The sequence below is a fragment of the Bombina bombina genome, chromosome 6, assembly GCF_027579735.1.
Source record: "Bombina bombina isolate aBomBom1 chromosome 6, aBomBom1.pri, whole genome shotgun sequence".
Classification (NCBI taxonomy): Eukaryota; Metazoa; Chordata; class Amphibia; order Anura; family Bombinatoridae; genus Bombina; species Bombina bombina.
In genome coordinates, this window is record NC_069504.1 from 899,864,347 (window position 1) to 900,814,346 (window position 950,000).

Below are 950,000 nucleotides of genomic sequence, written 5' to 3' on the forward strand. Positions count from 1 at the left end.
TGGAGGAGTCAGAGGTCTGTAAACAGGCTTGATCCTGACCAAAGCCTGAACAAAAGCTTGAACATCTGGCACAGCTGCCAGTCGTTTGTGTAACAAGACAGATAAAGCAGAAATCTGTCCCTTTAGAGAACTCGCTGATAATCCCTTATCCAAACCTTCTTGAAGAAAAGAAAGGATCCTAGGAATTTTGATCTTACTCCATGAGAATCCCTTGGATTCACACCAACAGATATATCTTTTCCATATTTTATGGTAAATTTTTCTAGTTACAGGTTTTCTGGCTTGTACCAGAGTATCTATCACAGAATCCGAAAACCCACGCTTAGATAAAAACAAGCGTTCAATTTCCAAGCCGTCAGCTGGAGGGAAACTAGATTTGGATGTTCGAATGGACCCTGTACAAGAAGATCCTGTCTCAAAGGAAGCTTCCATGGTGGAGCCGATGACATATTCACCAGGTCTGCATACCAAGTCCTGCGTGGCCACGCAGGAGCTATCAAGATCACCGAGGCCCTCTCCTGTTTGATCCTGGCTACCAGCCTGGGAATGAGAGGAAACGGTGGAAACACATAAGCTAGGTTGAAGGCCCAAGGCGCTACTAATGCATCCACTAGAGTCGCCTTGGGATCCCTGGATCTGGACCCGTAGCAAGGAACCTTGAAGTTCTGACGAGACGCCATCAGATCCATGTCTGGAATGCCCCATAATTGAGTCAACTGGGCAAATATCTCCGGGTGGAGTTCCCACTCCCCCGGATGGAATGTCTGACGACTCAGATAATCCGCCTCCCAGTTTTCCACTCCTGGGATGTGGATCGCAGATAGGTGGCAGGAGTGATCCTCCGCCCATTTTATGATTTTGGTTACTTCTCTAATCGCCAGGGAACTCCTTGTTCCCCCCTGATGGTTGATGTAAGCAACAGTCGTCATGTTGTCTGATTGGAATCTTATGAATCTGGCCTTTGCTAGTTGAGGCCAAGCCCTGAGAGTATTGAATATCGCTCTCAGTTCCAGAATGTTTATCGGGAGAAGAGACTCTTCCCGAGACCATAGACCCTGAGCTTTCAGGGAGTCCCAGACCGCGCCCCAGCCCACTAGACTGGCGTCAGTCGTGACGATGACCCACTCTGGTCTGCGGAAGCTCATTCCCTGGGACAGGTGATCCTGGGTTAGCCACCAACGGAGTGAGTCTCTGGTCCTCTGATCTACTAGAATCGCTGGAGACAAGTCTGTATAGTCCCCATTCCACTGTTTCAGCATGCACAGTTGTAATGGTCTTAGATGAATTTGCGCAAAAGGAACTATGTCCATTGCTGCAACCATCAACCCTACTACTTCCATGCACTGAGCTATGGAAGGTCGTGGAACAGAGTGAAGAACTTGACAAGCGTTTAAAAGTTTTGACTTTCTGACATCTGTCAGAAAAATCTTAATTTCTAAAGAATCTATTATTGTTCCCAAGAAGGGAACTCTTGTCGACGGAGACAGGGAACTTTTTTCTATGTTCACCTTCCATCCGTGAGATCTGAGAAAGGCCAGAACGATGTCTGTGTGAGCCTTTGCCTTTGAAAGAGACGACGCTTGTATCAGAATGTCGTCCAAGTAAGGTGCCACTGCAATGCCCCTTGGTCTTAGAACCGCTAGAAGGGACCCGAGTACCTTTGTGAAAATCCTTGGAGCAGTGGCTAGCCCGAATGGGAGAGCCACAAACTGGTAATGTTTGTCCAGAAAGGCGAACCTTAGGAACTGATGATGATCTTTGTGGATAGGAATATGTAGATACGCATCCTTTAAATCCACGGTAGTCATAAATTGACCCTCCTGGATTGTAGGCAAAATCGTTCGAATAGTTTCCATTTTGAACGATGGCACTCTGAGAAATTTGTTTAGAATCTTTAAATCCAGAATTGGTCGGAAAGTTCCCTCTTTTTTGGGAACTACAAACAGATTTGAGTAAAACCCCAGTCCTTGTTCCACAGTTGGAACTGGGTGTATCACTCCCATTTTTAACAGGTCTTCTACACAATGTAAGAATGCCTGTCTCTTTATTTGGTTTGAAGATAAGTGAGACATGTGGAACCTTCCCCTTGGGGGTAGTTCCTTGAATTCCAGAGGATAACCCTGAGAGACTATTTCTAGTGCCCAGGGATCCTGAACATCTCTTGCCCAAGCCTGAGCAAAGAGAGATAGTCTGCCGCCTACTAGATCCGGTCCCGGATCGGGGGCTACTCCTTCATGCTGTTTTGGTAGCAGCAGCAGGCTTCTTGGCCTGCTTACCCTTGTTCCAGCCTTGCATCGGTTTCCAAGCTGGTTTGGTTTGCGAAGCATTACCCTTTTGTCTAGAGGCTGCAGAATTGGAGGCCGGTCCGTTCCTGAAATTGCGAAAAGGAACGAAAATTAGACTTATTCTTGGCCTTGAAAGGCCTATCTTGTGGGAGGGCGTGGCCCTTACCCCCAGTGATGTCTGAGATAATCTCTTTCAATTCTGGCCCAAAAAGGGTTTTACCCTTGAAAGGGATATTAAGCAATTTTGTCTTGGAAGATACATCCGCTGACCAAGACTTTAGCCAGAGCGCTCTGCGCGCCACAATTGCAAACCCTGAATTTTTCGCCGCTAATCTAGCTAACTGCAAAGCGGCATCTAAAATAAAGGAATTAGCTAACTTAAGTGCGTGAATTCTGTCCATAACCTCCTCATACGGAGTCTCTCTACTGAGCGACCTTTCTAGTTCCTCGAACCAGAACCACGCTGCTGTAGTGACAGGAATAATGCACGAAATAGGTTGTAGGAGGTAACCTTGCTGTACAAAAATCTTTTTAAGCAAACCCTCCAATTTTTTATCCATAGGATCTTTGAAAGCACAATTATCCTCGATAGGAATAGTAGTGCGCTTGGCTAGTGTAGAAACTGCCCCCTCGACCTTAGGGACTGTCTGCCATAAGTCCTTTCTGGGGTCGACCATAGGAAATAATTTCTTAAATATAGGAGGGGGGACAAAAGGTATGCCGGGCTTCTCCCACTCCTTATTCACTATGTCCGCCACCCGCTTGGGTATAGGAAAAGCGTCGGGGTGCACCGGAACCTCTAGGAACTTGTCCATCTTGCACAATTTTTCTGGAATGACCAGGTTGTCACAATCATCCAGAGTAGATAGCACCTCCTTAAGCAGTGCGCGGAGATGCTCTAACTTAAATTTAATTGTCACAACATCAGGTTCTGCCTGTTGAGAAATTTTACCTGAATTAGAAATTTCCCCATCTGACAAAACCTCCCTCATTGCCCCTTTAGATTGGTGTGAGGGTATAACAGAGCAATTATCATCAGCGCCCTCCTGCTCTACAATGTTTAAAACAGAGCAATCGCGCTTTCTCTGAAATGCAGGCATTTTGGATAAAATATTTGCTATGGAGTTATCCATCACTGCCGTCAATTGTTGCATAGTAACAAGCATTGGCGCGCTAGAAGTACTAGGGGTCTCCTGCGTGGGCAAAACTGGTGTAGACACAGAAGGAGATGATGTAGAACTATGTCTACTCCCTTCATCTGATGAATCATCTTGGGCAACTTTACTATCTGTGGCAGTACTGTCCTTACTTTGTTTGGACGCTATGGCACAATTATCACACAATTTTGAAGGGGGAGACACATTGGCTTCCATACATACAGAACATAGTTTATCTGAAGGCACAGACATGTTAAACAGGCTTAAACTTGTCAATGAAATACAAAAAACGTTTTAAAACAAAACCGTTACTGTCTCTTTAAATTTTAAACAGGGCACACTTTTTTACTGAATATGTGAAAAACTATGAAGGAATTGTTCAATTTTAACCAAATTTTCACCATAGTGTCTTAAAGCATTCAAAGTATTGCACCCCAAATTTCAGACTTTTAACCCTTAAAATGACGAAACCGGAGCCGTTTACAGTTTTAAGCCCTCTACAGTCCCAGCTACAGCCTTTGCTGCGACTTTACCAAACCCAGGGGGGTATACGATACCAAATGAAGCCTTTCAGGAACCTTTTCAACTATTTCCAGACCCACACACATGCAGCTGCATGTCCTGCTCTCAAAAGTAACTGCGCAGTAATGGCGCAAAAATGAGGCTCTGCCTACTACATAGAAGGCCCTTCCTGACTGGGAAGGTGTCTAACCAGTGCCTGACGTAAAAAAACGTTCCCCAAAGTTATAAAGTGTGAATTTCAACATCAAGCTGTATAAAATGCCCAAATAAAGCAATCGATCTAGCCCATAAGAGTGTCTACCAGTTTTATAGCCCATATTAAGCCCTTTATTCTGTTTGAGACTAAGAAAATGGCTTACCGGTCCCCATGATGGGGAAAATGACAGCCTTCCAGCATTACACAGTCTTGTTAGAAATATGGCTAGTCATACCTTAAGCAGAAAAGTCTGCCAACTGTTTCCCCCAACTGAAGTTATCTCATCTCAACAGTCCTATGTGGAAACAGCAAACGATTTTAGTTACTGCTGCTAAAATCATATTCCTCTCACAAACAGAACTCTTCATCTTTTTCTGTTTCAGAGTAACTATTTTAAAATAACAAACTCTTGATAGTAGAATAAAAAACTACAACTAGTCACCACATACTCTTCACCATCTCCGTGGAGATGCTGCTTGTTCAGCGGCAAAGAGAATGACTGGGGTGGGCGGAGCCTAGGAGGGACTATATGGACAGCTTTTGCTGTGCTCTTTGCCATTTCCTGTTGGGGAGGAGAATATTCCCCACAAGTTATGGATGACGCCGTGGACCGGACACACCAATGTTGGAGAAATATATATATATACATACACACACACACATATACACACATATATATATATATATATATATACATATATATATATATATATATATATATATATATATATACATACATATACACACAAACATACACACATAAATACATATACACACACACTAATATACACATATATACACACACACACAATTTTAATATTCTAGACAACGCAAGAGACATGTTTACCTACGGGTTTCCTCAGCATGCAGTGCTTCTTATCCTGCAGCTAGAGATGCTGGGTAAAGACATGCAAATGAGGGTCACAGATACTAACAATAACAATGCAACTTTATATTCTATGTATGCAAAAAAAATAATAATATAGACTTAAAAGAATGAAAATATTTTAGCATACAACATTGTAAACTATTTAAAATCAGGATATTAATACTATACAATAAAGTAGGGGTTTTCAAAACTCTTCTCATGACTCCCTAACAGGCCAGATTTCCAGGATTACCTTGGTTGAGAGCAGGTTAATAACCATGTTTACTAATCAGCTAATTATTTCACTTTCACAGATATCCTGAAAATGTGGCCTGTTAAGAAGGCCTGAGGACAGATTTGAAAACCCCTGAATTAAAGGAATGTCGTCAGTTTTAAAAAAAAAATTTTTTTATGTTTTTGCATAATTTTTATATTTTGCTAAATTCTTTATCCAAAAGTGCAGCATTCTTTTACCCCCAAGGCGTCAATAAGTACATCTCATGAGGCGTGTTTGAACAGTAGTGTTGATGAGGCCTGAGCAGGAGTGGATATGAAAGAATGAGGGGAGCAAATAATTTACACCATGGGGCCAAATTACCATGCTGCAAATGCAGCAGATTCCACGCAAGCATACAGGCTCGCCGGAAACAAAAGTTAAGAAGCAGGTGGCAGATAGCAATCATCCAGATCCGATATGATCGGGATGATTGACACCCCTGCTAACGGCCGATTGTCCGTGAATGTGCAGGGGGCGGCATTGCACAAGCATTTCACACAAAATGCTTTTGCAATGATAAATGCCCCCATGTCTTTACCTCCACTGGTCAACTAGCCTGCTGAGCAGCATCCCTTATCTGTACGTTTCTAAATAAAATAAGGCTGTAAGAGGGGGCAGAGCCGGCAGCGGTCAAGATGGCCGCATTAACCTGTTGTTCTGTGTAAGTTACGCTCAAAAAGGGGCATTAGTACAGTAAAATGCCATATATTTATTAAAGAATCTGTACAGCAGAGGAGTCCAGAACATACGTTGTGCACACTGGCAGTTCTGACAAACAGAGAAAAGCTCAAACAACATCAGAACAAGATACATCACGGACAGGAGCTGCACTGGGTGTGTACCCTGAGCCTAAACCACATGGCTGTTAAAAATTCAGCAGAGAGCATCAAACAGCCTGCATAAACTCTATGCGAGAGAAGCTAACAATCCGGGAGCCGGTTGTAACGCATCTTACTGTCACTTGGATGCATAATGTTTAAGTCACCGGTGAATGTTCCAGTAAGATCTCTATAATTATCGCGCTAATCTGGAGAGAAATCTGTGCTACATTTCATTGGACATGGAGCTTTCTACCTTTCTGCTGCGGGAACTACGCACCCTACTTGGCCGCTACCAGGAAAACTTTACAGAGAGTCTGCAGACTGCACTTGGCCTGACACTGGCTACTTGCCATTCTAATGCCCGTGGAGAGGAAGGAGCCGGAGCGCTATCTGCTGGAGCTGATGTCGAAGGGAACTGAGGTCGGCTGGCAGTGGCTACACATGGCCAACTTATTTTATGTGAAAGCAGCAAGGAGCCTGAGCAGCCACGGCTAATTCCCGGGGGAGCATGTCACACACACCTCAGTGGCTAACCCTCTCTGCAAAAACACGGGTGTCAGTTAATATGATACCCAGGAAAAATAACACTAGAGAGATACTGGAGAGCCCCTGGAACCTTGCCAGTTGGTTGGGCGTTACATTCATAGAGAAGGAGATAGAAGCAACGGAGGATCATCTGTTATTCTCTAGGTGGCAGTTGGGACGGTTACAGACTACGCAGAACATCAAAGCTGGAATCGGCTGATATGGAGAAACAAGTGTGTGGTACAGTGCTCGCCACAATATTACTTGCATACCACTGTGCCCATCACTCTGCCCATCCTAACTCACTGAACAGCAAGGTACATATTTAAAATATAACTAAATTGAGCCTGCACTTCTCTTATCTCATACTGACTATTGAGAATGCTCTCTCTTATGGCTCAATGTGTAGCTCTGGACTGATGATGTTTGTAGTTTAAAGACCTTTGTTGGATTGATGTTATTTAGCGCTAGCAAAGGCTTACTAACGTGTTTTTTCTCTAAGATTTATCTGACTGGTACCATACAATCACAGCTCCTGTTCATACTGTAATGCCCAGTTTTGTTTTTTTTTCTACTGCTATGTTTTTGTTATATATATATATATATATATATATATATATATATATATATTATTGCTCCTCTAGATCGGTTGTGGCTTCACACCATGTTTATGACGAGCGTTTGAAAACATTTTACACCACTCCTAAATTTTAGTCAACTATATTAAGGAGCCATACATGTATGTACTTAAAACTAAAGATCTGCAGGGTATGTTGAAGTTCTTTTCATTCTTGTCCCAAAAATGTTATACTTGTGTTTCATACATTGCTTAGAGTGAGAGCTGCTTTCCTCTATATCTTTCTCGTTATTCTAACTTAGTGTAAATGGGGTCAGTATTAAATTTTAACATATAACTAGGTCTGGATTAAGGGGAATACACTTCAGCTAGTATTGTCACTTTCACATACGCTTAGGTATCATTACCAGAAAGGACATATTCAATCCATATATACCTTTAACATTTCAATGTTTAGGTAATAGATACCCATCTGTATTGGCTGATTATTTGGGATATCAAAGGTATCAAGATACTATGCACATTTCTTATATTAGCTTCATTGAGCTTTTTAATTGTTAAACTATCCATGCATTGTAATACCTATATTTTGCCCTACACTAATATAGTCTATTTAATATCTTATACTTCCGTGTAAATTGCAGACCCATGATTCTTTTGGACGTTATCTTTATTCTACTCGCCCCTTTCAATTACCAACCAGTAACATGTTTAATACATGCCTATTTAACAGTGCAAAGTACATTATTTTACCCTCATTCTACAATTAAAAATACAAGCTTGTGTGGTTAGCTCTCCACATTGCCTTTTATGTTAAAATATGATATAATAAGCCAAATTTAGGTCTATATGTTGAAAAAAGCTAGGAGAGTTCTTACACTTTACTATTTGTCTCGGCTCCGTCCCATCCCGTCATATATAGTACTCTGACACTCCTTGATTGTGATCAGAGGCTTTTGTTGCGGTTTCCCTTGCAACATACCGCTCCTACAATCTTATCTCTTTAAACCTATATGCTCTATATATATATACCACTTTACTGTCAAATCATATGGTATTGATTCCTTCTCACATAACTATATTTAGATTGTTTGCAGTCCAAGAATGGCTGTCAATAAATATGGGAGATATATTTTCATGTATCTATATCACATAGACCAATTCTAAGATTACGGGCATGTCTGTAAATACTAGGCCTGCTTGTATATTCGTTGGCTTAGGTAATAGACATAAACCTTTATGGATATGCTTAGGTAACTTATAGCTTATGTGGATAGTGGATAAACATGTTTATGAAGCTAATAGACAGGCTGACTTTTGCAATCTATTTAATACAGACATGCTCATAAAGTTCACAAAGCTTATAAAAAGGGGGTCTATGTGGGGGGCAGAGCTTGGCTGTTCAGCAACATGGCCGTGTAAAGAAACAGCTCCTAGGCCCACGCCATCCAAACCCAACAGTTACAGATGACCAAAGCCTCAGAAGATACACCCGAGTGCAGCAGACCTCCCATGGAGTAGGCATCCACAGTTAGGGAGCATCGTAAGGAGCCACCGCATCCATTAAAGCTCACAAACGAGACAAGAAGCGGAATCACAGAGGGGCCGAAATCCATCGCAGCCCTGTTTAGCCCCGCTGTCAACACAGGAGCAGACGCACGCATCAGCCGCAGAGCACCCAGCATAACCTCAGCCGCAACACTTGGCCCACAAGGCGGTAAGAAGTGCGAGCAAAACAACGGGAGGCCCACATAAGCCCATACGCCACGCAGCAAGGCCATAAAATAATGGCCAGTGGCGCTGAGATAGATAGGGTGTCGTACAGAACAGGACTCACTGGGGATAAAAAGAAAAGCAAAAAGACAGCAGATGGAACATAAGAGCCGATAGCAAGGCTCAGACTGGGGACAAATAGCCACAGTGGGTAAAGGATTCACAAGCTGCACAGGGGGCACAACAAAACAGGGCAGCAATAAATCAACTCACCCCACCACGCCACATGCAGAACCAGGCATAATATACAGTGTGCTGCGACCACCTGCCTTGTCTATTAATAAACAAGGGACTGTAAACAGAACATAGCCCTCTCGTGGCTCTCTTCCTACCTGTCAAACCGTACCTTTAGTGTAGCCTTCTCTGGGGCCTCCTCTGCCCCGTCACCACTTTCTGTCGGAGTACCGCAAGGCTCTGTCCTCGGTCCCCTTCTCTTCTCAATCTACACGTCATCACTAGGTTCCCTAATAAAGTCCCACGGTTTACAATATCATTTGTATGCCGATGACACCCAAATCTACTTCTCTGCACCAGACCTTTCTCCTTCCTTGCTAACCCGTGTCACTAACTGTCTTTCTCACATCTCCAACTGGATGACCTCTCACTACCTCAAGCTAAATCTCTCCAAAACTGAGCTCCTTATTTTCCCCCCTTCTTCTAAACTCTCCACCCCCAATCTCTCTATAACTGTCGACAACTCCATCATTACCTCTACCCCGCATGCCCGATGTCTCGGGGTCACATTTGACTCAGATCTTTCTTTCACTCCTCACATTCAGTCATTGGCTAAAGCCTGCCACTTCCACCTTAAAAACATCTCTAAAATTAGACACTTCCTTACACAAGAGACAACTAAGATTTTAATCCACTCTCTCATTCTCTCCCGCCTCGATTACTGCAACTCTGTCCTCTCTGGTCTCCCCACCTACCGCCTAGCTCCTTTACAATCCATAATGAATGCCTCTGCCAGACTCATCTTCCTTACACGTCGCTCTTCATCTGCTGCACCTCTCTGCCAATCTCTTCACTGGCTTCCTCTTGCCTCTAGGATCAAACACAAAATTCTCATTCTGACATACAAAGCCCTCAACTGCACTGCTCCCCCCTATATCTCAGACCTTGTCTCCAGATACTCTCCCTCCCGTCCCCTTCGCTCTGCTCATGACCTCCTACTCTCCTCCTCTCTCGTCACCTCATCACACTCCCGTTTACAGGACTTCTCCAGACTGGCTCCCATCTTGTGGAACTCTCTGCCTCGCTCCACAAGACTCTCTTCTAGTTTTAAAAGCTTCAAGTGCTCCCTAAAGACTCTACTGTTCAGGGATGCATACAACCTACGCTAACCTTTCTTTATACCAGTTCTTCTCCTCCATTGCTATCCCCTGAACCCCCTTACCATGTAAGCCTAAGAGTCCTGCTGTTTGTTGATCACCTTCTCAAGAGCTGACTACAACAGTGCAACTCTTGGCAGGGCCCTCTACCCATTTGATCCCTATAATTGTTTTGTTGTACTCCGCCTTTGTTAATAGCGCTGCGGAATCTGTTGGCGCTCTACAAATAACCCATAATAATAATAATAATAATAATAATAATAATAATAACATAGGCAGTATTAACCCACAAAAGCAGCCTAAACGTTTCATCTCAACCTATAAACAAAACAAACCTCTCCACAGAACAGCTAACCCACTCCTATCACAGAAAGGCACTACACAGATACCCCCAGCAGACTGTCACACACCCAGTTAAGGAGACGGGCAGAAGGAAAACAAGACAGGACAGGACAAGGAGTTAAATATCTTGTTTACACATCCCTCTTCAGGCTCATCCCAGTTCTCTACCATTAAGCACAGACCTGCTGCAAAAATGTTGGCACCCTTACAAGTACTCCGATATGTCTGGGCGTAAATCCACCAAACCAGCTGGTAATGTGCACACCAGAATGATGCAACAATTCCTAAAACCAACGGAGACCAGCTTGGCCCCTTCTACTTCCAAATATAACAAAAGAGGACCTAAAATCACTATGCACTAAAGAAAAGAAATTGTATCAGAAGTTAAAAACTGTAAAAACTGGTTTGGTGATTTAAAAAGAGACTTGACAAGGGTGACACAAAGAGTCACCAATTTAGAAGAGAACCATAACACGACATACAATATACAGCATATGTCCCGTTTGGTATACGACCAGGAGGAAACCATATACAATTTGTTGGAAAAGGTGGAAGACTTAGACTACAGAAGCAGGAGAAACAACCTCTGAGTACGCGGGATACCAGAATCCATACAACCAGGGGCATTAGAGGGATGTCTCTAAGCTTTGTTCCGTACAGTAAAAGGGGACAATAGCACACCAGAAGTGATCATTGAAAGAGCGCACCGCGCATTGAGAGCTAAACCACCACCTAAAGCCCCACCACGTGATGTGATACTAAAGCTACTCCATTTTAAGGATAAAGAGGAAATCTTAAAACACTCAAGGCAGAAACAGGATCTTACTCATGCTGGAAATCGTATGCAAATCTGAACAGATTTAAACCCCGCAACTCTTCAGAAGAGGAGGGACTTGAGCCACATCACAATCGCCCTTCGAGAACAGAAAATACCTTACAGATAGGGCTTTCCAGTCAACATCATAGCGACCAGAGGAGACACCACAGCAATCTACAAGAACAAGGAGGACCTGCCTCACTTCTGCGAAGTCCTACGGATAAACATACACGCTCAGGATCACCTAAAAGACGGGCACCCTGCACACCAATTGCCTCAAGGTAGGGCAAGGTCCTCGACAGATGAAGCTACAAAGCAGGACTCTGCAAAACAACCTTCCACAGCAGATGCTACAGTGGAACGGGGGGGGGGGGACACCTACCGGACCCCTGTTAATGATCCATGGTAACAGGTCGTATAATATACATGTTAACATTTCAAATGTTGGGTTTGGAGGCGGGGATACTACCCTGTCTATTGTATTGTTTTTTTTCCTGTGACACTAATTTAATTGTTACGTTACTTATATTGTTCGCATTTACTACACATTAGGCTTTTTTGTAAGTGCATACTGGTTTTTGAGCTACTGTGTACACCTTACACCTCTCACCTGGTAGAATATATCCAACAACCTATAGAACAGCGAGAACACTGATTCACAGAAGGAAGCAGAAAAGCAAGACACTCTAATGAGGTCAGTCACCTGGCTTAAACACACTACACATCAGGGCGTCACTTCTGACACACACCCCACCCTTGCAATACATTTGGTACCACAGTGAGTGGATAGACTCAGGAAGGATGCAACCACACTCACTCAAACTGATTTCAATTAATGCCAAGGGGCTTAATAGATCAGAAAAGAGGTCTATAGCATTTAATCAACTATACAAGGAAGCAGGGGACATGTTGAATGTACAGGAGACACACTTTAAAAAGGGAAGGGAACCCAAATTCATAAAACATAGGTATAGAACTTTCTACCTAGCATCAGGCAACTCGAAGAAGGGCGGAGTAGGAATCTTTATTAAAAATTCGATCCTTTTAAACCAACTTTCACACTGAAAGATCCCAACGGCTCTTAAATACTAGTCACAGGTGTACTGTTCAACGCATATGTAACACTAGTAAATATATATCTTCCTAATCAGGGGCAACATATAGTATTCAAGCAGGTGGCGCAACTACTACTCGAACACATGAAAGGCATACTGTACTTAGCAGGGGACTTCAATTTACCATTAGACCCCATACGGAACACTTCGGTGGGCAAAACATGTACACCGCAAAAGATAATTAAAGCCATAAATGCCCAGCTTCAATTGCTAAAACTGCATGATGGAGGTCAGTGAACCCTGGTGTGCAAGATTATACATTTTACTCATACCCTCATCATATATACAGGGAGTGCAGAATTATTAGGCAAATGAGTATTTTGACCACATCATCCTCTTTATGCATGTTGTCTTACTCCAAGCTGTATAGGCTCGAAAGCCTACTACCAATTAAGCATATTAGGTGATGTGCATCTCTGTAATGAGAAGGGGTGTGGTCTAATGACATCAACACCCTATATCAGGTGTGCATAATTATTAGGCAACTTCCTTTCCTTTGGCAAAATGGGTCAAAAGAAGGACTTGACAGGCTCAGAAAAGTCAAAAATAGTGAGATATCTTGCAGAGGGATGCAGCACTCTTAAAATTGCAAAGCTTCTGAAGCGTGATCATTGAACAATCAAGCGTTTCATTCAAAATAGTCAACAGGGTCGCAAGAAGCGTGTGGAAAAACCAAGGCGCAAAATAACTGCCCATGAACTGAGAAAAGTCAAGCGTGCAGCTGCCAAGATGCCACTTGCCACCAGTTTGGCCATATTTCAGAGCTGCAACATCACTGGAGTGCCCAAAAGCACAAGGTGTGCAATACTCAGAGACATGGCCAAGGTAAGAAAGGCTGAAAGACGACCACCACTGAACAAGACACACAAGCTGAAACGTCAAGACTGGGCCAAGAAATATCTCAAGACTGATTTTTCTAAGGTTTTATGGACTGATGAAATGAGAGTGAGTCTTGATGGGCCAGATGGATGGGCCCGTGGCTGGATTGGTAAAGGGCAGAGAGCTCCAGTCCGACTCAGACGCCAGCAAGGTGGAGGTGGAGTACTGGTTTGGGCTGGTATCATCAAAGATGAGCTTGTGGGGCCTTTTCGGGTTGAGGATGGAGTCAAGCTCAACTCCCAGTCCTACTGCCAGTTTCTGGAAGACACCTTCTTCAAGCAGTGGTACAGGAAGAAGTCTGCATCCTTCAAGAAAAACATGATTTTCATGCAGGACAATGCTCCATCACACGCGTCCAAGTACTCCACAGCGTGGCTGGCAAGAAAGGGTATAAAAGAAGAAAATCTAATGACATGGCCTCCTTGTTCACCTGATCTGAACCCCATTGAGAACCTGTGGTCCATCATCAAATGTGAGATTTACAAGGAGGGAAAACAGTACACCTCTCTGAACAGTGTCTGGGAGGCTGTGGTTGCTGCTGCACGCAATGTTGATGGTGAACAGATCAAAACACTGACAGAATCCATGGATGGCAGGCTTTTGAGTGTCCTTGCAAAGAAAGGTGGCTATATTGGTCACTGATTTGTTTTTGTTTTGTTTTTGAATGTCAGAAATGTATATTTGTGAATGTTGAGATGTTATATTGGTTTCACTGGTAAAAATAAATAATTGAAATGGGTATATATTTGTTTTTTGTTAAGTTGCCTAATAATTATGCACAGTAATAGTCACCTGCACACACAGATATCCCCCTAAAATAGCTAAAACTAAAAACAAACTAAAAACTACTTCCAAAACTATTCAGCTTTGATATTAATGAGTTTTTTGGGTTCATTGAGAACATGGTTGTTGTTCAATAATAAAATTAATCCTCAAAAATACAACTTGCCTAATAATTCTGCACTCCCTGTACACTAGGATAGGTTACCTCATAGCGGATCAGCTGGGGCTATCTCTGGTAGAGGGCTCCAGCATAATCCCAATTACATGGTCAGACCATGCCCCAGTAAAATGCACGATAGCTTGGAAAGACACACACCCACGCCCCTTTTTATGGAGACTTGAGCATGTTTTAAACAACCCCCTGATCAATCTGGAAGTAGACTCGACTCTAGCACATTACTTTGAGGAGAACACCTCGGACACTATATCCCCCTCTACAATATGGGATGCCCACAAATGTGTGGTGCGGGGTGAGTTCATTAAGCATAAAGCGAGGGAAACTAAAAGCAATCGTCAATTTGTAAACTCCTCCTTATCTCAAATCAGATACTGGGAATCAGAACTGAAAAAAGCTCCTTCCTCCATTGCTATATTAGAATCACTGACCAAAATTAGGAATGAACTGAATTACCACCTTACTAAAGTATATCAACGAAAGGCCTCAATCTTGCAACAAAAATATTTTGACATGAATGACAAGATAGGGTCGTCACTAGCCAAAGCATTAAAACTGACGCAGCAGGACAAACACAGAACGACAGCGAGAAAATAGCAGAGACATTACGACACTATTACGAGAAACTTTACAATATCAGAAATGACAGCACACAAACTGATATAGATACTTAGATGACGTTGGACTGCATAAATTATCTCCAGAGGACACCGCTTCCCTAGACATGCCAATTACGAACAAAGAGGTCAAAACAGCCATTAGAAACATGCCAAATGGCAAAAGTCCAGGGCCAGACAGGCTAGGAATAAATTACTATAAGACTTACATGCACCACCTGTTAGCACCACTAGCATCCCTCTTCAACTTGCTGTTGCAAGAGAAAGGGTTTACAGACCAAATGTTAGAGGCAAATATCACTGTACTTCCCAAGCAGGGAAGAACCCCAGACAGACCAGAGAATTTCCGCCGCATCTCACTTTTGAATTCGGATATCAAAATATATGCCAAAATCTTAGCAAACAGAATTAACAAGTTCCTACCGAAATTGATACATCCAGAACAAGTGGGATTCGTGACGGGAAGGGAAGCGCGAGACAACAAGCTGAAAGTGCTGCAGTTAGTAGCACATGCCCAACACCACCACATACCCCTAGTACTGGTTTCGACGGATGCCGAAAAAGCCTTCGACCAAGTACATTGGCTATTCCTAAAAGCGGTCCTGAATAAAATGAAATTTAGCGAAAGATTCATAGACCAAATTTTCCCATTATACAGAAACCCCACTGCACGAGTTAAGGTGAACTGCATCCTGTCTGATAGATTCTCTATCAAAAACGGCATAAGAAAAGGCTGCCCTCTCTCGCCGGTTCTCTTTGCCGTATCTATAGAGGCTCTGGCACAGAGAGTTCGTGGGGACGCACAAATCTCAGGGATATCCACTAAGTCATGTGAACACAAATTGGCATTATACGCGGGCGACATTCTACACTGACCAATATTGACACTTCACTAACCAAAACCCTGACTGCCTTTAGAGATTATGGACAGCTCTCCAACTTCCACCTTAATATAACAAAATCGGAGTTAATGAACATTACATACAACTCAGGAGACTTAGACATGACACTGCGGGGCTGCCCCCTGAGACTATAACCAGTCAAAATGAAGTATCTGGGAATATATCTCTCCCCAGACCCTCAGGTCATATTCCAAGCAAATTATAAAGCCCTAGAACGTACCCTAGTTACAGATCTGTCCAGTTAGAAAAATAAGTCAATCTCATGGGTGGGGCAGATCAATGTGGTAAAAATTAACGAACTTCCCAGATTGCTGTACCTGCTCCAAACTACACCCGTCCCACTACCAGCAAACTACTTACATAGGTTACAACACATTATGGAACAATACATATGGGAGGGCGTTAGACCTAGAGTAGCCAGGAAAACACTCTACTTACCAAGGGACAAAGGAGGCCTTGGCGTACCCAACCTTCATATCCACAAACAAGCGATTACCCTACACAGACTTATTGACTGGTGCTTCAATGACTAACAAAAAGTGGGTACAGCTGGACTGTGACATTTTGAGCACAAGAAATGCAGGCCTGAGCCCCAGAGAAAGACAGACCAGCAGCAATCACAACATATCCATTGTTTATAGACTTCTACACAATTTGGGACAAAATTATACACACCATGACGAACATATCTTCAAAACACTCCCGCTGACACCAGTTTACCAAAACACTACTGTACCATGGAATCATACAGAGAAGGAGACAGACCACAAAACACCCTTTAAACACTGGACGCTCGCAACATTAACCACAGGAGGCAAACTTAAAACACATCGCAATATAGTGGAAACAATGCCTGACATAAACATGAGCTGGTACTCGCATGCACAACTAAATCATTATCTTGCGACACATACATACAAACATAGCCTCACAAGGCAACCCACCCCATTCGAGAACATATGCTTATGCAACACACCCACAGCACATGCAATATTCATAACGTGCAAACTTCTACTTGCAGAGGACTTATACGCTCTCCCTTCATACACAAAAGCATGGGAGGAGCTACAAACTGAGATATCGTATAAAGAATGGTAGATAGCTTTCCAAATCACTAAAACAGCCTCAATATCTACAAAGGTGCAAGAGTCCAGTTATAAATTCTTAGCAAGGTGTTACCTCACCCCTAGTAGATTAAAACGCATATACAAACAAGCCTCTGGCAAATGTTGGAGGGACTGTGGGGGTGACGGAACGCCAACCCACATTTGGTGGGACTGCCCTAAACTAGACAACTACTGGGTGGGAATACTCAACCACATATAACACACATTAGGGAAACCACTGCAAAACAGTCCCAAAACACTGTTATATCTATTGCTGCCCAAACTTGCTAACAAAGCAAGCAGAGCCCTGCTGCTGGTCATGCTGAACAGAGCTAAATTACTAATCCCTAAACATTGGAAGTCATGGGTAGCCCCTACAATAGAAGAATGTCAAAGGCAGGTAGACACATTGATCCATCTAGAAAGATACCACCACATCCAACAAGGGTCAATAGACACACACGAACTTATGTTAGAACAGTGGACTAAAAGTAAACAACGTCCAGAGCAAGACTCACATGTCAGTAACACTTATACAGTAATCTAGTGAATGGCCAGTGTCCTATACTAGGTTGAGAGGCCCACTCCATTTTGACATATTAACCCACGGGTGTATTGAGAACCATGTATGTTACTTCTGATTCTATTATTAGTGTATACAATACAGTATGTGCCGCAACAATCATCCAGCAGTTGTTATATAACATCACATCGGTATGTTTATAATGGACACTTCATAACTATTGTATAAAGCTATGTAAAGTGCCGATTAGCGGCAGCACACTGTATCTTTAAAAGCACACGTTTTGAATATTTTGTACAACTTATTATTTCTCAAAAATGTTTCACTATTACCCATCTGGTACAGCATTTGCAACCCGGAGGGTGCTTACTCCCTTATTCACAGCAATAACAATTGATAATATGGACTAGATGGATGGACTCTTATCTTAAATCATACTGTGAATATTTCTAATTGTTTATATGTATTGTTACAGAAACATAGAAAAATAAGGTATCTGTGTAAATCTCTATACATGTGAATTACCCAATTGTACATGTTCCATGACAACTTTGTACTCTATATATGAGAAAACCTAATAAAAACATTTTTTTTTTTTTTAAAAGGGGGTCTATGTGACAATATCTGGTTGACCTGGTTATATACATTATAAGCATTTATTTCATTTTATTATAATCTATTTCTCAAGGTTAAAAAAAAAAAAACAGAAAACGTGAGGTTTACTTCCAATATGTTTAGTTTTTTCGCGATGTAACAGATTTTATTACAACTGTAGACAAAGTGTTTGTTATGCTCTTCTCTTTATCTATTTATATGACTCTGTAATGTCATTTATATGTTATACTGCATTTTCTACCTCAATAAAAAATATTTAAAAATAAAAAAAAATTAGGCTGTAAACTAAAATTAAACAGCTCAACCACCATATAAGGGAAGCAATATATTGATTTAAGACTTTTTGTTAAAGGTTTTCATTTCAAATAGATCCTCATTACGATGTGTACAGGACAGTGCAGATAAAGTAAGCAGGACTTTAAGGTGACATATTAGTTAAAAATAAAAACACAAAAAAACTCTGTCACTATGTTTAACCTGCGCTAAGAAAAAAATTCAGTTTAAAAATTTATATTAAACAGAAATCAAAGAATTCTTATTAACACTACCAATGCCAGACAGTTTGCCAACTTAATTAGCTTGTCATGAAATAACATCCTTGTTTCCAGAGGAGGCTCTACAGTTTCCCAGCCAATTAAAAGGGGAGTTTTGTTGATTTAATTATGGCGTGTGCTAATTCACCCATGGAGGCCTGGGTTAAGTTTCTCGTGCAGGGTACACGCCTGGTTTGGTTTACAGATCACTGACAGTACCAATTTAACATTTAATTATAGGGAGGATTTGGGTCACAAAGGAAGCCAGCAGGCAGAGGATGCACATGTCACCAGTAAGGAAAGGGAATGTTCTGGCTTTAGTATGGGATCTCAATTGCCTCAATTTACCCCAAACATAGGAGCTGTAAAGTGATTAATGTAGCCTGAAAGGAGCTCTGGTTACACAGTAACACACACCTGTACTGCACCTCTCTCTTACTTAACAGCCAGTCCATCAAATGAGTCTGTAGCAGATACAGTAATTACTTGTCTGTCTTCGCCATTTGCATAGCGTAGGGACTGATGAGAAGGATGTTAAAGGGACATTCTACACTAGATTTTTCTTTCCATAAATGTTTTGTAGATGATCCATTTATATAGCCCATACAGTTTTGTATTTTTTAAATGGATAGTTTTGCTTATTTTTAAATAACATTGCTCTGATTTTCAGACTCCTAACCAAGCCCCAAAGTTTTAGGAGAATACCGACGTATACCTACTCCAGCTTGCTTCTGTTTGTATAAAGGTTCTTTTCATATGCAAAGGAAGGGGGAGCGGGGAGTGTCAGATATTTTCCACTTGCAGTGGGTGTTCCAGTAACCTTTTAAACAGAGCTAAACTGGAAGCTTCTAAGTAAGTTTTTGAACAGTTTTATACTGGATTTTTATATCAGTACCTGTGCATATTATTCTTTATAGTAGTGTCTATTACATGCAGTTATATGAAAATTGGTGTATACTGTCCCTTTAACTCCGACCCTGTCAGCAATGCTTTCTATGGAAGAGTTAACCAGAATGGGCATAAGAATTTGCAAGCCAAAAACCACCAAGCAAATTAAAAAACAGAAACAACTTTATTTTTTAAAACTAGGATACATATGGGTTTATTATTCCGATGTTTAGGCATATAAATGAACCGTTCTTGTGTTCGTTTGCCTTCTGACCTCCCCGACTTTTGTTCTTAAAGTGACATCCCATTTTAAAAAGGACATGGAAGTAAAAATCTGAATCATGATATTAAGAAAAATGTTAATATGCTCATTATTTAGCATGTTCTTTTAATTTTCAAATCTATTCGTTTTCACCTCTAATCTTATTCTTTACAGTTTGCACCACTATTGGGCAAGGTCCTGTGACATGCTAATGAGTCCTTCCAGCACAATTCAAAATCATAAATATAAATTATTTTTTTATCCTTAAAAAGCTGTTTTTTATGGTACTGATAAATAATCAGATTAAAATAATTAAGTTCACATTTCCCAGTCATGTTGAAATTTTTAGGACAGCCCTTCCCAGATACGTGTGTTTTGGTGCATGACAAGAGTACACATGCACGTGATCTACCTTTGTATGCTCAGTATACCAAAACCTGCAATAACTCTTGCTAGAATTTTTTTTTTTTTTAAACCAAAAGTATTCTGTCAAATTTGTGAATTTCACAACTTTCAATCCCTTTAAAGGGACACTGTACCCAAATTTTTTATTTTGTAATTCAGAAAGAGCATGCAATTTTAAGAAACTTTCTAATTTACTCCTATTATCAATTTTTCTTCGTTCTCTTGCTATCATTATTTGAAAAAGAAGGCATCTAAGCTTTTTTTTGGTTTCAGTACTCTGGAGAGCACTTTTTTATTGGTGGATGAATTTATCCACCAATCAGCAAGGACAACCCAGGTTGTTCACCAAAAATGGGCCGGCATCTAAACTTACATTCTTGCATTTCAAATAAAGATACCAAGAGAATGAAGAAAATTTGATAATAGGAGTAAATTAGAAAGTTGCTTAAAATTTCATGCTCAATGTGAATCACGAAAGAACATTTTTGGGTACAGTGTCCCTTTAAGTGGGACCATTCAGTAAGTAACTAATACCCAAAGTGACTGCAGAAGCTTTTTTTTACCTTTACACTGTCCAGAAAAATTAATAAACAAAGATGAAGACTGTGTAGAAGTTTTGATAGCTTGAAGATAAAACTTATTTACCCTAACCATGTCCAATTTGTGCGAGAGACTTTCTTTAGCATTCTTAGCGGAAGGACACAACAAATGCAACACAATTAATATTCATAGAAGAAACAACCTTGGGTAAATAGTCATAGTGAGTTCTCAATACTGCCTTGTCCTGATGGAACACTAGATAAGGAGACTCACAAGATAAGGCAGAAAGGTCAGAAACCCGTCTTGCTGACAAAATAGCCACAAGAAACCATGACAAAAGTTGAATATCCATATTGTGCATAGGTTCAAAGGGATGAACTTGTAATAATCTCAGTACCAGATTGTGAAAACCTTGCACATGCATTGCGTCTGAAGCTGCAACCATCATACCTATAACTTCCACGCTCTGAGTAATTGACAGCAAAGCAGAAAACCTGGAGATCTGTACAAGTTGTTTGTAGCTTCCTTCTGCCATTCTCCGTAAGTGAAAGATGCATAGATACCAAGTCTATCACAACTCCCAGGAACTTCCCTTTGGTGTTTGGGGACAGAGAGCTCTTTGGAAGATTGATGTTTCACCTGTGATTCTTCAAGAGCTGAATCACTGTCTCTATATGAAGAAGCCAGGAGAAAAGGAGCCTGAATTTATAGGTAATTCTAGTAAAAAGTGACCAAGATCCCTCTCGCTCTAAAGTTGACAATAGAACTACCAAAACCTTGGTAAAGATCCTTGGTGCCGTCGCTAGACCAAAGGGAAGAGCCTCAAATTGATAATGTTTGTCCCGAAATGCAAACTTGAGAAATTTGGTGTTTTCTCTGTGAATGGGAATATGCAGGTAGGCATATTTCAGATTTATTGTGGTCATATATTGACCTTTCTTTCCTTGGAACCGGCATAAATTACTCCTATGGATTTTTTAAAACATGGGACAAGGTGTCCCGATTCAAAAGCCTATTCTGTAACCATCCAAGGTGATGTTTATTACCTAGGGGTGCCGAACAGACTTGAAACCAGGTCTGCTAAAACAGGCTCAACCTGCCCGTACCCGAAATGATTCTGGAATGTGGGACGCACTTTCATGTTGACATGGAAGAAGTTGATGTAGATTTCTTGGACTGTTTCCTTTTGCTCCAATAACCTACTGACTTACAGGATGACTTTGGGAAATCCAATCTTTGAGACGAAGACGAGGACTTTTGTCTGTAGCCCTACGAGCTAGTACAGATAGAGCTGCATTCAAACGGACAATATCCATATATGCCTCACAAATTAAAGAATTTGCAGCTTTGATCACCCTCAAGCAAGCCTGTACTTCTTCCAGAGAAGTTTCTTCCCCGACCAACCCAGATAGTGAATCACATCCCAAAGTAACCCCACCTGCCACACAAGCAATGCTAACAGCTGGCTTGAAGACAAAATCTTATTGTAAAAACACCTTCCTGAGATAGGCCTCCAGCTTCCAATCCATGGGATCCTTAAAAGAAGTACTGTCTTCTAAAGGAATAGTGGTTCTTTTTGTCAGAGAAGATATTATATCATATACCTTCGGAATAGATTCCCAGACCTCAGAATTAAGTCACTAAAAAACTCATGTAGAGGAGACTGTGGATGGTCCAATCTGAACAGAGAGAGAAGGTTCTAAATCCTCTTCAGAAGCAAAATCCTGGTCTTCTGATAAAGGTTCACCAGCAGAAAATAAATCTAAGCCAACCAACTCTGACTCCTTAGTAAGTTGCAGAATTCTTTTCTTCGTGGAAGGAGCAGCAGTCTGATCAGAAACTGCAGAAACCGTACCTCCCAGAGAGATATACTTGAGCTTAACTAAAGACTGCATCACCCCCACACCACCTTAATCTGAGAATGAAGGTAGAGCTTAAAATCAGGAGAAAAATCCAAACTTCCTCCATGAGTTGTATATACTGGAAGGGGGCAAGTCCCCTGAGAGGGAAAAGCATGTAATACAAGTTGATAATTACGTCTGTGTAACTACAATATAACTGCGTTGGTGGATGTTGCAAAGTAGGCACCTGGTCTGAGGACTAATATCCACAGATCCTTCCTATGAATGGATAGACTGATTAAGCAGAGTGGGACAGTTTTGGATTGCTCCATATTATACAATTACAGTTACAGTAGAAAGTAAGCAGGCACTAACCTTTACTAAAATGTCTGTTCAAGTATTTATCTCGACAAAATATGTAAATATATGCAGATACTCAATATATTGGGACAGAAATAAGTTATGGTTTAAACAGAAATGTCAGGGTGCCAGGAATCAGACTGAGACAAGAAGTGCAAAAATAATCACACCTTTATTAATAACAAAAATAATAAAAAGTCCACAAGTCGAATAACAAGCCAGGAGTCAAAACCAGAGCTAGTAGTCAGACGAGCCGAGTCAGGAGCCAAAGTGAGTAGTCAGACGAGCCGGAATCAGGAACAAGAAGAACAGCAAAGTTAGGAACAAGTCAGGGATCAGGAATCAGAAGAGACGTCAGACTAGCCAGGTAATACACAGGAACTCACAAACAGGTCTGAGACAACGCAAGGGCAAAGCATACTGAACAGAGGCCCTTTAAATAATAAGTGATGACATCACAATTCTGAGACTGCAACCTGTCTCACACGGATGATGTACAACAGTCTGGCCATAAGAGGGCGTGCAGGAAATGAGAAGAATCACACTCTCTGAACCAGATTCAGCAAGAAAGGTGAGTAAAATGGCTGCCAGCAGCACATGGTGAACAAAGCAGGTAAAAAACCCTGACAAGAAGACACAACATGAAATATATGGCAAACATTGTTTAATAGCAGATATTAGTTATGGTAAAATTAATACACACTGCCTTAAATATATGGCCAACGTTATTGAAATGTATGTAGTTATATACATTAACAACACTGCAGTAGACTGAGAGACTGACACCCGCCCTAAAACCCATGATGTGCTGTGAGTAGATTTCAATGGAGAAGGCATTAAGCAAAGCACTCAGAGACAAATGCAGATTGCCCCGGAGCAGTCTTTTAGCTTAGCGCACGTTCAGACCAGAGCTGCAATAATATGGCCGCTGCTGCGCTGACAAGGAAGGAAAGAGTGGGAGCGCAGCGCTGAGCACATGAAAACTCATTAATCAAGCTGCTTCTGGAGAGCAACAAATAGTGTATTCACAGCACTCCTATTAAAAATAAATAGCAGCTCCATGGTGCTCTTAAAAGTTTGTCCCCCACAAACTTCCAGCAGTTTTGTGAAAAACACCTGTCAAATATATTACTGTACCTACCAAAGTGTGCATCAAGCATTAGTAAAATATACTGCTCCCATTAGATACTGTCTGTACTGTCCTTACTGAACTGACTAACGACGTGCCTTACAAGCCTATATGCGAATGTGTCTCCCAGTCCCACAATTCCACTAATAATACTCCCCCACAATCAGAAGTCCCCCTGGCATTAAATTACCTATGTAGTACTGATCTGCCAAGTCTGTGGGCTGCGAGTGAAAAATTCATACTTGTTTATCTGTGAACTCACCTACTGAACTTACCTGTGTCCAGTAGTAAAGCCCCATCCTAATAAGGTAAAACCAACTCAGGATATTGACCAGGATGTACCACCATGCAGACAAAAGTAAGTGACTAAAAGGACCAATCCCAATGACCACTGCGGCAGGTTGGTGAAAAACGCCTACAGAAGAATTACACTCACCAACCTACCACAGTTGTCACTGAGATAGGTCCTTTTAGTTACCTACTTTTGGCTGCGTGGTGGTACATCCTGGTCAATATCCTGAGTTGGTTTTACCTAATTAAGATGGGGCTTTACTACTGGACACAGGTAAGTTCAGTAGGTGAGTGCACAGATAAGCAAGTATGATTTTTTCACTCACAGCCCACAGACTTGGCAGATCAGTACTGCATAAGGCAATTTAGTGCCAGGGGGACTTCTGATTGTTGGGATTATTAGTGGAATTGTTTCACTGTTTTTGTCCTCTTGAGAAAGCCCGGCTGAGGACCAGGGGAAACACGTTGAGGTGGTAGTTAGTTTGCTGGTAAATATTGCTTTTATATACCCCGGACTGTATACTGCTGCCGGTGGGTCACGTGACCGTGACTTCTGAAGTGTTCCGGAGCTACTGAAGGAGTCGGTGTTCATGGGGTAAGAGAGTCAAGATCACTGCTCCTCAATACCGCTGTGTATTGCAGCAACTTCTGGGCATTATATTCACTTACATCTAGTAAGTTTAAATATATAAATACTGTGTATATATATATATATATATATATATATATATATATATATATATATATATACATACACACATATATACACACACACACACACATATATATATATATATATATATATATATATACACACACACACATATATATATATATATATATATATATGTGTATATATATATATATATATATATATATATATATAACAAAATTTATGCTTTCCTGCAAGAGGACACCCACAGCAGAGCTGTCTATATAGCTCCGCCCCTAACTGCCACTCCCAGTCATTTGGACCGAAGACAAGCAAGAGAAAGGAGAAACTATAGGGTGCAGTGGTGACTGTAGTTTAAAAATAAAAAACACCTGCCTTAAAATGACAGGGCGGGCCGTGGACTGGATACACCACAAGAGAAATAAATTTATCAGGTAAGCATAAATTTTGTTTTCTTTTGTAAGTTGTATCCAGTCCACGGATTCATCCATTACTTGTGGGATACCAATACCAAAGCTATAGGACACGGATGAAGGGAGGGACAAGGCAGGCGCTTAAACGGAAGGCACCACTGCCTGTAAGACCTTTCTCCCAAAAATAGCCTCCGAAGAAGCAAAAGTATCAAATTTGTAGAATTTAGAAAAAGTATGAAGCGAAGACCAAGCCGCCGCCTTACAAATCTGTTCAACAGAAGCCTCATTCTTAAAAGCCCATGTGGAAGCTACCGCTCTAGTGGAATGAGCTGTAATTCTTTCAGGAGGCTGCTGGCCAGCAGTCTCATAAGCTAAGCGGATTATACTTCTTAGCCAAAAAGAAAGAGAAGTTGCCGAAGCCTTTTGGCCTCTCCTCTGTCCAGAGTAGACCACAAACAAAGCAGAAGTTTGACGAAAATCCTTCGTAGCTTGTAAATAAAATTTTAAAGCACAAACCACATCAAGATTGTGTAATAGACGTTCCTTCTTTGAAGAAGGATTAGGACATAGTGAAGGAACAACAATCTCCTGATTGATATTTTTATTAGATACCACCTTAGGAAGAAAACCAGGTTTGGTACGTAACACTACCTTATCTGCATGGAAAATGAGATAAGGGGAATCACATTGTAAAGCAGATAACTCCGAAACTCTCCGAGCCGAGGAGATAGCTACTAAAAACAGAACTTTCCAAGATAAAAGTTTAATATCTATGGAATGCAAAGGTTCAAACGGAACCCCTTGCAGAACCTTAAGAAATAAATTTAAACTCCATGGCGGAGCAACAGGTTTAAACAAAGGCTTGATTCTAAGTAAAGCCTGACAAAAACGCCTGAACATCTGGAGTATCAGCCAGACGCTTGTGCAAAAGAATAGACAGAGCAGAAACCTGACCCTTTAAGGAACTAGCTGACAATCCCTTCTCCAATCCTTCTTGGAGAAAAGATAATATCCTAGGAATCTTGACCTTACTCCATGAGTAACCTTTGGATTCACACCAATGAAGATATCTACACCATATCTTATGATAGATTTTCCTGGTGATGACGTCCACCAGATCTGCATACCAAGTCCTGAGTGGCCACGCAGGTGCTATCAAAATCACTGAAGCTCTCTCCTGCTTGATCTTGGCAATCAGACAAGGGAGCAGAGGAACGGTGGAAACACATAAGCCAGGTTGAAGGACCAAGGCACTGCTAGAGCATCTATCAGCGCTGCCTTGGGATCCCTGGACCTGGATCCGTAACAAAGAAGCTTGGCGTTCTGACGAGACGCCATGAGATCCAGTTCTGGTTTGCCCCAAAGTTGAATCCACTGTGCAAATACCTCCGGATGGAGTTCCCACTCCCCCGGATGAAAAGTCTGCTGACTTAGAAAATCCGCCTCCCAGTTCTCTACTCCTGGGATATGGATAGCTGATAGATGGCAAGAGTGAACCTCTGCCCATAGAATTATTCTTGAAACCTCCAACATTGCTAGGGAACTCCTTGTTCCCCCTTGATGGTTGATGTAGGCTACAGTCGTGATATTGTCCGACTGAAATCTGATGAACCTGACCGCAGCAAGCTGAGGCCAAGCCTGAAGAGCATTGAATATCGCTCTTAGTTCCAGAATGTTTATCGGAAGGGAGTTCCAGACTGCACCCCAGAAGGCTGGCATCTGTCGTTACTATTGTCCAATCTGGCCTGCGGAAGGTCATACCCTTGGACAGATGGACCCGAGATAGCCACCAGAGAAGAGAAACCCTGGTCTCTTGATCCAGATTTAGTAGAGGGGACAAATCTGTGTAATCCCCATTCCACTGACTGAGCATGCAAAGTTGCAGCGGTCTGAGATGTAGGCGGGCAAACGGCACTATGTCCATTGCCGCTACCATTAAGCCGATTACTTCCATACACTGAGCCACTGAAGGAGCGAGAAGTAGAATAAAGAACACGGCAGGAATTTAGAAGTTTTGACAACCTGGCCTCTGTCAGGTAAATCTTCATTTCTACAGAATCTATCAGAGTTCCTAGGAAGGAAACTCTTGTGAGAGGGGATAGAGAACTCTTTTCTTCGTTCACATTCCACCCATGAGACCTCAGGAATGCCAGAACAATGTCCATATGGGACCTGGCGATTTGAAAATTTGACGCCTGTATCAGAATGTCGTCTAGATAAGGGGCTACTGCTATACCCCGCGGCCTTAGGACCGCTAGGAGTGACCCTAGAACCTTCGTAAAGATTCTTGGTGCGTAAGCTAACCCAAAGGGAAGAGCCACAAACTGGTAATGCATGACTAGGAAGGCGAACCTGAGAAACCGATGATGATCTCTGTGTATCAGAATGTGAAGATAAGCATCCTTTAAGTCCACGGTAGTCATATATTAACCCTCCTGGATCATAGGTAGGATGGTTCGAATAGTCTCCATCTTGAAGGATGGGACCCTGAGAAATTTGTTTAAGATCTTGAGATCTAAGATTGGTCTGAAGGTTCCCTCTTTCTTGGGAACTACAAACAGATTTGAATAGAAGCCTTGCCCCTGTTCCTCCTTTGGAACTGGGTGGATCACTCCCATAACTAGGAGGTCTTGAACACAATGTAAGAATGCCTCTCTCTTTATCTGGTTTGCAGATAATTGTGAGAGATGAAATCTCCCTTTTGGGGAAGAAGCTTTGAAGTCCAGAAGATATCCCTGGGACACAATTTCCAAACGCCCAGGGATCCTGGACATCTCTTGCCCAAGCCTAGGCGAAGAGAGAAAGTCTGCCCCCTACTAGATCCGTTTCCGGATCGGGGGCTGATCCTTCATGCTGTCTTAGAGGCAGCAGCCGCTTTTTTAGCCTGCTTTCCCTTGTTCCAAGCCTGGTTAGGTCTCCAAACCGGCTTGGACTGGGCAAAATTTCCCTCTTGTTTTGTATTAGAGGAAGTTGAAGCTGCGCCACTCTTGAAGTTTCGAAAGGAACGAAAATTAGTCTGTTTGGTCCTTAATTTGTTGGACCTATCCTGAGGAAGGGCGTGACCTTTTCCTCCAGTAATATCAGAAATGATCTCCTTCAGTCCAAGCCCGAATACGGTCTGCCCCTTGAAGGGAGTGTTGAGAAGCTTAGACTTTGAAGTAACGTCAGCTGACCAGGATTTAAGCCATAGCGCCCTACGCGCCTGAATAGCAAAACCTGATTTTTTAGCCGTTAGCTTGGTTAAATGAACAACGGCGTCAGAAACAAATGAATTGGCTAGCTTTAGAGCTTTAAGCTTGTCAAGGATATCATCCAACGGGGTTTCTACCTGTAGAGTCTCTTCTAGAGACTCAAACCAGAAGGCCGCAGCAGCAGTGACTGGGGCAATGCATGCAAGAGGCTGGAGAATAAAACCTTGTTGAATAAAAATTTTCTTAAGGTAACCCTCTAATTTTTTGTCCATTGGATCTAGAAAAGCACAACTGTCCTCGACAGGGATAGTTGTACGCTTCGCTAGGGTAGAGACTGCTCCCTCCACCTTAGGGACCGTCTGCCACAAGTCCCGTGAAGCGGCATCTATAGGAAACATCTTTTTAAAAAAAGGAGGGGGAGAGAACGGTACACCTGGTCTATCCCATTCCTTAGTAATAATTTCTGAAAACCTCTTAGGGATTGGAAAAACATCAGTGTAAACAGGCACTGCATAGTATTTATCCAATTTACACAATTTCTCTGGGACTACAATGGCGTCACAGTCATCCAGAGTTGCTAAAACCTCCCTGAGCAACACGCGGAGGTGTTCAAGTTTAAATTTAAATGTAGACATATCAGAATCAGGTTGAAGTGTCTTCCCTGAATCAGAAAAATCACCCACAGATAGAAGCTCTCCTGCTTCGGCTTCTGCACATTGTGCGGGTATATCAGACATAGCTACTAAAGCGTCAGAGAGCTCTGTATTTGTTCTAGCCCCAGAGCTGTCTCACTTTCCTTGTAACCCTGGCAGTTTGGACAATACCTCTGTAAGGGTATGATTCATAACTGCCGCCACATCTTGTAAGGTATACGCAATGGGCGCGCTAGATGTACTTGGCGTCCCTTGAGCGGGAGTTATAGGTTCTGACACGTGGGGAGAGTTAGTCGGCATAACTTCCCCCTTGTCAATTTCCTCTGGTGATAAATCTTTTAAAGCCAGAATATGGTCTTTATAATTTATAGTAAGATCAGTGCATTTGGTACACATTCTAAGAGGGGGTTCCACAATGGCTTCTAAACATAATGAAGGAGTTTCCTCTATGTCAGACATGTTTAACAGACTAGTAATGAGACCAGCAAGCTTGGAAAACACTTTAATAAATGTGAAAAAGCAGAATATAAAAAACGGTACTGTGCCTTTAAGGGAAAAAACAAATCACATAAACTGCAAAACAGTGAAAAAAAGCAGTAAACTCTACGAAATTTTTACAGTGTGTATAATAGACTAAAATAGCATTGCACCCACTTGCAAATGGATGATTAACCCCTCAGGCTCAAAAACGAATCAGAAAAACGCTAAAACCATTATAAACAGTCACAAGCAAACTGCCACAGCTCTACTGTGGCTCCTACCTGCCCTTAAAACGACTTTTGTAGGAACAAAAATCCTTTACAGAGGTCCTATATGTCAGGGGACTCCTTCAGGGAAGCTGGATGTCTCAGACTGCAAAAACTACTGCGCAATTAGAGCGCGAAAATAGGCCCCTCCCACCATGCACTCAAAGTGAAAGGGCCATAAATAACTACTCCTAGGAGAAATCTAATCAGCCATGTGGAAAACTAGGCCCCAAATAAAGATTTATCACCTTCAGTAAAAAACGTTTTTTATATATCATGCAAACGTTTTACATACTAAGTAATAAGAGGAATTAACATGAATATTACCCTTTACTGCAAGCATGATCCCGGTCGTTTGTTAAATCACTGTAATCAGGCTTACCTTAAATATATCAGGCACTGTCAGCATTTTCTAGCCCTTATCATCTCTCTAGAAAAAATATACTGAACATACCTCAAAGCAGTTAATTCTGCAGGCCATTCCCCCAGCTGAAGTTTTCCCATACTCTTCAGTTATGTGTGAGAACAGCAGTGGACCTTAGTTACAACCCGCTAAGATCATCAAAAACCTCTGGCAGAACTCTTCTTCTAATTTCTGCCTGAGGCAAAAACAGTACAACGCCGGTACCGTTTAAAAATAACAAACTTTTGATTGAAGTATAAACTACACTAAGTCACCACATATCTCTTGATACTTCCTTTCTTTTCGAGAGCTGCAAGAGAATGACTGGGAGTGGCAGTTAGGGGAGGAGCTATATAGACAGCTCTGCTGTGGGTGTCCTCTTGCAGCTTCCTGTTGGGAAGGAGAATATCCCACAAGTAATGGATGAATCCGTGGACTGGATACACCTTACAAGAGAAATATATATACACACACACATATATATATATATATATATATATATATATACATATATACACACACACACACATATATATATATATATATATATATACACACACACATATATATATATACATATATACACACACACACATATATATATATATATATATATATATATATATATATATACACACACACATATATATATATATATATATATATATATATATACACACATATATATATATATATATATATATATATATATATATACACACATATATATATATATATATATATATACACACACATATATATATATATATATATATATACACACACATATATATATATATATATATATATACACACACATATATATATATATATATACACACATATATATATATATATATATATATATACACACACATACACACACATATATATATATATATATATATATATACATATATATATACATACATACATACACAGAAGAAAAAATGAGGGTGTAGTACACTCCAATGTGTAATCACACCCTTAGGGGGCGCCTCCTATAACATACACACATAAGATATCAAATAATCACACAACACAAATATAGGACTATAGTACTACACAATATAAGGAACATAGAAATGTACCAAAATCAGTCCAAGAATAGGTAGGTGGTGATAATAAAGTCCCAAAGTGTAATAAGTCCAAAAACAATAGGCAGCTCTCAGTCGTAGGATGGTCTTCCTGATAGGTGGGTAACTGAAAAAAGAGAGAACACAGAGGCGCCAAACATGGCCTAGTACAGCCAAAAACAAAATCTTCAATCCACACAAATAACAATTGGATACTCACAAAAGGGATGCACCCTTTGGTGCTATTGGGACAGATTGGAGCCTCTCGGTGGTCCAGCTCACTGGTGCACATAGATAGTGGATCAGGGCCCTTGGTGATAGTTGTTACCAGATTCCTGAGTGGACACAAAATGTACAGACCATAGCCCAGTAACGTTTAGACAGGACAAAAGGTAAAATGAGCAATCTTACTTACAAGATCTGGAGCAATCCTACTTCCTGGTATCATATTATATGGAGGCCGGTGTCCAAAGACCAATGAAGTGTTGGGACAATACCGTTAATTATTTAAACCGATCAAACAATGTTAGGTCATCAGATCAGTGCTAGCGACACTGATTATCAAGGATCGTATGCATAAGGGTCTTGCACGGAGGCTGTTGGTACACGCACCCGGGATAGGGCGTTTATACTGATTTCGCCAACTACTCTCCGCTTTCATTGGTCTTTGGACACCGGCCTCCATATAATATGATACCAGGAAGTAGGATTGCACTATATCACATGTCAGATGTATATGTTTATTATATTGATATTATGTTTTATATATATCTCATTGCTCACTATATTATCAGGTATGGGGTCATTATCATGGGTTTCCAGCGTTTGAACTAATGAACGATTGGGGATTACAATATTAGTTTGATATTTCACATATTCCGCTCTCACAATGTAATAAGGTTAATTCCTGGTTTATGATTCTTAGAGAGCACGTTATGGCTGCAGCCCGTATGAGGTTAAAGCCCTTTTTAGATGCATCAAGATATGCACACAGAGCATGACGAATGCAGATTGAACATTTATAAGGTGTGTTTGCCATTTTTTCTTTTTTTCTTTTTCTTGTTTTAATTTTTTAGGCCAATAATATTTTTTAACAGAGATATCATGTTTACTATTTATACATGATTGATTGGTTTATTTCACATCACATTTTTTGTATAAACATATCTATAGATGATCAATTAATAAAAAAATCGAGGTATGAGGTCTGCTGAGGTTTTGTCATTACATACTGAATTCTGTTGATGTTGATTGTTACCATGCCAACTCACTTGCAGACAGGTGTTAACACTTGATGGTCATTATGGTTAGAGCAATCCGATTGGTTGCAGATTAGGTACTGTTTTGTTATAAAGCAAGTGTATTCTGAATGTGTTATATATATTTTTAGCCTGATGAAACAGCTTGTTATAGCTGAGAAACGCGTCGCATTTTAATAAAGATTTTAAAGTTATACACTTGCTTTCTTAAATGGAGATTCTTATCACCACTTGAATGCTGGTAATTTATATACTGGCATTTAAGAGATATCCTGTCTTCACCTGGAGGTATCAGTCTACTGGGCGACTGTTTGGTTCCAGTATGCTGTGAGTGCACCTGCAGGTGCTCCAGATCTTGTAAGTAAGATTGCTCATTTTACCTTTTGTCCTGTCTAAACGTTACTGGGCTATGGTCTGTACATTTTGTGTCCACTCAGGAATCTGGTAACAACTATCACCAAGGGCCCTGATCCACTATCTATGTGCACCAGTGAGCTGGACCACTGAGAGGCTCCAGTCTGTCCCAATAGCACCAAAGGGTGCGTCCCTTTTGTGAGTATCCAATTGTTATTTGTGTGGAATGAAGATTTTGTTTTTGGCTGTACTAGGCCATGTTTGGCGCCTCTGTGTTCTCTCTTTTTTCAGTTACATACATACACACACATATATATATATATATATATATATATATATATACACACGTGTATGCTATGTTTTAATAAACTACATCAAGTGTCCGCTCTCTCTTTCTATTTTTCTGGGACTGATCCTTTAGTCACCCACTGTTGCAGGGTGGTGAACAACTCCTGCAGAAGAATTACACTCACTAGCCATGGTAATTCTATTCACCCCTCTGCTCTATGTTTGGTCCTCTGAGGGGCATGATGAGCCTCGCTGCTTTTAGAGTACCCCTTTAAAGGTACACTCAAGTCAAAATTAAACTTCATGATTCAGATACAGCAAGCAATTTTAAACAACTTTTCATTTTACTTCCATTAACAAAAATTGCACAGTATTTTAATATTTACACTTTTTGAGTCACCAGCTCCTACTGAGCATGTGCAAGAGTTCACAGCATATACGTATATGCATTTGTGATTGGCTGATGGCTGTCACATGATACAGGGGGAGTGGAAAAAGACATAACTTTGCAATTTATTTACAAAAATCTTCTACTCATTTGAAGTTCAGACTAAGTGCTATTGCATTGTCTTCTTATCATGCATTTGTTGATTATGCAAATCTACTGTGTTGACTGGTCCTTTAAGTAAAATATTTTCAGCAATGCACCATTCACCCCTTCTCATGTGAAGGCAAAAAACATAATTTATGTAAGAACTTACAAAATAAATTAATTTCTTTCATAGTGGCAAGAGTCCATGAGCTAGTGACGTATGGGATATACATTCCTACCAGGAGGGGGCAAAGTTTCCCAAACTTCAAAATGCCTATAAATACACCCCCCACCTCACTCATACCTCAGTTTAACATATAGCCAAGAAGTGAGGTGTAAAAAAAGGAGTAAAAAGCATACAAAAAGAGGAACTGGAAAAATAAAGTGCTTTATACAAAAAATCATAACCACAAAAAAAATAGGGTGGGCCTCATGGACTCTTGCCACTATGAAATAAATGAATTTATCAGGTAAGTTCTTACATAAATTATGTTTTCTTTCATGTAAGTGGCAAGAGTCCATGAGCTAGTGACGTATGGGATATAATACCCAAGATGTGGAAGTCCACGAGTCACTAGAAAGGAAGGGATAAAATAAAAACAGCTATATCCGCTGAGAAATTAAATCCAAAAAAATAATTACGTTTTCTAGGCACTAGAATCAAACTGAGACAGCTGCCTGTCGAACCTTTCTACTAAAGGCTGCTTCCAAAGAAGCAAACACATCAAAATTTAGTAAATGTATGCAAAGAAGACCAAGTTGCTGCTTTGCAAATTTGATCAACTGAAGCTTCATTCTTGAAAGCCAAAAGAAGTGGCAACTGATCTAGTAGAATGAGCTGTAATTCGCTGAGGCAGAGTTTACCCCGACTCCAAATAAGCTTTGTGAATCAAAAGTTTCAACCAACATGCCAGAAAAATGGCAGAGGCTTTCTGACCTTTCCTGGAACCAGAAAAAATAACAAATAGACTTGAAGTCTTTCTGAAATCTTTAGTAGCCTCAACATAATATTTTAACGCTCTTACCACATCCAAAGAATGTAAAGACCTTTCAAGAGTATTCTTAGGATTAGGACACAAGGCAGGAACAACAATTTCCCTATTAATGTTGCTAGAATTCACAACTTTAGGCAAAAATGTAAACGAAGTCCGCAAAACAGCTTTATCTTGATGGAAAAATCAGATAAGGAGACTCACAAGAGAGAGCAGACAATTCAGAAAATCTTCTAGCAGGAGATAGCCAAAAGAAATAACACTTTCCAAGACAGTGATTTAATATCCAGAGAATGCATAGGTTCAAAAGGAGAAGCCTGTAAAATCTTCAATACCAAATTGAGACTGCAAGCAGGAGAAATAGATTTAATAACAGGTTTGATACGAGTCAAAACCTGAACAAAACAGTGAATATCAGGAGCTTAGCAATCTTTCTATGAAATAAGACAGAAAGAGCAGAGATTTGTCCTTTCAAAGTATTTGCAGGCAACCCTTTATCCAAATCATCCTGAAGAAACTGTAAAATCCTAGGAATTCTGAAAGAATGCCAAGAATAATCATGAGTGGAACACCATGAAATATAGGTTTTCCAAACCCGATGATAAATCTTCCTTGAAACAGAGACTTACGAGCCTGTATCATAGTGCTAATTACTGACTCAGACAAACTGCTATGACTAAGCACTAAGCATTCAATTTCAATGCCTTCAAATTTAGAGATCCTGATGGAAAAAACAGCCCTTGAGACAGAAGGTCTGGCCTTAAAGGAAGTGGTCAAGGCTGGCAACTGGACATCTGGACAAGATCCGCATACCAAAACCTGTGAACCCATGCTGGTGCTATCAGAAACACATAAGATTGTTCCATTATAATCTTGGAGATAACCCTTGGAAGAAGAACCAGAGGCGGAAAAATTTAAGCAGGTTGGTAAAACCAAGGAACTGCTAAAGCATCCATCTCCGCCTGAGGATCCTTGGACCTGGAAAGGTATCTGGGAAGCTTCTTGTTTAGACGAGAGGCCATCAGATCTATTTCTGGAAGACCCCACATCTCTACAAGATGAAAAGACACATCTGGATGGAGAGACCACTCCCCCGGATGTAAAGTCTGACAGCTGAGATAATCCGCTTCCCAATTGTCTACACCTGGGATATGAATCGCAGAAATTTGACAAGACTTGAATTCCACCCAAGAAAGTATCCAAGATACTTCCTTCATTGCTGAAGGACTGTGAGTCCCTCCTTGATGATTGACATATGCCACTGTTGTGATATTGTCTGTCTGAAAACGAATGTAAAGTTCTCTCTTCAATAGAAGCCAAGCCTGAAGAGCTCCGAAAATAGCACAACGTTCTAAAATATTGATTGGTAACCTCACCTCTTGAGGATTCAAACTCCTTGTGCTGTCAGAGACCCCCAGACAGCTCCCCAATCTGTAAGACTTGCATCTGTTGAGATCACAGTCCAGGAAGGATGAACAAAGGAGGCTACTTGAACAATAAGGTGATGGTTTAACCACCAAGTCAGAGAGAGTTGAGTGTTGGGATTTAAGTATATCAGTTGTGATATCCGAGTATAATCCCTGCACCATTGGTGCAACATGCCAAGCTGTAGAGGCCTCATATGAAAACGAGCAAAGGGGACCGCGTCTGATGCTGCAGTCATGAGACCTAAAACTTCTATGCACATAGCCACTGAAGGGAATGATAGACACTGAAGGTTTAGACAAGCTAAAACCAACTTCATTCGTCTCTTGTCTGTCAGAGAAAGTCATGGACCCTGAATCTATCTGGAAACCTAAAAAGGTGACCCTTGTCTGAGGAATCAAGAAACTGAGGTATGAGTGAGGTGGGAGGTGTATTTATAGGCATTTTGAGGTTTGGGAAACTTTGCCCCCTCCTGGTAGGAATGTATATCCCATACGTCAGTAGCTCATGGACTCTTCACACTTACATGAAAGAAATTAAGACTGAGGGAAATCAGGAAGTGGGAGGGATGTGTTGGGTCATTTTGCCAGCCTCCTGGTTAAGGGAGTTTAAGCCGAACTGTTACGGTTCGTGGACTCTCACCATCTTATGAAAGAAAAAAATACTTTGAAGTGAAACATTTCAGATATGCTAAAATTCTGATGGCAACTTTTCTTAGGAGGATTATATGTAAAAATACTAAGTTACATAGTCTAAGAATTCTGAAAAGGAACAAGAAACTTTCATGGTTCGGAGAGAGCATGCAATTTTAAGAGACTTTTCAGTTTACTTCTATTATAAATTGTACTTTGTTCTCTTGGTGTCCTTTGTTGTAAAGCATCCTTAGCTAGGCTCAAGAGCAGCAATGCACTACTGAGAGCTAGCTGGTGGTTGGTAGTTACACACGTTTGCCACTTGTGATTGGTTCAACAGAGCTGACTAGATATTAAACCCAAAATGTTTCTTTCATGATTAACATAGAGAGTTAAATTGGAAAGTTGTGTGCAATGATATGCTCTAACAAACTGTCTTTGTTCTCCTGATATCCTTTGTTAAAAATCAGGGAGATAAGCTCAGGAGCATGCACGTGTCTGCAGCACTATATGGCAAGTTTAATATTCCTAATGGTTCTTTTTAACACCATGATGTAAAAGCACTAAATATGAATAATGCAGTTTTATTTTGAAATCATACTCCATAATGCCATATGACCGGATACAATGAGAGAAAATACAGCCATCTGTAGCTACGGATAATAAATGACAACATGGACCCTAGTTACAAAATAAATAAATAACTTAATTAAGAGATTATTAACATTATTATTTCACTTATTTCAACATTTTGTAAGGAACTACGATTATATATAAAGTTACAAGTACAGCAATGCATTAAGAGGAGGGGAAAAAAAGACATGTTGATTAAATTTTGAGGGTCAGGTCACTGTAGAATTTCTCAAACAGGTTATATGTGTTTGCAGAGCCCAGGAGACCTGCGTGGTATAAACCCTTTAAATAGGCCATTTTCATTTTGCGTGACGCTTAAGTATGCAAAGAAAAAAAAAAAAGAACAGAAAGCAGTTTCATTTAAGAATCAGCCAGTTTCTAATTAAAGTGGCGTCTGTAACTGGTTGCCTAAGTTTTAATCAGTTTCAATCACCTATTGATCTGCACACAAAAGCTAAGCAAAAATCATCTGAGTAAGAGATGATTGGGGAATAGGACGGGCTGAGAGCCGTCATAGCAGCTTCAGAAAATAAGTCCCGTTTTAAGCATCCCATGAAGAAGCTGTTCAGCACCAGTCTGCGGCCCACAGCAGAATGACTTTAACTAACCAGCAGAAATTTATCATCTTCAGCCAAAATCAATGTGCTGATCAATCCCCCCCCAAACACTGTTGTCTGCAGGGACTGCCTGGCAATTTAGGGAAATTACACCATGTAAATGCTTGTGCTTTTAATTGAACAGTTTCATCAAGACGCCTTCCCCAGGCCAAACCTCCATCTATCTGCCCTGAATAGATCAGGCTGTTTGTCTTTTAAAATCTTCACTGCCAGCATTAAGCGCAAACAAGAGGAGAGCAAAGAATAGGAGAGTTTTGACCAAGAACAAACAAAACAGGAAGAGACTGCTGCACTAACTGTGTGAGGGCAGAACATGGCTTTTGCTGAAGGGAAGAAAGGGCTATTAGAGAGGTGAAAAAGATAGAGAAAGGATACTGTATGTAAAGAGACAGAAAAAGAGAGAGAGGGGAGAGCTAGCATTGTGAACTAGTGTAGGGAAATTAAAAACAAAAAGAGTGAATAAAAAAAACATACTAAAACCAGTAATGGAGGGTGAGACTAATGTGTAAAAAAACATTGAGAGACATATTCTACTAAAGTGCAAAAATTATACCAAATATTGTGTCCTTTAGGGTGGACATTGACAACAAGTAGTTTTTCAAACTACTTGTTGCAGCTCCTGACAAAAACACAGTCAGCCAGCCAATCAGAAGCAGCAGTTGCACAACCCTGTCAACGACCAGCTGTATCCTGCTTGGGACTGCAATGCTTGCATCTCCTGAGTGGGACGTTGCCTATGTGTTTAACTACTTTGCAGGGGTCAAACACATAGTTATCTAGGGTAACTAATGCATAGATTACACACGGCGATGAACTACAATAGTTTAATTTTACTTTAGAATGCCCCTTTAAATACTGATGTTTTAGACATTCAGAGAACTTTTCATTTATGTTTTATACAGGACTAGATAATAAACTGGCTCATATAAAAAAAGAATGGTTTGGGTAACTAGATTTGTTCTAAGATGGCAGATATAAATTATTTTTATTCGTACAGTAACATTATTTTATTTTACAGTTTACTGCTACATCTGTCATTTTATATATATATATATATATATATATACACATACACACATATATATATGTATACACATACACAAACACATATATATATATATATGTATACACAAACACATATATATATGTATACACATACACACATACACAAACACATATATATATATGTATACACACATACACAAACATATATATATATATATATATACACACACACATATATATATATATATATATATATATATACACATATACATACACACACACATATATATATATATATATATATATATATATATATATATACACACACACACACATTATATATATATATATATATATATATATATATATATATATACACACACACATTATATATATATATATATATATATATATATACACACACATACATACCTACACACACACACATATATATATATATATATATATATATATATATATATATAAATAAAGAAATAAATATAAAAGGACACCAATGTAAGGGAAGAAAGTGGAATAAAGCTAAAATCATAGGATGAATAAATCTACTGGGAAAACAGGTTGAAAACAGAAATGAGAGCAAATTAAAATACAGAATAATAAAAATCTGGATTAGAAAAGATGAGAAAAGAAAGGATAGACAGCTCTCATACAGCATCACATCACAACTAAAGAAACATTTAATTAGGCCGTGAAATGGCGTAAAAGAACCAGAGCTGTCTGTTTCTGAAGCGAGAGTAGGATGGATGGTGCACACTGACAGTTGTTTGGGGCTTAATTGGTTTTGCAAGAAAGTTAAATTCAAATAAACGTGCCGGCTCTTCATTTACTGCCAGGAATAAAGACATACAGACTTGTTAAAGGTGATGGGAAAACTTTTTATGACTTTAAACGAGCTCTTCCTCTGGAGGTTTTCCGCTTTGTGGTTTCTAATATATATGAGGCTTTTTTCCCTTTTCATAGATTTTTTTTTCTTGTTTTTTGGCTACATCAATTAGCTATAGTTTATTGCTTTGTTGCCTACCTTTTGCTTTCATACAAACAGGAAACCCGCATTAAATGCAAGTGCCAGCGAGTCACAGCAAAGCAATATCCCATCCCCAAAGCCAGGACTGCTCTACTGTAAAGCACAAGGATAGTCAAAATCAGTTCAGGGAATAGTGAGTCACGCACTAGAATGACTGATACGGCATGAGTTGCTAAGGTTTTGTAAATCTACAAAAGGAAAAACTGTTTTATATAGAAGCTGCATAGGGCAAAAGGAAATGTTATGAAGAGGGTATATGGAACAAAAGGAATTGTTATTGGAATAGGACACGGGAAGACAGGAAGAGGTTTAGGGAGAGACTGAGCTCAATTTATCAATCATTGGAGGACAGGGGCTTACATATTCACCCCTGTCCGCCCGAGCTCTGTTTTGGTGGGCAGCAATCCGCTGCCGGAATTTAACATTGCACCCAATTGCTACTTTGCAATTGCTCGCAACCCCGCCCCCTGCTACTTTGCCAATCACGCGCAGGCAGAAAATATCAATCTCCCCGGTCTTGTCTGACTTAAATTCTTCACCAAAGAGGTGAAGAAGAGGGTGGGGAAGCAGTGGTCTGACGACCGCTGCTTGCTAAATCCTGACTGCATGTTTACTTGTGCGAACCTGCAGTCAAAGGGAGGAGAACAGCTTGATCAATCGAGGTCCACACTGTATATGGAGCAAGACAGAAAGCTATACAGATAGATTATATGGAGTAATAATAGGGAATGCAGGGACGAGCTGTACACGTTGTAATAGGCAGAGTTACAAAGAGGTTCTATAGAGCAAAATGAGGAGATATAAGGGTGCTGTATATGGAGTAAAAGGGAGAAATACTGTGAACAATATAAGCACATTTTACGTTTGCACTAATATGTCCCATTAAAGGCTTCTGGCTTTTGTGTAAAAATTGTGCTAGTCCCACTTTACTTTTAAAGGCCAAAAATCTAATTCTGTAACCTGCAAATCAAAAATGTGGTTTAGGAAAGTTGCAGGAATTTGAAAACGTAGGTTACAGATTTGGCTTTCGGCCTGTCTAGGGAGTAGAGGGGGAAAGCATTATTTTTACAGGAAAGCAAGAGATGTTAATGTTCCTATAACTGAACTTTACAAAATATGTTACCTTGCCCTGTGTGAATTCCAGGATGAAAACTTATTTAAAAAGCTGCGTTCTTTGGATTTCTTGGAACGGAAAATGATACTAAATAGGCATGTGCATTCAGACTATTCTGAAGCAAACTAATGCAGAATATGCCGGCCACCAGCGGAATTCAGCTATTTTCAGAGCCGGATTTATTTTTGCTAAAGTGCAACACACTAAGATCTGTACAAATACAGATCTTAGTGTGTGTGGCACTTACACAGGATAAAAATAGCCGAATGCTGCTGGCGGCCGCCATATTTCGCATTTGTTTGCTTCTGAATAGTCCGAACGCACATGCCTAATACTAAAGATAACACAATCTTAACCAGCAAAGGTTTAAGACTCTTGGCACAATGAGGGTTAACAGGAAGAAATGTACCCAATAAAGTCTAATGTAGTAAATTACACAAGTAGAATTATATCATACAAGGTTATGCCTATTTTACATACTTTATCATGAAAGCATCTAGGTATGACAAATTGGTAAATTAGCTTCAAATGGCCAGAAGCAGCAGGGTTAACATTTAACAGCTAAGTGGTGCAGGCAGAGGGGGGGGGGGGGTTACAAGGGTTTATTTCTTTTCCTTTTTCCAGCAATGTTATTATCCCCAAGAAGCAGGCTGGTGATTACAGAGCGTGGAGAGTATTGTTTCAGGGTTCTGGACAGGCAGATATTGCTACACAAACAAGTTTTCATCCAATTGAGCCCAGGAAAAAAAATCAATATTTGGCTGCCATATTTCAGCAAAGAACCTGCTGAGTCTGGATTAAGGCTGCGGCCTGTAAGTGCAGCGCTGCACAATACTATACTACACACACACTTCACAGGTTGTAAGAAACATACTGTATGCAACACATCTCCAGTCGAGATGAATTTGTAGCATTACACTTTTACAGGCACGAGTGCAGAAGTGCAGGATACTCACTTATAAACAGTACCTCCGTTTCCATGTCCCAGAATATCCCGGTACTGGATGTCAAGCTCATTAATCTACACAAGAGAGAAAGGGAAAAGAATGAGAAAGAAATGTAGGAATATTGTAAGGCGCACATAACAAAGGAAAAAGGAAATCATTTTACAATAACTGCCAAAGTATGCAATAAAAAAAGCTGTAAAATATAAAAAAAATTAAGAAAGAAAACAAAGTACTTGAAATAGAAAACAAATAAGATTATTTTTTTTAAATGCAAATAAGAAGAAACTAAATAAAAGAGAAACAAACATGGTTGTATTTTGGCTTAGGCCAACTAGGTCTGTACCTAGGGCAGCACACATTTTTGGGGGGGCTTGTTCTACATCATGATGCTCTCCAAATGTTTAATTTTATTAAATGTGTTACAGCACTGGGATGAAATGAGAAGACGAGAAGAGTAAAGCGATGACAAGGACACATCATGCAGAATTTACAGAGAGCTCTTCCCCATGCAAGTAGCCTCACAAACTACTATGTTATTCTACACAGCCGATTCACTAATACTCCGTACAATTGTTTATTGAATCTGCTACATAGATAACCATAGAAACTAGGGAAGCGGCAGAGGCTGGTGAAACACGAGACCTCAGTGAATTTAGCAGCATGTCATAAGAGAAAGGAAAAGTGGCAACTGTACAGAGAGAGAAAGGTAGGAGAAGAAAAGTAATACTAGAAAATAGACTGCAAAGAGGAAACAGTGAAATGATAAAAGGGTGGACAAGAAGGAAATAGCGGTACAAAAGAATTGTTGTGAGGGCAAATGACATGATAAGGGCAGAAATGGCAAAAAAAAAAAAAGGGAAAGGCAAAGAGGCAGAATAAGTAGGTAAGAGAGGGATGAGGATAAAGGGAAGAGGGGAAATGGTTATTGAAAAGGGTGAGAAGAAGAAAAAGGAAGTATAAGAGAAGGAATATCAAGTAGGAACAGAGAACGTGAAAGAGAGAGTGAAAGGCAGCAATATGAAATGCAGAAGGAGAGTGTGTCAAGCACTGGTTGTAAAGTGTCAAGGAAAAGCAACTCGGGGCCATAAACAATACAGGGCCCAGGTCATTTCAAGTTCAGCCGCAAGAACAGCAGGATCAATACAACATTTGCCGTCCAATTTATAAAAGGTGATACCAAGGGACAGAGTGATGGAAAGTTTAATGACAATTTGTTTGCCTGGGTCATTTCATTAAAGTTTGATAAAAGGTGTCAGGCTGGGATGATATAGCCTCAGTGTGGAGGGTCACACCAGGAGAAGAATGAGGTAGGGGGTTCTGTGCTTGCCCTGACTAGAGCACATCCCAACGTGCGCAGGGTCAAACTATTTAACCCCTTCTCTGCCAGCCACAAGCGCTTTGTATTCAGATGGTAAGAAAAAGTTACAATTAGCACAGTGTGTGTATTTATATACATTTCATTAAAAGTGACAATTTCACTTTATTTTTATTATTATGATCATCAGTTATTTGTAGAGCCCAACAGATTCTGCAGCGCTAATATTAAAACATTTTTTTTTACATAAGTTACAGGTTTTGCTTTTGTGGCTCTATAGGGAGTGTGGTACAAAGTACAATTTTTACATAAAAGCAAGAGGTGCTGTTATTTTAATGTGTTTTCCATGACTATTATATTAGTAATGAAGTGTGTATTCAAATACCATAGGCATTTGTGTGATATTAATGATTGTTTAGAATCATGGGAACTAGAAACAGGAGACAAAAATTACTTCTCTAACAGGAATAAACTCCAAAGCATTTCTGTAACACTGTATTGCCTGTTGAGAAAATATGCTACATAATGACATCACGAATGGAATAGAAGGCACCAGCCCCAGTGACTTCTTAACTAGTTTTTTTCCTCAGAAAAATAATTAATAATAGAATTTTACATTTACACCAGAAAAGGTCATTAAAGACTTTGCTTTATAAATTGAGTAATATAATTTTGTTCAAGTAGTTTGTGTTTATTACATTAAACGTCAGTATTGTGTAGTACATATGTTTTGTGAGTAAGACAGACATCTAGTGATTTAGAGCTAACAGTTACCTACAAGCGAAAAGGAGTTTATCGCTGGTGCTTGCGTGCATCGGGTTTAAGTTGAAAGAAAACGCGAATGCGTGAGTGGAACCATGATTTACCCTAGAATAATTACAGCGGCCTCAGCGATGTTTCGCAAAAGAAAAATGTGTCACAAAACACATCAAAATTATATTACCGTTACACTCATAATAATAGCTAATATAAATTATTTTTTTTTAAAAATTGCAAAAAAAAGTTATAAGGGCTCAAAGGTATTAGGGCTCAAAGGTATTAGGGCTCAGGTGTTAGGAAGGAAAAAAAAGGCAGGCAAAGGGCAAAGAGATAACAGAATTTATGTTTACCTGATAAATTACTTTCTCCAACGGTGTGTCCGGTCCACGGCGTCATCCTTACTTGTGGGATATTCTCTTCCCCAACAGGAAATGGCAAAGAGCCCAGCAAAGCTGGTCACATGATCCCTCCTAGGCTCCGCCTACCCCAGTCATTCGACCGACGTTAAGGAGGAATATTTGCATAGGAGAAACCATATGGTACCGTGGTGACTGTAGTTAAAGAAAAAAATTATCAGACCTGATTAAAAAAACCAGGGCGGGCCGTGGACCGGACACACCGTTGGAGAAAGTAATTTATCAGGTAAACATAAATTCTGTTTTCTCCAACATAGGTGTGTCCGGTCCACGGCGTCATCCTTACTTGTGGGAACCAATACCAAAGCTTTAGGACACGGATGAAGGGAGGGAGCAAATCAGGTCACCTAAATGGAAGGCACCACGGCTTGCAAAACCTTTCTCCCAAAAATAGCCTCAGAAGAAGCAAAAGTATCAAACTTGTAAAATTTGGTAAAAGTGTGCAGTGAAGACCAAGTCGCTGCCCTACATATCTGATCAACAGAAGCCTCGTTCTTGAAGGCCCATGTGGAAGCCACAGCCCTAGTGGAATGAGCTGTGATTCTTTCGGGAGGCTGCCGTCCGGCAGTCTCGTAAGCCAATCTGATGATGCTTTTAATCCAAAAAGAGAGAGAGGTAGAAGTTGCTTTTTGACCTCTCCTTATACCGGAATAAACAACAAACAAGGAAGATGTTTGTCTAAAATCCTTTGTAGCATCTAAATAGAATTTCAGAGCGCGAACAACATCCAAATTGTGCAACAAACGTTCCTTCTTTGAAACTGGTTTCGGACACAGAGAAGGTACGATAATCTCCTGGTTAATGTTTTTGTTAGAAACAACTTTTGGAAGAAAACCAGGTTTAGTACGTAAAACCACCTTATCTGCATGGAACACCAGATAAGGAGGAGAACACTGCAGAGCAGATAATTCTGAAACTCTTCTAGCAGAAGAAATTGCAACTAAAAACAAAACTTTCCAAGATAATAACTTAATATCAACGGAATGCAAGGGTTCAAACGGAACCCCCTGAAGAACTGAAAGAACTAAATTGAGACTCCAAGGAGGAGTCAAAGGTTTGTAAACAGGCTTAATTCTAACCAGAGCCTGAACAAAGGCTTGAACATCTGGCACAGCGGCCAGCTTTTTGTGAAGTAACACAGACAAGGCAGAAATCTGTCCCTTCAGGGAACTTGCAGATAATCCTTTTTCCAGTCCTTCTTGAAGGAAGGATAGAATCCTAGGAATCTTAACCTTGTCCCAAGGGAATCCTTTAGATTCACACCAACAGATATATTTTTTCCAAATTTTGTGGTAAATCTTTCTAGTTACAGGCTTTCTGGCCTGAACAAGAGTATCGATAACAGAATCTGAGAACCCTTGCTTCGATAAGATCAAGCGTTCAATCTCCAAGCAGTCAGCTGGAGTGAAACCAGATTCGGATGTTCGAACGGACCCTGAACAAGAAGGTCTCGTCTCAGAGGTAGCTTCCAAGGTGGAGCCGATGACATATTCACCAGATCTGCATACCAAGTCCTGCGTGGCCACGCAGGAGCTATCAAGATCACCGACGCCCTCTCCTGATTGATCCTGGCTACCAGCCTGGGGATGAGAGGAAACGGCGGGAACACATAAGCTAGTTTGAAGGTCCAAGGTGCTACTAGTGCATCCACTAGAGCCGCCTTGGGATCCCTGGATCTGGACCCGTAGCAAGGAACTTTGCAGTTCTGACGAGAGGCCATCAGATCCATGTCTGGAATGCCCCACAGCTGAGTGACTTGGGCAAAGATTTCCGGATGGAGTTCCCACTCCCCCGGATGCAATGTCTGACGACTCAGAAAATCCGCTTCCCAATTTTCCACTCCTGGGATGTGGATAGCAGACAGGTGGCAGGAGTGAGACTCCGCCCATAGAATGATTTAGGTCACTTCTTCCATCGCCAGGGAACTCCTTGTTACCCCCTGATGGTTGATGTACGCAACAGTTGTCATGTTGTCTGATTGAAACCGTATGAACTTGGCCCTCGCTAGCTGAGGACAAGCCTTGAGAGCATTGAATATCGCTCTCAGTTCCAGAATATTTATCGGTAGAAGAGATTCTTCCCGAGACCAAAGACCCTGAGCTTTCAGGGATCCCCAGACCGCGCCCCAGCCCATCAGACTGGCGTCGGTCGTGACAATGACCCACTCTGGTCTGCGGAATGTCATCCCTCGTGACAGGTTGTCCAGGGACAGCCACCAACGGAGTGAGTCTCTGGTCCTCTGATTTACTTGTATCTTCGGAGACAAGTCTGTATAGTCCCCATTCCACTGACTGAGCATGCACAGTTGTAATGGTCTTAGATGAATGCGTGCAAAAGGAACTATGTCCATTGCCGCTACCATCAACCCGATCACTTCCATGCACTGAGCTATGGAAGGAAGAGGAACGGAATGAAGTATCCGACAAGAGTCTAGAAGTTTTGTTTTTCTGGCCTCTGTCAGAAAAATCCTCATTTCTAAGGAGTCTATTATTGTTCCCAAGAAGGGAACCCTTGTTGACGGAGATAGAGAACTCTTTTCCACGTTCACTTTCCATCCGTGAGATCTGAGAAAGGCCAGGACAATGTCCGTGTGAGCCTTTGCTTGAGGAAGGGACGACGCTTGAATCAGAATGTCGTCCAAGTAAGGTACTACAGCAATGCCCCTTGGTCTTAGCACAGCTAGAAGGGACCCTAGTACCTTTGTGAAAATCCTTGGAGCAGTGGCTAATCCGAAAGGAAGCGCCACGAACTGGTAATGTTTGTCCAGGAATGCGAACCTCAGGAACCGATGATGTTCCTTGTGGATAGGAATATGTAGATACGCATCCTTTAAATCCACCGTGGTCATGAATTGACCGTCCTGGATGGAAGGAAGAATAGTTCGAATGGTTTCCATCTTGAACGATGGAACCTTGAGAAACTTGTTTAAAATCTTGAGATCTAAGATTGGTCTGAACGTTCCCTCTTTTTTGGGAACTATAAACAGATTGGAGTAGAACCCCATCCCTTGTTCTCTTAATGGAACAGGATGAATCACTCCCATTTTTAACAGGTCTTCTACACAATGTAAGAATGCCTGTCTTTTTATGTGGTCTGAAGACAACTGAGACCTGTGGAACCTCCCCCTTGGGGGAAGTCCCTTGAATTCCAGAAGATAACCTTGGGAGACTATTTCTAGCGCCCAAGGATCCAGAACATCTCTTGCCCAAGCCTGAGCGAAGAGAGAGAGTCTGCCCCCCACCAGATCCGGTCCCGGATCGGGGGCCAACATTTCATGCTGTCTTGGTAGCAGTGGCAGGTTTCTTGGCCTGCTTTCCCTTGTTCCAGCCTTGCATTGGTCTCCAAGCTGGCTTGGCTTGAGAAGTATTACCCTCTTGCTTAGAGGACGTAGCACTTTGGGCTGGTCCGTTTCTACGAAAGGGACGAAAATTAGGTTTATTTTTTGCCTTGAAAGGCCGATCCTGAGGAAGGGCGTGGCCCTTACCCCCAGTGATATCAGAGATAATCTCTTTCAAGTCAGGGCCAAACAGCGTTTTCCCCTTGAAAGGAATGTTAAGTAGCTTGTTCTTGGAAGACGCATCAGCCGACCAAGATTTCAACCAAAGCGCTCTGCGCGCCACAATAGCAAACCCAGAATTCTTAGCCGCTAACCTAGCCAATTGCAAAGTGGCGTCTAGGGTGAAAGAATTAGCCAATTTGAGAGCATTGATTCTGTCCATAATCTCCTCATAAGGAGGAGAATCACTACCGACCCGCCTTTATCAGCTCATCGAACCAGAAACATGCGGCTGTAGCGACAGGGACAATGCATGAAATTGGTTGTAGAAGGTAACCCTGCTGAACAAACATCTTTTTAAGCAAACCTTCTAATTTTTTATCCATAGGATCTTTGAAAGCACAACTATCCTCTATGGGTATAGTGGTGCGTTTATTTAAAGTGGAAACCGCTCCCTCGACCTTGGGGACTGTCTGCCATAAGTCCTTTCTAGGGTCGACCATAGGAAACAATTTTTTAAATATGGGGGGAGGGACGAAAGGAATACCGGGCCTTTCCCATTCTTTATTAACAATGTCCGCCACCCGCTTGGGTATAGGAAAAGCTTCTGGGAGCCCCGGCACCTCTAGGAACTTGTCCATTTTACATAGTTTCTCTGGGATGACCAACTTGTCACAATCATCCAGAGTGGATAATACCTCCTTAAGCAGAATGCGGAGATGTTCCAACTTAAATTTAAATGCAATCACATCAGGTTCAGCTTGTTGAGAAATGTTCCCTGAATCAGTAATTTCTCCCTCAGACAAAACCTCCCTGGCCCCATCAGACTGGGTTAGGGGCCCTTCAGAAATATTATTATCAGCGTCGTCATGCTCTTCAGTATCTAAAACAGAGCAGTCGCGCTTACGCTGATAAGTGTTCATTTTGGCTAAAATGTTTTTGACAGAATTATCCATTACAGCCGTTAATTGTTGCATAGTAAGGAGTATTGGCGCGCTAGATGTACTAGGGGCCTCCTGAGTGGGCAAGACTCGTGTAGACGAAGGAGGGAATGATGCAGTACCATGCTTACTCCCCTCACTTGAGGAATCATCTTGGGCATCATTGTCACATAAATCACATTTATTTAAATGAATAGGAATTCTGGCTTCCCCACATTCAGAACACAGTCTATCTGGTAGTTCAGACATGTTAAACAGGCATAAACTTGATAACAAAGTACAAAAAACGTTTTAAAATAAAACCGTTACTGTCACTTTAAATTTTAAACTGAACACACTTTATTACTGCAATTGCGAAAAAACATGAAGGAATTGTTCAAAATTCACCAAATTTTCACCACAGTGTCTTAAAGCCATAAAAGTATTGCACACCAAATTTGGAAGCTTTAACCCTTAAAATAACGGAACCGGAGCCGTTTTGAACTTTAACCCCTTTACAGTCCCTGGTATCTGCTTTGCTGAGACCCAACCAAGCCCCAAGGGGAATACGATACCAAATGACGCCTTCAGAAGTCTTTTCTAAGTATCAGAGCTCCTCTCACATGCGACTGCATGCCATGCCTCTCAAAAACAAGTGCGCAACACCGGCGCGAAAATGAGGCTCTGCCTATGCTTTGGGAAAGCCCCTAAAGAATAAGGTGTCTAAAACAGTGCCTGCCGATATGATTATATCAAAATACCCAGATAAAATGATTCCTCAAGGCTAAATATGTGTTAATAATGAATCGATTTAGCCCAGAAAAAGTCTACAGTCTTAATAAGCCCTTTTTGAAGCCCTTATTTACGATCGTAATAAACATGGCTTACCGGATCCCATAGGGAAAATGACAGCTTCCAGCATTACATCGTCTTGTTAGAATGTGTCATACCTCAAGCAGCAAGAGACTGCTCACTGTTCCCCCAACTGAAGTTAATTGCTCTCAACAGTCCTGTGTGGAACAGCCATGGATTTTAGTGACGGTTGCTAAAATCATTTTCCTCATACAAACAGAAATCTTCATCTCTTTTCTGTTTCTGAGTAAATAGTACATACCAGCACTATTTCAAAATAACAAACTCTTGATTGAATAATAAAAACTACAGTTAAACACTAAAAAACTCTAAGCCATCTCCGTGGAGATGTTGCCTGTACAACGGCAAAGAGAATGACTGGGGTAGGCGGAGCCTAGGAGGGATCATGTGACCAGCTTTGCTGGGCTCTTTGCCATTTCCTGTTGGGGAAGAGAATATCCCACAAGTAAGGATGACGCCGTGGACCGGACACACCTATGTTGGAGAAATATCCATATCTTAGTAAAGATGTATATGTATATATGTGTGCACAGATGTATTTATGTGTATATGTATTTACAGACATAAATGTACATATAAACAAATAAATACATATGTACACACATATAGACATATATAAGTGCATTGGAGCCCTTTGCAGTTAAAGGGACACTAAACCCAAATAATTTGACGATTCAGATAGAGCATGCAATTTTAAGCAAATTTCTAATTTACTCCTATTATCAATTATTCTTTGATCTCTTGCTATCTTTATTTAAAAAAGCAGGAAAGTAAAGCTTAAGAGTCCGCCCATTTCTGGTACAGAACCTGGGTTCTGCTTGCTTATTAGATTGCTAAAAGTAGCCACCGATAAGCAAGCGCTATCCGGAGTGCTGAACCTAAAATGGGGCGGCTCCTAAGCTTTAAATTACTGCTTTTAAATAAATATAGCAAGAGAACAAAAAATTGATAGTAGGAGTAAATTAGAAAGTTGCTTAAAATTGCATGCTCTATCTGAATCATGAAAGAAAAAAAAAATGCGTTTAGTATCCCTTTAAGTAGATGAAAACATGAAAAATATTTATGCAATATTCATATTTACTAAAGTATTATACTGTGTATTTAATGTAAATATTCCAATCTGCACACACACACACATATATATATATAAATCATGTTTTTTTTCCCCATTTTGTTTTGCTCCATTTACTTCTATGGGGAAATACTTAAAAGCAATTGCAATATACAAAGTTCGGCTTTTTGAGCACATCGCGTTAACGCGTGACTGAGAACACATTACGTTCAACTTGTAATACAAAAGCTACCCGACATGCACAAAAACCTTACTTCTAGCAGAGTTAGTGCGGGCGCGTTAAATAGCACGCCACTTGTAATCTGGCCCTTAGTAGGGGGGGAAATGAACATAAACAAAGAGCAATGGAAGGAAAAAACTCCATTGTAGAAGACATATAATGTACTTAAATAACGCTAGTTTAGTTCACATTCTAGAAATACCCTTTTATTATACTATGTGTTCAAAAATCATTACATTGTCCCCTTCAAAAACATTATTAAATAAATCAGTTTAACACAGATGATGTAATGTACACAAAGCAATCAAAAGCAAGCTGTATATTTTATATGCCTGGGGAAAGAAGTAAATTTCTACCATGACTATAAAGAAACTGACAAAATATACATCTGTCACTGCACATTCTGAATATGGATGCTAAATAAAGAAGGCAAGAAAATGGCAGAATTTTAGTGACATTCAGTAACCAGTAACATACATGTGTGTTGTATTTTAGAGGCCCGTGCTATGTTCTGCAGACCCTCTTTTTCAGGCTTACAGAGCTCTGTTCTTTAAAGGAACAGTGAACAACTTGTAATTACAAGCTTTTTCTGCAGTCTTGCAATAAAGTAAATACCATAAGTGTGGAAATGTTTTGAATAAATTCACACTTTGCTGCAATTGTTTTCAAAAGCCAAGCTTCACCCTCAACTTGCCTTATTTGGAGGAGCCAATCCTTGTTACTTGAGTAAACAAACCTAGCCACAGTCATTTTGTTAGCAAAGTTCCATTATTTTACATTTCCTTATGTGATCAATCAGGTATTTGGCAGGGTTAGTTGTTTTTTTTTTCACAAATAGTGAACATTTAAGATTACACTCTACACTCACTAACCGTACTTACACACCAATTGTAGAGAATGAGTGACAGAATTGTAGAGTGCAGAAGGTTGTGGTTTGCATAGACTGTTTATTTAGGGGGAGATTGTAAATGTGCAACAAATTACCCCAATTTTACCAGTTTCTGCACCTCTATCTACATTGTTTTGATACTCATTCCTCTGTTTGTTTTTGACAACAAGTCGATTATGTACTTGTAATCTACAGTTAGAGATGGGAAAGCCCAGAAAAAAAAAAAAAAAATTGGGGGAAATTTTCCCCGTTTTTTATTTTTAACGCAGTTTTTTTTAATGGAAAAGTGAAAAAATTGAGTATGGAATATGTTCTTTTACAATGATAAATAATAAGTTTATGACAGGGTTTTTATATATTTGAAGAACCAATTTTCTTTCTAAAAACTATATAACATGAAGATTTAAAAATAAAAACTTATGAGACTTTATGTAAAGTCTCAAATCATTGCAATTCCTGTACCCTGAAAACAAGCAAATCCTGAAATACAATTCAAATAATAAGAAAATACTGAGAAATAAAAGAGAAATATGCATTTGTCTCTAGGGGCACTGCAGGGAAAAAGGTTTCAGTTTATTTTGCTTGTGGTCTTCATGTTGTTGGTATAGTGGATTGAGTTGTTTCTGTCCTCTGTTAGGCCTTTACTTCTATTGTAAAATTTGCCTCATTCTCTTGTTATCCTTTGCTGAAGGAACATTTTTGCACTACTGACAGCTAGATGAACACATCTAGTTAGCCAATCACAAGAGACAAATGTGTGCAAGCACCAATCAGCTGCTATCTCCCACTAGTGTAGGATATGTGCATATTCTTTTTCAACAAGGGATAATAAGAGAATGAAGCACATTTGAAAATAGAAGTGAATTTAAAAGTGTCTTAAAATGACATGCTCTATCTGAATCATGCAAGTTTAATTTTCACTTTCCTATCCCTTTAAATTAAATGAAAGGTAAGAGTTGAAATTCCTCTGAATTCTGAAAATGTAACCATATTCTAACTGCATTAGTTTGTCTTCATAACCTTTATCTAAATGATGACTTGATTCCTACTAATGTGCTATCCCACCACAACATAGTGCTTACCTGTGATCTGGCCACTAAATCCAGCCCTTAGAAACACAGTGCAATTATTGCTGAATAAAACCCTGCAATATGCAAATACCGTCAAAAGAAATATGACAAAACACATCCTTGCATGCCAGAGAGGGCCATAGAAATTAAAGTGCAATTATAGCTTTTCCCTCCAATGTTCCCATTCCAGAAACACTATTTCTGTTCCTTTTGTAATGTTTGCATTATCACAATGGGCTTCGCCACCATCAGCATCTTCAAGTAAGCAAGTATTGTAAATAGCTGCCTCCAAAAATACACAATACATTAATTTATAGATAGCAATACACATGAAAATCAGGAAAAAGTTGATCAAGCTCTTGCAAGAGCAATAAATTCTTCTGCGATCAGTCAGCCAATCAGATTCTTCTCATAGGGAAGCATTGGCAGCCAGGGCGGCATTCCCATCCCGTTTTATAAAGTGAATTCTCATGAAATAGGCACTTTAATAAAACAGGATTAAGGGGGACCTCCTACACACCCCTAAATGACTTCAGCAAGCCGAAATGCTTTAAGGATTTGGCGTGTCTCTTTAATGGAAACAAGTGCTTTCTCTCTGTTTGGTACTATGAATCAGTAGGAGGATTAATGGAGACAATCAAATGTTCTTAGTTTTGTTATGTTGATGGTTTTCCTTCAGTTTTTCATTGTTTGGGGGGGGGGCTGCCTGTTCTCTTGTACTGGCAAAAGAGGTTCCTTATAGTGCACGTGTTTTTAAAAGGTAAATGAAAACCCAAATGTTTTATTCAGATAGAGAAGAATACAATTTTGAGACAAGTTTCCAATTTACTTCTATTATTATAAACTTGTCTAAACATGTCTAGAGCACCTCATGACAGGAAATAGTGCTGCCATCTAGTGCTCTTGCTAATGTATAACATTGTTATAAAGCTGCTGCCATCTAGTGCTCTTGCTAATGTATAACATTGTTATAAAGCTGCTGCCATCTAGTACTCTTGCTAATGTATAACATTGTTATAAAACTGCTGCCATCTAGTGCTCCTGCTAATGTATAACATTGTTATAAAGCTGCTGCCATCTAGTGCTCTTGCTAATGTATAACATTGTTATAAAGCTGCTGCCATCTAGTGCTCTTGCTAATGTATAACATTGTTATAAAACTGCTGCCATCTAGTGCTCTTGCTAATGTATAACATTGTTATAAAGCTGCTGCCATCTAGTGCTCTTGCTAATGTATAACATTGTTATAAAGCTGCTGCCATCTAGTGCTCTTGCTAATGTATAACATTGTTATAAAGCTGCTGCCATCTAGTGCTCTTGCTAATGTATAACATTATTGCAAAACTGCTGCCATATAGTGCTGCAGACGTGCACACTCCTGAACTTACCTTCCGGCTGCTCAACAAAGGATAACAAGAAAAGAAAGACATTTTGATACTAAAAGTAAAATGGAAAGTTGTTTAAAATTGTATACTCTATCTGAAACAAAGTTTTTGTAACAAAAAATATATAGTTTTAAAAAGCAATTTTAATTTATTATTTACTAAATAAGCTGTACTTTTATTTCAAGCATAATACTTTTATACACACTGCATTTTATGTTTCCAATGTAACAAAATGACTTTCAATTTGTAAGAGGACTCTGCTCTGCCCGACATTCACTCGTTCGGGTGATTAACATTCCTTGCTCTAGCGCAATTGGTTGCGCCAGAGCGGAAGGCAGCATTGCACAAGAATCCTCTTGTGCAATGTTAAATTTAGCCGTGCGATGCAACATTGCTAGTGGTGATTGCAGATGGACAGGTTCATTACTTGTGAACCTGTCCGCCTGAAGGGATAGTAAATCTAGCCCTAAGTCACTGTAGATAGCCCTCTACACAAGTGTCCTGCAGCACACACACACCTTTCTCTTTCTCAAACCGCACTTCTATAGTTTGCTTTAATTCCTCGTTATATCCCAGAATGTATCCTGTTCATCAGCATGGCTACTAAACATGTAAGAGCATTTCCATGGCAACAACCCCAACGCGCCCTATCAAGTGCTGACACTATCAATAAGTGATCAATACTGGCGTTCACTCACAATGACAGGAAAGAAATAAATATTTATACCACATAACCTGTATCAATGCAGCACAACAATGCTATTCCTAGCTTGTCAATACCTGATTATCTTGAAGAATGGCTTTTCAGTTTCTATTAATGATTAATAACGTGAATATTAACCCTTTGGCTTCTTTAAAAACTTTTCACATCCAACTAATATGAAGCATTAAATTGAAAGGGAGAAGGTTAACACACTGATAGAAAAAAAAAGTCATATATAATATATAGAGTTCTAGAAATTGTGCAGTGTGCTTTTTATCCGCTGATCATTTTATTATGAAGAGATTTTCCTAATGTCTGTATACAATGAGGAAGTGTAAATGTTCTTAGGTCCTTTAAAGTCATTTTTGTCTTTTTTTTCAAATCAAAGAGGGTATTTCATAATGTATTTTATTTGATAAACAAATATTCATGTTCTGCATAAAACAGATTTTTTTTTTTTTCTTGACTTCTATATCCACCAACAGAGCTGTGGGTGTTGTCCTTTACAGCCAGTACGCAATTACTGTAGAGATTAATTGTGCACAAACATACAGCAAATAAAACATCTACATTTGCCTTTTGCGGTGTAAAAAAATTAAATAATTTAAAGCACGTGGCTGGAAATTTCCAGTAGCTGTCGACTAGTAAGACATAGCAGCAGGTAACTTTTTGTATATTTAACAGGGTGGACAAGCATCTTTTATCGTCAATGCTCCTTTAGAAATATATGAGGAGCTTCCATCCCTATCACACATATGTTGAAGGGAAATGAAGAAGAGTCGTTACATCTGCAGATTAAATGCACGTGCCTGTCATGTGTTTTGTTTTTTAAACTCACATTTTGACGTCTTTGTATTGATAGGCTGCAAGAGGTACGTGTCCCTTATTAGGATGCTTCTGTTTCTGCATGGCAAAGTTAGTGACCAGCGTGAGTAAATGAACAAGGATAAAGTGTGAGCAGATAGTGTGATAGATGTGATTGTTCAGGGAGGGAAAAGGTGGGGAGGAGGGCTGTTTAATTGTCTTCTTGACACGCTCAACTATGACGACTTGATTCATGAAATGCCAATGAATATTGGAGGGGGCCACGCCAGGAAGACATTGAGATAATTAAGATTTCAGGCTCCTGAAGAACAAGGGGAAGTGAGCAGCAGTTAGGAAATCAATAAGACCCTTTTATTTGAAGTGACACAGATGTCTTGGCCAATTGATCCTAATAGGCAGACTTGATAGCATCGGGCAGCTGCCTCCCCAGAGCAGTGAGAGAGACCCTGCTGGTTATCACATGCTCAGATCCCACGCTTCTACTCCGAAGGGCTCCAGTCCAGCACTTGTTACACATACAAGGTTTGTCTAATCCACAAAACAACAGGCCAAAAGCTAAAGAGAAACTAGAGGGTGTAAAAGATTGTGGGCCTTCAAAGGAAAAAAAAAAAGCTTCAAGTATCACGTCTAAGAAATCACGAATGATTTAAAATTCTAGGTCCAAAGAGACATGTATATATCATCAGCTGATGCTTGGTCTTCATCCTATCTGGCATTTAAACGCAAGAAGCACAAACACATAAACAACATACCAAACAATAATGTAAACATAGGAAATGTATAAGCATTTTGATTTATTATTGTATGTATATATATATATAATATAAAATATAGAATTAGGCAGATAAAATGAACCATTAAAGTAAATATGTCAAAATCTGTTTAAAATTATATACAGAGGGTGGTTCTGAAGCGGGTAACTGTGTTTTATGGGACTTTAATGTCACTGAGGCGGCTGGTGGTATAATAAACCAAAAGACCAAAGGTCAAGTAGTTTATTAATGTGACCAGAACCCTGAGAAGGCATTATAGGCCCATAAAACACAGATACTCATTATGTTTGTTTATATAACAAGGTTACTCATTATGTAACTTTCATATTAAGTTTACCCATTACACTTTTATGTATATTTAATTTTGTATTTTTTTTCTGAACATCATAACAATTGGTTTGCTGTTCTTTAATTTGTGGTTCTCGTATGGCTCAGTCTCTCTCTCTCTCTCTCTCTGCTTTTACTCCATAGCAAGTCTAACGGACATAAAGTCAAACATACAATATTTATATATTTGCATACAGCATGAGCGTGCCATCTTATGTTGTTATCTCCCTAGAAGGACATTTTATTTATTTGTACCAACCAAAGTTATAGACATTTAGCTACAGCATGGTAGGGCTACAAGAATGTTACTATCAAAGAGAAAGGAAAAACACCAATAATATCTATATGGGTGCAATAACAAAGGAAAAAGGTGAGGTTTTGGTAATTAAGTCAGCTTTATCACAGGCACAGAACGGTAAATACGGTTACACTGTTATCAATGGGAAAGTTACCCTGACGACAGTATAATGGATGCCAAAATATTGCAGTCACAAAGTATCCATAACCAGAATGCTGTTTGTGCAGGAATGCTTCCGGGGGCAGAGCTCATTAGCCATGACATTGAGATGTAATGGGCAGCAAGATCTTGCTACTGGCCTAGAGAATCTGGTTGGCAATCTCTTGACCAGCTGCCCTGTTATATAAGGGATTCTTAAAAGAATGTGGGAGAAAATTGGAACATCCAGACCTCTCCAATATTTGTATACCTTGGAGTGTTTATGTAAGAACTGTCACCTTTAAAAGCTGCAACTTCAGTAGTGAACTCAGTATTAATAATAGGAATTATGTTTGGGAATTATGTTATGGTGTAAAAATAAAATGCATAGTTTTGTTAGATAATTTTAGTTTTTACTCAAATGCCTTCTTTCACGATAGGTTTTACATGTACTTGTCAAATTCATGCAGCCAGGTGAACAGCATTGCTGCTCCAGATAAGCATATAGCCCATAAGCCAATGAAGTTTGGGATCGAAGTGCATTTTCCAATCCCTAACCAGAGTCAAAAAGTTCAAAAAGTGCATTTGAGTAAAAATAAAATGCTCTAACAAAATAGTATGTGTTCTTTTGAAACTAGAGTATTACTTTAAACTACTAATCATTAAAGTACCAAATAAGAAGAACACCCTTCAATAAAGTAAAACTGCACACAGAATATAATTGTATGTCAGTACCAAGACAATTCAGCTTCAGTGGAAGTTCAATATAGAGAACCAAATTTTCCTGATGAGATTACAGAGCTACAAGAAACTATAGTTATCTAGCACCAATCCTTCAGAATACTACCAAAATAATTTTTATAGAATTAAAGGGACATGAAACCCAATATTTTTCTTTCATGATTTAGAAAGATCATGCAATTTTAAATAACTTTCTTATTTACTTCTACTATCTAATGTGCTTCATTCTCTGGATATTCTTTGCTGAAAAGCATATCCAGATAGGCTCAGTAGCTGCTGATTGGTGGATGCACATAGATGCCTTGTGTGATTGGCTCACCCATATGCATTGCTATTTCTTTAACAAAGGATATCTAAAGAATGAAGCAAATTAGCTAGAAGTAAATTGAAATGTTTAAAATTGTATTCTCTACATGAAACACGAAAGAAAAAAAAATTGGGTTTAGTGTCCCTTTAAGAAAAGTATTTATTTTATGTTTTTTATTAGTTTAAAAAAAATAAAAGAACATAAAAACAAAAAACAAACTTCATTAATATTCAAAAGCCGATGCCTTAACTGGATCTGCATTAATCATCCAGTTTTGATAAAAACAAAAATGTAGAAATTTCTTACAACCAATGGGACTTGGAGCTGAAGGTAAAGGTGATGGACTGGCCAAGCATGTCTCCAGACCTAAACCATATTAAGCATCTGTGGGGCATCCTCAAACGGAAGGTGGGGGAGCGCAAGGACTCTAACATCCACCAACTCTGTGATGTTGTCATGGAGGAGTGGAAGAGGACTCTAGTGGCAAGCTGTGAAGCTCTGGTGAACTCCATGCCCAAGAGGGTTAAGGCAGTGCAGGAACATAATGGTGGAATACAATTTTAAACGGCTTTGCTTTTGTTGCCAATGGTTTAGACATTAAAGGCTGTGTGTTGAGTTATTTTGAGGGGACAGCAAATTTACACTGTTATACAGGCTGTACCCTCACTACTTTACATTGTAGCAAAGCGTCATTTCTTCAGTGTTGTCACATATGGCAGAGAGATAGCACTCCAGACTTCAGAACTATGATAACCCAGGGTGCTGCAAACGTATCAACAGCAGGCAGTGAAGAGCACTCGAGTGGGGATTCATTTTTAAATAGTCACTTAAATGTGAACGTTTTCGGGTTACAAAACCCTTCCTCAGAAATACAAAGGCTTTTTACAAAAGATACATCAGATATAGAAAAATATTTAAAAAGAAAATAAAAGAAAACTTTTTCCTATGCGAAAAACATTTAAATGTATAATATTCATAACTACATTTGGGTTCGCATTGTAGGTTTAACTCCCATTGGGTTAGTGTTAGATTTTTTTTCCAGTTTGCACTCTCTATTAAAAAGTCTATGGGGAGAAGAAGTTAGAGTGGTCACGATATTCTAAGCCCTTAAGTTACATTGGTTTTCACTTGCGCGCAAACATTTTAGTTTTAACTTGTAATACGCGCGCTAACCCACAATCGTTAAAAGGTTACTTCTGGCTGTGTTTGTGTGCGAGAGAAATCGCTAAATAGCACACCACTGGTCCTATGTGTTTAACTCCACATTTGTAATGTACAGCTCAGGAGCCGCCATGTTTGCAGATCCTGAGCTTTACACAGCCAGTGATTGGCATGGTTGTCAGACTGGCTCACTGTCATTTCTGCTCAGGACCAGAAGTTCTCTGCAACTCAGAAGTGGAGTAAAACGCACAGATTTCCACAGCGAGTAGTGAAAAATGTGATGCTGTAATAAAATTAGAGCATGTTATTTTCCATGACAATGTCCCTTTAACTAGTGGTGGGTATCAAAGGAATAGTGCTAGGTTATCCATGGTGGGCAGAGTACTTGGTACCTGTATATAGTAATAGGTAAGAGCTTACCTGTCCATTGGCCAAGATTTTCTTCAATTCTGCAGAGGACTTCTTTAGACTGAAAAAGATATTTCTCTGTTAGTCATGTGCACAGCAAAGCAGCACAAATAAATGACAGCTTAGTGCCACCGTACTGCTGTACCTCTTAACTACCAAGTCTTCTGCTGGAATATTATTATGTGTTTAATTATTAAAGCTTAACATTTTATATTAAAAAAAACCCAAAGATTTAATTCAAATAGCATGTGGCTAACTACTTAACCAGATTTGTTTTAGTCTTGTTTAGTCTACCATACTGAGAAAAGAAAAGAAAGATGAAATTCATTAAACTCAGGTGATGTTCAAAACATAAAAAAAACCTTTATGGTACAATTATTCTGTATTATCTACATTGGCCTTAAAAATACTAACCATGCAACCCTATTCTGAGTGGTCAAGGAAGAGTAATGTTATTGGTCTATAGCCATTACACTGCAACACTTAGTGCAACATGAGAAAAATGCTTTAAGGTTTTGTATTTGAAAGCAATTTACAGAATCCACAAAGCACATCTGTAAACCTGTGAGGTGCACACTCCATAACCTACAGCTCCCTCTGTGTCACCCCACCCTACAATACGAGGTGCACACTCCATAACCTACAGCTCCCTCTGTGTCACCTCACCCTACAATACGAGGTGCACACTCCATAACCTACAGCTCCCTCTGCCTGTGTCACCCCACCCTATGATACGAGGTGCACACTCCATAACCTACAGCTCCCTCTGTGTCACCTCACCCTACAATACGAGGTGCACACTCCATAACCTACAGCTCCCTCTGTGTCACCCCACCCTACAATACGGGGTGCACACTCCATAACCTACAGCTCCCTCTGTGTCACCTCACCCTACAATACGAGGTGCACACTCCATAACCTACAGCTCCCTCTGTGTCACCTCACCCTACAATACGGGGTGCACACTCCATAACCTACAGCTCCCTCTGTGTCACCTCACCCTACAATACGGGGTGCACACTCCATAACCTACAGCTCCCTCTGTGTCACCTCACCCTACAATACGAGGTGCACACTCCATAACCTACAGCTCCCTCTGTGTCACCTCACCCTACAATACGGGGTGCACACTCCATAACCTACAGCTCCCTCTGCCTGTGTCACCCCACCCTACAATACGAGGTGCACACTCCATAACCTACAGCTCCCTCTGTGTCACCTCACCCTACAATACGAGGTGCACACTCCATAACCTACAGCTCCCTCTGTGTCACCCCACCCTACAATACGAGGTGCACACTCCATAACCTACAGCTCCCTCTGTGTCACCCCACCCTACAATACGAGGTGCACACTCCATAACCTACAGCTCCCTCTGCCTGTGTCACCTCACCCTACAATACGAGGTGCACACTCCATAACCTACAGCTCCCTCTGTGTCACCTCACCCTACAATACGAGGTGCACACTCCATAACCTACAGCTCCCTCTGTGTCACCTCACCCTACAATACGAGGTGCACACTCCATAACCTACAGCTCCCTCTGTGTCACCTCACCCTACAATACGGGGTGCACACTCCATAACCTACAGCTCCCTCTGCCTGTGTCACCTCACCCTACAATACGAGGTGCACACTCTATAACCTACAGATCCCTCTGTGTCACCCCACCCTACAATACGAGGTGCACACTCCATAACCTACAGCTCCCTCTGCCTGTGTCACCCCACCCTACAATACGAGGTGCACACTCCATAACCTACAGCTCCCTCTGCCTGTGTCACCCCACCCTACAATACGAGGTGCACACTCCATAACCTACAGCTCCCTCTGTGTCACCCCACCCTACGAGGTGCACACTCCATAACGTACAGCTCCCTCTGCCTGTGTCACCCCACCCTACAATACGAGGTGCACACTCCATAACCTACAGCTCCCTGTGTCACCCCACCCTACAATACGAGGTGCACACTCCAGAACCTACAATACGGGGTGCACACTCCAGAACCTACAGCTCCCTCTGTGTCACCCCACCCTACAATACGAGGTGCACACTCCATAACCTACAGCTCCCTCTGCCTGTATCACCCCACCCTACAATACGAGGTGCACACTCCAGAACCTACAATACGGGGTGCACACTCCAGAACCTACAGCTCCCTCTGTGTCACCCCACCCTACAATACGAGGTGCACACTCCATAACCTACAGCTCCCTCTGCCTGTGTCACCCCACCCTACAATACGAGGTGCACACTCCATAACCTACAGCTCCCTCTGCCTGTGTCACCCCACCCTACATAACGAGGTGCACACTCCATAACCTACAGCTCCCTCTGCCTGTGTCACCCCACCCTACAATACGAGGTGCACACTCCATAACCTACAGCTCCCTCTGCCTGTGTCACCCCACCCTACGAGGTGCACACTCAATAACGTACAGCTCCCTCTGCCTGTGTCACCCCACCCTACAATACGAGGTGCACACTCCATAACCTACAGCTCCCTGTGTCACCCCGCCCTACAATAAGAGGTGCACACTCCATAACCTACAGCTCCCTCTGCCTGTGTCACCCCACTCTACAATACGAGGTGCACACTCCATAACCTACAGCTCCCTCTGCCTGTGTCACCCCACTCTACAATACAAGGTGCACACTCCATAACCTACAGCTTACCTCTGTGTCACCTCCCCCTACGATACGAGGTGCACACTCCATAACCTACAGCTCCCTCTGTGTCACCCCACCCTACAATAAGAGGTGCACACTCCATAACCTACAGCTCCCTCTGTGTCACCTCACCCTACAATACGGGGTGCACACTCCATAACCTACAGCTCCCTCTGCCTGTGTCACCTCACCCTACAATACGAGGTGCACACTCCATAACCTACAGCTCCCTCTGTCACCTCACCCTACAATACGAGGTGCACACTCCATAACCTACAGCTCCCTCTGTGTCACCCCACCCTACAATACGAAGTGCACACTCCATAACCTACAGCTCCCTCTGTGTCACCTCACCCTACAATACGAGGTGCACACTCCATAACCTACAGCTCCCTCTGTGTCACCTCACCCTACAATACGGGGTGCACACTCCATAACCTACAGCTCCCTCTGCCTGTGTCACCTCACCCTACAATACGAGGTGCACACTCTATAACCTACAGCTCCCTCTGTGTCACCCCACCCTACAATACGAGGTGCACACTCCATAACCTACAGCTCCCTCTGTGTCACCTCACCCTACAATACGGGGTGCACACTCCATAACCTACAGCTCCCTCTGCCTGTGTCACCTCACCCTACAATACGAGGTGCACACTCCATAACCTACAGCTCCCTCTGTGTCACCTCACCCTACAATACGAGGTGCACACTCCATAACCTACAGCTCCCTCTGTGTCACCCCACCCTACAATACGAGGTGCACACTCCATAACCTACAGCTCCCTCTGTGTCACCCCACCCTACAATACGAGGTGCACACTCCATAACCTACAGCTCCCTCTGCCTGTGTCACCTCACCCTACAATACGAGGTGCACACTCCATAACCTACAGCTCCCTCTGTGTCACCTCACCCTACAATACGAGGTGCACACTCCATAACCTACAGCTCCCTCTGTATCACCCCACCCTACAATACGAGGTGCACACTCCATAACCTACAGCTCCCTCTGTGTCACCTCACCCTACAATACGAGGTGCACACTCCATAACCTACAGCTCCCTCTGTGTCACAGCACCCTACAATACGGGGTGCACACTCCATAACCTACAGCTCCCTCTGCCTGTGTCACCTCACCCTACAATACGAGGTGCACACTCTATAACCTACAGCTCCCTCTGTGTCACCCCACCCTACAATACGAGGTGCACACTCCATAACCTACAGCTCCCTCTGTGTCACCTCACCCTACAATACGGGGTGCACACTCCATAACCTACAGCTCCCTCTGCCTGTGTCACCTCACCCTACAATACGAGGTGCACACTCCATAACCTACAGCTCCCTCTGTGTCACCTCACCCTACAATACGAGGTGCACACTCCATAACCTACAGCTCCCTCTGTGTCAAACCACCCTACAATACGAGGTGCACACTCCATAACCTACAGCTCCCTCTGTGTCACCCCACCCTACAATACGAGGTGCACACTCCATAACCTACAGCTCCCTCTGCCTGTGTCACCTCACCCTACAATACGAGGTGCACACTCCATAACCTACAGCTCCCTCTGTGTCACCTCACCCTACAATACGAGGTGCACACTCCATAACCTACAGCTCCCTCTGTATCACCCCACCCTACAATACGAGGTGCACACTCCATAACCTACAGCTCCCTCTGTGTCACCTCACCCTACAATACGAGGTGCACACTCCATAACCTACAGCTCCCTCTGTGTCACCTCACCCTACAATACGGGGTGCACACTCCATAACCTACAGCTCCCTCTGCCTGTGTCACCTCACCCTACAATACGAGGTGCACACTCTATAACCTACAGCTCCCTCTGTGTCACCCCACCCTACAATACGAGGTGCACACTCCATAACCTACAGCTCCCTCTGCCTGTGTCACCCCACCCTACAATACGAGGTGCACACTCCATAACCTACAGCTCCCTCTGCCTGTGTCACCCCACCCTACAATACGAGGTGCACACTCCATAACCTACAGCTCCCTCTGCCTGTGTCACCCCACCCTACGAGGTGCACACTCAATAACGTACAGCTCCCTCTGCCTGTGTCACCCCACTCTACAATACGAGGTGCACACTCCATAACCTACAGCTCCCTCTGCCTGTGTCACCCCACTCTACAATACAAGGTGCACACTCCATAACCTACAGCTTACCTCTGTGTCACCTCCCCCTACGATACGAGGTGCACACTCCATAACCTACAGCTCCCTCTGTGTCACCCCACCCTACAATAAGAGGTGCACACTCCATAACCTACAGCTCCCTCTGTGTCACCTCACCCTACAATACGGGGTGCACACTCCATAACCTACAGCTCCCTCTGCCTGTGTCACCTCACCCTACAATACGAGGTGCACACTCCATAACCTACAGCTCCCTCTGTGTCACCTCACCCTACAATACGAGGTGCACACTCCATAACCTACAGCTCCCTCTGTGTCACCCCACCCTACAATACGAAGTGCACACTCCATAACCTACAGCTCCCTCTGTGTCACCTCACCCTACAATACGAGGTGCACACTCCATAACCTACAGCTCCCTCTGTGTCACCTCACCCTACAATACGGGGTGCACACTCCATAACCTACAGCTCCCTCTGCCTGTGTCACCTCACCCTACAATACGAGGTGCACACTCTATAACCTACAGCTCCCTCTGTGTCACCCCACCCTACAATACGAGGTGCACACTCCATAACCTACAGCTCCCTCTGTGTCACCTCACCCTACAATACGGGGTGCACACTCCATAACCTACAGCTCCCTCTGCCTGTGTCACCTCACCCTACAATACGAGGTGCACACTCCATAACCTACAGCTCCCTCTGTGTCACCTCACCCTACAATACGAGGTGCACACTCCATAACCTACAGCTCCCTCTGTGTCACCCCACCCTACAATACGAGGTGCACACTCCATAACCTACAGCTCCCTCTGTGTCACCCCACCCTACAATACGAGGTGCACACTCCATAACCTACAGCTCCCTCTGCCTGTGTCACCACACCCTACAATACGAGGTGCACACTCAATAACCTACAGCTCCCTCTGTGTCACCTCACCCTACAATACGAGGTGCACACTCCATAACCTACAGCTCCCTCTGTATCACCCCACCCTACAATACGAGGTGCACACTCCATAACCTACAGCTCCCTCTGTGTCACCTCACCCTACAATACGAGGTGCACACTCCATAACCTACAGCTCCCTCTGTGTCACCTCACCCTACAATACGGGGTGCACACTCCATAACCTACAGCTCCCTCTGCCTGTGTCACCTCACCCTACAATACGAGGTGCACACTCTATAACCTACAGCTCCCTCTGTGTCACCCCACCCTACAATACGAGGTGCACACTCCATAACCTACAGCTCCCTCTGTGTCACCTCACCCTACAATACGGGGTGCACACTCCATAACCTACAGCTCCCTCTGCCTGTGTCACCTCACCCTACAATACGAGGTGCACACTCCATAACCTACAGCTCCCTCTGTGTCACCTCACCCTACAATACGAGGTGCACACTCCATAACCTACAGCTCCCTCTGTGTCACCCCACCCTACAATACGAGGTGCACACTCCATAACCTACAGCTCCCTCTGTGTCACCCCACCCTACAATACGAGGTGCACACTCCATAACCTACAGCTCCCTCTGCCTGTGTCACCCCACCCTACAATACGAGGTGCACACTCCATAACCTACAGCTCCCTCTGTGTCACCTCACCCTACAATACGAGGTGCACACTCCATAACCTACAGCTCCCTCTGTATCACCCCACCCTACAATACGAGGTGCACACTCCATAACCTACAGCTCCCTCTGTGTCACCTCACCCTACAATACGAGGTGCACACTCCATAACCTACAGCTCCCTCTGTGTCACCTCACCCTACAATACGGGGTGCACACTCCATAACCTACAGCTCCCTCTGCCTGTGTCACCTCACCCTACAATACGAGGTGCACACTCTATAACCTACAGCTCCCTCTGTGTCACCCCACCCTACAATACGAGGTGCACACTCCATAACCTACAGCTCCCTCTGCCTGTGTCACCCCACCCTACAATACGAGGTGCACACTCCATAACCTACAGCTCCCTCTGCCTGTGTCACCCCACCCTACAATACGAGGTGCACACTCCATAACCTACAGCTCCCTCTGTGTCACCCCACCCTACGAGGTGCACACTCCATAACGTACAGCTCCCTCTGCCTGTGTCACCCCACCCTACAATACGAGGTGCACACTCCATAACCTACAGCTCCCTGTGTCACCCCACCCTACAATACGAGGTGCACACTCCAGAACCTACAATACGGGGTGCACACTCCAGAACCTACAGCTCCCTCTGTGTCACCCCACCCTACAATACGAGGTGCACACTCCATAACCTACAGCTCCCTCTGCCTGTATCACCCCACCCTACAATACGAGATGCACACTCCAGAACCTACAATACGGGGTGCACACTCCAGAACCTACAGCTCCCTCTGTGTCACCCCACCCTACAATACGAGGTGCACACTCCATAACCTACAGCTCCCTCTGCCTGTGTCACCCCACCCTACAATACGAGGTGCACACTCCATAACCTACAGCTCCCTCTGCCTGTGTCACCCCACCCTACATAACGAGGTGCACACTCCATAACCTACAGCTCCCTCTGCCTGTGTCACCCCACCCTACAATACGAGGTGCACACTCCATAACCTACAGCTCCCTCTGCCTGTGTCACCCCACCCTACGAGGTGCACACTCAATAACGTACAGCTCCCTCTGCCTGTGTCACCCCACCCTACAATACGAGGTGCACACTCCATAACCTACAGCTCCCTGTGTCACCCCGCCCTACAATAAGAGGTGCACACTCCATAACCTACAGCTCCCTCTGCCTGTGTCACCCCACTCTACAATACGAGGTGCACACTCCATAACCTACAGCTCCCTCTGCCTGTGTCACCCCACTCTACAATACAAGGTGCACACTCCATAACCTACAGCTTACCTCTGTGTCACCTCCCCCTACGATACGAGGTGCACACTCCATAACCTACAGCTCCCTCTGTGTCACCCCACCCTACAATAAGAGGTGCACACTCCATAACCTACAGCTCCCTCTGTGTCACCTCACCCTACAATACGAGGTGCACACTCCATAACCTACAGCAACCTCTGTGTGACCCTACCCTACGATACAAGGTGCACACTCTATAACCTACAGCTCCCTCTGTGTCACCCCACCCTAAGATACGAGGTGCACACTCCATAACCTACAGCTCCCTGTGTCACCCCACCCTACAATACGAGGTGCACACTCCAGAACCTACAGCTCCCTCTGTGTCACCCCACCCTAAAATACGAGGTGCACACTCCATAACCTACAGCTCCCTCTGTGTCACCTCACCCTACAATACGAGGTGCACACTCCAGAACCTACAGCTCCCTCTGTGTCACCCCACAATACGAGGTGCACACTCCAGAACCTACAGCTCCCTCTGTGTCACCCCACTCTACAATACAAGGTGCACACTCCAGAACCTACAGCTCCCTCTGCCTGCGTCACCCCACTCTACGATATGAGGTGCACACTTCATAACCTACAGTTCCCTCTGTCACCCCACTCTACAATATGAGGTGCACACTCTATAACCTACACTCCCTCTGTGTCACCCCACACTATGAGCTGCACACTCCATAACCTACAGCTACCTCTGCCTGTCACCCTAAGGTGCACACCTCTACCATACGCAGCCCTTTTCACCTCACCATATGATGAAAGGAGCACACTTCATAGCCTACAGCTCCCTCTCCCTGTGTCACCCTGTAATGAGAGGTGCACCTCCATAAACTCCCTCTGTCTGCATCATCCTTTGGCAAGAGGTGCACAGTGCACACCCTCTAACCTATACATCCCTCTGTGTCACCCCACCCCATAGTGAGAGGTGCATACTCCATAAGCAACAACTTCCTCTGTCTGTCTGCATCTTCCTAGGTCAGTAATACCAGATGCAGACTCCATACTGCACAGTTAACAGCTGATTATACATTTCAACCTGCAGTTCACAGCTCACTTCTACCTACATATTTTCTACTATTGAACAATATTTTACATCCGACAGATTTCTAATGCCTATGCTCTATATACTTTGAGGCTGTATTCTATGAATTAATTCCTGGAGCTCTACAAAGAACTAGCACACAAAGCTGTTGTTCCTTGCTATGCCATGACTAACTTGCTTAAATGGTTCTTGTTATTTACTGCTTCATTTCCTCAGAATGTTCCAAGGTGTATTTGGAGGCTCCAAGCAAATAACCTACTGTTTTCCTACACACAGCCTCAGGGTGATGTACAATAGCCAAGTGCTTGCTGAATCTCACTTTCACTCACCTGTTACTGGTTAGATTGTCAGACACACAGGGGCTGCTATTGCTGGAGGTTCCTGCTCTGGTATTTACCTGCAGGCAAACAAAGAATAGAGCATTAGGAGAACAAAGCTCCAATTAGGACCCTGCAGGGCGCCCTGTTGTAGCTGGAACTTCTCAAATGACACAGAGTATCACATACACCCTTATACTTCATTTCTTATCATTACAATAGAACTGTAGATACAGCCAGGCCACATACTATAAGTGCTGTTTGTATCTGTTTTCCATCTCGTAATTTAATGCTTCTACCTAGAGCCTTCTTTGTAGCTCTTCTCTGCAAGTACCAGAACCCAGGGGAGACATAGAACAAGAACTAAATATTAAAAAGCTGATCAACAGCATTGGTAATATACTGTTGGCAGAATGGCAGAAAGAATCTTTAGTATCATTAATACAAACATGCAATATTATATTCAGTTTTGGAAACATTAAAGGGATATTCTAAACTAAAATGGCCTAGTCTTATTTGTAGTGCATGTCCTTTTTGCACTACTGATCAAGGATAACGTGTTAACTCGTATAACATGGTTGAAAACACAGACTCATTCATGAGCCATATGCATTCTTGCTCTCAAGCAGAAAACTGCCTGTGAGCCAATCAGAGGCGTCAGTTGCACGACCCTCCTATCACTGGCAGTGCTCTGCTGTTCAGGTGTTTCTGTGCTTTCAGCTCTTGTACAGTTTTTACCTATGTATTTTACCTCATTGTTGTAGTTGGGCATGAAGTTAGCTATGGTCAGTAATACAAAAAAAAATACAGACTAATTTTAAATTATGATGTTGCCTTAAAGAGATACTAAACCCAATTTTTTTTCTTTCATGAATCTGATAGAGCATGCAATTTTAAGCAACTTTCTAATTTACTCCTGTTATCAATTTTTCTTCGTTCTCTTGCTATCTTTATTTTAAAAGCAGGGATGTAAAACTTAGGAGACAGACCATTTTAGGTTCAGAACCCTGGATAGCGCTTGTTTATTGGCGACTACATTCAGCCAACCAATAAGCAAGCGTAACACAGGTTCGGAACCAAAAATGGGCCGGCTCCTAAGCTTTACATTCCTGCTTTTTTTTTAAATAAAGATAGCAAGAGAACAAAGAAAAATTATTAATAGGAGTAACTTAGAAAGTTGCTTAAAATTGCATGGTCTATCTGAATCATGAAATAACATTTTTGGATTTAGTATCCCTTTAAGATGTGTTAAAGCATATTGCACATAATTAACCCACTTATGTTGGTGGAACAGCAGGGAAAATAGATTGTTATCCGATTTGCCCCAATACAAGTAGTTTGGGGGAAAGCAACAGAGAGCTAGTGAATATAAACTACTGTCTGTTTAACATACACATTAGTCCCCCTAGTCTGATTAAACAGGTGTATTATTAATAATCCCTAATCTTAGCTACATCTGTTTATGTATTTGTTTTCTGTATTACCATTCTATAGAATCTAGGCTTACTCCGGCAAATAAGGGGTTAACGCAAGATGAGATAGTAATAAATCTAGCCACATACATTACTGTGGAGGTAAGGAGCAGCATGTTTTTCTTTGCACCTCTATACTCATCCACCTCTCCTGCCAGGAAACGCAAGTCCTGCTTGTCAGCAGTGTGCGAAGTGCAGGTTTTTCTGACATTTCAATAAGTGGAACACAGCATTTCAAATCCATCCAACTTTACTGAAACAATTATTGAAATTCCTACCTTGAGGCCATGTATGTTCCGCTTCCCGGGAGGCTTGCAGGCTGCAACAGTAATAGACTAAATTGTAGATCACATCGGGCCATTTACAATCTCCCCCCCCCCACACCTTTGAAATGAATCGTTTAAAAAGAAATGAGAGTGACACCAAAATTAGCAGCAAAGAATGATTGAAGAGAGGCTGTCTGAGCAGAGAGAGAAGTCCCTGAAGACAGAATCCTTTCTGTGAAACCACAGACCCCACTGACACCATCTCATCTAAATTCTAATTTCTGCTTAAAACACATAATAAAAAAACACACACACACAGTAAGCTAAAACTGATTGTGTGCTGCCCTTAATAAAACATTCTGGAGCAGGTGCTGTTAAACTGGGAATTCCTTGCAATAGGCAGGACAGGCTATTCATATTAATATCTAAGATGCTCTCTGTGTGCTGCATATACAGCTTGTTATTAAATGCTCCTAATATCTCTCAGAGAGGGCAGACTGGGCTCATTTCAAGCCACAGAAGGATATGCCTTGCACAAATCAGCCTACTCTGAACTTCAACTCATAGGCAGCATGCAGGTATAAATAACACTGACCCCCAGATAGCAAATGTGCCATGAATCTTACCCAGCTACACTAAGGAAATCAGTTACTCCGAAATTAAACACATTCAGCCAGCAGAGTAATGTCCACTACTATCGTATAACATTTTCTTTCAAGTTAATGGGAATTTAAAAAAAAAATTAAAAAAAAAAAATGAATGAATAAATACATAGTGGAAAATAATTTATAGTACACTGGTAGCACCACAAAGATATAATCCTAGGATTTGTTGACCAGTAGGTTCCAGATAAAATTTATCAAATACACAAAGTCACACAACTTTATTTAGGTATTAAAAAAAGCGTAACAAAATAGGTGCAGAGCATAGAATCTTAATATCAAAGTCAGAGGTTTTGGTCAAGACATGGCCTTAAAGGGACAGTCTAGACCAAAATAAACTTTCATGATTCAGATAGAGCATTTAATTTTAAAAAAAAATCCAATTTACTTTTATCACCAATTTTGCTTTGTTCTCTTGGTATTCTTAGTTGAAAGCTTAACCTAGGAGGTTCATATGCGAATTTCTTAGACCTTGAAGGCCACCTCTTTTCAGAATGCATTTTAACAGTTTTTCACCACTAGAGGGTGTTAGTTCACGTATTTCATATAGATAACACTGTGCTCGTGCACGTGAAGTTATCTGGGAGCAGGCACTGATTGGCTAAACTGCAAGTCTGTCAAAAGAACTGAAATAAAGGGGCAGTTTGCAGAGGCTTAGATACAAGATAATCAGAGGTTAAAAGTATATTATTATAACTGTGTTAGTTATGCAAAACTGGGAAAAGGGTAATAAAGGGATTATCTATCTTTTAAAACAATAAAGATTCTGGTGTAGACTGTCCCTTTAATCAAAATCTACTAAGAGAAATAATCTCTCTCTCTCTATATATATATCTATATACACACATATATATCTACCAATACTTCCATATATAAAACCTACATTTCTATAATGTGCATATCAAACAGAAATTACAATTTGTGTTAAAGAGACATGAACATTTTTCATTCAGATAGAGCATTCAATTTTAAAACAACTTTCCAATTTACTTCAATTATTAAATTCACTTGGTATCTTTTGTTGAAAAGCAGGGACATAGGTTCAGAAACCTGCCCATGTCTGGAGCACTATATGGCAGCAGTCTTGCAAGACTGTTATACATTTGCAAGAGCACTAGATGGCAGCACTAATTCCTGCCATGTAGTGCTCCAGATGCCTACCTAGGTATCACTATAACAAATAATATAATGGGAACGAAGCAAATGTGATAATAGAAGTATATTTGAAACTTTTAAAAAAAATTGTATGCTTTGTCTGAATAACACAAAGAAAATGTGGGTGTTATATCCTTTTAAGAAATACTCAGTGAGACAATGGGGTAGATACACCTATTCATAGCTTCACTAGCCTCTCATATTACAGTATGGGGCCCATTTACTAATGTTCACTCATCTCACCATACATTTAAAGGGAAACTAACAGTAAGTGCATGATTAAGTACAACTAAGTCCTGGGACTCACCGGCTGATAGGGACAAATCTCACAGAAAAAGTTGGTTTATTCAGTGCAGAAACAATTAAAAAAATGATTTAATATATTTTGAAACATTCACTTTTAGGAAGAACAGAGGAATAAAATGTGTACCATGGCCATTTTTAAAAGAATTAGTTCAATCCATATAATAATATAGGAATTGAAAGGTTTAAAAGGTTAGTAAATCTTTCCCACTATATAAAGGTAAGAAATACATTGAATATGTAGTACTCCTTTTCTGTAAATGGAATGCTGATTGATAATACAGACTTTAATGTAAATGAGATATTCTGTAAGCCTAGTTACACAGCTAAAAGCAGGAAAACTGCTTAGTCTTACACGTGTCTGTCAGTTTGATAAATAAAAATAAATTATATGATAACATGGTGAACAAACCAGACCCCTCACCTTTGTACAGCACTACTAATGAGCTTACTGAGTTGTCAGCCCCCTTGCCAAGTTACTTCAAATTAAAATGTAACGTCAGATGAAAAAAAAAAATGTCCATGCCCATTGCGATCTGCCAATGCTGCTTGACAAATAAATACAATTATTATGTATATAAAACACACGCTCACAGGTCTTTGCTCCCACAGAGTCGGCTGCTCCCTTTACGTGTCCCACAGAAGCCTCAAATTGTTGTTAAAGTCACTGTCAATTTTGATTGATTGTCTTAAAGCAAAGAATTACATTTTTGCCCCCTGCTTGGTCTCGGTGGAATGCATATTTAACCCCTGCTGTGTCAGCGGAGAGTATGTTGTGCCCCAGCTATTAACAATCGTCACGCACTCTATAATTACTGCACACATCAATAAGCTTTTGTGCAACGCAGCAAGATGTGAAGTAATGTATCAGTGCGGGCAGCAGGGAACAGGTGCAAAGCTGCCCACGTCTGTTGCTGTAGAATGTGTGTATAAATGTTTATAAGCCATGATACTGGTGTACATGCAAATGCACCTTGTGAATAACCTGACTGGGTGAGTTGCACGGCCTGGCCTACATGTGTAAGGTGGCTGATAATATCTACCAGCATCAAACCGTCAGACCTAACCAGACCACTGAGCCTGTTTTTTTATTTCAAAACCTCTAGAATTCCTTTACTGTACTCGCGTCTATCAAGTAGTTTGTGAACTCACTTGACCTCTGAGCCTGAAACCTTTAATAATACCATGTTCAAACATTATACAAACCAGTGCTGGTCATGCAAAAAACAAATTAAAGAATATAGCTGCAAGCAGCAATAGAGGTGGCCAGCGCATTATTTCTGCAATGCCATATAAGTAGTTATGTCACAAAATAAAGCTAAATAACAACTGTTTACAGTTCTAACATAAGCATTTGGAAAACAAAACACATTTTCGAAATGTTTGCATTTTTTAAAATGGCTGCCACACCATATGACCTATACTTTCAACATGAACAAATGTAACTCTAGGTGACAATATATGGTTATACAGCAAATTTCACAGCTTTATCATAAGCGGTTGGAAAGAAAACACTGTTTCAAAATGTTTGCGTAAACCAATATGGCTGCCACAGCTTGTGACTAATTCCTTCAACATGAACAACTGTGACTCTAGGTCACAATATAAGACTGTACAGCTAATTTCACAAATCTTATATAAGCGGTTGCAGAGAAAATAGACTTTCGAAATTTTCGCGTAAACCAAGATGGCTGCCCAATCATAAGATATACAGCCTCTATATTATGCACAATAGTGCTCACTATAGATGTCAGTAAACATGGCAAAAATAAAGCATTTTTGTAAAACAGTTTTTGTTTTATTATGAATTTAAATATATCGTTAAGCAATTTTGAACAATTCAAAATGGCTGCCAAACCACATGACGTATCAACTTCTCTTGAACAAATCTGAATGTTAGCCATAAGATAACTCTATAAACAAAATTTCAAGTCTGTCCCATAAGCGGTTACGGAGAAGAAGATTTTTATAGTTTTTAAAAATGGCGCATACGAAACAAAATGGCCACCAAGCTATGCAATGTATGGCTTTCAAATTGCACATATTAATGCTCACTATAGACCTCTACAATTTGCAGAAGTTTTATGAAAATTTGCAAATGTTTTATTTCACGAAGGCGACTGCGCAATGCGAATTTTAACTGGAATTTTGTCCTTAAAGGTTATGACTATGTGTAATCATGTGCCTATTACACTGTAATATTGCTAAATATTGTAAAACTAATGTATAAAGTGCAAAATTACGCAATTAAATGGCGATAAAAAGGTTAATGTCTCACAGCAGCCATGTTGATTATGGAAAAATCGCAATTTTAACATTCTTGGTAGAGGACCTTGCAAGGAGCATACGTGCAAAATTGCGCTTTATTGCACTAAGCGGTTTAAGAGAAGAAGATGTTTAAAGATTTTCGCAAAATGCAAGATGGTTGCTACATCATGTGACCAAGTCACTTCTGTTGAGCAATGGAAAATCTAGGTCATAGCATCACTAAGCTCAGCAAGTTTCAAAGTTGCAACATAAGCAGTTCTAGAGCTAAAGATTATTAAGCGTTTCTTGAAATTTGTCGCAAAAAACAATATGGCTGCGTAACCTTATGACCTATGAGTTCAATATTGCATGAGATGTAGCATATCAATAGGCTGTACCAGCATACCTGATTTCAAGAGTTTAGCATAAGTAATTTGTGTTTTGTGAGCAATTGACTCAAAAGAGGAAGTATTGAATTACAAATAATTACGATAAACATAAAACCGATATTGCTGCCGCATCATGTGACTGATTCTCTCCTAATGAGCAATTATGAATCTAGGTAACAATATAAGACTGTACAGCAAATTTCACAGTTCTTACATAAGCGGTTGCAGAGAAAATAGACTTTCGAAATGTTCGCGTAAACCAAGATGGCTGCCTGATCATAAGATATACAGCCTCCATATTACGCACAATAGTGCTCACTATAGATGTCAATAAACATGGCAAAAATAAAGCATTTTTGTAAAACGGTTTTTGTTTTATTATTAATTTAAATATATCGTTAAGCAATTTTAACAATTCAAAATGGCTGCCAAACCACATGACATATCAACTTCTCTTGAACAAATCTGAATGTTAGTCATAAGATAACTCTATAAACAAAATTTCAAGTCTGTCCCATAAGCGGTTTCGGAGAAGAAGATTTTTAAAGTTTGTAAAAATGGCGCATACAAAACAAAATGGCCGCCAAGCTATGCAATGTATGGCTTTCAAATTGCACATACTAATGCTCACTATAGACCTCTACAATTTGCAGAAGTTTCATGAAAATTTGCAAATGTTTTATTTCACGAAGGCGATTGCGCAATGCAAATTTTAACTGCAATATTGTCTTTAAGGGTTATGACTATGTGTAATAATGTGTCTATTACACTGTAATATTGTTAAATATTGTAAAACTAATGTATAAAGTGCAAAATTACGCAATTAAATGGCGATAAAAAGGTTAATGTCTCACAGCAGCCATGTTGATTATGTAAAAATCACAGTTTGAACAAAATTGGTAGAGGACCTTGCAAGGAGCATATGTGCAAAATTGCGCGTCATTGCACTAAGCGGTTTAGGAGAAGAAGATGTTTGAATATTTTCGCAAAATGCAAGATGGCTGCCACATCATGTGACCAAGGCACTTCTCTTGAGCAATAGCAATTTCAGGTCATAGTAGCACTAAGCACAGCGAGTTTCAAAGTTGTAACATAAGCAGTTCCAGAGCTAAAGATTTTTAAGCATTTGTCGAAATTTGTCGCAAAAAGCAATATGGCTGCCAGAGCATGTGACCTATGAGTTCAATTTTGCATGAGATGTAGCACAGCAATAAGCTGTACCAGCATACCTGATTTCAAGAGCTTTGCAAAAACAGTTAAGCAGTTATGGGCAATTGAATACAAAGCTTGGCGGAATAAAAAGAATAATAATAATAATAATAATAATAATAATAATCCGAACAATAACAATAGGTTGTCCTGCAACTTTGTTGCTGGCCACCTAATAATAAGGACAGCAAAGGCAAGGAGAAGAAAAAAAAAATCATTAAAAGAGGGGGAAAAAAAAAAAAAAAAAAAAGCTTGTAATCAGCAACGCGAGGGAAGTAGGTTCAAGAGTAATTCACAGAAAGATTAGTTACAAGGAATAGTCAAAGCAATTTAAGGTTATGATCAAAATGAATTAAACCTTTACTTTAAATATAAATACACGCCTATAATTTCAAACAAATTCATTACAATATGTCTATAGGAGGCCTGACAAATCAAACCACGTGTTTTTATGCAAAAAATCATGCGTCTAGCAAAAGGTCGCAAGATAGGCATTTCGCTTGATTTTAAATACTAGACTGCAAATTTCAAGTATGTTTTAATGAAAAGTGTCTGGTTCCTTTGATTTGGAATAGGCAGATATGGGTCGTACGGTTAGAAAAAGTTATCAAAATCTACGTTCTAATGCAATCCTACTAGTGAGGAAAGGGTTATAAAGCTAACATCTTAGAACCTTTAATATCTGTACAAGAGTAATAACACATAAACATGATAGCTAAGTGCTTTTTACAGTTTCAGTATGTGGTGTGGAGATTCCTGCAATCTCAGAAACACAGAGGAAACAGTAGTGGACAATCCGCTATATATATATATATATATATATATATATATATATATATATATATATATATATATATATATATATATATATATATATACACACACACACACACACACACACACACACACACACACACACACAGCCAGGAAAACAGGGGGGTAGCCCACAGCATTTCTGGTTCTAGTTTTCTTAGCTTTTTAAGGTGGTACGGTAGTTATTAATGACAAGGTTTTTACCTTCATATATTTTTAACCTTAACTAATAAAGTTTGATTTTAAACTATAGTTATTCCAATTCATAGCTGAATCAATATGGCTTCCCTATACCAAGTGTTAGGAAAGAGTGCTCACTAATCACTTCTTATCCCTACTCCTTTCCCTTACCCTGTAATTATACAGTTATATTTAAAGGGGCAGCCCAGAGGTTTACTTAACCTTTATGTCCTATAGCAATCCGATCATAGTGCCAATATTTTTTTCTCTTTTTTCTTAAGCTTTGATAATTAATAATGGTTGCGTTTCAGTTTCTACATAGTCTAACTATATTGCATTCAGCCCAAATATGTTTGTATCAGAGAAGCTAATACTTACCCCTTGGGTAGATCTGTAGTGGCTCAACCAAAAGGCCCCTACCCTGCTGTTCCAGGACCATGCTGCAATACTGCAAAGAGACAGCAAGGGAAGAAGCTGAAGGAAACTGTAGAACACAATAATAGTTTATTGGCATGACAAAGCTGTTGGAAGAATTATTCTCATTGTATATTCAAAATGTATCATGGTTAGATTTAAGATCACTAACGAGAATAAGGACCCAAAGATGTAATGCTCTATGCTCTGGTGAGTTTATCTAAGAAGCTTGAGAGAGTTTTTTTCTTGCTATGTAGGGTTCTGGTTATGAAGAAGAGAAATATACATTACAATGTAATGTTCAAACCATGGCCTTTGAGTCCAGTTCATGTTACTTCACCATGTGTGTCTTGGTATTAGGGTGCCATATACTGGGACACATTGCAGCTTTTCCTTCCATCTCACAGTTATCACCAGGGACAGGTTGCTTCAGTATGTCTCATTTCTTCCTTGTAAAGTCACCCTAGTCACATTTCCTTAGGTCATCACACTTAGGGCAGTAACTAATAAAATGAATTTAAATTTTCAATAACACTTTTTACATGTTCTTTAGCAGCAATACCTAGATCACTGTTCATCACACTCTAACCCAACTAGGATTTAAACACTATCTTGATCATTATTGTACTAATAGGAGTGAGTCTGGGTTTAAAATAATAAGGCCCTACTCTAGAGTAATAACCATTATCTAATTAAGTTAATTGATCCGTTTGGATTTCTCATCATAACTTACACTGGTTGCATATCCTTCAGGAAACATGAATACTGCAAAGAATCCAGAATTTATAACACCTAGGACATTAACAAGTAACCTTCCAAAAACAGCGGAGGTTAAAACAACATATATTGCATATATAGCAAGTATTGAACTGTGTGAATCACTTCCCTTAAAAGGAGATTTCTGCCCGCCTCGGTACTCTTTCACCGTATCTTAAAAGCTGATCTTTGATTTAAATAAAATGTTAAAGGCTTTACTTTATTGCTATTTCGCTGGTGCTTTGAAAATAAATTAAGTTTATTCCTTTGAACCCTGCAAGTATTTTCCATTTGTTTTTTACTCTGTGTGTGACGTTGTTACACTATTTTGGGTACATTGTCTTTCTGAGGGGAAGGTGATAAGCAGACTATCCAGATTGGTTCCCCAAGAGAGACACAGCACCGCCAGATCAAGATCAGCCAAAAACAGCAGAGGAACTGAGTCTGTCAGGTTTGTAAAGCAAGTATGGGTGTCCATGCTTAATATACATATCAAAAGGAACGGAACACCTGTATCAAATGCAAAACACAAGCACAAACTGGGCAACGGGTGGCATAACTACCTCACAAGCACCTGACTTACCACTTTATAAGCGAAGTAACTTACTCAGATGTAGGCACGGGTGGGCTCAGGAAAAGGAAGTAGGTGGTCTAAGTGATTCCCCAACATGGCATGATTGTAGCCAAACAGGGTCATCAACAAAGCAAAGGTGTAAGTTTGTGTGCTTCATGAGCAAAACAAGGTGGTAATCCAACTTCCTCATGTGCAAGAGGGAGACTTAACTACCTCACTTGCTGAATAAGGGTAGCCTATATGTCCCAAGAAAATAAAAACGTGAGGGGAATTTAAACTACTTCCTTAAAAGCAAAGCAGACTGGTATCCAAGGACACATTAGTTGTTCCTCTCGCAAATCAAAGGAATAGCCTAGATTAATTGTTAAACTAGAAACACAAGCCTTATGAGCATGTAACTGAGCACCTCTCAAGCAAAGCAATAAGCTAACACAACTTCATCAAATACATCTGGAGGGCCACCAAACTTCCTATCAAAGCAAAGTTAGTGGGTGGCCTAATGCAAAGCAAGGTGGTAGCCATGAACAGCAGAGGATGACCTACCTACCTATAGTTGGTTATCTGCTTTTCAAGCAAACTATAGTAGAGTTGACTTACTGGCAACAGACGTAGATCAGCAATTGTCAACATATCCGATATGTACAGCAACAACCAATTTAATACCATGTTGAGTGGTCTACGTGCATCTCATGCAGAAGATGATGTATACCCTACATGAACCATGCAGAGCTAAAGAGACAATACTAAAACTACATTAAAGAGTTAATGGTTTTAGTTTCTGATTTATGTTTCTTCTTATCGCTTTACAATGATAGTTTAAGAAAAAAGAACAAACTGAATAATCCCACAAGAATAGGGAGCCTGGAGGGGGTTAATTATCAATGAGCCATATCTTTAAGTACTGAATAAAAAAAGCCAAGAAATTGATAGTTCATTTATCTAGCACTATACCTAATGTACAAGTCATTAAGAGAGATTATTTTAATGTGCAGCTCGCATAAAAAAAAACATCAAGCAAAAACCTCAACCATCCAAATCCCAAGAGGTAATATATTTCCAGGCTCTAACAGGGAGATGTGGGGCAGACTGATAGATAAACCTTAGGGAAATAGTAATATGTTTATCTTGTCAGTCCAAAAGACAGATACACAAATGCGCTTTCTTTATCTCTAAAAAGTGGGGGTTTAAAAGGGACAATCAACCCAAAAACCGTTTTAAGTTATACATATAAACTTTCCATCAATCATACTTACCAATGTAGCCCTGTTTTCTAATATATTGTGTTTGCCAGTAAAATAACTTACTGTTCGCACCGCAGCCGTTTAAAAAATGTCTGTTAAGCCCCTCCCCTTTTTCTTCATCAGTGATATCAGCATGTTCTTGTGATCTGTGTAATTTTTCTATCCTCCTCTTAACCGGCTTTTGCGCATGCGCAATCCGTCTATTGTACTGATGCCGGTTATGAGGAGGGTAGTTCAAAAGAAAAACCTGCAAAGAAGCCAAGTCTGTGCCTGAGCCTACCTAGAACAAACTTAAATTTGTTAAGATGCTGCAGTGTTTTGCCCCTTCAGGTTCCATGTAAGTAGAGAGTAACAGAAAAAGGTGCTGGGCTCTGACAGACAATAGATCCAGGTTCTGGAGCTGAGAGTTCCTAGAGGGTCCTGAAGACAGTGACAAGTGCTGGGCTGCGAGTGCTATGACAGGTCACAGAGGCTGCTGTTGGAACTGGAGAAGTCTGTTTTGTACGATTCCAGCGCGGAGAGGTGCTGTACTCGTCTGACTGGATAAGTACTGCATTCCCCGAGCTCTAGCAAGTGCTGCTGGGCTGCACACCTCTATTTACTGCTCGCAACCTCTTACTCTCACCGTGTCCCAGGTCCCTGACGTGTCCCAGAAAGGAGCTTGCAGCTGACATACAAGCCCAAGCTACCTCTGGCTGCGCGCTGTGGCTGCTGATCTGTGTGCGGCTGCTGATCTGTGTGCGGCTGTTTGTCTCCGGGTGTCTGCGCTCTCAGCTACAAGAACCTCCAAGTGATTGTCTTATTGAGTTTTTTGCCCGCTCTCAGGGCGCTGGGCCAAATACGTTCCCCTGTCTTCAGGACCCTCTAGGAACTCTCAGCTCCAGAACCTGGATCTATCGTCTCAGAGCCCAGCATCTTTTTCTGTTACTCTCTATTTACATGGAACCTGAAGGGGCAAAACACTGAAGCATCTTAACAAATTTAAGTTTGTTCTAGGGAGGCTCAGGCACAGACTTGGCTTCTTTGCAGGTTTTTCTTTTTAACTATCCTCCTCGTAACCAGCTTCAGTAAAATAGGCGCATTGCGCATGAGCAAAAGCCGGTTACGAGGAGGATAGAAAAATTACACAGATCACAAGAACAAGCTGATGTCACTAATGACAAAAAGGGGAGGGGCTTAACTGACATTTTGAAACGGCTGCAGCGCGAACAGTAAGTTATTTTACTGGCAAACACAATATATTAGAAAACAGGGCTACATTGGTAAATGATGATTGATGGAAAGTTTATATGTATAACTTAAAACGGTTTTTGGGTTGTCCCTTTAACAAACCTTATGTCTTGCACATATTTAGAAACAGTATTTGCAGCCGACAATTAAAAGCGAAATTATTCATTCATTTAATAAAAAGTTTTAAAAAGTACACAAAAACTAGTGATGATTGTATATAAGGGTTAAAGAGAAAAAAAAATCTGTGAAAGGGACATTAAAACTATAATTACTCTCACATAAAAATGTTTCATTAAACCAAAATATTTCTTTAGTGTTTCAGACAGAGCATACAATTTAAAAAAAAAAAAAAAAAAGGCACTACATGGCAGGAAATAGTGCTGCCCTATAGTGCGCTTGCATAAGGATAACATTCTTGCAAAACTGCTGCCATATAGTGCTCTAGACACGTGCACGCTCCTTGACTGTTTTCAACAAAAGATAGCAAGAGAATAAAGAAAGTTTGATAATAGAAGTAAATTAGAAAGTTGTTAGAAATGTCATGCTTTATATGAATCATGAAAGAAAAAAAAAAATGGGTTTCATGTACATTTAAGGAAAATAAAATAAAATTGCAATTTGCGTTACTTATGTATTTTGCCTCCTCTCACAATTGTGCTTATTCCTCTCTCTCCGGAGTGGCTCTGTCATATATTACATTAAACATCTCTTGGTAAATACTGTGCTTTGTACTACGCCCCTTAGAGAGGCCAAAAAACAAAACAAAATCAGTAATATTTGTTTTACAATGATACCAATATTCTAAACCAGGTTGCAGTTTATTTTTTTGCTTTTCTAGGGTGTTTAATGCCCTTTAAAATATTGCTACATTTCCTACCCTGCAGCATTCCACATAGTGATTGATTAGACTGAAGCACAGATTTGTTAATATCTGCCCCTAATTGGCCACAGCAAAATAAAACCAGAAAGACTGACTCAACCCGGCTTTTCAAGGGTCCTATCTCTGAACTGCTACTGATTAGTAAACCTTTAAAAATGAAAAAAGCAGAATTAAACTATCACGATTCAGACAGAGCATCCAATTTTAAGAAACTTTTCTATTTCCTTATGTTATAATATGTATTGTGTTCTCTTGGTATCCTTTGTTGAAAAATATACCTAGGTAAGCACAGAAGCAGCTGCTGGGAGCTAGCTGGTGATTGGTTGAGATGTACATATACCTCTTGTGACTGGCTCACCAGATGTATTATGTTAGCTCACAACAGTGAATGGCTGTACTGGAGCTAACTTTAACTACAGTATGTGTTTAATACTTTTGAGTGATTAAAGACATAGTTCTGACTTCCTGTTGGAGGCGGGGCATGCAGGTAGCTGCAGGTGCTGAGGACGCTCCGTGCCTCTGAGAGAGGCCTAAATCAAACACCAACATATGCATTTGTTTCTCTTGGCCACATTCAGGCTTGGGAACATGGATTTCGGTCCAGCATAGGAAGTCAAAATTGCAGCCTAAAAGTGCACGGTGGCTGGTGCACACCATTTTCTACAGGAGTTCCTAAGCAATGGACCAGAGCTATTTTAGTCAAGCCCTTTGCCACGTTTAAGCCGTTATATTAAGGATTGTCAGAGTCTCTATGTACTGTCCCTGGCAATTGAGCTGCATTTAAAAAAAAAAAAAAAAAAAAAAAAAAAAAAAAAAGAGGCTCTGGGTTTACCTACACAAGAGGTTATTTTGAATAAGCCGTTTACACATTGGTATTCAGGATACAGAGTGGTGACTCTGACACTTACCTGGTTGAGTGTGCTGCATACCTGGCGGCGACCTCCTTCAACCCTGGGTGATAACTGAACGGGACATCGAAGTGCTGAGGTAGCGCTTCTACCCCTGGAGATCCTAACACTGGTAGAAGAGGCGTCCCTCTCCCGAGTTGAGAGTGGAGTAGTGGCGGCGCCGGTTGGATCACAAGGAAGTCTGGGCCCCCTGGATGGGCAAACAGCGGAAACAATCCCGCCCTCTACAGCGTGAGTCATCCGGGGCGACACTGCACATCGCTCCTGGTTGCTGTGTGCTCAGACCCTCCCCCCGCCGACGGCGTGCACTCTAACGGAGAAGGAGTGTTTGGGGTGAAGGTTCTGTCGGCTGCTCTCTTCACCACGGGCGCGCTGTTCCGCCATACAACAGTCCCTCTGTTTAGGATACAGCAGGGGGTCTCTTCGAACACGGAACACCATATCCTGGATAGATTGAGCAAAGGCAAGGTACTTACGCTAAGACTCTGGATATCGGCAGCAAGGCAGCGTATCCTGATCTTTGAATTTATGCCGGACTGGGTACGTAAAAACTTTTTTGAGCTCTCTGAACATATTGACACAATTTGCCTAAGCGCTTCAAAGCTTTCTTTATGTAGTCAGCGCATTGAGCCTTTCTGCTGGATCCACAAAGTGGACTGATAGCTCAGGTTGCCTGGATAAATTGGATGAACTGGCTGTAAAGACATTACTATAAACAAGTTTAATCCTGAGTTGTAGGGTGAGGTATTGTGAAAGTGCTATTATCCTCTCCTGTGCTGTCAGCTCACCTATGTCTACTTTGCAACAGTATAAAATTTCTCTCTGGTTCTATGTCGCTGTAGTTCAGAACGTGAGAGGTTGAGTTAAACAAACTGAATGCTGAGCTTTAATGTAAGGGAGTCAGTTTTCTTTTATGTGCTGATAGTTTAGCTATGTACACCCTGCATTATTAGAAAATCCTCTCCTGTTCTAAGCTATTGTATCTTTGCTTGTAAGATGTTGTGATATAATATATGCATGGTGGTTACAGAAGGTCACTATACATTAAAATATAGTGGCTACAACAGTTAGAAACTCTTATCTTAATAAATTAACATCTAAAAGAGCTTGTCAAGGCTAAGAGACATACACCTGAGGCATATAATATAGATCTGGTCTATCTCAAATTTGCTGTGGTAAAAAACACCAAGTCCTCTTAAGGGCTGCTTTTACTGAATTGATAGAGTTAAATAATAGGATACTGAATTGTATTTACAAGAGTAAACCTAGAACAATATACTAGTGAAGACGCTTATACACAAGCTACCTTGGGTAACCCCTACTATATTGCTCTATGCCTAGGAAACTGAGTATTTACACTGATATTCAGCCACGCACGCTAATCTAGGTAAAAGTTTTGTGTCACTAGACAGGATATTAGAGTACTATAAAATCTCCTTGATAAATACCTAGTACTACACGGATAAATACTAGTTAGATCTTGTTCATGGATAAATATATCCAGCAAAGGAGCTCTTCATCCAATATGCCCCCTAAATCCCGAGAAAAAAAAGGGAGCAGCAGGAACTTGGATTCTAGCACGGTCTCCCCTCTGGAAAAAAGTGTCTCCAATCCTTCTCCCAATAATCTGATAGAATTTGCAGCTGAAGTAGCCAAAATGCTGGCACCCCAATTTGATATGATCAAACAAGAAATTAGAAATGAGATATCAAACCTCACCCTGGAGGTTAGGCAGTTCTCATCTAGACTAGATGAAATTGAGAATCGGATCTCAGATCTGGAAGATAGATTCAATATTATTGATCCTGTAATAGATACTCATAGCAAAACTATCACATCGCTCCAAGCTAAGCTTGAAGATCTTGAGGATCGATCAAGGCGTAATAATCTTAAAGTGATCGGTTTGCCTGAATCGTCTGAATATCAAGATCTAATGAATTTTGTTACTATCACATTACCACAGGCTCTGCAGATCCCAGCTCCTGCTGCTCCCTTTCTGATTGAAAGGGCTCATAGGATAGGCCAACGACGAGAACAGAGTGAGGCCTTGAGGCCTAGACCAGTCATTTTTAAATTTGTCAACTTCCAGGACAAATTATTATACCTCAAACATTACAGACAATGTGGCTCTCTCTCCTTAGGCTCCCATAAATTACTGCTGTTCCAGGATTTCTCTTCAGAAACACTAACTAAGAGGAGAGATATGTCCTTCTTTTATGGGAGGCTACAGAAAGAGAATTACAACATCAGGTTGATTTACCCAGCAAAGTTAATAGTGCAGAAAGATGGAAATACACACACACTCAACAATGTTATGGAGGCTGAGACTTTCTGTAGGGAGGCAGGGGTTTCATGAGCAGGTCTTCAACATATCAGGAAGAGGTTCTTTGATCACAGAATGAGAATACTACGTTACATAGAGATGCAGAAGTGAGTACTATGGGCTCTGAACCTAGGATTACGATAGTTTTAGTTATAGAAATGGTGTTTTTATGTTTTGTTGGGTTTTTTTTTGTGGGTTTGGGTTGCGTCTCCTGTATCTGTTTTCTTGTTTTTGTTTTTGTTTATTTTTTCTTCTCTTTTTCTCTTCGCTTTCCTCTCCCTCTTCCCTCTCGTGCCTCCCCTCTCCCTCCCTGTATATGTAAATATAAGGAACATCTTTTACTCTTTGAGGTTTACTAGACCAGCAAGATGATTAGTAATGATGGCATATAATCTGAATTTTTTATCTTGGAATATAGGGGGCATTAATTCCCCAATTAAAAGGAAAGCTGTAATAAAACACCTGGGGAAACTTAACCCTGATATAGTCCTCCTACAGGAGTTACATCTTAATGCTATTGAAATACCCAAACTCAAATCCAAGTGGGTGGGGGAAGTTGTAGCAGCCCCATTTACTTCAAGGAAGAGGGGGGTGGCAATCTTACTGAATCGTAAATTAGAATATAGGATAACTAATGTTGAACTAGACCCCGAAGGGAGATTTCTAATATTGGAGCTGGAAATTAAAGGTATTAGCTATATACTTTGTAATATATATGGCCCCAATCAAGTTGACCATAATTTTTGGTCCATCCTACTTGTAAAATTACATAGATTTATAGGATCAAACTTAATTATTACAGGGGATCTTAACCTACTAGCAGACCCCTTCTTGGATAACTCTAACAATAGGATGCTAAATAGCAGAGGTAGAAAAATGCGGATATTTCAGAGATTATGTTCCCACCTGGGGGTGGTCGATCTATGGCGAGTTCAGAACCCGGATGTGCGTTCCTATACGTGCATATCGCACGCTCAACGATCCTTTTCCCGGCTTGACTATTTTCTGGTTTCAGAAACCATGTTAGCCCGGAATTGGACCACTAGAATTGAAGACATAGCTATTTCTGACCATGCGGTTATCGCACTGGGTCTTAATGACGTAGGTAGGCGGCTTGGTAAGAATTATATCTCTTTCCCTAGATATCTAAGTAATAATATTAAATTTCAGAACCATCTCCGATTGAAATGGACAGAATACTTTAATAATAATATTAGTTATGTAGACAGGATTGAGACATTTTGGGAGGCTTCCAAAGCCGTCTTACGCGGAGAGATTAAGTCCTATACTCTTTACTGGTCCAAAAGCTGTAGTACAGGGGCTAGACAACTAGCCAACCGGGTCAAGAACACATATAGAGCCTATATTATTAGGCGTACGAGAGAATGTTGGGAAGCTTATGTGACAGCGAAGGCACTCCGGGACTCGTACTTGAAACAGATCAGTGCCCAGGAAGAACTTAGAACTAAAGCAAAGTATGGGGGGTACACAGGTAGATCAGCAAAGTTCTTAGCAAGGTTAGTCAAGTCTTCACCTAAATATACAATTACTTCTATTAAACAAGGAGCCTTGAGATATACAAGTCATGCAGACATAGAAAAAGTTTTTTTTTACTTCTTTCAGGACTTATATAGCCAAGAGCCTATCAAACCAGATAAAAAAAAAAGAGTTATTTTGGGGGAAGATTAAAGTCCCACGTCTACCTACAGAAGCCAGAGATACCATTAATGCTCCCATTACGGAAGACGAAATAATTTGGGCAATCAAAAACGCGAAGCCCAATAAAGCAGCGGGCCCAGATGCTCTCCCCATAGAATACTATAGAATCCTCCAACCCCAGGTGCTACCGATATTAGTTAAACTATTTAATTTTTATTTCTCTGAGAACACGAGGTGCTCCACATCTTTCGCAGCCGCAAATATCTCATTGATCCTAAAAAAGGGGAAAGATCCTGAATTACCAAGCTCCTTTAGACCTATCTCGGTCTTAAACACCGATTATAAGCTGCTCGCGGCTATTATAGCCCTCCGATTAAAACCACACATGGGCGACCTAGTCCATGAGAATCAATCTGGTTTCATGCATGGACGTAAACCAGTAAGGAACATAAGGAAACTACTAATTTTAATTGAATCCTTTTGGAACACATATAAAACTAAGGAATCTCATGAAAGTATAGACAAGGCTATCTTAACAGTCGATGCGGAAAAGGCTTTCGATAGGGTCAGTTGGGATCATCTTTTTTCCACGCTAGATAAATTTGGGTTTTCAGGTCCTTTCAATAATTATATACGTTTAATATATAGTACTCCCTCTTCCGCGGTGATTATCAATAACGCGTCCACTCAGCGATTCAATCTATTCAGAGGGACTAGACAGGGTTGTCCACTCTCTCCCTTCTTGTTTAATCTAAGTATAGAACCTTTGGCCATTCTACTACGGCAAGAACTTGAGGGGATTTCATTAGCAGGTGAGAAGTTGATCCTTCTTCTCTATGCGGATGATTTGATTCTATTTCTATCTAATCTTAAAGTAGCACTACCTACTCTACAGAGTATTACCCAAGAGTTTGGGGAAATCTCAGGGTTCAAGATTAATACTTCTAAATCCGAATTAATGTGGATGGATAAAAATCCCTCACTGCAGGTAAACCATCCTTTTAGAGAGGTCTCCCAGATTACATATTTGGGCTTACGGTTATCTAGAAATCCGGAGGAATGGTACGGATTGAACTATAAGTCAGTGATGGATTCTTGCAAAAAGAAGCTGGACGAATGGACTAGGCTACCTATTTCATTAACGGCGCAGGTGACTTTGATTAAATCAGTCATTTTCCCAAAACTCCTCTATATTATGCAAAATATTCCATGGTTTCTACACAAGAAAGATATCACTATATATAATAAGGCCTGCTCCAAATTTTTATGGAACGGCAAAAGACCGCGGATTGCCTCATATAGGCTTATGAATTCTAAGCTTTCAGCAGGCTTGGCACTTCCTAATATCCAGACATACAATCTGGTTATTATAGCTAGATTTGCACTAGATTGGCTAACTGCGAAGGAACAAATTACCTCTTATACCTGGGAATCACAGCTTGTGGCTCCATTTAATCTGAAAGCTCTTCTGCACTGTCCACTTACCTCAATTCCATCTAATATATTCTATTTAGATACCTTTAAGAATGTCATTATTGCATGGCAAAGGCTATGTATAGAAGTGGGGAATTCTCCATATGTTTCGCAATATCTACCTATAGTGGGCAATCCAGAATTTAGCCCGGGCCTGTTTAATCAGGTATTCAAGGATTGGGAGACAAAAGGTCTCCAAACCTTATGTCTGTCAGTTACGGGATGCGGCAGGATATACATTATTATTTTAAGAAATTGCATCTCGGTTTGATATAGGGACACGTGAGTTTTACGCTTACCTGCAAGTTAGACACTTTCTCCAGGAGATGCTCACGAATTATGGGAATGACTGGTCCTTGGGTGTGCTGCAGCCTAGGATTTCAATGTATGCGGCAGGAATATATGCAATCTCCCCTCTATACTTACTATTAAATCAGAAAGCATCCAAATTACAAGTAGACGAGTTGGTTGTTAAATGGGCTACTGTATTTCCGGATATAGATGAGCAGACTATTATAGGGAGTTTTAAAATAACGCAACAGACCTGGGTGCCAACAGCATGGAGGGAATCACAAATAAAAGTCGGGTTACAAAGATACCTTACACCTGCTGTTCTAACCAAATGGTATAAAACAAAGGTTCTATGCCCTAGATGCTCAATTACAGGTGCTGATCTTTTTCACTGTCTATGGAGTTGCCCCAAGGTATGTCAATACTGGAGTAAAATCATATTTTGGATGACGGTAGTTTTGAAGATGGATCATAAAATTTCCACTATTGAGATCTTTTTTTTGGTAAAATACCAGGACACAGCTAAGAACGATAGCCTGATAAACACCATTATACTAACCGCACGTAATCTTATCTTTAAAGCATGGAAAGCATCTTTTTCACCTACAATGGCACAATTTAAAAGGGCTCTGACTGATCAATTTATAACAGAACAGATTAATGTACCTTATCCACAAGATAAACACTTAGTAGTACTCTTTAAGAAATGGGAGATATTTGTAAGATCTTTGCCCCTAATACATCAAAAAAAATTAATCAAACCAATTAGAAATTCAGAATTTATACAGATGAACATTCTGGCAGGCCATTTTCCTGGAGAATGGGCAACAGACACTGAGGGAGAGGTTGGGGAGGGACGGGGACGGGGACACGGGAAGAGATAAGTTACTTATTTACCTTTTTTTTTTTTCTGTCTTGTCTGTCTTGTTTTGTTTACTGTGTTGTAATCTGTTTTGTTTTGCTTATACAATGTAGGGGGGGGGTGGAAAAAGGGGGAAAGCAACTAGGATGGAGAAAGCCTAGCTAGCTTACAAAGGTTTATTTGGTTACATCATACACTTTCAGTTATTTTGTATAATTATTTTTGTAAGAAGGGTATTTAACTACGCACGGGCCCTTCTGGCCCCCCGCCATGGTTTATCTTGACTGTATCTAATTATGTATGGACCGGTGTATAATTACTGTGTTATCTATTTCCTGTTCTTTTGGTAACCTTTAATGTTGGAGATTTCTCTGTCTTGGTTATAAATAAAGTTTGAAAAAAAAAAAAAAAAAAAAAAAAAAAAGACATAGTTCTATACAAGCAATAGTGCAATAACAAAATGCTCTTACAAAAACAGAGCATTTTCTTTTTACAATTGTATGTCCCTTTAAATTATGCTAATTGAAAGCATTAAATGATTTTTAAATATTTATTTTGTATGCAGACCACTTGCAATGAATATGAATGGATAGATGCTGTACACATATAAAAATATTACTTTATTACACCTTTACAGATGTTTCTAACTACACCTGCACTGTCCTAGCACATCTGGCATATTTCTCCATCTCACAATACTCTTCCTTCTCTATCAGTTGCAACATAGATCAAATATTCTTGTTCTCACCCAAAGAAAAGAAGGTACCTACAAATGATAGCATGGCCTTCATCTCCTCATCACTCCTCACTGTGATGCGGTCACCATCTTCATCTTCATCTACATAAAGGGACACAACAGTAATTATTCCCAAATGCAAAATAAAATGACAGATAGCTTGACAAGTTTAATTTAACCCCTTAAGGACCAGCGACGTACCCTGTATGTCACTGGCCTTTTTTTGGGACTTGATTGTTTTATAGCGTGGTCTTGCCACCAGCGTTGAGACTGCTCTATTCCACAAAGCCTGCTGGAGGGAGGGCATTAATAGCGTGTTCTTGCTAGACTTGTGCTATTATGTCCGGAAAAATCCCTTAACGACCAGTGACATACAGGGTACATTGTGGTCATTAAGGGGTTAAGGTCCTCAGTGTAGTGATGGTTTCCAACAAATATTTATATTTGAAAATTTTCCTGGGCAAAGAAGCCTAACCGCATAAAAACAGAGCTTCCCAAATTAGGTTGAGGTGAGCAGGAGGTTCTATTCAGTGTCAGTAGGAGTTCATAAAACAATTTCAGTACTGTTTAGGATAAAGAGGTGTTGATAATGTAATTAATAATCATTTAAATTAGGTCAGTAACAACTTTGAGAAAGGAACACTTTTGTGATGTACGAATTGTACTTTTCTACATTAATTATAGGAATCCTATTTATAATCCATGGCCTTTTAACTAAAATTTAAATCTGGTAATATGTATGATACCTACATTTCCTTCTGAGCATTTTTTTTTTTTTTTTTTTTTTTTTTTTAATAGTGTAGCAATGCTTAGTAGGGAGATATAAATAACAGCTCAGATCTCCGGAGTATAAATGGTCAGATTTTTCTAAAATACAAAAATAATTACTACTATGTACCAAAAAATAAAATGATTTGCCACCAAAGTTCTACTTGATATACACTGTGCTTGACTATGGACAACATAGCATTCTGCAAAAATACTGCAGAGTATTTCATATAGTTATGTTTTAAATAACTTAATTCTGTTTTAGATGTTAAGATAATTATAAGGGACAGTCTAGTCAAAATTAAAACTTTCATGATTTAGATAGGGCATGCAATTTTAAACAACTTTCCAATTTACTAATATCATCAAATTTGCTTTGTTCTCTTGGTATTCTTTGCTGAAAGCTAAACCTAGGTAGGATCATATGCTAATTTCTAAGCTCTTGAAGGCCGCCTCTTATCTCAGTGCATTTTTTCACAGCTAGACAGCTCTGGTTCATGTGTGCCATATAGATAACACTGTTCTCACTCCTGAGGAGTTATTTATGAGCCAGCATTGATTGGCTAAAAGGCAAGTCTGTCAAAACAACTGAAATAAGGGGGCAGTCTGCAGAGGCTTAGACACAAGGTAATCACTGAAGTAAAAAGTATATTAATATAACTGTGTTGGGTATGCCAAACTGTGGAATGGGTAATAAAGGGATCTTTTTAAACAATAAAAAGGCTGTCCCTTTAATCCCTTAATGACCATGGACGTGCCAGGCACGTCCTACAAAAAACGGTTGTTAATGACCAAGGATGTGCCGGGCACGTCCTCAGGGGTTTCAATCGCTGGAAGTGACCGTGATCGCTTTCAGGGTATTGCAGTGATGCCTCGATATTGAGGCATCGTGCAATACCCATTTTTTTAGCAACTGATGCAGAGAGAGCCACTCTGTGGCCCTCTCTGCATCGGCCAGCGATGGTGCAGATTGTTGGTGGGTGGGATCCATAGCAGGAAGGCGGGTGGGCGATTGCTGGTGGAGTTTCAGATCTGGGTTGAAGATGTCTTGGTGCGCACGTGAGGGACGTGTAGGATATTGAGTGGGGGTAGCTACACTACAGAAAAATTTGATTTTTCATATAAAAAAAGCCACATTTTTACCAAACTGGGTAATGGCAGACAGCTGACAGTACCCAATATGGCGGAAAATAGGTAGAGGGATCAGGGAGGTTGTGGGCTAAGAGGGGGATCAAACACTGCAGAATATATATTAAAAAAATAAAAATAAATAAAAGCCTTTTATTTTAGTACTGGCAGACTTACTGCCAGTAAGTAAGATGGCGGTGAGGTAGGGAGGGAAGAGAGCTGTTTGAGAGGGGTCAAAAGGTGGGATGTTTCAGGTGGGAGGCTGATCTCTACACTAAAGCTAAAATTAACCCTACAAGCTACCTAATTAACCCCTTCACTGCTTGGCATAATACAAGTGTGGTGCGCAGCAGCATTTAGCGGCCTTCTAATTATCAAAAAGTAATGCCAAAGCCATAAATGTCTGCTATTTCTGAACAAAGGGGATCCCAGAGTAGCATTTACAACTATTTGTGCCATCATTGCACAAGCTGTTTGTAAATAATTTCAGCGAGTTCTTTTTTTTATTTGATCGCATTTGGCGGTGAAATGGTGATATGAAATATACCAAATTGGGCCTAGATCAATACTTTGGGTTGTCTACTAATACAGTGTTTTTCAACCAGTGTGCCGTGAGAGATCCTCAGGTGTGCCACGGCAGACTGACAACAGTGTGACATAATTTTTAAACTTTGCTTGTTTTTTACTCCCAGTGCAGGGGTAGTTTGTAGGAGGCATGGCATAACAGCACAATACATACAGTATGTGTGTGTTTGTGTGTATGTGTATATATATATATATATGCTGTATTAGGCTACAATGTGTGATTTTTTTAACATTTTGGGATGGTGGTGTGCCACAGGATTTTTTTAATGTAAAAAAGTGTGCCACGGCAAAAAAAAGGTTAAAAATCACTGTACTAATATATATATAATTCCTGACAGATATCAGTGTTACAATGTAACTATCTTTTGGAGAAAAAAAATGGTTTGGAAATAGCAAAGTGCTACTTGTACTTATTGCCCTATAACTTGCAAAAAAGCAAAGAACATATAAACATTGGGTATTTTTATGCTCAGGAGAAAATTTAGAAACTATTTAGCATGGGTGTTTTTTGGTGGTTGTAGATGTGTAACAGATTTTGGGGGTCAAAGTTAGAAAAGGTGTGTGTTTTTTTTTTCCATTTTTTAATCATATTTTATATGTTTTTTTAATAGTAAATTATATGATATGATGAAAATAATGCTATCTTTAGAAAGACCATTTAATGGCGAGAAAAACGGTATACGCTAAACACAAACACCACAGAAATGTAAAAATAGCCCTGGTCCTTAACGGTAAGAAAATTGACAAATGGTCTGGTCAATAAGGGGTTAAGGTATAAACAAGTCAATTTTATTCTTAACTCTAAACTAGGGATAGACCAGTATCGTTTTTTCAGGGCTGATACCGATTATTGGCCGCCTTTCAGGCCGATAACCAAAAACAGGAGCCAATATTCTGTACTTTTAAAGTTTTGAAAAATCAACACAAATTTCTACACAAATCTGGTATAAACTGAACATGCTTATTAAAATTTTAAACATTAAACGTAAACAACTGGAAAAAATAAAGTGCTTGAAAATTAACTTATTAAATTGCTTCCCAAAACATAGAAACATTGCATACATCCCTTTTAAACTGCACACTGCTAGACACTACACCTTTTCTTCAGTACACCCAGTTAAATAGAAAAACATAATAGTGCAGAAAGCATAACATTTTAGCATGTTCTCCTGTTAAACGGCTTCTGTTTTTTTCATATACTGCTGCCACTTCACTAAAAACACGTTCACTTGGTACACTTTACAGATAAGGGTTAAAAGTAAAGTTAAAATTTTAATATCTATATATATATATATATATATATATATATATATATATATATATATATATATATATATATATATATATATATATATATATATATATATATATATATATATATATATAATATTTAATATATATATAAAAATAACAAGAGTATTGCATTGAAAATGATACTTTTTTTTATTAGACTAACTATACATTTATAAGTTGACAAGCTTTCGGAAGAGTTCCTTCCTTTATCAAGTCTGAAGCAATACTGACTTGATAAAGGAAGGAACTCTTCCGAAAGCTTGTCAACTTATAAATGTATAGTTAGTCCAATAAAAAAAAAAGTATCATTGCCTCAATGCAATACTCTTGTTATTTTGATATCTAAATCTCTGGACTAACACGGCTACTCCAATCAATGTATATATATATATATATATATATATATATATATATATATATATATATATATATATATATATATATATATATATATATAGCCATTTGACAGAGAAAGAAAGGACATGCTGCAATATCAGTGCCAGATTTATTTATTTGCTTTAATTTTTAATATGCTCATATATTTACTGGACTGCAATACCTTCCCTGGTATTGAGGTGTGGTATTATGTCAGTTATGGGCAGTTTTATACATGTGTAACAGCACCACGTACTGGTTAGAGCATTGTTATCCACTGCTAGAGAATATTAATTCTAGTCTCTTATACTGCATAGCTTTCTACTCAAGGTTTGTTGTTGTGGACATTTAATTGATGAGTTTCAAAAGCAAGAGTTCATCACAGATAAGGATAGAGTAAAATCCAATATTTATTCACATTCTTCATGTAAGAGTACAAAACATTAAAAGCGATAATCCACGGAAGTGGCAACAGCACACAAAAATTCATTCAGCATAGTGGTGTGGCACTAATGGCTTACGCGTTTCAGCACCAAAGCCATAGTCATAGCCATCTACAGGCATGCCATTGGTGGTATGGTAGTTGGTAACTGAGCTCCCTGGAACACCTGGGCGTGGACTCTTATCAGTGCTATTTATTATTAGATGCTATGTGCAGCTAATATGGGCTACAGATGATTTGTGTCACTTAAAACTACATAGTGTCCCTGAAGTACACAGAGATAAATGTCTTTTGATTTTCTCCATATCGGTAATATCGCTAAGTTTCTGGCCGATACTGATATTTCAGAAATTCCATATATCGGCCGCTCTGATATATCGGTCTATCCCTACTCTAAACCCATGGTTTAAAAACACTTGCACTCAATGAAGTTCAACACCTAACTTCAACCTCAACATTTGAAATGTAAGACTCAATAAACCTACATAAAGGCATTGCATATTTCTAAATAACAGCTTAACAAGTTTATGTAAAAATTTTAAGGGACAGGACATTCAAAAGTAAATGTTTTACGGTTGAGATGGAGCATACAATTTTAAAATACATTTCAATTTACTTCTATTATCATTTTTTTCTTTGTTGTCTTGCTATTGGCTAGCTGGTGAATGGTGGCTACACACATGCATCTTGTCATTGGCTCAAGAGATATGTTCTAGCAGAGCATTGCTAATCTGGAGCTTGGCAGGAGTTAAACACAGTTTTTCTGCAAGCAATAGTGAAATAAATGCTGTAAGACATTAAAGCATTCTCTTTTTGCACTTGTATATGCCTTTAAGAGGCAGTTAGAAAATTTGAGATATATATATATATATATATATATATATATATATATATATATATATTCTGAACAAAAAAGGATTACCATTGTAATGCATAATTTTTAAACCTCTTAAAAGTCCTTAATCTGACATGGCTGCCATTACACATACATGCACAATGTTACAGAGTATAATGCAATTTGGGTAATAATATTATTATTACAGCACACCCTGGTGGCCAAAGAGTTAAAGGGACACTAAACCCAATTTGTTTCTTTCATGATTCAGACAGAGAATTACATTTTAAGCAACTTTCTAATTTACTCCTATTATCAATTTTTCTTCGTTCTCTTGCTATCTTTATTTAAAAAGTAGGAATGTGATGCATAGGAGCCGGCCCATTTTTAGTTGAGAACCTGGGTTATGCTTGCTTCTTGGTGGGTAAATCTAAGTCTCCAATAAGCAAGCACTATCCATGGTACTGAACCTAAAATGGGCTGGCTGCTAAGATTTACATTCCTGCTTTTAAAATAAAGTTAGCAAGAGAACAAAGAAAAATTGATCCTAGGTGTAAATTAGAAAGTTGATTAAAATGTCATGCTCTATCTGAATCATGAAAGAAAAAATATGGGATCAGTGTCCCTTTAAGCAAAGGTGAGTGGGGCATTGGGAGTCAAGAGGGTAAAAGCCTTACATTTATGAGAATGAGGTAAGGGCCAGGGTATTCACAATCAAAGCATGGCAATCATCATATGGCTGTAATATCCTTGTTTATGCCACCTACGAGCATCCTGCTCACCCCCATATACCTTGGTATTCATGGCGCACTGTAATAATGTTGACATTATCTGTGACATTTTACACTATTTGTATTGGCGACATTTTACCCACTACATGAGAATGATGTTTTGCAAAAGATTTATTTTTCATTTGCAGTGATACATTTCAATAGATATTTATACACAGTAATGTAATGTTATCGCAAAATAATAATGTAAACATAGATATTAGCACATTTATCTTATCCTAAGAAATCACTATAATTAAAAGGCATCTAAAATTATGGTTTCCAATGTTTTTTTTTTTTTTTTTAAAACAAAAACAAAGATACTTTTGTTAAGTTTAGCTTTAGGCTAATACAAAAAAAATATATATCATTAGGACAGTTCACTCACACTCAAATGCTGTAGTTGTTGCATCTGGAAGAACTTGACCAATCACGTCCTAGAGGGGAGAAAACACAACAGTAAGTGACAGCAATTAAAGTGACAGCAAAAGTTCAGGTGTCAGCTCCAAGAAGTAACATGAAATAACACTGATTTTCTGTGAAACAAACTGAGACAATAAAGAAGTCCCAATTGATGACAGAACCACATAGGGACTACAGAACCCTCTAGCACCCAAAATGGAAAGGGCTGTTAATGTTAACGTATAATATGTGACGTACAAACACTGCATGGCGTGGGACTGCCAGGTTATGACGTATGACAAATTTAGGCGTAAGTTAAAGTTTAGTACAGTACTTGGATTCACAGTAAGGTACGGAGTACTCTCTTACCAGGATATCACGGAATAGTAACTGTGTAGCAGGCTGCACAGTCCAGTCCACAGCACCCCCTTCGGGGATTCGTATGCGGATGACAAGAGCCTGGCTGTCCATATCCTGAAAGTGGCCGTAGCCAAGTAACAGCATCCCGGGCCTATGCCGGGTCACATAGTGTGGGGCCCCACTCTCTTAGTCTAATTAGCGGAACCAAAGCGTACAAGTCCGGAAGGCGGAGGGATGGAAATGGAGAGAACAGGGCGCCATGTTGGACAAGGGAAAGGTTACGTCAAAGCAGTAACTTCCATTTTTGTCAGTGGCAATGTTTCTCATAAATACACGTCTACGTAGCATGAAATACAAACTATTTTAATTAATGTATAAGATATATAATGAATGGAATGCTATGTTGAACAAATTCTGCATGCACATTAAAAGCATGTAACCTTTTATTTTAACGAGCATTGTTTGCAGTCTAGGTGCATACCTCTTTAAAAGACTCTTAAAGGGACAGTCAACACTAAAATTGTTATTGTTTAAAAAGATAGATAACGCCTTTACTACCAATAACCCAGCTTTGCACAACCAACATTGTTATATTAATATATTTTATAACATTTAAATGTCTAAAGAAGAGAATAACCTCTAAATGTCTGCCTGTTTCCAAGCCATTAAAGACAGACTCATATTGCATGCTTTTTTTTTAGTTTTACACAACAGGGGAGTAGTAGTTCATGTAAGCCATATAGATAACATTGTGATCACGCCCCTGTGCCCCCCCCCCCCCCCAGTTATATATTGGACACCTTGAAACCCTAAATAAGATAGAGACTTATCATTAAAGTAGCTTCCCACTAAAGTCACATTAACAAAAAGTAGCTTTATTGCACAACCACATACAACAAACCTATTTTCCAGTGATTGTACGCTTGTTGAATGCTTAAATATTTTAGAATACGAAGTTTAATTACGTGCAGTAAATAAGGTAGTATTTGTGTTTTATTTTATTAAAATCAGTGGGGGCTTTTTGGTTACTGATGCATGCTTTGAGGGTTCCGTCCCAGCAACTAAAGGCATTACTTAAAGAAACACTTTTTCCAGATTTGGGCCACATTGGATTGTGGTACTTGGAGTTTCAGGGAGATTGCATTCCATTTGCTGGCATCAGGGAGCCGCTATTACAATCAGGGAGACTCCCTGAACTTCAGGGAGAGTTGAGATGTCTGTGTGTCAGACACTGCACTAATTGGCTAAAATGCAAGTCAATAGATAATAAATAAAAAGTCATGTGACCAGGGGGCTGTCAGAAGATGTTTAGATTCAAGGTAATCAGAGGCAACCGCTCAGGAGCTAGTGGAGGCACTTCTACTCCAGCGATGACGTGGCGCTAGGTGACGTCACAAGTAAGGGAGCTTAGAAAAAATGTTCACATGCGCAAAGGGATCTGCTGCACAATAATGGACTTTGCACATTCAAACGTTTATTCTAAGCTCCCTTGTAGTATTATTACATTTACAACACCGTCACTCACAGCCCCGCTCCTTGCACACGTCACGGGTAACAGTAATAAATATATATATATATATTTATATATCAAAATAACAAGAGTATTTTATTGAGCAATGATACTTTTTTATTGGACTAACTATACATTTCTAAGATGACAAGCTTTCGGAAGAGTTCCTTCCTTTATCAAGTCTAAAGCAATACTTTTTGTAATGTATTGCTTTAGACTTGATAAAGGAAGGAACTCTTCTGAAAGCTTGTCATCTTATAAATGTATAGTTAGTCCAATAAAAAAAGTATCATTGCTCAATGCAATACTCTTGTTATTTTGATATCTAAATCTCTAGACTAACACGGCTACTCCAATCAACGTGACTATATATATACAGGGAGTGCAGAATTATTAGGCAAGTTGTATTTTTGAGGATTAATTTTATTATTGAACAACAACCATGTTCTCAATGAACCCAAAAAACTCATTAATATCAAAGCTGAATAGTTTTGGAAGTAGTTTTTAGTTTGTTTTTAGTTATAGCTATTTTAGGGGGATATCTGTGTGTGCAGGTGACTATTACTGTGCATAATTATTAGGCAACTTAACAAAAAATAAATATATACCCATTTCAATTATTTATTTTTACCAGTGAAACCAATATAACATCTCAACATTCACAAATATACATTTCTGACATTCAAAAACAAAACAAAAACAAATCAGTGACCAATATAGCTACCTTTCTTTGCAAGGACACTCAAAAGCCTGCCATCCATGGATTCTGTCAGTGTTTTGATCTGTTCACCATCAACATTGCGTGCAGCAGCAACCACAGCCTCCCAGACACTGTTCAGAGAGGTGTACTGTTTTCCCTCCTTGTAAATCTCACATTTAATGATGGACCACAGGTTCTCAATGGGGTTCAGATCAGGTGAACAAGGAGGCCATGTCATTAGATTTTCTTCTTTTATACCCTTTCTTGCCAGCCACGCTGTGGAGTACTTGGACGCGTGTGATGGAGCATTGTCCTGCATGAAAATCATGTTTTTCTTGAAGGATGCAGAAGAAGGTGTCTTCCAGAAACTGGCAGTAGGACTGGGAGTTGAGCTTGACTCCATCCTCAACCCGAAAAGGCCCCACAAGCTCATCTTTGATGATACCAGCCCAAACCAGTACTCCACCTCCACCTTGCTGGCGTCTGAGTCGGACTGGAGCTCTCTGCCCTTTACCAATCCAGCCACGGGCCCATCCATCTGGCCCATCAAGACTCACTCTCATTTCATCAGTCCATAAAACCTTAGAAAAATCAGTCTTGAGATATTTCTTGGCCCAGTCTTGACGTTTCAGCTTGTGTGTCTTGTTCAGTGGTGGTCGTCTTTCAGCCTTTCTTACCTTGGCCATGTCTCTGAGTATTGCACACCTTGTGCTTTTGGGCACTCCAGTGATGTTGCAGCTCTGAAATATGGCCAAACTGGTGGCAAGTGGCATCTTGACAGCTGCACGCTTGACTTTTCTCAGTTCATGGGCAGTTATTTTGCGCCTTGGTTTTTCCACACGCTTCTTGCGACCCTGTTGACTATTTTGAATGAAACGCTTGATTGTTCGATGATCACGCTTCAGAAGCTTTGCAATATTAAGAGTGCTGCATCCCTCTGCAAGATATCTCACTATTATTGACTTTTCTGAGCCTGTCAAGTCCTTCTTTTGACCCATTTTGCCAAAGGAAAGGAAGTTGCCTAATAATTCTGCACTCCCTGTGTATATATATATATATATATATATATATATATATATATATATATATATATATATATATATGTTGTAAACAAACTACACACATGTTCATCCCTCTGCATCCTATTGGCTATTTATTAGCCCTATTTATTACTAAATAGGGCTAATAAATAGCCAATGGGCTGCAGAGGGTTGAGCATGTGTGTAGCTTGTTTACAACATATATATATATATATATATATATATATATATATATATATATATATATATATATATATTGCAGTCTGTGTCCGGAGCACTCACTATTCCCCACTCGTAATTGCCGGTGTTACGCCGAGAATGGTTTCCCCTGTGTTTCTGTTTCCCCTGCCTCTCGGCAAAAATCGGAACTCCGCACCCCCCTCTATTCAGCTCAGCCCCTGTAGCTTATCCTGCCCCATTCAGCTAATAATGAATAAAGATATAAGGGCTGCAGCTCCCATCACTCACATACCTGTAAAATGTTTGTGCGATGGTAGAAATGGTGTATCTTTGAAAGTGGGGAGGATTTATGTGGCTAATAATGAATAAAGATATCAGGGCAGGACAAGTGCAGCATACGTTATTTAATGTAAATGAATGGGGCAGGTTAAGCTACAGGTGATAGAGTGATATGCATTTTTATATATAAAACATGGCAGCCTCCACGAGCAACACGTGTGTGGAGGCTGCCATGTTGTCAAGCGTCTGAAAAGTCCCAGCTTTTCCAGCACGCTGGAAGCACTGGGACTTACGTCATCAGAGCACTCAGAGAACGCCCAGCGTCTCACTGTTAAGTATTCAGAAAACGCTCAAAGGGAGTCCCAGTTCGATTGGAGCGCTTGCCGAACGCAGACAGAGAGGTAAAAAGTATATTAATATAACTGTGTTGCTTATGCAAATCTGGGGAATGAGTAACAAAGGGATTATCTATCTTTTAAAACAATAACACTTCTGGTGTAGACTGTCTCTTTAAATATGTTTAATCTTATCTGCTGTGCTAAAACCAGCTAAGACAGATATAAATAAGCAACTACAGTGATCTCCCAACATTACCAAATTCAAAAGAGGGACAACCCTCACGGCAAAAGTGTGATATGTGGTTGGCAGGAGCAGGGATGGGGTGTGGCTTAAAAAAAACAGGCGATAAATAAAATTCTAAATAAAAAAAACATATCCTCTACATATAAAACATATCCTGTTATTCTTGTGTCATAAATATATATATTAAAATACTTTCAGCAATTTATCACTCACTGAAACTGGAAGCCTGGTGTCTGTCCCCAAATCTTGACACACACAGCAACACACACTACACAGCATACACACAAAACATAAACACACATGTACACACACTCTCAAATAAATACACAGCAACACACACAAACTGCACAGCATGAAATTAAACATGTGCACACACACACAGCATACACATACTGTACATACATACATGCAGACACACAATATACACACATGTACACAGTCTCAATTATACAGAAAACACAGCATACTCACACACTGCAGAGCATACAAACATGCGCACACACAGCAACACATACTACACAGCATACACTTATACGTGCTGACACACAGTACACAGCAAACATACACATCATACAGACACGACTACACAGCATTCACATACATGCAGACACACAACATACACAGCATACACATACATGCAGACATACAACATACACACCACATACACACACACATATATATATATATATATATATATATATATATAGGTATAGAAATATATTGTACAAAAATACCATCAGATATATGTAGAAAATATGTATTTATTAATAGATAGAACAAATTCTGCAATGTGAAGAACATTGGAATGTGAAATATTAATTGTGACGGACACTGGCTACCCCGACTAGGTAGCTCTGCCAAGATGGTCCTTCCTGTACATGGAAGTTGTAGCTATAGAGCGGAGAGAAGTGATTATAGCCAGAGTCCACCAAAATAACCAGACAAAACCAGTATTTAGGTGAAACATGAACAGACTTTATTGTGAAACACACACTTATATACACCCAGCTCACCATGATAAGGGTCTTATCTGACCCCCAGATCTCCCGCCATTCCCGCCTCTCCAGACAGACCGGCGCCCCCCATAGCACCCATAGTCCCTTATAGTCTCTGCAAGACAGAGGTGGTGGTTTCGGGGTGATCTCGGAGTAACGGCGGCTATCCCCAGGTACCAATGGACAGCACTGAGCCCCAAGTTGTTTCAGTCCAAAAAGCGACATGATCCGTCGCTGGGGGCTGGAGCGGCAGTAGATCAAAGGTATGCCGGGTAAGCCAGGGGTAGTAGGGTTGAAGAGGGGGGTCCGAAACCCAAAGTTCCCAAGGGAGCTCCCTTCCGGCAATCACCACCCCTCTTGCCCTCCCTAGTGGGTACTAATCCCCAAAAAAGCAGAGCTCTGGGGCAAAAGGCTGCTAGAGCGACCTGGGGTAAAGGTAGTTCCAGGAGCCCAGCCAGCTAGAAAGGGGTCAGGCAGTAAGCGATCAGCTCTTCCATGATGAGGTACAAACAGTAGAACAAGAGACAGCAAGAGTCTGGGAGATCCCATGAGCCATGAAAAGGGCAAAACCGATTTGAAAAAATACAGTGAGCCAGGTAGTAGGGGGGTGGGGGTAGCCTTGGCAGCCTGGTATCCTATTCGTGACATTAATATTTCATGTCAGGTTAGCACACATGAGAAAATGCGATCGGGTTTGTGTGCAAGTAGGCTGTTATTTTTTTCCCCACTTTTCCCACTCATTTGAAGTCTATGGGGGAATGTGATAATACAATCGCGATATTGAAAGTTCGGCTTTTTGCACACTAGGTTACCGCGCAAGCGAGCTAAAATCTGACCTGCTCAAATAGCTTTCTTCTAGCGCAGTTAACGTAATCTGGCCCATTATAGAGAGTTCAATGATGAATAATTTTATTTGACATTAAGATTTTAATTTGTGAGACTTAAAATTTATAAATTTGTCTACATTTAATTAAACAAACGTTATCTATAAGGATTCCAATGTGTTCTTTTGGATTAAATAAATAGCACACACTTCTAAAGTACAACGAGAGCACTAACAATGTTGATCATAGAAGGCAAGCCAGGGTTAAATTACAAGCAATAGTGATTAGAAGTTAGAATTAAGTAACATAACCCAAAAACTATATGGCCAAAAGTATGTGGACCCCCCTACTAATTATTGAGTTTAGATTTTTCAGTCACACCCATTGCTAACAGTTGCAACCCAGCCCGAGCCCAAAGCCATGAAATCTCCACATACAAACATTGGCAGTACAACTGGGTCGTACTGAAAAGCTCTGTAACTTTAAAGTGGCATTGTCATAGGATGTCACTTTTGCCACAAGTCAATTTGTTAAGTTTCTGCTCTACTAGATCTGCTTCAATTAACTGTATGAGTTATTATTGTGAAGTGGAAGTGTCTAGAAGCAACAGCAACCCAGCCACAAAGTGGTAGACGGATCAAATTCACAGAGCAGCGCTACTGTGTGCTGAAGCACGTACCACACAAAAATCGCATATCATCTAACTGCAGAGTTCCAAACTGCCTCTGGAAGCAACATCAGCACAATAACTGCGCATCGGGAGCGTCATAAAAAGGGTTTCCATGGCCGAGCAGCAGTATGCAAGCTAGACATCAATATGAGCATTGCCAATCGTCTGCTGGAGCTGTGTAAAGCACACCACCACTTGACTCTGGGTAATGGAAATGTGTTCTCTGGAGTGATGAACCACTCTACTATCTGGCAGTTTGATGAAAGAATCTGGGTGTGGCAGATACCAGGGGATCGCTACCTAAAGTTTGGTGGAGGAGGTATAATGCCTACTGTAAAGTTTGGTGGAGGAGGGATAATGCCTACTGTAAAGTTTGGTGGAGGAGGGACAATGCCTAATGTATAGTTTGGTGGAGGAGGGATAATGTCAGGCTGTAAAGTTTGGTGGAGGAGGGGAAATGCCTATTGTAAAGTTTGGTGGAGGAGGGATAATGCCTACTGTAAAGTTTGGTGGAGGAGGGATAATGCCTACTGTAAAGTTTGGTGGAGGAGGTATAATGCCTATTGTATAGTTTGGTGGATGAGGGATAATGCCAGGCTGTAAAGTTTGGTGGAGGAGGGATAATGCCTATTGTATAGTTTGGTGGAGGAGGGATAATGTCAGGCTGTAAAGTTTGGTGGATGAGGGGAAATGCCTATTGTAAAGTTTGGTGGAGGAAGGATAATGCCTATTGTATAGTTTGGTGGATGAGGTATAATGCCTACTGTAAAGTTTGGTGGAGGAGGGATAATGCCTATTGTATAGTTTGGTGGAGGAGGGATAATGTCAGGCTGTAAAGTTTGGTGAATGAGGGGAAATGCCTATTGTAAAGTTTGGTGGAGGAGGTATAATGCCTATTGTATAGTTTGGTGCAGGAGGGATAATGCCAGGCTGTAAAGTTTGGTGGAGAAGGGGAAATGCCCATTGTAAAGTTTGGTGGAGGAAGGATAATGCCTATTGTAAAGTTTGGTGGAGGAAGGATAATGCCTATTGTAAAGTTTGGTGGAGGAGAAGAAATGCCTACTGTAAAGTTTGGTGGAGGAGGGATAATGCCTATTGTAAAGTTTGGTGGAGGAAGGATAATGCCTACTGTAAAGTTTGGTGGATGAGTTATAATGCCTACTGTAAAGTTTGGTGGAGGAGGGATAATGCCTATTGTAAAGTTTGGTGGAGGAGGGTTAATGCCAGGCTGTAAAGTTTGGTGGAGGAGGGATAATGCCAGGCTGTAAAGTGTGGTGTAGGAGGGGAAATGCCTATTGTAAAGTTTGGTGGAGGAAGGATGATGCCTACTGTAAAGTTTGGTGGATGAGGTATAATGCCTACTGTAAAGTTTGGTGGAGGAGGGATAATGCCTATTGTATAGTTTGGTGGAGGAGGGATAATGTCAGGCTGTAAAGTTTGGTGGATGAGGGGAAATGCCTATTGTAAAGTTTGGTGGAGGAGGGATAATGCCTATTATATAGTTTGGTGGAGGAGGGATAATGCCAGACTGTAAAGTTTGGTGGAGGAGGGGAAATGCCTATTGTAAAGTTTGGTGGAGGAGGTATAATGCCTATTGTATAGCTTGGTGGAGGAGGGATAATGCCAGGCTGTAAAGTTTGGTGGAGGAGGGGAAATGCCTATTGTAAAGTTTGGTGGAGGAGGTATAATGCCTATTATATAGTTTGGTGGAGGAGGGATAATGCCAGACTGTAAAGTTTGGTGGAGGAGGGGAAATGCCTATTGTAAAGTTTGGTGGAGGAGGTATAATGCCTATTGTATAGCTTGGTGGAGGAGGGATAATGCCAGGCTGTAAAGTTTGGTGGAGAAGGGGAAATGCCTATTGTAAAGTTTGGTGGAGGAAGGATAATGCCTATTGTAAAGTTTGGTGGAGGAAGGATAATGCCTATTGTAAAGTTTGGTGAAGGAGAAAAAATGCCTACTGTAAAGTTTGGTGGATGAGGTATAATGCCTACTGTAAAGTTTGGTGGAGGAGGTATAATGCCTATTGTATAGTTTGGTGGAGGAGGGATAATGCCAGGCTGTAAAGTTTGGTGGAGGAGGGGAAATGCCTATTGTAAAGTTTGGTGGAGGAAGGATAATTTCTACTGTAAAGTTTGGTGGAGGAAGGATAAGGCCTACTGTAAATTTTGGTGGAGGAGGGATAATGCCTATTGTAAAGTTTTGTGGAGGAGGGATAATGCCTATTGTAAAGTTTGGTGGAGGAAGGATAATTCCTACTGTAAAGTTTGATTGAGGAAGGATAATGCCTACTGTAAAGTTTGGTGGAGGAGGGATAATGCCTATTGTAAAGTTTGGTGGAGGAGGGATAATGCCGATTGTAAAGTTTGGTGGAGGAAGGATAATGCCTACTGTAAAGTTTGGTTGAGGAAGGATAATGCCTACTGTAAAGTTTGGTGGAGGAGGGATAATGCCTACTGTAAAGTTTGGTGGAGGAGGGATAATGCCTATTGTAAAGTTTTGTGGAAGAGGGATAAAGCCTATTGTAAAGTTTGGTGGAGGAAGGATAATGCCTACTGTAAAGTTTGGTGGATGAGGTATAATGCCTACTGTAAAGTTTGGTGGAGGAGGGATAATGCCTATTGTAAAGTTTGGTGGAGGAGGGTTAATGCCAGGCTGTAAAGTTTGGTGGAGGAGGGATAATGCCAGGCTGTAAAGTGTGGTGTAGGAGGGGAAATGCCTATTGTAAAGTTTGGTGGAGGAAGGATGATGCCTACTGTAAAGTTTGGTGGATGAGGTATAATGCCTACTGTAAAGTTTGGTGGAGGAGGGATAATGCCTATTGTAAAGTTTGGTGGAGGAGGGTTAATACCAGGCTGTAAAGTTTGGTGGAGGAGGGATAATGCCAGGCTGTAAAGTTTGGTGGAGGATGGGAAATGCCTATTGTAAAGTTTGGTGGAGGAGGTATAATGCCTATTGTATAGTTTGGTGCAGGAGGGATAATGCCAGGCTGTAAAGTTTGGTGGAGAAGGGGAAATGCCCATTGTAAAGTTTGGTGGAGGAAGGATAATGCCTATTGTAAAGTTTGGTGGAGGAAGGATAATGCCTATTGTAAAGTTTGGTGGAGGAGAAGAAATGCCTACTGTAAAGTTTGGTGGATGAGGTATAATGCCTACTTTAAAGTTTGGTGGAGGAGGGATAATGCCTATTGTAAAGTTTGGTGGAGGAGGGATACTGCCTATTGTAAAGTTTGGTGGAGGAAGGATAATGCCTACTGTAAAGTTTGGTGCATGAGGTATAATGCCTACTGTAAAGTTTGGTGGAGGAGGGATAATGCCTATTGTAAAGTTTGGTGGAGGAGGGTTAATGCCAGGCTGTAAAGTTTGGTGGAGGAGGGATAATGCCAGGCTGTAAAGTGTGGTGTAGGAGGGGAAATGCCTATTGTAAAGTTTGGTGGAGGAAGGATGATGCCTACTGTAAAGTTTGGTGGATGAGGTATAATGCCTACTGTAAAGTTTGGTGGAGGAGGGATAATGCCTATTGTATAGTTTGGTGGAGGAGGGATAATGTCAGGCTGTAAAGTTTGGTGGATGAGGGGAAATGCCTATTGTAAAGTTTGGTGGAGGAGGGATAATGCCTATTATATAGTTTGGTGGAGGAGGGATAATGCCAGACTGTAAAGTTTGGTGGAGGAGGGGAAATGCCTATTGTAAAGTTTGGTGGAGGAGGTATAATGCCTATTGTATAGCTTGGTGGAGGAGGGATAATGCCAGGCTGTAAAGTTTGGTGGGTGAGGGGAAATGCCTATTGTATAGCTTGGTGGAGGAGGGATAATGCCAGGCTGTAAAGTTTGGTGGAGAAGGGGAAATGCCTATTGTAAAGTTTGGTGGAGGAAGGATAATGCCTATTGTAAAGTTTGGTGGAGGAAGAATAATGCCTATTGTAAAGTTCGGTGAAGGAGAAAAAATGCCTACTGTAAAGTTTGGTGGATGAGGTATAATGCCTACTGTAAAGTTTGGTGGAGGAGGTATAATGCCTATTGTATAGTTTGGTGGAGGAGGGATAATGCCAGGCTGTAAAGTTTGGTGGAGGAGGGGAAATTACTATTGTAAAGTTTGGTGGAGGAAGGATAATGCCTACTGTAAAGTTTGGTGGAGGAAGGATAAGGCCTATTGTAAATTTTGGTGGAGGAGGGATAATGCCTATTGTATAGTTTGGTGCAGGAGGGATAATGCCAGGCTGTAAAGTGTGGTGTAGGAGGGGAAATGCCTATTGTAAAGTTTGGTGGAGGAAGGATGATGCCTACTGTAAAGTTTGGTGGATGAGGTATAATGCCTACTGTAAAGTTTGGTGGAGGAGGGATAATGCCTATTGTATAGTTTGGTGGAGGAGGGATAATGTCAGGCTGTAAAGTTTGGTGGATGAGGGGAAATGCCTATTGTAAAGTTTGGTGGAGGAGGGATAATGCCTATTATATAGTTTGGTGGAGGAGGGATAATGCCAGACTGTAAAGTTTGGTGGAGGAGGGGAAATGCCTATTGTAAAGTTTGGTGGAGGAGGTATAATGCCTATTGTATAGCTTGGTGGAGGAGGGATAATGCCAGGCTGTAAAGTTTGGTGGGGGAGGGGAAATGCCTATTGTATAGCTTGGTGGAGGAGGGATAATGCCAGGCTGTAAAGTTTGGTGGAGAAGGGGAAATGCCTATTGTAAAGTTTGGTGGAGGAAGGATAATGCCTATTGTAAAGTTTGGTGGAGGAAGGATAATGCCTATTGTAAAGTTTGGTAAAGGAGAAAAAATGCCTACTGTAAAGTTTGGTGGATGAGGTATAATGCCTACTGTAAAGTTTGGTGGAGGAGGTATAATGCCTATTGTATAGTTTGGTGGAGGAGGGATAATGCCAGGCTGTAAAGTTTGGTGGAGGAGGGGAAATGCCTATTGTAAAGTTTGGTGGAGGAAGGATAATGCCTACTGTAAAGTTTGGTGGAGGAGGGATAATGCCTATTGTATAGTTTGGTGCAGGAGGGATAATGCCAGGCTGTAAAGTTTGGTGGAGAAGGGGAAATGCCCATTGTAAAGTTTGGTGGAGGAAGGATAATGCCTATTGTAAAGTTTGGTGGAGGAAGGATAATGCCTATTGTAAAGTTTGGTGGAGGAGAAGAAATGCCTACTGTAAAGTTTGGTGGATGAGGTATAATGCCTACTTTTAAGTTTGGTGGAGGAGGTATAATGCCTGTTGTATAGTTTGGTGGAGGAGGGATAATGCCAGGCTGTAAAGTTTGGTGGAGGAGGGGAAATGCCTATTGTAAAGTTTGGTGGAGGAAGGATAATGCCTACTGTAAAGTTTTGTGCAGGAAGGATAATGCCTACTGTAAAGTTTGGTGGAGGAGGGATAATGCCTATTGTAAAGTTTGGTGGAGGAGGGATAATGCCTATTGTAAAGTTTGGTGGAGGAAGGATAATGCCTACTGTAAAGTTTGGTGGATGAGGTATAATGCCTACTGTAAAGTTTGGTGGAGGAGGTATAATGCCTATTGTATAGTTTGGTGGAGGAGGGATAATGCCAGGCTGTAAAGTTTGGTGGAGGAGGGGAAATGCCTATTGTAAAGTTTGGTGGAGGAAGGATAATGCCTACTGTAAAGTTTGGTGGAGGAGGGATAATGCCTATTGTATAGTTTGGTGCAGGAGGGATAATGCCAGGCTGTAAAGTTTGGTGGAGAAGGGGAAATGCCCATTGTAAAGTTTGGTGGAGGAAGGATAATGCCTATTGTAAAGTTTGGTGGAGGAAGGATAATGCCTATTGTAAAGTTTGGTGGAGGAGAAGAAATGCCTACTGTAAAGTTTGGTGGATGAGGTATAATGCCTACTGTAAAGTTTGGTGGAGGAGGTATAATGCCTGTTGTATAGTTTGGTGGAGGAGGGATAATGCCAGGCTGTAAAGTTTGGTGGAGGAGGGGAAATGCCTATTGTAAAGTTTGGTGGAGGAAGGATAATGCCTACTGTAAAGTTTTGTGCAGGAAGGATAATGCCTACTGTAAAGTTTGGTGGAGGAGGGATAATGCCTATTGTAAAGTTTGGTGGAGGAGGGATAATGCCTATTGTAAAGTTTGGTGGAGGAAGGATAATGCCTACTGTAAAGTTTGGTGGATGAGGTATAATGCCTACTGTAAAGTTTGGTGGAGGAGGGATAATGCCTATTGTAAAGTTTGGTGGAGGAGGGTTAATGCCAGGCTGTAAAGTTTGGTGGAGGAGGGATAATGCCAGGCTGTAAAGTGTGGTGTAGGAGGGGAAATGCCTATTGTAAAGTTTGGTGGAGGAAGGATGATGCCTACTGTAAAGTTTGGTGGATGAGGTATAATGCCTACTGTAAAGTTTGGTGGAGGAGGGATAATGCCTATTGTATAGTTTGGTGGAGGAGGGATAATGTCAGGCTGTAAAGTTTGGTGGATGAGGGGAAATGCCTATTGTAAAGTTTGGTGGAGGAGGGATAATGCCTATTGTATAGTTTGGTGGAGGAGGGATAATGTCAGGCTGTAAAGTTTGGTGGATGAGGGGAAATGCCTATTGTAAAGTTTGGTGGAGGAAGGATAATGCCTATTGTATAGTTTGGTGGAGGAGGGATAATGTCAGGCTGTAAAGTTTGGTGGATGAGGGGAAATGCCTATTGTAAAGTTTGGTGGAGGAAGGATAATGCCTACTGTAAAGTTTTGTGCAGGAAGGATAATGCCTACTGTAAAGTTTGGTGGAGGAGGGATAATGCCTATTGTAAAGTTTGGTGGAGGAGGGATAATGCCTATTGTAAAGTTTGGTGGAGGAAGGATAATGCCTACTGTAAAGTTTGGTGGATGAGGTATAATGCCTACTGTAAAGTTTGGTGGAGGAGGGATAATGCCTATTGTAAAGTTTGGTGGAGGAGGGTTAATGCCAGGCTGTAAAGTTTGGTGGAGGAGGGATAATGCCAGGCTGTAAAGTGTGGTGTAGGAGGGGAAATGCCTATTGTAAAGTTTGGTGGAGGAAGGATGATGCCTACTGTAAAGTTTGGTGGATGAGGTATAATGCCTACTGTAAAGTTTGGTGGAGGAGGGATAATGCCTATTGTATAGTTTGGTGGAGGAGGGATAATGCCAGGCTGTAAAGTTTGGTGGATGAGGGGAAATGCCTATTGTAAAGTTTGGTGGAGGAGGGATAATGCCTATTATATAGTTTGGTGGAGGAGGGATAATGCCAGACTGTAAAGTTTGGTGGAGGAGGGGAAATGCCTATTGTAAAGTTTGGTGGAGGAGGTATAATGCCTATTGTATAGCTTGGTGGAGGAGGGATAATGCCAGGCTGTAAAGTTTGGTGGGGGAGGGGAAATGCCTATTGTATAGCTTGGTGGAGGAGGGATAATGCCAGGCTGTAAAGTTTGGTGGAGAAGGGGAAATGCCTATTGTAAAGTTTGGTGGAGGAAGGATAATGCCTATTGTAAAGTTTGGTGGAGGAAGGATAATGCCTATTGTAAAGTTTGGTAAAGGAGAAAAAATGCCTACTGTAAAGTTTGGTGGATGAGGTATAATGCCTACTGTAAAGTTTGGTGGAGGAGGTATAATGCCTATTGTATAGTTTGGTGGAGGAGGGATAATGCCAGGCTGTAAAGTTTGGTGGAGGAGGGGAAATGCCTATTGTAAAGTTTGGTGGAGGAAGGATAATGCCTACTGTAAAGTTTGGTGGAGGAGGGATAATGCCTATTGTATAGTTTGGTGCAGGAGGGATAATGCCAGGCTGTAAAGTTTGGTGGAGAAGGGGAAATGCCCATTGTAAAGTTTGGTGGAGGAAGGATAATGCCTATTGTAAAGTTTGGTGGAGGAAGGATAATGCCTATTGTAAAGTTTGGTGGAGGAGAAGAAATGCCTACTGTAAAGTTTGGTGGATGAGGTATAATGCCTACTTTTAAGTTTGGTGGAGGAGGTATAATGCCTGTTGTATAGTTTGGTGGAGGAGGGATAATGCCAGGCTGTAAAGTTTGGTGGAGGAGGGGAAATGCCTATTGTAAAGTTTGGTGGAGGAAGGATAATGCCTACTGTAAAGTTTGGTGGAGGAAGGATAATGCCTACTGTAAAGTTTGGTGGAGGAGGGATAATGCCTATTGTAAAGTTTGGTGGAGGAGGGATAATGCCTATTGTAAAGTTTGGTGGAGGAAGGATAATGCCTACTGTAAAGTTTGGTGGATGAGGTATAATGCCTACTGTAAAGTTTGGTGGAGGAGGTATAATGCCTATTGTATAGTTTGGTGGAGGAGGGATAATGCCAGGCTGTAAAGTTTGGTGGAGGAGGGCAAATGCCTATTGTAAAGTTTGGTGGAGGAAGGATAATGCCTACTGTAAAGTTTGGTGGAGGAGGGATAATGCCTATTGTATAGTTTGGTGCAGGAGGGATAATGCCAGGCTGTAAAGTTTGGTGGAGAAGGGGAAATGCCCATTGTAAAGTTTGGTGGAGGAAGGATAATGCCTATTGTAAAGTTTGGTGGAGGAAGGATAATGCCTATTGTAAAGTTTGGTGGAGGAGAAGAAATGCCTACTGTAAAGTTTGGTGGATGAGGTATAATGCCTACTTTTAAGTTTGGTGGAGGAGGTATAATGCCTGTTGTATAGTTTGGTGGAGGAGGGATAATGCCAGGCTGTAAAGTTTGGTGGAGGAGGGGAAATGCCTATTGTAAAGTTTGGTGGAGGAAGGATAATGCCTACTGTAAAGTTTTGTGCAGGAAGGATAATGCCTACTGTAAAGTTTGGTGGAGGAGGGATAATGCCTATTGTAAAGTTTGGTGGAGGAGGGATAATGCCTATTGTAAAGTTTGGTGGAGGAGGGATAATGCCTACTGTAAAGTTTGGTGGATGAGGTATAATGCCTACTGTAAAGTTTGGTGGAGGAGGGATAATGCCTATTGTAAAGTTTGGTGGAGGAGGGTTAATGCCAGGCTGTAAAGTTTGGTGGAGGAGGGATAATGCCAGGCTGTAAAGTGTGGTGTAGGAGGGGAAATGCCTATTGTAAAGTTTGGTGGAGGAAGGATGATGCCTACTGTAAAGTTTGGTGGATGAGGTATAATGCCTACTGTAAAGTTTGGTGGAGGAGGGATAATGCCTATTGTATAGTTTGGTGGAGGAGGGATAATGTCAGGCTGTAAAGTTTGGTGGATGAGGGGAAATGCCTATTGTAAAGTTTGGTGGAGGAGGGATAATGCCTATTGTATAGTTTGGTGGAGGAGGGATAATGCCAGGCTGTAAAGTTTGGTGGATGAGGGGAAATGCCTATTGTAAAGTTTGGTGGAGGAAGGATAATGCCTATTGTATAGTTTGGTGGAGGAGGGATAATGTCAGGCTGTAAAGTTTGGTGGATGAGGGGAAATGCCTATTGTAAAGTTTGGTGGAGGAAGGATAATGCCTACTGTAAAGTTTTGTGCAGGAAGGATAATGCCTACTGTAAAGTTTGGTGGAGGAGGGATAATGCCTATTGTAAAGTTTGGTGGAGGAGGGATAATGCCTATTGTAAAGTTTGGTGGAGGAAGGATAATGCCTACTGTAAAGTTTGGTGGATGAGGTATAATGCCTACTGTAAAGTTTGGTGGAGGAGGGATAATGCCTATTGTAAAGTTTGGTGGAGGAGGGTTAATGCCAGGCTGTAAAGTTTGGTGGAGGAGGGATAATGCCAGGCTGTAAAGTGTGGTGTAGGAGGGGAAATGCCTATTGTAAAGTTTGGTGGAGGAAGGATGATGCCTACTGTAAAGTTTGGTGGATGAGGTATAATGCCTACTGTAAAGTTTGGTGGAGGAGGGATAATGCCTATTGTATAGTTTGGTGGAGGAGGGATAATGTCAGGCTGTAAAGTTTGGTGGATGAGGGGAAATGCCTATTGTAAAGTTTGGTGGAGGAGGGATAATGCCTATTATATAGTTTGGTGGAGGAGGGATAATGCCAGACTGTAAAGTTTGGTGGAGGAGGGGAAATGCCTATTGTAAAGTTTGGTGGAGGAGGTATAATGCCTATTGTATAGCTTGGTGGAGGAGGGATAATGCCAGGCTGTAAAGTTTGGTGGGGGAGGGGAAATGCCTATTGTATAGCTTGGTGGAGGAGGGATAATGCCAGGCTGTAAAGTTTGGTGGAGAAGGGGAAATGCCTATTGTAAAGTTTGGTGGAGGAAGGATAATGCCTATTGTAAAGTTTGGTGGAGGAAGGATAATGCCTATTGTAAAGTTTGGTGAAGGAGAAAAAATGCCTACTGTAAAGTTTGGTGGATGAGGTATAATGCCTACTGTAAAGTTTGGTGGAGGAGGTATAATGCCTATTGTATAGTTTGGTGGAGGAGGGATAATGCCAGGCTGTAAAGTTTGGTGGAGGAGGGGAAATGCCTATTGTAAAGTTTGGTGGAGGAAGGATAATGCCTACTGTAAAGTTTGGTGGAGGAGGGATAATGCCTATTGTAAAGTTTGGTGGAGGAAGGATAATGCCTACTGTAAAGTTTTGTGCAGGAAGGATAATGCCTACTGTAAAGTTTGGTGGAGGAGGGATAATGCCTATTGTAAAGTTTGGTGGAGGAGGGATAATGCCTATTGTAAAGTTTGGTGGAGGAAGGATAATGCCTACTGTAAAGTTTGGTGGATGAGGTATAATGCCTACTGTAAAGTTTGGTGGAGGAGGTATAATGCCTATTGTATAGTTTGGTGGAGGAGGGATAATGCCAGGCTGTAAAGTTTGGTGGAGGAGGGCAAATGCCTATTGTAAAGTTTGGTGGAGGAAGGATAATGCCTACTGTAAAGTTTGGTGGAGGAGGGATAATGCCTATTGTATAGTTTGGTGCAGGAGGGATAATGCCAGGCTGTAAAGTTTGGTGGAGAAGGGGAAATGCCCATTGTAAAGTTTGGTGGAGGAAGGATAATGCCTATTGTAAAGTTTGGTGGAGGAAGGATAATGCCTATTGTAAAGTTTGGTGGAGGAGAAGAAATGCCTACTGTAAAGTTTGGTGGATGAGGTATAATGCCTACTTTTAAGTTTGGTGGAGGAGGTATAATGCCTGTTGTATAGTTTGGTGGAGGAGGGATAATGCCAGGCTGTAAAGTTTGGTGGAGGAGGGGAAATGCCTATTGTAAAGTTTGGTGGAGGAAGGATAATGCCTACTGTAAAGTTTTGTGCAGGAAGGATAATGCCTACTGTAAAGTTTGGTGGAGGAGGGATAATGCCTATTGTAAAGTTTGGTGGAGGAGGGATAATGCCTATTGTAAAGTTTGGTGGAGGAAGGATAATGCCTACTGTAAAGTTTGGTGGATGAGGTATAATGCCTACTGTAAAGTTTGGTGGAGGAGGGATAATGCCTATTGTAAAGTTTGGTGGAGGAGGGTTAATGCCAGGCTGTAAAGTTTGGTGGAGGAGGGATAATGCCAGGCTGTAAAGTGTGGTGTAGGAGGGGAAATGCCTATTGTAAAGTTTGGTGGAGGAAGGATGATGCCTACTGTAAAGTTTGGTGGATGAGGTATAATGCCTACTGTAAAGTTTGGTGGAGGAGGGGAAATGCCTATTGTAAAGTTTGGTGGAGGAGGGATAATGCCTATTATATAGTTTGGTGGAGGAGGGATAATGCCAGACTGTAAAGTTTGGTGGAGGAGGGGAAATGCCTATTGTAAAGTTTGGTGGAGGAGGTATAATGCCTATTGTATAGCTTGGTGGAGGAGGGATAATGCCAGGCTGTAAAGTTTGGTGGGGGAGGGGAAATGCCTATTGTATAGCTTGGTGGAGGAGGGATAATGCCAGGCTGTAAAGTTTGGTGGAGAAGGGGAAATGCCTATTGTAAAGTTTGGTGGAGGAAGGATAATGCCTATTGTAAAGTTTGGTGGAGGAAGGATAATGCCTATTGTAAAGTTTGGTGAAGGAGAAAAAATGCCTACTGTAAAGTTTGGTGGATGAGGTATAATGCCTACTGTAAAGTTTGGTGGAGGAGGTATAATGCCTATTGTATAGTTTGGTGGAGGAGGGATAATGCCAGGCTGTAAAGTTTGGTGGAGGAGGGGAAATGCCTATTGTAAAGTTTGGTGGAGGAAGGATAATGCCTACTGTAAGATTTGGTGGAGGAAGGATAAGGCCTACTGTAAATTTTGGTGGAGGAGGGATAATGCCTATTGTAAAGTTTTGTGGAGGAGGGATAATGCCTATTGTAAAGTTTGGTGGAGGAATGATAATGCCTACTGTAAAGTTTGATTGAGGAAGGATAATGCCTACTGTAAAGTTTGGTGGAGGAGGGATAATGCCTATTGTAAAGTTTGGTGGAGGAAGGATAATGCCTACTGTAAAGTTTGGTTGAGGAAGGATAATGCCTACTGTAAAGTTTGGTGGAGGAGGGATAATGCCTATTGTAAAGTTTGGTGGAGGAGGGTTAATGCCAGGCTGTAAAGTTTGGTGGAGGAGGGATAATGCCAGGCTGTAAAGTGTGGTGTAGGAGGGGAAATGCCTATTGTAAAGTTTGGTGGAGGAAGGATGATGCCTACTGTAAAGTTTGGTGGATGAGGTATAATGCCTACTGTAAAGTTTGGTGGAGGAGGGATAATGCCTATTGTAAAGTTTGGTGGAGGAGGGTTAATGCCAGGCTGTAAAGTTTGGTGGAGGAGGGATAATGTCAGGCTGTAAAGTTTGGTGGATGAGGGGAAATGCCTATTGTAAAGTTTGGTGGAGGAGGGATAATGCCTATTATATAGTTTGGTGGAGGAGGGATAATGCCAGACTGTAAAGTTTGGTGGAGGAGGGGAAATGCCTATTGTAAAGTTTGGTGGAGGAGGTATAATGCCTATTGTATAGCTTGGTGGAGGAGGGATAATGCCAGGCTGTAAAGTTTGGTGGAGGAGGGGAAATGCCTATTGTAAAGTTTGGTGGAGGAGGTATAATGCCTATTATATAGTTTGGTGGAGGAGGGATAATGCCAGACTGTAAAGTTTGGTGGAGGAGGGGAAATGCCTATTGTAAAGTTTGGTGGAGGAGGTATAATGCCTATTGTATAGCTTGGTGGAGGAGGGATAATGCCAGGCTGTAAAGTTTGGTGGAGAAGGGGAAATGCCTATTGTAAAGTTTGGTGGAGGAGGGTTAATGCCAGGCTGTAAAGTTTGGTGGAGGAGGGATAATGCCAGGCTGTAAAGTGTGGTGTAGGAGGGGAAATGCCTATTGTAAAGTTTGGTGGAGGAAGGATGATGCCTACTGTAAAGTTTGGTGGATGAGGTATAATGCCTACTGTAAAGGTTGGTGGAGGAGGGATAATGCCTATTGTATAGTTTGGTGGAGGAGGGATAATGTCAGGCTGTAAAGTTTGGTGGATGAGGGGAAATGCCTATTGTAAAGTTTGGTGGAGGAGGGATAATGCCTATTATATAGTTTGGTGGAGGAGGGATAATGCCAGACTGTAAAGTTTGGTGGAGGAGGGGAAATGCCTATCGTAAAGTTTGGTGGAGGAGGTATAATGCCTATTGTATAGCTTGGTGGAGGAGGGATAATTCCAGGCTGTAATGTTTGGTGGAGAAGGGGAAATGCCTATTGTAAAGTTTGGTGGAGGAAGGATAATGCCTATTGTAAAGTTTGGTGGAGGAAGGATAATGCCTATTGTAAAGTTTGGTGAAGGAGAAAAAATGCCTACTGTAAAGTTTGGTGGATGAGGTATAATGCCTACTGTAAAGTTTGGTGGAGGAGGTATAATGCCTATTGTATAGTTTGGTGGAGGAGGGATAATGCCAGGCTGTAAAGTTTGGTGGAGGAGGGGAAATGCCTATTGTAAAGTTTGGTGGAGGAAGGATAATGCCTACTGTAAAGTTTGGTGGAGGAAGGATAAGGCCTACTGTAAATTTTGGTGGAGGAGGGATAATGCCTATTGTAAAGTTTTGTGGAGGAGGGATAATGCCTATTGTAAAGTTTGGTGGAGGAAGGATAATGCCTACTGTAAAGTTTGATTGAGGAAGGATAATGCCTACTGTAAAGTTTGGTGGAGGAGGGATAATGCCTACTGTAAAGTTTGGTTGAGGAAGGATAATGCCTACTGTAAAGTTTGGTGGAGGAGGGATAATGCCTACTGTAAAGTTTGGTGGAGGAGGGATAATGCCTATTGTAAAGTTTTGTGGAAGAGGGATAAAGCCTATTGTAAAGTTTGGTGGAGGAAGGATAATGCCTACTGTAAAGTTTGGTGGATGAGGTATAATGCCTATTGTAAAGTTTGGTGGAGGAGGGATAATGCCTATTGTAAAGTTTGGTGGAGGAGGGTTAATGCCAGGCTGTAAAGTTTGGTGGAGGAGGGATAATGCCAGGCTGTAAAGTGTGGTGTAGGAGGGGAAATGCCTATTGTAAAGTTTGGTGGAGGAAGGATGATGCCTACTGTAAAGTTTGGTGGATGAGGTATAATGCCTACTGTAAAGTTTGGTGGAGGAGGGATAATGCCTATTGTAAAGTTTGGTGGAGGAGGGATAATGTCAGGCTGTAAAGTTTGGTGGATGAGGGGAAATGCCTATTGTAAAGTTTGGTGGAGGAGGGATGATGCCTATTATATAATTTGGTGGAGGAGGGATAATGCCAGACTGTAAAGTTTGGTGGAGGAGGGGAAATGCGTATTGTAAAGTTTGGTGGAGGAGGTATAATGCCAGGCTGTAAAGTTTGGTGGAGGAGGGGAAATGGCTATTGTAAAGTTTGGTGGAGGAGGTATAATGCCTATTATATAGTTTGGTGGAGGAGGGATAATGCCAGACTGTAAAGTTTGGTGGAGGAGGGGAAATGCCTATTGTAAAGTTTGGTAGAGGAGGTATAATGCCTATTGTATAGCTTGGTGGAGGAGGGATAATGCCAGGCTGTAAAGTTTGGTGGAGGAAGGATAATGCCTATTGTAAAGTTTGGTGGAGGAAGGATAATGCCTATTGTAAAGTTTGGTGAAGGAGAAAAAATGCCTACTGTAAAATTTGGTGGATGAGGTATAATGCCTACTGTAAAGTTTGGTGGAGGAGGTATAATGCCTATTGTATAGTTTGGTGGAGGAGGGATAATGCCAGGCTGTAAAGTTTGGTGGAGGAGGGGAAATGCCTTTTGTAAAGTTTGGTGCAGGAAGGATAATGCCTATTGTAAAGTTTGGTGGAGGAAGGATAATGCCTACTGTAAAGTTTGGTGGAGGAGGGATAATGCCTATTGTAAAGTTTGGTGGAGGAGGGATAATGCCTATTGTAAAGTTTGGTGGAGGAAGGATAATGCCTACTGTAAAGTTTGGTGGAGGAAGGATAATGCCTACTGTAAAGTTTGGTGGAGGAGGGATAATGCCTACTGTAAAGTTTGGTGGAGGAGGGATAATGCCTATTGTAAAGTTTTGTGGAAGAGGGATAAAGCCTATTGTAAAGTTTGGTGGAGGAAGGATAACGCCTACTGTAAAGTTTGGTTGAGGAAGGATAATGCCTACTGTAAAGTTTGGTGGAGGAGGGATAATGCCTATTGTAAAGTTTGGTGGAGGAGGGATAATGCCTATTGTAAAGTTTGGTGGAGGAGGGATAATGCCTATTGTAAAGTTTGGTGGAGGAAGGAAAATGGTCTGCGGCTGTTTCTATATCGTATCGGTTGTTACAAAACCTACCACCACGTTTGGGCTAGGCCCCTTCATTCCAGAGAAGGGTCATCTAAGTGCAAAAACATTTTTGAGAACTGGGTAAACTATGGTGAAATTAATTCTGAGGAAGAATGCCAAAATTGCATGTGTCATTTAAGTACAGATACTGGGGAAAACCTCTGCCCTTAAGGGGTTAATGGTGCAGCAGTAAAGTTGTTGGCCCTCATTACAATTTCACATAGATTTAAAGGGACATGAAACCCAAAATTTCTCTTTCCTAATACAGATTGAGAATACAATTTGAAAAGAGTTTCCAATTTACTTCTAATATCAAATTTGCTATATTCTCTTGTTATTCTTTGTTGAAGAGATATCTAGATAGGTAGCGTGCACATGTCTGGAACACTACATGACAGGAAATAGTGCTGCCATCTAGTACTCTTGCTAATGTATAACACTTGAAGAACTGCAGCCATATAGTACTGCAGACATGTGCACACTCCTGACTACCTTCCTGCTTTTCAACAAAGGATAACAAAGACAATTTGATAATAGAAGTAAATTGGAAAAATTTTTAGAATTGTGTTCACTAGCTGAATCATGGAAGAAAAATTTGGGGTTTTATGTCCCTTTAACTCCTTCCCACCCATAGGATGTTCAATGCCGTTCTAACAGCCCTGGGCTTTAATGCCCTTAGGGCGGCATGGAATGTCCTATCCTTTTTTCATCCTGCGGCTTCCTAATTTTGTTTAAATGGAAATTGGACTGGGGGGCGTGCGTTGTATCGTAGGCAATCCTCCATGATCCGATCCGAACCTTGATATCATGTGATCGCATTGACGATCGCATTATTTCATTTTTTTAAGGGACATGAAACCCCAAATTTTTCTTTCATGATTCAGATAGAGAATACAATTTTAAACAACTTTTCAACTTACTTCTATTATTTAATTTACTTCCTTCTCTTGTTATCCTTTGCTGAAAGGTTTATCTAGGCAAGCTCATGAGCAGCAGAGAACCTAAGTTCTAGCTGCTGATTGGTGGCTGCATATATATATATATCGATTGTGATTGGCTCACCCATGAGTTCAGCTAGAAACTATTAGTGCATTGCTGCTCCTTCAACAAATGATACCAAGAGAATAAAACCAATTAGATAATAGAAGTAAATTAGAAAGTTGTTTAAAATTGTATTCTCTATCTGAATCATGAAAGAAAAAATTTGGGTTTCATGTCCCTTTGAGCAAGTGTTTACATTGGAAAACACTTGCCCCAGGCATGAAGGGGTTAAAAAAATTCTGTGAGATACAGTACCCACACAAATTTTACTGTAATAATTAATATTTTTAGCAGACCTAGCATTTTTACAAAATAACTATAATTTGAAGAAACAACTTAATATAGGAAAAAGTGACTACCCAGGTGCTAGACCAAAAATGGGCCGGCTCCTAAGCTTACATTCCTGTTTTTTTAAATAAAGATACCAAGAGAATGAAGAAAAATTGATAATAGGAGTAAATTAGAAAGTTGCTTAAAATTGAGTCCTCTATCTGAATCAGTAATAATAGAGGCATGCAGTAATGCAAAAATAAAATACTCAGAGTATTTTACTATTGCACTTTTATATAGCCGTATGTATAGTTGCCACCATCGTACAGCCCACTTTCCACATATATAGTATGTACATACCTGCCAACATTGCACTGTGGCTTTCTGGGATAGTGAGGCTAGGAAACTTGTGGCCCCACAACATAGGTGGGCCACTTCCTACAACGGGAGAGGCAATGATTGGGGACAGGATAAGCTGTGGATGTGGTTGGACATGGTACAAGTTTGCGCCCCCCCACCCAAATCTAAAGTGCAACCTTACATGTCTCACTATCATTTAGTTTTAGATGAAGCACCCATATAGGCACCTACAGACACAACATGTGCACACACACACACACATGCACCAATTAAAGTGCACATTTACACAAACACACAGCCACCAACAAGCACATACACACAGGCACCCATAGACATCCACAAGCACACACAGGCATCCATAGACATCCACAATCTTATCAATTAACAAAGGGACTGATTAGTGCAGATATGAGGGAAAATATAATTAAGACATACTTTAGATGGTACTTCACACCGCTCATCACCTCCCATACAAATGCATCCAACACAAAACTCTGTTATAGAGGCTGTAACTCAGAAGGTACACACTTACAGATGTGGATGTGATGGCAATGACCAGAGATAGCTGCAATATGGAATAGACTGTCGACTTATTTAAGTAGACTTTTAGATTAAACTATACAATTGATGGCCTCGCAAGCTTTACTCCATAAAAGAATCAGTAGGTATAATACACATATTAACCAGTTTATTAGAATAACTTGCACTGCCGTGCGAATATGCATAGCAAGATATTGGAAGGAGAGGGGAGGAAATATCGGGATAAATAACACTCACAGGTGGCTTGGATACAGAGCACTACAGACAACTTTAAAAAAAAAATTGGTTTTATTGGATGTTACATCATAACGAATATTACAACTATGGTCCCCTTGAACAATGGGCTTTGAAATCCTACCATTTGTTTTTAGACATAGTTAGTAGCTCATGACTGGAATCAGGAAACATCTCTACTATACTGCACACAAATTCACCTGAAGAGATGATCTTATAATCCAGTGAGACAACATCCTTTCTTTTTCTCCCCTTTTTCTTTATTTGTGTTGATTGACACTATATTACAGACCTTACTAATGATTATATAATTAGTGGGCGATAATGGACAGTCATAGTACTGTATGTGTGACTTGCTCCCTCCCATGAATAGCTGTTAGGTGGGGAGAAGCAAACACGTGTATAACCCTAGACCCTCACTGAAAATTATATTGTAAGATGTATGTAACTCTCTTCTTTGACTTGTACATTTCTGATTACTTTGTGTGATTTAACACTTTAAAAAAAGTTAATAAAAATGATTTAATCATAATGTGTTGTTGAATTAGACCAAAATGTTGATGTGGTTAATTTATGTTTTAATCTGGAATTCCCAGTTCCCTTCTTCACAATACTCTGGGATTTGACTTTTACGCAGCTGCAGCAATGCAGAAAACAGTGAATTATCCGGCTAGAATTTACAAACTAGGACACAGAAAAAGGTTTACAGAGTATTAGGTGTAAAGAAAACCACAGATAAAAAAACTAAAAGTATCTAATATGTCCCCTAAACAAACCAAATATATAATAAATGGGCACTTTAAACAAACCAAGCATGAAATATAAAAGTTGGTTTACGAACAGGAGGCCCAAATTAAAACAACTTTTTGGCCTCCTAGTCAAGAGAAAATATTGAAGAAAAAGCAATACCAACAATTCCTAGATCCTCCCAGGACAGACAATTACATTTCTTAGATGTATTTTATTTTTTAGATGTTTGCAGTACAGTAATTCCTCCCTTCTTTAAAAGTATTGTGAGAGCAGTGATTGACCATTTCCATATTTTTTATATAAAGAACAGTACATGTTTATTTTTTTCTTTTACAGGGCAGAGACTGTCCTTTTTATACATTCTTTGAGCAAATGTAGTCATCTTAAACTTTACATGCAGAAATCTGACCCTTTCATGTTGAATTCCTAATACTAATTTGTTTTGAAGGCAATGTACTTTAGAACTATCACCAAATTCTACAAATAACCTGATATTTCACCCCTTGCAATTCCGTCTCTTTCTGTTCCCAAAATATTTAGACTTGTTCTTAAGCTATAGCTAGACTGATTTACCCTTTCTGCTCCATCCACTGGGTCTTAGACCTGGCAACCCATCCCACTGCCAAAGGTGGACATAAGCGAACAGATGCAGCGCTCGTATTCCATGTAATGCACTCCATGTACCAGCCATATAATCACTAAGAAGTACCAGTCTGTCTCACATGATTATGTCTCTGGGGTGGTAAGGGACAGACAACTTTTTATGCTACCCATAAACTCACCTACAAGGACTTCACTTGACCAGACTAGATAAATACGATATGAACATCACAGACAGCCTTTAAAATCAGCTCTCCTTGCACTCCTATCACTGTGTATCACACTATCAAAGCAAGACAGCTTCTGTCCTCTCAGCTTATCTGCTGCGTTAAGTGTGTGCTCTCTCCTGCAACAAGGAAGTCAGTGACAAAATCAATGTGTAAATCGAGTGTTCCTGCTGTCTTCCAGTACTTTGGCCCGGATTACAAGTTGTGTCTGGTATGGCTTTACCGCTTAAAAATGGCCTTTGCGTGTGGTATGGTTGCACTGTATAGTTTTACTGTGATCATTATGGCCTATAGTGCAACGATCCATTCTGCACTCAAAGACCTGTAGTTATGGATTTTGCAAAACAAAAAAGTTTCACAAAACACATAAAAAATATGTTACAAAGTACACTAACACCCATAAACTACACTATTAACCCCTAAACCGCCACCCCCACCACATCACGACTACTAAAGTAAACCTATTAACCACTAAACTGCTGCCCCCCCACATCACAACTACTAAAATAAACCTATGAACCCCTAAATCACCATCCCCCCAGATCGAGACTATTAAAAAAAAATATTAACCCCTAAACCGACTGCGACTACTAAAATAAACTTATTAACCTCTAAACCACCGTCCCCCCACATAAAAACTATCTAAACATATTAACCCCTATACCCCCTAACTTTAATTTAAAGTTACAATATACTAACTACCTAAAGGGACAGTCAAGTCCAAAGTAAACGTTTATGATTCATATAGGGCATTTAATTTTAAACAACTTTCCAATTTACTTCTATCACCAATTTTGCTTTGTTCTCTTTGTATTCTTATTCTTATTTTAATTCTTAGGCTCTAATGCTATTTTCTTAGACCTTGAAGGTCGCCTCTAATCTGAATGCATTTTGACAGTTTTTCACCACTTGAGGGCGTTAGTTCATGTGTGTCATATAGATAATATTGAGCTCACACACGTGAAGTTACCTAGGGGTTAGAACTGATTGGCTAAAATGCAAGTCTGTCAAAAGAACTGAAATAAGGGGGCAGTTTGCAGAGGCATAGATACAAGGTAATTACAGAGGTAAAACGTATATTATTATAACTGTGTTGGTTATGCAAAACTAGGGAATGGGTAATAAAGGGATTATCTATCTTTTTAAACAACAAATTTTCTGGTGTTGACTGTCCCTTTAAAATAAATAAAAAACCTGTGAGAAAATAAAAAATCTAAGTTTAAACTACAAAAAAAAAAAAATTACAAAAAAACAAAAACCTAACAGAACCTAACAGAAAATAACAAACAACATTATCCAAAATAAAAAAAAAAATTCATATTCTAATATCCCCGTTAAAAAAAACACCCTTAAATAAAAAAAAACCTTGTCTCTAAATAAACTACCAATAGCCCTTAAAATGGCCTTTTGTAGGGCATTGCCCTAAAGTTAACAGCTCTTTTAAAAATACAATAAAACAATTACCCCCTAACAAAATTTAAAACCCCACCCCCCCCAAAATAAAAGTAACCTAACTAACCCATTTCCTCAAAAAGGGCATTTGTAAGGGCATTCAGGTCTGTTTAAGCCCCAAAAAAATCCCTAACCTATAAAATAACACACCTCAAAAAAAAAAAAACTAACACTAACCCCAAAATCAGTACTCACCATTGCTGAAGTCCAGCGATCCATCTTCATCCAGGCGGCTCCATCTTCATCCATCGTCTATCTTCTTGGTGGAGGTGCGGAGTAGTCTTTCGGAGGCGCAGCGTCGGAACGGTCATCGGATCCAGAGCGGTCTGCGGCGGTCATCAGCGACGTGGAGGTCCTCTTCATGCTTACATCCTATTGGCTGATTTGATCAAAGTTTGACTTTGGTTTCTACCTAGCATAAGAGGGGTTTTAGGAACCATGCATCTGAACTGAAACTTAATTTGGTTATAAAGGTTGCATAAGGGGGTAATTGGCATCATGTATAAGAGCTGAGGTCTAATTTGGGAATTAAGTTTTCACAAACAAGGCTGCAGGGTCCATGCACTTTATCTGATGTATGATACACATATAACTGCCATGTGTTGCTGCACATATTTATCTTGGATGTACATATTACACTTAGCTGAAGTGAGCTGCAGGGACCCCTGTATATTATCTTAGGTCTAATTGGGGCATATAACCGGCATGAAGGGTATTCAGAGGCCAGTAATCTGATATGAGGTCTTATTTGGGCACCCAGCATAAAGCGGACTGCATCTCATCTTAGGTATTATGGGCATTTTGCATGTACGAGGGTTGAGGCCTCACCTACAGTGACGTGCAGTCACAGGAGGCAGGTGAGGCAGCGCCTCCCCTGGCCAATCTATGTAATTACAGGCAGCATTTATTTAAAATTAAAAAATAAAAAAATTATTATTATTTTTTTTCATATTTTTTTTTTTTATAAAATAAGGTGACCCCCCCTACCCCCCCACCCCTCCACCAAAATCATGATTCTGTGTGTAAATTTTATTAAAACCGACTCACTGTTTGTTTATACATCAATACATTCATATTGCGCAAGACAAGGACAGCCGGCTGTCCTTGCATTGCGCAATATGAATGCATTGACTACTGTGGAAGTGTATGGGACGCTGAGAGACTGCCACCAGAGGAGAAAAGGTGCTAATGCAGTGCTCTCCAATGCGCCCCATACGCTTCCACAGGAGGCTAGCCTCCGTCCTGGCCGCCTCTCACTACTAGTCTGACAGCCAATCAGATTCAGAACTCGTCTGAATCTGACTGGGGCTGGCATGATGCAACCGGAGCGTAGAAGACTACTTCAACTTGTCTTGTTGTACTTGTTATGATAACAAGTACAGCAAGACAAGTTGAAGTACTACCGGTGGTGCAGAAGTCGCGGCTGCGACCGGGCCCCCGACCTCAGAGGGGCCCCAGCTGCCTTGAGCACAAACTTTTTTTTGTTTATTTTTTATTTTATTTTTTTCCATCTGCCGCAGCCTGCTACTCATAATATGGATTACACTCATATGGATTACAGAGTCACAGTCAGCCTGTTGCCGCAGTCCACCAAATAATAGATCGCATTGATTGGTGCAGCAGCTCAGCAGCAGCCGAAAGATCTTCCCATTGGCTGGCGGCTGTTTGGCGCGCACATTTGCTCTGAGACTCTGAGTCCTGACTGTCAGTGTCAGAAGACAGTGATTGTGTGGAGCCGCGGCAACAGGCATCAATATCTGGCAGACTGGCTGCACGTCTCTGATGCGGTAAGTCCTCTCCTATTAACCTTACTGGGAGTTACTGAGTTTTTACCTTGGTAAAACAATGATGGGGTCCACATGCACATTTACCAATTGTGGCAATGCAGATAGCAAGCTTCTCTCCTGCAATGTAAATCACCATCACCTGTAAGGTGCCATGCCATCGACACTGAGGAGATACATAAAAATGGACAACTGGAGATTAGCAGATCATTGCTCATGCTAGTGCCCACATGCTGAGATTGAAGAGAGGCATTTATGTTTATTATAATTAGAGGATGATTACTGCAGCGCCATTGGAGGAAGGAATGGCATGCATTATGTCCAAATCCAGCCTACGCTACTGAATTGGTATATTATGTTTTGTGAGTTTTCTCTCTAATTGCAATGACCAATTTAGTTAATCTCCTACGGAAATCTTTTCACTATGTACCCTGTATGCTAATGCCCAGACGGACATGGTTCACATCAAAAAGGCAGCAGACACAGCTGCCTGTATTTTCTGTTTTCTGCTGCAGTGCAGTGCCTTGCTTGCTCTCACAAGACTAGGGTCTGCGAATCACCCCAAAAAATAGTTTGGTGTGGTTATCTCTGCATTTTCAGATGGGGCAGAGAGGTTACAACAGAATGGCCACATGACCACTTGATTTTGAGTAAGCCTGCACCACAAGGGTGGTATCTGATGCCTAGTACATAGAGCCTGTGTAATTTGAGTCATTACATCTTTAGAAACTCAAATGATAGGTAAAAGGATCTTTTTTTAATTTATTAATTTCTTTCTTTTTTTTTTTTTTTACCCAACACTTTAAACAGCTTCTCTTCCTCACCAGGGCTGTATTAGTTATAAGGATGTGTCATGGGCTTCTTTTTCAAGCTATTATTCCCCTATATACTTTTGTTTTTAAAGGAGTATTACAGACAGTTTTTAATATAATATTTCTGCAATATACTTGTTTTAGCAAAAATGCTTCTATTAAATGTTATTACTATTTTTAGTTAGAACGTTTATTGTGCATGTGTAAGAGAAGCATATTTAGATATGCTCCATACACTAGTATGTTAAATAGTGTGTCTGCTCAGAGGTTGAGCCATGCATTGGGTTGCATGATACAAGTCACTGACAGCTCTCTGATCACAAAAACTATTTAAAATGCTGATATGAAGCATATTTAGATATGCTTAATGTGCATTTGAAATGCACACTAAAGTGCTTCTATTTTAGCTGGAACATCCCTGTAATATGGATGAATAAAGTATAGAACTTTTAGTCATTTAAAAAGTGGAGTCATATGGGCTACATCTTGGATGGGACTTTAAAAGGTCCCCTCCCCTTTTTTTTATTTGAAAGCATTTTTCCTAGGTTGCAAGCTTAAACTAGTTTACTTTAAATAGTACTTATGACTTAAAGGTGGACCATCCTCTTTTTATACTTTAGCTAGGTTAAAAATACATTGTCATATTTTTTTTTTATAGTTCCATGCACATTGTGTGTACCCATGTTGACGAAAATATGAATGCATAACTCTTTAGGAATGTAGTTTTTTTTCTCCAGTGTTCATGTGTAAATGCTGTCAATTTTGCCATTTTTGCTGTGTGTTGGTTTCACCATAATCATCTGCTCTATTGTTAAGAGCACCCAAACAAATTACATGTTATTTTTAACAGACAAACAGGGCTTTCTTGAAATACCCTCTATGGGTACATATACATATATAACAATAAACATTAATAATTTAATGCAAAAAAAAAATAGGTAATATAAATCAAAAAGTAATGTTTGCAGTTATTTATAATAATGTCTACACAACTTGACACTGTGTCATGTCGTGTGGGCTCTCATCTGGCTGGGAGAAAATCTGCTTGGCCCGGGTTATATGGGGTAAGCTGGGGGTAACATATAATAAAAACAAATGGGGAGAATAAGACACTATGTGAGCAGGGGACTGGGGTAGTGACAGCAGTATACTGTATATGCCCCTATATACAGTATATATCTGAGTGGACTAGTACATTTTCTCCCCGACTAGTAAGATATATATATATATATATATATATATATATATGTGTATATATTATATATAAATTAGTGCCCAAGCACTAAAAATAAAGTGTACAAACTACATCATGTACTTGCAACTCGTGTAGTAGATTGACTTTATCATGGATACACTACAGCCCCTATCCTCCTACTACACTGTGTGTGTATTTATTATAAAAAATGTAAAAAAAAAAAGAGAGAAAAATTAAATGTATCAAAATCACACTTTTTTTTTGGGGGGGGAGGGGGCGGGGGGCCCTTCATGGATTCTTGCACCGGGGCCCTGCGGTTTCTAGTTACGCCTCTGTTGTTATCTATATTTGGCGGCGGCGCATCTTTTTAGGTAGGTCAGTGGTGGCGGGGTTGGGGTTCAGGTTGACTGACTCACTGTCTTCTTCTGTTGTTGTTGTGTGACAGTGACTGTGTTAACTTCGAAGTTCGAATCGACTATGTATTGTGATATAATAATTGTGATTACTATTAGATTGATTTAGATATGTGTCAGACTGTCAGTGGCGGTGGCGGGCCTCAGCCTTTTATAGTGACTCCTGTCCTCCTGAGCCTGCTGGGGCCCTGGGCCAATCTTTTATTTTAGGCGGCAGTGCGGCACTAAGTTGAAGTTAGATAACGTGAGTTGAAGTTGAACTTATACATTTATTACAACGAACTTGCAGCCTCGCTGCCAAAATAGTCAAGTGACTCAAGTCACTTCCCTTGACTATAGAGGCAGCGAGGCTGCAAGTTCGTTGTAATAAATGTATATCAAGTTGACAAGTTCAGCTCAAGTTATCTAACTTCAACTTAGTGCCGCCTAAAAGAAAAGAAAAGATGGCCCAGGGCCCCAGCAGGCTCAGTCACACGACAAGGAAGTTGGTTTCTTATTCAAGCTGTTTCTTATTCGTGAAATTCTGTTTCTTATTCATGGAAGTTGGTTTCTTATTCAATTTTTTTTAAAATAAAAAAATAGGTTTTATTAAAATAATAATATGATTCATATAAATGTAGTTACACAGAGGTGGAATCTCTTTATATAACAGATATACAAACTTGAAAAAAGGGCATACGTTGGCACCACTACAAATATTACTATTTTGAATAGATAACATATATTTTCAAAGGGTTAATAACCATTGGGCCACTGATTTCACTATGAATATATACAGGGTAGATCCCCCTCCATGCCATGCAATTGTTTTTAGCCTGGCCCAATGGTGTTTTGGGCACAGAAATTGATGCCAACCCTGGCATAGGTGACATAATTCTCAATTTTGAATAAGTAACAGATATTTTCAAAGGGTTAATAACCATTGGGCCACTGATTTCACTATGAATATCTACAGGGTAGATCCCCCTCCATGCCATGCTATTGTTTTTAGCCTGGCCCAATGGTTATTAACCCTTTGAAAATATCGGTTACTTATTCAAAAATGAGAATTATGTCACCTATGCCAGGGTTGGCATCAATTTCTGTGCCAAAACACCATTGTGCCAGGCTAAAAACAATTGCATGGCATGGAAGAGGATCTGCCCTGTATATATTCAAAGTGAAATCAGTGGCCCAATGGTTATTAACCCTTTGAAAATATCTGTTACTTATTCAAAAATGAGAATTATGTCACCTATGCCAGTGTTGGCATCAATTTCTGTGCCAAAAACACCATTGGGCCAGGCTAAAAACAATTGCATGACATGGAGGGGGATCTACCCTGTATAAATTTATAGTGAAATCAGTGGCCCAATGGTTATTAACCCTTTGAAAATATCTGTTACTTATTCAAAAATGAGAATTATGTCACCTATGCCAGTGTTGGCATCAATTTCTGTGGCAAAAACACCATTGGGCCAGGCTAAAAACAATTGAATGACATGGAGGGGGAATGGGATCTACCCTGTATAAAATCATAGTGAAATCAGTGGCCGAATGGTTATTAACCCTTTGAAAATATATGTTATTTATTCAAAATAGTAATATTTGTAGTGGTGCCAACGTATGCCCTTTTTTCAAGTTTGTATATCTAATTGTTATATAAAGAGATTCCACCTCTGTGTAACTACATTATATGAATCATATTATTATTTTAATAAAACCGATTTTTTTATTTTAAAGTAAATTTAAAGCAGTCTGACAAAAAAATTGAATAAGAAACCAACTTCCATGAATAAGAAACAGAATTTCCCGAATAAGAAACAGCTTGAATAAGAAACCAACTTCCTTGTCGTCTCAGTCACTATAAAAGCTGTAGCCTGTTTTTGGTTATTTACTACTACTAGTAATAATTATTATTAAATCAAGTCACCCATTTTATGTAACCTCTCACCTATTGAGTCAGCTCAAGAGGGATCTTGGGGCTGCTAAGAACCCCAATAATTACTGAAATACCCCCAATTATCAATGGTGTCCAACTGTCCATATCCAAAAATTTGCAAGTCAATTTTTTGTTCTACCTAGGGAAGGCAAGATGTAAATGAGGAGAGGTGTATTTAAATAATAGGCAATATGTAGTGGAAATGATTGATACTAGTTATTTATTTGTCCAGTTTTTTTAAAGTCCATAGGTTTAATTAATGTAAAATATCTCATATGCATCACTGCATTACAAATATGGAGCAGAAGTAAATAAGTGGCAGTCAAGGGGGTCAAACTGCTGTTCATTTGTGGTGCAGAGTGCAGACTGCAGAGAGACAAAATGTTGATTTTTATGTTACTAGCAGCCATGGGGTAAAATGGCTGTCACTGCTCAATTGTGAAAAATATACCTGGTTAAATGAAGAGTGGGGGCTATTGGGAGGGAGCTTTGTGTGACTCTGAGTCTGACTTATAGTGAGTGACTGAGGCTGCCAATCTATTGAATCACATTCTTTTTTTAGGTAGGTGGCGGCTGGCGGCACTTGATGAAGTTAGTCAGTTGATATTATTTATAACACACACACTTGTGTTCTTGTAGATTGTGGGGTGTCCAAACTTCTGTCTCAAAGGGCCACAAAGTTTTCTCTTTTTTTCTTTTTCTTCTTTTTGCTAAGATGGAGGTGAGATTTATTTCTAGATAGAAATAATACAACGTACAATAGATAGACATGTTACATTATTTTGGTTTGTATGTGTTGAACTTGCAACTAGATATTATGATAACTAATGTACTTGTGTTGTTGTAAAGGCAAAAACACACACAAATGTATACACACATATACATACACATGCAGATATACACTAAACACACACATGTATACACACATATACATACGCATGCAGATATACACTAAACACACACATGTATACAATTACACACATATACATACACATGCAGATATACACTAAACACACACATGTATACAATTACACACATATACATACACAAGCAGATATACACTAAACACACACACATGTATACAATTACACACATATACATACACAAGCAGATATACACTAAACACACACACATGTATACAATTACACACATATACATACACATGCAGATATATGCTAAACACACACACATGTATACACACATATACATACACATGCAGATATACACTAAACACACACATGTATACAATCACACACATATACATACACAAGCAGATATACACTAAACACACACACATGTATACAATTACACACATATACATACACATGCAGATATACACTACACACACATATCCTTTGAAAAGCATATCTAAATATGCTCTGTAGCTACTGAGCATATTTAGATATGAATTTCAACAAAGGGTATCTGATTTTCTTCATTCTTTTGATATCCTTTGTTGAAAAGCATATCTAAATATGCTCAGTAGCTATTGAGCATATTTAGATATGAATTTCAACAAAGGATATCTGATTTCCTTCATTCTTTTGATATCCTTTGTTGAAAATCATATCTAAATATGCTCATTAGCTACTGAGCATATTTAGATATGCTTGTCCACAAAGGATATCAAAAGAATGAAGGAAATCAGATATCCTTTGTTGAAATTCATATCTAAATATGCTCGATAGCTTATAAGCATATTTAGATATGCTTTTCAACAAAGGATATCAAAAGAATGAAGAAAATCAGATATCCTTTGTTGAAAATCATATCTAAATATGCTCAGTAGATACTGAATGGTGGCTGCATATAGATATTGGCTCGCCCATGTGCAATTGCTATTTCTTCAACAAAGGATATCTAAAGAATGAAGGCGTATCCGATTCCTAGACACTGCCTCACCAGCCTCTGAAGTCACCGCACATCACTGCTCACCTAGGTATATAGCTGGAAGAATGTTGTCACTGTTTTTGATGAATAAATAAATACTCTTCTAGTTTTTGATGGTTTCGATTGTAATAAGTATTTTCTGACAATTGCTTCTGAATAATACATGTGGCATAAAACATTTACATGCATGCAAAACAGGCAAATCTTGTTTTTTTTTTTTTTTTTTAAATTTAAAAAAATTGTGCAGTTACAGGACAGAGTAGCAGGTTTTAAGGTTTGTTTTAAACCAAAATATAGAGAAATGTTACCAAAATGTTCTTCAGCTCAGTAGCTTTAGAACTACAGAATGTGCTAGCAATGCTAATCTGGATGCACTACTACTTTTTGGTGAAAAGATCTGAACCTGTAGGACAGTGTTTCCCAAACCCAGTCCTCAGGACCCTTACTCAGGCCAGATATTCATTATATCTTAACTAGAGCACAGGTGAAATAATCAGCTGATGGGTGAGCTGATTATTTCACCTGTTCTATAGTTAAAGGGCCACTAAACCCAACATCTTTCTTTCATGATTCAGATAGAACATACAAATTTAAACATTACAATTTACTTCTATTATTTATTTTGCTTCATTTTTTAGATATCCTTATTTGAAGAAAAAGCAATGCACATGGGTGAGCCAATCACATGAGGCTTCTATGTGCAGCAACCAATCAGCAGCTACTGAACATATCTAGATATGCTTTTCAGCAAAGAATATCAAGAGAATAAAACAAATTAGATAATAGAAGTAAATTAGAAAGCTGTTTAAAAATGCATTCTCTTTATAAATCATGAAAGAAAAAATGTGGGTATCATGGCCCTTTCAGATATAATGAATATCTAGCTTGAGTAAGGGTCCGGAGGACTGCGAAACACTGCTGTAAGAGATGCTATATACTTTGGCTCCCATCATGAAAATTAGCTGTTTGTCTCACTATGGCCCTGATATTCAAAGGTTTTCCAGTTTGGAGAGTAATTGCAGTTCAAACTTCACAGGGGCTAAACTCACTGAATATTCAAAAGAAAAAAGGACAGAACTCTCCAGATCTTTCTCATTACTATTTTTGAAGGAGACAATTCCAGTGCAATACAACACTGCATGATATGAGAGTTTTGTTACACTTACACTTTGTGCTTTGTATTTTAGATTAATTTACACTTTAGATTGGGTCATTTCGGTATTATAGCATTTATAGGGACACAAACCCCAATTGTTTTCTTTCATGATTCATTTAGACTAGAGCATCTGATTTTAAAAAACTTTCCAATTTACTTATATTATCTAATTTGTTTTGTTCTCTTGGTATACTTTGTTGAAAATTATACCTGGGTAGACTGGAGCTTCTGGCTGCACAATAATGCCTCATGTAATTGTTTCATCACCCAATATGATAACTAGCTCCCAGTAATGCATTGCTGCTGCTTCAGCAAATGATACCAAAAGAATAAAGCAAATTATAAAATAAAAGTAAAGTGGAAAGTTGTTTTAAAATGTATTCTCTATCTGAATCATAAAAGAAAAATGTTGTGTCATGCCCCTTTAAGCTTTGCACTTTCTCATTTATATTTTTTTTATTAATTTAGATTTAGATCTAGCAGTGATTTTACAAATTATGTTTATGTTTAGAAAGATTCTGTGTTACTTTAATAAATTATGATCATATCTTGTATATTTCTGTGTAGCTTTTACAAATTACATTGCACCTTAAATTTTCTGCATTGCAACTTAAAACTGACAGCTTCACAGGACTGTCTTTAACACAGGGCAAAAGGGGCAGCTGCCCAGGGCCCAGTTTCTATTGAGGGGCCCAAGAGTCCTAAAAAAATTTTTTTTTTTTTTTTTTATGGTCATACCAGACTGCTGATGTGACGTGGGGAACACACACATTCAGTCATAATACTGTCACAGTCAAAAGTACTCTACTTATATATTATTTTTTTTTTAAAAAACTGTGCCGGACCGAGCCGGTGTCATGTGACATGCCAAGCTATTGCCATGTGCTGTTTAAGATGTGCACTGTGCAGCACTGAATGCAAAGTCCTAACTCGGCATCCAGCCATTCCCACTGCATCTTAAAAGGTCCTACTGGGGTTACCAATGTTACCAGGTAACTGCTCTTGTGGTAGCGATTGTTTCTGGGTAGGGCTGACTCTAGGCGCATGCAGCAGAAAGCTGGAGCGGCAAGCACGTGAGGATTTGAGCATCTGTGCAGCTGCATACACTGCTCTCTTCAGTCTTGAGGCTGTGTGACTCATCTCACACTGTATCCATGCAGCCTTGGACAGACAGCATCCAGTGTGCTGGTCCCCTTAGCCCTGCTCTTTCTGCTGTGGCCCTAAGATCAACTAACTGAAGTTTGTTAGGTGAACAGTGCTTTGTAGAAAGGTGTCAGTGGGAAGAATAAGTGAGTGCATACACACCCCTCCCCATGCAGCATTGTCTAGTGCAGGGTGAGAGGGAACTTGTTTCTAGCAAAGAAGTGACATGTGCTGCTGTGGCTGATGTATAGTGTCATGCTGATACTTCACACATTAATGTAAGGTTTATTTTTATAGTTTATGTTTTCTCTCTGTCTCAGATTTAACAGCTTCCCATAGTAGTTCTGCTGTTCCAGTCAGTAAACTTATACTGCACCTCCATGCTTCCTCCTCAGTCGAGCGAGCTGCACTTAGTGTTATGGCGCGGTCGGGCCGGGCTGTGACTATACAGCTGGCCCGATGCGCTGTTTGAAAAAAACAGACCCGCTCAGAAGATCACAGAGAGCGGATCTGTAAAACAGCCGTTTTTTAAAAAAATTAAAAGGGGAAATTATGTTTTATAATGTTTGCGCTAATATAATGTTATATAATTCTGCACTATGTGCAGAATTATATAACATTATTTTTAAGGTTTACTGTCCCTTTAATTATATTGGTTAATACAGTCACATGACAACTGTGAGGAACATGGTATCCAAAATACTGCATAAATAACTAAGATGTTAGCTAGTAAAAAGTCAAGTAAAATTAAAGTGTAATAAACAAGCCACTTCTGAGCAGGGCCGTTTCTAGGGGCAGGCAGACCGGGCAGTGGCCCGAGGGGCACATTAGGGAGCAGTGGGAAGCACTTATGTTAAAGTGGCAGTGCTTGCTTGATAAACTACTGGTATAGCAAATGTTAAAATACACAGATCACAAGTATATATATATATATATATATATATATATATATTTGAAAGGAAGCTGTTATGTTAATTGGCTGCATTGGATGTCAAACATACTAATGGAGCAACAAGATCACAAAGGGGGTGTGTTAAGACTGGATAACTATTTAGAGCTAAAACTGAAAGTAAAAAGGAGAGGAATCACCCTGAGGAAAGCATTCTCCTATCTCACTGATCTGTGTCACTAAAGAGGTGATGTTTTATGCATAAATAACTAAGATGTTAGCTAGTAAAAAGTCAAGTAAAATTAAAGTGTAATAAACAAGCCACTTCTGAGCAGGGCCGTTTCTAGGGGCAGGCAGACCGGGCAGTGGCCCGAGGGGCACATTAGGGAGCAGTGGGAAGCACTTATGTTAAAGTGGCAGTGCTTGCTTGATAAACTACTGGTATAGCAAATGTTAAAATACACAGATCACAAGCATATATATATATATATATATATATATATATATTTGAAAGGAAGCTGTTATGTTAATTGGCTGCATTGGATGTCAAACATACTAATGGAGCAACAAGATCACAAAGGGGGTGTGTTAAGACTGGATAACTATTTAGAGCTAAAACTGAAAGTAAAAAGGAGAGGAATCACCCTGAGGAAAGCATTCTCCTATCTCACTGATCTGTGTCACTAAAGAGGTGATGTTTTATGCATATGACAAATTATACATGGTCTTAACATAATGATATGCACATATTTTTAGTTTTACTAAGCAAATTAAAAAAGGTGCTTTAAAAAAACTTGGGTTTGCACATACTAAGGAACAGGTTTTCTGTTAAGGACTGTTGAATAAAAAAAATAAAATCTTTTTGACATGCTTTTTTTTTTTTTTTTTTTTTATATATACTTTATTAGTTTTTCAAATAAAATAAACAAGTACAACATTAGTACGACCAAAGCGTACTATTCCAGTGACAGACATAAATAATGGATACATAAGAAAACACAGAGCATGCAACAAGAGATCTTATAAATATATGTAGCCTCTATATCTATATATGTAGCCTCTATATCCAACATAGAGGGATAACAAATTGTACACTTGAATCAAAAGTGAGTAATGAGGGGAGGGGGGGGGGAAGGGGGAGGGGATCATCCAAGGAGAAGAGGGGGGGAGGGAAAGCAGGACCTAAGGTGCCGGGTATGGACCTACGATGGACACTTAGTTAAAACTGAGTAGGTGTGGGATGGCGTACCGACACTATTGGGCGAAGAAACAATGTCTTAAGTCTCAAAGTTAGGGAGCCATATCGTATCAAACCTGTTCTTCCATTCTGCCCACATTAGTTCAAAGAAGTCAACTCTACCCTTGAAGTAATAGATAGGCTTTTCCATGGTGTAGATATAGGCCATGGTTTGAGTAATGTCAGACCAAGGTGGGGGGTTAGTTCTCTTCCAAGCTTTGGCAATGTTAAGTTTAACAGCTGAAAGGAGATATATGCTTAAGGAAGCGTAGGGTCTGGGGAGTTTACAAGTACCCACATGGAGTAAGGCAACTTCTGGGGTGCAGGGGAGAGAAATACCCATATTTGATAAGTTTGAAAAGCACTTGTTCCAGGTGGGCCTCAGCTTGGGTATGCTTTTTTTTTATTTATTTACTTAGGCCTAGATTTAGAGTTCGGCGGTAGCCGTCAAAACCAGCGTTAGAGGCTCCTAACGCTGGTTTTGGCCGCCCGCTGGTATTTGGAGTCAGTGATTAAAGGGTCTAACGCTCACTTTACAGCCGCGACTTTTCCATACCGCAGATCCCCCTACGCCATTTGCGTAGCCTATCTTTTCAATGGGATCTTTCTAACGCTGGTATTTAGAGTCGTTTCTGCAGTGAGCGTTAGAGCTCTAACGACAAGATTCCAGCCACCTGAAAAAAGCAGGAGTTAAGAGCTTTCTGGCTAACGCCGGTTTATAAAGCTCTTAACTACTGTACCCTAAAGTACACTAACACCCATAAACTACCTATGTACCCCTAAACCGAGGTCCCCCCACATCGCCGCCACTCGATTAAAATTTTTAACCCCTAATCTGCCGACCGCCACCTACGTTATACTTATGTACCCCTAATCTGCTGCCCCTAACCCCGCCGACCCCTATATTATATTTATTAACCCCTAACTTGCCCCCCACAACGTCGCCGCAAGCTACTTAAAATAATTAACCCCTAATCTTCCGACCGCAAATCGCCGCCACCTACGTTATCCCTATGTACCCCTAATCTGCTGCCCCTAACATCGCCGACCCCTATGTTATATTTATTAACCCCTAATCTGCCCCCCACAACGTCGCCGACACCTACCTACACTTATTAACCCCTAATCTGCCGAGCGGACCTGAGCGCTACTATAATAAAGTTATTAACCCCTAATCCGCCTCACTAACCCTATCATAAATAGTATTAACCCCTAATCTGCCCTCCCTAACATCGCCGACACCTACCTTCAATTATTAACCCCTAATCTGCCGACCGGAGCTCACCGCTATTCTAATAAATGTATTAACCCCTAAAGCTAAGTCTAACCCTAACACTAACACCCCCCTAAGTTAAATATAATTTTTATCTAACTAAATAAATTAACTCTTATTAAATAAATGATTCCTATTTAAAGCTAAATACTTACCTGTAAAATAAATCCTAATATAGCTACAATATAAATTACATTTATATTATAGCTATTTTAGGATTAATATTTATTTTACAGGTAACTTTGTATTTATTTTAACCAGGTACAATAGCTATTAAATAGTTAAGAACTATTTAATAGTTACCTAGTTAAAATAATTACAAATTTACCTGTAAAATAAATCCTAACCTAAGATATAATTAAACCTAACACTACCCTATCAATAAAATAATTAAATAAACTACCTACAATTACCTACAATTAACCTAACACTACACTATCAATAAATTAATTAAACACAATTGCTACAAATAAATACAATTAAATAAACTATCTAAAGTACAAAAAATAAAAAAGAACTAAGTTACAGAAAATAAAAAAATATTTACAAACATAAGAAAAATATTACAACAATTTTAAACTAATTACACCTACTCTAAGCCCCCTAATAAAATAACAAAGACCCCCAAAATAAAAAATTCCCTACCCTATTCTAAAATACAAAAATTACAAGCTCTTTTACCTTACCAGCCCTGAACAGGGCCCTTTGCGGGGCATGCCCCAAGAATTTCAGCTCTTTTGCCTGTAAAAAAAAACATACAATACCCCCCCCCCAACATTACAACCCACCACCCACATAGCCCTAATCTAACCCAAACCCCCTTAAATAAACCTAACACTAATCCCCTGAAGATCTTCCTACCTTGTCTTCACCATCCAGGTATCACCGATCCGTCCTGGCTCCAAGATCTTCATCCAACCCAAGCGGGGGTTGGCGATCCATAATCCGGTGCTCCAAAGTCTTCCTCCTATCCGGCAAGAAGAGGACATCCGGACCGGCAAACATCTTCTCCAAGCGGCATCTTCTATGTTCTTCCATCCGATGACGACCGGCTCCATCTTGAAGACCTCCAGCGCGGATCCATCCTCTTCTTCCGACGACTAGACGACGAATGACGGTTCCTTTAAGGGACGTCATCGGGACGTCATCGGAACAGCCAATAGAATGCGAGCTCAATCTGATTGGCTGATTGGATCAGCCAATCGGATTGAACTTGATTCTGATTGGCTGATTCCATCAGCCAATCAGAAAATTCCTACCTTAATTCCGATTGGCTGATAGAATCCTATCATCCAATCGGAATTCGAGGGACGCCATCTTGGATGACGTCCCTTAAAGGAACCGTCATTCGTCGTCTAGTCGTCGGAAGAAGAGGATGGATCCGCGCTGGAGGTCTTCAAGATGGAGCCGGTCGTCATCGGATGGAAGAACATAGAAGATGCCGCTTGGAGAAGATGTTTGCCGGTCCGGATGTCCTCTTCTTGCCGGATAGGAGGAAGACTTTGGAGCACCGGATTATGGATCGCCAACCCCCACTTGGGTTGGATGAAGATCTTGGAGCCAGGACGGATCGGTGATACCTGGATGGTGAAGACAAGGTAGGAAGATCTTCAGGGGATTAGTGTTAGGTTTATTTAAGGGGGTTTGGGTTAGATTAGGGCTATGTGGGTGGTGGGTTGTAATGTGGGGGGGGGGGGTATTGTATGTTTTTTTTTACAGGCAAAAGAGCTGAAATTCTTGGGGCATGCCCCGCAAAGGGCCCTGTTCAGGGCTGGTAAGGTAAAAGAGCTTGTAATTTTTGTATTTTAGAATAGGGTAGGGAATTTTTTATTTTGGGGGTCTTTGTTATTTTATTAGGGGGCTTAGAGTAGGTGTAATTAGTTTAAAATTGTTGTAATATTTTTCTTATGTTTGTAAATATTTTTTTATTTTCTGTAACTTAGTTCTTTTTTATTTTTTGTACTTTAGATAGTTTATTTAATTGTATTTATTTGTAGCAATTGTGTTTAATTAATTTATTGATAGTGTAGTGTTAGGTTAATTGTAGGTAATTGTAGGTAGTTTATTTAATTATTTTATTGATAGGGTAGTGTTAGGTTTAATTATATCTTAGGTTAGGATTTATTTTACAGGTAAATTTGTAATTATTTTAACTAGGTAACTATTAAATAGTTCTTAACTATTTAATAGCTATTGTACCTGGTTAAAATAAATACAAAGTTACCTGTAAAATAAATATTAATCCTAAAATAGCTATAATATAAATGTAATTTATATTGTAGCTATATTAGGATTTATTTTACAGGTAAGTATTTAGCTTTAAATAGGAATCATTTATTTAATAAGAGTTAATTTATTTCGTTAGATAAAAATTATATTTAACTTAGGGGGGTGTTAGTGTTAGGGTTAGACTTAGCTTTAGGGGTTAATACATTTATTAGAATAGCGGTGAGCTCCGGTCGGCAGATTAGGGGTTAATAATTGAAGGTAGGTGTCGGCGATGTTAGGGAGGGCAGATTAGGGGTTAATACTATTTATGATAGGGTTAGTGAGGCGGATTAGGGGTTAATAACTTTATTATAGTAGCGCTCAGGTCCGCTCGGCAGATTAGGGGTTAATAAGTGTAGGTAGGTGTCGGCGACGTTGTGGGGGGCAGATTAGGGGTTAATAAATATAACATAGGGGTCGGCGATGTTAGGGCAGCAGATTAGGGGTACATAGGGATAACGTAGGTGGCGGCGGTTTACGGAGCGGCAGATTAGGGGTTAAAAGTGTAATGCAGGGGTCAGCGATAGCGGGGGCGGCAGATTAGGGGTTAATAAGTGTAAGGCTAGGGGTGTTTAGACTCGGGGTACATGTTAGAGTGTTAGGTGCAGACGTAGGAAGTGTTTCCCCATAGGAAACAATGGGGCTGCGTTAGGAGCTGAACGCTGCTTTTTTGCAGGTGTTAGGTTTTTTTTCAGCTCAAACAGCCCCATTGTTTCCTATGGGAGAATCGTGCACGAGCACGTTTTTGAGGCCGGCCGCGTCCGTAAGCAACTCTGGTATCGAGAGTTGCATTTGCGCTAAATATGCTCTACGCTCCTTTTTTGGAGCCTAACGCAGCATTTGTTTGAACTCTCGATACAAGAGTTAAATTTATGGTGCGGCCAGAAAAAAACCCGCGGAGCGTTAACAGCCCTTTTACCGCAAAACTCCAAATCTAGCCGTTATTGTTTAATAAAGGTTAAAGGCACAGTATACACTCATTTTCATATAACTGCATGTAATAGACACTACTATAAAGAATAAGATGCACAGATACTGATATAAAAATCCAGTATAAAACTGTTTAAAAACTTACTTAGAAGCTCTGTTTAGCTTTGTTGAAAAGGTAGCTGGAAAGCCCACTGCAAGTGGGAAATAAGACACTCCCCCTCCCCCTTCTTTTGCATATGAAAAGACCCTTTACACAAACAGGAGCAAGCTGGAGTAGGTAGCTGACGGTATTCACATAAAACTTTGGGGCTTGGTTAGGAGTCTGAAAATCAGAGCAATGTTATTTAAAAATAAGCAAAACTATACATTTAAAAAAAACAAAAAAACTTTATGGGCTATATAAATAGATAATCTACAAAACATTTATGCAAAGAAAAAATGAGTGTATAATGTCCCTTTAATAGTGATGGGTGTGTGTATGTGTCATTTACTCCATAATAACAATGGCAAGTTTTAACAAACTCACATGTGAGTGCTTGTGTCTGCTATTACTGCCTGAGTGTGTGTATGCCTATCTATCCCTGCCTGTGTGTGTGTGTATCTGCCTATTACTGCCTGAGTGAGTGAGTGTGTGTGTATGCCTATCTATCCCTGCCTGTGTGTGCATGTCTCTGTCTATTACTGTCTGTGTGTGCATGTCTCTGTCTATTACTGCCTGTGTGTGTGTATATGCCTATCTATCCCTGCCTGTGTGTGTATGCCTATCTATCCCTGCCTGTGTGTGCATGTCTCTGTCTATTACTGTCTGTGTGTGCATGTCTCTGTCTATTACTGCCTGTGTGTGTGTATATGACTATCTATCCCTGCCTGTGTGTGTATGCCTATCTATCCCTGCCTGTGTGTGCATGTCTCTGTCTATTACTGCCTGTGTGTGCATGTCTCTGTCTATTACTGCCTGTGTGTGCATGTCTCTGTCTATTACTGTCTGTGTGTGCATGTCTCTGTCTATTACTGCCTGTGAGTGCATGTCTCTGTCTGTTACTGCCTGTGTGTGCATGCCTCTGTCTATTACTGCCTGTGTGTGCACGTGTCTGTCTATTACTGAGCTAATCAAAAAAAGGTGCTTTAAAAAACTTGGGTTTCCACATATTAAGGAACAGGTTTTCTGTTAAGGACTGTTGAAAAAAAATCTCTTTTTGACATTATGCTTTTTTTTTTGTATTTATTTACTTACGGCTAGATTTAGAGTTCTGCGGCCAAAGGGGTGCGTTAGCTACGCATGCTTTTTTCCCCCCGCACCTTTTAAATACCGCTGGTATTTAGAGTTCACAGAAGGGCTGCGTTAGGCTCCAAAAAAGGGAGCGTAGAGCATATTTACTGCCACTGCAACTCTAAATACCAGCATTGCTTACGGACGCGGCCAACTTCAAAAACGTGCTCGTGCACAATTCCCCCATAGAAAACAATGGGGCTGTTTGAGCTGAAAAAAAACCTAACACCTGCAAAAAAGCAGCTTTCAGCTCCTAACACAGCCCCATTGTTTCCTATGGGGAAACACTTCCTAAGTCTGCACCTAACACCCTACAATAATTAACCCCTAATCTGCCGACCGGATTTCACCGCTACTCTAATAAATGTATTAACCCCTAAAGCTAAGTCTAACCCTAACACCCCCCTAAGTTAAATATAATTTAAATCTAACGAAATAAATTAACTCTTATTAAATAAATTATTCCTATTTAAAGCTAAATACTTACCTGTAAAATAAACCCTAATATAGCTACAATATAAATTATAATTATATTGTAGCTATTTTAGGATTAATATTTATTTTACAGGCAACTTTGTAATTATTGTAACCAGGTATAATAGCTATTAAATAGTTAATAACTATTTAATAGCTACCTAGCTAAAATAATTACAAAATTACCTGTAAAATAAATCCTAACCTAAGTTACAATTAAACCTAACACTACACTATCAATAAATTAATTCAATACAATACCTACAAATAAATACAATGAAATAAACTAAAGTACAAAAAATAAAAAAAGAACTAAGTTACAAAAAATAAAAAAATATTTACAAACATTAGAAAAATATTACAACAATGTTAAACTAATTACACCTACTCTAAGCCCCCTAATAAAATAAGAAAGACCCCCAAAATAAAAAAATGCCCTACCCTATTCTAAAATTAAAATAGAAAAGCTCTTTTACCTTACCAGCCCTGAAAAGGGCCCTTTGCGGGGCATGCCCCAAAGAATTCAGCTCTTTTGCCTGTAAAAAAAAACATACAATACCCCCCCCAACATTACAACCCACCACCCACATACCCCTAATCTAACCCAAACCCCCCTTAAATAAACCTAACACTAAGCCCCTGAAGATCTTCCTACCTTATCTTCACCACGCCGGGTTCACCGATCGATCCAGAAGAGCCTCCGATGTCTTGATCCAAGCCCAAGCGGGGGCTGAAGATGTCCATGATCCGGCTGAAGTCTTCATCCAAGCGGGAGCTGAAGAGGTCCATGATCGGGCTGAAGTCTTCTATCAAGCGGCATCTTCAATCTTCTTTCTTCCGGATCCATGTTCATCCCGCCAACGCGGAACATCCATCTTCACCGGCGACTTCCCGACGAATGACGGTTCCTTTAAGGGACGTCATCCAAGATGGCGTCCCTCGAATTCCGATTGGCTGATAGGATTCTATCAGCCAATCGGAATTAAGGTAGGAAAATTCTGATTGGCTGATGGAATCAGCCAATCAGAATCAAGTTCAATCCGATTGGCTGATCCGATCAGCCAATCAGATTGAGCTCGCATTCTATTGGCTGATCGGAACAGCCAATAGACTTCAGCCCGATCATGGACCTCTTCAGCTCCCGCTTGGATGAAGACTTCAGTCGGATCATGGACATCTTCAGCCCCCCGAATGGGCTTGGATCAAGACATCGGAGGTGCTCTTCTGGATCGATCGGTGAACCCGGCGTGGTGAAGACAAGGTAGGGAGATCTTCAGGTGCTTAGTGTTAGGTTTATTTAAGGGGGGTTTGGGTTAGATTAGGGGTATGTGGGTGGTGGGTTGTAATGTTGGGGGGGGTATTGTATGTTTTTTTTTTACAGGCTAAAGAGCTGAATTCTTTGGGGCATGCCCCGCAAAGGGCCCTTTTCAGGGCTGGTAAGGTAAAAGAGCTTTTCTATTTTAATTTTAGAATAGGGTAGGGCATTTTTTTATTTTGGGGGTCTTTGTTATTTTATTAGGGGGCTTAGAGTAGGTGTAATTAGTTTAAAATTGTTGTAATATTTTTCTATTGTTTGTAAATATTTTTTTATTTTTTGTAACTTAGTTCTTTTTTATTTTTGTACTTTAGTTAGTTTATTTAATTGTATTTATTTGTAGGTATTGTATTTAATTAATTTATTGATAGTGTAGTGTTAGGTTTAATTGTAGATAATTGTAGGTATTTTATTTAATTAATTTATTGATAGTGTAGTGTTAGGTTTAATTGTAGATAATTGTAGGTATTTTATTTAATTAATTTATTGATAGTGTAGTGTTAGGTTTAATTGTAACTTAGGTTAGGATTTATTTTACAGGTAATTTTGTAATTATTTTAACTAGGTAGCTATTAAATAGTTATTAACTATTTAATAGCTATTGTACCTGGTTAAAATAAATACAAAGTTGCCTGTAAAATAAATATTAATCCTAAAATAGCTACAATATAATTATTATTTATATTGTAGCTATATTAGGGTTTATTTTACAGGTAAGTATTTAGCTTTAAATAGGAATAATTTATTTAATAAGAGTTAATTTATTTCGTTAGATAAAAATTATATTTATCTTAGGGGGGTGTTAGGGTTAGAATTAGCTTTAGGGGTTAAAAAATTTATTAGAGTAGCGGTGAGCTCCGGTCGGCAGATTAGGGGTTAATGCTTGAAGTTAGGTGTCGGCGATGTTAGGGAGGGCAGATTAGGGGTTAATACTATTTATTATAGGGTTATTGAGGCGGGAGTGAGGCAGATTAGAGGTTAATACATTTATTATAGTAGCGGTGCAGTCCGGTCGGCAGATTAGGGGTTAATAAGTGTAGGTAGGTGGCGGCGACGTTGGGGGCGGCAGATCAGGGGTTAATAAATATTATGTAGGTGTCGGCGGTATTAGGGGCAGCAGATTAGGGGTACATAGGGATAACGTAGGTGGCGGCGGTGTACGGAGCGGCAGATTAGGGGTTACAAAATTTTAATAGAGTGGCGGCGATGTGGGGGGGCCTCGGTTTAGGGGTACATAGGTAATTTATGGGTGTTAGTGTACTTTAGAGCACAGTAGTTAAGAGCTTTATAAATCGGCGTTAGCCCAGAAAGCTCTTAACTACTGACTTTTTTCTGGGGCTGGAGTTTTGTCGTTAGATTTCTAACGCTCACTTCAGCCAAGACTCTAAATACCGGCGTTAGAAAGATCCCATTGAAAAGATAGGATACGCAAATGGCGTAGGGGGATCTGCGGTATGGAAAAGTTGCGGCTGCAAAGTGAGCGTTAGACCCTTTCCTGACTGACTCCAAATACCAGCGGGTGGTAAAAACCAGCGTTAGGAGCCTCTAACGCTGGTTTTGACGGCTACCGCCAAACTCTAAATCTAGGCCTTATTGTTTAATAAAGGTTAAAGAGACAGTATACATTCATTTTCATATAACTGCATGTAATAGACACTACTATAAAGAATAGGATGCACAGATACTGATATAAAAATCCAGTATAAAACTGTTTAAAAACGTACTTAGAAGCTCTCAGTTTAGCTGGAAAGCCCACTGCAAGTGGGAAATAAGACCCCCCCCCTTCTTTTGCAAATGAAAAGACCCTTTACTTTTTTTTAAAAACTTTTATTTATATATGAAAAGACCCTTTACATAAACAAGAGCAAGCTGGAGTATGTATCTGACGGTATTCTCATACAACTTTGGGGCTTGGTTAGGAGTCTGAAAATCAGAGCAATGTTATTTAAAAATAAGCAAAACTATACATTTAAAAAAAAAAAAAAAAGAACTTCATGGGCTATATAAATAGATCATCTATAAAACATTTATGCAAAGAAAAAATGAGTGTATAATGTCCCTTTAATAGTGATGGGTGTGTGTATGTGTCATTTACTCCATAATGACAATGGCAAGTTTTCACAAACTCACAGTGCTTGTGTCTGCTATTACTGTGTGTGTGTGTGTGCCTATCTATCCCTGCCTGTGTGTGTGTCTGCTATTACTGCCTGAGTGTGTGTATGCCTATCTATCCCTGCCTGTGTGTGTGTATCTGCCTATTACTGCCTGAGTGTGTGTGTATGCCTATCTATCCCTGCCTGTGTGTGTGTATCTGCCTATTACTGTCTGAGTGTGTGTGTGTACCTAGCTATCCCTGCCTGTGTGTGTGTATCTGCCTATTACTGCCTGAGTGTGTGTGTATGCCTATCTATCCCTGCCTGTGTGTTTGCCTTTCTATCCCTGCCTGTGTGTGCATGTCTCTGTCTATTACTGTCTGTGTGTGCATATCTCTGTCTATTACTGCCTGTGTGTGCATGTCTCTGTCTATTACTGCCTGTGTGTGCATGTCTTTGTCTATTACTGTCTGTGTGTGCATATCTCTCTGTCTATTACTGCCTGTGAATGCATGTCTCTGTCTGTTAATGTCTGTGTGTGCATGTCTGTCTATTACTGCCTGTGTGTGCATGTCTCTGTATATTACTGTCTGTGAGTGCATGTCTCTGTCTATTACTGTCTGTGAGCGCATGTCGTGTCTATTACTTTCTGTGTGTGTATATCTCTGTCTGTTACTACCTGTGTGTGCATGTCTCTGTCTATTAAGCACACACATGCAATAAATTACTGGCTGTGTGTGCATGTTTCTGTATATTACTGCTTGTGAGTGCATTTCTCTGTCTATTACTGTCTGTGAGTGCATTTCTCTGTCTATTACTGTCTGTGAGTGCATGTCTCAGTCTATTACTGCCTGTGTGTGCATGTCTGTCTAATACTGCCTGTGTGTATAATATATTTGAAAAAAAAAGCTATTACAGTTCTTTATCAAATTATTTATGTGCAAAAATCTCATAGACTTTGATAGTGAATTTTGTAAAAAACAATAAAAAAATGTTATAACTTTTCTAAATAATTGTAATAGACCCTAAATATGTTACAAATACACCCAGTGACAATCCTTTAGAAAATCTTACCTGATTACTTTTTTGCAAAGTTCAACTTTAAAGTCTATTGGACGTAGATACATTTTGGATAAGAATTTAAAGGGATTGATATGCATTAAACAAATAAATATGCATAGCTATGAGAAAAGTATAAATATACTATAAAAGATATAAAGATATGTTTTAGATAATATAAATATATTTGGAAAAAAACATTGTAGTAGAAAAAGGACATATTTAAAGGTATAGGAAAGTAAAAATTTAACTTTCATAATTCAGGATACACCAAAAAATGTTAAGACAATTCTATTATTCTTGTTCTCTTGGTATCCATTGTTGAAAAGCATATGTACATATCCTTAGCAGCAGCAATGCACTACTAGGAGCTAACTGGTGGTTGGCCGCAACACACATTTGTCTCTTGTCATTTGCTCACCAGGTGTGTTCAGCTAGGACCCAGTAGCGCACTGCTGCTTTGTAGCTGACCTCTAAATGACAGAGTGATATGCAAGGTCTAGGAGGGAAACTTTAGAATCTGTGAGGGGGGCGCATTTTGGAATTTTGCCCTGGGAGCTAGATTCTCTAGAAACGGCCCTGGTTCTGAGCTGCTATACCCCAATGGTGTTGCAAGATTGTTGGGGATATCAGTTCAGGGGTGGCAACGTCAGAGAGGGCTGTTCTGCTTAATATAGTGAACAGTCCTTCAGTCATGGAAGAAGAGCATACTATAGTGAACAGTCCTTCAGTAATGGAAGAGGAGCATACTATAGTGAACAGTCCTTCAGTCATGGAAGAGGAGCATACTATAGTGAACAGTCCTTCAGTCATAGAATAAGGGCATACTATAGTCAACAGTCCTTTAGTAATGGAATAGGGGCATACTATAGTGAACAGTCCTTTCTTTAGTCATAGAATAGGGGCATACTATAGTGAACAGTCCTTTAGTCATGAAAGAAGGGCATACAAGTCTGGGCCTGAGGCAGATGTTGGTTATAGGAGACTCTATTATTAGGAAGGTTGATAAGGTAATTTGTCATCAGGATAGATCCTGATATAGAACAGTTTGCTGTCTTCCAGTGGCTCGTGTTAGGCATATTGTGGACCATATTTACACATTGTTAGAGGCATCTGATTCTCCAGTCATGGTGCATATTGGCAATAATGACAGAATCAGTGGGAGAAAGAGTGTCCTAAAAAATTACTTCAGGGAGTTGGGTAGCAAGCTTAAAGCAAGGACCTCCAAGGTAATATTTTCAGAGATATTACCAGTGCCATGTGCTTACCCAATAATTCACAAGGAGCTAAGGTCAGTTAATTCCTGGTTAAAACCCTGGTGTACAAATGAGGGGTTTGACTATTTAGAACACTGGGCTGACTTTTCACTTGGGTACAATTTATACAGGATGGATAGTACCTGAATGGCATGGGACATAGGTGCAGGTGTGTTGGGGAGAAGGTGGTAGCATGCTTAGAGAATCTTTTGATCTAGGCAAATGAGGGGGGGGGGGGAGTTGGGTCAGTCCAAACATAATAGAACAGAAATGTCTGTGAATATGTCATACCTAGAATATCTCAAAGAAGAAGGGATGACAGAAGGGTACACTTAGGAAATGTCACATTAGAAAGTTTGTAGGAAAGCGCACCAAAAAGGAGCAGAAAGCACATGAAAATTAAATGTATGACAGCAAATGTAAGAAGCATGACGGGTAAAATGGGGGAGCTGGAGCTCTTAGTTGAAGAAGAGGACTATGATATTATCAGTATAACTGAATACTGGTGGGATGATTTACATGACTGGACAGTTAACTTAGAGGGTTATACTTTATTTAGGAACGACATGAGTATTAAAAGGGGTGGAGGAATTTGCATGTTTATTAAAGGGATATGAAACTCAATTTCATTTCATGATTCAGATAGAGCATGCAATTTAAGCAACTTTCTAATTTACTCCTATTAACAATGTTTCTTTTATCTCTTGGTCTCTTTATTTGAAAAAAGGCAGGAATGCAAGCTTAGGAGCATTTTTGGTTCAGAACCCTGGGTAGCGCTTGTTGATTGGTGGCTACATTTAGCCACCAATAGGTTGAACTCGATGGACTTCTGTGTTTTTTCAACCTCATCTACTTTGTTACATTAAGGCTTAGCAACCTTAAAGGGACATTAAACTGGTGAGTACAACAACAGTAGCATTTCTACTCACCATGCTACTGTTTATCTTCCTTTGCCTGCAGCTGTCATTCTCATATTTTAACCTCTTACAATTATCAGAGTGACCTAAGGAAACAACAAACGCAGAGCAGCATTCCAGGGAACGGTAAACTGGGGATTTGGAACATCACCCTGCCTAGTTCCTGTATCCATACAGTGACCTGAGGGAACAGCAAAAGTGAAGCAGCAGACCAGGGAACAGTCAGCTGGGGACTGGGAGCATCAGCCTACCTACAGGTATATTACATTGCATATAGGGTGCTTTCCATATTGTGAGTGGTATATTTTTTTATTTACAGATGTCTTCAACTTACAAGAATATACTATGTGGTGTTCGTTGTTTTTTTTCTGTGTTTAAAGGAATTTCTGTCACTGCCTGAACAGACTTGTCCTTTGATATTCCCACTAATCATGGACTATTATATTATGTTTTTAGAATATATTTTTATTATATTGTATACAACTGTTTTAGTTTGTTGGTGCCCCCTACACTATCACCTTTAGGGGTGTTAGTCTTTTGTACGTTGAGTTTTAACACTACTATTGTATTTGTACACAGTAGTTATATGTCCTGACGTTTCAGGGAATGCTCCCCTTCCTCAGACCCTATATATATATATATACCCTCACCGCAGTGGCGTCACCAGGTGCGGTAAGTCGTTGGGGCCCATTTATCAAAGGGCTTGCGGACCTGATCCGACACTGCGGATCAGGTCCGCAAGACCTCGCTAAATGCGGAGAGCAATACGCTCTCCACATTTAACATTGCACCAGCAGCTCACAAGAGCTGCTGGTGCAACGCCGCCCCCTGCTGACTCGCGGCCAATCGGCCGCCAGCAGGGAGCTGTCAATCAACCCGATCGTATTCGATCGGGTTGATTTCCGGCGGTTCCTGTCCGCCTGCTCAGAGCAGGCGGACAGGGTTATGAAGCAGCGGTCTTTAGACCGCTGCTTCATAACTTGTGTTTCTGGCGAGTCTGAAGACTCGCCAGAAACACGGCCCTTCAAGTTCCATACGGAGCTTGATAAATGGGCCTGATGGTGTCACCCTCCCCAGTAATGTTTTTAAGTGTAGATATTTTGGGGCTTTTTAGGTTTGCTTTATGGGGGTTTGTTTTTTTTGGGTGTAGGGTTATATATTTTTTTTTAAGGGACTTATTTTAGGTGTACATTTTGGGAGGACTTTTTTTGCTTTGCTGGGATTTTTATGCGTAATTTTAAAAATAAAAATGAGGTGGGATTTTTTTGTGTGGCTCAGGTGGTACACACAGGACACACACATAAAAAACACACACACACTCAGACACGCACACACACACACACAAACACTCAGACACACACAAACAAAAACACTTAGATGCAAACACACACACTCAGACATAAAAACACACTCAGACGCATACACAAACAAAAACACAGACACAAAACACTCAGAAAAACACACAAAAACACTCAGACACACACACACAAAACACTCAGACACACATACACACACACGAAAACACTCAGACACACATACATACAAAATATGTAAACTGCATTAATTATAATGCTCATGCCTAGAGCTGCTCCCTGTTTCAGCACAGCCAGCTTCTGGACTCTTACCTTGTCCTTAAGGTTCTCAAGAAGCTGCATCTGCCTGGTCTCCTCCAGGCTGGCCACGCTGGGGATGTAAGGAACCAGTGCACACAGGATAAAAGATGCCTACTCTGTCTACCCATAAGTGTGATCAGAGTGGTGGGGGAGCTAGGACCTGGGCAGGACAGTGATGCCAGGATTTGAATGAGAACCCCCTACATGCAGCGTGAACGTTTCTGATGCTGCACCTGCGGGTTCCTCTTGAAACTGGTGGATTTTCACAAAAACTAAGTGCGCCCACAACTTCCACACTTGTGACAAAACTCCAGGGCTTTTCACAACTGCTGCCCCCTCTAATAAATCTATGCACTCTGGCTGATGGTGTCACCTCCTGGAAAGTGTCACTCGGGTGTGGTCTGTACCCCCTGCACCACCTAGTAATGCCACTGCTCACCGGCCACTTTGTTAAGTACACCTGTTCAATTGCTTGGTAACACACATTCCTAATCAGCCAATCACATGGCAGCATCTAGACGTGGTGAAGACAACTTGCTGAAGTTCAAATTGAACATCAGAATGGGGAAAAAAGGGGATTTAGATGACTTTGAAGGTGGCATGGTTGTTGGTGTCAGAAGGGCTGGTGTTAGGATATGTTTCATTACCGACGCCATCTTGTCTTAGTTGCCATTTTGTCTTAGGCATCCATCTTGTCCAAGAAAGGTTTATTATAACAGCTTATTAGGTAGTGAGAAAGATGTAGATGTTATGAATATTTGTATAGCTAGAATGGCCTTGTGAATGTTCCTGGCGATGCACCTGGAAGCCCGTTATCTCTATAAGATGCCGACACGGCCTTGATTTGGGCTGGGCTATGGGCCCAGATGTACTTTTTATTATGGTTATAGAAAAACTCCTTTTTACCCAATTATAATAATGAGCTTATTTCTTTCCTGAGAAACACTGTGTAAAATAATGTAGTCATGAAAGCACCACTGTGTTAACCCTCTATGCTGTAAAAAAAATGGGGTCTGCTCATAGCAAAATATTGATAATAATGCATAGAGAAGAGGAGAATGTTATTGCATTTTTAATGTCTACGAAGGGGTTAACAGTTTAATTTCAAGACAGGGAGCTGTGCAATTCAAGCTGTCAGTGATCACAGCTCTGTAGATTCAGCTAGAAAGTTATGAGCAAAGAAAGGGGGCCACCGAGTGCACACACCAGATCACATATTCAGAGAACAGAAAAAAAAAACCTGTTACAGAAGCTCCGTTTGAAAAACTCTTTCTTTTGTTGTATGTGTGTTTGCAGTAACGAAACGGAGATTCAGTGTATTTTATGTGTAATGAGTGGTGGTCTGTCGGTTCTCACTGTGTTTTGTATGACGTGTAAAAGATTTACTCTACACCAAAAGATCTGAGGATATATTATCCTGTCTAAAATTTGTTTATGTCTCAATCTGCTGGGAAAATGGCCATTCCTTGCAAATTCTGACACTTTTAGATACATTTTAAATTTGGTGGAAAGTTAATCTTATTGTATTCCTAAATGTCTTTGGTATGTTATGAAATATATGTTTTCCTGAAAGAGACTGTTAATGTGTTTTCTGTGTCACTAAAAGTTTGATGTATGTTGAAATTGCTTTAGAATAAATGTTGGGAGTGAATTTATGGTATGCAAGTTGATATGAGCTTGTGTGTGTATCGCTGTAAAAATGACCTTGGTGCAGTTTTCTTTCTGAATGGTAATTATTCACGCTAGTTTCTTAGCTAAGAAATCGGATGTTCTAATGAGGTATTTTGAAGTGTTATTGTTGTAACTTGATTTTAAACTCGTATCTATGTTCTTAATTATGTGTGTTATTAATAGCATTTTTTAGTTTTAAGTGATATTTGTTTTAAGCAAATAAAGACTGTCCACCTGTTGCAGCATATAAATATATTATTTTTGCAAGTGAAGTAATTAAGGGATTTGTAAATGTGCGGATGTTTGTGTGATTTTCGGTCACGTTCTGGTAAATGAAAAAGATTAACAGGTTGATTCAAGTATGTTGTGGGCGTAATGTAAGATTCATGCAAGGAGTTAAAACAGGAGAATACGCTGTATGCTATTACATTTATCTAAAGTATTTGGGTCTGTTTCTGTTGCAAGTAGATTAATTCAGTAGAAGTTTTAATATAAATGGGTAACATAATACTGGGTAATATTATTTATGCTGTGATGGCTCTCATTTAAATATGCAGGTTATGATACAGTAAAGAAGTAGAATTTTAATGGTAAATAAGACAAGTGTCTTAATCATAGCTAGGTTATATATATGTAATATACATGTTATAAATGGTCAGTCCTTAAAGTGAAGGTAAAGTTAGCCTAATCACTATAAACTATAGCATTATGTGTGCAAATTAAATATAAGTTTCATTCATCATTTTTTATATTTTTTATTAAAAATACAGTTATTACCTTTCTAAAGTTTGTTATACGCGTTCCCTAAATTCAGCCCGAAAAAAAAAAAAAATCAATCACAGTAGGTCACTTTTTTTTTTGGCCAATTGATATTCTGGCCGTTAGGCGGCCGTCAGCCGACATCATCCTCAAATGCACGCTCCCGTTTCACACTTGAAGCAGGCTCGCCGATTATCGCATGCGCAGTGGAAAACCAAACTTGAGGAGCGCATAACCCACTAGAGTAACGCATGCGCAACTGAATTTTTTAATCGTGAATGCGCATATGAGAGACGTGGAGAGCGGTCCCACCCGCTCCCCACGTCTCTCATATGCGCGTTCACAACTTTAACACGGAAGAAGGGCTTGGGAGGAGTTAGGAACCAAAACGGTAGGGAATTTAAAATAAAAAAAAAAAGATAAAATATGGGAGTTATTGATAAAATAACCTAGCGACTAGATTAAGGGTCATAGGATATACACTTGGTTGCCCTCAATAGTAAATAACTTTAATTTCACTTTAAAGGGACAGTTCAATGATTTGTTATTTCAGCTGTGTAGTATAAAAAAAAGTAGGAGAAATTGTATTTTCAGGTTTATTTGTATATATGAAGTAGTTGCTTTTGTGCTTTTAAATCACAGCCTATTACAATGGGTTAAGTTTCAGGTTATAGCATATCTCATTGTCCTTACTGATATTTGTCTGGAAAATGGAGCTATTTGTAAACAATTAAAGGCACTCCATCAGGTGAGATGGATCATTGGGAACAATTTAAAGGGGACATTTTTGGGCAAACTATCCTTTTAATCTATTAGTGTAAATTATTATTATTATTCTTTTAAGAAAGCTCATTGGTGTTGTATACAATTGTTATATTTAGTCAGAGAGCTGCAAAATGGTGAATATCAAATTAGATAAAAAATTAGATCAAATAATTGTGTATTTATTAGAATCTTGGTTAATTAACAGTATAGACTGGATTCTAGAGCTTTTCACAAATTATTTGTGCCAAACATGATTTATTGAACAGTGGGTTTGCACTGTGCATGCAAGCAAGGGCTACATAGAACAGTGGCTGTACCATTATTATCTGACCTTTCCCAGAATATAGCACTTAGGTGTTTGTGTGTTCCTTTGTAAAGTTATGGTTAGGGATTTTATTTGTAAATATGCAACTGGAGTTTATTGATCTTCTGAAGTTATCACATTATTACTGTGATCTCATAGTATTGTGCATGGTAGAATTTGCAAATCTAGGGCATAGAAAGTTGTTATAGGATTTTAATTATTTGTAGTGTTTTGCTAGAATGTAGGATTTTTCAGTGCTGTTTCAGTGAGTGTAAGTATATGTGTTGAATTTCAGGTTGATTCTGGTTGTTAAAAGTTTGTGCCGGCTGTTATTGTTTTGTGTAATGGACAGTTGGTTTTAAGTGTTTTCTAAGAGAATGTCATGTTTTTATTTTTAGTGAATGTGTTTGGAAGGGTGATGTATGAATGGAATATTGAGGTGCATTTGATTTTGCCTGATGTTAAGAATAGTATACTACTACGGAGTGCATGAATTGTCTTTTAGTTTGCTGTTATATTGTGTTTGCGTGACACATAGGGTGTTTCACGCAAACAAAGGGGGAAGTATTGATGCGTATTGATGAGTATCTTTATGTGATTTGGGTGATTGTTTTAAGTAAGAAAATGAACCTAAAATGTTTTTTGTTATCAACACGATATTTGTATTTGCAGGATGAGATCATGAAGCTATATCCAGAGAGTTGAAACACTAACTAAATTATTTTTTAATTTTTCATATTTAGGTAAAATCTGTACAGATAAAATTCCATAGTGCACCCTCCAAAAGATTGAATGCAAGTAAACCTTTTAAACAAAGAAATGCCTGGTTCCTAGGTGAAGAAAAGAAAAAAAGAAGATAAAAAGACCTTTTGTCAAGTTTGTTTTAACCACCATACTGCAGTAAAAGTTGCTGAACTATCTTTGGATCCATTCTTTGCTTTGCATGCTGGTACCAGCCCCAGAACTGGACTCTGGGTAATCTATGACTGTTTCCTATGATGTGTGTCTTCAGAACATAAAGACTATCCTTCTCTTGACTGTGCCTTGCCTGTTGGAATTGAGGACCTGTTACGCTGTTACAGAGTCATCCACATTTAAATTAGGGGAGTATTGTTTTAACTTGTTCACTTATATTGCTTGTTTTTTATTCTCTTGTAATTGTGTTATTTTTGTTGATCATATTAGTTATAAGAAGTCATATAGCATTGTCTGCAGAAAAGTATGTCTTATTTGTATTAGTACACATTATAGTTTATGTACTTAACAAAGTAACCCTCTAGATAAGTGTAACTCTAAACCTTGCAGTATTGTAACCTATTGAATGGCGCAAACATTAGAGAAAATGTTTGCACCTTTATAGTTTAAAGAAAATGCTGCAATATATCAGAATATTCTAGACCAGGGATGTCCAAACTTTGCTCTCCAGAGGTTTTGGAACTACATTTCCGATGATGCTCAGCCAGCATTTTATCTAGCTGAGCATCATGGGAAATGTAGTTCCAAAACCTCTGGAGAGCAAAGTTTGGACACCCCTGTTCTAGACCCTTCACCATTGTAGAACACAGAAGGCTCACCCATGTTTTTGGGAGTAGTATAATTATAGTTATATTGATGGTATATTTTCTACCTACAATGGCTCTTATTGGAGCTGTGTCATGAAAGCAAATGTATGTTTCCCTTTTATTAACTGGTATGGTATCTGCAATTTGAGTTTTGTAAATGTTTGTCAATGAAAGGAATTATCTTACCATATAGATGTGTTTACCTTTAAAAGATTTTGTAGTTTTAATAATGTTATGATTGTATTCTTTCCTCATACAGGAGCGCGAGAGAATGTAGGTTGCATAAAATAATTATTAAACTAGTAGTGTTTATATCAGATGAGACTGCTGACTATTAAGATCATAGTTGGAGAATTATAAACATTACATGTATTGGCTTTGCAGAATAAAGGAACACTAGGTTATTTTATTTGTTTTAGTAGTTCAAAGAGAAAGTGTGAAGAAATTCATTTTAAATGAAATATTTTTATTGACTGTTTTTTCATTTTTGTTGGAGGGCAGGCCTTAACATAATTTACTTAGCATAGCCATACAGCCTCTTGATGAAGTCTAACAGTTTTTACTTGCTTAGTATTCATGAAGTATCATTTAAATTGTATAGAGAAGTTGTGAGTTATTCTCTGTGAAGTATAATCAATGTATTTAGTTTGTATATATATACACAATGTTTTCCTGGTTTTAAATTACATAAGGATAAGTTAAGCTATTAAAGGGACACAAGTCAAATTAAAGGGATACTAACCCCTCATTTTTTCTTTCATGATTCAGATAGAGCATGCAATTTTAAGCTACTTTCTAATTTACTCCTATTATCAATTATTCTTTGTTCTCATGTTATCTTGATTTGAAAAAGCAGTAATAAAAGGTTAGGAGCCGGCCCATTTTTTTGTTCAGCACCTTAGTAGAGCTGCTGATTGGTTTGCTACATTTAGCCACAAATCAGCAAGTGCTACCCATGTGCTGAACAAAAAATGGTCTGGCTCTAAAGCTTACAGTACTGCTTTTTCAAATCAAGATAGCATGAGAACAAAGAAAAAATGATAATAGGAGTAAATTAGAAAGGTGCTTAAAATCTCATGCTCTATCTGAATCATGAAATAGAAAAATTGGGTTTAGTATCCCTTTAAACTTTAATGATTCATATAGAGCATGCAATTATAAACAACTTTCCAATTTACATCCGTTAAAAAAATGTGCACAGTCTTTTTATATTTACACTTTTTGAGTCACCAGCTCCTACTGAGCATGTTCAAGAATTCACAGAATATACGTATATGCATTTGTGATTGGCTGATTGCTGCCACATGGTACCGGGGGAGTGGAAATGTACATAATTTTAAAATTTGTTAGAAAGAAAATCTAATACATATTTGAAGTTCAGGCTAAGTGCTATTGCATTGTCTTTTTATCATGCATTTGTTGATTTAGCAAATCTGTTGTATTGACTGGTCCTTTAAAGGAATGGTGATGCTTACAAAAAAGGTGAAAAAAAGTTTTATTTGGACATAATTGTGATTGTATCGGGTGTGCGCTCATCTTGTGCTCTTTTGTTTCCTTCTTAGACTCCTGACTCGAGTGTCTGCTTGCTATGGGGATCCACTGGTTTTCCTTGTCTACCCCATGAACAAACCATCGGACTTCCAGCATCTACCTGCAGAAGAACACTGGATAAGCATCCCTACTGCAAATGGACTATGGTATTGAAGCAGAGTGTCTGAGGAAGGTGGAGCTCTAAGAGGACAAAGACTGTTCTTAAAGTGATCAGAGGCCACCCAGAGACACTTGTGCTGTTCCCATGTCATGCTTCACTGTGGAGAGTGTACAGAGCAGGAAACTGTCGGAAATATTGGGGGGTGCTAGCTATGCAGGTTGAGAAATAAAGATGCAGCGTTGTTTGGGGGTAGATAGGGGGCTGGTCGGGTCTTTGTGCAGATAGACCAGTAGTTTGAGGATGCTGGGAGGTAGACTGAGAGTATTGGAGGGGCCATACCTATGTGCAGTGACAAATTGTGCCCTATTGGCCAGTAAAATCATATTAGCAGTACATGTGAATACATTTCTCTACAGTATTCTTACATAGATTCATGTTATACCGAATTATTAGGCTTATATTGTTGTTAACAGAGCTACTAATTTTCTGTGCTTTTCCTTTTATGTTATTCTGTTAGAATAAAAGAGTGGTATGTTAGGACATGTAGCATTACCGACGCCATCTTGTCTTAGTTGCCATTTTGTCTTAGGCATCCATCTTGTCTAAGAAAGGTTTATTATAACAGCTTATTAGGTATTGAGAAAGATGTAGATGTTATGAATATTTGTATAGCTAGAATGGCCTTGTGAATGTTCCTGGCGATGCGCCTGGAAGCCCGTTATCTCTATAAGATGCCCACACAGCCTTGCTTTGGGCTGGGCTATGGGCCCAGATGTACTTTTTATTATGGTTATAGAAAAACTCCTTTTTACCCAATTATAATAATGAGCATATTTCTTTCCTGAGAAACACTGTGTAAAATTATGTAGTCATGAACGCGTCACCGTGTTAACCCTCTATGCTGTAACCACTGCCTATAAAATGTATTGTTCATCTTCTAATAAACAGAAAATATGTTAGACTGAATGCTGAGTGGTCTGATTCCTGTTCTCTGGGATATCCCATCAAGTTACCCATTCATTTCCAGGTGACAGTGTATGATCCAGGCCAAGTGCTGATTGACACTCTCCCCCCCTGAAAATAACACCTAACAGCTGGTCTGAGTATTTAAAAAAACTGCTGATCTACTGGGACTTTCATGCACAACCATCTCTAGAGTTTACAGAGAATGGTCCGAAAAAGAGAAAATATCCAGTGAGCGGAAGTTGTGTGGATGACAATGCCTTGTTGATGTCAGAGGAAAATGGGCAGACTGGTTTGAGATGATAGAAAGGCAACAGTAACTCAAATAACGACTCGTTACAACCACGGTATGCAGAATACCATCTCTGAACGGACAACACGTTGAACCTTGAAGCAGATGGGCTACAGCAGCAGAAGACCACACCGGGTACCACTCCTGCCAGCTAAGAACAGGAAACTGAGGCTACAATTCGCACAGGCTCACCAAAATTGGACAGAATTTGGCATAAACAACATTAAAGCATGGACCTATCCTGCCTTGTATCAACAGTTCAGGCTGGTGGTGGTAGAGTCATGGTGTGAGGGATATTTTCTTGGCACACTTTGGGCCCCTTAGTACCAACTGAGCATCGTTTAAACATCACGGCCTACCTGAGTATTGTTGCTGACCTTGTCCATCCCTTTATGAATACAGTGTACCCATCTTCTGATGGCTACTTCCAGCAGGATAATGCACCATATCACAAAGCTCAAATCATCTCAAACTGGTTTCTTGAACATGACCATGAGTTCACTGTACTCCAATGGCCTCCACAGTCACCAGACCTCAATTCAATAGAGCACCTTTGGGATGTGGTGTAATGAGAGATTCGCATCATGGATATGCAGCCGACAAATCTGCAGCAACTGCGTGATGCTATCATGTCAATATGGACCAAAATGTCTGAGGAATGTTTCCAACACCTTGTTGAATCTATGCCACGAAGAATTAAGGCAGTTCTGAAGGCAAAAGGGGTCCAATCCGGTACTAGCAAGGTGTACCTAATAAAGTGGCCGTTGAGTGTGTATATATATATATATATATATATATATATATGGTCAGATTACAAGTGGAATGCTAATTAATGCTCCTCCTCAAGCGTTAGCTTGCGCTAGAAGCAAGCTTTTTGCCCTTGTGGGGTTGCGTGCTAACCCAACAAGAGCAAAAAGCCAAACTTAGAATATTGCGTACCCAGATCGTGATGTCATCAGTGGGCGGAGCTTGGCAGCCATTTCAAAGTGGCCATAAATAATTTTAACTTTTTTACTGGTCCTGCTGCATGATATAGAGAGGGGTGCAGAAGGCTATTTGCAGCTTAATCTAAGGTAAGACTTTAAGATGACTAAAGTGTATACTGTCTCTTTAAGCCTTGCCAAAAGCATTTTTTTCTCATGAGGTTAACAAATCAAAGCATAAGCAGAAATCCTCAAGAATTGATTATTTGGCTTTTCTCATGCGTCCTTCCTTTAGCCGTTTTAAGGAAAAGACCAATTGTTTTTCCCCCCACAATGGGAACCCTTTTAAGCAGCCAGCTTCCAGAGTACAAATACTTATTTTATGGTCGGTCTTTCTTTGCAGTAGAACCACAAATTGCTTTTGACTAAAGCCTTTGTTGATTCTGAAGCTACTGAACGTACTAGACATTGGTTACTCTAACATACATTATATCCTACAGAAACTGCAGCAAATTCCTCTGCAAGTCTTTAGACCCCCCCACCTCCATCAAAACATGATCTCCATACTCGTATTTCAATTCTGATAAACATTAAAACTGATCACAGGAGGTAATGCTCTTGATTATGTGGCTGCTCATCTGTTCTATGTGACAATTGTTCTTGCTTTGCTAGATATTCACAAATCCTTGATAGAACATATTTTTGACTCACATTTGACTCAGATCTTTCTTTCACTCCTCACATTCAGTCATTGGCTAAAGCCTGCCACTTCCACCTTAAAAACATCTCTAAAATTAGACACTTCCTTACACAAGACACAACTAAGATTTTAATCCACTCTCTCATTCTTTCCCGCCTCAATTACTGCAACTCTGTCCTCTCTGGTCTCCCCACCTGCCGCCTCACTCCTTTACAATCCATAATGAATGTCTTGCCAGACTCATCTTCCTTACACGTCGCTCTTTATCTGCTGCACCTCTCTGTCAATCCCTTCACTGGCTTCCTCTTGCCTCTAGGATCAAACACAAAATTCTCATTCTGACATACAAAGCCCTCAACTGCACTGCTCCCCCCTATATCTCAGTCTCCAGATACTCTCCCTCCCGTCCCCTTCGCTCTGCTCACAACCTCCTACTCTCCTCCTCTCTTGTCACCTCATTACACTCCCGTTTACAGGACTTCTCCAGACTGGCTCCCATCTTGTGGAACTCTCTGCCTCGCTCCACAAGACTCTCTTCTAGTTTTAAAAGCTTCAAGTGCTCCCTAAAGACTCTACTGTTCAGGGATGCATACAACCTACGCTAACCTTTCTTTATACCAGTTCCTCTCCTCCATTGCTATCCCCTGAACTGCCTTAGCATGTAAGCCTTAGAGTCCAGCTGTTTGTAGATCACTTTCTTAAGAGCTGACTACAACAGTGCAACTCTTGGCATTGCCCGCTACCCATTTGATCCCTATAATTGTTTTGTTGTACTCCGCCTTTGTTTATAGCGCTGCGGAATCTGTTGGCACTCTACAAATAACCGATAATAAAAATAAACTGTTGGACAGCCCAACATATTGATCCAAAACATTCTCACAGAAATAATGACTCTGCTAAAAAGTCTGTATATCCCGGGTTGGGATGTTTTCCAAAAAGGGTAACCTATACACTAATTTAAAGATTGATATTTATTCTTGTACATTCCTTAACTGCCTATACTTTGTTTTACCAAGGTCTTCAGAAGGCTGAACTTTTATAGAACACTTTTCGTATATTTCACACTCTATATTGCCTTATGTTCCGGCTCTACAAATTTCAAGGCTGGAGCTCTTTCCTAACTCAATTTCTCAATCTCACACCCTCCTGCTGGTATTCTTTATCCACCATTTGTATATTGTGTACACCTAGTTATGGTAGATACTCTCAAACAAGCCCCTGACCAGTTAGTAACTGATGGTTTCACCTTCCCACTCCAATACGCTGAAGGCTATCAATTTCCCCCGACTTCTAACCTGAGGTTTTGAAAAACATAATGATTTTCTGTCTGCTGGATATCTACCTAGAAAAGTCTGGAATTTCCTGAGGTTTCTGTAACACAATATGACTCCTGACATTGGTCAGTATAAAGATAAAAGCAAAGTCTATGTTAGATATAAGGATCTGTCTGTTTTTCCAAATGCCTCTACCAATTCCTTGGAAATCTCTATTGTTTAACTTTAAAATTAACTTCTTTCATAATCGATTGACACAATATTTTAGCGGGCAGCAGTTTTTCAAAGAAGACACATTTTGCTCCCTACTCCTTCTGACTGCAACAACAAAAGAAATTTAGGACGCAGTCTGAAAACTACAGTTCCATCTTCCTACCACCCCAAAACAGAATAATCAGACTCTTGAACACAACTTGTCTCACTTTTGTTGCAATATTTGCACTTCACAGATTTTACTCTTGCCATGACTGGTATATCCCTTTTTCTTTTTTTATCATATTTGATGAAAATATTAAATCACCAAGAATGTCCATCTTGTTTAGGACACCATAACAGAACTAACTTAAAAAAGTAATACTTCTTCAAATACAAACCTAAAGAAACATAGAACCCTGAAAAGGCATTTTTCCTTATTATTATTATCTCTCTCAACCTTTTGCCATCCTTGATGTTTTTATGGCTCATGGCGTGGCAGAGTATTTAGTAGAAACAGTGAGTCCAAGAGATGTGCGCATTGGTTTTATTGGATATGTTCCCAAAGATAAGTCTTGTAGTGTGGCTGTATTTTTGGTACACGTACCAGAGCATTAAGATATTACAAACACAATTAGAGTGGGGTATCTAATAGAGCTACTTAAATTTCATATGGCCCAGGTGGGTCCAGTATGGTACACATTTTTGCTGAGATGGGGCCTTAAGTCTGTAGGCTTTATGTCCCCTTAGACTCAATGACCTGCTGTAATAATCAGTATGCACCTTTTTTTAATATAGAAAACTGGCACAGAAGCCTCAGAGCCTGTTAATACTAGATTAGTACAATGTAATAAATATATAAATAGCTTAAATTGAAAATACAGACAAAATAAACTACATAACTATATTATCTTTATGGTTTATTTTCTTCATGAATTTTGTATTGCTGTTTTTACTGTAAATGGTTTCAGTATGACGCATGTATATGCATTATTTGTACAAATAAGATAGGTTACAAAGCACGGGATGGGTATCCTGTTGAGAAAGCCAAACTATTACTGCAGAATACAGTCAGGCAAAAAATTTGATGAGACACCCTTTGAATACTGGTTGATACAGAAGACTACAGAACATAAGAAATCCATGGAATCCTAAGTGACACGGTCGTGTAAGGATGAACCAACCAATTATAATTATATATTTAACTGCTAATTTTTATTGTGTGAAGACAACTACATTATATATTCTCTCTCTCTCATATATATATATATTCTAATATATTTTCCTTTAACTCAGAATTATATCTTAAATCAAGGCTGCAGAAACTAAAGCCCCTGGGCTACATTTGGCCCTCCAAAGTTTTTGTGTGGCCCTAAGCACCAGAAAACAGTAATTTTTTATCAAAATTGACATTCTACGCTTCTTTTCAGTGTTACAATGAGTTGAAGGTATAGGAAAGTCAATATTAAACTTTCACTGTTCAGATAGAGCATGCAGTTTTAAGAGACTGTTCAATTTAATAATTTTAGCAAATTTACTACAGAGGTAGGATCGAGAGCAGCAATGCAGTACTAGGAGCCAATGGTTTTAAAACTGCTCTGAATTATGAAAGATAATTTTTGGGTTTCATGTGCCTTCGATTGGGCTATTTTTTTGGCTTCTAACCATGAAAGGCCAGAAATATGTTAGCAGAAATTACAGGAGACATCTGAATTTCCTTGAACTACGAAAAAGAGAAAATGTATAAGTAACCATAGCAATAAAATAGAAATGAGCATACAAGGCAGTTTGGGTGTTAATATTATGTATATATGAATATATATTTAGCTATTACACAGAGTTTAAAAAGGAATATATGTCTGTTTATTTAAATACCTGTAAATAACATTTTCTAAGTAAAGGACCAGTCAACACAGTAGATTTGCATAATCAACAATTGCAAGATAATAAGACAATGCAATAGTGCTTAGGCTAAACTTTAAATGAGTAGATTTTTTTTCTGATAATTTTAAAAGTTGTCTATATCCACTCCCCCTGTACCATGTGACAGCCATCAGCAAATCACAAATGCATACACGTACCATGTGACAGCCAACAGCCAATCACAAATGCATACACGCTTATTCTGTGAATTCTTGCACATACTCAGTAGGAGCTGGTGACTCCTATCTAAATAATGAAGGTTTAATTTTGACTTGAGTGTCCCTTTAACTAAGCTGATTCAGTGCTAAACCACATTAAGGGAAAAGAAGAGGGCAGGCTACCAGAGTACAAATAGAGTTTGTGCTATATCAGCATATTAGTTTGTGACTGGTTAGCAATGGTTCTTTTGTTCAAGGGTGAAAGGGAAATCAGTCAAAAGAAAAACATTAAATAATATGCTCATTTGACAAATTAAAGCTGCATTAATCATTGTAAAATTATTTTCAGATATGAAGGTACATTATTATGCAGCTTACAATTTGTGTTTACATCCATTTAATGAAACAATTATTGTGTTTTTTTAAATTGTCTGCTGAGCATGCATAGGATCATTTGTGCTGATCCGAATGCGGAAGGTGGCAGCTGCTTGCGGAATTCAGCTCTTTTCTGAACCAAATTCCTTTTTGTGAAAGTGCAACACACTTTTTCCACATTCGTATCATCATGAATGATCCAAATACACCTACTATTCACTATGCTATTGTTTTTCCTCCTGTGCCTGCAACTCTCTTCCAAGCTGTTGGTCAAGTTACACATTTTTATACTGGCACCGTCATCTTGGAGCTTAGGTATTCTTGTATTCTATGACAGAAACAGTGCACATTTAGAAATCAGTGACATTACAGGTGTTTTTTACACTTCTGGTTAAGGTGCATAATACAAAGTGAGAGCATGACATTTAGGCATTGGCTGCTCTATATTATTCGTGTGGCTTTTTTTTTTATATATACACTATGTAATTTTTGAACTGTGTATCAAAACATCCCACTCTGTATTGTTTTTGCTAACCCAAAGCACACAATACAGCTGTGAAAGCCAGCAACATTACTAATCAGTAAATCTTTACCACTTTTGTCATAGAGTTCAAGAATACGTGAGCTCCAAGATAGCGGCGCCCAATCTAAAAACGTGGAGCTTCACCAACCACCACCCGTTAAGGGTTAAAACAAGAGAACGGCTCTGAAGAGTAGTGCTGACAAAAAAAACCCAATAGTATGGTGAGTAGTACCATTGTGTTTAAGTTGTATCCAGCAGTTTAATGTCCCTTTAAAGGGAACTCTAAAAATTTATATGTGTGTGAAAGAGCACTATGTAACCATGTTAAAAATATATTTAAAAAAAAGATTGAGGCCGGTAGGAGGAGCTCAGGTGTAAGGTCACGCAACACACCTGCTCCGTGTTCTCCAGCGAGCTGTTGGCAGAAAGGAAGCCGTGCCGAACACCCTAGACCTTGGGCGGCTCGCTACAACAGTTTGTTTCCACCTTGTTACCAGCCCCCTAATAGTGCCATTTCATCGCACTGAGCTGCATTTGGCAGCAATACTTTAAAAAAAAAATATTGTGCAGTCCATATTTGCCTAAGAATCTGGCCCATAACTGAAAGCGCAGTACGGCGTTGGAAGGGTAGGGAGAGGGGAGGAAGAAGGGAAAGAAGTGGGAACACTGTACGAAAGGTGCTAATCAAGTGGCGGTGGAAATACCTTAGAATTTCCTTGAATCTGGAGGCTTGGAGGTTGATGACTCGGATTACATTCTGCGGTGCAGTGTGCCATCCCTTGGCAGAACAGCGTCCCTGCCTCTCTCCCCCTTGGGATCGTGTGGAGACGGATCCCTGAGGGGTGCTGGATAGCGGTACTGAACTTGGGGCCGCCGGAGCGTACCGTCACGAGGATTACTCTACCCCCCACCATAACTGGAGTCTGCTCTGTAGCAGCGGTGTCTTGGTTGCTTCCCTTGCCGGGACTGTGTGACGTCGGCTCCCCTAGGGCCGCTGTGTACATGTTTCTGTACCTTGGGGTATTGGAGCCAACCGGAGCGTAGTCTACCCCGCCCCCTCCCACCGATGCTGCGTGAGGGGGTTTGGGATTGAGTGCAACTTCCCCCTGACTGGAGGTTATGGAGCCTCTCTGAACTGGAGCTGGGGGCACTTTCCTTTTAAGGGGATCGGGCAAGAGATAAGCAGTCTTGTTACTTCCACGCTCTTTGTTAGTGAAACCTTCTGTGAACGTCATCCACACTATACCGGTGTACCCCCTCCCACCGGTGCTGCGCGGGGGGGGGTCCCGGATTGGAAGCTCGCATAGTAATCCCTCTATGTTGATAGATCGACTGAACTATCAAAGCCCCAAGGACAGGGGTCAGGTACTTTTTTTTTTTCTCTTGTTTTTTTTTTAGTTTTTTTCTTCCCCTATTTTCTTTTCTGTGGTTTTCTGGAGAGGGCTCCTCCAGCCATCTATCTGTAGGTAAGAGCTTATAACACTACATAGGGGTCTTGATACAAAAAGAGGGGAAAGAAAGGAAGAAAAGCGGTGACATAACTGATTCTTTGAAAAGAATTACACCTGCAAGACGAATACAGGAGAAAGGTTGCTTTAAAGACAGACTGAACTGATACAAAATATCAAAAGATCAAGATATGGACAAATAATTAAATTGTGTCAGATACGAGTTGCACTTGATATCTCTTCCCCCTCTTTTCTCCCTTCCCTATTTGTTCTCTTTTTTGCTTCCTTCCTTCTTTTCTTTTTTCCTCTCTCCCTTTTACTAACAGTATAAACATACTTAAGCTAAAACTAGCTCATTGTTGAATTACAGATAGGCTTTTAAATATATAGTTAATAGAGGCTTACACCCAGTGTCTGTATTAGTACACATAGCTGCAAAGCATAAACCATCATTACAACAAAAGTAGAAATCGCAGATCTGTATTATAGTCTGGGAAAAAGGCAGACATTATCAAGATTTGTGCATGCTGCAACGTATTTTCTCAAACTCTCTTGTATGACTATATATTGTTAAATTAAGTTGCCAATGTTTTACCTGACTCTAGGCGTTATTAAATTTAGTTTACTGTCTCATTAGGGATAAATACATTTTTCTATATATTTGAACAGCTGTTAAGATACGCGCTATACTAACATTAGGTTAAAGGATCCTGTAACTTAGGTAAATAACATTCAACTTCTATCAAAACTCTTATTCTAAAACTGTACTAAGCAGGGACCTCATTTGACACTGGAGATTGTTTTCCTTGTCTTCTACATGACTGACTCTCACTGAATGCACTTATATTAAAATTGTCATTTTTTTGTTGTTGTGTGTGTGGTTGTTCCCTTTCCCTTTTTTCCTTCACTCTAATTCATCTCACGCCGCCCTCCCCCCTGCTAAGGAATTGGTCCCAATTCCTCTTATTTCCCTTGTGGATATCCTTCACTAATTCACTTTTTCACCAAGAAAAGGAGCTTCCCCTTTTTTTTTTTTTTCTCTGCACTTCCAAATGCACATTCAGTCATAGTGGTTAGACAGAGGGACAAAAAGCAAAATTATAAAAAATATTTTAAAAGGTCTCAGAAAAGTACAGCCGAGTAGCGAACTGCATGGATAAATATTTGGAGCCATCTAAAATGGCTGCAAAGAGTAAAACAAGTGACAGGAGGGCCAAACAAATTTCTGAAATGCAGCTTCCTGGCCAACCGGTCTCCCCAGGTACAAATGTGAACACAAGTGAGACACACATTATAGTACAACAGATTTCTTCACTTTTCCTACCTAAAATAGAAAGTCTCCAGAAAGGTGTAGATAGTATCGTTGAGGAATTTAAACAATTCTCAGTGAGAATGAATGAAGTAGAGGAAAGGGTCTCGGAGCTGGAAGATGTATCAGCTAATAGCTCTAAAAAACTGGAGGATCTAAACCTTCAAAATATCATATTGCATCAGCGCCTAGAGGACCTAGAAAATAGGTCCAGGCGCAAAAACTTGCGTCTAGTAGGTGTACCAGAGATCGTGAAGAATAATGAGCTTATAGCCTTCGTTGAAACCACTCTGCCTACCTTACTAGGAATAGAGCCTTCTCTATTTAAGGGGAGCATCGAAAGGGCTCATAGAATTGGACCAGAAAGGTCAGTTGAAAAGGGCAACCACCCTTTTCAAGTTATGGTTAGATTTTTACATTTTCAGATGAAAATATCAGTCCTGAGAGCATACCGTTTAATTCCTGCTGTAATGTACAATAATGTTAAAATCCTCCTGTTTCAAGATTATTCGGTAGAAGTATCGAAGCGCCGCAGAGAATTTTCCCCATTATGTAATGAGCTTAATAAAGAGGGATATAAAGCGTTCTTACTCTACCCAGCAAAATTGAAACTACTTACAAAAACAGGTCCTAAATTTTTTGATACACCAGGAGAGGTGAGAGAATATCTCAAAACCTCGGGAACACTGAGCAGATCCTCACCCAATCACGGCGAAGGACGGAAATAGGTAGCTAGGGCCTATTTCTTTGGAGTTTATCTGATTTGAATAAATAATTGATGGTGGGATTTATTTAAGAATTTTTGCAATGCTTTAAAAATCCTTATTGTAGTATTTATTAGTTTAATTGAGGGTTTAGTAGCATCAATTATTGTTTGGAACTCAAACGTGAAATCTAAAAATAATGTCTTGAAATGTGTGTGTAATGAACACAAATGTTATTTACAATGTATTAGAATATCATGGGCTTACTTGGGTATCTTGCAGATGTGTTTCTGTTACTTATTTGTAGCGACTGGAGAGGGAATATCCTACCTAACCGCTAGCCTTAGATCCCTAAGATACCTACTTACATGTATAAATATATGCACATGTATAATTTATTTAATTTTTTTTTTTTTCTCTCCCTCCTCCGCCCCTGTGCAAAGTCTGCTCTCTCACTCTAAGAGTAGACAATGACACTTAAATTCTGTTCATGGAATGTGGGCGGAATTAACTCCCCAATAAAAAGAAAAGCAATTCTGACGCATATGCGTAGACTCAATGTAGATGTAGCTATGCTACAGGAAAGACATCTTAATGATAGGGAGCATGAAAAATTGAGGAGAGATTGGGTGAATGACCTCCAATATAGTTCTTATACCACCGCTAGTAGAGGTTTAGTTATCCTTTTTGGAAAGAGAAAATCAATTGAAGTACTACAGACCTTAACTGACCCAGATGGTAGATATCTAGTGGTCCAAATTAAGATAGAGAAACGGACCTATATCCTGTGTAATATATATGCTCCAAATAAAAAAGATAAACGTTTTTGGTATAACTTTATTCAAAAAATTATGCCTTTTTCAGGTTCACATATGATCATTGGGGGTGATTTTAATTTAACTCCGAACCCAGTATGTGACAGATTGTTTGGTTCTAGGGGTCCACAAAAAGGTACTAACAGATCGATGGGCAAATTTGAAAAAACAATCTTCTCCAGGCTGGTCTCTGACCTTGCGGTCAGGGATATTTGGAGACTAAGGCATCCTACTGATAATGAATTTACGTGCATATCAAAGGCTAAGGCCTCATGCTCACGCATAGACATGTTTCGAGTATCTGATGCTCTGATTCCCAATGTATGTTCTGATAAAATTCATAATGTGCTCATATCAGACCATGCACCAGTTGAACTGGTATTTGCCTTTGGTCCAGTTTAGAACAGAAACACACTAAAATTTCCAGCCCATTTATTTAGATCGGAGCCCTTCCGCAAATGCCTGTTACAGGCTTGGACGGATTTCACTACTGATAATAAAGAACACAGCTCTACACCGGAACTGTTTTGGGAAACGGCTAAGGTGGTTCTAACAGGTAATATAGTCTCATACTTGGCACATGCTCGTTCGAATACACAAAAAAGATTTACTATACTAAGTAAAGAAGTAGTAGATTCATATCAGATGTTCCGCGAAACCAAAACCACCTTTCATTTTAATATCTATATGGCAGCTAAGGTGGCCTTAGATACGTTTGTGGAACACCAAGCAGCCCAGGGCCTTCTCAAGAGAAACGCTACATATCTACGCTATGGAAATAAGTCAGGCAAACTTATGGCTTCATTAGTAAACAAAAGATTGTTAAGGAAAAATATTGCATCCATATCGAATAAGGGGAAAACTTTTACAAAAACTCAGGATATTCTTATCTGCTTTGAAGATTATTACAAGCTATTATATACAAATCAGGCAGACCACAATCCGCCGACTATGGCATCTTTTTGGGAAAATATTAAATTACCCCAAGTATCACAAGAACAACTATCCAAGTTGAACTCCCCGATTACGATAGAAGTAAACAATACAATAGCGTCCTTTTCTCTAGGGAAAAAGTCTGGTCCAGACGGCCTTCCAATTTAATTTTATAAAATTCTTCAAACACAGGTGGCGACACCCTTATTGAAACTGTTTAATACATACTTTATAGAAAAAACTATCCCTTCGGCACTCTTCTCTTCAGCTAACATTACTCTAATTCATAAACCGGGTAAGGATCATACACTAACGGAGTCGTATCGTCCAATATCACTTCTCAACTCGGACTATAAAATATACACGAAGATTCTAGCTGCAAGATTGCAACCACTTTTAACAGATATTCTACACACGGACCAGACGGGCTTTGTCACAGGAAGATCGTCGGTAGTGAATATACGTAGAGTTCTACATATAATTAATCACTACTGGGTAAATAGAAATTATGCAAACAGTCACTTAAAGGAGGCCTTCCTGCTATCCTTGGATGCAGAGAAGGCCTTCGATCGTGTTGAATGGCAACATCTTCTAAATACTATGAAACTTTTTAATATACAGGGCTCTTTCCTACAGGCAGTGGTCAATATGTATCTAGTACCGAAGGCACGAATAATGATTAATGGGTTTTTTTCAGCTGATATCTCTTTACAAAGAGGAACCAGGCAAGGTTGCCCATTGTCACCTTTACTTTTTGACCTGGCACTGGAGCCGCTGGCCCATAAACTACGTCAGACCTATGCGGGAATTAACATTAATGGCTCCTATCACCATTTAGTACTCTATGCAGATGATATGCTCCTTTTTGTGGATGATCCGGCTAATTCTGCCCCTAAAATTCTCAATGTCATAGAAAAATTTGGTACCTTTTCAGGGTACAAAACAAATCTACCAAAATCTGAAATATTATGGTTAAGAAGACACGCGGGCGACACAAAAACATATCCTTTTAAAGCGGTCACGTCAACCTTAACCTATCTAGGGATCGTTCTTCATTCAGACCCTAACTATCTTTATCAGTTTAATATCAATAGACAATGTATGCGGGCTTCACAACAGCTTGAGAGTTGGTCCGCACTACCGCTATCCCTATCAGGACGCATCAATTTAATTAAGATGAGTACCTTGCCACGAATCCTATATACGTTACTAATGCTACCCTTCTTAATCCACAAAGAAGATCTTTTATTAATTAACCGAGCTATGAAACGCTTTCTTTGGAAAAACAAAAAAACACGTATAGCAATAGGAAAACTGTCTCTCCCATATACGGAGGGTGGACTGGGATTACCAGATTTTAGATTCTACAACTGGGCGAGTCTTCTAAGATTAGTACTAGATTGGCAGCTCGACACGGCACATTTCTATCATAAACATCTGGAACAAGCGGTTCTGGGGGACATTAATATATCCTCGCTCCCATATACAGACAGGGGTAAATTGCCAGTAGTGATAAAAAATAATATTCTATTTAAAGACCCACTGCGAGCATGGAAACTATCTTTCAAACACTTAAACATCTCCCACCCTGATCCTAAATTTATACCATTGATAGGAAACTTGGATTTCCCTACAGGAACAGAATCAGTCTTTTCGTGTATGGGAGACCAAGGGGTTAAATAAGGTTGGCTCTTTTTTAGATCACCCCTCCCAGACAGTGAAGCCATTTCGGGAGCTGAGTAAACAATTTAATATTCCAAACTCCCAGTTCTATGCTTATTTACAGACAAGGCATTATATTAATTGTCTCAAAGATAAAAATGAGAAGTTCTGGTCCCCCTCACCCTTGGCGCCTACACAAGATGCTTTTAGAAGGGGCCAGTATTCAATCACACCATTGTATCAAACGCTCCTACGCAAAACAGCACTAGATCTGCAAGAAAGCCGGTTAGACAAATGGAAGTTGAGAATTGGAAACATAACTAGTCTAATCTTTAAAAGCAGCCTAGAAAAGACCAAAAAAGTTACTCTATCCTCGCAGCTGAGAGAATCTCAGGTACGAATGTTACATCAAGACTACCTTACCCCCAATCGTATATCACACTGGAACTCAAGCATTGTTAATCAATGTGTTAAATGCTCAATACAAGCCCCAGATTTGTATCATTATTTCTATGATTGTCCCCGTATTAGGAACTTCTGGGGCAAATTACAATACTGGCTATTTACAACTTTTGATCTTAGACTCAATATAAGTTTGGAGATGATCTGCTTTTTAGATTGGGACCGGAGCCTGCGTTCTGTCATTATGGTTAGAGAAGAAAGGCCCCATGGTAAGACATCTTATTCATAAATTATGGTCACACCTACTCATGGAGCAGCATGATGTTCAATCGGACACAACACAACGCCTGTTGTGCTTCTTTAAGAAATGGGAGTCTTATATTAAAACATTAGATGTATCAAAACAGAAGCAAATTCTTCTCCCCTTCTTACAAACAGAATACATGTTAAATGCTCACCTTAGAGGTGAATGGACCTCATTATATAAAGATTAAACATACAATATGGTAAGTGTTGATTAGCGGACTGGGGGGGAGGTAGGGGAGTAGGAGGAATTTTTTTTTTTTTAGAGGTGAATGGACCTCATTATATAAAGATTAAACATACAATATGGTAAGTGTTGATTAGCGGACTGGGGGGGAGGTAGGGGAGTAGGAGGAATTTTTTTTTTTTTCCTTCTTGTAAATTTTGTTTTCGTAAATGTACGCCTGGGCTTCAATAAAAGTCTGAGCCCAGAGGGGGGAGAGAGGGGGGCAAGGAGAGGGAAGGGAAAAAAAAAAAAGGAAAAGCATTGTATTGGTCTGGGGTGGGGTATGTCGTGGCCGTCGGGGTGGGGTCCGCGGGGGGCGTGGACCTGGGCATAGCAGTCCTGCTGTGCCTGGGTCCGCGCTTCCTGTGGACTTTGGTTTTGCGGTTGTGGTGTATCTCGTTTTGGGCTAATGCAATGTTAATTATCTCTTAGATATCCTCTTCCTGATGTGTTTACATTTGTATTTGACGATTTATTCTTATTTTTTTTTTTTTTTATATATATATTATTTTTTTTTATATCTCTTGTGCCTTGAGCCTCAATTTGAGATTCGATATGTGAAATTAAAAATGAAATGGAATTTATGTTATAATGCAAGGAAAAAAAAAATGTAAATAATCGAGAGGTTAAGAATTCGGTGACTGTATTACAATTGTTTTGTGATGTTGCAAGTATATCTAACAATGTATAATATGTTTGTTGTACTTTGTATCCATGCAGTCTGATATATCATCCGTATGTTGTATTATGTTCTTGACCTCAATAAAAAAAAATAAAAAAAATAAAATAAAGATTAAGTTAAAGCTGTTTATCTTGGAGATAACAGGACGTTCAATAGGGCCCTAAGGTCTGATTGCTCACTGGTTAAAAAGCAGATCTCCAGCTGCTTTATTGTTTGAGAGTGACATACCTCACAAACATAAAAACTATTTTAGTTAATAATAGTATAATTTTTTTTTTTTAATAAATTTTAAAATGCACTCGTTTACATGTAGCAAAGAAAAAAAAAAGATGTTTGTGTCCCTTTAATAAATGCTTGTATTTGAGTAATTAGGGCCGATTTATCAAGCTCCGTTGATAAAGGCCGCTGCTCCATAACTTGTCCGCCTGCTCTGAGGCCACGAACAGAAATCAAACCGATCGAGTTGATTGACACCCCCTGCTAGCGCCGCAAATCTGCAGGGGGCAGCATTGCACCAGCAGTTCACAAGAACTGCTGGTGCAATGATAAATGCCGACAGCTTATACTGTCAGCATTTATCGATGTGCGGCGGACATGATACGCTACATCTTATGTCTGATCGCACATTAATAAATATACCCCATTGTGTTTAATGTAGTTCATCACTACAGTAGTTGCAGTGGATCACAGAAAAGTGATACATAAGTACAAAAAAAAAACTACATATTTCCAGAAGATTAACCCTTCACAGTTTGTGCTTTTTATGTAATTATTTCCAAACAAGTTTAATTTTAATGCAGATAATTCTGCAAAAATATAAAAGACACAGACAAGTGCTGAGCATCCTTTCTCTTCCTCATTTATAAGGAGAGAAAATATTTTTTCTTATACGACAATGAATGATAACCTAATGACACATTTATGTTTAATGGAAAACACATTAAAGAGTGTGTGCTAATTACTTCAGGGTCAGAGGTCATGTGTGAATTTGTCTTGTAAGAAAGAATGGGGCATGTTCCATTACATTAGTAGTGATTGGTTAATTGTACGTATCAGTGATCCCTACACACCTCCTACTATTAAACACATTAGTGAGAGTGACAGGCTGAGATATGCTGATTACGGTTGGTGTCATATTGATCTGTTTGTCATAGGCAATCTTTCAAGAGTTAATAACCATGGGAGTTTAGAGTTCCTGATGAGTTTACCGTTTGCTGCTTGTTAGTGATTCATCTGTCTAATATGAAATTTACTGATTAGACCCAATCCCACTGGAGCACTTCCAAACCTTCTCATGTTACTGTCTAACACCTGAAAACCCCACTAAACCCATGGCTGCATCACATTGTTTAACAACCCTCTCCTGCAATCATGGGGTTTAAATAAGTGTTCAGCAAGGGGTATAAGTAAAAAAAAGTCTTGTCATCATTTGATAATAATTTTAAAAAGATACTGCACATCCAAGATGATTTTGCTAAAATGTTTTACAAAATGTCTTCCAAAACTTAAGCTTTGTGCCAGAGTTATAAGATACTGGTGAAACTAATAAGAACAAAAAGTAGTTCTATTCAGGACTTTAAGAAAAAAAAAAACAAAAAACAAAAAACACATAAAATGATTTGCTGTCCCTTTAAATCAAAACCAACTATTTTGACGTTTTGAAGTGTCACCCTTTAATAGGTTTGTTATCTATTGGTCTTTTCTTGCTTTAACCCCCCAAACATGGGTGTCTGCAAAAATATTTCTGTGGAGGGGGCGCAAAAAAAATATACCCCAAACAAAATATTAGTGGAAACATGTGTAGTGGGAGAGAGTTGCTTTTGTGAACATTTTAAACATGGTGGCTCATTGAAAATAAGTGTGACTCAAGTAGATGCTTATACTTCCAGTGGAGTATATTCCTCCTCTTGCCCCCCCCTTAGACACCCATGACCTTAAATCATATTAAAGTGGATGAGGTGTTATTGAGAAAGCCTGTGAACTAGGTGATAGCACAAAGATTTTTGAACAAAAATAAAAAAGCACTTGTGCTCTTATATACCTACAAAATCACATAGAGTATTGCAGAATGCAAACAAAACGGGGCCGCTGTTACAAGCTGCATTAACCTTGGTGCCAATAAAAAGCAATTCTTCCAGACATGTCTTACCCCATCTAACCTTGAAGGGTCCAATCTTTCAGAGCAGAGAGCTCGATTCAGGGACACTTTATCTGTCTGACCCCAGAAGTGTGATGATATGAGACACAGAGATAGAGAGCGCTGAAAGGTAGAAGGGACCTGATCTCGATGCAAAAGCTACAGTTACACTCAGTGTCGGGAATGGTTAAAGCAGCACCTGCAATAAAGCCAGAACTCACTGATCCATGATCTTGTTTGTCGCCCCCCCCCCCCCCCCCCATTTTTAGGAAAGATAGGAACAGGGGAGATATTGTACAAACTGTATTTTTTGACACTGTAAATAGTGTGTTCTCTAATATTGATTTTGCAATAAAAAATGTTTAACGTTAATATTTCTGTGAAAAGATTTAAGCAATAGACCTTGTATTGGTCTGTTGCCAGTAAAACCAAATTAGTACAAAATTGTTTAGCAAGATATGAAAATAATCTGGAAAATATAATATATACTTTTTGCTTTTGGCATACAAAAAAAATGCATTTACCCCCTCAGTTCTCTCTTTATTACAAAGTCAGGGGACATTGAAACATAACTCCAGATATCTTTTTCTGCACACTGAAATTTATCGAATGCTCATTCCAGAAGATGCTCGTGCAGAGAAGTGTGAATGAGTCTACAGTGACAGATGGAAAAGCAGCTTATCCGTGCTGAGAAATGATATAGTTACCCTGACCTCTGACCCATGACAGCTCATCTCTCACCGTGATCAACTCCACAGGAGCAAAAGGTGCATTGATTTCGATGTAATACAAGAAAATATTACATTTGCCTAATTGTTACACAGTGGCAGTGTTAGGCAAGAAATCAAATGTCTGTTTAATGTGGCTTGTAGCTCACAACGGCCGGATCGATGAGGCAGTTTGTGAGCGATGCTCTCCGAGGAGCTCGCTGCCGCTGATCAAACCTAGCGCCTCGTTATTTGTATTTATTGGAAATCAGGTGCGCAAAGTCAGCAGTACATGTTATCCGAAATCAAAGCAGTCTTGCTCGGGTGGTGGGGGGAGCTCTCTATGAGAAGCTGCATTCACTCAGGTAATTAAAAACCATTTTATCAGCGTCCTGAAGAGACCAATACTTCACAGTCTGTAACTGACACAGTCCCATCTCAAAGCAAAGACATCAGTAAATAGAAAGTTCTTATCTTCTTGTATTATGATCACAGTATAGATTCATACAACTGTAAAAGCCAAAAAAACACATGAAAAATACTAAGCTAAAATGTCCTAGTGTACAAAGAACCATAAAGTTTAAACATATAAAATAAAAAAAAATCTATTGTCAACATCTTCTTACATTTACTATGGGCTAAATTACAAGTGGAGTGCTAATTTATCGCACGCCCATAAACAGGCAAATTCCCTGTTTACGGGTGTGCGATAAATAACTAGCCATTACAAGTGGCTGGTTATTGCTACTGCAAACTCACGGTAGCAATTAGCGCTCTGAAAATTAACCAGAGATCAGATCTCTGGTTAATTGTCTTAATGTCCTCCAATTGCCCCCAAAATACAGTGCAGTGTAATTTATTAAAATATTAAAAAAAAAAAAAAAAAGATTATTATTTAAAAAAAAAAAAAAAATGCTACTTGCAAGAAGCAGTTATGAGGGGTTAAAGTGAGCGGTTCTGGGGAGTTAGAAAAAAAAAAAAAAAGACACTGAAAAGTGCCTTTACATTGCGGTCTATGGGGAACTGTGTGTTCCCTATAAATATATATGTATATGCCTATATACATATATATTGATGTGTTAATATGTGTATATATATATATAATTTTGCTGCCCCCCTTTCGATGTGCTAGGTTCTCATGCCGTGTCTGACGGCATGAGAACAAGGCTCCTGTTGGAGCCTATGGAAGCACACTCTCGTGAGTGCAAAGCTTCAGTGCAATGTGAAGACATTGAACCTAACTTGTAATACCAGCGCATACTTGCGTGTGCTGGTATTACTGAGTAGAGCGCAAATATCGAGCTCGCAAAATCTATATTTTGCGCTCCACTTGTAATCTGGCCCTAAATAGGCTACCTCTTCAAGACAACTTTCTACATACGCTGGACATTTTCTGGACTTCTTTAACTTTCACCCTTTCAATTTAGAATGTTTTCTGTAAACTAAACCTCAATCCTGGCATATTTTAGATAAAAGTTTAGAGAATTATATTGAGGTATTAATCTCTATCTCATCTACCCACATAATGCCATTATTTAATATAGTGCATATTTACAATGATCTGATCCTGTAATTGCACAGCTGCAAATACAAAAAATAAAAACACTTAAAATTATACAGATAAAGACAAATAATTCAGATTTTGGACAATATGACTTATTGAATGTCTGCAGTGTCTTTATATTACATATAAGCTAATAAATATTCAAAACTGTTGCTATACACATAAATTAAAAAAGATTAAATACTGATCAGTAGGCAAACTGTGATAAAATGTGTGAGCTATAAAGGATATGACAATGGCATATAATAAAAAAAAGAGGATACATTATATATTTTCAGAACATAGCTCCTTCATCCTCCTTTATTAAGAAGTATATTGTCACCGGGCCACAGCTTGTAGGGACAGTTTCATTAACTCGGGCAAATAGCCAAGATCCCAGGCCATACATTAAGGTGGGGATGCCTAAAGATAGGGAACAGAACAGGTAAGAATTAGACACAATGTGCAATACAGCCTCTCTCTTTCAGCACTGCTCTGCATTCACACATTGTCATCTCTCGCTCGCTCGCTATGGCACTGGCAATGAAACAATAACTTTATTTTATTTATTTATGTTGGGAGTATCTCTGCAGTTTACTAATGAAAGGCAGCCAGAGAGATAATAATGCGATTAATATGAAACCCATAATAACCCGCTAACATAATGGGCTGTTCTAACCAACGGCAGCAAGGGAGATTTTAATAAGCTGTGATAATAAAGCAAAGTAATTAATCCCAGCCATATGGATAAGCAGCCACAGGAAGCCACGCTCCACATATTCTGTTTGAAAAGACAATTGATGGCCTTTATAAAGCTAAATATTTAATAAGCCTTGGGTGGGAGACAGGATGGAGTGTGTGGGGTGTAATTACAGAATCTCTCCATCACTTACCTAGATTTATGGCTTTGAGTGCGGTGAAAAGGTGGTTATGAAGCTTAAGGTCCTGGGGGGCAGCACGAGTACAATGATATTTAATGAACGGGAAGCAGCCCGTTCGCAGGATGTGGTAATTTCTGCCGCGCACCTCCCAGTTAAAGTTGGACAGAGCAAACTGGTCATTGGTGACAGCACTGTATTTAACACAATATGAGGTCCAGTGTGGTAAGTTACGCTGCAGGAGATGCTGGGTCAATACTTCAGAAGAAGCTGGACGTGGAGATCCCCCCGAGCCGGCAGGGAAGAGGAAAATTCTTAACAAAACCTCATGGGCTGTCTTTGCAAGGAGCATCTCTGTAAAGCAGAACAAGAGAGGATGCCGCTCATACAGGGAATGGAATTCATACATCACATTACAGATAAATTATAGCACTACTGCATTTAAATTGCCAGATCTGTTCCTGTTTGGCTTACTTAAAGGACCATTATAGTGGTAAAATGACATGCTCTAATAGGTTTGAGCATGTAGCGACGACTACAGAGAGGCACTTTAACTATGTGTTTAACCCCATTGCACTTAATTTCTGCTTTGGATAGCAGCAAATCTTATAATTTTACAAAGTATTATACTGCTCCCATCCAGCTACTTCATAATGCCACCCGTCTGGCAAAATTGACCGTGGAGAACACTGGTTTAACCCATGTAAAGAGGCTATTTACATAGTTAAAAAGTCCGCTCCAAAAGAGTAATGTACTACTGGGACCAAGCTGAACACAGCTGGTGAGCCAATGACAAGAGCTAGCTCCCAGTAGGCCAATGCTACTCCTGAGCATACCTAGGTATCTGTTAAAAAAAAAATGATACCAGAAGAATAATTTTGATAAGAATAATTTTGACAACAGAAGTAAATTGAAAAGTCCATTAAATTGCATGCTCTGTATGAACAATGAAAATTTTACTTAATTTAATTTAATTATTTAAAATCCGAATGACCCATGTGAAATCAGGTTGGAGGGCCATGGAGTTTAAAGGGACAGAAAACCCCAACATTTTCTTTCATGATTTGGATAGAACATACTAAATGTAGCCACCAATCAGCAAGGTGATGAACCAAAGATGGGCCGGCTTGTAAGCTTACATTCCTGCTTTTTAAAATAAAAATACCAAGAGAATGAAGAAAATTTGAAAATAGGAGTAAATTAGAAAGTTGCTTAAAATTGCATGCTTTATCTGAATCATGAAAGAAAAAAATTGGGTTCAGTGTCCCTTTAAGGAGCAACTAATATAGAACTTACCATTTCACTAAATTAATTATAAGCCATGTGTCTGATGTCTATTAAAATGCAATGGTTTTAACCTTATACACAACGTCTACTGTACAATGTACAGCCTAATTATATTGAAAATATGTTGTTGTTTTGAAGAAGGTGCAGCGCTTTTATAAAAGCTGACGTCATTTTAAGTAACGCTGTGATTTTGTCTTTCAGCCAGTTACAAATGCAGGGAAATAGGACTGCAATTGCTTGCTGCTCATTAAGTAGATTATAGCAAATTTCATATTTAGAGAGTGCTAACTGACTCAACTCCTATTTATTAGCGCAAAAAGAAAAGCATCCTACTCTATTAATTACTAAGGTGAAGCATGGCCTTGTATGTGTCTGTGTATGATTAATAAATAGCAGCACCTGACATTTTTAGCGCGGTAAATAAACAGGGAGCTGATTAATTATCTGCCTCTAACTCACAGCTCAGCAAATCTTAGATATCACAATAACAAAAAATGAATATATAAAACGTGTTGTGCTAATGTCATTGTTAGGAAAATATTTAAAGGCATAAATTAATTGTAAACATTTACACCATTTGTTTGTGGGTATAATGAAGGAGCAGACTTTCAGAATAAATAAATACAGAAATTCCCCACACTGCTATCAATATGCTTTAAACACAACTCTGACAGGAAATGTGTTAAAGGTATAATAAACAGGATGAGATTGTAAAATAAAACATTTAATGTTGAGTTGTTAAACTTTGCAATATACTTCAGATTGTTCCCTTTTCCTGTAATTTAACTTCTAGAAATAATTGTTGTTTTTCCTTATTTCAATGAGTTTCAAGAAAGTAATAGGCGCCGCCGTGTTTGAAATTTTGAAGTTTTTCCATTATCTTGTTTTCCTGCTGAGAATAATTAGGGACAGGTATAATACAGCCACTAAAAGAGACTTCCAATCAAGGCTATGTGTAACATAATATTATCCAACAGGGTTCCCACACAGCCTTGTTTGCACAAAGTCTATTTTGTTGCCTGATTTATATCCGACTCTAAGAACAGCTTCTTTTGTGCACTAAATGATAGTCCAACATTTATATAAATCATAACTCAGCCACTGAGCTGCAATCTCCACACTCCAAACTAATGTGCGTGAAATTTAAGAATAAAAAATTAGTAAGACCGATTCAATGTGAACACAATGCAAATTGAACACTAAGACCACTAAAATGATACCCTGCAAATCAATTCCATAATGGCAAACATGAAAGGATTAAAAGCTTTTAGTTTATTAAATATCAAAAATAAAAGAACAAACCTTTTCAGTAGCAAATCCTCTGACCCTTCAGGGTCATCTGCCGCATTTCACCTTAGCTTTATCAAAGATGACTTCTAAATCAACAAAACACCAAATATTTAAACCCCTTGTACGCCACTCAACAGATCATCACCCGAAGAGATGTAACAGAGGTTTTGTCCAATCACAAAATCTGCAATGGAACACACTGTTGGTTACTAGGTGACCTGAGAAATAAATGCCAATCGTGCTGTTATACCACCTCATTCATAGATATTGTATCAACCACCTAGACTCATAGTAGATCCAGTATTGCAACACAAGATATCTCTTCATATATACACACACACATCATCAATATGCTCACCAATTACCCTAAATATAAAATGATATATTGAAGCAAACAGGACTTCATTTAATTTCCTTAGTCCATATATAGTATATAGATATGATAGTATATTGAAATAAGTACAGCCAGTCCCCAAGTTACGAACAAGATAGGTTCTGTAGGTTTGTTCTTAAAGGGACAGTCTACACCAGAATTGTTATTGTTTAAAAAGAAAGATAATCCCTTTTTTACCCATTCCCCAGTTTTGCATAACCAACAGTTATATTTATATATTTTTTACCTCTGTGATTATCTTGTATCTAAGCCTCTGCAAACTGCCCCTTTATTTCAGTTCTTTTGACAGACTTGCAGTTTAGCCAATCAGTGATGGCTCCCAGGTAACTTCACATGCAGGAGCACAGTGTTATCTATATGAAAAACATGAACTAACACCCTCTAGTGGTGAAAAACCTGTTAAAATGCATTCTTAAGAGGCGGCCTTCAAGGTCTAAGAAATTAGCATATGAACCTTCTAGGTTAAGCTTTCAACTAAGAATACCAAGAGAACAAAGAAAAATTGATGATAAAAGTAAATTGGAAAATTGTTTAAAATTACATGCCCAATCTGAATCATGAAAGTTTTTTTGGACTAGACTTTCCCTTTAAGATGAATTTGTATGCATGTTGGAACAGGCACTTTTTTTAAGTGAAACTTTAGCCAAACATTTTATTTAGTTTTGGATAGCATAGGGAAAATATAAATTATGACTTACCAGATAATTTCCTTACCTTCTATACTGGGAGAGTCCACAGCTGCATTCCTTACTTTTGGGAAATACTGAACCTGGCCACCAGGAGGAGGCAAAGACACCCCAGCCAAAGTCTTAAATACCTCCCCCCCCCCACTTCCCTCATCCCCAAGTCATTCTGCTGAGGGAATAAGGAACAGTAGGAGAAACATCAGTGTGAAAAAGGTGCCAGAAGAATAAATTAAATTAAAATTTAGGGCCGCACAAACATGGGCGGGAGCTGTGGACTCTCCCTGTACAGAAGGAAAGGAAATTATCTGGTAAGCATAATTTACGTTTTCCTTCTTAATACAGGGAGAGCCCACAGCTGCATTCCTTACTTGTGGGAAATTATACCCAAGCTCCAGAGGACACAATGCTAACAGGAGGGTAAAAAGAGAGGCCCCTAATCGGAGATCCCCACAGCCTGCAAAACTTTTCTCCTGAAGGCTGCTTCAGCAGAAGCAAAAACATCAAACTTGTAAAATTTGGGAAAAGTATGTAAGGAGGACCAGGTAGCCGCCCTACAAAACTGATCCATAGAGGCCTCATTTTTGAAGGCCCAAGAGGAAGCCACTGCTCTCGTAGAATGAGCCGTAATCCTCAGAGGAGGCTTAAGACCCGCTGACTCATATGCTAAGCGGATGATACTCCTCAACCAAAAAGATAAGGAAGTTGAAGAGACCCTCTGACCCCAGAGATAACAAACAGAAAAAAAGTTTGTATTAATTCCTTTGTAGCCTGAAGCTGGAACTTCAAGGCACAAACCACATCCAGATTACGCAGTAAACGTTCCTTCGATGAAGAAGGATTTAGGACATAAGAAAGAAACCAAAATGTTTTTGATTGATGTTGCGATTTGATACAACCTTAGGAAGAAATCCTAACTGGTTTGTAGACCAGCTTTATTAGCATGGAATACCAGATAAAGAGGGTCGCATTGTACGGCAGCAATCTCAGAGACTCTGCACGCAGAAGCAATAGCTAGTAGAAAGAGACCTTCCACGGCAAACTACCTAATGTCAACCTCATGCCCCGTGTTTCTGACCGCTGCTCCATAACCTGTCCGACCTGCTCTGAGCATGCGGACACACATCGCCACAATACAACCCGATCGAGTACGATCGGGTTGATTGACATCCCCCTGCTGGCGGCCCATTGGCCGCGAGTCTGCAGGGGGCGGCGTTGCACCAGCAGCTCTTGTGAGCTGCTGGTGCAATGCTGAATACGGTGAGCATATTGCTCGCCGTATTCAGCGAAGTCTGGCGGACCTGATCCGCACTGTCGGATCAGGTCCGCCAGACTTTGATAACTAGAGGCCATAGGCTCAAATGGAGCCTGTTGCAAAACTTTAAGAACAAGATTCAAACTCCAAGGAGGAGCATTAGATCTAAACAAACGGCCTGATCCTAGTCAGAACCTGAACAAAATACTGTACATCCGGAAGCTCAGCAAGCCTCTTGAGCAGTAAAAACAGACAGGGCTAAAATCTTCCCCTTCAAGGAACTAGCTGAGAGGCCCTTATCCAGTCCATCCTGGAGAAAAAAAAAAGAATCCTGGCAACCTTTAATTTGTGCCAGGACAAACCACGCTCTACACACCAGAATATGTAGGTCCTCCATACCTTATGATAGATGCGACGAGTAACCGGCTTACAAGCTTGAATGAGAGTATCAATAACACTCTCAGAAAGCCCTCTCTTGGATAAGACGAAGCGTGCAATCTCCACGCAGTCAGCCTCAGAGAATCTAGATTTTGATGCAGAAAGGGGTCTTGTTCAAGCAGATCCCTGCGACAAGGTAACCTCCAAGGAGGAGTTGAGGACATTCCCTAGATCCGCGAACCATATCCTTCACGGCCACGATGGAGCAATCAGTATCACTGACTCCTGCTCCTGTATGATTTGAGCCACCACTCAAGGAAGGAGTGGAAATGGCAGGAAAAAATAAATTAGATTAAACATCCAAGGCACCGCTAATACATCTATTAGCTCCACCTGAGTATCCCTGCACCTCGACCCATATCTGGGTAGCTTGGTATTGAGACGGGACGCCATGAGATCTATCTCCGGCGTTCCCCATCTGTCGGAATGTGGATTGTTGACAGCGAACAGTTGTGGGTTTCCGTCCAATCCAGAATCCGAGATACTTCCCTCATTACTAGGGAGCTTCTCATTCCCCCCAGATGGATGATGAAAGCCACCGAGGTTATATTGCCTGATTGGAATCAGATAAATTAAAGTGAATGTAATTTTTTATGCTTAAGTACCCGGTTTTTAAAAATTCAATTAAAAACAGGGGCACTTTAATTCATCAAAATTTACATTTCACTCGTGTTGTGAAAAAAAAAAAAATCACTGTTTAATCTTCCCAGCAGCTCCAGCTTCCTCTGCCCATCGCAAAGCCTCTTCCTGGGTATAAAATGAGGAATCCGGCTTTGAATCAGACACTGATTTCCCCGGGGAAGCCGTGATTGGAGAATGACCTATCCATCATTTCTGATGTCAGAAATGGCTTGCAACGATCGGAGGAAGCTGGAGCTGCTGTGAAGATTAACAGGTAAGTTTTTTTTCTCAACAGGAGTGAAATGTAAATTTTTATGAATTAAAGTGCCCCTGTTTTTAATCGAATTTTTAAAAACCGGGCACTTAAGCATCAAAATTGACATTCACTTTAAGACTAACCCAGTAGGGCCAAGCCTTCAGAGCATTGAATATTGCCCGAAGTTCTAGAAAGTTGAACTGGAGGGAGCTCTCCCCCTGCATCCACAGGCCTCAAACAGCTCCCTATACTGACAGACTTGCGTCCGTAGTAAAAGTCACCCAGGATGGTCTTAAAAGGATGTCTCTCGGGACAGGTGATCAGGACAGAGCCACCAAGAGAGCGATTCTCTCGACCGGTTGTCTAGAGAAATCTGTTGAGACAGATCCAAATGATCGCCGTTCCACTGCCTCAGCATGCACAGTCGCAACGGCCTAAGGTGGAACCTGGCAAAGAGAACTATGTCCATGCTTGACACCATGAGACCAATCACCTAAATACACTAAGCCACAGATGTTGCTAAGGAGGTCTGGAGGGCAAGAGATGTTGAAGCTAGCTTGCATCTTCTCTGGTATGTTAGAAAAATTCTCATGTCTATGGAATCTCTTATCGTGCCCAGGGATTCCACCCTGGTGCTTGGAATAAGAGAACTCCTTTCTCTGTTTATCTTCCCTCTGTGGGATCGAAAAAGACAGAGGAGAGATTCAGAATGGTCTTCCGCCAGACGAAACGATGGTGCTTGTACCAGAGTATTATCCAAGTATGGAGCTACTGCTACACCTCAGGTTCTGGCGACTGCTAGAAGAGCCCCTAGAAAATTTGTAAAAAATCTTGGAGCAGTAGCTGGACCAAACGAAGTGCAATGAACTGGAAGTGCTGGTCCAGGAACGCAAACCTGAGGAACTGGAAGTGTTCCCTGTGGATTGGAAAGAGGAGTGCCTCCTTCAGAACGACAGTGGTCATAAACAGCCCTTCCTGAATTAAGGGAAGGAAGGACCTCATTGTCTCCATCTTGACGAGGGGACATTTAAAAATTTGTTTAAGCACTTTAGGTCCAGAACTGGACGGAAAGATCCTTCCTCTTTAGGACCACGAAAATGTTTGAATAGTACAAACCTCTCTCTGCAATAGGCACTGAGACAATGCCTCCAAAAGGAGGACAGATCCCTTATGCACTCCAGAACGGTTTCCCTCTTTTCTAGTCTTGAAGACAGGTTGAGAGGAAGAAACTGCCCCTGGGAGGATGAGCTTTAAAACCTCTCTTGTAACCTTGAGCTATGACCTCCAAGACCCAAGGATCCTGCACGTCCTAGAACCAAGCCTCTGAAAGAGCGACAGACTGTCCCCTACACGTTCCAAAATAGGACCGGGGCCGCCCCTTCATGCAGACTTAGTCTCGGCTGGCTTTTTGCTCTGCTTGGATCCATTCCAGGACTGAGCCGGCTTGCAAGAACTCTTGGTTTGCTCTGGTTTAGTGGAGGCCTCTGACACTGGACTTTTATCAGAACTAAAGGAACGAAAATACGAACCTTGTCCCTTAGATTTGTTCTCCTTATTTTACGGTATGAAGGCACCCTAGGCCCCTGAAACCGTGGAGATAGTCAAACAAACTCTTTCTCTTAAAGGAGAGGGAAAGAGACTAGACTTAGAAGTTATATCTGTCAGCACGCCTTACAGTCCTGAACAGAAAACCTGAAGTCTTAGCCATAGGCTAATTAATCTGAGTAATAACAGATTCATTTCCATCCTTCTATCTTGCAGCTCTATGAACGACGAACTATCCTCACACAGGCTAGTATTACGTGTGGTAAGCATAGAAATAGCGCCAACCAAATAGGGATGGAAAAAGAAAACCCACCCCCACAGAGAGCCCGGAACCGGGATCCTTAAAAGGCAAGACGGGAAGAGGAATTTGTCAGGGTGCCAGGAATCAGACTGAGACGAGAAGTGCAAAAATAATCACACCTTTATTAATAGCAAAAAATAATAAAAAAGTCCACAAGTCAAATAACAAGCCAGGAGTCAAAACCAGAGCTGGTAGTCAGACGAGCCGAGTCAGGAGCCAAACCGAATAGTCAGACGAGCCCGGAATCAGGAACAAGGAAAACAGCAGAGTCAGGAACAAGCCAGAGATCAGAAACCAGGAAGGACGTCAGGCAGCCAGGTAATACACAGGAACTCTCACAAACAGGTCTGAGACAACGCAAAGGCAAAGCATACTGTCTCACACGGATGATGCACACCAGTCTGGCCATAAAAGGAAGTGCAGGAAAAGTAAATTTATGCTTACCTGATAAATTAATTTCTTCTACGATATGACGAGTCCACGGATTTCATCCTTACTTGTGGGGTTTATCCTCCTGCTAACAGGAAGTGGCAAAGAGCACCACAGCAGAGCTGTATATATAGCTCCTCCCTTCCTTCCACCTCCAGTCATTCAACCGAAGTTAGGAAGAGAAAGGAAAAGCCAAAGGTGCTGAGGTGACTGAAGTTTACAAAAAATATATCTAATTTAAATCTGTTTTTAAAAAATGACAGGGAGGGCCGTGGACTCGTCAAATTGTAGAAGAAATTAATTTATCAGGTAAGCATAAATTAACTTTTCTTCTACAAGATATGACGAGTCCACGGATTTCATCCTTACTTGTGGGATACAATACCAAAGCTACAGTACACGGATGAAAGGGAGGGACAAGACAGGAACCTAAACGGAAGGCACCACTGCTTGAAGAACCTTTCTCCCAAAACCAGCCTCAGAAGAAGCAAAAGTATCAAATTTGTAAAATTTGGAAAAAGTATGAAGAGACAACCAATTTACAGCCTTGCAAATCTGTTCAACAGAAGCATCATTTTTAAATGCCCATGAGGAAACAACAGCCCTAGTAGAATGAGCCATAATTCTTTCAGGAGGCTGCTGTCCAGCAGTCTCATACACCAGACGGATGATACTCTTCAGCCAAAAAGAAAGAGAGGTAGCTGTAGCTTTCTGACCTCTACGCTTTCCAGAATAAACAATGAATAATGAAGATGATTGATGGAAATCTTTAGTCGCCTGCAAGTAAAAACTTCAAGGCACGGACCACATCCAGGTTATGCAACTTATGCTCCTTCTTAGAAGAAGGATTAGGACATAATGAAGGAACAACAATTTCCTGATTAATATTCTTATTAGAAACAACCTTAGGAAGGAAACCAGGTTTGGTACGTAAAACCACTTTATCAGAATGGAAGATAAGATAAGGTGAATCACATTGTAATGCTGAAAGCTCAGAAACTCTACAAGCAGAAGAAATAGCAACCAAAAACAAAACTTTCCAAGATAACAGCTTAATATCTATGGAATGCATAGGTTCAAACGGAACTCCTTGAAGAACATTAAGAACTAAATTCAAACTCCAGGGTGGAGCAATTGGTCTAAACACAGGCTTAATTCTGGTTAAAGCCTGACAAAAAGACTGAACGTCTGGAACATCTGCCAAACGTTTGTGTAGTAAAATTGACAAAGCAGAGATCTGTCCCTTTAAGGAACTCGCTGATAACCCTTTTTCCAATCCTTCTTGGAGAAAAGACAGAATCTTGGGAATCCTAACCTTACTCCATGAATAGCACTTTTATTCACACAAAAAAAGATATTTACGCCATATCTTATAATAGATCTTTCTAGTGACAGGCTTACGTGCCTGAATCAAAGTATCAATGATCGCATCAGGGAATCCCCGCTTAGATAAAATCAAGCGTTCAATCTCCAAGCAGTCAGCTGCAGAGAAATTAGATTTGGATGTTGGAAAGGACCTTGAATGAGGAGGTCCTGTCTCAATGGAAGTTTCCACGGAGGCAGAGAGGACATGTTCACTAGATCTGCATACCAAGTCCTGCGTGGCCACGCAGGCGCGATTAGAATTTCTGAAGCTCTCTCCTGTTTGATCCGAGCAATCACCCGTGGAAGGAGAGGAAACGGTGGAAACACATAAGCTAGGTTGAACTGCCAAGGCATCTACTAGTTCAGCCTGAGGATCCCTCGACCTGGAACCGTATCTTGGGAGCTTGGCATTCTGACGAGACGCCATCAGATCCAATTCCGGTCTGCCCCAATCAGTGAGGCAAATACCTCCGGATGGAGTTCCCACTCCCCCGGATGAAAAGCCTGGCGGCTTAAATAGTCCGCTTCCCAGTTGTCCACTCCTGGGATGTAGATTGCTGACAGATAACAAGAGTGGGTCTCTGCCCATCGAATTATCTTGGATACTTCTGTCATTGCTAAGGAACTCCTCATTCCTCCCTGATGATTGATGTATGCCACAGTCGTGATGTTGTCCGACTGGAATCTGATGAATTTGGCCGAAGCCAACTGAGGCCACGCCTGAAGCGCATTGAATATTGCTCTCAATTCCAGAATATTGATTGGAAGTAGAGACTCCAACTGAGTCCATACACCCTGAGCCTTCAGGGAATTCCAGACGGCACCCCAGCCCAGTAGACTGGCGTCCGTTGTCATTATCACCCACGAGGGTCTGCGGAAACACATTCCCTGGGACAGATGATCCGGCGACAACCACCAAAGAAGAGAGTTTCTGGTCTCTTGATCCAGATTTATCGGAGGAGATAAATTTGTATAGTCCCCATTCCACTGTCCGAGCATGCACAGTTGCAGTGGTCTGAGATGAAACCGAGCAAACGGAATGATGTCCATTGCCGCCCACCATCAATCCAATTACGTCCATACACTAAGCCACTGTTGGCTGAGGATTGGACTGAAGGGCTCGACAAGTATTTAGAATTTTTGACTTTCTGACCTCCATCAGAAAAATCTTCATTGCTATAGAATCTATCAGGGTTCCCAAGAAGGGAACCTTTGTCTGTGGAATTAGTGAACTCTTTTCTAGATTCCCTTCCAACCGTGAGTTGTCAGAAAGGACAACACTGTGTATGTATGAAACTTTGTTAGATGATAAGTCGAGGCCTGAATCAAGATATCGTCCAGATAAGGCGCCACTGCTATGCCCCACGGCCTGAGAACCGCCAGAAGAGACCCTAGAACCTTTGTGAAGATTCTGGGTGCTGTGGCCAACCCGAAGGGAAGAGTCACGAACTGAAAATGTTTGTCCAGGAAGGCAAACCTTAGGTACTGATGATGATCCTTGTGAATAGGAATATGAAGGTATGCATCCTTCAAGTCCACGGTAGTTATATATTGACCCTCCTGGATCATTGGTAAAATTGTTCGAATAGTCTCCATCTTGAACAACAGGACTCTGAGAAACTTGTTTAGATTCTTGAGATCTAAAATGGGTCTGAAAGTTCCCAGGGCCACGAAAAGATTTGAGTAAAACCCCTGCCCCTGTTCCAGTCTTGGAATGGGACGAATTACCCCCATAGTAGAGAGGTCTTTTACACAACGTAAGAACGCCTCTCTTTTTATCTGGTCTATAGACAATCGTGAAAGAAGAAATCTCCCCCTTGGAAAAAATCCTTTGAATTCCAGTTGATACCCGTGGGTCACAATTTCCAGTGCCCAGGGGTCCTGAACATCTCTGAAAATTCCCTTCCTGTTTTGTGGAGGTAGAGGAAGAAAGAGGGTACTCCTTTAAAGTTCCGAAAGGAACGAAAATTATTTTGTTTACCCCTCGTCTTAACAGACTTATCGTGAGGTAGAGCGTAACCTTTACCTCCATTAATGTCAGAGATTATGTCCTTCAATTCAGGCCCGAATAGGGTCTTACCCTTGAAAGGACTAGCCAAGAGCTTTGACTTAGATGACACATTGGCAGACCACGGTTTTAACCATAACGCTCTACGCGCTAAAATGGCAAATCCTGCATTCTTAGCCGCCAACTTAGCAATTTGAAAGGCGGCATCTATGATAAAAGAATTAGCTAGCTTGAGAGCTTTAATTCTATCTAAAATATCCTCTAAAGGAGTTTCCATTTTAAGAGACTCTTCCAAGGCATCAAACCAGAAAGCCGCTGCAGTAGTAACTGGAACAATGCAGGCTAATGGTTGTAAAAGGAAACCCTGATGAATGAATAACTTCTTTAGATGACCCTCTAATTTCTTATCCATAAGGTCTTTGAAAGCACAGCTGTCCTCAATAGGAATAGTTGTATGCTTAGCCAGGGTAGATATAACTCCCTCCACCTTGGGGACAGTCTGCCAAGAGTCCGGAATGGTGTCTGATATGGGATACATTTTCTTAAAAGTAGGAGGAGGAGAGAACGGTATACCCGGTCTGTCCCACTCCTTCTTGATAATCTCCAAGATTCTCTTAGGAACTGGAAAAACATCAGTGTAAATGGGTACTTCTAGATATTTATCCATTTTACACAATTTCTCTGGTGGTACCATTATAGGGTCACAGTCATCCAGAGTCGCTAAGACCTCCCGAAGTAGTAGACGGAGGTGATCTAGCTTAAATTTAAAGTACATGACGTCTGAATCTGTCTGAGCTAACACACTTCCCGGTTCCGAAAGTTCTCCCTCAGACAAAATTTCCCTGACCCCCAACTCAGATCCCTGTGAGGACACATCGGAAATAGCCAACAAAGCATCAGAGGACTCAGTATTCACATTGATCCCTGTCCTACTGCGTTTACCCTGTAACCCTGGTAACTTAGATAATACCTCTGTAAGGGTAGTTGACATAACTGCAGCCATATCCTGCAGAGTAAATGAATTAGACGCGGTTGAGGAACCCGGCGTCGCTTGGGTGGGCGTTAAAGGTTGTGACACTTGGGGAGAATTAGGCGGCATATCCTGATTCTCTTCAGATTGAGAATCATCCTTAGGCACACTTTCATTACATAAAATATTTTTTTTTACATTGTAAGGCCCTTTCAGTACAAGAAGTACACAAAGTAAGAGGGGGTTCCACAATGGCCTCTAAACACATAGAACAAAGAGTTTCCTCAAGTTCAGACATGTTAAACAGACTAGCAATAGCCACAATAGTCGTTTTTAACCCTTTTAATTGATTAAAAAAATTTCAGAAAAAAAACGTACTGCGCCTTTAAATAATAAAAGCGCAACAATTTTACTGTACTGCAGCAAGAACGATTTTTTATTACTAAAAAATTATACTAAGCAGTTCCAATTTGCCAAAAATTATTGCACTAATTGAGCAAAGCTAAATCACCCTGTAAAAAGTCTTTCTTTCTATCTAGTAAATAAACTTTAAATGATAACAGCTCCTGCACCTCACCTGCCCCCAGGGAACTCCGGAAAGATTCAACAACGATCCGGTGATTGAATATCTACTTTAGGCCCCACCGGAGCTAGTGCCTGCTGCCTTCTAGTGAGGAGTTAACTGCGCCTCTGAGCGCGAGAAACAGGCCCCGCCCACCACGGGCATCGTATTAACAAACTCCATAACCACATGGGAAGCGGTTTCAAAAAGCCATGTGGTCCCCAAAAGTGCCTATACACACACACATTCATTATGCCATATTGTTTACCCCTTAATAAACATAGCAAATATCACAGCTGCCACTCCCAGTGTCAAGCCCCAATTGAGCTACATAAACGTAGTAACCCTTATGTATACACTAGTAAACACAGTAACCCATAATTCCTATATGTCTACTTCTTACCCTTTCCCTTACAGGGAATAATGTCAGCCAGTTCTGATATAACAAGTCTCCTCAGAAATAAAAGACTGAACATACCTCAATGCAGCTTGTAGCATGACACCGGTCTCCACACTGAAGATTTTTCTTGTACTACCTTCAGAAACTCTGTAGGAACCAGAATGGATCTTAGTAACGTCTGCTAAGATCATCAATCTCAGGGTAGAAAAAAAGATCTCTTCATTCCTCTCAGGAATCCAAACTGATGATTTCTCCCTGAGAAAAATAGTACTCACCGGAACCATTTTAAAATAAAAAATATCTTGATTGAAGAATCTAAAACTAACACCTCACTTTACCTCTTCCTAATACTAACACAGGCAAAGAGAATGACTGGGAGTGGAGGGAAGGGAGGAGCTATATATACAGATCTGCTGTGGTGCTCTTTGCCACTTCCTGTTAGCAGGAGGATAAATCCCACAAGTAAAGATGAAATCCATGGACTCGTCATATCTTGTAGAAGAAATGAGCAGCATCCCCCACAATGCACCATAGTCAGGAAGATAGGTGAGTAAAATGGCTGCCAGCAGCACATGGCAAAAACAGGGAAAAAACCCTGACAGTACTCTCCCCTCAACGACCCCTCCCCAGTGGGAGGACAAAAGGCTTATTGGGGAAACGGGCATGGAAGGCATGGAGGAGGGCAGGAGCATGAACATCAGAGGAGGGAACCCAAGAACGCTCCTCCGGACCGTAGCCCCTCCAGTGAACCAAGTACTGTACACGGCCCCTGGACATACGAGATCCTGCTGAACTCATACTCCTCATGGTTGTCAACAAAGATAGGACGGGCACGAGGCAACACAGTGATAAACCGATTACAAACCAATGGTTTCAAGAGGGAGACATGAAAAACATTGGAGATGCGCATAGCAGGAGGAAGGTCAAGAGCGTAGGCCACAGGATTAACCCGTCGGAGTATTCGAAAAAAAACAACATAACAGGGAGTCAATTTATTGGAAGGCACACAAAGGTTCAAGTTGCGGGAGGAGAGCCAAACTCTTTCACCAACCTGGTAGGAAGGTGCGGGCAGATGCCTACGATCAGCCTGAAACTTTTGGTGCTGCATAGAACGATGAAGGCAATCCTGAATCTGCACCCACGTGGAACTGAGTTGCCGGAGATGCTCCTCCAAAGCCGGAATACCCTGAGACATGAATGAATCGGGCAACAAGGATGGTTGAAACCATAATTCACCATGAACGGGGATAACTTGGAGGAAGCATTAATAGCACTATTACGAGCAAACTCTGCCCAAGGTAACAGTTCAGACCAATTATTGTGGTGATCTGAGACATAGCAATGGAGGAAATGTTCCAGAGCTTGATTAGACCGTTCTGCAGCCCCATTGGATTGAGGGTGATATGCCGAGGAGAAGGAGAGCTGGATCCCCATTTGAGCACAAAAGGAACGCCAAAATCTGGAGACAAACTGGCTAGCCCAGTCCGACACTATCTCCTTGGGTAACCCATGTAAACGGAAGACCTCCCGGGCAAAAAATTGAAGCAAGCTCCTGAGCGGTAGGCAGCTTCATCAAGGGAATGCAATGTGACATTTTAGAAAAACGGTCAACCACCATAAGGATAACAGTATTGCCATTGCAAACAGGGAGCTCCACAATGAAGTCCATGGAAAGATGTGTCCAAGGACGCTCACCATTAGCAATAGGTTAAAGAAGACCCACAGGAAGACGTTGAGGAGACTTATTCTGTGCACAAACTGAGCAGGAGGCAACATATGCAGCAACATCAGAACGAAGACCTGGCCACCAGAATTGTAGAGTGACAGACCAAATCATTTGGTTCTTGCCTGGGTGACCTGCGGCTTTAGTATAGTGGTAAATGTGCAAAAGTTTAGTTCGAAGATTCTTACAAACAAAACACTTACCACTAGGATTCTCAGGAGGTGCATTGGTTTGTGCAGCCAGTATCTCCTGCCCCAATGGAGAAGTCAAATTAGTACGTATGGTAGCCAAAATATGGTCAGGAGGTATAACAGGAGTAGGTACAGACTCCTCCTTGGACAGAGGCGAAAATTGTCGAGAGAGGGCATCAGCTCAAACATTCTTACTACCAGGCAGGTAGGAGACCACATAATTCAACCGAGACAAAAATAGCGCCCATCTGGCCTGTCGGGGCGACAAACGTTTTGCTTCAGATAGATAAGCTAATTTCTTGTGGTCAGTAAGAATGAGCAATGGCATGCTAGTACCCTCGAGAAGATGCCTCCATTCCTTGAGTGCCAAAATTATGGCCAGTAATTCCCTGTCGCCAATTTCATAATTGCACTCCGCTGGAGACAATTTCTTAGAGGAGAAACCACACGGATGCAAGGAACCATAAGGCGTAGGGCGTTGAGACAAGAGGGCACCTACTCCAGTCTCAGACGCATCGACCTCAAGAACGAAAGGCAGGACAGGGTTAGGATGAGCCAGAACTGGAGCGGCAGCAAAGGCAGTCTTAAGACTATCAAAGGCCTTAATGGCAGTAGGTGACCAATGGAGTGGATCATTCTCTTTACGGGTCATGTCTGTTATAGGTTTGACCAAGGAAGAAAAGTTTTTAATAAACTTTCTTTAGTAAATGGCGAACCCCAAAAAACGTTGAATAGACCGAAGACCAACTGGACGAGGCCACTGCATAACTGCAGATAACTTGTCAGAATCCATGGAGAACCCTGCAAAGGAGATAACATAACCTAGGAAGGTTACTTGAGTCTGATGGAACTCACATTTCTCGAGTTTACAAAACAGGCCGTTCTCACATAGTCTCTGAAGAACCCGTGTAACATCAGAACGATGAGCCTCAAGTGTGGGTGAGTGTATGAGGATGTCGTCTAAGTACACCACAACACACTGTTGCAACATATCTTGTAGGATATCATTAATAAATTCCTGAAAAACAGCAGAAGCATTACATAGGCCAAAGGGCATTACAAGATACTCATAATGCCCGCTCCTGGTGTTAAATGCTGTTTTCCATTCGTGGCCCTCCTTAATCCTAACGAGATTGTACGCTCCTCTCAAATCAAGTTTAGTAAAGACCATAGCTCCCTTGAGGCGGTCAAAGAGTTCCATAATGAGCAGAATAGGTTAAGCATTCTTAATGGTAAGACGATTAAGAACCCTATAATCGATACATGGTCTTAACTCGCCACCCTTTTTCTTCACAAAGAAGAAGCCAGCCCCTGCAGGAGAGCAGGATTTGCGAATGATCCCCCGCGACAGAGCATTGGCAACATACTCCTCCATGGCACAATTCTCTGCAACAGACAGAGGGTAAACCCGGCCCCGAGGAGGAATGGCTCCGGGTTGCAGGTCTATGGCACAATCGTAAGACCGGTGAGGAGGCAACGTACCGGCATGCACCTTGTCAAACACGTCTAGGAACTCTCGTTACTCCTCTGGCAATTGAGATACCGAAAAAGTGTACAAGACTTTAACTGGTTTCCAAAGACAAGTGGAAATACATTGCGGGGACCACGACAAAATTTCGGACCTGCACCAGTCGAGACTGGGATTGTGCTTTTGGAGCCAGGGATAACCCAGAACAACTAGAAAATGCGGAGAGTTTATCACCTGGAACTGGAGGGTTTCAAAATGCAGAGCCCCAACAGCCATGGACAACGGAGCAGTTTCGTGAGTAACGAGTGCGGGCTGAAGGGGCCTGCCATCAATGGCCTCAATAGCAAGCGGAATGGACCGAGGCAAAACAGGAATGGAGTGCTTTGATACAAAAGCACTGTCAATGAAATAGCCCGCAGCACCGGAGTCAACAAGAGCCTGAGTGACTATGGAGGAGTCCACCCAGGAAAGGACAACCGTGACCAAAGGTTTCTCCTTAAGCGGTTCCGGGGACGAGGATAAACCACCCAAGGTCTGCCCCCGACAGGACCTAAGGAGTGAGCGTTTCCCGGCCGTGTAGACTTCAAAAGGTGGCCCTGTAACCCACAATAGAGGCAGAGCCCCTTCCTCCTCCTAAAAACCCTCTCCGCTGCGGAGAGACGCGTGAATCCCAACTGCATCGGCTCAGCAGTACCTGGTGACTCAGGACCAGGAGGCATGGGAACGAACACGTAGGAGACAACGGAACAGGAGGCTTCCGCAAGCGCTCCTTGAAAGAGGGCCTCTCTCTGAGTCTGATGTCAATTAGGATCAAAAAAGACACCAATGCCTCGAGATCCTCTGGTAAATCTCTGGCAGCAACTTTGTCTATAATCGCATCAGAGAGCCCATGAAAGAAGGCGGCAACAAGGGCTTCATTGTTCCAACCTACCTCTGCGGCAAGCGTACGGAACTCAATAGCATACTGAGCAACAGATCTTGTACCTTGCTGAATGGACATGAGTCGATTAGCAGCAGAGGAGGAGCGAGACGGAACATCAAATACCCTTCGAAAGGAGGCCACAAATTCAGGGTAATTTGAAATCACAGGTTTATTAGTCTCCCACAAGGGATTAGCCCAGGCAAGAGCTGTGTCAGAGAGTAACGAGATGAGAAATCCCACCTTAGCTATGTCAGAGGGAAACGCCTGAGGTAACATCTCAAAGTAAATGCCCACCTGGTTCAAAAACCCTCTACACTGAATAGGATCGCCTCCATATCGCTGAGGTAGAGGTGCAGAACCGGACATGCTCCTGGTAGGTGCAGCAGCAGAAACAGGAGCAGCCACAACTTGCGGGACACTTTGGTCCAAATGTGCAGTGCGAGTCAGCAGGGTTTGCAGGGCTAGTGCAAATTGATCCAAGCTGTGATCCTGTACATCCATCCTGGAAATGATGGCAGGTAAAGGTGGATAATTAGCAGCATCAGGATTCATGGCCTTTGCGTAATGTCAGGGTGCCAGGAATCAGACCAGGAATCAGACTGAGACGAGAAGTGCAAAAATAATCACACCTTTATTAATAGCAAAAAATAATAAAAAATTCCACAAGTCAAATAACAAGCCAGGAGTCAAAACCAGAGCTGGTAGTCAGACGAGCCGAGTCAGGAGCCAAAGCTAATAGTCAGACGAGACAGAATCAGGAACAAGGAAAACAGCAGAATCAGGAACAAGCCAGGGATCAGGAACCAGGAAGGACGTCAGGCAGCCAGGTAATACACAGGAACTCTCACAAACAGGTCTGAGACAACGCAAAGGCAAAGCATACTAAACAGAGGCCCTTTAAATAATAAGTGATGACATCACAATTCTGAGACTGCATCCTGTCTCACACGGATGATGCACACCAGTCTGGCCATAAAAGGAAGTGCAGGAAATGAGCAGCATCCCCCACAATGCACCATAGTCGTGAAGAGAGGTGAGTAAAATGGCTGCCAGCAGCACATGGCAAACACAACAGGGAAAAAACCCTGACAGAATTTAATCCTGTCCCACTCATCCTTAATAATGATTGCCATCAAATTTAGGACTCAGAGGTTTGTCTGGCAGCTCGGCCTTTGGAGTCTCTAATGTAGTCAACACCTCCATAAGTAAATGTTCTGTCCTAAATCTAAAAAAAAAAAAAAAAAAAACCTGAACCCTCCCTAGGCGGAGGATTATAGGCAGCAGACTCATACCTTGAAAGTTCATACTCTGAAGTTTCAGAGAGAACCTCATTCTCGGATAACTGATCAGATATATCCGACAAATTACATGATGCCATCTGGGAAGGAGTGCAAGATTTAACCTTTTGCTTGCGCTCAACAGTGCGAGAGAAAGCACTAATGGTTACAGACACCGCTGCATGAAACTGAGCAGTAACATCTGGTGAAAAAAAGGCCCCCTCCAGATAAAGGATTAACAGTGCAATGGGAAGCTGCATGTCTATAAAAAGATGCATGTAGGGTGTGCACCTCACTGGACGAGGACTTCTCAGAGGTGGGCGGCTCAGTGGTATCAAACATGTCATCCTTATTTAACATAATCCCCTTATCAATGCATATGGAACATAACAGAGAGGGTGGATATTCCAGAACTCCCTCACAATATAAACAGGCATTACTCCTTGAAATAGAGGGAGAACCCTCTAATGAATCAGAGTCCTGCATAGCTAAAGTACGATATGCGGAGGACTACAGAAAAAACAAACTTTATTTTAAATAAAAGAAACGGCACCCTTATACCTCCAATGGCTGGGGCACCACAACCCTCTATGACGCAGACAGAACAGAGATAAAACTCCTCTCCGGTAGTAACTCGGTCAAGAGAAAGGAAATGGAAGCACCGACCATCTTGGTCACATGGTGCGCAATGCAGGGCCATCCCTGCTATGAGAAAAAGCGCGCCAAGCTTTTAAGCAGTGCAACCTTCAAGGTAAAAGTGAAACCTATATGTTCCATCTCAGCCTATGAGCCCATAAACATCTTACACATAAAGCAGCATAAAATCAAATAAAGCATATATGATTAAATCCAACTGTTCATAATCCCCCTCAGGAGATATTAACCCTTGATTCTATATAGATAAAAGGAGCCACGCTGTGACCCTGTCTTCTAGCATTTGCAATATGTGTAAAAATTGAAACGATCTTACCGGAATCCATGCCGTGGAACAGCAACACGGTCCTTCAAGTTTGACAGATTGTAGAAGCGCTTCTGACATGGACTTGAGTGAATAAAGCAGGCAGCGAAACTCATCAATGCTGATTGCTTAAGGAGGTGTAAATATAAGTCTGGATGGTTTCGCAGAAAGACTCTCCCTGCATCTCCAGACTCTAACTTTCATCAATGCTCTCACTGAGAGGCTGACAAGACTACTTAAAACTCCAGTCCCATCTCGAAGAGTACTACCTTCCATAAGGAAATACTGCGTATCTTCTGTCAACCTCCTGTGACGAAAGGCAAAGAATAACTGGGGGATAAGGGAAGTGGGGGAGGTATTTAAGCCTTTGGCTGGGGTGTCTTTGCCTCCTCCTTCAGTATTTCCCACAAGTAAGGAATGCAGCTGTACCTCCCCCTGTATTAAGGAAAGTTTGTTTTGCTATGTGTTCCCCTGTTCAGAAAATTTCACATCACTTTCTGTCCTTGTAAAAATTGGATTTTGAGTATTTTGGGTTATCCTGGAAGGAAGGACTGCCGATAAAGCTCTATTTTCTCCGTTTGTAAGTACGAGTTGTACTTAAGTCGGATGTCTGTAACCCGGGGACTGCCTGTATCAATATAAAAGCAAAGTTGCACTTGTTTATCAATTTGAATTATTACAATTAAACTTTTTTTAAAGATACCATGTTTTTTTTGTTTTATTTTAGAAAATTGGCATAATAACAGATAGAAGAAAAAAAAGAACAATGACAAAACAACAACAATCAAGATAGTTACTATGCCAAGGGATATACATAAGGCTATTGCCCTCTACCTCAATGTTAAAGTTATTATGGCAATCAAACTTATAGATTACCTTATCTTAACCACCAATAGTTACATCATGGATTCTCCTAAAACATTTGAACATGGTCTTAAATATCTGACTAAAATTGTGTACATATTCATCATGAAATACCAAGTTAGTTAATTTGCAATTCCCCTCTTTCTTGCTTTCCCCTTTTTCCTTGAAGGACCTTATTGACCTATAATCGCATTTAGCCAGTCTCCGAATCCCTCCCCTGCTCCATTTATCTATCGATATATATGAAATAAAAAAAAAAAAAAAAAAAAAAAAAAGAGACAAAACCCTGCCCTCCCTTATCCAATAACGCAAGCTTTTTTAATTGGATGTTGGTAATATGTTCTAGGCTGTGCTCGGACAAAATGCTGACAGACATTTGGCCGACAGCATTCTGTCCAATGGACATTTGGCCGACGGACAGAATGCCGAAGCATGTTCCAAGTTCAGCCGAGGGCAGATATGCTCCAGAGTGCTCTGTTCTAATCAGAGCCTGGGGCGCCGCAACCGCCTCTGGGAACCTAAACATGGGTCACAGTCCGCACGTCTTGTAATTCTCTATTTCTATCAAATATATCTATTTATATATCTATTGAATCTATCTATCAAATTTATCTAATCCATCTATCAAATCCATCTACCTATCTTGTGGCCGGACTGCTATCTGACAGTCACTTGTGTGTCGGACTATTATCCATCGGCCAAATGTCCGTCTGCCAAATGTCTGTCAACCAAATGTCCGTCGGCTAACAGTTCGGCCACAGTTCTAGGCGGAATGTAAAATTCCTTCTCTTGATAGCAAACAAAATCGCTCCAGATCTTGCTAAAGGAGTCGCCCCCTCATCTCCAGTCTAGAGTCATAAGCCGCTATTATTGCAGAGTTTATCAATAGTTTCTTTACTTCACTAATTGAAGGTATATTAGAATTAATTCAAATTACTGAAAATTAGTTTTCTAAGAATTAGTATTGCTGTTAGGATGAATTTAGCTTTGTTTCCCCATGAGTCATGATTAACCAAGAGAAGGATAGATTCTTTTGTTAACTGTACTTTTATTTTATATTATTTGGGAGAGAAGATAGCCAACTTTCAGCCAGAACTGTTTCAGCTCAGGGCAATCCCATAACAAGTGTCCTAAGTCCGGATTTTCATAGAAACATTTATAACATAAATTATTGACCTCTTTATTCCACTTAGCCACTCTCCGTGGAGTGAGATAGTCCCTATGTAAAAATCTAAAATTAGGTTTCTTTTAAGTATTCTGAAAGGCATAGAGTCGGGGTTCTATTAAGACTTTTCAAGATTAGTCTATCCAAATCAGGAAGATGTATCAGTTTTACCCAATGACTCCTCAACTCTAGTAGCAATCTCTTTGTCTCTGTTGCTCTGATACCATGTTTTATTGTTCTTTTATTGTTATTGTCCCTCTGCAGATCTCTGCATATTTTACAATATCCAAAAACAAGAAACATAAAAAAATTATATACAATAACCTATGCTTAAAGGGACACTGAACCCAATTTTTTTCTTTTGTGATTCAGATAGAGCATGCAATTGTAAGCAACTTTCTAATTTACTCCTATTATCAAATTTTCTTCATTCTCTTGGTATCCCTAGAGGCAGAACTTTTTTTCACTTTCTGCAATGAGATTTTTTTTAGTGAAACATTTTCTGCAGCTCATTTTTAAATAAAATAAAATGTTAAATTAGGCAGTTACACTTAAGCACACGTTTAATTGCAATGTGTTGATTAACTGGAGAATAAAGCAATTTTAAAAGTTTTATAATATAGTGCAGTAGTTGAAAATTGGATTGCAAATTAGATGCAGCCAAAAAAAAAAAAAAAAAAAAAAATTGTCTCGTGAATAAAAATGTTGCTATTCTCTTGGTCTAATATAGAAATCTACTGCATATTCAAACAACACTTTGCTCTGGATGCACTGTGATAAGGAAAACTTACACTGTGCAGCCAGAGCACAGCACTGTTTGAAGAGAACAGCCTGATGTGGAGCAGTGCTGCAATGTTAAATCTCTAACAGTTCTTGCATGTGTCCTGCTCTTTCTGCAGACATGCTGCATTTTCTGCGATGACATCTCAGATCACTGTATGTTCTGCCTTGGGGTTGGTATCTTTATCTGAAAAGCAAGAATGTAAGTTTAGATGCCGGCCCATTTTTGGTGAACAGCCTGGGTTGTTTTTGCTGATTGGTGGATTAATTTAACCGACCAATAAACAAGTGCTATCCAGGGTTCTGATAAAAAAAATAGCTTAGATGCCTTCTTTTTAAAATAAAGATAGCAAGATAACAAAGAAAAATTGATAATAGAAGTAAATTAGAAAGTTGCTTAAAAATGCATGCTCTATCTGAATCATGAAAGGAAAAAATTGGGTTCAGTGTCCCTTTATATTCATAGATTAATTCATCTAATATAAAAATTTGTGTTCCAGTGCAGATTTTTGTACATGACTTCTGATGAGTGGTTGATGTAGAAGGGGTTTAAATATTCTGTGTTTTTAAGCTTCAAGCTATACTTATTCCTTATATTTGGTGAAAACAGGCCACCCAGGGTATATATATATCTCCACCCTTTATCAGCCGACTAATACAGGAGGCCTGAGAGTTCCAAACTTACATCTCTATAGATTGTCAGTAATGTGAACTAACCTGCATACTTGATTGGAGCTATAGAAGCGACGATTACCACAAAGGTTGGGTTCAATTAGAGTATACCTTCTCTAACTTAGCCCAGCTAAGTATCACTTGCTGATTGGCTCCAAAGGAAAGACCACCTCTAGCAAGGTCCTTCCTTAACATCAAGGAAACATTTGATTCTTGTTATTAGGCGCCAAGGAAGTTCCCCATGCTCTCTTGCATTCCTTTACCCCTGAATCCAAATCTTTATAACCCTGATTTCCCAATATAATTTCTTATACTCTGAATATATAGGAAGTAATCTAGATATATCTAGTGGTATTTTCAATGTTGGATAACACTAAAATCCTAGATTTAGGAGACAAATTTTACGCACACTAGTTGAGGTACCAAAAGCTTTCTCATTTTATATCCAAACATAAAGCTAAATTTAATCAAATACGCAAACACACGGAGTTTGAAACATTATGAAGTTCTTTTTTACCCAAATCACTCTCTCTGGAGAGATACTTTTCAATTTATAAATTAGACTCTTTTCATGACATGGTGTTCTTGTGGGAATCAAATCAGCGCACTCCTATATAGTTTTTGCAGTCCAGAAGTAACCCCTTAAGTTTGGTCATTCATTTATTGCTGACTTTACATCGACACACAATTCCTGTTTGTTCTTATTGAAAAATGTATTGACCTGCCCTTTGCATTCCTTTGTAATTATTCCTCCTCTTTTTAGTTTATCGATATTCTTTTGTAATTATATATTTTAGCACAGAGTGTTCAGCCTGCACTACCATATTATTTGCTTATTTTACTTGTTGAAGTTATCCATACATGCCACTTGAGAGACTTCTATTCCAATCGACCTTTCTCCTCATAGAACTGAATGACTTTCCAGAGACTCCATGTTTTGGAGGAGAAAGAAAAATCTGGCTAGGCATGTTATGTATTCAGTATTGTTATGTCTTTGTCTTTTTATTTTTGTTACTGTTTTTGAAACACTAAATAATGATTAATATAACAAATATTCTGCATTTTTGTAGATTTAGAGGGAAAGTTTTACTACATTGTTATTGTTTAAAAAGATAGATAATCCCTTTATTACCCATTCCCCAGTTTTGCATAAACAACACGATTATATTAATATACTTTTTACCTCTGTGATTACCTTGTAGCTAAGCCTCTGTAGACGGCTCCCTTCTCTCAGTTCTTTTGACAGACTAGCATTTTAGCAAATCCGTGCTGACTCATAAATAATTCCACAGAAGTCAGCACAATGTTATCTATACGGCACACATGAACTAACACAGTCTAACTGGGAAAAACTGTCAAATGCACTGAGATAAGAGGCAGTCTTCAACGGATTAAACCTAAGTTTATGAGCCTACCTAGGTTTAGCTTTCAACAAAGAATACCAAGAGAACAAAGCAAATTTGATGATAAAAGTAAATTGCTAAGTTGTGTAAAATTGCATGCCCTATCTGAATCAGAAAGTTTTAATTTTGACTTGACTGTCCCTTTAAAGGCTAAACGCATTAGCTGATGCTGAAGGGTCAGAGGATTTGCTACTGACAAGATCTGTTCTTTTATTTTTGATATTTATTAAACTAAAAGCTTTTAACTTGATCATGGTTGTCATTAGTGAACTGGCTCACAGTGTACATTTTTAGTGGTCTTAGTGCTCAATTTACATTCTGTTCACATTGAATTGATCTATTTTTTTATTTTTTATTAATTTATATCTGACCAAGACAGAGATAAATAGAAAGCAAATTCAAACACGATGAGGCCATTATTTTATTATAGCTTCAATATTTAAACTAATCTAATTGTAAGAAATACATCTGCATATTATTCTAAGGATAATATTTGCTTTGAATAAACTATTATGCCTAAAATCTATTTCCTTTTTAATATCCCTTTAAAAGGGACGATACCCAAATTTTGAAGCACTTAAAAGTGACACAGTATATCTGTAAAAAGCTGACTAGAAAATATCACCTTAACATCTCTATGTAAAAATTAAGATATATTACCTCAAAATGTCCTCAGTAGCCACATCCCATTATAAAGGACTTTAAGCAATCAGGATGTTAGTCCCAGTACTTGCAAGGGAGCGTGCATCTGGCATGTGCAGGCACAGTCACATTATTTCCCTTCTCAATTTAAAGGGACAGTTTACATCAGAATTTTTATTGTTTACAAAGATAGATAATGCCTTTATTACCCATTCCCCAGTTTTGCATAACCAACAATGTTATATTAAAGGGACACTGAACTCAAATTTGTTCTTTTATGATTCAGATAAAGCATGAACTTTTAAGCAACTTTCTAATTTATTCCTATTATCAAATTTTCTTCGTTTTCTTGCTATCTTTATTTTAAAAGCAGGAATGTAAATCTTAGCAGCCAGCCCATTTTAGGTTCAGCACCATGGATAGCGCTTGCATATTGTTTGCTTACATTTACCCACCAATAAGCAAGCATAACCCAGGTTCTCAACAAAAAGGGGCCGGCCCCTATGCATCACATTCCTGCTTTTTAAATAAATATAGCAAGAGAACGACGAAAAATCTGAAAGCATTTTGACAGTTTTTCACCACTAGTTGGCGTTAGTTTATTTGTTTCATATAGATAACATTGAGCTAACGCATGTGAAGCTCCTAGGAGTGAGCACTAATTGGCAAAAATGCAAGTCTGTCAAAAGAACTGAAATAAGGGGGCAGTATGCAGAGGCTTAGATACAAGGTAATCCACAGAGGTAAAACATGTATTATAACTGTGTTGGTTATGCAAAAATGGGGAATGGGTAATAAAGGCATTAGCTACATTTTTAAACAACAAAAATTCTGGTGTTGACTGTCCCTTTAAATGCTGGATTTTGCTTACAAGGCATGTATGGCACTTTTATTGCCTGTTATAGGAATCCTAACTCAATTTTTTTCTTTCATGATTCAGATAGATCATGCCATTTTAAGCAACTTTCTAATTTACTCCTACTATCAATTTTTCTTCGTTCTCTTGCTATCTTTAGTTAAAAAGCAGGAATTTAAAGATTAGGAGCCAGACAATTTTAGGTTCAGAACCCTGGATAGCACTTGCTTATTGGTGGCTACATTTAGCAAACCAATAAGCAAGCATAACCCAGATTCTGAACCAAAAATGGTCCGGCTCTTACGGTTTACATTCCTGCTTTTTAAATAAAGATAGAAAGAGAACGAAGAAAAATTGATAATAGAAGAAAATTAGAAAGTTGCTTAAAATTGCAAGCTCTATCTGAATTATGAAAGAAAAAAATTGAGTTTAGTGTCCATTTAAATGCCTACATTTTGTCAAACCAATGTCCCCATAATACTAAAATAATGCTGGGCAGTAAAATATACAGAAGTGGAGGGGGTGAGAATCAGACTCTCTGCCTGTAGCCCTCGCTCAGTCACATGCCCACACCAGGCCTCAGTTCAAACACATGGCCCTGTAGCTAGGGTTGCCACCTCAGTCATGTTTTCCTGGACACTTATGAGTTACACATCTTTCAGGGTGTGAAGGGAGGAACATGTAGTGTTTCTGGACAGCACTATTCCTATTCCTCCCTGCACACCCTGCATCATGTGTAACTTATAAGTGTCCAGGAAAACATAGCGGAGGTGGCAACCCTACCTGTTGCCCCTTTCAGTCACATGCCTATATCAGACCTCAGATAAGACCCATGCTCCTACAGCCTCTCTCAGATACATGCTCTCATTAGGCTTCAAAATAGACCCCTGGTCCCACAGGCCCTTTTCTGGCCACTTTAGACCTTAACTCAAACCAGTGTCCTAGCAAACACTTAATCTGCCAGCTGCCCACTTCAGACCTCAGATCATACCCCAAGCGCTGCAACGCCAGGATATGACACATTCCCTCATTAGACATTAGATTAGCATACCTGAAAACTTTCCAATTGTACTTCCAATGATCCTTGAACATATTAAGCCGCAGATGTATCAAATGTTCCGGCTGCAAGTTCAAATGAGTAAAAACACAATTTTGAAGGTTTAAAGTTCTTACCAGGAAATGTTACAGAAGTGAAGCTAGATCAGATGTATAACTTTCAGCAACCCACAAATTAACATTTTAACGCTGTTAGGATGTTCTATGCCATCCTAACGGCACTGGGCTTTAGCACCGTTAGGACGGCATGAAACGTCCTAGCCGTTTAGCTGTCCTGAAGCCAACTGCGCTTCCAGAATGCGATTGGGTCATGGTGGGTGTGCCTAGCGTCATAGGGATGCCCCCCTTTCCCAATCCCATCATTGAAATATCGGGATCACGTGCACAAATGCGGGATTTTAATTTGTTTACATTGGAACGTTGTTCCGAAGTAGAAAATGAACCCTGTCATCAAAGGGTTAAAGGGGCAGTAAACATCTTGAGATGTTTATTTAAAATATTAAAATGTATTTGTATAGCGCCACAAAGTTCCATAGATCCGGGTAGAAAAGTAGGGTATACAATGACTTTGCTATCCATTTTCATTATTTATTTTGCCAAAATATCATTCCATTGAGTTCTAAATATTGAGCAGTCTAATTCTCATAACTTAAAATAAACCCTGCTGACATCTAAAGGCTAACACTGCTACATGCATGTCCCTAATTGGCTTTATTAGATAACTGCAAAGCAGCACATTTTATGCTAACTTTATGACAGTGTCTAACCTTGCACTCTGTGGACTAAAGCCCAGATGGACTCCTCCAAATAAGACAAATGGTGGGTTGAGTTTGGCTATTGAAAACAATTTGCCTAAAAAGGATCTTAATTTGTTTTTAAAACATTAAGACTTGGCTGATATGTTATTCTATAGCAACAGAACATAAATGTCTTGTAATTATAATGTGTTTAAGGTTCCTTTAACTGTTCACAGAGTAATTAAAAGTCAATAAATTGACTTAAGTTGGTGAATCTGTGTACAAACTGCTGAGACCTCATAATTTATAAATGTACTCTGAGATTAGAGCTAAAATCACAGTTCACATGGTTACTTTATGAAAAAAATATTGGAAAGCCAAGGTGATATCAGTCTGTCCCTTAAATGGTTTACCAGATCTGAAGACCAATATGATTCCTTGTGACTGATAGGCCATGACTTTAAATGATTTGAGGAATATTCTGCATAGAAATTAGTGTGTATCTGTATATAAATGAGCATGCCTGTTGTTAAACTGTTTAAGGGACTTTTAAGGGGTAAATCCTCTATTGCTCATAAAAATCTGCCAGTTTTGTATGGTTCCCTCACACAATATGGTGTGCTTTATAGGAGTATGGCATTTTATTAGAAAGTGAGAGAACAGAAATGTGTTTGCTTAAATTTATAACAAACTAGGGGGGCTAATGGTGAGTGCAGAAACAAAAAAATAAACCAGAAATCGTGTGTCAGGGGATTATAAATAAAGTGTTAGATTTCAAAAAACGTGTTTCCCTGGCCTGTGGTTATGGGTTAGCTTTTCATATTCTTGTCAGTTTATGCTGAACTACACCCATAATTCAAGACAAGGATATGATAGATTTAGGTTTTAATTCACTGATAAATTAGAAACAATAATAATGATTAGATCACAGGCTGTATATTCTCATTTTGTAACCTGCTCGTTATTTCCAATTATTAGTATTTTTTATTTTGTTGGGGAGACAGTAATTTCTTGTATATGTCACGTATACATAGGACCCCTTTGGAGCTGCTTAGCAATAATTTAGTCAGGGATTTCTTACTACGTACCTATAAGCACTGATATTAATAACAATAGTATTTATTATTGCTGTAGCGGCTATAAAATTATAATAAAGACTAACAGATTTTTCTTACTCAAAAATGCAAGGATGTAACTGACCCTACCTCAGCTGAGCTTTTGTCTTTGTTACTTGCAGGAAGCTGCCAAAAAATCCCACAACAGCTTAATTTGACCCAGAATAAGTCTATTACATCACCCTATATTATTCCAGGGCTACAACACAATCGTGCAACGGAAGCGCAGTAAATTAAACTTGTATTAGAGTCATAGCCAAAGGTGGTAAACCAGGTGTCAAAGAAGGGTGCAGACCTCTAACCTTACACTAACTCTGCGAGGGACAAACACGTGATTCCTCCTCACCTAGATGAGCTTTAACGCTTCCGGCATCCTATCCTATGACAAGCGAACAAGGTCAACCAATCATATGACACAACGGACAAGAGTGACAGTCAATATAGCCTCTCAGTAAAAAAGCAGGGCGTGTCTAATCCAAACGCCACAGAAATAGGTACTAGATTACGCAGTTTTTGATGCCGATGTTCTGTGAAGGGGAAGTGACATGGTTCGCTGTTTTACAAAGTTCGGTCCCTTCACAGAACACCGATTCCGAATTTTGCAGTAGTTTATGAATATGTAGTCATTGTTGCTAAATGATAATACGTGCATATATTTACTGCAATCCCTCATTTAAAAGTCTTGTTTGTTTTCCCGGAATAGGCTTACTTGAAACTTTCTTGTTATTGCCTTCTTCCAATGCTCTTCACGCATTTTAACATGAGGGGACACGACGAAGCATATTTATATATGTTTCATGTGCACGTGAGTAGTAAAAGCTCTCACTAGGAAAGTGATAACTTTTACTAGAACTATTGCTAATACAGGTGTATTGTGCATTTTATTTTTGCCTAAAATGTCTCACGTTTAGTAAGAGCAAGATCTATCATTGCTATTTTCCTATATTTGTGTCTGAAAATGTGCCCACAAATAAATGCATTTATCATTCAAAATGTGCCTAAAATTGGGGATGTACTAAAAGGAATGACAAGGGTGAATGACAAAATGGAATGCCCATAGACTTTAATGGGATGTAAAATTAAAAGTGTTGAAGCAACAAAACGATGATACATATCAACTAGATATTTACCAGATATGTTCCCCATGTACAGTAGCATATTCTGATAGTGAGATTACTTCAGATTATAGCAGCTTTCTATGGAATGACAAGGGTGAATGACATAATGGAATGCCCATAGACTATAATGGGATTACATTTAAAAGTGCTATAGAAACTAAACTATGATACATATCAAATAGATATTTACCAGATATGTTCCCCAGGTACAGTAGCATATTCTGAAAGTGAGATTACTTCAGATTATAGCTGCTTTCTATGGAATGACAAGGGTGAATGACATAATGGAATGCCCATAGACTATAATGGGATTAAATTTAAAAGTGCTATAGAAACTAAACTATGATACATATCAACTAGATATTTACCAGATATGTTCCCCAGGTACAGTAGCATATTCTGAAAGTGAGATTACATCAGATTATAGCTGATTTCTATGGAATGACAAGGGTGAATGACAAAATGGAATGCCAATAGACTATAATGGGATTACATTTAAATGTGCTATAGAAACTAAACTATGATACATATCAACTAGATATTTACCATATATGTTCCCCAGGTACAGTAGCATATTCTGAAAGTGAGATTACTTCAGATTATAGCTGCTTTCTATGGAATGACAAGGGTGAATGACAAAATGGGATGCCCATAGACTATAATGGGATTACATTTAAAAGTACTATAGAAACTAAACTATGATACATATCAAATAGATATTTACCTGATATGTTCCCCAGGTACAGTAGCATATTCTGAAAGTGAGATTACTTCAGATTATAGCTGCTTTCTATGGAATGACAAGGGTGAATGACAAAATGGAATGCCCATAGACTTTAATGGGATGTAAAATTAAAAGTGTTGAAGCAACAAAACGATGATACATATCAACTAGATATTTACCAGATATGTTCCCCATGTACAGTAGCATATTCTGAAAGTGAGATTACATCATATTATAGCTGCTTTCTATGGAATGACAAGGGTGAATGACAAAATGGAATGCCCATAGACTATAATGGGATTACATTTAAAAGTGCTATAGAAACTAAACTATGATACATATCAAATAGATATTTACCAGATATGTTCCCCAGGTACAGTAGCATATTCTGAAAGTGAGATTACTTCAGATTATAGCTGCTTTCTATGGAATGACAAGGGTGAATGACAAAATGGAATGCCCATAGACTATAATGGGATTACATTTAAAAGTGCTATAGAAACTAAACTATGATACATATCAAATAAATATTTACCAGATATGTTCCCCAGGTACAGTAGCATATTCTGAAAGTGAGATTACTTCAGATTATAGCTGCTTTCTATGGAATGACAAGGGTGAATGACAAAATGGAATGCCCATAGACTATAATGGGATTACATTTAAAAGTGCTATAGAAACTAAACTATGATACATATCAAATAGATATTTACCAGATATGTTCCCCAGGTACAGTAGCATATTCTGAAAGTGAAATTACTTCAGATTATAGCTGCTTTCTATGGAATGACAAGGGTGAATGACATAATGGAATGCCCATAGACTATAATGGGATTACATTTAAAAGTGCTATAGAAACTAAACTACGATACATATCAAATAGATATTTACCAGATATGTTCCCCAGGTACAGTAGCATATTCTGAAAGTGAGATTACTTCAGATTATAGCTGCTTTCTATGGAATGACAAGGGTGAATGACAAAATGGAATGCCCATAGACTATAATGGGATTACATTTAAAAGTGCTATAGAAACTAAACTATGATACATATCAAATAGATATTTACCAGATATGTTCCCCAGGTACAGTAGCATATTCTGAAAGTGAGATTACTTCAGATTATAGCTGCTTTCTATGGAATGACAAGGGTGAATGACATAATGGAATGCCCATAGACTATAATGGGATTACATTTAAAAGTGCTATAGAAACTAAACTATGATACATATCAAATAGATATTTACCAGATATGTTCCCCAGGTACAGTAGCATATTCTGAAAGTGAGATTACTTCAGATTATAGCTGCTTTCTATGGAATGACAAGGGTGAATGACAAAATGGAATACCCATAGACTATAATGGGATTACATTTAAAAGTGCTATAGAAACTAAACTATGATACATATCAAATAGATATTTACCTGATATGTTCCCCAGGTACAGTAGCATATTCTGAAAGTGAGATTACTTCAGATTATAGCTGCTTTCTATGGAATGACAAGGGTGAATGACAAAATGGAATGCCCATAGACTTTAATGGGATGTAAAATTAAAAGTGTTGAAGCAACAAAACGATGATACATATCAACTAGATATTTACCAGATATGTTCCCCATGTACAGTAGCATATTCTGATAGTGAGATTACTTCAGATTATAGCAGCTTTCTATGGAATGACAAGGGTGAATGACATAATGGAATGCCCATAGACTATAATGGGATTACATTTAAAAGTGCTATAGAAACTAAACTATGATACATATCAAATAGATATTTACCAGATATGTTCCCCAGGTACAGTAGCATATTCTGAAAGTGAGATTACTTCAGATTATAGCTGCTTTCTATGGAATGACAAGGGTGAATGACATAATGGAATGCCCATAGACTATAATGGGATTAAATTTAAAAGTGCTATAGAAACTAAACTATGATACATATCAACTAGATATTTACCAGATATGTTCCCCAGGTACAGTAGCATATTCTGAAAGTGAGATTACATCAGATTATAGCTGATTTCTATGGAATGACAAGGGTGAATGACAAAATGGAATGCCAATAGACTATAATGGGATTACATTTAAATGTGCTATAGAAACTAAACTATGATACATATCAACTAGATATTTACCAGATATGTTCCCCAGGTACAGTAGCATATTCTGAAAGTGAGATTACTTCAGATTATAGCTGCTTTCTATGGAATGACAAGGGTGAATGACAAAATGGGATGCCCATAGACTATAATGGGATTACATTTAAAAGTACTATAGAAACTAAACTATGATACATATCAAATAGATATTTACCTGATATGTTCCCCAGGTACAGTAGCATATTCTGAAAGTGAGATTACTTCAGATTATAGCTGCTTTCTATGGAATGACAAGGGTGAATGACAAAATGGAATGCCCATAAACTATAATGGGATTACATTTAAAAGTGCTATAGAAACTAAACTACAATACATATCAAATAGATATTTACCAGATATGTTCCCCAGGTACAGTAGCATATTCTGAAAGTGAGATTACTTCAGATTATAGCTGCTTTCTATGGAATGACAAGGGTGAATGACATAATGGAATGCCCATAGACTATAATAGGATTACATTTAAAAGTGCTATAGAAACTAAACTACGATACATATCAAATAGATATTTACCAGATATGTTCCCCAGGTACAGTAGCATATTCTGAAAGTGAGATTACTTCAGATTATAGCTGCTTTCTATGGAATGACAAGGGTGAATGACAAAATGGAATGCCCATAGACTATAATGGGATTACATTTAAAAGTGCTATAGAAACTAAACTATGATACATATCAAATAGATATTTACCAGATATGTTCCCCAGGTACAGTAGCATATTCTGAAAGTGAGATTACTTCAGATTATAGCTGCTTTCTATGGAATGACAAGGGTGAATGACATAATGGAATGCCCATAGACTATAATGGGATTACATTTAAAAGTGCTATAGAAACTAAACTATGATACATATCAAATAGATATTTACCAGATATGTTCCCCAGGTACAGTAGCATATTCTGAAAGTGAGATTACTTCAGATTATAGCTGCTTTCTATGGAATGACAAGGGTGAATGACAAAATGGAATACCCATAGACTATAATGGGATTACATTTAAAAGTGCTATAGAAACTAAACTATGATACATATCAAATAGATATTTACCAGATATGTTCCCCAGGTACAGTAGCATATTCTGAAAGTGAGATTACTTCAGATTATAGCTGCTTTCTATGGAATGACAAGGGTGAATGACAAAATGGAATGCCCATAGACTATAATGGGATTACATTTAAAAGTGCTATAGAAACTAAACTATGATACATATCAAATAAATATTTACCAGATATGTTCCCCAGGTACAGTAGCATATTCTGAAAGTGAGATTACTTCAGATTATAGCTGCTTTCTATGGAATGACAAGGGTGGAATGACAAGGGTGAATGACAAAATGGAATACCCATAGACTATAATGGGATTACATTTAAAAGTGCTATAGAAACTAAACTATGATACATATCAAATAGATATTTACCAGATATGTTCCCCAGGTACAGTAGCATATTCTGAAAGTGAGATTACTTCAGATTATAGCTGCTTTCTATGGAATGACAAGGGTGAATGACAAAATGGAATGCCCATAGACTATAATGGGATTACATTTAAAAGTGCTATAGAAACTAAACTATGATACATATCAAATAGATATTTACCAGATATGTTCCCCAGGTACAGTAGCATATTCTGAAAGTGAGATTACTTCAGATTATAGCTGCTTTCTATGGAATGACAAGGGTGAATGACATAATGGAATGCCCATAGACTATAATGGGATTACATTTAAAAGTGCTATAGAAACTAAACTATGATACATATCAAATAGATATTTACCAGATATGTTCCCCAGGTACAGTAGCATATTCTGAAAGTGAGATTCCTTCAGATTATAGCTGCTTTCTATGGAATGACAAGGGTGAATGACAAAATGGAATGCCCATAGACTATAATGGGATTACATTTAAAAGTGCTATAGAAACTAAACTATGATACATATCACATAGATATTTACCAGATATGTTCCCCAGGTACAGTAGCATATTCAGAAAGTGAGATTACTTCAGATTATAGCTGCTTTCTATGGAATGACAAGGGTGAATGACAAAATGGAATGCCCATAGACTATAATGGGATTACATTTAAAAGTGCTATAGAAACTAAACTATGATACATATCAAATAGATATTTACCAGATATGTTCCCCAGGTACAGTAGCATATTCTGAAAGTGAGATTACTTCAGATTATAGCTGCTTTCTATGGAATGACAAGGGTGAATGACAAAATGGAATGCCCATAGACTATAATGGGATTACATTTAAAAGTGCTATAGAAACTAAACTATGATACATATCAAATAGATATTTACCAGATATGTTCCCCAGGTACAGTAGCATATTCTGAAAGTGAGATTACTTCAGATTATAGCTGATTTCTATGGAATGACAAGGGTGAATGACATAATGGAATGCCCATAGACTATAATGGGATTACATTTAAAAGTGCTATAGAAACTAAACTATGATACATATCAAATAGATATTTACCAGATATGTTCCCCAGGTACAGTAGCATATTCTGAAAGTGAGATTACTTCAGATTATAGCTGCTTTCTATGGAATGACAAGGGTGAATGACAAAATGGAATGCCCATAGACTATAATGGGATTACATTTAACCCCTTAACGACTGAGGACGTGCAGGGTACGTCCTCAGAAAAAAGGCAGTTAATGCCTGAGAACGTACCCTGCACGTCCTCAGTGTGGAAAGCAGCTGGAAGCGATCCTGCTCGCTTCCAGCTGCTTTCCGGTTATTGCAGTGATGCCTCGATATGGAGGCATCCTGCAATAACCTTTTTAAGTCATCCGGTGCAGAGAGAGCCACTCTGTGGCCCTCTCTGCACCGGAGATCGGTGGCTACCTGCGTTGGTGGGTGGGAGGCGGGTGGCGGCCATCGATGGCCATGTGGATGTGAAGGGGGGCGGGATCGTGGGCGGGGGTGGCTGGGGGCGCGCGCGCGCGTGCACGGGAGGGTGGGGGCGGGCGCGTGCACGGGGAGGGAGCGGGTGGGAACCGCTACACTGCAGAAAATGGGGAAATAAAAAATATATCAAAAAATAAAATTTTAAACAATCAGCAAGGTGGTGGGGGTTTGTCTGTGGGGGGTGGGGGGGGGGGAAGCTACACTACAGAAAAAAACAAAAAACAAAAAAAAAGCACTTTTTATTGTAAACTGGGTACTGGCAGACAGCTGCCAGTACCCAAGATGGCCCCCAATAAGGCAGAGGGGAGGGTTAGAGAGCGGTTTTGGGGGGGATCCGGGAGGTTGGGGGCTAAGGGGGGGATCCTACACAGTAGCATATGTAAATATGCTAAAAAAAATTCATTTTTTTTTAAAAACCCTTTTATTTTAGTACTGGCAGACTTTCTGCCAGTACTTAAGATGGCGGGGACAATTGTGGGGTGGGGGAGGGAAGGGAGCTGTTTGGGAGGGATCAGGGGGTGGGATGTGTCAGATGGGAGGCTGATCTCTACACTAAAGCTAAAATTAACCCTGCAAGCTCACTACAAACTCCCTAATTAACCCTTTCACTGCTAGCCATAATACACGTGTGAGGCGCAACAGGATTTAGTGGCCTTCTAATTACCAGAAAGCAACGCCAAAGTCATATATGTCTGCTATTTCTGAACAAAGGGGATCCCAGACAAGCATTTACAACCATTTGTGCCATAATTGCACAAGCTGTTTGTAAATGATTTCAGTGAGAAACCTAAAATTGTGAAAAATTTTCCTTTTTTTTTAATTTGATCGCATTTGGCGGTGAAATGGTGGCATGAAATATACCAAAATGTGCCTAGATCAATACTTGGGGTTGTCTACTACACTACACTAAAGCTAAAATTAACCCTACAAGCTCCCTAAAAGCTCCCTAATTAACCCCTTAACTGCTGGGCATGATACACTTGTGGTGCGCAGTGGCATTTAGCGGCCTTCTAATTACCAAAAAGCAACGCCAAAGCCATATATGTGTGCTATTTCTGAACAAAGGGGATCCCAGAGAAGAATTTACAACCATTTATGCCATAATTGCACAAGCTGTTTGTAAATGATTTCAGTGAGAAACCTAAAGTTTGTGAAAAAATTTGTGAAAAAGTGAACAATTTTTTGTATTTGATCGCATTTGGCGGTGAAATGGTGGTATGAAATATACCAAAATTGGCCTAGATCAATACTTTGGGATGTCTACTAAAAAAAAATATATACATGTCAAGGGATATTCAGGGATTCCTGAAAGATATCAGTGTTCTAATGTAACTAGCGCTAATTTTGGAAAAAAATGGTTTGGAAATAGCAAAGTGCTACTTGTATTTATGGCCCTATAACTTGCAAAAAAAGCAAAGAACATGTAAACATTGGGTATTTCTAAACTCAGGACAAAATTTAGAAACTATTTAGCATGGGTGTTTCTTGGTGGTTTTAGATATGTAACAGATTTTGGGGGTCAAAGTTAGAAAAAGTGTGTTTTTTTCCATTTTTCCTCATATTTTATCATTTTTTTTATAGTAAATTATAAGATATGATGAAAATAATGGTATCTTTACAAAGTCCATTTAATGGCGAGAAAAACGGTATATAATATGTGTGGGTACAGTAAATGAGTAAGAAGAAAATTACAGCTAAACACAAACACCGCAAAAATGTAAAAATAGCCTTGGTCCCAAACGGACAGAAAATGGAAAAGTGCTCTGGTCACTAAGGGGTTAAAAGTGCTATAGAAACTAAACTATGATACATATCAAATAGATATTTACCAGATATGTTCCCCAGGTACAGTAGCATATTCTGAAAGTGAGATTACTTCAGATTATAGCTGCTTTCTATGGAATGACAAGGGTGAATGACATTATGGAATGCCCATAGACTATAATGGGATTACATTTAAAAGTGCTATAGAAACTAAACTATGATACATATCAAATAGATATTTACCAGATATGTTCCCCAGGTACAGTAGCATATTCTGAAAGTGAGATTACTTCAGATTATAGCTGCTTTCTATGGAATGACAAGGGTGAATGACAAAATGGAATGCCCTAGACTTTAATGGGATGTAAAATTAAAAGTGTTGAAGCAACAAAACTATGAGACATATCAAATAGATATTTACCCGATATGTTCCCCAGAACCAGTAACATATTCTGAAAGTGAGATTACATCAGATTATAGCTGCTTTCTATGGAATGACAAGGGTGAATGACATAATGGAATGCCCATAGACTATAATGGGATTACATTTAAAAGTGCTATAGAAACTAAACTATGATACATATCAAATAGATATTTACCAGATATGTTAACCATGTACAGTAGCATATTCTGAAAGTGAGATTACTTCAGATTATAGCTGCTTTCTATGGAATGACAAGGGTGAATGACATAATGGAATGCCCATAGACTATAATGGGATTAAATTTAAAAGTGCTATAGAAACTAAACTATGATACATATCAAATAGATATTTACCAGATATGTTCCCCAGGTACAGTAGCATATTCTGAAAGTGAGATTACTTCAGATTATAGCTGCTTTCTATGGAATGACAATGGTGAATGACAAAATGGAATGCCCATAGACTTTCATGGGATGTAAAATTAAAAGTGTTGAAGCAACAAAACTATGATACATATCAACTAGATATTTACTAGATATGTTCCCCAGGTACAGTAGCATATTCTGAAAGTGATATTACTTCAGATTATAGCTGCTTTCTATGGAATGACAAGGGTGAATGACAAAATGGAATGCCCTTAGACTTTAATGGGATGTAAAATTAAAAGTGTTGAAGCAACAAAACTATGAGACATATGAAATAGATATTTACCGATATGTTCCCCAGATACAGTAGCATATTCTGAAAGTGAGATAACGTGAGATTATTGCGGCTTTCTATGAAATGACAAGTGTGAATGACTACATGGAATGCCCCTAGTCTTTAATAGGATGTAATGTTTCAAATGCTATAGCAGCAAAACTATGACACATATTACATAGATATTATTATTATTATTATTTATTATTATTATCGGTTATTTGTAGAGCGACAACAGATTCCGCAGCGCTATTAACAAAGACGGAGTACAACAAAACAATTATAGGGATCAAATGGGTAGAGGGCCCTGCCAAGAGTTTCACTGTTGTAGTCATCTCTTGAGAAGGTGATCAACAAACAGCTGGACTCTTATGCTTACATGCTAAGGGAGTTAAGGGGATAGCAATGGAGGAGAGGAACTGGTATAAAGAAAGGTTAGCGTAGGTTGTATGCATCCCTGAACAGTAGAGTCTTTAGGGAGCACTTGAAGCTCTTAAAACTAGAAGAGAGTCTTGTGGAGCGAGGCAGAGAGTTCCACAAGATGGGAGCCAGTCTGGAGAAGTCCTGTAAACGGGAGTGTGATGAGGTGACAATAGAGGAGGAGAGTAGGAGGTTGTGAGCAGAGTGAAGGGGATGGAGGGAGAGTATTTGGAGACAAGGTCTGAGATATAGGGGGAGCAGTGCAGTTGATAGCTTTGTATGTCATTGTGAGAATTTTGTGTTTAATCCTGGAGGCAAGAGGAAGTCAGTGATGGGATTGGCAGAGAGGTGAAGTAGATGAAGAGCGATGTGTAAGGAAGATGAGCCTGGCTGAGGCATTCATTATGGATTTCAAAAAGAGTTAGGCGGCAGCTAGGGAGACCAGAGAGGACAGAATTGCAGTAGTCAAGGCGGGAAAGGATGAGAGAGTGGATTAAAATCTTAGTTGTGTCTTGTGTAAGGAAATGTCTAATTTTAGAGATGTTTTTAAGGTTGGGGCGGCAGGATTTAGCCAATGACTGAATGTGAATAGTGAAAGAAAGATCGGAGTCAAGTGCGACCACAAGACAGCAGGCATGAAGGGTAGGTGTCTTATTGTATTGTTTTTCCACTGTACTGTTATCCTTGTACCCATGGGCAGCGCTGCGGAATCTGTCAGCGCTTTATAAATAAAGAATAATAATAATATGGGTAATGATGGAGCTGTCCACAGTTAGAGAGATTAGATTTTGGAAGAAGGGGTGAAAATAAGGACCCCAGTTTTGGAGAGATTTAGTTTGAGGTAGTGAGAGGACTTCGGGTTAGCAAGGAAAGAGATAGGTCTGGTGCAGAGAAGTAGATTTGGGTGTCGTCGGCATACAAATGATATTGGAACCCGTGGGACTTAGGGAACCTAATGATGACGTGTAGATTGAGAAGAGAAGGGGACCGAGGATGGAGCCTTGCAGTACACCAACAGAAAGTGGTAATGGGGCAGAGGAAACCCCAGAGAAGGCAACAATAAAGTTACGGTTAGACAGGTAGGAAAAGAACTACGAGATTGCTGTGTCACAAATGCTGAAGGATTGGAGGGTTTGGAGCAAAAGAGGGTGGACAAAAGCTACGGACAGATCAAGGAGGATAAGCAAAGAGAAGTGGCCTTTTGATTTTGCAGTAAATAGGTTGATGGTAACCTTAACGATTGCTGTAACAATTGTTTGATTGCTCTGTGGAGTGATGGGGACGAAATCCAGATTGCAGTGGGTCAAGGAGGGAGTTTAATGTAAAGAAATGGGATAGGTGTGCATATACTAGCTTTTCGAGAAGCTTTGAGACAAGATGGAGTAGGGAAATAGGGCATTAGTTGGATGGGGAGGTTGGATCGAGAGAAGGTTTTCTGAGGAGAGGTGTGACCAGTGCATGTTTCAGAGATGAGGTAAATATACTGAGTGAGAGGTTGAAAATGTGTGTTAGTATAGGGGTAAGGGTAGAATAGAGGGAGCGGAGTAGCTGTGAGGGGATAGGGTCAAGGGGACAGGTAGTGAGGTGAGAGCACAGTTTAAGTGCAGAGACTTCTTCCTTAGTTACAGGGCAGAAAGAGCTACATTTATGGCTATGTAGGTTGTGGTTGATTGCAAGCATTTGAGGAGGTGAGAGAATGGAAGTATGTTGAGAGCTGATTTAGTTTCTAATGGAGTTGATTTGCTATTGAAGTAGCTGGTAAATTCTTGAGCTGACAGAGAAGTTGTATTAGGAGGTGGGGGTGGGCGGAGAAGTAATGTGAAGAATGTGGAGAACAGACATTTTGGGTTTGAAGAAAGTAAATATAAGAGTAGAGAAGTAATGTTGCTTATAGTGATTAATAGCAGAATAGTAGGAGTTCAAGACGAACTTGTAGTGAGCTGAACTCTGAGATTTTCTCCAGTGCCACTTAGCAGTATGGGAACATCTGCATAGGTACCGTGTCAAAGGAGTATGTCAGGGCTGAGGATGAGTGTGTGATTTCCAGCTATGGTAAGAGAGATTGTCTAGGACCGATGTAAGGGTGGAATTATAGTGGCAGATAGATTGATCAGGGCAGAAAAAGGAGGAGATGGATGAGAGGAGAGGTTTGAGGGAATTAACAGGCTGTTGCTGATCTAAAACATAATGCTTCTGTAAAGTTTGGTGTGAGGAGTAGACGGAGGGAGAGTTGTAGGGAGGGAGGTGATGTTGCAAGTGAGGAGATGGTGGTCAGTCAAGGGAGTGACCACCTTTATGAGTGGGAGAGTCAGTCCATTGTGACAAAAAAGAATGAGGGCAGGGGTGTCTGAGGAAATAAGGTAACCAGGCAGCCAAGTGATCTAGAAATTGAGTTGAGTAGCCAGAGGGTCGGTATATTACTGCAACACGTATAGAGAGAATAAGCAAATCATGTGGTTTTCGAATGAGGAAAATGTGAGGGAAGAGATTGGTTGAATTTGTTGAAAGGTGCAACGAGGGGAAAGTAAAATACCTACACTACCTCCTTGTCTATTACCAGACCTAGAAGTGTGGCTGAAGTGGAGACACCCATGTTACAGAGCAGCAGTGGATGCTGTGTCTAAGGGAGAGAGCCAGGTTTCTGTTAAAGCCAGAAGGTTGAGGGAGCGGGAGATAAAGAGGTCATGGATAGAGAGCTTGTTGCAAACAGAGGGAGATTTCCAGAGTGCAAAAGTGAAGGGGTTAGTGGCTTTAGATACAAGAAAAATGTGAGTAAGGTTACCAGAGTTTTGTTTTCTGAGTCTATGGAAGGGTACACATGGATGTGCACGGCTAGGAAGTTGCTGGGGACCAGGATTAGGGGAGATGTCACCAGCAGCTAGTATAAGATAGTATAAGTTATAATAGTGAGGTTATTTTGTATAATTTCTTAGTGAGGTAGATTGCATGATGTAGATGTAGGCGTTCTGTGGGAGTTAACTGGGCATTCCAGTTGAGTTTAGGGAAGACATGCAGTAGGTGTAGGCGGTCTGCGGGAGTTAGCTGGGCATTCAAGGGGAGTATAGTGAAGACATGACGTATCTATAGGCCTTCTGTGGCAGTTAGCAAAGTGTTCAAGGGGATTAATCTGCACTTTGATTGGGATACATCACCAGCAGTGAACATATTCCAATCTCTGAAATCATGAAGGTTTATTTTGGATTTGACTGTCTCTTTAAACAACTTTCCAATTCACTTTTATCAAATTTGCTTTGTTCTCTTGTTATTCTTTGATCAAAGCTAAAAGTAGGTAGGCACATATGCTAATTTCTAAGTCCTTGAAGGGCCCTCTTATTATAGTGCATATTGACACTTTTTTCATAGTTACATACTGCTAGTTCATGTGTGCCAAATAGATAACTCCTGTGGAGTTATTTATGAGTCAGCACTGATTAGCTAAAATTCAAGTCTGTCAAAATAATTTAAATAAGGGGGAAGCCTGCAGAAGCTTAGATACAAGGTAATCAAAGAGACAAGATGTTTAATAATATAAAAGTGTCGGTTATGCAAAACTGGGGAATGGGTAATAAATGGAGTACTGTATCGATCTTTTTAAACAATACAAATTCAGGAGTAGACTGTCCCTTTAAGCCCTTAATGACAGCAAAATACCTAATTTAGAAGCATATGTCTCTCATTTCAGCGGGAACACAATGCAATTTCTGCATGCCTCAGGCAATGACAGCCACCATCAGTCACTATGTTGGGCATCCTATTTTGTCATTCACTCTTATGAATCCATACAAAGCAGCAACAATACCACATAATCTTACTTTTAGATTATTATACTTTACCTGGTAAAGATATTTGGTAAAAGTCTACTTGATGTGTTTCATAGTTTTGATGCTATAACACTTAAGTTTAAAACCCTTTAAAGTCTATGGGCATTCCATTTTGTATTTCACCCTTGTCATTCCATACAAAGCAGCTATAATCTGAAGTAATCTCACTTTCAGAATATGCTACTGTACCTGGGGAACATAACTGGTAAATATCTAGTTGATATGTCTCATAGTTTTGTTGCTTCAACACTTTTAAAAATATACATCTCATTAAAGTCTATCGGCATTCCATTTTGTCATTCACCCTTGTCATTCCATGGAAAGCAGTTACTGTACCTGGGGAACATATCTGGTAAATATCTAGTTGATATGTATCATATTGTTGTTGCTATAGCACTTTTAAATGTATTCCCATTATAGTCTATGGTCATTCTATCTTGTCATTCACCCTTGTCATTCCATAGAAAGCAGCTATAATCTGAAGTAATCTCACTTTCAGAATATGCTACTGTACATGGGGAACATATCTGGTAAATATCTATTTGATATGTATCATAGTTTAGTTTCTATAGCACTTTTAAATGTAATCCCATTATAGTCTATGGGCATTCCATTTTGTCATTCACCCTTGTCATTCCATAGAAAGCAGCAATAATCTGAAGTAATCTCACTTTCAGAATATGCTACTGTACCTGGGGAACTTATCTGGTAAATATCTAGTTGATATGTATCATAGTTTAGTTTCTATAGCACATTTAAATGTAATCCCATTATAGTCTATGGGCATTCCATTTTGTCATTCACCCTTGTCATTCCATAGAAAGCAGCTATAATCTGAAGTAATCTCACTTTCAGAATATGCTACTGTACCTGGGGAACATATCTGGTAAATATCTATTTGATATGTATCATAGTTTAGTTTCTATAGCACTTTTAAATGTAATCCCATTATAGTCTATGGGCAATCCATTTTGACATTCACCCTTGTCATTCCATAGAAAGCAGCTATAATCTGAAGTAATCTCACTTTCAGAATATGCTACTGTACCTGGGGAACATATCTGGTAAATATCTATTTGATATGTATCATAGTTTAGTTTCTATAGCACTTTTAAATGTAATCCCATTATAGTCTAAGGGCATTCCATTATGTCAGTCACCCTTGTCATTCCATAGAAAGCAGCTATAATCTGATGTAATCTCACTTTCAGAATATGCTACTGTACCTGGGGAACATATCTGGTAAATATCTAGTTGATATGTATCATAGTTTTGTTGCTTCAACACTTTTAATTTGACATCCCATTAAAGTCTATGGGCATTCCATTTTGTCATTCACCCTTGTCATTCCATAGAAAGCAGCTATAATCTGAAGTAATCTCACTTTCAGAATATGCAACTGTACCTGGGGAACATATCAGGTAAATATCTATTTGATATGTATCATAGTTTAGTTTCTATAGCACTTTTAAATGTAATCCCATTATAGTCTATGGGCATGCCATTTTGTCATTCACCCTTGTCATTCCATAGAAAGCAGCTATAATCTGAAGTAATCTCACTTTCAGAATATGCTACTGTACCTGGGGAACATATCTGGTAAATATCTATTTGATATGTATCATAGTTTAGTTTCTATAGCACTTTTAAATGTAATCCCATTATAGTCTATGGGCATTCCATTTTGTCATTCACCCTTGTCATTCCATAGAAAGCAGCTATAATCTGATGTAATCTCACTTTCAGAATATGCTACTGTACCTGGGGAACATATCTGGTAAATATCTAGTTGATATGTATCATAGTTTAGTTTCTATAGCACTTTTAAATTTAATCCCATTATAGTCTATGGGCATTCCATTATGTCATTCACCCTTGTCATTCCATAGAAAGCAGCTATAATCTGATGTTATCTCACTTTCAGAATATGTTACTGGTTCTGGGGAACATATCGGGTAAATATCTATTTGATATGTCTCATAGTTTTGTTGCTTCAACACTTTTAATTTTTCATCCCATTAAAGTCTATGGGCATTCCATTATGTCATTCACCCTTGTCATTCCATAGAAAGCAGCTATAATCTGAAGTAATCTCACTTTCAGAATATGCTACTGTACATGGGGAACATATCTGGTAAATATCTAGTTGATATGTATCATAGTTTAGTTTCTATAGCACTTTTAAATGTAATCCCATTAAAGTCTATGGGCATTCCATTTTGTCATTCACCCTTGTCATTCCATACAAAGCAGCTATAATCTGAAGTAATCTCACTATCAGAATATGCTACTGTACATGGGGAACATATCTGGTAAATATCTAGTTGATATGTATCATAGTTTAGTTTCTATAGCACTTTTAAATTTAATCCCATTATAGTCTATGGGCATTCCATTATGTCATTCACCCTTGTCATTCCATAGAAAGCAGCTATAATCTGATGTAATCTCACTTTCAGAATATGCTACTGTACCTGGGGAACATATCTGGTAAATATCTAGTTGATATGTATCATAGTTTTGTTTCTATAGCACTTTTAAATGTAATCCCATTATAGTCTATGGGCATTCCATTATGTCATTCACCCTTGTCATTCCATAGAAAGCAGCTATAATCTGAAGTAATCTCACTTTCAGAATATGCTACTGTACCTGGGGAACATATCTAGTAAATATCTAGTTGATATGTATCATAGTTTAGTTTCTATAGCACTTTTAAATGTAATCCCATTATAGTCTATGGGCATTCCATTATGTCATTCACCCTTGTCATTCCATAGAAAGCAGCTATAATCTGATGTAATCTCACTTTCAGAATATGCTACTGTACCTGGGGAACATATCTGGTAAATATCTAGTTGATATGTATCATAGTTTTGTTTCTATAGCACTTTTAAATGTAATCCCATTATAGTCTATGGGCATTCCATTATGTCATTCACCCTTGTCATTCCATACAAAGCAGCTATAATCTGAAGTAATCTCACTTTCAGAATATGCTACTGTACATGGGGAACATATCTGGTAAATATCTAGTTGATATGTATCATAGTTTAGTTTCTATAGCACTTTTAAATGTAATCCCATTATAGTCTATGGGCATTCCATTATGTCATTCACCCTTGTCATTCCATAGACAGCAGCTATAATCTGAAGTAATCTCACTTTCAGAATATGCTACTGTACCTGGGGAACATATCTGGTAAATATCTAGTCGATATGTATCATAGTTTAGTTTCTATAGCACTTTTAAATTTAATCCCATTATAGTCTATGGGCATTCCATTATGTCATTCACCCTTGTCATTCCATAGAAAGCAGCTATAATCTGAAGTAATCTCACTTTCAGAATATGCTACTGTACCTGGGGAACATATCTGGTAAATATCTAGTTGATATGTATAATAGTTTAGTTTCTATAGCACTTTTAAATTTAATCCCATTATAGTCTATGGGCATTCCATTTTGTCATTCACCCTTGTCATTCCATAGAAAGCAGCTATAATCTGAAGTAATCTCACTTTCAGAATATGCTACTGTACCTGGGGAACATATCTGGTAAATATATATTTGATATGTATCATAGTTTAGTTTCTATAGCACTTTTAAATGTAATCCCATTATAGTCTATGGGCATTCCATTATGTCATTCCACCCTTGTCATTCCATACAAAGCAGCTATAATCTGATGTAATCTCACTTTCAGAATATGCTACTGTACATGGGGAACATATCTGGTAAATATCTAGTTGATATGTATCATAGTTTAGTTTCTATAGCACTTTTAAATGTAATCCCATTATAGTCTATGGGCATTCCATTATGTCATTCACCCTTGTCATTCCATAGACAGCAGCTATAATCTGAAGTAATCTCACTTTCAGAATATGCTACTGTACCTGGGGAACATATCTGGTAAATATCTAGTTGATATGTATCATAGTTTTGTTTCTATAGCACTTTTAAATGTAATCCCATTATAGTCTATGGGCATTCCATTTTGCCATCCACCCTTGTCATTCCATAGAAAGCAGCTATAATCTGAAGTAATCTCACTTTCAGAATATGCTACTGTACCTGGGGAACATATCTGGTAAATATCTATGTGATATGTATCATAGTTTAGTTTCTATAGCACTTTTAAATTTAATCCCATTATAGTCTATGGGCATTCCATTATGTCATTCACCCTTGTCATTCCATACAAAGCAGCTATAATCTGAAGTAATCTCACTTTCAGAATATGCTACTGTACCTGGGGAACATATCTAGTAAATATCTAGTTGATATGTATCATAGTTTAGTTTCTATAGCACTTTTAAATGTAATCCCATTATAGTCTATGGGCATTCCATTATGTCATTCACCCTTGTCATTCCATAGAAAGCAGCTATAATCTGAAGTAATCTCACTTTCAGAATATGCTACTGTACCTGGGGAACATATCTGGTAAATATCTAGTTGATATGTATCATAGTTTTGTTTCTATAGCACTTTTAAATGTAATCCCATTATAGTCTATGGGCATGCCATTTTGTCATTCACCCTTGTCATTCCTTTTAGTACATCCCCTAAAATTGACCTAGTTCGACTCTAAAATTCTCCTACTCTGTTCTCGTTCTCCTTGGCGTACAGGTGCGCCCAAAAAAGGGTTACATTAGATTGTTTTAGCCCCTTTGCCTAAAAATATGTATATATTACGTTGTGCAATACTTTGCCTTTTGTATCGCACAACATATATATATTTTCAGGAGGTGGATGGGCGGCCCAGCAGCGGAGGGTGGCGGCGGAAGTGCGATGGCCCTAAATTAAAAATAAAGGAAAAATGAGGGAATGGGTGCTATGCTACAGAAAAATGGGGGGAAGGGGCCCTAAATTAATGATCGCGGGAGGTGGGGGACCACTACACTACAGAAACTGTAGACAGCTGCCAGTACTAAAGATGGCGGCACTAGTTAGAGGGGGGAATTAGAAAGCTGTTTGGGAGGGATCAGGTAGGTTAGAGGGTAATGGGGATACTATAAAGTAGAAAATATAAAATAAATAAAGCCTATTTTTACATTAGCAGACTGCCAATACCTAAGATGTGGGTGACGGGGGGAGATCTGTTTGGTAAGGATCAGGGGGTGGGAAGTGTCAGGTTGGAGGGTAATCTCTACACTAAAAGTAACCTAACAAGCTACCCAATTTACCCCTTCACTGCCGGGAATAATAGAAGTGTGGTGCACAGCTGCAATTAGTGGCTTTCTAATTACCAAAAAGCAATGGCAAAGCCATGTATGTCAGCTATTTCTAAACAAACGGATCCCAGAGAAGCTTTTACAATTATGTGTGCCATGATTGCACAAGCGGTATGTAATTTAATTTCAGTGAGAACCCAAACATTTGTGAAAAAGTGAACGATTTTTTTATATGATTGCATTTGGGTGGGAAATGGTGGCAAGAAATATACCAAAATGGGCCTAGATCAATACCTTGGGTTGTCTACTTTACAAAAATATATAGTTTTGACAGGTAAATAAAAAAAAAAAACAAGGCTTTATTTCTGTTTAAATGAGTCATAGCAAAAATGCTACAAATTCTCTGGTATTTAAGTTTTTCTCTGAAAGTCCGGGTAGTGAAGGGGTTAATCATATTTTCTATAGTACTCCTCATTAATTCGACTTGCTACAAATTATTGTTAATTTTTTTTTCTCCTATAGCGGACTGACAGTTCTCCTGCAAATGCGTGCATTAAAGGGACAGTCAACACCAGAATGTTTGTTGTTTAAAAAGATAGATAATCCCTTTATTACCCATTCTCCAGTTTTGCATAACAAGCACAGTAATAATATTGCACATTTTACCTCTGTAATTACCTTGTATCTAAGCCTCTGCAGACTGCCCCCTTATTTCAGTTCATTTGACATACTTGCATTTTAGCCAATCAGTGCTCACCCCTCGGTAAATTCACATGCGTAAGCTCAGTGTTATCTATATGAAACACATGAATTAATGCCCTCTAGTGGTGAAATACTGTCAAAATGCTTTCAGATTAGAGGCAGCCTTCAAGGTCTAAGAAATTAGCATATAAACCTTCTAGGTTTAGCTTTCAACTAAGAATACCAAGAGAACAAAGCAAAATTGGTGATAAAAGTAAATTGGAAAGTTGTTTAAAATTACATGTCTTATTTGAATCATGAAAAGTTTTTTTGGAGTTGACTGTCCCTTTAAAGTTCTCCATAACTACTGTGAACAGCTTTAGAAATTCTTTATCAGTTGTAGAAGCAATGTTGGGGGGGGGGAGTATGTGAACCGTTTTTTGTTCTCTCATTCGTGTACTTTTGAAATTCATGTATATAAGCAAAATGATGCATGCACTGCTACATCTTAATATTGATTGTTTATACTCAAAAGGAAGATACTGAGGGAAAAAAATGGGATATTTTCAGTATGTTTTCTGTGCCATCCGAATACCTTGTTTGATTACTGTAAGATTACCAGATCAGATGCAATGTACAAGATCTTAATCCTGTCACTAAAGAAAGTGACTGAGCTGGTAGATTCCAGAATCCCTACTAGAATCAAAACCAACTCAGGAACAAAAAAAAATACCCCAAACCAATCTTAATGGCTTCTGATAAATAAATAAAATTCCCTTTACTTTCTGTGGTTCTGCACATAACTCTTCTTCATTATGCCTGGTTTGTTCTGGTTTTAACCCCTTAATGTCCACAACGTACCCTGTACTTTGCTGGTCATTAAGGGTTTTACAGGTCATAGTAGCGCGGGTCTTGCAGTGAACAGCAGGACCGCACTATTATGACTTCCCTTCTGGCAGCTGTTGTCATAGAATAGCAATCGCAATCCCTATTCAAAGACCAGCAATGTACAGGGTACAGACGTGTACAAAAGCTTACAAGAAGAGACCATGTGAGCTTATTTTTCAGGAGGGTTGTATTTTGTAGGGTTTTTGCATGTTAGTAACCCGTAGCTTTAGAGGGCTAAATTTGACTTTATTACACAAAGCCCACCTATAAGTTATAAGGAGCAAAAGGTTAGGGCATCATATCTGGTGGTCAGAAATTGACAAAGGCTATGGAGCAAATTGTAAAAGTTGTCCATCCTGAAACTACACTGTTAACCCATGATTATAGATGGGCCAGAGGCTGTTTATAATAATTTGATATAATCTGATAGATGTAGCAGAGGATAAGAACAATTAGTTGATGGTGAGACAAAACTGGCTTTTGGTTTTTTAAATAAATCAGACTACTACAGCAGAAGCTGCTATCCTGGGATATTTATTTTCCTATTCAGTTTCATTAACTACTGGTTTTTCATATTGGAAATATTTTCTTAAAGGTGTAGAAAGGTCAAGATTGAGTCCATTTCAATTTTGAATAAAAGCATTTTTGCATTTTACTTCTATTAGCAAAAATGCTTCTAGTAAAATGCATTACTGTTTTTCAGCGGCATACATACATATGCTGTGAGGACCCATGCACCAGTTTTTAAACACCACACTTCATTCTTGACCTTTCTATCCCTTTAAGGATATAGGATAATATCCATATCATTTGGCAGCTAAGAGGAAAGCAAAACATTTTGTTGAGACTTTGAAAAGAATGTGTTTAAAAGGACATGAAACCCAATTTTTTTTTCTTTCATGATTTAGAAAGAGCATGTCATTTTAAACAACTTTCTAATTTACTTCTATTATCTAATTTGCTTCATTCTCTTGATATCACTTGCTGAAAAGCATATCTAGATATGCTCAGTAGCTGCTGATTGGTTGCTGCACATAGAGGCCTTGTGTGATTGTTTCACACATGTGCATTGCTATTTCTTCAACAAAGGATATCTAAAGAATTGAGCAAATTAGATAATAGAAGTAAATTGGAAAGTTGTTTAAAATTGCATGCCCTATCTGAATCATGAAAGTTTAATTTTGACTAGACTGTCCCTTTAAGGAATTCAAAAATGAAAGGAGGAAGTCGGTTCCATCTTGACTTTCTTCAGTTCCTGCAACATTATTGTCACATAGCTCACGTGACCTTACAACTAGAGTGAAACCAGTGACACGCTCGGTCTAGCATTAAAGGGACACTAAACCCAAAATATTAATAATTAATTTCATGATTCAGATAGATCATAAAATTTTAAACAAAATTCCAATTTACTTCTATTATCTAATTTGCTTCACTCTTTAGATATCCCTTGTTAAAGAAGTAGCAATGCACTTGGGTGAGCCAATCACACGAGGCATCTATGTGAAGCCTCCAATCAGCAGCTACTGAGCCTATCTAGATAGGCTTTTCAGCAAAGGATATCAAGAGAATGAAGCAAATAAGATAATAGAAGTAAATTATAAAGTTGTTTAAGATTGCATGCTCTTTATAAATCATGAAAGAAAAAATTTGAGGTTTCATTTCCCTTTAACCCCTTAACGACTCATGTTGTACAGGGTACGTCTTACACAAACTGGTCGCCGCTTTCAAGGTATTGCTGTGATGCCTTGATATTGAGGCATCACTGCAATACCTTTTCTGGCACACCGATGCATCAGCCAGCGATGGTGCCGATCATTGGTGGGTGGGCGGCCCATCGCTGGTGTGCTTCGGATGCATTAGTCCCTGGTGCGTGCGGGAGCGTGCATCGGGGCGGGGGGACATGTGCGTGCCCCCGCGATCGGCACCGTTTATTATTGTGCTGTTGGTGGAAGCGGAAGGTGTTGGTGGGAGCGGGGGGGAAGGTGAGAGTGGGAAATAATGTTTTAAAAAGCGATCAAGGGGAGGGGAGTGGGGGCCATCTACACTACAAATAAAATTTAAAAAAAAAATACAAAAATGCACATTATTTTTGAAAAGTGGGTACTGGTGTTCTGGTAAGATGGCAAACTTCTGAAAACAGAGAACCATGTCACTTCCTTTGATGTTACATCAGCTGTTTTACAAATTTTGGCGGTAATGCGCATGCGTGCCAGCGTCATCACATACCTGGCCGCATACGTCACTGCTACAATATTTAGAGCTGTGAAATTCCGGGACCCTTTCTAGAGTGCATGCGTGGGATTTTGTATCACAAATGGTGCGCTCATGGAAAGTTGTTTCTTCTGCTCCTCTGCAATATTCGGAACTCCGCCCCCCCCACTGCAACTACTCCCATTACTACTAATACTACTCTAAAGCTGAGTCTCCGTGCTCGTGCATGAGAAACAGCCCCCACCACTCGGATATCGCAACGGCTTCTACTGCTGATCAAATACAGCTTTTCACAGGCTCCCTTCAATGTCATTGTGTTTCATACATCTCCAATTCATTGTTCTCTTTGTTAATCAACCAATAGATTTACTGCTGCAACAAATGTTTAAACAAATCTATTGGTTGATTAACAAACAGCTAGATTACGAGTTTTGCGTTATGGCTCATAACGCTGCTTTTTCACTACCACTGCTATTACGATTCTTGTAGGTATAGCTGTACCGTACACGACCGTCATGCAACATAACTACCGCACCTTTCAAAATGTCCTTTTTCAATGGGACTTCCATAGCGCCGGTATTACGAGTTTGCCTGTCCGGCCAAAAAGTGAGCAGTACAGCCTATAACTACAAGATCTGTATCTGTGCCACCTGAAAGTCAGTAGTTATGAGTTTTAGGCTACAAAGCTGTAGCATAAAACTCATAACTAAAGTGTTACAAAGTACACTAACACCCATAAACTACCTATTAACCCCTAAACCGAGGCCCTCCCGCATCACAAACACTAAAATAAAATTATTAACCCCAAATCTGCCGCTCCGGACATCGCCGCCACTATAATAAACATATTAACCTCTAAACCGTCGTACTCCCGCATCGCAAACACTAGTTAAATATTATTAACCCCTAATCTGCTGCCCCAATGTTGTCGCCACCTACATACACTTTTTAACCCCTAATCTGCTGCCCCCAAAATCGCCGCCACCTAACTACACTTATTAACCCCTAATCTGCTGCCCCCAATGTCACTGCCACTATACTAAAGTTATTAACCACTAAACCTAACCCTAAGTCTAACCCTAACATAACCCTAACACCCACTAACTTTAACATAATTAAAATAATTCCAAATAAAAATTACAATTAATACCTAAATTATTCCTATTTAAAAATAAATAAATACTTACCTGTAAAATAAAACCTAAGCTAGCTACAATATAACTAATAGTTATATTGTATCTAGCTTATGTTTTATTTTTATTTCACAGGTAAGTTTGTATTTATTTTAACTAGGTTGATTAGTTAGTAAATAGTTATTAACTATTTACTAACTATCTAGTAAAAATAAATACAAATTTACCTGTGAAATAAAACCGAACCTGTCTTACAGTTAAACTTAACATTACACTAAAATTAAATAAATTACATTAATGAAATACAATTAACTAAATTACAACAAAAATCACTAAGTTACACAAAATAAAAAAGAAATGATCAAATATTTAATCTAATTACACCTAAGCTAATAGCCCTATCAAAATAAAAAAGCCCCCCCAAAATAATAAAACCCCTAGCCTAAACTAAACTGCCAATAGCCCTTAAAAGGGCCTTTTGTGGGGCTTTGCCCCAAATAAATCAGCTCTTTTACCTGGCAAATAAAAATACAAACAACCCCCCAACAGTAAAACCCACCACCCACACAACCAACCCCCCAAATAAAAACCTACCTAAAAAAACTAAGCTCCCCATTGCCCTGAAAAGGGCATTTGGATGGGCATTGCCTTTAAAAGGGCATTCAGTTCTTTTACATTGCCCAAACCCTAAGCTAAAAATAAAACCCACCCAATAAACCCTTAATAAAACCTAACACTAACCCCCGAAGATCCACTTACAGTTTTGGAAGGCCGGACATCCATCCTCATCCAGCCGGGAGAAGTCTTCATCCAAGCGGCAAGAAGTCCTCAACGAAGCCAGGGTAAGTCTTCATCCAACCGGCAAGAAGTCGTCCTCCAGGCGGGCAGAAGTCTTCATCCAGACGTCATCTTCTATCTTCATCCTTCTGACGCGGAGCGGCTCCATCTTCAAGACATCCGGTGCGGAGCATCCTCTTCATACGGTCCCAGCCGTACAATGAAGGTTCCTTTTAAAGGGACGTCATCCAAGATGGCGTCCCTTGAATTCCGATTAGCGAATTCTATCAGCCAATCGGAATTAAAGGGTAAAAAATCCTATTGGCTGATGCAATAAGCCAATAGGATTGACCTTCAATCCTATTGGCTGACCCAATCAGCCAATGGGATTGAGCTTGCATTCTATTGGCTGTTCCAATCAGCCAATAGAATGCAAGCTCAATCCTATTGGCTGATTGTATCAGCCAATAGGATTTTTTACCCTTTAATTCCGCTTGGCTGATAGAATTCTATCAGCTAATCGGAATTCAAGGGACGCCATATTGGATGACGTCCCTTTAAAGGGAACCGGATGTCTTGAAGATGGAGCCGCTCTTCCAAAACTGTAAATGGATCTTCGGGGGTTAGTGTTAGGTTTTATTAAGGGTTTATTGGGTGGGTTTTATTTTTAGCTTAGGGTTTGGGCAATGTAAAAGAGCGAAATGACCTTTTTAAGGGCAATGCCCATCCAAATGCCCTTTTCAGGGCAATGGGGAGCTTAGGTTTATTTAGATAGGATTTTATTTTGGGGGGTTGGTTGTGTGGGTGGTGGGTTTTACTGTTGGGGGGGTTGTTTGTATTTTTTTTTTACAGGTAAAAGAGCAGATTTCTTTGGGGCAATACCTCGCAAAAGGCCCTTTTAAGGGCTATTGGCAGTTTAGTGTAGGCTAGGTTTTTTTTTTTATTTTGGGGGGTCTTTTTTATTTTAATAGGGCTATTAGATTTGGAGTAATTCATTTTTATTTTTGATAATTTCTTTTTTTATTTTGTGTAATTTAGTGTTTATTATTTTTTGTAATTTAGATAAATGTATTTTTTTAATTTAATGTATTTAATTTTATTGTAATGTTAGGTGTTAGTGTAACTCAGGTAAGGTTTTATTTTACAGGTAAATTTGTATTTATTTTAACTAGGTAGCTAGTAAATAGTTAATACCTATTTACTAACTAGTCTACCTAGTTAAAGGGACAGTCTACACCAAAATTTGTATTGTTTTAAAAGATAGATAATCCCTTTATTACCCATTCCCCAGTTTTGCATAACCAACACAGTTATAATAATATACTTTTAACCTCTGTGATTATCTTGTATCTAAGCCTCTGCAAACTGCCCCTTTTTTCAGTTCTTTTGACAGACTTGTAGTCTAGCCAATCAGTGCCTGCTCCCAGATATATTCACGTGCACGAGCACAGTGTTATCTATATGAAATATGTCAACTAACACCCTCTAGTGGTGAAAAACTGTTTAAATGCAATCTGAAAGAGGTGGGCTTCAAGGTCTAAGAAATTAGCATATGAACCTCCTAGGTTAAGCTTTCAACTAAGAATACCAAGAGAACAAAGCAAAATTGGTGATAAAAGTAAATTGGAAAATTGTTTAAAATTACATGCTCTATCTGAATCATGAAAGTCTATTTTGGCCTAGACTGTCCCTTTAAAATAAATACAAATTTAGCTGTAAAATAAAAATAAAACCTAAGATAGCTACAATGTAACTATTAGTTATATTGTAGCTAGCTTAGGGTTTATTTTACAGGTATTTAGTTTTAAATAGGAATTATTTAGTTATTAATAGTAGGTTTTGAAAATCTAAATATTTAGATTTATTTTAATTATATTTATGTTAGGGGTGTTAGGGTTACGTTAGGGTTAGACGTAAGGTTAGGTTTAGGGGTTAATATATTTATTTTGTGTTAGTGATGTGGGAGGCCAGAGTTTAGAGGTTCATAACTTTAGTATAGTGGCGGCACAACGTTGGGGGCGGCAGATTAGGGGTTAATAAATTTATGTAGGTGGCGGCGACATTGTGGGCGGCAGATTAGGGGTTAATAAATTTATGTAGTTGGGGCGGCAGATTAGGAGTTAATACATTTATGTAGGTGGCGGCGACATTGGGGGTGGCAGATTAGGATTTAATAAGTGTAATGTAGGTGTCAGCAATGTCGGGGGCGGCAGATTAGGGGTGTTTAGACTAAGGGTTTATGTTAGAGTGTTAGGTGTAAACATACATTTTCTTTCCCCATAGACATCAATGGGGCTACGTTACGGAGCTTTACGCTCTGTCATTGCAGGTGTTAGGCTTTTTTTTAGCCGTCTCTCCCCATTGATGTCTATGGGGAAATCGTGCACGAGCACGTCAAAGCAGCGCTGGTATTTGTGTGTGGTATGGAGCTGAATGCAGCCATATCGCTCGCAAACGCCGGGTTTTTGCAAACTTGTAATAGCAGCGCTATTAAAGGTGAGCGGTAGAAATAACTTGCAAGTTATTAGCGAGCCACTCGTAATCTTACGCAAAACTCGTAATCTGTCTGAAAGAGAACAATGAATTGGAGATGTATAAAACACAATGACATTGAAGGGAGCCTGTGAAAAGCTGCATTGGATCAGCAGAAGAAGTAGTGGCGATAGCCGAGTGGCTGGACGGGGACGGGGGTTGTTTCTCATGCACGAGCACGGAGACTCAGCTTTAGAGTAGTATTAGTAGTAATGGGAGTAGTTGCAGTGGGGGGCGGAGTTCCGAAGAACTGCAGAGGAGCCGAAGAAACAGCTTTCCATGAGCGCACAATTTATGATACAAAATCCCACGCATGCGCTTTAGAAAGGGTCCCGGAATTTCACAGCTCTAAATATTGTAGCAGTGACGTATACGGTCAGGTATGTGATGACGCTGGCACGCATGTGCATTACGGCCAGAATTTGTGAAACAGCTGATTTAACGTCACAGGAAGTGACATGGTTTGCTGTTTTCAAAAGTTCGCCATCTTACCAGAACACCGGCAGACAGCTGCCAGTACCCAAAATGGCACCAAATAGTGAGAGGGGGTAGGGTTAGAGAGCTGTTTAGGGGGGCTCAGGGAGGTTGGGTGGTAAGGGGGGATCCTACACTGCACAAAATATATAAATATAAAAAAACAAACACAAACTTTTTTTTTTTATACTGGCATACTTTCTGCCAGTACTTAAGATGGCGGGGACATTTGTGGGGTGGGGGAGGTAAGAGAGCTGTTTGGGAGGGATCAGGGGGTGGAATGTGTCAGGTGGGAGGCTGATCTCTACACTAAAGCTAAAATTAACCCTTCAAGCTCCTTACAAGCTACCTAATTAACCCCTTCACTGCTGGGCATAATACAAGTGTAGTGTGCAGAGGCATTTAGCGGCCTTCTAATTACCAAAAAGCAACGCCAAAGTGAACTTTTTTTTATTTGATAGCATTTGGCGGTGAAATGGTGGCATGATATATACCAAAATGGGCCTAGATCAATACTTTGGGTTGTCTACTAAAATATATATATATATATATATATATATATATATATATATATATATATACATGTCAAGGGATATTCAGGGATTCCTGACAGATATCAGTGATCCAATGTAACTATCGCTAATTTTGAAAACAAATGGTTTGGAAATAGCAAAGTGCTACTTGTATTTATTGCCCTATAACTTGCAAAGAACATGTAAACATTGGGTATTTCTAAACTCAGGACAAAATTTAGAAACTATTTAGCATGGTTGCTTTTTGGTGGTTGTAGATGTGTAACAGATTTTGGGGGTTAAAGTTAGAAAAAGTATGTTTTTTTTCCATTTTTTCCTCATATTTTATAATTTTTTTTATAGTAAAGTCCATTTAATGGCAAGAAAAACGGTATATAATATGTGTGGGTACAGTAAATAAGTGAGAGGAAAATTACAGCTAAACACAAACACCGCAGAAATGTAAAAATAGCCCTGGTCCTTAAGGGAAAGAAATTGAAAAATGGCCTTGTCCTAAAGGGGTTAAATAACTATAGATTTCCTTAAAAAAAAAAAGAGCATGTGCTCATGTTTCAAAAGCAAGGGATAAATGAAAATGAAAATCATACCTACAGTGTAAGAGATAATATATGAATATGCCAGCAATACAAGCATAGATGTATTTTGTTCTAGGAACACTAATGTATGAGGTGATCACATTTAGGGTTGCCAGCCACCCAGCCTTTATTTTAATCACACGGCCGGTATTTTTAAGGTTCATGTCAATGTAGAAAATAAAGAATAAATATTGAAAGGAAGCCCCATGTCAAAGTGAAACTTGTGAGTATTTAAAATCAGTCCTTTCAGCTTTAGTTTTTTGTTATTTATGCAAATTTATGTAAATGAGCATGGCTAGTATTTTCTTCCAGGAAAGGTGACAACCCTAATCACATTATATGGACTGGCCACCAGATGTCATGCAATGGAAATGAGGCTTACAGGCACCTTTATAAGACATTGATATTTGGCAAGGAGTGTGCAATGAGAAATTAGAGCTACCAATACAAGATGTTGTGCAGAGCAATGAATGTCCATTGTACATCATCCATTAAAGGGACACTGTACCCAAATTTTTTCTTTTGTAATTCAGAAAGAGCATGCAATTTTAAGCAACTTTCTAATTTACTCCTATTATCAATTTTTCTTCGTTCTCTTGCTACCATTATTTGAAAAAGAAGGCATCTAAGCTTTTTTTTTGGTTTCAGTACTCTGGACAGCACTTTTTTATTGGTGGATGAATGTATCCACCAATCAGCAAGGACAACCCAGGTTGTTCACCAAAAATGGGCCGGCATCTAAACTTACATTCTTGCATTTCAAATAAAGATACCAAGAGAATGAAGAAAATTTGATAATAGGAGTAAATTAGAAAGTTGCTTAAAATGTCATGCACAATCTGAATCACGAAAGAAAATTTTTGGGTACAGTGTCCCTTTAAGTGATCTTCATGGTCTGTAGAGGGACCTGTTAATTTACAATACAATGTAAGCAGCTCTAATTGATATTAGATAAACAGCAAACACTATGCAATCCCAGATGCACAATAATATTTTTATAGAAAACGAGATGTTGCACCGATGTAAAAATCTGCTAAAATCTAAGAAACTTTGCACAATACCTTTTTCAAACACATTACATTTTTAACACAAAAACAAATCACAGGCTAAATTAAATTCACAATATATAATCAACCAATAGTGAAAGATGTCTATTCATTCAACAAAGAATATAGGTATAGAATCCTAAATATTGACATTTTGAGAAGGTGAACTGATAGTAAGACAATGATTCTCTAAACCTCTCCACTCAAGTGAGATTATCTAAAAAGCTATGCCAGTAATACAAGTTCCTGAGAGCATACAATGTTATATTGAAATGTGTGTATCAGGCCCTGATGATCGAAACTGCCAAGATTCAGCAATGTATTCAAAGGGATCTGTCGCCATATTGAGAAAGCTGGCAAAATATTTCAAATGGCTGACATCAGTGTTTAAAGGCAGCATTGCCGAGAGGCATGTTACTATACATCTCAATGGGTGGTGATGCTGGCGATATATTCCAAGCAGCATCGCCATCTACATTGACTATGTAAAGTAAATGATGCCTTTTACATATATCACTCAATGACGTAAGCATACAGCAGCCTACAGGAATTAAAAATAAATCATTAATGCATGAGTCTAGTTCTTATTCTTTTAATGCAAATACAGCAACACAATAACTACGTTACGCAGCTCTACACTATTAACCCTTTATGCACCCTCACCTTACTACACTATTAAACCCTTTTGCACCTTCAGCCCCACTGCATCCTAACCCTACTACACTATTGACTCCTTTACGTGCCCTCAGCCCCACCGCATCCTAACCCCACTACACTATTAAAACCCTTACGCTCTCTCAACCCAAGCACAAAATAACACCACTACACTATTAACCTCTTACGTGCCCTCAGCAAGAGCACAACCTAACCTTGCTACACTATTAAAACCTTTTGCGCCTTCACCCCCACTGAATTCTAACCCTACTACAATATTAACCCCTTAAACTCCCTCAGCCCCACAACTTAACACCACTACACTATTAAACCCCTTATGCGCCCTCAGCCCCACCACATCCTAACCATGCTACACTAATAAACCCTTATGCGCCTTCAGCCCCACTGCATCCTAACCCTACTACACTATTAACCCCTTTACGTGCCCTCAGCCCTACCGCATTATAACCCCAATACACTATTAAACCCCTTACGCGCCCTCAGCCCCACCACATCCTAACCATGCTACACTAATAAACCATTATGTGCCCTCAACCCCTCGCATCCTAACCCTACTACACTATTAACCCCTTAAACGCCCTCATCCCGACTGCATCCTAACCCCACTACACTATGAAACCTCTTACGCGCCCTCAGCTTGAGCACAACCTAACCCCACTACACTATTAACCACTTACACTTCCTCAGCCCCACCACACTCTAACCCCTCTAAGCTATTTTTTTATAGCTTATTTATTTTAGAGGGGTTAGGATGCGGTGGGGCTGAGGGCGTGTAAGGGATTAATAGTTTAGAGGTGCATTATATGTACAGTATATACAGGAGCAGAAAAAATATTAACAGTAAATACGTACATAGTTAAAACCTTTATTAAAAATGAATATTGCACAAATGTGGTTTTCTCTTGTTAAGTGTATCCAGTCCACGGATCATCCATTACTTATGGGATATTCTCCTTCCCAACAGGAAGTTGCAAGAGGATCACCCACAGCAGAGCTGCTATATAGCTCCTCCCCTAACTGCCATATCCAGTCATTCTCTTGCAACCCTCAACAAAGATGGAGGTCGTAAGAGGAGAGTGGTGTTTTATACTTAGTTTTTTAACTTCAATCAAAAGTTTGTTATTTTTAAATGGTACCAGAGTGTGCTGTTTATCTCAGGCAGTATTTAGAAGAAGAATCTGCCTGCATTTTCTATGATCTTAGCAGAAGTAACTAAGATCCATGGCTGTTCTCACATATTCTGAGGAGTGAGGTAACTTCAGAGAGGGAATGGCGTGCAGGTTTTCCTGCAATAAGGTATGTGCAGTTTAAGTTTTTCTAGGGATGGAATTTGCTAGAAAATGCTGCTTATACCGGATTAATGTAAGTAAAGCCTTAAATGCAGTGATAGCTACTGGTATCAGGCTTATTAATAGAGATACATACTCTTATAAAAATGTAATATAAAATGTTTGCTGGCATGTTAATCGTTTTTATATATGTTTGGTGACAAAACTTATTGGGGCCTAGTTTTTTTCCACATGGCTGGTTTGATTTCTGCCTAGAGACAGTTTCCTGAAGCTTTCCACTGCTGCAATATGAGTGGGAAGGGCCTATTTTAGTGCTTTTCTGTGCAGATAAAAATACTGACAGAGACATTCAGCTTCCCTCTGCATGATACAGGACATCTCTGAAGGGCTCAAAAGGCTTCAAAGTCGTGTTTGAGGAGGGTAACAATCACAGTAGACTGTGGCAGTTGTGACTGTGTTTAAAAAACGTTTTTGTCATTTATTATTCTGTTTTTGTTATTAAGGGGTTAATCATCCATTTGCAAGTGGGTGCAATGCTCTGCTGACTTGTTACATACACTGTAAAAATTTTGTTAATGTAACTGCCTTTTTTCACTGTTATTTCAAATTTTGTCAAAATTTGTTTCTCTTAAAGGCACAGTAACGTTTTTTATATTGCTTGTTAACTTGCTTTAAAGTGTTTTCCAAGCTTGCTAGTCTCATTGCTAGTCTGTACAAACATGTCTGAAACAGAGGATACTTGTTCATTATGTTTAAAAGCCATGGTGGAGCCCCATAGGAGAATGTGTACTAAATGTATTGATTTCACCTTAAACAGTAAAGATCAGTCTTTATCTATAAAAGAATTGTCACCAGAGGGGTCTGTCGAGGGGGAAGTTATGCCGACTAACTCTCCCCACGTGTCGGACCCTTCGCCTCCCGCTCAAGGGACGCTAATATGGCGCCAAGTACATCAGGGACGCCCATAGCGATTACTTTGCAGGACATGGCTGCAATCATGAATTATACCCTGTCAGAGGTATTATCCAGATTGCCTGAATTGAGAGGCAAGTGCGATAGCTCTGGGGTTAGACGAGATACAGAGCGCGTAGATGCTGTAAGAGCCATGTCTGATACTGCGTCACAATATGCAGAACCTGAGGACGGAGAGCTTCAGTCTGTGGGTGACGTCTCTGATTCGGGGAGACCTGATTCAGAGATTTCTAATTTTAAATTTAAGCTTGAGAACCTCCGTGTATTGCTTGGGGAGGTATTAGCTGCTCTGAATGACTGTGACACAATTGCAGTGCCAGAGAAATTGTGTAGGCTGGATAAATACTATGCAGTGCCGGTGAGTACTGATGTTTTTCCAATACCTAAAAGGCTTACAGAAATTATTAGTAAGGAGTGGGATAGGCCTGGTGTGCCCTTTTCCCCACCTCCTATATTTAGAAAAATGTTTCCAATAGATGCCACTACACGGGACTTATGGCAGACTGTCCCTAAGGTGGAGGGAGCAGTTTCTACTTTAGCAAAGCGTACCACTATCCCGGTTGAGGACAGTTGTGCTTTTTCAGATCCAATGGATAAAAAATCCATTAAGAAAATGTTTATTCAACAAGGTTTTATTTTACAGCCCCTTGCATGCATTGCGCCTGTCACTGCTGCGGCGGCATTCTGGTTTGAGGCCCTGGAAGAGGCCATCCATACAGCTCCATTGACTGAAATTGTTGACAAGCTTAGAACTCTTAAGCTAGCTAACTCATTTGTTTCTGATGCCATTATTCATTTGACTAAACTAACGGCTAAGAATTCCGGATTCGCCATCCAGGTGCGTAGGGCGCTATGGCTTAAATCCTGGTCAGCTGATGTGACTTCAAAGTCTAAATTACTCAACATTCCTTTCAAGGGGCAGACCTTATTCGGGCCTGGTTTGAAAGAAAATATTGCTGACATTACTGGAGGTAAGGGTCATACCCTTCCTCAGGACAGGGCCAAATCAAAGGCCAAACAGTCTAATTTTCGTGCCTTTCGAAATTCCAAGGCAGGTGCAGCATCAACTTCCTCCGCTTCAAGACAAGAGGGAACTTTTGCTCAATCTAAGCAGGCCTGGAAACCTAACCAGTCCTGGAACAAAGGCAAGCAGGCCAGAAAGCCTGCTGCTGCCTCTAAGACAGCATGAAGGAACGGCCCTCTATCCGGCGACGGATCTAGTAGGGGGCAGACTTTTTCTCTTCGCCCAGGCATGGGCAAGAGATGTTCAGGATCCCTGGGCGTTGGAGATCATATCTCAGGGATATCTTCTGGACTTCAAAGTTTCCCCTCCACAAGGGAGATTTCATCTTTCAAGGTTATCTGCAAATCAGATAAAGAAAGAGGCATTCCTACGCTGTGTGCAAGACCTCCTAGTAATGGGAGTGATCCATCCAGTTCCGCGGACGGAACAAGGACAGGGTTTTTATTCAAATCTGTTTGTGGTTCCCAAAAAAGAGGGAACCTTCAGACCAATTTTGGATCTAAAGATCTTTAACAAATTCCTCAGAGTTCCATCTTTCAAAATGGAAACTATTCGGACCATCCTACCCATGATCCAAGAGGGTCAGTACATGACCACAGTGGACTTAAAGCATGCCTACCTTCACATACCGATTCACAAAGATCATCATCGGTTCCTAAGGTTTGCCTTTCTAGATAGGCATTACCAATTTGTAGCTCTTCCCTTCGGGTTGGCTACAGCCCCGAGAATCTTTACGAAGGTTCTGGGCTAACTTCTGGCGGTTCTAAGACCCCGAGGCATAGCGGTGGCTCCGTATCTAGACGACATCCTGATACAGGCGTCAAGCTTTCAAATTGCCAAGACTCATACAGAGATAGTTCTGGCATTTCTGAGATTGCACGGGTGGAAAGTGAACGAGGAAAAGAGTTCTCTATCCCCACTTACAAGAGTCTCCTTCTTAGGGACTCTTATAGATTCTGTAGAGATGAAAATTTACCTGACGGAGTCCAGGTTATCAAAGCTTCTAAATGCTTGCCGTATTCTTCATTCCATTCCACGCCCTTCGGTGGCTCAGTGTATGGAGGTGATCGGCTTAATGGTAGCGGCAATGGACATAGTGCCATTTGCGCGCCTACATCTCAGACCGCTGCAATTATGCATGCTAAGTCAGTGGAATGGGGATTATACAGATTTGTCCCCTCTGCTAAATCTGGATCAAGAGATCAGAGATTCTCTTCTCTGGTAGTTGTCTCGGGTCCACCTGTCCGAGGGTATGACCTTTCGCAGGCCAGATTGGACAATTGTAACAACAGATGCCAGCCTTCTAGGTTGGGGTGCAGTCTGGAACTCCCTGAAGGCACAGGGATCGTGGACTCAGGAGGAGAAACTCCTTCCGATAAATATTCTGGAGTTAAGAGCAATATTCAATGCTCTTCTGGCTTGGCCTCAGTTAGCAACACTGAGGTTCATCAGATTTCAGTCGGACAATATCACGACTGTGGCTTACATCAACCATCAAGGGGGAACCAGGAGTTCCCTAGCAATGTTAGAAGTCTCAAAAATAATTTGCTGGGCAGAGACTCACTCTTGCCACCTGTCAGCATTCCATATCCCAGGCGTGGAGAACTGGGAGGCGGATTTTCTAAGTCGTCAGACTTTTCACCCGGGGAAGTGGGAACTCCATCCGGAGGTGTTTGCTCAGTTGATTCATCGTTGGGGCAAACCAGAGTTGGATCTCATGGCGTCTCGCCAGAACGCCAAGCTTCCTTGTTACGGATCCAGGTCCAGGGACCCAGAAGCGACGCTGATAGATGCTCTAGCAGCGCCTTGGTTCTTCAACCTGGCTTATGTGTTTCCACCGTTTCCTCTGCTCCCTCGACTGATTGCCAAAATCAAACAGGAGAGAGCATCGGTGATTCTAATAGCGCCTGCGTGGCCACGCAGGACCTGGTATGCAGACCTAGTGGACATGTCATCCTTTCCACCATGGACTCTGCCTCTAAGACAGGACCTTCTAATACAAGGTCCTTTCAATCATCCAAATCGAATTTCTCTGAGACTGACTGCATGGAGATTGAACGCTTGATTCTATCAAAGCGTGGCTTCTCCGAGTCAGTCATTGATACCTTAATACAGGCACGAAAGCCTGTTACCAGGAAAATCTATCACAAGATATGGCGTACATATCTTTACTGGTGTGAATCCAAGAATTACTCATGGAGTAAGGTTAGGATTCCTAGGATATTGTCCTTTCTCCAAGAGGGTTTGGACAAAGGATTATCAGCTAGTTCCTTAAAGGGACAGATTTCTGCTCTGTCTATTCTTTTGCACAAGCGTCTGGCAGAAGTTCCAGACGTCCAGGCAATTTGTCAGGCTTTGGTTAGAATTAAGCCTGTGTTTAAACCTGTTGCTCCCCCATGGAGCTTAAACTTGGTTCTTAAAGTTCTTCAAGGAGTTCCGTTTGAACCCCTTCATTCCATTGATATTAAGCTTTTATCTTGGAAAGTTCTGTTTTTGATGGCTATTTCCTCGGCTCGGAGAGTCTCTGAGCTATCTGCCTTACAATGTGATTCTCCTTATCTGATTTTTCATGCAGATAAGGTAGTTCTGCGTACCAAACCTGGGTTTTTACCTAAGGTGGTTTCTAAAAAGAATATCAATCAAGAGATTGTTGTTCCATCATTGTGTCCTAATCCTTCTTCAAAGAAGGAACGTCTTTTACATAATCTGGACGTAGTCCGTGCCTTGAAGTTTTACTTACAAGCTACTAAAGATTTTCGTCAAACATCTTCCCTGTTTGTCGTTTATTCTGGACAGAGGAGAGGTCAAAAAGCTTCGGCAACCTCTCTTTCCTTTTGGCTTCGGAGTATTATACGCCTAGCCTATGAGACTGCTGGACAGCAGCCCCCTGAAAGAATTACAGCTCATTCTACTAGAGCTGTGGCTTCCACCTGGGCCTTTAAAAATGAGGCCTCTGTTGAACAGATTTGCAAGGCCGCGACTTGGTCTTCGCTTCACACATTTTCAAAATTTTACAAATTTGATACTTTTGCTTCTTCGGAAGCTGTTTTTGGGAGAAAGGTTCTTCAGGCAGTGGTTCCTTCCGCTTAATCCCTGCCTTGTCCCTCCCATCATCCGTGTACTTTAGCTTTGGTATTGGTATCCCATAAGTAATGGATGATCCGTGGACTGGATACACTTAACAAGAGAAAACATAATTTATGCTTACCTGATAAATTTATTTCTCTTGTAGTGTATCCAGTCCACGGCCCGCCCTGTCATTTTAAGGCAGGTCTAAAATTTAATTAAACTACAGTCACCACTGCACCCTATGGTTTCTCCTTTCTCTGTTTCTTTCGGTCGAATGACTGGATATGGCAGTTAGGGGAGGAGCTATATAGCAGCTCTGAAGTGGGTGATCCTCTTGCAACTTTCTGTTGGGAAGGAGAATATCCCATAAGTAATGGATGATCCGTGGACTGGATACACTACAAGAGAAATAAATTTATCAGGTAAGCATAAATTATGTTTTTCATGTTTTCATCTACTTAACTGCAAAGGGCTCATGTCTGTAAATACATATATAAACTTAAATACATCTGTATACATATATATATATATATATATATATATATATATATATATATCTTTAGACAGGTAAATGTATGTATTTATGTCTCTGTCTTGGGTCCCTTGCTTTTTTCTCTCTATACACCATCCCTTGGAAAACTTATATCCTCCTTGTGGTTTCAGTACCACTTATTTGCTGATGATACCCAAATCAATATTTCATCTCCTGATGTCTCTCCCTCTTTACTCAACCAGATTACCAACTGTCTCTCTGCAATTTTCTCTTGGATGTCCTCACACTACCTCCAGCTCAATCTGTCTAAAACTGAGCTGCTTCTTATCCCCACCTCTTTGAGACATCCATTACCCGACATTTCTCTTTCAGTTGGAGACTCTATTCTCAACACCTCACCCCAGGTCCGCTGTCTTGGGGTCACACTTGACTCTGAACTCACATTCACTCCACATATACAAGCGCTCACCAAATCCTGCCTTGCACACCTATGCAACATTTCCAGCATTCAACTTTTCTTACTCAAGAAACTACAAAAATAATAATTCCCTCATTTTGTCACGCATTGACTACTGCAATGTACTTCTAAATGGCCTTCCCAAACATTACCTCTCCCCCCTCCAATTTATTATGAATGCTTCAGCTAGACTCATCCACCTATCCAATTAAATAGCCAATCTACATTAGCTGCTCCTCTCTGCCAGTCTCTACACTGCCCCCCCCATACACTCCAGAATACAATTGAAAGTATTAACCTTAACCTATAAAGCACTCAACAGCCTCACTCCCAACTATATTTCCTCTCTCATCTCCAAATACTCCCAACCCATCCTCTTTGATAAACCTCTGACCTATGTCTCTCCAATCCTATTATCTCTATGTTCCTCTACTGCCTTCAAGACTTCTCACGTGCTGCTCCTGTCGTCTGGAACTCTATACCCTGCACCATAAGACTGTCTCCAACCTTGTATAGCTTCAGATGCTCTTTGAAAACCCACCTATTTTGACAGGCTTACCATCTCTCCTGTTTTTAATCCTACCCAAAATAACTTTTGAACTGCCTTGACTCACTGCTGCAACTACACTCCATGTGGCAAGCTACCCCATACTTTATATCTCTGCACCCTCAATCTGTATACGGTAAGCTCTTTGGAGCAGGGCCCTCTTCCTCCTTTACTAGAATTGTTTAGTCTGTTATGTTTTTGTATCTTATCAGAAATGTCATTGTATACCTCTAACTCTGTACACAGCGCTACAGAATTTTTGCAGCGCTATACAAAGAAATAATAATAATAATCCCACATACATTCAGGACTTAGCGTGCCAATAATGGCTATATAAGGTACAGCATTAGTGCCCGCATTGCATCTGTATACACATAGCACACCTCTTAGCGCACTTTGAAAAAAACACAGAGGAATCCATTACTGGAATTAGTGTAACTGTGTTATGCCCTGGAGCTTGAAGAGTGAGTAGCGTGGTCTCCATTCTCCTATTTGGTTTGGCAATAGCGTGGCTGACTATCCTTGGCACGCTATCCAACCCTGTGTTAGCGAAACAGGTCTCCGATGTGCTAAACAAGTTAGAGCAGTACTCCAGCTTCTTCCAGGTAAGTGCTACTGACACTACTTTATATACAATCCAATCAGTCATTTAACAAGAAAACAACAAGCTCAAGAAGAAAGAGACCAGCACCAGATGTCACCACATATTGCTGCGGGTCACTGCTAACAAGAGGGTGGATGTGCATCAATATCATAAAGAGTCTAACAACCAGAGCCATAAGAATCAGAACATCACAGATAGCAGTCAAAAGAGGTGATTCTTTTTTAAAATACAAAAAAAACAGCATTTTAAAATGGTCCATCATAAAACCATCAGTCTGGAGCATAATTAAAATAGGGTATTTCTGACTTTCAATAAAATAATAATTTATCTAAGGTAACAATCCCTAGTAAAAGTGCTGTAACATCTTTTTATGACAATATTTAGATGTCGGTACAGTATAGTCAGCTAGTTTGATGAAGTTCAGGTGGTAGTTTTTTGTAAAAACAAAAACTATCTCTAAAGTAATTATCGGTCTTCATGCACTGCTTCATATGCTCAGCATCCTGCAAAAGATGCATGCATTTAGATGTATTCGCCAAAATGATTAACTTTATATAAACAACAAATGTATTTGTGTAACTGATATATTTAGATTTTTATTGGTTACCTAATTTACACAGAAATGTTAAACATCCCCCTGGATGCTTGATTATGGGCCAGATAACAAGGGGTGCGCACACTAGCACCATTGAAAGTATCTTTTTAATGCTTTTTATCGATTCCAATGCTGGTAAAGAGTCATCTTTTACAACTGCAACAGGTCCCTATTGAAGAAACGACTGACTCTCTCCGGAATGAAACGTTCATATGAGCCGTCTAAAACGCTCACCCGGTGTCCAGAGGCACAGTACGTACGTGACTGACAGTCGTTTCTGTGAGACCTTGTATGTCGATTTAATCTACTTACCGGAAACTGCTGAGTTCCTAGGTTCTATAAATGATTGCTGTAAATATTAAAGGGACACTGAACCCAAATTTTTTCTTTCATGATTCAGATAGAGCTTGCACTTTTAAGCAACTTTCAAATTTACTTCTATTATCAATTTTTTTCGTTCTTTTGCTATCTTTATTTGAAAAAAGGCATCTAAGCTAAGGAGCCAGCAAATTTTTGGTTCAGTCCATGGACAGCACTTGTTTATTGGTGCTGTCCAATCAGCAAGGACAACCCAGGTTGTTCACCAAAAATGGTCCAGCATCTAAACTTACATTCATTTTCAAATAAACATACTAAGAGAATGAAGAAAATTTGATAATTGGAGTAAATTAGAAAGTTTCTTAAAATTGCATGTTCTATCTTAATCACAAAAGAAAACATTTGGGTTCAGTGTCCCTTTAACAACTGACAACAAATGTGCTTTTATCATACCTCATATTTTGTTTGAGGTCTAAAGTGTGAGTGTGTTTCTATCTGTGTATAAATAAAATGGTTTTCATGTGTTATTACACTTAGATCCTGCTCTGCGCTCCTTCTTCATTTTTGTACCTTCAGCACCATGATCAATTGATAATTATTTTGTCCTATTTGTAAATAGTTTATAACCCTATTAAAGCACTATTGATTCTGTAATTTTATATATTTTGATAATATATGCAACATTTTTGTATTCAAACAAAAAACATAACTTTGACTCTCAGGATTTCTTTCCTTGCTTACAAAGCCCTTTTCATATAATGTCATACCTCACCTGCTGAAAACTTTAAGAGGTCAGAAATTGTATACAGGCCAATACCATTGCCACCATAGGTACAGCCATAGTAGCCTGAGACAGTGGCTTCCAGTCCTTAAATATCTCAATATAGATCAATAAGATTTGAATGGGTCAATCAATGCCTTTCAACGATTTCCTCATCCCTTGGTTCTTGAAGCAAAAATCCTTTGATGTAGTATTTAAGGGACTCTGGGATTACTTCCATCTACCCGTCCTAGTTCATATTCAGAGTGGATAACACTCTCTTTTACAGCCAGACTTACAGCTGACCTAGTCTACCTTATAAGCTGAGCCCCATTCACAGCTCTCTCTTACACTGGACCAGCGTGTCTGCTGCAGGCTCAACCCACTCTTCCTCTTGCTGGTATAGCCTCAGTAAAAGTTCTTACTTCATTTTCTTGCATTGGTCTAATTATTTTCTTTGCTTCTAACACACGCTGACCCAGTATAGACTCTCATATGTCTTGATTATGGTCTCAGCTGATTTTGCTTTAACCCCTTAATGACCGAGGACGTACGCCACACGTCCTCAGAAAAAAGGCAGTTAACGCCTGAGGACGTGTGGCGTACGTCCTCGGTTTGGAAAGCAGCTGGAAGCGATCCTCATCGCTTCCAGCTGCTTTCCGGTTATTGCAGGATGCCTCAATATCGAGGCATCCTGCAATAACAATTTGTACCCCTCCGGTGCAGAGAGAGCCACTCTGTGGCCCTCTCTACACCGGCCATCGATGGCCGCAATCGTTGGTGGGTGGGAGCTGCAGTGGGAGGCGGGTGGGCGGCCATCGATGGCTTCAGAGACACAGAGGGGGGCGGGATCGGGGGCGGGAGAGTCAGGGGTGCGCACAGACACGCGCGCGTGCACGTGGGATCGGTGGGCGGGCGCGTGCACGGGAGGGAGCGGGTGGGAACCGCTTACACTACAGAAATAATTATGTAGTAAGTGGGAGGAAGAGGGGGAGTAAATGCCCCCAAAAGCTAATCTAAGGGATCTGGGAGGGGGTGGGGGTAGGGGTAGGGGTTGGTCGTGGGGAAGCTACACTACAGCTTGTAAAAAAAAATAATACAAAAAATACAAAAAGAGGAAAAAATGTTGTTAACTGGGTACTGGCAGACAGCTGCCAGTACCCAAGATGGCCCCCAATAAGGCAGGGGGGGGTTAGAGAGCTGTTTTTGGGGGGGATCAGGGAGGTTGGGGGCTAAGGGGGGATCCTACAAAGTAGCATATGTAAATATGCTAAAGATGTATTTAAAAAAAAAAAAAAAAAAACTTTTATTTTAGTACTGGCAGACTTTCTGCCAGTACTTAAGATGGCGGGGACAATTGTGGGGTGGGGGAGGGAAGGGAGCTGTTTGGGAGATATCAGGGGGTCTGATGTGTCAGGTGGGAGGCTGATCTCTACACTAAAGCTAAAATTAACCCCGCAAGCTCCCTACAAACTACCTAATTAACCCCTTGACTGCTAGCCATAATACATGTGTGATGCCCAGCAGCACTTTGCGGCCTTCTAATTACCAAAAAGCAACCCCAAAGTCATATATGTCTGCTATTTCTGAACAAAGGGGATCCCAGAGAAGCATTTACAACTATTTGTGCCATAATTGCACATGCTGTTTGTAAATAATTTCAGTGAGAAACCTAAAATTGTGAAAAATTTAGCGTTTTTTTTTAATTTGATTGCATTTGGCGGTGAAATGGTGGCATGAAATATACCAAAATGGGCCTAGATCAATACTTGGGGTTGTCTACTACACTACACTGAAGCTAAAATTAACCCTAGAAGCTCCCTACATGCTCCCTAATTAACCCCTTCACTGCTGGGCATAATACACGTGTGGTGCGCAGTCGCATTTAGCAGCCTTCTAATTAGTAAAAAGCAAAACCAAAGCCATATATGTCTGCTATTTATGAACAAAGGGGATCCCAGAGAAGCATTTACAACCATGTATGCTATAATTGCATAAGTTTTTTGTAAATAATTTCAGTGAGAAACCTAAAGTTTGTGAAAAAAATTGTGAAAAAGTGAACATTTTTTTTTATTTGATCGCATTTGGCGGTGAAATGGTGGCATGAAATATACCAAAATGGGCCTAGATGAATACTTTGGGATGTCTTCTAAAAAAAAATATATACATGTCAAGGGATATTCAGGGATTCCTGAAAGATATCAGTGTTCCAATGTAACTAGCGCTAATTTTGAAAAAAAGTGGTTTGGAAATAGCAAAGTGCTACTTGTATTTATGGCCCTATAACTTGCAAAAAAAGCAAAGAACATGTAAACATTGGGTATTTCTAAACTCAGGACAAAATTTAGAAACTATTTAGCATGGTTTTTGTTTGGTGGTTGTAGATGTATAACAGATTTTGGGGGTCAAAGTTAGAAAAAGTGTGTTTTTTTCTATTTTTTCCTCATATTTTATAAAAATGTTTATAGTAAATTATAAGATATGAGGAAAATAATGGTATATTTTGAAAGTCCATTTAATGGCGAGAAAAACGGTATATAATATGTGTGGGTACATTAAATGAGCAAGGGGAAAATTACAGCTAAACACAAACACCGCAGAAATGTAAAAATAGCCTTGGTCCCAAACGGACAGAAAATGGAAAAGTGCTGTGGTCATTAAGGGGTTAATGTGATACATTTGTGTTTCTATCCTCCTGCTTGAGTTCTAACAAATAAAGATATAAAAAAAAACACACACTGGCCCAGCCTATATCCATACCCTGGAACCCTATTATTTCCTCTTTCTTTCATCTCCACTAAAATGCTTAACACTGTGCTGACTCTTGCCCAGCTCCATTCATCCCTCTCTGTCACCCTAGCTAAGATCCTTTTTTTGGCTTTGCAAACAAACATATACATATTTAGACCTGTATATATCTCAATTTTAAAGCCCTTTGCATGCCTGTTTTTTGTATTTTTATTTTTAAATATAATTTTGATGTGTTTTGTGCAACTTTTTTGTTGAGCATAACAGTTAATAAGAGCTCTGAAATCATGCTGTTCTGCCGTTAAATTCAATTGTGCTCCAGCAAATACGTTTACTTTCAACCTGTAATACGCATGCTACTTCCAACATGCGCAAGGAACCCCTTTTCACTTACACGCAACAGTTAGTGCGCCACTCATGATCTATTCCTTAAAGGGACAGTAAACTTAAAAAAACTTAAATTATGTTTACCTGATAATTTTCTTTTCTTCAGATGGAAAGAGTCCACAGCTGCATTCATTACTTTTGGGAATTCAGAACCTGGCCACCAGGAGGTGGCAAAGACACCCCACCCAAAGGCTTAAATACCTCCCCCACTTCCCTCATCCCCCAGTCATTCTGCCGAGGGAACAAGGAACAGTAGAAGAAATATCAGGGTGAAAAGGTGCTAGAAAAACAAAAATAACAGACGCCCCACTGAAAAATACGGGCGGGGAGCTGTGGACTCTTTCCATCTTAAGAAAAGAAAATTATCAGGTAAGCATAATTTAAGTTTTTCTTCATAAATGGAAAGAGTCCACAGCTGCATTAATTACTTTTGGTAAAACAATACCCAAGCTATAGTGGACACTGAATGCAAAAACGGGAGGGTACAAGAGGCGGCCCATTGTGAGGGCACCAGGCCTGAAAACCTCTATGCAACAACATCCCGATTCGTCCGAAGCTGAGAACAACTTTGAAAAGGCCCAAGGACCCTGAACGCAGATAGTCCACAAGCCTTGCTAGAGACCACAGAAACTAGACTCGAGTCAACAGCCTCCAGGAGACACTGTCGCCCAGCAGTTGGTCTCCAAACAACACACCCCTTACTAAAGAAAGGGCACAAGCTACTGTATTCTTCCACAAAGAAGAAAAGATACGGAAAAAACATGAATGTTCTTGTAAAGCGCGGCTAATCCCCCTTAAGGGACTCAAGGTGCTGCTCATCTTATCAACCTCGAAAGGAGGAAGGCTGAGTAGACCTCGCCAGGGATCGAACTTGCAATCCTCGGTTTGCTACAGCGCAGAGTAGCCAAAGTGCATTAGTATGCGGAGCTAGCTGTCCAGCTAGCATAAGGAACTCCAGATCAATAGAGACCCACCAGTCTCATAGAAACAAGGGGAGGCAACGCCCAGACCCCAGAAATACAGAAACCACAGGAAAAGGCCGGGAGTCTGAAACAGAGAGGATCTTCCCCTAACAGTGCAACAGCACTCTAAAAAGCAACTCAAGACAAAGGTCCCCAAGTCACAAAAAGGTAGCTCAGAATACCGAAATATTCAGAAACGAAACCTCGTGCAGAAAGCTCAGATAGGTCTGACGAACACCACCTGAAGCAAAAACACTGCACACTGCAATCATGTAAAAATGAAATACCTGCAGGGCAAGCAGAAAGCAGCTGAAGATAAGATCTTTCAGATTGCTAAGTATCCACCAACCAGCGGATAACGTTGCAGCTATCTAAGAGCCGCCAGTCCTTCCCCAAACCTTGAACATGGAGAAAGTTGAAACCTCAAGAGGCTAACCTACCTCGAATGGTCCGAGGACGAATTTAGCAGAGCAACAGATCTCAGATCCTGCTCCAACACCGGACCAGCCCAAGCGACAGACATGTCTGATAGACAGAAGGGACAGAAAGACCCCAACCACAAGCCCCCAGGGAATGGAAGGAAAAAGGGGGGACTCACCCACCCCAATAGAGCTCGGGTGCCAACCAAATCCGCTCCTCCAAAATAAGGCACTCCCAAGGAGAACCCCCTGGGACCTGGAACAGAGAAAAGTGCAATAGATTCGTAGGAAGACCTGTCACAGCTCTCTTAGACAGTCTCTACATAGAGAGATCAAATTCCAACAGGTGGAACAGAGCCCACAGAGCAGCAGATGTTGCCCCTTACAGAAATAAGCCACCTGATCCAACCTCCTACACACAGGGCAGGACAAAGACCCTCCAGAGAGAGGAAACCACAACTCATAAGGAAGACAAACTATCCCCTCCAAAGGGAAGGGCACAGATAAGAACAGCGTACATGTCCACAAGACATGAAGCCATAGTATGATCAAAACACGGACCGAATGAAAAAAAAAAAGCATCCAGACACCACTGTTGACCCAACAGAGAAAAAACTCCCCATGAAGAGGAGCACACTCCGTCCGAAGGACACGTCAGGCCTTAAAGTTTATAACCAGTACCCGAATGTGGATGTGAACTCTGGCCTTCCTGCTTGCAAGCCCAATGAGCTAGCCCCTATGTCGCAACATAGGGTCCCTGAAAAAACTGGGTCGTCCAGAACCAGTTCACAGGATCATAGGTCTCCAGACATCCAAGAAGGATCAAAGACAAGAACCCTGGACCCGGGACCCAGAATAGTCCTAGAACGTACGACACCCCCAGGGAACACAAGAGACCCCGTCTGAAGCAATCAGACTCACAGGGGATGAAAACCTGGAAACCCGGAGAACGGGTACAGGACTCACTCGTAATTCCCAGCCCAAAGGGAAGAGAACACCCTTAGCCGGAGGTCAACACCCCCCAACAAGGTGCTAGGCCACGACAAAGTCACGCAATTTCTCTGGAGCCCAAAGGCCCCAAGGGCAACACTAAGGGAAATGAGAACGAGAACAGTCACCCGAAAGAGAGTAGAAAGAAAGGCTAGTCTCCATAATCCTTTCAGATTAACGTTTCAGAGGACCACACCCAGGGGAGAAGAATGCAAAGCATCCCGAACTCAGACAGAAAAACACCCTCTAAGCAAAAAGCTTGGAAAAAGAGACACCTCATATCACCCCTGATATGGAGACGACTAACTCCCGAAGGAAGAAAGAGCCTCACGGCCTTCACTTCCTAATTAAGTGGCCAAAACTGCCAGAAAAAACGGACGAAGTGCAGAAAGTCTCAACCCAAAGGAAGAGAGCCTCTAAAAGGAACAAGTCCTAAAAGGACACTTCCAAAGAGAGCATGAAAGGCAAAACCGTAAGAACAGCGGTATTAAGGGCCTAAATCCTCCAAGCCTCCAACCCACAACGGGAAGGAACACTTTAGTTCCCGGAAAAATTGGAAATGACTGAGCATGTTGCCGCGGATCTCAACGGAGTCCCGGCCCACTAGTTTGAAAGGCGAATGAGGACTGAACCAATCCCCCATGTCCCTAAGCAACCACGGACCCTCAAGTCCTCTCAGGATGCTAGTTAAAGCTTGTAAAATAAAACAAGTAAACAACACAAATCATATTGTGATCACTAGGCGTCCTCACCGGACCAACCGGACATAAAAAGGCGCCACGTCTGAACTAGGCCTCAAAGACAGAAGGATTTGTACCCAGTCAGGACCAGCCTGAAACCAAGGGCCCCAGCACTGTCAAGGCCACATAGAGTCTCCCCCAAGATGGAGGGATAAAGAACAGTCAGACAGACTTTTGTAAACAGTGCCCAGGAAGAACGGACAGACCCGCAGGACTAGCCCAACAGGGGTCCGACACTTCCAAGCTCAGAACTGGAAAAGGATACACAAACAATAAAGATTATAGGAAGATTACTTCATCCCCTTATGTCTATGCATGCAAGCCAGTCGAAGATTAAGACTGAGAATCCCAGGAGGTGCGGATGCGCCAGCGCCAAACGTGGAACCGTGTCGTAACCTCCGGTGTGAACAGGCCACACTCCCTAGAAGGATAAGTAGCGTTTGGGTTACCTGCATGCGTAGTAAGAGTTGGTGGTAGGGAACTCGTCTCGTAAGAAATAGAATCCCCAGAGACGGATGGCTCAGTAGGCACCTGATTCCCCGATCCCGAGGAACAGTGGACTCTAAAACGGCATTCGGAACATAACAGATGGGCATGTATCACTCGGCCCAATTCATATTCTTCACAAGAAGTAGAGTCTGAATCAGAAAAATCTGAATCCTCCATAACTGGGACACTGAATAAAAATTGGACCAATAAGAAAAATCTAAATGGCACCATACACCACAATGGCTGGGGCACTCACCACCTCCAGAGAACAAGACACCAGCGGACCAGGATTTCTCCGTCGCCACACGGTCAGGAAAGCGGAAATGGGGTCACAAGGTAAACCGCGCAGTCCATGCAAAAGTGCGCCCGACCGTAAAGGCCGCGTCACTAGACATAGGCCGTTATGTTCCAAAATAGCCATGAGCCGAAGCAACACTACACAGTAGCAGACAGAATCACATAACAAACATGATTATAAACCCCCCTGTTCAATAACCCCCCTCAGGAGATATTAACCCTTGATTCCTAGATACAAAAAGGAGCCTTACTGAGACCCTATGTTAAAGTTATCCCCGAAAGGTTGTAGCCCCTCTCTGATAAACAGTTGTAATTACAATACATCTATGATGAAGGTAACATGAAATGATCTTATCGGAATCTACGCCGTGGAACAGGAACACAGCCCTTCAAGTGTGACAGATAGTAGCCATGGACTTGAGAGAAAAAAGCAGGCAGTGAAACTCGTCAACGCTGATTGCTTGTGGAGCTTTTAATATGAGTCGGGACGGTTTCGCAGAAAGACTCTCCCTGCATCTCCGGATTCTAACTTTCACCCATGCTCTCACTGAGAGGCTGACAGGACTACTTAAAACTCCAGTCCCATGCCGAAGAGTACTACCCTCCATAAGAGACTATCGAAAACTTCTGACACTTCTCTGCCAACCTCCTGGGACGAAAGGCAAAGAATGACTGGGGATGAGGGAAGTGGGGGAGGTATTTAAGCCTTTGGCTGGGGTGTCTTTGTCTCCTCCTGGTGGCCAGGTTCTGAATTCCCAAAAGTAATGAATGCAGCTGTGGACTCTCCTTTTATGAAGAAAAATTGCTATATAATTCTGCACATAGTGCAGAATTATATAACATTATCTTAGCAGCAGCTTTCAAAAACAAAAGCTAAGAATTTTTTTTGCTATCAAACTTACCTGGTCTCCTCTCCAGGCTCTTCTGATTGAGTCTTGGTTTTCGAAATAGCTTCTTGTGCGCCAGATTGCACCATTGAACTTAATGTAGCTCGCTCCCGTGAAGCACTTTTGAAAACCAAGACCCGATCAGAAGAGCCTGGAGAGGAGACCAGGTAAGTGCAAGTTTGATAACAAAAATATCTCAAAGCTTTTGTTTTTGAAAGCTGACGCTAAGATAATGTTATATAATTCTGCACTATGTGCAAAATTATATATCATTCTTTTTTAAGTTTACTGTCCCTTTAAGAGGGATAATCCCTAGATCTGAGTTCTGTTCTGCTGTCTATTTGCAGAATTTCTCTTAGCCCACCCACACCCACAAACCAACCAGACACAGCCACCGACTGCCCCAGACATGCCCATTATACCACCCACTATCCACTCTTGACCCCACCTCCCAAAACAGCTCCCCACCCAGAAAATTGGTCCATAGTAAGTGCTATTGCATTTTCTTTTTTCATTTATATTTAATGGTCCATTAAAGGGAGAGTAAACACCAAAAATGTTATTGTTTAAAAAGATAGATTATCCCTTTATTTACCATTCCCCAGTATTAATATTAATATACTTTTTACCTCTGTGATCCCCTTGTATCTAAGCTTCTGCAAGCTGCCCCCTTATCTCAGATCTTTTGACAGACTTGCATTTCAGGCAATTAACGCTGACTCTTAAATAACTTCACGGGCGTGAGCACAATGTTATCTATATGAAACACATAAACTAATGCCCTCTAGCTGTGAAAAACTGTAAAATGCTTTCAGATAAGAGGTGGCCTTCAAGGGCTTAGAAATTAGCATATAAGCCTACCTTGGCTTAGCTTTCAACTAAGAATACCAAGAGAACAATGCAAATTTTATGACAAAAGTAAATTGGAAAATTATTTAAAATGACAAGCCCTATCTGAATCATGAACATTTAATTTGGACTTTACTGTCCCTTTAAGGACCCTTTAGCTTTAAAATAAGATGTCTTAACCTTTTTATAGCGAAAACAATTTAAATAGTGCTCTTTCATGTATCTAATAACATTTTTAAGAGTTTTGTGTCCCTTTAAAATAACATATAATGTTGGTGTGGAAAAAAATAGGATGAATAACAAACAAATTCTCTGAAGAACTTCCATCTTTATAATGGGTCAGAGGTACTGAGGTCATATTACACCACACGTGTAGACTTTTCACTACAATGTCTTTTGGGCTTATGCTATTGGCCTGTGCTCTGTAACAGAACAGGGAAAAACCAAGTGCATTCTTGCAAAAAAAGGAGATTATTGCACAATCCCAATCCAATTTCTGTTACTGGGACTTGGGCAGATTTACTGCTATTCTCATAGCTAGGTGGTGCTGGATCCTTTCTATTTATATCCGTTAGCATCCACTCAAGGAAGCACAGACGGATTAGAGGGTAAGCCCTTGATCTCTCACTAAAACCCCACTATTCAGAGTTTATGTGATTTACCTCCTGTAACCTTTTGCACAACATCAGATCACCCTCTGTGATCTACATACAAACACCACATATTGCAAAGTGCTGCTTTATAAAACATACATGCCACGCGGAGTACCTCTTAGCTATTTATTTATAAGGCAAAATTCAGAAACATTATTTGTATTGGAAACAACTATAAGAAACAAGATATGTTTTATATATAATAGGTACTATAAGCCTGCATGAATTGTGTACAATGCATCTTATGTTGTATCGTCTGTAAATGCTGTATTATTAGTCAGATTTCAGTGCAATAATTTGGCACAATTTCAGTTTTTATACTCTAAGAGGTTCTAAAGAGACATTATTTTTTTATATATGCATAGCATATATCACCAGTTAAGCACTGCATTGCAAAATGCCTACATTTAAAGAAATGTTTAAAACCATTTAACACTGCTATTTTATAAGCCCAATTTACAAGGTTTTGAAAATCAAAAGCAGTTGAGGGATACACATTGGAAACACCTGCTGGAATCTATGTTTCTGGTCTACTTTGCTGTGGCCAATTAGAGACCAGTGTAAATGAGGCTGCACTAATTACTGATCATTTGATAATTACTGATAATGGGCTAGAGTACAAGTGGAGTGCTGTCGTTAACGCAAGATCGCAGTGTTCTTAAACCGCCAGCCCCCCACCGCAAACAAAACCTCTACACTATTAACCCCTAAACCGCCAGCCCCCCAATGCAAGATAACCCACTGACCTAACACCGCCTAAGTTAACCTAAAATAAACTAACCCTACCTTTAAAAAAAAAAAAAAAAAAAAAAAACCCTAACTACCTTTAAAGTGAAGGTAAACTTTGATGAATGAAAGCACATTTTTTAAAAATACTATTAAAAACAGGGGCACTTCCATTTATCAAAGTTTAGAAATCAGCCGTTTGTTTTAAAAACGTACCTTTCTTCTTTTCACAGCCGGAGCGGCTTCCCCCACCCGGACATCCTTTCTTCACACGTCAGCAATGACTAATCCGGCTTCCTCCAATCTCGGCTTCCCCCCAGGGGAGTCATTGACTGATGCCATGCCATGATTGGAGGAAGCCGGATTAGTCATTGCTGACGTGTGAAGAGAGGATCTCCAGGTGGGGGAAGCTGCTCCAGCTGTGAAAAGAAGAAAGGTAAGTTTTTAAATAAAACGGCTGCTTTCTAAACTTTGATGAATGAAAGTGCCCCTGTTTTTAATAGTATTTTTAAAAACCGGGCTTTCATTCATCAAAGTTTACCTTCACTTTAAAAAAACAATAAAAAAAAAATCTTACCTTTTTAAAATAATAAAACCTAGAATTACTATTTAAATATAAAAACCTTACATTACTATTTAAAATCAAAAATACTAACATTACCAAACAAATTACATTACTTTAAAAAAAAAAAAAACCCTACCATTGCTTAAAAAAAAACAAAAAAAACCCTACCATTACTAAAAATTTTTTACCATTTTTTAGATTATATTTTTGTATTTTATTTTGGGGGTGGGGGTGTTATTGTTAGAGGGTTTTTTTTTTTCAGAAAAAGAGCTGGATCACTTTAGGGCAATGTAGAGGTTTAGTTTGCATTGGAAGGCTGGCGGTTTAGGGGTTAATAATGTAGTGGCGATTCGGGTTAACGCGCGAGTAGGGTGTTAGACTTTTTTTTTTTTGCTCCATTGACTTCTATAGGTCAGTAGGTTATTGTGCTTGCAATATTGTAATTCCGTCTTTTTGCGCGAGTTGGGTTAGCGCTGGTGTGATAAATTTACTTTCAACTCGTAATACCAGCGCAACCCGACTTGTGCAAAAGATTTACAGTTAGCGCTGTAGCGAAAGTTCTAGTTAGCACTCCACTTGTAATCTAGGCCAGTATTTGACAAGGATTCATGTCGGATATCACTTAATTGCTAAACCAAGGTAGAGCTAAGCTAATCGTGTGCAAGTAGTGGAGTTTTTCATGTAATTATGTGCTGTACTTCAGGTCTTAAAAAAATAAATTTGACAAAGCTATTTTGGATTGTGCTCAAGCACAAGACTTAACTCACCACTTGTAATACAAGCACGAGTGAGCTAATAGTCTTGGCCGAGTTAAGATGCTTTGGTTAAAATATTTAACCATCCACTTTTAATGCCACATTGTGTGTTATTTTTTTAGCAAAGTAAGCAAAAAAAAGTAAAGCACCCTGTGCTATTGATTGAAGTCCTAGAGTACTCAGGAAATGTAGTGATCTCTCTCTGGGATGTCTATATTAACTGGCAGTAGAGCATATGTGAGGTTAATCCGAACTGCTTTCCTTGCCCACAGTAGCAGCAGCTTTTATTGCAGATTGTAACTCCTAATGTTGCAGGGACCAGAAGACATTAGATCACATCTTTCTCAAACTTCAGCTTGTTTTCTTCTGCAACACCCAAAATGTCTTCAATTTCCTGCACAGTTTCCTAAAACAGAAAAACAAATTGTTACTTCTTGGTGTATGAATTGTATAACATAAAACAGCACAAACCAAAAGCTTTTTAAAAGGACAGTCTAGTAAAAAAAAAATCTCTGATGATTCAGATAGGGTATGTCATTTTAAACAACTTTCCAATTTACTTTTCTCATCAATTTTGCTTTGTTCTCTTGGTATTCTTAGTTGAAAGCTAAACCGAGGTAGGTTCATATGCTAATTTCTTAGTGTTTGAAGGCCGCCTCTTATCTGAGTTCATTTGAAAGCTTTTCACAACTAGAGGGCGTTCATGTGTGCCATGTAGATAACACTGTGTTCACGCGCGTGGAGTTACCTAGGAGTGAGCACTGATTGGCTAAAATGCAAGCATGTCAAAATAACTGAAATAAGGGGCCAGTCTGCAAAGGCTTAAATACAAGGTAATCACAGATGTAAAAAGTGTATTATTATAACTGTGTTGGTTATGCAAAACTGGGGAATGGGTAATAAAGGGATTTTGCTATCTTTTTAAACAATAAAAATTAATTCTGGTGTAGACTGTCCCTTAAAGCTGCTTTTTAACCTAGACATTTTTGTATTGTACACATCTAAATAAACTGCTTGCTGTTCTTACCTTTTCTTCCTCCTAATGCTCAATAAACGTCCTGCAATTGCTTGATATAATTCTCACACTGAGTTTAGTTTACTCCAATAACTATTAATATTGGTCCATATAGTTCCCTCTAGTGTACCATGTAACCTCTTTTGTATTGCTTCATAATCTCCCAATGACTACTCCTAATGGTCCAAATACTGTTTTTATATAACCCCCTTGTTTTGGTCCGTATAATATATCCCCTACTGATTCCCTCTTTGTAATTTCCCTTTAGCTCTCCATAACTGCTACCTATTATTCTTACGCTTGTCTCTGCAAATGATCTTGTTCCATATAACGTCTTCCTATAACTCTCCCTATTGTAAATTATGGCATTCATTATAATATGTTTTATTATGTGTGTGCAGTAGAAAAAAAACATAATTTATACTTACCAGATAAATTCCTTTCCTTCTTGGCAGGGAGAGTCCACGACATCATTCATTGTTACTGTTGGGAAATACAACACCTGGCCACCAGGAAGAGGCAAAGACACCCCAGCCAAATGCTTAAATATCCCTCCCTCTTCCCCTATCCCCCAGTCATTCTGCAGAGGGAACAATGAAAAGTAGGAGAAACATCAGGGTATAAAGGTGCCAGAAGAAATAATATAAAAAGGGAGCTGCCCAACAAAAAATCAATTACGGGCGGGGTCGTGGACTCTCCCTGCCAGGAAGGAAAGGAATTTATCTGGTAGGCATACATTATGTTTTCCTTCCATAAGGCAGGGAGAGTCCACGACTTCATTCCTTACTGTTGGGAAAACTATACCCAAGCTCCAGAGGACACTGAAGGAATAATGGGTGGGAACAGAAAGAGGCGAACCCTATTCTGAGGGCACCACAGCCTGCAAAAGGTTTCTCCCGAAAGCTGCTTCAGCCAAAGCAAACACATCAAACTTGTAAAATTTAGAAAAAGTATGTAAGAAGGGCCAGGTAGCCGACTTACAAATCTGATACATAGAGGCTTCGTTCTTAAAAGCCCAGGAGGAAGCCACTGCTCTAGTGGAATGAGCAGTTACCCTCTCAGGAGGCTGTCCCCCCGCTCTCTCATAAGCTAAGCGGATGACACTCCTCAACCAGAAAGATAGGGAAGTCGTAGTAGCCTTCTGCCACTTACGCTTTCCCGTATAGATGGCAAAGAAGAAGATTGTCTGAATTCCTTAGTAGCCAGTATGTATAGGTCCTGTTATGGACTTGAGTGTAGGAAGCAGGGAGCGAAACTCGTCAATGCTGATTGCTTATGGAGCTGTTAATCTGAGTCGATGGTGTTGCAGAAAAACTCTCCCTGCATCTCCGGACTCTAACATTCACCCATGCTCTCACTGAGAGGCTGACAGGACTACTTAAAATTGTCTGAATTCCTTAGTAGCCTGAAGATAGAACTTCAAGGCACGAACCACATCTAGATTGTAAAGCAAGTTTTCCTTCGCTGGAGGAGGATTAGGACACAAGGAAGGAACAACAATCTCTTGAATAACGTTACTTTCCGACACCACCTTAGGGAGGAACCTTAATTTAGTACGTAAAATCGCCTTATCAGAATGGAAAACAAGATAAGGGGGGTCACATTGCAAAGCTGAAATCTCAGAAACTCTGCGCACAGAGGCAATAGCCAACAAAAAAAGAACCTTCCAAGATAACAATTTAATGTCAACAGTATGCATAGGCTCAAACAAAACCTGCTGCAAAACACTAAGAAAAGGATTGAGGCTCCAAGGCGGAGCCCCAGATCTAAACACAGGTCTAATCCTAGTCAGAGCCTTAACAAAGGACTGCACATCCGGAAACTTAGCCAATCTCTTGTGCAGTAACACAGACAGGGTCGATACCTGTCCCTTCAGGGAACTAGCAGATAGACCCTTCTCCAGTCCATCCTGGAGAAAAGATAAAATTCTGGCAACCTTAACCTTATGCCAGGAAAAACCACGCTCTTCACACTAGTACAAGTAAGTCCTCCACACTTCATGGTAGATACGCTGAGTAATTGGTTTACGAGCTTGAACCAGAGTGTCGATAACACTCTCAGAAAACCCTTTCTTGGCTGAGACTAAGCATTCAATCTCCACGCAGTCAGCCTCAGAGAATCTAGATTTTGATGACCGAAGGGACCCTGTATCAGCACATCTCTGCGACAAGGTAACCTCCACTGAGGAGATGAAGAAATCCCCACCAGATCCACAAACCACGTCCTTTGTGGCCACAACAGAGCAATTAGATTCACTGATGCTCGATGCGAGCCACCACATGAGGGAGAAGCGGTAATGGAGGAAAAAGATATGAGTCTGAACCTCCATGGGACTGATAGGGATGCCATGAGATCTATATCTGACGTCCCCCACTTGCTGCATATCTCTGCAAACCCCTCGGGTGGAGAGACCATTCCCCTGGGTGAAAGGATTGCCTGCTGAGGAAGTCCGCTTCCCAGTTGTCTACACCCGGAATGTGGATCACTGACAGTGTACATCCATGAGTCTCCGCCCATTCTAGTATCTCAGAAACTTCTCTCATCGCCGAGGGACTTCTCGTTCCCCCCTGATGGTTGATGTAGGCAACCAAGGTAATATTGTCTGATTGGAATCTGATATAACTGGGACAAACCCAGAAGGGGCCAAGCCTTCAAGGCATCGAAGATTTCCCGGAGTTCCAATATATTGATCGGAAGGGAAGACTCCTAAATCCACAGCCCTTGTGCCTTCTTGGCACCCCAAATGTCCCCCCAGCCGGAAAGGCTTGCTTCCATAGTCAAAATCTCCCAGGACGGTCTTAAGAAGCACGTGCCTTGGGACAGATGATCTGGACAGAGCCACCAAGAGAGCGAGTCTCTCGACAGGTTGTGCAGCACAATTTGTTGAGACAGATCTGAATGGTCGCCATTCCATTGTCTCAGCATGCATAGTTGTAAGGGTCTGAGATGGAATCTGGCATCATGAGTCCGATCACCTTCATACCCTGGGACACTGAGGGTCTCAATGAGGCCTGGAGGGCAAGACATGCAGTAGTTAGCTTGCAACGTCTCTGATCTGTGAGAAATATTCTCATGGTTATGGAGTCTATTATTGTCTTCAGGAAATTTACCTTTGTACTCGGAGTAAGAGAATTCTTTTCCAAGCTTATCTTCCATCCATGTGATCAAAGAAGACTGAGAAGGGACTCAGAGTGTTCTTCCGCTAGACAAGATAATGCCTGTACCAAGATATCATCCAGGTAAGGCGCTACTGCAATACCTCGTGTTCTGGCAATGGCTAGAAGAGCCCCCAGAACCTTCGTAAATATCCTTGAAGTAGCAGCTAGGCCAAACGGAAGAGCTATGATCTGGAAGTGCTGGTCCAGAAAGGCAAACCTCAGGAACTAAAAATGCTCCCTGTGTATCGGAACGTGAAGGTATGCATCCTTCAGGTTTATGGTGGTCATAAACTGTCCTTCCTGAACCAGAGGAAGGATTGACCGAATTGACTCCATCTTATAAGAGGGAACACTCAAACTTGTTTAGGCACTTTAAGTTCAGAATTGGATGAAAAGTTCCCTCCTATTTTGGAACCACAAAAAGGTTTAAATAAAACCCCAAACCTCTTTCTGCTGTAGGTACCGGGACAATTACTCCTAGAGAAGAGAGATCCCGTACGCAACCTAAAAAGGCAGTCCTCTTCTCTGGTCTTGTAGACAGTCTGGAGAGTAGGATTCTGACCCTGGGCGGATGAGATTTGAATCCTATCCTGTATCCCTGAGATACAACTTTCAGGACCCAAGGATCCTGTACATCCTGGAACCAAGCTTCTGAAAAAAGAGACAGTCTGTCCCCTACTCGATCCGGTCCCGGATCAGGGGCCACCCCTTCATGCTGATTTGTTCTTGGCAGGCTTCTTAGTCTGTTTGCACTTATTCCAGGACTGAGCCGGCTTCCAAGTACTCTTGGGCTGCTCGGACTTGGATGAGGATTGCTGTTGTTGTGATTTGTCAGAACAAAAGGAACGAAAATTAGATGATTGCCGTCCCTTAGGCCTATTCTTCTTATCCTGTCGGTAGGAAGGCACCCTTCCCTACGGTAACCGTAGAAATAATGGAGTCCAGCCCTGGACCAAATAAAATCTTCCCCTTGAAAGGAAGAGAAAGGAGTCTGGATTTAGAAGTCATAACCGCAGACCAAGACTTCAACCAGAGAGCCCGGCGGGCTAGGACCGCAAAGCCAGAAGCCTTTACGTTTAGGCGAATAATCTGCATATTCGCGTCACAGATGAAGGGATTATCAATTCTTAGAGCTTTAATTCTCTCCTGAATATCCTCAAGGGGAGTTTCCACCTCAATGAGCTCAGAGTGTCGCACCAGTAGGTAGCTGCTCCAGCAACCGCAGCTACAGCTGCCACCAGTTGAAATAAAAACCCTGTATGTTGAAACATCTTCCTCAGAAAAGTTGCTGTTTTCTTATCTATTGGCCCTCTAAAAGAAGAACTATCCTCCAGGGGGATAGAAGTACGCTTAGCCAGCGTATAAATAGTGCCATCCATCTTAGGGATGGAGTTCCACAAATCCAATTGAGAGTCAGGGACCGGGAATAGCTTTTTAAAAGCAGACGAGGGGGAAAAAGAAGTTCCTATTCTTTCCCATTCGTTACTAATAATGTTCGCCATCTTAACTGGCACAGTAAGAGTCAGAGGGACCTTCCTGTCTTCATAAACCCTGTCTAATTTAGGGATCTTAGGTTCCTCAGGGAGTGTAGCCTCTGTAACCTCTAGCGTAGACAGAACTTCCTTTAATAAAAAACGCAGATGCTGAATTTTTAATCTAAAGGAGGGTTCCTCTGCTGAAGGAGGTTTAGAAACTGAAGTGTCCGACTCAGAACGTTCACCCTCTGAAGCTACAAAGGTTAACTCATCCTCTTATAGCTAGGACATAGTAGCTAAATCCGACAAATATTTAGGAGAACTATGTTTAATCTCTCTCTTACGTTTGCTAGAGGGAGATAAGGCACTCAGGGCCGCAGACACCGCCGATTGTAACTACGTGGTAAAGTCCGCAGGAAAAAAGCCCCCTCCAGATGGAGGATTTGTTGAGCCGCGGGGAACTGCATGTGGAGCGGGTAGTGTAGAAAGGGTAGTAATCTCTCAGGACACAGATTCCTGAGAGGTAGGCAGCTCAGAAAGGCTAATAGCACTATGAGTAATAGCAGGCTTGTCTCCCTTCTTAGACTTTAGAACAGTGCTTAGGCAAATGGAACAAAATTGGGCAGGCGGGCAAACCACGGCCACCTCACAATATAAACAGAAATTATTAATAAGTAAAGAAGGAGTGGAACCTTCTAATGTCCTCCATAGCAAATATACTGTATATCCACAGAAGGACATACAAAAAAACATAATTTATGCTTACCTGATAAATTTATTTCTCTTGTAGTGTATCCAGTCCATGGATCATCCATTACTTGTGGGATATTCTCCTTCCCAACAGGAAGTTGCAAGAGGATCACCCACAGCAGAGCTGCTATATAGCTCCTCCCCTCACTGCCATATCCAGTCATTTGACCGAAACAAAACGAGAAAGGAAAAACCATAGGGTGCAGTGGTGACTGTAGTTTAATTAAAATTTAGACCTGCCTTAAAAGGACAGGGCGGGCCGTGGACTGGATACACTACAAGAGAAATAAATTTATCAGGTAAGCATAAATTATGTTTTCTCTTGTTAAGTGTATCCAGTCCACGGATCATCCATTACTTGTGGGATACCAATACCAAAGCTTAAGTACACGGATGATGGGAGGGACAAGGCAGGAACTTAAACGGAAGGAACCACTGCCTGTAGAACCTTTCTCCCAAAAACAGCCTCCGAAGAAGCAAAAGTGTCAAATTTGTAAAATTTTGAAAAGGTGTGAAGCGAAGACCAAGTCGCAGCCTTGCAAATCTGTTCAACAGAGGCCTCATTTTTAAAGGCCCAGGTGGAAGTCACAGCTCTAGTAGAATGAGATGTAATCCTTTCAGGGGGCTGCTGTCCAGCAGTCTCATAGGCTAAGCGTATTATGCTCCGAAGCCAAAAGGAGAGAGAGGTTGTCAAAGCTTTTTGACCTCTCCTCTGTCCAGAGTAAACGACAAACAGGGCAGATGTTTGACGAAAATCTTTAGTAGCCTGTAAGTAAAACTTCAAGGCACGGACTACGTCCAGATTATGCAAAAGACGTTCCTTCTTTGAAGAAGGATTAGGACACAATGATGGAACAACAATCTCTTGATTGATATTCCTGTTAGAAACCACCTTAGGTAAAAACCCAGGTTTGGTACGCAGAACTACCTTGTCTGAATGAAAAATCAGATAAGGAGAATCACAATGTAAGGCAGATAACTCAGAGACTCTTCGAGCCGAGGAAATAGCCATCAAAAACAGAACTTTCCAAGATAAAAGTTTAATATCAATGGAATGAAGGGGTTCAAACGGAACTCCCTGAAGAACTTTAAGAACCAAGTTTAAGCTCCACGGGGGAGCAACAGTTTTAAACACAGGCTTAATCCTAACCAAAGCCTGACAAAATGCCTGGACGTCTGGAACTTCTGCCAGACGCTTGTGCAAAAGAATAGACAGCAGAGATCTGTCCTTTTAAAGAACTAGCTGATAAGCCTTTGTCCAAACCCTCTTGGAGAAAGGACAATATCCTAGGAATCCTAACCTTACTCCATGAGTAACTCTTGGATTCACACCAATAAAGATATTTACGCCATATCTTATGGTAGATTTTCCTGGTGACAGGCTTCCGAGCCTGTATTAAGGTATCAATGACTGACTCGGAGAAGCCACGCCTTGATAGAATCAAGCGTTCAATCTCCATGCAGTCAGTCTCAGAGAAATTAGATTTGGATGATTGAAAGGACCTTGTATTAGAAGGTCCTGCCTCAGAGGCAGAGTCCATGGTGGAAGAGATGACATGTCCACTAGGTCTGCATACCAGGTCCTGCGTGGCCACGCAGGCGCTATCAGAATCACCGATGCTCTCTCCTGTTTGATTTTGGCAATCAGTCGAGGGAGCAGAGGAAACGGTGGAAACACATAGGCCAGGTTGAAGAACCAAGGAGCTGCTAGAGCATCTATCAGCGTTGCTCCCGGGTCCCTGGACCTGGATCCATAACAAGGAAGCTTAGCGTTCTGGCGAGACGCCATGAGATCCAGTTCTGGTTTGCCCCAACGATGGACCAGTTGAGCAAACACCTCCGGATGGAGTTCCCACTCCCCCGGATGAAAAGTCTGATGACTTAGAAAATCCGCCTCCCAGTTCTCTACGCCTGGGATGTGGATCGCTGAAAGGTGGCAAGAGTGAGACTCTGCCCAGCGAATTATCTTTGAGACTTCTAACATCGCTAGGGAACTCCTGGTTCCCCCTTGATGGTTGATGTAAGCCACAGTCGTGATGTTGTCCGACTCAAATCTGATGAACCTCAGTGTTGCTAACTGAGGCCAAGCTAGAAGAGCATTGAATATTGCTCTTAACTCCAGAATATTTATTGGGAGGAGTTTCTCCTCCTGAGTCCACGATCCCTGAGCCTTCAGGGAGTTCCAGACTGCGCCCCAACCTAGAAGGCTGGCATCTGTTACAATCGTCCAATCTGGCCTGCGAAAGGTCATACCCTTGGACAGATGGACCCGAGAAAGCCACCAGAGAAGAGAATCTCTGGTCTCTTGATCCAGATTTAGTAGAGGGGACAAATCTGAGTAATCCCCATTCCACTGACTTAGCATGCATAATTGCAGTGGTCTGAGATGCAGGCGCGCAAATGGTACTATGTCCATTGCCGCTACCATTAAGCCGATTACTTCCATGCACTGAGCTACTGACGGGCGTGGAATGGAATGAAGGACACGGCAAGCATTCAGAAGCTTTGATAACCTGGACTCCGTCAGGTAAATCGTCATCTCTATAGAATCTATAAGAGTCCCCAGGAAGGGAACTCTTGTGAGTGGTAATAGAGAACTCTTTTCCACGTTCACCTTCCACCCATGCGACCTTAGAAATGCCAGAACTATCTCTGTATGAGACTTGGCAATTTGAAAACTTGACGCTTGTATCAGAATGTCGTCTAGGTACGGAGCCACCGCTATGCCTCGCGGTCTTAGCACCACCAGAAGTGAGCCCAGAATCTTTGTAAAAATTCTCTGGGCCGTAGCTAACCCGAAGGGAAGAGCTACAAACTGGTAATGCCTGTCTAAAAAGGCAAATCTTAGGTACCGATAATGATCTCTGTGAATCGGTATGTGAAGGTAGGCATCCTTTAAGTCCACTGTGGTCATGTATTGACCCTCTTGGATCATGGGTAGGATGGTTCGAATAGTTTCCATTTTGAATGATGGAACTCTTAGGAATTTGTTTAAGATTTTTAGGTCCAAGATTGGTCTGAAGGTTCCCTCTTTCTTGGGAACCACAAACAGATTTGAGTAAAAACCTTGCCCTTGTTCCGTCCGCGGAACTGGGTGGATCACCCCCATTACTAAGAGGTCTTGTACACAGCGTAGAAATGCCTCTTTCTTTATTTGGTTTGCTGATAACCTTGAAAGATGAAATCTCCCTTGTGGGGGAGAAGCTTTGAAGTCCAGAAGATATCCCTGAGATATGATCTCCAACGCCCAGGGATCCTGGACATCTCTTGCCCAAGCCTGGGCGAAGAAAGTCTGCCCCCCACTAGATCCGTTTACGGATAGGGGGCCCTCTCTTCATGCTGTCTTAGGGGCAGGAGTAGGTTTTCTGGCCTGCTTGCCCTTGTTCCAGGACTGGTTAGCTTTCCAGCCCTGTCTGTAACAAGCAACAGTTCCTTCCTGTTTTGGAGTGGAGGAAGTTGATGCTGCTCCTGCCTTGAAGTTACGAAAGGCACGAAAATTAGACTGTTTGGCCTTTGATTTGGCCCTGTCCTGAGGAAGAGTATGACCCTTACCTCCAGTAATGTCAGCAATAATTTCTTTCAAGCCGGGCCCGAATAAGGTCTGCCCTTTGAAAGGAATATTAAGCAATTTAGATTTAGAAGTCACGTCAGCTGACCAGGATTTAAGCCATAGCGCTCTGCGCGCCTGGATGGCGAATCCGGAGTTCTTAGCCGTTAGTTTGGTTAAATGTACAACGGCATCAGAAACAAATGCGTTAGCTAGCTTAAGTGCTTTAAGCTTGTCCATAATTTCATCCAATGGAGCTGTGCGAATGGCCTCTTCCAGAGACTCAAACCAGAATGCCGCAGCAGCAGTGACAGGCGCAATGCATGCAAGGGGCTGTAAGATAAAACCTTGTTGAACAAACATTTTCTTAAGGTAACCTTCTAATTTTTTTTCTATGCAGAAATATACGTCAGCCATGTGGAAAAAATCATGCCCCCAAAAGATTTATCACCAAAGTACCTCACAAAAACGAATAACATGCCAGTAAACGTTTTAAACATTCATTTTAAAAGTTATGTAGTGTTATCAATAAGCCTGCTACCAGTCGCTTCTACTGCAGTTAAGGCTCATATATTACTTCAGTATTAACAGCATTTTCTTAGTCAAAATTCCATTCCTTAGAAAATTACTTTACTGCACATACATTCATCAGCCTGATACCAGTCACTACTACTGCATTTAAGGCTGTACTTACATTACATCGGTATCAGCAGTATTTTCTTAGTCAATTCCATTCCTTAGAAAAATATTTTACTGCACATACCTCATCTGCAGGGAACCCCGCATGCTATTCCCTTTCTGAAGTTACCCCACTCCTCAGAATGTGCGAGAACAGCCATTGGATCTTAGTTACTTCTGCTAAGATCATAGAAAACGCAGGCAGATTCTTCTTCTAAATACTACCTGAGAGAAAAACAGCACACTCCGGTGCCATTTAAAATAACAAACTTTTGATTGAAGAAATAATTAAGTATAAAACTGCATACTCCTCTCACACCTTCCTACTATGCAAGAGAATGACTGGATATGACGTGGAGGGGAGGAGCTATATAGCAGCTCTGCTTTGGGTGATCCTCTTGCAACTTCCTGTTGGGAAGGGAATATATCCCATAAGTAATGGATGATCCGTGGACTGAATACACGGACTGAATACACTTAACAAGAGAAATATTAATTTCCTATTGTGAGAAATGAAATAGAACATTGCAGATGTCCAAAGCTTAACCCTGCCACATATCCACCCATAATTAGATCCATAAGAGGTGATAGGATAAGATATATATATAACAAATAACAGTGGCAAGTCTCTTTAACGGTAATGGGGGAGCTTGGCCAATGAAAAACAAAGGCATCAAACCAAGTTCCCAGTTCTGAAATCTTTCACACTAAGTTACTATCACCTAGATTACGAGTTTTGCGTTAGAGGCTGCGCGGTGCTAACGAGCAGTTTATGCTAACCGCTCGCTTACAGACAGAGCTGGTATTACAGGATTTTACAAACCAGACAAGAAGTGAGCGTTGAGCAAAATTTTGCTCATTACCGCACTCCAATGCCAGCGCTGCTTACGTTAGCGGTGAGTTGGTGTAACATGCTCGTGCACGATTTCCCCATAGGAATCAACGGGGAGAGCCGGCTGAAAAAAAGTCTAACACCTGCAAAAAAGCAGCGTAAAACTCCTTAACGCAGCCCCATTGATTCCTATGGGGAAATAAAATTTATGTTTACACCTAACACACTAACATGAACCCCGAGTCTAAACACCCCTAATGTAACACTTATTAACCCCTAATCTGCCGCCCCCAACATCGCCGACACCTAAATTATATTATTAACCCCTAATCTGCCGCTCTGGACACCGCCGCCACCTACATTATACTTATGAACCCCTAATCTGCTGCCCCAAACATCGCCGACACCTACATTATATTTATTAACCCCTAGTCTGCCTTCCCCAATGTTGCCGCAACCTACCTACACTTCTTAACCCCTAATCTGCCGCCCCCAACTTCGCCGCCACTATAATAAACATATTAACCCCTAAACCGCCACACTCCTGCATCGCAAACCTTAGTTAAATATTATTAACCCCTAATCTGCCGTCCCTAACATCGCTGCCACCTACCTAAATTTATTAACCCCTAATCTGCCGCTCCCAATGTCGCTGCCACTATATTAAAGTTATTAACCCCTAAACCTAAGTCTAACCCTAAACCTAACCCCACACTAACTTAAATATAATTTAAATAAATCTAAATAAAATTACTATAATTAACTAAACTATTCCTATTTAAAACTAAATACTTACCTATAAAATAAACCCTAAGCTAGCTAAGGTTTATTTTTATTTTACAGGCAAGGTTGTATTTATTTTAACTAGGTAGAATAGTTACTAAATAGTTATTAACTATTTAGTAAACTACCTAGCTAAAATAAAGACAAATTTACCTGTAAAATAAAACCTAACCTAAATTACACTAACACCTAACACTACACTATAATTAAATTAATTCCCTAAATTAAATACAATTAAATAAAATGATCTAAAGTACAAAAAAACAAACACTAAATTACAGAAAATAATAAACAAATTACAAGATTTTTAAACTAATTACACCTGTTTAATTCCCCTAACAAAATAAAAAAGCCCCCCCAAAATAAAAAAAGCCCTACCCTACACTAAATTACAAATAGCCTTTAAAAGGGCCTTTTGCGGGGCATTGCCCCAAAGTAATCAACTCATTTACCTGTAAAAAAAATTACAAATCCCCCCCCCCCCAACATTAAAACCCACCACCCACACAACCAACCCTACTCTAACACCCACCCAATACCCCCTTAAAAAAACCTAACACTAACCCCTTGAAGATCACCTTACCGGGAGAAGTCTTCTATCTTCATCCATCAGCCAATCAGAATTGAAGGGACGCCATCTTGGATGACATCACTTAAAGGAACCGTCATTTATTAAGAAGACTTCGTTGGAAGAGGATGCTCCGCGCCGGATGTCTTGAAGATGGACCCGCTCCGTGCCGGATGGATGAAGACTTCTGCCCGTCTGGAGGACCACTTCGCCCGGCTTGGATGAAGACTTCTCCCGGCTTTGTTGAGGACTTCGGCCCGGTTTGATGAAGACTTCTCCCGGTAAGGTGATCTTCAAGGGGTTAGTGTTAGGTTTTTTTAAGGGGGTATTGGGTGGGTTTTAGAGTAGGGTTGGTTTTGTGGGTGGTGGGTTTTAATGTTGGGGGGGATTTGTAATTTTTTTTACAGGTAAAAGAGCTGATTACTTTGGGGCAATGCCCTGAAAAAGGCCCTTTTAAGGGCTATTTGTAATTTAGTGTAGGGTAGGGCTTTTTTTTATTTGGGGGGGGGGGGCTTTTTTATTTTGTTAGCGGTAATTAGTTTAAAAATCTTGTAATTTGTTTATTATTTTCTGTAATTTAGTGGGGTTTTTTTGTACTTTAGATAATTTTATTTAATTGTATTTAATTTAGGGAATTAATTTAATTATAGTGTAGTGTTAGGTGTTACTATAACTTAGGTTAGGTTTTATTTTACAGGTAAATTTGTCTTTATTTTAACTAGGTAGTTATTAAATAGGTAATAACTATTTAGTTACTATTCTACCTAGTTAAAATAAATACAAACTTGCCTGTAAAATAAAAATAAACCCTAAGATAGCTACAATGTAACTATTAGTTATATTGTAGCTAGTTTAGGGTTTATTTTATAAGTAAGTATTTAGTTTTAAATAGGAATAATTTAGTTAATGATAGTTATTTTTATTTAGATTTATTTAAATTATATTTAAGTTGGGGGTGTTAGGGTTAGACTTCGATTTAGGGGTTAATAACTTTAATATAGTGGCGGCAACGTTGGGGGCGGCAGATTAGGGGTTAATAAATGTTGGTAGTTGTCGGCGATGTTAGGGACTGCAGATTAGGGGTTAATAAAATTAAACTAGTGTTTGCAATGCGGGAGTGCGGCAGTTTAGGGGTTAATATATTTATTATAGTGGCGGCGATGTCCGGTTCGGCAGATTAGGGGTTAAACATTTTATTTTAGTGTTTACGATGTGGTGGGGGGGGGGGCTCAGTTTAAAATCCCCATTTTGATCCAAATAACTTCTCTGTTTGGGGAAAATTCTTTAAATTGTGTGAGCATGGCAAGAAATATCACACTGACTTTTGGCATGGGCTGGCCTCATGGAATTCTTTAAGGAAAGGATTTGAACCTTCCAAGTGAGTTTCAAATGGCTTCGACAGAAAGAAATGAAGCTCTTTAGAATGCAAATTCTCACAGGGGAGAGTGAATGTGCGATTGAGCAATCGGTAGCCATAACAACATTTGTGGTAAAGCAAAAAACAAATATTAAGCTGTTTTCTGCTTAATTTACATTGCAGTAATTTCTAGTTTTGGAAACGTCCTATTCTTTCAGTTAAATAGGTGCATTGCCTATTTTGAAACAAAAGCGCCAGCTTACATTTTGTTAGACAAAAAGCAAGTCCCTTGTTCAACCTACTTGCCAAGACTGCGATTTAGAAAAACAAGGAATTTTATTTAAAATTTTGATCTTTTGATTATGATTTAAACACTGTTTTTGGAAAATATGATTTTTTTTTCTTGCAAAAAATAAAAAATTTTTTTTACAGCTTAATGTAAAGTTGCAATTTAATGCAGCCTTTTAATACAAATTACAAGTTTTTACGTGTAATTCCATTACGATTTTTACAATGTACATTGAATACTTTTGAATGTGTCTTTTATTGAGCACTATACATTTGAATGTGTCCCCCCTTTGCGTGTGAAAATGTAGGTTATGCCGGTTAGCAAGATATCCTGTAAAGGATCCCGTGATGGATTGCATAGTATTGACAGACACTTTAAAAACAATCTTACATGAGTTGCAACCTTTTTCTCCTATTGGTCAGTATAACCTTTCTATAAATGGTCCATATAATCCACATACAAGTTAAAACTATAACTCCTCCTGCTGAATATAAAATACTTATTCTGCCTAAAACCCATGCAGACACCTCTTCTCAAAGCTTTATATATCTGTTTCTTGTTTCTTCTCTTGACAGTAGCTTCATGCAGATCATTAACACTGCGTCTGTCTTATAAGGCAGTCATTGCCTGACATAGAAAGATGCTTTCATGAAGAATGAAGCTTCACAGTCAACTTTAGTTCTCAGTGACTTCTGAAATAGAGCTGAAATCGTTAGTTAATTAACAGCTCACCTTGAAATTAGTTTCACCCTGCATATTAGGTGCTGATATTTCTTGATGGATGATAAACAGATTGTGGGCAAAGGTCATCAATGCTCCCTGGAGGTCCTCGGCAATGGTCCTGGTGATGAGATGCAGAAGCATGTAGGTCAGTGCCTTATACTGCCTACAGCTACTAACATATCTGCTTTTATGCAAGTTAATTACTTGCCTGCCTTCATGTTGTTCACTCACATATACCTCCAGCCAATCACGTTCCCAACCTCTTGCTAGTCAGTTAAACACACACATCATTTATAACATACACTTTCACACACACCACCCTTTTCCCCCTTTTTTGACACACATCTTTCTTATTAGTCTTTTACACTTTCTTTCTTGCCATTCATTCACTTCCCATTCTGTTATTCACTCACACTCATTCCCTCCTTTGAATAATTTAGACCTCCCCCTTGAGAGTAATTTATATATCTTTATCTGCCATTCATGCACACACCTCCGTACTTTATTTCCACATTTCCCCCCTGCCCTTCACTTACATATGCCTCACATCCTACAATTCATTCTGATATTAAAACATTTTCATCCCACAGTCCACTTACATATGCATTACTTCCCATTCTACTATTCAGTAAATGCTATTTCTGCCACTCGCACACTTCCCTTTGGCTATTACCATAAAAACATTTATGCTATTTATCTATGCACCTCTTTTTGCCATGTTTACTTTATATTTGTAATTTGTTCCTCAGTCACAAAACAGACATTTATTGTATTAAAAAAAACCATTATTTTCTTTCTAATGATATTTTGAATAGCTAGTAAAAAATATAACTCTAAGAAGTTACAATTTCAAATGATTTAATTTGAAATGGACTGCTGTTAATTGACATTCCCCTACCTATCATTCACCTTTCCTTTCTTGCCACTTAAGTGCACATCATACCTCTTGCCATTCACTCGCATAAACCTTTTCTGTTGCCATACATTCACACACACCTTCTCAACTGCTTCTCAATCAGATAAACACTGTCATTTACTGAAACAGCGCCTCTCCTGCCATTCAGTCACACAAGACCTCAACTGCTTCTCAATCACATACACACTGTCATTTACTGACACATCTTTTCACCTGCTATTCCCTCACACACACCTTCTCAACTGCTATTCAATAACATTCACACTGTAATTTACTGACACAGCTCCTCTCCTGCCATTCACTCACACACACCTTCTCAACTGCTATTCAATAACATTCACACTGTAATTTACTGACACAGCTCCTCTCCTGCCATTCACTCACACACACCTTCTCAACTGCTTCTCAATCACATACACACTGTCATTTACTGACACAGCTCCTCTCCTGCCATTCAGTCACACACACCTTCTCAACTGCTTCTCAATCACATACACACTGTAATTTACTGACACAGCTCCTCTCCTGCCATTCACTCACACACACCTTCTCAACTGCTTCTCAATCACATACACACTGTCATTTACTGACACAGCTCCTCTCCTGCCATTCAGTCACACACACCACCTCAAGTGCTTCTCAATCACATACACACTGATATTTACTGACACAGCTCCTCTCCTGCCATTCACTCACACACACCTTCTCAACTGCTTCTCAATCACATACACACTGTCATTTACTGACACAGCTCCTCTCCTGCCATTCACTCACACACACCACCTCAACTGCTTCTCAATCACATACACACTGTCATTTACTGACACAGCTCCTCTCCTGCCATTCACTCACACACACCTTCTCAACTGCTTCTCAATCACATACACACTGTCATTTACTGACACAGCTCCACTCCTGCCATTCACTCACACACACCTTCTCAACTGCTTCTCAATCACATACACACTGTCATTTACTGATACAGCTCCTCTCCTGCCATTCAGTCACACACACCACCTCAACTGCTTCTCAATCACATACACACTGATATTTACTGACACAGCTCCTCTCCTGCCATTCACTCACACACACCTTCTCAACTGCTATTCAATCATTTTCACACTGTCATTTACTGACACAGCTCCTCTCCTGGCATTCACTCTCACACACCTTCTCAACTGATTCTCAATCACATACACACTGTCATTTACTGACACAGCTCCTCTCCTGCCATTCACTCACACACACCACCTCAACTGCTTCTCAATCACATACACACTGTCATTTACTGACACAGCTCCTCTCCTGCCATTCACTCACACACACCTTCTCAACTGCTTCTCAATCACATACACACTGTCATTTACTGACACAGCTCCTCTCCTGCCATTCACTCACACACACCTTCTCAACTGCTTCTCAATCACATACACACTGTCATTTACTGACACAGCTCCTCTCCTGCCATTCACTCACACACACCACCTCAACTGCTTCTCAATCACATACACACTGTCATTTACTGACACAGCTCCTCTCCTGCCATTCACTCACACACACCTTCTCAACTGCTTCTCAATCACATACACACTGTCATTTACTGACACAGCTCCTCTCCTGCCATTCACTCACACACACCACCTCAACTGCTTCTCAATCACATACACACTGTAATTTACTGACACAGCTCCTCTCCTGCCATTCACTCACACACACCACCTCAACTGCTTCTCAATCACATACACACTGTCATTTACTGACACAGCTCCTCTCCTGCCATTCACTCACACACACCTTCTCAACTGCTTCTCAATCACATACACACTGTCATTTACTGACACAGCTCCTCTCCTGCCATTCACTCACACACACCTTCTCAACTGCTTCTCAATCACATACACACTGTCATTTACTGACACAGCTCCTCTCCTGCCATTCAGTCACACACACCACCTCAAGTGCTTCTCAATCACATACACACTGATATTTACTGACACAGCTCCTCTCCTGCCATTCACTCACACACACCTTCTCAACTGCTTCTCAATCACATACACACTGTCATTTACTGACACAGCTCCTCTCCTGCCATTCACTCACACACACCACCTCAACTGCTTCTCAATCACATACACACTGTCATTTACTGACACAGCTCCTCTCCTGCCATTCACTCACACACACCTTCTCAACTGCTTCTCAATCACATACACACTGTCATTTACTGACACAGCTCCACTCCTGCCATTCACTCACACACACCTTCTCAACTGCTTCTCAATCACATACACACTGTCATTTACTGATACAGCTCCTCTCCTGCCATTCAGTCACACACACCACCTCAACTGCTTCTCAATCACATACACACTGATATTTACTGACACAGCTCCTCCCCTGCCATTCACTCACACACACCTTCTCAACTGCTATTCAATCATTTTCACACTGTCATTTACTGACACAGCTCCTCTCCTGGCATTCACTCTCACACACCTTCTCAACTGATTCTCAATCACATACACACTGTCATTTACTGACACAGCTCCTCTCCTGCCATTCACTCACACACACCACCTCAACTGCTTCTCAATCACATACACACTGTCATTTACTGACACAGCTCCTCTCCTGCCATTCACTCACACACACCTTCTCAACTGCTTCTCAATCACATACACACTGTCATTTACTGACACAGCTCCTCTCCTGCCATTCACTCACACACACCTTCTCAACTGCTTCTCAATCACATACACACTGTCATTTACTGACACAGCTCCTCTCCTGCCATTCACTCACACACACCACCTCAACTGCTTCTCAATCACATACACACTGTCATTTACTGACACAGCTCCTCTCCTGCCATTCACTCACACACACCTTCTCAACTGCTTCTCAATCACATACACACTGTCATTTACTGACACAGCTCCTCTCCTGCCATTCACTCACACACACCACCTCAACTGCTTCTCAATCACATACACACTGTAATTTACTGACACAGCTCCTCTCCTGCCATTCACTCACACACACCACCTCAACTGCTTCTCAATCACATACACACTGTCATTTACTGACACAGCTCCTCTCCTGCCATTCACTCACACACACCTTCTCAACTGCTTCTCAATCACATACACACTGTCATTTACTGACACAGCTCCTCTCCTGCCATTCACTCACACACACCTTCTCAACTGCTTCTCAATCACATACACACTGTCATTTACTGACACAGCTCCTCTCCTGCCATTCACTCACACACACCACCTCAACTGCTTCTCAATCACATACACACTGTCATTTACTGACACAGCTCCTCTCCTGCCATTCACTCACACACACCACCTCAAGTGCTTCTCAATCACATACACACTGATATTTACTGACACAGCTCCTCTCCTGCCATTCACTCACACACACCACCTCAACTGCTTCTCAATCACATACACACTGTCATTTACTGACACAGCTCCTCTCCTGCCATTCAGTCACACACACCACCTCAACTGCTTCTCAATCACATACACACTGTCATTTACTGACACAGCTCCTCTCCTGGCATTCACTCACACAAACCTTCTCAACTGCTTCTCAATCACATACACACTGTCATTTACTGACACAGCTCCTCTCCTGCCATTCACTCACACACACCTTCTCAACTGCTATTCAATAATTTTCACACTGTCATTTACAGACACAGCTCCTCTCCTGCCATTCACTCACACACAGCTTCTCTGCATGCATTATAAATCCTGCCAATAAGTTTGTCAGTTTTTTTAGGGGCAGATTACAAGTGGAGCACTAATCAACGCTCCCGCTCGAGCGTTAACTGTGCTAGATGTAAGTTTTTTGCTCTTGTCGGGTTGCGCTCGTATTATGAGTTGAAAGTAAACTGTTTTTGCTCATGCGCTAACCCGACAAGGGCAAAAAGCCAAATGTTCTATATCTAGTGCGCATTCACGTATTCCCCCGTAGAAATCAATGGAGAAAAAAACTAGCACCCCTGTGACTCTGGGGCCAGCACAGCTTCCTGTGAGTGCCAGTGAGCAGCCAGGGCTGAGCATTACAGAGTCATGGGATGTGTACCCAGTCCAGTCTGAGAGTGCAGTCCCCTTCCGTGTTTTGTAAATGCCTAGGGTGATTACATAAGCATGTGCACCCTTCACTTGTTTTCAGTTTGTTGGATTGAGAGCTTGCATTGTGTGGCTGTTTTAGGGACCCAGGTTTTGGAAGGGACCTTGACGAGGTACCCGGGCTGTCCCATTTGGCCAAATGCGGTAACTAACCCTTCCATTTTTGCTCTCTATAAATACATATATACACATATAAATACATATGTTTACACACACATATATATGTTAATATATATCCATCTTTAGACATGTATATGTATGTATCTCAATGTTAAAGCCCTTTACCTGCCTTTTTTTTCTTCTAACACCTGAGACCTCATATCTTTGAGCCCTTTAAACCTTTGTGTGCAATATTCTTTTTTTAAATAATTTTTTATTAGATGGTGTTATTATGAGTGTAACTATATTTTGCAATGTATTTTTGATGTGTTTTGTGCTACTTTTTAGTTTTGCAAAACAGTTTACCAGAGCTCTGAAGTCTCTGTTATCATTCTAGCATAAATTGCGATGGCGCTCAATCGATCGTGTTTACTTTCAACTCATACCAGGGGTAAGCCGACAAGCGCAAAACCCCACCACGTTTGCACTCCCCTCGTAATCTGGCCTATAATGTTTCTCAAATCATGGCATAATCTTATTCAATGCCATACCATCAATGTACATTAAAACTGAAAGACTATATTATTAATGCTTACTACACAATGCATATCATATATACAATGCAGCAAAAGAAACAAAAGAATGGACCAAATAATAAAAAATAACAAACACAATAGAAAAAAACAGCATACAGCACATCTGTGCGTTCCATTACCACATAGTTGGTGACACAGATGGATAAGTTACAGCAACAGATTTGATCAATACTCACAGCATTCCCAGACGGTGCCTCTTCTGGTTTTCCAGGAGCACAAATACTGTTCCTTGTTTCTCCTGAAAGCACAGAAAAAAATGTTTGCGGCTTTATGGTATCTAATAAACAATAAAAAACAATATTTATTATTTTTTTGTATGCTTTCTTGACATTTAATATACGTAACATATTAGGGCTTAAAAACAAATGTATGTCTGATCTTTTAGTAGGAAAATTATCAGAATAAGGAATGAGATCAGAATTATCAATACACAAACTGTCAACACATTCAAAGACCCATATAATTGTGTTAATATTTTATCACCATTTTCCTACAAATTGCATTATACTACTTACCTTAGGTATCTATGCACATATCTGTCATTATTATTTGTATAGCTCCGCAAAATTTATCTCACCATGCAGGCATACACACAAAACGCTCCCATAACAGGTATTCTCTGTTATATCATATTCTCATTTTAGACTTTGGGGCATATTTATCAAAGTGCGAGCGGACATGATACATTGTAGTGTATCATGTCCGCTGCACATCGATAAATGCCGACAACATACGCTGTCTGCATTTATCATTGCACAAGCAGTTCACCAGAACTGCTTGTGCAATACCGCCCCTGCAGATTCGCGGCCAATTGGCAGCTAGCAGGGGTGTCAATCAACCCGATCGTATTCGAACGGGTTGATTTCTGTCCGCCGCCTCAGAGCAGGCGGAAAAAGTTATGGAGCAGCGGTCTTTATAACTTCTGTTTCCGGCGAGCCTGAAGGCTCACTGGAAACAAGGGGCATCAAGCTCCATTCGGAGCTCGATAATTCGGCCCCATTAGGTGATATTAGCGTGTTTATTGTTGATGTATGTATCCACTATTTTACTGAAATTGTTTTGTTTTATATATGAAATAAATATAAATGAACTAACTGTATATGATATCTGGGTCTTATTGTAGCACATTTGTTACACTACGAGTTCTTAGTTATGCCTTTGCAATGCTCCCGCTGTTTTTCATCGGTTTGTTATGAACATCTTCAAAGAACATCTGAATAAGTTTGTTACGGTCTACTTGGATGATATCTTGATTTACTCTAAGACATTTGAAGAACACACACTCAATTTCAGGCAGATATTACAGCTAATGTATGCTAAGCTATAAAAGTGCCTGTTTCATCAGACCTAGCTTGCATTCTTAGGATATATTATCACCTCTCAGGTGCCTGAAACAGATCCAGAGAAATTATCTTCCGGCTTGCATTTGCCATGTCCAAATACTATTAAAGGTCTTTCTAAGATTTGCAAACTATTACAGGGGAATAATCAAAGGGTACTCATCAATCATTGCTCATTTGACAGCTTTAAATTCTAAAGGAAATGGTCTACTGAAACCACTGCCTGTTCCACAACATACATGGACACATATATATGTATGGATTTTATTGTAGATTCATCAGCATCTAATGGGGACACTGTTGTCTGGGTTGTGGTTGACCACTTTTTCAAAATGGCACCTTTTGTCCCTTTTTTAAAAACTTCCCTTAGCTAAAGAAGCTAACATCATGGTCTACCTATGAATATAGACTCTGATACAGACTCAGAGTTTACTTTAAGATTCTGGAGGGTAATCTGTTGAAACTTAGGAACTGTTCCTTATCCTCATCTTATTCATCCCAATGGCTAGACAGAAAGAACCTATCAAAGCCTGGATGGTTATATATGTCATTATACATTTACATGCCAAGATAACTTAGTTGATTTAGTGGCAAATTTGTTCATAATTCTTGTGTAAAGGTTTATCTCAAGACTACTCCTTTCTTTGCTGCTCTGGGATATCCTCCTCATTACTTCCCACTTGTAATCTCCTCAACAGAAATTCCTGCAGCTGATCCTCAAGTAAGCAATCCACTTTGACTAGTCCTTATGAAATCCGTTGCTTCATATAAAGCTATGTCAGATTGTAGACGTCCTCTTGTAAACACCCTACCGCTAAGTTCGGACCACGGTAAGTCTGCCCATTTCATATCCTATAATGAGTACATTTTTCACCTATAAACTTGTCTTACCTTCTACCTTATGGGTTCATCCAGTGTTTAGTGTTTCCTTACTCAAACCTTATGACTGTGATCACTTCTTTTCCGCAGTTACTTGTCTGGCTCCAGAATTTGTTTGATGGAGAACCAAAATATGAAACTACAAACATCATGGACTGTAAATGTCAGAGTTGAGGTCTGTTTTACCTTCTGGATTGGAAAGGATATCCCATTACAGAATGGCTCTAGGTACCTGCTTGAGATCTCAATGCCACTTCTCTGGTGGCTGCTTATCATTGAGCCAATCCTGATAAACTTTACATATAATTTGTTTATTGTCTGGGGATATTTAACTTTTTTGCCTCCCTTGGAAACATTTTCTGCGGACGCCCACAGCTCAGTAGATGGACAATGGCAAGGACAACACCTACAGCTCAGTAGATGGACAGTGACATGTCCCAGAAACATAACAAGCAAACATTTATTTTCAGCAAACTATTTCAGTTATATTTACACTCTCCAATAACTCATTGGTCTACGGAAGTGTATTGTATACCCCATAAATCCATCACTGTCTTGATTAATCTTGGTGGACTTATCTCACCTTACTTTCCAGTTGATCCTCTTTATTACTACTCCACTTACACCTAGTTTATTTTCTCCCCAACCATTCCACTGTTATTTAAACCAATGCATAAGTTTTTAAATCGGTGCCTTCCACTAAAATATCACTACAGCTTGCAACTTGTTTATATGACCTATTTAGGCATTTTAAAGGTACACTATACTATAAATGTTTCTGTCATCCTCATGGAAGAGCAATATTTAAACATGTAAGAACTAATTTTGCATGAAGAAAATATCAATTAAAAGCTTAACTAATAGACCTGAATCAGTTGTACACTTCATACTAATGCTCAGTGAGAATTAGCAGGGAATGCCTATCAGCCAATGAGCACTGACTGGTAGTATCTTTCAGCCAATCAACATTAGTAGAAAGTACACAACTGATACAGATTTTTTTTTTTGAATTTTGAGTTCAGTCTGTCCCTTTAACCCTAATAAATATAGAGAGCTACTGAATACACTGGCACTTTACGAATTCTAAAAATAGCTCCCCTATATGCATGTTCTTACCTTCACATCATAGCCGATGCCATGTGCTCTGCACATCTGGAAGAAAACACTGTAATACACAACAGACAGGTTTGTGTGTAGGAGACGAGTGCTAAGAACTGCAACACGACTTGCGTTTGGAGCAGTCTGTAGGAGAAAAAAAAACAGAGCATATAATAAGTTAGCTTGTATGTGTGATATCATCAATATATACATTTCATTAAGCTTAGGATGATACCTAGCACCCTTTAACATCACAGGGAGGAGCTCTTCAAACATGGATATCTGCTTGAAAGAAGAGACATTAAACTCACAATTACATTCCCAAAAAGGGGCAAATTACAAGTGGAGCGCAAACTGCGCTAGAATTAAGCTTTTTGCGGGTGTCGGGTTGCGCTCATATTAGAAGTCGAAAGTAAAAAGTTATTGCTCATGCGCCATAGACGTGAGTAAAATGTGAACTTAGAATAAAGCGCACCATAACATATTCCCCCATAGAAGTCAATGGACCAAAAAAAAAAAAAACTCTAAGGGGTCGATTTATGAAGCAGCAGATGCTGCTTCAGACCCACTCCGCTTCAGGTCCGCCTGAAGCGGAAGTTAAGAAGCAGCGGTCCTATGACCTCTGCTCCTTAACTCGTCCGCCATCTCTGAGGTGGCGGACAGCAATCAGCCCGGTCGGGTTGATTGACACCCCCTGCTAGTAGCCGATTGCAGGGGGCGGCATTCCACCAGCAGTTCACTAGAACTGTTGGTGCAGTGATACATGCCAACAGCGTATGCTGTCGGCATTTATCGATGTGCAGCGGACATGATACGATACAGCGTATCATGTCCGTCTGCATCTTAATAAATTGACCCCTATCACCCTACTCGGGCGCAAACCCGATTGCATATTTTCAAGTGCCCTAACCCGACATGTAAATATGAATATTTCACATTCCAATGTTCTTCACATAGCATAATATGTTCTATATATCTATCTGTTCTATAATCTAAATTTCAGTATGGGTTTTTCAAATCTTTATTAATACAATGAAGAAACTTAGATGTATATACATATATACACCCTAACTGTATAAGCCTAATGCTACAGAATCTATAATGCGTTACCATAGTTGGAACAGTTATACACCTAAGGATTATTCCTTGGGTATACAGAGATTCCAGATGGATATCAGGATGATGTATGTATGTATATATATATATATGTGTGTGTGTGTATATATATATATATATATATATATATATATATATATATACTATGTAAATATGTAATTACTAGAGGGAACTATGACATGAGACAACAGATACAAGTGCACTATAGAATTAAATAAATAAAATTGAGGCTATATGATAAACTCTGTCTAGTCAGTGTTGTCCTTACTAACACATAAATTGGAGAAATATAAATGTAAGTGTTGATGTAACCAAATGAATAGGGACATTTATAGTAAGTATAACTTTATACATGTATATATGGTCATATGTTTAACCTACTGATGTTCATATCCTATATTGATATTCATATCCTGTATATTTATTATTATTTATTATGCAGTGATGTACAACTCCTCTACACATGCATTATTGAGTTACTGTTACCTTAAGATTTGCACTGAGACAAGCTTGTTTGTTTTTAACCAATAAATGAGCATCATGGAGTTCAAAGGTTTTGAGACAGGTGTGTTACTCTAGCTATGATTACGATGCTTAGCCGAAACATGCAAGCTGTTGACACATTGGAGTAGATTTATCAAGCAGCGGATGCTGCAATCTATTCCAGAAGTTTCCGGCTCACAGGAGACTTAAGTTAAGAAGCAGCGGTCATAAGACCTCTGAGGTGACGGACTGCAATCATCCCGATCAGATATGATCGGGGTGATTGAGACCCCCTGCTATCAGCTGATTGGCCGCGAATGTGCAGGAGGCGACATTGCACAAGCATTTCATGACAGCCTAATCTGAATGGTTAGGTGTATCGGGATCACGGATTGGAGGATCGGCTTACTTGGTCGGGGGATGCCCGCAAACTGCACGAGACGAACGGACAGTGCGCAGCAGCTGAATGCAACAGGTTTCAGAGAAGACGCTGAGAAGACTTATGCAACATATTGACCTACACAACGGATGAAGTAAAACGGAAGGCTATACACCAGGGACCGGTGAGTGGATTCAGCCATAGAGCTGCTAGCACGTGCTGCTAGTTTTGATATCCTCTCCGGTGGTGTTATTAGTAGATTACGTTTTTGAATATGTATGTGCAATTTCATTTGTCACCTAAGTTATCTGCTTTCCTTTTAAGACTGATCACACTAAGGTGCTTTAGGCTACACATTTGAGAGTGTAGGAGCATTGCATAGGGGCAGAATACACTTTAATAGCTACAGTTATGAACTGTCTTAAAATCTAAATTTCAGTGCAATTTAACAATTCCACTTCTTTCTGACTATATATATATATATATATATATATATATATATATATATATATATATATATATATATATACAGGGAGTGCAAAATTATTAGGCAAATGAGTATTTTGACCACATCATCCTCTTTATGCATGTTGTCTTATTCCAAGCTGTATAGGCTCGAAAGCCTACTACCAATTAAGCATATTAGGTGATGTGCATCTCTGTAATGAGAAGGGGTGTGGTCTAATGACATCAACACCCTATATCAGGTGTGCATAATTATTAGGCAACTTCCTTTCCTTTGGCAAAATGGGTCAAAAGAAGGACTTGACAGGCTCAGAAAAGTCAAAAATAGTGAGATATCTTGCAGAGGGATGCAGCACTCTTAAAATTGCAAAGCTTCTGAAGCGTGATCATCGAACAATCAAGCGTTTCATTCAAAATAGTCAACAGGGTCGCAAGAAGCGTGTGGAAAAACCAAGGCGCAAAATAACTGCCCATGAACTGAGAAAAGTAAAGCGTGCAGCTGCCAAGATGCCACTTGCCACCAGTTTGGCCATATTTCAGAGCTGCAACATCACTGGAGTGCCCAAAAGCACAAGGTGTGCAATACTCAGAGACATGGCCAAGGTAAGAAAGGCTGAAAGACGACCACCACTGAACAAGACACACAAGCTGAAACGTCAAGACTGGGCCAAGAAATATCTCAAGACTGATTTTTCTAAGGTTTTATGGACTAATGAAATGAGAGTGAGTCTTGATGGGCCAGATGGATGGGCCCGTGGCTGGATTGGTAAAGGGCAGAGAGCTCCAGTCCGACTCAGACGCCAGCAAGGTGGAGGTGGAGTACTGGTTTGGGCTGGTATCATCAAAGATGAGCTTGTGGGGCCTTTTTGGGTTGAGGATGGAGTCAAGCTCAACTCCCAGTCCTACTGCCAGTTTCTGGAAGACACCTTCTTCAAGCAGTGGTACAGGAAGAAGTCTGCATCCTTCAAGAAAGCTCTTTTGACATATTAGAGCTCTTTTCTAATTAATTTGTTTATATATATATATATATATATACATACAGTATATCCTATATTATAAAAAGCCAAGTATGTATGTCCGACGCAGTCATGTGCAGTAGAGACTGCATGAGACAAACATACCTAGGTAGCCTTAACAACTTAATGAAGGCGCTGGTCGTTAATCCCTTGGCCTCTCTCTGCAGCAATCTCGCTAAAAATAGCGAGATTGTGCTATTTCTGCATGCCCCACGAGTGCTAGCAGGTGATTTGAACCTAACAGAGAAGTGAGAAGTGAAGCAGCAGAGAAGTGAAAACGCTGAGATTTGTGGAGTGGAAAACGCTTTTAAAGTTTGCGTGCTCCTTATCCTTCCAAGGAGGGACCGTGATCCTGCTGCTGGTGAGTTCTAAGGCTCTATAGAGGATCCGTAGGAAGGTGCTGTGACGTCAGCTTCACTGGAATCTCCGTCGGCGGAGATTTTGAAATAGATCCGCCTTGCTGTGCTCTAACAGAGAACTTTTACCTGTGCGATTAATGTGCATCTCAGTCGGATTTATCAACATTTATGGGCATATTGTTTTTTATTGTCTGAGTATAATATTACTTGCGTGACTTTTATTTATCTTGAATAAATACTACCTTGAATCGAGGATTGCACTGTCTTCCTTGTATCATTTCAGCAGAAATAGTCTTGCAGAGGTACTTTGTGTAACTCTCTGCATCGGGCCAGCGGTGGTGGTGTGGAAGGGTTAGGGGAGAGGCGGGTGGGCAGCCCATCGCTGGAGGGGGGGCAGGAGCGGGTGGGACTGCTATGCTGAAGAAAAAAAAATGTTGAGAGATTCGCAGGGAGGGGAAAGGAGGGGGCGAGGTGGGAGCGTGGCCGGGCGGGACCGCTGCACTGCAGAAAATAGCCTGTGTACACAGGCTTTAGGACTAGTCTATTTATAAATACGTAGAACATATTCTGCTATGTGCAGAACAATGCACTTACATATATGTCTATATCATAACACCTGTGACCTCATATCTTTCAGCCTTTAAAACTTTTTTGTGCTAAAAATCTAATTGATCTTTAATGCAAGTATGAGAAAGACAAAATGTTACGATATATACATGTGTTTTTCTTATTTATAACTAATTAACTCACCAGAGTAAATGCTATCGGCTAGATTTAGAGTTTGGCTTTAGCCGTCAAAACCAGCGTTAGAGGCTCCTAACGCTGGTTTTGGGCTACCGCTGGTATTTAGAGTCGTGTAGGTAAGGGTCTAACGCTCACTTTCCAGCCGCGACTTTTCCATACCGCAGATCCCCCTACGCCAATTGCGTATCCTATCTTTTCAATGGGATCTTTCTAACGCTGGTATTTAGAGTCGTGGCTGAAGTGAGCGTTAGAAATCTAACGACAAAACTCCAGCCGCAGAAAAAAGTCAGGAGTTAAGAGCTTTCTGGGCTAACGCCGGTTCATAAAGCTCTTAACTACTGTGCTCTAAAGTACACTAAAACCCATAAACTACCGTATATACTTGAGTATAAGCCGACTCGAGTATAAGCTGAGACCCCTAATTTTACCCCAAAAAAACTGGAAAAGTTATTGACTCGAGTATAAGCCGAGGCTGGGAAATGCAGCAGCTCACGGTAAATTTCAAAAATAAAAATACAGGTAGATAACAATAAAATTGCTTTAATTGAGGCATGTGGAAAAGAGGGTCAACAAAAACAATATATTATCAGTATATTCAACAAAAACAATATATAACATTAAAGTACCAAGCTAAAACACAAGCATCAAAATCCTTCCAAACTGGATTCCTCCTCCTCATCTGTATGTCCAAACAGAGCTTCAGCTGTAGCTGGTGTGAGGTTATCATCATATACATTGTCACAGAGTTCGCAGTCATCACTATCACAGCTGTCGTCCTCATACAAAGCACTGTCTTCACTGCCATCCATAGCATTTCTTATGGCACATTTCTTGAAGGCGTGCTTCACCATGTCCTCTGGAATGTCTTCCCATGCATCACGAACCCACTTTGCTATCAGTTCTATGTCAGGCTTCATCATATTTCCACCTTTTGTCAGTCAGGCTTGACCAGATGACATCCATTCGCACCACATCTTTCGCACACGGTCTTTGAAAGGTTTATTTAAACACACATCTAAGGGCTGTAATACAGATGTAAGCCCACCTGGAATAACGGCTAAAGTAACTTGAGAAGACTTTGCCAATATTTTTATGTCATCAGATGTGTGGGCTCTGAACATATCCCAAACTAGCAATGATGTTTTTTTCTTTAAGGCTGCTCCTGGTCGTCCGTTCCAAACTTCTTCCAGCCACTTTTTTGTTCCATCTTCATTCATCCAGCCTTTAACATGTGCGCGCACTGTAATTCGTGGTGGGAAATTTACCTTTTTAGGCAAGGTCTTTCTTTTAAAAATAATGACAGGCCGCAGTTTAGTTCCATTAGCCAAACATGACAGAACGACTGTAAAATGTTTTTTCTCATTACCTGTGGTTCTGAGTAAAACAGTTTTGTCTCCCAAACTTGCCACGGTTCTGTTGCTTGGAAGATCAAAGGTCATAGGTGTTTCATCCATATTCCCAATATCTCCCAGGTCATAGTTATGGATCTTTCTTTGTTTTATGATGAATTAATGGAATTACATCACTTTTTCATCAAGGTCTTTTGGCAACTTCTGTGAAATCTTTGTTCTTTGCCGCAAACATAGGCCATACCTATTCATGAAGCCAGTACACCATCCTGCTGATGCAACAACATTTTCAATGCCTGCTTTTAATTTGTCATCTTTAGCCATTTGAAGGGCACGTAAGCGAATTCCCATGCGTGTTACGCAGTAACCATTTTGACGACACTCCATAACCCATTTATGCAATTCAGTCTCTAGAGCCCCATATGGAGTTGTTAAACCACGTCAAGCTTTTTTTGCCTTTGGAATCTTTTCCAAGTCAGCCTTCATTTTCCGCCACTCCCTCACTTGTTTTTCATCAACACCAAATTCCCTACTTGCAATACTGTTATTGCTTTTTTCTGCTCTTGACACAACCTTTAGTTTGAAAGCAGCTTCGTATGACCTGCGTTTTTGTTTTGGTGCAGGATTAGAAGTACTGGGATCCATTTCTAACAGTAAAAAAAAAAAACTTAAAAAAAAAAAGCCATACCATAAAATAAAAATATACCGTAAACCCAACTCTAAAAATACTGTAACTAGAGTACAATCAAAATAAAGCTCTATCTGCTCCCCCCCCCCCCCCAAAAAAAATATAATTTGACAATATGTATGTGTATATTATGTCATATTTGCAAAGAACTTTTATGTCTGAAGAAAAGAACTGCGGTGTCTTCAAGCAATGCTTTGCAATTGTGACACTACAAAAATAAACAATCATTTATTGTAACTGCTTACCGTATATATTGCTCGTTTGCGTCCGGGGTTCATGCTAGTCTTTCATGCTATGAAACAGAGCATGCGCAGGCTCCTTACCTCTAGCGGAAGTCCTCGGTAAGTTCTTTTTTTTTTTTGTTCACTGGAGTATAAGCCGAAGTGGATTTTTCTGCCCAAAAAGTGGGCTGAAAAATTCGGCTTATACTCAAGTATATACGGTACCTATGTACCCCTAAACCGAGGTCCCCCCACATCGCCGCCACTCTATTAAAATTTTTTAACCCCTAATCTGCCGACCGCACACCGCTGCCACCTACGTTATCCCTATGAATCCCTAATCTGCTGCCCCTAACACCGCCGACCCCTATATTATATTTATTAACCCCTAATCTGCTGCCCCCGTCGCCTCCACCTACCTACAATTATTAACCCCTAATCTGCCAACCGGACCTCACCGCCACTATAATAAATGTATTAACCCCTAATCCGCCTCACTCCCCCTATAATAAATAGTATTAACCCCTAATCTGCCCTCCCTAACATCGCAGACACCTAACTTCAAGTATTAACCCCTAATCTGCCGACCGGACCTCACCGCTACTCTAATAAATTTATTAACCCCTAAAGCTAAGTCTAACCTTAACCCTAACACTCCCCTAAGTTAAATATAATTTAAATCTAACGAAATAAATTAACTCTTATTAAATAAATTATTCCTATTTAAAGCTAAATACTTACCTGTAAAATAAACCCTAATATAGCTACAATATAACGAATAATCGGAACAGCCAATAGAATGCGAGCTCAATCTGATTGGCTGATCCAATCAGCCAATCGGATTGAACTTGAATCTGATTGGCTGATTCCATCAGCCAATCAGAATTTTCCTACCTTAATTCCGATTGGCTGATAGAATCCTATCAGCCAATCGGAATTCGAGGGACGCCATCTTGGATGACGTCCCTTAAAGGAACCTTCATTCTGTTTTAGGACGTCGGAAGAAGAGGATGGATCCGCGCTCGAGGTCTTGAAGATTGAGCCGCTCGTCATCGGATGGAAGAACATAGAAGATGCGGCTTGGATGAAGATGTTTGCCGGTCCAGATCTACTCTTCTGCCCGGATAGGATGAAGACTTCTGCCCGAAGATGGAGTTCTTCAGCCGCCGCTTGGATCAAGACTTCAGCCGGAGGATGGACGTCACTCTTCAGCCCCCGCTTGGGCTTGGATCAAGACTTTGGAGGCTCTTCTGGACCGATCGGTGAACCCGGTGTGGTGAAGACAAGGTAGGGAGATCTTCAGGGGCTTAGTGTTAGGTTTATTTAAGGGGGGTTTGGGTTAGATTAGGGGTATGTGGGTGGTGGGTTGTAATGTTGGGGGGGGTATTGTATGGTTTTTTTACAGGCAAAAGAGCTGAATTCTTTGGGGCATGCCCCGCAAAGGGCCCTTTTAAGGGCTGGTAAGGTAAAAGAGCTTTTCTATTTTTTTTATTTTTTATTTTGGAGGTCTTTGTTATTTTATTAGGGGGCTTAGAGTAGGTGTAATTAGCTTAAAATTGTTGTAATATTTTTCTAATGTTTGTAAATATTTTTTTATTTTTGTAACTTAGTTCTTTTTTATTTTTTGTACTTTAGTTAGTTTATTTAATTGTATTTATTTGTAGGTATTTGTATTTAATTAATTTATTGATAGTGTAGTGTTAGATTTAATTGTAGATAATTGTAGGTATTTTATTTAATTAATTTATTGATAGTGTAGTGTTAGGTTTAATTGTAACTTAGGTTAGGATTTATTTTACAGGTAATTTTGTAATTATTTTAACTAGGTAGCTATTAAATAGTTATTAACTATTTAATAGCTATTGTACCTGGTTAAAATAATTACAAAGTTGCCTGTAAAATAAATATTAATCCTAAAATAGCTACAATATAATTATAATTTATATTGTAGCTTTATTAGGGTTTATTTTACGGGTAAGTATTTAGCTTTAAATAGGAATAATTTATTTAATAAGAGTTAATTTATTTAGTTAGAAATAAATTATATTTAACTTAGGGGGGTGTTAGGGTTAAGGTTAGACTTAGCTTTAGGGGTTAATACATTTATTAGAGTAGCGGTGAGGTCCGGTCGGCAGATTAGGGGTTAATACTTGAAGTTAGGTGTCGGCGATGTTAGGGAGGGCAAATTAGGGGTTAATACTATTTATTATAGGGTTATTGAGGCGGGAGTGAGGCGGATTAGGGGTTAATAACTTTATTATAGTAGCGGTGAGGTCCGGTCGGCAGATTAGGGGTTAATAAGTGTAGGTAGGTGGTGGCGACGTTGGGGGCGGCAGATTAGGGGTTAATAAATATAATAAAGGGGTCGGCAGTGTTAGGGGCAGCAGATTAGGGGTACATAGGGATAACGTAGGTTGCGGCGGTGTACGGAGCGGCAGATTAGGGGTTAAAAAATATATGCAGGGGTCAGCGATAGCGGGGGCGGCAGATTAGAGGTTAATAAGTGTAAGGTTAGGGGTGTTTAGACTCGGGGTGCATGTTAGAGTGTTAGGTGCAGACTTAGGAAGTGTTTCCCCATAGAAAACAATGGGGCTGCGTTAGGAGCTGAATGCTGCTTTTTTGCAGGTGTTAGGTTTTTTTTCAGCTCAAACAGCCCCATTGTTTCCTATGGGGGAATCGTGCAGGAGCACGTTTTTGAAGCTGGCTGCGTCCGTAAGCACCGCTGGTATTGAGAGTTACAGTGGCGGTAAATTATGCTATACGCTCCCTTTTTGGAGCCTAACGCAGCCCTTCTGTTAACTCTAAATACCAGCAGTATTTAAAAGGTGCGGGAGAAAAAAAGCATGCGTAGCTAACGCACCCCTTTGGCCGCAGAACTCTAAATCTAGCCGTATGTGAGCAGATACCATTCAGCTACACTTTTTACTTTTATCTAAATGGTGAAAACAAACAACCAATCAGGGCTGAGTTTATGCTTTGCTTTCAAGTGATATAGAGAGATTTCCCCATAATATTATTAGATTTCACAGTAAACCTCCTTAACTGAGGAAGGAAATAAAGTGACTGTGCCTGCACATGTCAGATGCACACACATGTTTAAAGTTCCTTTGCAATGGTATGTGGCTACAGAGGAATTTTGAGATGAAATATCTTCCTTTTTTATAGAGAGTTGTCAATGTGATATTTCCTATGCAGCTTTTTTAAAATATGCTGCATCATTTTCAAGTGATTCAGCATTTGGATGAAATGTCCCTTTTAAAGTGAAAGTAAAGTATTCCTCATTGCAATATATCCTAATACTCTATTGGTTCAATATATCATTTTCGCCTGTTTTTTTTTTCCTTTACTTCGATCTAATCATTTATATTTCAATTATTTATTTCCCTACCGTTATTGGCTTTACTCCTCCCACCCTCCTCTTCCTGGATTTTGTAGTCATTACGCATAGAGCAGTCCCACCCGCTCTACACGTAGGCTTCAAAGCTCGTTCACGATATTGCTATCTATTGCGCATGCGCTAATCGGCGATCAGCGTCCAAATGCGCATGCGAAGTTTCTCATCCACTATCGAAAATGCGCATGCGTCAAACAGTTTCTCATCCCCTATCGAAAATGCGCATGCGTCAAACGGTTGGGATACATAATACTGAATGAATAGAAACAATGCATGCGGGAATTGTGAACGCGCGACTGACATCAACTTGTTTTTATTGGACTCCGCGCATGCGCATTCGATGCGAGCAGGCTGTGACGTAGCTTTCTGGCCGCCGATCGGCCAGAAAGTCAATTGGTAAATACAAAAAACGTGACCAGGAAATAAAGTGACTCAGCAGAGACGGGCTGAATTGAAGAGGACAAAAATATGCGGTTACATGCAGCGAAAAGGGTATTTATGTGCACAATTTAAAAATATCATGAATGAAAGTGCTAATGTTTTTTAATCATTTATGTAAATCTGCAGAGCTGAAGACATAAGTTTACTTTCACTTTAAGTATAGTGACATTTTACCTGAAACTGTAACATTCTACAAAGTCATAGCTTAGATCAGAGCACAGCAAAGGAGAACAGGAACATGAATTCCACCAAGCTTTTCAAGGAGTGTATCCCTGAACTGCTCTTGATGTGAAAACTGTGTTAAAAATGGCAACCAAAAGGGACAGGAAACACCATGGGGTAGATTTATCAAATGTCGGGCGGACATGATCCTCTGTAGCAGGTCATGTCCACCCGACATCGCTAAATGCTGACAGCATACACTGCCGTCATTTAACATTGCACAAGCATTTCTAGTGAAAAGCTTGTGCAATGCCGCCCCCCTGCACGTATCTGATCGTGATGATTGCTATCCGCCACCTCAGAGGTTTACGACCGCTGCTTCTTAACGTTAGTTTCAGGCGGACCTGAAACTTCAGGGGTAGATTGCAGCATCCGCTGCTTGATGAATCTACCCCATGTGTTGTTTTGCTATAGAACAACATATAAGCCAAGTCTAAATATTTTTAAAACAAATTAAACATCTTTGCTGCAGCTGTTTTTCAATAGCAAAACTTCAACAACCACTTGGCTTGTATGGAGGAAACAATCTAGGCTTGAGTCTGCAGACAACAAGGCTAGCCACTGTCAATATGTTAATATAAAGTATATATATATCTATACCTATATATTCATATAGATATTTATTTTACAAAAAATAATTTTATATATATTTGTGAAGAACACTGGAATGTCAAATATTTATAACTACATTGAGGTTTAGCGCTGTAGGTCTAACGCGGTAATGGGTTAGTGCGCAAGCAATAAGTGTTAGTTTTTTTTTGGTTTTTTTTACAAGCGCGCTCCATTGAAGTCTATGGGGAGAAGAAGTGAATGCAGTTTGCGATATCTGAAATCCTGAAGTTAGCGTGCATTCAGCTAGAGTTGTGCGTTTGTGTTTTAATGCTGAAAAAATTGCCATTTCAGCGTTAAAACAGCACCGCAGCCATTACAAGTCTTGTCGGTATAGCTGTACCGCAAGCCTTTTAGCCTGTACCGCAATGTCAGTCCCACACACGTAACAATTACGTTTTTTTCATGGGATTCCCATAGCGCTGCCATTACAAGTTTTGCGGTGAGGCTAAAAAAACCTGCGTTACACCCTAAAACGACAAGATCTGTACCGCCATCTAAAAGCAGTAGTTATGAGTTTTGCGCTACAAAGCTGTTTATATAAAACTCATAACTAAACTGCTACAAAGTGCACTAAACACCTATAAAGTACCTATTAACCCCTAAACCAAGGCCCTCCCGCATCGCAAACGCTATATTAAATTTATTAACCCCTAATCTGCCGCTCCCAACATCGCCGCCACTAAAAAGAATTATTAACCCCTATTCCGCAGCTCCCGACATCGCCGCCCCTATAATATTTATTAACCCCGAAACCGCCACCCTCCCGCATCGCAAACACTATTTAAATATTATAAACCCCTAATCTGCCGTCCGCCCACATCGCCCCCCCTATACTTAAGTTATTAAGCCCTACACCGCCACCAATATAATAAACCTATTAACCCCTAAACCGCAAGCCCCCCCCAACGAAATATACTAAAGTAAACTATTAACCCCTAAACCGAAAGCCCTCCACATCGCAATAAACAAAATTAAACTAGTACCCCTAAACCTAACACCCCCTAACTTTAGATTAAAATTACAATTTCCCTACCTTAAATTAAATTAAAACTTACCTGTCAAATTAAAAGAACTAAGTTTAAACTAACAATTAAACTAATATAATTATTAAAGGGACATGAAACCCAATTTTTTTATTTCATGATTTAGAAAGAGTATGTGATTTTAATCAACTTTCTAATTTACTTCTATTATCTAAATTGCTTCATTCTCTTGATATTCTCTGCTGAAAAGTATATCTAGATAGGCTCAGTAGTTGCTGATTGGTGGTTGCAAATAGCTGCCTCATGTGATTGGCTCACCCATGTCCATTACTATTTCTTCAACAAAGAATATCTAAAGAATGAAGCAAATTAGATAATAGAAGTAAATTGGAAAGTTGTTTGAAATTGTATTCTCTACCTCAATCATGAAAGAAAAATGTTGGGTTTAAAAAAACCTAACTCTAAAAAAAACCTAAGCTACTCTTTGCCCTGAAAAGGGCATTTGTATGGGCATTGCCCTTAAAATGGGATTTAACTCTTTTATAAGCCCAAACCCTAATCTAAAAAAAAACACCCAAAAAACCCTAAAAAAAAAAAACTATCACTAACCCCCGACGATCCACTTACAGTTTTTGAAGTCCCGCTTGAACGATCTTCATCCAGGCGGCGAAGTCCTCATCCAGACGGCGAGAAGTCTTCATCCAGACGGCCTCTTCTATCTTCATCCAGGCGGCAAAGTCCTCATCCAGGCGGCAAGAAGTCTTCATCCAGGTGGCCTCTTCAATCTTCATACAAGGGCGGTATCTTCTATCTTGATCCCGGCAGCGTGGAGCGGGTCCATCCTGAAGACATCCAGCACGGAGCATCCTCTTTATACGGTCGCTGCCGTACACTGAATCTTCAATGCAAGGTACGCGATTCAAGATGGAGTCCCTTACATTCCTATTGGCTGAAAAATTTGAATCTGTAATGCTTGTGGGATACTCCTCTATCAGACCAAACTCGGCCAGTAGTCTTGTTATCCTGGCGTCGAGCCGGAATGATAGGGAATATCCCAGAGCAGAGAGAGTTAGTAAGATGAGGAGAGCGGCACTCACCACAGGCAGGACAGTCCCCAGCGGCAACGGCAGAGCAGTCCAAGGCAAACCACTAGAATGGTCGGACAGGCAGGATTTGGCAACAGTAAAGCAGTCCAAGGGCACACCACTAGAATGGTCAGACAGGCAGGGTTCGGCAACAAAGAGGCAATTCAGAACAACAGGGGTTAATAAGCAGAGTAGTCAGGCAGGCAGGGTTCAGCAGCAGTATATCAATCCAGCAATTCATGGGTATAACCGTCAGAGTAGTCAGACAGGCAGGGTTCAAACACATTAAGGCAATACAGTAGTAACGATCTATCACACCCAGGAGCACACAAACACCTATACTTGGGCAATGATAGATCGTTACTGGAAGACTTACATAGGCGCAGGATTCAAGACCGGCAACTGAGAGGAGCGTGTAGCGATGACGTCAGCGCCGCACGCATCCGACCCGACACAGCCCCTGACAACGAGCAGGGAAGCTGACGCCGCGCCCCTAGCAACGGCTAGATCGGTGCAGCGTGACAAAATCAGCCAATAGGAATTAGAGCTGCTAAAATCCTATTGGCTGTTCAAATCAGCCAATAGGATTTAAACAGCTCTCATTCTATTGGATGATGAATTATCCAATAGAAAGAGAGCTGCTTAAATCCTATTGACTGATTTAAACAGCCAATAGGATTTTAGCAGCTCTAATTCCTATTGGCTGATTCAAATTTTTCAGCAAATAGGAATGCAAGGGACGCCATCTTGAATCGCGTACCTTGCATTGAAGATTCAGTGTACGGCAGCGACCGTATGAAGAGGATGCTCCGCATCGGATGTCTTCAGGATGGACCTGCTGCGCTCCGCCGGGATCAAGATAGAAGATGCCGCCTGGATGAAGATTGAAGAGGCCGTCTGGATGAAGACTTTGCCGCCTGGATGAAGAGCGTTCAAGCGGGACTTCAAAGACTGTAAGTGGATCTTCGGGGGTTAGTGATAGGTTTGTTTAAGTTTTTTTTTTTTTTAGATTAGGGTTTGGAAAGCAAAAGAGGTAAATGCCATTTCAGGGCAATGCCCATACAAATGCCTTTTTCAGGGAATGGGTAGCTTAGGTTTTTTAGATAGTTTTTTTTATTTTGTGGGTTGGGGGGGGGGTTTGTAATGTTAGTGGGTCTTTGTAAAAAAAAAATTCAGGTAAAAGAGCTGTTTAATTTAGGGCAATGCCCTACAAAAGGCCCTTTTAAGGGCTATTGGTAGTTTATTCTAGATTAGGTTTTTTTTTATTTTGGGGTGTTTTTTTTTTTTAAATGGGTATAAGAATAGGAATAATTTTTATTAATTTTGATAATTTGTTATTTTGTGTAATGTATTTTTTTCATTTTGGGGTGGGTCTTTATTTTTAGATTAGGGCTTGGGCAGTTCATAAAAAAGCTGAATGCCCTTTTAAGGGCAGGAAAGAGAGCTAAATGCCCTATTAATGGCAATGCCCATACAAATGCCATTTTCAGGGCAATGGGTAGATTAGGTGTTGCTTTATTTATATTTTGTGAGTTTGGGGGGTTATATACTGTTAGGGGGTGTTTGTTTTCTTTTGTAGCAAAAGAGCTGTTAACTTTAGGGCAATGCCCTACAAAAGGCCCTTTGACGGCACCCAAAAGGCCCTTTTAAGGGCCCTTGGTAGTTTATTCTAGATTAGGATTTTTTTTTTTTAAAGGGCATTATAATATGAATATTTTTTGATTTTTGGATAATTTCGTTTGTTATTTTTTACTATGGTAGATTTTTTATTTTTTGTAATTTTAGGTTTTAGTGTAAGGCAGGTTAGGTTTTATTTCAAAGGTAAGTTTGTATTTATTTTAACTAGGTAGTTAGTAAATAGTTAATAACTATTTACTAACTAGTCTACCTAGTTAAAATAAATACAAACTTACCTGTGAAAGAAAAATAAAACCTAAGCTAGCTACAATGTAACTATTAGTTATTATGTAGCTAGTTTTGTTTTTATTTCACAGGTAAGTATTTAGTTTTAAATATTTATTATTTAGTTAATAATTGTAACTTTAGTTTAGCTCTATTTTAATTTTGTTAAAGTTAGGGGGTGTTAAGTTTAGGGTTACGGTTAGGGTTACGTTAGGGTTAGGTTTAGTGGTTAATATAGTTTAATTTAGGTTGTTGCGATGTGGGGGGCTGGCTGTTTATGGGGTTAATAGGTTTATTTAGTGGTAGTGATGTGGGAGGCCAGAGGTTTAGGAGTTAATACCTTTATTTAGTGGCGGTGATGTTGGGGTGTGGCGAAATATGGGTTAATAACTTTAATATAGTGGCAGCGATGTTGGGGTGCGGCGGAATAGGGGTTAATAACTTGAATATAGTAGATGCAATATCGGGAGCGGCAGATTAGGGGTTAATAACATAATGTAGGTGGCGGCGATTTCGGGGGCAGCAGATTGGGGGTGTTTAGACTCGGAGTTTATGTTAGGTTTAAACGTTAGTTTTTTTCCCCCCATAGACATCAATGGGACTGCGTTACAGAGCTTTTCTTTCCGCGATTGCAGGTGTTACGTTTTTTTCTGACCTGCTCTCCCCATTGATGTCTATTGCGAGCACGTCAAAACAGCGCTTGTTTTTTGTGCGGTGTGGAGCATAAAAGCACCATATCGCACGCATAAGCCGGAGTTTTCAAAACTTGTAATGGCTGCGCTATAGCGGGTAAATTTCCCTATAGCGCGCATAACTCGTAATCTAGCTGATTTGGCTTTCGCTTGCGAGCAATTTACTTTCAACTTATAATAAATGCGCTAGCCTGTTCATGTTAAAAGTTTACTTTGAGTGGTGTTTGTGCGCAAGCCCTAAATATTTAATTAAAAACATCTTTGTAATATACGTTCCTTATTAATTTAACTCTGAAAACTGTAATTTTTACACTCCTGAAACATAGGCTACAGTGCATCTTTCAGGTTTTGGAACCAATATTTTCCAAATGGTTTCTGGGTCGCCTGTGGAGATATTACAAGCTCCCGACATAGTGGCTATAGATAACACCTAGCATCGCTGCCCATATTGGCGATGTATAGTAAAGGATCCTTTGCAATAGAACTGCCATGCCTAACCACTAATGCTAATACCCCTAAACCGAAGTACCCAACAATCACAAATTAACACTACACTAATAAAGATCTAAACCGCCACTAGCCCACCTCAAGTACTTATTCTGTTAACCCCTAAACCACCACATACCCACCGCAAGTACAAATCTATTAACCCCTATAGCGCCACAAACCCACTGCAACTATCTATCTAACTATTAACCCCTAAACCACCACATACCTACCACAAGTACTATTCTATTAACCCCTATAGCGCCACAAACCCACTGCAACTATCTATCTAAACTATTAACCCCTAAACCGCCAAAAGATCGAAAAGTTTGAATCAGCGAAGTCCAGGTTGCGAGGAGCGTGGCAATCATGTTTGTATAGCCAGCTATCAACTGTTGTGACTACATTGCCTGAGGTAGTTAGAGTAGGAGTAATACAACTTAGATCCCGCAGGCAGTATTTGAAGTGTGCCTACAAGGAAACTATTTTGAGTTTCAGTGAGCACACTGTCTACGCCATGTAGGCACACTTCAAATAGGGCCCTCCCCGGCCGCAGCAAAATGCTGGTGAGCTGCTATGTCGGCGATGCGAGTGGTAACGTCACACCCTCATTGACTTCTATGGGAGGGAAATCGCCCCTCGCTGGCACTGTTCGGATATGCCCCTTTTCTTTGAAAATCTCAACAGACCGTCTGACTGCAAGGCCGACGACTCCAGTAAGGCAGTTTCGATGTTTTGAATATCGGGGCTTCTCTCTCTCTCTATATATGTACAATATATTTATGTAATATTGACTTTAAAGGGATATTAAACAAAAAAATTCCATGTTAAAGGGACATTATACGCCAATTTTCATATAACTGCATGTAATATACACTACTATAAAGAAGAATATGCATAGATACTTATCTAAAAATCAAGCATAAATCCTTTTAAAACTTACTTACAAGCTCCCAATTTAGCACTGTTGATGAGGTCAGGCTGGGACACCCAGTTAAAGGGGCCGGGAAACCTGAAACAGCAGACACTCCCCCCTCCCCCGTTCAGTGCATATGAAAAGACAGATTAGACAAACAGGAGTAGTCTGTAAACAAGTGTATACATCTGACACTGTGGGGCTTGGTTAGGAGTGTGAAAATCAGCACAATGTTATTAAAATATAAGCAAAACTATACATTGTTACAAAAACACTTCCAGATAGGCTATATAAATGGATCATCTACAAAACATTTATGCAAAGAAAATCTAGTGTAAAATGTCCCTTTAAAGGGACATTATACACTCATTTTTTCTTTGCATAAATGTTTTGTAGATGATCTATTTATATAGCCCATAAAGTTTTTTTTTTAAATAAATGTGTAGTTTTGCTTATTTTTAAATAACATTGCTCTGATTTTCAGATTCCTAACCAAGCACCAAAGTTTTATGTGAATACCGTCAGCTACCTTCTCCAGCTTGCTCCTGTTTGTGTAAAGGGTCTTTTCATATGCAAAAGAAGGGGGAGGGGGGAGTGCCTTATTTGCCACTTGCAGTGGGCTTTCCACCTACCTTTTCAACAGAGCCAAACTGACAGCTTCTAAGTAAGTTTTTAAACAGTTTTATACTGGATTTTTATATCAGTATCTGTGCATCTTATTCTTTATAGTAGTGTCTATTACATGCAGTTATATGAAAATGAGTGTATACTGTCCCTTTAAGGGCTACATGTCTAAATAGGTACACATATAAAAACATATATACACATGTATATACATACATATACACACATATATACACTTTGGAGCCCTTTCCACTCAAATACCTTGAAAAAGTTAAAGTTGAAAAATCATTTTAATAAATGTTATTATTGTATAATGTGTTTTTACTGTGTAAATATTTAACATTCCAATGTTCTTCACTTAGAAGAAAATGTTGTTAGTATTTATAAATATATATTTGTATATATATTTGTGTATATATATATATATATATATATATATATATACCTACATATTTATATATAATATAAAATAATACAAAAAATTATATATATGAAGAACGCTAGAATGTAAAATATTTATAACTACCTTGAGGTTTAGCGCTGTAGGTCTAACACGATATTGGGTAAGTGCGTGAGCAATAAGTGTTATTTTTGTTTTTTACAAGTGCACTCCATTGAACTCTATGGGGAGAAGAAGTTAATGCAGTTGCGATATCTGAAATCCTGAAGTTAGCGTGCATTGGCTTTCGCTCGCGTGCAAACAATTTACTTTCATCTTATAATAAGCGCGCTAGCCCATCCATTTTAAAAGTTTACTTTGAGTGGTGTTTGTGCGCAAGCAAAAAAAAAATATAGTGCACCACTTGTAATCTGGCCCTAAGGGGGGTAGTTATCAAGCTGTCTACTTTTCTGGCTTCGCCGGAACAATACGCCTGCCTAAGCTCGCCTACCTTCGCCGCCGCGGACCTGAAAAAATACGCCTAAGTTATCAAATAAAGCTGTCAAAAAGCCGCGGGGCGATGAGCAGCGGACTGTGACAGTTATCACTCATCCGATCTCGCTGCTCTTCAGCTTTTTCCCAGCTTTATTGCTAGCCTGTCACTAAGCACTCACACTAAACTACACTGTTCTATCCCTATACCGGCGCCCCCGGAGCCTCCCGCAACTAAATAAAGTTACTAACCCCTAAACCGCCGCTCCTAGACCCTGCCGCAACTCTTATAAATGTATTAACCCCTAAACCGCCGCTCCCGGACACAGCTGCCACCTACAGTATGCCTAGTAACCCCTATCCTGCCCCCCCTACACCGTCGCCCTCTATTATAAAGTTATTAACTCCTATTTTGCTGATCCCGCACCTCTCCGCAACTAAATACATAGTTTAACCCCTAAACCGCCGCAACCTATATTAAACCTATTAACCCCTATCCTGCCCCCCTACACCGTCGTCACCTATAATAAATTTATTAACCCCTAATCTGCCTCCCCTACACCGTCGCCCCCTATAATAAATTTATTAACCCCTATCCTGCCCCCCACTACGCCGCCGCCGCCACTGTAATAAAATTATTAACCCCTAAACCTAAGTCTAACCCTAACGCCCCCTAACTTAAATATTAATTAAATAAATCTAAATAAATTAACTCTTATTAACTAAATGAATCCTATTTAAAACTAAATACTTACCTTTAAAATAAACCCTAATATAGCTACAATATAAATAATAATTATATTGTAGCTATCTTAGGATTTATATTTATTTTACAGGTAACTTTGTATTTATTTTAGCTAGTTAGAATAGTTATTAAATAGTTATTAACTATTTAATAACTACCTAGCTAAAAGAAATACAAAATTACCTACTTACAAATAACTACAATTAAATACAATTACATAAACTAACTAAAGTACAAAAAATAAAAAAAGCTAAGTTACAAAAAATAAAAAAATAAGTTACAAACATGTTAAAAATATTACAACAATTTTAAGCTACTTACACCTAATCTAAGCCCCCTAATAAAATAACAAACCCCCCCAAAATAAAAAAATGCCCTACCCTATTCTAAATTAAATAAAGTTCAAAGCTATTTTACCTTACCAGCCCTTAAAAGGGCCATTTGTGGGGGCATGCCCCAAAGAAAACAGCTCTTTTGCCTGTAAAAGAAAAATACAACCCTCCCCCCAACATTAAAACCCACCACCCACATACCCCTAATCTAACCCAAACCCCCCTTACAAAAACCTAACACTAATCCCCTGAAGACCATCCTACCTTGTCTTCACTCAGCCGAGCAGCGATGGAACCGAAGTGGACATCCGGAGCGGAAGAAGTTAATCCTCCAAGCGGCGCTGAAGAAATCTTCCATCCGATGAAGTCATCATCCAGGCGGCGCTGAAGAAAAGTCTTCGATCCGGCCGATGTCATCTTCAAAGAGGCGCTGAAGAGGTCTTCTATCCGGGCGATGTCATCTTCCAAGCCGGGTCTTGAATCTTCCTCCCGCCGACGCGGAACCTCCTTCTTCACCGACGGACTACGACGAATGAAGGCTCCTTTAAGGGACGTCATCCAAGATGGCGTCCCCTCAATTCCGATTGGCTGATAGGATTCTATCAGCCAATCGGAATTAAGGTAGGAATATTCTGATTGGCTGATGGAGTCAGCCAATCAGAATCAAGTTCAATCCGATTGGCTGATCCGATCAGCCAATCAGATTGAGCTCGCATTCTATTGGCTGATCGGAACAGCCAATAGAATGCGAGCTCAATCCGATTGGCTGATTCCATCAGCCAATCAGATTTTTCCTACCTTAATTCCGATTGGCAGAATCCTATCAGCCAATCGGAATTGAGGGGACGCCATCTTGGATGACGTCCCTTAAAGGAGCCTTCATTCGTCGTAGTCCGTCGGTGAAGAAGGAGGTTCCGCGTCGGCGGGAGGAAGATTCAAGACCCGGCTTGGAAGATGACATCGCCCGGATAGAAGACCTCCTCAGCGCCTCTTTGAAGATGACATCGGCCGGATCGAAGACTTTTCTTCAGCGCCGCCTGGATGATGACTTCATCGGATGGAAGATTTCTTCAGCGCCGCTTGGAGGATTAACTTCTTCCGCTCCGGATGTCCACTTCGGTTCCATCGCTGCTCGGCTGAGTGAAGACAAGGTAGGATGATCTTCAGGGGATTAGTGTTAGGTTTTTGTAAGGGGGGTTTGGGTTAGATTAGGGGTATGTGGGTGGTGGGTTTTAATGTTGGGGGGGGTTGTATTTTTCTTTTACAGGCAAAAACAGAATTTATGTTTACCTGATAAATTACTTTCTCCAACGGTGTGTCCGGTCCACGGCGTCATCCTTACTTGTGGGATATTCTCTTCCCCAACAGGAAATGGCAAAGAGCCCAGCAAAGCTGGTCACATGATCCCTCCTAGGCTCCGCCTACCCCAGTCATTCGACCGACGTTAAGGAGGAATATTTGCATAGGAGAAACCATATGGTACCGTGGTGACTGTAGTTAAAGAAAATAAATTATCAGACCTGATTAAAAAAACCAGGGCGGGCCGTGGACCGGACACACCGTTGGAGAAAGTAATTTATCAGGTAAACATAAATTCTGTTTTCTCCAACATAGGTGTGTCCGGTCCACGGCGTCATCCTTACTTGTGGGAACCAATACCAAAGCTTTAGGACACGGATGAAGGGAGGGAGCAAATCAGGTCACCTAAATGGAAGGCACCACGGCTTGCAAAACCTTTCTCCCAAAAATAGCCTCAGAAGAAGCAAAAAGTATCAAACTTGTAAAATTTGGTAAAAGTGTGCAGTGAAGACCAAGTCGCTGCCCTACATATCTGATCAACAGAAGCCTCGTTCTTGAAGGCCCATGTGGAAGCCACAGCCCTAGTGGAATGAGCTGTGATTCTTTCGGGAGGCTGCCGTCCGGCAGTCTCGTAAGCCAATCTGATGATGCTTTTAATCCAAAAAGAGAGAGAGGTAGAAGTTGCTTTTTGACCTCTCCTTTTACCGGAATAAACAACAAACAAGGAAGATGTTTGTCTAAAATCCTTTGTAGCATCTAAATAGAATTTTAGAGCGCGAACAACATCCAAATTGTGCAACAAACGTTCCTTCTTTGAAACTGGTTTCGGACACAGAGAAGGTACGATAATCTCCTGGTTAATGTTTTTGTTAGAAACAACTTTTGGAAGAAAACCAGGTTTAGTACGTAAAACCACCTTATCTGCATGGAACACCAGATAAGGAGGAGAACACTGCAGAGCAGATAATTCTGAAACTCTTCTAGCAGAAGAAATTGCAACTAAAAACAAAACTTTCCAAGATAATAACTTAATATCAACGGAATGCAAGGGTTCAAACGGAACCCCCTGAAGAACTGAAAGAACTAAATTGAGACTCCAAGGAGGAGTCAAAGGTTTGTAAACAGGCTTAATTCTAACCAGAGCCTGAACAAAGGCTTGAACATCTGGCACAGCGGCCAGCTTTTTGTGAAGTAACACAGACAAGGCAGAAATCTGTCCCTTCAGGGAACTTGCAGATAATCCTTTTTCCAATCCTTCTTGAAGGAAGGATAGAATCCTAGGAATCCTAACCTTGTCCCAAGGGAATCCTTTAGATTCACACCAACAGATATATTTTTTCCAAATTTTGTGGTAAATCTTTCTAGTTACAGGCTTTCTGGCCTGAACAAGAGTATCGATAACAGAATCTGAGAATCCTCGCTTCGATAAGATCAAGCGTTCAATCTCCAAGCGGTCAGCTGGAGTGAAACCAGATTCGGATGTTCGAACGGACCCTGAACAAGAAGGTCTCGTCTCAAAGGTAGCTTCCAAGGAGGAGCCGATGACATATTCACCAGATCTGCGTACCAAGTCCTGCGTGGCCACGCAGGAGCTATCAAGATCACCGACGCCCTCTCCTGATTGATCCTGGCTACCAGCCTGGGGATGAGAGGAAACGGCGGGAACACATAAGCTAGTTTGAAGGTCCAAGGTGCTACTAGTGCATCCACTAGAGCCGCCTTGGGATCCCTGGATCTGGACCCGTAGCAAGGAACTTTGAAGTTCTGACGAGAGGCCATCAGATCCATGTCTGGAATGCCCCACAGCTGAGTGACTTGGGCAAAGATTTCCGGATGGAGTTCCCACTCCCCCGGATGCAATGTCTGACGACTCAGAAAATCCGCTTCCCAATTTTCCACTCCTGGGATGTGGATAGCAGACAGGTGGCAGGAGTGAGACTCCGCCCATAGAATGATTTTGGTCACTTCTTCCATCGCCAGGGAACTCCTTGTTCCCCCCTGATGGTTGATGTACGCAACAGTTGTCATGTTGTCTGATTGAAACCGTATGAACTTGGCCCTCGCTAGCTGAGGCCAAGCCTTGAGAGCATTGAATATCGCTCTCAGTTCCAGAATATTTATCGGTAGAAGAGATTCTTCCCGAGACCAAAGACCCTGAGCTTTCAGGGATCCCCAGACCGCGCCCCAGCCCATCAGACTGGCGTCGGTCGTGACAATGACCCACTCTGGTCTGCGGAATGTCATCCCTCGTGACAGGTTGTCCAGGGACAGCCACCAACGGAGTGAGTCTCTGGTCCTCTGATTTACTTGTATCTTCGGAGACAAGTCTGTATAGTCCCCATTCCACTGACTGAGCATGCACAGTTGTAATGGTCTTAGATGAATGCGTGCAAAAGGAACTATGTCCATTGCCGCTACCATCAACCCGATCACTTCCATGCACTGAGCTATGGAAGGAAGAGGAACGGAATGGAGTATCCGACAAGAGTCTAGAAGTTTTGTTTTTCTGGCCTCTGTCAGAAAAATCCTCATTTCTAAGGAGTCTATTATTGTTCCCAAGAAGGGAACCCTTGTTGACGGAGATAGAGAACTCTTTTCCACGTTCACTTTCCATCCGTGAGATCTGAGAAAGGCCAGGACAATGTCCGTGTGAGCCTTTGCTTGAGGAAGGGACGACGCTTGAATCAGAATGTCGTCCAAGTAAGGTACTACAGCAATGCCCCTTGGTCTTAGCACAGCTAGAAGGGACCCTAGTACCTTTGTGAAAATCCTTGGAGCAGTGGCTAATCCGAAAGGAAGCGCCACGAACTGGTAATGTTTGTCCAGGAATGCGAACCTCAGGAACCGATGATGTTCCTTGTGGATAGGAATATGTAGATACGCATCCTTTAAATCCACCGTGGTCATGAATTGACCTTCCTGGATGGAAGGAAGAATAGTTCGAATGGTTTCCATCTTGAACGATGGAACCTTGAGAAACTTGTTTAAGATCTTGAGATCCAAGATTGGTCTGAACGTTCCCTCTTTTTTGGGAACTATAAACAGATTGGAGTAGAACCCCATCCCTTGTTCTCTTAATGGAACGGGATGAATCACTCCCATTTTTAACAGGTCTTCTACACAATGTAAGAATGCCTGTCTTTTTATGTGGTCTGAAGACAACTGAGACCTGTGGAACCTCCCCCTTGGGGGAAGTCCCTTGAATTCCAGAAGATAACCTTGGGAGACTATTTCTAGCGCCCAAGGATCCAGAACATCTCTTGCCCAAGCCTGAGCGAAGAGAGAGAGTCTGCCCCCCACTAGATCCGGTCCCGGATCGGGGGCCAACATTTCATGCTGTCTTGGTAGCAGTGGCAGGTTTCTTGGCCTGCTTTCCCTTGTTCCAGCCTTGCATTGGTCTCCAAGCTGGCTTGGCTTGAGAAGTATTACCCTCTTGCTTAGAGGACGTAGCACTTTGGGCTGGTCCGTTTCTACGAAAGGGACGAAAATTAGGTTTATTTTTTGCCTTGAAAGGCCGATCCTGAGGAAGGGCGTGGCCCTTACCCCCAGTGATATCCGAGATAATCTCTTTCAAGTCAGGGCCAAACAGCGTTTTCCCCTTGAAAGGAATGTTAAGTAGCTTGTTCTTGGAAGACGCATCAGCCGACCAAGATTTCAACCAAAGCGCTCTGCGCGCCACAATAGCAAACCCAGAATTCTTAGCCGCTAACCTAGCCAATTGCAAAGTGGCGTCTAGGGTGAAAGAATTAGCCAATTTGAGAGCATTGATTCTGTCCATAATCTCCTCATAAGGAGGAGAATCACTGTCGACCGCCTTTATCAGCTCATCGAACCAGAAACATGCGGCTGTAGCGACAGGGACAATGCATGAAATTGGTTGTAGAAGGTAACCCTGCTGAACAAACATCTTTTTAAGCAAACCTTCTAATTTTTTATCCATAGGATCTTTGAAAGCACAACTATCCTCTATGGGTATAGTGGTGCGTTTGTTTAAAGTGGAAACCGCTCCCTCGACCTTGGGGACTGTCTGCCATAAGTCCTTTCTGGGGTCGACCATAGAAAACAATTTTTTAAATATGGGGGGAGGGACGAAAGGAATACCGGGCCTTTCCCATTCTTTATTAACAATGTCCGCCACCCGCTTGGGTATAGGAAAAGCTTCTGGGAGCCCCGGCACCTCTAGGAACTTGTCCATTTTACATAGTTTCTCTGGGATGACCAACTTGTCACAATCATCCAGAGTGGATAATACCTCCTTAAGCAGAATGCGGAGATGTTCCAACTTAAATTTAAATGCAATCACATCAGGTTCAGCTTGTTGAGAAATGTTCCCTGAATCAGTAATTTCTCCCTCAGACAAAACCTCCCTGGCCCCATCAGACTGAGTTAGGGGCCCTTCAGAAATATTAATATCAGCGTCGTCATGCTCTTCAGTATCTAAAACAGAGCAGTCGCGCTTACGCTGATAAGTGTTCATTTTGGCTAAAATGTTTTCGACAGAATTATCCATTACAGCCGTTAATTGTTGCATAGTAAGGAGTATTGGCGCGCTAGATGTACTAGGGGCCTCCTGAGTGGGCAAGACTCGTGTAGACGAAGGAGGGAATGATGCAGTACCATGCTTACTCCCCTCACTTGAGGAATCATCTTGGGCATCATTGTCATTGTCACATAAATCACATTTATTTAAATGAATAGGAATTCTGGCTTCCCCACATTCAGAACACAGTCTATCTGGTAGTTCAGACATGTTAAACAGGCATAAACTTGATAACAAGTACAAAAAACGTTTTAAGATAAAACCGTTACTGTCACTTTAAATTTTAAACTGAACACACTTTATTACTGCAAATGCGAAAAAACATGAAGGAATTGTTCAAAATTCACCAAATTTTCACCACAGTGTCTTAAAGCCTTAAAAGTATTGCACACCAAATTTGGAAGCTTTAACCCTTAAAATAACGGAACCGGAGCCGTTTTGAACTTTAACCCCTTTACAGTCCCTGGTATCTGCTTCGCTGAGACCTAACCAAGCCCCAAGGGGAATACGATACCAAATGACGCCTTCAGAAAGTCTTTTCTAAGTATCAGAGCTCCTCTCACATGCGACTGCATGCCATGCCTCTCAAAAACAAGTGCGCAACACCGGCGCGAAAATGAGGCTCTGCCTATGCTTTGGGAAAGCCCCTAAAGAATAAGGTGTCTAAAACAGTGCCTGCCGATATTATTATATCAAAATACCCAGATAAAATGATTCCTCAAGGCTAAATATGTGTTAATAATCAATCGATTTAGCCCAAAAAAAGTCTACAGTCTTAATAAGCCCTTTTGAAGCCCTTATTTACAATCGTAATAAACATGGCTTACCGGATCCCAGAGGGAAAATGACAGCTTCCAGCATTACATCGTCTTGTTAGAATGTGTCATACCTCAAGCAGCAAGAGACTGCTCACTGTTCCCCCAACTGAAGTTAATTGCTCTCAACAGTCCTGTGTGGAACAGCCATGGATTTTAGTGACGGTTGCTAAAATCATTTTCCTCATACAAACAGAAATCTTCATCTCTTTTCTGTTTCTGAGTAAATAGTACATACCAGCACTATTTCAAAATAACAAACTCTTGATTGAATAATAAAAACTACAGTTAAACACTAAAAAACTCTAAGCCATCTCCGTGGAGATGTTGCCTGTACAACGGCAAAGAGAATGACTGGGGTAGGCGGAGCCTAGGAGGGATCATGTGACCAGCTTTGCTGGGCTCTTTGCCATTTCCTGTTGGGGAAGAGAATATCCCACAAGTAAGGATGACGCCGTGGACCGGACACACCTATGTTGGAGAAAGAGCTGTTTTCTTTGGGGCATGCCCCCACAAATGGCCCTTTTAAGGGCTGGTAAGGTAAAAGAGCTTTGAACTTTATTTAATTTAGAATAGGGTAGGGCATTTTTTTATTTTGGGGGGGTTTGTTATTTTATTAGGGGGCTTAGATTAGGTGTAAGTAGCTTAAAATTGTTGTAATATTTTTAACATGTTTGTAACTTATTTTTTTATTTTTTGTAACTTAGCTTTTTTTATTTTTTGTACTTTAGTTAGTTTATGTAATTGTATTTAATTGTAGTTATTTGTAGGTAGTTTATTTAATTAATTTAATGATAGTGTAGTATTAGGTTTAATTGTAACTTAGGTTAGGATTTATTTTACAGGTAATTTTGTATTTCTTTTAGCTAGGTAGTTATTAAATAGTTAATAACTATTTAATAACTATTCTAACTAGCTAAAATAAATACAAAGTTACCTGTAAAATAAATATAAATCCTAAGATAGCTACAATATAATTATTAATTATATTGTAGCTACCTTAGGGTTTATTTTACAGGTAAGTATTTATTTTTAAATAGGAATAATTTATTAAAGTATAGTGTAGTGTTAGGTGTAATTGTAACTTAGGTTAGGATTTATTTTACAGGTAAATTTCAGTTTCTTTTAGCTAGGTAAGCTATTAAATAGTTAATAACTATTTAATAGCTATTGTACCTAGTTAAAATAAATTGAAAGGTACCTGTAAAATAAAAATAAATCCTAAGATAGCTAGAATATAATTATTATTTATATTGTAGCTATATTAGGGTTTATTTTAAAGGTAAGTATTTTGTTTTAAATAGGATTCATTTAGTTAATAAGAGTTAATTTATTTAGATTTATTTAATTAATATTTAAGTTAGGGGGCGTTAGGGTTAGACTTAGGTTTAGGGGTTAATAATTTTATTACAGTGGCGGCGGCGTAGTGGGGGGCAGGATAGGGGTTAATAAATTTATTATAGGTGGCGACGGTGTAGGGGGGGCAGATTAGGGGTTATTAAATTTATTATAGGTGGCGACGGTGTAGGGGGGGGCAGGATAGGGGTTAATACATTTAATATAGGTTGCGGCGGGTTCAGGGAGCGGCAGTTTAGGGGTTAATACATTTACTATAGTTGCCGTGGGCTCCGGGAGCGGCGGTTTAGGGGTTAATATGTATAGAGTAGCTTGCGGTGGGCTCAGGGAGCGGCGGTTTAGGGGGTAATAACTTTATTTAGTTGCGGCGGTGTAGGGGGGACAGATTAGTGGTGTTTAGACTCGGGGTACATGTTAGGGTGTTAGGTGTAGACAGCTCCCATAGGAATCAATGGGATGTCTGTCAGCAGCGAACTTGTACTTTCGCTATGGTCAGACTCCCATTGATTCCTATGGGATCCGCCGCCTCCAGGGGTGGCGGTTTGAAAACCAGGTACGCTGGGCCGTAAAAGTGCCGAGCGTACCTGCTAGTTTTTTGATAACTAGCAAAAATAGTGAGAATGTGCCACACCTGGAGTGACGTAAGAATCGATCTGTGTCGGACTGAGTCCGGCGGATCGAAGCTTACGTCACAAAATTCTACTTTTGCCGGTCTCGAGCCTTTGATAACTAAGGCGTATCAGCCTCGCCACAAATACGCTGCGGAATTCCAGCGTATTTGAGGTTGACGGCTTGATAACTAGGCCCCTAAGTGTTTCATTATTCAGGGTAAAAAAAATTCTTTGTAATATACTTTCATTATTAATTTTGCCTGTTTTACGTCTAATTTAACTCTGAAAACTGTAATTTTTCAACACCTGAAACATAGGTTACAGTACATCTTTCAGGTTTCAGAACCAATATTTTCCAAAGGGTTTCTGGGACATGGAGGTGAGGTGTATATATATATATATATATATATATATATATATATATATATATATATATATATATACACACAGACATATAAAAAATGGCCTTGATGTTTCTTTAAGACTCAGGTAAGTGCTCCCCGGTTATGTGTCACAGCAGGCAATGAGCAATAAAAGATAAAAGCTGCGCAGTCTGTCCTCATACAGCTTCCCACAGGACTGTGCTATGTTTGCTGCTGTTTATTGCTGTCTCTGATCAATACCTTTTTATAGGCAGTAATCCAGAAGGAGAATTTCATTTTTCTGAGGAACTGAAGAATGAAGAATCAATGTCTCCGTTTTATAGCTGGTCTGTCACTGTGCTTCCAGCACTTATTCAGACAACAATTACAGGGGAGGAAAGGGTATAATACATTGTCCTAGACAAGAAGAGACCTCTTTTACTTGTTTACAGGAGAATTCTGACTTTGTGACACATTGCTTGACTGACATAAAATCTTTCTGTTATTTTGGTCCCGTCTAGTTAGCAGGTTTAGCTCTAGATCTGTGTTTACATATCGGGGGGTAGTTATCATCGTGTCAACTTTCCTGCCTTCGCCGGCCCAATACGCCCGCCTAAGCTCGCCTACCTTCGCCGCCGCGGACCTGAAAAAATACGCCTAAGTTATCAAATAAAGCTGTCAAAAAGCCGCGGGCGATGAGCAGCGGACTGTGAGAGTTATCACTCACCCGATCTCGCTGCTCTTCGGCTGTTTGACAGCTTTCTTGCTAGCCTGTCACTAAGCACTCACACTAAACTACACTGTTCTACCCCCTATACCGGCGCCCCCAGAGCCCCCCGCAACTAAATAAAGTTACTAACCCCTAAACCGCCGCTCCTAGACCCTGCCGCAAGTCTTATAAATGTATTAACCCCTAAACCGCAGCTCCCGGACACCGCTGCCACCTACATTATACCTAGTAACCCCTATCCTGCCCCCCTATACCGTCGCCCTCTATAATAAAGTTATTAACCCCTATCCTGCTAATCCCGCACCTCGCCGCAAATAAATAAATAGTTTAACCCCTAAACCGCCGCTCCCTGAACCCGCCGCAACATATATTAAATTTATTAACCCCTATCCTGCCCCCCACTACACCGCCGCCACTGTAATAAAATTATTAACCCCTAAACCTAAGTCTAACACTAACCCTAACACCCCCCTAACTTAAATATTAATTAAATAAATCTAAATAATATTTCTATTATGAACTAAGTTAATCCTATTTAAAACTAAATACTTACCTTTAAAATAAACCCTAATATAGCTACAATATAAATAATAATTATATTGTAGCTATCTTAGGATTTATTTTTATTTTACAGGTACCTTTCAATTTATTTTAACTAGGTACAATAGCTATTAAATAGTTATTAACTATTTAATAGCTTACCTAGCTAAAATAAAGAGAAATTTACCTGTAAAATAAATCCTAACCTAAGTTACAATTACACCTAACACTACACTATACTTTAATAAATTATTCCTATTTAAAACTAAATACTTACCTGTAAAATAAACCCTAAGATAGCTACAATGTAATTAATAATTACATTATAGCTATTTTAGGATTTATATTTATTTTACAGGTAACTTTGTATTTATTTTAGCTAGTTAGAATAGTTATTAAATAGTTATTAACTATTTAATAACTACCTAGCTAAAAGAAATACAAAATTACCTGTAAAATAAATCCTAACCTAAGTTACAAAAAATAAAAAAAATAGGTTACAAACATTTTAAAAATATTACAACAATTTTAAACAACTAACACCTAATCTAAGCCCCCTAATAAAATAACAACCCCCCCAAAATAAAAAAATGCCCTACCCTATTCTAAATTATAAAAGTTCAAAGCTCTTTTACCTTACCAGCCCTTAAAAGGGCCTTTTGTGGGGGCATGCCCCAAAGAGTTCAGCTCTTTTGCCTGTAAAAGAAAAATACAACCCCCCCCAACATTAAAACCCACCACCCACATACCCCTAATCTAACCCAAACCCCCCTTAAAAAAACCTAACACTACCCCCCTGAAGATCATCCTACCTTGAGTCGTCTTCACTCAACCGAGCAGCGATGGAACCGAAGAGGACATCCGGAATGGCAGAAGTGATCATCCAAGGGTCGCTGAAGAAATCTTCTGATTGGCTGATCCAGTCAGCCAATCAGATTGAGCTTGCATTATATTGGCTGTCAGCCAATCAGATTGAGCTCGCATTCTATTGGCTGATCCGATCAGCCAATAGAATGCGAGCTCAATCTGATTGGCTGACTGGATCAGCCAATCGGATTGAACTTGAATCTGATTGGCTGATTCAATCAGCCAATCAGATTTTTCCTACCTTAATTCCGATTGGCTGATAGAATCCTATCAGCCAATCGGAATTGAAGGGACGCCATCTTGGATGACGTCCCTTAAAGGAGCCTTCATTCGTCTGTAGTCCGTCGGGAAAGAAGGATGTTCCGCGTCGGCGGGATGAAGATTCAAGACCCAGCTTCGAAGATGACCTCGCCCGGATAGAAGACTTCTTCAGCGCCTCTTGTTAGATGACCTCGCCCGGATGGAAGATTTCTTCAGCGCCCCTTGGATGATCACTTCTGGCGCTCCGGATGTCCTCTTCGGTTCCATCGCTGCTCGGTTGAGTGAAGACGACTCAAGGTAGGATGATCTTCAGAGGGGTAGTGTTAGGTTTTTTCAAGGGGGGTTTGGGTTAGATTAGGGGTATGTGGGTGGTGGGTTTTAATGTTGGGGGGGGTTGTATTTTTCTTTTACAGGCAAAAGAGCTGAACTCTTTGGGGCATGCCCGCACAAAAGGCCCTTTTAAGGGCTGGTAAGGTAAAAGAGCTTTGAACTTTTATAATTTAGAATAGGTTAGGGCATTTTTTTATTTTGGGGGGGTTTGTTATTTTATTAGGGGGCTTAGATTAGGTGTAAGTATCTTAAAATTGTTGTAATATTTTTCAAATGTTTGTAACCTATTTTTTTTATTTTTTGTAACTTAGCTTTTTTATTTTTTGTACTTTAGTTAGTTTATGTAATTGTATTTAATTGTAGTTATTTGTAGGTAATTTATTTAATTAATTTAATGATAGTGTAGTGTTAGGTTTAATTGTAACTTAGGTTAGGATTTATTTTACAGGTAATTTTGTATTTCTTTTAGCTAGGTAGTTATTAAATAGTTAATAACTATTTAATAACTATTCTAACTAGCTAAAATAAATACAAAGTTACCTGTAAAATAAATATAAATCCTAAAATAGCTATAATGTAATTATTAATTACATTGTAGCTATCTTAGGGTTTATTTTACAGGTAAGTATTTAGTTTTAAATAGGAATAATTTATTAAAGTATAGTGTAGTGTTAGGTGTAATTGTAACTTAGGTTAGGATTTATTTTACAGGTAAATTTCTCTTTATTTTAGCTAGGTAAGCTATTAAATAGTTAATAACTATTTAATAGCTATTGTACCTAGTTAAAATAAATTGAAAGGTACCTGTAAAATAAAAATAAATCCTAAGATAGCTACAATATAATTATTATTTATATTGTAGCTATATTAGGGTTTATTTTAAAGGTAAGTATTTAGTTTTAAATAGGATTAACTTAGTTCATAATAGAAATATTATTTAGATTTATTTAATTAATATTTAAGTTAGGGGGGTGTTAGGGTTAGTGTTAGACTTAGGTTTAGGGGTTAATAAATTTATTACAGTGGCGGCGGTGTAGTGGGGGGCAGGATAGGGGTTAATAAATTTATTATAGGTGGCGACGGTGTAGGGGGGGCAGATTAGGGGTTAATAAATTTAATATAGGCTGCGGCAGGGTCATGGAGCGGAGGTTTAGGGGTTAATACATATATTATAGTTGCGGTGGGCTCCGGGAGCGGCGGTTTAGGGGTTAATATGTATAGAGTAGCTTGCGGTGGGCTCCGGGAGCGGCGGTTTAGGGGTTAATATGTATAGAGTAGCTTGCGGTGGGCTCCGGGAGCGGTGGTTTAGGGGGTAATAACTTTATTTAGTTGCGGCGGTGTAGGGGGACAGATTAGTGGTGTTTAGACTCGGGGTACATGTTAGGGTGTTAGATGCAGACATCTCCCATAGAAATCAATGGGATGTCTGTCAGCAGCGAACTTGTACTTTCGCTATGGTCAGACTCCCATTGATTCCTATGGGATCCGCCGCCTCCAGGGTGGCGGTTTGAAAACCAGGTACGCTGGGCCGTAAAAGTGCCGAGCGTACCTGCTAGTTTTTTGATAACTAGCAAAAGTAGTCAGATTGTGCCGCACTTGTGTGCGGAACATCTGTAGTGACGTAAGAATCGATCTGTGTCGGACTGAGTCCGGCGGATCGAAGTTTACGTCACAAAATTCTACTTTTGCCGGTCTTTGGCCTTTGATAACTAAGGCGAATCAGCCTCGCCACAAATACGCTGCGGAATTCCAGCGTATTTGAGGTTGACGGCTTGATAACTACCCCCCATCATATCAATAATATGCTAATGTGGGTTTAGAAGTTATCATTGAATTTCCACATTGTCCTGACACTAGATGTTAGCCCTATGGAACAGTTACTGTCTGTATTTGTGCTAAATACAACATTATATAACATATGAAGTGGCAATCCTCCTGTCCCCTGTTGTCATGACCCATGGCTGACATATTACAGAATGCATAGCCATAGCACAAGTTCAGTCTCTGGTACACACCTCTGATAGTCAGCGATTGATTTACATTGTTATTAAGGTAGCTGCCTACGGGAGACCACCTCTCAGAGGGGCCGTTTCCTGGCTACTCATATGATAAAAATTTGCACTACACTCTCTAATATTTTGCTTTCTGTGTTTTGTTGAATTGAATACCTAAATAAAGCCAACCAGAAACTTGAACAATGTATAGGATTTATGCAATGAAGGCATATGTCATGGGGAGACCACCTCTTAGAGGGGCCACTTCCCAGCTACTCCAGTATTTTGCATTCTGTGTTTTGTTCCATTGAGACAACCAGTAACTCAACTGAAGATTGTCCAAGATTTCTCTTTACATGACGGAAACAAATGTAGGGGATACTTCTCTGTTTTGGTAATTTGCAGTTACTCCCTATAATTTTTTTGTTCTGTATACCACACACTTGACTACCCAGTATAACTGGATAACGTATAAGCCATTCAGCTAGATTACGAGTTTTGAGCGATATAGGGAAATTAACGACTGCCACAAAAGCAGCGTTAATTCACCTCCCTATAGCGATGCTATTACAATTTTGTAAAAAGCAGGCTTGTGTGGGCGATATGGTGGCGTTGAGCTCCATACCGCACCGAAATATAAGCGCTGCATAGACATCAATGGGGAGAGCCGGCAAAAAAGAAGCCTAACACCTTCAATCATAACGCAGCCCCATTGATGTCTATGGGGAAAGAAAAAGTTATGTTTAAACCTAACACCCTAACATAAAAACCATGTCTAAACACCCCTAATCTGCCACCCCCAACATCGCCACAACCTACATAATGTTATCAACCCCTAATCTGCCGCCCTTAACATCGCCGCCATCTAAATAAAACTATTAACCCCATAATCTGCCGCCCTTAACATTGCCACCACCTACATTACAGTTATTAACCCCTAATATGCCGCCCTTAACATCGCCGCCACCTACATTATAGTTATTAACCCCTAATCTGCCGCCCCTAACATTGCCGCCATCTACATTAGTTATTAACCCCCTAATCTGCCGCCGCTAACATCGTCGCCACCTACCTACACTTATTAACCCCTAATCTGCTGCCCCCAATGTCGCCACCACTATACTAAAGTTATTAACCCCTAAACCTCTGGCCTCTCACATCACTAACACTACATAAATATATTAACCCCTAAACCTAACCATAACCCTAAGCATAAGTCTAACCCTAACACCCCCTAACGTAAAAATAATTAAAATAAATCTAAATAAACCTTATTACCTATAATACATATTTAACACTAAATACATACTTACCTGTAAAATAAAACCTAAGCTAGCTACAATATACTGTAACTAATAGTTATATTGTAGCTATCTTAGGTTTTATTTTTATTTCACAGGTAAGTTTTTATTTATTTTAACTAGGTAGACTAGTTAGTAAATAGTTATTAACTTGGAAGAAGAGGATGCTCCACGCCGGATGTCTTGAAGATGGACCCGCTCCGCGCCGGATGGATGAATATAGAAGATGCCGTTTGGATGAAGACTTCTGCCCGCATAGATGAAGACTTCTGCCGGCTTCGATGAGGACTTCTGCCTGCTTGGATGAGGATGGATGTCCGGTCTTCGAAAACTGAAAGTGGATCATCGGGGTTAATGTTATGTTTTTTTAAGGGTTTATTGGGTAGGTTTTATTTTTAGCTTAGGGTTTGGGCACTGTAAAAGAGCTAAATGCTCTTTTAAGGGCAATGCCCATCCAAATGCCCTATTCAGGGCAATGGTTAGTTTAGGTTTATTTGGGGGGTTTAGTTGGGTGAGTAGTGGGTTTTACTGTTGGGGGGTGTTTGTAATTTGTATTGCCAGGTAAAAGAGCTGTTATCTTTGGGGCAATGCCCGGCAAAAGGCCCTTTTAAGGGCTATTGGCAGTTTAGTGTAGGCTAGGGGTTTTATTATTTGGGGGGGGGGGGGCTTTTTTATTTTGATAGGGCTATTAGATTAGGAGAAATTTTTTTATTTTTTATTTGGTGTAATTTTATTTTGCGTAATTTAGTGTTTTTTGTTGTAATTTAGATAATTGTATTTGATTAATTTAATTTATTTGATTTGATTGTAATAGTAGGTTTTAGTGTAAGGCAGGTTAGGTTTTATTTTACAGGTAAATTTGTATTTATTTTAACTAGGTATATTTACTAACTAGTTTACCTAGTTAAAATAAATACAAACTTGTGAAATAAAAATAAAACCTGAGATAGCTACAATATAACTATTAGTAATATTGTAGCTTGCTTAGGTTTATTTTACAGGTTAGTATGTATTTAGTTAGGAATTATTTAAGTAATAATTGTAAGGTTTATTTAGATTTATTTTAATTATATTTAAGTTAGGGGGTGTTAGGGTTAGACTTATGCTTAGGGTTATGTTAGGGTTAAGTTTAGGGGTTAATATATTTATGTAGTGATGTGGGAGGCCAGAGGTTATGGTGTTAATAGTTTAATTTAGTATATTTCGTTGTGGGGGGCTTGCGGTTTAGTGGTTAATAGGTTTATTATAGCGGCGGTGTGGGCGGACGGCAGATTAGGGGTTAATAATATTTAAGTAGTGTTTCCGATGTGAGAGGGCGGCGGTTGGGGTTAATAGGTTTATTATAGTTGCAATGATGTCGGGGAGCGGCGGAAGAGGGATTAATACATTTTAATAGTGGCTGCGATGTCCGGAGCGGCAGATTAGGGGTTAATACATTTATTATAGTGTTTGCAATGCGGGAGGGCCTCGGTTTAGGGGTTAATAGGTAGTTTATGGGTGTTAGTGTACTTTTTAACACTTTAGTTATGAGTTTTATGCTACAGCTTTGTAACTCAAAACTACTGACTTTAGATGGCGGTACGGTACGGTTGTCAGTATAGGGTGTACCGCTCACTTTTTGTCCTCCCAGGCAAACTTGTAATACTGGCGCTATGGAAGTCCTGTTGAAAAAGGACTTTTTTAAAAGTGCGGTACTGACGTTGCGTGACGGCCAAAAAGGTGTGCGGTACACCTATACCAACAAAACGTTAATAGCGTAATAGCGACGTAATAGCGACGTTAGGAAAAAAGCAGCGTTATGAAGCATAACGATGCTTTTTCACTCATAACGCCAAACTCATAATCTAGCTGAATGTTAAAGGGAACTGAACACAATTTTTTTCTTTCAAGATTCAGATAGAGCATGATATTTTAATCAACTTTCTAATTTACTCCTATTATCAAATGTTCTTCATTCTCTTGGTATATTTATTTGAAATCCAAGAATGTAAGTTTAGATGCCGGCCCATTTTTGGTGAACAACCTGGGTTGTCCTTGCTGATTGGTGGATAAATTCATCCACAAATAAAAAAGTGCTGTCCAGAGTTCTGAAACCTCAAAAAAGCTTAGATGCCTTCTTTTCAAATAAAGAGAGCAAGAGAACGAAGAACAATTGATAATAAAAATAAATTAGAAAGTTGATTAAAATTGCATGCTCTATCTGGATTGCGAAAGACAAAATGTGGGTTCAGTGTCCCTTTAAGCAGTTATGTGTTGGAAACAGAGTGCAAGTTAGTGGCAGGATCACTGGCTACAAGAGGGTTCAAATGTCAAAGAAAGGCTACTTTTACTAAATGCTTGGCAGTATTAAAGGGACATGAAACCCAATTTTTTTCTTTCATGATTCAGTTAGAGAATAGAATGTTAAAGAACATTCAAATTTACTTCTATTATCTAATTTGCTTAATTCTTTAGGTATCCTTTGCTGGAGAAATAGCAATGCACATGGGTGAGCCAATCACAAGAGCCATCTATGTGCAGCCACCAATCGGCAGCTACTGAGCCTATTTAGATATTCTTTTAAACAAAGTATATCAAGAGGCTATAGCAAATTAGATAATATAAGTAAATTGGAACGTTGTTTAAAATTGCATGCTCTATCTGAATCGTGAAAGAAAAGATTTGGGTTTCATGTCTCTTTAACCCAAGGTCTTGTGAAAACGTGTCCTGAAACTACATCTATATACTTGTCCCAGATTTCCCTTCATGGGTGGTGGCAGCAGCGTGTGAGCTATCAGTCACACACAGTGTGTCACTTATAAAACTCCCATGGCAATAAATCTCTAAATGCTAACTAATCATGTTTATAATATTTGCAGAATTAATATCTCCCATCTCTTGAGTCATTAATGTGCAGAGAGGGAAATATTAGAATCACATTGAAAAAGCTGCTTTCTTGCAGTGGGGGATCAGAAACGAGAGGAGCATTTGATAGAATAATCCATGTCTCTGTTTAACAAGCGTGAAGCGGGATGGGACTGCGGTGATGGAACGCCATTGTTTAAGGGTTGGCATCAGACTGAAAGAATTGCTCTCGCTGAGTCTCCACAGCCCGTACACTGGCATAATGAAGAGCCGTGTAAATTATTAATGCTGTGCTTATTTAGCCTCATCTATCTCCCAGATAATGAGTGATTGGTTTTATACATAATTACAGGAGCAGCAGCATTATTACGGAATTGGCAATCCCAGAATTTAGGTAACAGAAGGCCCCAATAAAATCCATCAGAATTTCCATGCAAAAATATCATGCAAGCTTGGGTAAAAGTTTTTCCTTCGTTTTTTACATGTCATTTCAGTCCATTAGAACAAATGATTAGTAAAGGGGCTCTTAACCTTTTAACGATTACGGGCCCCCAGTGTATTTCCCCGTATGTTCTCACACCCCCTTCGTCAGACTGTTGAAATCATCATCACCACCAGTCTTATGAAGTACCAGTATGACTTCAAAAGATGTCAGTAACTGAAATAAAATCCTTAGGATTGTATAATATTTATTTGCTTAAAATATCAAATCACAAATACATAAGCTAGATACAACTAGTGAGATTGTTGCAGTTGTTTTTGTGCATTTAAAACATGGAGTATCAAGCGCTAGAAGCGATCGTTATTGCTTCCAGGTGCTTTCAGGTTATTGCAGCGATGCCTCAATATTGAGGCATCGTGCCATACACATTTTTAAGCAACCGATGCAGAAAGAGCCACTCTGTGGCCCTCTCTGCATCGGCAAACGATGGTGGGTGGGCGGAATATTGCTGGAGGGGGCGGGAGGAGGACGGAAGGGGGCAGGAGCAGGTGGGACCGCTACAGCTACACTACAATTTTTTAGTGAGTGGGAAGGAGGGAGAGGGTATATACATGTTTTGGGAAAGGGATCTGGGAGGGGGAATGAAGGGGGGCAGATACACTACGGAAAAGTTTTTATTTATTTTTTTAAAAAAAAGAACCAAAAAACATAGGAAACTGGATACTGGTAGACAGCTGCCAATACCTAACATGGCGGCTAAAAGGTAGAGGGGGGAGGGTTAGAGAGCCGTTGGGGGTATCAGGGAGTTTGGGGGATCCTACATTGCAGAATATATATAACCAACAACTTATTTTTATACTGGCAGACTATCAGCCAGTACTTAAGATGGGGGTAACCTTTGGGGAGGGAAGAGAGCTGTTTGAGAGGGGTCGGGGAGGGATTAGGCGGTGGTATGTGTCAGGTGGGAGGCTGATCTCTACACTAAAGCTAAAATTACAAGCCTACAAGCTACCTAATTAACCCCTTCATTGCTGGGCATTATACAAGTGTGGTGCGCAGTTTAGCGGCCTTCTAATTACCAAAAAGCAATGCCAAAGTCATATATGTCTGCTATTTCTGAACAAAGGGGATCCCAGAGAAGCATTTACAACCATGTGTGCCATAATTGCACAAGCTGTTTGTAAATAATTTCAGTGAGAAACCTAAAGTTTGTGAAACAGTGAACGATTTTTTTTTTTATTTGATCGCATTTGGCGGTGAAATGGTGGCATGAAATATATCAAAATGGGCCTAGATCAATACTTTGGGTTGTCTACTAAAAAAAATATATACATATATTCAGGGTTTCCTGACAGATATCAGTATTACAAAGTAACTATCGCTAATTTTGAAAAAAAGAAATGATTTGGAAATAGCAAAGTGCTACTTGTACTTATTACCCTACTAGTCCTAAAGCCCGTTGACACGGGCCGTGTTATGTTATTCTCTCTCATTCTCTCTCATTCTCTCTCATTCATTCTCTCTCTCTCTCTCTCTCTCTCTCTCTCTCTCTCTCTCTCTCTCTCTCTCGGGTCCTCGCGCGCCTCTGTGTTACAGCTGAGCTGCCGGGTCCTCGCGCGCCTCTGTGTTACAGCTGAGCTGCCGGGTCCTCGCGCGCCTCTGTGTTACAGCTGAGCTGCCGGGTCCTCGCGCGCCTCTGTGTTACAGCTGAGCTGCCGGGTCCTCGCGCGCCTCTGTGTTACAGCTGAGCTGCCGGGTCCTCGCGCGCCTCTGTGTTACAGCTGAGCTGCCGGGTCCTCGCGCGCCTCTGTGTTACAGCTGAGCTGCCGGGTCCTCGCGCGCCTCTGTGTTACAGCTGAGCTGCCGGGTCCTCGCGCGCCTCTGTGTTACAGCTGAGCTGCCGGGTCCTCGCGCGCCTCTGTGTTACAGCTGAGCTGCCGGGTCCTCGCGCGCCTCTGTGTTACAGCTGAGCTGCCGGGTCCTCGCGCGCCTCTGTGTTACAGCTGAGCTGCCGGGTCCTCGCGCGCCTCTGTGTTACAGCTGAGCTGCCGGGTCCTCGCGGCAAGAGTTTGTCTGAACTGCGCATGACGGCTTCAGACAAACTCTTGTCTTTTATTATATAGGATAACTTGCAAAAAAGCAAAGAACATGTAAACATTGGGTATTTCTAAATTTAGGACAAAATTTAGAAACTATTTAGCATGGGTATTTTTTGATGGTTGTAGATGTAAATTTTGGGGGTCAAAGTTAGAAAAAGTGTGTTTTTTTTCAATTTTTTCATCATATTTAAAAAAAAATTTATAGTAAATTATACGATATGATGAAAATAATGGTATCTTTAGAAAGTCCATTTAATGGCGAGAAAAATGATATATAGTTTGTCTGGGTACAGTAAATAAGTAAGAGGAAAATTACTGCTAAACACAAACACAGCAGAAATGTAAAAACAGCCCTGGTCCTTAACTGTAAGAAAATTGAAAAATGGTCTGGTCACTAAGGGGTTAAAGGTGAGATTCCAGCTATATTTTTTTCTTCCTTGTTAAACCGAAAAACAGCCATGTTTATTAAAGGAACATGCAAGTCACATTTTTTCCTTCATGATTTAGATACAATTTTAGGCAAGCAGTGCAGTTAGACCAATCAAAAGACAGACGGCTAGATTACGAGTTGTGCGTTAGGCTTAAAAAGCAGCGTTGGCCGGTCCCAACGCTGCTTTTTAACGCCCGCTGGTATTACGAGTCTTGAAGATACAGGTGTACCGCTCACTTTTTTGGCCAGACTTGGAAATACCGCAAATCCACTTACGTCAATTGCGTATCCTATATTTTCAATGGGACTTGCATAGCGCCGGTATTACGAGTCTGCCAAAAAGTGAGCGGTACAACCTTTCCTGTCAAGATTGGTACCGCATTTTAAAGTCAGTAGTTAAGAGTTTTACACTACAATGCCGTAGCATAAAACTCTTAACTAAAGTGCTGAAAAGTACACTAACACCCATAAACTACCTATTAACCCCTAAACCGAGGCCCTCCTGCATCGCAAACACTAAAATACATTTTTAACCCCTAATCTGCCGATCCGGACATCGCCGCCACTATAATAAATATATTAACCCCTAAACCGCCGCACTCCTGCCTCGCAAACATTAGTTAAATATTATTAACCCCTAATCTGCCGGCCTTAACATCGACGCCACCTACCTACATTTATTAACGCCTAATCTGCTGCCCCCAACGTCGCCGCCACTATATTAAAGTTATTAACCCCTAAACCTAAGTCTAACCCTAAACCGCGTCGGATGTCTTGAAGATGGACCTGCTCCACGCTGGATGGATGAAGATAGAAGATGCCGTCTGGATGAAGACTTCTGCCCGTCTGGAGGACCACTTCTGCTGGATTTGTTGAGGACTTTGGCCCGGTTGGGTGAAGACTTCTCCCGGTAAGATGATTTTCAAGGGGTTAGTGTTAGGTTTTTTTAAGGGGGTATTGGGTGGGTTTTAGAGTAGGGTTGGTTGTGTGGGTGGTGGGTTTTAATGTTGGGGGGGATTTGTAATTTTTTTTACAGGTAAAAGAGCTGATTACTTTGGGGCAATGCCCCGCAAAAGGCCCTTTTAAGGGCTATTTGTAATTTAGTGTAGGGTAGGGCTTTTTTTTTATTTTGGGGGGGCTTTTTTATTTTGTTTAATTGTTTAATTAGGTGTAAATAGTTTAAATATCTTGTAATTTGTTTATTATTTTCTGTAATTTAGTGGGGGTTTTTTTGTACTTTAGCTAATTTTATTTAATTGTATTTAGTTTAGGGAATTAATTTAATTATAGTGTAGTGTTAGGTGTTATTGTAGGTTTTATTTTACAGGTACTTTTTTATTTATTTTAGCTAGGTAGTTTATTAAATAGTTAATAACTATTTAGTAACTATTCTACCTAGTTAAAATAAATACAAACTTGCCTGTAAAATAAAAATAAACCCTAAACTAGATACAATGTAACTATTAGTTATGTTGTAGCTACCTTAGGGTTTATTTTATAAGTAAGTATTTAGTTTTAAATAGGAATAATTTAGTTAATTATAGTAATTTTATTTATATTTATTTAAATTATATTTAAGTTAGGGGTGTTAGGGTTAGACTTAGGTTTAGGGGTTAATAAATTTAGAATAGTGGCGGCGACGTTGGGGGTGGCAGATTAGGGGTTAATAAATTTAGAATAGTGGCGGCGACGTTGGGGGTGGCAGATTAGGGGTTAATAATATTTAACTAATGTTTGCAAGGCGGGAGTGCAGCGGTTTAGGGGTTAATAAATTTATGTAGGTGGCGGCGACATAGGGGGCGGCAGATTAGGGGTTAATAAATATAATGTAGGGTTCAGCGATGTTGGGGGCAGCAGATTAGGGGTTCATAAGTATAATGTAGGTGGCGGCGGTGTCCGGAGCGGCAGATTAGGGGTTAATAATTATAATGTAGGTGTCGGCGATGTCGGGGGTGTAAGATTAGGGGTGTTTAAACTCAGGGTTCATGTTAGGGTGTTAGGTGTAGACATAAATTTGATTTCCCCATAGGAATCAATGAGGCTGCGTTAAGGAGCTTTACGCTGCTTTTTGGCAGGTGTAACACTTTTTTTCAGCCGGCTCTCCCTGTTAAATTCCTATGGGGAAATCGTGCACGAGCACGTTATACCAGCTCACCACTAACGTAAGCAGCGCTGGTATTGTAGTGTGCGGTAAGGAGCAGAATTTTGCTCAACGCTCACTTCTTGTCTGGGTTGTAAAAACCCGTAATACCAGCGCTGTCTGTAAGTGAGCGGTGAGCATAAACTGCTCGTTAGCACCGCACAGCTCAAAATGAAAAACTCGTAATCTAGCCCAACGTCGCCGCTACTATATTAAATTTATTAACCCCTAAACCTAAGTCTAAACCTAAGTCTAACACCCCCTAACTTATATATAATTTAAATAAAACAAAATTAAATTACTACAATTAAATAAATTATTCATATTTAAAACTAAATACTTACCTGTAAAATAAACCATAAGATAGCTACAATATAACTAATAGTTACATTGTAGCTATCTTAGGGTTTATATTTATTTTACAGGCAACTTTGTATTTATTTTAACTAGGTACAATAGTTATTAAATAGTTATTAACTATTTAATAACTTCCTAGTTAAAATAAATACAAATATACCTGTAAAATAAATCCTAACCTAAATTACAATTACACCTAACACTACACTATCATTAAATTAATTACCTAAACTAACTACAATTAAATACAATTAAATTAAATAAACTAAAGTACAAAAAATAAAAAAACAATTACAAGAATTTTAAACTAATTACACCTAATCTAAAGCCCCCCAAAATAATAAAATTCCCTATCCTATACTAAATTACAAATAGCCCTTAAAAGGGCTTTTTGCGGGGCATTGCCCCAAAGTAATCAGCTCTTTTACCTGTAAAAAAAAAATACAATACCCCCCCAACATTAAAACCCACCACCCACACACCCAACCCTACTTTAAAACCCACCCAACCCCCCCCCTTAATAAAACCTAACACTACCCCCTTGAAGATCACCCTACCTTGAGCCATCTTCACCCAGCCGGGCACAAGTGGACCTCCAGAGGGGCAGAAGTCTTCATCCGATCCGGGCAGAAGAGGTCCACCAGACGGCCAGAAGTCTTCATCCAGACGGCATCTTCTATCTTCATTCATCCGGAGCGGAGCGGGTCCATCTTGAAGCCAGCCGACGCGGAGCATCTTCTTCTTCCGACGAATGAAGGTTCCTTTAAATGACGTCATCCAAGATGGCGTCCCTTGAATTCCGATTGGCTGATAGGATTCTATCAGCCAATCGGAATTAAGGTAGAAAAAATCCTATTGGCTGATCCAATCAGCCAATAGGATTGAGCTCGCATTCTATTGGCTGTTCCAAACAGCCGCAGGACAACAAGCAAGGGGATACCCCGAGGTCAAAATCACTCGATCAAAGGCTGGTCTCCGCATCACCTCAATACAATAAGAGGATCATAGAGAGAAAAGGATGCAAAGCATCCCCAGCTCTGAGCAGAGCCCAAGGAAACCACGCCCAGTGCCCCTAACAGGGAACGACCATATCCCAGAGGGGAACCCAGGTCCCTAAAAGGAGACCCATTTCACATGGAGACAACAGAGGAAGACCAAAAGGTCTCATAAAAAACAGCTAGACAGTACACAGTCAATGTGCAATAGCTGCAGCTGGTCACATTCCGCAACCCATCCGCAGCAAAGCAGCTGAACTACCCAATAAACTACTAGCTGCTGAGAACTAAGTCCAGAAGGACAATTCCCAGGGCCTCAAAAGAAAAAAGGCCAAAACGCCCAACTCGGCGGCAAGAGGGCGCAAGCCCACCAACCCTCCACTACATGGGAAGGAGCTCTAGGGTCTGATAACCCCAGACACAAGAGCGAGAGACTGTCAGGGTTTTTTCCCTGCCTTGTTTGCCATGTGCTGCTGGCAGCCATTTTACTCACCTCTCTTGCTGACTCTGGTGCATACTGTGTGATGCTGCTCATTTCCTGCACTTCCTTTTATGGCCAGACTGGTGTACATCATCCGTGTGAGACAGGATGCAGTCTCAGAATTGTGATGTCATCACTTATTATTTAAAGGGCCTCTGTTCAGTATGCTTTGCCCTTGTGTTGTCTCAGACCTGTTTGTGAGAGCTCCTGTGTATTACCTGGCTGTCTGTCGTCCCTCCTGGTTCCTGATCCCTGGCTTGTTCCTGACTCTGCTGTTCTCTTTGTTCCTGATTTCGGCTCGTCTGACTATTCGCTTTGGCTCCTGACTCGGCTTGTCTGACTACCAGCTCTGGTTTTGATTCCTGGCTTGTTATTTGACTTGTGGACTTTTTATTAATTTTTGCTATTAATAAAGGTTTGATTATTTTTGCACTTCTCGTCTCAGTCTGATTCCTGGCACCCTGACAGAGACGCAGTAGAACCCACCGGTCCTCTAGAACGCCTAGATGAACAAAGAGGATAACATGAGCACTCGGCGCCTCTACCGGACTAGCCAAGCAGAGCGGCGCCACGTGTCCAAACAGCTACCAGACAGAACTGAACCCAAAAAGGAACAGCCTGCAATCCGGGTCCTAACCGTCAAGCCACATAAATCCTTCCTCAGAGGGGAAGAAGGAAAACAGACAGGAAATCCTATCAGATGAAAATAAAATACAAGACAACACGTAGGCTAACGCCCAAAAAGAAACAGGCCTACTGCAGGACCAGCCAAACGGAGCCCAGATCTTCCAAAAAAACTGGAAAAGATCTCAATACATGGACAATCAGGAGATTACATCATCCCCCACATGTCTAATGAGGTGCGCCATTCGAAGAGCAGACCGAGTATTCCCATGTCCGATAAGGATAGGGTTGTTCAATAACTGAAAAAAACATGTCTGAGTAACACGCGAAGGCGCGCAATTCTGTAACAAAAGACACAACACTCAGGGACAGTCGCACCCGCAGGGAACTGTACAGTCCAAGGTGGAATACCCGAAACAACAGGAGCAGGGAAGGGAAAGCACCACCCTGTCCTCAAACTCTATTCAATTTAGGAAGGCAATATGACCTCTGGAACCCCTGAATTCGCCAAAAACTTATTTTAGAAGAAGCGCAAAGTCCTAAAACTAAAGTCTGGTTCCTCCGCAGCTGGAGGTTGAGAGGCAGCAGACTCTGACCCAGAAAGTTCATACTCTGAAGTCTCAGAAAGAACCTCATCCTCGGATAACCCTATCAGTTAAATCCAAAAACTATTTGATGTACTCTGGGAAGGAGTGCAATATGTAACTTTGGCTTGCGCTTAGCAGGGCGAGGTAAAGCATTAAGGCCGCAGACATCTATCTGAACTGCGCAGTAACGTCTGGAGAAAAAAAGGCCCCCTCCAGATGGATGATCCGCAATGCTATGGGAAAACTGCATGTGTATAAAGATAACAATGTAGGGTACGCACCTCACTGGACAACAACTCCTCAGAAGTGGACGGCTCTGTGGTATCAAACATGTTTGATATTATCACATTATCAAGGCATATGGAACATAATTGAGAGGGGGAACTAGGGCCTCCTCACCATATAAACAGGAATTACTCTTTAGGAATAGAGGGAGTGCCCTCTAAAGTAACAGAATCCTCCATCGCTAGTGCAAGAACTAGAGAAATAAAACATCTTATTTTATTCACAAAACGGCACCCTTATACCCCAATGGCTGGGGCACTCACCACCTCCTATGACTGACCCAGACAGTACAGAGATTTATGACTCCTTTCTGATAGTCCGGTCAGGAAAGAGGGAATGAATCACATAGTGCACAATGCAGGACTGACCCTGCTATGAGAGAGAGCGCGCCAAGCTGCATGGCTCTCAAAGTGAAAATGAAACCTGTATATTCCATAACAGCCTATGAGCCACCCATAAAGCAACATAAAATCAAATAAACATATAAAATTATTATTCCCCCCTGTTCAATAATCTCCCTAAGGAGATATTAACTCTTGATTCTATAAAGATAAAAGGTGCCACACTGTGACCCTGTCTTCTGTGTTAACATTATGATATAAAAAATGAAATGATCTTACCATAATCTACGCCGTGGAATACGGCCCTTCAAGTGTGACAGGTCGTAGCATCGCTCCTGACATGGACTTGAGAGAAAAAGCAGTCTGCGAAACTCGTCAACGCCGATTGCTGTAGGAGCTGTTAATGAGTCGGGATGGTGTCGCAAAACAGAGCTCTCCCTGCATCTCCAGACTTTAACTTTCACCCAGGCCCTCACTGAGAAGCTTATAGGGTTACTTAAAACTCCTGTCCCATTGCGAAGAGTAGTACCCTCCATAAGAGAAAAAACAAAGTCTGACACTTCTCTGCCAACCTCCTGGGACGAAAGGCAAAGAATGACTGGGGGAATGAGGGAAGTGGGAGGAGTATTTAAGCCTTTGGCTGGGGTGTCTTTGCCTCCTCCTAGTGGCCAGGTTCTTATTTTCCCAAACGTAATAAGTGCAGCTGTGGACTCTTTCCAATTAGGAAGAAAATTTAATTTTAACTTTACTGTCCCTTTAAGTTGAATTTATTAAATCAATTACAGCTAGTGTAACTCAAAGCTGAATTAATAAAAAATGCACATAATTAATTTTCACAAATTTTTCATATAAACATGCCTGTATTTGCAAGCTCCAGTTTCCATGTTTTCAGAGTGCAACAAAGTGCTGTCACTGAGTCAAATGGCAGGGTAGCAGTGCTGGAGATGCAGTTTTGAATGTTGGCATGTACAAATGATAGCATTTCAGACAATTTCAAAATAACATAATTTATTCTTACCTTATAAATTATTTTCTTTCGTGGAATTTTTGATGGTTCAAGAGCCTTAAAGTGTGGGATTTATTTCCTGCCACTAGGAGGAGGCAAAGAACCCCTTACAACAAGAGGTTTTAAACCCTCCCACCTCCCTGTATTGCTCAGTTTAATGCATAGCTGAGCAGAAAAAAGGTAAGCAGAAAGGTAGGGGATGATGGGGTGCAAATAAAAACTGACGCCAAAATAAGTAACTGGGCGGCTTCTCGTGTACTCTCACAACTATGAAAGAAAGAAATTGATCAATTAAGAATAAATTATGTTTTCTTTGGGGGCGTGTGTCCTTGAGTGGTCGCAACATTGGAAGCTCTGTGCCGACCTACAGATTGTGCCGAGTTCTGCACTAGCCAACCAATCCAGAACGTTGAGGCCTGCGGCAACCCCCTGGTGGAGAGGCCTTCAACACCCCCCCCCCCAGTAAACATTAAACAGGGTATATAAACAGCCGGTGAGCTGTATTTTTTTTATCTGTTTCTGACTGTACCTATTTGAAGGAGAGGAGGATTGACCGTGGAGAACATCAAGATCACACTGTTAAGAGATATTGAGTGCCTGCTTCTTAATAACTTTGACCGGATAAAGAAGCACATACTTGGCGCATTGCTAATTGATCAGACCCATGACATGAATATAGATGTGGACCCTACCCAGCAGTTTGATTAGAGATCTCGGGGCTCGGATAGATCTAATTTAGCCAGTGAGCTGGAGGTGAACCGACAAGAGAGAGTAAAGAAGCCATATGTGATATTGCCTGCTCTGGTGGAACGCAGCAGCACGCTCCACATGACTGACCCTAGCGCAATGGTGGAGCGAGAGGGTGAGAAAGAGATGATGGACTCTAGAGCACTCCGGCTAAGTGAAAAGAGTGATCTGTGGATAGAGCTCTGGCATATGTCCAAGTTGACTCATAATCCTGCACATGATGCTTAAGGTGACTGACTGAAATACTGGCTCTCTCCCCTCAACGGAGATCTGGATCTGCTTACTGGACAACGCTGCACATCAAGCTTCAGAACTCACTTGCATAGCGTATTCCTCTTGAATCCAACCATTTATTTTGAAATATTAAGGTTGATACGCACCCATCTATGCTGATTATTTACAGGTCCACTACGATATACAACATTAGTTGAACCCATCTCTAGAACCCTTATACACTGCTATATACTAGGTATTTTAGTACAGTCCATGTAGATATCATTTTACCTAATGTAGCTTTGTTGCAGTTAGCCCCATTGACTCAGTACTCATGAGGACTCAAGAGCCAGATATACCCTGCTGCACATTGTTCTGTGAGATAATCTGTGTCTAGTTCTCTGTTCCTTTATGGTTTATTTAGTGTATAGTGTTCAATGTCTCTTAGCTAAGCTGTTTTAAATATTTTACATGTGAGTTTGATATTTTGCTAATATCTTTCTATTATATAATAGAGTGACAACAGGCCAGTTATACAGCTGGACAATAAAATCTAATTCCCAGACTTAGGGAATGCTCTAATAACTGAAAAGTTACATATACAGCTTTGGTAACTTCCCCAGACAATGGCCCTTATATAGCTGACTATTTATATATAGAATCATAATATACAAAGGGAGATAGATAATTTGATCAATACAGTGACAGTAGAACTCATTTAATTCCTATTAATTACTGTCTCTATGTACTTAAGTGTTTTAATGAGTCTCAGTGATAAAACACATAACATTTGAGGGCTTTATATTATTATACACTGCAACCTTACTATGTCTTAATCTAAAAGCATAGAATTATATATATGTCCTGTTATTAAAGGGACAGTCTAGGCCAAAAACACAATTTATGCTTACCTGATAAATTTATTTCTCTAGTGGTGTATCCAGTCCACGGTTCATCCATTACTTATGGGATATTCTCATTCACAACAGGAAGTTGCAAGAGGACCCACAGCAAAGCTGTTATATAGCTCACCCCCTTTTTTTGAAAAAGTATGAAGCGAAGACCAAGTCGCCGCCTTGCAAATCTGTTCAACAGAGGCCTCATTTTTAAAGGCCCAGGTGGCAGCCACAGCTCTAGTAGAATGAGCTGTAATCCTTTCAGGGGGCTGCTGTCCAGCAGTCTCATAGGCTAAGCGTATTATGCTTAGCCAAAAAGAAAGAGAGGTTACCGAAGCCTTTTGACCTCTCCTCTGACCAGAGTAAACAACAAACAAAGCAGATGTTTGCCGAAAATCCTTAGTAGCTTGTAAGTAAAACTTTAAAGCACGAACCACGTCCAAATTGTGTAATAGACGTTCCTTCTTTGAAGAAGGATTAGGACACAAGGATGGAACAACAATCTCTTGATTTATATTCTTGTTAGATACCACCTTAGGTAAAAACCCAGGTTTGGTACGCAGGACTACCTTATCAGAATGAAAAATTAGATAAGGAGAATCACATTGTAAGGCAGCTAACTCGGAGACTCTACGAGCCGAGGAAATAGCTACCAAAAAAAGGACTTTCCAAGATAAAAGTTTTATATCAATGGAATGAAGAGGTTCAAACGGGACACCTTGAAGAACCTTAAGAACCAAATTTAAGCTCCATGGTGGAGCAACAGGTTTAAACACAGGCTTGACTCTGACTAAAGCCTGACAAAAAGCCTGAACGTCTGGAACGTCTGCCAGACGTTTGTGCAAAAGAATAGACAGAGCAGAAATCTGTCCCTTTAAGGAAATAGCTGACAAACCTTTTTCCAAGCCTTCTTGGAGAAAAGATAATATCCTAGGAATCCTGACCTTACTCCATGAGTAGCCCTTGGATTCACACCAATAAAGATATTTACGCCATATTTTATGGTAAATTTTCCCGGTGACAGGCTTTCGTGCCTGTATTATGTATCAATGACTGACTCGGAGAAGCCACGCTTTGATAAAATCAAGCGTTCAATCTCCATGCAGTCAGTCTCAGAGAAATTAGATTTGGATGGAGGAAAGGACCGTGAAGTAGAAGGTCCTGTCTCAGAGGCAGAGTCCATGGTGGAAAGGATGACATGTCCACTAGGTCTGCATACCAGGTCCTGCATGGCCACGCAGGCGCTATTAAAATCACCGATGCGGGGGTGTGTGGGGAGGTTCCGGTTCCGGTGGGAGGAGCGTGTATGCTGAGGGCTCGTATTGAACTTCTCCCTGCCATATGCCCGTTGTTGGAGTGGGACTACTTCCTAGGGCAACCGCACTAGTCAGAGGTGCTTGTGGCGGAACAGTGGAACAAGCAAAGAGGCTCAGTTGCAAGAGCCGAATTCGGAAGCACAAGCGAGGCACAAGAATCGATCTCTCAAGATTGCCCAAATCGACCTGTTTCACAGAGAGGGCGACGGCAGCAGAGCCCGAGTGACACAGAGGAGGGCATAGGAGGTCGGAAGTGTACAGAGTGGGGCGGAGACCCCAGAGGCCGAGAACCGTGGAGGAGGTCGTGGGAGGCCAGACCAACGTCAAAAGATCAAGTGGCCGGTCAAGACGGAGCTGAAGCTCTGAGCCGGAGATATTACCTAGCTGCAGGAACTGCCAGCCGCAAGCCACACGGAGGGTCAGCGGTAGCTACAACAGAACAGGCTGGCAAACAGGTGGTTGAATGCCCCGCTCCAGGTGACAATTGCAGTTTGATATAGGAGCCGCAACGCAACAAACCGTGAGTCGCATGAGGGTTGGAACGGTACCTACCTCAGTCCAGGTTACAAGCGGCCTAGCGGATGGTTGATTGCCACACCCCAGTTGTTTAGTGCTAACATAGTAGAGCTTAACACAGAATCAATGCTATCGTGTAGAATATAAAATAAAGAAGCCCTGGTATATAAGGAAACCGAGACCACACCAGGAATATCCAAAGGAACTGAGCAAGTATCTTAGAAGTGATTAAGATATTTTAACTGTGCACGAGTTTTCCTTTTTTTTACTTCTTACTGCACTAGCTAAAAGTGTTACTAATAAGTATCACATTCTACACTATATATAATAACGGTTGCTAAACTTTCTACAAAAGGAACTCTCTATACCCTATTAAAAAAAAAAAAAAAAAGAGAGAAAAAGGAAAAGAAGAGAGGAAGAGGGGAAAGAAAGAAAGGAGAAAGAGTATAAGCAGAAAAAATTTAAGAACTTTCCTCAAGAAATTTTGCTTATGCTCTAAGGCAATCACTTTAATGTGTGTGTCACCGATTTAAACCACAAGAGGACATAATAAGTGTTTAATAAATGTGGTGACAACACGCATGGTTTAAGATAGGGCTGTGGTAGGCTGCATAGATCAAGCATAGAAAAATATCTTCCCTTATAAATTGTTTGAATGTTGCTTATACCTTTATTTCAACTGTTGAATGTCATGTTATAAAAAATTATTTATACTGATTGCTATGCTAGAAGAGGCCTGAAGGGGTCTAAAGGTTTTGCATATTAGATTACACAAAACAGAGCCAAAAAGAATATATATCCTAGAAGGGTCTACTACGAAATTCTTATAGTCTAGCAAATAAATTGCCATGTCTGCTGGGATTTGCAAATAATTTCTTATTAAGAACCTAATTGCTGCAAAAAACAGTATCTTTTCACTTTACTCTCCCGCAATTAGTGGTTTAGCAAGGTAACTTTGGCTAACGGCTTTAGTTTAAATTATTTCCAGCCATAATTTTTCTTCTAAGGCTAAAAAGATATAAGGTTATATAGCTCTGTTCAAGGACAGCGGGGAAACTTTAATTTTAAGTTTTTTTCTTTTTTTTTTTTTGATGCACGGAATATGTTTTTTTGATTAACGCAAGGCTAATTCTCGACCCTACCCAGAAATATAGTCACTTAGTTTTTCTTTTTTTTACACACACACAGATCACTTTTGTTGGCTTTGTTTAATTCACTTTCTCACATATATGGGTACGTACTCCTATCCAGTATTAAATAGTTCATAATATTATCTTATCCTCACCTATACTACACAGGGGAAATATAAAGGGAGAGGAAAAAAAAACAAACAAAAAAAAAACACAGGTACATAAGTGTCACGGTTCACAGTACATGGACAAATATATCACTCACAATAAACACCATTCCCCGGCCATGCCCGCCAAACCAAAAGATAGAAGAATAAGAACATCTGAAACACATCTAGACAGTGCCTTAGAACTCACAACACCTAAAAATGATATTCAGCCCCTGCTAGCCCAAATGTCTGAAATTTTTTTGCCACAGTTCGAAATGCTTAAAAATCAAATGGCAAATATAATGATAGAATTTAAACAATTCTCTACCCGCCTCACTGAAGTGGAGGAGAGAGTGTCTAGTAATGAAGACATATTATATAAACAAGAAAAAAGCATAGCAGATAATAGCAAAATACTGACCACACTACAAGATAAAATACATGAATTAGAAGATCGTTCGAGACGAAATAATTTAAAAATTATTGGCCTCCCAGAGAATGAGGATTACTTAGACCTTATAACCTTTGCTAGTTCCACACTACCTCTCGCTCTGGGTATTTCTATTGATAAAGCCCCCATTGTAGTTGAAAGGGCGCATCGATTAGGTACAAATAGAAGTAACATGAGAGAAAATCATACCAGACCTGTCTTAATAAAATATTTAAGTTATCAAGATAAGATTAATATCTTAAGAGCGTATAGGAAACTAGGGAATTTTTTTCTGGGCCAAGCAAAAATTCTGATGTTCCAAGATTATTCTAGCGAAACCTCAATGAAAAGAAAAGATCTGGCCCCATATTGTTCTAAACTAATCAATGCAGGATTTAAGGCTAGATTAATGTACCCTGCCAGAATAGTCTTGGAGGAAGCAGGAGGAAATATCATTATAAATAATATAGCCGAAGCTAGAGAAATTTGCAAAACGCGACAAATATCTTGAACATAATAAAGGTTATCTTTGGTTTTTTCTGTACCTTATCTAGGACCTTTAAGCAAATGTTTCCGAGTTCGAAAATGTTTTTAATACTTAGGGAGTTTTATTGCTCTTTTTTTTTTTTTTTTCTCTCTCTCTCCTCTTTTTCTCCCGCTTGCCTCCTCTCTGCCTCTCTTTCTCTTGCACTCTCTACTACCCTCCTCCTTCCCCAAACATATACAAAGTTTAAATTGTGTACTAGAGGGGTACTAATACACTCAGACGAATAAGATGAGGATGATTAAGTTCGTCTCATGGAACATAGGTGGGATCACGTCACCCAAAAAGAGGAAGTTAGTGATTAAGCATCTTGCCAAACTGAATCCTGATATAGCATGGGTGCAGGAAACACACCTCAAAAGTATTGAAGCTCAGAAACTTAAGTGCAAATGGGTTGGACAAGTTATAGCATCAGATTGTGCCGGGAGGAAAAGAGGGGTTGCTTTTTTAATTAGCAAGGATCTGGAATATAGAATTCATGATATACAACTAGATGTTAATAATAGATGGATTATCCTTAACATAGAAATTTTTAATGTAAAATATGTACTGTGTAATGTTTATGGCCCTAATACCTCAGACCAATTGTTTTGGAATGATATAATTGCAAGATTAATTTTGTATGAATCACCTAATGTAATACTAGCGGGTGACTTCAATCTAACTCCAATACCTTCATTGGATAGATTCCCTTATAAGCAGAGGGGTAGGTCAATACAGAATTCTAGACTGTTTTTCCAAATATGCAAGGAATTAAAACTTCACGACATATGGCGTATCCACCACCCTGCGGGTAAAAGCTTTACGTGCGAGTCACATGCGCACAGATCCTTCTCCCGTATTGACTTTTTCTTAATTTCCAATGCTCTTTTGAGAGATGATGTGAGCGCAGAAATCGGTGAAATCATATTATCGGACCATGCTATATTAACGTTATCAGTAGGGAATAGAGAATGCCAGGGGATCAAAGGAAATAATTTTTATTTTCCAAAGTATATGATAAATGATAAAACATTTCAAATGTGGATAAAGAGCAAGTGGCGTGAGTATTGTATAAATAATCAAGGTTATGCGAATAAATATGAGGTGTTTTGGGAGGCAGCAAAGGCCTTTCTAAGAGGGGAGATCAAACTATACATGGTCAGCAAAAAAAAAAAGACTAGGGCTCGGGAAAATCAATTGACAAAAACGGTCTCGAGGGCATATCAAAACTATATAAATAATCCACTAAAAAAGTACTGGGATAAGTATCATAGTGCACGCCAAGAAAGAGATTTATTTATGGCTGCAAAAAATATACAGCAGGAAGCTAGAATGAGCGCCATTTACGGCGGACGCTATGGGAAATCTGTTAAATATTTGGCTAGGCTAGACAAAGCTAGGAATCAGAAGAATGTGATTGGGAATATTAGCTGGGGAGGTCAGAACTTCACCCAAACGAATGATATTAGTAAGGTCTTCCTAGATTATTATAACAACATATATGCTGCCAAAATTATAGATATAGAAGCAAGTAAGATATTTTGGGATAAGATTAAGTGTCCACAGATTACACTAGAGCAAGCTAAGTCAATAAACGATCCCATATCGTTAGCCGAAGTCATAAAAGCAATTGAAGATTCTAAACTTGGAAAAGCTCCCGGGCCTGATCAAATACCCGCGGAGTTCTACAGAATGTTGAAGACAGATATAGCACCCATACTGACTTGTCTATTTAATACATATTTCATAGATGGGAAAATAATGTCTCGATTTTTCTCCGCGTCGATCATAACCCTTATCCCAAAAAAAGACAAAATCCTATCAGATCCAGGGTCATACAGACCTATCTCTCTGTTGAATACAGACTATAAACTATTAACAGTAATAATTGCAAATCGTTTGAAGGAAATATTATGTAAAATTATACATCAAGATCAGGCCGGTTTTATGTGTGATAGATCACCAACAAAAAACATTCGTAAAACATACATGCTAATAGAATATTTTTGGAACAAATTGCATAAGGAAAAACCAGCGTATCATGATGATCTTGCTATGGTTGTGGTCGACGCGGAGAAGGCATTTGACTCTATAATATGGGAACATTTGTACACTTCCCTTGAAAAGTTTGGCTTCTCAGGTAAATTGATTGAATTCATTAAAGCCATATACAACTACCCCATTTCCTCGATACTGGTTAACAATACTCAATCAGATTTTTTCAAATTAGAGAAGGGAACGCGCCAGGGGTGTCCCTTATCACCCCTCCTATTTAATGTGGCCATTGAGCCACTAGCAATTTATCTTAGACAAGAATTGGAGGGAATAAAGATTGGATCCCAGAAGCTTGTACTGGCCTTATATGCCGATGATCTACTTCTCTATTTCCAACAAACACATAGAAATATCCCTACTGCGTTCAAGGCATTAGATTTATTTAGTAGTATTTCGGGCTATAAAGTCAATACGCTTAAATCAGAGATTCTATGGATATACAAAAACATGGATAGCAAGACACAATATGAGCTAAGAGAGGTCACGCAGATTAGATATCTAGGAATCATGTTACATAAAGATCCTAATTGTTGGTATAGACTTAACTTTACGCCCTTCTTTTCACGACTTAAAAGCAAGTTGCAAAGATGGGCACTACTCCCTATCTCCTTGTCTGCTAAAATAGCTATGATTAAATCTATCCTATTCCCTCAGATAATTTATACTATGAATAACTTACCATTATTCATTAAGGCAAAAGATATTAAAATATTTAATCAATTATGTGCTAAATTTCTTTGGAGCAAGTCGCGACCTATGATAGCCATTAAAAAATTGTCACAACTGAGGGAACATGGGGGGCTAGCTTTTCCGGACATTAGATTATACAACATGGCCATTTTGGCACGGAATGCGGTGGATTGGCTTCTGTCAACCGAGGCACTAACTAACTTAATTCTTGAAGAGAGCTTAATATATCCGTTTGCATGTAAAGCAATCTTACATTGCACTCTCATAGAACTCCCAGACAGCACCAAAAGGTTTATTAGTATATACAACGTGATCAAAGCATGGCAAATGACATGTAAATATCTTAAAATTAATTTTTCTATTTCCCCCTACCTTCCGATCAGAGGGAACCCCGAGTTTACAGCTGGATGCGACTATCAGGTATTTAAAGAATGGGCGGATAAAGGACTTGACAAATTACTACAAGTCTTTGACCAAAGGTTTAATTTAAGAACCTTTGAGAGTATTGTTAGAGAATTTGATCTCCCCAAGAAGGAGAGCTTTTTTGCATATCTTCAGCTACGCCACTTTGCTAATAAGAAGGCTAAGTTAGGGAATTGGCCAGTAGGTTTTAAACAAATTGGAGACTATATCAATGTATATAAGCAAGGAAAGCACTCAATATCATTATTATACAAAATTTTATTGGCAAAGCAAGGTCAATTAAATAATGAACAATATATAGGTTATTGGGCAAAACATTTCCCAGAACTTAGCGGGGATCACATTAAGAAGGGTATCAAATGGCTGATTAAGGCCCCTCTCCGTTCCTCTTGGCACGAATCTTTTCTAAAATTACTTAACAATGTTTATATTTCGCCAAAAAGATTGGCAGCATGGTCTTCAGAAAACATGGGAATATGCCACAAATGCTCAATGCCTAGGGCTGATCTGATGCATTGCTTCTGGTTATGCCCCAAAATAAGGCAATTTTGGCAGAAGGTTAATTTTTGGCTAAATAAATTTTGCCCTGAACATTTAGTCCTGGAACCTATAAACATTTTTTTCCTAAACATAACAGCCCAGAACTATGATTTGATCAACACTATTATACTTATAGGTCGGAATTTAATTCTAAGAAATTGGAAGCAGACCAGAACAATACCTTTTAAGATATTCCTAGAAGCAGTGAGACAACAGATCATATTCGAACAATATAATGTGTCAAACCTACACAATAAACCAACCCAACGTTTTTTCAATAAATGGGAAAATATCATCCAGACATATCCGCTTCCCATGCAATATATACTTACTAAGGCATTCCACAAAACAGACTACTTTGAAGGTCTGATATTAAGAGAACTATTTCCAGTATCCTGGCTTTGAAAAATTGGGGGACCCTAAGATTCTAAGACACCTTTACGCGGTGTGGTGGAGGAGGAGGTGGCTTCTCCTTCTTTTTTTTTTTTTTTTCTCTCTTCTCTTTTTCTTTCTTCTTTTTTCCGATCTGGTTAATGAGAACAAAATGTAATAATTGTATTTAGACGCAACACAGCATTTTGGTTTTTTTTTTGCCTACCTATAAATGTTTACTTACTGTGTGATGTCCATAAGGTAATGGGCACGGAACCTGGTTATTATGTAGGCATAAATGCTAGATATTTATCTTTTTATTTCTGTATACATGATTGGAAAAATTTTTCTTTTTTTTTACCCTGCGTGGTGCAAAATATGAGCAAATGAGCTCTGTTACAGCTATATCGATACTGATGGAAAAATAAATAAACATATTAAAAAAAAAAAAAAAAAAATCACCGATGCTTTCTCCTGCTTGATCTTGGCAATCAGTTGCGGGAGCAGAGGAAACGGTGGAAACACATAAGCCAGGTTGAAAGACCAGGGCGCTGCTAGAGCATCTATCAGCGTCGCCCTGGGGTCCCTGGACCTGGATCCGTAACAAGGAAGCTTGGCATTCTGTCGAGACGCCATGAGATCCAGTTCTGGTTTGCCCCAGCGATGAATCACTTGTGCAAACACCTCCGGATGGAGTTCCCACTCCCCTGGATGAAAAGTCTGTCGACTTAGAAAATCCGCCTTCCAGTTCTCTACACCAGGGATATGGATAGCTGATAGATGGCAGGAGTGAAACTCCGCCCAGCGAATTATCTTTGAGACTTCTAACATCGCTTGGGAACTTCTTGTTCCCCCTTGATGGTTGATGTAAGCCACAGTCGTGATGTTGTCCGACTGAAATCTGATGTACCTCTGAGTTGCTAACTGAGGCCAAGCCTGAAGAGCATTGAATATCGCTCTTAGTTCCAGAATATTTATTGGAAGGAGAGACTCCTCCTGAGTCCACAATCCCTGAGCCTTCAGGGAGTTCCAGACTGCACCCCAACCTAGAAGGCTGGCATCTGTTGTTACAATCGTCCAATCTGGCCTGCGAAAGGTCATACCTTTGGACAGATGGACCCGAGATAGCCACCAGAGGAGAGAATCCCTGGTCTCTTGGTCCAGATTCAGTTGAGGGGACAAATCTGTGTAATCCCCGTTCCACTGACTGAACATGCATAGTTGCAGCGGTCTGAGATGTAAGCGTGCAAACGGCACTATGTCCATTGCCGCTACCATTAAGCCGATTACTTCCATACACTGACCCACCGAGGGGTGCGGAATGGAATGAAGAACCCGGCAGGAATTTAGAGGCTTTGATAACCTGGACTCCGTCAGGTAAATTTTCATTTCTACAGAATCTATCAGAGTCCCTAGAAAGGAAACTCTCGTGAGTGGGGATAGAGAACTCTTTTCCTCGTTCACTTTCTACCCATGCGACCTCAGAAATGCCAGTACTACGTCCGTATGAGACCTGGCAATTTGGAAGTTTGACGCCTGAATCAGGATGTCGTCTAAATAAGGTGCTACTGCTATGCCTCGCGGCCTTAGGACCGCTAGAAGCGACCCTAGAACCTTTGTAAAAATTCTTGGGGCTGTAGCTAATCCAAAGGGAAGAGCTACAAACTGGTAATGCCTGTCTAGAAAGGCAAACCTGAGAAACAGATGATGATCTTTGTGTATCGGAATGTGAAGGTAAGCATCCTTTAGATCCACTGTAGTCATATATTGACCCTCCTGGATCATAGGCAGGATGGTACGGATAGTTTCCATCTTGAATGATGGAACCCTGAGGAATTTGTTTAAGATCTTTAGATCCAAAATTGGTCTGAATGTTCCCTCTTTTTTGGGAACCACAAACAGATTTGAGTAAAAACCCTGTCCTTGTTCCTCGTTTGGAACTGGATGGATCACTCCCATAACTAGGAGGTCTCGTACACAGTGTAAGAATGCCTCTCTCTTTATCTGGTTTGCAGATAATTGTGAAAGGTGAAATCTCACTTTTGGGGGAGAAGCTTTGAAGTCCAGAAGATATCCCTGGGATATAATTTCCAACGCCCAGGGATCCTGAACATCTCTTGCCCACGCCTGGGCGAAGAGTGAAAGTCTGCCCCCCACTAGATCCGTTACCGGATAGGGGGCCGTTGCTTCATGCTGTCTTGGAGGGAGCAGCAGGTTTTCTAGCCTGCTTACCCTTGTTCCAGGTCTGGTTTGGTTTCCAGACCGCTTTGGATTGAGCAACAGTTCCCTCTTGTCTTGCATTAGAGGAGGTTGATGCCGCACCTGCCTTGAAGTTTCGAAAGGCACGAAAATTAGACTGTTTGGCCCTGGATTTGGACCTGTCCTGAGGAAGGGCATGACCTTTTCCTCCAGTGATATCAGCAATGATCTCCTTCAAACCAGGCCCGAATAAGGTCTGCCCCTTGAAGGGAATGTTAAGCAGCTCAGATTTGGAAGTCACGTCAGCTGACCATGATTTAAGCCATAGCGCTCTGCGCGCCTGTATAGCAAAACCAGAATTCTTAGCCGTTAGTTTAGTCAAATGAACAATGGCATCAGAAACAAAAGAATTGGCTAGCTTAAAAGTGCCCTAAGTTTGCCAAGTATGTCATCCAATGGAGTCGCTACCTGTAAGGCCCAGGGCCGGACTGGGGAATCAGACCGGCCCTGGAAATTTGTATAGACCGGCCCAGCCACGCCCCCTCCAGCCAAACCACGCCCCTTCAACCCAGCCACGCCCCCTCTAACCCAGCCCATACAAATTCTGAAACTTGCCACTCAGAAATAATGCTGCAGTGCTCCCCTCCCTGTTTTATTAAAACATAAGTACCGTACCAATGACAAAGCGCAGGGGGCATCAGGTAATGCAGCAGGTAGGGAGTGAGGAGGAGCGCAGGGGGCATCAGGTAATTATGCAGCAGGCAGGGGGTGAGTGGAGAAAAGTATGATATGTGGGATAGGAGCAGAGATGTGAAATGGCTTTAAAAAAAATAATGAGACTGATGTAATATAAATTACATTCTTAATATTAATTTGTAAAAACAACATATCTACATATAAAAAATAAATCCTGTAAATTTTGTGTCATAAATACATTTGTTAGTACTCTCTTAGCAATTCAACATTCACTAAGGGTGGAAGCCTGTCTGTCCTCAAAACCTGACACACTGCAGAGCATACAAACTAACATACACACATAGTAACACCATTACACAGCGTACACACACACACATGTACAGAGTCTCAAATTCACAGCAACACAGCCTGCAGAGCATACAAATAAACATGCACACACACCACATCCATGCAGACACACAACAACATGCACACACCACATTCATACAGACACACAACAACATACACACACACACACCACATTCATGCAGACACACAACATACACACACACACACCACATTCATGCAGACACACAACACACACACACCACATTCATGCAGACACACAACACACACACACCACATTCATGCAGACACACAACACACACACACACCACATTCATGCAGACACACAACACACACACACACCACATTCATGCAGACACACAACAACATACACACACACCACATTCATGCAGACACACAACATACACACACCACATACATGCAGACACACAACATACACACACCACATACATGCAGACACACAACATACACCCCCCTAGATTCAGACACACAGCAGACACAACATACACATAGATTCAGTCACAGCATGCACATACACAGCATATGCACACTACACATCATTCACTTTCTTATAGGCAGACACACAAACATGAACATTCTACTACAACTAGGCATAGCATATACACATTTATTTAATACAGAAGGGACAAATAAGTACCACTCCACAGCTTTAATTTAGATGTGGCTGTTTTTTGTTTCAGGTAGTATAAACTGTGCTTAGCATTGCATTGTGTGCCTGCAAATAGGAATAATAAAACGTTAGGTATGTCAGCCCAGTGTCACTGACCTGTACTGTAAGTGCTGAGTTCCAGGGATAATAAAACTTGTTTCCTTCCCTATGTGGTCATTCAAGCAGCCAATACATGAATACATGAAGCATGGGGGAGGGTGAGGGAGGGTGAGAGAGGGCAGCGTGGTGCTGCTGCTGTAAATCTGTCAAAGCAAACTAGTGCGGCAGCTCCTGCTAATTACGATACGGCTAAGACAGTAAATAATGTAAACAAAACTGGCTGCTAGTTGTTCACTGGCTCAGCTGCCCCCAATAAATTAGTATAGTACCTTAAGTTCAGTTGCCGGCTGCTGTCCTGAAGTTCCCACCTGCGGCCCCCTCTGAGGTGATGTCTCTTCAGACTTTCAGCTTGCTTCAGCCCTGGATGTTCTGGACCCTGGCTGCTCCCACTGTCTGTGTGTATCTGTCTACACATGTGACGTGACCCCACTTGCCGTGGCCTGACTCACTCCTGACTGAGTCCTGACTCCTGAGCTGATAGCGAAGCACGCAGCCGCTGTCAGGCTGAGGCTCCCGCTCCCTCCACATAATGTCACGTGGTGACGCATGCTGGTGAGACACTCTCCTGACATCATCACAGCCGCCGGCCCCGCCCACCTGCTGACCCGGCACATAGGAACTGACAGTCACACAGTGAGTGACAGTAACTTAGTTCAGTCAGTTTTGGTAGTTGCGGTCAGAGTGAGGCAGCAGCGGTCGGATGGAGAGAGGGACAGGGGTTAAGGGGTTACAAGCAACAATATATGTTATTAGAAGTTTAATAATAATAAATAAAAATAACTTTTACTACAGTAACTACACGGATGCTGATGCTGCAGCAGTGGGGAGGGGAGAGTACTACTAACTTGTATAAGGTACTGGTGTGGATACCTTTAACTTACCGGCCGGCGCGGCCACAATTAGCAATATCAAAGCTGCAATAATTTAGACAGCAGCCCTGCCAGCCCAGCTGAGCTGCCGGCCGGCGGCCCACCGGGATTTTTCCCGGTATCCCGACTGCCCAATCCGGCCCTGGTAAGGCCTCTTCCAGAGACTCAAACCAGAACGCCGCAGCAGCAATGACAGGGGAAATGCATGCAAGGGGCAGAAGGATAAAACCTTTTTGACAAAATATTTTCTTAAGGTAACCTTCTAATTTTTTGTCCATTGGATCTGAAAAAGCACAACTGTCCTCGACAGGGATAGTAGTCCGCTTTGCTAAAGTAGAAACTGCTCCCTCCACCTTAGGGACTGTCTGCCATAAGTCCCGAGTGGTGGCGTCTATAGGAAACATTTTTCTAAAAATAGGAGGTGGAGAGAACGGCACACCTGGCCTATCCCATTCCTTAGTAATAATTTCTGTAAACCTTTTAGGTATTGGAAAAACATCAGTACACACCGGCACTGCATATTATTTATCCAGTCTACACAATTTCTCTGGCACTGCAATTGTGTCACAGTCATTCAGAGCAGCTAAAACCTCCTTTAGTAACACACGGAGGTGTTCAAGCTTAAATTTAAATGTAGAAACATCAGAATCAGGTACTCTGCCTGAGTCAGAAACATCACCCACAGACTGAAGTTCTCCTTCTTCAGCTTCAGTATATTGTGAGGCAGTATCAGACATGGATCTTAAAGCATCAGTATGCTCTGCATTTCGTCTAACTCCAGAGCTATCTCGCTTACCTCTAAGTTCAGGTAGTCTGGCTAATACCGCTGACAGGGTATTATCCATGACCGCCGCCATGTCTTGTAAAGTAAACGCTATAGGTGCCCTTGAAGTACTTGGCGCCATTTAAGCGTGAGTCCCTTGAGCGGGAGTGAAAGGATCTGACACGTGGGGAGAGTTAGTCGGCATAACTTCCCCCTCATCAGAATCCTGTGGTGATAAATTTTGCAAAGACATAATATGATCTTTATTGCTTAAAGTGAAATCAGTACATTTGGTACACATTCTCAGAGGGGGTTCCACCATGGCTTTTAAACATAATGAACAAGGAGTTTCCTCTATGTCAGACATGTTTATACAGACTAGCAATGAGACTAGCAAGCTTGGAAAACACTTTAATTCAAGTTAACAAGCAATATAAGTAAACGGTACTGTGCCTTTAAGAGAAACAAATTTTGTCAAAATTTGAAAAACAGTGAAAAAAGGCAGTTACACAAACGAAATTTTTACAGTGTATGTAATAGGCTAACAGAGCATTGCACCCACTTGCAAATGGATGATTAACCTCTTAGTTCAAAAAACGGATCAAAAAAACGACATAGACGTTTTTTAACAGTCCCAGCAAAGTGCCACAGCTTTACTGTGGCTCCTACCTTCCCCAATAAACGATTTTAGGCTCTTTAGAGATGTCCTGTAGCATTCAGGGGACTCCTAAGGAAAACTGGATGCCTCAGTCTGTAATTTTAACTGCGCAATAAAGCGCTAAAATAGGCCCCTCCCACTCATATTACAACAGTGGAAAGCCTCAGGAAACTGTTTCTAGGCAAAAATAAAGCCAGCCATGTGGAAAAAATTAGGCCCCAATAAAGTTTTATCACCAAGCATATATAAAAAACGATTAAACATGCCAGCAAACGTTTTATATAGCATATCTATAAGGGAAATACCCCTGAGAGTAAGCATGATACCAGTCGTTATTAAATCACTGTATTCAGGCTTAACTTACATTTATCAGGAATCAGCAGCATTTTCTAGCATTTCCAATCCTAGAAAAAATTATAACTGCACATACCTGATAGCAGAATAAACTGCACGCCATTCTCCCTCTGAAGTTACCTCACTCCTCAGATATGTGTGAGAACAGCAATGGATCTTAGTTACAACCTGCTAAGATCATAGAAAAACTCAGGCAGAATCTTCTTCTATCTCTGCCTGAGAAGAAATAGCACAACTCCGGTACTATTTAAAATAACAAACTTTTGTTTGAAGAAATAAACTAACTATTTTTTACCACTCTCCTCTTACTACATCCATGCGCGTTGAGAGTTGCAAGAGAACTGGATATGGTAGGAAGGGGAGGAGCTATATAACAGCTTTGCTGTGGGTCCTCTTGCAACTTCCTGTTGGGAATGAGAATATCCCATAAGTAATGGATGATCCGTGGACTGGATACACCTTACTAGAGAAATAAACTTTCATGATTCAGATAGAGCATGTAGTTTTAAACAATTTTCCAATTTACTTTTATCACCAATTTTGCTTTGTTCTCTTGGTATTCTTAGTTGAAAGCTTAACCTAGGAGGTTCATATGCTAATTTCTTAGACCTTGAAGGCCACCTCTTTTCAGAATGCATTTTAACAGTTTTTCACCACTAGAGGGTGTTAGTTCATGTATTTCATATAGATAACACTGTGCTCGTACACGTGAAGTTATCTGGGAGCAGGCACTGATTGGCTAAACTGCAAGTCTGTCAAAAGAACTGAAATAAAGGGGCAGTTTGCAGAGGCTTAGATACAAGATAATCACAGAGGTTAAAAGTATATTAATATAACTATGTTGGTTATGCAAAACTGGGGAATGGGTAATAAAGGGATTATCTATCTTTTAAAACAATAAAAATTCTGGTGTAGACTGTCCCTTTAAGTTCCATAATTGGGGTTTAAGAGTAGTTTTATATGTTTCTAAGAAGGCAATATGCAGTGCAAGAATATAAAAAAGTTCTGAGTATAATAAAATACAAAACTTTATTCCATGATTATTAAAAAAAGGATACAGAAAAAAGGAAGACTGGTCTTACACGTTTCGGCATAGAGTCGTAATCATAGACCTGACAAAGCAGAGAGTCAACCCACTTTAAAAAGCATCTGCTGTGCAGCTATTAAACATTCAATTAATTATATGTAAATTTGTTAAAGTGCTATTACCCCTTTCATAGCTATACACATTGAATGACAAATATAAATAGCAGATGTGAATAAATACATAGATAAAACCAGTTGACAATAATACCACAGGTATAACACAATGTATTAGCAAAATATACATATTGGCCCCAAGTTATCAAAGTCTGGTGGACCTGATCCGACAGTGCGGATCAGGTCTGCCAGACTTCGCTGAATACGGCGAGCAATACGCTTGCCGTATTCAGCATTGCACCAGCAGCTCACAAGAGCTGCTGGTGCAACGCCGCCCCCTGCAGACCCGCGGCCAATCGGCCGCCAGCAGGGGGGTGTCAATCAACCCGATTGTACTCGATCGGGTTTATTTTCTGGCGATGTGTGTCCGCCTGCTCAGAGCAGGCGGACAGGTTATGGAGCAGCGGTCTTTGTGACCACTGCTTCATAACTGCTGTTTCTGGCGAGTCTGAAGACTGTCTGAAGACTGAATACAGGATGTGTATCATTATGTACTGTTACAGTATATAATGATACACATCCTGGCTACATAAACACTGAATGAATATATTGAAAATTATAACTAAACCTGTCTTTACAACATACTACACTGAGAGTCAGAATCACACAATAGTAGCTCGATTAGTATGTGTTAGATTATTTCTAATATACATTTTGATCATATTATTCACACAGCCTATAATATTTCATGTGAGATAACTGATAAGTCTAAACTGTTACAGGAATTATGTTCCCTATTGGATGAATAGGTCCACAAAGGACACCAAATAAATATCTCTGTAGAAAATTAAATTACATGGTAGAGAAAAGCAGTGTCATTAGTATGATGCAGCGCTAATATTGCTGGACCACTTTGCCTAATTATTCCTAAGTTATTACTGTTTTCTTTGTTTTCAGAGTGCTGAATATCACACCTTTAGTTAGGAGAATATGTATATTTATCCAAACAATAAGGTGCACATCTAAAAAAAAAAAAAATGCTTACCTGATAATTTATTTTCTTTCCTGGCATGGAGTGTCCACGAATCCATATTAATTACTAGTGGGAATTCAACTCCTGGCCACCAAGAGGAGGCAAAGAACACCTCAGCAAAGCTTCAAGTATCCCTCCTACTTCCCAAAATCCCCCATTCATTCAGCCGAAGGAATATGGAAAGAGAAGAGGACACAAAGGGTATAGAGGTGCCTGAGGTTTTAGAAAAAACTAAATAAGAATAACAAGCCGTCTTGAATTTAGACAAGGGTGGGTCGTGGACTCTCCATGCCAGGAAAGAAAAGAATTTATCAGGTAAGCATACATTTTGTTTTCTTTCCAATGGCATGGAGAGTCCACAAATCCATTCTAATTTCTAGTGGGAACCAATACCCAAGGCTAGAGGACACAAAATGGAAGGGAGGGAGAACAAGACAGGCGGACCTAAACAGAAGGCACCACGGCTTGAAGAACTTTCCTCCCAAAAGAAGCCTCAGCTGAGGCAAAAACATTGAATTTGTAGAATTTGGAAAAAGTGGCCGCCTTGCAGATCTGTTCCACAGAAGCCTAATTTTTAAAGGCCCAGGAAAAAGAGACAGCCCTAGTGGAATGAGCTGAAATCCTCTCAGGAGGCTGTTGTCCAGCTGTCTCATAGGCCAACCGAATGACACTCCTCCACCAAAAGGAAAGAGTAGTTGAAGTGGCTTTCTGGCCCTTAGTTTACCAGAAAAAACAACAAAGAGGGCAGGAGATTGCCGAAAATCCTTAGTAACTTTCAGATAGAAATTCAAATCACGCACAACATCCAGATTATGTAACAGACGTTCCTTTTGAGAAGAAGGATTAGGACAGAATGAAGGAACAATAATTTCCTGAATAATGTTACGGTCCGAAACCACCTTAGGAAGAAATCCCAATTTGGTTCGAAGGACGGCCTTATCCGCATGGAAAATAAGATAACGGGGGTTCACACTGTAGAGCCGAAAGAACAAGATTAAGGCTCCAAGGAGGAGCAACAGACTTAAGCACAGGCCTGATTATAACCAAGGCCTGAACAAAAAATTGAATATCTGGTACGTCCGCCAGACGTTGAAGCAAAAGAATCAAAAGGGCAGAGATTTGGCCCTTCAGAGTACTGACGGACAAGCCTTTCTCCAGGCCCTCCAGAAGAAAAGACAGAATGTGGGGAACCCTGACTTGACTCCAAGGAAAACCCTTAGCTTTGCACCAGTACAGATATGTACGCCACACCTTTTGGTAAATCTTGCGAGTAACTGGCTTACGAGACTGAATAATGGTATCAATAACATTCTCAGAAAAACCAAGTCTAGCCAAGACTAGGCGTTCAATCTCCAAGCAGTCAGCTTCAGAGAATCTAGGTTTAGATGAAGGAAAGGACCCTGAAGCAGAAAGTCCTTCCTCAGAGGCAATTTCCACGTGGAAAATGACGACATCTTTACTAGGTCCGCAAACCAAATTCTGCGAGGCCACGCTGGAGCAATTAGAATCATGAAGCCTGCTCCTGTTTGATAAGGGCTAACACCCGAGGAAGGAGGGCGAATGGAGGAAACAGGTAGATTAGACCGAGGTCCCATGGAACCGCCAGAGCGTCGACCAGAGCTGCTTGCGGATCCCTTGACCTTGATCCATATCTTGGAAGTTCGTTTAGACGAGACGCCATCAGATCCAACTTTGGAACTCCCCACCTGAGAGTTATCATTGGAATACTTCCAGATGAAGCGCCCACTCCCCTGGATGAAAGGTCTGCCTGCTCAGATAATCCGCTTCCCAGTTGTCCACCCCTGGGATGTGGATGGCAGAAATGAGAAAATTGTGAGACTCCGCCCACTGAAGAATGCGAGTCACCTCCCTCATAGCTATGGAACTCCGTGTTCCTCCCTGGTGGTTGATATACACCACCAAAATAATGTTGTCCGATTGAAATCTGATAAATCAGACCAAACTCAGTTGAGGCCAAGCTATTAGTGCATTGAAGATTGCTCTCAACTCTAGAATACTTATTGGGAGAGCAGACTCCTCCTGAGTCCAAATTCCCTCAGCTCTTAAGAAACCCCAGCCCGAAAGGCTGGCTTCCGTAGTCACAATCTCCCAAGATGGTCTCAGAAAGCATGTGCCCTGGGACAGATGGTCCTGAGAAAGCCACCAGGACAGGGAATCCCTTGTCTGGATGTCTAAGACTATCTTCTGAGAGAGGTCTGAGTGGTCTCCGTTCCATTGACTGAGGATGCATAACTGTAGAGGTCTCAGATGGAAACAAGAAAAAGGAATAATGTCCATGGAAGCCACCATTAGACCAATTACTTCCATACACAGTGCCACTGATGGACCGACAGAGAACTGAAGAGAAAGATAGGCCGCAAGAAGTTTGGATTTTCTGACCTCCGTCAAGAAGATCTTCATGGAGATCGAGTCTATGATCGTCCCCAAAAAACATATGCTGGTACTTGGTACGAAGGAACTCTTTTCCAGATTCACCTTCCACCCATGAGAGTGGAGAATCGACAACAGAGAATCCGTATGGGATCTTGCTAGATGAAAAGATGGGGTCTGAACTAAGATATCGTCCAGGTATGGTGCCACCGCAATTCCTTGAGATCTGGCCACTGCCAGAAGTGCCCCTAGAACCTTAGTAAAGATTTGAGGGGCAGTGGCTAGGCCAAAAAGGTAGGGCTACAAATTGGAAATGTTTGTCTAAAAAGGCAAATCGCAGGTATTGGAAATGTTCCCTGTGGATATAAACAAGCAGATACGCGTCCTTCAGGTCGATGGTAGTCATGAACTGACCCTCTTGAACTAAAGGGAGAATAGAACGGATAGTCTCCATTTTGAAGGACAGAACCTTAAGAAATTTGTTGAGACACTTGAGGTCTAAAAACAGAATTTATGTTTACCTGATAAATTACTTTCTCCAACGGTGTGTCCGGTCCACGGCGTCATCCTTACTTGTGGGATATTCTCTTCCCCAACAGGAAATGGCAAAGAGCCCAGCAAAGCTGGTCACATGATCCCTCCCAGGCTCCGCCTACCCCAGTCATTCGACCGACGTTAAGGAGGAATATTTGCATAGGAGAAACCATATGGTACCGTGGTGACTGTAGTTAAAGAAAATAAATTATCAGACCTGATTAAAAAACCAGGGCGGGCCGTGGACCGGACACACCGTTGGAGAAAGTAATTTATCAGGTAAACATAAATTCTGTTTTCTCCAACATAGGTGTGTCCGGTCCACGGCGTCATCCTTACTTGTGGGAACCAATACCAAAGCTTTAGGACACGGATGAAGGGAGGGAGCAAATCAGGTCACCTAAATGGAAGGCACCACGGCTTGCAAAACCTTTCTCCCAAAAATAGCCTCAGAAGAAGCAAAAGTATCAAACTTGTAAAATTTGGTAAAAGTGTGCAGTGAAGACCAAGTCGCTGCCCTACATATCTGATCAACAGAAGCCTCGTTCTTGAAGGCCCATGTGGAAGCCACAGCCCTAGTGGAATGAGCTGTGATTCTTTCGGGAGGCTGCCGTCCGGCAGTCTCGTAAGCCAATCTGATGATGCTTTTATCCAAAAAGAGAGAGAGGTAGAAGTTGCTTTTTGACCTCTCCTTTTACCGGAATAAACAACAAACAAGGAAGATGTTTGTCTAAAATCCTTTGTAGCATCTAAATAGAATTTTAGAGCGCGAACAACATCCAAATTGTGCAACAAACGTTCCTTCTTTGAAACTGGTTTCGGACACAGAGAAGGTACGATAATCTCCTGGTTAATGTTTTTGTTAGAAACAACTTTTGGAAGAAACCCAGGTTTAGTACGTAAAACCACCTTATCTGCATGGAACACCAGATAAGGAGGAGAACACTGCAGAGCAGATAATTCTGAAACTCTTCTGGCAGAAGAAATTGCAACTAAAAACAAAACTTTCCAAGATAATAATTTAATATCAACGGAATGCAAGGGTTCAAACGGAACCCCCTGAAGAACTGAAAGAACTAAATTGAGACTCCAAGGAGGAGTCAAAGGTTTGTAAACAGGCTTAATTCTAACCAGAGCCTGAACAAAAGCTTGAACATCTGGCACAGCAGCCAGTTTTTTGTGAAGTAACACCGACAAGGCAGAAATCTGTCCCTTCAGGGAACTTGCAGATAATCCTTTTTCCAATCCTTCTTGAAGGAAGGATAGGATCCTAGGAATCTTAACCTTGTCCCAAGGGAATCCTTTAGATTCACACCAACAGATATATTTTTTCCAAATTTTGTGGTAAATCTTTCTAGTTACAGGCTTTCTGGCCTGAACAAGAGTATCGATAACAGAATCTGAGAACCCTCGCTTCGATAAAATCAAGCGTTCAATCTCCAAGCAGTCAGCTGGAGTGAAACCAGATTCGGATGTTCGAACGGACCCTGAACAAGAAGGTCTCGTCTCAAAGGTAGCTTCCAAGGTGGAGCCGATGACATATTCACCAGATCTGCATACCAAGTCCTGCGTGGCCACGCAGGAGCTATCAAGATCACCGACGCCCTCTCCTGATTGATCCTGGCTACCAGCCTGGGGATGAGAGGAAAGGGCGGGAACACATAAGCTAGTTTGAAGGTCCAAGGTGCTACTAGTGCATCCACTAGAGCCGCCTTGGGATCCCTGGATCTGGACCCGTAGCAAGGAACTTTGAAGTTCTGACGAGAGGCCATCAGATCCATGTCTGGAATGCCCCACAGCTGAGTGACTTGGGCAAAGATTTCCGGATGGAGTTCCCACTCCCCCGGATGCAATGTCTGACGACTCAGAAAATCCGCTTCCCAATTTTCCACTCCTGGGATGTGGATAGCAGACAGGTGGCAGGAGTGAGACTCCGCCCATAGAATGATTTTGGTCACTTCTTCCATCGCTAGGGAACTCCTTGTTCCCCCCTGATGGTTGATGTACGCAACAGTTGTCATGTTGTCTGATTGAAACCGTATGAACTTGGCCCTCGCTAGCTGAGGCCAAGCCTTGAGAGCATTGAATATCGCTCTCAGTTCCAGAATATTTATCGGTAGAAGAGATTCTTCCCGAGACCAAAGACCCTGAGCTTTCAGGGATCCCCAGACCGCGCCCCAGCCCATCAGACTGGCGTCGGTCGTGACAATGACCCACTCTGGTCTGCGGAATGTCATCCCTTGTGACAGGTTGTCCAGGGACAGCCACCAACGGAGTGAGTCTCTGGTCCTCTGATTTACTTGTATCTTCGGAGACAAGTCTGTATAGTCCCCATTCCACTGACTGAGCATGCACAGTTGTAATGGTCTTAGATGAATGCGCGCAAAAGGAACTATGTCCATTGCCGCTACCATCAACCCGATCACTTCCATGCACTGAGCTATGGAAGGAAGAGGAACGGAATGAAGTATCCGACAAGAGTCTAGAAGTTTTGTTTTTCTGGCCTCTGTTAGAAAAATCCTCATTTCTAAGGAGTCTATAATTGTTCCCAAGAAGGGAACCCTTGTTGACGGGGATAGAGAACTCTTTTCCACGTTCACTTTCCATCCGTGAGATCTGAGAAAGGCCAGGACGATGTCCGTGTGAGCCTTTGCTTGAGGAAGGGACGACGCTTGAATCAAAATGTCGTCCAAGTAAGGTACTACAGCAATGCCCCTTGGTCTTAGCACAGCTAGAAGGGACCCTAGTACCTTTGTGAAAATCCTTGGAGCAGTGGCTAATCCGAAAGGAAGCGCCACGAACTGGTAATGTTTGTCCAGGAATGCGAACCTTAGGAACCGATGATGTTCCTTGTGGATAGGAATATGTAGATACGCATCCTTTAAATCCACCGTGGTCATGAATTGACCTTCCTGGATGGAAGGAAGAATAGTTCGAATGGTTTCCATCTTGAACGATGGAACCTTGAGAAACTTGTTTAAGATCTTGAGATCTAAGATTGGTCTGAACGTTCCCTCTTTTTTGGGAACTATGAACAGATTGGAGTAGAACCCCATCCCTTGTTCTCTTAATGGAACAGGATGAATCACTCCCATTTTTAACAGGTCTTCTACACAATGTAAGAATGCCTGTCTTTTTATGTGGTCTGAAGACAACTGAGACCTGTGGAACCTCCCCCTTGGGGGAAGTCCCTTGAATTCCAGAAGATAACCTTGGGAGACTATTTCTAGCGCCCAAGGATCCAGAACATCTCTTGCCCAAGCCTGAGCGAAGAGAGAGAGTCTGCCCCCCACCAGATCCGGTCCCGGATCGGGGGCCAACATTTCATGCAGTCTTGGTAGCAGCGGCAGGTTTCTTGGCCTGCTTTCCTTTGTTCCAGCCTTGCATTGGTCTCCAAGCTGGCTTGGCTTGAGAAGTATTACCCTCTTGCTTAGAGGACGTAGCACCTTGGGCTGGTCCGTTTCTACGAAAGGGACGAAAATTAGGTTTATTTTTTGCCTTGAAAGGCCGATCCTGAGGAAGGGCGTGGCCCTTACCCCCAGTGATATCAGAGATAATCTCTTTCAAGTCAGGGCCAAACAGCGTTTTCCCCTTGAAAGGAATGTTAAGTAGCTTGTTCTTGGAAGACGCATCAGCCGACCAAGATTTCAACCAAAGCGCTCTGCGCGCCACAATAGCAAACCCAGAATTCTTAGCCGCTAACCTAGCCAATTGCAAAGTGGCGTCGAGGGTGAAAGAATTAGCCAATTTGAGAGCATTGATTCTGTCCATAATCTCCTCATAAGGAGGAGAATCACTATCGACCGCCTTTATCAGCTCATCGAACCAGAAACATGCGGCTGTAGCGACAGGGACAATGCATGAAATTGGTTGTAGAAGGTAACCCTGCTGAACAAACATCTTTTTAAGCAAACCTTCTAATTTTTTATCCATAGGATCTTTGAAAGCACAACTATCCTCTATGGGTATAGTGGTGCGTTTGTTTAAAGTGGAAACCGCTCCCTCGACCTTGGGGACTGTCTGCCATAAGTCCTTTCTGGGGTCGACCATAGGAAACAATTTTTTAAATATGGGGGGAGGGACGAAAGGAATACCTGGCCTCTCCCATTCTTTATTAACAATGTCCGCCACCCGCTTGGGTATAGGAAAAGCTTCTGGGAGCCCCGGCACCTCTAGGAACTTGTCCATTTTACATAGTTTCTCTGGGATGACCAACTTGTCACAATCATCCAGAGTGGATAATACCTCCTTAAGCAGAATGCGGAGATGTTCCAACTTAAATTTAAATGCAATCACATCAGGTTCAGCCTGTTGAGAAATGTTCCCTGAATCAGTAATTTCTCCCTCAGACAAAACCTCCCTGGCCCCATCAGACTGGGTTAGGGGCCCTTCAGAGATATTAATATCAGCGTCGTCATGCTCTTCAGTATCTAAAACAGAGCAGCCGCGCTTACGCTGACAAGTGTTTATTTTGGCTAAAATGTTTTTGACAGAATTATCCATTACAGCCGTTAATTGTTGCATAGTAAGGAGTATTGGCGCGCTAGATGTACTAGGGGCCTCCTGAGTGGGCAAGACTCGTGTAGACGAAGGAGGGAATGATGCAGTACCATGCTTACTCCCCTCACTTGAGGAATCATCTTGGGCATCATTGTCATTATCACATAAATCACATTTATTTAAATGAATAGGAATTCTGGCTTCCCCACATTCAGAACACAGTCTATCTGGTAGTTCAGACATGTTAAACAGGCATAAACTTGATAACAAAGTACAAAAACGTTTTAAAATAAAACCGTTACTGTCACTTTAAATTTTAAACTGAACACACTTTATTACTGCAATTGCGAAAAAACATGAAGGAATTGTTCAAAATTTATCAAATTTTCACCACAGTGTCTTAAAGCCTTAAAAGTATTGCACACCAAATTTGGAAGCTTTAACCCTTAAAATAACGGAACCGGAGCCGTTTTAAACTTTAACCCCTTTACAGTCCCTGGTATCTGCTTTGCTGAGACCCAACCAAGCCCAAAGGGGAATACGATACCAAATGACGCCTTCAGAAAGTCTTTTCTAAGTATCAGAGCTCCTCTCACATGCGACTGCATGCCATGCCTCTCAAAAACAAGTGCGCCACACCGGCGCGAAAATGAGGCTCTGCTTATGCTTTGGGAAAGCCCCTAAGGAATAAGGTGTCTAATACAGTGCCTGCCGATATTATTATATCAAAATACCCAGATAAAATGATTCCTCAAGGCTAAATATGTGTTAATAATGAATCGATTTAGCCCAGAAAAAGTCTACAGTCTTAATAAGCCCTTGTGAAGCCCTTATTTACGATCGTAATAAACATGGCTTACCGGATCCCATAGGGAAAATGACAGCTTCCAGCATTACATCGTCTTGTTAGAATGTGTCATACCTCAAGCAGCAAGAGACTGCACACTGTTCCCCCAACTGAAGTTAATTGCTCTCAACAGTCCTGTGTGGAACAGCCATGGATTTTAGTTACGGTTGCTAAAATCATTTTCCTCATACAAACAGAAATCTTCATCTCTTTTCTGTTTCTGAGTAAATAGTACATACCAGCACTATTTCAAAATAACAAACTCTTGATTGAATAATAAAAACTACAGTTAAACACTAAAAAACTCTAAGCCATCTCCGTGGAGATGTTGCCTGTACAACGGCAAAGAGAATGACTGGGGTAGGCGGAGCCTGGGAGGGATCATGTGACCAGCTTTGCTGGGCTCTTTGCCATTTCCTGTTGGGGAAGAGAATATCCCACAAGTAAGGATGACGCCGTGGACCGGACACACCTATGTTGGAGAAATGGGTCCTTCTTGGGAACCATGAATAGGTTGGAATAAAATCCTTATCCCTGTTTCGCCAGAGGAACTGGGACAATCACTCCTAGAGAAGTGAGATTCTTGACACAGTTTAAGAAAGCCTCTCTCTTTATCTGGTTTGCAGATAATCGTGACAGGAGAAATCTGCCTCTGAAGATTTGAATCCTATCCTGTATCCCTGGGAGACTACTTCCACTGCCCAAGGATCAGGAACATTGTGAATCCAAGCCTGCTGAAAAAAGGAGAGCCTGCACCTACTTGATCCGAGATTGGATCGGAGGCGGACCCTTTATGCTGATTTGTTCTCAGAGGAAGGCTTCTTGGATTGCTTACCCTTATTCCAAGGCTGGCTAGACCTCCATGAGGTCTTAGCCTGCTCAGGCTTGGAAGAAGAGGAGGATTTTTGTCCCTTGAAGTTGCGAAAGGAACGAAAATTAGAAGTTTGGCGACACTTAGGTCTACCCTTCTTGTCCTGTGGCAGAAAAGATCCCTTTCCACTAGTGACCGTGGAAATGATTTCAGCCAGACCAGGACCAAATAAAGTATTACCCTTAAAGGGAAGAAACAGAAGTTTAGACTTGGATACCAAGTCAGCAGACCAAGACTTTAGCCCCAAAGCTCTGCGAGATAGAATGGCAAAGCTAGAAATCTTTGCACCCAAACAGACTACTTGCATGCTGGCATCACAGATAAAAGTATCAGCCAGCTTTAAGGCTTTGATCCTATCTTGGATCTCTTATATTGTACCTTCCCTAGAGAGATAACAGTCTGTTTATAGAAACCATGTCTGCAGACCAAGACTTAAGCCATACGGCTCTTCTTGCTAGGACAGAAAAAGACATGTTTTTCACTTTAACAATGTCCATAACTACATCACAGATAAAGGATATAGCTGTGTGCAGCACTTTAATACGAGTCTGTAGATCTTCTACAGAGGGCTAGTCCGAAGTATGATCGGATAAAGATTCACACCACAGAAATGCGGCACCTGCTACACATGCTATGTCAACAGCTGGTTTGAAAAGATAACATGGTTGTAGGAAAAGTATCCTGAGAAAAGATTCTAATTTGCTATCCATAGGATCTGAATGAGGTATTGTCCTATAAAAGGATAGTATGCTTAGTGAGTGTAGATATTGCTCCATCCACCCTTAGAATAGACTTCCAAAGTCTGTTCTGGAAAGGGGTACATCTTTTTATACCGAGATGACAGAGCAAAGGGAACACCCGGATTCTTCCATTTCCTAGAGATTATTTCCGTGACAGGGACATGAAAAACTTCTGGCACCTTTAGAGAAGGCTTAAAAATCTATTTCAGCTGATTTACAGGTTTTTCTTCAGTAGGTTTAGTATCCGTTAGGCCCAAGGTTTTAAGAACCTCATGCAGTAAGAAACATAAATGCTCCACTTTGAATCTAAAGTTAGCTATTGCTGCACAGGGACTTACCCCCTCTGTGAGAGACTGCAGCATGGATAACAAAGCAGTAGCACTCTGCACAGTAACAATGGTGGGTCTAGTCAGAGGAGAAACCGTGCCAAAAGTGAGTCGGGAAGAAGGTATCTCAGTCTGAAGTAACTGACACTCGCCACACGTAACTGAGAGAAAGTGCACTTCCTGTAATACTGATGTGCGTTACAGACACTGTGTAGAGCTGCAGGCATAAGAGTAACAGCTTTGACCTAAGCAATATCCACATTAAAACTTCAAGCCAAAAGTAACTGCACAAGAGCTCGCCTGCCAAATAGCGCTCCTAGAGATGTTTGTCAAAGAGAAGCACTAACTCTTAAAGGGACCACAACCCCAACTGAGTAAAAAATAAAGAGCCTCTGAGGTGACCAAAGCAAAGCTGAGCGTCCACAAACCACCCATAACTGTGATAAAAAAATAGAGAGTCAAAAACTCTATAAACACTGTCATATTTAAGTAAATTGCCTCAGTACTCTGACCATGCTATACATAGGTGTATATCTACAAATAGCCTGCGGCTATGTGAGTGCAATGCACTTACTTGATAGATGGTACCAACTTCACTGATCTTACCAGCAAATGAAAAAAGCTGTATCCAGTAGAGAGCCCATCTAGTGCTGTGAAGGCAACAGCAGAGGATATAGGAGAGGAGTACACAATGATCCCAAAGGAGGAGACTAAGGTGACAGATCCCTGTGACACATGAGGGATGTTATGACTGAAATCATATAAGGAAATACTGCATCAATAACAAAGTACTCCTATACCCCAGAATCCAGGAAACAGCAAAACTAAGGGGTAACGGGTCTCACATAGGTCTGAGCACCCCTGTCAACGTAGAACTGAAACACCTTTAACCTTCAACTTCCTCCTGGGGAGGCAAAGAACAAAGCTGAGCTATACAGGGAGGTGGGAGGATTTAAAAGCTCTTGTTGTTTGGGGTTCTTTACCTTCTCCTAGTGGCAGGAAATTTAATCCCACACGTCAAAGCTTGTAGACTATCACCACCATATGAAAGAAATGTGGCTATATTCTTGCTCTATTCAAGTTCTGTGGTATTTTGTTATTGTTGTTATAAATGTCAACATATCTATAGTAAACTAGTGGGTATAACAGAAAAAAACAGGAAAGCAAGTTACAGTTATCTATTCATGTAGACGCAAGGTTATGCAGCACTTAAAATGTAGTTAGATTTGTTTAAACAACTAGTGTAGACTGAAGTTTGTGCAGAAGTTATTTGTATATTACCTGCATAGACTGAGCCCTGTGTCTGGAACATTCCATTTTGCTTGGAGCAGGGGGGACATCCAGGCGGCTGTTGGTACAGTCCAGTGTTCCATTGGTCAAATAAAGCATTAAGTTTGTCATAGCCAGCTGGTCACTATAGCACAAGTCCAGATCTGTAGCCCAAATCTAAAAATGTAAACTCAGAACAATGAGTTATCAGGAACACCGGTATCTCACCCTTGCCAATTACTTCAAACAGACGGCTAGATTACGAGTTTTTCGTTATGAGCTGTGCGGTGCTAACGAGCAGTTTTCTCTCACCGCTCACTTTCATACAGCGCTGGTATTATGGGTTTTTACAAACCCGGCGTTAAAAGACAAGAAGTGAGCGTTGAGCAAAATTGTGCTCCTTACCACACTTCAAAACCAGCGCTGCTTAAGTCAGCGGTGAGCTGATCGTACGTGCTCGTGCACGATTTCCCCATAGGTATCAACGGGGAGAGTCGGCTGGAAAAAAAGCCTAACACCTGCAAAAATGCAGCGTAAAACTCCTTAACGCAGCCCCAATGATTCCTATGGGGAAATACATTTTATGTTTACACCTAACACCCTAACATGAACCCCGAGTCTAAACACCCCTAATCTTACACTTATTAGCCCCTAATCTGCTGCCCCGACATCGCCGACACCTACATTATACTTATGAACCCCTAATCTGCTGCCCCCAACATCGCCGACACCTACATTATATTTATTAACCCCTAATCAGCCACCCCTAACATCGCCTCCACCTATCTACACTTATTAACCCCTAATCTGCCATCCCCAACGTCGCCGCCACTATAATAAACATATTAACCCCTAAACCGCCGCACTCCTGCCTCGCAAACATTAGTTAAATATTATTAACCCCTAATCTGCCAACCCTAACATCGCCTCCACCTATCTACATTTATTAACCCCTAATCTGCCGCCCCCAACGTCGCCACCACTATACTAAATGTATTAACCCCTAAACCTAAGTCTAACCCTAACCCTAACACCCCCTAACTTAAATATAATTTAAATAAATCTAAAAAAAAATTAATATTATTACCTAAATAATTCATATTTAAAACTAAATACTTACCTATAAAATAAAGCATAAGCTAGCTACAATATAACTAAGAGTTACATTGTAGCTATCTTAGGGTTTATTTTTATTTTACAGGCAAGTTTGTATTTATTTTAACTAGGTACACTAGTTATTAAATAGTTATTAACTATTTAATAACTACCTAGCTAAAATAAATACAAAAGTACCTGTAAAATAAAACCTAACCTAAGTTACAATAACACCTAACCTAACCCTAAAAATAAATAAATTAACTAAATTAAAAACAATTAAATAAATTAAATTAGCTAAAGTACAACCCCCCCCACTAAATTAAAGAAAATAATAAACAAATTACAAGATATTTAAACTAATTATACCTAATCTAATAGCCCTATCAAATAATAAAGCCCCCCCAAAATAAAATAAAAAACCCTAGCCTAAACTGAACTATCAATAGCCCTTAAAAGGGCCTTTTGCGGGGCATTGCCCAAAAGAAATCAGCTCTCTTACCTGTAAATAAAAATGCAAACAACCCCCCCAACAGTAAAACCCACCACCCACACAACCAACCCCCCAAATAAAATACTATCTAAAAAAACCTAAGCTCCCCATTGCCCTGAAAAGGGCATTTGGATGGGCATTGCCCTTAAAAGGGTAGTTAGCTCTATTGCAGGCCCAAACCCTAATAAATAAAACCCACCCAATACACCCTTAAAAAAAACTAACACTAACCCCCTGAAGATCGACTTACAGTTCTGAAGACCGGACATCCATCCTCAAGGAAGTGGCAGAAGTCTTCATCCAAGCCAGGCCGAAGTCCTCAACGAAGCCTGGAGAAGTCTTCATCCAAGCCGGGTGAAGTGGTCCTCCAGACATGCAGAAGTCTTCATCCAGACGGCATCTTCTATCTTCGTCCATCCGATGCGGAGCGGCTCCATCTTCAAGACATCCGACGCGGAGCATCCTCTTCTGCCGATGACTAACGACGAATGACGGTTCCTTTAAGTGACATGATGCCGTCTGGATGAAGACTTCTGCCCGTCTGGAGGACCACTTCGCCCGGCTTGGATGAAGACTTCTCCCGGCTTCGTTGAGGACTTCGGCCCAGCTTGGATGAAGACTTCTGCCGCTTCCTTGAGGATGGATGTCCAGTCTTCAGAACTGTAAGTCGATCTTCAGGGGGTTAGTGTTAGGTTTTTTTAAGGGTGTATTGGGTGGATTTTATTTTTAGGTTAGGGTTTCAGCCTGCAATAGAGCTAACTGCCCTTTTAAGGACAATGCCCATCCAAATGCCCTTTTCAGGGTAATGGGGAGCTTACTGTTTTTTTTAGATAGTATTTTATTTGGGGGGTTGGTTGTGTGGGTGGTGGGCTTAACTGTTGGGGGGGTTGTTTGTATTTTTTTTTTTACAGGTAAAAGAGCTGATTTCTTTGGGGCAATGCCCCACAAAAGGCCCTTTTAAGGGCTATTGATAGTTTAAGCTAGGGTTTTTTTTATTTTGGGGGGATTTTTTTTTATTTTGATAGGGCTATTAGATTAGGTGTAATTAGTTTAAATATCTTGTAATTTGTTTATTATTTTCTGTAATTAAGTGTTTTTTTTGTTTTTTTGTACTTTAGCTAATTTAATTTAATTTATTTAATTGTTTTTAATTTAGTTAATTTATTTAATTGTAGGGTTAGGTTAAGGTGTTATTGTAACTTAGGTTAGGTTTTAATTTACAGGTACTTTTTCATTTATTTTAGCTAGGTAGTTATTAAATAGTTAATAACTATTTAATAACTATTGTACCTAGTTAAAATAAATACAAACTTGCCTGTAAAATAAAAAATAAACCCTAAGATAGCTACAATGTAACTATTAGTTATATTGTAGCTAACTTAGGGTTTATTTTATAGGTAAGTATTTAGTTTTAAATAGGAATTATTTAGGTAATAATATTAATTTTTATTTAGGGGTTAATATGTTTAGTATAGATGCAGCGATGTCCGGAGCGGCAGATTAGGGGTTAATAATTTTATAATAGTGTTGGCGATGCGGGAGGGCCTCGGTTTAGGGGTTAATAGGTAGTTTATGGGTGTTAGTGTACTTTTTAGCACTTTAGTTATGAGTTTTATGTTACGGCGTTGTACCATAAAACTCATAACTCCTGACCTTTAAATGCGTTAGAACTCTTGACGGAGTAGGGTGTACCGCTCACTTTTTGGCCTCCCAGGACAGACTCATAATACCGGCGCTATGGAAATCCCATAGAAAAAACTTTACGAAGTTTACGTAAGTCATTTTGCGGTAAGGCCAAAAATGTGTGCGGTGACCCTAAACCTTCAAGCCCAGCGGGCATAAAAAAGCAGCGTTAGGACCTCTTAACGCTGCTTTTTTACGAGCTTTTTAACTGTTTTTGTTTTTTTATTGGGAGGGGGGTGACAAAATGTCAGTTTCCAGTTTTTGTTTTTAGCTATTAAACATGGACAATTTGCTGAGAAAGAGTTTGAGAAGAATAATTCTGACAGAGCAAAAGTTATAGACTGATATGGAAAGGCGATTTTTGGGAGAATATGGGTAGGTAAAACAAGGAACCCAAATCTCTAAAGCTTTCCAGTCTGGAAAAATGATCCTAGAGGTCTTGTCTTACTGCATAGTCCTTTATATAATTTTAGAAACGCAAATTCAAGCTTATAAGATGTTTATCTCTCTAAGGAGGATTCTGGAAGAATAGGGGAGGGGGAGGGAGGGTGCGTGGTTCCCTATGGTACAAAAAATGTGTAAAAAGCGGGAGTGAGGGATGAGGCCGCTACAGACTATCTGCAAATAACAAACATAGGAGGGTTAGAGAGCTGTTGGGGGGGTTCAGGGAGGTGGGACCCCATACACTACAGAAATAAAATAATACATATACAAGTAGGAGCATTGTCTATATAGTGTTAACTGGAGAATCAGAAAGCTAAAATAACTTTGCAAGGTTATGTGGAGTCACGATTTGTGCTCTGCATCAAAGGTCCATACCATAAGCGCGAGCTCTCATAGGGCTGGGATAAGGTGGTTGTGACATTCAGAGCTCAGGCAGCTGTCTTTATGATTACTCGATACAGGTCAGGTTTAGGGTCTCCCTCTCTGTGTAACCTGACGGCACAGAGCCTGCTCTCTGTATGCGGCACGGATGGGGTAAGCAGCGGATGGTAAATGGCATCATTATAACGTTATTAAAGGGTCAGCCAATCCTGGCCTCTCACTAAACTCCTGCTAATTTCTGTATGATATTCACATGGAAATGCCCTCTAAATGTATCACTGCACAGACACTCCTTAATAACCAAGTGGCAGAAATCTGCTGAGCGATTAAGGACCCAATCCGTCATCATAAGGATCTGCTACAGAGCCTATTGACAGCTCTATGACATCCACTGTGACAGGAATGTCACAGTGGACAAGATAAGCAAAGGTCTGTTGTTGTTGTTTTTTTTTTGGCTGATCCCTGTGCACAAAAGCTAACTCTGCCTTGTAATATGGTTTTCCGTGAGAGAAAAAGATGACATTCATGTATATTGTTTATCTCATTTAAATATATATTTAGACATGGGGGGGGGGGCTGTTATCAAACCTATGTTTTATTAAAGTTTAGATTTTTATTTCTCCTTCCTCACTAGGATGCATAAACAATATATGTGAAAATCATCCTTTTCTTAAAGGGACACTGAACCCAATTTTTTTCTTTTGCGATTCAGATAGTGCATGCAATTTTAAGCAACTTTCTAATGTACTCCTATTATCATTTTTTCTTTGCTCTCTTACTATATTTGAAAAAGAAGGCATCTACGCTTTTTTTTTTGGTCCAGGACTCTGGACAGCCTTTTTTATTGGTGGATGAATGTATCCACCAATCAGCAAGGACAACCCAGGTTGTTCACCAAAAATGGGCCGGCCTCTAAACTTACATTTTTGCATTTCAAATAACGATAGCAAGAGAACAAAGAAAATTTGATAATAGGAGTAAATTAGAAAGTTGCTTAAAATGTCATGCTCTATCTGAATCACAAAAGAAAAAATTTGGGTACAGTGTCCCTTTAAGCAAAAAAGTAGTTTGTACCTGTTAAAGTAACATGGAACCCCAAATGTTTCTTCCATGATTCAAATAGAGCATCCAAATGTAAAAAAAAATAATCCAATTTCCTTTTCTTATCAAATTTACTTTGTTCTCATGCTATACTTTATTGAGCAAATTAAAATTGATAATAGGAGTAAATTGGAAAGGTTTTTTTAATTGTATGTATCATTAAAAGGACAACATTAAAATGTGCAAGGATTTTTTTTAGTTTTAAATAGAATCATTTTTGCAATATATGTTCATTAGCAAAAATGCTTGTAGTAAAAGTTATTACTGAGCAGCTTACAAATATATATGCTATGTGTGACTAGAGCATCAGGAGTCAAACAACATGCCTGCTCGGAAAAATGTCATGGTGTGTATTGTATCAGTGAAGATTTAAAGGGACAGTCTAGTCAAAATTAAACTTTCATGATTCAGATAGGGCATGCAAATTTTTTTTCTTCATATAAAGACTCCTTTATTCTGTAAATGTAATTATTTCCTCCCCTATGTAAAACAAACGTACAACTCCTAACACTGACATATTAATAAACAACACTGGGGGTGCTTTGGGGTGAATGATCACGTATGTACCGGTTACTGATATTGTGTCTCATGAAATAAAATCAGTTTCCCCTCAGTAATTCCTCTGGTATATAACATGAACAATGCTAAGCATCTATTGCTATAAGAAAAGGTTTATCCACATGATGTGCACATTAAATATATCTCCCAGATGTCAATCATTGTAGTGGCTTTTGTAACTGGGAATTAGAAACTATTATTTACAATAGGATCCTTTCTTGACTCTTCTATTTAAAGAGTTTGTCCTCTTTAGGATACTTAAAAAATGTTTCTACACTGTTTATAAAGTTTCTTTTGTGTGTAAATAGTTTGTGCCTTGTGATACCTGACCTGCATAGAAACTTTTTTCCAGCTTCTAAATATGTGAAAGGTTTCTTCCTTTGTGAATCCTTTCATGAGTTTTCAGATTATCCATTCGTGAATAACTTTTTCCACACTCTTTACATGTGAACGGCTTTTCCCCTGTGTGAATAAGTTGGTGTCTTCGGAAAGTTGACTTGTCTGCAAACATTTTCCCATATTCTGCACAAATGAAAGGTTTTTCTCCTGTGTGAATCCTTTTGTGGTTAAGAGATTACACTTTTGTGAAAACTGTATGCCACACTCTGTACACGTGAACGGCTTTTCTCCTGTGTGACTCCTTTCATGAATTTTCAGATCACCTATTCGTGAATAACTTTTTCCACACTCTGTACATGTGCACGGGTTTTCCCCTGTGTGAATAAATTGGTGTCTTGGGAAAGTTGTCTTGTCTGCAAAAATTTTCCCACATTCTGCACAAATGAAAGGTTTTTCTCAGGTGTGACTTCTTTCATGAATTTTCAGACTAATTATTTGTGTAAAACATTTCCCACACTTTGTACATGTGAATGGCTTTTCTCCTGTGTGAATCCTTTCATGAGTTTTCAGACTATTTATTTGTGTAAAACATTTCCCACACTCTGTACATGTAAAAGGCTTTTCTCCTGTGTGAATCCTTTTGTGGGTTAAGAGATTACACTTTTGTGAAAACTGAACTCCACACTCTGTGCATGTGAACGGCTTTTCTCCTGTGTGAATCCTTTCATGATTTTTCAGACTACCCTTTTCTGTAAAACTTTTTCCACACTCTGTACATGTGAAAGGCTTTTCTCCTGTGTGAATCCTTTCATGCTTTTTCAGATCACTCTTATATGTAAAACTTTTTCTACACTCTGTACATGTGAACGTTTTTTCCCCTGTATGGGTTGTCTCATGACCTATACGTTTTGTCATTTGTATAAAACATTTGCCAAACTCTGCAAATGAATCATTTGGTTAGACTGTAGACTTTTCCCTTCTTTAATAGGTTTTGAAAACTCAGTAAATGTGTGTGGTTTATCCTCTGGGATAATAAATTCACTAGATAAGGCATAAATGGTGTCCTCTTGTTTGATGACTAAATAACTCTCTGTACATAATGATTGCTGCCCAGTTCCTGCCAATTCACCATCGTCTTTAACTATCTGCTGTGATATCCCCAATGTTTGTGAATAGTCATTGGTGTCTAAGACTTTAAAAGTTTGTGGTATTATTCTGATGCTTCCTGTAATGAAGGATGGATAAGAACTATTCAGGTGTTTGTCTAACACATATGAGTTCATGCTGATAACAGGCTCCAATATCTGTGGTCTGGAAGAAGGTTCCCTTATTCACTCCAGTTACAGCAATACCTGATATCTCTCAGTGCTCTGGCCGTGTCCAGCAACAGCTACACAGGACGTAGATGGGAGGGGAACAACAGAATAGAAAGGAGTCTAGCTGCAGACTGGAGCTTCACTCTCTAGGGCATGCAATTTTAAACAACTTTCTAATTTACTTTTATCATCAAATTTGCTTTGTTCTTTTGGTATTCTTAGTTGAAAGCTATACCTAGGCAGGCTCATATGTTAATTTCTAAGCCCTTGAAGGCCGCCTCTTGTCTGAATGCATTTGACAGTTTTTCACAGCTAAAGGGTGTTAGTTCATGTGTGACATAGATAACACTGTGCTTACACCCATGGCATTACCATTGATTGGCTAAAATGGAAGTCTGTCAAAATAACTAAATTAAGGGGCAGACTGCAGAGGCTTAGATACAAGGTAATCACAGAGGTAAAAAATATATTAATATAATCATGTTGGTTATGCAAAACTGGGGAATGGGTAATAAAGGAATTATCTATCTTTTTAATTCTAGAGTAGACTTTCCCTTTAATTTGTGTCAAAGAAGCCACTGCTGACTCTCTGAGAAGGTGTGGTGTTTGAATCTCGATTCACTGGGTACTCACAGCATATGTGCATATGCCACTAAAAAAAGAAGAGGATAACTAGAATCATTTTTGCTTGTGGAAGTATAGTGTAAAAAAAATATTTAAAATTTAAAGGCAGCTGTGCACCGTTTTAATTTTAAGGACTTAAAAATTGCTAGAGGATTGTCTTGTAATAAAGACCTAATTTATATGTATATATAAAAACACTGCATTCTCGCTAGTTACAGGGTCATGCAACACTAGAAAAAGACTAGAAACACTGTGCTGATTAAGGGCCAGATTACAAGTGGAGCGTTATTTAATGGCCCGTCTCAAGCTTTACACACGTAAAAAGCCAAACTTAAAATATTGCACCAAATATCGTAATCTCCCATAAAAGTCAGTGGAGCAAAAAAGCGAAAAAACTAACATCCTACTCGCACTCAATCCCTATCGCATATTCTCAAGTGCGCTAACCCGACATGAAAATATGAATATTTCACATTCCAATGTTCTTCACATAGAAGAATATGTTCTATTTATTCATAAATATACACACACACACATATATATCTATCTATCTATCTATCTATCTATCTATATATATATATATATATATATATATACAAAACACGGAAAGGGAGTGCAGTCCCCTTCCGTGTTTTGTATATGTCTAGAGTGATTACATAAGTCTGTGAACCCTTGACTTGTTCCCAGTTTGTTTGATTGAGAGCTTGCATTGTATGGCTGTATTAGGAACCCAGGTTTTGGGGGAGACCTTGACGTGGTACCTGGGCTTGTCCCATCTGGCCAGATGCAGTAACTAACTCTCCAATTTTTGCTTTTAATCTTAGCTGAGAGCTTGCAAGCGAGTGTATGTTATATATATATATATATATATATATAATCTATACTATAATCGCATTTGTAACGCGTCCGTCTCCATCGCCATTTGAGCATGCATCCTCAAAGGAATGTTGGCTGTGCGCAGCCAAAAGAATCCACCTGGATGCAGCAAAGCAGCATCCCGGTGAATTCTGAAAATAGCAGGGTGGTGAAAGAATCGGTGGATTCTTTCACCACCCTGCCATTTTCGGAATCCACCAGGATGCAGCGTAGGCAAACCAGAAGCCTTAAAGAAAAAAAACACTCAACCGCCTGCATAAAATAACTAAAAAACACGTAACCGACCGCAAGAGATAAATAAAAAACACATAACCGCCCGCACGAAGTATAACAAAAAAAACCTACCCCGCCCGCACGAGGTATAACAAAAAATACCTAACCTCCCGCACAAAGTATTAACAAACACCTAAACCGCAAGCCCCCACATCACAAAATAATAAAGTAATTAACCCCTAATCCACAAATAACAAAATTAAAATATTAACCCCTTAACCGCCAACCCCTCACATCGCAATAAACCTAATTAACCCATTAACCCCTAAACCGCCAAACCCCCACATCGTCATAAACCTAATTAACCTATTAACTCCTAAACTGCCAAACCGCCACAACGCAAATAACTAATTTAATTACTAAGCCCCCTAACTTAACACCCCCTAAATTAACCCCAATACTAAGTTATACTTAAATAAAACCTAACATTAAATTACAAAAAAGTTATCTAAAATTACAAAATATAAAAAACCCAAAAATTACAGAAAAAAATAAACAAAATTATCAAAAATACAAAAAATTAAACCTAATCTTTATGAAAATAAAAAAGCCCCCCAAAATAAAAACACCCTCTAAACTAAACTACCAATAGCCCTTAAAAGGGCCTTTTGTAGGGCATTGCCCTAAGTTAAATAGCTATTTTACATTTAAAAATTACTAAATCCCCCCTAACAGTAACAACCCCCCCACCCACCAAACCCCCCAAAATAAAAAAAACTAACACTAAAAAAACCTAAAGTACCCATTGCAAATAAAGGGGCATTTGTATGGTTATTGCCCTTAAAAGGGCATTCAGCTCTTTAACTGTCCTTAAAAGGGCAATCGGCTCTTTTCCAGCCCATTAAATCCCTAATCTTAAAAATAAAAAAAATAAAAAAAAATCCTAACATTAAGCCCCAAATAGGTACTCACCGTCCCTGAAGTCCGGAGGAGAAGGTCTTCTTCCAGGCGGCTCCATCATCTTCTATCTTCATCCAGAGCGAATGTGGCGCAGAGCTGGCTTCCCCGATGCGTGGATCCTCAGCGACGGTCCTCAACGGCGGCAGTCCTTGGCGGCACGGAGGCTCCTCTTCATGCGATCGTCCGTCGCACACTGTTGATTGAATGCAAGGTACCCCATATTTATTGGGGTACCTTGCATTCCTATTGGCTGAAATTTTGAAATCAGCCAATAGGATGAGAGCTACTGAAATATTGAAACAAAAAGAGCATGCGATCCCAATATCCATGTATAAATAAAAACAGTCTTTATTTCTTCCTTTTATGTTCCTTTTAACATGGTTCACAAGATAAGAGTATCAGGTTTTACGCGTTTCGGCTGGGTGCCGTACTCATAAACCTCACTTTTCACTGATTTGAACAGCCAATAGGATTTCGGTAGCTCTAATCCTATTGGCTGATTTCAAAATTTCAGCCAATAGGAATGCATTCAATCTTTAGTGTACGACGGACATCGGATAAAGACGAGCCTCCATGCCGCTGAGGAACCCAGGCGTTAAGGACCGCCGGTGAGGATCCACGAGTCGGGAAAGACAGCTCTGCACCTCTGCTCTGTGCCGCTGGTGAGGACCGCCACTAATGATCCACAGCTCCACACCTCCGCTCTGCGCCGCTGATCCGGATGAAGATAGAAGATGATGGAGCCGCCTGAAAGAAGACCTTCTCTGCCAGACTTCAGGGATGGTGAGTACCTAATGTATTTGGGGCATTTAAGGATTTTTTTTAATTTATTTTTTTATTTTTAAGATTAGGGATTTAATGGGCTGGAAAAGAGCTGATTGCCCTTTAAGGGCAGTAAAAGAGCTGAATGCCCTTTTAAGGGTAATGCCCATACAAATGCCCCTTTAGGGGCAATGGGTAGTTTAGGTTTTCTTAGTGTTAGGTTTTTTATTTTGGGGGGTTTGGTGGGGGGGAGGGTTTACTGTTAGGGGGTAATTGGTAATTTGGGGGTAATTGGTAATTTGTTTCGGTAAAAGAGTTGTTTAACTTAGGGCAATGCCCTTCAAAAGCCCTTTCAAGGGCTATTGGTAGTTTAGTATTAGATTAGGGGGTGTTTTTATTTTTATAGAGGTATTAGTTTAGGTTTACATTTTTTATTTTGGATAGCTTTGTTTATTTTTTTCTGTAATTTTACATTTTTCTGTTGTTGTAATTTTAGCTTTGGGGGTTGTAGTTTTTTTTTTTAAATAGACTGCCCTTTGGGCAGGCTTATCGCCTAGTACTGTATATATATAATGGTATTTTGGTAAAATATATATCTATATCTATATATAAATCCAAGTGGTGTTGTGTGTGCACTCTCACCACCAAACTCCAGCTGCCAGGGTGCTATTGCTAGTGAGGAAGGGACGTTTGTGGTCCCGAAACATCACATATTAAAGAGGATTGTCACTGATGACCAAAGTCCAGTGAGTGCTTTCTTTCCCTAACTTATATATATATATATATATATATATATATATATATATATATATATATATATATATAATAGGTAAACGGCGGCACTCACTGGTCTTTCCAAAGTGTACTTTTATTGAACAGAAGTGACATTTCGGTGGACACAATACCCGTCTGAGGAAGGGGAGTGTGTCCACCGAAAAGTCACTTCTGTTCAATTAAAGTACACTTTGGAAAGACCAGTGAGTGCCGCCTTTTACCTATTATATCTAACCGTTGGCACCCTGGCAGTTGCTATCGTGGTGAGAGTGCTCTTTTTTTGGAAATATATATATATATACAGTATAACACACACAGAAAACCTGGCACTCGCCAGCAGATACTCAGTAATGTTTAAAAGCAAAACTGAGGGAAGTCAGTTACATTTGGCGCCAAAGGATCAAGCCCAGGATCACGTCAAGGTCTCCCCCTTCCTGGGACCCTAAACCAGCACCCACAAAATGCATACTTTCAAACAAACCAACTGGGAACCTCCCAGGGTGACACAGGCTTTTATAATCTTCCCTATGTAAATACAAAACACAGGAATGGACCGCACTCACAGGCTGAACTGGGTACACATCCTAAGCCACTGTTAACTCCACAGCCCTGAACACTGACAGACAGCTGCACAGTTCCCAGCAACCCAGGCAGTTAACCCCTGAACAGCCTGGGTGACAGGCCCACAGGGAAGCATTACAAACATTATAAACACAACACACAGAAAACCTGGCACTCGCCAGCAGATACTCTGTAATGTTTAAAAGCAAAACTGGGGGAAGTCAGTTACATTTGGCGCCAAAGGATCAAGCCCACTACCACGTCAAGGTCTCCCCCTTCCTGGGACCCTAAACCAGCACCCACAAAATGCATACTTTCAAACAAACCAACTGGGAACCTCCCAGGGCTTTGTGGTCCTGGGCTTGATCCTTTGACGCCAAATGTAACAGACTTCCCCCAGTTTTGCTTTTAAACATTACTGAGTATCTGCTGCTAGTCTAGTCTGTGAGTGCGGTCCATTCCTGTGTTTTGTATTTACATAGGGAAGATTACAAAAGCCTATGTCACGCTGGGAGGTTCCCAGTTGGTTTGTTTGAAAGTATGCATTTTGTGGGTGCTGGTTCAGGGTCCCAGGAAGGGGGAGACCTTGGCGTGGTCTTGGGCTTGATCCTTTGGCGCCAAATGTAACGGACTTCTCTCAGTTTTGCTTTTAAACATTACTGAGTATCTCCTGGCGGTGCCAGGTTTTCTGTGTGTTGTGTTTATAATGCTTCCCTGCAGGCCTGTCACCCAGGCTGTTCAGGGGTTAACTGCTTGGGTTGCTGGGAACTGTGCAGCTGTCTGTCATTGTTCAGGACTGTGGAGTTAACAGTGGCTTAGGATGTGTACCCAGTCCAGTCTGTGAGTGCGGTACATTCCTGTGTTTTTATATATATATATATATATATATATATATATATACACACACAACAATAGTCCCAAATGTGTGCACTCTCACTGAATATGGGGCAAATGCCAGGCTGCTTTCAATATAGATAAACCAGAAAACATAAATTATGCTTACCTGATAATTTCCTTTTCTTCTGATGGAAAGAGTCCAAAGAAGCATTCATTACTTTTGGGAATTAAGAACCTGGCCACCAGGAGGAGGCAAAGACAACCCAGCCAAAGGCTTAAATACTCCTCTCACTCCCCTCATCCCCCAGTAATTCTGCTGAGGAACAAGGAACAGTAGTAGAAATATCAGGGTGAAAGGTGCCAGAAAAATATAAGGACGCCCCACATAAAATTACGGGTGGGGAGCTGTGGACTCTTTCCATCAGAAGAAAAGAAAAGTATCAGGTAAGCATAATTTATGTTCTTCTTCTTAAATGGAAAGAGTCCACAGCTGCATTCATTACTTTTGGGAAACCAATACCCAAGCTACAGAGGACACGGAATGCCAAGACGGGAGGGTACAATAGGCGGCCCATACTGAGGGCACCAGGCCTGAACCTCTACCCAATAAAAAAAACCCCGCTTCGTCCGAAACCGAGAAAACTTTAAGAGGAAAAGCCCCAATGACACTGACTCGCAGTTAGTCCAGAAGCCAAACTAGAGACCGCAAACATTCTCGACTGAGCCAACAGTCCTCCAGGAGACACCGTCGCCCAACAAACGGTCCCACACCACTCATCTCCACAAATGAAGGAGACACCAGCTGAAACCCCCAAGGGAACAAGGCAAATGAGAACCAAGGAAACCGAAAAGTCCCCTAATACAAAAAAGAACACCTCCAAGAGACCCAAAGGGGCCCAAACAGGGAAAGGAGGCCACGCCTATACCAAGCAAAATCCGGGATAAGACCGGGCCCAGAGACAGAACAGACATCTCTCCAACATCCTGCAAGCACAGAAGAGGCAAAGTCCTCCCAGTATCTAACCATAGAATACCAAAGCATTCGACCATGAAAAGGTGTGAAATACACCCAGGTGAAAAAAACCCAAGTTTGAGAAAACCTAAGGATCTTTCAAAATAAAGGCCCAACAAGTCTGCTTAGAGCTAGCAAGACCCCAGGGGAAAACAATCCCACCTTTCCGCCTAACATCCAGGAGAAGCCCCAAGCAAGGACTCTATCTCCATAGGGAGGAGAATATCCCCTGAAGAAAAGCGATGATGCCGGAAGGGTAACAACTGTCCTCAAGGGCCGAAGTCACCGGCTAATGGGAAAAGAAATTCCCAACACAGATGTCCTAGAAAAGGACCCCTCTACAAGTAGTTTGCCAAGCAGAGGCACAGCCAACCCAGTCGCCTGCAGAGCAGGGAATCCATGGAACACTGGCAAGCTGACCAGGGGAATGCAACCCTAAGGCGCACCAGAAATTGGACATCCAATGATAGCAGCTGGGTATGAACCAACCACCCTTGAGGCTTAAGCCACACGGCTAACCACCAGATGAAATAGGCTCCTCTGTGGCAAAGAGTAAAAAATACTCCGAAAACCTGGCCAACCATGACCAGGTTAGGTAGACATAGACCAAGTTCCAACTACCGTGGAACACCCCGACCAGTCCTGAAATCCAAGATTCCAAAACCACCCAAGACTGGGTTAGGAAAAAGGCCAAGCGAAGCTTCAGCAACCAGAAGTCTTAGGGAGAAAAACAGGTCCGGGCATGTAATAATTCAGGCAAACCTTACCCTAGAACTAAACACCCCAACTGGCCAAAAAGCCAGACACAAGGGATATGGATGCATATCCAGAGAATCCGGATAGAATCCGGATTGAGCAGAACTCAAAACCCCCGACCAAAGGAAGTAACCACCCCTAGCTAAAGTCCAACGGTCCAAGGAGCAAGGCTAGAAGTCGCATGAAGATACTTCTCAAAGCCTCAGGACAACAAGGGATACCTCAAGGTCAAAAAAATCCTACTAGCAGGACTAGTCTCCCTATCACCTCCGCACAAGCAGAGGACACAAGGAAGAGAAAGGCACTAAGCCTACCCAGCTCCAGAAAACCCTGAGCTAAACAAAGTTTCTGCAGGGAACAACCATCACCCAGAAACACAGATCCCTAAAAGGAGATCAAACTCACCCGGAGACAATGGAAGAAGACCCAAAGGTCTCTTATAACTCAGACAGACAGTACACGTCAAAGAGTTGCATCTAGATACACTATAAACAGCCTAAGCGTATACCTGCAAGGTGTCAATCTTCAAACCTTTCGCATGCTAGACAGCTATCCTGTACAAGCTGTTGGATCAAGCCCAAAAGGACAAATCCAGAAGCCTAAAAATGAAAGCCAAACCGCTCAACTGCAGTAAGGGGCGTTAAGCCTTCCAACCCTCCACCACATGGGGGAGAAAAACTCTAAGGTCTGATGAAATCAGATGTCAGATAGAGGGACGCAGCTGAAAACTCCCCTGCCCGGTCATCTATGAGTGAAGGCTATAAGGACTGAAACAGGTCCTTTCGAATGCTTAATTGAATATGAAAAACAATAATAACCTGAGCACTCTGCGGTTCTACCGAACCAGCCGAGCAGAACAGCGCCACATGTCTGAACAGCCGCAAAACCAAACGAACCCGACAGGACCAGCCTGCACCTAGGGTCCTAACCGGCAAGCTGCATAAATTCTCCCTCATAGGGGAAAAAACAGACATTTTTAACATAGGACTAACATGTCCAAAACAACTTCCGAAGAAGTAATAAAGAGTATCAATCCCAGAAGGTTCCCGAAGGAAACAAAAACAAATAAAACACATCCCATCGGATATAAATAAAATATAAGGCAACCTGGAGGTTAACGCCCAAAAAGACACAGGCCTACCTGCAGGACCAGCCAAATGGAGCCCTATCTTTCAAAAACTAGGAAAGATCTCAAACAAATGACAAACAGGAGATTACTTCATCCCCAAATGTCTAATGAGGTGCACCATGCGAATTAGCAAACTGAAAATCCCAGTATCTAGTAACGATAGGGTCATTCAATAACTGAAAAACATGCCTGAGCAATACGCGAAGGGGCGCAATCCTGTAACGAAAGGCAAAACACTCAGGGACAGTTACACCTGCGGGGAACTGTAGAGGCCCTCCCCAAGGTGGAAGGCCTGGGACAATAGGGCACAAGCACATTCTCAAAGAAACGTCTGGACTCTGCAGACAAACAATCGCCAACATTATGTGAAAGCGAAAACGTGCTGCAACCTCCGTGGGGAACACGCCACCCTGCATGGAGGAATCAGAAACTGGGTTACCCGCATGTGTAGAAGTAGGAATTGGTAGGGAACTTGCCTCTTGGAGGACAGGACCCTCAGAGGAGGATGGCTCAGCAGTCCCTTGATTCCCCGAGCCTGAGGAACCAGGCACTCTGAAATCGCATACGAAACAAAACTGGTTGACATGTGTCAACGAGGCCAATCTGGATTCGTCACCGGACACAGAATCTGAATCTGAAATAAAAATAGTCTCAGTATCAGAATCCTCCGTAACTGAATCTGAAATTAGCACAGTCTCAGCATCAGAATCCTCCATAACTGGATAATTGTGGCAAACCTAGCCACTTCTGGACTATAACGTAAGAAAGGTTGTCTATAGGCTGTATATTGTGCTATGTAGATGTGACAGACCCTTCTGTCAGCACTGAAAGAGTTAACTGTGTTCAGCTTTAGCCTCAGCTATTGTGCACTGTCATTAATGTTATTGATACACAGTCCATTGTTTAATCAACCTCAGAGAGCAGACCCTAGATGATAAGGAAAGCCAAGTGTGTGTCTGTGTTTAAATTGTTATCAGCTTGAGCAAGGTATTCTATTGTATCATGTAAAAGGGCGTGTTCCCTCCATCTAATGTACAACATTCTTTCAACCCCCCTTCTGGGGGGGGTCAGACCTGCATAAATACTGGGCATATGAGCCTTAATAAAATTCATTCTGTTTAAACCTGAAAACTGGCTGGGTTGTGAACTGCTGATTCCCTATGCAGGACATTGTTCCCTGGTGTTAACCCTTGGTATCCGGTTGGTACCGTTACAATTGGTGGCAAGCGACGGAATGAACCTTATCGCCCAGAAGAGCAACTACACAAGCCAGTAACCTCAGGAAGAGGGGGATTACTACAATACTGACTAAGATGGAAGGAGTACCAGGGACCGAAGTGAATGGAGATGGATTATTCTAAGCTAAAGAGACAAACGTAAAAAGAACTGCTAGAAGCCAGGGGAAAGATAGGCAGCAGCAAACCCAAGGCTATATTAATTGCTGAGCTGATGGAGGGAGACAGAGCTCGCAGCGCTACGCCTCCAGCAGCCATGGAGGAGACCCTATACCAGAGGGAAATGAGGACCAGGCTGGAATTTTTACCCCAACCTGTACCACGGGATATGCTATCCGTGGTAATGGCAGATGTGCAGGAGTACGTGATGGCACACAGTCCGCGGAATGCATCCTCCCGAGCAGAATCCATTTTGGACGCACTCAGCAACCCAGTAAGACCCAAAATCCCATACCATGCATTTAAAATGTTTTGTGAGGAGAAGGATGAGATTGATGGGTATTTACAGGATTTTGAGAGACTGTGCGAGTTACATGATTTGGAGCAGTCCGTATGGGTGCCGGTGCTAGCAGGCAAGCTAGCCGGTAGGGCAGCGGAAGCGTATCGCGCTGTACCCAGGGAGGACAGCAAGGATTACGCTAAAGTGAAGAGAGCGATCTTGGAAAGATATGCCATTACCTCAGAGGCATACCGGCGCAAGTTTAGAGGCCTGCGCAAGCCAGAAAGAGATTCCCATGCAGAGTGGGCCCACAAGCTGGATCAAGCATCTCAGGGGTGGATACAGGCCAGCCAAGCTACCACCATGGAAGAATTGCGACAACTGATGCTGTTGGAGCAATTCTTTAACGGCTTGTCCCCAGAAGCCCAAGAATGGGTGAGAGATCGAAAACCCCTCACCTTAACCAAAGCAGCCAGATTAGCAGACCAGCATTTTGATGCCAGGAGGCACCATGGACTACAGCCTAACAACGGACGGGCTAATATACAATGCCACACCTGCAAGCAGTGGGGACATATGGCACGTGAGTGCACCCAAAATCGGAGCAGACAAGCTTGGAACCAGGTCAGACAGAACCTGGCCCCAAGGGCGGCTGCTCACCATTACCAAACGGAGCCAGCCGCTCATGAGGTGTTGAGCACCCAAGCCGAGGAACCCCTGGGAATTCTGCATGAGGTGATGTCGGTCCAGGGACTTCGGGATTCGGGAGCTACTTTAACCCTGATAGCTCCCCATTTGGTGCCGGATACAGCACCCACTGGCGGATCCGTGGCAGTACGAGGGGCAGGGGGAGCAGTATACCGATTGCCCACTGCTAGAGTGGAGTACAGACCCCCAGTCACCCCAGCAGCTGCCAGTTACCAACCCCCGGCGCACCGCTATACCACACGGCCTCCGGCCACGAACTACCCTCAGAGAGCCCGGTTCAATTCGCGGGGCTACTCACAACCTATTCGGTGCTTTGGATGTAAGCAACTAGGGCACAAAAGACCAGAGTGTCCCCTAAACGCAGCGAATCAAGCACAGTCCTGGAGAAGACCCGCTGGCGGAATCCCACATAATCCTCAGCCTGTGGCCCGCTACGTAGAGGCGCCAGAATGCTGGGGCAGCCTACATGAAGCAGACCCCGTGCAAGCTGCCCACCGGAATAACCGGCAACGGGTTAAAGTGAATGGGAAGGAGGTCAGTTGTCTACGGGATACTGGTGCTACCATAACCTTGCTTCAAGAGAACTTGGTGCCTGAGAAACAGCACACTGGAGACACTGTGGCTGTGAGGGTAGCAGGGGGCACTGTGTTCCGCCTACCTGTTGCCAGGGTACATTTGGATTGGGGAGTGGGCGCTAGACTTGTGAATGTGGGGGTCAAGAAGGACTTACCTGCTGATGTTCTCCTTGGAAATGACTTGGCCCCCCTTGTTTCTGCCTATGCTCCCATGGATCCCGCTGATGTTAACCCTGTGACTACCCAAGCCCAGTCCCTCCGGGAAGAGACGCTTCCATGTTTGGGGTGGGGGCAGTACTGAGCCAAGTTGGAGCAGATGGCGGAGAACACCCCGTAGCTTACTTGAGCCGAAAGTTGTTGCCCCGGACATCCCCAAGCCGATCCGTTGGGATCAGACTGTGTATGCCGGCTTGGTTCTGGGGGAGCATTGTGGCAAACCTAGCCACTTCTGGACTATAACGTAAGAAAGGTTGTCTATAGGCTGTATATTGTGCTATGTAGATGTGACAGACCCTTCTGTCAGCACTGAAAGAGTTAACTGTGTTCAGCTTTAGCCTCAGCTATTGTGCACTGTCATTAATGTTATTGATACACAGTCCATTGTTTAATCAACCTCAGAGAGCAGACCCTAGATGATAAGGAAAGCCAAGTGTGTGTCTGTGTTTAAATTGTTATCAGCTTGAGCAAGGTATTCTATTGTATCATGTAAAAGGGCGTGTTCCCTCCATCTAATGTACAACATTCTTTCAACCCCCCTTCTGGGGGGGGTCAGACCTGCATAAATACTGGGCATATGAGCCTTAATAAAATTCATTCTGTTTAAACCTGAAAACTGGCTGGGTTGTGAACTGCTGATTCCCTATGCAGGACATTGTTCCCTGGTGTTAACCCTTGGTATCCGGTTGGTACCGTTACAGAGGATATATAAAATATGGACTAAAATAGTAAAAACAAAAACGGCACCTGACACCCCCAATTCCTGGGGCACTCACCACCTCCTATGACCAGATCCCTGCGGACTAGAAAATTTCGGCAATGCGGAAATGGAAAACGGAACGTAACTATGCCCGAACACGGGGTGAACCGTACAGTCTAAGAAAGCGCGCCCAACCAAAAGGCTGCGTCACTTCCAAAAGGCCTCAATGTTCCAAACCACGTGCCCATAAACATCACACATAAGCAGGTTGCATCACATAACAAACATCAAATCAGACCACACAAAAAGAAAAATTGTGTGTCTAAGGGTGAGGTGCGCCAACTACAACAACCTCTCCTGTATTAGTTATGAGGAATGAGGCAATGATGCAGATAATAAAAATAAAATATTAAATAATAAGATAATAAATAAAATATCTATACATAAAAATGAAAAATATATATTAGTGAATATACAAATATGTAGATTAATAGTCCAAGGGACATTCAACACATATGATTAATAATGCGATACAGTCCCAAAATAGTCTCTCAACAAGGAACCAGCAGGTAGGTAAGAGGGCAGCTCTCTCCACAGGATGATAGAGATATTAACCACGAGTCCTAAAAGACAAAAAATGAAAGGCGCCCTTGGTGCAGCAACTTCTTAAAAGGATAAACCAAAACAAACAGTGAAGATCCAGTACTCACAAAGATGACTGCACATCCAGTGCAATAATAAACAGGCCGAAGCTTCAGAGACGTTCGGCTGACTCCCCAGCGGCGGATCAGCTGAAAACAGGAATAGGCTTCAAATGGCAACACAGTATCCGGTACTGCTAGCCGACTCAGGACGCCGACTCTATAAGTATATATAGTATATTAAGGAGTTTTTCAACTACTTGGATGTCCTCCCCTGTTCTTATCAATAACTTTATGAACTTTGCACTGAAGAGAGAATCTGTTTAGCGTGCAGTAGTTCTCTGAGGTTTAAATCCAGGCCTTGAAAAGACACAGAAATGTTCAAGCAAACAGCTTCATGTACATTTTCACTTGTCCTTAGGGTCACGTTTTGCCATTTGAAGCCTATTCCTGTTTTCAGCTGATCCGCCGCTGGGGAGTCAGCCGAACGGCTCTGAAGCTTCGGCCTGTTTATTATTGCACTGGATGTGCAGTCATCTTTGTGAGTACTGGATCTTCACTGTTTGTTTTGGTTTATCCTTTTAAGAAGTTGCTGCAACAAGGGCGCCTTTCATTTTTTGTCTTTTAGGACTCGTGGTTAACATAACAAACATGATTATAAACCCCCCTGTTCAATAACCCCCCCCTCAGGAGATATTAACCCTTGATTCCAAGATACTACAAGAGACTCACTGAGACCCTTATGTTAAGTTAGACCCGCAAGGTGGTAGACTCTCGGGAAAACATTCACATTGCAGTACATTGGTGAATAAAATAAAATGAAACGATCTTACCGGAATCTACGCCGTGGAACAGGAACACGGCCTTTCAAGAAGCAGGCAGCGGAGCGAAGTTCGACAATGTCGATTGCTTGAGGAGCTATTAATCTGAGTCCGGATGGTTTCGCAGAAAGACTCTCCCTGCATCTCCGGACTCTAACTTTCATCCAAGCCCTCACTGAGAGACTGACAGGACTACTTAAAACTCCTGTCCCATGCCGAAGAGTACTACCCTCCATAAGAGACAAAAACAAAAATGAAAAATTCTGACACTTCTCTGCCAACCTCCTGGGACAAAAGGCAAAGAATGACTGGGGGATGAGGGGAGTGGGAGGAGTATTTAAGCCTTTGGCTGGGTTGTCTTTGCCTCCTCCTGGTGACCAGGTCCTTATTTCCTAAAAGTAATGAATGCAGCTGTGGACTCTTTCCATTTAAGAAGAAAATAAAAGAATAGCGTGTCCTTTATTCCATACGTGACGTTTTGGGACCACCTATGGAATAAAGGACACATTTTTTGCTGAAGACCAGTGAGTGCTTATTGTTTTATTTCTGGTTTATAGATATATATAGGAATATCTATTTACAAATACATAGAACATATTCTGCTATGTGAAATATTTACAGTAAATACATAGTTAAAACCATTATTAAATATGAATATTGCATAAATAGTCTACTTTACTGCAAACGGCTCCAAAGCACTAACATATATGTCTATTTATGTATACATATGTATTTATGTGTTTATATATGTCTGTAAATACATATATACACATATAAATACATAAATACATATCTACACATAAAAAGACATATATATATATATATATATACATATATATACACACACATACAAATCCATCTTTAGACATGTATATGTATGTATCTCTATGTTAAAGCAGGCCTTTTTTCCTAACAACTGAGAATATCTTTGAGCCCTTATAACTTTTTTGTGCAATATTTTTGTTTTGTGACTTTTTTGTTTTGTGAAACAGTTAACTAGAAATCTGAGGTTGTGCTAACCAGACACTTTGCATTAACTTCAATTGCACTTAAGAGATCGAGTTTACATTCAACTTGTAATACGAGCAAAAAAAACGACACGTGCAAACACCTGCGATAAACCCCTTATCGCTTGTGCGTAACTGTTACTGCTACACTGGTAATATAACCCTAAATGCTTTTAGACCAATAAAAAGATGTACGTAATATGAAGCCACTTTAGTAAAAGTCTGATATAAATAATGATTTCCACAATGGAAGGACTTATAAAAAGCTTCAGATCTAGGTGGTAGAATAGCTGCACTGCAAAACTTTTCTTTCTGGGTCTCTATAAACTGCTATGTTTCAGTTGCATTTTTATTCTCCGTGAACGGCTTACGGTGGCCCTTCTCAGAGGGCCTGTCCTCCTTTCCACCTCTATCACTGTGTCTGTCAGTCTCTTTGCCTCTCACAAGTCTCAGCGTCTGACACCTTGTGGAAGACAGACTTTATTGCTGCTTTATAGCTATTCTCATGGCACTGGAGATGCAGAAATGAAAGCTCCGGGCATCGAACTGATCCCAAATGATAGCGACAAGGCTGTGTGCTGACAGCTCAGTGTCTGCTAGCTTCGAGTGACTGTTCCCTCAGCTGTCTTTTAGTTTGACGTGTTTCTGGTTGATGTGTGTGTGCATAATTGGTCAGATCATCCCTGTGTGCACAATCTCAGGGTCAGTTTGTGGTCGGTCTGCATGTGTGAGTACAGGAGTAGATAATCTGGGTGTAAACATGAATGTTCTTGGTCAGTGTGTGAGGATTGGCTCCAGTAGTTAGAGTGTGAATAAATAATTAAATAATCAGCATATGATTAACTGGAGTGTGATCATGGGAGTACAGTATAATATAATCAGAATTTGTGTGCAATTGCATGGTGAACCCTCACCTGCTGCTCCAGGCTGTTGTGATCTATAAAGGTCAGCAGATCCACAGACAGGTATCCCAACATTCCACGAGTCCTGCAGACCTCTCCAATACGGGTACAGATGGAAGTGAGGGCATTTGGGGAAACAGAGCACTGGGGGACAGAGGTACCAATACTCTGAAGAGGACCAGGGCTATGAATCTGATCACCACAGGACATTATCTTGATCTCTCCGTCTGGTTCTATCAGTAGGTCGACAGTGAGACAGGTTATGCTCTCAGCAGGAGGAAAAGCTTCAATTACTCCTCCTGCAATGATACAACACATGAGCCATTTATACAATACAGTGCCCATATTATGATGGTGTGAAATGTGAAAGGCACGTATTAGAATATGTTCAAATCTCAACATGATTTTAAGTTATAAAACTCAGTGCTCAAGTGACAGCGCATAGCTCATGTGTGACTGTAACTATAACTGATATATGAATATCACAATCAGGGACACATCACAGGACATTACAAATGATACTGCTTAAACAGGTGTCAGTTAAACTTCGGCTACTTGGTTAAAGTACACATAGTTCCACTGCAATGATTATTACAACTTTTCGATATATATTTAAAAAAAAAATAATAAAAAAAAAATACAGTCTTCTATTTAGATATTAGACCAGACAATTTTCATGTTCCTCAAACTGATTTTGGTGCATAGAGACATCCTAATTGTTAGATATAAATCCTGCATGTACCTGAGAGATAGTCAAACTTGTGCACCCCAATCAGCATATCTATGCGCTGACATCAGTTCCATGCATGCCGAAACAGGACCGGTCTTGGAGTTAATAACATGCAGAAAGAGGCATTTAAAAACAAAAATAATAGATACATCACAAAGTTGTAATGATTTTGCACTGGGGCCAAACTATCCAATTTACATTGATTTGTTTCTACTCTAACAAGGAGAAAAAACAGTATATATCAGTTTTTTCATAATTAAATTACTTGATAGAGTGTTCTCGATATTGCCATATAAAAGTTTCCATTTTGTAATGATATCATATAGAAAATTAGACACTTAGTCCATCTCAGATACAGGTGTATTTGCACGCAAAAGAGCTTTCGATGCAAAAAAATCATCCCCTCTGATTTGTTTATTTGTAAACTAAACACAAAACATGCATTTTTGAAGTAAAGGTTTTTATTAGTACCATAACTATATAATATAAATAATTTTGATGGGGCTTGCTATCTGTTTTTTTTTAACTTATAGTAGACACCCATTACTATGAGTTTGTAAAATGAGCTCTACTAATCTACCAGATCATGGTAAGGACTTTTTTTTATTTATTCTACAAAGGAAACTAATAGTGAAGAAGTGACTATTTTTTTAAATAGGGCCCCAAAATTTCCTGTGGTAATGTGACAAACTTCTGCAATAACTATATCATCCAAAGTTTTATTTTAGAATTTAAAAAATTGTCATCTGCATGGTAAGTCTTCAATCATTGTAACCATAGGACATCTATTCGGCCTACATATAGTCATATGTTATAGCAATTCATGCAAATAATGATATTAGAATTGATTTGACTAATACGTATTTCTTTTCTCTTATGTAGCCGATATGGCTGTGCGCCGTAATAAGGATTACTGACATTCAAGGCCTGATATAAATCACCTATACCCAAAGCCATGGTTTCATACATAGGTTCAGATTACAAGTGGTGTGCTAATGCTAGCGCAGGAAGCAATAAGCAGTATTGCTGGACTGTGCTAAAATTAGAGAACAACTTCATATTACGTTAAGTCCATATTAAGTCCATAGTGAATCAGATTTACCAGAGAAGGTTTAGGGGCCCTCAGGCTCGCCAGAAACACCAGTTATGAAGCAGCGGTCTAAAGACCGCTGCTCCATAACCTGTCCACCTGCTCTGTGGAGGCGGACAGACATTGCCGCAATTCAACCCAATCGAATACGATCGGGTTGATTGACACCCCCTGCTAGCGGCCAATTGGCAGCGAATCTGCAGGGGGGCGGCGTTGCACCAGCAGTTCACAAGAGCTGCTGGTGCAATGCTGAATGTGGAGAGCGTATTGTTCTCCGCATTCAGCGAGGTCTGTCGGACATAATCCGCTGATCGGATTATGTCGGACAGACACATAATAAATAGGCCCCTTAGTGTGATCGACATCGCTCTAGCTCACTCTATACTTTTGTACAATGGATATTGCGACCGTGCTAAATACCGCTGATATTACAATTTTAAAGTTATGGGTTGTGCTCGAGCAAAAGCCCAAATAGCCCTAGAAGAGTTAGTTCAACCTGAGACCTGAAGTAAAGTGTAAGGGTTAATAAACAAGTTGGGCAAAACACATTGAAAACACATTAAAATAAGTAGTACACTCAAACATACACATTTATATTGATAAAAATGTTTTAAAAGGGTTAAAAAGGGATATATATATATATATATGTCTAAATCTGAGTATGTGTGTATATTTTGTGTAAATGTGTGTATTTATGTGTTCATATGTACACACATACATACATATTTACACATATCTACACATAGGTATACATTTTTGCTTTAAATCTTAGCTGAGAGCTTGTAAGTGAGTGCTGGACTTTCTCTGTGTGTTGTATTAATTTGTTTTGCAATTTTCCCTATGGTTCTTGCACCCAGACCTGTCTGGGGTTAACTGCCTGTGACTCTGGGGACAGCACAGCTTCCTGTGAGTGCCAGTTAGCACCCAGGGCTGAGCATTTTGCCGGGTCATGGGATGTGTACCCAGTCCAGTATGAGAGTGCAGTTCCTTTCCGTGTCTGGGGTGCTTACATAAGCCTGTGCACCCTTCACTTGTTCCCAGTTTGTTGGATTGAGAGCTTGCATTGTGTGGCTGTTTTAGGGTCCCAGGTTTTGGAAGGGAGCTTGACGTGGTACCTGGGCTTGTCCTATTTGGTCAGATGCGGTTACTAACCCTTCAATTTTTGCTTTTAATCTTAGCCGAGAGCTTGTAAGTGAGTGCTGGGTTTTCTCTGTGTGTTGTATTAATTTGTTTTGTAATTTTATATATAGTTCTTGCACCCAAACCTGTCTGGGGTTAACTGCCTGTGGCTCTGGGGACAGCACAGCTTCATGTGAGTGCCAGTGAGCACCCAGGGCTGAGCATGTTGCAGGGTCATGGGATGTGTACCCAGTCCACACAAACTTTTGAACCCTTTTTAATCAAATATGCAATAAAATTTTCTTTCATGTAATTAGCAAGAGTCCATGAGCTAGTGACGTATGGGATATACATTCCTACCAGGAGGGGCAAAGTTTCCCAAACCTCAAAATGCCTATAAATACACCCCTCACCACACCCACAATTCAGTTTTACAAACTTTGCCTCCCGTGGAGGTGGTGAAGTAAGTTTGTGCTAGATTCTACGTTGATATGTGCTTCCCAGCAGGCTGGAGCCCGGTTTTCCTCTCAGAGTGCAGTGAATGTCAGAGGGATGTGAAGAGAGTATTGCCTATTTGAATTCAATGGTCTCCTTCTACGGGATCTATTTCATAGGTTCTCTGTTATCGGTCGTAGAGATTCATCTCTTACCTCCCTTTTCAGATCGACGATATACTCTTATATACCATTACCTCTACTGATTCTCGTTTCAGTACTGGTTTGGCTATCTACTATATGTAGATGAGTGTCCTGGGGTAAGTCTTATTTTTCGTGACACTCTAAGCTATGGTTGGGCACTTTATATATAAAGTTCTAAATATATGTCTTTAAACTTATATTTGCCTTGATTCAGGATGATCAATATTCCTTATTTCAGACAGTCAGTTTCATTATTTGGGATAATGCATATGAATAATCAATTTTTTTCTTACCTTAAAAATTGTTTCAAATTGACTTTTTTCCCTGTGGGCTGTTAGGCTCGCGGGGGCTGAAAATGCTTCAATTTATTGCGTCATTCTTGGCGCGGACTTTTTTGGCGCAAAAGTTTTTTTTATCATTTCCGGCGTCATACTTGACGCCGGAAGTTGTTCGTGATTGCGTCATTTTTTTGACGTTTTGCGCCAAAAATGTCAGCGTCACCGGATGTGGCGTCATTCTTGGCGCCAAAAAAAATTTAAGGCGCCAATAATGTGGGCGTCTTTTTTGGCGCTACAAAATGTGGGCGTCATTCTTGTCTCCACCTTTTTTTCACATTATTTCAGTCTCATTTTTCATTGCTTCTGGTTGCTAGAGGCTTGTTCATTGGCATTTTTTTCCCATTCCTGAAACTGTCATTTAAGGAATTTGATACATTTTGCTTTATATGTTGTTTTTCTTTTACATATTGCAAGATGTCTCAAATTGACCCTGGATCAGAATCTACTTCTGGAAAGACGCTGCCTGATGCTGGTTCTACCAAAGTTAAGTGCATTTGTTGTAAACTTGTGGTAACTGTTCCTCCGGCTGTAGTTTGTGATGAATGTCATGATAAGCTTGCTAATGCAGATAGTATTTCCATTAGTAATATACCATTACCTGTTGCTATTCCCTCAACATCTAATACTCAGGATGTTCCTGTTAATATAAAATAATTTGTTTCTAAATCTATTAGGAAGGCTATGTCTGTTATTCCTCCTTCCAGTAAACGTAAAAGGTCTTTTAAAACTTCTCATTTTTCAGATGAATTTTTAAATGACTGTCATCATTCTGATTTGTCTGTTTCTGATGAGGATTTTTCTGGTTCAGAGGATTCTGTCTCAGATATTGACACTGATAAATCTTCATATTTATTTAAAATGGAATTTATTCGCTCTTTACTTAAAGAAGTTTTAATCGCATTAGAGATGGAGGAATCTAGTCCTCTTGATACTAAATCTACTAAGCGTTTAAATTCGGTTTTTAAACCTCCTATAGTTATTCCAGAAGTTTTTCCTGTCCCTGATGCTATTTCTGAAGTAATTTCTAGGGAATGGAATAATCTGGGTACTTAATTTACTCCTCAAAGGTTTAAAAAATTGTATCCTGTGCCATCTGACAGATTAGAGTTTTGGGACAAAATCCCTAAAGTTGATGGGGCTATCTCTACTCTTGCTAAACGTACTACTATTCCTACGGCAGATAGTACTTCCTTTAAGGATCCTTTAGATAGGAAGATTGAATCCTTTCTAAGGAAAGCTTATTTATGTTCAGGTAATCTTCTTAGGCCTGCTATTTCTTTGGCTGATGTTGCTGCCGCTTCCACTTTTTGGTTGGAGGCTTTAGCACAACAAGTATCAGACCATAATACTCATAGCATTGTTAAACTTCTTCAACATGCTAATAACTTTATTTGTGATGCCATCTTTGATATCATTAGAGTTGATGTCAGGTATATGTCTTTAGCTATTTTAGCTAGAAGAGCTTTATGGCTTAAAACTTGGAATGCAGATATGTCTTCTAAGTCAACTTTGCTTTCTCTTTCTTTCCAAGGTAATAAATTATTTGGTTCCCAGTTGGATTCTATTATTTCAACTGTTACTGGGGGGAAAGGAACTTTTTTGCCTCAGGACAAAAAAATCTAAAGGTAAATATAGGGCTGCTAATCGTTTTCGTTCCTTTCGTCAGAATAAGGAACAGAAGCCTGACCCTTCCCCTAAAAGGAACGGTTTCTATTTGGAAACCTTCTCCAATCTGGAATAAATCCAAGCCTTTTAGAAAGTCAAAACCAGCTCCCACGTCCACATGAAGGTGTGGCCCTCATTCCAGCACAGCTGGTAGGGGGCAGGTTACGATTTTTCAAAGACATTTGGATCAATTCGATTCACAGTCTTTGGATTCAGAACATTGTTTCACAAGGGTACAGAATGGGTTTCAAGGTAAGGCCGCCTGCGAAGAGATGTTTTCTCTCTCGCATTCCAATAAACCCAGTGAAGGCTCAGGCATTTCTGAAATGTGTTTCAGATCTAGAGTTGGCTGGAGTAATTGTGCCAGTTCCAGTTCTGGAACAGGGTCTGGGGTTTTACTCAAATCTATTCATTGTACAAAAGAAGGAGAATTCCTTCAGACCAGTTCTGGATCTAAAGATATTGAACGTTATGTAAGGATACCAACATTCAAAATGGTAACTATAAGGACTATTCTGCCTTTTGTTCAGCAAGGGCATTATATGTCCACAATAGATTTACTGGATGCATATCTTCATATTCCGATTCATCCAGATCACTTTCAGTTTCTGAGATTCTCTTTTCTAGACAAGCATTACCAGTTTGTGGCCCTTCCGTTTGGCCTAGCAACAGCTCCAAGGATCTTTTCAAAGGTCCTCGTACCCTTCTCTCTGTAATCAGAGAACAGGGTATTGCGGTATTTCCTTATTTGGACGATATCTTGGTACTTGCTCAGTCTTCACATTCTGCAGAATCTCATACGAATCAACTTGTGTCGTTTCTTCAAAGACATGGTTGGAGGATCAATTTATCAAAGAGTTTGTTGATTCCTCAGACTCAGGTAACCTTTTTGGGTTTTCAAATAGATTCAGTGTCCATGACCTTGTCTCTAACAGAAAAGAGACGTCTGAAATTGGTTTCAGCCTGTCGAAACCTTCAGTCTCAATCATTCCCTTCGGTAGCTTTATGCATGGAAATTCTAGGTCTTATGACTGCTGCATCGGACGCGATCCCCTTTGCTCGTTTTCACATGCGACCTCTTCAGCTTTGTATGCTGAACCAATGGTGCAGGGATTATACAAAGATATCACAATTAATATCCTTAAATCCCAATGTAGGACACTCTCTGACGTGGTGGATAGATCACCATTGTTTAGTCCAAGAGGCTTCTTTTGTTCGTCCAACCTGGACTGTGATCTCAACAGATGCGAGTCTGTCAGGTTGGGGAGCTGTATGGGGATCTCTGACAGCGCAGGGGGTTTGGGAATCTCAGGAGGCGAGATTACCAATCAACATTTTGGAACGCCATGCTATGAAAAGAAGTATCTCGGATACTTGTATGGGTGGAATCCAGCTCCTATCTAATCTCTGCGATTCACATCCCAGGTGTAGACAATTGGGAAGCAGATTATCTCAGTCGCCAGACGTTACATCCAGGCGAATGGTCCCTTCACCCAGAGGTATTTCTTCAGATTGTTCAAATCTGGGGACTTCCAGAAATAGATCTGATGGCCTCTCATCTAAACAAGAAACTTCCCAGGTATCTGTCCAGATCCAGGGATCCTCAGGCAGAGGCAGTGGACGCGTTGTCGCTTCCTTGGAATTATCATCCTGCCTATATCTTTCCGCCTCTAGTTCTTCTTCCAAAAGTGATTTCCAAAATTCTAATGGAACGTTCGTTTGTACTGCTGGTGGCTCCAGCATGGCCTCACAGGTTTTGGTATGCGGATCTCATTCGGATGGCCAGTTGCCAACCTTGGACTCTTCCGTTAAGACCAGACCTTCTATCTCAAGGCCCTTTTTTCCATCAGGATCTCAAATCATTAAATTTGAAGGTATGGAAATTGAACGCTTGATTCTTAGTCATAGAGGTTTCTCTGACTCAGTAATTAATACTATGTTACAGGCTCGTAAATCTGTGTCTAGGAGGATTTATTATCGAGTCTGGAAGACTTACATTTCTTGGTGTTCTTCTCATAAATTCTCCTGGCATTCTTTTAGAATTCCTAGAATTTTACAGTTTCTTCAGGATGGTTTGGATAAAGGTTTGTCTGCAAGTTCCTTGAAAGGACAAATCTCTGCTCTTTCTGTTCTTTTTCACAGAAAGATTGCTAATCTTCCTGATATTCATTGTTTTGTACAGGCTTTGGTTCGTATCAAACCTGTCATTAAGTCAATCTCTCCTCCTTGGAGTCTTAATTTGGTTCTGAGGGCTTTACAAGCTCCTCCGTTTGAACCTATGCATTCTCTGGACATTAAATTACTTTCTTGGAAAGTTCTGTTCCTTTTGGCCATCTCTTCTGCTAGAAGAGTTTCTGAGTTATCTGCTCTTTCTTGTGAATCTCCTTTTCTGATTTTTCATCAGGATAAGGCAGTGTTGTGGACTTCATTTAAATTTTTACCTAAGGTTGTGAATTCTAACAACATTAGTAGAGAAATTGTTGTTCCTTCATTGTGTCCTAATCCTAAGAATTCAAAGGAGAGATCTTTACATTCTTTGGATGTAGTAAGAGCTTTGAAATATTATGTTGAAGCTACTAAAGATTTTAGAAAGACTTCTAGTCTATTTGTTATCTTTTCTGGGTCCAGAAAAGGTCAGAAGGCCTCCGCCATTTCTTTGGCGTCTTGGTTAAAGTCTTTGATTCATCATGCTTATGTAGAGTCGGGTAAATCCCCGCCTCAAAGAATTACGGCTCATTCTACTAGGTCAGTTTCTACTTCCTGGGCGTTTAGGAATGAAGCTTCTGTTGATCAGATTTGCAAAGCAGCAACTTGGTCTTCTTTGCATACTTTTACTAAATTCTACCATTTTGATGTGTTTTCTTCTTCTGAAGCAGTTTTTGGTTGAAAAGTACTTCAGGCAGCTGTTTCAGTTTGATTCTTCTGCTTATAATTTCAGTTTTTTTCATTATTGAGATTAAAACTTTTTTTTGGGTTGTGGATTATTATTTTTCAGCGGAATTGGCTGTCTTTATTTGATCCCTCCCTCTCTAGTGACTCTTGCGTGGAAGTTCCACATCTTAGGTATTTATTATCCCATACGTCACTAGCTCATGGACTCTTGTTAATTACATGAAAGAAAACATAATTTATGTAAGAACTTACCTGATAAATTCATTTCTTTCATATTAGCAAGAGTCCATGAGGCCCACCCTTTTTTGTGGTGGTTATGATTTTTTTGTATAAAGCACAATTATTCCAATTCCTTATTTTGATGCTTTCGCTCCTTTCTTATCACCCCACTTCTTGGCTATTCGTTAAACTGAATTGTGGGTGTGGTGAGGGGTGTATTTATAGGCATTTTGAGGTTTGGGAAACTTTGCCCCTCCTGGTAGGAATGTATATCCCATACGTCACTAGCTCATGGACTCTTGCTAATATGAAAGAATGTTTTAATACATTTAATATGTTTAATGTTTTTGTTTTAATATAAATACTTGAAAGTCCAATGTTCTTTTTTATTTTTTAAATATATATATATATATATATATATATATATATATACATACAATATCTATCTTTATCTGCATATATTCATATAGGTATGTAGATATAGATATATATTTTACAAAAAAATTACAGATATATATAGAAAACAGAATTTATGCTTACCTGATAAATTTCTTTCTCTTGTGATGTATCGAGTCCACGGATTCATCCATACTTATGGGATATTCTGCTTCCCTACAGGAAGTGGCAGAGAGAACACCCACAGCAGAGCTGTCCATATAGCTCCCCCATTAGCTCCACCCCCCAGTCATTCGACCGAAGACTAAGAAGAAAAAGGAGAAACTATAGGGTGCAGTGGTGACTGAAATTTTTAAAATAAAAATATACTACCTGTCTTAAATAGACAGGGCGGGCTGTTGACTCGATACATCACAAGAGAAAGAAATTTATCAGGTAAGCATAAATTCTGTTTTCTCTTGTAAGATGTATCGAGTCCACGGATTCATCCATACTTATGGGATACCAATACCAAAGCTTTAGGACACGGATGAAGGGAGGGACAAGACAGGTACCTTTAACGGAAGGCACCACTGCTTGTAGAACCTTTCTCCCAAAAATAGCCTCAGAAGAAGCAAAAGTATCAAATCTGTAAAATTTGGAAAAAGTATGAAGCGAAGACCAAGTCGCCGCCTTACAAATCTGTTCAACAGAAGCCTCATTTTTAAAAGCCCATGTGGAAGCCACTGCTCTAGTAGAATGAGCAGTAATTCTTTCAGGAGGCTGCTAGCCAGCAGTCTCATAAGCCAAACGGATGAAACTTTTCAGCCAAAAGGAAAGAGAGGTAGCCATAGCCTTTTGACCTCTCCGTTTACCAGAATAAACAACAAACAATGAAGATGTTTGACAGAAATCTTTAGTTGCTTGTAAGTAGAACTTTAAAGCATGAACCACATCAAGATTGTGCAACAGACGTTCCTTCTTTGATGAAGGATTAGGACACAGAGAAGGAACAACAATCTCCTGATTGATATTCCTATTAGAAACAACCTTAGAAAGAAACCCAGGTTTGGTACGCAAAACCACCTTATCTGAATGGAAAACTAGGTAAGGTGAGTCACACTGTAAAGCAGATAACTCAGAAACTCTTCGAGCCGAAGAGATAGCTACTAAAAACAAAACTTTCCAAGATAGAAGCTTAATATCTATAGAATGCATAGGTCCCTTGAAGAACTTTAAGAACCAAGTTTAGGCTCCATGGCGGAGCAACAGGTTTAAATACAGGCTTGATCCTGACCAAGGCCTGACTAAATGCTTGAACGTCTGGAACATCTGCCAGACGTTTGTGTAACGGATATTGTCCCTTTAAGGAACTAGCTGATAATCCTTTCTCCAGTCCTTCTTGGAGAAAGGACAAAATTCTAGGAATCCTAATCTTACTCCATGAGTAACCCTTGGATTCACACCAACAAAGATATTTACGCCAAATCTTATGATAGATTTTCCTGGTAACAGGCTTTCTAGCCTGAATCAGGGTATCAATGACCGACTCAGAGAAACCACGCTTTGATAGAATCAGGCGTTCAATCTCCAAGCAGTCAGATGCAGAGAAATTAGATTTGGATGCTTGAACAGACCTTGGATTAGAAGGTCCTGCCTCATTGGCAGAGTCCACGGTGGAACAGATGACATGTCCACCAGGTCCAAAAGAAGTATTTTTCCAGCCTCCAGTTAAACTTTAAAAAGACCTTTATTCATTTCTTACAGGGTCCATCATATCAACAACGTTTCAAACCTATGCCAGGTTCTTAATCATGATTAAGAACCTGGCATAGGTTTGAAACGTTGTTGATATGATGGACCCTGTAAGAAATGAATAAAGGTCTTTTTAAAGTTTAACTGGAGGCTGGAAAAATACTTCTTTTGGATACATATTGGGGTCTGGCTAACCCTTTTCCTGTGCCCCAGAAGGAAAATAGGTGCTGTCTTTCACTATCACATTTACGTCCAGCAGGTCTGCATACCAAGTCCTGTGTGGCCACGCAGGCGCTATCAGAATAACCGAAGCTCTCTCCTGCTTGATTCTGGCAACCAGACGTGGGAGGAGAGGAAACGGTGGAAATACATAAGCCAGATTGAAGGACCAGGGCAGTGCTAGAGCATCTATCAGTACCGCCTGGGGATCCCGGGACCTGGACCCGTAACGAGGAAGTTTGGCGTTCTGTCGGGACACCATCAGATCCAATTCTGGTGTGGCCCATAGCTGAGTCAGCTAGGCAAATACCTCCGGATGGAGCTCCCACTCCCCCGGATGAAAAGTTTGACGACTTAGGAAATCCGCCTCCCAGTTCTCTACCCCTGGGATATGGATTGCTGAGAGATGGCAAGAGTGATCCTCCGCCCATCGGATTACTTTGGTTACCTCCATCATCGCTAGAGAACTCCGTGTTCCTCCTTGATGATTGATATAGGCTACAGTCGTGATGTTGTCCGACTGAAATCTGATGAATTTGGCCGCAGCTGAGGCCACGCCTGAAGCGCATTGAATATCGCTCTCAGTTCTAGAATGTTTATCGGGAGGAGAGATTCCTCCCGAGACCATAAGCCCTGTGCTTTCAGGGATTTCCAGACTGCACCCCAGCCTAGCAGGCTGGCATCTGTCGTTACTATGAGCCACTCTGGCCTACGGAAACACATTCCCTGAGACAGGTGGTCCTGAGACAACCACCAGAGAAGAGAATCTCTGGTCTCTTGGTCCAGATGCAGTTGAGGAGATAAATCTGCATAATCCCCATTCCACTGTTTGAGCATGCATAGTTGCAGTGGTCTGATGTGTAGGCGGGCATAGGGAACTATGTCCATTGCCGCTACCATGAGTCAGATTACCTCCATACACTGAGCCACTGACGGCCGAGGAATGGAATGAAGAGCTCGGCAAGTGATTAAAAGTTTGGATTTTCTGACCTCCGTCAGAAATATTTTCATTTCTACCGAGTCTATCAGAGTCCCTAGGAAGGAAACTCTTGTGAGAGGGACGAGAGAACTCTTTTTTTATGTTCACCTTCCACCCGTGAGATCTCAGAAAAGCCAACACGATATCCGTGTGAGACCTTTGTGAAAATTCTGGGAGCCGTGGCCAACCCGAAGGGAAGGGCCACAAACTGGTAATGCCTGTCCAGAAGGCGAATCTGAGGAATTGATGATGATCTCTGTGAATAGGGATGTGTAGATACGCATCCTTTAAATCCACGGTAGTCATATATTGACCCTCCTGGATCAGAGGAGGAATAGTCCGAATAGTCTCCATCCTGAAAGATGGTACTCTGAGGAATATGTTTAGAATTTTGAGATCCAAGATTGGTCTGAAAGTTCCCTCTTTTTTGGGAACCACAAACAGGTTGGAGTAAAAACCTAGCCCTTGTTCCTTTTCTCTTGGAACTGGGCGGATCACTCCCATGGTATGTAGGTCTTCTACACAGCGTAAGAACGCCTCTCTCTTTGTCTGGTTTGCAGACAATTGAGAAATGTGAAATCTCCCCCTTGGGGGGGGGGGGGGGAGTCTTTGAAGTCCAGAAGATATCCTTGGGACACAATTTCTAAAGCCCAGGAATCGTGAACATCTCTTGCCCAAGCCTGAGCAAAGAGAGAGAGTCTGCCCCTTACTAGATCTGGTCCCGGATCGGGGGCTACCCCTTCATGCTGTCTTAGAGGCAGCAGCAGGCTTCTTGGCCTGTTTACCTTTGTTCCAAGCCTGGTTAGGTCTCCAGACTGATTTGGATTAAACAGAATTCCCCTCTTGCTTTGCTGCAGGGGAAGCTGAAGCGGGACCACCCTTGAAGTTCTGAAAGAAACTAAAATGATTTTGTTTGGTCCTCATCTTATTTGTTTTATCCTGAGGGAGGACATGGCCTTTCCCTGCAGTGATGTCTGAAATAATTTCTTTCAGTGCAGGCCCGAATAGGGTCTTTCCTTTGAAAGGGATGTTCAACAATTTAGATTTTGATGACACATCAGCAGACCAGGACTTAAGCCATAACGCCCTGCTTGCTAAAATGGCAAAACCTGAATTCTATGCCGCTAATTTAGCCATTTGGAAAGCGGCATCTGTAATGAAAGAATTAGCCAACTTAAGGGCCTTAATTCTATCCATAATATCCTCTAATGGAGTCTCCACCTGAAGAGCCTCTTCTAGAGCCTCAAACCAGAAAGCAGCTGCAGTAGTTACAGGAACAATGCATGCAATAGGTTGGAGAAGAAAACCTTGATGAACAAAAATTTTCTTTAGGAGACCCTCTAATTTTTTTATCCACAGGATCTATGAAAGCACAACTGTCTTCGATAGGTATAGTTGTACGCTTAGCAGGAGTAGAAATAGCTCCCTCCACCTCAGGAACAGTCTGCCACGAGTCCTGTATGGTGTCAGATATGGGAAACATTTTCTTAAAAACAGGAGGGGGAGCGAACGGAATACCTGGTCTATCCCACTCCTTAGTAACAATAGTCACAATCCTCTTAGGGACTGGAAAAACATTAGTGTAAACAGGAACCTCTAAGTATCTCTCCATTTTACACAATTTCTCTGGGACCACTATAGGGTCACAATCGTCTAGAGTAGCTAATACCTCCTTGAGCAATAAGCGGAGGTGTTCAAGCTTAAATTTAAAGGCCGTCATATCAGAATCTGTCTGAGGGAGCGTCTTTCCTGAATCAGAAATCTCTCCCTCAGATAACAAATCCCTTACCCCTACTTCAGAACATTGTGAGGGTATATCGGATACGGCTAATAAAGCGACAGACGGCTCAGCATTTGTTCTTAACCCAGAGCTGTCACACTTTCCTTGTAAACCAGGCAGTTTAGAGAAAACCTCTGTGAGGGTTTTATTCATAACTGTGGCCATGTCTTGTAAAGTAAATGAATTAGACGCACTAGAGGTACTTGGTGTCACTTGTGCGGGCGTTACTGGTTGTGACACTTGGGGAGAGCTAGATGCTAAACCCTCATTTCCTTCTAACTGAGAATCATCTATTGCAATATTTTTAAGTGCTAAAATATGCTCTTTATAATTTATAGACATATCAGTGCAAGTGGGATACATTCTAAGAGAGGGTTCCACAATGGCTTCTAAACACATAGAACAAGGATTCTCCTTGGTGTCAGACATGTTAAACAGGCTAGTAATGTAACAAGCAAGCTTGGAAAACACTTTAATCAAAGTAAATAACACTTTAAACAAAAACGGTACTGTGCCTTTAAGAGAAAAAAAACTGCACAAACTCTGCAAAACAGTGTAAAAAAGCAGTAAACACAACAAAATTTTTACAGTAGCATCATAAAGCCTTAGTAACTTTGCACCACTATGCAAATAAACAATTAACCCCTTAATGTAAAAACCGGATTGAAAAAACTTCAAAACCAGTAAAATAATGTTCAGCACCTTGCCACAGCTCTGCTGTGGCACCTACCTGCCCTTTAGGAACGATTTGTGGGGGGAAAAAAACCTCTTTACAGCCCTCAAATACAGCAGAAATCTCTGGAGAAGTAGCTGGATGCTTCTGAGGTAAATAAACTGTGCAACTGAAAATAGGCCCCTCCCACCTCACTCGAAGTTACGGGGCCTAAAAAACACCACAGAGTGTTTCTTAAACTACAACTAACAAGTAATTGTAAATAGACTTACAAATAAGAATAGGTAACTTAAATCTGTGAGAAAAATTTCACCAACTGAGCCCTATCAGAGTCAGAGCTAGATTTGTATTATTTAGAAAAAATGTTTTTCTTATCCATTCATACACTAAAGTTTATTAAGTCAATATATTTAACCACACATACATTTAGCAAGAGCTAAAAATTAAAAACACTGCACCCAGGTAGAGCTATAGTTTTTAAATTAATCTGAAATCAGCATATAGGGTATCTTGCAGCATGAATATAAATATAGACTAAGCCCTTACAATCCGAGGGCTAAATTAAGTTTAATTTTACCAAGTATATTATAAAGCTGCAATTTACCAGACCAACGAGGGTGAGCAAGTTAAAAAAGGGGAAAGACAAAGCTTATCCCAGAGGACCCCTGACGTACGTTTCACAAAAAACGCTTCCTCAGAGGGGTCTTAAACTAGCCATGTGGGTTAATAACCCTTAAACAAGCCACAAAGACCCCTTAAATTCCCTCAAAAAACGTTTTATTTGTAATAAACCAAAACGTTTTTTTTACTATTAGTGTCACCAGTAACTATGAGCCCTTTATGCAAGCTTGGATTCCTCTTTTACTGAATACAGCTTACCTTTCCCTCATAGGGATATTGCCAGCCTTTTCTAGAAATAACACAGTCTGTCTAGAAAAAAATAGACTGAACATACCTTAATGCAGTTTAGCCTGCAAACTGTTCCCCCAACTGAAGTTTTCCTGTACTCTTCAGCCCTTGTGAGAACAGCAGTGGATCTTAGTTACAAAATGCTAAGATCATCATCCTCCTTGCAGAAATCTTCATCCTTTTTCTGCCAGAGAGTAAATAGTACACACCGGTACCATTTAAAATAACAAACTTTTGCTTGAGAAAATAAAAACTTAACATTTTTGTCACCACACTCACTTTGCCCTTCCTAGCAGTTAAGCAGGCAGAGAGAATGACTGGGGGGTGGAGCTAAGGGGGGAGCTATATGGACAGCTCTGCTGTGGGTGCTCTCTCTGCCACTTCCTGTAGGGAAGGAGAATATCCCATAAGTATGGATGAATCCGTGGACTCGATACATCTTACAAGAGAAATATATATTTAAAAAGAAACGTAGTTTATCTAGCGCACTTTCGGGTTAGTGTACGAGCACTAAAAGGAAAAAGCTTTCTTTAGCGCGCCCCATAGAAGTCTGTGGTGAGAGGGAGTTAGAACGGTTGCGATATCTGAAGTCCTGAAGTTAGCGCACCTGAGTCTTTTGGTCACATGCTTTTTACATTCAACTTATAACACCAGCACTAACCTGAAAGGGCTAATTTTTTACCTTGAGTGCAGTTAGCACTCATGAGATATAAAAAAATAATCGTTATACTTGTAATCTAGCCCATAATGTGAAAGTCTCTAAGTGAAGTTTGAAATCACATTTTAAATATACTTTAGTGTTTGTGTAGTCAGTACAGCCATTTGGATGCCCTACTGCTTGCACCGTTGAAAATGGACTCTGACTTGTCTAGATGCTGTATTACGGGTTGCGCATGTATGTCTACTACCTAAAGTAAATTCTCTTATAGCACTAAATATTAATAGGGGCCTTTTGCTTCTTACCTCGACTCACTAAATGCTGCAGAAACTTGTCCCATGTAGAGAAACGTTTCTTGTTGACTACCTGCGCATATTTCTCCAGTATCTGTGGGAGTTCATGCATTATCCTCAGCAGGACCTTTTCCTAAAGTGGAAGAAAGCACAGTCTGTGAGAATAGGCTAGAAACAGGGCCACAACACCTCTACAATTATATGTATAAACACCTTAACCACAAGTTTATTTAAAGGGACAATGTATTGTAAAACGTATTTCAATAACTTTTTTTTTTTATGAAATAACTGTTTCTGCTAATTAAAACCAAAACCCAATCAAATTGGTTACACTTGCAGGGAGAGCAGATATCATTACCTTATCTCTCTCTATAATTACACAATGTCCTACTTATCTCTCACTGTATACTCAAAGGCCAAAACTTTGAAAGAACACTGTAATATCAACATTTTAGTACCTCTCTGCCCCTCCATACTAAAAATGTGATTTCTTCTAAACATTCTTTTTTACATACACCTAGATTACGAGTTTTGCGTTAGAGGCTATGCGGTGCTAACGAGCAGTTTTGTCTCACCGCTCACTTACCTGCAGCCCTGGTATTATGAGTTTTCAGAAACCCGTCGTTAAAAGACAAGAAGTAAGCGTTGAGCAAAATTTTGCTTATTACCGCACTCCAATACCAGCGCTGCTTAAGTCAGCGGTGAGCTGGTGTAACATGCTCATGCACGATTTCCCCATAGGAATCAACGGGGAGAGCCGGCTGAAAAAAAGTCTTACACCTGCAAAAAAGCAGCGTAAAACTCCTTAACGCAGCCCCATTAATTCCTATGGGGAAATAAAAGTTATGTCTACACCTAACATGAACCCCATATCTAAACACCCCTAATCTTACACTTATTAACCCCTAATCTGCCTCCCCCGACATCGCTGACACCTGCATTATATTATTAACCCCTAATCTGCCACTCCGGACACCGCCGCCACCTACAGTATATGTATTAACCCCTAATCTGCTGCCCCCAACATCGCCGACACCTACATTCTATTTATTAACCCCTAATCTGCCTTCCCCAATGTCGCCGACACCTACATTATATTTATTAACCCTTAATCTGCCGCCCCCAACGTCGCCGCCACTATATTAAAGTTATTAACCCCTAAACCTAAGTCTAATCCTAAACCTAACACCCACTAATTTAAATATAATTTAAATAAATCTAAATAAATATTCCTATCATTAACTAAATTATTCCTATTTAAAACTAAATACTTACCTATAAAATAAACCCTAAGCTAACTACAAAACCTAACCTAAGTTACAATAACACCTAACACTACACTATAATTAAATAAATTTACTAAATTAAATACAATTAAATAAATGACATACAATTAGCTAAATTACATTAAATTAGCTAAAGTACAAAAAAACCAAACACTAAATTACAGAAAATAATAAACAAATTACAGATATTTAAACTAATTACACCTAATCTAATAGCCCTATTAAAATAAAAAAAGCCCCCCCAAAATAAAAGAAACCCCTAGCCTAAACTAAACTACCAATAGCCCTTAAAAGGGCCTTTTGCGGGGCATTGTCCAAAGAAATCAGCTCTTTTACCTGTAAAAAAAAATACAAACAACCCAACCAACAGTAAAACCCACCACCCACACAACCCCGGGAGACGTCTTCATCCAAGCCGGGCCGAAGTCCTCAACGAATCCGGGAGAAGTCTTCATCCAAGCTGGGCGAAGTGGTCCTCCAGACGGGCAGAAGTCTTCATCCAGACGGCATCTTCTATCTTCATCCATCCGGCTCGAAGCAGGTCCATCTTCAAGACATCCGACGCGGAGCATTCTCTTCTGCCGACGGACTAACGACGAATGAATTGCATCAGCCAATAGGATTTTTTTTTCTACCTTAATTCCGATTGGTTGATAGATAGGTGTCGATTCCCTATCATATGACAAAATGACTCGACTTCCGTTTGGGTGGAGCTTGGAAACAGCATGCTCCAGGTCTGTGCGGTGACTAACCACCGCTGAAATTTGCTACCCAAGCCATTTTACCACCTACCCCAGCATCTATGTGGGGTTCCCGGTGTGGTGGTACACACAGCTAAGACATTTGGGCTGAACGAAGTGCTGGAAGTCGCCATCCTTGAATTGGATGTATGGTCGTATGGGGAGTACCTGGCAGAGGCATAGTCTCATAAGCAGTATACTGGGGCAAAACTACCCTAACATCCCTTACCTGACTGCTGAAGCTCCGGAACCAGCGTATCTCAAGTTGTTCCTGTTCAGAAGAGAGGACCCGACACGCCGCGGACAGCTTCCTGTAGCATGTGACAGGAAGCCGGTCTAGAAGCCAACGCCTGTGAGGTGGAACGCTGCATTGCGGAGGGATCCGTGCTGGGCTGACTAACTGCACCCGGGCATAGTCGAAATTTTCAAGGCGGCAGACCGGGTACTCATGGTCCGGTAGGAGACAAAAGCAGCTGGATATTAAGTTCAGAGTGCCAGCATCAAGACGGTGGAAAGCTGGCAGAATCTGTGGCAGCCGCAAGTATTTCCTTCTTTATTTTTCTGTGTCTGCCTCTCTTAATACATATCTAAGCCAGTATCCCAGGGCTGAAGTGAGAGAGGTACAGGCCACAGTTGATTGTAGACGGGACTAACTGTTTATCTTACTAGGAAATGGTCACTATCATGCTGTTTGCCGGATAAACTGCATTGACCTCATAGTGACCCAGGTTTTCCTTTCCTGTCGATGTGTGCTTTTCCCACCTGGTCATTTTGCTTATTTCAGTGTGACTACTGTTAATTTATCCACTGTGACTTTTTTCTATGCTTAATGGGAAAGAGAAGTTGGGAGGAAAAGAAAAAAGCACAGGATAAAGACAAAACAAAGAGGGAAATTTGACAAGCTGTTTTCCATACCAGCAGGGTCCTAACTAGGGATACAAGATCTGGTATCCTTAAGAAAAAAGGAAGAAAAAAAAAATATATATATATCTTCTGATATATGTAAAGACTTGAGACGTTGCTCAAAAAAGTTTATGTGTTTGCATACCACTGCTACTTGTTATTCTTCCTCCTTTTATATTATATGCAGGATAAACAGTGGATTTATGCTAGAATCTGTTACAAACGTTGATTTTTGCTATATTGCTGTGTTTTTTTTTTCTTTTTCGTTTTTTTTTTGCTGAGCCCAGTTGTGATTCAATATTTTTCTGACTTTCTTTGATTTGGATATCTATGTAGCCCGTAAGCCCTCCCTCTGTTTTACTAATATTCAGTACTAATATATAAGGGTTAAAATATAGCTGAACTTAAAGTTTACATGGAGGTTCATCAAGCTCTGAATATTGTACCTTCCTGCAGAGATTTTTGCTTATAAATACCGTATTCATTTTTTTGTTTCTTATAATAGTTAAATTAGATAATACTGAGCTAGAGATTTTTATTGCCCGTGAAGATACATTAGTGCATGTTTTGATCTATTAAATCTTGCCTAGATTAATCTCTTTTTCAGATTAATATATAAAAATACAAAAGGGGGAGCGACTCTCCATTAGAAAATACTGCTTGTATAACTACTTGAACAGGCCTATTTCACTTTTTATTTTTGTTGTCACCTTTTTTTTTTTTTTAGTTATTTATTTATTTTTTTTTTCCTCACCACCCAGGGGGTACACTTTATATATTCACATATATACACATATCGAAAAAGAAAGGAAAGAGAAAGGGGTAAGGGCAGAAAGAGGGAGAGTAAGAAGGAGAGAGAAAAGAGAGAGAGGGGAGAAAGGAAAAAAGAAGGAAAAAAAAAAAAAAGTCCATAGGACTCACATTTATATTTTTTGTTTTTTGTACACACAACTTATGTTTAATGAGTTTTCGCCACGGCGTAGCTCTCAGTAACTTGATGCACATTTGGTTTTATTAAGTTCTCACTCTTGCATTTATTTAATGGAAAAATTCGTCACACAGACGAAAAAAAATTCACCGGTAATGCCTGCCAAAGTAAAGGATAAAAAATCCAAACCAAGTGATATTAGTCTCGATTCCACATTAAGTGAGTCACCTCTCCCCTCTTTTGATATTCAAATGTTGATAACACAGCTCTCAGCCGTGTTCTCACCACAATTTGAGATGATCAAAAATGAAATTGCGGGTATGTCCACTGAGTTATCGACTCTCTCCACCGAAGTCAGGCAGTTTTCTGCTAGAATTGGTGAAGCAGAGGACAGAATTTCGGACCTTGAAGAATATGGTTAAATCACTTAGATATAGGTCAAATGAATTCTAGGAAAGAGAGAAATGACTAAGCGAACTTTTAATCTTAAGATATATCATTTTATGAAATGACTGGAGTAAATATCCTGTCATAGAATATAGGTGGTATCGCCTCCCCCAGGAAAAGAAAACTTATAATTAAAACCTTGGCAAGAAAAAGACCAGATATTGTCTATATTCAAGAAACCCATCTTACTGACATAGAAGCTGCAAAACTTAAAATTAAATGGGTGGGTGAGGTTGTAGCCGCTTCCAGTATAGATAGGAAATGTGGAGTAGCGTTTTTATTTCATAAAAATCTTGAATATAAAATCTTACATATAGAGAAAGACCCTGAGGCTAGATATATTATACTTCAAATTCAGATCAATCAGATGATATATGTCCTATGTAATGTGTATGGGCCTAATAAAAATAGTAGAAGTTTTTGGGAAAAAATAAAAATTAAAATCTTTCCCTTTATAGGAGAGAATCTCATATTAGCGGGGGATTTTAACATGACATTATTTCCAGAATTAGACAGGTTCTGTAATATAGACGCTAAAGAATATAAAAAAACTGCCAAATACTTAAGAACTTTTTGTTCAAAACTAAAATTGGTTGATATATGGAGAATTAAACATCCAGATTCTTTGACATTTACATGTGAATCTAGAGCTCACAGAACCTTTTCTAGGATCGATCTTTTTTTAATATCTGAATCTCTATCAATTGCTCAAACTGTCACTGGAATTAATGATATATTGATATCCGATCATGCAATAATATATCTAACTCTTCCCTCCCTAACTAATTTAACAGGAAGAACGCAATCCCTATTCTTTCCACTGTATTTTTTGAATAACCCTAGATTTGCTAATTGGCTTAAGCAAAGATGGAAGGATTACTGTACACATAATATCTCTTATCTAGATAGAATTGAGACTTTCTGGGAAGCTGCCAAGGCGGTCCTGCGAGCTGAAATTAAGAGTTATTTAATAAACAGTAAAAAAAAAGCCAGGGCTCAAGAAATTCAGTTATCTAATAGAGTCAGAAACTCTTATAGAAAATTTTCTGAGGACCGATCCACAAGTAATTGGAATAAGTACCAGGAGGCGAGAAGAGAAAGAGATGTTTTTTTGGAACAAAAATCTCAAATGGAAGAATCTAAAATTAATAGTCAATTTAGAGGTCCTTATGGCGATTCAACTAAACACTTAGCAAAATTAATAAACAATAGAAAGAAAAAGAATTATATTCTAGCTATGAAAGAAAACGATATACGCCATACGGATTCAAAGGAAATTAATAGGGTTCTTTTCGCTTACTATCAGAAACTATATTCTAGTCAAGACAGTAATGTTCACAATCAAGATAGATTCTGGTCAAAGATAAACCTACCCCAGATTCAGGGAGCGGACCTAACATCTCTTAATGCTCCAATTGAGGTCGAGGAAATTAAAAAAACAATAGACAAGATGCGACTAAATAAGGCTCCTGGCCCAGATTGTCTTCCGATAGAATTTTACAGGATATTGGCCCCGGAAATCACTCCCATATTGGGAAGATTGTTTAATAATTATTTCCAATCGGATAGTCCTATCTCTTCGTACTTCTCAGCTGCCAACATTACTTTAATTCTTAAGAAAGGTAAAAACCCGGAAGAACCAGCCTCTTACAGGCCTATATCTGTGCTGAACACAGATTATAAAATATTGATGGCTATTATAGCAGATAGGCTCTCTTTATTGTTGGGTAATATTATCCATACAGATCAATCTGGTTTTATGAAATCTAGGACGTCTATAAAGAATATCCGTAAAATAGTGACTTTTCTTGATTATTCTCATAATTTAAACGAGAAGGAAAAAAGGAACCTCGCAAAGGATTGCGCGATTCTTTCTTTAGACGCCGAAAAGGCATTTGATGCCATTTCATGGGCCCATCTGTTTAGAGCATTACAGGAATTTGGTTTTAAGGACCAATTTTTGCAATTTATTCAAAAAATTTATAAAAATCCTATCTCGTTTCTTATTGTCAATGGTCATCTTTCTCAAAAAATTAGTCTAGGTCGGGGAACAAGACAGGGGTGCCCACTGTCACCCCTCCTATTTAATCTGGCATTGGAACCCCTAGCTATTCGTCTAAGGAATGTATTAGAGGGAATTAGTATGGGCTCCTATACTCTTAAGATCCTACTGTATGCAGACGATTTACTGTTGTTTTTGAAGAATTCATCTTTTTCAATCCCCACTGCGTTACAATGTTTAGATGAGTTCAGTTCATTTGCGGGCTACAAAATCAATTTTAATAAAAGCCGCAAGTATTTCCTTCTTTATTTTTCTGTGTCTGCCTCTCTTAATACATATCTAAGCCAGTATCCCAGGGCTGAAGTGAGAGAGGTACAGGCCACAGTTGATTGTAGACGGGACTAACTGTTTATCTTACTAGGAAATGGTCACTATCATGCTGTTTGCCGGATAAACTGCATTGACCTCATAGTGACCCAGGTTTTCCTTTCCTGTCGATGTGTGCTTTTCCCACCTGGTCATTTTGCTTATTTCAGTGTGACTACTGTTAATTTATCCACTGTGACTTTTTTCTATGCTTAATGGGAAAGAGAAGTTGGGAGGAAAAGAAAAAAGCACAGGATAAAGACAAAACAAAGAGGGAAATTTGACAAGCTGTTTTCCATACCAGCAGGGTCCTAACTAGGGATACAAGATCTGGTATCCTTAAGAAAAAAGGAAGAAAAAAAAAATATATATATATCTTCTGATATATGTAAAGACTTGAGACGTTGCTCAAAAAAGTTTATGTGTTTGCATACCACTGCTACTTGTTATTCTTCCTCCTTTTATATTATATGCAGGATAAACAGTGGATTTATGCTAGAATCTGTTACAAACGTTGATTTTTGCTATATTGCTGTGTTTTTTTTTTCTTTTTCGTTTTTTTTTGCTGAGCCCAGTTGTGATTCAATATTTTTCTGACTTTCTTTGATTTGGATATCTATGTAGCCCGTAAGCCCTCCCTCTGTTTTACTAATATTCAGTACTAATATATAAGGGTTAAAATATAGCTGAACTTAAAGTTTACATGGAGGTTCATCAAGCTCTGAATATTGTACCTTCCTGCAGAGATTTTTGCTTATAAATACCGTATTCATTTTTTTGTTTCTTATAATAGTTAAATTAGATAATACTGAGCTAGAGATTTTTATTGCCCGTGAAGATACATTAGTGCATGTTTTGATCTATTAAATCTTGCCTAGATTAATCTCTTTTTCAGATTAATATATAAAAATACAAAAGGGGGAGCGACTCTCCATTAGAAAATACTGCTTGTATAACTACTTGAACAGGCCTATTTCACTTTTTATTTTTGTTGTCACCTTTTTTTTTTTTTTAGTTATTTATTTATTTTTTTTTTCCTCACCACCCAGGGGGTACACTTTATATATTCACATATATACACATATCGAAAAAGAAAGGAAAGAGAAAGGGGTAAGGGCAGAAAGAGGGAGAGTAAGAAGGAGAGAGAAAAGAGAGAGAGGGGAGAAAGGAAAAAAGAAGGAAAAAAAAAAAAAAGTCCATAGGACTCACATTTATATTTTTTGTTTTTTGTACACACAACTTATGTTTAATGAGTTTTCGCCACGGCGTAGCTCTCAGTAACTTGATGCACATTTGGTTTTATTAAGTTCTCACTCTTGCATTTATTTAATGGAAAAATTCGTCACACAGACGAAAAAAAATTCACCGGTAATGCCTGCCAAAGTAAAGGATAAAAAATCCAAACCAAGTGATATTAGTCTCGATTCCACATTAAGTGAGTCACCTCTCCCCTCTTTTGATATTCAAATGTTGATAACACAGCTCTCAGCCGTGTTCTCACCACAATTTGAGATGATCAAAAATGAAATTGCGGGTATGTCCACTGAGTTATCGACTCTCTCCACCGAAGTCAGGCAGTTTTCTGCTAGAATTGGTGAAGCAGAGGACAGAATTTCGGACCTTGAAGATCGTGTAAATGCCCAGGAAGCAACTATTCAAAAACAGGATATCACAATCCAAAATATGCAATTGCGTCTGGAGGATATGGAAGATCGCTCCAGGCGCAATAACATACGTATTGTGGGCCTACCCGAAACTGTAGAATACGAGGACTTAATGAAATTCACCTCCTTTGATTTACCTCAAGCGTTAGGAATGCCAGCAGAGTCTTTACCTTTAATAATAGAAAGAGCACACAGGATAGGCCCTAAGAGAACTCAGTCTGACAGCGTAGCTAGGAACAAAATGTGTATATTTAAAGTACTAAAATTCCAAGATAAAATGGAATTACTGAAACTTTTTAGAAAGAATGGCCCTCTTCAGTCGGGTAACAATAAGATCCTACTCTTCCAGGACTTCTCTAACGAGACGTCCATGAAGAGGAAGTTAATGGCCCCGTTTTGCTCGCAGCTAATAAATAATGGATTTAAAGCTCGCATGGTTTACCCAGCAAAGGTCATTGTAGAGGATAGGGACTCTACAGTTACTTTTCAGGAAGTTGCAGATATCAAAAAGTTTGTTAGGTCAAAAATTTCAATTTGAAAATTGTTAAAACGGACCTATGCTCTATCATGATTATGTTAATGTCTGCCAGGATATGTGTAGTGTGTGTGCTGGTGAATGAGGTTGTTGTATGGGGTGTGGGTTTTTTTTTTTTTTTTTTCTCTCTTTGTTCCCCTTCTCTCCCCTCTCCTTGTGTAGGAATATATGGGAATATGGTTAAATCACTTAGATATAGGTCAAATGAATTCTAGGAAAGAGAGAAATGACTAAGCGAACTTTTAATCTTAAGATATATCATTTTATGAAATGACTGGAGTAAATATCCTGTCATAGAATATAGGTGGTATCGCCTCCCCCAGGAAAAGAAAACTTATAATTAAAACCTTGGCAAGAAAAAGACCAGATATTGTCTATATTCAAGAAACCCATCTTACTGACATAGAAGCTGCAAAACTTAAAATTAAATGGGTGGGTGAGGTTGTAGCCGCTTCCAGTATAGATAGGAAATGTGGAGTAGCGTTTTTATTTCATAAAAATCTTGAATATAAAATCTTACATATAGAGAAAGACCCTGAGGCTAGATATATTATACTTCAAATTCAGATCAATCAGATGATATATGTCCTATGTAATGTGTATGGGCCTAATAAAAATAGTAGAAGTTTTTGGGAAAAAATAAAAATTAAAATCTTTCCCTTTATAGGAGAGAATCTCATATTAGCGGGGGATTTTAACATGACATTATTTCCAGAATTAGACAGGTTCTGTAATATAGACGCTAAAGAATATAAAAAAACTGCCAAATACTTAAGAACTTTTTGTTCAAAACTAAAATTGGTTGATATATGGAGAATTAAACATCCAGATTCTTTGACATTTACATGTGAATCTAGAGCTCACAGAACCTTTTCTAGGATCGATCTTTTTTTAATATCTGAATCTCTATCAATTGCTCAAACTGTCACTGGAATTAATGATATATTGATATCCGATCATGCAATAATATATCTAACTCTTCCCTCCCTAACTAATTTAACAGGAAGAACGCAATCCCTATTCTTTCCACTGTATTTTTTGAATAACCCTAGATTTGCTAATTGGCTTAAGCAAAGATGGAAGGATTACTGTACACATAATATCTCTTATCTAGATAGAATTGAGACTTTCTGGGAAGCTGCCAAGGCGGTCCTGCGAGCTGAAATTAAGAGTTATTTAATAAACAGTAAAAAAAAAGCCAGGGCTCAAGAAATTCAGTTATCTAATAGAGTCAGAAACTCTTATAGAAAATTTTCTGAGGACCGATCCACAAGTAATTGGAATAAGTACCAGGAGGCGAGAAGAGAAAGAGATGTTTTTTTGGAACAAAAATCTCAAATGGAAGAATCTAAAATTAATAGTCAATTTAGAGGTCCTTATGGCGATTCAACTAAACACTTAGCAAAATTAATAAACAATAGAAAGAAAAAGAATTATATTCTAGCTATGAAAGAAAACGATATACGCCATACGGATTCAAAGGAAATTAATAGGGTTCTTTTCGCTTACTATCAGAAACTATATTCTAGTCAAGACAGTAATGTTCACAATCAAGATAGATTCTGGTCAAAGATAAACCTACCCCAGATTCAGGGAGCGGACCTAACATCTCTTAATGCTCCAATTGAGGTCGAGGAAATTAAAAAAACAATAGACAAGATGCGACTAAATAAGGCTCCTGGCCCAGATTGTCTTCCGATAGAATTTTACAGGATATTGGCCCCGGAAATCACTCCCATATTGGGAAGATTGTTTAATAATTATTTCCAATCGGATAGTCCTATCTCTTCGTACTTCTCAGCTGCCAACATTACTTTAATTCTTAAGAAAGGTAAAAACCCGGAAGAACCAGCCTCTTACAGGCCTATATCTGTGCTGAACACAGATTATAAAATATTGATGGCTATTATAGCAGATAGGCTCTCTTTATTGTTGGGTAATATTATCCATACAGATCAATCTGGTTTTATGAAATCTAGGACGTCTATAAAGAATATCCGTAAAATAGTGACTTTTCTTGATTATTCTCATAATTTAAACGAGAAGGAAAAAAGGAACCTCGCAAAGGATTGCGCGATTCTTTCTTTAGACGCCGAAAAGGCATTTGATGCCATTTCATGGGCCCATCTGTTTAGAGCATTACAGGAATTTGGTTTTAAGGACCAATTTTTGCAATTTATTCAAAAAATTTATAAAAATCCTATCTCGTTTCTTATTGTCAATGGTCATCTTTCTCAAAAAATTAGTCTAGGTCGGGGAACAAGACAGGGGTGCCCACTGTCACCCCTCCTATTTAATCTGGCATTGGAACCCCTAGCTATTCGTCTAAGGAATGTATTAGAGGGAATTAGTATGGGCTCCTATACTCTTAAGATCCTACTGTATGCAGACGATTTACTGTTGTTTTTGAAGAATTCATCTTTTTCAATCCCCACTGCGTTACAATGTTTAGATGAGTTCAGTTCATTTGCGGGCTACAAAATCAATTTTAATAAAAGCGAACTTATGTGGATTAACAAATCTAGAAATAGTCTACAAGACCATCCATTTAAAGAGGTGGAAGCAATTACATACTTAGGCATAATACTACATAAAAATCCGAAAAATTGGTATCGGCTTAATTTTTCACCATTATTTCTAAAGATCAAATCAGATTTGGAGTTATGGATGGCATTTCCATTATCCACTACGGCTCGCATTAATCTAATTAAGACAATAATTTTCCCTCGTTTTCTGTATCCTCTTCAGAACCTTCCGCTCTTTATTCTTAGTAAGGATCTCCGTAAATTATATTCCTGCTGCTCCAAATTTATCTGGAACAACAGGAAATCGCGTATCTCTTTAGACAGACTCATGCAAAACTTCGAAGCAGCTGGCCTTGCTCTTCCTAATTTTAAATGATATAACTGGGCTTGTCTAATTAAAACGGCGGTGGATTGGATTGTAGAAAAGGAGTTAGTGTCATCTTTAGAGATGGAGACTCATATGGTTTCTCCCTGTGCTTTAAAAGCTATATTACATTGCCCTCTACAACTCTTACCATATAATGTATCTTCATTAATTTCTATTAGAAATGTTGTGGCGGCTTGGCAGAAGTGTTGTACAATATTGGGAGTGGATTTTACATTTTCGGCATTCTTACCGATTATTGGAAACCCTCAATTCTCCCCAGGGCTTAAACAATCAGTATTTAGAGAGTGGGCTGAAAAAGAGCTCAAATACATTTGTCAGATCCTCCCTCAAGACGGGCAATTAATTTCCTTCGGAATTCTTTCTCAACATTTTCAGTTAGCTAGATCTAACTTTTTTGCTTATCTTCAGGTGCGTCATTTTATTAATACACGAAAGTGGGATATGAGTAGATTGAATGCATGGTCGGACCTCAATTTATGTTTTCAAAAATTTGCGACAGGAAACTCGTCCATTTCTCTCATGTACGACATTATGCTCTCCAAACAGACGTTGAGGTTTTTAGATAAGTTGACTTTATCTTGGACCCCCTCTTTTTCTTCAATTGATCCTGAGAAAATTAAACGTAGCATGGTAAGTGTAAAAAAATGTGAAATTCCCAGGAGTTGGAGAGAATCTCATTTAAAACTTGTTAACAATTTCTACATATCTCCCGTAAGATTATCTAAGTTTTATTCTACTTGCAACGGGGCCTGTCCCCGCTGCAATAAACCTAAAGCTGATACCTTACATATGTTTTGGTATTGCCCAAAAATTTTACAACTATGGCGTAAGATGGAATATTGGTTCAATACACATTACAAGACATCTATCATATTATCAGTTGACGAGATAATCTGGTTGGATGATGCCAGCAATAGGGGCTTCCATGTTCATATCTTAAATACTATTATCCTAACTGTTAGATATCAAACTTCGAAGCAGCTGGCCTTGCTCTTCCTAATTTTAAATTATATAACTGGGCTTGTCTAATTAAAACGGCGGTGGATTGGATTGTAGAAAAGGAGTTAGTGTCATCTTTAGAGATGGAGACTCATATGGTTTCTCCCTGTGCTTTAAAAGCTATATTACATTGCCCTCTACAACTCTTACCATATAATGTATCTTCATTAATTTCTATTAGAAATGTTGTGGCGGCTTGGCAGAAGTGTTGTACAATATTGGGAGTGGATTTTACATTTTCGGCATTCTTACCGATTATTGGAAACCCTCAATTCTCCCCAGGGCTTAAGCAATCAGTATTTAGAGAGTGGGCTGAAAAAGAGCTCAAATACATTTGTCAGATCCTCCCTCAAGACGGGCAATTATTTTCCTTCGGAATTCTTTCTTAACATTTTCAGTTAGCTAGATCTAACTTTTTTGCTTATCTTCAGGTGCGTCATTTTATTAATACACGAAAGTGGGATATGAGTAGATTGAATGCATGGTCGGACCTCAATTTATGTTTTCAAAAATTTGCGACAGGAAACTCGTCCATTTCTCTCATGTACGACATTATGCTCTCCAAACAGACGTTGAGGTTTTTAGATAAGTTGACTTTATCTTGGACCCCCTCTTTGTCTTCAATTGATCCTGAGAAAATTAAACGTAGCATGGTAAGTGTAAAAAAATGTGAAATTCCCAGGAGTTGGAGAGAATCTCATTTAAAACTTGTTAACAATTTCTACATATCTCCCGTAAGATTATCTAAGTTTTATTCTACTTGCAACGGGGCCTGTCCCCGCTGCAATAAACCTAAAGCTGATACCTTACATATGTTTTGGTATTGCCCAAAAATTTTACAACTATGGCGTAAGATGGAATATTGGTTCAATACACATTACAAGACATCTATCATATTATCAGTTGACGAGATAATCTGGTTGGATGATGCAAGCAATAGGGGCTTCCATGTTCATATCTTAAATACTATTATCCTAACTGTTAGATATCAAATTCTTAAACATTGGAAATCTGCTACAGCTCCGGGATTATCTCAGATCTTGCAGGAGATTCAAACTCAAATCATATACGAAACATTTCATCTAAAAAATACATCAGAAAAGAGAATAAAAGCTTTCATGGTAGGATGGCTACCAATTATTAAATCCTACCCCTTACCTATACAAAAAGCTATTTTGACCCCATTTCTGTCCTCAAATTCCTTTATGGACCTCGTAGCTTGGGATCTTTTCCCAGACTCATGGATAATTAACTACAGAGAAGCATAAGGCGAATTGTAGTACTCGGATGCATGATAACAGGAAGGGGGGAATCACTGAGAGAGTGGTAGATAGGAGGTAGAGGTGACGAGTGAGGGGGGAGGGGAGAGAGGGGGGACGGGGTAGGGACGGAAGGATGTGAGAGAGGAGAGGGAGAGGATGGAAGGAAAAAGGGAATAAAAAGAGAACTCAGAAAGGAGATGGATTGTCCTTGGGGGGCTTCCCCCTTTTTTTTTTTTTTTTGTGCGTGTTAGTAGCTGCCCAGGTTGAATGATGAATGGTGTTTTATTCAGCTTAGTAAAAGCCCAACATTTGATACAATTCTGCTCATGAGCGTACCTTTACTACTTTTTTTTTGCCAGTTAAATTACTTATGGAAAAGTGATATTTTGATCATGTTTTTTTTTTTCTTTTGTGCTTGTTTTGTGTTTTATGCTTTTCTGTTTCTGTCACACCTGACCCTGCGTGGTTTGTAAAGGTGGAAATTTGATTGATTGTACCGATTGTTGGATATATAAATAAATGATTAAAAAAAAAAAAAAAAAAAAAGATAGGTGTCGGCGATGTTGGGGGCAGCAAATTAGGGGTTCATAAATATAATGAAGGTGGCGGCGGTGTCCGGAGCGGCAGATTAGGGGTTAAAAATTTTATTATAGTGTTTGCGATGCGGGAGGGCCTCGGTTTAGGGGTTAATAGGTAGTTTATGGGTGTTAGTGTACTTTTTAGCACTTTAGTTATGAGTTTTATGTTACGGCGATGTACCATAAAACTCATAACTACTGACTTTTAAATGCGTTAGGACTCTTGATGGGGTAGGGTGTACCGCTCACTTTTTGGCCTCCCAGGACAGACTCGTAATACCGGCGCTATGGAAGTCCCATAGGAAAAAGACTTTACGAAGTTTACGTAAGTCGTTTTGCGGTAAGGCCAAAGAAGTGTGCGGTGCCCCTAAACCTTCAAGACTCGTTATACCAGCGGGCGTAAAAAAGCTGCGTTAGGACCTCTTAACGCTGCTTTTTTACCCTAACGCACAACTCGTAATCTAGCCGATAGTTATTCTAAATTTTAAAGGTACATGAAACCCAAACAATTTATTTCATGATTCAGATAGAGAATACAATTTTAAACAACTTTCCAATTTACTTCTATTATTTAATTTGCTTCCTTCTCTTGTTATCATTTGCTGAAAGGTTTATCTAGGCAAGTTCATGAGTAGCAGAGAACCTAGGTTCTAGCTGTTGATTGGTGGCTGCATAGATATATTGAATGTGATTGGCTCACCCATGTGTTCAGTTAGAAACTAGTAGTGCATTGCTGCTCCTTCAACAAATGATACCAAGAGAATGAAACAGATTAGATAATAGAAGTAAATTAGAAAGTTGTTTAAAATTGTATTCTCTATCTGAATCATGAAATAATTTTTTTTGGGTTTCATGTACCTTTAAGTATAGGTGGGGATACAACAGATAAATGTAGCTATTTCACATGACAATAAAGGTAAAGGAGCTTTTTGTAAACAATTGAATACACTCCAGCAGGTAAAATGGATAAATGGGAACACATTAAAGGGGGAAAAAAATCACAGCACAATGTTCCTTTAATATGGGAGCCATACCTATTCATTTCAATGATCAGCTATTAAAAATGTGTGATAATATTGAAGAACCATAATAATTCAAACCAAACATATGTCTATATAGAAAGGAAATAGATTTCCATGAAGCTGGGCTGATTTTGTACGAACTAGCTGAAAGTCTGTCTCTCCTTCACCTGCTACACAGCTCAGCTGCTGGAACCCGGCCCTTCTCATGCCGTTGATGTTGTAGAATTTCTCTCCTCCATCTGGCCTGCAAAGCCTGGAGCTTCAGCAATGATATTTTGTCACTCGCTGTTTTCCTTTATTCTGGTCCCCAGATGGTGAAAATAGCATTCAAACCTTTTTTTTTTTTTTTTGGTGTGCATTTTTTTTTAATAGTTGCTTCTAACAATGGTCCTTGGCAACATTTCAATGTTCTACTTCGGTAATTAACAGCACTGATATGGCCACAATTACAAGTCCCCCTCTCTTCAGCAGCAACGCTGTGAATTAGTAGGAGCTAATGACTGTGAGTGGAGAGGGGGCTCAGTCGCAGACGGTGAAGCGTTTGTAGGATGGAATAAAAAGGTACAAGCAGCGCATCCACAGTAGATGATGATTACCTAGTAATTAGTTTACACAAAGCCTCCTATTTAATGGCAAAACAGTGTAATTAATGAGTGACAGAAAATCAAAGGGTTGTTCTGTAAACATATGAAAAATTGACACGCAGGAATACACGTGAATTAAATCGATAGCATGCAGAATGCGAGCCTGACGCCTGGCAAGGAATGACCGCAGGGCTAAGTGACACATTGCTCTGCTTGTTATTATATTACCCTGCATGTTATTTTGTCACTCTGAGTGCTATTGTTTGATTTTGCAGTTTAGCATAGTTTTCTGCTTGTTATTAGATTACTGTAAATGTTACTTTATTACGCTGCATGTTGTTACATCACTCTGATAATATTAGCTGCTGCATTTTAACGTATTGCGCTTGTTAATAAAAAAATGATATTTATCATCCTGAATATTATATCACTCTGAGCAGTATAATATTAAAGGTATTATAAAGTTATGGCTACTTTCTTGCATTAAAAGATTTATTTATTTAATTCCTGTGCCAAATAATAATTTTTGTTTTCATGACTGTGGGGAATTTCAGAACACACCAATAGAGTTGTGGGGGTTATCTGTATTAGGCTAGCTGTGAGCTATCATCCATTTCCAGTACGTTTTAAAATGACACAGGGTCTAAAATGTTCAAACAGCGATTTTAAGAATGTATGTTATTTATTTTTTTACGTTTTATGTTCCTTTAATTCCACAGCTCTTTTCTTACTACTGGGTTTATTTAATTCTGCTGGTTAATAGTGCCCTTTTCTTTATTGGAATATTCTAAAAGCTGTTACATTAGCCAGTAATATGAGTGGTAATAGTTAGCATTGTGCGTTGCTTGATACTAGAGCAAACTGGATATTATTATATTACCAAGAGTGTTATTATAGAACAGAGTGCTATTGTTTAATACTGCAAGTTAGCAGACCACTTATATGCTTATAATTAGATTATCCTGAGTATTGTTATATTACTGTGTATGTTATTATATAGAGTATAAATCAGCATGGTTCTTGGCTGTATTGCATATTACTGTACCATTATAAGCTTAGGTGATCTTAGTACTTAGATAATTCTAAGTGTTATAATATTACTCAGCAGGTTATATCTATTATTTTATGCAGCAGGGTAGCATATGATCCTGCTTGTTAACCGATCAGTGTAAATGTTACTTATGCTGCAGGTTAATAGATCACTCTGAGCCGTATTATGTGATAATGCATGTTAGTTTGTGTTCAGTGTGTTATTAGATGATATATTACCTACATGTCATTAACCACCAGATCATTGTGAATATTATAAATTAGCAGACATGCAGGGATAGATTTGTCATTAGGTAAATGCCTAGGGGAGCCTTTATTCAGAGAGGATTCTGCTTGCATGACAAAACCATCCTTTCCCTGTTATCTTTTATTTTACCTGATGAAAATGTGGCAGTCAAATACAATAAAACACTCATCATGGTCATTTAAAGTCTTTTCCTAGGTAAATATGTTTGTAAGGAATTGATAAATTGATGGTGATGCCATTGGTTAGAAGAAAGGCCTCTGCTAAGGATATTACATGATTAAGGGTGACATAAATACTATATTATTGCTTGTGGTATCTTTATTTAATATACTCATATTGAGGCCGATTTATCAAACGGCAGGACGACATGATTTGCTGTAGCCCCTTGCTACAGCAAGATCTGCTCCATTATCATCAAAGTAAACGCCTGTAACTTGCAACTGCTCACATCTCAACACATAGGGGTCAATGTATCAAGCACCAAATGGAGCTTGATGCCGCTTGTTAACTTGTCCGCCTGCTCTGAGGCAGCGGACAGAAATCAACCCGATCGGGTTGATTGACACCCCTTTGCTAGCGGCTGATTGGCTGCGAATCTGCAGGGGGCGGCATTGCACCAACAATTCACAAGAACTGCTGGTGCAATGATAAATGCCGACAGCGTATGCTGTCGGCACTTATCGATGTGCGGTGGACATGATACACTACATCGTATCATGTCCGCTCGCACATTAATAAATTTACCCCACAGAACCACTGTCAAGAATAACAACATTACAAAAATGCCTTCAAAACATTACTAAACAAATTCATTTAAATGAAAAGATACTCCTTATTTAAAAGTCCACTGTAACATATGCACAAAAGAAAAAGACAGACAACATTGTAAGCTTTGAAATTGCAAGGCACAATGTTACACAAGGGCAATCTGCCCCTCTTGTGCCTCCTCAACTTTTCATTCCTTTTATATCTCCCAGTTTCAAAAATCCGGAGACCACTTAAATTCTGCCCAAAAAAGCTCAGTTATGACATCTGGCCACACCCCTGGTCCAACCAACTTTGTCCTAGTACCAACTGGCCACACCCTGGTCCAACAAACTCTGTCCTAGTACCAACTGGCCATGGCCCTGGCCCAACCAAATCTGTCCTAGTACCAACTGGCCACACCTTGGTCCAACAAACTCTGTCCTAGTACCAACTGGCCATGGCCCTGGCCCAACCAAATCTGTCCTAGTACCAACTGGCCACACCCTGGCCCACCAACTCTGTCCTGTACCGCTCTATAGTAAAATGTACCGTTACTGTACCATGTGTGTACTTTACCCCTCTATAGTAAAATGTACCGTTACTGTACCATGTGTGTAATGTGCCCCTCTATAGTAAAATATACCGTTACTGTACCATGTATGTAATGTACCCCTCTATAGTAAAATGTACCGTCACTGTACCATGTATGTAATATACCCCTCTATAGTAAAATATACCATTATTGTACCATGTATGTAATGTACCCATCTATAGTAAAATGTGCAGACACTGCACCATGTGTGTAATGTGCCCCTCTATAGTAAAATGTACCATCACTGTACCATGAGTGTAATGTACCCCTCTATAGTAAAATGTACCGTTACTGCACCATGTACGTAATGTACCCCTCTATGGTAAAATGTACTGTCACTGTACCATGTACGTAATGTACCCCCCATTACTAAACCATGCGTGTAATGTGCCCCTCTATAGTAAAATGTACCATGTATGTAATGTACCCCTCTATAGTAAAATGTACTGTTACTGCACCATGTGTGTAATGTGCCCCTCTATAGTAAAATGTACCGTTACTGCACCATGCATGTAATGTACCCATCTATAGTAAAATGTACCGTTACCGCATCATGTATGTAATGTGCCCCTCTATAGTAAAATGTACTGTCACTGTACCATGTGTGTAATGTGCCCCTCTATAGTAAAATGTACCATTACTGCACCATGTGTGTAATGTGCCCCTCTATAGTAAAAATGTACCGTTACCGCACCATGTATGTAATGTGCCCCTCTATAGTAAAATGTACTGTCACTGTACCATGTGTGTAATGTGCCCCTCTATAGTAAAATGTACCGTTACTGTACCATGTGTGTACTGTACCCCTCTATAGTAAAATGTACCGTTACTGCACCATGTGTGTAATGTGCCCCTCTATAGTAAAATGTACCGTTACTGTACCATGTGTGTAATGTGCCCCTCTATAGTAAAATGTACCGTTACTGCACCATCTGTGTAATGTGCCCCTCTATAGTAAAATGTACCGTTAGTGTACCATGTGTATAATGTACCCCTCTATAGTAAAATGTACTGTTACTGCACCATGTGTGTAATGTGCCCCTCTATAGTAAAATGTACCGTTAGTGTACCATGTGTGTAATGTGCCCCTCTATAGTAAAATGTACCGTTAGTGTACCATGTGTGTAATGTGCCCCTCTATAGTAAAATGTAATGTTACTGTACCATGTATGTAATGTGCCCCTCTATAGTAAAATGTACCGTTAGTGTACCGTGTGTGTAATGTGCCCCTCTATAGTAAAATGTACTGTCACTGTACCATGTATGTAACATGCCCCTCTATAGTAAAATGTACCGTTACTGTACCATGTATGTAATGTGACCCTCTATAGTAAAATGTATCGTTACTGTACCATGTATGTAATGTACCCCTCTATAGTAAAATGTACCGTTACTGTACCATGTATGTAATGTACCCCTCTATAGTAAAATGTACCGTCACTGTACCATGTGTGTAATGTACCCCTCTATAGTAAAATGTACTGTTACTGTACCATGTATGTAATGTGCCCCTCTATAGTAAAATGTACCGTCACTGTACCATGTGTGTAATGTACCCCTCTATAGTAAAATGTACTGTTACTGTACCATGTATGTAATGTACCCCTCTATAGTAAAATGTACCGTTACTGTACCATATATGTAATGTGCCCCTCTATAGTAAAATGTACCGTTACTGTACCATGTGTGTAATGTGCCCCTCTATAGTAAAATTTACCATTACTGTACCATGTATGTAATGTACCCCTCTATAGTAAAATGTACTGTTACTGTACCATGTATGTAATGTGCCCCTCTATAGTAAAATGTACCGTTACTGCACCATGTACGTAATGTACCCCTCTATAGTAAAATGTACCATTACTGCACCATGTGTGTACCCCTCTATAGTAAAATGTACCATGTTGTAATGTGCCCCTCTATAGTAAAATGTACTGTTACTGTATCATGTGTGTACTGTGCCCCTCTATAGTAAAATGTACCGTTACTGCACCATGTGTGTGATGTACCCCTCTATAGTAAAATGTACTATCACTGTACCATGTGTGTAATGTGCCCCTCTATAGTAAATGTACCGTAACAGCACCATGTGCCCCTCTATAGTAAAATGTACCGTCACTGCACCATGTGTGCACTGTACCCCTCTATAGTAAAATGTACCGTTACTGTATCATGAGTGTAATGTGCCCCTCTATAGTAAAATGTACCGTTACTGTACCATGTGTGTAATGTACCCCTCTATAGTAAAATGTACCATCACTGTACCATGTGTGTAATGTACCCCTCTATAGTAAAATGTACTGTTACTGTACCATGTGTGTAATGTGCCCCTCTATAGTAAAATGTACCGTTACTGCACCATGTATGTAATGTACCCCAATATAGTAAAAGGTACCGTCACTGCACCATTTGTGTACTGTACCCCTCTACAGTAAAATGTATCGTTGCTGTACCATGTGTGTACTGTACCCCTCTATAGTAAAATGTAGTGTTACTGTACCATGTATGTAATGTGCCCCTCTATAGTAAAATGTACCGTCACTGTACCATGTGTGTAATGTACCCCTATATAGTAAAATGTACTGTTACTGTACCATGTATGTAATGTACCCCTCTATAGTAAAATGTACCATTACTGTACCATGTATGTAATGTGCCCCTCTATAGTAAAATGTAACGTTACTGTACCATGTGTGTAATGTGCCCCTCTATAGTAAAATGTACCATTACTGTACCATGTGTGTAATGTACCCCTCTATAGTAAAATGTACTGTTACTGTACCATGTATGTAATGTGCCCCTCTATAGTAAAATGTACCGTCACTGTACCATGTGTGTAATGTACCCCTCTATAGTAAAATGTACTGGTACTGTACCATGTATGTAATGTACCCCTCTATAGTAAAATGTACCATTACTGTACCATATATGTAATGTGCCCCTCTATAGTAAAATGTACCGTTACTGTACCATGTGTGTAATGTGAGGAATTTGTTTAGGATTTTTAAATCCAGAATTGGCCTGAAAGTTCCTTCCTTTTTGGGAACTACAAACAGGTTTGAGTAAAAACCCAGTCCTTGTTCTGCTGTTGGAACTGGGTGTATCACTCCCATTTTTAAAAGGTCTTCTACGCAATGTAAGAATGCCTGTCTCTTTATCTGGTCTAAAGATAAGCGAGACATGTGGAACCTTCCCTTTGGAGGAAAGTCCTTGAATTCTAGAAGATACCCCTGAGAGACAATTTCTAGTGCCCAGGGGTCCGGAACATCTCTTGCCCAAGCCTGAGCAAAGAGAGAAAGTCTGCCCCCTACTAGATCCGGTCCCGGATCGGTGGCTACCCCTTCATGCTGTCTTGGTAGCAGCAGCAGGCTTCTTGGCCTGTTTACCCTTGTTCCAGCCTTGCAATGGTTTCCATGCTGGTTTGGGCTGGGATGCGTTACCCTCTTGCCTAGTGGCTGTAGAGGTAGAAGCCGGTCCGTTCCTGAAATTGCTAAAGGAACGAAAATTAGACTTATTTTTAGCTTTGAAAGGTCTATCCTGTGGAAGGGCATGGCCCTTTCCCCCAGTGATATCTGAAATAATTTCTTTCAACTCAGGCCCGAATAGGGTCTTACCCTTGAAAGGAATATTAAGCAATTTTGTTTTGGACGACACATCCTCCGACCAAGATTTTAGCCAAAGCGTTCTGCGCGCCACAATTGCGAAACCAGAATTTTTCGCCGCTAATTTAGCTAACTGCAAAGCGGCATCTGTAATGAAAGAATTATCCAACTTCAGGGCGTGAATTCTGTCCATGACTTCATCATAAGAAGTCTCCTTCTGGAGCGAGTTTTCTAGTTCCTCAAACCAAAAAGCCGCTGCAGTGGTTACAGGAATAATGCAAGAAATTGGTTGAAGAAGAAAACCTTGTTGAACAAAAATTTTCTTAAGTAAACCTTCTAATTTTTTATCCATAGGATCTTTGAAAGCGCAACTGTCTTCTATTGGTATAGTCGTGCGCTTAGCTAGCGTTTAAACTGCCCCCTCTACCTTAGGGACCGTCTGCCACGCGTCCCTTCTGGGGTCAACAATTGGGAACATTTTCTTAAATATAGGAGGGGGAACAAAAAGGTACACCTGGCTTCTCCCACTCCTTATTCACGATATCCGCCACCCTCTTAGGTATCGGAAATGCATCAGTGTGTACTGGGACCTCTAAGAATTTGTCCATTTTACACAATTTTTCTGGGACCACCAAGGGGTCACAATCATCAAGTGTAGCTAGGACCTCCTTAAGTAGGGCGCGGAGGTGTTCTAGCTTAAATTTAAATGCTATGGTATCAGGCTCTGCCTGCTGAGAAACTTTTCCTGTGTCAGAAATTTCTCCCTCAGACAGGCCCTCCCTCACCGCCAAGTCAGATTGATGTGAGGGCACTACAGATAAATTATCCTCTGCATCTGCTTGCTCATTTTCTGTATTTAAAACTGAGCAATCACGCTTCCTTGGAAAAGCTGGCAGTTTGGATAAAAATGCTGCGAGAGAATTATCCATTACTGCTGCATAGTAATAGCAATTGGAGCGCTAGATGTACTGGGCATCGCTTGCGCGGACATAGCTGGTATTGACACAGAAGGGGGGGATAGCGGGCTATCCTCACTACCTTCAGCTAAAGAATCATCTTGGGCTACATCTTTAAGCGTGATTGTACGGTCCTTAAGCTGTTTGGACGCTATGGCACACTTCACACATAAATTTAATGGGGGAACCACCTTGGCCTTTAAACATACAGAACATAGGCTATCTGAAGGGTCAGACATGTTTGACAGACTTAGACAGAACTTCAATGCAATAAAAATTATTTTTGACAAAAACGTTACTGTCTCTTTAAATAATAAAAGTGCACACTTTATTACTGAAACATCAAAAAACCATCAAATAAACATCCGATTTTAATGAAATTTTCACCACAGTGTCTTAATGGTTTGAAAAGATTGCACACAAATTTTCAGACCAATTAACCCCTAAATGCCCAAACTGGAGCTAATAACAGCAGTTAACCGGTTAAAAACACTACAGTACAATGCCACAGCCTCTACTGTGGCTTTTACCTTCCTTAGGGATTATTTAAGTAGGAAATAAGCCTCTCTGAAGTCCTTTCTGATGTCTCTGGACTCCCCACGTGAAGCTGCATGAACTGCCTAGTGAAAACGACTGCGCAATTGAGGCGCGAAAATGAGGCCTCCTCCCTCTTCATTCCAGAGTGGAGGGGCCTTTTAGACTAGATTAGGTGTCCAAATAAGTGCCAGGCGCAATATTAAACCCCATAAGTGTTTCAAAGTCTGAAAAAACACCTTATTTATACTGAAAACAAGCTAAAAAGCAATCGATTTAGCCCACAAAAGTGTCAACCAGCATAGAGCCCTTAATATAAGCCATCATTTTGTAGTCTAAGAAAAATGGCTTACCTATCCCCTGAGGGGATTTCTGACAGTCTTCTAGCATTACTTGGTCTTGTTAGAAAAATGACTGATCATCACCTGAAGCAGTTAAGCCTGCAAACTGTTCCCCCCCAACTGAAGTTCTCTGGTGTTCAACAGTCCTGCGTGGGAACAGCAATGGATTTTAGTTACTGGTGCTAAAATCATATTCCTCTCAGCAGAAATCGTCATCACTTTCTGCTGCAGAGTAAATAGTACAAGCCGGCACTATTTTAAATTAACAAACTCTTGATAGAAGAAATAAAAAACTACAACTAACACCACATACTCTTTACCACCCCCGTGGAGATGCTACTAGTTAGAACGGCAAAGAGAATGACTGGGGGGGGCGGAGCCTGAGGGGAGCTATATGGACAGCTCTGCTGTGTGCTCTCTTTGCCACTTCCTGTAGGGATTGAGAATATCCCACAAGTAAGGATGAAGCCGTGGACCGGATACACCAATGTAGGAGAAATGTACCGTTACAGCACCATGTGTGTAATGTGCCCCTCTATAGTAAAATGTACCGTCACTGCACCATGTGTGCACTGTACCCCTCTATAGTAAAATGTACCGTTACTGTACCATGTGTATACTGTACCCCTCTATAGTAAAATGTACCGTCACTGTACCATGAGTGTAATGTGCCCCTCTATATTAAAATGTACCGTTACTGTACCATGTGTGTAATGTACCCATCTATAGTAAAATGTACCATCACTGTACCATGTGTGTAATGTACCCCTCTATAGTAAAATGTACCGTCACTGTACCATGAGTGTAATGTGCCCCTCTATATTAAAATGTACCGTTACTGTACCATGTGTGTAATGTACCCCTCTATAGTAAAATGTACTGTTACTGTACCATGTGTGTAATGTGCCCCTCTATAGTAAAATGTACCGTTACTGCACCATGTATGTAATGTACCCCAATATAGTAAAAGGTACCGTCACTGCACCATTTGTGTACTGTACCCTCCTATAGTAAAATGAATTGTTACTGTACCATGTGTGTACTGTACCCCTCTATAGTAAAATGTACTGTTACTGTACCATGTATGTAATGTACCCCTCTATAGTAAAATGTACCATTACTGTACCATGTATGTAATGTGCCCCTCTATAGTAAAATATACAGTTACTGCACCATGTGTGTAATGTGCCCCTCTATAGTAAAATTTACCATTACTGTACCATGTATGTAATGTACCCCTCTATAGTAAAATGTACTGTTACTGTACCATGTATGTAATGTGCCCCTCTATAGTAAAATGTATCGTTACTGCACCATGTACGTAATGTACCCCGCTATAGTAAAATGTACCATTACTGCACCATGTATGTACCCCTCTATAGTAAAATGTACCATGTTGTAATGTGCCCCTCTATAGTAAAATGTACTGTTACTGTACCATCTGTGTACTGTGCCCCTCTATAGTAAAATGTACCATCACTGTACCTGTGTGTAATGTGCCCCTCTATAGTAAAATGTACCGTTACAGCACCATGTGTGTAATGTGCCCCTCTATAGTAAAATGTACCGTCACTGCACCATGTGTGCACTGTACCCCTCTATAGTAAAATGTACCGTTACTGTACCATGTGTATACTGTACCCCTCTATAGTAAAATGTACCATTACTGTACCATGAGTGTAATGTGCCCCTCTATAGTAAAATGTACCGTTAATGTACCATGTGTGTAATGTACCCCTCTATAGTAAAATGTACCATCACTGTACCATGTGTGTAATGTACCCCTCTATAGTAAAATGTACTGTTACTGTACCATGTGTGTAATGTGCCCCTCTATAGTAAAATGTACCGTTACTGCACCATGTATGTAATGTACCCCAATATAGTAAAAGGTACCGTCACTGCACCATTTGTGTACTATACCCCTCTATAGTAAAATGTATTGTTACTGTACCATGTATGTAATGTGCCCCTCTATAGTAAAATGTACCGTCACTGTACCATGTGTGTAATGTACCCCTCTATAGTAAAATGTACTGTTACTGCACCATGTGTGTAATGTGCCCCTCTATAGTAAAATGTACCGTTACTGTACCATGTGTGTAATGTGCCCCTCTATAGTAAAATTTACCATTACTGTACCATGTATGTAATGTACCCCTATATAGTAAAATGTACTGTTACTGTACCATGTATGTAATGTGCCCCTCTATAGTAAAATGTACCGTTACTGCACCATGTACGTAATGTACCCCTCTATAGTAAAATGTACCATTACTGCACCATGTATGTACCCCTCTATAGTAAAATGTACCATGTTGTAATGTGCCCCTCTATAGTAAAATGTACTGTTACTGTACCATGTGTGTACTATGCCCCTCTATAGTAAAATGTACCGTTACTGCACCATGTGTGTGATGTACCCCTCTATAGTTAAATGTACCATCACTGTACCATGTGTGTAATGTGCCCCTCTATAGTAAAATGTACCGTTACAGCACCATGTGTATACTGTACCCCTCTATAGTAAAATGTACAATTACTGTACCATGAGTGTAATGTGCCCCTCTATAGTAAAATGTACCGTTACTGTACCATGTGTGTAATGTACCCCTCTATAGTAAAATGTACCATCACTGTACCATGTGTGTAATGTACCCCTCTATAGTAAAATGTACTGTTACTGTACCATGTGTGTAATGTGCCCCTCTATAGTAAAATGTACCGTTACTGCACCATGTATGTAATGTACCCCAATATAGTAAAAGGTACCGTCACTGCACCATTTGTGTACTATACCCCTCTATAGTAAAATGTATTGTTACTGTACCATGTATGTAATGTGCCCCTCTATAGTAAAATGTACAGTCACTATACCATGTGTGTAATGTACCCCTCTATAGTAAAATGTACTGTTACTGTGCGATGTATGTAATGTGCCCCTCTATAGTAAAATGTACCATCACTGTACCATGTGTGTAATGTAACCCTCTATAGTAAAATGTACCATGTTGTAATGTGCCCCTCTATAGTAAAATGTACTGTTACTGTACCATGTGTGTACTATGCCCCTCTATAGTAAAATGTACCGTTACTGCACCATGTGTGTGATGTACCCCCCTCTATAGTTAAATGTACCATCACTGTACATGTGTGTAATGTGCCCCTCTATAGTAAAATGTACCGTTACAGCACCATGTGTATACTGTGCCCCTCTATAGTAAAATGTACAATTACTGTACATGAGTGTAATGTGCCCCTCTATAGTAAAATGTACCGTTACTGTACCATGTGTGTAATGTACCCCTCTATAGTAAAATGTACCATCACTGTACCATGTGTGTAATGTACCCCTCTATAGTAAAATGTACTGTTACTGTACCATGTGTGTAATGTGCCCCTCTATAGTAAAATGTACCGTTACTGCACCATGTATGTAATGTACCCCAATATAGTAAAAGGTACCGTCACTGCACCATTTGTGTACTGTACCCCTCTATAGTAAAATGTATTGTTACTGTACCATGTGTGTACTGTACCCCTCTATAGTAAAATGTACCGTCACCTCACCATGTGTGTCATGTGCCCTTCTACAGTAAAATGTATCATTACTGTACCATGTATGTAATATACCCCTCTATAGTAAAATGTACCGTTACTGTACCATTTATGTAATGTACCCCTCTATAGTAAAATGTACTGTTACTGTACCATGTATGTAATGTACCCCTCTATAGTAAAATGTACCGTTACTGTACCATGTGTGTACTGTACAATTCTATAGTAAAATGTACCGTTACTATACCATGAGTGTAATGTGCCCCTCTATAGTAAAATGTGCTGACACTGCATCATGTGTGTAATGTGGCCCTCTATAGTAAAATGTACTGTTACTGTACCATGTCTGTAATGTGCCCCTCTATAGTAAAATGTACCGTCACTGTACCATGTGTGTAATGTACCCCTCCATAGTAAAATGTACTGTTACTGTACCATGTATGTAGTGTACCCCTCTATAGAAAAATGTACCATTACTGTACCATGTGTGCAATGTGCCCCTCTATAGTAAAATGTACCGTTACTGTACCATGTGTGTAATGTACCCCTACATAGTAAAATGTACTGTTACTGTACCATGTATGTAATGTACCCCCCTCTATGGTAAAATGTACCATTACTGTACCATGTGTGTAATGTGCCCCTCTATAGTCAAATGTACCGTCACTGTATCATGTGTGTAATGTACCCCTCTATAGTAAAATGTACTGTTACTGTACAATGTATGTAATGTGCCCCTCTATAGTAAAATGTACCGTCACTGTACCATGTGTGTAATGTACCCCTCTATAGTAAAATGTACTGTTACTGCACCATGTGTGTAATGTGCCTCTCTATAGTAAAATGTACCGTTACTGTACCATGTGTGTAATGTGCCCCTCTATAGTAAAATTTACCATTACTGTACCATGTATGTAATGTACCCCTCTATAGTAAAATGTACCGTTACTGCACCATGTACGTAATGTACCTCTCTATAGTAAAATGTACCATTACTGCACCATGTATGTACTCCTCTATAGTAAAATGTACTGTTACTGTACCATGTGTGTACTGTGCCCCTCTATAGTAAAATGTACCGTTACTGCACCATGTGTGTGATGTACCCCTCTATAGTAAAATGTACCATCACTGTACCATGTGTGTAATGTGCCCCTCTATAGTAAAATGTACCGTTACAGCACCATGTGTGTAATGTGCCCCTCTATAGTAAAATGTACCGTCACTGCACCATGTGTGCACTGTACCCCTCTATAGTAAAAACATAATTTATGCTTACCTGATAAATTCCTTTCTCCTGTAGTGTAGTCAGTCCACGGGTCATCCATTACTTATGGGATAGTAACTCCTCCCTAACAGGAAGTGCCAAGAGGATCACCCAAGCAGAGCTGCTATATAGCTCCTCCCCCTCTACGTCACACCCAGTCATTCGACCGTAAACCAAACGAGAAAGGAGAAACTATAGGGTGCAGTGGTGACTGGAGTATAATTTAAAATTTAGACCTGTCATAAAAAACAGGGCGGGCTGTGGACTGACTACACTACAGGAGAAAGGAATTTATCAGGTAAGCATAAATTATGTTTTCTCCTGTTAAGTGTAGTCAGTCCACGCGTCATCCATTACTTATGGGATACCAATACCAAAGCTAAAGTACACGGATGACGGGAGGGACAGGCAGGATCTTTACACGGAAGGAACCACTGCCTGAAGAACCTTTCTCCCCAAAAACAGCCTCAGAAGAAGCAAAAGTGTCAAATTTGTAAAATTTGGAAAAAGTATGAAGAGAAGACCAAGTTGCAGCCTTGCAAATCTGTTCAACAGAGGCCTCATTCTTAAAGGCCCACGTGGAAGCCACAGCTCTCGTAGAATGAGCTGTAATTCTTTCAGGAGGCTGCTGTCCAGCAGTCTCATAGGCTAAACGTATTATGCTACGAAGCCAAAAAGAGAGAGAGGTAGCAGATGCTTTTTGACCTCTCCTCTGTCCAGAATAAACGACAAACAGGGAAAAAGTTTGGCGAAAATCTTTAGTTGCCTGTAAATAAATTTCAGGGCACGGACTACGTCTAGATTGTGCAGAAGTCGTTCTTCTTTGAAGAAGGGTTAGGGCACAATGATGGAACAAACAATCTCTTGATTGATATTCTTGTTAGTGACTACCTTAGGTAAGAACCCAGGTTTAGTACGCAGAACTACCTTGTCTGAATGAAAAATCAGATAAGGAGAATCACAATGTAAGGCCGATAACTCAGAGACTCTACGAGCAGAGGAAATAGCCATTAAAAACAGAACTTTCCAAGATAACAGCTTGATATCAATGGAATGAAGGGGTTCAAACGGAACACCCTGTAAAACGTTAAGAACTAAGTTTAAGCTCCACGGTGGAGCAACAGTCTTAAACACAGGCTTAATCCTGGCCAAAGCCTGACAAAAAGCCTGAACGTCTGGAACTTCTGACAGACGTTTGTGTAAAAGGATGGACAGAGCTGAGATCTGTCCCTTTAAAGAACTTGCAGATAAACCCTTTTCTAAACCTTCTTGTAGAAAAGACAATATCCTAGGAATCCTAACCTTACTCCATGAGTAACTCTTGGATTCGCACCAGTGTAAATATTTACGCCATATCTTATGGTAAATTTTCCTGGTAACAGGTTTCCTAGCCTGTATTAAGGTATCAATTACTGACTCCGAAAACCCACGCTTTGATAAAATCAAGCGTTCAATCTCCATGCAGTCAGCTTCAGAGAAATTAGATTTTGATGTTTGAAAGGACCCTGAATTAGAAGGTCCTGTCTCAGAGGGCAGCGACCAAGGTGGACAGGATGACATGTCCACTAGATCTGCATACCAGGTCCTGCGTGGCCACGCAGGCGCTATTAGAATCACCAATGCTTTCTCCTGTTTGATCCTGGCAATCAATTGAGGAAGCATCGGGAAGGGTGGAAACACATAAGCCATCTTGAAGGTCCAAGGTGCTGTCAGAGCATCTATCAGGACCGCTCCCGGGTCCCTGGATCTGGACCCGTAACAAGGAAGCTTGGCGTTCTGGCGAGACGCCATGAGATCCATATCTGGTTTGCCCCAACGTCGAAGTATTTGGGCAAAGACCTCCGGATGAAGTTCCCACTCCCCCGGATGAAAAGTCTGGCGACTTAGGAAATCCGCCTCCCAGTTCTCCACGCCTGGGATGTGGATCGCTGACAGGTGGCAAGAGTGAGACTCTGCCCAGCGAATTATCTTTGAAACTTCCATCATCGCTAGGGAACTCCTTGTCCCTCCCTGATGGTTGATGTAAGCCACAGTCGTGATGTTGTCCGACTGAAACCTGATGAACCTCAGAGTTGCTAACTGAGGCCAAGTCAGAAGGGCATTGAGAACTGCTCTCAATTCCAGAATGTTTATTGGAAGGAGACTCTCCTCCTGAGTCCATGATCCCTGAGCCTTCAGGGAATTCCAGACAGCGCCCCAACCTAGTAGGCTGGCGTCTGTTGTTACAATTGTCCAGTCTGGCCTGCTGAAGGGCATCCCTCTGGACAGATGTGGCCGAGAAAGCCACCATAGAAGAGAATCTCTGGTCTCTTGATCCAGATTCAGCATCGGGCGACAAATCTGAGTAATCCCCATTCCACTGACTTAGCATGCACAATTGCAGCGGTCTGAGATGCAGGCGTGCAAAAGGTACTATGTCCATTGCCGCTACCATTAAGCCGATTACCTCCATGCATTGAGCCACTGACGGGTGTGGAATGTAATGAAGGATCCGGCAAGCATTTAGAAGTTTTGTTAACCTGTCCTCTGTCAGGTAAATCTTCATTTCTACAGAATCTATGAGAGTCCCTAAGAAGGGAACTCTTGTGAGTGGCAATAGAGAACTATTTTCTTCGTTCACTTTCCACCCATGTGACCTTAGAAATGCCAGTACTAACTCTGTATGAGACTTGGCAGTTTGGAAACTTGACGCTTGTATCAGAATGTCGTCTAGGTACGGAGCTACCGATATTCCTCGCGGTCTTAGTACCGCCAGAAGAGAACCCAGAACCTTTGTAAAGATTCTTGGAGCCGTAGCTAACCCGAAGGGAAGAGCTACAAACTGGTAATGCCTGTCTAGGAAGGCAAACCTTAGATACCGGTAATGATCCTTGTGAATCGGTATGTGAAGGTAGGCATCCTTTAAATCCACTGTGGTCATGTACTGACCCCTTTGGATCATGGGTAAGATTGTCCGAATAGTTTCCATTTTGAACGATGGAACTCTTAGGAATTTGTTTAGGATCTTTAAATCCAATATTGGTCTGAAGGTTCCTTCTTTCTTGGGAACCACAAACAGATTTGAGTAAAACCCTTGTCCGTGTTCCGACCGCGGAACCGGATGGATCACTCCCATTAGTAAAAGATCTTGTACACAGCGTAGAAACGCCTCTTTCTTTATCTGGTTTGTTGACAACCTTGAAAGATGAAATCTCCCTTGTGGAGGAGAAGCTTTGAAGTCCAGAAGATATCCCTGAGATATGATCTCCAACGCCCAGGGATCCTGGACATCTCTTGCCCAAGCCTGGGCGAAGAGAGAAAGTCTGCCCCCCACTAGATCCGTTCCGGATCGGGGGCCCTCACTTCATGCTGTCTTAGGGGCAGCAGCAGGTTTTCTGGCCTGCTTGCCCTTGTTCCAGGTCTGGTTAGGTTTCCAGCCTTGTCTGTAGCGAGCAACAGTTCCTTCCTGTTTTTGAGCAGAGGAAGCTGATGCTGCTCCTGCCTTGAAGTTACGAAAGGCACGAAAATTAGACTGTCTAGCCCTTGGTTTGGCTCTGTCTTGAGACAGGGCATGGCCCTTACCGCCCGTAATGTCAGCGATAATTTCTTTCAAACCGGGCCCGAATAATGTCTGCCCCTTGAAAGGTATGTTAAGCAATTTAGATTTAGAAGTCACATCAGCTGACCAGGATTTTAGCCACAGCGCTCTGCGTGCCTGAATGGCGAATCCGGAATTCTTAGCCGTAAGTTTAGTTAAGTGTACTACGGCATCAGAAATAAATGAATTAGCTAGCTTAAGGGCTTTAAGCTTGTGTGTAATCTCATCCAATGGAGCTGTGTCAAGGGTCTCTTCCAGAGACTCAAACTAAAAAGCCGCCGCAGCCGTGACAGGCGCAATGCATGCAAGGGGTTGCAATATAAAACCTAGTTGAACAAACATTTTCTTAAGGTAACCCTCTAACTTTTTATCCATTGGATCTGAAAAGGCACAGCTATCCTCCACCGGGATAGTGGTACGCTTAGCTAAAGTAGAAACTGCTCCCTCTACCTTAGGGACCGTTTGCCATAAGTCCCGTGTGGTGGCGTCTATTGGAAACATTTTTCTGAATATAGGAGGGGGTGAGAAAGGCACACCAGGTCTATCCCACTCCTTAGTAACAATTTCAGTAAGTCTCTTAGGTATAGGAAAAACGTCAGTACACGTCGGGTACCGCAAAATATTTATCCAACCTACATATTTTCTCTGGGATTGCAACCGTGTTACAATCATTCAGAGCCGCTAACACCTCCCCTAGTAATACACGGAGGTTCTCCAACTTAAATTTAAAATTTGAAATGTCTGAATCCAGTTTATTTGGATCAGATCCGTCACCCACAGAATGAAGCTCTCCGTCTTCATGTTCTGCAAATTGTGACGCAGTATCAGACATGGCCCTAGCATTATCAGCGCACTCTGTTCTCACCCCAGAGTGGTCTCGTTTACCCCTAAGTTCTGGCAATTTAGATAAAACTTCAGTCATAACATTAGCCATGTCCTGTAAAGTGATTTGTAATGGCCGCCCTGATGTACTTGGCGTTACAATATCACGCACCTCCTGAGCGGGAGATGCAGGTACTGACACGTGAGGCAAGTTAGTCGGCATAACTTCCCCCTCGTTGTCTGGTGAATTTTGCTTAACATGTACAGATTGGCTTTTATTTAAAGTAGCATCAATGCAATTAGTACATAAATTTCTATTGGGCTCCACCTTGGCCTTTGAACATATAGCACAAAGAGATTCCTCTGTGTCAGACATGTTTAAACAAACTAGCAATTAGACTAGCAAGCTTGGAAAAAACTTTTCAAATGAAGATTACAAGCAATATAAAAAACGTTACTGTGCCTTTAAGAAGCACACAAAAAAAACTGTCACTTTGATATAGCAATCAATTTTTCATATGAAATGTATTAATTTAGCAAAGGATAGCACCCATCAGCAAATAGATCATTAACCCTTTAATACCAAAAACGATTGACAAATCAAGTAAATACGTTTTTATCACAGTCAAAGCACAGTCTCACAGGTCTGCTGTGAGTGATTACCTCCCTCAAACTAGCTTTGGAGACCCCTGAGCTCTGTAGAGACGTCCTGGATCATGCAGGGAGAATAAGGAAGACTGTGACTGAATTTTTAGTGCGTAGTAAAAGCGCCAAAATAGGCCCCTCCCACTCATAATACAGCAGTGGGGAAGCTCATTAAACTGATTTTATTCAAAATAAACGATAGCCAAGTTGAAAATAATGCCCATAAATTTTCACCAAGTACCTCAGAGAGAAAAACGATTAACCTGCCAGTAAACGTTTTAAATATATGAAATAATAATAAAAGCCTGTTGCTAGTCGCTATCACTGCAGAAAGGCTATAAGTTATATGTATACCGTATTTCCTTAGTGAAGTGCCATTCCCCAGAAATACTTTAGTGCCAACATACATACATAACAGCCTGATACCAGTTGCTACTACTGCATTTAAGGCTGTACTTACATTATATTGGTATTAGCAGTATTTTCTCAGTCAATTCCATTCCTTAGAAAATAATATACTGCAACATACTTTTTTGCAGGTGAACCCTGCCCGCTGTCCCCTGTTCTGAAGTTACCTCGCTCCTCAGAATGGCCGAGAACAGCAATGGATCTTAGTTACGTCCGCTAAGATCATACACAAACTCAGGTAGATTCTTCTTCTAATACTGCCTGAGAAGAAACAACACACTCCGGTGCTGTTTAAAACAACAAACTTTTGATTGAAGTAATAAAAAACTAAATTTAATAACCACACTCCTCTCACACATCCTATCTATTAGTTAGGTGCAAGAGAATGACTGGGTGTGACGTAGAGGGGAGGAGCTATATAGCAGCTCTGCTTGGGTGATCCTCTTGCACTTCCTGTTAGGGAGGAGTTAATATCCCATAAGTAATTGATGACCCGTGGACTGACTACACTTAACAGGAGAAATGTACCGTTACTGTACCATGTGTATACTGTACCCCTCTATAGTAAAATGTACCGTTACTGTACCATGTGTGTAATGTACCCCTCTATAGTAAAATGTACTGTTACTGTACCATGTGTGTAATGTGCCCCTCTATAGTAAAATGTACCGTTACTGCACCATGTATGTAATGTACCCCAATATAGTAAAAGGTACCGTCACTGCACCATTTGTGTACTGTACCCCTCTATAGTAAAATGTACCGTTACTGTACCATGTGTGTAATGTGCCCCTCTACAGTAAAATGTACCATTACTGTACCATGTATGTAATGTACCCCTTTATAGTAAAATGTACCGTTACTGTACCATGTATGTAATATACCCCTCTACAGTAAAATGTACCGTTACTGCACCATGTGTGTAATGTACCCCTCTATAGTAAAATGTACCGTTACTGCACCATGTATGTAATGTACCCCTCTATAGTAAAATGTACCGCCACTGTACCATGTGTGTAATGTACCCCTCTATAGTAAAATGTACCGTTACTGTACCATGTATGTAATGTACCCCTCTATAGTAAAATGTGCCGACACTGCACCATGTGTGTAATGTGCCCCTCTAAATTAAAATGTACCATCACTGTACCATGTGTGTAATGTACCCCTCTATAGTAAAATGTACCGTTACTGTACCATGTATGTAATGTACCCCTATATAGTAAAATGTACCATTACTGCACCATGTGTGTAATGTACCCCTCTATAGTAAAATGTACCGTTACTGTACCATGTGTGTACTGTACCCCTCTATAGTAAAATGTACCATTACTGCACCATGTATGTAATGTGCCCCTCTATAGTAAAATGTACCGTTACTGTACCATGTGTGTAATGTGCCCCTCTACAGTAAAATGTACCGTTACTGTACCATGTGTGTACTGTACCCCACTATAGTAAAATGTACCGTTACTGCACCATGTATGTAATGTGCCCCTCTATAGTAAAATGTACCGTTACTGTACCATGTGTATAATGTACCATCACTGTAACATGTACGTAATGTACCCCTCTATAGTAAAATGTACCGTCACTGTACCATGTACGTAATGTACCCCTCTATAGTAAAATGTACTGTCACTGTTCCATGTGTGTAATGTGCCCCTCTATAGTAAAATGTACCTTTACTGCACAATGTGTGTAATGTGCCCCTCTATAGTAAAATGTACCGTTACTGCACCATGTATGTAATGTACCCCTCTATAGTAAAATGTACCGTTACTGCACCATGTATGTAATGTGCCCCTTTATAGTAAAATGTACCGTCACTGTACCATGTGTGTAATGTGCCCCTCTATAGTAAAATGTACCGTTACTGCACCATGTATGTAATGTGCCCCTCTATAGTAAAATGTACCGTTACTGTACCATGTGTATAATGTACCATCACTGTAACATGTACGTAATGTACCCCTCTATAGTAAAATGTACCGTCACTGTACCATGTACGTAATGTACCCCTCTATAGTAAAATGTACCGTCACTGTTCCATGTGGGTAATGTGCCCCTCTATAGTAAAATGTACCTTTACTGCACAATGTGTGTAATGTGCCCCTCTATAGTAAAATGTACCGTTACTGCACCATGTATGTAATGTATCCCTCTATAGTAAAATGTACCGTTACTGCACCATGTATGTAATGTGCCCCTTTATAGTAAAATGTACCGTCACTGTACCATGTGTGTAATGTGCCCCTCTATAGTAAAATGTACCTTTAATGCACAATGTGTGTAATGTGCCCCTCTATAGTAAAATGTACCATGTATGTAATGTGCCCCTCTATAGTAAAATGTACCATGTATGTAATGTACCCCTCTATAGTAAAAACAGAATTTATGCTTACCTAATAAATTACTTTCTCCAACGGTGTGTCCGGTCCACGGCATCATCCATTACTTGTGGGAATATTCTCTTCCCCAACAGGAAATGGCAAAGAGCACAGCAAAAGCTGCCCATATAGCCCCTCCTCAGGCTCCGCCCCCCAGTCATTCCACCGACGGTTAGGAGAAAAAAAGGAGAAATTTTCAAACCTGATTAAAAAACCAGGGCGGGCCGTGGACCGGACACACCGTTGGAGAAAGTAATTTATCAGGTAAGCATAAATTCTGTTTTCTCCAACATTGGTGTGTCCGGTCCACGGCGTCATCCATTACTTGTGGGGACCAATACCAAAGCTTTAGGACACGGATGAAGGGAGGGAGCAAATCAGGTTACCTAAACAGAAGGCACCACTGCTTGCAAAACCTTTCTCCCAAAAATAGCCTCCGAAGAAGCATAAGTATCAAATTTGTAGAATTTGGCAAAAGTGTGCAAGGAAGACCAAGTCGCTGCCTTACATATCTGATCAACAGAAGCCTCGTTCTTGAAAGCCCATGTGGAAGCCACAGCCCTAGTAGAGTGAGCTGTAATTCTTTCAGGAGGCTGCCGTCCGGCAGTCTCATAAGCCAATCGGATAATGCTTTTCAGCCAGAAAGAAAGAGAGGTAGCAGTAGCTTTTTGTCCTCTCCTCTTACCAGAGTAAACGACAAACAAAGATGAGGTTTGTCTAAAATCCTTTGTTGCTTCTAAATAGAACTTTAAAGCACGGACTACATCTAAATTGTGTAACAAACGTTCCTTCTTTGAAACTGGTTTCGGACACAGAGAAGGAACAACTATTTCCTGGTTAATATTCTTATTGGAAACAACTTTTGGAAGAAAACCAGGCTTGGTACGCAAAACGACCTTATCTGAATGGAACACCAGATAGGGTAGATCACACTGCAAAGCAGATAATTCAGAAACTCTTCTAGCAGAAGAAATAGCAACCAAAAACAGGACTTTCCAAGATAGTAACTTGATATCTATGGAATGTAAGGATTCAAACGGAACCCCTTGAAGAACTGAAAGAACTAAATTTAGACTCCAAGGAGGAGTCATGGGTCTGTAAACAGGCTTGATTCTGACCAAAGCCTGTACAAAAGCTTGTACATCTGGCACAGCTGCCAAGCGTTTGTGTAACAAAACAGATAAGGCAGAAATCTGTCCTTTTAGAGAACTCGCTGACAACCCTTTATCCAAACTCTCTTGGAGAAAGGAAAGAATCTTAGGAATTTTAATCTTACTCCAGGAGAATCCCTTGGATTCACACCAACAGATATATTTTTTCCATATTTTATGGTAAATCTTTCTAGTCACAGGTTTTCTGGCTTGGACCAGAGTATCTATCACTGAACTTGAAAACCCACGCTTGGATAAAATCAAGCGTTCAATTTCCAAGCAGTCAGCTGCAGAGAAACTAGATTTGGATGTTCGAATGGACCTTGTACTAGAAGATCCTGTCTCAAAGGTAGCTTCCATGGTGGAGCCGATGACATATTCACCAGGTCTGCATACCAAGTCCTGCGTGGCCACGCAGGAGCTATCAGAATCATTGAGGCCTTCTCCTGTTTGATCCTGGCTACGAGCCTGGGAAGGAGAGGAAACGGTGGAAACACATAAGCTAGGTTGAACGACCAAGGCGCTACTAATGCATCCACTAGAGTCGCCTTGGGAACCCTGGACCCGTAGCAAGGAACCTTGAAGTTCTGACGAGACGCCATCAGATCCATGTCTGGAATGCCCCATAATTGGGTTAACTGGGCAAAGACCTCCGGGTGGAGTTCCCACTCCCCCGGATGGAAAGTCTGACGACTCAGATAATCCGCCTCCCAGTTGTCTACTCCTGGGATGTGAATTGCAGATAGATGGCAGGAGTGATCCTCCGCCCATTTGATGATCTTGGATATCTCTCTCATCGCCAAGGAACTCTTTGTTCCTCCCTGATGGTTGATGTAAGCTACAGTCGTCATGTTGTCTGACTGGAATCTTATGAATCCGGCCTTTGCTAGTTGAGGCCAAGCTCGGAGAGCATTGAATATCGCTCTCAGTTCCAGGATGTTTATCGGGAGAAGAGACTCTTCTCGAGACCATAGACCCTGAGCTTTCAGGGAATCCCAGACCGCGCCCCAGCCTAATAGACTGGCATCGGTCGTGACAATGACCCACTCTGGTCTGCGGAAACTCATTCCGTGAGACAGGTGATCCTGAGTCAACCACCAACGGAGTGAGTCTCTGGTTATCTGGTCTACTAGAATCTGAGGAGACAAGTCTGCATAGTCCCCATTCCACTGATTGAGCATGCACAGTTGTAATGGTCTTAGATGAATTCGAGCAAAAGGAACTATGTCCATTGCTGCAACCATCAATCCTACTACTTCCATGCACTGAGCTATGGAAGGCTGCAGAATAGAGTGAAGAACTTGACAAGCGTTTAGAAGCTTTGACTTTCTGACTTCTGTCAGGAAGATCTTCATTTCTAAAGAATCTATTATTGTTCCCAAAAAGGGAACTCTTGTTGACGGGGACAGGGAACTCTTTTCTACGTTCACCTTCCACCCGTGAGATCTGAGAAAGGCTAGAACAATGTCTGTATGAGCCTTTGCCTTGGAAAGAGACGACGCTTGAATTAGAATGTCATCTAGATAAGGTGCCACTGCAATGCCCCTCGATCTTATAACCACCAAAAGGGACCCTAGCACCTTTGTGAAAATTCTGGGAGCAGTGGCTTAACCGAATGGAAGAGCCACAAACTGGTAATGTTTGTCCAGAAAGGCGAACCTTAGGAACTGATGATGATCTTTGTGGATAGGAATATGTAGGTAAGCACCCTTTAAATCCACGGTAGTCATATATTGACCCTCCTGGATTGTAGGTAAAATTGTTCGAATGGTTTCCATTTTGAACGATGGAACTCTGAGAAACTTGTTTACAATTTTTAAATCCAGAATTGGTCTGAAAGTTCCCTCTTTTTTGGGAACTACAAACAGGTTTGAGTAAAACCCCTGACCTTGTTCCACTGTTGGAACTGGGTGTATCACTCCCATCTTTAACAGGTCTTCTACACAATGTAAGAATGCCTGTCTCTTTGTTGGTCTGAAGATAAGCGAGACATGTGGAACCTTCCCCTTGGAGGAAGTTCCTTGAACTCTAGAAGATAACCCTGAGAGACTATTTCTAGTGCCCAGGGATCTGGAACATCTCTTACCCAAGCCTGAGCAAAGAGAGAGAGTCTGCCCCCTAATAGATTCGGTCCCGGATCGGGGGCTACCCCTTCATGCTGTCTTGGTAGCAGCAGCAGGCTTCTTGGCCTGTTTACCCTTGTTCCAGCCTTGCATCGGTTTCCAAGCTGGTTTAGCCTGGGAAGCGTTACCCTCTTGTCTAGAGGCTGCAGAGTTAGAAGCCGGTCCGTTCCTGAAATTACGAAAGGAACGAAAATTGGACTTATTCTTAGCCTTGAAAGGCCTATCCTGTGGGAGGGCATGGCCCTTCCCCCCAGTGATGTCTGAAATAATTTCTTTCAATTCTGGCCCAAAAAGGGTTTTACCTTTGAAAGGGATATTAAGCAATTTTGTCTTGGAAGATACATCCGCCGACCAAGACTTTAGCCAAAGCGCTCTACGCGCCACAATTGCAAACCCTGAATTTTTTGCCGCTAATCTCGCTAATTGCAAAGCGGCATCTAAAATAAAGGAATTAGCTAACTTAAGTGCGTGAATTCTGTCCATGACTTCCTCATATGGAGTCTCTTTATTGAGCGACTTTTCTAGTTCATCGAACCAGAAACACGCCGCCGTGGTGACAGGAATAATGCACGAAATTGATTGGAGGAGGTAACCTTGCTGAAAAATCTTTTTAAGCAAACCCTCCAATTTTTTATCCATAGGATCTTTGAAAGCACAATTGTCCTCAATGGGAATAGTCGTGCATTTGGCTAGCGTAGAAACTGCCCCCTCAACCTTAGGGACTGTTTGCCATGTGTCCTTCCTTGGGTCGACCATGGGGAACAATTTCTTAAATATAGGAGGTGGGACGAAAGGTATGCCTGGCTTCTCCCACTCCTTATTCACTATGTCCGCCACCCTTTTAGGTATTGGAAAGGCATCAGGGTGCACTGGGACCTCTAGGAATTTGTCCATCTTGCACAATTTTTCTGGAATGACCAAAGAGTCACAATCATCGAGAGTAGTTAGTACCTCCTTAAGTAATGCGCGGAGATGCTCTAACTTAAATTTAAACGTCACAACTTCAGGTTCTGCCTGTTGAGAAATTGTTCCTGAATCAGAAAGTTCTCCCTCCGACAAACCCTCCCTCACTGCCACTTCTGACTGGTGTGAGGGTATGACAGATAAATTATCGTCAGTGCCTTCTTGCTCCACTGTATTTAAAACTGAGCAATCACGCTTTCTTTGAAATCCTGGCATTTTGGATAAAATATTAGCTATGGAATTATCCATTACTGCCGTTAATTGTTGCATAGTAACAAGCATTGGCGCGCTAGATGTACCAGGGGTCGCCTGCGCGGGCATAACTGGTATTGACACAGAAGGAGAGGATGAAGAACTATCCCCACTACCTTCATTTGAGGAATCATCTTGGGCAACCTTATTAAATTTGACAGTACTGTCCTTACTTTGCCTGGACGCCATGGCACAATTATCACATACATTTGAAGGGGGGACCACCTTGGCCTCCATACATACAGAACATGTTCTATCTGAAGGTACAGACATGTTAGACAGGCTTAAACAGGCTAATAATGCAAAAAAAAACGTTTTAAAACAAAACCGTTACTGTCTCTTTAAATGTTAAACAGAGCACACTTTTTTACTGAATATGTGAAAAACTATGAAGGAAATGTCCAATCTTTACCAAATTTTCACCACAGTGTCTTAATGCATTGAAAGTATTGCACCCCAATTTTCAAGCTTTTAACCCCTTAAATGAGGAAACCGGAGCCGTTTAATCAATCAGCAATTTTAACCCCACTACAGTCCCAGCCACAGCGTTTGCTGCGACTTCACCTGTCCCTGGGGGTTATACGATACCAAATGAAGCCTTCCAGGAACGTTTTCAATGATCACCAGACCCTCTCACATGCAGCTGCATGCACTGCATCCAAAAGAAACTGTACAATTATGGCGCGAAAATGAGGCTCTGCCTACTATAGTGAAAGGCCCTTCCTGACTGGGAAGGTGTCTAAACGACTGCCTGGCGCCTAAAAACGTTCCCAAACACTAAAAGTTTAGAAAATCACTAAAAACTACAACTAAACACCACATACTCTTCACCATCTCCGTGGAGATGCTACTTGTTCAGAGCGGCAAAGAGAATGACTGGGGGGCGGAGCCTGAGGAGGGGCTATATGGGCAGCTTTTTGCTGTGCTCTTTGCCATTTCCTGTTGGGGAAGAGAATATTCCCACAAGTAATGGATGACGCCGTGGACCGGACACACCAATGTTGGATAAATGTACCGTTACTGCACCATGTATGTAATGTGCCCCTTTATAGTAAAATGTACCGTCACTGTACCATGTGTGTAATGTACCCCTCTATAGTAAAATGTACAGTCACTGCACCATTTGTGTAATGTGCCCCTCTATAGTAAAATCTATCATCACTGTACCATGTGTGTAATGTGCCCCTCTATAGTAAAATGTACTGTTACTGTACCATGTATGTAATGTGCCCCTCTATAGTAAAATCTATCATCACTGTACCATGTGTGTAATGTGCCCCTCTATAGTAAAATGTACTGTTACTGTACCATGTGTGTAATGTGCCCCTCTATAGTAAAATCTATCGTCACTGTACCATGTGTGTAATGTGCCCCTTTATAGTAAAATGTACTGTTACTGTGCCATGTATGTAATGTGCCCCTCTATAGTAAAATGTACCGTCACTGCACCATTTGTGTAATGTGCCCCTCTATAGTAAAATGTACCGTTACTGTACCATTTGTGTAATGTGCCCCTCTATAGTAAAATGTACCGTCACTGCACCATTTGTCTAATGTGCCCCTCTATAGTAAAATCTATCGTCACTGTACCATGTGTGTAATGTGCCCCTCTATAGTAAAATGTACTGTTACTGTACCATGTATGTAATGTGCCCCTCTATAGTAAAATATACTGTTACTGTACCATGTGTGTAATGTGCCCCTCTATAGTAAAATGTACTGTTACTGTACCATGTATGTAATGTGCCCGTCTATAGTAAAATATACTGTTACTGTACCATGTATGTAATGTGCCCCTCTATAGTAAAATGTACCGTTACTGTAGCATGTGTTTAATGTGCCCCTCTATAGTAAAATGTACCGTTACTGTGCCATGTATGTAATGTACCCGTCTATAGTAAAATGTACTGTTACTGTACCATGTGTGTAATGTGCCCCTCTATAGTAAAATGTACTGTTACTGTGCCATGTGTGTAATGTGCCCCTCTATAGTAAAATGTACTGTTACTGTACCATGTGTGTAATGTGCACCTCTATAGTAAAATGTACTGTTACTGTGCCATGTATGTAATGTAGCCCTCTATAGTAAAATGTACTGTTACTGTACCATGTGTGTAATGTGCCACTCTATAGTAAAATGTACTGTTACTGTACCATGTGTGTAATGTGCCCCTCTATAGTAAAATGTACTGTTACTGTGCCATGTATGTAATGCACACCACTATAAATTATAGATGATAATAATACTCTTGAAATCAGATGCATAAATTGTCACCATTCATGAGGTGTCATTCCCTGCAGCAAACATTTATATATTTTATATAAAAATATACAACACTGTGGCCCCTATTTATCAAAGGTGTTGCGGACCTGATCCAACAGCGCGGATCAGGTCCGCAACACCTCGCTAAATGCGGAGAGCAATACGCTCTCCGCATTTAACATTGCACCAGCAGCTCACAAGAGCTGCTGATGCAACGCCGCCCCCTGCTGACTCGCGGCCAATCGGCCGCCAGCAGGGGGTGTCAATCAACTCGATCGGGTTGATTTCCGGCAATTCCTGTCCGCCTGCTCAGAGACAAGGTTTGCTGAAGACAAACAGACTAAGGACATGGATTACTGGAACTATGTCCTGTGGTCCGATGAGGCCAAGATAAACTTATTTGGTTAAGATGGTGTCAAGTGTGTGTGGTGGCAACCAGGTGAGCAGTACAAAGGCAAGTGTGTCTTGCCTACAGTCAAGCATGTTTGTAGAAGTGTCATGGTCTGGGCCTGCATGAGTGCTGCTGGCACTGGGGAGCTACAGTTCATTGAGGGAACCATGAATGCTAACATGTACTGTGACATACTGAAGCAGAGCATGATCCTCTCCCTTCGGAGACTGGGCCGCAGGGCAGTATTCTAACATGATAACGACCCCAAACACACCTCCAAGATAACCACTGCCTTGCTAAAGAAGCTAAAGGAGATTGACTGGCCAAGCATGTCTCTAGACCTAAACCCTATTGAGCATCTGAGAGGCATCCTCAAATGAAAGTTGGGGGAGCGCAAGGTCTCTAACATCCACCATGGAGGAGTGGAAGAGGACTCCAGTGGCAACCTGCGAAGCTCTAGTGAACTCCATGCCCAAGAGGGTTAAGGCAGTGCTGGAAAATAATGGTGGCCTCTTTAGAGGAGAGTCAAAGAGAACAACAACTTGCAATTGGCCACCTTAAATACCTTTTCTCATGATTGGATGCAGCTGTCTATGAAGTTGAAGGCTCAATGGGCTCACCAAACCAATTGTGTGTTCCAATTAATCAGTGCTAGGTAGTTACAGGTATTCAAATCAACAAAATGACAAGGGTGCCCAAATGTATGCACCTGTCTAATTTTGTTTTGTTTTATATATATATATATATATATATATATATATACACATACAAAATACTGAGATACTTTGACCTCATTTTTATTGATATGGTAACCCTAGAACAGGGGTATCTTTATAACCCATTGAATATTTAAGCACAGCAAAACACAAACCCTCGGCTAGATTACGAGCCAATAGGATTTTTTCTACCTTAATTCCGATTGGCTGATAGAATTCTATCAGCAAATCGGAATCTAAGGGACGCCGTATTGGATGACGTCATTTAAAGGAACCTTCATTCAGTAAGAAGACTCCGGATGAAGAGGATGCTCCACGTCGGATGTCTTGAAGATGGACCTGCTCCGCGTCTGATGGATGAAGATAGAAGATGCTGTATGGATGAAGACTTCTGCCCATCTGGAGGACCACTTCGCCTGGCTTGGATGAAGACATCTCCTGGCTTCGTTGAGGACTTTGGCCCGGTTGGATGAAGACTTCTGCCGCTTCCTTGAGGATGGATGTCCGTTCTTCAGAACAGTAAGTTGATCTTTAGGGGGTTAGTGTTAGGTTATTTTAAGGGTGTATTGGGTGGGTTTATTTTTTAGGTTAGGGCTTTTGGCTGCAATAGAGCTAAATACCCTTTTAAGGGCAATGCCCATCCAAATGCCCTTTTCAGGGCAATGGGGGGCTTAGTTTTTTTTAGTTAGTATTTTATTTGGGGGGTTGGTTGTGTGGGTGGTGGGTTTTACTGTTGGGGGGGTTGTTTGTATTTTTTTTACAGGTAAAAGAGCTGATTACTTTGGGGCAATGCCCCTCAAAAGGCCCTTTTAAGGGCTATTGATAGTTTAGTTTAGGCTATGGTATTTTTATTTTGGTTTTTTTATTTTTTTATATTTTGATAGGGCTATTCGATTAGGTGTAATTAGTTTAAAGATCTGTAATTTGTTAGGTGGCAGCGATGTTGGGGGCAGCAGATTAGGGGTTCATAAATATATTGTAGGTGGCGGCGGTGTCTGGAGCGGCAGATTAGGGGTTAATATGAATAATGTAGGTGGCGGCGATGTCGGGGGCGGCAGATTAGGGGTTAATAAGTGTAAGATTAGGGGTGTTTAGACTCGGGGTTCATATTAGGGTGTTAGGTGTAATCATAACTTTAGTTTCCCCATAGTAATCAATGAGGCTGCGTTACTGAGTTTTACGCTGCTTTTTGGCAGGTGTTAGACTTTTTCTCAGCCGGCTCTCCCCATTGATGTCTATGGGGAAATCGTGCATGAGCACGTACGACCAGCTCACCGCTGACTTAAGCAGCGCTGGTATTGAAGTGCGGTATGGAGCACAATTTTGCTCTACGCTCACTTCTTGCCTTTTAACGCCGGGTTTGTAAAAACCTGTAATACCAGCGCTGTAGGTAAGTGAGCGGTGAGAAAAAAAAACTGCTCGTTAGCACTGCATAGCTTCTAACGCAAAACTCGTAATCTGGCCGCCTCTGTAGCAGTTTAGAAGTATTAGCATGAGAACTTAAAATATATTGCAAGAATATTAACATATACGCAACTGCACAAAGACATTTTTGATGGTTAACTCTTTGAGTTAAAACAAGGATATACATATATACACTCATATGCTGGTTAATACATTTAACTGGGCCATCATGAATTAAAGGAGATAGTGCTACTTAATTGGTCCATTCATGAGAACAAACCAACTGTCACTCACAGCCGGGAAGGAAACGGCAGATTATGTACGCAAAACAGACAGTATTATGTCATCACTCATCATAATTTACTCAGGGAATTGTGGCATCCATAACGTAAATCTGACATTAAGTACTCATATATAATTACGTGTCGATTACGTGGCTTATCTGCCGAGCCTTTGGTCTTCTTATTCCCAGTCTCTTTCCCTTCCACCTGTACTCCTGTAACATCCTCCGCTTGCTTGGATCTCCTGGTCACAACCAGGCTCCTTACTACCCTCAGCGCCGGCGTTTGCTTTTGCACAAACAACTATTTTGCTAATAGCGAGCTTCCGGTATTACCCCAAATCCTGTTTCCTGTTACGGTTCTACTTTGTATCTTTGTATGTATAGTGCGCTCGCAATTGTATTACCCCAAATCCTGAGTTTTCATTGAAATTGGGCAGCCACGGGCAGATGCAAAAAAACCCCCGGCTTTTGCATTGCCAGTATTTTACTAATGACGGTGTTTTGGGAAAATGGCGAACTTGTGAAAGTAGCGAACTACGTCACTTTCTGTGACGTAGCATCAGCTATTCCACAAAGTTTGACCATACTGCGCATGCGTGCCTGCATCATTACATACCTGGCCGCATACGTCACTCCTACAGTTTCGAGACCCGTGAAATTCCTGGAACCTCTTTACTGCGCATGCGCGGCATTTGAAACTGTCAATACGCGCCCTGCTTTACATTAGATTTATATGAATTTCCATTACAGTTATACAGTGACATTAAAGAAATGAATTGTTCAAAACTGTTTGCTTGTTCATACAAGATTGTTTTAAACAGAAGCTCCCTTTATGTTATTTAATAAAAAAAAATGCAAAGCGGGGGCGGTATTGACAGTTTCAAATGCTGCGCATGCGCAGTTAAGAGGGTCCAGGAATTTTACGGATCTCGAAACTGTAGCAGTGACGTATGCGGCCAGGTATCTAATGATGCTGGCACGCATCTTTCTGAAACAGCTGATTCCCACGTCACAGGAAGTGATGTGGTTCGCTACTTTCACAAGTTCACCATTTTCCCAGAACACTGGCACTGGCTTCTAATTGCCGATTACCGGCTGTGCCTGTAAAATACCGGCTGGGTGGCAACCTCTTGCCCTTAGCCTTGAGAACTCAGCAGGTGCATTTCAAGTTCTGAGAATTAGAAATTGCTTAATTTTCAGAGCTAAATTACAGGAAAAGAGGGTGAAATAGATCATGAAAATTTATTGCAAAGGTGTTATTAGGCATAACTAAACATTTTATATAAAAATTTTAAGGTGTTTACTTTCACTTTAAGCCTAGATCATGTGACACCAGCAACTGATAGTGACAGATGTACAACTAATACTACTGGTAGCAGAGTACAAATCACAAGATAAGTGACTCAAGTAGTACAGCAGCAGCTATGTAATGCTACTGCTATTATTTTCTAAAGGAGCCGCTATGACATAATAGCATTTGTATCCTATAAGTGTTGCACTTATGAGCGCTAGCCAGCACTGCATTGATAAATGCTGTACAACTGTTTTTAAAATAACATTACACTTTAACAATGAACTCCGATTTCCTCTACCACAATCAATCCAAACCACAATGTTATAGTGTAATCCCAACCACAATTAACTCAAACCACAATGTTATAGTGTAAACCCAACCCCCAAGCCCAACCACAATTTACCCAAACCACGTCATAGTGTTATCCCCAAGCCCAACCACAATTAACCCTAACCACAATGTTATAGTGTGATCCCAATCCCCAAGCCCAACCACAATTAACTCTAACCACAATGTTAGTGTGATTCCAATCCCCAAGCCCAACCATAAATAACCCTAACCACAATGTTAGTGTGATCCCAAGCCCAACCACAATTAACCCAAAGTAGAGCTGGAGATTTATCAGTGGGGAGGGGATCACATAGGTGAGGGGGTAAATTTTAGTGCTGTATGGTTAAAGGGACAGTCAAGTAAAAAAAAAACTTTCATGATTCAAATAGGGCATGTAATTTTAAACAACTTTCCAATTTACTTTTATCACCAATTTTGCTTTGTTCTTAGTTGAAAGCTAAACCTAGGAGGTTCATTTGCTAATTTCTTAGACCTTGAAGGACACCTCTAATCTAAATGCATTTTGTCAATTTTTCACCACTAGAGGGCATTAGTTCATGTGTGTCATATAGATAACATTGAGCTCATGCACGTGAATTTACTGTGGAGTGAGCACTGATTGGCTAAAATGCAAGTCTGTCTAAAGAACTGAAATAAGGGGGCAGTCTACAGAGGTTTAGAAACAAGGTAATTACAGAGGTAAAACATGTATTATTATAACTGTGTTGGTTATGCAAAACTGGGGAATGGGTAATTAAGGGATTATCTAGCTTTTAAAACAACAAAAATTCTGGTGTTGACTGTCCCTTTAACTAAGGTGGGAAGATTGGGGTAACACTGGGAAAACATGATTAGGTTTAATTGCTGTGTAAGTATTGGGAAAACATTTAGAGGCCCATTTATCAAGCTCAGTATGGAGCTTGTGGGCCCGTGTTTTTCTTCAGACTCGCCAGAAACACCAGTTATGAAGCAGCAGTCTAAAGACCGCTGCTCCATAACCCTGTCCGCCTGCTCTGAGCAGGCGGACAGGAATCGCCACAATTCAACCCGATCGAGTACGATTGGGTTGATTGACACCTCCCTGCTGGCGGCCAATTGGCAGCGAGTCTGCAGGGGGCAGCGTTGCACCAGCAGCTCTTGTGAGCTGCTGGTGCAATGCTGAATACGGAGAGCGTATTGCTCTTCGCATTCAGCGAGGTCTTGCGGACCTGATCCGCACTGTCGGATCAGGTCCGCAAGACCTTTGATAAATAGGCCTCTTAGGGTTGATTGTACAGGGATGTCATTGGGCCAGCATTGGGACAGTGAGAGTAGGGTTGACTGTAGTGGGGAGTCAGGCTGTAGTGGGGTTAAATTACAATAGCGGGAGCTGGGTCAGAGTGGATAGGGTTTAGATGCTGTTAGCTGTTATAGCTGCTTGGGTTTTATAGAGACCAGTTAGCAGGTACTACTGCTATTTAGTGTCACAAAATAATAAATGCGATCTAGTCAGTAAAATGGAGCTGCTGTGAAAAATGTGGTGTTGCTATTTTTTCATAGTGGTTCCATTGCAGCGACTTTCACATCATCTTGCTTTTATCCCACAGTTTTAGTATATATACATCACATATCCCAATGCATGTGCTGCTATAATGTAAGGAAGAGTGATCTCACAGCAGAAAGTACCTACATTTTATGCTTTTACAAACTCCTACGTCCCATATATGTTATCAGCTTTTCTATGTCATAAAAATGTAACAGTTTCTTCTATTAAACCAACCAATGCTATGCAGTGAGTTACTGGTCTATATAGGTGTTTAGGTTTGCAGTTCTGTGAGTCCAGAATGACACCATCTAGCTTTGACAAGATCCTGGCACTGGGATTAGGCCCAAGGCAAATAATTAATTGGTAGAAATTTGTAATGAGGCCTTGATCTTAAAGGGACAGTGTACCATCATTTCCCCCCCGCTTAAATTTGTTCCCAATGATCCATTTTACCCACTGGAATTTATTAAATTATTTACAAGTGGCTCCTTTACCATTATTTTGGCATTAAAATAGCTGATTTTGCCTGTGTTATCCCTATCTATACTGAAAGTTTCTATACTTAAGTATTGGCTATATAAAAGCTGCGTAAACATAGCCAGCAGAAGAAATTACACTCCCAGCTGGAGTTAGGAGAGATAAGTAATTTTAATTTTAAATTGTTCTCTCTAAGTATTGGGCTTTGGTTTACAGACAGAGATAATATAAAGAAGCATGTGTATGTACAGAAAGTGATATGATAAGTAGATTTGATTTCCCTGCTAGCTCAACCCTTTTTGGGAACACATTAAGGGAAAAATTATTTTACAATTCACTGTCCGTTTAAGGCTTTCCTTATACAAACTATGCTAATGATCTCGCAATTCTTTTAAAATGCTTTACAAAGAGTCAGTCTTTATATTTTATTTGAACACTGAGCAAATATATATTTTAACGGTTTAGGTAAAAATGGTTTAATCTGCCAAACTAAATACCCAGTAGAATATAGCAGATATTACATGATCACATCTCCATATTTGTGTTAAGCAAATGGCTTTGAATCTGCCCGTTAAATTATCTTGGTCACCCCTGTTGTCTTACTGATTTCATGTGTATATAAAGAGATCTGGGAGCAATGGAACCTGTTCTCCGCAGACGTCCCTGGTATAAACAGCAGGCCGCGTTGTCTCTCTGGCTGTATGGGAGGGTGGGTGTCTGTCTGAGTTTGCTCTGATTTTACTACAAACAGGGGATGCCATAAGGAATTCACACTCGTCATTTGTCAGCAGAACACTGTGAACAGCGGGAGTTTGATGACTGCCCCAGATATGGGGAAAGCAGCCAAAATCCAACAGTGAAAGAGATTACTTAACACTTTCAAACCCAAAGTCATCTGATGCTGAGACATGTGAGGTCTCAAGCCAATCACACAAGAATGTGATCTTTGGCCATCAGGAATATCATTGCCACATTTAAAACAACAGTGCAGTCTAGTGTGAATGAACAGGTAGTATGGATTATGGGAAATGGGCTTAATAATATATACGGTATAAAACGAATTTGCCTACTTGCTTGCTGGTGTACAAAAATTAATCCACAGTTTCTGGGATGGAAATATGGAAATCAGATGATTCTCGTAAAAATATATACAATCTTTATGGATCCTCCTTATTTACTTGTGATTACTGTTATTATTATTTTTTAGCTTTATAGTAAAATATGTTTATTGTGTATTATTTTGGATGTATACTAATAATAATTATAATTATACTAATTAATTATACTAATAATAATCATATTATTTTAAAGGCAATTATAGTCATAAAATGACATGCTTTAATTCTAATATTAAGATGAGTGACCTAGTACTTCTATGCTGACCCAGTCAGTGGTCCAGTTGTATATCTAGTGCTGCTGATAGGATCAGGCTAGCAGTACTCTGCAGGTCCTGAGCAGTACTTTTACTATGTGTTTAAACCTTGCATACAGAGGTGCAGGGTTGCTAGTCTTAAAATTATATGATTTAACATGGGGGGTATTTGGGGGTCAAATGATTCAGAGAGGTTTTGGTAAGTTCTTTTGTTAATTTATACTTGATATTATAAGCAGTAGGTAAGTATATGTGGAGGGTATTGAAAAGTTAAGGTATTGCTTCAGTGCGGCCAGACACCTTGTGCTTCCCTTTAAACATCTCGGTTTATATTAGTATATATTCTAGTATATATATGTTCTGTGCAGTTTGCTTTTTAATTTCTTCCTTTTGTCTGAACACATCAGTAAGACAATGACAAACGGCATATATGTGCAGCCACCAATCAGCAGCTAGCTACCAGATCCTGAGCCTACCTAGGTATGCTTTTTAACAAAGGATACCAAGAGAACAAATCAAATTAGATAATGGGGAAAGTTACACACAAAAATAGAGCGCCATGCCTCATATCTGACCCAGCAACCCTAAGTTGATACAGATTTTGGGGTGTAAGTCTACAACCCTAGGATCGGCATTTCCTGCTTTTTTGCTGTTTTACAAAAAAAGAAACAAGAAACTTTCACCGAGATTACGAGTTTGGCGTTAGCCTTAAAAATCAACGTTGAGAGGTCCCAACGCTGCTTTTTACCTAACGCTGGTATTACGAGTCTGACAGGTACAGGCTCACCGCTCACTTTTCTTCCGCGACTCGAGGCTACCGCAAATACCCTTACGTCAATTGTGTATCTTATCTTTTTAATGGGATTTGCCTAACGCTGGTATTACGAGTCTTGGAAGAAGTGAGCGGTAGACCCTCTCCTGTCAAGACTTCTACCGCATTTAAATATCAGTAGTTAAGAGTTTTATGGGCTAACGCCGGAACATAAAACTCTTAACTAAAGTGCTACAAAGTACACTAACACCCATAAACTACCTATTAACCCCTAAACCGAGGCCCCCCCACATCGCAAACACTAAAATAAATTTTTTTAACCCTAATCTGCCGACGGACATTGCCGCCACCTACATTATACCTATGAACCCCTAATCTGCTGCCCCTAACATCGCCAACACCTACATTATATTTTTTAACCCCTAATCTGCTGCCCCCAATGTCGCCACCACCTACCTACAATTATTAACCCCTAATCTGCCCACCGGACATCGCCGCCACTTTAATAAATGTATTAACCCCTAAACCGCCGCACTCCTGCCTCGCGAACACTAGTTATATTTTATTAACCCCTAATCTTCCGACCCCAACGTCGCCACTACTACAATAAATTTATTAACCCCTAAACCTAAGTCTAACCCCCCTAACTTAAATATAATTTAAATTAAACGAAATACATTTAACATAATTAAATAAATTAATCCTATTTAAAACTAAATACTTACCTATAAAATAAACCCTAAGCTAGCTACAATATAACTAATAGTTACATTGTAGCTAGCTTAGGATTTATATTTATTTTACAGGCAACTTTGCATTTATTTTAACTAGGTACAATAGTTATTAAATAGTTATTAACTATTTAATAACTACCTAGCTAAAATAAGTACAAAATTACCTGTAAAATAAATCCTAACCTAAGTTACAATTACACCTAACACTACACTATCGTTAAATAAACTAAATTACGGAAAAAAAAAAACACTAAATTACAGAAAATAAAAAAAGAATTACAAGAATTTTAAACTAATTACACCTATTCTAATCCCCCTAATAAAATAAAAAAGCCCCCCAAAATAATAAAATTTCCCTACCCTATACTAAATTACAAATAGCCCTTAAAAGGGCCTTTTGCGAGGCATTGCCCCAAAGTAATCAGCTCTTTTACCTGTAAAAGAAAAATACAATCCCCCCCCAACATTAAAACCCATGACCCACACACCCCTACTCTAAAACCCACCCAATCCCCCCTTAAAAAAACTAACACTAACCCCCTGAAGATCATCCTACTTTGAGTCGTCTTCACCCAGCCGGGCACAGTGGTCCTCCAGATGGCAGAAGGCTTCATCCAAGCGGCATCTTCTATCTTCACCCTTCCGGAGCGGAGCGGAGCCATCTTCAATCCAGCCGACGCAAAGCCATCCTCTTCAAACCACGTCCTAACGAAGAATGAAGGTTCCTTTAAATGACGTCATCCAAGATGGCGTCCCTTGAATTCCGATTGGCTGATTCTATCAGCCAATCGGAATTAAGGTAGGAAAAATCCTATTGGCTGATGCAATCAGCCAATAGGATTGAGCTTGCATTCTATTGGCTGATTGGAACAGCCAATAGAATGCCAGTTCAATCCTATTGGCTGATTGCATCAGCCAATAGGATTTTTTCCTACATTAATTCCGATTGGCTGATAGAATCCTAATCTGAATTCAAGGGACGGCATCTTGGATGACGTCATTTAAAGGAACCTTCATTCTTCGTTAGAACGTCGTTTGAAGAGGATGGCTCCGCGTCGGCTGGATTGAAGATGGCTCCGCTCTGGAAGGATGAAGATAGAAGATGCCGCTTGGTTGAAGCCTTCTGCCATCTGGAGGACCTCTTCTGCCCCGATCGGATGAAGACTTCTGCCGTATGGAGGACCACTTGTTGCCCGGCTGGGTGAAGACGGCTCAAGGGTAGGGTGAACTTCAGGGGGTTAGTGTTAGTTTTTTTTTAAGGGGGGATTGGGTAGGTTTTAGAGTAGGGGTGTGTGGGTTTTAATGTTGGGGGGTATTGTATTTTTCTTTTACAGGTAAAAGAGCTGATTACTTTGGGGCAATGCCCCGCAAAAGGCCCTTTTAAGGGCTAGTTGTAATTTAGTATAGGGTAGGGAAATTGTATTATTTTGGGGGGCTTTTTTATTTTATTAGGGGGATTAGAATAGGTGTAATTAGTTTAAAATTCTTGTAATTCTTTTTTTATTTTCTGTAATTTAGTGGGGGGGGGGGGGTTCCGTAATTTAGTTTATTGAATTTAATTGTAATTAATTGTAGGTAGTTTAGGTAATTTATTTAATGATAGTGTAGTGTTAGGTGTAATTGTAACTTAGGTTAGGATTTATTTTACAGGTAATTTTGTACTTATTTTAGCTAGGTAGTTATTAAATAGTTAATAACTATTTAATAACTATTGTACGTAGTTAAAATAAATACAAAGTTGCCTGTAAAATAAATATAACTCCTAAGCTAGCTACAATGTAACTATTAGTTATATTGTAGCTAGCTTAGGGTTTATTTTATAGGTAAGTATTTAGTTTTAAATAGGATTAATTTATTTAATTATGTTAAATGTATTTCGTTTAATTTAAATTATATTTAAGTTAGGGGGGGTTAGACTTAGGTTTAGGGGTTAATAAATTTATTATAGTAGTGGCGACGTTGGGGTCGGAAGATTAGGGGTTAATAAAATTGAACTAATGTTTGCGAGGCGGGAGTGCGGCGGTTTAGGGGTTAATACATTTATTAAAGTGGCGGCGATGTCCGGTCGGCAGATTAGGGGTTAATAATTGTAGGTAGGTGGCGGCGACGTTGGGGATGGCAAATTAGGGGTTAATAAATATAATGTAGGTGGCGGCGATGTTGGGGGCAGTAGATTAGGGGTTCATAGGGATAATGTAGGTGGCGGCGGTGTCCGGAGCGGCAGATTAGGGGTTAATAATATAATGTAGGTGTCACCGATAGTGGGGGCGGCAGATAAGGGGTTAATAAGTGTAAGATTAGGGGTGTTTAGACTCGGGGTTCATGTTAGGGTGTTAGGTGTAGACATATTTTTTATTTCCCCATAGGAAACAATGGGGCTGCGTTAGAAGCTGGACGCTGCTTTTTTGCAGGTGTTAGGTTTTTTTCCAGCCAGCTTAGCCCCATTGTTTCCTATGGGGAAATCGTGCACGAGCATGTTTAGCCAGCTTACCACTACCGCAAGCAACGCTGGTATTGAGGTGAGATGTGGAGCTAAATTCTGCTCTACGCTCACCTTTTTGCGGCTAACGCCAGGTTTAAAAAAACCTGTAATACTAGCGTTGGCTTAAGGTAGCGTTCGAAAAAAAAGCCTTGTTAGCAACGCACCCCTGTTAACGCCAAACTCGTAATCTAGGCGTTTGTATTTAAATATTGAATATGACTACAGTGATGTGAATGTATCTTATACTTGGTCACCATATTCGATAGGTAAGAATGTTGAGAGGGACACACTGCTATTTTTTTTTTTATAAGAAATGGAAGTCACCAATCTACCACACTCCCAATATTTATCCCAAAGACACTGTCTTTATACATAAGTGTATGTGCATCCCTGAAAACCTACATTTAATTTCATCCATGAGTAAATAAAATATTCTATAATCCCATCTTGGGACACATAATGTTATATATAGTAAGATTGTTAAACTCTATAAATGCTACTGTAACAAAGCATTAAATGAACCAAAATGGAGGGCCTAGGTTCCAAGAATACTTACACCTGTTTTTTAGTGGTGATAAATTAGCTCAACTGATATTCTCATGGTCCCTTATGCTATTAATTCCTTGTGTTAATATGACATGCCCATTTAAAAATGTTAAATAATACCTAGCAGGGGGTCTTGTGGATCTATGAAAGAAATTATAAATTAAATTATGGAGTAAGACATCCTATATACATCACGGCAAGATCTTGCAGCCCAAGCTAGAAGATCCTATTTGAATAAAGCCCATGTTCCTCAATTCCTCCAAAAAAGCACTGTCTGTATTGCTTGCAATAAACTGTTTGATGTCCCTGTAAGGATATTTTATAGATAGATGATTGATAGATAGACAGACAGACAGATGATAGATAGACAGAGAGCGTTAGATAGATGATAGATAGATAATAGAGAGATAGATAATAGATAGATAGATTATATATAGATGGTAGAGATAGATAGATGATAAAGAGATAGATAATAGATAGATGACAGAATGATAATTGATAGATAGATAATTGATAGATAGGTAGATAGATAGATAGTAGATAGATTAACAGATAGATAGGCATATAGATAGACAAACAGATAGATAATAGAGGAATAGACAATAGATTCATAGATAATAGAGAGATAGATGACGGATAAATAGATAGCTAGCTAGCTGATAGATAGAGTAGATAGATAATAGAGAGGTAGATAGCTGATAAATAGATAGATAGATGGATAGATAGATAAATTAAATATAGATAGATGATAGAGATAAATAAATAGATAGATGATAATCAATAGATAGATAGATGACAGATAGATAGACAGATAGATAGATAGATACAGTAGATAGATAGATAGATAGATAGATAGATAGATAGATAGATAGATGATTGATAGAGAGGTTCTTGTTTCATGTGCAAGATTTCATGTATTGGGCGCCTAATGCATCTATAGACTTCAATGGCAGGAGCTAATCTATGGGAAATATAGGTGAAATGAATCTGAATGAAGTTTAAAAATAAACTCATCTTCACAACGAGGCCCCTCTGCAACTTCACAAGTGTCTGTAAATCTATGTCAGAGATGTAATATGAAATCTGCAAACTATTACACTTATAAAAAGATGCTGCTCCATTGATTACAAGGCTGACTCCATCGCAATTGGCAAATGTAACTGGGGCTGTTACAAACCTCTTTGAAATACGCAACTTTCAAATTGCAAAGTTGTGATTCTTTTCTGTGAGATTTTAGGTTCACAAATGGATTTTAATAAATCTGGGCCTAGGATTCCATACTTAAAGGGACATGAAACCCAAAATGTTTCTTTCATGCTTCAGATAAAGAATACAATTTTAAACAACTTTCCAATTTACTTCTATTATTAAATTTGCTTCCTTCTATTTGTTATCCTTTGCTGAAAGGTTTATCTACGTAAGCTCAGGAGCAGCAAAGAACATTGGTTCTAGCTGCTGATTGGTGGCTGCATATATATGAAGATTGTCATTGGCTTACCCATGTGTTCAGTTAGAAACCAGTAGTGCATTACGGCTCCTTCAACAAATGATACCAAGAGAATTAAATAAATTAGATAATAGAAGTAAATTAGAAAGTTGTTTAAAATTGTATTCTCTATCTGAATCATGAAACAAAAAATTTGGGTTTCATGACCCTTTAAGACAAAATGCTTAACAATGTTATAAATCCAATGCACAGATAAAGGAGATATAAAGTAAAAAAGGCATTTGTGTGTGAGGTTTTCACATTAAAAGGGACATTTTATTCATTTTGTTTATTCCATCAAAAAAAAAATGTTGCAAAATGTAATTTATAACACTGCTTTTTACTTGAAGTTCTTGTGCTAAATAAAGCAACTCTTGCTGTGGGAGTTGTCCCTATCAGCCTTTCACAGTTACAGTTTATACAACCCTGCACTTCCTGTTTCAAGTGTATGCTTTGCTTAAAGGGACAGTCTACACCAGAATTGTTATTGTTTAAAAAGATAGACAATCACTTTATTACTCATTCCCAAGTTTTGCATAACCAACATGTTTACATAAATATATGTTTTACCTCTGTAATTACCTTGTATCTAAGCCTCTCTGAAGACTGCCCCCTTATTTCAGTTCTTTTGACAGACTTGAAATTTTAGTCAATCACTGCAGTCTCCTAGGTAACTCCACGTGCATGAGCACAATGTTATCTATATCGCATACATGAACTAACGGCCTCTAGTTGTGAAAATCTGTTCAAATGCATTCAGATAAGAGGTGGCCTTCAAGGGCTAAGAAATTAGCATATGAGATTACCTAGGTTTAACTTTAAACTAAGAATACCAAGAGAACAAAGCAAAATTGATGATAAAAGTAAATTGGAAAGCTGTTTAAAATGACATGCCCTATCTGAATCACAAAAGTTTATTTTTGACTAGACTGTCCCTTTAACCCTTTAAGCTTTATTAAATGGACATGAATGTCAGATTTAAAATATCATGATTCAAACAGAGCATGCAGGTTTGGAAGACTTTCAATGTATTTATTTTATTAAATGTATTTTGTTCTCTTGCTATCCTTGCTGCTTTGGAGCTGGCACATAGTTATATGCAAGCAATAATGCAACAATTATCTAACTACTTTTTGTACTTTTATGTCCCATTTTTAACAAATATGGGCCTTTTACAGTCTGGAATGATTGACCACAAGATAAAGAATTGAGAGATAAAACTAAATCCTATTATACAATATGATTACTAGAATTTCTCAGGATATTGTTAAGGAGGCAGGTTGAGTGGCAGGAGAGGTGAATGCGTGGGGCGGCAGAGCTAAATTAACAATATTGTGTTTTACAAACATCACTCTGCTCTATCATTTCATCGCAAGCGCAGGTCTTAGTGATGTGACACACACTGGGAAAGTGGAGCTTGTCATTTATGTATCATAAACTGTTATGCAAATACCTCAATTTGTAACTATTAACATAATTTAGCGCTCAGAGACATACACTCATTTCTAATCATCGCTGTGGAATGGAGTCTTGTTCTGTCGTTCTTAGCCTGCAGGAAAGTCTTTCATCAAGATGCTGTAATGTTTTAATAACCTGCCAGCGTTCACCGGCTGTGCTACCTCTGACGCCGCTCTTACATTGTCCTCATTAAGGAACAGAACAGGTCGGGGAATAACAGGACATTAAAGCATTGCTGGTGTCGGGGAACCTGGGGCTTTAAGGCTTCTATTAAAGAATTGTAGTAACAATAAAAAGGGTTTAACCCTCTATGTGACAAAACACTTTTTTATGACAATATAGATGAGACACTTACCTGAGCCCACTTCTGTTTCCATGTGTCAGGGCCGTATCGGCCCATCTCACTCAGAGCCCACTCAAAGCTAGGTAGGTGCGCAGCAATGTCAAAGAAAGCTGTCCCATTGCCACCAAACTCGTCATCCACTTTAAACAGCCAGCGAGTAACCTGAAGATTATTGATGATCAATTGCCCCAGTGCGTCAAGAAACTGTGAGGGTAGAGAGAAAACAGATTATACATAAAACCAAGTCCACCATGATGCACAATAAAGACAGATACACACTGTTTCACACTAACTGTAACACTGTTAAATTACATGACATGGGAAAACAAATGATTTGTTGCATCTAGCAACTGAAAATGTCACCATTTTTCATATACCATATATCACAGCTGAATAAACATACATTAATATTCACACTGGCTACTCAACTTGCATTGAGCAGACAATAAGCGCTAATGCAGCTGTATGAATCATACGTTCTCCTAGATTCACTAAAACTTCTGCCTTGTGTCTTCAACCTCAGCAAGGGCCGTATTCTTTAAAGCACTATGGGCTTATGAGATTGCATAAGGAATATCGCAATTACTGCGAGGCCCCTGTCCTAATGTTATAAAGGCAGTTTTTACCTTGAGAACACAGTGTCTAACAATTGGGTGTTCTCTGTTTTTAAGTATGTGAAGGTGAGGCACACATTACAATAGGGCTCACAAAAAAATGTAATTTATACTTTTTTTATACTGTGAGGCCCATTTATCAAGCTCTGTATGAAGCTTGTCGGCCCGTGTTTCTGGCGAGTCTTCAGACTCGCCAGAAACATCAGTTATGAAGCAGTGGTCACAAAGACTGCTGCTCCATAACCCTGTCCGCCTGCTCAGAGCCACAATTCAACCCGATCCTCCCTGCTGGCGGCCCATTGGCCGCAAGTCTGCAGGGGGCGGCGTTGCACCAGCAGCTCTTGTGAGCTGCTGGTGCAATGCTGAATACGGAGAGCATATTGCTCTCCGCATTCAGCGAGGTCTTGCGGACCTGATCCAATACTTTCTATAGGAAACATCTTGCAACTTGCAGGGGCAACCCCTTTTTTTATAGAATTCCCTGAAGGCAGCACCTGCGAGTGTGTCTATTCCTATATTATTCTAATGAGACTAACATTTAAAACTTAGTTAAATAAATATACATAGCAACACATACCACAAGGTTATAAAAGTAAAATACATAAATAAAAGCCAATTTGGCTAAGTAAAAATGTGTTAAGAGAAATTAGGAAAAAATGTAGGACATTTAAATTAGTCAAAGAAAATAGTACAGACTCAACATTCTAAATATATAAGGAATTTAACAAAGCATGCAAAAAAAGAAATCAAATTAGCCAAAATTGAAAATGAAAGATTCATTTCAAAGGATACTAAGTCGAATCCTAAAAAGTACATAAATGGCAAAAAATCTAAGAAGGAAAATATAGGTACATTAAAATGTGTTAAAGGGACAGGAAACCCCCACATTTGCTTTCATGATTTGGATAGAACTTATAATTTTAAACAACTTTTCAATTTACTTCTATTATCAAATTTGCTTCATTATCTTGTTATCCTTTGCTGAAGGAACATCATTGCACTACTGGCAGCTAGCTGAACACATCTTGTTAGCCAATCACAAGAGACAAATGTGGGCAGGCACCAATCAGCAGCTAGCTCTCACTAGTATATGATTTGTGCGTATTCTTTTTCAACGAAGTATAGCAAGAGAACGAAGCACATTTGAAAATAGAAGTGAATTTAAAAGTGTCTTAAAATTACATGCTCTATCTGAATCATGCAAGTTTAATTTTTACTTTCCTATTCCTTTAAGGGTAGCGTAATTAAAAGTGACAAGGAGAAGGCTGAGGTACTAAACCAGTTCTTTTCTTCAGTATACACAAGAGAGGAACCAATGGGAGATAATTTGAAACAAACTAGAACATACAAGCCTATAACATTAACTGGGTTATCTCTAGAGGATATCAGAAAAATACTAGATAATATTAAGGTAAATAAAACTCCAAGACCAGATGGAATACACCAAAGGGGTTTACGTGCATTTAGAACTGTTATAGCCAAACCTCTACTCTTATTTTTTCAAGACTCATCCTCTGGCATAGTACCCCAGGACTGTCGTAAACTGATGGTGGTGCCACTTTTTAAAATGGGAAGTAGGGCTGATCCAGGAAGCTATAGACCAGTTAGTCTGACACCAATAATGGGGAAGATACTTGAAGGGATTATAAAGGATTATATTGAGGAGTATATTAGTGTAAACAAGATTATGAGTTCAAATGAGCATGGTTTTATGAGAAATAGATCATGTCAAACTAATCTAATTAGATTCTACAAGGAAGGAAATAAAAATATAGATAAAGGGGAATCAGTTGATGTGATATACTTGGATTTGCAATGGCATTTGATACAGTGCCACATATCGCTGTGACATGAGTGATTAATGTACAAAATGAAGGGACTGGGAATAGCTGAAAATGTTAGCTTATGGATAAATAACTGGATAAAAGACAGGGATACTCAGATTGGACAGAGGTAACCAGTGTAGTCCCCAGGGATCAGTACTGGGCCATGTTTAATTTTTTTTTATTATTATTATTAATGACTTGGAGCAAGGATTAAATAGCAACATCTATATTTTTGCAGATGATACAAAGTTGTGTAAGGTCATTAGGTCAGTGCAGGATGAAATTGCTTTACAAGGGGACCAACAAAAATTAGAAGAATGGGCAGGTAAATGGAAAATGAGATTTAATACTGGAAAATGCAAGGTTCTACATTTTGGAAGTAAAAATAAGCAGGCAACCAATTATTGAAATGGGACTAGACTTAGCAAAACAGAGTAGGAAAGTGATTTGGGAGTACTTATAGATAACAAGCTAAAGAGGGGTGCACAATGCAGGGCATTAGCTTCTCAGGTTAATAAGATACTAGCATGTATTAAAAGAGGCATTGATGCAAGGGAGGAAAGCATAATTCTGTCACTATATTAATACCTGGTAAACATCACCCTGAGTATGACAAGAGGTCACAATTTAAGACTGGAGGAAAGGAGATTTAATCTCCAGCAACATAAATGTTTTTTCAATGTAAGAGCAATCAAATTGTGGAACTCATTACCTAAGGAGGTAGTAAATGCCAATACCTTAGATACATTTAAAATGCTTTAGATACATTTCTGGCTAGAAACAAAATTCAGGGATATGATTGCTTGTGTTAAATGGGTCACCTTTTTAATGGGATTAATTTAAGCTCTACTGGGGCTTTCATTGTAAGTATATTAAGATGTGTATAGGCTGAACTAGATGGAGTTCTGTATTTTTTCAACCTCATCTACTATGTTACTGTTACTATTCTCTAATGGAGAAATGAGGGAGTATAAGTGAAAATCTGCTTTCAATAACAGAGGACTCTGAAGACTTCAGAGATCATTTCATTCTTATTGAACAGTGATGTAATAGTTTAAATCAGATAATGAGCAGTAATGCAGCTGTATTCGACACTGAATAAATAGTAAACAGCTGTGTGAACCAGACTATGGGCTAGATTCAATAAAACCCCTTGGTGAAACGAATATTTGGAAAAAAAACTTGGCGTAACATCGCAGGTTGAAAATTGGGGAATTCCTAAAGATTTGCACACACCCTCATCACTGCCACAAGTGTATGATCAAAGGAGCTGCATCTTTCTTGTAACCGCTCACTTCCCAATGCAAAGAATGAGATTAGCTGTGATATCTGCATCAAACAAACAACTTCAAAGATATGAACAAAATAAAACTTGAAAACGGTTAAAGATAAATAAAATAAAAAAGTTAGCTTTCAAATAGTGAGACATTGCAGCGAGGTGAGACTTCATGATGACAATAGAATTTTTATGAATTAGGCTGTAGTGCAGATGAAAGATCGTGACCACTCCTCTAGAACGTCCCGCAATGCCCACATCCAGTTCTTGGAGACACCTTTCTATCCAGCAAGATTACATTACCATAACAAAAACATAATTTATGCTTACCTGATAAATTCCTTTCTTCTGTAGTGTGATCAGTCCACGGGTCATCATTACTTCTGGGATATTACTCCTCCCCAACAGGAAGTGCAAGAGGATTCACCCAGCAGAGCTGCATATAGCTCCTCCCCTCTACGTCACTCCCAGTCATTCGACCAAGGACCAACGAGAAAGGAGAAGCCAAGGGTGTAGTGGTGACTGGAGTATAACTTAAAAAATATTTACCTGCCTTAAAAACAGGGCGGGCCGTGGACTGATCACACTACAGAAGAAAGGAATTTATCAGGTAAGCATAAATTATGTTTTCTTCTGTTAAGTGTGATCAGTCCACAGGTCATCATTACTTCTGGGATACCAATACCAAAGCAAAAGTACACGGATGACGGGAGGGATAGGCAGGCTCTTTATACAGAAGGAACCACTGCCTGAAGAACCTTTCTCCCAAAAATAGCCTCAGAGGAAGCAAAAGTGTCAAATTTGTAAAATTTGGAAAAAGTATGAAGCGAAGACCAAGTTGCAGCCTTGCAAATCTGCTCAACAGAGGCCTCATTCTTGAAGGCCCAAGTGGAAGCCACAGCTCTAGTAGAATGAGCTGTAATTCTTTCAGGAGGCTGCTGTCCAGCAGTCTCATAAGCTAAACAAATTATGCTACGAAGCCAAAAAGAAAGAGAGGTAGCAGAAGCCTTTTGACCTCTCCTCTGACCAGAGTAAACGACAAACAGAGAAGACGTTTGTCGAAATTCCTTAGTTGCCTGTAAGTAAAATTTTAGAGCACGGACTACGTCCAGGTTGTGCAGTAGACGTTCCTTCTTCGAAGAAGGATTTGGGCACAAAGAAGGAACAACAATCTCTTGATTGATATTCCTGTTAGTGACTACCTTAGGTAAGAACCCAGGTTTAGTACGCAGAACTACCTTATCCGAATGAAAAATCAAATAAGGAGAATCACAATGTAAGGCTGATAATTCAGAGACTCTTCGAGCCGAGGAAATAGCCATTAAAAATAGAACTTTCCAAGATAACAACTTTATATCAATGGAATGAAGGGGTTCAAACGGAACGCCCTGTAAAACATTAAGAACAAGGTTTAAACTCCATGGTGGAGCAACAGTTTTAAACACAGGCTTAATCCTGGCCAAAGCCTGACAAAAAGCCTGGACGTCAGGAATTTCTGACAGACGTTTGTGTAACAGAATGGACAGAGCTGAGATCTGTCCCTTTAATGAACTAGCAGATAGACCCTTTTCTAAACCTTCTTGTAGAAAAGACAATATCCTAGGAATCCTAACCTTACTCCAAGAGTAACCTTTGGATTCACACCAATATAGGTATTTACGCCATATCTTATGGTAAATCCTTCTGGTAACAGGCTTCCTAGCCTGTATTAAGGTATCAATAACTGACTCAGAAAACCCACGTCTTGATAAAATCAAGCGTTCAATTTCCAAGCAGTCAGCTTCAGAGAAGTTAGATTTTGATGTTTGAAAGGACCCTGTATCAGAAGGTCCTGTTTCAGAGGTAGAGACCAAGGTGGACAGGATGACATGTCCACTAGGTCTGCATACCAAGTCCTGCGTGGCCATGCAGGTGCTATTAGAATCACTGATGCTCTCTCCTGTTTGATTCTGGCAATCAATCGAGGAAGCATCGGGAAGGGTGGAAACACGTAAGCCATCCTGAAATCCCAAGGTGCTGTCAGGGCATCTATCAGGACTGCTCCTGGATCCCTGGATCTGGACCCGTAACGAGGAAGCTTGGCGTTCTGTCGAGACGCCATGAGATCTATCTCTGGTTTGCCCCAACGTCGAAGTATTTGGGCAAAGACCTCCGGATGAAGTTCCCACTCCCCCGGATGAAAAGTCTGACGACTTAAGAAATCCGCCTCCCAGTTCTCCACTCCCGGGATGTGGATTGCTGACAGGTGGCAAGAGTGAGACTCTGCCCAGCGAATTATCTTTGATACTTCCATCATTGCTAGGGAGCTTCTTGTCCCTCCCTGATGGTTGATGTAAGCTACAGTCGTGATGTTGTCCGACTGAAACCTGATGAACCCCCGAGTTGTCAACTGGGGCCAAGCCAGGAGTGCATTGAGAACTGCTCTCAATTCCAGAATGTTTATTGGCAGGAGACTCTCCTCCTGACTCCATTGTCCCTGAGCCTTCAGAGAATTCCAGACGGCACCCCAACCTAGAAGGCTGGCGTCTGTTGTTACAATTGTCCAGTCTGGTCTGCTGAATGGCATCCCCCTGGACAGATGTGGCCGAGAAAGCCACCATAGAAGAGAATTTCTGGTCTCTTGATCCAGATTCAGAGAAGGGGACAAGTCTGAGTAATCCCCATTCCACTGACTTAGCATGCACAGTTGCAGTGGTCTGAGGTGTAAGCGTGCAAAGGGTACTATGTCCATTGCCGCTACCATTAAGCCGATTACCTCCATGCATTGAGCCACTGACGGGTGTTGAATGGAATGAAGGGTGCGGCAAGCACTTTGAAGTCTTGTTAGCCTGTCCTCTGTCAGGTAAATCTTCATTTCTACAGAATCTATAAGAGTCCCCAGGAAGGGAACTCTCGTGAGTGGAACGAGTGAACTCTTCTTTTCGTTCACCTTCCATCCATGTGACCTTAGAAATGCCAGTACTAACTCTGTATGAAACTTGGCAGTTTGAAAGCTTGAAGCTTGTATCAGAATGTCGTCTAGGTATGGAGCTACCGAGATTCCCCGCGGTCTTAGTACCGCCAGAAGAGCACCCAGAACCTTTGTGAAGATTCTTGGAGCTGTAGCCAATCCGAATGGAAGAGCCACAAACTGGTAATGCCTGTCTAGGAAGGCAAACCTTAGGTACCGGTAATGATCTTTGTGAATCGGTATGTGAAGGTAAGCATCTTTTAAATCTACAGTGGTCATGTACTGACCCTCTTGGATCATAGGTAAAATTGTCCGAATAGTCTCCATCTTGAACGATGGAACTCTTAGGAATTTGTTTAGGATCTTTAAGTCCAGGATTGGTCTGAAAGTTCCCTCTTTTTTGGGAACCACAAACAGATTTGAGTAAAACCCTTGTCCCTGTTCCGACCGTGGAACTGGATGGATTACTCCCATTAACAAGAGCTCTTGTACGCAGCGTAGAAACGCCTCTTTCTTTGTCTGGATTGTTGACAACCTTGACAGATGAAATCTCTCCCTTGGAGGAGAGTATTTGAAGTCCAGAAGGTATCCCTGAGATATTATCTCTAGCGCCCAGGGATCCTGGACATCTCTTGCCCAAGCCTGGGCGAAGAGAGAAAGTCTGCCCCCCCACTAGATCCGATCCCGGATCGGGGGCCCTCAATTCATGCTGTTTTAGGGGCAGCAGCAGGTTTCCTGGCCTGCTTGCCCTTGTTCCAAGACTGGTTAGGTCTCCAGTTTTGTCTGTAGCGAGCAACAGATCCTTCTTGCTTTGGGGCAGAGGAAGTTGATGCTGCTCCTGCTTTGAAATTCCGAAAGGAACGAAAATTAGACTGTTTGGCCTTAGGTTTGGCCCTGTCTTGAGGCAGGGCGTGGCCTTTACCTCCTGTAATGTCAGCGATAATTTCTTTCAAACCAGGCCCAAATAAGGACTGCCCTTTAAAAGCTATATTAAGCAATTTAGACTTAGAAGTAACATCAGCTGACCAGGATTTTAGCCACAGCGCCCTGCGTGCCTGAATGGCGAATCCTGAATTCTTAGCCGTAAGTTTAGTTAAATGTACTACGGCCTCCGAAATGAATGAATTAGCTAGTTTAAGGACTCTAAGCCTGTCCGTAATGTCGTCCAGAGTAGCTGAACTAATGTTCTCTTCCAGAGACTCAATCCAGAATGCCGCTGCAGCCGTAACCGGCGCAATGCATGCAAGGGGTTGCAATATAAAACCTTGTTGAACAAAAATTTTCTTAAGGTAACCCTCTAATTTTTTATCCATTGGATCTGAAAAAGCACAGCTATCCTCCACCGGGATAGTGGTACGCTTAGCTAAAGTAGAAACAGCTCCCTCCACCTTAGGGACCGTTTGCCATAAGTCCCGTGCGGTGGCGTCTATTGGAAACATTTTTCTAAATATCGGAGGGGGTGAGAACGGCACACCGGGTCTATCCCACTCCTTAGTAACAATTTCAGTAAGTCTCTTAGGTATAGGAAAAACATCAGTACTCGCCGGTACCGCAAAATATTTATCCAACCTACACATTTTCTCTGGTATTGCAACTGTATTACAATCATTCAGAGCCGCTAACACCTCCCCTAGTAATACACGGAGGTTTTCCAGCTTAAATTTAAAATTTGAAATATCTGAATCCAGTCTGTTTGGATCAGAACCGTCACCCACAGAATGAAGTTCTCCGTCCTCATGTTCTGCACCTGTGACGCAGTGTCTGACATGGCCCTAATATTATCAGCGCACTCTGTTCTCACCCCAGAGTGATCACGCTTGCCTCTTAGTTCTGGTAATTTAGCCAAAACTTCAGTCATAACAGTGGCCATATCTTGTAAAGTTATCTGTAATGGCCGCCCAGCTGTACTGGGCGCCACCATATCGCGCACCTCCCGAGCGGGAGATGCAGGTACTGACACCTGAGGCGAGTTAGTCGGCATAACTCTCCCCTCGTTGTTTGGTGAAATTTGTTCAATTTGTACAGATTGACTTTTATTTAAAGTAGCATCAATACAGTTAGTACATAAATTTCTATTGGGCTCCACTTTGGCATTGCAACAAATGACACAGGTATCTTCCTCTGAATCAGACATGTTTAACACACTAGCAAATAAACTTGCAACTTGGAATACAATTCTATTAGAATATTATTAAAAACGTACTGTGCCTTTAAGAAGCACAGAAGATTTATGACAGTTGAAAATTAATAAATTGAAACAGTTATAGCCTCAATCCTTGTAAACAACACAACTTTAGCAAAGGTTTGATCCCATTAGCAAAAGACAACTAATTCTGAAAGCAGAAAAAAATTACAGAATAAACGTTTTTTATCTCAGTCAACTATAATCTCACAGCTCTGCTGAGAGAAATTACCTCCCTCAAAACAAGTTTTGAAGACCCCTGAGTTCTGTAGAGATGAACCGGATCATGCAGGAAATACAATGAGCTGCTGACTGAAATTTCTGATGCGTAGTAAAAGCGCCAAAAAACGGCCCCTCCCCCTCACACACAGCAGTGAGAGAGAACAGAAACTGTCAGAAAAAAGATCAAGCAACTGCCAAGTGGAAAAATAGTGCCCAAACATTTATTCACTCAGTACCTCAGCAAATGAAAACAATTTTACATTCGAGCAAAAACGTTAAACATAATTTCTTAGTTATTAAAAAGTTTTATGTACTTCTTACAGTGTAATTCCAGTGAAGTACCATTCCCCAGAATACTGAAGTGTAAAGTATACATACATGACATTATATCGGTATGGCAGGATTTTCTCATCAATTCCATTGTCAGAAAATAAAAGCTGCTACATACCTCTATGCAGATTCATCTGCCCGCTGTCCCCTTATCTGAAGTTTACCTCTCCTCAGATGGCCGAGAAACAGCAATATGATCTTAACTACTCCGGCTAAAATCATAGTAAAACTCTGGTAGATTCTTCTTCAAACTCTGCCAGAGAGGTAATAACACACTCCGGTGCTATTTTAAAATAACAAACTTTTGATTGAAGATATAAAACTAAGTATAATCACCATAGTCCTCTCACACATCCTATCTAGTCGTTGGGTGCAAGAGAATGACTGGGAGTGACGTAGAGGGGAGGAGCTATATGCAGCTCTGCTGGGTGAATCCTCTTGCACTTCCTGTTGGGGAGGAGTAATATCCCAGAAGTAATGATGACCCGTGGACTGATCACACTTAACAGAAGAAACAGACAGCAAATATTTTACAACTGTAAACATTTACACAACCCGTTTTACAAGCATGTTTCCTGAGTGTTGTGACTGTGATAATTGCTCTCTGTTGCTAGCGGTTCTCATTTGAAATGTGAGATATCATGTATAAGGGAAATTAACGCAACTATATATATTAATGGCAGGGAAGCCCACTAACGGAACACTGGAAAAGATGAAACATTATCTCAGACTATGAATAGTACAACAGCGGTGACAATAAACTGTAATGCAGCTGCATGAATTAAGGCTGTGACACACTGAGGGTGGCGCGCAGCGTGATGATGCGGCTGTGCGCGCTCAGTGTGACATGCCTTTTCATCTCTGCACACTCAGCCACGTCAGGTCGTGTAGCTGAGCACTCAGAGTTGAAACATTTGAACTTCAGAAGCAATGCTATGCTTCGCCGCATCATCACACTGCGCGCCGCGCCACTCTCAGTGTGTCACAGCCTATAGACAAAAAGCACTAATGCAGCTATATGAATCAGGCAACAGGCAATAATGCAGCTGTAGCAATCAATGAGCAATAAAGCAGTTATACGAATCTGACAATGATCAGTAATGCAGATGTAGCAATCAATGCAAATGTCTCATGAGAAAATAGGTAAAATAAACAACCAAAAAGGCATCTATTCTTCAGAAGCATGGACTTTGAAATCAAGCATAGGCACATTCATGTCTTGGAAGAAATAAAACAATCTGAGACAAAAGGCTTAGGGGCATATTTATGATTGTGCGAGCGGACATATTCCGATATAGCTGATCATGTCCGCTGCACATCGATAAATGCCGACAGCATACGCTCTCAGCATTTATCATTGGACAGCAGTTCTTGTGAACTACTGGTGCATAACCTCCCCTTGCAGATTTGCGGCCAATCGGCCGCTAGCAGGGGTGTCAATCAACCCGATCGTATTCGATCGGGTTGATTTCTGTCGATTTCTGTCCGCAGCCTCAAAGCAGGCGGACAGGTTATAAAGCAGCGGTCTTTAGAAACACTCCTTAGCCTCAGCTACAAAGGTCTCATAAGATAACAGGCAAAAAGCACAACCATGAAACTAATGGACACCATTCAATCTTTTATACATTAATGGCACAGGATAGAAAGTTCCTTGACAACCTGAATGATCTTGGAACTAACCTTTCCAAGAGAAAAATATCAGATAGAGTTGATTCTGGAATAATGACACAAAATAAAAACTCTGTAGATCAAACAAACACGTTTTGGAGAGATCTGCCAGCCATACTGTTGAATGACCTAAATCACTACGAAGGTGTTGAAGAATACCAACTCCTCTTTTATTGTCTCTATCAAACTAAGGGCCAGGTTACAAGTGGCATTCTAAATATTATTTTCACTCGCGCGCTAACACTGCTCAAATGGTGTGGTGAAATACAGGCAGGGGAGCAAAGAGTTGGGTCAAAAATTAGCAAATTTTTTGAGCAATCAATAAGTCAAAATAAAACTGTCAAAATGCTAAGCACGGAGCTAACAACTTTAATTCACCATAGAATGGCTTATAAAGGATATTGATATGCGCTACACTGCTATGCTATGTGTGAACAGAGTTAAGGCAGCTCATTTAGTGGTAAAATACTCTTGGGTTATGTATTTAAACTATCCCAGGTTATTGTTGAGTATTTTAATACTAGCTTGATATCTGATATTAGATAGGGTACTGCACACATAAAAATGTAAACTATCTACTAAACTCTGCAAAAGAAAGATAAGATTGACGGTTTAGCATTATTGTGCAGTGAAAGAGCCAGTGCAAGTTAACCCAAACCTATTGCTGCATACACCATAGAGAGTGCCAAAAACAGTAAATATAGAAAAACCCAGTCTGTACAAATCTGTCATGTTTTACATTACAAAACTAGCAAGGGCACACGTTTACTGGAGTACTAACTGGGAAAATTGCTAGCTTGTACCATTAGAGCAAATAAGCAAGGAGTCTTTATGTGCTTAGTGAAATACCACATATGAAAAAAATTAACCATATGCATTGTGCCTCTCAATTAACTAATTCTAAAGTGGAGAATATATCTTCTATACCAGGGGTCGACAAATCTGTTTAAACTTTAGGAGCCAGTAAGAATATTTAGGAGCCAGATATAGTTTCAGGAGGCAGACAGTGTTATTTGTATATAGATATATGGAGATTAACCCAGAAAGATAGGAGCCAGAGGTAAAATTCTAGGAGCTAGTAGCTCCCTGGCTCCTAGGTTTGTCGAGCCCTGTTCTATACCCATTTACCACTGTGTTGCACCAGAAAGTCATGTCTCTTGCAACACATGGGAATGCATTTTTAGAGTGCTGTTTCTATTTTCCACTGCATTGTTGAATGAAATGCTATCCTCTAAATTAAATTTGTAGTTTGCAAACACAAAGTCCATTGACTGTTTTTGTGTGGTTTTCCCTTTTGTGTGGTTTTCCCTTTCTATTTATATGGTACTTTATATACAGGTGAAATCAAATAAGTTCATCTAATTAATTTTTATAATTTTAATATTTCCTTGTCGAATGTTTCTAATTTTAATATTTCCTTGTCGAATGTTTCTAATTTTAATATTTCCTTGTCGAATGTTTCTATCCTTAACAATGTTTATGCATATATTGATGAATGCCTTCACTGTGAATGTTTCTACTTGGAGTTTTATGATGACCATAAATCGAAATGTTTGCCCATTTTAAAGATGGAGGACATTGTACCGGATATCCGGTTTAAAGATTTTGAATGACTTAAATTAAGGTTTTGGACATGCGCACACCATCCTTGATAAAGCTTAATGCGAAACGTACGTTGGATTTATCGTTCCCTGGCGCCTTCCTAAGTACCTGCACACCAATAAGAAGAGCAACAGTTACTGGACTTTCTGGGGGAGGTTGTGTGGTTCAGTTTCTACACTCCTTACCACGGTTTCTAGTATTCTGTTAAGCTCATATTGAGCAATTACTACACTGTATTGCCTATACTTATTACAAAAGGTGTTGTTAGCAGGTCTGGTGACGCTATTTTATATATTTTATATATTATGTTTTAATAAATTCATTTATCTGAACAACCAGTACAAGAATCTGTTTTACCCAACAGTATAAAAGTGGGTGTGCGCTTCTACCTGAGCTTGGTTATAGCTCCACCGCATGTGAGTAACCATTCGTACAGACACAAATTTTTATATTGCAACAAAATTACAGAATTACGCTATGTGGCATATTTCTTCTTTTTTATGAGGATCAAGAGAGACCACACAGAAGATTGAAGAGTGCCAGGAAGAGTATACATATCCTTATATGAACTTTAATCTATCAATTAATTTTTGGTTTAATATATATGAGTGGCACCACATATATAAATCAACACCTTTTGGGCTTATTTTATCTTATCTTATCACATTTATTTCATGGTTTTCCCTTAGTAACAAAGGTACTGGTCTCATATCCACAGGTTTTAAAACACCATCTAACAGCATTGAATATTTAAGAGTTTTTAAAGGATGACAACAGCAGGAATATGTGGAAGGCTCTTTCTGCTATTAACGATGAACCATGTCAAGCTGTTTTCATTCTGATCCTGCATTTAGACTGATATTTTAAACAGGTTCTTCTTCCAATAGTGAAAGGGACACTGAACCCAAAATTTTTCTTTCGGGATTCAGATAGAGCATGAAATTTTAAACAACTTTCTAATTTACTCCTATTATCAAATTTTCTTCATTCTCTCTGTATCTTTATTTGAAATGCAAGAATGTTAGTTTAGATGCCGGCCCATTATTGGTGAACAACCTGGGTTGTTCTTGCTGATTGGTGGATAAATTCATCCACCAATCAAAAACTGCTGTCCAGAGTTCTGAACTAATAAAAAAGCTTAGATGCCTTCTATATCAAATAAAGATAGCAAGAGAACGAAGAAAAATTGATCATAAGAGTAAATTAGAAAGTTGCTTAAAATTGCATGCTCTATCTGAATCACGAAGAAAAAAAATTGGGTTCAGTGTCCCTTGAACTATGGATTTTATGAGGTCTTTGGACATAAACATGTCTAAGGGAAACAATAATGGAAAATCCTTATCAAGAACATCCCTCCCTCCACTATCTAACCCATGGATGTTGGAATGGATTATGGGTTGGATGCAGGAGTTTACTTGTGTCTTCATAATCTGTTAATGTACAACAAAGACAAACTATTTTTACTCAGAAGGTAGTAGGGTAAAAAATAAATATTCAATCTGAGAATGGAAGAAATAACGAGAAGAGCAAAAGGATTCAGAGGTGATTTGCGATACATACATTTGTCTAAGTGTTGTTTATAGGGCAAAATGCTTCATAAGGCATTCATCACCACGCTGTCTTTGAAACACTTTGTTAAACGCGTTTTCTGGGGACACATTATGTTGCATTCACTGGTCTTCTCCAAGCTCACACACCTAATTTCTGTTTCCATCATTTTTATCAGAGTTGTCATGTAGCTTTTAAAGACGTTAATGCCCATGTCATTTATTTCTTTGGTGGAGAAAAAAGAAGCTAGACCTTGATAGTGTATCATCCCATAGAATAAACTACTAAGCTAAGTTTTTGCATAGCACCCTCATTACTTAATTCCTTGCTACATGAGACTTATCTGGTAGTGAAGCTACTAATAATTGAAATATGAATATACTACTACTACAATTAGAAATGTAATGCCAACAATGTTCACAAGAAAACTTCTCTGGTGCAAGAAAGGTTGATCTGGTTGTCTTGCAGTCTGGTGAGCACAGAAGTACAAAGTTGGACAAAACCTTTACCAAACTATTGTAGGATGATACATACTGTATGTATTTTCAAAGAAATGTATTAACTTTTTTATCAGAAAGATTGACAACCAAACATATGCCTCAGGCCGTGTTTACATAGTTGCCTATAATGAAATATTGGCAGCTGTGTAAATTTGTATTTTTTACTGGTTAAAGGGACAGTCAACACCAGATTTTTTTTGTTGTTTAAAAAGATAGAAAATCCCTTAATTACCCATCCCAAAGTTTTGCATAACCAACACAATTATAATAATACACGTTTTACCTCTGTAATTACATTGTATCTAAGCCTCTGCAGACTGCCCCCTTATTTCAGTTCTTTTGACAGACTTGCATTTTAGCAAACTAGTGCTCACTCCTCGTAAAATTAATGTGCATGAGCTCAATGCTATCTATATGAAACACATGAACTAACGCCCTCTAGTGGTGAAAAACTGTCAAAATGCATTTAGATTAGAGGCGGCCTTCAAGGTCTAAGAAATTAGCATTCAAACCTCCTAGGTTTAGCTTTTAACTAAGAATACCAAGAGAACAAAGCAAAATTGGTGATAAAAGTAAATTGGAAAGTTGTTTAAAATTGCATGCCCTATTTGAATCATGAAACTTTTTTTGGACTTGACTGTCCTTTTAGTCTCACAAAAGGAGACAGTTAGACAAAGATGGGGAAAATGGTGCGAAAATATGTTCAAAAAATATTACAAAACGTGGTGTTTGGCTTTATCCCTTTGTTAAGTGTCTAAAGAAAATAATTTACATGTGTAAAATTAGCCATCCTGATAAAGTGTTAAAGGGACAGTATACACCAATTTTCATATAGCTGCATGTAATAGACACAACTATAAAGAAGAATATGCACAAATACTGATCTAAACTGTTTAGAAACTTACTTAGAAGCTCCCAGTTTAGCTCTGTTAAAAAGGTTGCTGGAACACCCACTGCAAGTGGGAAAAAAGAAAATTTATGCTTACCTGATAAATGTATTTCTTTTTTGACACAATGAGTCAACGGATCATCTTAACTACTATTGGGAATATCACTCCTGCCCTGCAGGAGACGGCAAAGAGCACCACAGCAAATCTGTTAAATATCACCTCCCTTCCCTCCCAACCCAGTCATTCGACCGAAGTAAAGGAGAGAAAGGAAGTAACAAGGTGCAGAGGTGTTTGAAGTTTATAACCAACAACCTGTCTATAGAACAGGGCGGACCGTGGACTCATCGTGTCAAAAAAGAAACACATTTATCAGGTAAGCATGAATTTTCTTTTAAATGACACGATCAGTCCACGGATCATCTTAATTACTATTGGGAATCAATACCCAAGCTAGAGTACACAGATGATATGGGAGGGACAAGACAGGAAAACTAAACAGAAGGCACCACTGCTTGAAGAACCTTTCTCCCAAACGCGGCCTCAGCCGAAAGAAAAGTGTCAATTTATGGAATTTTTAAAAAGAGTGAAGAGAGGACCAAATTGCAGCCTCGTGGAATGACCAGTAACACTCTCTGGAGAACGCTGCCCAGCAGTTTCTTAGGCAAAACAAATAATACTCTTCAGCCAAAAGGAAAGAGAAGACCCGTAGCTTTCTGTCCCTTACATTTTCTTGAGAAAACCACAAACAAGCCTGTAAGAAAAATGTTAAGGCACGTACCACGTCTAAATTGAGCAGAAGCCATTCCTTTTGAGAAGAAGGAGTAGGACATAAAGAACATAAAGAACATAAAGAAGGAACAACAATCTGTTCCTGTCAGAGATTACCTTAGGTAGAAAACCTAACTATGTACGTAAAACTACCTTATCCGATGAAAAATAAGGTAAAGAGACTCATACTGCAATGTCGAGAGTTCTGACACTCAACGACCATAAGAAATAGCGACAAGAAACAAAACTTTCCAAGATAACAACTTAATATCTAAGTAATGCATAGGCTCAAACGGAACTCCTTGAAGAACCTTAATAACTAAATTAAGACTCCAGGGAGGAGTAACTGGTTTGAACACAGGCCTGAGATTCTGATTAAGGCCTGGCAAAAAGATTGCACATCTGGTACATCCGCCAGACGCTCGTGTCACAAAATAGACAAGGCATATATTTGACCATTTAGAAACTTGCCGATAACCCTTTCTTCAAACCGCCTTGGAGAAAAGACAAAATCCTAGGAATCCTAACTCTACTCCAAGAGTAGCCATTGGATTCACACTCTAGTAGAAAATATTTCTAATCACAGGTTTAGGAACCTGAATCATGGTCTCTGAAAAGCCCCGCTTGGATAGGATTAATCGTTTAATCTCCAAACAGTCAGCTTCAGAGAAACTAGATTTGGATGAAGGAAGGGCCCTTGAAGTAGAAGTAGAAGATCCTTCCTCAACGGAAGTCACCAAGGTGGACAAGATGACGTATCCACCAGATCTGCATACCTACTCCTACGAGGTTAGGCCGGTGCAATGAGGATCACCGCTAAGTATGCTAGACTGAAAGTCCAGGGTACCGCCAAGACTTCTATCAGTACAGCCTGAGGGTCCCTGGACCTCGTCCGTATCTTGGAAGCTTAGTATTCTGACGAGATGCCATGAGATCCAATTCCGGCTGACCCGTCTGAGAATCAGGTAGGAAAACACTTCCGGATGGAGTTCTCATCAAAGAATTTTATCTACCTCCTTCATTGCAAGGAACTCTGCCTTCCTCCCTGATGATTGATGGAGGCCACTGACGTTATGTTGACTGACTGGAACCTGATAAACTGGTCCGAGGCTAACTGAGGCCAAGCCAGAAGAGCATTGAGTATCGCTTATAGCTCCAGAAGGTTGACTGGTAGAACAGACTCTTCCTGAGTCCAAACTCTCTGAGTCTTTAGAGATCTCCAGACTGCTCCCCATCCCAGAAGGCGTCCATACCCTGGGAGAGAAGAAACAGAGACAACCACCATTGAAGAGAATCCCTTGTCTCCTGCTTCATAAAGTAATCAAGGAGACAAATCTGCATAAACTCTGTTTCACTGACTGAGCATGTTTAGCTGCAGAGGTCTGAGATGTAAATGAACGAACGGAATGATGACCAATGCCACCACCATCAGCCAGACTACCTCCATACACTGAGCCACATACGGCCGAGGAGTGGACTGAAGCGCTGGGCAAGAATCGAAATCCTTGATTTCCTGACTTCTGTCAGAAAATTCTTCATTGAGATGGAATCTATTACGGTACCCAAAAATATTACCCTTGTATTTGGAACTAAGGAGCTCTTTTAAAAATGTATCTTCCATCCGAGAGAACGCAGGAAGGATAACAACAATTTCATGTGGAACCTTGCTTGTTGAAAGGATGGCGCCTGGACCAGGATATCGTCCAGATAGGGCGCCACTGAAATGCCCCGTAATCGAAGCATCGCCAACAGAGATCCCAGAATCTTTGAGAAAATCCTGGGAGCTGTACAAATTGGAAGTGTTTGTCTAGAAAGGCAAACCTTAGAAACTTGTGATGATCCCTGTGAATGGGAACATGCAGGTACGCATACTTTCAAATCACAGTTGTCATAGATTGACCCTCTTGGACCAAAGGAAGAATGGAATGGTAGTTTCCATCTTAAAGGACGGTACTCTGAGGAATTTGTTTGAGATCTAAAATTGTAATAAAATCCCAGACCCCTTTCTTGCATAGGAACAAAAACTATCACTTCCAGGTCGGAGAGGTTCTGAACAGTGTAAGAATATCTCTCCTCTTGTTTAGTCTACAGAGAATCTTGAAGGCAAAAACCTGCCCCTGGAAGAAAAAGGTCTGGAACTCTAATTTGTATCCTTGGGCCACAATGCCCATGGATCTAGAACATCTCAAACCCAAGCCCTTGACTCAATATTAGGCTTCTCGGATTGCTTTCACCTTTCCCAAGACTGGTTGGGCCTCCAGGAAAACTCGGACTGCTCCTGCTTGGAGGAGAAAGAAGAAAGATTTCCTTTGAAATCTCTAAACGAAAATTACTCGGACGTCCCTTTTTGTTTATTTCTCTTATTCTTGAGGGAGAAAAAGTAAGGAATCACCAAAAGTCTGGACTTAGATGGCACATCCACAGATCAGTATTTTAACCATAAGGTTCTGCAGACCAATATGGCAAAGCCTGAAATCTTAGCTCCCAGCTTAATAACCTGAAGAGAAGCTCTGTAATACAAGGGATAGCCAACTTAAGGGCCCTTATCCTGGAATAGTTTCCGAGGGGAGTGTTTGTCCGAATAGAATCAGACAACGCAAATGCTGCAACACTAAAGATAGTAGCAATACAACCTCAGGAGGTTATTGTAACCCCTGAGCAACCCCTCTAACCTCTTATCTATAGGATCCTGAAAGGAACAGCTATTCTCTATGGGAATAGTAGCTTTCTTGGCTATCATGGAAATTGCCCTTTGGGTACCGTCTACCAATATTCCTTGATAGTATGGAACCTCTTATAACTATAAGGAATGATGAAAAAAGAATACTCTCACTCATTCCTTAGTAATAATCACTGTAGCCCTATCTGGTACAAGAAAAAACTTCTGCCATGGAGGTCACGCTACAGAACTTGTTTTGGATTGACTATGACCGTAGTATCAGAGTCGTCCAGGGTAGCTAAAACCTCCGTAAGTAGTAAATGGAGGAGCTCTAGCTAAATCTGAAGGATACAACCTCAGCATCAGAGGAAGGAATTACACTGACTGAATCTGAAATCTTATCCTCAGGTAATACCAAAATATCCTCCTCTTCAAGCTTATGAGAGGGAAGTACGGTATAGCTATAGTCAGGACAGAAACCCTACACACTGATTTTTTAACATTTCCTCTAACGCTCTCCCTGTAGCCAGGGAATTGGGACGAAAGGCATGGCACTGTAGTAATAAAACAGTTTTGAGACGCTTGAGGAGAAAAACTGCGTCATATCTTGAACACTGTTCAAATAACAATATTGGCTCAAAAAAACTAAATATTTTGTGTTCTCTCAAACCCCGAGGGAAAGAAAATGACTGGCGGACTATATACCAAAGGATAACAGATATCTGTAAACTATGACAGACAAATAGAAAATAAATTCTAAAATCTTATACAGAAAAAAATAAATAAAAAAATAACGTTAATGTTTCTTTAAATGATAAAAAGAAACTGCTTTATTTCTTGTGCAAACAAAAACAGATATCTGTAATCTATGACAGACAAATAGAAAACATTTTTCTAAAATCTTATATAGAAAAATGAACTTTACTATTTCTTTAATTGTTAAAAAGATACTGCTTTATTTATTGTGCCAACAAAAAACATAATTTATGCTTACCTGATAAATTTATTTCTCTTGTAGTGTATCCAGTCCACGGATCATCCATTACTTATGGGATATTAACTCCTCCCCAACAGGAAGTGCAAGAGGATTCACCCAGCAGAGCTGCTATATAGCTCCTCCCCTAACTGCCATTACCAGTCATTCGACCGAAAACATGCAGAGAAAGGAAAACCATAGGGTGCAGTGGTGACTGTAGTTTAATGGAAAAATTACCTGCCTTAAAGTGACAGGGCGGGCCGTGGACTGGATACACTACAAGAGAAATAAATTTATCAGGTAAGCATAAATTATGTTTTCTCTTGTTAAGTGTATCCACTCCACGGATCATCCATTACTTATGGGATACCAATACCAAAGCTAAAGTACACGGATGACGGGAGGGACAGGCAGGCTCTTTATACGGAAGGAACCACTGCCTGAAGAACCTTTCTCCCAAAAACAGCCTCCGAAGAAGCAAAAGTGTCAAATTTGTAAAATTTGGAAAAAGTATGAAGAGAAGACCAAGTTGCAGCCTTGCAAATCTGTTCAACAGAAGCCTCATTCTTAAAGGCCCAAGTGGAAGCCACAGCTCTAGTAGAATGTGCTGTAATTCTTTCAGGAGGCTGCTGTCCAGCAGTCTCATAGGCTAACCGTATTATGCTACGAAGCCAAAAGGAGAGAGAGGTAGCCGAAGCTTTTTGACCTCTCCTCTGACCAGAATAAACGACAAACAGGGAAGCCGTTTGTCGAAAATCCTTAGTTGCCTGTAGATAAAATTTCAGGGCACGGACTACATCTAGATTGTGTAGCAGACGTTCCTTTTTCGAAGAAGGATTAGGACACAAAGATGGAACCACAATCTCTTGATTGATATTCCTGTTAGTGACCACCTTAGGTAGGAACCCAGGTTTAGTACGCAGAACTACCTTGTCTGAATGAAAAATCAGATAAGGAGAATCACAATGTAAGGCAGATAACTCAGAGACTCTTCGAGCTGAGGAAATCGCCATTAAAAACAGAACTTTCCAAGATAACAACTTGATATCAATGGAATGAAGGGGTACAAACGGAACCCCCTGTAAAACATTGAGAACTAAGTTCAAACTCCATGGTGGAGCAACAGTTTTAAACACAGGCTTGATCCTAGCTAAAGCCTGACAAAAAGCTTGAACGTCCGGAACTTCTGACAGACGTTTGTGTAAAAGAATGGACAGAGCTGAAATCTGTCCCTTTAAGGAACTAGCGGATAAACCCTTTTCTAAACCTTCTTGTAGAAAAGACAATATCCTCGGAATCCTAACCTTACTCCATGAGTAACTCTTGGATTCGCACCAATATAAGTATTTGCGCCATATCTTATGGTAAATCTTTCTGGTAACAGGCTTCCTAGCCTGTATTAAGGTATCAATAACTGACTCAGAAAAACCACGTTTTGATAAAATCAAGCGTTCAATTTCCAAGCAGTCAGCTTCAGAGAAATTAGATTTTGATGTTTGAAGGGACCCTGGATCAGAAGGTCCTGTTTCAGAGGTAGCGACCAAGGTGGACAGGATGACATGTCCACTAGATCTGCATACCAAGTCCTGCGTGGCCATGCAGGCGCTATTAGAATCACTGATGCTCTCTCCTGTTTGATTCTGGCAATCAATCGAGGAAGCATCGGGAAGGGTGGAAACACATAAGCCATCCCGAAGGTCCAAGGTGCTGTCAAAGCATCTATCAGAACCGCTCCCGGATCCCTGGATCTGGACCCGTAACGAGGAAGCTTGGCGTTCTGTCGAGACGCCATGAGATCTATCTCTGGTTTGCCCCAACGTCGAAGTATTTGTGCAAAGACCTCCGGATGAAGTTCCCACTCCCCCGGATGAAAAGTCTGACGACTTAAGAAATCCGCCTCCCAGTTCTCCACTCCCGGGATGTGGATTGCAGACAGGTGGCAAGAGTGAGACTCTGCCCAGCGAATTATCTTTGATACTTCCATCATTGCTAGGGAGCTTCTTGTACCTCCCTGATGGTTGATGTAAGCTACAGTCGTGATGTTGTCCGACTGAAACCTGATGAACCCCCGAGTTGTTAACTGGGGCCAAGCCAGAAGGGCATTGAGAACTGCTCTCAATTCCAGAATGTTTATTGGTAGGAGACTCTCCTCCTGATTCCATTGTCCCTGAGCCTTCAGAGAATTCCAGACAGCGCCCCAACCTAGTAGGTTGGCGTCTGTTGTTACAATTGTCCAGTCCGGCCTGCTGAATGGCATCCCCCTGGACAGATGTGGCCGAGAAAGCCACCATAGAAGAGAATTTCTGGTCTCTTGATCCAGATTCAGAGTAGGGGACAAGTCTGAGTAATCCCCATTCCACTGACTTAGCATGCACAATTGCAGCGGTCTGAGATGTAGGCGTGCAAAGGGTACTATGTCCATTGCTGCTACCATTAAGCCGATCACCTCCATGCATTGAGCTACTGACGGGTGTTGAATGGAATGAAGGACACGGCATGCATTTTGAAGCTTTGTTAACCTGTCTTCTGTCAGGTAAATCTTCATTTCTACAGAATCTATAAGAGTCCCCAAGAAGGGAACTCTTGTGAGTGGAAAGAGAGAACACTTCTTTTCGTTCACCTTCCATCCATGCGACCTTAGAAATGCCAGTACTAACTCTGTATGAGACTTGGCAGTTTGAAAGCTTGAAGCTTGTATCAGAATGTCGTCTAGGTACGGAGCTACCGCAATTCCTCGCGGTCTTAGTACCGCCAGAAGAGCACCCAGAACCTTTGTGAAGATTCTCGGAGCCGTAGCCAATCCGAATGGAAGAGCTACAAACTGGTAATGCCTGTCTAGAAAGGCAAACCTTAGATACCGGTAATGATCTTTGTGAATCGGTATGTGAAGGTAAGCATCCTTTAAATCCACTGTGGTCATGTACTGACCCTTTTGGATCATGGGTAAAATTGTCCGAATAGTTTCCATTTTGAACGATGGAACTCTTAGGAATTTGTTTAGGATCTTTAAATCCAAGATTGGCCTGAAAGTTCCCTCTTTTTTGGGAACCACAAACAGATTTGAGTAAAACCCTTGTCCTTGTTCCGACCGCGGAACCGGATGGATCACTCCCATTAATAAAAGATCTTGTACGCAGCGTAGAAACGCCTCTTTCTTTATTTGGTTTGTTGACAACCTTGACAGATGAAATCTCCCTCTTGGGGGAGAGAATTTGAAGTCTAGAAGGTATCCCTGAGATATGATCTCTAACGCCCAGGGATCCTGGACATCTCTTGCCCAAGCCTGGGCGAAGAGAGAAAGTCTGCCCCCCACTAGATCCGTTCCCGGATCGGGGGGCCCTCGATTCATGCTGTCTTAGGGGCAGCAGCAGGTTTCCTGGCCTGCTTGCCCTTGTTCCAGGACTGGTTAGGTCTCCAGCCTTGTCTGTAGCGAGCAACAGCTCCTTCCTGTTTTGGTGCAGAGGAAGTTGATGCTGCTCCTGCTTTGAAATTACGAAAGGAACGAAAATTAGACTGTCTAGCCTTAGGTTTGGCTCTGTCTTGAGGCAGGGCATGGCCTTTACCTCCTGTAATGTCAGCGATAATTTCTTTCAACCCGGGCCCGAATAAGGTCTGCCCTTTGAAAGGTATATTAAGCAATTTAGATTTAGAAGTAACGTCAGCTGACCAGGATTTTAGCCACAGTGCTCTGCGTGCCTGAATGGCGAATCCGGAATTCTTAGCCGTAAGTTTAGTTAAATGTACTACGGCATCTGAAATAAATGAGTTAGCTAACTTAAGGGCTTTAAGCTTGTGTGTAATCTCATCTAATGGAGCTGATTCAAGTGTCTCTTCCAGAGACTCAAACCAAAATGCTGCTGCAGCCGTGACAGGCGCAATGCATGCAAGAGGTTGCAATATAAAACATTGTTGAACAAACATTTTCTTAAGGTAACCCTCTAACTTTTTATCCATTGGATCTGAAAAGGCACAGCTATCCTCCACCGGGATAGTGGTACGCTTAGCTAAAGTAGAAACTGCTCCCTCCACCTTAGGGACCGTTTGCCATAAGTCCCGTGTGGTGGCGTCTATTGGAAACATCTTTCTAAATATCGGAGGGGGTGAGAACGGCACACCGGGTCTATCCCACTCCTAAGTAACAATTTCAGTAAGTCTCTTAGGTATAGGAAAAACGTCAGTACTCGCCGGTACCGCAAAATATTTATCCAACCTACACATTTTCTCTGGTATTGCAACTGTGTTACAATCATTCAGAGCCGCTAACACCTCCCCTAGTAATACACAGAGGTTTTCCAGCTTAAATTTAAAATTTGAAATATCTGAATCCAGTTTGTTTGGATCAGAACCGTCACCCGCAGAATGAAGCTCTCCGTCCTCATGTTCTGCAAATTGTGACGCAGTGTCTGACATGGCCCTAATATTATCAGCGCACTCTGTTCTCACCCCAGAGTGATCACGCTTACCTCTTAGTTCTGGTAATTTAGCCAAAACTTCAGTCATAACATAACAGTGAGAGAGATCAGTAAACTGTCATAAATTAAATAAAACGACTGCCAAGTGGAAAAAAATAGTGCCCAAAACATTTTTTCACCCAGTACCTCAGAAAATTAAACGATTTTACATGCCAGCAAAAAACGTTTAACATTAATAAATTGAGTGTTATTAAAAAGCCTGTTGCTAGTCCCTGCAAATTAGGCTAAAGTTTTATGCATACAGTATAATTCCAGTGAAGTGCCATTCCCCAGAATACTGAAGTGTAAAATATACATACATGACAGCCTGATACCAGTTGCTGCTACTGCATTTAAGGCTGAGTTTACATTATATCGGTATGGCAGAATTTTCTCATCAATTCCATTGTCAGAAAATAATAAGCTGCTACATACCTCTTTGCAGATTAATCTGCCCGCTGTCCCCTGATCTGAAGTTTACCTCTCCTCAGATGGCCGAGAAACAGCAATATGATCTTAACTACTCCGGCTAAAATCATAGAAAAACTCAGGTAGATTCTTCTTCAAATTCTACCAGAGAAGGAATAACACACTCCGGTGCTATTATAAAATAACAAACTTTTGATTGAAGGTATGAAACTAAGTATAATCACCACAGTCCTCTCACACATCCTATCTATTCGTTGGGTGCAAGAGAATGACTGGTAATGGCAGTTAGGGGAGGAGCTATATAGCAGCTCTGCTGGGTGAATCCTCTTGCACTTCCTGTTGGGGAGGAGTTAATATCCCATAAGTAATGGATGATCCGTGGACTGGATACACTTAACAAGAGAAAAACGGAACAGTTGTATTATTTGAACTGAGACACTCTTTACTAACGTTACTGTCTGAAAAACAGATTTAACACCCATCAAACAGCTTTTACATTTCAGCGATAGCTGTTAAGTCTGACACCTAGTCGGATTAAAATAATATAGTTATGTAAACCGGAACCGAAGTATAGCAATTCCGGCTGAAGCTGTTGAGAATGTCCCCATACATCCGTTTCACTAACAAAAACGTCAATAGAGAGAAGTACCGCCACACAAGTCCCGCCCATCGTGGGAATGTTCCTACTAACATGTTAGCCGACATTTTAAGTGAAAAAAACTCTGTAATAACAACTGACAGAGTATCACCAATTGAGCCTGAACTCCTCGATCCCCAGTGCCTGCTAATGCTGCCCTATATGATCCCTTTATAAAACATTAGAAATATTATATAGCTCCAGGAAAAAATCAATGTCATCCTTTTTTCCTAGGAAATAAAAGTGCCCAACCTTTTTCTGAGTCCTTTTCACTTCTAGTCCCAGAAAAAATAAAGTGAGCACTTACCTTATAACTCTGCCATGCAGCAAGGCAGCTCACAAGTTTGAGAGGTCCTCTCCCTCACATAGACCAGTGGAACAATGGAGAAAGACTGAGTTTTTCATCTTACTCAGACTTCCAGAATTAGGGCAGCATAAATGTATGGGAGGCGCAGTGAGAATTATGTCTCACAAGTTCCCATTGCTCTAAAGCCACCACTGCTCTACTGAAGAGACTGATATGGACTACGGCTACACCCTAGAACAAAGCAGCACAATCTTGCACTACTTAAAAAATACTAAACTCCTGATTGAAGAATCTTTTCTAACACCTAATTTACCACCTCCTTGCTTTTAACTTAGGCAAAGAGAATGACTGGGTTGGGAGGGAAGGGAGGTGATATTTAACAGCTTTGCTGTGGTGCTCTTTGCCGACTCCAGGGCAGGAGTGATATTCCCAATAGTAATTAAGATGATCTGTGGACTCATCGTGTCATTAAAAAGAAAGCAGACACTCCCTCCTCCCCCTTTCTTTGCATATGAAAAGACCCTTTACACAAACAGGAGCAAGCTAGAGTAGGTATACATCAGTATTCTCCTAAAACTAAGGGGCTTGGTTAGGAGTCTGAAAATAAGAGCAATGTTACTTAAATATAAGCAAAACTATATATATAATTTTTTTTTTTTAAGAAAAAAACCCTGTATGGGCTATATAAATGGATCATCTACAAAAAATTTATGCAAAGAAACATCTAGTGTATAATGTCCCTTTAAACAATCTGAATGTCATTTGTATATAGGCATGATGGGTATACATTTAATTCATTAAAAAAAAAAAAAAAAAACTTATTTGCAAGATTTTTATCTGAAATCAAGAGGAACAGTGCAAGAAATTATTTCCTAACAGCTACATTTAGAGTTTGGTTTTAGCCGTCAAAAGCAGCGTTAAGGGGTCCTAACGCTGCTTTTTACCGCCCGCTGGTATTTAGAGTCAGGCAGGAAAGGGTCTACCGCTCACTTTCTTTCCGCGACTCGAGGCTACCGCAGATCCCCTTACGTCAATTGCGTATCCTATCTTTTCAATGGGATTTGCCTAACGCTGGTATTTCGAGTCTTGGAAGAAGTGAGCCGTAGACCCTCTACCGACAAGACTCCTACCATCAAAAAAAGTCAGTAGTTAAGAGCTTTATGGGCTAACGCAGGAATATAAAGCTCTTAACTACTGTGCTATAAAGTACACTAACACCCATAAACTACCTATGAACCCCTAAACCGAGGCCCCCCACATCGCAAACCCTATAATAATTTTTTTTAACCCCTAATCTGCCGCTCCGTCACCGCCGCAACCTACATTATAGCTATGAACCCCTAATCTGCTGTCCCTAACATCACCGACACCTATATTATATTTATTACCCCCTAATCTGCCGCCCCCAACCTCGCGGCCACCTAACTACACTTATTAACCCCTAATCTGCCGACCAGACCTCGCCGCCACTATAATAAATGTATTAACCCCTAAACCGCCATACTCCTGCCTCGCAAACACTATAATAAATTTTATTAACCCCTAATCTGCCGCCCCAACGTCACCGCTACTATAATAAAGTTATTAACCCCTAAACCTAAGTCTAACCCAAACCCTAACACCCTCCTAAGTTAAATATAATTTAAATTAATCTAAATAAATTTACTATAATTAAATAAATTATTCCTATTTAAAACGAAATACTTACCTATAAAATAAACCCTAATATAGCTACAATATAACTAATAGTTATATTTTAGCTATTTTAGGATTTATATTTATTTTACAGGCAACTTTGTATTTATTTTAACTAGGTACAATAACTATTTAATAGCTACCTAGTTAAAATAATTACAAAATTACCTGTAAAATAAATCCTAACCTAAGTTACAAATACACCTAACACTACACTATCAATAAATGAATTAAATAAATTACCTACAATTAGCTAAACTAAAATACAATTAAATAAACTAATCTATAATACAAACCCCCCCCCCCCACTAAATTACAGAAAATAAAAAAAATTACAAGAAGTTTAAACTAATTACACCTAATCTAAGCCCCCTAATAAAATAAAAAAGCCCCCCAAAATAATAAAATGTCCTACCCTATTCTAAATTACAAAGTAGTCAGCTCTTTTACCAGCCCTTAAAAGGGCCTTTTGCGGGGCATTGCCCCAAAGTAATCAGCTCTTTTACCTGTAAAAAAAAAATACAACCCCCCAACATTGAAACCCACCACCCACATACCCCTACTCTAACCCAGCCAGTTGTTCGTTCCTGTGAGTGCACTTCTCTCTGTGTGTATTTAGTCTCCCTATGGGAAAAAGGGGAAACCAGACGTGGACTCCTTGCTCAGAGTGCTTAGAGGAATACTGCTACACCTCACTGACGAGGCCCAATGAAGGCCGAAACGATCATCTGGGGTTGCTGTGTTCCTTGTTCAGAGAGGAATTGCCTGGTATTTCGGCGCTGGACTGACCGTAATAGGCGGGATCAGACTGATATACTACAGCAAAGTTCTAATCTGTGAAAAGCATTGCTGGGCTAAAAGAAGTTGCACCCAGGTGGTAAATCGCCATTGAACAGGCTAACAATGGTATTGAGCTGGTTGTTCGTTCCTGTGAGTGCATTTCTCTCCGTGTGTATATATATATATATATATATACACATACACACACATACATACATGTGTATGTATGTATCTCTCTGTTATGCTTCCGACACACGCAAAGAGACGCAAAATACCCCTTATAGCTTGCGTGCAACAGTTAGCACGCCACTTATTTAAACAAGCACTAATATACATAGAATTACCTAGTGATATGTTTAATATACATGTGTGTAGTATACACAGATGAATAAGAACTGCACTATTCACTGACATTTACAGCAATAAATAACAGAGTACACAATTTATAAATATATATATATATATATAAACATAAGGGAACATAGCAGGACTTAGCATTTACCTGCTGCTGTGTATAGATGTCATATTCCCCGGGAGCAGTGGCTATTCCAGCACTGGCAAATATCCTTTTGCTTCCAGACTTTGTGCTGTATAGATGTGCCAGCTTTGGCTCTGAGCCCAATATAGGTATGTCCAACATATCTGCCACTGCAAGGTCATCTGCATGTGGGACTCCGCTAACCATGTAAGCCTCCCGGCCTCGGATTAAATTCCGGATACGAATCAGGGCCTTTGGGCTGTACTTCAGCAGGGTGGACAGACACATGTGGTGATTCTGTGATGAAGAAAGAAGACATAAGTCTCAAATGCAAAGAACACAGGCAGGCATGTGACACTAACAGTAATTCTGAGTTTTCTCCCACTTTACGTTAAGAATATTTAAAGGAACAATGCAATGCTCTAATGCATGAGAATATTTTATTATTGCACAAAGGTGTAGTTATGTGTTTCATCCCTTAAAAAATAATATGCTGCATTAAGTGCACTGCCAAACACATCCTGGGAAGGACATGACCGGTGATTGATTGCTATGTGCATGGACCGCTCCTGATTAAGTTACTGCTGTGTCCTGCTCATGTCCTGCTTATTACACGCTAAAGTATGACACATGGCTGCACAATAATCCAAAACGAATTAGAACCAAAATACAGTAAACATTATTCCCAAGCACAGTTTAAAACATTATTATTTGTATACAATTACTTTATGACTGCTGTACCTTGGTTTTCTAATTATTTTCGCCAGGTGCATACCACTACCCTGTTAGTTTTGGACTTGAATTATTCATTGAACCCATTTGCAGAGGTTACATACAAGTATTTGTGCAACACTAAAATTGTTGGATTAGTATGTCCCTTGCCTATTTCAAATATATATATATATATATATATATATATATATATATATATATATATATATATATATATCATATCTCAGTGCTAGCCAACTGTTTTACTTATAGTCACCTAGACTTAAAGGGATAGGTAGGATTACACAATAACTTTGTCAGACTTAAAGGGACATTAAACACTAAATACATTTTATAAGCATAGTATTAACGTTAGTCTGTGCCTCCCTCTAGTCATGGGTGATACCATTTTAAAATCTATTTCACTACATTCCAGTGCTGACCTATTTGCACATGTGCAGCAACTCTTCAGATACCTGTAGTGTAACCTAAGTTCCAAAATGGCAGCACCCATGATTAGAAGGAGATGCATCAAATGTATTTAGTTTTTAGTGTCCCTTTAAGCAGTTTTGATTACAGGAGAAAGGTCGCTATAGAAAGAAGCAAGTGTGCCATGCGCCTGCACTACTCAGTACACACAATCACTATTACAACAACAATAACTATAACTGTGCTGCACTGCACAGTCAGCATGCACTGGCTAATGAAACATAAAATATCATATTTGCACAGTAGTGCATTACAAATATGAACAGAATATGTTAGCAATATATATGTCCGTCATCAAAAATGCTTCTAGTAAAAAGTTCACGCTGCCTTTAACTTAAAGGTACAGTTCACCCAAAAAAAATTCCCTTTTAAATTGTTCCCAATGATGGAGTGTATTAAATTGTTTACAAGTAGCTCCTTTACCCCAATTCTGGCATTTAAAATATCTGATTTAGCCTGTGGTATCCCCACCTATACTGAAAGTTTGTATACTGGAGTCTAGGCTTTATAATAGCCAAAGTAATCACAGCCAGCAGAAGAAATTACACTCCCAGTGGGGTGCAGCATAGTTAAAGGGACAGTCTACCATAGAATTGTTATTGTTTTAAAAGATAGATAATCCCTTTATTACCCATTTCCCAGTTTTGCACAACCAACACAGTTATATTAATATACTTTTTACCTCTGTGATTACCTTGTATCTAGGAACCTTCTTCCAGCCCCCTGATCACATGACTGTGACTGTTTATTATCTATTTGTCTTAAATTTAGCATTGTTTTGTGCTAAATCTTAAATAACCCCCTGTGCCTGAACACAGTTTTATCTATATGACCCACGTGTACTTTCTGTCTCTTTGTGTTGAAAAGAGATTTTAAAAGCCTGTGATAAGAGGCAGCCCTCAAAGGCTTAGAAATTAGCATATGAGCCTACCTATGTTTAGTTTAAACTAAGAATACCAAGAGAAAAGAGCAAATTTGATGATAAAAGTAAATTGGAAAGTCGATTAAAATTAAAAGTCCTATTTGAATAATGAAAGTTTAATTTATACTAGACTGTCCCTTTAAGTAATCAAATGATAATTTTCCATTAGTTTCTCTAAGTACTGAGCTTCGGTTTTCAAGACAAATATAAGATAAAGAAGCAAGTGTGTGTACACAAAATGATAACATAATAAGATCTGATATTACCTGTAACTCAACCCATTGTAATAGGCTGTGGTTTTAAAGCACAAAACCAGCTACTTCATATACACAAATAAACCTGAAAATGCAATTTCTCCTACATTTTATACTCTGCAGCTGGTATAATAAGTAATTGAAAATACATTATTATAAAAACAATTTTACAGTGTTCTGTCCCTTTAATGTTTACAGTGCATGCAACTTGCATTGCATAAAGCTATGAGTGCCGGCAGTTATGTGTAGTGTGATATCATTGGAACACGTAGTCTAAGCAAGAGGAGAATGCACATGAATATAAACTACTGGTTTGCTTGACTGCTTGTGTGCACAGTAAATGTTATCACAAACGCTTTAATCACTGTTACAAAAAGCATTTTTGCAAATATATCTACAGTGGAATAAATGCATGGTTTGTCTTCAAGCATCTTTGTACAGCTTACAAACTAGTTTTCTGTGGCAAGAAAACCTTTATTTTACCATCCTTCTTCTTTCTGTGTAGTTCAACTTTTATCCACTAGTCGGCTCCATACACAACTAACTACACAATTAAGAGAGTATATTACAATGCTGCTGTTTTCTATTGTATATATGCATATTGCTTCCTTCTATATTTTCTATATTTGCAGATCCCTATGAACAATTAGGGCCAGATTACCAGTGGAGCGCTAAAAGATACGCACGAGCGATAAGGGGTATATCACAGGTGTTTTCCGCTTGTATTATAAGTTGAAAGTAAATGCAATAGTGATTATGCTAGAATGTCCTCAGAGCGCTAGAATGTCCTCAGAATTAACTGTTTCACAAAACAAAAAAGTGCCACAAAAGACATAAAAAATTCATTACAAAGTAAACTTACACTCATATTAACACCATCTATTAAAAATGATTACAAAAAGGGCTCAAAGATATCAGGTCTCAGGTGTTAGAAAAAAAATCAGGCAAAGGGCTTTAACCTAGACATACATACTGTACATACACATTTCTAAAGATCTCACAAAAGTGAGTACACCCCTCACATTTTTGAAAATATTTTATTATATCTTTTCATGTGACAACACTGAAGAAATTACACTTTGCTAGAATGTAAAGTAGTGAGTGTACAGCTTGTATAACAGGGTAAATTTGCTGTCCCCTCAAAATAACTCAACACGCAGCCATTAATGTCTAAACCGTTGGCAACAAAAGTGAGTACACCCTTAAGTGGAAATTTCCAAATTGGGCCCAATTAGTCATTTTCCCTCCCCGATGTCATGTGACTTGTTAGTGTTACAAGGTCTCAGGTGTGATTAGGGAGCAGGTGTGTTAAATTTGGTGTTATCGTTCTCACACTCTCTCATACTGATCACCTGAAGTTCAACATGGCACCTCATGGCAAAGAACTCTGCGGATCTGAAAAAAAGAATTGTTGCTCTACATAAAGGTAGCCTAGGCTATAAGAAGATTGCCAAGACCCTGAAACTGAGCTGCAGCACGGTGGGCAAGACCATACAGCAGTTTCACAGGACAGGTTCCACTCAGAACATGCCTCGCCATGGTCGATGAAAGAAGTTAAGTGCACGTGCTCAGCGTCATATCCAGAGGTTGTCTTTGGGAAATAGACGTATGAGTGCTGCCAGCATTGCAGCAGAGGTTGGAGGGGTGGGGGGTCAGCCTTTCAGCGCTCAGACCATACGTCGCACACTGCATCAAATTGGTCTGCATGGCTGTCGTCCCAGAAGGAAGCCTCTTCTAAAGATGATGTACAAGAAAGCCCGCAAACAGTTTGCTGAAGACAAGCAGACTAAGGACATGGAATACTGGAACCATGTCCTGTGGTCCGATGAGACCAATATATACTTATTTAGTTCAGATAGTGTCAAGCGTGTGTGGCGGCAACCAGGTGAGGAGTAAAAAGACAAATGTGTCTTGTCTACAGTCAAGCATGGTGGTGGGAGTGTAATGGTCTGGGCCTGCATGAGTGCTGCTGGCACTGGAGAGCTACAGTTCATTGAGGGAACCATGAATGCCAACATGTACTGTGACATTTTGAAGCAGAGCATGATCCCCTCCCTTTGGAGACTGGACTGTAGGGCAGTATTCCAACATGATAACAACCCCAAACACACCTCCAAGATGACCACTGCCTTGCTAAAGAAGCTGAGGGTAAAGGTGATGGACTGGCCAAGCATGTCTCCAGACCTAAACCCTATTGAGCATCTGTGGGGAATTCTCAAACTGAAGGTGGGGGAGCGCTCCGTGATGTCGTCATAGAGGAGTGGAAGAGGACTCCAGTGGCAACCTGTGAAGCTCTGGTGAACTCCATGCCCAAAAGGGTTAAGGCAGTGCTTGAAAATAATGGTGGCCACACAAAATATTGACACTTTGGGCCCAATTTAGACATTTCCACTTAGGGGTGTACTCACTTTTGTTGCCAACGGTGAAGACATTAATGGCTGTGTGTTGAGTTATTTTAAGGGGACAGCTAATTTACACTGTTATACAGGCTGTACACTCACTACTTTACATTGTAGCAAAGTGTCATTTCTTCAGTGTTGTCACATGAAAAGATATAATAAAATATTTTCAAAAATGTGAGGGGTGTACTCACTTTTGTGAGATATTGTATGTGTGTGTATATATATATATATATATATATATATATATATATATATATGTTTATATATGTGTACCTATGTGTATATATATGTACACATATATACACATATAAATACATAAATACATATGTACATATATAAACATATATATATATATGTGCACATATGTATTTATATGTGTATATATGTATTTACAGACATATATACACATATAAACACGTAAATACATATGTATACATATAAAGCCATATATAGAAGTGCATTGGAGCCCTTTGCAGTTAAGTAAATGAAAACATGAAAAAAACTTAAATTATGCAATAATCATTTTTAATAAAGCTTTTAACTATGTATTTACCGTACATATTTCAAATTCCTATGTTCTTCACATAGTGGAATGTTATTATTATTATTATGAGTAGAGCACCAACAGGTTCCGCAGTGCTAAAGACATAGGTCTAATATGCAAGGTGACAGTTATGGGAGACAAAGGGATAGAGGGCCCTGCCAAGAGTTTCACTGTTGTAAATCATCTCTCATTAAAGGGACACTGAACCCAAATTTTTTCTTTCATGATTCAGATAGAACATGCAATTTTAAGCAATTTTCTAATATACTCCTATTATCAATGTTTCTTCATTCTCTTGCTATCTTTATTTGAAAAAGAAGGCATCTAAGCTAAGGAGTCAGCACATTTTTGGTTCAGCCCACGGACAGCACTTGTTTATTGGTGCTGTCCAATCAGCAAGGACAACCCAGGTTGTTCACCAAAAATGGGCCGGCATCTAAACTTACATTCTTGCTTTTCAAATAAACATACCAAGAGAATGAAGAAAATTTGATAATAGGAGTAAATTAGAAAGTTACTTAAAATTACATGCTCTGTCTGAATCACAAAAGAAAAAATGTGGGTTCAGTGTCCCTTTAAGGTGATCTACAAAGCAGTTAGGCTCGTAGGCTTACATGCTAAGGGGGTTCAAGGGGATAGCTAAAAGAGGAGAGGGACTAAGATAGGAAAATGTTAGTGTATATTATATGCATCCCAGCGCTTGAAAGTTTGAAAACTAGGGGAAAGTCGTGTAGAGCGAGGCAGAGAGTTTCACAAAATAGGGGCCAGTCTGGAGAAGCCTTGTAGACAGGAATGTGAGGAGGTAACAAGAGAGGAGGAGAAAAGGAGGTAATGAGCAGAGCGAAGGGGACGGGAGGGTGAGTATTTTCTAAGTATTTATAAATAGATATTCCTATATATATTTGTATATAGCTATACCTATAATCATGTGTGTATATATATATATATATATATATATATATATATATATATATATATATATATATATATTGAGCACACAATATTGTAAGTTCGTCTTTTTTGGGGTCGTCGGGTTAGCACGCAAGCGAAAACACTTTACTTTCAGCTCATAATATGAGTGCAACGCAACGCACACAAAAAGCTTACTTCTAGCGCAGTTAGCGCTCGAGCGGAAGCGTTAAATAATGCTCCACTTGTAATCCGGCCCTAAACCTTTAATGCCACAAAATATATATATATATTATAAATAAATGTAAATAATTATAATAATATTATAATTATAATAATTGTTATAATTTAATTATACTTTGAATATAATGTTTATTTTACTTCTTAATAGGAAATGCTGAAAAATAGTATGGAAGGCAAATTTGGGGGAAAAATATTATATATATATATATATATACTGTATAGTAAGTGCTTTTTTGTGTAAAATGATTATTGACTGATATATTGTGCTTAGTAACTTTGATAAAATAAAATGGAAAAGTTATTTATAATGCTTGATATATTTTGCAGTCCCCTCTTGTGAAAACTAAAGGACTTATATAATGATCACAAATACTATCTGTTATGAGATGGCAGAGGTGGTGGTAATCAGTACCGGTGAGTACCCCCATAAAAATGCAATATACAGTACAGTATGTGTGTGTGTATATATATATATATATATAATCAAACACAGCTCTGCCTCTCTTCTCTTTATATTTTAATAGTAAGGAAGGGGAGAGTCTTTTTCCCTGATCAGCACTCATGACACACCGCCTCATGTCAGATGTCTTTTGTAGACCTGGTGTGCACCTTTTGGAAGATATATATATATATATTCATATATATGTACACATACATACAGAAACACACACACACACAGTGTTATGAATAAATGCGGTGGAAATTTTTAAATAGCAGTTAATAAAAAATGATTGTGTTCTTTCAAATGTCTCTATTTTCTCAAACTAATTTATTATATTGCTTGCCTACCAAAAAAAATCCATGATTAATATGTGGGTAGGTTATGACCTTTGTTGTAGTCGAGCTGTTTAAATTGATAAAAGCTGTTGAGGTGAGACTATAATCGCTCACATCTTTAGTGCCTCGGAAATGGCCTCTGTGGGAATTGAACTAATTACTACACATCTGTATTTATTTGATCCACGCAGAATTATCCTTCTGTCACTCCGAGAAGAAGCTGCCAGCCTTTTGGATAACGCTAATTCATCCCGCGCCGCCCTCCTGACTCTGATTGTAACGGCAAAGCTGCGAGGAAATCAATTGATAATATAAAGAGAAACATTGCAAGTTCAAAAAGGGGCAAATTGCCTTTGTGCTGTATGGAGGACGGTGAGCTTCTGGGAGGCTTTAACTAGTTACTTATACATTAACATATGCTTATAATGTATTTATATATGTGTGTGTTTATGTGTATATAGTGTGTATATATATATATATATATATAACACTCTCTCTCTCTCTATATATATATATATATATATATATATATTTATATATGTGTTTGTTTATGTGTATATAGTGTGTATATATATATATATATATATTTATATATGTGTGTGTTTATGTGTATATAGTGTGTATATATATATATATATATATATATATAACACTCTCTCTCTCTCTCTCTCTCTCTATATATATATATATATATATATATTTATATATGTGTGTGTTTATGTGTATATAGTGTGTATATATATATATATATATATATAACACTCTCTCTCTCTCTCTCTATATATATATATATATATATATTTATATATGTGTGTGTTTATGTGTATATAGTGTGTATATATATATATATATATATATAAAACACTCTCTCTCTCTATATATATATATATATATATATATATATATATATTTATATATGTGTGTGTTTATGTGTATATAGTGTGTGTATATATATATATATATATATATATATATATATATATATATATATAACACACTCTCTCTCTCTGTCTCTCTCTCTCTCTCTCTATATATATATATATACAAATACACACTCACAGACTCACAAATATACATATATGTTAAATATAGGAAAAATAATCCCTTTTACTCAACCACTGCAATTTCTTACTAGTCCATGATTAGTGGATTAGTGAAATAATTCATCCCTGTTTAATTATTGATATTTATTTTTCAAAGCACCACCAAAATCCCAGACATGAGTAGGGGGTAACGCAATTACACTGATTTATAGGGGGGGGGGGGGGAGAGAAAGAAATACAGAAACATATAATATACTAAACTAAACAAATACATACAGGAGGAGTTCCAAAGAGCTTACAATATATCTATATAATGCATACATACAATTAGGTAATTTCTTGAGGTAAAATAGAAGTGTGTTACAGGTATAAGGCTGAGAAGCAGATGAAAGAACTGAGGTCACTAGGGAAGCCACATTATATTGCCAGTCGCCCATCACTGTTCTAAACACGGTAAAACAGTGGTCCATATCCCAAGGTGATCAGGTGTGATGCTGCCTGAATCAAGCTAAAGTTTCTCTTGTAACCCATTGGGTAAAACATTTAGTGATATTTCTAACATGAGATATAACCTCTTCTTATAACATCTGATATAACACTATATACAAATTCCCATGAATTATTTCTGTTGTTTCACATAACTTCTCTAATTCCATCTCTATTACACCTTATAAGCTTCTCATACAACTCCTCTATAGTGACGTATATGCTTTCCTTAACTCCTCCCTTTGCTCCATATGATCACTCCCTATATCTCCTACTGTATAACTCCCCCTATTGCACCATGTGCTGTGGGATTTCAATCTAAGCCCACTACAAATAGCCCAGCTTTAAAATAATAAGACTGATGCATGAAGCTTTGTTAAATGAACCATGAATGGTAAACGCACATAGAATAAATACTACCAGTTGAAGAAAATATTTATTTATTTATTTAACATTTTATCTTTATTTTTTCAAGAAATAATAGTATTTATATAATTAAACGTACTGGAAAAAGACACAAAGGTCTAGATTCTATTGCAGTTGAAGATGTAGCTACCTGGTGGTTTCAACAAAAGTCTTAATGTTAATATAATTTACAATGATTTTTCTTTAAATTATCTTTCGCTTATTATTCAGTTCCTTGAATTCTTCTGAACCTAAATATTTCTAAAATGTTAATTATAGTGGTTTCTGGTATTAGTACAGTATGTAATGTAAAGAGGATCTCTGACTTACGGGAAATCTGCCTACAGCCTCAGGAATAACAATGGTAAATCTCTCATGCAGGTCGGAGGCATCCTTGGGATTGCCAGCTAGCACAGCTGCCCGTAGACCTAGAAGTTTGCGGTAATATTGTTGCATCTCCTCATCCAATTCCACTGGGCACACGTAAATAACATCCACATTGGGATCTGTAAGACAAAGATGTGTATTCTTGACCAGGCATGTTGATAATTGACAGACCATTAATTAATTATACTTAATTATATCCCAAACCTTTTTTTCTATTTCCGGCATGAGTTATAACTTCATCCTATAACGCTTTTAATTTCACAAAATAACATTTTCCTACAATTCCTATTACTTTAGATTATTATTTCTATAACTCCCCATTGAATCATTTAACCTCTTACTATACCTCCTGATATCACTTGATATAACCTTCACCTATATCTAATCCATTAGTTCATATAACTTCTCCTAAAATGCTACTCTCTAAAATTCCTGCTATTTTGTCATATAACCTCTCCCTGTAACTCCAACTATTGCTTCATATAACCTTTACCTATAACCCCCTCATTGGTTCATATACATGATCCCTAAAGATCCAGCTATTACGTGATATAACCTATAACTCACCAGTTGGTTTATATAACCACTCCCTGTAACTCCAGCTATTGCTTCAAATAACCTTTACTTATAACCCCCTCAGTGGTTCATATAAATGGTCCCTAAATATCCAGCTACTATGTGATATAACCTATAACTCTGCAGTTGGTTTGTATAACCTCTCCCTATAACTCCAGCTATTATGTCATATAACTGCTATCTACAACTCCAGCTATTGCTTCATATAACCTCCCCCAATAACTCCTCCTTCTGCTTCATATAATCTATATCTGTAACTACTACTATTCCTTAAAAAAATCCAGTTTTATAACTCCTCCTACTGCTCCATATATCTTTATAATTCAATATATTCTTACGTATAACTTTCTCATAAAACGGTCCCTTCTGAGCCATATAACTTCTCTCTAACTCCCTAACTGTAGAATTTCAGTCCGAGCCCACCCTCGAAATAACAGATAATATTATTTTTATAAAATTATAATATATAGATGGATGTACAATACACTAAAACTCATTTTATTCATCCATAGATTATCTACTTGTAATCTTCTTGATACATTGCACAACCTTTTTCTTATTTTGGGTCCTATTTCTCAATAAACCATCGCCTAATATTTCCTCCTACAAATTCACCTAACTTCTGTTACTTCCAGTTTTGCTTAGTATAACTATATAATGCACCCTGTTGCCCCATTTAGCCTCTTCGTATATCTCTATCTATTGCTCAATGTAACCCCTCCCTATAACTCCTGCTGCTCCCTGTAATAACCCCCATAACTTATACTGAACCACATATTGTCCATATAAACCTTCCCCAACTTATTAAAGCAGATCCCTAATGTTTATTTCTTCTTCAAATAACAACCCATACAATCATCCCTATTGACTTATATAGTTCCATTTATTGCAAAGAACATGCAGCGATGTAATTCAGAATAATTTAATATATTCCAGGCCCCATTGTTCTGGTTTAACCTGCAATATCACAAAGTCGTCCTATCTGCAGGTTCTGCTGGATGTGCAAATCAGAGGTCTGAGCTCTCTGTTTTTCTGTGTAGCCTGCAAAAAAAATGAAAAGCAAATGCCAAGTTAGAATTAAAAATTGTGGCAAATAAATACAATGCACTGTGCAGGGGTCACACAGCCACAGAACCTGGCGAAACATCTACAGGGAAACAGGACATACCTGAACCCCCAATACCATGCATAATTCTAATACCTCTGACAAAAGGATGTGATTTTATAGAAAGCCCTGATTTAGGGAAGGTTTTCATTGGTGGAGCTAACTTTGAGATGCAAAAAGTTAAATTATTTAGCAGGTGTTATCGAAAATCGCTCAACAATGGCAACGCAATTTCTCTGTAACGTCTAAAGTGTTATCGGCTTCCATTTTCCCCTCAGTTTATAAACTTTCTCATTACATTTTATAACTGTGTGAAAATGTCATCAGACATTAAACATAACCCTACCCTCATTTTCATTTAATGTCCAGCAGCTGTTAACTACTGGTTTTACCCTTGCAGTCCTTACCTGTGACTGACACAGTAGACATGCACACATATTTTTTAAATATGTAGAAAAAACTAATGAATTATAGGTACCGTTTATATGTAAAATGATAGAGTCAATATAATCCTAATTCTGCATACAATTTTATTCACTATGTGTGTATTTTACATGTTTTAACTGTTTCACATTTTGAGATACCAGATGTAAAATAGCATTTTAACACTATACAGCTAGGAAAGGCGGTAGACAAATTTAGGTTGCTAACAACTGCATAAAACAAGCTGGTTTATCAACAACCATTTTAACAGCTAACAGACTGACGGACACGATTAAAGCTACCTGGGGAAACTTGGCCTTTAATGCTTGTTAAACAACTTCATTATGTTTCTAAACATTTAACAGAGTGATGGTCGAATAGCAATGCTTTGCAGCCCTCCCTGTCAGTGAAGGGGTTAAAGAGACACTGTACCCAAAAATTTTCTTTCATGATTCAGATTGAGCATGAAATTTTAAGCAACTTTCTAATTTACTCCTATTATCAAATTTTCTTCATTCTCTTGGTATCTTTATTTGAAATGCAAGAATGTAAGTTTAGATGCAGGCCCATTTTTGGTGAACAACCTGGGTTGTCCTTGCTGATTGGTGGATAAATTCATCCAACAATAAAAAGTGCTGTCCAGAGTACTGAAACAAAAAAAAAAGCTTAGATGCCTTCTTTTTCAAATGATAGCAAGAGAACGAAGAAAAATTGATAATAGGAGTAAATTAGAAAGTTGCTTAAAATTGCATGCTCTATCTGAATTACAAAAGAAAAAATTTGGGTTCAGTTTCCCTTTAAGGATGTAAAAAAAATGAAACTAATTTCACTTAATTCTGAATCACATGTATAAATTTTTGTTTTGTGATATTAGGTGTTCAGCTATTTCTTTAATTTACAATGCCCTAGTTTGGGCATGAACGAGTTAATTGCTGTAATATTGCAACTTAACCTATTGTTAAAATGCACACAATATGCGTTCTTTTACAGAAAACATCTAATCCAGACCCCCCCCACACACATCCACTCATGCACAGCAGCAGGAATGATTTCTCAAGGGACCTTGCACACCTATTTGCCTGCACTTTGTAAGGAAACATCTTTTTAAGTTCCCTTAATTCATAAATGTAATTAAATAATTACATTAGTGCTAATTAACATGAAACTGCAGATTATTTAAGCGCAAAAAACACTATTCAACTTCTTAATTATTCTTGTTCACACAGCATTTCCTTTTGCTCGCGCGCCCTAGGTGCAGATAAAGCAGCCCATCTGCTGGTAATTAGAACTAAATAATTTCCGACAATGTAGCTTATCATTTTGACTGCACATTTGATTAAAAACAGTGTACAAGCAATATCCCAGAGCGACAGCGTCAACACAGAGATGGGATGAAGGGGGTTAGACCTGTAAGCTCCTAGAGGTGAGTATGTGCATACTGCATCTAGAGATGTTGACAGTGTCATGGCCATGCCCCATAAGAAAGATATTTAAGCAGAAACATACAGACAAATATAAAGAGACAATCAGAAACAAGTCATAGAGCCATATGCAGACACACACACAAATAAAAAAATGCACAGAGGAACATACCCATACTTCACAGTGCAGGACACATGAAACAAAGCTGCACACATACACAATCCCATACATAAACAAATACAAAGATATGCGCACACACACAGTTATGCAAAGACACAACTGCATACAAAAAACCCCACTCATATCCATGCGCAAGCGCACACAATACAAACATTACCCACATACACATATAAAGACATATAGATCCATCCTGTGCTCAACACTCACTCATACAGGGCCATACACAGACGCAAAGCCACATAGACCCATACACTTACGAAACCGCATATGCTCACACACTTGACAGTGCAAAGCACATTTACACAAACTTCTGCACATACGCACAAACAATACAGAAATATAGACAAATACACATAACAAACTGTTCTCGCACACACGTTGTGTCTCATACAAAACCCACACACATAATCACATCTATATATAAATGTGTGCTTTTTCACACACACACACACACGCAGACCTACATCTATGCGGTTACGCAGCCACATACACGTGTACATGCAGAGAAGTTTCTTAACTCATTTCACACAGATGAAAAGCGAATTATAGAAAATGGCCCCTCGGCTGCTCATCTCCCTCCTTATCCCCACATCCCATAATGAGTTTATTTGTTTAACTCCCCGAATTAAACGCCGCTTCCAGTGCAGGCCTGGTAATATCACTCTCATCATGTCGAGAACATTTTCCTGCAGAGACCCATCTGAATAAGAGAAGGTCCCCGCGCTGAACTCAATCAGAGAAGCGTAATGTGCTGGGTAATAGAGGTGGCTGATAGATCTGGAGGCTAAGAGCTCTTTACCTAATGATGGGATATGGATAATGCTCCTCCTGCACATCCTGATGTGTTTCCAGTTGGATACCAGATGCTAAAAAATCAAGAGGAAGAGCAATGAGTGAGAGAGGCAGTCTGGAACACACTTATCCGAAAGGGTGAGGGGGGTCTTAAGCTTCCTTGCTTCATCCTGCCGTACGGTTAATCCAAGCTTAAATTATATTAATTGATTTAATTATATGCTTTAAAAACATCTCCTCATCCCCCCCCCCAATTAATTTAATTAGGAGGCTGCATGATGCGGCTGGTGAGGGGAGATTAAGGCCTTACTCGCTTTAATTAAAAGAATATGAATTAACACGGAAAGTGTGTGGTGGGGGCGTGAGGGAGGTAATGCAAATATAAATGAAATGGTGCGCACTAATTAAAAGGCCGTGTTAAATACTTCCTGATGGAGCAATGACAGGAGAGAGGAGTTAAATCCCCCTTGAAGTGAGCTGATGTGTGATTCTGCAGATGTGTAAACAGTCTATTAAGTTTATACCTCCCACTACAGGGTGATGCTGATATTGGCAGTCAGTCCCTTCCACTTAGGGTGACAGCATCACTGACAGTTACTAACTCCATCTATAGGGTGACACAGTGACAATACTTGTGTGCCTTTCCCAATGCAGGGTGACAGAGGGGGGCTACTAGTCTGTCCCTCATATTGCAGGTGACACAGTGACAATGTCAGTGTGTCTTTAGCAGTGCAGGGTAACAAAAGGGGGATACTAGTTTGTCCATCATACTGCAGGAGACACAGTGACAATACTATTTCCTAATGCAAGATGACAGAGGGGGGCTATTAGTCTGTCCCTCATACTGCAGGGTGGCTAAGTGACAATACTAATGTGTCTTTCCCACAGCAGGGTAATAGACCGGGCCTATTTGTATGACAATACTAGTTTGTATTTCCAAATGCAGAGTGGCGGGGGGATAGGAGCTACTAATCTGTCCATCATACTGAGTTGTGACACAATGGCAATGCCAGTGTGACTTTCCTAAAACAGGGTGACAGAGGAGGGCTACTAGCCTGGTCCTCATTCTGCTGAGTGACACAGTGAAAATACCAGTGTGTCTTTCCCAATACAGGCTGACAGAGAGGGGCTATTAGTCTATCCTTCAAACTACAGGGTGACGCAGTAATAATTGTAGGGTGTCTTTTACAATACAGGGTAACAAGGGGGGGACTATTAGTCTGACCTTCATACTGCAGAAGACATAATGAGAATACCACCAGTATGCCTTACCCGATACAGGGTGACATGCCAAACTGTCCCTCATACTGCAGATGACACAGTGACAGATAGGGGCTATTAGTCCATCCCGTGTCTTTCCTAATGCAAGGTGCTTATCCAAAAATAATAATTTGGTGCCAAATCAGGGTCACACAAGCTACCCAAAAGACCTCCTAATCTGATCCTAAAAAAATACACAATAACACAACAGGAAGCGCCTCAAAAGCCATAGTTTAAGGTTAATATTAATACCTATTTAGGCCTAGAACATGAGTGGAGCGCAAAATTGCGCTTTCGTGAGTGCAATATTTGCGCTCCACTTATACCAGTGCAATGCATTGTGCTCACAAGAGCGCACTTCCATAGGCTCCAATGAGAGCCTCGATCTCATGCCGTGAGACATGGCAGAGAACCTAGAGCAGCGTTGGGCAGCAAATTTAAAATATATATGAATATGAATATATACATATATATGTGTTTATATGGGTATTTACACATATTAACACATAATTATATATGTATATAAGCATAGTAACACATAAATATATATATATATATATATACACATATTAACACATAAATATGTATATACACATATTAACACATAAATATATATGTATATAAGCATATATATATATTAACAGTATAAACACAGTCCCCATAGACCGTAATGTAAAGGCACTTTTCTCATTAACCCCTTATAACTGCTTTGTGCAGGGAACTGTACACTTTATTTTGGGGCAATTGGGGGACATTTTTTTAATTAACCAGAGCATTAACCAGGAACTTGTAATGGCTGGTTATTTAATGAGCGCCCGTAAACAGGCAAGTTTGCTCCTTTATGGGCGCACGTTAAATTAGCGTTTAACTATTAATCTAGCCCTTAATGTACAAGTTCTATAATAATTGCAATAAACAATTACATTGCCAAATGGGTAAACCAAAGACAAAAGTAACATACACAATCTTAAAAATCACATAAACTTTAAAATCATATAAGCACATATATAAAATGGCCAAAAAGAATATCAGAAAGAAGTGTCCAATAAAGTTTTAAAAAAACTTACAATGCCAATAAATAGTGACAATTTTTTTAAAAAAAAGTGTACGATGATGTGTGACAATCCTTTAATTTAATCTTCCATATAATATCTGCATGCCCAAAATACCTAAAAAGTTCATCTAGACATCATGTCCGCCAGACATCGATAAATGTCGACAGCATACGCTGTTGGCATTTATCATTGCATAAGCATTTCGTGTGAAATGCGTGTGCAATAGCACCCCCTGCACATTTGCGGCCAATCGTCGCTAGCAAGGGGTGTCAATCATCCCAATCGTATGAGTTAAAGGGACTGTCTACACCAGAAATGTTATTGTTTAAAAAGATAGATAATCACTTTATTAGCCATTTCCCAGTTTTGCATAACCAACACAGTTATATTAATATATGTTTTAACTCTGTGATTACCTTGTATCTAAGCCTCTGCAGACTGCCCCCTTATCTTAGAGCGTTTTTGAGAAACATGCCGTTTAGCCAATCAGTGCAGACTCCTAAATAACTCCACGGGAGTGAGCATAATGTTATCTATATGATACACACATGAACTAGTATTGTCTAACTGTGAAAAACTTTCAAAATGCTCTGAGCTAAGAGGCGGTTTCCAACACTTTAGAAATCAGTTTGAGTTGAGCTAGGTTTAGCTTTTCAAAAATACCACCAAATTTAATGATAAAATTCAATTGGAAAGTAGTTTAAAATTGCCCTATCTGAATCATGCAAGTTAAATTTTGACTAGACTGTCACTTTAAGGACCAGCTGCTTCTTAACTTACATTTCAGGGGAACCTGAAACTACGGGGGTAGATATTAGTATCCGCTGCTTATTAAAGCTACCTCATAGTGTGCACCTTAAAGTAAAATGGTCTTGAGTAATAAAACGAGGCCTACTGAACCAGAAGAATGTTATCTATTATTGTTATTTTACTATATTAGCTTTACCACACAAGATATCATATATTACTTTTAACAATGTTGGTTCAATAATGTATTTTATTATGCACTAATTGGGGAAAACTCAATATTTATAAATCATTTTTTATATTATTCTATTTCCAATAATTTTACACCATTCCCATTGGGTTTTTTTTATTTCCAGATCATAGTAACCGCAGTTCATAAGAATAAAAATTTCATTTTGACTTGACTGTCCCTTTAAACCAGCTCATACCAAGCGGATGCAGCTTTTTCAGCGTGAGCCTTCAGGCTCGACGGAAACAAAAGTTAAGAAGCAGCGGTCGTAAGACCTCTGCTCCTTAACTCATACACCACCTCTGAGGTGGCGGATAGCTTGTGCAATGATAAATGCCGACAGCGTATGCTGTTGGCATTTAGCGATGTTGGGCAGACACGTTCGCCACAGCGAATCATGTCCGTCCGACATTTCATTAATCTACCCCTATGTCTACATTTACTTTTCAGGCATTTTGGGCAGATATTATATGGAAGATTGAATTAAAGGAATGTCATTGGTCATTGTACACTTTTTTTTTTTTTTTTAATATTATGGGCTTTGATAGTTTTTTCCTTTTTTTTTCTTTTTTTCTCTTTCTGGTATTCTTTTTTTGGACATTTTATATATGCGCATATATGATTTTAAGATTGTAAGTGATTTTTATACTTGTGTATTTTACTTGTGTTTTTGGTTTACCAATTTGGCAATGTAATTGCTTTTGAGATTACTGTATTATTGAATATTAAATAGATATTAATATTTACTTCACACTTTGACTTTTGAGGCACTCCCTGTTGTCGTTTTGCTTATCTCTTATGCTACAGGGTGACACAGTGACAATACTAGTGTGTCCTTCCCAATACAGGATGACAGGGGGGGGGGGGCTTCAAGTCTGTCCCTCATAGTATAGGGCAAAATAGAACCAATAACAGTCCTTCTTAATTCAGGTTATGGGGTGCTACTAGTTTGTCCATCAAACTGCAGATGACACAGTGACAATACCAATGAGACTTTCGACAATACAGGATGGCAGAGGGGTGGTGCTAATCTGTCCATCATACTTCTGATGACACAGTAACAATATCAGTGTGTCTTTCCTAATGCAGGGTGACATATTGACATTACTTGTGTGTATTGATCTGTCCCTCCTGCTAGAGAGTGGCACAGTGACAATTGTTGTGTGTCCTGCCCACTGCAGGGTGAGACTGTGACAATACAGGTCTGTTCCTAAAACTGCAAAGTGACACAATGACACCTCTAGTATATCCTGCTGTCCCCTGCATGGTCACACTTTAACTCTAATAGATTTCCCTGCTACTTCAGGGTGATACAGTGACATATCTACCCTGCCTAACTCTTAGTTATACAGTTACAACCTTTAATTCAAATGCTGGTTAATGAATTGGAGTTAGTGGTTTGACTAAATTGAGTGGTGATAGTAACTGTCTCTAATGCTACCAGTACATTTAAGGTGGTATAGTACCACATATTCAGTAGACACTGTCACAGTATGTTATTACCTTAATCCTGCAATGATAGTTATTTAGGTAATGGTCCCTTGATGTTTGAAGCATTTTACGAACACGTGACTTCTGCAAATGTAGGAGCCATGATATTGCAATAATGCCTGCAGCCCACCGCTGCCGTTGATAAAACAGATATGCTGTGCGGTCCCGGTAGCCTCTCCAAGTTGCCTGGATCTTCACTGCGGCTGCATGCTTTCCTTCTCTCCCTCTGTAGCGCTGCCCTGGCTGATTCAGGAATCTCTGGACCCAGGACTTGTTTTCCAAAACAGACAGCAGTTGAGAGACCGATGGAGGAACACCTAGCTCCTGTTCCAATACTGCCAGTCTCAACTTCTCACCCTCGACCACGGCAGCTGGCACAGCATAATCCAGTAGTAATTTCTGCAGGCTCTCCAGGAAGGACAGAAAGCTACCCCAACACAAGCAATATTGCTGCTTGAATGCCAAAAAGTCTGCAGCCTCTGTGTCAATAACCCCACTGTAAATAGTAAACCGGTCACCCATTGGAGTAGCTGTCAAGTAGGACATCTGCTGAAAGATTTAGAGGTATGTGTCATAAACCAAGGCAGTTTTAGATATATTACTTATTTGTAAAGGGCTTCCAAACTATCAAAATTTGGAAATTGCAGTATTTTAACGTATAATTGCATTGCCAAGAGGCAGAAACAGAAACACATCTACTGTACATAAAGTATCAGACAAAACCAAAAAGTGTTTCAGGAAGTTGAAGAAAAGTCATGAACACACTGGTACCTGATGCGTAGGAGCATCTCTTTGCAGATCCATGTCAATCACTGATACAGGGGTCTGTACCCTTTTGGCTGAGGCGGAATGTTGTGTTGAAGGATAAGGTGTTACACATCTATCTCTCTGAAGCTGGGTGTGAGACTGCCGAGTTGCATAAGATTTTGTCTTATGGGTGCGCTCTATGTCCACAGATGTTACTGCCATTTTAGAAAAATCCTTTACTGTAACAAAAGGAAAGAACAAATGTACAGCTATTCAATTTACTCAACACTATTCATTACAATCTGAAGGTTGGCTGCATGCAGTGGACCCTCCTACCTGTGTCTTCCTTTAGGACTGGTACTCTTGGTGTCTTGCCACTATGTAGAGCAAGAGTTTGAGATAACACTGCAGGAGGATCCAGGGTGAGCTGGGCAGCTTGAGGTATAAGCCCTCTCTGCATCAGGCTCAAAAGACCTGAGAAGCAACAAACAGTAACACTATAAACAATTGTTAATATATCACGCAACACATCTATAGAAGTAAACATCAGAAAAGCCAGCACACACATATCAGAAGGACGCAAACTCGCTCTACCTTGGTGTACTACTGCACAAATCTGTGGACTTTGTTCTTGTGCCATAATAAAATTGGTTATAATTTATGCTGCTGATATCTCTGTGTTCACAAATTTAAAGAAACAGTATACTTAATCATTTTCTGTCATCCCTATAAAAGAACAGCATTTAAAGGGACACAGCACTAAATACATTTCATGCACGGCCATCTAATCGTGAATGGTGACATTCTGGAACCTAGGTTCAAGTACAGGTATCTGAGGAAGAGTTGCTGCACATGTGCAAACAGGTTCGCTCTGGAATGTAGTGAAAGATAGATTTCAACATGGTGCCACCCATGGCTAGAGAGAGGTGGGGGATTAACCTCAACAATAATGCTTATAAAATGTATCCAGTTTGTAAAGGTCCATTAAATATGTAGGATCTTTTTTATTTACCTGAAATAAAATGAAGTACATTTACCCATATTAGTTGTGCACTAATGCTCATTCGTTTATAAATACTTCCTGCTAAGGGCCTGATGATCTAAAGCTTGTAGTAATATTATAACGGTGTAAAGCTATCTACTTCCCAATTGGACAGTGCATGTTTAATGATATAAAGTGTTCAAAATCACGTGTGAAGGCTGATTTGCAAAAAAAGCATATTAACAGCCTTATGTGTGTGATGCAAGGGTTCACTGCTACTTTCATAATTACAGCCCTCAGGTGGCTCAGAGAAAAGGCAGTGGGACTAGGGTTGCCACCCGTCCCTTAAAATACAGAACACGTATAAGTTACACATGCTGCAGGGTGTGCAGGGAGGAATATAAATAGTGCTGTCCAGAAACACAATACATGTTCCTCCCTGCACACCCTGCAGCATGTGTAACTCATAAGTATCCAAGAAAACATGGCTGAGGTGGCAACCCTAAGTGGGACACAACATGGGAGACCAGAGTTCAATACCCGATGGTGGCATGACAGATACATAAGACAGAATATAGTTGAATGGAGAAAAGCATAATGGCTAGTGGGGATGCCAAGAGATTAGACTTGCAGATTGCAAATATAGCAGATTTTTAGGCCTCATCTGCAATATTGTGTGCAGTTCTGCAGGCCATAGGGCAGATTTATCAATGTCTGGTGGACATGATCCGCTGTAGCATACGCTGTAGGCTTTTAACTTTGCACAAGCAGTTCATCAGAACTGCTTGTGCAATGCCACCCCCTGCAGATTTGCTAGCTAGCAGGGGGTGTTAATCAACCCGATCGTACACGATTGGGCGGATTGATGTCCGCAGCCTCAGAGGCAGTGGACTAGTTAAGAAGCAGCGGTCTAACTCCTGAAGGCTCGCGCTGAAACAGGGGTATCTGGCCCAATTCGGGCCATGATAATTCGGCCCCCATATCTCCAGAAGTATATAAATCAACTAGACACTCTCCAAAGGAGGACTACTAAAATGGTACATGGCCTAAAATATAAAACATACAAAGAAACAATCTAAATATGTATAGTTTAGAGAAGGGAAAGAGGTAGAAACCTTCAAATATATGAAGGGACTTAATAAAGTGGAAACTGAAAGCATTTTCCACAAAAAAAGAAATACCAAAACAAGGGATCACAATCTTATGTTAGAGGGCACCAGAGCCAGGAAAAATGTAAGTAATCATTTTTTAAAGAAAGGGCGGTGGATTCATGGAATTAAAATCCAATAGAGGTGGTAAACACAGAGACTGTAAAAGAATCCAAAAATTCCTGGGACATGCATAAGGCTATCCTAAGAAAACAGTAATATGTAATAGGGGTAGACTTGATGGGCCTTTTAGTTCTTATCTACCGTCAAATTCTATGTTTCTATATATACCTGACCCTTGCTGTGTGCACCTAAGGGCTAGCATAAATCCTTATGGGCCTGATTACCAAATAATACATTTAAATATTGATTTATGCAAATGTTCATTGCACAAAACTTTATTTTAAATTAAAGGGCCACTAAACAATTAAATTTGCATGATTCAGATAGAGCATGCAATTTTAAGCAACTTTCTAATTTACTACTATTATCAATTTTTCTTCGTTCTCTTGCTATCTTTATTTAAAAAGCAGGAATGTGATGCATAGGAGCCGGAGCATTTTTGGTTGAGAACCTGGGTTATGCTTGCTAATTGGTGGGTAAATCTCAGCCTCCAATAAGCAAGCGCTATCCATGGTGCTGAACCTAAAATGGGCTGGCTGGATAGCAAAAGAACAAAGAAAAATTGATAATAGGAGTAAATTAGAAAGTTGATTAAAATTGCATGCCCTATCTGAATCATGAAATACAAAATTTGGGTTCAGTGTCCCTTTAAAGAAAATAATTATTAATTCATTATATTACAACATTCCAAATGCTTCTTGCAATGCATAGTAAAAATATAGCGTTCCATGGGTGTTTCATGGGTATAACTTGTATTACAATTCTGATGTTTTGCAGGTATGTTCAAAAGATCCAAACAAAATATGCAAGCTACAGCAAACATTTTCACCAGTCTTTCATTAGTGAGATGACAATTTTTGACAAATATACAGATTTTTTTTCTTACTTTGTTACAAAATAGTGCACAATCTAGTGTTACAAATAAATGAAAAAAGTGGTGAGTTATGTGTGCTGCTGAAAAATGTAGCGCTCTTGGAGACCGGAAGTAAAGTGTTAATGCTAGAGTATATGCATAAAAAAACATGTTTGATATATTAAAATAAGGTATTTCATTTAATTGAAATAAATGTTTTAACTGTAATTTAAAGAGAAATGGGGGCCCATTTATCAAGCTCCAAACGGAGCTTGTGGGCCCGTGTTTCTGGCGAGTCTGTCTAAAGATCGCTGCTCCATAACCCTGTCCGCCTGCTCTGAGCAGGCGGACAGGAATCGCTGGAATTCAACCCGATCGAGTTGATTGACACCTCCCTGCTGGCGGCCCATTGGCCGTGAGTCTGCAGGGGGCGGCGTTGCACCAGCAGCTCTTGTGAGCTGCTGGTCCAATGCTGAATACGGAGAGCGTATTGCTCTCCGCATTCTGCGAGGTCTTGCGGACCTGATCCGCACTGTCGGATCAGGTCCGCAAGACCTTTGATAAATTGGCTCCATGGTATATGACAAGGTGTTGGACTGGGAATGGCTCAAAGGTTTATTTGTGTATATATATTTGTATGTGTGTAGATATATGTGTATGTATATATGTGTGCACATATGTATGTATGTGTGAAGTGTTTTAAAAATATATTACAATATAAAATTATAGTTAAGCAACTTTGCGGAGTAAATTTAATTGTATTTTTAAATGGGGGGTAAGAATAGGGCTATCCCAAGAATAGTTAAATATTTAAATACTTTCTTCTCTACCTGTAGAACAAGACTGTTTTAACATTCTTTACATCTTATTTTTAAAGCCAATCTTAATATCACTTATTTAAAGGTTTTCAAGACTAAGGAGTCGATTATATAAACCTCGCCAGATCAAACATGGTTTTTCACGCTGACCCTCGCAGGGGCTGCCGTGGTGGAATTATTGTACAAAAGGGAGCAGTCCCTGTGAGATGGCTCTTATTTAAATTAATGGAGCTCACTGGAAAGGGACACTTGGCTCCATAGAGCGAGGATAGCAGCACTTTAAAAATTAAATCCTGCAGCCAATATAAATCACATTATGCTGCTTACTGCGTATGCTTTCTGTTAGAGTATTAAGTATTTTGCGTGTTTTGAGAAACACCCACCACCTTCTAACTGTCGAGAAAATAATGTGAGATGTGAATTGTGAAAAAAAAAAAACAGAATTTATGCTTACCTGATAAATTACTTTCTCCAACGGTGTGTCCGGTCCATGGCGTCATCCATTACTTGTGGGAATATTCTCTTCCCCAACAGGAAATGGCAAAGAGCACAGCAAAAGCTGCCCATATAGCCCCTCCTCGGGCTCCGCCCCCCAGTCATTCGACCGACGGTTAGGAGAAAAAAGGAGAAACTATAGGGTGCCGTGGTGACTGTAGTGTATAGAGAGAAATTTTTTCAAACCTGATTAAAAAACATAATTTATGCTTACCTGATAAATTTATTTCTCTTGTAGTGTATCCAGTCCACGGATCATCCATTACTTATGGGATATATTCTCCTTCCCAACAGGAAGCTGCAAGAGTCCACCCACAGCAAAGCTGCTATATAGCTCCTCCCCTAACTGCCATTACCAGTCATTCGACCGAAAACATGCAGAGAAAGGAAAACCATAGGGTGCAGTGGTGACTGTAGTTTAATGGAAAAATTACCTGCCTTAAAGTGACAGGGCGGGCCGTGGACTGGATACACTACAAGAGAAATAAATTTATCAGGTAAGTATAAATTATGTTTTCTCTTGTTAAGTGTATCCAGTCCACGGATCATCCATTACTTATGGGATACCAATACCAAAGCTAAAGTACACGGATGATGGGAGGGACAAGGCAGGTACTTAAACGGAAGTTACCACTGCCTGTAAAAAACCCTTTCTCCCAAAAATAGCCTCCGAAGAAGCAAGGTATCAAATTTGTTAAATTTGAAAAAGTATGAAACGCAGACCAAGACTCCGTCTTGTAATCTGTTCAACAGAAGCCACATTTAAAAAAGGCCCAAGTGAAAACCACAGCTCTAGTAGAATGAGCTGTAATCCCTTCAGGAGGCTGCTGTCCAGCAGTCTCATAAGCTAAATTAATTATGCTTTTTAACCAAAAAGACAGAGAGGTTGCTGAAGTCCTTTGACCTCTCCTCTGTCCAGAATAGACAACAAACAAGGTGAATGTTTGATGAAAATCTGTAGTAGCTTGTTAGTAAAACTTTAAAACACGAACCACGTCCAAATTGTGTAATAGACGTTCCTTCTTTGAAGAAGGATTAGGATACAAGAATGGAACAACAATCTCTTGAGTGATATTCTTGTTAGATACCACCTTAGGTAAAAACCCAGGTTGGTACACAGGACTACCTTATCCGTACGGAGAACCAGATAAGGAGAATCACATTGCAACGCAGATAACTCGGAGACTCTATGAGCCGAGGAAATAGCTACCAAAAGGAACTTTCCAAGATAGAAGTTTGATATCTATGGAATGAAAAGGTTCAAATGGAACTCCTTGAAGAACCTTAAGAACCAGCTTTAAGCTCCATGGCGGAGCAAAATTTTTAACCACAGGCTTGGTTCTAACCAAAGCCTGACCAAATGCCTGAACGTCTAGAATACCTGCCAGACGCTTGTGCAAAAGAATAGACAGAGTAGAAATCTGTCCTTTTAAAGAACTAGCTGACAACCCTTTTCTCAAAATCATCTTGGAGAAAAGATAATATCCTGGGAATCCAGACTTTACTCCATGAGTAACCCTTGGATTCATAACAATAAGATATTTACACCATATCTTATGTTAAATTTTCCTAGAGACAGGCTTTTATGCCTGTATTAAGGTATCAATTACTGACTCGGAGAAGCCATGCTTTGATAACATCAAGCGTTCTGTCTCCAGGCAGTCCATCTCAGATTAGTTATATTTAGATGGTTGAAAAGACCCTGAGGTAGAGGGTCCTGTCTCAGAAGCAGAGACCGTGGTGGAAAGGATGACATGTCCACCAGATCTGCATACAAGGTCCTGCGTGGCCACGCAGGCGCTGTCAAAAGCACCAAAGCACTCTCCTGCTTGATCTTGTGCAAACCCCTCCGGAGGGAATTCCCACTCCCCCGGATGAAAAGTCTGACGACTTAGAAAATCTGCCTCCCAGTTCTCAACACCTGGGATAGGGATAGCTTTTAGACAAGAGTGAGTCTCTGTCCAGTGAATTATTTTAAGACTTCTAACATTGCTAGGGAACTTCTGTTCCCCCTTGATGGTTGATGTAAGCCACAGTCGTGATATTGTCCGACTGAAATATGATGTACCTCAGAGTTGCTAACTGAGGCCAAGTCTGAAAAGCATGGAATATCGCTCCCAGTTCCAGAATATTCATTAGAAGGAGGGTCTCCTCCTGAGTCCACTATCCCTGAGCCTTCAGGGAGTTCCAGACTGTATCCCAACCTAAAAGGCTGGCATCTGTTGTAACAATTGTCCCATCTGACCTGCGGAAGGTCATACCCTTGGGCAGATGGACCCGAGATAGTCACCAGAGAAGAGAATCTCTGGTTTCTTGGTCCGGATTTAACAGGAGAACAAATCTGTGTAATCCCCGTTCCTCTGGCTGAGCATGCATAGTTGCAGTGGTCTGAAATGTAGGCGTGCAAACGGTACTATGTCCCTTGCCGCTACCATTAAGCTGATTACATTCATGTACTGAGCCACCAAAGGGCGCGGATGGAATGAAGAACACGGCAGAAATTTAGAAACTTTGACAACCTGGACTCCGTCAGGTAAATTTTAATTTCTACACAATCTATCAGAATCCCTAGGAGGGAAACCCTTGATATTGGGGATAGAGAACTCTTTCCTTGTTCACTTTCCACCCATGCGATCTCAGAAATGCCTGTATCAGGATGTCGTCTAAATAAGGGGCCACTTCTATGCCCCGCGGCCTAAGGACCGCCAAAGTGACCCCAGAACCTCCATAAAGATTCTAGGGGCTGTAGTTAACCCAAAGGAAAGAGCTACAAACTGGTAATGCCTGTCTAGAAAGGCAAACCTGAAAAACCGATGGTGATCTTTATGCATCGTAATGTGAGGATAAGCATCCTTCAAATCCATTGTAGTCCTCTATTGACTCTCCTGGATCATAGTTAAGATGGTACGAATAGTTTCCATCTTAAATGATAGAATTCTAAAGAATTTGTTTAAGATCTTTTAGATCCAAAATAGGTCTGAAGGTTTCCTTTCCTTGGGAACCACAAACCGATTTGAGGAAAACTGTGTCCCTGTTCCTCTATTGGAACTGAATGGGTCACGTACACAATGCAAGAATGTCTCTTTCTTTATCTGGTTTGCAGATAAATGTGAAAGGCAAAAACTCCCCTTTTTGGGGGGGGGAAAGCTTTGAAATCCAGAAGATATCTCTGGGGTATAATTTCCAATGCCCAGGGATCCTGGGCATCTCTTGCCCACGCCTGGGCGAAGAATGAAGTCTGCCCCCTATAGGATCCGTTACCAGATAGTGGTCCGTTCCTCATGCTGTTTTAGAGGCAGCAGCAGGCTCCTTGACCTGCTTATCTTTGTTCCAGGTCCGGTTGTCTCCAGACCGCCTTGGACTGAGCAAAAGTTCCCTCTTATTTTGCCTTAGAGGAAGTTGATGCCACACCTGCCTTGAATTTTCGAAAGGCATGAAAATTAGGCCTTTTTTGTCCCTTGATTTGGACCTGTCCTGAGGAAGGGCATGATCTTTTCCTCCAGTGATATAAGTAATAATCTCCTTCAAACTAGGCCTGAATAGGGTCTGCCCCTTGAAGGGAATTTAAGTAGATTATTTATTAAAGTCACGACAGCTGACCATGATATAAGCCATAGCGCTCTGCGCGCCAGTATAGTAAAAAACAGAATTCTTAGCCGTTAGTCTAGTCAAAGGAACAAAGGCATCAGAAAACAAAGGAATTGGCTAGCTTAAGTGCTCTAAGCTTGTCAAATATATTCATCCAATGGAGCCTGTAAAGCCTCATCAAGAGACTCAAACCAGAACGCCGCAGCAGCAGTGACAGGAGCAATGCGTGCAAGGGGCTGCAGGATAAAACCTTGTTGAATAAACATTTTTTATCCATTGGATCTAAAAAAGCACAACAGTCCTCGCCAGAGGTAGTGGTACGCTTAGCTAGAGTAGAAACTCTTCTCTCCACCTTAGGAACTGTCTGCCATAAGTCCTGTGTGGTGGCAACTATTAGAAAACATTCTTCTAAAAAATAGGAGGGGAAGAGAACGGCACACCTGGTCTATCCCATTCCTTATGAAAAATTTTAGTAAACCTCTTTAGGTATTGGAAAAACATAAGTACACACCGGCACTGCATATTATTTATCCAGTCTACACAATTTCTCTGGCACTGCGATTGTACACATTCATTCAGAACAGCTAAAGCCTCCCTGAGCAACAAGTGGAGGTTCTCAAGCATAAATTTTAAATGTAGAAATATCAGAATCAGGTTAAATCATCTTCCCTGAGTCACAAATATCACCCACAGACTAAGCATATTGTGAGGTAGTATCAGACATGGTTCTTAAAGCGTCTGTATGCTCTGTATCTACCCCCAGAGCTGTTTTGCTTTCCTTTAATTTCAGGTAGTCTGACTAATACTGCTGCCAGTGTATTATACACAACCTTTGCCATGTCTTGTAAAATAAACGCTATGGGCGCCATTGATATACTTGGCGCCATTTGAGCGTGAGTCCCTGGAGTGGGAGTCAAAGGGTCTGACACGTGGGGAGAGTTAGTCGGCATAACTTCCCCCTCGACAGAATCCTCTGGTAAAATAAACGCTATGGGTGCCCTTGATGTACTTGGCGCCATTTGAGCGTGAGTCCCTAAAGCGGGAGTCAAAGGGTCTGACACGTGGGGAGAGTTAGTCGGCATAACTTCCCCCTCGACAGAATCCTCTGGTGATAATGTTTTTAAATACAAAAAATGATCTTTATTGTTTAACATGAAATCAGTACATCTGGTACACATTCTAAAATGGGGTTCCACCATGGCTTTAAACATAATAAACACAGAGCCTCCTCTATGTTAGACATGTTAGAACTAATAAAGAGACTAGTAAGCTTGGAAAACACTTTAAATCAAGTTAACAAGCAAATATAACAAACGTTACTGTGCCTTTAAGAGAAACAAATTTTGTCAAAATTTGAAAAACAGTGAAAAAAGGCAGTAAATCAAACAAAATTTTAACAGTACATGTAATAAGTTAACAGAGCATTGCACCCACTTGCAAATGGATGATTAACCCCTTAATGCAAAAAACAGATAAAAAAAAAAAAAAGACGACATTTTTTTAAACAGACACAACAAAACTGCCACAGCTGAGCTGTGGATTACCTTCCCTATAACTGTTTCTATGCAAAATTTAAGCCAGCCATGTGGAAAAATTAGGCCCCAATAAGTTTTATCACCAAACATATGTTAAAAAACGATTAAACATGCCAGCAAACGTTTTAAAACACATTCTTATAAGAGTATGTATGTCTATTAATAAGCCTGATCCAGTCGCTATCACTGCATTTAAGGCTTTACTTACATTACTTCGGTATCAGCAGTATTTTCTTAGTCAATTCCATTCCTTCGAAAAATATATTACTGCACATACCTTAGCATATATCTCTATCAATCAGCCTGGTACCAGTCGCTTTCACTGCATTTAAAGGCTGTACTTACATTACTTCGGTATCAGCAGTATTTTCTTAGTCAATTCCATTCCTTAGAAAAATATTTTACTGCACATACCTTATTTGCAGGAAAACCTGCACGCCATTCCCCCTCTGAAGTACCTTACTCCTCAGAATGTGTGAGAACAGCAACTGGATCTTAGTTACGTCTGCTAAGATCATAGAAAAAACGCAGGCAGATTCTTCTTCCAAATACTGCCTGAGATAAACAGCACACTCCGGTGCCATTTAAAAATAACAAACTTTTGATTGAAGAAATAAACTAAGTATAAAAAACCACAGACTCTCACAACCTCCTATCTATGTTGAGACTTGCAAGAGAATGACTGGTAATGGCAGTTAGGGGAGGAGCTATATAGCAGCTTTGCTGTGGGTGGACTCTTGCAGCTTCCTGTTGGGAAGGAGAATATATCCCATAAGTAATGGATGATCCGTGGACTGGATACACTTAACAAGAGAAAACCAGGGCAGGCCGTCGACCGGACACACCGTTGCAGAAAGTAATTTATCAGGTAAGCATAAATTCTGTTTTCTCCAACACTGGTGTGTCCGGTCCACGGCGTCATCCATTACTTGTGGGAACCAATACCAAAGCTTTAGGACACGGATGAAGGGAGGGAGCCAATCAGGTTACCTAGACAGAAGGCACCACGGCTTGCAAAACCTTTCTCCCAAAAATAGCCTCCGAAGAAGCATAAGTATCAAATTTGTAGAATTTGGCAAAAGTGTGCAGAGAAGACCAAGTCGCGGCCTTACATATCTGTTCAACAGAAGCCTTGTTCTTGAAGGCCCAAGTGGAAGCCACAGCCCTAGTAGATTGAGCTGTGATTCGTTCAGGAGACTGCCGTCCGGCAGTCTCATAAGCCAATCGGATGATGCTTTTCAGCCAGAAAGAAAAAGAGGTAGCAGTAGCTTTTTGTCCTCTCCTCTTACCAGAGTAAACGACAAACAAAGATGAGGTTTGTCTGAAATCCTTTGTTGCATCTAAATAGAACTTTAAAGCGCGGACCACATCTAAATTGTGTAACAAACGTTCCTTCTTTGAAACTGGATTCGGACACAGAGAAGGAACAACTATTTCCTGGTTAATATTCTTGTTAGAAACTACTTTTGGAAGAAAACCAGGTTTAGTACGCAAAACAACCTTATCTGAATGGAACACCAGATAAGGTGGATCACACTGCAAAGCAGATAATTCAGAAACTCTTCTAGCAGAAGAAATAGCAACCAAAAACAGGACTTTCCAAGATAGTAACTTGATATCTATGGAATGTAAAGGTTCAAACGGAACCCCTTGAAGAACTGAAAGAACTAAATTTAGACTCCAAGGAGGAGTCATGGGTCTGTAAACAGGCTTGATTCTGACCAAAGCCTGTACAAAAGCTTGTACATCTTGCACAGCTGCCAGTCGTTTGTGTAACAAAACAGATAAAGCAGAAATCTGTCCTTTTAGAGAACTCGCTGACAACCCTTTATCCAAACCCTCTTGGAGAAAGGAAAGAATCTTAGGAATTTTAATCTTACTCCAGGAGAATCCCTTGGATTCACACCGACAGATATATTTTTTCCATATTTTATGGTAAATCTTTCTAGTCACCGGTTTTCTGGCTTGAACCAGAGTATCTAATACTGAATATGAAAACCCACGCTTGGATAAAATCAAGCGTTCAATTTCCAAGCAGTCAGCTGCAGAGAAACTAGATTTGGATGTTCGAATGGACCTTGTACTAGAAGATCCTGTCTCAAAGGTAGCTTCCATGGTGGAGCCGATGACATATTCACCAGGTCTGCATACCAAGTCCTGCGTGGCCATGCAGGAGCTATCAGAATCACAGAGGCCTTCTCCTGTTTGATCCTGGCTACGAGCCTGGGAAGGAGAGGAAACGGTGGGAACACATAAGCTAGGTTGAACCACTAATGCATCCACTAGGGTCGCCTTGGGATCCCTGGATCTGGACCCGTAGCAAGGAACCTTGAAGTTCTGACGAGACGCCATCAGATCCATGTCTGGAAAGCCCCATAATTGGGTTAACTGGGCAAAGACCTCCGGGTAGAGTTCCCACTCCCCCGGATGGAAAGTCTGACGACTCAGATAATCCGCCTCCCAGTTGTCTACTCCTGGGATGTGAATTGCAGATAGATGGCAGGAGTGATCCTCCGCCCATTTGATGATCTTGGATACCTCTCTCATCGCTAAGGAACTCTTTGTTCCCCCCTGATGGTTGATGTAAGCTACAGTCGTCATGTTGTCCGACTGGAATCTTATGAATCCGGCCTTCGCTAGCTGAGGCCAAGCCCGGAGAGCATTGAATATCGCTCTCAGTTCCAGAATGTTTATCGGAAGAAGAGACTCTTCCCGAGACCATAGACCCTGAGCTTTCCGGGAATCCCAGACCGCGCCCCAGCCTAATAGACTGCCGTCGGTCGTGACAATGACCCACTCTGGTCTGCGGAAACTCATCCCCTGCGACAGGTGATCCTGAGTCAACTACCAACGGAGTGAGTCTCTGGTTACCTGGTCTACTTGAATCTGTGGAGACAAGTCTGCATAGTCCCCATTCCACTGATTGAGCATGCACAGTTGTAATGGTCTTAGGTGAATTCGAGCAAAAGGAACTATGTCCATTGCTGCAACCATCAATCCTACTACTTCCATGCACTGAGCTATGGAAGGCTGCAGAATAGAGTGAAGAACTTGACAAGCGTTTAGAAGCTTTGACTTTCTGACTTCTGTCAGGAAGATCTTCATTTCTAAAGAATCTATTATTGTTCCCAAAAAGGGAACTCTTGTTGACGGAGACAGGGAACTCTTTTCTACGTTCACCTTCCACCCGTGAGATCTGAGAAAGGCTAGAACAATGTCTGTATGAGCCTTTGCCTTGGAAAGAGACGACATTTGAATTAGAATGTCGTCTAGATAAGGTGCTACTGCAATGCCCCTCGGTCTTAGAACCGCCAGAAGGGACCCTAGCACCTTTGTGAAAATTCTGGGAGCAGTGGCTAAACCGAACGGGAGAGCCACGAACTGGTAATGTTTGTCCAGAAAGGCGAACCTTAGGAACTGATGATGATCTTTGTGAATAGGAATATGTAGGTACGCATCCTTTAAATCCACGGTAGTCATATATTGACCCTCCTGGATTGTAGGTAAAATTGTTCGAATGGTTTCCATTTTGAACGATGGAACTCTGAGAAACTTGTTTAGAATTTTTAAATCCAGAATTGGCCTGAAAGTTCCCTCTTTTTTGGGAACCACAAACAGGTTTGAGTAAAACCCCTGACCTTGTTCCACTGTTGGAACTGGGTGTATCACTCCCATCTTTGCCAGGTCTTCTACACAATGTAAGAATGCCTGTCTCTTTATTTGGTCTGAAGATAAGCGAGACATGTGGAACCTCCCCCTTGGAGGAAGTTCCTTGAATTCTAGAAGATAACCCTGAGAGACTATTTCTAGTGCCCAGGGATCCGGAACATCTCTTGCCCAAGCCTGAGCAAAGAGAGAGAGTCTGCCCCCTACTAGATCCGGTCCCGGATCGGGGGCTACCCCTTCATGCTGTCTTGGTAGCAGCAGCAGGCTTCTTGGCCTGTTTACCCTTGTTCCAGCCCTGCATTGGTTTCCAAGCTGGCTTAGCCTGGGAAGCGTTACCCTCCTGTCTAGAGGCTGCAGAGTTAGAAGCCAGTCCATTCCTGAAATTACGAAAGGAACGAAAATTGGACTTATTCTTAGCCTTGAAAGGCCTATCCTGTGGGAGGGCATGGCCCTTCCCCCCAGTGATGTCTGAAATAATTTCTTTCAATTCTGGCCCAAAAAGGGTCTTACCTTTGAAAGGGATATTAAGCAATTTTGTCTTGGAAGATACATCCGCCGACCAAGACTTTAGCCAGAGCGCTCTGCGCGCCACAATTGCAAACCCTGAATTTTTCGCCGCTAATCTTGCTAATTGCAAAGCGGCATCTAAAATAAAGGAATTAGCTAACTTAAGTGCGTGAATTCTGTCCATGACTTCCTCATATGGAGTCTCCTTATTGAGCGACTTTTCTAGTTCATCGAACCAGAAACACGCCGCCGTAGTGACAGGAATAATGCACGAAATTGGTTGGAGGAGGTAACCTTGCTGAACAAAAATCTTTTTAAGCAAACCCTCCAATTTTTTATCCATAGGATCTTTGAAAGCACAATTGTCCTCAATGGGAATAGTCGTGCGTTTGGCTAGCGTGGAAACTGCCCCCTCAACCTTAGGGACTGTTTGCCATGTGTCCTTCCTTGGGTCGACCATAGGGAACAATTTCTTAAATATAGGAGGTGGGACAAAAGGTATGCCTGGCTTCTCCCACTCCTTATTCACTATGTCCGCCACCCTTTTAGGTATCGGAAAGGCATCAGGGTGCACCGGGACCTCTAGGAATTTGTCCATCTTGCACAATTTTTCTGGAATGACCAAAGAGTCACAATCATCCAGCGTAGTTAGTACCTCCTTAAGTAATGCGCAGAGATGTTCTAACTAAACTAATTTAAACGTCACAACATCAGGTTCTGCCTGTTGAGAAATTCTTCCTGAATCAGAAAGTTCTCCCTCCGACAAACCCTCCCTCACTGCCACTTCTGACAGGTGTGAGGGTATGACAGATAAATTATCGTCAGCGCCTTCCTGCTCCACTGTATTTAAAACTGAGCAATCACGCTTTCTTTGAAATGCTGGCATTTTGGATAAAATATTAGCTATGGAATTATCCATTACTGCCGTTAATTGTTGCATAGTAACAAGCATTGGCGCGCTAGATGTACTAGGGGTCGCCTGCGCGGGCATAACTGGTATTGACACAGAAGGAGAGGATGAAGAACTATCCCCACTACCATCATTTGAGGAATCATCTTGGGCAACCTTATTAAATGTGACAGTACTGTCCTTACTTTGTCTGGATGCCATGGCACAATTATCACATACATTTGAAGGGGGGACCACCTTGGCCTCCATACATACAGAACATGTTCTATCTGAAGGTACAGACATGTTAGACAGGCTTACACAGGGTAATAATGCAAAAAAAACGTTACTGTCTCTTTAAATTTTAAACAGAGCACACTTTATTTCTAAATGTGTGAAAAACTATGAAGCAAATATCCAATCTTTACCAAATTTTCACCCTAGTGTCTTAATGCTTTAAAAGTATTGCACCCCAATTTTCAAGCTTGTAACCCCTTAAATGAGGAAAACGGAACTGTTTTATCAATTTACAATTGTAACTCCACTACAGTCCCAGCCACAGCGTTTGCTGCGACTTCACCTGTCCTTGGGGGTTATACGATACCCAAATAAGCCTTCCAGGAACGTTTTCAATGACCACCAGACCCTCTCACATGAAGCTGCATGCACTGCATCCAAAAGAAACTGTGCAATTATGGCGCGAAAATGAGGCTCTGCATACTATAGAGAAAGGCCCTTCCTGACTGGGAAGGTGTCTAAACTAATGCCTGGCGCCTAAAAACGTTCCCACACGCTAAAAGTTATGAAAATCACTTCAAACCTCATAAAATACTTAAATAAATCAATCGATTTAGCCCACAAGAGTGTCACCAGTATATAGCCCATAATAAGCCTTTCATTCTGTTAAGAGTCTAAGAAAATGGCTTACCGATCCCAAAGAGGGAAAATGACAGTCTTCTAGCATTACACAGTCTTGTTAGAAATTGGACTACCTTGAGCAGAAAAGTCTGCAAACTGTTCCCCCCAACTGAAGTTCTCTGGGCTCAACAGTCCTGCGTGGGAACAGCAATTGATTTTAGTTACTGCTGCTAAAATCATACTCCTCTTTTAAACAGAACTCTTTATCCTTTTCTGTTTTAGAGTAAATAGTACAAACCGGCACTATTTTAAAATAACAAACACCACATACTCTTCACCATCTCCGTGGAGATGCTACTTGTTCAGAGCGGCAAAGAGAATGACTGGGGGGCGGAGCCCGAGGAGGGGCTATATGGGCAGCTTTTGCTGTGCTCTTTGCCATTTCCTGTTGGGGAAGAGAATATTCCCACAAGTAATGGATGACGCCGTGGACCGGACACACCAATGTTGGAGAAATTAGATACAATACGGCAAGTTTATGTTGTTTTATTTCGTATATCGATAGTATCAACTGTTGGATGACAGAAATATTATTAAAAGTGAATTGAATGTTATATATTTTGTATTGGCAACAATGTTGCCATCCACAATTGCATACGTTATTTACCGTTAGTATTATATATCCTTAACAATCGTGTTAACAGTTCCAAGCTAGTATGCAACTATTTTACACATTGTATATACTGTTAGCTAAACATCCCCAGTACACGTAAAGGTGCAGTACGATAGGTTTGCGTTATGCAGTTACGTGATTACAATAGTGCTCCTTGATTGAGCAATAAATGTGTCTACTTACATGATTTTAAACAACAATTCCTCGAGAATTATAAATAAGTGCTGTTTGGATAGCTACTAACAGTAATTATGCTCTCGTTATTGCGGCTTCGGTAAATAATATTGCAATGCTTGCTATCCTCACTAATTCCTTTATTACCAAAATAGGGATGTTGGTGTAAACCAGCCAACTATTTGTGATTACTATATGTTTTGTACTTAGCGTGAACAGTTCTAATACTCTTTATATATTATAGTTGCTTCATACGAATATAAGCTGAATTGGCATCTTTTATCTGTGAATGTCTACAATGGCAGATGCTGGCTCTGTGCACATAAGTTCCTACGGTTACTTAAATAATATAGTGACGTGTTCAATTACCACCACTTGCTCTGATATTGTTAAAATTACACAAATTGGGACCCCATCGTCCCACACAACCCCCCTGACGCGTTTCATGTGCACGGAGCCAGCATCTGCCATTGTAGACATTTACAGATAAAAGATGCCAATTCAGCTTTTATTCATATGAAGCAACTATAATATATAAAGAGTATTAGAACTGTTCACGCTAAATACAAAACATATAGTAATCACAAATAGTTGGCTGGTTTACATCAACATCAGTATTTTGGTAATAAAGGAATTAGTGAGGATAGCAAGCATTGCAATATTATTTACCGAAGCCGCAATAGCGAGAGCATAATTACTGTTAGTAGTAATCCAAACAGCACATATTTATAATTCTCGAGGAATTGTTGTTTAAAATCATATAAAAAGTATTAGAACTGTTCACGCTAAGTACAAAACACATAGTAATCACAAATAGTTGTCTGGTTTACACCAACATCCCTATTTTGGTAATAAAGGAATTAGTGAGGATAGCAAGCATTGCAATATAATTTACGTGTACTGGGGATGTTTAGCTAACAGTATATATACAATGTGTAAAATAGTCGCATACTAGCTTGGAACTGTTAACACGATTGTTAAGGATATATAATACTAATGGTTAATAACGTATGCAATTGTGGATGGCAACATTGTTGCCAATACATAATATATAACATTTAATTTACTTTTAATAATATTTCTGTCATCCAACAGTTGATACTATCGATATACGAAATAAAACAACATAAACTTGCCGTATTGTATCTAATTATTTGTGCTGGGGATTGTAGTTGACCATATACAAACCAACACAATATATAATGAACTAATGGGTGAAATAGTAACATATCCATTTGGAATTGTGAGCAATAATGTGAAGGAGATATAATATAAACGTTTAATCACGCACACCATAGTGAATGGGAATATTATGGCCATTACCTGATATATAATATCCAATCTTATAGGTGAAATTACCACTAGAATTTAGGTGTGGCAAATAACCACAATCCATTGGTACAATTAGCATAACTATCCTTGCAAAGGTTTGGAATATTAGGGTTATTTGAACCATTAGTGTGAACAGTCATATATACATATTATGAATATATAACAAAATAACTGCTTTGTATGTTATTGGATTCTAGAGGTATTTACACTACACAAATACATATAATACCGTTCCTTTAACATACAGCTTCAGTCAGAGGGAATATCACTAAGCAATATAACTGCCTTTCAGAGGTAGTACTGGCTCAGCAATAAAACTATCTCCTGTACTAGAACTATATAGTGCTTGAAATTTTAAGTACAGTACTAAAATAAGAGTGTCTCCTGATATAATAATTATAATAGAAGGCCAGATAGCCCAGTATTCAGGGACACATTAATATTACACAACCATTTGCTCATGATAGGGATTTTAATGTTTTTTTCTGTTTACCCATCTTTTAATAATTTAAATAAAAGTTATATTTTATTACATATTTTCTCGTCTCCAATATTAGACTGGGCATAGAGTGCTTACAAGCATTTTCTGTTTGTGAAATCTTTTCCCTAGTTTTTTGTATAACCAAAAAATAATGTTAGCACCACTCCTCGACTGAGATAACAATAATTAAGTTGATATATACCAATATTACAAAGCCTAAAATAAGAGGAGCTTGCCTTTATATTGCCCTTGTCAACGTATGTACATAGAATATATATTTATGTGTTTATATGTGTATATAAATATATATTAACAGTGATAACACAGTCCCCATAGACCGCAACGTAAAGGCACTTTTCAGTGCCGCTTTTTTTTCTAACACACCACATCCGCAAACTTGAAGCCCTTAAAACTGCTTTGTGCAGTTATTTTTTTTAAAAATAGACACAAACCAGAATTTTGTGTGCCTAGGGCAGCATGAAACCTAAATATGCCACTGGGCTATTGTGTCATGGTTTATGTAGAGGATAGGCTGCAGTGAGAGAAGACAAGAGAAATGATGGTTCTCTCTGTTTTCGATTAATTTAGAAAAGCTTTCAAATTATTTTTCACTAATTCTTTAAAGGATAATTTGAGAGAAATGGTTTTCTACAGCATTGTAATATAGCCCTGTGACACTTACCTGTCTGTACGTCCTTTTCCTGTACAGGTGGCGGGGGAAGAGATGCGTCCATACGGTGTGAGGCAGGCAGCACAGCCAAGTTAGCGACAGTGTTTCCTCTAATGATCTTTTCATGCGGTAGCTGAGGGGGGATAATTAATTGTGAGCAACTAGTATAGGATTATAAAGAACAGAGGGTTTATTCCTTACTCACCCACAGAACTGTCTTTCCATAATATTAACATCAAATGTCTGTAAAAGGGATACTACAACCAATTTTTTTTTCTTCATGATTCAGATAGAGCATGGAATTTTAAGCAACTTTCTAATTTATTTCTATTATCAAATTTTCTTCGTTCTCTTGGTATCTTTATTTGAAAAAGCAAGACTCTAAGCTAAGGAGCCGGCCCATTTTTGGTTCAGGACCCTGGATAGTGCTTGCTGATTGGTGGCTACATTTAGCCACCAATCAGCAAGTGTAACCCATGTGATGAATAAAAAATGGGCTGGCTCCTAACCTTGCATTCTTGTTTTTCAAATAAAGATAGCAAGAGAATGAAGAACAATTGATACTAGAAGTAAAATAGAAAGTTGCTTAAAATGGTATGCTCTATCTGAATCATGAAATAAAAAATTGGGTCCAGTATCCCTTTAAGTATAACCATGAATTAGAAATCTATTGTGATAACTGTTGCAATTGTCATTACAAGTTATGCTTATTCTTGTCAATTTTCCATTAAAGGGAAATGATAATGCAATAATAACATTTTTAATTAGAGGACTTTAATACTATATCAATGTCTCTCAGTAGCTATATTTTTATTTTAACCCCACAAAAGGAGTTAAACATATAATTAACCTCCTACAGCAGGTGCTCTGCTAAGCTGGTCCTTAACAAGACACAACATGTGATTGGCGGCTATGTATACTGGCCCACCAGTTGTATACTGCTTAGGAGTGCATTAAGGCTCTAAGCTGCAAAGGCAGATGATCGTAGCTACATTCAGAGTCATTATTCAGGGGAACACATGCAGATTCCACAGGTGCTTTATCTGATATCTCTCCAAGATGCTACCTAAAAGACTCCTACCTTCTTCTCAGCAATATTTATAATTAAATCTACAGTTTAGCAGGTGTGTCTGATGTTATGTCAATCATATTATTTCATTTAGCTAACTTAGCAAAACAAGAGTGTTCTCATAACAATCGAATATCCGCACACTAGTGCTTTGCGCTATCTCTCTTGGAATGTGCCATCCCACTCTTTCTCGAAAAGAACAGTGCTCGAGAATGGAACAGACAAGTGAAATACAAGTGTAACATTTATTAAAGGCAATACTCTTAAAGGCATATATATGTGTTAAAGGCATATGATATACATGCATATATACACTGCTCCAAAAAAATAAAGGGAACACTAAAATAACACATCCTAGATCTGAATGAATTAAATATTCTAATGAAATACTTTGTTCTTTACATAGTTGAATGTGCTGACAACAAAATCGCACAAAAATTAAAAAATGGAAATCAAATGTTTCAACCCATGGAGTTCTGGATTTGGAGTCACACTCAAAATTAAAGTGGAAAAACACACTACAACTTTGATGTAATGTCCTTAAAAGAAGTCAAAATGAGGCTCAGTAGTGTATGTGTGTGGCCTCCACGTGCCTGTATGACCTACCTACAATGCCTGTGCATGCTCCTGATGAGGTGGCGGATGGTCTCCTGAGGGATCTCATCCCAGACCTGGACTAAAGCATCTGTCAACTCCTGGACAGTCTGTGGTGCATTGTGATGTTGGTGGATGGAGCGAGACATGATGTCCCAGATGTGCTCAATTGGATTCAGGTCTGGGGAACAGGCGGGCCAGTCCATAGCATCAATGCCTTCGTCTTGCAGGAACTGCTGACACAATCCAGCCACATGAGGTCTAGCATTGTCTTGCATTAGGAGGAACCCAGGGCCAACCGCACCAGCATATGGTCTCACAAGGGGTCTGATGATCTCATCTCGGTACCTAATAGCAGTCAGGCTACCTCTGGCGAGCACATGGAGGGCTGTGCGGCCCCCAAAGAAATGCCACCCCACACCATTACTGACCCACTGCCAAACCGGTCATGCTGGAGGATGTTGCAGGAAGCAGAACGTTCTCCACGGCGTCTCCAGACTCTGTCACGTCTGTCACATGTGCTCAGTGTGAACCTGCTTTCATCTGTGAAGAGCACAGGGCGTCAGTGGCGAATTTGCCAATCTTGGTGTTCTCTGGCAAATGCCAAACGTCCTGCACGGTGTTGGGCTGTAAGCACAACCCCCACCTGTGGACGTCGGGCCCTCATACCACCCTCATGGAGTCTGTTTCTGACCGTTTGAGCAGACACATGCACATTTGTGGCCTGCTGGAGGTCATTTTGCACGGCTCTGACAGTGCTCCTCCTTTTCCTCCTTGCACAAAGGTGGGGGTAGCGGTCCTGCTGCTGGGTTGTTGCCCTCCTACGGCCTCCTCCACGTCTCCTGATGTACTGGCCTGTCTCCTGGTAGCGCCTCCATGCTCTGGACACTACGCTGACATACACAGCAATACTTCTTGCCACAGCTCGCATTGATGTGCCATCCTGGATGAGCTGCACTACCTGAGCCACTTGAGTTGGTTGTAGACTCCGTCTCATGCTACCACTAGAGTGAAAGCACCGCCAGCATTCAAAAGTGACCAAAACTTCAGCCAGAAACCATAGGAACTGAGAAGTGGTCTGTGGTCACCACTGTGGAACCACTCCTTTATTGGGGGGTGTCTTGCTAATTGCCTACAATTTCCACCTGTTGTCTATCCCATTTGCACAACAGCAAGTGAAATTGATTGTCACTCAGTGTTGCTTCCTAAGTGGAAAGTTTGATTTCACAGAAGTGTGATTGACTTGGAGTTACATTATGTTGTTTAAGTGTTCCCTTTATTTTTTTGAGCAGTGTATATACTGTACTATAAACTGTATGTATGCATACTAGGGCTGCACGCAATTTAAAAAAAAAAAAAAATCCTCAGTCCTGAAAACGGAGGTGGAGAGGGAGGATGAGAGGCGGACCAGTGTGCGGCCGTGGACGGACCTGAGAATGCCTGCGAAACAGACATTTTGGAAGAGATTGAAGAGTGTGTGGGAGTCATCGGGGAGTGGTGTGGGGGTGGTCAAGCGGTGGTGTGGCGGTGGGACAGCTCAAAGTTGTGAGCAATAAAGTGAGTATTGTACAAATACTTTATAGTGCCTTACTGACTTTTTCTTTTTAACTTCTTTTGAGGTTTGTATTTTTATGCTCCAAGAGTGTATTGAATATTGAGAAACATGTACAGCAAGATTCTGTAGTGTACTGTTAAATAAACTGACTTTCTACTATCTATGTAACCACAGCACAGGCAGCACTAGCTAATTTTATTTTAACTATTTTGTGGTTTGTAGTTTTATGCTCCAAGAGTGTATTGGACATTGAGAAACATGTACAGTAAGATTCTGTAGTGTTAAATAAACATTTTATTGAAAAATTAAGGTGTTATAGTAATTTTTAATAAAATCACGATTAAATCGTAATTGCGTTTTTTTTGTTTAAAACAGAATTTATGCTTACCTGATAAATTACTTTCTACAACGGTGTGTCCGGTCCACGGCGTCATCCATTACTTGTGGGAATATTCTCTTCCCCAACAGGAAATGGCAAAGAGCACAGCAAAAGCTGTCCATATAGCCCCTCCTCAGGCTCCGCCCCCCCAGTCATTCGACCGACGGTTAGGAGAAAAAAAGTAGAAACTATAGGGTGCCGTGGTGACTGTAGTGTATAGAGAAAGAAATTTTTCAAACCTGATTAAAAAACCAGGGCAGGCCGTGGACCGGACACACCGTTGGAGAAAGTAATTTATCAGGTAAGCATAAATTCTGTTTTCTCCAACATTGGTGTGTCCGGTCCACGGCGTCATCCATTACTTGTGGGAATCAATACCAAAGCTTTAGGACACGGATGAAGGGAGGGAGCAAATCAGGTTACCTAAACAGAAGGCACCACGGCTTGCAAAACCTTTCTACCAAAAACAGCCTCCGAAGAAGCAAAAGTATCAAATTTGTAGAATTTGGCAAAAGTGTGCAGAGAAGACCAAGTCGCTGCCTTACATATCTGATCAACAGAAGCCTCGTTCTTGAAGGCCCATGTGGAAGCCACAGCTCTAGTGGAGTGAGCTGTGACTCGTTCAGGAGGCTGCCGTCCGGCAGTCTCATAAGCCAATCAGATAATGCTTTTCAGCCAGAAAGAAAGAGAGGTAGCCGTAGCTTTTAGTCCTCTCCTCTTACCAGAGTAAACGACAAACAAAGATGAGGTTTGTCTAAAATCCTTAGTTGCTTCTAAATAGAACTTTAAAGCACGAACTACATCTAAATTGTGTAACAAACGTTCCTTCTTTGAAACTGGATTCGGACACAGAGAAGGAACAACTATTTCCTGGTTAATATTCCTGTTGGAAACAACCTTCGGAAGAAAACCAGGCTTAGTACGCAAAACGACCTTATCTGAATGGAACACCAGATAGGGTGTATTACACTGCAAAGCAGATAATTCCGAAACTCTTCTTGCAGAAGAAATAGCAACCAAAAACAGAATTTTCCAAGATAGTAACTTGATATCTATGGAATGTAAGGGTTCAAACGGAACCCCTTGAAGAACTGACAAAACTAAATTTAGACTCCAAGGAGGAGTCAAGGGTCTGTAAACAGGCTTGATTCTGACCAAAGCCTGTACAAAAGCTTGTACATCTGGCACAGCTGCTAGTCGTTTGTGTAACAAGACAGATAAAGCAGAAATCTGTCCTTTTAGAGAATTCGCTGACAATCCCTTATCCAAACCTTCTTGGAGAAAGGAGAGTATCTTAGGAATTTTAATCTTACTCCAGGAGAATCCCTTGGATTCACACCAACAGATATATCTTTTCCATATTTTATGGTAAATCTTTCTAGTCACAGGTTTTCTGGCTTGGACCAGAGTATCTATCACTGAATCTGAAAACCCACGCTTGGATAAAATCAAACGTTCAATTTCCAAGCAGTCAGCTGCAGAGAAACTAGATTTGGATGTTCGAATGGACCTTGTACTAGAAGATCCTGTCTCAAAGGTAGCTTCCATGGTGGAGTCGATGACATATTCACCAGGTTTGCATACCAAGTCCTGCGCGGCCACGCAGGAGCTATCAGAATCACTGAGGCCTTCTCCTGTTTGATCCTGGCTACAAGCCTGGGAAGGAGAGGGAACGGTGGAAACGCATAAGCTAGGTTGAACGACCAAGGCGCCACTAATGCATCCACTAGAGTCGCCTTGGGATCCCTGGATCTGGACCCGTAGCAAGGAACCTTGAAGTTCTGACGAGACGCCATCAGATCCATGTCTGGAATGCCCCATAATTGAGTCAACTGGGCAAACACCTCCGGGTGGAGTTCCCACTCCCCCGGATGGAAAGTCTGATGACTCATATAATCCGCCTCCCAGTTGTCTACTCCTGGGATGTGGATTGCAGATAGGTGGCAGGAATGATCCTCCGCCCATTTGATGATTTTGGATACCTCTCTCATCGCCAAGGAACTCCTTGTTCCCCCCTGATGGTTGATGTAAGCTACAGTCGTCATGTTGTCTGACTGGAATCTCATTGAATATCGCTCTCAGTTCCAGGATGTTGATCGGGAGAAGAGACTCTTCCCGAGACCATAGACCCTGAGCTTTCAGGGAATCCCAGACCGCGCCCCAGCCTAATAGACTGGCGTCGGTCGTGACAATGACCCACTCTGGTCTGCGGAAATTCATTCCCTGAGACAGGTGATCCTGGGACAACCACCAACGGAGTGAGTCTCTGGTCATCTGGTCTACTTGAATATTTGGAGACAAGTCTGTATAGTCCCCATTCCACTGCTTGAGCATGCACAGTTGTAATGGTCTTAGATGAATTTGAGCAAAAGGGACTATGTCCATTGCTGCAACCATAAACCCTACTACTTCCATGCACTGAGCTATGGAAGGCTGCAGAATAGAGTGAAGAACTTGACAAGCGTTTAGAAGCTTTGACTTTCTGACTTCTGTCAAGAAGATCTTCATTTCTAAAGAATCTATTATTGTTCCCAAAAAGGGAACTCTTGTTGACGGAGACAGGGAACTCTTTTCTACGTTCACCTTCCACCCGTGAGATCTGAGAAAGGCTAGAACAATGTCTGTATGAGCCTTTGCCTTGGAAAGAGACGACGCTTGAATTAGAATGTCGTCCAGATAAGGTGCCACTGCAATGCCCCTTGGTCTTAGAACCGATAGAAGGGACCCGAGCACTTTTGTGAAAATTCTGGGAGCAGTGGCTAGTCCGAATGGGAGAGCCACAAACTGATAATGTTTGTCCAAAAAGGCGAACCTTAGGAACTGATGATGATCTTTGTGGATAGGAATGTGAAGATACGCATCCTTTAAGTCCACAGTAGTCATATATTGACCCTCCTGGATTGTAGGTAAAATTGTTCGAATGGTTTCCATTTTGAACGATGGAACTCTGAGGAATTTGTTTAGAATTTTTAAATCCAGAATTGGTCTGAAAGTTCCCTCTTTTTTGGGAACTACAAACAGATTTGAGTAAAACCCCTGACTTTGTTCCACGGTTGGAACTGGGTGTATCACTCCCATCTTTAACTGGTCTTCTACACAATGTAAGAATGCCTGTCTCTTTATTTGGTTTGAAGATAAGTGAGACATGTGGAACCTTCCCCTTGGGGGTAGTTCCTTGAATTCTAGAAGATAACCCTGAGAGACTATTTCTAGTGCCCAGGGATCCTGAACATCTCTTGCCCAAGCCTGAGCAAAGAGAGAGAGTCTGCCCCCTACTAGATCCGGTCCCGGATCGTGGGGCTACCCCGTCATGCTGTTTTGGTAGCAGCAGCAGGCTTCTTGGCCTGTTTACCCTTGTTCCAGCCTTGCATTGGTTTCCAAGCTGGTTTAGTCTGGGAAGCGTTACCCTCTTGTCTAGAGGCTGCAGAGTTGGAAGCCGGTCCGTTCCTGAAATTGCGAAAGGAACGAAAATTGGACTTATTCTTAGCCTTGAAAGGCCTATCTTTCCCCCAGTGATGTCTGAAATAATTTCTTTCAAATCTGGCCCAAAAAGGGTTTTACCTTTGAAAGGGATATTAAGCAATTTTGTCTTGGAAGAAACATCTGCCGACCAAGACTTTAGCCAGAGCGCTCTACGCGCCACAATTGCAAAACCTGAATTTTTTGCCGCTAACCTCGCTAACTGCAAAGCGGCGTCTAAAATAAAGGAATTAGCTAACTTAAGTGCGTGAATTCTGTCCATGACCTCCTCATACGGAGTCTCCCTACTGAGCGACTTTTCCAGTTCCTCGAACCAGAACCACGCCGCTGTAGTGACAGGAATAATGCACAAAATAGTTTGAAGGAGGTAACCTTGCTGTACAAAAATCTTTTTAAGCAAACCCTCCAATTTTTTATCCATAGGATCTTTGAAAGCACAATTGTCCTCAATGGGAATGGTCGTGCCTTTGGCTAGTGTAGAAACCGCCCCCTCGACCTTAGGGACTGTTTGCCATGTGTCCTTCCTGGGGTCGACCATGGGGAACAATTTCTTAAATATAGGAGGAGGGACAAAAGGTATGCCTGGCTTCTCCCACTCCTTATTCACTATGTCCGCCACCCTTTTAGGTATCGGAAAGGCATCAGGGTGCACTGGGACCTCTAGGAACTTGTCTATTTTGCACAATTTTTCTGGGATGACCAGATTGTCACAATCATCCAGAGTAGATAGCACCTCCTTAAGTAATGCGCGGAGAAGCTCTAATTTAAATTTAAATGTCACAACATCAGGTTCTGCCTGCTGAGAAATTCTTCCTGTATCAGAAATTTCTCCATCTGATAAACCCTCCCTCACTGCCACTTCAGACTGGTGTGAGGGTATGACAGAAAAATTATCATCAGCGCCCTCCTGTTCTACAGTGTTTAAAACTGAGCAATCGCGCTTTCTCTGAAATGCTGGCATTTTGGATAAAATATTAGCTATGGAGTTATCCATTACTGCCGTCAATTGTTGCATAGTAACAGGCATTGGCGCGCTAGAAGTACTAGGTGTCGCCTGCGCGGGCATAACTGGTATAGACACAGAAGGAGAGGGTGTAGAACTATCCCTACTTCCTTCATCTGAGGAATCATCCTGGGCAACCTTACTAATCGTGACAGTACTGTCCTTACTTTGTTTGGACGCCATGGCACAATTATCACATATATTTGAAGGGGGAACCACATTGGCTTCCATACATACAGAACATGATCTATCTGAAACTGGTTAATAAAGCACAAAAACCGTTTTTAAACAAAACCGTTACTGTCTCTTTAAATGTTAAACAGGGCACACTTTATTACTGAATATGTGAAAAACTATGAAGGAATTATCCAATCTTTACCAAATTTTCACCACAGTGTCTTAAAGCATTCAAAGTACAATTTTCAAGCTGTTAACCCTTAAAATGCGGAAACCGGAGCCGTTTGCAATTTTAACCCTACTACAGTCCCAGCCACAGCCTTTGTTGCGACTTCACCTATCCCAGGGGGTTATACGATACCAATTCATGCCTTCTAGGAACGTTTTCAGTGGATACCAGACCCTCACACATGCAGCTGCATGCACTGCACTCAAAAGAAACTGTGCAATTATGGCGCGAAAATGAGGCTCTGCCTACTACAGTGAAAGGCCCTTCCTGACTGGGAAGGTGTCTTAACTAGTGCCTGGCGATAAAAACGTTTCCCAAACAATAAAAGTGTGAAATCTACTTCAAACTTTTAATAACAACTTAAATAAACAATCGATTTAGCCCTTAAGAGTGTCCACCAGTTAATAGCCCATAATAAGCCCTTTATTCATACTGAGTCTAAGAAAATGGCTTACCGATCCCCATGAGGGAAAATGACAGCCTTCCAGCATTACACAGTCTTGTTAGAAAAATGGCTAGTCATACCTTGAGCAGAAAAGTCTGCAAACTGTTCCCCCCAACTGAAGTTCTCTCGGCTCAACAGTCCTGCGTGGGAACAGCAATTGATTTTAGTTACTGCTGCTAAAATCATACTCCTCTTTTAAACATAACTCTTCATCTCTTTCTGTTTCAGAGTAAATAGTACATGCCAGTACTATTTTAAAATAACAAACTTTTGATAGAAGAATAAAAAACTACAACTAAACACCACATACTCTTCACCATCTCCGTGGAGATGCTACTTGTTCAGAGCGGCAAAGAGAATGACTGGGGGGGCGGAGCCTGAGGAGGGGCTATATGGACAGCTTTTGCTGTGCTCTTTGCCATTTCCTGTTGGGGAAGAGAATATTCCCACAAGTAATGGATGACGCCGTGGACCGGACACACCAATGTTGGAGAAATTGGGATTTTTTCCGCCCACCCATATCGCCCAGCCCTAATGCATACAGTATTAAAATATATACACATATACATACTAGGCAATAAGTCTGCCCAGAGGGCAGTCTATGTTTAAAAAATACAAACCCCCAAGCTAATTTTACTAAAAATATAAAAAATGTAAAATAAAAAAAATAAACAAAGCTATCAAGATAAAAAAATTAAACCTAAACCAGTGATTTTTAACCTTTTTTTTGTCGTGGCACACTTTTTTACATTAAAAAAATAATGTGGTACACCACCATCCCAAAATTTAAAAAAAAATCACACATTGTAGCCTAATACAGCATATATATATACACATACAAACACACACACACACATACTGTATGTATTGTGCTGTTATGCCATGCCTCCTACAAACTACCCCTGCACTGGGAGTAAAAAACAAGCAAAGTTTAAAAAATATGTCACACTGTTGTCAGTCTGCCGTGGCACACCTGAGGCTCTCTCACGGCACACTAGTGTGCCACGGCACACTGGTTGAAAAACACTGACCTAAACTAATACCCCTATAAAAATAAAAACACCCCCTAATCTAATACTAAACTACCAATAGCTCTTAAAAGGGCATTTTGTAGGGCATTGCCTCACAAGGCCTGGGCAGGGGTATGGGGGCAACCAGAGCAGTAGAACCACGGTATCCACAGAGAACAAACAGATCCCAAAAGAGGTACTAACTTTCCAAGTAATTAATCTGATACCCCCCTAACACCGATGCAGGAAAGGGTTCTGAACTATAGATTAGGTTTTGCTCCCACAAGTGATTTTAACTTGTTTGGGACCATTATTGATCTAAATAGATTAATGCGCATTACACAAACACTTTCATGGCTCAGAACAAAATGATTTTGAAACAACTCAAGAGAAAGTACCTGAGAAAGAAACATTATCTTTTTTAGAACAAAGTGATTTAATCAATCTTAATAGTCTCCTAATAGAGGGTATTACATCTCCCAAAGAAGAAATAGACAAACTCATTAGATTTAAGAGACAGTCATCATTTTACCCCATACATTCAAGAGGGAATGTGTTGGAAACATTCTATAAAAGGGTAGAAACAGATCTAATCAACCTCAAAACACAAGAAACTAACTCCACACCCAACTAATCTTCCAAAGAAAGGGCAGCCCTTAAGTCTCTCCGAATGAATGAGACCAAGGTGGTCAAGGCAGCTGATAAGGGTGGCTCAGTGGTAGTGTTAAACAGTGCAGACTATGTTAAGGAGGCCAATAGGCAATTACTTGACAAAGAGAGTTATACTAAACTTGACCAAAATCCAGTCTGTTTTTTTTTTCAAAAAGAACTTAAACATTTCCTAGATGATGGCTTGGAGAGTGGATTTTTGGACAGAGAAACGTTTGAGTATCTCTTGGTCAAGCACCCTGTCACTCCTATCTTTCACCACCTTCCAAAGGTACACAAATCTTTGGAGGAGGTGAAAGGTAGGCCCATTGTGAGTGGCATTGGGTCCTCTACGGAAAATGTATCCCAATGCCATACTTCAACCATTTGTACTAAAACTGCCCAGCCATCTTAAAGATACCACACACGTTTTAAATATATTAAAAAATGTGGTGTGGAGTTCAGATTATTTATGGGTCACTATTGATGTGGCATCATTATATTCTACAATCCCACATACAAAAGGGAGGTTCTTTCTCAGGGAGCAATCCACTTTCTCTGTGCCATTTCAGGAGTTTGTGCTAAGGGTGACTCTGTTCCTGTTAACCCATAATTTCTTTGAATTTGAAGGGGAATTCTTTTTGCAGAGACGTGGGGCAACTATGGGTGCTAAATTTGCAGCATCCTATGCCAACCTATATTTAGGTTGGTGGGAGCTATCCCACGTCTATGCTCAAGATAACCCATTCATCAATGATATAGTCATCTATAAGTGCTTTATAGATGACCTTCTACTGGTCTGGAAAGGGGGCAAAGACCAAGTCCTGAATTTTGTGAACTGGATCAATGTGAATGATCTTAATCTGACATTCACTTTTGAGATCCAATCCCTTGAAATACATTTTTTGGGCAACAGTTTACTGCACGGCAAAAGCTGCCATCCTCAGCATGTCCCGTATGCGTTTGCCAAAGGCCAACTTATACGCCTTAAAATAAATTGTTCTGACCCAGCTCTATATGAAAGTCAGTTCATAAAAAAAAAGTTAGTGGAACGCCTTAAACAAAGGGGTTATATGAATTCGGACATAAACAAGGCAATGTGTGTGAAGTTGAACCCATTGATAGGAAAACATTGCTAACTAAAAGCAACAAAAAAACAACACAACACAAAGGACCAACATTTGTGACTAATTACAGTGCTCAATACAAACAAGTTTGTAGCATTGTACATAAACACTTTGGCTTGCTAAAAGCTGATGACAAATTGGTAAACATAATTGACAATGGGCTGAGGTGATCATATAGAAGGGCGTGCACACTAGGTAACATCTTATCTCCTTCCCAACTAAGAACTAAACTCAGAGAAAAAAAGGTCCTGGCTAGTACACAGGGGTATGTTTAAATGTGGGCACAATAAATGCAAACCCTGTGACTATACTTAGATAACGTCCACTTTTTCACAGTTAACCATACAACACATGATATAGAGAGATGTCTAAATTGCTCATCCAGCAATGTGGTCTATATGATACAATGTATCCAGTGTCAGGTTCAGTAAATAGGACTCACCACTAGAGACATCAGATCACGCATACGGGAACATTTTAGCTCTATTAAAGGGACAGTATACTGTAAAATAGTTTTCCCTTAATTTGTTTACAATTGCTTTTTTTTGTACCAACTGCAGAGTAAAACATTTATGAAAATTAGCTTTTTAAGGTTTATTTGTGTATATTAAAGCTCTTATTTTGGGTTTTGAAGCCACAACCTAATAAAATGGGTTGAGCTTGTAGATATAATCAGATCTCATTACTGTATCACATTGTGTACATATACCTGCTTCTTTATCTTATATCTGTCCATAAAACAATCACCAGTACTTGGAGAGAACAATGGAAAATCAACATTTTATTACTTTATCTCTGCTATAGCCCACTGGGAGTGTAATTTATTCTGCTGGCTGTGTTTACAAAGCTTATTTATAGCTGGGACCTGCGTCCACAAACTTTCAGAATAGGTGGGGATACCACATGCTAAATCAACTATTTCAAATGCCAATAGAAGGGTAAAGGAGCTACTTGTAAACAATTTAATACACTCCAGCAGGGAACAAATTAAAGGGGAGAAAATGTATGAGTAAACTGTCCATTTAATGTGGGTAAGGCTACTACTTTGTTTGTTCTACACTTTTTCATCAAAACACAATAAAAGCCTGTTAACATTTAGATGGAAAGCCATTGAACAGGTGATCACCCCCAAAAGAGGTGGTGACAAAGAGAAATTTCTGTACAAAAGGGAGATGTACTGGATTTTCCATCTGGAAACCAGATATCCAGGGGGCCTAAATTCCCAGTACGATTTAATTAATTACTGGGAATAGGCTGTTTATTTGTACTTACTAGCATGTATTCTTTAATTTTACACACATTATTTCATAGGAGTTATGCTTCTATTACTATGAAACCTAGTTATAATATCTGGTTACTTATTCTTTAACTATTACATTTGATAATTACATATATCTTTGGCATTCCCATAGCAGGGTTTTTCATAATGCATAAACAGTTCATTCCACTACAGTCCATTTTTGGATACACCTTTAAGTGTCTTGCAGTCAATCAGCAGTCACAGAGTAGGCAATTCTGTCACTCTATTTATCTATAGTAGACACACAGTGATAGAATATATATATATATCTTTATTCCCTTAGGGTTATATATATATATATATTTTTTTTTTTATTATTTTTTTTTTTAAATGTATAGCTATAATACGTCAACAAGGTTGCTATATGCAAAACTTTTTAACAAGTAGACTCAGTCTACATAACCTACTTGTCACAATTGACACAAATTGAACTGTTGCGATCATTTGATCACACAGACAGTGGAGCAAAGGTCTCTATGTTATTTACATATCCTGTTATGAGTGGTTTGTTCACAGACGCACATTAGATTTTAGTATGATTATTTTATATCAGACTCATATATTGTGTCATGAATTGTTCACAATCGTGCTTACCATATGTTCTATGCAGACAACAGTATGTATTCACTTACAGTTAAGTATAACACAGGCTTAATAATGCCAAATAAGTTTTAGACCAATCACAGTTAAGTAAGTCCTTTTTAATTTTACAGCTGTGTATGTTCAGAATGAGCTATGACTAAGGCTACAGCCGAAACGCGTAAGCTTATTACCTAGGCGCTTATAACCCACTTCTATTATTCCACCATGTTGATTGATCGTTTATATGTTTTTAACGCATCTTTGGAATAAAGCTTATCAAGTTTTATTATTTGGATTCTTGGACTCTCTTCTTTTTGATCATAACTTGCCAGTTTCTACCCAAGAACCATTTTTAGAGCGACTCCTAGGTGCTAGCATCCAATAGGAGATGTGGGAGTGTGTCTTTCAGCCAGTGATACGCACGGTCAGGAGGCCAGTGACGTATGTACATTTACCCTGTGTGATCAAACCCGGAACCAGAGAGAGTGACCTCTGACGAGCGGTGTTAGGCAATACCGGAGTGCTTTCTGAGCAAGAGAAGATGCCCAGGACCACCGGAGTCGTCTATCCCGATTAGCAGTATAAGACTGTGAGTAAAAGAGCCGATTCAAGCTGTCGATTGACAACTAAGTGAAACGTTCTATTACCGCACATAAGCGGTCTTGCTCAGTGTTAGGAATTATTATTAGCATGACTAGCGCCATCTTGTTCTTGGCTGCCATTTTGTCTTTGGCACCCATCTTGTCTCAATAACCTTTTATTATAGTGGTTTATTATGTAGTGAGAAATATGCTGATGTTAGGGAGACTTGCATAGCTAGAATAGCCCTGAGAATGACCCTGACGATGTGCTTGGATGCATTGTTATCTCTACAAGATGTCAAACGGCCTTGATTTGTGCTGGGATATGAGGCCCAGATTTACTGTTATCTGAAGTTAGGTATTTCTGTAGAAATGACTCCCTAACACTCCTTTTCTTCCAATTATATTTTAAATGAGTTTCTTTGTTCTTGCAGAAATAACCCTATATGCTGTAACTCTTGGCTATAAGAAGTGCCTTTCAACTTGCAATAAACAAAATAGCTTTTGGAATCATAGCTGCGTGGTCTGAAATCTATTCTCGTGGATATCTTGAACAAATAATGTATTAATTTCCAGTGTGTACGGTGTGCCCGATGCCCAGTTCTGAACTGACACCTCCCTCCTGAAAACAACGCCTAACACTCAGATAGCAACAAGGAGTTCTGTATTAATGGACACTTTGTATGAACACCACTTTTTTATTGTTGAAATTAGAACATTTGACTCATACACATTTTTGTAAATGGGGTTCGCACACAAGGACTTTACAGAGTTATGCATCTCTGAATAAAACGCACAATTTGTCTTCAAAGGCACATACTCACTACTATAGCTAGACGTTCCTAGCAGGTTATCCAACAGTGTAAACAGGAAAAAAAAAAATCAGTATTTGGGGATTCCTTAAACACTCATTTACTAGTATCTTTTCTCCACATCGACTTATTGCCCTAAGTTAAACAGCTCTTTTACTTAAAAAAATTACCAGTTACCCACTAACAGTTAAACCCCCACCCAACCAACCCCCCCCAAAATAAAAAACCTAACACTAAAAAAACCTAAACTACCCATTGCTCCAAAAGGGGCATTTGTATGGGCATTGCCCTTAAAAATAAAAAATCAGCTCTTTTACAGCCCATTAAATCCCTAATCTTAAAAAAAAATATATATATATATATCGTAAGACTAAGCCCCAAATAGGTTTTCTCCGTTCCTGAAGTCCGGCGGAGAAGGACTTCTTCCGCGGTTCCATAATCTTCTATCTTCATCGTGTGCGAAGGCAGCGCGGAGCGGAGGTGCAGAGCAGACTTCCCTGATGCGCGTATCCAGCCGTCCTCAGTGGTGGCAATCCTCAGCGGCGTGGAGGCTCCTCTTCATCCTATCTCCGGCCTACACTTAAAATTGAATGCAAGGTACTGCAATCAATTTGGGGTGACTTGCATTTCTATTGGCGGAAATTTTGAAATCAGCCAATAGGATTAGAGCTACTGAAATCCTATTGCCTGTTCAAATCAGCCAATAAGATTTCAGTAGCTCTCATCCTATTTGCTGATTTAAAAATTTCAGCAAATAGGAATGCAAGGTACCCCAATAAATATGGGGTGCCTTGGATTCAATCTTCAGTGTGCAACGGAAGATCGCATGAAGAGGAGCCTCCATGCCGCTGAGGACCGTCACCGCTGAAGACCGCCAATGATTTTTTTTTAATGGGCTGTAAAATAGCTCAATACCCATACAAATGCCCCTTTAGGGGCAATGGGTAGTTTAGATTGCGATGTGGGGGTTTGTCGGTTTAGGGGTAATAGTATAATTAGTTAGTTGATTGTAGGGGTTGGCAGTTTAGGGGTTAATATTGTAATTTATTTAGTTGGCATTGTGGGGGTTTGGCGGTGTAAGGGTTAGGTAGTTTCTGTTGTGGGAGTTTAGCGATTTAAGGGTTATGTTTTTTAAATACTTAGTATGGGCGGTTATGTTTATTTTTTTTTTAATAGTTCGTGTGGGTGGTTAGTTTTATTTTTCTTATACTTCGTGCAGGCGGTTGTTTTTTTTTCTTAATACTTCATGCAGGCGGTTCATTTTTTTTTTTGCAAGCGGTTATGTGTTTTAAAGTTATTTCATGCGGGGCACAAAATTTCCACTCTTTACTAGCCATTGGCGAGTGGAACATTAGTGGTGGAGAGTAAAAGTTAGTAAGTGAAGAAATTGGCACTACTATTGCAACATTGACAAACACACATTTTGGGCTATGTGCTAAAAATATTATCTAAAGGGATATTATATATCCTAGAAAGGGCAAGGGTATGTTAGTGCTTAGACTGTTACTTTTGAGAGGGTAATTTATTTAATTGAAGTGTAAGGTTAGGTGTTAGTGTAACTCAGGTTAGGTTTTATTTTACAGGTAAATTTGTATTTATTTTAATAACTATTTACTAACTAGTCTACCTAGTTAAAATAAATACAAACTTGCCTGTGGAATAACAATAAAACCTAAGCTAGATACAATATAACTATTAGTTATATTGTAGCTAGCTTAGGTGTTATTTCACAGGTATTTAGTTTTAAATAGGAATTATTTAGTTATTAATAGTAGGTTTTATTTAGATTTATTTTAATTACATTAAAGTTAGGGGGTGTTAGGGTTAAAATTAGGGTTAGGTTTAGGGGTTAATAACTTTAGTGGCGGTGATTTTGGGGGCAGCAGATTAGAGGTTAATAACAGTAATGTAGGTTGCGGCGATGTTAGGAACAGCAGATTAGGGGTTAATAATATTTAACTAGTGTTTGCGATGCGGGAGTGCGGCAGTTTAGGGGTTAATATGTTTATTATAGTGGCGGCGATGTCGGGAACGGCAGATTAGGGGTTAATAATTTTATTTTAGTGTTTGCGATGCGGGAGGGCCTCGGTTTAGGGGTTAATAGGTAGTTTATGGGTTTTAGTGTACTTTTTAGCACTTTAGTTATGAGTTTTATGTTACAGCGTTGTAGCATAAAACCCATAACTACTGACTTTCAATTTACAGTATGAATCTTGACAGTATTGGCTGTACCGCTCACTTTTTGGCCTCCCAGGCAGACTTGTAATACCGGCGCAAAGGAAGTCCCATTGAAAAAGGACTTTTGGAAAGCTGCGGTAGTTACGTTGCGTTACGGCCAAAAAAGTGTGCGGTGCAGCTAAACCTGCAAGATTCGTAATACCAGCAGTAGTGAAAAAGAGCCTTAACGCTAGCTAGCCGATAATTATTAAAAGAAAATCTCCAGGTCAGCTATGACCTTCCATGACTGTCAGCACTCTTTCTCCACTCTCTCACTTCAACAACTTCCTATTTCTATCCGACTGTTGTCTTTTCCAGAACCCCAAAGTTTAGGTTGCTAACTGCTATGGACTTATTTTTTGTTAATCTATTGCTGTATGTACCATTATTTAATTTAAAGGTATAAAATAAATGACTGCACAATAATGTGTTTCACAATGGCTAAATATATGCAAAGAGGGAGTGGAGTAGTGGGTGTGGTGTGGGCAGGTAGTGGGTATGATCATAAGTGGCGAGTATCATTGTGGCCTAGCTAGTAGCTTACAACCTGAAATTTTGAGCTCTGTATATATATATTCTCATACCTACATACACATATCCGTTACTTCTTTGATTTTGCTCAACATCTCTTTGTTTTCATTTACTGCCTCATCTTATAGTAATTATTTATCCTTTTGCTATTAAGCGTGGGGCATATATGCAACATTTTAAGTGAAAAGGGGTTGCCCGTTTCAGAATCCCTAACATCCAGTGTTATGAGGTAAATCAATTAGCTATTCATGGAAAGTATCCATATTCATTTTCAGTAGTTGTCGATTGTTACTAAAGCTTCTTGCTGTAACTATCACAAAGGACCAGTAACTTCTGCCTGTGGAGACCCAAGCATCTCTTGTACTTTGGTCTATGGACCCTGACAAAGATGTAAGCGGCAGGTGTGTGAGGGGGAACGCATGCAGAACTTTTGCAAACACCACATCTGTTTTGTGAAGCGGGGTGACAGAAGTGGTACAGAAGGGAGGGTGGGATGAGAGAGAGAGGGGGAAAAAATAGAGATGCGCTGGCTCAGTCTGCCTAATGCTTCACACGTGGGCAGAGGGCCAGGCAGAAAAGCGCGGGCCCATCTTATTGGAATTCAGAGGTGGCCCTCACTTCCTGTCCAGAGACAGATGTAAAGCAGCCGTCCATGGCATTGCAAGCAGGCACTGAGCTGTTTCCAGGGATTTCTGAGCGGTGGAGAAAACAGTGTTGTAGGCTCGGCATGCGCCCCTGCATAACGAGATGACAGCCAATCTCCCATTCCACTTGACAAGCACTGGATAAAAACTTACAACAAATGGTGACCTTTGCAAAAGATTAATTTGTTTACCAGCAGAATCCTCCTCCTCTTGTCATCCCAGATGGAGCATATCAGAGCGTTCCCCAGATTCTAGGTGTAAGGAACGCTGACTCCAATCAGCTCCAACTTTACATCTCTCCCCTGCAATTAGTTCTGGATACTTTTCTCTCTCTCGTTTTTTATTCTCCCCACAGCTCCCCATCAGTTGATTGTCACTGTTCCCATTAACATTTTAGTAACTATGTGCCAGTGAAAACATCAATTTGATGAGGCTGAATACAGGAGTTCATTTCTTCCCGTATAGCACCGGCATGATAAATAACGCTATGCAGTTAATATACAATATGAATACATACATATGGAAAACTACAGGGCAATTCTTTTTTGTCGCCATATATAAAGATTAGATATCACAGCAAGTAATAGTACAACGTCTCATTCATTTAAAGGGACACTAATGTAAATGTATTTATGCATACATAGCATAGATCAGCTGTTCTGCACTGCATTGTAAAAGATCTGCATACAGAAATATACGATTTAAGACCATTTAACATTGCCGTTTTATTTGCAAATCAAGAGTAGTTCAGAGGTGCACCCATTAAAAGCCTGGTGACATTCATGTTCTTGGTCTCTTTAAATGTAAATGAACATCTGCTCTTATTTAAAGAGACATAAAAGTGCAAAAAGAAAATAATGTTTTAGAGCATTTTATTATTGCACGGTTGCTTGCAAATAACTTTGTGTTTAACCCCTGCAAAGATCCCTGTAGTGCATTGCTGCTCCTGAGAATACCTACCTAGGTACCTAGAAAACATAGTAAATTTGAAGTAAATTGAAAATGATTTTATAATCACACACTCAACTGAGCTATTAAAGTTTAAAGGGACATTTCATTTAAAACTGAAATGCATATAGATGAATTAGAAACATATTTACAGTACACATGTATTGGCAAAAATGCTTCTAGTGAAAGTCATAACTGTTTCAGTGTAAGCATTTTTCTCTGCACGTAAATGTGAAGCATAGCTAAATATTCTCTGTGCACCAACATTGTAAATACTGTGCACCAGCATTGTAAGTACTGTGCACCAGCATTGTAAGTACTGTGCACCAGCATTGTAAGTACTGTGCACCAACATTATAAATACTGCGCACCAGCATTGTAAGTACTGCGCACCAGCATTGTAAGTACTGTGCACCAGCATTGTAAGTACTGTGCACCAGCATTGTAAGTACTGTGCACCAACATTATAAATACTGCGCACCAGCATTGTAAATACTGTGCACCAGCATTGTAAGTACTGTGCACCAGCATTGTAAGTACTGTGCACCAGCATTGTAAGTACTGTGCACCAACATTATAAATACTGCGCACCAGCATTGTAAATACTGTGCACCAGCATTGTAAGTACTGTGCACCAGCATTGTAATTACTGTGCACCAGCATTGTAAGTACTGTGCACCAACATTATAAATACTGTGCACCAGCATTGTAAGTACTGCGCACCAGCATTGTAAATACTGCGCACCAGCATTGTAAATACTGTGCACCAGCATTGTAAGTACTGTGCACCAACATTATAAATACTGTGCACCAGCATTGTAAGTACTGTGCACCAGCATTGTAAATACTGCGCACCAGCATTGTAAATACTGTGCACCAGCATTGTAAGTACTGTGCACCAACATTATAAATACTGTGCACCAGCATTGTAAGTACTGTGCACCAGCATTGTAAGTACTGTGCACCAGCATTGTAAATACTGCGCACCAGCATTGTAAATACTGCGCACCAGCATTGTAAATACTGTGCACCAGCATTGTAAGTACTGTGCACCAACATTATAAATACTGTGCACCAGCATTGTAAATACTGTGCACCAGCATTGTAAGTACTGTGCACCAGCATTGTAAATACTGCGCACCAGCATTGTAAATACTGTGCACCAGCATTCTAAATACTGCGCACCAGCATTGTAAATACTGTGCACCAACATTATAAATACTGTGCACCAGCATTGTAAATACTGTGCATTAGCATTGTAAGTACTGCGCACCAGCATTATAAATACTGCGCACCAGCATTGTAAATACTGCGCACCAGCATTGTAAATACTGCGCACCAGCATTATAAATACTGTGCACCAGCATTATAAATACTGTGCACCAGCATTATAAATACTGTGCACCAGCATTATAAATACTGTGCACCAGCATTGTAAGTACTGTGCACCAGCATTGTAAATACTGCGCACCAGCATTGTAAATACTGCGCACCAGCATTGTAAATACTGTGCACCAACATTATAAATACTGTGCACCAGCATTGTAAATACTGTGCATTAGCATTGTAAGTACTGTGCACCAGCATTATAAATACTGCGCACCAGCATTGTAAATACTGCGCACCAGCATTGTAAATACTGTGCACCAGCAATGCATATAGATGAATTAGAAACATATTTACAGTACACGTGTATTGGCAAAAATGCTTCTAGTGAAAGTCATAACTGTTTCAGTGTAAGCATTTTTCTCTGCACGTAAATGTGAAGCATAGCTAAATATTCTCTGTGCACCAGCATTGTAAATACTGTGCACCAGCATTGTAAGTACTGTGCACCAGCATTGTAAGTACTGTGCACCAGCATTGTAAGTACTGTGCACCAACATTATAAATACTGCGCACCAGCATTGTAAATACTGTGCACCAGCATTGTAAGTACTGTGCACCAACATTATAAATACTGCGCACCAGCATTGTAAGTACTGTGCACCAACATTATAAATACTGTGCACCAGCATTGTAAGTACTGTGCACCAGCATTGTAAGTACTGTGCACCAGCATTGTAAATACTGCGCACCAGCATTGTAAATACTGTGCACCAGCATTGTAAGTACTGTGCACCAACATTATAAATACTGTGCACCAGCATTGTAAGTACTGTGCACCAGCATTGTAAGTACTGTGCACCAGCATTGTAAATACTGCGCACCAGCATTGTAAATACTGTGCACCAGCATTGTAAGTACTGTGCACCAGCATTGTAAATACTGCGCACCAGCATTGTAAATACTGCGCACCAGCATTGTAAATACTGCGCACCAGCATTGTAAATACTGTGCACCAGCATTGTAAATACTGTGCACCAGCATTGTAAATACTGCGCACCAGCATTGTAAGTACTGTGCACCAACATTGTAAATACTGTGCACCAGCAATGCATATAGATGAATTAGAAACATATTTACAGTACACATGTATTGGCAAAAATGCTTCTAGTGAAAGTCATAACTGTTTCAGTGTAAGCATTTTTCTCTGCACGTAAATGTGAAGCATAGCTAAATATTCTCTGTGCACCAGCATTGTAAATACTGTGCACCAGCATTGTAAGTACTGTGCACCAGCATTGTAAGTACTGTGCACCAGCATTGTAAGTACTGTGCACCAGCATTGTAAGTACTGTGCACCAACATTATAAATACTGTGCACCAGCATTGTAAGTACTGTGCACCAACATTATAAATACTGCGCACCAGCATTGTAAATACTGTGCACCAGCATTGTAAGTACTGTGCACCAACATTATAAATACTGTGCACCAGCATTGTAAGTACTGTGCACCAGCATTGTAAGTACTGTGCACCAGCATTGTAAATACTGCGCACCAGCATTGTAAATACTGTGCACCAGCATTGTAAGTACTGTGCACCAGCATTGTAAATACTGCGCACCAGCATTGTAAATACTGTGCACCAGCATTGTAAATACTGCGCACCAGCATTGTAAATACTGTGCACCAACATTATAAATACTGTGCACCAGCATTGTAAATACTGTGCATTAGCATTGTAAGTACTGTGCACCAGCATTATAAATACTGCGCACCAGCATTGTAAATACTGCGCACCAGCATTGTAAATACTGCGCACCAGCATTATAAATACTGTGCACCAGCATTATAAATACTGTGCACCAGCATTATAAATACTGTGCACCAGCATTATAAATACTGTGCACCAGCATTGTAAGTACTGTGCACCAGCATTGTAAATACTGCGCACCAGCATTGTAAATACTGCGCACCAGCATTGTAAATACTGTGCACCAACATTATAAATACTGTGCACCAGCATTGTAAATACTGTGCATTAGCATTGTAAGTACTGTGCACCAGCATTATAAATACTGCGCACCAGCATTGTAAATACTGCGCACCAGCATTGTAAATACTGCGCACCAGCATTGTAAATACTGCGCACCAGCATTGTAAATACTGCGCACCAGCATTGTAAATACTGCGCACCAGCATTGTAAATACTGCGCACCAGCATTATAAATACTGTGCACCAGCATTGTAAATACTGTGCATTAGCATTGTAAGTACTGTGCACCAGCATTGTAATTACTGTGCACCAACATTATAAATACTGTGCACCAGCATTGTAATTACTGTGCACCAGCATTGTAAATACTGCGCACCAGCATTGTAAATACTGTGCACCAGCATTGTAAATACTGTGCACCAGCATTGTAAGTACTGTGCACCAGCATTATAAATACTGTGCACCAGCATTGTAAATACTGCGCACCAGCATTGTAAATACTGCGCACCAGCATTATAAATACTGTGCACCAGCATTGTAAATACTATGCACCAACATTATAAATACTGTGCACCAACATTATAAATACTGCGCACCAGCATTGTAAATACTGCGCACCAGCATTTTAAGTACTGTGCACCAACATTATAAATACTGTGCACCAGCATTGTAAATACTGCGCACCAGCATTGTAAATACTGTGCACCAGCATTGTAAATACTGTGCACCAGCAATGCATATAGATGAATTAGAAACATATTTACAGTACACATGTATTGGCAAAAATGCTTCTAGTGAAAGTCATAACTGTTTCAGTGTAAGCATTTTTCTCTGCACGTAAATGTGAAGCATAGCTAAATATTCTCTGTGCACCAGCATTGTAAATACTGTGCACCAGCATTGTAAGTACTGTGCACCAGCATTGTAAATACTGCGCACCAGCATTGTAAATACTGCGCACCAGCATTGTAAATACTGCGCACCAGCATTGTAAATACTGCGCACCAGCATTGTAAATACTGCGCACCAGCATTGTAAATACTGCGCACCAGCATTGTAAATACTGCGCACCAGCATTGTAAATACTGCGCACCAGCATTGTAAATACTGTGCATTAGCATTGTAAGTACTGTGCACCAGCATTGTAATTACTGTGCACCAACATTATAAATACTGTGCACCAGCATTGTAATTACTGTGCACCAGCATTGTAAATACTGCGCACCAGCATTGTAAATACTGTGCACCAGCATTGTAAATACTGTGCACCAGCATTGTAAGTACTGTGCACCAGCATTATAAATACTGTGCACCAGCATTGTAAATACTGCGCACCAGCATTGTAAATACTGCGCACCAGCATTATAAATACTGTGCACCAGCATTGTAAATACTGTGCATTAGCATTGTAAGTACTGTGCACCAGCATTGTAATTACTGTGCACCAACATTATAAATACTGTGCACCAGCATTGTAATTACTGTGCACCAGCATTGTAAATACTGCGCACCAGCATTGTAAATACTGTGCACCAGCATTGTAAGTACTGTGCACCAGCATTATAAATACTGTGCACCAGCATTGTAATTACTGCGCACCAGCATTGTAAATACTGCGCACCAGCATTGTAAATACTGCGCACCAGCATTGTAAATACTGCGCACCAGCATTGTAAATACTGCGCACCAGCATTGTAAATACTGCGCACCAGCATTGTAAATACTGCGCACCAACATTATAAATACTGTGCACCAGCATGTAAATACTGCGCACCAGCATTGTAAATACTGTGCACCAGCATTGTAAGTACTGTGCACCAGCATTATAAATACTGTGCACCAACATTATAAATACTGCGCACCAGCATTGTAAATACTGCGCACCAACATTATAAATACTGTGCACCAACATTATAAATACTGTGCACCAGCATTGTAAATACTGTGCACCAGCATTGTAAATACTGCGCACCAACATTATAAATACTGTGCACCAGCATTGTAAATACTGCGCACCAACATTATAAATACTGTGCACCAGCATTGTAAGTACTGTGCACCAGCATTGTAAATACTGCGCACCAGCATTGTAAATACTGCGCACCAGCATTGTAAATACTGCGCACCAGCATTGTAAATACTGCGCACCAGCATTGTAAATACTGCGCACCAGCATTGTAAATACTGCGCACCAGCATTGTAAATACTGCGCACCAGCATTGTAAATACTGTGCACCAGCATTGTAAGTACTGTGCACCAGCATTGTAAATACTGCGCACCAGCATTATAAATACTGTGCACCAGCATTGTAAATACTGTGCATTAGCATTGTAAGTACTGTGCACCAGCATTGTAATTACTGTGCACCAACATTATAAATACTGTGCACCAGCATTGTAATTACTGTGCACCAGCATTGTAAATACTGCGCACCAGCATTGTAAATACTGTGCACCAGCATTGTAAATACTGTGCACCAGCATTGTAAGTACTGTGCACCAGCATTATAAATACTGTGCACCAGCATTGTAAATACTGCGCACCAGCATTGTAAATACTGCGCACCAGCATTATAAATACTGTGCACCAGCATTGTAAATACTGTGCACCAACATTATAAATACTGTGCACCAACATTATAAATACTGCGCACCAGCATTGTAAATACTGCGCACCAGCATTTTAAGTACTGTGCACCAACATTATAAATACTGTGCACCAGCATTGTAAATACTGCGCACCAGCATTGTAAATACTGTGCACCAGCATTGTAAATACTGTGCACCAGCAATGCATATAGATGAATTAGAAACATATTTACAGTACACATGTATTGGCAAAAATGCTTCTAGTGAAAGTCATAACTGTTTCAGTGTAAGCATTTTTCTCTGCACGTAAATGTGAAGCATAGCTAAATATTCTCTGTGCACCAACATTGTAAATACTGTGCACCAGCATTGTAAGTACTGTGCACCAGCATTGTAAGTACTGTGCACCAGCATTGTAAGTACTGTGCACCAGCATTGTAAGTACTGTGCACCAACATTATAAATACTGCGCACCAGCATTGTAAGTACTGTGCACCAGCATTGTAAGTACTGTGCACCAGCATTGTAAGTACTGTGCACCAACATTATAAATACTGCGCACCAGCATTGTAAATACTGTGCACCAGCATTGTAAGTACTGTGCACCAGCATTGTAAGTACTGTGCACCAGCATTGTAAGTACTGTGCACCAACATTATAAATACTGCGCACCAGCATTGTAAATACTGTGCACCAGCATTGTAAGTACTGTGCACCAGCATTGTAATTACTGTGCACCAGCATTGTAAGTACTGTGCACCAACATTATAAATACTGTGCACCAGCATTGTAAGTACTGTGCACCAGCATTGTAAATACTGCGCACCAGCATTGTAAATACTGTGCACCAGCATTGTAAGTACTGTGCACCAACATTATAAATACTGTGCACCAGCATTGTAAGTACTGTGCACCAGCATTGTAAATACTGCGCACCAGCATTGTAAATACTGTGCACCAGCATTGTAAGTACTGTGCACCAACATTATAAATACTGTGCACCAGCATTGTAAGTACTGTGCACCAGCATTGTAAGTACTGTGCACCAGCATTGTAAATACTGCGCACCAGCATTGTAAATACTGTGCACCAGCATTGTAAGTACTGTGCACCAACATTATAAATACTGTGCACCAGCATTGTAAATACTGTGCACCAGCATTGTAAGTACTGTGCACCAGCATTGTAAATACTGCGCACCAGCATTGTAAATACTGTGCACCAGCATTCTAAATACTGCGCACCAGCATTGTAAATACTGTGCACCAACATTATAAATACTGTGCACCAGCATTGTAAATACTGTGCATTAGCATTGTAAGTACTGCGCACCAGCATTATAAATACTGCGCACCAGCATTGTAAATACTGCGCACCAGCATTGTAAATACTGCGCACCAGCATTATAAATACTGTGCACCAGCATTATAAATACTGTGCACCAGCATTATAAATACTGTGCACCAGCATTATAAATACTGTGCACCAGCATTGTAAGTACTGTGCACCAGCATTGTAAATACTGCGCACCAGCATTGTAAATACTGCGCACCAGCATTGTAAATACTGCGCACCAGCATTGTAAATACTGTGCACCAACATTATAAATACTGTGCACCAGCATTGTAAATACTGTGCATTAGCATTGTAAGTACTGTGCACCAGCATTATAAATACTGCGCACCAGCATTGTAAATACTGCGCACCAGCATTGTAAATACTGTGCACCAGCAATGCATATAGATGAATTAGAAACATATTTACAGTACACGTGTATTGGCAAAAATGCTTCTAGTGAAAGTCATAACTGTTTCAGTGTAAGCATTTTTCTCTGCACGTAAATGTGAAGCATAGCTAAATATTCTCTGTGCACCAGCATTGTAAATACTGTGCACCAGCATTGTAAGTACTGTGCACCAGCATTGTAAGTACTGTGCACCAGCATTGTAAGTACTGTGCACCAACATTATAAATACTGCGCACCAGCATTGTAAATACTGTGCACCAGCATTGTAAGTACTGAGCACCAACATTATAAATACTGCGCACCAGCATTGTAAGTACTGTGCACCAACATTATAAATACTGTGCACCAGCATTGTAAGTACTGTGCACCAGCATTGTAAGTACTGTGCACCAGCATTGTAAATACTGCGCACCAGCATTGTAAATACTGTGCACCAGCATTGTAAGTACTGTGCACCAACATTATAAATACTGTGCACCAGCATTGTAAGTACTGTGCACCAGCATTGTAAGTACTGTGCACCAGCATTGTAAATACTGCGCACCAGCATTGTAAATACTGTGCACCAGCATTGTAAGTACTGTGCACCAGCATTGTAAATACTGCGCACCAGCATTGTAAATACTGCGCACCAGCATTGTAAATACTGCGCACCAGCATTGTAAATACTGTGCACCAGCATTGTAAATACTGTGCACCAGCATTGTAAATACTGCGCACCAGCATTGTAAGTACTGTGCACCAACATTGTAAATACTGTGCACCAGCAATGCATATAGATGAATTAGAAACATATTTACAGTACACATGTATTGGCAAAAATGCTTCTAGTGAAAGTCATAACTGTTTCAGTGTAAGCATTTTTCTCTGCACGTAAATGTGAAGCATAGCTAAATATTCTCTGTGCACCAACATTGTAAATACTGTGCACCAGCATTGTAAGTACTGTGCACCAGCATTGTAAGTACTGTGCACCAACATTATAAATACTGTGCACCAGCATTGTAAGTACTGTGCACCAACATTATAAATACTGCGCACCAGCATTGTAAATACTGTGCACCAGCATTGTAAGTACTGTGCACCAACATTATAAATACTGTGCACCAGCATTGTAAGTACTGTGCACCAGCATTGTAAGTACTGTGCACCAGCATTGTAAATACTGCGCACCAGCATTGTAAATACTGTGCACCAGCATTGTAAGTACTGTGCACCAGCATTGTAAGTACTGCGCACCAGCATTGTAAATACTGTGCACCAGCATTGTAAATACTGCGCACCAGCATTGTAAATACTGTGCACCAACATTATAAATACTGTGCACCAGCATTGTAAATACTGTGCATTAGCATTGTAAGTACTGTGCACCAGCATTATAAATACTGCGCACCAGCATTGTAAATACTGTGCACCAGCATTGTAAGTACTGTGCACCAGCATTATAAATACTGTGCACCAGCATTGTAAATACTGCGCACCAGCATTGTAAATACTGCGCACCAGCATTATAAATACTGTGCACCAGCATTGTAAATACTATGCACCAACATTATAAATACTGTGCACCAACATTATAAATACTGCGCACCAGCATTGTAAATACTGCGCACCAGCATTTTAAGTACTGTGCACCAACATTATAAATACTGTGCACCAGCATTGTAAATACTGCGCACCAGCATTGTAAATACTGTGCACCAGCATTGTAAATACTGTGCACCAGCAATGCATATAGATGAATTAGAAACATATTTACAGTACACATGTATTGGCAAAAATGCTTCTAGTGAAAGTCATAACTGTTTCAGTGTAAGCATTTTTCTCTGCACGTAAATGTGAAGCATAGCTAAATATTCTCTGTGCACCAGCATTGTAAATACTGTGCACCAGCATTGTAAGTACTGTGCACCAGCATTGTAAATACTGCGCACCAGCATTGTAAATACTGCGCACCAGCATTGTAAATACTGCGCACCAGCATTGTAAATACTGCGCACCAGCATTGTAAATACTGCGCACCAGCATTGTAAATACTGCGCACCAGCATTGTAAATACTGCGCACCAGCATTGTAAATACTGTGCATTAGCATTGTAAGTACTGTGCACCAGCATTGTAATTACTGTGCACCAACATTATAAATACTGTGCACCAGCATTGTAATTACTGTGCACCAGCATTGTAAATACTGCGCACCAGCATTGTAAATACTGTGCACCAGCATTGTAAATACTGTGCACCAGCATTGTAAGTACTGTGCACCAGCATTATAAATACTGTGCACCAGCATTGTAAATACTGCGCACCAGCATTGTAAATACTGCGCACCAGCATTATAAATACTGTGCACCAGCATTGTAAATACTGTGCATTAGCATTGTAAGTACTGTGCACCAGCATTGTAATTACTGTGCACCAACATTATAAATACTGTGCACCAGCATTGTAATTACTGTGCACCAGCATTGTAAATACTGCGCACCAGCATTGTAAATACTGTGCACCAGCATTGTAAGTACTGTGCACCAGCATTATAAATACTGTGCACCAGCATTGTAATTACTGCGCACCAGCATTGTAAATACTGCGCACCAGCATTGTAAATACTGCGCACCAGCATTGTAAATACTGCGCACCAGCATTGTAAATACTGCGCACCAGCATTGTAAATACTGCGCACCAGCATTGTAAATACTGCGCACCAACATTATAAATACTGTGCACCAGCATGTAAATACTGCGCACCAGCATTGTAAATACTGTGCACCAGCATTGTAAGTACTGTGCACCAGCATTATAAATACTGTGCACCAACATTATAAATACTGCGCACCAGCATTGTAAATACTGCGCACCAACATTATAAATACTGTGCACCAACATTATAAATACTGTGCACCAGCATTGTAAATACTGTGCACCAGCATTGTAAATACTGCGCACCAACATTATAAATACTGTGCACCAGCATTGTAAATACTGCGCACCAACATTATAAATACTGTGCACCAGCATTGTAAGTACTGTGCACCAGCATTGTAAATACTGCGCACCAGCATTGTAAATACTGCGCACCAGCATTGTAAATACTGCGCACCAGCATTGTAAATACTGCGCACCAGCATTGTAAATACTGCGCACCAGCATTGTAAATACTGCGCACCAGCATTGTAAATACTGCGCACCAGCATTGTAAATACTGTGCACCAGCATTGTAAGTACTGTGCACCAGCATTGTAAATACTGCGCACCAGCATTATAAATACTGTGCACCAGCATTGTAAATACTGTGCATTAGCATTGTAAGTACTGTGCACCAGCATTGTAATTACTGTGCACCAACATTATAAATACTGTGCACCAGCATTGTAATTACTGTGCACCAGCATTGTAAATACTGCGCACCAGCATTGTAAATACTGTGCACCAGCATTGTAAATACTGTGCACCAGCATTGTAAGTACTGTGCACCAGCATTATAAATACTGTGCACCAGCATTGTAAATACTGCGCACCAGCATTGTAAATACTGCGCACCAGCATTCTAAATACTGTGCACCAGCATTGTAAATACTGTGCACCAACATTATAAATACTGTGCACCAACATTATAAATACTGCGCACCAGCATTGTAAATACTGCGCACCAGCATTTTAAGTACTGTGCACCAACATTATAAATACTGTGCACCAGCATTGTAAATACTGCGCACCAGCATTGTAAATACTGTGCACCAGCATTGTAAATACTGTGCACCAGCAATGCATATAGATGAATTAGAAACATATTTACAGTACACATGTATTGGCAAAAATGCTTCTAGTGAAAGTCATAACTGTTTCAGTGTAAGCATTTTTCTCTGCACGTAAATGTGAAGCATAGCTAAATATTCTCTGTGCACCAGCATTGTAAATACTGTGCACCAGCATTGTAAGTACTGTGCACCAGCATTGTAAATACTGCGCACCAGCATTGTAAATACTGCGCACCAGCATTGTAAATACTGCGCACCAGCATTGTAAATACTGCGCACCAGCATTGTAAATACTGCGCACCAGCATTGTAAATACTGCGCACCAGCATTGTAAATACTGTGCACCAGCATTGTAAATACTGTGCATTAGCATTGTAAGTACTGTGCACCAGCATTGTAATTACTGTGCACCAACATTATAAATACTGTGCACCAGCATTGTAATTACTGTGCACCAGCATTGTAAATACTGCGCACCAGCATTGTAAATACTGTGCACCAGCATTGTAAATACTGTGCACCAGCATTGTAAATACTGTGCACCAGCATTATAAATACTGTGCACCAGCATTGTAAATACTGCGCACCAGCATTGTAAATACTGCGCACCAGCATTATAAATACTGTGCACCAGCATTGTAAATACTGTGCATTAGCATTGTAAGTACTGTGCACCAGCATTGTAATTACTGTGCACCAACATTATAAATACTGTGCACCAGCATTGTAATTACTGCGCACCAGCATTGTAAATACTGTGCACCAGCATTGTAAGTACTGTGCACCAGCATTATAAATACTGTGCACCAGCATTGTAATTACTGTGCACCAGCATTGTAAATACTGCGCACCAGCATTGTAAATACTGCGCACCAGCATTGTAAATACTGTGCACCAGCATTGTAAATACTGCGCACCAGCATTGTAAATACTGCGCACCAACATTATAAATACTGTGCACCAGCATGTAAATACTGCGCACCAGCATTGTAAATACTGTGCACCAGCATTGTAAGTACTGTGCACCAGCATTATAAATACTGTGCACCAACATTATAAATACTGCGCACCAGCATTGTAAATACTGCGCACCAACATTATAAATACTGTGCACCAACATTATAAATACTGTGCACCAGCATTGTAAATACTGTGCACCAGCATTGTAAATACTGCGCACCAACATTATAAATACTGTGCACCAGCATTGTAAATACTGCGCACCAACATTATAAATACTGTGCACCAGCATTGTAAGTACTGTGCACCAGCATTGTAAATACTGCGCACCAGCATTGTAAATACTGCGCACCAGCATTGTAAATACTGCGCACCAGCATTGTAAATACTGCGCACCAGCATTGTAAATACTGCGCACCAGCATTGTAAATACTGCGCACCAGCATTGTAAATACTGCGCACCAGCATTGTAAATACTGTGCACCAGCATTGTAAGTACTGCGCACCAGCATTGTAAATACTGCGCACCAGCATTGTAAATACTGTGCACCAGCATTGTAAATACTGTGCACCAGCATTGTAAATACTATGCACCAGCATTGTAAATACTGTGCACCAGCATTGTAAATACTATGCACCAGCATTGTAATTACTGTGCACCAGCATTGTAAATACTATGCACCAGCATTGTAAATACTGTGCACCAACATTATAAATACTGTGCACCAGCATTGTAAGTACTGTGCACCAGCATTGTAAATACTGCGCACCAGCATTGTAAATACTGCGCACCAGCATTGTAAATACTGCGCACCAGCATTGTAAATACTGCGCACCAGCATTGTAAATACTGCGCACCAGCATTGTAAATACTGCGCACCAGCATTGTAAATACTGTGCACCAGCATTGTAAGTACTGTGCACCAGCATTGTAAATACTGCGCACCAGCATTGTAAATACTGTGCACCAGCATTGTAAATACTGTGCACCAGCATTGTAAATACTATGCACCAGCATTGTAAATACTGTGCACCAGCATTGTAAATACTATGCACCAGCATTGTAATTACTGTGCACCAGCATTGTAAATACTTTGCACCAGCATTGTAAATACTGCGCACCAGCATTGTAAGTACTGTGCACCAACATTGTAAATACTGTGCACCAGCATTGTAAGTACTGTGCATTAGCATTGTAAGTACTGTGCACCAGCATTGTAATTACTGTGCACCAACATTATAAATACTGTGCACCAGCATTGTAAATACTGTGCACCAGCATTGTAAGTACTGTGCACCAGCATTGTAAATACTGCGCACCAGCATTGTAAATACTGCGCACCAGCATTGTAAATACTGTGCACCAACATTATAAATACTGTGCACCAGCATTGTAAATACTGTGCACCAGCATTGTAAATACTGCGTACCAGCATTGTAAATACTGCGCACCAGCATTGTAAATACTGCGCACCAGCATTGTAAATACTGCGCACCAGCATTGTAAATACTGCGCACCAGCATTGTAAATACTGCGCACCAGCATTGTAAATACTGTGCACCAGCATTGTAAGTACTGTGCACCAGCATTGTAAATACTGCGCACCAGCATTGTAAATACTGTGCACCAGCATTGTAAGTACTGTGCACCAGCATTATAAATACTGTGCACCAGCATTATAAATACTGTGCACCAACATTATAAATACTGTGCACCAGCATTGTAAATACTGTGCACCAGCATTGTAAATACTGTGCACCAGCATTGTAAATACTGTGCACCAGCATTGTAAATACTGTGCACCAGCATTGTAAATACTGCGCACCAGCATTGTAAATACTGCGCACCAGCATTGTAAATACTGCGCACCAGCATTATAAATACTGTGCACCAGCATTGTAAATACTGTGCACCAACATTATAAATACTGTGCACCAACATTATAAATACTGTATACCAGCATTGTAAATACTGTGCACCAACATTATAAATACTGTGCACCAGCATTGTAAATACTGTGCACCAACATTATAAATACTGTGCACCAACATTATAAATACTGTGCACCAGCATTGTAAATACTGTGCACCAACATTATAAATACTGTGCACCAACATTATAAATACTGTGCACCAGCATTGTAAATACTGCGCACCAGCATTGTAAATACTGCGCACCAGCATTGTAAATACTGTGCACCAGCATTGTAAGTACTGTGCACCAGCATTGTAAATACTGCGCACCAGCATTGTAAATACTGTGCACCAGCATTGTAAATACTGTGCACCAGCATTGTAAATACTATGCACCAGCATTGTAAATACTGTGCACCAGCATTGTAAATACTATGCACCAGCATTGTAGTTACTGTGCACCAGCATTGTAAATACTATGCACCAGCATTGTAAATACTGTGCACCAGCATTGTAAATACTGCGCACCAGCATTGTAAATACTGCGCACCAGCATTGTAAGTACTGTGCACCAACATTATAAATACTGTGCACCAGCATTGTAAGTACTGTGCACCAGCATTGTAAGTACTGTGCACCAACATTGTAAATACTGTGCACCAGCATTGTAAGTACTGTGCACCAACATTGTAATTACTGCGCACCAGCATTGTAAGTACTGTGCACCAACATTGTAAGTACTGTGCACCAACATTATAAATACTGTGCACCAGCATTGTAAATACTGTGCACCAGCATTGTAAATACTGTGCACCAACATTATAAATATTGTGCACCAGCATTGTAAATACTGTGCACCAGCATTGTAAATACACCAACATTATAAATACTGTGCACCAGCATTGTAAATACTGTGCACCAGCATTGTAAATACTGTGCACCAACATTATAAATATTGTGCACCAGCTTTGTAAATACTGTGCACCAGCATTGTAAATACTGCAGCCACTCAGAGAGCTAGTATCATGCAAGCAATTAACAAATTGAATCATTACCAGATGATACAATAACCTTAGGCTCTCTAAGTAAGTGCAGTGTTTAAAATTCTGGTGCATGGACCGTACTTAAATATACTCTTAAAACAGCTATTACTTTTACTAGAAGCATTTTTGTTAATTCATGTATATTGCAAAAATGCTTCTATTCAAAAGTGAAATGCACCTGTGTGAATTCCAATTTTGGCTGGAATGTCCCTCTAATTTTGACTTTGATGCACGTTTAAGCAATCACTGTGCAAAATGTTGCAAGGTGAAAGAAATTTAAATATGATGGTGGTACTCTAGCTTCACAGGGGCAAGTGGAAAAAGCACAAATTTCAGAGAAATTTTACAACAAACATGCAAAATAAACAATCACTGCACACTGTGATATCTTGTCTTATTTGCCATAATTAAAAATGTTTGGGGTTAACTTATAATTTTAACCCCTTCAGTACTGGGAATTTTAGAGAAAAACTTGCTCAAAGTACCGGATAAGTTTTAGCATTTTGGCTATAACTCCATTAAAAACATAAATAGAGCCTAGTTTTTTTTATTTACCTATCAAAACTATATATTTACTTTAAGTAGACAACCCAAGGTATTGATCTAGGCCCATTTTGGTATATTTCATGCCACCATTTTGTAGCCAAATGCGATCAAATAAAAAGCATTGTTAACTTTTCCACAAACTTTGGGTTTCTCACTGAAATTATTTACATACTGCTTGTGCAGTCATAACACAAATTGTTGTAAAAGCTTCTCTGGGACCCCCTTTGTTCAAAAATAGAAGACATGCATGGCTTTGCCATTGTTTTTTGTCAATTAGAAGGCTTCTAATATCCACTGCGCAACACACTTCTGAAATTCCCGGCAGTAAAGGGGTTAATTAGTTAGGTGGTAATGGTAATAGTATTGTACCCACACTACTCACCACCATCTTAGGTACTGGCAGTCGGCCAGTATGCACTTTATTTTTTTTCGGCAACCCTCACACCTCCCTTATCCCTCCCAAACAGCTCTCTAACCCTCCCACTAGTGGCACCCAGCTTTATATTAATTTTTTATTTTATTTCTTATTTTTTTAATTTCAGACTGCATGGTCTGCTTGAAAGTCGAACGTAGCTCTACAATATGTGGTACGATGGGCTATGTACCACATGACGTAGGGTACAAGGGGTTAATGTCTCTTTTAATATGATAACTTACAGGCCCTGATGGTAAAGGGCCATTATAGTGGAACGATTATATGATCTAATTTTTTAGAGCATGTCATTTTAACACTAGCAATCCTGCAGTATTGTGTGTTTAACCCCTGCCATGGGATTAAACACATAATTAAAGTACCCATTGGGAGCTGCAGAGAACTGCTGGTCCCGAGCAAAAACTGCTGCTGACCCAATCAGTAGCGGTAACCTCACAACCCTGCTGTATGACTGCCACTGCTGATTAGGTGAGCAGAAGTTTCTGCACGGGACCAAACAGTTCTCTGCTGCTGTGGGGTTAAACAGCATTGCAGGATCGTTAAAGTAAAAATGACATAATGAATTAGACCAGCTAATTTTTCAACTCTAACGGCCATTTAATATATTTGAACTATACTGCATATATTACAGATGTCATATAAAGATATGCAGTGTATTTTCAGTATATATTGGGTCTACAGGATAATTTGGGAAAACGGTCACAAATGGAATCTAGAAGAATCTTGTGACAAAGAAGAAAAACAAAATGAGAAAATATATAAAAGTAAGGATATAAAACTTACAGATATTTTTTGTCTGCAGCTGATCAGAGGTAAACTGATCCCAAAGTTCTGGCTGAGCAGACCACGATGTGTGATGTTCTCGGGATTACACATTATGCGGGTGCTGAGTGACAGCTTGTGCTGGAAGACAAACAGAACCAGTGAATCCAATAGCTCACCAAAAATCTCAAACGAAAACGATGACATTAAAGGTTCCAGCATTCACACAAATAGCATGTGAGAGAACGTTAACCAATCAGATGCCCTTAAAGTGTTCCTATGCATGTACCACAAGTATATGTTTATTACCTCTATGAGACATAGGGGCATATTTATTAAAGTCTGGCGGACCTGATCCGACAGTGCGGATCAGGTCCGCCAGACTTCGCTGAATACGGCGAGCAATACGCTCGCCGTATTCAGCATTGCACCAGCAGCTCACAAGAGCTGCTGGTGCAACGCCGCCCCCTGCAGACTCGCGGCCAATAGGCCGCCAGCAGGGGGGTGTCAATCAACCTGATCGTACTCGATCGGGTTGATTTCCTGCGATGTGTGTCCGCCTGCTCAGAGCAGGCGGACAGGGTTATGGAGCAGCGGTCTTTGTGACCGCTGCTTCATAATTGCTGTTTCTGGTGAGTCTGCAGGCTCTCCAGAAACACGGGGCATCAAGCTCCATTCGGAGCTTGATACATATGCCCCATACAGTCAGGCACACACACACATATATATATATATTTTTTTTATATAAATTAACACATCTATCAAGCATATTGCAGTTTCCCCCCACTGTGACCCTCTTAATTTTAAGCCAAAATTAAAAAGGGAAAAGTGCAGAAAGTTATTAAAGGGAAATTGAAGTCACTTTTTTAGTATCTATGCATAGGATACATCAACAATAAAGCAATGAATTGCAAAAGCTCTACGTACAAAAAATTTGCTTTAACAGCACATAAATTATTACTTTGTTAGCACAAATTGCAAAGGCAAGATCATGTCTGAAATTTAATCTTGACAGCATCTCCAGCTTCCTCCGGTCGTTGCAAGCCATTCCTCATTTTAGACCCAGGAAGAGGCTTTGCGATGGGTGGAGGAAGCTGGAGCTGCTGTCAAGAGTAAAAGGTAAGTTTTTTTCACAACAGTAGTGAAATATAAATTTTGATGAATTAAAGTGCCCCTGTTTTTAATCGAATTTTTAAAAACCGGGCACTTTAGCATCAAAATTTACATTCACTTTAAGTATCTACCTATTCTAGTATAGGTGCATAAGACCCAAAATGATTCAAATAGATCATTTTATAATTGACTTCTGTTATTTAATGTGCTTTGTTCTCTTTGTATACTTTGATGACAGGCATACCTAGGTAGGCTCAGAAGCCGCAATGCACTACCGGTAGCTAGCTGTGGATTGGTGGCTGCAAATATATGCCTCTTGTCATTGATTATAATCTCACCTCATGACTGTAACAAAGAGCAGTTACAAATTAAAGATTTATACTAAAACAATAAAAAAACAAAACTTTGATTCTTTAAATTTTAAACAATTTTCAATGTATTTATTTTATAAAAATTAGCTTGATTTTGTTGGTATCCTTTGTTAAAGGAGCCGTAATGTGCTACTGGGAGCTAGCTGAACACATATGGGTCAATTTATCAAGCTCTGTACGGAGCTTGATGCCCCGTGTTTCCGGCGAACAGAAGTTATGAAGCAGCAGTCTAAAGGTTAGAGAGCTGTTTGAGGGGGGCTCAGGGTGGTTGGAGGGTTAGTGGGATCCTACACTGCAGAAAAGAAGTGTGCTGCCCAGCTGCAATTAGTGTCCTTCTAATTCCCGAAAAGCAATGACAAAGCCATAAATGTATGCTATTTCTAAACAAAGGGGATCCCAGAGATGCTTTTAAAACCATTTGTGCCATGATTGCACAAGCAGTATGTAAATAATGTGAGTGAGAAACCTACGGCTAGATTACGAGTTGTGCGTTAGGGTAAAAAAGCAGCTTTAAGAGGTCCTAACGCTGCTTTTTCACTACCGCTGCTATTCCGATTCTTGAAGGTTTAGGTGTACCGTACACTTCTTTGGCCTTACCGCAAAACCACTTACGTAAACTTCGTAAAGTCTTTTTTCTATGGGACTTCCATAGTGCCGGTATTACGAGTCTGTCCTGGGAGGCCAAAAAGTTTGCTGTACAACCTACCCTGTCAAGAGTCCTAACGCATTTAAAAGTCAGTAGTTATGAGTTTTATGGTACAACGCCATAGCATAAAACTCATAACTAAAGTGCTAAAAAGTAAACTAACACCCATAAACTACCTATTAACCCCTAAACCGAGGCCCTCCCGCATCGCAAATACTATAATAAAATGATTAACCCCTAATCTGCCGCTCCGGACACCGCCGCCACCTACATTATATGTATTAACCCCTAATCTGCTGACCCCAACATCGCCGACACCTACATTATATTTATTAACCCCTAATTTGCTGCCCCCAATGTCGCCGCCACCTACCTAAACTTATTAACCCCTAATCTGCTGCCCCCAACATCGCCGACACTATAATAAACATATTAACCCCTAAACCGCCGCACTCCTGCATCACAAACATTAGTTAAATATTATTAACCTATAATCTGCCGGCCCTTACATCGCTGCCACCTTCCTACATTTATTAACCCCTAATCTGCCGCCCCAACCGTCGCCGCCACTATATTAAAGTTATTAACCCCTAAACCTACGTCTAACCCTAAACCTAACACCCACTAACTTAAATATAACTTAAATAAATGTAAATAAATATTCCTATCATTAACTAAATTATTCCTATTTAAACCTAAATACTTACCTGTAAAATAAACCCTAAGCTATCTACAATATAACTAATAGTTACATTGTAGCTAGCTTAGGGTTTATTTTTATTTTACAGACAAGTTTGTATTTATTTTAACTAGGTAGAATAGTTATTAAATAGTTATTAACTATTTAATAACTACCTAGCTAAAATAAATACAAATTTACCTGTAAAATAAAACCTAACCTAAGTTACACTAACACCTAACACTACACTATAATTAAATAAATTAACTAAATTAAATACAATTAAATAAATTAAATTAAATTAGCTAAAGTACAAAAAAACCCCACTAAATTACAGAAAATAAAAAACAAATTACAGATATTTAAACTAATTACACCTAATCTAATAGCCCTATCAAAATAAAAAAAGCCCCCCCAAAATAATAAAAACCCCTAGCCTAAACTAAACTACCAATAGCCCTTAAAAGGGCCTTTTGCGGGGCATTGCCCCAAAGTAATCAGCTCTTTTACCTGTAAAAAAAAATACAAACAACCTCTCCAACAGTAAAACCCACCACCCACACAACCAACCCCCCAAATAAAATACTAACTAAAAAAACCTAAGCCCCCCATTGCCCTGAAAATGGCATTTGGATGGGCATTGCCCTTAAAAGGGCAGTTAGCTCTTTTGCGGCCCAAAGCCCTAACCTAAAAATAAAACCCACCCAATACACCCTTAAAAAACCCTAACACTAACCCCCTGAGGATCGACTTACTGTTCTGAAGACCGGACATCCATCCTCAAGGAAGTTGCAGAAGTCTTCATCCAACTGGGCCGAAGTCCTCAACGAAGCCGGGAGAAGTCTTCATCCAAGCTGGGCGAAGTGGTCCTCCAGACGGGCAGAAGTCTTCATCCAGACGGCATCTTCTATCTTTATCCATCCGACTCGGAGCGGCTCCATCTTCAAGACATCCGACGTGGAGCATCCTCTTCCTTCCGACGACTACCGACGAATGAAGGTTCCTTTAAGTGACGTCATCCAAGATGACGTCCCTTAGATTCCGATTGGCTGATAGAATTCTATCAGCCAATCGGAATTAAGGTTGAAAAAATCCTATTGGCTGTTGCAATCGGCCAATAGGATTGAGTTTTCATCCTATTGGCTGTTGCAATCAGCCAATAGGATTGAGCTCACATTCTATTGGCTGATTGCAACAGCCAATAGGATTTTTTCAACCTTAATTCCGATTGGCTGATAGAATTCTATCAGCCAATCGGAATCTAAGGGACGCCATCTTGGATGACGTCATTTAAAGGAACCTTCATTCGTCGGAAGGAAGAGGATGCTCTGTGTCGGATGTCTTGAAGATGGAGCCGCTCTGCGCCGGATGGATGAAGATAGAAGATGCCATCTGGGTGAAGACTTCTGCGGGCTTGGATGAAGACTTCGGCCGCTTCGTTAAGGACTTCTTCCGGCTTCTTGGAGGATGGATGTCGCATCTTCAAAACTGTAAGTAAATCTTCTGGGGTTAGTGTTAGGTGTTAGGGGCAGCAGATTAGGGGTACATAGGGATAATGTAAGTAGCGGCGGTTTACGGAGCGGCAGATTAGGGGTTAATAATAATATGCAGGGGTCAGCGATAGCGGGGGCGGCAGATTAGGGGTTAATAAGTGTAAGGTTAGGAGTGTTTAGACTCGGGGTACATGTTAGAGTGTTAGGTGCAGACGTAGGAAGTGTTTCCCCATAGCAAACAATGGGGCTGCGTTAGGAGCTGAACGCAGCTTTTTTGCAGGTGTTAGGTTTTTTTACAGCTCAAACAGCCCCATTGTTTCCTATGGGGGAATCGTGCACAAGCACGTTTTTGAGGCTGGCCGCGTCTGTAAGCAACTCTGGTATCGAGAGTTGCAGTTGTGTTAAATATGCTCTACGCTCCTTTTTTGGAGCCTAACGCAGCCATTCTGTGGACTCTCAATACCAGAGTTATTTTAAAGGTGCGGCCAGAAAAAAGCCAGCGTTAGCTACGCGGGTCGTTACCGATAAAACTCTAAATCTAGCCGTTAATGTTTGTTATTTTTTGTAACTTAGTTACGGCTAGATTACAAGTTTTGTTGGTAAAAACTTGCGGTGTTAACAAGCCTTTTTTTCCAGCGCTCACTTTAAACAACGCTGGTATTACAAGTTTTCTGAATGGCTGCGTTAGCCTCAGAAAAGTGAGCGTTGAGCAAAATTTAGCTCCACTTCTACCTGTAATACCAGCGTTGCTTACGGTAGCGGTAAGCTGGAAAAACGTGCTCGTGCACGATTTCCCCATAGGATACAATGGGGCTGAGCTAGCTGAAACAAAAACTAACACCTGCAAAAAAGCAGCGTTCAGCTCTTAACGCAGCCCCATTGTTTCCTATGGGGAAACACTTTCTAAGTCTACACCTAACACCCTAATATGAACCCCGAGTCTAAACACCCCTAACCTTACACTTATTAACCTCTAATCTGCCGCCCCCAACATCGTCGCCACCTGCATTATACTATTAACCCCTAATCTGCCGCTCCGGACACCGCCGCCACCTACATTATCCCTATGAACCCCTAATCTGCTGCCCCTAACATCGCCGACACCTACATTATATTTATTATCCCCTAATCTGCCCCCCCAACGTCGCCGCCACCTACCTACACTTATTAACCCCTAATCTGCCGACCGGACATCGCCGCCACTATAATAAATGTATTAACCCCTAAACCGCCGCACTCCCGCCTCGCAAACACTATAATACATTTTATTAACCCCTAATCTGCCGTCCCTAACATCGCTGCCACCTACCTACAATTATTAACCCCTAATCTCCCACCCTCAATGTCGCCGCTACTATATTAAATGTATTAACCCCTAAACCTAAGTCTGATGAAGACTTCTGCCCGGCTGGAGGACCACTTGTGCCCGGATCGGATGAAGAGTTCGGTGTTAGGTTTATTTAAGGGGGGATCGGGTGGGTTTTAGAGTAGGGGTGTGTGGGTGGTGGGTTGTAATGTTGGGGGGGGGTATTGTATTTATTTTTTTTACAGGTAAAAGAGCCGATTACTTTGGGGCAATGCCCCGCAAAAAGCCATTTTAAGGGCTGGTAAAAGAGCTGATTACTTAGTAATTTAGTTTAGGATAGGGAATTTTATTATTTTGGGGGGCTTTTTTATTTTATTAGGGGGCTTAGATTAGGTGTAATTAGATTAAACTTCTTGTAATATTTTTTTATTTTTTGTAATTTAGTGTTTGTTTTTGTAATATAGTTTAGTTTATTTAATTGTATTTTATGTTAGACAATTGTAGTTAATTTATTTAATTAATTTATTGATAGTGTAGTGTTAGGTGTATTTGTAACTTAGGTTAGGATTTATTTTGCAGGTAATTTTGTAATTATTTTAACTAGGTAGCTATTAAATAGTTATTAACTATTTAATAGCTATTGTACCTAGTTAAAATAAATACAAAGTTGCCTGTAAAATAAATATAAATCCTAAAATAGCTACCATGTAACTATTAGTTATATTGTAGCTATATTAGGGTTTATTTTATAGGTAAGTATTTAGTTTTAAATAGGAATAATTTATTTAATTTTAGAAATTTTATTTAGATTTATTAAAAATAGATTTAAGTTAGGGGGTGTTAGGGTTTGGGTTAGACTTAGGTTTAGGGGTTAATACATTTAATATAGTAGCGGCGACGTTGGGGGCGGGAGATTAGGGGTTAATAATTGTAGGTAGGTGGCGGCGATGTTAGGGACAGCAGATTAGGGGTTAATAAAATGTATTATAGTGTTTGCGAGGCGGGAGTGCGGCGGTTTAGGGGTTAATACATTTATTATAGTGGTGGCGATGTCCGGTCAGCAGATTAGGGGTTAATAAGTGTAGGTAGGTGGCGGCGACATTGGGGGGGCAGATTAGGGGTTAATAAATATAATGTAGGTGTCGGCGATGTTAGGGGCAGCAGATTAGGGGTTCTTAGGTATAATGTAGGTGGCGGCGATGTCCGGTCGACAGATTAGGGGTTAAATAATTTTATTATAGTGTTTGCCTCGGTTTAGGGGTTCATAGGTAGTTTATGGGTGTTGGTGTACTTTGTAGCACTGTAGTTAAGAGATTTATGTTCCGGCGTTAGCCCGTAAAACTCTTAACTACTGACTTTTATATGCGGTAGGAGTCTTGGAGGTAGAGGGTCTACCGCTCACTTCTTCCAAGACTTGTAATACCAGCGTTAGGCAAATCCCATTAAAAAGATAGGATACGCAATTGGCATAAGGGGATTTGCGGTATGTAAAAGCCACGGAAAAAAAGTGAGCGGTGAGCCTCTACCTGCCATACTCGTAATACCAGCGGGCGTTAAAAAGCAGCGTTAGGACCCCTTAACGCTGCTTTTTAAAGCTAACGCAGAACTCGTAATCTAGGCATTAGTTATTTGTAACTTTGTAATTTTTAAGTGTAGAATTAAATTATTTGAGTAGGGTTAGGAGTTTAAATATATAATATAGTTAATTTAATTTGTAGTTTAATGTAATTTTAGTATAAAAGTTAGGTTAGATTAATTATTAATTTAATATAGTTTAATGTAATTTTATTATAATAGTTAGAATAGGTTAATTATTAATTTAATATAGTTTAATGTAATTTAGTATAACAGTTAGGGTAGATTAATTAATAGTTTAATATAGTTTAATTTAAATCTAAAGGTAAGTTTAAATTTATTATAAGATAGGGATGAGTTAATATTTAATGTACAGTTAGCGGGTTGTTAGGTTTAGGGATTAATGGGTTAATTTAGTTTATGGCGATGTGGGGGGCTAGCGGTTTAGGGGTTAATACATTTATTTAGTTGTGGTGGGCTCCGGGAGTGGCGGGATAGGGGTTAATACTTTTATGTAGGTGGCGGCGGTGTAGGGGCGGCAGATTAGGGGTTAATAAGTGTAATGTAGGTGGCGGCGGTGTAGGGGGTGGCAGATTAGGGGTTAATAAGTATAATGTAGGTGGCGGCGGTGTAGGGGCGGCAGATTAGGGGTGTTTAGACTAGGGGTATATGTTAGGGTGTAAACATAACTTTTATTCTCCCATAGGAATCAATGGGATATCGGGCAGCAGCGAACACAAGCTTTCGCTGCTTTCAGACTCACATTGATTCCTATGGCATCCGCAGCCTCCAGGGCGGCAGATTGAAAACCAGGTACGCTGGGCCGGAATAGTGCCGAGCGTACCTGGTAGACATTTGTTAACTAGCAAAAGTAGTCAGATAGTGCCAAATTTGCATTCGGAACATCTGTAATGACGTAAGCATCGATCTGTTTCGGACTGAGACCGGCGGATCGCATGTTACGTCACAGATTTCTACTTTTGCCGGTCTGTAGGGTTTGATAACTAAGGCGAATCAGGCTCGCCACAATTACGCTTCGCAATTCCAGCGTATTTGCGGTTGACCGCTTGATAAATAGATGCCAAAGAAACACCTGTGTAAAAGTTACTACAACTCATCAAACTAGTATGTTTCTTAAACAACCATAAACAACCGACATGTATAGTGCCCCTGTAGGTATCAAGATGCAAACATTATAACAAAAATACAAATGCATACACATTTAGAGCAACCGCAAACTGATTTCTCAGTAAATATATTGAATAGCCAGTTCTTTAAGCATTCAAATACTCTTTTTACTTGTTAGCATAATTTTTCCTTTAAGGTATTCAAACCAAACAAAGAAAGAGGCGCACCTCGTTATGCTAGAATCATTTAGGGAACTGTATGAGAAAAGTCACCGTGGTTATATTGCCTTATGACTTTTGTTCATTTTGTGATTCCTCACAGTCAGCGGATCATACTTTGTTAAACAAGCAGTATACTGTAGCACATACCACCTCCACCGGAAGGCCTTTCTCGTCTTGTTTCAGGTTTGTTGCAAAACCAAAAGTGAACTCACTGCTCACTGCAACCTAGCTGGATTCCCACAGCTTTGTTCTAGTCGCTCACCAGAGCCGGTCACTGATGCCGTTTGCTGCTGTTAACTACGATTCCTTCTTTACTTTAGATCTTGTGGTCCGCCAAAGAACGCCCGGTGTGTGACGTCATCATCTCTGCTAGTAAATCACTAAGATCCTGCTGTTGCTAGGAGCTAACAGATAGCTTCTTGCCTGTTGTTTTGCTCCATTAAGGGTTCCCTTTATTTCTTGCTCAGTTCGTTTCTCAAGCTCTGTCAATTCTCCTTGAGACAAACGTTTGCATCTTGCTTAGAAATAGCCTTTATACAAAGACTGTTTTAGCCAACAACATGTTCATTTTACCCCTGCATTCAAACTAAATGGGGCTTCGTCAGGGCTTACTCTCTCATGAGCTGTGCTCAATCATTTAAACCTTTAGGCCCTGCCTATTTTTACTTCCTATATACCTTATTTTTGTAGGGGCATTACCTTAATGCATTTTTGACATCTATCACTCTAGATGAGAAGTAATATTTTGAGAGGGCATGCAAGTCTACATATTGAGAACACCTATATATACACATGTCATTATATTACACAAAGCTTGCAAAATTCATTTTATCATTTAACCCTAAAGGTTTCCTTGTTTTGAGGTAATAGATCCACCTAGCCTCTTTCAGTAGGAGGAATGTATCCACATCACCTCCTCTATTGTGTGGGTCCCCTTTGTCTATTGCTATAAATTTCAACCCTTCTACATTACTATTATGGCAGGTACAGAAGTGTATAGCCACATTTGTATCACGATTATTAGTTATATAATTGCGATGCTCAGGTATCCTATCCTTCAAAAGATGTTTTGTTTTTCCTATGTAAAACATCAGACAGGAACAGTGGAGTAGATAAACTACCCCTATCTATCGAATCACAGTTCATAAAGAATCTTATGTCAAAAGTCTTGTCCATTGCCCCTAAATGATTGACTTTTTTCCATATAGGGGCAATAGACACATTTCCCACATGGATAGCTCCCTTTAATGCCCCTATCCTTCCTAAGTCAGTCAGACATAGAGGGGCTTCTATTGAACCTACTTCTCACCAGTCTATCCCTGAGACTCAGGGCTTTTTTAGTTGTGATGAGAGGATAGTCTCCCACAATTTTGCTTACATTCTCATCCAGTTTTAGTATATGCCAATTGTTCTTTAGCACCTGTCTCAGGGGTTCCCATTTATTATTAAAGGTAGTGATAAATCTTATAGAACTTTGTGTATTCACCATCTTTTCATCATATAATAGATCATCTCTACTAGTATTTCTGGCCCTGGTGAGTGCTTATTTGATGTTTCTGTTAGAATATCCCCTATTCTACAATCTCTCTTTCATGCTCAGGGCATGTTTATCATACTTTGTAATTGAGGAACAGTTTCTCCTAAGTCTAAGAAATTGCCCTATTGGTATACCCCTGACTAAGGCTTGTGGGCACTTGACTTTTGGCTTCCAGTATACTGTTCGTGGCTGTTTGCTTTTTATAATTCTCTGTCATGATAATACCTCCTTCCTTCCTTATTTTTACATCCAGGAAGGGGAGTTCAGTTAAACTAGTCTCAAGTGTGAGAAGGATATTTTTATCGTTAATATTCAAATTCTTCACAAAGCTTTTTAGGAGTTCTTCTGGACCATCCCAAAGAATCCTACCCACATCAATACATGCTGGTCAAAGGCACCGCTTATATTTTCAAATACATCAGACATTTCCCATGCCCCCAAATGGAGGCAGACATAGGTTGGGAGTCAAACTTCCCCCATAGCAGTGCATCTGATCTGCCTGTATACTTTCACATCAAAGGAAAAGATGTTATTTTCTAGGATGAACCGTAGAAGCTGGATAACAAATTCTGTGTGTTTTTAAACTTTTTATCCCTAATGTCCAAAAAGGTTTTAATTGCTTTTATACCTATTTCATGGGGGATGGAAGAATAAAGACTTTCCACGTCTAATGATGCTAATATAGTTTTTTCTCTTACTTTTATTCCATCAAGTGTTTTCAAAAGGTCAGCTGTATTTTTTATGTAGGAGGGGAGAGTTGACAGAAAGGGTCTTAAGATATAATCTACATACTGGCCAATCTTTTCTGTAGCTCCTCCAATACCCGAAACAATGGGTGGGGTTTTGATATTTTTGTGGAGATTAGGTATTACATAAAATGTGGGCATTGTAGGGAATTTAGGATACAGATAAATTTATTCTTCATTAGAGATTAATCCATCTCTTTTAGCCTGGCTTAGAATTTTTGAAAGTTCTAATTGAACCTTTGCAATTAGGTTACCTGGCATTTTCTCATATTGACCTTTCATCCCTAACTGGCGTCTCACCTGCATAATGTATTTTGTTTCATCCATTAGCACCAGATTTCCTCTCTTGTCGGCAGGCTTGATTATCACATTTGTGACCCTAGACAGTTAATCAAGGGCCCTTCTTTCCTTTTTGATCAAATTGTCACATATACCCGTGTCAATAGACATTTTCTCTATTTCTTTTTCTACTGCTTTCACAAATAGATTGACAGCTGGTACCTGTGACAAAATAGGCATAAAGGAAGATTTCACTTTAAAGGGAGATTGTATGAGTGAGGATATTGGGGTGTCTGGGTTTTGTGTCTGGTTCTCTTCCAAAAGTGATTCAAGAATTCCAATTGTTTCCCTGTCCTCCTTATTTACTTCATTACCCCCTGAAGATGATTTGCCTACTGTTTGGGCAAGCACCAACTTCCTTGCAAACAGGTAAAGGTCTTTTATTACCTCAAATGTGTCCATTTTAATTATCGGACAGTAAGATAACCCCTTTTGTAGTAGAGAAACATGGGCATTATTGAGGGGAAAGGAAGACAGGTTAACTATTTGTAATTCATCATCAGCATGCTTTCTTAGTAGCCCCTGAGAAACCTCCTCCTTGATCTCCCCCTGTATATTGATCTGTCCTGAGTTTGATAGTTCTGTCCCCTGCCTCTCTGTCTGGTAGGGTCTCTCCTCTCTTCTAAGGGTATATTCCCCCCCCGCCTCTTCCTCTTTCTCCCTCCTCTCCTCCTCCTCCATCTTCTATGCCACCTCTATGAAAATTTGTCATTTGTATTCTATTGTGACTTTCTCCTTCTGATTCAGAGGCATCTGTCCCTGAATCATAGGAGCTAGTCTGCGTTCTATGAACATAGATCTTTTTTTGTTCACAGTCATCTTGGTCACTGTGCAGTTTTCCTATTTTCCTAGTTTTAATTGCAGCCTAGCAATGTTCATTTTAGTTTCATCATTAAGTTTACTAAAATTCTGATCTTTTTCAAATTTGTTAACCTCTTGTAAAGTTTTATCTAGCTCATCTTTGATTTTGGCTAACCTCTTGTCATTTCTTTTTATTAGCATTCTCATTAGATCTAGTGTACATTAAGTTAGTTTCTCATTCCATTTCTCTAAAAAGGTGTCTACTTCCTCATCCTCTTTTGTGTTAGGCCCTGGGTCCAGGTGCAATCTAAGACCTCTAGGTATCATTTAATTTGCAATGTAATTGTTAAGACTGGAATTTTAAGCTCTGATTTTGACCTGTCTTGTTAGACAGGTCCTATATTTCTTGAAAGCTTGAAAAACATTTTGTTCCTCATCTCCTACATCCTCCAGCTTCCCACTGAGCATCAGAGAATTCATATGCCATCTCAAAACATCCCCCACACAAGTGATTTATCTGTATCAAGTGGTGACTGTATAATCTTATAATATAATTATATATATATATATATAAAAAAAGAGAGGAAAGTCCGAGGTCAAGTAAAAGCCAAAATTTATTATATTCCATAAACGGATAAAAAACCATGGGGGTCAAAAAAGAAGAAACACTCTCCCTTATGATTCCAAAGCAAGGGAATTCAGCACTCTTTAAATCTTTAACATGGGCATTTTATTAGTCACATCTTTTTTCAAGTCAGTCACTTGATACAAAGAAACACCTGCGTAAAAGTTACAACAACTTATCAAACTAGTAAGTTTCTTAATCAACCATAAACAACCGACATGTATAGTGCCCCTGTAGGTATCAAGATGCAAACATTATAACAAAAATACAAATGCATACACATTTAGAGCAACAGCAAACTGAGTTCTCAGTAAAAATATTGAATAGCCAGTTCTTTAAGCATTCAAATACTCTTTTTACTTGTTGGCATAATATTTCCTTTAAAGGGCCATGATACCCAAATGTTGAAACCCTTGAAAGTGATGCAGCATAGCTGTAAAAAGCTGACTAGAAAATATCACCTGAACATCTCTATGTAAAAAAGAAAGATATTTTACCTCAAAAGTTCCTTAGTAGCCACATCCCATTGTAAAGGTCTTCTAAGCAGCAAATCAGTATGTCTGTCCCGGGGAGTGAGCTTTCGTGCACACTCATATTATCTCCCTATTCCGTTTAAGTTTACTATGAAATCTCATGAGAGTTAAGTGAAATCTTGTGTTATTACAACACCCTGTAATTTCTCTTACTGATCTCCCACACCTCCTGTCTCCACAGCCCCCCTCTTTCCAAGATATCTATGAAAAATCTATCATATTGGTCAGTATTGCTTCCGACCTGAGGAAGAGAGGACACTCTCTTGAAAGCTTGTCTTTTATTATATAAAGTTAGTCCAATAAAAAAGGTATCACTGCATAGTGTAGATTGATTACTATTAAAATCTTGCAATAGGTGTGCAGTAAGATTTTGGGCCAGATTACAAGTGGAGTGCTAATCGGGTTTATTGCGGCTGTTTGCATGAGTCAGATGTAGCGCCCATATTAGAATTTTAAAGTAAACTTGATTGCTTGCGCGCAATTGGAGTTAACGCGCATCAGGATAGCGCTCTGGTTAACTGTTTTGCAAAACAAAAAAGTGTCACAAAACACATTGAAAATATATTACAAAGTACAGTTACACTCTTAATAACAGTATCTAATAAAAAATATTTTAAAAAAATATTGCACAAAAAAGTTATAAGGGATCAAAGATATGAGGTCTCAGGTGTTAGAAATAAAAGGCAGGCAAAGGGCTTTAACATTGAAACATACATATACATGTCTAAATATGTGTACATTATATATATATATATATATATATATATATATATATATATATATATATATATATATATACACACAGTATATATATATATATATATATATATATATATATATACCTATATCTGTGTACATATGTATTTATGTATTTGTATGTGTATGTATGTATTTACAGACATATAAACACATATAAACAAATAAATACATATGTATACATAGAGGTAGACATATATAGTAGTGTATTGAAGCCCTTTGCAGTCAAATAGATGAAAACATGAAAAACACAATTTATGCTTACCTGATAAATTTATTTCTTTAGTGGTGTATCCAGTCCACGGATCATCCATTACTTATGGGATATTCTCACTCCCAACAGGAAGTTGCAAGAGGACCCACAGCAAAGCTGTTATATAGCTCCTCCCCTCACTACCATATCCAGTCATTCGACCGAAAACAAGCAGAGAAAGGAGAAACCATAGGGCGCAGTGGTGACTGTAGTTTAAATTTAAAAATAACCTGCCTTAAAATGACAGGGTGGGCCGTGGACTGGATACACCACTAGAGAAATAAATTTATCAGGTAAGCATAAATTGTGTTTTCTCTAGTAAGGTGTATCCAGTCCACGGATCATCCATTACTTATGGGATACCAATACCAAAGCTAAAGTACACGGATGAAGGGAGGGACAAGGCAGGTACTTAAACGGAAGGTACCACTGCCTGTAAAACCTTTCTCCCAAAAATAGCCTCCGAAGAAGCAAAAGTATCAAATTTGTAGAATTTTGAAAAAGTATGAAGCGAAGACCAAGTCGCCGCCTTGCAAATCTGTTCAACAGAAGCCTCATTTTTAAAGGCCCAAGTGGAAGCCACAGCTCTAGTAGAATGAGCTGTAATTCTTTCAGGGGGCTGCTGTCCAGCAGTCTCATAGGCTAAGCGTATTATGCTTCTTAGCCAAAAAGAAAGAGAGGTTGCCGAAGCCTTTTGACCTCTCCTCTGACCAGAGTAAACAACAAACAAAGCAGATGTTTGTCGAAAATCCTTAGTAGCTTTTAAGTAAAACTTTAAAGCACGAACCACGTCCAAATTGTGTAATAGACGTTCCTTCTTTGAAGAAGGATTAGGACACAAGGATGGAACAACAATCTCTTGATTGATATTCTTGTTAGATACCACCTTAGGTAAAAACCCAGGTTTGGTACGCAGGACTACCTTATCAGAATGAAAAATCAGATAAGGAGAATCACATTGTAAGGCAGATAACTCGGAGACTCTATGAGCTGAGGAAATAGCTACCAAAAAAAGGACTTTTCAAGATAAAAGTTTTATATCTATGGAATGAAGAGGTTCAAACGGAACTCCTTGAGGAACCTTAAGAACCAGGTTTAAGCTCCATGGTGGAGCGACAGGCTTGATTCGGACTAAAGCCTAACAAAATGCCTGAATGTCTGGAACATCTGCCAGACGCTTGTGTATAAGAATAGACAGAGCAGAAATCTGTCCCTTTAAGGAACTAGCTGACAAACCTTTTTCCAAGCCTTCTTGGAGAAAAGATAATATTCTAGGAATCCTGACCTTACTCCACGAGTAACCCTTGGTTTCACACCAATAAAGATATTTACGCCATATTTTATGGTAAATTTTCCTGGTGACAGGCTTTCGTGCCTGTATTAAGGTATCAATGACTGACTCGGAGAAGCCACGCTTTGATAAAATCAAGCGTTCAATCTCCATGCAGTCAGTCTCAGAGAAATTAGATTTGGATGGTGGAAAGGACCTTGAAGTAGAAGGTCCTGTCTCAGAGGCAGAGTCCATGGTGGAAAGGATGACATGTCCACTAGATCTGCATACCAGGTCCTGCGTGGCCACGCAGGCGCTATTAAAATCACTGATGCTCTCTCCTGCTTGATCTTGGCAATCAGTCGAGGGAGCAGAGGAAACGGTGGAAACACATAAGCACGGTTGAAAGACCAGGGCGCTGCCAGAGCATCTATCAGAGTCGCCCTGGGGTCCCTGGACCTGGATCCGTAACAAGGAAGCTTGGCGTTCTGTCGAGACGCCATGAGATCCAGTTCTGGTTTGCCCCAGCGATGAATCACTTGTGCAAACACCTCCGGATGGAGTTCCCACTCCCCCGGATGAAAAGTCTGTCGACTTAGAAAATCCGCCTCCCAGTTCTCCACACCTGGGATATGGATAGCTGATAGGTGGCAGGAGTGAATCTCTGCCCAGCGAATTATCTTTGAGACTTCTAACATCGCTTGGGAACTTCTTGTTCCCCCTTGATGGTTGATGTAAGCCACAGTCGTGATGTTGTCCGACTGAAATCTGATGTACCTCAGAGACGCTAACTGAGGCCAAGCCTGAAGAGCATTGAATATCGCTCTTAGCTCCAGAATATTTATTGGAAGGAGAGACTCCTCCTGAGTCCACGATCCCTGAGCCTTCAGGGAGTTCCAGACTGCACCCCAACCTAGAAGGCTGGCATCTGTTGTTACAATTGTCCATACTGGCCTGCGAAAGGTCATACCTTTGGACAGATGGACCCGAGATAGCCACCAGAGCAGAGAATCCCTGGTCTCTTGGTCCAGATTCAGTTGAGGGGACAAATCTGTGTAATCCCCATCCCACTGACTGAGCATGCATAGTTGCAGCGGTCTGGGATGTAAGCGTGCAAACGGCACTATGTCCATTGCCGCTACCATTAAGCCGATTACTTCCATACACTGAGCCACCAAAGGTCGCGGAATGGAATGAAGAATCCGGCAGGAATTCAGAAGTTTTGATAACTTGGACTCCGTCAGGTAAATTTTCATCTCTACAGAATCTATCAGAGTCCCTAGAAAGGAAACTCTTGTGAGTGGGGATAGAGAACTCTTTTCCTTGTTCACTTTCCACCCATGCGATCTCAGAAATGCCAGTACTACGTCCGTATGAGACTTGGCAATTTGGAAGTTTGACGCCTGTATCAGGATGTCGTCTAAATAAGGGGCTACTGCTATGCCCCGCGGCCTGAGGACCGCCAGAAGGGACCCTAGAACCTTCGTGAAGATTCTTGGGGCTGTAGCCAACCCGAAGGGAAGAGCTACGAACTGATAATGCCTGTCTAGAAAGGCAAACCTGAGAAACCGATGATGATCTTTGTGTATCGGAATGTGAAGGTAAGCATCCTTTAGATCCACTGTAGTCATATATTGACCCTCCTGGATCATGGGTAGGATGGTACGAATATTTTCCATCTTGAATGATGGAACTCTTAGGAATTTGTTTAAGATCTTTAGATCCAAAATTGGTCTGAATGTTCCCTCTTTCTTGGGAACCACAAACAGATTTGAGTAAAAACCCTGTCCTTGTTCCTCTTTTGGAACTGGATGGATCACTCCCATAGCTAGGAGGTCTCGTACACAGTGTAAGAATGCCTCTCTCTTTATCTGGTTTGCAGATAATTGTGAAAGGTGAAATCTCCCTATGGGGGGAGAAGCCTTGAAGTCCAGAAGATACCCCTGGGATATAATTTCCAACGCCCAGGGATCCTGAACATCTCTTGCCCACGCCTGGGCAAAGAGTGAAAGTCGGCCCCCCACTAGATCCGTTACCGGATAGGGGGCCGTTCCTTCATGCTGTCTTAGAGGCAGCAGCAGGTTTTTTAGCCTGCTTACCTTTGTTCCAGGTCTGGTTTGGCCTCCAGACCGCCTTGGACTGAGCAACAGATCCCTCTTGTCTTGCATTAGAGGAGGTTGATGCCGCACTTGCCTTGGAGTTTCGAAAGGCACGAAAATTAGACTGTTTGGCCCTGGATTTGGACCTGTCCTGAGGAAGGGCATGACCTTTACCTCCAGTGATATCAGCAATAATCTCCTTCAAACCAGGCCAGAATAAGGTCTGCCCCTTGAAGGGAATGTTAAGCAGCTTAGACTTTGAAGTGACGTCAGCTGACCATGATTTAAGCCATAGCGCTCTGTGTGCTTGTATAGCAAAACCAGAATTCTTAGCCGTTAGTTTAGTTAAATGAACAATGGCATCAGAAACAAAAGAATTGGCTAGCTTAAGTGCCCTAAGCTTGTCAAGTATGTCATCCAATGGAGTCGCTACCTGTAAGGCCTCTTCCAGAGACTCAAACCAGAACGCCGCAGCAGCAGTGAAAGGGGCAATGCATGCAAGGGGCTGAAGGATAAAACCTTGTTGACAAAATATTTTCTTAAGGTAACCTTCTAATTTTTTATCCATTGGATCTAAAAAAGCACAACTGTCCTCGACAGGGATAGTGGTACGCTTTGCTAAAGTAGAAACTGCTCCCTCCACCTTAGGGACTGTCTGCCATAAGTCCTGTGTGGTGGCGTCTATAGGAAAAAAATTTCTAAAAATAGGAGGTGGAGAGAACGGCACACCTGGCCTATCCCATTCCTTAGCAATAATTTCTGTAAACCTTTTAGGTATTGGAAAAACATCAGTACACACCGGCACTGCATAGTATTTATCCAGTCTACACAATTTCTCTGGCACTGCAATTGTGTCACAGTCATTCAGAGCAGCTAAAACCTCTTTAAGTAGCACTCGGAGGTGTTCAAGCTTAAAATTAAATGTAGAAATCTCCGAATCAGGGATTCTCCCTGAATTAGAAGCATCCCCCACAGACTGAAGTTCCCCTTCTTCAGCTTCAGCATATTGTGAGGCAGTATCAGACATGGTTCTTAAAGCGTCAGTATGCTCTGCATTTCGTCTAACCCCAGAGCTATCTCGCTTACCTCTAAATTCAGGTAGTCTGGCTAATACCGCTGACAGTGTATTATCCATGACTGCCGCCATGTCTTGTAAAGTAAACGCTATGGGTGCCCTTGATGTACTTGGCGCCATTTCAGCGTGAGTCCCTTGAGCGGGAGTCAAAGAATCTGACACGTGGGGAGAGTTAGTCGGCATAACTTCCCCCTCGCTAGATTCCTCTGGTGATAAATTTTTTAAAGACATAATATGATCTTTTTTGCTTAGAGTGAAGTCAGTACAATCTGTACACATTCTAAGAGGGGGTTCCACCATGGCCTTTAAACATAATGAACAAAGATTTTCCTCTATGTCAGACATGTTTATACAGACTAGCAATGAGACTAGCAGGCTTGGAAAACACTTTAATTCAAGTTAACAAGCAAATATCAGAAACGGTACTGTGCCTTTAAGAGAAACACATTTAGTCAAAATTTGAAAAACAATGAAAAAAGGCAGTTACACAAATGAAAATTTTACAGTGTATGTAATAGGCTAACAGAGCATTGCACCCACTTGCAAATGGATGATTAACCCCTTAGTTCAAAAACCGGATAAAAAAAAACGACAGACGTTTTTTAACAGTCCCAGCAAAATGCCACAGCTTTACTGTGGCTCCTACCTTCCCCAATAAATGTTTTTAGGCTCTTTAGAGATGTACTGTAGCATGCAGGAGACTCTTGAGGAAAACTGGATGTCTCAGTCTGTAATTATAACCGCGCAAAAAAGCGCTAAAATAGGCCCCTCCCACTCATATTACAGCAGTGGAAAGCCTCAGGAAACTGTTTCTAGGCAAAATATAGCCAGCCATGTGGAAAAAAATTAGGCCCCAATAAGTTTTATCACCAAGCATATATAAAAAATGATTAAACATGCCAGCAAACGTTTTATATAGCATATCTATGAGGGTATTACCCCTGGGAATAAGCATGATACTAGTCGTTATTAAATCACTGTATTCAGGCTTAACTTACATTTATCAGGAATCAGCAGCATTTTCTAGCATTTCCAATCCTAGAAAAACATCATAACTGCACATACCTGATAGCAGAATAAACTGCATGCCATTCTCCCCCTGAAGTTACCTCACTCCTCAGACATGTATGAGAACAGCAATGGATCTTAGTTACAACCTGCTAAGATCATAGAAAACTCAGGCAAATTCTTCTTCTATCTCTGCCTGAGAACAAATAGCACAACTCCGGTACTATTTAAAATAACAAACTTTTGATTGAAGTTAATAAACTAACTATTTTTCACCACTTTCCTCTTACTACCTCCATGCGCGTTGAGAGTTGCAAGAGAATGACTGGATATGGTAGTGAGGGGAGGAGCTATATAACAGCTTTGCTGTGGGTCCTCTTGCAACTTCCTGTTGGGAGTGAGAATATCCCATAAGTAATGGATGATCCGTGGACTGGATACACCTTACTAGAGAAAAGCATATTTATGCAATATTCATTTTTAATAAAGTGTTATACTGTGTATTTGATGTAAATATTTCACAGTCCAATATTCTGCACATAGCAGAATATGTTCTATGTATTTTTAAATGGATATTCTTATACTGTATGTATCTGTATACATCTATACCTATACATATATATATATGTGTGTGTGTGTGTATTTAAGAATAAATATACATTTTTCTGCTATGTAAAGAGCATTGGAATGTTTTCATATGTCAGGTTATGTGATCGGGTTTATGCGTCAGTAGGGTGTTAACGGGGGCGCAATATTCTAACTTCGGATTTTTGAGTGCATCGGGTTAGTGCATGAGCAAAACATTTTAACTTTCAACTTGTAATACGAGCGCTAAACAACACGCAAAAAAATCTTACTTCTAGCAAAGTTAACGCGTAAGCAGGAGCGTTAAATACCGCTACACTTATAATCTGGCCCTTTATTACTTTGGAATCCATTACTTTCCAGGAAACTGTTATATATTGATTAGATGTACAATCTATTTGTAATATCATGGGTTAAACACATAATTATCTGCATAACAGTCAAAGTAAAGATGCAAACCTTCACAAAACAGCTCAAATACATACATTTTACTGTTCAGCTTTGTTATGTGTATGCTATTGAGCTATTTTTAACACACATGAGTTGTCTTTCCGTTCAGGAAATCATCTCAGTGTAGCAAATTAACTTTCCTCTGGACCCATATATACATACCATACATAAATATATACTTTAAAACTGAAACTTCCAATTCAACCTTTTTTTCATAAACATCTTTATGTCGCAGAAATTGAATCAATGAGACTCCTGTGGCTAAACTGCGCAAATGTAATCATTAGGAGTGGCTTTCGTTCCTGGAATAATTATCCTATTAAGAGATTTATTTCTATCTGTATTTATAGATGTTGTCAAACTCTTAAATCTTCCTAGCAGACAGAGGATGTTTCCATGTAGCTAGTTTGAAAACAGAGTAATTCAACAAATGCAACACTTTCTTAAGAGCACAAAATTGCAATTATTTTGCCCAATAAAATTAAATCCATGAACAGCAGCTATTATAACTTTCACAAAAACAGTGAAATATTGTGTCTAAAAATACACATATTTCATCTATTTTACAGAAATGATACCATTCTTCTCCTGCAGAATTATGGGCTAGATTACGAGTGGCGTGTTAACAGTTACGTGAGAGTGAAAAGGGGTTTATCGTGTCGGGTTTTCTGCTCGTATTACAAGTTGAAAGTAAACACGATTACTTGAGCGCAATTCAAGTTAATGTGCGTCGGGTTATCACAACCTCAGAGCTGGCCCGCACGGCTATTTGCTAAGAGGTGTAAACATCACATCTCAGTAAAATAGCGTTCTGCCGCAAGCTGCTTGAGGAGCTCAGCGCGGCGAACGCTTCAAACAAATAAAGAAACTTTCAGCATGAAGTATTTTATCCTTCATGGCATAAAGTCCCCTTTATTTGTTCCACTGGTAAATCCTAGCGTTTCACAAACTTTACAGATTTAAGAATTGGAAATTCTGATATTTAAATTCCAGAAAATAGGAACAAAATAATGAATGAATATATATTGTAAAGTTTTATTTTACTACATATATTTAAACATGCTATTTTACAATATCAGGTGTTTATTTATTTTTCAAAGTAAACCTTCTACATTAAAGGGGCAGTCTAGTCAAAATTAAACTTTCATGATTCAGATACGGCATGCAATTTTAAACAACTTTCCAATTTATTTTTATCATCAAATATGCTTTGTTCTCTTGTGCCATATAGATAACATTATGCTCACTCCCGTAGAGTTTTTAATAAGTCAGCACTGATTGGCTAAGATGCAAGTCTGTCAAAAGAACGGAAATAAAGGGGCAGTCTGCAGAGGCTTAGATACAAGGTAATATAGAGGTAAAAAGTATATTAAATAACCGTGATGGTTGTGCAAAACTGAGGAATAAATGGATTATCTATCTTTTTAAACAAAACATATTTTGGAGTAGACTGTCCCTTTAATAAAGATAATTTTGTTCTTTTTTAGCACTTTAGTATCACACAACAACGTCACCCTTTGCTGCTCTGTACGCTGTTGTAAAAAGAATCTGTGTAAAATTAAAGGGATACTGAACCCAATTTTTTTCTTTTATGATTCGAATAGAGCATGTAATTTTAAGCAACATTTCTAATTTACTCCTATTATCAATTTTTCTTCGTTCTCTTGGTACCTTTATTTGAAAAAAGAAGAAATGAAGCTTAGCAGTCGGACCATTTTTGGTGCAGCACCCTTGATAGCGCTTGTTGATTGATCAGCCAGCGCTACCCAGGTGCTGAACCTAACTCTTAAAATTGTATGCTCTAACTGAACCATAAATGTTTAGTTTTGTCTTAAAGGGACATGACACCCAAAAAATTTATTTCGTGATTCAGATAGAGAATATACTTTTAAACAACTTTCTAATTTACTTCTATTATCTAATTTGTTTCATTCTCTTGGTATGCTTTGTTGAAGGAGCAGCAATGCACTACTGGTTTCTAACTGAACACATGGGTAAGCCAATGACAATTGGTATATATATGCAGCCAACAATCAGCAGCAAGAACCTAGGTTCTCTGCTGCCTCTGAACTTGCCTAGATAAACCATTCAGCAAAGGATAACAAGAGAAGGAAGCAAATTAAATAAAAAAAGTAAATTGGAAAGTTGTTTAACATTGTATTCTCTATCTGAATCATGAAAGAAAATGTTTGGGTTTCATGTCCTTTTAAAATATAAAAAATAGTGACGTCTCATAAAGCAATAAATGTATTTTAAATTGCAAAATCTCTTCAATTTCAGTACAAAGGTGTCTTTTACACAGCTAACTAGCCGCTAGATTTGGAGTTTTGCGGCCAAAGGGGTGCGTTAGCTACGCATGCTTTTTTCTGGCCGCACCTTTTAAATACCGCTGGTATTTAGAGTTCACAGAATGGCTGCATTAGGCTCCAAAAAAGGAGCGTAGAGCATATTTAACGCAACTGCAACTCTCGATACCAGCGGTGCTTACGGACGCGGCCAGCTTCAAAAACGTGCTCGTGCACGATTCCCCCATAGGAAACAATGGGGCTGTTTGAGCTGAAAAAAAACCTAACACCTGCAAAAAAGCAGCGTTCAGCTCCTAACGCGGCCCCATTGTTTCCTATGGGGAAACACTTCCTATGTCTGCACCTAACACCCTAACATGTACCCCGAGTCTAAACACCCCTAACCTTACACTTATTAACCCCTAATCTGCCGCCCCCGCTATCGCTGACCCTTGCATATTTTTTTTAACCCCTAATCTGCCGCTCCGTACACCGCCGCCACCTACATTATCCCTATGTACCCCTAATCTGCTGCCCCTAACACCGCCGACCCCTATATTATATTTATTAACCCCTAATCTGCCCCCCACAACGTCGCCGACAGCTACCTACAATAATTAACCCCTAATCTTCCGACCGCATCTCACCGCTACTATAATAAAGTTATTAACCCCTAATCCGCCTCACTCCCGCCTCACTAACCCTATAAGAAATAGTATTAACCCCTAATCTGCCCTCCCTAACATCGCCGACACCTAACTTCAATTATTAACCCCTAATCTGCCGATCGCACCTCACCGCTACTATAATAAATGGATTAACCCCTAAAGCTAAGTCTAACCCTAACACTAACACCCCCCTAAATTAAATATAATTTAAATCTAACGAAAAAAATTAACTCTTATTAAATAAATTATTCCTATTTAAAGATAAATACTTACCTGTAAAATAAACCCTAATATAGCTACAATATAACGAATAATTATATTGTAGCTATTTTAGGATTAATATTTATTTTACAGGCAACTTTGTATTTATTTTAACCATGTACAATAGCTATTAAATAGTTATTAACTATTTAATAGCTAAAATAGTTAAAATAATTACAAAATTACCTGTAAAATAAATCCTAACCTAAGTTACAATTAAACCTAACACTACACTATCAATAAATTAATTAAATACAATACCTACAAATAACTACAATTAAATAAACTAACTAAAGTACAAAAAATAAAAAAGAACTAAGTTACAAAAAATAAAAAAATATTTACAAACATTAGAAAAATATTACAACAATTTTAAACTAATTAAACCTACTCTAAGCCCCCTAATAAAATAACAAAGACCCCCAAAATAAAAAAATGCCCTACCCTATTCTAAATTTAAAAAGTTCAAAGCTCTTTTACCTTACCAGCCCTGAAAAGGGCCATTTGCGGGGCATGCCCCAAATAATTCAGCTCTTTTGCCTGCAAAAAAAGAAATACAATCCCCCCCAAAACATTACAACCCACCACCCACATACCCCTAATCTAACCCAAACCCCCCTTAAATAAACCTAACACTAAGCCCCTGAAGATCTTCCTACCTTATCTTCACCATACCAGGTTCACCGATCCGTCCTCCGAAATCTTCATCCAAGCCCAAGCGGGGGCTGGCGATCCATAATCCGGCTGAAGTCTTCTATCAAGCGGCGGCTGAAGAGGTCCAGAAGAGGCTCCAAAGTCTTCATCCTATCCAGGAAGAAGAGTAGATCCGGACCGGCAACCATCTTGATCCAAGCGGCATCTTCTATCTTCATCCCATGACGAACGGCTCCATCGGAATTAAGGTAGGAAAATTCTGATTGGCTGTTCCGATCAGCCAATAGAACGCGAGCTCAATCTGATTGGCTGATCCAATCAGCCAATCGGATTGAACTTGAATCTGATTGGCTGATTCCATCAGCCAATCAGAATTTTCCTACCTTAATTCCGATTGGCTGATAGAATCCTATCAGCCAATCGGAATTCGAGGGACGCCATCTTGGATGACGTCCCTTAAAGGAACCTTCATTCTTCAGTTGGACGTCGGAAGAAGAGGATGAATCCGCGCCGGAGGTCTTCAAGATGGAGCCGTTCGTCATCGGATGAAGATAGAAGATGCCGCTTGGATCAAGATGGTTGCCGGTCCGGATCTACTCTTCTTCCCGGATAGGATGAAGACTTTGAAGCCTCTTCTGGACCTCTTCAGCCGCCGCTTGATAGAAGACTTCAGCCGGATTATGGATCGCCAGCCCCCGCTTGGGCTTGGATGAAGATTTCGGAGGACGGATCGGTGAACCTGGTATGGTGAAGATAAGGTAGGAAGATCTTCAGGGGCTTAGTGTTAGGTTTATTTAAGGGGGGTTTGGGTTAGATTAGGGGTATGTGGGTGGTGGGTTGTAATGTTGGGGGGGGATTGTATTTCTTTTTTTACAGGCAAAAGAGCTGAATTATTTGGGGCATGCCCCGCAAATGGCCCTTTTCAGGGCTGGTAAGGTAAAAGAGCTTTGAACTTTTTTAATTTAGAATAGGGTAGGGCATTTTTTTATTTTGGGGGTCTTTGTTATTTTATTAGGGGGCTTAGAGTAGGTGTAATTAGTTTAAAATTGTTGTAATATTTCTCTAATGTTTGTAAATATTTTTTTATTTTTTGTAACTTAGTTCTTTTTTATTTTTTGTACTTTAGTTAGTTTATTTAATTGTAGTTATTTGTAGGTATTGTATTTAATTAATTTGTTGATAGTGTAGTGTTAGGTTTAATTGTACATAATTGTAGGTATTTTATTTAATTAATTTATTGATAGTGTAGTGTTAGGTTTAATTGTAACTTAGGTTAGGATTTATTTTACAGGTAATTTTGTAATTATTTTAACTATTTTAGCTATTAAATAGTTAATAACTATTTAATAGCTATTGTACCTGGTTAAAATAAATACAAAGTTGCCTGTAAAATAAATATTAATCCTAAAATAGCTACACTATAATTATTCGTTATATTAGGGTTTATTTTACAGGTAAGTATTTATCTTTAAATAGGAATAATTTATTTAATAAGAGTTAATTTTTTTCGTTAGATTTAAATTATATTTAACTTAGGGGGGTGTTAGTGTTAGGGTTAGACTTAGCTTTAGGGGTTAATCCATTTATTATAGTAGCGGTGAGGTGCGATCGGAAGATTAGGGGTTAATAATTGAAGTTAGGTGTCGGCGATGTTAGGGAGGGCAGATTAGGGGTTAATACTATTTCTTATAGGGTTAGTGAGGCGGGAGTGAGGCGGATTAGGGGTTAATAACTTTATTATAGTAGCGGTGAGATGCAGTCGGAAGATTAGGGGTTAATTATTGTAGGTAGGTGGCGGCGACGTTGGGGGGGGGCAGATTAGGGGTTAATAAATATAATATAGGGGTCGGCGGTGTTAGGGGCAGCAGATTAGGGGTTCATAGGGATAACGTAGCTGGCGGCGGTGTACGGAGCGGCAGATTAGGGGTTAAAAAATTTGAATCGAGTGGCGGCGATGTGGGGGGACCTCGGTTTAGGGGTACATAGGTAGTTTATGGGTGTTAGTGTACTTTAGAGCACAGTAGTTAAGAGCTTTATAAACCGGCGTTAGCCCAAAAAGCTCTTAACTACTGACTTTTTTTCTGCGGCTGGAGTTTTGTCGTTAGATTTCTAACGCTCACTTCAGCCAAGACTCTAAATACCGGTGTTAGAAAGATCCCATTGAAAAGATAGGATACGCAAATGGCGTAGGGGGATCTGCGGTATGGAAAAGTTGCGGCTGGAAAGTGAGCGTTAGACCCTTTCCTGACTGACTCCAAATACCAGAGGGCGGTAAAAACCAGCGTTAGGAGCCTCTAACGCTGGTTTTGACGGCTACCGCCCAACTCTAAATCTAGGCCTAGGTATTGTTAGTAAGAGAGTTTCCATTAAAAGGACAGTCAACACCAGAATTTTTGTTGTTTTAAAAAATAGATAATCCCTTAATTGCCCATTCTCCAGTTTTGCACAACCAACACAGTTATAATTATACACATTTTACCTCTGCAATTACCTTGTATCTAAGCCTCAGCAGACTGCCCCCTTATTTCAGTTCTTTTGACAGACTTGCATTTTAGCCAATCAGAGCTGTCTCCATGGTAAATTCACGTGCATGAGCTCAATGTTATCTATATGAAACACGTGAACTAATGCCCTCTAGTGGTGAAAAACTATCAAAATGCATTTAGATTAGAGGCGGCCTTCAAGATCTAAGGAATTAGCATATGAACCTCCTAGGTTTAGCTTTCAACTAAAAATACCAAAGAGAACAAAGCAAAATGGGTGATAAAAGTAAATTGGAAAGTTGTTTAAAATTACATGCCCTGGCTCTGAGGTAGCTGGTTCCGGTGGAGGAGGAGCTGCACACAGGTGCTGCACAGGTGTTGCTCAGCTCGTCTCTCCAGTCACTGGGAAATTGGTGGTGGACTCCCGCACCAGCCTCAGGTCTTGGGGCTATCCCCCTGATAGCTACTATATAACCGCTCTGGAACCTTTCAGTGGCACGCCATCCCACTGTTTAGAGCCTACCTTGCTGACTAATTGGCCTGCTTTTTTTGGCTGAGAACTATTTTCTTATTCCCCGCTTAGCTTTGGAAAAGGTTTTGAACTGCTGGAGCTTTAATGTCTTTAAGTCTGCCTGGATCTTCGCTATCCCTTGGAAATTTTACTCTCTCCCCCTCCGTGCGGCTTCCACCCCTGACAGGTTAACTCTAATACTGGTCTGCAGCTCTGCCAGCTTGTCTGCTCTCCCATCGGTCCCTACGGGTCACGCCGTCTTGGGCCCGCCCCCTGCCTTCCCCCACCGGTGCTGCGTGGGAAGGAATCGGGCCTGGACGGGCTGGTGAACCCGGTGTGTGGCTGACTTGGAGCTGCATTGCCCGCTTGGTGCGGCGCCATCCTCTCCCCCCCCACCGATGCTGCGCGGGGGGAGTTGGTCGTGTTCCTTACCTGGAGCAGAGGATTGAGGGGGCGAGCTCCGGTTTGACTGGCCCGGATTGGTCCTGCAGCAGCCTGAAGCCGGACATCGCGGGTGGTAAGCAGAGTAACAGCATAGGAGGGGGTGAGTTCTGCTTAAAAGGAGGAAAAAGGGAAAAAAAAAAAGAACACTGCACTATATCTCACATTACAGCGGCAAACCACAAGCCTCAGTAAAAGTTACTGCTAATGCGGGGCAATATTGAACTTAACTAAAAAGAGGTTAGTTAATTTGATATACAGATTGACTGTTTAATCCTGGAAGGCATCATAGGAAAGTGCTAATCAAGCCAAACAGACATATTCCATTCCTGCTTGGACATTTAAGAAAGGTGGATAACGGATTAATACAGCTATAACTTTGTAGCCAATTGACACATCTTAGATTGAATATAACGTTACCAAAGGAGATAACAACTCCAGGTTTACAGACATTATAAGTCTTAGTCCTATAAGACTGTTTAATGGCCTAATCAAATTGCTTTGTTGTTTTTTTCTTTTCTTTTGTTTGTTTTGATTTTTATATGCTACTGGTTTTTCTTTTTTTTTTTTTTTCCTCTTTGTTTTTTTTTAGAACAAATTATTTCAATTTAATTCCTGCAATGTTTGAATTATGTTGGGGGCTGAAACAGTGCTCAATTGTTTATGAACCTAGAAAATCTTGTGCACCTGAGACCTGTTTTATAATCTAAATTTTGTCTACATTTTTTCACTATCTCTTTCTAAGAGACTGAAAGTCTTTGATACTATGGAAAACTAAATCTCTGAAAGATATCATCTTATAACTTTTGTTTCTACTGCTCATAAGGTGTTACATCAATTTTTACTTGTTACTATTTACTTAAATATATTAATCTCAGAGGCTAAAAACATTAAGGTCCCGGTTGTTTAAAAGAAAGAGTAAATTAATAATATGTAGGATTGTCTCAAATACATAGTATTATCTTAAACGTCTCTAGATACACTGTTATAATAAGTCACAGATTGTGAAACTATAATAACAAATCTACTCGCTCATCTTTAAAAGATAAAAGGGGAGAAGGGAAAAAGAAGAAATTCTCTTTTTTTCTCTTTTTCTTTTTTTTTTTTTTTTTCTTCTTTCTCATTTCTATTCCTTGTTTTTCCGGTTTTTTTTTTTCCCCCCACTGGCATAGACTAATTCACTTACACATTAATTAGGGCACTACACTCCATAGCCCCCCACATAGAACTGACACATTTTCACCACCACTCCACTAACTCCCTATTAAGGGTCCTGATTTTTTATTTTTTTTATTTTTCTCTCACTACCCAACACATCCCCCTCCTTAAACTATAATCACCAGCACAATAATTGCATAATTTCACACGGAAGTCACTATCTACACTGGTGCAATCACAGCACCTTCACGGTCATCCACTTTACACAGGTCACCCAATCACCCTTCACTTGGTCCTCCCCCCTCCCACTCTCTTATCCCCCCTTTCTCTTTCTCCTCTCTTTTTTTTTTTTTTTTTTTTTTTCTCTCCTTCTTCCCCTATTGTAGTATATGGATAAATTCCTTGGTATCTCTCAAAAAACATCCCCACTAGGAATGGCAGGTAGACAAAGAGATAAGAAATCTAAGAGTATACAGGACCCAATTCCTGACATTCAATCAACCCTATCAACTGTAGCTACAACTGAACTATTAAATGTCCAAAACTTAGTTGCCAACATCTCTGATGCTCTCTCTCCTAAATTCGATGCTTTAAGGATGGAGATTAAGCAGGATATTTCCTCTCTATCACAAGAAATTAGACAATTCTCCTCAAGAATACAGGAAGTTGAGCAGAGAGTATCTGATTTGGAAGACATGGTAGCAGTGCAAGGCACTAAGTTGGACAGTATTAATAGTAGTAATCAAAAGATTCTCACGAGACTAGAAGATTTAGAAAATTATAGCAGAAGAAACAACCTTAGAATAATAGGCCTCCCGGAGGAGAAACAATATGAGGACTTAGCCCTCTTTGTTTCTGATACATTAAAAGTAGCTCTTAAACTCCCATCCACATATAATAATATCTTGGTAGAACGGGCTCACAGACTGGGTTCAGCACAGTCAGCCCAAAACTCCAATAGGCCTAGACCTGTTATTGTAAAACTACTAAATTATCAAGATAAAGTCTCTCTTTTCCAATTTTACCGCAAAGCACAACCTCTTATCATTAATGGAACTAAAATCCTTATGTTTCAGGATTTCTCGGCTGAGACAGCTACCAAGAGAAGAAATTTGGCACCTATATGTACTAAATTCATAAACTCTGGAATAAATGCAACCATAATTTATCCAGCCAAACTTAAAGTAAACATCAATGGAACAGTACATTTTTTTCTGGAGGCACACACAGCCGAGAAATTCTTCTTATCCTTAGATTCAGGAGTAACAGAGAAGGCAGTCCTTACTTAGTCAGCATAAATTCAGAACTGGGAAAACCCCACAATTTGGGGTCAATGGGGCAAATGGAGTTTGTCTTAGTCTTTACTTACTTTTTTTTTAAATATATTTTTTTTATTTTTTTTTTTTTTTTCTTTTCTTTTGCTATTTTCTATATTTTTTTTTTTTTTTTTTTTTTTTCTAGTGATTATGTCCACCTTTCTCGCTCCCTCTCTCTTACCTCCCCTGCAAGACAAGTTAAAGACACAAAGAAATAGAAAAACTTAGAATAGTCTCATGGAATGTGGGAGGGATTTGCACCCCAATCAAACGAAAAACCATTTTGACACAATTAAGGAAATTTCAGACAGATATAGGGCTAATTCAAGAAACCCATCTTAATTCAGAAGAATCTATCAAACTTAAATCTTCATGGGTTAGAGAGGTATACTTCTCGCCAAGTGTAGGTAAAAAAAGGGGAGTGGCAATTCTAATAGGGAAAAGAGCCCACCTTGAGGTGATTCACTGCGAACCCGATCCGGAGGGAAGGTATGTCCTGTTAAAGGTAAAAATTGCCCAGGAAATTTATACAATCTGTAATATCTATGGTCCCAACATCTTTGATCCAGAATTCTGGAACAAAATTCAAACTAAACTCCTTCTCGGTAATCCGGGGCTTTTAATCATAGGTGGCGATTTTAACATGGCACCGCATTGCCCGTTAGATAGACTTAGAGAATCTGTGAAGCAGAAAAAGCAGAAAAAGGACAATTTAGAATCTAAAATGTTTAAGAAAATAAAGCAGAACTTAGCATTATGTGATATTTGGAGAAGTCAGAACCCAGACACTCAGGAATTCACGTGTCTTTCAAAAGCACACAAAACCTTGTCCCGAATAGACTTATTTCTTGTAGATGAGCGCCTTGGCTCTCTAAGAGTGCAAGCAAGTATCGCCCCTATACTGCTGTCAGATCATGCCCCTATTACCTTGGACATCAAGTTTGAACAACCAAGATTTAAATCCTCGCGTTTTTATTTTCCATACTATTTAGCGATGGATATGAAATTTAAAACTCATCTTAGATCTAAGTTTGTGGAATATCTTCATTTCAATTCAGAATACATCGAATGTCCAGAATTGTTCTGGGAAGCCGCTAAAGCGGTTCTTAGGGGTGAAATCCTAGCTTACAATATAACTCTGACTAAGAAACTGAAGGTAAGGGATAGCGAGATACAAAAAGCACTGACTAACGCATATAATAAATTTATGTTACATAAGAACGCTTTAAATTGGTCTAAATATGTGCAGGCTAAAGAAGCCCGGGACACATTTATTTTAACACGACAAACACAAAAGGAACTAAAAACCCAGGCCAAACTTTACAGATTTGGAAACAAGTCTGGAAAGATGTTGGCCAGAATGGTTAACAATGAGAAAAAGCAATCTTACATAGAAGAAATTCTAGAGAAGGGTGAGCAAATCTTAAACCCAGATAAAATTACATCCATTCTGGTGAAATATTATCAGGATCTATATTCCTGTAAAGGATATGATCATGATAAGGCATCAGAGTTTTGGAACAAGATCAAAACTCCCATATTGGCGGAGGATGATATCAGTAGCCTTAATTCCCCTATATCAGAGCAAGAACTATCCGAGGTAATTTCAGGTCTTTCTACTAATAAGGCAGCGGGTCCGGATGGCTTACCTAGTGAATTCTACAAAATATTATCTTCAGAAATCTCTCCATATTTAATAAATCTATATAATAATTATTATATGAATGGTAAACCAGTTTCACCTGCATTTTCGGCTTCACATACGACTCTGATTCTTAAGGAAGGGAAGGATCCAAGGCTTAAAGAATCTTATAGGCCAATAGCCTTACTTAATTCTGACTATAAGATCCTTACCTCTATCTTAGCACTTAGACTTCAGCAAATATTACCACAGGTGATCCACCCGGACCAAGCTGGTTTTATGAATGGTCGGAACTCCTCAGCAAAAATAAGAGAAGTAATTCTTACCTTGGAACACTTTGAAAGGGCATCTCAGACGGGAGGGGGGATAGAGGAGAGGTATGGAGGATCAGACATGGCTATTCTCTCTATTGATGCAGAAAAAGCGTTTGATTCCGTTACTTTTAAGCACCTCAATACATCCCTGATCAACTTTGGAATCAAGGGCAAGTTTCCTGAATTTGTGGAGAACCTTTATAAATGTTCAGCTACACGCTTGATTATTAACGGTGCTGTATCCTCATCGATAACCCTGGAAAGGGGAACTCGCCAGGGGTGCCCTCTCTCCCCCCTCTTGTTCAATGTGGCTATTGAACCTCTGGCAATTATGGTACGACAAAGCCTAGAAGGAATAAAGATCTCAAACTATGAGATCAAAATTGGTCTATATGCAGACGATGTGCTATTGTACATATCAAACACAAAAATTAATATTCCAAAACTTTTGCATATAATTGACCACTTTGGCACTTTTTCAGGATACAAAATAAATGCATCTAAGTCAGAAATTTATTGGATCCGTAAGGATAAAGACTCATGTATAGATAATCCCTTCAAAAGAATTTTAGATTCATTTAAATATTTAGGAATAAACATTCCGGTGAACCCTGATAAATTATATGAACTTAATATACCTCCTATCATTAGACAAATTAAAGAAAAACTGAGAATTTGGCATACACTACCTCTCTCGCTCTCGGGCCGAGTGGCACTGTTTAAAATGATCCTTCTCCCCAAGCTGCTATATATACTCCTGAATGTTCCAGTGATTCTCTTTGAGAGGGATGTAAGGTTGATTAATAGTTTAATCAGTCAATTTCTTTGGCAAGGGAAAAAAGCGCGAATTTCTCTTAATAAACTTTCTCTTCCATCAGAGTTTGGAGGCTTGGCACTCCCGGATATTAGAGCATATAATCTTACCTCCCTAGCACGAATAGCGAGTGGCTGGATTTTGTCTAAGGACTATGTTCTAAATAACCAACTTGAATTAAATATTTGCGATCCCTATTTACCCTTAGCACTCTTGCATTCTTCTCCAAAAGAGTTACCCCCAGAAATTAAAAGACTTAAATCTATCTCTAACCCCATAAAGGCTTGGTGGAAAATTTCAAAACTTCTGTCTTTTAATCCTGAGATCTCAAATTATCTTACCCTGATAGGGAACCCAAAGTTTCAACCTGGTCTGCAATCTGAGGTCTTCAATAGATGGCATAAGAATGGGCTTAATAAATTGACCCTTTTGATAGATGATGATAAAAAAACTATCAAAACATTTGAAAAATTAAAAGGGGAATATAATTTATCTAATAAAGACTTCTTTGCGTACCTGCAGATAAGGCACTATCTTTTGGATGCAATTAGGGAGGCAGGGTGGTGCTGGAAACTTGGTAAAATCGAAAATTGGCTTACTCTCATGACTGTGAATCGGATGTCTATATCAGTGTGCTATCACCTCCTAGGAACTAACAGGGGTAATCAGAACTTAGCAAGACTTGCTGCAACATGGTCCTCTTTATCGGGATGGAATTGGGTTGATTCAAAAACAATCCAACAATCCATAAGTAAAGTGAAAAAAATAACTCTTTCAGCCACTTGGCGGGAAGCGCATTTCAAAATTCTTCATAGGGCATACTTCACTCCGGAGATGGGTCGCAGGGTTTACAACTCAGGTTTTGATAAATGCCCCAAATGTTCACTTTTAGCAGCCAATATAGAACATATGTTTTGGTTTTGTCCAAAAGTGAGAAAAACCTGGTGCAAGTTAGAATATTGGCTAAATAAGGTGTTGGAAATCCCTCCTGTAACTTTCACCCCACATCAAATTATATTTTGTAAAGACAACCAGATTAAAGGTCACCCTAATGATAAATTAATATCTATTTCCATCTTAGCTACTAGATATCTAATCTGCAAAAAATGGAAAATGCGCTCAGTGCCCAGCGTGTCTGAAATCCAGAATTGCTTAAAAAAGCAATGCCTACTAGAACAAAAGGATACAGACATAAATAATGACGATGATATAAGGAAATTTTTTAACAAATGGATAGTATATATTAAATCACTCCCTGAAAACGAAAAGGAATATATGATCTTTCCCTTTCAAAACTCAGATTTAATGCTATTGGGCATTTGGTAGCCGAGGGAATGGGGGGAGCTGAGCGAGAGGTGGAGATATTTAAAAATTATTATTTTTTCCATTTTCTTTATTTATTCCTTTTTTTTTTTTTTTTATTTTTTTTTATTTTTTTTTTCTCTCTTTTTTTCCTTCTTTTTTCTTCTCTATATAAAACTAGAAAATCCCGACAGAAAATGGTACAAAGTAATAGGGTACTTTTTAGCCTTGATCTTTTGACAAAATATAAATTCCTCCAGGAGAATATGGAGGGCTAAAGATCATTCAATATATTTTGACTATTTGGTTTTCCTCTATACCTCCAGGTTGAAATCCTTTAAATTTCTAGAGAGGTGGATGAATTTTTTTATTTTTTGCTATTTGTTTTCTTTATTTATCTCTTTGATCTTGAAACAAGTCAAGACTATGCTATTGTACAATATCATTTATTTCTTCTCTTACTGTTGGTTAATAAAGAATAATTAAAAAAAAAAAAAATTACATGCCCTATGTGAATCATGAAAGTTTTTTTGGGACTTGACTGTCCCTTTAAGTGCGGTAAGTCATTTTCTTATGTCTCACTTTTAGGTGTATTATGTCAAAGCTGTAATAATTAGTATTGTGAATTGGTGTAAAATGATAGCATTTTGTATTACCGTAATATCTGTTGTTTTTTTTTACAGGTTTCCAAAATATTGTAAGATTATTATTTAAAGCCATTAGACTTGGCTGCACTGATCTAAATGATCACACATAATAAACATATTTTAGGTTTTTATTTTGTAAAATAAGGTTTACATTGTTTGAAGGATAGAAGGTAGGAAATAAAAGGTGGTACTTACCCAGCTGGAGCTGAAACCAGTTAATAGCAACTCTGCTTACTATAAGTGCGCCAGGCAAAAGGAACAGCTGGCAAAGCAGCACTTACTTTTAGATAAGAAATTAGGTGCATGTGCTGCCACCGAATATGTATTTTTAAGCAGGTATCACAGGGTTTAAGCTGGAAAGCTGAGGGGAGCAGGTATTCTCAAGAGGCTCTGCGAGGTGAAAGCAGCTCCACTAAAAGAATGATAGGTTTATTTGATACAAGCCAGCAGAAGAAGAGATATTGTATGGCAGAAGAAGTGAAATATTTATGCCAGAGGATCACTAGCTAGAGGCTAGAGCTCATATTGAATATGTTGTGCTGTGGTGGAGATCACACTCTCAAGAGGGAATAAACTACAGAGCTACAGATGACAGCTGATAAAAATGACATATTGTCTAAAAAATAAAATAGGGTAGAACATTTTAAAGGGACATTGTAGTGCAAAATCTACATGCTTCAATTTGTTAAAGCATTTACTGTAAGCACTAAGACTCTGTAAGTCTATGGGTTCATCTGTGTCCGCTCAGGACCAGCCGTTCTCTTCAGATCCCAAATGGTATTTTAACTATGTGTTTAACCATTTTATATGCATAGACTTGCAGGGTCTGTCATATTAAAATGACATGCTCTAATTCAGGGGTGCAGAAGCTTGCTGCTCCAGAGGTTTTGGAACTACATTTCCCATGATGCTCAGCCAGCTGATGCTCAGTGTTTGAGCATAATGGGCAATAGAGTTCCAAAACCTCTAAAGCACCAAGGTAGAACACGTCTGATTATATGACATTTTTGTACTACAGTATCCCTTTAAACACCTTTTGCATTTGTGCAAAAGGTCAAAATAGCTAAATCTCTTATCTAAGTTTTCAAAATGCTTCAGATTGCCTAAACCAGACGCTTAAATTACAGCATTTATTAGGTTACAGAATTTGCTTTTTGGTCATATAGAGAGCATGGGAGGAATCACAATTTTTACCCTTCACCCTGGTGAGAATACATATCATCTCCATTGATTGTGGCCATTACAGCTAGCTATAAATGATTTTGTATGTGACTCTAAGGGCTCTAACACTGGCGGACAGGGGCGGACATATCCACCCCTGTCAGCCCGGCTTCTCCTTTGGCCGCATTAACCATTGCACACAAGCGAGCCTTTGTGCTTGCATGGAACCCCGCCGCCTGCCTGCGCACAGCCAATCATGCGTGGGCAGGAGCTGTCAATCTCCACGGTCGGACAGGGCTGAGAAGCAGAGAAGGGATAGTGGTGAAACAATAGAACCCCTCAAATATATTGGATTTAAACGGACAGTAAAAACAAACATATTGCAAAGTTTAAGAAAAAACAACAAATAAAAGCATATAGCTACTGGCCTTTCTTTTAAAAAATAGGACTAAAGAGTCTTTCAGCACTTAAGTTGATGTTTGTGTAAATTATGTCCGCCCCTTGATCTGAGCATTTTTTCTAATTGTGATTAAGTAGGCAGTACATCCAGCCTACAGACACTAAGCAGCACATGATTCCACTTCTCTGCATTGGTATCTTAGAAGGCTGTCTGCCACTGATGAAGAGCAGGAACGAGTGAAATCATCCACTAAGAGAAATGAACAATTTCTGCTCTGCTTTTGTAAGTTTTAAAAACATAACTAATCATCACCTCTGTAGTTTACAATGTAAGTCAGGAAACATGTTTAGCCACATAACATTTGTAAGCAGTGAGAATATGTAAAACAGCAGAGGTGATGAGAAGTTTTTTAAACTTACAAAAGCAGAAATTGCTCATTTCTCTTAGTGGATGACTTCATCCTCTTCTGGTCTTCACTGACAGTTCTTTCACACTAATGCAGAGTCACGGAAGCACACTCTGCTTAGTGTCTATTGGCTGCCTACTTGAACACAAAAAACAGAATGTACGCAAGCACCAGCTCGGTGCTAAAAGAGACTTTTGTTACTTTTTGTGACTTTTTTTACTCAAACTTGGCACTATGTTGGTCTTAAATTGTGGTATTTCCTGTCTCTTTAATACGTGTGGAACATTTCTTTATGAGTGGTTGATACATGGAGAAAATGTCAGACAGAAGTAGTGGAGCAAATACAGAAAGGCAGTTCAATAATTCATGGGATACTCATAAGACCACCCAGAGAATCAATATGAAGAGAAGAGGCAGGCCTCTGGGTTTTCTACCATCAAAATCTAACACCTAGATTACGAGTTTTGCGTTAGAGGCTGTGCGGTGCTAACGAGCAGTTTATGCTCACCGCTCACTTACAGACAGCGATGGTATTACAGGTTTTTACAAACCAGACAAAAAGTGAGCGTTGAGCAAAATTTTGTTCATTACCGCACTCCAATACCAGCGCTGCTTACGTTAGCGGTGAGCTGGTGTAACGTGCTCGTGCACAATTTCCCCATAGGGATCAACGGGGAGAGCCGGCTGAAAAAAAGTCTAACACCTGCAAAAAAGCAGCGTAAAGCTCCTTAACGCAGTCCCATTGATTCCTATGGGGAAATAAAATTTATGTCTACACCTAACACCCTAACATGAACCCTGAGTCTAAACACCCCTAAACCACTTATGAACCCCTAATCTGCTGCCTTCAACATCGCCAAACCCTACATTATATTTATTAACCCCTACTCTGCTGCCCCAATGTCGCCGCCGCCGCTACCTACCTACACTTATTAACCCCTAATCTGCCGCCCCCAACGTCGCCGCCACTATAATAAACATATTAACCCCTAAACCACCGCACTTCCGCCTCGCAAACATTAGTTAAATATTATTAACCCCTAATCTGCCAGCCCTAACATCGCCTCCACCTACCTACATTTATTAACCCCTAATCTGCCGCCCCCAACGTCGCCGCCACTATACTAAATTTATTAACCCCTAAACCTAAGTCTAACCCTAACACCCCCTAACTTAAATATAATTAAAATAAATCTAAATAAAAATTCCTATTATTAACTAAATAATTCCTATTTAAAACTAAATACTTACCTATAAAATAAACCCTAAGCTAGCTACAATATAACTAATAGTTACATTGTAGCTAGCTTAGGATTTATTTTTATTTTACAGGCAAGTTTGTATTTATTTTAACTAGGTAGAATAGTTATTAAATAGTTATTAATTATTTAATAACTACCTAGCTAAAATAAATACAAAGTTACCTGTAAAATAAAACCTAACCTAAGTTACAATTACACCCAACACTACACTATAATTAAACTATTTCCCTAAATTAAATACAATTAAATAAAATTATCTAAAGTACAAAAAAACAAACACTAAATTACACAAAATAATAAACAAATTACAAGATTTTTAAACTAATTACACCTAATCTAATCCCCCTAACAAAATAAAAAAGCCCCCCGAAAATAAAAAAAGCCCTACCCTACAATAAATTACAAATAGCCCTTAAAAGGGCCTTTTGCGGGGCATTGCCCCAAAGTAATCAGCTCTTTTACCTGTAAAAAAAATTACAAATCCCCCCCCCAACATTAAAACCTACCACCCACACAACCAACCCTACTCTATAACCCACCCAATACCCCCTTAAAAAAAAATAACACTAACCCCTTGAAGATCACCTTACCGGGAGCAGTCTTCATCCAACCGGGCCGAAATCCTCAACGAAGCCTTACCTGATAATTTAATTTCCTTCTGTATGAGGAGAGTCCACAGCATCATTCTTTACTGAACGTGGCCACCAGGAGGTTTAGACTTTTTTTTTTTTTTTTTTGGGTGGGTATTTTTTTTAGATTAGGGCTTTTTTATTTTAATGGGCAGTAAAATAGAATGCCCTTTTAAGGGCAATGTCCATACAAATGCCCCTTTAGGGGCAATTGGGTAGCTTAGGTTTTTTTAGACTTAAGTTTTTTATTTTGGGGGGTTTGTTGGGTGGGGAGTTTTACTGATAGGGGGACTTTTTAATTTTTTGAATGTAAAAGAGCTGTTTAACTTAGGGCAATGCCCTACAAAAACATAAATTATGCTTACCTGATAATTTAATTTCCTTCTGTATGAGGAGAGTCCATGGCATCATTTTTTACTGAACCTGGCCACCAGGAGGAGGCAAAGACACCCCAGCCAAAAGTCCATGGCATCATTCTTTACTGAACGTGGCCACCAGGAGGAAGCAAAGACACCCCAGCCAAAGACTTAAATACTCCCCATACTTCCTTCATATCTCATTCTGCCAAGGGAACAAGGAACAGTAGGAGAAATATCAGGGTATAAATGGTGCCGGAAGAGAAAAACAAATTTTGGTTCGCCCATCGGAGTATATGTGCGGGGGCCGTGGACTCTCCTCATACAGAAGGAAATGAAATTATCAGGTAAGCATAATTTATGTTTTCCTTCTTAATATGAGGAGAGTCCACCGCATCATTCCTTACTGTTGGGAAAACTATACCCAAGCTCCAGAGGACACTGAATGATAACGAGAGGGGTAAAAGAAAAGCGGACCCTAATCTGAGGGCACAGCCTGCAAAACCTTTCTCCCAAAAGCTGCTTCCGCCGAAGCAAAAACGTCAAATTTGTAGAACTTTGAAAAAGTATGTAAGAAAGACCAGGTAGCCGCCTTACAAATCTGATCCATAAAGGCCTTGTTCTTAAAGGCCCAAGAGGAAGCAACCACTTTAGTGGAATGAGCCGTAATCCTTTGAGGAGGTCTAAGTCCTGCTGACTCCTAAGCTAAGTGTATAACACTCCTCAACCAAAAAGAGGCCTTCAGACCCATACGCTTCCCAGAGTAGATAACAAACAAGGAAGAAGTTTGTCTAAAATCCTTAGTAGCTTGAAGATAAAACTTCAAAGCTCGAACCACATCCAGATTATGAAGTTAACTTCCTTCGAAGAAGAAGGATTAGGACATAAGGAAGGAACCACAATCTCCTGATTGACGTTATGATTAGACACCACCTTAGGAAGAAAGCCCAAGCAGGTAGGTAAAACAGCCTTATCAGTGTGGAACACCAGATAAGGAGGCTCACATTGCAAGGCAGCCATTTCAGAAACCGTGCATGCCGACGCAATAGCCAATAGAAAAAGAACCTTCCAGGACAACTTAATGTAAACTGAATGCATGGGCTCACATGGAGCCCGTTGCAAAAATTTAAGAACAAGATTCAAACTCCAAGGTGGAGCATTAGATCTAAACACAGGTCTGATCCTGATCAGAGCCTTAATGAAGGATTGCACATCAGGGAGCTCCGCGAGCCTCTTGTGCAGCAAATCAGAAAGAGCCGAAATCTGTCCCCTCAGGGAACTGGCAGAAAGGCCTTTCTCCAGACCTTCCTGGAGAAAGGAAAGAATCCTGGCAGCCTTGACCTTATGCCAGGCGAAACCACGCTCTTCACACCAGAATAAGTAAGCTCTCCACATCTTATGATAGATGCGATGAGTAACAGGCTTACAAGCCTGAATGAGAGTGTCAATAACCCTCTCAGAAAAACCTCTTTTGGCTAAGACTAAGCGTTCAATCTCCACGCAATCAGCCTCAGAGAATCTAGATTTTGATGAACAAAAGGACCCTGTTCCAGCAGATCCCTGCGACAAGGTAACTTCCACGGAGGAGATGAGGAACCCCACCAGATCCGCGAACCACATCCTTCACGGCCACGATGGAGCAATCAATATTACTGATGCCTGCTCCTGCTTGATGCGGGCCACTAAATGAGGGAGAAGTGGTAACGGTGGAAAAATGTAAATAGGATTGAACCTCCAAGGCACTGCTAATGCATCTGTTAGCTCCGTCTGAGGATCCATATCTGGGTAGCTTGGAATTGAGCCGGAACGCCATGAGATCTATCTCCAGTGTCCCCCATCTGTTGCAAATCTCCGCAAACACCTCGGGATAGAGAGACCATTTCCCCGGATGAAAGAATTGTCTGCTGAGGAAATCCGCTTCCCAGTTGTCCACACCGCCCACTCCGAATCCGAGATACTTCCCTCATTAACAACAACAAGCAGGCGAGTAGCACTCTAATAAACAATACAAAAGTATACAGGTGCTTCCTAGAAAAATGGATATACAACAGCATAGAAAAGGGAGTAGAAACCCCACAATACGGAGTTTCTAAAAGTCTAGGCAAAATCAGCACAACTGTCTAATAAAAAAGCACACTAGAGATTCATTAAGTCAAAAATAGAAAACGTTTAATAATAAAAATTGTAATCATACATCCAATCATTCACATCACATTCATACAGGGGATCCCATAGTAGCGCATGTAAAGACACACTGGCCGAGAGTTAGTCTGGTGCACCAGAAATCAAAGGATTAAGTGTCATTTAAAGTAAATGCATATTATTTGTAATCCAAAGGAAGGGAAATTGTCTCCAAATATTCTCAAAGCCAGGCGAATCAAATCTATACCCCTGTTCGTCACACTAATGTAATACGTTAGAGCTTATTTAAAGGGGGAGCTGTACATCTCCGCGTCTTTTTCACAGGTATACCGTGCTAACAAGCCGAGTTACTTATGGATAACAGTTCACATAGATACCTGTTTATTTCACGCGGCCGCTCCTCCCTTACAAGTGTCATCTTCTGGGGTAGATTGAATCAGGCAAGGGATCCGCTGATAGATGCTGCAAAATATTTGGATTACAAATAATATGCATTTACTTTAAGTGACACTTAATCCTTTGATTTCTGGTGCACCAGACTAACTCTCGGCCAGTGTGTCTTTACATGCGCTACTATGGGATCCCCTGTATGAATGTGATGTGAATGATTGGATGTATGATTACAATTTTTATTATTAAACATTTTCTATTTTTGACTTAATGAATCTCTAGTGTGCTTTTTTATTAGACAGTTGTGCTGATTTTGCCTAGACTTTTAGAAACTCTGTATTGTGGGGTTTCTACTCCCTTTTCTATGCTGTTATACTTCCCTCATTGCTAAGGAGCTCCTCGTTCCCCCCCTGATGGTTGATGTAAGCCACCGAGGTTATGTTGTCTGATTGGAATATGATAAACGGGGACGAACCCAGAAGAGGCCAAGCCTTCAGAGCATTGAAGATCGTTCCAAAATGTTGATCGGGAGGAGCAATTCCTGTCGAGTCCACAGGCCCTGTGCCTTCCTGGCACCCCAAACAGCTCCCCATCCTGAGAGACTTGCGTCCGTAGTCACAATCTCCCAGGATGGTCTCAAGAAGGATGTCCCTTGGGACAGGTGATCTGGACAGAGCCACCAGGAGAGCGATTCTCTCGACTGGTTGTCCAGAGAAATCTGTTGAGACAGATCCGAATAATCGCCGTTCCACTGTCTCAGCATGCACAGCTGACGTGGTCTGAGATGGAATCTGGCAAAAGGAATGATGTCCATGCTGGACACCATGAGACCAATCACCTCCATACACCGAGCCACAGAGGGCCTTAAGGAGGTCTGGAGGGCAAGACAATCGGAAGTTAGCTTGTAACGTCTCTGGTCTGCAAGAAATATGCTCATGGATATGAAGTCTATTATAGTAACTAGGAATTCCACCCTGGTGCTGGGAATAAGAGAACTCTTTTCTAAGTTTATCTTCCATCCATGAGATCGAAGAAGAGATAGAAGGGCTTTCGAATGGTCCTTTGCCTGACGACAGGATGGTGCTTGAACCAGAATATCGTCTAAGTATGGCGCTACTGCTATACCTCTGGTTCTGGCCACTGCAAGCAAAACCCCTAGAACCTTCGTAAAAACTCTTGGAGCAGTAGCTAGACCAAACGGAAGTGCAATAAACTGGAAGTGCTGGTCCAGGAACGCAAATCTTAGGAACTTGAAGTGTTCCTTGTGTATTGGAACGTGAAGGTAAGCATCCTTCAGATCTATTGTGGTCATGAACTGTCCTTCCTGAACTAAGGGAAGGATGGACCTTAGTGTCTCCATCTTGAATGAGGGGACAGATAGGAACTTGTTTAAGCACTTTAGGTCCAGAATCGGGAGGAAAGTTCCCTCCTTCTTTGGGACCACAAAAAGGTTTGAATAGTATCCCAGACCTCTTTCTGTAAGAGGTACGAGGACAATGACTCCCAGCACCCCAGAAAGGCTTCTCTCTTTTCTAGCCTTGAAGATAGGTTTGACAAGAGGAATCTGCCCCTGGGTGGATGAGACTTGAAACCTATCCTGTATCCCTCAGCGATGACCTCCAGGACCCACAGGTCTTGTACGTCCCCAAACCAAGCGTCCGAAAAGAGCAACACTCTGCCCCCTACGCAATCCAGAGCCGGATAGGGGGCCACCCCTTCATGCCGACTTTGCCTTGGCGGGCTTCTTGTTCTGCTTGGATCTATTCCAGGACTGAGCCGGCTTCCAAGTCCCTTGGATTGCTCAGGCTTTGCGGAGGGCTGCTGCCGTTGGGATTTATCCTAACGAAAGGAACGAAAATTAGGACCTTGTTCTTTAGGTTTGTTCTTCTTATCCTGCGGAAAAAGGCACCTTTGCCTCCAGTAACCGTGGAGATAATTGAGTCCAGGCCTGGACCAAATAGAATCTTTCCCTTACATGGGAGGGAAAGAAGTCTTGACTTCGAAGTCATGTCCGCAGAGCAGGACTTCAGCCAGAGTGCCCTACGGGCTTGAACAGAAAACCTGAAGCCTTGACATTCAAGCAAATAATCACAAATAAAAGAATTAGCCACCCTTAAGGCCTTAATTTTTTCCTGGATCAAGTCGAGGGGACCCTCCGCCTTGATCAACTCAGATAAAGAGTTGCACCAGTAGGTAGCCACTCCAGCAATTGCAGCAACAGCCGCTGCCGGTTGAAAGAAATATCCTGTATGTTGAAACATCTTTCTTAACAGAGTTTCTATTTTCTTATCCATGGGCTCTTTAAAAGATGAGCTATCCTCAAGCGGGTTAGTAGTGCGTTTAGCAAGCATGGAGATAGCGCCATCCACCTTTGGGATGGAGCTCCACAACTCCAATTGAGAGTCCGGGTCCGGGAACTATTTTTTAAAGGAAGAGACACGAAAAGGTACATTAATACTAGGGGGAACCTAAATGTCACTATGGACCCTATATTAGACTCCTCATCCTTAAACCAACGATCCTCATCCCGACCCCCAAACACAGTATACAATTGCTTCAAACACCTAGGATTAATAGATGTATGGAGGATTCTGCACCCTAAACAATGGAAATACACGTTCTTTTCACACCCAAGGTCCATGTATTCTAGGATTGACTACATATATATATATATAGACCAATCCAGTCTGTCACTAACCACTGGCTCAGACATAAAACCAACGGTCTGACCACTCTATGCTCACAATAGAAATGAAATGGCAAGACTCCCCGGTAAACCCCTTCATCAGGATGGAGGACTTCCTGCTCCATCACCCCCCTCGTTACACACACTCTACAGACACTAACTACCTCCATCAAAGAATACTTTTAGTTTAAAAACACTCCTGACTCCTCACCTCTTACAATTTGGGAAGCTCATAAGGCAGTCCTCCGTGGTGAATTTATCAAACAGAAAGCCCATCTCAAAAAACACATAACTCTAAAATGAATGCTTTGACAGCCCGACTACACCAGTTAGAACTGAAACATAAAAACACCCCAACAGATACCAAACTCTTAGTCTCACTCACAACCATTAGAAAGGAGCTTAACTCTATTCTCCTCAAAGAAGCTCAAAGGAAAGCCTTTCTGCTTAGGAAAACCTTCTTTTATGAAGGTAAGAGGACGGGCTACTTCTTAGCCAGAGCTCTGAAAGCCAAATCGACCCTTGCACATATCTATAGACTCAAAATACAGGATGGCACCTGCATATATGATAGTAGTGGAATAGCCAACCACCTTAGGGACTTCTACAAACAGCTATACAACCTATAGACCCAAACCTCTCCGAACCACACCAACAAATACAACAATACTTAGATGCAGCAGGCTTAAATAAACTAACACCAACACAGGCAAACGACTTTGATAAACCATTATCCCTAGCTGAAATACAAACAGCCATATCAAATCTCCCAGCAGGCAAAAGTCTCGGCCCTGATGGCTTTACCAAGTCTTACTATAAAACCTTCAAAGACCTATTAGCTCCTCACCTCTTAACCCCTTTTCGATCCAGAGATGACTCCTCAAAATTCTCTGCAAATATGTTATCAGTTCACATTTCTGTAATATTAAAACCCAACAAACCTCAAGACGATCCTGGCAGTTATAGACCAATTTCATTGCTAAACACGGACATCAAAGTTTTTGGTAAGATATTATCAAAACGCATGAACACTGTTCTAAATTACATTATACACACGGATCAAGTGGGTTTTGTCCCACGTCGCGAAGCACGATTAGAGCTCTAACATTAATAGCATATGCCAAATTCCATAACATAAAATCTGTATTAATTGCAACAGATGCTGAAAAAGCATTTGATAGAACAAACTGGCAGTTCCTCACAGCCACACTAAAATCGTTTGGATTTGGCCCTAAAATAATCACCTGGATCTTCAGCCTTTATTCCCAACCAAGTGCCACAGTCAAAGCTAATGCCATGTTATCAAACCCCTTTCCTATACAAAATGGCACCCGCCAAGGATGTCCCCTATCCCCCATTTTATTTATCTTAACTATGGAAGTCCTAGCCTCTCACATCCGTATAAACAAATACATCAAAGGCATCTCAAAATTACGTATTCAAAACTATGTATGCTGCTGATGTTTTATTTTCAGTTTCCACCCCATTTACATCCATTTCGGCAATTATGCAAGAATTAGACAAATTTGGCCAATACTCCAACTTCCTAGTAAATAAATCAAAATCCGAAATTCTAAATATATCCCTTTCTTTCGCCGGCTGAATTTCAAACCCTCTCAGATATATGCCCACTACGCTTACAAACAGAATCACTTAAATACTTAGGGATACACCTCTCTCCCCTCACCACAACACTCTTCGAGAAAAAATACAATTCATTATTAAACAACACTCATAGAGAACTAATGTACTGGGCAAACAAGCCCCTCTCATGGTGGGGCCACATACAATCCAAAAAATTACAACCCTTCCTAAAATTCTTTATGTCCTACAGGCTTTGCCTATCCATTTACCTAACTGGTTTCTCAAACACTTACAAGGCCATATAAACTCTTTTGTGTGGGGAAAATGTAATCCCAGAATCAATAGAAATACCCTCTATAGACCCACGACTCAAGGACTGTGACTACCAAAAAGATTACTATAATACGGTGACACTTCAAAGAGTGCTAGCTTGGCATGGATCAGGGGACTATAAAGCATGGGTCTCAATAGACTCTCACATCCTCAAAGCTCCATATGCACATGCATTGTGTTGGGTTCCCAATGAGTTGAGACCCCCACAATGTCAACACTTAAATATTCATAAGCATTTCTTCAAAAGTTGGGACACAATAATAACTTCCAAACCACATATAACATTGAGTAGATCTCCATTATTCCCCATAGCACTGAACACTGAAATGGTAGGGGGACTAGACAAAGGGTTTAGAAGATTAACCGATGGTGCTATACAATCCCCTTATGCCGATTCACAGAGGGAGGGAAACTACTAGACAGAAATAAACTTGAACACCTAGCAGACGGAAGATTTACAGGATGCTTAAAGCATGCACAACTACAACACTTTATTTAGACATCACCCCATAAAAAAGACCTGCTACGACCTCTCATACCCTTTGAAAGCTTATGCAACAAAGGCACCATAATACAAAATCCATTATCACTATCTCGCAAATTATTACACCACAAAACGCAATTACCACCCTATACAGCCAAGTGGATGAATGATCTTGGTGTTCAATTGGAACAGAAGGATTGGGACAGAATTTTTCAATTCACCAAAAAAATCTTCATCTTCCCCACAGATTCTTGGAATGAATTATAAAATCCTACTCCGTTGGTACCTCATTCCAACCAGACTAAATACCATTTACCCAGGATCATCTCGTAACTGCTGGAGGGGTGTGGGGAACACTGCAGTTTATTACACATGTGGTGGCACTGTATCAAAATTCGTCCTATTAATATGGAGAGAGGCAGAGATACATTTTCAGTCATTCTTAGGGGAAAACTTTAAAATTAAACCAGAGAATAGCATTACTGAATGAGCTTCCCAAACTCCCCTGTAAAATCAAATCTCTTCTCCTCCAGATAGGTCTTAATGGGATCAGATCATTGATTGCACAATCATGGAAGACGCCAGATGCTCCCACAAAGTATTATCTTAGTGGCAGATTTATACATTAAAGGAATGCAGAGAATTTTTATTTAAAAGTAAATTTTTCCAGAATGCCGCTCCTTGCTCTACTGAGCGGGTCTGCTTTTTCTTCAGCACATCGCGGCAAAACTGTCTAGTGACAACGTGCCCGGTCGCGCCATTAAACTGAATGTAGCTAGCTCCCTCTCTGGTCTAGTAGCAGGAGAAAGCTACATTCAGTTTAATGGCACGGCCGGGCACGCTGTGACTAGACAGTGTTTCCTCGATGCGCTGAGGAAAAACCAGACCCGCTGAGTAGAGCAAGGAGCGGTGTTCTGGAAAAATGATTTTTTAAATAAAAATTCTCTGCAATCCTTTAATGCAGGGGTGCCCACACTTTTTGTGTTGGGATCTACTTTTCAAATGATCAGCTGCTTCCTTTGCATAGCACAGCAGCCTCCGCCTTTACTTTTCTATCTATTGACGCTTACCCTCCTAACTATACTATACCACCATATCCATTGGGAGAGTACTTACTCAACCATGCTTTTAATAGGAAAATTGTGTTGTTGTTCAAAACTCTACATTGATTTGTTGAAATCAATGTCCCTCAAGATCCAATCCTGTAGCACTTTTCGTGTCCGACCATCAGACTGTTTAATGTCCTGCCCCTTCACACTATGTGCAGAATTATATAACATTGGTTTGTTAGTTTACTGCCCCTTTAAAGGGATAGAAAGGTCCAAATTTAAATGTGCCTAAGAGCATTTCAATTTGAAATAGAAGCAATTTTACTTTCATTAGCAAAAGTATATTGCAAAAATGCTTCTATTTCAAATTGAAATGTACCAGGCACATTTAAAGGAACATAATACTAATATGCTAAATCACTTAAAACTGATGCAGTATAGCTGTAAAAAGGTGACAGGAAAATATCACCTGAGCATCTCTATGTAAAAAAGGAAGATATTTTACCTCACAATCTTCTCAGCTCAGCAGAGTAAGTTCTGTGTAAAAAGTTATACTCAGTTACTGCTCAGCTGCAGGTAAAAAAAATAATAATGAAGAAATGAACAGCAGCCAATCAGCATCAGCAGTGCTGAGGTCATGAACTCCTTTACTGTGATCTCATGAGATTTCAAAGTAAGCTTCCTTTAACCTGAATAGGGAAATAATATGAGAGTGCACGAGGCTCATCCCCTAAACTGTCCCAGGACAAACATACTAATATGCTGCTTAGAAATCCTTTACAATGGGATGTGGCTACTGAGGAACTTTTGAGGTAAAATATCTTTCTTTTTTACATAGAGATGTTCAGGTGATATTTTCTAGTCAGCTTTTTACAGCTATACCGCATCACTTTCAAGTGTTTAAACATTTGGGTATTATGGCCCTTTATGTTTTGACCTTTATATCCCTTTAATGATACTTAGAAGTAAACAACTAATATGTGACAATACTGTTTTTTGTAAAACATAAACTAATCATGAATTTGCCATTTTTACCAGTAACAATTATTCATGGTAGTTTTGTAAACTATGACATTAAATGTACATTTATTGTAAAAGCTTATTTATTATATAATAAAATATAAAAATGTTGTGAATTAAAGCTATATAAATTACTTAAAATTACATATTTAAAATAGAAATAAAAGAAATGCAACTATGTAACATTACTTTGTCAGATATTGGGTAATCCTAGGATTACCTGGGTAAAACGGACATTACCCAAGTGGCTGTGGGTAAAGCCCGATGTATGATCATAAATCCCCTCAGAGTGCGGAGTCACCGCATCAAACATATATAGCATGCACTGTAATTCCCCGATCTTAACTATCTTTTTTGCCTCCGCCTGGAGAATTCAAGGGGGGCAAAGCCCCCCTTGTAAACCTCATTCCCCAAGGTTCCCTTGGGGTGGATGCCAGAGATTCAACGGGTGCCTTCATTGAACCCCCAGGCGGAGGCAAAATAAATAGTGAGATGGGGGAATTACATTACTTCGGGCTTTACCCACAGCTGCTTGGGTAAATGTCCATTTTACCCGGGTAATCCTAGGATTACCTGGATTTCTTACTTTACCCGTAACAACTCCTTGAAAAAAAACCTACCCTCTTTAAGTGTGCAAGAATGAAATATCCCTAAAATGTAAGGAGTCAGAGCAGGTATATTCCATGTAAGTAGCCAATTAGAGACTGGAATGTTCTATATATTTATCATGTCAGGGTGTGTATGGTCAATTCGGACAGTTTTTTACCATTGGAAAAAGACATTGCACATTCTGACCTGTTGTCCAGGTGAAATGACATTGGTGAAGCCTGGTGCATGTGCTAGTTGCAGCCTGATATCTGTTGAATCCAATAGAGGTTTTTTCTGCTTTCCAGCTTCCAAGTGATGTCCCCTGAAATTACAAAACAAAATGCATTTCCTTTTGCTTTACAAACTACAATACATTGTAAACATAAAGCCTTAAATTTAAAGGGACAGTCTACTCCAAAATTCTTACGCCTAGATTACGAGTTTTGTCGGTAAAAACTTGCGGGGCTAACGCTCCTTTTTTTTTCCAGCGCTCACTTTAAACAACGCTGGTATTACAAGTTTTCTGAATGGCTGCGTTAGCCTCAGAAAAGTGAGCGTTGAGCATAATTTAGCTCCACTTCTACCTGTAATACCAGCGTTGCTTACGGTAGTGGTAAGTTGGCAAAACGTGCTCGTGCACGATTTCCCCATAGGATACAATGGGGCTGAGCTGGCTGAAAAAAAAACCTAACACCTGCAAAAAAGCAGCGTTCAGCTCTTAACGCAGCCCCATTGTTTCCTATGGGGAAACACTTTCTAAGTCTACACATAACACCCTAACATGAACCCCGAGTCTAAACACCCCTAATCTTACACTTATTAACCCCTAATCTGCCGCCCCCAACATCGTCGCCACCTGCATTATACTATTAACCCCTAATCTGCTGCTCCGGACACCGCCGCCACCTACATTATACCTATAAACCCCTAATCTGCTGCCCCTAACATCGCTGACACCTATATTATATTTATTAACCCCTAATCTGCCGCACCCAATGTCGCCGCCACCTACCTACACTTATTAACCCCTAATCTGCCGACCGGACATCTCCGCCACTATAATAAATGTATTAACCCCTAAACCGCCGCAATCCCGCCTCGCAAACACTATAATAATTTTTATTAACCCCTAATCTGCCCCCCCAACGTCGCCGCCACCTACCTACAATTATTAACCCCTATTCTCCAGCCCCCAACGTCGCCGCTACTATAATAAAGTTATTAACCCCTAAACCTAAGTCTAACCCTAACCCTAACACCCTAATAGTTACATTGTAGCTATTTTAGGATTTATATTTATTTTACAGGCAACTTTGTATTTATTTTAACTAGATACAATAGCTATTAAATAGTTAATAACTATTTAATAGCTACCTAGTTAAAATAATTACAAAATTACCTGTAAAATAAATCCTTACCTAAGTTACAAATACACCTAACACTACACTATCAATAAATTAATTAAATAAATTAACTACAATTATCTAAACTAAAATACAATTAAATAAACTAAACTATAGTACAAAAAAACACACTAAATTACAAAAAAAAAAATATATTACAAGAAGTTTAATCTAATTACACCTAATCTAAGCCCCCTAATAAAATAAAAAAGCCCCCCAAAATAATAAAATTCCCTACCCTATACTAAATTACAAAAGTAATCAGCTCTTTTACCAGCCCTTAAAAGGGCTTTTTGCGGGGCATTGCCCCAAAGTAATCAGCTCTTTTACCTGTAAAAAAAAATACAAGACCCCCCCAACATTAAAACCCACCACCCACACACCCCTACTCTAAAACCCACCCGATCCCCCCTTAAAAAAACCTAACACTAACCCCCTGAAGATCACCCTACCTTGAGCCGTGTTCACCCAGCCGGGCCGAATTCTTCATCCAATCCGGGCGATGTGGTCCTCCATCCAGCAGAAGTCTTCATCCAAGCGGGCCAGAAGAGGTCCTCCATCTGGCAGAAGTCTTCATCCAAGCGGGCCAGAAGAGGTCCTCCATCCGGCAGAAGTTTTCATCCATCCGCGGCTCCATCTTCAAGACCTCCGACACGGAACATACTCCTCGGCCGACGGACTAACAACGAATGAAGATGGCGTCCCTTGAATTCCGATTGGCTGACAGGATTCTATCAGCCAATCGGAATTAAGGTAGGAAAAATCCGATTGGTTGATTTAATCAGCCAATCGGATTGAAGTTCAATCCGATTGGCTGATTGGATCAGCCAATAGAATGCGAGGTCAATTCTATTGGCTGATCCAATCAGCCAATCGGATTGAATTTCAATCCGATTGGCTGATTAAATAATTGGCTGATTATTTTGGGGGGCTTTTTTATTTTATTAGGGGGCTTAGATTAGGTGTAATTAGATTAAACTTCTTGTAATTTTTTTTATTTTTTGTAATTTAGTGGGGGGGTTTTGTACTATAGTTTAGTTTATTTAATTGTATTTTAGTTTAGATAATTGTAGTTAATTTATTTAATTAATTTATTGATAGTGTAGTGTTAGGTGTATTTGTAACTTAGGTTAGGATTTATTTTACAGGTAATTTTGTAATTATTTTAACTAGGCTGATAGAATCCTATCAGCCAATCGGAATTCGAGGGACGCCATCTTGGATGACGTCATTTAAAGGAACCTTCATTCGTCGTTAGTCCGTCGGCCGAGGAGGATGTTCCGCGTCGGAGGTCTTGAAGATGACGCCGCGGATGGATGAAGACTTCTGCCGGATGGAGGACCTCTTCTGCCCCGCTTGGATGAAGACTTCTGCCGGATGGAGGACCTCTTCTGGCACGCTTGGATTAAGACTTCTGCCGGATGGAGGACCACATTGCCCGGATTGGATGAAGAATTCGGCCCAGCTGGGTGAACACGGCTCAAGGTAGGGTGATCTTCAGGGAGTTAGTGTTAGGTTTTTTTAAGGGGGGATTGGGTTTTAGTATAGGGTAGGGAATTTTATTATTTTGGGGGGCTTTTTTATTTTATTAGGGGGCTTAGATTAGGTGTAATTAGATTAAACTTCTTGTAATTTTTTTTATTTTTTGTAATTTAGTGGGTTTTTTTGTACTATAGTTTAGTTTAATTGTATTTTAGTTTAGATAATTGTAGTTAATTTATTTAATTAATTTATTGATAGTGTAGTGTTAGGTGTATTTGTAACTTAGGTTAGGATTTATTTCACAGGTAATTTTGTAATTATTTTAACTAGGTAACTATTAAATAGTTATTAACTATTTAATAGCTATTCTACCTAGTTAAAATAAATACTAAGTTGCCTGCAAAATAAATATAAATCCTAAAATAGCTACACTGTAACTATTAGTTATATTGTAGCTATCTTATGGTTTATTTTATAGGTAAGTATTTAGTTTTAAATAGGATTAATTTATTTAATTATAGTAATTTTATTTCGTTTTATTTAGGGTTAGGGTTAGACTTAGGTTTAGGGGTTAATAACTTTATTATAGTAGCAGCAACGTTGGGGGCGGGAGATTAGGGGTTAATAATTGTAGGTAGGTGGCGGCGACGTTGGGGGGGCAGATTAGTGGTTAATAAAATGTATTATAGTGTTTGCGAGGCGGGATTGCGGCGGTTTAGGGGTTAATACATTTATTATAGTGGCAGCGATGTCCGGTCGGCAGATTAGGGGTTAATAAGTGTAGGTAGGTGGCGGCGACGTTGGGGAAGGCAGATTAGGGGTTAATAAATATTATGTAGGTGTCGGCAATGTTAGGGGCAGCAGATCAGGGGTTCATAGGTATAATGTAGGTGGCGGCGATGTCCGGTCGGCAGATTAGGGGTTAAATAATTTTATTATAGTGTTTGTGATGTGGGGGGGCCTCGGTTTAGGGGTTCATAGGTAGTTTATGGGTGTACTTTGTAGCACTGTAGTTAAGAGCTTTATGTTCTGGCATTAGCCCATAAAACTCTTAACTACTGACTTTTTAATGTGGTAGGAGTCTTGGAGGTAGAGGCTGTACCGCTCACTTTCTCCAAGACTTGTAATACCGGCATTAGCCAAATCCTATTAAAAAGATAGGATACGCAATTGACGTAAGGGGATTTGCGGTAGCCAAAAGTCGCAGATGAAAAGTGAGCGGTACACCTGTACCTGCCTGACTCGTAATACCAGCGGGCTTTAAAAAGCAGCATTAGGACCCCTTAACGCTGCTTTTTAAAGCTAACGCAGAACTCGTAATCTAGGCGTTATTGTTTAAAAAGATAGATAATCACTTTATCACACATTCCTAAGTTTTGCACAACCAGCACTGTTATATTAAAATACTTTTTACCTCTGTACCTTGTACCTAAGCCTCTGCAGACTGCCCACTCATCTCAGTTCTTTTGACAGACATGCATTTTAGCCAATCAGTTCTGACTCATAAATAACTCCACGGGAGTGAGCACAATGTTATCTGAATGAAACACATGAACTAGCAGTGTCTGATATAAATGTTTGACTGAAGTACCTGCTGCAGAGTATCAGTGATATGTGCAAGTCACATCAGATACAAGGGGGGGGAGGTGCTGAGTTGTGACATCTCTGCGTCACGTATGGAGGAGAGCAGCGTGCATCAGAAGGGAGGTGAAGTATGCAGCGGTTGGATTTTGGACCACAGAACCACGCTCAGCTAGAAGGTGACTTCACCCAGGCATTGTAGCTGCCACAGACAACCAAACGGTGACGATTAGTGAGATGGATTGGATGTCCCTTTAGCAACGCGGCACAAAGAGATGGCATAGGCTCTTAGCAGATAGTGAGCCAGCCTGAGAAAAACCCCACCAAGGGGTTACAGCAGATGAGTCCTGGCCCCCCCGGGAGTTTGCAAAGCACAGATAAAGGAACCAAGTATAACGGCAGTGCAAGAAGATACAGAGGAAACGCAGCCCTAAAGAAAGCTAAAGGTGTGTTTCTTACTCTTGCATATTGTGAAAGTGAAGCTGCTCTCAAGCTGACTTAACTATTATCTGTACTGGTGTACTGGACTTTTTAAAAGAACTGTGGGCATTAGATTTATGTGCAGAAGAGATTGGAGATAAAACCTCTGAAGTTCTTATTTTATACACACCCTCTAACCTATACATGTTATGGCCTTTTTGGGAGCTCTGTAAAGTACTAACTAAGCGCAACGACAGGGCAGGAAGACATTGCTGTTCTGAAAAAAGTTTAAGATGTACTTAACCCCTGAATGCTTTGAAAGTATAAGATATAGGAGAGGGAGGAGAGAAGGCCAATAATAAAAGGAATTTGTTATGTGAAGTCCGGATGGACAAATACCTAAAATATCAGAAAATGTCCCCCAAGTATAAACCAGGAGAAAGGAAAAATCCTAAAAATATAAATACCTCTGGGAGTTCACTGTTGGAAAATAAAGTGGAAGAAACAAGTGAGGCTAACAACATAGCAACCCAAATCTCAGCTCTTATATTTCCCAAAATAGAGGAGATCAATATAAAACTATAATGGAGGAAATAAAAAAGTGAGCCTACTGAGTTTGCTTCAACTCAGTAGGCTCACTGAGTTGTAGCAAAGGGTATCGGATTGTAAAGATAAACAGAATGCCAATGACCCCAAATATGATCTGATTTTAAAACAAAGTATTAAATTAACGGCCAAACTAGAAGAATTGGAGGACAGAAGCAGGCGTAATAATCTGAGGATAATAGGCCTCCCTGAAGAAGTTAAAGCAGAAAGCCTGATACAGTTCTCTGAAGAAATTCTACCCTCACTACTGAAATTGGAAGGAGCAAGATCTAAATTTGCAGTGGAAAGAGCGCACAGAACAGGGAGAGTGCTGGATGTATCTGATCTGAGATCAAACAGATCAAGACCGGTTATTGTGAAATACTTAAACTTCCAAGCCAAAATGGAGATAATAAGAGCTTTCAGAAGAATGTAACAACTAACTTACAACAATTGAAGGTTACTGTTATTCCAGGACTTTTCATATGAGACTGCGTCTAAAAGGAGACTCTTTTCGAGTATCTGTACACAACTAGAGAAAGAGGGAAAGTTTTTCTCATTGCTATGCCCAGCTAAACTAAGAATTAAATCTGGCAATGACTTTTTTGTTTTTGAAACTCCTGAACAAGCACATAGTTTTTTAGACAATGATAAAATTATTACTTAAATTATTGGGTTGATTGGATTATTATTTTTTTCTCTCACTCCAAAGAATCCCACAGGTGTCACTGGAGTATAATTATCAGAATGTACACTACGATAAAAACAAGTGTTTTGTTTTCTTGGTTTTTTTTTCTCACTATTAAATGTTGAAATTGAGAATGAAAAAGCACTAAAGTAAAGTAGTAGGTTATATTTAATGTAAATGTTAATAGATAATTGGGGCAGAATTATTGTTATGGAAAAAGTACTATCACTTTGCCCGGATTATTTGCATGTAATGTGATGTATCTTTAATCCCTAGTGAGGTTATAGTTGCACAACCTGAGGCACAGAAATGTCATTGGAGTTCACTTGGTTATATGTCTTGTTGGAGTAAACATAATGTAAAAAATAATGTAGCACTGTTCTTACTCCATGTGATTTTTCTCTTTTTTTATGTTGGAATGGATAGGGGTTTAAGTTAACCACAATGAAAAAGCACTAAAAGAACACTAGTGTACAATGTTTAGGTAGGTTAGGAGAAGGCAAATATTTAAGGTGTGGATTTATGGAGAAGCCTGATACTAAGGTTATATTTAGTAAAGTAGGGGGCTATATTTGATGTAAATGTTAATAGATAATTGGGACAGAATTATTGTTATGGAAAAAGCACTGTCATTAGTAGAGTTTTCGCTTGGTTTATAGGTTTAAATATGTGCATGAAATGTGGTGTTACTACTATTTTTTTTTCCTTTCTCAATTAAATGTTGATGATAATTGGGGTTTAGGATATTCATAATATAAATAGAATATTTGGGGATATTTTGCAGTTTTGATAGGAGAAGGTAAACAGTTAAGGTGGGGTCCTATAGAAAAGTGTATCAATAAGGGCATACTAAGTAAAGCAGTAGGTCACACTCAATGAAAATGTTAATAGATAATTGGGGAAATTTCTAATATGGAAAAAGCACCACCACTATTAGTTTCATGTTTGGAACACGTGGTTAAACATATGTATAACATGTGTTTTCTTTTTTTTCTCTACTCTCGTGAAAGGGAAGTCAGTTTTATATGTCTGGAAGTAGATAGGAGAATGGATTATGACAAAAAGTGTTTAGGAATGGTATATTTATGGATTTGTTTATTTCATTGTTTAGGGTGTGTTTTTGTCTTTATTTTTGTGGGATTTCTTTTTTTCCCCCACCTTCTTTCTACAGCCCCTCTTGCTTACTAGAATTATGGATCTATATCCTCTTAGCTAACTAATGGTTAAATTCCTTTCATGGAATGTGGGAGGAATCCATTCCCCGATTAAATGCAAAGCTATCTTAAATTACTTGAGCAAGAAAAAAATGAATATTATGGGCCTACAGGAAACTCACCTTTCGGAATTAGAACACTCAAAATTAGGGTAAAATGGATTGGGAAGTTTATTAGTTCTTCCTACACCAAAGCAGCAAGAGGGGTAGCAATTTTGCTAAATAAAAAATAAAAATATGAAATAAAAAATAAAATAATAGACAAAAACGTATTTATACACATTAATCTTGAGGGCAAGGAATATATAATAGGGAACATTTATGGGCCTAATAAAACTGACTGGAAGTTTTGGAAGAAAATACATAGGGTTTTAGATAAATTCCCAGATGGCAAAGTGATAATTATGGGGGATTATAATGTAACACCAAATTCTTTCTTAGACAGTAAAAATCTTCAAGAAAAAATGACAATTAAGATACGGAAGTCCAAGCTAAATTATGAAAATAGGGTATTTTCAGCATTCTCTACTAATTATAAACTAGTTGATGCATGGAGACTCTTAAATCCAAATAACTTCAAATTTACTTTCTTTCGGACCATTCCCCAGTTACCTTAACTTTAAGCAAGCCACACAAAGCCAATTACAATGCTTTCTTCTTCCCTAGTTACCTGGCCAAGTCGTCAAGGCTTGCTGAATTTTTTAGACAAAAATGGAACGAGTATAAGCTTAATATTATAGAATATAAAAATAATATGATAATTTATTGGGAGGCGGCTAAAGTAACAATGAAGGCAAAAGTTATGTCTTATTTAATTAAACTAAAGAAAGAAGGTAACATTGAAAAAATATAAAACTAGCGGATTCCCTTTCTGCAGCATATACTTGTCTTAGAAAACATCCGTCTAAGGAAAATAGACATAATTATTACAAAATTAAAAAAGCTAGAGATCACTTTTTACTAAGTCTGGCAGGAAAGTAAATAGATAAAAACTCAAATAGATAAAAAATGCAATTCGAGAGATTTGGAAACAAGGTGGGGAAATATTTAGCAAGTCTGTTCAATAAAACCAAAAAGAAAAACCCTATAGTGACAATTAACGGGGGGGGGGGGGGGGGAATTACAAACAAAATAGAAGAAATAACTACGCTCTTCCAAAATTATTTCATAACCCTATATACTTCTCAAAATCCAAAGAGATGTGATATTCAGGAGTTTTGGGAAAATATAAAATTGCCTGAGATTTCTGCAGAAGATGTGAAGGCATTAAATGCGCCCATATCTGAACAAGATATTATTAATACTATGAAAATTAAGAGAAAGGATAAAGCCCCGGGACCAGATGGTCTACCACTTGAATTTTATTGGCTTTTGAAAGATGAGATGACTTATGACCTAAAAGAATTGTATGATCAGTATTACTCTTATAACAAAAAGATATCATCCCAATTTAAATCAGACAATATTATATTGTTGCCAAAGGAAGATAAATATCTTACACAGGTATCCTCATATAGACCCATATCACTCTTAAACATTGATTACAAGATTTTCATGAAAATCATGGCTTACAGACTTAAACCAATTTTGCCAAAACTCCTCCATTTAGATCAAGCGGGTTTTGTTATAGGGAGAACTCCAGAATTGAACATTAGGAAGATTCTGCAAGTAATCTGTCAATACAGTGGGGGAAAGATCCCTCGGCTCTGCCGGAGACCTTCCTGCTATCTTTGGATGCAGAGAAAACCTTCGACAGAGTGGAGTGGAGCTTTATGTTTGAAACTTTAATGAGATTTGGCCTGAAGGGGAACTTCTTAAAACTGGTTTCCAATGTATACTCAGGTTCTAGTGCCACAATTTGGTTAAAAATTATATGTCATCTTCTTTTTCCTTAGGTAGAGGCACTAGACAAGGTTGTCCGATGTCACCCCTTCTTTTTTACCTAATTTTGGAACCACTAGCTAAGAGATTTAGAGAGTTGGGATCTAAAATAGGCAAGGAGAAATTTAAGATCTCACTTTTTGCAGACAACCTATTGATGTGTATAACTTCACCGGAAAAACAAGTTAGCAAAATTATAAATATATTGGAAGATTATGGTAGAGTTTCAGGATAGAAAATAAACTATTCCAAGTCTCAGATCTTATGGTTATAAAAACAATGTCAGAACAACTATACTCTTTCATAGAAACCAAAACTTTAAAATACTTGGGGATTTATTTGACGGCAAATCCATCTAATTGGTACAGTCTAAATATATCTTCAACCCTTCAAAATAATGCAGATAGATTAGAAAATTGGGTTAATATGCTGCTATCCCTTTCAGGTAGGGTGGCAGCTTTTAAAATGTTTATTCTGCCAAGAATCTTGTATCCCCTTAGGATGCTGCCTTTGGCAATAAAACCACAAGATTCTATTAAGTTTACAAAAGCTCTGAGATACTTCCTCTGGTGGAGAAAGAAACCCGGAGTTAGGCTAGACAAACTATATCTTCCTTTTGCCAAGGGAGGACTGGCACTCCCTAATATTAGAATGTACAATCGTGCAACTTTGTTAAGATTCCCGATAGATTGGATAGCTCAAACAGATAACTTTACTAACTGTAGCATAGATGAAACAATTTGTGCCCCTTTTCTCTTCTTTTTATTTTGCATGCATCAAATAAAGAATTAGGAATTAGGATTTACTCTCATCCCTTGCTAAAGGATATACTCTTAGCTTGGAGAACTATGATGAAATCCATGGGAGGTAGCTTTATGGTTTCAAAACAGCTTCCCTTATTAGGTAATCCTAGGTGTTTACCTGGATTACAATGTAAGGTATTCCAACTCTGGAAAAGCAAAAAAATAATTTCTATTAACCATTTGTTGGACCCTTTAACTACAAAACCATATAATTTTAAAGATTTTCAAAGGATACATAGGGTTCCAATAAAAGAAAAGTTTTATTTATAGTATTTTACAATCTTCATTAGAGAAGGAAATAATTAAAGAATATAACAGCAAATGGGACAGGATGGCTATTTATTTTAGTAAGGAATTGAAAATTCAAAAAAAGTTTTGCAATTATTAAGGCTGTAACTAGATCGGCTAAAATTAGAGAATCCCATTTCAGGCTTATCCACTTAGACTATATCACTCCCAGGAGAGCAAAAAAGTGGAAAATCCAAACTGAAAATGTATGCAAAAAATGTAGGGAGGAGGATCCTAATATTCTTCATTTGCTATATACATGCCCAAAAATATGTCAGTTATGGGGAAGAATTGAATATCTGATTTCATCATTCCTGGGGAAAAAGATTAAGATAACAGAAGAAAATATTCTATTCTTAAATAAAGCAGCAAATTGGGGTACAAAGTATAAAATTATTCAATGGGTATTGTTCTAACTAGAGCATGTATCTTTAATAAGTGAATTAATAAAGAAATCACCACAATTAGGTCAGTTCAAAATTGATTGGCCAAACAAGCTATCTTGGAGGCCCATGATACTAAGTATTATAAAATAAACGGGATTAAAGAGTATAAAAAAGTCTGGGAGGAATTTATCTTATACATGGGGAATGATCTTCAGATAAAAATAAATCAGATCATTCCTTTAGTTGATCATGAAGATGTGAGCTAAATGTGCATCTTAGATGAGGCTGGTCTTTCTTTCTTTTTACTCTCCATCTCGGTTCCTTTTTTTTTGGTTTTTCGGTGTGGTACTTACTTGTTTCTGTTTTGTCTGTCTGTATTTGTATTGTCCTGGGGTTGTTTGTTTGGTACAACTTGGTGCAGGGCAAATTTTAGGTTAATAATATAACAAAAGGGCACTGCTAATTACTTGTTGGTAATCTTTGTATCTGTGCAAAGTTTCTTATTCTGTATAGTTGTGAAAAGAGCCTTGTTTATAATGGAACTTGTTACTGTAAAAAAAAAAATTCAATAAAAAAAAACTAGCAGTGTCTAACTGTGAAAAACTGTCAAAATGCACTTAGATAGAAGGATATCCTTCAACGATTTTGAAATTAGAATATGAGCCTACCTAGGTATAGCTTTCAACAATGAATACTAAGAGAAAAAAAAAATCTAATTTGATCATAAAAGTAAATTACAAAGTTGTTTAAAATTGCATGCCCTGACTGAATTATGAAAGTTTAATTTTGACTTGACAATCCCTCTAACCCCTTCACTACTAGGACTTTCAGAGAAGAACTTGCCTAAAATATCGGAGAAGTTTTAGCGTTTTTGCTATCACTCCATTTAAACAGAAATAGAGTCTTGTTTTTTTTATTTACCTGTCAAAACTATATATATATATATATATATATATATATATATATTTTAAGTAGACAGCCCAAGGCCCCCTCTAACTAGTGTCTGCCATCTTAGGTACTGGCAGCTGTCTGCCAGCACCTATAAAACACTTTTTTTTTTTTTAATAATGTTTGTAAAACATTTCTGTAGTGCAGTGGTCCCCCCACTCCGGCGATCGTTAGTTAGGGACCCACACCCCATCTTTTTTTCTGTAGTGTAGCTCCCCATCCCTCCCTTTCCCTTTATTTATTTATTTATTTTATTTTTTTGCAGTAGAGCTATCCCACTCGCTCCCCCTCCCTCCCCCCTCCACTGCTGGACCGTGCTCAGGTTCCATATGAAGAGAGATGCCATGCGCTCAGAGACTCCAGCTCTAGGCTGTAAGTTAAAGGGACACTAAACCCAAATTTTGTCTTTAATGATTCAGATAGAGCATGCAATTTTAAGCAACTTTCTAATTTACTCCTATTATAATTTTTTCTTTGTTCTCTTGCTATCTTAATTTAAAAAGCAGGAATGTAAGCTAAGGAGCTGGCCCATTTTTGGTTGAGAACCTGGGTTATGCTTGCTTATTGGTGGCTAAATGTCAGCCACCAATAAGCAAGCGCAATCCATGGTGCTGAACCTAAAATGGTCCGGCTCCTAAGTTTTAAATTCCTGCTTTTTAAATAAAGATAGCAAGAGAATGAAGAAAAAAATGATAATAGAAGTAAATAAGAAAGTTGCTTAAAATGACATGCTCTTTTCTAAACAAACAAAACTGGGTTTAGTATCGCTTCCTGCAGCTCTGACGTATATATAAGTTGTGCGGTACGATAAGCAAAGTACCACACGACGAATATATAAACGTTGCAATGGCTTAAGGGGGTTAAATCACAGCTGTACTATAGAGCTTTCCCCCATTGTTTTCAGGGTTCCATGTTCATATTAAAAGAAACTTAAATATCATGAACAACACAAAATAACACAATATTTTGTTAAAAATGATGGTTGTCCCACACTCCCTAGAGATACTGAAAAACAAGTTCTGCCACCTAGGTTCACTTATTTACAGACAGCCCTAATACGCGTCAATTAATAAAAATAAAAGAGATAAGATAAACATACTCACCATGGTTTTAAAGTTGTTTTGCAAAACGTTAATAAGAGGCGTTAAGATAACAATTCATTTTTGCAAATACACCAATCATTGAGAACTCTCCCTAATCTATTTCAGTATATCCTTACTCAGCATGCAGTGCAGTCAGGGAATCCTTAACCTAAGGGCTAGACTTATCATTAGCGAAAAATCCTGATTGGTTGCTTATTTGAGCCTGAATCTGATATTTATGAAGCAATGGTTTAAACCGCTGCTTCATAAACCCTCTTGCCAACTTATAACTGGCCTTTAAAAATCCCCCTAGATTAATTTGTTCAGGGTGATTGACAAGCTTTACTCTCACGCAATTGGTTGCGCAAAGTTAGGGGATGGCATTGCACAAGCATTCACTTGTGCAATGGTAAATAAAGAGAAGAAATGCACCCCACAATTTGCAATTAAATGTCCGTTCGCAAATTGTGAAATCTAGCCCTCAATCTACTTTTATGAAAAATTAATTTATATCCCATTTGTTAGTGCACCTGTGAATTCCTGTGTGTATTAGTGAGCTATACAAATTAAGACACATATTAACATACATACAATGTAGGCAGACATCTGGACTCATATGGATAAATAATTCCAATTATTTGTTTATCTAATTATTTGTTTATATAAATATGGAGAAGGTCTACACACTGAATTTAGTGCATAAATAAAAAGGAATTCCTTACAGAGAACACTACACATCTCTCAATTCACTAAGGTTGAACAGCTCTTACCATTTTAACAGTTTAGGGGTATACTTGTCCCTGTTTCCCTCATAGGGAAGAGTCAGTGGATTGCAGCTTATGTAATGCAAGTAGTCCTCGGTGTGTTTCTGTCAGATAATGAAATAGATAGATGCATTAATAAAATAATATTTAAACAATTATAAAATCGTATTATTAGATCAATACAGATTATAAAGCATAACAACATACCGTTTATATTTTAAAAACTACATTTGACTTTTCATAAAAATAAACATTTTGTTTTCTTCTGTATCTAAAGTAGATCTATGATATTATTCATCCCTTTACCTTTAGACCAATCTTTGTCCTTTGTATTGCTTTCTCTAGAACATGGATATCAACAACCTCTTCTTTATCATGGATAATGGCATGAGTCAGCTCATTCTTTAAGTGTTGCAGATCATCTTGAACCTGGTAAGCACAAAATGTAGGTATACAAATGGAAAGGAACATCACACAATACAATTTAGTGGTCCACATTTTTATCTAATGTATATTGCCTCCCTCTAACATTATTAATGTGGAAATCACACTAAAAAATTAAATAAATTATATTTTCTTTTTAATATTACAAGTTTAATGGATGTCAAAATTTCTACATGATATTGTCTACTCCATAATGTTAATGTTTAAAGAAAACTTCACAGTAAAAATCATTTACTATGGTATTACTTTGAGTGGGTGTATGAGTCTGTACTGTATATATAATTTTAGATTGTTCTTGTCCCCATGGATAATAAATGTGGGGCGACTGCACAATAGGGTTGCCATCCCTCATTTCTAGGGATCTCCCTTAGGCTCCCTTATTTAACTGCGCTTAGAAAGTTTCTCCATTATTTTTTACAATATGTAAAATCTTAATTTCAAACATTTAATATTGTACTCTTACTTAGATAATCAATTTGATGTATCTATCAGTTTAAAGGGACAGTCTAGTCAAAATTAAACTTTCATGATTCAGATAGGGCATGTCATTTTAAACAACTTTCCAATTGACTTTTATCATTAAATTTGCTTTGTTCCCTTGGTGGTATTTTTTAAAAGCTAAACCTAGCTAGGCTCAAACTGATTTCTAAACCATTAAAACCCGCCTCTTAGCTCAGATCATTTTGAAAGTTTTTCACAGTTAGACAGTACTAGTTCATGTGTGTCATATAGATAACATTGTGCTCCCTCCCGTGGACTTATTTAGGAGTCGGCACTGATAGGCTAAACTGCATGTCTGTCAAAAGCACTGAGATAAGGGAGAAGTCTGCAGAGGCTTAGATACAAGGTAATCACAGATATAAAACATATACCGTATTAATATAGCTGTGTTAGTTATGCAAAACTGGGGAATGGGTAATAAAGGGATTATCTATCTTTTTAAACAACACAAATTCTGGTGTAGACTGTCCCTTTAATGTCTTTACTCCCATTGTGCAAAATGGATATGAAAGTCAAAATTAAACTTGTGTGATTCAGATAGAGCATACAATATTAAGATACTTTTAAATTAACTTTATTTTTTAAATGTGCTTTATTTTCTTGGTATTGGTTGTTGAAAAAAATATATACATATCCTACTCTACTGGAAGATGGCTAGTGATTGGTGGCTGTACAGATTTATCTTTAGAGATTGGCTCACCAGATGTGTTCAGTTCAGCTAGCTCTCAGTAGTGCATTGCTGTTCCTGTGTCAAATCTGTCGGTTCCTTACCTTAGTCTCACATATTTTCTTCAAAAAATAAGGTGGCAACCCTATTGCACAAGGTTGTATAAGAAATCGTATCTGGGTGAGCAATATGTTTTAGTTCATTTGCTCCAGAAAAAAAGCGATATATTTAAATATGAATAGTGGCATACAGAATCTGTTTATGTACATTTGTGAAAGCTTACGAAACAAATAACTATACCTGTACTAGAAGGCGACCCACCGGGTCCGTGCCCCCTGAGAATCCTGCCATGATGAAGCCTTCCTAAAGTAAGAACCCTTTTGCGCTGTCATGGAAACAGGACGCGCTGAGCACAGAGTGGGCGGGCTCGTTATCCGGATACTGACGCCAGTACTGGCGGAAGGGAGGGCGTTACTATGAGGAAGTTGGGTAGTTGCCATGCGAAAGTGTGTCCCAGCTGGAGCGCGGAAGAGGCCTTGGTAGGAGCAGCTATGGCCACCCTTCCCTGTGCACTTCTTACGAGCTGCGCGTCCGGGTTTATAGAAGAGGATCTGGTAACGCGTAAGTCGAATTCATTAGTAATGAGAATTCATATAACATTAGTGACTACAGTGACGCATTACTGTGGTACGGGGGAAGATTACCTGGCGGTACATTGGGTATGTGTGTGCTCAGCTGTCATCTGATGAGATATTTAAGTGTAAAAACATGGCTGATGGCTGTCAACAGAGTACTTGTTAAAGAGGCACGAAGCAAAACAGAACGTACCAACAAAAAAATTACAAACGCGCACACCCAACACAAATGTAAAATGAATAGTAAAGGGGACCTCACGTTGCATACCACGGTATACATCATATCTGGTCAGAGGCGTTTGTAGGCAGGGACAAGCTTCCAGAAGCTTAGAGAAAAAAAAAAATAACCTTGATATGCCTCTAATGTAAAAAGCCTATACATAATCTGATGATTTGGTCCTGTCCATGCGAGACATAGATGTTCTATGCAGACATCCCAACCTGCGGGCGAAGGTTCGGCATTATGTTTACCATAACGCAAAGCTAAGTATTTTATAAATTAAAGTGCCCCTGTTTTTAAGATTATTTGATACTGGTGATTAATTATTAAACTTTACATTCACTTTAACCTTTATTCATTTACCATAACAATTACAAAACAGGAACCATTAAAACATAGTAAAATATAAATATTCCTAGTCCATATAAGCATAGTGTGAGAAGCCCATAAACACACATTACATCACAACAGAAACCCAAATTAGGACAGTTTCAGGTAACCCACTAACATGAAACCACCAACTCAAAAGATCCCTAACAATCTAACTTTTACGTGACTATTAAAGGGACAGTCTCATCAAAATTAAACTTTCATGATTCATATAGGGAATGTAATTTTAAACAACTTTCCAATTTACTTTTATCATAAAATTTGCTTTGTTCTTTTGGTATTCTTAGTTGAAAGCTAAACCTAGGTAAGCTCAAATGCTAATTTCTAAGTCCTTGAAGACCGCCTCTTTTCTGAATGCATTTGACAGTTTTAACAACTAGAGGGTGTTTGTTCACATGTGCCATATAGATATTTGCTCACGCCTGTGGAGTTACTAATAAGAGGGCACTGATTGGCTAAAATGCAAGTCAGTCAAAAGAACTAAAATAATGGGGCAGTCGGCAGAGGCTTTAGATGTAAGGTAATCACAGAGGTAAAAAGTATCTTAAAGTGGCATAAGACATTTTTTTATATATATATATATATATATATATATATATATATATATATATATATATATATATATATATATATATATATATATATATTCAAAGGTGGATACAGCGCCTATATGTCCAATATACTGATGTGGTATGTGAGGAATAAAAGATGGGAAAAAGCAAATAAGAACATAGAAAATAAAAGAAAAAATAAAAGAAAAATATATATATATTAAAATAAAATAACAATAAAAAGTCCAGCTAAAAATAGCATATAAAATATATGAACTCTGAAACGATGTTCATATGAGTCCTAGAAGTAATATAAATCGTAGTGAATCTCCAGATGTAGTGGTTGTATAGATATAGTTGGTATATAATACCCTTACCAGATCTTACCTCAATCGAATGAGGTAAGTATGCCGCACTGGGGGTATATATAGATGATTGGGTTTCCTCCTTGTATCCTGCTTGTGATGTTCGTTGACCTCTTGGAGTATGCAGGGATATGCCTCTGATGATGAATAGATCCCTTGTACTTCCTATGGATTCATGGTTGGCCTCTTGGAGTGCTCTTTCTGCTCTGGTATTAACTTTCTACTTTTCCCATTAGGCAGTGTAGATCATGACATAAATAGAATAGCACATAATTTAGATCCCAATCAGTAACCTTGATGCTTTCAGCAAACATAAAGTGTCTTTAAATCCAGAGTAGTCCCAGTTGGCAAATCAGATCACAAACAGCAGACTTGATAGTTTAAGTAAATGAAAAGTAAATGAAAAGTGTATTTAAAACCAGAGAGCAAATCCAGCATTATATTTAGATCCCAAACAGTAGTCTTGATGTTTTCAGCATGCACAAAAAGACTCTAAATCCAAAGGTAAAATAGATTTAAGGAGGTAATCCAACATTAGGTTGGAGGTTGGATTACCTCCTTAAATCTATTTTACCTTTGGATTTAGAGTCTTTTTGTGCATGCTGAAAACATCAAGACTACTGTTTGGGATCTAAATATAATGCTGGATTTGCTCTCTGGTTTTAAATACACTTTTCATTTACTTAAACTATCAAGTCTGCTGTTTGTGATCTGATTTGCCAACTGGGACTACTCTGGATTTAAAGACACTTTATGTTTGCTGAAAGCATCAAGGTTACTGATTGGGATCTAAATTATGTGCTATTCTATTTATGTCATGATCTACACTGCCTAATGGGAAAAGTAGAAAGTTAATACCAGAGCAGAAAGAGCACTCCAAGAGGCCAACCACGAATCCATAGGAAGTACAAGGGATCTATTCATCATCAGAGGCATATCCCTGCATACTCCAAGAGGTCAACGAACATCACAAGCAGGATACAAGGAGGAAACCCAATCATCTATATATACCCCCAGTGCGGCATACTTACCTCATTCGATTGAGGTAAGATCTGGTAAGGGTATTATATACCAACTATATCTATACAACCACTACATCTGGAGATTCACTACGATTTATATTACTTCTAGGACTCATATGAACATCGTTTCAGAGTTCATATATTTTATATGCTATTTTTAGCTGGACTTTTTATTGTTATTTTATTTTAATATATATATATTTTTCTTTTATTTTTTCTTTTATTTTCTATGTTCTTATTTGCTTTTTCCCATCTTTTATTCCTCACATACCACATCAGTATATTGGACATATAGGCGCTGTATCCACCTTTGAATATATATTCTCTTTTACTGTCTAGGGCTTCACAACCCTCCCAGTATATGTCCTATATAGCTGCCACTATTTCCTATACACCTTTTGACCAGCGCCCACAACAGAGTATCACTTGTGTCAACTCAGTTCACTGAGGAGACACATTTTACTTATTTCTACATATATATATATATATATATATATTTTTTAGTTTTGAAAAAGCTTTATTGAAATAACTTAAAACATTTACAAGCAGAGAATAAAACACAACATAAGTCTGTTGGCACTCATCGAAATCCCCGTGTTTCAGTTCTTACATTTGTTGTGGGTTAAACAAAATAATACAATAAGAAATGGACTAGAAAGGCCATCAAACAAGAATTATCAATATTGGTTACATAGAGAATTGTCAATATGAATTTTGCAAGTGTTTAGCAGGACATAAAGAAAAAGAAGCATAGACAAACGAAGGAAAGGAAGAGGAAAGAAAAAGAAGAGAAGAGGTCAAATACACGTGTTCCTGAGTGAAGTGAAATAAAGTTCGCTGAGGGATATTAAAATTACAGTATGGGCTTACCCCTATCAAGGGTGTTAGGTTATCTTGCGTCCTCCTGGTAATTAGCTGCGGGGTCTGGATTCCCATAGGAAGAGAATCTCGCAATAGAAATCCAATTGGTTAATGGAGAAGTAATGAAACCTCTCTAGTCGTATATTTAACGAAAGCTGAGCAAGTCACTCGTCAGTCGTAGGAGTAATCTCCTGTTTCCATTTCCGAGGAATGACTTGCTTAGCACTATTCAATGCAATGTGTAGAAGCCTAGTGTGGGCCTTAGATTGCATTTTGGGAATATCATGGAAGAGTAAAACTACTGGATCTAGAGGAATGTCGCGTCCTAGGAGTTTGCTAATTTCCTTAGTTATGGAGCACCAAAAAGGCTGAATACTAGGACATGACCACCAAATATGGTACATGGAACCCTCTTGGTTGCACTTCCTCCAGCATCTGTTAGATGTCAGGGGAAAGATGTATTGTAGGCGTTGCGGGGTCAAATACCATCTCATTAAGAATTTATAATTGACTTCCAGCAGGGAGGCCGAGTGAGAAGATTTGGCTATGTTGTGGAAAATTTTATTCCATTCCTCTACTGATACTTGCCCCGCAAGGTCTTTTTGCCATTTTTGTGTGTAAGAAGGAAGGTGGTCTGTTGGAGGTGAGTTCAGAATAGCATACAAAAGAGATATAGTATGGGCTGGTTGGTGAGGTGCACTACAGAGTTGTTCAAATCTAGTGCGAGTACGCACCAGATCCTGTTTGTTTTTATGAGTGTTGATAAAATGTGTCAGCTGATTATATCTTAGCCAGGTAGCGAAGAAGTCGTTCTCCAAGTTTTGCATTTGTGTCATTGGGATTATTTTTGTTGCCTCCGTCAACAGACCGGGAGAAGTCCATGGATGTCTAGTTTTAAATTGTTTGGTGGAGAATTCCCCACCAAGAAGTCAGGATTGGAGAGTGATGGTGTGAGAGGGGATGGGATACTAGAGAACGAGGTGTTTTTCTGTATCTGTCTAGACCAGGGGTGTCAAACTCATTTTAGTTGCGGGCCATTTTCCATACATGTACAACTCACGTGGGCCGCACACTGCCTACATATCTTGTCATTGCTAAACAGTGCAGTGGCATTTGCTATAACTGTATACATTTCAAAAGATTGTGTTCTGTAACTCCTAATTAACTTACTCTGGCTTGAGGAAATGTGCTCTAATGCTTTTAAGAAGGTGAGACACACGCTCCATGTGCGACCCACTGTTTATAATAGTGATAGACATACCTGTTGTACATAATATAAAATAAATACATAGAAATATATATAAAGTATGTGATTTTAGTTAAAGAGAAAATGATGGAAAGGAATGGACAGAAATGATGTGGGAAATCAGTGCTACCATAGTAATGAACTGCATGTGTTGAAGAAATCATTATTCACTTATCTGTCTTTTTCTTTTTAATAACGTATGTTTTAATGTATGTGCATCCCTAACAGTAAGCGCACTCGCTCTTTAAGTAATAAGCATATTATAATTAATATTTTTCATGGAGGTGGCGTGGGCCGCACAAAATTAGGTTGAGGGCCGCATGAGGCCCGCGGGTCGCAAGTTTGACACCCCTGGTCTAGACCATACCTGAAAAGTTTATTTTATAATGGGATAGTTTTGGATTGTAGAAGGTCGGTGTTCAGAGGGAAGCCAACAATAGCTCCCTAGTTGGGGTATCCCCGTTAAGTCGTGTTCCAGGGAGACCCAGGCTTTAGATGAAGTTGCCGACTGGTAACACCAATCAACAATCCTCTGAAGGATAGTGGCATCTTTGTATTTCTGGAGATTTGGTACACCTAGCCCTCCCCTAGTTGGATGCAGATATAGTGTTGTTTTAGATATCCTTGGTGGTCTTTTACGTCATATGTAAGAGTTAGTGATGGACTGTAGTGTAGGGAGGAAGTGATTAGGAAGTGGGATAGGGACTGTTTGGAAGATATATAAAAGTTTAGGTAACAAATTCATTTTTACCACATTAATCCTTCCTATCCAAGTAATTGATTTAGGGAGCCAAGATGCAATAAATGAGTTGAATTCGTGTATAAATCTTTCATAGCTATATTTGAACAGGTCATGTAGGTTAGGTGATAAATGTACGCCTAAGTACTTTAACGTTTTGGTTTGAATCTGATATGGATAATCAACTTCTAATCGTTTACATTCTGCCAGAGACATTTCCATTGGAAGTAATTCCGATTTGGAAGAGTTTATTGCGTAGTTTGAGACTCTCCCGTATTGGGCCAAAATTAGGCGAGCTGCAGGGAGGGATTTAGTTGGGTTGGTAAGGGAAAGCAGTAAGTCGTCCGCAAACAATGTAGCTTTGTATTGTGTCTGGTTAATCTGCAGACCACTCACCTCCGAGCTGCCCCTAAGCTTGATTGCAAAAAATTTCCATAGAGAGTACAAATAATATGGGGGAAAGAGGGCACCCCTGTCTCGTCCCATTCTTAATATGAAATGAGCCGGACAGGATACCATTCACTTTAACTTTGGCTGTTGGGCCCACATAAAGTGCAAAGATTTTGGAGATAAATTCCTCTGGGATACCGAATTTCTGGAGGGTGAGTTTTAAAAAGGTCCAATCCAACCTGTCAAAGGCCTTTTCAGCATCTGTTGACAGGAGGATTGAAGGGGTTTTATGTAAAGAAACAAATTGCATAAGTTGCAGCACACGCATGGTGTTGTCCCTGGCCTCTCGACCAGGTACAAAGCCTGCCTGATCCACATGAATCAGCAAAGGGAGGACTGCATTGAATCTATTTGCCAAAACTTTGGCGTAAATTTTTAAATCAACATTCAGGAGGCAGATAGGTCGGAAGTGAGCTGGCTGGTCTGGGGATTTGCCTGGTTTGGGCAATACTGTTATAAAAGCCTCCAACATGTTCGAGGACATCAGCTCATTTTGGTCTATAGACTGGAACAGGGTAAGGAGGTGGGGAATTAAAATATGTTTGAAGGTTTTGAAATATAAGCCTGTATACCCATCTGGTCCTGGGCTTTTCCCTGGCTTCAGAGTTTTTATTGCTTTTTCTATTTCTTAGGCATCTATTGGTTTTTGGAGGAATTCTACCATATCTGTTTGTAAGACTGGGGTTGAAAGCTGTTGTAGATATGAGGAGCATACGTGTTCATGTACCAAAGTTTTCCTGTTGGGAAATAAATCATAGAGCTTTGCATAATATAGTCTAAACAATTCCGCTATAGAGGTTGAATCCTCTATATTTTGATTTGCGTCATTTAGTAAATGGTGTACATTAGAAGAGTTTTGTTTTTGTCTGAGTGCCCTCGCTAACATTCTACCTGGTTTATTTCCTTCTGTAAAAACGTTTTGTTTAAGATAAAATGCTTGTTCTTGTGATTTAATATGTAGCATGTTGTTTCTCAGTTCTGAGTTTTAATAGTTTCCTCAGAGTCTCTTCGTTTGAGGGATCAAGCTTGTGTTCATGCTCCACTTCTAAGAGAGCAGCTGCGAGTTGTGTGTATTTTTCCCTATATTGTTTAGTTTTATGCCCTTTAATTTTAATGAGTTCTCCCCTAAGAACACATTTATGAGTTTTCCATACTACCCTAGTGTTAGTATCCGGTGTCAAATTCTCCTGAAAAAAGTTTGTAAGTGTCTTTTCTAAGTGTTGTATGCTAATTGGGTCAGATAGAATAGAGTTGTCCAACCACCATAGAAATGGCTTAACTGGAGCAGAGGGCCATCTGAATTTGCTAATGACTGCAGAATGATCGGACCAAGTTACAACTAACAAGTAATTGTAAATAGACTTACAAGTCAGGATAGGTAACTTAAATCTGTGAGGAAAATTCCACTAATAGTGCCCTAGCAGAGTTAAAGCTAGATTTGTATTTAATTAGAAAAAATGTTGTTTCTCCATTCATACACTAAAGTTTATTAAGTCTATATTTTAACCACACATACATTTAGCAAGAGCTAAAAATTAAAAACACTGCACCCAAGTTGAGCTATGATTTTTAAATTAATCTGGAATCAGCGTCAAAGGTATTTTGACGCTGATTCCAGATTAATTTAAAAATCATAGCTCAACTTGGGTGCAGTGTTTTTAATTTTTAGCTCTTGCTAAATGTATGTGTGGTTAAAATATAGACTTAATAAACTTTAGTGTATGAATGGAGAAACAACATTTTTTCTAATTAAATACAAATCTAGCTTTAACTCTGCTAGGGCACTATTAGTGGAATTTTCCTCACAGATTTAAGTTACCTATCCTTACTTGTAAGTCTATTTACAATTACTTGTTAGTTGTATCCTGCTCTTAACTCTAAATCTGTGGCAGGAGGTATTGGTGGTTAGGAGATCACAAAACTCAAATTGGGCTATTCGCCCTTAACCACTAAAATCTCCTGTGCATAACATATTCTGCCCTACCCCCACCTACTCTTACTTTAAATTGATCGGACCAAGTGGTTGATGAGATCCTGGAGGATTCTAGGAGACTTAGGAACAAATGATCTACTAAAATAAAATCTAATCGGGAATATGATTTATTCGGGTTTGAAAAGAAAGTGTAATCCCTAATGTGTGGGTGTGAAATTCTCCATGTGTCATGGAGTGTAAGAAGGCGTAAATTTTACCATATGGATTTCAGAGATTTTTGGGGAATAAGAATATTTGGATTGGAACTATCTATCGATGGGTCAAGAGGGATATTAAAGTCCCCAGCTACTAATAGGGGGCCTGTTGTGAAAGGGATAGTCATATTAGTATTATTTTGAAAAAATTGCCTTTGTTTTGTGTTAGGGACATAAATGTTGATCAGCGTGATTGGCCTTCCAAATAGAAGGCCCTTCAGGCCAAGGTATCTCCCTTCTTTATCTGCTTCTATACTGTGGAGCTGAAATGGTACTGAGTTATGGAAAAGGATACTAACCCCATTTATTTTTTTGTCAGGGTGACTGTTATGATAGTGTTGGGTATAGTGAGGTGAGAAATATTTAGGTTCAAAGTTTTTCCTAAAGTGCGTCTCTTGTAAAAATAAAATGTCACACTTTTTTAGTTTTATATCACGTAAGGCCATAGAACGTTTGTGTGGTACGTTAAACCCTTTCACATTTTGGGTCATAAATGTTAGCGAATGTCCCTTTATATCAACCATATTGAGCTGTAAAAAATTTGTAGATACAATGAATACCCCTGCAAGCGCCATATATAACACATGTAAGACCAATATTTAGAAAAGAAAAAGAAAGTGGGAGATTGAGAGAAAGGACAGTAATAAGCAATTTGTAAGATATACATACTGAGAGAGAAATCTCTAATTGTAGGATTCAAAGATGGAATCCAAAAACTAGTGAGATACATTGTGTTTTAAACAACAACAAAAAAACTGGGGAGATATCCCCGTCTGACCTATAGCTCTAACACAAACCAATATCATTAGAGCATAACAAGTCTATATTAACTAAACTGTACTATGGTTCAGTGATTCAACTGCGCAGTGAACTCTGAGCAGCAGCCTCTAAAATAGTTAGAGGGGAAAAGGGAGCAACCAAACATTGATAACAACAAATTAGCTAAAAGTAAATAACAATAAGTAACTAACTACTAGATTCGTTTCGGAGCTAGAATGATTAAATCTATAAGTATTAAATAATGGAGCAACTGACCAATTGTTAAAGTCCACACATCTTTATGGGGAAAGGGGATACGTAGAACCTGGTAAGTCAATAACCCCGTTTAATCAAAAGTGTTCATATAGAGTCAGTTGAAATCTGGAGTGACTCAGGTTTGCAAATTTAACAAATATCAACAGGGTATAAAGGTTTTAAAGAGATATAACCAGTATAGTCAATATAAGTGGGTAATCGTGCTTTTATCTTACCACTCAGTGATTTTTACCCCACGATCTCCAGGAAGACTATAAGGGGCAGAGGTACCTTCCCACAAGTACCATCAGGTTAGCTATGTATTTCGTGGTGATGAACAGCTAACTGGCACAAACATTTCAAAATAGGCCTAACTTGAACTTTTAGCCAGTAAAAATCAGAATGTTGAACTGAATAACATAAACACCACATCTCCACCATGGAAGGAGACACAGTAATTCTTCTAAAATCTGTTACCCCTTGCTGTGAAGAGTGTTCATGGGGGTTCTACTGTTTCCTGAGAAGGACCAGAATGAGCAGGTCTAAGTCTTTTGGCTGGCACTGTTTGCCATTTTGTTCTTTGAGGCTTTGAGACATCTTTCTGAGTTGTTCACGTGATCCTGAAGATATAATGGGTTCAAGTGGTGGATCGATATGTAGGTCTGCACAAAAGCTTTCTGTCTCCAGGACATCATTGCATACGAACCTTTGACCTTGTCTGATGACCTGGACCAAGCATGGGAAACCCCACCGATATGCAATGTTTAAGTTCCTTAAATGTGCTGTGAGGTGGTTGAATTTCCTCCGTCTTAGCAAGGTTCTTGGGGCCAAATCAGCAAAAATTTGGATGTTGCTATCCTGAAAATTAATAGATCTCTGTTTGCGTGCAAGTTGTGAGACTTCTTCTTTCTGGGAATAATCTTTAAATTTTAAAATGACGTCCCTAGGTTTCTTTGGATCCAGTGATTTGGGGCGCAATGCCCTATGGGCTCTATCAAATTGAATGGGTTGGTCGTACGGGGCCCCTTTAATGTGTGTAAAGAGCTCCTGCAGGTATTGATGAGGTGATAACTGATTCCGGTACTCCCCGGATTCTAAGATTTTGACGCCTTTCCCTGTTCTCTAAGTCCTCAAGCTTATCGTGAAGCTGCATAATGGAGGTTTCCTGACCTTTTAGTTGTTGCTGCAAAATAGATATTTCCTCCTGGTTGCTTTCTTGAACCTCCTCAAGGTATTCAACCTTGTTTCGTATTTCATTAATGTCTTTTCTGAGGCCTGAGATTTCTTCTTTAATGCAGCTGCGTACTTGTGACAATAATGTTGTGAAGTCTTTTTTAGATGGCAAAGATTCCAACAAGGTTTGAGATATAAAGACCATATTATCTGTGCAGGTTTCTTCATCTTCTGAGTCTGATGGTGCTTTTGGATTATGGGGTACAGTTGGCACCTCCACCTGGGCTCCATTATCATGCAGTTTAAAGAAGGTGTTGACCGAAGGCGTTTTATGAGCTGGATGCTTATGCCCCCTTTCTGCCTTATTAGTATTCTTTTTAGGCGACATATTCTTGCAAGAATAAAAGACAGGATAAAAAAAGGATAAAAAAAAAATTTGATCTTTGCTGCAGCTATTCCATAACCTCCACTGAGGTCCTGTAATTAATTAGTGAGAGTAGGAGAAGGGCTATTCTTCTTGATAAGAATCCAAGAGAGTATCCCTATATTACATAAATGTGCAGTAATATATCAGTCTCTAATGAAGTAGTGGGGAAGTAGGTTAAAGGCTCTGTATAACTTTAATCAGTGTGCTATCATTTGCAGATTAGTAGATTCTTTGCTCTAACTTTCAGCACAGCTGCCACTTCTCCCCCCCCCCCCCATATTCCTGCAGCTTTTGAGTATAAGGGGATAGTAGAAAGAGAAACAAAAGCACCATGTTTTCAGTTTAGTGATTTTAACTAGATGGATTATGGCTTAATACTTGCGGTTTGCTGCGTTGTTTTATTTTTCTATAGTGGTATAGATTTTCAGTTAGGTTCTCATCCTCCACTTCTCCTGCGGTTTTCCTGTGTTTTACAGTCTCATGACGGCAGGAGAACTGCTCTAGTGCTGTATACCATCTGGGCTCCAGTGTAGGTGAAGCTGTGCAATGTCCGGTAGGCCTCAGACCATTTCACATGGTTCCGTGAGAGATCCGTTATTGGAGCACCCGGGAACCTACCCCAAGAAGTTTGGTGCGATTTGGTGCCCAAATGAGGGAGATTTTGACCTTTGAGTCAGACAGGGCTTTTAGAGCTCACTCAGAGTGCAGCCATCTTACTCGGCAGCCGGCTCCGCCCCCTATATATTTTTATTTTATTGAGGAGCAGGTTCAAATACATAAAAGAACAGGAGAATGACATAAGACATGAAGCCAGTTATACAACAGGGACTGGCGGAGAAGCTAATCACAAGACTCGTACAGTGTTGAGTAAAGTAAACAGCAAATCAAATTAGTGCGGTTATTTTCACCTAAATCAAGAACTCTGCACCTCAAAGTTTTTCATATGAACTATAATAGACAATGTCTTATGCAGCTAGATCTAAAGGGTAACATCATTGATAAGAACAGTTCCAAAAGTATCAGTAGTGGAGTGAGGGGTCAGGGTTTAGCATGAACAATAAGGTGTGTAGGAAAAAAAAAAATAGATGCAGCAGATAGGGGTCTAAATCAGTCAGGGTATTTCTCAACCCCTGGGGACCAGGTCTCTTGGTAGAAGTCCACTTTGTCTAGGATTCTATGTGAGTGGAGTTCCATCTGTTTGATATAATGGACTGTAGTAAGAACTTGAGATATAAGGGGTGGGTCTTTGTGTTTCCACATTCTGGCAATCGTTAGTTTGGTGGCCATAAGGAGGTATATTACTAGGGCTTCTCTAGAGTGCTTTAAATTTGGAGTGTGCATATGGAGTAGGGATATCTCTAGTTTAAATGGAAGGGCGATGTTTAATGAGTTAAGTATTCTGAAAAGCTTCTGCCAGAGCGGTTGGATCCTGGGGCAAGCCCACCATATATGTAGGAAGGTCCCCAGTTGTCCACAGTCTCTCCAACACAGGGGGGGTTGAGTGCCATATATCCTATACAGAGTAGAGGGAACCAGGTTCCATCAAACTAGAATTTTATACTGTAGCGCCCAAAGAGTAGCAAAGTGTAGAAGTTTTTTTAGTTATAGTGATACGTGCGTGCCATGTATCGGTGTCGGCCACAAATTCTATCTCCCTTTCCCAAGCTCTGTGTTGGGCTATTTTATGAAGTGTGGTGGGTTCAAGGAGGAGATTGTAGTGAAAAGAGAGGGCATGCATAAGGCCTTTTCCTTGGATCCATATATTCTCCCATTTCGTTGGTGTTAAGTTTTTCCCCAGGTATCCCCATGATTTCAGCCATGTGCGGAGGCCGAAGGCTTCAAAATATAGAGAGGAGGGTACTTCGAATTTTGCGCAAAACTATGAATGGGTGATCCATTGGCCAAGGTCATAGATATCCATGGCCAACACGGGAGGGAGACCTTGCCAGGACATGAGATGAGAGTCCGGGAGACAATAGAGGGCACCACTCAGAGAGAGCGCCGGGTAGGGGTGTGGGGCCAGATCTGGGTTGTGTCTCGTTTGACTCCAAAACTTAAGGGCATCTGAGATTATTAGGGGTATATTGGTTAGTTTTGGTGAGGGGGGATCCACAAGAGGTCAGAAAGGGTGAGTCCTAACGGGAGTACCGATGTTTCTGTATCAAACCACCGAGGGTGGTCATCTGTAAGACTCCAGCTACATAGATGTGATAGTCTAGCTGCGGTATAATATAGTATAACGTTGGGGAGGGCCAGGCCCCCATGTGTAAGTGGCCTCTGAAGTGTGGTTCTAGATGTTCTAGGTCTATTACTTCTCCAAATATAAGCAGTAATAAGACTTTGTAGCTTGTTCAGCAAGGGTCTGGGAATGTTATAGGGGATGCACCGAAATAAGTAAGTAAGTTTGGGGATAAAAGACATCTTTATCGCGGCTATTCTCCCTGTCCATGAGATCTCCCTCTACTCCCACCCATAAGACTTTTGAGTTATGTGCATATTATAAAAGGGTCAACTGAGGTTAAATAGTGTTAAAATATTTATAAGATGCTTTTTTTTTTTTTAATAAAATATCCAAAAATCTGCAAAATTACTTACTTTAGTGTTGCCAAGTGCAGGCTGCTCCACCCCCTTATCAGTGTCCTACTCCAAACCTTGTGATATGATATAACAAAGTGTGCATGTGAGGATATTACTTATTCAAGCAAGGGTGGGTTGAGGAGGGACAGCAGGTACTGCTTTTGTTTGTTACCAAGAGGCTTTCTCATTTCCATGGGGTTAATGGCACATGCTTTGTGAAAGCTTCAGCATTATACTGTGCACTACTTTAGTCAGGTGTCATGTGATTGCCACCTTCCGTGCACAAGTGCATTCTGCAGAAGCTATGGCCTGGATAGCACCTTCCATATGTGGAAATGCCCAGGGGGGAGCTTGCTGCAAACAAAACTATGCCTGATCTAAAGGGGTTAATTGGGGTTAAAACAGAAACCATTTTACAGCTAAACTTTGGCTGCAATATATATTTAGAAACTTATGTTCATATTGTTTTATGTCCCTTTAATATAACCATGTTGGTTATGCAAAACTGGGGAATTGTAAATAAAGGGATAAAATATCTTTTTAAACAATGCATTTTCTGGTGTTTACTGTCCCTTTATTGCTCACCACAAAGCCACAAATGGGACTACTAGCTGCTCTGTCGGTGGAAATTGTGATAGTTATATTAAAAAGTAAAGGGACTCTTGCACTAAAGACTGGAAAACAAAATAAATCAAATTCTGCAAGCTAAAATTACAAGCTAATTTTACTTATGATTTAATGGTTCCTGTTTTGGAATTTTTATTGTAAATGAATAATGTTTTTTTTATTTTCCTATGCTTCCTTACTATAAGAGATTGATATAAAAATGAATCCACTCGCTGACGAGGCCCATAGAGGCTGAAACGTACATCTGGGGTTTGTTTTCTCTTGTTCAAAGGAGATTTGCCTGGTATTTCGGTGCTGGACTGCCATTTGGCAGGGTCAGACTGATATGCTACAGGAGATATTACCCTTGTGAAAGGCTTAGTGTGCAGAAAGAGTTTGTACCCTGGGAGTAAGGAGGGTCTAAGCAAGGAAATATTTCCAGCTTCAGTTCTAAGCATAGTTGAATGCATCTGTTTTTTTCTGTGTTTATAAAAATGAATTCCTAAGCGAGTAATAAGCATTTCTTTTCTCTTGATATGTGTTACTTTTGACGTTTAGCACCCCGACTAGTTAACAGTTTCTTGTGCTATACAGAGTTGGTTAAATTGTTTCTGTTTTTCCTTCTTCTATAAAGTTTAAAATACTTAAGTGTCAGGTGTTCTATAGAAAAAAGAGCTATCTTGAGGAGATTTGCTACCTCGACATGCGCATGCTCAGAATTACATAATCGCACCACACATATGTTAAAAAGGAATGTGTAAAATCTGATTTTATAATGAGCAGCCTGCGCACAAAGGTAGTAGTAAATCTTGACAAGCAAACTGATGTAGTGCTTTCATGTGGCTATGGACGTATGCATGCGCAGTTGAATTTCTCAGCAAATTTTGACAGTCGTATTTGTTAATATACGGCTAGATTATGAGTTTTGCGTTATGAGGGGTGCGGTGCTAACTTGCACGTTATTGTCACCGCTCACTTACCTACAGCGCTGGTATTACAGGTTTTCCTAAACCCGGCGTTATTAGGCAAGAAGTGAGCGTAGAGCAAAATTGTGCTCCATACTGCACTCCAATACAAGCGCTGCTTAAGTCAGCGGTGAGCTGGTTTTACGTGCTCGTGCACGATTTCCCCATAGACATCAATGGGGAGAGCCGCTGAAAAAAAGCCTAACGCCTGCAATAAAGCAGCCTTAAGCTCCGTGACGCAGCCCCATTGATTCCTATGGGGAAACTAAATTTATGTTTACAGCTAACACCCTATCATGAACCCCGAGTCTAAACACCCCTAATCTTACACTTATTAACCCCTAATCTGCCGCTCCGGACATCGCAGACACCTACATTATACTTATTAACCCCTAATCTGCTGCCCCCAATATCGCTGACACCTACATTATATTTATTAACCCCTAATCTCCCGCCCCCAATGTCGCCGCAACCTTCCTACACTTATTAACCCCTAATCTCCCGCCACTATAATAAACATTAACCCCTAAACCGCAGCACTCCCCCATCACAAACACTAGTTAAATATTATTAACCCTTAATCTGCCGCCCCTAACATCGCCGCCAACTATTGATCCAATCAGCCAATAAGATTGAGCTTGCATTCTATTGGCTCTTCCAATCAGCCAATAGAATGCGAGCTCAATCCTATTGGCTGATTGCATCAGCCAATAGGAATTTTTCGCCTTTAATTCCGATTGGCTGATAGAATTCTATCAGCCAATCGGAATTCAAGGGACGCCATCTTGGATGATGTCATTTAAAGGAACCTTCATTCTTCGTTAGATGTCGGAAGAAGAGGATGCTCCGTGCCGAATGTCTTGAAGATGGACCCGCTCCACGCCGGATGGATGAAGACTTCTACCGTCTGGAGGACCACTTCTCCCGGCTTCATTGAGGACTTCTCCCGGCTTCATTGAGGACTTCTCCCGGCTTCGTTGAGGACTTCTCCCGGCTTCGTTGAGGATGGATGTCCGGTCTTCAAAACTGTAAGTGGATCTTCAGGGGTTAGTGTTAGTTTTTTGTTTTTTTTAAGGGTTTATTGGTTGGGTTTTATTTTTAGGTTAGGGTTTGGGCAGCAATAGAGCTAAATGCCCTTTTAATGGCAATGCCCATCCAAATGCCCTTTTCAGGGCAATGGGGAGCTTAGGTTTTTTTAGTTAGGATTTTATTTGGGGGTTGGTTGTGTGGGTTGGTTGTATTTTTTTTTTTAAGGTAAAAGAGCTGATTTCTTTGGGGCAATGCCCTGCAAAAGGCCCTTTTTAAGGGCTATTGGTAGTGTAGTTTAGGCTAGGTTTTTATTTTATTTTTGATAGGGCTATTAGATTAGGTGTAATTAGTTTAAATATCTTATTTTGTGAAATTTAGTGTTTTGTTTTATTTTTGTAATTTAGGTAATTGTATTTAATTTATGTAATTTATTTGTTCTGTAATGTTAGGTGTTAGTGTAACTCAGGTTAGGTTTTATTTTACAGGTAAATTTGTATTTATTTTAGCTAGGTAGTTAGTAAATAGTTAACTATTTAGTAACTATTCTACCTAGTTAAAATAAATACAAACTTGCCTGTAAAATAAAAATAAACCCTAAGCTAGATACAATGTAACTATTAGTTATATTGTAGCTAGCTTAGGGTTTATTTTATAGGTAAGTATTTAGTTTTAAATAGGAATTATTTAGGTAATGATAGTAGGTTTTATTTAGATTTATTTGAATTATATTTAAGTTAGGGGGTGTTAGGCTTAGGGTTAGACTTAGGTTTAGGGGTTAATAAATTTAGTATAGTGGCGGCAACGTTGGGGACGGCAGATTAGGGGCTAATAAATGTAGGTAGGTGGCGGCGATGTTAGGGGCGGCAGATTAGGGGTTAATAATATTTAACTAGTGTTTGCGATGCGGGAGTTTGGCAGGTTTAGGGGTTAATATGTTTATTATAGTGGCGGCAATGTCGGGAGCGGCAGATTAGTGGTTAATAATTTTATTTTAGTGTTTGCGATGCGGGTGGGCCTCGGTTTAGGGGTTAATAGGTAGTTTATGGGTGTTAGTGTACTTTTTAGCACTTGGCACTAGCTCTGACATTTTTGCGCAGATGGCATTGTTGTGGACATGTCACAACTTCTATATGACTCTGGGGTATGTGCATCCCTGTTAGTGGTGTGTTAGAGTAAATGGGAGCAATGTCACATTGTCTGTACCACACTTAGTTTAGTAATCCTGTTCACAGATTGTGTATGAATGACACCTTGGGATTGTCAGAGATGCTCACAACTATATTTCATAACATTACCCGGGAAGTAGATTCTGTGATTGTTGCAAGGGCTCTTACTGGGAATTGTATAGATAACATTGCACTCCCGTGGAGTCATTTATGAGTCAACAGGGATTGGCCAAAATGCAAGTCTGTCAACAGAACATAAATAACGGGTTAGTCTGCAGAGGCTTAGATACATGGTAATCAAAGAGCTTAAAAGTATGTTAAAGGGACAGTCAACACCAGAATTTTTGTTCTTTAAAAAGAAAGATAATCCCTTTTATTACCCATTTCCCAGTTTTGCATAACCAACACTGTTATAGAAATACACTTTTTACCTCTTTGATTACCTTGTATCTATGCCTCTGCAAACTGCCCCCTTATTTCAGTTCTTTTGACAGACTTGCATTTTAGCCAGTCAGTGCTCACTCCAGGGTAAATTCATGTGCAGGATCTCAATGTTATCTATATGAAACGCATGAATTAATGCCCTCTAGTGGTCAAAATGCATTCAGATTAGAGGCAATCTTCAAGGTCTAAGAAATTAGCATACAGGTGAAACTCGAAAAATTAGAATATCATGCAAAAGTTAATTTATTTCACTAATGCAACTTAAAAGGTGAAACTAATATATGAGATAGACTCATTAGATGCAAAGCAAGATAGTTCAAGCCGTGATTTGTCATAATTGTGATGATTATGGCTTACAGCTCATGAAAACCCCAAATCCACAATCTCAGAAAATTAGAATATTACATGCAATCAATAAAACAAGGATTGTACATAGAACAATATCGGACCTCTGAAAAGTATAAGCATGCATACTGTATGTACTCAGTACTTGGTTTGGGTCCCTTTTGCAGCAATTACTGCCTCAATGCGGCGTGGCATGGAAGCTATCAGCCTGTGGCACTGCTGAGGTGTTATGGAAGACCAGCTCTTCTGCATTGTTCGGTCTCATGTCTCTAATCTTTCTCTTGGCAATGTCCCATAGATTCTTTCTGGGGTTCAGGTCAGGCGAGTTTGCTGGCCAATCAAGCACAGTAATCCCACGGTCATTGAACCAGGTTTTGGTGCTTTTGACAGTGTGGGCAGGTGCCAAGTCCTGCTGGAAAATGAAGTCAGCATCCCCATAGAGCTAGTCTGCGGAAGGAAGCATGAAGTGCTCCAAAATCTCCTGGTAGACGGCTGCGTTGACCCTGGACTTAATGAAGCACAGTGGACCAACACCAGCAGATTACATGGCTCCCCAAATCAACACAGACTGTGGAAACTTCACACTGTAATTCAAGCATCTTGCAGTGTGTGCCTCTCCATTCTTCCTCCATACTCTGGGTCCTTGGTTTCCAAATGAGATGCAAAATTTGCTCTCATCAGAAAAGAGGACTTTGGACCACTGAGCAACAGATCAGGTCTGTTTTTCTTTACCCCAGGTAAGATGCTGAATACGACATTTGAAGCCCATGTCCACGATCCGTCTGTGTGTGGTGGCTCTTGATGCACTGACTCCAGCCTCAGTCCACTCCTTGTGAAAGTCCCCAACACTTTTGAATGGCTTTTTCCTGACAATCCTCTCCAGGCTGCGGTCATCCCTGCTGCTTGTGCACCTTTTTCTTCCACACTTTTCCCTTCCACATAACTTTCTATTAATGTGCTTTGATACAGCACTTTGGTAACATCCAACTTCTTTTGCAATTACCTTTTGAGGCTTTCCCTCCTTATGGAGGGTGTCATTGATGGTTTTCTGCACAACTGTCAGGTCAGCAGTCTTTTCCTTGATTGTGATTCCTACTGAACCAGACTGAGAGACCATTTAAAGGCTCAGGCACCCTTTGCAGGTGTTATGGCTTAATTAGCTGATTAGAGTGGGACACTTTGAGCCTTGAATATTGCACCTTTTCACAATATTCTAATTTTCTGAGATTGTGGATTTGGGGTTTTCATGAGCTGTAAGCCATAATCACAATTATGACAAATCACGGCTTGAACTATCTTGCTTTGCATCTAATGAGTCTATCTCATATATTAGTTTCACATTTTAAGTTGCATTAGTGAAATAAATGAACTTTTGCACGATATTCAAATTTTTCGAGTTTCACTTGTATGAACCTCCTTTCAACTAAGAATACCAAGAGAACTAAGCAAAATTGGTGATAAAAGTAAATTGGAAAATTGTTTAAAATTACATTACCTATTTAAATCATGAAAGTTTTTTTTTTTTTTTATGGACTTGACTGTCCCAGTGTTGGTTATGCAAAACTGTGTAATAGTAAATAAAGGGATTATCTATCTTTTTAAACAGTAACATTTTTGGTGTTTACTGTCCCTTTAATGTAAGCTAAGACTTTAAGATGACTAATGTGTAGACTGTTCCTTTAAGGTGATTTAGCACTGATTAATCTTGGTTACAAAGAATTATTTGCCTATTATGATTGTTTATGCAAAACTGATAATACATCTTTTAAAAGCAAGTGGCGCCATATAAGTTTAGGGAAAAAGGGAGGGAAAAGTAAACAAAATCTTGCATAAATTGCCTTAAAGTATTAACCCAAGCCTCCCTGGGAGAAATTGGAACAGACACATTTTTTTAGATGTATTTTACATCAAAATGCTGCAAAATAAATACTTAAAGTGAATGTAAATTTTGATGCTAAAGTGCCCGGTTTTTAAAACTTTGATTAAAAACAGGGGCACTTTAATTCATCAATATTTTCATTTCACTCCTGTTGTGAAAATAAACTTACTTTTTAATCTTCACAGCAGCTCCAGCTTCCTCCACCTGTTTCAAAGCCTCTTCCTGGGTCTAAAATGAGGTATCTGGCTTCCTCCAATCACAGCAGTGAATCAGACACTGAATCCCCCGGGGGGGAATCTGTGATTGGAGGATGACCTATCAATCATTTCTGACATCAGAAATGGCTTGTGAGACCGGAGGAAGCAGCAGCTGCTGTGAAGTTTAAAAGGTAAGTTTTTTGTCACAACAGGAGTGAAATGTAAATTTTGATGAATTAAAGTGCCCCTGTTTTTAATCAAAGTTTTAAAAACCGGGCACTTAAAGATCAAAATTTACATTCACTTTAATGTATATTGCAATAATGAAACATTTTAATCATTGTTGAAATTTCAAGTTTAATGGTCCTTTAAATGCAACCAGGGTAAATGCAGTGAAAGGGTTAAATAATGCACTTAAGGTCTGATCTATTCATTGTAGTGAACATATGTTTGTATTGTCCTGAGCAGCCTGTGAATTTATGTGTTTGGGGTTTGTTTGGGTTTTTTTCATGATTTTTCTAAAGTTCCAGCAGATGGCTGTCAAACCATGCAGTACATCAGATGTCATTGTGCATGTGATGGTTTTAGTCAGATGTCTCTGGCTTTATAGCAAATACATTTTTGTCTTTAGTTTGTGTGTTTTGGTTAAATAAGTGACCATTTTGACTCTATATAAAAGTGTGTGTAAATTACATACTCATATACACATACATACATGGGTTTTTGTATCTTGGGAGAAAAGTTACTAGTCCACTTTTTGTTAAAGGGACATAAACCCCCCAAACATTATCTTTTATGATTCAGATAAGTGTGTCAGGTCAGGTGTATCCCCTTATGTTATCCTTTGAAAAAACTACAAAGTTAAACAATTCTAAATACCATTTTTTGGTTAAAGGGACACTAAACCCCAATTTTTTCTTTCATGATTCAGATAGAGCATGAAATTTTAAGCAACTTTCTAATTTACTCCTATTATCAAATGTTCTTTATTCTCTTGGTACCTTTATTTGAAAAGCAAGAATGTAAGTTTAGATGCCAGCCCATTTTTGCTGAACAACCTGGGTTGTCCTTGCTGATTGGTGGATACATTTTATCCGATAAAAACGTGCTGTTCATAGTACTGAACCAAAAAAAAGCTTAGAGGCCTTCCTGTTCAAATAAAGATAGCAAGAGAACGAAGAAAAATTCATAATAAGAGTAAATTAGAAAGTTGCTTAAAATTGCATGCTCTATCTGAATCACAAAAGAAAAAAATTGGGTTCAGTGTCCCATCAACCTTTGAGTGCTAAGCACTTTCCCACCTGGGTGCTAATATTTTCTGTTTTGTTTTTTAATTTTTGAAAAAAAATGTAACTTTTTTTTTTCTTTCTTTTTTTACAGACCCCAAAGACTTACACTCTTGGAAAGGTTTGGCGATTACCTTTCCAACACTGGGTCTTGGGGGTCTGTAGCTGCTTAGATGCCTGAGATACATGCTTCTAAGCAGCATGCCCCCTCCTCCTATAGATAACATTGTTAAGTATAAATAAAGTTGCGCGGTGATGTCATTGCGTGTGACGTCACCATGCATCAATGAAGCTATCCAAAATAAAAATTTTAAACCTAAACTAATACCCCTATAAAAATACCCCCCCCCCCAATATAAACACCCCCTAATCAAATACTAAAATACCAATAGCCCTTTAAAAGGTCCTTTTGTAGGGCATTTCCCTAAGTTAAACAACTCTTTTACTTAATAAAAATACAAATTACCCCCTAACAGTAAACCCCCTCCACCCAACCAATCCCCCAAAATAAAAAACCTAACACTCAAAAAAAACTAAGCTATCCATTGCCCCTAAAGGGGCATTTGTATGGGCATTCAGCTCTTTTACTGCTATTTAAAAGGGCAATCAGCTCTTTTACACTCCATTAAATCCCTAATCATAAAAATAAAAAACCAAAATTGAAAAAAAATCCTAAAACTAAGCCCCAAATAGGTACTCACCGTTCCTGGTGGCTCCATCTTCTATTTTTATCCGGAGCGAAGGCGGCACAGAGCGGTCTTACCTATGCGCGGATCCGGAGGGGCAATCTTCAGCGGCGGCAATCCTCAGCGGCATGGAGGCTCCTCTTCATCCGATCTCCGGCGTACACTGAAAATTGAATGCAAGGTGCCACATTCAATTTGGGGTAACTTGCATACCTATTGGCTGAAATTTTGAAATCGGCCAATAGGATTAGAGCTACTGAAATCCTATTGGCTGTTCAAATCAGCCAATAAGATTTCAGTAGCTCTCATCCTATTGGCTGATTTCAAAATTTCAGCCAATAGGAATGCAAGGTACCCCAATAAATATGGGGTAACTTGCATTCATTTTTCAGTGTGCGATGACAACCGGATGAAGATAGAAGATGATGAAGCTGCCCGGAAGAAGACCTTCTCTGCCGGACTTCAGGAACGGTGAGTACCTATTTGGGGCTTAGTTTTAGGATTATTATTTTTTTTTATTTTTTTTTATTGGGCTGTAAAAGAGCTAAATGCCCTTTTAAGGGCAATGCCCATACAAATGCCCCTTTAGGGGCAATTGGTAGTTTAGTTTTTTTCAGTGTTAGGTTTTTTTTATTGGGGGGGGTTACTGTTAGGGGGGACTTAGTATTTTTTAAGTGTAAAAGAGCTGTTTAATTTAGGGCAATGCCCTACAAAGGCCCTTATAAGGGCTAGTGGTAGTTTAGATTAGATTAGGGGGTGTTTTTATTTTGGGGGTACTTTTTTATTTTCATAGTGATTAGGTTTAATTTTGTTTATTTTTGATAATTTTGTTTTTTTTTCTTTTAGATTATTTTTTTCAATTTTAATGTTAGGTTTTATTTAAGTGTAATTTAGTATTGTGGTTAATTTAGGGGGTGTTAGGTTATTGGGCTTAGTAATTAAATTAGTTTGGTTATTTGCGTTGTGGAGGGTTGGTGGTTTAGGAGTTAATAGGTTAATTAGGTTTATTGCGATGTGGGTGGTTGGACGGTTTAGCTGGTTAATTTAATTGTTATTTGCGGATTAGGGATTACTTTATTATTTTGCGATGTTGACGGTTTCTGTGTAGGTTAGGTTTTTTCTTGTTATTCTTCGTGTGGGCGGTTAGTTTTTTTATTTCATGCGGGTGGTTACATGTTTTTTCGTTGTTTCGTGCAGGCGGTTGCGTCTTTTTTTTTTTTTTTTTTTTTTTTTTTTTTAAGGCTTCGTTCGCCCACGCAGCATCCAGGTAGATTTTGAAAATTGCAAGGTGGTGAGAGAATCCTCACCCTGCCATTTTCGGAATCCACTGGGATGCAGCTTCGCTACATCCAGATGGATTCTTTTGGCTGCCTTGCACAGCCAACATTCCTTTGAGGATACGTGCGCAACTGGCGACGGCGAAGCACGTGTTACATACGTGATTATAGTATAGATATACATGTATTGGCAAAAATGCTTCTAGTAAAAGTTATCACTGTTTTAGCGTTGGCATTTTTCTTTGCGCATGCATGTGATAAATGGCTAGATATTATCACTGCACCAGCATTTTAAATGCTGCAGCTGCTCAGAGTATGTATCATGTCAACAATCAACAAATTGAATCATTCCCAGATGCTCCAAGTACCTTAGGCTCTCTGAGCAAGTACTGTTTTTAAAATGCTGATGCACAGTGCATATTTGAATACCCTTTTGAAACAGCTATAGCTTTTATTAGAAGCAGTTTTGCTAATACATGTATATTACAAAAATGTTTCTATTCACAAATGAAATGCATCAATGTGGATTCCAATTTTGTCTGGAATGTCCCTTTTAAATATGTGGTTACTCATAAAAATGAAAAACTTTTATTGAACAGAACTACACAAAAGTCACAATTCTTGCAGTCTGACATTCTTACAATTTATTTTTAATGTGGAAACAATGCACATAATTATTATGTAGTGGTATCAGGTTCCCTCTTCTTTCTTTTTTTATTAAAGGCATGTTATTTGGGTCAGGGAATCTGTGTCCTGGTATTTTCTGACTGCAGTCGTAACAAACAGATGTACCTGTGATGGTTATGTGAAAACAAGAAACAGTTTTGCTTGTACATCAGTTATGGAGGAGAAATAGTAAAAGTAGTGTGTTAATGGGACAGTCTAGTCAAAATTAAAGTTTCATGATTTAGATAGGGCATGTAATTTTAAAGGAACAGTCTACACCAGAATTGTTGTTGTTTTAAAATATAGATAATCCCTTAATTACCATTTCCCCAGTTTTGCATAACAAACACAGTTATAATTATACACCTTTTACCTCTGTAATTACCTTGTATCTAAGCCTTACCAGACTGTCCCCTTATTTGAGTTCTTTTGACAGACTTGCATTTTAGCCAATCTCCATGGTAAATTCACGTGCCTGAGCTCAGTGTTATCTATATGAAACACGGGAACTAATGCCCTCTAGTGGTGAAAAACTATCAAAATGCATTTAGATTAGAGGCGGCCTTCAAGGTCTAAGAAATTAGCATATGAACCTCTTGGGTTTAGCTTTCAATTAAGAATACCAAGCGAACAAAGCAAAATTGGTGATAAAAGTAAATTGGAAAGTTGTTTAAAATTACATGCCCTATTTAAATCATTAAAGTTTTTTTTGGACTTGACTGTCCCTTTAAACAACGTTCCAATTTGATTTGTACTCTTGGTATTCTTTGTTGAACCCAGGTAGGCTCATGTGCTAATTTCCCAGCCCTTGAAGGTCACCTCTTATCTCAGTGCATTTTGACAGTTTTTCACAGCTAGACCGCACTAGTTCATGTGCGCCATATAGGTAGAACATACAATTTTAAACAACTTTCCAAAATAAATTTGTAATCAAATTTTCTTAGTTTTGTTAACCTTTGTTGAAAAGCAGTAAAGTAAGTTCCGGAGTGTGCCCGTGTCTGCAGCAGTTTTGCAATAATGTTATACATTTACAAGAGCACTAGATGGCAGTACTATTTCCTGTTATGTGGTGCTCCATACATGTGCATGCTACCTATTTAGATATCTCTTTAACAAAGAATTACATGATAACAAAGCAAATTTGACAATAGAAGTAAATTGGAAACTAAAGGTAGCAAAATGTAAAACAAATTTTATCATCCTCTGCAATTTCTTACTTGTCTGGTAGTAGTGAATATTTCAAGCCTATATACACTATATGGCCAAACGTATGTGGACACCTCTACAAATTTAGTTCAGGTATTTTAGCCACACCCATAGCTAACAGGTGCATTTAACCTGATACATACCCATGAAATCTCCTCAGATAAACATTGGCAATGCAATGAGTCATACTGAAGAGTTCAGTGACTTTATACATAACATTGTCATAAGATGCCACCTTTCCCCCAAATGAGTTTCCAGACTGCAAATTGCCTACTGCAAAGTGTGGTGGAGAAGGGATAATGGTCTGGGGTTGTTTTTTCAGGGTTTGGGCTAGGCCCCTTAGTTCCAGGGAAGGGTCTTCTTAATGCTACAAGATACAAAGACATTTTAAATCATTTGGTGCCTAAAATTTTGTAGCAACAGTTTGGGTAAGGACCTTAAGAAAAAGAAAGCAATGTACAAGAAGTTTGAACAATCAATTTTTATTATATTTCTATTTAAATACAGCTATTACAAGTGACTACTAAACAGTTACATTTCTATTAAATTGGTCAAATTCCATCACAGCAACAGTGTTTTCAACCTAGGGCTTGACAAGCTTAGGTGTAGGTGGTTCTTAAAATTTTAATTCTGGCTCCCAATATTTTGTATTTTTCTGTGTTCTCTCATAAAATATTTTCCCATGTACATTTTGTATTCTACTTCTATATGAAATAATTATCTACCTCATACAAATTATGTGCTCTAAAATTGGAAACAAATTTGTCCGCTGGAAAACTCTTCACTGAAGAATACGTCATGTTTTATTTCATACTCTGTACTTCCTCTCCAGATCGTAACTACCAGAGCTGGAACCTTTATTTTCTTGTGTTTGTATTGCCACAAATGTTATATATTTTTGATCATTTATGCAGTTAGTAAATATTTGTTATAAAAACAGAATAATCGCTAGGTACTGTGATCTTTTCACAATTTGCAGGTCCTTGAAATACATATGTTTTGGTGTTTTTTTTGCTTTACAGCAGTAGGAGCAAAATTAGGAAAGCAATGTTTGTTATATTTGGAATCCACATTTGTTGCTTAACCTTGTACAAAGTGAAGGTCATATTTGGTCTGAGACCCAGTTAGGAATATTAATACCACTATTCAGCAGATACTGACAGGACATGGTTTATGTGAGTCTTGGTTCTTATTTATCACACTCCCGAGTTCCTTTTGCAGCACACTGGGAAGGAACATGTTCAAAGCACATTCTTGGGATAACATTTGTTTTGGAGGAGCAGCCTGTCTGAGAAGGCAACTCTGTTTTATGACTGTCTGAGTGGAGTGCAGAACTCTTTTTAGTTTGGAAGCGCTACTCAAAACTGTGGAAAGATCAGTGTTAATCATTGTTTAAAGTCCACCATCAGAAACTGTAGCTGCTCATTTAAAGTACATTTTATCATTCTCTCTCTGTCTTACACTGTCTTGCAATAACTAGCACAGCAGTGTCATATAGTGCCCTGAGTTTCTTGTGCAACCTGCGTGTTACTAACACAAAAGACTTGTAAAGCCCAGAGGCAGAACTTTTCTCCACTTTCTGCGATGAGATTTTTTTTAATTAAAAATTTTAAATTATGCATTTACACTAAAGCACCAGCTTAATTGCAGTGTGCTGATTATCTGGAGAATAAAGGAATTTTGAAAGTTTTATAGTATTAATGCAGTAGTTGAAAATTACAAAATTGGCTGTAGACAAATATATATAATTTAAAATGTATCTTGAATGTTTCCTTTTTCTCTTGGTCTTACATCACCAAGAGAGAACCTCACAAGCTTTGCAGACAGGGAAAGACTAGGGGACGGGGTTGAAAAAACTGAGAGCCAGTCAACAAATAAAAACTTACACATTGCTGCCAGAGCACAACTCTTTTTAAAGAGAATAGCCTGATTGGGAGCAGCACTGCAAAGTGAAAGCACTAACAGTTCCTGCATGTGACCCATTCTTTCTGCAGACATGCTGCATTTTTCAAAGAAAAGGGAGAACAGAGCACAAAAGGTATTATATGGTACACTTAAATAAGAGACTTATTTTATCAAATAAGACATGGACCGGGAGGACAGCTGTAACTCATTAAAATGTAATTTTTATTTATTCAATGTTAAAATATATTTTCTCTTACATGGTGTATCCAGTCCACGGATTCATCCTTACTTGTGGGATATTCTCATTCCCTACAGGAAGTGGCAAAGAGAGCACACAGCAGAGCTGTCCATATAGCTCCCCCTCAGGCTCCGCCCCCCAGTCATTCTCTTTGCCGCTCTAACAAGTAGCATCTCCACGGGAGGGTAAAGTGAATGTGGTGTTAAATTTGTAGTTTTTATTTCTTCAATCAAAAGTTTGTTATTTTAAAATAGTTTGTGGCAGAAAGTGATGAAGATTTATGCTTAGAGGAAAATGATTTTAGCATGTTGTAACTAAAATCCACTGCTGTTCCCACACAGGACTGTTGAGCATCAGAAAACTTCAGTTGGGGGGAACAGTTTGCAGGCTTAACTGCTTTGAGGTATGTTTCAGTCATTTGTTCTAGTCAAGACTTAGTAATGCTAGAAGACTGACAAGAATCCCCATGTGGGAAAGGTAAGCCATATTCTGAGACTTAGTATAGAAGGAAGGCTTATTTGAAAGGGCTCAAACACTGGTGGACACTGTTAAGGGGCAATCGATTATTTTTTTACAAAGATCTGATATTTATACAAGCTTATATTACATTTGAAACACTTTTTTGGGGTTTATTCCGCATGGCATCTATTTAGACATCTATTTTGGTGAAGAGGGAGAGGGCCTGAAATTTGCGCCTCTGTTGCGCAGTTGATTTTACAGACAGCTTCATGCAGCTCCATGTGAAGAGTCCAGAGATTACTTGAGGACTTCAGAGAGGCTTATTTTCGATTAAAACTAATCCCCAAGGAAGGTAGGGCCACAGCAGAGGCTGTGGCATGGTGCTATAGTTTTGCTAACCGGTTGCCAGCTTTAATTTGCTCCGGTTTGGGCAGTAAGGGGTTAATTGACTTGAAATTTACTGTGCAGTCATTTCGAAGCATTAGGATCATATGGTGAAAATTTCATAAAGATTGGATGATTTTTGGAGATTTAGTAAAAAAGTGTGCGCTTTTTATTATTTAAAGGCACAGTACTGTTTTTTCAAAAATTGTATTTTACTGTATTTGAGTGCTGTCTAAGTCTGTTTAACATGTCTGAGCCTACTGATAGACCTTGCTTTATGTGTTTAATAGCCATGGCGGTACCCCCTTTACATTTGTGTTTAAAGTGTGCTAAGGTATCTAAACATTTTAAAGACCATGCAGTGACACTTAAAAATGTAGCCCAAGATGATTCTTTAACGGAAGGTAACGAGGATAGTCCTCCTTCCTCTCCCCATGTGTCGACACCAGTTACGCCCGCGCAAGCAATGCCTAGTACCTCTAGCGCATTGGCCCCTATTACCTTACAACAATTAGCAGCAGTCATGGATAATTCCCTTACGGCATTCCTATCCAAACTGCCAGTTTTTCCTAAACAGCGTGATAGCTCAGTTTTAAGAACAGAGGATGAGCAATCAGAAGTTTTGGATGATTTATCTGTTGTACCCTCACAACACTCTGAAGTGGCAGTGAGGGATGTACTGTCTGAGGGAGAAATTTCTGACACAGGAAAGGTTTCTCAGTGGGCAGAATCAGATTCCTTAGCGTTTAAATTTAAGCTGGAACACCTCCGCGTACTGCTTAAGGAGGTTTTAGCTACGCTGGATGATTGTGACCCCATGGTGGTCCCAGAAAAATTGTGTAAAATGGACAAGTTTCTAGAAGTCCCTGTATACACTGATGCGTTTCCGATCCCGAAGAGAGTGGCGGATATTGTGACTAGGGAGTGGGAGAGACCAGGTTTACCTTTTGCTCCCCCCCCCCCCTATCTTTAAGAAAATGTTCCCCATAACTGACCCCAGGCGGGACGCGTGGCAAACGGTCCCTAAGGTAGAGGGAGCAGTTTCCACACTAGCCAAGCGCACAACCATACCAATAGAAGACAGTTGTGCTTTCAAAGATCCTATGGATAAAAAATTAGGTTTGCTAAAGAAGATATTTGTTCAACAAGGTTTCCTTCTTCAACCGATTGCCTGCATTATTCCTGTAACTACTGCAGCGGCTTTTTGGTTTGAGGTGCTGGAGGAGTCGCTCCAGAGGGAGACTTCATATGACGAAGTAATGGATAGAATTCATGCTCTAAAGCTGGCTAATTCTTTTATCACAGATGCCGCTTTACAATTAGCTAAGTTAGCGGCGAAAAATTCTGGTTTTGCCATTATGGCGCGAAGAGCGCTTTGGCTCAAATCGTGGTCGGCTGACGTGTCGTCCAAAACAAAACTATTAAATATTCCTTTCAAGGGAAAGACCCTATTCGGCCCAGAGTTGAAAGAAATTATTTTGGATATCACTGGGGGAAAGGGCCATGCCCTTCCACAAGATAGACCGTTTAAGGCCAAAAACAAGGCTAATTTTCGCTCCTTTCGCAACTTCAGGAGCGGACCTGCTTCAACCTCTGCAACCGCAAAGCAAGAGGGTAACGCTTCCCAGCCCAAAGCAACCTGGAAGCCTTTGCAGGGCTGGAACAAGGGTAAGCAGGCCAAGAAGCCTGCGGCTGCTACCAAGACAGCATGAAGGGGTAGCCCCCGATCCGGGACCGGATCTGGTAGGGGGCAGACTTTCTCTCTCTTTGCTCAGGCTTGGGCAAGAGATGTTCCAGATCCCTGGGCATTAGAAATTGTTGCTCAGGGGTATCTTCTAGAATTCAAGGGGAAGGTTCCACATTTCTCGTTTGTCTTCAGACCAGATAAAGAAACAGGTGTTCTTACACTGTGTAGAAGATCTTCTAAAGATGGGAGTGATGCACCCAGTTCCAATTGCAAAACAAGGACTGGGATTTTACTCAAACCTGTTTGTAGTTCCCAAAAAGGAAGGAACTTTCAGGCCAATCCTGGATCTAAACATTCTAAACAAATTCCTCAGAGTTCCATCTTTCAAAATGGAAACCATTCGGACAATCTTACCGATGATCCAGGAAGGTCAATATATGACTACCGTGGATCTAAAGGATGCATACCTACATATTCCTATCCACAAAGATCATCATCAGTTCCTAAGGTTCGCCTTTCTGGACACGCATTACCAGTTCGTGGCCCTTCCTTTCGGGTTGGCCACTGCTCCCAGAATTTTCACAAAGGTGCTAGGGTCCCTTCTAGCGGTACTTAGACCGCGGGGCATTGCAGTAGCACCTTACCTCGCCGACATCTTAATACAGGCGTCGTCTTTTCACAGAGCCAAGGCTCATACGGACATTGTTCTGGCCTTTCTAAGGTCTCACGGGGGGAAGGTGAACGTAGAAAAGAGTTCTCTGTCCCTGCTCACATGGGTTCCCTTCCTGGGAACACTAATAGACTCGGTAGAAATGAAAATATTTCTGACAGAGGTCAGGAAGTCAAAGCTTTTAACTACTTGCCGAGTTCTTCATTCCATTCCTCGGCCTTCTGTGGCTCAGTGCATGGAGGTAATCGGATTAATGGTTGCGGCAATGGACGTTGTCCCTTTTGCCCGAATTCATCTCAGACCACTACAACTGTGCATGCTCAAACAGTGGAATGGGGATTATGCAGATTTGTCTCCTCAAATACAAATGGACCAGAAAACCAGAGACTCTCTTCTCTGGTGGTTGTCTCAAGATCACCTGTCTCAGGGAATGTCGACCGATGCCAGTCTGTTAGGCTGGGGTGCGGTCTGGGACTCCCTGAAAGCTCAGGGCCTATGGTCTCGGGAAGAATCTCTTCTCCGGATAAACATTTTGGAACTGAGAGCGATATTCAATACGCTCCAGGCATGGCCTCAACTAGCGGAGGCCAAATTCATCAGATTTTAGTCGGACAACATCACGACTGTAGCGTACATCAATCATCAGGGAGGAACAAAGAGTTCCCTAGCGATGAAGAAAGTAACCAAGATCATCAAATGGGCAGAGGATCACTCCTGCCACCTATCTGCAATTCACATCCCAGGAGTAGACAACTGGGAGACAGATTTTCTGAGTCGTCAGACTTTTCACCCGGGGAAGTGGGAACTCCACCCGGAGGGTTTTGCTCAGTTGACCCAGCTATGGGGCATTCCAGAATTGGATCTGATGGCGTCCCGTCAGAACACAAAACTTCCCCTTTATGGATCCAGGTCCAGGGATCCCAAGGCGGCATTGATAGATGCTCTAGTAGCGCCTTGGTCCTTCAGTCTAGCTTATGTCTTTCCACCGTTTCCTCTTCTCCCTTGGCTAGTAGCCTGAATCAAACAGGAGAAGGCTTCGGTAATTCTGATGGCGCCTGCGTGGCCACGCAGGACTTGGTATGCAGACCTAGTGGACATGTCATCGGTTCCACTATGGAAACTGCCATCGAGGCAGGATCTTCTAATACAGGGTCCATTCAAGCATCCAAATCTAGTTTCTCTGCAACTGACTGCTTGGAGATTGAACGCTTAATTCTAGCTAAGCGTGGGTTCTCTGAATCAGTTATAGATGCTCTGATCCAGGCCAGAAAGCCTGTCACCAGGAAAATTTACCATAAGATATGGCGGAAATATCTTTGTTGGTGTGAATCCAAGGGTTACTCGTGGAGTAAGATTAGGATTCCGAGGATATTGTCTTTTCTCCAAGAAGGATTGGAGAAAGGATTGTCAGCTAGTTCCTTAAAGGGACAGATATCTGCTCTGTCTATCCTGTTACACAAGCTTCTGGCAGCAGTACCAGACGTTCAGGCGTTTGCACAGGCTCTAGTTAGAATCAAGCCTGTCTATAAACCTGTGGCTCCTCCATGGAGTCTAAATTTAGTTCTTTCAGTTCTTCAAGGGGTTCCGTTTTAACCTTTACATTCCATAGATATTAAGTTATTATCTTGGAAAGTTTTGTTTTTGGTAGCTATTTCTTCTGCTCGAAGAGTTTCAGAATTGTCTGCTTTGCAGTGTAATTCACCCTATCTGGTGTTCCATGCAGATAAGGTTGTTTTGCGTACCAAACCTGGTTTCCTTCCAAAAGTGGTTTCTAATAAGAATATTAACCAGGAAATCATTGTTACTTCTCTGTGCCCTAATCCAGTTTCTAAGAAGGAACGACTGTTGCACAATCTTGATGTGGTTCGTGCTTTACAATTCTATTTAAATGCAATTAAGATTTCAGACAAACCTCATCCTTGTTTGTTGTCTATTCTGGTAAGAGGAGAGGTCAGAAAGCGACTGCTACCTCTCTTTCCTTCTGGCTGAAAAGCATCAACCGATTGGCTTATGAGACTGCTGGACAGCAGCCTCCTGAACGAATTACAACTCATTCCACCAGAGCTGTGGCTTCCACATGGGCTTTCAAGAATGAGGCTTCTGTTGAACAGATTTGTAAGGCAGCGACTTGGTCTTCACTGCATACTTTTGCCAAATTTTACAAATTTGATACTTTTGCTTCTTTGGAGGCTATTTTTCGGAGAAAGGTTTTGCAAGCAGTGGTGCCTTCCGTTTAGGTTACCTGACTTGTTCCCTCCCTTCATCCGTGTCCTAAAGCTTTGGTATTGGTATCCCACAAGTAAGGATGAATCCGTGGACTGGATACACCATGTAAGAGAAAATAGAATTTATGCTTACCTGATAAATTACTTTCTCTTACGGTGTATCCAGTCCACGGCCCGCCCTGGCAATTAAGTCGGGTTCAAATTTATTTTTGTAAAACTACAGTCACCACTGCACCCTATGGTTTCTCCTTTTTCTCCTAACCGTCGGTCGAATGACTGGGGGGGCGGAGCCTGAGGGTGAGCTATATGGACAGCTCTGCTGTGTGCTCTCTTTGCCACTTCCTGTAGGGAATGAGAATATCCCACAAGTAAGGATGAATCCGTGGACTGGATACACTGTAAGAGAAAGTAATTTATCAGGTAAGCATAAATTCAGTTTTTTATATGTTTGAAATAATTTTATTACACCATCGGATATTATGGAGATACAGAAAAACCTATTATGTGTTCGCCAGTGTGTTCACTGGTAGTCTTTATGGTGTGATTGAGGTGGTCTGGGTTTATAAAATATAAGTAAGATTCAAAAGAATCACTATTTCTGTTACACAACCAGTTCTTAAGTATGATAGTTCTATTATGAGATATCACATCACACCACCATCCTATCTACATTCCATTTTCCTATAATGCGAATTGTAAAATTGTTCTGACTATGAGTCAGACTCCAAATATCCTTAGTGTTAACTTTTATTTAAAAAGGAATATCATCAGTATCATCCATAATGTACATAGAAAAAATAAAGTTTTAAAATTGTGTTCAAGAGGGGAACACAAAGTTTTATCACACACTTCTCCTGTATAGATGTCGGTATAAAGAAATATACCTAAGCCAAAAAATTAGTTTATATTACTACCACATAAAGGCAGTGGTACATAAATATTTTCTATTATATCGAATTTATAGGGTATCTACTTCTACCACTAAGAACGGCTGGGTATGGAGAAAAGCTATCAGTATTTAAGCAAAATTTGCCCCAGAGCTCGCAAGCATAATACCCCCGTTCTATAATCAAGTGTGGATTATCTCCAGAAAAAAGTATATGCGGTTTCTAATGGAGATTAAGGTTTTTACCCCATAAAAAAAAAAGAGATCAATGCCAATTAAGGCCAACACAATTAAGTTCAAAGACAAAATTAAATACAGGAGAATCAGTGCGAATGCCTGACGTGCGTTTCGCCAACTGCTTTCTCAAAGGCGCGGAGCATCCTCGCTTGTGTCCATATTTATGACCAGGCCAGCCAATCTGGAAAGGGGGTGTCATCCGGACGCCTACTTAAAACCGCTAATCGTATTTACACTAAAGCACCAGCTTAATTGCAGTGTGCTGATTATCTGGAGAATAAAGGAATTTTGAAAGTTTTTATAGTATTAATGCAGTAGTTGCAAGTAGTTGAAAATTACAAAATTGGCTGCAGACAAATATATATAATTTAAAATGTATCTTGAATGTTTCCTTTTTCTCTTGGTCTTACATCACCAAGAGAGAACCTCACAAGCTTTGCAGACAGGGAAAGACTAGGGGACGGGGTTGAAAAAACTGAGAGCCAGTCAACAAATAAAAACTTACACATTGCTGCCAGAGCACAACTCTTTTTAAAGAGAATAGCCTGATTGGGAGCAGCACTGCAAAGTGAAAGCACTAACAGTTCCTGCATGTGACCCATTCTTTCTGCAGACATGCTGCATTTTTCAAAGAAAAGGGAGAACAGAGCACAAAAGGTATTATATGGTACACTTAAATAAGAGACTTATTTTATCAAATAAGACATGGACCGGGAGGACAGCTGTAACTCATTAAAATGTAATTTTTATTTATTCAATGTTAAAATATATTTTCTCTTACATGGTGTATCCAGTCCACGGATTCATCCTTACTTGTGGGATATTCTCATTCCCTACAGGAAGTGGCAAAGAGAGCACACAGCAGAGCTGTCCATATAGCTCCCCCTCAGGCTCCGCCCCCCAGTCATTCTCTTTGCCGCTCTAACAAGTAGCATCTCCACGGGAGGGTAAAGTGAATGTGGTGTTAAATTTGTAGTTTTTATTTCTTCAATCAAAAGTTTGTTATTTTAAAATAGTTTGTGGCAGAAAGTGATGAAGATTTATGCTTAGAGGAAAATGATTTTAGCATGTTGTAACTAAAATCCACTGCTGTTCCCACACAGGACTGTTGAGCATCAGAAAACTTCAGTTGGGGGGAACAGTTTGCAGGCTTAACTGCTTTGAGGTATGTTTCAGTCATTTGTTCTAGTCAAGACTTAGTAATGCTAGAAGACTGACAAGAATCCCCATGTGGGAAAGGTAAGCCATATTCTGAGACTTAGTATAGAAGGAAGGCTTATTTGAAAGGGCTCAAACACTGGTGGACACTGTTAAGGGGCAATCGATTATTTTTTTACAAAGATCTGATATTTATACAAGCTTATATTACATTTGAAACACTTTTTTGGGGTTTATTCCGCATGGCATCTATTTAGACACCTATTTTGGTGAAGAGGGAGAGGGCCTGAAATTTGCGCCTCTGTTGCGCAGTTGATTTTACAGACAGCTTCATGCAGCTCCATGTGAAGAGTCCAGAGATTACTTGAGGACTTCAGAGAGGCTTATTTTCGATTAAAACTAATCCCCAAGGAAGGTAGGGCCACAGCAGAGGCTGTGGCATGGTGCTATAGTTTTGCTAACCGGTTGCCAGTTTTAATTTGCTCCGGTTTGGGCAGTAAGGGGTTAATTGACTTGAAATTTACTGTGCAGTCATTTCGAAGCATTAGGATCATATGGTGAAAATTTCATAAAGATTGGATGATTTTTGGAGATTTAGTAAAAAAGTGTGCGCTTTTTATTATTTAAAGGCACAGTACTGTTTTTTCAAAAATTGTATTTTACTGTATTTGAGTGCTGTCTAAGTCTGTTTAACATGTCTGAGCCTACTGATAGACCTTGCTTTATGTGTTTAATAGCCATGGCGGTACCCCCTTTACATTTGTGTTTAAAGTGTGCTAAGGTATCTAAACATTTTAAAGACCATGCAGTGACACTTAAAAATGTAGCCCAAGATGATTCTTTAACGGAAGGTAACGAGGATAGTCCTCCTTCCTCTCCCCATGTGTCGACACCAGTTACGCCCGCGCAAGCAATGCCTAGTACCTCTAGCGCATTGGCCCCTATTACCTTACAACAATTAGCAGCAGTCATGGATAATTCCCTTACGGCATTCCTATCCAAACTGCCAGTTTTTCCTAAACAGCGTGATAGCTCAGTTTTAAGAACAGAGGATGAGCAATCAGAAGTTTTGGATGATTTATCTGTTGTACCCTCACAACACTCTGAAGTGGCAGTGAGGGATGTACTGTCTGAGGGAGAAATTTCTGACACAGGAAAGGTTTCTCAGTGGGCAGAATCAGATTCCTTAGCGTTTAAATTTAAGCTGGAACACCTCCGCGTACTGCTTAAGGAGGTTTTAGCTACGCTGGATGATTGTGACCCCATGGTGGTCCCAGAAAAATTGTGTAAAATGGACAAGTTTCTAGAAGTCCCTGTATACACTGATGCGTTTCCGATCCCGAAGAGAGTGGCGGATATTGTGACTAGGGAGTGGGAGAGACCAGGTTTACCTTTTGCTCCCCCCCCCCCCTATCTTTAAGAAAATGTTCCCCATAACTGACCCCAGGCGGGACGCGTGGCAAACGGTCCCTAAGGTAGAGGGAGCAGTTTCCACACTAGCCAAGCGCACAACCATACCAATAGAAGACAGTTGTGCTTTCAAAGATCCTATGGATAAAAAATTAGGTTTGCTAAAGAAGATATTTGTTCAACAAGGTTTCCTTCTTCAACCGATTGCCTGCATTATTCCTGTAACTACTGCAGCGGCTTTTTGGTTTGAGGTGCTGGAGGAGTCGCTCCAGAGGGAGACTTCATATGACGAAGTAATGGATAGAATTCATGCTCTAAAGCTGGCTAATTCTTTTATCACAGATGCCGCTTTACAATTAGCTAAGTTAGCGGCGAAAAATTCTGGTTTTGCCATTATGGCGTGAAGAGCGCTTTGGCTCAAATCGTGGTCGGCTGACGTGTCGTCCAAAACAAAACTATTAAATATTCCTTTCAAGGGAAAGACCCTATTCGGCCCAGAGTTGAAAGAAATTATTTTGGATATCACTGGGGGAAAGGGCCATGCCCTTCCACAAGATAGACCGTTTAAGGCCAAAAACAAGGCTAATTTTCGCTCCTTTCGCAACTTCAGGAGCGGACCTGCTTCAACCTCTGCAACCGCAAAGCAAGAGGGTAACGCTTCCCAGCCCAAAGCAACCTGGAAGCCTTTGCAGGGCTGGAACAAGGGTAAGCAGGCCAAGAAGCCTGCGGCTGCTACCAAGACAGCATGAAGGGGTAGCCCCCGATCCGGGACCGGATCTGGTAGGGGGCAGACTTTCTCTCTCTTTGCTCAGGCTTGGGCAAGAGATGTTCCAGATCCCTGGGCATTAGAAATTGTTGCTCAGGGGTATCTTCTAGAATTCAAGGGGAAGGTTCCACATTTCTCGTTTGTCTTCAGACCAGATAAAGAAACAGGTGTTCTTACACTGTGTAGAAGATCTTCTAAAGATGGGAGTGATGCACCCAGTTCCAATTGCAAAACAAGGACTGGGATTTTACTCAAACCTGTTTGTAGTTCCCAAAAAGGAAGGAACTTTCAGGCCAATCCTGGATCTAAACATTCTAAACAAATTCCTCAGAGTTCCATCTTTCAAAATGGAAACCATTCGGACAATCTTACCGATGATCCAGGAAGGTCAATATATGACTACCGTGGATCTAAAGGATGCATACCTACATATTCCTATCCACAAAGATCATCATCAGTTCCTAAGGTTCGCCTTTCTGGACACGCATTACCAGTTCGTGGCCCTTCCTTTCGGGTTGGCCACTGCTCCCAGAATTTTCACAAAGGTGCTAGGGTCCCTTCTAGCGGTACTTAGACCGCGGGGCATTGCAGTAGCACCTTACCTCGCCGACATCTTAATACAGGCGTCGTCTTTTCACAGAGCCAAGGCTCATACGGACATTGTTCTGGCCTTTCTAAGGTCTCACGGGGGGAAGGTGAACGTAGAAAAGAGTTCTCTGTCCCTGCTCACATGGGTTCCCTTCCTGGGAACACTAATAGACTCGGTAGAAATGAAAATATTTCTGACAGAGGTCAGGAAGTCAAAGCTTTTAACTACTTGCCGAGTTCTTCATTCCATTCCTCGGCCTTCTGTGGCTCAGTGCATGGAGGTAATCGGATTAATGGTTGCGGCAATGGACGTTGTCCCTTTTGCCCGAATTCATCTCAGACCACTACAACTGTGCATGCTCAAACAGTGGAATGGGGATTATGCAGATTTGTCTCCTCAAATACAAATGGACCAGAAAACCAGAGACTCTCTTCTCTGGTGGTTGTCTCAAGATCACCTGTCTCAGGGAATGTCGACCGATGCCAGTCTGTTAGGCTGGGGTGCGGTCTGGGACTCCCTGAAAGCTCAGGGCCTATGGTCTCGGGAAGAATCTCTTCTCCGGATAAACATTTTGGAACTGAGAGCGATATTCAATACGCTCCAGGCATGGCCTCAACTAGCGGAGGCCAAATTCATCAGATTTTAGTCGGACAACATCACGACTGTAGCGTACATCAATCATCAGGGAGGAACAAAGAGTTCCCTAGCGATGAAGAAAGTAACCAAGATCATCAAATGGGCAGAGGATCACTCCTGCCACCTATCTGCAATTCACATCCCAGGAGTAGACAACTGGGAGACAGATTTTCTGAGTCGTCAGACTTTTCACCCGGGGAAGTGGGAACTCCACCCGGAGGGTTTTGCTCAGTTGACCCAGCTATGGGGCATTCCAGAATTGGATCTGATGGCGTCCCGTCAGAACACAAAACTTCCCCTTTATGGATCCAGGTCCAGGGATCCCAAGGCGGCATTGATAGATGCTCTAGTAGCGCCTTGGTCCTTCAGTCTAGCTTATGTCTTTCCACCGTTTCCTCTTCTCCCTTGGCTAGTAGCCTGAATCAAACAGGAGAAGGCTTCGGTAATTCTGATGGCGCCTGCGTGGCCACGCAGGACTTGGTATGCAGACCTAGTGGACATGTCATCGGTTCCACTATGGAAACTGCCATCGAGGCAGGATCTTCTAATACAGGGTCCATTCAAGCATCCAAATCTAGTTTCTCTGCAACTGACTGCTTGGAGATTGAACGCTTAATTCTAGCTAAGCGTGGGTTCTCTGAATCAGTTATAGATGCTCTGATCCAGGCCAGAAAGCCTGTCACCAGGAAAATTTACCATAAGATATGGCGGAAATATCTTTGTTGGTGTGAATCCAAGGGTTACTCGTGGAGTAAGATTAGGATTCCGAGGATATTGTCTTTTCTCCAAGAAGGATTGGAGAAAGGATTGTCAGCTAGTTCCTTAAAGGGACAGATATCTGCTCTGTCTATCCTGTTACACAAGCTTCTGGCAGCAGTACCAGACGTTCAGGCGTTTGCACAGGCTCTAGTTAGAATCAAGCCTGTCTATAAACCTGTGGCTCCTCCATGGAGTCTAAATTTAGTTCTTTCAGTTCTTCAAGGGGTTCCGTTTTAACCTTTACATTCCATAGATATTAAGTTATTATCTTGGAAAGTTTTGTTTTTGGTAGCTATTTCTTCTGCTCGAAGAGTTTCAGAATTGTCTGCTTTGCAGTGTAATTCACCCTATCTGGTGTTCCATGCAGATAAGGTTGTTTTGCGTACCAAACCTGGTTTCCTTCCAAAAGTGGTTTCTAATAAGAATATTAACCAGGAAATCATTGTTACTTCTCTGTGCCCTAATCCAGTTTCTAAGAAGGAACGACTGTTGCACAATCTTGATGTGGTTCGTGCTTTACAATTCTATTTAAATGCAATTAAGATTTCAGACAAACCTCATCCTTGTTTGTTGTCTATTCTGGTAAGAGGAGAGGTCAGAAAGCGACTGCTACCTCTCTTTCCTTCTGGCTGAAAAGCATCAACCGATTGGCTTATGAGACTGCTGGACAGCAGCCTCCTGAACGAATTACAACTCATTCCACCAGAGCTGTGGCTTCCACATGGGCTTTCAAGAATGAGGCTTCTGTTGAACAGATTTGTAAGGCAGCGACTTGGTCTTCACTGCATACTTTTGCCAAATTTTACAAATTTGATACTTTTGCTTCTTTGGAGGCTATTTTTCGGAGAAAGGTTTTGCAAGCAGTGGTGCCTTCCGTTTAGGTTACCTGACTTGTTCCCTCCCTTCATCCGTGTCCTAAAGCTTTGGTATTGGTATCCCACAAGTAAGGATGAATCCGTGGACTGGATACACCATGTAAGAGAAAATAGAATTTATGCTTACCTGATAAATTACTTTCTCTTACGGTGTATCCAGTCCACGGCCCGCCCTGGCAATTAAGTCGGGTTCAAATTTATTTTTGTAAAACTACAGTCACCACTGCACCCTATGGTTTCTCCTTTTTCTCCTAACCGTCGGTCGAATGACTGGGGGGGCGGAGCCTGAGGGTGAGCTATATGGACAGCTCTGCTGTGTGCTCTCTTTGCCACTTCCTGTAGGGAATGAGAATATCCCACAAGTAAGGATGAATCCGTGGACTGGATACACTGTAAGAGAAAGTAATTTATCAGGTAAGCATAAATTCAGTTTTTTATATGTTTGAAATAATTTTATTACACCATCGGATATTATGGAGATACAGAAAAACCTATTATGTGTTCGCCAGTGTGTTCACTGGTAGTCTTTATGGTGTGATTGAGGTGGTCTGGGTTTATAAAATATAAGTAAGATTCAAAAGAATCACTATTTCTGTTACACAACCAGTTCTTAAGTATGATAGTTCTATTATGAGATATCACATCACACCACCATCCTATCTACATTCCATTTTCCTATAATGCGAATTGTAAAATTGTTCTGACTATGAGTCAGACTCCAAATATCCTTAGTGTTAACTTTTATTTAAAAAGGAATATCATCAGTATCATCCATAATGTACATAGAAAAAATAAAGTTTTAAAATTGTGTTCAAGAGGGGAACACAAAGTTTTATCACACACTTCTCCTGTATAGATGTCGGTATAAAGAAATATACCTAAGCCAAAAAATTAGTTTATATTACTACCACATAAAGGCAGTGGTACATAAATATTTTCTATTATATCGAATTTATAGGGTATCTACTTCTACCACTAAGAACGGCTGGGTATGGAGAAAAGCTATCAGTATTTAAGCAAAATTTGCCCCAGAGCTCGCAAGCATAATACCCCCGTTCTATAATCAAGTGTGGATTATCTCCAGAAAAAAGTATATGCGGTTTCTAATGGAGATTAAGGTTTTTACCCCATAAAAAAAAAAGAGATCAATGCCAATTAAGGCCAACACAATTAAGTTCAAAGACAAAATTAAATACAGGAGAATCAGTGCGAATGCCTGACGTGCGTTTCGCCAACTGCTTTCTCAAAGGCGCGGAGCATCCTCGCTTGTGTCCATATTTATGACCAGGCCAGCCAATCTGGAAAGGGGGTGTCATCCGGACGCCTACTTAAAACCGCTAATCGTATTGCGGTTGTGACGTCACGTACACGCGTGACATATGTGTTTACACTCTGACAGAGGGTAATCAGACATAGAGTGATTGAGAATTTATCCTTATTACACAATGTCAGATCGGGTCCGATTTACATCGGACATATATATTAAAGGCCATCTGTCTAACTATTGTAATTGTAAGTACAGTGTGATTGTGTATCTCGTCAAAAACTATGATTAAGTCAGATAGAGAGACACAATAAGGGGAGCACAATAGCACATTGTATGCTGCATTTTCTGCAATGACATCTCAGATCACAACATGTTCTGCGTTAGGGAACACAAGTACTCAGGGACCCTAATATGTGGCCATTTGAATTACATTGGTGCAATCACAAATCTAACCTGAAAAATATAGGTATCAGATATATGATCGTGTGTGTGCCGGTGTTTCATGACCGTTAGTGAATCAGTCTGTGTGAAAGTTACTTGTGACACTTCAGTTCTAGGGGTGCTTGATTGGTGTTTGATTTTTCAGCCTCAGTTTACATCTTTACACTATATGCACTGAAAACTGTTAGTCAGTGGAGCCCTTATGTTTCCTCATTGCATGTTTATTTTCTTTTTAAGGGACAGTCTACACCAGAATTTTTATTGTTTTGAAAGATAGGTAATCCCTTTTTCTCCAACATAGGTGTGTCCGGTCCACGGCGTCATCCTTACTTGTGGGATATTCTCTTCCCCAACAGGAAATGGCAAAGAGCCCAGCAAAGCTGGTCACATGATCCCTCCTAGGCTCCGCCTACCCCAGTCATTCTCTTTGCCGTTGTACAGGCAACATCTCCACGGAGATGGCTTAGAGTTTTTTAGTGTTTAACTGTAGTTTTTCATTATTCAATCAAGAGTTTGTTATTTTCAAATAGTGCTGGTACGTACTATTTACTCAGAAACAGAAAAGAGATGAAGAATTCTGTTTGTATGAGGAAAATGATTTTAGCAACCGTAACTAAAATCCATGGCTGTTCCACACAGGACTGTTGAGAGCAATTAACTTCAGTTGGGGGAACAGTTTGCAGTCCCTTGCTGCTTGAGGTATGACACATTCTAACAAGACGATGTAATGCTGGAAGCTGTCATTTTCCCTATGGGATCCGGTAAGCCATGTTTATTACGATTGTAAATAAGGGCTTCACAAGGGCTTATTTAAACTGTAGACTTTTTTTGGGCTAAATCGATTGATATTAACACTTATTTAGCCTTGAGGAATCATTTATTCTGGGTATTTTGATTTAATAATATCGGCAGGCACTGTTTTAGACACCTTATTCTTTAGGGGCTTTCCCAAAGCATAGGCTGAGTCTCATTTTCGCGCCGGTGTTGCGCACTTGTTTTTGAGAGGCATGGCATGCAGTCGCATGTGAGAGGAGCTCTGATACTTATAAAAGACTTCTGAAGGCGTCATTTGGTATCGTATTCCCCTTTGGGTTTGGTTGGGTCTCAGCAAAGCAGATACCAGGGACTGTAAAGGGGTTTAAAGCTTAAAACGGCTCCGGTTCCGTTATTTTAAGGGTTAAAGCTTCCAAAATTGGTGTGCAATATTTTCAAGGCTTTAAGACGCTGTGGTGAAAATTTGGTGAATTTTGAACAATTCCTTCATGTTTTTTCGCAATTGCAGTAATAAAGTGTGTTCAGTTTAAAATTTAAAGTGACAGTAACGGTTTTATTTTAAAACGTTTTTTGTACTTTCTGATCAAGTTTATGCCTGTTTAACATGTCTGAACTACCAGATAGACTGTGTTCTGAATGTGGGGAAGCCAGAATTCCTATTCATTTAAATAAATGTGATTTATGTGATAATGACAATGATGCCCAAGATGATTCCTCAAGTGAGGGGAGTAAGCATGGTACTGCATCATTCCCTCCTTCGTCTACACGAGTCTTGCCCACTCAGGAGGCCCCTAGTACATCTAGCGCGCCAATACTCCTTACTATGCAACAATTAACGGCTGTAATGGATAATTCTGTCAAAAACATTTTAGCCAAAATGAACCCTTGTCAGCGTAAGCGTGGCTGCTCTGTTTTAGTTACTGAAGAGCACGACGACGCTGATATTAATATCTCTGAAGGGCCCCTAACCCAATCTGAGGGGGCCAGGGAGGTTTTGTCTGAGGGAGAAATTACTGATTTAGGGAACATTTCTCAGCAGGCTGAATCTGATGTGATTACATTTAAATTTAAATTGGAACATCTCCGCATTTTGCTTAAGGAGGTATTATCCACTCTGGATGATTGTGAAAATTTAGTCATCCCAGAGAAACTATGTAAAATGGACAAGTTCCTAGAGGTGCCGGGGCTCCCAGAAGCTTTTCCTATACCCAAGCGGGTGGCGGACATTGTTAATAAAGAATGGGAAAGGCCCGGTATTCCTTTCGTCCCTCCCCCCATATTTAAAAAATTGTTTCCTATGGTCGACCCCAGAAAGGACTTATGGCAGTCAGTCCCCAAGGTCGAGGGAGCGGTTTCTACTTTAAACAAACGCACCACTATTCCCATAGAGGATAGTTGTGCTTTCAAAGATCCTATGGATAAAAAATTAGAAGGTTTGCTTAAAAAGATGTTTGTTCAGCAGGGTTACCTTCTACAACCCATTTCATGCATTGTCCCTGTCACTACAGCCGCATATTTCTGGTTTGATGATAAGGTGCTCGATAGTGACTCTCCTCCTTATGAGGAGATTATGGACAGAATCAATGCTCTCAAATTGGCTAATTCTTTCACTCTAGACGCCTCTTTGCAATTGGCTAAGTTAGCGGCTAAGAACTCTGGGTTTGCTATTGTGGCGCGCAGAGCGCTTTGGTTGAAATCTTGGTCGGCTGATGCGTCTTCCAAGAACAAGCTACTAAACATTCCTTTCAAGGGGAAAACGCTGTTTGGTCCTGACTTGAAGGAGATTATCTCTGATATCACTGGGGGTAAGGGCCACGCCCTTCCTCAGGATCGGCCTTTCAAGGCAAAAAATAGACCTAATTTTCGTCCCTTTCGTAAAAACGGACCAGCCCAAGGTGCTACGTCCTCTAAGCAAGAGGGTAATACTTCTCAGGCCAAGCCAGCTTGGAGACCAATGCAAGGCTGGAACAAGGGAAAGCAGGCCAAGAAACCTGCCACTGCTACCAAGACAGCATGAAATATTGGCCCCCGATCCGGGACCGGATCTGGTGGGGGGCAGACTCTCTCTCTTCGCTCAGGCTTGGGCAAGAGATGTTCTGGATCCTTGGGCGCTAGAAATAGTCTCCCAGGGTTATCTTCTGGAATTCAAGGGACTTCCCCCAAGGGGGAGGTTCCACAGGTCGCAGTTGTCTTCAGACCACATAAAAAGACAGGCGTTCTTACATTGTGTAGAAGACCTGTTAAAAATGGGAGTGATTCATCCTGTTCCATTAAGAGAACAAGGGATGGGGTTCTACTCCAATCTGTTCATAGTTCCCAAAAAAGAGGGAACGTTCAGACCAATCCTAGATCTCAAGATCTTAAACAAATTTCTCAAGGTCCCATCGTTCAAGATGGAAACCATTCGAACTATCCTTCCTTCCATCCAGGAAGGTCAATTCATGACCACGGTGGATTTAAAGGATGCGTATCTACATATTCCTATCCACAAGGAACATCATCGGTTCCTAAGGTTTGCATTCCTGGACAAACATTACCAGTTCGTGGCGCTTCCTTTCGGATTAGCCACTGCTCCAAGGATTTTCACAAAGGTACTAGGGTCCCTTCTAGCGGTGCTAAGACCAAGGGGCATTGCAGTAGTACCTTACCTGGACGACATTCTGATTCAAGCGTCGTCCCTTCCTCAAGCAAAGGCTCACACGGACATTGTCCTGGCCTTTCTCAGATCTCACGGCTGGAAAGTGAACGTGGAAAAGAGTTCTCTATCCCCGTCAACAAGGGTTCCCTTCTTGGGAACAATTATAGACTCCTTAGAAATGAGGATCTTTCTAACAGAGGCCAGAAAAATAAAGCTTCTGGACTCTTGTCGGATACTTCATTCCGTTCCTCTTCCTTCCATAGCTCAGTGCATGGAAGTGATCGGGTTGATGGTGGCGGCGATGGACATAGTTCCTTTTGCGCGCATTCATCTAAGACCATTACAACTGTGCATGCTCAGTCAGTGGAATGGGGACTATACAGACTTGTCTCCGAAGATACAAGTAAATCAGAGGACCAGAGACTCACTCCGTTGGTGGCTGTCCCTGGACAATCTGTCTCAAGGGATGATGTTCCACAGACCAGAGTGGGTCATTGTCACGACCGACGCCAGTCTGATAGGCTGGGGCGCGGTCTGGGGATCCCTGAAAGCTCAGGGTCTTTGGTCTCGGGAAGAATCTCTTCTACCGATAAATATTCTGGAACTGAGAGCGATATTCAATGCTCTCCAGGCCTGGCCCCAGCTTGCGAGGACCAGGTTCATACGGTTTCAATCAGACAACATGACGACTGTTGCGTACATCAACCATCAGGGGGGAACAAGGAGTTCCCTAGCGATGGAAGAAGTAACCAAAATTATTCTTTGGGCGGAGTCTCACTCCTGCCACCTGTCTGCTATCCACATCCCAGGAGTGGAAAATTGGGAAGCGGATTTTCTGAGTCGGCAGACATTGCATCCGGGGGAGTGGGAACTCCATCCGGAAATCTTTGCCCAAGTCACTCACCTGTGGGGCATTCCAGACATGGATCTGATGGCCTCTCGTCAGAACTTCAAAGTTCCTTGCTACGGGGCCAGATCCAGGGATCCCAAGGCGGCTCTAGTGGATGCACTAGTAGCACCTTGGACCTTCAAACTAGCTTATGTGTTCCCGCCATTTCCTCTCATCCCCAGGCTGATAGCCAGGATCAAGCAGGAGAGGGCGTCGGTGATCTTGATAGCTCCTGCGTGGCCACGCAGGACTTGGTATGCAGATCTGGTGAATATGTCATCGGCTCCACCTTGGAAGCTACCTTTGAGACGAGACCTTCTTGTTCAGGGTCCGTTCGAACATCCGAATCTGGTTTCACTCCAGCTGACTGCTTGGAGATTGAACGCTTGATTTTATCGAAGCGAGGATTCTCAGATTCTGTTATCGATACTCTTGTTCAGGCCAGAAAGCCTGTGACTAGAAAGATTTACCACAAAACTTGGAAAAAATATATCTGTTGGTGTGAATCTAAAGGATTCCCTTGGGACAAGGTTAAGATTCCTAGGATTCTATCCTTCCTTCAAGAAGGATTGGAAAAAGGATTATCTGCAAGTTCCCTGAAGGGACAGATTTCTGCCTTGTCGGTATTACTTCACAAAAAGCTGGCAGCTGTGCCAGATGTTCAAGCCTTTGTTCAGGCTCTGGTTAGAATCAAGCCTGTTTACAAACCTTTGACTCCTCCTTGGAGTCTCAATTTAGTTCTTTCAGTTCTTCAGGGGGTTCCGTTTGAACCCTTACATTCCGTTGATATTAAGTTATTATCTTGGAAAGTTTTGTTTTTAGTTGCGATTTCTTCTGCTAGAAGAGTCTCAGAATTATCTGCTCTGCAGTGTTCTCCTCCTTATCTGGTGTTCCATGCAGATAAGGTGGTTTTACGTACTAAACCTGGTTTTCTTCCAAAAGTTGTTTCTAACAAAAACATTAACCAGGAGATTATCGTACCTTCTCTGTGTCCAAAACCAGTTTCAAAGAAGGAACGTGTGTTGCACAATTTGGATGTTGTTCGCGCTCTAAAATTCTATTTAGATGCTACAAAGGATTTTAGACAAACATCTTCCTTGTTTGTTGTTTATTCAGGTAAAAGGAGAGGTCAAAAAGCAACTTCTACCTCTCTCTCTTTTTGGATTAAAAGCATCATCAGATTGGCTTACGAGACTGCCGGACGGCAGCCTCCCGAAAGAATCACAGCTCATTCCACTAGGGCTGTGGCTTCCACATGGGCCTTCAAGAACGAGGCTTCTGTTGATCAGATATGTAGGGCAGCGACTTGGTCTTCACTGCACACTTTTACCAAATTTTACAAGTTTGATACTTTTGCTTCTTCTGAGGCTATTTTTGGGAGAAAGGTTTTGCAAGCCGTGGTGCCTTCCATTTAGGTGACCTGATTTGCTCCCTCCCTTCATCCGTGTCCTAAAGCTTTGGTATTGGTTCCCACAAGTAAGGATGACGCCGTGGACCGGACACACCTATGTTGGAGAAAACAGAATTTATGTTTACCTGATAAATTACTTTCTCCAACGGTGTGTCCGGTCCACGGCCCGCCCTGGTTTTTTTAATCAGGTCTGATATTTTATTTTCTTTAACTACAGTCACCACGGTACCATATGGTTTCTCCTATGCAAATATTCCTCCTTAACGTCGGTCGAATGACTGGGGTAGGCGGAGCCTAGGAGGGATCATGTGACCAGCTTTGCTGGGCTCTTTGCCATTTCCTGTTGGGGAAGAGAATATCCCACAAGTAAGGATGACGCCGTGGACCGGACACACCGTTGGAGAAAGAAATTTATCAGGTAAACATAAATTCTGTTATTACCCATTCCTTAGTTTTGCATGACTAACACAGTTATATTAATATACGTTTTACCTCTGTGATTACCTTGTATCTAAGCCTCTGCAGACTGCCCCCTTATTTCAGTTCTTTCAACAGACTTGCATTTTAGCCAATCAGTGCTGGCTCCTAGGAACTCCACGTGCGTGAGCACAGTGTTATGTATAGGACACACATGAACTAACACTCTCTAGTGGTGAAAGACTGTCAAATTCCCTGAGAGAAGAGGCGGCCTTCAAGGGTTTAGTAATTAGCATATGAACCTCCTACGTTTAGCTTTCAACTAAGAATACCAAGAGAACAAAGCACAATTGGTGATAAAAGTAAATTGGAAAATTGTTTAAAATCACATGCCCTATCTGAATCATGAAAGTTTATTTTGGACTAGACTGTCCTTTTAACACTGGGACGATCACTTGGTAGAAACAGTAAAAACAGAATGGAGCAGCGGAATAAGCCTGCAGGTGTAAGCTGACATGGCTACAATTCTGGCTGTCATAAGTATTTGCTGTTATATGAAATGCATATTCTGTAAATAGATTCAGTCGTTAGTTGATTTTATGACTTCCCTGTTCTAAGTTAATATAATTATTGTTTTGGACATGTTGCACAATTGTATTTTTTATGTATGTTTGACTTTTGACCTGTGTTTGGTTTGTGCAGAAATCATCGGCAAAGAACAAATCCCTGCACCTCAGTCTGTAACGGAGGGAGTGCGGCAGTATGCATGGAGAATAGACAACAAATACTACACAGCTGATGTGAATATCTGCGTTGTACCCGGCACGTCTCACGTCACTACACAGATTGCTAAAACGGCTCAGGCCTTTCTTGTATATTTCGATAGCACACAGGTAAGTACTTAAGTGTGTGCATGCAAAACTCAGCAGTCACATTTTCAAAAATGTATTAAGTGTACACCAATGTTTCGGCCTCCACTAGTGCCTTTGTTTATATGAGTACCTAGAGGTCCAAAACATTTACATGTATTTTAACCCCTTCCAGCCATTAGGACGTTCCATGCTGTTAGTAGAAAGAGGGCACCCAATAGTGAAATACTGACTCACACTCCGGTATCCACGATGGTAGAAAGATGACACCACGTCTTTCTACCATCGTGGATTCCGGAGTGTGAGTCTGCTGTGCGGCTCTGATGGTTCAGCCTGCTTTTCTTGCACTATAGAGTGCCAGATCGTTTGTGAGTACATCGTATCACTCTTTTGGTTTTCTAAGACCACCAAACGTATTTCACTATTGGGCGCCCTCTTTCTCTATCTACTTATATATCACCTCTGCCATCTTGCTGTGGGAGACGTTTTTTTCCGTGAAGAGGAGCAGACCTTTTTCTTTGTTCCTTATATGGGCTTTGTTTTCATTTTTATATATTTTTATTTCAGGATCACCACTGTTGTATTTGCATTATTGTTTACAGTATTGCACACACTTTTACAATTCGAGCTTTAAGGATATTATATATATATATTTCTTTTTAAGTGTACATAGTATTTATCCTATTACCACATATATTTAATGACACTTTATTTGTGATCACATACTTGGCGCACCAAGCCTTTTTGGGTGTTTTTCCCTTATAATTATAATCCTTTCCTGCAGTTTCTGATCAGAGCGTTCTGTATAATCAACCTATCTGTTAATTTTTCTTTCTTTTTTTGGGGGGGGGGGGGTGGCAAGTGCAGAGTATGTTTAAAAAAAAAGAAGAGAAAGGAGACGTTCTAGCTACTATTGCTCTTCCTGCCTATCTCTACCTGGCCTATGTATTACAGACTGTTTCAGAGTCTTCCATACAGAGATAAAATATTGATTCAAATGACTCAGTCTTCTAGATTTATTTCATTATTCTGTATTCCTGACCTCAGCTTGTCCTGATCACTCTGTCAGCTGCCTGCAACAACTTATTGGCTTGCTATACCGACTACTCTGACTTCATGGATCACCTGACCTTGGCCTGTCCCTTTTTTACTTTAAAGGGACAATAAACCCAAAAATGTTCTTTCATGATTCAGATAGAAAATTCAATTTCTTCTGTTAAGTGTGATCAGTCCACGGGTCATCATTACTTCTGGGATATTAACTGCTCCCCTACAGGAAGTGCAAGAGGATTCACCCAGCAGAGCTGCATATAGCTCCTCCCCTCTACGTCACTCCTAGTCATTCTCTTGCACCCAGCAACTAGATAGGTCGTGTGAGAGGACTATGGTGATTATACTTAGTTTTATATCTTCAATCAAAAGTTTGTTATTTTAAAATAGCACCGGAGTGTGTTATTACCTCTCTGGCAGAGTTTGAGGAAGAATCTACCAGAGTTTTGCTATGATTTTAGCCGGAGTAGTTAAGATCATATTGCTGTTCTCGGCCATCTGAGGAGTGAGGTAAACTTCAGATCAGGGGACAGCGGGCAGATGAATCTGCATAGAGGTATGTAGCAGTTTTTATTTTCTGACAATGGAATTGATGAGAAAATCCTGCCATACCGATATGTCATGTATGTATACTTTACACTTCAGTATTCTGGGAGAATGGTACTTCACTAGAATTACACTGTAAGAAAGACATAAAGCTGTTTAATAACTAGAGATTATGTTTAACGTTTTTGCTGGAATGTAAAATCGTTTTCATTTGCTGAGGTACTGAGTGAATAAATGTTTGGGCACCATTTTTCCACTTGGCAGTTGCTTAAATCTGTTTTTTCTGTCAGTTTCTGTTCTCCCTCACTGCTGTGTGTGTGGGGGAGGGGCGCTTTTACTATGCATCAAATATTTCAGTCAGCAACTCATTGTATTCCCTGCATGATCTGGTTCATCTCTACAGAGCTCAGGGGTCTTCAAAACTTATTTTGAGGGAGGTAATTTCTCTCAGCAGAGCTGTGAGAATTATAGTTTGACTGAAATAAAAACTTTTATTCTGTAATTTGTTTCCTGCTTTCAGAAATTGTTATCTTTGCTAATGGGATTAAACCTTTGCTAAAGTTGTGTTGTTTACAAGGATTGAGGCTATAACTGTTTCAATTTATTAATTTTTAACTGTCATAGATCTTCTGTGCTTCTTAAAGGCACAGTACGTTTTAATATTATTCTATTTGAATTGTATTTCCAAGTTGCAAGTTTATTTGCTAGTGTGTTAAACATGTCTGATTCAGAAGATGATACCTGTGTCATTTGTTGCAATGCCAAAGTGGAGCCCAATAGAAATTTATGTACTAACTGTATTGATGCTACTTTAAATAAAAATCAATCTGTACAAATTGAACAAATTTCACCAAACAACGAGGGGAGAGTTATGCCGACTAACTCGCCTCACGTGTCAGTACCTACATCTCCCGCTCAGAGGGAGGTGCGTGATATTGTAGCGCCGAGTACAGCTGGGCGGCCATTACAAATCACATTACAGGATATGGCTACTGTTATGACTGAAGTTTTGGCTAAATTACCAGAACTAAAAGGTAAGCGTGATCACTCTGGGGTGAGAACAGAGTGCGCTGATAATATTAGGGCCATGTCAGACACTGCGTCACAGGTGGCAGAACATGAGGACGGAGAACTTCATTCTGTGGGTGACGGTTCTGATCCAAACAGACTGGATTCAGATATTTCAAATTTTAAATTTAAGCTGGAAAACCTCCGTGTATTACTAGGGGAGGTGTTAGCGGCTCTGAATGATTGTAACACAGTTGCAATACCAGAGAAAATGTGTAGGTTGGATAAATATTTTGCGGTACCGACGAGTACTGAGGTTTTTCCTATACCTAAGAGACTTACTGAAATTGTTACTAAGGAGTGGGATAGACCCGGTGTGCCGTTCTCACCCCCTCCGATATTTAGAAAAATGTTTCCAATAGACGCCACCACAAGGGACTTATGGCAAACGGTCCCTAAGGTGGAGGGAGCAGTTTCTACTTTAGCTAAGCGTACCACTATCCCGGTGGAGGATAGCTGTGCTTTTTCAGATCCAATGGATAAAAAGTTAGAGGGTTACCTTAAGAAAATGTTTGTTCAACAAGGTTTTATATTGCAACCCCTTGCATGCATTGCGCCGATCACGGCTGCAGCGGCATTCTGGATTGAGTCTCTGGAAGAGAACATTGGTTCAGCTACTCTGGACGACATTACGGACAGGCTTAGAGTCCTTAAACTAGCTAATTCATTCATTTCGGAGGCCGTAGTACATCTTACTAAACTTACGGCGAAGAATTCAGGATTCGCCATTCAGGCACGCAGGGCGCTGTGGCTAAAATCCTGGTCAGCTGATGTTACTTCTAAGTCTAAATTGCTTAATATACCTTTCAAAGGGCAGACCTTATTCAGGCCCGGGTTGAAAGAGATTATCGCTGACATTACAGGAGGTAAAGGCCATGCCCTGCCTCAGGACAAAGCCAAAGCCAAGACTAGACAGTCTAGTTTTCGTTCCTTTCGTAATTTCAAAGCAGGAGCAGCATCAACTTCCTCTGCACCAAAACAGGAAGGAGCTGTTGCTCGCTACAGTCAAGGCTGGAAACCTAACCAGTCCTGGAACAAGGGCAAGCAGACTAGGAAACCTGCTGCTGCCCCCAAAACAGCATGAATTGAGGGCCCCCGATCCGGGATCGGATCTAGTGGGGGGCAGACTTTCTCTCTTCGCCCAGGCTTGGGCAAGAGATGTTCAGGATCCCTGGGCGCTAGAGATAATATCTCAGGGATACCTTCTGGACTTCAAATACTCTCCTCCAAGAGAGAGATTTCATCTGTCAAGATTGTCAACAATCCAGACAAAGAAAGAGGCTTTTCTACGCTGCGTACAAGAGCTCTTGTTAATGGGAGTAATCCATCCAGTTCCACGATCGGAACAGGGACAGGGGTTTTACTCAAATCTGTTTGTGGTTCCCAAAAAAGAGGGAACTTTCAGACCAATCCTGGACTTAAAGATCCTAAACAAATTCCTAAGAGTTCCATCGTTCAAGATGGAGACTATTCGGACAATTTTACCTATGATCCAAGAGGGTCAGTACATGACCACTGTAGATTTAAAAGATGCTTACCTGCACATACCGATTCACAAAGATCATTACCGGTACCTAAGGTTTGCCTTCCTAGACAGGCATTACCAGTTTGTGGCTCTTCCATTCGGATTGGCTACAGCGCCAAGAATCTTCACAAAGGTTCTGGGTGCTCTTCTGGCGGTACTAAGACCGCGGGGAATCTCGGTAGCTCCATACCTAGACGACATTCTGATACAAGCTTCAAGCTTTCAAACTGCCAAATCTCATACAGAGTTAGTGCTGGCATTTCTAAGGTCACATGGATGGAAGGTGAACGAAAAGAAAAGTTCACTCGTTCCACTCACAAGAGTTCCCTTCCTGGGGACTCTTATAGATTCTGTAGAAATGAAGATTTACCTGACAGAGGACAGGCTATCAAGACTTCAAAGTGCTTGCCGCACTCTTCATTCCATTCAACACCCGTCAGTGGCTCAATGTATGGAGGTAATCGGCTTAATGGTAGCGGCAATGGACATAGTACCCTTTGCACGCTTACACCTCAGACCACTGCAACTGTGCATGCTAGGTCAGTGGAATGGGGATTACTCAGACTTATCCCCTTCTCTGAATCTGGATCAAGAGACCAGAAATTCTCTTCTATGGTGGCTTTCTCGGCCACACCTGTCCAGGGGGATGCCATTCAGCAGACCAGATTGGACAATTGTAACAACAGACGCCAGCCTTCTAGGTTGGTGTGCCGTCTGGAATTCCCTGAAGGCTCAGGGACTATGGAGTCAGGAGGAGAGTCTCCTGCCAATAAACATTCTGGAATTGAGAGCAGTTCTCAATGCCCTCCTGGCTTGGCCCCAGTTGACAACTCGGGGGTTCATCAGGTTTCAGTCGGACAACATCACGACTGTAGCTTACATCAACCATCAGGGAGGGACAAGAAGCTCCCTAGCTATGATGGAAGTATCAAAGATAATTCGCTGGGCAGAGTCTCACTCTTGCCACCTGTCAGCAATCCACATCCCGGGAGTGGAGAACTGGGAGGCGGATTTCTTAAGTCGTCAGACTTTTCATCCGGGGGAGTGGGAACTTCATCCGGAGGTCTTTGCCCAAATACTTCGACGTTGGGGCAAACCAGAGATAGATCTCATGGCGTCTCGACAGAACGCAAAGCTTCCTCGTTACGGGTCCAGATCCAGGGATCCAGGAGCAGTCCTGATAGATGCTCTGACAGCACCTTGGGACTTCAGGATGGCTTACGTGTTTCCACCCTTCCCGTTGCTTCCTCGATTGATAGCCAGAATCAAACAAGAGAGAGCATCAGTGATTCTAATAGCACCTGCGTGGCCACGCAGGACTTGGTATGCAGACCTGGTGGACATGTCATCCTGTCCGCCTTGGTCTCTACCTCTGAAACAGGACCTTCTGATACAGGGTCCCTTCAAACATCAAAATCTAACTTCTCTGAAGCTGACTGCTTGGAAATTGAACGCTTAATTTTATCAAGACGTGGGTTTTCTGAGTCAGTTATTAGTACCTTAATACAGACTAGGAAACCTGTTACCAGAAAGATTTACCATAAGATATGGCGTAAATACCTACATTGGTGTGAATCCAAAGGTTACTCTTGGAGTAAGGTTAGGATTCCTAGGATATTGTCTTTTCTACAAGAAGGTTTAGAAAAGGGTTTATCTGCTAGTTCATTAAAGGGACAGATCTCAGCTCTGTCCATTCTGTTACACAAACGTCTGTCAGAAGTTCCTGACGTCCAGGCTTTTTGTCAGGCTTTGGCCAGGATTAAGCCTGTGTTTAAAACTGTTGCTCCACCATGGAGTTTAAACCTTGTTCTTAATGTTTTACAGGGCGTTCCGTTTGAACCCCTTCATTCCATTGATATAAAGTTGTTATCTTGGAAAGTTCTATTTTTAATGGCTATTTCCTCGGCTCGAAGAGTCTCTGAATTATCAGCCTTACATTGTGATTCTCCTTATTTGATTTTTCATTCGGATAAGGTAGTCCTGCGTACTAAACCTGGGTTCTTACCTAAGGTAGTTACTAACAGGAATATCAATCAAGAGATTGTTGTTCCTTCTTTATGCCCAAATCCTTCTTCAAAGAAGGAACGTCTACTGCACAACCTGGATGTAGTCCGGGCTCTAAAATTTTACTTGCAGGCAACTAAGGAATTCCGACAAACGTCTTCTCTGTTTGTCATTTACTCTGGGCAGAGGAGAGGTCAAAAAGCTTCCGCTACCTCTCTTTCTTTTTGGCTTCGTAGCATAATTCGTTTAGCTTATGAGACTGCTGGACAGCAGCCCCCTGAAAGAATTACAGCTCATTCTAGTAGAGCTGTGGCTTCCACTTGGGCCTTCAAGAATGAGGCCTCTGTTGAACAGATTTGCAAGGCTGCAACTTGGTCTTCGCTTCATACTTTTTCCAAATTTTACAAATTTGACACCTTTGCTTCATCGGAGGCTATTTTTGGGAGAAAGGTTCTTCAGGCAGTGGTTCCTTCTGTATAAAGAGTCTGCCTATCCCTCCCGTCATCCGTGTACTTTTGCTTTGGTATTGGTATCCCAGAAGTAATGATGACCCGTGGACTGATCACACTTAACAGAAGAAAACATAATTTATGCTTACCTGATAAATTCCTTTCTTCTGTAGTGTGATCAGTCCACGGCCCGCCCTGTTTTTAAGGCAGGTAAATATTTTTTAATTTATACTCCAGTCACCACTTCACCCTTGGCTTTTCCTTTCTCGTTGGTCCTTGGTCGAATGACTGGGAGTGACGTAGAGGGGAGGAGCTATATGCAGCTCTGCTGGGTGAATCCTCTTGCACTTCCTGTAGGGGAGCAGTTAATATCCCAGAAGTAATGATGACCCGTGGACTGATCACACTACAGAAGAAAGGAATTTATCAGGTAAGCATAAATTATGTTTTTTAAAAAAGTTTCCAATTTACTTTTAATATCAAATTTATTTCATTCTTATGTTATTCTTTGTTGAAAAGATACCTAGGTAGCGTGCACGTGCCTGAAGCACTACATGACAGGAAATAGTGCTGCCATCTAGTGCTCCTGCTAATGTATAACATTGTTGTAAAACTGCTGCTATATAGTGCTGCAGACATGTGCACACTCTTGAGCTTACATTTCTGCTTTTCAACAAATGATAACTAGAAAACGATGACAATTTGATAAAAGAAGTATATTAGAAAGTTGTTTAAAATGTTATGTTCTATCTAAATCATGAATGGAAAAAATAGGGTTTATTGTCCCTTTAAGCCCAGCCACTCTAAGGTTATGATAAATAAATTAACTACACACTTCGAATACCCTGTTTTAAGATCCCGTGGGTTATCTACTTTTGCAGATGGTATGTCCTCATGGGCTAATTTTCATTCCTGGTTGCGATACTGTCTCAAAGGCATCATAATCCCAGAAAATCAATGTGTTAAATTTCCATATATGACTGAAATGGGCAGGCACCATATTTGGCCTTATAACTTCCTAAAACCCCATAAAAACTGTACATGGGGGGTATTTTTGTACTTGGGAAACACCACTGAACACACATATGGGTGGTGCTTTATAGCAGTAAAACATATAAGGATGATGATATAAACAGTGAAAGTGCAGTGCTTGTGTGAAAAATGCAAAAAGTAAAAAGAAAATGTATGAACACTCAATTTGGCCCAGCTTTGTGGCTACAAAAAAAGACTGAACATACCCCTTTTGCAATAGCCTGGGTTGTATACTTTTGCAAATGGTATGTCATCGTGGGGGTCATTTTCTTTCCTGGGCTACATAGGCCCAGACAATCAATTTGTCAAATCTCCATGTAAATGGGCAGGCCCTATATCTGGGCAAGTAACAACCTGAAATCCCAGAAAACCTGTACATGGACATTGCAGAATACAAATATGGGTTTTATTTATCAGGATTATGATATTCACAATAAAAAAAATAAATGTGTGCCCGTGCTTGGAAAAAATACAATTTCTTAATTTCTCACACTTTACTTAGATTTTATTCAGATTACATTATAGTTCATATATAAATATTTTATTTGAAAAGAAAGCCTTATTTGTTCTCTAAAAAAACGTTGTACAGTATCTCACAAAGGGAGTACACCTCACATTTTTGTAAATATTTTATTATCTTTTCATGTGACAACACTAAAGAAATGACACTTTGCTACAATGTTGTGAGTGTACAGCCTGTATAACAGTGTAAATGTGCTGTCCCCTCAAAATAATTCGACACACAGCCATTAATGTCTAATCCGCTGGCAACAAAAGTGAGTAAACCCCTAAATGGAAATGTCCAAATTATGCCCAATTAGCCATTTTCCCTCCCCGGTGTCATGTGACTCGTTAGTGTTACAAGGTCTCAGGTGTGAATGGGGAGCAGGTGTGTTAAATTTGGTGTTATCACTCTCTCTCATACTGGTCACTGGAAGTTCAACGTGGCAAAGAACTCTGAGGATCTGAAAAGAATTGTTGCTCTACATAAAGAAGGCCTAGTCAGCCTGTCAGTGCTCAGACCATACGCCGCACACTGCATCAAATTGGTTTGCATGGCAGTCGTCCCAGAAGGCAGCCTCTTCTAAAGATGATGCGCAAGAAAACCCGCAAAACAGTTTGCTGAAGACAAGCAGACTAAAGAGATGGATTACTGGAACCATGTCCTGTGGTCCAATGAGACCAAGATAAACTTATTTGATTCAGATGGTTTCAAGCGTGTGTGGCGGCAACCAGGTGAGGAGTACAAAGACAAGTGTGTCTTGCCTACAGTCAAGCATGGTGGTGGGAGTGTCATGGTGTAAGCCTGTATGAGTGCTGCCGGCACTGGGGAGCTACAGTTCATTTAGGGAACCATGAATGCCAACATGTACTGTGACATACTGAAGCAGAGCATGATCCCCCTGCCTTCGGAGACTGGGCCGCAGGGCACTATTCCAACATAACGACCCCAAACACACCTCCAAGACAACCACTGCCTTGCTAAAGAAGCTGAGGGTAAATGTGATGGACTGGCCAAGCATGTCTCTAGACCTAAACCCTATTGAGCATCTGTGGGGAATCCTCAAACGGAAGGTGAGGGAGCACACAGTCTCTTAACATCCACCAGCTCTGTGATGTCGTCATGGAGGAGTGAAAGAGGACTCCAGTGGCAACCTGTGAAGCTCTGGTGAACTCCATGCCCAAGAAGGTTAAGGCAGGGCTGGAAAATAATGGTGGCCACACAATATTGACACTTTGGCCCAATTTCCACTTAGGGGTGTACTCACGTTTGTTGCCAACGGTTTATACATTAATGGCTGTGTGTTGTTGTTTTGTGGGGACAACACATTTACACTGTTATACAGGCTGTACACTCACTACTTTACATTGTAGATAAGTGTAATTTCTTCAGAGTTGTCTGAAAAGATGATATAAAATATTTACAAAAATGTGAGGGGTGTACTCACTTTTGTGAGATACTGTATAATAAGTATAGGTGTACTTAATGTGCATAAGGTAAATTTTGAATGAACAAACATATAGCTAAAATTATAGGTTTTGTTTACGTTCAGAACTTGGACAACTGCCTCCATCCTTAAGAAGTTTCTACACTTTTGAAAATGAAATAGTGCTTAGTTTAACTTTCTGCATAAATGTTTACTTAAGGTTGGCATACTGCATCTCTACTGATTTATTTTTTTCTAACATGAAAGAATTGAGTGCTCTATATTCTAAATACATTGCATTGAAAAAATGGCTTGCTATCATTTGTTAGAGCTTGTAATTTTTGCTCTACTCTTCTCCCCCTGCAAATCTATCTGTGTTTTAATCACTGCACACATAAAGTTCTGCTCAGGAACCGTTAAAAACCGCGGGTCCTAAGCAGGAAACAGCCAGTGAGCCAGTCATCATCAGTAGTCACATAACCGGTCACTGGCTGTGTTCTGTTTGGGAGTTGCAGTGCTTACAGTTCTGAGTAGGACCTTACCTATGTGTTTCAAAAGACAATAAAAAGCTTGACATTTTTATACAAAATGTTTGTTTAATTATCTGTAATTAAACCACTTTAATGTATATTTATTTTGCCCCTTTTCATGTGATTTAGTTTTGGTCATTGAGCGATTTATAAATCTTAGGCCTTGAAATGTTAATGTTTTGTCTTCTCAAGGCTAACTCTGCTGCATATTGTCATTAATTGGCTGATTGTTTTTTTTGTTTTGTTTTGCTAATTGAAGTATATTGCAAAAATGCTTCTGTTTTAAAATTGAAATACACCCACTCACTTTTCTATCGGACTTTCCTGTCCCTTTTTAATTATTTACTATTAGAGTAACAAGCTCTGATCTCACAAGTTTTTGTGTCCTTTTAAGTTGCCTTCATTTGGCAGAAAGATATTACCGTATATGTGTTAGCAACACCAATGCTGATTATACTATTAAATGAGCTTTAAAATCAAAACATTTTTGTCCAGAAATAGCATCTTGTAGAATCAGGGTTATTTGCTGCTCTCACTGTTGTACAGTAATTACTTTACTCTGGGACTGGCAGATTCTTTAGTCCAGCTTTTCAAATAATTTTCTTCTGTTTTGGCAGAAATCGGGTCTGGAAAAGGTGTCTGCCTGGCTCCCGCTTCTAGAAGATTGGCTGCTGGATGTTATGATCTTGGTGTGCGATAGGGTCTCTGAATCTGGTAGGAAACTTTTGCTTGCAGTGGCCTCCGTCTGCCTTAGTGTGTTGTGTTTTACAAAGTGATTTTCTCACAGTGAATAACCTTGTATTATTCATAAGATGACATTTTATAAATTATATTTGTTTTTAGTGCATTGCATTCAACCAAGTGGGTAGCAATTTATATTTATGCACGCAAATGAGCAGGATTTAATCCTGTTAAATTATGAACTGAAATTCATAAGAAATACATAACTGATACTGCTCTATTAAATGGGCATAAACATGCAAAAAAGGAAATGTACCATTGCTTGCCTAGAACTGTGTTTTAACCCCTGCAGAGTAAATTGAAACATCTCTTTAAAATTGCATGTCCTATTTGAACCATAAATGCTTTATTTTGTTACTTGTATGTTCATTTAATGGGACAGTGCACTGTAAAATTGTTTTCCCCTTAATGTGTTCCCAATGACTTGTTATACCAGCTGCAGCATATAAATTGTATGAGAAATTGCTCATTTCTCTAGTAAGGTGTATCCAGTCCACGGATCATCCATTACTTATGGGATATTCTCATTCCCAACAGGAAGTTGCAAGAGGACCCACAGCAAAGCTGCCATATAGCTCCTCCCCTTCCTACCATACCCAGTCATTCTCTTGCAACTCTCAACGCGCATGGAGGTAGTAAGAGGAAAGTGGTGAAAAATAGTTTATTTTCTTCAATCAAAAGTTTGTTATTTTAAATAGTACCGGAGTTGTGCTATTGTTTCTCAGGCAGAGATAGAAGAAGAATCTGCCTGAGTTTTCTATGATCTTAGCAGGTTGTAACTAAGATCCATTGCTGTTCTCACACATGTCTGAGGAGTGAGGTAACTTGAGAGGGAGAATGGCGTGCAGTTTATTCTGCTATCAGGTATGTGCAGTTATGATTTTTTCTACGATTGGAAATGCTAGAAAATGCTGCTGATTCCTGATAAATGTAAGTTAAGCCTGAATACAGTGATTTAATAACGACTGGTATCCTGCTTACTCTCAGGGGTAATACCCTTATAGATATGCTATATAAAAAGTTTGCTGGCATGTTTAATCATTTTTTATAAATGCTTGGTGATAAAACTTTATTGGGGCCTAATTTTTTCCACATGGCTGGCTTTGTTTTTGCCTAGAAACAGTTTCCTGAGGCTTTCCACTGTTGTAATATGAGTGGGAGGGGCCTATTTTAGCGCTTTATTGCGCAGTTAAAATTACACACTGAGGCATCCAGTTTTCCTTAGGAGTCCCCTGAATGCTACAGGACATCTCTAAAGAGCCTAAAATCGTTTATTGGGGAAGGTAGGAGCCACAGTAAAGCTGTGGCACTTTGCTGGGACTGTTAAAAAACGTCTGTCGTTTTTTTGATCCGTTTTTTTAACTAAGGGGTTAATCATCCATTTGCAAGTGGGTGCAATGCTCTGTTAGCCTATTACATACACTGTAAAAATTTCGTTTGTGTAACTGCCTTTTTTCACTGTTTTTCAAATTTTGACAAAATTTGTTTCTCTTAAAGTCACAGTACCGTTTATTTATATTGCTTGTTAACTTGAATTAAAGTGTTTTCCAAGCTTGCTAGTCTCATTGCTAGTCTGTATAAACATGTCTGACATAGAGGAAACTCCTTGTTCATTATGTTTAAAAGCCATGGTGGAACCCCCTCTGAGAATGTGTACCAAATGTACTGATTTCACTTTAAGCAATAAAGATCATATTATGTCTTTGCAAAATTTATCACCAGAGGATTCTGATGAGGGGGAAGTTATGCCGAATAACTCTCCCCACGTGTCAGATCCTTTGACTCCCGCTCAAGGGACTCGCGCTCAAATGGCGCCAAGTACATCAAGGGCACCTATAGCGTTTACTTTACAAGACATGGCGGCAGTCATGGATAATACCTTGTCAGGGGTATTAGCCAGACTACCTGAACTTAGAGGTAAGCGAGATAGCTCTGGAGTTAGACGAAATGGCAGAGCATACTGACGCTTTAAGATCCATTTCTGATACTGCCTCACAATATGCTGAAGCTGAAGAAGGAGAACTTCAGTCTGTGGGTGATGTTTCTGACTCAGGCAGAGTACCTGATTCTGATGTTTCTACATTTAAATTTAAGCTTTAACACCTCCGCGTGTTACTAAAGGAGGTTTTAGCTGCTCTGAATGACTGTGACACAATTGCAGTGCCAGAGAAATTGTGTAGACTGGATAAATACTTTGCAGTGCCGGTGTGTACTGATGGTTTTTCCAATACCTAAAAGGTTTACAGAAATTATTACTAAGGAATGGGATAGGCCAGGTGTGCCGTTCTCTCCACCTCCTATTTTTAGAAAAATGTTTCCTATAGACGCCACCACACGGGACTTATGGCAGACAGTCCCTAAGGTGGAGGGAGCAGTTTCTACTTTAGCAAAGCGGACTACTATCCCTGTCGAGGACAGTTGTGCTTTTTCAGATCCAATGGACAAAAAATTAGGTTACCTTAAGAAAATATTTTGTCAACAAGGTTTTATCCTTCAGCCCCTTGCATGCATTGCCCCTGTCACTGCTGCTGCGGCGTTCTGGTTTGAGTCTCTGGAAGAGGCCTTACAGGTAGCGACTCCATTGGATGACATTCTTGGCAAACTTAGGGCACTTAAGCTAGTCAATTCTTTTGTTTCTGATGCCATTGTTCATTTGACTAAACTAACGGCTAAGAATTCTGGTTTTGCTATACAGGCGCGCAGAGCGCTATGGCTTAAATCATGGTCAGCTGACGTGACTTCTAAATCTAAGCTGCTTAACATTCCCTTCAAGGGGCAGACCTTATTCGGGCCTGGTTTGAAGGAGATCATTGCTGATATCACTGGAGGAAAAGGTCATGCCCTTCCTCAGGACAGGTCCAAATCCAGGGCCAAACAGTCTAATTTTCATGCCTTTCGAAACTTCAAGGCAGGTGCGGCATCAACCTCCTCTAATGCAAGACAAGAGGGAACTGTTGCTCAATCCAAAGCGGTCTGGAAGCCAAACCAGACCTGGAACAAAGGTAAGCAGGCTAAAAAACCTGCTGCTGCCTCCAAGACAGCATGAAGGAACGGCCCCCTATCCGGTAACGGATCTAGTGGGGGGCAGACTTTCACTCTTCGCCCAGGCGTGGGCAAGAGATGTTCAGGATCCCTGGGCGTTGGAAATTTTATCCCAGGGATATCTTCTGGACTTCAAAGCTTCTCCCCCAAAAGGGAGATTTCACCTTTCACAATTATCTGCAAACCAGATAAAGAGAGAGGCATTCTTACACTGTGTACGAGACCTCCTAGTTATGGGAGTGATCCATCCAGTTCCAAACGAGGAACAAGGACAGGGTTTTTACTCAAATCTGTTTGTGGTTCCCAAAAAAGAGGGAACATTCAGACCAATTTTGGATCTAAAGATCTTAAACAAATTCCTCAGGGTTCCATCATTCAAGATGGAAACTATCCGTACCATCCTGCCTATGATCCAGGAGGGTCAATATATGACTACAGTGGATCTAAAGGATGCTTACCTTCACATTCCGATACACAAAGATCATCATCGGTTTCTCAGGTTTGCCTTTCTAGACAGGCATTACCAGTTTGTAGCTCTTCCCTTTGGATTAGCTACAGCCCCAAGAATTCTTACAAAGGTTCTAGGGTCGCTTCTAGCGGTCCTAAGGCCGCGGGGCATAGCAGTAGCCCCTTATTTAGACGACATCCTGATACAGGCGTCAAACTTCCAAATTGCCAAGTCTCATACGGACGTAGTACTGGCATTTCTGAGGTCGCATGGGTGGAAAGTGAACGAGGAAAAGAGTTCTCTATCCCCACTGACGAGAGTTTCCTTTCTAGGGACTCTGATAGATTCTGTAGAAATGAAAATGTGCCTGACTGAGTCCAGGTTATCAAAGCTTCTAAATTCCTGCCGGGTTCTTCATTCCATTCCGCACCCTTCAGTGGTTCAGTGTATGGAAGTAATCGGCTTAATGGTAGCGGCAATGGACATAGTGCCGTTTGCACGCTTACATCTCAGACCGCTGCAACTATGCATGCTCAGTCAGTGGAACGGGGATTACACAGATTTGTCCCCTCAACTGAATCTGGACCAAGAGACCAGGGATTCTCTCCTCTGGTGGCTATCTCGGGTCCATCTGTCCAAAGGTATGACCTTTCGCAGGCCAGATTGGACGATTGTAACAACAGATGCCAGCCTTCTAGGTTGGGGTGCAGTCTGGAACTCTCTGAAGGCTCAGGGATTGTGGAGTCAGGAGGAGTCTCTCCTTCCAATAAATATTCTGGAACTAAGAGCGATATTCAATGCTCTTCAGGCTTGGCCTCAGTTAGCAACTCTGAGGTACGTCAGATTTCAGTCGGACAACATCACGACTGTGGCTTACATCAACCATCAAGGGGGAACAAGAAGTTCCCAAGCGATGTTAGAAGTCTCAAAGATAATTCGCTGGGCGGAGTTTCACTCCTGCCATCTATCAGCTATCCATATCCCAGGTGTAGAGAACTGGGAGGCGGATTTTCTAAGTCGATAGACTTTTCATCCGGGGGAGTGTTTGCACAAGTGATTCATCGCTGGGGCAAACCAGAACTGGATCTCATGGCATCTCGACAGAATGCCAAGCTTCCTTGTTATGGATCCAGGTCCAGGGACCCCAGGGCGATGCTGATAGATGCTCTAGCAGCGCCCTGGTCTTTCAACCTGGCTTATGTGTTTCCACCGTTTCCTCTGCTCCCTCGACTGATTGCCAAGATCAAGCAGGAGAGAGCATCAGTGATTTTAATAGCGCCTGCGTGGCCACGCAGTACCTGGTATGCAGACCTAGTAGACATGTCATCCTTTCCACCATGGACTCTACCTCTGAGACAGGACCTTCTACTTCAGGGTCCTTTCCTCCATCCAAATCTAATTTCTCTGAGACTGACTGCATGGAGATTGAACGCTTGATTTTATCAAAGCGTGGTTCTCCGAGTCAGTCATTGATACCTTAATACAGGCACGAAAGCCTGTCACCAGGAAAATTTACCATAAAATATGGCGTAAATATCTTTATTGGTGTGAATCCAAGGTCAGGATTCCTAGGATATTATCTTTTCTCCAAGAAGGCTTGGAAAAAGGTTTGTCAGCTAGTTCCTTAAAGGGACAGATTTCAAGCGTCTGGCAGACGTTCCAGATGTTCAGGAATCAAGCCTGTGTTTAAACCTGTTGCTCCACCATGGAGCTTAAACTTGGTTCTTAAGGTTCTTCAAGGAGTCCCGTTTGAACCTCTTCATTCCATTGATATAGAACTTTTATCTTGGAAAGTCCTTTTTTTGGTAGCTATTTCCTCGGCTCGTAGAGTCTCCGAGTTATCTGCCTTACAATGTGATTCTCCTTATCTAATTTTTCATTCTGATAAGGTAGTCCTGCGTACCAAACCTGGGTTTTTACCTAAGGTGGTATCTAACAAGAATATAAATCAAGAGATTGTTGTTCCATCCTTGTGTCCTAATCCTTCTTCAAAGAAGGAACGTCTATTACACAATTTGGTTGTGGTTCGTGCTTTAAAGTTTTACTTACAAGCTACTAAGGATTTTCGGCAAACATCTGCTTTGTTTGTTGTTTACTCTGGTCAGAGGAGAGGTCAAAAGGCTTCGGCAACCTCTCTTTCTTTTTGGCTAAGAAGCATAATACGCTTAGCCTATGAGACTGCTGGACAGCAGCCCCCTGAAAGGATTACAGCTCATTCTACTAGAGCTGTGGCTTCCACCTGGGCCTTTAAAAATGAGGCCTCTGTTGAACAGATTTTCAAGGCGACGACTTGGTCTTCGCTTCATACTTTTTCAAAATTTTACAAATTTGGTACTTTTGCTTCTTTGGAGGCTATTTCTTTCATGTAATTAGCAAGAGTCCATGAGCTAGTGATGTATGGGATATACATTCCTACCAGGAGGGGCAAAGTTTCCCAAACCTCAAAATGCCTATAAATACACCCCTCACCACACCCACAAATCAGTTTTACAAACTTTGCCTCCTATGGAGGTGGTGAAGTAAGTTTGTGCTAGATTCTACGTTGATATGCGCTCCGCAGCAGGTTGGAGCCCGGTTTTCCTCTCAGCGTGCAGTGAATGTCAGAGGGATGTGAGGAGAGTATTGCCTGTTTGAATTCAATGATCTCCTTCTACGGGGTCTATTTCATAGGTTCTCTGTTATCGGTCGTAGAGATTCATCTCTTACCTCCCTTTTCAGATCGACGATATACTTTTACATATATATATATATATATATATATATATATATATATATATATATATATATATATATATATATATATATATACCATTACCTCTGCTGATTTTCGTTTCAGTACTGGTTTGGATTTCTACAACATGTAGATGAGTGTCCTGGGGTAAGTAAGTCTTATTTTCTGTGACACTCTAAAGCTATGGTTGGGAACTTTTTTATAAAGTTCTAAATATATGTATTCAAACATTTATTTGCCTTGACTCAGGATGTTCAACATTTCCTTATTTCAGACAGTCAGTTTCATATTTTGGATAATGCATTTGAATCAATCATTTTTTTCTTACCTTAAATTTGACTTTTTCCCTGTGGGCTGTTAGGCTCGCGGGGGCTGAAAATGCTTCATTTTATTGCGTCATTCTTGGCGCGGACTTTCTTGGCGCGAAAATTTTTTTCTGTTTCCAGCGTCATACGTGTCGCCGGAAGTTGCGTCATTTTTGACGGTTTTCGCGCCAAAAATGTCGGCGTTCCGGATGTGGCGTCATTTTTGGCGCTAATAGCATTTAGGCGCCAAATAATGTGGGCGTCAATTTTGTCTCCACTTTATTTAAGTCTCATTATTTATTGCTTCTGGTTGCTAGAAGCTTGTTCACTGGCATTTTTTCCCATTCCTGAAACTGTCATTTAAGGAATTTGATCAATTTTGCTTTATATGTTGTTTTTTCTATTACATATTGCAAGATGTCCCACGTTGCAACTGAGTCAGAAGATACTACTGGAAAATCGCTGCCTGGTGCTGGAACTACCAAAGCTAAGTGTATCTGCTGTAAACTTTTGGTAGTTGTTCCTCCAGCTGTTGTTTGTATTAAATGTCATGACAAACTTGTTAATGCAGAAAATATTTAGTAAAGTACCATTACCTGTTGCAGTTCCATCAACATCTAATGTTCAGAGTGTTCCTGATAACATAAGAGATTTTGTTTCTGAATCCATTAAGAAGGCTATGTCTGTTATTCCTCCTTCTGGTAAACATAAAAAGTCTTTTAAAACTTCTCTTTATACAGATGAATTTTTAAATGAACATCATCATTCTGATTCTAATGATTCTTCTGATACAGAGGATTCTGTCTCAGAGGTTGATGCTGATAAATCGTCATATTTATTTAAAATTGAATTTATCCGTTCTTTACTTAAAGAAGTCCTAATTGCATTAGAAATTGAGGATTCTGGTCCTCTTGATACTAAATCTAAACGTTTAGACAAGGTCTTTAAATCTCCTGTGGTTATTCCAGAAGTTTTTCCTGTTCCTGGTGCTATTTCTGAAGTAATTTCCAGAGAATGGAATAATTTGGGTAATTCATTTACTCCTTCTAAACGTTTTAAGCAATTATATCCTGTACCGTCCGACAGATTAGAGTTTTGGGACAAAATCCCTAAAGTTGATGGGGCTATTTCTACCCTTGCTAAACGTACTACTATTCCTACGGCAGATGGTACTTCCTTTAAGGATCCTTTGGATAGGAAAATTGAATCCTTTCTAAGAAAAGCTTATCTGTGTTCAGGTAATCTTCTTAGACCTGCTATATCATTGGCTGATGTTGCTGCAGCTTCAACTTTTTGGTTGGAAACTTTAGCGCAACAAGTAACAGATCATGATTCTCATAATATTATTATTCTTCTTCAACATGCTAATAATTTTATCTGTGATGCCATTTTTGATATTATCAGAGTTGATGTCAGGTTTATGTCTCTAGCTATTTTAGCTAGAAGAGCTTTATGGCTTAAAACTTGGAATGCTGATATGTCTTCTAAATCGACTCTACTTTCCCTTTCTTTCCAGGGTAATAAATTATTTGGTTCTCAGTTGGATTCTATTATCTCAACTGTTACTGGTGGGAAAGGAACTTTTTTACCACAGGATAAAAAATCTAAGGGTAAAAACAGGGCTAATAATCGTTTTCGTTCCTTTCGTTTCAACAAAGAACAAAAGCCTGATCCTTCATCCTCAGGAGCAGTTTCAGTTTGGAAACCATCTCCAGTCTGGAATAAATCCAAGCCTTCTAGAAAAGCAAAGCCAGCTTCTAAGTCCACATGAAGGTGCGGCCCTCATTCCAGCCCAGCTGGTAGGGGGCAGATTACGTTTTTTCAAAGAAATTTGGATCAATTCTGTTCACAATCTTTGGATTCAGAACATTGTTTCAAAAAGGTACAGAATTGGTTTCAAGATAAGACCTCCTGCAAAGAGATTTTTTCTTTCCCGTGTCCCAGTAAACCCAGTGAAAGCTCAAGCATTTCTGAAATGTGTTTCAGATCTAGAGTTGGCTGGGGTAATTATGCCAGTTCCAGTTCTGGAACAGGGGCTGGGGTTTTATTCGAATCTCTTCATTGTACCAAAGAAGGAGAATTCCTTCAGACCAGTTCTGGATCTAAAAATATTGAATCGTTATGTAAGGATACCAACATTCAAAATGGTAACTGTAAGGACTATCCTGCCTTTTGTTCAGCAAGGGCATTATATGTCTACAATAGATTTACAGGATGCATATCTGCATATTCCGATTCATCCAGCTCACTATCAGTTTCTGAGATTCTCTTTCCTAGACAAGCATTACCAGTTTGTGGCTCTGCCGTTTGGCCTAGCTACAGCTCCAAGAATTTTTACAAAGGTTCTCGGTGCCCTTCTGTCTGTAATCAGAGAACAGGGTATTGTGGTATTTCATTATTTGGACGATATCTTGGTACTTGCTCAGTCTTCACATTTAGCAGAATCTCATACGAATCGACTTGTGTTGTTTCTTCAAGATCATGGTTGGAGGATCAATTCACTAAAAAGTTCATTGATTCCTCAGTCACGGGTAACCTTTTTGGGTTTCCAGATAGATTCAGTGTCCATGACTCTGTCTTTGACAGACAAGAGACATCTAAAATTGATTTCAGCTTGTCGAAACCTTCAGTCACAATCATTCCCTTCGGTAGCCTTATGCATGGAAATTCTAGGTCTTATGACTACTGCATCGGACGCGATCCCCTTTGCTCGTTTTCACATGCAACCTCTTCAGCTCTGTATGCTGAACCAATGGTGCAGGGATTACACAAAGATATCTCAATTAATATCTTTAAAACCGATTGTACGACACTCTCTGACGTGGTGGACAGATCACCATCGTTTAGTTCAGGGGGCTTCTTTTGTTCTTCCGACCTGGACTGTAATTTCAACAGATGCAAGTCTTACAGGTTGGGGAGCTGTGTGGGGGTCTCTGACGGCACAAGGGGTTTGGAAATCTCAGGAGGTGAGATTACCGATCAATATTTTGGAACTCCGTGCAATTTTCAGAGCTCTTCAGTCTTGGCCTCTTCTGAAGAGAGAATCGTTCATTTGTTTTCAGACAGACAATGTCACAACTGTGGCATACATCAATCATCAGGGGGGGACTCACAGTCCTTTGGCTATGAAAGAAGTATCTCGAATTCTGGTTTGGGCGGAATCCAGCTCCTGTCTAATCTCTGTGGTTCATATCCCAGGTATAGACAATTGGGAAGCGGATTATCTCAGTCGCCAAACGTTGCATCCGGGCGAATGGTCTCTTCACCCAGAGGTATTTCTTCAGATTGTTCAAATGTGGGAACTTCCAGAAATAGATCTGATGGCTTCTCATCTAAACAAGAAACTTCCCAGGTATCTGTCCAGATCCCGGGATCCTCAGGCGGAGGCAGTGGATGCATTATCACTTCCTTGGAAGTTTCATCCTGCCTATATCTTTCCGCCTCTAGTTCTTCTTCCAAAAGTAATCTCCAAGATTCTGAAGGAATGCTCATTTGTTCTGCTGGTAGCTCCAGCATGGCCTCACAGGTTTTGGTATGCAGATCTTGTCCGGATGGCCTCTTGCCGACCGTGGACTCTTCCGTTAAGACCAGACCTTCTGTCGCAAGGTCCTTTTTTCCATCAGGATCTCAAATCCTTAAATTTAAAGGTATGGAGATTGAACGCTTGATTCTTGGTCAAAGAGGTTTCTCTGACTCTGTGATTAATACTATGTTACAGGCTCGTAAATCTGTATCTAGAGAGATATATTATAGAGTCTGGAAGACTTATATTTCTTGGTGTCTTTCTCATCATTTTTCCTGGCATTCTTTTAGAATTCCGAGAATTTTACAGTTTCTTCAGGATGGTTTAGATAAAGGTTTGTCCGCAAGTTCCTTGAAAGGACAAATCTATGCTCTTTCTGTTCTTTTTCACAGAAAGATTGCTAATCTTCCTGATATTCATTGTTTTGTACAAGCTTTGGTTCGTATAAAACCTGTCATTAAGTCTATTTCTCCTCCTTGGAGTTTGAATTTGGTTCTGGGGGCTCTTCAAGCTCCTCCTTTTGAACCCATGCATTCATTGGACATTAAATTACTTTCTTGGAAAGTTTTGTTCCTTTTGGCCATCTCTTCTGCCAGAAGAGTCTCTGAATTATCTGCTCTTTCTTGTGAATCTCCTTTTCTGATTTTCACCAGGATAAGGCGGTGTTGCGAACTTCTTTTGAATTTTTACCTAAGGTTGTGAATTCCAACAACATTAGTAGAGAAATTGTGGTTCCTTCATTATGTCCTAATCCTAAGAATTCTAAGGAGAAATCGTTTCATTCTTTGGATGTTGTTAGAGCTTTGAAATATTATGTTGAAGCTACTAAGTCTTTCCGAAAGACTTCTAGTCTATTTGTCATCTTTTCCGGTTCCAGAAAAGGTCAGAAAGCTTCTGCCATTTCTTTGGCATCTTGGTTGAAATCTTTAATTCATCATGCCTATGTCGAGTCGGGTAAAACTCCGCCTCAAAGCATTACAGCTCATTCTACTAGGTCAGTTTCTACTTCCTGGGCGTTTAGGAATGAAGCTTCGGTTGATCAGATTTGCAAAGCAGCAACTTGGTCTTCTTTGCATACTTTTACTAAATTCTACCATTTTGATGTATTTTCTTCTTCTGAAGCAGTTTTTGGTAGAAAAGTACTTCAGGCAGCGGTTTCAGTTTGAATCTTCTGCTTATGTTTTCATTAAAACTTTATTTTGGGTGTGGATTATTTTCAGCAGGAATTGGCTGTCTTTATTTTATCCCTCCCTCTCTAGTGACTCTTGCGTGGAAAGATCCACATCTTGGGTAGTCATTATCCCATACGTCACTAGCTCATGGACTCTTGCTAATTACATGAAATAAAACATAATTTATGTAAGAACTTACCTGATAAATTCATTTCTTTCATATTAGCAAGAGTCCATGAGGCCCACCCTTTTTGTGGTGGTTTTTGATATTTTTGTATAAAGCACAATTATTCCAATTCCTTATTTTTTATGCTTTCGCACTTTTTTTCTTATCACCCCACTTCTTGGCTATTCGTTAAACTGATTTGTGGGTGTGGTGAGGGGTGTATTTATAGGCATTTTGAGGTTTGGGAAACTTTGCCCCTCCTGGTAGGAATGTATATCCCATACGTCACTAGCTCATGGACTCTTGCTAATATGAAAGAAATGAATTTATCAGGTAAGTTCTTACATAAATTATGTTTTTTGGGAGAAAGGTTTTACAAGCAGTGGTACCTTCCGTTTAAGTTCCTGCCTTGTCCCTCCCTTCATCCGTGTACTTTAGCTTTGGTATTAGTATCCCATAAGTAATGGATGATCCGTGGACTGGATACACCTTACTAGAGAAAACACAATTTATGCTTACCTGATAAATTTATTTCTCTAGTGGTGTATCCAGTCCATGGCCCGCCCTGTCATTTTAAGGCAGGTTATTTTTAAATTTAAACTACAGTCACCACTGCACCCTATGGTTTCTCCTTTCTCTGCTTGTTTTCGGTCGAATGACTGGATATGGTAGGAAGGGGAGGAGCTATATGGCAGCTTTGCTGTGGGTCCTCTTGCAACTTCCTGTTGGGAATGAGAATATCCCATAAGTAATGGATGATCCGTGGACTGGATACACCACTAGAGAAATAAATTTATCAGGTAAGCATAAATTGTGTTCTTCTTTTTGCAAATTAAATAAGTTGATTTGCTTTTTGAAACCACAGCTGATTAAAATAGGCTAAGTTTGCAGTACGATCAGCTCTCGTTCTCTTATCACTCAAATGCTTCCCTTTCTTATCTCTGTCTCTGTACAAAACTTAGAAAAAACAATTGAGAGCTTTATCTCTTCCATCTCATACTGGGAGTGTAATTTATTCTGCTGTCTGTGTTACATAGTTTGTCAATAGCCTATACCTAGGTATAGAAACTTTCAGTATAGGTAGGGATACTCCAGGCAAAATCAGCCAATATAAAGGCTTAGGAGCTATTTGTAAACAATTTAATAACATCCAGCAGTTGAAATAATTGGAAACAAATTAAAGGAGAGAGAATTTTTGGGTAAACTGTCCCTTTAAATGTTAGACTGAAAGTGAGAAGCACATCCACAAGCCTGATAAGAAATAAATTGTTTATTAAGAAGGACGTAATCTTCGTTGCCCAGAGAGAGGAGTGAAATTAAACCCATTTTTTTCCTTTCAATGATTCAGAGAGAACATACAATTGTATCTATAATCAAATTTGCTTAATTCTCTTGGTACCTTTTGTTGAAAGAGCAGCAATGCACTACTGAGTGCTGGCTGAACACATTGGGTGAGCCAATGACAAGGAATATTTGTGCAGCCACTAATCAGCAGATAGCTCCCAGTAGCATATTGCTGCTTCTATCCTACCTAGGTATGCTTTTCAACAAAGGATACAGAGAATTAAGCAAATCACATAATAGAAATAAAATGGAAAGTTGTTTAAAATCACATGCTCTATCTGAATCATGAAAGAAACATTTTGGGTTTCATGTCACTAAACCTGCTTCAGCAAGTAGGCAAATATTAATGTTCATGTTCTTGTATAAGATAATCATTTAAAGCCAGGTAGACATTTCTAAGGTGTTTTGCATTTGAATTACACATAATGCAGGATCTTAAAGCAAAAGGATAGAGCAGTGGTTGGTAATTGTGATCCAATATATTTTTAGTTTATTATGCAACATGTGGCGGTTGTAGGATTATATGATCTATATCTAATAACAAAGGTTCTTGTGGGGGTTTTTTTCCTTCTTTTTGGCGCAGGTGTTACTCGACAAACTGCACAGGAATGGTGCATTCAACATGGATTTGAGTTGGTGGAGCTAAACCCTGAGGAGCTTCCAGATGAGGATGGTAATGGAATAGCTTTAATTAAAAAAAAAATGGTCTGACTTCAGTCCTTGTTACTCTATGTAACCTTTAACTAAGGCTAGATAATCACCCCATACAATAAAATGAACAAGCAGTTATTAATTCTAGTACACTTTGCTGTGTTAATATAGTTTTTTTTTTGTGTGGGGGGGGGGGTTTATTCCACACAGATGATTTTCCAGAATCTACTGGAGTCACTCGTATTGTTCAAGCCTTAAATGCCACTGTGTGGTCCAATGTGGAAATGAAGAGTGGTAAGTAGGCTATGAATAAATCTGCCTATGTTGTATGCTGCATCAAAAAGTCATCCTTACCAACCAACTGTAGACTTTCATTCCTTTATTTAGAATCGGTAGAGAAAAAACGTTGGCTTACGCCCCAAGCTAGGCAGTGGATATGTACAATTGAATTATGTGTAAATTAGATGTTTTGTACATTGCAGACAGGAGGATGTGCCCTGCCATTGTGGTATTTTTTTATTTTTATTAATGAATTTCAAGCAACTCTGAAATTAAAGAGCTAGTGAACGCGTTAAAGGGTGTAGGAGAATCTATGCAATGTTACTTTACAGTAAGCTTACCCTTTTCAAAAACATAATTTATGTAAGAACTTACCTGATAAATTCTTTTCTTTCATATTGGCAAGAGTCCATGAGCTAGTGACGTATGGGATACCAGGATGGGCAAAGTTTCCCAAACCTCAAAATGCCTATAAATACACCCCTCACCACACCCACAATTGAGTTTAACAAATAGTCAAGCAGTGGGGTGATAAAGAAAGGAGTAGAAAGCATCAACAAAGGAACTTGTAAATATAATTGTGCTTATTATTATACAAAAAATCATAACCACCTTAAAAAGGGTGGGTCTCATGGACTCTTGCCAATATGAAAGAAATGAATTTATCAGGTAAGTTCTTACATAAATTATGTTTTCTTTCATGTAATTGGCAAGAGTCCATTAGCTAGTGAGGTATGGGATAGTAATACCCAAGGTGTGGTACTCCACAAAAGAGTCACTAGAGAGGGAGGGATAAAAATAACAGACATTTTCCGCTGAAAAATTATTCCACAACCAAAAATATAAGTGTTTTTTTTTCTCATAGTTGAAAAGAAAAAAACTTAAACATAAGCAGAGGAATCAAACTGAAACAGCTGCCTGAAGAACTTTTCTACAAAAAACTACTTCCGAAGAAGCAAATACATCAAAACGGTAGAATTTAGTAAATTTATGCAAAGAAGACCAAGTTGCTGCTTTGCAAATCTGATCAACTGAAGCTTCATTCTTAAAAGCCCACAAAGTGGAGACTGATCTAGTAGAATTAGCTGTAATTCTCTGAGGCGGGGCCTGACCTGACTCCAAATAAGCCTGATGAATCAAAAGCTTTAACCAAGATGCCAAGGAAATGGCAGAAGCTTTCTGACCTTTCCTAAAACCTGAAAAGACAACAAAAAGACTAGAAGTATTCCTGATATTTTTAGTAGCTTCAACATAATATTTCAAAGCTCTTACAACATCCAAAGAATGTAAGGATCTATCCAAAGAATTCTTAGGATTAGGACACAAAGAAAGTACAATTATTTCTCTATTAATGTTGTTGGAATTCACAACCTCAGGTAGAAATTTAAATGAAGTCCGCAAAACTGTCTTATCCTGATGGAAAAATCAGAAAAGGAGATTCACAAGAAAGAGCAGATAATTCGGAAACTCTTCTAGCAGATGAGATGGCCAAATGGAACAACACCTTCCAAGAAAGTAGTTTAATGTCCAAAGAATACATAGGCTCAAAAGGAGGAGCCTGTAAAGCCTTCAAAACCAAATTAAGACTCCAAGGAGGAGAGATTGATTTAATGACAGGCTTGATACGGACTAAAGCCTGCACAAAACAGTGAATATCAGGAAGCTTAGCAATCTTTCTGTGAAATAAAACAAAAAGAGCAGAGATTTGTCACTTCAAGGAACTTGCAGGCAAACCTTTATCCAAACCATCCTGAAGGAACTGTAAAATTCTAGGAATTCTAAAAGAATGCCAGGAGAATTTCTGAGAAGAACACCATGAAATATAAATCTTCCAAACTCGATAATAAATCTTCCCAGAAACAGATTTACAAGCCTGTAACATAGTATTAATCACTGAATCAGAGAAACATCTATGACTAAGCACTAGGCGTTCAATTTCCATACCTTCAAATTTAATGATTTTAGATCCTGATGGAAAAACGGACCTTGAGACAGAAGGTCTGGTCTTAAAGGAAGTGGCCAAGGTTAGCAATTGGACATCCAGACAAGATCTGCATACCAAAACCTGTGAGGCCATGCTGGAGCTACAAGAAACAAACGATTGCTCCATGATGATCTTGGAGATCACTCTTGGAAGAAGAACTAGAGGCGGAAAAATATAAGCAGGTTGGTAACACCAAGGAACTGCTAATGCATCCTCCGCCTGAGGATCCCTGGACCTTGACAGTTACCTGGGAAATCTTTTGTTTAAATGGGAAGCCATCAGATCTATTTCTGGAAGACCCCACATCTGAACAATCTGAGAAAACACATCTGGATGGAGCGACCACTCCCCCGGATGTAAAGTCTGATGGCTGAGATAATCCGCTTCCCAATTGTCTACACCTGGGATATGAACCGCAGAAATTAGACAGGAGCTGGATTCCACCCAAGAAAGTATCCGAGATACTTCTTTCATAGCTTGGGGACTGTGAGTCCCACCCTGATGATTAACATATGCCACAGTTGTGATATTGTCGGTCTGAAAACAAATGAACGGTTCTCCCTTCAACAGAGGCCAAACCTGAAGAGTCCTGAAAATAGCACAGAGTTCTAAAATCTTGATTGGTAACCTTGCCTCTTGAGATTTCCAAACCCCTTGTGCTGTCAGAGCTCCCCAGACAGCTCCCCAACCTAAAAGACTTGCATCTGTTGTGATCACAGTCCAGGTTGGATGAACAAAAGAAGCCCCTTGAACTATACGATGGTGATTTAACCACCAAATAAGAGAGAGTCGAACATTGGGATTTAAGGATATTAACTGTGATATCTTTGTATAATCCCTGCACCATTGATTCAGCATACAAAGCTGCAGAGATCTCATATGAAAAAACCAGCAAAGGGGATCGCGTCTGATGCTGCAGTCATGAGACCTAAAACTTTCATGCACATAGCTACTGAAGGGAATGATTGAGACTGAAGGTTCAGACAAGCTGAAACCAATTTTAATCGTCTCTTGTCTGTTAGAGACCGAGTCATGGACACTGAATCTATCTGGAAACCTAAAAAGGTAACCCTTGTCTGAGGGATCAAGAAACTTTTTGATAAATTGATCCTCCAACCATGTCTTTGAAGAAAAAACACTAGTTGATTTGTGTGAGATTCTGCAGAATGTAAAGACTGAGCTAGTATCAAGATATTGTCCAAATAAGGAAACACCGCAATACCCCGTTCTCTGATTACAGAGAGTAGGGCACCGAGAACCTTTGAAAAGATTCTTGGAGCTGTCGCTAGGCAAATGGAAGAGCAACAAATTGGTAATGCTTGTCTAGAAAAGAGAATCTCAGAAACCGATAGTGGTCTGGATGAATCGGAATATGAAGATATGCATCCTGTAAGTCTATTGTGGACAAATAATGTCCTTGCTGAACAAAAGGCAGAATAGTCCTTATAGTCACCATCTTGAATGTTGGCACTCTTACAAAGCGATTTTAAAATTTTCAGATCCAGAACTGGCCTGAAGGAATTTTCTTTCTTTGGGACAATGAATAGATTTGAATAAAACCCCAGACCCTTTTCCTGAAACGTAACTGGTATGATTACCCCTGAAAGCTCCAGATCTGAAACACACTTCAGAAAATCATGAGCCTTTACTGGATTTGCTGGGATACGTGAGAAAAAAATCTTCTCACAGGAGGTCTTACTCTGAATCATTTTCGATACCTTTGAGAGACGATATTCTGAATCTTTCCAAATGCTTTGAAAAAATCTTAATCTGCCCCCCACCCGCTGAGCTGGAATGAGGGTCGCACCTAAGTGCAGACTTGGGGGCTGGCTTTGGTTTCTTAAACGGCTTGGATTTATTCCAACTCAAAGAAGGTTTCCAATTTGAACCAGATTCCTTGGGGGAAGGATTGGGTTTTTGTTCCTTATCTTGTTGAAAGGAATGAAAACGGTTAGAAGCTTTAGATTTACCTTTAAGTCTTTTATCCTGAGGCAAAAAACTCCCTCCCCCCCCCCAGTGACCGTTGAAATAATCGAATCCAACTGAGAACTAAATAAATTGTTACCTTGGAAAGAAAGAAATAGTAGTCTAGACTTAGATACCATATCAGCATTCCAATATTTGAGCCACAAAGCTCTTCTAGCTAAAATAGCTAAAGACTGAGATCTAACATCAATTTTGATGATATCAAAAATGGCATCACAGATAAAATGATTAGCATGTTGAAGCAAACGAACAATGCTAGACAAATCAGGATCCATTTCCTGTTGCGCTAAACTTTCATACCAAAAAGTTGATGCAGCTGCAACATCAGCCATAGAAATGGCAGGCCTGAGAAGATAGCCAGAATATAAATAAGCTTTCCTTAGATAAGATTCAAGTTTCCTATCTAAAGGGTCCTTAAAGGAAGTACTATCTTCCATAGGAATAGTAGTACTTTTGACAAGAGTAGAAATAGCCCCATCAACTTTGGGGATCTTTTCCTAAAACTCCAATCTAACTGCTGGCAAAGGATACAATTTTTTTAAACCTTGAAGAAGGGATAAAAGAAGTACCAGGCCTATTCCATTTCATAGAAATCATATCAGAAATAGCATCAGGAACTGGAAAAACCTCCGGTAGGAACCACAGGAGGTTTATAAACAGAATTTAAATGTTTACTAGTTTTAGTATCAAGAGGACTAGTTTCCTCAATATCCAAAGTAATCAACACCTCTTTTAACAAGGAATGAATATAATCCATTCTAAATAGATAAGTAGATTTGTGAGTGTCAATATCTGAGGTAGGATCTTCTGAATCAGATCCTCATCAGAGGAGGAAAATTCAGTATGTTGTCGGTCATTTGAAATTTCATCAACCTTATAAGAAGTTTTAAAATACCTTTTATGTTTATTAGAAGGCGGAATAGCAGACAAAGCCTTCTGAATTGAATCAGCAATAAAATCTTTTATATTCACAGGGATATCATGTACATTAGATGTTGAAGGAACAACAGGCATAGTACTAGAACTGATGGATACATTCCCTGCATATAAAAGCTTATCATGACAACTTACATACCACAGCTGGACACAAACAGATACACTTAGCTTTGGTAGAACTGTTATCAGGCAGCAGGGTTCCAACAGTGGTTTCTGAGACAGGATCAGATTGAGACATCTTGCAAATGTAAGAGAAAAAACATATTAAGCAAAATGATCAATTTCCTTATATGGCAGTTTCAGGAATGGGGAAAAAATGCAAACAGCATAGCCCTCTGACATAGAAAAAGGCAAGAGGCATATAGGGAATGGGGTTTTAAATAATTAAATTATTTGGTGCCAAGTATGACGCACAACGCAAAATGAAATTTTTTGGTGCCAACAACATCCGGAAATTACACACTCGCGTCATTGCAGACGCAACTTTGTGCAAGGAAACTCAGCGTCAACTAAGACACCGGAAATTACTAATTTGCGTGAAAACATTTTCACGCCAAAAAATGACGCAATAAACATCAGCATTTTGCAACCTCACAAGCCTAATTTTACCCGCAAAAATTCAATGAGAAAGCATTTGAAAAAAGACTAAACCCCAGGTAAGAAAAATATTTTCCTGAATATGTTTTCTCCTGTTAAGTGTGATCAGTCCACGGGTCATCATTACTTCTGGGATATTAACTCCTCCCCAACAGGAAGTGCAAGAGGATCACCCAGCAGAGCTGCTATATAGCTCCTCCCCTCTACGTCACACCCAGTCATTCTCTTGCACCCAACTAATAGATAGGATGTGTGAGAGGACTGTGGTGATTATACTTAGTTTTTATAACTTCAATCAAAAGTTTGTTATTTTAAAACAGCACCGGAGTGTGTTGTTCCTTCTCAGGGAGAATTTGAAGAAGAATCTACCTGAGTTTCTATATGATTTTAGCCGGAGTAGTTAAGATCATGTTGCTGTTCTCGGCCATCTGAGGGGTGAGGTATACTTCAGATCAGGGGACAGCGGGCAGGGTCACCTGCAAAGAGGTATGTAGCAGCTTATTATTTTCTGAGAATGGAATTGATTAGAAAATACTGCAAATACCTATATAAAGTAAGTTCAGCCTTAAATGCAGTAGTAGCAACTGGCATCAGGCTGTCATGTATGTATATTTTCACTTCAGTATTCTGGGGAATGGCACTTCACTGGAATGATACTGTATGAATAAACCTTAGCCTATATTGCAGTGAGAACGGCTAGCAGTAGGTTTCTGGGACAATTTATTATCAGGTTAAACGTTTTGCTGGCATGTTAAATCGTTTAATTTTCTGAGGTACTGGGTGAAAAATTGTGTTGGGCACTAATTATCCACTTGGCGGGCATTTTATTCAATTTTTGACAGTTTACTGATCTCCCTCACTGTTGTGTGTGAGGGGGAGGGGCTTAATTTGGCGCTTTTGCTATGCATCAGGAATTCAGTCACAAGTCTGTTTTTCTTCCCTGCATGATCCGGTTCGTCTCTACAGAGCTTAAGGGTCGTCAAAAGTTATTTTGAGAGAGGTAATCACTCACAGCAGACCTGTGAGATAGTGCTTGACTGTGATAAAAAACGTTATATTCTGTACTTTTTTTCTGTCATTTAAGGGTTAGTTATCCATTGCTAAGGGGGACAATCCTTTGCTAAATAGATAATTTTTCCGGTTAAAATTTGATTTTATTGTTTTTCAACTGTCATAACTTCTGTGCTTCTTAAAGGCACAGTACGTTTTTTCATACTATTGAAATTTAAATTGAAAAGTATTCCCAAGCTGCTGGTTTAATTGCTAGTGTGTTTAACATGTCTGATTCAGAGGAATATCTCTGTGCTATATGTGCTAAAGCCAAAGTGGAGCCCAATAGAAATTTATGTACTAATTGCATTGATGCTACTTTAAATAAAAGTCAATCTGTACAAATTGAACATCATTCACCAAACAACGAGGGGAAAGTTATGCCGACTAACTTGCCTCACGTGTCAGTACCTGAATCTCCCGCTCGGGAGGTGCGTGATTTGGTAACGCCGAGTACTTCAGGGCGGCCATTACAAATCACATTGCAGGACATGGCTAATGTTATGACTGAAGTTTTGTCTAAATTACCCGAACTTAGAGGGAAGCGTGACCACTCTGGGGTGAGAACAGAGTGCGCTGATAATACTAGGGCCATGTCAGATACTGGGTCACAGTATGCGGAACATGAGGACGGAGAGCTTCAATCTGCAGGTGACGGTTCTGATCCCAATAGAGTGGATTCAGACATTTCTAATTTTAAGTTTAAGCTTGAGAACCTCCGCGTTCTACTAGGGGAGGTATTAGCAGCTCTGAATGATTGTAACACCGTTGCAATTCCAGAGAAGTTATGTAGGCTGGATAGATACTATGCGGTACCGGCGAGTACTGACGTATTTCCTATACCTAAGAGGCTTACAGAGATAATTACTAAGGAGTGGGATAGGCCCGGTGTACCCTTTTCCCCCCCTCCTGTATTTAGAAAAATGTTCCCAATAGACGCCACCACGCGGGACTTATGGCAGACGATCCCTAAGGTGGAGGGAGCGGTTTCTACTCTGGCTAAGCGTACCACTATCCCGGTGGAGGATAGCTGTGCTTTTTCAGATCCAATGGATAAGAAATTAGAGGGTTACCTTAAGAAAATGTTTGTTCAACAAGGTTTTATACTACAACCCCTTGCATGTATTGCGTCTGTCACGGCCGCGGTCGCTTTTTGGTCCGAGTCCCTGGAAGAGACTCTTGACTCAATTACTATCGAAGAAATTTCAAACAGGCTTAAAACCATTAAGCTAGCTAATTCATTTGTTTCAGATGCCGTAGTACATTTAACTAAACTTACGGCTAAGAATTCCGGTTTCGCCATTCAGGCACGCAGAGCACTGTGGCTAAAATCGTGGTCAGCTGACGTTACTTCTAAATCTAAGTTACTTAACATACCTTTCAAAGGGCAGACCTTATTCGGGCCCGGTTTGAAAGAAATTATCGCTGACATTACAGGAGGTAAAGGCCATGCCCTGCCTCAAGACAGAGCCAAGCCTAGGGCTAGACAGTCTAATTTTCGTTCCTTTCGTAATTTCAAAGCAGGAGCAGCATCAACTTCCTCTGCTCCAAAACAGGAAGGAGCTGTTGCTCGTTACAGACAAGGCTGGAGACCTAACCAGTCCTGGAACAAGGGCAAGCAAGCCAGAAAACCTGCTGCTGCCCCTAAGACGGCATGAATTGAGGGCCCCCGATCCGGGAACGGATCTAGTGGGGGGGCAGACTTTCTCTCTTCGCCCAGGCTTGGGCAAGAGATGTCCAGGATCCCTGGGCACTAGAGATCATATCTCAGGGATACCTTCTGGATTTCAAAACCTCTCCTCCAAAAGGGAGATTCCATCTGTCAAGGTTGTCAACAAACCAAATAAAGAAGGAGGCGTTTCTACGCTGCGTACAAGATCTGTTACTAATGGGAGTGATCCATCCGGTTCCGCGGTCGGAACACGGACAGGGATTTTACTCAAATCTGTTTGTGGTTCCCAAGAAAGAAGGAACCTTCAGACCAATCTTGGATTTAAAGATCCTAAACAAATTCCTAAGAGTTCCATCGTTCAAAATGGAAACTATTCGGACAATTCTACCCATGATCCAAAAGGGTCAGTACATGACCACAGTGGATTTAAAGGATGCTTACCTTCACATTCCGATTCACAGAGATCATTACCAGTATCTAAGGTTTGCCTTCCTAGACAGGCACTACCAGTTTGTAGCTCTTCCATTCGGGTTGGCTACGGCTCCAAGAATCTTCACAAAGGTTCTGGGGGCTCTTCTGGCGGTGCTAAGACCGCGAGGAATTTCGGTAGCTCCATACCTAGACGACATTCTGATACAAGCTTCAAGCTTTCAAACTGCCAAGTCTCATACAGAGTTAGTACTGGCATTTCTAAGATCGCATGGGTGGAAGATAAACGAAAAGAAGAGTTCTCTCCTTCCACTCACAAGAGTTCCCTTCTTGGGGACTCTTATAGATTCTGTAGAAATGAAGATCTACCTGACAGAAGACAGGTTAACAAAACTTCAGAACGCTTGCCGTGTCCTTCATTCCATTCAACACCCGTCAGTGGCTCAATGCATGGAGGTGATCGGCTTAATGGTAGCGGCAATGGACATAGTACCCTTTGCACGCTTACACCTCAGACCGCTGCAATTGTGCATGCTAAGTCAGTGGAATGGGGATTACTCAGATTTGTCCCCTACTCTGAATCTGGATCAAGAGACCAGAAATTCTCTTCTGTGGTGGCTTTCTCGGCCACATCTGTCCAGGGGGATGCCATTCAGCAGGCCAGAATGGACGATTGTAACAACAGACGCCAGCCTGCTAGGTTGGGGCGCTGTCTGGAATTCCCTGAAGGCTCAGGGATCATGGACTCAGGAGGAGAGTCTCCTGCCAATAAACATTCTGGAAATGAGAGCAGTTCTCAATGCCCTTCTGGCTTGGCCCCAATTAACAACTCGGGGGTTCATCAGATTTCAGTCGGACAACATCACGACTGTAGCTTACATCAACCATCAAGGAGGGACAAGAAGCTCCCTAGCGATGATGGAAGTATCAAAGATAATTCGCTGGGCAGAGTCTCACTCTTGCCACCTATCAGCAATCCACATTCCGGGAGTGGAGAACTGGGAGGCGGATTTCTTAAGTCGTCAGACTTTTCATCCGGGGGAGTGGGAACTTCATCCGGAGGTCTTTGCCCAAATACTTCGACGTTGGGGCAAACCAGAAATAGATCTCATGGCGTCTCGACAGAACGCCAAGCTTCCTCGTTATGGGTCCAGATCCAGGGATCCGGAAGCGTCCCTGGTAGATGCTTTAACAGCACCCTGGACTTTCGGGAGAGCTTATGTGTTTCCACCCTTCCCGATGCTTCCTCAATTGATTGCCAGGATCAAACAGGAGAGAGCATCGGTGATTCTATTAGCGCCTGCGTGGCCACGCAGGACCTGGTATGCAGATCTAGTGGACATGTCATCCTGTCCACCTTGGTCTCTGCCTCTGAGACAGGACCTTCTGATTCAGGGTCCCTTCAAACATCAAAATCTAATTTCTCTGAAGCTGACTGCCTGGAAATTGAACGCTTGATTTTATCAAAACGTGGATTTTCTGAGTCAGTAATTGATACCTTAATACAGGCTAGGAAGCCTGTTACCAGAAAGATTTACCATAAAATATGGCGTAAATACCTATATTGGTGCGAATCCAAGGGTTACTCTTGGAGTAAGGTTAGGATTCCTAGGATATTGTCTTTTCTACAAGAAGGTTTAGAAAAGGGTTTATCCGCTAGTTCCTTAAAGGGACAGATCTCAGCTCTGTCCATTCTGTTGCACAAACGTCTGTTAGAAGTTCCAGACGTTCAGGCTTTTTGTCAGGCTTTGGCCAGGATTAAGCCTGTGTTTAAAACTGTTGCTCCGCCATGGAGTTTAAACCTTGTTCTTAACGTTTTACAGGGCGTTCCGTTTGAACCCCTTCATTCCATTGATATAAAGTTGTTATCTTGGAAAGTTCTATTTTTAATGGCTATTTCCTCGGCTCGAAGAGTCTCTGAGTTATCAGCCTTACATTGTGATTCTCCTTATTTGATTTTTCACTCGGATAAGGTAGTTCTGCGTACTAAACCTGGGTTCTTACCTAAGGTAGTCACTAACAGGAATATCAATCAAGAGATTGTTGTTCCATCCTTGTGTCCAAATCCTTCTTCAAAGAAGGGACGACTTCTGCACAATCTGGATGTAGTTCGTGCCCTAAAATTTTATTTACAGGCAACTAAAGATTTTCGACAAACGTCTTCCCTGTTTGTCGTTTACTCTGGTCAGAGGAGAGGTAAAAAAGCTTCTGCTACCTCTCTCTCTTTTTGGCTTCGTAGCATAATACGTTTAGCTTATGAGACTGCTGGACAGCAGCCTCCTGAAAGAATTACAGCTCATTCCACTAGAGCTGTGGCTTCCACTTGGGCCTTTAAGAATGAGGCCTCTGTTGAACAGATTTGCAAGGCTGCAACTTGGTCTTCGCTTCATACTTTTTCCAAATTTTACAAATTTGACACTTTTGCTTCTTCGGAGGCTATTTTTGGGAGAAAGGTTCTTCAGGCAGTGGTTCCTTCTGTATAAAGATCCTGCCTGTCCCTCCCGTCATCCGTGTACTTTTGCTTTGGTATTGGTATCCCAGAAGTAATGATGACCCGTGGACTGATCACACTTAACAGGAGAAAACATAATTTATGCTTACCTGATAAATTCCTTTCTCCTGTAGTGTGATCAGTCCACGGCCCGCCCTGTTTTTTATGGCAGGTCTAAATTTTTAAATTATACTCCAGTCACCACTGCACCCTTTAGCTTCTCCTTTCTCGTTGGTTCTTGGTCGAATGACTGGGTGTGACGTAGAGGGGAGGAGCTATATAGCAGCTCTGCTGGGTGATCCTCTTGCACTTCCTGTTGGGGAGGAGTTAATATCCCAGAAGTAATGATGACCCGTGGACTGATCACACTACAGGAGAAAGGAATTTATCAGGTAAGCATAAATTATGTTTTTTCCCAAATATGAAACTGATAGTCTGCAAAAGGAAATATAAATAGACCTGACTCATGGCAAATATAAGTACAATACATATATTTAGAACTTTATATTAATACATCAAGTGCCAAACCATAGCTGAGAGTGTCTTAAGTAATGAAAACATGCTTACCGAAAGACACCCATCCATATATAGCAGATAGCCAAACCAGTACTGAAACAGTTATCAGTAGAGATAATGGAATATGAGAGTATATTGTCGATCTGAAAAAGGGAGGTAGGAGATGAATCTCTACGACCGATAACAGAGAACCTATGAAAAGATTTCCCGTGAGGAAAACTATAGAATTCAATAGGTGATACTCTCTTCACATCCCTCTGACATTCACCGTACTCTGAGAGGAATCGGGCTTCAAAATGCTGAGAAGCGCATATCAACGTAGAAAATCAAGCACAAACTTTCTTCACCATCTCCATAGGAGGCAAAGTTTGTAAAACTGAATTGTGGGTGTGGTGAGGGGTGTATTTATAGGCATTTTGAGGTTTGGGAATCTTTGCCCCTCCTGGTAGGATTGTATATCCTATACGTCACTAGCTCATGGACTCTTGCCAATTACATGAAAGAAATTTACATTATAAACTGACTTATTTTATATTGCAAACTTGCATCTATTGTAGCAGCCAGCTGCACCCATGTCTAATCCATGTTTTATAGTAATAAAGAGGCAGTGGTACAGTCTGTAGCTTGCTATTGCCGCTCACACATTGACAAACGGCACATGCACTTCCTCCAGCTTCTTGCTGCACTTGTGTGTGTGTGTGTGTAATCAAATTTGCTTTGTTGAAAGCTAAACCTAGGCAGCCTTATATGCTAATTTCTAAGCCTTTGAAGGCCACCTCTTATCTAAGAGCATTTTGACATAGACACTACTAGTTCATGTGTGTCATATAGTTAACATTGTGCTCACACCTGTGGAGTTATTTGAGTCAGCACTAATTGGCTAAAATGCATGCCTGTCAAAAGAACTGAGATAAGGAGCAGTCTGCAGAGGCTTTGATACAAGGTAATCACAAAGGTAAAATGTGTATTAAAGGGATATAAAACCCAAATTTATTTTCTATGGCATGGAGAGTCCACGATTCATTCCAATTACTAGTAAGATATTCAACTCCTGGCCAGCAGGAGGAGGTAAAGAGCACCCCAGCAGAGCTCTTAAAGGGACACTGAACCCAAATTTCGTGATTCAGATAGAGCATGCAATTTTAAGCAACTTTTTAATTTACGCCTATTATGAAATTTTCTTCAGTCTCTTGGTATCTTTATTTGAAAAGCAAGAATGTAAGTTTAGTTGCCGGCCCATTTTTGGTGAACAGCCTGGGTTGTTCTTGCTGATTGTTGGATACATTCACCCATCAATAAACAAGTGCTGAACAAAAAGAATAGCTTAGATGTCGTCTTTATCAAATAAAGGTAGCAAGAGAACAAAAAAATTGATAATAGGAGTAAATTAGAAAGTTGCTTAAAATTGCATCACAAAAGAATAAAAATTTGGTTCAGTGTCACTTCCCTTACCCATAACCCCCAGTCATTCTCTTTGCCTCTGTCACGGGAGGATGTGCGAAGATAGTGTCTGAAGATATTTAATCCTTTTATGGGTACCTTTCCCTGCAAGCAAGGATTGGGGCTATGCTGTGTCCATGTAAATCTCTTTAGTAAGAGTAATGGTGGCTATTAGCAGTTAGAAATAAAGCAAAGACCACTTTGCCGCTTTCTAACACCATTGCTACCCCCTTTATAGAAAACCAGGGTTGGTTATGCTGTTCTTTCTTTTTCTATAGTTCCTGACAGAGTGGAGTTTCTGTCACACCTAAGAAGCTGTTCCTGCCCTGCAGCTGGATCCACAGGTAAGTTCCTTTGCTTTCTAGGTACTGAAGGATAGCACTTTGAAGGTTAATTTTTCAAGTGGATCAATATCTGGGACATATTTTCTCCTTGTATAGGGGTTAATAAATTGGGCAGCATTGCAGGCACTTGTGTATCTGAGAGGCTATTAAGGGGTTAATATTTTTTCCCCTTAACTTGTGAAGTGAGACTGGCTGAAGGGTTAATATGTTTTATGCTTACTACATCATTATTAAGCAAGGAAATACAGCAAAAGAGGATAAGTACAACTTTATTAATGGTCCTTTTTTTGTTAGTTGTACCAGACCGCCTCAGAAATGAGTGCTTTTACTCAGTGGCGCAGTTTCTTTTCATTTGGTCCGCTCACGTTTGTCTCCGCTCTTCTGTTTTGCTTTCTACATATAAAGAGCGGAGCTTCGTTCGTCAGTGAGTTTAATTTGTGGCGAACAGGTGGAAAACTTGTTTTTGGACAATCTGATCGCCTGTAAGAGAAGAAGATCTCTGATCAGGTGCAGGAGAGTCTCATTTTGCATTACTAGTGATGACTCCTGGTCCCGGTGTGGTAAGACTCCTCAGTCTGACTGAGGTTATAGAGGTGTGAGCTTTAGTTTATTCGAAGCAACTAGTAAACTGTTTTTACATTGCACTGGGGTAGAAGGTGAAATATATTTTCATTTACTTGGGAATTAGTTCTATAGTTATGGACACAGAACAAGATTTATCTGTTTCTTTTGATAGATGTTTACTTTGCCTGGAGGCTCAAATTGTACCTCCTGTGCAATTTTGTTCCACGTGCTTGTCTAAGACTTTAAAGATAAATTACACCCTTCTGAGCCATATGTCTCTCAGGATAATGCTATTCATGATATGCCTCAGCTTTCTCCTCAAACGTCCCAATCCTTAGTAATTTCACATGCAGTGCCCTGCGGTTCCTCTCAAACGCCTCCTGGGGGTATTTATTTACCAGGAGATTTTGCTGTCCAGATAACTTCTGCGGTTTCTGCAGCTTTATCAGCTTTCCCTGCTACGGTAACCGTAAGAGGAAATCTAAAAATATTTTTGCTAATAAGGTTTCTGACCACACCAAGACTCTGCTGGTCATCCTTTCCCTAATATCTGAGGAGGAGGATACCTCAGTAGCTTCTGGGGGTGAGATCTCAGACTCTGACTTCATAGGGAAAAATTCTGCAGATTCAGAGGAGGTTAATTTTATATTTAAACTAGAACACCTTTGATTACTTTTAAAGGAGGTCCTTGCTACTTTGGACGACTCCGACTCATCCGTCGCTATCAACCCTAAAAAGTCTAGTAAACTTAATAGAGTTTATGATGTTCCTTCATCCGTGGAAGTTTTTTCAGTTCCAGTCCGTATGTCAGAAATTATAGCTCAGGAATGGGAAAAGCCAGGCATTCCTTTTTCCCGTCCCCTGTTTTTAAAAAGATGTTTCCTGTTGCTGACTCTAAATGTGGCTCATGGCGTACAGTGCCCAAGGTAGAGGAAGCTATCTCTTCCAAGAGAACTACTATTCCTATTGAGGATAGTTGCTCTTTTAAGGATCCCATGGCCAATACTTTTATCTGTGATGCCAACATGCAAGAGGTTAGACTGGGAGCCAAGATTTCTAGTCTCACTGTTCTAGCTTGCAGAGATCTGTGATTGAAATCTTGGTCTGATGATGTGACTTCCAAGTCCAAACCTCTGTCTTTACCTTTATAAGGGTAAGATTCTATTTGGTCCTAGTTCTGAAATAACAGGTGGAAAGGGATCTTTCTTACCTCAGGACAAGAAGAATAGACCTAAGGGTCGCCAGAATTCTAATTTTCGTTCCTTTCGTAACTTCAAGGGACATAAGTCTTCCTCTATTAAACCGGAGCAATGTAGGACCTCATGGAGGTCCAGTCAGCCTTGGAATAAGGGGAAGCAAGCCAAGAAGCCTACCGCTGATTCTAAATCGGCATGAAGGGGCCGCCCCGATCCAGTCTTGGATCAAGTGGGGGGCAGGCTTTCCCGTTTCCGACAGGCTTGGATACACGATGTTCCAGACCATTGGACCGTGGACATAGTATCTCGGGGGTACAGAAAAGGATTCAAGAGTTGTCCCCCAGGGGCAGGTTTATCCTGTCAAGGTTATTTGCAAACCAGGTAAAGAAAGAGGCCTTCTTAAATTGTGTAAAGGACCTATCTTCCCTGGGAGTGATTTGTTCCGGTTCCCCTTGGGGAACAGGGTCAAGGATTCTATTCAAATCTCTTTGTGGTTTCCAAAAAGTAAAGGGACATTTCGTCCCCTCCTAGCCCTAAAGTGTCTCAACAAATTCCTCAAGGTTCCGTCCTTCAAAATTGAAACCATTCATTCCATTCTTCCTTTGGTCCAAGAGGGTCAGTTCATGATGACCATAGATCTGAAGGATGCCTGTTTTCATGTTCCTATTCACAGGGAACATCACCAGTTTCTGAGGTTTGCATATCTGGTCAAACATTTCCAATTTGTTGCCCTTCCTTTTAGCCTTGTTGCGGCTCCCTGAATCTTTACAAAGGTTCTAGGGGCTCTTTTAGCGGTGGTCAGAACCCACGGAATAGCAGTGGGCTACATCTTGGTTCAAGTGTCATCTTTTCATCTAGCAAAATCTCATACAGAGATGTTGTCTATTCTACGTTCCCACAGGTGGAAAGTAAATCTGGAAAAGAGTTCCCTAGTACCAGATATTAGGGTGTGTTTCTTTTATAAACTCCCTATCCATGAAAAGTTTTCTGACAGATGTCACAAAATCAAGGATCCTAGCTTCTTGCCTCTCACTTCAGTCTTCTATCTGTCCATCAGTGGCTCAATGCATGGAGTTGATTGGTCTGATGGTTGCTTCCATGGACATCATTCCTTTTGCTCGGTTCCATCTGAGACCTCTACAGCTATGCATGCTCTGTCAAATGGAACAGAGACCACTCCGACCTTTCGCAGAGGAAAGCTCTGGATCTTCTAACAAGAGACTCTCTCTCATGGTGGATTTCGCAGGATCATCTTTCTCTAGGTACGTGCTTCCTGAGACCTGCCTGGGTAATTGTGACCACGGACGCCAGCCTGTTAGGCTGGGGAGCATTTTTGGGGCTTCTTAAACGCTCAGGGCCTCTGGACTCGAGAGGAGTCTTTTTATTCATAAACATCTTAGAGTTGAGAGCAATCTTCAATGCCTTGATGACTTATCTGCCATCCACATTCCAGGGGTGGACAACTAGGAAGCAGATTTTTTTTGAGCAGGCAGACATTTCATCCCGGGGAGTGGGCCCTCTATCCGGAGGTATTATCAATGATAACCCTCAAGTGGGGAGTTCCGGAAGTGGACTTGATGGTGTTGCATCAAAACGTCAAGCTTCCAAAGTACGGTTCAAGATCAAGAGATTTACAAGCTGTTCTAATAGATGCTCTGGTGGTTCCATGGAACTTCAGTCTAGCATACCTATTCCCTCCGCTTGCTCTCCTTCTACGAGTTATTGCTCATATCAAGCAGAAGAGAGCGTTTGGCCTTGCAGGATCTGTTTCGCGGATTTGGTAAAAATGTCTTTGGTTCCACCTTAGAGGTTGGAAGTTACCTCTGAGGAAGGACTTTCTAGTTTTGGCTAGATGTGGCTTCTCTGAGAAGGTCATTGATACTATGCTTCAGGCTCGTAAGCGGGTTACTCGCAGGGTTTACCGTAAAGTATGGGTAAATACCTTTTATTGGTGTGAATCGAAGGGTTTCTCTTGGAGGAGGGTAAAGGTACCCAGAGTTTTTTGTCTTTTCTTCAGGAGGGCCTGGAGAAGGGTTTGTCAGTCAGCACTTTGAAGGGTCAGATTTCTGCACTGTCCTTTTGCACAAACGTCTGGCAGGTCTGCCAGATGTTCAATCTTTTGTTCAGGCTCTGGTGAGAATCAGGCCTGTGTTTAAACCTGTTGCTCCTCCTTGGCAGTGTTCATTTCGTCGACTAAAACTAGACTAAAATGAGCATAAAACTAAAGAAATTCTGATGACTAAAATGGGACTAAAACTAAAATGGCATTTTAGTCAAGACTATGATTAAAACTAAATCAAAATGGCATTTTAGTCAAGACTATGACTAAAACTAAATCAAAATGGCATTTTAGTCAAGACTATGACTAAAACTAAATAAAAATGACATTTTAGTCAAGACTATGACTAAAACTAAATCAAAATTTATGCAAGGTGTTATAATCAATCCATATCTAATTACTGCTCTTTTGTAAAAATAAAAAAAGCAAGGCTATCTTCTTGTTTATTTACTTGGTTTATTTAATATTAAGATAAATAAAGACATTTTATATACCGCAACATTTAAATCTGTATTGCATGTTCAAACCTTAATACAATAAATAAAAAAGGTTACTAAACCTTTACTCCAGGAGTATATAATGAGTTTGGAAGTTCTAGAGCAGTGTTAATTTAGTTGCCGATATTTTTTTTAATTTGTGAACAATCAATTGATTCTTCCTATAGAAATAAGAATAACCCACGAGTGGGGCTGCACAATTAATCGCATATGCAATTTAAAACCGTGATTAATCGCCACGATTTAAAAACCGCGAGAGTATGCAATTTTTAGCCCCGCCCCCTATGACATCACCTATTACATACAAGAGGGCTGGCTGTAACTGCTCATTGCGCGCAGGCTTCTGTAGGGAAAAGAGGGGGTGGGGGGGGGGAGTAGAAAGGCTATGCAGGAGCTGCGCTATGCAGGTTTTTTTTCAGCTCTGATGGCAGCAGTCGCAGCTGCCTACACAGGTAAAATAAAGCCTGTTTACATAGAAAAAATATAAAGCCTCTTCTTTTAAAGAAAGTATTTATTGACGCAAACAGTTCAGAAAGTGCACCACGGAAAAAAGTTCAGATAGTGAAGTACAAGTGCACTTTTACTCTACTGTCTGATCTACTTTCCATGGTGCACATTCTAAGATGTTTTTAAGCCCTTCAACAAGACTTTATTTTAAAGAAGAGGCTTCGTTTTTGAAAGATATATATTTTTTTTCTGTTGTATGGGAAGTTCATATGTTAATCGTACCACAGTTTGAATGACTTTACAAGAAAACATGGCAATGTTGTGTCAGAAGACCTAAGAACTGGCTAGTGGCTACTATGTAACCACAGCACAGGCAGCTAATTTTATTTAAACTATTTTGTGGTTTGCATTTTTATGCTCCAAGAGTGTATTGGACATTGAGAAACATGTACAGTAAGATTCTGTAGTGTTAAATAATTTTTTTATTTGACAATTAAGGTGTTAGTCATTTATAAGAAAATGGCTGGGCGATATGGGCAAAAATGAAAATCGCGAGTTTGGACCCAAAAAAATTGCGATTTTCATTTTTGCCCATATCGCCTAGCTTTACCCACGAGTATGGGTTTAAGTTATGCTGCGCCTGTGCTAGCTGCAGAAACTATTTGTTGTGTTGAGTTACTTGATACTTGTTTTAATTATTAACAGAGAACTGTTAAAGTTTTTATATTGTGTAATATGGGTAATGGCGTTACAGCCAATACAGTTTACAGTTTGTTTTTTTATATTTTAAAGTTGCACTTCTGTTTGTTTATGAAACTTGGTTTTATTTAATTTTAAGTTTAATAAAGACGTTATATATCACAACGGCTAAATCTGTGTCTGTATTGCATGTTTAAACCTTAATACCATAAATAATAACAGGTGTTATGTTTACTCCTGGAGTATATGAGTTTGGAATTAATATTGAAATGCTTAAATAATGCATTACACTTTGACTAAACCCCTTAGATTTTAGTTGACTAAAATCTACTGGAGATTTAGTCGACTAAAACTAAAACAATTCAGATGACTAAAATACAACTAAAACTAAAATGGCATTTTAGTCAAAAGACTAAGACTAAATCAAAATTAGCCGTCAAAATTAACACTGCTCCTTGGAGCCTTAATCTGGTTCTTAAAGGGCCGTAATACCTAAATGTTTAAACACTTGAAAGTGATGCAGCATAGCTGTAAAAAGCTGACTAGAAAATATCACCTGAATATCTTTATGTAAAAAAGAAAGATATTTTACCTCAAAAGTTTCTCAGTAGCCACATCACATTGTAAAGGACTTCTAAGCAACAAATCAGTATGTCTGTCCCAGGACAATGGAAGGAGTGAGCTTACGTGCACTCTCATCTTAGCAACAAATCAGTATGTCTGTCCCAGGACAGTGGAAGGAGTGAGCTTACGTGCACTCTCATCTTATTTCCCTATTCAGCTTAAGGAAGTTTACAATGAAATCTCATGAGAGTTAAGTCAAATCTCATGAGATCACAGTAAAAGAGTTCATGACCTCAGCATTGTTGATGCTGATTGGCTGCTGTTCATTTCTTTCTTTTTTTATTTATTTTTTACCTGCAGCTGAGCAGCAGTTGAGTATAACTTTTTACACAGAACTTACTCTGTTGAGCGGAGAAAATTGTGAGGTAAAATATCTTCCTTTTTTACATAGAGATGCTCAGGTGATATTTTCCGGTCAGCTTTTTACAGTTATACTGCATCAGTTTCAAGTGATTTAGCATATGAGTATTATGTCCCTTTAAGGTTTTACAGTAGGCTTTGTTTGAGCCGCTGCATTCTGTTGATATTAGATTATCTTGAAAGGTTTTGTTTCTGCTTGCTATTTCTTCAGCTCACAGAGTTTCCAAGCTTTCGGCTCTGCGGTGTGATTCCCCTTACTTTTTTTTTTCTCATGCGGATAAGGCGGTCCTTCGTACTAAATTGGGATTTCTTCCCAAGGTGGTATAGGATCGCAACATCAATCAAGATATCGTTGTTCCTTCATTTTGTCCGAATCCTCCTTCTCTGGAGAAATGTCTATTACACAACCTGGATGTTGTGCGTGCTTTAAAGTTTTAAATACGAGCAAAGAGAGAAGCAGCACTTCTGTTTAGCTCTGCACAGAAAGTGACAAATAACACCAGTTTTACACTTTTATTTGAGGAATATCACCGTCAAAAGCCCACTAGGTGATAAATATACTAACAGGGACTATCCGGTACAACTTTGGATTGGATACCTGCCGATTTCCGATATATCCACAAACGAGAACCAGCAGATTCCTAGGAAAGGCCGCAGCTGCGGCCTACTCCGGAACCTCCAGCCCTAAAAAGAGGGAAAAAGAAACGAGTGACCCATCCGATTACAGGAGTGCTATAAAGGGAGACCCCAGGAGACTACTAATGGTGAGATTGAACATATCTATTGACAGAAATAAGTTTTAAACACTTCGGGCCTATCTCCTAAAATGTAACAGAAGGAAATTAGCTGCACACATCCAGTTAGCTGACTATATCCTTTGGGACACTTTGCTGCTGAATTGTCACCCTCTTTGGTTTATAAGGCCAATTGGAGGATTAACACTATACTTTAGCAGGACTGCCAGTGGCGGGAAAGGAGGCCATCTTGTCTTGCAGCTTTTGATACAGGACAGTAATCTTTTCTAAACCACGCAGCCTTTATTCACTTAGGTGATTTACAAACAAGCTACAGACAATTGAGAGCCCATACGGCTGTTTTTTTCTCCTTGTCCAAATAACCTGTAGCTATCGAAGCTAAATTTGGTGTGACTGCAGTCTAAAAATATGCCAAACTTTTAGCCGCTGACCTTATGCTGTGCAAGTGTGGACTGATACCCTGCTAGTCTGTTAACATGAGTCATACGAAGGTATCTGGGGACATGTATCCCGGAAAATAGCATCCAAAGCGGGACAGAGAACACCAGTATTATATCAAAACCACCGTGACAATCCTTATGCATTTCTAGTCAGAGATAGCACAGTGAGAGCCTCCCCCTCCAACTTTTAAGAACCTCACGAGTTTCCTTTTTTTTCACCAAACAGATTATAACCCTATTGACACCTGCTCCTTGATCCACTACGTTATTTCATAGTGAGAACCTGGGGTTTTTTCACAGGTCTCCCGAAATGTCTGCCAGGAAATCCTCCTTAGACAAAAGAAACAAGCCTACATCTTTGAACACATACTTCAAGCCTTCCAAAACAATAAAACAGACCAACCAGACGCTGAGATCCCAGAAGAAATGGACTCAGATTCAGAATCTGCAGTATCAAACACAGATCAGACCCCAGTAACTAAAGCAGACCTGCAATCTTTGGTTTCAAAACAAGATATAACAGCTAGCTTTGATAAATTATGGACTAAAATTGATTCCATGCACACAGCAGTTACAGCTAGTCTAACAGAGATCAGGTCTGATATAGCAGAACTAGGAGGTAGAATGGATACAATTGAAGAACATACAGAAGCAATTACGGAGGATATGAATGGACTTTCACAAACCATTGCCTCACATCACCAACTGTTCATAGAGACGCAAGACAAGATTGAAGATCTGGAGAACAGGAGTAGAAGAAGCAATCTAAGGCTAAAAGGTATCCCGGAGACAGTGGATGGTAAGGAGCTACCTACCTATCTACAACAACTCTTCAGAAGCATAACTGGAAACAAGGGAAATAGTGATTTTACTATGGAAAGAGCTCACAGAGCTCTGAGGGCTAAACCTAAGGGGGAGGCTCCACCGCGAGATGTAATAGTGAAGATGCTGCTCTTCCAAGACAAAGAGCTAATACTCTCAGCAGCTAGAAATGCTCCTACGTTCAAATTCCAGGGGTCAGTTGTTCAATTCTATCAAGACCTATCTTTTAGGACTCTCCAAAGGCGGAACTCTTTTCGCCCCTTAACTCAGCTATTGAGGAAACAACAGATTCAATACAAATGGGGGTTCCCTTTCGCTCTGTATATCTTGAAGGACAACTTAACTGTGACTATCAAGGAAGCGGCAGACATCCCTGACTTATGCCAACGACTGGGGCTAGAAACACCAAAAATGCCTGATCCGCCGGTCTCAGCCCTACAACTGGAACCCCAGGCATTTCTGAGATCAAACACCATTCCTAGATGGAAAACAGTCAGTAAAAAACGTTCTAAGAATAAGTGAAACACAGCTTCCTTCTGGGAAATCCTTTTTTTTTTCTCTATCTCTGGAAGAGAAAAGAAATGAAAGCCACAAGTCGACAAATGCAGGAGGAACATAGCTATCTCACATGAAGTACCTTTTTATGTGACTCTCTAATGAGTAGGTGGTAGCCATGCTACCAGCTATGGAAGTTTTGTAAGCTTAATAGGTATACTACGGGACTCCCTGTATAGACCATCAGGTTATATATGAAGAACTCTGCAGGTAATGGGGTAAAGCATGGAGTTGGGAGAAAGATGAACTGCAGTTACCATGTGCCTGTAGAAGAGACAGGGCTCACGCCCATTGTTTTTGTTCTCTATTGCATAGTTATAACACTTGCACAGTTACTTAAACTTAAAATGTTAAGGTTATTTATCTTATTACCTTGCCCTCAAGTGAGGGAATTATTATGTTTTTTTTCTATGGTTTATTCACTAATTTGTTATTGTACTCACACTACTCACTACAATCCCCTTTTAGAGCCACATAATGTTGTAGCACATCACACACGCCCAGATGACACAGTTGTAGAATGGTCAGAGGCTTACCCCGGTCAGAGAAATTCCAGATGCACACATCTTCTCAAACTATATCCCAATATATTTATGATACATCCTATATCCACTTAGATGGCCCCTAAAATTAAATTAATTTCTCATAATGTGAGAGGCCTGAATACGGATGTAAAGAGACGAGTGGCAATGAACCAATATATAAATATCAAAGCTAATATTCTCTTCCTACAGGAGACTCACTTTCTTAACAATCAGGTTCCTAAATATTGGTCCAGACACTTTCAACAACATTACCATGCCACAGCCTCTACCAAAAAAAGAGGAGTTTCCATTTTGATTCACTCGGTCCTTAACTTTGAACTTGAATCCATAACCACAGATGAGGAGGGGAGATATTTAATAGTTAAAGGTCAAATTGATAACACAGACATAGTACTCTGCAATATATATGCACCTAATACGAAACAGACAGAATTCTTTGCCCATATATCGCATCTTCTAACTCAGTGGTCCCAAATTAGGATTATAGTAGCTGGAGATTTTAACATTAACTTATCTCCGATCCAGACACCCAGTCGAGAGACTTTATCACATAAAAAACAGCAACACAACCGGGATATAAAGCACATTCAGGAACACCTGGCGTCCCACACTCTTATAGATTCCTGGCAGGCCTTATATGGAACCACAAACGACACCACCTATTATTCCGCTGCACATAAATCTTATACAAGAATTGACTATATCTATACCAGCCAAATCTTTCACCCGATCTTACTATCCTCTGAAATATACCCCTGCGTTTGGTCTGACCACTCCATACTGACGCTATCTTTAGATGGGATACAAGATCATAAGCGGGAAAAGTCGTGGTCTTATGACCCACAATATTTCCAGCAGCCCCTAGCACAGGAACAGGTCCTGAAATATCTCAAAGAGTACTGGGACATAAATATAGATACCACCTCCAACCCTTTATACACATGGGCGGCCCACAAAGCATATCTTAGGGGAATACTAATGCAAGGGAAGGCGGCACATACCAGACAATGTCGAAAACAGATATCTACACTCCACCAAGAGATAGCCACTTTAGAGAAGTCACACAGGCTTACACATAGTGACAATACCTTAAGAACATTACAGGCAAAAAGAACCACATTAGCTAACTTACTGACTACAAATGCCACTAAAACACTACATAAACTGAAAGTACAATATTTCATATTTGCCAATAAACCAGACAGATATTTGGCACATAAACTACAGGAAAGAAATAGAGCCATGGCTATTCCCTTCCTACAGCTAGCCAATGGAGATACAACATCATCTCCTCAGGAGATAGTAGATGAATTCGCAAGGTACTATGGCCAACTCTATGATGGTCACAAAACTAAACACTCACCATCTATTACAAAAGACACACATAACTTTTTGACTGATGCACATCTTCCGGTTATCTCAGATGAGGACAAAATTATCTTAAATACCCCCGTATCTCCAATAGAGGTTATACAGGTTATAAAAGAATTGAAAGTGGGAAAGGCAGCGGGACCGGACGGCTTCCCGGGGGATTATTATAAGCTATTTCGTACAACATTATTAACTCATCTCACGAAATTCTGTAATCATTTCTTAGAGGGCCGGGAAATACCAAAGGAATTACTGGGGGCTAAAATTGTGGTCATTCCTAAAACAGGGAAAAATCCCAAACTCTGCGCCAGTTATCGCCCTATATCGCTCATAAATCAGGATCTGAAGATATTCACCAAGATATTGGCCAATCGCTTAAAAACTATATTGCCCTCACTTGTCCATCCGGACCAGGTGGGATTTATAGCAAATAGGGAGGCCCCGGATAACATAAGAAGAATGATAAATATTATAGAACACCTGGGAAAGAAGGAAACGCCTTCTCTGCTCCTATCTTTGGACGCGGAGAAGGCGTTTGATAGGATAGACTGGGGATACATGATGATGGTACTGCGGCACATGGGGTTTGATGGTCCCTTTATTAAAGCAATTCAGGCAATTTACTCTAGCCCCACTGCATAGGTTGTATCGGCAGGATATAGATCTAAACCTTTTCCCATAAGGAATGGGACAAGACAGGGATGCCCTCTGTCCCCCCTGATATTTGCTCTATGCATAGAGCCCCTAGCAGCTAGAATAAGACTATCCCCGGATATCGCCGGCGCCACTATAGCAAATCAAGAATACAAACTCACCCTCTTTGCAGATGACATTTTGGTCACCGTTACGAAACCCCTGTTGTCTCTCCCGAATTTATACAACCTCCTCGATAGATTCTCACAGATATCGGGATATAAAATCAATCTTGAGAAATGCGAGGCATTACCAATAGCTTTACCCCCCCATACAAAAAAACCCATAGAGCTTAACTTTGAGTTTAAATGAGTGAAACACTCTCTTAGGTACCTGGGGATCCAGCTAACATCTCAATACAACCAACTGTATAAGTACAATTATACTCCGTTATTTAAAACTATAAGAAAGGACCTCCAGAGTTGGAGAAGACATACTTTTTCTTGGTATGGCCGACTTGCCGCAGTCAAAATGAATGTTTTCCCACGGTTACTTTACCTATTCCGCACACTACCTTTACCTATCCCGGTTTTAGAATTATCCACACTACAAAAGGAACTAATAGCCTATGTTAGGGGTAGCAAAAAAGCAAGAATCCCTTCAGTGGTTCTGACACAACACAAAACTCTGGGAGGGGTAGGTGTCCCAAACCTAATTGACTATTACAAGGCAGCTAGAATATCGCAAACAATACTACTGGGGAGGAGACAAGGGGACATTATCTGGCCCAAGTTAGAGGCGGGGATGGAGGGACTACCAAATGCAGACGACATGTTATGGAAGGACCAAACAAGTAATACACTTATATATAGATCACCAATCCATGCATCCACCAAACAAGTTAAAAAATGGATAACAGATCACCACAACATACTACCTCCGAGATCAGTGATGATCCCACTTAGGAAAATTATGCCTCAAGAACTTTATACCACTATAGATAAATGGGCAAATAAAGGGCTGTATAGAGTTGCGGACGCCTTACTCAATAATACACTTATGACCTACACTCAGATTCAAGATAAACTGACTCCGATGAAGATAAGGTGGTTTCAATATTTACAGTTGTCCTCCTCCATCCGTAAATATATGGGCAATGAGAGAGCCTCTTCCCCCACAACACTGGAAAACATATACTCACTAACATCCAGGCCTAAACGTACAATCTCTATTATGTACATAGCGCTACAGAAAGACCCCAATGCCCCTAAAACAACTTTGATGCAGAGGTGGGAAGAAGACATTAATGTCAGATATGATAAACACACATGGGAGAATATATTTAGCTCCATGGGAAGAGGGTTGATCAGTGCAGATCTACGTGAAAATACTCTCAAAATAGCATTTCGCTGGTACCTCACACCAAATATTACCTCTCATATGTCACAGGCGGCATCCAACTTATGCTACAGGGGATGTGGGAACATAGGCACCTTTAAACACATGTGGTGGGACTGTGATGGGGTAAAACAGATATGGCATTCTCTCTCCACTTTACTTAGCTCTATCCTAGAGGAAGAGATAGAGCTTGATATTTCACAGGCCTTATTACACACAGGTTTCAAACAATATAATAAAGATATTAATGCCTTTATCAGAATCCTATGCACGACCACAAGAATAGCAATAGCATACCACTGGAAAACGGGGGCACCAACATGGATAGAGGTGAGGAATAAAATTAACAATATGTTTAGAATGTATGAGTCAGCTTCATGGATCATGAATACTAGAGAGTCATTTGAGAGGGTTTGGTTCTATTGGGCCCTGAATAACGCCACTACCGTTTAAACACTACATAGTGCAGACGTTTGATCTGGGGGTTGGATCAGAAGAAAATATATACACAATAGCAGAGGTGTGTTGGCTCGGGAAAGAATAAGTAGCCTCTATAAAGCAATTTTTAAATACCTCTTTCTTTCGTAACGTAAAATATTTGATATTGATATATGCAACTTTGATGTGAGTACAAAATTTGTTTTGTTTTTTTTCCCCTAGTTTTGAGATTTAGTTATTTCTTTCTCTTTTTTTTTTTTCTCTCTTTTTCTTTTCTCTCTTAATCTCTTTGATGTATGGATATATGGCTAGCCCTCCCCATATGTTACTCAGTTCTAATTTTTTTGAAAACTCAGGGCAATTTCCTTCCCTGTCCCATCCCTCCCCCTCCTGGTTTCCCCTTTCCCTCTTTTTCCTTTCCCCCCTCCTCCCTTTTTTCTTGTTTGTATGCCATAATGAAAGGTATTAATATGATGTTATGACAACTGCCCCCCACTCAAAGGGGCTCTGATGTATTTACCTCATGCAACAGTTTATAATTTGTTATATTTATGCTGTAAAAAACTCAATAAAAAACATTTAAACATAAAGTTTTAAATACAAGCAACTAAGGATTTTTTGCAATCTTCTGCCTTGTTTGTTGTTTTCTCTGGTAAGCGTAAAGGTCAGAAGGCCACTTCTACTCTTTCTCTCTGGTTGAGAAGTGTTATCAAGATAGCTTAGAGAATTACGGCTCATTCCACTAGAGCTGTTTCCTCTTCCTGGGCTTTAAAAAATGAAGCCTCTTGTGGAACAAATTTGCAAGGCGGCCACATGGTCCTCTTTGCATACCTTTTCCCAAACTTTACAAATTCGATACTTATGCCTCGGCTGAGGCTTCCTATGGGAGAAAAGTTCTTCAAGCGATGGTGCCTTCTGTTAAGGTCCGCCTTTCTTGTTCTCCCTCCCTTTCATTCTGTGCCCTCTAACTTGGGCATTGGTTCCCACTAGTAATTTGAATGAATTTGTGGACTCTCCATGCCATAAGAAAGAAAACAAAATTCATGCTTACCTGATAAATGTATTTTTTTTCCAGGCATGGAGAGTCCACGATCTGCCCTTGTATAAATTTGACGGCATTTTTTTTTTTTTGTACAAACCTCAGGCACCTCTATACCCTTGTGTTATCTTCTTTTTCCAATTTCCTTTGGCTGAATGACAGGGGGTTACGGGTAAGGGAAGCGACACTTAAAAGCTCTTATAGGGTGCTCTTTGCCTTCTCCTGCTGGCCAGGAGTTGAATATCCCACTAGTAATTGGAATGAATTTGTGGACTCTCCATACCTGAAAAGAAATGCATTTATCAGGTAAGCAAACATTTGTTTTTTTTTCTTCCATGATTCAGATAACTCATACAATTGTAAGCAACTTTCTAATTTATTATCCTATTATCAATTTTTCTTTGTTCTTTTGGTATCTTTATTTGAAAAAGCAGGAATGTAAGCTTAGGAGCCGTACCAGTTTTGGTTCACACCTAAGTAGTGCTTGCTGATTAGTGGCTAAATGTAGCCACCAATCAGCAAGCGCTACACAGGGTGCTGAACCAAAAATGGGCCTGCTCCTAATCTTTACATTTTGCATTTTGAAGAAAAATTGATAATACAAGTAAATTAGAATGTTGCCTAAAATTGCATGCTCTATTGAAATCGTGAAAGAAAAAATTGGGATTCATATTCCTTTAATATAACAGTGTTGGTTGTGCAAAACTGGGGAATGGGTAATAAAGGGATTATCTATCTTTTTAAACAGTAAAAAAAAATTAGTGTAGACTGTCCCTTTTAATATATGTAGAACAGGTGTATCATAGAAACTCAGGCATTCTGAAAATAATTGAAAAAGAAACACAATTTCTATAGAATGATTACTGATATTATTTTATTTGATTGCTTTTATGTATCTTTGTATTATCCTAATTTGGATGCAAAAATGTTTTTGTATAGGAGCGCAGTTACACATTGACAGGTTACACTACATTTTGCTGTCACATGCTGAAACACAATTTATTCATTTTATGTCTTCCATTTATAGAACAAGCATTCGGGATTTTCAGCTCACTAGGCGGAATGAACCATAGCACAGAGACCAGTGATGATCAGCAGGGTGAAGTGAGCGGGTATCCTGAGTCTGCATCTTCCATTAACATAAATAGGGAATAAGTGTATGGCCTAGCATTATGCTAATATCTGTGGGAAATACATTAAATAAGAAGCACAGGCTGCCCCCTAAAGGGCCTGATAGGTTGTGCAACTCCCTCTGCTGATTGGGTCACCTGCAGTTTCTGTTCGGTACCAGCGGTTCTCTGCATCAACAGTTATCAACTGCATATTAAAGTCCTTTTGGCATCTCCATCATTTAATTTTCCACATCCTTAAAATTCCTTATTTGATCATATGCTTTATTTATTTATTTAAAAGCATTATTTTAATATCTTTTTTTTTTTCCCCCCCTCTCTCAAGATCCTCGTGTACCAGTGAATTTTGAAACAGTTGCCAAATATTTTTTTATACAAAAGTACAGTAAATAAAAATATATTTAAAATAAATTATACCCCCCAATATTATTAATTTATTTAAATAGATGTTGGCCAATTGACCATTGCTTAAAAAGTTCAATCCTATTTAAATTAGTCTGTTATTTGTTGAGGAAAATAATGAATTAATTAAAACATACGTAAATCTGCCTGTACAAATAAACATTCTATTTCTGTGACTCCATTTCAGATGTGGGTAACTGCAGTAGTTTATATTAAGCCATCTCTTTCTGCCCTTGTACCTAGGTACTTGCGTCCTGCCAGTTAGCCGCAGAACAAAGTGAAAGGGGTACATCTCATAGCCCAAGTGAAACACAGGTTGATTCTATTGTAGGTAAGTCTGTTGCTTATTTGGATTAGGTTGCTGCTCAGTATCATTCCTTTCCTATTTGTTACCAGGGAAAATCAAGTACCGATTGTACAACTGTCATATACAGTTGTGCTCAAAAGTTTACATACCCTTTCAGAATTTGATTTCTTGGCCATTTTTCAGAGAATATGAATGATAACACAACTTTTTACTCATGGTTAGTGTTTGGCTGAAGCTATTTATTATCAATCAACTTTGTTTACTCTCTTTAAATCATGACAACAGAAACTACCCAAATGACCCTGATCAAAAGTTTACATACCCTGGTGATTTTGACCTGATAACATGCACACAAGTTGACACAAAGGGGTTTGAATGGCTATTAAAGGTAACCATCCTCACCTGTGATCTGTTTGCTTGTAATTAGTGTGTGTGTATAAAAGGTCAATGAGTTTCTGGACTGCTGACAGACCCTTGCATCTTTCATCCAGTGCTGCACTGACGTTTCTGGATTCTGAGTCATGGGGAAAGAATTGTCAAAGGATCTGCGGGAAAAGGTAGTTGAACTGTATAAAAAAGGAAAGGGATATAAAAAGATATCCAAGGAATTGAGAATACAAATCAGCAGTATTCAAACTCTAATCAAGAAGTGGAAAATTCTGCCAGGGTATGTAAACTTATGAGCACAACTGTACCTCCTACTTGTATAATTACGATAACATTAGGTCCGTTACCCTTTCGAATTTCCGATGTAAACACTTGTTGAAATGAAATTATGTGATGGTTGCTATGATCATCCCCAACGGTCAGATTCCTAATTGTGTCAAAAAGGTAGGACGTTCTAATCCGTCCTAACGGCGTTAAAGCTTAGCGCTGTTGGGACGGCATGGAACGTCCTAACAGCATAAAGGGGTTAAAGGAGAAAAAAAAATCTTGCATTATATTGAAGCTGGGTATAGTTTGAAACATGAATTCTTACTCTTTGTCAGTTAGGAAAACAGGTTTGTTCAGTTGTGCAGCGTTCCTCTGTTGCACTCAAGTAATTTCATGGGTCTTTAACCCCTTATGCCATATGGACACGGTACTTTGCTCAGTATACTGTGTTTACATAGTACCTATGTCCAACACAGAGGTGCATGTTGCGGTCCTTGCTGTCAGCTTAGACATCGGCAGCCACAACCAGGGGGCAGAAGGCACCTGCCTTCATATGGCAAGGGTGCTCTGATTGTTCTCCTTTACCATATGAAGCCAGATCACCGATCATTACAGAGAGTGACACTGTCTGTGCCATGCTCTGTAACTATTCTCTATTGGTGCTGAGTGGGAGGCGGGTGTTCGGCCCAGCGGAGGAGGTTGGAGAGATGGGCGGGATTCCCTATACTACAGAAAAAATAGAGAAAAAAAAAGATTATGATGGGAGAGAGAGGGATTATCCCCTACACTACACTACAGTAAAATATTGGCTGAATGAGGGGACCCTACACTACAGAAAAAAGGTGATCTTTGATGGGGGTCCCTACACTACAGTAAAAAATATAGCAGTGGGAGGGGGAGGGTTAGAGTGTTGTTTGGGGGGGGGTCAAGGAGGTGGGAGGGTGAGGAGGGATCTACACTACAGAAATATTGAATAAATATTTTAAAAAATGTATAAATAAAATTTATTTTAGTACCTAAGATGGTGGTGACCAGTGGGGCAGGGGGGAAGCTGTTGGGGATCCAGGTAAGAATCAGGGGGAGGTGTTAGTTAGGAGGGTAATCCCTACACTAGAGCAAATAATAACCTTACAAGCTACCTGATTAACCCCTTCACTGCTGGGAATTTCAGACGTGTGGTGCACAGCTGCAATTAGAGGCCTTCTAATTGCCAAAAACCAATGACAGAGCCATGCATGCCTGCTATTTATAAACAAAGGGAATCCCAGAGAAGCTTTTACAACCATTTGTCTTATGACTTCACAAGCGGTATGTAAATAATGTCAGTGAGAAACACAAAGTTTGCATAAAAAGTTAATTGTTTTTCTTTCGTTAAATAATGATGGTCCACAGTCCTCCATAACATATGGGATATTTTTCCCACCACTAGGAGGTGGTCAAGAACCCATACAAGAGCTTTAAAACACTCCTACCTCCCATCTCTCTCTTAGTTTTGTTCTTGGCCTTGTAGGAGATGGTTAAGAATATAAGTTGTTCCAGCTACTTGCTTATGGATTACAAATTGGGAGCTCAGACCTATGTGAGACCCATAATCCCTGAGGAATATAATTTACAAAGAAGAAAGAAAAGTCTAGGACCATTTTGGTATATTTGATGCCATGAAGACACAGCAGCTGAATGATACAGGGACACAGGAATACACGGTTATGTGCGCAGCATTTCCTTAATAAAACTTCAGCAATAACTATGCTCAGGCATTGCAGGACTCAACTAACAACCATATTGAGGTGCACAAGGAGACTCGGCTGCTTAAAGGAATTGCTTTATTGTAGAATTATAAAAACCAGCATGTGTATAAAAAGTCGCAATACACAATCTATAGGCCCAATGGGAGGAAGGTCCCCACTCCAGGGACTGTATGCGGACACGTTTCGGCTCAACCAGCCGTAATCGTAGCTACAGTCAGAAGTACCCATGAGCCTTATATACCCTATAAAGCAACGTGATTGTATAAAACACTTTACCTGGAGTGGAGCTCTGTACACACCCTCTTTTCCAATTGATTACAAAATGTGAAGTTGCAACTAAACATTGTCATCATATTACATTTGAAAAAGGAGTTGGATATTAAACACATACATAAATCAGCTCTTAAGCGAGTAAATTCATCTTATAGTTGGTATACCTTCAAACATAATGATTAAATTGATTTAAACACATCCTAAAAAAAGAAAAAAAAATCTATATATATATATACACACAATACTAGAAACATAGACTTAGTATTTATCATGTAAAACATATCAATATAGAAAAATAATAATAAAAGCTTCTGTAAATCAAAGAATTCATTCTCCAAAACCTTTTTTCTCCAAATGTGATTTACATGACTAATACAAACTGTCCATTCTGCATCTAGTGCTGGAATAGAGAAACAAACTAGAGTCAAGATACACTGTGTGTATGGATTCACAGTCTCCAGGCTATTCCCAGAAATTTATCAAGTCGTACTCAGAGTTAAGACCTTCCGGTATTCTAGTCCTGAGCCTGTGAATCCAATACACCTCCCTTTTAGCCAGCAACTTTTCTCTGTTACCCACTCTTTTGTTACAATTTACTACTTCTATAATAGTCCACCTCAGAGTATACACTTGTATTGTGAACCTGCCTAAAGTGTTGTACCAATGGGGTTGTCAGCGTACCAGCCTTGATATTTGTGATGTGTTCTCTAATTCTATCCCTTGTTTCCCTTGTTGTGTTTCCCTTGTTGTGAGTCCGGTATATTGAATGCCGCACATCGTACATGTGAGCAAATAAACATAGCTAGTCCTACAGTTTAAACATGAAAGATGTCTAAATTTTTCCCCAGTGGTTGCACTGGAGAAACCTTCTCCTGGTTGCTTGTATTCACACGCTATGCATTGGGAATAATTGCATTTGTAAAGGCCTTTGAATCTTAACCAAGATGATCCTGAGGACCCACATGATCTGAGTTGTGTAGGGGCAAGAATGTTGCCCAAACTCGCTCCTCTTTTGAAGGCATACCTACAACCCTTTCCTACCACTTCAACTAAGTCATCATCAGCTTTGAGCATTTGAAAATGTTTTCTAATAATATTACAGACCTGATGATATTGATTACTGTACTGGGTTATGAACGATACCCCCTCAAATGTATTAATATCTCTCTTTAGTCTTTAGAAAATTACTTCTATCCATAGCTGATACACTGAGTCTCGAGGCCCTTACTTTTGTTTGAAGGTATACCAACTATAAGATGAATTTACTCGCTTAAGAGCTGATTTATGTATGTGTTTAATATCTAACTCCTTTTTCAAATGTAATATGATGACAATGTTTAGTTGCAACTTCACATTTTGTAATGAATTGGAAAAGAGGGTGTGTACAGAGCTCCACTCCAGGTAAAGTGTTTTATCCAATCACGTTGCTTTATAGGGTATATAAGACTCATGGGTACTTCTGACTGTTGCTACGATTACGGCTGGTTGAGCAGAAACGCGTCTGCATACAGTCCCTGGAGTGGGGACCTTCCTCCCATTGGGCCTATAGATTGTGTATTGCGACTTTTTATACACATGCTGGTTTTTATAATTCTACAATAAAGCAATTCCTTTAAGCAGCCGAGTCTCCTTGTGCACCTCAATATGGTTGTTAGTGGATTTTTGAAACGGAGGATTGCACTGCAGCGCTCAGCGGACTCCTGCACCTAGTTGCACCACCCACCTCAATTATCATCCAATCAGACAGAGAAAATTGGAGAGAGCGGATGACGTCACACGCCAATCCGTGAGTGAGCCAAGAGGGGAGAAAACACGGCTACATATCAGGTAAAGCTGGTTTATTGTACCGGACTGATTGTGCGTTCTGGAGGGCGGAGAGTAGTCGGTGTTGTACCCTGTGGACAGGTCACTGCATGAAAGCTGTATCAGAGGCTTAATGTGTATTTATATCTCTTATTGAATGGAATATCGTGGATGAGGTGGGTGGGACTAGGAGACCCTTGTCATCACCGGATATCTCTACTTTTTTGACACTCAGAACTACATTTACTACCTTTTTTCTGAGGGGATCAAGGGTCTATATTTTGCTGAAGTTTTGCAAGTGCAGTCATTATCATTGACTGTTAATTGCAGGACTCAACCCTAGCCTCCCCCTGAGGGACTCCGGTATTTCCTACTGCAATCTTCTGTGGTACTCGATACCTGCACTAAATGGGCTCTCTACTGGATACTGCTGCAGCTATGTTGACATGCCTGGTAAGCCAGTGGAGGGTTGCTCTGTAAGGTAAATGCCTTTACACAGCACAGACACAGCCCAGAGGCTATTTTTAGGTACTCTGACACAGGAACAGCATAGCAAAGGGACTTAACCTGTTCCCCTCATTACACAATTTTTTTCTCCATATTATGTCCCTAACAGCTCTACTAGCATTAGGAACATTATTAGGGAAGCCTCTGACCTTTTTTAACACTCTGGCAGCTTTAGGGATTTTTATTTGCGTATGTTTAAAAAAAAAAAAAAGTGTATGGCCCTTTAAGAGAACCGGCAATAGCTTAGGCTGGGGAGCACATTTTTACAGGTATTATATAATTATAATGCTTGGTGCACTATATTTTATTCTCAAACAACCAAAAGTGTTTTTTTTCCCTAAGATATGGTGAGTCCACGGCTTCATCAATTACTGTTGGGAATATCACTCCTGGCCAGCAGGAGGATGCAAAGAGCACCAGAGCAAAGCTGTTAAAGGGACACTTAACCCCAATTTTTTCTTTCATGATTCAGATAGAGCATGCAATTTTAAGCAACTTTTCTAATTTTTTCTTCTTCTTCGTTCTCTTGCTATCTTTATTTAAAAAGCAGGAATGTGATGCATAGGAGCCGGTCCATTTTTGGTTGAGAACCTGGGTTATGCTTTCTTATTGGTGGGTAAATGTAATCCTCCAATAAGCAAGCGCTATCCATGGTGCTGAACCTAAAATGGGCTGGCTGCTAAGATTTACATCAAAAAATAGACTTAAGTGACCAGCGCCAAAAAATATAAATTACTACAAACTCCAACTAGAAAAAATAGGTTACCCTCAAAGACCTACAGGACTAATCAATACAAAATAAAAAGCACAAGGGAGCGCTGAAACCAGCTTAAGAGTAAGGATATATAGAGTATATATAATAATAAAACACCTAACCTGATACTAATATAATACTACTATAATAGGCAATATGTATAATACATGTGAATTATGTGTGAAAAAAATCTTTTCAAAATTGGAAAAAATTATATATGAAAAAATTCAATTCTATAGAAGATGCCAGCAACAAATACTAGAATTGCATATCTATATATAAAAAACTTTATTACAATATAGGTCGACCTATTCAAGACATACAATAATAAATCACAAAATTAAGAAAAAAATATAGAAAAAAATAAAATTAGTATAAAAAACTCCTTAAACCAAAAACCAGAAGTTCATGCATAAGAAACAGTTCCCAGGAGTGGACGATTTTTCCGCTTGTTACTATGTGGACCCACGCTCATACAAGGATGCTGTTCTGTGTATAGTTGTAAGAGGAGCGTTCCCAGGACAAAAGAGGCAGTCGCAGCCAATGATGGTATTTCCCCTACGGACAAGGAATCCTCTTAGTAAATGTCACACAGCAAATAGCAGGGGAAGTTACATCCGTACTTACATAATAATAAGCAGCAACTGGCCTCCAAACTTGAACCAACGATCTGTGGACACACCTTCCAATAGTAACCAATGGCCACTGGAAACAGAAAAGCTTTAACAGGGAAAAGCAATTAGATATACTAGGCTAGAAACCCAGTGAATTTTTTGCAGCTTTCTTTTACAGGATATGCATTCTAGCTCCCAAGGCCTGTTTGTAATGGCCAATGCTGCACAAAAAACACCTAGCAGAGGGTTATTCAGCCACAAGATATCTGCACAAATAAAATACTCCAAAGGTGTAGGAGTTAGTTTAAAATAGAGCAAATAGAGCAACTAGTTTCAAAATGTAATCTCTTTTTCAAGCTCTAAAAACCAAATGAACAATGCTCTCTTTTAAACCCACTTCCAGCCAGCTGATTTGATTAATCAATTAGTCTGCCACCTGTTTTGTAAAAGGCGAGGCTGTTAACATTAGTAGATTTATAAGCATTGTTTTCAGTGAAAATGTTTGCAGAATATACATTCATATTTAAAAATTCATATTTAAAAATTCATGTTTAGAACTAATTTTATATTTAAAAATCATTCATGTTAAAAATATTGCATAGTATTCTGGAAACAATATTAACATATTAACATACAATTTGTTGCCGGCATCTTTCTACAAAATTTTTTTACGAATATTATTACCCTAATAAACAAATAAAAAATAAAAATAAGGCTGCTGAGAAATATATATACTAAAAAACAATTTGTTATCCTTAGGAAAAAAAAATAATATATATATATATATTCACCAAACAGGGAATTGAACCCCTAACCTCGAATCTCAAAAGACATCAAATGCTTACACTTTAACCACTAAGCCATAGCTCATCTAAACATGGTAACTGCGAATGTATTCTATAAATGATAGTAAAGATTCGAACCCAAAGACTCATACTAGCTAAACCTGCAGGCTATACCATTCGGCCATCCTTCCCAATTCATAATTAGGTTCCGAATTTTTTATAAATAACTTCCATATTCCTATTAATTCATAAATATATGTATATGATGGGATTCAAACCAGTAACCTTCTGGTCCTGAAACAAGCAACTTAACCACTGGCCCACAATAGGCTCATGATAAAGACATAAGTCTATTGATATATATATATAAAGACATAATGGTCCAGACAAATCTAACAATAATATCATTTAACCCCTTAGTGACCGGAGCACTTTTCCATTTGTTGACCGTTTGGGACCAAGGCTATTTTTACATAATGCTGTAATTTTCCTCTTACTCATTTACTGTACCCACACATATTATATACCGTTTTTCTCGCCATTAAATGGACTTTCTAAAGATACCATTATTTTCATCATATCTTATAATTTACTATTAAAAAAATTATAAAATGAGGAAAAATGGAGAAAAAAAACAATTTTTTCAAACTTTGACCCTCAAAACCTGTTGCACATCTACAACCACCCAAAAACACCCATGCTAAATAGTTTCGAAATTTTGTCCTGAGTTTAGAAATACCTAATTTTTACATGTTCTTTGCTTTTTTTGCAAGTTATAGGGCACTAAATAAAAGTAGCACTTTGCTATTTCCAAACCACTTTTTTTTCAAAATTAGCGCTAGTTACATTGGGACACTGATATCTGTCAGGAATCCCTGAATATCCTTTAACATGTGTGTATGTATATATATATATATATATATATATATATATTTAGAAGACATCCCAAAGTATTGATCTAGGCCCATTTTGGTATATTTCATGCCACCATTTCACCGCCAAATGCGATCAAATAAAAAAAAATGTTCACTTTTTCACAAATTTTTTCACAAACTTTAGGTTTCTCACTGAAATTATTTACAAATTATTGCACAAATGGTTTTAAATGCTTCTCTGGGATCCCCTTTGTTCAGAAATAGCAGACATATATGGCTTTTACGTTGCTTTTTGGTAATTAGAAGGCCGCTAAATGCCACTGCGCACCACACGTGTATTATGCGCAGCAGTGAAGGGGTTAATTAGGGAGCATGTAGGGAGCTTGTAGGGTTAATTTTAGCTTTAGTGTAGTAAACAACCCCAAGTATTGATCTAGGCCCATTTTGGTATATTTCATGCCCCCATGTTGGCAGGCATAGTCAATAAATAGGGTTCCCATTTTATGATAAACGCTTTCATTATTCTCTCTAGGTCTCCTTTAACGTCCGCCTGCTCTATCAACAGTTGTGTGTGTAGTAGGCTCATGAATTGCGTAAGGTGTGGTTGCTTTAACGGGAGATGTCTGGTGATTTTGCTAGGGAGCTTCCACCATTTGCACAGCTTCGCCCACGCTCCGAGTGGGTTTTTGAATAAGATGTTATCTTTGAAGGCTAAGAAGGCTAGATGAAGTGGGTGAGCTAAGGACTTGACTCGAGTTGCTAGTCATTGAAAACTGAGGTGCGCGCTAGCCACTCAAAGACTATTTTTGTCAATTTCGCCCAATTATACCATTCGACATTCGGGAGTTTTAATCCCCCTTTGTCAGTTGGTAAGGCTAATTTAGTTCTACTAATTCTATGTTTCCTCGAATTCCACGCGAAGTTGCTAAAAGCACTAGAGATGATCTTCAGATCAGTTCGGGTTAGTAGCAAGGGGAGTAATTGCAAAGGATACAGTAGTTTGGGCATCGCTATCATTTTGATTAGGTTCACTCGACCCGATAGGGACATTGGTAGTCTAGCCCAGCCTGCCAACAGTGAGCGAATCTGTGCAATCACGGGTGGGATATTCAGTTTGTAGATTCAGGTGTGGGTTAACGTATAGACGAATGCCTAGATACTTAAAAGAAACGTCTGTGACTCTAAGCATAGTTTGTATAGCTGTGGGATGCAGTGGTTTAGTGAGATATGTCAGTTCCGATTTTTTCAAGTTCACTTTATAGCCTGAAATTGCTCCAAACTGTTGAAATATGGAGATGAGTTTGAGTATAGTGGTGTCTAGGTTGGTTACATACAGGAGTAGGTCGTCAGCGTATGATAGGTGTAATGAGTGAGTCCCTACCTTTGTTGCTTCTATTGTGTTTCTTATGTGTATGGCAAGGGGTTCTATGGCTAAGGTGAATAGGAGGAGCGACAGAGGGCATCCCTGTCTGGTGCCCCTTTCAAGGAAGAATGGCTGGGACTCTTCTCCGTTTACTATTATTGAGGTGCGTGGGTTGTGATATAGTGTTTGTATGAGATTGTGGAAGTCTCCAGTGATGCCAAACTTGCCCAGGGTGGTCAGTAAATGATCCCATTCCACTCTTATCGAACGCCTTTTCCGCGTCGACAGAGAGAAGGCATGCGTCCGGGAGTGCTTTAGTTTTATTTTGAGTTTTCCCCTGCCAGTAGTGGTTGATGACTGCCAGGGTTTTGCGTATGTTAGTGACTGAGGAGCAATGCCTCATGAATCCTGTCTGATCTTTATGAATGACTGTTCCTAGTACAGCAGCTAATTTGTTCGCCATTATAGCTGTGAAGAGTTTATATTCTTTGTTCAAGAGTGCTATCGGCCTATAAGAGGCAGGGATCGTCGGGTCTCTATATCTGGCTTCAGGATTAAAGGGACAGTCTAGGCCAAAATAAACTTTCATGATTCAGATAGAGCATGTAATTTTAAACAATTTTCCAATTTACTTTTATCACCAATTTTGCTTTGTTCTCTTGGTATTCTTAGTTGAAAGCTTAACCTAGGAGGTTCATATGCTAATTTCCTAGACCTTGAAGCCCACCTCTTTCAGATTGCATTTTAACAGTTTTTCACTACTAGAGGGTGTTAGTTCACGTATTTCATATAGATAACACTGTGCTCGTGCACGAGAAGTTATCTGGGAGCAGGCATTGATTGGGTAGACTGCAAGTCTGTCAAAAGAACTGAAAAAAGGGGCAGTTTGCAGAGGCTTAGATACAAGATAATCACAGAGGTTAAAAGTATATTATTATAACTGTGTTGATAATGCAAAACTGGGAAATGGGTAATAAAGGGATTATCTATCTTTTAAAACAATAAACATTCTGGTGTAGACTGTCCCTTTAAGCACATCTGTGAAGTCAGCTGGGGGAGTTGCTGTGCCCTTTAGGTAGGCTGTAAATGTTTGGGCTAGTAATGGGCTAAGCTCTGTTTGTAAGAGTTTGTAGTACTCAATTGGTATCTTATCAGGGCCTGAGGCCTTGCCTAGTTTGGCTGCTTTAATAGCTTTCAGGACTGACGCTTGAATTGGTGCGTTAAGGTGTTCTAATTTCTCTGAACTGAGGGAGGGGGGATCTATCTGATCCCAGAATCGATCACTGTCAGACAGTGTGCATGGCTGTGAGGAGTAGAGTGTGGAATAAAATTTTTATAACTCTGTTGTGATTGATTTATTATTTGAATGGAATACTCCCTGTACTTGAATAAAGGGAATTAGAGATTTGGGGGTAACTAATTTTACCACATTGGCCAACAGTCTCCCTGTCTTATTTCCGAATCTGTAAAACCGGCCCTTTCTATGTACCTGAAAGAGGTGATCCTGTTGACGCAGGGCATCGTCCCTTAGTTTCTTTTTGTCATAGTATTTAATTCTATTTTGGGGGAGGGATGGGCTAGGTATTGGTTGTAAGCAGCTGTTACTTCTGCGGTGTTTGTGGTTTCCACTTTTTTCCGTTTAGCATTATAGTGGGCAGTAAAACTAGTGATTTGTCCCCTCATGACTGCTTTGGAAGCACCCCAGAAGATGCCTGGGTTACTAAGATGTTGGGCATTGAAGTTGTGGTATTCGTCCCACTGAGCTTTTAGGTGTTTTCTGAACTCTATGTTGTGGTATAGGTAAGTAGGCAATCTCCAGTTCCCTTGGGCATGAGTGTGGGGCCGGGGGCTGAGTTGCAGCCATATGGGCACATGATCTGAGATTATTATGTCTGAGACATCTGTTTGTGGGATCTGTGTGTATAACTGTGTGGAGCACAAGAAATAGTCAATGCGTGAGAGTGTCTCGTGTGCTTTGGAAGCTCACGTGAAGTCCCTCCTGGTTGGGTGGCCCGAGCGTCACAGATCAATGAGGCTCAGCAACGTTTTGAAAGCAGCCACGATTGCGGTTTCCTTTTTCCACTTTTTAGCATAAATTTTCTCCTTTCTTTTTGTGTGTGCGTCAACCCTGCGATCTAACGGCAATCCCTGGGCCAAATTGAAGTCCCCCCCTATTAATAGCGGTTTGTCAGCATGTAAGGCCAGGGTGGTCTGTAAGGAATACCAAAATTGTGGTCGTAGTTGGTTGGGGCCATAGACGTTGCATATATTGTATGTTTGGTCATCTGTGTGTAAGCTAGCTATGATGTATCTGCCTTTTGGGTCTATTGTGATGGGATTGATTTGGACTGACAGTCCCTTCTTAATCAGTATAGCAAACCCCTCTTTTGCGCCCTTTGGTAGGGATATAAAATACCTGACCTACCCATCTGCTTTTTAATTTCTCATGCTCTGTTTCTGTGAGGTGTGTCTCCTGTAGGAGAGCGATGTCTGTGTGAAGACGCATTAGGTGCTGTAGCATGGTGCTTCGTTTGGCCATGGAGGTGAGACCTCCCACATTCCAGGACACTATTTTAAAGGGACACTAAACCCAAATTTTTTCTTTCGTGATTCAGATAGAGCATGCAATCTTAAGCAACTTTCTAATTTACTCCTATTATCAATTTTTCTTTGTTCTCTTGCTATCTTTATTTAAAAAGCAGGAATGTGATGCATAGGAGCCGGCCCATTTTTGGTTGAGAACCTGGGTTATGCTTGCTTATTGGTGGCTAAATGTAAGCCTCCTATCCATGGTGCTGAACCTAAAATGGACTGGCTGCTAATATTTACATTCCTGCTTTTAAAATAAAGATAGCAAGAGAACAAAGAAAAAGTGAAAATAGGAGTAAATTAGAAAGTTGCTTAAAATGTCATGCTCTATCTGAATCATGAAAGAAAAAAATGGGGTTCAGTGTCCCTTTAATGGGGGTGTACCATGGTGTTGGGAGGTGAGAGATAAATTTGGTGGATGTCTTGTGATGAGTAAATTTAGCTTGAACCTATACTGTCTTGGGCCAATTGAAGGAGAAGTGGGGGGTTCATCGTTTGGCTCACAGTGTGGTTGGCAGTTAAGTTTAACGGGGTTAGGAGTGTGTGCCTGAGATGTCAATAACTCAGTCTGTGCTGTCCATGGGTGGATGACTCTTGAGTCAGAGTCGTCAGCAATCTGGGCGGGATCATTGGGTGGGAGGAAGCTTGACAGTATCCCAGAAGGGGTTAAAATAAATACATTTTCAGAATTACAACAAAAACATAAACATGAAAAAACAGATACTCAGTTCTTGAGTTGAACATTAACAGCAGCTCTTGAAGCATGTTGCCTATTTGGCAAGTCGCATGGGATGAGAAAGTAGATGTGCACAGGGTGCTTCCCTCAACCCTCGCCATTGTGGATTTCATTGTCTAGGAACACTTGCAGTTGTTGCAGATTCAGGAAGAACTTGGGGCCTCCAAGCGTCATCAGCCTCAGCTTAGCAGGATAGAAAAGTGAGGCTTGTCGTCCCATGGAGTGTAGCTTGGAGCAGAGGGGGGCGAATTATTTTCTCTTTCTGGCGACTTCTGCAGAGAAGTCCCGGAAGATGAAGAGTTTGTGGCCCTCATAGAGTAAATCAGGTTTGGACCTGTATGCCTTTAGGACCGCCAGCTTCTCCTGATATCTGACTAGCTTGAAGATGACTAGTCTTGGTCTCTGGTTTGGTTTAGCTGGTGGTATTTCTGGGCCTATTCTATGTGCCCTCTCAATATCTAGTGGCATTATGTCTTGGTTCATCTGTAGAAATTTAGGTAATGTGTAGGCTGTAAACTCCAGAAGATCTTTATTTTTGATCGAGACTGGGACTCCCACAATCCTTAGATTGTTGCATTGGGAGCGATTTTCAAGGTCGTCAAGTTTTTCCTGTAGTGCTGAGTTGTGCCGTTCTAGACGTTGTATGGCAATGGTGGAGGTTTGTTGAGAGTCCACCACATCAGAGATCTTTTGCTCTGCTTGTTGCAGTCTAGTGGAGTATTGCCAGATCTCAGTAGTGAGTGTCCATACCCGCCTGCAATGTTTCCATTTTTGGTAAGAAGAAAGCCTTTAGGTCCTGGAGTAGGTTGTGGGATGGCTTAGACCTAGTATCTCTCTGGACAGGGAGGCAGGCTCTGGATGCATTTCTGCAGCATGTTTTCTGTTCCTGTCTGACATCTTTTGCTTACCAGCCATGATGGGAATAGCTTGAGACGCCGACACCTTGGAGTATTTGTCGACTTTCATAGGAATTGTTGTTCGCCGTGCCCCACCTGTATATTGCTGAGGTTGATGTTCTGTGTCTGTGATGAGTTAATGAACTAAAGTTGGTGGAGGGATTCTTGGATGGCCGCGTTATAGTCACCTGATGGCGTGGTGGCAATATGGGGGAGGCAGAATGATCCCAGTCTTGTTTTATTGTTTCATTTAGCGGGGTGGCTGCATTTGTCACAATAAGATGTGGCCAATAAACTACCCTTTTTTTTTTTTGCAGCTATGTGTAGGGAGCACTTTGTTGGATCAGAGTGCTTATTAGATGGCTTCCAGTGTGTGGGTTTTGTTCTGGAATAATGCCTTCTGTACTGACAATGTTAGGAAAATTTCCTGCTGTGCTGCTGTTCCTGTCACCCCAGAAATGCCCATGCACTAGTGTTGTGCTGCTTCAGAGATGAGGCAACCAGCCCACAAGAAGCTGTGCTATTCTATGTCTTCAGCTCTCCCCCAAAAGTCTCAGTATAGGTGTTAGGCAGTCTGTTATTTTTACTTTGCCCTGCCGGATTTTTCTTGCAGCGTGTACAAGGGGAAAGAGAAAAGAAGGTTGTTTTTTTTGTTTTTCTTTTCAAGATGGCGAGCGCTCTGAGGGACAGTGTGTGTCGCCGGCCTACCCTGCTTGTTCGGTGCAGTCCGGCTCCTGGATGTAGTCTCTGCTGTGCTAGGCAGGCTAGATTGTCTCCTGCTGTGTAGCTTTAGAGTCAAGGACGTGTGGACTGTCCCTTGTTCTCTGCCGCTCCTGATCGCAGCTCTTCTCCGGCTGCTAACTTGCCGGCGGGGGAGCCAATGCTGGAGGCTCCTTGCTGTGGGGGTTCCCGGGCAGGATGTACTTATATCCTGTCAAGGCTAGGTAGTGTGCCTTGGGTCAAAAACCAGCTGCAGAGGGTTCCAAGGTTCCAAAGAAGAGAAAGTACGGAGCTCCCTTGTCTTGCTGCTAGTCGGAACGCCTGCCCACCGAAAGTCTGTGAAGAAGCTGAGGTTTTATTGTTCATTTAGAGCAATGCCTTGTCTTATTAGACTTGCTGTGCTAGCCTGCTGGGCATTGTGGCTGAAATCTTGGTAGTAGTTAACCTGTGGCTTAGCCTAGGCTTTATAGCTGCAGTTGCAGGTTCAATATTTTATGTTTCTTTCACATCCACGTTTCTGGCGTTTCCTTTCAAGGATGAGACCTTGTTTGGACTTGGTCTGGCAGAATTATCCTCTGACTTTACGAGTGAAAAAAGGGTTTTCTATCACACGTCAAGAGAGTAAGACAAAATGAAAGTTTTCCTTTTCCTCTTTCTGCAGGGTTAGTCATGTCTTGGAATTCAACCAATCTTAGTCTAATCTAAGATTTCCTCCCAGGGGCAGATTTCTCCTTCTAGAGAATCTGCAATCCAGGTATGACAAAAGGCATTCCTTGAACTGGGTTCAGGATCTTCCTCTTTGGGAGTGATTGTTACAGTCCCAGTCTGGGAACGGGATCTAGGTATTTATCTCAAGTTTCTCAGGTTCTGAACTTCAAAGTAGTATCCATTCTACTTTGGTTCAAGAGGGCCTGTTCATAATGAACATATACCTGAAGGATGTGTATTTATTGTTCCCATGATTAGGGATCTTCTCAAGTTTTTTTGAGTTTCGTCATCCTAGAAAGACTTGTTTAAGTCTTGGGGTATTGCAAGGGTGCTTTTCTGGACAATATATGGTTCAGGTTTCATCCTTCCTTCGAACAAGGATGGGAAATGAATCTGGAGAAGAGTTCCCTTGTTCCATCTACAAAGGTGATTTATTTGGGAACCTTAAAGGGACAGTAAACACAATTTTATTTGTTTAAAAAGGTAGATAATCCCTTTATTACCCATTCCCCAATTTTTCATAACAAACACAGTTATAATAATATACTTTTCTCCTGTTAAGTGTGGTCAGTCCACGGGTCATCATTACTTCTGGGATATTATCTCCTCCCCTACAGGAAGTGCAAGAGGATTCACCCAGCAGAGCTGCTATATAGCTCCTCCCCTCTACGTCACCTCCAGTCATTCTCTTGCACCCAACGAATAGATAGGATGTGTGAGAGGACTGTGGTGATTTTAATTAGTTTAGTACCTTCAATCAAAAGTTTGTTATTTTATAATAGCACCGGAGTGTGTTATTCATTCTCTGGTAGAATTTGAAGAAGAATCTACCTGAGTTTTTTCTATGATTTTAGCCGGAGTAGTTAAGATCATATTGCTGTTTCTCGGCCATCTGAGGAGAGGTAAACTTCAGATCAGGGGACAGCGGGCAGATTAATCTGCAAAGAGGTATGTAGCAGTTTATTATTTTCTGACATGGAATTGATGAGAAAATCCTGCCATACCGTTATAATGTAAACTCAGCCTTAAATACAGTAGATGTATCTGGTATCAGGCTGTCATGTATGTATATTTTATACTTCAGTATTCTGGGGAATGGTACTTCACTGGATTTATACTGTATGCATAGACTTAACCTAATTTGCAGGGACTTTAGGTTTTTAAATAACAATTAATTTATTGAGGTTAAACGTTTTTTGCTGGCATGTAAAATCGTTTATTTCTCTAAGGTACTGGGTGAAAAAATGTTTTGGGCACTGTTTTTTCCACTTGGCAATAGTTTTGTTTAAATTTAAACAGTTTACTGATCTCTCTCACTGTTATGTGTGAGGGGGAGGGGCCATTTTTGGCGCTTTTACTACGCATCAAAAAACTCAGTCAGAGGTTCATTTTCTTCCTGCATGATCCGGTTCATCTCTACAGAACTAAGGGATCTTCAAAGCTTGTCTTGAGGGAGGTAATCATTCACAGCAGAGCTGTGAAGATTGTAGTTGACTGTGATAAAAAACGTTTATTTGTGTATTTTTTCTGCTGTCAGGGTTAGTTATCCTTTGCTAATGGGAACAATCCTTTGCTAAAATTGTATATTTCTTACAAAGATTTGTTGCTATAATTTATTTATTTCAACTGTCATAATTTTTTCTGTGCTTCTTATAGGCACAGTTTGTTTTCATATTATTGTAAATTACTTAAAAAAAAAGCATTTCCAAGTTGCTAGTTAATTGCTAGTGTGTTAAACATGTCTGATTCAGAGGAAGATACATGTGCTATATGTGCTAATGCCAAAGTGGAGCCCAATAGAAATTTATGTACTAACTGTATTGATGCTACTTTAAATAAAAGTCAATCTGTACAAATTGAACATATTTCACCAGACAACGAGGGGAGAGTTATGCCGACTAACTCGCCTCACGTGTCAGTACCTGCATCTCCCGCGCGGGAGGTGCGTGATATTGTAGCGCCGAGTACATCTGGGCGGCCATTACAAATCACATTACAGGATATGGCTACTGTTATGACTGAAGTTTTGGCTAAATTACCAGAACTAAGAGGTAAGCGTGATCACTCTGGGGTGAGAACAGAGTGCGCTGATAATATTAGGGCCATGTCAGACACTGCGTCACAGGTGGCAGAACATGAGGACAGAGAACTTCATTCTGTGGGTGACGGTTCTGATCCAAACAGACTGGATTCAGATATTTCAAATTTTCAATTTAAGCTGGAAAACCTCCGTGTATTACTAGGGGAGGTATTAGCGGCTCTGAATGATTGTAACACAGTTGCAATACCAGAGAAAATCTGTAGGTTGGATAGATATTTTGCGGTACCGGCGAGTACTGATGTTTTTCCTATACCTAAGAGACTTACTGAAGTTGTTACTAAGGAGTGGGATAGACCCGGTGTGCCGTTCTCACCCCCTCCGATATTTAGAAAAATGTTTCCAATAGACGCCACCACACGGGACTTATGGCAAACGGTCCCTAAGGTGGAGGGAGCAGTTTCTACTTTAGCTAAGCGTACCACTATCCCGGTGGAGGATAGCTGTGCTTTTTCAGATCCAATGGATAAAAAATTAGAGGGTTACCTTAAGAAAATGTTTGTTCAACAAGGTTTTATATTGCAACCTCTTGCATGTATTGCGCCTGTCACGGCTGCAGCAGCATTTTGGTTTGAGTCTCTGGAAGAGACACTTGAATCATCTACACTAGATGAGATTACACACAAACTTAAAGCCCTTAAGTTAGCTAACTCATTTATTTCAGATGCCGTAGTACATTTAACTAAACTTACGGCTAAGAATTCCGGATTCGCCATTCAGGCACGCAGAGCACTGTGGCTAAAATCCTGGTCAGCTGATGTTACTTCTAAATCTAAATTGCTTAATATACCTTTCAAAGGGCAGACCTTATTCGGGCCCGGGTTGAAAGAGATTATCGCTGACATTACAGGAGGTAAAGGCCATGCCCTGCCTCAGGACAAAGCCAAAGCTAAGGCTAGACAGTCTAATTTTCGTTCCTTTCGTAATTTCAAAGCAGGAGCAGCATCAACTTCCTCTGCACCAAAACAGGAAGGAGCTGTTGCTCGCTACAGACAAGGCTGGAAACCTAACCAGTCCTGGAACAAGGGCAAGCAGGCCAGGAAACCTGCTGCTGCCCCTAAGACAGCATGAATCAAGGGCCCCCGATCCGGGACCGGATCTAGTGGGGGGCAGACTTTCTCTCTTCGCCCAGGCTTGGGCAAGAGATGTTCAGGATCCCTGGGCGTTAGAGATCATATCTCAGGGATACCTTCTGGACTTCAAATCCTCTCCCCCAAGAGGGAGATTTCATCTGTCAAGGTTGTCAACAAACCAAACAAAGAAGGAAGCGTTTCTACGCTGCGTACAAGATCTTTTATTAATGGGAGTGATCCATCCAGTTCCGCGGTCGGAACAAGGACAAGGGTTTTACTCAAATCTGTTTGTAGTTCCCAAGAAAGAGGGAACTTTCAGGCCAATCTTGGATTTAAAGATCCTAAACAAATTCCTAAGAGTTCCATTGTTCAAGATGGAAACTATTCGAACAATTTTGCCCATGATCCAAGAGGGTCAGTACATGACCACAGTGGATTTAAAGGATGCTTACCTTCACATACCGATTCACAGAAATCATTACCGGTATCTAAGGTTTGCCTTTCTAGACAGGCATTACCAGTTTGTAGCTCTTCCATTCGGATTGGCTACGGCTCCAAGAATCTTCACAAAGGTTCTGGGTACTCTTCTGGCGGTACTAAGACCGCGAGGAATTTCGGTAGCTCCGTACCTAGACGACATTCTGATACAAGCTTCAAGCTTTCAAACTGCCAAGTCTCATACAGAGTTAGTACTGGCATTTCTAAGGTCGCATGGATGGAAGGTGAACGAAAAGAAGAGTTCTCTCTTTCCACTCACAAGAGTTCCCTTCTTGGGGACTCTGATAGATTCTGTAGAAATGAAGATTTACCTGACAGAAGACAGGTTAACAAAGCTTCAAAATGCATGCCGTGTCCTTCATTCCATTCAACACCCGTCAGTAGCTCAATGCATGGAGGTGATCGGATTAATGGTAGCGGCAATGGACATAGTCCCCTTTGCACGCCTACATCTCAGACCGCTGCAATTGTGCATGCTAAGTCAGTGGAATGGGGATTACTCAGATTTGTCCCCCACTCTGAATCTGAATCAAGAGACCAGAAATTCTCTTCTATGGTGGCTTTATCGGCCACATCTGTCCAGGGGGATGCCATTCAGCAGGCCAAACTGGACTATTGTAACAACAGACGCCAGCCTACTAGGTTGGGGCGCTGTCTGGAATTCTCTGAAGGCTCAGGGACTATGGAATCAGGAGGAGAGTCTCCTTCCAATAAACATTCTGGAATTGAGAGCAGTTCTCAATGCCCTTCTGGCTTGGCCCCAGTTAACAACTCGGGGGTTCATCAGGTTTCAGTCGGACAACATCACGACTGTAGCTTACATCAACCATCAGGGAGGGACAAGAAGCTCCCTAGCAATGATGGAAGTATCAAAGATAATTCGCTGGGCAGAGTCTCACTCTTGCCACCTGTCTGCAATCCACATCCCGGGAGTGGAGAACTGGGAGGCGGATTTCTTAAGTCGTCAGACTTTTCATCCGGGGGAGTGGGAACTTCATCCGGAGGTCTTTGCCCAAATACTTCGACGTTGGAGCAAACCAGAGATAGATCTCATGGCGTCTCGTCAGAACGCCAAGCTTCCTCGCTACGGGTCCAGATCCAGGGATCCGGGAGCGGTTCTGATAGATGCTCTGACAGCACCTTGGACCTTCAAGATGGCTTATGTGTTTCCACCCTTCCCGATGCTTCCTTGATTGATTGCCAGAATCAAACAGGAGAGAGCATCAGTGATTCTAATAGCACCTGCATGGCCACGCAGGACTTGGTATGCAGATCTAGTGGACATGTCATCCTGTCCGCCTTGGTCTCTACCTCTGAAACAGGACCTTCTGATCCAGGGTCCATTCAAACATCAAAATCTAACTTCTCTGAAGCTGACTGCTTGGAGATTGAACGCTTGATTTTATCAAAACGTGGGTTTTCTGAGCCAGTTATTGATACCTTAATACAGGCTAGGAAGCCTGTTACCAGAAGGATTTACCATAAAATATGGCGTAAATACTTATATTGGTGCGAATCCAAGAGTTACTCATGGAGTAAGGTTAGGATTCCAAGGATATTGTCTTTTCTACAAGAAGGTTTAGAAAAGGGTTTATCCGCTAGTTCCTTAAAGGGACAGATTTCAGCTCTGTCCATTCTTTTACACAAACGTCTGTCAGAAGTTCCGGACGTTCAAGCTTTTTGTCAGGCTTTAGCTAGGATCAAGCCTGTGTTTAAAACTGTTGCTCCGCCATGGAGTTTGAACTTAGTTCTTAATGTTTTACAGGGTGTTCCGTTTGAATCCCTTCATTCCATTGATATCAAGTTGTTATCTTGGAAAGTTCTGTTTTTAATGGCTATTTCCTCGGCTCGAAGAGTCTCTGAGTTATCTGCCTTACATTGTGATTCTCCTTATCTTATTTTTCATTCAGACAAGGTAGTTCTGCGTACTAAACCTGGGTTCCTACCTAAGGTGGTCACTAACAGGAATATCAATCAAGAGATTGTTGTTCCATCTTTGTGTCCTAATCCTTCCTCGAAGAAGGAACGTCTGCTACACAATCTAGATGTAGTCCGTGCCCTGAAATTTTATCTACAGGCAACTAAGGATTTTCGTCAAACGTCTTCCCTGTTTGTCGTTTATTCTGGCCAGAGGAGAGGTCAAAAAGCTTCGGCTACCTCTCTCTCTTTTTGGCTTCGTAGCATAATACGATTAGCCTATGAGACTGCTGGACAGCAGCCTCCTGAAAGAATTACAGCTCATTCTACTAGAGCTGTGGCTTCCACTTGGGCCTTTAAGAATGAGGCTTCTGTTGAACAGATTTGCAAGGCTGCAACTTGGTCTTCTCTTCATACTTTTTCCAAATTTTACAAATTTGACACTTTTGCTTCTTCGGAGGCTGTTTTTGGGAGAAAGGTTCTTCAGGCAGTGGTTCCCTCCGTATAAAGAGCCTGCCTGTCCCTCCCGTCATCCGTGTACTTTTGCTTTGGTATTGGTATCCCAGAAGTAATGATGACCCGTGGACTGACCACACTTAACAGGAGAAAACAAAATTTATGCTTACCTGATAAATTCATTTCTCCTGTAGTGTGGTCAGTCCACGGCCCGCCCTGTTTTTTATGGCAGGCTAAAAAATTTTTTGGATTATACTCCAGTCACCACTACACCCTTGGGCTTCTCCTTTCTCGTTGGTCCTTTGGTCGAATTACTGGAGGTGACGTAGAGGGGAGGAGCTATATAGCAGCTCTGCTGGGTGAATCCTCTTGCACTTCCTGTAGGGGAGGAGATAATATCCCAGAAGTAATGATGACCCGTGGACTGATCACACTACAGGAGAAATGAATTTATCAGGTAAGCATAAATTTTGTTTTTACCTCTGTGATTACCTTGTATCTATGCCTCTGCAAACTGTCCCCTTATTTCAGTTCTTTTAACAGACTTGCATTTTTAGCCAATCAGTGCTGACTCCTAGGAGCTTCACGTGCCTGAGCTCAATGTTATCTATTTGAAACACATAAACTAACGCCCTCTAGTGGTGGAAAAATGTCAAAATGCTTTCAGATTAGAGGCAGTCTTCAAGGTCTAAGAAATTAACATATGAACCTCATAGATTTAGCTTTAAGCTAAGAATACCAAGATAACAAAGCAAAATTGGTAATAAAAGTAAAATGGGAAGTTGTTTTAAATTACATGCCCTATTTCAATCATGATAATGTATTTTTGACTTTACTGTCCCTTTAATAGAGTCTCTATCTAGGAGATCAGATAATCTGATCTTTTCCTCTTTCTGCAGTCTACTGTCCGGCCAACAGCAAGCTCTAGTGGTCCGGTAGATAGCTTAGCCATCTTGCAACCAGAAGGTTGGGAGTTTGGATCTAGCTGCAGTTGATTTTACCTTCACTTTTCAGTGACTCAATGTATGAAGGGAATTGGTCTGAGGGTTACCATGGACATCATTCTTTTTGCTTTTTCCATAAAATGGAGAACATTCGGACCTGTCTCAAAGGATAGATCTAGGTCAGTTGACAAGACTCTCTCCCATAGTGGTTTTCTGTCTCAGGGCGTGTGCTTCTCGAGACATTCCTGGGTGACGTGACCACGGACGCCAGCCTGCAGGGCTGGGAAGCAGTCTGGGACTTGTTTAAGGCGCAGGGATTATGGACTCGGAAGTGTCTGCTCTCCTCTTTAGCATCTTGGAGTTGAGAGTGATTTGCAATGCCCTGATGGCTTGGCCTCAGTTGTCCTTAGCTGGGTTCCAGTCGGACAATATCTTCTCAGTGGTTTTCTTCAACCACCAGGGAGGAACTTGGAGTTCCTTAGACATATATAGGCGGTGACTGGGATTGTTCAGTGGGCGGAAGCTCACAGTTGCTGTCTGTCATCCACTTTCCAGGATCGGACTTCTGAACAATCAGATATTTCATCCTGGGGAGCGGGTTCTCCATCCACAGGGTTCGCTAGGTAAACCCTCAAATGGGGGGGTTCCGGAGTTGGCTTCTGAGGGCTTTTCGGCAGAACGCTAAGCTTCCAAGGTACAGTTCAGGGTCAAGTGATCTGCAAACCGCCCTGTTATATGTTCTGGCTGTTTTTCTTGGGATTTTAGTCTTGCATACCTATTTTGTCCGTTTGCTCTCCTTCTACGAGTCATTGCCCGTATCGAATAGGAGAGAGGGTCAGTGATTTTAATAGCTCCTACGTGGTCTTGCAGGATCTGGTATGCAGACCTAGTGGATATGTCGTATCTCCCACTTTGGAGTCTGTCTCTGAGGAAGGACCTTCTGATTCAGGGTCCCTCCCTTCATCCAAATCTCGTTTCTCTGATGCTGACTGCTTGGAGATTGTACGTTTAGTTTTGTCTAAGCGTCATTGAGACCTTGATTCAGGCTCACAAACCGGTTACTAGAAAGATTTACCATAAGATATGTCGTAAATATCTTTTTTTGGTGTGAATCCATGGGTTACTCTTGGAGTAGGGTCAGGATTCCTAGGATTTTGTTTTCTCCAGGAAGGTCTGGAGAAGGGTTTGTCAGTCAGTACCCTGAAGGGCCAGATTTCTGCATTATCTATTTCGCTACAGAAGTCTCTGGCGGACGTTCCAGATGTGCAATCTTTTTGTCAGGCCCTGGTCAGAGTCAGGCCTGTGTTTAAGTCTGTGGCTCCCCTTGGAGCCTTAACCTTCTTAAAGTTTTGCAGCAGGCTCCATTTGAACCATTACATTCCATAGATATTAAGTTGTTATCTTGGAAGGTTTTGTTTCTTTTTGCTGTCTCTTCTGCTTGGAGAGTGTTGGAACTCTCTCAGTTTTGCAGTGTGATTCATCTTATCTTTCATGCCGATAAGGCGGTTTTCCTTCGTTAAGCTTTCTTCCTAAAGTGGTTTCGGACAACAGTGTTAATCAGGAAATGGTTGTTCCTCCTAATGGCCTAATCCTCCTTCTCATAAGGAACGTTTGTTGCACAACTTGGATGTTGTGCATGATCTTAAATTCTATCTACAGGCGACTAAGGTTTTTCGCCAGTCTTTTGCCCTGTTTGTTTCTCTGGGAAACGTAATAGTCAGAAAGCTACTGCTACTTCTCTTTCTCTCTCTGAGAAGTATAATTTGTTTGGTTTTTGAGACTGCTGGACAGTAGCCTCCTGAGAGAATTATGGCTCATTCCACGAGAGCTGTTTCCTCTTCTTGGGCTTTCAAAAATGAAGCTTCTGTGGGACAAATTTGCAAGGCTGCAACTTTGTTTTCTCTGCATACTTTTTATTTTTTTTTATAAATTTGATTATTTTGCCTTGGCTGAGGCCTCTTTTAGGAAAAAGGTTCTTCAAGCAGCGGTGCCTTCTGTTTAGGTCTACCTGTCTTGTCCCTCCCTATTCATCTGTGTCCTCTAGCTTGGGTATTGGTTCCCAACAGTAATTGATGAAGTTGTGGACTCATATCTTAGGAAAGAAAACAAAATGTATGCTTACCTTTGTAAATTTCTTTCTTTTCAGATATGGTGAGTCCACTGCCCCACCCTTTATTTTAAGACGGTTATTTTTGTCTAGACCTCAGGCACCTCTACACCTTGTGTTGCTTCTTTTTTCTCCATTTCCTTTTGGTCTAATGACTGGGGGTTGTGGGAAGGGGAGTGATACTTAACAGCTTTGCTGTGGTGCTCTTTGCCTCCTCCTGCTGGCCAGCAGTGATATTCCCAACATTAATTGATGAAGCCGTGGACTCACCATATCCGGAAAGAAAGAAATTTATCAGGTAAGTATATATTTTTTTTTATTATTATATAAAGACTCCAGCTTTACTCCCGGCAACACATTACATGTCATCTATTAGTGTACATAATTCTATAGTATATACCCCTCTAGCTTTCATTTACTGAACTCTGCATGTTAAATCCAGCACACTGCAATAGGAAATATGTATTGTAATACAACAGAGGAGATCATTTAGAGATCAGATCTATTGGTATCTCTTTAAACCTATGTCGTGTAATTTATATGCACAAAGGTTCTTTCATGCAGATACTGAACATTGATAATGATAATGATTATTTTCAGTTCCTGAGGTTTGTATATCTGCAAAACTCTGCCAGTTTGCACTCTATGTGGGATTCAATCTTTCCGGTGCTCAGAATCATGGCATTTCTGTTGCTTCTTATCTGGCTGATATCTAGAGCTATTGCTCATATTTTTAAACCTCTGTCTTTCAAGACGATAGTTGGATTATCAATGTACTTAAATCTCCTTGTATCCTGCTATGAGGGTAGCATTTGCTGGATAATTCCAGCAGTCAATCGGTCATTTTTGCTCGCTTATTGATCCAATGGGCTTACAGGACATAGATCTAATATCCTCTTACTTGAGTCTCATACTTCCAAGCTATTGTGCAAGATCAAAGGATCCTAAGGCTCACATATTAGTCACCTTGGTATGTCCATGAGACTTTCATCTAGCATACCTGTTTCCTTTGATTTGTTTTTATTCCAAGAGTCATTTCTTGGTTCAAACAGGGGTCAACGTCAGTAATATTAGTTGCTCCAGCCTGACGCCGCAGGACATGGTGCAGATGTCCTTTTACTTTCAATGGCTTTTTTCCTCTAAGACAGAATCTGTTGTCTTAACGTTCTCTTTTCTATCATGATGTCATCTCTTTTTTAATGGCGTGCGGTTTGAAAACCTAGTATTGGAACATAGAGATTTATTTGATTAGGTCATTGAATCTTTGACACAGGCCAGAAAGCATGTAACACACGAGATGTGGCATAAGATTGGAAGACACATTTTTAAGTGGTGTTCTTCCAGAGGGTTTTCTTTGTATCCTTTTTCATTGCTAGAATCCTTCAGTTTTTCCACAATGATCTTCAAGGGTTTTTGAATGATTATGGTCCTTTGAAGCAGATTTGCGAAAGCTGCAACATGTCTTATCTGCACATTTGTTTCAGAGTTTATCGCAAGCAGCTTTGGACAGGAAAGTCCATCAGGCCGCAGTGTCGGCTAAATAATAGCTGCTAAAAAAATTATCCCACCCTTTCCATAACATAGACAATTGGCTTGGGTAGTAATCCCATATGTTATGGAGGACCGTGGACCATCATTTTACGAAAGATAACAACTTTTATGCTTACCTGATTATTTTCTTTCTAAATGATGATGGTCCACAGGCCTTGCCTGTTTCAAATTTTGGGGGACAGTTCTAATGACACCTCTATAGACCCTGCTTTGCTTTTCCTACCGTTCTTTCCTATTCTCTACTCGGGTATGTGTAAAACTGAGAGCGATCGGAGGTGGGAGGGTTTTTAAGCTCTTGACCTCCTCCTAGTGGAGGGAAATATATCCCATTATGTTATGGAGTACTGCGGAACATCATTCCACTAGAAAATAATTTATCAGGTAAGCATAAATTGTTTTTTGTATATGATCATATTTGGCACGAAATAGTGGAGCAACAGTAACAGAAAAACACTAATCCTGAGCAGGTCTTTACACCTTTGCAGGGGTACATAGTTATGCCAGGTCACTAATACATAAAAGGCATGCTGTACCACGTTAGAACATTTTGTTTCTCTTGTTAGGTGTATCCAGTCCACGGATCATCCATTACTTGTGGGATATTCTCCTTCCCAACAGGAAGTTGCAAGAGGATCACCCACAGCAGAGCTGCTATATAGCTCCTCCCCTAACTGCCATATCCAGTCATTCTCTTGCCAGCTCTCAACATAGCTGGAGGTAGTAAGAGGAAAGTGGTAAAATATGGTTAGTTTTTTCTTCAATCAAAAGTTTATTGTTTTTAAATGGTACCGGAGTGTACTATTTTATCTCAGGCAGCATTTAGAAGAAGAATCTTCCTGCGTTTTTCTATGATCTTAGCAGAAGTAACTAAGATCCACTGCTATTCTCACATATGTCTGAGGAGTGAGGTAACTTCAGAGGGAGAATGGCGTGCAGGGTATCCTGCAATAAGGTATGTGCAGTTTTAAGTTTTTCTAGGGATGGAATTTGCTAGAAAATGCTGCTGATACCGGATTAATGTAAGTTAAAGCCTAAATACAGTGATTTAATAGCGACTAGTATCAGGCTTGCTATCAGAGGTATATACTCTGATTATTGTGCAATATAAAACGTTTGCTGGCATGTTTAATCGTTTTTATATATGCTTTGGTGATAAAACTTATTGGGGCCTAGTTTTTTTCCACATGGCTGGCTTTATTTTTGCCTAGAAACAGTTTCCTGAGGCTTTCCACTGTTATAGTATAAAAGTTACAGTTGGTGCAGTTAAAATTACAAACTGTGACATTCAGCTTCCCTCAGCAGTCCCCTGCATGCTATAGGACATCTCTGAAGGGCTCAAAAGGCTTCAAAAGTAGGAGCTGTGGCAGTTGTTATGACTGTTTAAAAAACATATTTTTCGTTTTGTTAATCTGTTTTTTTGTATTAAAGGGTTAATCATCCATTTGCAAGTGGGTGCAATGCTCTGCTAACTTGTTACATACACTGTAAAAATTTCGTTTAACTGCCTTTTTTCACTGTTATTTCAAATTTTGGCAAAATTTGTTTCTCTTAAAGGCACAGTAACTTTTTTTTTTATATTGCTTGTTAACTTGATTTAAAGTGTTTTCCAAGCTTGCTAGTCTCATTGCTAGTCTGTATAAACATGTCTGACATAGAGGAAACTCCTTGTTCATTATGTTTAAAAGCCATGGTGGAACCCCATAGGAGAATGTGTACTAAATGTATTGATTTCACTTTAAACAATAAAGATCAGCTGTTCTCTTGAATTGTCACCAGAGGATTCTGACGAGGGGGAAGTTATGCTGACTAACTCTCCCCACGTGTCGGACCCTTTGACTCCCGCTCAAGGGACTCACGCTAAAATGGCGCCAAGTACATCAAAGACGCCCATAGCGATTACTTTGCAGGACATGGCGGCAATCATGGATAATACCCTGTCAGCGGTATTAGCCAGACTGCCTGAATTCAGAGGAAAGCGCGATAGCTCTGGGGTTAGACGTAATACAGAGCGTGCAGATGTTTTAAGGCCCATGTCTGATACTGCGTCACAATATGCAGAAGCTGAGGAAGAGCTTCAGTCTGTGGGTGACGTCTCTGACTCGGGGAAACCTGATTCAGATATGTCTACTTTTAAATTTAAGCTTGAGAACCTCCAGGTGTTGCTTGGAGAGGTTTTAGCTGCTCTGAATGACTGTGACACAATTGCAGTGCCAGAGAAATTGTGTAGACTGGATAAATACTACGCGGTGCCGGTGTGTACTGACGTTTTTCCAATACCTAAAAGGTTTACAGAAATTATTACTAAGGAGTGGGACAGACCCGGTGTGCCGTTTTCCCCCCCTCCTATTTTTAGAAAAATGTTTCCAATAGACGCCACCACACAGGACTTATGGCAGACGGTCCCTAAGGTGGAGGAAGCAGTTTCTACTTTAGCAAAGCGTACCACTATCCCTGTCGAGGACAGTTGTGCTTTTTCAGATCCAATGGATAAAAAATTAGGTTACCTTAAGAAAATGTTTATTCAACAAGGTTTTATCCTGCAGCCCCTTGCATGCATTGCTCCTGTCACTGCTGCTGCGGCGTTCTGGTTTGAGTCTCTGGAAGAGGCCTTTCAGACAGCTACTCCATTGACTGAAATACTTGACAAGCTTAGAACACTTAAGCTAGCTAATTCTTTTGTTTCTGATGCCATTGTTCATTTGACTAAACCAACGGCTAAGAATTCTGGATTCGCCATCCAGGCGCGTAGGGAGCTATGGCTTAAATCTTGGTCAGCTGACGTGACTTCAAAGTCTAAATTACTTAACATTCCCTTCAAGGGGCAGACCCTATTCGGGCCTGGTTTGAGGGAAATTATTGCTGACATTACTGGAGGTAAGGGTCATACCCTTCCTCAGGACAGGGCCAAATCAAGGGCCAAACAGTCTAATTTTTGTGCCTTTCGAAACTTCAAGGCAGGTGCAGCATCAACTTCCTCTGCTACAAAACAAGAGGGAACTTTTGCGCAATCCAAGCCGGCCTGGAAATCTAACCAGGCCTGGAGCAAAGGCAAGCAGGCCAGAAAGCCTGCTGCTGCCTCCAAGACAGCATGAAGGAACGGCCCCCTATCTGGCAACGGATCTAGTAGGGGGCAGACTTTCTCTCTTCGCCCAGGCGTGGGCAAGAGATGTTCAGGATCCCTGGGCGTTGGAGATCATATCTCAGGGATATCTTCTGGACTTCAAAGCTTCCCCCCCACAAGGGAGATTTCACCTTTTGAGATTATCTGTAAACCAGATAAAGAAAGAGGCATTCTTACGCTGTGTGCAAGACCTCCTAATAATGGGAGTGATCCATCCAGTTCCACAGATGGAACAAGGACAGGGATTTTATTCAAATCTGTTTGTGGTTCCCAAAAAAGAGGGAACCTTCAGACCAATTTTGGATCTAAAGATCTTTAACAAATTCCTCAGAGTTCCATCGTTCAAAATGGAAACTATTCGGACCATCCTACCTATGCTCCAGGAGGGTCAGTACATGACCACAGTGGATTTGAAGGATGCTTACCTTCACATACCGATTCACAAAGATCATCATCGGTTCCTAAGGTTTGCCTTTCTAGACAGGCATTACCAGTTTGTGGCTCTTCCCTTCGGGTTAGCTACAGCCCCAAGAATTTTTACAAAGGTTCTGGGGTCTCTTCTGGCGGTCCTAAGACCACGGGGCATAGCAGTGGCCCCTTATCTAGACGACATCCTGATACAGGCGTCAAACTTCCAAATTGCCAAATCTCATACAGACATAGTGTTTGCATTTCTGAGGTCGCATGGGTGGAAAGTGAACGAGGGAAAGAGTTCTCTATCACCCCTCACAAGGGTTTCCTTCCTAGGAACTCTGATAGATTCTGTAGAAATGAAAATTTACCTGACGGAGTCCAGGTTATCAAAGCTTCTAAATTCCTGCCGTGTTCTTCACTTCATTCCGCGCCCTTCGGTGGCTCAGTGCATGGAAGTGATCGGCTTAATGGTAGCGGCGATGGACATAGTGCCATTTGCGCGCCTACATCTCAGACCGCTGCAATTATGCATGCTCAGTCAGTGGAATGGGGATTACAAAGATTTGTCCCCTCTGCTAAATCTGGATCAAGAGACCAGAGATTCTCTTCTCTGGTGGCTATCTCGGGTCCATCTGTCCAAAGGTATGACCTTTCGCAGGCCAGATTGGACAATTGTAACAACAGATGCTAGCCTTCTAGGTTGGGGTGCAGTCTGGAATTCCCTGAAGGCTCAGGGATCGTGGACTCAGGAGGAGAAACTCCTCCAAATTCTGGAGTTAAGAGCAATATTCAATGCTCTTCTAGCTTGGCCTCAGTTAGCAACCCTGAGGTTCATCAGATTTCAGTCGGACAACATCACGACTGTGGCTTACATCAACCATCAAGGGGGGACCAGGAGCTCCCTAGCGATGTTAGAAGTCTCCAAGATAATTCGCTGGGCAGAGACTCACTCTTGCCATCTATCAGCGATCCATATCCCAGGTGTAGAGAACTTGGAGGCAGATTTTTTAAGTCGTCAGACTTTTCATCCGGGGGAGTGGGAACTCCATCCGGAGGTGTTTGCTCAGTTGGTTCATCGTTGGGGCACACCAGAATTGGATCTCATGGCGTCTCGCCAGAACGCCAAGCTTCCTTGTTACGGATCCAGGTCCAGGGACCCAGAAGCGACGCTGATAGATGCTCTAGCAGCACCGTGGTTCTTCAACCTGGCTTATGTGTTTCCACCGTTTCCTCTGCTCCCTCAACTGATTGCCAAAATCAAACAGGAGAGAGCATCAGTGATCTTGATCGCGCCTGCGTGGCCACGCAGGACCTGGTATGCAGACCTGGTGGACATGTCATCCTTTCCACCTTGGCCTCTGCCTCTGAGACAAGACCTTCTACTACAAGGTCCTTTCAATCATCCAAATCTAATTTCTCTGAGACTGACTGCCTGGAGATTGAAGCTTGATTTTTATCAAGGCGTGGCTTCTCCGAGTCAGTCATTGATACCTTAATACAGGCACGAAAGCCTGTAACCAGGAAAATCTACCATAAGATATGGCACAAATATCTTCATTGGTGTGAATCCAAAAATTACTCATGGAGTAAGGTTAGGATTCCTAGGATATTGTCCTTTCTCCAAGAGGGTTTGGATAAAGGATTATCAGCTAGTTCTTTAAAGGGACAGATTTTTGCTCTGTCTATCCTTTTGCACAAGCGTCTGGCAGAGGTTCCAGACGTCCAGGCATTTTGTCAGGCTTTGGTTAGAATTAAGCCTGTGTTTAAACCTGTTGCTCCTCCATGGAGCTTAAACTTGGTTCTTAAGGTTCTTCAAGGAGTTCCGTTTGAACCCCTTCATTCCATTGATATCAAACTTTTATCTTGGAAAGTTCTGTTTTTGATGGCTATTTCCTCGGCTCGTAGAGTCTCTGAGTTATCAGCTTTACAATGTGATTCTCCTTATCTGATTTTCCATACAGATAAAGTAGTTCTGCGTACAAAACCTTGGTTTTTACCTAAGGTAGTTTCCAACAAGAATATCAATCAAGAGATTGTTGTTCCATCATTGTGTCCTAATCCTTCTTCAAAGAAGGAACGTCTTTTACATAATTTGGACGTAGTCCGTGCTTTAAAGTTTTACTTACAAGCGACTAAAGATTTTCGTCAAACATCTTCCCTGTTTGTTGTTTACTCTGGACAGAGGAGAGGTCAAAAGGCTTCGGCAACCTCTCTTTCTTTTTGGCTTCGGAGCGTAATACGCTTAGCCTATGAGACTGCTGGACAGCAGCCCCCTGAAAGGATTACAGCTCATTCTACTAGAGCTGTGGCTTCCACCTGGGCCTTTAAAAATGAGGCTTCTGTTGAACAGATTTGCAAAGCGGCGACTTGGTCTTCGCTTCATACCTTTTCAAAATTTTAAAAATTTGATACTTTTGCTTCTTCGGAGGCTATTTTTGGGAGAAAGGTTCTACAGGCAGTGGTCCCTTCCGTTTAAGTACCTGCCTTGTCCCTCCCTTCATCCGTGTACTTTAGCTTTGGTATTGGTATCCCACAAGTAATGGATGATCCGTGGACTGGATACACCTAACAAGAGAAAACATAATTTATGCTTACCTGATAAATTTTTTTCTCTTTTGGTGTATCCAGTCCACGGCCCGCCCTGTCCTTTTAAGGCAGGTCTAAATTTTAAACTTCAGTCACCACTGCACCCTATGGTTTCTCCTTTCTCGGCTAGTTTCGGTCGAATAACTGGATATGGCAGTTAGGGGAGGAGCTATATAGCAGCTCTGCTGTGGGTGATCCTCTTGCAACTTCCTGTTGGGAAGGAGAATATCCCACAAGTAATGCATGATCCGTGGACTGGATACACCACAAGAGAAATAAATTTATCAGGTAAGCATAAATTATGTTTTTTGTATCAGTATGCTCCTTTAACTACATATTTTGTAGCTTTTATTCTCTCTATCCAACAGATCCAATGCTGGACCTTGATATCCAAGAGCTTGCCAGTCTGACGTCAAGTGATGGAGACCTGGAAAACTTCAGCCGACTGTTTAGCAAGCTACAGGCAATGAAAGGTAACACAATGTGACTCAGGATCCCAACATTACATATCTGCATTTTGCACCAGAGTATGGTTGTGACATTTGCTGCCTTTTAATTAACAAAAGGTCTGCATAGAAAACAGAGCATTCAAAGTTTTTCGTTTGCATAATTTACATTGTTTTACAATTCAGGGACCTACTTCTTGTAAAGCATTTTGCTTATTTTTATCTTCTCATTTACTGCAGGCAGGGGCTGATGCAATTGAGCTCTGAACCAATTCAAGTGATCACTATGTCTCATGCTCCCTAATGAGGCCAAATAGCAAATTCTTTAACCTGAAAATCAACTCTCTGGTTTAGACACTTTTTCAGTATTTTGAAAACCTAGGTCAGTGATGGCGTAGCTTGGCATTCCAGATGTTTCAGAACTACATTTCCCATGATGCTCGACTGGATTTCAGAATGCCTAAGCATCATGGGAAATGTAGTTCTGAAACATCTGGAGTGTCAAGGTTCGCCATCACTGACCTAGGCTATAGATTTTGGAAAAATTTGACACAGTACAATTTTTACATAAAACCAGGCGGTGTTTCATTTTCCCTTAAAGAGACAGTAATTGTTTTTTCCTTAAAGGGACACTGAACCCAAAAATTTTGTTTTGTAATTCAGATAGAGCATGCAATTTTAAGCAACTTTATAATTTACTCCTATTATCAATTTTTCTTTGTTCTCTTGCTATCTTTATTTGAAAAAGAAGGCATCTATGCTTTTTTGTGTTCAGTACTCTGGACAGCAATTTTTTATTGGTGGATGAATTTATCCACCAATCAGCAAGGACAACCCAGGTTGTTCACCAAAAATGGCCAGCATCTAAACTTACATTCTTGCATTTTAAATAAAGATACCAAGAGAATGAAGAACATTTGATAATAGGAGTAAATTAGAAAGTTGCTTAAAATGTCATGCTCAATCTGAATCATGAAAGAAAAATTTTGGGTACAGTGTCCCTTTAATGTGTTTCCAATTACTTTTTTTTACCAGCTGCAGAGTATAAAATGTATGAGATTTGCTTTTTAAGGTTTATTTGTGTATATTAATTAGCTGCTTTTTTGTTTTGAAGCCACAACCTAATAAAATAGGTTGAGCTTGTAGGTATGATCAGATCTCATTACTGTATCACATTATGTACACATACCTGCTTCTATATGTTATATCTGTCTGTAAACCAATCGCCATTACTTTGGAGAGCACAATGGAAAATTGACATTTTATTACCTTCTCTTCTATACCCCACTGGGAGTGTAATTTCTTCTGCTGACTGTGTTAACACAGCTTGGCCTTAAGGCCAAAAACTTTCAGGATGGGTGGGGATACCACAGGCTAAATAAAGTAATTCAAATGTCAATATAAGGTTAAAGGGACAGTAAACACCAGAATTTTTGTTGTTTAAAAAGGTAGATAATCCCTTCATTACCCATTCCCCAATTTTGCATAACCAACACAGTTATAATAAGATACTTTTTACTTCTGTGATTACCTTGTATCTATGCCTCTGCAAACTGCCCCCTTATTTCAGTTCTTTTGACAGACATGCATTTTTAGCCAATCAGTGCTTGCTCTTAGGAGCTTCACGTGCCGGAGCTCAATGTTATCTATATGAAACACATGAACTAATGCCCTCTAGTGGTGAAAAACTGTCAAAATGCTTACCGATTAGAGGCAGTCTTCAAGGTCTAAGAAATTAGCACATGAACCTCCTAGATTTAGCTTTCAACTAAGAATACTAAGAGAACAAAGCAAAATTGGTAATAAAAGTAAATTGGAAAGTTGTTTAAAATTACTTGCCCTATTTAAATCATAAAAGATATTTTTTTTACTTTACTGTCCCTTTAATGGAAATACTTGTAAACAATTAGACTCCAGCAGGTAAAGTGGAACAAATTAAAGGGGAGTTTTGATTAAACTGTCCCTTTTAAATTTAACTCCTAAACATTAACACATTTTGTATTCCAATTTTAACTAAAAATATGATTTAAATCTCATTTTATTCTGGGGTGTTTTGTGTGCTCCTGTCTTAGTATATATCTTATTAATAAAATGAAGCTGTAATATAAACTGATGCTGGTCCTGGGGAAAAGTAAATTTTGCTACACTTTATTAAAGGGACAGTAAAGTAAAAAAAAAAAAAAACTTTCATGATTTAAACAACTTTCCAATTTACTTTTATTACCAATTTTGCTTTGTTCTCTTGGTATTCTTAGTTGAAAGCTAAATCTAGGAGGTTCATTTGCTAATTACTTCAGTCTTGAAGACTGCCTCTAATCTGAAAGCATTTTGACAGTTTTTCACCACTAGAGGACGTTGGTTCATGTGTTTCATATAGCTAACATTGAGCTCAGGCACGTGAAGCTCTTGGGAGTCAGCACTAATTGGCTAAAGATGCAAGTCTGTCAAAAGAACTGAAATAAGGGGGCAGTTTGCAGAGGCATAGACACAAGTTAATCACAGAGGTAAAAACTATATTATTATAACTGGGTGTTGATTATGCAAAATTGGGGAATGGGTAATAAAGGGATTTAGCTACCTTTTTAAACAAAAAAATTCTGGTGTTTACTGTTCCTTTAATGAATTAAATGGCCTTTCATTATCCCATATGTATCTTAAGTCTTATTAAAGCTCTATCTTTAGCAAACATTATCAATTACAAACCATTTGCTTCTTTCCCACCACAGAAAAAGCTGCATCATTGCCTCATGAGCAACGGAAACTGCATGCAGAAAAGGTAAGGTGTAAAATATTATTTTCAGCATAAAATGCCATTTAAAGGGATAGTAAAGTCAAAATTAAACTTTCATAATTCAGACAGAGCATGCAATTTTAAACAACTTTCTAATTTACTTATGTGATCAAGTTTGCTTTGTTCTTTTGGTATCTGTTATTGAAGAGTAAAACTAGGTAGGCTCATAAGAGCTCAGGAGTGTGCACTCTATGGCAGCAGTGCTTTGCAAGATTGTAATACAAAGCTACAAATAATGGTGTAGCTGCCCCCCTCAATACACTCCCCACCTCACCGTCCCAGATCCATTTCCAAAACACTTATTTCCACCCCTCCCTCACCCTTCTTCCCCCACCCTCCATGAATATTTATCACCCGCCCCTCGTGCATGAGCGCTCCCTCTGTTGGCACGCCCAAATCCGGAACTCATGTGCAGCGATGGGCTGCCCATCCGCCTCTCTCGTATCCCTCCCACGCCACCATCGATCAGCACCATCGCTCGCCGATGCTGAGGGGGCCACAGAGTAGGCCCCTCTGCCTCGGTTGCCTAAAAAAGGGTATTGCACGATGCCTCAACATCGAGGCATCGCTGCAATACTCTGGAAGCAATCGCTTTCGGTGCTTGAAACCCCAGAGGACGTGCCAGGCCCACCCTTGGTCATTAACTGACACCCAATGTAGGACGTGCCTGACACGTCCTCAGTCGCCAAGGGGTTAAGGAGCAGCTAGATTTGTTCTCATTGGCCTACTATGCCTTAAAGGGACAATTAAACACCTTTAGATGGTAATATAAAATAATAAATTGTATTTGTATAAAAAAAAGTCTGCAGTATACTTTCATTATTTATTTTGCCACGGTTTACTGTAATTCCATTCTGAAATTGTGAGCTTTTCAATTCCTGTTAGAAATGGAAATGCAGAACACTGTTATGTTCCCCACAGTCATTAGCTGCAGACTCTAGTGACCTATTTATAACTGACCCTAATTGGCCACAGCAGAGAAGGTAACACAAGTTACAACATGGCAGCTCCCAGTGTTTTATAGACACTCAAACTTTACACTTATTTTGTGAATATTTAAACAACTAATGAAACTATAAAAAATACATCTACATGTTGTTATTCTCCGACTAATCTTGTATTTGCATCATTCTATCTAGAATGTATTTAGTGTTTAATGTCCCTTTAATAAAGTCTGTATAGGCTGACATATACATCTGGGGCTCATTGTTCAGCTAAGGACTGGCTTTTATTTCCGTGCTGACTGATAAGTTGCAGGAAGTTCTCCTTTGTAATAGATACAAATGGTCTAAGAGAGGCTGCACCCTCGGTAGACACCATCCCACAGAACAGGTTTTCAGTTATGTTTGTCGCTAGTTTAGCACCACTCTCTTTCATGATTCAGATAGAGCGTGCAATTTTAAACAACCTTTCTAATTTTCTTCTGTTTTAAATTTTTCTTGGTATCTTTTGTTGAAAAGCAGGAACATAAGCTTAGGAGCCGGCCCATTTCTGGTGCCCTATATGGCAGTTTTGCAAGAATGTTATCCATTTACAAGAGCACTAGATGGCAGCACTATTTCCTGCCATGTAGTGCTCCAGACACCTACGTGGGTATCTCTTCAACATAGAATATCATGGGAAAGAAGCAAATTTGATAATAAACTCTCTTGAATTATATGCACTGTCTGAATCACAAAATATTTTGGGGGGTTTCATAGCCCCTTTAAGTGATAGTTGCAAGTTTAAAGAGTCACTAAGTTAAAATTAACTTTTGTTAAGGTTTTGTTTTAGTTGCATGTTTAAAGGGACAGTAAAGTCAAAATTAAGCTCATGATTTAGCATGCAATTTAAAACAAAACTATTATCAGACTGAGCACAGTCTTCATATTTACACTTTCTAAGGCACGTTATTGCGCATGTGCAAGAGTTGTCACAAGGTTAAATAGGCATTTCAGTGCAAAAAGTAAACTGCTATATAATATTATTATTATTAATCATTTGTAAAGCACATACATATTCTGCAGCCCTAGATCATTAGGTACATTATGCCATGGTATCATTTACAAAAAGACAAATACATAAATGATGAAGAGTCAGATGACCCTGTCTGTGAGCTACTATGGAGAGGATGTATTTGATTTTGTTTTCAATAAGCTCAAGTCTGATATAATTTCCGTTTTGGGAACGTTCTCTCTCTGGAACTGATACTTGCGATTTTGTGTTCGCAGGGGCGTTTCCAAGGAAGTTGTGCACTATTGGTTTGGAACAAAGTTCTGTTCTAATTAATATTATCGAACCTTCGGGTCGATTTTTCTTGGACCTTAGACAGTTTTGGGGTGTCCTTATACCAGGGAGGTACTGGTTGGGCGCTATCTGCTGTTCCTTGGGTTCATGTCACCCTCGTGGTGCTGATTATCCTGTCGGATTCTGAAAGTCACTTGGCCTATCGATATGGACTCCAGGCTCGGATTCTTCTACGAGGTATGGGGCCTGGTGCGTAGATCCAACGCTTCTGAGAGGAAGGTTGGGAGTTATATAAACTGGCCTTTTTAGGGGCCTATGGCCACTCCACCCTGAATGTGCCCGATATCATCTGATCTTGGAAGCTAAGCAGGTTTGGGCCTGGTTAGTACTTGGTTGGATCAAGGTGCTACAATTTGCTTGAGTTACGTGACAGACTTTTTCAAAACGTCATCGGGGTTCCTAAGGGTCCCTGGGGACTCAGAACCGTAGTTTTCCATTTCTGTAGTGTTTGGAGATGTGAATGACCTCCGGAGGTCTGGTATTCCGGGTGATGGACAATTTTTGTCTTCACTTGCGGTATTTTCCAGATGTCGACTCTTGTAGCCTAGATGCATTCCTTTTGCGGTGGCAGAGTTTTTTCCTTTCCATTTTGGGTTGGATCATCTGTTCTGGAAGTGCGGAGCATGTCCTTCTTCCTTTTTTTTTTTTTTCTCAGCGTTTCGTTTGCTCCAGTGCGTGGAGTGCAGGGGTCACCCTGCCTTTTCTGCCAGGAGTTGCAAGGCTCCCATTGTTATTTCTGTTGCAGGGATTTCGGGAGACCGATCCGCTAAGGATTTCTGGAGACTGTCTTCTTCTCAATCTAAGAACGGCCCCTTGTCATACCATGGTTTTTAAACTCTTGGGTGCTATCCTTCGACCTTATGCAGATCTAGCTTTTTGGGCTTGAGGGTAGGAGGTCCGTGGTCAGTCACAGACTTTTGCCTTTCTGTGGTCTGGAAAATGACCTTCCTCTTCACCAGTGGGTGCATCAGGTCATTCGGTCTCTCTACAGAGGATAGCCTTGCAATCCAAGGGTACTGGTTGCCCATTTCTTCAATTGGTCAGGAGTTTTTTTTTTCAAACTCATGGGTTTGAGGCTGTTGCTAGGTAATCTTAGTCTACGGACTCTAGGTCGACGGACTAGATGGTGGACAGCTCTGTCCTGAGGGCGCTCCTACCATGGGCGGCAGCTATAGATTCCTCAGGAAGTTAAATCTTTCGATCAGTTCCGTTTTTCGAGGACTCTGGCTTAGGACCACGTCTCTTGCCTGGAACGGGCATGGACGGTTCCCTCGCGTGTACTTTTGAGGGTGGGGTTTCTGACTCTCATGGGAGATTACGGTCTGCCTGAGGCTTAAAGGGACATGAAACCCAAAAATGTTTTCATGATTTAGACAGAGCATACAATTTTAAACAACTTTCCGATTTACTTCTATTTAATTTGCTTCCTTCTCTTGTTATCCTTTGCTGAAAAGTTTATCTAGGCAAGCTCAGGAGCAGCAGAGAACCTAGGTTCTAGCTGTTGATTGGTGCCTGCATATATATATTTATTGCGATTGGCTCACCCATGTGTTCAGTTAGAAACCAGTAGTGCATTGCTGCTCCTTCAGCAAATGATTCCAATAGAAATAAACAGATTAGATAATAGAAGTACATTAGAAAGTTGTTTGAAATTGTATTCTCTATCTGAATCATGAAAGAAAATGTTGGGGTTTTATGTCCCTTTAAGTTTGAGGTCTCAATGACGGGTCCATACTTATCTTCTGGGACATTTGTGCTTCCTTGTAGACTCCAGTTGTCGTTTCAACTGAGCTGGCGATATTGGCCGAAGGGTCCCGCCTATATTGGTAGGGTGGTGTTACCGTTGCTTTGCTCCCTTTTCTTCTCACCTAGGGTGGGGAATGGGTTCTTGCGTGTTCTCCTTGACTTGGAGGTACCTCAGAATCTGTGAAGACCCGTGGGTCCTTGTTTTTCTCGCCACGTAGGTTTTTTTTTCCCCTTCCTGGCGTACTTAGAATCATGGAACTGGATTCTGGTATTAGGATGCTGGGGGTCAGAGTACTTCTTCCCTGGGGTAGTGTTCCTTCTTCTGGAAGGCCGTAGTGTCGGACCCAAGCACGAAGTTACCTGTCATGGCTCATGGAGCATGCCAGTTTTAGTAGCGGTCAGAGTTCTACTCTGGGGTTTTGATCCCTTGTTGATCCATCCCTTTTCTTCCATTCTGGGACTCTTGTTTTAGGTCTTTAACTAGCCTTTGGGCTGGTACCGTTTTATACTGGAGGGAAGGTCGGGGATTGGTCTGCTCTGTGCAGTGTTGACCGTTTACTATTATTGAGTTTGTACTCCCCTTTGGTGGGGGTCTCTTGGTGCCCATCTTCTACTGGTAGCGTCTGCTGCTGGGATGGGACGCTCCTGGGAGTCCGGAAAATTCTGGTCGGAAGCTGTTGAGATTTTTCGGCACTTCTGGTGGGATGAGTCCCACGGTGGCTTAGGGTCAGCTTTGCTGCTTGGTACTTAGTCATTGTCGGTTCTTGATACAGGTGGCTCTGTGTTTACTTGGAGAGCTCTTTTTTTTTTTTTTTTTTTTTTTAACTGCTAGGACAGTTATCCTGGGTCTGCTTGTCTATGCTTGTCTAACCTGATGGGTTTTTACTTGGCTATGATGCAATAAGGACCTCGCGGTTTTCTGGAACACCATATGTGGTATGGTGCTGTGTAAGGGATGAGGGTGGCCTTCTGGTCATCCTAGTGATGGTTTTTTCCTGAGTATGGACTTATTTTTCTGTCCTTGTCCTCTAGGGAGTTCTTTTCCCTGGGCAGTGGTCCTGTGGCAACCTTGGGTTGCTCTAAATTTGATTGAGCCCGTGTTGGATGGTCCTTTGGATCTCTTATGGGGTCCTTTATTCTCCCCCTTGGGGGTAGATAGAGGTTTTTGACTTTTAAAAGTACTTTTCGTGGGAGTCGGGAGCCGCTGGGCTGGCTCCTCGAAGGCTTTTGTGCTCAGCAAACTCTGGGTCTGAGTAGTCTCTAGCACGGCTTTGCAGGTTATGTAACTGATGAGCAGTTACCTGGGCTTCCAGTTTTTCCCTTGTTGTTAAGAGTTTTTGTAGGGTGTTGGGTAATTTCAGGCTGTGGTGCCTTTCGAAGGGGCCGCCTTTTTGCACCCGCCCTTTGTTTGTCTTTAGTGTCCTTTAGCTTGGGTATTGTTCTCCCAAAAGTAATGAATGCAGCTGTGGACTCTTCCCGTCAGAAGAAAAAGAAAATTATCAGGTAAGCATAATTCGTTTTTCTTCTTAAACGGGAAGAGTCCACAGCTCCCGCCCGCGTTTTATCTATGAGGCGGCAGTAACATTTTTTGTTCTTCTGGCACCTTTTTCACGCTGATATTTCTCCTACTGTTCCTTGTTCCCTTGGCAGAATGACTGGGGGGGGAGGTTTTTAAGCCTTTGGCTGGGGTGTCTTTGCCTCCTCCTGGTGACCAGGTTCTGAATTCCCAAAAGTAATAAATGCAGCTGTGGACTCTTCTCCGTCAGAAGAAAAGAAAATTATCAGGTAAGCATAATTTGTTTCTTTTTAATGACACGATGAGTCCACGGATCATCTTAATTACTATTGGGAATACCACTCCTGCCCTGCAGGAGGCGGCAAAGAGCACCACAGCAAAGCTGTTAAATATCCCTTCCCTCCCAACCCAGTCATTCTCTTTGCCTATGTTAAGTGCAAGGAGGTGGTAAATTAGGTGTTAGAAAAAGATTCTTCAATCAAGAGTTTATTATTTTTTAAAGTAGTGCAAGATTGTGCTGCTTTGTCCTAGGGTGAAGCCGTAGACCATATCAGTCTCTTCAGTAGAGCAGTGGTGGCTTTAGAGCAATGGGAACTTGTGGGACATAATTCACACTGCGCCTCACATATTCTGAGGCTGCCCTTACACTGAAAACCTGAGGGATATTACTCAGGACTTTCGTTTATTTGCAGGTCCATGTGAGGGAGAGGACCTCTCAACCCTGGGAACTACCTTGCTGTCAGGCAGAAGATGAGGTAAGTGGTGACTTTATTTCTGGGGGTATAAAGAAAACTGAGAAAAAGTTTGGGCACTTTATTTTTTATACAGACCTCATTGGAATTGGGCTCTTTGAAAGGGTTACAGAGAGAGATTATCCTAGCGTATTAGGGGAGTAAGGGACACTATGGCAGCTTGGACGCAGGCACTGGGGCTGAATGTGACAGGTGACTCATCTCCCAGCGGTTTCATGACTAATAATAACCGACCGGGAGATTACATATTGACAACGATGAGCGGTTTCTGCAGAGAGCGAGCTCAGTGTGAGGTTGTTTCACTGTAAAATTTTAGTAATCGGATTAAGAAGCTACCTAAACAAAAGATGCTGACCAATCTGCTAATTTTAGTCAGACTATTTGCGCTTGGGAGACAGCACCTCTTTTTTAGCACTTCCGGTTATCATAAGGAAAGGAGATTTTTAGATCAGAGTGGTTGCGCTTAGAGAAAGCGCTACAGCTGAGTCAGGAATTTGTGTAGAAGGGCTGACAGGCACCTCAGCTGGGTTAAGCTGAGGTGGAGGGGGGTTTGCAATTCTCAAATATCTCATGTACCTATTTAGCCTTAGCCATTTCTGCCCACTTAATAAACAAGTTTCTCTTTAAAATTTAAAGAGACAGTAACGTTTTTTTTTTATGTGTTAATTTTTATGAATAAAGGTTAAGACTTTTATTGATTAATCATCCATATGTGAGTCAGATTGGTCCAAGAGACCCCACAAAGTGTCTCCTTATGTTTTTGAAACAAATGTGAAACTACCAATCCTTTTCTTTGTTCCTTATGTTGTGAGAACTTTTCTATAAGGATAAAGCTCAAGTCTCCACAAAATTTTATAACCCACACATGCAGTGCCCTGTGCTTCCTCGCAAACTCCATCTGGAGTTACTTTGCAAGACATTGCTACTCTAATGTTATTGGAGATATCGATTATATTGTCTGCCTTTCCCATTCTACAGGGAAGACGCTTGATGAAATGTATTTAATCAGATAAACAGTACTAACTATTCCGGATGTTTCTTCCCTGAAGCCTGAAAGAGGAAGATACTTCGGTAGTATATAAGGGGAAAATTTCAGACTGGGTAAGACCTTTATCTGATACTGAAGTTGTTTCTTTCAGTTTAAGCTTGAACACCTCCGTTTGCTACCCAAGGAGGTTCTATCTATTCTGAACGACTCCAACATGATTGGCGTAGTCAATCCTAATCAGTACAGTAAAACTAAACAAGTAATTTTGGTACCAGAAAGAGACCAGGTACCCCTTTTTTCTCCATCTCCTAACTTTTAGGGATGCTTCCTATGTCAGACTCTATTGAGGAGTCTTGGCGGACGGTTCCCTAGGAGGTAAAAGAATGTATGTACACTAGGGTTTACAATGACTACCTGCAGTGGTAACATCACTAGTGCGGCAGCATAATGGATTAATGTGTTGTCTATTTCTATTGGACAGACACTTCCCTCATAAAAATCCAGGACTGGATAGGGGCCTTGAAGTTATCCAACTTCTGTTCTACAGATGTTTGCCTTCAGGGGATGTTAAGATTTCAGGCTTCCTACAATGACCCGCAGTGTGTTAGGGTTAAGATCCTGGTCTGCGGCTGTCTCATTTAAGTCTACATTTTTGGGGGATTCCTTACAAGGGAAAGACCTTGTTTGGACCTGGTTTGACGGAGATAACTCTGATATTACGTGAGGTAAGGGCTATCCCTCCCTCAGGATAAGAGAAATAAATCGGACGTCAGAGTAATTTTATTTCCTATTGAATTTTTAAGGAAAATTCTTCTACCCCCTCTACCAAGTGGGAGCAGTCCAAGCCTTCCTGGAGACCCAATCAGTCTTGGAATAGGGGAATGCAGTTCAAAAAGGCCTGCTGTTGAATCAAAGGTCCACTCAGCCTTTTATCCTTCTAAGGCTTTTCTTCCTCGTTTAAAAAGTAGATACAAACTGGAGTTTAAGATTTTTCCTCCCGGGGGCAGGTTTTGCCTTCAAGATCTTCTGCAGACCGGACAGAAAGAGAGGCATTCTTACACTTGTATGGAACTTCTCCGACCTGGGAGTGATAGTTTCTGTTCCAAAGCAGGAACGAGGTCTGGGTTTCTACTCAGTTCTGTTTGTGGTTCCCAAGAGGGAACCGTCAGACTAATTTTATTCATGAGTCTAATCAAGATGGAAACTATTAGTTCCATTCTTCCTTTGGCCCAAGAGAGGGTCAGTTAATGACAACAGTGGAATTAAAGGACGCGTTCCTACATTTTCCTATTCACAAGGATCATCACAAGTTTTTAAGGTTTGCCTTTCTAGTCAAACACTTCCAATTTGTGGCTCTTCCTTTTGGTCTTGCTACAGCTCCCAGAATTTTCTCAAAGGTTCTGGGTTCGCTGTTGGCGGTGCTTCAGGTTACGGGGCATTGCAGTGGTGGTCTATCTGGACGAAATCCTGGTCCAGGTGCCATCCTTTCTACAAGCAAGATTCCTCACAGCAATATTGTCTTCCTTCCTGCAATCTCACGGTTGGAAGGTAAATTTTGAAAAAAGCTGCTTAGTTCCAAACACAAGGGTATCTTCCTTAGGAACATTAGCTTCCCTATCAAGGTAGTTTTTTCTGACAGAAGTCAGGAATTCAAAGATTTAGATTCTGATCTAGTTCTGCTGTCCACTCCTTGGCCATCAGTGGCTCAGTGCATGGAGGTATCAGGCTGATAAAGGCGGCATTGGACATCAACCCGTTTGTTCGGTTTCACCTCAGACCTCTGCAGTTAAACATGCTCAAGCAATGGAACGAAGATTATGCGGACTTGTCTCCTCAAATAATACTAGAGCAGGAGATAAGGGATTCTTTTCAATGGTGGTTGCCTCTGGATCATCTCCCCCAGGGAACCTGCTTTCGCAGACCATCTTGGGTGATTATGACGACAGATGCCAGCCTTCTAGGATGGGGAGTAGTCTGGGGCTCCCTAAAGGCTCAGGGAGTTTGGACTCGGTCAGAGTCTGTTCTACCCATAAACATTCTGGAGCTGAGAGCGATCTTCAATGTTCTTCTGGCCTGGAGTTAGCCTAGTTCCAGTTTATCAGGTTCCAGTCGGACAACATAACTTCAGTGACTTACATCAATCATCAGGGGAGAACGAGGAGTTCCTTAGTGATGATAGAGGTAACCAACATAATTCAGGGGGCGGAAGCCCACTCTTGCTGTCTGTCGGCGATCCTCATCCCAGGGGTGGACAACTGGGAGGCGGACTTCCTGAGCAGCCAGACTTTTCATCTGGGGGAGTGGGAACTCCATCCGGAAGTGTTTTCCAGCCTGATTCTCAGATGGGGTCAGCCGGAATTGGATCTCGTGGCATCTCGGCAGAATGCCAAGCTTCCGAGATACGGGTCGAGGTCCAGGGACCCTCAGGCGGTACTGATGCCCTGGCGGAGCCTTGGACCTTCAATTTAGCATACCTATTTCTTCTGTTTGCTTTTCTTCCTCGAGTCATTGTTCGAATCAAGCAAGAGAGGGCCTCGGTGATCCTCATTGCACCAGCTTGGCCTCGAAGGATTTGGTATGCGTATCTGGTGGACATGTCATCTCTGCCACCTTGGAATTGTCAGTTGAGGAAGGACCTTCTACTTCAAGAACTTTTCCTTTATCCTACTCTAGTTTCCCTGAAACTGACTGCTTGGAGATTGAACACTTATTTTTATCCAAGCGGTCATTGAGACCATGATTCAGGTTCGTAAACCTGTAACTAGAAAGATTTACCATGAGATAGGGCGTAAATAGCTTTATTGGTGTGAATCCAAGGGCTACTCTTGGAGTAGAGTTATGATTCCTAGAACTTTGTCTTTTCTCCAAGAGGATTTGGAGAAAGGATTATCTACAAGTTCCCTAAGGGGTCAAATCTCTGCCTTATCTATTTTGTGATGTTCCAGATGTGCAATCCTTTTGTCAGGTTTTGATCAGGATCAGGCCTGTGTTTAAGTCAGTTACTCCTCCATGGAGTCTTAATTTGGTTCTCAAAGTTCTGCAAGGGGCTCCGTTTGAGCCTATGCATTACTTAGATATTAGGTTGTTATCTTGGAAAATTTTATTTCTTGTAGCTCTTCTGCTCGTAGAGTGTCAGAGCTCTCGGCATTGCAGTATGAGTCCACTTACCTTATTTTTCATTCAGATAAGGTAGTTTTACGTACTAAATTGGGATTCTTCCTAAAGTGGTTTCTGATCGGAAAATTAATCAGGAGATTGTTGTTCCTGCCTTGTGTCCTAATCCTTCTTTTCAGAGGGAACGGCTTTTGCAGAATTTGGACGTGGTTCGTGCCTTAAAATTTTATCTGCTGTCAACTAAGGACTTTCTTCAGTCCTCTGCCTTGTTTGTGTTTTTTTCAGGAAAACGTAAGGGTCTGAGGGCTACGGCTACTTCTCTTTCTTTTTGGCTGTAGAGTATCATTCGTGCATATGAGACTGCTGGCCAGCAGCCTCTAGAGAGAGTTAAGGCTCATTCCACGAGGGCTGTTGCTTCCTCGTGGGCATTCAAAAATGAGGCTTCTGTGGAACGGATTTGCAAGGCTGCGACTTGGTCTTCTCTTCATACCTTTTCAAAATTTGACACTTTTTTTCCTCGGCTGCGGCCGCTTTTGGGAGAGTTCTTCAAGCAGTGGTGCCTTCCGTTTAGGTTCCCTGTCTTGTTCCTCCCGTATCATCTGTGTACTCTAGCTTGGGTATTGATTCCCAATAGTAATTAAGATGATCCGTGGTCTCATCGTGTCATTAAAAAGAAAACAAAATTTATGCTTACCTGATAAATTTATTTCTTTTTTGACACGAGTCCTGTTTTTTAAGACAGGTTGTTGGTTATTATAAACTTCAGAGACCTCTGCACCTTGTTTCTTCCTTTCTCTCCTTTAGGGAGGGGATATTGAACAGCTTTGCTGTGGTGCTCTTTGCCGCCTCCTGCAGGGGAGGAGTGGTATTCCCAATAGCAATTAAGATGATCTGTGGACTCATCGTGTCAAAAAAGAAATACATTTATCAGGTAAGCATAACTTTTCTTTTTTTTAGTTTAAAATGTAGGTGCTATCTTGACTTCCATGTCCCTTTTAAACCATTCTCCCTTTTGTAATCTTAGAAAGTGTAATTTCTCACCCTTTAATATGTATACTAAACCGGTGTAACGAAGTCTCCTTTAGGTTAATCATGTCTCTCAGATATTGATTCTCAACTCGCTACACATGATTAGTTGTGTTGTCTTTGTTCACTTAGGTTGCTAAAGCATTTTGGATGGCGATAGGAGGAGACCGTGATGAGATTGAAGGCCTTTCTTCTGAGGAGGAAAACTGAACAAACTCTAGTGATAATGACCAATAAGCTGCAGAGCAGGAGGGAGATGCTGTGGTTCCTGTGATGAAGAGACTTCCCCCTTGTGTGCACACAGTGTTAGCACTAAACCATCTCATAATTCTTGTTGTCTTTTCCATTTGGTCTTTGTGGTCATAGCAGCGGTATATTTATTAGAACAAACGTTTGTTTAATAAACTATTTTATATTCATTAAAGTGCCAACTCTGTGCATGAGCTTTCTTGTGCAGATTTAAACCCAAGGGGGATAAATATAATATTAAAATACTCCTTTGACGTCTTTAATTAGGGTATTTCTTTCTTAGAACTTGGCTATGGAATGTTATTACTTCTAGAATTAAATAAAACGTTTATTTGTGTTTTTGTTAAATTTAAGGGATAGTCTAGTCAAAACTAAACTTTCATGATTCAGATCAGATAAGACATGCAATTTTAAACAACTTTCTAATTTATTTGTATCTTCAAATGTGCTTTGTTCTAAACCTAGGTAGGCTTATATGCTGATTTCTAAAACCTTGAAGGCCGCCTCTTATCTCAGTACATTTTAACAGTTTTTCACAGCTAGACATCACTAGTTCATGTGTGCCATATAGATAAGGGGGAGTTACCTAGGAGTCAGCAATGATTGGCTAAATTGCAAGATTGTAAAAAGCACTGAGATAAGGGGCAGTCTGTAGAGGCTTAGATACAAGGTATTCACAGAGGTAAAAAGTATTAATATAACAGTGTTGGCTATGCAAAAACTGGGAAGTGGGTAATAAAGGGATTATCTATTGTTTTAAACAATAAAAAAAATCTGTAGTAAACTTTCCTTTTAAAGACACAATTGATTAAGCCAACTGAAATGCATATGGATTCCTAATACAAAGGTTATCACGTAAATTATTATGGGTCACTGAGCAGTTTCTATATTGTTGCTGCGCATGTCTTGTATGTGCTGGGAGAAACCTCAACAAAGTCTATTTTTGCTACATTATTTAATAAATTTTTAATTCTTTCAAGTAGGACTGTCTCCCATTAGAGCAGACACCATCTTCATGCAGTTAATAAAGATATTTAGCTACGTGATGGTGGGGAGGAATGTTACTTCCTGTCCACACTTTGCATTGCTCTTCACACACACCAAAACTGTGATACTAAGATAAGCAAACAATTTATTTTTAAAGACACGATGAGTCCACGGATCATCATCCTTACTTGTGGGATTACGCCTCCTGGTCAGCAGGAGGAGGCAAAGAGCACCACAGCAGAGCTGTTATATAGTTCCTCCCTTCCCTCCCACTCCAGTCATTCTCTTTGCCTGTGTTAGTGATAGGAGATGGCAAAGTGAGGTGTTACTTTTTGATTCTTCAATCAAGAGTTTTTTATTTTAAAAACAGTGCCAGATTGTGCTGTTTTATTTAGGGTGTAGCCGTAGTCCATATCAGTCTCTACAGAAGAGCAATTGGTGGCTTTAGAGCAATGGGAACTGGTGGGACATAATTCTCACTGTGCCTCCCATATGATTATGCTGCCCTTTTGATGATAGCCTAAGTGATATCTAAATCAGGCCCTATCTGTTTCCACAGGGCTATGGGAGGGAGAGGACCTCCTACACCTGATGGAGCTGTCTTGCTGTCAGACAGCGTTGAGGTAAGTGCAGTTTCTTGTGATTCTGGGACACTTGGTTAAGCTCAGAGGGGACTCTGCACTCATAAGTTAAAGCTTTAGTTCTCTGGGATTTAAGACTCTTCAGATGAAGGGGGTTTCCCATGAAGACAGCATGGGTACTTAAACTGGGCTAGGCTAAGGGGACTCTACCGGACATTTTTTATTATTAATCTCCCGGTACGGACTGTATAGATGTCCACGAGGGGCGGGGCTTATGTTTGTGCGCTTCTTAGATGTTGCCCAGTTTACTTGACACTTGTTCTGGTTTTACTAGGAACGCAGCTGCTACGTAGTTCTCTGGGCAGGGTGCTGAACCGCATGGTTAAAAAAGGAGCGGGTCCAGATCTGGTAGGGGGTAGACTTTCCTTTTTTATTCAGGCTTGGGTGCGAGATGTTCAGGATCCCTGGGCTATAGAAATAGTGTCTCAGGGATACAAACTGGAATTCAGAAATTCCCCCCCAGGGAAGATTTCTTCTTTCAAGATTATCTGCAGACCAGATAAAAAGAGAGGCGTTCTTACATTGTGTAAAGGACCTCTTTCATGAGGGTAATTTGTCCCGTTCCAATACAGGAACAGGGACAGGGTTTTTATTCAAATCTGTTTGTAGTTCCCAAGAAGGAGGGAACCTTCAGACCTATCCTAGACCTCAAGAGTCTAAACAAGTTTCTCAGGGTTCCATTGTTCAAAATGGAAACTATTTGTACCATTCTTCCATTGATCCAGGAGGGTCAATTTATGACAACAGTAGATCTAAAGGATGCATATCTTCATGTTCCTATCCACAGAGATCATCACAAATTCCTGAGGTTTGCCTTCCTGGACAAACACTTTCAGTTTGTGGCTCTTCCTTTTGGTCTAGCCACGGCACCCAGAATTTTCACAAAGGTTCTGCGGTCTCTGCTAGCGGTTCAAAAACCACGTGGCATTGCAGTGGCGCCTTATCTGGACGATATTCTAATCCAGGCATCATCTTCTCAGCAAACAAGATCCCATACTGACATTGTGCTATCCTTCCTGAGAACTCACGGGTGAAAGGTAAATCTGGAAAAGAGTTTAATTCCGCAGACAAGGGTTTATTTCTTAGGAACTCTAATCGACTCCATATCCATGAAGATTTTTCTGACAGAGGTCAGAAAGTCAAAGATTCTGAATACATGTCGAACACTTCATTCCACTTCTCGGCCATCAGTGGCTCAATGCATGGAGGTAGTCGGTTTGATGGTAGCGGCAATGGACATCACACCGTTTGCACGGTTTCATCTCAGGCCTCTGCAGTTAAACATGCTAAGGCAATGGAATGGAGATTATACGGATTTGTCTCCTCGAATAACCCTAGAACAAGAGACAAGGGACTCTCTTCAATGGTGGTTGTCTCTGAATCATCTGTCCCAGGGGACGTGCTTTCGCAGACCATCATGGGTTATTGTGACAATGGACGCCAGCCTTTTATGTTGGGGAGCAGTTAAAGGCTCAGGGAGTGTTGACTCGGACAGTGTCTCTCCTTCCCATCAATATCCTAGAGTTGAGAGCAATCTTCAATGCTCTTCGAGCCTGGCCTCAGTTGGCTTCGGCTCAATTCATCAGATTCCAGTCGGACAACATAACGACAGTGGCTTACATCAATCATCAGGGAGGAACAAGGAGTTCCTTAGCGATGACCGAAGTAGCAAAGATAATCCAGAGGGCGGAGACTCATTATTGTCATATGTCGGCAATCCACATCCCAGGAGTGGAGAACTGGGAAGCGGATTTTCTGAGCAGACAGACTTTTCATCTGGGAGAGTGGGAACTCCATCCAGAAATATTTTCCAGGCTGATTCTCAGATGGGGTCAGCCGGAATTGGATCTCATGACGTCTCGTCAGAATGCCAAACTCCCGAGATACAGGTCCAGGGATCCCCAGGCCGAGCTAATAGATGCCTTAGCGGTTCCTTGGTCCTTCAACCTAGCATACCTATTTCCCCCGTTTTCTCTTCTTCCCCGGGTTATTGCTCAGATCAAACAGGAGAAGGTGTATGTGATCCTCATCGCTCCTGCGTGGCCTCGCAGGATTTGGTATGCCGACTTGGTAGACATGTCATCTCTGCCTCCCTGGACACTTCCATTGAGGAAGGATCTTCTCATTCAGGGACCCTTCCTTCACCCGAATCTAGTTTCTTTGAAGCCAACTGCTTGGAGATTGAACGCTTGATTCTATCCAAGCGAGGTTTCTCTGATTCGGTCATAGATACCTTAATTCAGGCACATAAACCTGTAACTAGGAAGATTTACCATAAGATATGGCGTAAATATCTTTATTGGTGTGACCTAAGGGCTACTCCTGGAGTAGAGTTAGGATTCCTAGGATTTTGTCTTTTCTCCAAGAAGGATTGGAGAAGGGATTATCGGCGAGTTCCCTAAAGGGCCAGATCTCTGCTTTATCTATTTTGTTATACAAACGTCTGGCAGATGTTCCAGATGTTCAATCTTTTTGTTAGGCCTTGACTAGAATCAGACCTGTTTTTAAACCAATTGCTCCTCTATGGAGTTTGAATTTAGTTCTTAAAGTTGTTCAAGGGGATCCGTTTAAACCTATGCATTCTATAGATATTAAGTTATCGTGGAAAGTTTTTTGTTTCTTGTTGCCATTTCTTCTGCTCGAAGAGTGTCTGAGCTTTCGGCATTACAATATAATTCACCTTACCTTATTTTTCATTCCGATAAGGTGGTGTTACGTACTAAACTTGGTTTTCTTCCTAAGGTTGTTTCAGACAAGAATATTAATCAGGAGATTGTTGTTCCTTCCTTGTGTCCTCATCCTTCTTCTCAGAAGGAGCGTCTTCTACACAATTTTGACGTAGTACGTGCTTTAAAATTTTACCTTCATGCAACTAAGGATTTTCGTCAATCCTCTTCTCTGTTTATAATTTTTTCTGGAAAACTTAAGGGTCAGAAAGCTACGGCTACCTCTTTTTTTTCTTTTTTGCTGAAGAGTATCATCCGCTTGGTATGTGAGACTGCTGGACAGCAGCCTCCTGAACGAGTTACGGCTTATTCCACTAGGGCTGTTGCTTCCTCATGGGCATTCAAAAATGCTTTGGTTGAGTAGATTTGTAAAGCTGCAACTTGGTCTTCTCTTCACTCTTTTTCTAAATTTTACAAATTTGATACTTTTGCCTCGGCTGAGGCTGCTTTTGGGAGAAAGGTTCTTCAAGCAGTGGTGCCTTCCGTTTAGGTTCCCTGTCTTGTCTCTCCCTTATCATCCGTGTACTCTAGCTTTGGTATTGTATCCCACAAGTAAGGATGATGATCCCTGGACTCATTGTGTATTTAAAAAGAAAATTTATGCTTACTTGATAAATTTGTTTAGACACGATGAGTCCACGGCCCGCCCTGTTCTATGAGACAGGTTATTAATTTTTGGAAACTTCAGACACCTCTGCACCTTGGCTTTTCCTTTCTCTTCCTAACTTTGGTCGAGTGACTGGAGTGGGAGGGAAGGGAGGAGCTATATAACAGCTTTGCTGTGGTGCTCTTTGCCTCCTCCTGCTGACCAGGAGGTGTAATCCCACAAGTAAGGATGATGATCCGTGGAATTTTCTTTACCAAACTATTTAGTCGTAAGCATCCCCCCCCCAAAAAAAAAAAGTATTTTATATTTATTTGCTTTGAGGGGGGGTGTCCATGTATTAAGAGATCTATGAGTGGCATTTTTCTTTTAAGGGGGGGGGGGGTTATTCCATGCTTAAAGGGACAGTCTAGTCCAAATAAACTTTTATGATTCAGTTAGGGAATGTAATTTTAAACAATTTTTCAATTTACTTTTATCACCAATTTTGCTTTGTTCTCTTGGTATTTTTAGTTGAAAGCTAAACCTAGGAGGTTCATATGCTAATTTCTGAGCTCTGGCCTCTTCTCTTAGGGCATTTTGATAGTTTTTCACCATTAGAGGGTGTTAGTTCATGTGTGTCAGATAACACTTTGCTCATGGAGTTCAGGTGAGCCAGCTCTGATTGGCTAAAATGAATGTTTGTCAAAAGAACTGAAATAAGGGGGCAGTTTGCAGAGGTTTAGATACAAGGTAATCACATAGGTAAAAAGTGTATCAATATAACTATTGGTTATGCAAAACTAGGGAATGGGTAGTAAAGGGATTATCTTTTTAAACAATACAAATTCTAGTGTAGACTGTCCCTTTAATTCATTAGAATGTGTTTACAGAAAGAAAAGAGAAGGGCGCCTCCTAGTGTAGCCAATTTTTATAAGGGAGATAATGCAAAAGTAAGCATACTCACAATGTGGAAAGGCAAAGGTAATGCCTAGATGAGCAATCTGGGAACTTCACAGTGTCCCAGCTGACTGTGCACTATGCTTAGAGGGCTGCTCCTCCCAAATGCAGAAGGGATATCTGTATTCTGAAAATCAAGAGCAAAAAACAAGAGGGCGACCCCTAGTGCAGATCAATGATGAACCAATGGTGAAAATCTGTTAGTACTGACGAATGGATACTCACAAGATGAATTGCACCCTGAAGTGCAAATATGGCATACTAGGAATATTATAGTGTCCTAGTGCACAAATCCAACCCAAAAGAGGCACTGTCGTGATGACAAATGGACTTTAGGTATATGAGATGGACATCAGGATGGTGGAAAAGATAAAGAGAACTCCAGTATCGATAAAAAAATATTTAATAAAAAGATAAAAAATGTACATACACAGATCAACAATGATATCTGTTTGTAAAATTGCTACGCGTTTCTAAGCGTTAACCACGCTTTTTCCTCAGGCAAATGATTTTGCCTGAGGAAAAAGCGTGGTTAACGCTTAGAAACGCGTAGCAATTTTACAAACAGATATCATTGTTGATCTGTGTATGTACATTTTTTATCTTTTTATTAAATATTTTTTTATCGATACTGGAGTTCTCTTTATCTTTTCCACCATCCTGATGTCCATCTCATATACCTAAAGTCCATTTGTCATCACGACAGTGCCTCTTTTGGGTTGGATTTGTGCACTAGGACACTATAATATTCCTAGTATGCCATATTTGCACTTCAGGGTGCAATTCATCTTGTGAGTATCCATTCGTCAGTACTAACAGATTTTCACCATTGGTTCATCATTGATCTGCACTAGGGGTCGCCCTCTTGTTTTTTGCTCTTGATTAGAATGTGTTTGTTGCTTTAGTGATCTACGCTTAGTACTTGTTTAGTGTCAGGAGAGAGGTTACATACATAAGTAAAGTCTGCTTTGAGGGCCACAAGATGATTGGTGGTGGTGTGGTTAAATGCATAGTAAGCTCATCTCATTTAAGCTAAAATACATTAGAATGCCCCTTTAAAGGGACAAACTCTTTTGAGGTTGTAATATGTAGTAAATTTAATTCTGAAAAGTGTCGGTAAAAGTGCAGACTTAACTGCTATATTCCACACTGGCATTGATTGTACACTCTGACCCATTTATAACCGTCTCTAATTCGCCTCAGAGAAGGAAACCTAGGTTACAACATGATTGGGTCCATTGCTTTTTTTTCTCTCTCTCAATGTTTAAACTCTTATAACCCTAATCTGTATATTCTTTTCAGATTAAGCTCTGCTTTACAAACATCATTTAATCTAGCATGTATTTACTGTTTTATGACAATTTAAAGGCCAGTAGTTACTGTTAAACTAGTTTTCAATGACTGTATGCATTGAATGTGTGTAAATTTACTTCTTTATTTTTGTGTATAAAATAAAGTTTGGCCAATTGAAACCACAACCCATTTAAATTAGCTGAGCTTGCAGGAAGGTTCGACAACCGTATCTTATCCCTGTATACATAAATGCCAGTTCCTAGGTGCTAAAATTTTCAACTGCCCTTTCACAGACTCACCGGAATGATGAAAATACAGCTGCTTCTAAAGTTATAGTTTACAGCTGTATTTTCTGTAGAAAAACTAGTATTCATATTTTCACTATAAAGGTGGTTGATTCAACAGGCAGCAGTAGCTATTTCACTTTACAAATCACAAATTTACCTTCATTTTGTTAACTGTTTACTACAGCAGATGAAATCGACTCTTAAAGGGGAGAAAATGTACAACATCCCTTCAAGAACTATTTTTGTAGTAATTTGTGGATTTCCGTAGCTATCTGTAAATGCCCTAACTTAAAGTTTTGCGTCACGTAAATATGAAACCAGTGTGGTTATGTTTATTTCTATTGAAAACTCCACTGCTTTAAATCACTCAGTAGTTAAACTAAGTGTTGTACAGACAGTAAAATGTAGGTAACCCCTTTTGCCAATTACAGCTACATAAATTGGATCTGTTATCTATTAGGCCAAAATGAGCTATTGGAAAGAATTATGTCACTGCTGTGCATTTAATTAGCAAATCTGCAGAGAGTAGCACGCTTTATTTATGAGTGTGTTATTTTCCCCGTTTCCCTCTGTTGGAGCCATCAACATTTGATAATCCTTTTTGGGGGATTTTTTTTCCACAATTGGAGTCCCATTTTGGGGTTTTTCTAGTTTTATTTTAGAATGTGTTACTCAGAGTATGATGTAACTGGAAACAAAGCATTTTATACATGGGAGCGTGGTTCCAACACGATCTGTCCTCAATCTTTCCCTGGCGTTCAGAGTTCCCCGCTCTGGACACAATTTTATTACAATATACTTGGAAATGAAAAGTGGAAAGAAGTAAAATGATTAAAAAATAAATAAATAAAGATGTTGAAGTGGCTGTTCACTCACAAAAGTGTATATAACAATCCCACAAATTGTATATATATAATCTTAATAAATATATATATATATATATCTCAGCACAGCAATGCAAAAAAAGAGGGAGGACTCAAAGTACAAAAAGAATAATATGCTAGAGCATTTTATTATTGCACTATTTCTTGCATTTAATTATGTGTTTCGTCCCATACAAATGGGTTAAACAGTTACAATTTAGCTTTAGAGCAGCAGCTACTGGCACAGAGTTGAATACATCTAATGAGCCAATGACAAGAGATATATATGTGTAGCCACGAATCGCCAGCTAACTCCCAGGAGAGCTCTGCTGCTCCTGACCTTCTTTGCTAAGCTTTTCAACATACCAACAGAACACAGTAAATTAGATAAAAGGAGTAACTTGAAAAGTCTATTAACATGCTCTGTCTGAGCCATGAACGTTTACAGGCAACATAAAACAGATGTGTAGACGACCCTACCAAAAGAGCACACTTGTATCTGATATAAACAATAACATTATTAGCCATGCTATTTAAAGGGATAGGAAACCCAACATTTTTCTTTCATGATTCAGGTAGATCATGAAATTTTAAATAACTTTTCAATTTACTTCTATTATCTAATTTGCTTCATTTTCTTGCTTTCCTATGTTGAAAAGCATAGCTAGGTAAGCTCAGGAGCAGCAAAGCACTACTGGGAGCTCTTCTCATTGGCTCACCAGATGTGTTCAGCAAACTCCCAGTATTGCATTGCTGCTCCTTCAACAAAGGATATCAAAAGAATGAAGCAAATTTAATAATAGAAGTAAATTGGAAAGTTGTTTCAAAATTGTATGTTCTATCTGAACCATGAAAGTAAAATTTGGGGTTTCATGTCTCTTTAAATACATTTTTTTTTTTAAATTAAATTATTTTAGAGATTTGAACAGCTTTGGAAAACAGATGATTATTTGCTGATTTAAAGGGCCATGATACCCAAATGTTGAAACACTTGAAAGTGATGCAGTATAGCTGTAAAAAGCCGACTAGAAAATATCACCTGAACATCTCTATGTAAAAAAGAAAGATATTTTACCTAAAAAATTCCTCAATAGCCACATCCCATTGTAAAAGACTTCTAGGCAGCAAATCAGTATGTCTGTCCCGGGACAGCTAAGGGAGTGAGCTTACGTGCACACTCATCTTATTTCACTATTCAGTTTAACCCCTTAATAACCGCCGACGTACACCGTTCCTCAAAAAAAAAAATACAGTTAATGCCTGAGGACGTACGGAGTACATAGTCCGTATTGGAAAGCTTTTCGTTATTGCAGTGATGCCTCGATATCGAGGCATCCTGCAATAACACTTTTTTCCCCCACCCGATGCAGAGAGAGCCAATCTGTGGCCTCTCTGCACCGGCCATCGATGGCCACAATCGTTAGTGGGTGGGAGCTGATGTGGGCGGCCAGTACCCAAGATGGCTCCTAATAAGTTAGAGGGGGAGGGATCAGGGAGGTTGGGGGCTAAGGGGGGATCCTACACACCAGCATATGTAAATATGCTTTAAAAAAACCATACTTTTTATTTTAGTACTGGCAGACTTGTGGGGTGGGGAGGGAAGAGAAGAGAGCTGTTTGGGGGGTGTAATGTGTCAGGTGGGATGCTGATCTCTACACTAAAGCTTAAATTAACCCTACAAGCTACCTAATTAACCCGTTCACTGCTAGCCATAATACACGTGTGATGCGCAGTGGCATTTAGCGGCCTTCTAATTACCAAAAAGCGACGCCAAAGCCATATATGTCTGCTATTTTTTAACAAAGGGGATCCCAGAGAAGCATTTACAACCAATTTTGCCATAATTGCACAAGCTGTTTGTAAATAATTTCAGTTAGAAACCTAAAGTTTGTGAAAAAGTAAACATTTTTTTTTATTTGATTGCATTTGACAGTGAAATGGTGGCATGAAATATACCAAAATGGGCCTCGATGAATACTTTGGGATGTCTTCTAAAAAAAATATATATATATACATGTCAAGGGATATTCAGGGATTCCTGAAAGATATTAGTGTCCCAATGTAACTAGCGCTAATTTTGAAGAAAAAAGTGGTTTGGAAATAGCAAAGTGCTACTTGTACTTATTGCCCTATAACTTGCAAAAAAAAGCAAACAACATGTAAACATTGGGTATTTCTAAACTCAGGACCAAATTTAGAAACTATTTAGCATGGGTGTTTTTTTGGTGGTTATAGATGTGTAACAGATTTTGGGGGTCAAAGTTAGAAAATGTGTTTTTTTCCCATTTTTTTCCTCATATTTTATATAGTAAATTATAAGATATGATGAAAATAATGGTATCTTTAGAAAGTCCATTTAATGGCGAGAAAACAATTTATGTAAGAATTTACCTGATAAATTAATTTCTTTCATATTGGCAAGAGTCCATGAGCTAGTGACGTATGGGATATACAATCCTACCAGGAGGGTCAAAGTTTCCCAAACCTCAAAATGCCTATAAATACACCCCTCACCACACCCACAATTCAGTTTACCGAATAGCCAAGCAGTGGGGTGATAAAGAAAGGAGTAGAAAGCATCAACAAAAGGAATTTGGAAATAATTGTGCTTTATACAAAAATCATAACCACCATAAAAAAGCGTGGGCCTCATGGACTCTTGCCAATATGAAAGAAATTAATTTATCAGGTAAATTCTTACATAAATTATGTTTTCTTTCATGTAATTGGCAAGAGTCCATGAGCTAGTGACGTATGGGATAGCAATACCCAAGATGTGGAACTCCACGAAAGAGTCACTAGAGAGGGAGGGATAAAAATAAACAGCCATAATTTGCTGAAAAATAATCCACAACACAAAATATAAGTTTATTCTTTAAATGACAAGAAAAACTTAAAACATCAGCAGAAGAATCAAACTGAAACAGCTGCCTGAAGAACTATTCCACCAATAACTGCTTCTGAAGCTAGCAAATACATCAAAACTGTAGAATTTAGTAAATGTATGCAAAGAGGACCAAGTTGCTGCTTTGCAAATCTGATCAACTGAAGCTTCATTCTTAAAAGCCCATGAAGTGGAGACTGATCTAGTAGAATGAGCTGTAATTCTCTGAGGCGGGGTCTTACCCGACTCCAAATAAGGTTGATAGCAGCATACAAAGCTGAAGAGGTCTCGTGAAAACGAGCAAAAGGAATCGCGTCCGATACTGCAGTCATGAGGCCTAAAACTTCCATGCACATAGCCACTGAAGGAAATGACTGAGACTGAAGGTGCCGACAAGCTGCAACCAATTTCAAACGTCTCTTGTCTGTTAGAAACAAAGTCATGGACACTGAATCTATCTGGAAACCTAAAAAGGTGACCCTTGTCTGAGGAATCAAGAAACTTTTTGGTAAATTGATCCTCCAACCATGTCTTTGAAGAAACAACACCAGTTGATTCATGTGAGATTCTGCAGAACGTAAAGACTGAGCTAGTACCAAGATATCGTCCAAATAAGGAAACACCGCAATACCCTGCTCTCTGATTACAGAGAGTAGGGCACCTAGAACCTTTGAAAAAATTCTTGGAGCTGTTGCTAGGCCAAATGGAAGAGCAACACATTGGTAATGCTTGTCTAGACAAGAGAATCTCAGGAACTGATAATGTTCCGGATGAATCAGAATATGAAGGTATGCATCCTGCAAGTCTATTGTAGACATATAATGTACTTGCTGAACAAAAGGCAGAATAGTCCTTATAGTCACCATCTTGAAAGTTGGTACTCTTACATAACGATTCAAAATTTTCAGATCCAGGACTGGTCTGAAAGAATTTTCCTTCTTTGGGACAATGAATAGATTTGAATAAAACCCCAGACCTTGTTCCTGAAAAGGAACTGGCATGATTACCCCTGAAGACTTCAGGTCTGAAACACACTTCAGGGAAGCCTGAGCTTTTACTGGATTTGCTGGGATGCGTAAGAGAAAAAATCTTACTCTGAATCCTATTCGATATCCTTGAGAGACAATGCTCTGAATCCATTGATTTTGGATAGAATTTATCCAAATATCCTTGAAAAACCTTAACCTGCCCCCTACCAGCTGAGCTGGAATGAGGGCCGCACCTTCATGCGGACTTAGGGGCTGACTTTGGTTTTTTAAAAGGCTTGGATTTATTCCAATTTGAGGAAGACTTCCAATTGGAAACAGATTCTTTGGGGGAAGGATAAGATTTTTGTTCCTTATTTTGACGAAAGGAACGAAAATGGTTAGAAGCCTTAGATTTACCCTTAGGTTTTTTTATCCCGAGGCAGAAAAATTCCCTTTCCCCCCCAGTAACAGTTGAAATAATAGAATCCAACTGAGAACAAAATAAATTATTACCTTGGTAAGAAAGAGATAGTAATCTAGACTTAGATGTCATATCAGCATTCCAAGATTTAAGCAACAAAAGCTCTTCTAGCTAAAATAGCTAAAGACATGAATCTAACATCAATTTTGATAATAACAAAACATGGCATTACAAATAAAATGATTAGCATGTAATAGTAAGCGAACAATGCTAGACATGTCAGGATCCAATTCTTGTTGCGCTAAATTCTCCAACCAAAAAGTTGATGCAGCCGCAACATCAGCCAAAGTAATTGCAGGCCTGAGAAGATGACCTGAATATAGATAGGCTTTCTTTAGATAAGATTCAAGTTTCCTATCTAAAGGATCTTTAAAAGAAGTACTATCTTCCATAGGAATAGTGGTACGTTTAGCAAGAGTAGAAATAGCCCCATCAACCTTGGGGATCTTTTCCCAAAACTCTATAGAAATTGCTGGTAAAGGATACAATTTTTTTTAAACCTTGAAGAAGGAATAAAAGGAGTACCTGGCTTATTCCATTCCTTAGAAATCATATCAGAAATAGCATCAGGAATAGGAAAAACCTCTGGAGTAACCACAGGAGGTTTAAAAACAGCATTTAAACGTTTACTAGTCTTAACGTCAAGAGGACTGGCTTCCTCAATATCCAAAGTAATTAACACTTCTTTTAACAAAGAACGAATATACTCCATTTTAAATAAATAAGTAGACGTTTATTAGAAGGCGGGAATGCAGACAAAGCCTTCTGAATAGAATCAGTAACAAATTCTTTAAAATTCGTAGGTATATCATGTACATTAGAAGTTGAAGGAACTGCAACCGGCAATGTACTATTACTGATGGATATATTGTCTGCATGTAAAAGTTTATCATGACAACTATTACAAATGACATTCGGAGATATAATTTCCACAATCTTACAACAAATGCACTTAGCTTTGGTAGAACCGATGTCAGGCAGCAAAGTTCCAACAGATACTTCTGAGACAGGATCAGATTGTGACATCTTGCAAAATGTAAAAGAAAAAACAACATATAAAGCAAAATTATCAATTTCCTTATATGACAGTTTCAGGAATGGGAAAAAAATGCAAATAGCATAGCCCTCTGACATAGAAAAAGGCAAGAGGCAAATAGCAATGGAGTAATAAAATAATGAAAAAATTTGGCGCCAAGTATGACGCACAACGTGACTGAAATTTTTTTGGGCGCCAACAACATCCGTAAATAACACACTTGCGTCACTAACGATGCAACCCTTTGTAGGAACTCGGCATCAACTACGACGCCGCAAATGACGAACTTGTGCCAACGGACGTACTTTAACGCCAAAAAAGTCTTGCGCCAAGAATGAGGCAATAAAGTCTAGCATTTGGCGCACCCACGGGCCTAGTACTGCCCGCAATTTGAAAAATATAGTCAATCTGAAAAAAAGACCAAACCCCAGGTAAGAAAAAAATATTTCTTAAAATGTTTATTTTCCCCAAATATGAAACTGACAGTCTGCACAAGGAAATACATGAACCTGACTCATGGCAAATATAAGTACAATACATATATTTAGAACTTTATATAAATGCATAAAGTGCCAAACCATAGCTGGGGTGTCTTAAGTAAAAAAAAAACATACTTACCGAAAAGACACCCATCCACATACAGCAGATAGCCAAACCAGTACTGAAACAGTTATCAGTAGAGGTAATGGTATATGAGAGTATATCGTCGATCTGAAAAGGGAGGTAGGAGATGAATCTCTACGACCGATAACAGAGAACCCATGAAATAGATCTCCAGTGAGGAAAACCATTGCATTCAATAGGTGATACTCCCTTCACATCCCTCTGACATTCGCTGTACTCTGAGAGGAATCGGGCTTCAACAATGCTGAGAAGCGCATCTCAACGTAGAAATCTTAGCACAAACTTACTTCACCACCTCCATAGGAGGCAAAGTTTGTAAAACTGAATTGTGGGTGTGGTGAGGGGTGTATTTATAGGAATTTTGAGGTTTGGTAAACTTTGCCCCTCCTGGTAGGATTGTATATCCCATACGTCACTAGATCATGGACTCTTGCCAATTACATGAAAGAAAAACGGTATATAATATGTGTGGGTACAGTAAATGAGTAAGAGGAAAATTACAGCTAATTACAAACACCGCAAAAATGTAAAACCGCCTTGGTCCCAAACAAACAGAAAATGGAAAAGTGCTGTGGTCATTATGGGGTTAAGGAAGTTTACTATGAAATCTCATGAGATCATAGTAAAAAAGTTCATGACCTCAGCACTGCTGATGCTGATTGGCTGCTCTTCATTTCTTCATATTTTTTTTTTACCTGCAGCTGAGCAACAGCTGAAGTATTTTTTTTTTTACACAGAACTTACTCTGCTGAGCTGAGGAAATTGTGAGGTAAAAAGAAAATGTATGCTTACCTGATAAATGTATTTCTTTTTAGACACGATGAGTCCACGGATCATCTTAATTAATAATGGGATATTCACCTCCTGGTCAGGAGGAGGCGGCAAAGCTGTTAAATAGCTCCTCCCTTACTGAAGTTAAGGAAAAACCAAGGTGCAGAGGTGTCTAAAGTTTAAAATAACCAACAACCTGTCTTACAAAAACAGGGCGGGCCGTGGACTCATCGTGTAAAAAAGAAATAAATTTATCAGGTAAGTCCACGGATCATCTTTTTTTTTTTTTTTTTTTTTTTTTTTTATTGAATAAATAATACTACAACAGAAATTTATACAACAAAACAGACATTACAGGTATCTTATCTGGAGACACAGCTCCAAGTAGCTGTACATCTGATAAATCTAATGACTTATAAACAACAAATGCCTAAACAGAATGGATATAGTCAGATACAGATTCCTATCTTCTTTAAAGCTGAAGAAATCTTGTCAAAACCTGACAGGACATAATTTAATTTTGTGTTTCTACCTTATATACCTATAAAAATAAACAATTATTGGTTTCACTATTACATTTTCCTGTAATTTTTTCCCTTTTTTTTGGGTTCCATCAGACAAAGAAAACTAAACAAACAAACCAACAACAACAACAAAAATAAATAATAAAATTATACCTACCTAAGCAAAAGTATTTCACTCTCAATCCCCGCCCCCCCCCCCCACTCTCCCAGAACGCCACCGACTGGGAATCCCATATATTAAGATCAATCCATGTATGTGGAAAAACATTAAGTATCGTTAATTCCGCAAAACTCGCTGACGAAAGGAACGGGGAAAGAATCCGCTTCTGTAAGGGATATGGATAAGACAGAATAACTGGCGACCATCTCCAGAGAAACTCCTCCGATGCCTTATAAAGATGAAAAGATTCAAATACAATTTGGTCTTGTAAGATTCTAAAGACCATAGCTAATACCGGGATACGCCTAGCTTTCCAATTATTAAGAATACAGTATCTGACAGTGAGGATAATCGTATTTAAACTATAGTGTTAACATTAATGGCCTCTTGTGGGGGAAATAAAAAGATGACATCCTCCGCAGATAATCCAATTGATATTTTATATAGTTTATTGAACCAAAAAATGATCTTTAACCACAATTGTCTTACCATAGGGCATGTCCAAAACATATGAAGCACATCTGCCCTATCATGTGAACAGCGAGGACATGAACTAGGATAAAATCTGGCGACTTTCCACGGTGAAAGATAAAAATTATTAATCAACTTCATGTGGGATTCGTTCCAAGAAATCGGAACTGTACACTTACGTAGAGTCAAAACTCTGAGTAATCTTATCATGGTTTACGGTGCGGGTATTAAAGGCAGCCAGGACTTACAAATGTTCTCCCTTAATAGGAGACTCTGCTTAGTCAACATGATATCATACATCAGAGATTTCCTGCCACAAATTTTTGTATGAGAGGCTTAATATCCGCCCAAGCCGAAAAGGAAGACAGGGGCTAGTTTTGAGATAAAACGAAATGTCGAATTTGAAAATAAGCAAATAGATTAGATCTAGCTAGATCAAATTTATAAAAAATAGTATCCACCATTAATAATTGATCATTCTCATCAAATAACTGTTTTACATAATGTAATCCTTTATCAGACCAGACTTTAAATACTTTTTGATATAAACCTGGCAAAAAGTTTGGATTATTTGCGATAGGAAGCCATTCAGAGAAAGAATAATCTATGTCTAACATTACACAAAATTTTTGCCAGGCTGAAACTATATTTCTGAAAGTGATGAGACAACTAACGTTCTGGGGCAGCTTCTGAACTGAAGTATGTAATATCGCTTTTAACGCAAATGGGGCAATCAGATCATTTTCTAGCTCTACTGTTGAAACTAATCTAGTGCCAGCAAGCCAATCTATTTCTGTCTTAACCATCGCAGCCAAGTTATACAATTTAAGGTCAGGGAGCGCTAGTCCCGCCGAACCAGAATTTTGCATTAGTCTTGCAAGCGCGATTCAAGGCCTTTTGTTATTCCAAATAAATTTAGAAACTTGAGCATTAAAAAGCTTTAAATCTTTCTTCAGTAAGAATAAAGGAAGGTTCTGGAGAGGGTATAACAGCCGCGGAAAAATGATCGATTTTATCAAATTAGCCCTAGCTGTAATAGACAGTGGGAAAGCGGCCCAAAGACACAGATCTGACCCAATTTTCTGAAGTAAGGGCTCAAAATTGGCTTTATACCAAAGTTTAGGATTTTTATGCAAAACTAAACCTAGATATTTAATCACATCAACCAATTTGAATGGAATATTAAGACCAGCTACCTGAGAACTATTTATACACATTAATTCACTCTTTTCTAAGTTTATCTTGTAACCTGAAAAAGAGCTGAAAACTTCTAACACATGTAGAATCAAAGGGATGGACTGTTGGATATTGGTTAAAAATACTAACACATCATCTGCATACAGCAGCGTTTTAAGACGTTGTGTACCAAGTGGGACTGCTATCAGGACATCTCTAAATCGAATCGCGAGAGGTTCCAGCGCAATGTTAAAGAGAAGTGGAGACAAAGGGCAACCTTGCCTGGTGCCTCTCTGTAATGTTATTTTAGGAGATAAAGACCCATTAATAAGTAAGTAGGAGAGGGGCGGAGCCAACTAGGAAATAGTACAGTCGCACATTCCAGATGCTCCGGCTCTAAGATTTACACATAGCAAAGTTAAGGACTGTTTCAGCTTAAATATTTGGGCCTCCATCAAGACTACCTTACACAAGAGATTTGTGTTCCTATTTCCACGGAGGGATCTACCAGATTGTTTGAATTTCTCAATTTAGGGGCAGGTATTGCTGCTGGGTGGCTCTGAGGTCGGCCATCTTGGGCCTATCATTACATTACTATTCTGCGCTCTCCACTATCTCTAACTATGGTGACTGCGGAACAAATTATGGAGGACATACACTCTTTTATAGATGGATGCCGTGGTGTGTTTAAGCGCTTAGCCACTCTGACGCCTCGGCGGACGGATGTCATACTTGCGGCTCATGCTGATCACTCAACCACTAACTTGGCTACTTTAGGAGGGGGTGGCGCCTTGGGGCCCCGGCGTCCCTCATCCTCCGGACATGAGAATCTGAGAGTGGAGAGTGGACCTGTAGCGGCTCACCTGACCTGGGGAGAAATCGTGGTCATGACACGCAAGGTCAGTCAGCCAGCACCCACAGTAGCTATTCCCCCAGCAGACGCGATCACACATACAGCGCTTGGGCCAGCTATGCATCCTGAACTCAATCCGCAAGAAATTGGGGCCAGGATATCTGAGAACCGCCGTAGGACCCTAGAGCTACGTAGAGCATATCCCGATACGGTAACAAAGAATTTACAGGCTCCTTTGTTTGCCTCAGCGATTACCTTGACAGTTCCACTGCAGCCTCATATATCACTCTGTACAATCTTTTCCCTTCTGAGAGGCTGGGATCCCGGTGGCGACCTGGACTATTTAAAGCCTGACATTTAACCTACTCCAGAGATATTGTCCTGCAGTGTTTAAGTGGACTTGAACTTAGTAACAGAAATCAGCCATTGCTCCGTTAGCAAAATGGAAGTGAGCTCAATCTTTTAGGACATACTGCTGCAGCATACATGGTTACTTGTTCATACTGTCTATATTAATGCCCACGCAGCTTTATATGTACAGATCTCCCTGATAGCTTTTCCCCATCACACCACAGTCTCATCTAGGTCGCAGTATTTAAGGGGAGCATTTGTAACAGAGGTGCTAACTGGTATCTTTACATGCAGAACATTACTTATTGCACGCTCCTGATATAATTTATGCCACATCCATGTTCATTACTTCGAAGAGCTCACTGATACTGCCTTGTTTTTTGTCTAATATTGTCCTCCACAATGTATTAGTTGCATATCTGTTTATAATTTAATATCATCACTTTAGTGTTCCCAATGTATGCATGTGTTTAAGTTTCACATTAGTGTTCTTTGAATCTCTACTGCTCCAGTCCAACTGTAGGTTATGCATATACTATGTGATTCTTAGGTTATTGGAACAGTGAGAGTACCCTTCAAGTCTCTAGGACTATTGATCGCTAGGGAAACCATATCACAAATAGTTTTATGTACTTAGCTTTCTCTTTTCTTGTATATTATGCTAACTAGAAATCTCTAATTTAGGGTATACCTTTGAATATTCAGTCACTTTTACATCTCAAATGATCCCTATACATTTACACGACCCTGCTGTAGACTGAGTTAAAAAAAAAAAATTGGACCTAATTTTCTTGTCTTACTGTTTTGATGTGCCTTTGGGCTGTGCTAATACTTCTATCAAATAGTGGTCAGGCTGCCGCGGACGAGGCAGCAGGACTCTCTTTCTCATCCTATTTGAATGACGCCAGCTCCAATCTACACTTATAAGCTATATGACAGGTTGCTATCCACATACACCATCAGCTTACATTCAGCACTTTCATTACAGCTATTGATTATATGTAGTCCAATATGATACCTGCCCCCTATATATATATATATATATACATACTGATTATTATATTCAAACTTCCACCCCCTCTTGTTGTTATTGCTGCTCTTGTTAGTAATAATAACTTAATAATACACCTCCTAATTTAGGAGACTTAACTACACGGCTTATCTTGCTTCTGCCATAATCTGCCCATTTCTATTTCCATCCTACATTACCATACTAGCTATACCAGCTCTACTATGCTATTTATACCACTTGCTTAGTTATCTTTAAACACAACACACCCACCTACTCAAGTACAATAACTATCTATAGCATGTATCCCATCAGACACAAATACTTACATACTTTCCTTAAACCCTATCTAAAAGTAAAACAGAAAAAGAGGTTCCATACATTTATTCCTATTTAGACTTTTGTCTTCTATCCATATATAAATTGTTGCATTGATATGTACCATTTGTGCCTGTTGTACTGACATATCTTATATAAGTTGTATTGTTTTCGCACAACCTCAATAAAATCTTTAAAAAAAAAAAAAAAAAAATATAAGTAAGTAGGAAATTGGGTTATGATATAATCTAAGAATAAATTGTAAAAATTCCCCTTTCAAGCCAAACTTCTCCATTGCCCTAAAAAGGTATTGCCATACAATCGAGTCAAAGGCTTTGACAGCGTCGAGAGAGAGGATAGCAACCTCTTGCCATAATGGCTTCTTCCTTACCTTATCCACATTCCAGGCATAATCGAGAAAGTTAACCAATTTGCGAATATTTTTTACTGGATTTCTAGCTACTATGAATCCAGTCTGATCTGGGTGAATGATTTTATGTAAACAAGTAGATAATCTTGAAGCAATAATAGCCATTAAGATCTTGTAATCTATATTCAGTACCGAGATCGGACTATAAGAGGCCGGATATTCAGGGTTTTTACCTTTCTTTAAAATAAGAGAAATATTGGCCGCTGAGAAGTAGCTAGAGATAGAATTATTAGAACTATAGTAGAAGTTAAAAAGCTTTTCTAAGATTGGCAGTAGGTCCTCACCAAGACATTTATAGAGCTCTGCTGGGAACCCATCTGGTCCGGGCGCTTTATTCAACTTCAAATGATCTATGGCTTTTCTAATTTCATCTATGGATATCGGAGCATTGATCAGTATCAAATCCTCGCTACTTAATTGAGGAGTCTTTATCGAAGACCAAAAGATATCTTGATTATCATTATCCATCTCAACTCCAGAATACAATTGTTGATAATAAGCAAAAAAAGCCTCCATGATCCCATTAGTCTCCATATATCTTCCCTTGTCGGTTTGAATCGCGGTAATAAAGTTTTTCTTTTTTCTAACTTTAGTGAGTCTGGCCAAATATTTTGCAGAAGAGCCATGAACTCCTTTAAATTGGAGATTTATTTTTGCTTCTTCCTCTAAAAGTTTTTGTTTTAGGAACAAATCTCTTTCCTTCCTATTATCTTGATACTTTTTCCAGTTTGCCGAAGTACGCCTTAAACAATATTTTCTATAAGAGTTCCTAAGTCTATTCATAATTTGTATCTCCCATGCTTTATTCTTTTTCTTATCTATACTAATATATGTTTGTATTTCTCCTGCATCACAGCTTTAAAAGCTTCCCAGAGAGTTTCAGGTTTATTAGAGTAGCTTGAGTTATCAGAATAATATTGCTGACACAGAGATCTCAAAAAATTAACAAATTTGGGGTTAGTATACAAATATCTAGGAAAATAAAAACTAGGCGTTTGAATCCTATTTTTTAACCGGGTAGGGAATGACAAGGAAATAATTGCGTGATCTGATATGGTAATATCACCGATTCCTGTCTCTAGTTTCTGAATGGAAAGTTTCTCTGAAATTAAAAGAAAGTCTATTCTCGAAAAAGTGCCATGTGCTTTAGACTCACAAGAAAATGACTGTTTATCAGGATTTTTTAAACGCCATACAGCTACTAACTTTAGCCTTGCACAAAATTGTGATAAATATTTTGCATTTTTTTCATATATTAATCTATTTTTATTAGAGAGTCTGTCTAAAGCAGGACATAACGTAGCATTAAAATCACCCCCTAATATTAAATTTTCAGAAATAAAAGGAAATAGTTTAGTTTTTATTTTCTCCCAAAACTCTCTAGAGAACTTATTTGGCGCATATACATTACAAAATACAAATTTAATATTTTTTATATGGACTTGGATAAGAATGTATCTTGCAGCCGGATCTATTTCTACCTTGTCTATCTTATACTCCAACTCTTTATGGAAGAGAATCGCGACCCCACATTTTCTAGATAGCCCAGTCGTAGAGACTACTTCCCCCACCCACTTTATCTTCAGTTTAGCCGCTTCTTGCTCATTAAGATGTGTCTCCTGAAGGAGAACAACATCTGGTTTATACCTTGCCACGGTTTTAATAACTAAGTTACGTTTAATGGGGGAGGTTATCCCTCCTATATTCCAAGATAAAATCTTAATTCCTTCCGCCATCTAAGATCAGGCTATTAGCAATTTTATCAGGGGCAATCCATTCGGGGCGAACCGCGGGAGCAGCGCGGGGGGAAAAGTGAGGGGGGAGCGGCGAGGAAGAGAGAGAGGGAAAAAAAAAATACACATAAAACAATTAAAACTAATAACAACTTCGCTATCCCTATCTAACATTGAGTGTCTAATCCTCATCATTATAAATTAAATTAGAATCCTAACCACTATCTGTTTTCCATAGTGAGGTTAACTGCTCTCAATGAATTTTTTCCTCAACTATAATTCTGGCTGGGTAGACCATACGAGCCTTTAACCCTTTATTTATTAATTGCGTGCAATAGGGGGCCATCAGTCTTCTTTTAGACGAGGTCTCAAAAGAGAAGTCCTGAAAGAGTAATATCCTGCTATTTCCAAATACTGGAGGATCAGATTTTTTAAACAATTTCAGTAAATCAACTTTGTCTTGGAATTTTAAGAGTTTAAATAAATAGACAGACTCTACTCTTTGTGACTCCGTCTGGAGAAGACTTCTTGGGGCCTAATCTATGGGCACGCTCGATCGTAAGTGGTAGTAAGTGGGAAGGCATGCCAAGTGCAAGGGGTAGTGTAGTGGACGTAAATTTTATTAAGTCTTCATATTCTAACTGCTCAGGAAGCCCCACTAATCTGATATTATTACGCCTGGAGCGATCTTCAAGACCCTCCAGGCGTAACTGCATATTTTTAATTTTAGATTCTTGTTTTTGTAGTGTATCAGTCTGAATATGTGTCTGATCTTCCATATCAGAGATCCTAGTCTCTGCTTCTGTTAACCTTACTGAAAACTGTCTTATTTCAGCAGTCAATGTGCCTATTTCAGTAGCAATTGAGCCTAGCTCTTTTTTGATAACTTCAAATTGCGGTGAGAACACTTCTGATATTTTAGCTATAAGGGCTTGCGAATCAAATGTAGACCTGCTAGGTTCCATTGTAATATCTAAACTGGTGTCAATTGATTTATTTTTCTTGTCTTTCGTTTTCACAGGCATTTTAGGTGAATTAGATTTCCCCTGAGTGATACATTTTTCCATTCAAAACGTGAGAAGAAAACACCCCCTAACCCTAGATACGATGCCGGGCTAAAACCTGGCAAAATAGACGTGCAAAAATTGTAGCTTAAATACGTGTAAAAACTTTCTCTTATTAGATTTTTTTTTTTTACCCCTTTACTTCCCCCTAATCCCTATTCCTTTTATCTAATATTTCATTTAATTAAATTCCTGTGATAATAGAAAAGAAAAGAAAAAAAACAAAACAAAAATATAGTGATGAGTAGGGCCTGCAATCTCTAAGACAAATAAAAAAATGTCCACACCTTAATACCAGTTAGAAAGATAACCTAAGCTCCTAAACACCTCCGCAACCTGCTTTCCTTCTTAGGATAACAAAGCAAGTTACTTAAAGAATATGAAATAATAAATATTATGATTTCTTAGAGCTAGCGTACAACTCTTACAGCAAAAAAGTTCTAAGCTCCTGTGGATACTGCTCTCAAAAAAATATTTAGACACATGACATAAGAGGGAAGACTTTCCCCTTCCTTATAGTAATCAGTAGCTACCAAAACAATTGCTTATAGTTAGATAGAGAGAATAGACAGTATTAAATAGATATTTGACTATTTACACCACCTCAATAAAATACTTCAATAGTCAAATACAATTGCCTATTGTATGAGCCTAATATGTGATCCAATTAAAGATTTAACATGGTCTAACACCTATGTTGACCAAATTTGTAACCAGGAAAAGAAGGGATCTCAAAAACAGTCTAATTACCAGAAAAGCTCTACATTATCTGCCCTTTTTTCTAAACAGTGTAGAATAACTCACATCATTAATTTTCAAAGAGATAGGGATGAAATCACTACTTTGAACAAGATAAATACAAAACTTAGCAAAAAGTCCCCATCGATCCCTGGAGAGTACACCTTTTTTTTTTTTTTCCTCAATAGCTAACATACATAGGAATTTCAAGTTAGGTTGTACACTTTTATCTAAACGTGAGAGTCCAGTGTAGTATTCTCTGTAATATACTAGATAGTGTCTTTTACACACAGCAGATCAAAGGAAAAGTCTATTACAGAGGGTCTTACAGTCACACTTTCTTAGGCAGTCCTAATATACAGCTGTAACAGTACTTAGGCACAGACGTTCCTCTTTTCCCTGGGGAGATGAATTGTAGAGCCGCTCCTCCAATCCACCACAATAGTTGAAATAGCACACAGATAACAACCTGGCAAGTTGAATGTTTGAAATGTTTATAACTCACATATATCGCCCAGCCCGCTTGCTCAGTCCTGCGGGAGCTAATCTAAGCATTTCCTGCCGGTTTACAATCCACAAGCTGCTTCTCTCCTTCCGCCGGACAGGGTCTGGATTACTTTGCCGATCTGTGTAGACTCCGTGCAGACATGACGAGTGGTGTCTGCTCCTTGACACACCTCCACTCTCTATTGGGTGGGTGAAGAGGCTCGTATAGTGAGCCGTTTTCGGATTAGTCAAGGGTCTTCAGCTGGAACGTTGCAGCACAATAAACTACTGCAGCCTTGGATTTGGTACTTCAAATGATCCAAGCAAAATTACTAAGCTAGATATGCCCTAGGAGGTATAACCACCCCTCAACGGGCACGACCAGCCCTCCAACTTTATCCGATAAAAGAGAGATCTTGTCACTGTCCACCACAGTATTCCATTCACTGTTTCTGTATGTACACGCCTTCCGTAACATCAGCTGGCTCGCTATGGTGTAGCCAAGTTGTAGCACCAACAGTCAACGGGACAGATAGCAATCCCTGGTTAGGATACACAGGATACCAAACCTTGTCAGTAAGGCAAAGTTGCGGCTCTGACATAAGAGCCGAAATTAAGTCTTTTTAGTCTGTTCCCTGTCTGGGCTTGAGTGTAGCTTGCCCGTCTCCCTAGGATGCAGATCGCACCAACAGCGGGAGAAATAGCAGTAATAGGAGATAGAATTGAGCTGACCGAACTCGGCACCCAACGCCGACTACAGCGTGTTCACACTGCACAGCTCCTCCCACCGGAAACAAAACATACTGTCACCAGGATCATCTTAATTACTAATGGGATTCAATGCCCAAGTTAGAGTACACAGATGATACGTGAGGGACAAGACAGGGTACCTAAACCGAATGCACAACTGCTTAAAGAACCTTTCTCCCAAAAGCGGCCTCAGCCGAGGCAAAAGTGTCAAATTTGTATAATTTTGAAAAAGTGTGAAGAGAGAACCAAGTTGCAGCCTTGCAAATCTGTTCCACAGAAGCTTCATTTTTTAATGCCCATGAGGAAGCAACAGCCCTTGTGGAATGAGCCGTAACTCTCTCAGGAGGCTTCTGTCCAGCAGTCTCATATGCAAAACGTATGATACTCTTCAGCCAAAAAGAAAGAGAAGTTGCCGTAGCTTTCTGTCCCTTACGTTTTCCTGAAAAAAATCACAAACAAGTAAGACGACTGACGAAAGTCCTTAGTCGCCTGCAGGTAAAACTTTAAAGCCCGGACCACATCCAAATTGTGCAGAAGACGTTCCTTCTGAGACACAAGGAAGGAACAACAATCTCCTGATTAATGTTCCGGTCAGAAACAAGTTTAGGAAGGAATCCTAATTTGGTACGTAAAACTACCTTATCTGAATTGAAAATCAGATAAGGAGACTCAAACTGTAATGCCGAGAGCTCTGACACTCTCCGAGCAGAAGAAATAGCAACCAGAAATAAAACTTTCCAAGATAACAACTTAATATCTAAAGAATGCATGGGCTCAAACGGAGCCCCTTGAAGAACTTTGAGAACTAAATTAAGACTCCATAGAGGAGTAACTGATTTGAACACAGGCCTGATCCTGACCAAGGCCTGACAAAAGGATTGTACATCTGGGACATCCGCCAGATGCTTATGTAACAAAATAGACAAGGCAGATATTTGACCCTTAGGGAACTTGCCGATAATCCTTTCTCCAAATCTTCTTGGAGAAATTACAAAAATTCTAGGAATCCTAACTCTACTCCAAGAGTAACCCTTGGATTCACACCAATAGAGATATTTATGCCAAATCTTATGGTAAATTCTTCTAGTTACAGGCTTTCAAGCCTGAACCATGGTCTCTATGACCGACTCAGAAAACCCCCGCTTGGATAAAATTAAGCGTTCAATCTCCAAGCAGTGTGACGGATACCCCGACTACCCCTACTGGGTAGCTCCGCCAAATCGGTCCTGCATCCTCCCTGCTTACTGCAGCTATGTAGCTGGCAAGTGACCACAGTCTGTAACCACCCCTGATGCCCGACAGCACCAGTAGTCATGGTCCCACCCTGTGGCAGACTCCAGCTACCCAGACTAGGTAGCTCTGCCAGAGGGTCCTTCCTCTGCCTGGAACAGGCTGCTATGTAGCCCAGGAAAGTGACTTTAGCTGGAGCACACCTAAATAACTAGACAGACTAGCATTCAGGTGAAACAGAAACTGATTTTCTTGAAAACACACACTACTTTTATACACACAGCTCATCTTGATAAGACCCTGGACAATCCCACTATTTACCCACTATTCCAGCCCGGCACCTCCATAGGAGCCACAGTCCCACATAATCCCAGTACCTAGAGGTGGCACTTCCAGGGTGTCATTTTAAAGCTCTCGGTCCCTAGATGCCACAGTCCGAAAATCAGCGTGATTTTTTACTGGGAATCGGAGTTACAGTCCGTTGAAGTTATGGGGGGTAGGGGTGTCCAAAACCCCCGGTTCCAAAAAGAGCTCCCCTCCGATAATTCCCCCAGCTCTTGTCCTCCCTAGGGGTTACCAATCCCCAAAAGAGCGGAGCTCTGGGGCAAAGGGCTGCTGGAGCGACCAGGGGTAAAGTTAGCGGGTGTCCTGCTGTCCTATGGCTGACCGGGAGTTCTAGGAACCCGGCCAGCCTGAGAGGATGTAGGCGGGTATCCATTGTAAGGCGGCCGAACGGGAGTTCCAGGAGCCCGGCCAGCCTAGGAGGGGTTTTTCCTGGTCATACACCAGCTCTTCACAAAACAAGCAAACAAAAGCTACCAGAGATTGTGGTTGCTCTGAGGAGCCCAAAACCACTGAGAAACAACAGGGGTGAGGTTGTAGGGGTGGTGGGGGGTAGCCTTAGCTGTCTGGTATCCGTGACAGTCAGCTTCAGAGAAACTAGATTTGGGTGAAGGAAGGGTCCCTGAATCAGAAGGTCCTTCCTCAACGGAAGTCTCCAAGGTGGCAGAGATGCAATCTCCAATAGATCTGCATACCAAATCCTGCGAGGCCAGGCCGGTGCTATGAGGATCACCAAGGCCCTCTCCTGTTTTATTCGAGCAATTTCTCAAGGAAGAAGAGCAAAAAGAGGAAATAGGTATGCTAAACTGAAGGTTCAAGGGACCGCCAGAGAATCTATTAGTTCCGTCTGGGGGTCCCTGGACCTCGACCCGTATCTCGGGAGCTTGGCATTCTGTCGGGATGCCATGAGATCCAAATCCGGCTTACCCCACTTGAGAATCAAGTTGGAGAACACTTCCGGATGGAGTTCCCACTCCCCCAGATAAAAGGTCTGCCTGCTCAAGAAATCCGCCTCCCAATTGTCCACCCCTGGGATGTGGATCGCTGACAGACAGCAAGAGTGGGCTTCCGATCACTGGATTATTTTGGTTACTTTGGTCATCGCTAAGTAACTCCTCGTTCCTCCCTGATGATTGATGTAAGCCACAGTATGTTGTCCGACTGGAGCCGGATAAACCGGACCGTGGCTAACTGGGGCCAGGCCAGAAGAGCATTGAAAATCGCTCTCAGTTCCAGAATGTTTATAGGAAGAACAGACTCTGACCGAGTCCAAACTCCCTGAGCTTTTAGGGAGCCCCAGACTGCTCCCCACCTTAGAACGCTGGCGTCTGTTGTCACAATCACCCAAGATGGTCTGCGAAAGCAAGTTCCCTAGGAGAGATGATCCAGAGACAACCACCATTGGAGAGAATCCCTTGTCTCCTGCCCCAGTAGTATGCGAGGAGACAAGTCCACATAATCTCCGTTCAATTGCCTGAGCATGCTTAACTGCAGAGTTCTGAGATGGAACTGAGCAAACGGGATGATGTTCATTGCCACCGCGATCAGCCTGATTAACTCCATGCACTGAGCCACTGAAGGCCGAGGAGTGGACTGAAGGACTAGGCAAGTATTGATAATCTTTGATTTCCTGACTTCTGTTCGAAAAATCTTCATAGACAGGGAGTCTATAATGGTTCCTAAGAAAGTTACCCTTGTATTTGGAACTAATGAACTCTTTTCCAAATTTACCTTCCACCCGTGAGTTCGTAGGAAGGACAACACCAAGTCTGTGTGGGATCTTGCTAGTTGAAAGGATGGCGCCTAGACTAGGATGTCGTCCAGATAGGGCGCCACTGCAATGCCCCGTGATCGAAGCACTGCCAACAGAGATCCCAGAACCTTTGTAAAAATTCTGGGAGCTGTGGCAAGACCGAAAGGAAGAGCCACAAACTGGAAGTGTCTGTCCAGAAAAGCAAACCTTAGGAACTTGCGATGATCCCTCTTGGATCAAGGGAAGAATGGAATGAATAGTTTCCATCTTGAAGGACGGTACCCTGAGAAATCTGTTTAGACTCTTGAGGTCTAAAATTGGTCTGAAAGTTCCCTCCTTTTTGGGAATCACAAACAGATTGGAATAAAACCCCAGAACCTGTACCTGTACTGGAATGAGAACAATCACTCCCAGGGTGGAGAGGTTTCCTACACAGTGTAAGAACGCCTCTCTCTTTGTCTGATCTGCAGATAATCTTGAAAGTAGAAACCTGCCTCTGGGAGGAAAACTTTTGAACTCCAGTTTGTATCCCTGAGACACTATTTCTATTGCCCAGGGATCCTGAACATCCCGAATCCAAGCTTGAGCGAAGAAGGAAAGTCTGCTCCCTATCTGATCTAGTCCCGGATCGGGGCATGCCCTTCATGCTGTCTTGGATTCAATAGCAGGCTTCTTGGATTGCTTTCCCTTATTCCAAGACTTGTTAGGTCTCCATGCAGGTTTAGATTGTTCCTGCTTAGAGGAGGAAGAATTTCCCTTAATTTCGAAAGGAACGAAAATTACTCTGTCGTCCTTTTTGTTTGTCTCTCTTAACTTGGGGGAGAAGATGACCCTTACCTCCCGTGATATCAGAGATAATGTTCGTTAGGCCAGGTCCAAACAAGGTCTTCCCCTTGTAAGGAATCGCTAGAAGCTTAGACGACACATCCGCAGACCAAGGTTTTAACCATAAGGCTCTGCGAGCTTGAATAGAGAAACCCGAAACCTTAGCTCCCAGCTTCATAACTTGAAGGGAAGCATCCGTAATAAAGGCATTAGCTAGTTTAAGAGCCTTTATTTTATCTTGAATCTCATCCAAAGACGTTTCTGTCCTGAGGGCCTCAGACAGTGCATCAAACCAATACGCCACCACACTAGTGATGGTGGCAAAGCACACAGCTGGTTGCCATTGCAGACCTTGGTGTACATATATCTTCTTGAGTAAACCCTCTAACTTCTTATCCATAGGATATTTGAAGGCACAACTATACTCTATGGGAATAGTAGTTCTCTTAGCTAAGGTGGAAACTGCCCCTTCCACCTTTAAGCACTGTTTGCCAAACCTCCTTGATAGAGTCGGCTACTGGAAACATTTTATTAAAAATAGGAGAGGGAGAAAAAGGTATGCTGGGTCTCTCTCATTCCTTAGCTATTATCTCAGAAGCTTGGTCGGAGACCGGAAACACGTCTGTCGAGGAAGGGACCTCGAAATATTTGTTCAGCTTCCTAGGTTTCTTAGGGACAACCACTACCGTGGAGTCACTGTCGTCCAAAGTAGCTAAAACCTCCCTAAGTAACAGACGGAGGTGTTCTAGTTTAAATCTAAAAGATACAACTTCAGTGTCGGCAAGAGGAATTACACTTTCTGAATATGAAATTTCACCTTCAGATGCTACAGCGGTATCCTCCTCTTCAGGCCTCTGGGAGGGAACCTCCGAAATTGCAACAATTGCATCAGAAACTTCGCTGACTGAATGTATGATTTTCCTCTTTCTCAACTTTGGAAAAGCAGACAACACATCAGAAATAGTAGAAGACATGAGATAAGCTATGTCTTTTAAAGTAACCCCAGAAGGGACTATAGCTGAAGAGCATGGCACTGCTTGTGAGGGTGGTAAAATTTGGGGCGCTTGGGGAGAAAGCTGCGGCATATATTGAACCTTGTCATTAGACTCTTGGACAACATTCGCCTTAGAGGAGATTGAATTATAGGGAAAATATTTTTTCTGAGCCAAAGTCCTCTCAATACATGAGGGACAGAAAGGGATTGGTGGTTCCACATTGGCATCAAAACATAAGGAGCAAGTGAAATCTTGCAAGTCCCCTTGGTCCATACTAGGTCACAATTAAGTAATTATCAAATAAAAACCTCAAATTAGCAATAAAAATTTTTAAGTGAAAAAACGTTACTGTCACTTTAAATTTAAACATTTTTACTGTGCAAGCAAAAAACGTACTCTCTAGCATTTAAGACCAAATAAAATGACACCCCTACACCTCAGCAGCTCTGCTGAGGTGCCCACCTGACTGCACAAACCGGAGGACTTCCCTTTTACTTGGAAAAACGATCCGGATTCAATATGGAAACAAAACCGCTGCTTTCCGGTCCTAGAAGCGCTTGTTCCGTACTTAAAGCATGCGCTTCTAGGAAGAGACTGGAACCTTCTGCCTCTGTGGTCCCCTGCTTAATCCATAATACAGGAGCGTAATGTAAAAGGCGCAAAACGGAAGGCCCCGCCCATCGTGGGCGTTGTAAATAAACAACCGGCCGATTATGTGTGAAACCACCAGAGCCAACTGCCATCCAGTGCCTGCTTAATGTTTAACACTGCCCAAATCATAATAAAGAGAGTTATATGTGTCACCCATATTATGAATGAACGGTAGTGAAGTGCTCCCCTCCTTTTCTGAGTGTCTATTTCTGTGTTAGCCCCAGAAAATAAAAAAGAAGCACTTACCTCAAAAGTCTGCCTGACAGCAAGGCAGAACCCCATGTTTGAGAGGTCCTCTCCCCCACATGGGCCTGAGAAAGAAAGAAATCCCTGAGTAAATATCCCTCAGGTATTCTGAATTAGGGCAGCAATCAATATATGGGAGGCGCAGTGAGAATTATGTCCCACAAGTTCCCATTGCTCTAAAGCCACCACTGCTCTACTAAAGAGCCTGATATGGACTATGGCTACACCCTAGAACAAAGCAGCACAATCTTGCACTACTTTAAAAATAATAAACTCTTGATTGAAGAATCTATACTAACACCTTTACCACTTTCTATCACTAACGTAGGCAAAGAGAATGACTGGGGTGGGAGGGAAGGGAGGAGCTATTTAACAGCTTTGCTGTGGTGCTCTTTGCCGCCTCCTGCTGCCCAGGAGGTGAATATCCCATTAGTAATGAAGATGATCCGTGGACTCATTGTGTCATAAAAAATAAATATCTTCCTTAAAACATAGCAATGCTCAGGTGATATTTTCCTGTCAGCTTTTTACAGTTATACTGCATCAGTTTCAAGTGATTTAGCATATGAGTATTATGTCCCTTTAAGCTTACTTACAATTAGGCTAGTAAGTTTTAGTCTCTGTCCATTAACAGATATTACAGATAATACAGCATTGTCATAATCAGCCAGCGAATATCCATACTGCACACTGTCATTTCCTGGTTGTCTTAACAAGATTTTATTTAAATTCTTTAAATAAAGAATTTATTTGTGTGTTTTTGTAAAATAAGTTACAAAAATCCTGAACATAGGAAACAAGTATTATTAAAACTGTACAATTTGAGTACTTGGCACTGCACAGTCATCCAGAGAAACTACTTTATTATTTTGTGTCAGTTCTGTTATTAAAACTACAGTCTAAAATATTTGAAACTTAGATGAACCTTTTAGATTAGGCCTGTACAGAATATACAATGTTTTCTTTTAAATGGGACATTAAAGTCAATTTCTCATTTATGTATCAGACACTTTTCATTGCATTGCAGAATATCTGAATTATTCATTGAAATCACTGTCATTTTATTAGTAAAATGTGCATTGTTTTGCAGGCCTATGACGCACCAATTGAATGTTATTTTCTTTTGGCCAATTAGGCACAGGTATAAATGAGCTCTTGCACATAACCAATCACTGTACATCATATAGTAGTGCCAGGATTTTGCATTCTACAGAATGCAGTCCATCTTCTCTGGGGGAATGAAAAATTACTCTTTTTTTTTTTTCTTCAAACTCCCAGAAAAGGAGACAAAATAAACGAGAGTGCATTGTAAAGGTTTTTAATTAAACATTTTTATGGGTTTAGATTACTGTCCCTTTAAAGGGACATTATACACTCATTTTTTCTTTGCATAAATGTTTTGTAGATAATCTATTTATATAGCCCATAAAGTTTTTTTTTTAAATTAATGTATAGTTTTGCTTATTTTTAAATAACATTGCTCTGATTTTCAGACTCCTAACCAAGCCCCAAAGTTTTATGTGAATACGCTCGACTACCTACTCCAGCTTGCTCCTGTTTGTGTAAAGGGTCTTTTCATATGCAAAAGAAGGGGGAGGGGGGGGGAGTGTCTTATTTGCCACTTGCAGCTACCTTTTCAACAGAGCCAAACTGACAGCTTCTAAGTAAGTTTTTAAACAGTTTTATACTGGATTTTTATATCAGTATCTGTGCATCTTATTCTTTATAGTAGTGTCTATTACATGCAGTTATATGAAAATGAGTGTATACTGTCCCTTTAACTACAGTGAACATAACATTTTCAGACATAAATCAGAGGTATCAACAGTATGGATAAGACTTTATTTGCCCAGTTTATTGCACTTGATGGACATCATAAAGTAATGCATAATTAATACAATTCCACTGCCACATTTGAATGCCAATAATAAGGATTTATTTACATTCAACATCAACATTTCACACAGGCAATGAGGAACCAAAATGTGAGTTGAAATAATAAAGAAATCCAAAAGCAATGATACCAATATCCTGAATAATACCCTTCTTAACGATTGATAACATTAAAGGATTGTCAGTGGTGGGCTACCAGCGGCCTGGGGGCTGCATGTGGCCCTTGAAGGATTCCCCTTCTGCCCCCAATCCTTGTCTGGGGTGTAAATAAATGTCCCATTTTGTACCCCACAATATATGTCTTCACTCTTTCCTTCCTAGTTCACGCTCCCACACACTATGTTTATACACATTAGCTGTTGTACTAATATAGATGCTGCAGTCCAGCAGTTTTGTGGGCTCTGTTGCCATATATGTGCCCTATTTTATATTGTGTGTCTTTCACTGGTTTATCTGATACAGTAACCAATTGACATTAATCTGTGAGTATTTAATATGTATCTGTAAACAGACTGACTAATTATACTCCGGGCATGATGGTCAAAAACTTGCCGACAAGGAGAGAAATTACAGTCTCTGGGGTTCTTTTCTGAGCATTATATTGTAATGTAGGTGTCTCTCCTTCACATCAAGAACCGGGTATAGTAAGATAAACTTGCCTGTCTAAAACTAAGGGACCCTGCAGTACTGACCAGACTTAATAAATAATCTCAATAGAGCTTAAGTACAGGTCCTCTGACTTCCCAGAGGTTGCCCAAAGAAAAATAAATTTTAGGCTTAAAATAGATGCCTAAAAGGCAGAAAAGAAATATCTAGTTTAAAGCATTTATTAGCAGGCCATTGGCTACATACCCATTTTTCATGCTACAAATTCACATGGGGTTAAATACCCCAAATATGCTACAAACCCATAAGGCGATAGTTTCTGCTACAAGCAATATTAATACAGGAACTTGGAGCTAAATCCTGGAGTGGCAACAGGCAGGTGGTGTAACAAATCTGTGTTATGCAGCAATTCTCTGTATTGTATCCCTAGTGTGATGAGTTAACCTTTCAATAGCAGTGTTTGCTTGTGCTGACTAATACAACATGTAGAAATGTGACTATCACACTCAGTGATGTCAATCCTGACCCATAATGCTATATGTAAAGTTTATTACAAGTATTATCAGCAACACACTATAGCCTCTGTTTAGGAATTTTCTTGCTAATACTAGTGCTGAAGTTAACTGAACATCCTTATCATATTCAGACAACAAAGGATTCCATCCTGTTTTGCTCACTTGTGTGCATTGTTGTTTTTATATATTTACAGATTTGTAAATTAGAAATGGAAATCAATAACAATATCCAGAAATGTGATTTAGTTTTTACTATTATAGTAAATATTGCCCAACAAGTCCAATAACACATCCCGGTGTGACATTGTCATTATTTGTCCTTGCGTATTTAGGATTTTAATCCTTAAATGGCTTTCCCGAAAGAGTGTGATGCATCTGATCAATACATGGGCGGCAAATAACAGACACAAGACTTAGAAAGTAACTTTAGGTCCTTTAGTTTTGTTTCTCTTGGAAAGATCTAAAGGCCAACTTTACATAGTCTCTATATTCTCCCTTTTATAAAATATATTTTATCATCAGGAATGTATCAGGAAGAGCCAGTGGGATTACAATGTGATTGTACTACAGCCTGATCTCAAACAACTGCACAGCAGTCATGTGAGATACAGCAGCATAGAAAAGGCACATCTAGCAGATTGCTAGTGTGATGATTTTTTTTAAAAATGATCTGTATTTAACATATTTCCAGGTCCATGAAGCCCAGTTGATCTCCAGTCTGCAAAAGAGCTATGTGCACAGCTACAATGTTATTACTCTTTGTTCTCTACAGGCTTTCTTCATATTCTTCCCATGCCACTACGATCTGGAGCTGTGGCTTAGCACATTCTGTTGATTTCAGAGAAAAAAAAACAAACAAGGAACATTTTAAGCTTAGTAGGCAATTTTGATTCTCAATATTCTTATTTGTCCCTGGTCATGGATCTGCATAATGCACCATAGCAGTTAGGGTGCCCTTTGTGCGCTTGCAGGATTCTTGAAATATTGCACCAGACAGCTGGGTGTAGAAGAGCAGCAAAACTCACAATATTAACAAAAAAACATATCATCAGTGATTCTGCTTCTGAGGGATACCCATCTGTGAAGTTGTGTGCAGTAAATCTTGGGTTTGCAGTTTGTGTGCTCAGACCTCGGTCAACATGGACTGAGCAGTCTTGTGCAGATTTAGTCCAAAAACTCTGTTGCACTACTTGGCTGAAAAAGATCCCAAAACCTAAATGCTTCTCTAAGAAACACTGGAGCAGCGAATTGTTGGAGAACCCATCTGTGTAAGTACTTTATCCAACCACTGAAGAGGCCCATTTAGGTGTAGCTCAATCCAGCAGGGGGTGCTAGTTACTGTCTGACGCCTGTAGAGAGGAAAATTGCAAAGTGAGGCTTACAAAAGGATTTGTTAGGTTTACTTTGTATTTGGTTATTAAAACAGTGGAAAAGCACAGCATAATTAAGTACAAAATATTGGAAAGTATTATTCTATATGTTCTAGCTACAGCCCACGTTTGTAAAAACAATGTATCTTCTTTTTGAGACAGTTATCAGTTTACTGTTAATACGGTTATTTCAGGTATACATTAAGTCAATGCTATACATCAACCCGAAAGCATACCGAAATGTAAGAATCGTCTAAGCCACTAAGACCCACTTCTGCTCACACTGTGCTGTTAGATTTTCTTACAAAGATATGTCCTAAAAAAAATCTGATCTTTCTCCATCCCTTGCAGATAAAATTTAGACAGCCCTGCTCTATAGAATGTTTACTATTACATAGATTTTGCTATAGAGAGAGTTGGGTACATAATGGGTTACAAAAGTAAGGAATAAGTGAAATGTTACTGAAACCTCAGGATCTGTAATAAGGCTGCCAAACAGAGGCACATCTGGGTACCATTAGTTTCTCTTTGGCTAGTGGCCAAGCCTGAAACTGGCTGTCAAGTGTGGAAGATGAGAATTTACTCGTTGAGCACCAAGCCTGGCTTGTAATAATTGCACACACTAAAGTTCATCTTACCACACCCCACCCTGGCTCTAAAGGGTAAACAGCCCAATGGTCACTGAACATCTGGAAGACAGCAGGAGGAGTTGCTCAGTGTGTCTATTCTGCTCCCACACTAACAGAATGGTTTACTGGCATGTGGTGTGTGTTACACCCTCTACACAATGACATCTGTCAGAGCAGCGTCATCTCCCTGGACACTTGACGTCCTACACAAAATCTTGTCAGTTACTACCATGTTTAAAAGGCCCCAATGACAAATTCCAGCATTCAATACATAATAAAACAAAAGGACGATTTCTCAGAACAAAGTGTGATCAGTGTAAGGAGGAGAATGCAATTACAAGAAACTGGAAATATTACACACTTTTCTGGAAGACAAATATTGTGACCATGCAACACTGACCTGTACTCTGCTCCCCAACCCTTGACAAAGCTCATCCGTATGGTACACATCCTGGTAAGCTGATACACTGCCTCAAATCCCTGGTTTACTGACTGGGCCAGGAGTGCCGCAAACTCCTGGTTATTAAAAATCTTTAGGTTACATCCTGGTAAAAAAAAAGAACAAAGAGATATTTGTCATAAGATGCTTCCAAGCTGACTAAAACCAGCATCCTCATCACCAGCACAAGGAGAGGATGCAGACCCACATCCATGCTGGATATTTGAAAAGTGAGGACTTATTTAAAGGACACACTGTGTGTCTAAAAAGTGTAACTATGCAGAGTTTTGTGTGTCTGAGCTGTAGCAGTGTATGAGGAGAAGTTAGTACAGAAGTATGTCTCATGTCACACTGTATGAGGAATAATACATGTCCGAGAGTTACACTATGTACACTTGAAAAGTGTCACTGTATCAGCAGAAGTGTGCACCACAACAAGGAGGTGTATTGCTCTGTATGTTCAAAACCAACGCAGCATGTCTGAATAGTGTCATACTCTGAGATGAGCAGCATGTGCGACAGTAATGTCACAATGTATGAGGAGCAGTGTGTGTGTTGGTAAACTCACAATGTGTGGAGGAGCATTTTGTGTCTGTTGGTAAAGTCAGAATATATAAGGAGCAATGTGTGTCTGTTGACAATGTCACTGTATAAGGAGCAATATGTGTCTGTTGGTAATGTCACAATGTTTGAGGAGCAGTGTGTGTGTTAGTAAACTCACAATGTATGAGGAGCAGTGTGTGTCTGTTGGTAGTGTCACATTGTAGGAGGAGCGGTGTGTGTCTGTTGGTAATGTCACAATGTATGAGGAGCAGTGTGTGTGTTAGTAAACTCACAATGTATGGAGGAGCATTTTGTGTCTGTTAGTAAACCCATAATGTATGAGGAGCAGTGTGTGTCTGTTGGTAAACTCACAATGTATGAGGAGCAGTGTGTTTCTGTTGGTAATATCACATTGTATGAGGAGCAGTGTGTGTCTGTTGGTAATATCACAATGTATGAGGAGCAGTGTGTGTCTGTTGGTAGTGTCACATTGTAGGAGGAGCGGTGTGTGTCTGTTGGTAATGTCACAATGTATGAGGAGCAGTGTGTGTGTTAGTAAACTCACAATGTATGGAGGAGCATTTTGTGTCTGTTAGTAAACCCACAATGTATGAGGAGCATTGTGTGTCTGTTGGTAAACTCACAATGTATGAGGAGCAGTGTGTTTCTGTTGGTAATGTCACATTGTATTAGGAGCAGTGTGTGTCTGTTGGTAATGTCACAATGTATGAGGAGCAGTGTGTGTCTGTTGGGGGTGTCACATTGTAGGAGGAGCGGTGTGTGTCTGCTGGTAGTGTCACAATGTAGGAGGAGCATTGTGTGATTGTTGGTAATGTCACAATGTATGAGGAGCAGTGTGTGTTGGTAACGTAACAATGTATGAGGAGCAGTGTGTGCCTGTTGGTAACATAATGTATGAGGAGCAGTGTGTGTCTGTTGGTAATGTCACAATATACGAGGAGCTGTATGTGTCTGTTGGTAGTGTCACATTGCAGGAGGAGCAGTGTGTGTCTGTTGGTAGTGTCATCATTTATGAGGAGCAGTGTGTGTCTGTTGGTAGTGTCACAATTTATGAGGAGTAGTGTGTGTCTATTGGTAATGTCACAATGTATGAGGAGCAGTGTGTGTCTATTGGTAATGTCACAATGTATGAGGAGCAGTGTGTCTCACAAGTAATGTGTAGTGTGTGCATAAGATGTATTACAGTCTATGTCTAGGAAGTTTCACTCTGAAAAGCAATGTTTATATGTAAGAAGTATCATACTGTGAGAAGTGTGTGTGTGTGAGGAACATTTTTTGTCATATTACGCGATATAATCAGAATTTATGAGGGATATTGCACATAACGGATGTGTCAGAACAAGTGAGGAACAACATGTGTCTGAAGAACGAGGAGCAATTTGTGTCGGTTTTACATTTTGAGAGTGACTAAATGTCACTGTGTTGGATGTCTGACAAGTGTACTGTGTATAAAAGGCATTATGTTTATTAAAAGTGTAGCATTGTTAACAGTGTGTGTCATGTAAGTGCTGCATTGTTTGTTTGACAAGTGCTGGATCTTTATAATTGTCACAGAAAACAATAAATTCAAACAGATGTTTTCATTTTTATGAGATCCAAAACTATAAAAGGGTGGGGAGGTGGCGTTGGATATACTCTTAATATTTTCAACATAAGGAAGCAGAGACTTACAGATAAATTAAAAGGTTCTCTAAGTGTTTCAGGGTCCCCTTACCTGGAGGAATTTTGCAGACGGTGGCAGGGTGCCAGCCATATCTCTGGTTACAATTTGGAGACTGTACAAATATTGCACTATCACTGAGGCATTCGGCAAACACTTCACCTCCAATATAATATAGACGCACTCCTCTCCCTGCAAAAATAAAAACACCTGAGTCACTAAAGGAGGATGCAGACAAAGCGCAGCCACTGTAAGCAACATTCAGACTTAAAAAATATGTGATGCAATTAATTTGGGAGCTTAGATAATAAACAAAAATAGTTTAAGTCCCACTCAGGAGCCACAATCCTTGCAGTTTCTGAGCAGTGAGCCAATCTGGAGTGGCAGTAGTATGTCCCCTCCAATCACTGGCTGCATCCATCTTGGGAGCTACAAGGCAGCAAAACTTTTACCTATGTGTTTACCCTTTGCAGGGGATGAACAGTGGGTCCTGTCTCTGGAAAATGTTGTGTTAAGGTTAAGGAACCTACAGCCAATGCTGGATGTAATTCATGTTGTGGGAGGTCCTCTATGCTCAGATTCAAAGGGCCAGAATGGATTTTATTTTCTAACCACTGAATTAATGCTAGGGGGGGAATAGTTCCAGCTGTTTTGGCCAAAGTACTGTTTTTCCACTATAGAACTAATGTGTAAAATAATTCCTAACAGGCCCAGCAGTTTGGTTATATATATGCAGCCAAAATACAGCCATGGTTTAGGTTCAGCGACAGTGGTTGAGCCTCATCCAATAAGAGGGAACCCTTGCACAACAATTTACAAGGCAAATCATTAACCCTTTGCACCACAAGGTACAGTTACTAGTTGCACAATGATCTACAGTATTACCAATATGCCTCCGGGTCAGCTCCACAGCAGCATTGCGATTCACGTTGGAGAGCAGCCCAAGGCAGAAACGTTCAGAGTTTGAGGGGTCTGTAAATCCATCCACAGTCATGGAGGGTTGGGAGGCATGAAAAGTCTCTCCTACTCTCTGGTTCAGCTCATAATAGGAAATGGAGCACCAAAAAGCTGGCTCGCAGTACGTGACTGGCTGCAGGTCTGCAACAGAAGAACAAAGTCATACGTAAGTGGTGCGCTAGTGACTAGCAACACAGGTATACGGCCATTACAGGTAAAGTCACAAAGGGGTTTTACTATATGTTCCATCAATTGGGGCATTTGCTCTCAAGAAACTAATTTTTTTTATTTTAAAAGGGACATGAAACCCAATTTATTTCTTTCATGATTCAGACAGAGCATACAATTTAAAAAAAAAAGTATTAATTTTACTTCTATTATCAAACTTGCTTCCTTCTCGTTTTATTCTTTGATGAAGAGATACCTATGTAGGTAGTAGCTTGCATATGTCTAAAGCACTACATGACAGGAAATAGTGCTGCCATCTAGTGCTCTTGCTAATGTATAACATTCAACTGCTGCCATATAGTGCTGCAGACAAATGCACACTACTGGGGCGCGATCCGATATACGGCGTACTTTTCGGCGCAAGCGAGGGAACCCGCGCCTCCCGTAGTTTCACCTCACACATCGGGGTATCCAATATACTCCGCTGGCAGTTGCTAAAGTGCCGTAAGTCGGACAAACTAGCGATGTTCAGAAATAAGCGTAAGTACAAATTTCTGGAGTCGCCAGTGACTTATGGCACTTTAGAAACTGCCTGCGCCTACAAAAACTTACTAAAGTCTTAAATCTCCCGTAACTGTCTAACACGCCTCCCAAAAATAGCCCGACACGTATACCCCTCTATCCGCAATACCCCATCTCACTCCTAACAATAAATGTATTAACCCCTAAACTGCCGGTCCCGGACCCCGGCGCCACCTATATTATATGTATTACTCCCTAATCTGACCCCCCTACACTGCTGCCACCTACATTAAATATATTACCCCCTAATCTGACCCCCCCTACACCGCTGCCACCTATATTAAATATATTAACCCCTAATCTGACCCCCCTACACCGCCGCCACCTATATTAAATATATTACCCCCTAATCTGACCCCCCTACACCACCGCCACCTACATAAAATATATTACCCCCTAAACCTAAGTCTAACCCTAACACCCCCTAACTTAATTATTATTTAAATAAATCTAAATAATATTTATATTATTAACTAAATTATTCCTATTTAAAACTAAATACGTACCTATAAAATAAACCCTAAGATAGCTACAATATAATTAATAATTACATTGTAGTAATTTTAGGGTTTATATTTATTTTACAGGTAACTTTGTATTTATTTTAGCTAGGTACAATAGCTATTAAATAGTTAATAACTATTTAATAGCTACCTAGTTAAAATAATTACAAAATTACCTGTAAAATAAAACCTAACCTAAGTTACAAATACACCTAACACTACACTATCAATAAATTAATTAAATAAACTACAATTATCTAAACTAAAATAAAATTAAATAAACTAAACTATATTACAAAAAAAACCCCACTAAATTACAAAAAATAAAAAAATATTACAAGAAGTTTAACCTAATTACACCTAATCTAAGCCCCCTAATAAAATAAAAAAGCCCCCCAAAATAATAAAATTTCCCTACCCTAAACTAAATTACAAATAGCCCTTAAAAGGGCCTTTTGCGGGGCATTGCCCCAAAGTAATCAGCTCTATTACCAGCTCTTAAAAGGGCCTTTTGCGGGGCATTGCCCCAAAGTAATCAGCTCTTTTACCTGTAAAAAAAAGAACAATCCCCCCCCCACATTACAACCCACCACCCACACACCCCTACTCTAAAACCCACCCGATCCCCCCTTAAAAAAACCTAAGTCTAAACCCCAAGTGGTCCTGTCCTGAAGACCGGCGGAGAAGGTCCTATTCCAGGCGGTGAAGTCTTCTTCCAAGCGGCAACCTCTTCTTCTTCCAGGAACCAGCCGGCGCGGAGCGGAGGAGTTGAAGACCAATGAACGTGGAGCTGAAGACCGTCGACTCTGGAACTGAAGACCGCGGAGCCATGGAGCGTGGAGGATCCTCTTCATATGATCTCCACCGTACACTGAATAGGAATTCAAGGTACGCGATTAAAAATGGCGTCCCTTGAATTCCTATTGGATGATTTGAGGCTTCAAATTCAAATCAGCCAATCGGATGAGAGCAACTGTAATTCTATTGGCTGATTTGAATAGCCAATAGAATAAGAGCTACTGACATTCTATTGGCTATTCAAATACAAAGTTACCTGTAAAATAAATATAAACCCTAAAATAGCTACAATGTAATTATTAATTATATTGTAGCTATCTTAGGGTTTATTTTATAGGTAAGTATTTAGTTTTAAATAGGAATAATTTAGTTAATAATATTAATATTAGGGTGGGGGGCGGGGATGGCCAGCAACAGAGCTGGTCGCACGATCTGGGAGCTCTGTTAGTAAAACAACTAAGAAAGTCCAAAACTGTGAATATACCCCAAAAAAAGAAATGCTGAACTACTGATTAATTATACTAGGGCAGCCCTGGATATGCTGATGAGTGCCTAATAACTTTTTGACCTACGCTGATCTGAAATCTGTTTAGGACTGGGCCGAGACACCAAGCGGCGCCATCTTGGCATGTTACTGCACCCAGCTGGGATATTGCCCACTGCACTCTGAACCACCTAACAGTTCTTTAAACTTGTGGACCTGTCAACGCCTGAGGTGCCACTATGGAATCGCAGATATTGTACTCTGCTGTCAAAGATCTCTTAGAAGAGTATGGGAGAAAGCTTTGCACGAGACTGGATGCCCTTATATATAGGTCTCAAGCCATGCACACAAACAGTGACGGCCTCAAAGTGGAGCGCAGGGTGGTGCAACATGGCCCTGGCAGTTCCTCAAGTGCGCTCTTCTCCGCTGATGCCAACAGCTACAGGCCAGGGGATTCTGTCTCTCTCAACTAGCATCCATTTGCGGCCACAAGCAACTTACCCCAAAGAGGAGGAGAACTGCGCGATGATAGTCATAGAGATTTTGGTACTGCAGTGTGACACGCTCCTCACAGCTTTCCACGCAGACCTCCCTCAGCCGCCGGCTCGCCCGGCTCTCAAGGTGCCTGTGAGATTGGATTGTACACATTCGTTCCGACTTGACGGCTGTGAGAGCTGGCGGATTCTACAGATTCTCCTAGTCAGAGCACTATGGCATCACGCTTCCCAGGGACCCCGGGCAGGCATTGGATAGGTGATGGGTTATAACTCTGGGGATGTGATGTCGTCTGAGGGGATTGCTGTTGACGAGACACTCTCTATGGGTATATTGCTGCGGTTCCCAAATAAATATATTGAGATGTCCGCTGCAGCTTGCTATGACGGCCCTGAGGCCTGATACTTGGACTCCCACACTGTATTTGCTTATTTACCCTGATTATGCTCTTATGCTTTATAACCGTATTGTTTATTGTTACCATGTTTTTAAATTTTATATGCCTTGTTCTCAGTAGATTATGTTCTTCACTATGGGGAACTCTTATTAGGAAAGTTACTGCTACTGTATGTAAAAAAAAATTCCACTCCCGCTTTTTTGCTGCAGTTTATTTACATCTTGTTAGGGAAGGAATGGGCTTTGCTCTAGAAAAATACCTGACTAACTCATTCCCTTATCGGAAACCCCAATAGCTTATCAATATATAGTACCTGCAGAAACCTTAATGCGGGGGGTATTAATCTGAATCAGGTTCCATTGTCTATGATTCTTTATCCCACACAACTAAACTTTATTTGGACTGTGTGATGCAAAACTTTATTCTAATTTTACTAAGCAATTCGAAGGGAATCTCTGGAATTTATCAATTGTCTCCCTCATATAAGGCCTGATTCCTTCAATATATCAAGCTTGGAGAGATGTATTAATATAATGGGTTCCTGACCATTATGGTCCTTTAAGTGACATGGGGGGACAATCTGTACCTTTAAGCCAGTATTATTAAATCTTTGTTAATAGTTCAAGAGTATTTAGAGGTCCTATCTATGCTCTTGTGTCTGTTGTGCTCTTAGGATACCCTCAGAGACATATATATTTAGCTCTTATATATATATATACTACTTTTTTCACTCATCATAGGTTTGGAGGACATGTCTCAATGTGTATTTACTTAAACATTCCATTGCCCACACGTGCTAGTTTATGTAGGGAACTAAGTTGGGAATGGCTCAACACATCAATGCATAACAGTAATTACGCTACCTATATGTGTTTAAATATATCATAAGCCCGCAAGTATGTCTCCATAGATGCAATACCATCCTAGCCCCCATACAACTTTTACTAGATACTGAGTTTGCTTTTAATCTGTGTCCATCCCCCCCACCCTCCCCCCCACCGTTTTCCTTTATGATAGCTATGTGCCTCCTGCCTCCTTAACATGAGAGTTTTTGACAGTTAACATAACGCAGAATATGGGTCAGGGAATATTATCTCAATCTGGATGAGAGTGCATGCTACAAGCTATGTCACAAATATGTAGCCTGCTTGGCTAGTTGAACAATAACCGTATGGGAGTGTTATGCCCTATGCAACAATTAGAATAAAGGTGCACACATGCATACCACTCATCGCTGACTAATCTCTCATATGAGCTTTCCCATATCTCCCTCAGTGTGTTTCCCAGTACGGGGTTATGTCTGGAGGACCTGTGTCTTGCTGGCTGACCCCTGGTTTTTCATGAAGAATTCCAAAAACGCCCTTCTTAGAGTATGTGGTATCTTAGGGATATTGCCCTGGCCCTGAACCTAGAACTAGAAAAAAGCAGCTAGCGCTAATGATACTGTATTTGTTTTGGCTACAGCGTAGTGTTCCCCAGTTACGCAGGGTTATACTAGATATTAATTTTGAATAACTCTTAAAGCCCAGTGTGCTTTTATGTAAAACCAACAGAGAGGTTAATGATAACTATAGGGGAAGAGCATATATATTCTTTCACATGTTTCCTTTGTATATCCATTTTGATTGTCAAGTACTGCGTTCCTGGATATTCTTTATTCCCCCCATGCTTCAGTATAGTCATGTAGGCGAGTAAGCCAGCATTGAAGGAGTGCACTATTATTTGAATAACTCCCCCCCCATTTCAGTATCCCTATGCGGTAAGGGTTTAATACCTCCTCCTCTGCATTCCTTTTTGGCAGAGTTAAGTAGCCTCTGCCCAGCCTGCAGAACCGTGTTAGGTTCTTCAGGATCTAGTAATACTATTGTATATGCTATTACCAACGCTCATTGTTATCAGTTGAATATGTATAGGTGGCAACTGAGGTCTGTTTCAGTACAGCATTTTTATCTGTGTACTTTGTTTGATGTTAATTGACATTATTTGATAGTAATTTAGGTGTTTTCCTACACTTGTTTGTATTGACATTACTTATGATACCCAAAGTTGACCGTTACTATCTCCACACTGACACTGGACTTTTTCATGTAAACTTATCTGATGTGTCCTCAGCGGTAGTTCGCACTTTTGGTCTCTTAAGGAGACTGTTTGTCTGGAGGACATTGCGAACAAACAAAATCAAAAACAAGGTTTTCAGAATATCATGTCATGTCGCTGTGTTATGGACTGGTCTCCATATGATGTATTGTAATGAAAATTTTATTTTTTCAGATATGACTATGTTGTCAAAGATATTTTTACCTCAATAAAAATAAAGTTTAAAAAAAAAATAAAAATAAAAAAAAAATATTAATATTATTTAGATTTATTTAAATAATAATTAAGTTAGGGGGTGTTAGGGTTAGACTTAGGTTTAGGGGGTAATATATTTTATGTAGGTGGCGGCGGTGTAGGGGGGTCAGATTAGGGGGTAATATATTTAATATAGGTGGCGGCGGTGTAGTGGGGTCAGATTAGGGGTTAATATATTTAATATAGGTGGCGGAGGTGTAGGGGGGGTCAGATTAGGGGGTAATATATTTCATGTAGGTGGCAGCGGTGTAGGGGGGTCAGATTAGGGGTTAATATATTTAATATAGGTGGCGGCGGTGTAGGGGGGTCAGATTAGGGGTTAATATATTTAATATAGGTGGCGGCGGTGTAGGGGGGTTAGATTAGGGGTTAATACATATAATGTAGGTGGCGGCGGGGTCCGTGAGCGGCGGTTTAGGGGTTAAACACTTTATTAGGTATTGCGGTGGGGGATTGCGGTTGACAGATAGACATTGCGCATGCGTTAGGTGTTAGGTTTTATTTTGCAGGCATTTTAGGGAGTTACGGTGCTCCAATACTCAGCGCAAGGCTTGCTACGCCTGCATTTTGTGGCGAGGTGAAAATGGAGAAAGATTTCTCCATTTTCGCCACGTAAGTCCTTACGCTGTATATTGGATACCAAACTGCGCGTGTTTTGTATGTCAGTCTATGGGCCAAAAAACTACGGGCAAAGGCATAAATATACAAGCATAACTTCTATGTTACGCCGTATATGTGATACCAAACCAGCGCAAAATCTGGCGTCGCCGGCTTCTGCGGGCAAGGCTGCATATCGGATGGGGCCCCTGATCTTAGCTTTCTGCTCTTAAACAAAGGATACCGAAAAAACAAAGAAAAAATTGATAATAGAAGTATATTGGAAAGTTGTTTAAAATTGCATTTTCTACATGAATCCTGAAAGAAAAAGAATTGGATTTTATATCCTTTTAATACAGGTTAGGTTTTATACATATATGTAAGGGATGGCGGAGTGGTTTGCTAAACACATGTACGGAGAGTAAATTATGAATGTAAATCTATGTTTAGAGGCCTTAGTAGAACATATGCTGCTGATATCCTTACCATAAGGTCTTCCCCTTAAACCACAGCAAAACATTAAAGGGACATGAGACTCTTGTGGTTTGGACAGAGTATACAGTTTTTTAAGTCTCCAAGTTACTTCAATTATCAAATATGCATTGTTCTCATGGTAATCTAGGTAGGTAGTGTAAACTGTCTGAAGCACTATATGGCAGCAAAAACTGCTGATACCTAATGCTCTTGCAAAATAAACTCCTGAGCCTACCTACCTACTTTACAAAATAGGATAACAAAAGAACAAAGTCAGTTTGATCATAGTAAGTAAATCGGAAACACATTTAAAATGATATACTCTATCTGAATCACAGAAATAAACATTTAGGTTTCATGATCTTTTAAAGGGATACTCAATCAAAATTAAACTTTCATTATTCAGATAGAGCAGCAATTTTAAACAACTTTCCAATTTACTTCCATTAAAAAAATGTGCACAGTCTTTTTATATTTAACCTTTTTGAGTCACCAGCTCCTACTGAGCATGTGCAAGAATAAGCGTGTATGCATTTGTGAATGGCTGATTGCTGTCACATGGTACGTGTATGCATTTGTGATTGGATGATGGCTGTCACATGGTACAGGGGGAGTGGGAAAAGACGTAACTTTTAAAATTGTCACAAAAAAATCTATTACTCATTTGAAGTTCAGACTAAGTGTTATTGCAATGTCTTGTTATCTTGCATTTGTTGATTATGCAAATCTACTGTGTTGACTGGTCCTTTAAACCAAATCAATCCAATCCAGTTAAATCAAATCATACAATGTACATTTATGTTTCCAATAATTTATGACTAAAATGTATACTTTTTCTAGTCTGCCCCCCCCCCCCAAAAAAAAAGAAGCTGTAGTGAATCCTGCTTTTTTTTTTGTATGATGCTATTACCCTAACCCTAATTACATGCTACACAATGATTGTTTAGACCAGGACAGGTACACATTTACATGAAGCTACTGAGGAGATACAATAAACATACTTGAGAGCCTTTTCATAGGTTTGTCTCACCCGTAGTGCACTGAAAAATCAAAACCCTAAAAATATTTATAAAAAATTATTGTTTTTAATTAGCTATAAAACCTTTTTTTATAGTGATCTTTTAGAGTTTGTTACACAGCTGTAAATACACACGATATTCATAAAGACTCCAATGTTCCTTTAAAGGGACACTGTACACTAGATTTATCTTTGCATAAATGTTTTGTAGATGATCCATTTATAAAGCCCATCTTGGAGTATTTTTGTAACAATGTACGTATAGTTTTGCTTATTTTTAAAAAAACATTGTGTCGATTTTCAGATTCAGAACAAGCCCCAAAGTTTTAGATGTCTACAGATTCAAGCTTGCTCCTGTTTGTCTAATTGGTCTTTTCATATGGAGAGTGGGGGGGGGGGGGGCGGTGTCTGCTCATCCTGATTTCCCAGCCCCTTTCACTGGACGTCCCAGCCTAACCTCAACAACAGTGCTAAACTGGGAGTATCTAAGTAAGTTTTTAAAAAAGGTTTTATACTGGATTTTTTATATCAGTATCTGTGCATATTCTTCTTTATAGTAGTGTCTATTGCATCTTGCATGAAATACTTCAAACAAAACCATATACCAAACTGCTTTCTGTAAATTAGTAACTCTAAACTCCAGAATCAGGAAACAAACTGTATCCCCAAAACACTGCACTGGAAATGAGGCTCACAGTAAATGCACCAACATTTTTATCTTAACCTGTTTGCTGCCAGATCGACTACTGACTTTAAATGGGTTCAACGGAAACACTGGCTCTGGGATAATGATGTTTACATAATTTATCATCATTTATATAGCAACTGAGGAGCAGATCACTCTTCTGTAAATACGGATTAATAAAAACTGCAATACGTTTAGGGCAGTGTTTTATATTTGCAGAATTAACTTGTACAGATCAAAGGCAAACAACATTCAGCTTTTAAAGCTTTGTGCAAGCAGAGAACAGTGGGTTAAACACAGGATGACTTCCCTCTCACCAGGCCGGCAACCTCTGCGATAAGGACAAGCCCCTCACACACATCCACGGCTGGCCTGGCGAAGCGCCAAACCAAACCTCCTCAACTGAACTCTGCATCCAGCCAAGTTCCACAGGACGGGGATAAGAGCACTCAGGGCGGTGTTTATATTATTATTCATTTGCAGCTATATTGTAATATATTATTCTTAAAGGGACGGGGATAGAATGATGTATTCAAAGCAAAGATTTGTCTGAGAATATTAAACAGATTATATTAGTTGTTTAAATATTGATAAAAAAAATAAGTGTAAAGTTTTAGTGTCCATAAAGCACTGGGTGCTGCCGTGTTATAATCTACGTTTTCTTCTCTGCATTGGCCAATTAGGGACAGCTATAAATAAGTCACTAAAGAGTGCAAGCAACAACTGTGTGGAATATAGCAGTGCACGTCTGGAGTTTGCAAGTCTTCTTTTAATAGGAATTGGAATTTCCACAATTTTCACAATTAAATTACCGGAAAAGGGGACACAATAAATAATGAAGGTATATTGCAAATTTCTTCTACTACATATAATTTAAATATATATAATAATATAATTTCAATTTGTCAAAGTGGTTAATGTCCTTTAAAGCAGGAGTCAACAAACTTGGGCCCACAGATGTTTTGGAACTACATTTCCCATAAAGCTGAGACACTATTTAGGCTGCCTGAGCATCATGGGAAATGTAGTTCCAAAACATCTGGGGGCCAAGGTTGCTGACCCCTGCTTTATCACTGGCAATCCAATGTACTGTAAAATATAGGCGTATAAACTACTAATAAGCTGGAGACATAGAACGGTTGTTGCTCTGCAGAATTTACCTCTGTAGGTCACAGATCCATCAGCCTGACTTTTTATTCATGTCATTCTGCTATACTGGAAATCCTCAGATTTGACGTCACTGTTTGTCAGTGACCCTAACTTGTACATTGTGTGATTATATTAACAATAAACAAATATAAACACATGATATGTACATCACATAAGGAGATCTGCATGCAGAACCAGCCAAATAAAGTGATTATTCTACCACAGGTGCTTTACTGTTATTCCTTCATATCTAAACACACTTGAAAATCAGTATTTAAAACATTGTTGCTCAACAATTATATATTTACTTTTACTAACATTTCACAAAAATATCATTATAAAAAAAAAAGTATATAGTACTTCTCTCTAAGAGGATTCAAATTGCATCACACATGGCCCTAAGACCCAGCATTTAATGAATACAAAGTGGTAATGAATTAATCACTGAAGAATAAAAGGTTGGGTTGGCCATGTTGGGGCTAGAAGCCATAATTTCAACTAGTACAACAGTTGGTCAATTAAGCAATCTCCCCGTTTGAAAAGAGATAGCTGTATATGCAGATGCCCCTCTCTGCTCTCATCAACCTCTGGTGATAACTGTTCTCTAAGGTTAGTTAGTTTGACTTCAATACGGCAGGTCTCTAGTTTACAAGAATACTGCAGTAAAGTGCTTATGCAATAGCACTTTTATTTATAATATATAAAGTACCAATACATTTCACCTGGCTAACTGCTTTTAGCTAAGTAGTATTTTGCTATCCCTCTCTCCTGAAGCCCAATAGTAACCTTATTGTTCACAAAGGCTTCCTGAATTACTAAGGTAAACTTTTTTTGTCTCTTATAATTGTAGTGAAAACCTCTTGATCATCACTGAGAATGTGGTTTCTTCCTCCAAGTCTTCTCTACTTGATAATGTACTGGGTAAACAGTCAACAACAGGATCACTCTCCTCAGGTACAACTGATCAATTCTTTTCATCAGATCCTATAATAACTTTGATCAGCAAATCATATCTTCTACTACTACTCTTCATCTCATTCTCTCCCAGCTATTCTCTCATTCCCACCTGTATTGTTCTTCTGTAACTTCAGCTTAGCTTCCATATAGTATATTGCATTAGTAAAACTACTACAAACAATTGCTTATTAAAGGGACACTGTACCCAAAAATGTTCTTTCGTGATTCAGATTGAGCATGAAATTTTAAGCAACTTTCTAATTTACCCCTATTATTAAATTTTCTTCTTTCTCTTGGTATCTTTATTTGAAATGCAAGAATGTAAGTTTAGATGCCGGCCCATTTTTGGTGAACAACCTGGGTTGTCCTTGCTGATTGGTGAATAAATTCATCCACCAATAAAAAAGTGCTGTCCAGAGTACTAAAACCAAAAAAAAAGCTTAGATGCCTTCTTTTTCAAATAATGATAGCAAGAGAATGAAGAAAAATTGATAATAGGAGTAAATTAGAACGTTGCTTAAAATTGCATGCTCTATCTGAATTACAAAAGAATTTTTTTGGGTACAGTGTCCCTTTAATAATGCTCTTTTCTTGTCACACTGACTGCTATTACTGATGAATGTTTCAAATTCAATACAATCATTTTTAAGTCTACATTAACAAATTAATTTTATACCAAAAGGATAACAAAACCTTCAGCTTATTAGAGTAGTTTGTACACTGTGATGTCCCCTCAGTGTTGTGAATTAAAGGACGGATTAAAAGGGAATGAGATAAATGTTTATTAATGCATAGTAAAAAAAACTATTTTACAATATACCTTCCAATATTTATTTTGCTTGCAATTGCTGTAAAATACCTTACTTTTGTCTAAAAGTTGGGCTTGTCCCACAGACCCTAGAGAAGCCAAAATACAAATTCTGGAACATTTTTCTTTCACGATACTGAAAATGACCTAAACTAGCTAAAAACTAGACAATTATTGTTTAGCACAGTAAGCAAACAGTTACAGCTAACCCTAACTGACTCCAATACAGGAAACAAAACAAAAAAAAACATATTTAAAGGGACACTAAACCCAAATTCAGATAGAGCGTGCAATTTTAAGTAACTTTCTAATTTACTCCTATTATCAATTTTTCTTTGTTCTCTTGCTATCTTTATTTGAAAAAGAAGGCATCTAAGCTAAGGAGCCAGCCAATGTTTGGTTCAGACCCTGGACAGCACTTGTTTATTGGTGGGTGAATTTATCCACCAATCAGCAAGAACAACCCAGGTTGTTCAAAAAAATGGGCCGGCATCTAAACTTACATTCTTGCTTTTCAAATAAAGATACCAAGAGAATGAAAATTTGATAATAGGAGTAAATTAGAAAGTTGCTTAAAATTGCATGCTCTATCTGAATCATGAAAGAAAAAAATTTGGGTTCAGTGTCCCTTTAAGTTTCCAAATAGTTTTGCATATCATTAATAAAGTGACTACTGTGTCTATTTCAGGCCTTCTTTCCTACTCCCTCCTCTCAAACTCCATCAGTCATCCACTGAAACTCTCTCTCTCTCTCTCCTTAGAGGGATATGGCTGCACCTCACTGACATGGTGCAAAGGAGGCTGAAAAGATCCTTCCCTTGGTCAGAGGAGAATTATGTGAAAAGCACAATTGGGCAGACTGCTTCTCTTTCTCTTTATAAATACTGTATATTGTATTGTATTTGCATATGGCTGACTGAAATCTTGCTCTACTGGTGTCTTTCTGACAAGCACTGGGGCAGTATATATATATATATATATATATATATATATATATATATATATATATATATACACTGCTCAAAAAAATAAAGGGAACACTTAAACAACACAATGTATCTCCAAGTCAATCACACTTCTGTGAAATCAAACTGTCCACTTAGGAAGCAACACTGAGTGACAATCAATTTCACATGCTGTTGTGCAAATGGGATAGACAACAGGTGGAAATTATAGGCAATTAGCAAGACACCCCCAATAAAGGAGTGGTTCTGCAGGTGGTGACCACAGACCACTTCTCAGTTCCTATGCTTTCTGGCTGATGTTATGGTCACTTTTGAATGCTGGTGGTGCTTGCACTCTAGTGGTAGCATGAGACGGAGTCTACAACCCACACAAGTGGCTCAGGTAGTGCAGCTCATCCAGGATGGCACATCAGTGCCAGCTGTGGCAAGAAGGATTGCTGTGTCTGTCAGCGTAGTGTCCAGAGCATGGAGGCGCTACCAGGAGACAGGCCAGTACATCAGGAGACGTGGAGGAGGCCGTAGGAGGGCAACAACCCAGCAGCAGGACCGCTACCTCCGCCTTTGTGCAAGGAGGAACAGGAGGAGCACTGCCAGAGCCCTGCAAAATGACCTCCAGCAGGCCACAAATGTGCATGTGTCTGCTCAAACGGTCAGAAACAGACTCCATGAGGGTGGTATGAGGACCCAACGTCAACAGGTGGGGGTTGTGCTTACAGTCCAACACCGTGCAGGACGTTTGACATTTGCCAGAGAACACCAAGATTGGCAAATTCGCCACTGGCGCCCTGTGCTCTTCACAGATGAAAGCAGGGGCACACTGAGCACATTTGACAGACGTGACAGTCTGGAGACGCCGTGGAGAACGTTCTGCTGCCTGCAACATCCTCCAGCATGGCCAGTTTGGCAGTGGGTCAGTAATGGTGTGGGGTGGCATTTCTTTGAGGGGCCGAACAGCCCTCCATGTGCTCGCCAGAGGTAGCCTGACTGCCATTAGGTATCAAGATGAGATCCTCAGACCCCTTGTGAGACCATATGCTGGTGCGGTTGGCCCTGGGTTCCTCCTAATGCAAGACAATGTTAGACCTCATGTGGCTGGAGTGTGTCAGCAGTTCCTGCAAGATGAAGGCATTGATGCTATGGACTGGCCCTCCCGTTCCCCAGACCTGAATCCAATTGAGCACATCTGGGACATCATGTCTCGCTCCATCCACCAACTTCACTTTGCACCACAGACTGTCCAGGAGTTGGTGGATGCTTTAGTCCAGGTCTGGGAGGAGATCCCTCAGGAGACCATCCGCCACCTCATCAGGAGCATGCACAGGCGTTGTAGGGAGGTCATACAGGCACGTGGAGGCCACACACACTACTGAGCCTCATTTTGACTTGTTTTAAGGACATTACATCAAAGTTGGATCTGCCTGTAGTGTGTTTTTCCACTTTAATTTTGAGTGTGACTCCAAATCCAAACCTCCATGGGTTGAAAATTTTGATTTCCATTTTTTAATTTTTGTGTGATTTTGTTGTCAGCACATTCAACTATGTAAAGAACAAAGTATTTAATTAGAATATTTTATTCATTCAGATCTAGGATGTGTTATTTTAGTGTTCCCTTTATTTTTTTGAGCAGTGTATATATATATATATATATATATATATATATATATATATATATATATACATACATAGAATTGTGTAAGTACACTCTCACCAACTCTTGCAGCTTGTCAGGGTGCTATAAGGATAATAATACAATGTAGCAAAGAAGCACTCACTGAACTGTTCCAACTGTGACAAAAAGTTTTAATTCAAAATTGTGACGTTTCGGGACAGCAACAGTCCCTTCCTCTGACAAATTAACAATGTGAAAATACAGGCCTTAAATAGGCTCCAAATTACCCTCCCCTAGTGATTGACCAATCATGGCCAAAGATACATAACACACCTTTCATAGTGACCAATAGCTATCAATGATGGAAAACTACCAATATATACAATGAATCAAGTGAATAGTAATAAAACATTACAAACATAGAATTCCGTATTGTTAATAAAGAGGGGCAATCTCATTCCAACCTGACATAAACAGCAGCTAAAAAATTGCGTAAATATACCGACAAAACCGCAAACAAACAGTGAAAATACAGGGAGTGCAGAATTATTAGGCAAATTAGTATTTTGACCACATCATCCTCTTTATGCATGTTGTCTTACTCCAAGCTGTATAGGCTCGAAAGCCTACTACCAATTAAGCATATTAGGTGATGTGCATCTCTGTAATGAGAAGGGGTGTGGTCTAATGACATCAACACCCTATATCAGGTGTGCATAATTATTAGGCAACTTCCTTTCCTTTGGCAAAATGGGTCAAAAGAAGGACTTGACAGGCTCAGAAAAGTCAAAAATAGTGAGATATCTTGCAGAGGGATGCAGCACTCTTAAAATTGCAAAGCTTCTGAAGCGTGATCATCGAACAATCAAGCGTTTCATTCAAAATAGTCAACAGGGTCGCAAGAAGCGTGTGGAAAAACCAAGGCGCAAAATAACTGCCCATGAACTGAGAAAAGTCAAGCGTGCAGCTGCCAAGATGCCACTTGCCACCAGTTTGGCCATATTTCAGAGCTGCAACATCACTGGAGTGCCCAAAAGCACAAGGTGTGCAATACTCAGAGACATGGCCAAGGTAAGAAAGGCTGAAAGACGACCACCACTGAACAAGACACACAAGCTGAAACGTCAAGACTGGGCCAAGAAATATCTCATGACTGATTTTTCTAAGGTCTTATGGACTGATGAAATGAGAGTGAGTCTTGATGGGCCAGATGGATGGGCCCGTGGCTGGATTGGTAAAGGGCAGAGAGCTCCAGTCCGACTCAGACGCCAGCAAGGTGGAGGTGGAGTACTGGTTTGGGCTGGTATCATCAAAGATGAGCTTGTGGGGCCTTTTCGGGTTGAGGATGGAGTCAAGCTCAACTCCCAGTCCTACTGCCAGTTTCTGGAAGACACCTTCTTCAAGCAGTGGTACAGGAAGAAGTCTGCATCCTTCAAGAAAAACATGATTTTCATGCAGGACAATGCTCCATCACACGCGTCCAAGTACTCCACAGCGTGGCTGGCAAGAAAGGGTATAAAAGAAGAAAATCTAATGACATGGCCTCCTTGTTCACCTGATCTGAACCCCATTGAGAACCTGTGGTCCATCATCAAATGTGAGATTTACAAGGAGGGAAAACAGTACACCTCTCTGAACAGTGTCTGGGAGGCTGTGGTTGCTGCTGCACGCAATGTTGATGGGGAACAGATCAAAACACTGACAGAATCCATGGATGGCAGGCTTTTGAGTGTCCTTGCAAAGAAAGGTGGCTATATTGGTCACTGATTTGTTTTTGAATGTCAGAAATGTATATTTGTGAATGTTGAGATGTTATATTGGTTTCACTGGTAAAAATAAATAATTGAAATGGGTATATATTTGTTTTTTGTTAAGTTGCCTAATAATTATGCACAGTAATAGTCACCTGCACACACAGATATCCCCCTAAAATAGCTAAAACTAAAAACAAACTAAAAACTACTTCCAAAAATATTCAGCTTTGATATTAATGAGTTTTTTGGGTTCATTGAGAACATGGTTGTTGTTCAATAATAAAATTAATCCTCAAAAATACAACTTGCCTAATAATTCTGCACTCCCTGTAGGGATCGTAATTCAACCAATCAGCATCGCCCTGGCTCCTGGGGATCGTAATTCCACCAATCAGCAGCATCCTGTCACCCAAGGCTCAATACGTCGTTGTTGTATGATACCAAACAACGCCCACCTGTCACTAGGGACGCATACCCCCTCTAATCTGACATGTCACATTTTTAAATCCAAAATAAGCATTCGCTTAGACCGCTGCATATCCATGACTAAAATTAAAATTAATGAGGGACCACTTATAGATCGCTTGTGTTTAGCGCACATCAATAGCCGAATCAGATCAGCTACCCCAAGTGATACTAGAATACGGATAATCAATACCGCATAGCCTGAGAGTCATCCATATGCAATAAGTAATAACTAAATAAATAAATAAGTCCTGTTTGTGCCGCACATAATCCTTCTGCAACGGCACTCATCACAAAGGTAAACAAAGTGCCGTGATGTAACCAATCATGGATTAGACCGCCCGCTTGTGGGCGTATCAAAACAACACAGGGTTTTGACAAGTTCTACGTGTCACACTGACACTGATGGGCACACCCACCTAAATATACTGTATGAGCTCTACTGTGCATTGCTGTCATCTCACAAGGAGCGGGCTCCAAATATTAAAAGAAAAAATGCATGATCGATAATTGCGTAAGCAATAGTTACAAAAGGTGTGTTGCTCCAAAGCCAAAAACTTAAAGCAAAAAGTGTATGATAAAAGCAAAACAAAAAAGGGGATACAATATCAACAGATAATAAATGATATATAATAATAATACCCCAAATTAACAATATGCTTCCACCTACTCCTATATAAATATACACAAAAATGGTTTAAAGTATAATCAATACTGATTCCTACTATTCCCTAAGTTAAATGGAGTCTCAGCTCCTATTGTATATCAAAATAAAATAATAAAAATGAAAAATCGAATCAGAAAAAATCGAATCAGAAAAAGAATCAGAAAAAATCGAATTGCCATCAAACATCCCCTAATATAAATCCAGATACATCTATATGACAACATAAATTCTACTAGTAATACTGAATGTCCGTACGGAATGAGAAAGACCCCCCACAAACAAAAACAACACGGGGTATCAAAAGAAGTGTTCAAGTGAATAAATAATACAAAGATTAAAATAAAATAAAATAAAGTTAAAACCATGTAATGGACAAAAAGCAACATAATGAACAGAGTGCCTCCTATGAGAATCTCATAGAGGCAAAATAGGACCGAGAGGACAGATGATTAGACCTTACCATCTGTAGTTCTCCGCTCATAATTCCATCCTAATGTAATTAATGTGTCACATAAGGAAGTAAAACATATTACTAGAATAAAAGAAAGAAGAAAAAGGGGAAGAGAAGAAAAAACAAGAAAGAAAAGAAAACTGAAAAATCAAGAGGGAAAAAAGAAAGAGGAAAAGAAGGGCCAGGGAATGGAAGGAAGAAAGGGAAAGAAAAAGAAGAGGAAAGAGGGAATGAGAGATAGAAGAAGAAAAAGAAAAAGAAGAAAAGAAGGAAGGGAAAGAAAGAAAAGAAAAGAAAAAGAATTAGAAGAGAGAAAAAAGAAAGTAAGAGGAAAAGGAAAAAGAGAAAAGAAAAAAAGGAAAAAGAGAATAGAAAGGGGGAGAGAGAGAGAGGAGTAATGGATCATGGACTCCCAATAGTGTAGAACATCAAACACCCCACTGGTGTATCTTGAACCTCACAGTTCATAGAAAACACTGCCATCCTGTGTGGGTGTTGAGACCCCTGGGGCAAAGGGTACCCAGTTCATAGATCCATCTGGATTCTTTGCGTAGCAACATATTTCCTCTGTCTCCTCCCCTTCGTGGAATAGGTACGTGGTCGATCAGTCTAAATCTCAGATCATTGACAGTGTGTCCTGCCTCCAAGAAGTGTATTGCCACAGGCTGGTCTGCCTTTCCATTTCTTATGGCCAAGCGAATACTAGACCTATGATTGGCCATCCTAGTTCTCGCGTCATCCGTTGTTTTGCCTATGTAAAATTTTCCGCAGGGGCAATTCAGAAGGTATATTACAAATATAGTGCAAGTTAGATAATGCTTAATCTCATATATTTTATTGCTTTCAGGATGACGAAAGTGAGAGCCAGTTATCATCCCACTACAAGTGACACAGCTAATACAGCGATAGCAGCCTTTCTTGTTTGTCCTCAGCCATGTCCGTGTACCCCCTTCCGGGTTGACGTCAGCTTTGACCAGATAATCTCTCAAGTTTCTTCCTCGTCTGAAACCGATCCTTGGTGCCTTCCAATTCTTGAAGGGTAGCGTGTGATCTGCTTCAACCAATTTCCATTCCTCTTTAATGGTATGAGTTAGTGGTATAATCTCTGGAGAGTATGTGGTTACAAAAGTGAGTTGATCATCTTGCTTGGGTGGAGCCTCTGCTCTTGGTTCCATAGTTGATAGTGCATGTGATTTCATATATAGCAGATCTTTTTGCCTGTATCCTCTTTCAATAAATCGCTGTGTCATATCTTGTAGTTGTTCTTCACATAATATCTCATTGGTGTTATTTCTAATTACCCGTTGGTATTGCGCCTTAGGGATATTATGTATAAGGCTGGGTTGGTGGCAGCTTCTGGCATGTAGTAGTGAGTTCCGGTCAGTGGCTTTGCGGAATAGGGTTGTGCCCAATCTTCCTTCGACTTTAAAGACCCTGACATGGTGCAAAGGAGGCTGAAAAGATCCTTCCCTTGGTCAGAGGAGAATTGTGTGAAAAGCACAATTGGGCAGACTGCTTCTCTTTCTCTTTATAAATACTGTATATTGTATTGTATTTGCATATGGCTGACTGAAATCTTGCTCTACTGGTGTCTTTCTGACAAGCACTGGGGCAGTATATATATATATATATATATATATATATATACAGGCAGTCCCCGGGTTACGAACATCTGACTTACGTACAACTCGCACTTACGAACGGGCCTGTACAGCAATAAACACTTACTGATGTGTTCAGTGCTGCTCGGTCCTGGGGGAAAGAAAAGTGTACCTAAACATCACAGAGAGTGCCGTCGCTCCGTGCCGTCGCTCCTATGTGTCATCAAGGGATTCCCTCCTCAAGTCGGCTCATCGCCTCCGTAAGAACTGACGTCTGCACTCGCCGGTCACATGACCTGTACACACCCCTCTTCTCATTGGTCTGTGGATGCGTCTCCCTAGAAGAACTCTGTGGGGGGTAGTTATCAACGTGTCAACTTTCCTGCCTTCGCCGGCCCAATACGCCCGCCTAAGCTCGCCTACCATCGCCGCCGCGGACCTGAAAAAATTTGCCTAAGTTATCAATAAATCTGTCAAAAAGCCAAGCACCAAGTACGGGGCGATGATCAGCGGACTGTGAGAGTTATCACTCATCCGATCTCGCTGCTCTTCGGCTTTTTTACAGCTTTATTGCTAGCCTGTCACTAAGCACCCACACTAAACTACACTGTTCTGCCCCCTATACCGGCGCCCCCGGAGCCCCCCGCAACTCAATAAAGTTACTAACCCCTAAACCGCCGCTCCTAGACCCCGCCGCAACTCTTATAAATGTATTAACCCCTAAACCGCAGCTCCTAGACCCCGCCGCAACTCTTATAAATGTATTAACCCCTAAACCGCCGCTCCCGGACACCGCCGCAACCTACATTATACCTAGTAACCCCTATCCTGCCCCCCCTATACCGCCGCCCTCTATAATAAAGTTATTAACTCCTATCCTGCTGATCCCGCACCTCGCCGCAACTAAATAGTTTAACCCCTAAACCGCCGCTCCCGGACCCTGCCACAACCTATATTAAACTTTGATTGTGAATAGATAGGGTTTAGTAGTGCGCTGGTAATAAAGGTTAGTTACCAAACACCTAAAAATAGAAAGATCCTTCCGTCTTTCAACAAACGATAGGGTAAGTGATTGGGGGTGATAGGTGCGCTACTGATAGCTGAAGGTATACCAAAATATATTTTAAAAATTTTTTTATATAAGGAACTTTTAAATAATGTGAAATTTATGTTGTGAGTTGCAGAGTGAAATATTTTGAATAGGAGTTTCCACAAAAAAATGAAACTGTGTAGTGTTCGTGTCTATATAAACATATTATTATCTAACACTTTTGTAAGATATAAAGAAAGGATTTGTGTAGCCACTGTGGGTAGGAAATATATTTTATAAAATAATGAGATGCATATAAACAATATACTGATTACAATAAAAACATCAAATTAGAGGGACGTCTCCCTAATATCATAAAATATTCAATATATAAAAACAATGATCATTTGTGACACTTAAATAGTGTTTATATACGCTGCCCCATACATAAAATTATGCATAAATGTCCGTTTCTTTAAACGTATAGGCAATATAATATGGTATTCGTATACCCAGCTGTGTTTAAGGTAAATAATGACAGTCCAAATGTATATGAACGTATTATCCGATGTTAGATATAGAAAGTTTATTTCTGGAATACTATTATCTCCGGGTGAAGCAGGTTACTATACATATATTGTCCAAATAGGATCGAGTACCTGTTTTTCTTTAGACTCGTTTCACAGCGTCCGATTGCCCTTCTCACCTGGTGACTGAACAGCGCCGCATGTGTCTTGGCGTCTGACGTCACAACTTGGTATCTCGGGTGGGATTGGCTGGAGATGTTAGAAAACAAACAATTTCTTTTAGATGATAGAAAAGATCCTTTATGAAATAAGGATTTTGTAGATAAATCCTGCACTTAGTGCTAAGTGCACGCAGGACTTTGGAGGTTCCAGTAGGAGTATAATGGACAACCCGGGTTGTTGCAGTGTTTGAAACTGTTATCGTATAGTATCCAAAAGAAAGTCTCTTTGTGTATTTTGTTTCACACAATTATAGGGTCAGCAGTCACAAGGTCGGCGCGTTTCGCTCAAAGGAGCTTTATCACCCGAGATACCAAGTCGTGACGTCAGACGCCAAGACACATGCGGCGCTGTTCAGTCACCAGGTGAGAAGGGGAATTGGACGCTGTGAAACGGGTCTAAAGAAAAACAGGTACTCGATCCTATTGGGACAATATATGTATAGTAACCTGCTTCACCCGGAGATAATAGTATTCCAGAAATAACTTTCTATATCTAACATCGGATAATACGTTCATATACATTTGGACTGTCATTATTTACCTTAAACACAGCTGGGTATACGAATACCATATTATATTGCCTATACGTTTAAAGAAACAGACATTTATGCATAATTTTATGTATGGGGCAGCGTATATAAACACTATTTAAGTGTCACAAATTATCATTGTTTTTATATATTGAATATTTTATGATATTAGGGAGACGTCCCTCTAATTTGATGTTTTTATTGTAATCAGTATATTGTTTATATGCATCTCATTATTTTATAAAATATATTTCCTACCCACAGTGGCTACACAAATCCTTTCTTTATATCTTACAAAAGTGTTAGATAACAATATGTTTATATAGACACGAACACTACACAGTTTCATTTTTTATTGTGGAAACTCCTATTCAAAATATTTCACTCTGCAACTCACAACATAAATTTCACATTATTTAAAAGTTCCTTATATAAAAAATTTTTTTTTAATATATTTTGGTATACCTTCAGCTATCAGTAGCGCACCTATCACCCCCAATCACTTACCCTGTATTAAACTTATTAACCCCTAATCTGCCCCCCCACACCGTCGCCACCTATAATACATTTATTAACCCCTATCCTGCCACCACGTCGCCACCTATAATACATTTATTAATCCTACACTGCCGCCACTGTAATAAATTTATTAACCCCTAAACCTAAGTCTAACACTAACCCTAACACCCCCCTAACTTAAATATTAATTAAATAAATTTAAATAATATTTCTATTATTAACTAAATTATTCCTATTTAAAACTAAATACTTACCTGTAAAATAAACCCTAAGATAGCTACAATATAATTAATAATTACATTGTAGCTATTTTAGGATTTATATTTATTTTACAGGTAACTTTGTATTTATTTTAGCTAGTTAGAATAGTTATTAAATAGTTATTAACTATTTAATAACTACCTAGCTAAAAGAAATACAAAATTACCTGTAAAATAAATCCTAACCTAAGTTACAATTAAACCTAACACTACACTATCATTACATTAATTAAATAAATTAACTACAAATAACTACAATTAAATACAATTACATAAACTAACTAAAGTACAAAAAATAAAAAAAGCTAAGTTACAAAAAATAAAAAAAAATAAGTTACAAACATTTAAAAAAATATTACAACAATTTTAAGCTAATTACACCTAATCTAAGCCCCCTAATAAAATAACAAAGCCCCCCAAAATAAAAAAATTCTACATTAAAAAAGTTCAAAGCTCTTTTACCTTACCAGCCCTTAAAAGGGCCTTTTGTGGGGCATGCCCCAAAGAAAACTGCTCTTTTGCCTGTAAAAGAAAAATACAACCCCCCCCAAAATTAAAACCCACCACCCACATACCCCTAATCTAATCCAAACCCCCCTTAAAATAACCTAACACTAATCCCCTGAAGATCATCCTACCTTGAGTCTTCACTCAGCCGAGCCACCGATGGAACTGAAGAGGAGATCCGGAGCGGCAGAAGTGATCCTCCAAGGGGCGCTGAAGAAGTCTTCCATCCGGGCGATGTCATCTTCCAAGCGGCGCTGAAGAAGTCTTCCATCCGGGCGATGTCATCTTCCAAGCGGGGTCTTCAATCTTCTTTCTTCAGGATCCATCTTCATCCCGCCGACGCGGAACATCCTTCTTTCCCGACGGACTACCGATGAATGAAGGCTCCTTTAAGGGACGTCATCCAAGATGGCGTCCCTTCAATTCCGATTGGCTGATAGGATTCTATCAGCCAATTTGAATTAAGGAAGGAAAAATCTGATTGGCTGATTGAATCAGCGAATCAGATTGAAGTTCAATCCGATTGGCTGATCCAATCAGATTGAGCTCGCATTCTATTGGCTGTTCCGATCAGCCAATAGAATGCGAGCTCAATCTGATTGGCTGATTCAATCAGCCAATCAGATTTTTCCTACCTTAATTCCGATTGGCTGATAGAATCCTATCAGCCAATCGGAATTGAAGGGACACCATCTTGGATGACGTCCCTTAAAGGAGCCTTCATTCGTCGGTAGTCCGTCGGGAAAGAAGGATGTTCCGCGTCGGCGGGATGAAGATGGATCCTGAAGAAAGAAGATTGAAGACCCCGCTTGGAAGATGACATCGCCCGGATGGAAGACTTCTTCAGCGCCGCTTGGAAGATGACATCGCCCGGATGGAAGACTTCTTCAGCGCCCCTTGGAGGATCACTTCTGCCGCTTCGGATCTCCTCTTCAGTTCCATCGGTGGCTCAGCTGAGTGAAGACGACTCAAGGTAGGATGATCTTCAGGGGATTAGTGTTAGGTTATTTTAAGGGGGGTTTGGGTTATATTAGGGGTATGTGGGTGGTGGGTTTTAATGTTGGGGGGGGTTGTATTTTTCTTTTACAGGCAAAAGAGCAGTTTTCTTTGGGGCATGCCCCACAAAAGGCCCTTTTAAGGGCTGGTAAGGTAAAAGATCTTTGAACTTTTTTAATGTAGAATAGGGTAGGGATTTTTTTTTATTTTGGGGGGCTTTGTTATTTTATTAGGGGGCTAATGTTTGTAACTTAAATGTTTGTAACTTATTTTTTTTATTTTTTGTAACTTAGCTTTTTTTATTTTTTGTACTTTAGTTAGTTTATGTAATTGTATTTAATTGTAGTTATTTGTAGTTCATTTATTTAATTAATGTAATGATAGTGTAGTGTTAGGTTTAATTGTAACTTAGGTTAGGATTTATTTTACAGGTAATTTTGTATTTCTTTTAGCTAGGTAGTTATTAAATAGTTAATAACTATTTAATAACTATTCTAACTAGCTAAAATAAATACAAAGTTACCTGTAAAATAAATATAAATCCTAAAATAGCTACAATGTAATTATTAATTACATTGTAGCTATCTTAGGGTTTATTTTACAGGTAAGTATTTAGTTTTAAATAGAAATAATTTATTAAAGTATAGTGTAGTGTTAGGTGTAATTGTAACTTAGGTTAGGATTTATTTTACAGGTAAATTTCAGTTTATTTTAGCTAGGTAAGCTATTAAATAGTTAATAACTATTTAATAGATATTGTACCTAGTTAAAGTAAATTGAAAGTTACCTGTAAAATAAAAATAAATCCTAAGATAGCTACAATATACCAATATTGTTTAAGGTTGTACTGCAATATTTGAAAATGTTTGTTTAAGGTTGTTTAAGGTTGTAGTGTACAGTACTGTACAATACCTGTATTTGAAAATGTTTAAGCATTTATATGCACAGTTAAAAATAAATAATATATTAAAACAAACATCTGTCCAAGTTGCATTTGTTGCATTTCCTGAGTAGAACGCCATTCAATTTAGTTCTGGTGAGTATGGTATGGGGTTAGAGCCACTTGAGGTTTCACTGCTGTCTGTATCCTCATTAGAAAGATTGTTTGGCTAGAGTTTCACCTAAAAAAGTGCCTGTTCTAACTTACATACAGATTCAACTTAAGAACAAACCTAACGTCCCTATCTTGTACGTAACCCGGGGACTGCCTTTATATAACTTTGTTAAAGATGTGCCCCTAAGGATAGAATTAATTTGTAATGGAGCAATGGTATTTAGGCTGAGTATCTCGATTAGCAAGGGCTTCCTTGGTTACTGCAAGCTCCCAAAAAGTGATTAAAACTTCCCAAAGTAATTATAGCTTTCCCCTAAGCATCAGTCAAGACTTGATGTTAGGTAAAAGAGCACTGCCTTAAGGCTGTGACACACTGCAAGCGGAACGGCGCGCAGCGTGTAGATGGGGCTGTGCGCGCTCAGTGTGTCCTGCCTTTTAATCTCTGAGCACTCTGCTGCATCAGGTTGCGTAGCTGAGCGCTCAGAGATTAAATGTCTGAACTCCAGATGCGATGCGAAACGAAGCAACTGCTTCGCCTCACGCCGCATCGCTTGCAGTGTGTCACAGACTTTGAGAACACAGCACAGTATTTATGCACACACAGGGACCCTCCCTAGTGCCAGGAAGTCTAGCCCTGATAGCAATCTCCCGCCTTGGTTTCCCCCACTCTAGTGTCCATTGCCAAAGAGTCCCAATGTCCCCATACAAACAAATCTTCCCCTCTGAACATGGACCCCCCAAATCCATGGTGCCTCACTAACATGCCAACAACATATCAAAAGAGCGACCTGATCCCTTAAACCCTGTTCGATCTGCACCCCTTTGAAGATGTGCCGGACCGGGGCTCACTTACGGTCCGGCGCTAAGTTCCAGGAGCCTGTATAGGCCACTGGGGTTTTACTGGTCTTCCAGTGCCCAGCCGTGGTAGTTTATCATATTTCCCATGACAGCATATTACCCTGAAAAAGTCAATCTGTATCACCTACAGGTTGTAGTCCAAAGCGGGCAATTTTTCTTGCACTTTGACGGTTGCTCCTCTTCTTCATTAAAGAGCAGCTAGGAAGAACAAAATGTATGCTTTCACAATGGTGAGAGTCCACAAGACATTACATGTGGGAATTTCCCTCCTAGTGGTCAGGAGCAGAATTCACACACGTCATGACTTGTGGACTTTCACCATATGATAAAAGAAATATGGTAGTCTGCAAAAGATTATGCTATCTTCAATATGGGATAGGTTGCGAGTGGCACACTAACTGTTGCATACAAGCAATATTGAGTTTATTGCAGCTCTTTGCATGCGTTGAAAGTAGCGCTCGTATTACAAGTTGAAAGTTGATATGTTCGCTTGAGCGCAACTGAATTTAATCCGCATCAGGATAGCGTGACTTCAGAGATCTGGTTAAATGTTACGCTTGAATAAAAAGTTGCACAAAAAACATAAAAAATAAATGTAAAAAGTACAGTTACACTCATAACACCAGCTAATAAAAAATTGTTGGAAAAAAATCCATTATATAGAATAAGAAAAATATAATTTATGCTTACCAGATAAATTCCTTTCCTTCCGGATAGGGAGAGTCCACGGCTTCATTCCTTACTGTTGGGAAATACAACACCTGGCCACCAGTAGGAGGCAAAGACACCCCAGCCAAAGGCTTTAATATCCCTCCCACTTCCTCATTACCCCAGTCATTCTGCCGAGGGAACAAGGAAAAGTAGGAGTAACATTAGGGTATAAATGATGTCAAAAGAATAAAATAAATAGGGTACCGTCCATAGACAAGAAAAAACGGGGCCGTGGACTCTCCCTATCCGGAAGGAAAGGAATTTATCTTGTAAGGATAAATTATGTTTTCCTTCCTAAGATAGGGAGAGTCCACGGCTTCATTCCTTACTGTTGGGAAAACTATACCCAATTTCCAGAGGACACTGAATGAATAACGGGAGGAAACAAAAAGGAAGAGAAGGACCCTATTCTGAGGGCACCACAGCCTGCAAAACTTTTCTCCCGAAAGCTGCTTCAGCCGTAGCAAAAACATCAAATGTAAAATTTTGAAAAAGTATGTATGGAGGACCAGGTAGCGGCCTTACAAATCTGATCCTTAGGGGCCTTGTTCTTAAAGGCCCAAGAGGAAGCCACTGCTCTAGTGGAATGAGCCGTTATCCTCTCAGGAGGACAATGTCCCGCTGTCTCGTAAGCTAAGCGGATGACACTCCTTAACCAAAAAGATAGGGAAGTCGAAGTAGCCTTCTGCCCCTTACACTTCCCCGAATAGACAACAAACAAATAGGAAGATTGTCTAAACTCCTTAGTAGCCTGAAGATAGAACTTCAAGGCGCAAACCACATCCAAATTGTGAAGTAAGCGTTCCTTCAATAAAGAAGGATTAGGACACAAGGAAGGAACCACAATCTCCTGATTGATGTTGCGATCCGACACAACCTTAGGAAGAAAACCTAATTTAGTACGTAAAACTGCCTTATCTGCATGGAAAATCAGATAAGGGGGCTCACATTGCAAAGCAGAGATCTCAGAAACAGCAATAGCCAATAAAAAGATAACCTTCCAAGATGACAATTTAATGTCAATGGAATGCAGAGGCTCAAACAGAGGGGAACTAGCAGAAAGGCCCTTCTCCAGTCCTTCCTGGAGAAAAGATAAAATCTTGGCAACCTTAAATCTGTGCCAGGAAAAACCACGCTCTTCACACCAGAATAAGTAGGTCTTCCACACCTTGTGGTAGATACGCTGAGTAACTGGTTTACAAGCTCGAATAAGAGTATCAATAACACTCTCAGAGAAACCTCTCTTGGCTAAGACTAAGCGTTCAATCTCCACGCAGTCAGCCTCAGAGAATCTAGATTTTGATGAATAAATGGACATTGTATCAGCAGGTCTCTGCGACAAGGTAACTTCCACAGAGGAGATGAGGACATCCCCACTAGATCCGCGAACCACGTCCTTTGCGGACACAATGGAGCAATCAGGATAACTGATACCCACTCCTGCTTGATGCGGGCCACCACTTGAGGAAGAAGCAGTAATGGAGGAAAAAAGATATGAGTTTGAACCTCCAGGGCACTGCTAGTGCATCTATTAGATCTGCTTTGGGATCCCTCGACCCCTACCTGGGTAGCTTGGTATTGAGACGGGACGCAATGAGACCTATCTCCGGCGTCCACACTTGCTGCATATCTTTGCAAACACTTCGGGATGAGGCGATCATTCCCCTGGATGGAAGGATTGCCTGCTGAGAAAATCCGGCTCCCAGTTGTCCACACCCGGAATGTGGATCGCTGACAGCGAACAGCGGTGGGCCTCCGCCCACTCCAGAATCTGAGATACTTCCTTCATCGCAAGGAACTTCTCGTACCCCCCTGATGATTGATGTAAGCCACCAAGGTTATATTGTCTGATTGGAATCTGATAAACTGGGACGAACCTAGAAGTGGCCAAGCCTTCAAGGCCTTGAAAATTGCCTGTAGTTCCAAAATATTGATCGGGAGGGAGGACTCCTCCTAAGTCCACAACCCCTGTGCCTTCCTGGCACCCCAAACAGCTCCCCATCCGGATAGGCTTGTGTCCGTAGTCACAATCTTCCAGGATGGTCTTAATAAGCATGTCCCTCAGGATAAATGATCTGGACAGAGCCACCAAGAGAGCGATTCTCTTGACCGTCTGTCTAATACAATCTGTTGAGACAGATCTGAATGATAGACTGTTCCACTGCCTCAGCATGCAGAGTTGTAAAGGTCTGAGACGGAACCTGGCAAAAGGAATTATGTCCATGCAGGACAGCATGAGACCAATCACCTCCATACACTGAGCCACAGAGGGACTCAAGGAGGTCAAGACATGCTGAAGTTAGTGTGAAACGTCTCTGGTCTGTTAGAATTATCCAAATGAATATGGAGTCTGATATAGTACCCAGGAATTCCACCCTGGTATTTGGGATAAGAGAACTCTTTTCCAAGTTTATCTTCCATCCATGTGATCGAAGAAGACCGAGAATACTTCCGCAATACGAAAGGATGGTGCTAGAAGAGCCCCCAGAACCTTTGTAAAGATTCTTGGAGCAGTAGCTAGGCCAAACGGAAGGGCAATGAACTGGAAGTGCTCGTCCAGGAATGCAAACCTCAGGAACTGAGGGTGTAAGCGTCCTTCAGATCTATAGTGGTCATAAACTGGCATTCCTGAATTAAAGGAAGGATGGACCATATTGTCTCTATCCTGAAGGAAGGGACACTGAGAAATTTGTTTAAGCACTTTAGGTCCAGAATTGGGCAGAAAGTTCCCTCCTTCTTTGGGACCACGAAAAGCTCTGAATAAAACCCCAAACCTCTTTCTTCAAAAGGCACCGGGACAACTCCTCCTAAGGAGGATAGATCCCGAACGCACCCTAGAAAAGCATCCCTCTTTTCTGATCTGGTAGATAGATTCGAGAGAAGGAATCTGCCCCTTGGTGGATGAGATTTGAAACCTATCTTGTATCCCTGAGATACCCCTTCCAGGACCAACGGATCCTGTATGTCCTTGAACCAGGCGTCTGAAAAAAGAGACAGTCTGCCCCCTACACAATCCGATCCCGAATCAGAGGCCGCCCCTTCATGACGATTTGTTTTCGGCGTGCTTCTTATTCTGCTTGGATTTTACTCTTGGGTTGTTCGGTCTTGGAGGAGGATTGTTGTCATTGGGATTTGTCAGAACGAAAGAAACCAAAATTAGAAGATTGTCGTCCCTTAGACTTGTTCTTCTTATCTTGTGGTAGGAAGGTACCCTTGCCTCCGGTAACCGTAGAAATAATGGAGTCCAGGCCTGGACCAAATAAAATCTTTCCCTTGAAGGGAAGAGAAAGGAGTTTGGACTTAGAAGTCATGTTCGCAGACCAAGACTTCAACCAGAAGAGGATCGCAAAGCCAGAGGCCTTTGTATTTAGGCGAATATTTTGCATGTTTGCATCACAGATAAAAGAATTAGCAATTGTCAGATCTTTAATTCTGTCTTGAATATCCTTGAGGGGAGACTCCACCTCAATGAGTTCTGACAAAGAGTCGCACCAGTTGGTAGCCAAAACTCTGACAACAGCGGCAACTGCAGCCACCAGTTGAAACAAGAATCCTACATGTTGAAACATCTTTCTCAGAAAGGTTTCCATTTTCTTATCCATCAGCTCTCGGAAGGAAGAACTATCCTCAAGAGGTATAGTAGTACGTTTAGCAAGCATAGAGATAGCACCATCCACCTTAGGAATAGAGCCCCGGACCGGACACAACTTCTTAAAAGTAGACAAGGGGGAAAAGGAAGAACCAATTCTTTCCCATTCGTTCTTAATAATGTTTGCAATCTTAACCAGCACAGGAAAAGTCAAAGGAACTTTCCTGTCTTTGTAAACTCTGTCTAATTTAGGTATCATCAGCGCAGCCAGCCTCTGGAACCTCTAACGTAGACAGAACCTCCTTTAATAAAAACGCAAGTGCTCAATTTCTAAAGGACAGTTCCTCCGCAGCAGGAGGCTTAGACGCTAAGGACTCCGACCCAGAAAGTTCACCCTCTGAAGCTACAGAGGTTAACTCATCATCGGATAACTGGGACATAATAGCTAAATCTGATAAATATTTAGATGACTCCGGGTCAGGAGAGATATGTTAAACCTTTCTCTTGTGTTTGTTAAAGCGAGGTAATGCACTGAGGGCTACAGACACTGCCGTTTGTAACTGCGTGGCAAAGTCCGCAGGAAGAAGGCCCCCTCCGGATGTAGGATTAGATGTGCTACGGGGAACTGCATGTAGAGTGGATAATGTAGCAAGGGTAGTAATCTCACGGGATGCAGAGTCCTGATAGGTAGACTGCTCAGAGGGACTAAGAGCCTTAGCAGGCTTGTCTCCCTTCTTAGGCTTTATAAGGGTGTTAAGGCATGTGGAACATAATTGAGTGGGCGGGAAAACAGAATTTATGTTTACCTGATAAATTACTTTCTCCAACGGTGTGTCCGGTCCACGGCGTCATCCTTACTTGTGGGATATTCTCTTCCCCAACAGGAAATGGCAAAGAGCCCAGCAAAGCTGGTCACATGATCCCTCCTAGGCTCCGCCTACCCCAGTCATTCGACCGACGTTAAGGAGGAATATTTGCATAGGAGAAACCATATGAAACCGTGGTGACTGTAGTTAAAGAAAATAAATTATCAGACCTGATTAAAAAACCAGGGCGGGCCGTGGACCGGACACACCGTTGGAGAAAGTAATTTATCAGGTAAACATAAATTCTGTTTTCTCCAACATAGGTGTGTCCGGTCCACGGCGTCATCCTTACTTGTGGGAACCAATACCAAAGCTTTAGGACACGGATGATGGGAGGGAGCAAATCAGGTCACCTAGATGGAAGGCACCACGGCTTGCAAAACCTTTCTCCCAAAAATAGCCTCAGAAGAAGCAAAAGTATCAAACTTGTAAAATTTGGTAAAAGTGTGCAGTGAAGACCAAGTCGCTGCCCTACATATCTGATCAACAGAAGCCTCGTTCTTGAAGGCCCATGTGGAAGCCACAGCCCTAGTGGAATGAGCTGTGATTCTTTCGGGAGGCTGCCGTCCGGCAGTCTCGTAAGCCAATCTGATGATGCTTTTAATCCAAAAAGAGAGAGAGGTAGAAGTTGCTTTTTGACCTCTCCTTTTACCGGAATAAACAACAAACAAGGAAGATGTTTGTCTAAAATCCTTTGTAGCATCTAAATAGAATTTTAGAGCGCGAACAACATCCAAATTGTGCAACAAACGTTCCTTCTTCGAAACTGGTTTCGGACACAGAGAAGGTACGATAATCTCCTGGTTAATGTTTTTGTTAGAAACAACTTTTGGAAGAAAACCAGGTTTAGTACGTAAAACCACCTTATCTGCATGGAACACCAGATAAGGAGGAGAACACTGCAGAGCAGATAATTCTGAAACTCTTCTAGCAGAAGAAATTGCAACCAAAAACAAAACTTTCCAAGATAATAACTTAATATCAACGGAATGTAAGGGTTCAAACGGAACCCCCTGAAGAACTGAAAGAACTAAGTTGAGACTCCAAGGAGGAGTCAAAGGTTTGTAAACAGGCTTGATTCTAACCAGAGCCTGAACAAAGGCTTGAACATCTGGCACAGCTGCCAGCTTTTTATGAAGTAACACAGACAAGGCAGAAATCTGTCCCTTCAGGGAACTTGCAGATAATCCTTTTTCCAATCCTTCTTGAAGGAAGGATAGAATCTTAGGAATCTTAACCTTGTCCCAAGGGAATCCTTTAGATTCACACCAACAGATATATTTTTTCCAAATTTTGTGGTAAATCTTTCTAGTTACAGGCTTTCTGGCCTGAACAAGAGTATCGATAACAGAATCTGAGAACCCTCGCTTCGATAAGATCAAGCGTTCAATCTCCAAGCAGTCAGCTGGAGTGAGACCAGATTCGGATGTTCGAACGGACCTTGAACAAGAAGGTCTCGTCTCAAAGGTAGCTTCCATGGTGGAGCCGATGACATATTCACCAGATCTGCATACCAAGTCCTGCGTGGCCACGCAGGAGCTATCAAGAACACCGACGCCCCTTCCTGATTGATCCTGGCTACCAGCCTGGGGATGAGAGGAAACGGCGGGAATACATAAGCTAGTTTGAAGGTCCAAGGTGCTACTAGTGCATCCACTAGAGCCGCCTTGGGATCCCTGGATCTGGACCCGTAGCAAGGAACTTTGAAGTTCTGACGAGAGGCCATCAGATCCATGTCTGGAATGCCCCACAGTTGAGTGACTTGGGCAAAGATTTCCGGATGGAGTTCCCACTCCCCCGGATGCAATGTCTGACGACTCAGAAAATCCGCTTCCCAATTTTCCACTCCTGGGATGTGGATAGCAGACAGGTGGCAGGAGTGAGACTCCGCCCATAGAATGAGTTTGGTCACTTCTTCCATCGCCAGGGAACTCCTTGTTCCCCCCTGATGGTTGATGTACGCAACAGTTGTCATGTTGTCTGATTGAAACCGTATGAACTTGGCCCTCGCTAGCTGAGGCCAAGCCTTGAGAGCATTGAATATCGCTCTCAGTTCCAGAATATTTATCGGTAGAAGAGATTCTTCCCGAGACCAAAGACCCTGAGCTTTCAGGGATCCCCAGACCGCGCCCCAGCCCATCAGACTGGCGTCGGTCGTGACAATGACCCACTCTGGTCTGCGGAAGGTCATCCCTTGTGACAGGTTGTCCAGGGACAGCCACCAACGGAGTGAGTCTCTGGTCCTCTGATTTACTTGTATCCTCGGAGACAAGTTTGTATAGTCCCCATTCCACTGACTGAGCATGCACAGTTGAAATGGTCTTAGATGAATGCGCGCAAAAGGAACTATGTCCATTACCGCTACCATCAAACCTATCACTTCCATGCACTGCGCTATGGAAGGAAGAGGAACGGAATGAAGTATCCGACAAGAGTCTAGAAGTTTTGTTTTTCTGGCCTCTGTCAGAAAAATCCTCATTTCTAAGGAGTCTATTATTGTCCCCAAGAAGGGAACCCTTGTTGACGGAGATAGAGAACTCTTTTCCACGTTCACTTTCCATCCGTGAGATCTGAGAAAGGCCAGGACAATGTCCGTGTGAGCCTTTGCTTGAGGAAGGGACGACGCTTGAATCAGAATGTCGTCCAAGTAAGGTACTACAGCAATGCCCCTTGGTCTTAGCACAGCTAGAAGGGACCCTAGTACCTTTGTGAAAATCCTTGGAGCAGTGGCTAATCCGAAAGGAAGCGCCACGAACTGGTAATGCTTGTCCAGGAATGCGAACCTTAGGAACCGATGATGTTCCTTGTGGATAGGAATATGTAGATACGCATCCTTTAAATCCACCGTGGTCATGAATTGACCTTCCTGGATGGAAGGAAGAATTGTTCGAATGGTTTCCATTTTGAACGATGGAACCTTGAGAAACTTGTTTAAGATCTTGAGATCTAAGATTGGTCTGAACGTTCCCTCTTTTTTGGGAACTATGAACAGATTGGAGTAGAACCCCATCCCTTGTTCTCCTAATGGAACAGGATGAATCACTCCCATTTTTAACAGGTCTTCTACACAACGTAAGAATGCCTGTCTTTTTATGTGGTCTGAAGACAACTGAGACCTGTGGAACCTCCCCCTTGGGGGAAGCCCCTTGAATTCCAGAAGATAACCTTGGGAGACTATTTCTAGCGCCCAAGGATCCAGAACATCTCTTGCCCAAGCCCGAGCGAAGAGAGAGAGTCTGCCCCCCACCAGATCCGGTCCCGGATCAGGGGCCAACATTTCATGCTGTCTTGGTAGCAGTGGCAGGTTTCTTGGCCTGCTTTCCCTTGTTCCAGCCTTGCATTGGTCTCCAAGCTGGCTTGGCTTGAGAAGTATTACCCTCTTGCTTAGAGGACGTAGCACTTTGGGCTGGTCCGTTTCTACGAAAGGGACGAAAATTAGGTTTATTTTTGGCCTTGAAAGGCCGATCCTGAGGAAGGGCATGGCCCTTACCCCCAGTGATAACAGAGATAATCTCTTTCAAGTCAGGGCCAAACAGCGTTTTCCCCTTGAAAGGAATGTTAAGTAGCTTGTTCTTGGAAGACGCATCAGCTGACCAAGATTTCAACCAAAGCGCTCTGCGCGCCACAATAGCAAACCCAGAATTCTTAGCCGCTAACCTAGCCAATTGCAAAGTGGCGTCTAGGGTGAAAGAATTAGCCAATTTGAGAGCATTGATTCTGTCCATAATCTCCTCATAAGGAGGAGAATCACTATCGACCGCCTTTACCAGCTCATCGAACCAGAAACACGCGGCTGTAGCGACAGGGACAATGCATGAAATTGGTTGTAGAAGGTAACCCTGCTGAACAAACATCTTTTTAAGTAAACCTTCTAATTTTTTATCCATAGGATCTTTGAAAGCACAACTATCTTCTATGGGTATAGTGGTGCGTTTGTTTAAAGTGGAAACCGCTCCCTCGACCTTGGGGACTGTCTGCCATAAGTCCTTTCTGGGGTCGACCATAGGAAACAATTTTTTAAATATGGGGGGAGGGACGAAAGGAATACCGGGCCTTTCCCATTCTTTATTTACAATGTCCGCCACCCGCTTGGGTATAGGAAAAGCTTCTGGGAGCCCCGGGACCTCTAGGAACTTGTCCATTTTACATAGTTTCTCTGGGATGACCAACTTGTCACAATCATCCAGAGTGGATAATACCTCCTTAAGCAGAATGCGGAGATGTTCCAACTTAAATTTAAACGTAATCACATCAGGTTCAGCTTGTTGAGAAATGTTCCCTGAATCAGTAATTTCTCCCTCAGACAAAACCTCCCTGGCCCCATCAGACTGGTTTAGGGGCCCTTCAGAACCATTATTATCAGCGTCGTCATGCTCTTCAGTATCTAAAACAGAGCAGTCGCGCTTACGCTGATAAGTGTGCATTTTGGCTAAAATGTTTTTGACAGAATTATCCATTACAGCCGTTAATTGTTGCATAGTAAGGAGTATTGGCGCGCTAGATGTACTAGGGGCCTCCTGAGTGGGCAAGACTCGTGTAGACGAAGGAGGGAATGATGCAGTACCATGCTTACTCCCCTCACTTGAGGAATCATCTTGGGCATCATTGTCATTGTCACATAAATCACATTTATTTAAATGAGAAGGAACTCTGGCTTCCCCACATTCAGAACACAGTCTATCTGGTAGTTCAGACATGTTAAACAGGCATAAACTTGATAACAAAGTACAAAAAACGTTTTAAAATAAAACCGTTACTGTCACTTTAAATTTTAAACTGAACACACTTTATTACTGCAATTGCGAAAAAATATGAAGGAATTGTTCAAAATTCACCAAAATTTCACCACAGTGTCTTAAAGCCTTAAAAGTATTGCACCCCAAATTTGGAAGCTTTAACCCTTAAAATAACGGAACTGGAGCCGTTCTTAACTTTAACCCCTTTACAGTCCCTGGAGTCTGCTTTGCTGAGACCCAACCAAGCCCAAAGGGGAATACGATACCAAATGACGCCTTCAGAAAGTCTTTTCTATGTATCAGAGCTCCTCACACATGCGACTGCATGTCATGCCTCTCAAAAACAAGTGCGCAACACCGGCGCGAAAATGAGGCTCTGCCTATGATTTGGGAAAGCCCCTAAAGAGAAAGGTGTCTAAAAAAGTGCCTGCCGATATAAACTTATCAAAATACCCAGATTAAATGATTCCTCAAGGCTAAATATGTGTTAATAATGAATCGATTTAGCCCAGAAAAAGTCTACAGTCTTAATAAGCCCTTGTGAAGCCCTTATTTACAATCTTAATAAACATGGCTTACCGGATCCCATAGGGAAAATGACAGCTTCCAGCATTACATCGTCTTGTTAGAATGTGTCATACCTCAAGCAGCAAGAGACTGCTCACTGTTCCCCCAACTGAAGTTAATTCCTCTCAACAGTCCTGTGTGGAACAGCCATGGATTTTAGTAACGGTTGCTAAAATCATTTTCCTCATACAAACAGAAATCTTCATCTCTTTTCTGTTTCTGAGTAAATAGTACATACCAGCACTATTTTAAAATAACAAACTCTTGATTGAATAATAAAAACTACAGTTAAACACTAAAAAACTCTAAGCCATCTCCGTGGAGATGTTGCCTGTACAACGGCAAAGAGAATGACTGGGGTAGGCGGAGCCTAGGAGGGATCATGTGACCAGCTTTGCTGGGCTCTTTGCCATTTCCTGTTGGGGAAGAGAATATCCCACAAGTAAGGATGACGCCGTGGACCGGACACACCTATGTTGGAGAAAACCACAGCTTCCTTACAATATAAACAGGTATGATTTAGTACAGAAGGAGTACCTTCTAACATGTCAGAGTCCTCCATAGCTCAGGTTATATCCACAGAAGGACACAAATAAAAATGTTTTTAATTATAGAAAACTGCACCTTTATACTCCCAATGGCTGGAGCACTCACCACCTCCTAGACCCAAACAGCTAACAGAGGAAAAGCTCTCCTCAGGTTCAAGTCTCAGCCAGAATGGAGGAAATGAACATAGACCACACCCAGTCACATGGAGTGCAAGACAGTACTGCCCCTGTTATTACAAGTACAGCAAGTAATAGGAGCTGTGCAACACTTTAAATAACAAAAGTGAAACCTGTTTGTTCCAGCCAAAAACACAGTCTATCAGCCCAGGAAAAAAATCACACAAAGCAGCATGTAAATAATTAATACACTGATTAATTAACCCCAACTGTTCAATAACTTCCCTTCAGAGGATATTAACCCTGGATCCTATCAAGGTATAAAGGAGCCACACTGCGATCCTGTTATAGCATTTTATGTGTAAAAATTTAAACGATTTAACCTCTAGGATCCATGCTGTGGAACAGAACACAGCCTCTCAAGTGTGACAGTCTTATAGCAGCGCTCCTGACATGGACTTGAGTGAGAGGAAGCAGGCAGTGAAACTCGTCAACACTGATTGCTTAGGAGCTGTTAGCAGTAGTCTGGATGGTTTTGCAGAACATTTTTTACTGCATCTAGACTCTAACTTTCATCAATACTCTCACTGACAGGTTGACATGACTACTTAAAACTCCAGTCCTATTTCGAAGGGCAGATACCCTTTTTCAGGGCTCTCCGAATCTTCTGACACTTCTCTGCCACATCCTAATGTGACGAAAGGCAAAGAATGACTGGGGTAATGAAGAAGTGGGAGGTATATTTAAGCCTTTGCCTCCTCCTGGTGGCCAGGTGTTGTATTTCCTAGCAGAAAGGAATGAAGCCGTGGACTCTCCCTATCTTAGGAAGGAAAATACTACTAATAAAAATAATAATTTAAATATGTAACTTCTGCACTGTATGACTGTTGCTCTAGTCACTTATTTATAACAGTCTGTAACTGTCCTCAGCAGGTTTACAACATGGCCGCACTAGTTAATGGCTAAAACTATACTCACTACTTCAATATTTAAACAACTAATATAATAATAAAAAAAATCCACAAATGCTGAGGCCAATCTTTGCTTTGAATACATTAATATATATAGCAGTTAGTTATTTAATGTCCCTAAAATTCACCCTGGGTATTTCAGAACAAACATATTAGCAGAGCTTTCTCTTTATGTTCAGATTTATTCAACACTTTGCGGTTTTCTTTACTTGAAATTTCTCTAGGACTTATCAAGATAAGATCAAGCCAACTCAGGACGTGCTAGGATTAGCTCACTTAACGCACAGCCAGACTAAGGCTGTATAAAGCTCTTGTTACATCTAAAAAATAGATTTAAAATACTGGAAGAGTGAACGTGTGAGAAAGGGCTCTGCACGGCCATTTTATGGTACACCAGGGTTGTATTCTTGTAAATTAAGCTATTTAAAATTACAGCTACTTTCATCAGTATTTTAGTTTTGTAAAGAAATAAGATTAGAATCTTTACTTCATATGCACACTAGAGATAGACAAATCTTTCTTAAAGGGAAAGTAAATACCAAATATGTTATTGTTTAAAAAGATAGATAATCCCTTTATTTACCATTCCCCAGTTTTGCATAACCAACACGGTTATAGAAATATACTTTTTACCTCTGTAATTACCTTGTATCTAAGTTTCCTTATTTCTGATCTTTTGACACACTTGCATTTCAGGTAATTAGTGCTGACCCTGAAATAACTTCACGGGCGTGAGAACAATGTTATATATATGAAACACATGAACTAACGGCCTCTAGCTGTGAGAAAACTGTCAAATTCATTCAGATAAGAGTCAGCCTTCAAGAGCTTAGAAATTAGCATATGAGCCTACCTAGGTTTAGCTTTCAAAAAAGAATAACAAGAGAACAAAGCAAATGTGATGATAAAAGTAAATTAGAAAGTTGTTTAAAATGACATGCCCTGTCTGAATAATCAAAGCTTAATTTGGACTTTACTATCCCTGTGAAAAAAAAAGGTATATGCATAAATGCATTTGACTATATTCTAAGAATAATTTGGGTGTTTCAAATGTTTAAATAGACAAATTTGGTTGAATGTTGATTCCAGAAGTAACAAAATCTTATATTTAAGATTTAACTCAATTAAAATGATAATTGCATTTTATCACTTTGAAAATTAATCTTCACTAATGATCATTCATCACCTACCATCTAGGAGAATTTGTATTATCTTTAAAGGACCAGTAAATAAAGTAGATTTACATAATCATCTAATGCATGATAAAAAGACAATGCAATATCAAAGATACCAAAGGAATCTCAAAACGCTCTATACAATCCATAGCAGAAACATTCAGGAAATATTATCATAATTTATACAATATACCACAATCTTCTTCTGATAAACTTAACTCCACAAATACACGCACACAAACCATCACAAATTATCTAAAAAACCTACAACTCCCCAAACTGACCCAATATCAAACAGAGACGTTAGACGACTCCTTTTCTTTAGAAGAATTGGAAAACATAATTATTAATCTTCCTACAAATAAATCGCCAGGACCAGATGGATTTACTTATAAATATTACTCTCTATTTGCAGAACAACTTTCGCTACATCTGCTGACATACTTTAACACGATAGATGAATTACACCCTTTTCCAAGCTCAGCCCTAGAAGCCCATATTACTGTTCTATTAAAGCCAAACAAAACCCCAGAATCCCCCTTGAGCTATCGCCCAATATCACTCCTCAACTCTGACGTAAAGATGTACTCTAAATTACTAGCAAATAGAATAAACGTTTTACTGGCTGAGCTTATCCATCCTGACTAAGTAGGATTTGTACTAGGGAGAGAGGCCAAAGACAACATGGTCAGGGCCTTAAACATAATATTCTTTGCACAAGAAAATAAAATACCGATGATTGCATTATCTACAGACGCTGAAAAAGGCCTTTGACCGCGTTGCATGGGATTTCCTTAAAATCACACTAGAAACGATGGGACTTGGTTGAGGAGTGATTCAAAAGATATTTTCCTTATATACACATCCAACTGCAAAAATTTTAATAAATGGCACCCTCTCTGAATCCTTTAAAATATCAAATGGGACACATCAGGGATGTCCCCTATCCCCACTCTTATTTGCATGTGTTATTAAAACGTTGGCAGCGAAAATTAGATCCCACCCTGACATTAAGGGAGTCACAATCGGTAACCAAAAATACACCATATTATTATTTGCTGATGATATATTATTCACATTAACAAATCCTGAAGTATCTCTACCATTCTTCTAATTTCTTAATTAATATCCCCAAATTAGAAATACTTAATATCACACTTGATCTAGACAAAAAGCTAGAAATAGAAAAGCTATCACAATTTAAATGGAATCCACAATCTCTCAAATATCTAGGGGTCTATCTTACTAGCTCTATAGATAAACTAATCCTATTGATAAGATATAAAAAGAAATAAGATTTGTCGAGTTGGAGATCTAAAAGATTATCCTGGCTGGGTCTTATAAACCTTATAAAAATGAATATTTTCCCCAGAATATTATACATTCTACAAACCCTTCCAATCCCGCTCCAAGTAAAATACCTAGACTGATTACAACAAGCACTTGGCATAAAAAACACCCAAGAATCAATAAAAAACGTATGTCCTTACCTAAAATACAGGGAGGATTGGGTCTCCCTAATTTAGCTTACTATAGATATGCAATATTTTTACAACGAATACTCGATTGGAATATACATAAACCATACAAACGTTGGGTCCATAGAACATAGCATAACCCAAACGACGAATACCAGTAGATACTGCTGGGCTCTTAAAAAACAAAATTTTCTATGCCCTCTACATAACCCAATAATATCAGAAACACTTAGACTATGGGATAAAATGATGATTCATTTCCCCAATCTCTCTTCTAGACCCTCTCCACTCACATCCTTAGTTAAAGGACCAGTCAACACATTAGATTTGTATAATCAACAAATGCAAGATAACAAGACAATGCAATAGCACTTAGTCTGAACTTCAAATGAGTAGTAGATTTTTTTATAACAAATTTCAAAGCTATGTATATTTCCACTCCCCTTGTACCATGTGATAGCAATCAGCCAATCACAAATGCATATACGTATAGTCTGAATTCTTTCACATGCTCAGTAGGATCTGGTGACTCAAAAATTGTAAATATAAAAGACTGTGCACATTTTTTTTAATGGAAGTAAATTGGAAAGTTGTTTAAAATTACATGCTGTATCTGAATCATGAAAATTTGATTTAACCTGAGTGTCCCTTTAAGAATGGTGAACTTGACTTAGGTCCCCTAATTGAATCTCATAAATATACCACACATTTAAATGATTTCCCGCTATTCTGGCTGATAAATAATAAACATATAAAGACACAAGAAGAACTGACTTAGCAGGGCTTCACTTGTTTTAATAACTGGTTCACATACCGACGAGTATACAACTTCATATGGACACATTCACAAGCTAGAAATATGACCAGACCCCTAACTAAATTTGAACAATTATGTGTTAGAGAACCATTGATATGTCATACACTGTCACATATATATAAAATACTAATTAACCCATTTCCAGGTTATATTCTGCCATATCTAGAAAGCTGGGAAAGAGATATAGGAATTATTATACCACAACTAACATGTTCAAGGATCATCCATTCAACACTTCAAACCTCTATATCATCTGCTACCTTAGAAATCAAATTTGAAGGTCCTACATAGATGGTACTACAAACCCCATAAACGTCACTGCTTATATAATAAAGCCAAAAAAACATGTTGGCGCTGTGGTCATGTTAACAGAGGCATGACCCACATGTGGTGTTAATGCACATCCATCCAAAATTTATGGAGAGCCATTATATCCGAAATAGAAGATATCTTAAAAACCGAATTCCCTTTGGATCCCCTGATTTGGCTATTGAATAATCCCCCTAAAATAAAACGTAAACCATCTCTTAAATTGTTTTTTATACTATCTAACAGTGTGAAATTTCTAATAGCCAAAAACTGGAAAACTAAAGATCCGCCCACATTAGACATGTGGATTTGAAAAGTTTCTGAATTGATTCACTTAGAAGAAATATTTTATTTAAAACAAGAAAGAATGGATGTATATTCAGACATAGTGTCCACATGGGAATCTTATCTCAAAAACAGATTAAATACCATATACCCTGGTTCATTAGAGGCCAATACGTTAGCTCAAGTCTTAACCTTAACATACATTCACATGCCATTAAAACAAATACCTTTAAGTTTCATAAACTGAGGTACACATTCCTGTCCGAAACAAATTAATCTATGTTTATAATGGTTGTTTATGTTTGAAGTTAATCAACCTTAAATTGCATTAACTCTTCAATTTATTTTCCTATTGTATTATCATAGGAGCTGTATCTCCAACGTTTGTAAAAATTTATTTTTCTCAAAATAAAGCTAATTAAAAAAAAAAAAAAGACTGCAATAGCACATAGTCTGAACTTCAATTGAGTAGTAGATTTTTTTTGGACAAATTTCAAAGTTATGTCTATTTCCACTCCCCCTGTACCACGTGACAGCCATCAGCCAATCACAAATGCCTATATCTATAGTCTGTCAATGCTTACACATGCTCAGTAGGAGCTGGTAAATCAAAAAGTGAAAATATAAAAAGACTGTGCACATTTTGTTAATAGAAGTAAAATTGAAAGTTGTTTAAAATTGCTGCTCTATCTGAATCATGAAAGTTTAATTTGTGTGTCCCTTTAAACAGTCTATATTTTGGACCTGTCTAATCAATGTATTAGAAGTTAATAAAGTTCATTATTTATTTAAAGAGACACAAGTGAAACATGAAAGTGCTCTAATGTGTTACAACATTGTATTATTGTAGTGATGCATTATTATTATTATCGGTTATTTGTAGAGCGCCAACAGATTCCGCAGCGCTATAAACAAATGCGGAGTACAACAAAACAATTATATGGATCAAATGGGTAGAGGGCCCTGCCAAGAGTTGCACTGTTGTAGTCAACTCTTAAGAAGGTGATCTACAAACAGCTGGACTCTTAGGCTTACATGCTAAGGAGGTATAGGGGATAGCGATGGAGAAGAAATGGTATAAAGAAAGGTTAGCATAGGTTGCATGCATCCCTGAACAGTAGAGTCTTTAGGGAGCGCTTGAAGTTTTCAAAACTAGGGTAGAGTCTTGTGGAGCGAGGCAGAGAGTTCCACAAGATAGGAGCCAGTCTGGAGAAGTCCTGTAAACGGGAGTGTGATGAGGTAACAAGAGAGGAGGAGAGGAGGAGGTCATGAGCAGAGCAAAGGGGATGGGAGGGAGAGTATCTGGAGACAAGGTCTGAGATATAGTGGGGAGCAGTGCAGTTGAGGGCTTTGTATGTCAGAGTGAGAATTTTGTGTTTAATCCTAGAGGCCAAAAGAAGCCACTGAAGGGATTGGCAGAGAGGTGCAGCAGATGAAGAGCGACGTGTAAGGAAGATGAGCCTGACAGAGGCATTTATTATGGATTGTAAAGGAGCTAGGCGGCAGGTGAGGAGACCAGAGAGGACAGAATTGCAGTAATCAAGGCGGGAAAGGATGAGAGAGTGCATTAAAATCTTAGTTGTGTCTTGTATAAGGAAGTGTCTAATTTTAGAGATGTTTTTAAGGTGGAAGCGGCAGGCTTAAGGAGTGAAAGAAAGAAAGATCTGAGTCAAATGTGACCCGAGACATCGGGCATGTGGGGTAGGGGTAATGATGGAGTTGTCGACAGTTATAGAGAGATTGGGGGTGGAGATTTTGGAAGAAGTAGGGAAAACAAGGAGCTCCGTTTTGGAGAGATTTAGCTTGAGGTAGTGAGAGGACATCCAGGAAGAGATGTGAGAAAGACAGTTAGTGACACGGGTTAGCAAGGAAGGAGATAGGTGCAGAGAAGTAGATTTGGGTGTCGTCGGCATACAAATGATATTGGAAACCGTGGGACTTTATTAGGGAACCTAGTGATGACGTGTAGATTGAGAAGAGAAGGGGACCGAGGACAGAGCCTTGCGGTACTCGGACAGAAAGTGGTGACGGGGCAGAGGAGGCACCAGAGAAGGCTTCACTAAAGGTACGGTTTGACAGGTAGGAAGAGAGCCACGAGAGGACTGTGTCACAGATGCCGTTGTGTTTAACCCATGCAAAAGGGATAAACACATTGTTTAAGTCAGCTCCAGAACAGCAATCAACTTCTGGGATCTAGCTACACAAATTTGCCTCTTGTCATTGGTTCGCCATATGTGTTTTGCTAGGTTATGCATAAGAGCATTTTCTTTTTGCACTTCCTCTTAAAGACAATTCTGTCCAAATACTATCTTATGGTACACAAAAAAGAAGGTTTAGTGAAATATACTGTACAATGCTAATGTTTAGCCATAATGACTTTTGCAAACTGGTTAAGGAGGAGTGGTTTATTGGGTGATTTTATTCAGGAGACTGACCTTAAAGGGATCTCAAATCCACATTTATTATTTCATGATTTAGATAGAGCATGCAATTTTAAGCAACTTTCTAATTTACTCCTATTATCGATTTTTCTTTTTTTCTCTTGGTATCTTTATTTGAAAAATAAAGCCCATTTTTACACTTAGCCCGATTATCCATTTTACCTGCTGTAGTGTATTCAATTGTTTACAAATAGCTAATTTATGTTTATTTTGTCATTTGAAATGACTGCTTTTGCCTGTTGTATCCCAACCTATTTGAGTATTTTTTCAGTACTTAAGGGGACAGTAAAGTTAGACATTCATGATTTAGACAGAACATACAATTTTAAACAACGTTCCAATGTACTTCTATTATTTAATTTGATTGCTACTCTTGTTATCATTTGCTGAAAGGTTTATCTAGGAAAGCTCAGGAGCAGCAAAAAACCGAGGTTGTAGCTGCTGATTGGTGGCTGCATATTTATACTGATTGGCTCACCCATGTGTTCAATTAGAAATCAGTAGTGCATTGCTGCTCCTTTAACAAATGATTCCAAGAGAATGAAGGAAATTTGATAATAGAAGTAAACTGGAAAGTTGTTTAAAAACATAAATTATGTTTACCTGATAATTTAATTTCCATTGTTACGAGGAGAGTCCACGGCTTCATTCATTACTTATGGGAAATACAGAACCTGGCCACAAGGAGGAGGCAAAGACACCCCAGCCAAAGGCTTAAATATCTCCCCCACTCCCCTCATCCCCCAATCATTCTGCCAAGGGAACAAGGAACAGTAGGAGGAATATCAGGGTATAAATAGTGCCAGAAGAAAAAACAAAAGAAATTTAGGTCCACCCAACGGAGAACCGGACGGGAGCCGTGGACTCTCCTCGTAACAATGGAAATTAAATTATCAGGTAAGCATAATTTATGTTTTCCATCTAATACGAGGAGAGTCCACGGCTTCATTTATTACTTGTGGGAAACAAATACCCAAGCTCTAGAGGATACTGAATGAAAACGGGTGGGTTAAAAAAAAAAAAAAAAAGGAGGTGGACCCTATTCTGAGGGCACCACAGCCTGCAAAACCTCTCTCACAAAATCTGCTTCAGCCGAAGCAAAAACGTCAAATTTGTAAAACTTTGAAAAGGTATGTAAGGAGGTCCAAGTAGCTGCCTTACAAATCAAGAAGCCACAGCTCTAGTTGAGTGAGCCATAAACCTCTGAGGAGGTTTATGTCCTGCTGTCTCATAAGCCAAGCGGATCATGCTCCTCAGCCAAAACGATAGGGAAGTGGAAGAAGCTTTCTGCCCCCTGCGCTTCCCCGAATAGACAACAAACAAAGCTGAAGTTTGTCTGAAATCCTTCGTAGCCTGAAGATAGAATTTCAAAGCTCGAACCACATCCAAGTTATGAAGTAACCGTTCCTTCGAAGAAGAAGGTTTAGGACACAAGGAAGGAACCACAATTTCCTAATTAATGTTGCGATCAGACACAACCTTAGGGAGAAATCCCAGTCCAGTGCGAAGGATAGCCTTATCTGCATGGAAAACCAGGTAAGGAGGCTCACATTGAAAGGCCGCTAATTCAGACACTCTGTGTGCCGATGCAATGGCCAGTAGAAGAAGAACTTTCCAAGACAGAGTCTTAATGTCAAAAGAATGCATAGGCTCAAACGGAGCCCCCTGCAAAACCTTAAGAACCAGATTTAAACTCCAAGGGTGAGCAGAATGTCTAAACACAGGCCTGTTCCTGGACAGAGCCTGAACAAAAGACTGTATATCAGGGAGCTCAGCAAGCTTCTTGTGCAACAACACAGATAGAGCCAAAATCTGTCCCCTTAAGGAACTGGCGGCAAGTCCCTTCTCCAAAGGAAGGAAAGGATTCTGGATACCCTGACCTTATTCTAGGAATATCCACGAGTTTCACACCAGAGTAAGTAGGTCCTCCACATCTTATGATAGATGCGACGGGTGACCGGCTTTCTGGCTTGAATGAGAGTATCAATCACCCTCTCAAAAAATCGTCTTCTGGCTAAGAATAAGCATTCGATTGCCACGCAGTCAGCCTCAGAGAATCTAGATTCTGATGCACAAAGGGGCCCTGTACCAGCAGGTCCCTGCAACAGGGCAACCTCCATGGAGGGGACGATGACATCCCCACTAGATCCGCAAACCATGTCCTCCACGGCCACGACAGAGCAATCAGAATAGTTGACACTTGCTCCTGTTTGATGCGTGCCACTACACAAGGTAGAAGTGGTAACGGTGGAAATATGGTTGAATCCCCAAGGCACTGCTAAGGCATCTATCAGTTCTGCCTGGGGATCCCTGGACCGCGACCAGTATCTGGGTAGCTTGAAGTTGAGCCTGGACACCATGAGATCTATCTCCGGAATCCCCCAACTGTTGCAAATCTCCGCAAACACTTCGGGGTAAAGAGACCATTCCCCCGGATGAAACGACTGTCGCTGATAGCGAGCAGTCGTGGGCCTCCACCCACTCCAGAATCCAAGATACTTCCCTCATGGCTAGGGAGCTTCTCGTTTCCCCCTGATGGTGGATGTAAGCCACTGAGGTAATGTTGTCCGACTGGAATCTGATGAACTTGGACTTGGACTTGCGTCCGTAGTCACAATCTCCCAAGATGGTCTGGGGAAGGATGTCCCCTGGGACAGCTGATCTGGACGGAGCCACCAAGAGAGAGATTCCCTCCACCCGTTGTCCAGAGAGATCATTTGGAATAGGTCCGAATGATCATCGTTCCACTGCCTCAGCATGCACAGCTGAAGAGGTCGGAGATGGAATCTGGTGAATGGAATGACATCTATAGTGGATACCAATTACCTCCATGCACCGGGCCACTGATGGCCTTGAGGAGGATTGAAGGACAAGACAGCTTGAGACAATCTTGCAACGTCTCTTCTCTGTTAGGAATATCTTCATGGCAATGGAGTCTATTATTGTGCCCAGGAACTACACTCTGGTACTGGGAACCAGAGAACTCTTTCCTGAGTTTACTTTCCATCCATGAGAGAAGAGCTCTCGAATGGCGCTCTGCCAGGTGGTAGAATGGAGTTTGAACCAGAATGTCGTCCAGATAAGGAGACACTGCTATCCCTCTGGATCTCGCTACCGCAAGCAGAGTTCCCAGAACCTTTGTGAAGATTCTTGGAGTGCTGATCCAGAAAGGTGAACCTTAAAAATCTGAAGTGATCCTTGTGTATTGGCACATGAAAGTAAGCGTCCTTCAAGTCTATCGTAGTCATGAACTGACCCTCTTGAACAAGGCGCAGTATAGACCTTATCTTCATTTTAAACGATGGAACCGACAGAAACTTATTTAGGCACTTTAGGTCTAGAACCGGGCGAAATGTGCCCTCCTTCTTTGGTACCACGAAAGGTTTGAATAGTACCCTAGACCTATTTCTGCTAGAGATACTGGTACAATTACTCCTAGAGAGGAGAGATCCCTCACGCACTCTAGAAAGGCAATCCGTTTCTCTGGATTTGATGAGAGATTTGACAAGAGGAATCTGCCCCTGGGAGGATGAGTTTTGAAACCTATCCTGTAACCCTGGGTAACAACTTCCACAACCCATGGATCCTGTACGTCTCTCAAACAAGCCCACGCGAAAAGAGAGAGTCTGTCCCCTACGAGATCCAGAGACGGATCGAGGGCCGCCCCTTCATGCCGTTTTTGTCTTGGCGGGCTTCTTGCTCTGCTTGGCCTTATTCCAAGACTGAGAGGGTTTCCAAGATCCCTTGGACTGCTCAGGATTCACGGAAGGTTGCTGACGTTGGGACTTGTCTGAACGAAAGGGACGAAAATTAGGACCCTTAGGTTTATTCTTCTTATACTGCGGTAGAAAGGCACCCTTGCCCCCCGTGACCGTGGAAATGATTAAGGGTAAACTAATTTTACAGTACACTGTCTCTTTAAAAAGAGACCATCTATTATATGCAGGACAAGTTTTTACGTTTTTCTGAAATCTAGAAAGTGGTCTGTTTCTTTCTTCTGACTTTGGAACTTCTAGAATGGCAAAATTGCCTTACATGCTTTGTAATTACAACAAGTTTGTGTGTATGTAGGGATTATAAATAAACTAAAGCTCCATCTAAAAACTTTTAATTTGAATTTGTTATATTTGAAAACCAAAAGATCTAATATTCAGGATGCCAAGGAATGAAGGTACTAGTTGACTCGTTTCTACTTGGTGTATATGAATTGGGTAGACCTCAGAGAATCTAATCCTGTGATATATGTCTGTATATTCTCCAACCTCTTCCATTTTATGAATTACTGAGAACCTTTCTCTCTATTACGAGTTTTGCGTTATGGGTGAAAAAGCAGCGTTATGGTTCTTTTTCACTACCGCTGGTATTACGAGTCTTGCAGGTATTTCTGTACTGCACACTTTTTTGGCCATAACGCAACGTAACTACCGCAGCTTTCAAAAAGTCATTTTTCAATGGGACTTCCATAGTGCAGGTATTACGAGTTTGCCTTTCCAGCCAAAAAGTGAGCGGTACAGCCCATAACTACAAGATCCGTACTGCCATCTGAAAGTCAGTAGTTATGAGTTTTACACTACAAATCTGTAACATAAAACTCATAACTAAAGTGCTAAAAAGTACACTAACACCCATAAACTACCTATTAACCCCTAAACCGAGGCCCTCCCGCATGGCAAATAATAAAATAAATGTATTAACCCCTAATCTGCCACTCCGGACATCGCTGCCACTACAAATATTAACCCCTAAACCGCCGTACTCCCGCATCGCAAACACTAGTTAAATATTAGTAACCCTAAATCTGCTGTCCCTAACATCACCGCAACCTACATTACTGTTATTAACCCCTAATCTGCTGCCCCCAAAATCGCCGCCACTATTCTAAAGTTATTAATCCCTAAACCTAACCCTAAGTCTAACCCTAACCCCACTAACTTTAATGTAATTAAAATAAATCTAAATAAAACCTACAAAAGCCTGCTACAATATAACTAATAGTTACATTGTAGCTAACTTAGGTTTTATTTTTATTTCACAGGCAAGTTTGTATTTATTTTAACTAGGTAGAATAGTTAGTAAATAGTCATTACCTATTTTATAACTACCTAGTTAAAATAAATACAAACTTACCTGTAAAATAAAATCTAACCTGTCTTACACTAACACCTAACCTTACACTACAATTAAATCAATTACATTAATTAAATACAATTAACTAAATTACAAAAAAAAAAAACACTAAATTACACAAAATAAAAATTAAAATATCAAATATTTAAACTAATTACACCTAATCAAAATAAAAAAGCCTCCCAGAAATAAAAAAAAACCTAGCCTAAACTACCAATAACCCTTAAAATGGCTTTTTGCAGGGCATTGCCCCAAAGAAATCAGCGCCTTTACCTGTAAAAAAAAAAAATACAAACACAGTAAAACCCACCACCCACACAACCGAACCCCCCCAAATAAAAACCTATCTAAAAAACCTAAGCTCCCCATTGCCCTGAAAAGGGCATTTGGATGGGCATTGCCCTTAAAAGGGCATTTAGCTCTTTTTCCTTGCCCAAACCCTAATCTAAAAATAAACCCACCCAATAAACCCTTAAAAAAACCTAACACTAACTCCCGAAGACCCACTTACAGTTTTTGAAGACCGGACATCCATCCTCAACGAAGCCGGGAGAAGTCTTCATCCAGACGGAATCTTCTATATTCATCCATCCGGCGCGAAGCGGCTCCATCTTCAAGACATTTGGCGCGGAGCATCCTCTTCTTCCGATGGCTCTTCTAGAATGAAGGTTAATTTAAGTGACGTCATCCAAGATGGCGTCCCTTGAATTCCGATTCACTGATAGAATTCTATCAGCCAATCGGAATTAAAGGTGAAAAAATCCTACTGGCTGATGCAATCAGCCAATAGGATTGAGCTTCAATCCTATTGCCTGATTCCAATCAGCCAATAGAATGCGAGCTCAATCCTATTGCCTGATTCCAATCAGCCAATAGAATGCGAGCTCAATCCTATTGGCTGATTGGATCAACCAATAGGATTGAAGCTCAATCCTATTGGCTGATTGGATCAGTCAATATGATTTTTTCACCTTTAATTCCAATTGGCTGACGCCATCTTGGTTTATTTTAATCTTTAGAAAAGTTTCTCAAGATCTAAAATAATTGTACAAAATTTAGCTAGCAAGTTTATGTAAATATTTGCAGAAAAGAAAAAGTTTTCATAAGCTTTCCTAAATGATGTCTATATATTTCAGTGACACATAATCAACAAATGCATAAGATACAAAAGCAATTAGTCTAAATTTCAAATGAGTAGTAGTTTATCTTTCTGACAAATTTCAGTTAGTTAAATTTTCCCCCCAACATCATGTGACAGCCATCAACCAATATATTGCATATATGTACTGTATATAATGTGAGTTTTGTGCTTGCTCAGTAGAAGCTGGTGCCTCAGAAAGTGTGAATATATAAAGATTGCCCACATTTTGACAATGGAAATGAATTGGAAAATTGTTTACAATTGTGTTCTCTACCAGTGTCCCTTTAAGAATACATGTAACCACTAAGCGGAGACAAAAATGCACGTCAGAAAATACAATTAAACATTTAGAGCACTCAGCATGACTTTTGATGGCACTTGGTAGTGCTGCAGTAAGAGGTGACAGCTTTTGATCGGTTGCTTGTCACATTTATGCCTGGCAGTCAGCACCGTAGCAGCCAGGCCCAGCGTCACCATTCTCTTCACTCTCATGCATAGGCCCCATGCATGCAGCTTGAGAAACAGCACATAATACACAAGGTACACCAAACCAGCAGACAAGAGGCGATGACAGACACTTCAGAGCCAGGGGTCTGAAATTCAAGGTCTGATGTAGGTTAAAGATTTACAGGATCTTTATTTATTTCCTTCCTTTATTTCTCCTTCATTCTTTCCTTTTTTACTTCCTTTCTAATTAATTATATCAGACCTGAAAAAATGAGGCAGGCTGGATTACCAGGTCTCTTTATGCTATTATTTAATTACACCAGTTACAAAAGGTGGCTGATCCACGAGTTAGAAAATAATGTTAAAAAAAAAAACAATAACAAGAAAATATGAAATTCTCAGCTGCACGCCTCATCATAGAATCACTAAAAAGGAATAAAAAATACAAAGAAGGCTGTTGGAAAAACATCCTGCCTGGAGAACACAAACAAAAGGAATTAGGAAGGAGAGAAAGGACAGACAATTTTACATTGAGAGAGTGATGTATTATGGTATTATCTATCATACTAGAATCAAAGAAATTGACTTTTATACTGAGCAAATAAACTGAATGTGGAAATCGAAGTTAGTCTCATGAGTTTAGATATTTGTTATTATTTTATTTGCCTTTTTAAAACAAATTCCATGATTGACGTTTGTATGTTTCTAAATCAATAATAAATTCACTTAGTCAGAGCCAGATGACATCATAAGAAAGCCAGTTCACCAACATTTTACTACTAAACAAAAGATACAAGTCCCCTCTTCTACACAAGATGATCCCGGGGAAGTAGTGAGCACATATTTGTCATACTTAGTGCATAAGATTGTTAGTTTTCATCTCATTTACCACCATCAGATAAGAAGAACAGTCTTTTTTATCCTAGGATAGTTTTGAGGCGCCATTAATAAAATGAAATTAAAACTTTACACTTTTTCCTTAAAAGGATATAAAAGTGCTAATAGAAAATGCTCCAATGGATTAAACAGATAAAGTCATCCCAGAGGATAATTGCACTACTGGGAACAAGCTAGGGGCATATCTGGTGAGCCAATCCCAAGAGGCATATGAGTAGCCACTAATCACCAGCTTGCTTCCAGTAGTGCTTTGCTGCTGAGGGTATTTATATATGCTTTTCAACAAAGGATATCAAGCGGACAAAGTAAATTTGATGATAGAAAGTGTCTTAAAGTGATATGCTCTATCTGAATCATGAAAGTTTATTTTTGGCTTTAATATCACTATTAATATAACTAATATAATTTAAAATGCACACACACATCAGCATATTACTTTCTTGCTGATCTTTGCTTTGAATACATCATTACTACTAGCATTTTGTAGGGTTTGTTATCCCTTTATGGGTTCAAACAGCTCTAACACTTGAAAACAAACACTTGTGGGGACACTGGCATTGTGCTTACCCATGTTACTGTGTGCGGGTGACATAGAGTTTGGAGACAGACTTGGTGAACCTGTAAAAAGACAGGATATTAAAATGAAATTCATACAATACGTGTACCCACAAGATTTCCTTTCCCCTCCTCACCTGAATCGACACTGTGATTCATTTGGTCACTGGTCTCTCCATCTTCGCTCAAATAGCCAGGGGGAGGAGTTTCTGAAGAACAGTAAAATTCATTTTTAATTTGATTAATATTTTTTTCTCTTATTTTAAATATACACCTGAAAATCACTGCAGGTTTTACTTTTTTTATCTGTAAACTAAGCCTTTGAACATTACAAAATATGAACTAAAAAAGTTATAATTACAACCTACAAAAGCATATGAACATAAAACCTTGCAGAAATAAAATGTTATGGGAAAGACCTTTAAGTCTCTTGAAATCAGTTCTCACATAATATAATGACATCTGATAAAGGAAATTAGATAACTGATCTAGTACATATCACATTTTATTATTAAGAACAAAATATTTAGATGTAATAGTAAGAGGATTTTGGAGCTGATGGGTAGTTTCATGTGAATCTAATTTGGAAGTGGTATCTGTAAATTAAACTGCCCCAGCACATAAACCCTGTGTATATGACCCTGCTATAGGGTAAAGCCAGACCTGGAATGTAGTTTATTTGTGGCTCAATGCCTGCTGGGAAGTTAGTGTTCTCTGGGATGGAATGGCTGTAATCATCAAGAGGAGGGAATTCGGTGGGAATCTCGGTGTGTCGTGGAACCAGCACTGGAGGCAGAACTGTGGGGGGAAAAAATAATTCATAAGACAAAGAATCACAGAACGTCCATTCCCCACAAAACCCATAAATTAAACACATCTTCATAATGGTCACGTAAACTATATAATAACCAAACTGCTCATTAACAGCACTCTCCTAATGACCCCATATAACTTCTCCCAGGAAATGGACCATTTGCTTTTTAAACCCTTGTTTGCAACTCATCCCTGCAGTCCATGTGTCCAGACCCAACAACTCTCTTTTTCCTCGCCATATACATATTAAATAGAGCTCACTTGCAACCCTCATATTATTTGCTATAACCTCTCTCAATAACTAATTTCACCCTATAAACTCATAGTATAACTTCTCATATTGCCCACTCCCAGATAAATAACATAAAATCTCGCAATAACCTCTTGCACCTATTTCTGTTAACTCCATATACTGATACCTATAGCCTTCCTCATCCTCTATAACTCCTCATATTGCTCAGTATAAAACATTTGTATATCTCCTTTCATTGTTACTACATCATCATCTATTGATCTATACAACCTCTCCTGGTGAATTACTTTGTATCCCCCGTGTTTGTTTTAATAAATATGTGCATGCCATTGCTTACAGTATGGTATAGCACGTACCTGGAGTTTCCACTCTTTGGTAATGATAAGGATTCACACACACTTCATCCTTTTTCATGTTAAAAGCATATTCACATATCTCCATGGCTCTCAGCTCATGGTGACTGTGCAAGTCAGGCCACCTCCACAGTCTGCAATATATAACATGCGGCAGACCTTTCCGGTGTGACACCTGGAGTCTCCCATCCAAGGACCTGTAGGAAGAAGGAAAATGTCATTTAAAAAAAAAAAAAAATTGCTTCTGCCCATAGTAAAGTGTAGAACAAATAAATTAAATATAGAGAGGTGCACTCCGTGAATGCAAAAACGCACTACAGTAACAGGTGACATGCACACTAAAACCCAAAGCTATACAGCTATATCATAAGGCACAATTAAGTAAAATAATGGAAGACATCATTATGAAAGATAACCAATACTTTGCCTCTGCAATGCTGAATGTGCCGATTCTACATGAAATCTCCTATGTCATTCTATAAAACCATATTTGTTTCTTTACCTCTCACTCCCTCTAACTCCTCTTTTCAGCAACCTCTCCCTCAAACCCTATTCATCCTCTCACTCCCACTAACCCTCACACGCCAGCTTCTGTTTATCCCTTTAACCCTCCCTCCTCAAACGCAGCCTCCTCCTCAACCTCTCTCTCCAGTTGCTTGATATCTACTATCCTCACCTTCTTCAGCTTCATCTTAACCCTATTTCTTCACAGTCTGCTTAAAACCCTCTTATTCCTCTCTTCCTCAAGCACAGCACCCTCCACATCACCTATTGGTTACACACAGACTCCTCCTTATCCTCTCACCCCTACTTCTTTACACACATCCCTGCTTATCCTCTTAGCCCCCTGTCCCTCCCATACCAGCCCTTGCACACCCTATTTGCCTCCCTTTCTCCATTGCACACAGCCTTCTCCTCTCATCCATTCTCCCACACATACAACTCCTGCTCACACCGCTAACCCCACACTAACATTCTCCCACACATACAACTCCTGCTCTCCCCGCTAACCCCACACTAACATTCTCCCACACATACAACTCCTGCTCACCCCGCTAACCCCACACTAACATTCTCACACACATACAACTCCTGCTCACCCCGCTAACCCCACACTAACATTCTCCCACACATACAACTCCTGCTCACCCCGCTAACCCCACACTAACATTCTCCCACACATACAACTCCTGCTCACCCCGCTAACCCCACACTAACATTCTCCCACACATACAACTCCTGCTCACCCCGCTAACCCCACACTAACATTCTCACACACATACAACTCCTGCTCACCCCGCTAACCCCACACCAACATTCTCCCACACATACAACTCCTGCTCTCCCCGCTAACCCCACACTAACATTCTCCCACACATACAACTCCTGCTCACCCCGCTAACCCCACACTAACATTCTCCCACACATACAACTCCTGCTCACCCCGTTAACCCCACACTAACTTTCTCCCACACATACAACTCCTGCTCACCCCGCTAACCCCACACCAACATTCTCCCACACATACAACTCCTGCTCTCCCCGCTAACCCCACACTAACATTCTCCCACACATACAACTCCTGCTCACCCCGCTAACCCCACACTAACTTTCTCCCACACATACAACTCCTGCTCACCCCGCTAACCCCACACTAACATTCTCCCACACATACAACTCCTGCTCACCCCGTTAACCCCACACTAACTTTCTCCCACACATACAACTCCTGCTCACCCCGCTAACCCCACACTAACATTCTCCCACACATACAACTCCTGCTCACCCCGTTAACCCCACACTAACATTCTCCCACACATACAACTCCTGCTCACCCCGTTAACCCCACACTAACTTTCTCCCACACATACAACTCCTGCTCACCCCGTTAACCCCACACTAACATTCTCCCACACATACAACTCCTGCTCACCCCGTTAACCCCACACTAACATTCTCCCACACATACAACTCCTGCTCACCCCGTTAACCCCACACTAACTTTCTCCCACACATACAACTCCTGCTCACCCCGTTAACCCCACACTAACATTCTCCCACACATACAACTCCTGCTCACCCCGTTAACCTCACACGAACATTCTCCCACACATACATTCCTGCTCACCCCGTTAACCCCACACTAACATTCTCCCACACATACACTCCTGCTCACCTCGTTAACCCCACACTAACATTCTCACACACATACAACTCCTGCTCACCCCGTTAACCCCACACTAACATTCTCCCACACATACAACTCCTGCTCACCCCGCTAACCCCACACTAACATTCTCCCACACATACAACAGATGCTCACCCCGCTAACCCCACACTAACATTCTCCCACACATACAACTCCTGCTCACCCCGCTAACTCCACACTAACATTCTCCCACACATACAACAAATGCTCACCCCGTTAACCCCACACTAACACATTTCTAGTGGCATCACCTGTTACAAACAGTATCTCTAAGTGTTTTTTATAAATATATTTCTGCACAAACTATATATACAGACACTCGTATATCATTTTCACTAGTGACGTCAAAGATAATGTCACATGTGATGCCATCAGTGATGTCATTATGTCAAGCAAAGCTCACAAGGGGGCAGTTTAAAGGGCCACTAAATTTAAAATTAAAGTTTAATAATTGACATAAAGCATGAAAAAAAGAAGAAAAAAAAAAAAAACACTTTCCAATATACTTGGGACTGCCATGTTTATTTTCTTTTAGAGCCTGATTTTATAAAAGCTCTCTGATCAGATGAGATTATCTAAAATTAATCTCTAGAACTGTGAGATCCCTCACAAGATTCTAGAAAAGCGAATTTTGCCTCATCTCTCCAAGGGGCATTCATTGCATTGCCGGATGTGAATGAGAGACAAGCTCAGTACAATGTTGTAATGCATGACTTCAGAGTTTTGTTGCATTTACACTTAGTGCTTTGTCATTTAATTTAGTCATAATTCCGTGTCCTTATATTACATTTCTATTTTGTGTTAAATGCATTTAAAGGGAGAGTCTACTTGAAATTTGTTATTGTTTAAAAAACCCTTTATTCCCCAGTTTTGCATAACCATCACTTCTATTAATACACTTTTTACCTCTGTTTTTATCTTGTATCTTTGTATGTATGTACATTGACAGACTTGCATTTTAGAAAATCAGTACTGACTCATAAATAACCCCACAGGAGTGAGCACAATGTTATCTATATGGCACACATGAATTAGCACTAAACTAGCACTGTCTAACTGTGAAAAACTGTCAAAATGCATGGAGATAAGAGGCGGCTTTCAATGGCTTAGAAATCAGTTTAGAAGCCTACCTAGGCTTAGGTTTCAATAAAGAATACCAAGAGAACAAAGCAAATTTGATGATAAAAGTAAATTGGAAAGTTGTTTAACATTGTATGCCCTGTATGAATCATGAAAGTTTACTTTTGACTAGACTGTCCCTTTACGTTTTGCAGACAGCGGTATATTTAGGGTTGTGATTTTGCAAAGTCAGATAGTGCTTTGAAAGTTACTTGTAAATGTAACAAATTAGCATCATGCATAAGAATGTCTGTATTTTTTACACATTGCATTTTGTATTTTTTCTATGTGAAATAAGAATTGTCAGTTTCAGAATTTGGGAGGGACAGGGAAATGTCTAAAGCTCTCTCATAAGTGTCATTATATTCTCTAAGCATGTTACACCTGCAGTTCTCACTGATGGCCTGAGTATCAAAACTATGCTGGGTCAGATACCATATATTTTTATTTCAATATTTCATTCATTCAATTTATATGATTCTTAAAATTAGGATTTTTTTGTGAGTCCTACTGTAATGCATGCATTGTCTTCGCAAACTAAAAGCAGGATACACCCTTTTGCGAGACAAAGATAAAACTGCATTTAAAGAATTATAACAAGAGCTTAAAAAGTACTGGCAAGATAACTTACATAATCTCACAAGCCCAGAGAGCTTTAGAAAATCGGGTCCTGATTTATTATCTTGCATGCTGTATATAGGTGAAGTTTGTTCAACGTTCACAATATACTTAACTGACAGAAAAGTAGTGTATACCAGAGGCAAATGTAAGTTAAACTGTAATAAAAACATTTCAGTTTAACTTGAATTAAATATCAGTGCCAGGTGTTCCCCTGTTAACCTAACTTTCCCCTGTGAGATTCTGTATTCCAGAGCATTATTTCTTTTTATGGGAGGTTGCTCTCATCTCTCTGGTCGTATTTTTGTCCCTGTGATGTCTGCACTATAATTTCTCTGCAAAAAAAGAGACAATAGTCCAGCGAGCTCCAAACAAAAGTGAGGGTTTAATCCAGAAAAAGGGTACACACACAAAATTTGAAAAGGGGTAAAAAATAGTTAAAGTTAAATGAGCTAACTATAAAAGCTAGAAACGATATGACACAAAGCTCCCTGACGGTCTATAATTTCTCTCTAGACTTTAAGCTTGTTGAGAATTGTGTCCTTAGTAATCTGGAGAGGAGAATACAGAAATAGGCTCCCCCTGCTGACAGACACTAAAGGGGTAAGTTTATTAAGCTTAGTTTGCAGCTTTTTCATCTATGGGGAGCAGGCTCATTAAGAACCTAAAATTACTTCTTTTTTCTTCTCCAGCACCTTAGAAATGGAACCTCAGAAGTGACAAGATCAATCGCCCTGATATTCAATCTTTCGGGGCGATTGACATCATCCTGCTCTAGCACAATTGTTGGAGCAGGGGGCCGCATTGCACAAGAATCCTCTTGTGCAAATGTTAAATTTTGCCTTATGATGAAACATCACAAGTGGCGACTGCAGACGGACAGGTTTACTACTTGCAAACCTGTCCGCTTGCCGGGATAATACATTTACCCCTAAGTTTTCGAAAATACATTCAGCCATGTCAGCTGTAGTACCTACACCCAATTATAAATCAATGGAATTTTTCTGAAAAACAGCACTTTTTTTCTACATTAAATAACGGGATGACCAACTTAAGTCACTAGCAATAGATATAAAACCGCCAAATTTTCACACAATTGCATTTTGTTTACAAAGTTACACAATTTTGGCAACTGATATTTAAACAGAAACTTTGTTCAAACTTAGATTATATATATATATATATATATATATATATATATATATTATATGTATATATATTTCCTCTCATCCTACAAAAAGTTACCAAAGTCTAGGGTTGAGTTTACAGCATTAATATCAAACTTAGAAGACAAATAAAAAGCTGAGCAGTAAACTCTATACTTGTTAGGAGTCATACACAGATACATTTAGAAGAATCTTGAAAATTAGGAGCCTTGGGTAATATTTTTAAAAAAAAATACTTGGCACCCTGTTTTCTGGAATCTGTCAAGACTTGATTTAGGGAATAATTTAGGGACTGTGCATACAGAAGGGTTTTTGCACAACATACAGGATGTGATGTAGGTCTTTGTGCAGGGAGATTAGGCAGGATAAGAGAGGAAGGGAATACACAGTTATAGCGCCTAGGATACGTGTGCAGCTCGGTGCCTTGTACCAGTTTAGTAAATAATTGGCTGTTTGCACCTTCCTGCAAAACGTGTGTCTCACATGAAACAAGCGGAGAGCTATGCCTCTCCCCTCACTATGATTCAGTCTGAAATCAGTGCATTTATTACACATTGTGGTAAGAGGTTGCTCAATTTCCAGGAACTGGAGATTTTCTCCAGGAATATTCACAGGACACGTCAAACATGAGAACTAAAGGGAAACCCCTGTTAGTGAGAAAAACACTTTTTAACAGCGCGTGAAAACTAGCTATTGCTGACTATGCTAACGTTTAACAAGACATTTGTATGAAAAATGGATTTGAAAGAAAACCATTATCATATAATCGATGGATACCCATACTTGTATTTTGTAGAAAGAACTCTCAATCATTCAGTATAAATCAAGAAAACATAATTTATGCTTACCTGATAAATTTATTTCTCTTGTAGTGTGTTCAGTCCACGGGTCATCCATTACTTATGGGATATATTCTCCTTCCCAACAGGAAGTTGCAAGAGGATCACCCAAGCAGAGCTGCTATATAGCTCCTCCCCTCACATGTCATATCCAGTCATTCGACCGAAACAAGACGAGAAAGGAGAAACTATAAGGTGCAGTGGTGACTGGAGGTATAATTTTAAAATTTAGAACCTGCCTTAAAAAGACAGGGCGGGCCGTGGACTGAACACACTACAAGAGAAATAAATTTATCAGGTAAGCATAAATTATGTTTTCTCTTGTTAAGTGTGTTCAGTCCACGGGTCATCCATTACTTATGGGATACCCATACCAAAGCTAAGTACACGGATGATGGGAGGGACAAGGCAGGAACATTAAACAGAAGGAACCACTGCCTGTAGAACCTTTCTCCCAAAACAAGCCTCCAAAGAAGCGAAAGTGTCAAATTTGTAGAATTTGGAAAAAGTATGAAGTGAAGATCAAGTTGCAGCCTTGCAAATCTGTTCAACAGAGGCCTCATTCTTAAAGGCCCAGGTGGAAGCCACAGCTCTAGTGGAATGAGCTGTAATTCTTTCAGGAGGCTGCTGTCCAGCAGTCTCATAGGCTAAACGTATTATGCTACGAAGCCAAAAAGAGAGAGAGAGGTAGCCGAAGCCTTTTGACCTCTCCTCTGTCCAGAGTAAACGACAAACAGAGAAGAAGTTTGTCTAAAATCTTTAGTTGCCTGTAAGTAGAACTTCAGAGCACGGACCACGTCTAGATTATGCAAAAGACATTCCTTCTTTGAAGAAGGATTAGGACATAATGATGGAACAACAATCTCTTGATTGATATTCCTGTTAGAAACAACCTTAGGCAAAAACCCAGGTTTAGTACACAGTACTACCTTGTCTGAATGAAAGATCAGATAAGGAGAATCACAATGTAAGGCAGATAACTCAGAGACTCTTCGAGCCGAGGAAATAGCCATCAAAAACAAAACTTTCCAAGATAAAAGCTTAATATCAATAGAATGAAGGGGTTCAAACGGAACACCCTGAAGAACTTTAAGAACCAAGTTTAAGCTCCACGGAGGAGCAACAGCTTTAAACACAGGCTTAATTCTAGCCAAAGCCTGACAAAAGGCCTGGACGTCTGGATTCTCTGCCAGACGTTTGTGTAAAAGAATAGACAGAGCAGAAATCTGTCCCTTTAGCGAACTAGCGGATAAACCCTTTTCTAAACCCTCTTGTAGAAAAGCCAATATCCTAGGAATCCTAACCTTACTCCATGAGTAACTCTTGGATTCGCACCAATATAAATATTTACGCCATATCTTATGGTAAATTTTTCTGGTCACAGGTTTCCGAGCCTGTATTAATGTATCAATAACCGAATCCGAAAACCCACGCTTTGATAGAATCAAGCGTTCAATTTCCAGGCAGTCAGCCTCAGAGAAATTAGGTTTGGATGGTTGAAAGGACCCTGAATTAGAAGGTCCTGCCTCAGAGGAAGAGACCATGGTGGACAGGACGACATGTCCACTAGGTCTGCATACCAGGTCCTGCGTGGCCACGCAGGCGCTATCAGAATTACCGATGCCCTCTCCTGTTTGATCCTGGCAATCAGTCGAGGTAGCAACGGAAATGGTGGAAACACATAAGCTATGTTGAAAACCCAAGGGGCTGCTAATGCATCTACCAGCACCGCTCTCGGGTCCCTGGACCTGGATCCGTAACAAGGAAGCTTCGCGTTCTGGCGAGATGCCATGAGATCCAGATCCGGTTTGCCCCAACGACGAATCAGTTGAGCAAATACCTCCGGGTGAAGTTCCCACTCTCCCGGATGAAAAGTCTGGCGACTTAGGAAATCCGCCTCCCAGTTCTCTACGCCCGGGATGTAAATCGCTGACAGGTGGCAAGAGTGAGACTCTGCCCAGCGAATTATCTTCGAGACTTCCAACATCGCTAGGGAACTCCTGGTTCCCCCTTGATGATTGATGTAAGCCACAGTCGTGATATTGTCCGATTGAAATCTGATGAACCTCAGTTTTGCTAACTGAGGCCAAGCTAGAAGAGCATTGAATATTGCTCTTAATTCTAGAATGTTTATTGGAAGGAGTTTCTCCTCCTGAGTCCACGATCCCTGAGCCTTCAGGGAATTCCAGACTGCTCCCCAGCCTAGAAGGCTGGCATCCGTTGTTACAATCGTCCAATCTGGTCTGCGAAAAGTCATTCCTTTGGACAGATGAACCGGTGACAACCACCAGAGAAGAGAATCTCTGGTCTCCTGGTCCAGATTTAGCAAAGGGGACAGATCTGAGTAATCCCCGTTCCATTGACTGAGCATGCATAGTTGCAGCGGTCTGAGATGCAGGCGCACAAATGGCACTATGTCCATTGCCGCGACCATTAAGCCGATTACCTCCATGCACTGAGCTACTGATGGGCTTGGAACGGAATGAAGGACACGGAAAGCATTGAGAATCTTTGATAACCTGGACTCCGTCAGGTAAATCTTCATCTCTACAGAATCTATAAGAGTCCCTAGAAAAGGAACCCTTGTGAGTGGTAACAGAGAACTCTTTTCCACGTTCACTTTCCACCCATGCGACCTCAGAAATGCTAGAACTATCTCTGTATGAGACTTTGCATTCTGAAAACTTGACGCTTGTATCAGAATGTCGTCTAGGTACGGAGCCACCGCTATGCCTCGTGGTCTTAGTACCGCCAGAAGTGAGCCCAGAACCTTCGTAAAAATTCTCGGGGCCGTGGCTAACCCGTCATATATTGACCCTCTTGGATCATGGGTAGGATGGTTCGAATGGTTTCCATCTTGAACGATGGTACCCTTAGGAATTTGTTTAAGATCTTTAAGTCCAAGATTGGTCTGAAGGTTCCCTCTTTTTTGGGAACCACAAATAGATTTGAGTAAAATCCTTGTCCCTGTTCCGATCGTGGAACTGAGTGGATCACTCCCATGATTAAGAGGTCTTGTACACATTGTAGAAATGCCTCTCTCTTTACTAGGTTTGTCGACAACCTCGAAAGATGGAACCTCCCTTGTGGAGTTGAGGTTTTGAAATCCAGAAAGTATCCCTGAGATATAATCTCCAACGTCCAGGGATCCTGCACATCTCTTGCCCAAGCCTGGGCGAAGAGAGAAAGTCTGCCCCCCACTAAATCCGTCTCCGGATAGGGGGCCCTGTCTTCATGCTGTCTTAGGGGCGGCAGTAGGCTTTCTGGCCTGCTTGCCCTTGTTCCATGACTGGTTGCCTTTCCAACCCTGTCTGTAACGAGCAGTAGTTCCTTCCTGTTTTGGAGCGGAGGAAGTCGATGCTGCTCCCGCCTTGAAGTTACGAAAGGCACGAAAATTAGACTGTTTGGCCTTTGGTTTGGCCCTGTCCTGAGGAAGGGCGTGGCCCTTACCTCCCGTAATGTCAGCAATAATTTCCTTCAAGCCGGGCCCGAATAAGGTCTGCCCTTTGAAAGGAATGTTAAGTAGCTTAGAATTGGAAGTTACATCCGCTGACCAGGATTTAAGCCAGAGCGCTCTGCGCGCATGTATGGCGAATCCGGAATTTTTAGCCGTAAGTTTGGTTAGATGTACTACGGCATCTGAAACAAACGCATTAGCTTGCTTAAGGGTTCTAACTTTGCTCAAAGCCTCATCCAATGGCTCTGTGCGAATCGCCTCTTCCAGAGACTCAAACCAGAATGCCGCTGCAGCCGTGACAGGCGCAATGCATGCAAGAGGCTGCAATATAAAACCCTGTTGAACAAACATTTTCTTAAGATAACCCTCTAATTTTTTATCCATTGGATCTGAGAAAGCACAGCTATCCTCCACCGGGATAGTGGTACGCTTGGCTAACGTAGAAACTGCTCCCTCCACCTTAGGGACCGTCTGCCATAAGTCTCGTGTGGTGGCGTCTATAGGGAACATTTTTCTAAATATCGGGGGAGGGGAAAAAGGCACACCGGGTCTATCCCACTCCTTACTAATAATTTCTGTAAGTCTTTTTGGTATAGGAAAAACGTCAGTACACACCGGTACCGCATAGTATCTATCCAACCTACACAATTTCTCTGGAATTGCCACCGTGTCGCAATCATTCAGAGCCGCTAATACCTCCCCTAGTAACACACGGAGGTTCTCAAGCTTAAATTTAAAATTTGAAATTTCTGAATCCGGTCTCCCCGGATCAGAACCGTCACCGACAGAATGAAGCTCACCGTCCTCATGTTCTGCAAATTGTGACGCAGTATCAGACATGGCTCTCGTGTCATCAGCGCGCTCTGTCCTTAACCCAGAGCTATCGTGTTTGCCCCTTAATTCGGGCATATTATATAATACTTCTTTCATAACATTAGCCATATCATGTAAAGTGATTTGTAAAGGCCTAGATGTACTTGGCGTCTCAACCTACGCATCTCCCGAGCGGGAGACGCAGGTACTGACACGTGAGGAGAGTTAGGCGGCATAACTTCCCCCTCGTTGTCTGGTGATAGTTTCTTTATCGGTACAGATTGACTTTTATTCAAAGCAATATCAATACAATTGGTACACATTGTTCTATTGGGCTCCACATTGGCTTTTTAACATGATGAACAAACAGTTTCCTCTGAATCAGACATGTTTAAACAGACTTAGCAATGAAACTAGCAAGCTTGGAAATCACTTTCAATAAGTTTACAAGCAATATAAAAAACGCTGCAGCGCTTCAAAAATACAGATACAATTAAACAATTCTTAACAAGAAGTGTATTATTAGCAGAGGATTGCACCCATTAGCAAAAGGATGATTAACCCCTCAATACCCAAAACGCATAAAACAGATATCAATTAAGATTTAACGCTTTTAATCACAGTCAGCACACTGTCACAGATCTGCTGTGACTGATTACCTCCCTCACAAATGAATTTTGCAGACCCCTGAGCTCTCTAGAGACATCCTGGATCAAGGAGGAAGAAGCAGGAAGACTGTGCTAGAATTTTAACTGCGCAACAAGGCGCTAAAACAAGGTCCCTCCCACTCCTATCACAACAGTGGGAGCCCTGATACAACGGTTTCCATGCAGAAAAATATGTTAGCCATGTGGAAAAAAATCATGCCCAAAGAGATTTATCACCAAAGTACCTCACAAAAACGAATAACATGCCAGTAAACGTTTTATTAAAAAACAACATTTTCCAATGTCATGCAAAGTTATCACTAAGCCTGCTACCAGTCGCTACCACTGCAGATAAGGCTTAAGTATTATTTCAGTTTTAACAGTATTTTCTCAGTCAAATTCTAGTCCCTAGAAAATAACTCGACTGCGCATACATTTATCAGCCTGATACCAGTTGCCACTACTGCATTTAAGGCTGTACTTACATCATACGGTAACAGCAGTATTTTCTTAGTCAATTCCATTCCCAGAAAATAAAGTACTGCACATACCTCATTTGCGGAGGACCCCGCATGCTATTCCCAGTTTCTGAAGTTACCCCACTCCTCAGAATGTCGAGAACAGCCAGTGGATCTTAGTTACGCCTGCTAAGATCATAGATAAAAAATGCAGGCAGTTTCTTCTTCCAAATACTGCCTGAGATAGAAAAACAGCACACTCCGGTGCCATTTAAAATAACAAACTTTTGATTGAAGAATAGATAAGTAAAAACTCCAGCTCCTCTCGCGACCTCCTTCTTTGTAGAGGGTTGCAAGAGAATGACTGGGTATGACATGTGAGGGGAGGAGCTATATAGCAGTTCTGCTTGGGTGATCCTCTTGCAACTTCCTGTTGGGAAGGAGAATATATCCCATAAGTAATGGATGACCCGTGGACTGAACACACTTAACAAGAGAAATATGCAAGTCAAAATAAAACTCATAATTCAGACAGAGCATACAAATTTACAATACTTTCCAATTTACTTCTAATAATGAATTTAATTTCTTTGCATTCTTTGTTGAAAAAGCGTACATATACTGGGCTCAGCAAATCCTGCGTTTAAATCCTTTCAAGTAATTTTCTGGTGCACACAGGAAGGGTTACTTGCTTACCTTTCAAACCAAGTATGATAGTAGAAAGTCTTTTCATACTTGTTGAAAAAGCATACAAGCTGGTGATTGGTGTCTTGTCATTGGCTCCCCAAATGTGATCAGCTAGCTCCCAGTAGTGCAATGCTAACTATGTGTTAACCCCTTTGCATGGTTTTTAAAGGGACAGTGTTCTTAATGCTCTCTCTTTCTCCCAACCCACACTGAATCTGTTTAGCATAGGTGAAGGTTCCAACAGTTAAAGTAGCTATTTCACATGATAAATAAAGACAAAGGAGCTATTTTTAAACAACTCAACACACACCAGCAGGTAAAATAGATCATTGTAAACAAAAGCCAGAAATGTTTATAGTACACTCTCCCTTTAATGGAACCGACCATTTTTTTTAAAGGCAATGTTCTTTAAACTCTTTATTAAAAAAATATTCAAAATTGTATTAAGTGCCAACAACAAAATCTTCTGTAATGGAATTTAAAGAACACCGGGTTTTCTTATACATTAAAAAAAAAAAGAAAAAAAGGTTACAAATGTAATTTCTTATGCCGCAGCCCAAACACGTCCTTGCAAGCACTGCTTTACCCTCCTCCAGTCTCACCATGGGAACTTGACTTTTGCACTGCAGAAAATACAAACTAAACGGTTTAATAAAACTGTTGGATGATAGAGCTCTGTGAGTTCTGAAAAACCAATCAAAGTTTTCCAAACAAACAGCTTCTTATTTTTGAACCATAATCCCTACCTGTAAAACTTTGCTTTCAAAATGAAAAACTTAAATTGTGTTTTGTTTTTTAAATGGATCAATGTTTTTTTTTGTTTTTTTTAATCTTCATCAATTTGGAGGTTTTCTGAGGCCCCTCCCATAAAAGAAGTTACCTGCAGGTTAGAATTTTATATTTAGATAAGTATAGAAATGCTGAATAAGGTTCTTAATATGAACCTTAGAAATATCTTAAAAGGTCATGAAACCCAATATTTTTCTTTCAGGATTCAGAAAGATCATGCAATTTGCAAGAGTACTAGATGGCAGCAAGATTTCCTGCTATGTAGTGCTCCAGACACCTACCCAGGCAATTCTTCAACAAAGAATAGCATTGGATCAAAGCAAATTTGAGAATTAAAATTGGAAACTTTTTTTAAATGTATGCTCTGTCTGAATCACAAAAGAACATGATATATGAACCAAAACAGCACAGCAGTGTAATAAATACATGCACATAACAGTTTAAATTAAAAGGGATGTAAAAGTCTGTACCTTGTGTATGCAGCTGGTGTCAAGCTCAAAGACAAGTGTTGTCTAGTGCACCATTACTGTCCCTTTAAAGAAACAGTAAAGTAAAAATTAAGCTTGATTCAGACAGCGCATGCAGTTTTAAACAGCTTTCTAATATACTTTATTATCACCTAGATTACAAGTGTTGCGTTACGGCTTTTAACGCTGAAAAAATGGCACGCATATTGCGAGTCGTGTCAGTATACCTATACCACAAGCATTTTAGCCTGTAACGCAACGTCCATTCTGCACTCCAAAAAATGTGTGTGGGATTTTCATAGCGCTGGTATAACAGGTTGTACATTGAGGCTAAAATGCTTGTGTTATGCTCTATACCGACACGATCCATACCGCCATCTGAGAGTAGTAATTCTGGATTTTGCAAAACAAAAATGTTTCACAAAACTCATAAATAAACTGTTACAAAGTACACTAACACCCATAAACTACCTATTAACCCCTAAACCGCCGCCCTCCTGCATTGCAAACACTATTTAAAACTTATTGACCCCTAATCTGCCACTCCCCGACATCGCTGCCACTATAATAAAGTTATTAAAGGGACATTAAACCCAAAATTTTTCTTTCATAATTCAGATAGAGAATACAATTTTTAACAAGTTCCCAATTTACTTGTATTATCAAATTTATTTCATTATCATGTTATTCTTTGTTGAAGAGATACCTAGATAGGTAGCGTGCACATGCCTGAAACACTACATGACAGCAAATAATGCTGCCATCTAGTGCTCCTGCTACTGTATAACATTGTTGCAAAACTGCTGCCATGAAGTGCTGCAGACATGTGCACACTCCTGAGCTTACATTTCTGCTTTTCAACAAAAGGATAACAAGAAAACAAAGAAAATTTGATAATAGAAGTAAATTAGAAAGTCGTTTAAAATTCTATGTTCTATCTAAATCATGAAATAAAAAATTGTGTTTTATGTCCCTTTAACCCCTAAACCTCCCGCCTCCAACATCGCTGACGCTAAATAAACCTATTAACCACCAAACCTCCGGCCTCCCACTTCGCTGCCACTAAATAAACCTATTAACCCCTAAACCGCCGCCCCCACATCGCAAAACAATAAATTAAACTATTAACCCCTAAACCTAACACCCCCTAACTTTAAATTAAAATTGCAATGTAACTATATTTAAATAAATAAAAACTTACCTGTGAAATAAAAATAAACCTAACATTAAACTATAAAATAACCTAACATAACTATTCTAATAAAATAAAAAAATACTACCAATTGAAAAATCTAAAAATGTAAAAATCTAAAAATTACAAAAAAATAATAAACAAAATTATCAAAAATAAAAAAAATTACACCTAATCTAATAGCCCTAAAAAAATAAAAAAAGTCCCCTAAAATAAAAGCACCCCCTATCCTACAATAAACTACCAATAACCCTTAAAAGGGCCTTTTGTAGGGCATTGCCCTAAGTTAAACAGCTCTTTTACCTGTAAAAAAATACAAAGTCCCCCCCAACCGTAAAAACCCACCACCCAACCAACTCCCCAAAATAAAAAAAAACTAACTCTAAAAAAAACCCTAAGCTACCCATTGCCCCTAAAGGGGCATTTGTTTGGGCATTACTCTTAAAAGGGCATTTAGCTCTTTTCCCCTGCCCTTAAAAGGGCATTCAGCTCAAGCCCAAAATCCTAATCTAAAAAAAAAAACCACCCAAAATAAAAAACAAAAAACTAACACTAACCTCAGAATATCTACTCACGGTTCCTGAAGTCAGGACATCCATCTTCATCCAGGCGGCGACACTTTCATCCATCTTCTATTTTCATCCCGGCGGCACAGATCGGAGCCATCCTGTAAACCGATCCCATCCTGCGTGGCGCATCCTCTTCATACGGTCACCGCCGTACACTGAAGTTGAATGCAAAGTAGCCGTTTCAAAATAGCGTACCTTGCATTCCTATTGGCTGATTTGATTCTTCAAATTCAAATCAGCCAATAGGATGAGAGCTTCTGAAATCCTATTGGCTGTTTAAAACAGCCAATAGGATGAGAGCTACTGAAATCCTATTGACTGTTCAAATCTGTTTAACGCCCCAATATCGCACGCACAAGGAGGCTTTCCAGTAACTCGTAATGGCAGCGCTATGGATAGTGAAATAACGCAACTTTTTTGGCGTTAGTTTTGCACTCTGTTTAGCGCAAAACTCTTAATCTAGGTGTTTGTAATTTGCTTTGTTCTCTTGGTATCCTGGGTGCCAGCTGCTCATTGGTGACTGCAAACATATTATGCCTCTTGCCATTGGCTTACCCAATGTGTTAAGCTAGCTCCCATTAGTATATTGCTGCTCCTTTGATAAAGGATACCAAGAGAATGAATCACATGTGATAACATAAGCAAATTGTTAAGTTGTTTAAAATTGTATTCTCTCAATCATAAAAAAATGGGTTTCATGTCACTTTCCTTTTTCTCACTGTTCTGCAAGTTTTGTTGTGAGAGCTAGGGGCGGTTTGGACACTCCTGGATAGGTAACGGGGCATTTCTGTGTTTGGTTTTTGTAATATATTAATCCAGGACATATATAGGAAGCTGTGTTATGCTATTTCCCTTTGTTATAATTACTCAAAATGGGCGATGATTGGGAGCTTAATACAAGGACATAGTTGCCAACTGTCCAGTTTTTCCCAGGACAGTCACGTTTTTTTGTTTCCTGTCCCTGTCTAATAAGTCTGTCCCATGTTCAGGTCAGCCTGAATTTAGATAAAAAATATTGTGTGCAGCACAGTACTCCCACCACAGAGGTCGCTGTGGCTTTAGATTTTATTCTGTGAATACTCATTGTTTACTGTATGTAAGTTGTTTCTGAAACTTTATCTGTGATTTTCTGTTATGTTGAAATGTGTAAACAGGCGTCAGGTAAGGGAAAGTCATGTGATGTATAATACCAGCGAGGGTAGAAGACAAAGGGTGATGAAGCCAGGCATGTCAATAGTGTTGCACAGTTTGGAGCATATGTAATTTCCCCCATTTATACATTGAGGCTTAAGATATCAGCCTCTTCATATGCTGGGACTGGAAATCACAGAACATACAAAAAAAATTCCACATTTACTGGAGCATTTCTGGATCTATTAACCTACTGCCCACAATCACTGCTGCTGAAAAGAAAGATTTTACCTCATAAAATGCCACCTTCTGGTGAAATTTTAATGTCTTAACAAACGTAAAAAATAAAAATAGTCATTTAGATAGCAGGTTAAAAATAAAACTATGCTAAGAGATTAAATTAACAAACCACAATGAGATTTATTATTTGCTGGATATTTCAGATCTCTGTATGCACAAAATGACAAATAAAATGTTCTACCAAAAATATATATGGGCAAAATATAATATACATTGCAGAGATAGGCAACTCTAAATCTTGGTATCAAAACTGAAGCCAAAGATCCTTTCTCTCACTTCTGGAAGCAAGCTTTGCAAGTAATGAAGAGGGGGGAAAAATCACAAAGTAAACCAGATACAGGAAGAGAAACCCACTCATGGTTTCACATGTGGGACATGACAAGCCACAGACCACATCTATTTAGTCATCTCAAATAAGGCTTGACAAGTGCAGGGAGACACAGAGCCACAACCCTTGTGTTTCTGTTAATGATTGCACATTAATGTATTATCATTTATTTATAATGAGAAAAAAGTCAAGCAATACTGTAAAGTTGCAAAGTGCCAATGAAGAACTTTACCATGTATATCATTACTGTCCAGAATTTATTTAAATAAATGGTCTACAAATGTATTTGCTATTAGAAACCCACTTCAAAACTGAAGGTAGCACCATACATTATTTTTTTTATTAGGAACTTGATACTGGTGTTGTTATATATGTAGAATAATAATACAACAACAACAACAAAAACTAATAGCCCGAGCCAACATTTTAGGAGCTCTAGCTCACTGGTTCCTGGAATGTAATCAAACCTTGAGAATCTATATAAAACTATTTTCCTTTGATTATGAAGAATCATTTCTGTATTCTGCTTTGGCTAGGATCTGACTAAACCTGGGAGCCAATGTATCTCTGGATCCAAAACTTGTTTGTATTCTTCATAAATCTACAGAAAGATTCCCTCTCTGGCTTCTATATTTCATACAAATTTGTCCACCTCCTATCTTCGGTTAAAGAGACACTGAAGTCAAAATGTAACTTTCAAGAATTGATGAGTATGCCATTAAAAACAAAAAAAACTTTTCAGTTTACTTCTTTTATCAATTATGTTTTGTTCCTTATATACTCTTTGTTGAAGAATAAGCCTAGGCAGGCTCACAGTATCCATGTGTATATATCACTCTATGGTAGAAGTGTTTCCAACAGTTTTTGAAGCAATGTTATACATTGCTGCACACACTGCTACCAGAGTGCTTGCACATAAGCTCCTGTAAGAAAAACAAAACTGACAATAGCAGTTGACTGGAAATCATGAAAGTCAAGACTTTTAGTGTCCTTCTCACTCCTGGAGAGAGCTTTAATTAATCTATACCATTATCAGGCTACTTCACCATATTTACTGCCCACGTGTTGCAGAGCTCAGTTGAACTTCAGATTCACACCATGAGGTTATAGAGAGCTTTAGACTCTGCTATGTATATTGTCTGATTCTATGCTTTTGTGTATATACATTCACAGACTATCACACCCGCCTATTCCAGTAAACTAAAACATTTGCTCATCTCATGAAGCAAGTTTGGTGGTCCTACTGCAGACAAAACTTTGAACTCTATACGGAACCCAGCTTGTATCCCTTTTTTTCAGCAATAATGTAAATAGAAAACATTCTTCCCTCTCAAATACCAGTAAGCAATTCACTGTCCTTCCTAAGTACTCCAAAAATATTTGCATAGCAGATAATAGATCACTTCTTCCCACAACTAAAGACTTTGCATTTCATAGAACACATTATAACAAGTAAACAATTGTAAAACAGTAACATGTGAGATGACAAATTAAATTGTGCTTTGGCGAGGCACTAGTTAAACCCATGCAATCGTCAGTAGTACCAAATATTTTCTTAAATGGATAGTAAGGTCAAAAAACATAAATTATGCTTACCCGATAATTTTTTCTTTTCTTCTGACGGGAAGAGTCCACAGCTGCATTCATTATTTTTGGGAATTCAGAACCTGACCACCAGGAGGAGGCAAAGACACCCCAGCCAAAGGCCTCTATTTACCAAAGTCTGGCGGACCTGATCCGAAAGTGCGGATCAGGTCCGCCAGACCTCGCTCTCCGTATTCAGCATTGCACCAGCAGCTCACAAGAGCTGCTGGTGCAACGCCACCCCCTGCAGACTCGCGGCCAATCAGCCGCCAGCAGGGGATGTCAATCAACCCGATCGTACTCGATCGGGTTGAATTCCGGTGATGTCTGTCCGCCTGCTCAGAGAAGGAGGACAGGGTTATGGAGCAGTGGTCTTTGTGACCGCTGCTTCATAACTGCTGTTTCTGGCGAGCCTGCAGGCTCGCCAGAAACATGGGGCATCAAGCTCCATTCGGAGCTTGATAGTTAGACGCCAAAGGCTTCAAATACCTCCCCCACTTCCCTCATCCCCCAGTCATTCTGCCAAGGGAACAAGGAACATTAGGAGAAATATCACGGTGAAAAAGGTGCCAGAAGAGCAAAAATGTACTGCCGCCTCAGACAAAACGCGGGCGGGAGCTGTGGACTCTTCCCGTCAGAAGAAAAGAAAATGATCAGGTAAGCATAATTTATGTTTTACTTCTTAAACGGGAAGAGTCCACAGCTGCATTCATTACTTTTAGGAAAACAATACCCAAGCTAGAGGACACTGAATGCAAACAAAGGGTGGGTACAAAAAGGCGGCCCCTTCGAAAGGTACCACAGCCTGAAATTACCCAACACCCTATAAAAAATATAAATGACAAGGGAAAAACCGGAAGCCCAGGTAACTGCTCATCAGTTACCTACTCTGCAAAGCCGTGCTATAGACCACTCAGACCCAGAGTCTGCTGAGCACAAAAGCCTCAGAGGAGCCAGCCCTGCGGCTCTCGACTCTCACAAAAGTACCCTCGACCTAAAGGCCAAGAACCTCTATCTGCCCCCAAGAGGGAGAATAGATAACCCCATAAGAGATCCAAAGGACCATCCAACACGGGCTCATTAATCAAACTTAGAGCAACCCAAAGCTGCCACAGTACCATTGCCCAGGGAGACAAACTCCCTAAAAGGACAATTACCAGAAAGTAAGTCCAAATTCAGGAAAAAACTTCACTAAGATCCCTGACACAGCACCATACCGCATATGGTGTTCCAGAAAAACCACAAGTTCCCTATTGCATCATAGTCAAGCCGAAAACTGTCAGGCTAGACAAGCATAGACAAGTAGAGACAGGATTACTGTCCCAGCAGCTAAAAAGAGCTCTCCAAGAGAACGCAGAGCCACCTGTCAAAAAGAACTCACGATGACTAGTCTCCAGGCAGCAAAGCTGACCATAAGCCAACATGGGACTCAACCCACCGAGTAGCGCCGAAAAATCTCGACAACAGCACCCGACCAGAAGATACCGGGCTCCACGGAACGTCCCATCCCAGCAGCAGACGCCACCAGAAGAGAAAGGGTCATCAAAAGTCCTTCCATCGAAGGGGAGGACAGACTCAAGAAAAGTAAATGGTCAACACTGCATAGAGGAAACCAATCCCTAACCTTCCCTCCAAAGTAATGGTCCCAGCCTAAAGGCTGGATAAAGACCGAAGACAAGAGTCCCAGACCTCTGGAAGAAAAGAATGGATCTACAAGGAAGCAAAACCCTAGAGTAAAACTCTAACCGTTACCAAAACCAGTATACTACCCAAGTCATGCCAGGTACTTCGTGCTCGGGTCCGAGAACCCCTACACTGCTGTCTTTCATAAAGAAGGAACACTTCCCAAAGGAAGAGTGTACTCTGACCCCCAGCATCCGAATACCAGAATCCAGCAAATAGCAGGAGCCTTACCTGGGTTCAAACCCACAACCTCCTGCGTCAGTAACGATAGAGCCAACCACTACTCCACATCTCCCTATTCCAAGATTCTGAGTATGCAGGGAAGGGAAAAAAACCCTACAAAGCAAGAAAAACAAGGACCCACGGGTCATCATAGATGATACTGAGGTACCTCCAAATCAAGGAGAACATGCAAGAACTCATCCCTCACCCTAGGTGAGAAGAAAGGGAACTAAAGCAACGGAAACCACCCTACCAATAGAGGCAAGACCCTTCGGCTAATATCGCCAGCCCAGTTGAAAAGTCAACTGGAGTCTACAAGGAAGCATCAGATGTCCCAGAAGACCAGTAGGGACCAGTCAGAGAGACCTCAAACTTAAGCCTCAGACAGATATAAATCTCCCATGAGAGACAGAAAATCCCCGCCCCCTTCAAAAGGGAAACGCGGGAGAACCAAACCCAAAGGTTAAGCAGAATCGTTCCAAGCAAGAGACATGGTCCTAAGCCAGAGTCCTCGAAAAACGGAATTGATCAAAGGATCTAACCTCTTGAGGAACCCATGAGCTGCCTCCTATCATTAGAAACGCACCCAAGACAGAGCCTTCCGCCATCATAAGTTCTTTGACTTAAAGTACCTAGCAACAGCCTCAATCCCGAGAGTCTGAAAAGAACTCCTGACCAGTTTAAGAAATTGGCACCCAGTACCTCTGGGTCGCAAGGTAAATCCTTGTAGACAGGCATAACTACCTGATCCACACGCTGGTGAAGATAAATGGTAATTTTCCTGACCCCAGAAAGGGGAATGTCTGTAACCGACCTCGGACCTCTTACTATCAAGCCCGAAGGCAAGATCTGCAATAAGGTCGAAGGATAGCACCAAGCACTCCATGTATTAGAGTAAACGAAAATGCTGAGCAAGTGCCTGCACATCCAGAACATATAACCCAACCCAAGACGGGAAGGAAAGGGACTCCACCAGCGCAAAGTAATGCGACTAGGTTACAAGAGTCAACATCCGGAAGAGCCGCAAGAGAAAACCGCAAATCGTCCACCACCCAGAATACTAGACCACCAGAGGTCATTCACATCTCCCAACTCCAAAGGAATGGAAAACTATGGCTCCGAGTCCCCAGGGACCTTTAGGAAGCACAATGACATCTGAAAAAAGACAGACCCGTATCCGAAGCAAATAGCCATAAAAGGCCAGCTTAGTTCGGAGCTTACAACCTTCCTTCTACAAGGATCCGATCCGAGCCTGGAGTCCATATCGATAGGCCAAAGTAACTATTCAGAATCCGACAGGATTTAATCAGCACCACGAGGGTGACATGAACTCAAGTAACAGCAGAAAGCGTCCAACCAGTGCCTGCCTGGTACAAGGACACTCCAGAACGGTCTAAGGTCCAAGAAAAATCATAACTTCTTTATTTTCAAAAGTGCGCAACTTCCGGGGAAGTGCCCACACGACCACAAAATCGCAAGTATCGGTTCCAGAGAAAAAACGTTCCAAAAATGGAAATTATATCAGACGTGAGCTTAATAAAAACAAAACAAACACATCCTATCCAGATCAAAAATAATAGTAAGGCAGCACCCGCGGATGAATGCCCAAGGTGAATGGATACGCCAACGGGACCAGCCGATCAGAGGCCCCATTCACCCAAGCTCATAACTGGAACAGAAACATAAAAGAAAGAAAAACAGAGACGTCGAGGAGATTAGCTTCATCCCAAACGTCTATCCAGCATCTAAGGCCTTGGACCTCTCGGCCCACTAGGACTGGAATCCTCTAGCACCGCCAAAACATACCTTAAAAGGACACAAAGACGTGCCAGCCTATAACGGAAGGCATAAGCATCCCTCGCCGGATCAATAAACGGCCCGAGGTTGAGGCCCCTGAAGCCTCAGAGGCCAATGCTTCCCTAGGAGTCCAAACTGAATCAGGCGATCCCACGCCCGACGGGCCGGGGTTAACAGAACACGGACAGTATCTTAAAAATATTTCACTTGGGAGATATAAATAAGCCAGCGCCATAGAAATGGCCATGCGGAAGCGTGCCATAACCTCTGGGGGAAACAAGCCACCTTCCAGAGAAGGAGTAAAGGCCATAGGGACACCTGCTTGCACAGCAAAAGAATATTCTGGGGCACGCACCTGCCTGGACAAGGAATCCTCTGAGGTGGATGGCTCAACGCACTCTAAGGTCCCTGATTCGGGAGAAGAGAGTACTCTAGAACGGCAATTGGAATATAACTGATTGGCATGGATAACTAGGGCCATCTCATATTAATTACAAGACGCATTCTCCGTATCGGAGACATCTGTGTCTAAGAAATCAGAATCTTCCATAATCTTGGGATTACAAAAATGACAAACACTAACTGGCACCCCTTTTACACCCCCAATGGCTGGGGCACTCACCACCTCCTGTGAACCAGACAACCCACGAGCAGACTCTCTGTGTCGCCACACAGTCAGCATACAGAAGTGGAAAACAACGTAACCGCATCCAGTCACAAGATGCACCATGCCAGTCATAAAAAGGGTGCGCAATCTCAAGAGATTGCACCAATTGACGATAAGGTCGTTATGTTCCGAAAAGACATGAGCCTAAGTATTACTACACATTAGCAGGTAGAACCATATAACAAACATGATTAAAAGTCCCCCCTGTTCAATAACCCCCCTCAGGAGATATTAACCCATGATTCCTATGTTAAGATAAAAGAAGTCACACTGGGACCCTACCTTCTCTCGTTAACATCACATTCACATAATGAAATAAAATGAAACTATTTTACCGGAATCAACACCATGGAACAGGAACATGGCCCTTCAAGTGTGACAGATAGTAGCCTCGCTTTTAACATAAACTTGAGTGAATAGAGGCAGGCAGCAAAACTCGTTAATGCTGATTGCCAAGGAGCTGTTAATATGAGTCGGGATGGTTTTGCAGAAAGATTCTCCCTGCATCTCGGGACTCTAACTTTCATCCATGCTCTCACTGAGAGGCTGACAGGACTACTTAAAACTCCAGTCCCATTTCGAAGAGTACTACCCTCCATAAGAGACTATCTCAAACTTCTCTGCCAACCTCCTGGTGACGAAAGGCAAAGAATGACTGGGGGATGAGGGAAGTGGGGGAGGTATTTGAAGCCTTTGGCTGGGGTGTCTTTGCCTCCTCCTGGTGGCCAGGTTCTGAATTCCCAAAAGTAATGAATGCATCTGTGGACTCTTCTCGGTTAAGAAGAAAAAGAAATCTGCATGGGTGCATTTCATTGTAAAATAGAAGCATGTTTGCAATATACTCGCATTAACAAAATTGCTTCTAGTAAAAGTTATAACTGTTTTTTAGTGACATATGCAGATATCCAGTATTCAATCACCACACCTTCTCAGAGAGTCAACAGTGGCTTGCGTGACACAAATTATGTCTTCAGAAGCAATAAACACAACTGCTGACGTTCTGAGCAGGCATGGTGTTTAAGTACTGGTGAACAGGCCCTCACAGCATATGTGCATATGCCGCAGAAAAGCAATAATAACTTTTAGTAGAATTATTTTCTCTATCCCTTTAAGTCGAAAGCTATGTGGGCAGGCTTCAGTGTGGCAACAAATCAGTAGAGCCAGTTGTTCCTAAGATTATTAGGAATTTGTGAGGAATTTACACTAATCGAGTCCAACTAGTCCCTGTTTTATAGGGAGGCCCTGTTCTGGATAGTCTATAACTTGAAATCTTTATACAAAATGTAAACATCATAGAGTGCCAAAGGAACAACATCTGTTAGTGGGCAGAATATGTAGCAAGCTAAAGCTCTTAGAAAAAAAGTGAAGTAGATGGTTCACTATTTGCCTTCAGTGCATACTAACTCTGAAGAAACATTTGCAACACACTTGTATTATTAGTAAAAAGGCTTCTAGGAAAACCTATCACTGTTTTGGTGACTGATAACTTTTACTGTCCTCCATCTACTAAAAAACTTTAGCTTTTCCTTGAAGCATACTTTATACATTTAAAAATCGCTGATCGCTTCCAGATGCTTTCCGGTTATTGCAGTGATGCCTGGGATCGTGGGCAAGGACGAGCGCGTGCACGGTGGGCCGGCGCATGCATGGGGCGGGAGCGGGTGGGAACCACTACACTATGGAAAATTGTGTCCATATTAAGTGGGAGAAAGAGGGGTGAGAATTGGAAATATAAAACATCTAAGGGATCAGGGAGGGGGTGGGGGGTTGGTCTTTGGGGGGGGAAGCTACACTACAGAAAAAAGTAAAACATTAAAAAAAATTTTTTTTATTGTAAACTGGGTACTGGCAGACAGCTGCCAGTACCCAAGATGGCTCCCAATAAGGTAGAGGGGGAGGGTTAGAGAGCTGTTTGGGGCTAAGGGGGGATCCTACGCAGCAGAATAATTTAAAAACTTTCTGCCAGTACTTAAGATGGCGGGGACACTTGGGGGGGGGGGGAGGGAAGAGAGCTGTTTGGGAGGGATCAGGGGTCTGATGTGTAAGGTGGGAGGCTGATCTCTACATTAAAGCTAAAATTAACCCTGCAAGCTCCCTACAAGCTTCCTAATTAACCCCTTCACTGCTAGACATAATACACGTGTGATGCGCAGCGGCATTTAGCGGCCTTCTAATTACCAAAAAGCAACGCCAATGCCATATATGTCTGCTATTTCTGAACAAAGGGGATCCCAGAGAAGCATTTACAACAATTTGTGCCATAATTGCACAAGCTGTTTGTAAATAATTTCAGTGAGAAACCTAAAATTGTGAAAAATTTTACTTTTTTTTTTTTCATTTGATCGCATTTGGCGGTGAAATGGTGGCATGAACTATACCAAAATGGGCCTAGATCAATACTTGGGGTTGTCTACTACACTAAAGCTAAAATTAACCCTACATGCTCCCTAAGTAACCCCTTCACTGCTGGGCATAATACACATGTGGTGCGCAGTGGCATTTAGAGGTCTTCTAATTACCAAAAAGCAATACTAAAGCCATATAAGTCTGCTATTTCTGAACAAAGGGGATCCCAGAGAAACATTTACAACCATTTGTGCCATAATTGCAGAAGCTGTTTGTAAATAATTTCAGTGAGAAACCTAAAGTTTGTGACAAAATGTGTGAAAAAGTGAACTTTTTTTATTTGATCGCATTTGGCGGTGAAATGGTGGCATGAAATATACCAAAATGGGCCTAGATCAATACTTTGGGATGTCTTCTAAAAAAAAAAAAGAATATATATGTTAAGAAATATTCAGGGATTCCTGAAAGATATCAGTGTTCCAAAGTAACTAGCGCTAATTTTGAAAAAAAAGTGGTTTGGAAATAGCAAAGTGCTACTTGTATTTATTGCCCTATAACTAGCAAAAAAAAGCAAAGAACGTGTAAACATTGGGTATTTCTAAACTCAGGACAAAATTTATAAACTATTTAGCATGGGTGTTTTTTGGTGGTTGTAGATGTGTAACAGATTTTGGGGGTCAAAGTTAGAAAAAGTGTGTTTTTTCCCCATTTTTTCCCTCATATTTTATAATTTTTTTATAGTAATTTATAAGATATCATGAAAATAATGGAATCTTTAGAAAGTCCATTTAATGGCGAGAAAACCGGTATATAATATGTGTGGGTACAGTAAATGAGCAAGAGGAAAATTACAGCTAAACACTAACACAGCAGAAATGCAAAAATAGCTTTGGTGCTTACAAGTAAGAAAATTGAACACTGGTCTGGTCATTAAGGGGTTAAGGAGACTAGTAACATTTATTTCCTTACTAAATATGTTTTACTAAACTACAAGTGAAGACTAATACAGCTATATAACAAACATTTCAATATTTAAAACTTAGCAGTAATGTTTTGTCAGCATTCTTTCTAGGGTGGCAACAGCCATTTTACATTGTATTTTATTATTTTAAGGGTGTCCTAGTAACACTGAAAATATTTTTGTAGTATCCCTGTTTGTTGTAATCTCTACTGTACTTATTCATTCTTCATTTTCCCCAGCAACTAACTTCCTTCATTAACCCTATCAAACTCCCAACTCATACTTCCTATACTTCTTTCCATAAACCCCAGCCACACAAATTTTCCTCTTCTGCTTTCTATCCTTGTTCATAAAAGCTTTTGCAGACTCTATACTTCTAAATATTGTCAGTTACATGATAAACATAGCAGTGTTAATTATAAAATGTATGTACTTTGCATACAGAACAGATTAAGACATAACTGGACTATTCAGATCTAACAAGAAATAACAATCATACAATAAATTTGCATATCTGCGATGCCACAGAAAGTGAATCTCATATAAATTGGTTCCTCCCATCATCATTAATATTTCAGTTTTAGAGGATTAATTTTATTTAACATTTGTTAACATATTAACCAATATTTTTCTGAACAAGAGTAAAACAAAATTTATGCTTACCTGATAAATTATTTATTTCATGATAGTGAGAGTCCACGAACCATCACATGTGGGATTAAAGTACATTCCAACAGCAGGATGGCAAAAGACTGCACACCACAGAGCTTAAATCCTTCCCACTTTCCCATGATTCTTTTGTCATACATATATCCAATTATAGGATAAAATAAGAAATTAGGAAGGGAATAGCAAGGGCAGATCTCATGGACTCACCATCATGAAAGAAATTAATTTATTAGGTAATTATAAATGTAGGTTTTCTTTCTTAAAGGGACAGTCTGGGCCAAAATAAACTTTCATGATTCAGATAGGGCATGTCATTTTAAACAATTTTCCAATTTACTTTTATCACCAATTTTGCTTTGTTCTCTTGGTATTCTTAGTTGAAATCTTAACCTAGAGGTTCATATGCTAATTTCTTAGACCTTGAAGGCCACCTCTTTTCAGAATGCATTTTAACAGTTTTTCACCACTAGAGGGTGTTAGTTCACGTATTTCATATAGATAACACTGTGCTCGTGCACGTGAAGTTATCTAGGAGCAGGCACTGATTGGCTAAACTGCAAGTCTGTCGAAAGAACTGAAATAAAGGGGCAGTTTGCAGAGGCTTAGATACAAGATAATCACAGAGGTTAAAAGTATATTATTATAACTGTGTTGGTTATGCAGAACTGGGGAATGGGTAATAAAGGTATTATCTATCTTTTAAAACAATAAAAAATCTGGTGTAGACTGTCCCTTTAAGATGGTGAGAGTCCACAAGCCATCACATTTGGGATCCTATACCAAAGCTGTGAAGTCCAAAAGGCCACCATGAAATAGGGAGAAAAAAACAGTTATGGCAGGTAGATGTACTAAACATGCACTGTGACCTGCAGAAATGTCTGATAGAATGAGCAGTAATTCAGGGGGAGACTTCCCTGCTACTAGGTATGCTATACAAATCAAAGCTTTGAGTCACACTGCCAAGGTAATAGTAAGTAGCTTTCTGTCCCTTGGGTGGGACCTGAGAAATAGATAAAGAATGAAGACAAAATTCTGAATTACTTAGTGGATTGAATATAAAATTTCAAGGCCCATACTACATCCAAGTTTTGAAGCGATCTCTCCTTAGCGTTTTTTTGGCACTGGACAGAGATATGGGACTAAAATTTCCTGATGGATGTCTTCAGAAGAAACAACCTTAGGAAGGAAAGAGTAGTTCATTCTTAAATCTGTTTATCCTGATTAAAACAATCAGGTAAGGAGAAATCAAAAGATTGAGTAGAAAGCTCAGATGCTCTTCTGGGTAAGGAAATGGTTAAGAGAAAGAGAACCTTTCAAGACAACAGTTGAATGTCCCGACTATGCATAGGTTCAAACAGCTGAGCCTGAAGAAACCCTCAAAGCCAAGTTAAGGTTTCACAGAGGAGAAGCGTGCTTGATAACTAGTCTTATCCTGACCAAATCTTGAACAATGGTTTGAATGTCAGGATGTCTCAACATTTTCTTGTGATACAAGACTGAAAGGGCATACATTTTGCCTTTAAGGGAACTGGCTGATAAACCCTTATCCAATCCACCCTGCAAAAAAGGTTACAATTTGAGAAATCTGAAAGAGTTTCAATGGTAATTCTTAGACTTATAAAAGTAAAGGAAAACTTTCCAGACTTTGTGAGAAATTCATCTTGTAGACAAAAGCAGACATTTAATCCCCATGTTGTAAAATAGAAAGATTTGAGATCTTAATGGAAAAGGAACCTTGAGAGGGAAGGTCCTTCCTGAGAGGAAAACACCAAGTCTGATTTACTATTAAAACAAATAAAGGGCACTTTCATTCATGAAGTATAAGATACTTCATGTAGAAAGCTCCTTTATTTGATTCAATCGATCGCCGCTCTTAGCTCCTACAGCAGAGCACAGCTAAAAAAAATTGGGCTAAGAGGTGGCATTTTCACCTCTTAGCCAATAGCCGTGCGGTAAATCCGGCTCCCATGGGCGCCAAACCGGATTTACCCCACGGCTATTGGCTAAGAGGTGAAAACGTCACCTCTTAGCCAAAAAATGTTTTAGCCGTGGGCTGCTGTAGCAGCTAAAAACGGCGATCAATTGAATCAAATAAAGGAGCTTTCTACATGAAGCGTTTGTAAAATAATAATGTACACAGGCTTTAGGACTAGTCTATACTATAAAATACTACTTACTACAGGCTACAAACAGTCATAGGCAACCATTACTAGCACCCAAGTCCCCTTGGTACTTTTAGCCCATAATTTGGACACAAAGAAAGTGTTTAACATACATACCAACATTAATATTTTTGTTCCCAGGAAGAGGGGGCTGGGGTTAGAGTCTGTGTCCTAGTAAAGAACCAAGCAGCTCAAGGCAGACAAGTTGTCAGCACAGTGCAGGGCATTCCTGGGATTTAGGTGGTCCACAGAGTAAAAGTGGTACTCTAAAATGGAAAGGAGGGCCCAAGCTTAAACGCACCAATTACCCTTAACGAGGTCAGACAGGTAATTAAAAACTTAAAATCTAACAAAGCACCTTGTCTGGATGGATACACAGGTATTTTCTACAAATTATTCCTGGAGGAATTGGGCCCCTCACTTGTTAATACTTTTAATCATATGTTGGAGGGTGGTAGTATCCCAAGAGAATTCTTACTGGCCCGAATTTCAGTTATACCAAAACCAGGTAAAAGTAAATAGCACTGTAGGAATTATAGACCAATATCCTTGATAAATCAAGATGTTAAGATCTTTTCTAAAATACTGGCTACTAAACTTAACAAATGAATGCCTAAACTTGTTCATCTGGACCAGGTGGGATTCATATTGAATAGGGAAGCCCCAGATAATATTAGAAAAATAATAGATTTGATAGACTTTGCTGGTGTGAACAAGGTGCCTTCTCTGTTCCTTTCTCTGGATGCAGAGAAGGCATTTGACCATATTTATTGGGATTACTTAGATGCAGTACTGGTCACAATGGGTATAACAGAAAAGATAAGGGCCGCAGTTTCCTCTATCTATTCACATCCCTCAGCCTTTGTCAAAATAGCTGGGTACAAATCGAAGCCTATAAATATTGCTAATGGAACTTGACAGGGTTCCCCTCTTTCTCCATTGCTCTTTGCACTTTGCATTGAACCCCTGGCAGCACACATTCAGCAAATTAAAGACATAGCAGGGATTTCTGTGAACTCTAGGGAGTATAAAATAAGTCTGTTTGCGGATGATATCCTTTCATTCACTAAGCCCTTGTTGTCCCTCCCTCTAATATACTCCACTATTGCCCAGTTCGCTGCAATCTCAGGGTATAAAATTAATAACGACAAATGTGAAGCTATATGCATAAATCTGCCATCACACACCAACAAACTAGTAGAGATCAATTTCTCCTTCTCCTGGGCAGAAAAAGGATTTAGATATTTGGGTGTATCTCTCTTAGGTAGGGTAGATTCCCTGTACCACAATTACTACCAGCCCATACTGTCCAAAATAAGAAACCTGTTACAGAAATGGGGAAAAATGAAACTTACATTATATGGAAGAATAATTGGGGTTAAAATGACGATACTTACAAAATTATTATACTTGTTCAGATCACTCCCAGTCTCAGTCCCTGCCCAAGTTGTTAATAGACTCAAAAAATCCATTATAACATTTATTTGGCAGGGGAAAAGACCCAGAACAAACAGACGCACGTTGTGTAGGAGTAGGGGGGGGGGGGGAATCGGTCAGATTACCAGATCTTTTAGCATACTATTATGCAGCACGGATGGCCCAAATATCTTTATGGCACAACAAAATGGATAACGTTCAGTGGGTACAGTTAGAATCTGACATGGTGATGATTAACCCGATTTATAAACTACTTTGGTTGAGCAAGACTTCTAGACCTTCAAACTGGCGGACTTTTCTAGCTATCTCTCAGACTTGTCTCACTATGGGACTCCCTAACCATTAAGTTTAATCTAATTTCAGAGAAATCCAGGGTGACTCCCTTAGTTACTTTCTCTTCGACACCTGACTCTGGACTTCAGGCTAAATGGGCGAAATAAGGGCCTATATAGAATCGCAGATACATTATGTAACCAAACCTTCATGGACTTTAATAAATGTTGACCTAGATGAGCAAGATGGATAGTTGGTTTCATTATTTACAGCTCAGGGCACGGGTGTTTGAAATTATAGGTAACTCTTGTAAGGGGAATGTCACTTATCTAGAACAACTTTGTTTAGCAACTCATAGATTAAAGGGCACTATCTCTAGATTATATTCTATTTTTAATAATCCCCCAACAGTACCTAAACTCCCCTTTATGCTTAAATGGGAAGAGGATTTTAATTTTTCTTGGCCACTTGAGAAATGACACACCACCCTTTATAGGGGCACCTTGTTCTCAATCTGTGCACACTTAAAAGAGAACTATATGAAAGTGGCATTTAGGTGGTATTTCCACCCTTCCAGACTACACAGCCTAGAGCCAAGGAGAGGGAACTGTTTAAGAGGCTGTGACGAGAAAGGTACTTACCCTCACATGTGGTGGCACTGTAATCATGTCTCCAACATTTGGTAACAAACCTCAGAGTTACCAAGTACAATCTTTAACACCACCATAAAATTAACCCCTACACAGGCTCTTCTCCATGAACCTTTGCCTAGGCTTAACAATTCTAGAAATAAGTTTGTACTTATCTGTACACTGGTCAGATTAACTATAGCTCAGTACTGGAGGTCGGTGGTCCCAACCTTTTAAATAGTTATAAGATAGATTATTACTACCACATGAACAGCAATGCTGCTGATTTATTAGACACTAAAGAACGGTTCATCTCCATTTGGGAACCATGGATTATGTATTCAGAGGATAGAGGACGACAACAGTAGGGTACAAATCCAGTGTCACAGGTTAATATTGTCGCTCCCTAAAGTTATCATATTACTTACAAATGATTAGAAATAGTACGCAACCCATGTACTGAATAGACTTTTAAGAAATAGATGCCTAGACTGTATGTGTATAGAAGAAAAATGTCTTTAATGGTTTTGTTTTTTTGTATCTGTAAAACTGCTGGACTAAATTTTGGGTGCCCCCTTCGGTTTGGGACATTGAAGGTACGATGTTGAACATTAATTTCCGACCTAAGAGACATTCTTGATGATTAGCCAACATTTCACCTGTATGCCTTCGCTGTAACCTTTTGATTGTGATTGTGGCTTGTATTTGTATGATCTATTCATTGTTACATTATTTTTGTGATTTATACCTGAGGAAAAAACAATAAAAAGCTTTTTCAATTAAAATAGAAAGGAGGGACAGCAGGACCAATGTCCCTAACTAGCAATAGCCTACAAAATGCAGGCTTGCGGGAAGCTCTGGTTTACACACAATGGAGGAGGAGGAGTGAGTGGAGGAATGACTGCAGGTGTTTTGTAATGTAATGCTGAGGATATGTGTTTTTATGAGTTATATATTCTATTGCAGATAAAACAATGAAGCTGCTGGTAATGCCTCAAAGGGCCACTAGCTACCTGTAAGTGAGCCACAGAAATGTGTATGATATCTTGCTATCCTAGATTTTCCTATTCCTTTATAATGACTGTAGCATACAGTTCACCAGGAGCAATTACTCACCTGTGGCACACAGAGTTACCACAGCAGAAAACTTTTATATTACTTAATACTTTACATCCAGGTAAATGCAAATAGAGGAGCACAAAGAAATATCCATTTGTGGGCCGAGAACCCGGTCACTTGCAGTGCTTGTAATACACTCTTGCATGAGTGTTGCACTTGTTTTTATTTTTTATTTTTTTTAATTCTTTGAACCTCTGGAAGATTTTTATGTTTGTTTTATTGGGTGTAATTGAATGTAAACAATTGAAAATACAAGCTTTAAGAAGCCAGGAGACAGTGTGCTGGGTCACTGCTGAGATTTCTCAGAACACCAATACAGCACCATACTGGAGGTGTCGTTTATTTGATTTATGTCTGTGCTAAATGTGGCGCCTCTTATATTTCACAAATGCAACTAGATGACCCACGTGTCTCTTATTTCGTCATGCAGACTTTGTTTTTATCTTCTTTATTTACATTTCATTGTTTGTCTCTCCCACTACATACGCCAACAAATTGCAAGATAATTAATTTCCTCTGTGGAAAAAAAAAGTTTTGCACATTTCGATTATGTATTTCTGCTTTTAATATTTTTAGCATTACACATTTGGAAAATCACTTCAGAAAATAACAAATTTGACCCACAACGTTTTACCCTCTATACCCACCAACAGGTTACAGTTTATAAAACTAGACCTGTTAAAAAAAAAAAAAAAAAGTGTTGCAAATAGTCAGTGATATTTGGAAATATTTTTGCAAGATCAGCTATTTATTTAAAAAAAATAATCAAAATGCAACCTACATAAAAGACGAAGCATTTTTGTGATAAATTTGCTTCTTAGATGTTTTTTGTTAAAAGTTACCAGTCCTAGAATACTGACGGTGTAATGTGCACCAATCTGTTGCCAATTCAACAGTAGGCTGTGTGCCCTAGTAAGGTTTATGTTATCACTGCAACCTCCTGAAAACAAGCATCTAGAGTTATACTGAGGAAATTAAACCCCAATAACCTCAAAAGGTGGGAGATACATTTTGAAACCAAAGACATATGTTGGCATAGAAATAGTTTATGTCAGCCTAATCTTATTCTAAACAAAACAAGATGGTAGTTTTCTTCTGCTCAAGGATTATAGGGATGTCAATGTACAACGGAGGATGGTACAACGGGGGGGGGGGGGGGGGGTTAGGGAACCTCAAGGTTATGGAAAAGAAATCTTATTTAATTGATATGTACAGTCTAAATATTTTTAGATTCTGTGTTTAGATTTTTACAGTTACAATGGTTGGAGAATTCGGATAGCCTAATGAATATTTAACATGAATAGAACTGTATTGGTGTGATTGTGGGAAAATAACCAATACTTATAGACAAGACTTTAAAGTCATATAAAAATATGTGTTGTTCCTACTCTATATACATAGTTTACAAGTATGTATATTAAATATTTGCAAAGCTCTGCAGATTGTGCTAATAAACTACTTAAGAACTCTGGTGTGTTTATCATAAATGAGCATGGAACAATCACAATTTATTTAAAGTGATTATTTCCCCTCATTGCACTTTCAGACTCACCCCATTTTATAAAAGTCAAAGCTCAGGTTTAGAGCTTCTAAGACACCCATGAGTGTCCCCCGCTTCCTCCCATCTGCTGCCAGTCAAACCTAAAATTTAGCCCAATGCTTTTGGATCCATTATAGGCCAAATGAGTGGGAACTATAAGTCTCAGAGTGCTGAATGTCCAAAGAGGAAACTTTGGGACCTGCAGGATCTAGGCTCTCATGCAGTGTATCTAGGGTGTAGGCACAGCACAAAAACAACCAGTGAGTTGTGACCAGAGTTGGTTTTGAGATTAATGCGCCTTTGGAATAATGCCCAGAATTCTCAATTTACATCCATTTAATACAATCATTCTGTTGATTCCATGCAGCTGATTCATCAAACAATGAAGTAAGCTTTAGTGAGTCAGCTGCATAGAATGACAACATAGGAGCTGATAAAGCTGGGGGGGGGGGGGTTATGCCTGTAAAACTGAAGAGACCGCTTAGTGAATTCAGCAGATTTGCAGCACAAAATGCCTTATAGGCAGCCTGTATAAATCACTACAAAGAGCAAGGAGCCACAAGGAACCCCACTACTGCTGAGGCACCATCCTACATAACATACGGAAGATTCACTTCATAAGAAGATAACATTTATCCTGTTTATTTCTGCTGAAGCTGTGTCATGTATATACCACAGTACAATTCTCTCCAAACCATATAATAAAAATTCAGATTTAAAGGGATAGTAAAGAACTTGCAGTTACAAGAGATTTCTGTTGTGTTGCTAAAGAATAACGTATCAGTCAAGTCTTAATGTTTTTAAAAAAATTAACATCCTTTTTTACTAAAATTATTTTTCAATACTCAAATTTCACTCACCATTTTCTTTATTTGATGAGTTAATCTGGGCTTTAGTCTGCAGACAACAAAGCTAGTGTCATAACACGAATTTGTCTAGGGGAGTGATTTCTGTCACTGCTGCGATAAGACATGTTGTACCTTTAAGCAGGCCTAGAAGATCATTTAGGCCTTAATCGTAGTAGTCTTTATAAGCTCTCTGTAGCATAATAGTGCTTGTTTATTGAGGTGCTGACCTCTTACTCTGGCAGTTTGTTGTTTGGATATACTGGTTTGACTTTTGCTTTCCCTGACTAAGCTTCTTTATTAGAACCTTGTTTGGACTGACTTGGTATTTGACTTTAGCTTGTTTTTGACTCTGCATTTGTTAAATGATTTTGTGCTGCTTTTCCCTGTGAAGCTTTGTCTGACTCTAAATTCTCTTATTCCGTTACTGAGCATAGTGACTTTCAGTTACTTTTTGTATTTGACTATACTCCTTACACTATTGCAGCGGTTACCTGATTTTCTAGTGTCTTTTCAGCTTGAATGTCTCTGCTCTCGAGAGATCTGCATTAAAGTCCCCTCCGAGTTTTTCTACATCTGGGCAGCAGGACTAAAATTTTTACAAAAGGTATGTTTCCCTTTGGGGCCCGATCCGATATAAATCGTCGCCCGCAAAAGCCGGCGACGCCAATATTTGCGCGGGTTTGGTATCCTATTTAACTTAGAAGTTACGCGTGTATATTTCTGCCTTCGCCCGTCGTTTTTGGCCCATAGACTGACATACAAAACACGTGCAGTTTGGTATCCAATATACGGCGTAAGGACTTACGCGTGCAGATTTCAGAAAATCTACTCCATTCTCATCTCGCCACAAATTGAAGGCGCTGCAACCCTTGCACTGACTTAGAAACCAATGTAACTCTCTGAAGGCCTAACAAGTGCATGCTTAACAACATACAGATCAGCAGCTTGATCACAAATAGTTAACCTCTTCAAAGCATTTATTATTCCTGCCCCTGCAAGTTTGTCAAACCAATCACAAAGGGGTCATCATGGGGCACAAGGGGTCATCATGGGGCACAAGGGGTGCTCGAAGCCCTACAATCCCCTGTTGTTCCGTCTACACATGCTGATTTTATAGTTGCTGCTGAGGTCCCTGGTGATGGTGCTGCCCCTGCTGCAGCTGGTCATCGAATTACATACTGCGGATTTCCACTGCATGCAAGTGAAACTACTACATCCAACCCCCATTCCATTAACCACCATAATTACTGAAAATATATCATTAGTTCAATTAATGTTTTGGTCACTATGATTTATTGACTATCATTTAGAGGAATGAAAATGGATGTTTATACCTTATGTTCACACCTTCTGTAAAAACATTATTATTTAGATATATATACCCATGTGCAGGGATAGGCAAGGTGTCCTTCACTAAATGTGTCCTTCACTAAATGTCCGCCACAGCCTTGGCTCGTGCCTATCCCTGCACATGGGTCAATTTCTATTGGATGTGAGAAACCTTGATTTACATCTTAAAAGTGAATATCACTAAATGTACCCTTCATACACAACTATGTGATGTGGTTTAGAGAACATGAATATGTCATAAACCTGATGATATTACCTTTTCTTGGCCATTTCCACACAGGCCTTATTATATTTTTCAAAAATATTAGTGTACTAAAACACCCCTCACATGGATGTGGATGACAATTATATGGTAAATAACAGAGGACAAGATTTAGGATTTTTTGGCTTCTTAGATGAGGGGGCTGAGGTGCCTGGAGTGGCTCTCCTGCCTCTCCTGGGTTGTGTGGATTCAGAGGATTCTGCAGGAGTGCTGGCCACAGATGAGAGGCTGGAGGCAATGTCCTGCTGGTGTGTGAAATGCTCCACCAACACACCCAACAGTTGGTTTTGTTCCCGCCATCTGTTGTCACTCTGCATCTGCATGTCCGAAATAACTCTCAGCATCTGAGATTGGTTCTGGACGATACCACTTAAAGATGCTGCCATGTCCCGTTGCAGCTCAATGGAACGCTGTAGTAAAGTCTGTTTACTCCTGTAAAACCTGCGTTGGTCTCTCTGCATTCTCTCGCAGGTTGATGTGAGCCTCTCGCAGGTTGATGTTTGCCTCCTCTGGAGGGCAATGTATTCGTCGCCCAGGGCAGAAGTCAGAGGATCTAAAGGCTCTTCACCAGCAGGGATTCTAGGCGCAGGTTCACCTGTAGCTGCTGTTGCATCTGGAACAATGCTGGCTGGTGCCTCATCAGGAACTATGCTGGCTGGTGCCTCATCAGGAACTATGCTGGCTGGTGCCTCAGGAGGAACTATGCTGGCTGGTGCCTCAGGAGGAACTATGCTGGCTGGTGCCTCAGGAGGAACTATGCTGGCTGGTGCCTCAGGAGGAACTATGCTGGCTGGTGCCTCAGGAGGAACTATGCTGGCTGGTGCCTCAGGAGGAACTATGCTGGCTGGTGCCTCAGGAGGAACTACCACAGCTATATGCTCCTCTTCATATCTCTTCCAAGGGAAGCGGATGGTGGATCTCTCCGGGTGGACTGGTAGTCCCATTGACGACTGCTGGCTCAGCCTGACCAGTTTGTATGTCCTGGTGGTAAAAGTCCTGACTGGCATGATATTGGGAGGGGGGTAAAGACATCTACCCTTTGGGGATGCCTTGGCTGCCCCTCATAACCAAACGAATAGTCCTCCGGCCAGGGCTCCTGCCAGGGCTCCTCTTCAAATCTTGGGGGCATGACATATGGGTCCTCAACAGAGGCAATCCAACCCACCTCATGCCTGGGAGCATACTGTTGAGGTATTCTCTGGCCTGGTTGTTGTGGTGGAGCCATCCTCTGGCCTGGTTGTTGTGATGGAGCCATCCTCTGGCCTGCTGGTTGTGCTGGAGCCATCCTCTGGCCTGGTGGTTGCGGTGGATGCATGGCCATTTGCACCCTGGTGACAGGAGGTTCTGTGGAGGAGTCAAATGATGAGAGGTATTAGTACAATCATATATATATCCATGTGGGCATACAATGTACATTGATACATGCTAGGGCCTATACTCATTCTCATGTCAAACTCTATAACATGCATGTGCACATTGTGATTTGTGATAGGAGGGATTTGAATATGCAAATTATACATGTATGTGTTACATACAATAGTTCTGTGTACATGTCAGTGATGGAGAAAATGTGTTCTTTAAGTGACACTATGGTCACACAATTTCCTTTAGCCTGATGTAGGCACATAACGTGCTTTCTTGAGCTAAAAGTATTGTGATGGCTATAGTATCCATTTACTGAAAACTCTACATGTGGCTTGTGGCCTGTGTTACTCCGAGACATGTTAGTATTTCACTATTCCACCTCATATCATGAATTTCAATGTGTTAAGTAGCATTAAATGGACATTAAACCCATTTTTATTCTTTCATGATTCAGCTATAGCATGCAATTTTAAACAACTTTGTAATTTACTTCCATTACCTAATTTGCTTCATTCTCTTGATATTCTTAGCTGAAAAGCATATCTAGATATGCTCAGAAGCTGCTGATTGGTGGCTGCACATCAATGCCTCATGTGATTGGCTCACCCATGTGCATTGATATTTAATAAACAAAGAATAACAAAATAATGAAGCAAATTAGATAATAGAAGTAAATTGGGATGTTGTTTAAAACTGTATTCTCTATCTGAATAATGACATAAAAAGCTTTGGTTTAATGTCCCTTTAATGTGAAATCTAATTGTAGATGTTTTTTTTACTAGGCCAAATACCATGCTCCTCATTGTGTACATGAATGTGTGACATTAAAGGATGTTATATCTCAAATACATATAATACTGGTGTGTGGGATGTTACTCACTAGCATGCTGTGCTGATGTTGCAGCCCCTGAGTCACGAGCCCCTGGAAGTCCACGGACTGCTGTGACGCTCAGGGACCTGCGAATGAGCTCCTGCCACTCATTATATTCCGCCTCATGGTGAGGACCACCGCCTGTTCCTCTCTGCTGCATGGCTTCTTGGCCCATTTTCTCCTTGACCCGCCTCTTACAGTCATTCCACCTTTTCTTGAGCCCATCCACATTCCTCCTCTGCTGGGCCATGCCATTGACTGCCTCCTCGACCCTCAGCCATGCATCTTTCCGCCTTCGGGCAACTCCTTTGCCCTTCTCTTGGCCAAAGAGGGCGGTGTGGTTCTCCAGGACGGCCTGGACTAGGGTGAGGTTTTCTGCAAAAGAGAAGTTGGGGCACCTCATGCGCTCCTCGTCCTGGGCCGCGCCTGGCTCCCTCCCTGGGATGTCCCTGGTGTGGGTTCCTCCATATCCTCTCCCTCCTCCCCCATTCTATCCCCATGTGCACCCTCTGTCCCTCTTCTGAGTGTGCCTGACCTTGGGGCAACCCCACGCCCATCCTCCCTTTTAACTCTCCCCCCTCCACTCACTCCCTGACGGGGACCCTGCTGCTCCTCCTGTCCATAATCCTCTCCCTGCAACTCCCCTTCCCTCCTCCCCCCGCCCTAGCTCTCCCTGTCATCCTCAAACTACACACACTCACACTCACTCCCACTTCAATCACACACAATCACAACCAAACACTCAGCCTATCACACTGTAAAAGATAAATAAAATGTGTGAGGTGTTAGAAAAAAAAAGTGTTGTTTATTTTGTATATGTGTGTATGCAAAATGTGTGCAATATGTAAAAAAAAAAGTGTAAGTAAATGTACAGGCTTACCAATCCAACAATCCGACCTAACTAACTTAATTAAATGCTCCTCTCTCACTACTCTTACCACTAATCTCTCTACTCACTGTAGTGTGCTGTAGCTCCAAGAACCAACCAAACACACTAAAGAAAATGGCCGCTGCGTATGGGGTTATGTATTAATTTTGAATGGCGTAATTACGTGGCGCATCTTTTAGAATTGGCCGTTGTTTTTTACGATTCGTAGGCTAATTTGCATAAAACTACACTTTATTGAGACTTTACGTGAACAAAATCCTGGCGTAAGTACTTGCGACGACTAAAATGTGTATTTGCGCACATTTTAGTTGATCGCAGGTTTTTCCTACTTACGCCAGTTTAGCATATGACGGCGCAGTATATTGGATAGGTCGAGTTGCGAGGTGAAATTACGGGCGGCGCCGGTTCCCTCGCTTGAGTCGAAAACTACGCCGTATATCGGATCGCGCCCATGATATTTAAATTAATCAGTTTGCAGTTACATTCTAGTACTTAATTGTTCTTTTGCTTATAGATGCTAATTAAAGTACTAGAGAGAGTTCAGCAACCAAGTTTAGTCTCTTACCCCTAGCTCCTGCATGATTATTATGTTAAATTTACAGTGTCCCAGTAAGGGTTTGTGGTGAGTTGGGCCTCTCAGCAATTGATTCCAACTTATTATATTTTGGGACACAGTATGTCACCTGACGCTGGAGAAGACATGAGCCCAGCCAGGAAAACAGTGTACTGTTTGTAACAACTGGCCACTGTCGTAAAGTTAGTATAAAGTGAATTGTTTTGCAGTTTGTTATCAGTTAAAGCAGATTAGAGATAGATATGTAGCAGGGTTAGTCTTTACAAAGTTGCTTCATTGTGCATAACTAAACATTTTATATAAAAATCTCAAGGTGTTTACTGTCTCTTTAAATGGAAGAAGCTGTGAAATGAATAATGGTCAAAGCCGAATCTATCCATAGTGAAAATGTGAGTAAAATGGAAAACTAACTAAATCTTATTAAAGGGAAATTAAAGTATTTTAAATATGCATAGTGTACATCAGAATTGCAAAATAAAGCTATATACAAAATACAGTTTAAAGAGCTTTGCAAATATTTAATATGCATACCTTTTAGATTGTTCTAACAAACTACTTTATAACTGGTGTTTTATCATATATCCCTTGTTTATGTACAATTAAGGCTAGCTGTAAATAAGTTTGTGCAGCTTTCTAAATAATCACTGTGTAATATGAAGCAGATTCATGCAATGTGCAGTATTTTTTGGCATCCTTACTGCTAGATTATGAGTTCTGCGTCAGCTTTAAAAAGCAGTGTTAAGGGGTCCTAACGCTGCTTTTTAACGCCCGCTGGTATTACGAGTCAGGCAGGAAAGGGTCTACCGCTTACTTTTTTTCCGCGACTTTTCCATACCGCAAATCCCCTTACGTCAATTGCGTATCCTATCTTTTTAATGGGATTTGGCTAAAGCTGGTATTACAAGTCTTGGAAGAAGTGAGCGGTACAGCCTCTACCTCCAAGACTCCTACCGCATTTAAAAGTCATTAGTTAAGAGTTTTATGGGCTATTGCCGGAACATAAAGCTCTTAACTAAAGTGCTAACAAGTACACTAACACCCATAAACTACCTATTAACCCCTAAACCGAGGCCCCCCCACATCGCAAACACTAAAATAAATATTTTTAACCCCTAATCTGCCGACCGGACATCGCCGCCACCTACATTATACCTATGAACCCCTAATCTGCAGCCCCTAACATCGCCGACACCTACATTATATTTCTTAACCGCTAATCTGTCGCCCCCAACGTCGCCGCCACCTACCTACACTTATTAACCCCTAATCTGCCGACCAGACATCGCCGCCACTATAATAAATGTATTAACCCCTAAACCGCCGCACTCCTGCCTCGCAAACACTATAGTAAATTTTATTAAGCCCTAATCTGCCCCCCCCAACGTCTCCGTCTTGTACCAACACTTATTAACCACTAATCTCCCGCCCCCAACATCGCCGCTACTATATTAAAGTTATTAACCCCTAAACCTAAGTCTAACCCTAACCTTAACACCCCCCCTAAGTTAAATATAATTTAAATAAATCTAAATAAAATTACTATAATTAAATAAATTAATCCTATTTAAAACTAAATACCTATAAAATAAACCCTAATATAGCTACAATATAACTAATAGTTACATTGTAGCTATTTTAGGATTTATATTGATTTTACAGGCAACTTTGTATTTATTTTAACTAGGTACAATAGCTATTAAATAGTTAATATCTATTTAATAGCTACCTAGTTAAAATAATTACAAAATTACCTGTACAATAAATCCTAACCTAAGTTACAAATACACCTAACACTACACTATCAATAAATTAATTAAATAAATTAAATACAATTATCTAAAATAAAATACAATTAAATAAACTAAACTATATTACAAAAACAAACAAACACTAAATTACAAAAAAAAATATTACAAGAAGTTTAATCTAATTACACCTAATCTAAGTCCCCTAAGAAATTAAAAAGGCCCCCAAAATAATAAAATTCCCTATCCTAAACTAAATTACAAAGTAATCAGCTCTTTTACCAGCCCTTAAAAGGGCTTTTTGCTGGGCATTGCCCCAAAGTAATCAGCTCTTTTACCTGTAAAAAAAAGAAATACAATACCCCCCAACATTACAACCCACCACCCACACACCCCTACTCTAAAACCCACCCGATCCCCCCTTAAAAAAACCTAACACTAGCCCATTGAAGATCACCCTACCTTGAGCCGTGTTTACCCAGCCGTGCACCGATGGGCGAGAAGAGGACATCCGGACTGGCAGACATCTTCATCCAGGCGGCATCTTCTATCTTCATCCTTCCGGAGCGGAGTCATCTTCTATCCTGCCAACGCGGAGCCATCCTCTTCAATCGAAGTCCTAACGAAGAATGAAGGTTCCTTTAAATGACGTCATCCAAGATGGCGTCCCTCGAATTCCGATTGGCTGATACGATTCTATCAGCCAATCGGAATTAAGGTAGGAAAAATCTGATTGGTTGATTTAATCAGCCAATCGGATTGAAGTTCAATCGGATTGGCTGATTGGATCAGCCAATAGAATGTGAGAACAATTCTATTGGCTGATTAAATCAACGAATCAGATTTTTCCTACCTTAATTCCGATTGGCTGATAGAATCCAATCAGAATTCGAGGGACGCCATCTTGGATGACGTCATTTTAAGGAACCTTTATTTCTTCGTTAGAACTTCGATTGAAGAGGATGGCTCCGCGACGGCTGGATAGAAGATGACTCCGCTCCGGAAGGATGAAGATAGAAGATGCCGCTTGGATGAAGATGTCTGCCGGTCCGGATGTCCTCTTCTGCCCGGATAGGATGAAGACTTCTGCCGGTCCGGATGTCCTCTTCTGCCCCATCGGTGCCCGGGTGGGTGAACACGGCTCAAGGTAGGGTGATCTTCAATGGGGTAGTGTTAAGTTTTTTAAGGGGGGAATCGGGTGGGTTCAGTGGCGTCACTCGGGGGGGGCGGGGGGGGCGGGCCGCACCCGGGTGACACCCTCCAGGGGGTGACACCAAAAAAAAAAAAAAGAAAATACAATGTTGAGATGCATAGATTTTTTTTTTTATTAGAGGGTCTGGCATTTGGGAACATTGGTGGGACTGGGGAAGTTGTAGACACACAATTGTTTGCCCCTTGAGCCAGTGCTGCAATTTCAACAAATAGTTTTCCCGGCTGCTTTTGCTTGTTTGTACTTTGCTTCTCCCCTGCCCAATTTCGCTATGAATGTTGTGGGCATGCCGTGGGGCTTGCAAAGTTGCGCTGCTAGCCTAAACCTGCCTGCCTATCTGTGCTCACTGCTCAGTGACATGTGGAGCAGTGGAGTCACTCACTGCTGTGCTGTCTCTCTAAACGGGAATTAGCAAATCATGAGGGGATGCCTGGCACCTGACCGCATGACTGTTTTACACTGTCTTTAAAGTGAAGGAGCCACGTATGATGCCCACCAGACCATTACGGTTACGGTACACTAAGTGCACACTGAACAGGTAGGAGGGCGGGCGGGGGTCTGGGGGTGGGTAGAGTGCAGAGGTGATTGGCCATAAGAAGCGGTAGGCACGCGGCCCGGGGTTGTGCACTGACAGGCTTGGAACAGAGTCAGAGAGCAGAATTTTCATAGTTTGCGCCTAAACCTTTTCTTTAGTGATTTATTTTAGAGTGCTCTGTTTATTTTTCATTTGATGCTCTGCTGAGCCAGGGAGCAGCTCTAGGCATGAGCTTCATAATTATTGCAGTGCAGTTTACATATTTTGTAAGTGTGTGTCTGAGTTTTTGTGTGTGTGTGTCTGAGTGTGTTTCCGAGTGTTTGTGTGTGCATCTGAGTATGTTTTTAAGTGTGTCTGAGTGTTTGTATGTGTGTGTGCCTGTGTTTTTGTGTGTGTCTGCTTTCCGGGGGGGGGGGGTGACACCATAACTTACCGCACCGGGTGACACCAACCCTAGTGACACCACTGGGTGGGTTTTAGAGTAGGGGTGTGTGGGTGGTGGGTTGTAATGTTGGGGGGGTATTGTATTTCTTTTTTTTACAGGTAAAAAAGAGCTGATTACTTTGGGGCAATGCCCCGCAAAAAGCCATTTTAAGGGCTGGTAAAAGAGCTGATTACTTTGGGGCAATGCCCCGCAAAAGGCCCTTTTAAGGGCTATTTGTAATTTAGTATAGGGTAGGGAATTTTATTATTTTGGGGGGCTTTTTTGTTTTATTAGGGGGCTTAGATTAGGTGTAATTAGATTAAACTTCTTGTAATATTTTTTTATTTTTTGTAATTTAGTGTTTGTTTTTGTAATATAGTTTAGTTTATTTAATTGTATTTTATTTTAGATAATTGTATTTAATTTATTTAATTAATTTATTGATAGTGTAGTGTTAGGTGTATTTGTAACTTAGGTTAGGATTTATTTTACAGGTAATTTTGTAATTATTTTAACTAGGTAGCTATTAAATAGTTATTAACTATTTAATAGCTATTGTACCTAGTTAAAATAAATACAAAGTTGCCTGTAAAATAAATATAAATCCTAAAATAGCTACAATGTAACTATTAGTTATATTGTAGCTATATTAGGGTTTATTTTATAGGTAAGTACTTAGTTTTAAATAGGAATAATTTATTTAATCATAGTTATTTTATTTAGATGTATTTAATTTATATTTAAATTAGGGGGGTGTTAGGGTTAGAATTAGGGGTTAATAACTTTATTATAGTAGCGGCGATGTTGGGGGTGACAGATTAGGGGTTAATAAATGTAAGTAGGTGTCGGCGATGTTAGGGAAGGCAGATTAGAGGTTAATAAAAATTAACTAGTGTTTGCGAGGCGGGATTGCGGCGGTTTAGGGGTTAATACATTTATTAAAGTGGCGGCGATGTCCGGTGGGCAGATTAGGGGTTAATAAGTGTAGTTAGGTTGCAGCAACGTTGGGGGCGGCAGAATAGGGGTTAATAAATATAATGTAGGGTTCGGCGATGTTGGGGGCAGTAGATTAGGGGTTCATAGGGATAATGTAGGTGGCGGCGGTGTCCAGAGCGGCAGATTAGGGGTTAATAATATAATGTAGGTGTCAGCGATAGCAGGGACGGCAGATTAGGGGTTAATAAGTGTAAGATTAGGGGTGTTTAGACTCGGGGTTCATGTTAGGATGTTAGGTGCAGACATAATTTTTATTTCCCCATAGGAACAATGGGGCTGCGTTAGAAGCTGGACGCTGCTTTTTTGCAGGTGTTAGTTTTTTTTCCAGCCAGCTCAGCCCCATTGTTTCCTATGGGGAAATCGTGCACGAGCACGTTTTAGCCAGCTTACCGCTGACTTAAGCAACGCTGGTATTACAGTGAGAAGTGGAGCTAAATTTGCTCAACGCTCACTTTTCTGAGGCTAACGCAGCCATTCAGAAAACTTGTAATACCAGCGTTGTTAAAAGTGAGCACTGGAAAAAAAGGCTTGTTAGCACCGCAGGTCTTTACCGACAAAACTTGTAATCTAGGTGTTAGGTTGCAGTATTTTACTTTTGAAAAGAGCATGGAACAAGCACAATTAATTTTAAGTGATGGTAAATTTGAGCGTTTAAAAAACGCTAGGATTTACCATCACTAAAAATAAAATGGACTTTCAGTGATCAGTTTGTGAAAAACATAATTTATGCTTACCTGATAAATTTATTTCTCTTGTAGTGTAGTCAGTCCACGGGTCATCCATTACTTATGGAATATATCTCTTCCTAACAGGAAGCTGCAAGAGGATCACCCAGCAGAGCTGCTACATAGCTCCTCCCCTCACATGTCATATTCAGTCATTCGACCAAAGCAGACGAGAAAGGAGAAACCATAGGGTGCAGTGGTGACTGGAGTTTAATTAAAATTTAGGTCTGCCTTAAAGACAGGGCGGGCCGTGGACTGACTACACTACAAGAGAAATAAATTTATCAGGTAAGCATAAATTATGTTTTCTCTTGTTAAGTGTAGTCAGTCCACGGGTCATCCATTACTTATGGAATACCAATACCAAAGCTAAAGTACACGGATGAAGGGAGGGACAAGGCAGGAACATTAAACAGAAGGAACCACTGCCTGAAGTACCTTTCTCCCAAAAATAGCCTCCGAAGAAGCAAAAGTGTCAAATTTGTAAAATTTTGAAAAGGTGTGAAGCGAAGACCAAGTCGCAGCCTTGCAAATCTGTTCAACAGAGGCCTCATTTTTAAAGGCCCAGGTGGAAGCCACAGCTCTAGTAGAATGAGCTGTAATCCTTTCAGGAGGCTGCTGTCCAGCAGTCTCATAGGCTAAACGTATTATGCTACGAAGCCAAAAAGAGAGAGAGGTAGCCGAAGCCTTTTGACCTCTTCTCTGTCCAGAGTAAACGACAAACAGGGAAGAAGTTTGACGAAAATCTTTAGTTGCCTGCAAATAGAACTTCAGGGCACGGACTACGTCCAAATTATGCAAAAGTTGTTCCTTCTTTGAAGAAGGGTTAGGACACAGTGATGGAACAACAATCTCTTGATTGATATTCCTGTTAGTAACTACCTTAGGTAAGAACCCAGGTTTACTACGCAGAACTACCTTGTCTGAATGAAAAATCAGATAAGGAGAATCACAATGTAAGGCAGATAACTCAGAGACTCTTCGAGCCGAGGAAATGGCCATCAAAAACAAAACCTTCCAGGATAATAGCTTGATATCAATGGAATGAAGGGGTTCAAATGGAACGCCTTGAAGAACATTAAGAACTAAGTTTAAGCTCCACGGCGGAGCAACAGTCTTAAACACAGGCTTAATCCTAGTTAAAGCCTGACAAAAAGCCTGAACGTCTGGAACTTCAGCCAGACGTTTGTGTAGAAGAATAGACAGAGCAGAAATCTGTCCCTTTAACGAACTAGCAGATAAGTCCTTTTCTAAACCCTCTTGTAGAAAGGACAATTTCCTAGGAATCCTAACCTTACTCCATGAGTAACTCTTGGATTCGCACCAATATAAATATTTAAAGTAGCATCAATGCAATTAGTACATAAATTTCTATTGGGCTCCACATTGGCCTTTAAACATAGTGAACAAAGAGATTCATCTGTGTCAGACATGTTTAAACAGACTAGCAATGAGACTAGCAAGCTTGGAAATACTTTTCTAAATAAATTTACAAGCAATATAAAAAACGCTACTGTGCCTTTAAGAAGCACAAAAAGCTGTCACAGTTGAAATAACAATGAACCAAAATAGTTATAGCAACCAATTTTTCACAGTAAATGTATTAAGTTAGCAAAGGATTGCACCCACCAGCAAATGGATGATTAACCCCTTAATACCCAAAAACGGATTAACAATTTAATAATTAACGTTTTTCTCACAGTCAAAACACACTGTCACAGGTCTGCTGTGACTGATTACCTCCATCAAAATGAATTTTGAATACCCCTGAGCTCTCTAGAGACGATCTGGATCATGGAGGATGAAGTAGACAGATTGTGACTGAATTTTTACTGCGCAAAAAAGCGCTAAAATAGGCCCCTCCCACTCATATTACAACAGTGGGGAAGCTCAGAAAACTGTTTCTATGCAGAAAACAAAGATGGCCATGTGGTAAAAATCATGCCCCAATAAGTTTTATCACCAAGTACCTCACAAAAACGATTAACATGCCAGTAAACGTTTTAAACATACATTTGAAAAGTTATGAATTGTTATTAATAAGCCTGCTACCAGTCGCTTTTACTGCAGTTAAGGCTCATACATTACTTCAGTATTAACAGTATTTTCAGAGTCAATTCCATTCCTTAGAAAAATACATTCAGTGTACACACACTCATCAGCCTAATACCAGTCGCTATCACTGCATTTAAGGCTGAACTTACGTTACATTGGTATCAGCAGTATTTTCTCAGTCAATTCCATTCCACAGAAAAATAATTACTGCACATACCTCATTTGCAGGGGGGCCCTGCATGCTATTCCCCTTCTCTGAAGTTACCTCACTCCTCAGATGAGAACAGCCAGTGGATCTTAGTTACGTCTGCTAAGATCATAGAAAACGCAGGCAGATTCTTCTTCTAATGCTGCCTGAGAATAAACAGCACACTCCGGTGCCATTTAAAATAACAAACTTTTGATTGAAGAAATAAACTAAGTTAAAAAACACCACAGACCTCTCACAGCGACCTATCTAGTTAGGCTGCAAGAGAATGACTGAATATGACATGTGAGGGGAGGAGCTATGTAGCAGCTCTGCTGGGTGATCCTCTTGCAGCTTCCTGTTAGGAAGAGATATATTCCATAAGTAATGGATGACCCGTGGACTGACTACACTTAACAAGAGAAAAAGGGTGCTAAACTCACTCTTTCTGTGCCGCAACCTCCTCGCTAAAGTCAGCAGCTCCGGCTACCCATGGCATTTCTCTCAATGAGGTGAGGTTTCCACCTCTAAACCAATAGCCGTGCTAACATACAGAACACTGTCAGATGACTAGCACAGCTATTGGTTTAGAGGTGGAAAAGCCACCTCACTAAGAGCGCGGTGCTGACATTAGCGAGGAGGCTGTGGCACAGAAAGGGTGAATTTAGCACCCTTTTTTCACAAACTAATCACTAGCTCTGCTGTGGGTGATCCTCTTGCAACTTCCTGTTGGGAAGGAGAATATTCCACAAGTAATGGATGATCCGTGGACTGGATACACTTAACAAGAGAAATCCAGTTTATTTGTAGTGATGGTAAATCCTAGCATTTACCATCACTTTAAACAAAGCAACCTATTTTCAGTAAGTGTAGGTAAATAAATAATGAATATATATTTTGCAAGGCTGCTTCATTTTCATTTATTAATTTATGGCAAATTGATGCGCTTTACATTAGTAAGGAAGAAAATGAACCTTTGTAAAATGTATATCGTGGCTTAAGAAACCCCAGAAGCCATTTATCTACAACTTCTAGAAATGTTCTGCTGATGCCTGTTTTTGTTTAGTTTATTATACATAGATCTATATTAAAGTGAAGGTCAATTCTCATGTGAAAGTGCTCGGTTTTAAAAAAAACTATTAAAAACAAGGGCACTTTCATTCATGAAAATTGACATTTCAGCCGTTTTTAAAAAAAATATACTTACCCTTTCTTCTTGAAGCCGCTCCAGTGCTTCACCAGCCCATCGCAAGCCTCTTCATATGTCAGCAATGACGATTCCAACATCCTCCAAGGTAAGTATTTTTAAAATACGGCGCTATGTCAATTTTCATGAATGAAAGTGCCCCTGTTTTTAATAGTTTTTTTTAAAAAACGGACATTTTCACATGAAAATTGACCTTCACTTTAAGTTTAAAAACAACAACATCCTAGCTCCTAATATGTTTAGCTGGCACCTATGTTAAATGTAAATATGACAAGACGTTTGGATGCTTATTAAAATATGCCATGGACACTTAATAGGGACATTAGACACTAAATACATTTTTGAAATCTAGGATTCACTGTAGGTATCTGAAGGGGAGTTGCCGCACATATGCAAGCAGGTAAGCACTGGAATAAGTGTCTGCAGTGGAGTAGAACAATAAGTATTAGGAAGAGACTCGTTATTTAACTATATGACTACATGACTTCATGTAAAAAGAAAAATCTCAGAATGATTCTATTCAGATGTAATATGTATTTAGCTGTACTATATCCAAACCATGAGCACAATAAACTTTAGCCTGAAAGAAGCTGTGTGATGCAAAAAGCTGTGCATGGCTGGGCACTGGCAGAGCAGTGAGTAACTTGCTCAGAAAAAAAAAAAAAAAAAAAGATTTCTCTTTATCTAACCCACATGTCAGTAAAAAAGTGGTGGATGCTCGTCCTTTGTAGGTGAGAAGGTTAAGAAGAGTTCCCCTGAGTAAGCCTTTGGTTCTCAACACCCACACAAGTCTCAAACAGCCGCATAAATAAACACAGGAAATGAGCAATCACACCTCCTCTCCCCGAGAGATACCGCTCTCATAGCAGCGCAGAGCAACAGTCTGTTCCCTGAGACAATAATTCTCATAGTGTCATAGCCTCAGCTGATGGTGTCACATAGTGCTGTAGCTGAGGGGGACAGCATACCAAAATATGTTAGCATCAAATACTTATAGATCTTAGTTCACAGCCTATGTTGTTTTGTATTACATTAAAGGAACCATCTGGAGTGTCAAAAGCATAAAAACACATAAATCAGGATATCACATGAACTTCAAATGTATGCCGAAGCTGTGTGTATATATTTATATTATTTACTATTACAGGCCTCCCAACAATCCTCAAACCCACTGGACTAATATGATTTAGAACTTAAAGGGACATTAAACACATTTTTTCTTTCACGATTTAGATAAAGCATACATTTTTAAACAATTTCCCAATTTAATTTTTTAATCTATATTGCTTAATTCTCTTGGTATCCTTTGCTGAAAAAGCATATCTAGACAGGCTCAGGAGCTGGGAGCTAGCTGCTCATTGGTGTCTGCACATATATGCTTCTTGTGATTGGCTTACCGATGCATTCACCTAGTAAACAAGGGTAGTGTAATCAGTTATTTCTGCCATGAGTTCTGAGCATGCACAATATTCCTAGCTGCCATTTTGGAACAGGTAAAAGCGTCACTGCTCTTGTCACTTTTTTTTTTTTATTCATGATTAGGGTTGCTAGATACCTTTCACAAATATACTGGATATCCAGTATGTGACTGGGGAAGGGAAGCACTGGCCCCTGATTACATCCCCTTGGTAGCAGTGATTTTTCATTTTATAACACAACATAGTGATTTTACCATAGCTATGTCTGCCAGTAACACACACAAAGTAATGCATTTAACCCCTTGGCTAAGAATAACACACAAACTAGTGATTTAACAATTGTGCCAGTAATAGAACAATATTTATACTCAATGTGTGTAAGCAACACAAAGCAGTCACATAAAATGTTTGACATTGCATATCCGATTCTTTTCTCCCCCATTTTTTTTCTTTCTTTCTTTTTTAAACCTCCTTAGCACCAGAAACACATATAGAGCTAGATTACAAGTTGAGTGAAAAATATTGGTATTACAAGTGAGGTGCAATGTGAACACGACTTCGTGTTTGCCATGCACGAAAGCATTGCGCTCGAGAGCACGCTTCTATAGTCTGAGACACAGCATGAGAACTAGCACAGCGAAGGGCAAGAAATATAAACATATATTTATATACATACATATGTGTTAATATCTGTATATACACATACTAACACATAAATATATATCTATATATCTATATAAGCATATACATATATATTTACTGGAAACACACAGTCCCCATAGACCGCAATGTAAAGTGCCTTTTTTTCTAACACTCCACACCTGCCAACTTTAGACCCTAAAAACTGCTTAGTAGAGAAGAACATTTGGCCAGTGGCCCCCAGATACTTTGAGTTTGATACCCCTGGTCTATAGCCACCTGTCAGCAGTGTTTGCATTAGTTTTTATAGCAATGTTATACAATGTTGCAACTACTGCTGCCAAAGGCATCTACTTATCAAAGCGTTGATTTTCTTGCATTCGACGGCACCAATACGCTCGCCTAAGTTCGCCTAACATCGCTGCCGCGGACCTGAATACGTTCTCCAAAGTTACCAAAAAAGCTGTCAAAAAGCTGTGCACTAAGTACGGGGCGATGAGCAGCGGACTGTTGTTAACTAACAGTCATCGATCTCGCTGCTCTTCGGCTTTTTTTCAGCTTTTTGGTATCCTGTCACTAAACACCCACACTATACTAACTGTTTTACCCCCTATACCGCCGTTCCTGGAGCCCAACGCACCTAAATAAAGTTATTAACCCCTAAACCGCTACTCCCGGAGCCCACCGCAACTCTAATAAATGTATTAACCCCTAATCTGCCGCCCCCTACATAAAGTTATTAACCCCTATCCTACCGCTCCCGGACCCCGCCGCAACTAAATAAAGTGTTTAACCCCTAAACCGCCGCTCCCGGAGCCCACCACCACCAACATTATATTTATTAACCCCTAATCTGCCCCCCCCTACACCGCCGCCACTATACCAAATGTATTAACCCCTAAACCTAAGTCTAACACTAACCCTAACACCCCCTAACTTAAATATAATTTAAATAAATCGAAATAAATTATTCCTATTTAAAACTAAATACCTACCTAAAAAATAAACCCTAAGATAGCTACAATATAACTAATAGTTACATTGTAGCTATCTTAGGATTTATTTTTATTTTACAGGCAACTTTGTATTTATTTTAACTAGCTACAATAGTTATTAAATAGTGATTAACTATTTAATAACTTCCTAGTTAAAATAAAGACAAAAGTACCTGTAAAATAAAACCTAACCTAAGTTACACTAACACTACACTATAATTAAATAAATTAACTACATTAAATACAATTAACTACAATTAAATAAAATTAAATAAATCCAATCAGCCAACAGAATGCGAGCTCAATCCTATTGGCTGATTGGATCAGCAAATAGGATTGAACTTCAATCCTATTGGCTGATTGCATCAACCAATAGGATTTTTCCTACCTTAATTCCGATTGGCTGATAGAATTCTATCAGCCAATCGGAATTGAAGGGACACCATCTTGGATGACGTCATTTAAAGGAAACTTCATTCTACAGTCGACATCGATGGAAGAGGATGCTCCGCGTCGGATGTCTTGAAGATGGTCCGTCTGGAGGACCACTTTGCCCGAATTCGTTGAGGACTTCGGCCCGGTTGGGTGAAGACGTCTCAAGGTAGGGTGATCTTCAAGGGGTTAGTGTTAGGTTTTATTAAGGGGGATTGGGTGGGTTTTAGAGTAGGGTTGGTTGTGTGGGTGGTGGGTTTTAATGTTGGGGGGGTATTGTACTTTTTTTTTCAGGTAAAAGAGCCGATTACTTTGGGGCAATGCCCTGCAAAAGGCCCTTTTAAGGGCTATTTGTAATTTAGCGTAGGGTAGGGCTTTTTTTTTATTTTGGGGGGCTTTTCTATTTTGTTACAGGGATTAGATTAGGTGTAATTAGTTTAAAAATCTTGTAATTATTTTATTATTTTCTGTAATTTAGTGTTTTGTTTTTTTGTACTTTATATTTAATTGTATTTAATTATAGTGTAGTGTTAGGTGTTAGTGTAACTTAGGTTAGGTTTTATTTTACAGGTACTTTTGTCTTTATTTTAACTAGGAAGTTATTAAATAGTTAATAACGATTTAATAACTATTGTAGCTAGTTAAAATAAATACAAAGTTGCCTGTAAAATAAAAATAAATCCTAAAATAGCTACAATGTAACTATTAGTTATATTGTAGCTATCTTATGGTTTATTTTATAGGTAAGTATTTAGTTTTAAATAGGAATTATTTATTTCGATTTATTTAAATTATATTTAAGTTAGGGGGTGTTAGGGTTAGTGTTAGACTTAGGTTTAGGGGTTAATACATTTAATATAGTGGCGGCGGTGTAGGGGGGCAGATTAGGGGTTAATAAATATAAATGTAGGTGGCGGCAGTGTAGGGGGGGCAGATTAGGGGTTAATAAATATAATGTAGGTGGCGGCGGGCTCTGGGAGCGGCGGTTTAGGGGTTAAACACTTTATTTAGTTGAGGCGGGGTCCGGGAGTGGCGGTTTAGGGGTTAATAAGTATAATGTAGGTGGCGGCGGTGTAGGGGGCAGATTAGGGGTTAATAAATATAATGTAGGTGGCGGTGGGCTCCGGGAGCGGCGGTTTAGGGGTTAAACACTTTATTTAGTTGTGGCGGGGTCCGGGATTGGCGGTTTAGGGGTTAATAAGTATAATGTAGGTGGCGGCGGTGTAGGGGGGCAGATTAGGGGTTAATAAATATAATGTAGGCGGCGGTGGGCTCCGGGAGCGGCGGTTTAGGGGTTAAACACTTTATTTAGTTGCGGCGGGGTCCGGAATTGGCTGTTTAGGGGTTAATAAGTATAATGTAGGTGGTGGCGGTGTAGGGGGGGCAGATTAGGGGTGTTTAGACTCAGGGTATATGTTAGGGTGTTAGGTGTAGACATTAGCATAGGAATCAATGGGATATCGGGCAGCAGCGAACATAAGCTCTCGCTGCTTTCCGACTCCCATTGATTCCTATGGCATCCGCCGCCTCCAGGGCTGCGGATTGAAAACCAGGTACGCTGGGCCGGAAAAGTGCCGAGCATACCGGCTAGTTATTTGATAACTAGCAAAAGTAGTCAGATAGTGCCGAACTTGCGTTCAGAACATCTGTAGTGACATAAGCATCGATCTGTGTCGGACTGAGTCCGGCGGATCGTATGTTACGTCACTAAATTCTACTTTTGCCGGTCTGTAGGGTTTGATAACTAAGGCGAATCAGGCTTGCCACAAATACGCTGCGGAAATCCAGCGTATTTGCAGTTGACGGCTTGATAAATACATGCCAAAAACTGCTATAAACACATGTATGTTCCTATGCTCCTATCCGCCTACCAAGGTTTATACTTCAACAAAAGGAAAACAATAGAACAAAGAAAAACTGATCATAAAAGTAAATTGGAAGGTTGTTCAAAACTATTTGTAGCAAGGTAGCGCCTGTGAAGCCTGCCATGTGCTCTTTCAGACATAAATTACAGTTAAATGGGGCAAAATAAGTAATGAAAGTAGATTAGAAAATTGTTTTACTATGCATAATGGAGACTGTAATATAAAATGCTTAAAGTGTTGAATGTCCCTTTATATCTCCGCAACCACTGCTGGTTTTTACCCCAAATAAAAGCACCTGACAGACAAAGATGCAGTTTTCTTTATTTATTTGTTGCATGAAGTCTGGCTAGTTTTTTTCAATATTAAAAGATAGGAAAAAGTGATTCCCCCCCCCTCTTGAAGATGGTCCGTCTGGAGGACCACTTTGCCCGAATTCGTTGAGGACTTCGGCCCGGTTGGGTGAAGACGTCTCAAGGTAGGGTGATCTTCAAGGGGTTAGTGTTAGGTTTTATTAAGGGGGATTGGGTGGGTTTTAGAGTAGGGTTGGTTGTGTGGGTGGTGGGTTTTAATGTTGGGGGGGTATTGTACTTTTTTTTTTTCAGGTAAAAGAGCCGATTACTTTGGGGCAATGCCCCGCAAAAGGCCCTTTTAAGGGCTATTTGTAATTTAGTGTAGGGTAGGGCTTTTTTATTTTATTTTGGGGGGCTTTTCTATTTTGTTACAGGGATTAGATTAGGTGTAATTAGTTTAAAAATCTTGTAATTATTTTATTATTTTCTGTAATTTAGTGTTTTGTTTTTTTGTACTTTATATTTAATTGTATTTAATTATAGTGTAGTGTTAGGTGTTAGTGTAACTTAGGTTAGGTTTTATTTTACAGGTACTTTTGTCTTTATTTTAACTAGGAAGTTATTAAATAGTTAATAACGATTTAATAACTATTGTAGCTAGTTAAAATAAATACAAAGTTGCCTGTAAAATAAAAATAAATCCTAAAATAGCTACAATGTAACTATTAGTTATATTGTAGCTATCTTATTGTTTATTTTATAGGTAAGTATTTAGTTTTAAATAGGAATTATTTATTTAGATTTATTTAAATTATATTTAAGTTAGGGGGTGTTAGGGTTAGTGTTAGACTTAGGTTTAGGGGTTAATACATTTAATATAGTGGCGGAGGTGTAGGGGGGCAGATTAGGGGTTAATAAATATAATGTAGGTGGCGGCAGTGTAGGGGGGCAGATTAGGGGTTAATAAATATAATGTAGGTGGCGGCGGGCTCTGGGAGCGGCGGTTTAGGGGTTAAACACTTTATTTAGTTGAGGCGGGGTCCGGGAGTGGCGGTTTAGGGGTTAATAAGTATAATGTAGGTGGCGGCGGTGTAGGGGGGCAGATTAGGGGTTAATAAATATAATGTAGGTGGCGGTGGGCTCCGGGAGCGGCGGTTTAGGGGTTAAACACTTTATTTAGTTGTGGCGGGGTCCGGGATTGGCGGTTTAGGGGTTAATAAGTATAATGTAGGTGGCGGCGGTGTAGGGGGGCAGATTAGGGGTTAATAAATATAATGTAGGCGGCGGTGGGCTCCGGGAGCGGCGGTTTAGGGGTTAAACACTTTATTTAGTTGCGGCGGGGTCCGGGATTGGCTGTTTAGGGGTTAATAAGTATAATGTAGGTGGTGGCGGTGTAGGGGGGGCAGATTAGGGGTGTTTAGACTCGGGGTATATGTTAGGGTGTTAGGTGTAGACATTAGCATAGGAATCAATGGGATATCGGGCAGCAGCGAACATAAGCTCTCGCTGCTTTCCGACTCCCATTGATTCCTATGGCATCCGCCGCCTCCAGGGCTGCGGATTGAAAACCAGGTACGCTGGGCCGGAAAAGTAGTCAGATAGTGCCGAACTTGCGTTCAGAACATCTGTAGTGACATAAGCATCGATCTGTGTCGGACTGAGTCCGGCGGATCGTATGTTACGTCACTAAATTCTACTTTTGCCGGTCTGTAGGGTTTGATAACTAAGGCGAATCAGGCTTGCCACAAATACGCTGCGGAAATCCAGCGTATTTGCAGTTGACGGCTTGATAAATACATGCCAAAAACTGCTATAAACACATGTATGTTCCTATGCTCCTATCCGCCTACCTAGGTTTATACTTCAACAAAAGGAAAACAATAGAACAAAGAAAAAAGTGATTCCCCCCCCCCAAAAAAAATACTTAGTCAACTCAATACAAGTTTTCATTATTTCCAGTCACTGAGGGTGCCCACAAAACTTCTAAATTTAAAATACAATTCTCAAACAAGCACCTGAAAAACAGGTTTTAACACTGAAAAGTCAGTCCAGTGAACTAAAACTATATCTGCACAAACTATACAGGGCCAGATTACGAGTGGAGCGCTAACATTTGCACGCGAGCAATAAGGGGTTTATCGTTGGTGTTTGCACTCGTCGGATTTACCGCTAGTATTAGGAGTTGAAAGTAAATGTGATCTCTCGAGTGCAATCACAATTTACATTAGAATGATTGCCACGTCCTCAGAGCTCTGGTTAACTGTTAAGCTAAACAAAAAAGTCTCACAAAGCACATCAAAAATACATTACAAAGTACAGCTACACTCACAATAACATCTAAAAAATAAATATTGCACACAAAAGTTATAAAAGGCTCAAAGATATGAGATTTCAGGTGTTAGAAAAAAAAAAGGCAGACAGAGGGCTTTAACACAGAGATATATACATATACATGTCTAAAAAGGTATATGTATGAATATATATATATATATATTTATGTCTATATATGTGTACATATGTATTTATATGTGTATATATGCAGTTAAAAAGAAAAAAACATGTAAAATCATATTTATGCAATATTCATTTTTGATAAACATGTTATACTGTGTATTTACTGTAAATATTTCACATTCCGATGTTCTGCACAAAGCAGGATATGTTCTATGAATTTTTATAAATATTTATTTATGAATAAATAGAACATATTCCTGTATGTGAAGAACATTGGAATGTGAAATATTCATATTTTCATGTCGGGTTAGCGCACATGAGAATATGCGATTGTGTTTGCACGCGAGTAGGGTGTTTCAAATTGTAATGCATAGTTTGAAGGGAAAAAAGTAAAAGCATTATTTCAAAAGATTCCCTGGGATCAACTAGTGATTTCTGTTTAAGGTTTTGGAAACTTTAAGGGACTAAAAGTTTTGACAAGAGTCCGTTTGTGATATTTTTCCCCTAGTAGATTAGACCCAGTCAACAGTAAGTGCTATTATTGTGATGTGGAACTATCTAGAAGCAACAATAGCCCAGTCATAAACTAGTAGACCACACAAATAAAGAACAGGGCTGCTGAGTGCTGAAGCACATATTGTGTAAAAATCACCTATCATTTGTTGCATCACTCAAACTGCCTCTGAAAGCAACATGAGCACAAGAACTGTGCATCAGGAGCTTCATGAAATGTGTTACCATTGACAACCAACAGTTAATCAACATGTGCAATCATGCCAAGCATCCACTGGAGTGGTGTAAAGCATGTGGCTACTGGACTCTGTAGAAATATGTTCTCTGGGGTGATGAATGATAATGTCTACTGTAAAGTTTGGTGGAGGAGATATATTGGTCTGGGGCTGTTTTTCAGGGTTTTGTCTAGGCCCCTTAGTTCCACTGAAGGATCATCTTAATGCTACATGATACAAGACATTTTATACAATTGGGAGCTTACAACTTTGTGGCAAATTTTGTAGAATGTACTTTCCTTTTCCAGCATGACTCCATGAAGACATGGCTTGACAAGCTTGGTGTGGAGGAACTTGAGTGGCCTGTACAGAGTCCTGACCTCAACCCCATTGAACATTTTTGTGATGAACTGGAACACCATTCAAAAGCAATATCTTCTCGTCCAACATAAGTGGCTGACTTCACAAATGTCACACTCCAAAATCTTGTGGAAAGCCTTCCCAGAATAGTGCCAGCTGCTATACAGCAATGGGGGGGAGGGGGCAACTACATATTAATTCCCATAATTTTGAAATGGGATGTCCAACAAGCTTATAAAGAGGTGTGATGGTCCGGTGTTCAAGATATTAGTGTATTTTTCAGAAATATGACGCAATTTAAATCAGTATTCTAAAAGAACATGAAACACAAACATCTATCTTTTTTAAATAAATATATAACTTGCAAGCAAAAATTCCAAATTACTATAAATTCCAAGCAAACGTTAGAGATTACTATCATTTCTGTTATTACTGCCAGTGTTTTGTGCTTTTTAAAATCTATCCTTAAAAACAGATCTGTTGCCTTAAAAAACAGAACTGCTCAATACAGTAGATACCTGCTGGCTTTAAAATGTAACAGTGATTACAAAGGAAAACACAGAACCTTGCCGAAAGGTTTCACCATCAGAAAATGTTTAGTTTTTCATTATTTGTGCTGGGAGAAACTTATTTGAAAGCTACCAGTCAGACAGGGTAATCTCTCGGCAAATATTTTTAATTCTCAAGCGCTGAATCTGCAGATTAAAACCTATTTGATGCTGCACTGAATGGCTATACTTGTCTAAACAACCACAATTCGTTTAAACTTTTAGTAAGTGTTTTATGCTTCCTGCAGTTCCTCAAGACTTTGTTCTACAGTAGTAAGTAATGTATAGCAGCTGTTCTTAGCATCAATCGTTTGTTTTATGTACTTTTTTTAAAAAAAATTTGAAGCTAGCTAAGAAAGTGCTCAGTAGTGTAACGCTGCAATATAAAGTATGACAGTTATTTTCCATAACATACAATAACGGAGACTCAACAAGGAATAATCAGACCAAGTAAACCTGTCATTGACCCTTCCTGCAACCAAATTATTTTTCCTGCCAATCAGAGCTGCGCTAATATGTGTGAGCAGATTTGTTCAGAGAGCCCCTGTATAATGACAGTTATTTTTAGGGGTAATTGTTGGTAATACAGAAATACTAACCCTGCTATGATTGCTATTTACACTAATTTTAAAGGAACATTTAAATACAAGAATTCCACATTCATATGAAAGAGCTGTGTTTAAAAGGTTCATTATAATCAAAAAATGACATGCTCTAATTCCTTAGAGCATGTCGTTTTAAGACTAGTGACCCTGCAATAATATGAGTTTAATCATAGGGGTTAAACAAATAGTAGAAATACCACTTGAAACCAGGAGCGGAAACTGCTGCTGATCCAATCAGAAGTTGTGCAACTAGCACTGCTGCTTGGATCAGCAGCAGATTTCACTCTGGACCAGCAGTGCTCTGCAGGTCCTGAGCGGTACTTCTATGTGTTTAACTCCTTTGTGGGTGTTAAACATATAGCATTAAAGGGTCGCTAGTATTAAAATTACATGCTTTAATAAATTAACCCCCAAAAAATATTGTTGATATAAGATCAGTAATAGCCCCTATTAATAGTAAAAATACTTACTATTGGTTATTTATTATTATCGGTTATTTATAAAGCACTAACAGCTTACGCAGTGGTTACAATATTAATTATGCTATAAAAAAAGATTGTATAACCTTGATGACTGTTCATTGCCCAGAACTCAAAATTCCTGATGTGGAAGAAATTCCTATTAAATGAATATTTGTCTTCCTGTTATACAATTATCTGGCAAACAAGATAAATAGCAAGAATGATGGACAGAAAAGCAGCAAATCCGGCAGGACTTAGAGTAAACATAAGATTTTTGTACTGAACTATCCTCTGAAAACTTTAACCTATGCCAGTCAACGCAACATTTACTGCAGCCTGGGCATACTGGATGCTGAAAAGAAATAACCATTACCAAAAAGGAACAACATAAATCTATTAAGCATCTAAATAAAATGTGTAATTTACACTATTTACTATTATTATTATATACTGTAGTTGTCAAGTGCCTCTAAATACCATAGTGCTGGGTACATGAGTAGGGGTACACTGACACAGATTAATGGTAAATTAAACACAGATACATAAATCAAACTAAACGAATCCAAGAGGAAAAGATCCCTACTCTAAAGATCTTACAATCTACAGGTTCAAGGGTGAGGAGACAAGTTGCGGGATATGGCAGTCTTTATATAAAGGGATCTTTGATAAAGTAAATGGGTTCTAGGCAGCAGATCCTTAGATTAACCAAAAATAATACCATGTTGTCTTGGACACTACCCTGGTCTGCAGTGCTGAGATTCCAGCTGATGCTTGTAGTGTAGCAGACCACAAGTCCCCTCTGCTTGTGAAAGAAGCACAAATGTCAGAAACTCTGTTCACTTGCCCATTTCCAGAGCTTCTGTCTGAAAGATCCTTTTAAACTGATAATGAACACACAAAAGTACTGTGAACTTGACATAATCCATGGAGTTGAATTAACTCTTACTCTAAAAAGAAGACAAGGACTCAATTAAAGTCCAATGGACATTTGGTGCATAAGCTTTGTAAGGATGTTTGGTGATTTCTTCATTTTTTTAATCCATTCCAATCCATTAGATCAGTTACCGATTGAATAAGTTAAATTGCTTGAAATACATAAATGATTAAAACAGGAAATTTAGTTGAAATTAAAAAAAAAAAAAACAGGTGTTTAATGAGCCAAAGCAAAAGTAAAACATGATGACAAAATTATTCAATAACATGTTTGAATAGAGCAACCATTTCATATAATTCTGAGTTACTTAATATTTTGTTAAATGTGCAAAAGCTTAATTTCCATCACAAAGAGTGTTTACAAGTGTGATTTGCACTGTAGTTTCATTTGCTATTAACCTTTTGCCCAGAGCACTGTGTTGACGTAGAGCCTACACCAAGACTCTGGCAGCTTTGACAACTGCAGCCACAACCAGGGGGTAGAAGGTATCTGCCTTTATATGGTAAAGGTGCACAATCGAGTTCCTTTAGCATATGATAGTTTTACTGTCTGTATATGATACTGGCTTGGTTGTTAAAAGGGGTGGGAGGGAATGGTCGGAGGCAAGTAGGTAATTATCATGGGAGTGGGTGGTTCCCTATACTACAGAAAGAAGGTTAAGAGGAGGGAGAGAGCAGTGGGCCCCTACACTACATAAAAAAGAAACAGTTCGAGAGGGAAGTCCCTACACTACAGATATAAATAAATGCATTTAAAAATAGACCCTACACTGGTTCTGGCAAGACTGTCTGCCAGCACTTAAGATGGTGGTGACCACCGGGAGGGGGAAGGGTTAGAGAGTTGTCTGGGAGGGATCAGGGAGGTGGGATCCCTGCACTACAGAAAGATGAAAACATAATTTATGCTTACCTGATAAATTTATTTCTCTTGTAGTGTATCCAGTCCACTGATCATCCATTACTTATGGAATATATTCTCCTTCCCAACAGGAAGTTGCAAGAGTCCACCCACAGCAAAGCTGCTATATATCTCCTCCCCTAACTGCCATATTCAGTCATTCGACCGAAAACATGCAGAGAAAGGAAAAACCATAGGGTGCAGTGGTGACTGTAGTTCAAATGAAAAAATTACCTGCCTTAAAGTGACAGGGCGGGCTGTGGACTGGATACACTACAAGAGAAATAAATTTATCAGGTAAGCATAAATTATGTTTTCTCTTGTTAAGTGTATCCAGTCCACGGATCATCCATTACTTATGGAATACCAATACCAAAGCTAAAGTACACGGATGATGGGAGGGACAAGGCAGGTACTTAAACGGAAGTTACCACTGCCTGTAAAAAAAAAAAAACCTTTCTCCCAAAAATAGCCTCCGAAGAAGCAAGGTATCAAATTTGTTAAATTTGAAAAAGTATGAAGTGCAGACCAAGACTCCGTCTTGTAAATCTGTTCAACAGAAGCCACATTTAAAAAAGGCCCAAGTGAAAACCACAGCTCTAGTAAAATGAGCTGCAATCCCTTCAGGAGGCTGCTGTCCAGCAGTCTCATAAGCTAAATGAATTATGCTTTTTAACAAAAAGACAGAGAGGCTGCTGAAGTCTTTTGACCTCTCCTCTGTCCAGAATAGACAACAAACAAGGTGAACGTTTGATGAAAACTGTAGTAACTTGTAAGTAAAACTTTAAAGCACAAACCACGTCCAATATTGTGTAATAGACGTTCCTTCTTTGAGGAAGGATTAGGATACAAGCATGGAACAACTATCTCTTGAGTGATGTTCTTGTTAGATACCACCTTAGGAAAAAACCCAGGTTGGTGCGCAGGACTACCTTATCCGTACGAAGGACCAGATAAGGAGAATCACATTGTAACACAGATAAATTGGAGACTCCACGAGTCGAGGAAATAGCTACCCAAAAGGAACTTTCCAAGATAAAGATTGATATCTATGGAACAAAAAAGGTTCAAACGGAACTTCTTGAAGAGCCTTAAGAACCAGGTTTAAGCTCCATGGTGGAGCAACAGTTTTAAACACAGGCTTGGATCTAACCAAAGCCTGACCAAATGCCTGAACGTCTAGAATACCTGCCAGACGCTGGTGCAAAAAAATAGACAGAGTAAAAATCTGTCCCTTTTAAGGAATTAGCTGACAACCCTTTTCTCAAAAACATCTTGGAGAAAAGATAATATCCTGGGAATCCAGGCTTTACTCCATGAGTAACCCTTGGATTCATAACAATCAGATATTTACACCATATCTATGTTCAATTTTCCTAGAGACAGGCTTTCATGTCTGTATTTAAGGTATCAATGACTGACTCGGGGAAGCCATGCTTTGATAACATCAAGCGTTCAGTCTCCAGGCAGTCCATCTCAGATTGATTCTATTTAGATGGTTGAAAGGACCCTGAGGTAGAGGGACCTGTCTCAGAAGTAGAGACCGTGATGGAAAGGATGACATGTCCACCAGATCTGCATACCAGGTCCTGCGTGGCTACGCAGGCGCTGTCAAAAACACCAAAGCCCTCTCCTGCTTGGTCTTGACCTCCGGAGGAAATCCCACTCCCCCAGAAGAAAAGTCTGACGACTTAGAAAATCCACCTCCCAGTTCTCAACACCTGAGATATGGATAGCTGATAGACAAGAGTGAGTCTCTGTCCAGTGAATTATTGTAAGACTTCTAACATCACTAGGGAACTTCTGTTCCCCCTTGATGGCTGATGTAAGCCACAGTCGTGTATATTGTCCGACTGAGTATGATGTACCTCAGAGTTGCTAACTGAGGCCAAGTCTGAAGAGCATGGAATATCACTCCCAGAATAGTTATTAGACGGAGGGTCTCCTCCTAAGTCCACTATCCCTGAGCCTTCAGGGAGTTCCAGACTGCATCCCAACCTAAAAGGCTGGCATCCATTGTAACAATTGTCCCATCTGACCTGCGGAAGGTCATACCCTTGGACAGATGGACCCGACAGTCACCAGAGGAAGAGAATCTCTGGTCTCTTGGTCCAGGATCAACAGGGGGACAAATCTGTGTAATCCCCGTTCCTCTGACTGAGCATGCATAGTTGCAGCGATCTGAAATGTAGACGTGCAAACGGTACTATGTCCCTTGCCGCTACCTATTAAGCCGATCTCATTCATGTACTGAGCCACCGAAGGGCGCGGATGGGATGAAAAACACGGCAGAAATTTAGAAACTTTGACAACCTGGACTCCGACAGGTAAATTTTAATTTCTACAGAATCTATCAGAGTCCCTAGGAGGGAAACCCTTGAGATTGGGGATAGAGAACTCTTTCCTTGTTCACTTTCCACCCATGTGATCTCAGAAATGCCAGTACTACGTTCATATGAGACTTGGCAATTTGGATGTTTGACGCCTGTATCAGGATGTCGTCTAACTAAGGGGCCACTTCTATACCCCGCGGCCTAAGGACCGCCAAAGCGACCCCAGAACCTCCATAAAGATTCTTGGGGCTGTAGATATCCCAAAGGAAAGAGCTACAAACTGGTAATGCCTGTCTAGAAAGGCAAACCTGAAAAACGAAGGTGATCTTTATGCATCACAATGTGAGGATAAGCATCCTTCAAATCCATTGTAGTCCTCTATTGACTCTCCTGGATCATAGTTAAGATGGTACGAATAGTTTCCATCTTAAATGACAGAATTCTGAGGAATTTGTTTAAGATCTTTAGATCCAAAATAGGTCTGAAGGTTCCCTCACATTGGGAACCATAAACAGATTTGAGTAAAAACTCTGTCCCTGTTCCTCTCTTGGAACTGGATGGATCTCGTACACAATGTAAGAATGCCTCCTTCTTTATCTGGTTTGCAGATAATTGTGAAAGGCGAAATCTCCCCTTTTTTTGGGGGGGAATCTTTGAAATCCAGAAGATATCTCTGGGATATAAATTCCAATGCCTAGGGATCCTGGGCATCTCTTGCCCACGCCTGGGCGAAGAATGAAAGTCTGCCCCCTATAGGATCCGTTACCGGATAGGGGTCCGTTCCTTCATGCTGCCTTAGAGGCAGCAGGCTCCTTGGCCTGCTTATCTTTGTTCCAGGTCCAATTGTCTCCAGACCGCCTTGGACTGAGCAAAAATTCCCTCTTGTTTTGCCTTAGAGGAAGTGGATGCCACACCTGCCCTGAAGTTTTAAAAGGCACGAAAATTAGACCTTTTTTGGCCCTTGATTCCTATCCTGAGGAAGGGCATGACCTTTTCCTCCAGTGATATAAGCAATAATCTCCTTCAAACCAGGCCCGAATAGGGTCTGCCCCTTGAAGGGAAGTTAAGTAGCTTATTTATTAAAGTCACGACAGCTGACCATGATATAAGCCACAGCGCTCTGCGCGCCAGTATAGTAAAAAACAGAATTCTTAGCCGTTAGTCTAGTCAAATGAACAAAGGCATCAGAAAACAAAGGAATTGGCTAGCATAAGCTTGTCAAATATATTCATCCAATGGAGTCGCTAACTGTAAAGCCTCATCAAGAGACTCAACCCAGAACGCCGCAGCAGCAGTGACAGAAGCAATGTATGCAAGGGGCTGCAGGATAAAACCCTGTTGAATAAACATTTTTTATCCATTGTATCTAAAAAGCACAACTGTCCTCGCCAGAGGTAGTGGTACGCTTAGCTAGAGTAGAAACTCTTCTCTCCACCTTAGGAACTGTCTGCCAGAAGTCCCGTGGTGGTAACTATTAGAAAACATTCTTCTAAAAAATAGGAGGGGAAGAGAACGGCACACCTGGTCTATCCCATTCCTTATTAAAAAATTTTTTTTAGTAAACCTCTTTAGGTATTGGAAAAACATCAGTACACATCAGCACTGCATATTAATTTATCCAGTCTACACAATTTCTCTGGCCCTGCGATTGTACACATTCATTCAGAGCAGCCAAAGCCTCCCTGAGCAACAAGTAGAGGTTCTCAAGCATAAATTTTAAATGTAGAAATATCAGAATCAGGTTAAATCATCTTCCCTGAGTCAAAAAAAAAAAAAAAAAAAAATCACCCACAGACTAAGCATATTGTGAGGTAGTATCATACATGGTTCTTAAAGCGTCTGTATGCTCTGTATCTACCCCCAGAGCTATCTGCTTTCCTTTAATTTCAGGTAGTCTGACTAATACTGCTGCCAGAGTATTATTCACCACCTTTGCCATGTCTTGTAAAATAAACGCTATGGACGCCCTTGATGTACTTGGCGCCATTTGAGCGTGAGTCCCTGAAGCGGGAGTCGAAGGGTCTGACACGTGGGGAGAGTTAATCGGCATAACTTTCCCCTCGACAGAATCCCCTGGTAAAATAAACGCTATGGGTGCCCTTGATGTACTTGGCGCCATTTGAGCGTGAGTCCCTAAAGCGGGAGTCAAAAGGTCTGACACGTGGGGAGAGTTAGTCGGCATAACTACCCCCACGACAGAATACTCTGGTGATAATGTTTTTAAAGACAAAAAATTATCTTTATTGTTTAACATGAAATCAGTACATCTGGTACACATTCTAAGATGGGGTTCCACCATGGCTTTTAAACATAATGAACACAGAGCTTCCTCTATGTCAGACATGTTAGAACAGACTAATAATGAGACTAGTAAGCTTGGAAAACACTTTAAATAAGGTTAACAAGCAAATATAAAAAACGTTACTGTGCCTTTAAGAGAAACAAATTTTGTCAAAATTTGAAAAACAGTGAAAAAAGGCAGTAAATCAAATGAAATTTTTACAGTATATGTAATAAGGTAACAGAGCATTGCACCCACTTGCAAATGGATGATTAACCCCTTAATGCAAAAAACAGATAAAAAAAAACGACAGACGTTTTTTAAACAGACACAACAAAACTGCCACAGCTGATCTGTGGATTACCTTCCCTAAAAACGATTTTGGAAGTCTTTTTAGCCCTTTAGAAATGTCCTGTAGTATTCATGGGACTGATGAGGGAATCTGGATAATTCATTCTGTAATTTTAACTGCGCAAAAAAGCGCTAAATTAGGCCCCTCCCACTCATATTACAACAGTGGGAAGCTTCAGTTAACTGTTTATATGCAAAATTTAAGCCAGCCATGTGGAAAAAACTTAGGCCCCAATAAGTTTTATCACCAAACATATGTTAAAAAACGATTAAACATGCCAGCAAACGTTTTAAAACACATTTTTACAAGAGTATGTATCTCTATTAATAAGCCTGATACCAGTCGCTTTTACTGCATTTAAGGCTATATCAACATTACAGTGTTATCACCAATGTACGTTAAAAAACGATTAAACATGCCAGCAAACGTTTTAAAACACATTTTTACAAGAGTATGTATCTCTATTAATAAGCCTGATACCAGTCGCTATCGCTGCATTTAAGGCTTTACTTACATTACTTCGGTATCGGTATCAGCAGTATTTTCTTAGTCAATTCCATTCCTAGAAAAATATTTTACTGCACATACCTTATCTGCAGGAAAACCTGCACGCCATTCCCCCTCTGAAGTACCTCACTCCTCAGAATGTGTGAGAACAGCAAATGGATCTCGGTTACGTCTGCTAAGATCATAGAAAAACGCAGGCAGATTCTTCTTCCAAATACTGCCTGAGATAAACAGCACACTCCGGTGCCATTTAAAAATAACAAACTTTTGATTGAAGAATAAACTAAGTATAAATCACCACAGACTCTCACGACCTCCTATCTATGTTGAGGCTTGCAAGAGAATGACTGAATATGGCAGTTAGGGGAGGAGCTATATAGCAGCTTTGCTGTGGGTGGACTCTTGCAACTTCCTGTTGGGAAGGAGAATATATTCCATAAGTAATGGATGATCCGTGGACTGGATACACTTAACAAGAGAAAAAAGTCCTTACATTGGGTATTGGCTAACTGTCTGCCAGTAGCTAAGATGGTGATGATCAGTTGGGGGAGGGAAAATTGCTATTTGGGAGGGATTAGGAAGTTGGTAGGTGTCACGTGGGAGGGTAATCCCTGCACTACAACAAATATCACCCATAACAGCCAATTAACCCCTTCACTACTGGGAATTTTAGAAGTGTGGTGTGCAGCTGCAATTAGCCGTCTTCTAATTACCAAAATCCAATGGCAAAGCTATGCATGTGTCTGCTATTACAGAACAAAGGGGATCACAGAGAAGCTTTTACAATGTTTTTTTGTTATGATTGCACAAACTGAATGTAAATAATTTCAGTGATAAACCCAAAGTTTGTGAAAAAGTTAACAATATTTTTTATATGATTGGATTTGGGGCCAAATAGTTTCATGAAATACACCAAAATGAGCTGAGATCAATACCTTGGGTTGTCTCTGAAATTCCCAGTAGTAAAAGGTATAATTAGGTAACACCTTTTCGACTATTTAAAACAGCACATGAGCAAAAAACCAAACATTCTTTAAACTAGGGGTCGACTGATTTGTTTAAAATTTAGGAGCCAGTCATACTTTTAGGAGCCAGGCAGTGGTAATCGTATATAGAAATAACAAAATTTATGCTTACCTGATAAATTTCTTTCCGGACATGGAGAGTCCATGACGTCATTCCAATTACTATTGGGATATTCAACTCCTGGCCAGCAGGAAGAGGCAGAGAGCACCCCAGCAAAGCTGTTAAGTGTAACTTCCCTTACCCATAATCCCCAGTCATTCAGCTGAAGGAAAATGGAAAAAGAAAAAACACAAGGGTGAAAAGGTGCCTGATGTTTACTCAAAAAAACTGCCAAATTATAATTAAAAAGAGGGTGGGGTCGTGGACTCTCCATGTCTGGAAAGAAAGAAATTTATCGGGTAAGCATACATTTTTTTTTCTTTCCTATGAAATGGAGAGTCCACGACATCATTCCAATTACTAGTGGGAACCAATACCCAAGCTAGAGGACAGGGAATGAACAGGGAGGGAGAAAAAGGCAGGAGGACTTAAACAGAATGCACCACTGCTTGAAGAACCTTTCTCCCAAAAGAAGCCTCGACCAAGGCAACAGTATCAAATGAGTAGAATTTTCAAGAAGTATGCAAAGAAGACCATGTTGCCGCCTTGCAAATCTGTTCCACAGAAGCTTCGTTTTTGAAAGCCCAAGAAGAGGAGACAGCTCTAGTGGAATGAGCCGTAATTCTCTCAGGAGGCTGCTGTCCAGCAGTCTCATAAGCCAAACGAATCAAACTTCTCAACCAGAGAGACAGAGTAGTAGAAGTGGCCTTCTGACCCTCACGCTTTCCAGACAAAACAAAAAACAAGGCAGAAGCTTGCCGAAAATATTTAGTAGCTTGTAAGTAAAATTTTAGAGCCCACACAACATCCAAGTTATGCAAAAGACGTTCCTTATGAGAAAAAGGATTAGGACAAAACGAAGGAACAACAATTTCCTAATTAATGTTTCGATCCAACACCACCTTAGGGAGAAAACCCAATTTAGTACGAAGGACCGCCTTATCAGCATGAAAAATTAGGTGCAGGGAATCACACTCTGTGAGTGGAAGAAATAGCAACAAGAAACAAAACCTTCCAAGATAACTATTTTATATCAACTACATGCATTGGCTCAAACGGAGCCTGCTGCAAAACTTTAAGAACTAGATTAAGGCTCCACGGGGGAGCAACAGGTTTAAACACAGGCCTGATTCTAACCAGGGCCTGAACAAAGGCTTGAACATTTGACAAGTCTGCCAGATGTTTGTGCAAAAGGATAGATAATGCAGAAATCTGACCCTTTGGAGTACTGACCGATAGACCCTTCTCCAGGCCATCTTGAAGAAAAGATCCTCACCCGGCTCCAGGAGAACCCCTTAGATTTGCACCAATAAAGATATTTACGCCATATCTTATAGTAAATCTTGCGAGTAACAGGTTTGCGAGCCTGAGGCATAATTTCAATGACCGCTTCAGAAAAACCATGTCTAGACAGAACTAGGCATTCAATTTCTAAGCAGTCAGCTTCAGAGAATTTAGGTTTGGATGAAGGAAAGGACCCTGAATTAAAAGGTCCTTCCTCTCAGGTAACCTCCAAGGAGGTAGAGATGACATCCTTACTAGATCCGTGAACCAGATCCTGCACGGCCATGCAGGAGCTATTAGGATCACCGATGCTCTCTCCTGTTTGATACGAGCAATGACTCGTGGAAAGAGAGCAAACGGAGGAAACAGATATGCCGGAGGAAACAGATATGCCAGAGAAAACCTCCAAGGAACCGCTAGAGCATCTATCAAAACGGCCTGATGATTTCTTGACTTCAAACTGTACTTTGGAACCTTGGCGTTTTGGCGGGAAGCCATCAGATCCAACTCTGGAACCCCCCACCTGAGGGTTATCTGAGAGAACACTTCCGGATGGAGAGCCCACTCTCCGGGATGAAAGGTCTGTCTGCTCAGAAAATCTGCCTCCTAGTTGTCCACCCCTGGAATGTGGATTGCAGAAAGAAGACAATCGTGGGCTTCCACGCACTGCAAAATGCGAGTCACCTTCTTCATGGCTAAGGAACTGCTAGTTCCTCCCTGAAGATTGATGTAAGCCACTGAGATGATGTTGTCCAACTGGAATCTGATAAACCGGACTAAAGACCGTTGAGGCCACGCTGATAGGGCATTAAAGATAGCTCTCAACTCCAAGATGTTTATGGGGAGAGGACTCTTTCTGAAACCGCAGGCCGGCCCTGAGCCTTCAGAGAGCCCCAAACAGATCCCCAGCCTTACAGGCTGGCGTCCGTAGTCACAATCTCCCAGGAAGGTCTCCGAAAGCAAGTGCCCCGAGACAGATGTTCCTGTGACATCCACCATGAGAGAGAGTCTCTTGTTAGTGGGTCCAGATTTATTCTCTGTGATAAATCCGAATGGTGTCCGTTCCATTGACAGAGCATACAAAGTTGTAGCGATCACAGATGGAACCAAGCAAAAGGAATTATGTCCATGGATGCCACCATCAGACTAATCACCTCCATGCATTGAGCCACTGATGGACGAAAGGCAGACTGGAGAAAAAGGCAGGAAGCAAGAAGTTTGGATTTTCTGACCTCCGTCAGGAAAATTTTCATAGACAGGAAATCTATTTTTGTCCCTAGGAAATAAACTTTGGTAGATGCCAATAATGCTCCCAGAACCTTTGTGAAAATTCTGGGAGCCGTGGCCAGACCAAACGGAAGGGCAACAAACTGGAAATGCTTGTCTAGAAAAGCAAATCTGAGAAACTGGTGATGATCAATGTGAATGGGAACATGTAAGAACTCGTCCTTCAGGTCTATGGTCGTCATGAACTGACCCTCCTGGACTAATGGAACGAATAGTTTACATCTTGAAGGACGGAACCCTGAGGAATTCGTTGAGACACTTGAGATCTAGGATGGGACAAAAAGTTCCTTCCTTTTTGGGAAACACAAATAGATTTGAATAGAATTTTAGACCTTGTTCCCTTAGAGGAACTGGTACAATGACACCCAGGGAGTATAGGTCTTTTATGCAATTTAAGAAGGCCTCCTTCTTTACCTGGTTTGAGGATAATCTTGACAGGAGAAATCTGCCCCTTGGAGGGCAAGTCTTGAATCCTATCCTGTAACCCTGGGATACTATGTCCACAGCCCATGGATCTGGGACATCGCATATCCAAGCCTGTCGAAAAAGAGAAAGCCTGCCCCCCACCTGATCCAAATTCAGACCGGGGGCAGATGCTTCATGCTATTTTAGAGTCAGCGGAAGGCTTCTTGTTTTGTTTTCCCTTATTCCAGGGCTGACTGGATTTCCAAGTGGACCTGGATTGAAAGAGGAAGATGAGGACTTCTGTCCCTTAAAGTAATGAAAATTAGAAGACCTCCGACCCCTAGGTCTATTCTTCTTGTCCTGAGGAATGATAGATCCCTTTCCACCCGTAATCTCAGAACCTCTTTCAGTAGTAACCGGAGGTGTTCAAGCTTAAATCTAAAATTAACTTCTTCAGTTTCTGAAGATTTTTTTGCTAAAGTGTCAGAGCCTGAGATCTTACCTTCAGAAGCTACTGAAGTATTTTCATCAGACATCTCTTACGTTTACCCGATGACGGGAAAGCTGACAAACCCGCTGTTAGAAGAAATCTTAGCGGCAAAATCCCCAGGTAAATAAACACCCCCAGGTGGATGAGAGGACACAGAAGGCACAGTATGAGAAACAATTAAGGCTTGGGTTGTTTGAGGAGAAAGCTGAGGCATGTCACGCACAGCAGTATCCTGAGAGACAGTAGGCTCAGAAGAGAGTAATTTGTCCTTACATTTTAAAGTATTGGTTAAACAAGAGGAGCAAAATTGCATAGGCAGAACAATTTGGGCTTCTAAACAAAGTAAACATTTATCCATAGAGATGGACTGATCCTGTTCTGAGTCCATGGCTATGAGGTAACAAAGTCCCACAAGTAATTGCAAAATTAAAGAAATAAAAAAAATAAAATTAAGCAATTTAAAATTCAAATAATTATCAATGAAAATTAAATATACAATTTTAATAATAATAACCATAGAAGGTAGCTTTTAGAAACAACCTCAGATAGCCTGAGGCTCCTACCGCCAAAAGAAATACCCCACTAGAAAGAGGAAAAACTGACTCATTGAAGAGATCCTCTCCTCTTAAACGTTCCGGGTAGATGATGTAAATAAAGCTGACACAAGAAGAGCTGGAGATCCTCTCCTCCACAGCAAATGCTTACTGTGGTCTCAACGGCACCGCTCCGCTAAACCGGAAGTGCGGGCATCACGTGACCGGGCTAAAATAAACTGTGCAATATTTCTTCTAAGTGAAAAAAATGCGCAAGGAGATAGACAGTTAAAAAAAAATGGTTCTTCCGTTTAATACACAAATAAGCCCTTAATAGCCTATAGCCTCAATACATAGCCACAGGTTAAATAATATAGGATATCCTTTACCAATAACCCCTTACATCCCTTAGCCAAATGGCATGTCTCATTACTGAATTAAGTGTGCCAAATATACTGTCCCCATATGAATTCTTAAGAAAAAGAAAAAAAAAAAATAAGGATTATTATGTCCCAGAAAAAAAGGATCTGAAAAAGCGGGTTAACCTCTTAAGTGCTGCTGTCCTTCTGTACCTAGAAGGCAAATGCACTTACCTTAGATCCAACTACATGATAGATGCAGATCCTTAGGTGTGGCAGGCACTTCGCTCCCTGTCATGGACCTGTAGGAAAAGAAAGAACAGAGTAACCAACTCTGGATTTCTACAAAGTGGTAGCAAAATGTTAAAAGTAAAGCAAAGACATCCTCGCCGCATTTTAACTGCTAAAAGCCACCACTACTCTTACTCAAGAGATTGACGGGGACACAGCTAGACCCCAATCCTTGCTTGCAGGGAAAAGTACCCATAAAATGATTAAAATCTTCAGACACCAACTTCACACAACCTCCATTGACAGAGGCAAAGAGAATGACAGGGGATTATGGGTAAGGTAACAGCTTTCCTGGGGTGCTCTTTGCCTCCTCCTGTTGTGCGGGCTCTAAAATTTTACTTACAAGCTACTAAAGATTTTTGGCAATCTTCTGCCCTATTTGTTGTTTTCTCTGGAAAGCGTAAGGGTCAAAAGGCCATTTCTACTACTGTGTCTTTGGTTGAGAAGTTTGATTCGTTTGTCTTATTCGACTGCTGGACAGCAGCCTCCTGAGAGATGTACGGCTCATTCCACTAGGGCTGTCTCCTCTTCTTGGGCTTTCAAAAATTAAGCTTCTGTGGAACAGATTTGCAAGGCGGCATCATGGTCCTCTCTGCATACTTTTTCCAAATTCTACAAATTTTATACTTTTGCCTTGGGTGAGGCTTCTTTTGGGAGAAAGGTTCTTCAAGGGGTGGTGCCTTCTGTT

General features: G+C 40.2%; 5 protein-coding genes and 2 long non-coding RNA genes across 15 annotated transcripts in view; 2 read left to right on the forward strand and 5 right to left on the reverse strand.

Moving 5' to 3' along the window:
* MAP2K5 (mitogen-activated protein kinase kinase 5) overlaps positions 1-98,925 on the reverse strand; it is a 314,237-nt gene extending 215,312 nt beyond the window's left edge. For both annotated transcript variants that reach the window (XM_053718510.1, XM_053718509.1), the window contains exons 1-8: positions 98,669-98,925; positions 98,286-98,334; positions 91,736-91,803; positions 78,733-78,802; positions 71,409-71,449; positions 69,671-69,738; positions 60,562-60,610; positions 42,463-42,527 (exon numbers count right to left, since the gene is read on the reverse strand). In XM_053718510.1, coding sequence (XP_053574485.1) covers positions 42,463-42,527; positions 60,562-60,610; positions 69,671-69,738; positions 71,409-71,449; positions 78,733-78,802; positions 91,736-91,803; positions 98,286-98,334; positions 98,669-98,803 — 545 coding nt within the window. In that variant the 5' untranslated portion in view covers positions 98,804-98,925. The remainder of the gene's footprint in view (positions 1-42,462; positions 42,528-60,561; positions 60,611-69,670; positions 69,739-71,408; positions 71,450-78,732; positions 78,803-91,735; positions 91,804-98,285; positions 98,335-98,668) is intronic.
* LOC128663918 (uncharacterized) lies at positions 98,816-157,774 on the forward strand. Its single transcript, XR_008402910.1, has 3 exons — positions 98,816-98,936; positions 151,861-152,037; positions 157,636-157,774. It is a non-coding gene; the product is annotated as an uncharacterized LOC128663918 (long non-coding RNA).
* An 8,462-nt stretch (positions 157,775-166,236) lies between these two features.
* Positions 166,237-175,030, reverse strand: LOC128663919 (uncharacterized). Its single transcript, XR_008402911.1, has 2 exons — positions 167,115-175,030; positions 166,237-167,014 (listed from the first exon to the last, which is right to left on the reverse strand). It is a non-coding gene; the product is annotated as an uncharacterized LOC128663919 (long non-coding RNA).
* A 5,378-nt stretch (positions 175,031-180,408) lies between these two features.
* Positions 180,409-211,187, reverse strand: C6H15orf61 (chromosome 6 C15orf61 homolog). 8 transcript variants are annotated; one of them, XM_053718512.1, is made up of 5 exons: positions 210,901-211,086; positions 208,954-209,024; positions 183,767-183,938; positions 181,193-181,531; positions 180,409-180,722 (listed from the first exon to the last, which is right to left on the reverse strand). In XM_053718512.1, exons 4-5 carry the CDS (start codon positions 181,527-181,529, stop codon positions 180,595-180,597), a joined length of 465 nt encoding a protein of 154 aa, XP_053574487.1. In that variant the 5' UTR covers positions 181,530-181,531; positions 183,767-183,938; positions 208,954-209,024; positions 210,901-211,086; the 3' UTR covers positions 180,409-180,594. The 8 variants fall into 8 exon arrangements, with proteins under 8 accessions (XP_053574487.1, XP_053574489.1, XP_053574490.1 ...); XM_053718514.1 differs by lacking the exons at positions 208,954-209,024; positions 210,901-211,086 and adding an exon at positions 211,157-211,187; XM_053718515.1 differs by lacking the exons at positions 208,954-209,024; positions 210,901-211,086 and adding an exon at positions 211,113-211,140.
* Positions 211,188-263,491: 52,304 nt separating this feature from the next.
* Positions 263,492-633,098, reverse strand: IQCH (IQ motif containing H). Its single transcript, XM_053719577.1, has 21 exons — positions 632,938-633,098; positions 631,332-631,454; positions 631,032-631,129; positions 617,709-617,823; positions 567,928-568,047; positions 531,516-531,636; positions 513,048-513,185; positions 512,736-512,950; positions 511,977-512,510; positions 507,190-507,256; positions 504,218-504,301; positions 502,628-502,803; positions 493,137-493,409; positions 464,337-464,528; positions 405,007-405,127; positions 388,675-388,961; positions 365,517-365,681; positions 287,433-287,558; positions 284,274-284,335; positions 278,348-278,456; positions 263,492-263,569 (listed from the first exon to the last, which is right to left on the reverse strand). Exons 1-21 carry the CDS (start codon positions 632,986-632,988, stop codon positions 263,492-263,494), a joined length of 3,255 nt encoding a protein of 1,084 aa, XP_053575552.1. The 5' UTR covers positions 632,989-633,098.
* AAGAB (alpha and gamma adaptin binding protein) lies at positions 633,097-782,982 on the forward strand. The gene is made up of 10 exons (XM_053718519.1): positions 633,097-633,258; positions 681,670-681,860; positions 692,586-692,682; positions 706,024-706,113; positions 706,302-706,385; positions 735,285-735,361; positions 736,033-736,120; positions 768,255-768,359; positions 771,059-771,108; positions 782,684-782,982. Exons 1-10 carry the CDS (start codon positions 633,114-633,116, stop codon positions 782,759-782,761), a joined length of 1,005 nt encoding a protein of 334 aa, XP_053574494.1. The 5' UTR covers positions 633,097-633,113; the 3' UTR covers positions 782,762-782,982.
* A 32,850-nt stretch (positions 782,983-815,832) lies between these two features.
* Positions 815,833-950,000, reverse strand: part of SMAD3 (SMAD family member 3) — a 246,852-nt gene continuing 112,684 nt past the window's right edge. The window contains exons 2-9 of the mRNA XM_053718520.1: positions 876,322-876,515; positions 875,563-875,697; positions 875,037-875,108; positions 874,912-874,962; positions 822,571-822,783; positions 821,740-821,877; positions 819,423-819,567; positions 815,833-818,372 (exon numbers count right to left, since the gene is read on the reverse strand). Coding sequence (XP_053574495.1) covers positions 818,249-818,372; positions 819,423-819,567; positions 821,740-821,877; positions 822,571-822,783; positions 874,912-874,962; positions 875,037-875,108; positions 875,563-875,697; positions 876,322-876,515 — 1,072 coding nt within the window. The 3' untranslated portion in view covers positions 815,833-818,248. The remainder of the gene's footprint in view (positions 818,373-819,422; positions 819,568-821,739; positions 821,878-822,570; positions 822,784-874,911; positions 874,963-875,036; positions 875,109-875,562; positions 875,698-876,321; positions 876,516-950,000) is intronic.

What these genes read in the sequence shown, in the direction of transcription:
- IQCH (XM_053719577.1), bottom strand. Translation starts at nt 632,988, where the DNA reads ATGGCAGGATTCTCAGGGGGCACGGACCCGGTGGGTCGCCTTCTAGTA. An exon ending in AGTCCTAAAGGAAGACACAG is followed by an intron (nt 512,951 to 513,047) that starts GTAGGAGGGTCC and finishes CTTTTGTTACAG; the next exon opens with TAAAGGATTTTTCTAAAATG. An exon ending in GGAAACAGAAGTGGGCTCAG is followed by an intron (nt 405,128 to 464,336) that starts GTAAGTGTCTCA and finishes CTTCCACTTTAG; the next exon opens with GAAAAGGTCCTGCTGAGGAT.
- C6H15orf61 (XM_053718514.1), bottom strand. Translation starts at nt 181,529, where the DNA reads ATGCTCCTTGCAAAGACAGCCCATGAGGTTTTGTTAAGAATTTTCCTC. An exon ending in ACTCAAAGCCATAAATCTAG is followed by an intron (nt 180,723 to 181,192) that starts GTAAGTGATGGA and finishes CCCTATCTTTAG; the next exon opens with GCATCCCCACCTTAATGTAT.
- AAGAB (XM_053718519.1), top strand. Translation starts at nt 633,114, where the DNA reads ATGAGGAAGTTGGGTAGTTGCCATGCGAAAGTGTGTCCCAGCTGGAGC. An exon ending in CGATAGGGTCTCTGAATCTG is followed by an intron (nt 692,683 to 706,023) that starts GTAGGAAACTTT and finishes TTTTTGGCGCAG; the next exon opens with GTGTTACTCGACAAACTGCA. An exon ending in ACAGGTTGATTCTATTGTAG is followed by an intron (nt 736,121 to 768,254) that starts GTAAGTCTGTTG and finishes TCTATCCAACAG; the next exon opens with ATCCAATGCTGGACCTTGAT.